The sequence below is a fragment of the Phyllobates terribilis genome, unplaced genomic scaffold (genome assembly GCF_046119375.1).
Source record: "Phyllobates terribilis strain yellow unplaced genomic scaffold, ASM4611937v1 Scaffold_8__6_contigs__length_399053987, whole genome shotgun sequence".
Taxonomy (NCBI): Eukaryota; Metazoa; Chordata; class Amphibia; order Anura; family Dendrobatidae; genus Phyllobates; species Phyllobates terribilis.
In genome coordinates this window covers 328,785,585-329,939,017 of record NW_027362768.1, presented here as the reverse complement: position 1 = coordinate 329,939,017, position 1,153,433 = coordinate 328,785,585, and the positions used below count along the sequence as shown (strand labels likewise).

Below are 1,153,433 nucleotides of genomic sequence, written 5' to 3'. Positions count from 1 at the left end.
GTCCCAAAGCAGAAAAAAAACTATCCACTGATCTGAAGCATGTATCACTAGGTTGCAAAGAAAAGGCCCACTCCTGAGGCTCTTTGCGCAAAAGTGACATAATGAACCCTATGCGCTGGGATTCATCCCCAGAGGACTTGGGTCTCAAACGAAAATACAATAAGCAAGCATTTTTAAATGAAAAAAATTCTCGGTGTTCACCAAAAAATAAATCTGGCAAACATACCTTAGGCTCCAAGAAATGTGCTCCAGGACAGTTACTCACGTGCTGACGGAGCTCGGCCACCTCCAGAGAGAGTCCCTGCAGGCGATGAGCCAAATCCTGAACCGACACCATGGTGGAACAGAAAAATCTTTCCTTAGAGAATTTGCAGGCTGGACTTACTGTTATGTTCTGCTACCAGAGCTAAGGAAAGAGAGGAGATCTGTCCCTACGATAGAACTCAGCTGAATCCCTACGATGTAACAGGGAACCTGATCCTGCGATCAGACCTGCTAAAGTCCTAAGCTAGTCTGTACGGAGACCTATAGATGTGGGGAAGGAATCTCTACAAGTACTAAGGACTGGGAGGAAAATGGGACACCTCCTAACAGAAATAGTAGCAGACAGACGAACAAACAAAATAAATAGAACATAGAGGTCCGTAGACCAAGCAAACTAACAGAGTTAGATACAGAGCACAGGCTAGCTAGAAAGTAGTTATACAATGAAGTCCAGCAAAGCCAGAAGGGCGGAGCAGGATTAAATAGGCCAACAAGGCCATGTGACCAGCAAAGGAAAAAAAACCTAAGAGCAAGGTTCTAACATCAACTGCCATTGGTGGGCTTTTTAACTAATATTACTTTCAAACGTAACTTGGACATCTGGAGAAGGTGTGAGCACTGCAGCCAGTTAGCGGCCATTGATTGGTTGCATCACTCACATGACATAACAATGTCATAAGAGTGCTGGCAGGTGTGGTACTGACATCACTAGTATGACGTTGGTCTGGCAGGTGAGTATCAGCTCTTTATATTTTCAATGTGGCCCTTTTTCATTAAAGAATGGGTTGTCCAAATAGTGTAAAGAAATGTCTGGAATCAATGAGGCAATGCATCAGCATCATGAGGGGATTAGTATTGATTTCAAACAAATCCCCTAGAAAAAAGTCAAATGGGTATTCTCCCCTCCTTTTCAAAAGTTGACAGAAGGAAGTGATCATTGTAAAATAAAGAATCTATTGGAATTGGAAGCAATGATGCCCAGTCCATCAGTTAACTGACCCTGATGCCCAGTCCATGAGTTAGCTAACACTGATGCCCAGCCCATCAGTTAACTTCCCTGATGCCCAGTCCATCAGTTAACTGACCCTAATGCCCAGTCCATCAGTTAACTGACCCTAATGCCCAGTCCATCAGTTAACTGACCCAGATGCCCATCAGTGACCTCAGCAGTCAGTTAATACTATAGATAGGATGTCACCATCCAGATTCCAATAAGGAATACCAAACCACCAATATTGGAGTCACGGGGATTAAGATAGGTACTTAACAAATTACTCTACAGCTGAAAAAATAACTCCTAGAATAGGCTGAAAATACAAGGTGTCAGGACATGCTGGAAGTTTTCCAACAGCTGAAGAGACACATGTTGCAGACCAATATTTAGGACCCGGGATTCTCAACTTTTTTTGACTTGCCAAAACATAATGATGCCTGTGCCCAAAATTAGAAACATTGCTACATTGATCTTTTTTTTATCTTTTGGCTCCAATGTAACAAAAAAGTTAATCATGCGCCTAAACTATTAATGCCAGAATAAGACTTGTGTAGCAAATTATTACTTCTATCACATCTGCCTCCCTGGCTGCAGATAACCAACAATAGGGGAAGGGTGAATCTTTAGGAAGCCCTACTTTAGATTGACTAAGTACCAAAAAATAATTCTGCAAATATAATGTTTCCATATGTACAGACATAGTCTCTTGCAATGTGTAGTTTCAGTACATTAATCTACAGTGGTATCAAGTGGCCATATTTTATGGTTATCTGTAGTGTTGAGCGAACATGCTCGACACTGCTCGGTACTCGCCTGAGCATCACGCTACTCGGGATATTCGGCGAGCACCGAGCATTTCCGGGTTACTCGGGCGGGAGCTCGGGTCTCCGCCCTGCATGTTTGGCGCTCTTTACAGAGCCAATGAACATGCAGGGATTGCCAGCCAGTCACTGTAATGCTGCAGCCATGTTGGTTGTGGGCATTACAGTGATTGGCTTGCCGCACAGCGTCACCTCGAGTATTTAAAACCGGTCGCCGACATCTTGGACCCAGTCGCTCCGGATTAGACAGTGTAGGGACAGCGCTGCTGATTTAGGGAGAGATATAAACTGCGAAATAGCTAGTGTAAGGTCTGTAAAGGCCGCCAGAACAAACAGTCCTTTTCAGGACTAATATCCATCCCAGATACCAGGCAGGCAGGCTGTATAGGAGACACAGTGGTTATACCAGCAAACGCTGCATTACAGTCCTGTGTGCTCCTGTTGCTCAAATTGCTGGACTTAGCACCAGGTGTCGGGGGCCAGGAAAAATCCTTTTTTTTACATCTAAATCCTCCTTTTTTTTTCCTCCTTCACACTGTACAAATACCCATCTTATTAACCTCTTGGTGTGTCCCCCCTCCCCCCCCCCCCAAAAAAAAAAGCATGTCTCTGATTTTTCAGACACAAATATAGCTGTTGAAAATAGTCTGGTGTAGGCTAGAGAAACAGAAGTGTTGTTTTGCACTTCCACGGTTCAAACCTCTGTATTATCCATTTTGGGCCATTTGTATCTAAAAAAAAAAGCAGTTTGAGTGTGTCGCTCACTGTTCAGCCACAAATATCTCTATTTAAAAAAGTGTGGTATACCCCAGTAAACAATAACTGTGGTTTTGCCATCCTACGGTAAAAAATCTCTATTATTCAGGTTTTGGTAGTTTTTTCCGTAAAGAAAAACAGTAGTGTCTCCTGACTGTTGTGACACAAAAATATATCTGTTGAAAATAGTCTTGTGTAGGCCCGACATCCCAGTGTGGTTTCGCAGTTCCACGGGTCAAATCGCTGTACTATCCAGTTTTGGCCCTTTGGTATATAAAAAAAAAGCAGTTTGAGTGTGTCGCTCACTGTTCAGCCGCAAATATCTCTATTTAAAAAAGTGTGGTATACCCCAGTAAACAATAACTGTGGTTTTGTCATCCCACGGTAAAAAATCTCTATTATTCAGGTTTTGGTAGTTTTTTCCGTAAAGAAAAACAGTAGTGTCTCCTGACTGTTGTGACACAAAAATATATCTGTTGAAAATAGTCTTGTGTAGGCCCGACATCCCAGTGTGGTTTCGCAGTTCCACGGGTCAAATCGCTGTCCTATCCAGTTTTGGGCCTTTGGTATCTAAAAAAAAAAGCAATTTAAGTGTGTCGCTCACTGTTCAGCCGCAAATGTCTCTATTTAAAAAAGTGTGGTATACCCCAGTAAACAATAACTGTGGTTTTCCTCTTCCACGGTTCTAATCTACTCTTTATTACCCTTTTTCCATTGATAGTGCAAGTGTAAGCTATTTTACTTCATTTACAATGGGCAAGGCGCGTGGCAAGGGACGTGGAAGTGGACGTTCTGGTGATGGTTCGTGCAGAGGACCGGGCCGTGGCAAAGGTGAAAATGTGCCACAACCAACAGCCACATCTTCTCGCTCCCACTTCTTGACTGAATTACTAGGGAAGCACAGAACAACACCAGTATTGAGAACTGATCAGTGTGAACAGGTTATTAATTGGATAGCAGACAATACTTCCAGTTACCTGGGCACCACCACCTCCGGTCTGTCTTCCACACGGTTAACTCTTAGTAGCAATGAGTCTCGACCGCATACTCCTCCTCACCCTGATGCTCCTTCCTCCCACCATGCCGAGTGTCGTCAGACAGCAAGTGATCCCACACTTGGACACTCTGAAGAGCTGTTCACTGGTCCATTTCCATATTTGGGCCCCTCGCCTGATACGCTTGAAGTGGTGGAAGAGGAGATCCCATGTTGCGATGCCCAAATATTTGAACAGCCACGGCCACAGGAAGTCGACGTTGGCAATCTGTCACAAGAGGAGGACGATGACGAGACACAATTGCCAGGAAGTGAGGAGGAGGATCGTGGTGCGCAAGTGGAAGAGGAGGAGGTGGTGGATGATCTAGTAACTGACCCAATGTGGAAGGAGGACATGCAGAGTGAGGCCAGCAGCACACAGGGGGAGGGAGGCAGAGTACCCCAACAGGCAGGAAGAAGCAGTGTGGTGGCCGCAGACAGAAGGCAGGCAACCGTTCCCCGTAACACCAACACGAGGGACGTTGCCTGTACAAGCGGTAGGTCTTCCAGAGTCTGGAGTTCTTTTAAAGACTCTGCTGATAACTAGAGATGAGCGTTGTTCTACTCGAACTGTTCGCCAATCTCAAATTCGAGCTGTTTTGGGCGGTGTTCGAGCCGTTCGGCGAACACGAACAATTTGAGAAAAATTCGGCTGTTCGAGGTTATGTTCGATAACTGTTCGTGCACCAAAATCATAACTGGATTTTTTCTCAGTAATGATGAAAATTAATGTTAATACGCAGTTTGAGTGTACAGCGGAGTGGGGGGAGGGGCAGGGGATGGATCTCTGCAGGAACAATGAAGATCTCCATTTTTTTTTCTCTTTCCTGCATTTGCAGTGGGGAGGTGCAATCTGTCAGCCTATCAGCAGCGCACACACGGAGCGAAGTGCTTTTTTTCACACAAGCAAGGGCATGTGTCATTGGCAGTGTATGTCACATGTCCTTGCCCTATAAGACCAAGCCATTTTCCCCGTCGCCACCATTTTCTCACTGCTGCAGCTGCGTGTTAGACGGCACCGCTGTTGCTGTGTGCGCTATACCTTGTTAATTTCAAGCCAATTTTCACACAAATCTACAGATAGCTTGGGAGTAGGGAATAGTTGTGATTGCAGTCCTTTTAAGGACTAGGTTACAGCATTTCCTACGACTTTTATCAGGCAGGTCTGTGCTCTTAAATAGATAGATTGTGGGAGTAAAGACTAATTGTAATTGGAGTCCTTTTCAGGACTAGGTTACATCAGTTCCTATCAGTTTTTGCCAGGCAGGTCTGTGCCAGTGCTGTGCAAGTTTTTTTTCACAGCATTTGGCTGAATCTAGCAAAGCTAATCCTTTTTGGCCTATTGCAGAGTGTGTTAGTCAGTGGAGTAGCCTATCTGTGTTGCAAGATATACCACCTGTGTATAGAATACCAATTTTTTTACTGCACCTAGTGAAGTAAAATCTTTTGGGCATAGCATCATTCTATTAGTCCATCTATACTGACCTCCATCAGGTTGCAAATTGAATATAATTTTTTTCTGCATCTAGCTCTGAAAAAATATTGGGCTTCTAGCTGTGTGTGGGACTTGTTCTATTAATCCATCTATACAGACCTCCATCAGGTTGCAAACTGAATATATTTTTTTCTGCATCTACCTCTGAAAAAATATTGGGCTTCTAGCTGTGTGTGGGACTTGTTCTATTAATCCATCTATACAGACCTCCATCAGGTTGCAAACCGAATATATTTTTTTCTGCATCTACCTCTGAAAAAATATTGGGCTTCTAGCTGTGTGTGGGACTTGTTCTATTAATCCATCTATACAGACCTCCATCAGGTTGCAAACTGAATATATTTTTTTCTGCATCTACCTCTGAAAAAATATTGGGCTTCTAGCTGTGTGTGGGACTTGTTCTATTAATCCATCTATACAGACCTCCATCAGGTTGCAAACTGAATATATTTTTTTCTGCATCTACCTCTGAAAAAATATTGGGCTTCTAGCTGTGTGTGGGACTTGTTGTATTAGTCCATCTATACTGACCTCCATCAGGTTGCAAACTGAATATATTTTTTTCTGCATCTACCTCTTAAAAAATATTGGGCTTCTAGCTGTGTGTGGGACTTGTTCTATTAATCCATCTACACAGACCTCCATCAGGTTGCAAACTGAATATATTTTTTTCTGCATCTACCTCTGAAAAAATATTGGGCTTCTAGCTGTGTGTGGGATTTGTTCTATTAATCCATCTATACTGACCTCCATCAGGTTGCAAACTGAATATATTTTTTTTTGCATCTACCTCTGAAAAAATATTGGGCTTCTAGCTGTGTGTGGGACTTGTTCTATTAATCCATCTATACAGACCTCCATCAGGTTGCAAACTGAATATATTTTTTTCTGCATCTACCTCTGAAAAAATATTGGGCTTCTAGCTGTGTGTGGGACTTGTTGTATTAGTCCATCTATACTGACCTCCATCAGGTTGCAAACTGAATATATTTTTTTCTGCATCTACCTCTGAAAAAATATTGGGCTTCTAGCTGTGTGTGGGACTTGTTGTATTAGTGCATCTATACTGACCTCCATCAGGTTGCAAACTGAATATATTTTTTTCTGCATCTACCTCTGAAAAAATATTGGGCTTCTAGCTGTATGTGGGACTTGTTCTATTAATCCATCTATACAGACCTCCATCAGGTTGCAAACTGAATATATTTTTTTCTGCATCTAGCTCTGAAAAAATATTGGGCTTCTAGCTGTGTGTGGGACTTGTTCTATTAATCCATCTATACAGACCTCCATCAGGTTGCAAACTGAATATATTTTTTTCTGCATCTACCTCTGAAAAAATATTGGGCTTCTAGCTGTGTGTGGGACTTGTTGTATTAGTCCATCTATACTGACCTCCATCAGGTTGCAAACTGAATATATTTTTTTCTGCATCTACCTCTGAAAAAATATTGGGCTTCTAGCTGTGTGTGGGACTTGTTCTATTAATCCATCTATACAGACCTCCATCAGGTTGCAAATTGAATATAATTTTTTTCTGCATCTAACCCAGCCAATAGTTTTGGCCTAATACCACAGTTTGGCCACTCAGCTCTGCTCGGTTCCCATCCATTGTTTTTTTGTGCAAACAACTCCAGAGTTGTGAATTAGTTAACCACCAAAATGAGTGGAAAAGGGCCTGCTGCTGGTGGAAAGGGGAATAGGCGTGTTGGGAAGGGGAAAAAAGGTTGTGTCCGTGGGGTAGGTGTTAAAGCAACAGTAACATCTGCAGAAGAAAGACCATCTTCCAGCCAAACTAAAATGTCTACTTCTTTTAGCGGACAATGTGATAAGATCCCTTTCTTACGGCCACGCCAATCGCTACAAATTCCAGATGAGGCACAAAAACAGCAGGTGCTTCAACGGATATCAAGTGCTCCTTTAAGTGGGCTCTCCTCCACATCAACTTCAACATCACAAATACTCCAGTCCTCAAAGGTGTCACCCCAATCGCACTTGCTTCCTCACAGCTCCCAAATCTCCAGCTGCCCGTCTGAGTATGAGGTAGAACAGATGGTTGAGTCTGCAGAGCTGTTTACTCATACTATAGCCTGGGAATCAGAGGTCGACTCCAGCGCTTCTGTGAATCCAGACGAGGAAATGATCTGCACTGATGCCCAGAATCTTTATGAGTCGGATCCAGGACCAGACGCAGAAGGTTCTGACCATAATGTAGACCCTCATTCCCAAACTGTAACTCCTGTTGGTGGAGACAATGAGGAAGACGATGATAAGACTCAAATACCTGATTGGAGCGACAACTTTAGTTTTTTGTCAGGGCAGGAACAGGTTGGCTCTGAGGACGACGGGTGTGATAACGCACAGGGTGATGATGATGAGGTTGGAGATCCCACTTACTGTCAACCCACAGTCAGCCAAGAGATGAGGTCAGCAGAGGAGGTGGAGGAAGATGCTAGTGACGACGAGGTCAGGTTGCGCCTTCCTGGACAGAGACATAGTACTGGAAGCACGTCAACAACTGCATCCTCAAACACAACTCTGCCTCTCACCACAAGTCGTGGTGGCTCTTCAGGTCGCATGGGTGCTAAGCCTTGCATAGCCTGGGCATTTTTTCAGATCGATAAAGATGACCCAACTCGTGTTATCTGTAACATTTGTCAGCAAAAGCTAAGTAGAGGCCAAAAAATACATAGTTTGAGTACTTCATGCATGAACCGGCACATGGACATGAAGCATAAGTTGCAGTGGGAAGCTCAGTGTGCTACAATGCGGCCTAGCCGGCCGGGCCAACCACCGTCTGCCATATCTTGTGCATCCGCGGCCTCTTCATCCTCTGTGACTGGGGGGACAGCAGTCACACCTGTTTTGGGGCGCAGACCTGCCACCTCTTTACCCGCAACAGCCAGCGTGATTGGCAGGTCATCATTTTCTTTGGAGGTGGTAACACCAGCTGGTGTTGAGCGCTGTCCGACATCGATAGCACCACCTTTGGATCAAGGCAACCTAACATGTCCGCCTGCATCTTCCTCACAGACCGGCAGTTTGCCGGGGACACCCTTATCAACCCCGTCTAAGCACAATAGCCAGCCCTCGGTCCCTCAGATGTGGACAAGTAAAAGACCATTTCCTCCTAGCCATGAGAAAGCTAAGAGGTTGAATTTCACCATCTGCAAGCTCTTGGCTACAGAAATGCTGCCTTTTCGCCTGGTGGACACAGAGGATTTTCGAGACCTTATGTCCGTCGCAGTGCCCCAGTACCAGATGCCCAGTCGGCACTACTTCTCAAAGAAAGGTGTGCCTGCGCTCCACCAGCATGTCGCACACAACATCACCGCTTCTTTGAGAAACTCTGTGTGTGACAGGGTGCATTTCACCACAGACACTTGGATGAGTAGGCATGGACAGGGGCGTTACATGTCGCTGACTGGGCACTGGGTAACTATGGTGACAGCAGGACAAGGGGCTGCTGTCCAAGTCTTGCCGTCCCCACGAGTTGTGCGTCAATCCTCTTTATGTCAAAGTTCCTCCACTGCTTCTGCCTCCTCAACCTCCTCTCGGTCTTCCACCTGCACCCAAAGCCTGTCTGGTCATGCCACAAGCTTTCTAACTGCGCAGAAGGGATCCTGCACACCTCCTTACTATGCTGGCAGTAGGGCTCAACGTTATCAGGCGGTTTTTACATTGAAATGTCTGGGAAATGTGAGTCACACAGCTGAGGAGTTGTGGTCAGCTCTGGAGAACCAATTTCATGAATGGTTGTCTCCACTGGACCTGAAACCAGGGAAGGCCGTGTGCGACAATGCTGCAAACCTGGGTGCGGCCCTTCGCCGGGGCAATGTCACACACGTGCCTTGTATGGCTCACGTGTTGAACCTGGTTGTCCAGCAATTTTTAGTCCACTATCCCAGACTAGATGGCCTTCTGCAGAGGGCACGGTCGCTGTGTGCTCACTTCCGCCGTTCGCATCCCACAGCTCAGCGACTTACATCTCTACAGAAGTCGTTGGGCCTGCCACTTCACCGGCTAAAATGCGATGTGCCTACCCGGTGGAATTCAACTCTGCACATGTTGCAGCGACTGTGGCAGCACCGACAAGCCCTGGTGCAATACGTTCTGACGTATAGCCTGGGCCATGAGATTCAGAGGTGGGGCAAATCACGCTGGAGGAGTGGTCTCAGAGCAGGGACCTATGCACCCTTCTGCACAGTTTTGAAATGGCGACGAAGATGTTTAGTACTGACGATGCCATTATCAGCATGACTATTCCGGTGATTTACATGCTGGAGCACATGTTAAACAGAATTCGGAGTCAGGTGGTGGCACAAGAGGAGGTGGAGGAAGTAGAGGAGGAGGAGTTGTATGCGGAAGGGCTAACATCTGCAAGGTCCAGACTGTCGGCAGCACCAAGGCGGCAGGCATGTGAGGGTGGGGGAGATGGTTTTACCAGGGCGCATGGTAGCAGCCAAACTAGTGAGGAAGGTGCAGGAGCCCAGGAAGAAGTGGAGGACGAACTGATGGAAGACTCATCAGATGAGGGAGACCTTGATCACATTTCTTTTGTGCGAGGTTGGGGGGAGAGGACAGAGGAAGGAAGCATGATTGTTACCTCGCCACCAACACAACAGGGACTTGGTGCTCCTGGATGCGCAACACACATGAGTGCCTTCTTGCTGCACTACCTGCAACATGACCCTCGAATTGTGAGAATTAGAAATAATCCTGACTACTGGGTTGCCACACTGTTAGATCCCCGGTACAAAAGTAAATTTGCAGAAATTATTCCTGCCATAGAAAGGGATGCACGCATGCAGGAGTATCAGCAGAGACTGTTGCAGAATCTTACATGTGCTTTTCCACAAAATACCAGTGGTGCACTTAGTGAATCTCACAGTTCCAACTTGCCAACCGTGGGACCGTCAAGTGTTCAGCACTCAAACCGTAACAGAACCACAGTATCTGCTGGTAACATCAATTTTGCGGAATCATTTCACCACTTTTTTAGCCCATCCTTTGCAAGGCCACAGGAGACAAGAAGTCTGACACATAGTCAACGCCTAGAGACGATGGTACAGGAGTATCTCCAAGTAAACATTGAAGCCACGACTGTGTCACTGGACCCTTGCTCTTTTTGGGCTTCCAATCTGGATAAATGGCCGGAGCTAGCCACTTACGCCTTGGAGATCTTGTCATGCCCCGCAGCCAGCGTTCTGTCTGAACGTGTGTTCAGCGCTGCTGGTGGTGTGCTGACAGATAAGCGCACGCGGCTCTCCACTGATAATGTAGACAGACTCACGTTCATAAAGATGAACAAATCATGGATCCGAAATGACTTTTCTACCCCTGTGTCATCCTGGGGAGAGTAAAAGCTTGATGATTGGTTAAAATCACCCTACCAACCGTTTTAAGCTTTTAAATTACTAATCATGTTTATCTGTATCTTGGCTGGAAAATAATTTGGGCTTTGTAGCAGTGTGCAGCACTGATCCTATTAGGCCATCTATACTAAAGCTTCACCAGATTTAAAATTAATAATAATTTTTAGCTGCATCTAGCCCGGAAAATAATTTTGGGGCTCCGAGATGCGCAAGACACATAAGTGCCTTCTTGCTGCACTACCTGCAGCATGACCCTCATATTGTCAGAATTCGAAGTAATCATGACTACTGGGTTGCCACATTCTTAGATCCCCCAAACTTTTCGATCAACCTTTTCATTTTAATAAAGACCAAAAAAATGGTCATTTTTGAAATTATAAGCATTAGCAGGTTGTTAGAAACTGAAATCAAACAGTTTTCAACTCAAAACTTTATTCTAGGTGATGTTACATTTTCACATAGGACCCCTTGTTCGAAAGGAGCTTCTGAACTCTCTCGTCCATTGAATTTGTCAGGTTTTGGATGGTTTCTGCTTCAATTGTTTTGCATGAGGACAGAATACCCTCCCAGAGCTGTTGCTTAGATGTGAACTGCCTCCCGCCATCATAGACACTCCTTTTAATGATGCTCCAAAGGTTCTGAATGGGGTACAGGTCAGGGGAGCATGGGGGTCACACCATAAGTTTGTCCCCTTTTATGCCCATATCAGCCAGAGATGCAGATGTTTTATGTGCAGCATGAGATGGTGCATTATCATGCAGAAAAATGATCTTGCTGTGAAATACACGGTTCTTCTTCTTGAACCATGGCAGGAAGTGCTGTTTGAGAAAATCCACATACATTATGGAGTTCATCTTTAGCGCCTTCAGGGATCCTAAAGGGGCCGACAATCTCTCTCCCCATGATTCCAGCCCAAAACATTACTCCACCTCCTCCTTGTTGGCGCTGTAGCCGTGTTTGCGTGGGGTGTCCATCAACCAGCCATCCTCCACTCCATCCATCTGGACCATCGAGCGCTGCACGGCACTCATCCGTGAACAAAACAGTTTTGAAATCAGTCTTCATGTAATGTTTGGCCCACTGGAGCCGTTTCTGCTTGTGTGAAGTGGATAGAGGAGGTCGACAGGATGGCGTATGCACAGCTGCAAACCTCTGAAGGACCCTGCATCTTGTTGTTTGGGGGACGTTGGAGGCACAAGCAGCTTCAAAAACTTGTCTGCTGCTATGACAAGGCTTTTTTGCCGCTGCTCTTTCAACCTGACGTAATTGCCTGTAGGAAAGAGTCCTCAATTTGCCCTTATCAGCACGCACACGTGTGTACTGTGAAACAGCTACATACTTCTTGATTGCCAAGACACTTCATCCTGATCATCGCACAATGTTGATTGTAGTCATGCCTTGACCTAAACACTCCACAATTTGTTGCTTCTCAGCAGCCGACACATCCTTTTTCTTTCCCATTTTGGCAGAAAATGTAGGCTGCTTAATAATGTGAGACAGCCTTCTTAAGTAGTCTTGCCTTTCATTGGACACACCTGCCAAACTAATTAGCACAGGTGTCTGCAATTGCTTACAGTGATATAAAGAGCCCTGACACACATCACCATCAATGAGTTTAACTGACAAACAAACAAATTCTTCCCTTATCACTCCTAAACACTTTTTGCATAATAATTTGGAACGCAGTGTACATGTGCTTTTCCACAAAACACCAGTGGTTCACGTAGTGAATCTTACAGTTCTAACTTGCCAACCGTGGTCTGTATGGAGTTGTTCAATAAAGGGCCCAAAATTAAGATAACATAGATGGGAGAGGTCTCTATGAATAGGAATTCCTAAGTATTTGATACCCTGTGAGGGCCAGGCAAAGGGAAAGTTGGACTGGATGGAATCCTATATGGATTTGGGGAGGGAGACATCGAGGGCCTCAGACTTCGCTGCATTGATTTTAAAATTTGACCATGTAACAAAGTGATCTATTTCAGCCATAACAGCATGGATGGATATATGTGATTGAGTGATATATACTAGGACATCATCAGCAAATAGAGAGCACTTGTACTCGGTGCCTCCCACCTCAATCCACCTAATATTGGGGTTATGGCGAATTGATGAGAGCAGGTGCTCCGTCACTAGGATGTATAAGAGAAGGGACAGAGGACATCCCTGCCTTGTCCCATTGGTGATTGTGAAAGGTGATGAAAATGTTCTGATGCACCCCCTGGGCCTTGGGACACCCGGAGCCGGACCCTTTTTGGTGGATGTTGGTGGTTGTAGTCTTCGTGGCGGCGACCCGGTTCCGTGGCTCAGGGTGGTCAAACCAGTGGTGGAACTATTTATGTGGTTTTGATGTTTAAATGTCCGACTACGCCACCCGTGGATTGCGGTCAGAGTGAACCGCCGCTGCAGGGCAGACCGCTGAGGCTGGTGTTGTGGGTGCAGCAGAGCGTAGCATAACTCCCCACGGGATGAGTATAGCCCCAGGGCAGTGTATGCGGAGGATGGGGGTGATGGTGCAGGGCAGCAGCAGTAACGACACGGAGTCAGTGATGCAGTCCAGGGCCTTTACTCACAGTTCTTATTATCCAGACCACGTCTGCAGGTAACGGCTGCCCACGTCGTACTGTGCTCACCAGGTGAGGGGCTCAGACAACTCCCAGATAACTTTGGAGCGCTTCACAGGACCCCCTTTGTGTGTCCTTTGTCTGGCCTTTCTTACCAACCCTTCTGTCCGGCTGCCTCGGGCCTCCTCTTGGTAAACTTGGCGCCAGTTTCCCTGACCCTATGTGGTGCCTTCCTAGCGGGTGTAGCGAGGGGCTGCGCCACATAAAATGTCACAGCCTCCGGTTTCTAGCTGAGGGTCGTTTCCTGCCTCCACTAGTTTCGGGGACTGGTCTCCCCCTTTGGCCTGACCCCTCCACGCAGGTGGATTCGGGCGTGCGGTGGCGACTCGCCCGTCCGCACCCCTGGGATCCCTTCATTCCTCGTTCCTGGAGCCTTCTCCGCTCCTCTTCCTTCCTTCTCCCTCTTCCAGGCCTGGGCCTCTGTTACTAGGCCCGCCTCCGGAGCAGAGCTCATGCAGAGCCCCTGCTCCCTGCCACTTCTGCTCAGACTTCTCTGCACTGAACTAAGATGGTGCCCACCTTTTATACTCCCTTCTCAATGCACCCAGGAACTGCTTCCTCCCTGCTCCTGCACTACAGGGTTCCCCTTCCTCAGTGTTCCCTCCCCCCACTCCAGCCAGGGACAGGGACTGTCGTGCCCATCTCAGAGGCATATTGGTCGCCCTGCCCCACGGCAATGTGGTGTAATGCATGCAGGTGTCGGGTCCTGATCCACACTCCATCCTTACCTGAGAGTGAGATATCACACCTCTGGGTGAGGTGCAATACCTCTGTAGCAACCGAGCCCTCAGGGTGCTACAGTTCCATTTATCTTCAGCCTAGGTGACGTATTGTGATACAGGGCCGTGATTTTGGCTATAAAAGGGTCCCCTAGACCCCTACCCCAAGCTTTTTAAGAGAATCATATATGGCGTGCCAGGAGACTCTATGGAATGCTTTCTCAGCATCCAACGAGAGTATCTAATTACAAATTTTTAACTGCATCTAGCCCAGGAAATACTTTGTGCCTAGTAGCAGTGTCTGCTAGTCAGCGGATTATCCCGGCTGTTAAGCAAGCTACACCACTTGTAGTTTAGACACTTAATTTTTTCAAAGGAAATGCTTCGGGACCATGGGATACTCAGTGAAGAGCATCAGGAGGCACCCCAAGGCATAGGGGCTGGGACTGGCAGTAGGATGCCTTGCGGTGGACAGCTGAGCTCGATCCTTATAAAAGCTTTTTAACTGCAGCAGCTTTAGTGGACGCTACTGGAGCTGGAATTATGCGGCTGCTGGCATGAGACTTGCCCTCCAATAGATCCTTGTAAATGGATTTAAAGTGTATTCATTCAAATTAGAGAGACAATTTAAATTAAAAAGCTTAGAGCTGCCTCCACCACAGGGGGGCTCGCTCGACCCACCAGCGGACAGGCACCAGTATTGGGAGAGGGGGGCTGGCCATCAGGGTTCACCGCGGCTCTGGCACAAACCAGGCGACACGGAGGTGGCACGGGCAGGAGCGGACTGGCCGTGTCGGCTTCTCACTTTTTGGATTTTAGAAGGGCATGACATGCCTATATCTGTGTCTCCCCCTCCTTTTACTCCTCCACCTCTTTTATTTTCGCATGACTATATGTACTTGTCACTTTTCCATGTGTTAGTTATGTCTTCTGAGCAGTTTGTCAGCTTTTGGACACCTTTGAAGGTGTTTTCTATGTGTTTCTATGTGTTTTTGTTTGCCTGCCATTGGTTTTAACGGTGTTCGAAGGTGTTCGACGAACAGTTCGACGGACAGTTCGGCGAACACACGGGTGTTCGACGAACCGAACCGAACTCGAACACTACGGGGGTGGCTCAACACTACTGATAACCCCAAAAAGGCCATATGTTCCACCTGCCATGCCAGCATCAGCAGGGGTGACAAAACTACCAGCCTGACCACCACCAGCATGATCAGGCACATGGCAGCAAAGCACCCGACTTTGTGGGGCGAAACCCAGGGTTCACGACCAGTGTCAGCGGGTGTCACCACTGCTTCTTCCACTGTTGTGTGTGCAATAGAACCCCCTGTTGTGTGTGCAAGGCAATCCCCTGTCCATACTGCATGTAAAGATGCCCCCTCCTCTCAGTCTTCACTTGTTAAGGCAGTTTCTCAAGAAACAGCATCCACGTCCACGTCCCACCGCAGCGTTCAATTGTCCATATCCCAGACCTTTGAACAAAAGCGGAAATTCGCAGCTACAGTCCTAAATTCGCACATTTCACGACTGTTTGCATTGGAAATGCTGCCTTTTAGGCTGGTGGAGGCGGAATCCTTCCGCAATCTTATGGCGGTGGCCGTCCCTCGGTACTTGGTCCCCAGCCGACACTATTTTGCCCGGTGTGCCATCCCCGCACTACACAAGCACGTGTCCCAAAGCATCTGCCGTGCCCTCAACAACGCAGTTACTGGGAGAGTCCACCTGACAACGGACACGTGGACAAGTGCTTGTGGCCAGGGATGGTACATCTCTCTGACGGCACACTGGGTAAACATAGTGGAAGCCGGGACCCAGTCGGACCTTGGGACGGAACACATCCTCCCCACACCGAGGATTGCGGGCCCTATGTCAGTCAGAGTTGCGCCCACAGTGTACAGCTCCTGCGCATCCTCCTCCTCCTCCTCATGTTCAGCCTCCATCTCAGATATCACCACATTAGTTACAAGCTGGAAGCATTGCAGTACTGCCTCTGCCAAGCGGCAACAGGCTGTGCTGAAACTCATAAGCTTATGTGATAAACCTCACACTGCTTGTGAGTTGTGGACAGCTGTAAAAGAGCAGGCAGACCTGTGGCTGAGACCGCTGAACCTACATCCCGGCATGGTCGTGTGTGACAATGGCCGTAACCTGGTGGCGGCTCTGAGGCGAGGTGAGATCACACACGTACCATGCCTGGCTCATGTGCTTAACCTCGTGGTTCAGCGGTTTCTTAAATCGTACCCCGAGTTGCCAGATCTGCTCGTGAAAGTACGCCGCCTGTCAGCTCATTTTCGCAAGTCGGCTACAGCTTCCGCCGCCCTTGCTGTGTTGCAGCAGCGTTTGCAGCTTCCGGCACACCGACTGGTGTGTGATGTCCCCACACGTTGGAACTCTACCCTCCACATGTTGCAAAGGATTTGTGAGCAGAAGAGAGCAGTTGTGGAGTACCAGCTGCAGCAAGGCAGTCGATATTCAGGTCAGACTCCACACATAAGACCTCAGGAGTGGACCTGGATGTCTGACATATGTACCATCCTGACAAACTTTGAGGAGGCCACCAAGATGGTGAGTGGCGATGACGCCATCATTAGTGTCAGCATCCCACTTGTCAGTCTTTTGCAACGCTCTCTGCAGAGAATTAAAGAGGAGGCATTGCAGCCAGAGTATGATGAGATGGATCAAGAAGCCGTAGCGGGCGATTACACACAGCCCAGCCTCATATCATCCCAACGTGCAATGGGGGACAATGAGGGAGAGGAGGAGGAGGAGGAGGAGGAGGAGGAGGAAGAACAGGAGCTGCTATCATGCGTTGTAGATGGTAGTACCTGTACAAGTGTCATACCGTCGGTTCAGCGTGGGTGGCCTGAGGACAGGGGGGAGGAGGAAGAGGAGGAGGAGGAGAGCATGGTCAGTCGCCATCTTGGTGAGGACACGGAAATCTTGCCCGTTACCAGTCTGGCACGCATGGCTGACTTTATGTTACGCTGCCTTAACCGTGACCCTCGCGTTGTCAAAATGTTGGGTGACAGTCATTACTGGTTGGTGACACTTGTAGACCCCCGCTACAAGGAGAACTTTCACTCTCTTATTCCTGAGGTGGAGAAGTCTACAAAAATGGGGCAATAGCAGAAGGCCCTTGCTGCAGAACTCTTAAAAAAATTCCCATCTGAACACGCTAGCGGCAGATGTCACAGTTCGTTGCCCAACCAAGGCGTATAGGCGAGAGAGATGCAACTCCAATCCAGCAGAGGCAGGGGAACACTGTCAATGTTCTGGGACAGTTTTCTGACACCCGCCCAGCTTACAGGCCCTGAGGCGCGGGGTACTCTCACAAGGAGTGGAAAGTTTCAAAAGATGGTGAGGGAGTACCTTGCCGATCGTACCAGCGTCCTCCGTGATTCCTCTGTGCCTTTTAGTTATTGGGTATCCAAGCTGGAGACTTGGAATGAACTCGCTCTGTACGCCTTGGAGGTCCTGGCCTGCCCTGCCGCTAGCGTGTTATCGGAGCGTGTTTTTAGTGCCGCTGGGGGAATTATAACTGATAAGCGCACTCGCCTGTCAACTGACAATGCTGACAAGCTGACCCTTATCAAAATGAACAAGGGCTGGATTGGGCCAGACTTCTCATCACCACCAAATGACAGCAGAGTAACATAAAGTCAAATCCACTGTGTTATTTTGGGAGGTGTATTCACATGCACCGCTTCACACCCACACATGGGTATACGCTTCCTCGTTTCGGCTGTTTAATCTTCTTCTCCTTATCCTCAGCCTCCACCACCACTATACCACCAGGGTGTCAGCATTGCAAGTTCCTCCATCCTAATTTTTGGCAGCCTTTGCTGGGAAAGCATAAGCAAATACCATGGGACACCCACTCCCCAATAATGGGACTTATGTTTGTAATATGCTGTACTGCATGGCTCTTGTAAGGGGCATTGCAAGTTGCTCCGTCCTAATTTTTGGCAGCTTTTGCTGGGAAAGCATAAGCAAATACTATGGGAGACCCACTCCCCAATAATGGGACTTATGTTTGTAGTATGCTGTACTGCATGGCTCTTGTAAGGGGCATTGCAAGTTGCTCCGTCCTAATTTTTGGCAGCTTTTGCTGGGAAAGCATAAGCAAATACCATGGGACACCCACTCCCCAATAATGGGACTTATGTTTGTAATATGCTGTACTGCATGGCTCTTGTAAGGGGCATTGCAAGTTGCTCCGTCCTAATTTTTGGCAGCTTTTGCTGGGAAAGCATAAGCGAATACTATGGGAGACCCACTCCCCAATAATGGGACTTATGTTTGTAATATGCTGTACTGCATGACTCTTGTAAGGGGCATTGCAAGTTGCTCCGTCCGAATTTTTGGCAGCTTTTGCTTGCAAGGCATAAGCAAATACTATGGGACACCCACTCCCCAATAATGGGACTTATGTTTGTAATATGCTGTACTGCATGGCTCTTGTAAGGGGCATTGCAAGTTGCTCCGTCCTAATTTTTGGCAGCTTTTGCTGGGAAAGCATAAGCAAATACTATGGGAGACCCACTCCCCAATAATGGGACTTATGTTTGTAATATGCTGTACTGCATGGCTCTTGTAAGAGGCATTGCAAGTTGCTCCGTCCTAATTTTTGGCAGCTTTTGCTGGGAAAGCATAAGCAAATACTATGGGAGACCCACTCCCCAATAATGGGACTTATGTTTGTAATATGCTGTACTGCATGGCTCTTGTAAGGGGCATTGCAAGTTGCTCCGTCCTAATTTTTGGCAGCTTTTGCTTGCAAGGCATAAGCAAATACTATGGGACACCCACTCCCCAATAATGGGACTTATGTTTGTAATATGCTGTACTGCATGTGACGCACCCCCTGGGCCGTGTGTACACGTGTGTGGGATACCCGGTGCCGGGTCTCTGGGGTCTGTAGTCTCCGTGGCGGTGACCCGGTCCTGTGGCTCAGGCTGGTCAAACCAGTGGCAGTCTTTCTTAGGTTTTGAGGTTAATTGTCCGACTGCGCCACCTGTGGATTGCGGTCAGGGAGTACTACCGCTGCAAGGCAGACCGCTGAGGCTGGTGTTGTGTGCGCAGCATAGAATGGGATAACTCCCCTCGGGAGGAGTATAGCCTCAGGGCAGTGAGTGTGGATGATGGGGGTGATGGTGCACGAGCGCAGCAGGAACGACTCAGAGTCTTTGCAGTGCAGTTCAGGGTCTTTACTGATGATTATAAGGTAGACCCTCCCGGGAGTACTGGATAGCATAAGAGGCCTGGTCAGTCTGTGAGCAAGCAGGAGTTCCCCTGGCCAGGTGGAGTTGTAGGCCTCCCCGTCTGTCTGCACTCTTCCTGGCTACCTTGCTGTAAGCGGGTAGAAGTAGCCCACGTCCCTGAGTGTACCGTGTAGTGCTCACCCGTATGGCTGGTGACTTGGGGACTTCTGTTAGCCTCCGCTCCACGACGGTGGTGCTGGTCCCTTGCTTGTGACTGAGCCTCCGGGCTTCTATGGCCAGAGGACCTGAAATCCCCTGTCGGCTGGTTTCTGCTGCTGGATATATAAGTCCTCACAGCTTCGGACTCCTGTGTCCGGTTCCTATTGTCTTCTGCTAGGGCGAGCTCTGCTCAGCTTCCAGCCCCTGGTCTTTAGCTCCTAGCTCCTACAGAGCTCCTTGCTGTTACTTTCCCTTGCTCTCACTCTGACTCTGACTGTTCTCTGACTCACTCAACCCCGCCCCAGATCCAGTTTATAAGGGCAGAATTCTCCCCTCCAGGACTGGGGCAGGAGGATGTTGCATGTTTAAGGGATCCTGACCAGGAAACCTCCCACTTGCTCTCCGACGTAATATCTCTATTACTGTGGTGACCAGACCCCTGGGGTGCCACACATGGCTCTTGTAAGGGGCATTGCAGTTCCTCATAATTTTTGGAAAGCCTTCCATTCACTGCTTAGGCCAACAGTGCACGGGAGACCCAGTTGCTATAAATCGAAAAAAAGGTTTAGTTAACGCCCTCTGACCTCCATGTCATTTCCAAGGGGCATTGGAGTGGCTCGAAATTTTTGGTAGACATTGCACTCACTGTATGCCCTATAACTGTGTAGCCGAACCGCTCCTTTTGTTACAGAAACATATCCTACAAGACATATCTGGTTGACTGGCCTGATATTGATGTGAATGGTCCCTGTTCCTCCTGCTCTTTCTCCTTTGCCACCACCTCATCCATAATTTATCACCTGAAGCTTTGTTTTAACGGGAGTCATAGAACAGGGATAGTAGCAGGAAAACATCCAGCAATCCTCGGAGGAGGTAAGATATGCGCCAAAACGCGGACCACCTCAGGCCTAGCCGCTACTACATACATGCGCTTGCATTCCAAGAAAACAAAGCAGATGCTAACTTCTATCATCATCATCATGCTCCTCACCTAGGCACTCTCAACTCCCCTGATGGAGAAGCCAGGGCCCACCGGAGGAGTCTGGTTCTCTGGTGGGCTTGTCCAATGCTGCCCTAAAGCAGGCCAGGCTAAGAAAAGTGTGGGGGAAGGTGACAGGAGAAATCAGGGCGGCTGGGGACCGAGTATGGACACCTGGCCGCCACCTGGCGGCTGGGGACCGAGCGTGGACACCCGGCCGCCGGGCGGCTGGGGACAGAGTATGGATACCTCGCTGCCGAAGTGGCCATGAGGTAGTGGCCAGCTTCGGCCTCCTCCAAACTAAAAGGCCCCATTTCAAGTGAAAGCTAGCAGTATGGTATTGCAGCCTGCGGGTGGGCGGGTGGTTGGCTGCATATTTTCGCTTGCATTGCAAGGAATGGGGGAGGTACAATTGAACACTGCCCTGGGACAAGGACTTGCACAGGGATAGTTGCAAGTCTGCATCTTCTGATGCGGCAAGGATCACTTCTGATGGGCACACTTTTAGACAGTGACCTGGGGGTCAGAGATGCTTCCAGGGGTCTTCCCCATGCTGATCCCTTGTCTTTTCAGCACTGTATGCATGTGTCACACAGCACATGGCCAGATAAGGTTGTAAAATGTTAAAATGACATTTCCCGGTGAACGCATTTGTCACGGTTGAAAGCAATACAAAAGTGCAAAAACGTATGAAAAAAGCTACTTGTGAACATAGCCCAAGGTGTGGAGGAGTATTTTTGTTTTTGGTTATTTATTTTACCTTATACACAAGTTTTTACCCTGGAAAGGAAATTCCTTAACATATTTCACAGGAAAACCGTTTCAGTTTAGTTTTTGAACGTTTTATTGTGAACCCGCAAAAGTGGCTTAATACCTCTGACCACGTTGTTGACAGCAGTGACCTGGGGGTCAGAAATGCTTCCAGGGGCGATCCCCATGCTGCCCCCATGTCTTTTGAGCACTGTCACTATCGTTTTGGGCACTTTTTAGGCTTTCTAAAGACTGCCGGGGGTGCTGCCGCAAAAATGCTCGGGTCTCTCATAGACTAACATTGGGCTCGTTGCTCGGGTCGAGCACCCGAGTATCACGGTAAGCTCGGCCCGAGCTTCGAGCACCCGAGCATTTTAGTGATCGCTCAACACTATCAGTCGTCATCTTGGTGAGGACACGGAAGTCTTGCCCGTTACCAGTCTGGCACCCATGGCTGACTTTATGTTACGCTGCCTTAACCGTGACCCTCGCATTGTCAAAATGTTGGGTGACAGTCATTACTGGTTGATGACACTTTTAGACCCCCTCTACAAGGAGAACTTTCACTCTCTTATTCCTGAGTTGGAGAGGTCTACAAAAATGGGGCAGTACCAGAAGGCCCTTGCTGCAGAACTATTAAAAAAATTCCCATCTGAACACGGTAGCGGCAGAGGTCACAGTTCGCTGCCCAACTAAGGCATACAGGCGAGAGAGACGCAACTCCAATCCAGCAGAGGCAGGGGAACACTGTCAATGTTCTAGGACAGTTTTCTGAGACCTGCCCAGCTTACAGGCCCTGAGGCGCAGGGTACTCTCACAAGGAGTGGAAAGTTTCAAAAGATGGTGAGGGAGTACCAGCGTCCTCCGTGATTCCTCTGTGCCTTTTAATTATTGGGTATCCAAGCCGGACACTTGGAATGAACTCACTCTGTATGCCTTGGAGGTCCTGGCCTGCCCTGCCGCTAGCGTGTTATCGGAGCGTGTTTTTAGTGCCGCTGGGGGAATTATAACTGATAAGCGCACTCGCCTGTCAACTGACAATGCTGACAAGCTGACCCTTATCAAAATGAACAAGGGCTGGATTGGGCCAGACTTCTCATCACCACCAAATGACAGCAGAGTAACATAAAGTCAAATCCACTGTGTTATTTCGGGAGGTGTATTCACTTGCATCGCTTCACACCCACACATGGGTATACGCTTCCTCATTTCGGCTGTTTTTTGCTCTTCTCCTTATCCTCAGCCTCCACGACCACTATACCACCAGGGTGACCGTAGTCCATGTTGCCAGCATTGCAAGTTCCTCTGTCCTTATTTTTTGGCAGCTTTTGCTTGGAAGGCATAGGCAAAGACTGTGGGAGACCCACTCCCCAATAATGGGAATAATGTTTTTAATATGCTGTACTGCATGGCTCTTGTAAGGGACATTGCAAGTTCCCCCTTCCTAATTTTTAGCAGCTTTTGCTTGGAAGGCATAGGCAAAGACTATGGGAGACCCACTCCCCAATAATGGGAATAATGTTTTTAATATGCTGTACTGCATGGCTCTTGTAAGGGGCATTAAAATCGTCTCGTTAAGCTACTGTGACCTCCACGTCTCTTCCAAGGGTCGTTAATATTGTCTTTTTATTCCACTGCGACCTCCACCACTCTTCCAAGGGGCATTAAAAGCGTCTTGTTAAGCTACTGTGACCTCCACGTCTCTTCCACAGGGCACTGATATTGTCTTTTTATTCCACTGTAACCTCCACCACTCTTCCAAGGGGCATTGATATTGTCTTTTTATTCCACTGTAACCTCCACCACTCTTCAAAGGGGCATTAAAACTGTCTTGTTAAACCACTCTGAACTCCACGTCTCTTCCAAGGGGCATTAAAACCATCTTGTTAAGCTACTGTGACCTCCACATCTCTTCCAAGGGGCATTAAAACTGTCTTGTTAAACCACTCTGAACTCCACGTCTCTTCTAAGGGGCATTAAAACCGTCTTGTTAAACCACTCTGAACTCCACAGCTCTTCCAAGGGGCATTGACATGTTGTTTTTAATTACCTCTAACCTCCACGACTCTTGCAACGGGCATTGCATTTCCTCCTAATTTTTGTCAGCTTTTGCTTTTCAATGCATAGGCGAACACTAAGGGAGACCCACTCCCCAATAATGGGTAGAAGGTTTTTAATACGCTGTAATCCACGTCTGTTTCAAGGGGCATTGCAGTGCCTAATAATTTTTGGAAAGCCTTTCATTCCCTGCTTAGGCCAACAGTGTACAGGAGACCCAGTTGCTATAAATGGAAAAAACGGTTTAGTTAAGGCCCTCTGACCTCCATGTCACTTCCAAGGGGCATTGGAGTGGCTCAAAATTTTTGGTAGGCATTGCATTCACTGTATGCCTTATAACTGTGTAGCTGAACCGCTCCTTTTGGTACAGAAACATATCCTACAAGACATGTGTGGTTGGCTGGCCTGATATTGATGTGAATGGTCCCTGTTCCTCCTGCTCTTTCTCCTTTGCCACCACCTCATCCATCATTCATCACCTGAAGCTTTGTTTTAACGGGAGTCATAGAACTGGGATAGTAGCAGGAAAACACCCAGCTATCCTCGAAGGAGGTAAAATATGCGCCAAAACGCTGACTACCTCAGGCCTAGCTGCTACTACATACATGCGCTTGCATTCCAAGGAACAGAAAGCTAAGGAGGTGGATGGCCTCATGATCATGAATAATTTACTCGTTGTGTAGGAGGCCGACCACTGCTGCTGTCTACCTTCTGAACTTTGTGTTGAAGCCTGATTGACCCAGGACCCGCAATCCTCTATGTCTGGAGGACGTGTTGCATCCCAGTGTCCAACTGTGTCCCGGCTTCCACAATATTAACCCAGTGTGAAGGCGTCAGTGAGATGGACCATTCCTGGCCACATTCACTTGTCCACGTGTTTGTGGTTAGGCTGTCCTTCCCACTAAATGCACTGGTGAGGGCACAGGTAATGTTTTGGTATGCGCGCTTGTGTATAAGGCGCACCTGGACAAATAGGGGCGGCTGGGGACCGTTTATGGACATCCGGCCACCCCCACGCAGCTGGAGACTGTGTGTGGGCACCCAGCCGTGGGGCGGCTGGGGACTGAGTATGGACACCCGGCCGCCCCCTGGCGGCTGGGGACCAAGCATGGACACCCGGCCGCCGGGCGGCTGGGGACTGAGTATGAATACTAGGCTACCGACGCAGCCATGACGTGGCGGCCAGATTCCACCTCCACATGCCTAAAAGGCCCAATTTCAAGTGCAAGCAAGCTAGCAGTATGGTATTGCAGCCTGGGGGTGGGTGGGTGGCAGGCTGCATACTTGCGCTTGTATTGCAAGTTATGGGGGAGGTACAATTGAACACTGCCCTGGGACAAGGACTTGCACAGGGATAGTTGCAAGTCTGCATCTTCTGATGCGGCAAGGATCACTTCTGATGGGCACACTTTTAGGCAGTGACCTGGGTGTCAGAGATGCTTCCAGGGGTCTTCCCCATGCTGTTCCCATGTCTTTTTAGCACTGTATGCATGTGTCACACAGCACATGGCCAGATAAGGTTGTAAAATGTTAAAATGACATTTCCCGGTGAATGCATTTGTCACGGTTGAAAGCAATACAAACATGCAAAAACGCATAAAAAATGCTACTTGTGAACATAGCCCAAGGTGTGGAGGAGTATTTTTGTTTTTGGTTATTTATTTTACCTTATACACAAGTCTTTACCCTGGAAAGGATGTTCCTTAACCCCTTTCCGACCTGGTCAGTAATAGTACGCACCAGGTCGGGAAAACTGGTTCAGCGGGGGCTCCGGTGGTGAGCCCGCACTGAAGCGAGCACATGTCAGCTGATTATTGGAATCGCAATCCACCCGCGGCTGTTAACATGTTAAATCTCTGACAGTGGCATTTAACTCGCGCTTCCGGGAGTCCTAAGCCCCGCCCATCAGTGACCCCGTCACGTGATCGCTGGTCACCAATGGGTGGGCATGACAACTCAGGGTCTGCAGCAAACGCCTGTGGTTGTCATGTCTCAATTGCTATGAGCGCCACCTAGTGGTCAGCGCTCATAGCAAGTGAGCATTTCTCCTGCATACAAGCGATCTGCTCATCGCTTGTATGCAGTAGAAGCAATCAGACAACTGCTGCTTCTAGTCTCCTCTGGAGACTATAGAAGCAAGCAGAAAGTGTAAAAAAAAGTTTTTAAAAAAAATAAAAAATATATAAAAGTTTAAGTCACCCCCCTTTCGCCCCATTCAAAATAAAATATATATATATAAAAAAAAAACCACATACACATAGTTGGTATCGCCGCGTTCAGAATCGCACGATCTATCAATATAAAAGAAGAATTAATACAATCAGTAAATGGCGTAACGAGAAAAAAATTTTAAACGCCAGAATTAAGTTTTTTTGGTCGCTACAACTTTGCAATAAAATGCAATAACGGGCGATCAAAACATCGGATCTACCCCAAAATGGTATCAATAAAAACGTCAGCCCGGCACGCAAAAAATAAGCCCTCACCTGGCCCCAGATCCCGAAAAATGGAGAAGCTAAGGGTCTCGGAAAATGGCGTCATTTTTTTTTGTTTTTTTAGCAAGCTTTGGATTTTTTTTTCACCACTTAAATAAAAAAGAACCTATACATGTTTGGTGTCTATGAACTCGTAACTACCTGAAAAATAATGATGGCAGGTCAGTTTTAGCAATCTGTGAACGTGGTAGAAAAAGGACCCAAAAAACAACTGTGGAATTGCATTTTTTTTGCAGTTTCACTGCACTTGGAATTTTTTTCCCATTTTCCAGCACACGATATGGTAAAACCAGTGATGGTGTTTAAAAGTACAACTCGTCCCGCAAAAAATAAGCCCTCACATGGCCATATTGAATGAAAATTAAAAAAGTTCTAGCTCTGGGAAGAAGGGGAGCAAAAAAGGAAAACACAAAAACAGAAAGACCCATGGTCGTTAAGGGGTTAACATATTTCACAGGAAAGCACTTTCACTTTCGTTTTTGAACGTTTTATTGTGAGCCTGTAAAAGTGGCTTAATACCTCTGACCACGTTGTTGACAGCAGTGACCTGGGGGTCAGAAATGCTTCCAGGGGCGATCCCCATGCTGTCCCTATGTCATTTGAGCACTCTCACTATCGTTTTGGGCACTTTTTAGGCTTTCTACAGACTGCCGGGGGAGCCGCCGCAAAAATGTTCGGGTCTCCCATAGACTAACATTGGGCTCGTTGCTCGGGTCGAGCACCCGAGTATCACAGTGAGCTCGGCCCGAGCTTCGAGCACCCGAGCATTTTAGTGCTCGCTCAACACTAGTTATCTCCACTGCCTTCGCTGTCATTGAATTTGGGCACTAAAAAAAAATGAAAGTTGCCAAGGAAAAGTCTTAAAATGCATTTGTCTTTTAGGTAACTTTTCAGAATAAGTTGTCACATGTGCGTACATGAAGATTAATACTATTTCTGGACATTAAATGTCTTGTGTCCTGAATTTCTGCTAGTTTATCTCCTTACAGGCACTATGCCTAATTTTCCCTTCTTTCTGAACTAGTGGGTAAAGACTAGCTGCTATAAAGTTCCAGAAAAAAGTGGTATCTTGCTCTTATTTTACTCTGTACCACGCAGAAAGAAAAAGTAGGGGCAGCAGAGGCATGGAGGACGATATACAATGGAACTTAGCTGTATAGCTGTTAATCCAGCTCTGTAATGAGGTAAAACAGTTGCATGAAGCTGCAGCACGATCTTTCTGTCTCTCACTGTCCTGAGTGCTCCTCCTTCCTCTTGTCCATAGTGTTTAATATGAGGTTTAACCTGACACCTCACTGAGCTGGAAAAGCACTGTCTTGATTGTGAATTTGAGCTAGTTTTTTTTAAATGAATGATGAGTTCAAGAGATAGAAGAAGAGGAAGAAGTGAAGATTATTTATCTAATAAGTTATATTACAAAGTTTCTTATATTAACTTATGCTATTGATTTATTCAAAGTTTGTTGAAACAACAGTGATCACTTAGAGGGGTTGCCAGCTAGTTAATTATTTTTTTTAGCGAATGTTAAGTTTTGATAAAAATAAAGAATCTATGCTGACCTTCACAGTTCTCTACCATACCAGTTCTGACACATCTGTTCCCTGATGGAATAATATATTCTGCTGCAACAATAATTGTTAGATCCAATGATTGGCTGTAGCCATCACATGTCACTGAGTCAAAATGTCATTGCGTCAGCAGGAAGTATAGACCGGTAGGACAACCTCTCTAATTTCAGCGTGGAACAAAACTGCACACATATTTGCAATGCAGTTGATGACCATTTGCTTTTAGGAGAAAACGTATTTACATGCGTCACCTGGCAAAAACTCACACCACTGAAAAAAAAATTGGGGGAGGACATGGGCAACACTACAGCAATGTGTGACCCCAGAAAAGAGGATAGTATCATGAACTAGTTCTAACCCTTCAGGATATGTTTCCATTGGATAGTGCAGCACATTCTAAAAAAAAAAAATACTGATTAAACTAAATTCAGCTAATAGTTCACCAGTCGGATATTACCCTAAACCATGATCATCCTCTGTTTATACATGAAGATCATTTTGATTCCTGATCTACTAAATTGTTTGCTTGCCAAATCTTAGTGACATAAATCATTGTTGTTTTCTCCCTCCGCCGGCCGAGAGTTGTCAATAGCAATTTATTAAGAATCTCATTTGTTATCCGTATAAGTAATTAAGAAAATGCCTCAAAGATCGATTAAGACATTCAGAGGACGGAGAAGAAAGATTTCAAAAATACCCACTATCTGAATAATACTTGTTATTGTCAGTCCGATAAAATAAAAATAATAACAAAAACAAAATGAAAAAAATATAAAAATATATATATTTTATGCATTAAATGGGAGATTTGGTTAATTGGTGTCATTATGGAACATTTGCATAGCGAATTAGAAAAACTGCTAGTGTCATAGCCAAGCTAGCTGAGAGAGAGGAAAAGGACTGAGAAGGAAGTCGAAGACAGGGTGGTAAGAGTTGGAGGGGAAGCCACGTAGGGCACCATCATAGGAAATATTATGTGAAGAGGAAGGTCCGTGAAGGTGCTGTCCGTGATTAACATTGCAAAGAAAAGGAGAAATTTAGTATTTTATTTATTTCTCTATCTATCCATGAAAAAAACTGATGGTAAAACTCACTGACCAAACACTGAGGATACTCGGCTCAAAAACACTGATGACGTCCGAATGAAACCTAAATGATATTAGAACATAATGAAGGACCCTAACTTTGCAAAGAAAGATTTTTTAGGGCCTAAAATGTCTAATTAAGACATTTAAAGTGTAACTATATTTTCAAGTAACTTTACAAAATAAGCTGTCCTCTGTGTATATATGAGAGTTAACACTACATCTGGGAATTATATGCCTTGCATACTACATTTTCACAAGTTTCTTCTTCTGCAGACTCAATCGTTAATTTGAAATCTAATATGAACAGGTGGGAGAAGATTAGCTGTATGATGTCTCCATACACAGTATGCACAGAGAGGGATTCCTGCTTCTCATTACTTATTTCAGGACTCAAAGAACAGTAGCATGTAGGAAATTACACAGCAGTGGAAATCAGTGGAGATGTAATCCAGATTTAGAGTGAGATAAAAGACTTGTGAGAAAGCTCAACATGATCTTTATGTGTCTTCCTCTGCCTGTTTCCTCTTCCTGCTCATCTCTCCTCCTCTCTCCTTAGAGTATAATGGGCTGTGTCACATGACACAATGATGGGCTGGCAGTAGTGATGAGCGAGCATGCTCGCTACTGCTCGGTGCTCTCCCGAGCATCTCACTGCTCGAGATGCTCGGCGCTCGCCGAGTATTTCCGGGGTTGCTCGGCGGGAGCTCGGGTCCCCTCCCTGCATGTTTGGCGCTCTTTAGAGCACCAATCAACATGCAGGGATTGTCTGCCACACACTGTAATGCCGTAGCCATGTTGGTTGTGGCATTACAGTGATTGGCTGGCTTCACAGCATCATCAGGTCTATATCAGACCTGGCGCCTCCATGATCGTCACAGTCTACTCAGCAATCAGGCAGTGTAGGGAGAGGTGCTGCTGAGCTAGGGAGAGATTCGGATGTTTATTAGTTAGTGTAGATATTCTACAAGATTCTCTACATATCCATCTCAACTAACAGTCCTTCTGAGGACTAATCCAGATGCAGAGATATCAGTGCTAGGCAGGTAGGGTATATAGCAGACTGCAGTGAACATATCAAGTTGGTCCATTTCAGTTCTGTCTGCTGGTGCTCTTACAGATATTTGTAGAAATAGGCCCAGGTATCAGGGGCCAGGAATAATTTTTTTTTGCATCTTAATCCTGATTATTTGCTTAAAAAGCAATCCAGAGAACAACGTTGTTCTGCGCCATTTGCATGTTGGCATTGCAGAATACAGCCAGATCCTTTTCATATTACAGCGCTAAAAATCCAGCTATTTAAAACTGTGGTTTGTCCGTCACACGGATCACATATAATTGCGCTGAAAATTCTGCCATTTCTGGCCTCCATTAAAACTTTGTTTCAGTGTGTCAGTGAAGTTATTGACACCAGTTTGCTGTTAAAAATAGTTACCTACAGCCCAGCTATTTAAAATTGTGGTTTATCCGTCACACAGATCACATATAAGTTCGCTCCAAATTCAGCCATTTGTAGTGAGCGTGGAAAATATTGTCCTCCATTTAAAATGGGCAAGGCATGTGGCAAGCGATGGGGAACTGGACGTGATGGCGATGGTGCATGCAGAGGCCAAAGCCGTGGGCAAGCTGAAATTGTGCCACAACAAACCCCCATATTTTCTCGCTCAACCTTCCTGTGTCAAGTAATAGGGGACCACAGAACACCACTATTGAACACAGAGCAGTGTCAAAAGGTTATTGGTTGGATAGCATACAATGCTTCCAGTCACTTAGCCACCACCACCATCCTGTCTTCCACATGGTCAAGTCTCAGTAGCCGTGAGTATGGACTGCATATTTCTCACCCTGATCCTCCTTCCTCCCACCATGCCGAGTGCCCAGAGACAACTGATCCCACACTTGGACACTCCGAAGAGCTGTTCACTTTTCCATTTATAGATTCGGCCTCTCGTCTTTTCCACTTGAAGCGGGGCAAGAGGAGATCGTATGTAGCGATGCTCAAATATTTGCGCAGCCACGGTCATATGAAGGCGACGGTGAGAAAGAGTCACAAGAGGTGGACGATGATGAGACACAATTGCCAGAAAGTCAGGAGGAGGACCAGGTTGCGGCCCACAAAGCACCCAACTTTGTGGGCCGAACCCCAGGGTCCAGGAACAGTGTCTGCGGTTGACACCACTGCTTCTTCCGATGTTGTGCGTGAAAGCCAATCTCCTGTCCATAGTGCATGCGAAGATGCCTCCTGTCCTGCACCTGTCGTTGCACAGTATCAACAAGCACCATCAGCAAGCATGTCCTTGTCCCAGCGCAGCATTCAGTTGTCCATACCCCAGTCCTTCGAACACAAGAAGCCAACGCCCCACAGGCCACAGTACTAAATTCCCACATTTCGCGACTGCTTGAGCTTGAAATGTTGCCTTTTAGGCTCGTGGAGACGGAAGCTTTCCGCAACCTGATGGCGGTGGCCGTCCCTCGGTACTCGGTCCCCAGCCGTCACTATTTCTCCCGGTGTGCTGTCCCTGCATTACACAAGCACGTGTCCCACAACATTAGCCGTGCCCTCAACAATGCAGTTACTGTGAAAGCACACCTAAACACGGACACGTGAACAAGTGCTTGTGGGCAGGAATGGTACATCTCGCTGACGGCACACTGGGTTAACATAGTGGAAGCCGGGACCCAGTCGGACCTTAGGACGGACCACATCCTTCCGACGCCGATGATTGCGATCCCTAGGTCAATCAGGGTTGCCCCCACAGTCGACAGCTCCTGCACCTTATCCTCCTCAGCCTCCTCCTCCTCTTCAGCCTCCATCTCCGAAATTACCACATCAGTCACAAGCTGGAAGCACTGCAGCACTGCCTCAGCCAAGCGGCAACAGGTTGTGCTGAAGCTAATATGCTTAGGTGACAAAACACACAATGCTGAAGACTTGTGGACAGCTCTGAAAGAGCAGGCATATCTGTGGCTGACACCGCTGAACATACAGCCAGCCATGGTCATGTGTGACAATGACCTGAACCTTGTGGCGGCTCTGAGGCAAGGCGAGCTCATACATGTACCATGCCTGCCCATATGCTTAACCTCGTGGTTCAGCGGTTTCTCAAAACCTACCCGGAGCTGCCGAATCCGCTTGTCAAAATATGCCACCTGTGTGCCCATTTTAGAAAGTCAGCTACAGCTTCCACCGCCCTTGCCGTGCATCAGCAGCATTTGCAGCTTCCGGCTCACAGACTGGTGTGTGATGTCCCATACGTTGGAACTCTACACTGCAGATGTTGGGAAGGATTTGTGAGCAGAAGAGGGTAGTTGTTGACTACCAGCATCAACAAGGCCGTCGGTATTCTGCTCAGACTCCACACATAAGACCTCTGGAGTGGACATGGATGTCAGACATATGTACCATCCTCCAAAACTTTGAGGATTCCAGCAAGATGGTGAGCGGCGATGAAGCCATAATTAGCATCACCATCCCGCTTCTCTGTCTTCTGAAATGCTCTCTGCTCACAAACAAAGAGGATGCATTGCAAGCGGAGCATGATGACATGGAGCATGGAACCATACAGGGTGATTACACACAGCCCAGCCTCATCTCATCCCAACGTGGATTGGGTGACAATGAGGAAGAGGAGGAGGAGGAGGAAGAACAGGAGCTAATTTCATGCGCTATAGACGGTACTACCTGCACAACTGTCATACCGTCTGTTCCGCGTGAATGGCATGAGGACAGGGAGGAGGAGGTGGAGGAGGAGGAGAGCATGGCCAGTCGTCCTCTTGGTGAGGACACGGAAGTCTTGCCTGTTAGCAGTCTGTCACGCATGGCTGAGTTTATGATACGCTGCCTTTCCCGTGATCCTCGCGTTCTCAAAATTTTGGTTGACAGTCATTACTGGTTGGTGATACTACACCCACGCTACAAGGAGAACTTTATATCTCTTATTCCCGAGGCGGACAGGTCTACAAAAATGGGGCTGTACCAGAAGGCCCTTGTTGCGGAACTATTAAAAAAATTCCCATCTGAAAACGCTGGCGGCAGAGATCACAGTTCGTTGGACAACCAAGGAGTACAGGCGAGAGAGACACAACTCCAATCCAGCAGAGGCAGGGGAACACTGTCAAAGTTCTGGGAGAGTTTTCTCAGCCCCTCCCATCGCACAGGCTCTGAGGCGCGAGGATCTCTCAAAAGGAGTGCAAAGTTTGAGAAGATGCTGACGGAGTACCTTGCCGACCGTACCAACGTCCTCTGTGATTCCTCTGTGCCTTATAATTATTGGGTATCCAAGATGGACACGTGGAATAAACTGGCTCTCTACGCTTTGGAGGTCCTGGCCTGCCCTCTCGCTAGCGTTTTATCAGAGCGGGTTTTTAGTGCGGCTGATGGAATTATAACTGATAAGCACATCCGCCTGTCAACTGAAAATGCTGACAGGCTGACTCGTATAAAAATGAACAAGGGCTGGATTGGGCCAAACTTCTGAACAACACCGAATGATAGCAGCGTAACATAAACTCAAATCCCCAGGGGTAAATGTTTGTCAGCCCATACACTGCATGGGCATTACAAGTATAGGAGACCCGCTCCTTTCTAATGGGAACATTTTTTTATGAGGCCCTCCTCCACGTCTTTTCCAAGGTGCATTTGAGTACCTCCCAATTTTTGGCAGCCCTTGCATTCATTGCATAGGCCAACACTATGGGAGACCCACTTCCTAATAATGGGAACATTTTTTCATGAGGCCCTCTACGTCTCTTCCAAGGGGCATTGGAGTGCCTCCCAATTTCTGGCAGCCCTTGCATTCACTGCATAGGTCAACACTATGGGAGACCCACTTCCTAATAATGGGAACATTTTTTCATGAGGCCCTCTACTTCTCTTCCAAGGGGCATTGGAGTGCCTCCCAATTTTTGGCAACCCTTGCATTCACTGCATAGGCCAACACTATGGGAAACCCACTTCCTAATAATGGGAACATTTTTCCATGAGGCCCTCTACGTCTCTTCCAAGGGGCATTGGAGTGTCTCCAAATTTTTGGCAACCCTTGCTTTCACTGCATAGGCAAACACAATGGGAGACCCACTTCCTAATAATGGGAACATTGTTTTCAGGAGGCCCCCTGACCTCCGCGTCTCTTCCAAGGGGCATTGGAGTGCCTCCAAATTTTTGGCAACCCTTGCATTCACTGCATAGGCCAACACTATGGGAGACCCACTTCCTAATAATGGGAACATTTTTTTTCAGGAGGCCCTCCTCTACGTCTCTTCCAAGGGTCATTGGAGTAGGTCCAAATTTTTGGCAGCCCTTGCATTCACTGCATAGGCAAACAGTGTGGGAGACCCACTTCCTATTAATGGGAACATTGTTTTCAGTAGTAACTCCTCTAAGTCTTTTCAAAGGGGTATTGGGGTGTGTCCAAATTTTCAAAGGAGTTTTGGGGTGCGTACAAATTTTGGGCAGCTCTGCCACTCACTGCATACGCAATAACAGTATAGGTGACCCACTCTATAGTAATGGGAACAACAAAGCATAGCCGACTGATGGCTCTCTAAAAATAGTGAGGGCCAACTGATGGCCCTAAAAAATAAGCTTTGTTTCTTTCAGAGTCCTCCTTCATAAATGAAACAGGATGAGTCTGATCATGTCTCACACACCACATGGCCAGATAAGGTTGTAAAATGTTAAAATGACATTTCCCAGTGAATGCATTTGTCACAGTTGAAAGCAATGCAAAAGTGCAAAAACGCATCAAAAACGCGTGAACATGACCCAAGTTGTGGAGGAGTATTTTTGTTTTTGTATATTTATTTTGCCTTATATACTAGTCATTTCCCTGGAAAGGATGTTCCTTAACATACAGTCATATGAAAAAGTTTGGGCACCCCTATTAATCTTAAGCTTAATGTTTTATAAAAATTGGTGTTTTTGCAACAGCTATTTCAGTTTGATATATGTAATAACTGTTGGATACAGTAATGTTTCTGCCTTGAAATGAGGTTTATTGTACTAACAGAAAATGTGCAATCTGCATTCAAACAAAATTTGACAGGTGCATAAGTATGGGCACCTCACCAGAAAAGTGACATTAATATTTAGTAGATCCTCCTTTTGCAAAAATAACAGCCTCTAGTCACTTCCTGTAGCTTTTAATGAGTTCCTGGATCCTGGATGAAGGTATTTTTGACCATTCCTCTTTACAAAACAATTCCAGTTCAGTTAAGTTTGATGGTCGCCGAGCATGGACAGCCTCTTCAAATGATCCCACAGATGTTCAATGATATTCAGGTCTGGGGACTGGGATGGCCATTCCAGAACATTGTAATTGTTCCTCTGCATGAATGCCTGAGTAGATTTGGAGCGGTGTTTTGGATCATTGTCTTGCTGAAAGATCCATCCACTGCGTAACTTCAACTTTATCACTGATTCTTGAACACTATTGCCAAGAATCTGCTGATACTGAGTGGAATCCATGCGTCCCTCAACTTTAACAAGATTCCCAGTGCCGGCATTGACCACACAGCCCCAAAGCATGATGGAACCTCCACCACATTTTACTGTGGGTAGCAAGTGTTTTTCTTGGAATGCTGTGTTTTTTTGCCACCATGCATAACGCCTTTTTGTATGACCAAACAACTCAATCTTGGTTTCATCAGTCCACAGGACCTTCTTCCAAAAAGAAATAGGCTTCTTCAAATGTGCTTTTGCATACCTCAGCCGACTCTGTTTGTGCGTACTTGCAGAAACGGCTTCTTTCGCATCACTCTCCCATACAGCTTCTCCTTGTGCAAAGTGCGTTGTATAGTTGACCGATGCACAGTGACACCATCTGCAGCAAGTTGATGCTGCAGCTCTCTGGAGGTGGTCTGAGGATTGTCCTTGACTGATCTCACCATTCTTCTTCTCTGCCTTTCTGATGTTTTTCTTGGCCTGCCACTTCTGGCCTTAACAAGAACTGTCCCTATGTTCTTCCATTTCCTTACTATGTTCCTCACAGTGGAAACTGACAGGTTAAAACTCTGAGACAGCTTTTTGTATCCTTCCCCTGAACAACTATGTTGAATAATCTTTGTTTTCAGGTCATTTGACAGTTGTTTTGAGAAGCCCATGATGCCACTCTTCAGAGGAGATTCAAACAGGAGAACAACTTGCAAGTGGCCACTTTAAGTAGCTTTTCTCATGATTGCATACACCTGGCTCTGAAGTTCAAAGCTCAATGAGGTGACAAAACCAAAAAAAGTGCTTTAGTAAGTCAGTAAAAAGTAGGTAGGCGTATTTAAAACAAGAAAATGATAAGGGTGCCCATACTTATGCACCTGTCAAATTTTGTTTGAATGCAGATTGCACATTTTCTGTTAGTACAATAAACCTCATTTCAAGGCAGAAACATTACTGTGTCCAACAGTTATTACATATATCAAACTGAAATAGCTGTTGCAAAAACACCAATTTTTATAAAACATTAAGCTTAAGATTAATAGGGGTGCCCAAACTTTTTCATATAACTGTATTTCCCAAGAAAATCCATTTTGGCTTCGTTTTTGTATGTTTCGTTGTGAGTCCGTAAAAGTGGCGTAATACCTCTGACAACATTGTTGACAGCAGTGACCTGGTAGTCAAAAAATGCTTCCAGGGGTCTTCCCCATGCTGTTCCCATGTCATGTCATTTGAGCACTTTTCCCATCGATTTGGGCAATTTTTAGGCCCTCTGCAGACCGCCGAGGGGAGCCGCCTGAAAAATGCTCGAGTTTCCCATAGACTTACATAGGGCTCGTTGCTCGGGTCGAGCACCCGAGAATTCCAATTTGCTCGACTCGAGCAACGAGTACCTGAGCATTTTAATGCTTGCTCATCACTAGCTGGCAGGCCATTTTTTCTAAGCAAGATGAATTTGTGCTGTTTCTTATCAGAGCGGATGATAAGTTCAGGAGGCGGGGGAGAGTAACCAGTGTCCGATCATTCTGATAAGTGGAGAAGTAAGCAACTTTTCCTGACAAGAAATACTCCCCTATACTATTGATTTATGCAAAATTTGTTGAAAGTACATCTCCCATTTAAAGCACTGATGTATGCAAATGTATACCCTATAGGCACATCATGTGATATACTTTATTTTAATATTAAGATCTTAAAGAGATAAAAACAAAAGACTATCCAATTACATTATCTCTTTCCAAAAGTCCAGGAAGAGTCAACTCATTTGGAGGAGACTTAAAGTCTAATTAACAATTCCTACAGTCTATTTTTAATGGGACCTTAGTATAACTTTTTGATGACATGTTCTGCATGTACAATGGTAATAACAACATAAAGGTTATATTAATGCTCTATTGCATCAAATTCTGAATATTTTCAAAAACAATAGGTCCGATTCATCAAGACTGGTGAAATGCACGCTCGCAGTACACCAGTCTTGATGGAGTACAGGGCACCAAATTCATTAAGAGACGCACACTACTTAATGAATTCGGCTTTTCTTCTGAGTGGCGTGAGCCTCCATGAGTCGCACCAGCAATGCTACTCTAGTCAGGGTCTGGAGTAGCATTTCTGCCATACAAAATGGCGGTCATTTTGTTGAATTGGATGGGCATCAACTCTGGCTAGTATTGGTCTGTTTCCCCATACCATGATTATATATGAACCATTGTTGTATCCACCACATGAGCCTCAGGCTTTGTATGATGTTTTAATGTTTTTAGAGTGTTGTTAATAAAATTCATCTTTTTTAGTATTGTATTCCAGGTGTGCGCAACATTGTTGTATCCCCTTCTCTCTCTAATTAATTGGATGGGCATCGGGCAAACATTTTCCAACTTTTCAAAGCTTTTATGCCACTTTTCTGTCAGAAAAGCAATGATGAATCGGTCCAAAAAAATTGTAAAAATGAAGAGATCTCAGCCCTGCAGGTATGCCATATTCATTTCTTTTTTGTTTTGTTTTTTACTGTTGTCCCTGGTAATGTCCTAAAGTGTCTTATTATCTAAAATATTGAGCATGCACATGATCTTGGCCATTTTGGTCTTTTCTCCCTGTGAAGTAAAGCAGCACATGCACATTCTCACTATTCCCATAACATTGGCCAAGCATTCGCAGTCCCATCGCATGTGCCCTGTATGTGACTGCTCTTGCACATGGGAAATGTTGTTTTCATTACTGAAGCTCCTTCACGTGTGCCTATCTGCTCAGATCTTCACCATTTTGGTCTCTTCTTCCTGTAAAATGAAGCATCACATGCGCATTCTCACTATTCCCACAGCATTGGCCAAGCTTGCGCAGTTCCATCGCACATGCCCTGTATGTGACTGCTCTTGCACATGGGAAATGTTGTTTTCATTACTGAAGCTCCTTCACGTGTGCCTATCTGCTCAGATATTCACCATTTTGGTCTCTTCTTCCTGTAAAATGAAGCATCACATGCGCGTTCTCACTATTCCCACAGCATTGGCCAAGCTTGCGCAGTTCCATCGCACATGCCCTGTATGTGATGGCTCTTGCACATGGGAAATGTTGTTTTCATTACTGAAGCTCCTTCACGTGTTCCTATCTGCTCAGATGCTCAGATCTTAACCATTTTGGTCTCTTCTCCCTGTAAAATGAAGCATCACATGCGCATTCTCACTATTCCCACAGCATTGGCCAAGCTTGCGCAGTTCCATTGCATGTGCCCTGTATGTGACGGCTCTTGCACATGGTAAATGTTGTTTTCATTACTGAAACTCCCTCATGTGTTCCTATCTGCACAGATCTTCACCATGTTGGTCTCTTCTCCCTGTAAAATGAGGCAGCGCATTCTCACAGCATTGGCCAAGCATGCGCAGTTCCATTGCACGTCCACTGTATGTGACGGCTCTTGCACATGGTAAATATTGTTTCATTACTGAAGTTCCTTCAAGTGTTCCTATCTACAAGGAAATAGTAAATGCACAGGTAATATTCATTCACAATAAATGAAGGAATCTGTTTTTTTAAGAATACTGGTACAAGTCCTTTAAACTTAGATAAGTTATTTTATGAAAACATCACAACTTTTTTGTAAATTACACCCAATTGCATATATGTTGCATTGGTTTTTAAGCCATCTAAATACAAGAAAGTAATGCCGAGCCTGAACTCTACATTTCAGAAAATGTTTTTTTTTCCCCATGGCCATTATACTAGACATGACCTTGCATTTTAACCACCGACAGAGATTCATTTCCTGTTTACTGATCCCATTTAAGAACACAGCCATCTATCTTTGAACATTTCACAAACTATTATAGTGCATTCTATCAGAACAGCATTCATGAGGCATGCACGGAAAACGTTTATCTCAATGGAAGGGACAAATGAGAACCCATCTGCAACTCATTTATTTTTACAGGAAAAGGCATACGGAACACGTGACGATATAACTAATTACATTTCAGTGCCCGTTTTACGTGATGGCAGACTTGTAATTAACAGATAAAACAATGCTATTCTTTTGTAATTTAATTATATTCAGTTTTATTAACCAAAACGGTTGATGCATAAAAGTGAATTGGGTGGATAATTCAATTATCTCTCTACGAAGTAGTGAAGCTGGTGACCGGTTTATATGGTGGCGATTAAACGTGGTCATTTGAAGGTAGATGAGTCAGAACCATAATCGGTGGAGTCCAAAAATTTCCGGCTTGGTCGACAGTTTACAAATATAAATGAAATTTGTACTCTTGCCTTTGCTCCATTTTTCAAGAACGTAGTTGGTTTATTCTTCAATTCATGAGTGGCCGCCAAGTACATTTTTACAAAACCCGCAAAAATATAACTACGTCGTTCACTTAGTTTAGCCTGGAATCATACAATGCTGAGTTTGGAGAATCGAGTTTTCTCACCCTTATGGTATGTGCACAAGTCATCCGCCTGAAACCCACCTGAAAAAGTGCTCGAAAAATTCCAAAAACAACTAACATGCGAACAGCAAAGACAAAACGATTTGTTGCGCACATATTCCTTCAATTGTCATTTCTTTTAAATTACTTAAGGCTTTGACAAAAATTACCAGTTCATTCTTCTGTTGGTTTCCTCTTGGAAAGACGTCAGAAAAGATGTTTCATAGAAAAAATCACCTGCGTTTTCCTGAACCATCTTCTGCTTAAAAAATTTTCCAAGTACGTTGGCGTCTAACAGACGCTGTGTGCATATTTCCTTAGGGCTTGTTCTCATTATGAATCTGTGTCAGGCCATGTTCAGATGACCGTAATATACAGACAAGTGCGATCAGTCGTTTTGATGGATAGGACTTGTCCCCATGTTATCCTATGGGGCCGTACACATGTCAGGAAAAGAATCTCTGCATGCCCAAGTTTGATCCGATATTTGGATCACACTCGACGATGCAAGTCAATGAATCCATGGAAAACATCGAACTGCACTCCGATGACATCAGAGTGCAGTCCGATTTCCGTGCACTGACAAAATGAAGAAGATGGAGACATTTTTTCTCCATCTTCTCATCCAAGAAAATCTAATCACACTCTGATCAAGCTCTGTTCATAATCGACCCGATTCTCCCAAATGAGAGAATACATGGTTGTCTACACCTAGCCTTACAGTCACTCAATGTAATGATTTCTGCATCGACTTTTCCCACTCTTATGGCATTTGTAGACGATTGCAATTTCAGTCCGAACGTGATCTGTCAAAACATCGGATCGCGCAAAGACCAATGTTATTCAATAGAGCTATGAACAACATGTCCTATTTTCTTCCTCTGACCACTTGGCAGCGTTCACGATTTGCCTCCAATAATCGGATGACATCCAAGTGTGGTCCTAATTGTTTTTTTTTTTTATTCTCCACATTGGAGAAAAATGGATCAAACTCTGATTCGGATTCAGCCTGAAAAACGCTAAAAAAAAGCCTAAGATAGCGAACTTGTGATCAGCAATGTGAAAACTACTTATTGTGCACCTGTTGGGTCTGTTATCACTTTTTTTTTAAATTACTTCACGCTTCGAAAGCCGGGGCCCGGGAAGTGGCTAAAAAAAGTGACCGGTTCATTCTTCTGTTGGCTTTCACTATGTTATATATAGAATTAATTTTAAAAAATGGCGACAACAAAGCCAGTGCAAAAGTTGTCCAGGAAGATGTCAGAAAACACTTTTCTGGGGAAACATCACTTGCATTGTCCTGAAGCATCTTCTGCTTAAAAAAATATCAAAGTATGTTGGCGTCTAAAAGACGCTGTGTGCACATCCCCTTAGGGCTTGTCCTCAATATGGATCTGTTTTATAGGCACTCATTGTAATAGTTCACTGAATACTTTTTCTTTGAGTTCCTTGGATTTCAGACAAAGGTAACCACAATTTTTTTCCAAGCATTTGCATTGAATCTATGTTGCAAGAACACCAAAAATTGTAATGCAAAGGTATTTTTCCCTAGAATCATAGCAGAAGCAAGTGTAGAGAGTCTGCTGTATGATGCTCCACATGGCAGCACATTGAATGTGAACAGATCTATGTTAAAGGACAAGTGGTTCTGTGTGCTGCTGTACAGGAATATGACTGTTTTATCTATAGTAGAATGGAAGAACATAGTACTAAGAAAAAGATACTAGGTTGATTTAAAGTGGTTCTGTCAAAAAAATTCACAATACAAACAGCTGCTATACTTACCATACATTTATAAAAATTAATTTAGAAAAATTCATGATGCCTACAGTGAAACATGGTGGTAGCTGTGTCCTTATGTGGGGCTGCATGAGCGCTGCTAGTGTCAAGAGCTACATTTCATTGATGGTATCATGAATTCACAGATGTGCTGCTCTATATTGAAAGAGAAGATGCTCCCATCACTCTGTGCCCTTAGTAGACGTGAACTTTTCCAACATGACAATGATCCAAAACATACATTTGTTGTAATTTTGAAGAAAAAATGGGTGAAAGTGATTCAGTGGCCAAGTATGTCTCCTGATCTGAACCCAATCGAACACCTATGGGGAATTCTAAAGAGACAAGTTCTCTTCACTCTCCATCCAACATCCAGGCTCTAAAAGAGGTCATTCTTGAAGAATAGAAAAAGATAGATGTTGCAATATGTCGCCAACTTGGCCTAGAAGACTTGGTGCTGCCCTTAAAAATCATGGAGGCCATACAAAAGACTAGATGTAGTAGTTTTTGATGTGGGGTGTATTCATTTTTGCATCAACGTGATTTGAGTAAAACTGAAGATTTTGCAATGAAAGTTATATTATTGACTTTACTTTCATGTTATGGGTTAAAAAAATGTTTTATGAAACTCAGTCTGTTGGAAATTGTTCTTGTGTTCAGTGAGATAATAAAATCTTACTTTTTTAAGGGCGTGTACTCATATAAGCTGATCACTGTATATGAATAGATATCATACTTGCCTCACCTTTCATATGTCTCGGCTGCTACAGCTCCCCTCCTGTCCTCCGCTTGCTCCATAAGACAACCGCTCCAGTCTTCTCTTCACTCTTGTCCAGTGCTTTTGACACAACTAGGTCTCGATGCAGGTTAGGGCTTTATGACATACATTGAGAACTAGTTACGCTGGATGCACCGATGAAGAGTCAAAAGTGAGTTTGGAGCTGTTGTCATTTGGAGCGATTGAGAAATTGCGGAAAATGAGAAAAGTGTGGGGTAAGGCGAGTATGAATTTTTTATTTTATTGGTTTTCTAACTTCTTATCTGGTTCATAGAAACCAAGTAAAATTCTGGATTTGCACAAATTGAATTTTTCCCAAAATTTGGAGTCTTTAGAATTCGCAACTCTTAAGAAATTCTAAACAGATTCAATTTCTTTTAGAATCACTTTGCTCATCGTTGGAGTGTCATGAATGCTAGCTGTGGTCAACAACTCTACTTTTTCCATCACAGAGATTTGGCTTTGTGATCAACGTTGTTGCTGTCGCCTTGAATCCAACCAAGAACAATATCTTCCTACAAAACATTAAGCATATTGGGAGAAGATTTTTTTAAATAATTTGCACCAATTTTTGGGGGGTAAAAAATTTGTCTTGGGTCTGTTTTGCTCAAACTTTCCCATTTTTATAACACTTGATCAAAAATTGGCCATCGCTTAGCCCTTAGTTGGGTGAGGCCTCCATTGTTAATCAAGATTTCATATAATTTGTTCCAGAATGTGATGTAAATGAAAGAGTAAGGCTATGTGCCCACGATGCAGAAATGCTCCGGATTTTTCCTGGGCGTTTCTGCATCTCCCTGGCAGAAAAAAACGCATGTGGATTTTATATGCGTTTTTCCTGCCAGGGACAAGCGGAAGTGAAGCGTTTTTCACATGCGATTTCGCATGCGGGTTGTCAAGCGCTTTCCAAGCGATTTTAGAATCACTTGGAAAGTGCTTGACAACTTGGTCACACTATATAAATCCATGCAACCGGCATGGATTTAAATAGTGTGACCAAGTTATAGTAAAAGAATGGTAAAAAATAAAAAATAAACATTATACTCACCTTCCCATGGCCCTCGGTCTCCTCCGGTGCGTTTGGTGTGTTGGACGGCTCGCGGTGGTCTAAAAGGACCTTCCATGATGTCATTTAGTCGGCGGTCGCATGACCCGTCACATGACTTCATGGAAGGTCCTTTTAGACGCCCAACACACCAAACACACCGGAGGAGACCGGGGGCCAGTGTGCTGGGCAGCTCGCGGTGGTCTAAAAGGACCTTCCATGATGTCTTTTAGTCATGTGACAGGTCACGTGACCGCCAACGTCAGCGGTCGCGTGACTTGTCACATGACTAAATGACGTTATGGAAGGTCCTTTTAGACCATCGCTAGCCGCCGGGAAGCCAGGACACATCACTAAGGAGACCGGGGGCCATCAGAAGGTGAGTATAATGTATTTTTTTTATTTTAAATTCTTTTTTTTACAGGTACTATGGTACCCGGGTCTGGATGAGAGTCTCCTCTTCTCCAAACCCGGGTACAATCCGCACATTGAATCGCTTAATATCCGCATGTGCACATATAGTCATGTGGATATTAAGCGATTCAATGCAACTCAATTACGCAAAATAATTGGCAGTGCTGCGTCTTTTTCCGCAATGATAATCCGCAGTGGAAATTTCCGCAGCATGTGCACAGCATATGCGGATTATCATTGAGGAACATAGCAGACCTTCTACCAAGCGTTTTTTAAGCATTTCTGTGGTGGAATTGCAGCTGCGGAAACACTTAAATGCATAGTGGGCGCACAGCCTGAATCTATGTTCAGAGCAGGAGTAGATTTTCCTTTCTGGTGCATGGACAGGCAGAGATGCAACAAATTTATCAAGAGATCTAAGCTATTATGTATATTATTGTATATTATGAGTCCCTGTAATTGACAGGGACAGATGTGAATAATATAATTATAGCATGTATAATATATGTATTCTAAAATATATTGATGTGATATATGCAATAAATATTTAAAAAAATATTAAGTTTACATTTTTTATTTATGTTGCCAATATTTGCTTTATGATTTGTTGTTTTTTTTTGCTTTTTTTTAAAGAGTCCCATACTCTATGACCTTATTTATGGCAACTATTGAACCTATCCAGCAGTGATATTCCTCTCAATCACTTTTGGGACAGTTAATCCAACGCAGTTCATATTTTTCCACAAGTAGCAGACTATAGATTTGTAAAATAAATTTAGCGAAGCTTTTAAATCAGTTCCTGAGCCAAATAGCAGATGACAAAGTCACTTTGGAGCGGAATCAGTACTTCTCTTTGTCTCCAGGGAACAGAGCCCAGAAAACTTTTCACCAAAGGAAGCGACCCCGGCAGCCAGCGGATTTCACCTCGTGCCGCACAGTCTCATCAATCTTTTGCTACATCTCAGGATTTTGCTGCAAAATTAAGATTTGTACAATTTCTTGGTTCTCAGAGTCAGCTCACATGGGAGTCTTCACTAAAATAACATCTTAAAAGCTACCTCGCTTGATTGACTTTACTGACAATGTGGGTTTCAGTGGAAATATCTTTCTCTGGGAAAAAAAATCTCTGCTTAAAAGTAAAGTGAGGAAAGAAAGAAAAAGACTGGGAGAGGAATTAAAATAGTTTTTACAAGACTGCACTCAGCTGAATGTTTTATTCGTGTTGCCTTTATGTGTTGATACTGTAACAAGCTAAACAGCAGCAATCACTGTAAAAAGTAAATATACAATAAAAATGTCATTCTTCTAGCATATTATCATACAAGAGCCTGACAAACTGAAACTTTTTTCATCAAAGGACTGTGAAATAATGTGCATTTTTACGAGCCCAGAAGCAACAGGCAAGACAGAGACAAACAACGAGTAGAGATGAGCTATTTGAGTCACGTAAATTCCAGCAAAATGGTGACCTTACAAAATTTTTCAAGATTCCAATGGCAGGAAAGGGGTAAAAAAATCTTATTCTGGCCTCCCCTTTGCCCTCTCCATACCTTTACCTGCACCACCGATTCTTCGATTGGCTCATCTTTCTTCTATCTTCTTCCTTCTGGGTATCCATATCTGCTCTTCGTCACTTGACTCAATGGTACCACGTGGGGTTCAATACACATAATTTACATTAATCCATGTATTGCTCGTTAAGTGACCTGTATGCAGTCATAAAGGTCAATGACCTAATGACTAATTCACCTCTCCCCATGCTACTCCTCTTCAAATACCTTCACTGCCTCACAATCCCCCAACGTATCCAGTTCAAACTGCCAACACTGACCTACAAAGCCATCCGTAACCTGTCTCCTCCATATATCTCAGTATTAATCTCCCGATATCTTCCAACACGCAACTTCCGATCCTCCCAAGACCACTTTCCCTCCTCCACGTTCATACATTCCTCACCCAATTGCCTCCAAGACTTCTACCGACTATCCCATATCCTCTGGAATTCTCTACCGTAACACTTGGAATCCGTCACACTCGGAACTTTGAGATGGAACTTGAAAACTCATCTCTTCAAGAAAGCTTACAGACTGTAATGACCCCCGACCACCTCACCACCACCAGAGCTGCTGCAACCCCCCAACCAACTGTCTCCTTCCCCATTATCCTGTAGAATGTAAGCCCGCAAGGGACAGATCCTTTCCTTTCCGTATCACTCTGTCTTAGTTAGTTGATCGTAATGTATTTTGTAACTCCTTCTCATGTATAGCACCATGGAATCAATGAGGCTCTAAAAATAAATAATAAAAACTAGACGTTGTGGTGCCAGACCATGTAGCCATAACAAAGAGCCAACAAGCCCAGGAGCAGACACCAACAGGAGAGGGTCCCTGCGTGGCTGCAAAGGTTGCACCAATGGAATGTTCGCCCTTTAACTAGCCTCTATACATCTATGGTGACGTACTGCTGAAGAATATTGTAACTGTTTCTTACCTTAAAAAATAACACATGAATTAGACTTAGATAGGAGGAAGGCAAGGTCTTCGGCATAAGCTATTTCCTTGGGCAGTAGCAACTTAACTAACAGAACGTTACTTCTGAACATTTTCGCTCTATCCTCATTTCACCTCGAGAGATACATTCATAAATAAAAAGTAGTTGTGATCAGGATTAAGCCATGCAAGGCACAGGTCGGCTAATGAGCCGCTATCTTTCCAGTTTTGACCCTATTATGTTCAGCGCATGCAAGATGCTGAATGATATCAGCCTATTAATGGCTCAGAACATTCAGTATGGACATGGCATCAAATCATCCAGTCTTCGTAGATCTTTATGCAGCTGAAGGATTCACACTCAGAGCAAAGAAAGACAGATGAAGGGATTTTATGAGTCTGAAGCCTATGACATAAATAACTGGTGGGAGAGCATTTCTGCAGAAAATTGATCAAAATCGTCAGTAAATATAAAATATAATATTCCTGAAGACTCTTTAAAATTTTTCTTCAACTTTTCTTGACACTACCTGTTACTGGAAAAGCTGGGTCACAACTAATAAGACTGCCAATAAACCTACAGCACTGACACAATACACATTAGTATCTATGTGAATGTCCAGTCTTGAGTCTTTTTTTTTATCGTTAACACTTTAAGGGGTTATCCCTAAAATAGGAAGAGAATAGTAGGCAGTGACAAATTAAGCAAATTTGAAATGTACTTGTTTCTATATGCCTCCATTCTCCTCCTCCTCCACCTCTGCTGTCGTGAGCACTGATCAAACATGTACCGTGCTTACAAGTACTTTTCAGCCGAGCTTGTAAGCACTGGCCAGCATCGCTAGAAAGCTGCTGTCCACCCACAATCAGACTTCAGCTGTGTTGTGCTGAAGTCAGAGAGCAACACCAGAGGACTGGTGTTGCTGAGACTTCGCTGTGCTACCTGGAGCGGGCAAAGCCTCGCTGGCTTAAGGACTCTGTTATACTTTATCTTTTGTTTTCCCGTTAACCCCGAGAGGGAATGTTTATTTTTAGGGGACACTGCTGGAGTTTATGCCACACAATAAACCCGCAGGAAGTTTACCCGAACCATGTGTCCTGTGTCTACCTCTGGAAAGACGAGCAAGTCGCTTTACCACACCAGTTAAATAAAAAAAATAAAACTAAACAAGTTTGGTATTGCCATAATCACACTGATCTGGAGATTCATTTTGCCAAATCATTTGTACCACACAACGAATGTCATAAATCCAATACCCCGAAAAACAATGGCGGAATTACAGTATTTTTTTCATCATTTCACCCCAATTAAAAATTTTTACCCATTGTTCAGCACATTAAATGAACGGTGTTATTCAAAACTGCAACATGTCCCATGAAAAAAAGAGCCCACACAGGGTTATATCGACAGAATTTTTTTAAAAAAACGCTACGGCTCTTGGAAAAAGAAGAGGGGAAAAAAACACAATAATAAAAATTTGCCTTGTTGGGAAGAGGTTAATTTGTAGGACATATATATTTTTTTTTTACTTTCAAAGATTTATTCCTATAAAGAGAAACACTGGGGGATAAATTAAAATAAAAAAACAACACTTTTTCCAATTTGCAATATATCTTTTGTAGAGGAAGAAAACGATTCCGTTAGCAGTGGAAGATTACAATTACGGCTAAGCTAACAAAGCATGGCTTTAATTGTGCTTAAATAAAATTCCGGAGCTGATTGATAACTATTTTTCCCTTTTGCCTCTTAATCAAGGTAAGTACAAAAGGTTTTTTTTTTTTGCCTGTGGGCTGCTTATTAGGTTTCAGACTCATCTGAGATCACAAGGATCATTAGATCCCTCGGTTAATGGTCCATTTTTCATGGGTGCAGAAATTATCCCCAATTATTACACTTGCATTGACAAACCTTTCCTTAGGTGCTATTAATCAGTGTTTAGAAGTGTGTTTACACTTAATTATAGTGTCTGATTTCTCCGGGAACATCGAGTCGTGGCTCAGCTATTAAATCCCCCTCTATAATCCTTATATTAACTTCTCATTTTATGAGAAAGTATCTGTTTTAATAAAGCCAAACTGTAGAACTTATATCAGATATAATTATCATTTTCGATGAGAACGTCGACGCTAATTACACTTAGCCGTGGGATTTATTGCTTGTGAGTCACTTAGAAAAAGCACGCGATAAATCTCCTGCAATACACATAGAATTACAGAATGATCGCACAGAACTTCACATAATTACCGCCATAAACAAATGGTTAAGCAAAGGTTTGGATTATTGGAATGTCCAGTGTTATTCTGAATTACAGGAATGCGAGCGTATAGTTATTATACAGTTATGTAGATTGGGCGGCATTTGGCTTACCGAATTGGCAACGTTACAAAATCCGTGTTAATTACACGTATTTGTTTTTATGGGGCTTAATGGTAATGTTCCTGTGCGAGGCCGATGTTTGTGGACTCATTAAGAGCTTGTCTCTTTGACCTCGAAGAAATTAACAGGTCACACTAACAGTTTTGGTGGGGTTTTTTTATCTACTGTTTTATGCATTTACTTATTTGTTTTTCTGCAATTATAGCTTATTTTTTTAAAGGGCAACACCACTTGTTTTCATTAAAATACAATTCCGGTAGAGTTGGTGCGAATCGATTCATATGACCCGGTCCATCGGCCAAGACAGTAGTCTCGGCCACTGGACGGGGGGGTTGTAAGGACCGCCTCTTTCATGATCAAATAAAATAGAATGAAAGGGTTAATTCTGTGCCACTGGTAGATCAAGGATGGAGGATAAAAGTGGTATCTAGAATTGCGGGGCGTGGAGAAGGGTGAATATTCATTCTCTTTAGTAGCGGGCACGGACTATAGCTGAGCCGCAGCGGGAGCTGCGTGCTGCTGACACTGTGTGCCCGCTACTAAAGAACATGGATATTCTCTCCTCTCCACTACCATAGCCTGATGTGGAGAGGAGTGAATGTCTCTACAGCTCACCTCGGCGTCTGAGGGCGCATGGCAGTGACGTCATGCGCTGCTCAGATGCGGAGGTGAGCTGCTGCTGGCAAACAGGATTCAGTGCTGGAGTATACAGGAGGAAGGTGAGTAGAAGTGTTTATTTTTTCATGTGTGCAGTGATGGGGGGCCATGCATACCAGAATTGGGATGAGGGATGCCATACATACCAGGATTGGGATGAGGGGTGCCATGCATACTAGGATTGGGATGGAGGGTGCCATGCATACTAGGTTTGGGATGAGTAGTGCCATGCATACCAGGATTTGGATGAGGGGTGCCATGCATACCAGGATAGGGATGAGGGGTGCCATGCATGCCAGGATTGGGATGAGGGGTGCCATGCATGCCAGGATTGGGATGAGGGGTGCCATGCATACTAGGATTGGGATGAGGGGTGCCATGCATACCAGGATTGGGATGAGGGGTTCCATGCATACCAGGATTGGGGGATGAGGGGTGTCATGCATACTAGGATTGTCATGAGGGGTGCCATGCATACCAGGACTGGGGATTAGGGGTGACATGCATACTAGGATTGTGATGTGGGGTGCCATGCATACCAGGATTGTGATGAGGGGCACCATGTATACCAGGATTGGGGATGAGGGGTGCCATGTATACCAGGATTGGATGAGGGGTGCAATGCATACCATGATTAGGGATGAGGGGTGCCATGTATACTAGTATTGGGATGATGGATTCCATGCATACTAGGATTGAGATGAGGGGTGCCATGCATACCAGGATTGTGATGATGGGTGCCATGCATATCAGGATTGGGGATGAGGGGTGTCATACATACCTGGATTAGTATAAGGGGTGCCATATATACCAGGATTGGGATGAGGGGTGCCATGCATACCAGGATTGGGGATGAGGGGCCCATGCATACCAGAATAGGGATAAGGGGTACCATACATACCAGGATAGGAATGCAGGGTACCATGCATACCAGGATGAGGGATGGGGTGCCATGCATACCAGGATGAGGGATTGGGTGCCATGCATTCCAGACTGAGGGGTACCATACATACTAGAATAGGGATGAGGGGTACCATACATACCAGGATAGGGATGAGGGGTACCATGTATACCAGGATTGGGGATGAGGGGTACCATGCATATCTGGATTGGGGATGAGGGGTGCCATGCATACCGGGATTGGGGATGAGGGATGCCATGCATACCGGGATTGGGGATGAGGGGTGCCATGCTTACCGGGATTACAGATGAGGGCTGCCATGCATACCGGGATTGGGGATGAGGGCTGCCATGCATACCGGGATTGGGGATGAGGGGTGCCATGCATACCGGGATTGGGGATGAGGGCTGCCATGCATACCGGGATTGGGGACGAGGGCTGCCATGCATACAGGGATTGGGGATGAGGGGTGCCATGCATACCGGGATTGGGGATGAGCGGTGCCTTGCATACCAGGATTGGGGATGAGTGGGCCATGCTTACCAGGATCAGGAAATTTACCAGTAGCTGCTGCATTTCCCACCCTAGGCTTATACTTGAGTCAATAAGTTTTCCCAGTCTTTTGTGGTAAAATTAGGTGCCTTGGCTTATATTCGGGTCAGCTTATATGCGAGTACAGTATATACGGTAAATAGACATGGGTAATTTGAGTTAGTTTTTATTATGTAGAGCACACTTTTCTAGCTTCTGAAACGTATTTGTTTCGGATCTCGGGCTGCTAGTACAATATATGGGTCTTCTGATTCCATAAAACCTGCATATGGGACAGACGAAGGGCTCATTCACATGACCCTTTTTCTCGTACAAGTGCTGTCCATGGATAGCACTTGTATCTGTGATATTCTATGGGACTGTGCACATGTCCAAATGTTTTCCTTGGACCGAGTGGTCCGCAGAAAATATCAGAGATATACAGTAAAAAGTGAAATAAAAGTTTTTAAAAATATGAAAAAAATAAAATAAAAAGTTCAAATTACCATCTTTTTTGCCCTATTGAAAATAAAACAAACAAAAAAGTAGACATATTTGGTATCTCTGCATTCAGAAATTTCAGATCTAACAAAATATAAAGTAAATTAGATCGGTAAACGGTGTAATGAGGAAATGAATCGAAATGTCAGAATTTTGTTTTTTTGGGTCACCGCAACATTGCAATAAAAAGCAATAAGAGGCGATTAAAACATTATATCTACCCCAAAATTGTATCAATAAAAACGTCAGCTCAGGGTGCAAAAAATAAGCCCCCACACAACCACAGATCCTGAAAAATGAAAACGGTATGGGTCTCGGAAGATGGCGACAGACGCAAAAACTTTTTTTTCACACAAATTTTGGATTTTTTTAACCACTTAAATAGAAAAATAAATTATACATGTTTGGTATCGGCGTACTCATACTGACCTGGAGAATCATATTGGCAGGTCAGTTTTACCATACCGGTAAATGAAAAAACCCAAAAAAACAATTGCACTTTTTTTTTGCAATTTTAATGCACTTGGAATTTTTTTTACTGTTTTACAAGTACCCTATATGGTAAAATGAATGGTGGCATTCAAAAGTACAGCTTGTCTCGCGAAAAACAAGCCCCCATACGGCTATGTTGACTGAAAAATAAAAAAAGTTATGGCTTTGGGAAAAGGGGAGAAAAAATGGAAAAAAAAAAATTGAAATGGCCATGGCGTGAAGGGGTTAAAGAGGAATCATAGCAATAAAAAAAAAAAATTCTATGCAATAAAATTGGCCACAACTGTACAATGTAAAAGAGATGGGTAATCCAAATACGAGAGACTAGACATGAACTAAAAACAGCTAAGGACAACATAAAATATGTAGAACAGCAGAAGAACTCTTCATGACAGTACATCAGAACAGCCGTACAAGATCTGAGATGTGATCTGAGTCAGTCAGAGACTGCACAGCCGAATATTAAGCTACTTTCCAATTTTATAGAGGATCTCTTGCCAGTCTTCCCGAGCTTTATGCATTTTAAAGTCTGTGATGCTTAAGATAAAATGTTTTATTTATGCCAGTTAACGTCTCTAAAGCAGCAGGAAAACATTTAATAATCTTGTTTGGCAGCTCATTTGCAAATCTACTGACTAAACTCAAATAAATAATATATCTACTGACAAATAAGTGGCGACTATGTGGGATGGAAGAATATTTCCTGTTTTATTTAATATCTAAGTTTATAATAAATTCTGCCTATATATTTAGTAATAGTTGTGGATAGAAGTTCTGTATGTGATAATAAGATAAAGGTCAGGCAGGCCAGGTCCTTTATGGTATTATGGTTTCAAGTTTAAATATATCCTTAAAGGGAATATATCATCTTAAAACGTACTTATACTTTGTGTATTTTTTTTTTATTACTGTCTCTTTAATTATGCAGAAGTACTTGTAAAAAATATATTTTTCTCACGGGCCACTAGAGGCGCTTCTGACTTTTTTCTGTAGCTTTACTGTACAGGCTGGGACAGAGTCAGCTGAGGTTGAATTTTTCACAACAGCTCTATTGTACCACTGAAGATTTAGATGAGGCAGGATAGAAACATTATACTCAAATGGAGCAAGTCTACTGATTTTAGGGGAGGTGCCAGATTAAAGGGGTTGTCCACTTTCAGAAAAGTGGACATCAAATGTAAAATACCTAAAATAACAAACACAGCAGATATTCACAGCTCTCTGCTGTTGCTGCTCTGGTGTTTTGCAGTGGTGACCTCATATCGACGGCTTACATCATCTATGTAGCCAATCACAGAGCTCAGAGGGCATGAGCTACTTGATTGGCTACATCAGTGATGCACACTTTTTATGTGACAGCACTGCTGCAGTCAAAACACTGAGACCAGAGCTGGGACCAGAGGAGGTATCACTGGACCCAGTGAGGGTGAGTACATGTTGTGGTTGTTATTTTAGGTATTTTACAGCTTGTAGGGTCCACTTTCCTTAAAGTGGACAACCCCTTTAAGATTACAGACTTTTATTCAGACTTGACTGTAATTGACCTGCCTAACATTAGTGGCTCGAGACTCTTGGATAATACTCCATTGGTAAATAGAAATGACACCTAACCATTTCTCAAATCTACGCAGACCTAACCAAGTGATTGGCAGACATTAGCCTACAAACTATTATTTGTTTAGTTGCTTCCTTGATTCTTATCAATAATAATTGAACATTTTATTTTCATTATCATATTTTACCTTTAAGCTATATTCACATTTGCAACCATTTTTTTATGTCTCTAATGCATTCCCAATCTAAAAAAAAATACTTTGCAAAATGACTTGATGAAACATCTCCCATCATTTTGCATTTACAGTTCTTATACCTATGTGTTTACTTGGTTACAAACTACAACAAACTTTATATGCTCTGACCTTGCAGAGTTCTCTTATACTTGCTTATCCATTAAATATTCATGTCTCGAAATGATTTTTAATATCGGACATATTCTTTAACCCCTTAAGCCCCGCGGGTGGTTTGCACGTTAATGACCAGGCCAATTTTTACAATTCTGACCACTGTCACTTTATGAGGTAATTACTCTGGAACGCTTCAACGGATCCCCCTGATTCTGAGATTGTTTTTTCGTGACATATTGTACTTCATGATTGTGGAAAAATTTCTTCGATATCACTTGCGTTTATTTGTGAAAACAATGGAAATTTGGCGAAAATTTTGAAAATTTTGCAATTTTCAAAATTTGAATTTTTAAGCCCTGAAATCAGAGCGATATGTCACACAAAAGAGTTAATAAATAACATTTCCCACATGTCTACTTTACATCACCACAATTTTGGAACCAAAATTTTTTTTTGTTAGGGAGCTATAAGGGTTAAAAGTTGACCAGCGATTTCTCATTTTTCCAACAAAATTTACAAAACCATTTTTTTAGGGTCCACATCACATTTGAAGTCACTTTGAGAGGTCTTTATGACAGAAAATACCCAAAAGTGACACCATTCTAAAAACTGCACCACTCAAGGTGCTCAAAACCACATTCAAGAACTTTATTAACCCTTCAGGTGCTTCACAGGAATTTTTTGAATGTGGAAGAAAAAAATGAACATTTAACTTTTTTCACAAAAATGTTACTTTAGACCCAATTTTTTTTATTTTCACAGGGGTAACAAGAAAAAATGGACCCCAAAATTTGTTGTGCAATTTCCCCTGGGCACGCAGATACCCAATATTTGGGGAAAAAATACTGTTTGGGCGCACGGCAGGGCTCGGAAGGGAAGGAGCGCCATTTGACTTTTTGATTGTAAAATTTGCTTGAATAATTAGCGGACGCCATGTTGTGTTTGGAGAGCCCATGTGTGCCCAAACTTTGGAGCTCCCCCACAAGTGACCCCATTTTGGAAACTAGACCCCCCAAGGCACCTTTCTAGATGCATAGTGAGCACTTGGAACCCCCAGATGCTTCACAAATTGATTCGTAACAATAAAAAAGTGAAAAAAAAAAAACACTTTTTCATTTTTATGAATCAATTTGTGAAGCACCTGAGGGTTCCAAGTGCTCACAATGCATCTAGATAGGTGCCTTGGGGGGTCTAGTTTCCAAAATGGGGTCACTTGTGGGGGAGCTCCAATGTTTGGGCACACAGCGGCTCTCCAAACGCAACATGGTGTCGCTAACAATTTGAGCCGATTTTCCGTTAAATTTGTTAGAGGACACCATGTTGCATTTAGAGAGTCCCTGTGTGCCCAAACATTGGAGCTCCCCCACAAGTGACCCCATTTTGGAAACTAGACCCCCCAAGGCACCTATCTAGATGCATAGTGAGCACTTAGAACCCCCAGGTGCTTCACAAATTGATTCGTAACAATGAAAAAGTGAAAAAAAAAACACTTTTTCATTTGTATGAATCAATTTGTGAAGCACCTGGGGGTTCCAACTGCTCACTATGCATCTAGATAGGTGCCTTGGGGGGTCTAGTTTCCAAAATGGGGTCACTTGTGGGGGAGCTCCAATATTTGGGCACACAGCGGCTCTCTAAATGCAACATGGTGTCCGCTAACAAATTTAACGCAAAATTGGCTCAAATTGTTAGCGACACCATGTTGCGTTTGGAGAGCTGCTGTGTGCCCAAACATTGGAGCTCCCCCACAAGTGACCCCATTTTGGAAACTAGACCCCCCAAGGCACCTATCTAGATGCATAGTGAGCACTTGGAACCCCCAGGTGCTTCACAAATTGATTCGTAACAATGAAAAAGTGAAAAAAAAAACACTTTTTCATTTTTATGAATCAATTTGTGAAGCACCTGGGGTTCCAACTGCTCACTATGCATCTAGATAGGTGCCTTGGGTGGTCTAGTTTCCAAAATGGGGTCACTTGTGGGAGAGCTCCAATGTTTGGGCACACAGGGTCTCTCTAAATGCAACATGGTATCCGCTAACAAATTGAATGGAAAATCGGCTCAAATTGTTAGCGGACACCACATTGCGTTTGGAGAGCCCCTCTGTGCCCAAACTTTGGAGCTCCCCCACAAGTGACCCCATTTTGGAAACTAGACCCCCCAAGGCACCTTTCTAGATGCATAGTGAGCACTTGGAACCCCCAGGTGCTTCACAAATTGATTCGTAATAATGAAAAAGTGAAAAAAAAAACACTTTTTCATTTTTACGAATCAATTTGTGAAGCACCTAGGGGTTCCAAGTGCTCACTATGCATCTAGATAGGTGCCTTGGGGGGTCTAGTTTCCAAAATGGGGTCACTTGTGGGGGAGCTCCAATGTTTGGGCACACAGGGACTCTCTAAATGCAACATGGTATCCGCTAACAAATTGAATGGAAAATCGGCTCAAATTGTTAGCGGACGCCACATTGCGTTTGGAGAGCCCCTCTGTGCCCAAACTTTGGAGCTCCCCCACAAGTGACCCCATTTTGGAAACTAGACCCCCCAAGGCACCTTTCTAGATGCATAGTGAGCACTTGGAACCCCCATGTGCTTCACAAATTGATTCGTAATAATGAAAAAGTGAAAAAAAAAACACTTTTTCATTTTTACGAATTAATTTGTGAAGCACCTAGGGGTTCCAAGTGCGCAGTATGCATCTAGATAGGTGCCTTGGGGGGTCTAGTTTCCAAAATGGGGTCACTTGTGGGGGAGCTCCAATGTTTGGGCACACAGCGGCTCTCCAAACGCAACATGGTGTCGCTAACAATTTGAGCCGATTTTCCGTTAAATTTGTTAGAGGACACCATGTTGCATTTAGAGAGTCCCTGTGTGCCCAAACATTGGAGCTCCCCCACAAGTGACCCCATTTTGGAAACTAGACCCCCCAAGGCACCTATCTAGATGCATAGTGAGCACTTGGAACCCCAGGTGCTTCACAAATTGATTCATAAAAATGAAAAAGTGTTTTATTTTCACTTTTTCATTTTTACGAATCAATTTGTGAAGCACCTGGGGGTTCTAAGTGCTCACTATGCATCTAGATAGGTGCCTTGGGGGGTCTAGTTTCCAAAATGGGGTCACTTGTGGGGGAGCTCCAATGTTTGGGCACACAGGGGCTCTCCAAACGCAACATGGCGTCCGCTAACAATTTGAGCCGATTTTCCATTCAATTTGTTAGCGGACACCATGTCGCGTTTGGAGAGCCCGTGATGTGCCTAAACAGTGGAGCTCCCCCACAAGTGTCCCCATTTTGGAAACTATACCCCTCAAAGATTTTATTAAGGTGTATAGTGAACATTTTGAACCCAGAGGTACGGCACATTATTTGTTTACATTAGGTCATCATATTGAATAAGTTGTCATTATTCTTGAGCGCAAGTGCTCGCTACTTGAGTTTGCATCGGGTACTCAGGTATGCACCATGTACAGCGTGTGCTCGAGTGACATGCTCGAGTCCCTGCTCCGCATGTTTCACGGTTATTATACACCCAAAAAAAAACATGCGGGGATCGCTCGTGCATGGCAGGCAATCCCCGTAAAGTTTTTTGGCCGCGAAGCATATGGGGCAGAGACTCGAGCATGTCACTCAAATACCCACGATACTAAATGCATACCAGAGCACCCGATGCAAACTCAAGTAGCGAGCACTTGCTCTCAACACTAGTCGCCATATCGTCATCTTTTTTTCTTACTTTTGAAAAAAATCCCAACCCCAGCCCTAACCCTAGCACAACCCTAGCCCCAGCACAACCCTAGCCCCAGCACAACCCTAGCCCCAGCACAACCCTAGGCCCAGCACAACCCTAGCCCCAGCACAACCCTAGCCCCAGCACAACCCTAGCCCCAGCACAACCCTAGCCCTAGCCCAATCCTAACTCAAGAGTTTATTTTTGACGCCGTTCCTTGTGCGGTATAAGTGATTAGACGACTTTATTCTTCGGGTCGGTGTGATTACAGCAATGCCAGAATCATATGGGGTTTTTATGACTGACAGCTGTCACACACTAAAAGACGCATTTTTTGTAAAATCTAGTTTTTGCATCGCCATATTTTGAGAGCTATAATTTTTCCAGATTTTGGCAGACAGTCATGTGACGGCTCGTTTTTTGCGGGATGACTTGACGTTGTTATTGGTGCCATTTTCAGGCACGTGACATTTTTTGATCGCTTTCTATTCCGATTTTTGGGAGGCAGAATAAACAAAAACCAACAATTCAGGAATTGTTTTTTTTTTTTTTTTTTATTCTGTTCCGCGTGTGGTAAAATTGATGAGGCAGCTTTACTCTTCGGGTCAGTACGTTTACAGCGGTACCACATTTGTATCATTTTTCTATGTTTTGGCGCTTATACACAATAAAAGCTATTTTATAGAAAAAAATATTTTTTAGTATCGCTTTATTCTGAGAGCTATAACTTTTTTATTTTTCGGCTGATGGAGCTATATGGCGGCTTGTTTTTTGCGGGACGAGATGACGTTTTCAGCGGTATCATTTTTATTTATATGCGTCTTTTTGATCGCGTGTTATTCCACTTTTTGTTTGGCGGTATGGTGATAAAGCATTGTTTTTTGCTTGGTTTTTTTTTTTTTTTTTTTACCGTGTTCACTGAAGGGGTTAACTAGTGGGACAGTTTTATAGGTCAGGTTGTTCTGGACGCGGCGATACCAAATATGTGTACTTTTATTGTTTTTTTTATTTTTTTTATAATAATATTTATTGATGGGTACATTATATTTTTATTTTTGGTGTATTATTTTTTTTATTTTTTTATAATATTTTTGCACATTTTTTTTTTTTTTTTCCACTTTCACACAGTTTATACACTTTATTACTTTGTCCCACTCTGGGACTTTCACTTTTTTTTTTCTGATCGCCTACATGGCACAGGAATGGAGCACCATCCCTATGCCATGAAGGCTGTCAGAAGTGCACAGTGTGAAGATTGCTTGGAGATGCACTGCGCATGTCCAAGCAATCTTCCTGCTCTCTGGTGACCCGGATGTTGTCATGACGACATCGGGTCGTCATGGCAACACCCGGGAAGCCTTTGCAGACTGCGCTGGAAGCCGGAAGAGGAGGTGAGTATCGCCGATCACCTCCCCTTGCCCCCGCAATGCCGCGATCGACTTCGATCGCAGCATCGCGGGGGTTAATGTGCTGGGAGCGGTGCGTGACCGCTCCCTGCACATAGTACCGGGTGTCAGCTGTGACAATCAGCTGACACCCGGCGGCGATCGCGCCCGCACAGCCTGTGTGCGCGCGCGATCGCGATGACGTACTAATACGGGTCTGGCTCTTAAGTCCCAGGGCACAGACGCGTATTAGTATGTCAGATGTTATTAAGGGGTTAAAGTGGACGTGTCACCATATTTCACAGTGCAAGCTGCATACATTATTAAACAGATCTCTTGGACTTGATGAGGCTGGTGTACTTACTTTGAAAATTCATGTTGTAATGGCTGTATAATCCTTTGTGAAAGTTTCTGTGCCTAATATGAAAATGAGTATGTTATGAGTCCAGCCTTTAAAAATTAGTATTCACATCTTTATAGATGGGGTTGGTTGGATAGTTCTTGTTAAAACCAACACCTTTGCAATTTCCATTTTATTTAAAATTTGAGCAGTTCTCCTGATTTTAGTGTAATCTCTTTTTATTGAAATAATAAAAGACATAAACATACAAAATCAACATCAGTAGGAGCCAGTGCTCAGTCTCGATGATCAAAATACTACACATTCACATATCTACTATTTTTCTTATAAGACTGAGGCACCTTTATCCAGCAGTATAAACTTACTTTTGTCTGTTCCAATGACGCGCCCCCTGGGCCTCTGTTGTGTAGCGTTGCGCACGCGGGGACTACCCGGAGCCGGATCTGATAGGGGTAGTAGTCCTCGTGGCGACGATCTGGTCCGTGCCCAGGGTGTCAAACCAAGTGGCAGAATTTAGTAGAAGATGTTATAGTGTTCGACTACGCCACCCGTTGAATGCGGTTATGAAGCCGCCGCTGCAGGGCAGACCGCTGAGGCCGGTGGTACAGTTGTGCAGCGTGGATAGTATAACCCCCAACGGGAGGGGTATGGCCTCAGGGCAGCGGACGTGGATGATGGGGATAGTAGAATTGCACGCAGGCACCAGGAACCACTCAGAGATGGTGCGGTGTAGTTCAGGGTCTTTACTGGTGGCAAAGGTAGACCCTCCCGGGAGTACTGGCTAGCGATCGGGGCCTGGTCAGTCCGTGAGCAGATAGGATCTCCCCCGGCCAGGCGGAGTTGTAGGCCTCCCCAACTTATTGTACTCTCCCTGGCTACCTTGCTAGAAGCGGGTAAAAGTAGCCCACGTCCCTGAGTGTACCGTGTGGTGCTCACCCGTATGGCCGGTGACTCGGGGCCTTCTGGTAGCCTCCGCTCCACAACGGCGGTGCTGGTCCCTTGCGTGTGACCGTGCCTTCGGGTTTCTTGGCCAGAGGACCTGAAATCCCCTGCCGGTCGGTTTCTGCTGCTGGGTATGGATCAGTCCCCACTGCCTCGGACTCCGTGTCCGGTGAGATCTCTTCAGTCAGGACGAGCTCTATAGCTTCCAGTCTCTGACCCCTTTTATCACTGCTCCCACATAGCTCCTGATCTTGCTCTCCCTGTATCTGCTCCACTCCAGACCAGACTGTGTCTCTGTCTGGGACTCCTCTTCTTCTCTCTTAACCCCGCCTCAGCCCCAGTTTATATAGGGGAAGTTCTTCCCCTCCCAGGACTGGGCAGGAAGTGTTGCATGCTTAGGGTTCCTGACCAGGAGACCTCCCACCTGCTCTCAGACGTAATATTGCTATTACTATGGTAACCAGACCCCTGGGGTGCCACATTCCCCCCTAGTAAAATTTAGTACTCCGGGACTAAACATATTTTTGAAAACATAACAGGGTATAAACAGGAACAATACAATAAGGGAAAACACGTTAGGGCGGTCACAGCGTGTCCGCAACCGGGTGCAGTTTTTGAAGCAATAAGGGTGTCCATTTCACCAAAGAACAGGGAGCCGTAACCAGGTGGGGGTCTGTCCTACCCCGAGTCTTTAGCAATCTTAGTCCATTCCTGGGTTACGCTCCAAACATATGTACAAAGAATTCCGGTTAATCCACAAAAGACACCTATAAAATAACTGGAAAAACATAATTATTTACAAGCAACAGTAAACAGGTAAATACCAATAAAACAGTCTGAACACTTTAGATCCTCCAACGTACTGGCAACTGGCCTCTAGTGGCCCTAGTAGACCTACGGAGCTTACTGACCGGTCCTAAGCTACAGGGTGTAGGAGCTGTCAAAGGTAAGCTGGGCAGCTGTCTACGGGTTCTTTGGCTCACTAGGGGCACGGCAGGCTCACTATAAGCAGAGGGTCGATTCTCCTGGTCTGCTTGTGTGGGGTCTTCTGCCTCCTGGACCGGCTGCTCTTCCAGCTCTACCTGTTTTTCCGTAGGCACTTGGGATGCTGGCTGGAGGAAGGTGAGGACGGGTACCACAACAGCGCCATTTACTTGTGTCCAAGACCGAGGGAAGTCTCCGAGTACAGTACTGACCATTTCTTCCCTTTCCTCTGCGGGTCGAGGGTTTTCTTGATCTTCTTCAGGGTTTCGTAGCTTCTCGGGACACTTCTTCAGGTGATCTCGGGAGACAATGGCTGTGGTTTCTCCTCCATCCTTACTGATTGTGCAGATTTTTGGGTTTTCATGGCTTGATGGCAGTACGGTGTACGGGTCCTTCTCCCACTGGTCGTCCAACTTGTGGAGCCGTCTCTTCCTTTTCAAGACCTGCTCTCCAGGTACCAGGGGAACAGCGGGAGCATACTGGTTGTAAGTCTTCTCCTGTCTTTCTCTTGCTTGACAGAGACTTCGCTCAACGCTCTCCTGTACTTTCCGGTACTGCTGCTGCCTCTCTGTGTCCCAGTCTGCTTCTGGTGAAGTGTCCTCGGGTGTCAGGACTCCCATATCCAGATCAACAGGCAGCTTACCAGGTCTTGCTCTCATTAGGTAAGCCGGGGTACAGTTGGTAGAACCTACAGGGATGTGGTTGTATAGGTCCACCAGATCAGGCAGTTTCTCAGGCCACAGACTGCGTTCTTCCAGGGGCAACGTTTTCAGAAGGTCTATCACCACCTGGTTCATCTTCTCACAGAGTCCATTGGTTTGCGGATGATAGGGTGTTGTTCTTATCTTCCGGCAGCCATACAGAGTGCAGAACTCCTGGAAGACTTCCGCTTCAAAAGCAGGTCCCTGGTCCGTCAGCACCTGCTCTGGGTATCCGTGTGGACGGCAGAAGTGCTGCTGAAAGGCTCTAGCTGCTGTTTGAGCCGTTAAGTCCTTGACGGGGACTACAACCAAGAACCGGGAGTAGTGATCCATGATGGTTAACGCATAGACGTAGCCACTTCTGCTGGGGGTCAGTTTTACATGATCCAAGGCTACCAGTTCCAACGGCTGCCTGGTGACGATGGACTGCAGGGGAGTCTTCTGACTGGCACGGTCCTTCCTTCTTAGGTTGCATGGGCCACAGTCTCTGCACCACCTCTCGATGGTTCCTCTCATGCCTACCCAGTGGAACCGCCCGCGCAGCAGGAACTCCAGCTTCTTCCATCCGAAGTGCCCAGCTCCGTCGTGGTATGCCTCCAGTACCATAGCCGCGTCTCTTCTTGGCACCACTACTTGCCAGATCAGTTCATGCGTCCGGGAGTTAACCATTCTACGGCACAACTTCCCCTTGTAAAGGAAAAGTCGACTCTTCTCAGCCCACAGTTGCTTGGTTTCCTCCGGAGCGTCTGGGTCAAGGCGAGCATCTGGCTGAGTCAGCATCTCCTTCACCAGTCGGACGGCGGGGTCACTGTCTTGCGTTTCCGCCCAGTTGTAATGAGGTAAGGGGTTGAACGTAGCGGATTGCTTACCCCTTACACGGTGGGAATACTGGGTAGTCCCATGACGGTGGAACGCGGGGAGTTCAACTTCTTCCAGTTCCTCTGGATCTTCCCCTACGTCCGGTAGGTTTGGCATTCTGGACAAGGCATCCGCGTTGGTATTGGAGCATCCTGCCCGGTATTTGATCGTGAATTCATAGTTGGACAGGCGGGCCATCCATCTCTGCTCCAGGGCACCGAGTCTTGCAGTGTCCAGGTGTGTCAACGGGTTGTTATCCGTGTACACGGTGAACCGGGAAGAGGCGAGGTAGTGCTTAAAGCGTTTGGTGACTGCCCACACCACTGCCAGGAACTCTAGCTTGAATGAGCTGTAATTCTCAGGGTTTCTTTCGGTGGGTCGCAGTTTTCGGCTGGCGTAAGCAATTACCTGTTCTCTCCCCTGCTGGATCTGGGACAGTACGGCTCCTAGCCCGATGTTACTTGCGTCGGTGTAGAGGATAAAGGGCTGGCTGTAATCAGGGTATGCCAGGATTTCATCCCCCGTGAGGGCCATCTTCAGCTGGCGGAAGGACTCTTCTTCCAGCTTCTCCCATCTGAAGGGCGGCTTCTGGTTCTTGGCCTTCCTGGACTGGCCTATCAGGAGGTCCTGCATAGGAGCTGCCTTTTTGGTGAAACCGGGAATGAATCTTCGGTAGTAGCCTACCAACCCGAGGAACTGCCGTACTTCCCTTACGCTAGAGGGTCTTGGCCATTCCTTAATCGCGGTGATCTTATCAGGGTCGGGAGCCACTCTGTCAGCACCCACCACGTGTCCCAGGTACTGCACTTTTGGTTTTAGCAGGTGACACTTCGACGGTTTCACCTTCAGACCGTAGTTTGCCAGGGCTTCAAACACTTCTGCCAGGTGTTTCAGGTGGTCCTCGTAGGTTTTGGAATAAACTATAACATCGTCCAGGTACAGCAGGACCGTCTCAAAGTTCCGGTGTCCCAGACAGCATTCCATCAATCGTTGGAAGGTTCCTGGTGCGTTGCAGAGTCCGAACGGCATGCAGGTAAACTCGCTAAGTCCCATCGGGGTGGTGAATGCGGTCTTCTCCCGGTCCGCCTCTGCTACAGGAACCTGCCAGTACCCGCTAGTGAGATCCAAAGTGGAGAAGAAGTTAGCAGATTTTAAAGCAGCCAAAGACTCCTCTATCCTTGGTAAGGGGTACGCATCTTTGTGTGTGATACGGTTGATTTTCCGGTAGTCTACACACATTCTCATGGTGTTGTCTTTTTTTTTAACCAAGACTAGTGGAGCTGCCCAGGGACTACAGCTATCCCTGATTACCCCAGCCTCCTTCATGTCTCTAAGCATCCCCTTGGCGTGTTGGTAGTGTGCAGGGGGTACGGGTCGGTATCTCTCCTTTATGGGAGGATGGTCTCCCGTGGGGATGTGGTGTTCTACCCCCTTTACTCGCCCGAAGTCTAACGGGTGTTTACTAAACACTCTCTCGTACTCTTGAACCACCCGATAGACTCCCTGTTTCTGGTGTGAGGGAGTGGAGTCAGTACCCAAATGCTGACACCAGTCCTCCATTTGTTGCTTAAAGCCGTTACCTTCCTCTGGTTGAGATGGAGGCAAGGGTTCCACGGCCTGTACAGAATTCTGGTTTATGGTGAACAATTTGGCTAGCGTGGCATACCGGGGCAGGTGTACTTCTCTCTCCCCGATATTTATGATGCGAACGGGCACCCTCCCATGGCGTACATCGACCACCCCCCGTGCTGTCAAAATGGTGGGCCTACTGTCTGAGTAGACTGGTTCCACCATTGCCTGGTAATCTCTACCTCTCAGACCAATAGCTGCCCGGCACCAAATCATCATTTCACTTTTCGGGGGCATGGCAATAGGGAAAGGGTCACACATTCTCACGCTACCAATCTCACCACCGGAGAGTTCCACCTGTTGCCGTCGCATCAGTGCCCGGATCTCTTTTTGGAGCACTCGCTGCTGGCCGGAACTGGCGTTCTTGGCAACCTGCTGTAAAATGAGAATCACTTCTGCAAGACAATTTTCAATCACATTAGTTCCTAGAGTTATCTTTGGGTGACTCTCGCGCTTGTCAATGTCCACAATGATCAGTCCCTGTGCTGCCAGTTCGACTTTACCGATTTTAATGGTCATCTCTTTAAATCCGATCTGTGGCACGGGCTGACCATTGCTGGCGATGATACTCAAGTCGTCGTCAGGGTAGCGGGTTATATCCGAGTCATTCCAGTACTGCTTGAAGAGCACGTACGGGATGGTGGTGACCTGTGACCCGGTGTCCAGTAGGGCACTCATAGGAATGCCATCCAGTACCACAGGCAAGACTGGACGTCCTCCCACGTATTTGTCACGCCAGTTCGATGGGCCTGGTGATCTTATTCCTAGGGGTTGGCCCTCTACCCCAGGTTGTGCCAGTTTAAAGGACAGTACCTTGCCATATGTCCGGGTTGATTGCAGCGGCGGCAGATGGGTTGTCCGTCCTCGTTGTATCGGTCGCTGGGTTTTCCTCTGGCCGGTGGGGTCCTCCTTGGTCGGCGCCACGGGATGTCCTCCGGTCCGGATGCCAGCTGGATCTTCCCTGGAGTAGAAACCTGTAAAGACTGCACAGTTCGGGTTAGCGCAGCAACGCTTTTAGTTAGCTCTTGGACCTGATGGTGCAGGTCTGTAGCCGGGTCATTGTTTAAAGCCTGCGCATCAGCTCCCACAGGCCCTGCCGACAAGGGCGCCGTCTCCTGGTGGTAAGTGGTAGTAGGGCGTCTGTGGGTCACAGCGCCACCTGGTGCCGGTTCTCGGAGCACCCGGATGGCTCTGTCCTTGAACTGTGCAAAGTCCAGATGAGGGTCCTGTAAGGCCATTGCCCGCAACTGGGTTCGGTGGGCATTGCAATGTAGACCCTCTATAAATTGTTCAGTCAACAGCTTGTCTTCGTTTCCCACGCCGTCAGGGTCGGCCTGCTTAATGGCTCTCAGGGCCTCTTGTAGGTTTAGTGCATAGTCCCTTATATTCTCATGTGCTCGCTGCTTGCACCCGTAGAATCTAAGCTTGATCTCGGCTGAGGTACAGGTATCAAAGGTGTCCTTCAGCCGGGCTAGTATCTCTGCGACAGTCCTCCTCCTCCCGAGTGGCCAGGACTTTACCTCCCTTTGGGCTGCCCCTGTTAATTGAGCCACCAGGATGCTCACTTTTTGCTACTCTGTGAGGGGGTACACCTGGAAGAGGCTATCCAGCCTTTCTCTGAAGTCATTTAGGGTATGTGACTCCCCTGAGTACTGGGGTAGCCAGGCTGCCCCCGGGATATAGGGCATAGTGAAAGGCATGACCGCAGCAGCGGTGGCGCTGGCGGTGGCTGTGGCAGTGAAGCTCTCCTCTGTATCCGACATCCTCCTCCCCCCTAGTGGACCGTGGCCTACCTTGCGATGATCCTCTTCCGTAGGCCGCAGCTCCGCAGTGGATCGTCAGGGTTGAGGACCTTCCTCGCGCTCCTGTGACGTCGGCGTCTGCTGGGCTCCTTCCAGGACCTTACGCAACGTCCGGACGTGAGGCGGAGCTTCAGTTCTCGCGCGCTTTCGGAGTCCACGCCCCTCTTCTTCCCGCGCGGCGTCCTCAAGATGGCGTCCAATGGCGGGAAAACTCCACGGATGGCGGGAAGAAGGCAGAAGATGGCGTCGGATGGCGGGAAAACTCCACGGATGGCGGGAATCCTCACCACAGGTAAGTTTAACAGTCTCTTTTTTTTTTTTTTTTTTCAGGCACGCAGTACCCGGTGGTTGCGGGCACGGAATCCTGCCGACTACGCCAAAGTTGACGCGCCCCCTGGGCCTCTGTTGTGTAGCGTTGCGCACGTGGGGACTACCCGGAGCCGGATCTGATAGGGGTAGTAGTCCTCGTGGCGACGATCCGGTCCGTGCCCAGGGTGTCAAACCAAGTGGCAGAATTTAGTAGAAGATGTTATAGTGTTCGACTACGCCACCCGTTGAATGCGGTTATGAAGCCGCCGCTGCAGGGCAGACCGCTGAGGCCGGTGGTACAGTTGTGCAGCGTGGATAGTATAACCCCCAACGGGAGGGGTATGGCCTCAGGGCAGCGGACGTGGATGATGGGGATAGCAGAATTGCACGCAGGCACCAGGAACCACTCAGAGACGGTGCGGTGTAGTTCAGGGTCTTTACTGGTGGCAAAGGTAGACCCTCCCGGGAGTACTGGCTAGCGATCGGGGCCTGGTCAGTCCGTGAGCAGATAGGATCTCCCCCGGCCAGGCGGAGTTGTAGGCCTCCCCAACTTATTGTACTCTCCCTGGCTACCTTGCTAGAAGCGGGTAAAAGTAGCCCACGTCCCTGAGTGTACCGTGTGGTGCTCACCCGTATGGCCGGTGACTCGGGGCCTTCTGGTAGCCTCCGCTCCACAACAGCGGTGCTGGTCCCTTGCATGTGACCGTGCCTTCGGGTTTCTTGGCCAGAGGACCTGAAATCCCCTGCCGGTCGGTTTCTGCTGCTGGGTATGGATCAGTCCCACTGCCTTGGACTCCGTGTCCAGTGAGATCTCTTCAGTCAGGACGAGCTCTATAGCTTCCAGTCTCTGACCCCTTTTATCACTGCTCCCACATAGCTCCTGATCTTGCTCTCCCTGTATCTGCTCCACTCCAGACCAGACTGTGTCTCTGTCTGGGACTCCTCTTCTTCTCTCTTAACCCCGCCTCAGCCCCAGTTTATATAGGGGAAGTTCTTCCCCTCCCAGGACTGGGCAGGAAGTGTTGCATGCTTAGGGTTCCTGACCAGGAGACCTCCCACCTGCTCTCAGACGTAATATTGCTATTACTGTGGTAACCAGACCCCTGGGGTGCCACACCAACAATGGAACCAAGAGCATATATCAAATATCAACAATGCCAAAACGGGAGAAAAGAAGAAAGAAAAAAAAGAAAGAGAAAAAAAGAAAAGAGAGGAAAAAAAAGAAAAAAAAAAAGGGGGGGGAAGGGGGGGAGCAGGAGAAGAAGTAATAAGAAAGTGAAAATAGGAAAGGAGAGAAGGATTTAAGGAATGGGAACGGGGCAGGGGAATCTGAGCTAAGGTTCTATTTTAATTTCACTAATCATCTCCAGCACCAATCCGGATCCAATTCGCCTATTCATCAGTTTTTACCCAAATAGCCCATGGAACTCCGACGAGTCTTGAAACAAGATCCAAACACTCCAGATCTTCATGAATTTATCCGCACAATCATTGAAATCAGCAGAAAGCTCCTCCATTCTGCAGATATTAGCCATTTCATTATACCACTCTGAGATTGGGGGGATTTGAGGTGACCTCCAATAACGTGGAATCACCGCTCGAGCTGCCGTTAAACAAAATCTTAAAATATCTTTTTTTTGGGATCTAATCGATGAAGGCAGAATGGACAGTAGGGCTATCTCAGGGCAATTCTCAACCCTATTTCCAGTAATTAGGTTATAGTTAGAGAATATTTTATCCCACAGAGGTTTGATCCGACTACATCCCCACCAGATGTGGAGCATAGATCCCTTTTCCACTCCACATCGCCAACACATGTCTGAAGTTGCCAGAAACATGGAGTGGAGTTTCACAGGATACCGATACCATCTTGCCATAATTTTGAAATTTTTCTCCTGCGCATAATTCGCACCCGACATTTTGTGTGTAAACAAGAAACTTTTTTCCCAGTCTGACGAGGGTATGATATGTCCCAATTCCTGTTCCCACTTATGTTGAAAATTAAGCTTTCCTGAGATATTTACCCCTATCAGACAATTATAAAGCATGGATATTACATGGTTGGGAGGAGCTTCCTGCAAAAACAGTCTCTCAAAGGAAGATGGTGTACACTGGAACAGGGGCACTGCCCCCCTGGACGATAAATACGATTGTAACTGTAGATATTCCAACCACTGGAGTTTTCTAGACGGACACCTATCTTGTATTGTATTGAATGACGGAAATCTACCATTTTCGAATATCTGCAGAAGGCGAACATCCTCCCTAGCTCTCCATCCCATAAAAGAATCCCTCAAATATCCAGGAGGGAAGGAGGGATTGGAGAATAATGGCATAAGAGGGCTGATTGTACTAGAGGAAAAGTATTTTTTCATAATTGCATGCCAAATTTTGATTGTACCCCTAGTCAGTTCAGACAAAACTCCGATTGAGGAAACATCTGAGGCGAGGAGCCAAGGAAGGTGCTTCAAAGGAACAACTACTCCCTCCTGCTCAACAGTGACCCATTGCTTTGTCAAAGAATTATAGTGCCAGTCTAGAAGGCGACCCAAAGCAGAGGCTTGAAAGTATGTTTTAAAATTCGGAAATCCAGCTCCACCAGCTGCCTTAGGGCGGTTCAAAGTCTGCATACTTATCCTAGGTCTACCTTTACCCCACACAAACCTAGTTAATACTGTACGTAATCTGCTGAAAAAGCTGCATGGGGGAGAGATAGGGACAGTTTGAAAAATATATAAAAAGCGGGGAAGTATATCCATTTTTACAGCATTCATTTTGCCAAACCAGGACATTCTCAGTTTACTGTAATTTAGTAAATCTTTACATGTACGGTCCAAGAGAGACTGGTAGTTTAGCGCATACATTTTTGACAAGTCAGAAGAAACGAGCACTCCCAAGTATTTTATCGCCTCCGATTTCCACTTAAAAGGGAAGTTGTCCATTACCTGTTTAACCTCTCCCTGCGGCAACGACACGTTTAATGCCTCCGATTTTGAGTAATTAACTTTGAAATTACTCAGGAACCCAAATCTGTCAAACTCCTTCATTAATGAAGGAAGAGATGTCTGAGGTTGAGATACATAGAGGAGGAGATCATCTGCATATAATGCTGTCTTATAAGTCCTTGTACCTATTTTAACCCCTTGAATACTACTATTTTTCCTTATAGCGTTGGCCAGGTGTTCCATCACTCTCACGTACAGAAGGGGGGACAGAGGGCACCCCTGTCTAGTCCCATTTTGTATCTTAAAGGGTGAGGACAGGGCTCCATTAACTCTAACTCTGGCAGTAGGACCTGAATACAAGGAGAAAATCAACTGTAAAAATCGTGGTCCAATGCCTATTTGGTTTAGTGCTTCCTTCATAAATTGCCAATGAACCCTATCAAAAGCCTTCTCTGCATCAACAGATAGAAGGCCCATAGATACGGAATTGCTTTTAGCTTTGGAGATTAGCAACATAGTCTTAATGGTGTTATCTCTTGCCTCTCGGCCCTGAATAAATCCTACTTGATCTGTGTTTATAAGGGAGGGTAACAATGGGGCCAGTCTCTCTGCTAGAATTTTGGAGAGTATTTTAATGTCTACGTTTATTAATGATATGGGTCTATAATTAGCCGTGTTTGTAAGATCTTTACCCTGTTTAGGAAGGATACTAATATGGGCTTCCAATGATTGGGGGACGAAACACGTCTTATCATTTAGTGAGTTAAATGTTTTATGCATAATAGGGGATAGTTGAGTTTTAAGGGACTTATAGAATGCTGGGGTAAATCCGTCTGGACCAGGACTTTTACCAGATGGTGTAGATTGAATAGCAAGATTGACCTCCTCCTCCGTGATGTCTTTTTCCAGTTCCCCAGAGACCTGGCTATCTAAGGATGATAAAGAAGTATCCTGTATATACTCTTTAATTCGGGCAGTTAGGTCACAAGGAGAGAGATCAGAATATTGCCCTTTAATATTATATAACTTCTCATAGTATGAGCGAAATATCTCGATAATTTCTGTAGGGTTATGAGCATCCTCCCCATTCTGTTTCTTGATATGTGGAACGTATGTTGCTGTAATAGTGGGGAAGGGCGTAGCCTTCCCTTGAGACTGAGAGAGTAAAAGGAAGAGTTCCTGAAGACAGACCTCCCCAACTGTGGTAGGCCAAGCTAAGGGGGTTAGCTTTAGTGGTCCGGTTGGTAGAGCAGAGGGGGAACTTAGTGCCCTTATCAAGCCTAGAGAGATATAGAGCTTGTTCCTGGTATAGTTCCTTCTGGGCTGTAGTACCTGAAAACAGCCACAAGATGCCACTGTTCGGGGTGCAGATGTCAGGATGAGTCTGCTAGCCGAGCTATAGACAGTGATGGGTTAAGGTTCTGTGATGACAGCTCACTGAGGGTGGGCATATTAGGAAAGTCTCTGTTTTAATTTCCTGAATCAGGAAGTGATAGAGTAGTACAAGAAGGGATTGCGACCTGATGAGACAGCCTTACTATAGTGGCTGCTAGGGTAGACGGGAGCTCCGAACCCTCAGACAGTGAGATCCCAGTGCGCAGTTCTCCCCACGCAATAGCACGAGTCCTGTTCGCTCGCCGTAGAAACTCACCAAAGCGTAGTGAGGACACGGGGCACTTCTGGTCTGCAGGCAGCAGAGGAAGCTAAACAGTACTCCAAGCCAAGACGTGGGGGAGAGATATCGGATCCGTTCACTGTTAATACAGAGGAGTCTCTAGGGCCAGGAATTATAGCCACAGAGATGCTCCGCTTAAAGAGGGAACCAGGGCTGAAGCAGTTAACGGCGCCTGTGAGGGAGATGATTACCTGTCGGGCCTTATCCATTATATCTGACTGTAAATACTGTAAATATTCCTCTTCCCCAAGTAAAGTCCAAGTTCTGGTTAAGAACCTCGTGTCCTCTGAAATTATTGCTGCCCTGGTCCCAGAAGAAAATTGCCTGGAGACAGCCGCGATCGGATGGCGTGAAGTAAGTGAAGAGCACTACATACACAGCCACACTTCAGAGAGAGGACACGTATTGTCTGTAGGGTGCCATAGCGAGAGGGGGCTACAGCTCGCCCACGACTACCTCGCTGGGGCACCTTACATTGCCACAGAACGAGGATGAAGCAATCTTGAGAGTGCCCGTCCACATTTATCTGACGATTCATAAAAAAAACTTTTAGTTTGCTCCCTATGTCTTAGATACTTTTGCTCAAGCAAGATCTTAAGATCATTCCTTTTTTTTGATAGTTCTGCAAGTGTATTAGGTGACAATGTATGTTTGTGCAATGTCTCCAATATGTGTATCTGTCTCAACAGGTCATTCACCCTCTGTGTTCTTTCTTTTTTGAGTCTTGAACCATGTTTAATCAACACGCCTCTCATGACACATTTTAGAGTTTCCCATTGCAGAGGAGTTGAGGTCTGATCTGTTTTGTGAACTTGCATAAAAGAATCAACAGAATCTTTTAATTCCGTTATGCAGATACTATCCTTGAGAAGGTGATCATTCATTTTCCATGTCCACGAGCGTCGGACAGAGGAAGGAATAGATAGGGATAGAAAAATTGGAGCATGATCAGACCACAACATGTCGCCTATTGTGGCAGATGGGTTTAAAGAAAGAGCGTGATGACTCAACAGGAAGAAATCAATGCGACTATATGAACCATGCGCAGGAGAAAAATATGTGTAGTCCTTACCCTGAGGATTTAAGATTCGCCAAACGTCTGTCAATCTGAGGGCGTGGATGGCCCGCTTCAGTGATCGGAGCCTTCTTGAAGGGACAACACCCCTTCCTGAGGATGAATCTAGCGCGGGATTCCATGTGAAGTTAAAGTCTCCACCTGCAATCAGAATACCTTCTGCAAATTCAGAGAGGGATGTTAGAAAGGACCTACACGTGGGGATCTGGTCTTTGTTAGGGAGGTACCAATTTGCTATTGTATATATTGATTCCCCTATTTTAAGTTTTAAAAACACATATCTGCCTTTATCATCAATGAGGGAATCTATGAAGGTGTAAGCCAACGATTTGTGTATGGCTATGGATACACCCTTAGAGCGTGATTCCGGATTAGTGCTGTGAAACCATCGAGAGTAATACCTATCACCAAGAACAGGCACATGCCCCATTTTAAAATGCGTCTCTTGTAACATAAGAACCTGAACTTTTTGTTTGTGCATAGAGTATAAAATTTGAGAACGTTTCTGTGGGACATTAAAGCCTCTTACATTCAATGAACCTACTTTAATAGATGACATGATTACCAATGGTGAGGAAGGGGGTGGAGTAAGATGGGAGACGGAAAGATAAAGAAAGGGACGAGAAAGTGAAAGGGGAACAAAAATAAAATTAGAATAAAGAAAACAGTCTGATGAGGGGAAATGAGTCTATTTTACACCTGCCAGCAGTGTGTAAACCCCTTGAGAGAATGGGCTTTCTACCGAGGAGCCGTCCCCCCCAAGCCCAAACAACAGGCCAAACCCTTCGTACTAAAACTTTGATATAAAGGCAGCCAAAAACTGACATAGGTTAACATCTGCTTATCGCTATATTAAATCTCAAATCAATATATCACATAACCTTGTGAGATAATATGTGCATCTCCCAAGAACTGAATACCATTGACATAGTACAATTAGTTTTGTCACTGATAACCAGTCACATATGTGAGGTATTCAAAACATCAACTACGTTGAGAACATTTTAGAGGAATATAACATTCTAATGTCTTTCACCAGCTTGACTAGCACTGAGGGCTAGAGAATTGACCACAGGTCCTTATTGTGAGAGATGTTTCAATCTGGGGGATGCGAAACGTGTTTCCTGTTGATCTCTCTTCTAGATTCTTCTCTAGCTTTGTTTCTTGTCACTTTTTGTGATTGTGGGTTGAGATCCGACTTGGGGCCTCCTGGGAGACTTGGCCAATCCTCGGATGATATAGATACGTGGGGGATCCCCAAGCCCTTAACAAAAGCCGGGATGTCTCCAGGGCAGCGTACCACATGTAAAACCCCAGAATGGCGGACTTGTAGGCGGAAAGGGAAACCCCAAGAATATAATATGTTCTGCTGTCTCAAAACCTCTAATAGAGGTCTTAAAGTCCTCCTCTTCTGAAGTGTGTGACGTGATAAATCAGACATGAGTTGTACAGAATGATCTTGATAAAGAATAGAATCCATTTTTCTGGCCCTTATTAAGATGCTTTCTTTGATTTTGTATTTATGAACCCGGCAAATCACATCTCGATGTTTTGACATGTCAGAGGGTCTGGGACCCAGGGATCTATGGGCCCTGTCTAATTCCAACTCACTCTCTAAGGGCCGACCCAGAATAGAATTGAACAAATGGCGCAGTGTCTCATCCAATTTATTGTGCTCAATTGTCTCTGGAAGTCCTCTAATCCTAATATTATTGCGCCTTTCTCTGTTCTCAATATCGTCTATCAAATCGGTTAGGTATTCCAATTGGTATGAGTGGGAGGACAAAGTTTGTTCATGAGATTTAACTTGTTGGGCGATGGATGCTGTGTGTGACTCAGCAGCGGACACTTTTTCTGTTAACTCTTGCATGTCCCCTCTAATGGCAGCAGTTTCAGCTCTGTAGGAGGACTCCAGTCTGGACATATAGGACTCCATGTCCTCCCTGGTTGGAATAGCTCGTATCCGAGCTTTGAGATCTCTCCACACTGCCTCATGCTGAGATAAATCATCCTGTTAGCTCTCCTCTGAGCAGCCAGGAGAGGGGGAGCGTAATAATGTGTGAAAGGAGCCTCTCTCAGGGGATCTCTGGTCATCGGTGGACCATTGGGGTCTCTGTAAGTCCGGACCCACAGCAGAGGTAAGCTCTGCCGAGTCTGAAGTGTCTGTGGGTTGGAGCACGGAGCTATCCCCCACCACGCACCTGAATCCCGGAGGCGCGAAACCAGGGTCCGCCATCTTGGACTGGGGGGGGTCCTCCGTAGCTGCGACAGTGAGGCCTCCTGTATTCTCCCACATCTGAGAGTCCTCCGCCGACGAAGGCATCGTCCGGTCTGTTGATCTTGATGGGGAGCGTTTACCACATGGGCTCAGAGCCTCCGATGAAGGAGCCGAGGAGCGCTGTGCAGGGCCCGCCGACACCATCTTAGATCCCGCTTGTGCAGGGGAAGCAGGTGCAGTGCTTCTCAGATAGCGTGTAATGTTCGTTGGAGATGCCCGCTGGGTACTCACACTGGTCTGTGTTATGTTCCGTTTCTTTTTTGCTGGCATTGGCAGTATTTTGGCTTGATTTGATGTGATAGGCATGCCCTGAAGCTGGGCCAGGGACGGGAGCAAACAACCCTGCGACTTCACTCCTCCATAGCCAGGCCACGCCCCCAGTTCTCCTGATTTTAATAACATTCTATTTTTTTTTTTTTTTCTGCTCTTTGCTATGGAGACCTGCCGTTGTCTCACAGAAATGGTCAAACATAAGAAGTGCTTACAAGCTCTTTCCAATTGAGCTTGTAAGCACTGAGCCCGGGGGGAATTGCCGGAGTGCACAGCTAGCTCCTAACCCTGGTCAGCTCCAGCCCCAATGAACTTCCGATCCTGCAGAGGCAAAACTGCCTCATCTGCACTGCACAGGGCCAGGCCAATCCCACTGACATCATCTGTCACTCAAGCAAGAGCGCCGCCCCCCCGAAAAACTTGGAAGATAGGTGGTGGAGAAGCTGTACGCACCTCCTTCAGAAGATAGGAATAACTATTTAATTTGACGACCATACAGTCATTCTGACATGGATTTTCAAAGTAAGTACACCAGCCTCACCAGGTCTGATAAATCTATTTAATGATGTATACATGTAAAATTATATTTCCACTGCAAAAAAAATATCTGGTACACCTTAGCCTTCCACTTGTGATAATGACCCATGGCTGAAGGAGCTTGTGCCCATTGGGAACATTTTTGCTCTTGCAGACTCACGTCATCTCTGTATCTTCTGGAGCGTCATTCTTGGGAATGGCCGACCTGGAATACTACATTTCCTCTGCAGGCGAGTTTTGCTATGCAGCTAGCACAGGCATCCTTCACTATCGCGGCAGTATATTGCAGCCATCATGTTGGCAGCTGCTACACCTACAACACATTTGGCTACAAGCTAATTGCTTGCTGGCAGCGGCCTCCCTTAGCAAAAACAACTGCTTGTCAAAGTGGAAATTGAATAAAAGGCAGATTATTAAAAATTAAATCAAATATGTTCTTCTCCATTTCCACACTATGCAGACAAACATGTAAAGCTGATAGACTTCATATTCATACACACGACACAGTGTGAAACTTAAAGGTTTTACAATTTCAGTAAACCCCATGTCTCCGAGATGCAGTTTAATGCCTGACATGCTAGGGTAAGGAGAATTATTGGCCATTCAATGCTCCTCTGGGAAATTAAATATGCAAATTGTCTCTTCAAAGAGGAAGAGGACTTGGGCTCTAGTGCCACCTATTCGAAATAGCAATCCTTAAAGTCAATATCGACCCTGTAACGAACCTTGCCACATGACGTAGGATAAAAATCAAATGTCAATTTACAGACACGTGTTTCGGTTGTGTTGCCCCTCCTCAGTGCAAAGCATGAGATCTGATTTGGCTGAATGAGAGGCTTCTGACTGGAGTCTAAGGGGTAACATTTCTTGTTATGGAGAGTGACATGCCTGACGTGCTAGTGTAAGGAGACTTATGGAAATTTGGAGCATTGAAAGGCCTATAAGTCTCCTTACCCTAGAATGTCAGGCATGTCAAACTCCATAAAGATGGAGATAGCCTCTTCAGAAGAAAGAGGATTTGATCTCTGGCATCATCTATTGGATGTAACAAGCCTAAAAGTCAAAATCAACCCTTTAACGAGCCTTTCTACATGACTTAGAATAAGAAGCCAAATCGGAAACTCAATTTGTAGACACATTTTTCAGGGTATTGCCCCTCCTTAGTGTAAAGCAGGATATCTGAATTGTGTATATGAGAGGCCTCTGACAGAGGATTTAAAGGGGAATGTTTCTCCTTGTGGAGATTGACATGCTGATATAAGGAGACTTACAGGCTCTGGAAAATTAAATATGCAAATAGCCTCGTCAGAAGGAAAAGGATTTGATCTCTGGTGCCATCTATTGGATGTAATAATCCTAAAAATCAATATCGACCCTTTAGCAAGGGTTACTTACTTCTTAGTTAGAATCAGAGGTCTCTCCTATAGTCAAATCTCATGCTTTGCACTGAGGAGGGACAACACCCCGAAACACTTGTCAGAATTGAGATTATGGTTTGGCTTTATTCCTAAGTAATGTGGCAACAAGGTTTGTTAAAGGATTGATATTGACTTTTAGGATTGCTAATTTCAATAGGTGGCGCAAGAGTTCAAGTCCTCTTCCTCTCTGAAGAGGCAATTTAAATAAAAACCTGTACAGAAATCCATCTGCATTGGCAGTTGAGGGGACAGTAAATAAATTCTAAACCTTTCTGCCGAAGATGCCAACACCTGATACCGTACTGCCGATTGGGCATTTTAATTTTTGCTTTTGACCCGCTTCTTTTTTATGTACACCCTTTGACTACAGATATGATGTCTTTATAATTCCCCTTTCTTATAGAGTCAGTCAGTGGTTCCCATTAGCTGTAACTTTCTATATGTCTGTAAAATCCATATAATGGCACAGATTGTTCTCTTTCTTTTGCTCTCTTGACACATTCAGGTCTATTTAAAAGTTTTCCTTTGAAGCTCGCTTGACTCCTACTATACTTCACATTTCATTTATCCCACAATTTATATTTCTCATAGGTGATCTACAAAACAATACCATTTCGTTCATGAATGTTTTATCCAACTTTTTAGACCTGCCGATCCAGATACAAGAATATCCAATAATGGAAAAAATATATATATATTCTTGAAATATAAAAAAAATATATATATATATATTAAAATTCTCTCTCTTCTATACACTGAACAGCGGGCTCTGAGAAATGGCAATCTGTCTCATTGCCAGACTTGTCTTTAGAGGTTTCTTGTCTATTGGAAAGGGCCCGAAGTCCCGCTGTGGTACTTTCACTGTCACAAGTGCCAGAAAAATCAATTGTCACTCTAGCATTGTGTGAGCATATTTGATCTTGCGTTCATGTGGCACATTCCTAAATCCAGTAACGATATGACAGAGATGGCCAGTTTTATATCTAGTAAAGCAAAGCTGTGTTTTATAAAGAAGTTGTTTTGAAGGTGGTGAGATAAATGGATCGATAAATAGATAGGTAGTAAAGTTATATAGCTAGAACTAAAGAAAAATGGCTACAAAGAAGAGAAGAGCAAATCGATTCCCAGGACCCTGGTCCAACCGGTAGGTCAGTATTCTGTGGCCCTCTGAACCGCCTCCTACCTTCAACATCTCTAGCTCCTCTTTTGATTTGCCGGCCAGGTACGTCGTTGTGTGTGTCATCCTTCAATGATAATGACGTCCCAGACTGGCTAATCAAAAGAGTAGCAGGACATGCTGGCGGGTAAGAGGTGGTTTGCAGGGCTCCCGCCAAGTGGCCATGGAATGATGACCTGGACCATTGTACCTGCGAATTTGTTCGCTTATCTCTATCTCTAATAGATAGATAGAAAGAACAGTTAAATATGAGTTAGATCTTTTATCTATCTGTTAATTCCTAACTATCCAAGGACATCTGGGAGACTCCCCGTAAAAAATAAAGACCACCTGGACTCCTGAATGCCCATATTACTGGTCAAAACAGTATCTCCGAAAGGAATCTTTAAGGTGCCCATACACAGGAAATGGCTGTTGGCCAAAGTGTTTAGGCTCACCTGGTGAGGTGGATCCTCAAAGCCTCAAGTCCAGGAGGTCACATGGACCTCAGGCATTTGTGAGGCAAGCAGGAAGGCATATGGGAAGCGAGGACTTGGCACACTCAGGAATTTTGGGAGCAGCAGGATGGATGCAGTGGAATTCAGCAGGGACGGAAGCAAGTTAAAGCACGGTGTTCACAAAAGGTGGAGCACACCAAGCAAAAGTATTGAGAGTCCATCCTAAAACACAGGTGTGTGTCCTAATGAGCCTTAAATAAGATTAGGGAGATGATGTCATTGAGCCACGCCGGATAACCTGCAAAACTATTCGTGGAGCCCAACAGAGGGCAGCTGACCAAGGTGAAGGATGGAGAGCTTGCTACTCAGGACAGGTGTATAACACAAAGATTTGGTCAGCAGACAGCTATCGTTTCCAACTTCCCCATGCTTGCCCCAATGGGTAGAAGGGAGACAGTCGTTGCCAGACACTGCTGACAAAGACTTATCATCCCTGAAAGTAAAGGGTTTGGTCACTAAAATTCCAATTGCTCAATCCTCCTCTCCCCCAACATCATCTGCCCATTGGGGAAGAGTTGAGAGACCTCCATACATATCAGATTGTCTTCCGGTTTGGTTGAAATTGTCGTAATTAGCCGACTTTCATCTAATGTGTATGGAGACTTTTAGTCCTTTATCTTAAGTAGCTCAACTTTTGGCAACCAACACTCGGAGCACATACTGTGCTCTACCCCGAGCTACGCCATTGTAGTATTGCCTCGTAGATGTCTAAGGAAACCATCTTATGAGACTATATATCTCGAATAATATAACCAAGTCATGCGCATAAGGGCTGATATTGAAATGACCTTCAAGTTATTTATTGTGGCTATAAAGAGCCGGCCATTGTGTGAAATGGTTGTGTGCACTGTGGCGTTTAGAGCAAACATATGTCACTTCCGAAATTCGCCACAGGCGACAATAATATCTAAACAGGATACAATGTATCTCTTCACCTGCTTCCAGCTGTCGGAAACATAAATTACCGGTACTGTTTATGTGTGTGCAGCATTTTCTTAGACGCACTTTAATGCAAAGTGGAATAAAAATGATATATTATTGTATTCGCTGAGCACATTAAAGTAGTAAATTAAGTTACCATGGATATTAGCTACAACTGGGAATAAAAAAAGCATTCTGTTTTTGTAAATTTAATTCCTAAAATACGGCTTTATGTTTTCTATTCATTCCTCACAAAATATCATGTAATTGATTAGCACTTAAAACCTCGCCTAATATATCTAATAGCAAAACCACAGGCAAGTGTCTTGATCTTGGAGCTAATGTAATAGAAAGGTATTAATTAAAAACCACTAAAATAATTCAGGTATGAGATCTTTTATCCGCTATGCTTCAGAGCTGAGGCTTTGGGATAAAGTTTTTTTTTTTCTTACTAGAATTTGGAATGCTGTTCCTACAATCTGCTAAACCTCATTTACAGCTACTCTTGAGATAGAGCCAGGTTTTCTTCTAAAAATGTATAGTTTTGCCGAGAAAATTAATTGCTTCTTGAGTATAATCGGTTGGGTTCAAACAGAGGTGAGGAAGTCAGTCCCACAATCTGTAGTTATTAGTATACAGTGTGTAAACCATTATTTTTCGATGTGTGACTCCTTTTCTATCAGGCGAGACTTGGCTATGGTCAACTGGCTCTTCAACACTATTCACACACCCAGCCTTACTCAATAGTTTGACAGAAAACTCCACCAAGAACCTTAAAGTTAAACTTTTATAGGGAATCTTTTTTACTATGTAATAACAGAGCAATATGATGTATGGAGGGAGAGCCTGATTTCAGTGATGTGTCACTTTCTTGGCTGCTTGTTGCAGTTTTTATAGAATCCCTGTTTTCTCTAATGTAGAAGTGGTCAGAATGCTGAGCTGTGTATAACCCCGCCCACACCTCTGATTGGTAGCCTCCTGTGTACGCTGCCAATCAGTGGTGGGTGCGGGGTTACACAGATTAGCCTGACTTCCTGGCATATGATACCTCGTCCTATATTGATAATCTCCTGCTGATAAAACACTGATTATATTGAAACTACAATACGTAGTCTAATAAGTGACACATCGCTGTAATCAGGCTATCTGACCCTATATTATGCTGCACTCAGATTAAATAGCAAACATGCTGAAAGATTCCCTTTAATTATCCAACAATGACATCTATAAACCAGGCTGCAGGTACACCCTGCTGTTCAAATAACAAAATGGTATGTTAACAACCAATGGCAACCATGACCTTGAGCTAAACCTATCATATCTATGGTTATCAGCAATGGTTAGCAACTCTGTATATGACTATGCCATCTGAGACCAACATTTACATGTGTAATACTAGTTCACTCCACTTCTTCTCCATGTAAATGCTATGGCATGCCATTTCTTGTAAAACAATAATGCATATTCCCCAATTTTACATCTCTGATTGTTAGCGCAGCTGAAGTCCCCTTGTTACTCTATTACTACTCCTCACCACTTCTTCCAATACAGTCATTTCCTCTTCCATTGTAGCCCCCATCTCAGAGAGTATGCTTATTCGACAGATTGAATAGATTTATTTTACTCTTTAAAGTTGCAAACATCAGTGACTCTATGTCTAAGGGGTAACGTTTCTCCTTGTGGAAAGTGACATACCAGCCAAGGCATGCCAATGTAAGGAGACTTATTCGCCTTGCAATACTTCTCCAGGAAATTAAATATGCAAATTTCCTCTTCAGAGAGCAAGAGGAATATAACTCTATAGCGCTACCTGTCAAAAGCAGTGATCCTACTTGTCACTATTGACCCTTGCAATATGACTTAGGATAAAAGCCAAATCAGAATCTCAATTTGCAGATAGTGTTTTGGGGTGTTGCCTCTCATCAGTGCAAAACATGAGATCTGATTTGGCTAGGTGAGAGGCTCTGGACTGAGGTCTGAGGGATAACGTTTCTCCTTGTGGAGAGTGACATGCCAGCCTTGGCATGCCAATATAAGCAGGCTTATTTTCTGTGCAATGCTCCTCTGGAAAATTAAATATGCAAATTGCCTCTTCAGAGAGGAAGATGACTAGAACTCTATAGTGCCACCTGTTGGAAGCAAATTGTCTGCAAATTGAGATCCTCATTTGGCTTTTATCTTAAGACATATTGTAAGGCTTGTTAAAGGGTTGATAGTGACTTGTAGGATCGCTGCTTCCAACAGGGGGTGCTATAGAGTTCTAGTCCTCTTCCTCTCTGAAGAGGCAATTTGCATATATATGACTTTATGGAATTTCCACTTTCCAGCCACTATGGACTGCCAATGGTCAGATAGAGATGGCATTCAAGAGTCTCCTGATCTGTAATACAAGATAGTTTGTAGATACAGCTCACCCCATCCAATATTTGTATGTTGTTCAGCCTGGTTTTCTGGGCAATCCACTCCACTGTGCATGGATAAAGCTTGTGAGCAGCTTTGTTTAAAGTCGTGAAAAGAGGTTTTTCAATCCAGAAAAGTGAATGAAAAGCAAAAATACTTTATTGTGACTTCATTAAAATAGTAGCATGGGCATAAAAAATATATCTGATGCGTTTCGAGTCTAGCTGACTCTTCATCATATAGTTCAAAAAGGATAAACTGAAATCAACCATCTCTTGTTAATACTTTGTATCAGTGTGAAGCTGTTACACATTACATTAGTTAATTGTAGCTATTGTAGAAAAAATATATAGAAATTGTATGGTGTCAGTATAAAATGACAAAATATTCTCCTACGAGAATTCCGCATCAATACAGAAACATTAATGGACCAAAACTGTCAACCATATCCACTGCATCGTGTCATTATACACTGACATCAAATTTCTTTTGTGAACACTCTACATTAAAGTGACCCTGTTGTGCACTATCATTGCTAATTAGCTACTGCAGAGAAAATGCAGCAGGGTCAGTGTGAACTGACATCAACCAGGTGCACACTTAGAATTAATACAGGTCTGCTGTGAACTATAACTACGATTAACAGTCAGCCAGACTCGAAACGCGTCAAATATTTTTTATGCCCATGCTTTTATTTTAATGAAGTAACAGTCCAAACGATAGCATTCCCATCTTCAGCACAATAACTAAAAAGGCAGAGAAGAAATATCCACTGTGCTTCCAGGCAACATGTTTCAGATGGCTTGAGGAAGGACCATGCCGATCTGAAACATGTTGCCTGGGAGCGCAGTGGATATTTCTTTTCTGCCTTTTTAATTTTTGTGCTGTAGTGTTCAACGATTTTTGTGCCTTTTATACTACTGGATTAATAAAGCAACTCTTTTGAGAAGATGTGAGTGCCGGCTATCGTTTGGACTGTTGCTATTACTGGAGTATTTTGCCATGCACCCGGAAAGGTGAGCTAATTGCCCCTTTTTCACATAATTTAATGAAGTCACAATAAAGTATTTTTGCTTTTAATTCACTTTATTGGATTGAAAAACCTCTTTTCACAGTCTTCTGAATGAAAAGAAGATATTTAGTGGCCAGTAAGTGTCTATTTCCTTATATTGGCATATCTTTTTTAGAAAAATCAAAAATTTAAACCTTACACGTCAAGTCAAGTCATATATTTAATAGCTTTTCTGAAAAATTTTATCCATTATACCAGTGTGAACAAATAGATTTAGGTGGCGGGATTGGAAATGTTTCTGCCCTCTCAAGAATACGACACAATTAGTGGTAAAATAAAATTGTAGGTTTATTGTCAACACGTTTCAGAGACCACCGACTCCTTCTTCAGGACAACCGTACATAAACGCCTGGAAAAAAGAAAATCTACTTTAGACCCACAGTGTTTTTGGTTTTGTCAATTATTGAGGTTATCTTCCAAAATTATGATGCTTCATGGTGGCACCATGTGGTGGCAAATCTCATGATTCCTCCCCATCCTGTACTTATCTGCTGACCACCTTTTTCTGTGTGTTCTCCTCATGCTCTCCATCTGAGGTTTCCTGCTCATTATTGGTCACCTCCTCTTTAGGCATTTGGTACTGACTCTTGGGCACATGCATTTACTCTTGGTATCTTAGCATGACAGCACACACACAAGTTTATGCTCCCCACCCAAAGTCCAGGCGATCCAAGATACTTGAAGGACCTTGCTCATTGCCTGGGTAATAAAGTTCTTTACCTTCAGCCATTCTAAGTCATGTTTCTGAGTTGTTTTTCATGTTACTGACTTGTTCCGGGTATACTGGTCTCTGCTTCCTTCCCCTGGGTCCGCAGCCCTCTGTTGTGCTCCACATCGGGTTTTTGCAAGTTACCCTGCATGGATCAATGACATCATCTCCCTAGACCCATTTAAGTTTCATTTACACACACACCTGTGTCTTGGGATTATGACCCCTAGTCCTATGTTTGGAGTGCTCCACCATCTGTGCTATTGTGTTTTATGTTTGTTCTGGCATTCATCCATTCTGGGTTGCACTTCATTCGTTCTGCTGATTCTGAGATTTATGGTGAGCCTTTTCAGTCCTCGCTGACCATGTGCTTTCCTGCTTTCTGCATCAATGCCTTGGGCCTCTGTGCCTACCTGGACCAAAGTGTAAGAGGATTCACCTCACGTGGTGAGCCTTAACACCTGGCTTGTATCCTAACCTTAGTTCCTGTCTGCTGCCTACCCAGACCCTGTCTACTAATTTGGAAGAACTCTGCTTGCCCTGACCTCTTTGTCCGTCAACTGTTTCAAGACAATTCCATCTTCCCTGACCTTAGCTGGTCTGTCAAAAGCTAATTGTTCTCCTTTTGGCTTTACGTAATGGAATTTTCTGGCTTATGGTTCGCATTTACAATGGTAATGGTGAAATGTGTCACACTCAAATATAGAGCTAAAGGACCTATCAGTTTGTAACTTTATTCCAGTGAAAGACATTTATTTCTTTTTTCTGCCATTTCACGTCGTATCAAAAGACACGATAAGGAAAGAAGTATTTTGCAAAGCCATAAAAACTTCCAGCAGTGCGCCTGTATCTGTTAGAGCAAAGCTCCGAACTCTTGATAGATTTGCCACAATCTACAGCATCAACTTTTGATTAAGTTTCCAGTAATAATTATATGTTTTTGGTTTAATTCCAGCGGAGAATTTAATGGGACTCATTCCGACAAGACACAGGAAATTGTCCCAATAGAGACTCATTTGGAAATGGTCCACTCGCAATTACCACTGTGCAGTGCTGTGCAAGATTAAAAGCGCAGACAGTGTAATTTCCACCTTGTGTCCTGGGCTCTGCAGAGTTTCTACTCATCCAGGCTGTCCATCTGGGGAGCAAACAGCATGTACACTTTGATGAGAAACCCTGGCCAACCGACCAGCTGTGAAAAAAAATAGATTACACTTGTCATTTTTTTTCTCTCCGAGGTAATTTGCTGGGAGTAAAAAATATAATTTCTTTGAAGGTGTGTAGTTAAAAAGGAATCCTGGGGATGTATCTGATTTATATTTAAAAGTTCAACATACAATTTATTTGCCGAGGCTAATTTCTGTAAGTATGTGGCTTTTAAGGCAGTATCATACCTAAAGTGTGGCATGATAAAAGCCAACGCTCTTTGAAACTCGGCACACAAAAAAAATAAAGGATTATTAAGTAAATGGGATTCTCCGTGTGTGGCATACGCAGCGTGATGCCATAATAGATGTTTGACACACGGCTCTACAAACTGGATTGTGTGCTCTGCTTATTAAAGCTCAGTGGTCTGAAATACTTTGATAATGCTGAATAATACAAAGTGAGGAAGGAGGGTGGCACCTTTCAGGCTGGGTTGCCTTGTCGGACTAGCAGGGGGGAGGCTGAGAAACTAGAGAGATCTGAGGCTTTGTATGAGGTCAGTAGAGCACAGAAGGTAGTCCGTCATTGCAAAGCTCATGGGAAACCGGTGTGTCTATTGTAAAACTTCTCGTTCTGCAGTTTGAGCTCACTTTCCCTAAGAGTCTCTATAGTAAGTTAAGTTCTATATTCAGGTCTATGAGTTTGCTGTTTATAAAATGTTGGATCCTTGGCTCCAAGGCAAATTATGTGCAGTTTGATCAAGTCATGTCATTCTATTAATGCTTTATATATTGTTCACGGATGCTGTCGTAACACCATACTTATCAACTTGAGATGCGCATATATATTCAAGTGGAATTTCTACTCCAATTTCACAAAAATCTGCATTCGCCAAAATGCAGATTTATTTGTAATTTGCCTCCGTAAAGATTTGGCAAAATAGTGGGCCGATTTTTTCTGAATTGTAAAAGGCCATCAAAACATAAAACAGAAAAAAAATTCTAATACTCGCCATACGCTCACTTCTCCGGCTCCTCTGCTCCTCGCCGTCAACCATCTGTGACACCCCAGGGGTCTGGTTGCCACAGTAATAGAGATATTATGTCTGAGAGCAAGTGGGAGGTTTCTCTGGTCAGGAGCCCTAAGCATGCAACACGGTCCGCCCAGACCTGGGAGGGGAGGAATCTGCCCTTATAAACTGGGTCTGGGGCGGGATTAGTGAGTGAAGCTGGAGACAGAGCCTGCAGAACAAGCAGAGCAGTCAGAGCCTGGAGTAAAGTTCCAGACACAGGAAAAGATACATCAGGAGCTCTGTAGGAGCAGAGGCAGAAGGCCAGGGGCTGTGAGCAGAGATATAGCTCGCCCTGGCTGAAGTTACTAAAACCGGACACAGGAGTCTGAGGCTGTGGGGACTGATATATACCCAGCAGCAGAAACCAGCCGGCAGGGGATTCCAGGTCCTCTGGCCATAGAAGCCCGGAGGCTCAGTCACAAAGAAGGGACCAGCGCCGCCATCCAGGAGCGGAGGCTAACAGAAAGCCCCAAGTCACCAGCCATACGGGTGAGCACCACACGGTATACTCAGGGACGTGGGCTACTTGTAACCGCTGACAGCAAGGTAGCCAGGAAGAGTGCAGATAAACGGGGAGGCCTACAACTCCACCTGGCCAGGGGAACTCCTGCTTGCTCGCAGACTGACCAGGCCCCTTATACTAGCCAGTACTCCCGGGAGGGTCTGCCTTGTACCATCAGTAAAGACCCTGAACTGCACCTCACGTCTCTGTGATTCCTTGCCGCACCAGCACCATTAGCACTGGGACCCTCACACCATCACTCCCATCATCTCTCACATTAGCTGCCCTGAGGCAATACTTCTCCCGTGGGGAGTTATCCCATACTCGGCTGCGCAAACAACATCAGCCTCAGCGGTCGGCAGCGCAGCGGCGGTCCCCACTGACCGCAATCCACGGGTGGCGTAGTCGGACATTTGCTATACATTAAGACTGCCACTGGTTTGACCACCCTGGGCACGGACCGGGTCACCGCCACACGGAGACTACAACCCCCAGCATTCTACAACAGGCCTGGTTCCGGGTTCCCCTGCACAACACAGGCCCAGGGGGCGCGTCAACTTTGGCGTAGTCGGCAGAATTTCGTGCCCGCAATCACCGGGTACTGCGTGCCTGAAAGAGAGACTTTTATACTTACCTGTGGTGAAGTTTCCTGCCATCCGGAGCCGATTCCCGCCATCAGACGCCATCTTGGACCGTTTCCCGCCGTCTTCTGCCTTCTTCCCGCCATCCGCAGCTGCTTCCCGCCTTCGGACGCCATCTTCGGGACGCCGCACGGGGAGAAGAGGGGCGTGGACGCCGAAAGCGCGCGAGATCCGAAGCTCCGCCCCACGCTCCGCCCCACGCTCTGACGCTGCGCAAGGTCCTGGAGGGGAGGAATAGAGACGCTGACGTAATCGGAGCGCGACGCCAGGTCCTCAACCCCGACGATCGACTGCGGAGCCGCGGCCTACGGAAGAAGAGCATAGCAAGGTAGGCCACGGTCCACTAGGGGGGAGGAGAATGCCGGATACCGAGGGGAGCTCCACTGCCACAGCCACCGCCAGCGCAACCGCTGCAGCAGTCATGCCATTCACCATGCCCTATATACCGGGGGCAACCTGGCTACCCCAGTACTCAGGGGAGTCACATACTCTAAATGACTTTAGAGAAAGACTGGATAGCCTCTTCCAGGTGTACCCCCTCACAGAAGAGCAAAAAGTGAGCATCCTGGTGGCCCAATTAATCGGGGCAGCCCAAAGGGAGGTAAAGTCCTGGCCACCTGGGAGGAAGAGGACTGTCAGAGAAATACTAGCCCGGCTGAAAGACACATTTGATACCCGCACCTCAGCCGAAATAAAGCTCAGATTTTACGGGTGTAAACAGCGGGCACATGAGAGTATAAGAGACTATGCTCTAAACCTACAAGAGGCCCTGAGAGCCATTAAGCAGGCAGACCCTGACAGCGTGGGAAATGAAGATAAGCTGTTGACTGAACAATTTATTGAGGGTCTACTGTGCAATGCCCACCGAACCCAGTTGCGGGCAATGGCCTTACAGGACCCTGACCTGGACTTTGCACAGTTCAAGGACAGAGCCATCCGGGTGCTCCGAGAACCGGCACCAGGTGGCGCTGTGACCCACAGGCGCCCTGCTATCACTTACCACCAGGAGACGGCGCCCTTGTCTGCAGGGCCTGTGGGAGCTGAAGCGCAGGCTTTAAACAGTGACCCGGCTACAGACCTGCACCATCAGGTCCAAGAGCTGACTAAGAGCGTTGCCGCGCTAACCAGAACTATGCAGTCTTTACAGGTCTCTTCTCCAGGAAAGATCCAGCTGGCATCCGGACCGGAGGACGTCCCGTGGCACCGACTGAGGAGGACCCCACCGGCCAGAGGAAGACCCAGCGACAGATACAACGAGGACGGACGACCCATCTGCCGCCGCTGCAATCAACCCGGATATGTGGCAAGGTACTGTCATTTAAACGGGCACAACCTGGGGTAGAGGGCCAACCCCCAGGCATAAGACCATCAGGCCCATCAAACTGGCGTGATAAATACGTAGGGGGACGTCCAATCTTGCCTGTGGTACTGGATGGTATTCCTATGAGTGCCCTACTAGACACTGGGTCACAGGTGACCACCATCCCGTACGTGCTCTTTAAACAGTACTGGAATGACTCGGACATAACCCGCTACTCAGATGATGACCTGAGTATCATCGCCAGCAATGGTCAGCCCGTGGCGCAGGTGGGATTCAAAGAGGTGACCATTAAGATCGGTAAAGTCGAACTGGCGGCACAAGGACTGATTATAGTGGACATAGACCGTCATGAGAGTCACCCTAGAATAACCTTGGGAACTAATGTGATTGAAAATTGTCTTGCAGAGGTGATTCTCATTTTACAGCAGGTTGCCAAGAACGCCAGTTCCGGCCAGCAGCGTGTGCTCCAAAAAGAGATCCGGGCACTGATGAAGCGGCAACAGGTGGAACTATCTGGTGGTGAGATAGGTAGCGTGAGAATGTGTGACCCGTTCCCTATTGCCATGCCCCCAAAAAGTGAGATGATGATTTGGTGCCGGGCAGCTATTGGTCTAAGAGGTAGAGACTACCAAGCAATGGTAGAACCCGTCTACTCAGACAGTAGGCCCACCATTTTGACGACACGGGGGGTGGTCGATGTACTCCATGGGAGGGTGCCCGTTCGCATCATAAATATCGGGGAGAGAGAAGTACACCTGCCCCGGTATGCCACGCTAGCCAAATTGTTCACCATCAACCAGAACTCTGTACAGGCCGTGGAACCCTTGCCTCCATCTCAACCAGAGGAAGGTAACGGCTCTAAGAAACCAATGGAGGACTGGTGTCAGCAACTGCATTTGGGTACTGACTCCACTCCCTCACACCAGAAACAGGGAGTCTATCGGGTGGTTCGAGAGTACGAGAGAGTGTTTAGTAAACACCCGCTAGACTTCGGGCGAGTAAAGGGGGTAGAACACCACATCCCCACGGGAGACCATCCTCCCATAAAGGAGAGATACCGACCCGTACCCCCGGCACACTACCAACACGCCAAGGGGATGCTTAGAGACATGAAGGAGGCTGGGGTAATCAGGGACAGCTGTAGCCCCTGGGCAGCTCCACTAGTCTTAGTGAAAAAGAAAGACAACACCATGAGAATGTGTGTAGACTACAGGAAGGTCAACCGTATTACACACAAAGATGCGTACCCGTTACCAAGGATAGAAGAGTCCTTAGCTGCATTAAAATCTGCTAACTTCTTCTCTACTTTGGATCTCACTAGCGGGTACTGGCAGGTTCCTGTAGCAGAGGAGGACCGGGAGAAGACCGCATTCACCACCCCGATGGGTCTCAGCGAATTTAACTGTATGCCGTTCGGGCTCTGCAATGCACCAGGAACCTTCCAACGGTTGATGGAATGCTGTCTGGGACACCGGAACTTCGAGACGGTCCTGTTATACCTGGACGATTTCATCGTCTATTCCAAGACCTACGAGGACCACCTGAAACACCTGGCAGAAGTGTTCGAAGCTCTGGCAAGCTACGGCCTAAAGGTGAAACCCTCCAAGTGTCACCTCCTGAAACCAAAGGTGCAATACCTGGGACACATGGTGAGTGCTGACGAAGTGGCTCCTGACCCTGATAAGATCACCGTGATTAAGGACTGGCCAAGACCCTCCAGCATAAAGGAAGTGCGGCAGTTCCTCGGGTTGGTAGGCTACTACCGAAGATTCATTCCCGGTTTCACCAAAATGGCAGCCCCTATGCAGGACCTCCTGATAGGTCAATCTCGGAAAGCCAAAAACCAGAAGCCGCCCTTTAGGTGGGAAAAGCTGGAAGAGGAGTCCTTCTGCCAGCTGAAGATGGCCCTCACGGGGGATGAAATACTGGCATATCCAGACTACAGCCAGCCCTTTATCCTCCACACGGACGCAAGCAACATCGGGCTAGGAGCCGTACTGTCCCAGATCCAGCAAGGGAAAGAACGGGTAATCGCTTACGCCAGCCGAAAGCTACGGCCCACGGAGAGGAACCCTGAGAATTATAGCTCATTCAAGCTGGAGTTCCTGGCAGTAGTGTGGGCTGTGACCGAACGTTTCAAGCATTACCTTGCCTCCTCCAAATTCACCGTATACACGGATAACAACCCGTTGACACACCTGGACACTGCAAGGCTCAGTGCCCTGGAACAGAGATGGATGGCCCGCCTGTCCAACTTTGAATTCACCATCAAATACCGGGCGGGACGTTCAAATGCCAACGCGGATGCCCTGTCTAGAATGCCGAACTTACCGGACGTAGGGGAAGATCCAGAAGATCTGGAAGAAGTTGAGCTCCCTGCGTTCCACCATCATGGGATTACCCTGTATTCCCACCGTGTGAAGGACAGGCGCTCCGTGACGTTCAATCCCTTGCCCCACTACAACTGGGCGGAGACGCAAGACAGTGATCCCGCAGTCCATTTGGTGAAGGAAATGCTGACCCAGGCTGATGCCCGTCTTGACCCAGATGCTCCGGAGGAGACCAAGCAACTGTGGAAGGAGAAAAGTAAGCTGTTCCTCTACAGGGAGAAGCTGTGCCGGAGAATGGTTAACTCTCGAACACATGAGTTGACCTGGCAGGTAGTGGTCCCAAGACGAGACGCGGCTATGGTTCTGGAGGCATACCACAACGAAGCAGGGCATTTCGGATGGAAGAAGCTGGAGTTCTTGTTGCGTGAACGGTTCTACTGGGTAGGCATGAGAGGAGCGATCGAGAGGTGGTGCAGAGACTGTGGCCCGTGCCACCTGAGAAGAAAAGACTGAGCCAGCCAGAAGACTCCCCTGCAGCCCATCATCACCAGACAGCCACTGGAACTGGTAGCCCTGGACCATGTGAAACTGGCTCCAAGCAGATCTGGGTATGTCTACGCCCTCACAATCGTAGATCATTACTCCCGGTTCCTGGTGGTGGTCCCGGTCAAGGACTTAACGGCTCAAACAGCAGCTAGAGCCTTCCAGCAGCACTTCTGCCGTCCACACGGGTACCCGGACCAAATGTTGACAGACCAAGGACCAGCCTTCGAAGCGGAGGTTTTCCAGGAGTTCTGCAACCTGTATGGCTGCAAGAAGATAAGAACAACGCCCTATCACCCTCAAACCAATGGACTCTGCGAGAAGATTAACCAGGTGGTGATAGATCTGCTAAAAACATTGCCCCTGGAAGAACGCAGTCTGTGGCCTGAGAAACTGCCCAATCTGGTGGACCTGTATAACCACATCCCTGTAGGTTCCACCAACTGTACCCCGGCTTACCTAATGAGAGCAAGACCTGGTAAGCTGCCTATTGACCTGGATATGGGAGTCCTGACACCTGAGGACACCTCGCCAGAGGCAGACTGGGATACAGAACGGCAGCAGCAGTATCGGAAAGTACAGGAGAGCGTCGAGCGAAGTCTGTCTCAAGCTAGAGAAAGGCAAGAGAAGGCTTATAACCAGTATGCTCCCGCTGTTCCCCTGGTACCTGGAGAGCAGGTCTTGAAGAGGAAGAGGCGGCTCCACAAGTTGGACGACCAGTGGGAGAAGGACCCGTACACCGTACTGCCATCAAGCCATGAGAACCCAAAAATCTGAGTAATCAGTAAGGATGGAGGAGAAACCACAGCCATTGTCTCCAGAGACCACCTGAAGAAGTGTCCCGAGCAGCTGCAAAGCCCTGAAGAAGATCAAGAAAACCCTCAACCCGCAGAGGAAAGGGAAGAAATGATCAGTACCGCACTCGGAGACTTCCCCCGGTCTTGGACACAAGTAAACGGCGCTGTCGTGGTACCCATCCTCACCTTTCTCCAGCCAGCCCCGCAAGTGCCTACAGAGGAACCGGTAGAGCTGGAGGAGCAGCCGGCCCAAGAAGCAGAAGAGTCCACACCAGCAGTACAGGAGGATCAGCCCTCTGCTAGTAGTGAGCCTGCCATGCCCCTAGTGAGCCAAAGAGTGCGCAGACAGCTGCCCAGCTTACCCATAACACCTCCTACACCCTGTAGTGCAGAACCAGTTAGTGAGCTCCGTAGGTCCACTAGAGTCACTAGAGGTCAGATGCCCGCTCGCTGGAGAATCTAAACTAATGCACTGTGAATTTATCTGTTAACTGTTTATGGTTTATGTTTGTTGCCTGTTATTAATTATGTTTCTCAGTTACCCTGCAGATTTTTATGGACTAACAGGTTATGGACGCTGGATAACCGGAACAGTTTTGTAGATAGTTGCACCTTGGTGCCTCTTGCGAAGACGGCCGCGGAAGAGAAAACCTGTCTGGCATGGCCTCCTTGCGGCCCAAAGTAGTTAGTCTACCCTTGCAGCCACGCCCAAGGCCAACGCAAGGGGTTTGCTTTGGACAGGTCCCCTACTTTGCTTAAAGTTTCACCTTGGGTGATATGGACACCCGGTTGCGGACACGCCGTGACCTTTAAAGAACTAAAGCTTCTTGTAAATATGTTATTGTGTTATTGTTATACCCTGTTATTATGTTTTAAAAATGTGTTTAGTCCCAGAGTACTAAAATTTAATAGGGGGGAATGTGACACCCCAGGGGTCTGGTTGCCACAGTAATAGAGATATTATGTCTGAGAGCAAGTGGGAGGTTTCTCTGGTCAGCAGCCCTAAGCATGCAACACGGTCTGCCCAGACCTGGGAGGGGAGGAATCTGCCCTTATAAACTGGGTCTGGGGCGGGATTAGTGAGTGAAGCTGGAGACAGAGCCTGCAGAACAAGCAGAGCAGTCAGAGCCTGGAGTAAAGTTCCAGACACAGGAAAAGATACATCAGGAGCTCTGTAGGAGCAGAGGCAGAAGGCCAGGGGCTGTGAGCAGAGATATAGCTCGCCCTGGCTGAAGTTACTAAAACCGGACACAGGAGTCCGAGGCTGTGGGGACTGATATATACCCTGCAGCAGAAACCAGCCGGCAGGGGATTCCAGGTCCTCTGGCCATAGAAGCCCGGAGGCTCAGTCACAAAGAAGGGACCAGCGCCGCCATCCAGGAGCGGAGGCTAACAGAAGGCCCCAAGTCACCAGCCATACGGGTGAGCACCACACGGTATACTCAGGGACGTGGGCTACTTGTAACCGCTGACAGCAAGGTAGCCAGGAAGAGTGCAGATAAACGGGGAGGCCTACAACTCCACCTGGCCAGGGGAACTCCTGCTTGCTCGCAGACTGACCAGGCCCCTTATACTAGCCAGTACTCCCGGGAGGGTCTGCCTTGTACCATCAGTAAAGACCCTGAACTGCACCTCACGTCTCTGTGATTCCTTGCCGCACCAGCACCATTAGCACTGGGACCCTCACACCATCACTCCCATCATCTCTCACATTAGCTGCCCTGAGGCAATACTTCTCCCGTGGGGAGTTATCCCATACTCGGCTGCGCAAACAACATCAGCCTCAGCGGTCGGCAGCGCAGCGGCAGTCCCCACTGACCGCAATCCACGAGTGGCGTAGTCGGATATTTGCTATACATTAAGACTGCCACTGGTTTGACCACCCTGGGCATGGACCGGGTTACTGCCACACGGAGATTACAACCCCCAGCATTCTACAACAGGCCCGGTTCCGGGTTCCCCTGCACAACACAGGCCCAGGGCGCGCGTCACATCCATTCCATGTTACACTTTCAGATTGCTGCCGCTCGTGTTGAGTTCCCTGAGCCTCTCATGCTGGGCTTCCTGGTTTACCCAAAGACATCATGAAGTCATAACCTTTGGAGCGCTTGCGCAGAACCCTCCTAGGTAATTCAACGTGAGCGGAGGCAGTCTGAAAATGTGACAAAGATCGGATGGGTGTCAAGTGAGGAACTGAGTGGCCAGAGAGGTGAGAAGTGAGGTGAGTATAAGTATTTTTTTTATATATAAATATGTTACTTTTATTATGCTCTGGGATCTGGAGAGAACACGGAGCATTAAAGTTGTGGAGAATAGCTTTTCCACTAATTGAATTTCCAGAAAAAACCTGAGCAAACAGGACAATTCGAATTTTGCATTATCCGCTTGTCTATTGCCAACTCTACTGGCATATCTAGGAAACTCTACAGAAAAGAGGATGACCTCTCAGGCTCCCCGAGGAATTAACAAATCTGGTCGCCACCTAAACTCCCTAAAAAAAACCTGGACACAAAAATTTTCATAAGGTTTCTTGTGCCTGTTGTCTAATTGCACTTTAAAGAAGGTGTGACCACCAGTGATGAATTGAGCATTTAGGGTTCTCCTGGAAAGTCACCCTCAATAAGTATTGTGCCTTTTTGTTTTCAACTCACTTTAGTTTTGGAGGTATATTATATAAAGGGGAATAGTCAGTCAGTTTATGTGGGTGGGAGAGTCAAGATTCATAATTTTTTTCTAAAATGTATTTTTTTTTATATATATATATATATATATTTTTTTTTATGAAGATCATAAAAATCATAATAATATTGGGGAAAATAATCATGAAGGGAATTTTTAAATCAGTTTTTCTTTCAGCTGCACAACCTTAATTTGCGCTAAATTTATCAATGTTTGAAACATTCGCTGGACCTTTAGATCTTCTCCAATTTCTCTCCACTCCTCTTCCCTACTGGAGTGAGAATTGCAACTTATTGGTGATTTTTTTTAATAGTTGAAATTTAAAAATCTGACTTAGACCCATTTGCATAGCTAACCATGCCCATGTTGCCTCCCACATTTTAGACACCTCAAGAGTTTCAACAAAAGGGGCCATGGCTACTAACTTCATAGATAATTCTGTGGTTTTTAGTAGGAAGGGAGTCAGCATTTAGTGGATCTAGGTTCACTGCAATTTCCTAGGCTTTTTCCCTATTGCCTGGTCTAACGAAAATATATAGTCCTCCCCATGAGGAGCCATTCTTTCAGCAAGTGATCCAGCCTGCCTCTTGTGCTGTTGGTGCTGATACTTCTGTACTATGACCTCCAGTGATCTCTTCATGGCTGGGTTGCAGTCCCGTTGAACTTCCCAAGATTCCAGCTGGCTCCAGGGAGTGATGGCTGACATGGGCTCTTGCTGCATATGCCGATGTGCCATGCTGGCCTACCCACACCTCTCGCCCGAAATAGTCCCTCATTTTCCCCCCGGCATGGTCGTTGTTAGCATGCAGGGCTCCATCCACAGAGAGTGGTAATGCGTGCACCAGCTTCTCAACAAACGACCATGCCACATTCTATAGCAGAATCAATATCCCTAGTTAAGTCAGACATTATAAAATTTCCAAGGTTTTTTCCATAAACCAGTCCAGGTCGGGTGTGCATACTAATAAAGTCTCCTGTTTTATTGGGCCCAGAGTGGAGTTGTGTTCAGATACAGACAGCTTGAGAATGATATTCATAGCCTCTTTCTCTCAGATGCGCTACATTTAACGGAAATTGGTGTCAACATCTTTATTTTGGGTATGCAGCCTGGCATAGAAAGAGCCCTTTACCTTCTTAGTGGCCGCAAAAACTTTGCATAGATTTGTGCAATCTTCTTGAGGTGGTATGCCGCCCTATTGGGCTTATGTCACGGGTGTCAGGTGTGAGAGACAGTCGCTCTGGATCTGGCAGTAGAAGGTTACTGTGCTTGGCATTGCAGATGCTTTCTCTCATCTCTGTAGTATAGTTATATCCTTCTTCCTTTAGGACCCAGCAGTAACCTCCACCTTCTGCTGCTGATTGACACACCCTTGCATGGTAGTTAAAAACTCTCAGTTTCTCCAGAGAGTCGCCGGTGTTAGTTCTATGTACCTCTGTGCAGACTTGGAGTACTGGCAGTCGGCTAGTCTCGTCTTTGGTGCCCTTGGAGGACAGTTGGCGTTATCTCTCTGGTATCTGCTAAATTTAAGTGTATCCCCTTTGTTTGTTTACCTTGTTGTCTTTAGTTTGTAGTGGGGCCTGACTAGTGCCCACCCCGTCCCTTCCCTATCTAGGGCCTAGCTCTAGGGACATTCAGGGTTTAGGTTCCTGCTCGGCGATAGATGCAGAACCTATATAGGGATGATAGGGTAGGCAGGGTGATATTAGATCTGCCTAGGGTCTCCACTCTCCCTTTCCCTAGTTGTTGGGCTCCCTTCCCCCTCTTCCCTTTGTTGTACACTTATTCCAACCCTCACCTTGCGTGACAGTTTGCAAATATGGTTTAAGCCACAAGCATGACCAAAAATGGTCTCTTGGCATCATGGTAAAAATTTTTTACAGTATTATCAATTATATGTCGATAAAAATCTAAAATTTTATGCAAAAAAGTTGGTTCCTTGTAATAAAATCAGTGGCCAAACCCCAGCATTACACCAACTTTGTGTTTTTATTTCTTTATTTAGGTAATAGAGTTGCTCTTATTAAATGGTGGCAGGCAGTTTAGATTTGAGAAGTGACAGTTTTCAAAAGTGGCAAAGGGGTTGTATAATCGCAAAATGTTGTACCAAAATTTGCATAACACAAAAGCCTTGTGTGTCATGCCTATTTACCATATGCCACCCGCAGATAGGGAGCAAAACGAGACCTACCAGATCCATTTTAGATTCCATCACAAAATTGAAGACGAAATCTAAGGGTCCAAATGAAAAATCATTCTCAAGCTGTGGTGTATCCAGCAGTTCGCCAATAAAATATTTGAGAAAGCCATCCTCATGACCAAACACTCTATATTAAAACCTGAAAGTACAAGTATAGAATTTTTAATTAGTCATCTGGAAGTGATAGAGATTCTTATACTGTAGGTGTAAAGTTTATTTTTTGTAATGAAATTTACAATCCAGATATGACTCAAGCCAAGGTGAATAATAATGGATCCAAATCTTCTAAAGTTAGACTTTCTTTTTGCAACTCTCGCACCTTCATATATCACTGCTGGCTTGTGAATTTAATATCGTCACCACCATATTGGTTTGTGCCACTTTTCCTTATCTCTTCTCCTCCCTTTCATGCATTCTCAGCTAAGTGAGACAGTTTTGGCAATGGTAGAAGATAATTATGCTGCTAACTTGTTATGTTGTTATAATACCACGTAGAGGGAGAAGTCTCGGAGCACAGCGCTTTCCGGTAAGGGTCATAGTTTTAAGCTTCCTTAACAGAGTACAAGGTATAAATGTATCTGCACATTCCTCGCCTGCCATGGTAATGTGCTACAATGAAGCGCAGTCCTGCAGGCTTTTTTAATAACGTCAAATAAGCTTCCAGCAGGCGTGCAAGAATCACCTCGGAAAACGGAAAAATCCTTGGAAATATCTAAGTAATGGCAGAGGAAAGTTCACAGGTAAAGTATATCTGATAGCTTAAAAAAAGCTGGTATATGCAAGAATTTCCATTTTCTAAAAGCTAACTATATACCTACTATCAAGTAAAGTGGTGTCATTCCAAGTTGGTCTTTGCTGTTTTTGGATGAGTTCATGGTCTTCATAGTTACTGCAATACTAGCCACCAAGAAACTGGTTAGGTATGTGGTGGTGTCAGGCAGCTCCTGAATAGGGCCTAATTTTTATTCTTGCTCAGTGGCACCCTGGTTTCTAAAGAAAGATTGTGAGGGAATATTTAGCTAACATAAATGAGTTCAAGTCTCCAGGTCCAGATGAATTACACCCCAGAGTACTGAAGGAGATCGTAGAAGAAATTTTAGAACCACTCTCCATAATCTTTGAAAATTCTTGGAGAACAGGAGAAGTCCCAGAAGACTGGAGAAGAGCAAATGTTGTTCCTATCTTCAAAAAGGGGAAGAAGGTGGACCCAGGGAACTATAGGCCGGTGAGTCTGACTTCTATACCAGGAAAGATCTTTGAACAAATTATTAAACAACATGTATGTAAGTACCTGGATAAGAATGAAGTGATTAACCAGAGTCAGCATGGGTTTATAACTAACAAGTCATGTCAGACTAACTTAATTTCCTTCTATGACAGAATCACTGACTGGGTGGATCAGGGAAATGCTGTAGATATAGTATATCTTGACTTCAGCAAAGCATTTGACAAAGTATCTCACACCATCCTTATTGAAAAAATGACCAAGTATGCAATGGACCAGGCAACTGTTAGGTGGATTCATAACTGGCTTAGTGATCGGACTCAAAGGGTGATTGTAAATGGCTTCACATCCAGCTGGATGAATGTCTCAAGTGGGGTACCACAGGGCTCCGTCCTGGGACCTGTATTGTTCAACATCTTTATCAATGATTTAGATGAAGGAATTGAGGGTAAACTGATTAAATTTGCTGATGACACAAAGCTAGGAGGGATAGCTAATACTAGAGAAGAGAGAGAGAGGATTCAAAAAGACCTAAGTAAACTGGAGCAGTGGGCAGCAACCAACAGAATGGTTTTTAACAGGGAAAAATGCAAAGTACTACATCTGGGCAATAAAAATGAAAAAAGCATATACAGAATGGGAGGAATAGAGCTAAGCAACAGTACATGTGAAAAAGATTTAGGTATACTAATAGATCATAGACTGAACATGAGTCAACAGTGTGATGCAGCAGCAAAAAAGGCAAATACAATTCTGGGATGTATTAACAGAAGCATACAGTCTAGATCACGTGAAGTCATTATTGGTCTTTACTCCTCTTTGGTCAGACCTCATCTGGAATACTGTGTACAGTTTTGGGCCCCACATTTTAAAAAAGACATAGACAAACTGGAGCAAGTTCAGAGAAGAGCGACCAGAATGGTGACTGGTCTGCAAACCATGTCCTATGAGGAACGGTTGCAGGATTTGGGAATGTTTAGCTTGCAAAAAAGAAGACTGAGAGGAGACTTAATAGCTGTCTACAAATATGTCAAGGGCTGTCACATTGTAGAAGGATCATCTTTATTCTCATTTGCACAAGGAAAGACTAGAAGCAATGGGATGAAACTAAATGGGAGGAGACACAGATTAGATATTAGAAAAAACTTTTTGACAGTTAGGGTGATTAATGAGTGGAACAGGCTGCCACGAGAGGTGGTGAGTTCCCCTTCAATGGACGTCTTCAAACAGAGGCTGGACAGACATCTGTCTGAGGTGATTTAGTGAATCCTGCTTTGAGCAAGGGGTTGGACCAGATGACCCAGGAGGTCCCTTCCAACTCTACCATTCTATGATTCTATGATTCTATGATTCTATGTATAATACTAAAGATTTAAAGTACATACATATCCACACTTATTTTATAAATTCAATACAACATAACAACATGCTAAGGATGGGTTCACATTCATATATCGCTCCTCGCTGAGCACTGCGTTGGGGTTTCCATGTTAATCGCCAAATAATGGGATTCATACAGATCCCCCAATGGAGTCATTCTGTACCATGACTATAAATAATTCCAAAATGCGGTGTAGAGGTAACAGGGTGGTTGCGCGTTTCAAAGTTCTCAGACTTCTTCTTCAGGAGAACCACAAAGATCAAAATATTTGTAGTACTCTTGAAGAAGAAGTCTGAGAATTTCAAAACGTTACCTCTACACCGCATAATGGAATTATTTGTGGACATACCACCATCAGCTCAGGTTACCCACGTCTCAGATTACCTGAATACCACATTGTATCGGCCAATCTGTGGAGTTGCTAAAAAGGAGTAGAGAAGCTGTCGACACCCCCATTGAAGATTCTATGGTTATATAATGCATTTCCATGTTTGAATGTCGTCTTATCTTGTTTTGAATGTCGTGGTATGATGTGGCCAGCAACACTTAGTTAGATGCAGACAGGGTTAACTACTGGGGCCAGTCCATGGTGGGAGGAATTAAGTGTGCAAAAGGAACTTAGTTCTTGTGTTAGTCAGATAGGAAAGAGTATTGAGAAGTAGAAGGACCTATGGTGCTAATGTATCAGACCGGCATTGAAATGGGTCTTTGTATGCAAAGAGGGGAGACCATATAATAGATGGCAAGTTCTGAAGGTAATAAGGACTAAGTGGCAGAAGGGTTCCTTACCTCAGGCAAGTGGGGACCCACAGCAAAGGATATCTATACTAGATAAGAAGCAGAAGTGTAGCTAGACCTGAGGGACATAGAGGAGAAGATGGCCAGGCTGGGACATGAGTTCTCCTACAGGGAATTTATGATGCAGTGGTACACCAAGGAGCATTTGGCCCTCATTAAATGGACTCTGAGAATAGTAGTGAGGAGTTGTTCCAATGCACCTCAGCCAGTGAGGTCCTCACGAATCAGCTGGAAGTTGAGAGTAGCTGTGAGGGGCCGTAATCACACACCTCGACACATGCGCGTACGGACGGGAATAGATGGAGATTCCCATAATGGTTCGCTGGATTAATGTAATGGAAGTAATGTAGCGCCATGTGTAACCGTGAAGTTCCAGTCTCTGGACTGTGCAGTAGAAGTATTCTTAAAGTGATGTTCCTGCTATCTGATGTATAAACTTCTCATTAAGTTGTTTAGCAAAGAAAGTTTATTTTTGGACTTTGGTTTCCCTCATTCATCTCTATTCCATCTGATCCCGGCCTGCTATTGCTGTAACCTCATGTGGTGTTATGGATGCGGGAGGGTTTGAGCTCCTGGTGGTCTGTAATCTGTGTTATGGTGGCCAAGCTTTCTGTCACGATGAGTTTCCCTTCTTCCTAATTACACACACAAAGGCCCTCAATTTATATATATAAAAAAATCAAAAATATAATAGTGACAGTAGGAAATAGTTTGTTGCCTAACCAGGTGTGTATCAGACAGTTTGGGCGCAGGGCTGATGATGAATTCCAAATCTGTGCACCTCATAGAGGATAATGTGGAGAATGATGTTTTGCACAGTAACTGCCTCTTTAAGTAGTGTATGATGGTGGTGGTAGTTGTTTGTGCAGCTAGTCTCCAATCATGAAGAAGCAGCATTAACTTGAAAAACAATAGTATCTTTATTAATGATAATGGAGTAAATAACTACATACATATAATAGGTGGTTGGTGATCAAGTTTACCCTCACACCTGAAAATTGACCCAAAACATGCAGACAGGCAGATCTCTGTGGGATACTTGTCTTATCAAATCAGTTCACCCACTCTCAGGCTGTCTCTCTGGAAATTCTCAGTCAGTACTCCTTGGTTAGGGCTGAGCAGAGATTTTCTTTTGAGGTGACTTTTCCTCCTAGAGGTGCAATAGAAATCCTTTTTATCGGTCCCTTCTTGACAGGATGAGGATCAAGGGGGAGTTAGGTCCTTCCCTCTAATGGCTGCTCTCCCTCTTCTCATGGATGAACTTTTTTTTCAACAATCTCATAGGAGTTAGTGCCTCCCACTCCCATGTGACTCTTACAGCTGCGTTCATTGGCTGACTGTCAGAGGAAGCTTGTTTCAGCTCTTTCCAGAAAGTTCTGCATACCTAGCAAAGCTAAGTCATGTAAACAAGCCCCTGAAAGAGAAGATTAAACCTTTGAGTGCTATCTGTCAGCAAGACTCACAATATGCTACAACATACAGTTTACACAGAAATCACAGTATTTGCATTGAACACACTATACATGTGGTATCCCATGGAGATGGCCACTTTGTGAGATATCACACTATGTCAAGAAGAAGCATGTTTTCTGTAGAGGCATATTGCCAAGGTAACAGCAGCACAAACACTGAGTCAGTATCCCCATTTTCGTGTAGCGTGGCGGGGGCGCAGATGCACACATCGACAACGGCTGCTTTCTCGCCGGTTAAATTGTAGCAGCTGGAAAACCTCTATTAATGTTGTACCTCACACAACCACACTAGGTGAGCAGTACCACTTTATTGTTACTTTTCATAAAACTCTATTGCACTTGAATTGTTCCCACAGCCTTTTACAAGTCTGTACAATGAGGCAGATGAAGAAGATAGATATTGCCGATGCAAAGGCCTAACAGAGTCCAAAAACGGGATTCAGATAAAAACCCTGATACAGTGCTCTGCCTCAATCCAGTCTGTCAAAACCCTCAACAGGCTGCAATCCACATCACAACCTCTATGTGGTTACATATAGTATAGACGTCTCCAAACAGAGGATTTCTATATCTTTTTTTTCAGAGTTAGTCAAATTTCTCCACTCATCTTGGGATATGTCAAGCCACAAAAGAGGTAACAATGGACACATCTAAGCATATATACACCATATATGTACATATTAAATTTGTGAAAATGTCGGTTTCGGGACTCGATCCGGTGACCTTTTGCTGTGTGGTTTGTTTCCCTCTCTGTTGAGCCACATCCCGATTTATCTCTGTCTAAATGTTGATGGTTCTTTTGACCTTGCTTTCCTTTTCTTGGCTTGTTTCACTTCAGGTGTTTTCCATTTTCTCTTTTGGTTCTGTCCTATCACATACAGGGATGGGTTTTATATAATCACCACTCACTGACTTTCTTTGCTGGCTATACCTCTATGTAGATGGTGATAGGAATTCCAGCTCCTCAACTAGGGATTATCTTGCTTGATTAACCCCAGTTACTTTTCCTGCAGTCTGACTGTGAGTCCTCCTTCCAGCACCTTTTGCCTTTCTTTTATGTTTGGAGGTCTGGGAGGTTTTTTTGCTTAGTCCGCTTATTATTTGGTTCTCTGTTTTTATCCCTGTCTGAACATGCTTAGTTACTTAATCTGGGTTCTCGTGTCTCCCAGTACACTCTCCTTTCCCTTTGTAGGATTTGTGTCTCAACCTCCTCTCTGATTCCTCAGGAGGTATGAGAATCCCCTTGAAGGCCTTTTAGGAAGCCAGGTCTGAGCAAGTATTTTTCAGTTGTGTGATTAGGGATGTTCCTAGCCTGTACAGGGACCAGTTTGGTGCAGGTACGGCATCTCTCTTTGTAAGTGTTTTCCTTCCGCTGTTACTCATGTAAGTGTGTGAACAAGTTCATAACAGAAAAATGGCATCCCCTACAGAATGTCTTCAGAAAACAGTACCAGATAGAGGACTTATATGGCATCTCACATTAGGATCAACTCATTAAGACTGTCATTGCACATTCCAATCTTAATGAATACCTGCCTTGAACACCACCAAATTCCTTAAGAGGCGCCCAACACCTAATGAATTTGGAGCATCTCATTAGTGGTGCATTCCTCCATGCACCTCACCAGAAATGCTACTATAGTCAGTGACTGGAGTAACTTTTCTGGTGTAAAAAATGCAGACATTTTGCTTAATTTGAAAGGTGTAGTCGCACCCCGTCCCATTCGGCTCTTTCCCAACACCACCTATTTTGGCGGAGCTACTTCAAACTTGTGTAAAAACTCCAAAATTCGCAACATTTTTCTGGCTTAAAAGCTTTTAGGAACTGTCGTCTCTATGGTTGTTTAGTACTGCTGAGACTCGATGTGCTATTTGGCTGAGGCTCAAATATTTAAGTAACGGATAGAAATATATTGCTTAAAACTTTATGACACTATTATATTATAGTCCCGTTTAGTTCTATCTTTTCCTTTATATAACTTTATTATCCATGAGCATCTCTCTTTTATTCTCAGTTTCTTTGTATTTATTATGCACCGACTTACAGCATCATAAAGTAAGTACAAACTGGACAATACCTGTAAAAGTCCTCTAATGGCTCATTGCCCCCATACAAAAGGGATTTTTTTTAATAACAACGCACTTACCTTATTGTAAATGCAGTTTGAACAGCATGTCGGTAGAGAAGGTTCATTTAAAAATATAACTTTGCTTTTGGTTGTTACTTGAGAAGTTTGGCTCCTTCTTTCCTCCCTACCGAGTGAATACTTTGAGAGGTTTTGCCATAAGTTTTAATTAGGAATTGAAATACATTTTGTACTTTTTATTTTTGCACGTTTGGCTGTAAAATGAGTTTGAAGAAAAGATCATGCTGATTTTCCTACTAAAATATTTCTACTTACACTGCTCGACAAGCACAAACTCGATAATGCTTAAAACTAAAATTATGTATATAAGAAAAATGATGATATTAATGTATATAATCTGATCTTCTCGATGTATTCAACAGACAAGATGGTGCTCAATTAACATGACATGTGTCATCTGTAAATTGTCTCTTCAGAAAGGAAGAGGACTAGAACTCTAGCGCCACCAATTGGAAGTAGCCATCCTAAAAGTCAGTATTGACTCTCTAACGAGCATTGACACGTAACTTAGGATAAAAGCTAAAGCCAAAATCTCAGTTTGCAGACACTGTGTTTCAGAGTACTGCCCCTCCTCAGTGCAAAGCATGAGATCTGGTTTGGCAATCTTGTCATCTGTGGCTTATCTGTGCTGAAAAGAGACAAGTTTGGAGGATATGCAAGAAATACTACAGGAGTCCAGCTCTTTGCTTCTTTATAGTCTGCCAGACATGCAATTGTGATTGGATTCAACTACTAAGGTCTCATTGGTCATCAGTAGGAAAAGAAACCAATTACATTCAGGCAAGGCTCCTCACCAGACTCTGTCCCTCCCCTGAGGAAACCAAAATGAGCTCAATTATGAATAACAAATAGGACTTGTTGAGAACATGTACTGTATTTAAGCAACGCTGGCCATAGTTTGGATTGTCCACTGTGTAGTGTCTTCTATTGCCACGTCGTCCTTATGATGTACCATTTACTGCCTAAATATTACAAGTACTAATTCCCAAACCGTATATTGCATTACACTTCATTTTTACACTTTCCTTCTTTGATTTTTATTATCAAACTGTATGATCGCATGGTATGTGCCTATGGAGGACCAGTAATGGTGTTAAGTCACTTGATATTTACAATTCATGCAGTACCAAAAGTCTCCAACTCTTTACTTGAATCTACTAATAAAAAATGAAGATCCCAAAGTAATTGCTCTATGAAAATAAAATTACATTTCATTCGCAGACTTTAATAAGTCGAAACAGCCAGAAACCTCAATGCAGAAAATTTGTTGGAGATCATTAATGGACTATATCGAACCTTGGGGTTTGAACACTGAACTCTACGGAACAGTCTGTCTATAATACAGTTTACTAATGAAGACTAGTAAAAAGTAAGCATGGCTGATAGCTAAACGTGACCAAGCCACTTGCCTTCATTTCGAAGAGTATGTGGGAAGATATAATTGGCAGTGATAAAGATCAATTGATAAACTGTCAGGGGCATCACAATGCAAGAAGTAAGATTAGCATTGATGGGATGCTTTTTAGAATTGAGCAAAAAGATGCGGAGGACACTGGTCCATGGCCACTGGACCAGAGCCTCGCAAACCTCCTCCTACCTGCCAGTAATCCCGGAGCCTCTTCTGATTAGTAGTCATCATCATTTTAGAGTGATACACACATGATGATGCATGGAGAGGCAATTGGGATACCGGCAAGATGGGAGAGGTTCGCAGGACACTTGTTCCAGACGCCAAGGACTACCAATGTGACTGCTTGACCAGAGCCCTTCAAACCTCCTACTACCTGCCAGCAATCCTGGTGCCTCTTCTGATTAGTAGTCATCATCATTCTAGAGTGATACACACATGATGATGCATGGTGAGCAATCGGGATACTGGCAAGAAGGGAAAGGTTCGCAGGATACTTGTTCCAGACGCCAAGGACTACCAATGTGACTGCTGGACCAGAGCCTTGCAAACCTCCTGCTATCTGCCAACTATCCCGGAGCTTCTTCTGTTTAGTAGTCCATGTAGAACGTCATCATTGTAGAGTGATGCACCTGTGATGATGCATGGAGAGACAATGGGGATACCGGCAAGAAGGGAGAGGTTCGCAGGGCACTTGTTCCAGCCACCATGGACTGCCAATGTGACTGCTGGACCAGGGTTCTGCAAATATTTTTGCTCAATTCTACTGCCTGCTCTTCTCTCAGCACTCAGGTCACAGTGATCTTCTGTCAAGCAAGTCAAAGCACAGTCAGCAACTAAGCTGGGGAAATGTGTCACCGCTGTTCATTGTGCTGAGATAGCTTGCCTGCTGTGCCTTGCCCAAACAGTACACAGGAAGATATAGTGGGAATAGGAGTGACGATGCAGAAATTCTCCGGATTTTTCCTGAGCGTTTCTGCATCTCCTTGGCAGAAAAAAACACATGCGGATTGTACATGCGTTTTTCCTGCCAGGGACATGCAGATATGAAGCGTTCTTCACATGCATTTCCGCATGCGAGTTGACAAGCACTTTCCAAGCGGTTTTAGCATCACTTGGAAAGTGCTTGACAACTTGGTCACACTATATAAATCCATGCAACCGGCATGGATTTTATATAGTGTGACTAAGTTAGTTAAAAAAAAAAGAATACAAATAGTAAAAAATAAAAATAAACCATATACTCACCTTCCGATGGCCCCCAGTCTCCTTATCCGATGCGTCCGGTCTTCCCGGTGTCTCGCGGTTGTGTAAAAGGACCTTCCATGATGCCATTTAGTCATGTGACAGGTCACGGGACGCCGACGTCAGAGGTCGCGTGACCCATCACATGACTAAATTACGTCATGGCAGGTCCTTTTAGACCATTGCAAGCTGCCGGGGAGCCAGGACGCATCACTATGGAGACTGGGGGCCATCAGAAGGTGAGTATAGCGTATATTTTTTATTTTAATTCTTTTTTTTACAGGTACTATGGTACCCGGGTCTGGAGGAGAGTCTCCTCTTCTCCAGACCTGGGTACCATCTGCACATTGAATCGCTTAATATCCGCATGTGCACATGTAGTCATGCGGATATTAAGCGATTCAATGCAAGTCAATGGTGGTGAAAACGCCGCGATTACGCAAAGTAATTGGTAGTGCTGCGGATTTTTACTCAGTGATACTCCGCAGCGAAAATTTCCGCAGCATGTGCACAGCAGATGCGGATTATCATTGGGGAACATGGCAGACCTTCTATCAAGCATTTTTTTAAAAAATGCATAGTGGGCGCACAGCCTGAAGGTACCATGTACTACATTATCTGTACTCAAAGAGTTATCACTGTATTGTCTGTGGTGTTACATAGGACTGCAGGTAACAATTGACACATTATGTGTACTGAGAAAGTTATCACTGTGTTATGTGTGGTGTTAAATAGGACTACAGGCAGGGCCGGCGTCAGCACCCGGCGCACCCGGGCAAATGCCGGGGCCCTGAGCAGGCAGAGGGGCCCACTGGCGGTCGCGCACCCCGCTGGGCTATGGGCGGAGGAGAGCGGTGTCAGCGCCCGCCCTTCTCCGCCGCTTGCTCAGGGCCCCGGCAGCCCGATACTTACCTCTCCCCGTGCCTCCGCAGATCAGCTGTCTTCCTGCTCTGCGCTCCCTGTGACGTCTCAGGTCAGAGGGCGCGGTGACGTCTTTACACCGCGCCCTCCCCTGAGCCGTCACAGGGAGCACTGAGCGGGAAGATGCCGACAACGCTGGAGTTCGGAGCCGAGCAGCGAGCGGCGGGCAGCAGGCAGCGGGCAGCAGGTAGCAGGTGAGGAGAAGGGAGGTGACTATTTGATTTTTTTTTTTTTTTTTAATGTATGGAGGCATGGGGCATTATAAAGAGGGGAGGGGGGGCATCCTGCATGGGGCATTATAAAGAGGAGGGGTGACAGCCTGCATGGGGCATTATAAGGTGGGGAACAGCCTGCATGGGGCATTATAAAGAGGGGGGATTCCTGCTTGGGGCATTATAATGAGGAGGGGTGACAGCCTGCATGGGGCATTATAAGGTGGGGACCAGCCTGCATGGGGCATTATAAGGTGGGGAACAGCCTGCACGGGGCATTATAAAGAGAGGGGGGGACATCCTGCATGGGGCATTATAAAGAGGAGGGGTGACAGCCTGCATGGGGCAGTATAAAGAGGAGGGGTGACAGCCTGCATGGGGCATTATAAAGAGGAGGGGTGACAGCCTGCATGGGGCATTATAAAGAGGAGGGGTGACAGCCTGCATGGGGCAGTATAAAGAGGAGGGGTGACAGCCTGCATGGGGCATTATAAGGTGGGGAACAGCCTGCATGGGGCATTATAAAGAGGGGGGGATTCCTGCTTGGGGCATTATAATGAGGAGGGGTAACAGCCTGCATGGGGCATTATAAGGTGGGGACCAGCCTGCATGGGGCATTATAAGGTGGGGAACAGCCTGCATGGGGCATTATAAAGAGGGGGGATTCCTGCTTGGGGCATTATAATGAGGAGGGGTGACAGCCTGCATGGGGCATTATAAGGTGGGGACCAGCCTGCATGGGGCATTATAAGGTGGGGAACAGCCTGCACGGGGCATTATAAAGAGAGGGGGGGACATCCTGCATGGGGCATTATAAAGAGGAGGGGTGACAGCCTGCATGGGGCAGTATAAAGAGGAGGGGTGACAGCCTGCATGGGGCATTATAAAGAGGAGGGGTGACAGCCTGCATGGGGCATTATAAAGAGGAGGGGTGACAGCCTGCATGGGGCAGTATAAAGAGGAGGGGTGACAGCCTGCATGGGGCATTATAAGGTGGGGAACAGCCTGCATGGGGCATTATAAAGAGGGGGGGATTCCTGCTTGGGGCATTATAATGAGGAGGGGTAACAGCCTGCATGGGGCATTATAAGGTGGGGACCAGCCTGCATGGGGCATTATAAGGTGGGGAACAGCCTGCACGGGGCATTATAAAGAGAGGGGGGGACATCCTACATGGGGCATTATAAAGAGGAGGGGTGACAGCCTGCATGGGGCAGTATAAAGAGGAGGGGTGACAGCCTGCATGGGGCATTATAAAGAGGAGGGGTGACAGCCTGCATGGGGCAGTATAAAGAGGAGGGGTGACAGCCTGCATGGGGCATTATAAGGTGGGGAACAGCCTGCATGGGGCATTATAAAGAGGGGGGGATTCCTGCTTGGGGCATTATAATGAGGAGGGGTGACAGCCTGCATGGGGCATTATAAGGTGGGGACCAGCCTGCATGGGGCATTATAAGGTGGGGAACAGCCTGCACGGGGCATTATAAAGAGAGGGGGGGCATCCTGCATGGGGCATTATAAAGAGGAGGGGTGACAGCCTGCATGGGGCATTATAAGGTGGGGACCAGCCTGCATGGGGCATTATAAGGTGGGGAACAGCCTGCACGGGGCATTATAAAGAGAGGGGGGGCATCCTGCATGGGGCATTATAAAGAGGAGGGGTGACAGCCTGCATGGGGCATTATAAGGTGGGGAACAGCCTGCATGGGGCATTATAAAGAGGGGGGGGATTCCTGCTTGGGGCATTATAATGAGGAGCGGTGACAGCCTGCATGGGGCATTATAAGGTGGGGACCAGCCTGCATGGGGCATTATAAGGTGGGGAACAGCCTGCACGGGGCATTATAAAGAGAGGGGGGGACATTCTGCATGGGGCATTATAAAGAGGAGGGGTGACAGCCTGCATGGGGCAGTATAAAGAGGAGGGGTGACAGCCTGCATGGGGCAGTATAAAGAGGAGGGGTGACAGCCTGCATGGGGCAGTATAAAGAGGAGGGGTGACAGCCTGCATGGGGCATTATAAGGTGGGGAACAGCCTGCATGGGGCATTATAAAGAGGGGGGGATTCCTGCTTGGGGCATTATAATGAGGAGGGGTGACAGCCTGCATGGGGCATTATAAGGTGGGGACCAGCCTGCATGGGGCATTATAAGGTGGGGAACAGCCTGCACGGGGCATTATAAAGAGAGGGGGGGACATCCTGCATGGGGCATTATAAAGAGGAGGGGTGACAGCCTGCATGGGGCCAGTATAAAGAGGAGGGGTGACAGCCTGCATGGAGCATTATAAAGAGGAGGGGTGACAGCCTGCATGGGGCATTATAAAGAGGGGGGGCAGCCTGTATGGGGCATTATGTGGGGGGTAACAGCCTGCATGGAGCATTAAAAGGGGGGGGCCTGTATGGGGCATTATGTGGGGGGGAACAGCCTGCATGGAGCATTATAAGGGGGGGGGCAGCCTGTATGGGGCATTATGTGGGGGGTAACAGCCTGCATGGAGCATTAAAAGGGGGGGCCTGTATGGGGCATTATGTGGGGGGGAACAGCCTGCATGGAGCATTATAAGGGGGGGGCAGCCTGTATGGGGCATTATGTGGGGGGTAACAGCCTGCATGGAGCATTAAAAGGGAGGGGCCTGTATGGGGCATTATGTGGGGGGTAACAGCCTGCATGGAGCATTATAAGGGGGGGGACAGCCTGTATGGGGCATTATGTGGGGGGTAACAGCCTGCATGCAGCATTATATGGGGACCGGTATCCTGTATGGAGCGTTATATGGGGGCCAGTATCCTGTATGGAGCGTTATATGGGGGCCAGTATTCTGTATGGAGCCTTATATGGGGGCCAGTATTCCGTATGGAGCCTTATATGGGGGCCAGTATTCCATATGGAGCCTTATATGGGGGCCAGTATTCCATATGGGGGCCAGTATTCCGTATGGAGCCTTATATGGGGGCCAGTATTCCGTATGGAGCCTTATATGGGGGCCAGTATTCCTTATGGAGCCTTATATGGGGGCCAGTATTCCATATGGAGCCTTATATAGGGGCCAGTATTCCATATGGGGCCTTATATGGGGGTCAGTATTCCGTATGGAGCCTTATATGGGGGCCAGTATTCCGCATGGAGCCTTATATGGGGGTCAGTATTCCGCATGGAGCCTTATATGGGGGTCAGTATTCCGCATGGAGCCTTATATGGGGGTCAGTATTCCGTATGGGGCCTTATATGGGGGCCAGTATTCCGTATGGGGTCTTATATGGGGGCCAGTATTCCGTATGGGGTCTTATATGGGGGCAAGTATTCCGTATGGGGCCTTATATGGGGGCCAGTATTCCGTATGAAGCGTTATATGGGGGCCAGTATTCCGTATGGGCGTTATATGGGGACCAGTATTCCGTATGGAGCCTTATATGGGGGCCACTATTCTGTGTGGAGCGATTCACCGGTTTCTGAGCTATTGTGGAATTTACAATAGATATCACTCATGAAGTGAAATCTTTGCATTGTACTATATATATATATTTCTCCGCCGTATCTCTGCATCATGAATCGTGGTATGTGTTAAAGGGGCCCACTGAGACTCTTTCGCCCGGGGCCCAGAAAAACCTGGAGCCGGCCCTGACTACAGGAAACATTTATTATGTTATCTGTACTCAGAATGTTATCATTTTATTACATGTAATGTTACATAGGACTGTCTATTACATTATCTGTACTCAGAGAGTTGTCACTGTGAGCTACCTGTGGTGTTACATAGGACTGCGTGTGGGGGTGGAGATGATGATGTTGCACCTCTCTGAAAACCCCTGTTATTTTAAATGTACTATATCTTATGTGTTATCCTCCTGGAGGCTGCAATTCCTACTAGTTAGGCATGACCATGGCCAGCGTCAGCACCCGGCACACCTGTGCAAGTGCCGGGGCCCTGAGCAGGCAGGGGGCCCACTCACCGTCGGGCACTCCTGCATGCTATGGGACAGTGCCGGTGTCAGCGCCCGCTCCCCCCCAATTGCTAAGGGCCCTGCCACAATATTTAACTCTCCCCGTGCCTCCGCAGCAGTTCCGGTCTCTTCCGCGGCTGCTGCACTGTGACGTCTCAGGTCAGAGGGCGCGGAGACCACCGTCTTTACACCATGCTCTCTCCTGAGCTGTCACAGGTAGCGCAGAGCAGGAAGACGCCGGCGCGGGTGAGGGGTCCGGAGCAGCGGCAGCAGGTGGGAAGTGAGGACAGTATTTCATTTTTTTTATATGTATGGAGTCATGGTTCATCATATGGTGGGGGGGAACAAGTGACATCCTGCATGGGGCATTATATGGGGGGGACAAGTGACATCCTGCATGGAGCATTATATGGGGGGGAACAAGTGACTTCCTGCATGGAGCATTATATGGGGGGGACAAGTGACATCCTGCATGGGGCATTATATGGGGGGAACAAGTGACATCCTGCATGGGGCATTATATGGGGGAGGGGGAACAAGTGACATCCTGCATGTTGCATTCTCTGGGGGGGTAGAGGTGACATCCTGCATGGGGCATTATATGGGGGGGAGAGGTGACATCCTGCATATGGCATTATATGGGGGGAGAGGTGACATCCTGCATAGGGCATTATATGGGGGGAGAGGTGACATCCTGCATTGGGCATTATATGATGGAGGGGAACAAGTGACATCCTGCATGGGGCATTATATGGGGGGGAGAGGTGACATCCTGCATGGGGCATTACATGGGGGGGGACAAGTGACATCCTGCATGGGGCATTATATGGGGGAGAGGGAACACGTGACATCCTGCATGGGGCATTATATAGGGGGGGGGACAAGTGACATCCTGCATGGGGCATTATATGCGGTGGAGAGGTGACATCTTGCATGGGGCATTATATGGGGGGAGAGGTGACATCCTGCATACGGCATTATATGGGAGGAGAGGTGACATCCTGTATAGTTCATTATATGTGGGGGGAGGTGACATCCTGCATGGGACATTATAAGGGGGGGATAGGTGACATCCTGCATGGGACATTATATGGGGGGGTACCTCTTTTATTCACTATCGATCCGGCACAGATAATCTGTGGGCCCCTGACAATTTTTGTGACCTCTGCAACCAGACACTGCCGACAATGATCACGTGCCATACTGGCATCATGGCTCAGCACCAAGCAGTGATACCAGCAGTACGGTGGGTAACAACTTGTAAGCAATGGGACCACAAGAGCTCCTGTGTGGGTTCGAAAGAGGACTGAAGTGGAAAGTAGTTTTTTTTGTTATTTGATAACATTTGCATTTCTTTTTCTTATTTATTTCGAAGAAACATGGACAAACCCTTTAAACATTTTGTCGGATGAGCACTTTAAAACATACCTGCATTTTTTGGGGAAAAATAAACAAATGTATATGAAACATAAAATTAAATGTAATAAATCTAATATTGGGGCATTATATGGGGGAGAGGTGACATCCTGCATGGGGCATTATAAGGGGGTGAGAGGTGACATCATGCATGGGGCATTATATGGGGGGAAGAGGTGACATCCTGCATGGGGCATTATATGGGGGAGAGGTGACATCCTGCATGGGGCATTACAAGGGGGGGGTGACATCCTGCATGGGGCATTATGGGGGGGGCCAGTATTCTGTATGGAGCGTTATAAGGGGGCCAGTATCCTCTATGGAGCGATATATGGGGGCCAGTATCTTGTATGGAGCATTATATGGGGACAAGTATCCTGTATGGAGCGTTATATGGGGACCAGTATCCTGTATAGAGCGTTATATGGGGACCAGTATCCTGTATAGAGCGTTATATGGGGACCAGTATCCTGTATGGAGCGTTATATGGGGACCAGTATCCTGTATAGAGCGTTATATGGGGACCAGTATCCTGTATAGAGCGTTATATGGGGACCAGTATCCTGTATAGAGCGTTATATGGGGACCAGTATCCTGTATGGAGCGTTATATGGGGACCAGTATCCTGTATGGAGCGTTATATGAGGACCAGTATCCTGTATGGAGCATTATATGGGGACCAGTATCCTGTATGGAGCGTTATATGGGGACCAGTATCCTGTATGGAGCGTTATATGAGGACCAGTATCCTGTATGGAGCGTTATATGGGGACCAGTATCCTGTATGGAGCGTTATATGGGGACCAGTATCCTGTATGGAGCGTTATATGGGGACCAGTATCCTGTATGGAGCGTTATATGGGGACCAGTATCCTGTATGGAGCGTTATATGGGGACCAGTATTCTGCATGGAGCAATATATGGGGCCCATAATACTGTATGGAGGACTATACTGTCAGATCTGCACTGTGCGTTGAGAGAATTCGCCGGTTTCTGAGCTATTGTAGAATTTACTATAGATATCACTCATGTAATGTAAGAAGTTAAATCTTTGCATTGTACTATATATATATATATATTTCTCTGCAGTATCTGTGCATCATGAATCGTGGTATGTGTTAAAGGGGCACACTGAAACTCTTTCGCCCGGGCCTAGAAAAACCTGGAGCTATCCTGGGGCGTGACAGTGGTTAAAGGGGAAAAACAGATCGTGGCAGAGCTGAACCTGAAGGTGTCCACAGCAACAATACCACACACACACCCAGGGACCCCATTTTCCTGTAACGTGCCGGTGCACGGGAGATGAGCGCCTTGCCCACGGCTACCGCCCTGCACCACGTTACCTGCAGGTAAACATCTACTACATTATCTGTACTGAGAGAGTAATCACTATGTTATCTGTGGTGTTACATAGGACTGCAGGTAACATCTACTACATTATCTGTACTCGGAGAGTTATGACTGTGTTGTCTGTGGTGTTACATAGGACTGCAGGTAACATCTAATACATTTATCTGTACTCGGAGAGTTATCACTGTGTTGTCTGTGGTGTTACATAGGACTGCAGGTACCATCTACTACATTAGCTGTACTGAGAGTTATTGCTTTGTTATTTGTAGTCTTATTTTTTTTTGGGGGGGGGGGGGGGGGCTTCTGTGATTCTAGCAATTCTGATGCTGACTGGTAAAGCTCTTTCTATACAAAAGTGTTTCCTGACTGTAAATCTAGGACTGCAATATTTAAATATGGGGATTTAAGTTTCCTGACAATCACAAGACTTGATTGCTGCTCTGGAGCCCTAGCTTTATTTTAATACCTGAAATGGGCCATGGGATTTATTTCACACTTCTTCTACCTATACTTGGATCATATATCTGTGTATATTTCTATTTTTTTTCCCTCTCTCCTCGGCAAGGGCCCAAAGGGGATTTCCCCGATACCCCGCCAGGCCAGTCCCACCCTGCTTGGATGTATCTTATTCAGAGAACATTGACTGGCTGAGAGTGATGCCCCTCATTCTTGATAATTATGGGGACAATAGATATTGGATCCCAGCTGAACTTGGTCAATTACATTTCAGTGAAAGTAGAAGAACATCATCAAACTTTTACAGGCTAGGAATGTACAAGTTCAGAAAAAAACTAGAAAGTTCCACACATTTTACTAAAAAAAAAATGGGCACCTCTTTTATTTACTAGTGATCCAGCACAGATACTCTGGGGGCCCCTGACAATTTTTGTGACCTCTGCAACCAGACACTGCCGACAATGATCACGTGCCATACTGGAATCATGGCTCAGCACTAAGCAGTGATACCAGCAGTATGGTGGGTAACAACTTGTAAGCAATGGGACCACAAGAGCTCCAGTGCGGGTTCGAAAGAGGACTGAAGTGGAAAGTAGTTTTTTTTCTTCTTTGATAACATTTGTATTTCTTTCTCTTTTTTATTGCGAGGAAACATGGACAAACCCCTTAAACATTTTGTCAGATAAGCACTTTAAAACATACCTGCATTTTTTGAGGAAAAATAAACAAATGTATATGAAACATGAAACATAAAATTAAATGTAATAAATCTAATATTAGGATGAAGTGGTATCATTCTCAACCGCTTATTTCTATTTCCTTACGTGCAAGCCCTCTGTAAATGTCCTCAAAACTCCTGGGCCTGCAGGATTATTACCAGAGGGCATAACTTTGGAACGGAGAGGCACCGAAGAAAAATAAAAAATGTTCCAGAATCAGTGGAGCAGCAACAATTGGAGGAAGTACTTTGTTTAAATAATAAAAAAAAACTGTAAAATGTTCTCTGTTAACAGAAATGTAGAAACGGAAACTGCATTTCTACAGCTAGCTAAGGGAGATCTAACAGACTTGCCGGCGCCTCTGCACGATTCCCCTTCTCCCTCCATGCAGGGCAGCCGACACACTCACCATTGTGGCTGCACGGTCACCTTCCCTTTGCTCAGCACATCTCCCTGCTCCTTGCACACTGACTTCTGGCAGCGTGCCTAGTGCTCACACTCCCCAGCTCTTAAACGGGCCAGTGTGTGCAGCTGCTAAGATTCCCCCAGCCAATAGCTTGGAGGCATATTGTAAAAAAGGCACCTTCCCCAATAGGGAGGTGCTTAAGCCATATGGATTCATTAGTTAGTTTGAGTGGAACTAGTAAGCTGTTAGCTCCCCTGGTCCTTGTGTGGCTAGGTCCTGACTTCGAACCTCTGGTCCTTGTGTGGTCAGTGCCTGAACATGCTCCCCTGGTCCTTGTGCGGCCAGTGTCTGAATGTGCTCCCCTGGTCCTTGTGCGACCAGTGCCTGAACCTTGTCCCCTGGTGAGTGTATGTCCAATGCCAGAACCATGTCCTCTGGTCTGTATGTGGTGTGGTCAGTGTCTGAAGCTCACCCCCCCAGTCCTTGTGCGGCCAGTGTCTGAACGTGTACTCCGTATATTCTGAATGCTACAGCTAGTCCTGTCTATGATTCCATGTCAGTATCGCTCTGCCTGAGAATCCGGAAATTGCGTAGTCTGAAAGGAGCCTGAGTCCGTGTCAGGGAACCTGACGCCTGTGCTCAGCAGTATCGGGGACTGCCTAGGAGTGAAATCTGGTGGCTACCTGCAGCTCAAGCCTGACTCCACCATGAAGAGCTCCAGTGAACACCAGGTAGCCGCTTAGCTATGCCCCTTCCAAGGTAAGCCTGGTCCTGTGGCACAGAGGGTCCATGAACCAAGTGCGCAGCCTGCAGGCGTGACAGGAGTATTGTGATTTTAGAAAGATTAATTACCTTTTAAGGTATTTAAGCTAGACAATTGACTGAAGAAAAGAAATAAAATAATGATCTAAATATTAAAATGTAAACTGTATCCAATATAAACTGGTTTCCAAAAATGTATGAAATATATGTTAAAGTATATGGTATATAATGTCTGTTATCACAGTGTCTCTCCTAATTGTAAAGATATATTATTATTTTTACATTCATACTAGGGAGCCTTATGTATTCTGAATGCAAAAGTCTAGTTTGGAACACATTAATCTCATCCGCACAGCTTTCCTTGCAATAAAACCGTTTCTATAGGGAAATAAGACAAGAAAATGTAAAAACCTATGATAGACTATTATATTTGGTCAAGTGCCAAATTGCCCTAAATATTTTACCAGGAGGGTCTCAAAGCTATTATCAGGCAGCAGGGCCACATGCCGACAATGGTGTGTTTGCTCTCAAGGCCATCATTGTCTAATTAGCAGTATCAAATATGCTTCCTTGTTAATTGACTTAATTAGTCAATTACTTCGAGGTTTGCATTTTAATAAAATTGTGAAATTTAATAAGAGGGCTGTAGTTTTATCCTGGTATCCATGTCATACATATTGTTTTATAGAAGGATTTATTCATTTTCTGTTTGCACTATTCCAGCTATTACAGATCACATCGTTTTCTGACTCTCAAAGCACTTTTGTGACTTTTTTTTTTCATACGATCCCAATCCAAAAATATAGTGATTTTTTTAAAATTTGTGTATAGCTTTTGCAAATCTTTGAGTACTACATCATGGAGGCGTTAATTAATATGCTTATAAAGGTGCTGATCGGGGAGAAGTAATAGTTTCATGATGGGTGTCATGAACAACACTCTGCTGCCTCAATCGTCAGGACAATAACACAATTGACTGACGATTGATTGACAAGGCTACAGCTGCTATCGCCACTAAGCACTTCACAGTGAACATATAGTTCATCCGATTCCAACACATGGAATATACAGTATATAACCCTTTAAAGCAGTGTGTACATGAGGTTCCCCTTGATGGCAGGATTTAAAGCACTTTATACTTTTTGTGCATTTTTTATTTTATGCACTTCATCCTAAGAGCACACAGGAGGCAGCTCAACATATTGTGTCCAGAAATCATGGCTCCCAGCGTATAATTGAAGACTATTACAATTCCCATTATTAGCAGTCAAGGTAGACAGATACTTGTTTAAACATATATTTGCTGTGCCTTTTTGTAAGTCCAGAACCTAGCCTTGCAAAGTGAAGCATTTATGTACCATGGCACGCTTCCCAGTCAAAAGTCTGGCCCTTGGGAGTCGATGACCATGGAGTTTAGAAGCTGCTGGTAGTTTCAGCTCTCTGTATATTTCTAGCCAGAAGCGCTGAATCCGTCAACATAGATAAAAAAACATAATCCCGCGATGGGATCTGAAGCGGCTATTCGGGATATTCCAGGGCTTTGCATCTGGATGGAGTAGCTGCCAATCAAACCTATCGGTGTCCAAGTGATGCATTGTTCCAATAATGCAGGTAACGCGGCGACAATAGTCATAAACTCTCTGTACCTGTGTTAGCTGTCAGGAGAAATGAAAAGGGAATTGCTGTAGGACCATAATAATAATGAAATAATCATAATGCCGGTATATGTATTGATTTACGCCTTGACAAGTCGCCTTACAGTACTTACAAAAGCCGCCCAGAAGCTTCTTTTTTTTTTTTTTCTCTCCCTTGAACTGAAAATATAGCCGTAAACCTCCGTACAAAAGGAAAGAATATTACTGGATGTGCAGTCCCTGGTATTTAATGTACCTTATACAGGGAGTCGTTTAATAAAAGAGAGTTTATATTGTGTTAGGCGCCATGCAAACAGAAAAGCAGAGTAGAGATGTGTCCCCGCGTACCTTTTCTGCAATTTGGTTCTGTCCTCCTGCTGCCGTTTGTTTAAAAGAGTGCCCTTTTCACCCTCCCCTGGTCCAATAATGAGTCTTCGCTGCTACTCTCATGGTCTGTTGTTGTCTGCAGCGCTGACATCACATTGACAGCACTGCAGCCAATCAATGAGCTCAGCAGCTCTGCCAAAGTAGATGGCACGAGACGCTGAGAGCTGTCCATATGACATCAGCATTGCAGAAAGCAACAGACACTGATGGAAATGTAGTGCTGGACCCGATGAGGGTGAGTAAAGCTCAGTTTTGTTGTTCAAACAACTTAGTTTTTGAAATCAGAAAACCCATTTAAGTATTCTTATGTAGTATTTCAATGGTTTATCAGAACTATTCATAGGCTGCAATTCACATCACATCCACTGGGTGGATACAATGTAGATACATATAGCAAAAGCATCTCCCAACATAATATCACATATTACTAAATCTTGTCATTTTTTTCAACAATGATCATTCATCTCAGGATATGTTTCACCAAGAAGAAAGGCAATGAAGGACACTTCTGTAGATGGAGGCGCAATGGAGTCCCTACAGATTTATTGGGAATTGTAGGGAATGTATGTGTCACCATATGGTGCCCCCTTACATCAGCTAGTTATCGAGATAACCTCCCCTAGAAACATTGAATACATCCGTACTCTGGCATTGGAGGAAACTTCCATGAGTAAAATTCACCCAGAATCCAACAGGAAGAAGCAAATTACACACATATGAATGTATCCACATGTGGCTGATCGTTGTGTATTAAGGCTTCCAGTGTAACAAAACAGAATCAAGGGAAATTAGATATGTAAATTGTCTCTTCAGAGAGGAAGAGGACTTGAACTCTAGTGCCACCTATTGGAAGTCGCAATCCTAAAAGTCAATATCGACCCTTTAACCCCTTAAGCCCTGAGGGTGGTTTGCACGTTAATGACCAGGCCAATTTTTACAATTCTGACCACTGTCACTTTATGAGGTAATTACTCTGGAACGCTTCAGCGGATCCCCCTGATTCTGAGATTGTTTTTTTCGTGACATATTGTACTTCATGATAGTGGTAAAATTTCTTTGATATCACTTGCGTTTATATGTGAAAAAAATGGAAATTTGGTGAAAATTTTGAAAATTTTGCAATTTTCAAAATTTGAATTTTTATGCCCTTAAATCAGAGAGATATGTCACACAAAAGAATTAATAAATAACATTTCCCACATGTCTACTTTACATCAGCACAATTTTGGAATCAAAATTATTTTTTTTTAGGGAGCTATAAGGGTTAAAAGTTGACCAGCGATTTCTCATTTTTCCAACAAAATTTACAAAACTATTTTTTTAGGGACCACATCACATTTGAAGTCACTTTGAGAGGTCTTTATGACAGAAAATACCCAAAAGTGACATCATTCTAAAAACTGCACCCCTCAAGGTGCTCAAAACCACATTCAAGAACTTTATTAACCCTTCAGGTGCTTCACAGGAATTTTTTGAATGTGGAAGAAAAAAATGAACATTTAACTTTTTTCACAAAAATGTTACTTTAGACTCAATTTTTTTTATTTTCACAGAGGTAACAAGAAAAAATGGACCCCAAAATTTGTTGTGCAATTTCCCCTGGGCACGCAGATACCCAATATGTGGGGAAAAAACACTGTTTGGGCGCACGGCAGGGCTCGGAAGGGAAGGAGCGCCATTTGACTTTTTGATTGTAAAATTTGCTTGAATAATTAGCGGACGCCATGTTGTGTTTGGAGAGCCCCTGTGTGCCCAAACATTGGAGCTCCCCCACAAGTGACCCCATTTTGGAAACTAGACCCCCCAAGGCACCTATCTAGATGCATAGTAAGCACTTGGAACCCCCAGTTGGGGGTTCCAAGTGCTCACTATGCATCTAGATAGGTGCCTTGGGGGTCTAGTTTCCAAAATGGGGTCACTTGTGGGAGAGCTCCAATGTTTGGGCACACAGGGGCTCTCCAAACGCAACATGATGTCCGCTAACAATTTGAGCCGACAATTTGTTAGCAGATACCATGTTGCATTTGGAGAGTCCCTGTGTGCCCAAACATTGGAGCTCCCCCACAAGTGACCCCATTATGGAAACTAGACCCCCCAAGGCACCTATCTAGATGCATAGTGAGCACTTGGAACCCCCAGGTGTTTCACAAATTGATTCATAAATATGAAAAAGTGTTTTTTTTTTTTCATTTTTTCATTTTTATGAATCACTTTTTCATTTTTACGAATCAATTTGTGAAGCACCTGGGGGTTCCAAGTGCTCACTATGCATCTAGATAGGTGCCTTGGGGGGTCTAGTTTCCAAAATGGGGTCACTTGTGGGGGAGCTCCAATGTTTGTGCACGCAGTAGCTCTCCAAACGCAACATGGCGTCCGCTAACAATTTGAGCCGATTTTCCATTCAATTTGCTAGCGGACACCATGTCGCATTTGGAGAGCCCCTGTGTGCCCAAACTTTAGAGCTCCCCCACAAGTGACACCATTTTGGAAACTAGACACCCCAAGGCACCTATCTAGATGCATAGTGAGCACTTGGAACCCCCAGGTGCTTCACAAATTGATTCGTAAAAATGAAAAAGTGATTCATAAATATGAAAAAGTGTTTTTTTTTCACTTTTTCATTTTTACGAATCAATTTGTGAAGCACCTGGGGGTTCAAAGTGCTCACTATGCATCTAGATAGGTGCCTTGGGGGGTCTAGTTTCCAAAATGGGGTCACTTGTGGGGGAGCTCCAATGTTTGTGCACGCAGTAGCTCTCCAAACGCAACATGGCGTCCGCTAACAATTTGAGCCGATTTTCCATTCAATTTGTTAGCGGACACCATGTCGCGTTTGGAGAGCCCGTGATGTGCCTAAACAGTGGAGCTCCCCCACAAGTGACCCCATTTTGGAAACTATACCCCTCAAGGATTTTATTAAGGTGTATAGTGAACATTTTGAACCCAGAGGTACGACACAGAATTTGTTTACATTAGGTCATCATATTGAATAAGTTGTCATTAGGCAAGTGCTCGCTACTTGAGTTTGCATCGGGTACTCAGGTATGCACCATGTACAGCGTGTGCTCGAGTGACATGCTCGAGTCCCTGCTCCGCATGTTTCATGGTTATAAGACACCCAAAAAAAAACATGCGGGGATCGCTCGTACATGGCAGGCAATCTCCGTAAAGTTTTTTTGGCCGCGAAGCATATGGGGCAGAGACTCGAGCATGTCACTCAAATACCCACGATACTCAATGCATACCATAGCACCCGATGCAAACTCAAGTAGCGAGCACTTGCGCTCAACACTAGTCGCTATATCGTCATCTTTTTTCTTACTTTTGAAAAAAATCCCAACCCCATCACAACCCTAACCCCAACCCTAACCCCAACCCCAGCCCTAACCGTAGCACAACCCTAACCGTAGCCCAACCCTAACCGTAGCACAACCCTAACCGTAGCACAACCCTAACCGTAGCACAACCCTAACCGTAGCACAACCCTAACCCTAGCACAACCCTAACCCTAGCACAACCCTAACCCTAGCACAACCCTAACCCCAAACCCAGCCCTAACCCTAGCCCAATCCTAACCCAAGAGTTTATTTTTGACGCCGTTCCTCGTGCGGTATAAGTGATTAGACGACTTTATTCTTCGGGTCGGTGTGATTACAGCAATACCAGAATCATATGGGGTTTTTATGACTGACAGCTGTCACACACAAAAAGACGCATTTTTTGTAAAATCTAGTTTTTCATCGCCATATTTGGAGAGCTATAATTTTTCCAGATTTTGGCAGACAGTCATGTGACGGCTCGTTTTTTGCGGGATGAGTTGACGTTGTTATTGGTGCCATTTTCAGGCACGTGACATTTTTTGATCGCTTTCTATTCCGATTTTTGGGAGGCAGAATAAACAAAAACCAACAATTCAGGAATTGTTTTTTTTTTTTTTATTCTGTTCTGCGTGTGGTAAAAGTGATAAGGCAGCTTTATTCTTCGGGTCAGTACGTTTACAGCGGTACCACATTTATATCGTTTTTCTATGTTTTGCACTTTTACATAATAAAAGCAATTTTATAGAAAAAAATATTTTTTAGCATAGCTTTATTCTGAGAGCTATAACTTTTTTATTTTTCGGCTGATTGAGCTGTATGTCAGCTTGTTTTTTGCGGGACGAGATGACGTTTTCAGCGGTACCATTTTTATTTATATTTGTCTTTTTGATCGCGTGTTATTCCATTTTTTATTTGGCGGTATGGTGATAAAGCATTGTTTTTTGCTTCGTTTTTTTTTTTTTTACCGTGTTCACTGAAGGGGTTAACTAGTGGGACAGTTTTATAGGTCAGGTTGTTCCGGACGCGGCGATACCAAATATGTGTACTTTTATTTTTTTTTTTTATAATAATATTTATTGATGGGTACATTATATTTTTATTTTTGGTGGATTATTTTATTTATTTTTTTTTATATTTTTGCAATTTTTTTTTTTTTCTTTTCACTTACTGACAGTTTTTATACTTTATTACTTTGTCCCACTATGGGACTTTCACTTTTTTTTCTCTGATCGCCTGCATGGCACAGGAATGCAGCACCATCCCTGTGTCATACAGGCTATCAGCGCTGCACAGTGAGAAGATTGTTTGGAGATGCACTGCGCATGTCCAAACAATCTTCCTGCTGTCTGGTGACCCGGATGTTGTCATCACGACATCGGGTCGTCATGGCAACACCCGGGAAACCTTTGCAGACAGCGCTGGAAGCCGGAAGAGGAGGTGAGTATCTGCGATCACCTCCCCTTGCCCCCGCAATGCTGCGATCGGCTGCGATCGACTTCGATCGCAGCATCGCAGGGGTTAATGTGCTGGGAGCGGTGCAGGACTGCTCCCTGCACATAGTACCGGGTGTCAGCTGTGACAATCAGCTGACACCCGGCGGCGATCGCGCCCTCACAGCCTGTGTGCGCGTGCGATCGCGATGACGTACTAATACGGGTCTGGCTCTTAAGTCCCAGGGCACAGACGCGTATTAGTACGTCAGATGTTATTAAGGGGTTAATGAGCCTTGTAATATGACTTAGGATAAGAGTCAAACCAGAATCTCAATTTGCAGACACGTGTTTCAGGGTGTTGCCTCCCCTCAGTGAAAAGCTTGAGATCTGATTTGGTTGTATGAGAGGGTTCCTGACTAGAGTCTAGTGGGTAAAGATTCTCCTTGTGAAGAGTGACATGCCTCAGTCAATTTGCATATCTAATTTCCCAGAGGGGCATTACAAGGCCTTAAGTCTCCTTATACTGGCATGTCAGGCATGTCACTCTCCACAAGGAGAGATGTTACGGCTTAGACACGAGTCAGAGGCCTCTCATAAAGCCAAATCAGATCTCATGCTTTGCACTGAGGAGGGTCAACACCCAAAAACATTTGTCTGCAAATTGAGATTTTGGTTTGGCTTTTATCCTAAGTCATGTGACAAGGCTCGTTAAAGAGCTGATATTGACTTTTAGGATTGCTACTTCCTATAGGGGGCACCAGAGTTCTAGTCCTCTTCCTCTCTGAAGAGACAATTTGCAAACCAGGACTAAGAAGCAGAATCAGCAGAGCCCAGAAAAGTGTGTAAATGTGAGTCATGGGAGATTGGTGAGGGTGAGAATCACTGTTATAATTTTTTTGTAAACAAGCCTGTGCTCTTTTAACCAATTCCTTTAAGTTCACAAACTTTAACTTAAAACTTTTTAATACAGGCCACAATGACATGCATGATTCTCCTTAAAGGGAATCTGTCCCCAGGTTTTCGTTACCTCATCTGAGAGAAGCATAATGTAGAGACAGAGACCCTGATTCCTGCAATGTATCACTTATTTTACTGGTTCCTGTAATTTTGATTAAAAACTGTTTTCTCTGATGCAGATCTAGCAGTCCTCTGAATGCTGAGTCCTGCATAATCCAGCCCGCACCATTGAGTGGCAGCTTTCTGTCTACACTGTGCATAGGCAGAAAGCTGTCAATCAGTGGAAGCAGCGGGGTTGGACTCCCTGGCAGCAGGTTTACTAGTCCTCTAGTGATAATCTCCTTCTGATAAAACAGTGATTTTATCAAAACTATACTAAGCAGCCCAATAAATGACACATCACTGGTATTAGGTAACAAAAACCAGGTAACAAATTCCCTTTAACGACAAACTTTAAAACATTTTGAGGCCTCTCTTTTGTAAGGGTGATGGCGGCTACCAATTCTACGTGGATTTCTCAGCATCTGCACCTCATTTCCTACTAACCCAACCTTGCTGCTCCCAATTATCCACCTACTATTGCTCTCTCACAATTTGATAGCAGCATAAACTCCAGCCAAACCTCAGCCATGCTCCCATTAATCTTTAGCCTACGACCAACTACTTTAGTGGGAAAAGTGATGTCTAGATCGTAGCAGCCACATCCCAGTACTACGTGAGTAACAGTCACCTTCCAGTACCATGTTAAAAACAGAATGTACTACATTAAAACATTCTCCACTTTTCTGTACCAGTCTCTTCTCCTCCCTATCAAGCATGGTGACAGGGTATGGACCTTCCCAGAGCCATGTTGACCTATAATAGCCATTACCCCAGGAGCACCACCAAAGCCTACGGTACAATCCATGAACAATAAACAAGAACTGTCAAAGCGTGTTTCCACTCTGGATTGGCGTCTTTCTCAAGTGACAAAAATCAACTGTAAAGTGCACATAGGATTAAGAAGGGTTAAAATAGCTTGGAATAGCTGTCGAAAAAAACTAGAATTGAAAATGTGAGAAGGGAAGGTAGGGTTGACCCTACCTTCCTCTTACACATTTTCAAATCCTTTTTGGGTGTTTTCTTATTTTTTTGTCAGCCATTCCAGGCTATTAAAACTCCTCTTGCTCCAATGTGCACTGTACAGTTGGTTTTTACACTTGAGAAAGAAACCAGTCCGGCGTGGAAACGCATTGTGGAATGAAAACCACTTCTTTATTGGATCAAGGATCGTCATTCTGGTTAGCGCAGCCCAAACCGTGAAATGTCTTGACCTTCAAGCATCCTGGTGGAGTTCATCCCCCAGCCATGGGGCATCAGCAACCGTTATTGAGCTTTTAGAGGAGTTGTGCCTACATTACCTGGATCTATTTTATCTTTTTATCAAGGTATCACCTGTGTGCTCTGTTTTCCTACAGTGTTTTTCTATGTAGAGACTGTGATGTAGGAAAGAAAATCCTACAAACACAAAAACACAGGCCACAGAACTATGCTCAACCTCTGTCCAAATGGATGGGCAACTCCACTACCTTAAACCAGGATGGACATGCTCAATTCTCCGGAGATATCCTCCCAGCTGCTATATGCTCACATAATTTATGAAGGAGGGCCTCAATTAACCCAGAATTCCAAAATAGACTATTTGGAAATGGGTTTTCTAATCCACACAACCCCTTGAAATAAACTTAACAGAACTGACCTAGATAAAGTAAATCCTACCATTTTCTGGCCTTTTCGTAGATCTTTGCCAAAATGAAAAAAAACTCATAATGCTCGTTAATGGCCCAAGTCTTATTTCAAAGCCAATGATGATACAATTCAGATAATAGATAAAAAAACTTTCCCTCCACGTTCTTTATTTCTTCCGGCAAACGAGATGAGAAACTAAGTGATCGTCCAATTGTCAATTCACATTTTGGATTTTTTTCAATCAGAATCCGGTTCCCACAAAATAGCGTTGCTTCTGCTACCAGCAAAAGTGTGACTCCGCCAGCACTGAGCTTATTAACTTATTAACAAGTGTTTAATGCAATTCCTGCTGGAAGCTAAATTAAAGCCATTTAGCCAATGAACAGCACTTATTACCAATTAATTTCCTGGCAAAGCGGGCTTTTCGCAATGTAGGACACAGTTTGTAGGTCAATGTGATGTCGCCAGTCTTGATAAACAATTCAAGGAGACCCTGCTCATTAGACAGAGCTTGATTACAGCTTGTTGAGCCATTAAGTTGCCCGCAATTGTCCGGTTTGTAAAGAGTTTGTCATTAAAAACTGATATCAAAGCATTGTACAAAAAGAAATCCTCATGAACGCCTCTCTGTAAATATTTCTTGAGCTTTGTTAAAGCGGATTCCCCCATAAATATCCACATTTGTGGACTGATGCACTCCTTTTAAAGGGCTTGTTAAAAATTAGCATGGTTGTGTAAGGTGCCCAAACAAGGTAGTCGTGGGCGAGCTGTGGCCCCTGCTCGCTTCGGCACCCTACAGGCAAAGTATGTCCCCATCCTGGTGTGCTGAAGTTTATGTGGTGTCTCCCACTTACTTCTGGCCAGCCGGCCTCTTCTGACTCCAGGAATCCGTCTTTTGGAACCAGGGCAGAAGACACAGGATTCATAAAAACAGCCAGAACTTTGCTTGGTAACTGGCAGTATTTACAGTATTTATAGGCAGGTATAAAGGATAAGGCCCAACGGGTTGCCATCTTTCCCACAGGTACCGGATACAGCCCTGGTTCCTGACGTAGGTGAAGCAACCCTGCTGCTTTCTTCTTTAGCCCTAGGGACTCTTCCTCACCATTGACAATATATCTGGATTACATTTCACTCCGCCTCTGAGAGTTTGAGTCCTGACTTCTTCTGCAGCTTCACAGACAGACTGTGCCCACAGGCCCCGACAACCATCTTGAGGTTCCCAGGCTGGCTAAGGGGACTCATGCAAAGGGGTTCTCTGGCGATCCACTGTCCAGGATTCTAGGCCCACGTCTACCCTAGCAGCCCTTAACGAGAGCCAGCTGCTTTCTGCTGTACTGCACAGCTACTGGCAGTCACTTCCTGGAATTAACAACTATCTAGAGATTCCCAAAGTGCCCACCCACTATGGGCTGTCCTCAAACTTAGTTAACTCTCACATAACTGGCTCTGCTCCACTGCTGCTGGCAGAGCTTATCCTTTCACCTAGCTCTAGACAGTGACATCTTGTGACCATGAGTCAGTACTGCAGCTTACAGGGAAATTAACAATTGTTATCACAAGGAAACATAACAGGAACAAAATATTATTCACATTCTATACTACAGCAGCATTGATGTATTCAGGGGGAACACATCAGCTAGTCTATCTCATTATAGTTGCCCTAATTACTTGCCAGATCCCTCTGTTCCTCTGCACTGCTGCCAATGCCCCACCAGTCTTTTCATGATCTTTTTCGGTGAGGATCATCTCATCCCCTCTGCACACAATCAGCAGCTATTGATTGACTGCAACAATGATGTTTCATCCAGACTGGAAGAGACAGGCTCTTCCCTTGCTCTCTCTTCTTGAACATACAGAACATCACCACTGCAGCCAATTCGTGGTTGCTGATTGGCTGCAGTGGTCAAATCTTGTCCCCCCTCTCGAAGATGAAGGCAAGAAAACCAACAGGGGAGGGTGCAGCGGTGCTGGGGAAGAAGATGGCTAATAGGTTGGAGGAGTTTTTAAACTAGAGACGGGGGGGGGAACCAAGGAAATAGGTGGGATGTGAGGCAAGCAAGGGGGAAGGGGAGAAGTGAATATAATGAGGGTGGAGAGGGGGGTGGGGATAGTACAGTTAGATCGTTAGAGAAGAATAGGATGCTAAATAACCCCAAAGTTTTATCTTGCATGCTGACCAATGCAAGAAGCCTGACCAATAAGGCGGATGAGCTGCAGGCGCTTATATCGGAGGAGAGGTATGACATCGTAGGTATAACAGAGACTTGGCTAGACGATAGCTACGACTGGGCGGTAAATTTATTAGATTATAGTTTATTTAGAAGGGACCGGAAACAGGGGAAAGGCGGAGGAGTCTGCTTATGACGCGCCCCCTGGGCCTGTGCGCTGCTACTGTGCAGGGGGAATACCCGGAGCCGGATCGCTGGGGGTTGTAGTTCTCCGTGGCGGTGACCCGGTCCGTGCCCAGGGCGGTCAAACCAGTGGCAGTCTATTTGTATTGAAATAAGTGTCCGACTACGCCACCCGTGGATTGCGGTCAGTGGGGACCGCCGCTGCGCTGCAGACCACTGAGGCTGATGTTGTTTGCGCAGCCGAGTATGGGATGACTCCCCACGGGAGAAGTATTGCCTCAGGGCAGCTAGTGTGGATAATGATGGGAGTGATGGTGCGAGTGTCCCAGTACTGATGGTGCTGGTGCGGCGATGAAACACAGAGACTTGTGGTGCAGTTTCCAAAGCTTTACTCACTGTTGTTGTTCAGATCACTTCGGCCAGCAGTGACCGCCCGAGCCGTGCTGCGTCCACTAGTTGAGGGACTCGGTCAACTCCCAGGCAATTCCAGAGTGCGGTTCAGAGCTCCCCTCTCTTCCTTTCTACTGGCCGTCCTCACCAGTGACCCACCTTTGTCCAGCTTCCTCGGGCCTTCTGTTGGTGAAACCTCTCTCCGGTTTCCCTGACCCTATGCGGTATGCCTTTCTGGTGGATGTAGTGAGGGGTCGCACCAAGATGTGGTGACAACCTCCGGTTTTGGCTGAGGATTAGTCGCCTCCACCAATTCGGGTTCCGGTACCCTGTTCTGCCAACCCTTCACCCAGTATCTCCTCTGGGAATATGGGGTTCCTTCTGCCTTCGTGTCTCTGGGCCTTTCTCTGTGTTCCTCGCCTCCTTTCTCCTCTGTTTCAGTTCCTTTCTTACTCTCCTTGCTGTTCCTTCTCTTCTCTCCCTCTCTGCTGTCTCAGGCCTCTACTCCAGGCCTGGCTCTGGGGCTGGGCCGAGACTGAGCCACAGCTCCCTGTCAGCCCTCTCTGGCTGAGCTCCTCTCTGAACTGAACACTGATCTAAGATGGTGCCCACCTTATATACCTCCCTCTATGTGTGAGCCCAGGTGACTAGCAACCAATGGGCTCCTACCTATGCCCAGAAACCCACCCCTATCTGCTCCTACACCACTGGGTTTTCCTCCCCCTCCCCACTCCAGCCAGGAACAGAAGCTGTCGTGCCTGCACTCTGTCTAGTGGGAGCACCGTTGGTCTGTTCCTCGGAAATGGGGTGTGTGTGGTGCATGCAGCCTACTGAGCCCCGGTCCACACTCCATCCTTACCCGGGAGTGGAATATCACACCTCTGGTTTGAGGTGCAATACCCCTGTAGCAGCCGAGCCCTCGGGGTGCTACATTCCCCCCTGGTAAATCACAGCACGTCCTCGGGCTGGAAAAGAGCAAAGACAATTTAAACATACAAGTTTTTAGAATGCATTCATATATAAGACAATAACTTTTCACTCATCCCTTTATGGGAGGTACTTTTCTCCTTTTAACGTTACTGGTACTCCTTTTCATAAAACATCTTGCTAATGCCACTGGAACTCTTTTAGCATATAAAACATCACATAAAACATTTGTATTATTATTCTAGCAGCATATTAAACTTTCCATTATAAGACATTTTCACATAAACATTTTTGAGCTCTGGCCGCTGTGCAACTTGCGACCAGGAAAAGGTGCAACAGTCCATTTTAATCCACCTTGAGGTAGACGTTGCGGTTCTTGTATAAAACCAGTAGGGGGCGCTTTAAGAAGCGCAACTATGTACAAGGGTATGGCCGCTCTCAGTCCTCGGCCAGTGGGAATAGGGGAATGGCTGCTCACAGTCCTCAGCCTGGTTAGGGATTAGGGGCACACAGGTAACAGTTCTTGTACCCTGACGGGTAACTATGTACAGTTCCATTTTACCGCTTACTGGTAACGGTGTCCTCCTGATGCTTCTTCCTTGTACTCTTCAGACCCGTCCGGATCCTCAGGGTAGTCCATGTCTGGGCGGTACTGCAGCTCCTCCTCAGTTAGACGGTGGACATGGAGAGCATACAGTCCCTTTGCGCCCTTGTGCCGGGTGTAGGTGACCACGTCGCTGGGGTACAGGTCACGTCCGTGATGTCCCTCTGGCAGGTGGCTTTCGACGTCCCTTCTCGTGACGAAGACGTCGGTGTCAGCCTCCGGGTCTCTGATGAAGCCCCAGCCATGCTCCAGCTGGAACTTGACTACGGTCCCGGTGGCTCTGGGTCCGCGGATGGCGTGGGTGTCTTGTCGGGCCCTGCGCTTCTGCTCCGCGGTCCTGGCCTGGAGTCGCTGCTCCCTGATGCGCCTCTGCTGCTGCTCTCTCTCATACGTAGCTAGCTGCTGACGGCAGCACTCCAGGCGCTGGGCTTCTTCTGCCCGGGTCTCCTGGGTGAAGCCCATGAGGTTCTCACCAGTGGGGTCCCATGCAAACTGGGCATCCTCCGGCAGGGGTGGAGCGATGTTGGCGGGCTCCGGGGCCGGGATCTGAGGCTCACTCAAGGGTCGCTCTTTCCGGAGACGGGGGTTGGCGAACTCCGGCGGCCATTCAAAGGGTAGCCCGTCCGGGCTGGTATGTTGGGCATACAGGTCCGCGCCCAAGGGTGGCACTATGGGCTTCGGACGGGTGGCACCGCCCGGGGGCACTCGGCCTTGCGACCAGGCCGGCGGTCGCTTGTTGGTCGTGCCCGGGGGTGGCACCGCCAAGGTAGGGGGCGCTGGTGAGGCAGCGGCGCCCGGGTGTGCTGGGCCTTGCGTCCTGGCCTGTGACGTTTCACGCTGCACGGCGCCAGGGTTCAGAGGGCACAGCGCGGGGTGGGGCGTGACGATGGTGCTTGCTGCCTGAGGCCTAGCTGGTGGCGGTGGAGGCGTGGTGTCAGGTACGGTCCCCGGGGCTTCGGGTCCCGCAACGGAGGGTGAGGGCAGGCTGGTGTTCCCCGGGCTTGGGGTGGTGGCGTCCCCATTACCTGCCTCGGTCTCCGTGGCCTCCTCCGCGGTGTCATCTGCAGCTCCCGGTCTCTCTTCTCCGCGCCCAGTGGTAAGCGCGCTGCCCGGTTCCGGCGGGGTCCTCTGCTGGTCACCTCCGTGCTGCCGGGCCATCTCCTCTCTCCACCCGGCAAACACATCCCGCTGCGCCCGGACCATTCTTTTATTCAGATCTTCCAGCGCTGCGCGCGCACGGTCCGGGTCTCTAGGCAGTTGGGCCAGCAGTTCTGTCAGGCTGCAGGGTGGCTCCGCTTGCAGCAGGCTGCGGGCCAGGGTGCTGGTGGATTTTTCTGCTCCCTCCATCTCCGGGTGCAGCAGGTCCAGACTGATCCAGAGCGCGCCCTGCCCCACAGTTTTCTTTCCTATCCGCCCCCATGGGGTTTGGTCTTGGGGGCATCTGCTGACAATCACCTTCAGGGGCAGCCCCCCCACGTTGATGGACATCTCCATTGCTGCATTCATGGCTGGTGGGGGCGGGCTCCTTCTTTGGCGCCACTCTGGGACCTGGCCCACGATGGGAGGTGGCTTCTTGTTGTCCTTTGGTGCGCACATAATGGCGTCCGCTCTGCCAGGGCGGGAAAAACGGATGAAGATGGCGGGAAACAGTCCAAGATGGCGTCCGATGGCGGGAATCGGCTCCGGATGGCGGGAAACGACTCCGGACGGCGGGAAACTTCTGGAAATGGCGGGAGACTTCTTTTTAAGGTACATGTGCCGTTTTCTTCAGGCACGCAATACCCGCTTGTGGCGGGTTGGTAACGATCCTGCCGACTACGCCAAAAGTTGACGCGCCCCCTGGGCCTGTGCGCTGCTGCTGTGCAGGGGGAATACCCGGAGCCGGATCGCTGGGGGTTGTAGTTCTCCGTGGCGGTGACCCGGTCCGTGCTCAGGGCGGTCAAACCAGTGGCAGTCTATTTGTATTGAAATAAGTGTCCGACTACGCCACCCGTGGATTGCGGTCAGTGGGGACCGCCGCTGCGCTGCAGACCACTGAGGCTGATGTTGTTTGCGCAGCCGAGTATGGGATGACTCCCCACGGGAGAAGTATTGCCTCAGGGCAGCTAGTGTGGATAATGATGGGAGTGATGGTGCGAGTGTCCCAGTACTGATGGTGCTGGTGCGGCGATGAAACAGAGACTTGTGGTGCAGTTTCCAAAGCTTTACTCACTGTTGTTGTTCAGATCACTTCGGCCAGCAGTGACCGCCCGAGCCGTGCTGCGTCCACCAGTTGAGGGACTCGGTCAACTCCCAGGCAATTCCAGAGTGCGGTTCAGAGCTCCCCTCTCTTCCTTTCTACTGGCCGTCCTCACCAGTGACCCACCTTTGTCCAGCTTCCTCGGGCCTTCTGTTGGTGAAACCTCTCTCCGGTTTCCCTGACCCTATGCGGTATGCCTTTCTGGTGGATGTAGTGAGGGGTCGCACCAAGATGTGGTGACAACCTCCGGTTTTGGCTGAGGATTAGTCGCCTCCACCAATTCGGGTTCCGGTACCCTGTTCTGCCAACCCTTCACCCAGTATCTCCTCTGGGAATATGGGGTTCCTTCTGCCTTCGTGTCTCTGGGCCTTTCTCTGTGTTCCTCGCCTCCTTTCTCCTCTGTTTCAGTTCCTTTCTTACTCTCCTTGCTGTTCCTTCTCTTCTCTCCCTCTCTGCTGTCTCAGGCCTCTACTCCAGGCCTGGCTCTGGGGCTGGGCCCAGACTGAGCCACAGCTCCCTGTCAGCCCTCTCTGGCTGAGCTCCTCTCTGAACTGAACACTGATCTAAGATGGTGCCCACCTTATATACCTCCCTCTATGTGTGAGCCCAGGTGACTAGCAACCAATGGGCTCCTACCTATGCCCAGAAACCCACCCCTATCTGCTCCTACACCACTGGGTTTTCCTTCCTCTCCCCACTCCAGCCAGGAACAGAAGCTGTCGTGCCTGCACTCTGTCTAGTGGGAGCACCGTTGGTCTGTTCCTCGGAAATGGGGTGTGTGTGGTGCATGCAGCCTACTGAGCCCCGGTCCACACTCCATCCTTACCCGGGAGTGGAATATCACACCTCTGGTTTGAGGTGCAATACCCCTGTAGCAGCCGAGCCCTCGGGGTGCTACATTTATATGTAAAGTCATGTCTAAAACCCAGACTAAGGGAAGATATAGGAGAGGGAGAAGAGGGGGTAGAGTCCATGTGGGTAGAGATAGAGGGAACTAAAAATAATAATAAAATATTACTGGGGGTCTGCTATAAGCCACCAAATATAACAGAGGAGAATGAGAATCTGCTATTAGGACAAATAGACAAAGTAGCAAAACATAATGAAGTGATTGTAATGGGGGATTTCAACTACCCGGATATTGACTGGGAAACAGAAACCTGTAGATCTCAGAAAGGAAAAAGGTTCTTGACAAATATTAACGATAATTATCTCTCCCAACTAGTGCAGGAACCAACGAGAGGGAAGGCCGTGTTGGACTTAATATTGACTAATAGGCCTGATAGAATAACTGAGGTACAGATAGGGGGGCACCTAGGTAATAGCGACCATAATATTATCGACTTCAAAATGCCCTTCATTAGGGTTATCAATAAGGGAACAACAAAAACATTAAACTTTAGGAGGGCGAAGTTTGATCAGCTGAAAGAAAGCCTTCAACTTATTGACTGGGACAAAGTTCTTAATCAAAGGAATACGAATAGTAAATGGGAAACCTTCAAAAGAATTCTGAATACTCAGTGCGAGAGGTATATACCGTATGGGAATAAAAGGGCCAGAAATAAAAGGAAACCAATATGGTTGAACAAGAACGTAAAAGGGGCGTTAAATAGCAAAAAAGAGGCATTCAAGAGATTAAAACAGGAAAACAGTAAGGAGGCACTAATGTGTTACAAGGAAAAAACGAGAACCTGTAAAAAACAAATAAAAATAGCGAAGGAGGAAACAGAGAGACGTATTGCTAGGGAAAGTAGATCAAATACCAAACTGTTCTTTACGTATATAAATAGTAAAAGGATTAAATCGGATAATATTGGACCGATAAAAAGTGAGGAAGGCAAAATCATAGAGAAAGATGAGGATAAAGCTAATCTATTAAATAATTTTTTTTTCGACAACTTTCACAAAGGAAATCGAACTAACAGGAGAAATGAGAAGTGACAAGCTTAATCCTCCACTAAGTATGACAAATCTAACCCAAGCTGGGGTACAGAAACACCTCAGTAACATTAAAATAAACAAATCACCAGGACCTGATGGCATACACCCACGGGTACTAAGGGAACTAAGTAATGTGATAGACAGACCGTTATATCTTATATTTAAGGACTCTGTTGAGACTGGGTCTGTGCCACTTGATTGGCGACAGGCGAATGTAGTGCCAATATTCAAAAAGGGAGCGAAAAGTGACGCCGGAAACTATCGGCCGGTGAGTCTGACGTCCGTTGTGGCCAAAATTTTTGAAAGCTTCATTAAAGAGGCAATTACGGAGCATCTTGATGCTAATAATCTTTTAATCCCGAACCAACATGGATTCATGAGGAATCGCTCCTGCCAAACAAACCTGATTGACTTCTACGAGGAGGTTAGCTCTCGAGTAGATCAGGGAGAACCAGTGGATGTCGTGTATCTCGACTTCTCAAAAGCGTTCGATAGCGTGCCACATAATAGGTTGGTATACAAAATGAGAATGATGGGGCTGGGGGAAAATGTCTGCAAGTGGGTAGCTAACTGGCTAAAGGATAGAAGGCAGAGGGTGGTTATAAATGGAATATTCTCAGATTGGGTAAGCGTCACTAGTGAGGTACCACAGGGGTCTGTACTAGGCCCAATGTTATTTAATATCTTTATTAACGACATAGTCAACGGGATAAATAGTAAAATATCAATATTTGCAGATGACACAAAGTTATGTAAAACAATTAATACAAAAGAGGACAGTGCAGACCTACAGAGGGATTTGGATAAGCTGGGTAGGTGGAGCATTAAATGGCAAATGAGGTTTAACGAGGAGAAATGTAAGGTCATACATATGGGAAGGAAAAATGGAAGTCACCAGTACTCACTGAATGGGAAATCATTGGGGAATTCAGAGATGGAGAAGGACTTGGGCATCTTGATTGATAGCAAACTAAATTGGAGTGACCAAAGTCAGGCCGCTGCTGTAAGGGCAAACAGGGTAATGGGATGTATCAGAAGAGGTATAGCTGCAAAGGATGAGAACATTGTTCTTCCACTGTACAAAGCACTGGTCAGACCACACTTGGAATACTGTGCTCAGTTATGGGCCCCAATATATAGAAAGGATATAAATGAGCTTGAAAAGGTACAAAGGAGGGCAACAAAATTAATAAAGGGAATGGAGGGACTGCAATACCCAGAGAGGTTGGCAAAACTAGAACTATTCAGCCTGGAAAAGAGAAGGTTGAGGGGGGACATAATAAATGTGTACAAATATGTTAGGGGACAGTATAGATATCTTGCCCGGGATTTGTTCAAAAGGAGGGATATTACGGTAACAAGAGGGCACTCACTAAGACTGGAAGAGAAAAGGTTTCAGCACCAGCATAGGAAGGGGTTCTTTACGGTAAGAGCAGTGAGAATATGGAATTCACTGAGTGAGGAGACGGTAATGTCGGATTCACTGCACCAGTTCAAGCGGGGACTGGATGCATTTCTAGATACCAGGCAGATTTCAGCATATACTTAAAAATAAAATAGTAGGTTGATACAGGGATTTATTCTGACTGCTGGTTTCAGAGTCGGGAGGGAATTTTTCCTCAGGTGAAGATTGGCCAAATCATTTGGGGTTTTTGCCCTCCTCTGGATCAACTTTAGCAATTACAGAACTAACAGGTCGAACTTGATGGACGCAAGTCTTTATTCGGCTTTACAAACTATGTTACTAACAGGGAACACAACAATATTGAGGAATGGCTGGTGGCCTCGTAGTGAAGGTTATTCTGTATCATGATTCGCCATGCCAGTATGATACCAAACTTGTATAGAACTTTTTTTTTCATTTAAGTGGTGAAAATAAATTCAACAATTTGTAAGAAAAAATATGGGGGGTTTATATCGCCATTTCTGAGACCCAAAGCATTTTTTGTTTTCCTGTTGATTGAGCTGGGTGAGGGCTTGTTTTTTCTGAGACATGCTGATGGTCTTATTGATACAATTTTTGGCTACACATGACATTTTAACCTGCTTTTGTTGCATTTTTTAGGGCGGATGACCAAAATACTACGCCTATCTGACATTTTGTTTTTCTCTTATTATGGCATATACTAATTAGGTGATTTAATTTTATATTTTTATAGATCATATTTTTATGAACTTGATGTCAAATATGTTTACTGTTTTATATATCATTTTTTTAATGGAGAAAAAGATGGGTGATTAAACTTTTATATTTTCTTTATTTTTTTTTACTTTTTTATTTTTTACTTTATTTCAGTTTTTGGGCTTTCGTTTTTACTCTCCTTCTTCTGAGACCCATAACTTTTTTATATTTCAGTTGTCGTCACTGCATTCTTGGTCTTCTATCCTTTGAATTACGATATCGGAGAGAATGAAGACACAGGACAGGATGTTTGTGTCTAAACATACTCTAAACTTTATTACAAAACACAGGGCTAATATACACCCTGAAAGCAGGAAACGGATTTGCCATATATGGTTCGATTATACAGTTTAGCTGAACAAGCGAAAAAAGCTAGTTTCTGTATGCTTTAAAATATTTAATTAGACGTATCTGGTTAGCAAGGCCATTTTATCTTCTTGCAACAACACATTATTGCTACAAGAAGAAACATCTGGCCAGGGAGTACACGTTATCTTCTTAGCAAGGACACGCTATTGATACAAGAAGGAACATTTCAGCTTGCTGTTGTTTTTACCTAAAATAACTGTCAGACTTATATAGCATAGATGGGGCCTTTAAACTTGAGGGACTCCATCTTCTGCTATAACATTCCATCCTTTTGTTCCTTCATTTATCAATACGAATCTCTATGTTTTCTTTTAGTACAATGCTGAATACACATTAGAAAAAGCTTAAAAACCAAATAAACCGCAAGACACATTAGTAAAACCTGAAAAATCGCTTGTACTATACCAGCCAACCACCCACCGATACCTTTAAACCAATTTGCGGGATTTAGAAAGTAAAATCTCTGTGTGGAATTATTGGCCAAAGTATCTGAACAGTTCACCCAAAAGTTTATCTCTTCCCATGAGACTGGAACAGCGAGAAAGGGTATGCTAGTGGATGTCACAGGGGCATGTGTACATATCCAACAATTAGCAATGGTCTGGTTTTGCTCCTTTAGTCCATCGATTAGAGCAAGATGGTGTCTAATGAATCTATTGTCGTCTCCATCTGTGGTGCTCAACCTAGTCCATGCACCTGTGGTTGTAAGTATGCAGGTAAGTATAAACAATGTCATCATTCTTTGTCCGCTGGTTCTCCTAGTATCTTTTTGCAATGGGACGCGTGGATCCAGGTCTCTTTTCCCTCTAGCTTAACGGCTGAACTTGTGGTCAGCAGAACTTGAAAGGGTCCGTCAAACCGTGGATCTAGGCTTTTCCTCACGTGTCTTTTTATAACCACCCAGTCTCCAGGTTGCAGCGTATGGCTGCTAGAGTCTTGATCTGGATCTGGAAGAGAACTGAAGACATTATCATGTACTTGCTTAATCTTTTTGTGTAAAGCCCTTACGTAGGAACTTAGCACATGGTTGTTCATTTCTAATGCTTGCGGATAGAAACACCCTAGGCTGGGTACGTTGCCAAACAATATCTCATATGGAGAGAGTCCAGTCTTTCTATTGGGCGTGTATCTTACTGAAAACAGAGCAAGCGGTAAACAGTCCGGCCATGGTTTTCCTGTCTCAGCCATGGCTTTCTGAATTTTTTGTAGTATCTGGGCAACTGCTGGGTACAGTGCCCTTGGAAGGCATCGTCGTGTCCCTTTCCCCCATACCCCATTTGCTTCATTCAGGCATGCACCTTCCTTTAACCACTTATCAACCTCCTCCTTTTGAGCCTGAGCCTGCATTTGGGATAAGATGTCCTCCGACACAAAGGGGTTTTTAGGGGCACTTAACTGACGTACTGTTGACCCTTGTTGCGGCTTACAGGCTGCTGTTTTTGCCGCTGCATCTGCCATCGTGTTTCCTCTACTCACCTGGTCGGTGCATCTGGTATGTGCTCTTACCTTTATGACAGCTACTTGTTTGGGTAGTTGTAGCGCATCAATTAACTGCTGGACCGCATCAGCATTCTTAATGGGGTGTCCTGCTGCCGTCAGGAAACCTCTTGACTTCCATATTGGACCAAAATCATGCGATATACCGAATGCGTACCTAGAATCTGTGTAAATGTTAACAATACTACCTTCCGCTAGTTTACAGGCCTCGTTTAGGGCCCTAAGTTCGGCTTCTTGAGCCGACTGGTGTGGGAGCATTGGTTCTGCCTTGATTATTGCATTGAGGGAGACAACTGCATATCCAGTATGGAAGGTACCTGAATCGTCCTGATGACGGGATCCATCTACAAAAAATTCAAAATCTGCATTTTGTAATTCATGTTCAAATACAGTAGGTAAACCTGCCGTTTCTTGTGCCATCATTTGTACACAGTCATGAGGAACTTCCTCTCTTGGATCTTCCTTAAAAATCACAGTACCTGACTCCTCCTTTAGATCCGAGAGAGGTAACAAAGTTGCTGGATTCAGGGTAGTACACCTCTGTAAAGAAACATTGGGAGGCATTAACAGTGCACATTGTAACCTAAGATGACGTGCTGCTGAGAGGTGAGCGGGTTGCACTTGGTTCAATATAGTGTAGACATCATGAGGTGTTAGAACGGTGAGCGGGTGGTCAAGAACAATGTCTGCGGATTTATGGAGTAATAGTCCAACAGCATGCAGAGCATGTACGCAGGATGGTGCACCTCTGGCTACCGCATCCAATCTGCCACTAAAGTAGGCAACAGGTCTCTGATTATCACCGTGTGTTTGAGTTAAAACTCCTGCTGCATGTCCAGCTTGCTCATGAAGGTACAGAGTAAATGGGAGCTCATAATTAGGGGTACCCAAAGCTGGAGCGGCCAAAATACGGTTTTTGAGAGAATAAAAACAGTCTATTGCCTCTGGTGTTAGTACAAAAGGTGTTGGAGTAAGACAGTCATAGAGGGGCTGCATTAAAACAGAGACGGCATGAATCCACTGTCTGCAATTGGAAACAAGTCCAAGAAAAGTTCTGAGGGCTGCAACATTAATGGGGACGGTGAATGCCTGTACTGCTTGTTTACGTGCATTTGTCAAATGACGAGCTCCTGGTGTAATGCAATGTCCCAAAAAGGTGACTGAAGATTTACAAAACTGAAGCTTATCTTTCAATGCCTTGCAGCCAGCGCGATAGAGAAACAACATAAGCGATATAGTTGCACTATGACATTGTTTCCTGGAGGGGGCACAAATGACAGGTAGGTCATCGACATATTGCAAAACAACGATATGTGGTTCAGACCATCCCTCCAGTATTTCCTGCAGACTTGCAGTGTACATTGTGGGTGAATTCTGGGCACCCTGTGGCAACACTGTCCATGTATATTGACTACCCTGGAATGTGAAAGCAAACAAGTACTGGCAGTCAGGAAGTAATGGTACACTGAAAAATGCATTTGTCAAATCGACCACTGAAAAGCAAAGAGAGTTAGAAGGTATCTGTGACAGGAGAGTATGCGGGTTGGGCACAACTGGTGTTAGAAGTTCTGTGGCTTTGTTAACCAACCGGAGGTCATGGACCATTCTATATGCGGCTAGTTGTCCTGGCACACTCTTTTTCTTTACTGGGAACAGGGGAGTGTTGCAAGGGGACTGAGTTTTGATCAGGACTCCTCTCTGTAGTAATTTTTGGACTTGCTGGGCTATGGCATTCTCCTGAGCCGAGCTAAGGGGATACTGCCTCTGTTGAGGTAAGATTGCTCCTGGTTTTAATTTCACCATTACTGGTTGAACTCTTAACCTACCAACATCTGTTTTGTCTGAGGCCCAAAAATCATGTGGCACAGCATGCTCCAATATCGGGGGAAACTCATTTGTCTCTTCTATGCTGGCAATATCTAGTGACATAATTTTGCAAAGGGTACTTGGTTTTAAACCTGGGGTCATGGTGACAGTGCCATCGGGATGATACTCTATATGTGCTTGTAATTGGGACAACACATCATTTCCCAATAGATTACATTGGCCTCGGGGCGATACCATGAGCTGGCTATGTACAGTAGCTCCTTGAATTTGCAGGGGAATTCTCTTAGTGACAGGGAGCAGGACAGACGGGGAATTGAAGGGGGTGGCAATGACATGATGTGAAAAATCAGTGTCAGTATATGGCCAATCACCTTGCGTAATTACTGAACTGTCAGCCCCCGTATCTACTTGGAAATCGATTTCATGTCCCCCTGGTAGGTTCACCTGCACTATACAACTGGGAGTTGGGGGTAAGGAGATGAGGGGGTTCATGTGCAAGCTACCCTCATCCTATGGGGGCGTTGTTTGGTCGGCTGGAGGACCCGCACTCTGAGCATTTGGATACGGGTTGGTCCTACAGTTCTTTCTAAAATGTCCTGGCTTTTTACATCCGTAACACAGTTTCTGTCCTCCTCCTTCAGTCCGTCCTCAGCCTCTGTTGTTACTGGGGGTCGTCTCTACTATATGTATTCTGGCAGCTCTTTTTGCCTGCGCTATGTCATGCTGTGCCCCCTGAGCTATTCTAGCTAAATCTTCTGCCTTCACTGATCTCCAGTCCGATCTACTTGCTTTTACCTTCTCTGCAATCTCTTTCTTTAGTCCATTCATGAAAGCACTTGCTAATACCCTCTCACTAGTTTTATTCCCGGGGTTGAACCCCATTTCTGACCAGGTTTTCTTTAGTGCATAGAAATAATCCTTAGGATCTTCCTCCTTCCCTTGCACTCTATCTTCTAGTGTAACTTGCTTTTCTGCTTGCCTGTCTTGACATGCTTTAACCAACGCTGCTGCGAATAGGACTCCAGCTGCTGCATCATTAGATTCTGCATCTACGGGTCCGGTCCTATTGGCATACTGTTTTTTTGTCTCATCTATCAACCTATCATAGCGGGCTTCATCTGCCAATTTTCCCTTAATTACCCCCTGCAGATCTATTCTAGTTGCATTGTAGTATCCTGTATGGTGGTGATCATTCTAGCGAAACCCATAGGGGACTGGGATGGGTCTGGCAGCTGGGAGATCAGTGCCAACTGCTCTGAAGGACTCCATGGTCTATACATTAGCATTGTACGAGCTTCCTGACCTGGAACCACTGCATCCCCCCCTGCTGCTGCTGCTGCTGCTGCTCCCGGTGCTCCTGGCACAACTACCGTCCTCATTGGGAATAGACTAGCTGGGTGGGGTCTCGGTCCTCCACATGCCACACAGATGTCTACTGTCAAGGGGTTCTGCTGTCCACATCTGGGGCAAACCCAACATTTAGGTTCCTGGGAATTCTGATACTGGGGTGGGGGTGACGTCGGGAGCAGACAGGGAGGAAAATCTGTCATTCCGTTTTTTGTCAGTCTGTAACGTCCGTCTCCTAATTCTTCAATTTTTCCTTTAAAATGAGCACATGCATTCATCCATACATCTACTGTCCCTAACAGACCCTTATCTTTCAGCCATCCATGATAGGAGTTAAAGAAGGATTTCCATTTCTCTCCATTCATCTCTCCATTCTCATTCATTCCCGCTTTACACAATATTTTGTCAATTGCAATCAGTGCCTGTTTCCCTTCTCTGCGTACTACTAAGTCTTTGGCTATAATGCCTTCCTTGGCATTTTGGTTCCCCATTCTTTTGGTTCTCTTCACCTAGAAGAGACTCCTCAGTCACTTAGACAATGGTCACTTAGACAATGGGCCACAAAGGTTTCTGAACCATTCCACTACTAGCCTCTCTAGGACTTATACGCCAGCCAGAAAAACAGACCAAAAACATCAATCCCGGGACACATCCACAACACAATCATTGGATCCATACTTTCATTCTTAAATTCTCCAAAGGATAGAAGGCAGGACTGATCTGAGGGGATTCTACTGGTTCAAAGGGACCTGAGCCAGACAACAATCTGTTGAATTACCTGGGGAGCCGACCGCTCGGGGGTGAGGGAGTCTCTTCTATACAGTGATATAATTAGGTAGAATATAACAGTTATTCTTACCTCAGCGCTGTATATATCACCAACAGAGAGCTTCACTCGTCCCATGTCTCGGACCGGTCGAGCACCCCTGGGTAGATTAACTCAAGGTCCCTGTTCGGGCGCCAGCTGTCGTCACTGCATTCTTGGTCTTCTATCCTTTGGATTACGATATCGGAGAGAATGAAGACACAGGACAGGATGTTTGTGTCTAAACATACTCTAAACTTTATTACAAAACACGGGGCTAATATACACCCTGAAGGCAGGAAACGGATTTGCCATATATGGTTCGATTATACAGTTTAGCTGAACAAGCGAAAAATGCTAGTTTCTGTATGCTTTAAAATATTTAATTAGACGTATCTGGTTAGCAAGGCCATTTTATCTTCTTGCAAGAACACATTATTGCTACAAGAAGAAACATCTGGCCAGGGAGTACACGTTATCTTCTTAGCAAGGACTCGCTATTGATACAAGAAGGAACATTTCAGCTTGCTGTTGTTTTTACCTAAAATAACTGTCAGACTTATATAGCATAAATGGGGCCTTTAAACTTGAGGGACTCCATCTTCTGCTATAACACAGTCAATATGGCAAAGTAAGGGCTCGTTTTTTGTAGGACGAGTTGTACTTTTGAACGACATCACAGGTTTAAGGCTATGTGCACACAAAGCGTTTTTAATGAGTTTTCGCAGCGGTTTTTCAACCCCGGAAACGCTGCAAAAACGCTTGTTAATAGACGTTATAGCGATGATAATCCTGATGTGCTGTGCACATGATGCGGAAATTTCCGCTCAGGATTAGCATTGCAGAAAAAAATACAGTATGACCATTATGCCCAGCGCTTCCGGAGCGTTTCCCGCCCATTGACTTTAATTGAAATGCAGCAAATCCGCAGGTATAATGTTCATACCTGCGGATTTGCTGAGTTTCAATTAAAGCCAATGAGTGGGAAACACTCCGGAAACGCAGCCTGGGAGCATTCTAAAGAACGTTCCCATGGTGGTAAGTTCACTGGGGCTGATAAGCTGATCTTCAGCTGATGAACCCCAGTGACCTTCACAGCAATGTATACTTATAGGAGTGATTTTACACCCCTGTCAGTGTACATTGCTGGCTTCTACAGCAGTGACATCAGTGATTGCTGATGTCACTGTTGTAGAAATGACCCAGATCACCGTGGGACAATCGTTGGCGGTACGTGGACTGCGTCGCTGGTGGCAGACAGGTGAGGAATATGGTTGTTTGTTATTTTACATTTTTTTCAGAAGATCAAGGGATTCGGGGACTGAGAGGGTAATAAAAAAAATTGTAGAATCGTGTGTTTTTTATTTCATTAAAATACTTTATTCTGGCTGTGTGTTTATTGAAAAAGCGGCGACTATTTTACCACGCGGTTAGTAATGGGGACGTCTTATAGACGCCCTCCATTACTAACCTGGGCTTCACGTCAGCCGCCAATGCAAGGCTGACGTGAACCCCAACCCCATTACCCCACTCGCCACAGCTACAGGGCAGTGGGAAGAGCGGAGGCTAAGCACCAGATTTGGTGCATCTTATGGATGAGGGGACTGCCGGGGGGTGATATTAATAGCCATGGCGGGGGCAAGTATTCATGACCCCTTCCCTGGCTATTAATATCATCCCGCAGCTGTTTAGCCTTTTCTGGTTAGATTTTATAGGGGACCCAACGTCAATTTTTTTCTGGGGTCCCCCTGCAATATAGCCAGTAAAGGCTAAACAAACAGCTGTGGGCTGATATTAATAGCCAGGGAACATTGTTGGCTAATGGCCCCTTCCCCGGCTATTAATATCAGCCCCCAGCGGTCGGCTTTCCCTCTGCTGGTTATAAAAATGACGCGGGAGCCCACGCCTTTTTTTTTTTTAAATTTTAGGCTGTGTACCCACGATCTGGACGTAGTAGCGCTTTGGACGTATATTTTTTGCTGTGTCCATAACGTTGCATTTTATTGAACGCAGGTAAATCCACATGTGTTCATTGAACCATGTGTATTTACCGCATTCAATACTTTCTATTGGTCAAATTTCTGTTGCGGGGACTAGTGACTCCGCAAGAGAATTTGACATGCTGCGGTCCTGAAAGACGCGCCGCATATTTGCGTCTGCTGGTGATCCGCAGCCTCTGATGCACGCATAGTGGACATGGGATTTCTAGAGATCCCATCCACTATGCTGTAACATCTGGACGCTGCGGGTTTGACGCTGTATAAACACACAGCGTCAAACCTGCAGCGGCTCCTGACCGTGGCTACGTACCCAAACTCAACCGCAGCATGTCAATTTCTGTAGCGGACACGCCAGTCTCCGCTGCAGATTTTGACCAATTGAAGTGTCATTATATGCGGTGGATTCAGATGTACCGACAACAAAAGTGCGACATTAGAATACCGCGTTTTGGACGCAACAAAAATACGCTGCATCCAAAGCGCTGCTTCTTGCTGTTCGTGGGGACGTAGTGGCTAACGAAACAGCTGTGAGCTGTTATAATAGCCAGGGACCATGTTTGCCTAATGGCACCTTTCCAGGCTAAAAATAGCATCTTACAGCTGCCCCAGAAATTACATGAATGGAAATGCTAATGAAGATTGGGTGAATGGGATTAGCTGACACCTAGCGCTTTTGTTTGCTGATTACACTGTGTTCCAAATTATTATGCAAATAATATTTTATCAGATTTTCCCAAATTACCTATATGAATTGCAGTCATTGTAATTTTCCAGTCAAATAACTATTAGAGTACAATTGAAAGGTTTTTGTACAAACTGCCTATGATAACAGTATATTTTTAAAAAAATAAAAAACTCAAACTGCACTCAAAATGCATGTTCCAAATTATTATGCACAGCAGAGTTTTCAACCTTTTCATTTTAATAAAGAACAAAAAAATGATTGTCGGCCCTTTTAGGATCCCTGAAGGGGTAAAGATGAACTCCATAATGTATGTTGAGTTTCTCAAACAGCACTTCCTTCCATGGTTCAAGAAGAAGAACCGTGCATTCCGCAGCAAGATCATTTTCATGCATGATAATGCCCAGTCTCATGCTGCACATAACACATCTGCATCTCTGGCTGCTAAAGGCATAAAAGGGGACAAACTTATGGTGTGGCACCCATGCTCCCCTGACCTCAACCCCATTGAGAACCTCTGGAGCATCATCAAAAGGAGTGTCTATGATGGCGGGAGGCAGTTCACATTTAAGCAACAGCTCTGGGGGGGTATTATGTCCTCATGCAAAACAATTTAAGCAGAAACCATCCAAAACCTGACAAATTCAATGGACGAGAGAGTTCAGAAGCTCCTTTCGAACAAGCGGTCCTATGTGCAAATGTAACATCACCTAGAATAAAGTTTTGAGTTGAAAACTGTTTGATTTCAGTTTGTAATAACCTGCTAATGCTTATAATTTCAAAAATGACCATTTTTTTGTTCTTCATTAAAATGAAAAGGTTGAAAACTCTGCTGTGCATAATAATTTGGAATGTGCATTTTGAGTGCAGTTTTGAGTTTTTTATTTTTTTTTTAAATATACTGTTATCATAGGCAGTTTGTACAAAAACCTTTCAATTGTACTCTAATAGTTATTTGACTGGAAAATTACAATGACTGCAATTCATATAGGTAATTTGGGAAAATCTGAGAAAATATTATTTGCATAATAATTTGGAACACAGTGTATAAGGTGTCAATCAGATCCTTTCATGAACAAACCTAATAAAAATAAAACGAATCAAAAAGAAGAAAGACGTGCAACGAACAATATCTGAAAAAATCTCATAAATTTTATTGATAGAAATTCATTAAAACCGTACAAACTTTGGAATGGCAGTAAGTATATTAGTAGTAAGCCAAAAAATAAGGCACCACAGATAGACAATCACATGAGGAGGAAATTCAAAAGACAGCGACTGACAGCGGCATTGAACATATTAACAGCCGCAAGTGGATCATGATTCCACCTGCAGCTGTTAGAGGCACATGTCAGCTGTACAGATCAGCTGTTATGTCCCTGGAAAGGAGAAACAAGATATGCGCTGTACATGAATGGCACATGTCAGAAAGGGGCTAAAGACTATGTACACCTTTTACTTAATTGTTCATTTGTTTTCTAAGTGCAAAGTTAAACAATTTTCTAACTAGTCTTCATTTAAAATTTTACTATTTTGCTGCTGCAGAGTATTTGTACGCCCTTTACCTAGCTGAATGATTTGTAAAAATGTTACAAGTTTGTCAGAGCTCTTGATCAGTTCAGATGTCTCTTTCACTTTTCCCCATCCCTTCTCTCAGTGTTATAGATAGCAGCAGAGAGGCTGAGGGGGTTGCACACAAACCAGCACATTATGGAGAAAGGAGAAAGCATGTAAAATTTCAAGAAGGGAGGAGAAAACAGACTATAGAAAAGGAGGAAAGCATATGAAGATTTAATAGAACTAAGCTGATATATAAGCAAGTGAAGACAGCAACACTCTGCATACACAAATTCAGCTATATTACTAGGAGGAGCACACAGACTTCACACCCAGCCTGTATTTTTTGGAGAGACACACAGACCTCATAACCAGCTTGTATTTATTGGAGGGAAAAATAGAGCTCACTTCCAGACAATATTACAGAGTGAAACACAGAGACCTCACATACAAGCCTGTATTACTGGGAGGGACACACAGACCTCATAACCAAACTGTGTTAATGAGAAGAACATATAGAACTCACATACAACCTGTATTCATGAGAGGGACAAATAGAGCTCACCTCCTGCCTAAATTAATGAGGGGCACACAGGCTTCATAACCAGCCTGTATTAATGGGAGGTACACCGAGCTCACATTCATCCTGTATTACTGAGAGAAACATACAGACCTCATATCCAGCCTATATTACTAGGAGGGACACACAGACCTCACAGCCTATATTAACGAAAGGTACACACAGACCTCACATCCAGCCTATATTACTGGGAGAGACACACATACCTCATAACCAGCCCGTATTAAGGGAAGGAACACATAGAACTCATATCCAGCGTATATTACTTGGAGGAACACACAGACTTCACATCCAGCCTGTATCAGTGGGAGGGACAAATAGAGCTCACCTCCAACCTATATTACTGAGGGACACACAGGCCTAACGTCCAGCCTGTATTACTGAGGGATACACAGACCTAACATTCAGCCTGTATTACTGAGAGGGATGCACAGACCTCACATACATCCTGTATTAATGGGAGGGACAAATAGAGCTCACATCCAGCCTATATTACTGAGAGGAACACACAGACCTAACATCCAGCCTATATTACTAGGAGGACCACACAGACCGAGTCATAACCAGCCAATATTAATGGGAGGTACACTTAGAGCTCATATCCAGCCTATATTACTGAGAGGAACACACAGTCCTCTCATCCAACTGGTATTACTGGAAGGTGCATGCCCACAAAAGCAAAATCTGAAACGTGGCAGAGGTTATACACTGCATATCAGAGGGTTTGGAAATGAATGAAGAGATCAAGATTGCATACTGAAACTTAGTGCAATTATAATGCATATACAGTCCTGCTCATTGTTATTGGCACTCATGAAGTTTAAGTACATAATGTGGAATATCTCCTGAAAAAAATGGATCAAGTGAAACAGTTTTTTTTTTATGTAGAGCACTCATGTTAAATGCAAAGGAGCAAATGATAAACAATAATTTAAAACAAAAAACAATGGGAGGGAAAAATAGAAAAACCTAAAGCTTGCAGTGTCACTGGTATTGGCACCCTTTAAATTAATTTAGTATGGAAACATATTTTGACTCGCCTGTGGTAAATCACAAAAGAGATTCTCCTCTGATTAATTGTTGGTGCCCATGTGACATGAATTAGCCAATGAATGGTGACTTCAGTGTTTTAAAAAGCCACATGGTAGGCCCTGTTCCTTTGTCATAATGGTGAAGGCAAATAAGCTGTCTGAGGACATCAGAACTGCTATTATTAGCAAGCACAAAACTTCTAAAGTGTTTAAGGCCATCTCCAAAGGCCTTGGTATCCCAGTTTTAACAGTGCGCAATGTTATTAAGAAGTTTGCCAAGCATTGAACCATGAAGAATCTCCCTGGACGTGGGGGAAAGAGGAAAATTAACAAAAGATGTCTTCAAAGGTTGGTGCAAATGGTGGAAAAAAACACCACATCAAACATCCAAAGACCTGAAGGCCTACCTGGAACAGTCTGGGATCATGGTGTCAACAAGTACCATATGCCAAACCTACAAAAGCCAAAAAATATATCTCATACCCTACCATCATAATATATAAATGTAAAGCAAAGTTGCATATTAAATATAGGGTACTTAGTGAACTATTTTTGATCAAAAAAAGTATACAAGCCGTCCCACCAGCGACAAGGTGACCCTAAATTGGGACGGTACCTACACTGTCTATATTAAAAACCTTACTGTATATCAAAGTTGAAGTAATGCATATAAAAGGGTAGACAAAGAGGACCGGGTCCCAACTTCAGACCACCTAGGCCCGTGGTAAGCTACATATATACTAATCAGCTCAACAAAGGGGATGCCACACCTTTAATTTGCACAGAATGCAAACAAGACAAAAAAACAAGCAATGTGAACTGCTTTACATTTGTATATTATGATGGTAGGGTATGAGATATATTTTTTGTCTTTTGTAGGTTTTGCTTCTTTTTGCTAGTGTGAACATGCTCCTATTTCTTGCATGTGTACCATCTTAGACCTCAGTTCACATTGCTTGGTTTTAAGTACCATATGCCGCACACCAAATCAAGCATAGCTTTATGGGTGAAGGCCAAGGAAGAAACTATTGCTGAAGAAAAGACATAAAAACCAATGACTGATCTCTGCCAAAGAGTACCTTGACAAACCACAATCCTTCTGGGAAAATGTTCTGTGGACAGATTAAATAAAAATAGAGCTTTTTGGCAATGCAAAGCAACAGTTTTTTTTACAGATGGCGCAATGAAGCTTATAAGGAAAAGAACACCTTACCAACAGTTAAGCATGGTGGAGGATCCATAATGTTGTGGGGTTGCTTTGGTGTGTCTGGTACTGGAGTCTTTGACAATATCGCAGGAATCATGAAATCAGAGAATTATCAAGAGCTTTTAGAGTGAAATGTCCTACCCAGTGTAAGAAAACTTGGTCTAAGTCGAAGATCATGGGTCTTCCAGCAAGACAATGACCCATAGCACACATCCAAAAGTACACACGGATGGTTGAAAAAGAAAACAATTGACTGTATTAAAATGGCCAGCAATGAGCCCTGACCTCAATCCCATTGAAAATCTTTGAGGTGAGCAGAAATCTGCCATTGAGAAAAAGAACCCTGCCAACATTCAAGATCTTGAACAAACTGCAAAGGAAGAGTGGGAGAAAATTCCAGCTGAGAAGTGCAAAAAGCCTATAGATGGCTACAAGAAATGTTTGGAGGCTGTCAGCAATACCAAAGGGTGGGCAACCAAGTATTAATTAGGGGTGCCTTTATTGCTGCACATTCTGTTTACTGTTTCTTCTTTTAAATTGCAACATGGAAGTTGAAAAACAATGTTTTATTGTTGTATTATTTTGGAACACTAATTAAAAAATCCTGAGGATATAACTTTGGTACATTTCTCTTTATTTATTATTATTATTATTATTATTATTATTTATTATTATAGCGCTATTTATTCTATGGTGCTTTACATATTTCTGAAGATATTGTACAGTCTATGAAAAAAATAAAGGGGTGCCAATAATGGTGACCAGCACTGTGTAATCAATATAATGCAAGTATAGTGCATATATAATAACCGCTAATATATGTAAAAATCATTTTTTTCATGTTAAAGGTGTCTATTTAAAGTAAGTTTTTTTTCTCTTTAACCAAAGTTGCAAAGTAAAGGTTTCTTGAGTAGAGAAAACTATGAAATCATGAGCTATATAAGTGGTCCTTTATTTGGTGCTAAATAAAAGAAAGACATTTTTTAGCAAAAAGTATATAATCTCACTGTATAATAGCGGAAAATAACAGTCATTGCAAGTTAATAAAATGCTTCAACAACACACCATAAAGTAGATTTTAAGTCATCCCCAAGCCACAATTTAATTCACAAAAGAATGATAAGAGGATATTGCAGCCATCCATTGGTAGAATAAAGGAAAACCATTGAAGAATGTTCACTATAAACGTCTTTTATAAGATCCTATAATTATAGCAATTGAACTGTCGTTGGTGCCTCTGCAGGAACACAAGTTCAATATTCTGATACTGTCGATTAAGTCAATCATATGGGGGTTGCATATAAATGCAACGACTATAGTCTTAATACTTCAATTCTGCAGCCCGAGCTAGACCCCAAGGTGATTATTCTAAAGGCTTAGTGTTATATATTATCCTGCCGCAGATCCATTGGATAATTTCCAAAAATATGGTATATATGTGCCTCAGGAGTACAGGATGATCTGGGTTTTTTTGTGCAGGAGCTGAACATATTAGATATTAATCTTGTACTATCTGGAATCATACATAGTGAAAAAAACAATATTTCACATTTTTTAATGTTTTGCAAGAAAACTTTTTAAAAATACTTACATAAAAGGATTATTCAGCTTGGACCCCCAATGTCACGCAAGGTGAGGGAAGGAACAAGTGTACAACGACGGGAAGAGGGGGAAGGAAATCCAACAACTATGGAAAGGGGGAGTGGAGACCCCTAGGAAGATCTTTTATCACCCTGACTACCCTATCGTCCCTAAGTAGGTTCCGCACCTATCGCTGAGCAGGAAACCTAATCCCTGAATATCCCTAGAGCTAGGCCCTAGGTAGGGAGGGGACGGGGTGAACACTAGTCAGGCCCCACTGAACCTAATGACAACGAGGTAAACAAGCAAAGGGGATACACTTAGCTTGAGAAGACACCAGAGAGATTGCGCCAACTGTCCTCCAAGGGAAGTCCAAGAAGAAAGTAGCCAACTACTAGTACTCCAGGCATGGACAGAGGAACATAGAAGTATCACATAAGACTCTCTGGAGACACTGAGAGTTTTTAACTACCAAGCAAGGATGTGTTAATTAGCAGCAGAAGGTGGAGGTCGCTGCTTGGTCATAAAGGGAGAAGGATATCACTACACTACAGAGATGAGAGGATCAAGAAGGTGTCTGCAGTGGCAAGCGCAGTGACCTTCTACAGCAAGATCCAGAGCGACAGTCTGTCACACTTGATACTCCCATGACATCCAAAGTCTTGTGTCCAAAGAATTGGGCGCTGCAGCCCCATCTTGAATGGACTTGAACATCATTCATTTTCTATGGGAAATGCAATCCTACAGTGAATGGAGCGGAGGCTGAGTGTGTGCTCTGACTCCCTCCTTTCGCTTCCCGCATTGAGACTTTTGCACTTGTCATCGAACATGCTCTCAATACTCACGAATACCAAACATCATATGTGAAGCCCTTTTTTTCACATATGGAAAAGAAAAGCAGGTGCAGTCAAGTTCAACTGACACGAAAGTGATCACTAGAGATGAGCGTTGTTCTACTCGAACTGTTCGCCAATCTCAAATTCGAGCTGTTTTGGGCGGTGTTCGAGCCGGTCGGCGAACACAAACAATTTGAGAAAAATTCGGCTGTTCGAGGTTATGTTCGATAACTGTTCGTGCACCAAAATCATAACTGGATTTTTTCTCAGTAATGATGAAAATTAATGTTAATACGCAGTTTGAGTGTACAGCGGGGCGGGGGGAGGGGCAGGGGATGGATCTCTGCAGGAACAATGAAGATCTCCATTTTTTTTTCTCTTTCCCGCATTTGCAGTGGGGAGGTGCAATCTGTCAGCCTATCAGCAGCGCACACACGGAGCGAAGTGCTTTTTTTCACACAAGCAAGGGCATGTGTGATTGGCAGTGTATGTCACATGTCCTTGCCCTATAAGACCAAGCCATTTTCCCCGTCGCCACCATTTTCTCACTGCTGCAGCTGCGTGTTAGACGGCACCGCTGTTGCTGTGTGCGCTATACCTTGTTAATTTCAAGCCAATTTTCGCACAAATATACAGATAGCTTGGGAGTAGGGAATAGTTGTGATTGCAGTCCTTTTAAGGACTAGGTTACAGCATTTCCTACGACTTTTATCAAGCAGGTCTGTGCTCTTAAATAGATAGATTGTGGGAGTAAAGACTAATTGTAATTGGAGTCCTTTTCAGGACTAGGTTACATCAGTTCGTATCAGTTTTTGCCAGGCAGGTCTGTGCCAGTGCTGTGCAAGTTTTTTTCACAGCATTTGGCTGAATCTAGCAAAGCTAATCCTTTTTGGCCTATTGCAGAGTGTGTTAGTCAGTGGAGTAGCCTATCTGTGTTGCAAGATATACCACCTGTGTATAGAATACCAATTTTTTTACTGCACCTAGTGAAGTAAAATCTTTTGGGCATAGCATCATTCTATTAGTCCATCTATACTGACCTCCATCAGGTTGCAAACTGAATATAATTTTTTTCTGCATCTAGCTCTGAAAAAATATTTGGGCTTCTAGCAGTGTGTGGGACTTGGTCTATTAGTCCATCTATACTGACCTCCATCAGGTTGCAAATTAAAAATAATTTTTTTCTTCATTTAGCTCTGAAAAAATATTTGGGCTTCTAGCAGTGTATGACTTGTTCTATTAGTCCTTCTATACTGACCTCCAGCAGGTTGCAAATTGAATATCATTTTTTTCTGCATCTAGCTCTGAAAAAATATTTGGGCTTCTAGCGGTGTGTGGGACTTGGTCTATTAGTCCATCTATACTGACCTCCATCAGGTTGCAAATTAAAAATATTTTTTTTCTGCATCTAGCTCTGAAAAAATATTTGGGCTTCTAGCAGTGTGTGGGACTTGGTCTATTAGTCCATCTATACTGACCTCCATCAGGTTGCAAATTAAAAATAATTTTTTTCTTCATTTATCTCTGAAAAAATATTTGGGCTTCTAGCAGCGTGTGGGACTTGTTCTATTAGTCCATCTATACTGACCTCCATCAGGTTGCAAATTAAAAATAATTTTTTTCTGCATCTAGCTCTGAAAAAATATTTGGGCTTCTAGCAGTGTGTGGGACTTGGTCTATTAGTCCATCTATACTGACCTCCATCAGGTTGCAAATTGAATAAAAAAATTTTCTGCATCTAGCTCTGAAAAAATATTTGGGCTTCTAGCGGTGTGTGGGACTTGGTCTATTAGTCCATCTATACTGACCTCCATCAGGTTGCAAATTAAAAATAATTTTTTTCTGCATCTAGCTCTGAAAAAATATTTGGGCTTCTAGCAGTGTGTGGGACTGGGTCTATTAGTCCATCTATACTGACCTCCATCAGGTTGCAAATTAAAAATAATTTTTTTCTTCATTTAGCTCTGAAAAAATATTTGGGCTTCTAGCAGTGTGTGGGACTTGTTCTATTAGTCCTTCTATACTGACCTCCAGCAGGTTGCAAATTGAATATAATTTTTTTCTGCATCTAGCTCTGAAAAAATATTTGGGCTTCTAGCGGTGTGTGGGACTTGGTCTATTAGTCCATCTATACTGACCTCCATCAGGTTGCAAATTAAAAATAATTTTTTTCTGCATCTAGCTCTGAAAAAATATCTGGGCTTCTAGCAGTGTGTGGGACTTGGTCTATTAGTCCATCTATACTGACCTCCATCAGGTTGCAAATTAAAAATAATTTTTTTCTGCATCTAGCTCTGAAAAAATATTTGGGCTTCTAGCAGTGTGTGGGACTTGGTCTATTAGTCCATCTATACTGACCTCCATCAGGTTGCAAATTGAATAAAAAAAATTTCTGCATCTAGCTCTGAAAAAATATTTGGGCTTCTAGCGGTGTGTGGGACTTGGTCTATTAGTCCATCTATACTGACCTCCATCAGGTTGCAAATTAAAAATAATTTTTTTCTGCATCTAGCTCTGAAAAAATATTTGGGCTTCTAGCAGTGTGTGGGACTTGGTCTATTAGTCCATCTATACTGACCTCCATCAGGTTGCAAATTAAAAATAATTTTTTTCTTCATTTAGCTCTGAAAAAATATTTGGGCTTCTAGCAGTGTGTGGGACTTGGTCTATTAGTCCATCTATACTGACCTCCAGCAGGTTGCAAATTGAATATAATTTTTTTCTGCATCTAGCTCTGAAAAAATATTTGGGCTTCTAGCGGTGTGTGGGACTTGGTCTATTAGTCCATCTATACTGACCTCCATCAGGTTGTAAATTAAAAATAATTTTTTTCTGCATCTAGGTCTGAAAAAATATTTGGGCTTCTAGCAGTGTGTGGGACTTGGTCTATTAGTCCATCTATACTGACCTCCATCAGGTTGCAAATTAAAAATAATTTTTTTCTTCATTTATCTCTGAAAAAATATTTGGGCTTCTAGCAGCGTGTGGGACTTGTTCTATTAGTCCATCTATACTGACCTCCATCAGGTTGCAAATTAAAAATAATTTTTTTCTGCATCTAGCTCTGAAAAAATATTTGGGCTTCTAGCAGTGTGTGAGACTTGGTCTATTAGTCCATCTATACTGACCTCCATCAGGTTGCAAATTAAAAATAATTTTTTTCTTCATTTAGCTCTGAAAAAATATTTGGGCTTCTAGCAGTGTGTGGGACTTGTTCTATTAGTCCTTCTATACTGACCTCCAGCAGGTTGCAAATTGAATATAATTTTTTTCTGCATCTAGCTCTGAAAAAATATTTGGGCTTCTAGCGGTGTGTGGGACTTGGTCTATTAGTCCATCTATACTGACCTCCATCAGGTTGCAAATTAAAAATATTTTTTTTCTGCATCTAGCTCTGAAAAAATATTTGGGCTTCTAGCAGTGTGTGGGACTTGGTCTATTAGTCCATCTATACTGACCTCCATCAGGTTGCAAATTGAATAAAAAAATTTTCTACATCTAGCTCTGAAAAAATATTTGGGCTTCTAGCGGTGTGTGGGACTTGGTCTATTAGTCCATCTATACTGACCTTCATCAGGTTGCAAATTAAAAATAATTTTTTTCTGCATCTAACCCAGCCAATAGTTTTGGCCTAATACCACAGTTTGGCCACTCAGCTCTGCTCGGTTACCATCCATTGTTTTTTTGTGCAAACAACTCCAGAGTTGTGAATTAGTTAACCACCAAAATGAGTGGAAAAAGGCCTGCTGCTGGTGGAAAGGGGAATAGGCGTGTTGGGAAGGGGAAAAAAGGTTGTGTCCGTGGGGTAGGTGCAGAAGAAAGACCATCTTCCAGCCAAACTAAAATGTCTACTTCTTTTAGCGGACAATGTGATAAGATCCCTTTCTTACGGCCACGCCAATCGCTACAAATTCCAGATGAGGCACAAAAACAGCAGGTGCTTCAACGGATATCAAGTGCTCCTTTAAGTGGGCTCTCTTCCACATCAACTTCAACATCACAAATACTCCAGTCCTCAAAGGTGTCACCCAAATCGCACTTGCTTCCTCACAGCTCCCAAATCTCCAGCTGCCCGTCTGAGTATGAGGTAGAACAGATGGTTGAGTCTGCAGAGCTGTTTACTCATACTATAGCCTGGGAATCAGAGGTCGACTCCAGCGCTTCTGTGAATCCAGATGAGGAAATGATCTGCACTGATGCCCAGAATCTTTATGAGTCGGATCCAGGACCAGACGCAGAAGGTTCTGACCATAATGTAGACCCTCATTCCCAAACTGTAACTCCTGTTGGTGGAGACAATGAGGAAGACGATGATAAGACTCAAATACCTGATTGGAGCGACAACTTTAGTTTTTTGTCAGGGCAGGAACAGGTTGGCTCTGAGGACGACGGGTGTGATAACGCACAGGGTGATGATGATGAGGTCGGAGATCCCACTTACTGTCAACCCACAGTCAGCCAAGAGATGAGGTCAGCAGAGGAGGTGGAGGAAGATGCTAGTGACGACGAGGTCAGGTTGCGCCTTCCTGGACAGAGACGTAGTACTGGAAGCACGTCAACAACTGCATCCTCAAACACAACTCTGCCTCTCACCACAAGTCGTGGTGGCTCTTCAGGTCGCATGGGTGCTAAGCCTTGCATAGCCTGGGCATTTTTTCAGATCGATAAAGATGACCCAACTCGTGTTATCTGTAACATTTGTCAGCAAAAGCTAAGTAGAGGCCAAAAATTACATAGTTTGAGTACTTCATGCATGAACCGGCACATGGACATGAAGCATAAGTTGCAGTGGGAAGCTCAGTGTGCTACAATGCGGCCTAGCCGGCCGGGCCAACCACCGTCTGCCATATCTTGTGCATCCGCGGCCTCTTCATCCTCTGTGACTGGGGGGACAGCAGTCACACCTGTTTTGGGGCGCAGACCTGCCACCTCTTTACCCGCAACAGCCAGCGTGATTGGCAGGTCATCATTTTCTTTGGAGGTGGTAACACCAGCTGGTCTTGAGCGCTGTCCGACATCGATAGCACCACCTTTGGATCAAGGCAACCTAACATGTCCGCCTGCATCTTCCTCACAGACCGGCAGTTTGCCGGGGACACCCTTATCAACCCCGTCTAAGCACAATAGCCAGCCCTCGGTCCCTCAGATGTGGACAAGTAAAAGACCATTTCCTCCTAGCCATGAGAAAGCTAAGAGGTTGAATTTCACCATCTGCAAGCTCTTGGCTACAGAAATGCTGCCTTTCCGCCTGGTGGACACAGAGGATTTTCGAGACCTTATGTCCGTCGCAGTGCCCCAGTACCAGATGCCCAGTCGGCACTACTTCTCAAAGAAAGGTGTGCCTGCGCTCCACCAGCATGTCGCACACAACATCACCGCTTCTTTGAGAAACTCTGTGTGTGACAGGGTGCATTTCACCACAGACACTTGGACGAGTAGGCATGGACAGGGGCGTTACATGTCGCTGACTGGGCACTGGGTAACTATGGTGACAGCAGGACAAGGGGCTGCTGTCCAAGTCTTGCCGTCCCCACGAGTTGTGCGTCAATCCTCTTTATGTCAAAGTTCCTCCACTGCTTCTGCCTCCTCAACCTCCTCTCGGTCTTCCACCTGCACCCAAAGCCTGTCTGGTCATGCCACAAGCTTTCTAACTGCGCAGAAGGGATCCTGCACACCTCCTTACTATGCTGGCAGTAGGGCTCAACGTCATCAGGCGGTTTTTACATTGAAATGTCTGGGAAATGTGAGTCACACAGCTGAGGAGTTGTGGTCAGCTCTGGAGAACCAATTTCATGAATGGTTGTCTCCACTGGACCTGAAACCAGGGAAGGCCGTGTGCGACAATGCTGCAAACCTGGGTGCGGCCCTTCGCCGGGGCAATGTCACACACGTGCCTTGTATGGCTCACGTGTTGAACCTGGTTGTCCAGCAATTTTTAGCCCACTATCCCAGACTAGATGGCCTTCTGCAGAGGGCACGGTCGCTGTGTGCTCACTTCCGCCGTTCGCATCCCGCAGCTCAGCGACTTACATCTCTACAGAAGTCGTTGGGCCTGCCACTTCACCGGCTAAAATGCGATGTGCCTACCCGGTGGAATTCAACTCTGCACATGTTGCAGCGACTGTGGCAGCACCGACAAGCCCTGGTGCAATACGTTCTGACGTATAGCCTGGGCCAACGAGATTCAGAGGTGGGGCAAATCACGCTGGAGGAGTGGTCTCAGATCAGGGACCTATGCACCCTTCTGCACAGTTTTGAAATGGCGACGAAGATGTTTAGTGCTGACGATGCCATTATCAGCATGACTATTCCGGTGATTTACATGCTGGAGCACATGTTAAACAGAACTCGGAGTCAGGTGGTGGCACAAGAGGAGGTGGAGGAAGTAGAGGAGGAGGAGTTGTATGCGGAAGGGCTAACATCTGCAAGGTCCAGACGGTCGGCAGCACCAAGGCGGCAGGCATGTGAGGGTGGGGGAGATGATTTTACCAGGGCGCATGGTAGCAGCCAAACTAGTGAGGAAGGTGCAGGAGCCCAGGAAGAAGTGGAGGACGAACTGATGGAAGACTCATCAGATGAGGGAGACCTTGATCACATTTCTGTTGTGCGAGGTTGGGGGGAGAGGACAGAGGAAGGAAGCATGATTGTTACCTCGCCACCAACACAACAGGGACTTGGTGCTCCTGGATGCGCAACACACATGAGTGCCTTCTTGCTGCACTACCTGCAACATGACCCTCGAATTGTGAGAATTAGAAATAATCCTGACTACTGGGTTGCCACACTGTTAGATCCCCGGTACAAAAGTAAATTTGCAGAAATTATTCCTGCCATAGAAAGGGATGCACGCATGCAGGAGTATCAGCAGAGACTGTTGCAGAATCTTACATGTGCTTTTCCACAAAATACCAGTGGTGCACGTAGTGAATCTCACAGTTCCAACTTGCCAACCGTGGGACCGTCAAGTGTTCAGCACTCAAACCGTAACAGAACCACAGTATCTGCTGGTAACATCAATTTTGCGGAATCATTTCACCACTTTTTTAGCCCATCCTTTGCAAGGCCACAGGAGACAAGAAGTCTGACACATAGTCAACGCCTAGAGACGATGGTACAGGAGTATCTCCAAGTAAACATTGAAGCCACGACTGTGTCACTGGACCCTTGCTCTTTTTGGGCTTCCAATCTGGATAAATGGCCGGAGCTAGCCACTTACGCCTTGGAGATCTTGTCATGCCCCGCAGCCAGCGTTCTGTCTGAACGTGTGTTCAGCGCTGCTGGTGGTGTGCTGACAGATAAGCGCACGCGGCTCTCCACTGATAATGTAGACAGACTCACGTTCATAAAGATGAACAAATCATGGATCCGAAATGACTTTTCTACCCCTGTGTCATCCTGGGGAGAGTAAAAGCTTGATGATTGGTTAAAATCACCCTACCAACCGTTTTAAGCTTTCAAATTACTAATCATGGTTATCTGTATCTTGACTGGAAAATAATTTGGGCTTTGTAGCAGTGTGCAGCACTGATCCTATTAGGCCATCTATAATAAGCTTCACCAGATTTAAAATTAAAAATAATTTTTAGCTGCATCTAGCCCGGAAAATAATTTTGGGGCTCCGAGATGCGCAAGACACATAAGTGCCTTCTTGCTGCACTACCTGCAGCATGACCCTCATATTGTCAGAATTCGAAGTAATCATGACTACTGGGTTGCCACACTCTTAGATCCCCCAAACTTTTCGATCAACCTTTTCATTTTAATAAAGACCAAAAAAATGGTCATTTTTGAAATTATAAGCATTAGCAGGTTGTTAGAAACTGAAATCAAACAGTTTTCAACTCAAAACTTTATTCTAGGTGATGTTACATTTTCACATAGGACCCCTTGTTCGAAAGGAGCTTCTGAACTCTCTCGTCCATTGAATTTGTCAGGTTTTGGATGGTTTCTGCTTCAATTGTTTTGCATGAGGACAGAATACCCTCCCAGAGCTGTTGCTTAGATGTGAACTGCCTCCCGCCATCATAGACACTCCTTTTAATGATGCTCCAAAGGTTCTGAATGGGGTAGAGGTCAGGGGAGCATGGGGGTCACACCATAAGTTTGTCCCCTTTTATGCCCATATCAGCCAGAGATGCAGATGTTTTATGTGCAGCATGAGATGGTGCATTATCATGCAGAAAAATGATCTTGCTGTGAAATACACGGTTCTTCTTCTTGAACCATGGCAGGAAGTGCTGTTTGAGAAAATCCACATACATTATGGAGTTCATCTTTAGCGCCTTCAGGGATCCTAAAGGGGCCGACAATCTCTCTCCCCATGATTCCAGCCCAAAACATTACTCCACCTCCTCCTTGTTGGCGCTGTAGCCGTGTTTGCGTGGGGTGTCCATCAACCAGCCATCCTCCACTCCATTCATCTGGACCATCGAGCGCTGCACGGCACTCATCCGTGAACAAAACAGTTTTGAAATCAGTCTTCATGTAATGTTTGGCCCACTGGAGCCGTTTCTGCTTGTGTGAAGTGGATAGAGGAGGTCGACAGGATGGCGTATGCACAGCTGCAAACCTCTGAAGGACCCTGCATCTTGTTGTTCGGGGGACGTTGGAGGCACAAGCAGCTTCAAAAACTTGTCTGCTGCTATGACAAGGCTTTTTTGCCGCTGCTCTTTCAACCTGACGTAATTGCCTGTAGGAAAGAGTCCTCAATTTGCCCTTATCAGCACGCACACGTGTGTACTGTGAATCAGCTACATACTTCTTGATTGCCAAGACACTTCATCCTGATCATCGCACAATGTTGATTGTAGTCATGCCTTGACCTAAACACTCCACAATTTGTTGCTTCTCAGCAGCCGACACATCCTTTTTCTTTCCCATTTTGGCAGAAAATGTAGGCTGCTTAATAATGTGAGAGAGCCTTCTTAAGTAGTCTTGCCTTTCATTGGACACACCTGCCAAACTAATTAGCACAGGTGTCTGCAATTGCTTACAGTGATATAAAGAGCCCTGACACACATCACCATCAATGAGTTTAACTGACAAACAAACAAATTCTTCCCTTATCACTCCTAAACACTTTTTGCATAATAATTTGGAACGCGGTGTACATGTGCTTTTCCACAAAACACCAGTGGTTCACGTAGTGAATCTTACAGTTCTAACTTGCCAACCGTGGTCTGTATGGAATTGTTCAATAAAGGGCCCAAAATTAAGATAACATAGATGGGAGAGGTCTCTATGAATAGGAATTCCTAAGTATTTGATACCCTGTGAGGGCCAGGCAAAGGGAAAGTTGGACTGGATGGAATCCTATATGGATTTAGGGAGGGAGACATCGAGGGCCTCAGACTTCACTGCATTGATTTTAAAATTTTACCATGTAACAAAGTGATCTATTTCAGCCATAACAGCAGGGATGGATATATGTGATTGAGTGATATATACTAGGACATCATCAGCAAATAGAGAGCACTTGTACTCGGTGCCTCCCACCTCAATCCACCTAATATTGGGGTTATGGCGAATTGATGAGAGCAGGTGCTCCGTCACTAGGATGTATAAGAGAGGGGACAGAGGACATCCCTGCCTTGTCCCATTGGTGATTGTGAAAGGTGATGAAAATGTTCTGACGCACCCCCTGGGCCTTGGGACACCCGGAGCCGGACCCTTTTTGGTGGATGCTGGTGGTTGTAGTCTTCGTGGCGGCGATCCGGTTCCGTGGCTCAGGGCGGTCAAACCAGTGGCGGAACTATTTATGTGATTTTGATGTTTAAATGTCCGACTACGCCACCCGTGGATTGCGGTCAGAGTGAACCGCCGCTACAGGGCAGACCGCTAAGGCTGGTGTTGTGGGTGCAGCAGAGCGTAGCATAACTCCCCACGGGAGGAGTATAGCCTCAGGGCAGTGTATGCGGAGGATGGGGGTGATGGTGCAGGGCAGCAGCAGTAACGACACGGAGTCAGTGATGCAGTTCAGGGCCTTTACTCACAGTTCTTATTATCCAGACCACGTCTGCAGGTAACGGCTGCCCACGTCGTACTGTGCTCACCAGGTGAGGGGCTCAGACAACTCCCAGATAACTTTGGAGCGCTTCACAGGACCCCCTTTGTGTGTCCTTTGTCTGGCCTTTCTTACCAACACTTCTGTCCGGCTGCCTCGGGCCTCCTCTTGGTAAACTTGGCGCCAGTTTCCCTGACCCTATGTGGTGCCTTCCTAGCGGGTGGAGCAAGGGGCTGCGCCACATAAAATGTCAGAGCCTCCGGTTTCTAGCTGAGGGTCGTTTCCTGCCTCCACTAGTTCGGGGACCGGTCTCCCCCTTTGGCCTGACCCCTCCACGCAGGTGGATTCGGGCGTGCGGTGGCGACTCGCCCGTCCGCACCCCTGGGATCCCTTCATTCCTCGTTCCTGGAGCCTTCTCCGCTCCTCTTCCTTCCTTCTCCCTCTTGCAGGCCTGGGCCTCTGTTACTAGGCCCGCCTCCGGAGCAGAGCTCATGCAGAGCCCCTGCTCCCTGCCACTTCTGCTCAGACTTCTCTGCACTGAACTAAGATGGTGCCCACCTTTTATACTCCCTTCTCAATGCACCCAGGAACTGCTTCCTCCCTGCTCCTGCACTGCAGGGTTCCCCTTCCTCAGTGTTCCCTCCCCCCACTCCAGCCAGGGACAGGGACTGTCGTGCCCATCTCAGGGGCATATTGGTCACCCTGCCCCACGGCAATGTGGTGTAATGCATGCAGGTGTCGGGTCCTGATCCACACTCCATCCTTATCTGAGAGTGAGATATCACACCTCTGGGTGAGGTGCAATACGTCTGTAGCAACCGAGCCCTCGGTGCTACAGTTCCATTTATCTTCAGCCTAGGTGACGTATTGTGATACAGGGCCGTGATTTTGGCTATAAAAGGGTCCCCTAGACCCCTACCCCAAGCTTTTTAAGAGAATCATATATGGCGTGCCAGGAGACTCTATGGAATGCTTTCTCAGCATCCAACGAGAGTATCTACTTACAAATTTTTAACTGCATCTAGCCCAGGAAATACTTTGTGCCTAGTAGCAGTGTCTGCTAGTCAGCGGATTATCCCGGCTGTTAAGCAAGCTACACCACCTGTAGTTTGGACACTTAATTTTTTCAAAGGAAATGCTTCGGGACCACGGGATACTCAGTGAAGAGCATCAGGAGGCACCCCAAGGCATAGGGGCTGGGACTGGCACTAGGATGCCTTGCGGTGGACAGCCGAGCTCGATCCTTATAAAAGCTTTTTAACTGCAGCAGCTTTAGTGGACACTACTGGAGCTGGAATTACGCGGCTGCTGGCATGAGACTTGCCCTCCAATAGATCCTTGTAAATGGATTTAAAGTGTATTCATTCAAATTAGAGGGACAATTTAAATTAAAAAGCTTAGAGCTGCCTCCACCACAGGGGGGCTCTCTCGACCCACCAGCGGACAGGCACCAGTATTGGGAGAGGGGGGCTGGCCGTCAGGGTTCACCGCGGCTCTGGCACAAACCCGGCGACACGGAGGTGGCACGGGCAGGAGCGGACTGGCCGTCTCGGCTTCTCACTTTTTGGATTTTAGAAGGGCATGACATGCCTATATCTGTGTCTCCCCCTCCTTTTACTCCTCCACCTCTTTTCTTTTCGCATGACTATATGTACTTGTCACTTTTCCATGTGTTAGTTGTGTCTTCTGAGCAGTTTGTCAGCTTTTGGACACCTTTGAAGGTGTTTTCTATGTGTTTCTATGTGTTTTTGTTTGCCTGCCATTGGTTTTAACGGTGTTCGAAGGTGTTCGACGAACAGTTCGACGAACAGTTCGGCGAACACACGGGTGTTCGACGAACCGAACCGAACTCGAACACTACGGGGGTGGCTCAACACTAGTGATCACCCACTTTTCCCAACACATTCGTAAAGTAAAAGTGGCACAGGGGCTTAAAATAAGTTTGATATTTGTGAGTTTTGTGAGCATGCTCCGCGACATGTGCAAATGGATTCCATATGGATGCCACACTGAGGTAAAATACAGACACATGGATGGTAAATGGACGACAATACGTATGAAAATCATCTGAGTTTTCTGGATGGGAATCGAGCGACTTTTCATTCTCTTGTCTGATTCCGGCCTAAGAAAAATACATATCGGAACACAAATAATGCAACCTAAGGAGCACACCATGGTGGTAACGAATGCAATAGCTGGCACAGATTGCCAAGCTAAAAGGGTTGTCCAGGCTTGTTGTACAAGTCTTCAGTCACTCTATGTGACTGCATAGTGTGCATTGTCAGGATTCTCCAGTGCCAGGATTGAGTGGTCATCTGACCGCAAGTAAGCAATTTGCATACTTTCAGTCACATTCCAACTAGACTTGGCCAGCCTTGCCAAATACATTGATATTGAGTGAGGCCACGCACGTCTAGTCAGCATGTGACTGCATGTATGCAAATTGTATACTCGTAGTCATGTGCTAGCCCACTTCTGATGCCGACACCGGAGAATCCTAACAGTAAATGCAGTGTGCGCCATGTCATGATTCATAAGTTTATCTGGTTGTCCTTATGCCTATTGGGAACAAAAGGTACAAATTGTCAACATTATTATAATTTTTGGGCATTTTTTGCACCTTCTTTGAAAGTTTAGAAAAGTGTATAATGAGTAAGAACATGGCGAAGAGTAATCAAATAATGCACATACAATTGCAAATTTTTGAGCACAAAATACTAGTACAAAATATTCTATCAAAGAAGTGACGCATCAATGATAAAAATGCCTAACTTGCGTAGAGCGCTGTGCCCAACTTACCATCGTGCATCCGCCATTGTGAAAAATTTGGTGTCGTTTTCATCTGTCTGGTCTCAATTTCAGACAAAACATAAAAATTGCTCTTTTTTTTATCTGTTTTATTCCTCTACATTCTAATACTAAGTTTCCCCAGCGTTTGATGGACAGACCCGTAATCCACAAGAGCCGCACAAACATCATCCTGTATACAGTTAGCCGAGGTGGATTGGCTTAATAAACACTGACAGGTGCCATTTTCTGAACGTTTCCATCCAAAACAGCCGATGTCATATTATCACCGTACTCCACTGACGAATACCAACGCGGTAACGTGTCTGTCACAGTAATGTTTTACCTACAAATCATTGTCAGGCAGAAAGACACATGGCTGGGACCCCCGGGGATTTTAATTATTATTTTATTGAGTATTTCTCTCAGATACTTTATTTCTCTCATTTTACCTTGAGTCTTTTCTGCTTTGCTGCTAAATAAATAGCTTAGAAAATCACAACAGAAATCCAGCGGAAGCTGAACGGCCATTATCCATAGTGCGGAATCAACGGTTTTAGGTCTCATCTTAACGTCCATTTTTCACATACGTGCTCTGTGTTTTTCATGGACAGAACAAGAACCCATTATAGTCTATGAAACCTATACAGACCAGAGTTATGGGCTTTCCCATTAATCAAGACAACCTATACATAGTTAGAAGCATTATCAAAATGTCATTAAAAAATTGTAAATTCTTTATTATAATAACATATAAACACATAATAAAAAAGACAATTATATATAAAAGGAGAATGTAAGACATAAGCTAAAACCATACAGGTAACCCCAAGTATAAATTACACAATGTAAAAAGGCAAAAGAATATATAGTAATCAAAATCCTTGGGTTGATTCCAGAGAAATTGGGACTTTAGTAAAAAATATATAGTGGATAGTATTCCTACTTATTGGTATATAGACCAAAGGATGATGATTACACTATATGCGGTTGACCAAAGTGGGTACAAAAATTGTACAGCATAAACAGGGATAATAAATAGTGCAGCATATGAAAAGAAAAATGTCAATGGCCAGTTTGCTATTTGATCCATGATTTCTATAATTCCCATTAATACATCAAAAATAAAATGCCCAGAACAGGCATATCAAGAGATCACGTGAAAAAAATGCACATAGAGCACAGTAGTAATATGTAACGAAATAGATAAATGATAATAGAACCTGTATGGTAGCCAGAGAAAGCCCTGACGCGCGTTTTGCGTTCCACTTCCACAGAGGGGTCAATTATAGTCTATGCAGCCATTCACATGTCTGTGTTTCTTTGCCAAATGAGTGGTATTTAAAGAAGTTTTGCACTACTTTAACATTGATGACCTATTTCTAGGATAGGTCATCAATGTCTGATTAGTGGGGGTGCGGCACCTGTAGAGTAAACGGAGCTGTGTTGTGCAGCTCCATAACTGGGCAGTTCCGGCCACCTCTGACACCGGGAACTGCTGAGTCACACCCCCACTGATGAGACATTGATGACCTATCCTAAGGAGAGGCCATCAATGTTACAGTAGTGGACAACTTTTTTATAAAAAACAGACACATGTGTCATGGATAAACCCATATAGGTCTACGGATACATGAATATCACAGACAGAACACACACATGGATGCCATCCAGCAAATTTTTAGCATTCTAGAAGATAGGAAAAGCTTTGCAATATTTTTTAAGCATATGGAAAAGCACAGATGAAACTATTCTTAAAAACTGAGAAAATATAGATGAAAATCTATACAAGAAAAATCACTGACATCTGAATGAGGCCTTAGAGCTCGCTCACACTAGTATATAACATGGCCGAGTGCTAAGGGATGTTTTATCAACTAGCTGTCGGCCCAGTGTTTTACTATGGGGCATGAGAAAACAATCTCAGCATGCTGCGAGTGGCTCCAGTAGTCAGATCACGCGCACCCATATAAGTCTAGGGGTGTGTGTGAAACATCGAACTGCACGTGGACATAACCCGAGTGCAGCCTGACATCCATGAACACAGAGACTGGACAAGATAGAGAAATATTACGTTCTCTTTCTATCCACACTGGTGATACGATTCTGACATGTGAGAGAATCAGATCACACTCAGATGACACTCTAATCAAACTCTGACATAGTTTGAGCCGAGTGTCATTTGCATAATTATCCCAATTCTCTTGTATGAGAGAAACTACGCCAGTGCGAGTGAGCCTTATGAGTGATGAAAAATCAGGTTATTTTAAAGGGTTTTACCCAAGCTCTGAAATTATCCCCCAAACTATGGAATTGGGAATAGGCGATATCTTCCCAATCACTTGGAGTCCGAACGCTGGAACCCCCACCAATCTGGAGAACTGGTGAAAACATATCCGGTACTATGTGAGTGGACTAAGATCTTCATGTTTATTTCAGAAACATAAATGTAGACAGGACAGCTCAGTCAGCAAAACCAACGCATTTCGACCAGAGGTCATGGTTAACAATTAGTTAAATTGGTTAAACAATTAGTACTCGCCCGAGCATCTCACTACTCGGGATGTTCGGCAAGCACCGAGCATTTTCGGGTTACTCGGGCGGGAGCTCGGGTCTTCGCCCTGCATGTTTGGCGCTCTTTACAGAGCCAATAAACATGCAGGGATTGCCAGCCAGTCACTGTAATGCCGCAGCCATGTTGGTTGTGGGCATTACAGTGATTGGCTAGCCGCACAGCATCACCTCGAGTATTTAAAACCGGGCGCCGCCATCTTGGACACAGTCGCTCCGGATCAGACAGTGTAGGGAGAGTGCTGCTGAGCTAGGGAGAGATTTATACTGCAAAATAGGTAGTGTAGGGTCTCTAAAGCCTGCAAAATCAAACAAACAGTCCTTCTGAGAACTAATATCCATCCCAGATATCAGGCAGGCAGGCAGGCTGTATAGGAGACGCAGTGGTTATACCAACAAACACTGCATTACAGTCCTGTGTGCTGCTGCTGCTCAAATTGCTAGACTTAGCCCCAGGTCTCAGGGGCCAGGAAAAATCCTTTTTTTTTCATCTAAATCCTCTTTTTTTTTTTTCTCAGTCAGACTGTACAAATACCCGTCTTAACCTTTTGGTAGTTCCCCCCCCCCCCAAAAAAAAAAAATTGAGTGTGTCTGTGAGTGTTCAGGCACAAATATATCTGTTTAAAGAGTCTGGTTTCGGCCAGATAACTAGAACTGTGGTTTTGCAGTTCCACGGTTCAAATCTCTGTATTATCCACTTTTTTGCCTTTTTTCCATAAAAAAAAACAGTTTGAGTGGCTCGCTGACTGCTCAGACACAAATATATCTGTTTAAAAAACTCTGGTATACGCCAGGAAATTAGAACTGTGGTTTTCCTTTTCCATGGTTCAAATCTGGGTGTTATCCACCTTTTTGCCTTTTTTCCATAAAAAAAAACTGTTTGAGTGTCTCGGTGACTGTTCAGACACAAAATATATCTATTTTAAAAAGTCTGGTATACGCCAGGAAATTAGAACTGTGGTTTTCCTTTTCCACGGTTCAAATCTGGGTGTTATCCACCTTTTTGCCTTTTTTCCATAAAAAAAAACTGTTTGAGTGTCTCGCTGACTGTTCAGACACAAAATATATCTATTTAAAAAAGTCTGGTATACGTCAGGAAATTAGAACTGTGGTTTTCCTCTTCCACAGTTCAAATCTGGGTGTTATCCACCTTTTTGCCTTTTTTCCATAAAAGAAAACAGTTTGAATGTCTCCCTGACTGTTCAGACACAAATATATCTATTTAAAAAAGTCTGGTATACGCCAGGAAATTAAAACTGTGGTTTTCCTTTTCCATGGTTCAAATCTGGGTGTTATCCACCTTTTTGCCTTTTTTCCATAAAAAAAAAAGCAGTTTGTGTGTCTCGCTGACTGTTCAGATACAAATATATCTGTTTAAAAGATTCTGGGGTAGGCCAGAGAACTAGAACTGTAGTTTTCCTCTTCCACGGTTCAAATCTGGGTGTTATCCACCTTTTTGCCATTTTTCCATAAAAAAAAAAAGCAGTTTGTGTGTCTCGCTGACTGTTCAGATACAAATATATCTGTTTAAAAGATTCTGGGGTAGGCCAGAGAATTAGAACTATGGTTTTCGTCTTCCACGGTTCAAATCTGGGTGTAATCCACCTTTCTGCCTCTTTTACATAAAAAAAACAGTTTGAGTGTCTCGCTGACTCTTCAGACACAAATATATCTGTTTAAAAGATTCTGGTGTAGGCCAGAGAACTAGAACTGTGGTTTTCCTCTTCCACAGTTCAAATCTGGGTGTTATCCACCTTTTTGCCTTTTTTCCATAAAAAAAACATTTTGAGTGTCTCGCTGACTGTTCAGACACAAATATATCTGTTTAAAAGATTCTGGTGTAGGCCAGAGAACTAGAACTGTGGTTTTCCTCTTCCATGGTTCAAGTCTGGGTGTAATCCACCTTTTTGCCTTTTTTCCATAAAAAAAACAGTTTGAGTGTCTCGCTGACTGTTCAGACACAAATATATCTGTTTAAAAGATTCTGGTGTAGGCCAGAGAAATAGAACTGTGGTTTTCCTCTTCCATGGTTCAAGTCTGGGTGTAATCCACCTTTTTGCCTTTTTTCCATAAAAAAACAGTTTGAGTGTCTCGCTGACTGTTCAGACACAAATATATCTGTTTAAAAGATTCTGGTGTAGGCCAGAGAAATAGAACTGTGGTTTTCCTCTTCCACAGTTCTAATCTCCTTTTTATTACCCTTTTGCCATTAATAGTGCGAGTGTAAGCTATTTTACTTCATTTACAATGGGCAAGGCGCATGGCAAGGGACGTGGAACTGGACATTCTGGTGATGGTGCGTGCAGAGGACGGGGCCGTGGCCAAGGTGAAAATGTGCCACAACCAACAGCCACATCTTTTTGCTTCCAGTTCTTGACCGAATTACTAGGGAAGCACACAACAACACCACTATTGCGAACTGATCAGTGTGAACAGGTTATTAATTGGATAGCAGATAATACTTCCAGTCACCTGGGCACCACCACCTCCGGTCTGTCTTCCACATGGTCAAGTCTTAGTAGCCGTGAGTCTCGACCGCATACTCCTCCTCACCCTGATGCTCCTTCCTCCCACCATGCCGAGTGTCGTCAGACAGCAACTGATCCCACAGTTGGACAGTCGGAAGAGCTGTCCACTGGTCCATTTCCATATTTGGGCCCCTCGCCTGCTCCGCTTGAAGTGGTGGAAGAGGAGATCCCATGTAGCGATGGCCAAATATTTGAACAGTCACGGCCACAGGTAGGCGACACTGGCAATTTGTCAGAAGAGGTGGACGATGACGAGACACAATTGCCACGAAGTGAGGAGGAGGACCGTGGTGCCGCAGTGGAAGAGGAGGAGGTGGTGGATGATCTAGTAACTGACTCAATGTGGCAGGAGGACACGCAGAGCGAGGCCAGCAGCACACAGGGGGAGGCAGAGTACCCCAACAGGCTGGAAGAAGCAGTGTGGTGGCTGCAGACAGAAGGCGGGCAATCGTTTCCCGTAACACCAACACGAGGGACGTTGCCAGTACAACCGGTAGGTCTTCCAGAGTCTGGAATTTTTTTAAAGACTCTGCCGATAACCCCAAAAAGGCCATTTGTACCACCTGCCAGGCCAGCATCAGCAGAGGTGACAAAACTACCAGCCTGACCACCACCAGCATGATCAGGCACATGTCAGCAAAGCACCTGACTTTGTGGGGCGAACCCCAGGGTCCACGACCAGTGTCAGCGGGTGTCACCACTGCTTCTTCCGCAGTTGTGCGTGTAATAGAACCCACTGTTGTGCGTGCAAGGCAATCCCTGGTCCATACTGCATGCAAAGATGCCCCCTTCTCTCAGTCTTCACTTGTTATGGCAGTTTCTCAAGAAACAGCATCAACGTCAACGTCCCACCACAGCATTCAATTGTCCATATCCCAGACCTTTGAACTAAAGCGCAAATTCGCAGCCAACGCCCCACAGTCCTAAATTCGCACATTTCACAACTGCTTGCGTTGGAAATGCTGCCTTTTAGGCTGGTGGAGACGGAATCCTTCTGCAACTTTATGGCGGTGGCCGTCCCTCGGTACTCGGTCCCCAGCCGACACTATTTTGCCCGGTGTGCCATCCCCGCACTACACAAGCACGTGTCCCAAAACATCTGCTGTGCCCTCAACAACGCAGTTACTGGGAGAGTCCACCTGACAATGGACATGTGGACAAGTGCTTGTGGCCAAGGACAGTACATCTCCCTGACAGCACACTGGGTAAACGTAGTGGAAGTCGGGACCCAGTCGGACCTTGGGACGGAACACATCCTCCCCACACCGAGGATTGCAGGCCCTATGTCAGTCAAGGTTGCCCCCACAGTGTACAGCTCCTGCGCATCATCCTCCTCCTCCTCCTCATGTTCAGCCTCCATTTCAGATATTACCACATCAGTTACAAGCTGGAAGCATTGCAGCACTGCCTCAGCCAAGCGGCAACAGGCTGTGCTGAAACTCATAAGCTTAGGTGATAAACCTCACACTGCTTGTGAGTTGTGGACAGTTGTGAAAGAGCAGGCAGATCTGTGGCTGAGACCGCTGAAACTACATCCAGGCATGGTTGTGTGTGACAATGGCCGTAACCTGGTGGCGATGTCTGGCTCATGTATTAACCTCGTGGTTCAGCGGTTTCTTAAATCGTACCCCGAGTTGCCAGATCTGCTCATCAAAGTACGCCGCCTGTCAGCTCATTTTCGCAAGTCGGCTTCAGCTTCCGCCGCCCTTGCTGTGTTGAAGCAGCGTTTGCAGCTTCTGGCATACCGACTGGAGTGTGATGTCCCCACACATTGGAACTCTACCCTCCACATGTTGCAAAGGATTTGTGAGCAGAAGATAGCATTTGTGGAGTACCAGCTGTAACAAGGCCGTCGATATTCAGGTCAGACTCCACACATAAGACCTCAGGAGTGGACCTTGATGTCTGAAATATGTACCATCCTGACAAACTTTGAGGAGTCCACCAAGATGGTGAGTGGCGATGATGCCATCAGTAGCATCAGCATTCCACTTGTCTGTCTTTTGCAATGCTCTCTGCAGAGAAGTAAAGAGCAGGCATTGCAGCCAGAGTAAGATGAGATGGATCAAGAAGCCGTAGCGGGCAATTACACACAGCCAAGTCTCATCTCATCCCAACGTGCATTGGGGGACAATGAGGGAGAGGAGGAGGAGTAGGAGGAAGAACAGGAGCTGGTATCATGCGCTGTAGACGGTAGTACCTGTACAACTGTCATATCGTCGGTTCAGCCTGGGTGGCGTGAGGACGAGGGGGGGAAGGAGGAGGAGGAGGGGAGCATGATCAGTTGCCATCTTGGTGAGGACACGGAAGTCTTGCCCGTTATCAGTCTGGCACGCATGGCTGACTTTACGTTACGCTGCCTTTACCGTGACCCTCGCATTGTCAAAATGTTGGGTGACAGTCATTACTGGTTGGTGACACTTTTAGACCCCCGCTACAAGGAGAACTTTCACTCTCTTATTCCTGAGGTGGAGAGGTCTACAAAAATGGGGCAGTACCAGAAGGCCCTTGCTGCAGAACTGTTAAAAAAATTCCCATCTGAACACGCTAGCGGGAGAGGTCACAGTTTGTTGCCCAACCAAGGCGTACAGGCGAGAGAGACGCAACTCCAATCCAACAGAGGAAGGGGATCACTGTCAACTTTCTGTGACAGTTTTCTGAGACCCGCCCAGCTTACAGGCCCTGAGGCGCGGAGCACTCTCACGAGGAGTAGAAAGTTTCAAAAGATACTGAGGGAGTACCTTGCCGACCATACCAGCGTCCTCCGTGATTCCTCTGTGCCTTTTAATTATTGGGTATCCAAGCTGGACACTTGGAATGAACTCGCTCTGTACGCCTTGGAGGTCCTGGCATGCCCTGCCGCTAGCGTGTTATCGGAGCGTGTTTTTAGTGCCGCTGGGGGAATTATAACTGATAAGCGCACTCGCCTGTCAACTGACAATGCTGACAAGATGACCCTTATCAAACTGAACAAGGGCTGGATTGGGCCAGAATTCTCATCACCACCAAATGACAGCAGAGTAACATAAAGTCAAATCCACTCTTTTCCTTATCCTCAGCCTCCACCATCACTATACCACCAGGGAGGGTGACCGTGGTCCGTGTTGCCAGCATTGCAAGTTCCTCCGTCCTAATTTTTGGCAGCTTTTGCTTGGAAGGCATAGGCAAAGACTATGGGAGACCCACTCCCCAATAATGGGAATAATGTTTTTAATATGCTGTACTGCGTGGCTCTTGTAAGGGGCATTGCAAGTTCCTCCATCCTAATTTTTGGCAGCTTTTGCTTGGAATGCATAGGCAGAGACTATGGGAGACCCACTCCCCAATAATAGGAATAATGTTTTTAATATGCTGTACTGCATGGCTCTTGTAAGGGGCATTACAAGTTCCTCCGTTCTAATTTTTGGCAACTTTTGCTTGGAAGGCATAGGCAAAGACTATGGGAGACCGACTACCCAATTATGGGAATAATGTTTCTAATATGCTGTACTGCATGGCTCTTGTAAGGGGCATTGCAAGTTCCTCCGTTCTAATTTTTGGCAGATTTTGCTTGGAAGGCATAGGCAAAGACTATGGGAGACCCACTCCCCAATAATGGGAATAATGTTTTTAATATGCTGTACTGCATGGCTCTTGTAAGGGGCATTGCAAGTTCCTCCATCCTAATTTTTGGCAGCTTTTGCTTGGAAGGCATAGGCAAAGACTAAGGGAGACCCACTCCCCAATAATGGGAATAATGTTTTTAATATGCTGTAATGCATGCCTCTTTTAAGGGGCATTAATTGTCTTGTTAAGCTACTGTGACCTCCACGTCTCTTCCAAGGGTCATTGATATTGTCTTTTTATTTCACTGGGACCTCCACGTCTCTTCCAAGGGGCATTGATATTGTCTTTTTATTCCACTGCGACTTCCACCACTCTTCCAAGGGGCATTAAAACCATCTTGTTAAGCTTCTGTGACCTCCACGTCTCTTCCACGGGGCATTGATATTGTCTTTTTATTCCACTGTAACCTCCACCACTCTTCCAAGGGGCATTGATATTGTCTTTTTATTCCACTGCGACCTTCACCACTCTTCAAAGGGGCATTAAAACCATCTTGTTAAGCTCCTGTGACCTCCATGTCTCTTCCACAGGGCATTGATATTGTCTTTTTATTCCACTGTAACCTCCACCACTCTTCCAAGGGGCATTGATATTGTCTTTTTATTCCACTGCGACCTCCACCACTCTTCCAAGGGGCATTAAAACCATCTTGTTAAGCTACTGTGACCTCCAAGTCTCTTCCACGGGGCATTGATATTGTCTTTTTATTCCACTGTAACCTCCCCCACTCTTCCAAGGGGCATTGATATTGTCTTTTTATTCCACTGCGACCTCCACCACTCTTCCAAGGGGCATTAAAACCATCTTGTTAAGCTACTGTGACCTCCACGTCTCTTCCACGGGGCATTGATATTGTCTTTTTATTCCACTGTAATCTCCACCACTCTTCCACGGGGCATTAAAACCATCATGTTAAGCTACTGTGACCTCCACGTCTCTGCCAAGGGCCATTAAAACCGTCTTGTTAAACCACTCTGAACTCCATAGCTCTTCCAAGGGGCATTGAAATGTTGTCTTTAATGACCTCTAACCTCCACGACGCTTCCAACGGGCATTGCGTTTCCTCCTAATTTTAGTCAGCTTTTGCTTTTCAATGCATACGCGAACACTAAGGGAGACCCACTCCCCAATAATGGGTAGAAGGTTTTTAGTACGCTGTAATCCACGTCTGTTTCAAGGGGTATTGCAGTTCCTCATAATTTTTGGAAAGCCTCCCATTCACTGCTTAGGCCAACAGTGTACAGGAGACCCAGTTGCTATAAATGGAAAAAACAGTTTAGTTAAGGCCCTTTGACCTCCATGTCACGTCCAAGGGGCATTGGAGTGCCTCGAAATTTTTGGTAGGCATTGCCCTCACTGTATGCCCTATAACTGTGTAGCCGAACCACTCCTTTTGGTACAGAAACATATCCTACAAGACATGTGTGGTTGACTGGCCTGATATTGATGTGAATGGTCCCTGTTCCTCCTGCTCTTTCTCCTTTGCCACCACCTCATCCATCATTCATCACCTGAAGTTTTTTTTTAACAGGAGTCATAGAACAGGGATAGTAGCAGGAAAACATCCAGCAATCCTCGGAGGAGGTAGGATATGCGGCAAAACGCTGACCACCTCAGGCCTAGCCACTACTACATACATGCGCTTGCATTCCAAGGAACAGAAAGCTAAGGAGATGGATGGCCTCATGATCATGAATAATTTACTCGTTGTGTAGGAGGCCGACCACTGCTGCTGTCTACCTTCTGAACTTTGTGTTGAAACCTGATTGACCCAGGACCCGCAATCCTCTATGTCTGCAGGACGTGTTGCATCCCAGTGTCCAACTGTGTCCCGGCTTCCACAATATTAACCCAGTGTGAAGGCGTCAGTGAGATGGACCATCCCTGGCCACATTCACTTGTCAACGTGTTTGTGGTTAGGCTGTCCTTCCCACTAAATGCACTGGGGAGGGCAGAGGTAATGTTTTGGTATGCGTGCTTGTGTACTAGGCGCACCGGGACAAATAGGGGCGGCTGGGGACCATTTATGGACACCCGGCCTTCACCAGGCGGCTGGGGACCGTGTGTGGGCACCCGGCGCGGGGCGGCTGGGGACTGAGTATGGATACCAGGCTGCCAACGCAGATATGACGTGGTGGCCAGATTTCGCCTCCACATGCCTGAAAGGCCCAATTTCAAGTGCATGCAAGCAGTATGATATTGCAGCCTGGGGGTGGGTGGGTGGCAGGCTGCATACATGCACTTGCATTGCAAAGAATGGGGGAGGTACAATTGAACACTGCCCTGGGACAAGGACTTGAATGGGGATAGTTGCAAGTCGTCAACGACAGGTGCAGGGTGGGCAGCATCTTCGCATGTGCCATGAACAGGGGGTTGGCGTGCACACATTACAGCAGAATAGGCTGTCCTTCCCACTAAATGCACTGGGGAGGGCACAGGTAATGTTTTGGTATGCGCGCTTGTGTATAAGGCGCACTGGGACAAATAGGGGCAGCTGGGGACCGAGTATGGACACCCGGCCGCCGGGCGGCTGGGGACTAGGTATGGATACCAGGCCTCCTTCAAACTAAAAGGCCCCATTTCAAGTGCAAGCTAACAGCATAGTATTGCAGCCTGTGGGTGGGTGGGTTGTTGTCTGCATATTTGTGCTTGCATTGCAAGGAATGGGGGAGGTACAATTGAACACTGCCCTGGGACAAGGACTTGCATGGGGATAGTTGCAAGTCTGCATCTTCTGATGAGGCAAGGATCACTTCTGATGGGCACACTTTTAGACAGTGACCTGGGTGTTAGAGATGCATCCAGGGGTCTTCCCCATGCTGTTCCCATGTCTTTTCAGCACTGTATGCATGTGTCACACAGCACATGGCCAGATAAGGTTGTAAAATGTTAAAATGACATTTCCCGGTGAATGCATTTGTCATGGTTGAAAGCAATACAAAAGTGCAAAAACGCATAAAAAATGCTACTTGTGAACATAGCCCAAGGTGTGGAGGAGTATTTTTGTTTTTGGTTATTTATTTTACCTTAAACACAAGTCTTTACCCTGGAAAGGATGTTCCATAACATATTTCACAGGAAAACAGTTTCAGTTTCGTTTTTGAACGTTTTATTGTGAGCCCGTAAAAGTGGCTTAATACCTCTAACCACGTTGTTGACAGCAGTGACCTGGGGGTCAGAAATGCTTCCTGGGGCGATCCCCATGCTGTCCCCATGTCATTAGAGCACTGTCACTATCGTTTTGGGCACTTTTTAGGCTTTCTACAGACTTCCGCAAAAATGCTCGGGTCTCCCATAGACTAACATTGGGCTCGTTGCTCGGCTCGAGCACCCGAGTATCACGGTGAGCTCGGCCAGAGCTTCGAGCACCCGAGCATTTTAGTGCTCGCTCAACACTATTAACCATGATTAACACCCACTGGTCGAAACGCATTAGTTTTGTTGACTGAGCTGTCCTGTCAACATTTATGTTCTTGAAATAAACTTGAAGATGTTAGTCCACTCAGAGTGCCGGATATCCTTTCACCATCAATGGCTTACAAGCTCATATGCCTGTGCACCTGTATGAGGATTATACTGCAAGACTGGTAAGCTGGAATCCCTGTTCTCTGCAATTCCTAGAACCTGGTGTGAATGGACCTGTGGTTGATCATGTGCACTGCCACTCCTTTCATTCTTTACAGCACCGTTGAAGATAGATGAGCTCTGCTCATTAGATTGAATGGAGCAGCAGTCCACATGAACGACCACTGCTCCATTCACATTGGGCTCTTAAAAGTTCTGTTTTTTTACATAGGAGTTGGGACCTCCATCGATCGGGAAGTTATCCCTATCCCATGAATAGGTGATAGCTTCCAAACTTGAGAATACTTCTTTAAACCCTTATTAAAACACTTGCATCAATATACAGTAAATGTATACTGTATGACTGTGAAATATTTCTGTAAGATTTTTTTTTTTGGGTGGATGAGTGAGTGCTTAAATTCATAATATAGATATACACTAATAAGTAATAACTTCAAACCTCCTGCTTAATACAATGCCACCAAAACAGCTCAGACCCACAGAGCCATGGACTCCACTAGACCTCAGAAGGTTTCACGTAGTATCTAGCATCAAGATGTTAGGTGATCCTTTAAGTCCTGTAACTTGTGAGGTGTGACCTCCATGGATCAGAGTTCTTATTTTAGGACTTCCCACAAATGCTTGATCGGACTGAGATTCGGGGAATTTGGAGACCAAGCTACGTAGATACATAGTAAGGTTGAAAAAGACACTTGTCCATTAAGTTCAATCAAAGAATGGGAGAAGATAAAAGGAAGGGGTAAAGGTATAACCATAAAGGTATAACCGTAAAAGAGCACATTTTTATCACCTGATCCCGAATGTCAATTTACTGGATAAACATTTGCAATAACAATTCTGTAAATATCTTGAACTTTTTTCCATAGAGGCATGGACTGCACTAGACCTCAGAAGGTGTCATTTGATATCTAGCATTAAAATGTTAGTAGATCCTCTAAGTCCTGTAACTTGTGAGGTGTGACCTTCATGGATCAGAGTTGTTTTTTTAGGACATCCCACAAATGCTTGATCAGACAGAGATCCGGGGAATTTGAAGACCAAGCTACATAGTTACATAGTAAGGTTGAAAAAAGATACTTAAAACAAATCTTCTACATATCTTCTGGATAAGTCCTAAAATTATAACAATATGGAAAGAAATCTCTAAATTAGATTAAATAAAATCAATAACTCTACAGTTAAAATCCCTCCTCAACTATTTCTTCTTTCTCTCATTTCAAACTTGCTCCCCCAGAAGTTATAATATATTTCAATTCACATATTTGCTATAACGAAACTACTTATTGCATCTAAATGGAAGTCTATTGATGTTCCTACTATTTCAGATATTATAGAAAAAATGTCCACCTATAATTCTTTTGAATACTCTTTTCCTTTAAGAAACAACTCTCTTAAAAATATTATTCTAGATGGTTTTCCTGGAATAAATACTTCTCCCCAGGCAGGAATAACCTCTCTACATAAATGTTATTATTTTTAGCCAGAAAAAATATAGATTTCTTTATTTCAATACATATAAATTGAAAACCTGTGAAGTTATAACTATCATTGCAATATGGATGATCTCTCTTTTATTCTCTTTTTATCCCTCTTTCCCTATTTACATTTACCTTTCCCTTCCCTTCCTTTATTTTGTCCATCTTTTCCTTCCCCCTTTTCTTTTTCTCCTGCCCCTCCGAATCTCTTTCCATGTTCTCTTCTTTGTTTCTTTTATGTTACAAGTTTGTTTTCTTGAAGTTGATGTAGCAGTATATAACATTTTATTTTCCCTTTCCCCTATATTGTAAAAATCCCCAAATAAAAAAAATATTAAAAAAAGACACTTGTCCGCCAAGTTCAAGCAAGGGATGGGAGAAGATAAAGACAAGGGGTAAAGGTAAAGGTATGACCATAACGTATGCCCTGAAAGAGCAAATTTTTATCACCTGATCCCGAATGTCAAATGACTGGATCAACATTTACAATAACAATTCTGTAAACATCTTGAACTCTTTTACCACGTTCCTCAATTCCTGTGACAGGGAACCAGCTGAAGGAGGGCACAGCCATTAGGGTACTTGGTTTGTTCAATGTTTAGTAGGGTGGTGTCCGTCAAAGTAACATTACATGGATGCCACGACCCAAGGTTTCCCAGTGGAACATTTCCCAGAACATTACACTTCCTTGACTTCTTCCCACAGTTTATGGTGTGTAGTGATGATCGGGCCTGCTCGTTGCTCGAGATTTACGAGCATGCTCGGGTGAGCACCTATTATCTTCAGCGTGCTCGGGGGTTAAGTTTTCGTCGCGCTGTGAACATGATTTGTGACTGTTTGACAGCATTCCTCACATGTATTAAAGCTGTCAAACAGTCACAAATCATGTTCACGGCGCGACGAAAACTTAACCCCCGAGCACGCTGAAGATAATAGGTGCTCACCCGAGCATGCTAGTAAATCTCAAGCAACGAGCACGCTCGATCATCACTAATGGTGTGACATCTCTTCTTCAGGTATGTAACGCACATGGTCGTCCACTTAATGTAAAAATAAATGTGGTTTATCAGAACAAGTCACCTACTTCCAGTTCTGATTCTCATATGACTATTTTTCGGTACTTTTGGCGAATCTACTGCAATACCAGCTACAGCCCAATGACAAAAGTGGCACTATTTCCAGAAAAATAAGACCATTTTTTTAAATCTTTTACAATCTCTTTAATGTTCAATCTCTCAAGCTTTACTGATGAAAATAACTTGGCTTCCAACTACTGTCAAGAACTTTAAACCAAGGTTGTAGAATATTACAGAATGATGGTGTCTTTGAATAGTGGCAGTATTCAGTAGATCTCAAGTGTCATCTGGGCTAAGAGTTTTGGCCATTGTTTCGTAATGCCTCTGAAGCCATTAGAGTTCAAAAAAGAGAATCCAGCTTTGAAACTGCAGACAATACTCAGTGATCAGACTATGCAATTTCCTCCATGTAATGATATCATTTCAATACTTTTTTTTTTCAGATTTGAAGAGATGAATTTTACTGAAAAAGAACAAATTGCAGATTATTTCATCTTGTAAAGGGTCCTGAGCTGTTACCTTGGTATCTGGAGAGCGGCTTTTGTTTGCTTTGTCAGCTGGTTTGCCATTTGCCAGATCTAATATGCAATTACCTGTATGGTTTTGTGATAGATTTGTATGTGCTATTATAATTAAGAATAATGATAAAGAAAAAACTGATTTGTAGATATCCCATAGGTTAATCACTGACTGCCATGATATCTTTAGGGGGCCTAAGGACAAACCCTGGAAGTGTATTTAATCTTTAGTTTTCCGAAATGTGCTCATTTTCTCATCACCTTGGAAAGTCCATACTCACTATCAAGGGCATAATGCGATTTAAAGCAACTTGAAGTGAACCTCAATGGGTAGCTGGTCTTCCAGCTAAAGTGGTCCACATGTAGGATGCGAGCAGGATAAGATATGTAGTTTTTCCCCAAAACACCAGTGATAAACATACATATGCATGTGTGAAGGGTTGCACTACTGATTACTGCTCTCTTGGTGGCCGGTTGTTCTGGCATGTTGTACCCAGTGTCGGACTAAGGTGCCAAGGGTCCACCAGTAACAAACTCCAGGGCCCCACTTTTCAGCTTCATGCAAATGTGATATTATCCTCAATCACAAATTTATATAATAATGAACTGGGTAGATTATTAAATAACTAAGATGCTGCCTTTGTCTGTACATAGAGATTCAAGTATATTGTGCCAAGTACTGTTCATATAAGAGGGTGGTGGCCCACCGGAGGATTCTCCTGTTCTCCTGTGGGCCAGTCGAAGACTGGCTATACCCCATGATGATTGTTTCTTTCAAAGGAACAGAAGAGGATAAAGTTTTTTAAAACAGATTTAAGAAGCTTTAGCCTGGAAGAGGAAGATTAATGAAAGAATACAAGGCGTGCCTAGCAGGGACACTAGAATAAGAAGCTGAAATAATAATTGTTTTTGCCATATACTGATGAAAATGTATACTGATCAGTGTAAATGAAGTGATACTGTCAAGCTGTGTACTGCCACCAGCTTGACAGTCTGCAACAGAAGTAAAAGTAAAGATCTCTACCTGCGAAGGATTATGACATTTCCTGTTTAAAAGGTTTTCCATGCTCAAGATAAATTTCTGTAGTTCCTCTATGTGACTGCAGATAGCCATGTCAGTGTGCAATGTGCACACTGTCAGAATTCCCCTCTACTTCCAACGTGAGTCAGAGGTCATGTGCTAATTAGAGTCTCATCCACCTTTCTCAATGAATTCTGATTCAGCAATTTGCAGAAATTGGAAGTTTGGTTTTTCCAATTTCTGTAGCTTGCTGAATCAAAAAATATTGAGAAAAGCGAATGAGAATGTAGTCGGCACATGAGCTCTCACGTTGGAAGTAGAGGAGAATTCTCATAGTGTGCACATTGCACAATGACATGACATAGAGGGACTGAAGATATTTCTTTTGAGCCTGAAACCCCCTATTAAATAGGAAAAGTCATAATTTTTAGCATAGATCTTTACATATACTTCTGTTTCAGATAGAGACAAAGACCTAACAGTTTTAGGTGGCAGTACAGAGTTTGACAGTATCACTTCAGTTACACAGATCAGCATAAATCTTCATCAAAACAAAAAAAAACTGAGCTGGACTATAAGCTGTGTAAGGCAGCACTAGTCATCATAATGGGGGACACTCACTGCACCGGGTAAATCAAAGCACACCAGCAATGTCCTTCCGGTATTTCACAATGCTGCAGTTTATTGCACTTCATAAACCACAGTTCACCGGGTCCAACTCAGTGGCACGCCGACACACATATATATATATTGTTCACGAGCCAAGTGGCAGACCGGCCCACTTGCTCCAGGTACAGCCTTCAGCAAGGTAATAACATAGCAATGTCCATATTAATATCCATATAACACAGGGTATTACCTTTGCCGGGTTTAGCTGGTGCAGTCCATTAGGCTTGCCACCACTGTGGCTTTGCGGCTTCCCAGGTAGGGGTCTCCAGCCATCGTTCCCTCAAAGACCACTGACATCCACACAGGATCCAGGCTCTGCCTTTCAGGACTCTTAATCCGCCACCACTGTGGCTTTGCGGCTTCCCAGGTGGGGGTCTCTAGCCGTCGTTCCCTCAAAGGCCACTGACATCCACACAGGATCCAGACTCGACCTTTCAGGCACCAGGCTTCACTCGGCCTCACTAGGCCTCACATGGTCGGTGTCCCACACACACGGGAACAGGCCTTACGCCTCTCTCACAGAACACACCTGTCTCCCATCAAGCAGGGTTTATATATGCATCCCGTGCACACACACACACACACACACACACTGACAGGACCTTGCTGATGTCACAGTCATGTGATCAGACAGACATTCTGTGCGCGCAGGACCTGTGCTATGTCACAGTCATGTGACCAGTCACCTGAGGGGGAAGGTACATGGTCAGGTAAAACACATCCTGGACCATTACCGTAATGCCAGCAAGTCGCTGCATTACATATCCCCACCCCTCTGTTCAAACTTGTGGGGTTGAACACATAATATACACAATCACTATAACCCCAGCTCACATAGAGACTTTACAATTGTGCTACTCAGCCCCTGGAACCTTAGTCAACGACATTAGCCCATTCCTTAGGTACCTACCATTTGTCACTGTCACTGACTTCGTCAGGTCACCTTTCCGGGTCGTAACCTTGTCAGAGCTCCCCTGCTCCCAGCGGTCAGTTGTAACCTTGTCAGGTCTCCCCCGCTCCCAGCGGTCAGTCATACAGCGGTGTGACTCACATGCCCTGGTATCTAAGGTCCGGTTCGACTGCGTAATGTCCCGTCCTCTATTGGGTCGTTTGTATGGGCTGCTCAAACCTGAGTTACTGGAGGTCTCACTACCTCTAAACCCACGCCCACTACTCTCAGGACATCTTGAAAGGTCCCTAACTCCAGCTATAGCTGTTCTGTTATTTAGAGGGCCCTTTCTCTGTCTGGTCTCATAATTTCTAGACGGCTGCCATCTTCTGCTACTCAGATGATGCTGTCTATCCACTCGCAGTCTAGCGAGATTCAACTGTTCTACCTCTTGCAGGTAGGTCACTCGGTACTCCAACAGCATGCGCTTATATCCCAGGCTTTCTTCTGTTCCTACAGCGGAGAATGATACCATGCCGTCTTCGTCTGGTATCCAGTCCTGACGATCACGTGGACTGCTTACTTTCACCACACCAGACTTCTTGACCATCATCTGCATGGCTCGACCATTTCTCCCAACGAGCTTCCTCACCAGAACATGAGGCACCCGGATGACCTCTTCACGCATACTGTGAGCTTTCCTCATCAACTCCAGTTGTCTAACGGCTTGTTCCGTCTTCAACCGGAGAAACCGCTTCGTGCGAATACATCGCCAGTGCATGTCACTTAGAATAGCCACCCTCTTCACTGTGACTTCGGTCGTGGACAGGACCACCAGCTGTTTAGCTTCTGAGGTCAAGTACACCTTACAGGCTCCCACGGCCTTCTTAAACTCCTCATGCACGGACTCACTGGTGCATTCTTCCCTCAAATCCTCGGGTATATCTACGAGCCACTTGTACCGAGACGTTTCGGTCTCACCAGTGGTTTCCAGACGATCAACCAGCTCAGGTTTCAGGGACAACTGACCTCCAGCTTCTTCACCCTGTATGCTTCCCCTGAGCTGACTCACAGCTACAAATTCACAAATTTTCGTCTTGACCACTTCCATCTCATATTTATCTGTGGATAACACTCTCTTAGCTCTCCTCAGGTCCACCTTCTCATGGTATAAGGGAGCAAGTGCAACGTGTTCGCCCTTTTCCTTCTCCAAGAAAGCCTCATTCACTGAGCGATACTTTGTCAGGCGACTTTTGAGCCCGGAAACTTCTTCCTCTAGCTCCGCCACTCGCCACTCAGCAGCCCGTCTCTGAAGCTCTTCCTGCTTCCAATGGGTTTGTAGCGACTCCTTGAGCTCCTTGATCTCGGCTCCTACATCCACCGAATCATCCGAGCTCACATCACTCGAGGAGGTATCTGCTTTATACCTCCCATCTCCAGTGACCAACTCCTGGCCCTGGTCTGTGGCTTCTCCAATAGACTCCATCATCTTTTTCCGCTCAGCTTCCATCTTGCTGACCGTTTCCTTAAGGCACGTCACCGCCCTCTGGAGAGTATCACAGGACATCTGTAGCTCCTTCACCTGAGCTTCCAGACCTAGGGTCTTCCTGCGGAGATCACCATTTTCATCACGGGTGTCCTGCAGGGTGCTCTCAACCACTTGGCGCACATGCTCTGCACCCGCCTTATCCTCCTCTAGTTTTACTTTAACCTTGAGGAGATCCTCATAATCTCTCCTACGTTGTTGCAGTTCCTTACCGAACTTTTCATCGCACTCCTTCTTGGAGTCACACAGTTCCTGGTGGAACTGTTCGCGCAGTCGTTCTAGGTTTTGTTCACGCCCAGCAACTTCATGCTGCAGCGCCTCTTTGAGGGCAGACAGCTCTAACTGTACCAGGGAGAAGCGATCTTTCACCTCGCATAACTCATCTTCACACACCGCTTTGTCAATCTCTAATTGAAAAACCTCCTCCTTGATTTTGCGGCGGTCCTCCTTAATTCCGTAGAACATTTCCTTCCACTGGTTAATTTCCGTGTGGCTTTGATCCACGTCTCGCTGCCAGTTCCTCATAAGCTGGTGTATTTTCTGCTGTTCAGACTCCAGGATCAACTGGTCTGAGGACACGTTCCTCAGGTTTTCACATAATTGCTGCACGTCACTCTGACCCTGCTGGCCGATAGGCTCCAGCTCTTGGTTACGACTGGCCCGCCTCCTCTTTCAGGGCTGTCAGATCCTTCTGACTCGGTACCGTACCGGAGGTTGCTACTGGCAACGTCACCTCCTCTTCTACCTCTAATGGAGGATCCACACTTGAAGCAAAGGCACACAGTACTACATTCTCTTTATTTTCATTTTCAGCCAAGTCTACAGGAGCAACCTTTTTGTGGCCCTTGTGCCGTCTACGAGATGGGGACTTTCTCACCTCGTCTAGCCCCTCCTGACTGACCTCTCCTTCTACTTTCGTAGTGTCACCGTCAGCTATGGGGTCTGTGTCACTCCCCATGGTGTTGTGGACTAACAGGTCACCTCCCAATTTGACGTCACCCCCTTCTACTGGAGCTACCCCGTTATCAACGGTCACATTGTCATTTTTAGGAGGTACCAACCCACCACCAGTAATTTTTTTTTATTTTCTATCCTCCATGCTGTTTTGAACAGCCGCCCCTTTTTTAGACTCCGCCCCCTTTTTAACAACCACACCGGCAGGGGAATTTTTACAAGAAAAATCAATAATAGTCTTAGGACTCAGTTCACAACAGCTCTTACCACCTCCCCGGGCACTCTGGGACAACACTGGCGCCCCCGGAGAGTTCATAGAATGGTCCACTGTCGCCATTCCATATGGTGCCCACCGCTCCTGTGGTTCTTGCACCATGTCCAGTTTCATGTCCAGTAGACGTTTCTCAAATACCTGCTCCGGTTTTAACAGGCACTTTAATCGCTCTAATCGCTCAATAGCTTCAGACTCAGTTGCTGCTCATTTCACAGCCATCTGCTCCTGCATTTCCTCAGGACACTATTCACACACCGCTCTCCCCGGAAAAATCTTTGTGGCCCCGCCGAGCCACAGGAAAACCGGATTTGAGTGCGACGACAACCTTCGCAACCCCGCTGAGTTGCAGCCAGATGCTTTAAACTTCGTGAGCCCCGCCGAGCCACAGCAAACCAGGTTTGAGTGCGACGCCAATCTTCGCAACCCCACCGAGTTGCAGCCAGATGCTTTAATCCACACTCGTCCTGTGCCGTTGCCCCTAGCAACCGGGCTGCAGTTGCCTCAAGCAACCAGACTGCAGTTGCCCCTAGCAACCGGGCTGTCGTTGCCGCTGGCAACCAGGCTGCAGTTGCCCGCATTCTCGAACCATATGTAAGGCAGCACTAGTCATCATAATGGGGGACACTCACTGCCCCGGGTAAATCAAAGCACACCAGCAATGTCCTTCTGGTATTTCACAATGCTGCAGTTTATTGCACTTCATAAACCACAGTTCACCGGGTCCAACTCAGTGGCACGCCGACACACATATATATATATATTGTTCACAAGCCAAGTGGCAGACCGGCCCACTTGCTCCAGGTACAGCCTTCAGCAAGGTAATAACATAGCAATGTCCATATTAATGTGCATATAACACAGGGTATTACCTTTGCCGGGTTTAGCTGCTGCAGTCCATTAGGCTTGCCACCACTGTGGCTTTGCGGCTTCCCAGGTAGGGGTTTCCAGCCGTCGTTCCCTCAAAGGCCACTGACATCCACACAGGATCCAGGCTCTGCCTTTCAGGACTCTTAATCTGCCACCACTGTGGCTTTGCGGCTTCCCAGGTAGAGGTCTCTAGCCGTCGTTCCCTCAAAGACCACTGACATCCACACAGGATCCAGACTCGACCTTTCAGGCACCAGGCTTCACTCGGCCTCACTAGGCCTCACACGGTCGGTGTCCCACACACACGGGAACAGGCCTTACGCCTCTCTCACAGAACACACCTGTCTTCCATCAAGCAGGGTTTATATATGCATCCCGTGCACACACACACACACACTGACAGGACCTTGCTGATGTCACAGTCATGTGATCAGACAGACATTCTGTGCGCGCAGGACCTGTGCTATGTCACAGTCATGTGACCAGTCACCTGAGGGGGAAGGTACATGGTCAGGTAAAACACATCCTGGACCATTACCGTAATGCCAGCAAGTCGCTGCATTACAGCTTGTATATGTGTGAAGGGTAAGAAAATGGTCACACTGTGGCCATTTCACACACAATACCTAAGAAAAAAACAAAACAACAAAGAAGAGTATATACCCTACAGCAAGTGAATAGTAATAGTATATGTAATTAATATAGGATACTTAGTTAACACTGTTTTGATCATAAAAACCATTCCACCGCGACAAGGTGAACCCATCAGGACGATCTTAGCCTGTCTCTAGTATTAAACAATTAACATTAGTGATGAGCGAGTATGTTCTGTTAACCCTTTCGGCAAGCATGCTCGGGTGCTCACTGTTAGAACCCTCCTGTTTGTTTTTTTCCATCTTGTGTTTTGCGGTCACGTGACCATCTGCCTTTATATTCCAGCTCCGCCCTTTCGGCTGTGCTAGACTTCAGTGTTTGACTGTTTCTCTAGCCAGGTGCTTCTGTGCCTTTCTCTGTCAGTTCGCTTGGTCCTTCTGGGACCTCTAGTACCTTTTTGTCAGTTTGTATTTTTGTGTTCTGCAACAACTTCTCTGTTTAGGAGGTGTCCCATTTTTGTTCCAGTCCTTAGTTCTTTTAGGGACCCCTTCCTTTATGCTATAGGTCTTCGTTCAGACTAGCCGAGGACTAAGGCGGGCCTGATCGCTAGGAACAGGCAGCCGGCTACATTGCAGGGATTCAGCTTAGTCTTACTGTAGGGACAGCTTCCCCTATCTTTCCTTAGTACTTGTTGCAGATCATAACACTCACCGAGTATCTTCAGCATGATCGGGTGTTATGTTTCAGTCACTCCGTGCACATGATTTGTGACTGTTTGACAGCTTTAATACATGTGAGGAATGCCTAACAAACAAGCATTCCTCACATGTATTAAAGCTGTCAAACAGTCGCAAATCATGAGCACTGAGTGACTGAAACATAACACCCGAGCAAGCTAAAGATACTCGGAAAACACCCGAGCATGCTCGTAAATCTTGTGTAGCAAACAAGCTCTCTCATCACTAATTTATTATCTGTTAAATGAAGTCAATATGAATAAGGGCAGAGCAGGACAGGGCCAGACTAAGGCTATGTGCCCATGATGCAGAAATGCTGCATATTTTTTACGCTTCTCCCTGGCAGGAAAAATGCATGCGGATTTTACATGCGGTTTTCCCGCCAGGTAGAAGCGTCTTTGCATGCATTTCTGCATGCTGGTTATCAAGCGCTTTTCCAAGCGATTTTAGCATCACTTGGAAAAGTGCTTGACAACTTGTTCACACTATATAAATCCATGCAACCGGCATGGATTTATAGTAGTGTGACCAAGTTAGTTAAAAAAAGAATAAGAATGGTGAGAAATAAAAAAAATAAAGTTTATACTCACCTTCCGATGTCTTCCCGGTGTTTTGTCTGCTCCGTCCAGTGTCTTGCACTTCTCGCGGTGGTGTGAAGGACCTGCGGTGATGTCATTGAGCCATGTGATGGGTCACATGACTCAGTGACGTCATGGCAGGTCCTTCACAACAACGCGAACATTGCAAGACACTGGACGGAGCAGACAAAACAGCGGAAAGACATCGGAAGGTGAGTATAAACTTCATTTTTTATTTTAAATTCTTTTTTCTACAGTTTCTATGGTACCCAGGTCTGGATGAGAGTCTCCTTTCCTCCAGACTTGGGTAGCATCCGCACATTGAAATGCATATAATCCATGAGTACAAATGTACTGACACGGATTATATGCGTCTCAATGCAAGTCAATGGCGGCGATTACGCCGCACTTCCGCAAAATTAATGGACTTGCTGCGTATTTTTGAGTGCAGCATAAACGCTGCGGAAAAAAACGCAGCATGGGCATTGAAAGTGCGGCTTGTCATTGGGGACCATGGGGGGCGGATTTCCAAGCGTTTTTGAAGCGTTTATGCTGCGGAAACTCCGCAGCATAAACACTTGAAAAATGCATCGTGGGCACACAGCCTAAGACACGCATCCATGGGAAGCTATACAGATGAAATACTTAGCCCAGAAAGGTGAGACACACCCTCTGTTTTTACAAAATAAAAGATGTTACAGCAAAACAAAAAAACTGAGCTGGACTATAAACTGGTATACACGCAAAGTGTAAGAGCACATTCACACTGTGGGCATTTCACAGACAAAACCCAGGAAAAAATAAAAATGGGTATATAGTTATTTACTCACATTGACATTGTTTGACACATTGTAAGGTTTTAATACTAGATACAGACAAAGACCATCCCAATGGGTATACTTTCTCATCTACTCCACTTCTATGGAAACTTTTGAATACACAACCAACTCCTTCCCAACGTATTACGTACTATTACGTCATATGTCGGGTCTCTGTTTTTCAAGCAGGCTCAGAAGCTGAGCAAGTACCTAGAAGAATTAATGCTTTGATGCAGTTTTGAAGGAAAATGGGAGTCACACTAAACATTGATTTTATTTAGATTTCCGTTTTATTAATTCATCTTCTATTTTATTAATTGATAAATATAAACTATTAATAGTGATAGGCGAGCACTAAAATGCTTGGCTGCTCGTTGCTCGGGTCGAGCACATTGGAATACTCGGGTGATCGACCCGAGCAACGAGCCCAATGTAAGTCTATGGGAAATTCGAGCATTTTTCAGGCGGCTCACCCCGGCAGTCTGCAGAGGGTCTAAAAATTGCCCAAATCGATGGGAACAGTGCTCAAATGACATGGGAACAGCATGGGGAAGACCCCTGGAAGCATTTCTGACTCCCAGGTCACTGCTGTGAACAATGTTGTCAGAGGTATTGCGCCATTTTTACGGACTCACAATAAAACATACAAAAAAGAAACCAAAATGGATTTTCCTGGGAAATATGTAAAGGAACATCCTTTCCAGGGTAAAGACTTGTATATAAGGCAAAATAAATAATCAAAAACAAAAATACTCCTCCACACCTTGGGCTATGTTCACACGTAGCGTTTTTGATGCGTTTTTGCACTTTTACATTGCTTTCAACCGTGAAAAATGCATTCACCAGGAAATGTAATTTTAACATTTTACAACCTTATCTGGCCATGTGGTGTATGAGACATGATCAGACACATCGTGTTTCATTTATGAAGGAGGGACTCTGAAAGTCACAAAGCCTATTTTTATAGGGCCATCAGGCGGCCTTTACTATTCTTAAAGAGCCAGCAGTCGGCCCTCGCTATTCTTAGAGAGCCATCAGCCGGCTATGTTTTGTTGTTCCCATTACTAAAGAGTGGGTCTCCTATACTGTTATTGAGTATGCAGTGAGTGGCAGATCTGCCCAAAATTTGGAAACACCCCAATACCCCTTTGAAAATTTGGACGCACCCCAATACCTCTTTGAAGAAACTTAGAGGAGGGCCTCCTGAAAACAATATTCCCATTATTAGCAAGTGGGTCTCCCATTGTGTTTGCCTATGCAGTGAATGCAAAGCTTGCCAAAAATTTGGAGGTACTCCAATGCCCCCTGGAAGAGACGTAGAGGGCCTCATGAAAAAATGGTCCCATTATTAGGAAGTGGGTCTCCCATAGTGTTGGCCTATGCAGGGAATGCTGCAAGGGCTGCCAAAAATTGTGAGGCACTCCAATGCACCTTGGAAAAGACGTGGAGGAGGGTCTCAAAAAAAAATGTTCCCATTAGAAAGGAGAGAATCTCCCATACTTGTAATGCCCATGCACTAAGTGTATGGGCTGACAAACTTTTACCCCTGGGGGATATACTGTACATGAACATATTGTATAAAAAAAATTTTTAATGAGCATCATAAACTCCCTTTAAAAAAATTATGTGGGTGTTGCGTCACGGACCACGGTCACCCTGGTGATATGGTGGTGGAGGATGAGGAGAAGGAGGAGGACAAGAGCAAATAGCCAAAATCAGGAAGTGTATATCCATGTGTGGGTGTGAAAAGGTGCATGGGAATACACCTCCCAAAAAAAAGACACTGGATTTGAGTTTATGTTACGCTGCTATCATTCAGTGGTGTTGAGAAGTCTGGCCCAATCCAGCCCTTGTTCATTTTTATAAGAGTCAGCCGGTCAGCATTTTCAGTTGACAGGCGGATGCGCTTATCAGGTATAATTCCACGAGTGGCACTAAAAACCCGCTCTGATAAAACGCTGGCGGCACGGCAGGCCAGGACCTCCAAGGCACAGAGAGCCAGTTCATTCCACATGTCCAGCTTGGATACCCAATAATTATAAGGCACAGAAGAATCACGGTCAGCAAGGTACTCCCTTGGCATCTTCCCAAACTTTGCACTCCTTGTGAGAGTACCCCGCGCCTCAGGGCCTGTGCGATGGGAGGGGCTGAGAAAACTCTCCCAGAACTTTGACAGTGTTCACCTGCCTCTGCTGGATTGGAGTTGTGTCTCTCTCGCCTGTACTTCTTGGCTGTCCAACGAACTGTGACCTCTGCCGCCAGTGTTTTCAGATGGGAATTTTCTTAATAGTTACGCAACAAGGGCCTTCTGGTACTGCCCCATTTTTGTAGACCTGTTCGCCTCAGGAATAAGAGATATCAAGTTTTCCTTGTAGCGTGGGTCTAGAAGTGTCACCAACCAGTAATGACTGTCACCCAAAATTTTGAGAACGCGAGGGTCACAGGAAAGGCAGCGTAACATAAACTCAGCCATGCGTGCCAGACTGCTAACAGGCAAGACTTCCGTGTCCTCACCAAGAGGACGACTGACCATGCTCTCCTCCTCCTCCCTGTCCTCAGGCCATCCATGCTGAACAGACAGTATGGCAGTTGTGCAGGTAGTACCGTCTATAGCACATGAAACTAGCTCTTGTTCTTTCTCCTCCTCCTCTTCCTCATTGTTACCCAAGATGAGGCTGGGCTGTGTGTAATCACCCTTTATGGTTCCTTGCTCCAGCTCATCGTGCTCCGCCTGCAATGAATCCTCTTTGATTGTGAGCAGAGAGCGTTTCAGAAGACAGAGATGATAAAGCTAATTATGGCGTCATCGCCGCTCACCATCTTGGTGGAGTCCTCATAGTTTTGGAGGATGGTACATATGTCTGACATCGATGTCCACTCCTGAGGTCTTATGTATGGAGTCTGAACTGAATACCCACGGCCTTGTTGATGCTGGTACTCAACAACTGCCCTCTTCTGCTCATAAATCCTTCCCAACATTTGCAATGTAAAGTTCCAACGCGTGGGAATATCACACACCAGTCGCTGAGCCAGTAGCTGCAATCGCTGCTGAAGCAAAACAAGGGTGGTGGAAGCTGTAGCTGACTTCCTAAAATGGGCACACAGGCGGCGTACTTTGACAAGCAGATCCGGCAGCTCCGGGTAGGTTTGAGAAACCACTGAACCACGAGGTTAAGCACATGGGCCAGGCATGGTACATGTGTGAGCTCGTCTCACCTCAAAGCCACCACCAAGTTCTGGCCATTGTCACACATGGCCATGCCTGGCTGTAAGTTCAATGGTGTGAGCCACAGATCTGCCTGCTCTTTTAGAGCTGTCCACAACTCTTCAGCATTGTGCGGTTTGTCAACTAAGCATATTAGCTACAGCACAGCCTGTTGCCGCTTGGCTGAGGCAGTGCTGCAGTGCTTCCAGCTTGTGACTGATGTGGTCATTTCGGAGATGGAGGCTGAAGAGGAGGAGGAGGCTGAGGAGGATGAGGTGTCGGAGCTGTAGACTGTGAGGGCAACCCTGATTTACATAGGGCAATCCTTGGCATTGGGAGAATGTGTTCCTCCCAAGGTCTGACTGGGTCCCGGCTTCCACTATGTTAACCCAGTGTGTCGTCAGCGAGATGTACGTCCCTGCCCACAAGCACTTGTCCACGTGTCCGTGGTTAGGTGAACTTTCCCAGTAACTGCATTGTTGAGGACATGATAATGTTGTGGAACACGTGCTTGTGTAATGCGGGGATGGCACATCGGGAGAAATAGTGGCGGCTGGGGACTGAGTACCAAGGGATGGCCGCCGCCATCAGGTTGCGGAAAGCTTCCGTCTTCACGAGCCTAAAAGGCAACATTTCGAGCGCAAGCAGTCACGAAATGTGGGAATTTAGTAGTGTGGCCTGTGGGGTGTTGGCTGCGTATTTGCGCTGGCATTCCAAGTACTGAGGTATGGACAACTGAACGCTGCCCTGAGACAAGGACGTGCTTGCTGATGGTGCTAGTTGAGAGTGTGCAACGACAGGTGCAGGGCAAGAGGCATCTTCACATGCACTATGGACAGGGGATTAGCTTGCACGAACAACAGCGGAAGAAGCAGTGGTGCCACCCGCAGACACTGTTCCTGGACCCTGGGGTTCGGCCCACAAAGTCTGGTGCTTTGCTGCCATGTGCCTGATCATGCTGGTGGTGGTCAGGCTGGTAGTTTTGCACCCCTGATGATGCTGGCCTGGCAGGTGGTGCAAATGGCCATTTTGGGGTTATCGGCAGAGTCTTTAAAAAACAACCAGACTCGGGAAGACCTAACAGTTGTACTGGCAACTTCCGTCATGTTGGTGTTATGGGGAACGGTTGCCCGCCTACTGTCTGCGGCCACCACACTGCTTCTTCCTGCCTGTTGGGGTGCTCTGCCTCCCTCCCCTTGTGTGCTGCTGTCCTCGCTCCGCATGTCCTCCTACCAGGTTGGGTCAGTTACTATGTCATCCACCACCTCGTCTTCCACTTATGCACCCTGGACCTCCTCCAGACTTTCTGGCAATTGAGTCTCATCATCGTCCACCTCTTGTGACACTTTCCCACCATCACCTTTGTGTGACCGTGGCTGCTCAAATATTTGGGCATCGCTACATGCGATCTCCTCTTGCCCCGCTTCAAGTGGACCAAGCGAGAGGCCCGAATCTATAAATGGAAAAGTGAACTGCTCTTCGGCTACTGAGACTTGACCGTGTGGAAGACAGGGGGTGGTGGTGGTGGCTAAGTGACTGGAAGCATTATATGCTATCCAACCAATAACCTTTTCACACTGCTCTGTGTTCAATAGTGGTGTTCTGTGGTCCCCTATTAATTGGGACAGGAAGGTCGAGTGAGAAGATGTGCGTGTTTGTTGTGGCACAATTTCAGCTTGCCCACGGCCTCGGCCTCGGCATGCACCATCACCATCACGTCCAGTTCCCATCCCTTGCCACATGCCTTGCCCATTTTAAATGGAGGACAATATCTTCCACGTTCACTACAAATGGCTGAATTTGGAACAAACTTATATGTGATCAGTGTGACGGACAAACCACAGTTTTAAATACCTGGCCTGTAGGTAACTATTTTTAACAGCAAACTGGTGTCAATAACTTCGCTGACACACTGAAACTAAATTATAATTGAGGCCAGAAATGGCAGAATTTTCAGCGCAATTTTTCAGCGCAATTATATGTGATCCGTGTGATGGACAAACCACAGTTTTAAAAAGCTGGTCTGTAGGTAACTATTTTCAACAGCGCCGACCTCGTGTCAATAAGTTCACTGACACACTGCAACAAAATTTCAATGGAGGCCAGAAATGGCAATATTTTCAGTGCAATTATATGTGATCCGTGTGACAGACAAACCACAGTTTTAAAAAGCTGAACTTTTATCGCAGTAATATGGAAAGGACCTGGCTGTATTCTGCAGTGCCAATAAGCAAATGGCACAGAAAACGGTGTTCACTGGATTGTTTTTTAAGCAAATAATCAGGATTAAGATTAAAAAAAAATATTTCTGGCCCCTTATACCTGGGGCAATTTCTACAAATACCTGTAAAAGCACCAGCAGATAGAACTGGAATGGACCCTCTTGCTATATGCACTGCAGTCTGCTATATACCCTGCCTGCCTGCCTAGCACTGATATCTCTGCAGCTGGATTAGTTCTCAGAAGGACTGTTAGTTGAGATGGATATGTAGAGAATCTTGTAGAATACTTACACTAACTAATAAACAACCAAATCTCTCCCTAGCTCAGCAAAACCTCTCCCTACACTGTCTGATTGCGGAGTAGACCTTGACGAGCATGGCAGCGCCAGGTCTGATATATACCTGATGACGCTGAGCGGCCAGCCAATCACTGTAATGCCACAAGCAACATAGCTGCGGTATTACAGTGAGTGGCAGGCATTCCCTGCATGTTGATTGGCTCTGTAAAGAGCGCCAAACATGCAGGGAGGAGACCTGATCTCCCGCCGAGCAACCTCACAAATACTCGGCGAGCGCCGAGCATCTCAAGCAGCAAGATGCTCGGGCAGGCACCAAGCAATAGCGAACATGCTCGCTCATCACTAACTATTAACACTCCTAGTTTTTTTAATATTTTTTCCACACCTGCCTAAAACTTTTTCTCAGAACTTCCAGACACATAATTCGTACCACCAGAAAATTTGAATAAGTGTTCATTCTAAGATTTGACATAGTTGGTGGATCTAATTGTTTTCTATTAAAAGGATAGTTCATCTCTCTGATATCAATGACCTTGATGATCTTTAGGATAGGTCAGCAATATCAGATCTGTGGGGTCAAACACCTAGTACCCCCACGATCAGCTCTTATCAGGGGCCGTATGTAAATAGTCTACTGAGCTAATGACAACAGCTCTCAGCATAGGCGGATTATAATGAGGGCAATATGGGCTACCGCCCGGGGCCCTGAGGCTCCAGGGGGCCCATGAATTGCTCCCATTATAATGCACATTTTTTTCAGTCACCACTGCGATGGCCGAAGGTTTAGATGATCACCGCTGCGGGCCCGCAGCTGTAGGCGGTTTGAATCATACTGTGTCGCCCCGCCCTGCTAGTGCCACATGATGCTCCCATCTTGCCGCCGTGGCAGTATATTCACTAGCACGGGCGTGCAGTTTAAATGCTGTTGGTACCGCCCTGCCTGACGTCATGTGGCAGGGCGGTCCCAACATCATTTAAATTTCCCGCCGGAACTAGTGCATATACAGGGCTGCGTGATGCAGCCAGAGTGTCTGTGAGTGGCTGCTTTGAACTTTGGGAACGCCCTGCCACATGACGACAAGCAGAGCGGTCCCAAATTTCAAAGCAGCCACTCACAGACACGCTGCATCACGCAGCCGCTCCCATCCGGCCAGCTGCAGATCCACCGAGGCGGGCAGTTTGAATGATGCTGGGACCGCCCTGCCACATGACGTCAGGCAGGGCCCAGCATACACAGGAGCATGGCATACAGGCAGACAGTGGCGGGGGGGCCCCCGGACCGCTCCCCCAGCAGCTGCGCACGGCCGCTACTTCTTCTTCGGCCGGGCCAGCACTGCAGCTGTTAACTTCCCTGTGCTGGCCCGGCCGCGTCACAGCTAGGAGACATGGCCCTGTGCGCGGCCGTGTCTGCTAGTGTGACGTCACGCAGTGCGCGCCCGGCCTGCACTGCTGCAGCCTGCATCAGAGAGGACTGGATCGGAGAGGAGCAGAAGGACTGGAGCTGAGCCGGGGGATGGTGAGTGTGTGAGAGTGTGTGAAAGTGAGTGAGAGTGAGTGTGTGTGTGTGTGTGTGTGAGATTGAGTGTGTGTGTGTGTGTGCAGGCAGACATAATTGTATGATGTCTGTTTATATGTATTTTTGTGTTTCAAATGTGTTTATGCATGTATGCATGTGTATGTCTGTATATGTTTGTGTGTGCGTGACTGCGTGCAGCCTCCTGCTGAGTATAGATGGCACCGTGCGGCCTCCTGCTGTCTCTGGGGGGGGCACCGTGCAGCCTCCCGCTGTGTATAGATGGCACCGTGCGGCCTCCCGCTGTGTATAGATGGCACCGTGCGGCCTCCCGCTGTGTATAGATGGCGCCGTGCGGCCTCCCGCTGTGTATAGATGGCGCCGTGCGGCCCCTTGCTGTGTATAGATGGCGCCGTGCGGCTCCCTGCTGTGTATAGATGGCGCCGTGCGGCCCCCTGCTGTGTATAGATGGCGCCATGTGGCCCTCTGCTGTGTATAGATGGCGCCGTGCGGCCCCCTGATGTGTATAGATGGCACCGTGCGGCCCCCTGCTGTGTATAGATGGCGCCATGTGGCCTCCCGCTATGTAAAAATGGCGCCATGTGGCCTCCCGCTGTGTATAGATGGCACCGTGCGGCCTCCCGCTGTGTATAGATGGCACCGTGCGGCCTCCCGCTGTGTGTAGATGGCACCGTGTGGCCTCCCGCTGTGTATAGATGGCTACGTGCAGCCTCCCGCTGTGTATAGATGGCTACGTGTGCTCCATATTGAGTCATACAATTAATATTAGGCTATGTGCCCACGATGCAGAAATGCTCCGGATTTTTTTTGAGCGTTTCTCCATCTCCCTGGCAGAAAAAAACGCATGCTGATTGTACATGCGTTTTCCTGCCAGGGACAAGCGTTCTTCACATGCATTTCCGCATGCGGGTTGACAAGCGCTTTCCAAGCGATTTTAGCATCACTTGGAAAGTGCTTGACAACTTGGTCACACTATATAAATCCATGCAACCATCATGGATTTATATAGTGTGACCGTAAAAGAATGGTAAAAAATAAAAAATATATACTTACCTTCTGATGGCCTGCTGACGTCAGAGGTCGCATGACCCGTCACATGACTAAATGACGTCACGGCAGGTCCTTTTCAGACCATCACGAGCTGCCGGCAAGCCAGGACGCATCGGATAAAGATACTGGGGGCCATCAGAAGGTAAGTATAATATTTATTTTTTATTTTATTCTTTTTTTACAGGTTCTATGGTACCCGGGTCCGGAGGAGAGTCTCCTCCTCTCCAAACCCGGGTACCATCCGCACATTGAAACGCATGGATTCTGCATGTACAGATGCAGTGATTCCATGCATTCCAATGCAAGTCAATGGCGGCGAAAAGGCCGCGCTTCCGCAAAATAATTGGTAATGCTGCAGATTTTTCCGCAATGATAATCCGCAGCGGAAATTTCCGCAGCAAGTGCACAGCACATGCGGATTATCATTGCGGAACATGGCAGACCTTCTACCAAGCGTTTTTTAAGTGTTTCTGCAGCGGAATTGCCGCTGCGGAAATGCTTAAAAAACGCATAGTGGGCACATAGCCTAAAAAAAATTATTATAATTAATATTGTGCCAAATTAATTTCACGTGAACTATCACATGATCTATCACAGGGGATCATGTGACATGTGATACATCAGGTGTGTGTGTGTGTGGGGGGGGGGGTGCACCTTCTAAACTGCCCGTGGCCCTTGCTACTCTTAATCCATCCCTGGCTCTCAGGTACTGCAGATCAGCACCTATTAAGTTTGAATTGACCGTTGATCAATTTGTTGGTTCTTGTCATTTAGAATTATATACATTTTTTAGAACAAATCTAAAACTATTTTGCCAAGCTGAAAAAAAAAGAGTTCTGCACTCTGAAAAGCACAAGAATTTTCTAATCTTGCACAGACGTTAATAACACCTGCACAGATTTATGTCAATTTGTTTCAGATCTCAAATTAGACAGTGGATTGATGGATATGTCAAAACCAGCCTCCTCTTTGGAACTTCTGTAACTTTATATCTGCTAGAAATAAAAAATAAGTCTTTACACTTGTATCATGTAAAATTATATAGAAGTAACTCACATGAAAAGAGTTTGTAAACCAGATGGAAAGTTACCATAGAGACAAAGGAGTTGGAGAACGTGTGTATATAAAAGGGACGTGTGTGTTTTGGAAAATGCCTTTATGTTAGAAGGTTCACCCAATAATTGGCTGGTTTGAGAGGGTATCTCTAATGAGAGCAAGAGGAATCAGCTGAAAAAAAATGATGGATCCAAGTCTTCAGTTCCCATGCAGTGCCTCCGCAGGTGAAATAAGGCATCACACAATGCCCATTAAAATCAGTTAGCTGTCTATGCAATTCATAGAAATGCCAGAGTGAGTGATACTCCTGATATCCACTCTTTGCTCTGGCTAATGGATCCTGAAAAAGGAATGAAGGTTCCAATGTTATTTTTTTTTATTTTACTCATTTATATAGCGCCATTAATTCCACAGCGCTTTACAGACATTATCATCACTGTCCCCATTGGGGCTCACAATCTAGATTCCCTATCAATATGTCTTTGGACTGTGGGTGAAAACCAGAGTCCCCGGAGGAAACCTACACAAACACGGGGAGAACATACAAACTCCTCGCAGATGTTGCCCTTGGTGGGATTATAACACAGGGCTCCAGCAAGGCTTCAGTGCTAACCACTGAGCCACCATGCTGCCCATGTTATCTGACTGTTTTACCTAAAGCGTGGCTACTGGGAGAAACCTAACTTTATTTCTCCCAGGAGCTGCTGGCTTTCAGTCATAGAGGCGTGTCCAAAGCACCTTTAGCCACTGTTCAGTACACAGTGAGCGGCGGCTGTAAGCATGCCACGGGACATTAACTGACAGCTCCGCAGTGCATCTGTGCAGAGCGAGCTACCAATCAAAGTGCTGGGAAGTGCTCACAAAGCCGGTGGTTTCTGGGAGGAAATTTTCTCCCAGTAGCCAAGCTTTCAGTAATGCAGCCAAACAGCATAGTGATGCTATTAACCTGCAGATTAACCCTATATCTGTAGGTTATTGTTTTTTTGAGATGTAACAGATTCCCTTTTAGTTGTATAAGAAATTCTGGATTTGAAGAAATTATCAAACCAAATCCAAATACAAAGTTGTGCATAATATAATCGACAAAAATAAACAAAGTCTACAAGAATATTTTAAGTTAAAGGGGTTGTCCACTGCTAGGACAACCCCTTCTTGATCTAAATGTTTGGCCCCGATAAACTCCCATGCCGGCGCCGTTCCAGCGGTGTCGGCACCCACGGTCCCAGAGCTCCTGTACGGTTGTTGTGACACGTGACCCAGGCGCCCAATCAGCGCTGGCATCACTGTCCCCGCCTTCTGTTGAATTGAATATGAAACGGAAGTCCAGGCTGCAGCTGATCCCTGACTTCCTCTTCCTGTTCAATTTGTACAAAGGCGGGGACAGTGACTCCTGCACTGATTGGGCGCCTACTAGTGCTGACATCACTGGAATGGCGCCGGCAGAGGAGGTGAGTATAAGGCTATGTGCCCAAGATGCAGAAATGCTGCATATTTTTTTCGCTTCTCCCTAGCAGGAAAAACGCATGCGGATTTTACATGCGTTTTTCCCGCCAGGCAGAAGCGTTTGTCAAGCGTTTTTGCATGCATTTCTGCATGCGGGTTATCAAGCGCTTTTCCAAGCAATTTTAACATCACTTGGAAAAGTGCTTGACAACTTGTTCACACTATATAAATCCATGCAACCGGCATCGATTTATAGTAGTGTGACCAAGTTAGTTAAAAAAAAAAGAATAAGAATGGTAAAAAATAAAAAAATAAAGATTTACCTTACCTTCCGATGTCCTCCCGGTGTTTTCTCCGCTCTGTCCGATGTCTTGGGCGGCTCGCGGTGGTGTGAAGGACCTGCGGTGACGTCATTGAGTCATGTGTCAGGTCACATGACTCAATGACGTCATGGCAGGTCCTTCACAACACCGCGACCCATACAGCAGACCAGACGGAGCAGAGAAAACACCAGGAGGACATCGGAAGGTAAGTATAATCTTAATTATTTATTTTAAATTCTTTTTTTTACAGGTCCCATGGTACCCAGGTTTGGATGAGAGTCTCTTCTTCTCCAGACCTGGGTACCATCCGCTCATTGAACTATGTGATATCCGCATGTGCACATGCAGTGATGCGGATGTCACGCGGTCCAATGCAAGTCAATGGCGGCGATTACGCTGCGTGTCCGCACAATTAATGGGCATGCTGCGTATTTTTCCGCAGCATGTGCACAGCACATGCGGATTATCATTGGGGACCATGGGGCACATATTACCAAGCGTTTTTTAAACGTTTTTACTGAGGAAATTCCGCGGCAAAAACGCCTGAAAAACGCATAGTGGGCACGCAGCCTAAGTGCTTTTATTTTATCGGGGCCAATCGTGGAGTATGACAAGGAGTTGTCCAAGTAGTGGACAACCTCTTTAAGTGTAAGGTGTATTAGAAGTGTATTGTACATACCTTATATCAAACCTTATGGAATATTTTACAGTTTTACTGTAAACTTACAGACACGGCATTTGCAATAAATGGAATATTCTATTACTAATAATTAATGGAACGTCAAAAAGCAACATATGCCTTTTGTATAAATGATAGAAAAGGTGATAATGAAACAAGATGTTTTTTCATTAACACAAGCCCACTATCGCTGATGGAATTATGAGAATGCTTTCCATCCAAAAGTAGAAATATGTACGAGCATATAAGGCATTTAAATAGCTAGATATTAAATAATGTATATACTGGATTTCATTACTTTTGCAAAGTCTTTTCAATATTATACTTAGTAGTGGTGTCCAAGACTGGACATACAGGTTGAGCTGCACAGGAGCTGGAGGAGCTTAGTCTGAATGCTGCTGGGATAAAACAAAACATTTCCTTTTTGTTCTACTTTCATCCCCATTTGACCTTCTTAAAATAGGTACGCCAAGGATTGAAAGTATATAACAAGCTTATGAACTGTAGATGTGATCAAGATGCAAAAGGATATGTATAATGAGACCATTAATTAAATTATAATATTTCTTAAAGGGCATCTACTATCAAGACAGAGATCATTCAGTTAGAGAATATAAGTATCCTAAGAATTCAAGCAAATTACCCATCCATTTTCACCCCAAATGTCTCTTTGGGGTTCCTGTAAGAAAACTCATTATTTTACACCTAGACTCTAGGGCAGGGTTCTGCTCCTTCCTCCCATAGCCAGTGCCTTTTGCAGTGCTACACATCACATTTAACAAGTTGGTGATCTTCTGTAGCATCATCCTAGAAGGCCTTTTAAGGTAAATTTACAAACACATATATCTGAGTATTCAGTAAGTTATGTGCTCTGTTTAAGAGCATGCCACCATGCAGTTCTCTCAACTGCAATAATCTGTGTAAACTCATGTGGTTTCTAAAAACCTGCATCTACGTCCTGGCTTTGAATTGCTGTTTAACCCTTTGTCTGCTGTAAACATAATGAAGTTATCTTGAATTGTTCACATTACACTGCAATCATCTCTACAAACTCCTGTGATTTCTAGGACATGCATCTACATTTTGGCTCAGACCTGCTGATCAACCCTTCATCTGCTGTAAGCATAAGAAACTGTTGTTTGCATTTGTACAGATTACTCTGCAGCAATTCCTGGATTACTATATATCTGCAGCTCCTGTGTGTCTACACTCTTTACTGTGTGCCTTCTGGTTTCTCCTACTCCACTTCTTTGCCTTTTTTCCAGTATTTTCCATTGTCCTGGTACTTGATGATCTAGCCATCCATTATGTGTTCACCCTGACCTGCGGCTTAGTGAATTCACCTCACCAGGTAAGCCCTAACACTAATTCTCTAGATAAGATAACCTCATGGTTGAACCCACAACATGTCCCAAAGACATAGAATTCAGCCACATCTAATTTTCCAGACTCAGCATTCAGATTCTTTGGAAGGGTTGCTTTTTTAGAAGTGCAGGAAGTTATAGAGGTAAAATCAAAAGGAATTAAACAAAAACATAAATTAACCTACATGTGTATAATACTTTTAAGGTGTATAATAACTTTTTTTGTTGTTTTTTTTAATTGTGCATTTACTACAACAAAATTAGCTTCAAACTTCCTATAAGCCTCTGCCAATCAATACTTGAGTGTGACGCACCTGATGACTGGCGCTTATAAATACCTTGGTTTACCACCATGAGAACTGACTTACTGCTGGTTGAATTCCTTAATTTGGAATTGTGCTTTACCCTCACACAATCGCGCATTCATCATCCATCAACATCAGCAGATTCGACGACCAGAACAAAGCTGGCTTATAAGTAAGAACTCTTGGAGGACGACGCAGCCTGCGTGAAAGTAATCATCATACGTACTTTTTACTTATTTTCCATGTCAGACACAGTTCTGTTCTTTATCAGTGTAGGTATATAGCCACTTAATATAACAAATCAAAGGCCCTCACTGATGAATACAAATAAGGACATGACACTGCCAGGGCCAACTTTTGCTTGACTCTTTCTACTCATTCTGGAATATTTCCCTTTTAATATATGGACAATGACACAAGGTCGATCTATGTCTATTTATCACGGTTTGCGTAAATTGAATGGAAGACTTTCAGTATTTCCCACAATGTGAATATGGATTTCTTAATAACAGTTGAAAAGTTATTAAGTTGTACAATACAACAAGGTAATTGCTGTCACTGCTCGAAATGATATGGCCTCCAACCTGAGTGAACTCTTTAGGCTGCAGGAACATGGGATCAAAATGGTTGTGCCGGGTATAATAAAATAGTAAGCCAATTGATGAGAGAAGAAGAGCGATGGACTTGACTCACCCTAAATTTTTTATTCCATCCATATTACTGCACATCCTTGCAAGTACAATGTACGGAAAATAGACACATGACGTTGCTTATACCTATAGTGATGTGAAGAATCAACTCAGATATACTTTGTTAAGGACAAGGACAAAGTCAAGGTCGCAAACTTATTTTGGTTTCAGGGGGTCAGGTAATGACAGCAGCAAGAGAGAGGACAGGCAGTCCAAGCATCAATCAAATCCAGTGGTTAAGCAAAAAATTGTCAGAACAAGCTCTACCAAAAACATAGAAAATCAATCCTATAATAAATCAGGGTAATAAAACTGTAACTGGTTATGGCAGAAGGTATACTAGGGATTTAATTCAACCGCCCTATGTTTGGTCCACTAGCTGTTCTTAGTGATTGACTAACCAATAAGATCAATACTGAGTAGGTCAACAATAGCAGGTGTTAAGGGGAATGAGGATTTTGCTATGTAATCTGAAAGCACCATATTGTAGGGGCACAGACCCTGATGCCAGTGATGTATTACTCACTAGGCTGTGTTTTTCTGTTTCAATACAATCAGTATTTTATCAGAAGGAGATTATCACTACAGGACTAGGTGTTTTGTGCCTCCTGGTCCAACCACCCCCTAGCACTGATTATCTGCTTTCTCTTACTATACACTGTACTCAGAAAGCTGTCACGTGAATGGGGTTAAACACAGCTCAACAACTGAGCTCTGTTAGATCTGCAGCAGAGAAAACTGTGGTTGTATCATAGCTGCTGCACCCAGTAAACTAAGTGATACAACGCTGGAATTAGGGTCTTAAGGCTACCATAGAGGACTCAATTATTCATCTCATTCAAATGTTCTTCAGAATATTTTTTAAGGCCAGGACCTACCTGTAATATAAATGCCCAGTCTACAGTCCATGCCATTTGGACAATCAGAATAGTTCTAAATTGTTTTAAAGGAGAATCGGATCGGTGGCGAGCAGTGTTTCAGGGCATCAACACAATCATTTTAGACCATAGCCCCCTTTTCTGGACCATGTCCCAATCTACGCTCTATTTCTACCCCCTGAATGTGAGACAGAACAGTGCGGCTCAGTGGCTGGAGCGCTAGTCAAATTTTTAACAACAGGTTGTCAGTTTGTTGTAGAGAGCTGCAGAAAATTATTCTGATTATCAAATAATCTGGTCACTGGCAGACACAGAAAGAAGAAGACCCCTGTGTAACAACAACATATGAGCCCTTTGCAGTCCAATAGCTCATCATAATGAATAATTACACCTGTTTTGGAGGTGGAAATGGGCCCCCTTATCTTTTGGGCCCCTGTATCCCTCCATGGGTTGCATCAGTGGGTTCACCCCTAATTCGGGTTAACCACTGCTTTATATTGTAAATTTAAACAGTGGGAAACTACAGTTCTCATTATAGCCTGAACAAGAGAGCTTCACAAACAGGATTAGTACCACCTGTTATTTTGCAGCAGACTTTTTCAGTAAATACATTTGCGATACAATGTAGTCACAGACAGAATAAACAGCCACTCCTATGTAGTGACATCTTCTGCTGATAGTTGTTATATTTTCTTTTCTTTTTTGTCCTCCATCCAGCCTAGACCATTTTAAACACTTCTCCTAGCTACAGCTTGCCTCTGGAGAATCTACCGACATATTTTTGGCTCCTTGCTTTTACAACATATCCTTACTTTTTACACTAAAGTCCCCCTAACACATTAAATTAAAGTTGTCAGAATCCCCTTAATAGTAAAAAAACATAAAGTATATGGGGGCCTCCTGACTTCTTCCGCTCCCCATTGAAAACATGAATGCTCAATTAACCTGAATTTTTATGTGTAAAGGGGAGTTGGGAGGGATAACTGTCATCTAAGGTGTATGGCAAGTTTCGGACAAGCTCCTATTGATGTCACATTTAACCCGCTAAAAACTGTCCTGTAATTATACAGTAATGCATAATACAATACACTCTAGAATATGCTGTGCCATTTGAAAGTGAGAGCTCCCTTCCCCTCCGCAAAGATACTCATCTGCTCGTGCTGCCATCGAGATATGTCAGTGGCTGATGATGTAGTGATGATGTAATCATGCCACCTCCATTACTGTAAATGCATCGACTGAAGAAAAAGGGAATATATGACTTTCTTACACTTTACTTAATTGTAGGCATGGGTAACATGTAATTAAGAAAAGACCGGGTCAGAATATCACTCCTTCGTGGTACCAGGCAGAGATTACATTTTAGTGGGTAATATGATCTCCAGGACCTTCACCAATCAGCACAATGAAGAGGCTGAGTAAATGGGATGAGTTGCAGTACCAAATATGGCCGCTATGCTACATACACTATAAAGAGTGTGTTGCATTGCATTAGGCTGCGTGCCCACTATGCGTTTTTCAAGCATTTTTGCCATGGAATTTCCGCAGCGAAAACGCTTAAAAAACGCTTGGTAATACATGCCCCATAGTCCCCAATGATAATCCGCATGTGCTGTGCACATGCTGCGGAAATTTCCGCTGTGGATTATCATTGCAGAAAAATACGCAGCATGTTCATTAATTTTGCGGACACGCAGCGTAATTGCCGCAATTGACTGACATTGAATCGCTAAATATCTGCATGATTACATGTGCACATGCGGATATTAAGCGATTCAATGTGCGGATGGTACCCGGGTCTGGAGAAGAGGAGACTCTCCTAAAGAGCCTGGTACCATAGTACCTGTAAGAAAAAGAATTTAAAATAAAAAATAAGCATATACTCATCTTCCGATGGCCCCCGGTGTTTTCTCCGGTGCGTCCGGTCTTTTGTACGGCTCGCGGTGGTCTAAAAGGACCTGCGGTGACGTCATTTAGTCATGTGACAGGTCACGCGACCGCTGACATTGGCGGTCGCGTGACCTGTCACATGACTAAATGACATCATGGCAGGTCCTTTTTGACCACCATGAGCCATACAAAAGACCGGACGCACCGGAGAAAACACCGGGGGCCATCGGAAGGTAAGTATAATGTTTTTTTTGTTTTTTTTTTACCATTTTTATTCTTTTTTTTAACTATTACTTGGTCACACTATATAAAATCCATGCCGGTTGCATGGATTTATATAGTGTGAACAAGTTGTCAAGCACTTCTCCAAGTGATGCTAAAATCGCTTGGAAAAGCGCTTGATAACCCGCATGCAGAAATGCATGCAAAAACGCTTGACAAACGCTTCTACCTGGCAGGAAAAACGCATGTAAAATCTGCATGAGTTTTTCCTGCCAGGGAGATGCGGAAAAAATATGCAGCATTTCTGCATCGTGGGCACATAGCCTTAATGGTAGTACCATTGCCCCTTCATTGTCCTAATTGTTACTGGGTCTTGAAAGTCGGACCCCACTGATCAAAATGTTATAGGCACAGATACGGTAATTTCATTTACTGATAATTCTTCTCTCCGCATCCACTTGCACCCACACAACCAATACATTTTTACTTGTGTTTTTTGCAATAGTTAGCATTAATACATGAACAGAGAATGGCCTCCTGTCTAGAAATATTGTTCCTGAGCCGCTGCAGCCTCAGCTGAGGACTTATGTACCTCGATGCATGAGGACTAAGGAATGTCAGAGATTTACATAAAATAATTCACCAAGCAATAGTGTTAGAATGTCAAGTTCCCGCCTTACCGGTGTTGGCGGGTACTATAACCCATCACTCCGCAGCTCCGGGAAATTGAATGCATTGTGAGCCGTGATTTATGTGATAACAGTACAGAAAATAATTGAGAATATTTCATAGAACTTTGGTCATTTCATACGGGAGGTACAACCGAGTGATTGGGGTTATACTGAATCAGCTTAAAAGTTCAATGTTTGTTACTAAGGACTGCAATTTTATCTTGTGATGAGAGCAATTTTCTGTGATTTCTCTACAATTCTTCTCTATAATAATTAGTTAATTTGCAAATGTCTGTTTAAAAAGTGTCCGTGTGTTATATTTCTGTCTTTCATTAAATCAGAGCGATATTTCTCTGCCATAGTGGCTCTTTGTATGCACATTAGCAAACTCATAGCCATTTTACAGGGAACCTATTATTAGATTCATGCTGCCTGATCTTCGGGCAGCATGAATCAGAGCCTGGTTGCGTGACTGCAAAGCTGGACGGGGACCATAATGTGAGTTCTGACTAATCAGATCCAGCCCCCTGGCCAGCTTATCAATTCCCCACCCCTCCACTTCAATTGATTGACAGGTCTCTTTCATGTGTGGACAATATACTTTAAAGATGGTCTCATCTCTGGCTATGGTCCCCAGTGCTTCTGTAGGTGTATGACAGGTGTCTCCCTCATGTACACACAAGAAGAGACTTGTAGAGCTGGGAAGGTCCAGCTGGGGATGGAACCTCACAAGTCTCGTCTCCGACTTTATTCCCCAGTGCTTCTGTAGGTGTTTGACAGGTCTCTCCCTCATGTACACACAAGAAAAGACTTGTAAAACTGGGAAGAGCCGGCCGGGGATGGAGCCGGACAAGTCTCATCTCCAGCAATGTTCCCCAGTGCTTCTGTAGGTGTTTGATAGGTCTCTCCCTCATGTACACACAAGAAGAGACTTGTAGAGCTGGGAAGAGCCAGCCGGGGATGAGCCGGACAAGCATCGCTTCCGGCTATGTTCCCCAGCACTTCTGTGGGTGTTTGACAGGTCTCTCCCTCATGTGCACACAAGACGAGACTTGTAGAGCTGGGAAGAGCTGGCCAGGGATGGAGCCAGACAAGTCTCGTCTCTGGCTATGTTCCCCAGCGCTTCTATAGGTGTTTGACAGATCTCTCTCTCATGTGCACACAAGAAGAGACTTGTAGAGCTGGGAAGAGCCAGACGAGGATGGAGTCGGACAAGTCTCATCTCTGGCTATGTTCCCCAGTGCTTCTTCTGTAGGTGTTTGACAGGTTTCTTCCTCATGTGCACACAAGAAGAGACTTGAATCACATGACAGGTTCTCTTTAAAAACTTTTGGGTAATGTCTTGGTGTTGGATATCACAGGATACCTTCAGCTATGTTGGGGCGTTCATGTCTCAATGGGGCATCCATGTCTCAGTAGCTTAGAGTCTTTTAAAGGGAATCTGTCACCACTTTGGAGTTATCAGACCTCTACTATGGCCATACAGGTGATAGAAAAGTAAATCTATACATACCTGTATGCCCCATAGCAGAGGTCTGATTGCAGAGAAAAGTGGTTTTATAAACTCTGTTTTCCACAGGCTTGGCAGGGTTCTATTGCGCGGGCGCTGGGAAGTGACAGTCACTCCACGGCGCCTGCGTAATAGAACCCTGCGGCGCAGAGCACAGAGAGACAGGGCCAGGATGAAGCAAAGCGCGCTGTATGTGAGCTCTCTGCGAGTGGGGCTTTGCGCATGCCTAGGAAGTCAGGGAGCACAGTGCATGTCACAGGGCCCTGTGACAAGCAGGGGAGGGGGGGATATGGTAATTAAGCATATAGGCGGGGATTTTGGGGAATAATAAGCACATAGGCGGGGATTGCTTGGCGTCCCCCCCGGGCACCAAGCCTGTACAAAATAGAATTGATTAAAGCGCTTTTCCCTGCAATCAAACCTCTACAATGGGCCTTACAGGTATGTATAGATTTACTTTTTTATACCCTGTATGGCCATAGTAGAGGTCTGATAACTCGAAAGAGGTGACAGATTCCCTTTAGGCGGTATGACGGGTGTTTTATATAAGTTATGGCGGATACGTGTATCCATTCCAATGTATACTTATCTGTATTCTGCAATGCATTTTATATACTGTTCATAAAAAAATGTAATAGATCAGCTCTGGGGGGCCTTTGATAGAGCCAAGTCAGTGCCAAAAATCATAAACCCTGACAATTTCAATCAAAGGCCAAACAAAGAAGAAAGTTCCCTCTATCTGTTAAAATTGAAATCCCTATTGATTGTCAATCACATCCTTACTTTGGTATATTTACGCTGCGACGCAGTAAGGATTTAAGTATCTTCGACTTATAAAGCCGGGCAATAAATACTATTTTCTTTCATACCAAAACTGTAAGTTTTTGTTAATCTTATTTAGCGATTTACCCTGGCAGCTGAAATCTTAGCAGAGCGTTGTCCGGGCTTGATCACACCCCTGGGTATATGGTGGATGCATGACTATTCCCTCCACCGATTTGCAATTAGGTTTAGCAAACATTTTCTAATTTTTCATTTTTCCTTTGTTTTATTCGATTATTTCGGGCCCTTTTTTAACAGAGAATTCAGTAATAAAGTCACAGAATAATTTTTCCTGAGGATTTTCGGATGCACTTGCTGTAATTTTATGTTTATTTTCTGCTCTCAGCAAATCGAATCAGAATATTTATGTGAAATAGAAGAATCAAATAAGTGAATGTAGGCTGACACCAGCTTTATCCTGCCGCTCTGACATTTATCATCTGCCCAAACTAATAACTGAGGTTATTGAGGAGCTATTCTTAGGAAGATGTGTTTCATATTTTCCTACTGTAGGATGAGTTTTGTGCTTTATTTCTGATGCTCTATGATAATTCTTCCTGCCAAATTATGACAACTAATCTGTCAAGGGAAAACGGAATAATAATGGTATTTATTATAGGAGAAGGGTGGTATTCGGAAAAGGTGTGGGGTGACACCATATGGACGATATATATGCACAGCGTGGCTCATCTGTTTCTGTGACTGCCAACTTCCAGGATGCAACCAGTGGTGAGACAGGCGTTTTAAGACCCCCCCCCCATTCCCATAATGAAGATAGGTGTCAAGATTCCTGTTGTCCTTCTATAGTTTGACCACTAGGGGCTGCTATTGTTTACCTTAGTAATTGTGCTGCACTTTAACTCCTTACCACTGGAGGCTGCTGTTGTGTTCTGCAATTGCCCTTTACTAAGATGGCAGATTCTGAACCTGTGGAATCCATCTTGTTTCCTGTTTGGGCCTACTTAAAGCCACATGGACTTCTCACTCATTGCTTGAGTATTGTGTCTAGCTGTTAGTCTAGTTCCAGTCTACAGCTCCTGAACTTCCTTACGCAGACCATTCTCATTCATCTCCGGATTGTTTCCTACAACCCTTTGCTATCTCCAAGAACATCTATTACCACTTGCTTTTCCTGCTTGTGCTACGTCGGCCATTGGTTTCCAGCAGTGCTACTCCAGTATCATAACAACAGGTGAGATAAGGATGAGCAAATCAACTCTAAACATTCCAGATTAAATTCTCATTTCCCAAAATTTTATGAATTCTAAAGAATCCAATTTTTTTAGGAAAATGGCAGTATAGGCTGGGTAGGGGTTAAAAACAATAAACTGTTATATTGATCTCACCTCTCACTTGTCCCTGCTGCTGCAGCACCTCTGCAGGGACAGGTGGGAGACGAGGTGGGTATGATATAATATTATTTTAAAACCCTATCTCAATCCATTTTTATTATACTTTCGGGTCGAGAGACCTCGGAGAACAGTGAACCGCGATCGGGCCACATCCAATTAGCTTCAAATAAATTCAATGCAAATCGAATCTCCCAGCTGAATTCAAGTGAATTCGAATTTTGGGCGATTCGCTCATCTCTAACATGTTGGTCTCTAAGGTGGGTCCCTAGATCTATCAGACAATTAAGGAATATTATACCATAAGAATTTAAAGTGGGGATGTTCCTTTAGTGTATCCGCACGTGAATCCAGAAAAAAATACCCGAAAATCCTATAAAAATATATTAGGAAATTAAACAAAGCAGAATCACTAAGTAAGTAAAACGTAACTATATGTTTGTAAAAAAATATATATATATTTTTATGTCTCTTTAATTGACAGCAGAGTCTAAGACCCCCACCGATCGCTCAAAAAACCTCCTGAGAAATGTACAGTTCAGAAGACAGGAGCACACAAATCGTGCTTGAGCACGCAAGAAAGCGGAGTATGGATTCAATAGAAAGTCATTGTTTGTTTAAATAGTTTCTGTATTTTCAAACAACATAAACTAATTTGGTTGGAATAGGGGCATTTCTTTGTCTCTCTGCTCCTGCTCTCCTGTCTGTGAATCTACATACAGACAGGAGAGCAGGATTTTGGGGTTTTCTTTATAGGCAGGCAAGTCTATGAACAATGGTAGGAGCAATGCATGCTGGAATGTGAGTTAGGCTACGGCCCCCCTATCAGTATTCGGTCAGTATTTTTTCTCAGGAGTGGGAGCCAAAACCAGGAGTGGTTGATAAATGCAGAACTGGTTCACTTGTTTCCATTATACGTTTTCTCTGATTGTTCCTCATCTGGTTTTGGCTCCCACTCCTGAGAAAAAATACTGACAAAATACTGATCAAATACTGATAGTGGGGCAGTGGCCTTAAAGGAAGTTCCCGCACTTATCGTGCTGACACAATGCTGATGAAGAGGAATTGCTCACTCTAAAAAGTTACAGAATTGGGCAGTTTGTGAACATATTAGACTGATATGAGAACCAAAACCAGTTTTAGTTCTGGGAAAAGAGGGTTTTCTACAGGTTCTGTGCCAAACAACAGGTAAGATTTAAAGAGGCGTTCAAGTAAATTGACAGTTGTTCTTTATTTTAACCTAATGTTGGCATTGTTTATAATGTTGTCAAGAAAGTAATATAGGAATAAGAACAACCATTCTGTAAATCTCCAGCATACATTACAACAGGACAAAGATCGCTTCTTACAAAATGTCATCTGTCACAAAGTTTGGGACCAAAATATGTTTGGGAAAACATACAAGAATAAAAAAATAGCAATGGACAATTTAACTATTTCTATACACAATACAAGGGGGAATCTTAAGCATTAACATAGGGAAAGAAGGAAAGTGTAACTCATTCAGGCAGGAGTTTAATTGATTTTTCTGCCTCAAACAAAATACATACAAGCTGTTAGGTAGATGAAAAGTCTCAAAGCACAAAAGGAATCAAGGAAAGTAATGGGAAAAATTGTAGGCCAGTAAAAGTCAATGCACCGTTAAATAATCTTTAAAGGGGTTCTCCGCTACTATTATACTAAAACTTAATGAGCTCAGGGAGGTGTAAGAAAAAAAACAACTATATTAACCTACTGGACGGGGGTCACTATCCCGCACACAGTATTGTGTTCCTCATCTGGACGGGGGTCACTATCCCGCACTCAGTATTGTGTTTCTCATCTGGACGGTGGTCACTATCCCGCACTCAGTATTGTGTTCCTCATCTGGACGGGGGTCACTATCCCACACTCAGTATTGTGTTCCTCAGGTAAATGGAATGTGAAGGCTGCATTCGACCAGTTAAACGGAATGTGAAGGCTGCAGGCAATCAGGTAAACGGAATGTGAAGGCTGCAGGCAATCAGGTAAATGGAATGTGAAGGCTGCAGCCAATCAGGTAAACGGAATGTGAAGGCTGCAGGCAATCAGGTAAATGGAATGTGAAGGCTGCAGCAAACTGCGGCTAATATTGGCTGCAGCAGCCATGCAATATTTCCCACCCGCTGTTACCAGAATATCAGCAGAGGATATATTACAGCGTGTGGAGGAGCAGTACTTGCCCAACTGGTAAATACACTATTTTTTTTCTACCTTGGGACCATTAAAGCGGTTGTCTCCTTTCAGAAAATCTTCTTCCCTGTCTGCAGTTTGTTATAAGAAAAAACAAACTGATCTTGTCTTACCATCCCAGTGACCAGCGCTGAGTCTATGGCAATGCTACCAGTATCTGGTATTGGCTGCTATGCTGATGACTAGTGTTGAGCATTCCGATACTGAAATATCGGGTATCGACCGATATTCGCGGTATCGGATTTCCGATACTGAGTTCCGATACTTTTAGAATATCGAATACCGGAATCGGAAGTTCCCATAATGCCTGCGCTCTGCAGTGTCTCTGAAGGATGACAAGCTGGATGGCAGCGCTCAGCTTACTGTACTTGTCATTTAGTGTTAAAGGATTTATTAAAAAAAATAATAGTGTTTTCATGCACCGTCTCTTTAAAAAAGCCGGCCGGCAATTCAGCATCGGTACCCGACAATTTAGAAAAGAAAGAATAGAGCATCACACATAGATTAGATACATAGAAACAGCTGGCATTATTAGCTGACATCAACCCCAGCCCTATTACCCCACTGCCACCGCTACAGGGCAGTGGGAAGAGCGAGGCTAAGTGCCAGAATTGGCGCATCCTATGGATGCGCCATTTCTGGGACGGCTGACGGCTGGTGTTTCTAGCCTGGGAGGGGGCTAATATTCATGGCACCCTTCCTGGGCTATTAATATCAGCCCCCAGCTGTCTGCCTAGCCTTTGCTAGCTATTAAAATAGGGGAACCCCAAATCTTTTTTTTGGTGGTACCCCATTTTAATAGCTAGTAAAGGCTAGGTATTCAGCTGGGAGTTGATATTAGTAGCCTGGGAAGCTCCGTGGGTATTACCCTCTTCCCAGGCTTCAAACATCTGCCCCAGCCGTCTGCTTAACCTCCGCTAGAGACTAAAATTACGGGGAACCCCACGCCAATTTTTTTTTCAATAAATCCTTTATTTTAACACTAAATGACAAGTACAGTAATCAACACTGTCACTGTACTTCTTATATATGCGACTGACATGTTTCTATCTATCTAATCTATGTGTGAAGCTCTATTCTTTCTGTTATAAATTGTCGGGTACCGATGCTGAATTGCCGGCCGGCTTTTTTAAAGAGACGGTGCATGAAAACACTATTATTTTTTTTAATAAATCCTTTAACAATAAATGATAAGTACAGTAAGCAACACTGTAACTGTACTTCTTATATATGTGACTGACATGTTTCTATCTATCTAATCTATGTGTGATGCTTTATTCTTTCTGTTCTAAATTGTCGGGTACCGGTGTAGACAGAATGCCTCCCTCAGAGCCATTTACTTCACTGATTGGCTGCTGTACTAAGTGACATTAGCGATGCAGCCATCACCGGACACCAAATGCAGCTCAAAACTCGGTGCTGAACCTGGAACGATGAGTAAAGAGCTGTTTCTTATTTATAAGAAACAGCAGCTGAGCACAAAGATTTTCTGAAAGGGGACAATCCCAGTAGTGGAGAACACCTTAAATGACCAATGAAGAAAAAGGGTTTTAGTAAAAAAAAAGGGAACACTGATATGGCAAGTGGGTCACTGAACGTAATGTTAGTAAACTGTTAGCAAATCTCTCCATGCTGCGCTATTCTTGCTATAAAAACAACGGAAACATCTATGAAACTTATCACCCTTTCATGTTCTTCCCCATGTTCTGTAGTCCCATTGGGGTTTAAGTCCGAAACCCCAGAAAAACAGGATTCGGGCCTATATGTCAACTGAATGACAAGTACAGTAACCAACACTGTCACTGTACTTATTATATATGTGACTGACATGTTTCTATCTATCTAATCTATGTGTGATGCTCTATTCTTTCTGTTCTAAATTGTCGGGTACTGGTGTATGCCGCTGCTGAATTGCCGGCTTTTTTAAAGAGAAGGGTGCATGAAAATGAAAATCGGAGGGCACTAGTGTGTTCCAAGTGCCCTGCTATGTTTTTCATGCACCCTCATATATACCCTTCCTGCCTGTCTGCCTATATATTCTGCCTGCCTGACGTTTAATTGAGCACTGTTCCCATCAATTTTGGGCAATTTTTGACCTTCTGCAGACTGCCGGGGGGGACCGCCAGAAAAATGCTAGAGTTTCACATAGACTTAAGGCCCCGTCACACATAACGAGATCGCTAGCGAGATCGTTGATACGTCACGGTTTTTGTGACGCAATAGCGATCTCGCTAGCGATCTCGTTATGTCTGACAGGTAGCAACGATCAGGCCCCTGCTGTGAGATCGCTGATCGTTACAAAACTTCCTGGACCATTCCTGGGTCGTTGCGCTCCCGCTGGGCCGTGTGCATCGCAGTATTTGACACCTTATCAACGACCTCGTTAGCGATTCAGAACTGAGACACGTAGGCATGCATAAATTGAACTTTTCCGCGCCCCTCATCCCCGATTGGTGGTCGCTACAGCGTTCTCATTTTCCGCCGTGCATAAAGAAGGCAACAGAATAGCGATTCCATCCTTTGTTTCTGACCTCGTGCTGGATTGCACATCCTAGCAGAATTCTCCGGGCTGTTGATATGTGGAGTCACAGCCGAAGAACACTACTACAATCCACAAACCAGAACGCTTGTCAGGAACAAAGCCCAGATGAATGGATACAGAGTAACAGCCGGAGAACGCTTCTACGATCTGAAAGCAGAACGCAGTCAGGAACAAAGGGATGGAATTGCTACAACGTGTCCTTCTTTTAAACCAAGGCCGCCCAATCAGAACGCAGTAGCGTCCACCAATCAGAGATGAGGGGGCGCGGAAAAGTAATTTTATGCACGCCTTTGTGACACAGTACAGTCCCTATCAAGGTGTGGATCGTTGAAATAGCTGCTGTGTGAAAGCGTCCCCACGACCGCCGATATCGTTAGTTAGATCGCTGGAGCGGCCGAAATCGTTGGGAAGTTCTGCATGTTTGACAGCTCCCCAGCGATCACGAAACGACTCTCCAGCGATCCCAAAACCGTGACGCAATAACGATCTCGCTAGCGATCTTGTTATGTGTGACGGGGCCTTTACATTGGGCTCATTGCTCAGGTCGAGCACCCGAGTATTCCAGTGTGCTCGACCCGAGCTTCAAGCACCCGAGCATTTTAGTGTTCGCTCATCACTAGTGGGAACCCTATGAGTAAGGGTTCAATTTTTCTGCAGCGCCACCTTGGGAGAAATTAAGCATTACACCAGGTTTATTCATTTCAATGGCTGTCTGTGTATTGCTGGACAGGTCAGGTCCACCAGACTAAGAGAGTCATTTGTAGGCACTCTCCACTCCGACCATAACATGAGGATCCTTTGGTAACTCAGAATTCTCTCATATTCTGTATTACAATATATTCTCAAAATTAGACAAAACCTTTAAAAATAGAAGAGCGCTGCTCAAGGGCTTCTACTTACTGATCTTTTTTTTTATTTCAGAGGAAAGTGCCTAAAACAGTCATATTTGTCATCCATGTGTCAAAACATCAGAAGAATTCCTAGCGTCCATGCATCAATGATCAGTTTTCCATTGTGTAATTTAATCTTAACTGTAATTTCCGACCCACGGATTCATAGAATCCAGGGCACTGTGAGTAATTTCCATCCCACATGTTCATAAGTAGATTGAAATCGAATTTCTAAATTTAATAAAATTCCAGCCAATTTCAGCATTTCTAAGTTTCTGCTTAATATCATTTGTCTATAAGTCAAAATACAAAGCAGGCTTACTATGGGGAAACTAGGTTATATGTACACATGACCTAACTGTATAAACCGTAAAATCCCGGAAATTTAGGCTGCAGTAGGAAAGTACAACCAAAGAGGAATTCTCATCATAATACGTACAGAAGCAGTCCCATTAAACTTTTTATTTGCTAAACCTGTGTAAATGCGTATGTAGTGCAGTGTAGGTGCATTAATATACTCACCGATCGCCATCTTGCCTTGTTTCCAGTGGAAATCCAGTCCTCCCCTCAGACACAAGGCAGCTATTCCGACTTTTCAGATCACACTGGGCTCTGTGTGAACCGGAATGTAAGTCTATGGAGCACCAGAATGAGGCATCCACGCACTTGCAGCTGCACAACCTCATGCAGCTGCTATACTCGGCAGTGACATTTTAGAACATCACTGCAGAGTATAATAAGGCTGTTACTTACCGGTCCCTGATTCAGCTGTCTTATGTCTCTCCTTAGTTTGTTCAGCCTCCTCTCCTAAGGATCACATTGCTACTGCAGTCTAACGTGCATCCTATATGTCATTGTGCAGAGTTACACATCATGGCTCAGACAGCAGGACGCTGCTTGATTATTCAGGTAGTTGATGTCCTGCCAATGCTCTGCTACTTCATAGGTCCAATTCTGCTAGAATACTCATTGCTTATCCAAGTCTGCTTCAGCAGTAATTGTTGATCTAGCTCTCTTTTACCAGTCATGGCTGATCTAACTCTGTGTCATGTAGTGACAAAGGACTGTGGTCACCTACCCGATCCCTCGAACTAGGGTCACCTTAGGCCATTCCTGTACCCTGGATTACCCAGGATGATGGAGACACTGGGGTCTCATACCTTGCTATGCTCCTATCTTAACCCTTATCTTTTCCCTCCCCCACGCAGTGAGGTATGAGGCCAAGGTGTATTGGAAAACACTAACCAAACGGACAGGGGGTAAACAGACAGGGATAAAATAAAACTACAATCATACAAATACACTCACAACAACAGAGTGGAAGACAGGGGAGGAATAGGAGGCACAAACCAAAAGGGAGCTGATAAGGATAAACACGCAAACTAACTCCATGCAGAAATCTCCTGAAAAACCCTCCAACTGCCTACTCCAAACACTGAACTTCTCCTTCAACTCCAAACCAGGAAGTGGAAAAACTATCACTGGCAACTCCCAAGTGCAAGTGGCAAACATATATACCAGAGGGGAGTGGCAAACACAGAACAGCTGAGACAATTCATGATGGAGAGCTCTAGGAGATCAACTGAACTGCTTAACCCTTGCAATGACAGAGCAAAGAAAACCTGGTCTGTTTAATAGGATGGTGAAGCAGTTCTAATAAGTGCAGACGTTTGTGTAACCAGACGCCGCAATCTTCTGGCCCCTCTCTGTCACGGTATCCCCATGACACTCTGGTTCATCAATCATCGCTGATCCAACTCTACTTCACCAATCATTGCTGATCATTCCTGCTTCTCCAATCATCTCTGCTCCAGCTCTGATTTACCAGTTATCATTGATCCAGCCATAGGCGGATTATAATGAGGGCAATCCGGGCGACCGCCCGGGGCCCCGAGCCGGCAGGGGGCCCGCAGCTCCAGGCGGGGTGTCTAATGCCGGATTGCCCTCATTATATGTGCGGGCCGCCGCGGCACATAGCGGTAGCAGTGGCGGGAGGGGGGGCCCGGACCGCTCCCCCAGCAGCGGCTGCCGCTACTTCTTCATCGGCCGGGCCAGCACTGCAGCAGTTAACTTCCCTGTGCAGGCCCGGCCGCGTCACTGCTAGGAGACACGGCCCTGTGCGCGGCTGTGTCTCCTAGCTGTGACGTCACGCAGTGCGCCCCGGCCTGCAGTGCTGCACCGGAAAAGAGACAGAGCAGGCAGGAGGAATGGAGCCGGGGGATGGTGAGTGTGTGTGTGTGTGGGCGGGCAGATGTGTGTGTGGGCAGGTGTGTGTGTGTTTGTGGGCAGGTGTCTGTGTGGGCAGGTGTGTGTGTGGGCAGGTGTGTGTGTGTGTATATGTGTGTGTGTGTGGGCAGGTGTGTGTGTGTGTGTTTGTGGGCAGGTGTCTGTGTGGGCAGGTGTGTGTGTGTGTATATGTGTGTGTGTGTATATGTGTGTGGGGGCAGGTCTGTGTGTGTAGGCAGGTGTGTGTGTGTGTGTGGGCAGGTGTGTGTTTGTGGGCAGGTGTCTGTGTGTGTATATGTGTGTGTGGGCAGGTGTGTGTGTGTGTTTGTGGGCAGGTGTGTGTGTGTATATGTGTGTGTGTATATGTGTGTGTGTGTGTGGGCAAGTGTGTGTGTGGGCAGGTGTGTGTGGGCAGGTGTGTGTGTGTATGTGTGTGGGCAGGTGTGTGTGTTTGGGCAGGTGTGTGTGTGTGGGCAGGTGTGTGTGTGTGGGCAGGTGTGTGTGTGTGTGTGGGCAGGTGTGTGTGTGGGCAGGTGTGTGTGTGTGGGCAGGTGTGTGTGTGTGGGCAGGTGTGTGTGTGTGGGCAGGTGTGTGTGTGGGCAGGTGTGTGTGTGGGGGGGGGGGGCAGGTGTGTGTATATGTGTGTGTGTGTGTGTGTGTGTATGTGTGTGTGTGTGTGTGTGTGTGAGGGCAGGTGTGTGTGTGTGTGTCTGTGTGGGCAGGTGTGTGTATATGTGTGTGTGTGTGTGTGGGGGCAGGTTAGAAAGTCTTGCCCTGTTGAACACTACACCTGACTTGAGGCCACCACCTCTTGGTTGTCCAATGTTCTTGCTTCTCTAGGACTCTTCTCAGATATTCATTATACCAGCTCCCCAGAATACCAAAGCTAGGGTGGGTGACCGCGAGCCCTGGTGGTGGTCATAATTGCGGCCACCCAGGGGCAATACTCCATAACAACAATCCCCTGAGGTGGTGTAGGATGTAAGGACCTATTCACACTACATTCAGCGCTGCATTCAGGTCTTTACACAAGGCTTACAACTGAATCCCTGAAATTCAGGATTGTGCTGTCTGAAATGAGACATCTGAAAGCAGAGCAAATGGAGCCTAAAGATTCAGACTTTAGCCTCGGTTTGCCTTTGTTCAAATCAATGGCTATGTCAAGGCCCATCTGAATGCCATTTTTCAGGGATTTAGATAGAAGCCTGGAAAGAGGAGATGAATGCATTGCAAAATTCAGTGTGAATAGGCCCTTATATCTGGAGTCTTGATATTGATGCCACATGCATTTTATTTGTTTTTAACTTAAAAAAAAAATACACACAAATTATACACACACAGACACTATACATACACACACACTATACATACACACACATTATACACACTATACATACACACACTATACATACACACACACTATACATACACACACATTATACACACACACACAATATACATACACACACACTATACATACACACACATTATACACACACACACACACACTATACATACACACACACAGATGTGTGTGTGGGCAGGTGTGGGTGGGCAGGTGTGTGTGTGTGTGGGCAGGTGTGTGAGTGTGTGTGTGGGCAGGTGTGTGTGTGTGTGATGTCTGTCTGTTTGTGTGTGTGTGTGGGCAGATGTCATTGTGTGATGTCTGTTTGTATGTATTTTTGTGTTTCAAATGTGTTTATGTGTGTCTGTATATGTTTGTGTGTGTGTATGACTGCATGCGGCCTCCTGCTGAGTATAGTTGGCGCAGTGCGGCCTCTTGATGTCTCTGGGGGGGCGCCGTGCGGCCTCCCGCTGTGTATAGATGGCTACGTGCGCCCCCCCGCTGTGTATAGATGGCTACGTGCGGCCCCCCGCTGTGTATAGACGGCGCCGTGCAGCCCCCCGCTGTGTATAGATGGCTACGTGCGGCCCCCCGCTGAGTATAGATGTCGCCGTGTGGCCTCCTGCTGTGTATAGATGGCTACGTGCGGTCTCCCGCTGAGTATAGATGGCGCTGTGCGGCCTCCTGCTGTCTCTGGGGGGAGCGCCGTGCGGCATCTATACTCAGCAGGAGGCCGCACGTAGCCATCTATACACGTATACTCAGCAGGAGGCCGCACGTAGCCATCTATACGGTGCGATCTATACACAGCGGGAGGCCGCACGGCGCCATCTATACACAGCGGGAGGCCGCACGGCGCCATCTATACACTGCGGGAGTCTCAGTGCTTTGCAACAGCAGTCAATAAATTCTGCTTGACTAATTCTGAGCACCATAAAGTCAGGTTCGCTTCTAACCTGCTGTCTTCATTTTCAGCTTGCTGAATTCTATCTCATTTACTGTCATTCGAGACGATGCCTTTGCTGGTCTCTTTCACCTTGAATACCTGTAAGTGCTCCACTTAATGTCATATTTTTGATTCTGTTCTTCTTCATCTTTTGGCATGTGCAATTGTATGAGCAAGTATTCATGTGAATTTATGACCTACTTAAACCTTCGAGGACCTTAAATTTTATTCAATCAAATTTTTTTCCAGTTTAAAACTATGGGACATATATGTGCCTTGGTCCTCAAAGGGTTTTTAAAGGGGCTGCAAACATAAATACGAAAAAAATAATTCAATTAGTGCTTTTTGTGTTCATTTAATTTTTATTTGAAGTCCATTTTTTTTATATACCTTGAAATTAAGCCCTACCCCATGGAATGAAGCCCTACCTACACGACATCTGAGAGCTACATGGATCCCGCTTGTAAGGTGCCTGTCCGTCACTACTATTCAGTTTTAGGGTCCACTCACTAAGCCATATATTCTCTCATGCAAGAGAATAGGGCCAATTATGCTAATGACACTCGGCTCAAACTCTGTCAGAGCTTCAACTGAGTGTGATCCGATTCTCTTGCAGCACAGATATGGAGAAGATGGAGAACTTAATTTCTCCATCTTCTCCATAGCCTCTGTGAGTGTTCATCGGACTGCACTTGGATGACATCCGAGTGCAGTCCAATGTTTTACGTGCATCCATAGACTTGTACGGGTGCACATGGTCCGAATATCGAATGAGATTATTTTCTCATGCCAATAATCGCAGATCTGCACTGTCCCATAGTATAACATAGGGCCGAGTCCTATCCGATAAAACATCACATAGCATTCGGCCGTGTTATACGACAGTGTGAGCGAGCCCTTAGAGTCAAGGAATATTTACATGCAGATGATGATATTACTCTCCAAGTGTATATTTTTTTAGGCGAGTTCATAGTAAATGCTTTGCCTTTTTGACATGTGATCAACTAAAGAAGAAGAAAGATTTAGGACCTCCACTATAGAGAAACAGAAAATAGTTTGGAGGATTTGCATGTCCTTTTTTATTTATTATGAGAAAATCATAAAAGATCCCGTTTTTTAACCATGCTGTGACTTTCTGCTGAGGGAGAGGGAGAGAGCTGCCCTATTCAGAGTCTGTAATAAGACCTGCTGACAAAAGTGTTGAAGATACAGTCTAATGTGAATTAACAATGAAAAAAAGTTAATTTCACAAATGGCTTGTATTTTTTGTAATACAAACTTTTTTGTGTTTACAGCTCCTTTAAAGGGAATCTGTCATCAGGTTTTTGCCACCTAATCTGAGAGCAGCATAATGTAGGGTTAGAGGCACTGATTCCAGTAATGTGTCACTTACTGGGCTGCTTAGTGTTGTTTTGATAAAATCATTGATTTGTCAGAAGGTAATTGACTAGTAAGTTCTGTAGGACCCCACCCCCATCACTGATCAGTAGATTTCTGTGTACACTGAGCATGGGCAGAAAGCTGCCAATCAGTGGTGTGGGCGGGGCTATACAGAGCGCAGCATTCAGAGAGCTGCTAGATCTGCAGCAGATAAAACGGTGATTTTCTCAAAATGACAACAAGCAGCTGAAAAAGTGACACATCGCTGGAATCAGGGTATCTGCCCCAATATTGTGCTGCTCTCAGATGGGGCAGCACAATTAATATTGTGCCAAATTAATTTCCCGTGAACTATCACATGATCTATCACAGGGGATCATGTGACATGTCACGTGATAAATCAGGTGGGGGGGGGGGCCGCGCCTTCTAAACTGCCCGGGGCCCTTGCTACTCTTAATCCACCCCTGGATCCAGCTCAGCTTCACGAGTCACTGATAATTCAGCTCTGCTTCAACATCAATCCAGCTCTGCTATACCAGTCATTACTGTTCCAGCTCTGCTACATCAGCTCAGCATCTCCACAACAACCCGTTCCTCCATCCTGCTGCTCCTGTGCCACTTGTCCATGCCACTCAGGAACTGCTCTTCCAGATGAGTAGCTTTGAGGATCCACCTCACCAGTAAACACTGTTAAAAGTTTTTTTCCAGGACTTAAATGCTGATAGCCTGTTTTTAGGATAGTCCATCAACATCACATTTTGTGACAATTCTACTCCTGGAGCTGATCTGCTAACTCATGGTGCCCATTGTTTACCAGAAAAGGCTTTATATGTCTCCTAGTTGCTCTGTCTGGTATTGCAGCTGCGTTCCATTCATCGCAGGGAATTGAGCTGAACTACCATTCACAGCCACTAGTAGATGTGCAGAGTTATGCCTAGTAAACATACAAAAATAAAGGGGACATTGGACACACTACAGCGCCATTATGCTTGATCTATGAGAGTTATTCTTTCACAGATCTGATATTGATGGTCTATGGGTAAGGATGGACCATCAGTATTCTAGTCCTAAATGACTCCTTTAAAAGGAATCTCTCAGCAGGTTTTTGCCATGTGGTCTGAGAGCAGCATGCTGTAGGGGCAGAGACCCCAATTCCAGCGATGTGTCACTTGCTAGGCTGTGTGTTGCTGTTTCTTACAATCAGTGATTTATTAGCAGGAGATTATCAGTACAGGACTAGGTGTCTCGCACCTCCTGGTCAACTGCTCTGCATAACCCCACCCCAACCACTGATTAGCAGCTTTCTGCCTGTGCACAGTGTATACAGAAAGCTACCAATCAGTAGTGTGGGCGCAGTTATACAGGGCTCAGCATTCAGAGCACTGCTAGATCTGCAGCAGAGAAAACTGTGATTTTATTAAAATGACAGCAAGCAGCCCAGTAAATGAAACATCACTAGAATCAGGCTGTCTGCCCCTACATCATGATGCTCTCAGAATAAATAGCAAAAACCTGATGACAGTTTCACTTTTACTATAGGCATAGGTATTGTAAAACACTTTTTATTTAGGCAGACTACATGCATAATGATTATTCCTAGATGTTTTTTCTACTTTTTGTACCTTAGTTTTTGTGCTTTTGTGGTTATTTTTAATCAAGAATAGAATACAAATGACGGGCTGCAATGTTGACCCTGAAATAATTCACTGTCGAGTTACACTTGGATGAAATGGAACCGCGTGTTGTACTTATTATAAAAATTGATTCAGAGATGTACATCGCAAATTATTAGATTTGCTTGGATAAATAGCACTTAAATGGAAGTAATACTAATCCATTTTGTGATTTATTTTTTTGTAATAGACATAAAAGTCAAGGGGCATTTACTGAAAGTTATCGAGATTCTTGGAAAACATTGGAACTCCCTTAAAGAGAGAGGCTCTGTCCACTATTCTGTTATGCTGCCGCCATCTTTGAAAACATCATGAATCAAAGGGGTCAAAATGATAAATGTGCATCGATTGGACTCTGTAGTGATGATGTCACACTGATCTGTTTCTATGTTTTTGGGGCCTGTTGTATTCTGATGATGTCACAATTGCATGCGAATTGCAATCAGTTGTGATGGGTGATGTCACGATTGTATGATGTCTCCGCATGAGTCGTGTTCTTCAGCTTGCTAAGCCTGAACATTGACTAGAGAGATAGCACTTGGTTATGTCATCCATAGGGTGTGGTGAACCCTGAAATTTTTTTTTAAAGAATTTGATCAGATTGTCTCTGATGTGAATATAAAAAAAAATCAAAACTTCTCCATCTTCTCCATTCTGCCTGTCTGTTAAAATCAAAAAGCACTCGTGTGTCATCCGAGTGTGGTACGCTTTTTTCCACGGACCCATAGATATGAATGGGTGAGTGCAATTCCATAGTCGGATGCAATTCGAGCATGTCGATATTTTTTCAGTCCGAGAATAAAATTGGACATGTGCAGGGTCTTATAGAATAACATGGGGAGGTCTGATATCGCCCAGGGGGGTGACAGATTCCCTTTAAGGCCACGAGCAGATAAATTCCAGACCACCAGAAACAGCTCTTATGGCATGTCTTCTCAGGATTCACTCTCTTTGATGGTGTAAGGGTATAAGACTATGTGCACACAATGTCTTTCTCAGTCGGATTCCACATGGAACCCGCCTGAAAAAAAAAACACCAACAAGAATAAACATGCAGCGAAATGTCAAAACGACTTGCTGTTCGTATATTCTATCCTTTTTCAGCTCTTTTAACCACTTCAGACTTTGTAAGCCATAAAGCAGCTAAAAGAAATGACCAATCCATTCTTCAGGTGGCTTCTGCTTGGAAGCCGCCATTTTCTTATATACGGTATATAAAAAAATAAAATACAGAAAATGTCAAAGAAGACACTCCAGGAAAAACACTGCAGGCATTTTCGTGATGTGTCTTCTGCTTCAACAATGCTTGAAGTACGCCGGTATTTAAAGGACGACATGTGCACACGCCCAAAGACTCTGATGCCCAAGAACTTGGACTCACGATCAGAATGCAGGGAGACTCCATTGTCTATTTGTTCCAGACTTCTAACACAATGAACCTTTTCTTCCAAACCTACTTGTCCCACATATAACGCAATTTTACATCAGCAAGGGAACCACTCAGTACAGACTGACCTCAACTGCAAAGCTTTGCAAACAAATTCCCCAAATATAAAAACACATGTACAAGCCTAACACTATAGCACTAATCTAGTATTAGGCTTCTATCCAATAGTCTAGTAGCCTCCAGCAACAAGGTATCAGGGTGGATTCTCCCAGGTGCCATTTCAGGTGATCCTCTATACCAGTGTTCCCCAACTCCAGTCCTCAAGGTCCACCAACAGGTCATGTTTTCAGGATTACCTTAGTATTGCCCGGGTGATAATTACATCACCTGCACAGGTAATAATTCCATAACCTGCACTTACAATCATTCCATCATCTGTGCAATACTAAGGAAATCCTGAAAACATGACCTGTTGGTGGGCCTTAAGGACTGGAGTTGGGGAACACTGCTCTATACCACCACTCCATCACTTAGGAAAGTATCACTCTTGTATATACGGTAGATTCCTCAACATTAAAATTGCAAAACCAAAAAGGAAAAGTCTTGGAGTTTTGAAAATCACATTATCAATAGACATATTACTGATATAAAAATGATGAAAAAATTGGAAAACATACTTTGGCGGACTATCATTGAGGTTATTAATGGTTGTTTGAGATATACTCGATGGGAGACAAGTCCGGAGACACTGAAGACCATGGTAGCACATTTAGGCCATGGAGGCTTCACAGTAGCAAGAGCAACATGCAGCCTGGTTTTAACGTGTTGAAAAATGGCTCCTTGCCTCTTCATAGTCTTCGCCACATGATTTACAGACCAATATCTTGCTATCATTGCATCAAGTCATAAGGTGACCTCAATGCTGAAGAGGATAGATCTCCATTCCAGCATTATTCTACACCATTATAGACTTGGAGAGCAGTGCTGTGAGGTCAATGGATCACCTCTAGTTGGATGTCGGACTCATAGCCCAACATCAGGCAAGCGCCTTCTGATGGTTTGTGTAGACACTGTTAGACTGCTTAGGTTTGGTATATGACATCTTATTTCACTTTCAATATAGAATGGACCACTATGTGTCATTCTTCCACACAGGCTACACCATGAAGAGGCCTTCACAAGGGTATGTCACACTGGTCCTACTCTTGGGATTTTGTTGTGAACGAGCATAATGTATGGTAGCCAGACCCCTCTAGTCATCATCCCAGGTACACCAACAGGTCGGCGTAACATTGATTTGTTGGTGGAACCAGTGGTGCCGCCATTTCTCTATTACAACATTAATTGGCATTTGCACAGGGAACTGCCAGCAGCGAATCTTGATGATTTGCCCTAGTGACTTCAGCGTGGCAGAACCTTCCTCAGACAATCATTAATAACCTCAATGGTAGCAGCCAAGGCTGTAAGTGTGGGGATTTCTGCACATGGCGCTCATACTCCATACTGAATTAATCAAAGTGATTTGAAAATGTTATTTCCATTTTTTTCATCAATTACATGTCTATCCATCCTGTGATTTCCAAAATTCCACGACTTTTCCTTCTTGGTGTTGCAATTTTAATGTTGAGGAGTGTATAATTGTTTTACATGAAACATAGCCACTAGCAACACATTGACTATGGAGAAAAAAATCTGTCACATTAGTTTATTTAGTTCTGTTTTAATTTAATAAGTTTAGTTTAATTTATATTCTATTTTGATGAAGGCTGCACATTTATAGGCTTTGTTCAATTGAGCTTTTGTAACGGCTCTGTTGTCTGATATCCCAGGGCTAGCGGCTCCTTCCCTATCCCTAAAGCTAAAGGCTCCCTAGCTATCCCTGCTCCCTGGATTACGTCTAATGGTGAAGACGCCGGGGCCACATACCTGAGCTCCTGAATCAGCCCTTATCTGTTCACACCCTCACCCAGGGAAGTGGGGAGTAGTTGTATATACGAATACACAAACCAGACTAACAAGGGAAGACTTACAGGGATAAATGAAAATACCAATCATACAAATATGCACTCACAAACAACAGAGTGGAACATTGGGAAGTAAAGGAAAGAAAAACCAAATACGGGAGGGTGAGGATAAGCACACAGACAAATAAGCAAGCAACAGTCTTTAGCACAACACTCTAAACGCCTCCTCCAACAACCAACACCTCCAACTCCACACCAGGCAGTATAAAACTAACACTGGCAATCCTGATTGCCAGAGGCAAGTATATATAGGAGAGGGGAGTGGCCAATACTAAACAGCCTAGACCATCAAAGCTGGAAAGGTCCAGCAGCTCTCAACTGAACTGTTTAACCCTTGCACTGCTAGCAGAAACCTGCACTGTTTAGTATCATGGTGAAGTGCTTCTAATCAGTGCAGGAGTACATAAAATCAAACACTGCGGTCTTCTGGCCCCTCTCTGTCGCGGTAAACCCGAGGCAGCTCTAATATGCTTTCCCCAAAGATTTGGGGTTGACTACAAGGCTACTATATGTACCCATTATCCTCAAAAATACTGTTATGCAACATATAAATGTACCGATATTTATCGGTAAATGTAGATATGAGAACTTTTAACTGTTTGAAACCATTGCCAGAATTTTCAATATGTTTGCAGGATATTTCCGAAACAGCTGGTGGTTACACTTAAATTGCTGTGGAGGTCTCTGTCACTGCTCCAGAAATGTCAAGGAATACACAGTATTTCAGTGATGAATCGAAACAGTGATTGAATGACTGCTCCTTTTTACCATATCTCATCACCAATTTCATGTCCCCTCATTTATCAAAATAATTTGATGACAATGAGCCACAGAATTAAAATGCTACAAAGCTGAAGAAGATAAAAAAGCGCTAAAATATTTTAAATTTATACATCAATCATAAGTGAGTTCTATTTTCAACTCATTTATTAATTTCCCTTCATATATTAAGTGGAAACTGCAGTTTTTCCAGTACTCTAATGGCGGCTATCAGATTTCACTTTTGAAAACTTAGGCATCTGTTAGTCCAAAATTGCTGTATTTTTCACTCTACAAGATGCATTTTTTCATAAAGAGAGGAAAAAAACTGATTATCTTGTCTTCAACTTAGAGTCTGCAGTCAGGAGGGCCCCAGATTCCCCTAATCACTTCCAAAATGATCTGTCAAAGCACTCAGAAAACATTCAGACTGATCATCTGACCAAGGGGCCCCTGTGGAAGAACAGTATATGGGTCCTTTCCAGTCCAATAACTCATCATAATGCACAATTCCTCCTGCTTTGGAGGCGGTATTGGCCCCTTTACCTCTTGGGCCCCTGTGTGACTGCACACATTGCATCAATGGTATGTCCACCCCTGATCTGATCGTTCTTGCTACTAGGAAGTAGTACCCAGAAGAGGGCAAACCAGCTCGTTAAGATTTAAAAGGAACATGTTAGCCGATTCAGGCTTGCCAAACCGGCGGCAGAAAGAATCGCAGCCTTGATGGATTACAACCAGGTTTATTATTCTCTTTAACACTTTGATTGACAGGTCTCTCCCTATGTACATGCAAGGGAGAAACCTATCAATCACCAGCAGCAGCATTGAGTTGGCCGGGGACGGAGCTGGACTAGTCTGATCTATGACTATGGTTACACTCCGGAGCACATTTGTAGTTCTGTCATCTTGTGATGAAGTTGTAGATAAAGCAAGTCTGGAGCCATGTAGCTTAGCACAGAAACTGCAGAGGAAGTGAAGTGTTACCCTTCTACATTAATTAGAGGAAGACTTGACTGCTGCGGCCAACTGGAAAGAACCCTGCCCGGTAAGAGGTGAATTGTGTAGACTAAAAATGAGTGAATTGATTTGCAGGACCGTGGTCCAGCAGTCAGGACAGTATTCCAAGTGTTTTGACTGAACCCTAACTCTCACACGGGGATGAACAAACCAGGGGACATGTTACACCTGCATACCACAGGTTCATATACAAATTAGGCACATTCTAACCTGACCCTGATTTGTCCCTGGATGACTGTGGAGGTTGGCACCCTAAAATTGCACAATGGTGCCCCCACTCAACGTCAGCTTATCCTGATTGTTCTTAACTGCACCCTCAACTATTCACAGAGTGTAACCAAAACTACAACAACAGAATATGGTGTACACAGACAGAGGGTGAGACACAGGGCTAAAAATGTCTTCACACAGTCATATATGAAAGATGGAAGGAACAGAAATTAACACAAAAGACTTTGGTATGCATGAAAACCCCCAGACCCTGAATGTAATTAAAAGGGAAAAGAGCCTGGAAGGGGAATGCTCAAACAAATCATAGGAGAAGCAATAGAGAAAACCTAGCAAGATAATCCTTCACTGGGGAGCTGAGACTCCAAACATCCATCTAACTTAGAATATAGCCAGCAAAGACTGCAGATGCCGGAAAAGTATAAATAGCTCCTCCCAATATTTGATAGAACAAACCAAAACTAGGAAGAGAAAACACATGCACATAAGCAAAACAGCAAAGCGAAAAAAAAAGACAATAGAATTATCAGTAGTTGGACAGAGACAACAGCGGCTGAGAAGAAAACCAACCTACAGCAAGAGATCACCGGACTGAGTCCCAGAGTCGAGCCATGACACTGTGGCCACTGGACTTATCCTGCAATCTTCATCCTACCTGCCGGAATCCCTGGTTCCTCTTTAGATCAGCCAGTCTGGAGTGACGTCATCATTGTGGAGTGATGCACACATGACTTTGCACCAAAGTCAAAGGTAGGAGGTGGATCGAAATACTGATCTGGCCGCTATACTAGGGTCCAGAGACTTTATTCATTCATCTGACTGAAACACCGAGCAGGTACTGTGTGTTGATCCACATTACACTATTATCCAGTGAATGTACTGATGTTATGTATGCCTCTGTACCAACAGCAGATGTAATCACTCAGCTTTATGCACTACAATAATGAAAGATGAGTTCTGATGTTTCTTAAACTTTTTGTTTAACATCTTGAGAGCTCCCCATCACTGCACAACAGGGGGAAAGTAAAACTATGAATAAAAACGTGGAAACATAAAATAGTAAGCACTGCCGTAGATCCCCAAGGTTAGTGACATTAAAGGGAGTTTGTCAGAAGGCTTTTCCTATGGGATCTGAGAGCAGAATGAGGTAGACCCTAATCCCAGTGACGTGTCCCTTACTTGACTGCTTTGTGCAGTTTTGATACAATCCCTGTTCTCTCTGCTGTGTATGTAGGATGCTGAGCTGTGTATAACACTGCCCACACCTCTGATTGGCAGGTTCCTGCTCGTGCTTCTGGAGACACATACCTGCAAATTAGTCGGGCTCTCATAGCTACCGAAATGTCAAACATGTGGACGCTAACTTCGGTTTAGGCACACACTGGAGCTCAGAACAGAGGGGGGCTTTTGGATTTGGGAGTGCAAAATTTGCTCAATTTCTTTTGGGGGCAATGAGCCATAGCACTTTTCCAGAGCCTTTGTGCTACCAGTAATGTGGAAGCCCCTATATTTAAGTTAACAGATAATGGACCTCAGTGGGGACTTGCTTATTTTTGTGGATTGAGTTGAAGCTTTTGTTGGGAACATTTTACATAACATTATGGATTACATTTATCCGGCGCTCTACGCTGAGCACTTATATCGGGGTTTCCATCTAAATCTCCGAGTGACGTGATTCAGATGAAACCCCTGAGGGATCCATTCACTATAATGAGACAGCAGAGTTACTCTGGACTCCATCTGGCCTCTGTTCAGCGTTGTCCTTTTCAGAAGTATACAAAACTGCGGGCGACAGCACTTTTATGCAAGCCTAATAAAAAGACGGACGTCGACAGATCATAGGCCAGACGGCATCCACGGTGCCTCCATCTGTCTCATTATAGGGAATACTCCAATAGGAGTTGTGTCTGAATCACGTATTTCAGAGACTTACACGAAAACCCCGGAGTAAACGCTCAGCGCAGGATAGATGTGAGCCGAGCCAAACTGCGATCTTTGGGAGGCAGAATGCACAAATCAGCAGCAGGTGAAAAATTGGTTTTATTTATTTTTTACGCCGTTCCTCGTGCAGCATAATTGATTAGGCGACTTTATTCTTCGGGTCGATGCGATTACAGCGATACCAGATTTATATCAGGTTTTTATGTTTGGCAGCTGTCACACACTAAAAGACGCTTTTTATTGCAAAAAAGTTTTTTTATAGTTTTTGCATCACCTTATTTTGAAAGCTACAATTTTTCCATATTTGGTATCATTTTCGGGCACGTGACATTTTTGATCGCTTTCTATTCTGATTTTTGGGAGGCAGAATGAATAAAAACCAGCAATTCAGGATTTTTTTTTTTTTTTTTTAATATCGCTCCGCGTGTTGTAAAATTGATAAGACAGCTTTATTCTTCGGACCAGTACAATTACAGCGATACTACATTTATAGAATTTTTTTATGTTTTGGCGCTTTTACACAATAAAAACTATTTTATGGAAAAAAAATATTATTTTTGCATCGTTTGTTCTGAGAGCTGTAACTTTTTTATTTTTTAGTTAATGGAACTGTATGGTGGCTTGTTTTTTGAGGGACAGGATGACGTTTTCAGAGGTACCATATTCATTTATATTCGTCTTTTTGATCGTGTTTTATTCTACTTTTTGTTAGGTGGTATCATGATAAAGCATTGTTTTTGGCTCATTTTTTTACGGTGTTCACTGAACGGGTTAACTAGTGGGACAGTTTTATAGGTGTAGTCGTTCCAGACGTGGCGATACCAAATACGTGTGCTTTTTTTTTTCATAAAAATATTTATTTATGGGTACAATATATTTTTATTTTTTTATTATTATTTGTGATTTTTAAAAAATATTTTTACAATTTTTTATACTTCTTTTCACTTTTTTTTTATTTTTACACTTTTTTCCACTATAGGACTTTCACTAATTGCAGGTTGATTGCTTGTATAGTATAGGGATGCAGGAGCATTCCTATTGTGACATGCAGAAGTAGTACTGTTGCTTCAAAAGCATCCAGCAACTATTACAAATAACACAAGCACAGGAGACAGGAATTGTTGTGCTTCAGAAGCATCCAGTAACTAGAGGGGTTAACACAGTCACAGGAGACAGGGAGTATTTTAGCAAAGCCCCAGGGGGATTGTAGGGAACTTGTTATTGTAGTCTGGCTGAAGCCAAAGAGAAAGGTGGTGTGTTATCTGGATCTGACAGAAGGCAACTAAACATGATTCAGATCAGGAGAGAAACTAAACACAGGTCAGATAAACTCCCTGAACTAACAGTGCAGAGTATTATTGGGCAGGAAGATAAGGACTGGAAGGAATTGTGTCACAGGGATCATCTCCCTCATCAAACGCTCTCCCCCTCCATCTCCATGCAGAATAAAGAATGCTGTGTACTATTGTGTCCTTGTGAAGGAAAAGCCTGTGGTTGTGTATGCATAGAAGTGTGTTGCTAAGAGATCTAATCTATGCTGAATTATGCTACTGAAGAGACTGTAATACTGTGCCTTGTGAAGAAATTACTGTATTGTTACTGAAGCCGGTTGCTCAAGAAACTCAGACTGTACTCTAATGAAGATTGTTGCTGTAATATCCCTGAATTGCACTGGCCGTGCTTCAGTTTAAATTCCACTGTTAAACTGTTGAAAAAGACTCTTGTCTGATGTGTCTGCTCAGCAATTAAATCTATCGTGTGCCTGAGAGAAGCTGCAGCCCATGGTCACCCTGAGTAAAGGTTCCCCCAGGATTCCAACGAATTTATGAAACCCGTCTCGCCCTATCTGAACCTAGCGGCGTGCGTGTAACAAAAAGAATACAATAAAAAAACAGGCAAAAAAACACCAAAAACTAGAAAAAAAATGTACAAATGCAATAATGAATCAAGCCATAACTGCGAGCTGGATCTTCACAAGAATAATCAGTCCTTTCCCAGAGACTAAGCTCAAAGCGAAAACTTATTAATAATAATGTTAACATATGGATGTAATTGACTTGAAAAGCAGAAGATTAGGATGGGCACCTCTGATAGGGCATGCTCTTCTGCGACTTGATCTCAGCATAGCAGATGCTTAGTCATTGATTAGCATCTGTGCAATGATCTTTCAATACCTACAGTATAATAAGGATCTGCACCAGGTAAATGAGCAAAGCCTTTATAATACAGATTTTACCTGCATGCCGTCAACATAAAACATTACCAGTTTCTGTGAAAGCGGTTTGAAAACAGAACAATCCTTTCCTCCATATCGTTCCCATATAAGACTGCCATAAAGCATAAAGCAGGAGCAATGCATATGCAAAAAGATAAGCAGGTTTTGTTTGCAGTACAAGGAGCCTAGCAGAGAACAACAGCTGGCAAGAGTACAGACGCCGCAACCTGAGGAAAAAACTGGCACCAACTTTACTACTTGAAAGGGAATTACAGACAAGTACATCTACTTATCTCTGGATGAAGTTGACAAGCATATGTGTTTTTAATAAAGCCTTTGTGCAGACTGTATCAAAAGCCATGAGAGAGAAAAAAGCGTAAAAGAAATGCTGGACTCCAATCAAAGGCAACATTTAAAGGGGTATTCCCACCTTAGACATCTATGCCATGTCGACATCTTGCCAGCTTGTCTGTTTCTAGTACTGCCATAGAAGTCAAGTGAGAGAGTCATGTAGACTTATGGTCACTTCTCCATTCATTCCCAATACTTATGGCCACTTATCCATTAATTTCTACACTTGTGGCCACTTCTACATTCATTTGCAAACTTGTGGCCACTTTTCTATTAATTTCCCACACTTGTGGCCACTTCTACACTCATTCCTATACTTCTGGCCACTTCTACATTCATTCCCACACTTGTGACCACTTCTACACTCAATCCCATACTTATGGCCACTTCTCCATTCATTCCTGCACTTATAGCTACTCCTCTGTTCACTCCCAAACTTGTGGCCACATTTCCATTAATTTCCCACACTTGTGGCCACTTCTACACTCATTCCTATACTTCTGGCCACTTCTACATTCATTCCCACACTTGTGACCATTTCTACACTCAATCCCAAAACTTATGACCACTTCTCCATTAATTCCTACACTTGTTGCTACTTCTACATTCATTCTCACACTTGTGGCCACTTCTCCATTAGTTTACTGCACTTGTGGCCACTTCTACATTCATTCTTAAACTTGTGGTCACTTCTCCACACTTGTGGCCACTTCTCCATTCATTCTCACAAATGTAACCACTTCTCCATTCATTCCTGCACTTGTAGTTACTCCTCTATTCACTCTCAAACATGTAGCCACTTTTTCATTCATTCCCACTCTTGTAGCCACTTACCCATTTATTCTTACACTTGTGGCCAACTCTCCATTCATTTCCATACTTGTGGTCACTTATCCATTCATTCCCACACTTTATCTGCCATTTTGTTTATGCTTGAAAAAGGCCGCTTGCTGGCCGAAATGTTGCTTTTATGATGCATTTTGGATGAATAAAGGAATAGAACTCTCTCTCCTGTGCCTTGGAAATGATTTGTCTCTGCATTCCCACACTTGTAGTCACTTCTTCATTTATTCACACACTTGTAGTCAATTCTCCATTCATTCTCACACTCATAGCCATTTTCCCCTTCATTCCCACACTTGTAGCCACCTCTTCATTCATTCCCAGTATCGTAGCCACTTATCCATTCATTCCTATGCTTGCAGCCAAGTCTTAATTTATTTCCACGCTCGTTGCCAAGTCTCCATTCATTCCCACACTTGTGGTCAGTGGTCACCTCTAACATTCATTCCTGACTGGATGCAGCAGCAAGTTGAATGGGCGCTTGGAAATACCTACCTACTATATGGCATCTCTTACTACCTACTGTAAGAGATGTAGAGTATGTTCTCTAGGGTTTAGGGCTTTCTGACTTGGAATTTTAAAAAATAATGATAAGGCAATTGTATCTAAAAATGTTATGATATGTCATTGGGAGATGCCACTTGGATCATTGAAATCTAATCTCTAGGTTGATCTAAGAAATTAAAGGAGTATGGTCCCTTCAGAATTAGTCAGGCAGAGATGCTGAGAGACACCCGCTGTGGAGGGACCTGCAAAACAGATGGGATCATGTGACACATAAGTATTCCGACCCTTTGCTCAGTATTGAGTAGAAGCGCCCTTTTGAGATAGTACAGCCATGAGTCTTCTAGGGAATGATGCAACAAGTTTTTCACACCTGGAATTGGGGATCCTCTGCCATTCTTCCTTCCAGTTCCGTCAGGTTGGATGGTGAACATTGGTGGACAGACATTTTCAGGTCTCTCCAGAGATGCTCAATTGGGTTTAGGTCAGGGCTCTGGCTGGGCCAGTCAAGAATGGTCACGGAGTTGTTCTGAAGCCACTCCTTTGTTATTTTAGGTATCTGCTTAGGGTCATTGTCTTGTTGGAAGGTGAACCTTCAGCCAAGTCTGAGGTCCAGAGCACTCTGGAAGAGGTTTTCATCCAGGATATCTCTGTACTTGGCCGCATTCATGTTTCCTTCAATTGCAAGCAGTCGTCCTGTCTTGGAGCTGAAAAACACCCCCATAGCATGATGCTGCCACCACAATGTTTCACTTTTGGGATTGTATTGGGCAGGTGATGAGCAGTGCCTGGTTTTCTCCACACATACCGCTTAGAATTTTTTGGTGATAATTCTATCTTCGTCTCATCAGACCAGAGAACCTTATTTCTCATAGTCTGTGAGTCATTCATGTGTTTTTGAGCAAACTCTATGTGGGTTTTCATATCTCTTGTACTGAGGAGAGGCTTCCGTTGGGCCTGACTAGTGGAGGGCTGCAGTGATAGTTGACTTTGTGGAACATTCTCCCATCTCTCTACTGCATCTCTGGAGCTCAGCAACAGTGATCTTGGGGTTCTTCTTTACCTCTCTCACCAAGGCTCTTCTCCCATGATTGCTCAGTTTGGCTGGATGGCCAAGTCTAGGATGACTTCTGGTGGTCCCAAACTTCTTCCATTTAAGGATTATGGAGGCCACTGTGCTCTTAGAAACCTTGAGTAATGCAGAAATTCTTTTGTAACCTTGGCAAGATCTGTGTCTTGCCACAATTCTGTCTCTGAGCTCCTTGGGCAGTTCCTTCGAACTCATGATTCTCATTTGGTCTGACATGCACTGTGAGCTGTGAGCTCTTATATAGACAGGTGTGTGCCTTTCCAAATCAAGTCTAATTAAACACAGCTGGACTCCAATGAAGGAGTAGAACAATCTCAAGGAGGATCACAAGGAAATGGACAGCATGTGACTTAATTATGAGTGTCTGAGCAAACGGTCTGAATACTTATGACCATGTGATATTTCAGTTTTTCGTTTTTAATAAATTTGCAAAAATTTCTACATTTCAGTTTTTTTTTCAGTCAAGATGGGGTGCAGAGTATACATTAATGAGAAAAAAATGAACTTTTAGAATTTACCAAATGGCTGCTATGAAACAAATGTGGCACCCCAGGGGTCTGGTTACCACAGTAATAGAGATATTATGTCTGAGAGCAAGTGGGAGGTATCTCTGGTCAGGAGCCCTAAGCATGCAACACGGCCCACCCAGACCTGGGAGGGGAGGAATCTGCCCTTATAAACTGGGTCTGGGGCGGGATTAAGTCAGAAAGAGTTGAGTTCCAGACACAGGAAAAGTGACAACAGGAGCTCTGTAGGAGCAGGAGCGAGTGCCAGAGGCTGGAAGCTAGAAAGCTCGCCTTGGCTGAAGACACTAACCCGGACACGGAGTCCGAGGCTGTGGGGACATCCAGGTCCAGCAGCAGAATCCAACCGGCAGGGGATTCCATGTCCTCTGGCCTTAGAAACCCGAAGGCACGGTCACAAGCAAGGGACCAGCACCGCCATCGTGAAGCGAAGGCTAACGGAAGGCCCCAAGTCACCGGCCATATGGGTGAGCACCACACGGTATACTCAGGGACGTGGGCTACTTCGCTCACACCATCACTCCCATCATCCACATTAGCTGCCCTGAGGCAATACTTCTCCCGTGGGGAGTTATCCCATACTCGGCTGCGCAAACAACATCAGCCTCAGCGGTCTGCAGCGCAGCGGCGGTCCCCACTGACCGCAATCCACGGGTGGCGTAGTCGGACAATTACAATACCAATAGACTGCCACTGGTTTGACCGCCCTGGGCACGGACCGGGTCACCGCCACATTGAGACTACAACCCCCAGCGATCAGGCTCCGGGTATCCCCCTGCACAGCACAGGCCCAGGGGGCGCGTCAATTTTGGCGTAGTCGGCAGGATTTCGTGCCCGCAACCACCGGGTACTGCGTGCCTGAAAAAGACTTTTATACTTACCTGTGGTGAAGTTTCCCGCCGTCCGGAGTCGTTTCCCGCCATCGGACGCCATCTTGGACCGTTTCCCGCCGTCTTCCGCCATATTCCCGCCATCCGCAGCTGCTTCCCGCCTTCGGACGCCATCTTCGGGACGCCGCGCGGGAAGAAGAGGGGCGTGGACGCCGAAAGCGCGCGAGATCCGAAGCTCCGCCCCAAGTTCCGCCCCACGCACTGACGCTGCGCAAGGTCCTGGAAGGGAGGAAGAGCGACGCTGACATCATCGGAGCGCGACGCCAGGTCCTCTACCCCAACGATTGACTGCGGAGCCGCGGCCTGCAGAAGAAGAGCATCGCAAGGTAGGCCACGGTCCACTAGGGGGGAAGGAGGATGTCGGACACCGAGGGGAGCTCCACCGCCACACCGGCCGCCAGCGCAACCGCTGCAGCGGTCATGCCATTCACCATGCCCTATATCCCGGGGGCAACCTGGCTACCTCAGTACTCAGGGGAGTCACATACCCTGAGTGACTTTAGGGAAAGACTTGATAGCCTCTTCCAGGTATACTCCCTCACAGAAGAGCAAAAAGTGAGCATTCTGGTGGCCCAGTTAATCGGGGCAGCCCAAAGGGAGGTAAAGTCCTGGTCACCTGGGAAGAAGAGGACTGTCAGAGAGATACTAGCCCGGCTGAAAGACACGTTTGACACCCGCACCTCAGCCGAGATAAAACTAAGATTTTACGGGTGCAAACAACGGGCACACGAAAGTATAAGAGACTATGCTCTAAACTTACAAGAGGCCCTGAGAGCCATTAAGCAGGCAGACCCTGACAGCGTGGGAAATGAAGACAAGCTGTTGACCGAACAATTTATTGAGGGTCTACTGTGCAATGCCCACCGAACCCAGTTGCGGGCAATGGCCTTACAGGACCCTGACCTGGACTTTGCACAGTTCAAGGACAGAGCCATCCGGGTGATCCGAGAACCGGCACCAGGTGGCGCTGTGACCCACAGGCGCCCTGCTATCACTTATCACCAGGACGCGGCGCCCTTGTCTGCAGGGCCTGTGGGAGCTGATGCGCAGGCTTTGAACAATGACCCGGCTACAGACCTGCACCATCAGGTCCAAGAGCTGACTAAAAGCGTTGCCGCGCTAACCAGAACTGTGCAGTCTTTACAGGTCTCTTCTCCACGAAAGATCCAGCTGGCATCCGGACCGGAGGACGTCCCGTGGCGCCGACTGAGGAGGACCCCACCGGCCAGAGGAAGACCCAGCGACAGATACAACGAGGGCGGACGACCCATCTGCCGCCGCTGCAATCAACCCGGACATATGGCAAGGTACTGTCATTTAAACGGGCACAACCTGGGGTAGAGGGCCAACCCCCAGGCATAAGATCATCAGGCCCATCAAACTGGCGTGACAAATACGTAGGGGGACGTCCGGTCTTGCCTGTGGTACTGGATGGCATTCCTATGAGTGCCCTACTAGACACCGGGTCACAGGTCACCACCATCCCGTACGTGCTCTTCAAGCAGTACTGGAATGACTCGGACATAACCCGCTACCCAGATGTCGACCTGAGCATTATCAGCAATGGTCAGCCCGTGCCACAGATAGGATTTAAGGAAATGACCATCAAGGTCGGTAAAGTTGAACTGGCGGCACAAGGACTTATCATTGTGGCCATTGACCGTCGCGAGAGTCACCCAAAAATCACCCTAGGTACTAACGTAATTGAAAACTGTCTTGCAGAGGTGATTCTTATTTTGCAGCAGGTTGCCAAGAACGCCAGTTCCAGCCAGCAACGTGTGCTCCAAAAAGAGATCCGGGCACTGATGAAACGGCAACAGGTGGAACTATCTGGTGGTGAGATAGGTAGCGTGAGAATATGTGACCCGTTCCCTATTGCCATGCCCCCAAAAAGTGAGATGATGATTTGGTGTCGGGCAGCTATTGGTCTAAGAGGTAGAGACTACCAAGCAATGGTAGAACCCGTCTACTCAGACAGTAGGCCCACCATTTTGACAGCACGGGGGGTGGTCGATGTACTCCATGGGAGGGTGCCCGTCCGCATCATCAATATCGGGGAGAGAGAAGTATACCTGCCCCGGTATGCCACGCTAGCCAAATTGTTCACCATCAACCAGAACTCTGTACAGGCCGTGGAACCCTTGCCTCCATCTCAACCAGAGGAAGGTAACGGCTCTAAGAAACCAATGGAGGACTGGTGTCAGCAACTGCATTTGGGTACTGACTCCACTCCCTCACACCAAAAACAGGGAGTCTATCGGGTGGTTCAAGAGTATGAGAGAGTGTTTAGTAAACACCCGCTAGACTTTGGGCGAGTAAAGGGGGTAGAACATCACATCCCAACGGGAGACCATCCTCCCATAAAGGAAAGATATCGACCCGTACCCCCTGCACACTATCAACACGCCAAGGGGATGCTAAAAGACATGAAGGAGGCTGGGGTAATTAGGGACAGCTGTAGCCCCTGGGCAGCTCCACTAGTCTTAGTGAAAAAGAAAGACAACACCATGAGAATGTGTGTAGACTACAGGAAGGTCAACCGTATCACACACAAAGATGCGTACCCGTTACCAAGGATAGAAGAGTCCTTAGCTGCATTTAAATCTGCTAACTTCTTCTCTACTTTGGATCTCACTAGCGGGTACTGGCAGGTTCCTGTAGCAGAGGCGGACCGGGAGAAAACTGCATTCACCACCCCGATGGGACTCAGCGAATTTAACTGTATGCCGTTCGGGCTCTGCAACGCACCAGGAACCTTCCAACGGTTGATGGAATGCTGTCTGGGACACCGGAACTTCGAGACGGTCCTATTATACCTGGACAACGTCATCGTCTATTCCAAGACCTATGAGGACCATCTGGAACACCTGGCAGAAGTGTTTGAAGCCCTGGCGAACTATGGCCTAAAGGTAAAACCCTCAAAGTGTCATCTACTGAAGCCAAAGGTACAATACCTGGGACACGTGGTGAGTGCTGACGGAGTAGCCCCCGACCCTGACAAGATCACCGTGATTAAGGACTGGCCAAGACCATCCAGCATAAAGGAAGTGCGGCAGTTCCTCGGGTTGGTAGGCTACTACCGAAGATTCATTCCCGGTTTTACCAAGAAGGCAGCTCCTATGCAGGACCTCCTGATAGGCCAGTCCAGGAAGGCCAAAAACCAGAAGCCACCCTTCAAATGGGAAAAGCTGGAAGAGGAGTCATTCCGCCAGCTGAAGATGGCCCTCAAGGGGGATGAAATCCTGGCGTACCCTGATTACAGCCAGCCCTTTATCCTCCACACGGACGCAAGAAACATCGGGCTAAGAGCTGTACTGTCCCAGATCCAGCAGGGGAGAGAACGGGTAATTGCTTACGCCAGCCGAAAACTGCGACCCACAGAAAGAAACCCTGAGAATTACAGCTCGTTCAAGCTCGAGTTCCTGGCAGTGGTGTGGGCAGTAACCGAACGTTTTAAGCATTACCTTGCCTCTTCCTGGTTCACCGTGTACACGGACAACAACCCGTTGACACACCTGGACACTGCAAGACTGGGAGCCCTGGAGCAGAGATGGATGGCCCGCCTGTCCAATTTTGAGTTCACGATCAAATACCGGGCAGGACGCTCCAATACCAACGCGGACGCCCTGTCCAGGATGCCAAACCTACCGGATGAAGGGGAGGATCCAGAAGAATTGGAAGAGATCGAACTCCCTGCGTTTCACCGTCATGGGATTACCCAGTATTCCCACCGTGTAAGGGGCCAGCGATCCGCTACGTTCAACCCCTTACCCCACTACAACTGGGCGGAGACGCAAGACAGTGACCCCGCAGTCCGTCTGGTGAAGGAGATGCTGACCCAGGCTGACGCCCGCCTAGACCCAGACGCTCCGGAAGAGACCAAGCAACTGTGTACGGAGAAGAGCAGACTGTTCCTCTACAAGGAGAAGTTGTGCCGCAGAATGGTCAATTCCCGGACACATGAGCTGATCTGGCAGGTGGTGGTACCGAGATGGGACGCTGCTATGGTGCTGGAGGCCTACCACAATGGAGCCGGGCACTTCGGATGGAAGAAGCTGGAGTTCCTGCTGCGTGAACGGTTCTACTGGATAGGCATGAGAGGAGCCATTGAGAGGTGGTGTAGAGACTGTGGCCCGTGCAATCTAAGAAGAAGGGACCGTGCCAGCCAGAGGACTCCCCTGCAGCCTATCATCACCAGGCAGCCGCTGGAACTGGTCGCTCTGGACCATGTTAAACTGGCTCCAAGCAGAATCGGGTATGTCTACGCCCTAACCATCGTGGATCACTACTCCCGATTCCTAGTGGTGGTCCCCGTCAAAGACTTAACAGCACAAACAGCAGCTAGAGCCTTCCAGCTGGACTTCTGCCGCCCACACGGGTACCCGGACCAAATGCTGACGGACCAAGGACCAGCCTTCGAAGCGGAGGTCTTCCAGGAGTTATGCAACCTGTATGGCTGCAAGAAGATAAGAACAACGCCCTATCACCCCGAAACCAATGGACTCTGCGAGAAGATGAACCAGGTGGTGATAGATCTGCTAAAAACATTGCCCCTGGAAGAACGCAGTCTGTGGCCTGAGAAACTGCCCGATCTGGTGGACCTGTATAACCACATCCCGGTAGGTTCCACCAACTGTACCCCGGCTTACCTAATGCGAGCAAGACCTGGTAAGCTGCCTGTTGACCTGGATATGGGAGTCCTGATACCCGAGGACACCTCACCAGAGACAGACTGGGATACAGAACGGCAGCAGCAGTACCGGAAAGTACAAGAGAGCGTCGAGCGAAGTCTGTGTCAATCAAGAGAAAGGCAGGAGAGAACTTATAACCAACATGCTCCCGCTGTTCCCCTGGTACCTGGAGAGCAGGTCTTGAAAAGAAAAAGGCGGCTCCATAAGTTGGACGACCAGTGGGAAAAGGACCCGTACACCGTACTGCCCTCAAGCCACCATAATCCAAAGGTGTACGTCATCAGCAAGGATGGAGGAGAGACCACAGCCACTGTCTCCAGAGACCACCTGAAAAAGTGCCCCGAGAAGTTGCAAAGCACGGATGAAGATCAGGAAGACCCTCAACCCGTAGAGGAAAAGGAGGAAATGATCAGCACCGTACTCGGAGCCTTTCCCCGGTCCTGGACACAAGTAAACAACGCTATCATGGTGCCCGTCCTCACCTTTCTCCAGCCAGCCCCTCAAGTGCCTAAAGAAGACCAGGTAGAGCTGGAAGAGCAGCCGGCCCAAGAGGCAGAAGAGTCCACACCAGCAGCACAGGAGAATCAACCCTCTGCTAGTAGTGAGCCTGCCGTGCCCCTAGTGAGCCAAAGAGTGCGCAGACAGCTGCCCAGCTTACCCATAACACCTCCTACACCCTGTAGTGAAGGACCAGTTAGTGAGCTCCGTAGGTCCACTAGAGTCACTAGAGGTCAAATGCCCGCTCGCTGGAGAATATAAGTAATGCACTGTGAATTTATCTGTTTAAATGTTTATGGTTTATGTTTGTTGCCTGTTATTAATTATGTTTCTCCAGTTACCCTGCAGATTTTTATGGACTTACAGGTTATGGACACTGATAACCGGAACAGTTTTGTAGATAGTTGCACCTTGGTGCCTCTTGTTAAGACGGCCGCGGAAGAGAAAACCTGTCTGGCGTGGCCTACTTGCGGCCCAAAGTAGCTAGCTCCAGCCTTGCAGCCACGCCCAAGGACAACGCAAGGGGTTTGCTTTGGACAGGTCCCCTACTTCGCTTAAAGCTTCACCTTGGGTGATATGGACACCTGGTTGCGGACACGCTGTGACCTTTAAAGAACTAAAGCTTCTTATAAATATGTTATTGTGTTATTGTTATACCCTGTATTTATGTTTCTTTAAAAAAAAAAATGTGTTTAGTCCCGGAGTACTAAAATTTACTAGGGGGGAATGTGGCACCCCAGGGGTCTGGTTACCACAGTAATAGAGATATTATGTCTGAGAGCAAGTGGGAGGTATCTCTGGTCAGGAGCCCTAAGCATGCAACACGGCCCACCCAGACCTGGGAGGGGAGGAATCTGCCCTTATAAACTGGGTCTGGGGCGGGATTAAGTCAGAAAGAGTTGAGTTCCAGACACAGGAAAAGTGACAACAGGAGCTCTGTAGGAGCAGGAGCGAGTGCCAGAGGCTGGAAGCTAGAAAGCTCGCCTTGGCTGAAGACACTAACCCGGACACGGAGTCCGAGGCTGTGGGGACATCCAGGTCCAGCAGCAGAATCCAACCGGCAGGGGATTCCATGTCCTCTGGCCTTAGAAACCCGAAGGCACGGTCACAAGCAAGGGACCAGCACCGCCATCGTGAAGCGAAGGCTAACGGAAGGCCCCAAGTCACCGGCCATACGGGTGAGCACCACACGGTATACTCAGGGACGTGGGCTACTTCTACCCGCATAGAGCAAGGTAGCCAGGAAAGAGTGCAGATAGTCGGGGAGGCCTACAACTCCACCTGGCCAGGGGAGATCCTGCTTGCTCACAGACTGACCAGGCCCCTACTGCTAACCAGTACTCCCGGGAGGGTCTGCTTTATACCATCAGTAAAGACCCTGAACTGCACCACACGTCTCTGTGATTCCTTGCCGCACCAGCACCATTACTACTGGGACGCTCACACCATCACTCCCATCATCCACATTAGCTGCCCTGAGGCAATACTTCTCCCGTGGGGAGTTATCCCATACTCGGCTGCGCAAACAACATCAGCCTCAGCGGTCTGCAGCGCAGCGGCGGTCCCCACTGACCGCAATCCACGGGTGGCGTAGTCGGACAATTACAATACCAATAGACTGCCACTGGTTTGACCGCCCTGGGCACGGACCGGGTCACCGCCACATTGAGACTACAACCCCCAGCGATCCGGCTCCGGGTATCCCCCTGCACAGCACAGGCCCAGGGGGTGCGTCACAAAGAGTGAAAAATTTAAAGGGGTCTGAATACTTTCCGTACCCACTGTATGTAGGAAAACTTTTTAAAGGGTCCCTTCATCCCGAGTAATCCAAACTCTTCCAATGTTAATAGCTCTAGTGGCTACCAGAGACTGCTTACTGTGTCCATTTGTACTTTATAAAATAATCTATAGTGTCGAGTCTACCAAAGCATTCAGGAAAAGCATAGTAGTAATAAGTTAATGATGGAATTTAGAAATATGGAAAAAGTCGAGTGGTTGTTCAGTAGAGTTGTCTGGTCTTTCGTGTCATGTTTTCCCACACAATTCCTTAAGGGTTTTGAAGTGGGCTGAAGTGGGAGTGCAGTGTAAAACATGCTTGAGTTGAGTAGGAATGAGTATATATGGAATGTGTCAGCTATAACACAAGAAATACAAGCACTATGATTTTATTGGAATGCAGTCATTACTGAATCTGCTGAAGGAAGCCCACCAGAGCCAGTTTGCAAAAACAGACAATGTAAAAATATGCAAAAAATGACTGCTGAAGACAAGGTGGTGACTTCCTATTAATACTGTAAGTCAAAGACTGCAAATGTGAAACTCTCTCTTATCTGCTTAAAGAAGTAACAGATAATGTAACAAACAGACCATCAGAAAAATTACTGCAAAGTGCTAGCCATTGAATAACTCTTATTCTATCTAACTTGCTTGTCCACTGTCTGTTAGAAACATAATAAGTCTCTAGCAACAGAGATGATGAAACAGATAATAGGAAATGGGGGCGGCTACGTGTCCCTCTATAGGAAGTGGGAGCGGGTACTTATCCCTTTATGGGAAGTGGGATCAGGTACTTCTCCCTCTATAGGAAGTGGGAGAGGGTACTTGTCCCTCTATAGGAAGTGGGAGAGGGTACTTGTCCCTCTATAGGAAGTGGGAGAGTGTACTTGTCCCTCTATAGGAAGTGGGAGAGGGTACTTGTCCCTCTATAGGAAGTGGTAGAGGGTACTTGTCCCTCTATAGGAAGTGGGAGCGGGTAATTATCCCTCTATAGGAAGTGGGAGCAGGTTCTTGTCCCTCTATAGGAAGTGGGAGAGGGTTCTTGTCCCTCTATAGTAATTGGGAGAGAGTTCTTGTCCCTCTATAGTAAGTGGGTACTTGTTCCTCTCTAGGAAGTGAGAGAGGATTCTTGTCCCTCTATAGGAAGTGGGAGCGGGTACTTGTCCCTCTATAGGAAGTGAGAGAGGATTCTTGTCCCTCTATAGGAAGTGGGAGCGGGTACTAGTCCCTCTATAGGAAGTGGGAGCGGGTACTTGTCCCTCTATAGGAAGTGGGAGAGGGTTTTTGTACCATTACAGGAAATGGGGTGGGTCTGTCTCCCTCTACTGGAGGTGGGAGCGGGTTGTTGATGAAAGCCTGGGATTGGCTGAAACGTGTCTTAATTGGATTTATGTGTTTATTGGATTAGAAGTCTGATTTATCAGTACTTGTGTGCCGGGACCTCTTTGACTTCTATACATGGCATTTTCCTCGAGCACTACTTCACAAGGAGTGCCAATCCACCTTTTGGAATTTCCTTAAACTGTTAAGTGCACCAAAAACTGTTAACTTTTGATCTTAAGAATGAGGACGGAAAGACAACAAAATGGGCTATAGTTTAACTTAGAGATTCATCATTCTATATCCAGTTCTATATGCTACAAAATATCTAAAAAAAAAAGACACAAGCTGCAGTACCACTGGTGACCACTAGTTGAGTTTATTTACAATGCATTATTAACCCTTTGACGACATGTACTGTTAATATATGACTCAGGTTGGAGGCGGGTGTATGGAGCGGGCTCACGCAGCGAGCCCGCCCCATACCCGACAGATGATGGCTGAGTATTAAAGTCAGGACCTGCCCCTAACAATTGCGGGTGGAGTGGCATTTAACACGCGCCGACGTGTGCTCGTGTCATTACCTCCACTACGCAACATGATCGCGGGTCGTCGATGGGTTGTCATGACAGCCGGAGGTCAGCTGATGACCCCCGTGTCTGTCATCACGGACCTCCTTTGAAACCCATCCTGTGGCCAGGGAAGGAGACTGTGATTTCTGCTATATGCAGTGATGTGTATATGGCACAAGCAATCGGGACTAACAAGAACAGGAAAAAGTAAAAAACAAGTTTTAAAAAATATGAAAAAAATAAATAAAAGTTCAAATCACTCCCCTTTTCCTCCATTGAAAATAAAAATATTTAAAAAGAAAAAAAATACACGTTTATGTGTAAAAAGTCCGATCTATCAAAATATTAACCCAATCGGTAAACAAACACCGTACATAGAAAAAATTCAAGAACACAAAAATTATGGGTTTTTTTGGTTGCAGCAGTTCCCCAAAAAATGCTGTAACAAGCGATCAAAAAGTCACACCTATCCCAAAATGGTACTAATAAAAACATAATCTTGCCCCACAAAAAAAGAAGCCATTACACAGCTTCATTGGCAAAATAATAAAAACGTTACGGGTCTCGGAAAATGGTGACACAACCCAAAAAATTTTTCTTTGCCATCTTCTGATTTTTTTTTCCTACTAAAATAATTTAAAAAAACTGGACATGTTGGGTATCGCCGTGATCGTATTGATGAGAAGAATCATATTGCGAGGTCATTTTTACCACCATAAAAAACAATGTCAGAATTGTGTTTTGTTTCACAATTTCACCACACTTGGAATTTTTGTTCCCATTTTGCAGTACACTATGTGTTAAAATGAATAGTGTCATTCAAAAGTCTCCCAAAAAAACAAGCCCTCATATGGCTATGTGGACAGAAAAATAAAAGAATTATGGCTCTTGGAAGAAAGGGTGGCAAAAATGGAAAATCAAAAAACGGATGACGCGCCCCCTGGGCCAGTGCTGTTAGGGGTACCCGGAGCCGGATCAGATGGGGGTTGTAGTCTCCGAGTGGCTGTGACCCGGTCCGTGCCCAGGGTGTCAAACTCAGTGTGTGGCAGTCCTTATGATGTTACTAGATGTTCTTTTGTGTCGACTACGCCACCCGTTGATTTGCGGTCAATACGGCCGCCGCTGCAGCAGAGTCCACTGAGGCTGATGATGTGAGTGCAGCTTAGGTAGTATAACCCCCAACGGGAGGGGTATAGCCTCAGGGGGTCAGCCGTGGAGGATGGTGGTTGTGAAGGTGCAGCAAGGAGACTCAGAGGCATAAAATGCAGTTCCAGGGTTTTACTTACTGGTGTTGCTCGGGTCACTGTGTACAGCAGTGACCACCCAAGCCGTGCTGCGTCCACCAGGTCCTGGACTCGGTCAACTCCCAGGCAACTCCGGAGTGTGTTCCTGAGCTCCTTTCTGTCTCTCCCTTCTTCTGGCCGTTCCCACCAGGGATCCACCTAAGTCCGGCTCCCTCGGGCCTCTTGTTGGTCAAGCCTCCTCTGGGCTCCCTGACCCTATTCTTGGTCTGCCTTCCGGGTGGATTTAGTGGGCGATCGTGGCAGATCCTGCCCACGACCTCCGGTTCCTGGCTAAGGTGTGCTGTAGCCTCTGCCAGCTTGGGATCCGGTACCCTGTTGCCGACCCTTCACCCTATTAGCTCTCTTATGGGCTCTTGGGGTCCCCTCTGCGCCTCTGGGTCTCTCTCTCTTCTCCTCTGCTCTGCTTCTCAGGCTCTCAGACAGACTGTCTGACTGGCTCACAGGCTGACTGACTGACGTCTCACAGACTGACCCTGATCTAAGATGGTGCCCACCTTAAATACTCCCTCTATGTGTGAGCTCAGGTGACCAGCACCCAATGAGCTCCTAGCACTACCCAGGCTGCTCCCCCTATCTGCCCCTACACTACTGGGATGTTCCACCCCCCTCCCACTCCAGCCAGGAACAGACACTGTCGTACCTGCACATTTCTCTAGTGGGAGTACCATCGGTCTGTTCCCCGGAAATGGGATGTGTGTAGTGCATGCAGCCTACTAGCTCAGTTCCACACTCCATCCTTACCCGGGAGTGGAATATCACACCTCTGGGTTGAGGTGCAATACCCCTGTAGCAGCCGAATCCTCAGGGTGCTACATTCCCCCCTGGTAAATCACAGCACGTCCTCGGGCTGTAAAATATAAACATCCAAAACATACAATTTTTTTCATAAACATAAACATAGAAAACATCTTATAGATATATCAGCAATAAACTTTTCATATAAATAACATTCTTGTTTCTGGTTCCTCCGGTCACTGTGCAACTTGTGACCGGGTAAAGTGCGACAGTCTCTCTTGGAATAAAACAGTTTCCTATAAAACCGGTAGGGGGCGCTTTAGGAAGCGCAACTATATACAAGGGAAATATGGCCGCTCTCAGTCCTCGGCCAGGTATTAGGGAGGGAATGACTGCTCTCAGTCCTCGGTCAGTGGGAATAGGGACACACGGGTTTCAGTTCAATTGGCTGGTCCCAACGGGGACTATATTTTAACTAGAACAGTTCTTATACCCTGACGGGTAACTATGTACAGTCTCTCTCTACCGTACTTCAACGACGGCGTCCTCCTGCTCTTTCTTGTTGGTTGGTTTCAGTTTCAGACCCGTCCGGGTCCTCTTGCTCCTCCTCACACCGCAGCTCCTCCTCCGTCAGGCGATGCACATGGAGGGCGTAGGGTCCTTTGGCACACTTGTGCCGGGTGAAGGTGACCTCGTCCCCTACATACAGGTCACGACCTCTGTGTCCCTCCGGCAGATGGCTTTCTACGTCTCTGCGGGTGACAAAGACGTCGCCGGGGGTGTGATGATCCCTGATGAAACCCCAACCGTGCTGCAGTTGGAATTTAATTACAGTCCCGGTGGCACGGGGACCGTGGGCTGCACGGGGGTTCCTCCGGGTCCGGCTCTTCTGCTCCGCGCTCCTTATCTGCGCTTGCTGTTCCCGGACCCGCCTCTCTCTCCGCTCCCTCTCGAAGACCTCGAGCTGCTGCCGGCAGCACTCTGCACGCTCCGCTGCGGCCGCCCGAGTCTCCTGGGTGAACCCCATGAGGTCTTCTCCAGTGGGGTCCCACTCGAACTGTGCCTCCTCCAGCGGGGGCGAGGTCCTCCTTGCGGGCTTCGGAACCGGAATCAGGGGTTCGTCTAGGGGTCTCTCTTTCCGGAGTCGGGGATGGTGAAACTCCGGTGGCCATATGAAGGGCTGCCCATCCGGGCACGTATGCTGGGCGAACAGGTCCTCACCCAGGTGCGGTACTTTAGGTGCTATGGGCGCTGTGGTGGTAGCGGCGCCCGGGTTGACCAGGCCTTGCGACCAGGCTTGGGGCACGCTAAAGGAAAAGGGCACCGTAAGAACGGCGGCGCCCGTGGTTACTCGGCCCTGCGACCAGGCTGGTGGCTCCGCGGAGGTAGGGGGCGCTTTTGGAATGGCGGCGCCCGGGGGTACTAGGCCTTGCGACCAGGCCGGTGGTATTTCCTGCTTGGCCACGCTCGAGGTCGAGGCGTGTGACGTCACAGGGGTCGCGGCCGCGGTTTCCGGTTGAGGCCTAGTCGGCGGCGGTGACGATGCAGCGACGGGCACGGCAGGGGGAATTTCGGGCTCTGCGACGGGGAGCTGGGGCAGGCACGCGGTTTCCCGGCTCGGGGTAGAGACGTCCCCTTTACCTGCCTCCGTCCGTTCAGCTCCCTTCTCGGCGCCGTCTCCTGCCTTCATTCCTCCTGCGCCATCCTCAGAGGCGGTCTGTCTCCTCGTCTCAGGTGGCGTGCTCCGCTGACGGGTTCCGGTCTGCTGGGCCATCTCTCGGCTCCACTCCGCCAACGTCTCTCGCTGCACCCGGGCCATCCTCCGTGCGAGGCCCTCCAGCGCGGTCTGTGCACACTCCCGGTCTCGGGGGAGCTGTGCTAGGATCTCCAGCAGGCCTTCTGGAGTGGCGACCTGCAACAGGCTCCTGACCACTGGGTCGGTGCTGCCTGACTCTCCCTCCAGACGTCTTGTCTCCGGGTGCGCTCTCTCCAGACTCCTCCAGGCTGCACCCATCTTCGTTCTCTTCTTCTGTCTCCGCCCACATTGAGGGTGGTCCCGGGGCAACTTCAGTTCCAGGGGCAGTTCTCTTACGCTGATGGACACTTCCAGCATCACAGTCTCTGTTGGTGGGCGCGGTTTCCGCTTTTGGCGCCATTCTTCGACCTGGCCCACGATGGGAGGTGGCCTCTTGCCACCCTCTGGCACGCCCATAATGGCGTCCGCTCTTCCAAGGCGGGAAATCTTTGGAAATGGCGGGAATCGTCTCCCAGTGGCGGGAAACTCCATGGATGGCGGGAAAAAGCTGCAAATGGCGGACTACCGGCGGGAAACGACCTGTGATGGGGTCCGTTGGCGGGGACCCTCCGGAACCGGCGGGAGACTTCTTTTTAAGGTAACGGTGAACTTTTCTTCAGGCACGCAGTACCCGGTTGTTGCGGGCACGTTATCCTGCCGACTACGCCAAAGTTGACGCGCCCCCTGGGCCAGTGCTGTTAGGGGTACCCGGAGCCGGATCAGATGGGGGTTGTAGTCTCCGAGTGGCTGTGACCCAGTCCGTGCCCAGGGTGTCAAACTCAGTGTGTGGCAGTCCTTATGATGTTACTAGATGTTCTTTTGTGTCGACTACGCCACCCGTTGATTTGCGGTCAATACGGCCGCCGCTGCAGCAGAGTCCACTGAGGCTGATGATGTGAGTGCAGCTTAGGTAGTATAACCCCCAACGGGAGGGGTATAGCCTCAGGGGGTCAGCCGTGGAGGATGGTGGTTGTGAAGGTGCAGCAAGGAGACTCAGAGGCATAAAATGCAGTTCCAGGGTTTTACTTACTGGTGTTGCTCGGGTCACTGTGTACAGCAGTGACCACCCAAGCCGTGCTGCGTCCACCAGGTCCTGGACTCGGTCAACTCCCAGGCAACTCCGGAGTGTGTTCCTGAGCTCCTTTCTGTCTCTCCCTTCTTCTGGCCGTTCCCACCAGGGATCCACCTAAGTCCGGCTCCCTCGGGCCTCTTGTTGGTCAAGCCTCCTCTGGGCTCCCTGACCCTATTCTTGGTCTGCCTTCCGGGTGGATTTAGTGGGCGATCGTGGCAGATCCTGCCCACGACCTCCGGTTCCTGGCTAAGGTGTGCTGTAGCCTCTGCCAGCTTGGGATCCGGTACCCTGTTGCCGACCCTTCACCCTATTAGCTCTCTTATGGGCTCTTGGGGTCCCCTCTGCGCCTCTGGGTCTCTCTCTCTTCTCCTCTGCTCTGCTTCTCAGGCTCTCAGACAGACTGTCTGACTGGCTCACAGGCTGACTGACTGACGTCTCACAGACTGACCCTGATCTAAGATGGTGCCCACCTTAAATACTCCCTCTATGTGTGAGCTCAGGTGACCAGCACCCAGTGAGCTCCTAGCACTACCCAGGCTGCTCCCCCTATCTGCCCCTACACTACTGGGATGTTCCACCCCCCTCCCACTCCAGCCAGGAACAGACACTGTCGTACCTGCACATTTCTCTAGTGGGAGTACCATCGGTCTGTTCCCCGGAAATGGGATGTGTGTAGTGCATGCAGCCTACTAGCTCAGTTCCACACTCCATCCTTACCCGGGAGTGGAATATCACACCTCTGGGTTGAGGTGCAATACCCCTGTAGCAGTCGAATCCTCAGGGTGCTACACGGACATACTCCAATAAAGCTTGGTTTTCCATTTTTTATGATTATTTATTTTGTTATTGTTTGCAATGATTATTCATAAATACATGGCAAAGCAAGAACTGGTGTACAGTATGAACAGGGCTCATGTAGCTGATGGTGTTGGTATCATTGGTACAGATGATACAAACCATGTAATATGATGCAGTATTGTGCATCATATTAAACGTATATCACTTCTGTAACTTACTAGAAGGGCTACATTCACAACATGCAGGAGATTTCCTAGTATATAGGATTTTAACTCTATCACGTCCCAGTTGCACAGTTTAGGGAGAACAGACTGCTGTCTGCCTAGAAGCTGTGCACACTCAGCACAAAATGTGTCCATCAGTAACATTCATACGGGAGAGAAGGCATTAATAAATTATGCCGCAACAATACATCGCTGCCAACAATGGTGGTTGTTTATTTATTGATCCAATCTGTAACTTGGGAGGTGGCACAGCGTGCCTGGATAATGCCCTGCAGGCAGTTCCTTCTCCGAGATAACAATTAGATAGCGCTGGTGATAAATTCTTACAAATGCACATCTCTCAACCGTTCCCCTTTCCGGTCAGAATCAATGAAGACCAAATATTGAAGAGGTGCGATGCTTTGAAATATATGCAAATTACTCATTTAAAGGGGTTGTCCGGGACTTTAACATTGTTGGCTATCTTTAGGATCAGTGGGGGTGGGTGCGACATCCGGCACCCCCTCCGATCACCTGTGTCGGCGGTGGCCAGAACTGATCAGTTATGGAGATGCATAGCTCCGTCAACATACTAGTGGCCATGGCCGGGCACTGCACGTTCACCCCATGTTGATTTGCAAATGTGCAATACCCATCTATGGCCACTATACAGTTGACTTAGTTGTGCTGTGCTGCTCCGTAATTGAGCAGTTCTGGCTGACACCGGGAGGGGCTAATCAGCAAGGAGGCCAAGTGTATCACCCTCACCGATCAGACACTGATGATCTATCCTAAGGAAAAGCCATCAATATTAAAGTCTCAGACAACCCCTTTAATTTCCAGTATAACCTTGATAAATCAGACAATTCTTACTCCAGCTCATGTTAGATGAATACTAGTGTACTAAATGCAAGTCTTACAGAGAATGTGTCATCAGAAAATGAACCATTGTTGAAATTGTGTTCTTATATGTTAAATGTGTTTCCTAAAAAATGTTGGTGAATTTTTTTTATTTTCTAGGTATAAAAAAAACACAATTCAAATTTCAGGAGTCTTCTTATCATCAAAGACAGGATGATAATAAATAGTAGCACCTCTATATACAGTAGATAACACAGGATTCAACATACACAATAGGTGATGTCACAGCTCACCTCCTCCTCCTGTATAATGACTGATAACACCTCTATATACAGTAAATAAAACAGGATTCAACATACACAATAGGTGATGTCACAGCTCACCTCCTCCTCCCGTACAATGACTGATAACACCTCTGAATACAGTAGATAACACAGGATCTACCATTCACAATAAGTGATGCCACAGCTCACCTCCGCCTCCTCCTGTACAATTACTGATAACACCCCTATATACAGGTGATAACAAAGGATCCATAATTTACATAGGTGAGGTCACAGCTCACCTCCTCTTCCTGTACAATGACAGATATCACCTCTATATACAGTAGATAGCACAGGATCCACCATTCACAATAGGTGATATCACAGCTCACCTCCTCCTCCTGTACAATGACTGATAACACCCCTATATACAGTAGATAACAAAGGATCCATAATTTACATAGGTGAGGTCACAGCTCACCTCCTCCTCCTGTACAATGATAGATATCACCTCTATATACAGTAGATAACACAGGATCCACCATTCACAATAGGTGATGTCACAGCTCACCTCCTTCTATACAGTGACTGATAACACCCCTATATACAGTAGATAACAAAGGATCCATAATTTACATAGGTGAGGTCACAGCTCACCTCCTCCTCCTGTACAATAACTGATATCACCTCTATATACAGTAGATAACACAGGATCCACCATTCACAATAGGTGATATCACAGCTCACCTCCTCCTCCTGTACAATGACTGATATCACCTCTATATACAGTAGATAACACAGGATCCACCATTCTCAATAGGTGATGTCACAGCTCAACTCCTCCTCCCTTCAAAATTACCATTATCCAAATTAGAGCATGCTCAGTGTAAATTCCTGTGGAAAAAAATAAGGTCGGAGTCAGTCTATTTCAGCTAATGTCCAAGTGAAAAAACAGGAGTTTAATATTACACCTAGTGGTCATTGTGAAAATTGCAAGACTTTTTTTTTTAAATATAGTGATATGTAAAATATAAAATAAATAGAAATATGAAATAAAATTTAGTGATACATAATATAAAAAAAAACAACATTAACAAACATTTAAAAAAAAATACTTTTAACATAGAAACCTAAACAATAGGCGATTTTCCGATTACACCCTCCCTTTGAGTGGGATGATTCAAAATGTCGAATGACAAAAGGTTGGAATCCTAAGAGTTAAATAACAATTTCAGCTCTGCTACATTTCTAAGAATTCTACATAGAGAGGGAAAAGCACGATGTCGGCTTTATAAATAATCTGCAAATGAGTAATGTGCATTAAACAATGTAGAGGCCACTCTGCAGTCCCGTCTCTCTATGTCAGGGCTTATATGGACTTCTTACAAACCCTAGACCTTGCTGATAGATATCGCATCCTGAAAGACATATAATCTTATTTTTTTTCCTGTCCATATATTTGTGATCTTTAACTAACCCTCTGTCAACGTGAAACAGCGGGGAATAGCTAATACCGCAAGAAAAATTGTTCCTTAGAAGACATAAGCTGAACGCGCAATAAAGGAAAAAAATGTTCTAAGTAGCTTGAGAAATGCCACACATTGCAGATTCAAGGGGGAGGTAATAAAAAGCATGCGGATTTATTTATGATGAACATCTGCTTTCTGTATATCAAGCAAATTAAATTAATACAAAAGGGATCTTTGAAGAGTCTTGTGCCGCAGACTGCTCTATCCAACGAAGGGCTTCTTAGCAACCTCGGATGGGATTTCATTTAGGGAGACAATGCCCGCTGCAAATATAACAATCTTCTAACGTCTCCTTTGTTGTACAAGGTTACTGTAGTCAGATTTATGCTGGGCAGAACAGATACAATTCAAGTGCTGGCAATTCTTTGTATATATAACCTGCTCATGGGGTTTTCTTGGGAATAAAGGCAAAGTGTTCTACCAAAGTTTGTTCCAATACAGAAGCCGGAGAAAACACATTACTTACTCAAAGTGATTTGTTTCGAATGAAATATCTGGCATGAAAGCCATTGTAGATTGGCATTTGAACAAAAGAAAGAAAATATTTTCTGCTTGAGAAATCAAGCTGTTAACGTATGGTGAACTTCATCCTGACTGTTCGGAATTCTATCTCAGAATATGAGAGAATGAGAAGTATCAGTGGAGAGCAACATTCAAGAAGATGGTACTTATTCTAATCAAGGTGTTGATGTTATCCATCTTAAAGCAAAATCTCTGTAGAATTCAATTCCTGTAATTTCTGGTTAATTCAGAATAAGTTGTCATGTAGGACTTATGCAATTTTTGGCCATGGCTCGTATTAGGCATCAGTTTTCCCTTCGGCAGGCTCTATCTCTAATTTTCAGTTGTCTCTGAGCTAGTGGTAGAGATTAGCTGCTCTGATAAAATATAAAACTATTATGGCTCACCTGGTGAAGTGGACCCACTAACACCCAGGTCCAGGTGGGTACATGGGCTCGGAGTGTCGGTAAAGCTAGCACAATGACACGTGGAGAGCAAGAAAGAGACACCTTCAGGAATTTTGGGAACAGTAGGATGGATGCAGCAAAGCCTGCAGGGCAGCAAGGATAATATCATGGGTTTACCGCAACAGAGAGGAGCCAGAAAACCACAGCATCTGATTTCCCATACTCCTGCACTGATTAGAAGCACGTTACCATCATATTAAACAGTGCAGGTTTCTGTTTGCAGTGCAGGGGTTAATCTGTTCAGTTGAGATTCTCTGGAGCTTTCCAGCTTTGATGGTCTCAGCTGTTCAGTGTTGGCCATTCCCCTCTGCTATATATACTCACCTCTGGCAATCTGGAATTGCCAGTGTTAGTTTTATTCTGCCTGGTTCTGGAGTTGGAGGTGTTTGTTGTTTGAGGAGGCATTTGGAGTGTTGTTCTAAAGACTGCTGTTTGGTGATTTAACTGTGTGCATATCCTCTTCCTCTCCTATTTGGTTTTTCCTTCCCTTTACTTCCCGGTGTTACACTCTGTTGTTTGTGAGTGCATATTTGTATGATTGGTATTTTCATTTATCCCTGTACGTCTTCCATTGTTAGTCTGGTTTGTGTATTCTTATACACAACAACTTCCCACTTCCCTGGGTGGGCGAGGGGACAGATAAGGGCTGATTTAGGAGCTCAGCAGGGTGCGTGACCCCGGCATATTCACCATTAGAAGTAATCAGGGGATAGCTAGGGTGTCCCTACTTTAGGGATATGGAAGGAGCCCCTATATCAAACAACAGTGTCATGACAGATAGCAGACAATAACACGGTGTGCGCAGGAGGAGAGAAACAAACTAAGTCTTGAATAAGAATCCAGAAGACACAGGTGTGTGTCCTAATGGGCCTTAAAAGGTCTAGGGAGATGATGTCACACACCGGGCAACCTGCAAAGCTCAACATGGAATACAACAGAGAGCAGCAGACTGAGAAGGGAGCAAAGCCCAGACACAGGACACATATTTAACACCAATTTTACCACATTTTCAATCTTTAGAGCAGAATTCACATCATATGGATTTCTTACTCTCCGTCACACTTCCAGTGTCAGTGTGTTTATCCAATGAAGTTGCTTCAAAGACCAGAAATTCCATAAGTGATCATGATCACGTGAAAAATAATGTCATGAGTTTCCCTTTAAAAAACAACTGAAGGTAGAGCAGGACTGCCGGACAATTTGCATCCAATAGTTTTTTTTTTTTATTACACCCAGAAGGATAAATGAGCTACAACATTTCAGAAGTAAAGCAGCAAACACTTAAAAAGTCAGAAACAAAGAGATGAAAGTTGGCGGAGATCGCTTGTGGAACTACTGGTCTCAGTAGGACTGATAGCAATCTCATTGGATAAATACACTGATACTGGAAGGGTAACGGGGATGGAGCACTCTGGATTACTTGGACTCTGCTCTAAAGATCATAAATACAGTAATGTTATGGTTACACTAGCACTAGGACTGTTAAGCACGAGCGTGGATTTGTGGACCCACTGTGCCACGGACCAGACTTACCCCGGAGGGGCGTGACTAAGCAACTACCTGGATCCTCTAGTGGTGAGGTCAGACTTGTGCGGCAGGTAGCTGCCAGGTACCACTCCAGGGTGGCATCCGGCAGTAGAAGCTGACCCCCAAAGGGACAGGAAGCTGTAACGACAGATGCCGGCAGGAACGTCAGGGCTACTGGTATACAGATTCGCACTGGCAGGTGCGGGCAGGTTCAGCTTGTATACAGATAAGCACCGGTATGTACAGGCAGGTCCGGCTGGTATACAGATAAGCACTGGAAGGTTAGGGCAGGTCTGGCTGCTATACAGATAAGCATTGGCAGGTACAGGCAGGTCGGGCTGGTATACAGATAAACACTGGCAGGTGCCGGTAGGTCCGGCTGGTATACAGATTAGGTGGGTGCTGGCGGTTATGACTAATATACAGTCAGGCTGATGCTGGCGGACATGACTGATATACAGGCAGGCTGGTGATGGTGGGCATGGCAGGTATTCAGGCAGGTACTGACGGGTATGACTGGAATACAGGAATGGGTAAGACCCAGTTCAGACTGGATGGACAGGAATACTTCAGGGAGAACTAGGAGACTTGCATGAGAGGTTCCAGTCTTCAGGTGCGGACAGGCAGGGAACCACTGGAGCGGACAGACAGGGAACCGCAGATGCAGACAAGAAGGGAACCGCAGATGCAAACAAGAAGGGAACCGCAGATGTAGACAAGAAGGGAACCGCAGATGCAGACAAGAAGGGAACCGCAGATGCAGACAAGAAGGGAACCGCAGATGCAGACAAGAAGGGAATCGCAGATGCAGACAAGTAGGGAACCGCAGATGTAGACAAGAAGGGAACCGCAGATGCAGACAAGAAGGGAACCGCAGATGCAGACAAGTAGGGAACCGCAGATGCAGACAAGAAGGGAACCGCAGATGCAGACAAGAAGGGAACCGCAGATGCAGACAAGAAGGGAACCGCAGATGCAGGCAAGAAGGGAATCGCAGATGCAGACAAGAAGGGAATCGCAGATGCAGACAAGAAGGGAACCGCAGATGCAGACAAGAAGGGAACCGCAGATGCAGACAAGTAGGGAACCGCAGATGCAGACAAGAAGGGAACCGCAGATGCAGACAAGAAGGGAACCGCAGATGCAGGCAAGAAGGGAATCGCAGATGCAGACAAGAAGGGAATCGCAGATGCAGACAAGAAGGGAACCGCAGATGCAGACAAGATGGGAACCGCAGATGCAGACAAGAAGGGAACCGCAGATGCAGACAAGAAGGGAACCGCAGATGCAGACAAGAAGGGAACCGCAGATGCAGACAAGAAGGGAATCGCAGATGCAGACAAGAAGGGAATCGCAGATGCAGACAAGAAGGGAACCGCAGATGCAGACAAGAAGGGAACCGCAGATGCAGACAAGAAGGGAACCGCAGATGCAGACAAGTACAGAACTGCAGGTGCGGAAAGGTACGGAACCGAATGTGCAGACAGGTACGGAACCACAGGTGCGGACAAGCGGGGATCCGCAGCTGCAGACAGGCAGTGAACCGTAGATGTGGACAGGTAAGGAACCAAAGGTTCCCACAGGACAGACAGGAGCAGGTTCACATAGAACAGACAGGGTCAGGTTCACACAGGACACATACAAGGATAGGTTGGTTCAGACACTGCAGGTTTTATAAATAGATCAACAAAATAATGGCCAGCTAAACAATAACAAACGGACCATAGTGCCAAGACAAGAGTGTCAGGCGCTAGGTCCGTATAGCCTACTCACACAATTTGATACAAAAAAGGAGGACAAAAGAGTAATATGGCAAAAACAGACATCATTTTAATTAATACAAAACTCCAAATTACCGTAGTAAAAGTATACAAAATCACAAAAACAGGGGATAAGGTGCCAAGTGCCAGAAGCCGGAGAATCCCTGGGGGGGACAGGGCATAGAGAAATGTAAATTCTTGGGTATATCGAGGGGCAGATATGGGTATATAAATAGATAAAAGAAATCTAAATATGGGGCAGCTGGGGGGGTTTTTATGTTCCCTTGATGTAACATGCAGCTCACCATCAATAATTAAGTAACTATCATATATAAAACACAAGTCGGATGTAATGGTAGGAGCTGAAAGCAGTGTTCAATTGGGAGCAATCATAATGCTCCATATAGACACAAGGGAAGTGTCCACACAGTGTCCCAGAAGAGCTGTCCTACAAGTAAACCAAATAACTCACCCAAGAGTCAAGGATGGAGAAGAGCCCAAGAGTCCCAGGGAGACCCCAGAAAGTGCTGATGGTGTCTCGGAGGCGTGCCAGGGACATCAAGACAGCCGGGCAAGAGTGCGGGAGGGCAGGGGACCGGAGCACACGCGCACCACCCAGGCAGCAGAGAGAACACCATATACCGAAGGAGGAGGAAAAGCAGGCACACATCAGCCCCAACAGTGGGAGGTAATTATAAGTAATCTCTGCCAGATCCTGCAGCCAGATAGAGGAACCAGGGACACTAGCCACGGCGGGATAGCATACACCCCCAAAATCATAGATTAACCCCTTAAATCCCCTATGAGACATCCATTACATTATGAATGTACAAACAGCAATCAAACAATAATAAATAAACACCATAAATCAGGTCAGTTCCAAAGGGGAGGGGGAGATGGCAGGGGTGTTTTTTCTCCAAGAATTCTCCTTCCTGCTGATTATAAGGTGTCTCAAACATGGAGAAGGTCCATGGATGGTGCACAGTGCTTGTTACAGTGGCAACACTATATCTGTAGGATAAGAGGGAGAATCAAAATTTTAAATCCAAATAAAAACAAGCTAAAACCCAAAAGCACAGACTGGGGAAAATAATTATGGGAGAGCATCAGAAGACAAAAAAGCTATGTCATAAGAGAAACCCAGATTTTCATTCAGGCCACGCGGGGCCAGGGTGTCCAGGACAGTTATCCATCTGGCCTCTTTTTGCACAAGATGAAGTTTAGAATTCCCACCCCGAGAGCCCAAATGCACCACATCGAGGATCACAATCATGAAAAGCTTTGAAATGTCGTGGCTGTGTCTTGAGCTCTCGGGGATCTGTCACAACTTTGGCTGCGCCAATGTCCCGCACATGCTCCCGCACCCGAACCCTCAATTCTCTCGTGGTAAGTCCCACATAAATTTTATTACAACCACAAATGGCGTAATACACCACGTGTGTTGTACCACAAGAAATATATTTAGAGATTTGGAAGGTGCGGGAGCCATCAGACGACGTAAAAGATGAACAGCGAAGGACATTGGCGCAGGCCACGCAATGGCCACATGGAAACGATCCGACCTTGGGCCCGCGTGACCCGAAAGGGTTAGATGCTGGTGGGACATAGTGACTAGAAATGATCAGGCCACCCAGATTCTTAGCCCGTCTGGCTGCATAAGGGGATGTTGTCCCACCACATCCCTCAGGGAGGGCTCCGCGCCAAGAATCTTCCAGTGTCGAGAGAGAACCCGCCTCATAGTCCCCCACTCATGGTTGTAGGTGGAGATGAAGCGGGTCCTCTCGGGAATCCCGGGAGGGGGTCGCCGAGCAGGGTACAAGAGAAGAATGCGGGGAGTACTGCGTGCCCTGCCATAGCCACAGCCGATGCATCGGTTACTATAACCTCTCTGTCTGAACCGTTCAGTCAGACCTGCAGCCTGCTTCTCAAATTTGGTGTCAGTGGAACAGATACGTCTCACTCTCAGGAACTGTCCGACCTGGGCGGCCCTTATTGTTGATGGAGTATGTGCCGAAGCTGGCATGAACCAGTGAATTAACCGCTGTGGGCTTCCTGTAGACGTCAGTCTGGATGAAGGAGTGTGAGTCCACCTCCAGAGTGACGTCCAGGAAGTCCATGCGTTTGGAATGGTGCATATATGTGAGTTTTATACCCCACGTATTGGCATTGAGTTGTCTCATGAAGTCATCGAGCTCCTCCACAGACCCCCGCCAGAAAAATAGGATGTCATCGATGTAACTAAGCCATGTCACGACCCGGCTAACGCCCCGCACGCCATCGTCCCCAAATATTTCCTTCTCCCATGCGCCAAGGAAGAGGTTTGCATGCGAAGGCGCGCAGGCCGCGCCCATGGCCGTGCCACGTCGATGTAGGTACACCGAATTCTTAAATAGAAAGTAATTATGGCAGAGGATGAAATGGAGGAGCTCGAGGATAAATTTGCGTGAGGGGCCGTTCAGGTCGGAGGTCCCAAGGAAAAGACGAGTTGAAGCAAGGCCCAGATCATGACTGATACAGGTGTACGGACTCTCTACATCGGCCGTGACCATGGTCGTACCCGACTCCAAGGAAACGCCGTCAACCCTAGTAAGGACGTTCGTCGTATCCTTGGTGTAAGATGGGAGGGTCTCAACAAGTGGTCTCAGATGGCTATCAAAATATTGAGAGATTGGGCCACAGAGACCCCCCAAACCAGACACGATCGGGTGTCCCGGGGGGTTGGCAGCGTCCTTATGAATCTTTGGGAGTAGGTAAAATGTAGCTGTTTTAGGAGAGCGTACAGTTAGAGCCTCCACAGTCCTCTTGTCTATAATACCCGAGCCAGGATTCCCTGTAAGGCAGCGGAGAAGGAGGTCGTGGGATTGTACGGCAGCCTAGAATAAGTATCCTTATCTCTGAGCTGACGTAGGGCCTCCTTCTCATATTTCTGGTGGGGCCACAGGACGATATTCCCTCCCTTGTCTGCCGGTTTGATAACTACGTCTTTAAGTGATTGGAGTTGATGTATCGCTTGGCGCTGAGCGGAGGTGAGATTGTCATATTTTCTCCGCGTGGAGAGTTTTTTGAAATCCTCCGCAACCAAGTTTACAAAAATCTCCACTGCCGGACAAATAGACAAGGGAGGGAATCTCGTTGATTTGGGAATCCTAACCTGTGGTAACCCACCTGTAGGAGAAGTTGTTTGTTCCAAGAGGAGGTCCTCCAGAGTCTGTAGGGCCTCCCTCTCCACCGCCGTCATGGGAAGGTTTTATAAATAGGTACTGGTACAGACACGAGATTTATTGAGAGATCCAGACTTGGACACAAACAGGTTCAGGGATAGGTGCTAATACAGACAAGAATGGACACAGGCACAGGTCCAGGGTACAGGACTGGGCATACAGACTCAGGGAAACAACAAGATCAGAAACAGGACAGGGCCTGGCAACTCTGTAGTTGCACACACGCTGAAGGAGAATGTTGCTCAGGCACCTTCCAACAGGTTGGGGACACATTAGGAATGCGGGCACTGTTCCTTTAAGAATCAGCAAGTGCACAAGCAGGCGCCCTAAGCATGCAGCCTCTCATTGTACACAGCAAGCAGAGGATGAGGTACTCACTGCATGGCCTGGAGTGGTGAGTATGTCAGTGTCCCTGCATGGTGGGGGATAGGAAGCCATGCAGAGAAGCAGGTAGTGGTGCTAAAGTTATATTTTATCTGTTTTACCATGAAACATGTTGGACCTCTTAATTGGGCTTTGCTTTGCTCAAATCTCACTGATGTCCTTACTGTTGGAAGAGGGCCTAGTTAAATAATTATTTAATGCCTTCAATACAAAGCACAAAAAGACATGAGGGATTCTTGCTCTTGTCTCTCTATGTACAGTGCTCATGTTCAGAAGCAGCAGTAGTATGGTGTACATTATACAGCAATGTTAAGCAGTGTAGCTGTGAATCCAGCAGTGTAGCTGTGAATCCAGCAGGTTAAATAAAACACTAGGCACAAGATGGATTTTAGCAGTTTTTTGGAGTGAATAAAGAAGAAATAGCTCATAAGTGGAGGAAGAAGCATATTTTTCTAAAAAAAAAACGTATTATAAAGTTTCTGGTATTTGCTTGTACTATGCATTTATGTAAAGATTGTTGAAATGGAAGTGACCATTTAAAGTGCACCACCAATTTGTAAGAAGGGCATCTCAGAATGACAAGGATATTCCAGCTGAACAAGTTGTCATGGTATATTGTATAGTGGCATGATTTTTCTGGGATGGGAATCTTTTTCTCTGCAGCAGTTCCTACCAAGCTCCCTCCAAGTTGGTCAGTGCCAAAGTGACTGTTGACGAAATATATTCCACTATGCCACTATCGGTAATGGATCCCAGCATACTGGAAATGCAGACATGCTATATACACACACACATGGCATAACAATAAGCATAGGGCTAGGAAAATGGTCCAAAGATAGAAGGTGGAAGATACAATTCAAACCCAATTCCTTTATAATGGAGTATTGTTTACTTCAAAAAAACACCCAATTTTAACCGTAGAGTTGAATACTTTGCAGGACACAATGTTATAATGTGCATGCTTTACTCCAGTAGTCCATAGGATGAGATATACTTAACGCGCCCCCTGGGCCGTGGGGTACTCGGTAGCCGGGCCGGTCGATGCTGGGGGATGTCACAGTTGCGGTGACCCGGTCCGTGACCCAGGGCGGTCAATTAAAGGGGTTTTAAAGAAAAGGATCATAGTTTTTATGTTTAATGTTCGTGACGCCACCTGTGGTATGCGGCTATATGGAGCCGCCGCTGCGGAGCAGGTCCTCTGGAGCTGTTTGTAATGCAGCAGAGTTGGTTCAGCTCTCCACAGGTAGAGCTAAGCTCCAGGGCGTTGCTGTGGTGATTATAGATGAGGTAGATGTTGTTGTGCAGTGTGGTGTAGGGGATGATGGCGCAGCAATAATTCACAGAGACAGTGGGGTGCAGTCTTCAGGGTTTACTCACGGTTATCACGTTGTTCCAGGTTACAACGGCCAATTATCACCACCCACGTCATTCTGCGTTCACCAAGGCAGGGGTTCAGCAATCCCTCAGGTATGTCAGAAGTACTTAACGGGACCCCGTTCTGTGTGCCTTTCTCAGTCGTCTTCCTGCGCTGGCTCTCACCCTCTTGCCCTGCGCCTTACAATCAGTGTCCTAAGCCGGTAACCTCAGATCTTCGTGGGCAACCTGGAGTTCCCTGGATCCTGTGTGGCTACCTTTTTGGCGATTAATTGTGGCTGTGGCAACTACACCCTGAAAGTGCAGAAGCCTCCGGTTTCTAGTTGAATATGCAATTCTCACTAGTTAGGGGCCGGTCCCCTCTGCGGCTTGTTCCTTCCACTCCTGGTAGATTCGGGCATACGGGTGGCCTCCAGCACTTTCCGTACCCCTAGGATCCACTCTTTCTTTCTTCCTCCCTGCTCCTCTCCTGTCTTCATTCTCTCTTCCTCCTGAGCAGAGTTCCTGCTCACTTCACTGTCCTCCTCTGACTGAACACCACTCCATACACACCCAAGATGGTTTCCCTTGTTATATCCTTCTTCTCAAATGCTCCCCTGATGTTCTTCCTCCACCCACACCCACTACATGGTTCCCCCTCTCTTGGTTCCCCCCCCACTCCAGCCAGGGTCAGGGCTCAGCAGCGCAGCAGTGCATCTTGCCCCTCCTGCTGGTCTGGAGTAGTGTAGTGTTGGATGCAGGTGTTTGGGTCCCGGGCAGTACTCCATCCTTACCTAAGAGTGGGGTACCACACCTCTGGGTGAGATGCAGTACCTCTGTGGCAACTGAACCACAGGGGCACCACATACTCTTGGAGAGGTCTTCCTTACCCCACTAGTACACTTTCAATGTTTGGTTTGAAGAATAAGACTAGTAATTGATTCCAGACCTATTAGCCACTCTGTCCTATCTGAAGTCTTTCTTTGCAAATGTACCCTCTGTCCTCATCAATCAGCCAAGACATGATATGCTCCCATAAACATTAGATAACTGTTGACCAAACAATTATTCGACCGTAAGCAGTTTCTACCGAATTTCCCATACACAGAAATAGTCAGGTTGGCTAACGCTCCTGTGTTCTCTATGAGAGAGCCGTTACCAGACATCAGCTTATCTATAGGGAGAACCAAAGGGTTGGCTGCTGAAATTCAGCAGGTAAGATACTTTGCTTCCTTTTTATGGGATAGTCAGGAGGTGTTACACGTACGCCGCCTAAGTTCAGACAGGGGCGAGACCGGTTACATGAATTTGTTGGAATACTGGGGGAACCGTTACTCAGGACGACCATAGGCTGCAGCTTCTCTCAGGCACACGATAGATTCAATTGCTGACCAGACACATCATCTGAGAAGAGTCCTTAGAAACGGTAGAACAGTAAAATTTAATGAGGCACCAATTTAAGTGTCTCTTTGAGCAACAGGCTCCAGTAACAACAGTACAATCTCCTTCACCGCACAGAAGTACACAGACTATCCAGTAGCACAGTACAGCACAGTTTTAATGCATACACAACCACAGACTTTTCCTTCACAGAGACTCAATAGTACACAGCATTCTTTATCCTGCATGGAGATGGAGGGGGGGGAGGGTTTGGTGAGGGAGATGATCCGTATGACAGGATTCCTTGCAGTCCTTATCTTCCTGCCTGAAGACAGACTTCCTGAACTAACAGTGCAGGGTATCTGACCTGTGTTGAGCTTCACCCTGGACTTGAATCCTGTTCTCTTTCCTGCACTTCTGTGAGATACAGATCACACACACCACTTCTCCCTTTAGCTGCAGCCAGACAGTAAACAATTTCTCCACAATCCCCCTGGGGCTCTGCTAAAACACACCCTGTCTCCTGTGACTGTGTTAACCCCTCTAGTTGCTGGATGCTGCTGGAGAACAATACTTACTGTCTCTTGTGCTTGTGTTACTTCTAATAGTTGCTGGATGCTTTTGAAGCAACAGTACTACTTCTGCATGTCACAGAGGCCTCCATACATATTAAACTATTGGGCAATACCACCGATATTAGGGTGTTTGCTAACTTTAGTCTGATGTGTATGGGCGCCTTTAGTGTCCTTGTTTGCATCTACAAACAAGCCTACAAATGTCTTTGGCACTACATGTGGTTATTATTACATTACTGTTGTGCACTTCCTACTTCCTGATCCTAACATGTCTTCCTCTTGGTCCCTGCCGCACTTAAAGCCATAAAAAAAAAATCTATAATGGCCTTTATCATGCCTTGAGTGGGTCTGTGCTTAAGATGGCTTCCTCCTCCTGCAAACTGACTGCCAATCAATGATATAGGCAGGCTTCAACAGCACTCCTAAAAATGCATTTTATTGAAAAGTTTCAATAGGCGGAAAAAAAGCACAAATGGGGCTGGATTGGCAAGCACCAGAATAGAGCACCAACTTTCTGTTCAGAAACTGCAAGTCCAGCCTTGACCTCAGGGAATAACATTGGCGTGAGTTGCCTAAGAAGGTAAACAATTGAGGATTAGAGCTTAAATCCTTACCAAAGGAAAAGACTGGGTGTATGGTTTTGGCAAGCTCATTTTACAATACTACTGATGAAATATAATTGGAAAACTTATTGCACATTTTAACTTTTCCTTTTAATTCACTAACCAAAAAGTGTTTTGTTTTTTTATTTTAATCCATCACAATCTGATGCCACTGATCACAAAAAAAATAAAAATTATAGAATCGATTTTGCCTGATGCTCTTTTGACTTCTGTGTGAATTGGTTCCATTGAAAGATCTGTCATTTATCAGAAAAATGCAACTTTGTAACATTTTGCTAAAAACGAAGGACACTTTGAAACGATTTTGTATTTTACGTCTTCTCTAGAAGAGGCTGATTGAATATATTCTGATTAATTTTGGTATTAAATGATAGAATATCAGCTTTCGAGGTGATAGCATTGAATGCCGCTGAATTACGGCCATTAGTTCGGGATTTATGTTTCCATTCCCGTTGGAAGATAGCTTATGTGATACATATCAGTACGTGGAAAACTTTCACATAATGTATCTGAATTTCTGGTTGAAATCAATTTTTCTCTCCTTACTCGGTGGAAAGCAATTCTATAGAACCTTATTATGAGTTAGTTTAGAAAGTTGGAAAGATTTCAGTATCTTATCGGAAGAATTAAATAACATGTTCAGATACAATCTAGGGAAAGTTAGAACTTGGCGCTTTATGAGCTTGTTGCTGTGATAACTCCAGATTATAAAGGAAGATACATGAAGCTGCTGATCTGAAACTATAAAATACCAGATCCTATAATGCATGAATATTAAGGATAGACCACAAACATTAGATCAAAGTTGGGTCAATCTTTTGATTTTGGGCTCACAATCTCAATTCCTTTTCAGTAGGTCTTTGGAGTTTGGGAGGAAACTGGAGTAATCACAAGAAACCCATGCAAAACCTCCTTACAGATGTTGTCCTTGGTGGAATTTGAACTCAAGACCTATGAAGCCCGTCCAGGCCCACCGGCTCTGTTCCATAGTTGTACAAACATGGCAGACAGAGGGGACGTTAAGAAGTCCCTCAGTGTCAGGTAATTGCATTCAAGGGGGTGATGAGCGGAGGAGGGGTTACCACCCATTTCACGATGACAGCAGCATGGAAGGGGTTGAACTGTTGCGATGGAAGCCAGCTCTGATCACAACTGTTACACTCGGGTGCCACGCTCTATGGAGTGAGATGTTAAGCTCGCTCTATAAGTACAGTGAGCACCTCTGCTTTACACGTACAATGGGTGTCACCAATGGAAATCTGGGTCGAATCAGCCCTTCAGTACAGGGGAATCAGCATTTGACAGGATTCACTGGATGCCCAGTGAATTTGGGGATATGGGGCTATTTTATGGCTTATATTTTGCGTCCTGAGCTGATGTTTGTGTGGCACCCTGCTACACATGGGTACCACAGGACCCAAAAGGGTGCATGGATGGACTTCTCCACAAGAGGCCCTTACTACACACCTCCACCCTTCCACCGCATACCACCAGAGGGAGCCTGTTAGGGATATATATACAGGAGGGTGGAGTTAGGTAGAGAGAGTGTGCTGGCACTGTAGATCAGTGAAGAAGCAGCACATGCTGATGCCTGAGGGCCTAGAGTGTGGCTGGAGGCAAGGAGAAGAGAAGTGTTGGGGGCAGAGGAGCATCTTAGGCTCACCCCAGAACACAAGCCGGACACCGGGTCCGCGCCCAGTAGGAATATCTGGTATACCAGGAGGATTCCAAACCCTTGGTCAACCTGAAGCTACAATCATCTACAGAACAAGGAACCATGAAGGCTCCAGCGTCCAGGGATAGTGGTAGCCAGAGAAAAGTTCTTACTACAAAGCAGGCAGGTGAGAGAGTGAAACAGTACGGAGACTAGGCCTAGTTCCAGGCTGGTCAGGAGCTTCAGAGAGAGAGAGAGAGGAAGAAACGGATGAGGAGGCCTTATACCCGCTCACTGGGGAGAGTCCAGAAGTGCACCCTTCCTACCAAGTACCCTCGACCGTACACCAGTAAAGGTACTGAAGTGAATCCCCTTTGTGCGTGTCCATCATTCCCCCTAATCCGACCGGGCCACCTCTCATCTGCATCCCTTCCATCAACCCTGCCCCGGGGCCCGCTCTACCTGTGGGGAGCAGAGACATCTCAGCTGCCATCCCATCACCCCCGGAGGTCTGCAGCAGCGCTGGTACCCGTTACCAGGAACCACAGGTGCGTCACGAGACAAAACCGTTTATCATCCCTAAAAGCAACAACCCCCTTTTAAGAGTGACCCCAGGGTACAGGCCCGGGAGCCGACTGCCGTGACATCCCAACAAGGTAAAGGCCCGGATACCGAGTCCCCCATATCCCCCTGGGCGAGTCATCTCTTCCTGGCATCACAAACAGGATTTCGTGCCCGTTGCCACCGGGTACTGTGTGCTGTAATTGAACTGTGTTTGAACTGTGGTGAACATCGCCGCCATTACCGTGACTCGCCCAGAGGGATGGGGACCACTCGGTACCCGGGCCTTTGCCTGGCCTTGGGGATATCGCGGTGGTCGGCTCCCGGGCGCGTACCCTGGGTTCAGCTTTTAAAAGGGGATTGTTTATTAATTTTATGAAAGTTTGTGACGCCACCTGTGGTTTCTGGTGAGAATCACCAGCGCTGCGGCAGTCCACTGAGGCCGGTGATAAGGCAGCTCGATGGTATAGCTCCCCACAGGTGGAGCTAGGTCTCAGGGCAGCGTACGGAGAGGGGGATGCAGTACAGGTGAGACCCAGCAGGGTCAGAGCAAGAATGGGGACGGACACAGTAGTCACTTCAGTACCTTTTACTGATGGTAGTTCTGGCACATCCCGGAGCACTGTAGGGTGAAGGGTGCATATCAGGATCCTCCCAAATGAGCAGGTGTAGGGCCTCCTGTTTCTTGCCTCTGCGTAGTAAGTTTCTGACCTGCATGAAGCTAGGCCTAACTTTATCTCTATCCTGCACCGGCTGACGTTGTGGTAGGGCCTTCTCTTGGAGTGCACGCTCCCAGCTTACGGGGCCTATGTGTCTCCTGGCTCTATTACATATCAGCTCTCTGGTGAACCTGGGACTTGTAGTTCTCCAGGGATTCCGGTTATGCCTTACTGGGTCGTAGAGATCCCGGTAAGCTCGGACCCGGTGTCCGGTATATGTTTCGGAATGAGCTGGATAAGCTCCTCTGCCCCCACTGCTACTCACTTTTCACTCGCCTTCGGCCACGCTCGGGCCCTCACTAGGCTACTCACACTATCGGCAGCTTGCCGCTCTTCACTGCTCTTACAGGCGTCGGCACACCTTAAGCTCTAACTGAGCTCCCTGAACCTAGCTAGCAGGAGCCTCGTGCTCCACTGCTGAACTATTAGCTGAGTTCTCTAAATTAGACTGAGCTCCACTGCAGACTGACCTGTTTCTGTGTCTCACTCCGCAGGAACTGATGAATCACTCTGCAGGAACTGAACTGACTAGCTCCACCTTCCCTATTTATATCCATAACGGGCTCCTTCTGCTGATCTGAGGTAGAAGGTGGAGATGTGAGAATGTTTATGGGGGCCTCTTATGGAGGAATCCGGTAATACACCCTTCTAGGATCTGTGGTACCAAGCGCAACTGGGCGCCACATTCCCCCCTAGCAAAGCTCAGCACTCCCGGGCTGAAGTACATTTTAAAACAACAATAGTAAACATCAACAAGGCAATAACTCTTCCCTTTATGGGAGGCACATTTCTTAAACGTTGCACAACAACATAAACAGGTACAAAGCATCCTCAGAATTCAAGTCTCTTATGGTGAGGTTCCCAGACAGGATGTCCATCTCACAGGATAGAGTACTTGATGGTTTGAGGGACCTGTCCCAAACCCTCAACGTAGGCCCTGGGGTGGCTGCAGGGCATGAAGATCCCGAGTTGGACCTCCAGTAGAGCCACTCCAGACAGGTTTTTCTTCTGAGGTCACCTAAAAGGGGCACTCCAGGGAGCGCAATTATATACAATAAATAGTTTTTGGGCTGCACATAATCCTCAGCCACAAAGTTCTGTATGTCGCAAGGGAAGTGTCCGTATCACTTAAACTGTTCATCAATAAGGCAAAATACAAAGTAATATACATAAGCATGAAAACACACAGAAATACAATTCAATACCCCAGGGGTAACTATCTACACTTGTCAGAGTTTAGCCATCTTACTGATTGTACCTGACAGGGGGTTGACCTTTAGTACTACGCGTGGACCTGTGTGGCACTGGAATGCATGAGGCACTAATAGGTGCTCTACCTCCCAATGTGTCAGTACTAGGGGTGAAGGGGCTACAAGGCTGCATTGACCTCTCTACAGGACTGACAAGTTCACTATTGGCTGGGCCTTCTTGCTCTTCTCCTACCGAGGATCCTTCGTCTGGGGATTCTTCTTGAGCTGGCTCCTCTTCAGCACTTACAGGCTCTTCTTGCTGTGGGTAGAAGGTGATTACAGGGATGATTACTGCTCCTCCTAGTTGGGGCCAATCTGCCGGGAAATCTCCTAAGTCAGTGTGTATTACTGCTTCTTTAGGCTCCGGCGGGATAACGAGAGGCACCTCTCCTTGGGGCTTCAGCAGGTCTGGAGACAACTTTAGGTGATCCCTGGATACTGTTGCAGTCTTCCTTCCTCCGTCTCTACTAATTATGCAGGTCTTCTTATTATCAAATCTTAAATTCAACACAGTGTAGGGTTCCCTCTCCCACTGGTCGTCAAGTTTGTTGTTTCTTCTTTTCCATTTTAGTACTACTTCACCAGGTGTGAAGGGTTCTGCTTGGGCACCTCTGTTGTATTGAGCTTCCTGCTTGTCCCTCACCCGAGTGAGACTATCTTCAACACAGGCTTGTACTCTTCTGTACTGCTCCTGTCTGGCCGTGTCCCAGTCCTCAGTGGTCACATCCGATTCTGGTTCTACAACACCAAGCTCCAGGTCCATGGGCAGCTTTCCTGGCCTTGCTCGCATGAGATATGCCGGAGTACAGTTGGTGGAACTTACTGGTATGTGATTGTACAGATCTACTAGGTCAGATAGTAGGTCTGGCCACTGATTTCTCTCCTCAAGTGGTATGGTCTTTAGCTGGTCGATGATGATGTTATTCATCTTCTCACAGAGACCATTGGTTTGTGGGTGGTACGGTGTAGTTCTTATCTTCTTACACCCGTATAGATGGCAGAACTCCTCGAACAACTCAGCCTCAAAGGCCGGGCATTGGTCCGTCAGCACCTGCTCAGGATAACCATGGGGACTATAGAAATACGCTTGGAACGTCTTTGCTGCTGTCTCTGCCGTCAGGTCTTTGACGGGGGCGACCACCAGGAAACGTGAGTAGTGATCCACCATGGTCAGAGCATAAGAGTACCCGGACCTGCTGGGGAACAGCTTGACATGGTCCAGGGCCACGATCTCCAGGGGTCGAGTCGTCTTGATGGATTGCAGGGGTGCCTTCTGGCTGCTGTAGTCTTTTCTTCTAAGGCCACAGGGTCCACAGTCCCGGCACCACCGCTCAATGGAGCTGCGCATTCCTACCCAGTAGAATCGACACTTCAGCAGGGTCTCTAGCTTTTTCCAGCCAAAGTGCCCCGCCTGATCGTGGTAGGCCTCCAACACCATTTGGATATCTGTCTTGGGGACTACTATCTGTCATACCATCTCATGGGTTTTTGGATTGACGTACCTCCGGCACAGCTTCTCACGGTAGATAAACAGCCGGCTTCTCTCGTTCCACAACTGCTTTGCTTGCAGACACACTTCTTTTTCCAGGGAGGAACCTTCTTGGGTTATCAGCTCCTTAATGCGGCTGACAACCGGGTCACTGTCCTGGGTCTCTTTCCAGCTGTTGTGAGGCAGGGGGTTTAACATCTTTCCACGCTGCCTCCTGGAGGCTCGTTGCTCGTGGATCATCCCATTCCGGGGAAAGGCAGGTAGCTCGATCTCTTCCAGGTCATCCACTTCTTCTTCTGTGTCTGAGTGGTGAGGCATCCTGGACAGGGCATCGGCGTTGGCGTTCTTGCGGCCCGCCCGGTATTTAATTGTGAATTGATAATTTGACAGCTGAGCCATCCATCGTTGTTCCAGTGCTCCTAGCTTAGCTGTTTCAAGATGGGTCAAGGGGTTGTTATCAGTGAAGGCAGTGAACTTACTGGAGGCTAGATAGTGCTTGAACCTTTCAGTGATGGCCCAGACCAAGGCCAGGAACTCCAACTTGAAGCTGCTATAGTTCTCTAGGTTCCTTTCGGTCGGGCGGAGCTTCTTGCTTGCGTATGCGATCACTTTCTCTTGGCCATTCTGCTTCTGACTTAAGACAGCTCCCAGTCCTTCGTTGCTGGCATCAGTATACAGCAGGAACGGTTGTCTGTAGTCAGGGTAGGCTAGGATCTCATCACCTGTCAGGGTCTCATTCATCTCCTGAAATGACTCGGCTTTCTCCTTACCCCAGTGAAATGGGGTATTTCTGCCTTTGGGGGACTGCCCTACCAGGAGGTCTTGCAGAGGAGCTGCTTTCTTGGTGTAGTCTTTTACAAACCTCCGGTAGTATCCTACTAGTCCCAAGAACTGATGCACCTGTTTGAGGTTCTTCAGCTCTGGCCACTTCTGGATGGCAGTGACCTTCTCCGGGTCTGATGCTACCCCTTCCGGACTGACAATGGGCCCCATGTACTGTACCTTTCTCTTGAGCAGGTGGCACTTTGAGGGCTTCAACTTCATCCTGTACCGGGACAGTGACTCAAATACCTCCGCCAGGTGCTTCAAGTGGTCCTCATACGTTTTGGAGTACACTATCACGTCATCCAGGTATAGTAACACAGTCTCGAAGTTGCGGTGTCCCAGGCAGCACTCCATCAATCTCTGGAACGTTCCAGGGGCATTGCAGAGTCCAAACGGCATACTGTTGAACTCGCAGAGTCCCATCGGGGTAGTGAAGGCCGTCTTCTCCCGATCCTCCTCAGCCACAGCTACTTGCCAGTACCCACTAGTGAGGTCAAGGGTGGAAAAGTAATTTGCAGACTTTAAGGCAGCTAGGGACTCCTCTATGCGTGGTAAAGGGTATGCATCTTTATGTGTAATGCGATTTACTTGTCGGTAATCTACACACATTCTCATGCTCCCGTCCTTCTTCCTAACCAGCACTAGGGGAGCTGCCCAGGGACTACAACTATCCCTTATTACTCCCGCCTTTCTCATGTCGTGCAACATTTCCTTAGCCTTCTGGTAGTGTGCTGGTGGTATAGGCCTGTATCGTTCTTTGATGGGTGAATGGTCACCTGTGAGGATATGGTGTTGAATCCCCTTAATCCTCCCGAAGTCAAGTGGATGTTTACTGAACACCTGCGCGTATTCTTGAACCACCTGGTGTACACCCTGTTTCTGATGGGCAGGAGTGGTGTCTGTCCCAACATGGAGCTGTTGACACCAATCCTCCACCTGAGTTGCAGGGTCATCATCCTCCACTTCGTCTGGTGAGGTTAATGACTCCGCCTTGTGAATGCAGTTGTTATTTACAGCATGTAATTTGGCAACAGTGGCATAACGTGGCAGTCTGACCTCATCTTCCCCACAGTTGAGATGACGGACGGGCACCCTCCCATTGCGTACATCTACCACTCCTCTGGCGGTTAAGAGCCTGGGTCTGTGCTCGGAGCAAAGGGGTTCTACTACCGCCTGGTAGCTCTGTCCTCTAAGACCTATAGCAGCTCTACACCAGATAAGCATTTCACTCATTGGGGGGATCACAATGGGTATGGGGTCCGTCACCCCCACATTACCGATTTCACCATCTGTTAACCTTACTTGCTGTTGGTACATCAGGACTCGGATCTCCTTCTGCAGTGCCCTCCTCTGTCCTGGTCTGGCAGTGTCAGCTATCTGTTGGAGCAAGAACACAACTTCTCCCAAACAGTTACCAACAATGTTAGTGCCTAGTACCATATACGGATTGGTATCATCAGGATTAGTCTCTACTACAATTAGTCCCTGGTCCTTCAGCTCCACTCTCCCCACCTTTACTGTCACATTCTTAACCCCGATTAGGTTAAGGGGGAGTCCATTTGAGGCATAAACAGAAAGATTTGGAGCTGGCGGACGTAGGTCATCCATGGACCAGAACCTCTTGTAGAGGATGTCAGACATTATGGCTACCTGAGATCCTGTGTCCAGCAGAGCGTGCGTCGGGATGCCGTCGAGCACAATGGACAGGAAAGGTCTTCCTCCGACGAACTGTTGTACCAGTCTGATGGGCCTGGGGAGTTTACTCCTAGGTGTCAGCCCTCGGCTCCAGGGTTTTCTCGTTTAAAGGACAATTCTTGGCGGTGTGTCCGGTCTGGCGGCAGCGGTAGCAGGCAGGGTCCTTCTGTGGACGGAGGTGGTCAATGATCCTCGTAGAGGGTGGTGTTGTCCTCCTCCTCCTTCGCATCCAGGGGACATCCTCAGGGCTATCGGTCAACAGGATTTTCCCTCCTTCCTCGGGCTCCGTCCGCAGCTGCAGAGCACTCAGCACAGTGGTCAGGGTTTTACTCAACTGACGCACTTCAGAGCGCAGACTGTCCAGCTCTCTAGGGGACGTTGCTGGAACCTTGGCTTCAGCAGCCACTGGGGAAAAGGTGGGTGTAGCAGGCACTGGGGTAGCCCCACCCTGGTAACATTGGATGACATTTGTTTCCAGGGACTGCAGTCCTTTTATAGCAATGTCCTTAAGATTGTCAAAGGTAGCATCTGAATGATCTAAGGACCACCAACGCAAAGTCCTGCTCTCCTCTGGAGACCTCAGTCCCTGGACAAACTGTTCCTTCAGCATTTTGTTTTCATTTTCGATGCTGGTCGGACTAACCTGTTTCAGAGCCCGCAGGGCCCCTTGTAGACGCCAGGCATAGTCCCGAACATTGTCCTCCGGCTGTTGGGAACAGTTGTAGAACCTCATCCGGAGGTCCGCCTCAGTATGATCCTCAAAAACAGTCTGTAGCTTTTTAAAGATTGCAGACACTGACTCTTGGTCTGCGTCCGACCATGTTTCCACTTCCCATTCCGCAGCACCAGTCAGTTGTCCTAATACAACAGCGGCCCTCTGCCTGCCTGTCATAGAGTACATGTCCAAGATACCGCACATCTTCCGTTTGAATCCAGACAGGGTATCTGGTTTGCCGTTGTACTGGGGGAGCCACTTTGCTCCAGGAATGTACGGTAGAGTTATGGGCGTCGGGCACGGGTTGAACAACAGGGCCGTTAACCGGTATTCCGGCGTCGTGCTGTTCCTCGGACATTCTGACGCCCCCCTAGCGAACCGTGGCCTACCTTCTTTTCTTTTCTTCCGGTAGGCCGCAGCTCCGCAGGTGACGGTCGCCTTCAGGACCTTGCGTCGTTTGCGACCTACGTCAGAGCGTTCAGTGACGCTCCTTCCAGGACCTGGCGCTTCCTGGTTAGACGTCGAGGCGTGGGGCGTGTCCGGGGCTTCACACGCTTTTGCAGGTACGCCCCTCAGTTTTCCGCGGTTACGCCCTTCTTCTCGCTCGGCGGCCTAACAATGGCGGCAATCTTCACCACAGTTTAACGTACACAGTTTTTAATTAAAGGCGCACAGTACCCAGTGGCAACGGGCATAACACTCCGTCGTTGCAGCGGGCACGGAATCCTGTTCGTGACGCCAGGAAAGATGACTCGCACAGAGGGATGGGGACCACTCGGTACCAGGGCCTTTGCCTGGCCTTGGGGATGTCGCGGTGGTCGGCTCCCGGGCCCGTACTCAGGGATCAGCTTTTAAAAGGGGATTGTTTGTTATTTTTATGAAAGTTTGTGACGCCACCTGTGGTTTCTGGTGAGAATCACCAGCGCTGCGGCAGTCCACTGAGGCCGGTGATAAGGCAGCTCAATGGTATAGCTCCCCACAGGTGGAGCTAGGCCTCAGGGCAGTGTACAGACAGGGGGATGCAGGACAGGCGAGACCCAGCTGGGTCAGAGCAAGGATGGGGACGGACAAAGTAGTCACTTCAGTACCTTTTATTGATGGTAGTTCTGGCACATCCCGGAGCACTGTTTCTTGCCTCTGCGTAGTAAGTTTCTGACCTGCCTGAAGCTAGGCCTAACTTTATCTCTGTCCTGCACCGGCTGACGTTGTGGTAGGGCCTTCTCTTGGAGTGCACGCTCCCAGCTTACGGGGCCTATGTGTCTCCTGGCTCTGTTACGTATCAGCTCTCTGGTGAACCTGGGACTTGTAGTTCTCCAGGGATTCCGGTTATGCCTTACTGGGTCGTAGAGATCCCGGTAAGCTCGGACCCGGTGTCCGGTATATTTATCGAGGTGAGCTGGATAAGTTCCTCTGCCCCCACTGCTACTCACTTTCCACTCGCCTTCGGCCACGCTTGGGCCCTCACTAGGCTATTCACACTAACGGCAGCTTGCCGCTCTTCACCGCTCTTACAGGCGTCTGCACACGTTAAGCTCTAACTGAGCTCCCTGAATCTACCTAACAGGAGCCTCGTGCTCCACTGCTGAACTGTTAGCTGAGTTCTCTAAACTAGACTGAGCTCCACTGCAGACTGACCTGTTTCTGTGTCTCACTCTGCAGGAACTGCTGAATCACGCTGCAGGAACTGAACTGCCTAGCTCCACCTTCCCTATTTATATCCCTAACGGGCTCCCTCTGCTGGTCTGAGGTGGAAGATGGAGATGTGTGAATGTTTATGGGGGCCTCTAGTGGAGGAATCCGGTAATACACCCTTCCAGGATCTGTGGTACCAAGCGCAGCTGTGCACCACAACCGCGTCGCCTCTCGGGAAGAAGAGGGGCGTAACCGCTGGAACCGGAGAGGCGTGACCGTTGTTGGCGCGCGACGCCCAAGCCCCGCCTCGCGCTCTGACGCCGCACCCGGGAGTGTCAGGTCCTGGAAGGAGACCGCGATCTGAGGAGCGGCGGCCTACCCGATAAAAGCAAAGAAGGTAGGCTACGGTTTACTGGGGGGGCGCAACCATGGCCGATGACCAGCAAAATGCCGGAGCACCGGTTATCGCTCCCGATGCTCAACTCGCGCCCGGCGCTGATCAGGCTGGAGCAGCCGCCCCGCCAGCTGGGGTCATGACTCCAGTGATACTTATGGCCCTGCCGTACGTCCCCGGAGTGAAATGGCTTCCCCAGTATGACGGCAAACCAGACACCCTGTCTGGATTCAAAAGAAAAATAAGCGGTGTACTGGACATGTACTTAATGACTGGTAAACAAAGAGCCGCTGTTGTGCTGGGACAATTGACTGGTGCCGCAGAGCGGGAAAGTGAAACCTGGCCAGCCACAGACCAGGAATCAGTATCTGTTATATTTAAGAGACTGCAAACTGTATTTGAAAACCGCACTGAGACAGATCTTCGGATGAGGTTCTACCACTGTACCCAGAAACCTGAGGACAGTGTCCGGGACTATGCCTTGCATTTACAAGAGGCCCTGTGGGCCCTGAAACAGGTTAGTCCAGCCAGCATACGTGATCTAGATAAAATGCTGATAGAACAATTCATCCGGGGGTTAAGGTCCCAGGAGGAGAGCAGAACTGTAAGGTGGTGGGCCTTAGATCATCCAAATGCCACCTTTGACGCCCTGAAGGACATGGCTATTAAGGGCCTTCAGACCCTGGAAACATCAGATACTGCTATCCAGCGTTACCAGGGTAGGGCCACCCCAATGCCCACAGCACTCACTGCCCCTTCATTAGCGGCTGAGGCAAAAGTGCAAACAGCGTCCCCTAGCGAGCTGGTAGCCTGCGCTCTGAAGTGTGTCAGCTAAGTAAAACCCTGACCACTGTCCTGAGCGCCCTGCAGCTACGGAAGGAGCCAGAGCCAGATGGAAGAATCCTACTCGCTGACAGTCCTGAGGATGTCCCCTGGATGAGGAGAAGAAGGAGGACAACACCACCCCGTGGGAGGACCAACGACCGACCTCGCCCTCCAGGAGAACTCATTTGCTACCATTGCCACAAGGCAGGCCACATCACATGGATCTGTCCTTTAAACGGGCAAACCCTGGGGCCAAGGGCCGACACCCAGGAGTAGATCAACCAGGCCCATTGAGCTGGTACGACCGGTTTGTAGGAGGAAGGCCTTTCCTGTCCATCGTGCTGGACGGCATAGCAACACCTGCACTACTGGACACCGGGTCACAGGTAACCATCATACCTGATGTCCTCTACAAAAAGTACTGGTCCATAGATGAACTCCACCCGCCAGACCCAAACCTCTCTGTGTATGCCTCCAATGGCTTTCCTCTTAACCTAGTCGGGGTTAAGGACGTGACCGTGAAGGTGGGGAGAGTGGAACTAAAGGACCAAGGACCGATTGTAATAGAGTCTAACCCTGGTGATACAAACCCATATATGTTACTTGGTACAAATGTTGTTGTTAACTGTTTGGGAGAAGTGTTGTTCTTACTCCAACAGATTGCTGACACTGCCAGACCAGGGCAGAGGAAGGTGCTCCAGAAGGAAATTTGCACCCTCCTGTACCAGCAACAGGTAAAGCTAACAGGTGGTGAGATTGGTAATGTACGGGTGACAGACCCGATACCCATTGTGATTCCCCCACTAAGTGAAATGCTGATTTGGTGTAGAGCAGCAATAGGTCTCAAGGGACAGAACTACCAGGCGGTAGTAGAGCCCGTTAACTCAGAGCACAGACCTACACTCCTAACTGCTAGAGGAGTAGTTGATGTGCGCAATAGGAGGGTACCCGTATGCCTCCTAAATTGTGGGGAGGAGGAAGTCAAATTGCCAAGATACGCCACTGCTGCCAGACTTTATACTGTGAATAATAATGCCATACACACAGTGGAATCCTTGACCCCACCAGATACGGTGGAGGACAATGACTCCAAAACCCAGCTGGAGGAATGGTGTCAACAGCTCCATGTTGGAACTGACACCACTCCTATCCATCAAAAACACGGTGTCTACAGAGTGGTTCAGGAATATGAACAGGTGTTTAGTAAACACTCACTAGATTTTGGAAGGGTCAAAGGGGTACAACACCACATACCCACAGGTAACCATCCACCCATTAAGGAGCGTTACAGACCCATACCACCAGCACATTACCAAAAAGCAAAAGAAATGTTGCATGACATGAAAAAGGCAGGGTTAGTAAGGGATAGCTGTAGCCCCTGGGCAGCTCCCATGGTCCTGGTCAGAAAGAAGGATGGTAGCATGAGGATGTGTGTAGATTACAGACAAATTAATCGAATAACACATAAAGATGCATACCCTTTGCCCCGTATAGAGGTATCCCTGGCTGCACTAAAATCTGCCAATTATTTCTCCACATTGGATCTCACTAGCGGGTACTGGCAAGCCTCTGTTGCTGAGGAAGACCAGGAGAAGACAGCCTTCACCACCCCGATGGGATTATGCGAATTCAACAGCATGCCATTTGGACTCTGCAACGCACCCGGAATGTTCCAGAGGTTGATGGAGTGTTGCTTGGAACACCGGAACTTTGAAACAGTGCGGCTATACCTGGATGACGTTAATGTGTACTCGAGGATGTATGAAGACCATCTAAAGTACCTGGCAGAGGTATTTGAGGCATTGTCCCGGTATGCGATGAAACTAAAACCTTCCAAGTGCCACCTGCTCAAACGGAAGGTTCAGTACCTGGGACATGTAGTCAGCTCAGAGGGGGTAGCACCAGACCCAGAGAAGGTCACTGCCATCCAGAAGTGACCTGAACCAAGGAACATCAAAGAAGTACGTCAATTTCTGGGACTGGTCGGGTACTACAGGAGGTTCATTAAGGACTACACCAAAAAGGCAGCACCTTTACAAAATCTCCTAGTAGGACAGTCCAAAAGAGGTAAAAGTCCCCCATTCCAGTGGGGCAAAGAACAGACTGAGTCCTTTGCATTAATGAAGGAAGCCCTAACCGGTGAGGAAATCCTGGCTTACCCCGACTACAGCCAACCTTTCCTGTTATACACAGATGCCAGCAATGAGGGACTGGGAGCTGTGTTGTCCCAGAAGCAAAACGGCAGAGAAAAGGTGATCGCCTATGCCAGTAGGAAGCTTCGCCCTACTGAGAGGAACCCGGAGAATTACAGTTCCTTCAAGCTGGAGTTCCTGGCCTTGGTCTGGGCTATCACCGAAAGATTCGAACATTACCTAGCCTCAACTAAAGTTACAGCCTTTACCGACAATAACCCCTTGACACACCTGGAGACGGCCAGGTTGGGAGCCATGGAACAGCATTGGGTGGCCAGATTGTCGAATTACCAGTTCACAATCAAGTACCGGGCAGGTCACAAGAACACCAATGCTGATGCCCTGTCAAGAATGCCCCACCAGTCGGACACCGAGGATGAAGTGGATGACCTAGAAGAAATTGAATTACCTGCTTTCCACAGAAATGGAATGGTCCACGAGCAGCACACCTCCAGAAGACGTCATGGTAAGACGCTAAACACTTTACCTAATCACAGCTGGAAGGAGACCCAGGACAGTGACCCGGTTGTCAGCCTCATCAAAGGACTGTTAACCCAAGAAGGTTCTCACCTGGGGAAGGATGCTCCTCCACAAGCCAAGAACCTGTGGAATGAGAGAAGCCGGCTGTTCATCTACAGAGAAAAGCTGTGCAGGAGGTATGTCAACCCTAGAACCCATGAAACGGTGTGGCAGATTGTAGTGCCCAGGACGGATATCCAGATGGTGCTAGAGGCCTACCATGACCAAGCAGGTCATTTTGGCTGGAAGAAGCTGGAAACCCTGCTGAAGGACCATTTCTATTGGGTTGGAATGCGGAGTTCCATAGAAAGGTGGTGCCGGAATTGTGGGCCCTGTAGCCTCAGAAGGAAAGACTACGGAAGTCAGAAAGTACCCTTGCAGTCCATCAAAACAACCCCACCCCTGGAGATTGTCGCTCTGGATCACGTCAAACTGTCGCCCAGCAGATCAGGCTATTCCTATGCCCTGACCATGGTGGATCACTATTCCCGGTTCCTGGTGGTAGCCCCTGACAAGGATCTGACAGCAGAAACTTCAGCAAGAACATTCCAAACCTACTTCTGCAGGCCCCATGGATACTCGGACCAGCTGCTAACAGATCAAGTCCCTGCCTTTGAAGCTGAGCTGTTTAAAAAATTCTGTCACCTGTACCGATGCAAGAAGATCCGGACTACACCATATCATCCCCAAACCAACGGTATGTGCGAGAAAATGAATAACATCGTCATTGACCTGTTAAAAACCCTACCTTTGGAAGAGAGGAACCAGTGGCCAGACAAACTACCTGATCTGGTAGACCTGTATAACCACATACCTGTGAGTTCTACTAATTGTACCCCAGCGTACCTCATGAGAGCAAGACCCGGAAAATTGCCCATGGACCTGGAACTCGAAGTGGTAGAACCTGCTGCAGATATGTCCACTGAAGATTGGGACACAAATCGGCAAGAGGAAAGTACAGGCCTGGGTTGAAGACAGCCTAAACAAAGTAAGGGAAAGACAAGAAGACCAATATAACAAGCATGCACCAGCAGAACCCTTGGCACCCAGAGAAATAGTGCTAAAGCGGAAAAGAAGAGGTCACAAGCTCGATGACCAGTGGGAAAGAGAGCCCTACACCGTGTTAAATTCCAGATTTGACAACACCAAAACCTGCCTGATCAGCAAGGATGGAGGTAGGACAACCACAACAGTCTCAAGAGACCACTTGAAATTGTGCCCAGGTCTACTGAAGATACAGGAGGAAGAAATACCTCTTATAATACCGGAAAAACCCAAGGAAGATGTAGTCCATACAGTTCTAGGAGACTTCCCCGCGGACTGGCCTCAACTCGATGGAGCAGTTATCATACCAGTGATACACTTCTGTCAGCGACCAGAAGAACCTCCACACAAGAAGAACCTGTGAGCGCCCTGGAAGAACCTGCTCAGGAACAGGAAGAGTACCCAGTAAGAGAAGGATCGCCAGTTGAAGCAGAACCTGAGGGTCCAGTAAACAGTGCACTTGCCAGTCCTATAGAGATGTTGAGGCAGTTCTATAACTTACCCGCACGTAGACCTGATAGGTTAGCAGTGCATGCACAGACACCAGTATCACCCCAGTGCTACGTAGATCCACACGCAGCACACAAGGCCAAATCCCTGCCAGGTATAGGGAATAAGGTACAAAATGCCTACAGTGTAAATAGCTACCCGGAAGGGTATAGCATTGTTTGTGTGAACTGGAAAAGTTATATGTGTGCATTTAGTTACCCGTTAAGGGTATAAAGACCTGTAGACTGAGGACTGTGAGCAGCCAAAAACTGTCCATTGTAAAAAGTTGCACTTATTAAAGTGCCCCCTATTGGTTTTATATTAAAAGACCACTGAACAAAAACCTGTTTGGCGTAGCCGAAGACGTGGTCCAACACCTGGATCACTTATGCCCTGTAGCCATGCCCAGGGCCTACATTGAGGGTTTTCAGACGGGTCCCTCATGCTATTCATATTGCACCTTAACCAGTGAGATGGACACCTGGTCATGGGACTCACTGTAACTTTGATATGTGTTATTGTTACCGTAATTGTTGTTGTGACCTGTTTACAAAAAAATGCTTCAGTTAAGGAGTACTGAGTTGTACTAGTGGGGAATGCGGCACCCTGCTACACATGGGTACCACAGGACCCAAAAGGTTGCATGGACGGACTTCTCCACAAGAGGCCCTTACTGCACACAGACACCTCCACCCTTCCACCTCATACCACCAGAGGGAGCCTGTTAGGGATATATATACAGGAGGGTGGAGTTAGGTAGAGAGAGTGTGCTGGCACTTTAGATCAGTGAAGAAGCAGCACGTTAGCTGCTGTGCTGAGGGCCAGCCAAGGCCTAAAGCACGTGCTGACGCCTGAGGGCCTAGAGTGTGGCCGGAGGCAGGACGCAAGGAGAAGAGAAGTATTGGGGGGCAGAGGAGCGTCTTAGGCTCACCCCAGAACACAAGCCGGACACCGGGTCCGCGCCTACAGGGTACTCCACGCCCAGTAGGAATATCCTGTATACCAGGAGGATTCCAGACCCCTGGTTAACCTGAAGCTACAATCATCTACAGAACTAGGATCCACGGAGGCCCCAGCGTCCAGGGATAGTGGTAGCCAGAGAAAAGTTCTTACTACCAAGCAGGCAGGTGAGAGAGTGAAACAGTACGGATGCTAAGCCTAGTTCCAGGCTGGTCAGGAGCTTCAGAGAGAGAGAGGAAGAAACGGATGAGGAGGCCTTATACCCGCTCACTGGGGAGAGTCCAGAAGTGCACCCTTCCTACCAAGTACCCTGGACCGTACCTGCCGTTACACCAGTAAAGGTACTGAAGCGAATCCCCTGTGTGCGTGTCCATCATTCCCCCTGACAAGACCGGGCCACCTCTCACCTGCATCCCCTCCATCAACCCTGCCCCGGGGCCCGCTCCACCTGTGGGGAGCAGAGACATCTCAGCTGCCATCCCATCACCCCCGGAGGTCTGCAGCAGCGCTGGTACCCATTACCAGGAACCACAGATGGCGTCACGAGACAAAACCGTTTATCATCCCTTCAAGCAACAACCCCCTTTTAAGAGTGACCGCAGGGTACGGGCCTGGGAGCCGACCGCCGTGACATCCCAACAAGGTAAAGGCCCGGGTACCGAGTCCCCCATATCCCACTGGGCGAGTCATCTGTACTAATACAATTTGGGAGTAGATATGATATTTTGATCACCTCTTACTGCATTTTATTGCAAAGCCTGAAAAAAAGAAATTCTGGCGTCTTGATTTTTTTACCGATCGGATTAATCTATTTTATATATATATTTTATTTATTTTATATATTGATAGACTGGATGTTTACGAACGAAGCAATACCAAACATATGTAGTTTTTATTTTGTTTGATTGTTTTAGTTTTAATGGGTTAAAAAGGGGAGTGATTTTAACTTTTTTCAAAACTTTTTTTTCACTTTTTATTGGATTTAATAGTCCCCTTAGGGGACTTGAAGCTGCGAACATCCAATCGATTGTGCATTAGTACTTCTATGTATAGTGAAAATCATGATCTCCTATGAACGCCAGCCACGTGTTGGCTTGCACAGGAGGATTGTTATGACAGGCACGGAGGTCTTTAGCAGACCCATGGCGGTCATGACAGCTCATCGGCACCCTGCGATCATGTGGGAGTCTGGAACGACGTGCGCACCTGTCGGCACGTGTTAAATGAAGCTATCAGAGATGGACAGTGGGATTTAACAAATTAACAGCTGAGGGCGAAGCTCCTATCCACCCGCAGCTGCTAGGGGCACATAATGGCTGATTAAATCAGCCATCATGTGCTGGGAAAGATGCGGGCTCAGCATGGGAATCAAAGTCAGGGAGTCGGCATATGACGTAACTTGACGTCACATGTCATGAAGAGGTTAAGTGGTGTGTGCCTTTTAAGGAATTAGGCGCATCTTACAACAGCGCTGCCTTCATTAAGACTGGCACGCATAACGACAGTCTTAATAAATCGGGCCCCATGAGTGAATTTAGAGATATCTAAGATTACATGTGTAGATTTTGATATTTAGAGTAAAACAAGTTCCCAAAACCCCCTACAATTACAACTTGGATATTTTCACTTTAGAAACTTTTGCACATATTTTTGTGGATTTTATTGGTCCCATTAAATATAATCCAGCTTTTACTTTAGATTTAACGTTTCATACGTTAAGATTATCTTCCACTTCATGTGATAAACTGTGTGAAGAACAAACAAATGAGGCAATGCTAAACACCAGCGTCTCTTCTCGCCCTATAATGTATTTTCAGCTCAGATTTTTATTTTTACTTTATTATTTTTAGATGCAGAACAGGCTTTCTTGCCAGAGGCTTCATATATGCCGCAGCTTAATATTATCGATGCTTCATTTTTTAATTGCATTGCCTATGTTACTTTCGTGCAAGTTGCAGTAAATTAGCTTAATTAATCAATTTATGTTAATTATGTGTTACAAACACTGCGTTCATTTGCATATCAGTACTACTGAAATGAATAAAATATATCTGCCTTTAACCGCAGGTGGGGTAAACCTATTGTCATTCAAAGAAATAAAACCTATTAAGAGTCAAATAACAATAAGAATAATTTAGAGGCTTTTGTTTTTTTTTAAAAACCTAAAATGTTGCTATTTTATCATGGTTTGTTTTATCACTTGGAACCCCCAGGTGCTTCACAAATTGATTCGTAAAAATGAAAAAGTGAAAAAAAAAACACTTTTTCATTTTTATGAATCAATTTGTGAAGCACCTGGGGGTTCCAAGTGCTCACTATGCATCTAGATAGGTGCCTTGGGGGGTCTAGTTTCCAAAATGGGGTCACTTGTGGGGGAGCTCCAATGTTTGGGCACACAGGGACTCTCCAAATGCAACATGATATCCGCTAACAAATTGTCGGCTCAAATTGTTAGCGGACACCATGTTGCATTTGGAGAGCCCCTGTGTGCCCAAACTTTGGAGCTCCCCCACAAGTGACCCCATTTTGGAAACTAGACCCCCCAAGGCACCTATCTAGATGCATAGTGAGCACTTGGAACCCCATAGTTGCTTCACAAATTGATTCGTAAAAATGAAAAAGTGTTTTTTTTTTCATTTTTACGAATCAATTTGTGAAGCACCTAGGGGTTCCAAGTGCTCACTATGCATCTAGATAGGTGCCTTGGGGGGTCTAGTTTCCAAAATGGGGTCACTTGTGGGGGAGCTCCAATGTTTGGGCACACAGGGGCTCTCCAAACGCAACTTGGTGTCCGCTAACAATTTGAGCCGACAATTTGTTAGCGGACACCATGTTGCATTTGAAGAGTCCCTGTGTGCCCAAACATTGGAGTTCCCCCACAAGTGACCCCATTTCGGAAACTAGACCCCCCAAGGCACCTATCTAGATGCATAGTGAGCACTTGGAACCCCAGGTGCTTCACAAATTGATTCATAAAAATTAAAAAGTGTTTTTTTTTTCACTTTTTCATTTTTACGAATCAATTTGTGAAGCACCTGGGGGTTATATCGTTTTTCTATGTTTTGCACTTTTACATAATAAAAGCAATTTTATAGAAAAAAATATTTTTTAGCATCGCTTTATTCTGAGAGCTATAACTTTTTTATTTTTCGGCTGATGGAGCTGTATTTCGGCTTGTTTTTTGCGGGACGAGATGACGTTTTCAGAGGTACAATTTATATTTATATTTGTCTGTTTGATCGCGTGTTATTCCATTTTTTGTTTGGCGGTATGGTGATAAAGTATTGTTTTTTGCTTAGTTTTTTTTTTTTTTGCCGTGTTCACTGAAGGGGTTAACTAGTGGGACAGTTTTATAGGTCAGGTTGTTCCGGACGCGGCGATACCAAATATGTGTACTTTTATTGTTTTTTTGGGGGTTTTTTTAGAATAATATTTATTGATGGGTACATTATATTTTTATTTTTGGTGGATTATTTTTTTTATTTTTTTTAATATTTTTGCAACTTTTTTTTTTTTTTTTTTTCACTTTCTGGAAGTTTATATAGTTTATTATTTTGTCTCACTCTGGGACTTTCACTTTTTTTTCTCTGATCGCCTGCATGGCACAGGAATGCAGCACCATCCCTGTGCCATGCAGGCTGTCAGCGCTGGACGGAGAAGATTGTTTGGAGATGCACTGCGCATGTCCAAACAATCTTCCTGCTTTCTGGTGACCCGGATGTTGTCATGACGACATCGGGTCGTCATGGCAACACCCGGGAAGCCTTTGCAGACTACGCTGGAAGCCGGAAGAGGAGGTGAGTATCTGCGATCACCTCCCCTTGCCCCCGCAATGCTGAGATCGACTTCGATCGACTTCGATCGCAGCATCGCGGGGGTTAATGTGCTGAGAGCGGTGCAGGACCGCTCCCTGCACATAGTATCGGGTGTCAGCTGTGACAATCAGCTGACACCCGGCGGCGATCACGCCCGCACAGCCTGTGTGCGCGCGCGATCGCCATGACGTACTAATACGGGTCTGGCTCTTAAGTAGAGATGAGCGTTGTTCTACTCGAACTGTTCGCCAATCTCAAATTCGAGCTGTTTTGGGCGGTGTTCGAGCCGTTCGGCGAACACGAACAATTTGAGAAAAATTCGGCTGTTCGAGGTTATGTTCGATAACTGTTCGTGCACCAAAATCATAACTGGATTTTTTCTCAGTAATGATGAAAATTAATGTTAATACGCAGTTTGAGTGTACAGCGGGGTGGGGGGAGGGGCAGGGGATGGATCTCTGCAGGAACAATGAAGATCTCCATTTTTTTTTCTCTTTCCCGCATTTACAGTGGGGAGGTGCAATCTGTCAGCCTATCAGCAGCGCACACACGGAGCGAAGTGCTTTTTTTCACACAAGCAAGGGCATGTGTCATTGGCAGTGTATGTCACATGTCCTTGCCCTATAAGACCAAGCCATTTTCCCCGTCGCCACCATTTTCTCACTGCTGCAGCTGCGTGTTAGACGGCACCGCTGTTGCTGTGTGCGCTATACCTTGTTAATTTCAAGCCAATTTTCGCACAAATATACAGATAGCTTGGGAGTAGGGAATAGTTGTGATTGCAGTCCTTTTAAGGACTAGGTTACAGCATTTCCTACGACTTTTATCAGGCAGGTCTGTGCTCTTAAATAGATAGGTTGTGGGAGTAAAGACTAATTGTAATTGGAGTCCTTTTCAGGACTAGGTTACATCAGTTCCTATCAGTTTTTGCCAGGCAGGTCTGTGCCAGTGCTGTGCAAGTTTTTTTCACAGCATTTGGCTGAATCTAGCAAAGCTAATCCTTTTTGGCCTATTGCAGAGTGTGTTAGTCAGTGGAGTAGCCTATCTGTGTTGCAAGATATACCACCTGTGTATAGAATACCAATTTTTTTACTGCACCTAGTGAAGTAAAATCTTTTGGGCATAGCATCATTCTATTAGTCCATGTATACTGACCTCCATCAGGTTGCAAACTGAATCTAATTTTTTTCTGCATCTAGCTCTGAAAAAATATTTGGCCTTCTAGCAGTGTGTCGGACTTTCTCTATTAGTCCATCTATACTGACCTCCATCAGGTTGCAAATTCAAAATAATTTTTATCTGCATCTACAGTACCTCTGAAAAAATATTTGGGCTTCTAGCTGTGTGTGGGACTTGTTGTATTAGTCCATCTATACTGACCTCCATCAGGTTGCAAACTGAATATATTTTTTTATGCATCTACCTCTGAAAAAATATTGGGCTTCTAGCTGTGTGTGGGATTTGTTGTATTAGTCCATCTATACTGACCTCCATCAGGTTGCAAACTGAATATATTTTTTTCGGCATCTACCTCTGAAAAAATATTGGGCTTCTAGCTGTGTGTGGGACTTGTTGTATTAGTCCATCTATACTGACCTCCATCAGGTTGCAAACTGAATATAATTTTTTTCTGCATCTAGCTCTGAAAAAATATTTGGCCTTCTAGTAGTGTGTCGGACTTTCTCTATTAGTCCATCCATACTGACCTCCATCAGGTTGCAAATTAAAAATAATTTTTATCTGCATCTACAGTACCTCTGAAAAAATATTTGGCCTTCTAGCAGTGTGTCGGACTTTCTTTATTAGTCCATCTATACTGACCTCCATCAGGTTGCAAATTCAAAATAATTTTTATCTGCATCTACAGTACCTCTGAAAAAATATATGGCCTTCTAGCTGTGTGTGGGACTTGTTGTATTAGTCCATCTATACTGACCTCCATCAGGTTGCAAACTGAATATATTTTTTTCTGCATCTACCTCTGAAAAAATATTGGGCTTCTAGCTGTGTGTGGGTCTTGTTATATTAATCCATCTATACAGACCTCCATCAGGTTGCAAACAGAATATAATTTTTTTCTGCATCTAGCTCTGAAAAAATATTTGGCCTTCTAGCAGTGTGTCGGACTTTCTCTATTAGTCCATCTATACTGACCTCCATCAGGTTGCAAATTCAAAATAATTTTTATCTGCATCTACAGTACCTCTGAAAAAATATTTGGGCTTCTAGCTGTGTGTGGGACTTGTTGTATTAGTCCATCTATACTGACCTCCATCAGGTTGCAAACTGAATATATTTTTTTCTGCATCTACCTCTGAAAAAATATTGGGCTTCTAGCTGTGTGTGGGACTTGTTGTATTAGTCCATCTATACTGACCTCCATCAGGTTGCAAACTGAATATATTTTTTTCTGCATCTACCTCTGAAAAAATATTGGGCTTCTAGCTGTGTGTGGGACTTGTTGTATTAGTCCATCTATGCTGACCTCCATCAGGTTGCAAACTGAATATAATTTTTTTCTGCATCTAGCTCTGAAAAAATATTTGGCCTTCTAGTAGTGTGTCGGACTTTCTCTATTAGTCCATCTATACTGACCTCCATCAGGTTGCAAATTAAAAATAATTTTTATCTGCATCTAAAGTACCTCTGAAAAAATATTTGGCCTTCTAGCAGTGTGTCGGACTTTCTCTATTAGTCCATCTATACTGACCTCCATCAGGTTGCAAATTCAAAATAATTTTTATCTGCATCTACAGTACCTCTGAAAAAATATTTGGGCTTCTAGCTGTGTGTGGGACTTGTTGTATTAGTCCATCTATACTGACCTCCATCAGGTTGCAAACTGAATATAATTTTTTTCTGCATCTAGCTCTGAAAAAATATTTGGCCTTCTAGTAGTGTGTCGGACTTTCTCTATTAGTCCATCTATACTGACCTCCATCAGGTTGCAAATTCAAATTAATTTTTATCTGCATCTACAGTACCTCTGAAAAAATATTTGGGCTTCTAGCTGTGTGTGGGACTTGTTGTATTAGTCCATCTATACTGACCTCCATCAGGTTGCAAACTGAATATATTTTTTTCTGCATCTACCTCTGAAAAAATATTGGGCTTCTAGCTGTGTGTGGGTCTTGTTCTATTAATCCATCTATACAGACCTCCATCAGGTTGCAAACTGAATATAATTTTTTTCTGCATCTAGATCTGAAAAAATATTTGGCCTTCTAGTAGTGTGTCGGACTTTCTCTATTAGTCCATCTATACTGACCTCCATCAGGTTGCAAATTCAAAATAATTTTTATCTGCATCTACAGTACCTCTGAAAAAATATTTGGGCTGCTAGCTGTGTGTGGGACTTGTTGTATTAGTCCATCTATACTGACCTCCATCAGGTTGCAAACTGAATATATTTTTTTCTGCATCTACCTCTGAAAAAATATTGGGCTTCTAGCTGTGTGTGGGTCTTGTTCTATTAATACATCTATACAGACCTCCATCAGGTTGCAAACTGAATATAATTTTTTTCTGCATCTAGCTCTGAAAAAATATTTGGCCTTCTAGCAGTGTGTCGGACTTTCTCTATTAGTCCATCTATACTGACCTCCATCAGGTTGCAAATTCAAAATAATTTTTATCTGCATCTACAGTACCTCTGAAAAAATATTTGGGCTTCTAGCTGTGTGTGGGACTTGTTGTATTAGTCCATCTATACTGACCTCTATCAGGTTGCAAACTGAATATATTTTTTTCTGCATCTACCTCTGAAAAAATATTGGGCTTCTAGCTGTGTGTGGGACTTGTTGTATTAGTCCATCTATACTGACCTCCATCAGGTTGCAAACTGAATATATTTTTTTCTGCATCTACCTCTGAAAAAATATTGGGCTTCTAGCTGTGTGTGGGACTTGTTGTATTAGTCTATCTATACTGACCTCCATCAGGTTGCAAACTGAATATAATTTTTTTCTGCATCTAGCTCTGAAAAAATATTTGGGCTTCTAGCAGTGTGTGGTACTTGGTCTATTAGTCAATCTATACTGACCTCCATCAGGTTGCAAATTCAAAATAATTTTTATCTGCATCTACAGTACCTCCGAAAAAATATTTGGCCTTCTAGCTGTGTGTGGGACTTGTTGTATTAGTCCATCTATACTGACCTCCATCAGGTTGCAAACTGAATATATTTTTTTCTGTATCTACCTCTGAAAAAATATTGGGCTTCTAGCTGTGTGTGGGTCTTGTTCTATTAATCCATCTATACAGACCTCCATCAGGTTGCAAACTGAATATAATTTTTTTCTGCATCTAGCTCTGAAAAAATATTTGGCCTTCTAGCAGTGTGTCGGACTTTCTCTATTAGTCCATCTATACTGACCTCCATCAGGTTGCAAATTAAAAATAATTTTTATCTGCATCTACAGTACCTCTGAAAAAATATTTGGGCTTCTAGCTGTGTGTGGGACTTGTTGTATTAGTCCATCTATACTTACCTCCATCAGGTTGCAAATTCAAAATAATTTTTATCTGCATCTACAGTACCTCTGAAAAAATATTTGGGCTTCTAGCTGTGTGTGGGACTTGTTGTATTAGTCCATCTATACTGACCTCCATCAGGTTGCAAACTGAATATATTTTTTTCTGCATCTACCTCTGAAAAAATATTGGGCTTCTAGCTGTGTGTGGGACTTGTTGTATTAGTCCATCTATACTGACCTCCATCAGGTTGCAAACTGAATATATTTTTTTCTGCATCTACCTCTAAAAAAATATTGGGCTTCTAGCTGTGTGTGGGACTTGTTGTATTAGTCCATCTATACTGACCTCCATCAGGTTGCAAACTGAATATAATTTTTTTCTGCATCTAGCTCTGAAAAAATATTTGGCCTTCTAGTAGTGTGTCGGACTTTCTCTATTAGTCCATCTATACTGACCTCCATCAGGTTGCAAATTAAAAATAATTTTTATCTGCATCTACAGTACCTCTGAAAAAATATTTGGCCTTCTAGCAGTGTGTCGGACTTTCTCTATTAGTCCATCTATACTGACCTCCATCAGGTTGCAAATTCAAAATAATTTTTATCTGCATCTACAGTACCTCTGAAAAAATATTTGGGCTTCTAGCTGTGTGTGGGACTTGTTGTATTAGTCCATCTATACTGACCTCCATCAGGTTGCAAACTGAATATAATTTTTTTCTGCATCTAGCTCTGAAAAAATATTTGGCCTTCTAGTAGTGTGTCGGACTTTCTCTATTAGTCCATCTATACCGACCTCCATCAGGTTGCAAATTCAAAATAATTTTTATCTGCATCTACAGTACCTCTGAAAAAATATTTGGGCTGCTAGCTGTGTGTGGGACTTGTTGTATTAGTCCATCTATACTGACCTCCATCAGGTTGCAAACTGAATATATTTTTTTCTGCGTCTACCTCTGAAAAAATATTGGGCTTCTAGCTGTGTGTGGGTCTTGTTCTATTAATCCATCTATACAGACCTCCATCAGGTTGCAAACTGAATATAATTTTTTTCTGCATCTAGCTCTGAAAAAATATTTGGCCTTCTAGCAGTGTGTCGGACTTTCTCTATTAGTCCATCTATACTGACCTCCATCAGGTTGCAAATTCAAAATAATTTTTATCTGCATCTACAGTACCTCTGAAAAAATATTTGGGCTTCTAGCTGTGTGTGGGACTTGTTGTATTAGTCCATCTATACTGACCTCCATCAGGTTGCAAACTGAATATATTTTTTTCTGCATCTACCTCTGAAAAAATATTGGGCTTCTAGCTGTGTGTGGGACTTGTTGTATTAGTCCATCTATACTGACCTCCATCAGGTTGCAAACTGAATATATTTTTTTCTGCATCTACCTCTGAAAAAATATTGGGCTTCTAGCTGTGTGTGGGACTTGTTGTATTAGTCCATCTATACTGACCTCCATCAGATTGCAAACTGAATATAATTTTTTTCTGCATCTAGCTCTGAAAAAATATTTGGCCTTCTAGTAGTGTGTCGGACTTTCTTTATTAGTCCATCTATACTGACCTCCATCAGGTTGCAAATTCAAAATAATTTTTATCTGCATCTACAGTACCTCTGAAAAAATATATGGCCTTCTAGCTGTGTGTGGGACTTGTTGTATTAGTCCATCTATACTGACCTTCATCAGGTTGCAAACTGAATATATTTTTTTCTGCATCTACCTCTGAAAAAATATTGGGCTTCTAGCTGTGTGTGGGTCTTGTTCTATTAATCCATCTATACAGACCTCCATCAGGTTGCAAACTGAATATAATTTTTTTCTGCATCTAGCTCTGAAAAAATATTTGGCCTTCTAGCAGTGTGTCGGACTTTCTCTATTAGTCCATCTATACTGACCTCCATCAGGTAGCAAATTCAAAATAATTTTTATCTGCATCTACAGTACCTCTGAAAAAATATTTGGGCTTCTAGCTGTGTGTGGGACTTGTTGTATTAGTCCATCTATACTGACCTCCATCAGGTTGCAAACTGAATATAATTTTTTTCTGCATCTAGCTCTGAAAAAATATTTGGCCTTCTAGTAGTGTGTCGGACTTTCTCTATTAGTCCATCTATACTGACCTCCATCAGGTTGCAAATTAAAAATAATTTTTATCTGCATCTAAAGTGCCTCTGAAAAAATATTTGGCCTTCTAGCAGTGTGTCGGACTTTCTCTATTAGTCCATCTATACTGACCTCCATCAGATTGCAAATTCAAAATAATTTTTATCTGCATCTACAGTACCTCTGAAAAAATATTTGGGCTTCTAGCTGTGTGTGGGACTTGTTGTATTAGTCCATATATACTGACCTCCATCAGGTTGCAAACTGAATATAATTTTTTTCTGCATCTAGCTCTGAAAAAATATTTGGCCTTCTAGTAGTGTGTCGGACTTTCTCTATTAGTCCATCTATACTGACCTCCATCAGGTTGCAAATTCAAATTAATTTTTATCTGCATCTACAGTACCTCTGAAAAAATATTTGGGCTTCTAGCTGTGTGTGGGACTTGTTGTATTAGTCCATCTATACTGACCTCCATCAGGTTGCAAACTGAATATATTTTTTTCTGCATCTACCTCTGAAAAAATATTGGGCTTCTAGCTGTGTGTGGGACTTGTTGTATTAGTCCATCTATACTGACCTCCATCAGGTTGCAAACTGAATATATTTTTTTCTGCATCTACCTCTGAAAAAATATTGGGCTTCTAGCTGTGTGTGGGACTTGTTGTATTAGTCTATCTATACTGACCTCCATCAGGTTGCAAACTGAATATAATTTTTTTCTGCATCTAGCTCTGAAAAAATATTTGGGCTTCTAGCAGTGTGTGGTACTTGGTCTATTAGTCCATCTATACTGACATCCATCAGGTTGCAAATTCAAAATAATTTTTATCTGCATCTACCGTACCTCTGAAAAAATATTTGGCCTTCTAGCTGTGTGTGGGACTTGTTGTATTAGTCCATCTATACTGACCTCCATCAGGTTGCAAACTGAATATATTTTTTTCTGCATCTACCTCTGAAAAAATATTGGGCTTCTAGCTGTGTGTGGGTCTTGTTCTATTAATCCATCTATACAGACCTCCATCAGGCTGCAAACTGAATATAATTTTTTTCTGCATCTAGCTCTGAAAAAATATTTGGCCTTCTAGCAGTGTGTCGGACTTTCTCTATTAGTCCATCTATACTGACCTCCATCAGGTTGCAAATTAAAAATAATTTTTATCTGCATCTACAGTACCTCTGAAAAAATATTTGGGCTTCTAGCTGTGTGTGGGACTTGTTGTATTAGTCCATCTATACTTACCTCCATCAGGTTGCAAATTCAAAATAATTTTTATCTGCATCTACAGTACCTCTGAAATAATATTTGGGCTTCTAGCTGTGTGTGGGACTTGTTGTATTAGTCCATCTATACTGACCTCCATCAGGTTGCAAACTGAATATATTTTTTTCTGCATCTACCTCTGAAAAAATATTGGGCTTCTAGCTGTGTGTGGGACTTGTTGTATTAGTCCATCTATACTGACCTCCATCAGGTTGCAAACTGAATATAATTTTTTTCTGCATCTAGCTCTGAAAAAATATTTGGCCTTCTAGTAGTGTGTCGGACTTTCTCTATTAGTCCATCTATACAGACCTCCATCAGGTTGCAAATTAAAAATAATTTTTATCTGCATCTACAGTACCTCTGAAAAAATATTTGGCCTTCTAGCAGTGTGTCGGACTTTCTCTATTAGTCCATCTATACTGACCTCCATCAGGTTGCAAATTCAAAATAATTTTTATCTGCATCTACAGTACCTCTGAAAAAATATTTGGGCTTCTAGCTGTGTGTGGGACTTGTTGTATTAGTCCATCTATACTGACCTCCATCAGGTTGCAAACTGAATATAATTTTTTTCTGCATCTAGCTCTGAAAAAATATTTGGCCTTCTAGTAGTGTGTCGGACTTTCTCTATTAGTCCATCTATAGTGACCTCCATCAGGTTGCAAATTCAAAATAATTTTTATCTGCATCTACAGTACCTCTGAAAAAATATTTGGGCTTCTAGCTGTGTGTGGGACTTGTTGTATTAGTCCATCTATACTGACCTCCATCAGGTTGCAAACTGAATATATTTTTTTCTGCATCTACCTCTGAAAAAATATTGGGCTTCTAGCTGTGTGTGGGTCTTGTTCTATTAATCCATCTATACAGACCTCCATCAGGTTGCAAACTGAATATAATTTTTTTCTGCATCTAGCTCTGAAAAAATATTTGGCCTTCTAGTAGTGTGTCGGACTTTCTCTATTAGTCCATCTATACTGACCTCCATCAGGTTGCAAATTCAAAATAATTTTTATCTGCATCTACAGTACCTCTGAAAAAATATTTGGGCTGCTAGCTGTGTGTGGGACTTGTTGTATTAGTCCATCTATACTGACCTCCATCAGGTTGCAAACTGAATATATTTTTTTCTGCATCTACCTCTGAAAAAATATTGGGCTTCTAGCTGTGTGTGGGTCTTGTTCTATTAATCCATCTATACAGACCTCCATCAGGTTGCAAACTGAATATAATTTTTTTCTGCATCTAGCTCTGAAAAAATATTTGGCCTTCTAGCAGTGTGTCGGACTTTCTCTATTAGTCCATCTATACTGACCTCCATCAGGTTGCAAATTCAAAATAATTTTTATCTGCATCTACAGTACCTCTGAAAAAATATTTGGGCTTCTAGCTGTGTGTGGGACTTGTTGTATTAGTCCATCTATACTGACCTCCATCAGGTTGCAAACTGAATATTTTTTTTTCTGCATCTACCTCTGAAAAAATATTGGGCTTCTAGCTGTGTGTGGGACTTGTTGTATTAGTCCATCTATACTGACCTCCATCAGGTTGCAAACTGAATATATTTTTTTCTGCATCTACCTCTGAAAAAATATTGGGCTTCTAGCTGTGTGTGGGTCTTGTTCTATTAATCCATCTATACAGACCTCCATCAGGTTGCAAACTGAATATAATTTTTTTCTGCATCTAGCTCTGAAAAAATATTTGGCCTTCTAGCAGTGTGTCGGACTTTCTCTATTAGTCCATCTATACTGACCTCCATCAGGTTGCAAATTAAAAATAATTTTTATCTGCATCTACAGTACCTCTGAAAAAATATTTGGGCTTCTAGCTGTGTGTGGGACTTGTTGTATTAGTCCATCTATACTTACCTCCATCAGGTTGCAAATTCAAAATAATTTTTATCTGCATCTACAGTACCTCTGAAAAAATATTTGGGCTTCTAGTTGTGTGTGGGACTTGTTGTATTAGTCCATCTATACTGACCTCCATCAGGTTGCAAAATGAATATATTTTTTTCTGCATCTACCTCTGAAAAAATATTGGGCTTCTAGCTGTGTGTGGGACTTGTTGTATTAGTCCATCTATACTGACCTCCATCAGGTTGCAAACTGAATATATTTTTTTCTGCATCTACCTCTGAAAAAATATTGGGCTTCTAGCTGTGTGTGGGACTTGTTGTATTAGTCCATCTATACTGACCTCCATCAGGTTGCAAACTGAATATAATTTTTTTCTGCATCTAGCTCTGAAAAAATATTTGGCCTTCTAGTAGTGTGTCGGACTTTCTCTATTAGTCCATCTATACTGACCTCCATCAGGTTGCAAATTCAAAATAATTTTTATCTACATCTACAGTACCTCTGAAAAAATATTTGGGCTTCTAGCTGTGTGTGGGACTTGTTGTATTAGTCCATCTATACTGACCTCCATCAGGTTGCAAACTGAATATAATTTTTTTCTGCATCTAGCTCTGAAAAAATATTTGGCCTTCTAGTAGTGTGTCGGACTTTCTCTATTAGTCCATCTATACTGACCTCCATCAGGTTGCAAATTCAAAATAATTTTTATCTGCATCTACAGTACCTCTGAAAAAATATTTGGGCTTCTAGCTGTGTGTGGGACTTGTTGTATTAGTCCATCTATACTGACCTCCATCAGGTTGCAAACTGAATATATTTTTTTCTGCATCTACCTCTGAAAAAATATTGGGCTTCTAGCTGTGTGTGGGTCTTGTTCTATTAATCCATCTATACAGACCTCCATCAGGTTGCAAACTGAATATAATTTTTTTCTGCATCTAGCTCTGAAAAAATATTTGGCCTTCTAGTAGTGTGTCGGACTTTCTCTATTAGTCCATCTATACTGACCTCCATCAGGTTGCAAATTCAAAATAATTTTTATCTGCATCTACAGTACCTCTGAAAAAATATTTGGGCTGCTAGCTGTGTGTGGGACTTGTTGTATTAGTCCATCTATACTGACCTCCATCAGGTTGCAAACTGAATATATTTTTTTCTGCATCTACCTCTGAAAAAATATTGGGCTTCTAGCTGTGTGTGGGTCTTGTTCTATTAATCCATCTATACAGACCTCCATCAGGTTGCAAACTGAATGTAATTTTTTTCTGCATCTAGCTCTGAAAAAATATTTGGCCTTCTAGCAGTGTGTCGGACTTTCTCTATTAGTCCATCTATACTGACCTCCATCAGGTTGCAAATTCAAAATAATTTTTATCTGCATCTACAGTACCTCTGAAAAAATATTTGGGCTTCTAGCTGTGTGTGGGACTTGTTGTATTAGTCCATCTATACTGACCTCCATCAGGTTGCAAACTGAATATATTTTTTTCTGCATCTACCTCTGAAAAAATATTGGGTTTCTAGCTGTGTGTGGGACTTGTTGTATTAGTCCATCTATACTGACCTCCATCAGGTTGCAAACTGAATATATTTTTTTCTGCATCTACCTCTGAAAAAATATTGGGCTTCTAGCTGTGTGTGGGACTTGTTGTATTAGTCCATCTATACTGACCTCCATCAGGTTGCAAACTGAATATAATTTTTTTCTGCATCTAGCTCTGAAAAAATATTTGGGCTTCTAGCAGTGTGTGGTACTTGGTCTATTAGTCCATCTATACTGACCTCCATCAGGTTGCAAATTCAAAATAATTTTTATCTGCATCTACAGTACCTCTGAAAAAATATTTGGCCTTCTAGCTGTGTGTGGGACTTGTTGTATTAGTCCATCTATACTGACCTCCATCAGGTTGCAAACTGAATATATTTTTTTCTGCATCTACCTCTGAAAAAATATTGGGCTTCTAGCTGTGTGTGGGTCTTTTTCTATTAATCCATCTATACAGACCTCCATCAGGTTGCAAACTGAATATAATTTTTTTCTGCATCTAGCTCTGAACAAATATTTGGCCTTCAAGCAGTGTGTCGGACTTTCTCTATTAGTCCATCTATACTGACCTCCATCAGGTTGCAAATTAGAAATAATTTTTATCTGCATCTACAGTACCTCTGAAAAAATATTTGGGCTTCTAGATGTGTGTGGGACTTGTTGTATTATTCCATCTATACTTACCTCCATCAGGTTGCAAATTCAAAATAATTTTTATCTGCATCTACAGTACCTCTGAAAAGATATTTGGGCTTCTAGCTGTGTGTGGGACTTGTTGTATTAGTCCATCTATACTGACCTCCATCAGGTTGCAAATTGAATATATTTTTTTCTGCATCTACCTCTGAAAAAATATTGGGCTTCTAGCTGTGTGTGGGACTTGTTGTATTAGTCCATCTATACTGACCTCCATCAGGTTGCAAACTGAATATATTTTTTTCTGCATCTACCTCTGAAAAAATATTGGGCTTCTAGCTGTGTGTGGGACTTGTTGTATTAGTCCATCTATACTGACCTCCATCAGGTTGCAAACTGAATATAATTTTTTTCTGCATCTAGCTCTGAAAAAATATTTGGCCTTCTAGTAGTGTGTCGGACTTTCTCTATTAGTCCATCTATACTGACCTCCATCAGGTTGCAAATTCAAAATAATTTTTATCTGCATCTACAGTACCTCTGAAAAAATATTTGGCCTTCTAGCAGTGTGTCAGACTTTCTCTATTAGTCCATCTATACTGACCTCCATCAAGTTGCAAATTCAAAATAATTTTTATCTGCATCTACAGTACCTCTGAAAAAATATATGGCCTTCTAGCTGTGTGTGGGACTTGTTGTATTAGTCCATCTATACTGACCTCCATCAGGTTGCAAACTGAATATATTTTTTTCTGCATCTACCTCTGAAAAAATATTGGGCTTCTAGCTGTGTGTGGGTCTTGTTCTATTAATCCATCTATACAGACCTCCATCAGGTTGCAAACTGAATATAATTTTTTTCTGCATCTAGCTCTGAAAAAATATTTGGCCTTCTAGCAGTGTGTCGGACTTTCTCTATTAGTCCATCTATACTGACCTCCATCAGGTAGCAAATTCAAAATAATTTTTATCTGCATCTACAGTACCTCTGAAAAAATATTTGGGCTTCTAGCTGTGTGTGGGACTTGTTGTATTAGTCCATCTATACTGACCTCCATCAGGTTGCAAACTGAATATAATTTTTTTCTGCATCTAGCTCTGAAAAAATATTTGGCCTTCTAGTAGTGTGTCGGACTTTCTCTATTAGTCCATCTATACTGACCTCCATCAGGTTGCAAATTAAAAATAATTTTTATCTGCATCTAAAGTACCTCTGAAAAAATATTTGGCCTTCTAGCAGTGTGTCGGACTTTCTCTATTAGTCCATCTATACTGACCTCCATCAGGTTGCAAATTCAAAATAATTTTTATCTGCATCTACAGTACCTCTGAAAAAATATTTGGGCTTCTAGCTGTGTGTGGGACTTGTTGTATTAGTCCATATATAATGACCTCCATCAGGTTGCAAACTGAATATAATTTTTTTCTGCATCTAGCTCTGAAAAAATATTTGGCCTTCTAGCAGTGTGTCGGACTTTCTCTATTAGTCCATCTATACTGACCTCCATCAGGTTGCAAATTCAAAATAATTTTTATCTGCATCTACAGTACCTCTGAAAAAATATTTGGGCTTCTAGCTGTGTGTGGGACTTGTTGTATTAGTCCATCTATACTGACCTCCATCAGGTTGCAAACTGAATATAATTTTTTTCTGCATCTAGCTCTGAAAAAATATTTGGCCTTCTAGTAGTGTGTCGGACTTTCTCTATTAGTCCATCTATACTGACCTCCATCAGGTTGCAAATTCAAAATAATTTTTATCTGCATCTACAGTACCTCTGAAAAAATATTTGGGCTGCTAGCTGTGTGTGGGACTTGTTGTATTAGTCCATCTATACTGACCTCCATCAGGTTGCAAACTGAATATATTTTTTTCTGCATCTACCTCTGAAAAAATATTGGGCTTCTAGCTGTGTGTGGGTCTTGTTCTATTAATCCATCTATACAGACCTCCATCAGGTTGCAAACTGAATATAATTTTTTTCTGCATCTAGCTCTGAAAAAATATTTGGCCTTCTAGCAGTGTGTCGGACTTTCTCTATTAGTCCATCTATACTGACCTCCATCAGGTTGCAAATTCAAAATAATTTTTATCTGCATCTACAGTACCTCTGAAAAAATATTTGGGCTTCTAGCTGTGTGTGGGACTTGTTGTATTAGTCCATCTATACTGACCTCCATCAGGTTGCAAACTGAATATTTTTTTTTCTGCATCTACCTCTGAAAAAATATTGGGCTTCTAGCTGTGTGTGGGACTTGTTGTATTAGTCCATCTATACTGACCTCCATCAGGTTGCAAACTGAATATATTTTTTTCTGCATCTACCTCTGAAAAAATATTGGGCTTCTAGCTGTGTGTGGGTCTTGTTCTATTAATCCATCTATACAGACCTCCATCAGGTTGCAAACTGAATATAATTTTTTTCTGCATCTACCTCTGAAAAAATATTTGGCCTTCTAGCAGTGTGTCGGACTTTCTCTATTAGTCCATCTATACTGACCTCCATCAGGTTGCAAATTAAAAATAATTTTTATCTGCATCTACAGTACCTCTGAAAAAATATTTGGGCTTCTAGCTGTGTGTGGGACTTGTTGTATTAGTCCATCTATACTTACCTCCATCAGGTTGCAAATTCAAAATAATTTTTATCTGCATCTACAGTACCTCTGAAAAAATATTTGGGCTTCTAGCTGTGTGTGGGACTTGTTGTATTAGTCCATCTATACTGACCTCCATCAGGTTGCAAACTGAATATAATTTTTTTCTGCGTCTAGCTCTGAAAAAATATTTGGCCTTCTAGTAGTGTGTCGGACTTTCTCTATTAGTCCATCTATAGTGACCTCCATCAGGTTGCAAATTCAAAATAATTTTTATCTGCATCTACAGTACCTCTGAAAAAATATTTGGGCTTCTAGCTGTGTGTGGGACTTGTTGTATTAGTCCATCTATACTGACCTCCATCAGGTTGCAAACTGAATATATTTTTTTCTGCATCTACCTCTGAAAAAATATTGGGCTTCTAGCTGTGTGTGGGTCTTGTTCTATTAATCCATCTATACAGACCTCCATCAGGTTGCAAACTGAATATAATTTTTTTCTGCATCTAGCTCTGAAAAAATATTTGGCCTTCTAGTAGTGTGTCGGACTTTCTCTATTAGTCCATCTATACTGACCTCCATCAGGTTGCAAATTCAAAATAATTTTTATCTGCATCTACAGTACCTCTGAAAAAATATTTGGGCTGCTAGCTGTGTGTGGGACTTGTTGTATTAGTCCATCTATACTGACCTCCATCAGGTTGCAAACTGAATATATTTTTTTCTGCATCTACCTCTGAAAAAATATTGGGCTTCTAGCTGTGTGTGGGTCTTGTTCTATTAATCCATCTATACAGACCTCCATCAGGTTGCAAACTGAATATAATTTTTTTCTGCATCTAGCTCTGAAAAAATATTTGGCCTTCTAGCAGTGTGTCGGACTTTCTCTATTAGTCCATCTATACTGACCTCCATCAGGTTGCAAATTCAAAATAATTTTTATCTGCATCTACAGTACCTCTGAAAAAATATTTGGGCTTCTAGCTGTGTGTGGGACTTGTTGTATTAGTCCATCTATACTGACCTCCATCAGGTTGCAAACTGAATATTTTTTTTTCTGCATCTACCTCTGAAAAAATATTGGGCTTCTAGCTGTGTGTGGGACTTGTTGTATTAGTCCATCTATACTGACCTCCATCAGGTTGCAAACTGAATATATTTTTTTCTGCATCTACCTCTGAAAAAATATTGGGCTTCTAGCTGTGTGTGGGTCTTGTTCTATTAATCCATCTATACAGACCTCCATCAGGTTGCAAACTGAATATAATTTTTTTCTGCATCTACCTCTGAAAAAATATTTGGCCTTCTAGCAGTGTGTCGGACTTTCTCTATTAGTCCATCTATACTGACCTCCATCAGGTTGCAAATTAAAAATAATTTTTATCTGCATCTACAGTACCTCTGAAAAAATATTTGGGCTTCTAGCTGTGTGTGGGACTTGTTGTATTAGTCCATCTATACTTACCTCCATCAGGTTGCAAATTCAAAATAATTTTTATCTGCATCTACAGTACCTCTGAAAAAATATTTGGGCTTCTAGCTGTGTGTGGGACTTGTTGTATTAGTCCATCTATACTGACCTCCATCAGGTTGCAAACTGAATATATTTTTTTCTGCATCTACCTCTGAAAAAATATTGGGCTTCTAGCTGTGAGTGGGACTTGTTGTATTAGTCCATCTATACTGACCTCCATCAGGTTGCAAACTGAATATATTTTTTTCTGCATCTACCTCTGAAAAAATATTGGGCTTCTAGCTGTGTGTGGGACTTGTTGTATTAGTCCATCTATACTGACCTCCATCAGGTTGCAAACTGAAAATAATTTTTTTCTGCATCTAGCTCTGAAAAAATATTTGGCCTTCTAGTAGTGTGTCGGACTTTCTCTATTAGTCCATCTATACTGACCTCCATCAGGTTGCAAATTCAAAATAATTTTTATCTACATCTACAGTACCTCTGAAAAAATATTTGGGCTTCTAGCTGTGTGTGGGACTTGTTGTATTAGTCCATCTATACTGACCTCCATCAGGTTGCAAACTGAATATAATTTTTTTCTGCATCTAGCTCTGAAAAAATATTTGGCCTTCTAGTAGTGTGTCGGACTTTCTCTATTAGTCCATCTATACTGACCTCCATCAGGTTGCAAATTCAAAATAATTTTTATCTGCATCTACAGTACCTCTGAAAAAATATTTGGGCTGCTAGCTGTGTGTGGGACTTGTTGTATTAGTCCATCTATACTGACCTCCATCAGGTTGCAAACTGAATATATTTTTTTCTGCATCTACCTCTGAAAAAATATTGGGCTTCTAGCTGTGTGTGGGTCTTGTTCTATTAATCCATCTATACAGACCTCCATCAGGTTGCAAACTGAATATAATTTTTTTCTGCATCTAGCTCTGAAAAAATATTTGGCCTTCTAGCAGTGTGTCGGACTTTCTCTATTAGTCCATCTATACTGACCTCCATCAGGTTGCAAATTCAAAATAATTTTTATCTGCATCTACAGTACCTCTGAAAAAATATTTGGGCTTCTAGCTGTGTGTGGGACTTGTTGTATTAGTCCATCTATACTGACCTCCATCAGGTTGCAAACTGAATATATTTTTTTCTGCATCTACCTCTGAAAAAATATTGGGCTTCTAGCTGTGTGTGGGACTTGTTGTATTAGTCCATCTATACTGACCTCCATCAGGTTGCAAACTGAATATATTTTTTTCTGCATCTACCTCTGAAAAAATATTGGGCTTCTAGCTGTGTGTGGGACTTGTTGTATTAGTCCATCTATACTGACCTCCATCAGGTTGCAAACTGAATATATTTTTTTCTGCATCTACCTCTGAAAAAATATTGGGCTTCTAGCTGTGTGTGGGACTTGTTGTATTAGTCTATCTATACTGACCTCCATCAGGTTGCAAACTGAATATAATTTTTTTCTGCATCTAGCTCTGAAAAAATATTTGGGCTTCTAGCAGTGTGTGGTACTTGGTCTATTAGTCCATCTATACTGACCTCCATCAGGTTGCAAATTCAAAATAATTTTTATCTGCATCTACAGTACCTCTGAATAAATATTTGGCCTTCTAGCTGTGTGTGGGACTTGTTGTATTAGTCCATCTATACTGACCTCCATCAGGTTGCAAACTGAATATATTTTTTTCTGCATCTACCTCTGAAAAAATATTGGGCTTCTAGCTGTGTGTGGGTCTTGTTCTATTAATCCATCTATACAGACCTCCATCAGGTTGCAAACTGAATATAATTTTTTTCTGCATCTAGCTCTGAAAAAATATTTGGCCTTCAAGCAGTGTGTCGGACTTTCTCTATTAGTCCATCTATACTGACCTCCATCAGGTTGCAAATTAGAAATAATTTTTATCTGCATCTACAGTACCTCTGAAAAAATATTTGGGCTTCTAGCTGTGTGTGGGACTTGTTGTATTATTCCATCTATACTTACCTCCATCAGGTTGCAAATTCAAAATAATTTTTATCTGCATCTACAGTACCTCTGAAAAGATATTTGGGCTTCTAGCTGTGTGTGGGACTTGTTGTATTAGTCCATCTATACTGACCTCCATCAGGTTGCAAACTGAATATATTTTTTTCTGCATCTACCTCTGAAAAAATATTGGGCTTCTAGCTGTGTGTGGGACTTGTTGTATTAGTCCATCTATACTGACCTCCATCAGGTTGCAAACTGAATATATTTTTTTCTGCATCTACCTCTGAAAAAATATTGGGCTTCTAGCTGTGTGTGGGACTTGTTGTATTAGTCCATCTATACTGACCTCCATCAGGTTGCAAATTCAAAATAATTTTTATCTGCATCTACAGTACCTCTGAAAAAATATTTGGGCTTCTAGCTGTGTGTGGGACTTGTTGTATTAGTCCATCTATACTGACCTCCATCAGGTTGCAAACTGAATATAATTTTTTTCTGCATCTAGCTCTGAAAAAATATTTGGCCTTCTAGTAGTGTGTCGGACTTTATCTATTAGTCCATCTATACTGACCTCCATCAGGTTGCAAATTCAAAATAATTTTTATCTGCATCTACAGTACCTCTGAAAAAATATTTGGGCTTCTAGCTGTGTGTGGGACTTGTTGTATTAGTCCATCTATACTGACCTCCATCAGGTTGCAAACTGAATATATTTTTTTCTGCATCTACCTCTGAAAAAATATTGGGCTTCTATCTGTGTGTGGGTCTTGTTCTATTAATCCATCTATACAGACCTCCATCAGGTTGCAAACTGAATATAATTTTTTTCTGCATCTAGCTCTGAAAAAATATTTGGCCTTGTAGTAGTGTGTCGGACTTTCTCTATTAGTCCATCTATACTGACCTCCATCAGGTTGCAAATTCAAAATAATTTTTATCTGCATCTACAGTACCTCTGAAAAAATATTTGGGCTTCTAGCTGTGTGTGGGACTTGTTGTATTAGTCCATCTATACTGACCACCATCAGGTTGCAAACTGAATATATTTTTTTCTGCATCTACCTCTGAAAAAATATTGGGCTTCTAGCTGTGTGTGGGACTTGTTGTATTAGTCCATCTATACTGACCTCCATCAGGTTGCAAACTGAATATATTTTTTTCTGCATCTACCTCTGAAAAAATATTGGGCTTCTAGCTGTGTGTGGGACTTGTTGTATTAGTCTATCTATACTGACCTCCATCAGGTTGCAAACTGAATATAATTTTTTTCTGCATCTAGCTCTGAAAAAATATTTGGACTTCTAGCAGTGTGTGGTACTTGGTCTATTAGTCCATCTATACTGACCTCCATCAGGTTGCAAATTCAAAATAATTTTTATCTGCATCTACAGTACCTCTGAAAAAATATTTGGCCTTCTAGCTGTGTGTGGGACTTGTTGTATTAGTCCATCTATACTGACCTCCATCAGGTTGCAAACTGAATATATTTTTTTCTGCATCTACCTCTGAAAAAATATTGGGCTTCTAGCTGTGTGTGGGTCTTGTTCTATTAATCCATCTATACAGACCTCCATCAGGTTGCAAACTGAATATAATTTTTTTCTGCATCTAGCTCTGAAAAAATATTTGGCCTTCTAGCAGTGTGTCGGACTTTCTCTATTAGTCCATCTATACTGACCTCCATCAGGTTGCAAATTAAAAATAATTTTTATCTGCATCTACAGTACCTCTGAAAAAATATTTGGGCTTCTAGCTGTGTGTGGGACTTGTTGTATTAGTCCATCTATACTTACCTCCATCAGGTTGCAAATTCAAAATAATTTTTATCTGCATCTACAGTACCTCTGAAAAAATATTTGGGCTTCTAGCTGTGTGTGGGACTTGTTGTATTAGTCCATCTATACTGACCTCCATCAGGTTGCAAACTGAATATATTTTTTTCTGCATCTACCTCTGAAAAAATATTGGGCTTCTAGCTGTGTGTGGGACTTGTTGTATTAGTCCATCTATACTGACCTCCATCAGGTTGCAAACTGAATATATTTTTTTCTGCATCTACCTCTGAAAAAATATTGGGCTTCTAGCTGTGTGTGGGACTTGTTGTATTAGTCCATCTATACTGACCTCCATCAGGTTGCAAACTGAATATATTTTTTTCTGCATCTACCTCTGAAAAAATATTGGGCTTCTAGCTGTGTGTGGGTCTTGTTCTATTAATCCATCTATACAGACCTCCATCAGGTTGCAAACTGAATATAATTTTTTTCTGCATCTAGCTCTGAAAAAATATTTGGCCTTCTAGCAGTGTGTCGGACTTTCTGTATTAGTCCATCTATACTGACCTCCATCAGGTTGCAAATTCAAAATAATTTTTATCTGCATCTACAGTACCTCTGAAAAAATATTTGGGCTTCTAGCTGTGTGTGGGACTTGTTGTATTAGTCCATCTATACTGACCTCCATCAGGTTGCAAACTGAAAATAATTTTTTTCTGCATCTAGCTCTGAAAAAATATTTGGCCTTCTAGTAGTGTGTCGGACTTTCTCTATTAGTCCATCTATACTGACCTCCATCAGGTTGCAAATTCAAAATAATTTTTATCTACATCTACAGTACCTCTGAAAAAATATTTGGGCTTCTAGCTGTGTGTGGGACTTGTTGTATTAGTCCATCTATACTGACCTCCATCAGGTTGCAAACTGAATATAATTTTTTTCTGCATCTAGCTCTGAAAAAATATTTGGCCTTCTAGTAGTGTGTCGGACTTTCTCTATTAGTCCATCTATACTGACCTCCATCAGGTTGCAAATTCAAAATAATTTTTATCTGCATCTACAGTACCTCTGAAAAAATATTTGGGCTGCTAGCTGTGTGTGGGACTTGTTGTATTAGTCCATCTATACTGACCTCCATCAGGTTGCAAACTGAATATATTTTTTTCTGCATCTACCTCTGAAAAAATATTGGGCTTCTAGCTGTGTGTGGGTATTGTTCTATTAATCCATCTATACAGACCTCCATCAGGTTGCAAACTGAATATAATTTTTTTCTGCATCTAGCTCTGAAAAAATATTTGGCCTTCTAGCAGTGTGTCGGACTTTCTCTATTAGTCCATCTATACTGACCTCCATCAGGTTGCAAATTCAAAATAATTTTTATCTGCATCTACAGTACCTCTGAAAAAATATTTGGGCTTCTAGCTGTGTGTGGGACTTGTTGTATTAGTCCATCTATACTGACCTCCATCAGGTTGCAAACTGAATATATTTTTTTCTGCATCTACCTCTGAAAAAATATTGGGCTTCTAGCTGTGTGTGGGACTTGTTGTATTAGTCCATCTATACTGACCTCCATCAGGTTGCAAACTGAATATATTTTTTTCTGCATCTACCTCTGAAAAAATATTGGGCTTCTAGCTGTGTGTGGGACTTGTTGTATTAGTCCATCTATACTGACCTCCATCAGGTTGCAAACTGAATATATTTTTTTCTGCATCTACCTCTGAAAAAATATTGGGCTTCTAGCTGTGTGTGGGACTTGTTGTATTAGTCCATCTATACTGACCTCCATCAGGTTGCAAACTGAATATATTTTTTTCTGCATCTACCTCTGAAAAAATATTGGGCTTCTAGCTGTGTGTGGGTCTTGTTCTATTAATCCATCTATACAGACCTCCATCAGGTTGCAAACTGAATATAATTTTTTTCTGCATCTAGCTCTGAAAAAATATTTGGCCTTCTAGCAGTGTGTCGGACTTTCTGTATTAGTCCATCTATACTGACCTCCATCAGGTTGCAAATTAAAAATAATTTTTATCTGCATCTACAGTACCTCTGAAAAAATATTTGGGCTTCTAGCTGTGTGTGGGACTTGTTGTATTAGTCCATCTATACTTACCTCCATCAGGTTGCAAATTCAAAATAATTTTTATCTGCATCTACAGTACCTCTGAAAAAATATTTGGGCTTCTAGCTGTGTGTGGGACTTGTTGTATTAGTCCATCTATACTGACCTCCATCAGGTTGCAAACTGAAAATAATTTTTTTCTGCATCTAGCTCTGAAAAAATATTTGGCCTTCTAGCAGTGTGTCGGACTTTCTCTATTAGTCCATCTATACTGACCTCCATCAGGTTGCAAATTAAAAATAATTTTTATCTGCATCTACAGTACCTCTGAAAAAATATTTGGGCTTCTAGCTGTGTGTGGGACTTGTTGTATTAGTCCATCTATACTTACCTCCATCAGGTTGCAAATTCAAAATAATTTTTATCTGCATCTACAGTACCTCTGAAAAAATATTTGGGCTTCTAGCTGTGTGTGGGACTTGTTGTATTAGTCCATCTATACTGACCTCCATCAGGTTGCAAACTGAATATATTTTTTTCTGCATCTACCTCTGAAAAAATATTGGGCTTCTAGCTGTGTGTGGGACTTGTTGTATTAGTCCATCTATACTGACCTCCATCAGGTTGCAAACTGAATATATTTTTTTCTGCATCTACCTCTGAAAAAATATTGGGCTTCTAGCTGTGTGTGGGACTTGTTGTATTAGTCCATCTATACTGACCTCCATCAGGTTGCAAACTGAATATATTTTTTTCTGCATCTACCTCTGAAAAAATATTGGGCTTCTAGCTGTGTGTGGGTCTTGTTCTATTAATCCATCTATACAGACCTCCATCAGGTTGCAAACTGAATATAATTTTTTTCTGCATCTAGCTCTGAAAAAATATTTGGCCTTCTAGCAGTGTGTCGGACTTTCTGTATTAGTCCATCTATACTGACCTCCATCAGGTTGCAAATTAAAAATAATTTTTATCTGCATCTACAGTACCTCTGAAAAAATATTTGGGCTTCTAGCTGTGTGTGGGACTTGTTGTATTAGTCCATCTATACTTACCTCCATCAGGTTGCAAATTCAAAATAATTTTTATCTGCATCTACAGTACCTCTGAAAAAATATTTGGGCTTCTAGCTGTGTGTGGGACTTGTTGTATTAGTCCATCTATACTGACCTCCATCAGGTTGCAAACTGAAAATAATTTTTTTCTGCATCTAGCTCTGAAAAAATATTTGGCCTTCTAGTAGTGTGTCGGACTTTCTCTATTAGTCCATCTATACTGACCTCCATCAGGTTGCAAATTCAAAATAATTTTTATCTACATCTACAGTACCTCTGAAAAAATATTTGGGCTTCTAGCTGTGTGTGGGACTTGTTGTATTAGTCCATCTATACTGACCTCCATCAGGTTGCAAACTGAATATAATTTTTTTCTGCATCTAGCTCTGAAAAAATATTTGGCCTTCTAGTAGTGTGTCGGACTTTCTCTATTAGTCCATCTATACTGACCTCCATCAGGTTGCAAATTCAAAATAATTTTTATCTGCATCTACAGTACCTCTGAAAAAATATTTGGGCTTCTAGCTGTGTGTGGGACTTGTTGTATTAGTCCATCTATACTGACCTCCATCAGGTTGCAAACTGAATATATTTTTTTCTGCATCTACCTCTGAAAAAATATTGGGCTTCTAGCTGTGTGTGGGACTTGTTGTATTAGTCCATCTATACTGACCTCCATCAGGTTGCAAACTGAATATATTTTTTTCTGCATCTACCTCTGAAAAAATATTGGGCTTCTAGCTGTGTGTGGGACTTGTTGTATTAGTCCATCTATACTGACCTCCATCAGGTTGCAAACTGAATATATTTTTTTCTGCATCTACCTCTGAAAAAATATTGGGCTTCTAGCTGTGTGTGGGACTTGTTGTATTAGTCTATCTATACTGACCTCCATCAGGTTGCAAACTGAATATAATTTTTTTCTGCATCTAGCTCTGAAAAAATATTTGGGCTTCTAGCAGTGTGTGGTACTTGGTCTATTAGTCCATCTATACTGACCTCCATCAGGTTGCAAATTCAAAATAATTTTTATCTGCATCTACCTCTGAAAAAATATTTGGGCTTCTAGCTGTGTGTGGGACTTGTTGTATTATTCCATCTATACTTACCTCCATCAGGTTGCAAATTCAAAATAATTTTTATCTGCATCTACAGTACCTCTGAAAAGATATTTGGGCTTCTAGCTGTGTGTGGGACTTGTTGTATTAGTCCATCTATACTGACCTCCATCAGGTTGCAAACTGAATATATTTTTTTCTGCATCTACCTCTGAAAAAATATTGGGCTTCTAGCTGTGTGTGGGTCTTGTTCTATTAATCCATCTATACAGACCTCCATCAGGTTGCAAACTGAATATAATTTTTTTCTGCATCTAGCTCTGAAAAAATATTTGGCCTTCTAGCAGTGTGTCGGACTTTCTCTATTAGTCCATCTATACTGACCTCCATCAGGTTGCAAATTCAAAATAATTTTTATCTGCATCTACAGTACCTCTGAAAAAATATTTGGGCTTCTAGCTGTGTGTGGGACTTGTTGTATTAGTCCATCTATACTGACCTCCATCAGGTTGCAAACTGAATATATTTTTTTCTGCATCTACCTCTGAAAAAATATTGGGCTTCTAGCTGTGTGTGGGACTTGTTGTATTAGTCCATCTATACTGACCTCCATCAGGTTGCAAACTGAATATATTTTTTTCTGCATCTACCTCTGAAAAAATATTGGGCTTCTAGCTGTGTGTGGGACTTGTTGTATTAGTCCATCTATACTGACCTCCATCAGGTTGCAAACTGAATATATTTTTTTCTGCATCTACCTCTGAAAAAATATTGGGCTTCTAGCTGTGTGTGGGACTTGTTGTATTAGTCTATCTATACTGACCTCCATCAGGTTGCAAACTGAATATAATTTTTTTCTGCATCTAGCTCTGAAAAAATATTTGGGCTTCTAGCAGTGTGTGGTACTTGGTCTATTAGTCCATCTATACTGACCTCCATCAGGTTGCAAATTCAAAATAATTTTTATCTGCATCTACCTCTGAAAAAATATTTGGCCTTCTAGTAGTGTGTCGGACTTTCTCTATTAGTCCATCTATACTGACCTCCATCAGGTTGCAAATTAAAAATAATTTTTATCTGCATCTACAGTACCTCTGAAAAAATATTTGGGCTTCTAGCTGTGTGTGGGACTTGTTGTATTAGTCCATCTATACTTACCTCCATCAGGTTGCAAATTCAAAATAATTTTTATCTGCATCTACAGTACCTCTGAAAAAATATTTGGGCTTCTAGCTGTGTGTGGGACTTGTTGTATTAGTCCATCTATACTGACCTCCATCAGGTTGCAAACTGAATATATTTTTTTCTGCATCTACCTCTGAAAAAATATTGGGCTTCTAGCTGTGTGTGGGACTTGTTGTATTAGTCCATCTATACTGACCTCCATCAGGTTGCAAACTGAATATATTTTTTTCTGCATCTACCTCTGAAAAAATATTGGGCTTCTAGCTGTGTGTGGGACTTGTTGTATTAGTCCATCTATACTGACCTCCATCAGGTTGCAAACTGAATATATTTTTTTCTGCATCTACCTCTGAAAAAATATTGGGCTTCTAGCTGTGTGTGGGTCTTGTTCTATTAATCCATCTATACAGACCTCCATCAGGTTGCAAACTGAATATAATTTTTTTCTGCATCTAGCTCTGAAAAAATATTTGGCCTTCTAGCAGTGTGTCGGACTTTCTGTATTAGTCCATCTATACTGACCTCCATCAGGTTGCAAATTAAAAATAATTTTTATCTGCATCTACAGTACCTCTGAAAAAATATTTGGGCTTCTAGCTGTGTGTGGGACTTGTTGTATTAGTCCATCTATACTTACCTCCATCAGGTTGCAAATTCAAAATAATTTTTATCTGCATCTACAGTACCTCTGAAAAAATATTTGGGCTTCTAGCTGTGTGTGGGACTTGTTGTATTAGTCCATCTATACTGACCTCCATCAGGTTGCAAACTGAAAATAATTTTTTTCTGCATCTAGCTCTGAAAAAATATTTGGCCTTCTAGTAGTGTGTCGGACTTTCTCTATTAGTCCATCTATACTGACCTCCATCAGGTTGCAAATTCAAAATAATTTTTATCTACATCTACAGTACCTCTGAAAAAATATTTGGGCTTCTAGCTGTGTGTGGGACTTGTTGTATTAGTCCATCTATACTGACCTCCATCAGGTTGCAAACTGAATATAATTTTTTTCTGCATCTAGCTCTGAAAAAATATTTGGCCTTCTAGTAGTGTGTCGGACTTTCTCTATTAGTCCATCTATACTGACCTCCATCAGGTTGCAAATTCAAAATAATTTTTATCTGCATCTACAGTACCTCTGAAAAAATATTTGGGCTTCTAGCTGTGTGTGGGACTTGTTGTATTAGTCCATCTATACTGACCTCCATCAGGTTGCAAACTGAATATATTTTTTTCTGCATCTACCTATGAAAAAATATTGGGCTTCTAGCTGTGTGTGGGACTTGTTGTATTAGTCCATCTATACTGACCTCCATCAGGTTGCAAACTGAATATATTTTTTTCTGCATCTACCTCTGAAAAAATATTGGGCTTCTAGCTGTGTGTGGGACTTGTTGTATTAGTCCATCTATACTGACCTCCATCAGGTTGCAAACTGAATATATTTTTTTCTGCATCTACCTCTGAAAAAATATTGGGCTTCTAGCTGTGTGTGGGACTTGTTGTATTAGTCTATCTATACTGACCTCCATCAGGTTGCAAACTGAATATAATTTTTTTCTGCATCTAGCTCTGAAAAAATATTTGGGCTTCTAGCAGTGTGTGGTACTTGGTCTATTAGTCCATCTATACTGACCTCCATCAGGTTGCAAATTCAAAATAATTTTTATCTGCATCTACCTCTGAAAAAATATTTGGGCTTCTAGCTGTGTGTGGGACTTGTTGTATTATTCCATCTATACTTACCTCCATCAGGTTGCAAATTCAAAATAATTTTTATCTGCATCTACAGTACCTCTGAAAAGATATTTGGGCTTCTAGCTGTGTGTGGGGCTTGTTGTATTAGTCCATCTATACTGACCTCCATCAGGTTGCAAACTGAATATATTTTTTTCTGCATCTACCTCTGAAAAAATATTGGGCTTCTAGCTGTGTGTGGGTCTTGTTCTATTAATCCATCTATACAGACCTCCATCAGGTTGCAAACTGAATATAATTTTTTTCTGCATCTAGCTCTGAAAAAATATTTGGCCTTCTAGCAGTGTGTCGGACTTTCTCTATTAGTCCATCTATACTGACCTCCATCAGGTTGCAAATTCAAAATAATTTTTATCTGCATCTACAGTACCTCTGAAAAAATATTTGGGCTTCTAGCTGTGTGTGGGACTTGTTGTATTAGTCCATCTATACTGACCTCCATCAGGTTGCAAACTGAATATATTTTTTTCTGCATCTACCTCTGAAAAAATATTGGGCTTCTAGCTGTGTGTGGGACTTGTTGTATTAGTCCATCTATACTGACATCCATCAGGTTGCAAACTGAATATATTTTTTTCTGCATCTACCTCTGAAAAAATATTGGGCTTCTAGCTGTGTGTGGGACTTGTTGTATTAGTCCATCTATACTGACCTCCATCAGGTTGCAAACTGAATATATTTTTTTCTACATCTACCTCTGAAAAAATATTGGGCTTCTAGCTGTGTGTGGGACTTGTTGTATTAGTCTATCTATACTGACCTCCATCAGGTTGCAAACTGAATATAATTTTTTTCTGCATCTAGCTCTGAAAAAATATTAGGGCTTCTAGCAGTGTGTGGTACTTGGTCTATTAGTCCATCTATACTGACCTCCATCAGGTTGCAAATTCAAAATAATTTTTATCTGCATCTACCTCTGAAAAAATATTTGGCCTTCTAGTAGTGTGTCGGACTTTCTCTATTAGTCCATCTATACTGACCTCCATCAGGTTGCAAATTCAAAATAATTTTTATCTACATCTACAGTACCTCTGAAAAAATATTTGGGCTTCTAGCTGTGTGTGGGACTTGTTGTATTAGTCCATCTATACTGACCTCCATCAGGTTGCAAACTGAATATAATTTTTTTCTGCATCTAGCTCTGAAAAAATATTTGGCCTTCTAGTAGTGTGTCGGACTTTCTCTATTAGTCCATCTATACTGACCTCCATCAGGTTGCAAATTCAAAATAATTTTTATCTGCATCTACAGTACCTCTGAAAAAATATTTGGGCTTCTAGCTGTGTGTGGGACTTGTTGTATTAGTCCATCTATACTGACCTCCATCAGGTTGCAAACTGAATATATTTTTTTCTGCATCTACCTCTGAAAAAATATTGGGCTTCTAGCTGTGTGTGGGACTTGTTGTATTAGTCCATCTATACTGACCTCCATCAGGTTGCAAACTGAATATATTTTTTTCTGCATCTACCTCTGAAAAAATATTGGGCTTCTAGCTGTGTGTGGGACTTGTTGTATTAGTCCATCTATACTGACCTCCATCAGGTTGCAAACTGAATATATTTTTTTCTGCATCTACCTCTGAAAAAATATTGGGCTTCTAGCTGTGTGTGGGACTTGTTGTATTAGTCTATCTATACTGACCTCCATCAGGTTGCAAACTGAATATAATTTTTTTCTGCATCTAGCTCTGAAAAAATATTTGGGCTTCTAGCAGTGTGTGGTACTTGGTCTATTAGTCCATCTATACTGACCTCCATCAGGTTGCAAATTCAAAATAATTTTTATCTGCATCTACCTCTGAAAAAATATTTGGGCTTCTAGCTGTGTGTGGGACTTGTTGTATTATGCCATCTATACTTACCTCCATCAGGTTGCAAATTCAAAATAATTTTTATCTGCATCTACAGTACCTCTGAAAAGATATTTGGGCTTCTAGCTGTGTGTGGGACTTGTTGTATTAGTCCATCTATACTGACCTCCATCAGGTTGCAAACTGAATATATTTTTTTCTGCATCTACCTCTGAAAAAATATTGGGCTTCTAGCTGTGTGTGGGTCTTGTTCTATTAATCCATCTATACAGACCTCCATCAGGTTGCAAACTGAATATAATTTTTTTCTGCATCTAGCTCTGAAAAAATATTTGGCCTTCTAGCAGTGTGTCGGACTTTCTCTATTAGTCCATCTATACTGACCTCCATCAGGTTGCAAATTCAAAATAATTTTTATCTGCATCTACAGTACCTCTGAAAAAATATTTGGGCTTCTAGCTGTGTGTGGGACTTGTTGTATTAGTCCATCTATACTGACCTCCATCAGGTTGCAAACTGAATATATTTTTTTCTGCATCTACCTCTGAAAAAATATTGGGCTTCTAGCTGTGTGTGGGACTTGTTGTATTAGTCCATCTATACTGACCTCCATCAGGTTGCAAACTGAATATATTTTTTTCTGCATCTACCTCTGAAAAAATATTGGGCTTCTAGCTGTGTGTGGGACTTGTTGTATTAGTCCATCTATACTGACCTCCATCAGGTTGCAAACTGAATATATTTTTTTCTGCATCTACCTCTGAAAAAATATTGGGCTTCTAGCTGTGTGTGGGACTTGTTGTATTAGTCTATCTATACTGACCTCCATCAGGTTGCAAACTGAATATAATTTTTTTCTGCATCTAGCTCTGAAAAAATATTTGGGCTTCTAGCAGTGTGCGGTACTTGGTCTATTAGTCCATCTATACTGACCTCCATCAGGTTGCAAATTCAAAATAATTTTTATCTGCATCTACCTCTGAAAAAATATTTGGGCTTCTAGCTGTGTGTGGGACTTGTTGTATTATTCCATCTATACTTACCTCCATCAGGTTGCAAATTCAAAATAATTTTTATCTGCATCTACAGTACCTCTGAAAAGATATTTGGGCTTCTAGCTGTGTGTGGGACTTGTTGTATTAGTCCATCTATACTGACCTCCATCAGGTTGCAAACTGAATATATTTTTTTCTGCATCTACCTCTGAAAAAATATTGGGCTTCTAGCTGTGTGTGGGACTTGTTGTATTAGTCCATCTATACTGACCTCCATCAGGTTGCAAACTGAATATATTTTTTTCTGCATCTACCTCTGAAAAAATATTGGGCTTCTAGCTGTGTGTGGGACTTGTTGTATTAGTCTATCTATACTGACCTCCATCAGGTTGCAAACTGAATATAATTTTTTTCTGCATCTAGCTCTAAAAAAATATTTGGGCTTCTAGCAGTGTGTGGTACTTGGTCTATTAGTCCATCTATACTGACCTCCATCAGGTTGCAAATTCAAAATAATTTTTATCTGCATCTACCTCTGAAAAAATATTTGGGCTTCTAGCTGTGTGTGGGACTTGTTGTATTAGTCCATCTATACTGACCTCCATCAGGTTGCAAACTGAATATATTTTTTTCTGCATCTACCTCTGAAAAAATATTGGGCTTCTAGCTGTGTGTGGGACTTGTTGTATTAGTCCATCTATACTGACCTCCATCAGGTTGCAAACTGAATATAATTTTTTTCTGCATCTAGCTCTGAAAAAATATTTGGCCTTCTAGTAGTGTGTCGGACTTTCTCTATTAGTCCATCTATACTGACCTCCATCAGGTTGCAAATTCAAAATAATTTTTATCTGCATCTACAGTACCTCTGAAAAAATATTTGGCCTTCTAGCAGTGTGTCGGACTTTCTCTATTAGTCCATCTATACTGACCTCCATCAGGTTGCAAATTCAAAATAATTTTTATCTGCATCTACAGTACCTCTGAAAAAATATTTGGGCTTCTAGCTGTGTGTGGGACTTGTTGTATTAGTCCATCTATACTGACCTCCATCAGGTTGCAAACTGAATATATTTTTTTCTGCATCTAGCTCTGAAAAAATATTTGGCCTTCTAGTAGTGTGTCGGACTTTCTCTATTAGTCCATCTATACTGACGTCCATCAGGTTGCAAATTCAAAATAATTTTTATCTGCATCTACAGTACCTCTGAAAAAATATTTGGGCTTCTAGCTGTGTGTGGGACTTGTTGTATTAGTCCATCTATACTGACCTCCATCAGGTTGCAAACAATATATTTTTTTCTGCATCTACCTCTGAAAAAATATTGGGCTTCTATCTGTGTGTGGGTCTTGTTCTATTAATCCATCTATACAGACCTCCATCAGGTTGCAAACTGAATATAATTTTTTTCTGCATCTAGCTCTGAAAAAATATTTGGCCTTGTAGTAGTGTGTCGGACTTTCTCTATTAGTCCATCTATACTGACCTCCATCAGGTTGCAAATTCAAAATAATTTTTATCTGCATCTACAGTACCTCTGAAAAAATATTTGGGCTTCTAGCTGTGTGTGGGACTTGATGTATTAGTCCATCTATACTGACCTCCATCAGGTTGCAAACTGAATATATTTTTTTCTGCATCTACCTCTGAAAAAATATTGGGCTTCTAGCTGTGTGTGGGACTTCTTGTATTAGTCCATCTATACTGACCTCCATCAGGTTTCAAACTGAATATATTTTTTTCTGCATCTACCTCTGAAAAAATATTGGGCTTCTAGCTGTGTGTGGGACTTGTTGTATTAGTCTATCTATACTGACCTCCATCAGGTTGCAAACTGAATATAATTTTTTTCTGCATCTAGCTCTGAAAAAATATTTGGACTTCTAGCAGTGTGTGGTACTTGGTCTATTAGTCCATCTATACTGACCTCCATCAGGTTGCAAATTCAAAACAATTTTTATCTGCATCTACAGTACCTCTGAAAAAATATTTGGCCTTCTAGCTGTGTGTGGGACTTGTTGTATTAGTCCATCTATACTGACCTCCATCAGGTTGCAAACTGAATATATTTTTTTCTGCATCTACCTCTGAAAAAATATTGGGCTTCTAGCTGTGTGTGGGTCTTGTTCTATTAATCCATCTATACAGACCTCCATCAGGTTGCAAACTGAATATAATTTTTTTCTGCATCTAGCTCTGAAAAAATATTTGGCCTTCTAGCAGTGTGTCGGACTTTCTCTATTAGTCCATCTATACTGACCTCCATCAGGTTGCAAATTAAAAATAATTTTTATCTGCATCTACAGTACCTCTGAAAAAATATTTGGGCTTCTAGCTGTGTGTGGGACTTGTTGTATTAGTCCATCTATACTTACCTCCATCAGGTTGCAAATTCAAAATAATTTTCATCTGCATCTACAGTACCTCTGAAAAAATATTTGGGCTTCTAGCTGTGTGTGGGACTTGTTGTATTAGTCCATCTATACTGACCTTCATCAGGTTGCAAACTGAATATATTTTTTTCTGCATCTAGCTCTGAAAAAATATTTGGCCTTCTAGTAGTGTGTCGGACTTTCTCTATTAGTCCATCTATACTGACCTCCATCAGGTTGCAAATTCAAAATAATTTTTATCTGCATCTACAGTACCTCTGAAAAAATATTTGGGCTTCTAGCTGTGTGTGGGACTTGTTGTATTAGTCCATCTATACTGACCTCCATCAGGTTGCAAACTGAATATATTTTTTTCTGCATCTACCTCTGAAAAAATATTGGGCTTCTATCTGTGTGTGGGTCTTGTTCTATTAATCCATCTATACAGACCTCCATCAGGTTGCAAACTGAATATAATTTTTTTCTGCATCTAGCTCTGAAAAAATATTTGGCCTTGTAGTAGTGTGTCGGACTTTCTCTATTAGTCCATCTATACTGACCTCCATCAGGTTGCAAATTCAAAATAATTTTTATCTGCATCTACAGTACCTCTGAAAAAATATTTGGGCTTCTAGCTGTGTGTGGGACTTGTTGTATTAGTCCATCTATGCTGACCTCCATCAGGTTGCAAACTGAATATATTTTTTTCTGCATCTACCTCTGAAAAAATATTGGGCTTCTAGCTGTGTGTGGGACTTGTTGTATTAGTCCATCTATACTGACCTCCATCAGGTTTCAAACTGAATATATTTTTTTCTGCATCTACCTCTGAAAAAATATTGGGCTTCTAGCTGTGTGTGGGACTTGTTGTATTAGTCTATCTATACTGACCTCCATCAGGTTGCAAACTGAATATAATTTTTTTCTGCATCTAGCTCTGAAAAAATATTTGGACTTCTAGCAGTGTGTGGTACTTGGTCTATTAGTCCATCTATACTGACCTCCATCAGGTTGCAAATTCAAAATAATTTTTATCTGCATCTACAGTACCTCTGAAAAAATATTTGGCCTTCTAGCTGTGTGTGGGACTTGTTGTATTAGTCCATCTATACTGACCTCCATCAGGTTGCAAACTGAATATATTTTTTTCTGCATCTACCTCTGAAAAAATATTGGGCTTCTAGCTGTGTGTGGGTCTTGTTCTATTAATCCATCTATACAGACCTCCATCAGGTTGCAAACTGAATATAATTTTTTTCAGCATCTAGCTCTGAAAAAATATTTGGCCTTCTAGCAGTGTGTCGGACTTTCTCTATTAGTCCATCTATACTGACCTCCATCAGGTTGCAAATTAAAAATAATTTTTATCTGCATCTACAGTACCTCTGAAAAAATATTTGGGCTTCTAGCTGTGTGTGGGACTTGTTGTATTAGTCCATCTATACTTACCTCCATCAGGTTGCAAATTCAAAATAATTTTTATCTGCATCTACAGTACCTCTGAAAAAATATTTGGGCTTCTAGCTGTGTGTGGGACTTGTTGTATTAGTCCATCTATACTGACCTCCATCAGGTTGCAAACTGAATATATTTTTTTCTGCATCTACCTCTGAAAAAATATTAGGCTTCTAGCTGTGTGTGGGACTTGTTGTATTAGTCCATCTATACTGACCTCCATCAGGTTGCAAACTGAATATATTTTTTTCTGCATCTACCTCTGAAAAAATATTGGGCTTCTAGCTGTGTGTGGGACTTGTTGTATTAGTCCATCTATACTGACCTCCATCAGGTTGCAAACTGAATATAATTTTTTTCTGCATCTAGCTCTGAAAAAATATTTGGCCTTCTAGTAGTGTGTCGGACTTTCTCTATTAGTCCATCTATACTGACCTCCATCAGGTTGCAAATTAAAAATAATTTTTATCTGCATCTACAGTACCTCTGAAAAAATATTTGGCCTTCTAGCAGTGTGTCGGACTTTCTCTATTAGTCCATCTATACTGACCTCCATCAGGTTGTAAATTCAAAATAATTTTTATCTGCATCTACAGTACCTCTGAAAAAATATTTGGGCTTCTAGCTGTGTGTGGGACTTGTTGTATTAGTCCATCTATACTGACCTCCATCAGGTTGCAAACTGAATATAATTTTTTTCTGCATCTAGCTCTGAAAAAATATTTGGCCTTCTAGTAGTGTGTCGGACTTTCTCTATTAGTCCATCTATACTGACCTCCATCAGGTTGCAAATTCAAAATAATTTTTATCTGCATCTACAGTACCTCTGAAAAAATATTTGGGCTTTTAGCTGTGTGTGGGACTTGTTGTATTAGTCCATCTATACTAACCTCCATCAGGTTGCAAACTGAATATATTTTTTTCTGCATCTACCTCTGAAAAAATATTGGGCTTCTAGCTGTGTGTGGGTCTTGTTCTATTAATCCATCTATACAGACCTCCATCAGGTTGCAAACTGAATACAATTTTTTTCTGCATCTAGCTCTGAAAAAATATTTGGCCTTCTAGTAGTGTGTCGGACTTTCTCTATTAGTCCATCTATACTGACCTCCATCAGGTTGCAAATTCAAAATAATTTCTATCTGCATCTACAGTACCTCTGAAAAAATATTTGGGCTGCTAGCTGTGTGTGGGACTTATTGTATTAGTCCATCTATACTGACCTCCATCAGGTTGCAAACTGAATATATTTTTTTCTGCATCTACCTCTGAAAAAATATTGGGCTTCTAGCTGTGTGTGGGTCTTGTTCTATTAATCCATCTATACAGACCTCCATCAGGTTGCAAACTGAATATAATTTTTTTCTGCATCTAGCTCTGAAAAAATATTTGGCCTTCTAGCAGTGTGTCGGACTTTCTCTATTAATCCATCTATACTGACCTCCATCAGGTTGCAAATTCAAAATAATTTTTATCTGCATCTACAGTACCTCTGAAAAAATATTTGGGCTTCTAGCTGTGTGTGGGACTTGTTGTATTAGTCCATCTATACTGACCTCCATCAGGTTGCAAACTGAATATATTTTTTTCTGCATCTACCTCTGAAAAAATATTGGGCTTCTAGCTGTGTGTGGGACTTGTTGTATTAGTCCATCTATACTGACCTCCATCAGGTTTCAAACTGAATATATTTTTTTCTGCATCTACCTCTGAAAAAATATTGGGCTTCTAGCTGTGTGTGGGACTTGTTGTATTAGTCTATCTATACTGACCTCCATCAGGTTGCAAACTGAATATAATTTTTTTCTGCATCTAGCTCTGAAAAAATATTTGGACTTCTAGCAGTGTGTGGTACTTGGTCTATTAGTCCATCTATACTGACCTCCATCAGGTTGCAAATTCAAAATAATTTTTATCTGCATCTACAGTACCTCTGAAAAAGTATTTGGCCTTCTAGCTGTGTGTGGGACTTGTTGTATTAGTCCATCTATACTGACCTCCATCAGGTTGCAAACTGAATATATTTTTTTCTGCATCTACCTCTGAAAAAATATTGGGCTTCTAGCTGTGTGTGGGTCTTGTTCTATTAATCCATCTATACAGACCTCCATCAGGTTGCAAACTGAATATAATTTTTTTCAGCATCTAGCTCTGAAAAAATATTTGGCCTTCTAGCAGTGTGTCGGACTTTCTCTATTAGTCCATCTATACTGACCTCCATCAGGTTGCAAATTAAAAATAATTTTTATCTGCATCTACAGTACCTCTGAAAAAATATTTGGGCTTCTAGCTGTGTGTGGGACTTGTTGTATTAGTCCATCTATACTTACCTCCATCAGGTTGCAAATTCAAAATAATTTTTATCTGCATCTACAGTACCTCTGAAAAAATATTTGGGCTTCTAGCTGTGTGTGGGACTTGTTGTATTAGTCCATCTATACTGACCTCCATCAGGTTGCAAACTGAATATATTTTTTTCTGCATCTACCTCTGAAAAAATATTAGGCTTCTAGCTGTGTGTGGGACTTGTTGTATTAGTCCATCTATACTGACCTCCATCAGGTTGCAAACTGAATATATTTTTTTCTGCATCTACCTCTGAAAAAATATTGGGCTTCTAGCTGTGTGTGGGACTTGTTGTATTAGTCCATCTATACTGACCTCCATCAGGTTGCAAACTGAATATAATTTTTTTCTGCATCTAGCTCTGAAAAAATATTTGGCCTTCTAGTAGTGTGTCGGACTTTCTCTATTAGTCCATCTATACTGACCTCCATCAGGTTGCAAATTAAAAATAATTTTTATCTGCATCTACAGTACCTCTGAAAAAATATTTGGCCTTCTAGCAGTGTGTCGGACTTTCTCTATTAGTCCATCTATACTGACCTCCATCAGGTTGTAAATTCAAAATAATTTTTATCTGCATCTACAGTACCTCTGAAAAAATATTTGGGCTTCTAGCTGTGTGTGGGACTTGTTGTATTAGTCCATCTATACTGACCTCCATCAGGTTGCAAACTGAATATAATTTTTTTCTGCATCTAGCTCTGAAAAAATATTTGGCCTTCTAGTAGTGTGTCGGACTTTCTCTATTAGTCCATCTATACTGACCTCCATCAGGTTGCAAATTCAAAATAATTTTTATCTGCATCTACAGTACCTCTGAAAAAATATTTGGGCTTTTAGCTGTGTGTGGGACTTGTTGTATTAGTCCATCTATACTAACCTCCATCAGGTTGCAAACTGAATATATTTTTTTCTGCATCTACCTCTGAAAAAATATTGGGCTTCTAGCTGTGTGTGGGTCTTGTTCTATTAATCCATCTATACAGACCTCCATCAGGTTGCAAACTGAATACAATTTTTTTCTGCATCTAGCTCTGAAAAAATATTTGGCCTTCTAGTAGTGTGTCGGACTTTCTCTATTAGTCCATCTATACTGACCTCCATCAGGTTGCAAATTCAAAATAATTTCTATCTGCATCTACAGTACCTCTGAAAAAATATTTGGGCTGCTAGCTGTGTGTGGGACTTATTGTATTAGTCCATCTATACTGACCTCCATCAGGTTGCAAACTGAATATATTTTTTTCTGCATCTACCTCTGAAAAAATATTGGGCTTCTAGCTGTGTGTGGGTCTTGTTCTATTAATCCATCTATACAGACCTCCATCAGGTTGCAAACTGAATATAATTTTTTTCTGCATCTAGCTCTGAAAAAATATTTGGCCTTCTAGCAGTGTGTCGGACTTTCTCTATTAATCCATCTATACTGACCTCCATCAGGTTGCAAATTCAAAATAATTTTTATCTGCATCTACAGTACCTCTGAAAAAATATTTGGGCTTCTAGCTGTGTGTGGGACTTGTATTAGTCCATCTATACTGACCTCCATCAGGTTGCAAACTGAATATATTTTTTTCTGCATCTACCTCTGAAAAAATATTGGGCTTCTAGCTGTGTGTGGGACTTGTTGTATTAGTCCATCTATACTGACCTCCATCAGGTTGCAAACTGAATATATTTTTTTCTGCATCTACCTCTGAAAAAATATTGGGCTTCTAGCTGTGTGTGGGACTTGTTGTATTAGTCCATCTATACTGACCTCCATCAGGTTGCAAACTGAATATAATTTTTTTCTGCATCTAGCTCTGAAAAAATATTTGGCCTTCTAGTAGTGTGTCGGACTTTCTCTATTAGTCCATCTATACTGACCTCCATCAGGTTGCAAATTCAAAATAATTTTTATCTGCATCTACAGTACCTCTGAAAAAATATTTGGCCTTCTAGCAGTGTGTCGGACTTTCTCTATTAGTCCATCTATACTGACCTCCATCAGGTTGCAAATTCAAAATAATTTTTATCTGCATCTACAGTACCTCTGAAAAAATATTTGGGCTTCTAGCTGTGTGTGGGACTTGTTGTATTAGTCCATCTATACTGACCTCCATCAGGTTGCAAACTGAATATAATTTTTTTCTGCATCTACCTCTGAAAAAATATTTGGCCTTCTAGCAGTGTGTCGGACTTTCTCTATTAGTCCATCTATACTGACCTCCATCAGGTTGCAAATTCAAAATAATTTTTATCTGCATCTACAGTACCTCTGAAAAAATATTTGGGCTTCTAGCTGTGTGTGGAACTTGTTGTATTAGTCCATCTATACTGACCTCCATCAGGTTGCAAACTGAATATATTTTTTTCTGCATCTACCTCTGAAAAAATATTGGGCTTCTAGCTGTGTGTGGGACTTGTTGTATTAGTCCATCTATACTGACCTCCATCAGGTTGCAAACTGAATATATTTTTTTCTGCATCTACCTCTGAAAAAATATTGGGCTTCTAGCTATGTGTGGGACTTGTTGTATTAGTCCATCTATACTGACCTCCATCAGGTTGCAAATTGAATATAATTTTTTTCTGCATCTAACCCAGCCAATAGTTTTGGCCTAATACCACAGTTTGGCCACTCAGCTCTGCTCGGTTACCATCCATTGTTTTTTTGTGCAAACAACTCCAGAGTTGTGAATTAGTTAACCACCAAAATGAGTGGAAAAAGGCCTGCTGCTGGTGGAAAGGGGAATAGGCGTGTTGGGAAGGGGAAAAAAGGTTGTGTCCGTGGGGTAGGTGTTAAAGCAACAGTAACATCTGCAGAAGAAAGACCATCTTCCAGCCAAACTAAAATGTCTACTTCTTTTAGCGGACAATGTGATAAGATCCCTTTCTTACGGCCACGCCAATCGCTGCAAATTCCAGATGAGGCACAAAAACAGCAGGTGCTTCAACGGATATCAAGTGCTCCTTTAAGTGGGCTCTCCTCCACATCAACTTCAACATCACAAATACTCCAGTCCTCAAAGGTGTCACCCAAATCGCACTTGCTTCCTCACAGCTCCCAAATCTCCAGCTGCCCGTCTGAGTATGAGGTAGAACAGATGGTTGAGTCTGCAGAGCTGTTTACTCATACTATAGCCTGGGAATCAGAGGTCGACTCCAGCGCTTCTGTGAATCCAGACGAGGAAATGATCTGCACTGATGCCCAGAATCTTTATGAGTCGGATCCAGGACCAGACGCAGAACGTTCTGACCATAATGTAGACCCTCATTCCCAAACTGTAACTCCTGTTGGTGGAGACAATGAGGAAGACAATGATAAGACTCAAATACCTGATTGGAGCGACAACTTTAGTTTTTTGTCAGGGCAGGAACAGGTTGGCTCTGAGGACGACGGGTGTGATAACGCACAGGGTGATGATGATGAGGTTGGAGATCCCACTTACTGTCAACCCACAGTCAGCCAAGAGATGAGGTCAGCAGAGGAGGTGGAGGAAGACGCTAGTGACGACGAGGTCAGGTTGCGCCTTCCTGGACAGAGACGTAGTACTGGAAGCACGTCAACAACTGCATCCTCAAACACAACTCTGCCTCTCACCACAAGTCGTGGTGGCTCTTCAGGTCGCATGGGTGCTAAGCCTTGCATAGCCTGGGCATTTTTTCAGATCGATAAAGATGACCCAACTCGTGTTATCTGTAACATTTGTCAGCAAAAGCTAAGTAGAGGCCAAAAAATACATAGTTTGAGTACTTCATGCATGAACCGGCACATGGACATGAAGCATAAGTTGCAGTAGGAAGCTCAGTGTGCTACAATGCGGCCTAGCCGGCCGGGCCAACCACCGTCTGCCATATCTTGTGCATCCGCGGCCTCTTCATCCTCTGTGACTGGGGGACAGCAGTCACACCTGTTTTGGGGCGCAGACCTGCCACCTCTTTACCCGCAACAGCCAGCGTGATTGGCAGGTCATCACTTTCTTTGGAGGTGGTAACACCAGCTGGTGTTGAGCGCTGTCCGACATCGATAGCACCACCTTTGGATCAAGGCAACCTAACATGTCCGCCTGCATCTCCCTCACAGACCGGCAGTTTGCCGGGGACACCCTTATCAACCCCGTCTAAGCACAATAGCCAGCCCTCGGTCCCTCAGATGTGGACAAGTAAAAGACCATTTCCTCCTAGCCATGAGAAAGCTAAGAGGTTGAATTTCACCATCTGCAAGCTCTTGGCTACAGAAATGCTGCCTTTCCGCCTGGTGGACACAGAGGATTTTCGAGACCTTATGTCCGTCGCAGTGCCCCAGTACCAGATGCCCAGTCGGCACTACTTCTCAAAGAAAGGTGTGCCTGCGCTCCACCAGCATGTCGCACACAACATCACCGCTTCTTTGAGAAACTCTGTGTGTGACAGGGTGCATTTCACCACAGACACTTGGACGAGTAGGCATGGACAGGGGCGTTACATGTCGCTGACTGGGCACTGGGTAACTATGGTGACAGCAGGACAAGGGGCTGCTGTCCAAGTCTTGCCGTCCCCACGAGTTGTGCGTCAATCCTCTTTATGTCAAAGTTCCTCCACTGCTTCTGCCTCCTCAACCTCCTCTCGGTCTTCCACCTGCACCCAAAGCCTGTCTGGTCATGCCACAAGCTTTCTAACTGCGCAGAAGGGATCCTGCACACCTCCTTACTATGCTGGCAGTAGGGCTCAACGTCATCAGGCAGTTTTTACTTTGAAATGTCTGGGAAATGTGAGTCACACAGCTGAGGAGTTGTGGTCAGCTCTGGAGAACCAATTTCATGAATGGTTGTCTCCACTGGACCTGAAACCAGGGAAGGCCGTGTGCGACAATGCTGCAAACCTGGGTGCGGCCCTTCGCCGGGGCAATGTCACACACGTGCCTTGTATGGCTCACGTGTTGAACCTGGTTGTCCAGCAATTTTTAGCCCACTATCCCAGACTAGATGGCCTTCTGCAGAGGGCACGGTCGCTGTGTGCTCACTTCCGCCGTTCGCATCCCGCAGCTCAGCGACTTACATCTCTACAGAAGTCGTTGGGCCTGCCACTTCACCGGCTAAAATGCGATGTGCCTACCCGGTGGAATTCAACTCTGCACATGTTGCAGCGACTGTGGCAGCACCGACAAGCCCTGGTGCAATACGTTCTGACGTATAGCCTGGGCCAACGAGATTCAGAGGTGGGGCAAATCACGCTGGAGGAGTGGTCTCAGATCAGGGACCTATGCACCCTTCTGCACAGTTTTGAAATGGCGACGAAGATGTTTAGTGCTGACGATGCCATTATCAGCATGACTATTCCGGTGATTTACATGCTGGAGCACATGTTAAACAGAATTCGGAGTCAGGTGGTGGCACAAGAGGAGGTGGAGGAAGTAGAGGAGGAGGAGTTGTATGCGGAAGGGCTAATATCTGCAAGGTCCAGACGGTCGGCAGCACCAAGGCGGCAGGCATGTGAGGGTGGGAGAGATGGTTTTACCAGGGCGCATGGTAGCAGCCAAACTAGTGAGGAAGGTGCAGGAGCCCAGGAAGAAGTGGAGGACGAACTGATGGAAGACTCATCAGATGAGGGAGACCTTGATCACATTTCTGTTGTGCGAGGTTGGGGGGAGAGGACAGAGGAAGGAAGCATGATTGTTACCTCGCCACCAACACAACAGGGACTTGGTGCTCCTGGATGCGCAACACACATGAGTGCCTTCTTGCTGCACTACCTGCAACATGACCCTCGAATTGTGAGAATTAGAAATAATCCTGACTACTGGGTTGCCACACTGTTAGATCCCCGGTACAAAAGTAAATTTGCAGAAATTATTCCTGCCATAGAAAGGGATGCACGCATGCAGGAGTATCAGCAGAGACTGTTGCAGAATCTTACATGTGCTTTTCCACAAAATACCAGTGGTGCACGTAGTGAATCTCACAGTTCCAACTTGCCAACCGTGGGACCGTCAAGTGTTCAGCACGCAAACCGTAACAGAACCACAGTATCTGCTGGTAACATCAATTTTGCGGAATCATTTCACCACTTTTTTAGCCCATCCTTTGCAAGGCCACAGGAGACAAGAAGTCTGACACATAGTCAACGCCTAGAGACGATGGTACAGGAGTATCTCCAAGTAAACATTGAAGCCACGACTGTGTCACTGGACCCTTGCTCTTTTTGGGCTTCCAATCTGGATAAATGGCCGGAGCTAGCCACTTACGCCTTGGAGATCTTGTCATGCCCCGCAGCCAGCGTTCTGTCTGAACGTGTGTTCAGCGCTGCTGGTGGTGTGCTGACAGATAAGCGCACGCGGCTCTCCACTGATAATGTAGACAGACTCACGTTCATAAAGATGAACAAATCATGGATCCGAAACGACTTTTCTACCCCTGTGTCATCCTGGGGAGAGTAAAAGCTTGATGATTGGTTAAAATCACCCTACCAACCGTTTTAAGCTTTCAAATTACTAATCATGTTTATCTGTATCTTGACTGGAAAATAATTTGGGCTTTGTAGCAGTGTGCAGCACTGATCCTATTAGGCCATCTATAATAAGCTCCACCAGATTTAAAATTAAAAATAATTTTTAGCTGCATCTAGCCCGGAAAATTATTTTGGGGCTCCGAGATGCGCAAGACACATAAGTGCCTTCTTGCTGCACTACCTGCAGCATGACCCTCATATTGTCAGAATTCGAAGTAATCATGACTACTGGGTTGCCACACTCTTAGATCCCCCAAACTTTTCGATCAACCTTTTCATTTTAATAAAGACCAAAAAAATGGTCATTTTTGAAATTATAAGCATTAGCAGGTTGTTAGAAACTGAAATCAAACAGTTTTCAACTCAAAACTTTATTGTAGGTGATGTTACATTTTCACATAGGACCCCTTGTTCGAAAGGAGCTTCTGAACTCTCTCGTCCATTGAATTTGTCAGGTTTTGGATGGTTTCTGCTTCAATTGTTTTGCATGAGGACAGAATACCCTCCCAGAGCTGTTGCTTAGATGTGAACTGCCTCCCGCCATCATAGACACTCCTTTTAATGATGCTCCAAAGGTTCTGAATGGGGTAGAGGTCAGGGGAGCATGGGGGTCACACCATAAGTTTGTCCCCTTTTATGCCCATATCAGCCAGAGATGCAGATGTTTTATGTGCAGCATGAGATGGTGCATTATCATGCAGAAAAATGATCTTGCTGTGAAATACACGGTTCTTCTTCTTGAACCATGGCAGGAAGTGCTGTTTGAGAAAATCCACATACATTATGGAGTTCATCTTTCAGGGATCCTAAAGGGGCCGACAATCTCTCTCCCCATGATTCCAGCCCAAAACATTACTCCACCTCCTCCTTGTTGGCGCTGTAGCCGTGTTTGCGTGGGGTGTCCATCAACCAGCCATCCTCCACTCCATCCATCTGGACCATCGAGCGCTGCACGGCACTCATCCGTGAACAAAACAGTTTTGAAATCAGTCTTCATGTAATGTTTGGCCCACTGGAGCCGTTTCTGCTTGTGTGAAGTGGATAGAGGAGGTCGACAGGATGGCGTATGCACAGCTGCAAACCTCTGAAGGACCCTGCATCTTGTTGTTCGGGGGACGTTGGAGGCACCAGCAGCTTCAAAAACTTGTCTGCTGCTATGACAAGGCTTTCTTGCCGCTGCTCTTTTAACCTGACGTAATTGCCTGTAGGAAAGAGTCCTCAATTTGCCCTTATCAGCACGCACACGTGTGTACTGTGAATCAGCTACATACTTCTTGATTGCCAAGACACTTCATCCTGATCATCGCACAATGTTGATTGTAGTCATGCCTTGACCTAAACACTCCACAATTTGTTGCTTCTCAGCAGCCGACACATCCTTTTTCTTTCCCATTTTGGCAGAAAATGTAGGCTGCTTAATAATGTGAGAGAGCCTTCTTAAGTAGTCTTGCCTTTCATTGGACACACCTGCCAAACTAATTAGCACAGGTGTCTGCAATTGCTTACAGTGATATAAAGAGCCCTGACACACATCACCATCAATGAGTTTAACTGACAAACAAACAAATTCTTCCCTTATCACTCCTAAACACTTTTTGCATAATAATTTGGAACGCAGTGTACATGTGCTTTTCCACAAAACACCAGTGGTTCACGTAGTGAATCTTACAGTTCTAACTTGCCAACCGTGGTCTGTATGGAATTGTTCAATAAAGGGCCCAAAATTAAGATAACATAGATGGGAGAGGTCTCTATGAATAGGAATTCCTAAGTATTTGATACCCTGTGAGGGCCAGGCAAAGGGAAAGTTGGACTGGATGGAATCCTATATGGATTTGGGGAGGGAGACATCGAGGGCCTTAGACTTCGCTGCATTGATTTTAAAATTTTACCATGTAACAAAGTGATCTACTTCAGCCATAACAGCAGGGATGGATATATGTGATTGAGTGATATATACTAGGACATCATCAGCAAATAGAGAGCACTTGTACTCGGTGCCTCCCACCTCAATCCACCTAATATTGGGGTTATGGCGAATTGATGAGAGCAGGTGCTCCGTCACTAGGATATATAAGAGAGGGGACAGAGGACATCCCTGCCTTGTCCCATTGGTGATTGTGAAAGGTGATGAAAATGTTCTGACGCACCCCCTGGGCCTTGGGACACCCGGAGCCGGACCCTTTTTGGTGGATGCTGGTGGTTGTAGTCTTCGTGGCGGCGACCCGGTTCCGTGGCTCAGGGCGGTCAAACCAGTGGCGGAACTATTTATGTGGTTTTGATGTTTAAATGTCCGACTACGCCACCCGTGGATTGCGGTCAGAGTGAACCGCCGCTACAGGGCAGACCGCTGAGGCTGGTGTTGTGGGTGCAGCAGAGCGTAGCATAACTCCCCACGGGAGGAGTATAGCCTCAGGGCAGTGTATGCGGAGGATGGGGGTGATGGTGCATGGCAGCAGCAGTAACGACACGGAGTCAGTGATGCAGTCCAGGGCCTTTACTCACAGTTCTTATTATCCAGACCACGTCTGCAGGTAACGGCTGCCCACGTCGTACTGTGCTCACCAGGTGAGGGGCTCAGACAACTCCCAGATAACTTTGGAGCACTTCACAGGACCCCCTTTGTGTGTCCTTTGTCTGGCCTTTCTTACCAACACTTCTGTCCGGCTGCCTCGGGCCTCCTCTTGGTAAACTTGGCGCCAGTTTCCCTGACCCTATGTGGTGCCTTCCTAGCGGGTGTAGCGAGGGGCTGCGCCACATAAAATGTCAGAGCCTCCGGTTTCTAGCTGAGGGTCGTTTCCTGCCTCCACTAGTTCGGGGACTGGTCTCCCCCTTTGGCCTGACCCCTCCACGCAGGTGGATTCGGGCATGCGGTGGCGACTCGCCCGTCCGCACCCCTGGGATCCCTTCATTCCTCGTTCCTGGAGCCTTCTCCGCTCCTCTTCCTTCCTTCTCCCTCTTCCAGGCCTGGGCCTCTGTTACTAGGCCCGCCTCCGGAGCAGAGCTCATGCAGAGCCCCTGCTCCCTGCCACTTCTGCTCAGACTTCTCTGCACTGAACTAAGATGGTGCCCACCTTTTATACTCCCTTCTCAATGCACCCAGGAACTGCTTCCTCCCTGCTCCTGCACTACAGGGTTCCCCTTCCTCAGTGTTCCCTCCCCCCACTCCAGCCAGGGACAGGGACTGTCGTGCCCATCTCAGGGGCATATTGGTCGCCCTGCCCCACGGCAATGTGGTGTAATGCATGCAGGTGTCGGGTCCTGATCCACACTCCATCCTTACCTGAGAGTGAGATATCACACCTCTGGGTGAGGTGCAATACGTCTGTAGCAACCGAGCCCTCAGGGTGCTACAGTTCCATTTATCTTCAGCCTAGGTGACGTATTGCGATACAGGGCCGTGATTTTGGCTATAAAAGGGTCCCCTAGACCCCTACCCCAAGCTTTTTAAGAGAATCATATATGGCGTGCCAGGAGACTCTATGGAATGCTTTCTCAGCATCCAACGAGAGTATCTAATTACAAATTTTTAACTGCATCTAGCCCAGGAAATACTTTGTGCCTAGTAGCAGTGTCTGCTAGTCAGCGGATTATCCCGGCTGTTAAGCAAGCTACACCACCTGTAGTTTAGACACTTAATTTTTTCAAAGGAAATGCTTCGGGACCATGGGATACTTAGTGAAGAGCATCAGGAGGCACCCCAAGGCATAGGGGCTGGGACTGGCAGTAGGATGCCTTGCGGTGGACAGCCGAGCTCGATCCTTATAAAAGCTTTTTAACTGCAGCAGCTTTAGTGGACGCTACTGGAGCTGGAATTACCGCGGCTGCTGGCATGAGACTTGCCCTCCAATAGATCCTTGTAAATGGATTTAAAGTGTATTCATTCAAATTAGAGAGACAATTTAAATTAAAAAGCTTAGAGCTGCCTCCACCACAGGGGGGCTCGCTCGACCCACCAGCGGACAGGCACCAGTATTGGGAGAAGGGGGCTGGCCGTCAGGGTTCACCGCGGCTCTGGCACAAACCCGGCGACACGGAGGTGGCACGGGCAGGAGCGGACTGGCCGTGTCGGCTTCTCACTTTTTGGATTTTAGAAGGGCACGACATGCCTATATCTGTGTCTCCCCCTCCTTTTACTCCTCCACCTCTTTTATTTTCGCATGACTATACGTACTTGTCACTTTTCCATGTGTTAGTTATGTCTTCTGAGCAGTTTGTCAGCTTTTGGACACCTTTGAAGGTGTTTTCTATGTGTTTCTATGTGTTTTTGTTTGCCTGCCATTGGTTTTAACGGTGTTCGAAGGTGTTCGACGAACAGTTCGACGAACCGAACCGAACTCGAACACTACGGGGGTGGCTCAACACTACTCTTAAGTCCCAGGGCACAGACGCGTATTAGTACGTCAGATGTTGTTAAGGGGTTAAAGGAAATCAGTCATCAGGGTTTTTGTTAGAACCTTGCTCTTAGGTTTTTTCCTTTGCTGGTCACATGACCTTGTTGGCCTATTTAATCCTGCTCCGCCCTTCTGGCTTTGCTGGACTTCATTGTATAACTACTTCCTAGCTAGCCTGTGCTCTGTATCTAACTCTGTTAGTTTGCTTGGTCTATGGACCTCTTTTTTCTATATATTTTGTTTGTTCGTCTGTCTGCTACTATTTCTGTTAGGAGGTGTCCCATTTTTCCTCCCAGTCCTTAGTACTTGTAGCGATTCCTTCCCCACATCTATAGGTCTCCGTACAGACTAGCTTAGGACTTTAGCAGGTCTGATCGCAGGATCAGGTCCCCTGTTACATCGTAGGGATTAAGCTGAGTTCTATCGTAGGGACAGATCTCCTCTCTTTCCTTAGCTCTGGTAGCAGAACATAACAGTAAGTCCAGCCTGCAATTTCTCTAAGGAAAGATTTTTCTGTTCCATCATGGTGTCGGTTCAGGATTTGGCTCATCGCCTGTAGGGACTCTCTCTGGAGGTGGCCGAGCTCCGTCAGCACGTGAGTAACTGTCCTGGAGCACATTTCTTGGAGCCTAAGGTATGTTTGCCGGATTTATTTTTTGGTGAACACCGAGAATTTTTTTCATTTAAAAATGCTTGCTTATTGTATTTTCGTTTGAGACCCAAGTCCTCTGGGGATGAATCCCAGCGCATAGGGTTCATAATGTCACTTTTACGCAAAGAGCCTCAGGAGTGGGCCTTTTCTTTGCAACCTAGTGATACATGCTTCAGATCAGTGGATAGTTTTTTTCTGCTTTGGGACTGTTGTATGATGATCCTGACCGTGTCTCATCAGCTGAGACTGAGTTGAGGCGTTTGAGACAGGGATCAGGTAATGTGGAAAAATATTGTACTCATTTCCGTCGTTGGTCTACTCAAACAGGGTGGAACGATTCTGCTCTGAAAAGTCTATTTCTTGCTGGGCTCAATGAAAGGGTTAAATACCTGCTAATTGCTTATCCTACACCGGAAGATTTGCAACAGGCTATGCAATTAGCTATACGGGTGGATAGGAGACTGCGTGCAAGGGTTAATGAGAGCAAATCCTCTGCTATGTCAGTTTCTGGTTATGAGAATGTGTGTACTAACAGTGGGGAACTGATGGAGATTGGATCGGTGGCACCTCGCTCTCAAGAAAAAGACCGTAGATTTTCTGAAGGCTTGTGTTTCTATTGCGGAAAATCTGGTCATTTGATTAAAGGCTGTGAACTTCGTATGAAGAAAGAAAAAAAAATGGTCAGTCATGCCCGTATTGCCTGTTTAAATTCCAAGGGTGTATTTTTAGCTGCTTCCACGATTGCTCAGGAAAAATTAATGGAATTTCGGGTGTTTGTTGATTGTGGGTCTACTCTGAATGTAATTGATGGGGGATTCTTGGAAAGACTCAATTTAAAACCCGAACCTTTATCATCCCCCATTGCTGTGGTTTCTGTGGATGGTTCCCCTTTGAAGAATATTACTCTCAAGGTCTGTGAATTTCCTCTCACTATTAATGGTGTTCACCATGAGAAATTGGATTTGGTAGTTTTGAATAACTTGCCTTCTCCAGTAATACTGGGATTGCCCTGGTTAAAATTTCACAATCCTGTACTGGATTGGTCTACCAGTGAAATTAAATCCTGGAGCCATAAATGTTATGACAAGTGTTGTAATGGGCGTATTGCAGCTTTGGATAGGGGAGAATTGCCTGTTCCTATTCAGGATTTTTGGAGAGTTTTTTCTGAGAAGGAATCGCAGGTTTTGCCTCCCCATAGAGACTATGATTGTTCTATTGAATTTGTCCCTGGAGCGACTCTTCCTAAAAGTCGTTTATTTAACCTTACTATTCCTGAGAGGAAGGCTTTGGAGGAATACATACAGACAAGTTTGGCCGCCGGTCACAATAGGCCCTCTAAGTCTCCTGTGGCGGTTGGATTTTTTTTTGTAAAAAAAAAAGGACGGCGGTTTACGTCCTTGTCTGGATTTTCGTGAGATTAACAAAATTACTGTACGCAATCCTTACCCACTGCCATTGATTCCTGATCTGTTTAACCAGTTAATGGGGGCCAAGTGGTTCTCTAAAATTGACCTTAAGGGGGCATACAATCTGTTGCGCTTGAAGGAGGGTGACGAATGGAAGACTGCTTTTAACACTCCTGTGGGTCATTTTGAGAATCTGGTTATGCCCTTTGGTCTTACTAATGCTCCTGCATTTTTTCAGAATCTTATTAATGACATCCTTAGACCTTTGATCGGCAAAAATGTGGTTGTGTATTTGGATGACATTTTGATTTATTCGCCGGATCTGGAGTCTCATTGGCGGAGCGTACGTGAGGTATTACAGTTATTAATGGACAATTCGCTTTTTGCTAAGCTGGAGAAATGTGAGTTCGCTGTACAGAGAATTAGTTTTTTGGGCTACATTATCTCCAGCGAAAGTTTTGAGATGGACCCGGTTAAAGTTCAAGCTGTACAGGAATGGCCTAGGCCTATTGGTTTGAAATCGATACAGAGGTTTTTAGGTTTCGCCAATTATTACAGAAAATTCATAAAAAAAATTTCTAGTATTGTCAAACCTCTGACCGATCTCACCAGGAAAGGTGCTGATGCGGTTCAGTGGTCTTCTGAGGCCATTGAAGCTTTTGTGTATCTCAAGGAGAGGTTCACCTCTGCTCCCATCCTTATGCAGCCTGATGTGACTAAGCAGTTTTTGGTTGAGGTTGATGCTTCCTCTGTGGGGGTTGGCGCAGTATTGTCTCAGGATAACGGGGATGGATTACATCCCTGTGCCTTTTTTTCAAAAAAATTTTCGGAGACTGAACTGAATTACGATATTGGTAATCGGGAATTATTGGCTATTAAACTCGCATTTGAACACTGGCGCCACTTCTTGGAAGGTGCGGAATTTCCCGTTCAGGTTCTTACGGATCATAAAAATCTGATATATCTTGATGCTGCCAAGCGCCTGAATGCCCGTCAGGCTAGGTGGGCACTGTTTTTTTCGCGGTTTAATTTCTCCGTTACTTACATCCCTGGTACTAAGAATGTTAAGGTGGATGCCTTGTCTCGCAGTTTTTCTCCCATAGTCGGTGTTGAGAAAGAGGAGAACATTTTACAAAAAGGTGTTGTGATAGCTGCTTTGGACTCCGTTTTGGAAGATGAGATTCTTAAAGCACAGGAGAATGCCCCATCTAACACTCCTCATGGGAGGTTGTTTGTGCCTGGGACCTTTAGGAGAGATTTGTTTGTTGAGTGTCACGAATCTCGGTTGGCAGGTCATCCCGGAATCTCTGAGACCAAGAGACTGGTGGGTCGCAGTTTTTGGTGGCCTGGATGGCAGAAGGAAGTCATTAAGTGGGTGCGTCAATGTACTATATGTGCTAGATCTAAGTCCTCACATACTCCTGCTGCGGGGTTGCTTTGTCCTTTGGAGGTTCCCAGTGCTCCTTGGACACATTTGGCTATGGACTTTATAACTGACCTTCCCCCCTCTGAGGGTTTTACTGTCATCTGGGTGGTCGTGGACCGTTTTAGCAAGATGTGTCACTTGGTTCCCTTCGTCAAACTGCCCTGTGCTAAAACTCTCGCTAAGGCCTTTGTCAAGGAAATTGTCAGACTTCATGGCGTTCCTACTGACATTGTTTCTGATAGGGGACCTCAGTTCGTGGCTCGTTTTTGGCGTGCCTTTTGTGACAGGTTGGGAGTTCATTTGTCGTTCTCGTCCGGATATCATCCTGAATCTAATGGCCAGACAGAAAGGAAAAACCAGGATGTTGAGCAGTTCTTGCGTTGTTTTGTGGCAGACAATCAAGAGGGGTGGTCTGAGTTTCTGCCACTTGCTGAATTTGCTCTGAACAATCATACATCTCCTTCTGCTGGTTGTTCACCTTTTTTTTGTTGTTCTGGGAGACATCCGTCGTTTGGGTCGTTCTCCAAGTTGGGATCTGCCGTGCCTGAGGAGGAGAATTTTTCCGGTGATTTGGAGAGAGTTTGGACGGATGTGCGTGGTAATCTTCAGGAGGCCAACAGAAAATCTAAAGACTACTTTGATAGGAAACGACAGGAGGTTTTGTTCGCTGTTGGAGACATGGTTTGGTTGTCCTCTAGGAATCTGTGGTTGAGGATTCCTTCTAAGAAATTGGGTCCCAAGTTTGTAGGGCCCTTTAAGGTGCTTCAGGTTGTCAACCAATCTGCTGTTAGGTTGGAGGTTCCTACCTCCTGGAGAATTAATCCGGTATTTCATGTCTCTCTGTTGAAAAAAGCTGTTGTATCGGATTGTGATGCCTCTGCCTCTGTTCCTCCGGTGGTGGAGGACGGGGAATATGAAATTTCTCGCATCCTTAACTCTAGACGGTATAGAGGTAGTTTGCAGTATCTTGTGGCCTGGAAAGGTTTCGGACCCGAGGATAACTCTTGGGTGAGGTCGGATGATGTTTCCGCGTCCAGACTTATCAGAGCGTTTCACAGGAGATTTCCTGATAAGCCTGGTCCTAGGGGATCCGGAGGATCCTCTTAGAAGGGGGGGTACTGTTAGAACCTTGCTCTTAGGTTTTTTGCTTTGCTGGTCACATGACCTTGTTGGCCTATTTAATCCTGCTCCACCCTTCTGGCTTTGCTGGACTTCATTGTATAACTACTTTCTAGCTAGCCTGTGCTCTGTATCTAACTCTGTTAGTTTGCTTGGTCTACGGACCTCTTTGTTCTATATATTTTGTTTGTTCGTCTGTCTGCTACTATTTCTGTTAGGAGGTGTCCCATTTTTCCTCCCAGTCCTTAGTACTTGTAGAGATTCCTTCCCCACATCTATAGGTCTCCGTACAGACTAGCTTAGGACTTTAGCAGGTCTGATCGCAGGATCAGGTCCCCTGTTACATCGTAGGGATTAAGCTGAGTTCTATCGTAGGGACAGATCTCCTCTCTTTCCTTAGCTCTGGTAGCAGAACATAACAGTTTTGTTATGTAATCAGAGAGCAGCAGGATGTAGGGGCAGAGCCACTGATTCCAGCGATGTGTCACTTACTGGGCTCCTTGCTGTCATTTTAATGCAATCCCTGTTTTTTTCTGATGCAAATCTAGCAGTTTTCTAACTGCTGAGCTGTGTATAACCCCGCCCACACCACTGATTGGCTGCTTTCTGTGTACACTGTTCATAGACAGACTGCTGCCAATCAGTTATGGGGGCGGGGTTAAACAGAGCAGTTGACAAGAAGGCACAAGTCCTGTAGTGATAATCTCCTGCTGATAAAACACTGATTTTATAGAAACAGTAAAACTCAGGCCAGTAGGTGACACTTTGCTGGAATCTGGGTCTCAGCCCCTACATTATGCTGCTCTCAGATTACATAGCAATAAATTGCTGACAACTTCCCTTTAAAGTGTTATTTCTAGGATATACCATTATATTATAATCAATGGGGGTTGACCTCTGAGACCTCCCCCTCACTAAGAATTAAGTAGTCGCCCAGCTGTTTTAGCTCTATGTGTTCTCAAGTTTTTACTGCATGGTGGCAGCTTATTGTCCAGGGAACTGGAGCACGGACCTATTTAACTTTTTTTCCTACTTTTTGGAGCAGGTGCACTCAAAGAATGCCTGAAAATCATTTCAAAGACTCCTAAAAGACTCTTCCTATTAATTTCTGATGTAAAACCATTTTGCTGTTCACATGTTTAGTCTTTTAATCTTTTTTTTTTTTTCAGTTTTTGGTTTTGATTTTGCAGAGGAAAAAGATAGGTCATGTGGCTCTTGACGGAATCTGCTCCGAAAAAAGAGCTGTCTAATCAAAAGGCTGCAAAATAACACACTTAAAGAAGCACTCCTATAAAAGTTTTTATCCTCTTAATATATTGCAGTTATCATATTATATAGCACTTTGTACTTACAATTGCTCATTTTGCTTTTCTACCCAGCTAATGCTTCTCTTTTCGCTGCTCTATGTAGAAACAGGAAGTCTCTTGTCCCTGCAGAGATTATTCCCCTCTTCACCTCCTAACCCAGCTGCTCCCCTCCTCCCCCTGCCAGAGACTTTTGCAGTGACTCTTACAGGGAAAATTGACCTCCTGTTTCTACATAGAGCTTAGAAGGATTTAGCTAGTCAGTTTTTAATCATTTGATGTCATAGATCTAATGAAAAAGAGAAAAAATAACTGGGTAGAAAGGCAAAATGAGCAATTGTAAGTACACAGTGCTATATAATATGATGATTGCAACATATTAAGAAGATAATTTTGATGGGAAGAGGAGGAGAAGTAGTGCTTCTTTAAGGAAACTACACTCCAAAGCTATGTGCACATGACGTCTTTTAAACACAACGTGTTTTTTTACGCTCAACTGATCCACTGTTCTTTACAATACAAGTTAATGAGAAGAAAGCCATCAAGCATTTTGCTATAATTTTTTCTTTAAAAAAACATTTGTGGCTTCTTCATTCAATGGAGTGAAAAAAAAATGACCAGAAATAGACAGTAAAAAAGAGATTACAAAAAACCTCTAGTCGAAAAATCCATTGGAAAAATCAGTTTCCTGAAAGGTCTTCTGCTTGAAAATCTCGGTGGGTTCGCCGAATTTATAAGACTTTTTCCCCGATTCATCAAGACCGGCGATTTTCTCGCCGGTCTTGATAAGCGGACGTGGTGGAGTCAGACGCTCCTGATTCATGAACAGGTGCCAGAAATCTCACTCCAGTCAGGGACCGTCGCCGCCGAGCCCCCGTTCTGACCCAGTTGCAACAAAAATTACATGATTGTGTTAAAGTTGAAGTTTATTTCTTTGTTATCTATGTGTCCAATGCAAAAAAAAATCAGTGTTTTTCTTACAACATTCTCAGCTCTTATTGAAGTGAATGGAATCTGAGTTGCAGTAACCCAGAATGGCCATTACAAAGAGTGTGGAGCTGTGCTGTTATGGCTCCATAGACTATATACATCCAGCAGGCATGGGACCTGTTAGCAGCTGATCAGTGGGGATCCCCGGAGTCAAGACCCCACCTAATATTGATGATCTATTCTGAGGATAGGCCATTAATATCATAGTCCTGGGCAACCGCTTTTACAATGGGTCCTGAGTGTACCCATAATTACAAAGATTTAGTTTCAATTAAAGTTCTTTTTTGATAAAGGGTCTCAGATAAGGCTAAGGAACTCCAGGCCAAAGATGGCACCTGCTCAATTACAAGGAGTGGTGGTTGACACTATAAATCCTGATCGCTCCACCTCAACAACTCAAAATAAATTGGAAATAATGACATCACTTTTGCCAAAATGTCACCGCGCCATGCCATTCTTAATATTTATATTTATACAGCAGCCAATTTTGATGAATTGGTCCTCTTGTAGAAAAAAACAATATCGTACTTTTGCCGCTGATGTTCGGTTTGGAAAAGCCAACGAGAAATCTAAAAAATGTGAATAATGTGAATATAGATAAGTTCTCTCATTTACATATTAAATCCTATTTATTTCCGGAATAAAATATCATTAACATTTCAGTTTCCTATTACAAGCTTTGATAATGAATTTGGATGACAAAAGCAGTTCACGAGCAAATGATTTTCAGAAAGACAGATGAGTCCCTGAATGGTCATCAAGAAGCATTTTCACATGATACCAAAGTGAATGATCCATCCATCCATCCATCCACCCTTGTATCCATCCATCCACCCTTGTACCCGTCCACCCTTGTATCCGTCCACCCTTGTATTCGTCCAACCTTGTATTCGTCCACCCTTGTATCCGTCCATCCATCCGTCCATCCATCCGCCCTTGTATACATCCATCCGCCCTTGTATCCATCCATGCATCCGCCCTTGTATCCATCCATTCGTCCGCCCTTGTATCAATCCATCCGTACGCCCTTGTATCCATCCATCCGTCCGCCCTTGTATCCATCCGTCCGCCCTTGTATCTATCCATCCGTCATCCCTTGTGTGGCACCCCAGGGGTCCAGTTGCCACATTGGCATTGCCTCCCTCACAGGGGGTGATGCCATGCCTAGAAGCAAGGAGGGGTCCCCTGATCAGGTATACCAGCATACAACACTTTCCTGGCTCCAGACCAGAAAGGGGAGCTCCTCCCCTTTAAATTGGAACCTGGAGGCGGGGTTAGAAAAAGTAAGTTGAAGGACAGTTGGAGACAGGAGAGCGACAAGGAAGGACCTGGGGAAGGGAGCTGTGAACAAGCTCGCCCCAGAGAGAAGCGCAAGGGAATCGGACACCGGAGTCCGTGGTTGTGCGGGCACTGAAGGCCAAGCAGCTAAATCCGGAGGGCAGGAGACTGCAGGTCTCCTGGCCCCACCAGATGCCCGGCGGCTCAGCAGCATCCTAGGGCCCAACGCCGCCACGAAGGAGCGATATTTGAAGAAGGCTCGAGCTGCCTGCCATACAGGTGAGGAATAGACGTTTTGCGGAATGAGGGCCGGAGCATAGTTTTAAGCAGCAGGGCCGAAGAGAATAGCGCAGAGGGAAGGCCTACCACTCCACCTGGCGAGGTGGATTCCCAAACTGCTTCTAGGCCGCCTGGACCACCACCACCAGCTAGTACCAGTGCCCCGGTCTGCTCTGACAAACCGCAAGTAAAGATAGAGGAAACCGCCATTAATTTGTCGTCTGGTCATTATCTGTGCCCTCAGCCCTGTATTACACCGCACAAACAACATCTACCTCTACAATTCATCATATACTGCCCTGGAGCTTATCTCTGCCTGTGGAGAGCTGAACCAACACTGCTGCATCACCATCAGCTCCAGTGGATCTGCACCGCAGTGGCAGCCCCATATAGGCGCATACGACGGGTGGCGGCACGAATACATTCCCCAAAATTGACTTTTACTTTGCCTTCATTTGACCGCCCGGGGCCACGGACCAGGTCACTGCCATCGTGACTACCCCAGAAAAGGACCGATCTGGCTACCGAGTACCCCACGGCCGCAGGGGGGCGCGTCAACTTGGCGTCACGAACATGATTCGAAGCCCGGTATAACCGGGTACTGTGTACCAAAGACTTTGCTGAGCTGTATAATCTTGTGATTTGACGTCAGCAGAGGGGAAGCAGGAGGCCCCGATCCGGAACCGCCGGGTAAGCGATCCCTCTCGCCTGCATACTGGTATGCCAGCTGAAACCCAGGACCTGGCTGAGGTTCACTAGGGGGGGAGGAAGATGCCCAACCTGGAAGAGGATCCAGCTGCGAGCGCGGCCACCACCACTGTAATGCCTTTATCCATGCCGTATATTTCAGGGACGGCGTGGTTGCCCCAATACTCAGGGGAGTCGCACACCCTGAGTGAATTTGAGGAGAGGCTGTGCAGTTTGTTCCAAGTGTACCCACTGTCTGAGGAGCAAAAAGTCAGCATCCTTATAGGCCAGCTAATCGGTGCAGCCCAGAGGGAGGTGAAGTCCTGGCCGGGCAGGGACAAAAGCACTGTTAAGCAAATTATGGCCAGGTTGAAGGATACCTTCTGACACCCGCACAGCAGCAGAGATTAAAATGAAGTTCTACGGGTGCAAACAAAGGGTGCAGGACAGTGTACGGGACCATGCTCTAAACCTGCAGGAGGCGCTGCGGGCCACTAAACAGGTAGACCCCGACAGTGTGCAAGACGAGGACAGATTGCTAACCGAACAGTTTATCGAGGGGCTCCTGTCTAATGCTCACTTGACACAGCTGCGCATTATGGCTCTGCAAAACCCTGATCTGGACTTTGCGCAATTTAAAGACCGGGCCATCCGGGTGCTGCGAGAATCAACCCCAAGTGGCACTGCATCCCTCTGGTGCCCAGCTATCACATACCACCAGGAGGCGGCGTCCTTTTCCCCGGCACCTGTGGAGGCTGACGCGCAGGCCCTAGATAATGACCCCTCTGCAGACCTACGCCTTCAGGTCCAAGAGCTGACCAAAAGTGTGGCTACATTAACCAAAACCATGTAGGCCATGCAAATGTCTCCCAAGGAAAGAATTCAGCTGGCTTCCAGTCCAGATGACGTTCCGTGGCGATGGCAGAGAATTCCACTGACCATTGGGAGAGACAGTGATCGCTACGACCAGAAAGGACAACCCATCTGCCGCCGCTGTCAAAAGGCGGGGCACCTCGCAAGATTCTGCGATTTAAACGAGCAACCCCTGGGGCAGAGGGCCAATGGTGTCGGGCAGCAATAGGTCTCAGGGGTCAAGATTATCAGGTCCTGGTAGAACCCGTGTACTCTGATAGAAGGCCCACCATCTTGACGGCCAGGGGGGTGGTCGATTTCCGCAAGGGGAGAGTACCGATACGCATCCTGAATTGTGGGGAGAAAGAGGTCCATTTACCCCAGTATGCCACCCTTGCTAAGCTGTGCACTGTCAGTAACAACGCAATAAAGGCAATGGAACCCTTGCCTGTGTCCGAACAGGCGGAAGACAATGGCCCCAAGGGGCAGGTGGAGGATTGGTGTCAGAAGCTACAAGTAGGCACTGACTCCACCCCTTTGTGCCAAAAGCATGGGGTGTACCGGGTGGTCCAAGAATATGAGCGAGCCTTCAGCAAACACCCACTACACTTTGAGCAGGTAAAAGGGGTCCAACCAGGGGAGGAGTCCGGAGGAGACAATTTGCATATTCTCACTGCATTTTGGGATAAGTGAAGAGTCTCTGCGAGCTCAAAGAACACTGGATTTTGGCCGCTGGAGCTGAAAGGAGGACATCGGTGAACCGCGCGCCTACTGGCGCGTGAATTTTGGAGCGTTTTTCACTTTTTTCATAACATATCAACAATAAGAACATGGAAGAGTCCAGGAGCCATTTTGTGAGCTGCATATCCTGCTACATGTTCACAGAATTGCCAGTGGAAAAGCCAAACTTCACATGCCAGAAATGCAAGCTTGTGTCCCTGTTGGAGGAAAAGTTGCGAAATCTAGAAGAGAGGTTAACTACCTTGAAAATCATTAAGGAAGGTGAAGAGTTCTTAGACAGCGCAGAATTGTCTCTTCATGATACAGAAAGAGAAGAAATTCGAACTGCACCTGACGAAACAGAGGAATGGAAGCATGTGACCCAGAGAAGCAGGAGGATCGAGAGGCAGTCAGCACCTATACTGCTCAGGAACCAGTACCAGGCTCTCACGCAGGAGAACCACGAAGAAATACAGCAAGATAAGACTTTGCCCACAATGAAGAACCTTATAAGCCCTCAAAATCCTCCTGGATGGAGAAAGAAAAATGTTGTGAAGAAAAAACGGAGAGTGGTGGTCATGGGGGATTCCCTGTTGAAAGGAACAGAGGCCGCTATCTGCAGACCAGACATAACCTCAAGAGAAATGTGCTGTCTTCCAGGAGCAAAAATTAAAGATGTGTCTGACAGGATATCAAGACTCTTCAGACCTACAGATCACTACCCATTCCTGCTAATACATGTGGGGACAAATGACACCGCAAGAAAGGACCTGGAAACCATCTGCACTGACTTTGAAGACTTAGGCAAGAAAGTGAAAGAATTGGGAGCGCAGGTGGTCTTCACATCCATCCTCCCAGTGGATGGCCATGGAACAATGAGGTGGAATAAGATTCTATAGGTGAACAACTGGCTACGTCGATGGTGCCGTCAACAAGGATTTGGATTTCTGGATCACGGAATGAATTACCTATATGATGGACTACTTGCTAGAGATGGGGTGCACCTTACGAAGACTGGAAAACATGTATTTGGAAGTCGCCTTGCTACACTCATCAGGAGAGCTTTAAACTAGAACAATGTGGGAAGGGAAGCAAAAGGCCAGAAAAAGATATACAGCTGACAAATACTATTGAGATCTCTTCTACTGGAAGTGGAAAGGAAGAACAAAGGCAAAAAAATTTAAATAATAAAAATATGGGAGGAAGAGAAACCAATCACAAGCTAAAATGTTTTTATACAAATGCACAGAGCATGGGCAACAAACAAGGAGAATTGGAACTGCTAACGCAGGAAAAGGAATATGATGTCATTGGAATCACTGAAACTTGGTGGGACGATACACATGATTGGAATACAAGGCTAAAAGGATACAACTTATTTGCAAGAAACAGACTTGATAAACGAGGAGGAGGTGTCGCATTGTATGTTAGAAAAGCGTATATCTGCACAGAGATTGAAGCAGAGACTGGGAGTTCTGTGGAAACTGTTTGGGTAAGAATACAAGGAGAGAACAACGGAAAGGACACCATTGTAGGCATTTACTACAGACCACCTGGGCAAGCTGAAGATATGGATGAACTCTTTATGTATCAAATGACCAAGTTCTCCAAAAAATATGACGTAGTGGTCATGGGAAATTTCAACTATCCAGACATTTGTAGGGAATCTCTCTCAAGTAAAACTAACAGGTCAAGCAAATTCTTATCCTCTCTTGCTGACAACTTTATCTTTCAAAAGGTAGGGGAGAAAACAAGGGGATCTGCTACGTTGGATCTAATCCTTATAAACAGGGAGGAAATGATTGAGGAGGTAAAAGTGGCTGGGACCCTAGGAGGCAGCGATCAAGCTATTATAGAATTTTGGATAACTAGAGGAGGAACACATGTGAAGACTCAAACTTCAAGGTTAGATTTCAGAAAGGCTGATTTTACGCGACTCAGAAAGAGAATAGGAGGGATCCAATGGCTGGATGTCCTTAAGGACAAAAATGTCCAGGAAGGATGGGAAATTTTTAAAAATGAGATTCTCAAAGCGCAATCGTTAACAATCCCGAAAAGTAGGAAGAATGGGAAGCATTTAAGGAAACCAGGATGGATGAAAACAGAACTTAAACACATGCTAAAAAGAAAGAAAGAAATGTTTATCAAATGGAAAGAGGGAGGCATATCTAAAGAAGATTATAATGCAGTCTGCAGAACCTGCAGGGCATGTATCAGGTTAGCTAAAGCTGACAATGAATTAAGGCTTGCAAGAGATGTCAAAAGCAATAAAAAAGGATTTTGGGGGTATGTCAAAAGTAAAAGAAAAGTCAAAGATGCTATAGGATTTTTACAGGATGAAAATGGTGAAATGGTAAGAAAGGATGTTGAGAAGGCCGAACTTTTTAATTCCTATTTTGTATCTGTTTTCTCTCAGAAAGAAAATGTAACATCAACTGATCTTCACTGTCCTATTAAAGGAATAGAAGAATCCAAATTATCTGTAAACAGAGAGATTGTGAGGGAATATTTAGCTAACATAAATGAGTTCAAGTCTCCAGGTCCAGATGAATTACACCCCAGAGTACTGAAGGAGATTGTAGAAGAAATTTTAGAACCACTCTCCATAACCTTTGAAAATTCTTGGAGAACAGGAGAAGTCCCAGAAGACAGGAGAAGAGCAAATGTTGTTCCTATCTTCAAAAAGGGGAAGAAGGTGGACCCAGGGAACTATAGGCCGGTGAGTCTGACTTCTATACCAGGAAAGATCTTTGAACAAATTATTAAACAACATGTATGTAAGTACCTGGATAAGAATGAAGTGATTAACCAGAGTCAGCATGGGTTTGTAACTAACAAGTCATGTCAGACTAACTTAATTTCCTTCTATGACAGAATCACTGACTGGGTGGATCAGGGAAATGCTGTAGATATAGTATATCTTGACTTTAGCAAAGCATTTGACAAAGTATCTCACACCATCCTTATTGAAAAAATGACCAAGTATGGAATGGACAAGGCAACTGTTAGGTGGATTCATAACTGGCTTAGTGATCGGACTCAAAGAGTGGTTGTAAATGGCTTCACATCCAGTTGGATGAATGTCTCAAGTGGGGTACCACAGGGCTCTGTCCTGGGACCTGTATTGTTCAACATCTTTATCAATGATTTAGATGAAGGAATTGAGGGTAAACTGATTAAATTTGCTGATGACACATAGCTAGGAGGGATAGCTAACACTAGAGAAGAGAGAGAGAGGATTCAAAAAGACCTAAATAAACTGTAGCAGTGGGCAGTAACTAAGAGAATGGTTTTTAACAGGGAAAAATGCAAAGTACTACATCTGGGCAATAAAAATGAAAAAAGCATATACAAAATGGGAGGAATAGAGCTAAGCAACAGTACATGTGAAAAAGACTTAGGTATACTAATGGATCATAGACTGAACATGAGTCAACAGTGTGATGCAGCAGCAAAAAAGGCAAATACAATTCTGGGATGTATTAACAGAAGCATACAGTCTAGATCACGTGAGGTCATTATTGGACTTTACTCCTCTTTGGTCAGACCTCATCTGGAATACTGCGCCCAGTTTTGGGCACCACATTTTAAAAAAGACATCGACAAACTGGAGCAAGTTCAGAGAAGAGTGACCAGAATGGTGACCGGTCTGCAAACCTTGTCCTATGAGGAACGGTTACAGGATTTGGGAATGTTTAGCTTTCAAAAAAGAAGACTGAGAGGAGACTTAATAGCTGTCTACAAATATCTCAAGGGTTGTTACATTGAATAAGGATCATCTTTATTCTCATTTGCACAAGGAAAGACTAGAAGCAATGGGATGAAACTGAATGGGAGGAGACACAGATTAGATATTAGAAAAAACTTTTTGACAGTTAGGGTGATCAATGAGTGGAACAGGCTGCCACGAGAGGTGGTGAGTTCCCCTTCAATGGACGTCTTCAAACAGAGGCTGGACAGACATCTGTCTGAGATGATTTAGTGAATCCTGCTTTGAGCAGGGGGTTGGACCAGATGACCCAGGAGGTCCCCTCCAACTCTACCATGCTATGATTCTATGATTCTATGATCATATCCCCGCAGGAGATCATCCGCCCATTAAAGAGAGGTACTGGCCTGTACCCCCAGCTCAATATCAATGTGCCAAGGGAATGTTACGGGAGATGATGGAGGCTGGGGTGATCAGAGATAGTTGTAGCCCCTGGGCAGCTCCATTAGTCCTCGTTAGAAAGAAAGATGGTACAATGAGGATGTGTGTCGATTATAGGCAGATTAACCGCATTACACATAAGGACGCCTACCCAATACCCAGAATTGAGGAATCATTAGCTGCACTAAGATCTGCTATTTCTCCACTTTGGATCTCACCAGTGGGTATTGGCAGGTTCCCGTGGCAGAGGCGGACAGAGAGAAGACCGTGTTTATGACACCAATTGGCCTCTGCGAGTTCAACTGCATGCCATTCGGGCTCTGCAATGCCCCGGGAACATTCCAGCAGTTAATGGAGAGTTGCTTAGGATACAAAAACTTCTAAACCGTTCTGCTGTACCTAGACAATGTAATAGTCTACTCAAAGACATACGAAGACCACCTGGAGCACCTGGCCGAGGTGTTCGAAGCCCTATCTGGTTTTGGCCTGAAAGTAAAGCCGTCCAAGTGCCACCTGTTGAAACGCAAGGTGCAGTACCTAGGTCATGTGGTAAGTGCCGAAGCTGTAGCACCAGACCCTGAAAAAGTCACCATGATCAAGGACTGGCCAAGACCCTCCACTATCAAAGAAGTGCGGCAGTTCCTCGGGCTGGTAGGCTACCATAGGAGATTCATCAAGGGTTTCACCAAGATAGCGGCACCCATGCAGGACCTCTTAGTGGGCCAGTCCAAGAAGGCCAAGAACCCGAATCCTCCATTCAAGTGGAGTAAAAAAGAAGAAGAATCCTTCACTCGACTGAAGGTGGCTCTTACGGGAGACAAAGTACTGGCCTACCCCGATTGTGGCCAACCCTTTATACTCTATACGGATGCCAGCAATGTGGGATTGGGAGCGGTGCTATCTCAGGTACAGCAGGGCAGAGAGAGAGTGATTGCCTACGCCAGCAGGAAGCTCCGTCCTCACGGAAAGGAACCCCGACAACTATAGTTCCTTTAAGTTGGAGTTTTTAGCCATAGTCTGGGCTGTAACGGAGCGCTTCAAACACTACCTGGCTTCAGCAAAGTTTACAATTTTCACAAACAATAATCCGCTGACCCACCTGGAAACGGCGAAGCTAGGTGCGCTGGAGCAGCGATGGATGGCCCGGCTGTCCAACTACGATGTTACCAACAAGTATCGGGCGGGAAATAGAAATGCTAATGCTGATGCGCTGTCCAGGATGCCCAACGTACCTGATGGGGGAGAAGATCCTGAAGAGATGGAGGAGATAGAGCTACCGGCTTTCCAGATGCTCCACAGGAGACCCAACAGTTGTGGAAGGAGAAAGGCAAGCTGTTCATCTACGAGGGAAAGCTGTGTCAGAGAAGCATCAACCCCCGGACACACGAACTGATCTGGCAGGTGGTAGTCCCTAAGCGGGATGCGCCAATGGTATTAGAGGCGTACCACGATGGAGCAGGACACTTCAGGTGGAAGAAGTTGGAAGTCCTGCTACATGAGCGATTCTACTGGGTTGGCATGAGGAAAGCAATCGAGAGATGGTGTCGAGAATGTGGTCCATGCAACCTGAGACGGAAAGACCGTGATAGCCAGAGGGCTCCCATGCAGCCCATAATCACCAAACAACCACTTGAACTGGTAGCCTTGGACCACGTGAAGCTAGCCCCAAGCAGGTCAGGCTATGTCTACGCTCTCACCATAGTAGACCACTACTCCCGATTCCTGGTAGTAGTGCCAGTGAAGGATCAGACGGCTAAGACGGCAGCCAAAGCATTTCAACAAAACTTTTGTCGCCTGCACGGTTACCCTGAACGAGTGCTTACCGACCAAGGCCCAGTCTTTGAAGCAGAAGTGTTTCAAGAATTTTGTAACTTGTACGGCTGCAAGAAAATAAGGACGACGCCGTATCATCCCCAGACCAATGGGGTGTGCGAGAAAATGAACCAGGTGGTAATATACCTGTTGAAGACGTTGCCTCTTGAAGAACGTAGCCTGTGGCCAGAGAAGCTACCGGATTTGGTGGACCTACATAACCACATCCCGGTGAACTCCACTAACTGTACACCCGCCTACCTGATGAGGGCAAGACCTGGCAAGCTACCCATTGACTTAGACATGGGAGTTTTAACACCTGAGACAACATCACCAGATGCAGATTGGGATACGGAGCGGCAGCAACAATACCGCAAGGTGCAAGAATGTGTAGAGAGAACTTTGTCCCAGGCAAGACAGAGGCAGGAAAGAACTTATAATCAGCATGCACCTGCAGTTCCCTTGTCACCTGGAGAACAGGTACTCAAAAGGAAGAGATGAATTCACAAATTAGATTATCAGTTGGAGGTTGAGCCATACACCGTCTTGCCTTCAAATTTTGACAACACCAAGGTACGCCTCATCAGTAAAGATGGAGGAGAGACTTCAGCAGCAGTCTCAAGAGACCACCTGAAGATATACCCTGATCAATTGAGACACCAAGAGGAAGACCAAAACAGCCTCCAGCACACAGAAAAGGTGGAAGAAACGGTTCAAACCATCCTTGGAGAATTTCCCCGGTCTTGGACGCAGGTGAACCAAGCAATCATGTACCTGTACTGACCTTTCCCTAAGTAGCCTTACCAGGAGCCACAGAGACTCTAGAACAGCTGAGAGACTAGACGGCCCCAGCAACAGATGCTACAACCAAAGTGGAACAAGTGAATCCACCCCCTGCTAGCGGTGAATCTGTCGTACCCATGGTGAGTCAAAGAAGTCGTGTAAGACTACCAAGCCTACTGGTGTTACCTCAGACTAACCGTAGTGTAGTTCACACTGAGCCCACCACACCAGTGGTAGACAATAGAGACCCAGGTAGGTCATTGGCAACAACTGTACTGCGTAGATCGACCCGTAGTACCAGAGGTAAGCTCCCTGCCCGTTATAGGGATTAAAGTGTAATAAGATAATAGTGTATAGTATATAGTTGCAACCGTTAAGCATGAGAGCCTACAGAGACTTCCTATAAGAACTTTTAAGTAATCGTGAGTGTATATAGTTATTATATTTATGGACAAATGGACCACAGGACTAGGTGTGGTCAGGACAATGTTGAGTAAAGTTAATTGTTGGCCTTGAAAATAAACTGCAGGGGTGGCCGAAAATGAGGCCCACCAACAGAGTGCCCTGAAGTCACGCCCAGGGACGATACACAAAGTGGGTTGAGGCGGTTCCCACCAACCAACCTTCAAGTGCCTGGAAAAAGACAATTCATGGATAGTGGCGTAAAGACTAAGCGCCGCAATGACTGCTCCCAATTTTTGTTTGGTTTTTGTTGTTCTGCAATTTTTGCCTTTTTGAGACTTTGTCAATTATTTGGGATATAAATTGTTATTGTTGTTAATTGTTTAACTCTAAAGGTGTCCTCAGTCCGGGAGTACTGAATTTAACTAGGGGGGAATGTGGCACCCCAGGGGTCTGGTTGCCACATTGGCATTGCCTCCCTCACAGGGGGTGATGCCATGCCTAGAAGCAAGGAGGGGTCCCCTGATCAGGTATACCAGCATACAACACTTTCCTGGCTCCAGACCAGAAAGGGGAGCTCCTCCCCTTTAAATTGGAACCTGGAGGCGGGGTTAGAAAAAGTTAGTTGTAGGAGAGTTGGAGACAGGAGAGCGATGAGGAAGGAGCTGGGGAAGGGAGCTGTGAACAAGCTCGCCCCAGAAAGAAGCGCAAGGGAATCGAACAGCGGAGTCCTTGGTTGTGCGGGCACTGAAGTCCCGGCTCAGCAGCATCCTAGGGCCCAGCGCCACCACGAAGGAGCGACACTTGAAGAAGGCTCGAGCTGCCTCCCATACGGGTGAGGAAGAGATGTTTTGCTCAGGAACGAGGGCCGGAGCATAACTTTAAGCAGCAGGGCCAAAGAGAATAGCGCAGAGGGAAGGCCTACCACTCCACCTTCATTTGACCTCCCGAGGGCCACGGACCGGGTCACTGCCATTGTGACTACGCCAGAAAAGGACCGGCCCGGCTACCGAGTACCCCACGGCCCCAGGGGACGCGTCACTTGTATCCATCCGTCCGCCCTTGTATCCATCCATCCGTCCATCCGTCCACCCTTGTATCCATCCATCCCTGTAAAGGCAAAAACTCCTAGGAAAACTGGAGTTGGGAGGTTGATATTTCAATGGTTGTGATACACACATTTTTATCATTTTTGTGCAATTTCTCCTGAGTACGCCAATACCCCATATGTGGGGAAAATACACTGTTTGGGCGCACGGCAGGGTTCAGAAGGGAAGGAGCACTGTATGACTTTTTAAACGCAAAATTGGCTGGAATCGAGAGCGGACGCCATGTCGTGTTTGGAGAGACCTAAACAGTGTGCTTAAACAGTGGAAACCCTCCACAAGTGACCCCATTTTGAAAACTAGACCCCTCAAGGATTTTATCAAGGGGTATAGTGAACATTTTGAACCCAGACGTACGACACAAAATTTGATAACATTAGGTCATCAGATTGAATAAGTTTTCATTATTCTTGAGCGCAAGTGCTCGCTACTTGAGTTTGCATCGGGTACTCAGGTAAGCACCATGTATCGCATGTGCTCGAGTCCCCGCCCCACGTTTCACGGTTGTTATGTAATGCCAGTGATGCAGTACTCTGCCGTAGATCACACACATGTGATGTGAGGGTATTACCACTTCACTAAGGCAGGAAAAAAAGTAAAAGAAAATGTAGTTTGTGACGCCAGGGTGCACTGTATTAGCAATTGATAAGCTTTACTTCTTGCAAACAAATACAGGTAAATCCAGACAGATGATTCAGAAGAGTTTCTCTTTCAATGCAGCAAGCACAGTCACTTCCCAGTATGATAATGCAGATACATAAACGGTGCAGTGACTCCTGAGTCCTAGCTTCTGCTTATCTGTACAGTCCTTATCACACAGCTGATTGCAGCTGCCACTGTGGTTTCTCATACCCCAGACATCTGAGCTTCCATACCTGTTCCTCCACTTCTTAAATGCAAGACCAGACACCACAAGATGTCTCCTCCTCTCTCCTTTCTGAGCACACACTGCACTAATCCTAGGACCTTGGTCAAGTGGCATAACCATGTGAGCTTATTGCCATATATGGAAAGCAGGGCTAATTCATTAACTCTTAGTAATCTGATAGCAGAACACAATAAGTACATCACTCTATGCATATATAAACCATTCTGTGTACTGGATCCTCATGTACATTATCTGCAAAGGGAAATATAAACATTGTGCAGACATAATGAAGTAGCTGCTGGCTCTGCTACATCTTAAAGGTACATAAACATACAACTTTGGGGCACTACAGTTAGGCACTCAAAAAAAAACATTCGGGGATTGCCTTTGCATGGCAGCCAATCCCCGCTTGGGTTTTTTGGCTGTATAACATGATACTCGGTGGATACCCGACCACCCGATGCAAACTCAAATAGCGAGCACTTTCGCTCAACACTAGTCGCCATATCGTCATCATTTCTTTTTCTTCTCTTTTGAAAAGATCCCAACACAAACCTAACACAACCCAAACACAACCCTAACCCTAGCACAACCCTAACCCTAACACAATAACCCTAGCACAACCCTAACCCTACCACAAAAACCCTAGCACAACCCTAACCCTACCACAACAATAGCCCTAGCACAACCCTAACCCTAACACAACCCTAACCCTAGCACAACTCTAACCCTACCACAACAATAGCCCTAGCACAACCCTAACCCTACCACAACCCTAACACTAGCCCAACTCTAACCCTAGCACAACCCTAACCCTAGCACAACCCTAACCCTAACACAACAATAACCCTAGCACAACCCTAACCCTAGCACAACCCTAACCCTAGCACAACAATAACCCTAGCACAACCCTAACACAACAATAACCCTAGTACAACTCTAACCCTAGCACAACCCTAATCCTAACCGTGACGCTAATCCTAGAGTTTACTTTTTACGCCTTCCTGATGCAGTATAAGTGATTAGACGACTTTATTCTTCGGGTTGGTGCAATTACAGCGAAACCAGATTTATATCGGGTTTTTATGTTTGGCTGCTGTCACACACTAAAAGGCGCTTTTTTTTGTTAAGACTAGTTTTTGCATCGCCATATTTTTATAGCTATAATTTTTCCATATTTCGGCCGACAGAGTAATGTGGTGGCTTGTTTTTTGAGTGACAAGTTGACATTTTTATTGGTACCATTTTCAGGCACGTGACATTTTTTTATTGCTTTCTATTCTGATTTTTGGGAGGCAGCATATACAAAAACCAACAATTCTGGAACAGTTTTTTTTTATGCTGTTTCATGTGTGGTAAAATTGATAAGGCAGCTTTATTTTTTGGGTCAGTATCTTTACAGCGATACTAGATTTATATTTTTTTTTATGTTTTGGCGCTTGTACACAATAAAAACTATTTTATAGACAAAATAATTTTTTTGCATCGCTTTATTCAGAGAGCTATAGCTTTTTTATTTTTTGGCTGATGGAGCTGTATGGTGGCTTTTTTTTGCGGGACAAGATGACGTTTTCAGCGGTACTGTTTTTATTTACATTTGTCTTTTTGATCGCATTTTATTCCATTTTTTTTTGTTTGGCGGTATAATGATAAAGCACAGATTTTTGCTTCGTTTTTTTTTGCTTTTTTTTTACCATGTTGACTAAGTGGGTTGACTAGTGGGACAGTTTTATAGGTCAAGTCGTTACGGATGTGGCGATTCCAAATATGTGAACTTTTATTGCTTTTTTTTTCATAATACTATTTATTTATGGGTACCATATATTTTTATTTTTGTTTTTGCATTATTTTTTTTTATATATATATTTTTTTCACTTTTTTTCACTTTCTGACACTTTTTTACTTTGTCCCATTATGGGACTTTAATTTTTTGCAGGCTGATTGCTTGTATAGCATAGGGATGCAGGAACATCCCTATGCTATGCAGACTGTCAGCTTTGCACTGAGACAAGTTAGATAGATCATGCACTGCGCAGGATCTAACTAACTTGCTGGTGCCCAGTGACCCAGATGTCATCATGACGACATCGGGTCATCATGGCAACGATCGGGACCCAGCAATGACAGCGTGGGGTCTCTGATCCAAGGTAAGAGGGGCTGTCTTACCTCTGCCTGCCCCCGATATGCTGCAATCGACTTCTATTGCAGCATTTTGGGGGTTAATGTGCCGGGAGCGGTGCGGGTATCAGATGTTAGAATCAGCTGCCACCCAGCGGCGATCGCACCCGCACAGCCACTGTGCGGGCGTGATCGCTGAGGCATACTAATACGTACAGTTCCTGGTCATTAAGGCCCAGGGCACAGAGACACATTATTATGGCCCACGTCAAAATGGGGTTAAATGAAGGTCTTTATTATTAAGGGAAAAATAAATCCAAACCTATGAAGCCCTGTATGAAAAAGTGATTGCCCACTAAACCTAATAACTAGTTGGAACGCCCTTTGTAGGAACAACTGCAAGCAAGCGTTTGCGATAACTGGCAATGAGTCTTTTGCAATCTTCTGGAGGAATTTTGGCCCACTCATCTTTGCAAAATTGTTGTAATTCAGCAATGGAGGGGGCAAACACTTTTTCACACCACTGTATACCCATAGAGTTATCAATCTGTGTTATCTGTGGTGTTACATAGGTGTGGCCAGCTTCATGAACCCGAACCCCTGGTCCCGGTGTGGCCAGTGTCCTGAACCTGAACCCCTAGTCCCGGTGTGGCCAGCTTCATGAACCCAAACCCCTGGTCCTGGTGTAGCCAGTGTCCTGAACCTGAACCCCTGGTTCTGGTGTGGCCAGTGTCCTGTACCAAACCCCTGGTCCCAGTGTGGCCAGTGTCCTGAACCTGAACCCCTGGTCCCAGTGTGGCCAGTGTCCTGAACCTGAACCCCTGGTCCCAGTGTGGCCAGTGTCCTGAACCTGAACCCCTGGTCACGACGTGGCCAGCATCATGAACCTGAACCCCTGGTCACGGCGTGGCCAGCGTCATGAACCTGAACCCCTGGTCCTGGTGTGGCCAGTGTCCTGAACCTGAATCCCTGGTCCCTATGTGGCCAGCGTCCTGAACCTGAACCCCTGGTCCCAGTGTGGCCAGTGTCCTGAACCTGAACCCCTGGTCCCAGTGTGGCCAGTGTCCTGAACCTGATCCACTGGTCCCGGTGTGGCCAGTGTCCTGAACCTGAACCCCTGGTCATGGCGTGGCCAGCGTCATGAAACTGAACCCCTGGTCCTGGTGTGGCCAGTGTCCTGAACCTGATTCACTGGTCCCTATGTGGCCAGTGTCCTGAACCTGAACCCCTGGTCCCAGTGTGGCAAGTGTCCTGAACCTGAACTCCTGGTCCCGGTGTGGCCATTTTCCTGAACCCAAACCCATTGTCCCGGTGAGGCCAGGTCCTGAACCAGAATCCCTGGTCTGTGTGCGGCCAGTGCTTGAACATTGTTCCCTGGTCCTGGAGTGGCCAGTCGCATATCCGAAGTCCCCTGGTCCCAGTGCGGCCAGTGCCTGAACATTGTCCCCCTGTCAATGTGCAGCCAGTTCCTGATCCTATATCCTAGACCAGCATATCTGAACATAGCCCTAATCAGTGTCAGCTAACTTGACCCCTGGGGTCAGCAGCTGCAGTACCGGGTTCTGCCCAGGAGGGGTACCTGGCGGCTACCTGCAGCTCAGTCTGTTTCCACCATCATTTGCTCCATGAACACCAGGTAGCCGCTTAGCTACGCCCCTGCCTGGGCAGGCCCGGCTCTGTGGCACAGAGCGTCTACAAATCCACGAGTGCCACCACTGGTCGTAACAGACTGCAAATAATATTTCTCGCATTATCTGTACTCAGAGAGTTATCACTGTGTAATCTGTGGTATTACATAAGACTGCAGATAATATATGCTCCATCATATGTAACCATAAAGTTATCACTCCAACTGTGGTGTTACATAGGACTGCAGGCAACATCTACTATATTATCTGTACTCAGAGAGTTATCACTGTGTAATCTGTGGTGCTACATTGGACAGCAGGTAATATCTACTACATGGTACACAACAATAGAGTTATCACTGTGCTATCTGTGGTTTTATATAAGACTGCAAGTAACATCTACTACACCGTATATACCCATAGAGCTATCAGTGGGTTATCTGTGGTGTTACATAGGACTGCAGGTAACATCTACTATATCATATACACCAGGGGTCTCAAACTCTGCTAAGTATATGGGCCGCACATAGAAAAAATGTGAATTTGAAGGGCCACATTTTTTGCAGGATGATTTGAAATTTTTAATGATACCATATTGTTTTTTCTATACACTTTTTGGATCATTTTTTGAACATTTTTGACTTTTTATTCTATTCTTTTACGTGGCATTCAATTTATGGGATATGGTACAGTTTTATAGTTTTTACAATTTTTATTTCCATTTTGTGTCCCCTAATTAGCCACATACAGTGATTTTTTTTCTTACAATTTGCACAATATAGTAATTCTGACCAACTTCTTATAGTAATGTCTCCATCTTGTAGTAGTTTCCCCATCTCGTGGTAATGTGCCCATCCCGGTCTCCATTTTGTAGTAATGTGCCCTTCCCGGGCCCCATCTTGTAGTAATGTGCCCATCCCGGGCCCCATCTTGTAGTAATGTGCCCATCTTGGTCCCCATCTTGTAGTAATGTGCCCATCCCGGTCTCCATCTTGTACTAATGTGCCTATCCCGGGCTCCATCTTGTAGTAATGTGCCCATCCCGGTCCCCATCTTGTAGTAATGTGCCCATCCCGGTACCCATCTTGTAGTAATGTGCCCATCTCGGGCCCCATCTTGTAGTAATGTGCCCATCCTGGACTTCATCTTGTAGTAATGTGCCCATCCCAGGCCCCATCTTGTAGTAATGTGCCCATCCCGGGTCCCATCTTGTAGTAATGTGCCCATCCCGGTCCCCATCTTGTAGTAATGTGCCCATCCCGGTACCCATCTTGTAGTAATGTGCCCATCTCGGGCCCCATCTTGTAGTAATGTGCCCATCCTGGGCTTCATCTTGTAGTAATGTGCCCATCCCAGGCCCCATCTTGTAGTAATGTGCCCATCCCATACCCCATCTTGTAGTAATGTGCCCATCCCGGGCCCCATCTTGTAGTAATGTGCCCATCCCATACCCCATCTTGTAGTAATGTGCCCATCCCGAGCCCCATCTTGTAGTAATGTGCCCATCCCGGTCACCATCTTGTAGTAATGTGCCCATCCTGAGCCCTATCTTGTAGTAATGTGCCCATCCCGGGTCCCATCTTGTAGTAATGTGCCCATCCCGGTCACCATCTTGTAGTAATGTGCCCATCCTGGGCCCATCTTGTAGTAATGTGAGCATCCCGGTCACCATCTTGTAGTAATGTGCCCAATTTGGTCCCCATCTTGTAGTAATGTGCCCATCCCGGGCCCCATCTTGTAGTAATGTGCCCATCCCGGGCCCCATCTTGTAGAAATGTGCCCAACCCGGGCCCCATCTTGTAGTAATGTGCCCATCTTGGTCCCCATCTTGTAGTAATGTGCCCATCCTGGGCCCATCTTGGAGTAATGTGCCCATCCCGGTCACCATCTTGTAGTAATGTGCCCATCTCGGTCCCCATCTTGTAGTAATGTGCCCATCCCGGGCCCCATCTTGTAGAAATGTGCCCATTCCGGGCCCCATCTTTTAGTAATGTGCCCATCTTGGTCCCCATCTTGTAGTAATGTGCCCATCCCGGGCCCCATCTTGTAGTAATGTACCCATCCCGGTCCCCATCTTGTAGTAATGTGCCCATCCATGGGCCCCATCTTGTAGTAATGTGCCCATCCCAGGCCCCATCTTGTAGTAATGTGCCCATCCCAGGCCCCATCTTGTAGTAATGTGCCCATCCCATACCCCATCTTGTAGTAATGTGCCCATCCCGGGCCCCATCTTGTAGTAATGTGCCCATCCCATACCCCATCTTGTAGTAATATGCCCATCCCGAGCCCCATCTTGTAGTAATGTGCCCATCCCGGTCCCCATCTTGTAGTAATGGCCCATGCTGGTCCCTAACTTGCAGAACATTCAACTGAAAAGAATAATTGACTTTGGCGGCCCTCAGGACCAAAACACAATCATTATGGGGGCTCCGGTGCCTGCGGACCGCATTAAGCAGCCTCAGGGACCTTGGGCCGCGTGTTTGAGACCCCTGATATACATCAATAGAGTATCACTGTGCTATCTGTGGCGGTATTTAGCACTGCAAATAATATCTATTGCATTATCAGTATTCAGAAAGTTGTCACTGTGTTATCTGTGAAAAAACTTTCCGGATTCCTTTGAAGGCCAAGAAGCGACTTAGATAATAAAACACATTGCTACAAGTGACCGTGTGAGGCCATTTACTGGCGTCAGTACTGGAAGAACCAAAGACCTGAACAAAGGCGGGGTAACTGCAGAGGACGTGGCCTAAGAAGTCAGAGGAGGGACTGAGAGATGTTAGTATTAGGTATTTTGTTTTATTATCTTTTAACCCCATCCCTCCTTTCCGTTCATCGTGTTTTGGCATTTGGAGGGACCTCAGAGCTTAATAGTCTTTTCTTTTGATAAGAACCGATTTTTAGTTGGACCGAATCTAATCTGTTGGCCCAATTGAGCGAATTTCTCAGAAATGAATTTCGGGAGATTTGTTCATCTCTAGGTAGTAAGGACATCAATAGCACAGGGCAGACCCAGGCAAAGTGCGACCTGCGGGCCACATCCAGCCCTCTGGCTGTTCCAGTGAGGCCCGCTGACTGAGACAGCCGAAGGACTGAAACACACAGTGCCCTCCCCCATCCGCCATCACCGCTATCTGCATCCTTGGGATGCAGACAGCAGTGAATACATTAGTGGAGGAGGAGCCGCCGTCACCTTCTTCCATCAATCAGCATGCGAGACCGCTGACGCATTTAATCGCATCAGCTGTGTACTGCGGAGAGTCAGTGCCCCAGAGACAGGTGCAGAGACAGAGTGCCAGGGTAATGGGAGCGAGGTGAGTATGAGGTGCTTTATGTTTCATGTATACAGGAGGCTATGTGGGGCTCATACTGTATATAGGGAGGCTATCTGGGGGCTCATTCTGTATATAGAAGGCTATGTGGGGGCTCATGGTGTATATAGGAGGCTATGTGGGGGCTCATACTGTATATAGGGGGCTATGTGGGGGCTCATGCTTTATATAGGAGGCTATGTGGGGGCTCATACTGTATATAGGAGGCTATGTGGTGGCTCATACTGTATATAGGGGCTATGTGCGACTCATACTGTATATAGGAAGGCTATCTGGGGGCTCATGGTGTATATAGAAGGCTATGTGGGGGCTCATGGTGTATATAGAAGGCTATGTGGGGGCTCATACTGTATATAGGAAGGCTATGTAGGGGCTCATGGTTTATATAGGGGTCTCTTCTGTGGGGGCTCATACTGTATATAGGGAGGCTATGTAGGGGCTCATTCTGTATATAGAAGGCTATGTGGGGACTCATGCTGTATATAGGAGGCTATGTGGGGCTCATAATATATATATAGGAGGCTATGTGGGGGGTCATGCTCTATATAGGAGGCTATATGGGGGTTCATGCAGCACATACAGTAGCAGTCTATCTGGGTGCTCATACTGTATATAGAAGGCTATGTGGGGGCTCATACTGTATATAGGAGGCTATGTGGTGGCTCATACTGTATATAGGGGCTATGTGCGACTCATACTGTATATAGGAAGGCTATCTGGGGGCTCATGGTGTATATAGAAGGCTATGTGGGGGCTCATGGTGTATATAGAAGGCTATGTGGGGGCTCATACTGTATATAGGAAGGCTATGTAGGGGCTCATGGTTTATATAGGGGTCTCTTCTGTGGGGGCTCATACTGTATATAGGGAGGCTATGTAGGGGCTCATTCTGTATATAGAAGGCTATGTGGGGACTCATGCTGTATATAGGAGGCTATGTGGGGCTCATAATATATATATAGGAGGCTATGTGGGGGGTCATGCTCTATATAGGAGGCTATATGGGGGTTCATGCAGCACATACAGTAGCAGTCTATCTGGGTGCTCATACTGTATATAGAAAGCTATGTGGGGGCTCATACTGTATATAGGAGGCCTTATCGGAGCTCATGCTGCATATAGCAGTCTATATGGGGGCTCATACTGTACATAGGTAGCTATGTGAGGGCTCTTACAGTATATAGGGGGCTGTATGTGACGCGCCCTGGGCCTATGTGATGCAGCGTTGCGCACGCAGGGACTACCCGGAGCCGGATCTGATAGGGGTAGTAGTCTCATGGCGGTGACCCGGTCCGTGCCCAGGGAGTCAGACTAAGTGGCGGTATATTAGCAGTAGATGTAGAACGACTACGCCGCCCGTTGAATGCAGCTATGGAGCTGCCGCTGCAGGGCAAACCGCTGAGGCCGGTGGGAGGATGGTGCAGCATGGATGGTATAACCCCCAACGGGAGGGGTATGGCCTCAGGGCAGCCGACGTGGATGATGGGGGTAGCAGGGATCACTCAAAGACGATACGGTGTAGTTCAGGGTCTTTACTGGTGACAAAGATAGACCCTCCCGGAGTACTGGCTAGCGGTCGGGGCCTGGTCAGTCCTTGAGCAGATGGGATCCCCCTTGGCCAGGCGGAGTTGTAGGCCTCCCCAACTAATTGTACTCTTCTGGCTACCTTGCTAGAGGCGGGTAAAGGTAGCCCACGTCCCTGAGTGTACCGTGTGGTGCTCACCCGTATGGCCGGTGACTCGGGGCCTTCTAGTAGCTTCCGCTCCACGACGGCGGTGCTGGTCCCACACGTGTGACCGAGCCTTCGGGTTTCTGGGCCAGAGGACCTGAAATCCCCTGCCGGTCGGTTTCTGCTGCTGGGTAGGAGTTAGTCCCCACAGCCTCAGACTCCGGGTCCGGTAAGAAATCTTCAATCAGGGCGAGCTCTACAGCTTCCAGCCCTGATCTCCTCTTAGCACGACTCCCACAGAGCTCCTGATCTTTCTTTCCTATCACTGCTTCTCTTCTTCTCTCTACTCTTCTTCTCTAACCCTGCCTCAGCCCCAGGTTTATATAGGGGAAGTCCTTCCCCTCCCAGGACTGGGCAGGAGGTGTGGCATGCATAGGATTCCTGACCAAGAGACCTCCCACCTGCTCTCAGACATAACACTGCTGTTACTGTGAAAACCAGACCCCTGGGGTGCCACATTCCCCCCTAGTGAAATTTAGTACTCCGGGACTAAACATATTTTAGAAAAACATAACCAATACAAACAGAAACGGTACAATAGAAAAAAAAACATATTAGAATGGTCACGGCGTGTCCGCAACCGGGTGCAGATTTTGAAGAAAAGCAAGGTGTCCATTTCACCAAAACAGGGAGACGTAACCAGGTAGGGGTCTGTCCTGCCCCGAGTCCTTAACAGTCTTTAGTCCATTCCTAAGTTACGCTCCAACCAATTGTACAAGGATTCCCGGTAAATCCACCAAGGACTCCTAAAAATAACTAGAAACACATAATTATTTACAAGTAACAGACAGGTGACCACAAATAAAACAATTTAAACACTTCAAATTCTCCAACGTGCGGGTAACTGGCCTTTAGTGGCCCTAGTGGACCTACGGAGCTGACTGTCTGGCCCTGAACTACAGGGTGTAGGAGCTGTCAAGGGTAAACTGGGCAGCTGTCTACAGGCTCTTTGGCTCACTAGGGGTATGGCAGGCTCACTATAAGCAGAGGGTTGATCCTCCTGATCTGTTTGTGTGGAGTCTTCTGCCTCCTGGACCGGCTGTTCTTCCAGCTTTACCGGTTGCTCCGTGAGTACTTGGGATGCTGGTTGGAGGAACGTGAGGACGGGTACCACAACTGCACCATTGACTTGAGTCCAGGACCGAGGGAAGTCTCCGAGCACAGTACTAACCACATCTTCCCTTTCCTCTACGGGTCGAGGGTCTTCCTGTTCCTCTTCAGGATTCCGTAGCTGTTCGGGACACTTCTTCAGGTGATCCCGGGATACAATGGTTGTGGTTTCCCCTCCGTCTTTACTGATGGTACAGACCTTCGGGTTGTCGTGGCTTGAGGGCAGTACGATGTACGGGTCCTTCTCCCACTGGTCGTCCAACTTGTGGAGCCGTCTTTTCCTCTTCAAGACCTGCTCTCCGGGTACCAAGGGAACAGCGGGAGCATACTGGTTGTAAGTTTTCTCTTGTCTTTCCCTAGCTAGACAAAGACTTCGCTCCACGCTCTCCTGTACTTTCCGGTACTGCTGCTGCCTCTCTGTGTCCCAGTCTGCTTCCGGTGAAGTGTCCTCAGGTGTCAGGACTCCCATCTCCAGGTCAACAGGTAGCTTACCGGGTCTTGCCCTCATTAGGTAAGCCGGGGTACAGTTGGTGGAACCTACAGGGATGTAGTTGTATAGGTCCACCAGGTCAGGCAGCTTCTCAGGCCACAGACTGCGTTCTTCCAGGGGCAATGTTTTTAGAAGATCTATCACCACCTGGTTCATTTTCTCACAAAGTCCATTAGTTTGCGGATGATAGGGTGTCGTCCTGATCTTCCGGCAGCCATACAGAGTACAGAACTCTTGGAAGACCTCCGCTTCAAAGGCAGGTCCCTGGTCCGTCAGCACCTGCTCTGGGTAGCCGTGTGGACGGCAGAAGTGCTGCTGGAAGGCTCTAGCTGCTGTTTGAGCCGTTAAGTCCTTGACGGGGACGACAACCAAGAACCGGGAGTAGTGATCCACGATGGTTAATGCGTAGACGTAGCCACTTCTGCTTGGGGTCAGTTTTACATGATCCAAGGCTACCAGTTCCAACGGCTGCCGGGTGACGATGGACTGAAGGGGGGTCTTCTGGCTGGCACGGTCCTTCCTTCTTAGGTTGCATGGGCCACAGTCTCTGCACCACCTCTCGATGGTTCCTCTCATGCCTACCCAATTGAACCGCCCGCGCAGCAGGAACTCCAGCTTCTTCCATCCGAAGTGCCCAGCCCCGTCGTGGTATGCCTCCATCACCATAGCTGCGTCCCTTCTTGGCACCACTACTTGCCAGATCAGTTCATGCGTCCGGGAGTTAACCATTCTGCGGCACAACTTCCCCTTGTAAAGGAACAGTCGACTCTTCTCTGCCCACAGTTGCTTGGCCTCCTCCGGAGCGTCTGGGTCAAGGCGAGCTTCTGGCTGAGTCAGCATCTCCTTCACCAGCCGGACGGCAGGGTCACTGTCTTGCGTTTCCGCCCAGTTGTAGTGAGGTAAGGGGTTGAACGTAGCGGCTTGCTTACCCCTTACACGGTGGGAATACTGGATAGTCCCATGACGGTGGAACGCAGGGAGTTCGACCTCTTCCAAATCTTCTGAATCCTCACCCTCGTCCGGTAGGTTTGGCATCCTGGACAGGGCGTCCGCGTTGGTATTGGAGCGTCCTGCCCGGTATTTGATTGTAAACTCATAGGTGGACAAGCGGGCCATCCATCTCTGCTCTAGGGCACCGAGTCTTGCAGTGTCCAGGTGTGTCAACGGGTTGTTATCCGTGTACACGGTGAACCGGGAAGAAGCGAGGTAGTGCTTAAAGCGTTCGGTGACTGCCCACACCACTGCCAGGAACTCTAGCTTAAATGAGCTGTAATTCTCAGGATTTCTTTCGGTGGATCGCAGTTTTCGGCTGGCGTAAGCAATTACCCGTTCTTTCCCCTGCTGGATCTGGGATAGTAGGGCTCCTAGCCCGATGTTACTGGCGTCGGTGTAGAGGATAAAGGGTTGGCTATAATCAGGGTACGCCAGGATTTCATCCCCCGTGAGGGCCATCTTCAGCTGGCGGAAGGACTCTTCTTCCAACTTCTCCCATCTGAAGGGCGGCTTCTGGTTCTTGGCCTTCCTGGACTGGCCTATCAGGAGGTCCTGCATAGGAGCTGCCTTTTTGGTGAAACCGGGTATGAACCTTCGGTAGTAGCCTACCAACCCGAGGAACTGCCTCACTTCCTTTACACTGGAGGGGCTTGGCCATTCCTTAATTGCGGTGATCTTATCAGGGTCGGGAGCCACTCCGTCAGCACTCACCACGTGTCCCAGGTACTGCACCTTTGGCTTCAGGAGGTGACAATTGGAGGGTTTCACCTTTAGGCCGTAACTTGCCAGAGCTTCAAACACTTCCGCCAGGTGCTTCAGGTGGTCCTCGTAGGTTTTGGAGTAGACGATGACATCGTCCAGGTATAACAGGACCGTCTCAAAGTTCCGGTGTCCCAGACAGCACTCCATCAATCGCTGGAAGGTTCCTGGTGCGTTGCAGAGTCCAAACGGCATGCAGATAAACTCACTAAGTCCCATCGGGGTGGTGAATGCGGTCTTTTCCCGATCCGCCTCTGCTACAGGAACCTGCCAGTACCCGCTAGTGAGATCCAAGGTGGAGAAGAAGTTAGCAGATTTTAAAGCAGCCAAAGACTCCTCTATTCTTGGTAATGGGTACGCATCTTTGTGTGTGATACGGTTTATTTTCCGGTAATCTACACACATTCTCATGGTGTTGTCTTTCTTTTTGACCAAGACTAGTGGAGCTGCACAGGGGCTACAGCTTTCCCTGATTACCCCAGCCTCCTTCATGTCTCTAAGCATCCCCTTGGCGTGTTGGTAGTGTGCAGGGGGTACGGGTCGATACCTCTCTTTTATGGGAGGATGGTCTCCCATGGGGATGTGATGTTCTACCCCCTTGACTCGCCCGAAGTCTAACGGGTGTTTACTAAACACTCTCTCGTACTCTTGAACCACCCGGTAGACTCCCTGTTTCTGGTGGGAGGGAGTGGAGTCAGTACCCAAATGTAGTTGCTGACACCAATCCTCCATTTGTTGTTTAGAGCCGTTACCTTCCTCCGGAGAAGATGGAGGCAAGGGTTCTACGGACTGTATAGAATTCTGATTGATGGTATACAATTTGGCTAGCGTGGCATACCGGGGCAGGTACACTTCCCTCTTCCCGATATTTATTATGCGAACGGGCACCCTCCCATGGCGTACATTGACCACCCCCCGTGCTGTCAAAATGGTGGGCCTACTGTCTGAGTAAACTGGTTCTACCATTGCCTGGTAATCTCTACCTCTCAGACCAATAGCCGCCCGGCACCAAATCATCATTTCACTTTTTGGGGGCATGGCAATAGGGAAAGGGTCACACATTCTCACGCTACCAATCTCACCGCCGGAGAGTTCCACCTGTTGCCGTCGCATCAGTGCCCGGATCTCTTTTTGGAGCACTCGCTGCTGGCCGGAGCTGGCGTTCTTGGCAACCTGCTGTAAAATAAAAATCACCTCTGCAAGACAATTTTCAATTACATTAGTTCCTAGAGTTATCTTAGGGTGACTCTCGCGCTTATCAATGTCCACAATGATCAGTCCCTGGGCTGCCAGCTCGACTCTACCGATTTTAATGGTCACCTCTTTAAATCCGATCTGTGGCACGGGCTGACCATTGCTGGCGATGATACTCAAGTCGTCGTCAGGGTAACGGGTTATATCCGAGTCATTCCAGTACTGCTTGAAGAGCACGTACGGGATGGTGGTGACCTGTGACCCAGTGTCCAGTAGGGCACTCATAGGAATGCCATCCAGTACCACAGGCAAGACTGGACATCCTTCCACATATTTGTCACGCCAGTTTGATGGGCCTGATGATCTTTTTCCTAGGGGTTGGCCCTCTACCCTAGGTTGTGCCAGTTTAAAGGACAGTACCTTGCCATATGTCCGGGTTGATTGCAGCGGCGGCAGATAGGTTGTCCGTCCTCGTTGTATCGGTCGCTGGGTCTTCCTCTGGCCGGTGGGGTCCTCCTTGGTCGGCGCCACGGGATGTCCTCCGGTCCGGATGCCAGCTGGATCTTCCCTGGAGTAGAAACCTGTAAAGACTGCACAGTTCGGGTTAGCGCAGCAACGCTTTTAGCTAGCTCTTGGACCTGATGGTGCAGGTCGGGAGCCGGGTCATTGTTCAAAGCCTGCGCATCAGCTCCCACAGGCCCTGCCGACAAGGGCGCCGCCTCTTGGTGGTAAGTGGTAGTGGGGCGTCTGTGGGTCACAACGCCACCTGGTGCCGGTTCTCGGAGCACCCGGATGGCTCTGTCCTTGAACTGTGCAAATCCCAGATGAGGGTCCTGTAAGGCCATTGCCCGCAACTGGGTTCGGTGGGCATTGCAATATAAACCCTCTATAAATTGTTCAGTCAACAGCCGGTCCTCGTCTCCCACGCCGTCAGGGTCGGTCTGCTTAATGGCTCTCAGGGCCTCTTGTAGGTTTAGTGCATAGTCCCTTATACTCTCTTGTGCTCGCTGCTTGCACCCGTAGAATCTAAGCTTGATCTCGGCTGAGGTGCGGGTATCAAAGGTATCCTTCAGCCGGGTTAGTATCCCTGCGACAGTCCTTCCCCCAGGTGGCCAGGACTTTACCTCCCTTTGGGCTGCCCCAGTTAATTGGGCCACCAGGATGCTCACTTTTTGCTCTTCTGTGAGGGGGTACACCTGGAAGAGGCTATCCAGCTTTTCTCTAAAGTCATGCAGAGTATGTGACTCCCCTGAGTACTGGGGTAGCCAGGCCGCTCCCGGGATATAGGGCATGGTGAAAGGCATGACTGCAGCAGCGGTGGCGCTGGCGGGGGTTGAGGCAGTGAAGCTCTCCTCCGTATCCGACATCTTCCTCCCCCCTAGTGGACCGTGGCCTACCTTGCGATGATCCTCTTCCGTAGGCCGCGGCTCCGCAGTGGATCGTCAGGGTTGAGGACCTTCCGTCGCGCTCCTGTGACGTCGGCGTCTGCTGGGCTCCTTCCAGGACCTTACGCAACGTCCGGACGTGAGGCGGGGCTTCAGTTCTCGCGCGCTTTCGGAGTCCACGCCCCTCTTCTTCCCGCGCGGCGTCTTCAAGATGGCGTCCAACGGCGGGAAAACTCCACGGATCTCGGGAAGAAGGCAGAAGATGGCGCCGGATGGCGGGAAAACTTCGCGGATGGCGGGAAGAAGGTAGAAGATGGCGCCGGATGGCGGGAATCTTCACCACTGGTAAGTTTGAACAGTCTTTTTCAGGCACGCAGTACCCGGTGGTTGCGGGCACGAGATCCTGCCGACTACGCCAAAAGTTGACGCGCCCTGGGCCTATGTGATGCAGCGTTGCGCACGCAGGGACTACCCGGAGCCGGATCTGATAGGGGTAGTAGTCTCGTGGCGGTGACCCGGTCCGTGCCCAGGGAGTCAGACTAAGTGGCGGTATATTAGCAGTAGATGTAGAACGACTACGCCGCCCGTTGAATGCAGCTATGGAGCTGCCGCTGCAGGGCAAACCGCTGAGGCCGGTGGGAGGATGGTGCAGCATGGATGGTATAACCCCCAACGGGAGGGGTATGGCCTCAGGGCAGCCGACGTGGATGATGGGGGTAGCAGGGATCACTCAGAGACGATACGGTGTAGTTCAGGGTCTTTACTGGTGACAAAGATAGACCCTCCCGGAGTACTGGCTAGCGGTCGGGGCCTGGTCAGTCCTTGAGCAGATGGGATCCCCCTTGGCCAGGCGGAGTTGTAGGCCTCCCCAACTAATTGTACTCTTCTGGCTACCTTGCTAGAGGCGGGTAAAGGTAGCCCACGTCCCTGAGTGTACCGTGTGGTGCTCACCCGTATGGCCGGTGACTCGGGGCCTTCTAGTAGCTTCCGCTCCACGACGGCGGTGCTGGTCCCACACGTGTGACCGAGCCTTCGGGTTTCTGGGCCAGAGGACCTGAAATCCCCTGCCGGTCGGTTTCTGCTGCTGGGTAGGAGTTAGTCCCCACAGCCTCGGACTCCGGGTCCGGTAAGAAATCTTCAATCAGGGCGAGCTCTACAGCTTCCAGCCCTGATCTCCTCTTAGCACGACTCCCACAGAGCTCCTGATCTTTCTTTCCTATCACTGCTTCTCTTCTTCTCTCTACTCTTCTTCTCTAACCCTGCCTCAGCCCCAGGTTTATATAGGGGAAGTCCTTCCCCTCCCAGGACTGGGCAGGAGGTGTGGCATGCATAGGATTCCTGACCAAGAGACCTCCCACCTGCTCTCAGACATAACACTGCTGTTACTGTGGAAACCAGACCCCTGGGGTGCCACATATGCATGTACTCATACATTATATAGGGGGCTGTGTGCGGGTTCATATGTTATATGGGGGGCTGTGTGTTGACTCATAAAGTATATAGGGAGATGTCAGCATATTTAATTATGCTCAACATTAAATGATACAATACTAATATAAAATAATTATAATTAATATGTTACTATTAATATTAAGCAGAATTAATTTCAGCCTATTGGTTCGGCCCTCCACAACAATCACGGTCTCTCATGTGGCCCACAGGGTCTTTGTGCTATACTGAAACGCTACATTACACAGGGTGCACCTATTCGCAGGGTTATTTTTGGGGGTTAAACATTGCTTTTTTGTGTGCAAACTTCTGTAGCATAAAATGTAAAACATCAGAAAGGCTGAGTAGATTTTTTTTTCAAGTTTGTGATATCTTCTCCTAAAAATTAAAATCCTAAGAAAGCCGTTATGTATCTGGCAAAACTAGGAGAAAAAAATAAAAAATAGAACGTAAATTTTGCTCAAGGGGCCAAAACACGAAGGGGAAGCGTATGAAATCCAGCGAGGACGTGTGTCTGGCAGAGCTCAGGTGGATGAGACGGTTGGAGAATGAGAGCTGTGGGCTGATCAGGTTACACCAGTGTGAATGGAGGCGGAGGAGGGATGTTGTTGTGTCTGACATGAATGACAATGGTGGTACAGCTGGAGCACACTCCCAGGGGTAGGCCCGGCTGCAGGTTGCTAAGCAACATACACGCTGTTTTCTGCACTTCCTGCTCCACTGCCTGTACTGGAAATATCCCAGTATATCCCAGTTCATTATCTCCGACACTGTATTCCTGGGAGCCCTGGGTAAGTCATGTGCAAAATTTTTCCATGGCGGACGACAACTATGAAGCATTTAACCCTTAATGTATCAATATAACTGATTATTATATTGCACCCATTTACGGCACATGTCGTACTGTCGGTATGGGCAGGAGAGCCACAATGCAGAATTTGCATTAAGACCTCATTCAGACTTGGCCCGGGGACCCATTGTTGCCTATGGAGCTGTATTTTTTTTACAGATCGAGTGTCCGTCAAAAAAGAAATAAGACTTGGCTGTTTTTTATTCAACTCAATGGAATAAAAACGGACGTCCACGGGTGCAGTCCATCTTTTTAGGCCATGTTCACACTAGGGTTTTTATATGCAATTTTTCAGCTGCGTTTTACAGACAAATGTTACATGACAAAAATGCACAAAAAACGCATTAAAAACCAAGCAAAACATGTTTTTTTTCTGCAGTTTCTTTACTGCCAAGAGTGCATGTTTTGCTACAGAGAAATAATGTTGGAAAAACTCCCTGTATGAACATAGTCTTGTTGTTTATGGCTGTGTGCACACATTGCAGATTAGGTGCATTTTTGTCACGTTTTTTCTGCACGGATTTGTGACAAAACCTGATGCCAGCAAAGTGAATGAGAAACCTGAAGTGTCATGCACACGTTGAGTATTTTTGACTAGAAGATTTGGTGCAGAAAATATTCTGCTGCATGTCAATTCGTTTTTCACTATTGACGCCACACAAATCAATCAAAAATTTAGGGCAAAAACAAGTCCCAAAAGCATCAAAAACGCGTGTATTTTCCACTGCGTTTTTGCTGCCAACCAATTCCTAGAGATGCGGAAACGTTGCAGAAATTTCTTCAATCAAATACTCATCGTGTGCACATACCCTAATGGGTAGGAGAAGCTTGAAATTTATTTTTTACTCTTTTTCATATGAGAAAAACGGACGCACTGAGCAAAAAAATTGATAAAATTGAATTCTGCACACTGGTGAAAACAATGAAGGAACTGATCCAGCTCACCGTTGCATGTAAATGCTGTGATCCGGAGCACGGACAGCCAGGGCCGGCATCAGCACTCGGAGTACCCAGGCAAATGCCGGCACCCTGGACCATCGGGGGCCCACTCACCGCCGGGGTCCGGGCTGCTTTCACAGCATCTGTGCAGGACCATTGGCGCTGTTTGATTTCCCTCACTTTACCAGACATGGCTGCGCGCAGTGCACTATGTGGTTGTGTCTGCTAGTAATGACGTGGCAGGGTCGGCCTGCACCTTTAATTTTGCTTGAGTGTTGCCCCTTCTGCGTCATTACTAGTAGACACAGCCGCACACTGCAGTGCGTGCCGTCATGTTTGTTAAAGTCACAGCAATCAAACAGCACAAGCAGTCCTTCACAGATGCTTCGGGAGCGTCTCGGGCCCCGAAGGCGAGTGGGCCCCCCTGATAGTCCAGGGCCATGTGGGTGACTGTGAAAGTGACAGCCATCAAACACACGCCAGCGGCCCTGCACAGCCACATGCCAGAGGAGCTGGACGGGAGACAAGCCGGGGGCAGGTGAGCGAGGCTTTTTGCTAACTTCCCCAATCCCCATATTAAAAATATTTCTAGTGTCTGTGTGTGTGTGTATGATGTGAATATCTGTGTATCTCAGTGTGTATGACTGTGTTTAGATATTTATGTTTGTTTTATATGTGTTTTTAAGACTTTGTGTTCAAATATGTACGTAAGCCTGTATGTGTACGTATTTGTGTATGTGCGTGTCTGTGTATTGTATGTGTGCATATCTGTGTACCTTTTGCATGTGTGTTTGTGCATGTCTGCATGTGTGTGCATGTCTGTTTACTGTATGTGTGTGCATGTCTGCGTACTATATGTGTGTGCATGTCTCTGTACTGTATGTGTGCATGTTTGTGTATGCTGTATGTGTGTGTGCGCATGTTTGCGTACTCTGTGTGTGTATGCATGTCTGCGTACTGTATGTGTGCGCATGCATGTCTGCATACTGTGTGTGTGCATGTCTGCGTACTGTGTGTGTGCAGTACATGTCTGCGCACCTTGTGTGTGTGCATATCTGTGCACAGTGTGTGTGCGCATGTCTGCGCACTGTGTGTGTGTGCATGTTTGCGTACTGTGTGTGTGCATGTCTGCGTACCGTGTGTGCACGTCTGTGTACCGTGTGTGTGCATGTCTGTGTACCGCCATGTGTGTGTGCATGTATGCATACCGTGTGTGTGTGCATGTCTGTGTACCATGTGTATGTGCATGTCTGCGTACCGTGTGTGTGTGCATGTCTGCGTAATGTGTGTGTGTGCATGTTTGCGTACTGTGTGTGTGCATGTCTGCGTACCGTGTGTGCACATCTGTGTACCGTGTGTGTGCATGTCTGTGTACCGCCGTGTGTGTGTGCATGTATGCGCACCGTGTGTGTGTGCATGTCTGCGTACCGTGTGTATGTGCATGTCAGCGTACCGTGTGTGTGTGCATGTCTGCGTAATGTGTTTGTGTGCATGTCTGCATAACGTGTGTGCACATGTCTGCACACCATGTGTGTGCGCATGTCTGCGCACTATGTGTGTGCATGTCCGCGCACTATGTGTGTGCGTGTGCATGTCTGCATACTGTGTGTGTGCATGTCTACGTACTATGTGCGTGTGCATCTCTGCATATGTGAAGGATGAGGTGACAGGCTGGGCCCTGTGTTGTATGCCTATTAGTGTTGAGCGAGCACTAAAATGCTCGGGTGCTCGAAGCTCGGGCCAAGCTCACCGTGATACTCGGGTGCTCGACCCGAGCAACGAGCCCAATGTTAGTCTATGGGAGACCCGAGCATTTTTGCGGCGGCACCCCCGGCAGTCTGTAGGAAGCCTAAGAAGTGCCCAAAACGATAGTGACAGTGCTCAAAAGACATGGGGGCAGCATGGGGATCGCCCCTGGAAGCATTTCTGACCCCCAGGTCACTGCTGTCAACAATGTAGTCAGAGGTATTAAGCCACTTTTACGGGCTCACAATAAAACGTTCAAAAACTAAACTGAAAGTGCTTTCCTGTGAAATATGTTAAGGAATTTCCTTTCCAGGGTAAAGACTTGTGTATAAGGTAAAATAAATAACCAAAAACAAAAATACTCCTTTACACCTTGGGCTATGTTCACAAGTAGGATTTTTCATGCGTTTTTGCACTTTTGTATTGCTTTCAACTGCATTCACTGGGAAATGTCATTTTAACATTTTACAATCTTATCTGGCCATGTTCTGTGTGACACATGCATACAGTGCTGAAAAGACATGGGAACAGCATGGGGAAGACCCCTGGAAGCATCTCTGACTCCCAGGTCACTGCCTAAAAGTGTGCCCATCCGAAGTGATCCTTGCCGCATCAGAAGATGCAGACTTGCAACTATCCCCGTGCAAGTCCTTGTCCCAGGGCAGTGTTCAATTGTACCTCCCCCATTCCTTGCAATGCAAGCGCAAATATGCAGACAACCACCCACTCACCCGCAGGCTTCAATCCCATACTGCTAGCTTTCACTTGAAATGGGGCCTTTTAGTTTGGAGGAGGCCGAAGCTGGCCACTACCTCATGGCTGCTTCGGCGGCCTGGTATCCATACTCAGTCCCCAGCCGCCTGGCGGCCGGGTGTCCACACTCGGGGTCCAGCCACCAGGGGGCGGCCGGGTGTCCATACTCGGTCCCCAGCCGCCCTGCGGCCGGGTGTCCACACACGGTCCCCAGCCACCTGGGAGCGGCCGGGTGTCCATAAACGGTCCCCAGCCGCCCCTATTTCTCCTGTCACCTTCCCACACACTTTTCTTAGCCTGGCCTGCTTTAGGGCAGCATTGGACGAGCCCACCAGAGAACCAGACTCCTCCGGTGGGCCCTGACTTCTCCATCAGGGGAGTTGAGAGTGCCAAGGTGAGGAGCATGATGATGATGATAGAAGTTAGCATCTGCTTTGTTTTCTTGGAATACAAGCATAAGTGTGCAGCCTGCCAACCACCCACCCCCAGGCTGCAATGCCATACTGCTAGCTTGCACTTGAAATGGTGCCTTTTAGTTTGGAGGAGGCCGAAGCTGGCCACTACCTCATGGCTGCTTCGGCGGCCTGGTATCCATACTCAGTCCCCAGCCGCCCGGCGGCCGGGTGCCCATGAACGTTCCCCAGCCGCCCCTATTTCTCCTGTCACCTTCCCACACACTTTTCTTAGCCTGGCCTGCTTTAGGGCAGCATTGGACGAGCCCACCAGAGAACCAGACTCCTCCGGTGGGCCCTGGCTTCTCCATCAGGGGAGTTGAGAGTGCCAAGGTGAGGAGCATGATGATGATGATAGAAGTTAGCATCTTATTTGCTTTCTTTTAATGCAAGCGTAAGTGTACAGCCTGCCACACACACACCCCCAAGCTGCAATGCCATACTGCTAGCTTGCACTTGAAATGGGGCCTTTTAGCTTGGAGTAGGCTGAAGCTGGCCACTACCTCATGGCTGCTTCGGCGGCCTGGTATCCATACTCAGTCCCCAGCCGCCCGGTGGCCGGGTGTCCACACTCGGTCCCCAGCCGCCAGGGGGCGGCCGGCTGTCCATACTCGGTCCCCAGCCGCCCTGCGGCCGGGTGTCCACACACAGTCCCCAGACTCCTGAGGGCGACTGGGTGTCCATAAACGGTCCCCAGCCGCCCCTATTTCTCCTGTCACCTTCCCACACACTTTTCTTTGCCTGGCCTGCTTTAGGGCAGCATTGGACGAGCCCACCAGAGATCCAGACTCCTCCGGTGGGCCCTGGCTTCTCCATCAGGGGAGTTGAGAGTGCCGAGGTAAGGAGCATGATGATGATGATAAAAGTTAGCATCTGCTTTGTTTTCTTTTAATGGAAGCGTAAGTGTACAGCCTGCCACCCACCCCCAGGCTGCAATGCCATACTGCTAGCTTGCACTTGAAATGGTGCCTTTTACTTTGGAGGAGGCCGAAGCTGACCACTACCTCATGGCTGCTTCGGGGGCCTGGTATCCATACTCAGTCCCCAGCCGCCCAGCGGCCGGGTGTCCATAAACGGTCCCCAGCCGACCCTATTTCTCCTGTCACCTTCCCACACACTTTTCTTAGCCTGGCCTGCTTTAGGGCAGCATTGGACGAGCCCACCAGAGAACCAGACTCCTCCGGTGGGCCCTGGCTTCTCCATCAGGGGAGTTGAGAGTGCCAAGGTGAGGAGCATGATGATGATGACAGAAGTTAGTATCTGCTTTGTTTTCTTGGAATGCAAGCGCATGTATGTAGTAGCGGCTAGGCCTGAGGTGGTCAGAGTTTTGGCGTATATCCTACCTCCTCCGAGGATTGCTGGATGTTCTCCTGCTACTATCCCAGTTCTATGACTCCCGTTAAAACAAAGCTTCAGGTGATAAATGATGGATGAGGTGGTGGCAAAGGAGAAAGAGCAGGAGGAACAGGGACCATTCACATCAATATCAGGCCAGTCAAACACACATGTCTTGTAGGATATGTTTCTGTACCAAAAGGAGCAGTTCAGCTACACAGTTATAGGGCATACAGTGAGTGCAATGCCTACCAAAAATTTAGAGGCACTCCAATGCCCCTTGGAAGTGACATGGAGGTCAGAGGGCCTTAACTAAACCATTTTTTCCATTTATAGCAACTGGGTCTCCTGTGCACTGTTGGCCTAAGCAGTGAATGGAAGGCTTTCCAAAAATTATGAGGAACTGCAATGCCCCTTGAAAAAGACGTGGATTACAGCGTACTAAAAACCTTCTACCCATTATTGGGGAGTGGGTCTTCCTTAGTGTTCGCCTATGCATTGAAAAGCAAAAGCTGACTAAAATTAGGAGGAAATGCAATGCCCGTTGGAAGAGTCGTGGAGGTCGCAGTGGCTTAAAAAGATGGTTTTAATGCCCCTTGGAAAAGTGGTGGAGGTCACAGTAGCTTAACAAGACGGTTTGAATGCCCCTTGGAAAAGTGGTGGAGGTCACAGTAGCTTAAGAAGATGGTTTTAATGCCCCTCGGAAGAGACGTGGAGGTCGCAGTAGCTTAACAAGACGGTTTTAATGCCCCTTGGAAAAGTGGTGGAGGTCACAGTAGCTTAACAAGATGGTTTGAATGCCCCTTGGAAAAGTGGTGGAGGTCGTAGTAGCTTAACAAGATGGTTTTAATGCCCCTTACCAGAGCCATACAGTACAGCATCTTAAAAACATTATTCCCATTATTGGGGAGTGGGTCTCCCATAGTCTTTGCTTATGCCTTCCAAGCAAAAGCTGCCAAAAAATTAGGATGGAGGAACTTGCAATGCCCCTTACAAGAGCCATGCAGTACAGCATATTACAAACATTATTCCCATTATTGGGGAGTGGGTCTCCCATAGTCTTTGCTTATGCCTTCCAAGCAAAATCTGCCAAAAATTAGGACAGAGGAACTTGCAATGCCCCTTACAAGAGCCATGCAGTACAGCATATTACAAACATTATTCCCATTATTGGGGAGTGGGTCTCCCATAGTCTTTGCTTATGCCTTCCAAGAAAAAGCTGCCAAAAATTAGGACGGAGGAACTTGCAATGCCCATTACAAGAGCCATGCAGTACAGCATATTACAAACATTATTCCCATTATTGGGGAGTGGGTCTTCCATAGTCTTTGCTTATGCCTTCCAAGCAAAAGCTGCCAAAAATTCGGAGGAAATGCAATGCCCGTTCGAAGAGTCATGGAGGTTAGAGTTAATTAAAAACAACATTTCAATGCCCCTTGGAAGAGCTGTGGAGTTCAGAGAGGTTTAACAAGACGCTTTTAATGCCCCTTGGAAGAGACGTGGAGGTCCCAGTAGCTTAACAAGACGGTTTTAATGCCCCTTGGAAAAGTGGTGGAGGTCACAGTAGCTTAAGAAGACGGTTTTAATGCCCCTTACAAGAGCCATACAGTACTGCATCTTAAAAACATTATTCCCATTATTGGGGAGTGGGTCTCCCATAGTCTTTGCTTATGCCTTCCAAGCAAAAGCTGCCAAAAATTAGGATGGAGGAACTTGCAATGCCCCTTACAAGAGCCATGCAGTACAGCATATTACAAACATTATTCCCATTATTGGGGAGTGGGTCTCCCATAGTCTTTGCTTATGCCTTCCAAGCAAAATCTGCCAAAAATTAGGACAGAGGAACTTGCAATGCCCCTTACAAGAGCCATTCAGTACAGCATATTACAAACATTATTCCTATTATTGGGGATTGGGTCTCCCATAGTCTTTGCTTATGCCTTCCAAGCAAAATCTGCCAAAAATTAGGACAGAGGAACTTGCAATGCCCCTTACAAGAGCCATGCAGTACAGCATATTACAAACATTATTCCCATTATTGGGGAGTGGGTCTCCCATAGTCTTTGCTTATGCCTTCCAAGCAAAAGCTGCCAAAAATTAGGACGGAGGAACTTGCAATGCCCATTACAAGAGCCATGCAGTACAGCATATTACAAACATTATTCCCATTATTGGGGAGTGGGAGTCCCATAGTCTTTGCTTATGCCTTCCAGTCAAAAGCTGCCAAAAATTCGGAGGAAATGCAATGCCCGTTCGAAGAGTCATGGAGGTTAGAGTTAATTAAAAACAAAATTTCAATGCCCCTTGGAAGGGCTGTAGAGTTCAGAGAGGTTTAACAAGACGCTTTTAATGCCCCTCGGAAGAGACGTGGAGGTCCCAGTAGCTTAACAAGACGGTTTTAATGCACCTTGGAAAAGTGGTGGAGGTCACAGTAGCTTAACAAGATGGTTTAATGCCCCTTGGAAGAGATGTGGAGGTCCCAGTAGCTTAACAAGACGCTTTTAATGCCCCTCGGAAGAGACGTGGAGGTCGCAGTAGCTTATCAAGATGGTTTTAAAATAAAAAATAAGGACGAAGGAACTTTCAATAATGGCAACTCGGACCACGGTCACCCTGGTGGTATAGTGGTGGTGGAGGCTGATGATAAGGAGAAGAACATAAAACAGCCGAAATGAGGAAGCGTATACCCATGTGTGGGTGTGAAGCGGTGCATGTTAATACACCTCCCGAAATAACACAGTGGATTTGACTTTATCTTACTCTGCTGTCATTTAGTGGTGATGAGAAGTCTGGCCCAATCCAGCCCTTGTTCATTTTGATAAGGGTCAGCTTGTCAGCATTGTCAGTTGACAGGCGAGTGCGCTTATCAGTTATAATTCCCCCAGTGGCGCTAAAAACACACTCCGATAACACGCTAGCGGCAGGGCAGGCGAGGACCTCCAAGGTGTACAGAGCGAGTTCATTCCAAGTGTCCAGCTTGGATACCCAATAATTTAAAGGCACAGAGGAATCACAGAGGACGCTGGTACGATCGGCAAGGTACTCCCTCACCATCTTTTGAAACTTTCCACTCCTTGTGAGAGTACCCCGCGCCTCAGGGTCTGTCCGAAGGGAGGGTCTGAGAAAACTGTCCCAGAACATTGACAGTGTTCCCCTGCCTCTGCTGGATTGTAGTTGCGTCCCTCTCCCATGTATGCCTTGGTTGGGCAACAAACTGTGACCTCTACCGCTAGCGTGTTCAGATGGGAATTTTTTAACAGTTCGGCAGCAAGGGCCTTCTGGTACTGCTCCATTTTTGTAGACCTCTCCACCTCATGAATAAGAGAGTGAAAGTTCTCCTTGTAGCGGGGGTCTAAAAGTGTCACCAACCAGTAATGACTGTCACCCAACATTTTGACAACGCGAGGGTCACGGTTAAGGCAGCGTAACATAAAGTCAGCCATGCGTGCCAGACTGGTAACGGGCAAGACTTCCGTGTCCTCACCAAGATGACGACTGACCATGCTCTCTTCCTCCTCCTCCTCCCCCCCCCTGTCCTCAGGCCACCCACGCTGAAGCAACGGTATAATAGTTGTACAGGTACTTCCGTCTACAGCGCATGATACAAGCTCCTCTTCTTCCTCCTCCTCCTCCTCCTCTCCCTCATTGTCCCCCAATGCACGTTGGGATGAGATGAGGCTGGGCTGTGTGTAATCGACCGCTACTTCTTCTTGATCCATCTCATCATACTGTAACGAGTCTGGGAGGCGGAACCTCTGAGCTACTATACAAGGGGGTGGTCCTTGTAAGGGAGCGGGTGGCGACCAGGGAAGACGGGTAGGCAGTCACAGCAGGTGACCGGGACAGTCTCTGGGTGAACGGGCTGAAGGTCACGGCAAGTGACTGGGGCAGTCTCTGGATGAACGGGCAGGAGGTCACGGCAAGTGACCGGGGCAGTCTCTGGATGAACGGGCAGAAGGTCACGGCAAGTGACCGGGGCAGTCTCTGGGTAAAGGTTAGGTACGACCTGTGATGGCTGAGCCTCCAGGTAGGCTAGCAGGCAGATGGTAGATGTGTGCTCCCAGGTGAGCAAGCGAGAGTCTCTGGATAAACGGGTGGTCACAGCATGTGACGGCGGAGCCTCCAGGTAGGCCAACAGACAGGCAGCAGATGAGCGCTCCCAGGTGAGCGGGCAGGAGTCTCTGGAATGGCAGGTGGTCACAGCACGTGACGGCGGAGCCTCCAGGTAGGCCAACAGACAGGCAGCAGATGAGCGCTCCCAGGTGAGCAAGCGAGAGTCTCTGGATAAACGGGTGGTCACAGCATGTGACGGCGGAGCCTCCAGGTAGGCCAACAGACAGGCAGCAAATGAGCGCTCCCAGGTGAGCGGGCAGGAGTCTCTGGAATGGCAGGTGGTCACAGCACGTGACGGCGGAGCCTCCAGGTAGGCTAGCAGGCAGGTAGCAGATGTGCGCTCCCAGGTGAGCGGGCAAGCTGGTACATAGACAGACTGACACGAGTAGGAAGGCAGACCGTCGGACCTCAGGCTAGCAAGCAGGTAGGAGGAATGTCAGGCAGGAAACAGACAGCAAAATGGCAGGATTCTGGCAGGTAACTGGCAGGTAACTGGCAACGGGACCTGAGGGATGAAGCAGAGTAGAGAACAGTGCAACAACATTGCTCGGGCACCTCCATTTTGGAGGAGGTGCCTTATATATGGTGAAGTCCTCCGGCCATTGGCCGGGGACTCCTTAGGACGGCGCGCGCGGCCCCTTTAAGAGGGAGGGAGCGCGCGCGCCCTAAGCACAGTGGCCGGGAAGGAGCGCGCGCTGCCAGCAGAGCGGGAGGAGGACGCCGGGCTCGGAGCAGAGGGGTGAGGGGAACAGCGTCCCTGCCTAGCAGAGGGCAGGGACGCCGGCGCTACAGTACCCCCCCCCTTTAGGCCCCCCCTTTTTTAGGCCAGAGAGAAATTTAGCTAGGATGAGAGGGGCATGGATGTTCTCCCGGGGCTCCCACGTTCTCTCTTCAGGACCAAACCCCTTCCAATCTACTAGAAAAAAGGTCTTCCCTCTTACCCTTTTGGTGGCCAGAATGTTCTCTACCTCAAATTCGTTTTCAGCGGAAACCGGAGCAGGAGGCGTACCTGTAGACTTGGAAAAGGAGTTAAGTACCACAGGTTTGAGGAGAGATACATGGAAGGAGTTAGGGATCCGCAAGTTGGCCGGGAGTTTCAATTTATAGGCCACCGGGTTGATCTGACTGATGACCTCCAGAGGACCGATGAACCGAGGCCCTAACTTATAGGAAGGAATCTTGAGCCGGACATACTTGGACGAGAGCCAGACCTTATCCCCTGGACGGAATTGAGGAGGATCCAGACGTTTTTTGTCAGCATGTCTTTTCATACGCTCGGATGACAGAAGGAGTGCGGACCGGGTACTCTCCCATATGGAGGAAAATTTGTTAACAAGAGATTCCGCAGCCGGATTGTCCACCGAGGTGGAGACGGGAAATGGGATCCGAGGATGCTGACCGAAGACTACATAAAACGGGGATTTGGAGGAAGATTCGCTCTCGTGATTGTTGTAAGAAAATTCGGCCCATGGCAGGAGATCCACCGAGTCTGAATGGTGGGCATTAACGAAGTGCCGGAGGTAACTGGTCAGGTTCTGATTGATCCGCTCCACTTGACCTTTAGACTGTGGGTGGTAAGCGGAGGAGAAGTCCAGGGTGACGTCTAGCAGTTTACAAGTGGCTCTCCAGAAGCGTGAGGTGAACTGTACCCCACGATCCGACACTATGTGGAGGGGCAGTCCATGAAGACGGAAGATGTGGCGGATAAAGTCTTTAGCCAGCTCGGGTGCAGACGGGAGGCCTGGCAGGGGAACGAAATGAGCCATCTTGGAAAAGCGGTCAGCGACCACCCAAATGACCGTACAACCGGCAGAGACGGGGAGATCAGTTATAAAGTCCATTGCTATATGCTGCCAGGGGGCAGCAGGTACTGGAAGCGGAAGGAGGCGACCGGCTGGCAGATGTCTCGGAATCTTGTTGCGGGCACAGGACACACAGGCAGAAACAAAGTCTATTACGTCCTTGTGCAGGGTAGGCCACCAGTAGTGCCGGGTAATAAGCTGGAGGGTCTTTTTCTGACCGGCGTGGCCAGCTAGTTTAGACGAGTGACCCCAGTGTAGGATCTTCTCCCGATCAGGTACTGATACGAACGTCTTACCGGGAGGGAGACGATTTAGACTCACGGGAGCCACCTGCATTACTCTGGCGGGATCGATGATGTGTTTCGGTTCCTCCTCGAGATCAGACACCAGAAAGGATCGGGACAAGGCGTCCGCCTTGATGTTTTTGTCAGCCGGGCGAAAATGAAGAATAAAATCAAAGCGAGCAAAAAACAAGGACCACCGAGCTTGGCGCGGGTTAAGTCTCTGGGCATGCTGGAGGTAAGCCAAGTTCTTGTGGTCAGTGTAAATTATTACCGGGTGAAGAGCCCCTTCGAGCAGGTAACGCCACTCCTCCAATGCCAGCTTGATGGCCAATAACTCTCGATCTCCTATGGAATAGTTGCGCTCAGAAGAGGAGAAGAGTTTGGAGAAGAAGCCACAAGTTACCATTCTCCCGGAAGATGATTTTTGGGTAAGTACCGCTCCGGCTCCAGAGGAGGAGGCGTCAACCTCCAGGAAGAACTGCTTGTTGCCATCTGGGCGATGCAGCACCGGGGCGGAAGAGAAGGCCTGTTTTAAGGAAAGAAAGGCCTCCTCTGCTTCGGGCGGCCACTCTCTGGGATTAGTGCCCTTACGGGTGAGCGCGGAAATTGGGGCAGTCCGGGAAGAGAAGTGCGGTATGAAGAGGCGGTAGTAGTTGGCGAAGCCCAGGAACCGCTGAATGGCCTTCAACCCCTCCGGTCGGGGCCATTTCTCGATGGCAGACAGTTTCTCTGGATCCATTCGTAGGCCGGTCTGAGAAATAATGTAGCCCAAAAACGGAAGCGAGGTCTGCTCAAAGAGGCACTTCTCATATTTAGCGAAGAGGTGATTCTGCCTGAGCCTGAGCAGGACCTGACGAACGTCCCTCCGGTGAGTCTGGAGATCCGGAGAGAAGACCAAGATGTCGTCTAGGTACACCACTACGCAGGAGTAGAGAAGGTCCCGGAAGATGTCATTGACCAACTCTTGAAAGACGGCAGGAGCGTTACAGAGACCAAAGGGCATTACCAGATATTCATAGTGGCCGTCCCGGGTGTTGAATGCAGTCTTCCATTCATCCCCTTGACGGATACGGACCAGGTTGTACGCCCCACGGAGGTCCAGTTTGGTGAAGATTCTAACCCCCCTCAGACGATCAAATAATTCTGGAATGAGCGGAAGAGGGTACTTATTCTTCACCGTGATCTGGTTAAGGCCTCCATAGTCTATACAGGGACGGAGAGAGCCGTCCTTCTTTTTTACGAAAAAGAAGCCTGCTCCCGCCGGGGAGGTAGATTTCCGGATGAATCCCCTGGCCAAATTCTCCTCAATATATTCGGACATCGACCGGGTCTCAGCAGCGGACAATGGGTAAATACGCCCACGGGGAGGCGTAGTACCGGGTAACAGGTCGATAGGACAGTCGTATGGTCTATGAGGGGGTAATGTCTCTGCCTCCTTTTTATTAAAGACATCAGCAAATGAACAATAGGGAATCGGAAGTCCAGGTAGATTAGTTGGGGTAGGAGAAGGACGGGCGGGATGAACAGGAACCAAACAAGTCTTATGACAGTCCTGTCCCCAGCGAAGGACTTCTCCGGTCTGCCAGTCAAGCACGGGTGCATGTCTCTGGAGCCAAGGTAGACCTAGTAAGAGGGCGTGAGAGAGTCCAGGCAGAACATGAAAAGAGATGCTCTCAGAATGCAGCATACCCACCTGCAGAGTTATGGATTCGGTGATGAGTTGGATGGGACGTGGTAAGAGGCCCCCATCCACAGCAGCGACAGATAATGGTATAGCCAGAGGTTTGGTGGGAATGCGGTATTTTTCTACCAGGGCCTGTGAAATAAGATTCCCGGCCGCTCCAGAGTCAAGTTGGGCTAGTTCGAAATAACGATTCTCCCCGCAGATAATTGAGACTGACAGCAGCAGAGATGGAGAGGATTTATTCTTGTCTAGGTCGACCTCTCTGAGCGAACCTAGACACAGGCGTTTCCCGACCTCTCCGGGCAGGTACGGATCCGGTGCTCCTTACTGCCACAGTAGAAGCAGCTCCCCTCGGCACGGCGTAAGTCCTGACGGGTTTTGACCATCTTGGTCTGGTCGACCTGCATAGGCTCAGGAGAGTGTACCTGGGGAGAAACGGAGGGAGTGATGGGTTTCTGAAAAGTAGGAGCTAGACGTGGAAACCTCCTCTCACGGGTGACTTCTTTGGCACGCTCCTGGAACCGTAGGTCAATCCGGGTGGCAAGAGTTATTAGGTCCTCGAGAGAGGTAGGAATGTCTCGACCGGCGAGTTCATCTTTAATACGGCCGGACAGACCCTCCCAGAAGACAGATACCAGAGCGTCGTTATCCCAGGCCAGCTCCGAGGCAAGGGTACGGAACCGTATGGCATATTGGCCCACGTAGAGACTTCCCTGACGGAGGCGTCGCAGAGATGATGCGGATGAGGTCTTCCGTCCGGGTTCGTCGAAGACTTTCCGGAAAGCCGTGAGAAGGGCAGGCAAGTCGGACACCAGGGGGTCTCCTCTCTCCCATAGAGGATTTAGCCAGGCCAGGGCCTCCCCGGTGAGATGGGACATGATGAAGGCAATTTTGGCCCGGTCGGAGTTAAACTGGTGGGACAGGAGTTCAAAGTGCAGGGTGCACTGATTTATAAAGCCCCGAGCCTGAGCGGAGTCGCCTCCGAAGCGAGGAGGTGCAGAAAGCCGGGGTCCGGGGTAGGATACCATAGTATTAGTGGGCAGCGGAGCTGCCAGATTGCGAGTCATGGCACTGGCGGTGGTTGCTGGTGGAGCAGTCAGAGTGTCCAGGCGAGAATTGACATTCCGCAGGTGACCCAGGATGGACTCCTGTTGGGACCTCTGACGGGACAGTTCATGACACAGGTCCGAGAGTGAGGGAGCTTGGGTGCCACCGGGTTCCATGGCCCGAGCAAACTGTAATGGGTCTGGGAGGCGGAACCTCTGAGCTACTATACAAGGGGGCGGTCCTTGTAAGGGAGCGGGTGGCGACCAGGGAAGACGGGTAGGCAGTCACAGCAGGTGACCGGGACAGTCTCTGGGTGAACGGGCTGAAGGTCACGGCAAGTGACCGGGGCAGTCTCTGGATGAACGGGCAGGAGGTCACGGCAAGTGACCGGGGCAGTCTCTGGATGAACGGGCAGAAGGTCACGGCAAGTGACCGGGGCAGTCTCTGGGTAAAGGTTAGGTACGACCTGTGATGGCTGAGCCTCCAGGTAGGCTAGCAGGCAGATGGTAGATGTGTGCTCCCAGGTGAGCAAGCGAGAGTCTCTGGATAAACGGGTGGTCACAGCATGTGACGGCGGAGCCTCCAGGTAGGCCAACAGACAGGCAGCAGATGAGCGCTCCCAGGTGAGCGGGCAGGAGTCTCTGGAATGGCAGGTGGTCACAGCACGTGACGGCGGAGCCTCCAGGTAGGCCAACAGACAGGCAGCAGATGAGCGCTCCCAGGTGAGCAAGCGAGAGTCTCTGGATAAACGGGTGGTCACAGCATGTGACGGCGGAGCCTCCAGGTAGGCCAACAGACAGGCAGCAAATGAGCGCTCCCAGGTGAGCGGGCAGGAGTCTCTGGAATGGCAGGTGGTCACAGCACGTGACGGCGGAGCCTCCAGGTAGGCTAGCAGGCAGGTAGCAGATGTGCGCTCCCAGGTGAGCGGGCAAGCTGGTCCATAGACAGACTGACAGGAGTAGGAAGGCAGACCGTCGGACCTCAGGCTAGCAAGCAGGTAGGAGGAATGTCAGGCAGGAAACAGACAGCAAACTGGCAGGATTCTGGCAGGTAACTGGCAGGTAACTGGCAACGGGACCTGAGGGCTGAAGCAGAGTAGAGAACAGTGCAACAACATTGCTCGGGCACCTCCATTTTGGAGGAGGTGCCTTATATATGGTGCCATTGGCCGGGGACTCCTTAGGACGGCGCGCGCGGCCCCTTTAAGAGGGAGGGAGCGCGCGCGCGCGCGCCCTAAGCACAGTGGCCGGGAAGGAGCGCGCGCTGCCAGCAGAGCGGGAGGAGGACGCCGGGCTCGGAGCAGAGGGGTGAGGGGAACAGCGTCCCTGCCTAGCAGAGGGCAGGGACGCCGGCGCTACACATACTCTGGCTGCAATGCCTCCTCTTTAATTCTCTGCAGAGAGCATTGCAAAAGACAGACAAGTGGAATGCTGACGCTAATGATGGCGTCATCGCCACTCACCATCTTGGTGGACTCCTCAAAGTTTGTTAAGATGGTACATAGGTCAGACATCCAGGTCCACTCCTGAGGTCTTATATGTGGAGTCTGACCTGAATATCGACGGCCTTGTTGCAGCTGGTACTCCACAACTGCTCTCTTCTGCTCACAAATCCTTTGCAACATGTGGAGGGTAGAGTTCCAACTTGTGGGAACATCACACACCAGTCAGTGTGACGGAAGCTGCAACGCTGCTGCAACACAGCAAGGGCGGCGGAAGCTGTAGCCGACTTGCGAAAATGAGCTGACAGGCAGCGTACTTTGACGAGCAGATCTGGTAACTCGGGGTACAATTTAAGAAACCACTGAACCACGAGGTTAAGCACATGAGCCAGGCATGGTACGTGTGTGATCTCGCCTCGCCTCAGAGCCTCCGCCAGGTTACGGCCATTGTCACACACGACCATGCCTGGATGTAGGTTGAGCGGTCTCAGCCACAGATCTGCCTGCTCTTTCACAGCTGTCCACAACTCACAAGCAGTGTAAGGTTTCTCACCTAAGCTTATGAGTTTCAGCACAGCCTGTTGCCGCTTGGCGGAGACAGTACTGCAGTGCTTCCAGCTTGTAACTCATGTGGTGATATCTGAGATGGAGGCTGAACATGAGGAGGAGGAGTAGGATGATGCGCAGGAGCTGTACACTAAGGGGGCAACTCTGACTGACATAGGGCCCGCAATCCTCGGTGTGGGGAGGATGTGTTCCGTCCCAAGGTCCGACTGAGTCCCGGCTTCCACTATGTTTACCCAGTGTGCCATCAGGGAGATGTACCGTCCCTGGCCACAAGCACTTGTCCACGTGTCCGTTGTCAGGTGGACTCTCCCAGTAACTACGTTGTTGAGGGCACGCAGATGTTTTGGGACACGTGCTTGTGTAGTGCGGGGATGGCACACCGGGCAAAATAGTGTCGGCTGGGGACCACTGCCATAAGGTTGCAGAAGGATTCCGTCTCCACCAGCCTTAAAGGCAGCATTTCCAATGCAAGCAGTCGTGAAATGTGAAATTTAGGACTGTGGCCTGTGGGGCGTTGGCTGCAAATTTCCACTTTCATTCAAAGGTCTGGGATATGGACAATTGAACGCTGCGGTTGGACGTGGACGTGGACGTTGAAGCTGTTTCTTGAGAAACTGCCATAACAAGTGAAGACTGAGGGGGCATCTTTGCATGCAGTATGGACAGGGGATTGCCTTGCACACACAACAGGGGGTTCTATTGCACGCACAACAGCGGAAGAAGCAGTGGTGACACCCGCCGACACTGGTCGTGGACCCTGGGGTTCGCCCCACAAAGTTGGGTGCTTTGCTGCCATGTGCCTGATCATGCTGGTGGTGGTCAGGCTGGTAGTCTTGTCACCCCTGCTGATTCTGGCATGGCAGGTGGTACAAATGGCCTTTTGGGGGTTATCAGCAGAGTCTTTAAAAAAAATCCAGACTCTGGAAGACCTACAGGTTGTACTGGCAACGTCCCTCGTGTTGGTGTTACAGGGAACTGTTGCCTGCCTTCTGTGTGCGGCCACCACACTGCTTCTTCCTGCCTGTTGGGGTACTCTGCCTCCCTCACCCTGTGTGCTGCTGGCCTAGCTCTTCATGTCCTCCTTCCACGTTGGGTCAGTTACTAGATCATCCACCATCTCCTCCTCTTCCACTTGCGCACCACGATCCTCCTCCTCACTTCCTGGCAATTGTGTCTCGTCATCGTCCACCTCTTCTGACAAATTGCCAGCGTCGACTTCCTGTGGCCGTGGCTGTTCAAATATTTGGGCATCGCTACATGGGATCTCCTCTTCCACCACTTCAAGCGGAGCATGCGAGGGGCACAAATCTGGAAATGGTCCAGTGAACAGCTCTTCAGAGTGTCCAAGTGTGGGATCAGTTGCTGTCTGACGACACTCGGCATGGTGGGAGGAAGGATCATCAGGGTGAGAAGGAGTATGTGGTCGAGACGCACGGCTACTAAGATTTGACCGTGTGGAAGACAGACCAGAGGTGGTGGTGCCCAGATAACTGGAAGTATTATCTGCTATCCAATTAATAACCTATTCACACTGATCAGTTCTCAATACTGGTGTTGTTCTGTGCTTCCCTAGTAATTCGATCAAGAAGTGGGAGCGAGAAGATGTGGCTGTTGGTTGTGGCACATTTTCACCTTGGCCACGGCCCCGTCCTCTGCACGCACCATCACCAGAACGTCCAGTTCCACGTCCCTTGCCACACGCCTTGCCCATTGTAAAGGTAGTAAAATAGCTTACACTCGCACTATCAATGCAAAAAGGGTATTAAAAAGTAGATTAGAACCGTGGAAGAAGAAAACCACAGTTCTATTTCTCTGGCCTACACCTGACTCTTTTAAACAATCTGAACAATCAGGGAGAAACTATTACCGTTTTTCTTTAAGGAAAAAATACCAAAAGCTGAATAATAGAGATTTTTTACCGTGGAATGGCAAAACCACAGTTATTGTTTACTGGGGTATACCAGACAATTTTAAATAGCTATATTTGCGGCTGAACAGTGAGCGACACACTCAAACTGTTTTTTTTAGGTAAAAATGGCCCAAAAGTGGATAATACAGAGGTTTGAACCATGGAACTGCAAAACCACACTTCTATTTCTCTGGCCTATGCCAGCCTATTTTCAACAAATATATTTGTGTCTGAACAATCAGGGAGACACTATTACATTTTTTTTTTACGGCAAAAAATGCCAAAAGCAGGATAATAGAGATTTTTTACCGTGGGACGGCAAAACCACAGTTATAATTTACTGGTGTATACCAGACTCTTTTAAACAGATATATTGGTGTCTGAACAATCAGGAGACACTATTACTGGTTTCCTTTATGGCAAAAAATGCCAAAGCAGGATAATACAGAGATTTGACCCGTGGAACTGCAAAACCACAGTTCTATTTCTCGGGCCTACACCAGACTATTTTCAACAGATATATTTGTGTCTGAACAATCAGGAGACACTATTACTGTTTTTCTTTACGGCAAAAAATGCCAAAAGCTGGATATTAGAGATTTTTTACCGTGGAACGGCAAAACCACAGTTATATTTTACTGATGTATACCAGACTCTTTTAAACAGATATATTTGTGTCTGGACAATCAGGAGACACTATTACTGTTTTTCTTTACGGAAAAAATACCAAAAGCTGGATGATAGAGATTTTTTACCGTGGAACTGCAAAACCACAGTTCTATTTCTCGGGCCTACACCTGACTATTTTAAACAGATATATTGGTGTCTGAACAATCAGGAGACACTATTACTGTTTTTCTTTACGGAAAAAATACCAAAAGCTGGATAATAGAGATTTTTTACCGTGGGACGGCAAAACCACAGTTATAATTTACTGGTGTATACCAGACTCTTTTAAACAGATATATTTGTGTCTGAACAATCAGGAGACACTATTACTGTTTTTCTTTATGGCAAAAAATGCCAAAAGCAAGATAATACAGAGATTTGACCCATGGAACTGCAAAACCACACTTCTATTTCTCGGGCCTACACCAGACTATTTTCAACAGTTATATTTGTGTCTGAACAATCAGGAGACACTATTACTGTTCTTCTTTACGGCAAAAAATGCCAAAAGCAGGATAATAGAGATTTTTCACCGTGGAACGGCAAAACCACAATTATAATTTACTGGTGTATGCCAGACTCTTTTAAACAGATATATTTGTGTCTGAACAATCAGGAGACACTATTAATTTTTTTTTTTACCGCAAAAATTGCCAAAAGCAGGATAATAGAGATTTTTTACCGTGGAACGGCAAAACCACAATTATAATTTACTGGTGTATACCAGACTCTTTTAAACAGATATATTTGTGTCTGAACAATCAGGAGACACTATTACTGTTTTTCTTTACGGCAAAAAATGCCAAAAGCAGGATAATACAGAGGTTTGAACCGTGGAACTGCAAAACCACACTTCTATTTCTCTGGCCTACACCAGACTATTTTCAACAAATTTATTTGTGTCTGAACAATCAGGGAGACACTATTAAATTTTTTTTTTTACGGCAAAAAATGCCAAAAGCAGGATAATAGAGATTTTTTACCGTGGAACAGCAAAACCACAGTTATAATTTACTGGTGCATACCACACTTTTTTAAATAGATATATTTGCCGCTGAACAGTGAGGGACACACTGGTTTTTTTTAGGTAAAAATGGCCCAAAAGTGGATAATACAGAGGTTTGAACCGTGGAACTGCAAAACCACACTTCTATTTCTCTGGCCTACACCAGACTCTTTTAAAAATATATATATGTGTCTGAACTGTCACAGACACACTTTTTTTTGTGTGTGGGGGGGGACACCAAAAGGTTAATAAGACGAGTATTTGTACAGTGTGAAGGAGGAAAAAAAAAAAAGAGGATTTAGATGAAAAAAAAAGGATTTTTCCTGGCCCCCAAGACCTGGAGCTAAGTCCAGCAATTTCAGCAACAGGAGCACACAGGACTGTAATGCAGCGTTTGCTGATATAACCACTGCGTCTCCTATACAACCTGCCTGCCTGATGTCTGGGATGGATATTAGTCCTGAGAAGGACTGTTTGTTTGATCTGGCAGCCTTTACAAACCCTACACTAACTATTTCGCAGTATATATCTCTCCCTAAATCAGCAGCGCAGTCCCTACACTGTCTGATCCCAGCCGTCTGTGTCCAAGATGGCAGCGGCCGGTTTTAAATACTCGAGGTGACGCTGTGCGGCCAGCCAATCAATGTAATGCCCACAAACAACATGGCTGCGGCATTACAGTGACTGGCTGGCAATCCCTGCATGTTCATTGGCTCTGTAAAGAGCGCCAAACATGCAGGGCGGAGACCCGAGCTCCCGCCCGAGTAACCCGGAAATGCTTGGTGCTCACCGAACATCCTGAGTAGCGTGATGCTCGGGCGAGTACCGAGCAGTGTCGAGCATGTTCGCTCAACACTAATGCCTATATTTCTCCGCCGTATCTGTGCATTATGAATCGTGGTATGTGTTAAAGGGGCCCAAAGACACTCTTTTGCCCGGGGTCCACAAAATACCTGGAGCTGGCCCTGTGGACAGCGTATCCACCTGTACGCCACAATCAGAGGAAGGCCACAGCCCCACAATCAGTATTTGGTCAGGATTTTTTCTCAGGAGTGGGAGCCAAAACCAGGTGAGGAACAATCAGAGAAAAGGTATAATAGAAACAAGTCACCAATTATTATTATTTATTTATATAGCACCATTGATTCCATGGCGCTGTACATAAGGGGTTACATACCAAATACAGATATCACTTACAGTAAACAAACTAACAATGATAGACTGGTACAGAGGGAAGAGGACCCTGCTCTTGTGGGCTTACATTCTACAGTATGATGGGGAAGGAGACAGTAGATTGGGGGGGGTTGCAGTAGATACGGTGTTATTAAGGTGACAGCAAGCAAGGCAATTCTGCATTTATCACCCACTCCTGGTTTTGGCTCCCACTCCTGAGAAAAAATACTGACCAAATACTGACCAAACACTGATAAAAAAATTATAATAATAATAATAATTTGGACATCAGAATGAGGTCTATCTCTTATTCCACCAGTGCTGGATTTGATTTTTATTCAGTTTTTCCCAAGTGCAAAAAAAAAAAAAAAAATGATAGAGGTTTCTGAGCTTCTCTCAGCAAAGAACAAAGGAAAAATGGACACCATTAGAGCTCACTCACACTCACTGGCGTATAATACGGAGGAGTGCAACGCTAGAAAACATCGCACTGCACTCTGACCAATGTTAGTAAATCAGTCAATGCTCATCTGCAAGTTTTTTCTCAGCTCGGATCAGACTGAGGAAATGCAGCATGCTGCGATTGTGAGAATCGGATCGTACTCACCAATGCAAGTCACTGGGTGCAAGAAAAAAAATTGCACGGCACACGGACCATGCATGTGGCGTCCGATTCTTAAGCACACATCTCAAAGGAAACCTGACATCTCATCAACCAAGAAGGGAAAATTCACAGCGAGAACCGTAAAAATATAATAGATAGAATAGATATATACTGTAGATATAGAATAGAGATATAGAATAGATAGATACAATAGAGATATAGAATAGATAGATGCGATAGATAGATAGCTACAGATAGATAGATAATAGATAGATAGATAGATAGATAGATAATATCGCAAAAAACAGAACAGCACATCTTTAGTGTAAACAGGTGTCAGCTGCAATGACTACATAATGTACAAAAGAAAAAAGCACAGTAGCACTCTATAAGGGTCAAAATATATGAAGACACTGGAAACATTAAACCTGGACTATTTTGTCACTCAATGAAACGTACTTACAAAAATTAAGCTTCTTAGCGCACAAACTGACCAACTCATGTGTGCCCATCAACCACGGCAAGGTGACCTCCTTCTGGTGGATCCTAAATATGCGACTCTTGGACTATGAACCTACAGTTAAATAGACAAACATGTCTCTACTGGGCTATGAGCCTACAACTTCAGGGCGAGTAGAACTTATTAAAATTACCTGTAGGTTAATGGGAGGAGTACAGTGTCAAAAAGGAGGTGGTCAAACCTCAAATAGTAAAATATAGCAAAAAACTGACCAGCACTAGTATAGCAATCATAGATAGATAGATAATAGATAGATAGATAATAGATAGATAGATAGATAGATACTGTAGATAGATAGATAGATGTCATGGAGAAATGTATTGTCACAAGCCCCCTACATACAGTATCTATCTATCTACTGTATCTATCTCATATCTATCGATCTATCATCTGTCTCATATCTATCTATCTATCTATCTATCTATTATCTATCTATCTCTCTATCTATTATCTATCTATCATCTATCTCATATCTATCTATTATCTATCTATCTATCTATCTATCATCTATCTCATATCTATCTATTATCTATGCATCTATATATCTATCTATATATTATATATCTATCATCTATCTATCTATCTATCTAGCTATCTATATATTATATATCTATCATCTATCTATCTATATATGTATATAAGAGTGCTTTAATAGTTTGAAAAGTAGCTTTAAATTACAGGACATAGAGAATTACAGTATGTAAAAGATAATGTTAACACATTGCATACGGATGTCATACGGATGGTGGTTGAGAAAAATCGCATAGACATGGCACTCGTCCTACTTTTCTGGATCAACATCGGACTGATTTTTTATACGCCAGTGTGACCCCGGCCTTAGAATGCAGCTACTGTAGAATACCATCAGTGAGCTGTCTCCGTCTCTTCAGACCCATAAACATGAATAGGTAAGTTTGACCCGGATCAATATCAGACATACATTTTTTTTTGCAGACAGTTGGTTTGTAAAAAAAACATGGACATGTGAACAGCCCCATAAACTGTAATGGAGACGTGTTCTATCCGCGAATAACTCAGGTAGGACACATATGTGATACACGGACGTCTGAGTGAAACCTTACGATACCTTGACGTGGGCCACTGAATTTATAGGACCAGTCTTGTCTGCAAATTGCCCACGTGAATTACACCTTGTGCAGCTTCATGCACTCGTTTTCCACAATTGCACAAAATATACCTAAGGGTATGTACACACATTGCTTTTTTTTCTCATTATTTCTGAGAAGTTTTATCATAAAAACTGAAGAATTTCCTAGTATCAGCAAAGTGAATGAGATTCCTGACGTTTCATGCGTACATTGCTTATTTTTATCTTGCATTTAAATCTGCAGTATGTCAATTCTATCGGCATTTTTGCTGCAAATTTCACCCATACTAATGAGTGGGAAAAAATCCGCAATAAATGCATGTAAAAAAAAGCAACAATAAAACACAGATTTTATGCAGCGTTTTTTCCTGCCAACACATCAGAATTTGCAGCAGAATGTGTGCACAAACCTAAAGTCTTTCTTGTGACTGTCTGCTCTACCCAAGGGCTCGTTCAGACTTGTATTTTTACATCTGAGTGATCTCCGTGTGCAAACTAGATAGAAACCGGACAGTTCAACTCAGACACAAGGGTTTTTACAAAAATCTAAGCATGCACTACTCTGATCCGATTTTCAGATTAAACTCGACCATTGAAGTCAATGGGTACGGTAAAAAAAAACGGATAGGGATAGGTCATCAATCAAAAAGTAGTGATAAACCTCTTTAAACCCTTTAAAGCTCATGATGTACTAATACGCGTCTGTGCCTTGGGACTTAAGAGCCTGACCCGTATTAGTACGTCATCGCGATCGCGCGCGCGCACAGGCTGTGCGGGCGCGATCGCCGCCGGGTGTCAGCTGATTGTCACAGCTGACACCCGGTACTATGTGCAGGGAGCGGTCCCGCACCGCTCCCAGCACATTAACCCCCTCAATGCTGCGATCGAAGTTGAACGCAGCATTGCGGTGGCTAAGGGGAGGTGATCGCAATACTCACCTCCTCTTCCGGCCTCCAGCGCTGTCTGCCGCGGCTTCCCGGGTGTTGCCATGACGACCCGATGTCGTCATGACAACATATGGGTCACCAGACAGCAGGAAGATTTTTGGTCATGCGCAGTGCATGACCAAATAATCTTCTCACTGTGCAGCGCTGACAGCCTGCATGGCACAGGGATGGTGTTCCATTCCTGTGCTGTGTAGGCGATCAGAATAAAAAATGTGAAAGTCCCAGAGTGGGACAAAGTAAAAAAGTTAAAAATCTCTCAGAAAGTAAAAAAAAAAGAAAAAAAAATTGTAAAAATATAAAAAAATAAATAAAAAAAATAATCCACCAAAAATAAAAATATAATGTACCCATCAATAAATATTATTATGAAAAAAAAAAAAACAATAAAAGTACACATATTTGGTATCGCCATGTCCGTAACGACCTGACCTATAAAACTGTCCCACTAGTTAACCCCTTCAGTGAACACGGTAAAAAATAAAAATAAAAAACGAAGCCAAAAACAATGCTTTATGGAATAACACGCGATCAAAAAGACGAATATAAATAAAAATGGTACCGCTGAAAACGTCATCTTGTCCCGCAAAAAACAAGCTGCCATACAGCTCCATCATCCGAAAAATCAAAAAGTTATAGCTCTCAGAATAAAGCGATGCAAAAAAATATTTTTTTTCTATAAAATAGCTTTTATTGTGTAAAAGCGCCAAAACATAGAAAAACTATATAAATGTGGTACCGTTGTAAACGTACTGATCCGAAGAAAAAAGCTACCTTATTAATTTTACCACACGCGGAGTAGAATAAAAAAATAAAAAAAAATAACAAATAACAATTGCTGAATTGTTGTTTTTTGTTTATTCTGCCTCCCAAAATCTGGAATAGAAAGCGATAAAAAAATGTCGCGTGCCTGAAAATGTAACCAATAAAAACGTCAACTCATCCCGCAAAGAACAAGCCGTCACATGACTCTGTCGGCCAAAGTATGGAAAAATTATAGCTCTCAAAATATGGCGATGCAAAAACTAGATTTTACAAAATATGTGTCTTTTAGTGTGTGACAGCTGTCAATCATAAAAACCCGATATCATTCTGGTATCTCTGTAGTCGAAGAATAAGGTCATCTAATCACTTATACCGCACTAGGAACGGCGTAAAAAATAAACGCTAGGGCTGGGGGTGGGGTTAGGGTTGTGCTAATGTTAGGGTTGGGGTTAGGTGTTTTTTTGTATCAAAAGTTAAAAAAAAAAAAAAAATGACGATATGGCAACTAGTGCTCGCTACTTGAGTTTGCATCGGGTGCTCGGGTATGCATTGAGTATCGCGGGTGCTCGAGTCTCCGCCCCATATGCTTCGCGGCCAAAAAAACCTCGCGGGGATTGCCTGCCATGCACGAGCGATCCCCGCATGTTTTTTTTGGGGTGTCTAATAACCGTGAAACATGCGGGCGGGGACTCGAGCATGTCACTCGAGCACCCGTGATACATGGTGCATACCTGAGTACCCGATGCAAACTCAAGTAGTGAGCACTTGCGCTCAAGACTAATGACAACTTATTCAATATGATGACCTAATGTCATCAAATTCTGTGTCATACCTCTGAGTTCAAAATGTTCACTATACCCCTTGATAAAATCCTTGAAGGGTATAGTTTCCAAAATGGGGTCACTTTTGGGGGGTTTCAACTATTTAGGCACATCAGGGGCTCTCCAAACACGACATGGCGTCCGCTCTCGATTCCAGCCGATTTTGCGTTCAAAAAGTCACACAGTGCTCCTTCCCTTCTGAACTGTGCCGTGCGCCCAAACACTGTATTTTCCCCACATATGGGGTATTGGCGTACTCAGGAGAAATTGCACAAAGTTTTTGGGGTCCATTTTCTCCTCTTACCCTTGTGAAAATAAAAAAATTGGGGCTAAAACATCATTTTTGTGGAAAAAGTTTGATTTTTTTATTTTCACGGCTCCATGTTATAAACTTCTGTAAAGGACTTGGGGGTTCAAGGTGCTCACCACACATCTAGATAAGTACCCTGAGGGGTCTAGTTTCCAAAATGGTGTCACTTGTGGGGGGTTTCCACTGTTTAGGCACATCAGGGGCACATCCGCTAATTATTCAAGCAAATTTTACATTCAAAAAGTCAAATGGCGCTCCTTCCCTTCCGAACCCTGCCGCGCACCCAAACAGTGGTTTTCCCCCACATATGGGGTATCTGCTAACTCAGGAGAAATTGTACAACAAACTGCATGGTGCAATTTCTCCTGTTACCCTTATGAAAATGCAAAAGTGGGGGCTGAAATACATTTTTGTGGGAAAAATGTGAAAATTTTATTTTTATGGCTCAATGTTATAAACTTCTGTGAAGCACCTGGGGGTTCAAGGTGCTCACCACACATCTAGATAAGTTCCCTGAGGGGTCTAGTTTCCAAAATGGTGTCACTTGTGGGGGGTTTCCACTGTTTAGGCACATCAGGGGCTCCCCAAATGCAACATGGCGTCCGCTAATTATTCAAGCAAATTTTACATTCAAAAAGTCAAATGGCGCTCCTTCCCTTCCGAACCCTGCCGTGCGCCCAAACAGTGGTTTTCCCCTACATATGGGGTATCTGCTTACTCAAGAGAAATTGCACAACAAATTTTGGGGTCCATTTTTTCCTGTTACCCCTGCGAAAATAAAAAAAATTGGATCAAAAGTAACATTTTTGTGAAAAAAGTTAAATGTTAATTTTTTTCTTCCACATTCCAAAAATTCCTGTGAAGCACCTGAAGGGTTAATAAAGTTCTTGAATGTGGTTTTGAGCACCTTGAGGGGTGCAGTTTTTAGAATGGTGTCACTTTGGGGTATTTTCTGTCATAAAGAACCCTCAAAGTGACTTCAAATGTGATGTGGTCCCTAAAAAATGGTTTTGTAAATTTTGTTGGAAAAATTAGAAATCGCCGGTCAACTTTTAACCCTTATAGCTCCCCAATAAAAAAAATTTTGGTTCCAAAATTGTGCTGATGTAAAGTAGACATGTGGGAAATGTTATTTATTAACTATTTTGTGTGACATATCTCTCTGATTTAAGGGCATAAAAATTCAAATTTTGAAAATGGCAAAATTTTCAAAATTTTCACCAAATTTCCATTTTTTTCACAAATAAACGCAAGTCATATCGAATAAATTTTACCACAATCATGAAGTACAATATGTCACGAAAAAACATTCTCAGAATCAGGGGGATCCGTTGAAGCGTCCCAGAGTAATTACCTCATAAAGTGACAGTGGTCAGAATTGTAAAAATTGGCCTGGTCATTAACGTGCAAACCACCTTGGGTTGTAAAGGGGTTAAAATAGGGTTTGTAGGGTCTCATTGAGACTTCTATGGTTTTGACTGGAAGGTTAATGTTGCATGCAGTGTCCTATATGAATACAGCCTTATCGGACTATTCTTAGAGCCAAAAGTTATCTACATGTATCCATGTTCATCTCCTATTCTGCTCACTTTTACATCCCCCTGCCGCCAGAGCGGATAATAACTGAATGGTTGGGGTACCAGGTATCGGACCTCCACTGATCTGATACAAATGACCCAACCTAAGAATAGGTCATTAATAACGTAAAGCCAGAAAACTCCACTAAACTTTTACAAGTCGATAATTGGTTGAATGAAAGAACATTGAATGCTCTCTCTTGATCATTGGCCAATGAAAACATGGCAGTGATTAGCTGATGATCAAGCACTCATTTGAAAGTTGATCACATCTTTATGCTGCAGAAAAATCATCACTGTCGGCAGCACATCTCCATGTGTAAACAGGTGATGTGCTATCAGCAATCCGCAAACTGTATGAGTACCAATCATATTAAAGGGGTTATCTGGGAATCTTAATATATACTTACCTTGTAATGTCTTCACATCCTGTTCCGTCCAGATGCGTCCGGATCCCAGAATTCCAAGCGGCGGAAGTTCGTCGACCGCCATATTGGGACACCCAAGTGATGAGTGTCTCAATATGGAAAACACCGGTGGTACAAGCCTCTTGCGCGGTACCACCAGCGGAACACCGTGGCGAACACGCCGTACACGCCGCTGCCGGGATCAGCCGAATGATTCACTGACAGCCGTATCTAATGTCAGGGATTCCTCAGGCAGAATTGCAGCAGGCAGCCTTTGGACTATAAGATCTATGAGACAGTATGATTTCCTGTAGTCTTATGCAGTGACGTCACAGAACCAAATGACAAACTCAGCTCTGCACCTGTACAATTCAGAGCTTACTACTAGAGATGAGCGTTGTTCTACTCGAACTGTTCGCCAATCTCAAATTCGAGCTGTTTTGGGCGGTGTTCGAGCCGGTCGGCGAACACGAACAATTTGAGAAAAATTCGGCTGTTCGAGGTTATGTTCGATAACTGTTCGTGCACCAAAATCATAACTGGATTTTTTCTCAGTAATGATGAAAATTAATGTTAATACGCAGTTTGAGTGTACAGCGGGGCGGGGGGAGGAGCAGGGGATGGATCTCTGCAGGAACAATGAAGATCTCCATTTTTTTTTCTCTTTCCCGCATTTGCAGTGGGGAGGTGCAATCTGTCAGCCTATCAGCAGCGCACACACGGAGCGAAGTGCTTTTTTTCACACAAGCAAGGGCATGTGTGATTGGCAGTGTATGTCACATGTCCTTGCCCTATAAGACCAAGCCATTTTCCCCGTCGCCACCATTTTCTCACTGCTGCAGCTGCGTGTTAGACGGCACCGCTGTTGCTGTGTGCGCTATACCTTGTTAATTTCAAGCCAATTTTCGCACAAATATACAGATAGCTTGGGAGTAGGGAATAGTTGTGATTGCAGTCCTTTTAAGGACTAGGTTACAGCATTTCCTACGACTTTTATCAGGCAGGTCTGTGCTCTTAAATAGATAGATTGTGGGAGTAAAGACTAATTGTAATTGGAGTCCTTTTCAGGACTAGGTTACATCAGTTCCTATCAGTTTTTGCCAGGCAGGTCTGTGCCAGTGCTGTGCAAGTTTTTTTCACAGCATTTGGCTGAATCTAGCAAAGCTAATCCTTTTTGGCCTATTGCAGAGTGTGTTAGTCAGTGGAGTAGCCTATCTGTGTTGCAAGATATACCACCTGTGTATAGAATACCAATTTTTTTACTGCACCTAGTGAAGTAAAATCTTTTGGGCATAGCATCATTCTATTAGTCCATCTATACTGACCTCCATCAGGTTGCAAACTGAATATAATTTTTTTCTGCATCTAGCTCTGAAAAAATATTTGGGCTTCTAGCAGTGTGTGGGACTTGGTCTATTAGTCCATCTATACTGACCTCCATCAGGTTGCAAATTAAAAATAATTTTTTTCTTCATTTAGCTCTGAAAAAATATTTGGGCTTCTAGCAGTGTGTGGGACTTGTTCTATTAGTCCTTCTATACTGACCTCCAGCAGGTTGCAAATTGAATATAATTTTTTTCTGCATCTAGCTCTGAAAAAATATTTGGGCTTCTAGCGGTGTGTGGGACTTGGTCTATTAGTCCATCTATACTGACCTCCATCAGGTTGCAAATTAAAAATAATTTTTTTCTGCATCTAGCTCTGAAAAAATATTTGGGCTTCTAGCAGTGTGTGGGACTTGGTCTATTAGTCCATCTATACTGACCTCCATCAGGTTGCAAATTAAAAATAATTTTTTTCTTCATTTATCTCTGAAAAAATATTTGGGCTTCTAGCAGCGTGTGGGACTTGTTCTATTAGTCCATCTATACTGACCTCCATCAGGTTGCAAATTAAAAATATTTTTTTTCTGCATCTAGCTCTGAAAAAATATTTGGGCTTCTAGCAGTGTGTGGGACTTGGTCTATTAGTCCATCTATACTGACCTCCATCAGGTTGCAAATTAAAAATAATTTTTTTCTGCATCTAGCTCTGAAAAAATATTTGGGCTTCTAGCAGTGTGTGGGACTTGGTCTATTAGTCCATCTATACTGACCTCCATCAGGTTGCAAATTGAATAAAAAAATTTTCTGCATCTAGCTCTGAAAAAATATTTGGGCTTCTAGCGATGTGTGGGACTTGGTCTATTAGTCCATCTATACTGACCTCCATCAGGTTGCAAATTAAAAATAATTTTTTTCTGCATCTAGCTCTGAAAAAATATTTGGGCTTCTAGCAGTGTGTGGGACTTGGTCTATTAGTCCATCTATACTGACCTCCATCAGGTTGCAAATTAAAAATAATTTTTTTCTTCATTTAGCTCTGAAAAAATATTTGGGCTTCTAGCAGTGTGTGGGACTTGTTCTATTAGTCCTTCTATACTGACGTCCAGCAGGTTGCAAATTGAATATAATTTTTTTCTGCATCTAGCTCTGAAAAAATATTTGGGCTTCTAGCGGTGTGTGGGACTTGGTCTATTAGTCCATCTATACTGACCTCCATCAGGTTGCAAATTAAAAATAATTTTTTTCTGCATCTAGCTCTGAAAAAATATTTGGGCTTCTAGCGGTGTGTGGGACTTGGTCTATTAGTCCATCTATACTGACCTCCATCAGGTTGCAAATTAAAAATAATTTTTTTCTGCATCTAGCTCTGAAAAAATATTTGGGCTTCTAGCAGTGTGTGGGACTTGGTCTATTAGTCCATCTATACTGACCTCCATCAGGTTGCAAATTGAATAAAAAAATTTTCTGCATCTAGCTCTGAAAAAATATTTGGGCTTCTAGCGGTGTGTGGGACTTGGTCTATTAGTCCATCTATACTGACCTCCATCAGGTTGCAAATTAAAAATAATTTTTTTCTGCATCTAACCCAGCCAATAGTTTTGGCCTAATACCACAGTTTGGCCACTCAGCTCTGCTCGGTTACCATCCATTGTTTTTTTGTGCAAACAACTCCAGAGTTGTGAATTAGTTAACCACCAAAATGAGTGGAAAAAGGCCTGCTGCTGGTGGAAAGGGGAATAGGCGTGTTGGGAAGGGGAAAAAAGGTTGTGTCCGTGGGGTAGGTGCAGAAGAAAGACCATCTTCCAGCCAAACTAAAATGTCTACTTCTTTTAGCGGACAATGTGATAAGATCCCTTTCTTACGGCCACGCCAATCGCTACAAATTCCAGATGAGGCACAAAAACAGCAGGTGCTTCAACGGATATCAAGTGCTCCTTTAAGTGGGCTCTCCTCCACATCAACTTCAACATCACAAATACTCCAGTCCTCAAAGGTGTCACCCAAATCGCACTTGCTTCCTCACAGCTCCCAAATCTCCAGCTGCCCGTCTGAGTATGAGGTAGAACAGATGGTTGAGTCTGCAGAGCTGTTTACTCATACTATAGCCTGGGAATCAGAGGTCGACTCCAGCGCTTCTGTGAATCCAGACGAGGAAATGATCTGCACTGATGCCCAGAATCTTTATGAGTCGGATCCAGGACCAGACGCAGAAGGTTCTGACCATAATGTAGACCCTCATTCCCAAACTGTAACTCCTGTTGGTGGAGACAATGAGGAAGACGATGATAAGACTCAAATACCTGATTGGAGCGACAACTTTAGTTTTTTGTCAGGGCAGGAACAGGTTGGCTCTGAGGACGACGGGTGTGATAACGCACAGGGTGATGATGATGAGGTCGGAGATCCCACTTACTGTCAACCCACAGTCAGCCAAGAGATGAGGTCAGCAGAGGAGGTGGAGGAAGATGCTAGTGACGACGAGGTCAGGTTGCGCCTTCCTGGACAGAGACGTAGTACTGGAAGCACGTCAACAACTGCATCCTCAAACACAACTCTGCCTCTCACCACAAGTCGTGGTGGCTCTTCAGGTCGCATGGGTGCTAAGCCTTGCATAGCCTGGGCATTTTTTCAGATCGATAAAGATGACCCAACTCGTGTTATCTGTAACATTTGTCAGCAAAAGCTAAGTAGAGGCCAAAAAATACATAGTTTGAGTACTTCATGCATGAACCGGCACATGGACATGAAGCATAAGTTGCAGTGGGAAGCTCAGTGTGCTACAATGCGGTCTAGCCGGCCGGGCCAACCACCGTCTGCCATATCTTGTGCATCCGCGGCCTCTTCATCCTCTGTGACTGGGGGGACAGCAGTCACACCTGTTTTGGGGCGCAGACCTGCCACCTCTTTACCCGCAACAGCCAGCGTGATTGGCAGGTCATCATTTTCTTTGGAGGTGGTAACACCAGCTGGTCTTGAGCGCTGTCCGACATCGATAGCACCACCTTTGGATCAAGGCAACCTAACATGTCCGCCTGCATCTTCCTCACAGACCGGCAGTTTGCCGGGGACACCCTTATCAACCCCGTCTAAGCACAATAGCCAGCCCTCGGTCCCTCAGATGTGGACAAGTAAAAGACCATTTCCTCCTAGCCATGAGAAAGCTAAGAGGTTGAATTTCACCATCTGCAAGCTCTTGGCTACAGAAATGCTGCCTTTCCGCCTGGTGGACACAGAGGATTTTCGAGACCTTATGTCCGTCGCAGTGCCCCAGTACCAGATGCCCAGTCGGCACTACTTCTCAAAGAAAGGTGTGCCTGCGCTCCACCAGCATGTCGCACACAACATCACCGCTTCTTTGAGAAACTCTGTGTGTGACAGGGTGCATTTCACCACAGACACTTGGACGAGTAGGCATGGACAGGGGTGTTACATGTCGCTGACTGGGCACTGGGTAACTATGGTGACAGCAGGACAAGGGGCTGCTGTCCAAGTCTTGCCGTCCCCACGAGTTGTGCGTCAATCCTCTTTATGTCATTTTTCCTCCACTGCTTCTGCCTCCTCAACCTCCTCTCGGTCTTCCACCTGCACCCAAAGCCTGTCTGGTCATGCCACAAGCTTTCTAACTGCGCAGAAGGGATCCTGCACACCTCCTTACTATGCTGGCAGTAGGGCTCAACGTCATCAGGCAGTTTTTACTTTGAAATGTCTGGGAAATGTGAGTCACACAGCTGAGGAGTTGTGGTCAGCTCTGGAGAACCAATTTCATGAATGGTTGTCTCCACTGGACCTGAAACCAGGGAAGGCCGTGTGCGACAATGCTGCAAACCTGGGTGCGGCCCTTCGCCGGGGCAATGTCACACACGTGCCTTGTATGGCTCACGTGTTGAACCTGGTTGTCCAGCAATTTTTAGCCCACTATCCCAGACTAGATGGCCTTCTGCAGAGGGCACGGTCGCTGTGTGCTCACTTCCGCCGTTCGCATCCCGCAGCTCAGCGACTTACATCTCTACAGAAGTCGTTGGGCCTGCCACTTCACCGGCTAAAATGCGATGTGCCTACCCGGTGGAATTCAACTCTGCACATGTTGCAGCGACTGTGGCAGCACCGACAAGCCCTGGTGCAATACGTTCTGACGTATAGCCTGGGCCAACGAGATTCAGAGGTGGGGCAAATCACGCTGGAGGAGTGGTCTCAGATCAGGGACCTATGCACCCTTCTGCACAGTTTTGAAATGGCGACGAAGATGTTTAGTGCTGACGATGCCATTATCAGCATGACTATTCCGGTGATTTACATGCTGGAGCACATGTTAAACAGAATTCGGAGTCAGGTGGTGGCACAAGAGGAGGTGGAGGAAGTAGAGGAGGAGGAGTTGTATGCGGAAGGGCTAACATCTGCAAGGTCCAGACGGTCGGCAGCACCAAGGCGGCAGGCATGTGAGGGTGGGGGAGATGATTTTACCAGGGCGCATGGTAGCAGCCAAACTAGTGAGGAAGGTGCAGGAGCCCAGGAAGAAGTGGAGGACGAACTGATGGAAGACTCATCAGATGAGGGAGACCTTGATCACATTTCTGTTGTGCGAGGTTGGGGGGAGAGGACAGAGGAAGGAAGCATGATTGCTACCTCGCCACCAACACAACAGGGACTTGGTGCTCCTGGATGCGCAACACACATGAGTGCCTTCTTGCTGCACTACCTGCAACATGACCCTCGAATTGTGAGAATTAGAAATAATCCTGACTACTGGGTTGCCACACTGTTAGATCCCCGGTACAAAAGTAAATTTGCAGAAATTATTCCTGCCATAGAAAGGGATGCACGCATGCAGGAGTATCAGCAGAGACTGTTGCAGAATCTTACATGTGCTTTTCCACAAAATACCAGTGGTGCACGTAGTGAATCTCACAGTTCCAACTTGCCAACCGTGGGACCGTCAAGTGTTCAGCACTCAAACCGTAACAGAACCACAGTATCTGCTGGTAACATCAATTTTGCGGAATCATTTCACCACTTTTTTAGCCCATCCTTTGCAAGGCCACAGGAGACAAGAAGTCTGACACATAGTCAACGCCTAGAGACGATGGTACAGGAGTATCTCCAAGTAAACATTGAAGCCACGACTGTGTCACTGGACCCTTGCTCCTTTTGGGCTTCCAATCTGGATAAATGGCCGGAGCTAGCCACTTACGCCTTGGAGATCTTGTCATGCCCCGCAGCCAGCGTTCTGTCTGAACGTGTGTTCAGCGCTGCTGGTGGTGTGCTGACAGATAAGCGCACGCGGCTCTCCACTGATAATGTAGACAGACTCACGTTCATAAAGATGAACAAATCATGGATCCGAAACGACTTTTCTACCCCTGTGTCATCCTGGGGAGAGTAAAAGCTTGATGATTGGTTAAAATCACCCTACCAACCGTTTTAAGCTTTCAAATTACTAATCATGTTTATCTGTATCTTGACTGGAAAATAATTTGGGCTTTGTAGCAGTGTGCAGCACTGATCCTATTAGGCCATCTATAATAAGCTTCACCAGATTTAAAATTAAAAATAATTTTTAGCTGCATCTAGCCCGGAAAATAATTTTGGGGCTCCGAGATGCGCAAGACACATAAGTGCCTTCTTGCTGCACTACCTGCAGCATGACCCTCATATTGTCAGAATTCGAAGTAATCATGACTACTGGGTTGCCACACTCTTAGATCCCCCAAACTTTTCGATCAACCTTTTCATTTTAATAAAGACCAAAAAAATGGTCATTTTTGAAATTATAAGCATTAGCAGGTTGTTAGAAACTGAAATCAAACAGTTTTCAACTCAAAACTTTATTCTAGGTGATGTTACATTTTCACATAGGACCCCTTGTTCGAAAGGAGCTTCTGAACTCTCTCGTCCATTGAATTTGACAGGTTTTGGATGGTTTCTGCTTCAATTGTTTTGCATGAGGACAGAATACCCTCCCAGAGCTGTTGCTTAGATGTGAACTGCCTCCCGCCATCATAGACACTCCTTTTAATGATGCTCCAAAGGTTCTGAATGGGGTAGAGGTCAGGGGAGCATGGGGGTCACACCATAAGTTTGTCCCCTTTTATGCCGATATCAGCCAGAGATGCAGATGTTTTATGTGCAGCATGAGATGGTGCATTATCATGCAGAAAAATGATCTTGCTGTGAAATACACGGTTCTTCTTTTTGAACCATGGCAGGAAGTGCTGTTTGAGAAAATCCACATACATTATGGAGTTCATCTTTAGCGCCTTCAGGGATCCTAAAGGGGCCGACAATCTCTCTCCCCATGATTCCAGCCCAAAACATTACTCCACCTCCTCCTTGTTGGCGCTGTAGCCGTGTTTGCGTGGGGTGTCCATCAACCAGCCATCCTCCACTCCATTCATCTGGACCATCGAGCGCTGCACGGCACTCATCCGTGAACAAAACAGTTTTGAAATCAGTCTTCATGTAATGTTTGGCCCACTGGAGCCGTTTCTGCTTGTGTGAAGTGGATAGAGGAGGTCGACAGGATGGCGTATGCACAGCTGCAAACCTCTGAAGGACCCTGCATCTTGTTGTTCGGGGGACGTTGGAGGCACAAGCAGCTTCAAAAACTTGTCTGCTGCTATGACAAGGCTTTTTTGCCACTGCTGTTTCAACCTGACGTAATTGCCTGTAGGAAAGAGTCCTCAATTTGCCCTTATCAGCACGCACACGTGTGTACTGTGAATCAGCTACATACTTCTTGATTGCCAAGACACTTCATCCTGATCATCGCACAATGTTGATTGTAGTCATGCCTTGACCTAAACACTCCACAATTTGTTGCTTCTCAGCAGCCGACACATCCTTTTTCTTTCCCATTTTGGCAGAAAATGTAGGCTGCTTAATAATGTGAGAGAGCCTTCTTAAGTAGTCTTGCCTTTCATTGGACACACCTGCCAAACTAATTAGCACAGGTGTCTGCAATTGCTTACAGTGATATAAAGAGCCCTGACACACATCACCATCAATGAGTTTAACTGACAAACAAACAAATTCTTCCCTTATCACTCCTAAACACTTTTTGCATAATAATTTGGAACGCGGTGTACATGTGCTTTTCCACAAAACACCAGTGGTTCACGTAGTGAATCTTACAGTTCTAACTTGCCAACCGTGGTCTGTATGGAATTGTTCAATAAAGGGCCCAAAATTAAGATAACATAGATGGGAGAGGTCTCTATGAATAGGAATTCCTAAGTATTTGATACCCTGTGAGGGCCAGGCAAAGGGAAAGTTGGACTGGATGGAATCCTATATGGATTTAGGGAGGGAGACATCGAGGGCCTCAGACTTCGCTGCATTGATTTTAAAATTTTACCATGTAACAAAGTGATCTATTTCAGCCATAACAGCAGGGATGGATATATGTGATTGAGTGATATATACTAGGACATCATCAGCAAATAGAGAGCACTTGTACTCGGTGCCTCCCACCTCAATCCACCTAATATTGGGGTTATGGCGAATTGATGAGAGCAGGTGCTCCGTCACTAGGATGTATAAGAGAGGGGACAGAGGACATCCCTGCCTTGTCCCATTGGTGATTGTGAAAGGTGATGAAAATGTTCTGACGCACCCCCTGGGCCTTGGGACACCCGGAGCCGGACCCTTTTTGGTGGATGCTGGTGGTTGTAGTCTTCGTGGCGGCGATCCGGTTCCGTGGCTCAGGGCGGTCAAACCAGTGGCGGAACTATTTATGTGGTTTTGATGTTTAAATGTCCGACTACGCCACCCGTGGATTGCGGTCAGAGTGAACCGCCGCTACAGGGCAGACCGCTAAGGCTGGTGTTGTGGGTGCAGCAGAGCGTAGCATAACTCCCCACGGGAGGAGTATAGCCTCAGGGCAGTGTATGCGGAGGATGGGGGTGATGGTGCAGGGCAGCAGCAGTAACGACACGGAGTCAGTGATGCAGTTCAGGGCCTGTACTCACAGTTCTTATTATCCAGACCACGTCTGCAGGTAACGGCTGCCCACGTCGTACTGTGCTCACCAGGTGAGGGGCTCAGACAACTCCCAGATAACTTTGGAGCGCTTCACAGGACCCCCTTTGTGTGTCCTTTGTCTGGCCTTTCTTACCAACACTTCTGTCCGGCTGCCTCGGGCCTCCTCTTGGTAAACTTGGCGCCAGTTTCCCTGACCCTATGTGGTGCCTTCCTAGCGGGTGGAGCAAGGGGCTGCGCCACATAAAATGTCAGAGCCTCCGGTTTCTAGCTGAGGGTCGTTTCCTGCCTCCACTAGTTCGGGGACCGGTCTCCCCCTTTGGCCTGACCCCTCCACGCAGGTGGATTCGGGCGTGCGGTGGCGACTCGCCCGTCCGCACCCCTGGGATCCCTTCATTCCTCGTTCCTGGAGCCTTCTCCGCTCCTCTTCCTTCCTTCTCCCTCTTGCAGGCCTGGGCCTCTGTTACTAGGCCCGCCTCCGGAGCAGAGCTCATGCAGAGCCCCTGCTCCCTGCCACTTCTGCTCAGACTTCTCTGCACTGAACTAAGATGGTGCCCACCTTTTATACTCCCTTCTCAATGCACCCAGGAACTGCTTCCTCCCTGCTCCTGCACTGCAGGGTTCCCCTTCCTCAGTGTTCCCTCCCCCCACTCCAGCCAGGGACAGGGACTGTCGTGCCCATCTCAGGGGCATATTGGTCGCCCTGCCCCACGGCAATGTGGTGTAATGCATGCAGGTGTCGGGTCCTGATCCACACTCCATCCTTATCTGAGAGTGAGATATCACACCTCTGGGTGAGGTGCAATACGTCTGTAGCAACCGAGCCCTCGGTGCTACAGTTCCATTTATCTTCAGCCTAGGTGACGTATTGTGATACAGGGCCGTGATTTTGGCTATAAAAGGGTCCCCTAGACCCCTACCCCAAGCTTTTTAAGAGAATCATATATGGCGTGCCAGGAGACTCTATGGAATGCTTTCTCAGCATCCAACGAGAGTATCTACTTACAAATTTTTAACTGCATCTAGCCCAGGAAATACTTTGTGCCTAGTAGCAGTGTCTGCTAGTCAGCGGATTATCCCGGCTGTTAAGCAAGCTACACCACCTGTAGTTTGGACACTTAATTTTTTCAAAGGAAATGCTTCGGGACCACGGGATACTTAGTGAAGAGCATCAGGAGCCACCCCAAGGCATAGGGGCTGGGACTGGCACTAGGATGCCTTGCGGTGGACAGCCGAGCTCGATCCTTATAAAAGCTTTTTAACTGCAGCAGCTTTAGTGGACGCTACTGGAGCTGGAATTACGCGGCTGCTGGCATGAGACTTGCCCTCCAATAGATCCTTGTAAATGGATTTAAAGTGTATTCATTCAAATTAGAGGGACAATTTAAATTAAAAAGCTTAGAGCTGCCTCCACCACAGTGGGGCTCTCTCGACCCACCAGCGGACAGGCACCAGTATTGGGAGAGGGGGGCTGGCCGTCAGGGTTCACCGCGGCTCTGGCACAAACCCGGCGACACGGAGGTGGCACGGGCAGGAGCGGACTGGCCGTCTCGGCTTCTCACTTTTTGGATTTTAGAAGGGCATGACATGCCTATATCTGTGTCTCCCCCTCCTTTTACTCCTCCACCTCTTTTCTTTTCGCATGACTATATGTACTTGTCACTTTTCCATGTGTTAGTTGTGTCTTCTGAGCAGTTTGTCAGCTTTTGGACACCTTTGAAGGTGTTTTCTATGTGTTTCTATGTGTTTTTGTTTGCCTGCCATTGGTTTTAACGGTGTTCGAAGGTGTTCGACAAACAGTTCGACAAACAGTTCGGCGAACACACGGGTGTTCGACGAACCGAACCGAACTCGAACACTACGGGGGTGGCTCAACACTACTTACTACCACACTAGATCCTGCTACAACATAGCCTCATTATTCTGAATGATTGGTCTGAGAAGACGTGATACAGGAACAGGGAAAAGGAGCAGGGCTGAGCGGTGTCAAGCGCCGTCAGCAGACAGGGCAGAGCGGTATGAGCAGGGAGAGCACAGCAGAGCGGCATGAGCAGGCAGAGCAGAGCAGCAGAGCATCATGAGTAGGCAGAGAGTGGCATGAGCAGGCAGAGCACAGCAGAGAGCGGCATGAGCAGGCAGAGTGCGGCATGAGCAGGTGACGCGCCCCCTGGGCCGTGGAGTACTCGGTAGCCGGGCCGGTCGGTGCTGGGGATATCACGGTGGCTGTGACCCAGTCCATGACCCGGGGCGGTCAATTAAAGGAAAAGTAAAAGGGAATACAGTTTTTAGAGATAATGTTCATGACGCCACCTGTGGTATGCGGCTATATGGGGCCACCGCTGCGGGTAGGATCCTCTGGAGCTGACGGTGACGCAGCACAGTTGGCTCAGCTCTCCACAGGCAGAGCTAAGCTCCAGGGCAGCGGAGATGATTTGAAGAGTAAATGTTGTCGGCAGGGACAGTGTCGTGCAGGTGATGGTGCAGACAACACATTAATGGCGGTTTCCTGTACCTTTACTTGCGGTTTGACAGAGCAGACCAGGACACGGGTACTAGCCGGTAGAGGAGGTCCAGGCGGCCTGGAAGCAAGTTGGGAATCCGCCTCGCCAGGTGAAGTTGTAGGCCTTCCCTCTGAGCTAATCTCTTTGGCCCTGCTGCATATAGCTATGCTGTGGCCCTCGTCCCTGAGTAAGATGACGCGCCCCCGGAGCCGTGGGGTACTCGGTGTTGGGTCGGTGGACTCTGAGAAAAAAGGGATATGTCACGGTGGCTGGCCCGGTCCATGGCCCAGGGCGGTCAACAAAAAGAGGAATGTTCTTTATATGGGGTTTGTAGTTTTAGAAAGTGTTTGTGACGCCACCTGTGGTACCTGGTAAGGATTACCAGCGCTGCTGCAGTCCTCCGGGGGTGATGGGATGGCAGCTGGGATGTTTCTGCTCCCCACAGGCAGAGCGGGCCCCCGGGCAAGTGTAGGTGCAGATGGTGGTGATGCTGGGCGTTGTAGTGCCGAGGGATAGATGGCGCAGCTTAAATAACTGACGGAGGCAGTGCAGTGCAGTCATCCGAGTTTTTACTCACAGTTCTCATGTAAGTTCCAGAGGTACACTGCGCTGGTGCCAGCCTCCCACGTCGCGCTGTGTTTACCAGACCGGGGGTTCAGCTCTTCCTCAGGTAGGTCAGGAGCACGTGACGGAACCCCGCTTTCTTATGTTCCTCACTAGACTGACTTCACGCTGGGTCTTCTCCCTCCTGCCCTGCGCTTCCCCCACTCACAGTCCCGCTCAGGTGCTCTGAAGTCCCTCTGGGCAACTTGGAGTTCCCGGACCTGCTTGACCTTCACGGTGACTAAGATGAGGCTGTGGCAACTGCACTATAAAAGTCAGAAGCCTCCGGTTTTTCCAGCCGAGACCTAGAGTAACACGGCTGGTCCAGGGGCCGGTCCCCTTCTTGCGGCCTGATCCCTCTGCCTCCTGACAGATTCGGGGCGTACAGGTGCCGTCCTGCACTCGCTGTACCCCCTGGGATCCCTTCAATAGAACGGAGCCTTTCTCCTCTGCTCCCCTCTAGGGCCTTTATCACTAGACCCCAACTTGTAAAGCAGAGCTCCTACAGAGACTCTGCTCACAGACTGTCTTCACTCTCTCCTCTCACTGACTGACCTGCCACCCTAAGATGGCTTCCCTATTTATACCTCCTACTATGGTGCTCCCCTACTCTACTTCCTCCACCCACACCCACTACTGGTTCCCCCTACATTTGGTTCCCCCCACTTCAGCCAGGGACAGGGCTCAGCAGGAAACACATTGCATCTTGCCCTTCCAGCCGGCCTGGAGTAGTGTAGTGTTGAATGTGGGTCTTGGGGTTCCGGGCAGCACTCCCTCCTTACTTGAGAGAAGGAGACGCCACACCTCTGGGTGAGGTGCAGTACCTCTGTGGCGACTGAACCCTCAGGGGCGCCACAAAAACGTCTTTCTTCTCACCCGTATGGCAGGCAGCTCGGGCCTTCCTAGAGTGTCGCTCCCACGTGGCGGTGCTGGGCCCTATGTGCTGCTGAGCCGCCGGGCGTCTGGTGTGGCCAGGAGACCTGCAGTCTCCTGCCCTCCGGTTTCTGCTTTTGGGCCTTCAGTGCCCCACAGCCACGGACTCCGGTGTCCGGTTTTTCTGTGCTTCTCTCTGGGGTGAGCTTGTCTACAGCTCCCTTCCCCAGGTCCTTCCTCGTCGCTGTCCTGTCTTCAACTCCTCTCTACTCACTCTTACTAACCCCGCCTCCAGATTCCAGTTGCTAAGGGGAGGGGCTCCCCTTGCTGGTCTGGAGCCAGGAAAGTGTTGTTTGCTGGTAAACCTGACTAGGGGACCCCTCCTTGCTTCCAGGCATTGCATCACCCCTTGTGAGGGAGGCAATGCCACTGTGGCAACCGGACCCCTGGGGTGCCACGTAGGCAGAGCTCGGCAGAGTGCAGCATGAGCAGTTAGAGCGCGGCGTGAGCAGGCATAGCGCGGCAGCGCAACGTGAGCAGGCAGAGCGCAGCAGCACGGCGTGACATTACCGACCTCCCGTTGCGATACCATCGGGTCTCCATCTAGTACAATTAATAAACATTTTAATATAATTATAACTATATTTCTAAATCCTTTACTTAGCAAATCACAGTAATTTTGTCTAGGAAGGCAATCACCAAAGAACATTAATGTGGCTTGTTACAATGACAGAAACCTGTAATAGAATGTTAATGGGACAGGTGGCTGTGAGCATGTGCAGTAGGAAGCTCCACTGCTTAGACCAGGAGATAAACCATTCCACACACTATTCAGCTAACATCAGGCCACAGCAGCCACTCAACAGTAAAAAAGGGTGGACAGTATTGTGAGCAGCCTCTCCTTACATCAGCATGGCTGGTATCTCCAGTATTAGATCAGATAGATGGGGTGGACAGCAGTGTGAGCAGCCTCTTATTACCTCAACCCTCCTAGTATCTTCAGTATTAGATCAGATTCACTGGGTGGACAGCAGTGTGAGTAGCCTCTTCTTTCCTCAGTAGTCCTGGTATCTCCAGTATTAGATCACATAGACAGGGTGGACAGCAGTGTAAGCAGCCTCTTCTTACCTCAGCACCCCTGGTATCTCCAGTATTAAATCAGTTAGACAGGGTGAACAGCAGTGTGAACAGCCTCTTACTTCAGCACCCCAGTATCTCCAGTACTATATCAGATAGACAGGGTAAGTGTAGTGCCGGCGTCCCTGCCCTCTGCTAGGCAGGGACGCTGTTCCCCTCACCGCTCTGCTCCGTGCCCGGCGTCCCTCTCCCGCTCTGCTGGCAGCGCGCGCTCCTTCCCGGCCACTGTGCTTAGGGCGCGCGCGCGCGCCCTCCCTCCCTCTTAAAGGGGCCGCGCGCGCCGTCCTAAGGAGTCCCCGGCCAATGGCCGGAGGACTTTACCATATATAAGGCACCTCCTCCAAAATGGAGGTGCCCGAGCAATGTTGTTGCACCGTTCTACTCTGCTTCAGCCCTCAGGTCCCTTGCCAGTTACCTGCCAGTTACCTGCCAGATTCCTGCCAGCTTGCTGTCCTAATCCTGCCTGATTTCCTGTTACCTGCCTGCCTGCCTGAGGTCCGACGGTCTGCCTTACAACTCCGGTCAGTCTGTCTAAGGACCAACTTGCCCGCTCACCTGGGAGCGCACATCAGCTACCTGCCTGCTTGCCTGAGGTCCGACGGTCTGCCTTACAACTCCGGTCAGTCTGTCTATGGACCAGCTTGCCCGCTCACCTGGGAGCGCTTCTCCGCTACCTGCCTGCTTGCCTGCCCGGAGGCTCCGCTGTCACGTGCTGTGACCACCAGCTATTCCAGACTCTTGCCCGCTCACCTGGGAGCGCTTCTCCGCTACCTGCCTGCTTGCCAGCCCGGAGGCTCCGCTGTCACGTGCTGTGACCACCAGCTATTCCAGACTCTTGCCCGCTCACCTGGGAGCGCTTCTCCGCTACCTGCCTGCTTGCCTACCTGGAGACTCCGCCGTCACGTGCTGTGACCACCTGCTATTCCAGAGACTCTCGCTTGCTCACCTGGGAGCACACATCCTCCATCTGCCTTGCTAGCCTACCTGGAGGTTCAGCCATCACAGGTCGTACCTACCCTTTACCTAGAGACTGCCCCGGTCACTTGCCGTGACCTCCAGCCCGTTCTTCCAGAGACTGCCCCGGTCACTTGCCGTGACCTCCAGCCCGTTCTTCCAGAGACTGCCCTGATCACTTGCCGTGACCTCCTGCCCGTACACCCAGAGACTGTCCCGGTCACCTGCTGTGACTGCCTGCCTGGTCGCCACCCGCTCCCTTACAAGGACCGCTCCCTTGTATAGTAGCCCAGAGGTTCCGCCTCCCAGACCCGTTACAGTTTGCTCGGGCCATGGAACCCGGTGGCACACAAGCTCCCTCGCTCTCGGACCTGTGTCATGAACTGTCCCGTCAGAGGTCCCAACAGGAGTCCATCCTGGGTCACCTGCGGAATGTCAATACTCGCCTGGACACTCTGACTGCTCCACCAACAACCTCCGCCAGTGCCATGTCTCGCAATCCGGCAGCTCCGCTGTCCACTAACACCATGATATCCTACCCCGGACCTCGGCTTTCTGCACCTCCTCGCTTCGGAGGCGACTCAGCCCAGGCTCGGGGCTTCATAAATCAGTGCACCCTGCACTTTGAACTATTGTCCCACCAGTTTAACTCCGACCGAGCCAAAATTGCATTCATCATGTCCCATCTCACCGGGGAGGCCCTGGCCTGGCTAAATCCTCTATGGGAGAGAGGAGACCCCCTGGTGTCCAACTTGCCTGCTTTTCTCACGGCTTTCCGGAAAGTCTTCGACGAACCCGGACGGAAGACCTCATCCGCATCATCGTTGCTATGCCTCCGTCAGGAAAGTCTCACCGTGGGCCAATATGCCATACGGTTCCGTACCCTTGCCTCGGAGCTGGCCTGGGATAACGACGCTCTGGTTTCCGTCTTCTGGGAGGGTCTGTCCGGCCGTATTAAAGATGAACTTGCCGGTCGGGACATTCCTACCACTCTCGATGACTTAATAACTCTTGCCACCCGGATTGACCTACGGTTCCAGGAGCGTGCCAGAGAGGTCACCCGTGAGAGGAGGTTACCACGTCTAGCTCCTACTTTTCAGAAACCCGTCACTCCTTCTGTCTCTAACCAGGTACACCCTCCTGAGCCTATGCAGGTCGACCAGACCAAGATGGTCAAGACCCGTCAGGACTTACGCCGTGCCGAGGGGACCTGCTTCTACTGTGGCAGTAAGGAGCACCGGATCCGTGCCTGCCCGGAGAGGTCGGGAAATGCCTGTGTCTAGGTTCGCTCAGAGAGGTCCACCTAGACAAGAATAAATCCTCTCCATCCCTGCTGTTGTCAGTTTCAATCGTCTACGGGGAGAACCGTTATTTCGAACTAGCCCAACTGGACTCTGGAGCAGCCGGGAATCTTATTTCACAGTCCCTGGTAGAGAAATACCGCATCCCCACCAAACCTCTGGCTGTACCCTTGTCTGTTGCTGCCGTGGATGGGGGGCACTTACCACGCCCCATCCAACTCATCACCGAATCCATTACTCTGCAGGTGGGAATGCTGCATTCTGAAAGTATCTCCTTCCATGTTCTGCCTGGATTCTCTCACGCCCTCTTGCTAGGCCTACCTTGGCTCCAGAAACATGCACCCGTTCTTGACTGGCAGACCGGAGAAGTCCTTCGCTGGGGACAGGGCTGCCATAAGACCTGTCTGGTTCCCGTTCATCCCGTCCGTCCTTCTCCTACCCCAGCTAATCTACCTGGACTTCCGATTCCTTATTGGTCTTATGCTGATGTCTTTAATAAAAAGGAGGCAGAGACACTACCCCCTCATAGACCATACGACTGCCCTATCGACCTGTTACCTGGTACTTCTCCTCCCCGTGGGCGTATTTATCCATTATCCGCTGCTGAGACCCGGTCGATGTCCGAATATATTGAGGAGAATCTGGCCAGGGGATTCATCCGGAAATCTACCTCCCCGGCGGGAGCAGGCTTCTTTTTCGTCACAAAGAAGGACGGCTCTCTCCGTCCCTGTATAGACTATAGAGGCCTTAACCAGATCACGGTGAAGAATAAGTACCCCCTTCCGCTCATTCCGGAGTCATTTGATCGTCTGAGGGGGGCTAGAATCTTCACCAAACTGGACCTCCGTGGGGCGTACAACCTGGTTCGTATCCGTCAGGGGGATGAATGGAAGACGGCATTCAACACCCGGGACGGCCACTATGAATATCTGGTAATGCCCTTTGGCCTCTGTAACGCTCCTGCCGTCTTTCAAGAGTTGGTCAATGACATCTTCCGGGACCTTCTCTACTCCTGCGTAGTGGTGTACCTGGACGACATCTTGGTCTTCTCTCCGGATCTCCAGACTCACCGGAGGGATGTTCGTCAGGTCCTGCTCAGGCTCAGGCAGAACCATCTCTACGCTAAATATGAGAAGTGCCTCTTTGAGCAGACCTCGCTTCCGTTTCTGGGCTACATTATCTCTCAGACCGGCCTACAAATGGATCCTGAGAAACTGTCTGCCATCGAGAAATGGCCCCAACCAGAGGGGTTGAAGGCTATTCAACGGTTCCTGGGCTTCGCCAACTATTACCGCCTCTTCATCCCGCACTTCTCTTCCCGGACTGCCCCAATTTCCGCGCTCACCCGTAAGGGTACTAATCCCAAAGAGTGGCCGCCCGAAGCAGAGGAGGCCTTTCTTTCCCTAAAACAGGCCTTCTCTTCCGCCCCGGTGCTGCATCGCCCGGACGGCAACAAGCAGTTCTTCCTGGAAGTTGACGCCTCCTCCTCTGGAGCCGGAGCGGTACTTACTCAAAAATCATCTTCCGGGAGAATGGTAACTTGTGGCTTCTTCTCCAAACTCTTCTCCTCTTCTGAGCGCAACTATTCCATAGGAGACCGAGAGTTATTGGCCATCAAGCTGGCGTTGGAGGAGTGGCGTTACCTACTCGAGGGGGCTCTTCATCCGGTAATAATTTACACTGACCACAAGAACTTGGCTTACCTCCAGCATGCCCAGAGACTTAACCCGCGCCAAGTCCGGTGGTCCTTGTTTTTTGCTCGCTTTGATTTTGTTCTTCATTTTCGCCCGGCTGACAAAAACGTCAAAGCAGATGCCTTGTCCCGATCCTTTCTGGTGTCCGATCTCGAGGAAGAACCTAAACATATCATCGATCCCGCCAGAGTAATGCAGGTGGCTCCCGTGAGTCTAAATCGTCTCCCTCCCGGTAAGACGTTTGTTTCAGTACCTGATCGGGAGAAGATCCTACACTGGGGCCATTCGTCTAAACTAGCTGGCCACGCCGGTCAGAAAAAGACCCTCCAGCTTATTGCCCGGCACTATTGGTGGCCTACCCTGCACAAGGACATAATAGACTTTGTTTCTGCCTGTGTGTCCTGCGCCCGCAACAAAGTCCCGAGACATCTGCCAGCCGGACGCCTCCTTCCGCTTCCTGTACCTGCTGCCCCCTGGCAGCATATAGCAATGGACTTTATAACTGATCTCCCCGTCTCTGCCGGTTGTACGGTCATTTGGGTGGTCGCTGACCGCTTTTCCAAGATGGCTCACTTTATTCCCCTGCCAGGCCTTCCGTCTGCACCCGAGCTGGCTAAAGACTTTATCCGCCACATCTTCCGTCTTCATGGCCTGCCCCTCCACATCGTGTCGGATCGTGGGGTACAGTTCACCTCACGTTTCTGGAGAGCCACTTGTAAACTGCTAGATGTCACCCTGGACTTCTCTTCCGCTTACCACCAACAGTCCAATGGTCAAGTGGAGCGGATCAATCAGAACCTGACCAGTTACCTCCGGCACTTCGTTAATGCCCACCATTCTGACTGGGTGGATCTCCTACCATGGGCCGAGTTCTCTTATAATAATCACGAGAGCGAATCCTCCTCCAAATCCCCGTTTTTTGTAGTCTTTGGTCAGCATCCTCGGATTCCTTTTCCTGTCTCCACCTCTGTGGACAACCCGGCTGCGGAATCTCTCGTTAGCAAATTTTCCTCCATATGAGAGAGTACCCGGTCCGCACTCCTTCTGTCATCCGAGCGTATGAAAAGACACGCTGACAAAAAACGCCTGGATCCTCCACAATTTCGTCCAGGAGATAAAGTCTGGCTCTCATCTAAATATGTTCGACTCAAGATACCTTCTTACAAGTTAGGACCTCGGTTCATCGGTCCTCTGGAGGTCATCAGTCAGATCAACCCGGTGGCCTATAAATTGAAACTCCCGGCCAACTTACGGATCCCTAACTCCTTCCATGTATCTCTCCTCAAACCCGTGGTGCTTAACTCTTTTTCCAAGTCTACAGGTACGCCTCCTGCTCCGGTTTCTGCTGAGGACGAGTTTGAGGTAGAGAACATTCTTGCCACCAAAAGGGTAAGAGGAAAGACCTTTTTTCTGGTAGATTGGAAGGGGTTTGGTCCTGAGGAGAGAACGTGGGAGCCCCGGGAGAACATCCATGCCCCTCTCATCCTAGCTAAATTTCTATCTGGCCTAAAAAAGGGGGGGCCTAAAGGGGGGGGTACTGTAGTGCCGGCGTCCCTGCCCTCTGCTAGGCAGGGACGCTGTTCCCCTCACCGCTCTGCTCCGTGCCCGGCGTCCCTCTCCCGCTCTGCTGGCAGCGCGCGCTCCTTCCCGGCCACTGTGCTTAGGGCGCGCGCGCGCGCCCTCCCTCCCTCTTAAAGGGGCCGTGCGCGCCGTCCTAAGGAGTCCCCGGCCAATGGCCGGAGGACTTTACCATATATAAGGGACCTCCTCCAAAATGGAGGTGCCCGAGCAATGTTGTTGCACCGTTCTACTCTGCTTCAGCCCTCAGGTCCCTTGCCAGTTACCTGCCAGTTACCTGCCAGATTCCTGCCAGCTTGCTGTCCTAATCCTGCCTGATTTCCTGTTACCTGCCTGCCTGCCTGAGGTCCGACGGTCTGCCTTACAACTCCGGTCAGTCTGTCTAAGGACCAACTTGCCCGCTCACCTGGGAGCGCACATCAGCTACCTGCCTGCTTGCCTGAGGTCCGACGGTCTGCCTTACAACTCCGGTCAGTCTGTCTATGGACCAGCTTGCCCGCTCACCTGGGAGCGCTTCTCCGCTACCTGCCTGCTTGCCTGCCCGGAGGCTCCGCTGTCACGTGCTGTGACCACCAGCTATTCCAGACTCTTGCCCGCTCACCTGGGAGCGCTTCTCCGCTACCTGCCTGCTTGCCAGCCCGGAGGCTCCGCTGTCACGTGCTGTGACCACCAGCTATTCCAGACTCTTGCCCGCTCACCTGGGAGCGCTTCTCCGCTACCTGCCTGCTTGCCTACCTGGAGGCTCCGCCGTCATGTGCTGTGACCACCTGCTATTCCAGAGACTCTCGCTTGCTCACCTGGGAGCACACATCCTCCATCTGCCTTGCTAGCCTACCTGGAGGTTCAGCCATCACAGGTCGTACCTACCCTTTACCTAGAGACTGCCCCGGTCACTTGCCGTGACCTCCAGCCCGTTCTTCCAGAGACTGCCCCGGTCACTTGCCGTGACCTCCAGCCCGTTCTTCCAGAGACTGCCCTGATCACTTGCCGTGACCTCCTGCCCGTACACCCAGAGACTGTCCCGGTCACCTGCTGTGACTGCCTGCCTGGTCGCCACCCGCTCCCTTACAAGGACCGCTCCCTTGTATAGTAGGCCAGAGGTTCCGCCTCCCAGACCCGTTACAGTAAGCAGCCTCTTCTTACCTCGGCACCCTTAGTATCTCCAGTATTAGATCAGTTAAACAGGGTGTACAGCAGTGGGAGCAGCCTCTTCTTATCTCAGCACCCCTGGTATCTCCAGTATTAGATTAGATACACAGGATGGACAGTAGTGTGAGCAACCTCTTCTTACTTCAGCACCCCGGTATCTCCAGTATTAGATCAGATAGATAGGGTGGACAGAAGTTTGAGCAGCATCTTCTTACCTCACAACCCTTAGTATCTCCAGTATTACATCAGTTAAACAGGGTGTTCAGCAGTGTGAGTAGCCTCTTCTGTCCTCAGTAGTCCTGGTATCTCCAGTATTATATCAGATACACAGGGTGGACAGCAATGTGAGCAGCCTCTTCTTATCTCAGCACCCCTAGTATCTCCAGTATTAGATCAGATACACAGGGTGTTCAGCAGTGTGAGTAGCCTCTTCTTTCCTCAGTAGTCCTGGTATCTCCAGTATTAGATCAGATACACAGGGTGGACAGCAGTGTGAGCAGCCTCTTCTTACTGCAGCACCCCAGTATCTCCATTATTAGATCAGACAGATAGGGTGGACAAGAAGTGTGAGCAGCATCTTCTTACCTCAGCAACCCAGTAGGAATCAGTTGAGAGGTTTACTTTTAAAGCACGTCAGATGAAATGAGAGAGCATCTTAGGAAAGAGGGGAATCATAAGAGATGGCATGAATGGAAGAGTGTGGGGAGGTATATACAGTGGCAGAGGTGATGTTGTCCATAAAAAAAATTACATATATTCCTATAAGAAAATCGGAGTCACTGGTAGGGAGAATGGAGGGCTCATGCCCTTACTTTATTATGTCTCTTTACAAAACAGAGCTCTATTACGACCATGTGTATGAGCATTTTGGGTCCTACTCATTATTGCATTTGAGCCTTCTTTTGTCTGTTTTTTGGTGTTTTATGGTTGTTTTTCATTTGTACCTTTTTCATCTTTTAATTTGTACCTTTTTTCAGTCCACTGTATGTGTTCACTAATCTTCTGTTGTGTTTGCCAATTTTGGCGTAGTTTTTTCTTTACATATATTATAACCGATTTTTCAATTCAGTCTTTCTAAAAAAGTTGCAAAATTTTAGTGTGATTGTACTTCAGACTTCACTTTTTTTTTGCCACATTTTCTTACTTTTTGGCTAAGTAGTCGGAAAAAAAGATTCAAGGCAGAAATAAAGAACATTTTTTATTTTTTCCAGACAATTCATGAACCATGTGCAACATTTCGAAGAAAAATAATATGAGAAGTTATTTTGCTATTTTGCATACATAGAATACTAAGAAAGGTGTGTGTATTACTTGCTTTAATTAATTACGGTTTTATCAAGAATTACTAGACGCACAGAAGAAGGAAAGGTGTCGGAGCTGGCGTCTGCTTCCCGGAATATAAAATGAACTGGAAGCTGTTTACTGTGTTGCTACTATGGAGATAATCCTGCCACAAGGCTCTGACAAGCAGAATGAGATCTGAAGATTTAAGTGCTTCGTGAATAAAGAAAATACAGCTATATAGTTCTTGTCTTCAGACTTATAAAAGGGAATTAATACCAAGTCTGGCCTCTTAAAGGTATTTATTACCGAGATGTTTGCAATGGAACATAGTCATAAACTACAACCAGTATATCAATAAATAGATTACTTGGATGCTAGCGAATTGAAGATTAGGACTTGTCACACCGGCCAACATTTTGGGAATATAAAGGCAGCCAGTGTGCCGTTCTTTGGGATAATATATTAAATATAATCCATCCCAAAATTAACTATTTACATGTACAAAATGGCATACTATTGTATCCATTACATGATTGCCAATATCACTGCCGGGGGTAATATATCAGTACACTTCGGCCATTCAAGACTCCACCCTTGTCTGGCTAACCAAGGCTTTGGTTTCCAGAGCTGAACAGACTGCTGGATTCAGTGACAGCTCCCGTGCTGTATGTGCAGGGTTGTCTATGGTGAGACAACCCCTTTAAATTAGAGGTTTTGTTTCCATAAGTTTTACCCCAAATCTTCCAGAGTTATTAACCTCTTGTGAGCTCAAGCTTCAAGGCCTCCATAAACTGGTCATACATGTTCTTTTGCCAGACAAATATTCCTCCTGGCCTCCCATGCACATGTGTGCTGAGCTCAGCCAAGCATGCTATCAACTTTTTGACAGTGAGGGTGATCAATGAGTGGAACAGGCGGCTACGAGAGGTGGTGACTTCTCCTTCAATGGAAGTCTTCAAACAGAGGCTGGACAGACAGCAGTGAGAGCAGCCTCTTATTACCTCAGCACTCCTGGTATCTTCAGTATTAGATCAGATACACAGGGTGGACAGCAGTGTGAGCAGTCTCTTCTTACCGCAGCACTTCTGGTATCTCCAGTATTAGATCAGATACACAGGGTGGACAGCAGTGTGAGTAGCCTCTTCTTACCTCAGCACTCCTGGTATCTTCAGTATTAGATCAGATACACAGGGTGGACAGCAGTGTGAGCAGCCTCTTCTTACCGCAGCACTTCTGGTATCTCCAGTATTAGATCACAAAGACAGGGTGGACAGTAGTGTGAGCAGCCTCTTCTTACCTCAGCACTCCTGGTATCTTCAGTATTAGATCAGATACACAGGGTGGACAGCAGTGTGAGCAGCCTCTTCTTACCGCAGCACTTCTGGTATCTCCAGTATTAGATCACATATACAGGGTGGACAGCAGTGTGTCTGAGATGGTTTAGTGAATGCTACATTGAGAAGGGGGTTGGACAAGAGGACCCTGGAGGTCCCATCGAACTCTAACATTCTATGATTCTATGATTGGGGAAAGGAGAGACAGCTATCTCTACTGAATGCCCCAGCTTGGCTGAGAGTTCACGTGCTTACAATAAGGAAAGTGGAGAGATCCACGGCGAGACTACTCCGCCAGTGGCTAGTCTCCACTGAAAATAAAAGAATTAGCCACTGAGTCTTCTCTATTCCAATAATACACATTAGTTAAAGCTGACCATACACATTAGGTAGCGGTCAGCCGAACGAAGCTTCAGACGATCGTTCAGGCGACAGCCATCTCAGCCAACTCTCCCATACACAGGAGCGTTCATATAGCCAAGTGCTACTAAGATCTCTATGAAAAAGCCTCCAGCTGACATGTCGGCCAACTGCTTATCTCCTGGAGAACAATGCGATCAGCAAGTCAGATCGACATCTCTCCCAACCATCAGTCGGCCGGCGCTCCCAAACACATTAGACCGTCAGCTGAAATCGTTGATGACAGCAAATTCAGCCAACATTGGCCCAATGGTCACCGGTTCATCCAACTTTCATCTGATGTTGATGGAGAGAGTTTTTGCTCTTCCCTGATACCTCTAAAAGTGACTTATTTTCCCTGAGAATGAATAGGTGCTAGACTCCTCAGAGGTGGTGCCTGCATCTATCAGACATTTATGGCATATCCTTCATCTCTTGTGAGACAACCATTTTGATGTTGACCAAGCTCAAATCTAATGAATATGTAGGTGATCCGACTTTCCCCAACTACCCTTCCCCCCAAACGTAGGCTGTTGGGAAAGTGGGATTACCTCCATATACAATACATCAGATCTGGGTTTGGCAAACATCAAAACGATTATCTCACAAGAGATGAAGGATATGCCATAAATGTCTGTTAAATGCAGGTCCCACCTCTGAGGAGTCTAGCACCTATTTCCAAAGTAGAAGTTCCTCGATCCACCATTCCAGCTGGTATCTGTTCAGGAGTGAGTGGAAAGATGGCCACATTGATTCATTGCTATGGGAGGTCCAAACACAGACGATTGCATTTGCTTGGCTACCCCTCCACTTGGTCAGACGCCAGCTGGGGTAGGGGACTATATGATCTATTGGGACATTTAAGACATATCTATAGGATAATACTTTTTAACTAATGTTTATAGCCACCCTCACAGCCTATGCTTAATCTTCATTACTCTAGTTATATAGCTGGACATAACTTGACTTTTTGATGTATCAGTACAGTATCATGCTTTTGCATACCATGGTACCAATCAACATACGTGTCAAGATTTACAAGATGTATGTGACTAATGATAATGAATACAGAATCTAAGAGGATGGATGAGCAAGATGGGCAATCCATGACTAATAGATGCATGCACCTATATGAATTAGCAATTGATAGGCAAGGAAGGTATAATAGATGCATTCATGGAATCGGATCAATGAGTAAAGCTCGGCTAATCTTTGGAGTCATTTCAATATTTGGTCTATTTCACATAGTGAAGTGAATTTAAACTTAAGGCAAATTTCACGTAGGGAGACCTCAGTACAGATCATTATTTAATTGATCTTGCATATTACATGGAAATGGTTATTAGAATATAAATCATCCCTATGGTTATGACAGACAGTCACGCAGTTATGCTTTCTAATTACAGACACCCAATAATAATTTCATCCATCATTTGCCAAGCAGTGAACTATTTAAGCACCTCGATCATTTTTGAAAATTATTTAGATCGTAAAACAAATAACTCAGAAAATATTTTTTGTTACCATTTGCAAATTATATATATATATATATATACACACACACGTACAGTATAGTTGAAAATGCTGAGTTTATAGGTGTATTTATAATGAATGATTATCGGGAATGAGCATTCCTAGGAAGGCTCTCTGATCGATAATCGATAATCGTCTTGTCTAAACAGGCTGCCGATCACCCGACAAATGTGAAAACTGCTCATTTGTTGGGTGAAATGATCTTTAAAGGGAATCCATCACTAGGATTTGACACCTAATCTGAGAGCAGCATGATGTAAGGGCAGACCCTCTGATTCCAGCGATGTTTCACTTATTGGGCTGCTTGCTGTAAGTGTGATAAAATCACAGTTTCATCAGCAGGAGATTATCCCTAGAGGACTAGTAAATCCGCTGCTATATAGAGCTCTGTATAACCCTGCCCCCCACCACTGATTGGCAGCTTTCTGCCTATGCACAGTGTACACAGAAAGCTGCCAATCAGTGTTATGGGCGGAGTTATACAGAGCCCAGCATTCAGAGAACTGATAGATTTGCAGCAGATAAAACAGGAATTTTTTCAAAACTACAACAAGTAGCTAGTAAGTGATACATCACTACCCTTACATTATGCTGCTTTCAGATGGAGTAGCAAAAACCGGGTGACAGATTCCCTTTAAGCTTGTTTCAAATCATCATTCGCAGCAGCACATCGTCTATGTGCAGCCAAGAACATTGTGACTCTATGAGCACAGAACGATTGTGTTAACAATCGTTCTGTGCGGTTGAACTACTTCAATGTAGCCAATCAGTGGTCTTTAGTGCAGTTAGTGTAAAAGCACACTTAGTCTTAATCGTGCATTTTATTTCCACGTGTATGAAAAAGGGAAGTCACTAGGCTTCACATGATGGTCTGACTTGAGTTGCACTGCATGCAAGGATTTGTAAAAGGCGGACACCTAGGATACCAGCATTCGAGTGCCAGCCGAGGAAGCTCACATTGCTCTGGTCTGCTTTGGAGTACCGATGTGGACATTGGACCAGGGTACTGCAAATCTTTTTGCGTAACTTTGTACCAGATAATAATGTGAAGCCCATGGGCTCCAATGTAAAGTCTGTAGGGGAGGTCCCTTGCTGCCATCAATGAACCATTTATGAACTCGGGGTGGTCCAGAAGGACAGCATTCTCTTTCAGCATTCTCTTTCCTGAGTCCAGGAGTCCATGCTTACAGACTACAAACAGACCTTGTGTGAATTCTGATCTAGCAGTCAAGTATTACTCCAGTCCCTTTGCCCGCTCTTCTTGCTAACATGCAGATAGTGTACAATGGCTGCAGTATCGATCTGCACAGTGCACATATAGGTCTGCGTAGGAGCTGTGGACACAAAATGGTAGGAAACGTCTAAATAAGATAATTGCCTATTTTCTTTTTATTTATGATGAGTTGGAGCAATTAAAATGGCTGTTAAAGAGTAGAAAATCTTTAAGGTGGCTCCAGCCATAAAAGCGCTGTAACATAAACTACATGTATTACCCTTAAACAAGATAAATTATAAATATATGTTTCTGGCTGCTAATCCCAAGAATGAGGGGTCTCAAAGACACCTGTGCGAAAGGAGTGTTAGTGCTCAATACTACTCTATTCACATAAGGGAGTTTGGGTCTTCTCATGATCAATGGGGCACCAGCAGTCGGTCACCAAACATCCTTATTTCGCCATACTGATTTTTTTCCCCTATGATTGGTCAATGTATTTTAAGTTTTAATGTGCTGTATACTATATAAGTGTAACATGATCATCTGTACTTTTCAGACATAACGGGCTCACAGAATAAAGATTCTTCTCTAGCAAGTCAGCATCATGTTCAAAAATGAATATCAGGTAAAGCCAAAGATAAGTTAAAAGGTTGTCCACTACTTTTACATTGATGACCTATCCTTAGGATAGGTCATCAATGTCTGATCAGCCGGAGTCTGACACCCGGCATCCCCACCGTTCAGCTGTTATTGGTGGTGGCCACCGGCCGGAAGTACTCACTTGCCGAGCTGCTCCTTCTACTTGTAGTAGCCTCCGCAGGATACTGCACATCCGCCATCGCCAAAACCAATAGCAGCTGATCGGCGTAGGTGCCGGGTGTTGGAACCTGGCCGATCAGACATTGATGACCTATCCTTAGGATAGGCTATCAATGTAAAAGTAGTGGACAACATCTTTAATATATTGTGAATGTATTGAGATTATTTTCTATGTGTCATTATGTGATATACAATGTACACACACACACACATATATATACAGTGCTGGCCAAAAGTATTGGCACCCCTGCAATTCTGTCAGATAATACTCAGTTTCTTCCTGAAAATGATTGCAATCACAAATTCTTTGGTATCATTCTCTTCATTTAATTTGCTTGCAAGGAAAAAACACAAAAGAGAATGAAGCAAAAATCAAATCATTGATAATTTCACACAAAACTCCAAAAAAGGGCCGGACAAAAGTATTGGCACCCTCAGTCTAATACTTGGTTGCACAACCTTTAGCCAAAACACCTGCGAACAACCGCTTCCGGTAACCATCAATGAGTTTCTTACAATGCTCTCCTGGAATTGTAGACCATTCTTCTTTGGCAAACTGCTCCAGGTCCCTGATATTTGAAGGGTGCCTTCTCCAAACTGCCATTTTGAGATCTCTCCACAGGTGTTCTATGGGATTCAGGTCTGGACTCATTGCTGGCCACCTTAGAAGTCTCCAGTGCTTTCTCTAAAACCATTTTATAGTGCTTTTGGAAGTGTGTTTTGGGTCATTGTCCTGCTGGAAGACCCATGACCTCTGAGGGAGACCCAGCTTTCTCACACTGGGCCCTACATTATGCTGCAAAATTTGTTGGTAGTCTTCAGACTTCATAATGCCATGCACACGGTCAAGCAGTCCAGTGCCAGAGGCAGCAAAGCAACCCCAAAACATCAGGGAACCTCCGCCATGTTTGACTGTAGGGACCATGTTCTTTTCTTTGAATGCCTCTTTTTTTTTCCTGTACACTCTATGTTGATGCTTTTTCCCAAAAAGCTCTACTTTTGTCTCATCTGACCAGAGAACATTCTTCCAAAACATTTTAGGCTTTCTCAGGTAAGTTTTGGCAAACTCCAGCCTGGCTTTTTTATGTCTCGGGGTAAGAAGTGGGTCTTCCTGGGTATCCTACCATACAGTCCCTTTTCATTCAGACGCCGACGGATAGTACGGGTTGACACTGTTGTACCCTCGGACTGCAGGGCAGCTTGTACTTGTTTGGATGTTAGTCAAGGTTCTTTATCCACCATCCACACAATCTTGCGTTGAAATCTCTCGTCAATTTTTCTTTTCCGTCCACATCTAGGGAGGTTAGCCACAGTGCCATGGGCTTTAAACTTCTTGATGACACTACGCACGGAAGACACAGGAACATTCAAGTATTTGGAGATGGACTTGTAGCCTTGAGATTGCTCATGCTTCCTCACAATTTGGTTTCTCAAGTCCTCAGACAGTTCTTTGGTCTTCTTTCTTTTACCCATGCTCAATGTGGTACACACAAAGACACAGGACAGATGTTGAGTCAACTTTAATCCATGTTAACTGGCTGCAAGTGTGATTTAGTTATTGCCAACACCTGTTAGGTGCCACAGGTAAGTTACAGGTGCTGTTAATTACACGAATTAGAGAAGCATCACATGATTTTTCAAAGGGTGCCAATACTTTTGTCCACCCCCTTTTTTAGGTTTGGTGTGGAATTATATCCAATTTGGCTTTAGGATAATTCTTTTTGTGTTTTTTTCATTGAAGACAAATTAAATGAAGAGAATAATACCAAAGAAATTGTGATTGCAATCATTTTCAGGAAGAAACTGAGTATTATCTGACAGAATTGCAGGGGTGCCAATACTTTTGGCCAGCACTGTATACATGACGTAAATGTGTGTGACCTAGTCTCCCGGTACTTACCTGCACGCAACCTCCGATCCTCACAAGATCTCCTTCTCTACTCCCCTCTTATCTCCTCCTCCCACAATCGTATACAAGATTTCTCCCGTGCTTCCACCCTACTCTGGAACTCTCTACCCCAACATATCAGACTCTCGCCGACCATGGAAACCTTCAAAAGGAACCTGAAGACCCACCTCTTCCGACAAGCCTACAACCTGCAGTAAACACCACTGCACGACCAGCTCTACCCTCACCTAATGTATCCTCACCCATCCCTTGTAGACTGTGAGCCCTCGCTCCTCCTGTACCAGTCGCTGACTCGTTTTGTTAAGATTATGTAAATGCTTTTGTTATGTATATCCCTATCACATGTAAAGCGCCATGGAATAAATGGCACTATAATAATAAATAATAAAAATAAATAATAGCAAAGCAGGACTTCCATTTTATTTGAGCTGGACATTGCGTTTATACAGCTCCCTATGGCTGGATGTCCAATAGTTGGGCTCTCGGTCCTGCTTGGCCCTTATTCACATTTATGTCATTTGACACATGCTAAGGTTTTAATACTAGAGGTTAGGACTGTCCAGAGTAGGGTCACCTTGACGTGGTAGGATGGCTTTTACTTTTTTTTGATCACACTAAAGTAGGACTGTCAAGAGTAGGGTCACCTTGATGTGGTAGGATGGTTTTTAAGTTTTTTTGATCACACTAACTAAGTACCCTATGTTATTTTCATGCACTATTGCTATTTACTTACTGCAGGGTATTTGCTCCCTTTGTTTTTATTTTAGGTTTTGCCTAGCTTCAGTTGTTCCAATTCTATATCTGTGCTTCATCTTTCTGTAAATGGAGTATGAATTCTCTGGCGTAAAAACTCCAAAAGTCACAACATTTTTGCGAAACCTCACAATGGACAAAAAAATTGCGACTTTTCAAAGTGTTTTATGCCAGATTTCTGACTCATGTCAGAGGCAGATCCCTTTCAGCTTCTCCTTAGCCCACTTCCCTAGACTGAGAGGTCTCTCCCTCTACACACACATAGGTCTCGTTCACACCACCGTATTTTCCGTTCAAGTGTTGTCCATAAAAAATAACCGGAAACACTGGGACTAGTGTTTTTCAATGGGGCAGTGCAGATGAGCCATTTTTTTCAATGTCTGCGAGTGAAAGAAATCACAGCATGCCTTAGTTTCTTCCATAAATCAGATGAGACTCGCCCATTAAAGTCTATGGGTGTGTAAAAAAAAATCAGATGCCATAGGGAGACACATCCATTTTTTATGGATACATTTTTATTCTGTTACACAGGTATCTGTAAATGGTTAGTCTAGGACACAGGGAGGGAAGAAGGAGCCACCATGGACATGCCTCGGATTAGTCAACCAGGATGCAGAAAACCTGTTCAGTTTTACAAAGTATATTTTCTTTGAAACACGGGAGCATTTCAAAATAAAACATACAATAATGGAGTCAGCCCGTGGTTCAGGTAGCATAAATCAATTGCCAAATTCCCTTTAAAAATTACATTGTCTTACCACAATTATCACTCCAAAGTAGTGAGCTCTAGGTGTTTCCCTTCTGTCTAATTTGCTGTCTGCTGCCTGTTGTAAAGTTCAATCCATCTGCAGCAGAGATGCAATAGAAAGGGAAAGATGAAAAAAAGGAATTTGGAACGGGCGTTGTCTCAATGCTCCTGCTCTTCTGTCAATCTGCATATAGGCATTAGAGAAAGAGGCGAGTATATAGATCAGGTTAGGCAAGAAGTGAAGAAGTGTTACATGCTGGGAAGTGAGGGAAAGGAGGTTCCTGTACATTTAGTGCTGGCAGAAAGTTTATGAAGAGCAACTGCCTATTCAAAAAGAGCATGTGATAAGTTACAGAACATTAGAATCTGTCACGACTACTCTGCTCAGTGTGTTTTGGATGCAGTGACTTACAGCTGTCATCCAATCTGGTGCAGGGGTGTGCTGAGCTGTTGGTAGTTTGATGGACAGCTCAGCCATCCAATCTGAGTCTGGGAGGTGCTGAGCTTTCTTCAGGTGTTCCCTGTTCCAAGTGATACTTCCAGATACTTACCTGAGCTGTCATTCCTATATCTCTGCCAGACATAGCATCGGCTCAGTGGTTTGCCTTGTATTCCTGTGCTCTGTTTGTTGATCTATTGCTGTTTGAACTTGGAACTCGTTCTGACCATCTGTTTGCCTAGCCCCTTTGCTGATCTGCTATCTTACTGGTATTCTGACCTCGGACCGTGACCTGACTACGCCTTTGTCTTTCCCCTTTAGTTTACTACGTGCTCTCTTGGAATCTGACCCAGGACCTCTTGACTACCCAGCCTGACGGCTTGTCCATGTGTAGTGTCTAGTGTCACAGAATCAAACAGTTTCTGGACTCATCAAACTATTATTTTTGTGGGGAATGAGGACAACCATGGCATGCTTTTTTACTGGATTTGTGTGAAAGGACAAGTATGCTTTAAGTCAATGTTCATATAGACAATTTGGAGCTCTGCATCAGAGACTGTAAATCAGTACAAGATTTTGGACCTTTTTACTAAATGGGTATACAAATAGAACATGTTCCAGTAACCTCTGCTCCAGCTGGGGTGTAACTTAAACATATTAAATACTTTTGATCCATCAATCAGTTTGCATTAGACTGTGGATGCTAAAAGTGAGCTAAAAACAATAAGAGTTTCTAGAGCATATAGACAGTCTTATTTTTTAGCATATCATTGAAGCAGAAAATGATAGATAAAGGTGTGTATGGGTAAAAGCTTAGAAAATATTCAGAGAATCACTGAACCTGTACAGGAAATTGCTTTGGGCAAACTCACAAACAGAACTCAGATTTTGTTTTTTAAAGTTGATAATAGTACGAGCGCGATCAGACACGGGCATAATAACCAGGAAGGGATGAATAAGCCGCGGTGTACTATGTCATCTCACACCACATAAGAACTCTCTGCCTTTGGCACGGAATTATATTAACTTTACTAAAAAATGATGTGAATGTATGAGGTTGCTTTTGGTGAATATTTAATTTTTGCTTTTGCATAGTAACAAAAACATAAGAAAATCAGATAGAGTCGGATGTGTGGCAGGCTACTGGGCTTGTTTAACCTCTTGTGTTGTTACGTTGTACATTGAAGTTAGTGGTGCAAAATAAAAATGCATTTGTCATTCCTACACATACAGTTGCAAAATTGTTAAAACCCCATTACAAATTTGGTTTATTAGCAAAATTTACAAACTGTGAACTGCTTTTGCAAAAATAACTATCGAAATAGGGAAACACAACTATATTAATTGTGCTAAGTAGTGTTGATCGAGCACAAAAATGCTCAGTACTCGAATCGAGCAGGTCGAACACTTGGACGGGCTCGACTCAAGTAACGAGTTGTCACGGATGTGTCAGAGGTGACAGACAGTTGCCCTGAAGTTGGTTGCAGGAGATCTCTATGTTTGGCATTACAGACATCTTCTTAGAGGCTGGCTGTCTCTAGACCCAGCGGCTACCTCCCTTTTGCTAATTAGCTTCTGGCCTGGGTGTATAAATACCTGGTGTGTCTGAGGGAGCTGCCGGCAATATTCATTTCTACTTGTGAAGGCTTAGCAAGAGCTGTACTTTGTCCCCTCTGGAGCTTGAGGCCGAGTTCGCATTTGTCTGCAGTCGTCTAAAGCTCAGCAATTCCCCCCTGGTTGTCTACCCTTGTTGTCTATAAAGTTTAGCGGAGATCGACTAGTGCTCATCTCCTCCCAACCCTAGCCTTAGCCATACGCCAGGGAAAGTCAGGACGAGGCACGCGTCGGCAATTGGTGCAGAGCCAATATAGCGACGTTAGGAGGTCTCCACTTCCCCCTTTCCCTAGTGTCTGGGCTCTCTTTCCCTCTTCCCTCTTCCCTATGTGTTGCACTGAGTCTTTCCCACACCTGGCGTGACATGAGTATAATGAAAGTCAATGAGAAACTTGAGCATTTTTCCAGAAGACCCTAAAGGAGGGCTTGGGGCAGGAAAAAGGCTGAAATGGATGGAAACTATACTCAAATGGAATGGGAACCACATGGGGAAGACGTCTGGACGAATCTCTGATTCCTAGGTCACTACTGGGAACTAAATAAATAACTTAAAAAAAATACGTGGGGTCCCCCCTATTTTTGATAAACAGCCAAGTTAAAGCAGACAGCTGAGAGCTGATATTATCAGGCTGGCAAGGTGCATGGCTAATTGGCCCTTCCCAGCTTAAAAATACCAGCCTGAAGCTGCCCCAGAATTGGCGCATCGCATCTTCCCGATTCCCCTGGTGCGGTGGCAATTTGGGTAATATTTTTGTTGGTTGATGTCAGTTGTGTAATGTCAGCTGGCATCAAGCACAGGGGTTAGTAATTGAGAGGTGTCTATCAGATGCCCCCATTACTAACCCAGTAATAAAATAAAAAAACACACAGAAAAAAAACACTTTATTTGAATAAAGACCACCCCACACTATACCTCGTTCAACAATTTATTATCAAAAATGTTCCCACAAAGCTCCTCCGATGTAGTCCACGTTCTCCAATGTCTCCACCGTCTGTGAATAACAGTAAACTAAAGTACTGCTATTCACAGGCGCCGGATAGTGACGACAACTCTCATCAGAGCCTCTGGCTCTAGCTGAGTGCAGTGTTGCTCTTTAACTTAATAATAATAATAATAATAATTAATAAGTTAAATTAAAAATCCATTATCACAAACAGAAAAATAACAGTACTGGGCTATGATTTTTCCATGGTGGTAGCCATTTAGCCTATAGCATAAGTATAGTGATAGTCGCCTTGTTGTAATACAGGACTTTTATAAGATATTGTTCCCTATTTTACAAAACAGCTAAACTTCGAGACTCACAACATACGGTAAGTATATTGGGCAAGAGATGCTGGTTAGTCACGAAGCCCTGCACCTGATTCCCTCCACTGCCAACAATACACTTAAGGCGTGCCAGGCAGTCAGCAATTCCAGATGTTATGGCCGCCAGGAGGTTCCTGTGTAATATCCCCAGATTCTGCTTTATGGCAACTGTAATTGTGAAAATATCACCCCTTCACAGCACAGGTTTTACTGAACCGTGTAAAGTTTTGGAAGAAGCTGTCTTATGGATTAGTGGCTCCCGCTGTGATAATGTGGATGGTTTTATTTGCCATCATATACAATTATGTTGTCTCCTTCATTTGTGCAGAAAAGTAAAAATGTATGATTGATAGAATCTGATATGAAGAAGCACATTACAACAAGGATGGATATAGCCAAGAGTGTCCACGCTATGAGAACTTAATACTGTAGAAGAAATTGTTTTTTCCTAGAACATTAGCTGAGCTTTTGACTTTTGGAAAAATCTTAGTATGAAGGAATATGATTCGTCTAAACTCTTGTTCTTAAAAGCTCTATGCTGATGAAATAAACATAGGTTTAGGCTGGATTCAGGTGACCGTACTAAAACTTGAGCCAGTCATGGGATAAGTCACTTATATCAGATCGGTGGGCATTCGACATTCCGCATCCTCGTCGATGAGCATAGGCCATATGTAAATGGAGAAAGGAACACAGTTAATAGAGCACAGTTAATAGTTTACAAAGTTAATGGAGCACAGCATGGCTCCAATAATTGTGTAGTGTATGTAGGGCCTGAGCTGCAGTTCTTGGAAACTGTCATTATACAGTGAACGGGGCCACATACAGTACAGACTAAAAGTTTGGACACACCTTCTCATTTAAAGATTTTTCTGTATTTTCTTGACTATGAAAATTGTACATTCACACTGAAGGCATCAAAACTATGAATTAACACATGTGGAATTATATACTTAACAAAAAAGTGTGAAACAACTGAAAATATGTCTTATATTCTAGGCTCTTCAAAGTAGCCACCTTTTGCTTTGATGACTGCTTTGCACACTCTTGGCATTCTCTTGATGAGCTTCAAGAGGTAGTCACCGGAAATGGTTTTCCAACAATCTTGAAGGAGTTCCCAGAGATGCTTAGCACTTGTTGGCCCTTTTGCCTTCACTCTGCGGTCCAGCTCACCCCAAACCATCTCGATTGGGTTCAGGTCTTGTGACTGTGGAGGCCAGGTCATCTGGCGTTGCACCCCATCACTTTACTTCTTGGTCAAATAGCCCTTACACAGCCTGGAGGTGTGTTTGGGGTCATTGTCCTGTTGAAAAATAAATGATGGTCCAACTAAACGCAAATCGGATGGAATAGCATGCCGTTGCAAGATGCTGTGGTAGCCATGCTGGTTCATGCTACTTTGAAGAACCTAGAATATAAGACATATTTTCAGTTGTTTCACACTTTTTTGTTAAGTATATAATTCCACATGTGTTAATTCATAGTTTTGATGCCTTCAGTGTGAATGTACAATTTTCATAGTCATGAAAATACAGAAAAATCTTTAAATGAGAAGGTGTGTCCAAACTTTTGGTTTGTACTGTAGGTCCGACTCCATTCACTGCTTATATCTGGCTGGCGCTCAACAGTGGGGGTGACATGTGTCGCACCCCAACCGATTTGATATAAATGACCTATCCTTGGGATATATCATCAATGTCATAAGGGAGGATGGAAAGGAAAAATCAGCAGGATTTAATACTAAGTACTAACATAGTGGACACTTGGGTCTTCGTTGGACCCCCCATCGTACATGACAAGTCATTCCATGACCATCGTCAGCCTATGATGCTTGAGGAAAGGGGGCAATGGGGCTAAAGGGGTTGTCCAGGCTTGGGGTACAAGCCTGCAGTCACTCTATGTTACTACAGGCTTGTGAATCCTCATAGCTCACAGACGCGCGATTCTCCAGTGCACATACAGTAGGGAGAAACCTGTCAATCATCTTGAACAATGCAGGGAGAAACCAGACAGCGACGGAACCAGACTAGACTCGTCTCAGGCCTACAAGTCTTGTGCTTTGATAATTGCCGTTCACAAACGCCCTACATCCTATCTCACAGAGCCAGATAAATTGTCAAAAATTTCAGCCTCTAGATGTACAAAGCTGGTAGAGACAGACCCCAAAATACATGCAGCAGTTATTGCAGTGAAATGTGGTCCTACAAAGTATTGACTCTGGGCGGTTGAATACAAATGAACATCATCATTTTCAGATTTATATTTTTTAAAGAATTATAAAACCATACGTAATTTTCTTTACACTTCACAAATACTTGCTACTTAAGTGTTTGTATATCACATAAAATCCCAATGAAATACATTTAAGCTTGTCGGTGTAATGTGAAAAAATGTGGAACCGTTAACGGGGTATGAATACTTTTTCAAGGAACTGTATATATTTTCTCTGTATTGCTAATAGTTTGCATTCACATGTAATGTCTTTCAGGGGGGACCATTTGTTGAAGTATTTAGTGCTCAAGGAAAGGATCCCGCAGCCAAGTGGAGACTATTTGGAAGTCAATCATCTATCTGGAAAGTAAGAACTAATACAGTACATTTTAGATAAGCCTCTTTCTATATTTCCAAATGGAAACCTTTACATTTTGAGGAAGAACAGCAACACATTTCAGTATTAATTTGGATAATTTTATATTACTTTTTGATAGGCGATAGATATTATTCTGTGTATTTTGTTAATATATTCAATTGTTGAGAAAACCATTTTTCGAGATTTTGTCTTTTTGTGTTGACCTAATGGTCAACACCCAATCTGATCTGAATACATAATGGAGCTATGATAGGATATAAATATTACAGATATACAACAGACAGCCATTGATGACATACTTTTCTATGTTTATTTTATTAGTGGGCAATGTTGTGTCTGACTGTTGCATATGGGGGGTTCTTCATACAGATCTTTATCCAAAACAGCATCCCAAAAAAACAGAAATAAAGGGGCTCAAATTTGCCATGACATAAGCCCAAGTGTGATAACTAACTGTTAGGCATGAGCGGACCCGTGGATGTTCAAGTTCTGGTACCTGACCCGAACTTTATTCTAACGTTTGGTTCAGGTACCAGAACTGTGTTTGAACTTGAATCAGAACTCGAACCCTATTGAAAACAATGTAGACCCGAACTTTTGAGATGGAAAATTCTTTCTCTCTCTCTCTTTATTTCACTCTCTCCGGACTTCCCCTGGAACTCTGAAAACTGCGACAGACTTCCGCGAGAAGACCGTGTTCGGCTTTTAGCACCAGACACTACAGTAACTGTCTAGTACAAACCCCGAACTTTTAAGTTTGGGTTCGCTCATCTCTACTGACTATTCCTCATTTTAGACAACCCTTTTCAAATGGGCCTGCCATGGCAGTCACCTGCTTGCTGTGGACCTGGTTTCCGATACAACAGTAGAGGAACCGTAGGGTTACAAAGCAGCCATTCATTCAGATGATTGACTATTTATGTGATATATGTGACTAGCCCAGGGGATGGGGATGACTTCGTACCCGGGCCTTTACCTTGGGGATGTCGCGGTGGTCGGCTCCCGGGCCCGTACCCTGGGGTCTCTCTTTAAAAGGGTGGATATTTGTTAATTTTAAGAAAGAGTTCGTGACTCCACCTGTGGCTTCTGGTGAGAATCACCAGCGCTGCGCAGTCCACTGAGGTCGGTGATAAGGCAGCTGGGTGGTATAGCTCCCCACAGGTGGAGCTAGGCCTCAGGGCAGTGTATGACGGGGATGCAGGACAGACGAGACCCAGCCGGGTCGGAGCAAGAACAGGGACAGGCACGATAGTCACTTCAGTACCTTTTACTGATGGAAGTTCAGGCACGTCCCGGAGCACTGTAGGGTGAAGGGTGCATGTCAGGATCCTCCCCAATGAGCGGGTTTTGGGCCTCCTGTTTCTTGCCTCTGCGTAGTAAGTTTCTGACCTGCCTGGAGCTAGGCCTAACTTTGTCTCTGTCCTGCGCTGGCTGACCTTGTGGTAGGGCCTTCTCTTGGAGTGCACGCTCCCGACTTACGGGGCCTAAGTGTCTCCTGGCTCTGGTACGTATCAGCACTTTAGCAATCCTTGGACCTGTAGTTCTCCAGGGATTCCGGTTATATCTTACTGGGTCGTGGAGATCCCGATAAGCTTCGGACCCGGTGTCCGGTAACTGCTTCGGGGTGAGCCAGTTAAGCTCCTCTGCCCCCCTATGTACTAACTCTCCTTTCACCTTCGGCCTATTCGGGCCCTCACTAGGCTACTCACACTAACGGCAGCTTGCCGCGCTTCACCGATCTTATGGCGCCGGCACACCTAATGCTCTCTGCTCTGAGCTACAACTGAGCCTGGACTGTGCTCCACTGCAGACTGACCTCTTTCTGTGTCTCACTCTGCAGGAACTCTCTCAACAGGTTTGCTCTCTGTCGACTCCAGTCTAGACTAACTGCTGCCTGGCTCCACCTTACCTTTTTTTCTATCCCTAACGAGCTCCCTCTGGTGGTCTGAGGTGAAAGGTGGAGATGTGTGAATGGTTATGGGGGCCTCTTGTGGAGGAATCCATCTATGCACCCTTCTAGGATCTGTGATACCAAGCGCAGCTGGGCGTCACATTCCCCCCTAGTTAAACTCAGCACTCCCGGGCTGAAGTACATTTTTATAAAACAATAACAATAGGAAATATAAGCAATACAAGAACAATCTTCCCTTTATGGAAGGCACGAATCTTAAATGTTACGTAACAATAACAAATGCTAAGCGTCCTCAGAATCCAAGTCTCTTGTGGTGAGGTTCCCAAGAAGGATGTCCATCTCACTGGGCAGAGTACTTTGGTGATTTTGAGGGACCTGTCCTAAACCCTCTACGTAGGCCCTGGAGTGGCAGCAGGGCATGAAGATCCCGAGTTGGACCTCCAAAAGAGCCACTCCAGACAGATTTTTCTTCTGAGGTCACCTAAAAGGGGCACTCCTAGAAGTGCAATTAAATACAAAAGCAGTTTTTGGGCTGCACATAGTCCTCAACCACGCAGTTCTTAGGTAAATAAGAAAGTAATTAATGAGGTAAAGCACAAATTAATGAAGGCATACATATGCATTGAAAATACGCAAATATACAATACATTTCAAGTTAATACACAATACCCCAGGGGTAACTATTTACTCTTTCAGAATTTTTGACCATTTACTGAGTGTACCTAGCAGGGGGTTTACCTCTCGTGCTACGTGTTGATTTGCGTAGTGCGGTGGTCTGTGGGGTATCAGTGTCTGTGTTCTAAGTTACTCTACCAGTTCTACGTGTAACCATGTTGTAAAACTGCCTTAACCTCTCTCTTGGACTGGCAAGTCTACCATTGGCTGGGCCCTCTTGCTCTGCTCCTACCGGGGATCCTTCATCCGGGGACACTTCTTGAGCTGGCTCTTCTGCAGCACTTCCAGGTTCAACTTGCTGTGGAGGGTTTTCTGGCTGTTCATAGAATTGGAGTACTGGAATGATTACTGCACCTCCTATTTGAGGCCAATCAGCTGGGAAGTCTCCTAGGTCGGTGTGTATCACCGCTTCTTTAGGTTCTTCCTGGATTGTGAGAGGCACTTTTTCTTGGGGTTTCAGTAAGTCTGGACACAATTTAAGGTGATCCCTGGACACTGTTGTAGATGTTTTTCCTCCATCTCGACTGATTATGCATGTCTTCTTGTTATCAAACCTTGACGGTAACACAGTGTAGGGATCTTTTTCCCACTGGTCATCAAGATTGTGGTTACGTCTTTTCCTTTTCAATACTGTTTTGCCTGGTATGAAAGGTTCTGCGGGTGCGTTTTTGTTGTAGTGCGCTTCCTGATTTTCTCTCACCCGAGTAAGACTGTCCTTGACACAAGCTTGTACTCTTCTGTACTGCTCTTGTCTGGTCGTGTCCAGTCTTCAGTGGTCATATCAGCTTCAGGCTCCACAACACCAAGCTCCAAATCCATGGGCAGCTTTCCTGGCCTTGCCCGCATGAGATATGCCAGAGTGCAATTGGTGGAACTCACTGGTATATGATTGTACAGATCCACTAGGTCAGGTAGTAGGTCTGGCCACTGGTTTCTCTCCTCAAGTGGTAGGGTCTTTAGCAGGTCGATGATGATGTTGTTCATCTTTTCGCAGAGACCGTTTGTTTGTGGGTGGTACGGTGTAGTTCTTATCTTTTTACACCCGTACAGATGGCAGAACTCCTTGAACAACTCAGCCTCAAAGGCCGGGCCTTGGTCCGTCAGTACCTGCTCAGGATATCCGTGGGGTCTGCAGAAGTACGCTTGGAACGTCTTTGCTGCTGTCTCTGCCGTCAGGTCTTTGACCTGGGCGACCACCAGGAAACGTGAGTAGTGATCCACCATAGTCAGAGCATCGGAGTACCCTGATCTGCTGGGGGAGAGCTTGACATGGTCCAGGGCCACGATCTCCAGAGGTCGCGTCGTCTTGATGGGTTGCAGGGGCGCCTTCTGGCTGCTGAAGTCTTTTCCTCTTAGGCCACAGGGTTCACAGTCCCGGCACCACCTCTCAATGGAGCTGTGCATTGCTACCCAGTAGAATCGACACTTCAGCAGGGTCTCTAGCTTTTTACAGCCAAAGTGCCCCGCCTGATTGTGGTAAGCTTCTAATACCATCTGGATGTCTGTCTTCGGGACCACTATCTGCCATACCATCTCATGAGTTTTTGGATTGACGTACCTCCGGCACAGCTTCTCACGGTAGATAAACAGCCGGCTTCTCTCGTTCCACAGCTGTTTTGCTTGCAGAGACGCATCTTTCTCCAGGGAGGCACCTTCTTGGGTTATCAGCTCCTTGATACGGCTGACAACCGGGTCGCTGTCCTGGGTCTCTTTCCAGCTGTGATGAGGCAGGGGGTTTAACGTCTTTCCACGCGGCCTCCTGGAGGCTCTCTGCTCATGGATCATCCCATTCCAATGAAAGGCAGGTAGCTCAATCTCTTCCAAGTTATCCACTTCTTATTCTGTGTCTGAGTGGTGAGACATCCTAGACAGGGCATCGGCGTTGGCGTTCTTGCGTCCCGCCTGGTATTTAATTGTAAATTGGTAGTTTGACAGCCGAGCCATCCATCGTTGTTCCAGTGCCCCAAGCTTAGCTGTTTCAAGATGGGTCAAGGGGTTGTTATCAGTAAAGGCAGTGAACTTGCTGGAGGCCAGATAGTGCTTGAACCTTTCAGTGATGGCCCAGACTTAGGCCAGGAACTCCAACTTGAAGCTGCTATAGTTCTCTGGGTTCCTCTCAGTCGGGCGGAGCTTCCTGCTTGCGTATGCGATCACTTTCTCTTGGCCATTCTGCTTCTGACTTAGAACAGCGCCCAGTCCTTCGTTGCTGGCATCTGTATACAGCAGGAACGGTTGGCTGTAGTCAGGATAGGCTAGGATCTCATCACCTGTCAGGATCTCCTTCATCTCCTGAAATGACTCGGCTTGCTCCTTACCCCAGTGGAATGGGGGATTTCTGCCTTTGGGGCACTGCCCTACCAGGAGGTCTTGCAGAGGGGCTGCTTTCTTGGTGTAGTCCTTTACGAACCTCCGGTAGTATCCTACTAGTCCCAAAAACTGATGCACCTCCTTGAGGTTCTTCAGCTCCAGCCACTTCTGGATGGCTGTGACTTTCTCCGGGTCTGGTGCTACCCCTTCTGGACTGACAATGTGCCCCAGGTACTGTATCTTCTTCTTGAGCAGGTGGCACTTTGAGGGCTTCAACTTCATCCCGTACCGGGACAGTGACTCAAATACCTCTGCCAGGTGTTTCAAGTGGTCCTCGTACGTTCTGGAGTACACTATCACGTCTTCCAGGTAAAGTAACACAGTCTCGAAATTGTGGTGTCCCAGGCAGCACTCCATCAATCTCTGGAACGTTCCGGGGACATTGCAGAGTCCAAATGGCATACTGTTGAACTCGCAGAGTCCCATCGGGGTGGTGAAGGCCGTCTTCTCCCGATCCTCCTCAGCCACAGCTACTTGCCAGTACCCACTAGTGAGGTCAAGGGCGGAAAAGTAATTTGCAGACTTTAAGGCAGCTAGGGACTTCTCTATGCGTGGTAAAGGGTATGCATCTTTATGTGTAATGCGATTTACTTGACGGTAATCTACACACATTCTCATGCTCCCGTCCTTCTTCCTAACCAGCACTAGAGGAGCTGCCCAGGGACTACATCTATCCCTTATTACTCCCGCCTTCCTCATGTCATGCAGCATTTCTTTTGCCTTCTGGTAGTGAGCTGGGGGTATAGGCCTATAACGTTCCTTTATTGGGGAATGGTTACCTGTGGGGATATGATGTTGAACCCCCTTAATCCTCCCGAAGTCTAGTGGATGTTTACTGAACACCTGCGAGTATTCTCGAACCACCCGGTGTACACCCTGTGTTTGATGGGCAGGGGTGGTGTCTGTCCCAATATGGAGCTGTTGACACCAATCCTCCACCTGGGTTGCAGGGTCATTATCCTCTACTTCCTCTGGTGAGGTTAAGGACTCCGCCTCATGAATGCAATTGTTATTGACAGCATGTAATTTGGCAACAGTGGCATAACGTGGCAGTTTGACCTCATCTTCCCCTAAGTTGAGAAGACGGACGGGCACCCTCCCATTACGTACATCTACCACTCCCCTGGCGGTTAAGAGCGTGGGTCTATGCTCGGAGCAAAGGGGTTCTACTACCGCCTGGTAGCTCTGTCCTCTAAGACCTATGGCACTACACCAGATGAGCATTTCACTCATTGGGGGGATGACAATGGGTATGGGGTCTGTTACCCGCACGTTACCAATTTTACCGTCTGTTAACCTCACTTGCTCTTGATACATCAGGACTCGGATTTCCTTCTGCAGCGCCCTCCTCTTTCCTGGTTTGGCAGTGTCAGCTATCTGTTGGAGTAAGAACACAACCTCTCCCAAACAGTTACCAACAATGTTAGTGCCAAGTACCATATACGGATTGGTGTCATCAGGATTAGTCTCTACTACAAATAGCCCCTGGTCCTTCAGCTCCACTCTCCCCACCTTTACAGTCACATTGTTAACCCCGAGTAGGTTAAGGGGGAGTCCATTTGAAGCATATACAGTCAAATTTGGAGCTGGCGGATGCAGCTCGTCCATGGACCAGAACCTCTTGTAGAGGAAGCCAGGCATGATGGTTACCTGAGATCCTGTGTCCAGCAGGGCATGCGTCGGGATCCCGTCCAGTGCAATGGACAGGAAAGGTCTTCCTCCGATGAACCTGTTGTACCAGTCTGATGGGCCTGGTGAGTTTACTCCTGGGTGTCGGCCCTCGGACCCAGGGTTTTCTCGTTTAAAGGACAATTCTGGTCGATATGTCCGGTCTTGCGGCATCGGTAGCAGGTTGGGTCCCTCGGTGGACGGCGCTGGTCACTGGTCCTCGAAAAGGGTGGTGTTGGCCTCCTCCTCCTTCTCATCTAGGGGACATCCTCAGGGCTATCGGCTAACAGGATCTTCCCTCCTTCTTCGGGCTCCGTCCGCAGCTGCAGAGCACTCAGCACGGTGGTCAGGGTTTTGCTCAACTGACGCACTTCAGAGCGCAAACTGTCCAGTGCTTTAGAGGACGTTGCTGGGACCTTGGCTTCAGCAGCCACTGGGGAGAAGGTGGGTGTTTTAGGCTCTGAGGTAGCCCCACCCTGGTAACGTTGGATGGCATTTGTCTCCAGGGGCTGCAGTCCTTTTATAGCCATGTCCTTAAGATTGTCAAAGGTGGTATCCGCATGATCCAGGGGCCACCAACTCACAGTCCTGCTCTCCTCTGGAGACCTCAGTCGCCGGACAAACTGTTCTTTCAGCATTTTGTTCTCATTTTCAATGCTGGTTGGACTAACCTGGTTTAGAGCCCGCAGGGCCCCTTGTAGACGCCAGGCGTAGTCCCGAACATTGTCCTCCGGTTGTTGGGAGCAGCTGTAGAACCTCATCCGGAGGTCCGCCTCAGTAAGGTCCTCAAAAACAGTCTGTAGTTTTTGGAATATTGCGGACACTGACTCCTGGTCTGCGGCCGACCATGTTTCCACTTCCCGTTCCACAGCACCGGTCAGTTGTCCTAATACAACGGCGGCTCTTTGTTTGCCGGTCATGGAGTACATGTCCAAGATACCACATATCTTCTGTTTGAATCCAGACAGGGTATCTGGCTTGCCGTTGTACTGGGGGAGCCACTTTGCTCCAGGAATGTACGGTAAAGTCATAGGAATGACAGGTGTTACAGGCGCTGCTGGTGGGGCGGTGGCCTCGGCCTGCTCATCATCGGGCGCGGGTTGAATTTCAGGGATGTTGGCCGGCATGTCGGCGTTCTGCTGTTGCTCGTCGGACATCTTGACGCCCCCCTAGTTAACCGTGGCCTACCTTCTGTTTTTTCTTCCGGTAGGCCGCAGCTCCGCAGGTGACGGTTGTCTTCAGGGCCTTGCGTCGTTTGCGTCCTACGTCAGCGCGTTCAGCGACACTCCTTACAGGACCTGGCGCTTCTCGCTTTGACGTCGAGGCGTGGGGCGTGTCCGGGACTTCGCTCTCTTTTGCAGGTACGCCCCTTATTTTCCCGCGGTTACACCCTTCTTCTCGCTCAACGGCCCAACAATGGCGGCAACCTTCACCACAACTTTATGTACACAGTTCAGAATAAAGGTGCACAGTACCCGGTGGCAACGGGCACAACACTTCGTCGTTGCAGCGGGCACGCAATCCTGTTCGTGACGCCAGTTGGAGATGACTAGCCCAGGGGATGGGGATGACTCGGTACCCAGGCCTTTACCTTTGGGATGTCGCGGTGGTCGGCTCCCGGGCCCGTACCCTGGGGTCTCTCTTTAAAAGGGTGGATATTTGTTAATTTTAAGAAAGAGTTCGTGACGCCACCTGTGGCTTCTGGTGAGAATCACCAGCGCTGCGCCGTCCACTGAGGCCGGTGATAAGGCAGCTGAGTGGTATAGCTCCCCACAGGTGGAGCTAGGCCTAAGGGCAGTGTATGACGGGGAATGCAGGACAGACGAGACCCAGCCGGGTCGGAGCAAGAACAGGGACAGACACGATAGTCACTTCATTACCTTTTACTGATGGAAATTCAGGCACGTCCCGGAGCACTGTAGGGTGAAGGGTGCATGTCAGGATCCTCCCCAATGAGCGGGTTTTGGGCCTCCTGTTTCTTGCCTCTGCGTAGTAAGTTTCTGACCTGCCTGGAGCTAGGCCTAACTTTGTCTCTGTCCTGCGCTGGCTGACCTTTTGATAGGGCCTTCTCTCGGAGTGCACGCTCCCGACTTACGGGGCCTAAGTGTCTCCTGGGTCTGGTACGTATCAACACTTTAGCGATCCTGGGACCTGTAGTTCTCCAGGGATTCCGTTTATATCTTACTGGGTCGTGGAGATCCCGGTAAGCTTCGGACCCGGTGTCCGGTAACTTCTTCGGGGAGAGCCAGTTAAGCCCCTCTGCCCCCCTATGTACTAACTCTCCTTTCGCCTTCGGCCTACTCGGGCCCTCACTAGGCTACTCACACTAACGGCAGCTTGCCGCGCTTCACCGATCTTATGACGCCAGCACACCTAAAGCTCACTGCTCTGAGCTACAACTGAGCCTGGACTGTGCTCCACTGCAGACTGACCTCTTTCTGTGTCTCACTCTGCAGGAACTCTCTCAACAGGTTTGCTCTCTGTCGACTCCAGTCTAGACTAACTGCTGCCTGGCTCCACCTTCCCTTTTTATCTATCCCTAACGGGCTCCCTCTGGTGGTCTGAGGTGGAAGGTGGAGATGTGTGAATGGTTATGGGGGCCTATTGTGGAGGAATCCATCTATGCACCCTTCTAGGATCTGTGATACCAAGCGCAGCTGGGCATCATATATGGACAGGACAAATCCACCATATTGAGAGCTAATGACCATTTGTGTAACGTCCTTGATTGAGACTATAGTCAGGGGTTATCTCACTAATTTTAATGTAGACTCTACTCTGTCATGGACAATAAGTATTTCTTGAAGGGGTTCTACACTTTAGATCCTCCCTATTTGTTAGAAGAGATTATTAAGTGTTCTCTTACTGGAATCCCTGGCAATTAGTTGAAAATAAATGCTCAGTTTTCCTGCAGCTGCACCACAGGAGAAATTGAGCACTACATGGTGCCCCTTCACATCAATGGATTATTTGTGTAATGCAGAACAGGACAGGTCCTCCAGAGTTGCAGACACTCATTGATACCACTGTTGGATGAGGATCTAAGTAGAGGGCCACCTCAATTTAAGGGATTCTCTTAACATTGATCTTCAGGAGCATACCGCTTCACAGCCTCCCATCTTCTTGCTTGCCCATGATGGTGTGCTCCTGATGATTGATGGTTCAGACCAGCTGCATGGATACACCACTGATCTGAACTGTGCATTCTCTGCTACAGCGGAGGAAACTTTGCCTCTGTAGCATCGTAGGAGAGCAGAGACACTGAGGCTCCATGGATCCAGTTATCTGGTCAGCTTCGGAGCAGCTCTTCCAAGTTCTATAGGAAAACGCTTGTAAGCCATGTTCTCTTTGCCTTAGAGACTAGTCACTGCTAATAGACGACAGAGATTGCCATTAATGTAGACAACTATAAGTACACAATAGAATTTAAAATCTTTTCATTCTTGAGAACAAAGAGGATTTTTAACAACAAGTCGAATTAGAAGTTGCTTGTTTTCATAAGAACTCTGCAATTTTACCAATTTAAAGAGAACCTTTTATTGGATTCTTTAATTCAAACTTGGTATCTTTTCCAAATTCTGCTGTTCCCTTGATTCTGGAACAGTTTTTCATTTTTTTCTGTGACCCTCCATTCCAAAGATATAGCCCTCAGTAATAGTGCAAATATTCCCTTCTGGGCATGTACCACAAAACTTCTCTGGGGGCGTGGCCATATTTTGATTGGACAGCATCAGAGGAGAAAAAGCCAACGCCCACAAGAGTAATGTTTTGGAATCTTTTGAAGGGAAAATGTGCATCACTATTAACAGGGGTATAACTTTGGAACGGAGGGGCGCAGAAGAAAAATAAAAACTGTTCCTGAATCAGTGAAACAGGGGCATTTAGACTGAGAATTTTTTAACATAATGAGACAACACCTTTAACTTGCTATTCCCTAGTAAATTTTTATAAACCAGACTAAGCCTTATAAGAATGATGTCCAAGTTGGAGATAAATTCCTGTATATGCTGTAATGTAAAAAAAAAGGTGTAAAATTTGAGGATCTTCTGTGTTTTCCTTTCAGTCATACAGGGAGCAGAAAAGCCATTACTATTACATGTACCTAGCCTGGAATTACCACATTAGTGTCAATAAAAGTATTAAAATCCAATGTAGTCACCCACTGGCTATATAACGTTTTGCTAGGCAACAACCTAAACCTATTCTAACCTTTTACTAGCAAACAGCATGCCTTATAATAAATTACATTGATTTCATTAAAGAGCATAAAGTTTCCTTTAAATCCGTACTGCGGGGTGATAATACATAGTAATGGCAGCACTCGTACGTTTCACACAGCGGTGAGTGTCGTAGCAGCTGATTTATTTTTAATCTAAAAATAATAACATGCTTTAGAAAATTGATTAGGACAATCGGTGCGTGGTTTAATGAACAGCATTCACCTATCATTCAGCCGCTTACAGTACATTACCTGTGATCAGACGCTCCCGGGGGGTTTAACGTCTGCTATTCCAAAATGAAAAAAAGAGAGGGAAAAAAAAGGAAAAAGATTCTTCTTTGATCAGTTCTGCTCAGTGATTTTTCTAATAGCATTTGATGGCTAATTTATTATATTTTTATTAATATGATTCAAGGACTTTGATAAGGAAGTGAAGAGTTTCGTCTTTGTCCTTGAAGGAAGCAGCCAGACGATCAAGATGCAGCTGCCAAAGGAGAACAAGCAAATGCGTAAGTGTCTTGGAAGTTTAAGGCTTTGTCCTAACTTTACCCTTATTTGGCCAAGAAAACAGACTTGTCAGGATAACATCAATAGATTTATCGAAAAGCATCAAGTTATGTGAAAATGTTATAAATTACACCACATGTATCAAATACATTCATGCAACATGATAAATATGGCTTGAAACATTGGTCGAATATAGTTTTGGTTCTACGCTAGACAACTGGCATACAAATGTCCTAAATTTTGGTGCAAGCCTCACTTGCACAAAAGTTGTCCAACAATTAGTCAAACCAGTGTCGTGTGCCAAACGCTGATTTTTGGATGATAAAGTGGTTGTTAGAGCAGCTCGTGTGACTTTTTTTATGTGACATTACTTAGTATTATAACAGCCCACATATGAATACCTAGGTATTCACTAAACCAGGGTTCCCCGACTCCAGTCCTCAAGGCCCACCAACAGGCCATGTTTTCAGGATTTCCTTAGTATTGCTCAGGTGATAATTGCATCACCTGCACAGGCAATAATTCCATCACCTGTGTAATAGTAAGGAAATCCTGAAAACATGACCTGTTGGTGGGACTTGAGGACTGGAGTTGGGGAACCCTGCACTAAACTACTCACATAATAGTAAAATAAAATACATTTTATTTAATAAAATTAAAAACATGTAATATTTTGGGTTTCACACTGATGCTTTATCACACTCTCCCCTTGATAAACCATCAGTGTGAAACGCGCGTCGGGGTGGCCGTGGTGGTCTTGATGGTCATATTATTACATCATGGGTAAGATAAAACAAATTGCTGATATGGCTTAACTTGAGTTGTGGAGGTCAATTTGAGACTGTGTACTTGTATAAATGTGTGGCAGCCTTTTTTTGAATATAACATATATAATGTATATTAACCCTGGCCATTTGAACTTACCACTGTCTATGTTTACTTGATCCTCCTCTTTAAATTCATTATGTGTACTTTTTGCATATTACATGTTTTTAATTGTATTAAATAAAATGTATCTTATTTATCTTATTTTACAATTATGCGAGTGGTTTAGTGAATACCTAAGTATTCATATGTAGGCCGTTATATGGAGTTACACACTCCTGATTTTTTTTTGATAATGAATGGGGAGACCGATAGCGATATGACTCTAGCCTTAAACAAATATATATTGTCTTTGAATATTTGTATAATTACTTATTATTATGGGCAGGGCTGTGGAGTCAGTAAGCCAAACCTCTGACTTCGACTCCTCAATTTCCATGACACCGACTCGGAGTCGGAGTTGGTCCATTTTATACCGACTCTGACTCCACCAAAATGGGCTCCGACTTAGACTGCACAGCCCTGATTATGGGGATTACCAAACTAATGTATATGGAACTGCACTTTGTCGGTCCTGATGTATTGTGGTGGGTCCACCATCATATCTAGTAGCCAATTGTAATACACCACATTTTTCTGGTTATCCCCCTCTTAAAGGCTCATGCACACATCAGTGATTTTCTCCTAAGAGCAAATTGGCACGAGTTTCATCTTGTTTTTCTCTGGTGAGGAAAAAAAAATGTTTCTCAGTCTGCGAAAAAATGGACCACTCTTGGATGGCATCCAAGTGCTGTCCAAATTTTTCACAGACTCATAAACTTACACTGCCGAGTTTGATCCCACACTCAAATCAATATCAGACATGTCTCCTTGATTTTGCACTGTTCACACAATCAGCAAACATATGACATATGACAATCACAGACATATGAGCAGCCCCATAGGCTATTGTGTTATTTGTGAAAAACATGGATATATGAAAAACTGATGTGTGAATGAGCCCTTACTCTTGTACAACTTACACTCAATTGCTTCAGGTGACATGATCCCGATACATATCAACATGTTATTCTGCATCCGTTGGGATAATTTTCATGGCTATTTCCTCTGGCTCCTCTCCTAGACGTGTACAACAATGGCAGTTGTCTAAAGACGTGGTTGTCTATATTTTATTTTGGAACAGCCACAGATCTTGTGTTTTGTCACTTATGCACCAAATCACGTATACTGGGAAAGTTCAGACAATGACCAAGAGAACAATTGTGTGTTTCTGTGAATAAGGCGCTTACAGACGTTCAGTATTTGGTCAGTATTTTACATCAGTATTTGTAAGCCAAAACACATCACCACTTCTGCATTTTTCACCCACGCCCAAGGTTGGCTTACAAATACTGATGTGAAATACTTGCCAAATACTGAACGTATGAAGGCTGCCTGATACTGTCACACCTGATGTGAGTGCAACACAGAGAGTCACGCCATGTGTAAGTGCAGGGGTGGATTAACAGTAGCAAGGGCCCCGGGCAGTTTAGACGGCATGGGCCCCCACCCCCACCACACACACCTGATGATTCACATGAGTTGTCAGATGATCCCCCTTTGATAGATCATGTGATAGTTCATGTGAAATTAATTCTGCACAATATTAATATATTAATTATAATTATTTTTTTATATTAATTGTATGACTTAATATTGAGCACATTTAAGTATGCTGACATCCCCCTATTTATGTAGGGTCTCATACTGCATAATATGAGCTTTCACATAATCCTCCTATACACAGCAGGAGGCCGCACGGCGCCCCCCCAGATACAGCCGGAGGCCACACGGCGCCCCCCCAGATACAGCCGGAGGCCGCACGGCACCCTCCCCCAGATACAGCAGGAGGCCGCACGGCGCCCTCCCCCAGATACAGCAGGAGGCCGCACGGCGCCCCCCCAGATACAGCCGGAGGCCGCACGGCGCCCCCCCAAATACAGCTGGAGGCTGCACGGCGCCCTCCCCCAGATACAGCAGGAGGCCGCACGGCGCCCTCCCCCAGATACAGCAGGAGGCCGCACGGTGCCCTCCCCCAGATACAGCAGGAGGGCACACAGCGCCCCCCCCCCAGATACAGCCGGAGGCCGCACGGTGCCCCCCCAGATACAGCCAGAGGCCGCACGGCGCCCCCCCACCCCAGATATAGCCAGAGGTTTCCCCCCTCAGATACAGCCAGAGGCCGCACAGCCCCCCCCCCCAGATACAGCCAGAGGCCGCACGGCGCCCCCCCCAGATACAGCCAGAGGCCGCACGGCGCCCCCCTCCAGATACAGCCAGAGGCCAAACGGCGCCCCCCCCCCAGATACAGCCAGAGGCCGAACGGCACCCCCCCTTTAGATACAGCCAGAGGCCGAACGGCGCCCCCCCCCAGATACAGCCGGAGGCCGCACGGCGCCCCCCCCCAGATACAGCCGGAGGACGCACGGTGCCCCCCCAGATACAGCCGGAGGACGCACGGTGCCCCCCCCCAGATACAGCCGGAGGACGCACGGCGCCCCCCCCCCCAGATACAGCCGGAGGACGCACACACACAAACAAACATATACAGACATATACAAAGACAAATACATATACGCATAGACTGCGTGCCCACTGTGCGTTTTTCAAGCGTTTTTGCCACGGAATTTCCGCAGCGAAAACGCTGAAAAAACGCTTGGTAATACATGCCCCATAGTCCCCAATGATAATCCGCATGTGCTGTGCACATGCTGTGGAAATTTCCACTGCGGATTATCATTGCGGAAAAAAAAGCAGCATGTCCATTAATTTTGCGGACACGCAGCGTAATTGCCGCAATTGACTTGCATTGAATCGCTTAATATCCACATGACTACATGTGCACATGCGGATATTAAGCGATTCAATGTCCGGATGGTACCCGCGTTTTGAGAAGAGGAGGCTCTCATCCAGACCCGGGTACCATAGTACCTGTAAAAAAAAGAATTTAAAATAAAAAAAATAAAGATTATACTTACCTTCCGATGGCCCCCGGTCTCCTCAGCGATACGTCCGGTCTGTTGTATGCGTTGCGGTGGTGTGAAAGGACCTGCCATGACGTCATTTAGTCATGTGACAGGTCACACGACAGCTGACCGGCTGTCGCGTGACCTGTCACATGACTAAATGACGTCATGAAAGGTCCTTTCACACCACCGTGAGCCGCCCAACACACCGGACGCATCGCTGAGGAGACCGGGGGCCATCGGAAGGTAAGTATAATCTTTATTTTTTACCATTCTTATTCTTTTTTTTAACTATTACTTGGTCACACTATATATGCCGGTTGCATGGATTTATATAGTGTGACCAAGTTGTCAAGCACTTTTCCAAGTGATGCTAAAATCGCTTGGAAAAGTGCTTGATAACCCACATGCGGAAATGCATGCAAAAACGCTTGACAAACGCTTCTACCTGGCAGGAAAATCACATGTAAAATCTGCATACATTTTTCCTGCTAGGGAGAAGCGGAAAAAATATGCAGCATTTCTGCATCGTGGGCACATAGCCATAAACACATTTGAAACACAAAAATACATATAAACAGACATATCACACAATGATATCTGCACACATTGACACATCACTCACCGTCCCCCTGCTCGGTTCCAGTCGTCCAGCTCCACTATGGTGATAAGAAGCAGTGCAGGGCACACTGCATGACGTCACGCTAGCAGACACTGCCGCGCTCAGGGCCGTGTCTTCTAGCTGTGATACGGCCGGGCCAGCACACGTCCGCACGCACAATATGCAGATATGCGCACACATGCACACAGTACGCAGATATGCGCACAGACACATGCATACGTACATATCTTATAAACACATAAAACTGTCCTGTCCAGCATCTCCTCAGGCATGTCTCAGTGCAGGGCCGCCGGCATGTCACAGACATGGCCCTGGACCATCAGAGGGGCCCACTCGCCGTTGGGGCCTGGGCTGCTTCTACAGCATCTGTGTAGGACCTCTGGCGCTGCTTGATTGCCGGCACTTCACCTGACATGGCCGTGCGCTGTGCGGTTGTGTCTGGTAGTAATGGCGCGGCAGGGGCAATACACAAGCACAATTATAGGCGCAGTGTCGCCCCTGCCGTGTCATTAATACCAGACAAAGCCACACAGCTCACGGCCATGTCAGATGAAGTGCCAGCGGTCCTGCACAGGGGAAGCAGCCCGGGCCACGACAGCGAGTGAGTCCCTCTGATGGTCCACAAATACATAGATATAGATGCATACACACACATATATATATATATATATATATAAAACACACACACACTGCACATGGACTTACCCTTTCTGTACATGATGCAGGTTCTTCCATCTTCTCTGTGGGGCAGCCTCCCCTCCTCTTGAGGCCCGACTGCAGAGCTCTGGTGTAATTGCAGGGCAGGAAGGGGAGAGCGGAGAGGTAACATTCAGACCCAAGAAGGGGGCAGGGAGAGCAGTGGCCATGCTGTAAGCTGGCTCTGTGCTCTGCTGGAGGCCGGAGCAGGTGGGCGGAGCCTCCTCTCCTGCAGTCAGTTGCTGGTAAGTCATCCTCGCAGCGCCGCCGGACACAGCAGAGCAGATTCCATCTTCCGACTCCCGGGCCCTCCTGTCACACATTATAATGAGGTCAATCCGGCCACAGGCCCCTGGGAGCCCCGGGCCCCATGGCAGTCCCGGGCCCCGGGCTGTAGCCCGGATTGACCTCATTATAATCCGCCTATGTGTAAGTGCAACACAGAGGGGAAAGAGAAAGGTAGCCCAGACACTAGGGAAAGGTGGAAGAGGTGACCTTGTAATCTGGACTAGCGTCACCCTGTCTCCCCCTAACGTCCCTATACAACCTCCGCAGCTGTCGCTCATCACGTGCCTCGCCCTACTATCCCTGGCGTAAGGCTATAGCTGGTGTAGAAGGAGATGAGCGCTAGTCAACCTCCGCTAGCACTGTAAAGACAAAAGGGGAAGGCAACACAGGGGAACAACAACTCAGCTTTAGAAAAACTCCAACAGTGCACACGGCCTCAAGACTCCAGAGAGGACGTGATGCTGCTTCAGCCAAGTTCCAAGTAGAAATGAGTATAACGCGACGCCCACCTAGACACACCAGGTATATATATATATATATATATATATATATATACACCCAGACTAAAGGGAGGTAGACTAAAGGGAGGTAGTCGCTGGGTCCTAAACACAACCTCCTATCTAGGCGGCTGTCTGCATCGCCAAATGTGGAGATCTCCTGCAAACCACTGAAGGGTGACTGTCTGTCACCTCTGACACACCCGTGACAGTACCCCCCCTCTATGAGTGGCCTCCGGACACTCAGGACCTGGTTTCTCAGGAAAAGAGGTGTGAAAAGAGCGAACCAATCTAGGAGCGTTCACTTCTGATGCTGAAACCCACGTCCTCTCCTCCGGATCATAGCCTTTCCAGTGCACCAAGTATTGCATAGAACGACGTTGGAGACGAGAATCTACTATCCTCGAAATCTCGAACTTCAAATTACCATCAACCATTACTGGGGGCGGTGGTAGAGGTGAGAGCTCAAGAGGTTCTACGTACCTTTTGAGTAAGGACCTGTGGAACACATTGTGAACCTTAAGGGCCCTAGGAAGTTCAAGACAAAACACTGCTGGGTTAATAACGGCGGTAATTTTGTAGGGACCAATAAACCTAGGTCCCAGCTTCCAAGAAGGAACTTTCAAACTTATATTCTTGGTAGACAATCACAAAAAGTCATTCACATTCAGGTCCAGACCTGGCAAGCGTTTTCTGTCAGCCATACTTTTATACCTGTCACCCATGGTCTTCAAATTACACAGAAAACCCTGCCACAACGAGGAGAGCGACGAAGCAAACCGTTCCTCTTCAGGAACTTTTGAAGCTCTACCCCCACTGAAAGTACCAAACTATGGATGATAACCGTATGCACCGAAAAACGGTGACCTGCCAGTGGATTCTTGACGATGATTATCTATGGCAAATTCTGCCAGCGGTAAGTAGGATGCCCAATCCTCCTGATTTTCAGAGACAAAACACCTGAGGTATGTCTCCAAGTTCTGATTGACCCGCTCGGTCTGACCATTCGATTGAGGGTGGAAGGCAGAGAAAAAGGACAGCTGAGCCTCCAGTCGAGAACAGAATGCCTTCCAGAACTTGGAAACAAACTGGGTCCCCCAATCAGACACCACATCGGAGGGAACCCCGTGAAGCTTCACAATCTCATTTATGAACACCTGAGCAAGTGTCTTAGCATTGGGAAGAGCAGGTAAAGCGACGAAGTGAACCATTTTACTGAACCTATCTACTACTACCAAAACCACCGTTTTGCCTGCAGAAAATGGTAGGTCAGTAATAAAATTCATGGACAAGTGTGTCCACGGCCTGCTAGGCATAGGTAGCGTGTAACATACCTGGCGGCGTCCTTGCATAGTGGTCCATCTCCCACTGTGCAAGAGCGCGCACTTGATCTCCAGTCCAGTCTGCTAGCCTGGCTTCCCTCCATGCTGTCTGCTTGCCTCTGTTTCTGCTGCTTAAGGGTGGCGCCCGATCACTTCCTGCTTCTTGTAGCCGCTGCAGGCACACCCCTTGTGCGTCCTCAGCCTATTGCTGTCTGTCACCTGGTATTTAACCCAGCTCTTTCCTGGAATCCTTGCCTGAGCATTGTGTTCTGTCAGTTGGCTTCCAGTCACTGATGTGCCAGGTCTTGTCTATGCTTCCTGCCTTGCGGTATCAGTTCCTGTGTCTGAACTGTGTCCTGTCTGAACTATCTTCTAGCCTGTTGTCTTCTGCCTATCCTGGAGGCTGTATTTCCAGGCCAGTGTGAACACGCTCCTAGCCTGTTCTTTCCGCCTTCTAGGGGCCGCATACCTAGACCCGTTCCTGTATCTTGCCTGTTCCTGTCTGAACACGCTCCTAGCCTTTTCGTTCCGCCTTCTAGGGGCTGCATACCTAGACCCGCTCCTGTATCTTGCTGCTGTGTCTGTTCTTGTCTGAATACTCTCCTAGCCTGTTACCTGTTTTTCTCTATGTCCGTACCTTTCCTTTTCCTGCAGAATCTGATCCCGTACCTAACTCCTACTCGTTGTCCCTGTACTACCGTTTGTGAGTTTAGAGTCCACTCGCTACTTCATTGCAAGTATTCTGTGTGTACCTGGTTCTGCCTTTCCCTTCCAGTCTGTTCCGTGTGAACAGAGCCCTGTCCCCTCTGCTCTGCCTTGCTCACTGCTCCGGCAGTCTCACTCTGCTCTGACCCTTTGCTCGCTGCTCCGGCAGTCTCGCTCTGCCCTGACCCTTTTCTCGCTGCTCCGGCAGTCTCGCTCTGCTCTGACCCTTTGCTCGCTGCTCCGGCAGTCTCGCTCTGCTCTGACCCTTTGCTCGCTGCTCCGGCAGTCTCGCTCTGCTCTGACCCTTTGCTCGCTGCTCCGGCAGTCTCGCTCTGCTCTGACCCTTTGTTCGCTGCTCCGGCAGTCTCGCTCTGCTCTGACCCTTTGCTCGCTGCTCCGGCAGTCTCGCTCTGCTCTGACTCTTTGCTCGCTGCTCCGGCAGTCTCGCTCTGCTCTGACCCTTTGCTCGCTGCTCCTACAGTCTCGCTCTGCTCTGACCCTTTGCTCGCTGCTCCGGCAGTCTCACTCTGCTCTGACCCTTTGCTCGCTGCTCCTGCAGTCTCGCTCTGCTCTGACCCTTTGCTCGCTGCTTCGGCAGTCTCGTCCTGCTCCTCTCTCGCTCACCGCTCCAGGCGGCCTTGTCCTGCTCTTCTCTCGCTCACCGCTCCAGGCGGTCTCGTCTTGTTCTGCTCTTGCTCGCCGCTTTGGGCGGCCTCACTCTGCTGTTTGTCCACCGCATCTGTGGTTCTGTTCCTGAGTCCCAGTCTGTACTGGGTCCTATCCACTCGGTGCTCCAACCTGTCGTACCTGCCAGTACCTCCCTGCCTGCATACCAGTCGTGCTTACCAGCATCCGCCAGTCTGCATACCAGCCGTGTCTGCCTATACCCAGCAGTCTGTGTGCCAGCCTAACCTGCCTGTTCCTGTATTCCCCTGTGTGGGTCAACAGCCGTGTCTGGGGTTTGTCCTGGAGTAGCACCTGGTCCCTCTGCTCGGTTACTCCTTGGTGCACTGGCGTCGTATGCCGTCGTGCGACCCTGGTCGGATCAGGTGGATACTTAGTTACGCCCCTACAGGCATTCACTCTCCGGCACGGTCCAGTGGAATCACTACATATACACGCACACGCCACTCAGCCCGGGCGTGTGCATTACAGCATGCTCAGGCCATGGTTCCCGTTGAGCCCCACAGCCTTCGCTCTCTGAGACCTTTTCCAGCGAATACGTGCATCTAGAAGAAATTTATTTATTTATTTTTTGCTACTAGCTGAGTTCCAGGCGAATTTCGCACCCGTTCAGATGGAGCTTTCTGCACCCGTTCCTGCGGATCCGCCACGGTACTATGGGGATCCAAGACAGAGTCGTGCATTTGTGGAGCAATGCATGCTACACTTCAAGTTCTACCCTCTTTGTTTTCCCACCAATCGGGCAAAGGTGGGATTCATGATGTCTTACCTAGCGGGTGATGCCTTGAAATGGATCACCCCCCTATGGGACGCACAGGATCCTATCGTCCTGGACATAATGGCCTTCCTGGTGGCCTTTCTAAATGTCTTCGATGACCCTAATCCGGAGGCTCCTGCTGAAGCTTCACTTCCCAATAACCCGGAGCAGCCCCGCTGGGTAATGTGTGTGGGTAGCGCACTAGTCCTCCTGCCCGAAGAGACTACTGCCCACCCAGAATCCACACAGGATGACTTCGCTCTCCGGAATACTTCTTCCAACCTCAAGAGGCAGTCCAGACGTGCTAGGCGTAGAGGCAAGCCATCATGCCAGGGTCTGTCCTCCCAAAGACCTCCTGACCCCAACCTTGAAGTCCCTGCTGAAGCTTCACTTCCCTGTATCCCGGAGCAGCCCCGACGGGTAATGTGTGTGGGTAGCGCACCAGTTCTCCTGCCCGAAGAGACTTCTGCCCACCTAGAATCCACACAGGAGGACTTCCTGCACCCGGTATCTGATGCTTCACCCACTTTAACCGGTGAGCCTGTCCAAGGGTACTCCGAAGCAGTGATTACCTCCGAGTCTGTGCATCTCTACTACCTGGCGGAGGACCCCCTGTTGCCTCCTGAATCCTCCAGGACACCACCTGATGACAAATGGAGAGAGACTTCCCTACACCCGGTACCCGATAATTTGTCCGCTCCGTCCTGTGAGCCTGACAATGGGTACCTCAAAGCGGTAGTTAACCCCGAGTCTCTACACCCCTCTGACCAGGCGGAGGACCTCCAGTTGTCTCCAGAACCCTTTGGGGTGCTACCTGGTAGCGAATGGACAGAGTCTTCCCTATACTCTGTACCTGATACCTCGCCCGCTTCGTCCAGTGAGTCCGACCTAGTGTACTCCGAAGCAGAGGTTATCCCCGAGTCTCTACACCCCTCCGACCAGGCGGAGGACCTCCAGTTGTCTCCTTAACCCTTCGGGGTGCTACCTGATACCGAATGGACAGAGACTCTCCTATACTCGGTACCTGATACCTCGGCCGCTTCTTCCAGTGAGTCCGACCTAGTGTACTCCGAAGCAGAGGTTACCCCCGAGTCTCTGCCCCCCTCCAACCCGGCGGAGGACTTCCAGTTGTCTCCTGAACCCTCTGGGGTGCTACCTGATAATAAGTGGAGAGAGACTTCCTTGTGTGCTGTTCCTGGTACTCCACCCGTTTCGTCTGTTGCTGAGGATGGCTGGATAGGAGGTAGCATCCTAGCTACTCAGATGAGACCAGTTTTTCCTGTGGACAGTGGAAGTGATCTCCTTGAAGTGAAGGATTGGCCCTCGAATTCCCTGCAGAACATTCTGGCAGGCCTGAAGAAGAGGGGGCGTAAGGGGGGGGTACTGTAACATACCTGGCGGCGTCCTAGCATAGTGTTCCATCTCCCACTGTGCAAGAGCGTGCACTTGATCTCCAGTCCAGTCTGCTAGCCTGGCTTCCCTCCATGCTGTCTGCTTGCCTCTGTTTCTGCTGCTTAAGGGCAGCGCCCGAACACTTCCTGCTTCTTGTAGCCGCTGCAGGCACACCCCTTGTGCATCCTCAGCCTATTGCTGTCTGTCACCTGGTATTTAACCCAGCTCTTTCCTGGAATCCTTGCCTGAGCATTGTGTTCTGTCAGTTGGCTTCCAGTCACTGATGTACCAGGTCTTGTCTATGCTTCCTGCCTTGTGGTATCAGTTCTCGTGTCTGAACTGTGTCCTGTCTGAACTATCTTCTAGCCTGTTGTCTTCTGCCTATCCTGGAGGCTGTATTTCCAGGCCAGTGTGAACACGCTCCTAGCCTGTTCTTTCCGCCTTCTAGGGGCCGCATACCTAGACCCGTTCCTGTATCTTGCCTGTTCCTGTCTGAACACGCTCCTAGCCTTTTTGTTCCGCCTTCTAGGGGCTGCATACCTAGACCCGCTCCTGTATCTTGCTGCTGTGTCTGTTCTTGTCTGAATACTCTCCTAGCCTGTTACCTCTTTTTCTCTATGTCCGTACCTTCCCTTTTCCTGCAGAATCTGATCCCGTACCTAACTCCTACTCTTTGTACCTGTACTCCCGTTTGTGAGTTTAGAGTCCACTCTCTACTTCATTGCACGTATCCTGTGTGTACCTGGTTCTGCCTTTCCCTTCCAGTCTGTTTCGTGTGAACAGAGCCCTGTCCCCTCTGCTCTGCCTTGCTCACTGCTCCGGCGGTTCTTGCCTGCTCTGCCTTGCTCACTGCTCCGGCAGTCTCGCTCTGCTCTGACCCTTTGCTCACTGCTCCAGCAGTCTCGCTCTGCCCTGATCCTTTGCTCGCTGCTCCGGCAGTCTCGCTCTGCTCTGGCCCTTTGCTCGCTGCTCCGGCAGTCTCGCTCTGCTCTGACCCTTTGCTCGCTGCTCCAGCAGTCTCGCTCTGCTCTGACCCTTTGCTCGCTGCTCCAGCAGTCTCGCTCTGCTCTGACCCATTGCTCGCTGCTCCGGCAGTCTCGCTCTGCTCTGACCCTTTGCTCGCTGCTCCGGCAGTCTCGCTCTGCTCTGACCCTTTGCTCGCTGCTCCGGCAGTCTCACTCTGCTCTGACCCTTTGCTCGCTGCTCTGGCAGTCTCGCTCTGCTCTGACCCTTTGCTACTAGCTGAGTTCCAGGCAAATTTCGCACCCGTTCAGATGGAGCATTCTGCACCCGTTCCTGCGGATCCGCCACGGTACTATGGGGATCCAAGACAGAGTCGTGCATTTGTGGAGCAATGCATGCTACACTTCAAGTTCTACCCACTTTGTTTTCCCACCAATCGGGCTAAGGTTGGATTAATGATATCTTTCCTAGCGGGTGATGCCTTGAAATGGATCACCCCCCTATGGGATGCACAGAATCCTATCGTCCTGGACATAATGACCTTCCTGGTGGCCTTTGTAATGGTCTTCGATGACCCTAATCCGGAGGCTCCTGCTGAAGCTTCACTTCCCAATAACCCGGAGCAGCCCCGTTGGGTAATGTGTGTGGGTAGCGCACTAGTCCTCCTGCCCGAAGAGACTACTGCCCACCCAGAATCCACACAGGATGACTACACTCTCTGGAATACTTCTTCCAACCTCAAGAGGCAGTCCAGACGTGCTAGGCGTAGAGGCAAGCCTTCACGCCAGGGTCTGTCCTCCCAAAGACCTCCTGACCCCAACCTTGAAGTCCCTGCTGAAGCTTCACTTCCCTGTATCCCGGAGCAGCCCCGACGGGTAATGTGCGTGGGTAGCGCACCAGTTCTCCTGCCCGAAGAGACTTCTGCCCACCTAGAATCCACACAGGAGGACTTCCTGCACCCGGTATCTGATGCTTCACCCACTTTAACCGGTGAGCCTGTCCAAGGGTACTCCAAAGCAGTGATTACCTCCGAGTCTGTGCATCTCTACTACCTGGCGGAGGACCCCCTGTTGCCTCCTGAATCCTCCAGGACACCACCTGATGACAAATGGAGAGAGACTTCCCTACACCCGGTACCCGATACTTTGTCCGCTCCGTCCTGTGAGCCTGACAATGGGTACCTCAAAGCGGTAGTTAACTCTGAGTCTCTACACCCCTCCGACCAGGCGGAGGACCTCCGGTTGTCTCCAGAACCCTTCGGGGTGCTACCTGGTAGCGAATGGACAGAGTCTTCCCTATACTCTGTACCTGATACCTCGCCCGCTTCGTCCAGTGAGTCCGACCTAGTGTACTCCGAAGCAGAGGTTATCCCCGAGTCTCTACACCCCTCCGACCAGGCGGAGGACCTCCAGTTGTCTCCTGAACCCTTCGGGGTGCTACCGGATAGCGAATGGACAGAGACTCTCCTATACTCGGTACCTGATACCTCGGCCGCTTCTTCCAGTGAGTCCGACCTAGTGTACTCCGAAGCAGAGGTTACCCCCGAGTCTCTGCACCCCTCCAACCCGGCGGAGGACTTCCAGTTGTCTCCTGAACCCTCTGGGGTGCTACCTGATAATAAGTGGAGAGAAACTTCCTTGTGTGCTGTTCCTGTTACTCCACCCGTTTAGTCTGTTGCTGAGGATGGCTGGATAGGAGGTAGCATCCTAGCTACTCAGATGAGACCAGTTTTTCCTGTGGACAGTGGAAGTGATCTCCTTGAAGTGAAGGACTGGCTCTCGAATTCCCTGCGGAACATTCTGGCAGGCCTGAAGAAGAGGGGGCGTAAGGGGGGGGGGTAATGTAACATACCTGGCGGCGTCCTTGCATAGTGGTCTATCTCCCACTGTGCAAGAGCGCGCACTTGATCTCCAGTCCAGTCTGCTAGCCTGGCTTCCCTCCATGCTGTCTGCTTGCCTCTGTTTCTGCTGCTTAAGGGCGGCACCCGATCACTTCCTGCTTCTTGTAGCCGCTGCAGGCACACCCCTTGTGCGTCCTCAGCCTATTGCTGTCTGTCACCTGGTATTTAACCCAGCTCTTTCCTGGAATCCTTGCCTGAGCATTGTGTTCTGTCAGTTGGCTTCCAGTCACTGATGTGCCAGGTCTTGTCTATGCTTCCTGCCTTGCGGTATCAGTTCCCGTGTCTGAACTGTGTCCTGTCTGAACTATCTTCTAGCCTGTTGTCTTCTGCTTATCCTGGAGGCTGTATTTCCAGTCCAGTGTGAACACGCTCCTAGCCTGTTCTTTCCGCCTTCTAGGGGCCGCATACCTAGACCCGTTCCTGTATCTTGCCTGTTCCTGTCTGAACATGCTCCTAGCCTTTTCGTTCCGCCTTCTAGGGGCTGCATACCTAGACCCGCTCCTGTATCTTGCTGCTGTGTCTGTTCTTGTCTGAATACTCTCCTAGCCTGTTACCTGTTTTTCTCTATGTCCGTACCTTCCCTTTTCCTGCAGAATCTGATCCCGTACCTAACTCCTACTTGTTGTCCCTGTACTCCCGTTTGTGAGTTTAGAGTCCACTCGCTACTTCATTGCAAGTATCCTGTGTGTACCTGGTTCTGCCTTTCCCTTCCAGTCTGTTCCGTGTGAACAGAGCCCTGTCCCCTCTGCTCTGCTTTGCTCACTGCTCCGGCGGTTCTTGCCTGCTCTGCCTTGCTCACTGCTCCGGCATTCTCGCTCTGCTCTGACCCTTTGCTCGCTGCTCCGGAAGTCTCGCTCTGCTCTGACCCTTTGCTCGCTGCTCCGGCAGTCTCGCTCTGCCCTGACCCTTTGCTCGCTGCTCCGGCAGTCTCGCTCTGCTCTGACCCTTTGCTCGCTGCTCCGACAGTCTCGCTCTGCCCTGACCCTTTGCTCGCTGCTCCGGCAGTCTCGCTCTGCTCTGACCCTTTGCTCGCTGCTCCGGCAGTCTCGCTCTGCTCTGACCCTTTGTTCGCTGCTCCGGCAGTCTCGCTCTGCTCTGACCCTTTGCTCGCTGCTCCGGCAGTCTCGCTCTGCTCTGACCCTTTGCTCGCTGCTCCGGCAGTCTCACTCTGCTCTGACCCTTTGCTCGCTGCTCCGGCAGTCTCGCTCTGCTCTGACCCTTTGCTCGCTGCTTCGGCAGTCTCGTCCTGCTCCTCTCTCGCTCACTGCTCCAGGCAGCCTTGTCCTGCTCTTCTCTCGCTCACCGCTCCAGGCGGTCTCGTCTTGTTCTGCTCTTGCTCGCCGCTCTGGGCGGCTTCACTCTGCTGTTTGTCCACCGCATCTGCGGTTCTGTTCCTGAGTCCCAGTCTGTACTGGGTCCTATCCACTCGATGCTCCAACCTGTCGTACCTGCCAGTACCTCCCTGCCTGCATACCAGTTGTGCTTACCAGCATCCGCCAGTCTGCATACCAGCCGTGTCTGCCTATACCCAGCAGTCTGTGTGCCAGCCTAACCTGCCTGTTCCTGTATTCCCTTGTGTGGGTCAACAGCCGTGTCCGTGGTCTGTCCTGGAGTAGCACCTGGTCCCTCTGCTCGGTTTCTCCTTGGTGCACTGGCGTCGTATGCCGTCGTGTGACCCTGGTCGGATCGGGTGGATACTTAGTTACGCCCCTCCAGGCATTCACTCTCCGGCACGGTCCAGTGGAATCATTACATATACACGCACACGCCACTCAGCCCGGGCGTGTGCATTACATAGCGGAAGAAGAGTACCAGACTGACAGGTGTTCGAAACCTTAGAACTACAAATACTACAAGCAGCTACTTGTTCAATTACATCTCGATGCAACCCCGGCCACCAAAAACGACGAGAGAGGAGTTCCGCGGTTGCCTGGCCACCTGGATGCCCAGCAAGCACAGAGTTATGATGTTCCTTTATTACTTTACGGTGCAGATCAGGTGGTACAAATAACTTTCCTGAAGTGCAGGAGGCAGGGGCGTCCCCCTGAGCCTCCAACACCTCACCCTCCAGTTCAGGAAAAAGAGCCGAAATAACTACCCCTTTCTGTAAAATCTGGGCAGGGTTCTCATGGTCACCACCACCAGGGAAGCTCCGGGAAAAAGCATCAGCCTTGACATTTTTGACCCCTGGACGAAAAGTGACAGCAAAATTGAACCTAGTAAAAAACAGGGACCATCTGGCTTGCCTAGGGTTGAGACGTTTAGCTGACTGAAGATAAGACAGGTTCTTATGGTGAGTAATATCAGTAATAGGATGGACAACCCCCTCCAACCAGTGTCACCATTCCTCGAATGCCTATTTGATCGCCAAAAGTTCCCTATTACCCACGTCATAATTTCTCTCAGCTGAAGACTATTTTTTAGAAAAGAAGGCGCATGGACGCCATTTACCAGGGGACGAACCCTGAGACAACACAGCCCCAACCCCCACATCCGAAGCATCAACCTCCACAATAAAGGGTTCAGAAACATCGGGTTGACTGAGTATAGGTGTAGTGGCAAAATGATTCTTTAAGGAAGAAAAAGCCTGGAGGGAATCATCCGACCATTTGGAAAAATCAGACCCCTTCTTAGTCATGTCAGTAAGGAGTTTCACTACAGGAGTAATTTTGGATGAATTTCCTGTAAAAATTAGTAAAGCCCAGAAAACATTGTAGGGCCTTCCAGTTTTCGGGACGTTCCCAGTCAAGTGACGCGCCCCCAGGGCCGTGGGATACTCGGTAGCCGGGCCGGTCGTTGCTAGGGGAGATGTCGCAGTGCCAGTGACCCGGTCCGTGACCAAGGGCGGTCAATAAAAGGGGTTTATAAGAAAAGGATTATAGTTTTTATGTTTAATGTTCGTGACGCCACCTGTGGTATGCGGCTATATGGAGCCGCCGCTGTGAAGCAGGTCCTCTGGAGCTGTTGGTAATACAGCAGAGTTGGTTCAGCTCTCCACAGGTAGAGCTAAGCTCTAGGGCGTTGCTGTGGTGATTATAGATGAGGTAGATGTTGTTGTGCAGTGTGGTGCAGGGGATGATAGCGCAGCAATAATTCACAGCGACAGTGGGGTGCAGTCTACAGGGTTTACCCACGATAATCATGTTGCTCCTGGTTACAATTGCAGATTATAACCACCCACGTCGTCCTGCGTTCACCACGGGAGGGGTTCAGCAATCCCTCAGGTAATTCAAGAGCACTTAACGGGACCCCTTTCTGTGTGCCTTTCTCAGTCGTCTTCCTGCGCTGGCTCTCACCCTCCTGCCCTGCGCCTCGCAAACAGTGTCCCAAGGCGGTAACCTCAGATCTTTGCGGACAACCTGGAGTTCCCTGGATCCTGTGTGACTACCTTTTTGGCGAGTAATTGCGGCTGTGGCAACTACACCCTGGAAATGTAGAAGCCTCCAGTTTCTAGCTGAATATTGCAATTCCCACTAGTTAGGGGCCGGTCCCCTCTGCGGCTTGATCCCTCCACGTCCTGGTAGATTCGGGCGTACGGGTGGCCTCCAGCACTTCCCGTACCCCTAGGATCCCCTCTTTCCTTCTGGAGCCTGCCTTCCTGCTCCACTCCTCTCTTCAGTCAGTCTCACCTCCTGGGCCTCTCTCACTCAGGCCCGCTCCTCCTGAGCAAAGCTCCTGCGGAGCTCCTGCCCCCACTACTTCTCCTCTCACTGTCTTCTCTGACTGGACCCCTTCTAGATGGTTCCACCTCTTTTTTATACTACTTCTGAAGTGCTCCCATAACTCCTTCCTCCACCCACACCCACTACATGGTTCCGCCCTCCAGCTAGGGACCAGGGACTGTGCTCTCCCTTAGGAGCAATCTCGCCCTGCCCTCTGAAGTGGAGTGTAATGTATGCAAGTGGTTGGGTCCCGGGCAGTCCTCCATCCTTACCTGAGAGTGGGATACCACACCTGTGGGTGAGATGCAGTACCTCTGCGGCGACCGAACCCGCAGGGGCGCCACAAAAGGACTGCACAGATCTCTCCGGATCCATCCGAAAACCTGAAGATGACAACAAGTATCCCAAAAACTGCACCTCCTGAATAGAGATGAGCGGTGTTCGACTCGAACTGTTCGCCAATCTCAAATTCGAGCTGTTTTGGGCGGTGTTCGAGCCTTTCGGCGAACACGAACGATTTGAAAAAAATTCGGCTGTTCGAGGTTATGTTCGATAACTGTTCGTGCACCAAAATCATAACTGGATTTTTTCTCAGTAATGCTGAAAATTAATGTTAATACGCAGTTTGAGTGTACAGCGGGGCGGGGGGAGGGGCAGGGGATGGATCTCTGCAGGAATAATGAAGATCTCCATTTTTTTTCTCTTTCCCATTTACAGTGGGGAGGTGCAATCTGTCAGCCTATCAGCTGCGCACACACGGAGCGAAGTGCTTTTTTTCACACAAGCAAGGGCATGTGTCATTGGCAGTATATGTCACATGTCCTTGCCCTATAAGACCCAGCCATTTTCCCCATCGCCACCATTTTCTCACTGCTGCAGCTGCGTCTTAGACGGCACCGCTGTTGCTGTGTGCGCTATACCTTGTTAATTTCAAGCCAATTTTCGCACAAATCTACAGATAGCTTGGGAGTAGGGAAGAGTTGTGATTGCAGACCTTTTAAGGACTAGGTTACATCATTTCCTACGACTTTTATCAGGCATGTCTGTGCTCTTAAATAGATAGGTTGGGGGTAAAGACTAATTGTAATTGCAGTCCTTTTCAGGACTAAGTTACATCAGTTCCTATCAGTTTTTGCCAGGCAGGTCTGTGCCAGTGCTGTGCAAGTTTTTTTCACAGCATTTGGCTAAATCTAGCAAAGCAAACCCTTTTTGGCCTATTGCAGAGTGTGTTAGTCAGTGGAGTAGCCTATCTGTGTTGCAAGCTACACCACCTGTGTATAGAATACCAATTTTCTTACTGCACCTAGTGAAGTAAAACCTTTTGGGCATAGCATCATTCTATTAGTCCATCTATACTAACCTCCACCAGGTTGCAAATTGAATATAATTTTTTTCTGCATCTAGCTCTGAAAAAATATTTGGGCTTCTAGCAGTGTGTGGGACTTGTTCTATTAGTCCATCTATACTGACCTCCATCAGGTTGCGAATTCAATATAATTTTTTTCTGCATCTAGCTCTGAAAATATATTTCGGCTTCTAGCAGTGTGTGGGACTTGGTCTATTAGTCCATCTATACTAACCTCCACCAGGTTGCAAATTAAAAATAATTTTTATCTGCATCTAGCTCTGAAAAAATATTTGGGCTTCTAGCAGTGTGTGGGACTTGGTCTATTAGTCGATCTATACTGACCTCCATCAGGTTGCAAATTCAATATAATTTTTTTCTGCATCTAGCTCTGAAAAAATATTTCGACTTCTAGCAGTGTGTGGGACTTGGTCTATTAGTCCATCTATACTGACCTCCATCAGGTTGCAAACTGAATATAATTTTTTTCTGCATCTAGCTCTGAAAAAATATTTCGCCTTCTAGCAATGTGTGGGACTTGGTCTATTAGTCCATCTATACTAACCTCCACCAGGTTGCAAATTAAAAATAATTTTTATCTGCATCTAGCTCTGAAAAAATATTTAGGCTTCTAGCAGTGTGTGGGACTTGTTCTATTAGTCCATCTATACTGACCTCCACCAGGTTGCAAATTAAAAATAATTTTTATCTGCATCTAGCTCTGCAAAAATATTTTGGCTTCTAGCAGTGTGTGGGACTTGGTCTATTAGTCCATCTATACTAACCTCCACCAGGCTGCATATTAAAAATAATTTTTATCTGCATCTAGCTCTGAAAAAATATTTCGGCTTGTAGCAGTGTGTGGGACTTGTTCTATTAGTCCATCTATACTGACCTCCACCAGGTTGCAAATTAAAAATATTTTTTATCTGCATCTAGCTCTGAAAAAATATTTGGGCTTCTAGCAGTGTGTGGGACTTGGTCTATTAGTCCATCTATACTGACATCCATCAGGTTGCAAATTCAATATAATTTTTTTCTGCATCTAGCTCTGAAAAAATATTTCGGTTTCTAGCAGTGTGTGGGACTTGGTCTATTAGTCCATCTATACTAACCTCCACCAGGTTGCAAATTAAAAATAATTTTTATCTGCATCTAGCTCTGAAAAAATATTTGGGCTTCTAGCAGTGTGTGGGACTTGGTCTATTAGTTCATCTATACTGACCTCCATCAGGTTGCAAATTCAATATAATTTTTTTCTGCATCTAGCTCTGAAAAAATATTTGGGCTTCTAGCAGTGTGTGGGACTTGGTCTATTAGTCCATCTATACTGACCTCCATCAGGTTGCAAATTAAAAATAATTTTTATCTGCATCTAGCTCTGAAAACGATTTGGACTTCTAGCAGTGTGTGGGACTTGGTCTATTAGTCCATCTATACTGACCTCCATCAGGTTGCAAATTCAATTTAATTTTTTTCTGCATCTAGCTCTGAAAAAATATTTCGCCTTCTAGCAGTGTGTGGGACTTGGTCTATTAGTCCATCTATACTAACCTCCACCAGGTTGCAAATTAAAAATAATTTTTATCTGCATCTAGCTCTGAAAAAATATTTAGGCTTCTAGCAGTGTGTGGGACTTGTTCTATTAGTCCATCTATACTGACCTCCACCAGGTTGCAAATTAAAAATAATTTTTATCTGCATCTAGCTCTGAAAAAATATTTCGGCTTGTAGCAGTGTGTGGGACTTGTTCTATTAGTCCATCTATACTGACCTCCACCAGGTTGCAAATTAAAAATAATTTTTATCTGCATCTAGCTCTGAAAAAATATTTGGGCTTCTAGCAGTGTGTGGGACTTGGTCTATTAGTCCATCTATACTGACCTCCATCAGGTTGCAAATTCAATATAATTTTTTTCTGCATCTAGCTCTGAAAAAATATTTCGGCTTCTAGCAGTGTGTGGGACTTGTTCTATTAGTCCATCTATACTAACCTCCACCAGGTTGCAAATTAAAAATAATTTTTATCTGCATCTAGCTCTGAAAAAATATTTGGGCTTCTAGCAGTGTGTGGGACTTGGTCTATTAGTCCATCTATACTGACCTCCATCAGGTTGCAAATTCAATATAATTTTTTTCTGCATCTAGCTCTGAAAAAATATTTCGGCTCCTAGCAGTGTGTGGGACTTGGTCTATTGGTCCATCTATACTAACCTCCACCAGGTTGCAAATTAAAAATAATTTTTATCTGCATCTAGCTCTGAAAAAATATTTGGGCTTCTAGCAGTGTGTAGTACTTGGTCTATTAGTCCATCTATACTGACCTCCATCAGGTTGCAAATTCAATATAATTTTTTTCTGCATCTAGCTCTGAAAAAATATTTGGGCTTCTAGCAGTGTGTGGGACTTGGTCTATTAGTCCATCTATACTAACCTCCACCAGGTTGCAAATTAAAAATAATTTTTATCTGCATCTAGCTCTGAAAAAATATTTGGGCTTCTAGCAGTGTGTGGGACTTGTTCTATTAGTCCATCTATACTGACCTCCATCAGGTTGCAAATTAAAAATAATTTTTATCTGCATCTAGCTGTAAGGTGCCCCAGCGAGGTAGTCGTGTGCGAGCTGTAGCCCCCTCTCGCTCTGGCACCCTACAGACAATTCGTGTCCTCCCTCTGATGTGTGGATGTGTACGTAGGACTCTCCGCTTACTTCAAACCATCCGATCGCGGCTGTCTCCAGGCATTTCTCTTCTGGGACCAGGGCAGCAATAAATTCAGAGGACACAAGGTTCTTAACCAGAACTTGAACTTTACTTGGGGAAGAGGAATATGTACAATATTTACAGGCAGATATAACGGATAAGGCCCGACAGGTTATCATCTCTCTCACAGGCGCTGGCAACTCCTTCAGCCCTGGTTCCCTCTTTAAGTGAAGCATCTCTGTGACTCTAATCTCTGGCCCAAGAGACTCTTCTGCAATACCAACAGTGATCTGGATCCGATATCTCTCCCCCACGTCTTAGCCTGGAGTCCTATTTATCTTCCTCTGCTTCCTGCAGACTAGAAGTGCCCCGGGTCCTCACTACCTTTGATGAGTTTCTCCGGCCGGCTAACAGGACTCTTGCTCTTGCGTAGGGAGACTTTCATACTGGTTATCCCACTGTCTGAAGGTATGGAGCTCCCGTCTACCCTAGCAGCCAATATATATTCAGGCTGCCTGTATGGTTCTCTGTCCTATCTCTTAATGAAGAATCACTTCCTGATTCTGGAAACTAAACAGAGATTTTCCTAATGTGCCCACCCTCAGTGAGCTGTCATCACACAGCATTAACTCATCACTGTCTGTAACACTGCTAGCAGACTCAACCTGACATCTGCACCCAGGACAGTGGCATCTTGTGGCTGTTTACAGGTACTGCAGCCCACAAGGAATTATGCCAGGAACAAGCTCTATATCACTCAAGGCTTGATCAGGGCACTAATTTCCCCCTCTACTCCACTGACTGGACCGCTAAAGCTAACCCCTTAGCTTGGTCTACCAACAGTTCAGAGAGGTCTGATTTCAGGAACACTTCCTTTAACTATCTCAGTGCCAAGGGAAGGCTACACCCTTCCCCACTATTACATAGCTCTGAAAAAATATTTGGGCTTCTAGCAGTGTGTGGGACTTGTTCTATTAGTCCATCTATACTGACCTCCATCAGGTTGCAAATTCAATATAATTTTTTTCTGCATCTAGCTCTGAAAAAAATATTTGGGCTTCTAGCAGTGTGTGGGACTTGGTCTATTAGTCCATCTATACCTACCTCCATCAGGTTGCAAATTCAATAAAAAAAATTTCTGCATCTAGCTCTGAAAAAATATTTTGGCTACTAGCAATGTGTGGGACTTGGTCTATTTAGTCCATCTATACTAACCTCCACCAGGTTGCAAATTAAAAATAATTTTTATCTGCATCTAGCTCTGAAAATTTTTTGGGCTTCTAGCAGTGTGTGGGACTTGTTCTATTAGTCCATCTATACTAACCTCCACCAGGTTGCAAATTCAGTCAAATTTTTTTCTGCATGTAGCTCTGAAAAAATATTTCAGCTTGTAGCAGTGTGTGGGACTTGTTCTATTAGTCTATCTATACTGACCTCCATCAGGTTGCAAATTCAATATCATTTTTATCTGCATTTAACCCAGCCAATACTTTTGGCCTAATACCACAGTTTGGCCACTCAGCTCTGCTCGGTTCCCATCCATTGTTTTTTTGTGCAAACAACTCCAGAGTAGTGAATTAGTTAACCACCAAAATGAGTGGAAAAAGGCCTGCTGCTGGTGGAAAGGGGAATAGGCGTGTTGGAAAGGGGAAAAAAGGTTGTGTCCGTGGGGTAGGTGTTAAAGCAACAGTAACATCTGCAGAAGAAAGACCATCTTCCAGCCAAACTAAAATGTCTACTTCTTTTAGCGGACAATGTGATAAGATCCCTTTTTTACGGCCACGCCAATCGCTACAAATTCCAGGTGAGGCACAAAAACAGCAGGTGCTTCAACGGATATCAAGTGCTCCTTTAAGTGGGCTCTCCTCCACCTCAACTTCAACATCACAAATACTCCAGTCCTCAGAGGTGTCACCCCAATCGCACTTGCTTCCTCACAGCTCCCAAATCTTTCTCCAGCTGCCCGTCTGAGTATGGGGTAGAACAGATGGTTGAGTCTGCAGAGCTGTTTACTCATACTATAGCCAGGGAATCAGAGGTCGGCTCCAGAGCTAATGTGAATCCAGACGAGGAAATGATCTGCACTGATGCCCAGAATCTTTATGAGTCGGACCCAGGACCAGACGCAGAAGGTTCTGACCATAATGTAGACCCTCATTCCCAAACTGTAACTCCTGTTGGTGGAGACAATGAGGAAGACGATGATGAGACTCAAATACCTGATTGGAGCGACAACTTTAGTTTTTTGTCAGGGCAGGAACAGGTTGGCTCTGAGGACGACGGGTGTGATAACACACAGGGTGATGATGATGAGGTTGGATATCCCACTTACTGTCAACCCACAGTCAGCCAAGAGATGAGGTCAGCAGAGGAGGTGGAGGAGGATGCTAGTGACGACGAGGTCAGGTTGCGCCTTCCTGGACAGAGACGTAGTTCTGGAAGTACGTCAACAACTGCATCCTCAAACACAACTCTGCCTCTGACCACAAGTCGTGGTGGCTCTTCAGGTCGCATGGGTGCTAATCCTTGCATAGCCTGGGCATTTTTTCAGATCGATAAAGATGACCCAACTCGTGTTATCTGTAACATTTGTCAGCAAAAGCTAAGTAGAGGCCAAAAAATACATAGTTTGAGTACTTCATGCATGAACCGGCACATGGACATGAAGCATAAGTTGCAGTGGGAAGCTCACTGTGCTACAATGCGGCCTAGCCGGCCGGGCCAACCACCATCTGCCACATCTTGTGCATCCGCGGCCTCTTCATCCTCTGTGACTGGGGGGACAGCAGTCACACCTGTTTTGGGACGCAGACCTGCCACCTCTTTACCCGCAACAGCCAGCGTGATTGGCAGGTCATCATTTTCTTTGGAGGTGGAAACACCAGCTGGTATTGAGCACTGTCCGACATCGATATCACCACCTTTGGATCAAGGCAACCTAACAAGTCCGCCTGCATCTTCCTCACAGACCGGCAGTTTGCCGGGGACAACCTTCTCAACCCCGTCTAAGCACAACAGCCAGCCCTCGGTCCCTCAGATGTGAACAAGTAAAAGACCATTTCCTCCTAGCCATGAGAAAGCTAAGAGGTTGAATTTCACCATCTGCAAGTTCTTGGCTACAGAAATGCTGCCTTTCCGCCTGGTGGACACAGAGGATTTTTGAGACCTTATGTCCGTCGCAGTGCCCCAGTACCAGATGCCCAGTCGGCAATACTTCTCAAAGAAAGGTGTGCCTGCGCTCCACCAGCATGTTGCACACAACATCACCGCTTCTTTGAGAAACTCTGTGTGTGACAGGGTGCATTTCACCACAGACACTTGGACGAGTAGGCATGGACAGGGGCGTTACATGTCGCTGACTGGGCACTGGGTAACTATGGTGACAGCAGGACAAGGGGCTGCTGTCCAAGTCTTGCCGTCCCCACGAGTTGTGCGTCAATCCTCTTTATCTCAAAGTTCCTCCACTGCTTCTGCCTCCTCAACCTCCTCTCGGTCCTCCACCTGCACCCAAAGCCTGTCTGGTCATGCCACATGCTTTCTAACTGCGCAGAAGGGATCCTGCACACCTCCTTACTATGCTGGCAGCAGGGCTCAACGTCATCAGGCGGTTTTTACTTTGAAATGTCTGGGAAATGTGAGTCACACAGCTGAGGAGTTGTGGTCAGCTCTGGAGAACCAATTTCATGAATGGTTGTCTCCACTGGACCTGAAACCAGGGAAGGCCGTGTGCGACAATGCTGCAAACCTGGGTGCGGCCCTTAGCCGGGGCAATGTCACACACGTGCCTTGTATGGCTCACGTGTTGAACCTGGTTGTCCAGCAATTTTTAGCCCACAATCCCGGACTAGATGGCCTTCTGCAGAGGGCACTGTCGCTGTGTGCTCACTTCCGCTGTTCGCATCCCGCAGCTCAGCGACTTACATCTCTACAGAAGTCGTTGGGCCTGCCACTTCACCGGCTAAAATGCGATGTGCCTACCCAGTGGAATTCAACTCTGCACATGTTGCAGCGACTGTGGCAGCACCGACAAGCCCTAGTGCAATACGTTCTGACGTATAGCCTGGGCCAACGAGATCCAGAGGTGGGGCAAATCACGCTGGAGGAGTGGTCTCAGATCAGGGACCTATGCACCCTTCTGCACAGTTTTGAAATGGCGACGAAGATGTTTAGTGCTGACGATGCCATTATCAGCATGACTATTCCGGTGATTTACATGCTGGAGCACATGTTAAACAGAATTCGGAGTCAGGTGGTGGCACAAGAGGAGGTGGAGGAAGTAGAGGAGGAGGAGTTGTATGCGGAAGGGCTAACATCTGCAAGGTCCAGACGGTCGGCAGCACCAAGGCAGCAGGCATGTGAGGGTGGGGGAGATGGTTTTACCAGGGCGCATGGTAGCAGCCAGACTAGTGAGGAAGGTGCAGGAGCCCAGGAAGAAGTGGAGGACGAACTGATGGAAGACTCATCAGATGAGGGAGACCTTGATCACATTTCTGTTGTGCGAGGTTGGGGGGAGAGGATGGAGGAAGGAAGCATGATTGTTACCTCGCCACCAACACAACAGGGACTTGGTGCTCCTGGATGCGCAAGACACATGAGTGCCTTCTTGCTGCACTACCTGCAACATGACCCTCGAATTGTGAGAATTAGAAATAATCCTGACTACTGGGTTGCCACACTGTTAGATCCCCGGTACAAACGTAAATTTGCAGAAATTATTCCTGCCATAGAAAGGGATGCACGCATGCAGGAGTATCAGCAGAGACTGTTGCAGAATCTTACATGTGCTTTTCCACAAAACACCAGTGGTGCACGTAGTGAATCTCACAGTTCCAACTTGCCAACCGTGGGACCGTCGAGTGTTCAGCACTCAAACCGTAACAGAAACACAGTATCTGCTGGTAACATCGATTTTGCGGAATCATTTCACCACTTTTTTAGCCCATCCTTTGCAAGGCCACAGGAGACAAGAAGTCTGACACATAGTCAACGCCTAGAGACGATGGTACAGGAGTATCTCCAAGTAAACATTGATGCCATGACTGTGTCACTGGACCCTTGCTCTTTTTGGGCTTCTAATCTGGATAAATGGCCGGAGCTCGCCACTTACGCCTTGGAGATCTTGTCATGCCCTGCAGCCAGCGTTCTGTCTGAACGTGTGTTCAGCGCTGCTGGTGGTGTGCTGACAGATAAGCGCACGCGGCTCTCCACTGATAATGTAGACAGACACAATCTCTCTCCCCATGATTACAGCCCAAAACATTACTCCACCTCCTCCTTGTTGGCGCTGTACCCGTGTTTGCGTGGGGTGTCCATCAACCAGCCGTCCTCCACTCCATCCATCTGGACCATCGAGCGTTGCACGGCACTCATCAGTGAACAAAACAGTTTTGAAGTCAGTCTTCATGTATTGTTTGGCCCACTGGAGCCGTTTCTGCTTGTGTGCAGTGGATAGAGGAGGTCGACAGGATGGCTTACGCACAGCTGCAAACCTCTGAAGGACCCTGCATCTTGTTATTCGGGGGACGTTGGAAGCACCAGCAGCTTCAATAACTTGTCTGCTGCTATGACAAGGCTTTATTGCCGCTGCTCTTTTAACCTGATGTAATTGCCTGTAGGAAAGAGTCCTCAATTTTCCCTTATCAGCACGCACACGTGTGTACTGTGAATCAGCTACATACTTCTTGATTGCCAAGACACTTCATCCTGATCATCGCACAATGTTGACTGTAGTCATGCCTTGACCTAAACACTCCACAATTTGTTGCTTCTCAGCAGCCGACACATCCTTTTTCTTTCCCATTTTGGAAGAAAATGTAGGCTGCTTAATAATGTGGGACAGCCTTCTTAAGTAGTCTTGCCTTTCATTGGACACACCTGCCAAACTAATTAGCACAGGTGTCTGCAATTGCTTACAGTGATATAAAGAGCCCTGACACACATCACCATCAATGAGTTTAACTGACAAACAAAAAAATTCTTACCTTATCACTCCTAAACACTTTTTGCGTAATAATTTGGAGCACAGTGTACATGTGCATTTCCAAAAAACACCAGTGGTTCACGTAGTGAATCTTACAGTTCTAACTTGCCAACCATGGTCTATATGGAGTTGTTCAATAAAGGGCCCAAAATTAAGATAACATAGATGGGAGAGGTCTCTATGAATAGGAATTCCTAAGTATTTGATACCCTGTGAGGGCCAGGCAAAGGGAAAGTTGGACTGGATGGAATCCTGTGTGGATTTGGGGAGGGAGACATCGAGGGCCTCAGACTTCGCTGCATTGATTTTAAAATTTGACCATGTAACAAAGTGATCTATTTCAGCCATAACAGCAGGGATGGATATATGTGATTGAGTGATATATACTAGGACATCATCAGCAAATAGAGAGCACTTGTACTCGGTGCCTCCCACCTCAATCCACCTTATATTGGGGTTGTGGCGAATTGATGAGAGCAGGTGCTCCATCACTAGGATGTATAAGAGAGGGGACAGAGGACATCCCTGCCTTGTCCCATTGGTGATTATGAAAGGTGATGAAAATGTTCTGACGCGCCCCCTGGGCCTTGGGACACCCAGAGCCGGACCCTTTTTGGTGGATGCTGGTGGTTGTAGTCTCCGTGGCGGTGACCCGGTTCCGTGGCTCAGGGCGGTCAAACCAGTGGCGGAACTATTTATGTGGTTTTGATGTTTAAATGTCCGACTACGCCACCCGTGGATTGCGGTCAGAGTGAACCGCCGCTGCAGGGCAGACCGCTGAGGCTGGTGTTGTGGGTGCAGCAGAGCGTAGTATAACTCCCCACGGGAGGAGTATAGCCTCAGGGCAGTGTATGCGGAGGATGGGGGTGATGGTGCAGGGCAGCAGCAGTAACGACACGGAGTCATTGATGCAGTCCAGGGCCTTTTCTCACAGTTCTTATTATCCAGACCACCTCTGCAGGTAACTGCTGCCCATGTCGTACTGTGCTCACCAGGTGAGGGGCTCAGACAACTCCCAGATAACTTTGGAGCGCTTCACAGGACGCCCTCTGTGTGTCCTTTGTCTGGCCTTTCTTACCAACGCTTCTGTCCGGCTGCCTCGGGCCTCCTCTTGGTAAACTTGGCGCCAGTTTCCCTGACCCTATGTGGTGCCTTCCTAGCGGGTGTAGCGAGGGGCTGCGCCACATAAAATGTCACAGCCTCCGGTTTCTAGCTGAGGGTCGTTTCCCGCCTCCACTAGTTTCGGGGACTAGTCTCCCCCTTTGGCCTGACCCCTCCACGCAAGTGGATTCGGGCCTGCGGTGGCGACTCGCCCGTCCGCACCCCTGGGATCCCTTCGTTCCTCATTCCTGGAGCCTTCTCCGCTCCTCTTCCTTCCTTCTCCCTCTTCCAGGCCTGGGCCTCTGTTACTAGGCCCGCCTCCGGAGCAGAGCTCATGCAGAGCCCCTGCTCCCTGTCACTTCTGCTCAGACTTCTCTGCACTGAACTAAGATGGTGCCCACCTTTTATACTACCTTCTCAATGCACCCAGGAACTGCTTCCTCCCTGCTCCTGCATTACAGGGTTCCCCTTCCTCAGTGTTCCCTCCCCCCACTCCAGCCAGGGACAGGGACTGTCGTGCCCATCTCAGGGGCATATTGGTTGCCCTGCCCCACGGCAATGTGGTGTAATGCATGCAGGTGTCGGGGTCCTGATCCACACTCCATCCTTACCTGAGAGTGAGATATCACACCTCTGGGTGAGGTGCAATACCTCTGTAGCAACCAAGCCCTCGGGGTGCTACAGTTCCATTCATCTTCAGCCTATGTGACGTATTGCGATACAGGGCCGTGATTTTGGCTATAAAAGGGTCCCCTAGACCCCTACCCCAAGCTTTTTAAGAGAATAATATATGGCGAGCCAGGAGACTCTATGGAATGCTTTCTCAGCATCCAACGAGAGTATCTAATTACAAATTTTTAACTGCATCTAGCCCAGGAAATACTTTGTGCCTAGTAGCAGTGTCTGCTAGTCAGCGGATTATCCCAGCTGTTAAGCAAGCTACACCACCTGTAGTTTGGACACTTAATTTTTTCAAAGGAAATGCTTCGGGACCCCGGGATACTCAGTGAAGAGCATCAGGAGGCACCCCAAGGCATAGGGGCTGGGACTGGCGGTAGGATGCCTTGCGGTGGACCGCCGAGCTCGATCCTTATAAAAGCTTTTTAACTGCAGCAGCTTTAGTGGACGCTACTGTAGCTGGAATTACGCGGCTGCTGGCATGAGACTTGCCCTCCAATAGATCCTTGTAAAAGGATTTAAAGTGTATTCATTCAAATTAGAGAGACAATTTAAATTAAAAAGCTTAGACCTGCCTCCACCGCAGGGGGGCTCGCTCGACCCACCAGCGGACAGGCACCAGAATTGGGAGAGGGGGGCTGGCCGTCAGGGTCCACCGCGGCTCTGGCACAAACCCGGCGACACGGAGGTGGCACGGGCAGGAACGGACTGGCCGTGTCGGCTTCTCACTTTTTGGGTTTTAGAAGGGCATGACATGCCTATATCTGTGTCTCCCCCTCCTTTTACTCCTCCACCTCTTATCTTTTCGCATGACTATATGTACTTGTCACTTTTCCATGTGTTAGTTATGTCTTCTGTGCAGTTTGTCAGCTTTTGGACACCTTTGAAGGTGTTTTCTATGTGTTTCTATGTGTTTTTGTTTGCCTGCCATTGGTTTTGAAGGTGTTCGACGAACAGTTCGACGAACAGTTCGGCGAACACACTGGTGTTCGACGAACCGAACCGAACTCGAACACTACGGGGGGTGGCTCAACACTACTCCTGAACAGCAAAAACACATTTCTCTAGTTTGGCATAGAGTTTGTTATCCCTTAATATCTGGAGCACCTGCTTAACATGCCCCCGATGGGTCTCAAAATCAGGTGAATAAACCAAAATATCGTACAGATAGACCACCACAAACCTCCCCACCAAATGATGAAAAATATAATTTATGAAATGCTGGAATACCGCAGGTGCATTGGTCAAGCCAAAAGGCATAGCCAGACTCTCAAAATGACCTTCCGGGGTATTGAACGCTGTCTTCCATTCGTCCCCTTCTCTGATTCTAACCAGATTGTAGGCTCCCCTTAAATCCAACTTGAAGAATACCTCAGCTCCCACAGCCTGCCTGAACAAATCAGGAATCAGAGGAAGAGGGTATGGATCACAGATGGTAATTTGATTTAATTCCAGGAAATCTAAACAGGGACGTAGACCGCCATCTTTTTTCTTCACAAAGAAGAACCCTCCCGCCACTGGTGAAGATGAAGGTCTGATATGTCCCTTCTCCAGACTTTCCGCAATGAAATCCTTCATGGCTTGTCTCTCAGGGCCAGAAAGATTATACAGTCTGGACTTTGGTAGTTTAGCTCTGGGGGTAAGGTTAATAGGACAGTCATAAGCATGATGAGGAGGCAAATCCTGACACCCCCTCTCAGAAAAAATGTCCTCAAAACCAGACAGAAAAGCAGGCAGAATCTCCGTAGAGACAGCAGCAATAGAAACATTCAGACAGTTTTCATGTCAATAATCTCCCTATTCAGTAATCAATCCACCAACCAATCCACAGACGGATTATGTTTAACAAGCCAGGGAATACCTAGAACAATCGGAGTAGGGAGGTTCTCCAAAACAAAGCAAGGAATGATTTCACAATGAACTGACCTACCCTCAGTTTCACATTATGTACAATATGAGTAAATGCTTTCTGTGCAAGTGGCGCCGAGTCAATGGCAAAGATGGAAATAGGTTCAGCTAAAGCACAGCAAGCAAGACCATGGGTTTTCACAAACTCAGCATCAACCATACTTACCCCGGCTCCACTGTCAACAAACACAGAAATTTTTTACATTTTGCTCTCTAGCACCACCTCTGCGGTCAGGACAAAGCGGCAACTGCAGTTTGGCCACAAATGCACCCTTTGTTTATCCAACACCAGACTACCGAGAGTTAAACGAGTCTCTTTTTATTTACAAATTGAAGGACAGGTCCCAACAAAGTGTCCCTTTTTCCCGCAAAAAAAACATACGCCTTTTTTCTTGCGAATCTCCGGGAAGTTGTATGATGTAGAGAAAACCCCTAACTGCATATGTTCCTCCACCTCCCACAGTACCGGTTGACCCCCAGACTGCTCCCTTGGCAAAGGTACCCAACCCCGACAAGAAGGCCCCGGAGAAGGAGGTCGCACCAGTCTATCCTGAAGGCGCCTATCCAGATGTTTAGCCAAAGACATGGCAGCCTCCAAGGACTGAGGGGTATCATATACAGCCAAGGCATCTTTCAACCTTTCCGTTAGCCCCTCGCAAAATTGACTTTTAATGGCTGAGTCATTCCATTTGGAATCTGTTGCCCATCTACGGAATTCCGAACTGTACGTTTCCATTGACCGAATCTCCTGCTGAAGGCGACGTAGCTTAGACTCAGCCAAGGCGACTCGGTCAGGGTCATCATAGATGAGGGCAAGAGCTCAAAAAAATCCCTCCACAGATTGGAGACAAACCGAATCCTGCGGTAACGAAAACGCCCACGACTGAGGATCTCCTTGCAGTAGAGAGATCACAATGCCAACCCGTTGCTCCTCATTACCAGAGGAGTAGGCACAAAGCTTGAAATACAATTTGCATGCCTCCTTAAACACAAAAAACTGTCCCTACCTCCTGAAAACCTGTCCAGGAGGGCAACCTTGGGTTCAGGCTGGACAGGCCTACCTGCAGAGACACCCACATTGGGGGCCTGTAACCGCTGATACTGCTGCTGAACCTCACAGCGGAGGTCATTCACCTCCAGAGACAGACAGCGGAACAGCTCTGCTAGCTCTGCCACTGATCCCATACTAAAGGGAGTAAGGAAAATAAAAGGTGCAAGCCCAAAAACACACAAAAAAAAAAAACAAAATGTCAATCTTGAGTCGTTTTTTTTTGTTTTTTTTCCTCAAAACGTGCTCGGCCAGTTATAATGTCATGCCAAGTGTGAGTGCAACTCAGAGGGGAAAGAGAAAGGAAGCCCAGACACTAGTGAATGGGGGAAGAGTTGACCTCCTAATCTGGACTAGCGTCACCCTGTCTCCCCTTAACGTCCCTATACAGCCTCCGCAGCTGTCGCCGATCACGGCCTTGCCCTACTATCCCTGGCGTAAGGCTATAGCTGGGGGTGGAAGGAGATGAGCACTAGTCAACCTCCACTAGCACTGTAAAGAAAAAGGGGAAGACAACACAGGGGAATAACAACTCAGCTTTAGAAGAACTCCAACAGTGCACACGGCCTCAAGATTCCAGAGAGGACGTGATGCTGCTTCAGTCAAGTTCCAAGTAAAAATGAGTATAACCGGCGACACCCTCCTAGACACACCAGGTATATATATATACACCCAGACTAAAGGGAGGTAGTCGCTGGGTCCTAAACACAGCCTCCTATCTAGGCAGCTGTCTGCATTGCCAAACGTGGAGATCTCCTGCAAACCATTACAGGATGACTGTCTGTCACCTCTGACACACCCGTGACAGATACTGAATATTTAAAGAGGTTTTCCCATGAACGAAAGTTCATTTTCATCAATAGATCTTGGAATAGTAATAAGTTCCACAATTGGATGTGGTTAAATAAAATGTTCCTGTGCTGAGATAATCTTATAAATGTGTCCCTGTGTAATGGCTGTGTCTGACTGTGTACGGAACATGGTCTGATCAAACCACAGCTCCTGTGCAAGGGAGGAAGCAAAAGAGTATACAGACATTACAGCAGGGGATCACAGCTGATTGTTTTTGAGAGGTAAAACAAATCATTGCCAAACGTGGAGATCTCCTGCAAACCACTACAGGGTGACTGTCTGTCACCTCTGACACACCCGTGACAGATACTGAATATTTAGAGGTTTTCCCACAAACGAAAGTTCATTTTAATCAATAGATCTTGGAATAATAATAAGTTCCCCAATTGGATGTGTTTAAATAATATGTTCCTGTGCTGAGATAATCTTATAAATGTGCCCCTGTGTAATGGCTGTGTTTGACCGTGTACGGAACATGGTCTGATCATACCACAGCTCCTGTGCAAGGGAGGAAGCAAAATAGTATACAGATAGCACAGCAGGGGATCACAGCTGATTGTTTTTGTGAGGTAAAACATTTCCCTGCCTGTTTTTAAACAATGTTTTACTTCAAAGAAAGAATTATTTGTGATCCCCTGCCATAATGTCTGTATACTCTTTTGCTTCCTCCAGTGCCCAGGAGATGTGGTATGATCAGACCATGTTCTGTACGCAGTCAGACACAGCCTTTTGTTCGTGGGAAAACCCCTTTAATGTCCAATTTACACAAACTCACAGAGTGGAGAAGGTGGAGAAACTTTTTTTACTCTCCACGTCCTAGATAAACTGATGCCACTCTGATCAAACTCTGACGAGAGTCTGACCAGAATAATCAGACCAATTTTCTTGGGTGTGGAGAAAACGGTTCTGTGACCCTACCCTTGCGGCATCATGAAGTCACATGGTGATCCATAAAATAATGTTGTGAGGCCTTGTTAGTACCGGAGGCACCAAAGAGCATAGAAGAGTGACCAGAGCCTGGGGAAATTGCGCAGAGGGTCAGTTGAAGACTGGACAAAGGCGAGTATTATATATATTTTTTTTTACCCCTTTCCGGCCCTACAATAAAAAAATGGCAATTTTTCTGGATTCTAGCAAAATAAATTGCAAAAAAATCAGATTTTGTTAAATCCAAATTTTTATTGTGAAATTCGATTCACTTGAAATTGATTTGCTCATCAATAATGCATAAATAAATAATGTAAAAAACACGAAAACAGGTATAAACCTCTGCAATATACAGTGGCGACCAAAGTTTTGCATTTTTTTAAAAAGTGTGATTACTTCTGTCTAGTTGTTGTGATGCCATTTTCCTGGTGATGAATTGAAAGTGCAAGAAGTTGTCATCATGCCAGACCTTAATTTTAACCAAAATGCTTTTGAATATAGGTATGGTCATTAAAGAAAACTGACTGCCAAAAGTGTTGCATCTACTATTTATTGATCACAACATAGAGAGTAATTCATTGCTTACAATGCCATAACTTAGTATTTTGTAGCATAACCTCTTGCTTTAATTACTGCACAACACCGACGGAGCATTGAAGCCACTAGGATATTCAAGACATCTTGAGGGATCTTGCTCCATTCAATTTGTAAATCTGCAAACCATTAATTTATTGCTATGGGTACGGGCCCCAACTCGTCACCCTAACTCATCCCAAAGGTGCTCTATAGGGTGTAAATCTGGTGATTGGCTTGGCCATTGCAACAGGCGAATATTTTTCTTTGCTAACCAATTTTCGACTAAATTGGATGTGTGCTTATGATCATTGTCTTGCTGGAATTTCCATCCCGTGCCTACTTTGGTTTGGCTGCATGTGGCAGCATTACATTCTCTAGTATATCCATGTACATGGTAGCATTCATATTTACATCAACTTTATGCAGAGGGCCAAAGGCAGATGTAGTAAAGCAGTTCCAAACCATGATATTGCCACCACCATGTTTCACTGTAGGTGTTTGGTACCTTACATAATTACGTTTTCAAATTAGGTGTTATACCATATTTTTCGGACTATAAGGCATACCGGACCATAAGACACACCTAGGTTTTAGAGGAGGAAAATAGAAAAAGAAAATGTAAACAAAAAATGTGGTCACGATAAGGGGGTGGGGGTCTGCTGCTGACACTGGTATAGGGGTAACGTCCCCCAATACTGATAATATCCCCCATCCTGGTATATATGGCCCCCCATCCTATTATACGTGTCCCCCATCGCCATCCTGGTATGCATGGCACCCCTCTATCCTGATATGCATGGCACCCCTCCATCCTGGTATGCATGTCACCCATCCACCCTGGTATGCATGGCACCCCTCATCCTTATTCTGGTATGCATGGCACCCCTCATCCCTATCTTGGTATTCATGGCACAGAAATCCCCATCCTGGTGTGCATGGCACCCCTCATCCCTATCCTGGAATGCTTGGCACCCCTCATCCCTGTCCTGGTATGCATGACACCCCTAATCCCTTTCCTGGTATGCATGGCACCCCTAATCCCTTTCCTGGTATGCATAGCACCCCTCATCCCTATCCTGGTATGTATGGCAACCCCAATCCCTATCCTGGTATGCATGGCACCCCTAATCCCTTTCCTGGTATGCATAGCACCCCTCATCCCTATCCGCCCATGGGCGTAGGGAGCAGTGAATATTCATTTTCTTTAGCAGTGGGGACAGTGTAGGTTGCAGCAAGCGGCTACTGTCTCCTGTGCCCCGCTCCTCCGCCGCTACTGCTCTCCCCACACTGTATATATATATATATACCCCTATCCCCCAACATACAGACTATAAGACGCACCCCCCGTTTCCTCCAAAATTTTGGAGGAAAAAAGTACGTCTTATAGTCCGAAAAATACGGTATTCAGTGCTGCCATCACTACCAAACAGATTGAACTTAGATTCATCCGACCACAACACCTTAGACCAATCTGTCTCTTTCCATTGGCTGTGTTCTTTGGCAAACTCAGGTTGGACTTTCCGGTTCTTTGCAGAGCTGAAAGGCTTCTTGACTGGAACTTCTGCATTCAACCCTACTTCTCTTAGCCATCGCACCACAGTTTGGTGACTAATTTTGACCCTATATTCTTCGTTCATTTTGTGTGAAATCTGTCCAGCACTTTTATGGACATCAGATACTGACTTTTTCTTAATAATGTGATCAACTCTGGAAAAAGTTTTCTGTGGTCATCCACTTCTAGGTTTGTCAGCTGTTCCATGACCTTCTTTTTCTTTCTTTAATATACGTGACACTTGACTCTGAGAACAGTTGAATTCCATAGCTACCTCTTTTTGGCTATTGCCTGACTTCACTCTCAGAATAATAAGCTTCCTGACATCTGGTGATAAATTTGGCTTTGTCTTTACCATGTTTTAACCTAAAAACACACATAAAAAAAAATTAGGCAAAATATGCAAAACATTTGGCCCAGCAAATGTTGAAAACTAACACATAAAGGTATATAACAACGTCAAACACTATTTTTGTCTTTATAGCTGACAACCATTTGCATTCGGTTTACTAAAATCACCAGGAAAATGGCATCACAACAACCAGACAGAAGTGATCACACATTTAAAAAAAATGCAAAACTTTTGGTCGCCACTGTATATAATATATAAATTTATCATACATTGAAATATTCTGATGACGTCATGTGCACATTTTAATCTTGTCCATTGCAGTACCTTCATTGAGACCACATGAAGACATTGTACTCGGATCAATGACAAATCTGAGCAGACACATTAGGATATTAATGTGTTGTGTGCTGTCAGTCACTCACTCAGGACCATAGTGATAATTGGATGCTGTCAGTTACTCAGTCATAACCATAGTGTTAGTTGGATGCTGTCACTCACTCAGAACCATAGTGATAGTTGGATGCTATCAGTCACTCACTTAGGACCATAGTGATAGTTGATCTAGATAAAGCAGTTCCCCTAAATATTTAGAGAGTACATTATTGTCATATGGCTCTTAGAACTCATAGACAGGAAAAGTGACACCATTAATTTACATAGCTTGTATTTCTTTATCCCTCATAGAAAACCGGCAGCCGTGTTGATCTATAAATACGAGTTTTAAATCTTGTTTGCTAGGAAATAAATAGCAATACTCGTGAAGGCAGTGACTCGCCCAGGGGGATATATGGGGGAGACTCGGTACCTGGGCCTTTACCTTCTTTGTAGGATATCACGCCAGTCGGCTCCCGGGCCCGTCCTCTGGGTCACTCTTTAAAAGGGGGTTTTTGTTAACAGTTTGTCTCGTGACGCCACCTGTGGTTTCTGGTAATGGTTACCAGCGCTGCTGCAGACCTCCGGGGGTGATGGGATGGCAGCTGGGATGTTTCTGCTCCCCACATGCAGAGTGGGCCCCCGGGGCAGGGTTGATAAAAGGGATGCAGGGCGTTGTAACGTAGGAGGGATGATGGCGCAGTGGCAATAAACGACAGAGACAGTGGAGTGCAGTCATCCGATTTTACTCACAGTTCTTTTTAGGTTCCTCAGGTACACTGTACAGGTTACCGCTTCCCACTTCGCGCTGCGTTCACCAAGCAGGGGTTCAGAAGTCCCTCCGGCAATTCGAGAGTACTTATCGGGACCCCCTTTCTATATGTTCCTTTCCTCAGCCGACTTTCCGCACTGGGTCTCTCCCTCCTGCCCTTCGCCTCACAACCTGAGTCCCAAGATGGCGTCCTCAGATCCCTCAGGGTCACCTGGAGTTCCCTGATCCTACACGGCTACCTTTCTTGGCTATTCGGATGCGAGTATGGCAACTGCACCATAAAAGTCAGAAGCCTCCGGTTTCCTAGCCGAGACTTGAAGTGACACGACTAGCCCAGGGACCGGTTCCCTTCTTGCGGCCTGGTCCCTCTGACACTTGACAGATTACGGCGTAAGGGTCTCATTCACCAGGCCCAATCTGGAGCAGAGCTCCTGCGGAGCACCTGCTCCTTTGCTAGACACAGACACCTCTCTCTCAGACTCACTACTTTACACACTCTCTAACTAAGATGGATCCCCTATTTATACTCCTAACAAATGCTCCCCTAAACTCCTTCCTCCACCCACACCCACTACTTGGTTCCCCCTCACTCTGGTTCCCCCCACTCCAGCCAGGGACAGGGCTCAGCAGAACACAGTGCATCTTGCCCTTCCAGCCGGCCTGGAGCAGTGTAGTGTTGGATGCAGGTGTTGGGGTCCCGGGCTGTACCCTTTCCTTACCAGAGAGTGAGGCACCACAGATGCGGTACCTCTGTGGCGACTGAACCCGCAGGGGCGCCACAGCAGGAGATTCACTAATTTTCTGTATAGGCACAAAATAATCATAAAAAAAGAAAAGATGTATTTAAAATGCAGTCTGGTGCTAATGGTTGGGAGATTAATTGTTGTGAAGTTGCTAGCATATTCTCAATTTTTTCTATCAGCAGAACTTTATAGTAAATTAATATATCCCTACAATAAATGAGCCTTTAATTTGTTTATTGCTAGCATTAATATAAAGTGTTCCCATTCCAGATTCTCACATTGCCATTCATCATACGATATTACAACTAAAAACTGGAACACAGTTTATGAATACTAATATTTAATGGAGTAAATTGTATCGGAAAACGGAAGCGGCTAATGCTTAGTTACTGTATATGCCGAAATGCACTCACAGTAGATACTGTCGTTCTTTCTAGAGATGTTGAAAATAAGCCATGAAGTAAATAAAAGCGTTTGTCTCGTCACAAGCAATGATGGTAAATTCTAGGATATGCCATTAATATCTGATCGGTGATGGTCATAACAGGTGGACCGCCATTGTGCTAGAAAAAGTTCCTACCACTTCATTTCCTGATGGCGCCATTTTTGGCACAGATTTTTCCCAAAGCTGCTGCTCTAGTAAAGCTACAATCTGGGGAGCGGTGAATCTTTACTTCTCCTTGGGCCTTAATGGAGACACTGTACTAGGTTCCATCACATACTATGTACCACTAAAAATGTTTGTGCCTTCTTACAGATATATCAGTCGCCAACGTAGTTGCTTCCATGCTACATTGATAGCACATTGGCTTGGTACAATGCAACTTACATAGCGTGAGCCTTTCTCATGTTTTTGTGGATTGTCTGTCCAAATTTTCGAAGAGAAATTCTGCAATGGAGTGCAGTCCGAGCAAAGTAGTGTTTCAGATGTTTCTAATCTCTTCCACACATTGCTTTTATTTTCAACCCAGATTTTGATAGGTCTTGCCCGTTTTCAATCAGCACAGGTGAGTATCTTCTTTTTGTTTTCCACTCCGTAGGGAAGCCTATAGCAAGATCCGTACAATTTTCTGAGTATCTGCCAACACAAAGTGCCCTTTGGATATTTGCAGTTTTGCTGTGGAAAGTGTGTGAAATTACCCATTTTAAAGGGGTTATCCATGACTATATATTTTTTTTTACTATGGGCCTAAAAACTGACTAACAAGTAGATGCTAGCAGAGGCAAAAGGTAACTTACCTGCCTTCTCTATCTAGCGGTCAACGACAGCTCCTGTCGTCCAATCAGCTTCTCCACATCAACAAAGCAGCTCTTCTTCTTGCAGTCTGCTCTGTTGATGGGGCATGACTGCCGATGTCATGCTGATTGACAGCTGGCTCCCCACAGTTAAGCAGTGGGGAGCCAGCTGTCAATCAGTATGACGTCAGCATTCACTCCCCCGTCGACATAGCAGATAGGAAAGGAAGCCACTGTTCTGTCGATGTGACGACAGCAGAAGTCACTGGAGTGGTATGTGACCGCTTTGTGGCGGCAGAGATTGGCGCTGGCCAGAACAGACAGGAAGAAAGCAACTACCTGTCTGTTAGTTAATAGGCCCATAGTAAAAAATTATATAGTCCTAAAGAACTCCTTTAAGAATCTATGGAGGGTTCTTGATAGTTGGACCACCACCAATTAGAAAAATGAGGGCATAGCACTTTTGAAGTCACTTCCTAAGATGGTATTGTGCCTTTAAAATATAGCCATAGACACGATATAGGGGGAAAAAAAGACAAGGATGGATTCAGTAATTTAAATCTATATGTATTAGGGAGAGAAATAGAAAGTGACATAATAATAATAGCAATGGGTGAGGAAGTCAATTCAGCCCCATTGTGGTCAGTGAAGTCTGAAAAGAAGATGCGGAATATGTTTCAGGCTCCATTGACTAGCATTAGCTCCTTATTGAATTCCTATAGCAATGCGGAAGCAATATGGCAACCAGATACACTGTGAAATTACATAAGATGTGGACAGTTTTCTTGTATTATTATTATTTTAATAAATCGTCCAGAAATGACTCATTACATACTGTATATAAATAGGTCTCTTATACCATAAGGATTTCCGAAATAGCAGCCACTGCGGGAAGGATCCCCTGCAGTTTTCTATGATTCCTACACGCCCATCCCACTTCTCCTTGTTAAAGTGAGATAACTAGGACATCGTCACCCCCTGCATTACTCCAAAGTTGTTGCCCCTGTATGCCCTTGATATTTTTATTCACAGGTGCCGAGTGGTTGACCATTCAATTGAATGAATGGCGTCATGCTCAATAAACCGTAAGCATGTGAAAGAGACATGAAGTGCATCGGAGCCCTTTACACTGTGTGTAGAATTATTAGGCAAATGAGTATTTTGATCACATGATACTTTTTATACATGTTGTCCTACTCCAAGCTGCATAGGCTTGAGAGCCAACTACCAATTAAGTAAATCTGGTGATGTGCATCTCTGTAATGAGGAGGGGTGTTGACTAATTACATCAACACCCTATATAAGGTGTGCTTAATTATTAGGCAACTTCCTTTCCTTTGGCAAATGGGTCAGAAGAGAGATTTGACGGGCTCTGAAAAGTCCAAAATTGTGAGATGTCTTGCAGAGGGATGCAGCAGTCTTGAAATTTCCAAACTTTTGAAGCGTGATCACCGAACAATCAAGCTCTTCATGGCAAATAGCCAACAGAATCGCAAGAAGCGTGTTGGCCAAAAAAGGTGCAAAATAACTGCCCATGAATTGAGGAAAATCAAGCGTGAAGCTGCCAAGATGCCATTCGCCACCAGTTTTGCCATATTTCAGAGCTGCAATGTTACTGGAGTATCAAAAAGCACAAGGTGTGCGATACTCAGGGACATGGCAAAGGTAAGGAAGGCTGAAAAATGACCACCTATGAACAAGAAACAAGATAAAACGTCAAGAATGGGCCAAGAAATATCTTAAGACTGATTTTTCAAAGGTTTTAGGGACTGATGAAATGAGAGTGACTCTTGATGGGCCAGATGGATGGGCCAGAGGCTGGATCAGTAAAGGGCAGAGAGCTCCACTCCGACTCAGATGCCAGCAAGGTGGAGGTGGGGTACTGGTATGGGCTGGTATCATCAAAGATGAACTTGTGGGGCCTTTTCGGGTTGAGGATGGAGTGAAGCTCAACTCCCAGACCTACTGCCAGTTTCTGGAAGACAACTTCTTTAAGCAGTGGTACAAGAAGAAGTCGGTATCGTTCAAGAAAAACATGATTTTCATGCAGGACAATGCTCCATCACATACATCCAACTACTCCACAGCGTGGCTGGCCATTAAAGGTCTAAAAGAAGAAAAAATAATGACATGGCCCCCTTGTTCACCTGATCTGAACCCCATAGAGAACCTGTGGTCCATCATAAAATGTGAGATCTACAGGGCGGGAAAACAGTACACCTCTGGGAACAGTGTCTGGGAGGCTGTGGAGGCTGCTGCACGCAATGTTGATTGAAAACAGATCAAGCAACTGACACAATCTATGGATGGATGGCTGTTGAGTGTCATCATAAAGAAAGGTTGCTATATTGATCACTAATTTTTTTGGATTTTGTTTTTGCATGTCAAAAATATTTATTTCTAAATTTTGTGCACTGATTACTCGGTGAAAATAAACAAGTGAGATGGGATTATATTTGGTTTTTATTAAGTTGCCTAATAATTCTGCACAGTAATAGTTACCTGCACAAACAGATATCCTCCTGATAACATCCTGAAGTATGTACTCTCCTATGGCGCAGGTAGAGGCACTTTTGTCTGTGCAGCGTCGTTGGACGCCAATGGCACTGAATCCAGTTTCCAAGAGGCGCTTACAAACTCTATAGCAAAGAGTTTGTAAGCGCTGATCTCCTGGCAACTGGCCACTGCTAATAAACTTCAGAGGTAGCTGGTAATCTAGGCAATGAGCAGTACACAAAAATATTAAAAAATCTTTCCATTCTTTAGAAATTAGGTGTTTTTTTTAATATTAAAAAACTTGTTTTTACCAGTACTTTGCAGTTTTCCATTTATGATGTTGAGAAAACACTTGTAAATTTTTGGCCTCAGGAGAATTGCCAGCAGTATTTTTTCCTCTTCTCTTGTCCTTGTCCAGCTTGTCATCCCTGGCTTTATTTCCCACCCGGCCACCCTTTCTTCTGCTTGACTGAAAGCCCCCTGGCTTAACAACTCAGCCAATGATGGCAATAACTTGCATTTATGAAGGTATGGATTACATTATATTTTAGGTAACAAAGTCACAATTTAAACAGTTTGAGAATTGGATTGTTCTGACAGTCTCCCTTTAATTTCAGTGTAATCAATTGTGACATGCAGAAGTAGTGCTGTTGCAGAGTGTGACATGCACAAGTAGTGCTGTTGCAGAGTGTGACATGCACAAGTAGTGCTGTTGCAGAGTGTGACATGCACAAGTAGTGCTGTTGCTTTAAAAGCATTCAGCAACTATTAGAAGTAACACAAGTACAGGAGACAGGAAGTGTTGTGCTCCAGAAGCATCCAGCAGCTAGAGGGATTAACACAGTCACAGGAGAAGGGGAGTGTTTTAGCAGAGCCCCAGGGTGATTGTGGGGAAGTTGTTTACTGTCTGGCTGGAGCCGAAGAGAAAGGTGGTGTGTGTGTTCTGCATCTCATAGAAGCGCCCCTGCAAGTGAAAAGTTTTCATGTCAGTAGTGAAGCTTAGTACAGGTCAGGTAGAGTTCCTGAACTAGCAGTGCAGAGTATTGTCAGGCAGAAAGATAAGAACTGTAAGAAATGGTGTCACATGGATCATCTCCCTCAGCAAACCCTCCCCCCTCCATCTCACTGTGCTGTATGGAATGCTGTGTTCATTAATCTGCCTTTGCATTAGAACTGTGCTGTCTTGTACTACTGGGAAGAATTGCACTGGCTGTGCGGCTTCTTATTAAATGCTACTGTTCAACAGTTTATGAGGACTCTTGTCAAGTGTGTCTGGTCAGCAAGTGAAACAACCTACGTGTTTGTGCCTGAAGGTCAATACCCCTGTGTGCCTGAGAGAAGCTGCAGCACATGGTCTATGGTCGCCCTGAGTAACTATTCCAAAGAATCCATGTAACCTGTCTTGCCCACAATCTGTCAAATTAGGAAGCAAAAGTGATTGTGAATCAATGATACATGCTTTAGTAGAAATGATAGTGACAACAGGATGCAAAAGCAAGAAACCCTTCCAAAAAAGGGAATGGTATTGCAGGTGATGGCGACAGAGAATTCCTCTCTCCTTGTCTTTCCTGACTGATTCTTCTCTAGTTTTGCATTTTGCTAACGTCCTTGTCACTAATGGTAGCGTGGGGTGACACCTGCAGCCCATTCAGCTTGGATAGTTAGTCCAGCTCCTCCAGGATAGCACATTCGTATGTTCCATCACAAGAAGGTTTTCTGTGTCTCCCAGCACAGTCTCAAGAGCATGGAGCAGATAGCAGGACAGGATTTTTATAATGGGAGCCAGACAGGACCATAGAGGGGCATGAGCCCAGCAGGAGGACCAGTATCTGCTTCTTCATGAGAGACGATACAGGTTGACCAATGCCAGATCTCTACAAAATTATCTCCAGTGGCTACTAGTGTGCATGAATGTTGCTGACTAAACTGTTGGGCCACAGCCGCACTATCAGTATTTGGTCAGTATTTTTTCTCAGGAGTTGGAGTCAAAGCCAGGTGAGGAACAATCAGGGAAAAGGTATAATAGAAACAAGTGCACCAATTCTGCATTTATCACCCACTCCTGGTTTTGGCTTCCACTCCTGAGAAAAAATACTGACCAAATACTGATAGTTGGGCCGTGGTCTTAGAAACAGACTCCAGGAGAGTAGCTTGAGTGCCCACGATCCTGTAGTGGGACCTGAGCTCACAGCTCAGCATCATTCCGTTTGATTGGTATTCGCCAAAGAACACCAGAATTGTCACATTTATAATTGGCAGACGAGAGCTGATCACACTGAACAGATGTGACAGACATTAGTCTGGAGACTCGGTAGTGAATGTTCTGCTGTCTGTGACATCGTCCAGCATGACCAGTTCAGCAGTCGGTCAGCGATGGTTATGATAGACAACTGTACCCTGACTGTTGTTAGGTGCCGGGATTAAATTCTCAAAATCATCTTCAGATCTTCCTGTAATAATCTCCCCCATCCTGGCCCCTCCTTGTAGTAGTATCCCCCATCCTGGACCCCTTCCAGAAATAATTTCCCCATCCTGGCTGTAACATCCCTGGCGGTGTGCAGGCATGGCTTACCATCTCCCATCATGCAAGACCGCCAACATACCTACCAGTCCAGGCTGTGCAGTATACTCCTCTACTTGCTGTGTGCATGTCTCTTGTCCGCTGGCTTAGGGCAGCGACGCTGGTACTTCCTGATTCTTAAAGTTATAGTGTGCGCAGTCCTAATGCGTCCCCAGCCTATTGCTGTGAGTCACTGGATACTTAAACCTCCTCCACCCAGTGGGAGGTGCCTGAGCAACACTTTCTTACAGTGTTTTCTGTGCAACTGTGAGTTGCCAGGTCCTGTCCTGAATCTTGTCTGTTTCAGCCACCCTGGGGGCTGAGTACCCAGGCCCGTTACCTGTATCTGTGACTTCTAGTCTAATTCCGCCACCCTGGGGGCTGAATGCCCAGGCTCGTTCCTGTATCTCGTTCCTGTGTCAGTTCCTGTCTGAACTGCGTCCTAGCACGTTACCTGTTTGTCTCTATGTCCGATCCATCCCTTTTCCTGCAGTGTCTGAACCAGTACCCAACTCCTACTTGTTGTCTCTGTACTTCTGTTTGTGAGTTTTGTGTCCATTCGCTACTTCATAGCAAGTACCTTGTGTGTATCTGGTTCTGCTTGTCCTGTTTCCCTGCCTCCGTGTCTACCTCCTGTGTTCTGGCTATCTTCCTGTGTTTCCTGGTCCCTGTCTGTTCCATGTGAACAGAGCCCTGTCCTATCTGTCCGCACCTGCGGCTCTGCCCTGCTCCGTTTGCCCTCCACACCTGCGGCTTTGCTCTTCTCTGCCCTGCTTCGCTTGTCCTCCGCACCTGCGGCTCTGCTCAGCTCTGCCCTGCTCTGCTTGCCCTACGCACCTGCGGCTTTGCTCTGCTCTGCCCTGCTCCACTTGCCCTCCGCACCTGCGGCTCTGCCCTGCTCCGCTTGCCCTCCGCACCTGCGGTTCTGCTCTGCTTTGCCCTGCTTCGCTTGCCCTCCGCACCTGCGGCTCTGCTCTGCTCCGCTTTCCCTCCGCACCTGCGGCTCTGCTCTGCTCTGCCCTGCTCCGCTTGCCTTCCGCACCTGCAGCTCTGCTCTGCTCTGCCCTGCTCCACTTGCCCTCTGCACCTGCGGCTCTGTTCCTGTATCCCAGTCTGTACTGGTCTCTATCCAGCCTGTTTACCTACCTGCCAGTACCCGCCTGTCTGCATACCAGCTGTGCCTGCCAGTACCCGCCTGTCTGCATACCAGCTGTGCCTGCCAGTACCCGCCTGTCTGCATACCAGCCAAACCTGCCCGTTCTTGCATTCCCCAGTGTGGGTCAGCAGCTGTGACCGGGGTCTGACCAGGAGTAGCACCTAGGCCACCTCCCACGTCCCTCCTCGGACCACGGAGTCGATTAAGTCGCCGTGCATCCGTGGTCAGATCTGGCGAGGTCCCTAGTCACGCCCCTCCAGTCACTCCTCGATTTGTGGCCCAGTGGGACCACTAACCACGCTCATGCCAAACAGTCCGGGCGTCAGCGTAACAGTTTGCTCAGGCCATGGTCCCCGTTGAGTCCCACGGCCCTTCGCTCTCGGAGACATTTTGAATCCTTGTCTGGTGAATACATGCACCAAGATTTTTTTTTTCCCAAGCTGAAGTCCAGGCTCTGCTCTGCCCTGCTCTGCTCTGCTTGCCCTCCAAACCTGCGACTCTGCTCTGCTCTGCCCTGCCCCACTTGCCCTCCGCACCTGCGGCTCTGCTCTGCCCTGCTCCACTTGCCCTCCGCACCTGTGGCTCTGCTCTGCTCCGCTTTCCCTCCGCACCTGCGGCTTTGCTCTGCCCTGCTCCGCTTGCCCTCTGCACCTGTGGCTCTGCTCTGCCCTGTTCTGCTTGCCCTCTGCACCTGCGGCTCTGCTATGCTCTGACCTGTTCTGCTTGCCCTCTGCACCTACGGCTCTGCTCTGCTCTGTCCTGCTCTGCTTGCCCTCCAAACCTGTGGCTCTGCTCTGCCCTGCTCCGCTTGCCCTCCGCACCTGTGGCTCTGCTCTGCCCTGCTCCGCTTGCCCTCCGCACCTGCGGCTCTGCTCTGCTCCACTTGCCCTTCACTCTGCCCTGCTCCGCTTGCCCTCCGCACTTGCGGCTCTGCTCTGCCCTGCTCCGCTTGCCCTCCGCACCTGCGGCTCTGCTCTGCCCTGCTCTGCTTGCCCTCCGCACCTGCGGCTCTGCTCTGCTCTGCCCTGCTCCGCTTGCCCTCCGCACCTGCGGCTCTGTTCTGCCCTGCTCCGCTTGCCCTCCACACCTGCGGCTCTGCTCTGCTCCGCTTGCCCTCCGCTCTGCCCTTCTCTTCTTGCCCTTTGCACTTGCGGCTCTGCTCTGCCCTGCTCCGCTTGCCCTCCGCACCTGCGGCTCTGCCCTGCTCCGCTTGCCCTCCGCACCTGCGGCTCTGCTCTTCTCTGCCCTGCTCCGCTTGCCCTCCGCACCTGCGGCTCTGCTCTGCTCTGCCCTGCTCTGCTTCCCCTCCGCACCTGCGGCTCTGTTCCTGTATCCCAGTCTGTACTGGTCTCTATCCAGCCTGTTTACCTACCTGCCAGTACCCGCCTGTCTGCATACCAGCCGAGCCTGCCAGTACCCGCCTGTCTGCATACCAGCCGTTCCTTCCAGTACCCGCCTGTCTGCATACCAGCCAAAGCTGCCGGTTCCTGCATTCCCCGGTGTGGGTCAACAGCTGTGACTGGGGTCTGACCTGGAGTAGCACCTGGGCCACCTCCCACGTCCCTCCTCGGACCACGGAGTCGATTAAGCCGCCGTGCGTCCTAGGTCGGATCTGGCGAGGTCCCTAGTCACACCCCTCCAGGCACTCCTCGGTTCATGGCCCAGTGGGACCACTAACCACGCTCACGCCAAACAGTCCGGGCGTCAGCGTAACAATGGCTTCTTCCAGTAATAATGCCATTCATCCTGGGCCCTTCCAGTAATAATGCTCCCATTCTGGGCCCCATGCTATAATAATGTCGCCCGGTTCTGGGCCCATTCCTGGTTTAATGTCCTCCATCTTGGGCTGCTTCTTGGTATAATGCCCCCCATCCTTGTATAATAACCCTCGTCCTGGGCTCCTTCATGGTTTAATGTCCTCCATACTGGACTCCTTGGTATAATGTCCCCTATTCTGGTATAATGACCTTCATCCTGGGCCCCTTCTCGGTATAATGTCCCCCATCCTGGTATGATGCCCCCCATCTTGGGCCCTTTCCATTCTTCTCCATCTCAAAGTGCAACGCCCTCCTCTATAGTCAGCGCAGACGCCGGCAGCTGACTTCAGTATGTCGCCATGCGCCACCCGCCATGGCCGGCAGCATAAATTGCAGCGCAGGGAGTCCCTGGAACTCTGCACAGCAATACATTTCAACCAAGGATGTACATCCAGGTGAGATTGGCGCTGACCAGGCCCTCCTCCCGCATAGGCCTGGTCACGGTCACAGAGGGTGCAGAGGATCGTTACACCCTTGGGGAGGAGATCCCCAGGACATCATCCATCATCTCACATGGAGCATGTCAGTTGTGCTTAGAGACATTGAGTTGCCATGATAACATTTTTGCCTTTTTGACTTTGCACTTTGATTTTGGGGATGATTTGGAATCCAGCTTTCAATTGGTTGATGTTTTTGGCTCGTTGTGTTCTCAAAAAAATTAGACAGTTTACGTCAGTAAAGATTTTCACATTGAATCTTATGTTCATCGAGATCCGATGTGCGATTTAAGCCTTCCTTTAACATTTTTAATCAGTGTATAAGATATACATACATAATAAAATAATGCAAAAACAAATGAAGTTTGTAAAAGAAATAAACTAATAAATTAATAATAAGTAAAAGATATGAAATAATTACTGTTTTTCATCAATGAGATATCACATCTGAAGAGCTCTTGGCTCTTACATTACTTGTTGATATTCATTCATTTATAGGACCCCGGAGAGTTCATATCGATGCATTATTTTTCATACACAATGTGACATACAGTAATATTACTGCATCTCTAAAAGGGATTCATTGTACATGTGCGGTTCTTGTCTCCGCAGCAGGCTTTTACTGCTGAGAGCCTCTATAATATATTTTCCTCTGTGTCTATAGAGTCCTGAGTGGAGTAATAATAATCCCAAATGGCTCTTGATACATCTTATGACTTGTGATACACGGAGATACAAGTGGAACGACGATGAAGCGGGAATCAATTCGAGAGTGACGCAGACTTTTTTCACTCTCACACCACTAAGATCTATCATGTTCTTTGCTTTACAATTAGATGACGATATGTTTTAACCCCTGAGTATCAGCCAACGCAAAATATTCTGTGGACACCAACGTTGCTCAGATTTATGACTTTTTGGCTTAACTTTTGTTGGAAGTAGGGAGAAGTTTGAAGCTGCAAAAAGACTAATTTTTGCATGTTTTTTTGCTCTGATAATGGAGACATTTAAAGGGTGTTCTCATGGCAGACAACACTTGGTTTTTAGAAGGAGCGCCAGACTAGCCTATGGGCTGCGCCGAGTATTGCAGCTCAGCTCCATTCAGTGTTTCAGGTCTAACGCTAGACACGAAATATACCATAAATGGTTGACACATGTGGACCCAGTGCCAGCTTCGGAGATGGGAAGTAGTGATGAGCGAACGTGCTCGCCACTACTCGGGACCCGCCCGAGCATCATGGTGCTCGACAAGCTTGGCGCTTGGCGAGTATTTCCGGGTTGCTCGGGCGGGAACTCGGGTCCCCTCCCTGCATGTTTGGCGCTCTTTAGAGAGCCAATGAACATGCATGGATTGCCTGCCATGCACTGTAATGCTGTAGCCATGTTGGTTGTGAGCATTACAGTGATTGGCTGGCCGCACAGCATCATCAGGTCTATATCAGACCTGGCGCCGCCATGCTCGTCACAGTCACTCCAGATCAGACAGTGTAGGGAGAGCTGCTGCTGTGTCAGGGAGAGATTTGCTTGTGTATTAGGTAGTATAGGGAGAAAAACCGTACATTACACATATCCATCTTAACAAACAGTCCTTTTGAGGACTAACTAATTCATCTGCAGAGATATCAGGCAGGCAGGGTATATAAGCAGGCAGGCAGTGTATATAGCAGACTGCAGTGCACATAGCACTCCAGTCCAGTTCTGTCGGCTGCTGCTGTTAGATATTTCTGGAAATAGGCCCAGGTCTCAGGGGCCAGGAATAATTTTTTTTGCATCTTAATCCTCATAATTTGCTTAAAAAGCAATCCAGAGAACACCGTTTTTCTGCGCCATTTGCTTGTTGGCACTGCAGAATACAGCCCGGTCCTTTCCATATTACAGCGCTAAAAATCCAGATATTTAAACTGTGTTTTCTCCGTCACACGGATCACATATACTTTTTCAGAAAATACTGCCATTTCTGGCCTCCATTAGAAATGTATTTCAGTGTGTCAGTGAAGCAATTCACAGCAGTTTGCTGGTCAAACTACTTACCTACAGGCCAGGTATTTAAAACTCTGTTTTCTCCGTCACACGGATCACATATAAATTCGCTCCAAACTCAGTCATTTGTAGTGAATGTGGAAGATACTGTCCTCCATTTAAAATGGGCAAGGCACGTGGCAAGAGACCAGGAACTGGAAGTGATGATAATGGTGCATGCAGAGGCCGAGGACAAGGCCGTGGGCAAGCTGAAATTGTGCCACAACAAACACCCACATCTTCTCGTCTGACCTTCCTGTCCCAATTTCTAGGGGACTGCAGCACACCACTATTGAACCCAGAGCAGTGTCAAAAGGTTGTTGGTTGGATAGCGGATAATGCTTCCAGTCACTTAGCCACCATCACCACCACCCTGTCTTCCACACGATCAAGTCTCAGTCAGTAGCCGTGAGTCTGGACTGCATATTCCTCACCCTGATCCTCCTTCCTCCCCCCATGGCGAGTACCCAGAGACAACTGATCCACACTTGGACACTCTGAAGGGCTGTTCACTTTTCCATTTATAGATTCGAGCCTCTAGCCCGATCCACTTGAAGCGGGGCAAGAGGAGATTGCGTGCAGCGATGCCCAAATATTTGAGCAGCCACGGTCACACGAAGGCGACGGTGGGAAAGTGTCACAAGAGGTGGACGATGATGAGACACAATTGCCAGAAAGTCAGGAGGAGGACCAGGGTGCGGAAGTGGAAGACGAGGTGGTGGATGATATAGTAACTGACCCAACCTGGCAGGAGGACATGCAGAGCGAAGGCAGCAGCACACAGGGGGAGGGAGGCAGAGCACCCCAACAGGCAGGAAGAAGCAGTGTGGTGGCCGCAGACAGAAGGCAGGCAACTGTTCCCCGTAACACCAACACGAAGGAAGTTGCCAGAACAACTGTTAGGTCTTCCCGAGTCTGGTTGTTTTTTAAAGACTCTGCCGGTAACCCCAAAAAGGCCATTTGCACCACCTGCCAGGCCAGCCTCAGCAGGGGTGGCAAAACGACCAGCCTGACCACCACCAGCATGATCAGGCACATGGCAGCAAAGCACCTGACTTTGTGGGCCGAACCCCAGGGTCCCGGAACAGTGTCTGCGGATGGCACCATTGCTTCTTCCGCTGTTGTGCATGCAAGCCAATCCCCTGTCCATGGTGCATGCGAAGATGCCTCCTGCCCTGCACCTGTTGTTGCACACTCTCAAGTAGCAGCATCAGGAAGCACGTCCATGTCCTTGTCCCAGCGCAGCGTTCAGTTGTCCATACCCCAGTCCTTGGAACACAAGCGCAAATATGCAGCCAACGCCCCACAGGCCACAATGCTAAATTCTCACATTTCACGACTGCTTGCGCTCAAAATGTTGCCTTTTAGGCTCGTGGAGACGGAAGCATTCCGCAACCTGATGGCGGCGGCCGTCCCTCTGTACTCGGTCCCCAGCCGCCTCTATTTCTCCCGGTGTGCCATCCCCGCATTACACAAGCACGTGTCCCAAAACATTAGCCGTGCTCTCAACAACTAAGTTACTGGTAAAGTCCACCTAACCACGGACATGTGGACAAGTGCTTGTGGGCAGGGATGGTTCATCTCGCTGACGGCACACTGGGTTAACATAGTGGAAGCCGGGACCCAGTCGGACCTTGGGACGGAACACGTCCTCCCGACGCCAAGGATTGCGGGCCCTAGGTCAATCAGGGTTGCCCCCACAGTCTACAGCTCCTGCACCTCATTCTCCTCTGCCTCGTCCTCCTCTTCAGCCTCCATCTCCGAAATGACCACATCAGTCACAAGCTGGAAGCACTGCAGCACTGCCTCGGCCAAGCGGCAAAAGGCTGTGCTGAAGCTAATATGCTTAGATGAAAAACCACACAATGCTGAAGAGTTGTGGACAGCTCTGAAAGAGCAGGCAGATCTGTGGCTTACACCGCTGAACCTACAGCCAGGCATGGTCGTGTGTGATAATGGCCGGAACCTGGTGGCGGCTCTGAGGCGAGACGAGCTCACACACGTACCATGCCTGGCCCATGTGCTTAACCTCGTGGTTCAGCGGTTTCTCAAATCCTACCCGGAGCTGCCGGATCTGCTTGATAAAGTACGCCGTCTGTGTGCCCATTTTAGAAAGTCAGCTACAGCTTCCGCCGCCCTTGCAGTGTTTCAGCAGCGTTTGCAACTTCCGGCTCACAGACTGGTGTGTGATGTCCGCACGCGTTGGAACTCTACACTGCAGATGTTGGGAAGGATTTATGAGCAGAAGAGGGCAGTTGTTGAGTACCAGCATCAATAAGGCTGTCGGTATTCAGTTCATACTCCACACATATGACCTCCGGAGTGGACATGGATGTCAGATATATGTACCATCCTGCAAAACTTTGGGGACTTCACCAAGATGGTGAGCGGCGATGATGCCATAATTAGCGTCACCATCCCGCTTCTCTGTCTTCTGAAATGCTCTCTGCTCACAATCAAAGAGGATGCATTGCAGGCGAAGCACGATGAAATGGAGCAAGGAACCATACAGGGTGATTACACACAGCCCAGCCTCATCTCATCCCAACGTGGATTGGGTTACAATGAGGAAGAGAAGGAGGAGGAAGGACAGGAGCTAGTTTCATGCACTATAGATGGTACTACCTGCACAGCTGTTATACCGTCTGTTCAGCGTGGATGGCCAGAGGACAGAGAGGAGGAGGAGGAGGAGAACATGGTCAGTCATCCTCTTGGTGAGGACATGGAATTCTTGCCTGTTAGTAGTCTGGCACGCATGGCCGAGTTTATGTTACGCTGCCTTTCCCATGACCCTCTAGTTCTCAAAATTTTGGGTGACAGTCATTACTGGTTGGTGACACTTCTAGACCCACGCTGCGAAGAGAACTTTATATCTTTTATTCCTGAGGCGGACAGGTCTGCAAAAATGGGGCTGTACCAGAAGGCCCTTGTTGCGGAACTATTAAAAAAATTCCCATCTGAAAACGCTGGCGGCAGAGGGCACACTTCATTGGACAACCAAGGAGTACAGGTGAGAGAGACACAACTTCAATCCAGCAGAGGCAGGGGAACACTGTCAAAGTTCTGGGAGAGTTTTCTCAGACCCTCCCATCGGACAGTCCCTGAGGCCCGGGGTACTCTCACAAGGAGTGCAAAGTTTGGAAAGATGCTGAGGGAGTACCTTGCCGACCGTACCAACGTCCTCCGTGATTCCACTGTGCCTTATAATTATTGGGTATCCAAGCTGGATACGTGGAATGAACTGGCTCTCTGTGCCTTGGAGGTCCTGGCCTGCCCTGCCGCCAGCATTTTATCAGAGCGGGTTTTTAGTGCCGCTGGTGGAATTATAACTGATAAGTGCATCTGCCTGTCAACTGAAAATGCTGACAGGCTGACTCTTATAAAAATGAACAAGGGCTGGATTGGGCCAGACTTCTCAACACCACCGAATGATAGCAGCGTAACATAAACTCCAATCCAGTGTCTTTTCTTGGGAGGTGTATTCCCATGCACCTTTTCACACCCACACATGGGTATACGCTTCCTGATTTTGGCTATTTGCTCTTGTCCTCCTCCTTCTCCTCATCCTCCACCACCATATCACCAGGGTGACCGTGGTCCGTGATGCAACACCCACCTAATTTTTGTAAATGGTGTTTATGATGCCCATAAAAAAAAATTTTTATACAGTATGTTCATATATACCCCCCAGGGGTAAATGTTTGTGAGCCCATACACTTAGTGCATGGGCATTACAAGTATAGGAGGCCCGCTCCTTTCTAATGGGAACATTTTTTATGAGGCCTTCCTCCATGTCTCTTCCAAGGGGCATTGAAGTGCCTCCAAATTTTTGGCAGCCCTTGCATTCTCTGCATAGGCCAACACTATGGGAGACTCTCTCCTTTCTAATGGGAATTTGTCGTTACTGTGGCCCTGCTCTGTGTGTCTTTAAATTCTTAGTGGGGTTTTTCCTAAAATTGGACAGCCGTTGGACTCACTGCATACCCTATAACTGTATAGCAGACTCTCTCCTTTCTAATGGGAACAAGTCGTACCTTGTTACTGTGGCCCTGCTCTGTGTGTCTTTAAATTTTTAGTGGGGTTTTTGCTAAAATTGGTCAGCCGTTGGAGTCACTGCATACCCTATAACTGTATAGCAGACCCTCTCCTTTCTGATGTGAACATGTCGTACTTGTTACTGTTGCCCTGCTCCATGTGTCTTTAAATTCTTAGTGGGGTTTTTCCTAAAATTGTCAGCCATTGGACTCACTGCATACCCTATAACTGTATAGCAGACCCTCTCCTTTCCAATGGGAACATGTCGTACCTTGTTACTGTGGCCCTGCTCTGTGTGTCGTTAAATTCTTAGTGGGGTTTTTCCTAAAATTGTCAGCCGTTGGACTCACTGCATACCCTATAACTGTATAGCAGACCCTCTCCTTTCCAATGGGAACATGTCGTACCTTGTTACTGTGGCCCTGCTCTGTGTGTCTTTAAATTCTTAGTGGGGTTTTTCCTAAAATTGGTCAGCCGTTGGACTCACTGCATACCATATAACTGTATAGCAGACCCTCTCCTTTCTAATGGGAACATGTCGTACTTGTTACTGTGGCCCCGCTCCATGTGTCTTTAAATTCTTAGTGGGGTTTTTACTAAACTTGTCAGCCGTTGGACTCACTGCATACCCTATAACTGTATAGCAGACCTTCTCCTTTGTAATGGGAACATGTCGTACCTTGTTACTGTGGCCCTGCTCTGTGTGTCTTTAAATTCTTAGTGGGGTTTTTCCTAAAATTGTCAGCTGTTGGACTCACTGCATACCCTATAACTGTATAGCAGACCCTCTCCTTTCCAATGGGAACATGTCGTACCTTGTTACTGTGGCCCTTCTCTATGTGTCTTTAAATTCTTAGTGGGGTTTTTCCCAAATTTTGGCAGCCCTTGCAGTCACAGCATGGGCATTACCACTATAGGAGACCCGCTCATTTATAATGGGAACATTGTTTTTACTGAGACCCTCCTCTATGTCTCTTCAAAGGGGTATTGGGTTGCGTCCAAATTTTTGGCAGCCCTTGCAGTCACTGGATACGCAATAACAGTATAGGAGACCCACTTGTTATTAATGGGAACAACAAACAACAACATAGCCGGCTGATGGCTCTCTAACAATAGCTAAGGCCGACTGCTGGCCTTTTAAGAATAGTAAGGGCCGTCTGATGTCCCTATAAAAATAGGCTTTATGACTTTCAGAGTCCCTCCATCATAAATGAAACAGGATGTGTCTGATGATGTGTCACACACCACATGGCCAGATAAGGTTGTAAAATGTTAAAATGACATTTCCTGGTGAATGCATTTATCTTGGTTGAAAGCAATGCAAAAGTGCAAAAACGCATCAAAAACGCTACGTGTGAACATAGCCCAAGTTGTGGAGGAATATTTTTGGTTTTGGTTATTTATTTTGCCTTATATACAAGTCATTACCCTGGAAAGGATGTTCCTTAATATATTTCCCAGGAAAATCCATTTTGGTTTTGTTTTTATATGTTTTATTGTGAGTCCGCAAAAGTGGCGTAATACTCTGACCACGTTGTTGACAGAAGTGACCTGCGAGTCAGAAATGCTTCCAGGGGCGATCCCCATGCTGTCCCCATGTCATTTGAGCACTGTTCCCATCGATTTGGGCAATTTTTAGTCCCTCTGCAGACCGCCGGGGGGGAGCCGCCTGAAAAATGCTCGAGTTTCCCATAGACTTACATTCGGCTCGTTGCTCGGGTCGAGCACCCGAGTATTCCAATTTGCTCGACCCGAGCAACGAGTACCCGAGCATTTTAGTGCTCGCCCATCACTAATGGGGAGGTGTTCACTCATGAGTGACATTTCTCATCTATCGATCATTTATGTCCTCGTGTAGATTGTTATGGTAAATATTTATACTTTGCTTTGATTATTATTTAGACAATGAAATCTACCTATATATCGTTGATAATTTTGTATTTTAGTATTAGCTTCATAAGTGTTATTCATAAAAGCTGTCTCTGATATAGAGCTGTCTTTCTGTTAAATTTTCTTCGTTATAGAAGGCATAAGAAAAGTTGGGCAGAACCAGTTTTCAAGGAATTCCATAGTTTTATGATTTATGACCTTGTTATTCCCAACTAAAATACTTTCTTTGCTAGGTAATGGTAGCCATTCCCCTTTCTTCTGGGGGTGTATTAAAATACTTGTTGCTTGGGATCTGAGGGCAAACAAGAATTGTACACTCAGACACAGGCTGTGTGTTATTTTCTTAGCTCCGATGCATCGTATTTATATTATTTAATTTGAACAAATAATGGCAGATCTGGAGATTGTTTGTATCTCCACCTAAATTAGCTCTTCTTGGAAGGGGCTACCACGACAAGACATACACACGTGGTCAAAATTGTTGGTACCACTCGTTTAATGAAAGAAGAACCCACAATGGTCACAGAAATAACTTCAATCTGACAAAAGTAATAATAAATTAAAAATCTATGAAAATAAACAAATGAAAGTCAGACATTGCTTTCCAACCCTGCTTCCACAGAATTTTTAAAATCAGAGACCCTGATTCCAGCGATGTTTCACTTACTGGGTTGTTCAGTACAGTATAGTTTTGATAAAATCCCTGTTTTTTCAACAGGAGATCATTAGAGGACCAGTTAACTGTTGTTAAGCATATTCCTGAGCTCTGTGTAACCCTTCCCCCACCACTGATTGGCAGCTTTCTGTATACACTGTGCATAGAAAGAAAGCACAGTGGTGTGGGCGGGGTTATACAGAGCTCAGCATTCAGAGAACTGCTAGATCTGCAGCAGATAAAACTGTGATTTTATCAAAACTGCAGCAAGCAGCTCAGTAAGTGATACATCACTGAAATCATGGTATTTGCGTCTACATCATGCTGCTTTCAGATAGGGGAGCAAAAACCTGGTGACAGATTCCCTTTAAGAATGGGATTATGATATAATTATGGCACAGTATTTGCCATGCAGTCAGCGGTTTTCCTGTCCCTCCAAGAACACTTGACCTTAGCTTTAAACCAGCTACAATGCGTCTCATGTTTTATATGCGGGATGCAAATCTCAGAAGCTTTTCTATTGTTGCATTCATTGAAAGATTATTGAAAGAAAGTGTTACAACATACTAAGGGTGTTCTCTTTTATAGAAAGACCTTCTCAAAGACTTTGCAATTGTCATGGTCTAAACTGCTCTTTAAAGTTACTCTATCGTTAAAGGGATCCCGAGGGGATAATTTTACTACTGACACCAGTGGTACGACCATATAGGTCACAGAAAAACAATATAAATCATACAAGTCTTAGGCTATGTTCACACATATTGGGTTTTTTAGCGTCACAAAATCTGCAGCAAAACCTAATCTGTGGCAGGAAATCATCTACGTCAAAAAACGCTGGTTTTGATGCATTTTTTGTGCATTTTTTCACTGTCCTTCTGTCTCTATTTATGCATGTACATAAAGTTCTGTGAAAAAAAAAGAACCCCAGTCTATTTTGCCATCAAAAACACTGAATAAACGCTGATGCAAATTTTGGTGTGTTTTTGATGCATTTTTCTGCATTTTTTTCACCACCCATTACTTCCTATGGGTGAAAAAATGTTGAAAAAACACTGAAAGAAGTGACAAGCTCTATTTTCAAAAAACCCAACGAAGGCACAAAATACACAAAAAAAAGCCATGATGTGTGAACAGAGAATTCTGGTTTCTTATAGACTTTGCTGGTACTGCAAAACGCAGCTGAAAATTTGCATAAAAATCTGCAACCAAAAACACTGAAAAACCCAACATGTGTGAACATAGCCTTAAAGCAATCCTCCGTGCCAGGGCTTCATTACTGTCCCACAGTTTTTTATTCTCTGATTTTCACTTTTTATATGGTAACTTAAATGGTTCTATTAAAAAGACAAACCAGCCTGCAAAAAAACAAGGTCTTATATTTCTATGTTGACGGAAAAATAAAAAATTATGGCTCTTGGAATACAGTAATGGAGTAAGAACAAAGGCAAAAAAAAAATGGCTGCAGTACCAATGAGTCCAGCAGGACAAACCCATTTATAAGGCATCACAGTAATTCCAAGTTTGATAGGATTTCTAGCCTTTGTTGGAGACTTTAATGGGAATCTGTCTTCAGATTTTTGCTACCAAATCAGAAAGCTGCATAATGTAGAGAACGAAACCCTGATTCTAGCGATGTGTCACTTACTAGGCTGTGTTTTGTTTCAATAAAATCAGTGTTTTATCGACAGGAGATTATCACTGCAGGACTAGGTGTCTCATGCTTCCTGGTCCAGCCACACCCCCACCACTGATTGGCAGCTTTCTCTCAATATACAGTGTATACGAAAAAGCAGCCAATCAGTGGTGTGGGCGTGGTTATACAGATCTCAGAATTCAGAGAACTGCTGGATCTGCAGCTGATTTTTTATTCAAAACTGCAGCAAGCAGCTCAGTAAATGATACATCACTGGAATCAGGGTGTCTGTCCCTACATGATCGGGGGAGCAAAAACCTGGTGAGAGATTCCCTTTAAAAGAATTAGATTGAGTAGATCTGGTGATGTTTAATTGTGATGGAGCCTTAGCTTTATTTGGCGTGGAGATATAGAACATTTATTGGCATAGATAGGATCTCTGACGTCTGTGTGTACAGAATCAGCCTGGTGGATGGCTCTCATTAAATCCTCCTTGGTATTAATTGATTCCATTATGGAAATGATGTTGGAACTTGCATCTATTCATCAATATATCAAAGATTAAACTTGGCTCAATCTTTTCTTCTTTTTTTTTGTTGGCATCTTTAGTTGGACTGATCCAAAGGTTCCTGATCCTTCAGCTTTACATTCCGCTAGGACAAGATTTCTCAGCTGAACTCCTGTGAGTAAAAGAAACATCTGCATCATTTCTGCACAAGAGACACTTGATCAATTGATTTAGTACCAGCGGCCATTAACAGCTTCTGGCTCATTTTCACGTTAGAAATTGTGACTTATGAAGTTAGCAATAATTAAATTATTACTGCATTTTTCCGGTGACTTTTCAGGTGTACATGAGAAACGAGACTGTCTGGTCAATGTCTCTCTCTTTTTAGTTTTTCCCTCTGCAGTATAAGCCTCAGTTTATCTTTTTCTTTCCATCTCTCACTTCACATCTCCCTCCTCCACAGAGTTTTAAAGGTAGAAGGATTTTTGATTCCTCACTGAAGACAGAACTGTAGACAGATTCGAGCAGTTTTTGAGAGTGAATGATCAGTGCGAAAGAGAAGATGAGACTATTATGTGGGGAAGGAAGCATTTTTCTCTGATAAGATATGCAGTATTACAAATGTTCTCATCTCTTGTATTTTTGCTTCTTGAAAACAATGTACTGTAGTCAGTATGTAGGCTAATTTAATTGTTATTTTAAAAAGTATCAGTATATTCAGAGAACATACCTACCTGGACAATCCATTTTTAAGTGAAGTAGTCCCCCTTGTAAAATAAAAATAACAGATGCTCTCCTCCTATACTGGTGCCATTCCAGCATTGTTGGTGCTGGGTCTACCCTGGGCTCACACAACAAACATTGTTATGCCATGTGGACCCTGCAGGCATACAGAGGTCAATATTGGGATGCTACATTCTCACTACTTCCTTCCAAGGGAAATGAGCATATACCAGCTCAATAGAGACCCCTGATTGCCTGCAGCGCTCATGTGGCATAGCAATGTTACGTGAGCCCCTGGAAGGTGAGTATCTGTTATTTTATTTTATTTTAAAAGGAGGACTATCTAATTTAAATAGGCATTGTTCAGATAGTGGACAACCCCTTTAAGTACATTCTTGGGTCTGTCAAACAGTGAAGTGTGGATGAATAAGACATTTTTTTATCAATGATACTTTTCTGCTATTATTACAGGGTGGATCAACTTGCCTTTATATTCAACAGTTTAATTTTCCATTTCTTCAAATTATGTCATATGAGCCAAGTATTTTACTTAAAGGGGTTGTGCGGTCTTAAGCTACAAGTCTGCAGTCATTCTATGTGACTGCAGACTTGTGAATCCTCACATCGCACGCATTGCCACATTCCGACTAGACGTGTCCAGCTTCGCTCACTGCAAGTGTATTGAGAGAGGCCGGAAACAGTCTAGTCAGAGTGTGGCCGGGAGTTTTCATATCGCATACTTGTAGTCACATGACCGCCAGCTTCCGGCGCCGACACTGGAGAATCCTCACAGTGCACACGATGTGAGGATTCACAAGTCTGCAGTCACATAGAGTACTGCAGACTTGTAGCCTAAGACCAGACAATTCCTTTAAAGTTGTTATCTAGGTTGGACTAAGATATGATCCCTAAGATAGTCCATCAATATCAGCGTAATTGGGGTCTGACACCTGGTCCCCAACAATCAGATGTTAGCATGTCCAGATGGGCACAGTATACAGAGCAGGAACAACACCGTCTAGTGGTTGCTCTTAGGTACTGCAGCTCAGCTCCCTTTGAAGTGAACGAAACTGTTAATAGCTGATCAAAGGGGGTGCCAGATTTCAGATCCACATTGACGTGATATTAATGGACTATCTAAAGAATATCAAAGAAGTGGACAACCCTTATATACAAGACCTGTTAATAGTCATTATATAAAAACATCAAGTCTCTCTACATCTCCCGCTTCTTAGGCTATGTTCACACATCATGTTTTTTTCAGCGTTTTTTGATGCGTTTTTTTCTGCAATTTTTCAGCTGCATTTTGCAGTACCAGCAAAGTCTATGAGATTCCAGAAATCTCATGCACACATCATGTTTTTTGTTTTTTGTTCAGTATTTTGTGCTCTGCGTGTTTTTTTTTTTGCAAAATAGAGCACGTCACTTCTTTCAGCGTTTTTTCAGCAATTTTTCACCCATTGGAAAGCAATGGGTGATGAAAAAAATGCTGAAAAAATGCACCAAAAATGCAGGTGTCGAGTTTTTTCAGCGTTTTTTGTGCCAAAACCACAATGAGATTTTTTTTTTCACTAAACTTTATGTGCATAAAAGAGACAAAAGGACAGTGAAAAAAATGCACCAAAAAAACGCACCAAAAAGTAAGCAAAAATGCAAGAAAAATCCTGAACAACCTCCTGGCAAGAGATCAGGTTTTGCTGCAGAAAAAAAAAAAGCTGAAAGCTGAAAAAACCATGATGTGTGAACATAGCGTTAGAATTTAACTCAAACTTAGTGGCCTGTGCATCTACTGTATACTAGAAAATTATTTTTTTTGCTGTTGTTGTCGCACTTTTGCTGTGTCTCTGTACCTTTAAAACGTGCTTTAATGTAAGCAGCCACGTACTTGAGCTGCTGGGTGAGATGGAAGCTGTTAGTCACGATAAATGCTCTTAGTTTCCCTTTAATACATAGAACAAAATTCTCACAGCATGTAAATTAAGTATACATGGAGAATAAAAAATAACATGAGAGGTAAGAAAATGGCATCATATGGAGTGTAAGCTTCCAGCAGAAGTGTGCTAAAGGCATATATCTACAAAATATCATCATTATCTCTGTATTCATTTCTTTGGGACTTCCAAAAATTGCTGAATAAATGTGGCTATGGTGGGACCTGCATAAAATATTTATGCCACATCCTTTGGATATGCAATAAATGTACAAGGTGGCAATAACACTATAAAGGGAACTTGTCAGCACAGTTTTATATATGGATAAGTGATATGACAGGATAGACACTCGACCCCGTAGAAAAATGATACCATTTTTGTAAAGATCCGGTGTGCCAGTCACGAAAAATCTAGTGTAAAAAACATATGCAAATTGAGGCTGGAAGTGCACTGGGGGCGTGTCAATGCACTTGAAAGAAGTGATCCCAGTGTATAGACACGCCTCCAATGCACTTTCTATAAAAACGTATATAATTTTTATAGGGGGACAAACGCCTAGACAGACATACCACTACTGCCATATGAAAAATCTCCCTTTAGGTGTATGCTCTGATGCAAGGTATATTTCCAGCTCTGCCTATTATGTAACGGAACTATAATGCTTAATTTATAAGAAATTTTTGGAATAAGTCTTCAACCTATAGGCGCCTTCCAAGATATCTTTTTCTATGGTGGTCTTTTAGTCCTTTCTACTTTAAAAAGTTACTATTACAAGTTGCAAATTGTCTTTTCAGAGAGGAAGAGGACTTGAACTCTAGTGCCACTTATTCAAAGTAGCTACTTAAAAGTGAATATCAATCCTTTAACGAGCCTTCCCACATGACTTAGGATAAAAGTCAAACCAGAATCTCAATTTGCAGACACATGTTTCAGGGTGTCGCCTCTCCTCAGTGCAAAGCATGAGTTCAAGTCCTCTTTTGTGAAGAAACAATTTGCATTTTTAATTTCCCAGTGGAACATTGCATGGCCTATAAGTCTCCTTTCACTGGCATGTCAGAGATGTCACTCTCCACAAGGAGAAAAGTTACACCTTAGACTCCAGAGTCCTTTCAAACAGTGAAATCAGATGTCATGCTTTTGCACTGAAGAGGGGCAACACCCCAAAACATATGTCTGCAAATTGAGATTCTTATTTGGCTTTTGTCTTGTAACAAGGCTCATTAAAGGGTTGATATTGACTTTTATGATTTCTACTTATAAGTAGTGTTGAGCCACCCCCGTAGTGTTCGGGTTCGGTTCGGTTCGTCGAACACCGGGATGTTCGAGGAACTGTTCGTCGAACTGTTCGTCGAACACCTTAGAACACCGTCGAACACCGTTAAAACCAATGGCAGGCAAACAAAAACACATAGGAACACATAGAAAACACCTTCAAAGGTGTCCAAAAGCTGACAAACTGCTCAGAAGACGCTTTCTTTAAAAAAGCCGGCCGGCAATTCAGCAGCGGCATACACCGGTACCCGACAATTTAGACATGAAGGAATAGAGCATCACACATAGATTAGAATCATAGAATCATAGAATCATAGAATCATAGAATGGTAGAGTTGGAAGGGACCTCCTGGGTCATCTGGTCCAACCCCCTGCTCAAAGCAGGATTCACTAGATCATCTCAGACAGATGTCTGTCCAGCCTCTGTTTGAAGACGTCCATTGAAGGGGAACTCACCACCTCTCGTGGCAGCCTGTTCCACTCATTAATCACCCTAACTGTCAAAAAGTTTTTTCTAATATCTAATCTGTGTCTCCTCCCATTTAGTTTCATCCCATTGCTTCTAGTCTTTCCTTGTGCAAATGAGAATAAAGATGATCCTTCTACAATGTGACAGCCCTTGACATATTTGTAGACAGCTATTAAGTCTCCTCTCAGTCTTCTTTTTTGCAAGCTAAACATTCCCAAATCCTGCAACCGTTCCTCATAGGACATGGTTTGCAGACCAGTCACCATTCTGGTCGCTCTTCTCTGAACTTGCTCCAGTTTGTCTATGTCTTTTTTAAAATGTGGTGCCCAAAACTGTACACAGTATTCCAGATGAGGTCTGACCAAAGAGGAGTAAAGACCGATAATGACTTCACGTGATCTGGACTGTATGCTTCTGTTAATACATCCCAGAATTGTATTTGCCTTTTTTGCTGCTGCATCACACTGTTGACTCATGTTCAGTCTATGATCTATTAGTATACCTAAGTCTTTTTCACATGTACTGTTGCTTAGCTCTATTCCTCCCATTCTGTATATGCTTTTTTCATTTTTATTGCCCAGATGTAGTACTTTGCATTTTTCCCTGTTAAAAACCATTCTGTTGGTTGCTGCCCACTGCTCCAGTTTATTTAGGTCTTTTTGAATCCTCTCTCTCTCTTCTCTAGTATTAGCTATCCCTCCTAGCTTTGTGTCATCAGCAAATTTAATCAGTTTACCCTCAATTCCTTCATCTAAATCATTGATAAAGATGTTGAACAATACAGGTCCCAGGACGGAGCCCTGTGGTACCCCACTTGAGACATTCATCCAGCTGGATGTGAAGCCATTTACAACCACCCTTTGAGTCCGATCACTAAGCCAGTTATGAATCCACCTAACAGTTGCCTGGTCCATTGCATACTTGGTCATTTTTTCAATAAGGATGGTGTGAGATACTTTGTCAAATGCTTTGCTGAAGTCAAGATATACTATATCTACAGCATTTCCCTGATCCACCCAGTCAGTGATTCTGTCATAGAAGGAAATTAAGTTAGTCTGACATGACTTGTTAGTTACAAACCCATGCTGACTCTGGTTAATCACTTCATTCTTATCCATGTACTTACATACATGTTGTTTAATAATTTGTTCAAATATCTTTCCTGGTATAGAAGTCAGACTCACCGGCCTATAGTTCCCTGGGTCCACCTTCTTCCCCTTTTTGAAGATAGGAACAACATTTGCTCTTCTCCAGTCTTCTGGGACTTCTCCTGTTCTCCAAGAATTTTCAAAGATTATGGAGAGTGGTTCTAAAATTTCTTCTACGATCTCCTTCAGTACTCTGGGGTGTAATTCATCTGGACCTGGAGACTTGAACTCATTTATGTTAGCTAAATATTCCCTCACAATCTTTCTGTTTACAGATAACTTGGATTCCTCTATTCCTTTAAAAGGACAGTGAAGATCAGTTGATGTTACATTTTCTTTCTGAGAGAAAACAGATGCAAAATAGGAATTAAAAAGTTCGGCCTTCTCAACATCCTCTCTTACCATTTCTCCATTTTCATCCTGTAAAAATCCTATAGCATCTTTGACTTTTCTTTTACTTTTGACATACCCCCAAAATCCTTTTTTATTGCTTTTGACATCTCTTGCAAGCCTTAATTCATTGTCAGCTTTAGCTAACCTGATACGTGCCCTGCAGGATCTGCAGACTGCATTATAATCTTCTTTAGATATGCCTCCCTCTTTCCATTTAATAAACATTTCTTTCTTTCTTTTTAGCATGTGTTTAAGTTCTGTGTTCATCCATCCTGGTTTCCTTAAATGCTTCCCATTCTTCCTACTTTTCGGGATTGTTAACGATTGTGCTTTGAGAATCTCATTTTTAAAAATTTCCCATCCTTCCTGGACATTTTTGTCCTTAAGGACATCCAGCCATTGGATCCCTCCTATTCTCTTTCTGAGTCTCTTAAAATCTGCCTTTCTAAAATCTAACCTTGAAGTCTGAGTCTTCACATGTCTTCCTCCTCTAGTTATCCAAAATTCTATAATAGCATGATCGCTGCCTCCTAGGGTCCCAGCCACCTTTACCTCCTCAACCATTTCCTCCCTGTTAATAAGGATTAGATCCAAAGTAGCAGATCCCCTTGTTTTCTCCCCTACCTTTTGGAAGATAAAGTTGTCAGCAAGAGAGGATAAGAATTTGCTTGACCTGTTAGTTTTACTTGAGAGAGATTCCCAACAAATGTCTGGATAGTTGAAATCTCCCATGACCACTACGTCATATTTTTTGGAGAACTTGGTCATTTGATACATAAAGAGTTCATCCATATCTTCAGCTTGCCCAGGTGGCCTGTAGTAAATGCCTACAATGGTGTCCTTTCCGTTGTTCTCTCCTTGTATTCTTACCCAAACAGTTTCCACAGAACTCCCAGTCTCTGAAGCTTCAATCTCTGTGCAGATATACGCTTTTCTAACATACAATGCAACACCTCCTCCTCGTTTATCAAGTCTGTTTCTTGCAAATAAGTTGTATCCTTTTAGCCTTTTATTCCAATCATGTGTATCGTCCCACCAAGTTTCAGTGATTCCAATGACATCATATTCCTTTTCCTGCATTAGTAGTTCCAATTCTCCTTGTTTGTTGCCCATGCTTTGTGCATTTGTATAAAAACATTTTAGTTTGTGATTGGTTTCTCTTCCTCCCATATTTTTATTATTTAAATTGTTTTGTCTTTGTTCTTCCTTTCCACTTCCAGTAGCAGAGATCTCAATAGTATTTGTCAGCTGTATGGCTTTTTCTGGCCTTTTGCTTCCCTTCCCACATTGTTCTAGTTTAAAGCTCTTCTGATGAGTGTAGCAAGGCGACTTCCAAATACATGTTTTCCAGTCTTCGTAAGGTGCACCCCATCTCTAGCAAGTAGTCCATCGTATAGGTAATTAATTCCGTGATCCAGAAATCCAAATCCTTGTTGACGGCACCATCGACGTAGCCAGTTTTTCACCTGTAGAATCTTATTCCACCTCATTGTTCCATGGCCATCCACTGGGAGGATGGATGAGAAGACCACCTGCGCTCCCAATTCTTTCACTTTCTTGCCTAAGTCTTCAAAGTCACTGCAGATGGTTTCCAGGTCCTTTCTTGCACTGTCATTTGTCCCCACATGTATTAGCAGGAATGGGTAGTGATCTGTAGGTCTGAAGAGTCTTGATATCCTGTCAGACACATCTTTAATTTTTGCTCCTGGAAGACAGCACATTTCTCTTGAGGTTATGTCTGGTCTGCAGATAGCGGCCTCTGTTCCTCTTAACAGGGAATCCCCCATGACCACCACTCTCCGTTTTTTCTTCACAACATTCTTCTTTCTCCATCCAGGAGGATTCTGAGGGCTTACAAGGTTATTCATTGCTGGCAAAGTCTTATTTTGCTGTATTTCTTCATGGTTCTCCTGCGTGAGAGCCTGGTACTGGTTCCTGAGCAGTATGGGTGCTGACTGCCTCTCGATCCTCCTGCTTCTGTGGGTCACATGCTTCCATTCCTCTGTTTCGTCAGGTGCAGTTCGAATTTCTTCTCTTTCTGAATCATGAAGAGATAATTCTGCTCTGTCTAAGAACTCTTCACCTTCCTTAATGATTTTCAAGGTAGTTAACCTCTCTTCTAGATTTTGCAACTTTTCCTCCAACAGGGACACAAGCTTGCATTTCTGGCATGTGAAGTTTGGCTTTTCCACTGGCAAGTCTGTGAACATGTAGCAGGATATGCAGCTCACCAAATGGCTCCTGGACTCTTCCATGTTCTTATTGTTAATGTTCTGAAAACAGTGAAAAAAGCTTAAGAAAAAAGCTTCAAAATGCGCGCGCCTACCGGCGCGCGGTTTACCGATGTCCTCTTTTCAGCTCCAACAGCCAAACTCCAGTGTTCTTTGAGCTCGCGGAGACTCTTCACTTACCCCAAAATGCAGTGGGAATATGCAAATTATCTCCTCAGGACTCCTCCCCTGGTTTACCGATGTCCTCTTTTCAGCTCCAACAGCCAAACTCCAGTGTTCTTTGAGCTCGCGGAGACTCTTCACTTACCCCAAAATGCAGTGGGAATATGCAAATTATCTCCTCAGGACTCCTCCCCTGGTTTACCGATGTCCTCTTTTCAGCTCCAACAGCCAAAATCCAGTGTTCTTTGAGCTCGCGGAGACTCTTCACTTACCCCAAAATGCAGTGGGAATATGCAAATTATCTCCTCAGGACTCCTCCCCTGGTTTACCGATGTCCTCTTTTCAGCTCCAACAGCCAAAATCCAGTGTTCTTTGAGCTCGCGGAGACTCTTCACTTACCCCAAAATGCAGTGGGAATATGCAAATTATCTCCTCAGGACTCCTCCCCTGGTTTACCGATGTCCTCTTTTCAGCTCCAACAGCCAAACTCCAGTGTTCTTTGAGCTCGCGGAGACTCTTCACTTACCCCAAAATGCAGTGGGAATATGCAAATTATCTCCTCAGGACTCCTCCCCTGGTTTACCGATGTCCTCTTTTCAGCTCCAACAGCCAAAATCCAGTGTTCTTTGAGCTCGCGGAGACTCTTCACTTACCCCAAAATGCAGTGGGAATATGAAAATTATCTCCTCAGGACTCCCCCCCTGATTAGATAGATAGAAACATGTCAGTCACATATATATGAAGTACAGTGACAGTGTTGCTTACTGTACTTGTCATTTAGTGTAAAGGATTTATTAAAAAATATAATAGTGTTTTCGTGCACCGTCTCTTTAAAAAAGCCGGCCGGCAATTCAGCAGCGGTACCCGACAATTTATAACAGACAGAATAGAGCTTCACACATAGATTAGATAGATAGAAACATGTCAGTCACATATATATGAAGTACAGTGACAGTGTTGCTTACTGTACTTGTCATTTACTGCAAAGGATTTATTAAAAAAAATAATAGTGTTTTCATGCACCGTCTTTTTAAGAAAGCCGGCCGGCAATTCAGCATCTGTACCCGACAATTTAGAATAGAAGGAATAGAGAATCACACATAGATTAGATTGATAGAAACATGTCAGTCACATATATATGAAGTACAGTGACAATGATGCTAACTGTACTTGTCATTTACTGCAAAGGATTTATTAAAAAAAATAATAGTGTTTTCATGCACCGTCTCTTTAAGAAAGCCGGCCGGCAATTCAGCATCTGTACCCGACAATTTAGAATAGAAGGAATAGAGAATCACACATAGATTAGATAGATAGAAACATGTCAGTCACATATATATGAAGTACAGTGACAGTGTTGCTTACTGTAATTGTCATTTAGTGTAAAGGATTTATCAAAAAAAATAATAGTGTTTTCATGCACCGTCTCTTTAAGAAAGCCGGCCGGCAATTCAGCATCTGTACCCGACAATTTATAACAGACAGAATAGAGCTTCACACATAGATTAGATAGATAGAAACATGTCAGTCACATATATAATAAGTACAGTGATAGTGTTGGTTACTGTGCTTGTCATTTAGTATTAAAATAAAGGATTTATTATTAAAAAAAATTGGCGTGGGATTCCCCGTAATTTTAGTCTCTAGCGGAGGTTAAGCAGACGGCTGGGGCAGATGTTTGAAGCCTGGGAAGGGGGTAATACCCACGGAGCTTCCCAGGCTACTAATATCAGCCCCCAGCTGAATACCTAGCCTTTACTAGCTATTAAAATGGAGGACCCCCCCAAAAAAATGACGTGGGGTCCCCCTTAATTTAATAGCTAGCAAAGGCTAGGCAGACAGCTGGGGGCTGATATTAATAGCCCAGGAAGGGAGCCATGAATATTGGCCCCCTCCCAGGCTAGAAACACCAGCCGTCAGCCGCCCCAGAAATGGCGCATCCATAGGATGCGCCAATTCTGGCACTTAGCCTCGCTCTTCCACGCTGCCCTGGTGCGGTGGCAGGGGGTAATAGGGTTGGGGTTGATGTCAGCTTATAATGCCAGCTGACATCAAGCCCAGGTTAGTAATGGAGAGGCGTCTATAAGACACCCCCATTACTAACCCCATAGTCAAAGTTAAAAAAAAAACACAAACACCCAGAATAAAGTCCTTTAATTGAAATAAAGACACAATTCTTTATTGTTCTAAATTAAACCATACTTACCATCACGCCCATTCCAGCTGAAGCCAACGATCTCCTGCAATAAAAGAAAAATAATAAAGCAACCTCATCCTTACCTTTCCATGGTTCCCAGGACAGCTCCAGCTCTGCTACATCGAGATGACAGGCTGGACCGCAGCAGAACGCTGCCATCCAGCCTGTCATCCCGCGGACACTGAGAAGCGCAGGCATGCTTGCGCTCCTCAGTGTCTGACTGTGACGGCATCCAGATGAGCCGACAATGAACTCGGCTCACCTCATGTACGTCACTGACAGCGTGGGAAAATTCTCCTGCACTCAGCGCTTCAGCGTGAGAATTTTCCCACGCTGTCAGTGACGTGCATGAGGTGCGCCGAGTTCATTGGACATGACCTCGGCTCATCTGGATGCCGTCACAGCCAGACACTGAGTAGCGCAAGCAAGCCTGCGCTTCTCAGTGTCTGCGGGATGACAGGCTGGATGGCAGCGTTCTGCTGCGGTCCAGCCTGTCATCTCGATGTAGCAGAGCTGAAGCTGTCGTGGGAGCCATGGAAAGGTAAGGATGATGTTGCTTTATTATTTTTCTTTTATTGCAGGAGATCGTTGGCTTCAGCTGGAATGGGCGTGATGGTAAGTATGGTTTAATTTAGAACAATAAAGAATTGTGTGTTTATTTCAATTAAAGGACTTTTTTCTGGGTGTTGTGTTTTTTTTAAATACTTTACTAGAAATTCATGGTGGTCATGTCTAATATTGGCGTGACCCCATGAATTTCGGGCTTAGGGCCAGCTGATAATGCCAAGCTGGCCTTAACCCCTTTATTACCCAGTGAGCCACCGCACCAGGGCCCTGGATGAGTTGGGTACAGCGCCAGAAGATGGCGCTTCTATGAACGCGCCATTTTCCGGGGCGGCTGCGGACTGCAATTTGCAGCGGGGGGGGGCCCAGAAAGCTTGGGCCTCCCTGCGCTGCAGATTCCAGCCCCCAGCTGCCTAGTTGTACCTGGCTGGACACAAAAATAGGGCGAAGCCCCACGTACTTTTTTTTTAGATTCATGAAATTCATGGAATAATTAAGAAAAAAAGGGCTTCCCTATATTGTTGTGTCTGGCCAGGTACAAATAGGCAGCTGGTGGTTGGGAGCAGCCCGTTCCTGCCTGCTGTACCTGACTGGACACAAATATAGGACGAAGCCCCACATCAATTTTTTTTTCATTATTTCATGAATTTCCTGAAATAATTTAAAAAAAATTGACGTGGGGCTTCGCCCTATATTTGTGTCCAGTCAGGTACAGCAGGCAGGAACGGGCTGCCCCCAACCACCAGCTGCCTATTTGTACCTGGCCAGACACAACAATATAGGGAAGCCCTTTTTTAAAAAAATTATTTCATGAAATAATTAAAAAAAAAATTGACGTGGGGCTTCGCACTATATTTGTGTCCAGTCAGGTACAGCAGGCAGGAACGGGCTGCCCCCAACCACCAGCTGCCTATTTGTACCTGGCCAGACACAACAATATAGGGAAGCCCTTTTTTTCTTAATTATTCCATGAATTTCATGAAATAATTTAAAAAAAAAATGCGTGGGGCTTCGCCCTATTTTTGTGCCCAGCCAGGTACAACTAGGCAGCTGGGAGCTGGAATCCGCAGCGCAGGGAGGCCCAAGCTTTCTGGGCCCCACCCGCTGCAAATTGCAGTCCGCAGCCGCCCCAGAAAATGGCGCGTTCATAGAAGCGCCATCTTCTGGTGCTGTACCCAACTCATCCAGGGCCCTGGTGCGGTGGCTCACTGGGTAATAAAGGGGTTAAGGCCAGCTTGGCATTATCAGCTGGCCCTAAGCCCGAAATTGATGGGGTCACGCCAATATTAGACATGACCACCATGAATTTCTAGTAAAGTATTTAAAAAAACACAAACACCCAGAATAAAGTCCTTTAATTGAAATAAACACACAATTCTTTATTGTTCTAAATTAAACCATACTTACCATCACGCCCATTCCAGCTGAAGCCAATGTCTTCTGCAATAAAAGTAAAATAATAAACCAACATCATCCTTACCTTTCCATGGTTCCCAGGACAGCTTCAGCTCTGCTACATCGAGATGACAGGCTGGACCGCAGCAGAAAGCTGCCATCCAGCCTGTCATCCCGCGGACACTGAGAAGCGCAGGCTTGCTTGCGCTCTGCAGTGTCTGGCTGTGACGGCATAAAGATGAGACAAGTTCATGTCCAATGAACTCGGCTCACCTCATGCACGTCACTGACAGCGTGGGAGAATTCTCCTGCACTCAGCACTTCAGCGTGAGAATTCTCCCACGCTGTCAGTGACGTACATGAGGTCAGCTGAGTTCATTGGACATGAATGAGCTCACCTCATGCACGTCACTGACAGCGTGGGAAAATTCTCACGCTGAAGCGCTGAGTGCAGGAGAATTTTCCCACGCTGTCAGTGACGTGCATGAGGTGAGCTCATTCATGTCCAATGATCTCAGCTCACCTCATGCACGTCACTGACAGCGTGGGAAAATTTTCCTGCACTCAGCGCTACAGCGTGAGAATTCTCCCACGCTGTCAGTGACGTGCATGAGGTGAGCTCATTCATGTCCAATGAACTCAGCTGACCTCATGTACGTCACTGACAGCGTGGGAGAATTCTCACGCTGAAGTGCTGAGTGCAGGAGAATTCTCCCACGCTGTCAGTGACGTGCATGAGGTGCGCCGAGTTCATTGGACATGACCTCGGCTCATCTGGATGCCGTCACAGCCAGACACTGCAGAGCGCAAGAATGCCTGCGCTTCTCAGTGTCTGCGGGATGACAGGCTGGATGGCGGCGTTCTGCTGCGGTCCAGCCTGTTATCTCGATGTAGCAGAGCTGAAGCTGTCGTGGGAACCATGGAAAGGTAAGGATGAGGTTGCTTTATTATTTTTCTTTTATTGCAGGAGATTGTTGGCTTCAGCTGGAATGGGCGTGACGGTAAGTATGGTTTAATTTAGAACAATAAAGGAATGTGTCTTTATTTCAATTAAAGGACTTTATTCTGGGTGTTTGTGTTTTCTTTTAACTTTGACTATGGGGTTAGGAATGGGGGTGTCTTATAGACGCCTCTCCATTACTAACCTGGGCTTGATGTCAGCTGGCATTATAAGCTGACATCAACCCCAACCCTATTACCCCACTGCCACCGCTACAGGGCAGTGGGAAGAGCGAGGCTAAGTGCCAGAATTGGCGCATTCTAAGGATGCGCCATTTCTGGGGCGGCTGACGGCTGGTGTTTCTAGCCTGGGAGGGGGCCAATATTCATGGCACCCTTCCTGGGCTATTAATATCAGCCCCCAGCTGTCTGCCTAGCCTTTGCTAGCTATTAAAATAGGGGGGACCCCACATCATTTTTTGGGGGGGTCCCCCATTTTAATAGCTAGTAAAGGCTAGGTATTCCGCTGGGGGCTGATATTAGTAGCCTGGGAAGCTCCGTGGGTATTACCCCCTTCCCAGGCTTCAAACATCTGCCCCAGCAGTCTGCTTAACCTCCGCTAGAGACTAAAATTAAGGGGAACCCCACGCCAATTTTTTTTTAAATAAATCCTTTATTTTAACACTAAATGACAAGTACAGTAATCAACACTGTCACTGTACTTCATATATATGTGACTGACATGTTTCTATCTATCTAATCTATGTGTGATTCTCTATTCCTTCTATTCTAAATTGTCGGATACAGATGCTGAATTGCCGGCCGGCTTTTTTAAAGAGACGGTGCATGAAAACACTATTATTTTTTTTTAATAAATCCTTTACACTAAATGACAAGTACAGTAAGCAACACTGTCACTGTACTTCATATATATGTGACTGACCTGTTTCTATCTATCTAATCTATGTGTGATTCTCTATTCCTTCTATTCTAAATTGTCGGGTACAGATGCTGAATTGCCGGCCGGCTTTTTTAAAGAGACAGTGCATGAAAACACTATTATTTTTTTTAATAAATCCTTTATACTAAATGACAAGTACAGTAATCAACACTGTCACTGTACTTCATATATATGTGACTGACATGTTTCTATCTATCTAATCTATGTGTGAAGCTCTATTCTGTCTGTTATAAATTGTCGGGTACCGCTGCTGAATTGCCGGCCGGCTTTTTTAAAGAGACGGTGCATTTAAACACTATTATTTTTTTTGATAAATCCTTTACACTAAATGACAAGTACAGTAAGCAACACTGTCACTGTACTTCATATATATGTGACTGACATGTTTCTATCTATCTAATCTATGTGTGAAGCTCTATTTTTTCTGTTCTAAATTGTCGGGTACCGGTGTATGCCGCTGATGAATTGCCGGCTTTTCATGTTTCACTGTGAGCACTGTTCCCATCGATTTGGGCAATCACTGTAATGCCACAACCACCATGGCTGTGGCATTACAGTGAGTGGCAGACAATCCCTGCATGATTGGTGCTCTAAATAGCGCCAGACATGCAGGACACGCTTTTGGTGCACGAACAGTTATCGAACATAACCTCGAACAGCCGAATTTTTTGGAAATCGTTCGGGTTCGTCGAACAACTCGAACACCGCCCAAAACAGCTCGAATTTGAGATTGGCGAACAGTTCTAGTCGAACACCGCTCATCCCTACTTATAAGGCTATTTCACACATCTTATTTTTTTCAGCGTTTTTGGATGCAATTCTTTATGCAAATTTTCTGCATCATTTTACAGTACCAGCAAAGTCTATGAGATTCCTGCAAATCTGATACACACATCTTGGGGTTTTTTTTTATCAGTATTTTGTTCTTTGCATGTTTTTTTGCAAAATAGAGCTTGTCACTTCTTTCAGCTTTTTTTCACCCATTGGAAGTAATGGGTGGTTAAAAAAATGCTGAAAAAACGCAGGTGTCAGGTTTTTCAGCGTTTTTTCAGTGTTTTTTGAGCCAAAACCAGAATGAATTATTTTTTTTTCATTGAACTTTATGTACATGCATAAAGAGACAAAAGGACAGTGAAAAAAACGCAGCAAAAAGGCACCGAAAACTCACCAAAAAATAAGCTAAAAAGCAAGTAAAATCCTGAACAAACCTCCAGGCAAGAGATCAGGTTTTGCTGCACAAAAAAACCCGCAGAAAATACGCAATGTGTGAATGACATGCCCCCTGGGCCGTGGGGTACTCGGTAGCTGGGCCGGTCAATGTTGGGGGATGTCACAGTGGCGGTGACCCGGTCTGTGACCCAGGGCGGTCAATAAAAGGGGTTTTAAAGAAAGGGGAATAGAGTTTCTATATATAATGTTCGTGACGCCACCTGTGGTATGCGGCTATATGGAGCCGCCACTGTGGTGCAGATCCTCTGGAGCTGATGATGATGCAGCAGAGTTGGTTCAGCTCTCCACAGGCAGAGCTTAGCTCCAGGGCAGGAAGTGGTGATGTTATAGATGTTGCTGTGCGGTGTAGTGCAGGGGATGGCGCAGTTAATAATCAGTCCACAACTTAACGGCGGTTTCCTCTTATCTTTACTTGTGGTGGTTAGGCAGACCGGGGCACGGGTACTAGTTGGTAGTAGAGGTCCGGGCGGCCTGGAAGCAAGTTGGGAATCCACCTCACCAGGTGAAGTTGGAGGCTTTTCCTCTGCGCTAATCTCTTTGGCCCTGCTGCTTATAGCTGTGCTGCGGCCCTCGTCCATGAGTAAAATGTCTGTTTGTCACCTGTATGGCAGGCAGCTTGGGCTTTCCTGGAGTGTCGCTCCCACGTGGCGGTGCTGGGCCCTATGTGCTGCTGAGCCTCTGGGCGTCTGATGGGACCAGGAGACCTGCAGTCTCCTGCCCTCCGGTTTCTGCTGCTGGGCCTTCAGTGCCCCACAACCTCAGACTCCGGTTTCTGGTTCTTCTACCCTCCTCTCTGGGGTGAGCTGCCATGCAGCTCCACTCTCCAGGTCTTTCCTCTTCTCTGTCCTGTATTCAACTTCTCTCACTTACTCTAACTAACCCCGCCTCCGGATTCCAGTTGCTAAGGGGAGGAGCTCCCCTTCCTAGTCTGGAGCCAGGAAAGTGTTGCATGCTAGTATACCTGATTAGGGGACCCCTCCTTGCTTCCAGGCATGGCATCACCCCCTGTGAGAGAGGCAATGCCACTGTGGCAACCGCACTCCTGGGGTGCCACATGAACATAGCCTAATAGGTGGTGCCAGAGTTCAAGACCTCTTCCTTTCTGAATAGACGATTTGTAAATTTAATTTCCCAGAGGAGCATTGCACAGCCTATAAGTCTCCTTACACCAGCATGTCAGGCATGTCACTCTTCACAAGTTACCCCTTTTTACAAGTTGAGCACAAGACCATCCATACTATAGTTGAAGCCAGTGGAAACTTTGGGGACTTGGGTCATGTGCACAGAGTTTTTAAAGGCATTTTTGAAACAGAAATTGAGTGGAATCTTTCGAAATCTCAGAACTCCTCAAAAACTTTCAGTTTCCTCTCAATTTTTGTTCTGAAAACTCAGCAAAAGGACTTCTTGTGCACATAGCCTACTTCTCGCCACACTTCTTGTTTTATAAGATTTTTTACATAATCTCCTAAAGTTGTATCCATGTAGGGGTAAATGGTCACCCTTCGGATGAGACTGGGTCTCCCCTTCACAGGATGAAGGGGTGTGATTGGGCAGCAGGAGGCCTTATTTTGGTTTCTGAAACTGAATATCCATTGCCCTACGAACCGCACGGTACGTTCAGGTCCCTTTAAGACTGTTAGAAATAGTTGTCATTTTATTAGTTCTCAGAAAGAAAGCAAGCCTAAAACAATGTATCCTCATCATCAGCTCAAAGCAACCGAGCTAATTGAAAGGTCACGGGAAAAAAAAAAGAAAACACTTTTCACGTTTCAGCACAACTTCTGTGTATACATGTTGTGCAGCATGTAACTTAGTCTTTGCATACAGATGAAAATGCCTGCTTCAAGGTTGATTTGATTCCTTGCATTCTGCTGTATAAACAGGCAAGAGCCCGCACAAGGTCGTTCACCATTTAAGAAAAATGTCAAACTAAGACCGTCCTTCATTCTCAGGTCTGCTGTGCGGAAGGAAAAAAAAACACAGTTTAAGCAAAATAATTTATATATTCATATTTCTTTCTCCGGCTGAGCTCCCTGATAGGGGAAAAGTTTTCTAAAACGCAGTGACAATGTGATCATTCTTCTTATTATATATAATATATATGACTAATTGCAGCCATCTGCTAGGTATAGGGAGACGTCTACTGATATAGGTCTAATTACTGGTTGTTTACTTCAGATTCGTGGCTTGTTCCATACAGAAATTGATAAAAAATTTACAGCTGCTGAGCCAGTAGCAGTGATTTTAAGGACAAGAAGGACTCGCCTATACATATTGATAAGCTCAACGTATTCATTATGCTCCCTATTAGTCACTGCCAGAGCCAAATGCAAAGCTAAGGCCAGCATGTAGTAGTGATAGCAGAAACCTTCCCACCGCTGTTTATGCTCTCAGCTCTATAGGATCTATGTACTACATCATCTATAAAGTGACTTCTCCTTTCAATGTGTTTTCTTTTTATTAGTACCAAAATAAGACCTTATTACTACTTTTAAGGCTAGGGTCACACCACCATATTTTCTCTCATCCGAGAAAATCAGGTTGATATGTAAATCACACTCTGATCAAACTCTGATCATAGTTTGATCAGTGTGATCATAGCGCGATCCGATTTTCTCGGATGAGGAGAAGATGGAGAAAAAAAATTCTCCATCCTCTCCATTGTGTCAGTCCGTGGAAATCGGACAACATTCATCTGAGAGCAGTCCGAGATTTTCCATAGACTCATTGACTTGCATGGCTGAGTGCGATTCGAGAATGCAGTGATTTTTTTCTTGGACCTACTCGGTCCAAGGAAAAAATTGGGCATGTCCACAGCCCTAGAGAATAACACTGGTCCGAGTGCAATCCAGTGTTTTGTCGGATCACAATCAGATTGATAATATGGCCGTCATCAGTTAAAATGGCCATTGATGACTGAGGAAGGCAGAAAAAGAAAGAAGAAAGCAGGTCATGGATTTGTGCACCAGAACAGTTTCTATTAAAGTCTATGAGATGTAATGGAAGCGGTGTAACTCTTAGTGCAAAATCTACTACAGGTCCTGCAAAAGAACAAGGTGCCATTTATAATACTGGTGTCTTCTTGGGACCTCTCATTTCCATAAATATCATCATTTACAGTGGAGAGCATACACTTGGACCTATCCATCGTTGTCTATAGCAGCTAAGTAATCAGTAAAGCGTATTGGCTGCTCCTATAAGTCTTATAGACTTATAGGAGCAGAACAGTACAAATAAATTGATAGATTCGTTTTATTTTCCATTTTTTTTTGCTATTGGCCATTTTGTTTGAAACCATTCTTGCATTAACCCTTCTCTCCTGGTGTTTGGAAACATCTTAAATGCCTATGATCAGTATACTCTTTTAAAGAGGACCTTTCACCATTTTTTTCATGTTGATTTGAACACACGATGTAATACTTGTAGATGCTACTGAGCAGAATAAAACGTTTTATTTTTATTGTCTTTAACTTCGCCTCTCCGCTGGAGAGATGTCACCGATCAAAGTATTTAGCACCTAAAAAGTTAATTTTTTTAAGTACAAGTGGGCATTACCAGAGAGATTTCACTGGAGGCGTGTACTTCTTTCTCTTTCTAACGCTGACCAAGGCAGCAACATACTGGAGAAAGAAGAAAATGCCTCCACAATAGGTTAGATCAAGCTCAGTGTCAGACAAGTATTGACAAATAGTCTGCTCTTTTCACTGCAGACTAATGACATGTGCTGGAGCACAGCAGACCCGAGTGTGACTAGCTGACTAGCTCTGATCTCTGGCAGTTTCATTACAAACACTTTTAGCAGCTCTCCTCTCAAATCCAAATGGGCATTACCAGAGAGATTTCACTGAGGACGTGTTGTTGTTATTCTTTCTGACACTGACCAATCAAAAGCAGGCAGTACTGCACTGGGGAAAGATGAACACACCTTCACAATAGGTTAGATCAAGCTCAGTGTGAGACAAGTATTGACAAACAGCCTGCTCTCTTCACTGCAGACTGATGATATGTGCTGGAGCACAGCAGACCCGAGTGTGACTAACTGACAGCTTTAAGCTCTGATCTCAGGCAGTTTCATTACAAACAGTTTTAGTAGCTCACCTCTCAAGTACAAATGGGCATTACCAGAGAGATTTTACTGGGGCATGTTCTTTTTCTTCTTTTTGACACTGACCAATCAAAAAGCAGACAGTAACACACTGGTGAAAGAAGAACTCTCCCCCAAAATTAAAAGAAAATGTTCTACAGATTAACTGTGTTCTGTTCAACATGAAAAATTTGGTTATCTTAATTTTAACAAATATGTTGGGAGAATAATATGATAATATATTAGTATTACAGGTTTGTCCCTGATTTCCTCCTTTTGATGCAGTGTCCATTTATTAGTGCGCATTTGTTAAAATCAAGATAAAGTGCACAACCCCTTTAAAAGCCGATAGAAAGTCATACAAGGAATGCAATCAAGCAATAACCGTGACAGTCCCCTACTTCATGTACAATCTTCCCGTATTAATACACAAGCTCTAATTCAGCACACGCTGTCTACATGTTTTATACCTAAGAACTGAACTAATTTCAGTGTAGAAAAAATACTTTTGTTTCCTCTCCAGAAAAAAAGAGAAAATACACAAAAGAAATAAACCGGTTCCCATCTGCTATACAATTTATCTAATCACTCTCTATAGTCTTTGCGCACAATTTCTTGTATACCGGCACTTTACTTGTCTTTTGTATATTAGGCTGACACGAGCATGAAGCACTTTACTCCCCGTAATTACATTGTTTGTCTGCATGGCGCAGTACATTCCACAATGCAGAGCAACTCAAAGGAAAAAAGGAAAGAGAAAATTCTGAAGGCAAGTCGGTAGGTGAAAATCAGGAGGGAATCCCCTTGATTCTGACAGTGAAGATGAATATTTGGAGCCGTGCAGTGATATATCTCGTTAACCTGTCGAATTAGCAACTCTTACCACTGTGCTGGCTACGACTTGTGCTGCTTTTGCTTTCATATCTGCGATACAGAAATAGATCTTCCTGGCAGTTTTATTTTACTTACAGAACATAATAATTTAGGAATGAATTCTCAAAGGTGCTGCCTGGCGCATTCCTAGTAATAGCAAAATTGTTCAAAGATTAGAGTGGGTGCACGAGCTTATATAGAAAGGAAGCTCCAATGTAGCTGAATCTCTTCAACCACAAGTTGGAGCTACGGAGGCATAGGAAAGCACAGTGACCCTTTAGGTCCCTATACACATTAGACTAATGTCAGCTGAGCACAATGATATTGATGCGTTTTGCCGACTGTCTAATGTGCATGGTGGAGCAACCGACTGATCATCGGGAGAGATGTCTCACGCACAGTGTAGGAAAGACAAAGTGCAACACAAAGGGATGAAGGGAAGGGAGCCCAGACTCTAGGGAAAGGGGAAATGGAGACGTCCTAGGCTGATCTAATATCACCCTGTCTCCCCTACCATCCCTATATTGGTTCCTTACCAATCACGAACACGAAACCTAAGCCCTGTATCTCCCTAGAGCTAGGCCCTGGATAGGGAATGGGGGATGAGCACTGGTCAGTCCCCACTAACAAACTAAAGACAACAAGGGAGAAAAACACAGGGGGAAGCAACTTAGCTTGAGCCGACTTCAGAGAGATTACACCAAACGTCCTCCTAGCACCAGAGAGGAAGTAAGCTGACTGCGATAGCTCTAAGCCTTCACAAGGGAACATGTGAATATCACTGGTGCCTCCCTGTAGCAGACTGAAAGTATTAAAACACCCAGGCCAGGGTGTCAATTAGAGCAGGAGGGAGGTAGCAGCTGGGTGCTAAAGCAAGACAGATTTAAGAAGGTGTCTGCAATGCCAAACGAAGCCAACTGCGGAGCGACTGTCTGTCACATCTGACACACCCGTGATAAGATGTCGACCGGAGATTTCAGATTTCAGACTGCCAATCGCATTTTTCTACCCGAAAAAAGCCATCGGCTGATGTGTCCGTTTGTAGCTTTCTCATAGAGGACACAGGAGCGTTCGTCGGAGCGAGCTCCTGTCTATGGGTCCTGAGTCGGCTGAGTTGACTGTCAGCTGTCATCTAGCCATCTAACGTGTATAGCCAGTTTTAGTGCAATTTTAGACCATTTATATTAGTCTGCAGCAGGTCTGAACAAAAAAATCCAGGACGCCAAAGCAAATTTCAAATTCACCCTTTCATTTCCCCACCAAAAAAAACTCACTGATATTAACAGCTAACATCTGATTGCAATTGTTTGCAATCTGGCCCAAACCTTTATAAAGGCTTCTTCTAGTTGCATTTTGTCTGTTACTGCACTAAATATTGCATTTTGGCATTGTGCCTGCTGAGCTGGTGATTCACATTATTACATTTACTCTGCTGCCCCAGGTGCCACCTTATAGCATATGCTGCCTCCCTATGCATTATGTCTCTTGTATCTGTGACTGATGCACCCAGCCTAAGCTTCACTTCCTTTACTGATGCAGAGCCATGTCGCCAACATTATCCAATGGATAGACTGTGACACAGGCTATCCACCTGTGAAGGGATTTTTAGTGATTCGAAAAAAAATTACTGTCTTCTTCCATAGGCAAATTGTCTCTTCAGAGAGGAAGAGGACTTGAATTCTAGCACCACCTATTGGAAGCAGTGATCCTAAAAGTCAATATCGACCCTTCAACGAGCCTTGCAATATGACTATATTGCAAGGCTCGTTGAAGGGTTGATATTGACTTTTAGGGCTTGTTGAAGGGTTGATATTGACTTTTAGGATCGCAGCTTCCAATAGTTGGCGCTGCAGTTCTAGTCCTCTTCCTCTCTGAAGAGACAATTTGCATATTTAATTTCCAAGAGGAGCATTGCATGGCTTTTAAGTCTCCTCACTCTGACACGCCAGGCTTGACATGTCACTTTCCACACGGAGAAGCCTTACACCTTTGTCTTCTTCCAGAAACAGCACTACACCTGTCCTCAGGTTGTGTGTGCTAAGGCCGTTTAAGTACATTCGCTCGAAGAAGGCCAGCTTATTTTATTCTTTCTTCTCCCCCAAGTATTTCTCCATCCCTTTTTTTTTTATCCGCCATATGGTTCCTGAGATATGGAGCTTTTTATGTAGTGACATTTTTTATGTTTTTTACCGTTACCTTTACTTTTCTAATTACAGGATAATAATTCTGAGCAGCCTAAAGACGCGCCCCAGAAGATCCTGTGAGCACCGCCCCATTGGAAAGGCCATAAAAATTAGCACTAAATTAAAAGGCCCATATCTCTGGAACCGTATAGCAGATTTCAAAATAAACTGAATTCTCAGGGACACTGAAGAAATAAAATAAGAGCATACAAATGGCCACTTATGAGCTGGAGTAGGGTCCTCCTTAAATGGGTCTGGACTGTTATCCCAGACACAACTAATAGACAGGTCTGGTGATGGTTTTGGAAAAAAAGCATCCATATTTTTGTAAGAATATTTTGCATATATTATTTATATAAGTGTAATGTCACAAGCACTTAACAATCTATTTATATGGTGATTGTACAATCCAAAATTATATGATGAAAATATTCACATTTTTATTATTCCATAGCTCAGACATCACATTGAAAACACAGCGGACACTTTCGCCCCCCAAAGGAAATGTATAAAGCAGTAATTACAAATATACACACTCTGCACACATATGCCATACACAGAGGACATAGCGCAGTACTTGGTGAATCTTGGTCATGAAGTTCAGCCCACACACCGGCTGCTTTCCCGGTGCGGACTGAATGCAGGCAGCCATCTGTTAGCAGCGAGGAGCTGTCCAGGTGCTGAATTGCCACACTGTATCGTTAAACCGCCAAGTTTTGTAACACAGTACAAACAACTATAATTTAATATCTAGAACCCAGCATTACATGACATGAATTTTTTAGAAATGGGAGTGGACGATTGACATCTCCTAACTTTGTTACATATGTTTGTAAATTGATATATCCAAAGAGAAACCTAAAATATAACTTTTACCAGTATAAATCCCAAAGCAGTAGAAAACTAATTTAAAGGTTTATTCATAAATAAGAAGATATTAAAGGGGGTTCTTTGGTGTAAATAATCAATTTTCTAATACTCTGAATGATGGGAAACCCTCTATCAATTAGACTTCTTAAAGTGTTGCAGATTTCAGCTTTCAGCAGAATCATTCAGACATTGTGGGAGAAAAAATTGTTATACTTGGGACGTAGAGCAACGTAGGGAGGATATAAAAAAGACCTGACACAAACAAAACAAAGTAGTCACACAGTACAGTTTTAACTAACACACCGACATATTCTGTGCTGAAGACAGTCCGTCCAGCATAAGTCTGCAGCTGTTGTACTGTATATTACAACATGGAGAACCCAATGTATCCCAATGTATCCATGCATTACGCAGATGTTATAGATCACAGTTACTCTTTTTTGGTTGTAGCAGCTGGACACCCAATTTTTAAATTGTTTTGGGTTGAGAGTAATTTCTAACATAAGGGATAGGGTGGCTCGGTGGCTCAGTGGTTACCACTGTTGCTTTGCAGCACTGGGGCCCTGGGTTCAAATCCCACCAAGGACAACATCTGCAAGGTGTTTGTATGTTCTCCCTGTGTTTGTGTGGGTTTCCTCCAGGTTCTCCAGTTTCCTCCCACACTCCAAACACATACTGATAGGGAATGTAGATTGCAAGCCCCCATGGGGACAGTGTCCATAATGTCTGTTGTCTGAATTGTAAAGAGCTGCAGAATATGTTGGTGCTATATAAAAAGATTATTATTATTATTATTATATTCCAAAGAAGACAAACTCTTTAGCGGGAATTTGTCAGGTCCCCCATACCCTCCAACCCAGCAACATTCCGCTCTGTGTGATTAAACTCCCTGCCTAACCAACCCTGTATAACGTAATTCAGATAAATAAATGCTTTAAAAAAGCATTTATAATGTCCCTGTTTCCTATGCTAATGAGGGCTTTGACTAGTCAAAGGGGTGTTAGTTGCCACAAACTCATCGGCCCTCTTTCCATAACATAATGTAACATACCTGGCGGCGTCCTTGCATAGTGGTCCATCTCCCACTGTGCAAGAGCGCGCACTTGATCTCCTGTCCAGAATGTCTCTCTGGCTTCCCTCCATGCTGTCTGTTTGTGTCTGTTTCTGCTGCTTAAGGGCGGCGCCCGATCACTTCCTGCTTTATGTACCTGCTGTGGGTCACACCTCTTGTGCGTCCTCAGCCTATTGCTGTCTGTCACCTGGTATATAGCTCAGCTGCGCCCATCTATCCCTGCCTGAGCATAGTGTTTCATTCAGTGTGTGTGTGCACTCTGAAGGTGCTAGGTCCTGTTCTGTGTTCTCTTGTCTGCCTATCCTGGAGGCTGTATTTCCAGGCCTGTCTGAACACGCTCCTAGCCTGTTCCTCCTGCCTTCTAGGGGCTGATTACCTAGACCTGTTCCTGTATCTTGTCTGACCTGTCTGAACACGCTCCTAGCCTGTTCCTCTCGCCTTCTAGGGGCTGATTACCTAGACCCGCTCCTGTATCTTGTCTGTCCTGTCTGAACACGCTCCTTGCCTGTTTGTCCTGCCTCTCTGGGGGCCGTATTCCCAGACCCGCTCCTGTATTCCGCTGCAGTGTCGGTCTCCTCCGTACACTCAGTTCCAGTCTGAACTCTCTCCTATCCTTTACCTGTTTTGCCTCTATGTCCGTTCCCTTCCTTTTTCTGCAGAGTCTGAACTCGTACCTAACTCCTGCTTGTTGTCTCTGTACTCCCGTTTGTGAGTTTGTGGTCCACTCGCTACTTCACTGCAAGTACCCTGTGGGTGTCTGGCTCTGCCTTTCCCTTCCTGTCTGTTCCGTGTGAACAGAGCCCTGTCCCCCCTACTCAGCCTAGCCTGCTCTGACTCCTTTGCTCACCGCTCCGGCGGTTCTAGCCTGCTCTGACTCCTTTGCTCACCGCTCCGGCGGTTCTAGTCTGCTCTGACTCCTTTGCTCACCGCTCCGGCGGTTCTAGTCTGCTCTGACTCCTTTGCTTACCGCTCCGGCGGTTCTAGCCTGCTCTGACTCCTTGCTCACTGCTCCGGCAGTCCTGTCCTGCCCTGCTTCTGCCCGCTGCTCCGGCAGTCCTGTTCTGCCCGCTGCTCCGGCAGTCCTGTCCTGCCCTGCTTCTGCCCGCTGCTCCGGCAGTCCTGTCCTGCCCTGCTTCTGCCCGCTGCTCCGGCAGTCCTGTCCTGCCCTGCTTCTGCCCGCTGCTCCGGCAGTCCTGTCCTGCCCTGCTTCTGCCCGCTGCTCCGGCAGTCCTGTCCTGCCCTGCTTCTGCCCGCTGCTCCGGCAGTCCTGTCCTGCCCTGCTTCTGCCCGCTGCTCCGGCAGTCCTGTCCTGCCCTGCTTCTGCCCGCTGCTCCGGCAGTCCTGTCCTGCCCTGCTTCTGCCCGCTGCTCCGGCAGTCCTGTCCTGCCCTGCTTGTGCTCGCTGCTCCTGCAGCCCCGTCCTGCTCTGTTCTTGCCCACCGCTTCGGGCGTTCCCTCTCTGCTGTGGTTGTCTACCGCATCTGCGGTTCTGTGACCCAGTCTGTACTGGGTCTTAACCTTTCTGTGCTCCAGCCCGTCCTTTCGGCCAGTACCTCCCTGCCTGCATACTCGCCTGTATCCACCCATCTGCATACCTGCCGTGTTTGCTTATATCCACCAGTCTGTGCCAGCCTAACCTGCCTGTTCCTGAGTCCCAGTGTGTACTGGGTCCTATCCCGCCTGTGTTCCTACCTGCTAGTGCCTCCCTGTCTGCACTCTAGCTGTGCTTGCCTGTACCCCTCTACCTGTATTGTTCCTGAGTCCCAGTGTGTACTGGGTCCTATCCCGCCTGTGTTCCTACCTGCTAGTGCCTCCCTGTCTGCACTCTAGCTGCGCTTGCCTTTACCCGCCTGCCTGCATACCAGTCGTGCCTGCCTATACCCTCCAGTCTGTGCGCCAGCCTAACCAGCCTGATCCAGTAATCCCTGTGTGGGTCAACCCCCGTGTCCGGAGTTTGACCTGGAGTAGCACCTGGTCCCTCTGCCCGGTTTCTCCCTGGTGCACTGGCGTCGTATGCCGTCGTGCCATCTTGGTCGGATCGGCCAGATACTTAGTCACGCCCCTCCAGGCACTCTCCGGTTCATGGTCCAGTGGAATCACTACAATCACACGCACACGCCGCTCAGCCCGGGCGTGTGCATAACAGCATGCTCAGGCCATGGTTCCCGTTGAGCCCCACGGCCTTCGCTCTCTGAGAAGTTTTCCAGCGAATACATGCATTAAAATAAATAAATAAATTTTTTTTTTTTTTTCCTTTAGCTGAGTTCCAGGCGAATTACGCACCCGTCCAGATGGATCTATCTGCTCTCGTTCCCGCGGATCCGCTACGTTATTATGGGGATCCTAGACAAAGTCGTGCATTTGTGGAGCAATGCATGCTACACTTCAAGTTCTACCCTCTATGTTTTCCCACCGATCGGGTTAAGGTGGCATTCATTATGTCTTACCTGGCGGGTGATGCCTTGGAATGGATCAACCCCCTATATGAAACACAGGATCCGATCCTCCTGGACCTAATGGCCTTCCTGGTGGCCTTTCTAATGGTCTTCGATGATCCTAACCCGGAGGCTCCTGCTGAAGCTTCACTTCCCAATATCCCGGAGCAGCCCCAATGGGTAATGTGTGTGGGTAGCGCAATAGTCCTCCAGCCCAATGAGACTACTGCCCACCCAGAATCCTCACAGGGTGACTTCGCTTTCCGGAATACTTCTCCCAACCTCAAGAGGCAGTCCAGACGTGCTAGACGTAGAGGCAAGCCGTCACGCCAGGGTCTGTCCTCCCTGAGACCTCCTGACCCCAACCTTGAAGTCCCTACTGAAGCTTCATCTCCCTGTATCCCGGAGAAGCCCCAACGGGTAATGTGCGTGGGTAGTGCACCAGTTCTCCTGCCCGAAGAGACTTCTGCCCATCCAGACTCCACACAGGAGAACTTCCTGCACCCGGCATCAGATGCTTCACCCACTTTAACCGGTGTGCATGTCCAAGGATGCTCCAAAGCTGTGGTTACCTCAGAGTCTGTGCACCTCTACTACCTGGCGGAGGACCCCCTGTTGCCTCCTGAATCCTCCGGGATACCACTCGATGACAAATGGAGAGAGAATTCTCTACACCCAGTACTCGATACTTTGTCCGCTTCGTCCTGTGAGCCTGACAATGGGTACCCCAAAGTGGTAGTTACCCCCGAGTCTCTACACCCCTCCGACCAGGCGGAGGACCTCCAGTTGTCTCCTGAACCCTTCGGGGTGCTACCTGGTAGCGAAAGGACAGAGACTCTCCTATACTCTGTACCTGATACCTCGCTCGCTTCGTCCAGTGAGTCCAACCTAGTGTACTCCGAAGCAGAGGTTACTCCCGAATCTCTACACCCCTCCGACCAGGCGGAGGACCTCCAGTTGTCTCCTGAACCCTTCGGGGTGCTACCTGGTAGCGAAAGGACAGAGACTCTCCTATACTCTGTACCTGATACCTCGCTCGCTTCGTCCAGTGAGTCCAACCTAGTGTACTCTGAAGCAGTGGTTACTCCCAAGTCTCTACACTCCTCTGACCAGGCGGAGGACCTCCAGTTGTCTCCAGAACCCTTCGGGGTGCCACCTGGTGGAGAATGGACAGAGACTTTCCTATATCCTGGATCTGATACCTCGCTTGCTTCGTCCAGTGAGTCCGACCTAGTGTACTCTGAAGCAGAGGTTACCCGTGAGTCTCTACACTCCTCTGACCAGGCGGAGGACCGCCAGTTGTCTCCAGAACCCTTCGGGGTGCCACCTGGTGGAGAATGGACAGAGACTTTCCTATACTTGGTACCCGATACCTCGCCTGCTTCGTCCAGTGAGTCCGACCTAGTGTACTCTGAAGCAGATGTTTTCTCTGAGCCTCTGCACTCTTCTGACCCGGCAGAGGACCTCCAGTTGTTTCCTGAATCCTCCGGGGTACCACCAGAAAACAAAGAGACAGTGACTTTTCCTCATTATGTACCTGATAACCCGTCTATTTCTTCCTGTGAGCTTGACAAGATGTACCTCGAAGCAGAGATTACCCCCAAGTCTCTGTCCCCCTCCAACCCAGTGGAGGACTTCCAGTTGTCTCCTGTACCCTCTGGGGTGCCACCTGAAAATATGTGGAGAGAGACTTCCTTGTGTGCTGTTCCTGGTACTCCACCCGTTTCGTCTGTTGCTAAGGGTGGCTGGATGGGAGGTAGCATCCTAGCTACCCAGAGGAGACCAGTTTTTCCGGTGGACAGGGGAAGTGATCTCTTCGAACTGAAGAATTGGCCCTCGAATTCCCTGCGGAAGATTCTGGCAGGCCTGAAGAAGAGGGGGCGTAAGGGGGGGGGGGGTACTGTAACATACCTGGCGGCGTCCTTGCATAGTGGTCCATCTCCCACTGTGCAAGAGCGCGCACTTGATCTCCTGTCCAGAATGTCTCTCTGGCTTCCCTCCATGCTGTCTGTTTGTGTCTGTTTCTGCTGCTTAAGGGCGGCGCCCGATCACTTCCTGCTTTTTGTACCTGCTGTGGGTCACACCTCTTGTGCGTCCTCAGCCTATTGCTGTCTGTCACCTGGTATATAGCTCAGCTGCGCCCATCTATCCCTGCCTGAGCATAGTGTTTCATTCAGTGTGTGCGTGCACTCTGAAGGTGCTAGGTCCTGTTCTGTGTTCTCTTGTCTGCCTATCCTGGAGGCTGTATTTCCAGGCCTGTCTGAACACGCTCCTAGCCTGTTCCTCCTGCCTTCTAGGGGCTGATTACCTAGACCTGTTCCTGTATCTTGTCTGACCTGTCTGAACACGCTCCTAGCCTGTTCCTCTCGCCTTCTAGGGGCTGATTACCTAGACCCGCTCCTGTATCTTGTCTGTCCTGTCTGAACACGCTCCTTGCCTGTTTGTCCTGCCTCTCTGGGGGCCGTATTCCCAGACCCGCTCCTGTATTCCGCTGCAGTGTCGGTCTCCTCCGTACACTCAGTTCCAGTCTGAACTCTCTCCTATCCTTTACCTGTTTTGCCTCTATGTCCGTTCCCTTCCTTTTTCTGCAGAGTCTGAACTCGTACCTAACTCCTGCTTGTTGTCTCTGTACTCCCGTTTGTGAGTTTGTGGTCCACTCGCTACTTCACTGCAAGTACCCTGTGGGTGTCTGGCTCTGCCTTTCCCTTCCTGTCTGTTCCGTGTGAACAGAGCCCTGTCCCCCCTACTCAGCCTAGCCTGCTCTGACTCCTTTGCTCACCGCTCCAGCGGTTCTAGCCTGCTCTGACTCCTTTGCTCACCGCTCCGGCGGTTCTAGTCTGCTCTGACTCCTTTGCTTACCGCTCCGGCGGTTCTAGTCTGCTCTGACTCCTTTGCTTACCGCTCCGGCGGTTCTAGCCTGCTCTGACTCCTTGCTCACTGCTCCGGCAGTCCTGTCCTGCCCTGCTTCTGCCCGCTGCTCCGGCAGTCCTGTTCTGCCCGCTGCTCCGGCAGTCCTGTCCTGCCCTGCTTCTGCCCGCTGCTCCGGCAGTCCTGTCCTGCCCTGCTTCTGCCCGCTGCTCCGGCAGTCCTGTCCTGCCCTGCTTCTGCCCGCTGCTCCGGCAGTCCTGTCCTGCCCTGCTTCTGCCCGCTGCTCCGGCAGTCCTGTCCTGCCCTGCTTCTGCCCGCTGCTCCGGCAGTCCTGTCCTGCCCTGCGTCTGCCCGCTGCTCCGGCAGTCCTGTCCTGCCCTGCTTCTGCCCGCTGCTCCGGCAGTCCTGTCCTGCCCTGCTTGTGCTCGCTGCTCCTGCAGCCCCGTCCTGCTCTGTTCTTGCCCACCGCTTCGGGCGTTCCCTCTCTGCTGTGGTTGTCTACCGCATCTGCGGTTCTGTGACCCAGTCTGTACTGGGTCTTAACCTTTCTGTGCTCCAGCCCGTCCTTTCGGCCAGTACCTCCCTGCCTGCATACTCGCCTGTATCCACCCATCTGCATACCTGCCGTGTTTGCTTATATCCACCAGTCTGTGCCAGCCTAACCTGCCTGTTCCTGAGTCCCAGTGTGTACTGGGTCCTATCCCGCCTGTGTTCCTACCTGCTAGTGCCTCCCTGTCTGCACTCTAGCTGTGCTTGCCTGTACCCCTCTACCTGTATTGTTCCTGAGTCCCAGTGTGTACTGGGTCCTATCCCGCCTGTGTTCCTACCTGCTAGTGCCTCCCTGTCTGCACTCTAGCTGCGCTTGCCTTTACCCGCCTGCCTGCATACCAGTCGTGCCTGCCTATACCCTCCAGTCTGTGCGCCAGCCTAACCAGCCTGATCCAGTAATCCCTGTGTGGGTCAACCCCCGTGTCCGGAGTTTGACCTGGAGTAGCACCTGGTCCCTCTGCCCGGTTTCTCCCTGGTGCACTGGCGTCGTATGCCGTCGTGCCATCTTGGTCGGATCGGCCAGATACTTAGTCACGCCCCTCCAGGCACTCTCCGGTTCATGGTCCAGTGGAATCACTACAATCACACGCACACGCCGCTCAGCCCGGGCGTGTGCATAACACATAATTTGCACGAGCCGGGATCATTGCCAGCTCATGCAAATCTGCACAGGAGCACCGTTCGTTCCGGCAGCGTCACTGCATCCCTGAAGCCAGGAATATGCTTCCTGGTTTCAGAGGCGCACTGCGCATGACCGGAAGTTCAGAAGATGGCTTCTGGTCAAGCGCAGTGCATGACCGGAAGCCATGCACATGCGTGACACTTATTCGGGTTTACACAAGTGTACGCTTCCCGGCTTCAGAGATGCACTGCGCATGACCGGAAGTTCAGAAGATGGCTTCTGGTCATGTGCAGTTCATGACCGAAAGCCATGTGCATGTGCGCCGCTCATTCAGGTTTACACAGGTGTACGCTTCCTGGCTTCAGAGGTGCACTGCGCATGACCAGAAGTTCAGAAGATGGCTACCGTTCATGCGCAGTCCATGACCAGAAGCTATCGACTGAACTTCCGGTGCAGTGCGCCTCTGAAGCCAGGAAGCGTACACCTGTGTAAACCTGAATGAGCGGCGCGCATGAGCGAGATTTGCATGATTTCCTACTAAAGTCTACTTATTTTTTTAAGTGGCGAGGATGGTGCAGAGATTTACAAGTTGGGTCCCAGTTTTAACTTTTGCTATTTGGACTAGAGATGAGAGTTGTTCGACTCGAACTGTTCGCCAATCTCAAATTCGAGCTGTTTTGGGCGGTGTTCGAGCCGTTCGGCGAACACGAACGATTTGAGAAAAATTCGGCTGTTCGAGGTTATGTTCGATAACTGTTCGTGCACCAAAATCATAACTGGATTTTTTCTCAGTAATGATGAAAATTAATGTTAATACGCAGTTTGAGTGTACAGCGGGGTGGGGGGAGGGGCAGGGGATGGATCTCTGCAGGAACAATGAAGATCTCCATTTTTTTTTTCTCTTTCCCGCATTTACAGTGGGGAGGTGCAATCTGTCAGCCTATCAGCAGCGCACACACGGAGCGAAGTGCTTTTTTTCACACAAGCAAGGGCATGTGTCATTGGCAGTGTATGTCACATGTCCTTGCCCTATAAGACCAAGCCATTTTCCCCGTCGCCACCATTTTCTCACTGCTGCAGCTGCGTGTTAGACGGCACCGCTGTTGCTGTGTGCGCTATACCTTGTTAATTTCAAGCCAATTTTCGCACAAATCTACAGATAGCTTGGGAGTAGGGAATAGTTGTGATTGCAGTCCTTTTAAGGACTAGGTTACAGCATTTCCTACGACTTTTATCAGGCAGGTCTGTGCTCTTAAATAGATAGATTGTGGGAGTAAAGACTAATTGTAATTGCAGTCCTTTTCAGGACTAGGTTACATCAGTTCCTATCAGTTTTTGCCAGGCAGGTCTGTGCCAGTGCTGTGCAAGTTTTTTTTCACAGCATTTGGCTGAATCTAGCAAAGCTAATCCTTTTTGGCCTATTGCAGAGTGTGTTAGTCAGTGGAGTAGCCTATCTGTGTTGCAAGATAAACCACCTGTGTATAGAATACCAATTTTTTTACTGCACCTAGTGAAGTAAAATCTTTTGGGCATAGCATCATTCTATTAGTCCATCTATACTGACCTCCATCAGGTTGCAAATTGAATATAATTTTTTTCTGCATCTAGCTCTGAAAAAATATTTGGCCTTCTAGCAGTGTGTGGGACTTGTTCTATTAGTCCATCTATACTGACCTCCATCAGGTTGCAAACTGAATATAATTTTTTTCTGCATCTAGCTCTGAAAAAATATTTGGCCTTCTAGCAGTGTGTGGGACTTTCTCTATTAGTCCATCTATACTGACCTCCATCACGCTGCAAATTCAAAATAATTTTTTGTCTGCATCTAGCTCTGAAAAAATATTTGGCCTTCTAGCAGTGTGTGGGGCTTTCTCTATTAGTCCATCTATACTGACCTTCATCAGGTTGCAAATTAAAAATAATTTTTATCTGCATCTACCTCTGAAAAAATATTTGGGCTTCTAGCTGTGTGTGGGACTTGTTCTATTAGTCCATCTATACTGACCTCCATCAGGTTGCAAACTGAATATAATTTTTTTATGCATCTAGCTCTGAAAAAATATTTGGCCTTCTAGCAGTGTGTGGGACTTTCTCTATTAGTCCATCTATACTGACCTCCATCAGGTTGCAAATTAAAAATAATTTTTATCTGCATCTAGCTCTGAAAAAATATTTGGCCTTCTAGCAGTGTGTGGGGCTTTCTCTATTAGTCCATCTATACTGACCTCCATCAGGTTGCAAATTAAAAATAATTTATATCTGCATCTAGCTCTGAAAAAATATTTGGCCTTCTAGCAGTGTGTGGGACTTTCTCTATTAGTCCATCTATACTGACCTCCATCAGGTTGCAAATTAAAAACAATTTTTTGTCTGCATCTAGCTCTGAAAAAATATTTGGCCTTCTAGCAGTGTGTGGGACTTTCTCTATTAGTCCATCTATACTGACCTCCATCAGGTTGCAAATTAAAAATAATTTATATCTGCATCTAGCTCTGAAAAAATATTTGGCCTTCTAGCAGTGTGTGGGACTTTCTCTATTAGTCCATCTATACTGACCTCCATCAGGTTGCAAATTAAAAATAATTTTTTGTCTGCATCTAGTTCTGAAAAAATATTTGGCCTTCTAGCAGTGTGTGGGACTTTCTCTATTAGTCCATCTATACTGACCTCCATCAGGTTGCAAACTGAATATATTTTTTTTCTGCATCTACCTCTGAAAAAATATTTGGGCTTCTAGCTGTGTGTAGGACTTGTTCTATTAGTCCATCTATACTGACCTCCATCAGGTTGCAAACTGAATATATTTTTTTCTGCATCTACCTCTGAAAAAATATTTGGGCTTCTAGCTGTGTGTGGGACTTGTTCTATTAGTCCATCTATACTGACCTCCATCAGGTTGCAAATTGAATATAATTTTTTTCTGCATCTAACCCAGCCAATAGTTTTGGCCTAATACCACAGTTTGGCCACTCAGCTCTGCTCGGTTCCCATCCATTGTTTTTTTGTGCAAACAACTCCAGAGTTGTGAATTAGTTAACCACCAAAATGAGTGGAAAAAGGCCTGCTGCTGGTGGAAAGGGGAATAGGCGTGTTGGGAAGGGGAAAAAAGGTTGTGTCCGTGGGGTAGGTGTTAAAGCAACAGTAACATCTGCAGAAGAAAGACCATCTTCCAGCCAAACTAAAATGTCTACTTCTTTTAGCGGACAATGTGATAAGATCCCTTTCTTACGGCCACGCCAATCGCTACAAATTCCAGATGAGGCACAAAAACAGCAGGTGCTTCAACGGATATCAAGTGCTCCTTTAAGTGGGCTCTCCTCCACAACAACTTCAACATCACAAATACTCCAGTCCTCAAAGGTGTCACCCCAATCGCACTTACTTCCTCACAGCTCCCAAATCTCCAGCTGCCCGTCTGAGTATGAGGTAGAACAGATGGTTGAGTCGGCAGAGCTGTTTACTCATACTATAGCCTGGGAATCAGAGGTCGACTCCAGCGCTTCTGTGAATCCAGACGAGGAAATGATCTGCACTGATGCCCAGAATCTTTATGAGTCGGATCCAGGACCAGACGCAGAAGGTTCTGACCATAATGTAGACCCTCATTCCCAAACTGTAACTCCTGTTGGTGGAGACAATGAGGAAGACGATGATGAGACTCAAATACCTGATTGGAGCGACAACTTTAGTTTTTTGTCAGGGCAGGAACAGGTTGGCTCTGAGGACGACGGGTGTGATAACGCACAGGGTGATGATGATGAGGTTGGAGATCCCACTTACTGTCAACCCACAGTCAGCCAAGAGATGAGGTCAGCAGAGGAGGTGGAGGAAGATGCTAGTGACGATGAGGTCAGGTTGCGCCTTCCTGGACAGAGACGTAGTACTGGAAGCACGTCAACAACTGCATCCTCAAACACAACTCTGCCTCTCACCACAAGTCGTGGTGGCTCTTCAGGTCGCATGGGTGCTAAGCCTTGCATAGCCTGGGCATTTTTTCAGATCGATAAAGATGACCCAACTCGTGTTATCTGTAACATTTGTCAGCAAAAGCTAAGTAGAGGCCAAAAAATACATAGTTTGAGTACTTCATGCATGAACCGGCACATGGACATGAAGCATAAGTTGCAGTGGGAAGCTCAGTGTGCTACAATGCGGCCTAGCCGGCCGGGCCAACCACCGTCTGCCATATCTTGTGCATCCGCGGCCTCTTCATCCTCTGTGACTGGGGGGACAGCAGTCACACCTGTTTTGGGGCGCAGACCTGCCACCTCTTTACCCGCAACAGCCAGCGTGATTGGCAGGTCATCATTTTCTTTGGAGGTGGTAACACCAGCTGGTGTTGAGCGCTGTCCGACATCGATAGCACCACCTTTGGATCAAGGCAACCTAACATGTCCGCCTGCATCTTCCTCACAGACCGGCAGTTTGCCGGGGACACCCTTATCAACCCCGTCTAAGCACAATAGCCAGCCCTCGGTCCCTCAGATGTGGACAAGTAAAAGACCATTTCCTCCTAGCCATGAGAAAGCTAAGAGGTTGAATTTCACCATCTGCAAGCTCTTGGCTACAGAAATGCTGACTTTCCGCCTGGTGGACACAGAGGATTTTCGAGACCTTATGTCCGTCGCAGTGCCCCAGTACCAGATGCCCAGTCGGCACTACTTCTCAAAGAAAGGTGTGCCTGCGCTCCACCAGCATGTCGCACACAACATCACCGCTTCTTTGAGAAACTCTGTGTGTGACAGGGTGCATTTCACCACAGACACTTGGACGAGTAGGCATGGACAGGGGCGTTACATGTCGCTGACTGGGCACTGGGTAACTATGGTGACAGCAGGACAAGGGGCTGCTGTCCAAGTCTTGCCGTCCCCACGAGTTGTGCGTCAATCCTCTTTATGTCAAAGTTCCTCCACTGCTTCTTCCTCCTCAACCTCCTCTCGGTCTTCCACCTGCACCCAAAGCCTGTCTGGTCATGCCACAAGCTTTCTAACTGCGCAGAAGGGATCCTGCACACCTCCTTACTATGCTGGCAGTAGGGCTCAACGTCATCAGGCGGTTTTTACTTTGAAATGTCTGGGAAATGTGAGTCACACAGCTGAGGAGTTGTGGTCAGCTCTGGAGAACCAATTTCATGAATGGTTGTCTCCACTGGACCTGAAACCAGGGAAGGCCGTGTGCGACAATGCTGCAAACCTGGGTGCGGCCCTTTGCCGGGGCAATGTCACACACGTGCCTTGTATGGCTCACATGTTGAACCTGGTTGTCCAGCAATTTTTAGCCCACTATCCCAGACTAGATGGCCTTCTGCAGAGGGCACGGTCGCTGTGTGCTCACTTCCGCCGTTCGCATCCCGCAGCTCAGCAACTTACATCTCTACAGAAGTCGTTGGGCCTGCCACTTCACAGGCTAAAATGCGATGTGCCTACCCGGTGGAATTCAACTCTGCACATGTTGCAGCGACTGTGGCAGCACCGACAAGCCCTGGTGTAATACGTTCTGACGTATAGCCTGGGCCAACGAGATCCAGAGGTGGGGCAAATCACGCTGGAGGAGTGGTCTCAGATCAGGGACCTATGCACCCTTCTGCACAGTTTTGAAATGGCGACGAAGATGTTTAGTGCTGACGATGCCATTATCAGCATGACTATTCCGGTGATTTACATGCTGGAGCACATGTTAAACAGAATTCGGAGTCAGGTGGTGGCACAAGAGGAGGTGGAGGAAGTAGAGGAGGAGGAGTTGTATGCGGAAGGGCTAACATCTGCAAGGTCCAGACGGTCGGCAGCACCAAGGCGGCAGGCATGTGAGGGTGGAGGAGATGGTTTTACCAGGGCGCATGGTAGCAGCCAAACTAGTGAGGAAGGTGCAGGAGCCCAGGAAGAAGTGGAGAACGAACTGATGGAAGACTCATCAGATGAGGGAGACCTTGATCACATTTCTGTTGTGCGAGGTTGGGGGGAGAGGACAGAGGAAGGAAGCATGATTGTTACCTCGCCACCAACACAACAGGGACTTGGTGCTCCTGGATGCGCAACACACATGAGTGCCTTCTTGCTGCACTACCTGCAACATGACCCTCGAATTGTGAGAATTAGAAATAATCCTGACTACTGGGTTGCCACACTGTTAGATCCCCGGTACAAAAGTAAATTTGCAGAAATTATTCCTGCCATAGAAAGGGATGCACGCATGCAGGAGTATCAGCAGAGACTGTTGCAGAATCTTACATGTGCTTTTCCACAAAACACCAGTGGTGCACGTAGTGAATCTCACAGTTCCAACTTGCCAACCGTGGGACCGTCAAGTGTTCAGCACTCAAACCGTAACAGAACCACAGTATCTGCTGGTAACATCAATTTTGCAGAATTATTTCACCACTTTTTTAGCCCATCCTTTGCAAGGCCACAGGAGACAAGAAGTCTGACACATAGTCAACGCCTAGAGACGATGGTACAGGAGTATCTCCAAGTAAACATTGAAGCCATGACTGTGTCACTGGACCCTTACTCTTTTTGGGCTTCCAATCTGGATAAATGGCCGGAGCTAGCCACTTACGCCTTGGAGATCTTGTCATGCCCCGCAGCCAGCGTTCTGTCTGAACGTGTGTTCAGCGCTGCTGGTGGTGTGCTGACAGATAAGCGCACGCGGCTCTCCACTGATAATGTAGACAGACTCACGTTCATAAAGATGAACAAATCATGGATCCGAAACGACTTTTCTACCCCTGTGTCATCCTGGGGAGAGTAAAAGCTTGATGATTGGTTAAAATCACCCTACCAACCGTTTTAAGCTTTCAAATTACTAATCATGTTTATCTGTATCTTGGCTGGAAAATAATTTGGGCTTTGTAGCAGTGTGCAGCACTGATTCTATTAGGCCATCTATAATAAGCTCCACCAGATTTAAAATTACTAATCATGTTTATCTGTATCTTGACTGGAAAATAATTTGGGCTTTGTAGCAGTGTGCAGCACTGATCCTATTAGGCCATCTATACTAAGCTCCACCAGATTTAAAATTAATAATAATTTTTAGCTGCATCTAGCCCGGAAAATAATTTTGGGGCTCCGAGATGCGCAAGACACATAAGTGCCTTCTTGCTGCACTACCTGCAACATGACCCTCATATTGTCAGAATTCGAAGTAATCATGACTACTGGGTTGCCACACTCTTAGATCCCCCAAACTTTTCGATCAACCTTTTCATTTTAATAAAGACCAAAAAAATGGTCATTTTTGAAATTCTAAGCATTAGCAGGTTATTAGAAACTGAAATCAAACAGTTTTCTACTCAAAACTTTATTCTAGGTGATGTTACATTTTCACATAGGACCCCTTGTTCGAAAGGAGCTTCTGAACTCTCTCGTCCATTGAATTTGTCAGGTTTTGGATGGTTTCTGCTTCAATTGTTTTGCATGAGGACAGAATACCCTCCCAGAGCTGTTGCTTAGATGTGAACTGCCTTCCGCCATCATAGACACTCCTTTTGATGATGCTCCAGAGGTTCTGAATGGGGTAGAGGTCAGGGGAGCATGGGGGTCACACCATAAGTTTGTCCCCTTTTATGCCCATATCAGCCAGAGATGCAGATGTTTTATGTGCAGCATGAGATGGTGCATTATCATGCAAAAAAATGATCTTGCTGTGAAATACACGGTTCTTCTTCTTGAACCATGGCAGGAAGTGCTGTTTGAGAAAATCCACATACATTATGGAGTTCATCTTTAGCGACTTCAGGGATCCTAAAGGGGCCGACAATCTCTCTCCCCATGATTCCAGCCCAAAACATTACTCCACCTCCTCCTTGTTGGCGCTGTACCCGTGTTTGCGTGGGGTGTCCATCAACCAGCCATCCTCCACTCCATCCATCTGGACCATCGAGCGCTGCACGGCACTCATCCGTGAGCAAAACAGTTTTGAAATCAGTCTTCATGTAATGTTTGGCCCACTGGAGCCGTTTCTGCTTGTGTGAAGTGGATAGAGGAGGTCGACAGGATGGCGTATGCACAGCTGCAAACCTCTGAAGGACCCTGCATCTTGTTGTTCGGGGGACGTTGGAGGCACCAGCAGCTTCAAAAACTTGTCTGCTGCTATGACAAGGCTTTTTTGCCGCTGCTCTTTTAACCTGACGTAATTGCCTGTAGGAAAGAGTCCTCAATTTGCCCTTATCAGCACGCACACGTGTGTACTGTGAATCAGCTACATACTTCTTGATTGCCAAGACACTTCATCCTGATCATCGCACAATGTTGATTGTAGTCATGCCTTGACCTAAACACTCCACAATTTGTTGCTTCTCAGCAGCCGACACATCCTTTTTCTTTCCCATTTTGGCAGAAAATGTAGGCTGCTTAATAATGTGAGACAGCCTTCTTAAGTAGTCTTGTCTTTCATTGGACACACCTGCCAAACTAATTAGCACAGGTGTCTGCAATTGCTTACAGTGATATAAAGAGCCCTGACACACATCACCATCAATGAGTTTAACTGACAAACAAACAAATTCTTCCCTTATCACTCCTAAACACTTTTTGCATAATAATTTGGAACACAGTGTACATGTGCTTTTCCACAAAACACCAGTGGTTCACGTAGTGAATCTTACAGTTCTAACTTGCCAACCGTGATCTGTATGGAGTTGTTCAATAAAGGGCCCAAAATTAAGATAACATAGATGGTAGAGGTCTCTATGAATAGGAATTCCTAAGTATTTGATACCCTGTGAGGGCCAGGCAAAGGGAAAGTTGGACTGGATGGAATCCTATATGGATTTGGGGAGGGAGACATCGAGGGCCTCAGACTTCGCTGCATTGATTTTAAAATTTGACCATGTAACAAAGTGATCTATTTCAGCCATAACAGCATGGATGGATATATGTGATTGAGTGATATATACTAGGACATCATCAGCAAATAGAGAGCACTTGTACTCGGTGCCTCCCACCTCAATCCACCTAATATTGGGGTTATGGCGAATTGATCCGGACCCTTTTTGGTGGATGCTGGTGGTTGTAGTCTTCATGGCGGCGACCCGGTTCCGTGGCTCAGGGTGGTCAAACCAGTGGCGGAACTATTTATGTGGTTTTGATGTTTAAATGTCCGACTACGCCACCCGTGGATTGCGGTCAGAGTGAACCGCCGCTGCAGGGCAGACCGCTGAGGCTGGTGTTGTGGGTGCAGCAGAGCGTAGCATAACTCCTCATGGGAGGAGTATAGCCTCAGGGCAGTGTATGCAGAGGATGGGGGTGATGGTGCAGGGCAGCAGCAGTAACGACACGGAGTCAGTGATGCAGTCCAGGGCCTTTACTCACAGTTCTTATTATCCAGACCACATCTGCAGGTAACGGCTGCCCACGTCGTACTGTGCTCACCAGGTGAGGGGCTCAGACAACTCCCAGATAACTTTGGAGCGCTTCACTGGACCCCCTTTGTGTGTCCTTTGTCTGGCCTTTCTTACCAACCCTTCTGTCCGGCTGCCTCGGGCCTCCTCTTGGTAAACTTGGCGCCAGTTTCCCTGACCCTATGTGGTGCCTTCCTAGAGGGTGTAGCGAGGGGCTGCGCCACATAAAATGTCACAGCCTCCGGTTTCTAGCTGAGGGTCGTTTCCTGCCTCCACTAGTTTCGGGGACCGGTCTCCCCCTTTGGCCTGACCCCTCCACGCAGGTGGATTCGGGCGTGCGGTGGCGACTCGCCCGTCCGCACCCCTGGGATCCCTTCATTCCTCGTTCCTGGAGCCTTCTCCGCTCCTCTTCCTTCCTTCTCCCTCTTCCAGGCCTGGGCCTCTGTTACTAGGCCCGCCTCCGGAGCAGAGCTCATGCAGAGCCCCTGCTCCCTGCCACTTCTGCTCAGACTTCTCTGCACTGAACTAAGATGGTGCCCACCTTTTATACTCCCTTCTCAATGCACCCAGGAACTGCTTCCTCCCTGCTTCTGCACTACAGGGTTCCCCTTCCTCAGTGTTCCCTCCCCCCACTCCAGCCAGGGACAGGGACTGTCGTGCCCATCTCAGAGGCATATTGGTCGCCCTGCCCCACGGCAATGTGGTGTAATGCATGCAGGTGTCGGGTCCTGATCCACACTCCTTCCTTACCTGAGAGTGAGATATCACACCTCTGGGTGAGGTGCAATACCTCTGTAGCAACCAAGCCCTCAGGGTGCTACAGTTCCATTTATCTTCAGCCTAGGTGACGTATTGTGATACAGGGCCGTGATTTTGGCTATAAAAGGGTCCCCTAGACCCCTACCCCAAGCTTTTTGAGAGAATCATATATGGCGTGCCAGGAGACTCTATGGAATGCTTTCTCAGCATCCAACGAGAGTATCTAATTACAAATTTTTAACTGCATCTAGCCCAGGAAATACTTTGTGCCTAGTAGCAGTGTCTGCTAGTCAGCGGATTATCCCGGCTGTTAAGCAAGCTACACCACCTGTAGTTTGGACACTTAATTTTTTCAAAGGAAATGCTTCGGGACCACGGGATACTCAGTGAAGAGCATCAGGAGGCACCCCAAGGCATAGGGGCTGGGACTGGCAGTAGGATGCCTTGCGGTGGACAGCCGAGCTCGATCCTTATAAAAGCTTTTTAACTGCAGCAGCTTTAGTGGACTCTACTGGAGCTGGAATTACGCGGCTGCTGGCATGAGACTTGCCCTCCAATAGATCCTTGTAAATGGATTTAAAGTGTATTCATTCAAATTAGAGAGACAATTTAAATTAAAAAGCTTATAGCTGCCTCCACCACAGGGGGGCTCGCTCGACCCACCAGTGGACAGGCACCAGTATTGGGAGAGGGGGGCTGGCCGTCAGGGTTCACCGCGGCTCTGGCACAAACCCGGCGACACGGAGGTGGCACGGGCAGGAGCGGACTGAACGTGTCGGCTTCTCACTTTTTGGATTTTAGAAGGGCATGACATGCCTATATCTGTGTCTCCCCCTCCTTTTACTCCTCCACCTCTTTTCTTTTCGCATGACTATATGTACTTGTCACTTTTCCATGTGTTAGTTGTGTCTTCTGAGCAGTTTGTCAGCTTTTGGACACCTTTGAAGGTGTTTTCTATGTGTTTCTATGTGTTTTTGTTTGCCTGCCATTGGTTTTAACGGTGTTCGAAGGTGTTCGACGAACAGTTCGACGAACAGTTCGGCGAACACACGGGTGTTCGACGAACCGAACCGAACTCGAACACTACGGGGGTGGCTCAACACTAATTGGGACCCATCCGTTTTCGGTAATCCGCTATCAAAGTCAATATGAATGGTTGAAATGGACACAGCTTCTTTACCTATTTTTATGTTCAAACTCAAGTTGGGTTTTATTCTGAGGGCAATAATATCACAACAGACAACCACCCAAAAAAATTATTGTCCCCACTAGTAGTTAATTGGATCTATTATAATTAATTTGGATCTATTTGGAGACAGTGCTGTCATGAGTATGTTAAAGTATACATGTCATTTCAGGTTGCCTTGGAGTATAAGCTGTCTGATGATTTATTGGAAATGAGGACAAGCCCTATTTCTGGCCAAATTATGACATATATTCTGCATTTTTCCCCAGTTTTCCCCATTGCAGTCTCTATCTTTAATTTTCAGTACTCTTGCAATTAGTGGGAGAGACTAGCTGGTATAATGTCTCCCATACACATCATAAGGAAACAGTTGGATTCCTACTCATATTTCTATGCCTGCTTAGGGCATGTTCAGAAATAGCAACGCCATGGAGGACATTGAACAAGGGTACTAGGCACTGTAGCTTTGAATCCAGCTTTAGGATATGTTAAAGGGGTTGTCCTGGACTTTAACATTGATGGCCTATCCTTAGGATAGGTCATCAATGTTTGATTGATGGGGATGCGACACCTGGCACCCCTGCTGATCAGCTGTTCCCAGTGTTGGCGGCAGCCAGAACTGCTCAGTTACTGAACTGCTCCACACAGCGCCATCGAGTGTATAGTGGCTGTGGCCAGGTACTACATATCCTCTCCTTATTCAAATCAATAGGGGGTCAGATGTACAGTACCAGGCCTCATCCACTACTCTGTCAACAGGTTTGTGCTGTGCTGCTTTGAGCGGCTGCCGTGGAGACAGGGAACAGCTCAGAGGCGGGGGTGCTTGGTGTCACACCCCCACCAATCAGACATTGATGACCTATTCAAAGGATAGGCATCAATGTTAAAGTCCCGGACAACCCCTTTAAATCACTCACTAACTGCAGCACCATCTGCCTGTCTCTGCCTCTGCTTGTTTTCTTATTCTGAATCTTACTTCTCCTCCCTCTTTTCCTCTCCATGGACTTTAATAGTTGATGTAACCTGACACCTCACTGTACTGGCAGTCCGTCTTTCATTAACCAAGATGAATTTGAGCTATTCTTTCATAGTGGATGATGGGATCAGGACACATAGTTGAGAGGAAAAAGTGCCCAAAAAGTGAAAAAAAGTATCCTATTTCTCCAATAAAATGTATTATCAAGTTTCTTATATTTGTTTGCACTATTGATTTAGTTTGTTGACCATTTAAGAGCCATGACAGAAGAAAATTTCTGACTAATATATGTATATCAGAAGGGACTGGTCACACAACCATTTGAGGCTTTCTTCTTTTCTTTTCCGGTATTTTTTAAAAGCAAATATGTAATGTTATTATCGCTGTCAAAAATTCCAGAACCCCAACAGACCCTATTAAAGCCTCTGGCATCTAAATGATCACAGATCCGGCATACGGTAGCTGTCATGGCTTAAATTTAATCAATAATGCTCCTATGGACAGACCCGTTCTCATCCTGATCGATGGCCCTGTGGGTATTTTCTCTGTACCGTTCCGATTAGATACATTGTTTAAAAAGTAAACAAAGCAAAATGTATCTCTTCATATTGTATCACTATGTGCTTTATTCTGCAGCCTTACATGTCTCCTTACTGGAGGGCGACCCTTATAGTCAGATGACTGTTTGCTGATTAGGATTCACCTCCAGGAGGCAGGAATACATCTGGATCTATTTGTCTTTGACAGTGTATGAGGAATCTTGGAATTGTATGTGTTTAGTGCTAATGTGAGAATGACTTGTGTGTTCGCTGCCATCTGGATTGCTGCACTCATTATTATCAGACGTGCATTTTGTCTGTATCCTCTCCTGAATAATTAACAAAAACGAGACAAGATGGGCATGCAAACAAGGCCTTTTAATCTGACTTCATCCTAATTAGGAGGGGAGGGAATGTGCCGGCACGCCTTTGTGTTTCCGAGCACATTTTCATCTTTGGCTCCCATGTCTAAATATGCAGGGAATACACTAGGTGCTATAAACAGGAGCATGTATTTGCAAACAGTTTTGTTCTTCTTACAGTCATGTCTATGTCAGTCTTAAATGTGTCTTTGGTGGTTCGTCACATCTAAAGATATGGAGTAAAGCGTGAAGTAGAAAAACAGCACTTATAAAGCTGATATAAAGATGTATAGGCGTCTGCCATTTTTTGCTGCACTTTAGAATCTAAATATAATGATGAGAAATTAGTGATTCAATTTGATGCAAGCAGAATTTCTGTTAGGAGTTCACTTAATTCGGCAAATTTGAATAATTTGCAATTCGCTTCCATTTTGCACATTGTAGAAGATTGTATCAGCCAGAGAAGTATCACATAACTTTGGGTGCAGTTGGGTGGGCTTCTCCATAATGCCTTGCAGCTATCACATAGTATAGAACAGCCAATCAAAAAGGACTATCATAGCCAGTGTAAAAGCTGAAGCAGGAAATGAAGCAGTTATTTTGTGATGAATCTGGATAGTGAATGGACGTCACAGCTCATAGCTTAGCAGGAGATAAGGAGAGGGAGCCATAAAAAATGAAAAAACTGTACAGATAGTGTATGACAACAGACCAATGAAAAAGATTAGTGTGTAAGCATAAGAGAATAGCGTATTTTCAGTTTTCAAAGCAATTGTTGGCTTTACAGTACAGTCAATTAGCGGCAAATTGATTCACCATGAATCGAATTCCCTTTAAAAATTAAACAAACCTTGTGAATTTAAATTTCCCAAAGATTTGCTTATCTCTAATGATTGCTAGTAATCATTGCTAATAAACAGTAACAGTAGTCATAGTGGCTTATAGCAAAACTTAAAATTGGGCGCCAATACATCATGAATCCATAACTATCAACTGCAGCAATAGAGTTCAGCATATAAAATGGTTATCATTATTATTTTTCTCTATCTTCTCTCATCACCCTCCATGTTCACTAGCTTCTCCTCTCTTGGGAATGGAGGTAAACTCTTTCAGCCATTAAGTTTTTTTTTGTTGTTTTTTACAGTGCATGCTATCATTGTACTATAGCTACAGTATGTCCATGGATATACCATATATACACAAACATTATACACACACACATATTAATGATTAAAATCAGGTTTTTCATTTAGTCACATTGCCACAGGTGAATAAAATCCAGCCCCTTGCCATGCCATCTGCCTTTACTAACATTTGAGAAAGAATGTGTCTTTCTAAAGAGCTTGCTGATCTCCAGCATAGTGTTGTAATGGAATGCCTACATCATTGTAACCAGTAAATTCATGATTTTTTTTTCTATTTCTTCTGTGAAGGGGCACAGGCTCTTTGGCAGCTGGTAGCTTACACACAAGGATCCAGTACTGTTTATTAAAAAGTTCTCAAATGGTCACGTTATACAAACAAAAATAGTCTTGCTTCTACATTAAAAATGGTGTGACATAAATAAGCAAAACAAAGCAATTTTCACAGCAGGCATGGGCTCACTCGTTTGTAAACTAGGTCCACAATTAGTCATATTCTGGCAGACTGACCAGCATACCAGAAGCCTTTCCACCTCCACTCACAGACAGCATTGAGGCCTTAAATAGTCCTATCAAAACCTGGAATGAAGGTATAGGAATGGCCAGTCCCACCCTGCTCTTTTGCCCGCTCCTAAAACCCAGAACCAAAATCTGGGCCCGGAAAAAAACTCTTAATAACTTACAGCTCCTGGAGCCTTCATCTCTGGGTCCTACATCACGAGTCAATACCTCCTTTTAACATAAACCCAAAAACTGTGCTTCGGGAGCTTCATAGCATGGGTTTCTGTGAAGACCCAGGGTCTTCTGTGGGCGTAACATTACTTAGACAACACAAGGTGATGGTAAAACAACGTGGCAATACTTTATTAAACCACAAAGCGGACAATAAACACAAAGAACAGTCCCAGCAACTACCCAAGGGGGTACAACATTACACAGTCTCACCCTTCCTTCTCCGCCCGCCTGGGATAGAACAGCTGCGAATTTGGAGACTTCCAGGGCCGACTACCTCAACCAGTGGCCCCCCGTTTCTGGCAGACCCCCACAGAGAGAAGGTAGCGGCAAGCTTAGGAAGCTAGTAGTCCATCGAGGTACAAGGCCAGGAGACCGGAGAGTCTCACCCTGGCCTCTCCGAAAGTTTCCATGGGTTCCAGGCGACCAGTGGGTCCCTCCTGGCGACCCCAAACAACATATTCATGGGGCCAGGTGACTTCTTCGGCCCAACTTGGTCTCCCCAAAATGTATCCATGTCTCTCTGATGGTCAATGGAGCAGATCCTTATCTTTCCAGTCAGGGCCATGTACCCTTAGGCTGGAATCCTGTAGAATCTAAATCTGTGTCTCTTTAGGTAACTACCATCTTTCCAAGCTGATGGTGTGAGGGAGTCTGAGTGTCCTCTTACTTCTCCTTGATTCTCTGACCCAAGTCTCTTTTCAGCAGGACAGATAAACCCTTTTTCTATTTACATATAAATGACATCAGTCACAGGTCAGGGTTAGGGAGGGATTTACTCACATGGCTCAGCTATCATTGTTGAGGTAATCTATTTACATAGTTGGTATCACAGGGGCTATTGTAAATAAACTTTTAGCTGACTTAGTATAATATCTAATTAGCATAGTAACAAACAACATTGTTCACCTAACCAAGAGGAGACAGCAATCAGGGTTAGACAAATACTGGTCTGACCTTTAGAAATACACAAACATATACAAGTCAATTTAAACACAATAGTGTATTTCTCTTGGTTTAACAAATCTAATAGTCTGGCTAATTAAGTTTATAAACTGTATCGTCACAGTTTATATGGCTGAGCAGCCTTACATCTTACGGGTTTGTTTTTGACCATTTAATTCTAATTAAGGGAAATCCAATTGCTTCAAAATACCAAGACATTTTGGATAATTGTAGCTTCCAACTTTGCGGGAACAGTTTGAGGAAGCCACTTTTCTGTTCCCCATGACTGTGCCCAGTGCTCAAGGTCCATAAACCCATGATTGCAGGGAGTTTGGTGTGGGAGAACATGACCGGCCGCACAAAGCCCAGACCTCAGCCCCATCCAACAACTTTGTGATGAACTACAACGGAGATTACGAGCCCGGTTTCTCCTCCAACATTAGGGTCTGACCTCACAAATGATCTTCTAGATGAATGGGCTAAAATTCTTGCAGACATCTCCAAAATCTTGTAGAAAATTTTCTCAGAAAAGTGGAATTTGTTTTAGATGCAAATGGGGACATACTCCATATTACCGTCTGTGGATTTAGATCGAGATGCCATAAAAGCTCATGCAAATGTATTGTGTAGGTTTCCCAATTCTGTACTTTTGTCTATATGCAGTAGAGTATGTGGTGATGAGCCATGGACTTTACTAATGTTTATTAAGTAGCTGTACTCTATGATGGCTGACATCTTTTAAAGCCCTACAAAATATGGTCCAATGGTTTACAAATACAATTTTTACTACTTTTTTACACCTTGATTACCAGCTCACATGCATAGTAAAACAAATAGGTTATCCTCAATAGCTAGCATAGTAAAAATATTGAAGGAATGGTAATAATTATAAGATTAAAAAGTAACTATATAGCATTCTTCTTAGTCTCGTAGCCATCCAGTATTCTTGGAGGTGCAAGCTCAAAGGTTTTATGATATCAGCACAATAAAGTATGTCATCTTCTATTATTGCTTTCTTGGAATGAAGAAAGAAAATGCCGTTTGTATACACCACCTGTGGATGAGACAGCAATGCGAATTCAATGCACTTCAATCTGTTTAGTGTTCCCTTTGCAATAGATCCACAGGAGTCAGAAGTCTCTGATAAATGGGACTGATTAGTTATTCTCTATGATCATACATATATCAAATACTGTAGAGAAATCAATACCTTAGAAAATAAAGCTATACAAGTGTAAGAGAAGAGAGAACTAAAAGTAAGGAAGGAAAAAAAGAACACGAAGAATTACATGTTACTTCTGTGATTGGGGATCATAGGTAATGAGCTGCACAGGAATGAAAATGGGATCAAAGGTGTTGCTAGAAGGGGTCCCCCATTTAGGACTTTCATCTACAGTATTAGCCAGAGTCAATAATGGCTACAAAGAGAATGTGTCATGCTGAAACTGTGCAATAATAGCGTACCTGTTGTTTCTGGTGACTTTTCATAAAAGGCTGTTGTGTATATGACCATGAGGAATAACACTATGTCTGGTCCTTATATGATTTGTTGTGGCGCTAGTCACTACTCAAGGTCAAGTCATGAGGCTTGGGTAGTCAAGAGATCCAAGGTCAGATAACAAGAGGGCTCATTATAAACAAAGGAATAAGGCAAAGGCGTTGTCAGGTCACAGTCCGAGGTCAGAATTCTGGGAAGGTAGCGGATCAAGACAAAAGGGCAAGGCAAATGGATAGTCATTGCAAGGTCCAAGGTCGGACAGCAAAGATCAAGTACAGGAGCACGGAGAACAGAGCAAGTGCACACCATTTGAGCAAAGCTACAACTGGCACTAATTGGAGGCAGAAGCCAGCTAAATAGCCATGTAATCACTCAAATAGCAGACACATGGAGGTAGGCATGCCGCAGCCCTGATTGGACAGCTGAACTGTCCCTCAACATACTGACAGCTCAGCACGCCCCAGCCTCCGATTGGACGGCTGAGCTGTCCATCTGTCACGGGTGTGTCAGGTATGACAATGGCTATGTGCCCACGATGCAGAAATGCTCAGCATTTTTTCCTGAGCATTTCTGCATCTCCCTGGCAGAAAAAAACGCATGCAGATTGTACATGCGTTTTCCTGCCAGGGACATGCGGAAGTGAAGCGTTCTTCACTTGCATTTCCGCATGCGGGTTGACAAGCGCTTTCCAAGCGATTTTAGCATCACTTGGAAAGTGCTTGTCAACTTGGTCACACTATATAAATCCATGCAAACGGCATGGATTTATATACTGTGACCGAAGGAATGGTAAAAAATAAAAAAATAAATATATACTTACCTTCCGATGGCCCCCGCAGTCTTGATTCCCTCCGTCCTCGCTGCCGGCAGCGGTACACTGGAGGACCTGCCGACGTCAGCGTCGCGTAACCCGTCACATGACTATGACATCAGCGCAGGTCCTTCAGTCCATCTCTAGCTGCCGGCATGAAAGGACGAGTGCAGTGGGGGCCGTCAGAAGGTAAATATAATCTTTATTTTTTATTTTATTCTTTTTTTCACAGTTTTCTATGGTACCCGGGTCCGGAGGAGAGTCTCCTCTCCTCTAGACCTGGGTACTGTAAAGACATGGAGTCAGTGGGTGCTCTCGTCCGCTGGCCCAGCCGCCTTTAGAAAGACCACATGGACCAGGGCTCATCCCTAACTGAACGCCCGAACTCCTCAACCGTGGGCGGAACACTACTCAGACAACACAAGGTGAGGGAATCACAATATTAAGGCTTTATTGGATCCCCAACAACTAACAGCATATAACACATAACCAGCACAGCACAAATTGTAACAGGCAACAGAGTCTCACCCTTCCGCTGGCTCACCAGGGTTTTAGATCCTTCGTATCTCAGATCTTCCAGGACTATTTACTCCAAACCAGTGGTTCCCTTCTTTTGGCAGGCACCCGCCCAGAAAGAAATAATGCCGGAGTTTGGCACTGAGACAGCACGGCAAAGTCTGTAACCAGGTGACCAAAATGTCCCAACCTGGGTTACGTCCTAGGCGGTCGTTGTTCTCCCATTCGTATCCGAAGATCCTAAGTTAGCTGCCTGTCTTCAAGCTAGTGCACCTGCAGTCGGGACCGACATCCCTAGGCTGAGGGCAGTAGAAAAAAATCTCCTGGTCAACTGAACAGTCCTCCTGATATACCCTCTGCCCTCATTGCAGGATACCGGGGACTTCACGATTGGTGGAATAAGACTGTCTTTTCATTGGCTGGATCTCAAGTCCCATATAACCATTTTTGGTCATATTACAGCCAGGCAAGGGAGAGCCACATACTGATTGATATAGTCCTACAATGGAATGCTAGTAGGAGACATTTGGTTTGCAAGTTATGACATTAGAACAATGGTGGCTGAGGCAATTTACATAGAGTCAACAATCCACATGGTAATACAATGGCATTCTAACAGGATTAAATTCTTCTGACCTTACAGAAGAGAGATAATTGCAATGGGTATACAACATAGTGTTCAGCTAGATTGTAAGAACTTAACCCATGAGTGGCATATTACGAGTTCGCCACCAAAATACCAAATTGTCCGGATAAATAAGAAATCATCCTATGTTGTATATAAAAGGGGTCCATTTCGTCACAGGTACCATCCGCACATTGGAACGCATGCATTCCACATGTCCTTATCTAGTGAAGTGGAATGCATGCGTTCTAATGCAAGTCAATGGCGGCGAAAACGCAGCACTTCCGCAAAATAATTGGTAGTGCTGCATTTTTTTCCGCAATGGCCTTCTACCATGCATTTTTTAAGCGTTTCTGCAGCGTTTTTGCCGCTGCCGAAACGCTTAAAAAATGCATCGTGGGCACACAGCCAAACAGTCATTCTGGATCCAGCTGTAGAAGGTCATTGCACTTGGCTCTGCAGACACCTTCTTGATCTTTTCATCTCTGTAGTGTAGTGATATCTTTCTCCTTCTAAGACCAAAGCAGTAACCTTCACCTTCTGCTGCTAATTGACACACCCTTGCTGGATGTTTAAATACCTTCAGTCTCTCCAAAGAGTTGCTGGGAATAGCTTTATTTTCCTCTGTCCAGGCTTGAAGTGCTAGTAGTCGGCTAGTGTCTTCTTGTAGTTCCCTTGGAGGATAGTTGGTGTGATCTCTCTGGTTTCTTCTCAAGCTAATTGTATTCCCATGTCTGTTTACCTGATTGTCTTTAGTTGCAGTGGGGGCTGACTAGTCCTCACCCTGTCCCCTCCCTTCCTAGGGCCTATCGCTAAGGGCGATAGGTGCAGAACCTATTTAGGGACGTTAGGGGAGACAGGGTGTTGTCAGATCTGCCTAGGGATCTCCACTCCCCCTTTCCCTAGTGTTTGGGCTTCCTTCCCCTCTTCCCATCATTGTGCACTTAGTGTTTCCCTCACCTTGCGTGACACCATCACAATACTGACAACTCAGCATGCCCCAGTCCTAGATTGGGTGGCTGAACTGTCTCTCACTGCTTCCAGACACACCTATAGGCAGAATCATGACACTTGTATCCTGCATTTTCACCAGTTTTCCCCTCTGCTTGTTCCATTTCTGGAGATTAGCTACTATGATGTCTCCCATACACAGCGCACACAGACATGAGGGACTCCAGCTCTCCTGTCTTTATGTATCACAACCTAAGAAGCAGCAGCAAGGAGGATATTATACAACAACACTGAGTAGTAGAGATGAGGGGATCACTTTGTGCAACCCTGGTCTATGGTCCAGGTTAATGCCCTCTGATTGTGAACAGAAGCTGTGCCAAATTTCCTTACGCTCTGGATTTCCAGACTCGTCTTATGATAAGCCAGCCTGTCAAAACGTCACTTCACACTCCTCATAGATGATATCACGTTGGGCCAGCAAATGAAATGTTGCGCCGGAAAATCCAGAAGATCAACAATTTGCGCAGCTCCTGTCCGTAACCAGAGAGCACCATTTATGGACAGATGTTGACTGAAGCGATCCGCTCATCTCTACTGAGCATTGTAGCTCCGAATCCAGCTCTGAAGTGAATCCAACTTTGGGCTCAGATAAAACCCTTATTAGAAAGCAGCAATACCTTTTCTATATTTGTCTGTTCCTCTCTCTCTTACTCTGTTCCTATCTCCTCATAGACTTCAATAAACAGTTATAATCTGATCTCTTATGTGAGGGATCAGATTACATCTGCTGATAAGTTGAGAAGGCAGAAGGAGAAGAGGAAGTGTCAAAGTCTCTTATCTTTTCTTATACTTTTGATTTATACGAAGATGGTAAAATTACAGAGGCCATTTAAAGGGAATCTGTCAGCAGGTTTTTTGTTACCTCATCTGAGAGCACCATAATGTAGGGAAAGAAACCCTGATTCCATCAATATGTCAGTAAGTTTACTGGGTGCAGCAGTTGTGATGCAATGAGAGTTTTCTCTGCTGTAAATGTAGCTGAGCTCAGAAAGCTAACCCCACACACACCACTGATTAGCAGCTTTCTATGTACATTGTATATTGACAGAAACCTGCTAATCAGCGTTGGGGGTGTGGTTGGACTAGGAAGCACAGAAGCAGCTAGTCCAGCAGTGATAATCTCTTGCTAATAAAACACTGATTGTAATGAAACAACAGCACACAGCCTAATAAGTGACATATCACTGGAATCATGGTCTCTGCCCCTACATCATGCAAAAACTGCTGACAGATTCCTTATAATTTTCTATGCAGTGATACCCTAACTGTATCTATATCCATTGACTAGTGATATAACCACTGTCCATCCTATCAATGTCATCATTGTTAGATGGTTTAAACATTAAACATTATCGTCCACATCTGAAAAACGTATGCCCCTTTTAAGAACCGGAATCTATTCTCGAAGGTCACTTGATAAATTACTAGGAATGTATTGTAAATGGGATATATAATGCAGGTTAGAAGGATTTTTACAGTGAACATCTTTGAAGTTAAATTAAAAAAAGAGGTCCATATGTTTCCGAGCTCCGCGTCTCCTCCATCCCGGCTTCAGTGACCCAGAGTTGGGCTTTATACGCAGTTTGAATCCCATTTTGATTAATTGCATCTGTGAGATCATTGTAGCGTCTTCAACTAGGCTGAAAATAGTGTTGTGCTTGACTTGCTCTTTCAATCTAGCAAGACTAATAGAAAAATAAATATGTTTAGGAGAATGGTTTAAAGGTTGCTGTGTGTGCAGAGAGGTGCGGACCAGCTACAAACTTGTGTGTAGGAAAATGCAGGCACTGTGCTTGCTTCTGCGCTGTAATACACACTTATCTGTAACTCAGTGCAATAATTAAAGGGGTTTGATATTGTTTTATTCAAATGATTCCCTTTATATAACCTGTTCATAAAGTGTCCCTTTGTCAGAGAAGATAGAGGTAAGTGTTCAAGTTTCCTGCAGTGCCTCCACGGGTGAAATGAGTCATTACACAGATCTCAGTGAAATAAATCATTGTCCATTTAAACCGTGGACGTTTCAGGTCCTCCAGAGTGGGAGACACTCTTGCATCTGTTCTCTGCCTTCCTAAGATTGCTACATGGTGGTTCTCCATTAGAGTTGAGCGAACCCAAACTTAAAAGTTTGGGGTTCGTATCGGACAGTTAGTGTCCTGTGCTAATCGCCAAACACGGAGTTCCAGGGGAAGTCTGTTGCAATGTTCGGAGTTCCAGGGGAAGTCCGTTGCAATGTTCGGAGTTCCAGAGAAAGTCCGTTGCAATGTTCGGAGTTCCAGGGGAAGTCCGTTGCAATGTTCGGAGTTCCAGGGGAAGTCCGTTGCAATGTTCGGAGTTCCAGGGGAAGTCCGTTGCAATGTTCGGAGTTCCAGGGGAAGTCCGTTGCAATGTTCGGAGTTCCAGGGGAAGTCCTTTGCAATGTTCGGAGTTCCAGAGAAAGTCCGTTGCAATGTTCGGAGTTCCAGAGAAGTCCGTTGCAATGTTCGGAGTTCCAGGGGAAGTCCGTTGCAATGTTCGGAGTTCCAGGGGAAGTCCGTTGCAATGTTCGGAGTTCCAGGGGAAGTTTGTTGCAATGTTCATAGTTCCAGGGGAAGTCCAGGGAGGAGAGAGAGAGATTTTCCAGCTCTAAAGTTCAGATTGTGCTGTCCTCCAGATATAATTGCTATTCGGCAGTTCAGTTGTATAATTGATAGTATAAGTTTGCATTGCTTGTCTTTAGTTAGTTGTATTATTATTGTTAGTCATATTTCTATGCTGCCACCTGCTGGCCAATATGTGATACTTAATGTATCAGTAATTTTAATTATTGATAATGGGTGTGTTTTCACTTCAGTTCATGGGTCACTTCCTCTCAGCAGCCATCTTTTTTCCTTCCTCATGTTGTGAGAAAGACACACATTTACTGGCTTGTAAAAGCATCAGTTTCTGACCACCAAAACACACATCAACCTGTGTCAGCGACTTCAGAGAAAGTTACTACATTGTACCCACAAATATAGTATTCATTCGCCTTATGTGGAGACAGAACACAGGTCCCATTATTTTCAGTGAGGTTCGGGTTCTAGTTCAAGTTCGAGTACAGTTCTGGTACCCAAACTTTGGACACAAGATCTAGTCAGGTACCAGAACCCAAACTTCCAATGGTCCGCTCATCCCTATTGTTCATCTGTTAACTAAGAATTCCCACATAGGATACAATGGGAGGAATAACCCTTAAATGTTATTACTAACTGGTTGTCTACAGAAAATGTCTAACGATCTTAGCAGAATATTAAAACCCCTTAGCTGAATTTTTTTTTTTTTTGTTAACCCTAATCCCCTTTTTAGTCTATGAAATAAATAGTTTCAAAGTGTCATTTGGGCCAATTGTGGCTTTGGGGAACCCCTATCTGTATTATTGGCAGAAAATGCATGATCATTTTAACACATACTCCAGCCCGTGGGCCAAATCTGCCCCGTAGGGTGGTTATATTTGTCCCGCGACACCAGAACCACCACCCCTATGTGGGGCCATTAATCTGTATGGAGGACTATGTGGGGCCCATTATTCTGTATGGAGGACTATGTGGGGCCCATTATTCTGTATGGAGGACTATGTTGGGCCCATTATTTTGTATGGAGGACTATGTGGGGCCCAGTATACTGTATGGAGGACTATGTGGGCCCATAATACTGTATGTAGGACTATGTGGGGCCATTATAATGTATGGAGAACTATGTGGGCCCATTATTCTGTATGGAGAACTATGTGGGCCCATTATACTGTAAGGAGGACTATGTTGGGCCCATTATTCTGTATGGAAGACTGTGGGGCCATTATACTGAATAGAAGACTATGTGGGCCCTATTATTCTGTATGGAGGCCTATGTGGGGCCCAATATTCTGTATTGAGAACTATTTGGGACCCAATATTCTGAATGGAGGACTATGTGGAGCCCATTATTCTATATAGAGGACTGTGTGTGGCCCATTATACTGTATACTGGTTAGCCCACGACTTTGTCCAAGTTTTTCATTTTGGCCCTTTGTGTGTTTAAGTTTGACATCCCTTATCTAACACAAAGCATCATTTTCAAATTTGGGTTGAACAAAACGATTTGCAGGACACTAATCTAGATGCCGCTTCAGTAGTCCATGGCTGCCAGATTAGAGCCCTGGGAACCTCCTTCTAATGTCTGTTATCCCCGGCACTGCTGATTTCATCATTATGGTGTGACGCACACATGAAGTTGCAAGCCACCAGGTAGGAGAAGGTACAACGGCCTCTGGTCTGGCAGACGCGGACTATTGACATAGGCACCGGGCTAGGATCCTCCAAATCTTTTCTCTCAACTCTACTATTTTATTTTTGGTGGGGTGTGATGATTGTGGCAAACACATTAAACGTCTTAGTACAGTCACTAGTGTTGAGCGAGCACTAAAATGCTCGGGTGCTCGAAGCTAGGGCCGAGCTCGCCGTGATACTCGAGCATTTTTGCGGTGGCACCCCCGGCAGTCATTTAAAAGCCTAACAAGTGCCCAAAACGATAGTGACAGTGCTCAAATGACATGGGGACAGCATGGGGATCGCCCCAGGAAGCATTTCTGACCCCCAGGTCACTGCTGTCAACAACGTGGTCAGAGGTATTAAGCCACTTTTACAGGCTCACAATAAAACGAAAGTGAAACTTTTTTCCTGTGAAATATGTTAAGGAACATCCTTTCCAGGGAAAAGACTTGTGTATAAGTTAAAATAAATGACCAAAAACAAAAATACTCCTCCACACCTTCGGCTATGTTCACAAGTAGCATATTTTATGCGTTTTTGCACTTTTGTATTGCTTTCAACTATGACAAATGCATTCACCGGGAAATGTCATTTTAACATTTTACAACCTTATCTGGCCATGTGCTGTGTGACACATGCATAAAGTGCTGAAAAGACATGGGAACAGCATGGGGAAGACCCCTGGAAGCGTCTCTGACTCCCAGGTCACTGTCTAAAAGTGTGCCCATCATAAGTGATCCTTGCCGCATCAGAAGATGCAGACTTGCAACTATCCCCATGCAAGTTCTAGTCCCAGGGCAGTGTTCAATTGTACCTCCCCCATTCCTTGCAATACAAGCGCAAGTATGCAGCCTGCCACCCACCCACCCCCAGGCTGCAATACCATACTGCTTGCTTGCTTGAACTTGAAATTGGGCCTTTTAGGCATGTGGAGGCGGAATCTGGCCACCACGTCATGGCTGTGATGGCGGCCTGGAATCCATACTCAGTCCCCAGCCGCCCGGCGGCCGAGTGTCCACACGGTCCCCAGCCGCCTGGTGGCAGTCGGGTGTCCATAAACGGTCCCCAGCCGCCCCCATTTCTCCTTGGAACATCCCCCCACACACTTTTCTTAGCCCGGCCTGCTTTAGGCAGCATTGGACGAGCCCACCAGAGAACCAGACTACTCCGGTGGGCCCTGACTTCTCCATCGGTGGAGTTGAGAGTGCCAAGGTGAGGAGCATGATGATGATGACAGAAGTTAGCATCTGCTATGTTTTCTTTTAATGCAAGTGTAAGTGTGCAGCCTGCCACCCACCCACCCCCAGACTGCAATTCATACTGCTAGCTTGCACTTGAAATGGGGCCTTTTAGTTTAGAAGAGGCCGAAGCTGGCCACTACCTCATGACTGCTTCGGCAGCGAGGTATCCATACTCAGTCCCCAGCCGCCCCTATTTGTCCTGGTGTGCCTTATACATAAGATTAAGCGTGTATACCAAAACATTACCTGTGCCCTCCCCAGTGCATTTAGTGGGAAGGAGAGCCTATTCTGCCGTAGTGTGTGCATGCCAAACCCCTGTTCATGGTACATGCGAAGATGCCTCCCACCTTGCACCTGTCGTTGCAGACTTGCAACTATCCCCATTCAAGTCCTTGTCCCAGGGCAGTGTACAATTGTACCTCTCCCATTCCTTGCAATGCAAGCGCAAGTATGCAGCCTGCCACCCACCCACCCCCAGGCTGCAATACCATACTGCTTGCTTGCTTGCACTTTAAATTGGGCCTTTTAGGCATGTGGAGGCGGAATCTGGCCACCACGCCATGGCTGTGTCGGCAGCCTGGTATCCATACTCGGTCCCCAGCCACCCCTATTTGTACCGGTAACCTTTCCCACACTTTTCTTAGCCTGGCCTGCTTTAGGGCAGCATTGGCCGAGCCCACCGGACTATCAGACTCCTCCGGTGGGCCCTGGCTTCTCCATCAGGGGAGTTGAGAGTGCCAAGGTGAGGAGCATGATGAGGATCATAGAAGTTAGCATCTGCTTTGTTTTGTTGTAATGCAAGCGCATGTATGTAGTAGCGGCTAGGCCTGAGGAGGTCAGCGTTTTGGCGCATATCCTACCTCCTCCGAGGATTGCTGGATGTTTTCCTGCTACTATCCAAGTTCTATGACTCCCGTTAAAACAAAGCTTCAGGTGATAAATGATGGATGAGGTAGTGGCAAAGGAGAAAGAGCAGGAGGAACAGGGACCATTCACATCAATATCAGGCCAGTCAACCAGATATGTCTTGTAGGATATGTTTCTGTAACAAAAGGAGCGGTTCGGCTACACAGTTATAGGGCATACAGTGAGTGCAATGCCTACCAAAAATTTCGAGGCACTCCAATGCCCCTTGGAAATGACATGGAGGTCAGAGGGCGTTAACTAAACCTTTTTTTCCATTTATAGCAACTGGGTCTCCTGTGCACTGTTGGCCTAAGCAGTGAATGGAATGCTTTCCAAAAAATTATGAGGTACTGCAATGCCCCTTACAAGAGCCATGTGTGGCACCCCCAGGGGTCTGGTCACCACAGTAATAGAGATTACGTCGGAGAGCAAGTGGGAGGTTTCCTGGTCAGGATCCCTTAAACATGCAACATCCTCCTGCCCCAATCCTGGGAGGGGAGAATTCTGCCCTTATAAACTGGATCTGTGGTGGGGTTGAGTGAGTCAGAGAACAGAGAACAGTCAGAGTCAGAGTGAGAGCAAGGGAAAGTAACAGCAAGGAGCTCTGTAGGAGCTAGGAGCTAAAGACGAGGGGCTGGAAGCTGAGCAGAGCTCGCCCTGGCAGAAGACAATAGGAACCGGACGCAGGAGTCCGAAGCTGTGAGGACTTATATATCCAGCAGCAGAAACCAGCCGGCAGGGGATTTCAGGTCCTCTGGCCATAGAAGCCCGGAGGCTCAGTCACAAGCAAGGGACCAGCACCGCCGTCGTGGAGCGGAGGCTAACAGAAGGCCCCAAGTCACCAGCCATACGGGTGAGCACTACACGGTACACTCAGGGACGTGGGCTACTTCTACCCGCTTACAGCAAGGTAGCCAGGAAGAGTGCAGACAGACGGTGAGGCCTACAACTCCACCTGGCCAGGGGAACTCCTGCTTGCTCACAGACTGACCAGGCCTCTTATGCTAGCCAGTACTCCCGGGAGGGTCTACCTTATAATCATCAGTAAAGACCCTGAACTGCACTGCAAAGACTCTGAGTCATTCCTGCTGCGCTCGTGCACCATCACCCCCATCATCCACACTCACTGCCCTGAGGCTATACTCCTCCCCAGGGGAGTTATCCCATTTTATGCTGCGCACACAACACCAGCCTCAGCGGTCTGCCTCGCAGCGGTGGTACTCCCTGACCGCAATCCACGGGTGGCGCAGTCGGCCAATTAACCTCAAAACCTAAGAAAGATTGCCACTGGTTTGACCAGCCTGAGCCACGGGACCGGGTCACCGCCACGGAGACTACAGACCCCAGAGACCCGGCACCGGGTATCCCACACACGTGTACACACGGCCCAGGGGGCGCGTCACATGCAGTACAGCATATTACAAACATAAGTCCCATTATTGGGGAGTGGGTGTCCCATAGTATTTGCTTATGCCTTGCAAGCAAAAGCTGCCAAAAATTAGGACGGAGCAACTTGCAATGCCCCTTACAAGAGCCATGCAGTACAGCATATTACAAACATAAGTCCCATTATTGGGGAGTGGGTCTCCCATAGTATTTGCTTATGCTTTCCCAGCAAAAGCTGCCAAAAATTAGGACGGAGCAACTTGCAATGCCCCTTACAAGAGCCATGCAGTACAGAATATTACAAACATAAGTCCCATTATTGGGGAGTGGGTCTCCCATAGTATTTGCTTATGCTTTCCCAGCAAAAGCTGCCAAAAATTAGGACGGAGCAACTTGCAATGCCCCTTACAAGAGCCATGCAGTACAGCATATTACAAACATAAGTCCCATTATTGGGGAGTGGGTCTCCCATAGTATTTGCTTATGCTTTCCCAGCAAAAGCTGCCAAAAATTAGGACGGAGCAACTTGCAATGCCCCTTACAAGAGCCATGCAGAACAGCATATTACAAACATAAGTCCCATTATTGGGGAGTGGGTGTCCCATGGTATTTGCTTATGCTTTCCCAGCAAAAGCTGCCAAAAATTAGGACGGAGGAACTTGCAATGCTGGCACCCTGGTGGTATAGTGGTGGTGGAGGCTGAGGATAAGGAGAAGAAGATTAAACAACCGAAACGAGGAAGCGTATATGACGTGCCCCTGGGCCTGTGTCGCGCTGCGTTGCGCACGCGGGAGCTTACCCGGAGCCGGATCTCTTGAGGGTTGTAGTCTCGTGGCGGTGATCCGGTCCGTGCCCAGGGAGTCAGACTAAGTGGCGCTGTATCAGCGGTAGATGTTGGACGACTATGCCACCCGTTGAGTACAGCTAAGGAGCTGCTGCTGCAGGGCAGACCGCTGAGGCCGGTGGTAGGATTGTGCAGCGTGATAGCATAACCCCCAACGGGAGGGGTATGGCCTCAGGGCAGCCGACGTGGACGATGGGGGTAGCAGGAACCACTCGGAGACGGTACGGTGTAGTTCAGGGTCTTTACTGGTGACAAAGATAGACCCTCCCGGAGTACTGGCTAGCGATTGGGGCCTGGTCAGTCCTTGAGCAGATGGGATCTCCCCTGGCCAGGCGGAGTTGTAGGCCTCCCAAACTGACTGTACTCTTCTGGCTACCTTGCTAGAGGCGGGTATAAGTAGCCCACGTCCCTGAGTGTACCGTGTGGTGCTCACCCGTATGGCCGGTGACTCGGGGCCTTCTAGTAGTTTCCGCTCCACGACGGCGGTGCTGGTCCCACGCGTGTGACCGTGCCTTCGGGTTTCTGGGCCAGAGGACCTGCAATCCCCTGCCGGTCGGTTTCTGCTGCTGGATAGGAGTTAGTCCCCACAGCCTCGGACTCCGGGTCCGGTGAGAAATCTCAGTCAGGGCGAGCTCTGCAGCTGCCAGCCCCTGACTCCTTGTTGCACTGCTCCTACAGAGCTCCTGTAGTTTCTTCCTATGCTGCTTCTCTTCTCTACCTCTTCTCTACTCACTAACCCTGCCTCAGCCCTAGGTTTATATAGGGGAAGTTCTTCCCCTCCCAGGACTGGGCAGGAGGTGTGGCATGCATAGGATCCCTGACCAAGAGACCTCCCACCTGCTCTCAGACGTAATATCTCTATCACTGTGGCAACCAGACCCCTGGGGTGTCACATTCCCCCCTAGTGAAATTTAGTACTCCGGGACTAAACATATTTTTGGAAAAACATAACAAGGTATAACAATAATGATACAATAAGAAAAACACATAAAGGTGGTCACGGCATGTCCGTAACCGGGTGCAGTCTTTGAAGAAAAGCAAGGTGTCCATTTCACCAAAACAGGGAGACGTAACCAGGTAGGGGTCTGTCCTGCCCCGAGTCCTTAACAGTCTTTAGTCCGTCCTGGGTTACGCTCCAACTATGTACACAGGATTCCCGGTAAATCCACCAAAGACTCCTATAAACAACTAGAAACACATAATTATACACAAGCAACAAGAAAAACAGGTAACCACAAATAAAACAATTTATACACTTCAAATCCTCCAACGTGCGGGTAACTGGCCTCTAGTGGCCCTAGTGGACCTACGGAGCTGACTGTCTAGCCCTGAACTACAGGGTGTAGGAGCTGTCAAGGGTAAACTGGGCAGCTGTCTACCGGCTCCTTGGCTCACTAGGGGTACGGCAGGCTCACTATAAGCAGAGGGTTGATCCTCCTGTTCTGCTTGTGTGGAGTCTTCTGCCTCCTGGACCGGCTGCTCTTCCAGCTCTACCTGTCGCTCCGTAGGTGCTTGGGATGCTGGTTGGAGGAAGGTGAGTACAGGTACCACAATTGCGCCATTGACTTGAGTCCAAGACCGAGGGAAGTCTCCGAGCACAGTACTAACCATGTCTTCCCTTTCCTCTACGGCTCGAGGGTCTTCTTGTTCCTCTTCAGGGTTCCGTAGCTGTTCGGGACACTTCTTCAGGTGATCCCGGGATACAATGGTCGTGGTTTCCCCTCCGTCTTTACTGATGGTACAGACCTTTGGGTTGTCGTGGCTTGAGGGCAGTACGGTGTACGGGTCCTTCTCCCACTGGTCGTCCAACTTGTGGAGCCGTCTTTTTCTCTTCAATACCTGCTCTCCGGGTACCAGGGGAACAGCGGGAGCATACTGGTTGTAAGTTTTCTCTTGTCTTTCCCTAGCCTGACAGAGACTTCGCTCCACACTCTCCTGTACTCTCTGGTACTGCTGCTGCCTCTCTGTGTCCCAGTCTGCTTCTGGTGAAGTGTCCTCGGGTGTTAGGACTCCCATTTCCAGGTCAACAGGTAACTTACCAGGTCTCGCCCTCATTAGGTAAGCCGGGGTACAGTTGGTGGAACCTACCGGGATGTGGTTGTATAGGTCCACCAGATCGGGCAGCTTCTCAGGCCACAGACTGCGTTCTTCCAGGGGCAACGTTTTCAGAAGATCCATTACCACCTGGTTCATTTTCTCACAAAGTCCATTAGTTTGCGGATGATAGGTTGTTGTCCTTATCTTCCGGCAGCCATACAGAGTGCAGAATTCTTGGAAGACCTCCGCTTCAAAGGCAGGTCCCTGGTCTGTCAACACTTGGTCCGGGTACCCGTGTGGACGGCAGAAATGCTGCTGGAAGGCTCTAGCTGCTGTTCGAGCTGCTAAGTTCTTGACGGGGACGACAACCAAGAACCGGGAGTAGTGATCCACGATGGTTAGTGCGTAGACGTAGCCACTTCTGCTTGGGGTCAGTTTTACATGATCCAAGGCTACCAGTTCCAACGGCTGCCGGGTGACGATGGACTGCAGGGGAGTCTTCTGGCTGGCACGGTCCTTCCTTCTTAGGTTGCACGGGCCACAGTCTCTGCACCACCTCTCGATGGTTCCCCTCATGCCTACCCAGTGGAACCGCTCGCGCAGCAGGAACTCCAGCTTCTTCCATCCGAAGTGTCCAGCCCCGTCGTGGTATGCCTCCATCACCATGGCTGCGTCTCTTCGTGGCACCACTACTTGCCAGATTAGTTCATGCGTCCGGGAGTTAACCATTCTGCGGCACAACTTCCCCTTGTAAAGGAACAGTCGACTCTTCTCAGCCCATAGTTGCTTGGCTTCCTCCGGAGCGTCTGGGTCAAGGCGAGCCTCTGGCCGAGTCAGCATCTCCTTCACCAGTCGGACGGCAGGGTCACTGTCTTGCGTTTCCTCCCAGTTGTAGTGAGGCAAGGGGTTAAACGTAGCGGCTTGCTTACTCTTTACCCGATGGGAATACTGGATAGTCCCATGACGGTGGAACGCGGGGAGTTCAACTTCTTCCAGTCCCTCTGGATCTTCTCCTACGTCCGGTAGGTTTGGCATCCTGGACAGGGCGTCCGCGTTGGTATTGGAGCGTCCTGCCCGGTATTTGATTGTGAACTCGTAGTTGGACAGACGGGCCATCCATCTCTGCTCTAGGGCACCGAGTCTTGCCGTGTCCAGGTGTGTCAACGGGTTGTTATCCGTGTACACGATGAACCGGGAAGAAGCGAGGTAGTGCTTAAAGCGTTCGGTGACTGCCCACACCACTGCCAGGAACTCTAGCTTAAATGAGCTGTAATTCTCAGGGTTTCTCTCGGTGGGTCGCAGTTTTCGGCTGGCGTAAGCGATTACTCGTTCTTTCCCCTGCTGGATCTGGGACAGCACGGCTCCTAGCCCGATGTTACTTGCGTCGGTGTAGAGGATAAAGGGCTGGCTGTAATCAGGGTACGCCAGGATTTCATCCCCCGTGAGGGCCATTTTCAGCTGGCGGAAGGACTCTTCTTCTAACTTCTCCCATCTGAAGGGTGGCTTCTGGTTCTTGGCCTTCCGGGACTGGCCTATCAGGAGGTCCTGCATAGGAGCTGCCTTTTTGGTGAAACCGGGGATGAATCTGCGGTAATAGCCTACCAACCCGAGGAACTGCCGCACTTCTTTTACACTGGAGGGACTTGGCCATTCCTTAATTGCGGTGATCTTATCAGGGTCGGGAGCCACTCCGTCAGCGCTCACCACGTGTCCCAGGTACTGCACCTTTGGTTTCAGGAGGTGACACTTGGAGGGTTTCACCTTTAGGCCGTAGCTTGCCAGAGCTTTGAACACTTCCGCCAGGTGTTTCAGGTGGTCCTCATACGTCTTGGAATATACGATGACATCGTCCAGGTACAACAAGACCGTCTCGAAGTTTCTGTGGCCCAGACAGCACTCCATTAATCGTTGGAAGGTTCCTGGTGCGTTGCAGAGTCCGAACGGCATGCAGGTAAACTCGCTAAGTCCCATCGGGGTGGTGAATGCGGTCTTCTCCCGGTCCGCCTCTGCTACAGGAACCTGCCAGTACCCACTAGTGAGATCCAAGGTAGAGAAGAAGTTAGCAGATCTTAAAGCAGCCAAAGACTCCTCTATCCTTGGTAAGGGGTACGCATCCTTGTGTGTGATACGGTTGATTTTCCGGTAATCTACACACATCCTCATGGTGTTGTCTTTCTTTTTGACTAAGACTAGTGGAGCTGCCCAGGGGCTACAGCTATCCCTGATCACCCCAGCCTCCTTCATGTCTCTAAGCATCCCCTTGGCGTGTTGGTAGTGTGCAGGGGGTACGGGTCGATACCTCTCTTTTATGGGAGGATGGTCTCCCGTGGGGATGTGGTGTTCTACCCCCTTGACTCGCCCGAAGTCTAACGGGTGTTTACTAAACACTCTCTCGTACTCTTGAACCACCCGATAGACTCCCTGTTTCTGGTGTGAGGGAGTGGAGTCAGTACCCAAATGTAGTTGCTGACACCAGTCCTCCATCGTTTTCTTAGAGCCGTTACCTTCCTCTGGGGAAGATGGAGGCAAGGGTTCTACGGACTGTATGGAATCTTGATTGATGGTATACAATTTGGCTAGCGTGGCATACCGGGGCAGGTACACTTCCCTCTTCCCGATATTTATTATGCGAACGGGCACCCTCCCATGGCGTACATTGACCACCCCCCGTGCTGTCAAAATGGTGGGCCTACTGTCTGAGTAAACTGGTTCTACCATTGCCTGGTAATCTCTACCTCTCAGACCAATAGCTGCCCGGCACCAAATCATCATTTCACTTTTTGGGGGCATGGCAATAGGGAAAGGGTCACACATTCGCACGCTACCAATCTCACCACCGGAGAGTTCTAGCTGTTGCCGTCGCATCAGTGCCCGGATCTCTTTCTGGAGCACTCGCTGCTGGCCAGAGCTGGCGTTCTTGGCAACCTGCTGTAAAAGGAAAATCACCTCTGCAAGACAATTTTCAATTACATTAGTTCCTAGAGTTATCTTTGGGTGACTCTCGTGTTTGTCAATGTCTACAATGATCAGTCCCTGTGCTGCCAATTCGACTCTACCGATTTTAATGGTCACCTCTTTAAATCCAATCTGTGGCACGGGCTGACCATTGCTGGCGATGATACTCAAGTCGTCGTCAGGGTAGCGGGTGATATCCGAGTCATTCCAGTACTGCTTGAAGAGCACGTACGGGATGGTGGTGACCTGTGACCCGGTGTCCAGCAGGGCACTCATAGGAATGCCATCCAGTACCACGGGTAAGACTGGACGTCCTCCCACATATTTGTCGCGCCAGTTCGATGGGCCTGGTGATCTTTTTCCTGGGGGTTGGCCCTCTACCCCAGGTTGTGCCAGTTTAAAGGACAGTACCTTGCCATATGTCCGGGTTGATTGCAGCGGCGGCAGATGGGTCGTCCGTCCTCGTTGTATCGGTCGCTGGGTCTTCCTCTGGCCGGTGGGGTCCTCCTTGGTCGACGCCACGGGATGTCCTCCGGTCCGGATGCCAGCTGGATCTTCCCTGGAGTGGAAACCTGTAAAGACTGCACAGTTCGGGTTAGCGCAGCAACGCTTTTAGCTAGCTCTTGGACCTGATGGTGCAGGTCTGGAGCCGGGTCATTGTTCAAAGCCTGCGCATCAGCTCCCACAGGCCCTGCCGACAAGGGCGCCGCCTCCTGGTGGTAAGTGGTAGTGGGGCGTCTGTGGGTCACAACGCCACCTGGTGCCGGTTCTCGAAGCACCCGGATGGCTCTGTCCTTGAACTGTGCAAATCCCAGATGAGGGTCCTGTAAGGCCATTGCCCGCAACTGGGTTCGGTGGGCATTGCAATATAAACCCTCTATAAATTGTTCAGTCAACAGCCTGTCCTCGTCTCCCACGCCGTCAGGGTCGGTCTGCTTAATGGCTCTCAGGGCCTCTTGTAGGTTTAGGGCATAGTCCCTTATACTCTCATGTGCCCGCTGTTTGCACCCGTAGAATCTAAGCTTGATCTCGGCTGAGGTGCGGGTATCAAAGGTGTCCCTCAGCCGGGTTAGTATCCCTGCGACAGTCCTCCCCCCAGGTGGCCAGGACTTTACCTCCCTTTGGGCTGCCCCGGTTAATTGGGCCACCAGGATGATCACTTTTTGCTCCTCTGTGAGGGGGTACACCTGGAAGAGGCTATCCAGCTTTTCTCTAAAGTCATGCAGGGTATGTGACTCCCCCGAGTACTGGGGTAGCCAGGCTGCCCCCGGGATATAGGGCATGGTGAAAGGCATGACCGCCACAGCGGTGGCGCTGGCGGGGGTTGAAGCGGTGAAGCTCTCCTCCGTATCCGACATCCTTCTCTCCCCTAGTGGACCGTGGCCTACCTTGCGATGATCCTCTTCCGTAGGCCGCGGCTCCGCAGTGGATCGTCAGGGTTGAGGACCTTCCGTCGCGCTCCTGTGACGTCGGCGTCTGCTGGGCTCCTTCCAGGACCTTACGCAACGTCCGGACGTGAGGCGGGGCTTCAGTTCTCGCGCGCTTTCGGAGTCCACGCCCCTCTTCTTCCCGCGCGGCGTCCTCAAGATGGCGTCCAATGGCGGGAAAACTCCACGTATGGCGGGAAGAAGGCTGAAGATGGCGCCGGATGGCGGGAAAACTCCACCGATGGCGGGAAGGAAGCGGGAGATGGCGCCGGATGGCGGGAATCTTCACCACAGGTAAGTTTGAACAGTCTTTTTCAGGCACGCAGTACCCGGTGGTTGTGGGCACGAAATCCTGCCGACTACGCCAAAAGTTGACGCGCCCCTGGGCCTGTGTCGCGCTGCGTTGCGCACGCGGGAGCTTACCCGGAGCCGGATCTCTTGAGGGTTGTAGTCTCGTGGCGGTGATCCGGTCCGTGCCCAGGGAGTCAGACTAAGTGGCGCTGTATCAGCGGTAGATGTTGGACGACTACGCCACCCGTTGAGTACAGCTAAGGAGCTGCTGCTGCAGGGCAGACCGCTGAGGCCGGTGGTAGGATTGTGCAGCGTGATAGCATAACCCCCAACGGGAGGGGTATGGCCTCAGGGCAGCCGACGTGGACGATGGGGGTAGCAGGAACCACTCGGAGACGGTACGGTGTAGTTCAGGGTCTTTTCTGGTGACAAAGATAGACCCTCCCGGAGTACTGGCTAGCGATTGGGGCCTGGTCAGTCCTTGAGCAGATGGGATCTCCCCTGGCCAGGCGGAGTTGTAGGCCTCCCAAACTGACTGTACTCTTCTGGCTACCTTGCTAGAGGCGGGTATAAGTAGCCCATGTCCCTGAGTGTACCGTGTGGTGCTCACCCGTATGGCCGGTGACTCGGGGCCTTCTAGTAGTTTCCGCTCCACGACGGCGGTGCTGGTCCCACGCGTGTGACCGTGCCTTCGGGTTTCTGGGCCAGAGGACCTGCAATCCCCTGCCGGTCGATTTCTGCTGCTGGATAGGAGTTAGTCCCCACAGCCTCGGACTCCGGGTCCGGTGAGAAATCTTCTCAGTCAGGGCAAGCTCTGCAGCTGCCAGCCCCTGACTCCTTGTTGCACTGCTCCTACAGAGCTCCTGTAGTTTCTTCCTATGCTGCTTCTCTTCTCTACCTCTTCTCTACTCACTAACCCTGCCTCAGCCCTAGGTTTATATAGGGGAAGTTCTTCCCCTCCCAGGACTGAGCAGGAGGTGTGGCATGCATAGGATCCCTGACCAAGAGACCTCCCACCTGCTCTCAGACATAATATCTCTATCACTGTGGCAACCAGACCCCTGGGGTGTCACATATACCCATGTGTGGGTGTGAAGCGGTGCATGTGAATACACCTCCCGAAATAACACAGTGGATTTGACTTTTTGCTACTCTGCTGTCATTTGGTGGTGATGAGAAGTCTGGCCCAATCCAGCCCTTGTTCATTTTGATAAGGGTCAGCTTGTCAGCATTGTCAGTTGACAGGCGAGTTCGCTTATCAGTTATAATTCCCCCAGCGGCACTAAAAACACGCTCCGATAACACGCTAGCGGCAGGGCAGGCCAGGACCTCCAAGGCGTACAGAGCGAGTTCATTCCAAGTGTCCAGCTTGGATACCCAATAATTAAAAGGCACAGAGGAATCACGGAGGACGCTGGTACGATCGGCAAGGTACTCCCTCACCATCTTTTGAAACTTTCCACTCCTTGTGAGAGTACCCCGCGCCTCAGGGCCTGTAAGCTGGGCGGGTGTCAGAAACTGTCCCAGAACGTTGACAGTGTTCCCCTGCCTCTGCTGGATTGGAGTTGCATCTCTCTCGCCTGTACGCCTTGGTTGGGCAACGAACTGTGACCTCTGCCGCTAGCGTGTTCAGATGGGAATTTTTTTAAGAGTTCTGCAGCAAGGGCCTTCTGGTATTGCCCCATTTTTGTAGACCTCTCCACCTCAGGAATAAGAGAGTGAAAGTTCTCCTTGTAGCGGGGGTCTACAAGTGTCACCAACCAGTAATGACTGTCACCCAACATTTTGACAACGCGAGGGTCACGGTTAAGGCAGCGTAACATAAAGTCAGCCATGCGTGCCAGACTGGTAACGGGCAAGATTTCCGTGTCCTCACCAAGATGACGACTGACCATGCTCTCCTCCTCCTCTTCCTCCTCCCCCCTGTCCTCAGGCCACCCACGCTGAACCGACGGTATGACACTTGTACAGGTACTACCGTCTACAACGCATGATAGCAGCTCCTGTTCTTCCTCCTCCTCCTCCTCCTCTCCCTCATTGTCCCCCAATGCACGTTGGGATGAGATGAGGCTGGGCTGTGTGTAATCGCCCGCTACGGCTTCTTCATCCATCTCATCATACTCTGGCTGCAATGCCTCCTCTTTAATTCTCTGCAGAGAGCGTTGCAAAAGACAGATAAGTGGGATGCTGACACTAATGATGGCGTCATCGCCACTCACCATCTTGGTGGCCTCCTCAAAGTTTGTCAGGATGGTACATATGTCAGACATCCAGGTCCACTCCTGAGGTCTTATGTGTGGAGTCTGACCTGAATATCGACGGCCTTGTTGCAGCTGGTACTCCACAACTGCTCTCTTCTGCTCACAAATCCTTTGCAACATGTGGAGGGTAGAGTTCCAATGTGTGGGGACATCACACACCAGTCGGTGTGCCGGAAGCTGCAAACGCTGCTGCAACACAGCAAGGGCGGCGGAAGCTGTAGCCGACTTGCGAAAATGAGCTGACAGGCGGCGTACTTTCACGAGCAGATCTGGCAACTCGGGGTACGATTTAAGAAACCGCTGAACCACGAGGTTAAGCACATGAGCCAGGCATGGTACGTGTGTGATGTCACCTCGCCTCAGAGCCGCCACCAGGTTACGGCCATTGTCACACACGACCATGCCGGGATGTAGGTTCGGCGGTCTCAGCCACAGATGTGCCTGCTCTTTCACAGCTGTCCACAACTCACAAGCAGTGTGAGGTTTATCACCTAAGCTTATGAGTTTCAGCACAGCCTGTTGCCGCTTGGCGGAGGCAGTACTGCAATGCTTCCAGCTTGTAACTGATGTGGTGATATCTGAGATGGAGGCTGAACATGAGGAGGAGGAGGAGGAGGAGGAGGATGCGCAGGAGCTGTACACTGTGGGGGCAACTCTGACTGACATAGGGCCCGCAATCCTCGGTGTGGGGAGGATGTGTTCCGTCCCAAGGTCCGACTGGGTCCCGGCTTCCACTATGTTTACCCAGTGTGCCGTCAGAGAGATGTACCGTCCCTGGCCACAAGCACTTGTCCACGTGTCCGTTGTCAGGTGGACTCTCCCAGTAACTGCGTTGTTGAGGGCACGGCAGATGCTTTGGGACACGTGCTTGTGTAGTGCGGGGATGGCACACCGGGCAAAATAGTGTCGGCTGGCGACCGAGTACCGAGGGACGGCCACCGCCATAAGATTGCGGAAGGATTCCGTCTCCACCAGCCTAAAAGGCAGCATTTCCAATGCAAGCAGTCGTGAAATGTGCGAATTTAGGACTGTGGTCTGTGGGGCGTTAGCTGCGAATTTGCGCTTTCGTTCAAAGGTCTGGGATATGGACAATTGAACGCTGCGGTGGGACGTGGACGTGGACGTTGATGCTGTTTCTTGAGAAACTGCGATAACAAGTGAAGACTGAGAGGAAGGGGCATCTTTACATGCAGTATGGACAGGGGATTGCCTTGCACACACAACAGGGGGTTCTATTGCACGCACAACAGTGGAAGAAGCAGTGGTGACACTCGCTGACACTGGTCGTGGACCCTGGGTTTCGCCCCACAAAGTCGGGTGCTTTGCTGCCATGTGCCTGATCATGCTGGTGGTGGTCAGGCTGGTAGTTTTGTCACCCCTGCTGATGCTGGCATGGCAGGTGGAACATATGGCCTTTTTGGGGTTATCAGCAGAGTCTTTAAAAAAATTCCAGACTCTGGAAGACCTACCGCTTTTACTGGCAACGTCCCTCGTGTTGGTGTTACGGGGAGCGGTTGCCTGCCTTCTGTCTGCGGCGACCACACTGCTTCTTCCTGCCTGTTGGGGTACTCTGCCTCCCTCCCACTGTGTGCTGCTGGCCTCACTCTGCATGTCCTCCTTCCACGTTGGGTCAGTTACTAGATCATCCACCACCTCCTCCTCTTCCACTTGCGCACCACGATCCTCCTCCTCACTTCCTGGCAATTGTGTCTCGTCATCGTCCACCTCTTGTGACAGATTGCCAACGTCGACTTCCTGTGGCTGTGGCTGTTCAAATATTTGGGCATCGCAACATGGGATCTCCTCTTCCACCACTTCAAGCGTATCAGGCGAGGGGCCCAAATATGGAAATGGACCAGTGAACAGCTCTTCAGAGTGTCCAAGTGTGGGATCACTTGCTGTCTGACGACACTCGGCATGGTGGGAGGAAGGAGCATCAGGGTGAGGAGGAGTATGCGGTCGAGACTCACGGCTACTAAGAGTTGACCGTGTGGAAGACAGACCGGAGGTGGTGGTGCCCAGGTAACTGGAAGTATTGTCTGCTATCCAATTAATAACCTGTTCACACTGATCAGTTCTCAATACTGGTGTTGTTCTGTGCTTCCCTAGTAATTTGGTCAAGAAGTGGGAGCGAGAAGATGTGGCTGTTGGTTGTGGCACATTTTCACCTTGGCCACGGCCCCGTCCTCTGCACGAACCATCACCAGAACGTCCACTTCCACGTCCCTTGCCACGCGCCTTGCCCATTGTAAATGAAGTAAAATAGCTTACACTTGCACTATCAATGGAAAAAGGGTAATAAAGAGTAGATTAGAACCGTGGAAGAGGAAAACCACAGTTATTGTTTACTGGGGTATACCACACTTTTTTAAATAGAGATATTTGCGGCTGATCAGTGAGCGACACACTCAAACTGCTTTTTTTTAGATACCAAAGGCCCAAAACTGGATAGTACAGCGATTTGACCCGTGGAACTGCGAAACCACACTGGGATGTCGGGCTTACACAAGACTATTTTCAACAGATATATTTTTGTGTCACAACAGTCAGGAGACACTACTGTTTTTCTTTACGGAAAAAACTACCAAAACCTGAATAATAGAGATTTTTTACCGTGGAACAGCAAAACCACAGTTATAATTTACTGGTGTATACCAGGCTTTTTAAAATATATATATATTTGCGGCTGAACAGTGAGCGACACACTCAAACTGTTTTTTTTAGATACAAATGGCCCAAAAGTGGATAATACAGAGGTTTGTACCGTGGAACTGCAAAACCACACTTGTATTTCTCGGGCCTACACCAGACTATTTTCAACAGATATATTTGTGTCTGAAAAATCAGGGAGACACTATTTTTTTTTTTTTACAGCAAAAAATGCAAAAAGCAGGATAATAGAGATTTTTTACCGTGGAACAGCAAAAGCACACTTCTGTCTCTCTGGCCTACACCAGACTATTTTCAACAGATATATTTGTGTCTGAAAAGTCAGGGAGACACTATTATTATTTTTATACAGCAAAAAATGCCAAAAACAGGATAATAGAGATGTTTTACCGTGGAACATCAAAACCACAGTAATAATTTACTGGTGTATACCAGGCTTTTTAAAATATATATATATTTGCGGCTGAACAGTGAGCGACACACTCAAACTGTTTTTTTTAGATACAAATGGCCCAAAAGTGGATAATACAGAGGTTTGTACCGTGGAACTGCAAAACCACACTTGTATTTCTCGGGCCTACACTAGACTATTTTCAACAGATATATTTGTGTCTGAAAAATCAGGGAGACACTTTTTTTTTTTTTTTAAAAGCAAAAAATGCAAAAAGCAGGATAATAGAGATTTTTTACCGTGGAACAGCAAAAGCACACTTCTGTCTCTCTGGCCTACACCAGACTATTTTCAACAGATATATTTGTGTCTGAAAAGTCAGGGAGACACTATTATTATTTTTATACAGCAAAAAATGCCAAAAACAGGATAATAGAGATGTTTTACCGTGGAACATCAAAACCACAGTAATAATTTACTGGTGTATACCAGGCTTTTTAAAATATATATATATTTGCGGCTGAACAGTGAGCGACACACTCAAACTGGTTTTTTTAGATACAAGTGGCCCAAAAGTGGATAATACAGAGGTTTGTACCGTGGAACTGCAAAACCACACTTGTATTTCTTGGGCCTACACCAGACTATTTTCAACAGATATATTTGTGTCTGAAAAATCAGGGAGACACTATTTTTTTTTTTTTTTTACAGCAAAAAATGCAAAAAGCAGGATAATAGAGATTTTTTACCGTGGAACAGCAAAAGCACACTTCTGTCTCTCTGGCCTACACCAGACTATTTTCAACAGATATATTTGTGTCTGAAAAATCAGGGAGACACTATTATTATTTTTATACAGCAAAAAATGCCAAAAACAGGATAATAGAGATGTTTTACCGTGGAACATCAAAACCACAGTAATAATTTACTGGTGTATACCAGGCTTTTTAAAATATATATATATTTGCGGCTGAACAGTGAGCGACACACTCAAACTGTTTTTTTTAGATTCAAATGGCCCATAGAACTGCAAAACCACACTTCTATTTCTCTGGCCTTCACCAGACTATTTTCAACAGATATATTTGTGTCTGAAAAATCAGAGGCACACTTTTTTTTGGGGGGGGGGCACCAAAAGGTTAATAAGATGGGTATTTGTACATTGTGAAGGAGGAAAAAAAAAAGAGGATTTAGATAAAAAAAAGGATTTTTCCTCGCCCCCAGGACCTGGAGCTAAGTCCAGCAATTTCAGCAACAGGAGCAGCACACAGGACTGTAATGCAGCGTTTGCTGGTATAACCACTACGTCTCCTATACAGCCTGCCTGCCTGATATACCTGGGATGGATATTAGTCCTGAGAAGGACTGTTTGTTTGATCTGGCAGCCTTTACAGACCCTACACTAACTATTTTGCAGGATATATCTCTCCCTAAATCAGCAGCGCTGTCCCTACACTGTCTGATCCGGAGCGACTGTGTCCAAGATGGCGGCGCCCGGTTTTAAATACTCGAGGTGACGCTGTGCGGCCAGCCAATCACTGTAATGCCCACAAACAACATGGCTGCGGCATTACAGTGACTGGCTGGCAATCCCTGCATGTTCATTGGCTCTGTAAAGAGCGCCAAACATGCAGGGCGGAGACCCGAGCTCCCGCCCGAGTAACCCGGAAATGCTCGGTGCTCACCGAACATCCCGAGTAGCGTAATGCTCGGGCGAGTACCGAGCAGTGTCGAGCATGTTCGCTCAACACTAACAGTCACACATATGCGCTGTTCACTGATTTACAGCACCATATACACACACATATTATTTTAGTACAAATGTCCCAATTTTCAAAGCATGCCCGGAATTGTAGCATCCAAGCAAGTACCATCAGAATAACATCTCCACCAGAGGGTCAATGTTGGTAGTTCTGTAGTTATGGCATTACTGCTGGTATACATTTCCAAAATGCCATTCCGTATTAATAAAGTGATCGAACACTTCCCGATCATTTGGTGTCAAAACCCTAATATCCAGAACTGCTATATTTCATGTCAACACTTGGGTCAGTGAAGCTCCTCGGAGAAGAGCAATTAGCTTTCCATTCGTGGCTTGGCTTTTATGGCACCATATTGACTCAATTAGGCAGCATGGTGGCTCAGTGGTTAGCACTGCAGCCTTGCAGCACTGGGGTCCTGGGTTCAAGGACAACATCTTCAAGGAGTTTGTATGTTCTCCATGTTTGTGTGGGTTTCCTCTGGGTTCTCCGGTTTCCTTCCCCACTACAAAGACATACTGATAGGGAATGTAGATTGTGAGCCCCAATGGGGACAGTGATGAAAATGTATGTAAAGTGCTGTGGAATTAATGGCGCTACATAAGTGAATAAAAAAACTGTGTAAACCATTTGTCAGTCTTTAGATGTTCAAGGAATTAAGCCATTATGATAGACTGGATAAATGTTGGCCCCAATCGCTCAGTACATTTATACAATTTATTTTTACATTTTTTAGTGAAATTTGCAGGCCATGGTTGCCTTCCAGCCATCTTACTTCCATGTGAACACCACTTTTTAAAGGGATGGTCCAGTACTTTTTATTAGTTTAAAAATGGGCCCATGGTTATCTTTAAAAGAAAAGAACACATACTTATCTACTGGACAACAGCCACTTCTCTGTACAGCTGCCAATATCCCCTGCTGAATTTTTGTGTTCCTCTTCCAGCGTGGAGACTGAAGAGACCACTGCAGCCAATCATCAAACTGGAAAAAAACTGTCTCGGCTCACAGAAGGACGTAAATTAAAAAAACACCACAGAAAAAGAATGCCTTACCGACATCAGGTTAGATTACCAATGCACTAAAAAGGTACAGCAGACCCCCAAGTTAAAGGAGGGGGCCGCACAGGTGCAAAATTCTGATGAAACAGCCACTCACAGTGTCTAGCTTACAGTCTATTGACGGCACCCATATTATTAGATCAGGTGGGCTGCTCAGTACTATATAAGTGCAGCCCACAATGAAAGACACCCCGATTCACCCAACCAACACTAAAGGGCCTGGTAGCATTCTGAAAAAAATGGAAAAATGTGCAATAAAAAAGATGAAAAATTATATACAAAATACATGAGGAATTGGTCAAAATTTTGGCCAAAATTCGCAAGCTCACAACCCATGTCAAGGGTCCTAATACTTGCGACAAATGGATTCTGGAGGCGCTCCCGTGGAAGAAAGAGTAACTAAAAAATTGTTGAATCTTCCAAATGTGGTGCAATCACATGGAAGATATTCCACAAGGGATTAATATTTGTAGGTTTATTAAAAAATCATAAATAAGGGACATGGATGTACAAAAAGGGGAAGGGAGTCTTTAAAAAGGATCACACAACGCATTTCTGCTTATTGAGCCTTCATCAGGTGTGTAAAAATTAAAAACAAAAGTGTTTCTTACTATTTTTTTTCAAACTCCAAAAAATCATGATAGCTGCAGCCAATCAGAGGCCTCTAATTGGCTGCAGTGACCACCTGATGCCTCCCACTGGAAGAGGATTATTTTGTAGAACACAAGCAGGATGGTTGACCAGTGGATGTCCAGTAGTTGTGTTTTTTTTTTTTTTAATTTTAAGACCACCGCGAGTCTATTTTTAAACTAGTAAACAGTAGTTTTTAATTTTAAGGCAGCAATGGGCCCAATTTTAAACTGATAAAAAGTAGATATCAATCCTTGCAGCTACATACAACAAAGTGGTCCCAGGAAGTTATAAGTGCTTTACAATGCACTGCCTCTCTCTGTAGAACTAGACATTCTTGTTTTTATTATTCCAAAAACTATGTTTGCTTCTGTAACCTTCAAGCAAAGCCCTTATCTGCTGGGCTCCGAGTTTAAAAAGTAAAGTGCTATTGACAACTGTATAAAAGAAGAGAGTAACTTCATATCACAAATAATCAATGCCTCATCCTGTATGATGTATCACTGAGCTGACATATATTGGACAATGATTTGACTCGGCAACATGATATGTACTCCCCAGAATAAATTAGTGTGACATTCCTCGCACGAGAGTCTTTAACCAGGGCGTCTAGGATAGAAATTCTATATCTGAGCACACAGTAACAGACAAGAACCCTAGACATGTTTGATAATGTGCTTGAACTTTCTATTTGCTCTCTTCAATATGAGAACGCTGAGCCTGGAGACTTGTGTTTGTGTACAGTAATAAGTTTCGAACTAAGAAAATTATCTCTAATAACGGTATTGCAGGGGCCACCTAGGGACCAAAAAAAAATTGTTGTTTTGATCCCTGAAGCAGCGACTTTTTAATATGTTTTGTTCATTTTTCTAAAGCAAAGATATAATGTGAGGTCTCACCTAGGCAGGTGGGTCCAAATGAGCATTTGTAATGAAGAGCGGACTGGTAGCACTGGTGCAGCAGGGCAATCAAGTTGCAACAAAGGTGACAAGTCTGCAGCGCTGGAACATTAGAGCTGGAACAGCAATGTAGCAAAGTTTGCTCAGTGATGAGGAAGTAGTGTAGTAGACCTGAGTTTACAATGCAGCAGAGCTAGCACAGCAAGACTTGATGTAGCAGTGCTCTAAACACGGAATAGCAGAGGGACCTGGCAGCAGAAGTTGGATGATGCAACACTCAGCACTGGATCCAGTAGATGTAACTGGGCTCCTCACCTATCATTAGCAGTTCTAATTCCATACTAGTGTCTTCATATGTGTCATATGCCTTTGGCTCCCCTCTTCTAGAATCAAGGCCCAAGATGTGACTGTTAATTCTTTACACCCTAAGGCTGCGTGCCCACTATGCGTTTTTCAAGCGTTTTTGCCGTGGAATTCCCGCAGCGAAAAAACTTAAAAAACGCTTGGTTATACGTGCCCCATGGTCCCCAATGATAATCCGCATGTGCTGTGCACATGTTGCGAAAATTTCCACTGTGGATTATCATTGCGGAAAAATACGCACCATGTCCATTAATTTTGCGTACACGCAGCGTAATTGCCGCCATTGACTTGCATTGAATCGCATATTATCCGTGTCAGAACATTTGCACACACGGATAATATGCGTTTCTATGTGCCGATGGTACCCGGGTCTGGAGAAGAGGAGACTCTCCTCTAGACCCTGGTACCATAGTACCTGTTAAAAAAAGAATTTAACCACTTCGCGCCAGAGCCTGTTTTTGCCTTCGTGACCGGGCCAATTTTTTCAATTCTGACCACTGTCACTTTATGAGGTAATTACTCTGGAACGCTTCAACGGATCCCCCTGATTCTGAGAATGTTTTTTTGTGACATATTGTACTTCATGATAGTGGTAAAATTTCTTTGATATCACTTGCGTTTGATTGTGAAAAGATCAGAAATTTGGCGAAAATTTTGAAAATTTTGCAATTTTCACATTTTGAATTTTCATGCCCTTTAATCAGAGAGATATATCACACAAAATAGTTAATAAATAACATTGCCCACATGTCTACTTCACATCAGCACAATTTTGGAACCAAAATTTTTTTTTGTTAGGAAGCTATAAGGGTTAAAAGTTGACCAGCGATTTCTCATTTTTACAACAAAATTTACAAAAACATTTTTTTTAGGGACCACATCATATTTGAAGTGACTTTGAGGAGCCTTTATGACAGAAAATACCCAAAAGTGACACCATTCTAAAAACTGCAGCCCTCAAGGTGCTCAAAACCACATTCAAGAAGTTTATTAACCGTTCAGGTGCTTCACAGGAATTTTTGGAATGTGGAAGAAAACAATGAACATTTAACTTTTTTTCACAAAACTGCTACTTTAACCTCAAATTTTTAATTTTCACAAGGGCAGCCAGAAAAAATGGACCCCAAAATGTGTTTTGAAATTTCTCCTGAGCACGCTGATACCCCATATGTGGTGCAAAGCCACTGTTTGGGTGCACGGCATGGCTTGGAAGGTAAGGAGCGCCATTTGACTTTTGGAATGGAAATTTGACTGGAATGGATAGCGGACGCCATGTTGCATTTGGAGAGCCCCAGAGGTGTCTAAACAGAGGAAACCCCCAACAAGTGACCCCATTTTGGAAACTAGACCCCTCAAGGAACTTATCTAGATGTGTGGTGAGCACCTTGAACCCCCAGGGGCTTCACAGAATTTTATAATGTTGAAGTGTGAAAATAAAAAAACACATTTTTAACACAAAACTGCTACTTTAGCCTCAAATTTTTAATTTTCACAAGGGCAGCCAGAAAAAATGGACCCCAAAATGTGTTGTGCAATTTCTCCTGAGCACGCTGATACCCCATATGTGGTGCAAAGCCACTGTTTGGGCGCACGGCATGGCTTGGAAGGTAAGGAGCGCCATTTGACTTTTGGAATGGAAATTTGACTGGAATGGATAGCGGACGCCATGTTGCATTTGGAGAGCCCCTGAGGTGCCTAAACAGAGGAAACCCCCAACAAGTGACCCCATTTTGGAAACTAGACCCCTCAAGGAACTTATCTAGATGTGTGGTGAGCACCTTGAACCCCCAGGGGCTTCACAGAATTTTATAATGTTGAAGTGTGAAAATAAAAAAACACATTTTTAACACAAAACTGCTACTTTAGCCTCAAATTTTTAATTTTCACAAGGGCAGCCAGAAAAAATGGACCCCAAAATGTGTTGTGCAATTTCTCCTGAGCACGCTGATACCCCATATGTGGTGCAAAGCCACTGTTTGGGCGCATGGCATGGCTTGGAAGGTAAGGAGCGCCATTTGACTTTTGGAATGGAAATTTGACTGGAATGGATAGCGGACGCCATGTTGCATTTGGAGAGCCCCTGAGGTGCCTAAACAGAGGAAACCCCCAACAAGTGACCCCATTTTGGAAACTAGACCCCTCAAGAAACTTATCTAGATGTGTGGTGAGCACCTTGAACCCCCAGGGGCTTCACAGAATTTTATAATGTTGAAGTGTGAAAATAAAAAAACACATTTTTAACACAAAACTGCTACTTTAGCCTCAAATTTTTAATTTTCACAAGGGCAGCCAGAAAAAATGGACCCCAAAATGTGTTGTGCAATTTCTCCTGAGCACGCTGATACCCCATATGTGGTGCAAAGCCACTGTTTGGGCGCACGGCATGGCTTGGAAGGTAAGGAGCGCCATTTGACTTTTGGAATGGAAATTTGACTGGAATGGATAGCGGACGCCATGTTGCATTTGGAGAGCCCCTGAGGTGCCTAAACAGAGGAAACCCCCAACAAGTGACCCCATTTTGGAAACTAGACCCCTCAAGGAACTTATCTAGATGTGTGGTGAGCACCTTGAACCCCCAGGGGCTTCACAGAATTTTATAATGTTGAAGTGTTAAAATAAAAAAACACATTTTTAACACAAAACTGCTACTTTAGCCTCAAATTTTTAATTTTCACAAGGGCAGCCAGAAAAAATGGACCCCAAAATGTGTTGTGCAATTTCTCCTGAGCACGCTGATACCCCATATGTGGTGCAAAGCCACTGTTTGGGCGCACGGCATGGCTTGGAAGGTAAGGAGTGCCATTTGACTTTTGGAATGGAAATTTGACTGGAATGGATAGCGGACGCCATGTTGCATTTGGAGAGCCCCTGAGGTGCCTAAACAGAGGAAACCCCCAACAAGTGACCCCATTTTGGAAACTAGACCCCTCAAGAAACTTATCTAGATGTGTGGTGAGCACCTTGAACCCCCAGGGGCTTCACAGAATTTTATAATGTTGAAGTGTGAAAATAAAAAAACACATTTTTAACACAAAACTGCTACTTTAGCCTCAAATTTTTAATTTTCACAAGGGCAGCCAGAAAAAATGGACCCCAAAATGTGTTGTGCAATTTCTCCTGAGCACGCTGATACCCCATATGTGGTGCAAAGCCACTGTTTGGGCGCACGGCATGGCTTGGAAGGTAAGGAGCGCCATTTGACTTTTGGAATGGAAATTTGACTGGAATGGATAGCGGACGCCATGTTGCATTTGGAGAGCCCCTGAGGTGCCTAAACAGAGGAAACCCACAACAAGTGACCGAATTTTACAATCTACTCCTCTGTATAAATTAATCTAGTCGTGGGAAAATAAGTAGATAGGTAAATGGTCACTAAACCCATAGATGAATTCCCACAGAGGTGTCATTTCTATAATGGGGTCACTTCAGGGGGGATTATGCTGTTCTGGCACTTTTTAGAGTACCAGAGCTAAAGAATCCCCCCTGAAGTGACCCCATTTTGGAAATGAAACCCCTCTGGGAATTCATCTATGGGTTTAGTGACCATTTTAACTCAATGGATGATTTCCAGAAACAAGCACGCAATGGAAGGTTTAGATTCTGGAGAACCCCCCCTGGAAATTAAGTGAGCTCTACTCGAATGTGTCATTCACTAAATGAACCAAATGTTTGAATGACAAATTGGGATACATTTTTACAGTTTAAAAACGTGGTTCTGTGTGGAAGATTTTAAAGCAGTCAGTGACGCATAAGGCTGGCAATGATGGGCATTGTGGGCAATAGTAGCGGGTATCACGCCTCATTCCTCTCTTAGTACATACACGACATCTTTTCTGGGGGTTCCTTCTTGTTTCCGTTGCTGGAATAAGTGCAATAAAATGTCGCTCAGTGAGTCTTTTCACATCCTCAGATTCTAATGGATGAGCGGGGCTAACACTTTGAAAGACAAGATTTTCAATTACCTTTTCTTGATAATCAAGAAAAGGATCTGAATTTCCTGCTTTTTTGTACAACACAAAAGAATTGTATGTGGCCACCTGAAACAAATAAATAACCAACTTTTTATACCAGGTATAGGACTTTCTTGATACCTGGTATGGCTGTAGAACCTGGTCTGCAAGGTCCACACCCCCCATGTGTTTGTTGTAGACAATGACTGACACAGGTTTTTGCTTCGGAGTGGTGGATCCTAGTTCTACAGTGGCCCTTGTGGCATCTGTGTGGATCGAGCTGAGGACAAAAATATCCCTCTTATCCCTATATTTCAGGGCAAGCAGCTCTCCGTTGCGTACAGCCCCTGACTGCCCCTTTTGAAACTTTTGGTTGACCAATGGTTGTGGAAACCCCTGACGGTTTTTACGGATGGTCCCACAAGCCCCGATGTTGTGTTCAACCAGACTTTTAAATAGGGGTATGCTGGTGTAATAATTGTCCACATATAGATTGTAGCCTTTTTGAAAAAATGGACTTATCAGCTCCCAAACAATTTTTCCAGATGTCCCCAGATAAGTAGGGCATCCTGGTGGGTTTAGTTGGTTATCTTTCCCCTCATATATGCGAAAAGCGGATGTGTATCCGGTTGAACTTTCGCACATTTTATAGAGCTTTATTCCAAACCTTGCCCTTTTAGATGGGATAAATTGCTTGAGGTGCAGTCTTCCTTTGAATTTTACAAGGGACTCGTCTATAGAAATATTTTGTGTTGGGGTGTAGAGGCTTAAGAATTTTTCTGACAAATTTTCAATGATGGGTCTAATTTTATATAACCTGTCATGTTCTGGGGCATTTCTGGGCAGGCATTGACTATTGTCGTTAAAATGCCAAAACCGCATGAGCATTTCATAACGGGTCCTAGGCAGAATGACTGAAAACATAGGGGTGGCTTGAACAGGGTGGTTGGACCAGTAGGATTGAATGCTCGGTTTTTTAACAAGCCCCATGGCAAATGTAAGTCCTAAAAATTTTTTTATTTCCGGGACATTAGTTGGTGTCCATAAATTTGCCCTAGCATAGTAAGATCGGGGATTCTGGCTTATGAATTGGGATGCATATAAATTTGTTTGCACGACAATATGCTCTAGCAAGCTGTCTGTAAAAAACAAATTAAAAAAATGAATTGGTCCAAAATCTTCCACCTCCACATTTATACTAGGAGTGGCGTTGAAATCAGGGCTGAATGGAGCAGCCGAATCCGAAGCCTCCCATCTGGGAAATGCTAGATCATGTGGCAACGCCCCTTGTACACTGGCGTGCGCCAATTCACTAGTAGCAGGGACAGCGCTTGTACTGGGCAGTGTTCCCTGATTTGGAGACGTTTCTCCAGTAGCGCTATTTGCCCCTATTGCTGTACTTGTCCTTGGGCTTGAGAATGGAACAGAATCACTGCTCATTTCTGGGTTCTCAGTGTCGCCGCTACTAAAGCCCTCAAAATCCACATCTCCATCTGAGATTGCGCTGTCATCAGTGTCAGAACACAGCAGGGCATACACCTCCTCTGCAGTATAAGTCTGACGGGCCATTTTATTTTTATATTTTTTGACTGGACTGAACGGACCGGACTGAAAGGACGGGACCGGACTGGACTGACCGGACTGATCTGATAGGACTGACTGACTGATGTGACAGGACTGACTGACTGATCTGACAGGACTGACTTACTGACAGATCTGACAGGACTGACTGACTGACAGATCTGACTGACTGACAGATCTGACAGGACTGACAGATCTGACAGGACTGACAGATCTGACTGACAGATCTGACAGGACTGACTGACTGACAGATCTGACAGGACTGACTGACAGATCTGACAGGACTGACTGACTGACAGATCTGACAGGACTGACTGACTGACAGATCTGACAGGACTGACTGACTGATAGATCTGACAGGACTGACAGATCTGACTGACAGATCTGACAGGACTGACAGATCTGACTGGACTGATCTGACAGGACTGACTGACTGACAGATCTGACTGGACTGATCTGACAGGACTGACTGATCTGACAGACTCACTAACCCTAACTCTTACTTTCTTTTTTATTTATTTTTTTTTTTACTTTCACAGTGGCAAGGCTGACAGCTCTTGTCACACTGTTTCTCCTCTGCTCTCTCACTGAGATCGGAGGAGAAACTGCATTTATCAGGCAGATCGCCCGGGAAAGTTTGTTGCTAAAACAAACTTCCCTGGTGATCTCTCTGATTGGCTGGTGTGACGCTGACATCATCGAGACCTGAGCCAATCAGGTCTCGATGATGTCAGAGGTCACAGCACCGGGATCCCCGCCGCTGACAGGTATGTGGGGGGTCCCGATCGCCGACCACCGGCTGTCCCTATCTTTTAAATGCCGCGATCGCTATGGATCGCGGCATCTAGAAGATAGGAACAGGTTAACATCATGGGGACCTGATCCAATCAGGTCCCCATGATGCCACATGTCAGAGCTATCGCTCTGAACCGGTACCGCAGCGCTAGCAGGACCCTGGGGGTCCTGAGCGCTGCGGGACCACCCACCGTTTTTAAACGTCGGCGCTGCACAGAGCCCAGGCAGCGCCGACGTTTATGTACAGTGGGCGGTCCTGAACCGGTTAAAATAAAAAATAAAGATTATATTTACCTTCCGATGGCCCCCGGTCTCCTCAGCGATGCGTCCGGTCTGTTGTATGGGTCGCGGTGGTGTGAGGACCTGCCATGATGTCATTGAGTCATGTGACAGGTCACGCGACCTCTGACGTCCTTTCACACCACCGCGACCGATACAACAGACCGGACGGAGGGGAGAAAATACCGGGGGCCATCGGAAGGTAAGTATAATCTTTATTTTTTATTTTTTACCATTTTTATTCTTTTTTTTTAACTATTACTTGGTCACACTATATAAATCCATGCCTGTTGCATGGATTTATATAGTGTGACCAAGTTGTCAAGCACTTTTCCAAGTGATGCTAAAATCGCTTGAATTACCGCGCCTTGCATATCAGGTCGATTGCACAGGCGCGAGGTCCGGCATGGGAACTGCACGTCACAAGGCCCAGTGACGTGTAGGGGAGGGGGGAAATATTTAAATTAATTAAGTAGGCGGGGATTTCTTGGCGTCCCCCGGACGTCACGCATAGTTAAAATGATTTTCTAAAAAGCATTTTCAAAGCAATCAGATTTCTAATATGGGGCATACAGGTAAGTATAGATTCACATTTCTATCACCTGTATGCCCATATTAGAGGTCTGATAAGTAGCAGGGGGTGACAGATTCCCTTTAAGGGGAATGTTACATACAGTGAAAAATGAAAAAAAGTTTTTTAAAAATATGAAAAAATAAAAAAAACACAAAAGTTCAAATCACCCCCCTTTTGTCCCATTAAAATATATATATATATATATATATATATGACGCGCCCCTGGGCCTGTGTCGCGCTGCGTTGCGCACGCGGGAGCTTACCCGGAGCCGGATCTCTTGAGGGTTGTAGTCTCGTGGCGGTGATCCGGTCCGTGCCCAGGGAGTCAGACTAAGTGGCGCTGTATCAGCGGTAGATGTTGGACGACTACGCCACCCGTTGAGTACAGCTAAGGAGCTGCTGCTGCAGGGCAGACCGCTGAGGCCGGTGGTAGGATTGTGCAGCGTGATAGCATAACCCCCAACGGGAGGGGTATGGCCTCAGGGCAGCCGACGTGGACGATGGGGGTAGCAGGAACCACTCGGAGGCGGTACGGTGTAGTTCAGGGTCTTTACTGGTGACAAAGATAGACCCTCCCGGAGTACTGGCTAGCGATTGGGGCCTGGTCAGTCCTTGAGCAGATGGGATCTCCCCTGGCCAGGCGGAGTTGTAGGCCTCCCAAACTGACTGTACTCTTCTGGCTACCTTGCTAGAGGCGGGTATAAGTAGCCCACGTCCCTGAGTGTACCGTGTGGTGCTCACCCGTATGGCCGGTGACTCGGGGCCTTCTAGTAGCTTCCGCTCCACGACGGCGGTGCTGGTCCCACGCGTGTGACCGTGCCTTCGGGTTTCTGGGCCAGAGGACCTGCAATCCCCTGCCGGTCGGTTTCTGCTGCTGGATAGGAGTTAGTCCCCACAGCCTCGGACTCCGGGTCCGGTGAGAAATCTTCTCAGTCAGGGCGAGCTCTGCAGCTGCCAGCCCCTGACTCCTTGTTGCACTGCTCCTACAGAGCTCCTGTAGTTTCTTCCTATGCTGCTTCTCTTCTCTACCTCTTCTCTACTCCCTAACCCTGCCTCAGCCCTAGGTTTATATAGGGGAAGTTCTTCCCCTCCCAGGACTGGGCAGGAGGTGTGGCATGCATAGGATCCCTGACCAAGAGACCTCCCACCTGCTCTCAGACGTAATATCTCTATCACTGTGGCAACCAGACCCCTGGGGTGTCACATTCCCCCCTAGTGAAATTTAGTACTCCAGGACTAAACATATTTTTGGAAAAACATAACAAGGTATAACAATAATGATACAATAAGAAAAACACATAAAGGTGGTCACGGCATGTCCGTAACCGGGTGCAGTGTTTGAAGAAAAGCAAGGTGTCCATTTCACCAAAACAGGGAGACGTAACCAGGTAGGGGTCTGTCCTGCCCCAAGTCCTTAACAGTCTTTAGTCCGTCCTGGGTTACGCTCCAACTATGTACACAGGATTCCCGGTAAATCCACCAAAGACTCCTATAAACAACTAGAAACACATAATTATACACAAGCAACAAGAAAAACAGGTAACCACAAATAAAACAATTTATACACTTCAAATCCTCCAACGTGCGGGTAACTGGCCTCTAGTGGCCCTAGTGGACCTACGGAGCTGACTGTCTAGCCCTGAACTACAGGGTGTAGGAGCTCTCAAGGGTAAACTGGGCAACTGTCTACCGGCTCCTTGGCTCACTAGGGGTACGGCAGGCTCACTATAAGCAGAGGGTTGATCCTCCTGTTCTGCTTGTGTGGAGTCTTCTGCCTCCTGGACCGGCTGCTCTTCCAGCTCTACCTGTCGCTCCGTAGGTGCTTGGGATGCTGGTTGGAGGAAGGTGAGTACGGGTACCACAACTGCGCCATTGACTTGAGTCCAAGACCGAGGGAAGTCTCCGAGCACAGTACTAACCATGTCTTCCCTTTCCTCTACGGGTCGAGGGTCTTCTTGTTCCTCTTCAGGGTTCCGTAGCTGTTCGGGACACTTCTTCAGGTGATCCCGGGATACAATGGTCGTGGTTTCCCCTCCGTCTTTACTGATGGTACAGACCTTTGGGTTGTCGTGGCTTGAGGGCAGTACGGTGTACGGGTCCTTCTCCCACTGGTCGTCCAACTTGTGGAGCCGTCTTTTTCTCTTCAAGACCTGCTCTCCGGGTACCAGGGGAACAGCGGGAGCATACTGGTTGTAAGTTTTCTCTTGTCTTTCCCTAGCCTGACAGAGACTTCGCTCCACACTCTCCTGTACTCTCCGGTACTGCTGCTGCCTCTCTGTGTCCCAGTCTGCTTCTGGTGAAGTGTCCTCGGGTGTCAGGACTCCCATTTCCAGGTCAACAGGTAACTTACCAGGTCTCGCCCTCATTAGGTAAGCCGGGGTACAGTTGGTGGAACCTACCGGGATGTGGTTGTATAGGTCCACCAGATCGGGCAGCTTCTCAGGCCACAGACTGCGTTCTTCCAGGAGCAACGTTTTCAGAAGATCCATTACCACCTGGTTCATTTTCTCACAAAGTCCATTAGTTTGCGGATGATAGGGTGTTGTCCTTATCTTCCGGCAGCCATACAGAGTGCAGAATTCTTGGAAGACCTCCGCTTCAAAGGCAGGTCCCTGGTCTGTCAACACTTGGTCCGGGTACCCGTGTGGACGGCAGAAATGCTGCTGGAAGGCTCTAGCTGCTGTTCGAGCTGTTAAGTCCTTGACGGGGACGACAACCAAGAACCGGGAGTAGTGATCCACGATGGTTAGTGCGTAGACGTAGCCACTTCTGCTTGGGGTCAGTTTTACATGATCCAAGGCTACCAGTTCCAACGGCTGCCGGGTGACGATGGACTGCAGGGGAGTCTTCTGGCTGGCACGGTCCTTCCTTCTTAGGTTGCACGGGCCACAGTCTCTGCACCACCTCTCGATGGTTCCCCTCATGCCTACCCAGTGGAACCGCTCGCGCAGCAGGAACTCCAGCTTCTTCCATCCGAAGTGTCCAGCCCCGTCGTGGTATGCCTCCATCACCATGGCTGCGTCTCTTCGTGGCACCACTACTTGCCAGATTAGTTCATGCGTCCGGGAGTTAACCATTCTGCGGCACAACTTCCCCTTGTAAAGGAACAGTCGACTCTTCTCAGCCCATAGTTGCTTGGCTTCCTCCGGAGCGTCTGGGTCAAGGCGAGCCTCTGGCCGAGTCAGCATCTCCTTCACCAGTCGGACGGCAGGGTCACTGTCTTGCGTTTCCTCCCAGTTGTAGTGAGGCAAGGGGTTAAACGTAGCGGCTTGCTTACTCTTTACCCGATGGGAATACTGGATAGTCCCATGACGGTGGAACGCGGGGAGTTCAACTTCTTCCAGTCCCTCTGGATCTTCTCCTACGTCCGGTAGGTTTGGCATCCTGGACAGGGCGTCCGCGTTGGTATTGGAGCGTCCTGCCCGGTATTTGATTGTGAACTCGTAGTTGGACAGACGGGCCATCCATCTCTGCTCTAGGGCACCGAGTCTTGCCGTGTCCAGGTGTGTCAACGGGTTGTTATCCGTGTACACGATGAACCGGGAAGAAGCGAGGTAGTGCTTAAAGCGTTCGGTGACTGCCCACACCACTGCCAGGAACTCTAGCTTAAATGAGCTGTAATTCTCAGGGTTTCTCTCGGTGGGTCGCAGTTTTCGGCTGGCGTAAGCGATTACTCGTTCTTTCCCCTGCTGGATCTGGGACAGCACGGCTCCTAGCCCGATGTTACTTGCGTCGGTGTAGAGGATAAAGGGCTGGCTGTAATCAGGGTACGCCAGGATTTCATCCCCCGTGAGGGCCATCTTCAGCTGGCGGAAGGACTCTTCTTCTAACTTCTCCCATCTGAAGGGTGGCTTCTGGTTCTTGGCCTTCCGGGACTGGCCTATCAGGAGGTCCTGCATAGGAGCTGCCTTTTTGGTGAAACCGGGGATGAATCTGCGGTAATAGCCTACCAACCCGAGGAACTGCCGCACTTCTTTTACACTGGAGGGACTTGGCCATTCCTTAATTGCGGTGATCTTATCAGGGTCGGGAGCCACTCCGTAAGCGCTCACCACGTGTCCCAGGTACTGCACCTTTGGTTTCAGGAGGTGACACTTGGAGGGTTTCACCTTTAGGCCGTAGCTTGCCAGAGCTTCGAACACTTCCGCCAGGTGTTTCAGGTGGTCCTCATACGTCTTGGAATATACGATGACATCGTCCAGGTACAACAAGACCGTCTCGAAGTTTCTGTGGCCCAGACAGCACTCCATTAATCGTTGGAAGGTTCCTGGTGCGTTGCAGAGTCCGAACGGCATGCAGGTAAACTCGCAAAGTCCCATCGGGGTGGTGAATGCGGTCTTCTCCCGGTCCGCCTCTGCTACAGGAACCTGCCAGTACCCACTAGTGAGATCCAAGGTAGAGAAGAAGTTAGCAGATCTTAAAGCAGCCAAAGACTCCTCTATCCTTGGTAAGGGGTACGCATCCTTGTGTGTGATACGGTTGATTTTCCGGTAATCTACACACATCCTCATGGTGTTGTCTTTCTTTTTGACTAAGACTAGTGGAGCTGCCCAGGGGCTACAGCTATCCCTGATCACCCCAGCCTCCTTCATGTCTCTAAGCATCCCCTTGGCGTGTTGGTAGTGTGCAGGGGGTACGGGTCGATACCTCTCTTTTATGGGAGGATGGTCTCCCGTGGGGATGTGGTGTTCTACCCCCTTGACTCGCCCGAAGTCTAACGGGTGTTTACTAAACACTCTCTCGTACTCTTGAACCACCCGATAGACTCCCTGTTTCTGGTGTGAGGGAGTGGAGTCAGTACCCAAATGTAGTTGCTGACACCAGTCCTCCATCGTTTTCTTAGAGCCGTTACCTTCCTCCGGGGAAGATGGAGGCAAGGGTTCTACGGACTGTATGGAATCTTGATTGATGGTATACAATTTGGCTAGCGTGGCATACCGGGGCAGGTACACTTCCCTCTTCCCGATATTTATTATGCGAACGGGCACCCTCCCATGGCGTACATTGACCACCCCCCGTGCTGTCAAAATGGTGGGCCTACTGTCTGAGTAAACTGGTTCTACCATTGCCTGGTAATCTCTACCTCTCAGACCAATAGCTGCCCGGCACCAAATCATCATTTCACTTTTTGGGGGCATGGCAATAGGGAAAGGGTCACACATTCGCACGCTACCAATCTCACCACCGGAGAGTTCTAGCTGTTGCCTTCGCATCAGTGCCCGGATCTCTTTCTGGAGCACTCGCTGCTGGCCGGAGCTGGCGTTCTTGGCAACCTGCTGTAAAAGGAAAATCACCTCTGCAAGACAATTTTCAATTACATTAGTTCCTAGAGTTATCTTTGGGTGACTCTCGTGTTTGTCAATGTCTACAATGATCAGTCCCTGTGCTGCCAATTCGACTCTACCGATTTTAATGGTCACCTCTTTAAATCCAATCTGTGGCACGGGCTGACCATTGCTGGCGATGATACTCAAGTCGTCGTCAGGGTAGCGGGTGATATCCGAGTCATTCCAGTACTGCTTGAAGAGCACGTACGGGATGGTGGTGACCTGTGACCCGGTGTCCAGCATGGCACTCATAGGAATGCCATCCAGTACCACGGGTAAGACTGGACGTCCTCCCACATATTTGTCGCGCCAGTTCGATGGGCCTGGTGATCTTTTTCCTGGGGGTTGGCCCTCTACCCCAGGTTGTGCCAGTTTAAAGGACAGTACCTTGCCATATGTCCGGGTTGATTGCAGCGGCGGCAGATGGGTCGTCCGTCCTCGTTGTATCGGTCGCTGGGTCTTCCTCTGGCCGGTGGGGTCCTCCTTGGTCGACGCCACGGGATGTCCTCCGGTCCGGATGCCAGCTGGATCTTCCCTGGAGTGGAAACCTGTAAAGACTGCACAGTTCGGGTTAGCGCAGCAACGCTTTTAGCTAGCTCTTGGACCTGATGGTGCAGGTCTGGAGCCGGGTCATTGTTCAAAGCCTGCGCATCAGCTCCCACAGGCCCTGCCGACAAGGGCGCCGCCTCCTGGTGGTAAGTGGTAGTGGGGCGTCTGTGGGTCACAACGCCACCTGGTGCCGGTTCTCGAAGCACCCGGATGGCTCTGTCCTTGAACTGTGCAAATCCCAGATGAGGGTCCTGTAAGGCCATTGCCCGCAACTGGGTTCGGTGGGCATTGCAATATAAACCCTCTATAAATTGTTCAGTCAACAGCCTGTCCTCGTCTCCCACGCCGTCAGGGTCGGTCTGCTTAATGGCTCTCAGGGCCTCTTGTAGGTTTAGGGCATAGTCCCTTATACTCTCATGTGCCCGCTGTTTGCACCCGTAGAATCTAAGCTTGATCTCGGCTGAGGTGCGGGTATCAAAGGTGTCCCTCAGCCGGGTTAGTATCCCTGCGACAGTCCTCCCCCCAGGTGGCCAGGACTTTACCTCCCTTTGGGCTGCCCCGGTTAATTGGGCCACCAGGATGCTCACTTTTTGCTCCTCTGTGAGGGGGTACACCTGGAAGAGGCTATCCAGCTTTTCTCTAAAGTCATGCAGGGTATGTGACTCCCCCGAGTACTGGAGTAGCCAGGCTGCCCCCGGGATATAGGGCATGGTGAAAGGCATGACCGCCACAGCGGTGGCGCTGGCGGGGGTTGAAGCGGTGAAGCTCTCCTCCGTATCCGACATCCTTCTCCCCCCTAGTGGACCGTGGCCTACCTTGCGATGATCCTCTTCCGTAGGCCGCGGCTCCGCAGTGGATCGTCAGGGTTGAGGACCTTCCGTCGCGCTCCTGTGACGTCGGCGTCTGCTGGGCTCCCTCCAGGACCTTACGCAACGTCCGGACGTGAGGCGGGGCTTCAGCTCTCGCGCGCTTTCGGAGTCCACGCCCCTCTTCTTCCCGCGCGGCGTCCTCAAGATGGCGTCCAATGGCGGGAAAACTCCACGTATGGCGGGAAGAAGGCTGAAGATGGCGCCGGATAGCGGGAAAACTCCACGGATGGCGGGAAGGAAGCGGGAGATGGCGCCGGATGGCGGGAATCTTCACCACAGGTAAGTTTGAACAGTCTTTTTCAGGCACGCAGTACCCGGTGGTTGCGGGCACGAGATCCTGCCGACTACGCCAAAAGTTGACGCGCCCCTGGGCCTGTGTCGCGCTGCGTTGCGCACGCGGGAGCTTACCCGGAGCCGGATCTCTTGAGGGTTGTAGTCTTGTGGCGGTGATCCGGTCCGTGCCCAGGGAGTCAGACTAAGTGGCGCTGTATCAGCGGTAGATGTTGGACGACTACGCCACCCATTGAGTACAGCTAAGGAGCTGCTGCTGCAGGGCAGACCGCTGAGGCCGGTGGTAGGATTGTGCAGCGTGATAGCATAACCCCCAACGGGAGGGGTATGGCCTCAGGGCAGCCGACGTGGACGATGGGGGTAGCAGGAACCACTCGTAGGCGGTACGGTGTAGTTCAGGGTCTTTACTGGTGACAAAGATAGACCCTCCCGGAGTACTGGCTAGCGATTGGGACCTGGTCAGTCCTTGAGCAGATGGGATCTCCCCTGGCCAGGCGGAGTTGTAGGCCTCCCAAACTGACTGTACTCTTCTGGCTACCTTGCTAGAGGCGGGTATAAGTAGCCCACGTCCCTGAGTGTACCGTGTGGTGCTCACCCGTATGGCCGGTGACTCGGGGCCTTCTAGTAGCTTCCGCTCCACGACGGCGGTGCTGGTCCCACGCGTGTGACCGTGCCTTCGGGTTTCTGGGCCAGAGGACCTGGAATCCCCTGCCGGTCGGTTTCTGCTGCTGGATAGGAGTTAGTCCCCCCAGCCTCGGACTCCGGGTCCGGTGAGAAATCTTCTCAGTCAGGGCGAGCTCTGCAGCTGCCAGCCCCTGACTCCTTGTTGCACTGCTCCTACAGAGCTCCTGTAGTTTCTTCCTATGCTACTTCTCTTCTCTACCTCTTCTCTACTCCCTAACCCTGCCTCAGCCCTAGGTTTATATAGGGGAAGTTCTTCCCCTCCCAGGACTGGGCAGGAGGTGTGGCATGCATAGGATCCCTGACCAAGAGACCTCCCACCTGCTCTCAGACGTAATATCTCTATCACTGTGGCAACCAGACCCCTGGGGTGTCACATATATATATATAAATGAAAAACATACACATATTTGGTATCGCTGCATTCAGAAATGTCTGATGTATCAAAATATAAAATAAAATTAAACTGATCTGTAAACAGGGTAATAGAAAAAAATCAATACTTCAGAATTACGTTTTTTTCAGACCACCACACCATTGCAATAAAATGCAATAAGAGGCGATCAAAATAAAAGTTCTGTGGTATACGCCCAGTTGGTTGAAGGGAAAATTTGCACCATTAATACCAAAGGGCATAATTATAGAATGGAGGGGACCAGAAGAAAAAGAAAAGCTGTTCCAGAATCAGTAGAACAGCGGCAATTGCAGGGGGTACTCAGTGTAAATAAGAAAAATACAGCAAAAGTTCCCCTTTAAGGGGCCTAATGCTATTGTATCATGTTTTATTCTCTACACCTTTCAAAGTAATCCAACTTTTTCAGGTGAACCATAGAGATCACAGAGTATGATTACGCGTAGAGAATAAACCGAACTGCTCACATTTGATTTGACTCTTTAATTGAATATACACCAGCTGCGCAGTTGACCCATAAATCTTCAATAATCCATATTACTATGTTGGAATATCCAACCAATGCGGATGCAACTGGAAAATTATTTTATGCCACTTCACTGTTGTGTCTCACACAACCAAATCAGGTGAGTAGAACCGCATTGCAAGAATACCGTTATCTGGATAACACCCTACTGCGCTTATCTTGTTCCCTCAGGCACTCCTCCATAATACAAAGCAAAAAAAACAGTATTTAGGGTGTTGTGCAAGCTATCAATCTCAGGTTTAAGTCACATAGTGTGATAAAAAAAAAGACTTAAAAAAGCTAAAAAGAAAAAAGTTTAAGCAAAAGAAATGTTTTAGTCCTTACAAAGCAGCAAAAAGTATTTAAGGTGTTGTGCAAGCTACCAATCTCAGGTTTTAGTCACATATTGTAATAAAAAAAAAATGGAAAAAAAGCTTAAAAACGCTAAAAAAGAAAAAAAAAGTTTAAGCTAATTTTTTTTAGATCTTACAAAATTGTTCATGACGGCAATAAAAGAAAAAAAAAAAACAACCTAAAGATACAGAACAGGTATTGCTGCACCTGAAATATCCCAAACTAAAAAATGATCACATTTTTTCTCGCTTCTCCAAAACAGAATAAAAAGTGATGAAAAAGTGATATACACCCTAAAATGGTGCAAGTGTAAGTCTTTAATTTTCTTCCTTTTTTGTTACAAGCTTAGCATGTATAAAGACCACAATGTATATAATGAGTGTCCTTTCCACATGCTAAACGATTCATAGACATCGTGTTACAATGTGATAAAGTCCTCACATGTCAGAGAGGAATCGGTCTGACGTCAAATAAGCAATCAGCACAATATATTGTCAGCATTATGTACGGCTTAATGCAATCAGGAAAGCATTTGTGGTTTAATAATAAACTATAGCTGCAGTTGACAAGTTAACAATGGACCCGGTGTTTCCTTCAGTAACAATACAGAATAATTGACAGGTTTTTGCAACTTGGTAAATACTGGGATATCAAGGAAAGCGGAAATGTTGTATTTACCAGAGATGCATTAATTAAATTTTTAGATATTCACTGAACCAAGCAAATGTCAACAATTTTTGTGCGAATCGCCTAAAATAATCACATTCATTTTAACCATTGCATCAGCCACAGAAGACTCATATAATCTCAAGCACAATCAAGCGAGCTTCTCTATAATGCTACACAGCTATAATATAACCTGTAATAGCACAGCCAATCAGGAGTAATTATCAGCCTGTATAAAAGCCGAAGCAGGGAATGCAGCAGCCATTTTTTGCACAATCTAGATAGAGGCTCACGCCTCTTGAAGGAGCTATTCTGATAATACCATTTCATTAGGAAATTACATGTTATACACGGAAGCGGAAATGTTTAATTTATACAAATGCTGAATTTACCAGAGATGAGTTAATCACATTTTTAAGAATTCACTGAACCAAGCAAATTTCAACAATTTTTGTGCGAGTCGCCTAAAATAATCACATTCATTTTAACCATTGCATCAGTCACAGAAGACTCGTATAATCTCAAGCAAAATCAAGCGAGCTTCTCTACAATGCTACGCAGCTATAATATAACCTGTAATAGCACAGGCAATCAGGAGTAATTATCAGCCTGTATAAAAGTCGAAGCCGGGAATGCAGCAGCCATTTTTTGCACAATATGGATAGAGGCTTGTGCCTCTTGAAGAAGCTATTCTGATAATACCATTTCATTAGGAAATTACATGTTATACATGGAAGCAGAAATGTTTAATTTATATCTAATGATGAATTTACCAGAGATGAGTTAATCGAATTTTTAAGAATTCACTGAACCAACCAAATTTCAACAATTTTTGTGTGAATCGCCTAAAATGATCACATTTATTTTAACCATTGCAGCAGTCACAGAAGGCTCGCACAATCCCAAGCACAACCAAGCGAGCTCCTCAATAATGCTACGCAGCTATAATATGACCTGTAATAGTACACCCAATCAGGCGTAACTATCAGCCTGTATAAAAGCCGAAGCAGGGAATGCAGCAGCCATTTTTTGCACAATCTGGATAGAGGCTCGTGCCTCTTGAAGGAGCTATTCTGATAATACCATTTCATTAGGAAATTGCATGTTATACACTTCCTTAGCATTATCATTAGACCGGCTCTCTAGCAAAGTTTAATCTTAAGGGAAATTAAATTAATAACCATTGACAAAGAGCTGCTTTAAGGATACATTACAAGAACACCTAGCAGAATATAATATTCCACAGTGCCATCCATCCTAAACAAGGTTCAATTTACGAGCAATTCTTACCTATTACTTATAGAAGGTGTAATATTGTTAACTAAATGAGAACGGAGATTGTTCTAGTCTAGCAATCTATCTAATGGGCTCGAACCCATTCACTGAAACAGGCATTTACATACCTTACATGTTAATTATTTTCTTTTATAACTGGCAAGTAGATTTCCTTCTTGCTTAGTAAGAGAAAGTTAATTCACCCGTAAAAGAATTAGAAATGCCTGGGTGTTAATCACATCCATAATTTATCTTAGAGATTTTCCTGGGTTTGGAACAAAAAAAAATATGTTGGAGTTTTTCTTATTTTTTCTATGTAATCACCAGTGTCTTTGCATTGTAGTATGGTAGACTGCATTGACCTCTAGAGGCTGTTCTCTAATGTAAGGAAAATATTTCAGCCTTCAGTCTCGAGACTACGAATACCATCTACAGCTGTGTTTAGACCTGACCATTTTTTTTCTCTTTGGTGATCAATGATATTTTCCCATTCACATTTGGATAAAAAAGTCTTGAACAAAATACGACTACTAGAAATAAGTGGATCTTATGAAATTTGAATTTCGATTTGTGCGGTGGAAAGAAAAAGGGAAAGGAAAAGAAATCTCAAAGTGTTTGAATTTGCATGGAACTGTGAATTTCAGGAAGTTTGATTCTAACCGGATCTTCTGAGAATCTATCTTTAATGACTTCTTGTAAATAATCAATAACTGTAGAAAAAAAGACTAAGACCGCAGATTCCAGTATTATACAATGGTCTACTGTGGCTAAGCAAAATTTTTAGTAGTAAACATGAGGTTCTGGTGTAGTTTATTATTTCATCATAATGCATAAGCCCACTGACACGTCATAGCGAACCTCTTTAGTGCATTCCTGCTCTACTAGATGTAGCACTGTGCAGAGATCACTGCATAAAAGGGGTGATTCATCGAGACAAAAATCAGAGGAGGTACGTAGTGGCATATGTCGATATGTGCGCCTCGCCACAAATCTTACTCCAGCCCCCATGGCACAGCAAACGCCACCACTCATAATGATTTTGGTGAGCAGGGGTCATCACATAGCGCCCTGTGCTATTCCAACCTTTTTCTAGAGCTGGGGCGAGAATGATGTGAGCATGGCAAACGTCGCATTTTTGGCATGACCTTTTGTGCAAAAAAATTCAACTATCAAAGCTTTTTTTCGCCAGAAAATGTTGAAAAATATAGAATGTTGAAAAAGCTTTGATGAATCATCCTCACTGGGTCCTGCCTTCTAATGTCCTTTGTTTATTGCCTGAGAACACATGAAAGGTGAGATTTTTCAGATCAATTGTCTTGGTGTTGGTGCTGCATAGCAACCATTGTTGTTGTGGTGCTGTGGGACACCTCAATCCCTGCTTTTGAGTGCTGTGGGGCACCTCAGTCTCTGCTGGTGCAGTGTTGTGGCGGTGGTGGTAGCTACAAAGTATTACACCTTATAGAGCAGGGATCCACTACACAAATTCTGTGACATGGCAGTGGGCTTATACATTATAATTAGTGATGAGCGAGCACTAAAATGCTTGGGTGCTCGATGCTCAGGTTGAGCACATTGGAATACTCGGGTGCTCGACCCAAGGAACGAGCCCAATGTAAGTCTATGGGAAACTCAAGCACTTTTCAGGCGGCTCGCCCCCGGCGGTCTACAGAGGCCTAAAAATTGCCCAAATCGTTGGGAACAGTACTCAAACGACAAGGGAACAGCATGGGGAAGACCCCTGGAAGCATTTCTGACTCCCAGGTTACTTCTGTCAACAACATTGTCAGAGGTACTACGCCACTTTTACGGACTCACAATGAAACATACAAAAACAAAACCAAAATAGATTTTCCTGGGAAATATGTTAAGGAACATCCTTTCCAGGGTAATGACTTGTATATAAAGCAAAATAAATAACCAAAAACAAAAATGCTCCTCCACACCTTAGGCTATGTGCACACGTAGCGTTTTTGATGCGTTTTTGCACTTTTGCATTGCTTTCAACCGTGACAAATGCATTCACCAGGAAATGTAATTTTAACATTTTACAATCTTATCTGGCCATGTGGTGTGTGAGATATCATCAGACACATTGTGTTTTATTTATGAAGGAGGGACTCTGAAAGTCACAAAGCCTATTTTTATAGGGCCATCAGGCGGCCTTTACTATTCTTAAAAAGCCAGCAGTCGGCCCTCACTATTCTTAGAGAGCCATCAGCCGGCTAGGTTTTATTGTTCCCATTACTAAAGAGTGGGTCTCCTATACTGTTATTGCGTATGCAGTGAGTGGCAGGGCTGCCCAAAATTTGGACGTACCTCAATACCCCTTTGAAGAGACTTAGAGGAGTGCCTCCTGAAAACAATGTTCCCATTATTAGGAAGTAGGTCTCCCATTGTGTTTGCCTATGCAGTGAATGCAAGGGTTGCCAAAAATTTGGAGGCACTCCAATGCCCCTTGGAAGAGACGTGGAGGTCAGAGGGCCTCCTGAAAACAATGTTCCCATTATTAAGAAGTGGGTCTCCCATTGTGTTTGCCTATGCAGTGAATGTAAGGGTTGCCAAAAATTTGGAGGCACTCCAATGCCCCTTGGAAGAGACGTGGAGGTCAGAGGGCCTCCTGAAAACAATGTTCCCATTATTAGTAAGTGGGTCTCCCATTGTGTTTGCCTATGCAGTGAATTCAAGGGCTGACAAAAATTGGGAGGCACTCCAATGCCCCTTGGAAGAGATGTGAAGGAGGGCCTCATAAAAAAATGTTCCCATTAGAAAGGAGCGGGTCTCCTATACTTGTAAAGCCCATGGACTAAGTGTATGGGCTGACAAACATTTACCCCTGGGGGGTATACATGAACATACTGTATAAAAAAAATTTTTTACGGGCATCATAAACACCCTTTAAAAAATTATGTGGGTGTTACATCACGAACCACTGACACCCAGGTGATATGGTGGTGGAGGATGAGAATAAGGAGAAGGAGGAGGACAAGAGCAAATAGCCAAAATTAGGAAGCATATACCCATGTGTGGGTGTGAAGAGGTGCATGGGAATACACCTCCCAAAAGAAGACACTGGATTTGAGTTTATGTTACACTGCTATCATTCGGTGGTGTTGAGGAGTCTGGCCCAATCCAGCCCTTGATCATTTTTATAAGAGTCAGCCTGTCAGCATTTTCAGTTGACAGGTGGATGCGCTTATCAGTTATAATTTCACCAGCGGCACTAAAATCCCGCTATGATAAAACGCTGGCGGCAGGGCAGGCCAGGACCTCCAAGGCGTAGAGAGCCAGTTCATTCCACGTATCCAGCTTGGATACCCAAGAATTATAAGGCACAGTGGAATCAAGGAGGACGTTGATACAGTCGGCAAGGTACTCCTTCAGCATCTTGCCAAACTTTGCACTCCTTGTGAGAGTACCCCGCACCTCAGGGCTTGTGCGATGGGAGGGGCTGAGAAAATTCTCCCAGAACTTTGACAGTGTTCCCCTGCCTCTGCTGGATTTAAGTTATGTCTCTCTCGCCTGTACTCCTTGGTTGTCCAGCGAACTGTGACCTCTGCCGCCAGCGTTTTCAGATGGGAATTTTTTCAATAGTTCTGAAACAAGGGCCTTCTGGTACAGCCCCATTTTTATAGACCTGTCCGCCTCAGGAATAAGAGATATAAAGTTCTCCTTGTAGCGTGGGTCTAGAACTGTCATCAACCAGTAATGACTGTCACCCACAATTTTGAGAACATGAGGGTCATGGGAAAGGCAGCGTAACATAAACTCAGCCATGCATGCCAGACTGCTAACAGGCAAGACTTCCGTGTCCTCACCAAGAGGATGACTGACCACGCTCTTCTCCTCCTCTTCTCTGTCATCTGGCCATCCACACTGACAGACGGTATGACAGTTGTGCAGGTAGTACCACCTATAGTGCATGAAACTAGCTCCTGTTTTTCCTCCTCCTCCTCCTTTTCCTCATTGTCACCCAATCCACGTTGGGATAATGTGTCACCCTGGCCTGGATGCCACAAAATGTAATAAAGCTATGTCTGAGAGCAAGGGGGAGGTTCTCTAGTCAGGGGAACATTAGCATGCAGTACCTCCTGTCTCAGGCCAGTAGGGGGAGCAGGCTGCCCCTATAAAAGCTGGTACTGGGGGCAGGGTTAGGGAGAGCTGGACGACCTGTCTCAGGATTGAGGTCCCAGAGCAGAGAGGGACAGTTGTATTGCACCTTAGAGGAAGTGTGACAGGAGGAGAGCCACAAGCCAGAGACAAGAGGCGAAGAGAGCCTGTCTTGGCAGATAACGGACTTAATTTACCAGACTTTGGTGTCTGAGGCTGGGAGGATTCCACATTCTCCAGTAGATAACCAGTCCGCAGGGGACTGTATATTCCTTGGCCTAAGAAGCCTGGAGGCCCTGCCACAACAGAAGGGACCAGCAAAGCCGTACAAGGCTGGGAGCAGAAAGGAACCCACGTCGCAGGTCATACAGGCGAGAATACACTGAAAGCTCGGAAACGTGGGCTGTTACCCTATAAGGAGGAGATAGCCAGAAGGAGCACAGAAAGCACGGTAGGCCTACACCCTCACTCTGACCAGGGCCAATTTCCCTGTTGCTCTCAGACATCCAGGTCCCCTCCTAGCTGGGACTGTTTGTGGGTCAATTTACCTGTTCTAGTAAAGACCCTGGACTGCAACCTGTTGTCTGCGTGCTCCTTGCTCCTCCAGCACTATCAGCACTGGGACTCTCACTACCATCACTCCCAACATCCACTACATTGCCCTGGGGCCGCACTCTTCCCGTGGGGAGTCACACCATCCCTGCTGCATACATCATCAGCCCCAGCGGTCTGCCTTGCAGCGGCGGTTCCTAATGACCGCAAATCCACGGGTGGCGTAGTCGGACATAATCAACAGCACATAACGGACTACCACTGGCCTGACCACCCTGAGCCACGGAACCGGGTTGCCACTACTACTCCCACCGTTTCCCTATTGCCCGGATCCAAGTGCCCCACGGCCCAGGGGGCGAGTCAATAAAATGAGGCTGGGCTGTGTGTAATCACCCTGAATGGTTCCTTGCTCCATCTCATCATGCTCCACCTGCAATGCATCCTATTTGATTGTGAGCAGAGAGCATTTCAGAAGACAGAGAAGCGGGATGGTGACGCTAATTATGGCATCATCGCCGCTCACCATCTTGGTGGAGTCCTCAAAGTTTTGGAGGATGGTACATATGTCTGACATCCATGTCCACTCCTGAGGTCTTATGTGTGGAGTCTGAACTGAATACCGACAGCCTTGTTGATGCTAGTACTCAACATCTGCCCTCTTCTGCTCACAAATCCTTCCCAATATTTGCAGTGTAGATTTCCAACGCGTGGGGACATCACACACCACTAGGATGAGGTGCTGGAACTGTAGACTGTGGGGGCAACCCTGATTGACCTAGGGCCCACAATCCTTGGCGTCGGGAGGACGTGTTCCATCCCAAGGTCCGACTGGGTCTCGCCTTTCACTATTTTAACCCAGTGTGCTGTCAGCGAGATGTACCGTCCCTGCCCAAAAGCAGTTGTCCACGTGTCTGTGGTTAGGTGGACTTCTGCGGTAGCTTCGTTGTTGAGGGCACAGCTAATGCTTGGGGACACGTGTTTGTGCAATGCGGGGACGGCCCCCCTGGAGAAATAGTGGCGGCTGGGGACCGAATCCCGAGGGACGGCCGCCGCCATCAGGTTGCAGAATGCTTCCATCTCCACGAGCCTAAAAGGTAACATTTTGAGCGCATGCAGTCACAAAATGTGGGAATTTAGTAGTGTGGCCTGTGGGGCGTTGGCTGCGTATTTGCGCATGTGTTCCAAGGACTGGGGTATGGACAACTGAACGCTGCTGAGACAAGGACGTGGACATGCTTTCTGATGCTGCTACTTGAGAGTGTGCAACGACAGTTGCAGGGCAGGAGGCATCTTCGCATGCACCATGGACAGGTGATTGGCTTTCATGCACAACAGCAGCAGAAGCAATGGTGCCACCCTCAAACACTGTTCCTAGACCCTGGGGTTCGGCCCACGAAGTTGGTTGCTTTGCTACCTGTGCCTGATCATGCTGGTGGTGGTCAGGCTGGTAGTTTTGCCACCACTGCTGATGCTGTTCTGACAGGTGGTGCAAATGGCCTTTTTGAGGTTATCGGCAGAGTCTTTAAAAAACAACCAGACTCGGGAAGACCTAACAGTTGTACTACCTTCGTGTTGGTGTTACGGGGAACGGTTGCCTGCCTTCTTTCTGCAGCCACCACACTGCTTCTTCCTGTCTGTTGGGGTGCTCTGCCTCCCTCCCCCTGTGTGCTGCTGTCTTCGCTCTGCATGTCCTCCTGCCAGGTTGGGTCAGTTACTATATCATCCACCACCTCGTCTTCCACTTCCGCACCCTGGTCCTCCTCTTAACTTTCTGGCAATTGTGTCTCATCATCGTCCACCTCTTGTGACACTTTCCCACCGTCGACTTCGTGTGACCGTGGCTGTTCAAATATTTGGGCATCGCTACATGCCCCGCTTCAAGTGGATCGGGCGAGAGGCCCGAATCTATAAATGGAAAAGTGAACAGCTCTTCAGAGTGTCCAAGTGTAGGATCAGTTGTCTCTGGGTACTCGGCATGGTGGGAGGAAGGAGGATCAGGGTGAGGAATATTTGGTCCATACTCATGGCTGCTGAGACTTGACCGTGTGGAAGACAGGGTGGTGGTGGTGGTGGCAAAGTGACTGGAAGCATTATCCGCTATCCAACCAACAACCTTTTGACACTGCTCTGGGTTCAATAGTGGAGTGCTGCGGTCCCCTAGGAATTGGGACCGGAAGGTTGGGCGAGAAGATGTGGGTCTTTGTTGTGGCACAATTTCAGCTTGCCCATGGCTTCGGCCTCTGCTTGCACCATCATCACCATCACGTCCAGTTCCCCGTACCCTTGCCACGTGCCTTGCCCATTTTAAATGGAGGACAATATCTTGCACGCTGACTACAAATGGCAGAATTTGGAGCGAAGTTATATGTAATCCGTGTGATGGAGAAACCACAGTTTTAAATACCTGGCCTGTAGGTAACTATTTTGAACAGCAAACCGGTGTCGAAAACTTTGCTGCCACACTGAAAAATTATTAGAATGGAGGCCAGAAATGGCAGAATTTTCAGAAAACGTATATGTGATCCTTGTGACAGACAAACCACAGTTTTAAATACCTGGCCTTTAGGTAACTATTTTGAACAGCAAACCGGTGCCAAAAACTTTGCTGACACAATGAAAAAAAAAATTGAATGGAGGCTAAAAATGTCAGTATTTCCAACACAATTATATGTGAATGTGATCCGTGTGACAGAGAAACCACAGTTTTAAATACCTGGCCTGTAGGTAACTATTTTGAACAACAAACCGATGCTAAAAACTCTGCTGACACACTGAAAAAAAATTAGAATGGAGGCCAGAAATGGCAGAATTTTCAGAAAATGTATATGTGATCCGTGTGACGGACAAACCACAGTTTTAAATACCTGGCCTGTAGGTAACTATTTTGAACAGCAAACTGGTGCCAAAAACTTTGCTGACACACTGAAAAAAAATTTGAATGGAGGCCAGAAATGGCAGTATTTTGAGCGCAATTATATGTGATCCGTGTGACGGACAAACCACAGTTTTAAATAGCTGGATTTGTAGCGCTGTAATATGGAAAGGACCAGGCTGTATTCTGCAGTGCCAACAAGCAAATGGCGCAGAAAAACGGTGTTCTCTGGATTGCTTTTTAAGCAAATAATGAGGATTAAGATCCAAAGAAAAGTATTCGTGGCCCCTGAGACCTGGGGCCTTTGTATAGAAATATCTAACAGCAGCAGAAGGCAGAACTGGAATGGAGCCTCTTGTTTGTGTGCACTGCAGTCTGCTATATACACTGCCTGCCTGCCTATATACACTGCCTGCCTGATATCTCTGCAGATGGATTAGTCCTCAGAAGGACTGTTTGTTAAGATGGATATGTGTAATGTACGTTTTTGCTCCCTAGACTACCTAATGCACAACCAAATCTCTCCCTAGCTCAGCAGCACCTCTCCCTACACTGTCTGATTCTGGAGTGACTGTGACGAGCAAGGCGGCGCCAGGTCTGATATAGATCTGATGCAGATGATCCCATGCGGCCAGCCAATCACTGTAATGCCACAACCAACATGGCCGCAGCATTACAGTGAGTGGCAGGCAATCCATGCATGTTGATTGGCGCTCTAAAGAGCATCAAACATGCAGGGAGGGGACCCGAGCATCCGCCCGAGTATCTCGCAAGAACTCGGCGAGCTCCGAGCATCTCGAGTACTGAGTTGCTCGGGTGAGTACCGAGTACTTGCGAGTATGCTCGCTCATCACTAATTATGATCAAAATGTTAGCTAAAAACTTCATGTTTAGCATTGAAAAATTTTGCTTAGCCACAGTTGATAAATGTATAATACTTTAATGAGTGGTCCATGTTTCTTTTTTTCTACAGTTTTGCTAGTTGTAAACAATATTGTTTGGATATTTTTACATAAAAGTATACCGGTATGTATGGGAGCAAACCCTCGTTACAGTTTATTAGACAATTATGCAACACAATCAAATTACAATAAGTGCAAATGAAAGGTCCCATACACATTAGTTGAAAATGGGCCAAAACTGTTGCGTTCTGTAGAACTGGCCGACCATCTGAGGTGTATAGGGATATTCTCACTTTGCCCCGACACATACAGTAATGGTTGACGGAGAGAAGGATTGGATAGTTTGAATTTCAATGCCTGATTGCTTTCATTTTATAGGTGATAAGCCGCTACCATAGGTGTCTGCCAACAACTTTCGACCATATACTCTTCCCGTTGAAAACACATACGCGCTCAGCAAAACTTAGCACTGATACAGTATGTATTCGTGAGTCGGGAAATATAGCTGTCTTCTTCATTTTCGGAAGTGTATGGCCAATGTAAGAAACATTTTCAACATTTGAGGATTGTTATAACTAATGGTTTTTGCTCACTTGTTTCTAATAGTCCACAATAACATATTAAACATGACATTCATATTAAATAAAAGTAGCTTGATTGGGAAACGATCATTAAACAAACACGTGGGGACACTTTCAAAGTTTGCCCAATTTTTTCGGACTGACTGACCTTCATTTCTTAAAGTAATGATGGCCACTCGTTATTCTTTACTTAGCTGCTTTTTTCTTGCCATAATACAAATTCTAACAGTCTATTCAGTAGGACTATCAGCTGTGTATCCACCTGACTTCTGCACAACACAACTGATGGTCCCAACCCCATTTATAAGGCAAGAAATCCCACTTATTAAACCTGACAGGGCACACCTGTGAAGTGAAAACCATTTCCGGTGACTACCTCTTGAAGCTCATTAAGAAAATGCCAAGAGTGTGCAAAGCAGTCATCAAAGCAAAAGGTGGCTACTTTGAAGAACCTAGAATATAAGACATATTTTCAGTTGTTTCACACTTTTTTGTTAAGTATATAATTCCACATGTGTTAATTCATAGTTTTGATGCCTTCAGTGTGAAAGTACAATTTTCATAGTCATGAAAATACAGAAAAATCTTTAAATGAGAAGGTGTGTCCAAACTTTTGGTCTGCACTGTATATAGGGATCTGCGTGCGGCCTCACAGTGTATCTAGGGAGCTATATGGAGGCTCATACTGGATATAGGGAGCTATACGGAGGCTTATACTGGATATAGGGAGCTATGTGGGGACTCATACTGGATATAGGGAGCTATGTGGGGACTCATAATGTATATAGGGGGATGTCCACATACTTAATTGTGCTCAATATTAAGTCATTCAATTAAATTAAAATTATTATAATTAATATGTTATTATTAATATTGAACAGAATTAATTTCCGCCTATTGCTTGGGCCTCCACAACAGTCACGGTCTCTCATTTGGCCCAGTGGGAAAATTAATCCCCCACCCCTGCTCTATTTTATATAGTGCTGTGCTATGTATAGTGCTGAATACAAGGGAAAGATTTAAGCTGCGCATTATGCACGCCACTATCTGTCTTCTCCATCTACAGATCTGCACCAGAGCAGTTGTGTGTTACTTACATGACCTATCACATGATGTATCAAAAAGGGATCAAGTGGCATGTCACGTGATCCATTGGGTACCTGGGGGGGCCCATGCCTTCCAAACTGCCCGGGGCCCTGGCTACTCTTAATCCACCCCTGCATGGAGGCGATCAGCCTGTGGCACTGCTGAGGTGTTATGGAAGCCCAGGTGGCTTTGATAGCAGCCTTCAGCTCGTCTGCATTGTTGCGTCTGGTGTCTCTCATCTTCCTCTTGACAATACCCCATAGATTCTCTATAATAGATTCTCTATGGGGTTAAGGTCAGGCGAGTTTGCTGCCAATCAAGCATAGTGATACTGTTGTATGTAAACCAGGTATTGGTACTTTTGGCAGTGTGGACAGGTGCCAAGTCCTGCTGGAGAATGACATTTCCATCTCCAAAAAGCTTGTCGGCAGAGGGAATCATGAAGTGCTCTAAAATTTCCTGGTAGACGGCTGCGCTGACTTTGGTCTTGATAAAACACAGTGGACCTACACCAGCAGATGACATGGCTCCCAAAACCATCACTGATTGTGGAAACTTCACACTAGACCTCAAGCAGCTTGGATTGTGGCCTCTCCACTCTTCCTCCAGACTCTGGACATCTGTCAAATCAGCAGTCTTCCCCATGATTGTGGAGCCTACTGAAACAGACTAAGGGACCTTTTTAAATGCTTCGGAAGCCTTTGCAGGTGTTTTTTGTTAATTATTGTAATTTACTGAGATAATGACTTTTGTGTTTCCATTGGCTGTAACCCATGATCATCAACATTAACCAAAATAAACACTTGAAATAGATCACTCTGTTTGTAATGACTCTATATAATATATGAGCTTCACTTTTAGTATTGAAGAACTGAAATAAATTAACTTTTTGATGATATTCTAATTTAGTGAGATGCACCTGTATTTACATGTAAAGTGACCGAGGGCGGTAGCCGTGGACCAGCTGCTGCTCCATAAAGCTCTGGCACTTTAAAGGAAAATCATGTCACAGTCCCGGTGTGCTGTCAGGTGTGGGGTGTATCACACTCACTTGCAGGCCGCAGGCCTCCGCTGCCCCCGGACCTCCATCTTCAGGAGCTGTCGCACATAGCTCAGGGGACATCCAGTTCGTTTTAACAACTAAAAGTTTACTGGACAGTTCAAGTTCATCAGATTGTAACACGCAGTATCGGGCACAACACTTCTTATTCCTTGTTTCCGTAATACCGTACGTTTCCAGCATTACTATCTGTTCCTCCTGGACTATAATTACTTTACTGGCTCTGTCAGCCCCAGGGATTTCCTGTCCCGTTCCGCAGAGCACCCGGGATCTATTATCTTCCCTTCACACAGTTGTACATCCATCATTCCCTGTATGCCAGAGGATAAGACACTCTTCATAGTACCTGTATCGAGCCTTGAACTCTGGATGTTACAGGAATGTCCGCAAGGGATTCCAGTAAGGCCTCCCACTGCCGCAAAAGATAGATTCTGCTGCCCACTGCACTTGAACTTGGTTACAGTACTTCCCTATCTGATCATCTATCAGGAAGCAGTCCCTTTTTACTGGGGCTTGCCCCTCCCACTATGGGCTAGTCCCAACCTTATATCTGTCCCCTACTCTGGAACTCTCTACCCCAACACATCAGACTCTCATCTACTGTGGAAACCTTCAAAAGGAACCTGAAGACCCACCTCTTCCGACAAGCCTACAACCTGCAGTAACCCTTGCTCCACCACACCGGTGCATGACCTGCTCTGCCCTCACCTACTGTATCCTCACCCATCCCTTGTAGATTGTGAGCCCTCGCGGGCAGGGTCCTCGCTCCTCCTGTACCAGTCGCAGACTTGTATCGTTCAAAATTTATTGTAATTGTTTGTGCTATGTATATCCCTTTCACATGTAAAGTGCCATGGAATAAATGGCGCCATAATAATAAATAATAATAATATATGTAACTGGGCAGATCTCCTATCACAATCTATGTATTATATCACTTATCTTATACTTTACATTTCCTATATTCCTACTGCACACTGTCTATTATACTAGCAATATGTGTCCCACACTATACAATAACCAGATGACACCTAAAACCGTAATACACAGTTCACACTTCACATGACACAACGTATGTATAAAACGCAAGACATCATTTACATAACGCGATTGTTGTCTTCAGGGGAAGGAACGCGACAGTACAGTCCACCACTCTTACATATATTGAGAAGGTTTTACATGGTAGGTCCCCTCTGTCCCCCCGACCCCCACTCGCAACCCACTCTACTAGCCATCATCCTTATCTTACAAGTTGTCAAGTGTCTTTTTGGCATTCCTTCGAATAACTAGAAATGGAGCGCCCTTCTAAAGACTGTTCATTTTCATATATTATTGCCTTTGTTGATGTGTAATTACACAATTGAATTATTTTGTTTTGTTTTCAAAAGTCTATAAAGAGACCAGTTATTAAATATGCTCCCAGTGTTTCCAGCCTCTCATAGCCTAAAGACATCCAACTCCTCTGTGATGCATTGAGTTGTATGCAGAATCTCCTATTAATCTCAGCGATGTAGATACTTGAAACGCTCGTCGAAACAATTCAAAACCGCGCGCACTTGAAGACACAAAACACAATGTCAGCAAGATCAGAAAATCAAAGATCAGGGAAGCTATTGTCTGGATGTAATATAACAGTCCTGCCAGCGGGGGCAGTGTTCTTCTGTGTCACATATGAGCTTGCGGAGAAGAAACACACATTGACTTGTGTCGTGGTGGAGCACATACACTTTTCCTATGAATCAAAATGTATAGATTTTTTTTTTCACTTTTCCCTTCAAAGTCAATGAAAATGTCACTTAAACTTTTCCATGTTTTCTGATGGTGTTTTATTGCAAAGAAAATATTTTATGCCCATAGAGGGTGGTTCTCCATTGGAAAATCACTTTATTACTTTATTATTTAACCCCTTTAATCCCTTTTTATTAAGAATGCGGATTATATTTAAATAGGCATTATTCACACCATATAATAGTATGGCTTATCAGTAACATATGCAATAACAATATGTTGGGTTGAGGGTTGCCACTGGTACTTTTGATCCTTCTTGATGCTCCGGTCAATTGTTGTTTGCTACATAGCACTATTCAAATAAATGGTGCAGTTTTTCGGAAGAATAATTTTAAGCTCTTGGGCAACAATACAAAATCTGTAACCAATCCCCCCCCCCACCTACTGTATTCTGCACTATTTATTTTACATGAATGGTGGAGGGGTTATGGTGAACCTTGGACACTAGGACATAGGTGTATCTGCACCCCTCTTTAGCTACAGCAAATGGGTGGAAGCAACTTTGTACAGATGAAAAAAAATAAAGGTGCCAGAAAAATGAATTAGGGCTTGAGGGTAGTCAGATCTCACTGATAGGTAATGAATGGCATAGCCTATATATATACCATCACTTTTTTATGGTGGGAAAGTCCTTTTAGAAGGTTACTTATTTAGCTTTGCTTATATACTGCCATTATATTCTGCAGTGCTTTACAGACATTATCATTGCTGTCCCCATTGGGGCTCACATGTATTTGGAGCATGGGAGGAAACCAGAGAACCCAGAGGAAACCCACGCAAACAAGGGGAGAACATACAAACTCCTTGCAGATGTTGTCCTTGATTGTATTGGAACCCAGGACTCCAGCACTGTAAAGCAGCAGTTTTAACCACTGAGCCAAGGTTAATATATCTGATACACAAAAGGGGGCCTGGTGCTTTGCTGGGAACCGAGAGGTGCTCGCAGTATGCGCTGCTATCTCTATCAATTTGCTTGAAAATTGTGCAGCATGAATTTCTGGAACTCCACTATAAATGAATAGAGGTAGAAGTGCATGTGCAGCCGCCTCTCCATACCCAGCCGCACCAATCAGCTCTATCCTCGTGATAAGGCTACAATCACACTATCAGTAGTTTATGAGACAAAACCAGGTGAGGAACATTCAGAGGAAAAGTATAATAGAAACACGTCACCACTTCTGTAGTAATCACCCACTCCTGGTTTTGGCTTACAAATACTGAGGTAAAATACTGACCAAATACTGATAGTGTGACCGTAGTCTAACTATCGGTGTTTGGTCAGTATTCGGTCAGTATTTTTTCTCAGGAGTGGGAGCCAAAACCAGGTGAGGAACAATCAGAGAAAAGGTATAATAGAAACAAGTCACCAATTCTGCATTTATCACCCACTCCTGGTTTTGGCTCCCACTCCTGAGAAAAAGTACTGACCGAATACTGATAGTGGGGCCGTGGCCTAACATTTCTGAAATATCCTGTGAATGTGCCAAAAATTACCTGCATGGGAATACCCCATTAAAGAGAATAGGATCAACCCTCCTAAGCCGTCTATATGAGCATGTAGGTAATAGAAATCTGAATCAAATGATACCTTCATAGCTGCGATCCGATATCTTACTCCAGAGAAATCTCCATTTTTCATAATATGTACCGTATATACTCGAGAATAAGCCGACCCGCATATAAGCCGAAGCACCTAATTTTACAACAAAAAACTGGGAAAACTTATTGACTCAAGTATGAGCAGAGGGTGGGAAATGCAGCAGCTACTGGTAAATTTTCCCATCCTGGTAAGAATTGCCCACTCATCACCAATCCTGGTATGCATGGCCCCTTCATCCCTATCCTGGTATGCATGGCCCCTTCATCCCCAACCTGGTATGCATGGCCCGTTCATCCCCAATCCTGGTATGCATGGCACCCCTCATCCCCATGCTGATATGCATGGCCCCCTCATCCCAAATCCTGGTATGCATGGCCCCTTCATCCTCAATCCTGGTATGCATGGCCCCATCATCCCCAATCCTGCTATGCATGACACCGCTCATCCCCAATCCTGGTATGCATGACACCCCTCATCCCCATCCATCCTGGTATGCATGGCCCCCTCATTCCCAATCCTGGTATGCATGGCCCCTTCATCCACAATCTTGGTATGCATGGCCCCATCATCCTCAATCCTGGTATGCATGGCCCCATCATCCTCAATCCTTGTATGCATAGCCCCATCATCCTCAATCCTGGCATGCATGGCCCCATCATTCCCAATCCTGCTATGCATGGCCCCCCATCACTGCATACATGAAAAAAAATAAACACTTCAACTCACCTTCCTCCCCTTTGCTCCAGCGCTGCATCCTGTTCTGCCAGCAGCTCACTTCAGCATTTGAGCAGCGCATGACATCACTGCCAGTCACCCTCAGATGCTGAGGTGAGCTGCGGGTATATTCTCTCTTATCCATGACAGGACTATGGGCGTGGAGAGGAGTGAACAGTCATTTTTTTTAATAGCGAACACTGTCAGCAGTGGCCGCAGCGCCTGCTGAGGCTCAGCGATCCTGTGTGCCCACTACTAAAGAAAATTAATATTCACTCTCCTCCATGCCCATGGGAGTGGGGAGGAGTGAATATTCATACTCTCTAATAGCGGGCACAGAGGATCGCTTAGCCGCAGCAGGAAGCCAGTGGCTGCTGCTGATAGTGTGCACTATTAAAGAAAATGAATATTCACTCTTCTCCACTCCTATAGGGGTGGAGAAAAGTGAATATTCATTTTCTTTAGCAGAGGGCACGCGTGGTAGCTGCAGCAGCCGGCTACTGACGGTGCCCCTCTCCTCTGCCACCGAAATCCCCCACAGCCGGTATATACTATACACATATGTATATAATCGAGTATTAGCTGATGGGGGGCTTTTGCGGAAATAAAAAATGTACTGAAAAAGTTGGCTTATACTCAAGTACATACGGTAAATTAGCTGTTAAGATCTATGGGCCGGACATAGATCTCCCTGAGAATCTTCCTCCAAAGCTTATCTATAATATAATCATACAAGCGTCCCTTTGTCTGAAGCCTTTATAGACTGCGCAAGCGCGACACGCCTGCGCAGTCTGGCTCCAGACAGAAGAACGCATGGAGCCGTTACAGGTAAGAGGAGTGTGTATGGCGTAGGCACTGAACGTATACCGCGATCTCCGGCGCCATACTTACATACTTACCTGACTGGGAGGAGCGTTGCCGCGGCGCCTCTCTTCTTGCCGGAGACCGGGGCAGGAGTGAAGGCGTGGGAATCTGTGCATGCGCATAGCGCTATCTGGTGCCATTTTACTGAAGACACATTTGCAGTGTGTCTTCAGCAAAATGGCGCCAGACTTTGCAGTAAGGGCACACGCGTACTCCGGCGCGGCACTCCTCCCCCGGCCTCTGACAGAACAGGACACAGCAGCGCTGGAGCTCAGGGAAGAAAGGTGAGTATAAGTGTTTATTTTTTGTATGTGTGCAGTGTGAAAGGGATGAGGGGGCCACACATACCTGGATTGGGGGGTGAGGGGGCCACACATACCACGATTGGGGGATGAGGGGACCACGCATATCAGGATTGGGGGATGAGAGGGCCACACATACCAGGATTGAGGGGTGAGGGGTACCATGCATATCAGGATTGGGGGGTGAGGGGACCATGCATACCAGGACTGGGGATGAGGGGTATCATGCATACCAGGATTGGGGGATGAGGGGTACCATGCATACCAGGATTGGGGGGTGAGGGAACCATGCATACCAGGATTGGGGTGTGAGGGGGGCCATGCATACCAGGATTGGGGAGTGCGGGGTGCCATGCATACCAGCATTGGGGATGAGGGGTGCCATGCATACCAGCATTGGAGATGAGGAGTACCATGCATACCAGGATGATGGGTGGGGTGCCATGCATACCAGGATGAGGGGTACCATGCATACCAGAATAGGGATGAGGGGTACCATGCATACCAGAATAGAAGTACCATGCATACCAGAATAGAAATATGTGGTGCCATGCATACCAGGATTGGGGGATGAGGAGTGCCATGCATACCAGGATAGGGATGAGGGGGCCATACATACCAGGATTGGGGATGAGGGAGCCATGCATACCAAGATAAATGGTTGGGTGCCATGCATATCAGGATTGGGGGATGAGGAGGCCATACATACCATGATTGGGGGATGAGGAGTGCCATACATACCAGATTTGGTGTGAGGGGTGCCATGTATACCAGGATGAGGGGTACCATACATACAAGAATAGGGATGTGGGGTACCATGCATACCAGGATGAGGGATGGGGTGCCATGCATGCCAGGATGAGGGATGGGGTGCTATGCATACCAGGATGAGGGGTACCATGCATACCAGAATAGGGATGAGGGGTACCATGCATACCAGGATAGGAATGCGGGGTACCATGCATACCAGGATGAGGGATGGAGTGCCATGCATACCAGGATTGAGGGGTGAGGGGACCATGTGACGCGCCCCCTGGGCCGTGGGGGCACCCGGAGCCGGGCCTTGTAGATGCTGGGGGTTGTAGTCACCGTGGCGGCGACCCGGTCCGTGACCCAGGGCGGTCAAACCAGGGTAGTCAATGTGTATAAATGTTAATGTCCGACTACGCCACCTGTGGAATGCGGTTATTGGGAACCGCCACTGCGGAGCAGTCCACTGAAGCTGGTGATATGCGCAGCAAGGTAGTGTAACTCCCCACAGGAAGAGTGTAGCTTCAGGGCAGCGTGTAAGGATGATGGTAGTGATAGTACCTGGATCAGTAATAATGACACGGAGTCTTTGCAGTGCAGTCCTGGGGTCTTTACTGGTGACAAGTATATAGGCCCCGACGGGAGTACTTGCTGGGGATGAGGGCCTGGTCAGTCTGGAAGCAATCCTAGAAGTCCCTTGGCCAGGTGGAGTTGTAGGCCTGCCGTTCAGACTGTACTCTTTTGGCTATCTCGCTTATAGTCGTGTTGTAGCCCACGTCCCTGAGTGTAACGTGCTGCTCACCCGTATGGCTGGCGACTCGGATCCCGTGTATTCCTCGCTCCTCTGTGGCAGTACTGGTCCTTTCGTGTGGCTGAGCCTCCGGGCTTCTGTTGGGCCAGGAGACCTACAATCTCCTGCCTTGCGGTATTTGCTGCTGGGTACATAATCCCCACAGCCTTGGACTCCGGTGTCCAGTCCTCTGTATCTACTCCGGCTAGGACGAGCTCTGCACAGCTCCAGTCCTCAGCTCCTTGCTCCTTAGTCCTATCAGACTACTGACACGGAACTAAACTAACCCCGCCTCCAGACCCAGTTATATAGGGCAGGATCCTCCCCTCTCTGGTCTGGAGCAGGAGGTGTTGCATGTCATGTGTCCCTGACCAGGAAACTCCTGTTTTGCTCCCAGACATGGTATTGCTACCACTGTGGCAACCAGACCCTCTGGGGTTCCACATTCCCCCCTAGTAAATTTCAGTACTCTGGGACTGAACATATTTTGCAAAAATATAACAGGTAACAATATACAATAAAAATACAATGTACATTAGAATATTTACAGACACTACAGTCTTTATAGGTCACGGTATCATCCATAACCAGGTGTCCATTTCACTGAAGATGTAGTTTGAGGGACCCGTCCCAAACCCTCCAAGGAGGCCCTGGGGTGGTTACAGGGTATTGATGATCCGATGTTGGACCACGTCTTCAGCCACCTCCACGGGTTTTTGTTCTGTGGTCTGGCACAAAAGGGGCACTTTCCGGGTGCAACTATTTACAGGCAACGTTTTTGGTTATTCATTGTCCATAACCTAAAAAGTTTCTGAAACCTGTTGGGTAACTGGAAAAACAGGTTAAATGCACACATAAAACATTTCAAAATTACAGTTATACATTACGCTTAAATTCTCAAACGAGCAGGAATTTGACCTCTGGTGCTTCTGGTAGACCTGCGTAACACACTGTCTGTTTGTGTTCCGCTCTGGTCCCCTTTCCCTACCCCTGGTGTAGTGGGCACTGTGTGATCTGTAGCACCACCTGGTGCTGGTTCCCATAGCATCCGGATGGCCCTGTCCTTAACTGAGCAAAGTCTAAGTCAGGGTTTTGCAGAGCCATTATGCGCAGCTGGGTTCGGTGGGCGCTGGACAGTAAACCCTCAATAAATTGCTCAGTTAACAGTCTGTTTTCATCACGCACACTGTCAGGGTCTACCTGTTTGATAGCCCTCAGTGCCGCCTGCAGGTTTAGAGCATAGTCCCGTACATTTTCCTGTGCCGTAGTTTGCACCCATAGAACTTCATTTTTATCTCTGAGGTGGTGCGGGTGTCAAAAGTGTCCTTTAGGTGGGCCAGTATCTCCTTTACAGTCCCTTTCTCTCTGGCTGACCTTGATTTTACCTCTCTCTGGGCTGCACCAATCAACTGGCCTATAAGGATGCTCACTTTCTGCTCCTCGGACAGGGGATATACCTTAAACAGGCTGCTTAGTCTCTCTTTGATGTCACTCAGGGTGTGCGACTCTCCTGAGTACTGGGGTAGCCACGCTGCTCCCGGGATATAGGGCATTGTGAATGGCATCACTGCGTCAGCGGCCGCACTGGCGGTGGAAGTTCCCTCCATATCCGGCGTCTTCCTCCCCCCCTAGTGAACCGTGGCCTACCTTCTTTCTCTTTTCCTCCGTAGGCCGCAGTTCCACAGGCGATGGTCTCCTTGTAGGACCTGGTGTCGCACGCGTCTGACGTCAGCGCTCGCTGGGGCTCCTTCCAGGACCTGGCGTTGCGTCAACGTGCAGGGCGGGGCTTTAGACTTTCCAGCAGTTCCGCCCCTCTTCTTCCCGCGCGGCGACCCGAAAATGGCGGACTATGGCGGGAAAACGGCTGCAGATGGCGGGAAAACTTCACCACGGTATGCGACACAGTCTGTGAAGGCGCGCAGTACCCGGTGGTAGCGGGCACGTAATCCTGCCGACTACGCCAAGGTTGACGCGCCCCCTGGGGGCACCCGGAGCCGGGCCTTGTAGATGCTGGGGGTTGTAGTCACCGTGGCGATGACCCGGTCCGTGACCCAGGGCGGTCAAACCAGGGTAGTCTATGTGTATAAATGTTAATGTCCGACTACGCCACATGTGGAATGCGGTTATTGGGAACCACCACTGAAGCTGGTGGTGTGTGCACCAAGGTAGTGTAACGCCCCACAGGAAGAGTGTAGCTTCAGGGCAGCGTGTAAGGATGATGGTGGTGATAGTACCTGGATCAGTAATAATGACACGGAGTCTTTGCAGTGCAGTCCTGGGGTCTTTACTGGTGACAAGTATATAGGCCCCGACGGGAGTACTTGCTAGGGATGAGGGCCTGGTTAGTCTGGGAGCAATCCTAGAAGTCCCTTGGCCAGGTGGAGTTGTAGGCCTGCCGTTCTGACTGTACTCTTTTGGCTATCTCTCTTATAGTCGTGTTGTAGCCCACGTCCCTGAGTGTGACGTGCTGTGTTCACAAGTATGGCTGGCGACTCGGATCCCGTGTATTCCTCGCTCCTCTGTGGCGGTACTGGTCCTTTCGTGTGGCTGAGCCTCCGGGCTTCTGTTGGCCAGGAGACCTACAATCTCCTGCCTTGCGGTATCTGCTGCTGGGCTTGAAGGGTCCCACAGCCTCGGACTCCGGTGTCCGGTCTTCTGTATCTACTCCGGCTAGGACGAGCTCTGCACAGCTCCAGTCCTCAGCTCCTTGCTCTTAGTCCTATCAGACTACTGACACTGAACTAAACTAACCCCACCTCCAGACCCAGTTATAAAGGGCAGGATCCCCCCCTCTCTGGTCTGGAGCAGGAGGTGTTGCATGTCATGTGTCCCTGACCAGGAAACTCCAGTTTTGCTCCCAGACATGGTATTACTACCACTGTGGCAACCAGACCCTCTGGGGTGCCACACATGCATTCCAGGATTGGGGGATGAGGGGTACCATGCATACCAGGATTGGGAGATGAGGGGTACCATGCATACCAGGATTGGGGGGTGAGGGAACCATGCATACTTGGATAGGAATGCGGGGTACCATGCATACCAGGATGATGGATGGGGTGCCATGCATACCAGGATGAGGGGTACCATGCATACCAGAATAGGAATATGTGGTGCCATGAATACCAGGATTGGGGAATGAAGAGTGCCATGCATACCAGGATAGGGATGAGGGGGCCATACATACCAGGATTGGGGATGAGGGAGCCATGCATACCAAGATGAGGGGTTGGGTGCCATGCATATCAGGATTGGGGGATGAGGAGGCTGTACATACCAGGATAGTGATGAAGAGTGCCATGCATACCAGGATTGGGGATGAGGGGTACCATGTATACCAGGATTGGGGTTGAGGAAGCCATGCATACCAGGATGAGGGATTGGGTACCATACATACCAGAATTGGGGGATGAGGGTGCCATACATACCAGGATTGGGGATGAGGGGTGCCATGTATATCAAATTTGGAATGAGCGGGCCATGTATACCAGGATGAGAGATGGGGTGTCATGTATACCAGGATTGGGATGAGGGGTGCCATGTATATCAGATTTGGAATGAGGGGTGCCATGCATACCAGGATTGGGGATGAGGGATGCCATGCATACCAGGATTGGGCATGAGGGGTGCCATGCATACCAGGATTGGGGATTAGGGGTGCCATGCATACCAGGATTGGGGGTGAGGGGTGCCATGCATACCAGGATTGAGGGTGAGGGGTACCACGCATACCAGGATTGAGGGTGAGGGGTGCCAAACATACCAGGATTGAGGGTGAGGGGTGCCATGCATACCAGGATAGGGATGAGGTGTGCCATGCATTCCAGGATAGGGATGAGGGCAGCACATAAGAAGATGGGGAACAGGATTGGGGAGCACAAATACCAGAATGGGGGCAGCACAAATACCAGGATGGGGGCAGCGCATACCAGCATGGGAGACCATATACCAATAAAAATGCTCGCCACCCGGGCTTAGAACGGGCTCAATAGCTAGTTTTAAATAAAAGGGGGGTGTTACCCATGTGAGACATGTAATGACTGACAGTCTGCTCTCCTGATCTAACTCCTGAGAGTTTATCCTACTGACAGATTCCCTTTAATGGCAAACATACTATTGGCTTCAGTGTTTCCAAAGGCATTTCTAACACGAGAAGCCAAGTAATGGGGGACTAGAACACATCGGAACACTAGCAGGGTTAATATAGCTGTGAACGCATTTGCTCCGCACATGTCTTCCAGCTTGCAGCGCAGATGACTATTATTAAATCCGATGCGCATCTGCAGGTGTTACCTTAGATTTTTTTTTTATCTTTTTTTTTTTTTAGCAGCAGATTTTTTTCTTTTCTTTTTTTTAAGTGTACAGTCTGAAAGCACTTAAACAGTCAAATGGAGCGATTTTGTGAAAGGTTACCCATGTCAGCAGACTGGTGTTTACAAGGTAAATGCACTTAGCTAATGTCATATTCCATTTGATGTTACATTTTATAACAATGTTTGAATGTTCCCGTTGTCTGCATTTTTATAAACAGTCTAGACACCGCGCAAAACGAAAAATGCCTGCAAACCAAATTCTCTTGCTCGATACAGTCAGGAACAAAGTCCAAATCTATTAATTTTACAAGTGTATCTGTAGGAAGATTGATTTAATGGTGCCGTAAGTGGTCCGGGGATTGTTAAATTGGGCTTTCAGTTTAGCAGGTAATTTTACCAGTACTAGTTTTTCTATGTTAAAAAGCGTTGTAATTTTCACTCCTAAAGTACTGTTTCCTTACATTTTACAGGAATACACAGTTTAGAAATCCATTAGCTGTTTTCTGTAGGATTTTATGTGAATTCTAGAATGAAAGAGACATAAAATGTAGCAAACAGTGAAACGCAGCGCAGAGCAGAGCGAATGAAAGCGATGAGTAAGTCAAATGGATGAAGTTATAATGCACCCACCGGTATAAATGTCCTGTAAATGTAGCAATGATTTGGAGCGTTTTTCTGAATTACTTTAGGAAAACTAAAACTAAAAATTGGTCCCATACCTCTTATTAAGTACTTTAATGTAGCAGTAGTTATACCTAGTAACAACAGGTTTAGGCTTAAAGGGGTTGTCCACTTGTGTTGACAATTTTCTTTTTTTTTTACTTAAATGCATGTACTTGGAGATAAAAATAATTTTTGCAATTCGGTTTTATTAAAAATGTTGGTTTTTATAGGCTCACTGTTTCCCTGACTACTCAACTTTGATGTGACCTGTGGTTGTAAATCAGCAGAAAGGAGCTCAGAATAGGGGTGCAGTCAGACAGCTGTACAAATCGGACCGAGATCGGTATGCAATGCTCAGACTGGCTTGCAGCTCTCCCAACCCGAACATGACAGCTTCATATACTGTATTTTACAGACTATAAGGCTGTGTGCCCATGATGCGTTTTTTAAGCGTTTCCGCAGCGGCAATTCCGCTGCGAAAACGCTTAAAAAACGCTTGGTAGAAGGTCTGCCATGTTCCCCAATGATAATCCGCATCTGCTGTGCACATGATGCGGACATTTCCACTACGGATTATCATTGCGGAAAAATCCGCAGCACTACCATTAATTTTGCATAATCACGGTGTTTTTGCTGCCATTGACTTGCGCATTGAATTGCTTAATATCTGCATCACTACATGTGCACATGCGGATATTAAGCGATTCAATGTGCGGATGGTGCCCGGGTCTGGAGAAGAACAGACTCTCATCCAGACCCGGGTACCATAGTACTTGTAAAAAAAAAAATTTAAATAAAAAATAAACATTATACTCACCTTCTAGTGGCCCCCGGTCTCCTTAGCGATGCGTCCTGGCTCCCAGGCGGCTCGCGATGATCTAAAAGGACCTTCCATGACGTTATTTAGTCATGTGACAGGTCACGTGACTGCTGACGTCGGCGGTTACGTGGCCTTTCACATGACTAAATGACGTAATGGAAGGTCCTTTTAGATCATCGCGAGCCGCCTGGGAGCCAGGACGCATCGCTAAGGAGACCGGGGGCCACTAGAAGGTGAGTATAATGTTTATTTTTTACCATTCTTTTACTATTAGCGTGGTCACACTATATAAATCCATGGCGGTTGCATGGATTTATATAGTGTGACCAAGTTGTCAACACTTTTCCAAGTGATGCTAAAATCGCTTGGAAAGCGCTAGTCAACCCGCATGCGGAAATGCATGTGAAGAACGCTTCACATCCCCTTGTCCCTGGCAGGAAAAACGCATGTACAATCCGCATGTACAATCTGCATGCGTTTTTTCTGCCAAGGAGATGCAGAAAAAAAACGGAGCATTTCTGCATCGTGGGCACATAGCCTAAGACTCACATTTTTCCACAAAAATTTGGGGAGAAAATGAGGGTGTGTCTTATAGTCCAAATGTAGCTTACCGGGGGGATGGCAGGGGAGGTGGTGGAGCAGAGTCACAGGAGGTAGGAACTCAATCAGCACATTTTTCTATTTTCCTTAAACCCACCACCGGGAGATCAATGTGCAGAGCGGGGACTCCTCTCCTGCCTGCACCACCAACATTTTCTTGAAGCCCACCGCCGGAAAACCCCCTCATCCCAGCCCAGGGCCCGCAGTATCACACCACTCCTGCCGCCGCCACCTCCTACCTACTGTGACCCTGCTCCACTGCCCCCACAGTAAGCTAAATTCAGGCTATAAGGCGGACCCCCATTTGACACATTAAAAATATTTTTTTATTATTTTCCTCCTAAAAATTTGGGGTGCGTCTTATGGTTTGGTGTGTCTTATAGTCTGCAAAATATGGTACTTTTATGCTGCTGTCACGCTCAGGTGGGGAGAGCCAAGGCCAGCCCAATCATTGGAGTTCGATCTCAGTCTGATTTATCTGTCTGTACGACTGTGCTGTAAGACAGATAAAAGGGTTACACACACTCCAACTGGACCTTCAGAACAAGCTCACTGAAGGATTCTCTGTTAACCTAATCTGTAGTGAGCAACAGAGACTATAGAAGGCAAGCGGTGCAAACTGATTAAAAAAATGCCAAAAATACATGCAAAAATATTGTCCCATATTGGCCAACCCCTTGCACAAAGAGATTTTTTCTTTTCCGATGCATCAGTTGTTGCACCAGTCCGATGACCTGATCTCAATGTTTCATACACTGCTCAAAAAAATAAAGGGAACACTTACATAACACATCCTAGATCTGAATGAATGAAATATTCTCATTGAATACTTTGTTCTGTACAAAGTTGAATGTGCTGACAACAAAATCACCCAAAAATCATCAATGGAAATCAAATTTATTAAGCAATGGAGGCCTGGATTTGGAGTCACGCCCAAAATTAAAGTGGAAAAACACACTACAGGCTGATCCAACTTTGATGTAATGTCCTTAAAACAAGTCAAAATGAGGCTCAGTATTGTGTGTGGCCTCCACGTGCCTGTATGACCTCCCTACAACGCCTGGGCATGCTCCTGATGAGGTTGCGGATGGTCTCCTGTGGGATCTCCTCCCAGACCTGGACTAAAGCATCCGCCAACTCCTGGACAGTCTGTGGTGCAACGTGACGTTGGTGGATGGAGCGAGACATGATGTCCCAGATGTGCTCAATCGGATTCAGGTCTGGGGAGCGGGCGGGCCAGTCCATAGCTTCAATGCCTTCATCTTGCAGGAACTGCTGACACACTCCAGCCACATGAGGTCTGGCATTGTCCTGCATTAGGAGGAACCCAGGGCCAACAGCACTAGCATATGGTCTCACAAGGGGTCTGAGGATCTCATCTCGGTACCTAATGGCAGTCAGGCTACCTCTGGCAAGCACATGGAGGGCTGTGCGGCCCTCCAAAGAAATGCCACCCCACACCATTACTGACCCACTGCCAAACTGGTCATGCTGAAGGATGTTGCAGGCAGCAGATCGCTCTCCACAGCGTCTCCAGACTCTCTCACGTCTGTCACATGTGCTCAGTGTGAACCTGCTTACATCTGTGAAGAGCACAGGGCGCCAGTGGCGACTTTGCCAATCCTGGTGTTCTGTGGCAAATGCCAAGGGTCCTGCATGGTGTTGGGCTGTGAGCACAACCCCCATCTGTTGACGTCGGGCCCTCATACCACCCTCATGGAGTCGGTTTCTAACCGTTTGTGCAGACACATGCACATTTGTGGCCTGCTGGAGGTCATTTTGCGGGGCTCTGGCAGTGCTCCTCCTGTTCATCCTTGCACAAAGGCAAAGGTAGCGGTCCTGCTGCTGGGTTGTTGCTCTCCTACGGCCCCCTCCACGTCTCCTGGTGTACTGGCCTGTCTCCTGGTAGCGTCTCAAGCCTCTGGACACTATGCTGACAGACACAGCAAACCTTCTTGCCACAGCTCGCATTGATGTGCCATCCTGGATGAGCTGCACTACCTAAGCAACTTCTGTGGGTTGTAGAGTCCGTCTCATGCTACCACAAGTGTGAAAGCACAACCAGCATTCAAAAGTGACCAAAACATCAGCCAGAAAGCATTGGTACTGAGATGTGGTCTGTGGTCCCACCTGCAGAACCACTCCTTTATTGAGGGTGTCTTGATAATTGCCAATAATTTCCATCTATTGTCTATTCCATTTGCACAACAGCTTGTGAAATTGATTGTCAATCAGTGTTGCTTCCTAAGTGGACAGTTTGATTTCACAAAAGTTTGATTTACTTGGAGTTATATTCTGTTGTTTAAGTGTTCCCTTTATTTTTTTGAGCAGTGTATAATGTTGAGTTCTGGCTCCAGTGCCTGGGAGTCAAATGGTGAAAAAGTCTAATGGCAACTGATGCATTTTTGCCTCGATTTTGCCATCAGGCATGATCTGTTTGAGTTGCATAAGGCTGAAATAAGTGAGGCTGATGCAATGGATATGTGTGAACCAGACCTTAAAGAACAGTAGACAGTTGGAATAAACATTCAAAAATTTGGTTGCAAAATTTCATTTTCATACCTGCCTGGTATAAACATATATCTACACTTAGATAAAAAAAATAAGAGTCGACAAGATAGAATATGTGAGCGTTTTCTGCAAGTATAGGTCATGTATGACTCCAATTGGGCATGCCTTATGGTATATTGGCCCAAGGGGTCTCTATTGTAACCCTATTATGACTCGGCTTAGAGCTCATTTATACTTCAGTTTTTTTCATATGAATGCTATTCATGTTTTCACGGATATAACTTGTTATGGTAGTACAGCAACTCACTCGGAAAATAGATTACACACTTAAACTGCAACTGACCCTGTTGGTTCCTGTACAGACTAGAGATCCTGACCCCGTAGTCCCTAGTGGTTCCAGTGTGAGCTGAGATAGCTCTAACCACAGACTAGACAATGGCAACTCAGACCTATGCTGCCTGAAAGGCCATTGAGCGCTTCATGCTTCTCCTAAAGAACCGGAGGTCAGAGCAGAGTGTGAATTACCTACAGAAGGAAAAGTGTGCTGAAATATATAAAGAGATCGCGGAGTGGGTAAAACAAACCAGAAAATACAAAATAAAGTATTAAGCACATACAGAAACAGCAAATAAATAAACCCTAGCTGGTCTTTCACTGACTTGCTTAAACTACAGCAGTATGGCTGGACATCCAAATGAGACTATCACGAGCAGGAAATACCAGCAGGGGCAAAATATGTAAAGCCGCACCTGAAAGGTGATAGGGCAGGCAAATGAGTAAATGAAAACACCTGTTACCCTAAAAAGACTGAAGCAAGAATAACATAAACTAAATACCCAGAGAAAAGGTGTATCTGCTGTGACTTGGCAGACAGAGAAGCCGACCATAAAGCACAGGCTCAAGGCTTTGAATCCAGACACATGACAGGACTTCATCCTATAATAGTCACCTGTCCATAGTTTTTAGCGGATCGAGCAGTGCGCGCAAAATCAGGGACATATCTGATATTGATCCGAGTGTCGAATCAAAATTGTCAATACAAGTGTGTGGGTCTGTGAAAAAATTAGACTGTTTTTCACGGATTGCTAGATAGGAGAAGGCCGAGAAACTTGTTTACATACATTTTTCTCGTATGTGAAAAAAACTGATGTGTGATTGAGCCCTTAAAGACGTTTTTTTCTATCCCACAGAAAAAAAATTGTAACATACTCCACTGAACTCTTTGTATAGAGGTATTGTTCCCTTCTTCGCTTTTACTGCACAGGAGGACATGACTCCCATAATAAAGGCTATATGTCGAACAATCAGGCTCTATGGGGTGAATGCGCCCATCCATAGACGTATAGTATGTCCATCCCTAGTGCTGTCCCAGCTGTCAACATTCAAGTCTATAGAAAAATAACCCACAACAGATGTCATATGAACATATCTGAGCACAACTGGTTTTCAACGAAAAGTGACATGTTGATCCAAATGGGAAACACAGATTCCCCTCCTGTCATAAGGAATAGCATTAGAGGAGCGTGTTAGTATCCGAACCGTATTTCCATGACAGTAAATTCCCATCTCCCATTAATGGCATCATTTTAATATGCCCCAGGAAAGCCGGCCTTCTGTTTATCACCAACATTATCTTAGATGGATTATTCATGTATAAATATGACTTTAGTTATGTCCCAGGCAGCAATAAAAATGGAAATAAAATCAATGATTGAATTCAGCATTGACAGACTGTCTGTAGCCGTGAATCTAAATATTCACATCAAATATTTTACTCCTCATATTTAAAGAGCAGGAGGACGACAGAGACCCAGTTATAGGTTTCTGATTAAAGGCGTCAGGTTTTATTTTATAAAATTAATTTCAATTCATTAAATCTATGAAAGGCTGATCACATGTTCTTTACTATAGTTCCATGAAGAGGACAGTAAAGAACTATGCGGATGTGCTTAAAAAGGGGAATTCTGTATATATTGAGTCATCCTTGGATGAAACTGGCATGGACTTTAAAATGGCTACTGGTCATTTAAAGGAGTTGTCCACTACTGGATATCTCTGTCATGATTCCGCCACTCGCTGTGTCCTAGGGACGCTGTGAGTGACAGCTCAGCCGCCCTATGGATAGCAGGGGTGTGTTGGGCTGTCAGTGCTGTGAGTGACAGATCAGCTGCCCTATGGATAGCAGGGGTGTATCAGGCTGTCAGTGCTTTGACTGAAAGCTCAACCGCCCTATGGATAGCAGGGGTGTGTAAGGCTGTCAGTGTTGTGAGTGACAGCTCAGCTGCCCTATGGATAGCAAGGGCATGTCAGGCTGTCAGTGTTGTGACTGACCACTCAGCCGCCCTATGGATAGCAGGGGTGTGTAAGGCTGTCAGTGTTGTGAGTGACAGCTCAGCTGCCCTATGGATAGCAAGGGCATGTCAGGCTGTCAGTGTTGTGACTGACCACTCAGCCACCCTATGGATAGCAGGGGTGTGTTGGGCTGTTAGTGCTGTGAGTGACAGCTCAGCCACCCTATGGATAGCAGGGGTGTGTAGGGCTGTCAGTGCTGTGAGTGAAAGCTCAGCAACCCTATGGATAGCAGGGGCGTGTCGGGCTGTCAGTGCTGTGAGTGACAGCTCAGTTGCCCTATGGATAGCAGGGGCGTGTAGGACTGTCAGTGCTGTGAGTGACAGCTCAGCCGCCCTATGGATAGCAGGGGTGTGTCGGGCTGTCAGTGCTTGACTGACCACTCAGCCGCCCTATGGATAGCAGGGGTGTGTTGGTCTGTCAGTGCTGTGAGTGAAAGCTCAGCAACCCTATGGATAGCAGGGGCGTGTAGGGCTGTCAGTGCTGTGAGTGACAGCTCAGCCGCCCTATGGATAGCAGGGGTGTGTCGGGCTGTCGGTGCTGTGAGTGACTTCTCAGCCGCCCTATGGATAGCAGGGGCGTGTAGGGCTGTCAGTGCTGTGAGTGACAGCTCAGCCGCCCTATGGATAGCAGGGGCGTGTCGGGCTGTCAGTGCTGTGAGTGACAGCTCAGCCGCCGTCACTTTTCAATTGCTTTTCGACTACCCTTTTGCCTTTGATGCATTTTGACTTTAGTTACCAGACCCCGGACTTTGCCCCTGACTATCCGTTTGTCTTATCCCTGTCTTTGATGTACCTTCTTTATCTTTGACCTTGGACCTCTTGACCACTCTTCCTCACGGCTAGTCTGTGAGTAGTGACTAGCATCACAATCCCCTGTTTAACCCAGTACCCCATACAAAATAAAATGACATCCTGCAGCAGCATCGTACTGTTCCCTGGAAGTGACTTGACATTATTGTGTCAATTGACCACTGCTCACGATCAGTGGCTGCAGTCGTTACTATCTCGATGTCAGATGCTGTTACATGTTGGGGGATATGAAACAACTGATGGCCACGGTAGGGAAAATGTCATATTTACATGGATCGGTTGTGTCCACCAGTATTGGAGTCATTACTTAGCAGCTGTCCATTCTGGATCATAGACAGGTTTCCCAAATTGGCGCTCCCGTTTGTAATAATTATAAATAAACAATCTTTTTTTTTTTTATTTTGCATTTAATCAATTTTACTGCGCTTTGGACAAGTAGCACACAAGTAAAGTGACAAATAATAAAAAATTAACAAACGTAAATAATGATCATAAGACATCGCAGGAGAGGTAATATAATAGGTGCACAGTGCCGATTTACATCTAGGGGACAAGTCACTCTTAATGGTGGGAGACTAAAAGTAACGCTATATGAGCTTATCAACCAGCCAATGTGTGAGCCAATACGGATACAAGGGTAAATAGTTCAGGACAAGATGGAGTATCTGTGACCAGGCCAGGTTGTGTGTGGCTCGTGAACTATTGTAAATAAATGTATTTATAAGGCTTAGTAATTGGAGTGTTAGAATTTAGTCTGAAGTTTGAAGTAGTGAATTCTGAAGAACAGGTGCAGCACGGGAGAAGAATGTAGTAAGAGCAGATTAGGGATGTAGGTCCCTGGTTGGACTAAGGGTATGAGTGGGCTGGTAGATGGAGACGAGAGTCAAGATATACAAAGATGGGACATTGTTGATACATAGCTTAGTAGGAGAGTTTAGAATTTATTTATACAAGGATATGCATATTGCCTCTTCAGGGAAAAAGAGAACTTGTACTCTATAGCGCCACCTATTGGAAGCAGCAATCTTACAAGTCACAATCAAAACTTTAACGAGTCGTGCAATATCACTTAGGATAAAAGCCAAATCAGAATCTCAATTTGCAGACGGTGTTTCGGGCTGTTGGCCCTCGTCAGTGCAAAGTATGAGGACTGATTTGACTAGATGAGTGGCAAGGAAAAATGAATCAGTGTTAAAGAGGTTGGCCACTACTTGGACAACCCCCTTCTTAAATACCATTTTCCCCAGTGTATAATAAAAATAACAGATATTCATCTCCCCCATCGGTGTCAATCCAGCGATATCTGTCCGGAACCTCTCTGGGCTTGCATGACATTGTTATGCCACATGAATACTGCAGCCAATCAGCGTTCACTAATAGGCTGCAGTCCTCATACTTCATTTTCACAAATCTAAGATGTCTTAAAGAAGTGAGACTACTGCAGCCTATTGGATGCAGTGCTCACATGGTGGCATAACGATGTGAGACATGTTAGAACCCTCCTGTTTGTTTTTGTTTCTATCTTGTGTTTTGCGGTCACGTGACTATCTTCCTATATATTCCAGCTCCGCCCTTCTGGCCTTGCTGGACTTCAGTGTTGTTTAGACTTTCTTTCTAGCCAGGTGCTTTTGTGCCTATCTATCTCTAGTTTGCTTGGTCCTCTGGACCTCTAGTACTTTTGTCAGTTTATCTTTTGCTCTGCAACAACTTCTGTTAGGAGGTGTCCCATTTTTTGTCCCAGTCCTTAGTTCTTTTAGGGACCCCTCCCTTTCTCTATAGGTCTCCGTTCAGACTAGCCGAGGACGAAGGCGGGTCTGTTCACAAGGAACAGGTCGCCCGCTACAACATAGGGACTCAGCTTAGTCTTACTGTAGGGACTGCTCTCCCCTTCTTTCCCTAGTTTTTGTTGCAGATCGTAAAAGTAAGTCCAGCCCAAACAAGCAAAAAAAAAAAACTTTTAGGAAAGAAATCCGGGGATCAGTATGGTTTCAGTTCAAGATTTGGCTCAACGCCTGCAGGGATTGTCTCTGGAGGTGTCCGAGCTCCAGCAACACGTGAGTAGCTGTCCTGGAGCGCATTTTGTCGAACCCAAGGTAGGACTCCCTGATATTTTTGATGGTAAACAACAAGATTTTTTTTCCTTTAAAAATGCTTGTCTATTATATTTTCGTTTGAGACCAAAGTCCTCTGGGAATGAATCACAGCGCATTGGGTTTATCATGTCACTTTTGCGCAAGGAACCACAGGGGTGGGCCTTTTCTCTCCAACCTAATGATCCGTGTTTTAGGTCAGTGGAGGATTTTTTTTCTGCTATGGGGCTATAGTATGATGATCCTGATTGAGTCTCATCTGCTGAGACAGAACTGAGACGTTTGAATCAGGGGTCAGGTGATGTTGAAAATTATTGTACACACTTCAGAAGGTGGTCCTCAGAAGTGAAATGGAATGATTTGGCGTTAAAATGTTTTTTTCTTGCTGGTTTAAGTGAAAGGGTTAAGGATCTGCTGATTGCATTTCCTGCACCTGAAGCCTTGCAAGAAGCCATGCAATTAGCTGTACGTGTGGACAGGAGACTGCGTGCCAGGGTTTCTGATGAAAATATTCCTGCAATGGCAGCTCCTAGTTCCGAGAGGGTCTGCTCGGACGACGGAGAACCGATGGAGGTTGGGGCGATGTCACTCCGCTCTCAGGAAAGAGACCGCAGGTTTTCCAAGGGATTGTGTTTTTATTGTGGTAAATCTGACCATTTGATTAAGAACTGTGAGCTTCGTTTAAGTAAAGAAAAAAAAAAGGTCAGTTACACCCGTATTGCTTGTTTGACCTCTAATGGAGTATTTCTTTCAGGGAGTACCTCATTGCAGGAAGATTTGATTGAATTTCAGGTATTTGTGGATTGTGGTTCTACACTTAATGTGATTGATAAGGGGTTTTTGGAAAAACTTAAATTGGAATCCAAACCTTTGTCATCACCTATTTCTGTGATTGCAATTGATAACACTCCTTTGAAATGTATTACTCACAAGGTTGCTGCATTTCCCCTCACTATCAATGGCATTCACCAAGAAAATTTGGATTTGGTGGTATTAAATAATTTACCCTCTCCAGTCGTTTTAGGTTTGCCTTGGTTAAAACAGCACAATCCTTTACTGGACTGGTCTAATAATGAGATTAAGTCTTGGAGTCCTAAGTGCTATGATAAATGTTGTAATGGTCGCATTGCGGCTGTGGAAAAAGGGGAATTACCAGTACCTATTCAGGATTTTTGGAAGGTTTTTTCAGAGGAGGAGTCGCAAGTTTTACCTCCTCATAGGGACTATGATTGCACCATTGAGTTTGTTCCTGGAGCTACTCTTCCCAAGAGTCGCTTATTTAATCTGACTATCCCTGAAAGAAAGGCCTTGGAGGAATACATACAGACGAGCTTGGCTGCTGGTCACATTAGACCTTCTAAGTCGCCTGTGGCCGTTGGATTTTTCTTTGTTAAGAAAAAAGACGTGGTTTACGTCCATGTCTGGACTTTCGTGAACTTAATAAGATTACCGTACGCAATTCCTACCCATTGCCGTTAATTCCGGACTTGTTTACCAGTTAGTAGGGGCCAAGTGGTTCTCTAAAATTGATCTCCGGGGGGCATACAATTTGATACGAATGAAGGAGGGTGATGAATGGAAAACTGCTTTTAACACTCCGGTAGGTCATTTTGAGAATCTGGTGATGCCTTTTGGTCTTACCAATGCTCCCGCGTTTTTTCAGAACCTTATTAATGACATCCTGAGACCTTTGATTGGCAAGAATGTGGTTGTGTATTTGGATGACATTCAGATTTATTCACCAGATCTGGAGTCCCATTGGCACAGCGTACGTGAGTTGTTGCAGATATTGAGTGATAATTCACTTTTTGCTAAGCTGGAGAAATGTGAGTTCGCTGTGCAGAGAATTAGTTTTTTGGGCTACATTATCTCCAGCGAGGGCTTTGAGATGGACCCGGTGAAAGTTCAGGCTGTGCAGGAATAGCCTAGGCCTATTGGTTTGAAATCAATACAGAGATTTTTGGGTTTCGCCAATTATTACAGGAAATTGATTAAGAATTTTTCTATAATTGTTAAGCCGCTGACCGATCTCACCAGGAAAGGTGCGAATACGGTCCAGTGGACTACTGAGGCCTTTGAAGCTTTTGTGTATCTCAAGGAGAGGTTTAGTTCTGCCCCTATCCTTATGCAGCCTGATGAGACCAAGCCTTTTTTGGTCGAGGTAGATGCTTCTTCGGTGGGGGTCGGTGCAGTTTTGTCTCAGGAGAACAAGGATGGAGTACATCCCTGTGCTTTTTTTTCGAAAAAATTTTCAGAAACCGAACTTAATTACGATGTTGGTAATCGGGAATTGCTGGCTATTAAACTTGCGTTTGAACATTGGCGTCATTTCTTGGAAGGTGCTAAATTTCCTGTTCAGGTTTTCACAGATCATAAGAATTTGATCTATCTGGATGTTGCCAAATGCTTGAATGCCCGTCAAGCTAGGTGGGCACTTTTTTTTTCTCGGTTTAATTTTTCTGTTACCTATATCCCTGGTACTAAGAATGTTAAAGCCGATGCTTTATCTCGCAGCTTTTCTCCCATGGTTGGTACCAAGGAGGAGGAGAGCATTTTACAGGAAGGAGTTGTGGTAGCAGCATTGGACTCCGTTTTGGAAGAAGGGATTCTGAAAGCCCAAGAGGATGCCCCATCTAACACTCCTCATGAGAGGTTGTTTATGCCTAGAACCTCTAGGAGAGATTTGTTTGTGGAGCATCATGAGTCTCGGTTGGCAGGTCATCCAGGAATTTCTGAGACTAAGAGACTTATCAGTCGCAGTTTTTGGTGGCCTTGGTGGCAGAAGGAAGTCATCAAGTGGGTGCATCAATGTACAGTGTGTGCTAGGTCAAAGGCTTCCCATACCCCTGCTGCGGGGATGCTTTGCCCTCTGGAGGTTCCTAGTGCGCCTTGGACGCATTTGGCAATGGATTTTATTACTGACCTTCCTGTGTCCAAGGGTTTCACTGTCATCTGGGTGGTCGTGGACCAATTTAGCAAGATGTGTCATTTGGTTCCATTCATTAAGCTACCCTGCGCTAAGACACTCGCTAAGGCGTTTGTTAAGGAAATTGTCAGGCTCCATGGCGTTCCCACCGACATTGTTTCTGATAGGGGACCTCAGTTTGTGGCTCGCTTTTGGCGTGCTTTTTGTGACAGGTTGGGAGTCCATTTGTCATTTTCGTCTGGTTATCATCCTGAGTCTAATGGACAGACTGAAAGAAAGAACCAGGATGTTGAACAGTTTTTGCGTTGTTTTGTGGCAGACAATCAAGAGGGGTGGTCTGCGTTTCTGCCACTCGCAGAATTTGCTCTTAACAACCATACATCCTCCTCTGCTGGGTGTTCTCCTTTTTTTTGTTGTACTGGGAGACATCCGTCTTTTGGTTCGTTCTCCAAATTGGGGTCGGCGGTGCCGGAGGAGGAGAATTTTTCCGGTGATTTGGAGAGAGTTTGGACTAATGTACGTTGTAACCTTCAAGAGGCTAACAAAAAGTCCAAGAAGTATTTTAACAGGAAACGTAAAGAGGTTTTGTTTACTGTGGGTGACATGGTTTGGTTGTCCTCACAGAATCTGCAGTTGAGGATTCCCTCTAAAAAATTGGTTCCGAAGTTTGTGGGGCCATTTAAGGTGCTTCAGGTGGTTAACCAGCCTGCTGTTAGGTTGGAGGTTCCCTCTTCCTGGAAGATTAATCCTGTGTTTCATGTTTCCTTGTTAAAAAAGGCTGATGTATCGGATAGGGAGGCCACTGTCACAGTTCCTCCGGTGGTGGAAGACGGCGAACATGAAATTTCTCGTATCCTGAATTCCAGAGAGCATAGAGGGAGATTGCAGTATCTCGTTGCTTGGAAAGGTTTCGGTCCCGAGGATAACTCCTGGGTTAAGACGGATGATGTCTCTGCCCCTAGACTTGTCAGAGCTTTCCACAGGATATTTCCGGATAGGCCTGGGCCTGGAGGATCCGGAGGATCCTCATAAAAGAGGGGGTACTGTTAGAACCCTCCTGTTTGTTTTTGTTTCTATCTTGTGTTTTGCGGTCACGTAACTATCTTCCTATATATTCCAGCTCCGCCCTTCTGGCCTTGCTGGACTTCAGTGTTGTTTAAACTGTCTTTCTAGCCAGGTGCTTTTGTGCCTATCTATCTCTAGTTTGCTTGGTCCTCTGGACCTCTAGTACTTTTGTTAGTTTATCTTTTGCTCTGCAACAACTTCTGTTAGGAGGTGTCCCATTTTTTGTCCCAGTCCTTAGTTCTTTTAGGGACCCCTCCCTTTCTCTATAGGTCTCCGTTCAGACTAGTCGAGGACGAAGGCGGGTCTGTTCACAAGGAACAGGTCGCCTGCTACAACGTAGGGACTCAGCTTAGTCTTACTGTAGGGACAGCTCTCCCCTTCTTTCCCTAGTTTTTGTTGCAGATCATAACAAGACATCCCTGGAATGACGCCCATGTGGATGGTGAGTGTCTGTTATTTTTATGTTATACTGGGGAATTTATTATTTAAAGTAGCACTCCCATCAAAATTGTATCCTCTTATTGTATTACAGTCATCATATTATACAGCACTGTGTACTTACAATTGCTCATTATATCCAGTTAATTCTTCTCTTTTCCATTAGGTCTACGACATCACTTGATTAAAAACTGACTAGCTGAATTCTTCTAAGCTCTATGTAGAAAGAGGAAGTCTGTTTTCCCTGCATGAGTCATCATTAGAACTACAGTTCTTCATCACTGCAAAGTCCCTGGCAGGGAGAAGAAGCAGAGCAGCTTGGTCAGGAGTTGAATAGGTGGATAACTCATGTAGGGATAAGAGACTTTCTATTTCTACATTGGGCTTAGAAGTCTGTTTTTAATTACGTGATGTCATAGACCTAATGGAAAAGAGAAGAATTATAGGTAGAAAGGCAAAATGAGCAATTGTAAGTACACAGTGCTATATAATATGATGACTGCAATTTATAAAGAGGATAAAAATTTTGATGGGAGTGCTACTTTAAGAAGTAGTTAACAACCCTTTAAGGCAAAAGATACAACAACGGAGACATCCATATGGCTTAAAGGTGCTCATACAGTCGGATGAACTCTCGATTGGCCCACAGCTATCTTTCCTGAGTCCCCCGTTCTGCCTGTAGGAGAAAAGTATGGGGGAAATCAATTCTAACTTCCCATTTATTATCACCCCGATATCTTCTCTTGGGGGAGAGTTGTGAAGCCCCCATACACATTAGATGGTCGGATGGTATCTAACATGTATCGGGGTCTGATTAGGGCATATGGAAATAAGTTATTGCTCTCTAAACAGCTGAAATTCTCCATCTTTTGGATCGGCATCCATATAACTACTGTATGATCACAGAGTTTATAAAGCGTGACTCCATCCAGGTAACTGGCTCTAAATCGAAAGATCTGAGAAATGAACTTGCGGTGCCGTTCGACTCTCCATACACTCCTCGAAATGTAGATGTTACGTGTGGAATGATTGCGGCTAATGACCGCAGCTTGCGCAGTTACTCACCTCCTGATCACTCGAATATTATTATAAATGAGGTTGATTTTCCTTTTGACTACCTCATTTTTTCTCAACATGGTCCTATTACTTTCCTATCACATTCCTGACCCTTAGATATGAATGCTCCAGTGGAGACATAATAAAAATATATTAACTGTTCTGTGGCTGCTCCAACGAAACTTCTGGAGGGGAGGAACAAAAATAAATAAATAAATAAAATGTGACATTCGAGTCTTACGACTGACGGCGGCTTGTAAGAGAAGCAATAAATAGTTTCCCAGGAACCAGTACCTGTCTGTAGAATGACAATGACTTTTCGCTCCTCGGAACTTGTACTGTGTAATGGGATTTCTATAGCTTCATTCCAGATACAATATTGTTGATTTTTATTACAGAGGGGAGAAAAGTATATTTCTGCAGATATCTTCTAATCTTAATTCCTGATGTTTCGTCACATTCGCACCAGGAGACAGGAACATCTACTGTTTATGCAAATAGCCGATTCTGATTCAGCTTGACGAATTAGACTCATCTCAGGCTTTTTATACGGAAGATGGATCTACTTGGAAGATTGAAACAAGAATGAGACTAAGCCTAGAAATAGAAAACCGGAATGCAGATCAGATGGTAATCAAAATCAGAAACACTGGTCTAAAATACAGAAAAAGGCAAAATATTACTCCAATCAGTAGGCTCGGATCAGAATTGTAAGTTTCTAGACTAATGAGCAAAATGGAAATGATCAGACTGGAGTCTATCAGAGAGAACAATTTACTTATGTAGAGAATTACATAGCAACTTCAGATATATAGTAAGATCACTATTATGCTCCAAAGGGGCTCGGAGGGATGGTCAGTAGTGATGAGCGAGCGTGCTCTGTTAACCGTTTCGGCGAGCATGCTCGGGTGCTCACCGAGTATCTGCGGCGTGCTCGAACGTTATGTTTCAGTCACATGATTTATGACTGTTTGACAGCTTTAATACATGTGAGGAATGCCTAACAAACAGGCATTGCTCACATATATCAAAGCTGTTAAACAGTCGCAAATCATGTACACACAGTGACTCAAACATAACATTCGAGCACACCGAAGATACTCAGAAAATATCCCAGCATGCTCGTAAATCTAGAGTAACGAGCATGCTCGCTCATCACTAATGGCCAGGGTTATATGTCAAGGCAGTATAATTTGGGTATGAGTTTTAATGGGATTAGGTTAGGGAGTCCTTAAATGGTGCTTGAATATGTATTAGGTAAGGGAGAGAGTAGAAAGTAAAAAGGGTTAATGTAGTATAATATTACCTGATTTGTGGCTGTGAAGTGGTATAAAGGGAGGTCTGGGCCGTGCAGGGGCAGTCCGTGCCTCCCTAATGTTCGTTAAATAATAGAGGCAGTTTGTTTTAGGGGAGGGAATTTAGTTGTTGTTCGCCTGCTCAGTGTTGGGCTTTATGTCAAGTCAGCAGGTCAAAACAGGTCTTTGAAAAGCCAAATAGTGATGTAATAAAGGAGAAAGGGACCCCTTTGTGGTGGGGGTCACTCCACAGTGTTAGGCTCAACAGGTGAGGTGGATCCTCTAAGCCTTTGGTCAGGGTATTGATGCAGCGAGCAAGAAGGGACATAGGCAGCGACAGGGGTCTCAGGAGCAACAGGATGGATGAAGTGGATCCCAGAAGAGTTGAATGCAAGTGGAAAACACAGCAAGCACAAGAAATGGAGCAAACCAAACATGGCACACTAGAGTCTCAATCCCAAGACACAGGGGTGTATCTAAATTGGCTTTATATAGGTTTAGGGAGATGATGTCATTCTGGGCAACCTGCAAAACCCGACGTGGAGCACAGCAGAGGAGAGCAGACCCAAGAGTAGGAAACAGAGCCCAGGATACCTGGGACAGGTGTGTAACATATCTGGGACAAAATTCAGCAGGTCGGCCCTCGAATTGGCGCAATGGGGTTAGGGAAAAAGAAGAGCAGCTGATGGGGCAAGGTTTTATCTGAGAGTTTTCCAAAGATCTTTTTCTTATATTCAAGTTAGTACTTAATATCGTAAGTTGTTATTTAATAAAAGCTGCTTTGGCCATTTCATGCAAGTCCACTGTGTCTGTCGTTATTTTGGTAAAGGAGAAGGGGAAGGCAAACAGTTTGGAAGATATTTTTTTTTCTTGAGAATTCAACAATAAGTTAGCAAGAAGGTGGTGCAGAGACAGATGTCTGCAGTATTAGTTTGTAATTTCATAGTCCGTAATGAAATGGTAGGATATTTTTGTCAAAGTTATTAGCACAGTTGCTTCATTTTTTTTATCTTAAATGCTTTGCAAAAGTAGAAAATGTTTTTTTAAAAAAGTAAATACTTATTTTAAAGGGATAGCACACCCATGTGCAGGCTGTAGCAGCATACCCAACTACTGATCTCACTCCACCCCTCTGTAGTGCTGCCTGGGTTCCCCGCTGCTCTCAGGGCTTCATCACCCAGCAGGGATGAGCATATAACTGTTGCAGCCATTTAGTAGTGACCAACACGATTGCAGCGGGCACCTGCCTGTCCCAACTGGAAGAAGTAGCTCAACAGCAGGAACAAAAATGACTTGAATATTTCTACTATTATGGGTCTGGTTATGTGATGACATGTAGTTGTTGACAAATCCTGGTAAAATCTCATTCGTAACCATGTTTAAATTTTTTTAAAATTTGGTCAAGATTATGACTACACATCATGACCTGAGTGTCACAGGTGTGTCAGGTGTGACAGACAGTCGCTCTGGATCCAGCTGTAGAAGGTCACTGCGTATGGCATTGCAGGCGCCTTCTTGATCCTCTCATCTCTGTGGTATAGTCATATCCTTCTTCTTTTAGGAGCCAGCAGCAAACTCCACCTTCTGCTGCTGATTGACAGACCCTTGCTTGGTAGTTAAAAACTCTCAGTTTCTCTGGAGAGTCGCCGGTGATATTTCCATGTACCTCTGTGCAGCCTTGGAGCACTAGCAGTCAGCTAGTTTCTTCTTTGGTGCCCTTGGAGGACAGTTGGTGTTATCTCTCTGGAGTCTGCTCAAGCTAAGTGTATCCCTTTTGTTTGTTTACCTTGTTGTCTTTAGTTTGCAGTGGTGCCTGACTAGTGCTCACCCCGTCCCCTCCCTCTCTAAGGCCTAGCTCTAGGGACACTCAGGGATTAGGTTCCTGCTCGGCGATAGGTGTGGAACCTATATAGGGGCGATAGGGTAGGTAGGGTGATATTAGATCTGCCTAGGGGTCTCCACTCCCCCCTTCCCTAGTTGTTGGGCTCCCTTCCCCTCTTTCCGTCGTTGTGCACTTAGTCTTTCCCTCACCTTGCTTGACACTGAGCTTTCACGTAAAACCATCGTTTTAGTTTCAACTTTTTCACTAACAGTGAACTTAACAAAGGTGGTATTTCCATCTTAAAAAGTGGCACCAATATCAGCCATCACTTTATGATCGTGGAGACCAACTTTCGGAACCTGCATCGATCCTGAGAATGAAGCTCTGTGCTTTGCTGCTGCCTTCAGCCACCTATACCTTAGAAGCTTACTGAATTTTGTTGTTAACATTAACCCCATATTAAAGGCGTTCCCATCTAATAAAGTGATGGCACAATGTTAAGATATGCCCTCATATAATGATTCCAAACTCTGAGATCTCCTCTGGTCACAGTTGTGGTGTAGGGTAGGGCTTCGCCTGCTTCACTATTTTTTTTTGCATAGAGGTGCTCTTGGTCATTGGACTGTGCAGGTAACTGTGGAGCAGAACCATTCATGTGCAGGGAAAAACTATGAAAATGACCTAGCAATAACACTATTAATCTCAAGATCAGAGAAGGTCACAGAGGTTGGATTTTTAGTAAAGCCACATCCTAGATGGGAATACCCTTTTAATATTGAGTTCATATTACGAACACAATACATTAAGCTCCCTCCAGTGCTGGCTGACGTAAATTAAGACATTATATTCTTCACAACTTTTGACATAGAATAAAATAGTAAAGACAAATTAAAGGGTTTTCCCCCCAAAAAAAATTATTCCGTAAACATGCTGATCACTGTGGGTCTGATCGCTGATCCCCCCAAGCGCTTCCAATATTGGGCACTGGAACCCTCAAGAATGGAGCTCTGCAGCCCCATCCTGACTAGAGTATTGGCACACATGCTTGGCCTCCACTTCATTCACTGTTAGTTGGACCGCCAGTGAGAACCAAATACACTGTTTGACTTTCTCGACAGCCAATGATTGGAGAAATGTAACACTGGTGGGTGTGGAACCACTGCGTCATGGGCCGGGCTTACCCTGGAGGGACGTGACTAAGTGTCTACTGGGTCTTCACTAGAGCCTGTGATGGTGAGGATAGGCTGGGCCGCTGTTAGACACCACCTACCACTCCAGGACAGTCCCCGGGTCTACAAAGGCGGGGTTACGAGGTACAGGAGAGAGAGATAGAAACGTAGTCAGTTGATCCAAGTTCGGGGCAGGCAGCATGGGTTCACTATTCAAAGCCGGAATCAGGAATGGAGAGGTCAAACACAGCGGGTAAACAGGACTGGTTGTAAATAGGAGATAGAGTACAGACACACATAAACCGGGTACTAGCAGGCTAACAGACTAGAAACCAATGTTCAGGCAAGGAATGGTAGGAGGAACTGCTTAATATATATCCTGCTGGCACGAGATTGGCCAGGTAACCTAATATCTGCAGGACACATCAGGGTTAAATTCCTGCCGACACTGTCCACGCCCCCCTAAAGCCAAATGGAAACAGCATGCAGATGCAGCAGTGCTGAGGAGTGCTGCAAGAGGTAAACTCAGCGAGACGGCCTGACACGTGGAGAAGCAGCACAGTGACCACGGTCAGTAGGGCGGCGCTAAGGAGGTATGTAAGTTACCACCGTGACCAGAAATAGTCAAACAAACTCACCTCCACTCCATTAAGACAGGGTTGCAGAGCCCCATTATCAGAGTTCCAAAGTCCCATTCTTGGGTCTCTGAGGTCCTAGCAGTCATACCACCCAGCAATCAACAAATTATCTCCCACCCTATGTTTTTTTGTAATTGAAATCCTGTAAGAAATAATCAGCAACAAATTTTGGATACATTTACAGATGTAGCAGCCGCTATCATGATGGCGGCACAATACCCTATGTGGGTAGCACACTCGTCTTCATACATTTTAAATGAGCAGCATGCTATGTAAAGAGCATAAATGCGCTCTACACAATTGCCATAGGATGCAACCGCCACATTTGTGGATTAAGAAGTCAAACTAGTATACTGTACAAAGATGGCAATCTTTTAAAAACTATTTTATGGCCTATGTAAGAAAATACTTTTGTGTTGACTTCATGTCTTATTTATAATGTCTACAATGTATAAATTATTATAAATCTGACCAAAAATGTTTTTTTTTACATAGCTCTACTCAACACATTGATGAGAATCTGACAACACATCTGGAAGCACCCTAGTCACAATGTAGCCTATCACTTAATATTCCCAGCCTTGACTATATGTCAATGAAAGGGAATCTGTCAGCAGATCTGAAAGCATTATGATTTAGGTGCAAAACGCTGATTCCAGTGATGTATCACTTACTGGGCTGCTTGCTGTAGTTTTTATAAAATCTTTGTTTTCTCTGTTACATATTTAGCAGTTTTCTGAATGCTGAGCTATGTATAGCCCCGCCCACACCACTGATTGGCTGCTTTCTGTTTACACTGTGAATAGGAAGAAAGTAGCCAATCAGGGGTGGGGGCATGGTTGGACTACAGTTTTACTAGTCCTCTAGTGATAATCTCCTGCTGATAAAACTCTGATTTCATAAAAACTTAAGGAAGCAGCCTAGTAAGTGACACATTGCTGGAATCAGGGTCCTGGCTCTTGTGACAGATTCCTTTTAAGGCACTGTTCTTCCCGCAGCCAATCAGACATCATTGTTGATGATAATCTATTTTAGGTTAGCCGAAATATGGCCTGCAAATACGAGACGCTTGGCGTTTAGTCATGTTTTATTAAGTGTCTTCTGTCTAGGAGGGGCATGATATAAAACCTGAGCTCTGAATTTAGTAAAGAAAGACTGGACTTTATGGTATTCGATGGTTTGCAACAGCTCCCGTGATAATATGAGATGAAGGCCTCGCACATCCATGATTATTAAAGGCTGAGGCTTTCTCACTTCACACAAATTGAATTCTTTCACAGAATGAAGGGCTTTTAAAATACAGTACAAAGTGTAGAAATAAATTAGCATGTAAAGTGATCTGTGATATCAGGCTTTGTTTCACCTAAGTTTAAGTTTAAGAGAGAAAAAGAGAGAAAAAAAAAATCTCATTACTTATCTTATAAAATGTCATCTTTAAAATGTGCCGCTGCAGCACCTGACACAGAATTTTATGGAAAATGCAGAGTTTTACATGATGTTATCGAAATGCAATTTATTATGTCTGCTGTAATCTGCGTAATATTTTTTTTTTCCTCCAGAATAACCGATTTGGCAAATATTAAAAGAAGATTATATTTATCGACCGTCCACAAGGAATTATCTGCAACACCGTTACATGCAAAAATCCCGCTCTCCATCATCAGGCGGAAAGTCGTAAGTTCTTGTTCGTATTCTCCAGTTGAAAACTGTGCTAATGACAATGTACTGTAATAAATATATTACATGGCAAAATACTAATGAAAATTCCATCAGGAAATGTATTTAGGAGAATAGGATAATGTAATGTAAGGAATAAAAAGTTACTACCATACCTGTCAGTAGTCCAAATAGAAAATATATACCGTGAGCCCTTGAATTAGTGCCTATCCAGTTAACGCGTCGGCCTTCGTGCTGCAGACCACATCTACTTGTCTAATTCACTAAGGCTATGTTCACACTTGCTTTAGGGCTGGCAATTGTCCATGGCTCCTATCTGGCAGCGAACAGAACTTTTGTTGTTGTCAAACTGGTGGAAACCTTAACAGAGCCCGATAAAGCCCATTTTCATGCTCCAGATCAAGAACCGTATCAAGACTTCCTTTTAGAGCAGTCTGTGGTTGCCGGACCATAGCCCTGCACCTTATACTACGTGCAACATCACTGGTGACTCTTCTGATTAGAAAGCAGCTGCAAAGTTATGCATGTCAATCTCTTCACTGGCTCCCCATTGCCCAGAGAATTCAGTTCAAAACTCTAACCATGGCATACAAAGCCATCCACAACCTGTCTCCCCCATACATCTGTGACCTAGTCTCCCGTTACCTACCTGCACGTAACCTCCGATCCTCACAAGATCTGCTTCTCTACTCCCCTCTTATCTCCTCCTCCCACAATCGTATACAAGATTTCTCCCGTGCATCCCCCCTACTCTGGAACCCTCTACCCCAACACATCAGACTCTCGCCGACCGTGGAAACCTTCAAAAGAAACCTGAAGACCCACCTCTTCCAACAAGCCTACAACCTGCAGTAACCACCGCTGCACGACCAGCTCTACCCTCACCTAATGTATCCTCACCCATCCTTTCTAGAATGTAAGCCCTCGCGGGCAGGGTCCTCGCTCCTCCTGTACCAGTCGCTGACTCGTTTGGTTAAGATTATGTAAATGCTTTTGTTATGTATATCCCTATCACATGTAAAGCGCCATGGAATAAATGGCGCTATAATAATAAATAATAATAATAATGTATAGTGCCGCAACGTAATGATGTCATGGCGGCATTGTAAACTAGGCCCCGGCGGCAGTCGTGTGAGTGGTCCACCATTTCCACGTAGGGTCCAGCTACAGGAAATGTTGTGTTGTTGGGGGGGGGGGGGGGTGCGACATTGTACCTAAATCTGCTGTTCCCATTGTTGGTTCCATTTCACTTAGTGTAGTTTCATTAAGCCAGACCAGTCCTTAAAATAATGCCCATTTTATATTTGGCCAAACTGGTGAACAGGAGATTACAGGTTATACATTTTTTTTTCTCCATCTTTGACAAAATACATTGGCTCGATTCTCAGAGTTTCAGTCTGTACTTTGTTCTCGGCAACAAGTGCTGCAGGGGACATGGGGAGATGCTTGATTTGCCTGTGTTTCCTTAGGGGTGGGGTCATACAGGTCCACGTGTAACACTATGATCCCGATACCCGGAGCGTTTAGCTAACACAGTCCGAAAGGGCGCTCGTTGAGACTAAGCTCCCGGTTTCTAGTCTTCTCAACAGGACGCTACCTTTTCCTATCCCCCCGTTCTGCTGGACCGTACTTTTCCAGGACTTCTAAGCTTTTCTCTCTTTGCTGCAGAGGTCCTGTCCACCTTCTCACAGCTTACTAATCAGAAACTTTAGGGATGCCACAGAAAGTACGAGGTTCACAGGGCTCTGATGCGGTGGTTACTGACTACCAATGTGGTCACTGGATCAGAGTCCTGAAAATATTTTTGCTCCACTCTAATTCCTTGATAACTGCAAGCCATGACACTAGTGTGAACAGCATCTTACAAGAAGTCACTATATACTGCCTTATTATTGATTTATTGGAGTGCCAACCCTGTCACTGTTACTACTTCCATATTGGAGGCGGTCTACCTAAAACTGCACAGGCTGCTGTAATCACAGGACTTTATATGGTCATTGTCACTACTTCTATATACCTTCTAGTTTACATTATTCTTGACTCGTGGTCACCCGGTGTGCTCACTGCTTCCTTCCTGTTCAGAGTCCCAGCGGCGCGCCTTTGGTGTGTGTGCGTGCTCCCCTGCTCTTAAAGGGGCAAGCGCGCACATATAGTGTAATGTTCTCAGCTTGTTGCTGACAGGAATTTAGCATAATGAGTACACCTACAAAATGGCCCCCAAACAATTGCTGGGAATCATCCTGTATGAAGACTCCCTCCCCCTTAGGGAGTCGCGAAGCAACGACTTTAGTCATTAGGCAGTATGGTGTTCTACCAGTGCAGTTGTGAGGTCCCCTGGTCCTGGGGTGGCCAGGGTCCTGAATCTGAATCCCTGGTCCCAGTGCGGCCAGTGTCCTGAACCCGAATCTCTGGTTCCGGTGTGGCCAGGGCCTGAACCCGAATCCCTGGTCCTTGTGTGGCCAGGTACTGAACCCGGATCCCTGGTCCTGGTGTGGCCAGGGCCTGAACCCGGATACCTGGTCCTGGTGTGGCCAGGACCTGAACCTGGATCCCTGGTCCTGGTGTGGCCAGGTCCTGAACCCGGATCCCTGGTCCGTGTGCGGCCGGTGCCTGAACATTTTTTGCCCTGCTTCTGGGGCGACCAGTCCTGTCCCCGAAGTCTCTTGGTACCGGTGTGGCCAGTGCCTGAACATTATTCCCTAGTCCTGGTGCGGCCAGCACTGTTGCCAAAGTCCCCTGGTCACAGTGCGGACAGTCCTGTCCTCGAAGTACCCCATTCCATGTGCAGCCAATCCCTATTCCAATATCCTAGACTTGTGTGTCTGAATGTAGCCCTAATCAGCGTCAGCTAACCTGACACCTGGAGTCAGCAGCTACAGTACCAGGTTCTGCCCAGGAGTGGTACCTGCTGGCTACCTGCAGCTCAGTCTGTCTCCACCATCAGGAGCTCCAGTGAACCACAGGTAGTCATTTAGCTATGCTCCTACCTAGGCAGCCCGGCCTTGTGGCTCAGTGGGTGCACAAATCCAAGTGCGCTACTGTTGGGTGTAGCAGGCTGTCTACCTAAAAGTGCATAGACTGCTTTAATCACAGGACGTTATGTGGATGTCATAGAAGACTCTCTTCAAGACCCCTCTATCTACAGCAGACACTTTTTTCCCCATAAGGAATCATTGAAGTCATGCACAGATTACAGGAAGACCGTGATTTTTCAGCAGTGTCTTCTGTAAGAGGTTTCCACAAAGCATATTTATACCATAATTTCCTGTCCTCATTTCCCCAATTGTTGTCTTCCTTTGTAAAGTGCCATGTTCGTGTTTAGTGCAATCTTCTGCACAGACTGTACAGCACCAATGGAGAGACATATGGCACAACATGTCTATCAACAGCCTCCGCTGGGCACAACACAGTACATCTGCAAGTTTCCCATTCGCAATGCTTTTTAATGGTCCAACTGATGGATGTGTTGGGTCACGTTTCGGACCATCTTGAAGTCAGTGGAGAAGATTGTTCTAAATAAGGGGTCCGCCCTTTGCAAAGCAAGAGATCTGCCAATAATAATATATTAACGACTTATAATGCTGTGTCCAGCACTTTTGAGAAAATAATCATAATCTAGTCAAAACCAAAGGTAACATAGGTGTATAGGTATTTCCTTACCTTCTAGGATCCCAGGCTCGGATGTCATCTGGGCGGCGCACTGGTGACATCACGCCGGCTAAATAAACACTGTGTCGGGGAAACCAGAAGTTTGGGAAATCCTTGCAACTCCTGTCAACGGCCAAAGAGCACCGTGGACCGGGGATTGCACATAATGAGCCACTTAGCTCTATAATTATATAACATGAAGTAGAAAACAAGAACAAACAATGAGTGACACAATGGTACATAGGGAGAGAGGACCCTACCCGCGAGGGTTTACAGTGTACAAGGAAAATGGCAAGTAGACAGTAGGTAAGGGTAGAAGCTGCTCATATGGCCATGTAGTGACAATAGGGTTATTGTTGGTTGCCGGCTTTTTGGAGGTGATTGTCGGCTTTTTGGAGGAGCTTTGATTTGGGGTTTATGTTTGAAGGTTTCAAAGGTGGGTGATAGCATGACAGGTTGGGATCACAAGGTTCATAGTGAGGCGGAAGTAAAGCCCCCCTAAATTTTATAAAGCTGTCAGCCAAATCTGAGTTTGATGGATCGTTTGGTTGGTAGCTATCTCGCACGACTTTACCCTACACAGTTGCACACGCTCTGCTGAGTTCTCCTGTGTTCTTTATGAAAGAGACACTGCCAGACATCTTTGGAGGTAGATTATCTCCTGGAGAACATAACCCCCCATACACTTTAAACTGTCGTCTGAACCTGTCGATATAGGCAGTTTCACCAACGTTAATCTATTGTGTATGGGGGGGGTTAAAAGGAGAAATTTCAGAGATGGGTATGTGAGTAAAAAAAGAGAGCGCTGAAGGAGATCTTGTGAGGACCAGAGATAACGGCGGGGAAGTGTCTGGACATTAGGTAAAAGATGTATGGAAGAGATATGTTAAAATGTTGATGATGTTCTAGGGCCCACACCAGACAAAGGGCCCAATGAGAGTTTACTATGTTGCATCCTAAATGGGAATCATAAGATACCATTGGGATATTTGCCCACAGAGTCTTTTTGCTGAGTTTTTAGAGCAGAAACTGAGCAGAACTTTCACGTTTTTGCGGAGTTTTGAGTTTTTTCAGGAGGATTTGGGAAGATTCTACTCGGTTTCTTCTCCGAAACCTCCTAAAAGAAACCTCTTCATGCACATAACCTAATGCTTGAGAGTCCATGCATGTATCTCACACATCAGTTCTCATCTCTGAAATAAGAAATTCAGAAAGACTAAACTCAAAGAAATATTTCCATATAAAACTTTTTTCAGATCAGAAAGCAACTAATTAAATGCAAATACTCTCAAACTGTTTCAAGACGGCAACACTTATGTTCTAAACATTTGTCTTCTAAATAAGTCTGAAGAAAATTCGAGGTTTCCGCTTAGACGCAGTCTGTGCCGGAGCTGAGGGGGGAAACAAATATGCTGATAAAATTATTATTCATAAAGTTGTACCACAGAGGATGTTATTAATTTGAAATAAAAAGGAATAAATCTATTTTGCCTGAATGTAATTTAAATTAGTCGGGTCTGATGTCACCCGGTACCAATGTTTAAAAACAAAAGTACACTTTAATGAACAATAAATTAAATTGTATCTGAATATGTAGTTCAATTACACGGTCTCCATCAGAGAATAAATAAATCATTCATGCAATATGTGAATAAAAAAGCTTGATCAATTGCTCCAGAAAAAGTGATTAATTGGCTTAAATCTTCAATAGGGCTCATAGCTGCTGCCGTTCTGCGTTTTTGTCTGTGCAAGATGGGGAATGAGATATAAAATTCAACAGAGCATCAGCAAATATAGATTTATTAAAGGAACACTAAGGGTGTGTGCACACAGCGTCTTTGTCAGGAGGATTCTGCTCTGAAAACCACCTGAAAAAGCGCTAACAAAAAACGCTGTAAATGAAAATTTGCGTTTCTATGTAAAAAAACGACTTACTGCTCATATGTTCATTTTTTTTTTTTAGCCACTTTAGATTTCCAAAGACGCCAAGAAGTGACCCGACCATTCTTCAGGCCTTTTTTGCTCTACCTTAAAAGTCAAAAAGTCAATTGGAAGGCTCAAAAGACACCCATTAGATGCCTAGGAATTTTTGAGTGTTTTCCAAAGTTTTCAATTGATAACCCTCTAGCATTTTTTTTCATTGTTGGGGTTAAAAAAAAACAAAAAAAAAGAAATGACAGGAAAACGCCACTAAGAAAAGGTGCCAAATTTTTGAAAAGGTGTCAAAAATGTTGAAAAAGTGCTCAGAAAATCACAAAAAGAGCTAATAAATACACTAAAAAATGTTGTAAAAGTGCAAATAAAATAACCGACTGTCAAAAATGTCAAGAATCAGGAAATTACCCCCCCAAAAAATACTAAATTCAATTGCTGGCGCATTTTCTTCTTAAAAAAACTTGGTGGGTTCGCTACCTGAAAAAGATGTTGAGTGCACATATTCACCCTTAGACCAAATTCAGAAACATAGTCTCAGTACAGACCATGATATCAGGACTGGCATCATAGCGTATTTGTGCACCTGTCCATTAGTTTAATACTAAAGGTATGAAGGCCCTATTTTTATTTTTTGTAGTACATATTGGGGCGTGTGGCCCCCTGCAGGGCTTGGCACCCTTATACCCCTATCTTTCCCAGGCAAAGTTTTAATTGCGAGCTTTACCTGATTTCCTTTTCACTCCCCATTCACATGAGGCTGGTTTGGCACATGGACAGGTAGGACATATGGTGGTTAGGGACCATCCATGTTAAAAGGTCACCTTGACATGGTTGGATTGCTTTTGCACTAGATGATCAAAAAATGCTTACTAAGTAACTTACGATTTTAATGGCTACAGCAATATTGGAGTCCATGTATTTATTAGTCGCGTTGTGCAGAGCTGACGCATCATGCATGAGGCTGTTGAGCTCAGGCCAGAACTGGACATGATGCCCAATGATGAGACAATGCATGTCAGTAAAATTCTTAAATGCTCTGCTTATGTCATGCATGCCATGCATTTATCACCTAATAGATGCCCAATATAACCCCCGCTCACCCCGCATTGTATAATTAGACTGGCCACTCATGAGGTTGGGAAATCCAAGTGACAACCAATAGAAAGAGATGCAATAGGGTCTTTTCCAGGTAGTAGGTTGATAATAGAAAAGTAGAACTGCTTACCTTATATGGTTGTCTGAAACGCGTTAACAATAAACCTGCATTTTACCTTACTATTGGATTGTCGTGACTCCAGAGAGCGCAGAATTACCTCCATACTCCCGCTTTTTTTTAAAAGTGACAACCATTACAAGAAATATAATGGCCGTATTGTACAAAGGAAACACCTATATTACAGATATTTGGCTTGATACAATGCCTACTGTATATATGTATATGCTTGATACCTGTATAATCCAACGTATAATAAGATGAATCTTCTCTCGCAGTGGTGCAATCTCTGTATCGATCTCGTTGCCTTCACGAGTGGGATTTTTAGATGTGCCGTTTTCCAGTCGTTGGATGGCATTACTGTTTCAGCCAACTGTAAACTGAGGAAGATTTATACCATGAAGCTAAAGCCCCAGGAAACCAGGGAACAAGGTTTGTAAGCCTGATACTCGCTTATTGTCTATAAGTCACCCAAAATATATGTTCTACAGATGTTCTCCCGGGTTTATCTTATAGCCATGCCGGATTTCACAGTTTATAAGATAGTGTTCGTGTTTATTGGTTCGGAGCATAAGCTGATTCATAGTATGGAGTCTTTGAGATCAGCGTAAAAGAAATACTATATCGCCAGTGGTGTTCTTTCCAGATGTACATGGTGGCAGCTCAAGTAGACTAGAGTCTATACATTGCACGCATAGTAATGAACATGACATACATAACATCAAATCTATAACATTTACCATAAGGTTTATATTATAGAATTTATAGAATTTATCCATGCATAGTTCCGTATATGTATATCACATGGCATTTAGTATTACACACATGCCGGTCATACCATGACATGTAGAAGCTTGTACACATGCTGCAAACATACAGTGCCACAGCAGGTCACATGTAATGAGGACACATGACTTATAACTGCGGCGAACCAGCTAAGAGTTTTCAACACTCGCATACTGAAGAGTGGTATGGCCAACTTTCATAGTTTTATAGTTTTAAGGTTGAAGAAGAAATAAGTCAAACTATAACCTAGCATATTGCTTATAAAGAGGTCCTGAAAATGTTGTCCACACCACTTTTCCTTCCCTGAAAATGTCTGCCTGGATGCCAGGACTTCGCCTGATGATGTATCTCGGCGGTACAGGACATTTCCGCCAGCCAGATTTGCCAAGTGTTCCATTAGTTCAGGAGGATTGCCCTTTTTGTGTAATTGCATCCATAAGATCAGTATATCTAAGGATATGTGCACGCAGTGTCAGAAAACCAGCGCAAAAAATGGACATACTGCACAGCAATGTAAAAACAACATTGCTGTGCCTATGTTCAGTATTTTGTTACTTCCTTTAACAGCTTCAGGGTTCGGAAACCCTGGAACAGGTAAAAGAAGTTACATGTTCAGCATTCGGGCAGCTTCTGCTCGGCAGCTGGCTTCTCATTTAAGTAAGATCAAGGGAAAAGACGACTTGAAAAAGACAGAAAGACAGAGCCACTTTAGGAAAAAAATCACTGGCTTTTCCTTGAGGCATCTTCGCCTGGGAAAACTTGGTGTCTAAAAGTCGCTGTGTGTACACAGCCAGTTTCAGGAAGCCACTTCAAGAAACACTCCTTTTTTTGGAAGTTTTTAGAGGAGTTTTTTTTGTTTTGTTAAGTAGCTTTTAAGAGTTTCCTTAGTGTTTAGATTTTTTTTTTCCTAAAACTTTTTTTTGCAATGTTTTTATTGGATAGTGATGAATTTGAAGCATTTTCCACCACTATCCTCTTCAGAGAAGTGACATGCACTTTTTTTTCTCCCACCTGGCATTTTTCAAAACCTGAAATGGAAGAAAAATGCTCAAAAGGCATTCAAGCATTTTTGAGTGTCTTTTGAACTCCAAAAAACTTAATGTCCACCTACCCTAGTAACCTAAAAAAGTAAAAGAAACAGAACCCATAACAAGATGTCCACAAACGGCATTGCCTTCTATTGAATCACCTAGGGCTTGTTCTCTGACAGGTCAGTACAACCCGGCTCCAATTTATATGAGCAATGACTGTAAAAAATAATAGTTTTTCTTAACAAAAACAAAACATGAAGTGTAAATAACACATAACTATGACAAATGTGTAAATTTATCATCTATATAACGTGTGAAAAATTGAATCACATGCCTTCAGACACATCTACTAAAATAGACCTCCAGAGACGTTCTCCCTGCCGTGACAAATATGACAATACGTTCACACTTAATCTGTGATACTTTTATGATGTTTTAGGTGAGTGAATATAGTGCTGTGATGTACTAATACATAGTCACCAGTCTACAGTTATTATCTATGTACTAAACATGGTGCATCCCCGATGAGGCCCAAAGCGTCCTCTCACCTATTACTGTTATCCATGCTAATACTCAGATTTTCTGTACTATATAAATATTATGTTTTTCTCATCAGAAACTGAAGCCTCAGAGCAGATTCTGTTAGTAACTATATAGAGACAGTAGTTAAAGGGAATCTTAGAACAATCTACCCTCCCAAACTGTTAATATGGTCATGTTCCACTCTGAAAGATAATGTCATTCATACTGTTACTCCTGCAATCTGTAGATTCCCTGACTTGAAGATTACTGTTTTAATTAAAATGAGGCTTAAAAGGAATCTGTCACCAGGTTTTTGCTACCCCATCTGATAACAGCATGATGTAGGGGCCGAGACCCTGATTTCAGAGATGTGTCACTTACTGGGCTGCTTGCTGCAATTTTGATAAAATCCTTGTTTTATCTTCTACAGATCTCGAAATGCTGAGCCCTGTATAACCTTGCCCTCACCATGTCACAGGTGTATCAAGTGTGACAGACAGTCGATCTGGATCCGGCTGTAGAAAGTCACTGCGCTTGGCATTGTAGACACCTTCTTGATCCTCTCATTTCTGTAGTGTAGGCATATCCTTCTTCCTTTAGGACCTAGCAGCGACCTCCACCTCCTGCTGATTTACACACCCTTGCTTGATAGTTAAAAACTCTTAGTGTCTCCAGAGAGTTGCCGGTGACAGTTCTATGTTTCTCTGTCCATTCCTGGAGTACTAGTAGTTGGCTAGTTTCTTCTTGGACTTCTCTTGGAGGACAGTTGGTATTATCTCTCTGGTGTCTTCTCAAGCTAAGTGTTGTTTGTTTACCTTATTGTCTTTAGTTACAGTGGGGCCTGACTAGTGTTCACCCCGTCCCCTCCCTTCCTAGGGCCTAGCTCTAGGGACATTCAGGGATTAGGTTTCCTGCTCGGCGATAGGTGTAGAACCTATTTACGGACGATAGGGTAGGTAGGGTGATATTAGATCTGCCTAGGGGTCTCCACTTCCCCTTTCCCTAGTTACTGGGCTCACTTCCCCCACTTCCCGTTTTTGTACACTTGTTCCTTCCCTCACCTTGCGTGACACACCACTAATTGGAAGCTTTCTGCCTATGCACAGTGTACTCAGAAAACTGACAATCAATAGAGGAGGTGGTGTTAAAAAGAGCTCATGAATATGGAAAACTACATGACAGCAGGTTTACTAGTCCACTAGTGATTATCTTCTGCTAATAAAACTGTGATTTTTATCAAGCTGCCCAGTAAGTGACACATCTTTGCAATCAGTATCTCTGTCTTTACATTATACTGCTCTCTGAGTAGTGGGAAAAAACCTGGTTACATATTCCCTTTAAGTGCTGTGGGCATGTCAAAGCACTTCCCAAGCCTCTGTCTCCCTGCCATGGCCATACCTTCCTCTGCTTGACTGACAGTCAACTACACTTCTCAATTTTCTGTGCAACTCAACAATGCCTTATTGGTTTCTTTATTTTCTGTTCGCTCCTCCTGCTCCTGTTCTGCTGCAAGACTTCTATTGTTTTATCTGGATCTCCCTGCTGCACCGACATCCCATGTCCGTTCTGCATAACACCTGCTGATCTCGACCCAACAGGAGATACTGGAAGATGTTTAGCTCCAAAGCCTGGATAATTATGAATTCAGCTCTGGAGTATATTACAAGCTGTGAGATATTCTCTGATATTTACTTTTTCTATAAAATCAGCATTTATTCAGCAACATTTACTTTCCCAAAAGCTACAGAAAGACTTGCTCTGACATTGAACAGCGGACGATAGTATAAGCTGTTTTATGGGAACCAATTTGTATGTTGGGTTTAATGGACCCGTAAGAACATTTTGAACATATATTCTTGTATTACGCCATATACAAGTAGATTTTCTAATTCATTTTTCCGTTTAATTATAAGAAACAAGCTAACCTTCCCAATAAAATTACAGCTCCCGCCATGCTTCATTAAATCCACAAAATCCGATCTTCTAAGGAACCCAGATCGCTATCGCTGCTTCTGAAGCTGCGCGGTTTAAATATATAAGGGCTATACATTGTTATCTGAAGAAACCCACAAAACAATTAAATAGAACAACCGCACTGGAATTAATAAAACTTTGTTTTAACTTTTCCTATGATACAATTTCCATCTTATGGTCCCGTTTGCCGCCTGAGATCACAAATTAATGTAATGAGGTTGGTCCCTGATAATCTTTGGACTTCAAGGGCATAGTTAAATAAATTTCCCTATAATTATAAGCTGTGAAGCCAATGAATCGAATAAAACAACCATTTAAGTGAACCAGATTGCCTTAAGCCATGCAAATCTGCAGTGTTAAAATGAATGCATTGCCCACCCTTGAACACTTTAGGCATAAAATTCGGTGCCGATCATTTCTTGATATATATTTACGGTGGTTAAAGCTCCATTTTACTGATACAAAGCTCTGGATCTACTGCATAGATGTAGATTTGAGAGATGGAATTCTGACTACCTGCAGCTATCACTAGAGGGAGCTTAAGAGCTGAGGGTATGTTGCAGGCTCCTAAGCTCCCTCTAGTGGTGGCTTCAGGTAGTACCTTATTTCATATAGATTTAATGGTATGTCTTTATAGACGCTTGTCACCCAATGATATTATATATTTTTTGTAAAGTTCCAGTGTGCCAGTCATCAGGAATCTAGCCTAGAAGCAGTAAGCAAACCAAGCTGGAAGTGCACTGGGGGTGTATCAATAAATTAAATCTGCGGCTTTCAAATACACTGACACGCCCCCAGTGCACTTTAAGCCTCATTTGCTTATGGCTTGTACTCTATATTTCTCATGACTGGCACATCGGATATGTTCAAAATAGGTGTCATTTTTATCATGGGACAATCACCTATACAGCCATACCAATAGTCCTATGTGTAAAAAAGTGTTGGCAGAGTCCCTTTAAGAATCTTCATCTATTCAGGGGATTTGGCGCTGAGTATCAATAAAACCCAAAACTTTACTGGGGTCAAAGATGTAATGAAGATAACTGAGCCATATTGATGGACTGTGGATCCAGAAAGGGTTTCTCCAACAATCTGTCCCAGCCCCAGAAATGATGAAGTCGTCATTCTCTGTCATTTGTGCCCCTGGTAATGTTGTTACTTAGCCCAGACAATCCATTAAAGCAATTAACCTGTCTCTAATTTGGTTTCTTTAAATGATATGGTGATAAAAAGGTAGCGGTATGAGGGAGGAGGGTGCACCACTAATCAAGCGCAAATGAGAAAGGGTGCTACATCATGCAGAGGACAGGGTACACGTCAAAAAGAGAGGAAAAAGACACCACATAGAGATGTGTACACCTAGTATCATATAATATACAAAGGTTTATTAAACAACATGAGACAACATTAAAAACATTTAAAACCAACCAATAATACATAAAGCATCCCCAACCAATATTAAGCCAATTTAATATACAGCAATGACCATGGAACAGTATTTGAAGGTAAATATCACCAGACAATAAATGTAGCCGGAATATATAAAGACCTTACTAATAATTAGGGAACCTATCTGTGTAATCCAAGCAAGATCCCTCTAATAAGGCACTTACAATTAACAACAATGCGTAGTTATGCTGATAATGACCACGATAATCACATGTGCACAAAAAGGTCCATCATTGTACATACGCATGCCTTCTTGGACCAGGCAATAGAGCTGAAAGATAATTTTGAAGATCTGAAGTTGTGGGTTGTAAATATTCACCTAGGCAGGTTAACGGTGCAACAATATTTTATTCCTTACATCAAGGTTTTACAGCAACTCCAGGTAAAATGGCCTAAATACAGTTGTCTCAGTCCACAAGATCCCCTCCCCGGGATGGTAGTTCCACAGTCTCCCAACTTTTGGTTTGCCCACAGATTTTGTATCTCCAGCCAGTATAGTCTGTATTCACATTCCAGACGACAGCTAAAAACGATAGAAGCTGTTACGGATCCGGGTGGTGAAACCTCTGTGCTGCGGTGCAAGGAGGGACCCAGAGGGGCGTAACTAAGTATCAACTCGAACCGACCTAGGTCGTATGGCAGCTAACGACTCCGTGACCAGGGAGGGACCGAGCAGAGGGACTAGGTGCTACTCTGGGGACGACTTTGTAAGAGAGCAGGTGACTCCCACGGGTCAGATGGCTGAGACAGGCAGGAGCCTCTAGGTAGGCTGTCAGGTGGTCACGGCAAGTAACGGGCAGGAGCCTCCAGGTAGGCAGACAGGTGGTCACGGCAAGTGACGGGCAGGAGCCTCCAGGTAGGCTGACAGGTAACAGGCAGGTGCTTCCAGGTAAGCAGGCGGGCAAAGACCATAGACAGACTGGCGGACTGAACGGAAGACAAACTGTCGGGCTGGAGAGTAGTCAGGCTGGCGGACTGGACTGATAGACAGGCTGACGGGCAGGACTAGTAGTCAGGCTAGCAGCGGGACCTGAGGGCTGAAGCAGAGGTAAGTACACTGTGCATCAACTATTGCTTGGGCATCTCCATATTGGAGGAGGTGCTTTAAATATGGGAGGACCTCCGGCAATTGGCCGGGGACTCCTTAGGGCGGCGCGCACGGCCCCTTTAAGAGGGAGGGAGCCAGCGTGCGCGCGCCCTAAGCACAGTGCCCGGGAAGCTGCGCGCCGGCAGAAGTAGGAAGAGGAGCGCTGGAGGACACCGGGCGGGGAGCGCGGCGATGAGAGGGACGGCGTCACTCTGCCTGGCAGGGGGCAGAGACGCCGATGTTACAGAAGCACAAGTGTCCAGTAGCAACAGTCCTTTAAGAAATTTTAAATCCAAATGACAGATCCCACAACTGTAGCATGTTCATCCAGCTCATTTTGTAACTGATCTCCAAAACCCCTTAGGCCATCCATCCATGGGCTCCAGGACCTCATCCTAAATCTTATCTCTTCTACGTCATTCCACCAACTTCCTGATTCAATATGTGGCTTATCCCTCCCTCCCTGGGATCAGTCCCATGAATGTGCAGAAGTGTTCACACCCTCCCCCTTAAACATTTGCTTTTAGCTTAAAAAATGAAGAATATCCCAGCAGCCCTTCACCTGGGACTGCATGTGAGACCCCTAGTGGTTTCAGCTCCTGTGGGTCTACTATTCCCATCCACACAATGTGACTAGTGGCTTTTAGAACAATGACTTGAGGGTCCTGAGATACTAATGAGATTAATGGAATGCTGGACACTTTACAAGTGAAAGTAGTGCACATAAACTTACGAGCAAGCAGAACATTAATAAAAGAAAGCAAGCAAATCTCAAATAAAACACAATAATAAGATCGACGGAGTTGGTGCTCCGTGCTGGAAAAACTCTGCATCCCTTAGAGCCGCAGACTCCGCTGTATGTGCATTGGTTTAATAGTCTTAGAACAAGGCCAGCTCCTCACAATAATGCTTAGAGTCTTCAAGTCCTTCATTTGGTATCCAGTATTGTCTGGCTAGTGCATCCTATAGAGATCATATACAAGCAGAATCAGATTGTAAAATAAGACAGTTGGTCCTAAAATGTATCATAATGACCAGTGATCAAACAGTGTATAAATAGAATTGACTATTGAATACTGCAGAGTCTCAATAGCCCTAAGGCAAGAGGAATTGAGACAATAAGACAAAATGAAGGAAAAGCTGACAGTAGAATCACTAGAACAGAACAAATGATATAGATGATATAGAAGGAAGGATCAGGATATCCCTGCTGGTGGAGGTGCACTTTAATCCAACAGGAGAAACAGAAAAAACATGGCACTATCTGTTGTGCATATACGGAGATAACATAACACCTGATAAACCAATGGAAAAAACGGAGGTGAATTGCTCGAACGTTCCCACCATGGGGAGAAAAATGCAAAAATCAAATAGCAGACAGATTTATGTATCTGCAGAAATAAAGGTAATCTGTAGGTAAATAGTGTTTAAACCGTGTGTAGAAGGTTTATTGTAGCAGCGGCTGCAGGGAGAAAATGAAATTTGATTTTCCCTTCCACTACTCGCTTGCAGGAGGTAAAGGGAGCAGTTAGGGCTTATTCACACATCTGATTTTCACATACGAGCACTATCTGTGTTTTTCAAGAATAGCAATCGTACCTATGACATTAAACACCTACAACCACAATCCTTGTAATAAGGCTTATAGGCACCATAAACACCAATAACCCAAATTTAGAAAGATACATTTGTATGCGAAACGCGCTTCGGGTGTGGTGGGCTCCTGGTCATTGATCCTTTCCTGAGTGAATTTGCCATACATAGACGGTATTATACATTTCCTTGGTGGTTGTTTGTTATATATGTGATCTCTAATATATGGCTTATTTGGAGTAGTTTTCAAACCGCTCTTGCCATACTTTCTATTTTGAGATTTACCTTAGCATATAAATGAATTGTGTATATCCATAAACCATTTTATTAAATCATATACACAATATTATTTATCTATTCTGCTTACCAACTCTGTTTTTTTATCTATTTATATAATTTATATATATATACTGTATTCATACCAGGTGTCCCTGTTTTTTACTTACCTGTGATGTCTCAATATTATTTTATGTTATTTCTGTTTTTTATGTTAACTTTTATTTGTTTAATTTATTTTTATTATGTTATATTATTTTAGAATATTATATATTTATATATTGTATTGTTTTTTTAGATATGATTTTATTATATTATGTATTATATTTTTATATTTTATATTATTTTATTATGTTATATATTTATATATTACATTTTTTTATTATATTATTATTTTTTAGTTGATTTTTATTTATTTATATTTTTATATTTTATTTTCTAATAAAAGTGATGGTTTTAAAAAATTTTGGCTTGCATCTTTCTAAATTTGGATTATCGTACCTAGGACGGTCTATGGGGCTGGTCACTGATCCATGAATTTTTTTCAAACCGAGTGGTGCCAAATCACGAAGACATGTCTGATGGTGATCCAAGAGTTGGATCAAACTCGGCCATGAAAGTCTATGGGTTTCAGCAAAAAGCAGACAGCACTCGGGATGTCATCTGAGTACTGTCCTTTTTTCACAGACTGATAGGAGAAGGTGGAAAAACTTTTTTTTTATCAGAAAAAAAATTGATGAAACTGTGACCAAACTTTGATCAAAAATATCGATGAAGCTGGGACCGATTTTCTCATACGAGCAAATTATTGACGTGTGTATGAGCCCTTCCAGTCACTGCTTTTTACAAAGTGAGAGTGCTGGAATCACTCACCAATACTTTGATTGACAGCTTGCTTTGCAGCATGTGTGTGCACCGTGTGTGTGAAGAGCAAGCTGTCAATCAAAATAGCGAGGAGCTAATCCAAGGCTCTCACTTTGTAGTGAGCAATGACTGTATCTGCCTTCTGCACCACCTCAATCACTGGAAACAAGCGGCTACAGGGAGAATGAACCTTCATTTTCTCCCAGTAGCCGCTGCTCCCGTAAGCCGACTATGCAGAGCTTTAACACTATTTACCTGCAGATTTCCCCTATATCTGCAGGTAAATTGTGTTTCTGGACATGAGAGGTTCCCTTTAAAAAATACACTAGGATATAAAAAAATGAAACTGGGTTTCCAGTGACAAAATTTAAGCCACACTCATTTTTTTGTCATTTTAGAATATATTTCTAAGGTATTATTTTTGTAAGGGAAGACTATATTTTCTTACTTATTATAATTATACTCTTATCAAACCTCTTTATTTTCCATAAAAGCTTTGAGCGTAAGGAAATGAAATGAAAGCTCGGTTTGTTTTTATTGTGCACTTTTTTGTTTCCAGAACAATGGTAATGTTTGATTTATGACGTCCATAAAGAGGTAATGCAAATATCTTAATTACTTTATACATTTCATTTTGAGTTAATGTGTCGAGTGCTTAGCACAATCCTGCTTAGCGGAAGACTAAATAAATTATACAGTTTGAGAAAAGTTAAAACTGAAATGAAATAAAAAAAAATGGAAAAAGTTGACAAAATACAAATAAGTGAGAAGAAAAAAAAAAAGTTTTGCTGAGAATAATGAAATGCCATTTGTATCTGGCAAAAAAATCTTCCAGGGAAGATTAAAGATTTGTGACAGATTTATAAATAAAAAGATTTTAGTACGTATATGCCAGAGACATAATAGAAAAATGCCTTCCTATTTATCACCTTTTCCTTGCACATGCCTGTCAATTAAAGCGGAAATCTATGACATACTGTACTTTTTATGATTACAAACTACACTTGGTAATTTTAAAGAAATTGAAGACTTAGGACATCGGCATTAATGTGCTTTACTCTGACTATTTATAATCCAGACAAATAAGGTGAACTCGGCTTGAATTCTGATTTGTAATAGCCAATAGTGGCTTTTTTTCCAAGCTTTAATTGAAAAAGTTAATATTATTCTCTGTATTGTCACAATGTGAATGTCTGTGATTTGCATAATAGCTTTTGAAGGTTGTTGTGTTGGTGTTTTATTTAATTTCTCATAAATATGTAATTACAATACACACTATATGGACAAATGCATTGGGACACCTCTCCTAATCAATGAATTAAGGTTTGTCATTTCATTCAGATCCATTGTCACCGGTGTATAATATCTGGCCCCTCACTCCCCCTTCTTCAGTGTATAACATCCGGTCCCTCGCCTCTGGGGTATGACATCTGGTTCTTCTCCCCGGTGTATATCATCCAATCCCTTGCCACCGGTCTATATGATCTAGCTCCTTTTCCCCAGTGTATATGACCGGCCCCTCTGCCCTGATGTATAACATCTGGCCCCTCTCCTCCGGTGTATAACATCCAGCTCCTCTCCCCCGATGCATAACATCCGGCCCCTCTCCCCCGGTGTATGACATCCAGCCTCTCTCCCCCAGCGTATAACATTCAGCTCCTCTCCCCCGATGCATAACATCCGGCCCCTCTCCCCCAGTGTATAATATTCAGCTCCTCTCCCCCAATGCATAACATCCAGCCCCTCTTCCCCGGTGTATAACATCCAGGGCATCTCCCCCGGTGTATAACATCCGGCCCCTCTTCCCCAGTGTATAACATCCAGGGCATCTCCCCCGGTGTATAACATCCGGCCCCTCTTCCCCAGTGTTTAATGTCCGGCCCCTCTCCCCCACGTATAACATCCAGCCCCTCTCCCCCAGTGTATAAGTCCAAAGTAGTCAAAACCTACTGTAGTATTAACATAATCACAAACACTACGCGCCCCCGCCGGGGACCTTCTTGGCCGAGCAGCTGCATTCAGCCTTATATCACCAAGTAGAATTCCAAGGGTGAGAGTTCTGTAAAACCGCCGCCACTGGACTTTGGAGTAGTGACAGATCACACTTTTCTATCCAACATCTGATGGATGAGTCTGGGTTTGGTAAATGCCAGAAGAACCTTAGCCACCTGACTGCAATGTGCCAACTGTCAAGTTAGGGCTTGTTTTTCAGAGGTCAAACTTAACCCTTTAGTTCCATTAAAGTGAAATCTTAATGCTTCAGCACAAGATATTTTGGACAATTGTAACTTCCAGCTGTGTGGAAGCAGTTTGGGGAAGGTCTTTTTCTGTTTCCCATGACTGGGCCCAGTGCACAAAGCAAAGTCCATAAAGAAATGTTGGGGGAGTTTGGTGTGGAAGAACATGACCGACTGCATAGAGCACAGACCTCAACCCCATCCAACACCTTTGGGATGATCTAGACCAGAGATTGTGAGCCCGGCCTCCCCCAACATCAATGTCTGACCTTCCAAATGCTCTTCTGGATGAAGGGGCAAAAATTCCCTCAGGCACCTCCAAAATCTTGTAAAAATTCCTCCCAGAAGAGTGAAATCTTTTATATTGAGACAAATTCAAGATTAACCCCTTTCTGACATGGGGCGTATCAATACGTATCCGTGCCCTGGGCCTTTTGGGCCAGATACGTAATAATACGCCCTGGCGATTGTGCCCACACACAGGCTGTGCGGGCACGATCGCCGCCCGGTGTCAGCTGATTGACGGTGTCAGCTGATTGACTCTATGTTCTAAACTTCTGTGAAGCACCTGGGGCTTCAAGGTGCTCACCACACACCTATATAAGTTTCCTGGGGGTCTAGTTTCCAAAATGGTGTCACTTGTGGGGGGTTTCCACTGTTTAGGCACATCATGGGCTCCCCAAACGCAACATGGCGTCTGCTAATTATTTAACCAAATTTTACATTCAAAAAGTCAAATGGCGCTCCTTCACTTCCAAACTCTGCCGTATGCCTAAACAGTGGTTTTCCCCCACATATGGGGTATCGGCGTGCTCAGGAGGAATTGCACAACAAATTTTGGGATCCATTTTTCTTGTTACCCCTGTGAAAATAAAAAAAATGGGGTCTAAAGTAACATTTTTGTGAAAAAAGTTAAATGTTAATTTTTTTCTTCCACATTCCAAAAATTCCTGTGAAGCACCTGAAGGGTTAATAAACTTCTTGAATATGGTTTTGAGAACCTTGGGGGGGGGGGGTTCAGTTTTTAGAATGGTGTCACTTTTGGGTATTTTCTGTCATAAAGGCCCCTCAAAGTCACTTCAAATGTGATGTGGTCCCTAAAAAAATGGTTTTGTAAATTTTATTGGAAAAATTATAAATCGCTGGTCAACTTTTAACCCTTATAACTTCCTAACAAAAAAAAATTTTGGTTCCAAAATTGTGCTGATGTAAAGTACACATGTGGGAAATGGTATTTATTAACTATTTTGTGTGACATATCTCTCTGATTTAAGAGCATGAAAATTTAATGTTTCAAAATTGCGACATTTTTAAAATTTTTGCCAAATTTCCATTTTTTTTCCAAGTCATATCGAATAAATTTTACCAATATCATGAAGTACAATATGTCACGAAAAAATATTCTCAGAATCAGTGGGATCCATTGAAGCGTTCCAGAGTAATTACCTCATAAAAAAGACAGTGGTCAGAATTGTAAAAATTGGCCTGGTCATTAACGTGCAAACCACCCTCGGTGGTAAAGGGATAAAAAAAGCCTATGGATGTAAAATGGAAGGTCATAAAAGCTCCTATAGGTGTAACATGTAGGTGTCTCAATTAATTTGTACATATAATGTATGTGTAATATTGATGACTCATACTTTTCAAAAGTGCCTGAACTACAAACTAGTACAAACTAGAGGGGACAATTGTCATAATCAGTGCCATCCTACGACAAGGTTCATACCATGTCCTTGTTGCTGCTCAATATTCCATTGGGACTTGACTAGATCTCAAATACCTCATGGGTGGTCCCAAACCCGACAAGTGCATTGACTGTTGTCACTTAATAATCCCAAATGGTTCACCCTTGGGGTTGATTCAATCGTCCAGATTAGGGGAGCATTGGGAGGGTTTCATGATGACAGGCAAGGCACCTGCCAGTCTTTGGACCGCCGACTGAGCACTTACTACCTAATTTGCAACTCCGCTAAGCACCTACAAAGCTGTGTTTTACATGTCTTTATGTGTACTGACTGGCCTTTTTATAACAGATATTAAATGAGACATCTGAAAATATGAGAACTGAACTCTACAGATGTAGCTTTGTGTGATTTGTTTTCCAGGCATATATGAATCTTCATCAGACTGTGAGCCGACTGATACAGTTCCTAGAAGCTGCCAAATTACCACTGATGTGGAGCAGGTCACACAGGTCCTAGACCTTACAAAATTACGTAACTCTGAGGTTCGCGAAGATGGGAGACTAGTGTTATCAACAGAGACAGGTATGTTACATGTATCCAGACTGCAAGATGAAATTTAGATTTTTTGAATGAGCATTTATTTCTACAACTGATATTTGTCCGTGAGGCTTTTATTTTATTTTATAGGAGAAATCTTTCATACATTGTAAAACAATTATATTTTTCCTATATATTAATGAATGAAGTTTGATAGAGGCTGATTAATTGGCCCTTTGCTGTTGAAAGAGTTTTCACTAGTTTGGTTACTTTGCTTATCTCCTAACCATCTCTTTTTTCATTGGATTGTCTTAGAAGAGGCGAGATTATGCAAATATACCCCCAAAGTGGGAATTCCCCCACCTACTGTATCCTCCCCCATCTCTTGTAGATTATGAGCCCTCGTGGGCAGGGTCGGACTGGGGTGCCTAGGGCCCACCAGGAGAACTGACTCTAGGGGCCCACACTACAGCCCACCATAAACGGTTTTATTACTTGTTATGCTTTTCTATAATGCACTATAGTTACATGATTGGCCGCACTGTGAAGCACTGAGCGGCAGGACTTTCTTCGGACAGTCATTCCGTACTGCCAGAGTCCCTTTAATGGTAACTTGTCACCTTGAAAAATGCTATTTATCTGCAGATATAGGGGTAATCTGCAGGTAAATAGGGTTTAAAGCCTGGTTAGACGGCTTATTGGAAAAGCATTGGCTACACGGAGAAAATTACATTTTATTCTCCCTACTGCCACTCGCTTCCTGTCATAGGATCGGTGCAAGGAGGGAGACATTAGTCACCGCAAACTACAAAGTGAGCGTGCTGCAATAACGTCCGGCACCTTGATTGTGACACTTTCATGGAGCCCAACCTCAGGCTGAGCTTCATTGAATGACTAACATGGCAGCAGCACCTGGCAACTAGTGCTGAACGAGCGTGGTCGGATAAGGTGTGATCCCAGCATGCTCGGGTGTTATCCCAGTATCTTGTAGTGCTACTATGCTTGAATCCCCAGGGTAGCATGTTTTGCGGCGGTAGACAGACGCAACACATGCAGGAATTGCGGGTTTGTTAGGTAATCCCTGCATGTGTTGCTTCTGTCTACCGCCGCAAAACATGTTACCGCAGGGACTCGAGCATATTAGCAGAGCACTACAAGATACTCGGATAACACCCGAGCATGCTGGGGTCACACCTTATCCGACCACACTCACTCAGCACTAGTTGCCAGGTACGGCTGCCATGTTAGTCATTCAATGAAGCTCAGCCTGAAGTTGGGCTCCATGGAAGTGTCGCAATCAAGGTGCCGGAAGTTATTGCAGCACGCTCACTTTGTAGTTCGCGGTGACTGTAATTTCTCTTATCCGACCACGCTCACTCAGCACTACTGGCAACCCATCAGCAACCTGCAACTGCGTCACAGGGGGCTGAAGGGAACAGGTGACTGCATGCACCGGCCATTGTGCTATCTAAATGCCGCTGTCAGTGATTGACAAGGGCACTTAAATACTCAAAACAGCAGCAATCAAGGCGAGCTCTGATCACTGCTGTTACAGGCAGACGCCGACTATGTAACACAGCCGACATCTGCCCGGTATGGAGCAGGCTCAGCTCCTGAACCCGCTCCATACAAGCACATCCCAATGGTGACAGTTATGACAAGGTTAGCAAATTTCACTTGTCTGTTCCTAAATGTGGAAAGACAAATGGAATTCCCTAACACATGTGAAAGATACCTAATAGATTTAGTAAAGGTGCCTCAAGCATATGAATGTTATTACACACCACAATGCACAGTTACATACACGCATCTTACAAAAATACATATTATTCCAGATACGCAGACGCGCACAAACACACAGACGCGCACAAACACATCAGTACACGAATACATCATCTGAACCACCGTCAATTGTAATGTCAGGTCAGCCCCATATATCTTTCTATCACATAAACCTACAACTCCCAGTATGTAATTAACAATAGAGATACTGGGAGTTATCAGTCATCATCAGACTGCGGACCATACAGGAACCACAGTTCTGATGAGACACAGGCACGATCACAAATGAACATTTACATCCAGGTATCTTACCTGAGACGTCTTCTCTGATTAGAGTTGTTCTCTTTCTTTTCTTCCTCTTGTCCAGTCTCCATGATGACTTTTCTCATCCACAGCTAGTCTCTGCAGACTTCCATCTTCTCCGGTCTTCTGCAGCACATCCCCACACGATGCCCTTAAAGATAGCAGCATGATTATAATGCTCCTGAATAAAAATATCTACACTGAGCCCCTGAATAAACCTAACTCTTACAATGCTCCCTGCACAAAACATGACATACACTCTACCCCTCTTATGGTACCTGCTCTCCACACTGTCCTCTCCTTACCATACTGGGCCCCCTCTTCACATTGTCCTCTCACACTGTGTCCCCCCTATACTGCCCAGTCTCTATACTGTGCCCCTTCATCACACTCCCCCTCCTCAGCATACTGTTCCCCCCATTCTGTGCCCTCACACTGTTTCCCCCATACTGCCGCATCTCTATACCTTCCCCCACACTACCTAGTCTCTGTGCTGTGTCACCTCACATTTTTCTCCCTCCATACTGTCTGCTCACACTATTCCCCCACTCTCTATACTGTTTCCTCATACATCCCCCTTCCCCATTCTGTTCCTGCACTCATTCCCACCCCTCCTCTGGTTCACCATACTGTTTCTTCACACATCTCCCCATTCTGTCTCCTAAAATTTCTCTCCCCTCTCTCCCCAAATATAATAAATCTTCGGAAGACCACACAGACATGCAGAAGCGCTCTTACACACACGAACACAAGCGCACACAGACACATACTAAGGGCTCTTTCACACGTCAGTACATGCGATGACAGTTTCCACCCGTACCAGAGACATTGGTACACGCAGACCCATTCAAATGAATGTTTTTACCTGCTGCACCTCCCACAAAACGTTCTGCACACTGATGACAGCGCTCTTCCCAAGCACCGGGTGCTGAACGCTGCTCTCATCATAGATCCCTGCCGGCGCTGCGATCAGCAGCAGCAGAGTCAATGATGAGAGTAGTAGTCTATGTTATGTTCTGCTACCAGAGCTAAGGAAAGAGAGGAGATCTGTCCCTACGATAGAACTCAGCTTGATCCCTACGATGTAACAGGGGACCTGATCCTGCGATCAGACCTGCTAAAGTCCTAAGCTAGTCTGTACGGAGACCTATAGATGTGGGGAAGGAATCCCTACAAGTACTAAGGACTGGGAGGAAAATGGGACACCTCCTAACAGAAATAGTAGCAGACAGACGAACAAACAAAATATAAAGAACACAGAGGTCCGTAGACCAAGCAAACTAACAGAGTAGATACAGAGCACAGGCTAGCTAGAAAGTAGTTATACAATGAAGTCCAGCAAAGCCAGAAGGGCGGAGCAGGATTAAATAGGCCAACAAGGTCATGTGACCAGCAAAGGAAAAAACCTAAGAGCAAGGTTCTAACAGTACCCCCCCTTCTAAGAGGATCCTCCGGATCCCCTAGGACCAGGCTTATCAGGAAATCTCCTGTGAAACGCTCTGATAAGTCTGGACGCGGAAACATCATCCGACCTCACCCAAGAGTTATCCTCGGGTCCGAAACCTTTCCAGGCCACAAGATACTGCAAACTACCTCTATACCGTCTAGAGTTAAGGATGCGAGAAATTTCATATTCCCCGTCCTCCACCACCGGAGGAACAGAGGCAGAGGCGTCACAATCCGATACAACTGCTTTTTTCAACAGAGAGACATGAAATACCGGATTAATTCTCCAGGAGGTAGGAACCTCCAACCTAACAGCAGATTGGTTGACAACCTGAAGCACCTTAAAGGGCCCTACAAACTTGGGACCCAATTTCTTAGAAGGAATCCTCAACCGCAGATTCCTAGAGGACAACCAAACCATGTCACCAACAGCGAACAAAACCTCCTGTCGTTTCCTATCAAAGTAGTCTTTAGATTTTCTGTTGGCCTCCTGAAGATTACCACGCACATCCGTCCAAACTCTCTCTAAATCACCGGAAAAATTCTCCTCCTCAGGCACGGCAGATCCCAACTTGGAGAATGACCCAAACGACGGATGTCTCCCAGAACAACAAAAAAAAGGCGAACAACCAGCAGAAGAAGATGTATGGTTGTTAAGAGCAAATTCAGCAAGTGGCAGAAACTCAGACCACCCCTCTTGATTGTCTGCCACAAAACAACGCAAGAACTGCTCAACATCCTGGTTTTTCCTTTCTGTCTGGCCATTAGATTCAGGATGATATCCGGACGAGAACGACAAATGAACTCCCAACCTGTCACAAAAGGCACGCCAAAAACGAGCCACGAACTGAGGACCCCTATCAGAAACAATGTCAGTAGGAACGCCATGAAGTCTGACAATTTCCTTGACAAAGGCCTTAGCGAGAGTTTTAGCGCAGGGCAGTTCGACGAAGGGAACCAAGTGACACATCTTGCTAAAACGGTCCACGACCACCCAGATGACAGTAAAACCCTCAGAGGGGGGAAGGTCAGTTATAAAGTCCATAGCCAAATGTGTCCAAGGAGTACTGGGAACCTCCAAAGGACAAAGCAACCCCGCAGCAGGGGTATGTGAGGACTTAGATCTAGCACATATAGTACATTGACGCACCCACTTAATGACTTCCTTCTGCCATCCAGGCCACCAAAAACTGCGACCCACCAGTCTCTTGGTCTCAGAGATTCCGGGATGACCTGCCAACCGAGATTCGTGACACTCAACAAACAAATCTCTCCTAAAGGTCCCAGGCACAAACAACCTCCCATGAGGAGTGTTAGATGGGGCATTCTCCTGTGCTTTAAGAATCTCATCTTCCAAAACGGAGTCCAAAGCAGCTATCACAACACCTTCTTGTAAAATGTTCTCCTCTTTCTCAGCACCGACTATGGGAGAAAAACTGCGAGACAAGGCATCCGCCTTAACATTCTTAGTACCAGGGATGTAAGTAACGGAGAAATTAAACCGCGAGAAAAACAGCGCCCACCTAGCCTGACGGGCATTCAGGCGCTTGGCAGCATCAAGATATATCAGATTTTTATGATCTGTAAGAACCTGAACGGGAAATTCCGCACCTTCCAAGAAGTGGCGCCAGTGTTCAAATGCGAGTTTAATAGCCAATAATTCCCGATTACCAATATCGTAATTCAGTTCAGTCTCCGAAAATTTTTTTGAAAAAAAGGCACAGGGATGTAATCCATCCCCGTTATCCTGAGACAATACTGCGCCAACCCCCACAGAGGAAGCATCAACCTCAACCAAAAACGGCTTAGTCACATCAGGCTGCATAAGGATGGGAGCAGAGGTGAACCTCTCCTTGAGATACACAAAAGCTTCAATGGCCTCAGAAGACCACTGAACCGCATCAGCACCTTTCCTGGTGAGATCGGTCAGAGGTTTGACAATACTAGAAAAATTTTTTATGAATTTTCTGTAATAATTGGCGAAACCTAAAAACCTCTGTATCGATTTCAAACCAATAGGCCTAGGCCATTCCTGTACAGCTTGAACTTTAACCGGGTCCATCTCAAAACCTTCGCTGGAGATAATGTAACCCAAAAAACTAATTCTCTGTACAGCGAACTCACATTTCTCCAGCTTAGCAAAAAGCGAATTGTCCATTAATAACTTTAATACCTCACGTACGCTCCGCCAATGAGACTCCAGATCCGGCGAATAAATCAAAATGTCATCCAAATACACAACCACATTTTTGCCGATCAAAGGTCTAAGGATGTCATTAATAAGATTCTGAAAAAATGCAGGAGCATTAGTAAGACCAAAAGGCATAACCAGATTCTCAAAATGACCCACAGGAGTGTTAAAAGCAGTCTTCCATTCGTCACCCTCCTTCATGCGCAACAGATTGTATGCCCCCTTAAGGTCAATTTTAGAGAACCACTTGGCCCCCATTAACTGGTTAAACAGATCAGGAATCAATGGCAGTGGGTAAGGATTGCGTACAGTAATTTTGTTAATCTCACGAAAATCCAGACAAGGACGTAAACCGCCGTCCTTTTTTTTTACAAAAAAAAATCCAACCGCCACAGGAGACTTAGAGGGCCTAATGTGACCGGCGGCCAAACTTGTCTGTATGTATTCCTCCAAAGCCTTCCTCTCAGGAATAGTAAGGTTAAATAAACGACTTTTAGGAAGAGTCGCTCCAGGGACAAATTCAATAGAACAATCATAGTCTCTATGGGGAGGCAAAACCTGCGATTCCTTCTCAGAAAAAACTCTCCAAAAATCCTGAATAGGAACAGGCAATTCTCCCCTATCCAAAGCTGCAATACGCCCGTTACAACACTTGTCATAACATTTATGGCTCCAGGATTTAATTTCACTGGTAGACCAATCCAGTACAGGATTGTGAAATTTTAACCAGGGCAATCCCAGTATTACTGGAGAAGGCAAGTTATTCAAAACTACCAAATCCAATTTCTCATGGTGAACACCATTAATAGTGAGAGGAAATTCACAGACCTTGAGAGTAATATTCTTCAAAGGGGAACCATCCACAGAAACCACAGCAATGGGGGATGATAAAGGTTCGGGTTTTAAATTGAGTCTTTCCAAGAATCCCCCATCAATTACATTCAGAGTAGACCCACAATCAACAAACACCCGAAATTCCATTAATTTTTCCTGAGCAATCGTGGAAGCAGCTAAAAATATACCCTTGGAATTTAAACAGGCAATACGGGCATGACTGACCATTTTTTTTTCTTTCTTCATACGAAGCTCACAGCCTTTAATCAAATGACCAGATTTTCCGCAATAGAAACATAAGCCTTCAGAAAATCTACGGTCTTTTTCTTGAGAGCGAGGTGCCACCGATCCAATCTCCATCGGTTCACCACTGTTAGTACACACATTCTCATAACCAGAAACTGACATAGCAGAGGATTTGCTCTCATTAACCCTTGCACGCAGTCTCCTATCCACCCGTATAGCTAATTGCATAGCCTGTTGCAAATCTTCAGGTGTAGGATAAGCAATTAGCAGGTCTTTAACCCTTTCATTGAGCCCAGCAAGAAATAGACTTTTCAGAGCAGAATCGTTCCACCCTGTTTGAGTAGACCAACGACGGAAATGAGTACAATATTTTTCCACATTACCTGATCCCTGTCTCAAACGTCTTAACTCAGTCTCAGCTGATGCGACACGGTCAGGATCATCATATAATAGCCCCAAAGCAGAAAAAAAACTATCCACTGATCTGAAGCATGTATCACTAGGTTGCAAAGAAAAGGCCCACTCCTGAGGCTCTTTGCGCAAAAGTGACATTATGAACCCTATGCGCTGGGATTCATCCCCAGAGGACTTGGGTCTCAAACGAAAATACAATAAGCAAGCATTTTTAAATGAAAAAAATTCTCGGTGTTCACCAAAAAATAAATCCGGCAAACATACCTTAGGCTCCAAGAAATGTGCTCCAGGACAGTTACTCACGTGCTGACGGAGCTCGGCCACCTCCAGAGAGAGTCCCTGCAGGCGATGAGCCAAATCCTGAACCGACACCATGATGGAACAGAAAAATCTTTCCTTAGAGAATTTGCAGGCTGGACTTACTGTTATGTTCTGCTACCAGAGCTAAGAAAGAGAGGAGATCTGTCCCTACGATAGAACTCAGCTTGATCCCTACGATGTAACAGGGGACCTGATCCTGCGATCAGACCTGCTAAAGTCCTAAGCTAGTCTGTACGGAGACCTATAGATGTGGGGAAGGAATCCCTACAAGTACTAAGGACTGGGAGGAAAATGGGACACCTCCTAACAGAAATAGTAGCAGACAGACGAACAAACAAAATATAAAGAACACAGAGGTCCGTAGACCAAGCAAACTAACAGAGTAGATACAGAGCACAGGCTAGCTAGAAAGTAGTTATACAATGAAGTCCAGCAAAGCCAGAAGGGCGGAGCAGGATTAAATAGGCCAACAAGGTCATGTGACCAGCAAAGGAAAAAACCTAAGAGCAAGGTTCTAACAGTCTACTCCCGCCGTGTAGAACTGTAAAAATAGGAATAAAAAAAAAAAATCCTTATACTCACCTCTCCTAAGCATCACCCGCTGTAATCCGTGCAAGCGCTCACGCCGAGGAGAACGACTCCTGCAGCAAGTGGGCCCTGGAGCTGCGCTCAACAAGGGGTGCCCTGTCAATCACTGAGCGCAGCTCCGGGGCCCGCTCGCTGCAGGAGTCATTCTCCTCGGAGTGAGCGCTCACACGGATTACAGCGGGTGACGCTTAGGAAAGGTGAGTATAAGGATTCTTTTATTTTATTCCTATTTTTACAGTTGGACACGGAGGGAGTAGACTACTACTGTCATCATTGACCCTGCTGCTGATCGCAGCACCGGCAGGGATCTATGATGAGGGCAGCACTCAGCACCCGGCTCTTGGGAACAGCGCTAACTGTACACTGATTCCCAAGCGCCGGTACGTGTCACACGGATGACACACAGGTGGACACGGATATCTCCAGTCCCTTAAATATCAGGACTTGTGAAAGAGCCCTAATATACCCACACAGATACACATACTCACAGAAATGGGGACACGTACACACGCAGGCAAGCACACACAGAAATGCACACGCAGGGAAGTACGCACACACGTGTGAAGACACATATACACACGTAGACATGCAGGCACTCAAATACATACACACAAACACATGCAGGCATATACAATACACACACGCATGCAGGCATATACACACACACTGTACACACACATGCATGCATATACACACACACTGTACACACATGCATGTATATACACACACACATGCATGCATATACACACACACATGCAGGCATACACACACACACGCATGCAGGCATACACACACACACACACGCATGCAGGCATACACACACATGCAGGCATATACACACACACACGCATGCAGGCATATACACACACACACGCATGCAGGCATATACACACACACACGCATGCATGCTGGCATTTACACACACACACGCATGTATGCAGGCATTTACACACACACACGCATGTATGCAGGCATTTACACACACACACGCATGCATGCTGGCATTTACACACACGCATGCATGCTGGCATTTACACACACACACGCATGCATGCTGGCATTTACACACACACACGCATGTATGCAGGCATATACACACACACGCATGTATGCAGGCATATACACACACACGCATGTATGCAGGCATATACACACATGCAGGCATATACACAAACTGTACACACATGCATATACACACACACAGGCATATATATATATATATATATACACACACTCACACACACACACACACACAGCCATATAACTCACCCATAAAAATTTGGCACGGTGCTCTTGACATGAAATTGAAGCAGTGAGAGCTGTAGGACTGCAGCCTTGTTTCCAATTCCAGGCCAGGCCACATTCCACATATCCAGCCCCGGAGCCGGTATTAAAAAGCCCAGAGTCAGAGCAGGAGAGAAGGGGGCGGTGCTCCGGTGCCACCACCTGGTCGGGAGCCGGTATTACTACAGGGGAGCAGGCCAGAACAGATATGGAGCCGGGATGGAACCGTATGAGAAGCCCGGGAGCAGGGAGAGCAGAGCGAGACGTCGGGTTCTGTGGCTCCGGCGTATCATAGGACGGCCCCGGAGCAGAGAGAGCACTGCAGAGCGCGGCCGCGGCGTATCAGAGGCCAGAAGAGAGCGGTGTCAGCGTCACCTGACACCACAGTCTGCCACAGAATCCATCCTCTTAGTGTCAGAGAGTCACGTGGTAAGTATGCTGCATGCACGTCACCGCAGGCCCGCTGTCACCAATGAATGTGCCGTGCGCGCGACGCTACATTTGATTCAGCCGCGCTTTTAAAAGGCTCACACTTTTAAAGGGCCCCCGCCACCAATTCTCTCACTCTCATGTCGGGGCCCACCGGGAAATTTCCCGATTTCCCGCCAGGCCAGACCGACCCTGCTCGTGGGCAAGGTCCTCTCTCCTCCTGTACCAGTCGGTGACCTCTATTGTCTAAGATTATTATACTTGTTTTTATTATGCATACCCCTGTTCACATGTAAAGCACCATGGAATAAATGGCGCTATAATAATAAATAATAATAATTCCTGGTTTTGTGGTTTTTGTACTGTTGGGCAAATCAGAAGTGAGGTTTAAAAATGTCATGCAAATGGAGGCAGGTATATATAACGTCATAGCTATAAGGGACTGCAGAGATGGCAGTCACACCCATGCCCTGTTGCCATAGGGGAAAGACTATTCTGCTACATAGAAAAACAGTAGACATCAATGTTATAAATTTTACATGATACAATTGTGCCAGCCAATTCACTTCCATCATTTTGATATTCCTTATGGGAAAAGGAAATGTGATTGAACCTGAGCTGATTGTTGTGATCCCTTCCCTTAAGCCATATTTCCAGGATATCCATAGGATTGGGGATAATCTATTGATTGTTGAGAATAAAGCTTTGGATCTTGAGAACTGAGCTCTACAGGTTCTTGTCTGGAGGTGCGCAAGCTCAACTTCTGCTTTATTCATGTATGGGACTTCCGGGAAAAAGCCAAATAGTGCGCTCAACTGTTTTCTGCATTGAATGTATAGGGCAGTGTTCTCCAACTCTGGTCCTCAAGAGCCACCAACAGGTCATGTTTTCAGGATTTCCTTAGTATTGCACAGGTGATAATTGAATCATCTGTACAGGCAAGAATTCCAACACCTGAGGCCATTTAAGGAAATCCTGAAAACATGACCTGCTGGTGGCTCTTGAGAACTAGAGTTGGGGAACACTGGTATAGTGGATGACACATGATTCTGAAATTAGCCCTTTAACTCATGCACTCTAAGGCCATGTGCCCACGTAGCGTTTTTGAAGCGTTTTTGCGGCGTTTTACGGCTGCAAAAACGCTTGTAAAACCGTCTGCCATGCAAAGCAATGTGAATTCGGATGTGCACATGATGCACTAATTAGCTCGCCGAATTCGCATTGCGTTGCAAAACGCAGCATGACCATTTCTACCGCGATTACGCTGCAAATTCGCGGCCATTGAGGAACATTAAAACGCAGCAAACCCGCCAAGTATATGTGGATTTGCTGCGTTTCAATTAAATTCAATGGCCACGAATTTGCAGCGTAACCGTGGTGCGTGTGGTACCCAGGATGAAGAGGAGATTACAACTCCTCTTCTTCCCGGCTACCACGCGGTGAAAAAAAGAAATAAAGTTAAAAATAAAAAAACCTGTATACTCACCTCTCCGGTCTGCTCCCGGCGGCGTCCTCTCTCCTCGGCGTCCTGCGGTGTACTTGCAGGACCTGCGGTGACGTCATTTAGTCAGCTGATGGTCACGTGACCGCTGACATCAGTGGTCAGGTGATGGTCTATTTTTAACTTTTTAATTCTTTTTTTTTTTAACTATAGATGCAGCATTTAAAGCATCTAACTTGTCAAGCACGTTTCCAAGTGATGCTCAAAATCACTTGGAAAAGTGCTTGAAAAAAACGCATGCGAAAACGCATGTAAAAACACTGAAAAAAAGCTTCTCTCTGGCAGAAAAAACGCATGTAAATCTGCATGCGTTTTTTTCTGCCAGAGAGAGGCAAAAACGCTCTGCATCAAATCTGCTACGTGGGCACATAGCCTAAAGCTAATCATACACATTCGATGGCTATCAGCTGAATGATTGTTTAGCCCACAGCCATCTCAGTTGAGTCTCCCAACACAGGAGCGCTCATTCTGCCGAGTGCACCTGTGTTATCTATGACAAAGCCACTGACTGAATAATGCAATCGGCAGTCCGAAATAGGACGTGTCTGATCTACATCATTCCCAACCATCATTTGGCCGGTGCCACCATACACATTAGACCATCGGCCGAACCTGTTGACATCAGTTGGTTTGGATGACATATGTGTAATGTATATGGCCAGCTTAATTCCTTTCCACACATGTCTTTGTTGATTACATGCACTGCAGAGTCAAGGCAATGGGTAATACCCCAAAAACTGAGGGAATGCCTTCTTTCTGAGTCATTGATATAAGGAGTGCATTGGAATACTTGCCTACTCTCCTATAACATCTGAGAGGCTCCCAGAAAAAGTGGATAACTTCCCGAAGGAGTTGGTATGTCACATATCCTCCTTGAAAATGTTCCCGAAAAAAGCACTTCCGGATGTTTTCCTGTGCCTGACTCCAGGATACTCCATTATAACAAGGAGCCATGTTTTCCAACGATACTTTCAAGGTGGTTGGTAAGAGCCATGGAGGGGTTATGGCCCCAAAAGGCTGTGGTTGCTGCCACTATGAAGCCTTCCAGATGACCAGCTAGAAAAGTTGTCACATATAGTGCACGGGGTGACAGTCAGAGTCAGTGGTCTCATTACCACTTTAGTTAGGAAAGCTAAGTCTCCATCAAAGGACATTCATCAATCATCATTTCACACACTAGAAGAAACACTAATAATATAGATGTCATTCATCCTTGAATATTAGGCCGTTCAGTAATCCGATAGCCTTTTCGGAGACCGGAAGTGTTCGGACTGATGCTTTTTGTCCATGGATTGCACATGCTGTAAGTTTAATGGAAAATTCAGCATCAACCAAAATCTACTTTTAACTCTCAGGGTATGTCTAGCGGCAAGACATTGAGTTGGCAGCCGCCATATATCAGAAAAATGACTTTTGCTGGCAGTCTGTGTTGTGATAAAGGAGAGATTTTACAGACAGGGTGTGGGTACCGGAGATGAAGTATATTGGCTGTCAGGATAGACTCGCTGTGCCGGCTGTTGTCATCGTGATTGAATATATGTGCTCGGACTACAGAACTATCACATGACATGATATAAATACAAGCTGCTAAGAGTCACTCGGCGAGAACGTTCTCCGCTTCCAGCGCACCTGTCACCTAGACTTCTCCATTGTAGCACACATGAAGGAGCACAAGGCAATCGCTTCTTTTTATTTATTGCTTGCAGAATTTATGGTTGGCACAATGATTACCTCGCCGGTCTCTTCCCTCCCTCCTTGTCGTGACTTATATGTCAGCCCAGACAGTGGTGCTTAGAACCTGTCTCAGAATTGGAAGAATTTTTAATTTTATTCGCTCTCGTGAACGTCTCTGAGGTTTCATTATGTTTCTTAACGATCTTAATTAAAGCCAATATTCAGGTTCATTTTTTTATCAAGTTGTTGGAAATTCTCTCCAGCTATTTCTTTATCATTTTTTTTTCCTTAGCTATTTGTTTATCTCTTTATTTTTTATTAGTTTCATTTGTTTCTGGAAAAGATGGGTGAGAACTAATGACTAGTGCCACTGTTTTATGTCCCAGGAGAAATATCAGACAGCTTTCCTAGATTCGTGAATAAATTAATTTCTGTACCACTGCATAACTTGCCAGATTAAGGGATGGGGTCCCTACATTGTAGACTTTGGTGCAGATTTTTTAAATATAGGTTTACGGTGTAATTTGTAAAGGAACGCACATAGAAATGCAACACAAAATTAGTTACGTTGTGAAAAAAGGGCCTACTTGCTGCACATTTCAGCCTTTGCATTGTACGGGATGAAACCCACCGCAAAATCTTCAGCGTAAAATCTGTCTGTCATTTTATGCTGCAGATTGAATTCTGAGATAAGTGATGTTGGGTTCGGTTATCTACAAAGAAAGTAAGCTCAGGAGCGACCAACCTTAATAATATGCCTCCGAATTGCCGGCCTTTAAAGGGAACCTGTCATGTTAAAAATAGTAGGCCAGATGTTATAGAGCAGGAGGAGCTGATCAGACTCATAGACATGTTTACCCACAGCTACTTTCGGGTCCCGCAGCACAGCACAAGACCTGGTGACTTTGAACTGCATTGACGCAGAAACATTACCACTTTTCACAGTCCCTGGATCAAGCAGACGAGATGACGAGACCTGGAATGTCCAAAGAGCGGTAATTTTACTGACGTCACTGCTCTTCAGAGTCGCCGGGTCTCGAGCTGCGCAGCGGAACCTGGAAGTGGCTGTAGGCAAATTCTATGGCGCATCAGAACGAAGCTCCATAGCCTTTGTTCATCGGATTCGCTGGAGTAGGTAGGATTCAGTGGACTATGGCGGACCTGCATGGGGATTTTTTTCATAACAAAGTAGTGAACGAGGGAAAGTGTGGGGGAGTCTTTATTCCATGAAAGTATTTTTTTGTGTGTGTTTGTTTTTTTTATTACTGGGTTAGTAATGGGAGTGTCTGATAGACACATCTCCGTTACTAACCCCAGGGCTTGATGTCAGTTGTGTTTTTGGACACTACACAGCTGTCATCAACTCCAAAAACCATTACCCCAATTGCCAAAATACCAGGCATCGGGAAGAGCCAAGATGAAGCGCCAGATTTGGAGCATCTCATGTGATTCTCCACTTCTGCGGTGGCTACGGGATGGTATTTTTAGTCTGGGAAGGGCCCAATAACCAGGAACCTTCGCAGCCTGATAATATAAGTCCACAGCTGTCTGCTTTACCTTTGTTAGTTTCAAAAAATAGGGGGGCCCCACATCTTTTTTTTTTTGTCATTTAATTATTTATTTGGCTTAATAGAAAAGTACAAGCTATCTAACTTTCTTTCTATCTATCATCTATCTATCATCTATCTATCTCTCTATCTATCTCTCTATCTATCTCTCTACCTGTTAAGGGGACGGTTGCAAACAACTTTATTAAATAATGGAAAGCACCTGAACCCGGGTCCGCGATGCAGCCTGGAGGACTGCGGCCGAACACCTTCCGGGTAAGAAGGTAAAACAACCAACTGAAATAACAATCCTTTCTGTGTTACAGCACACCGGAACGGGAATAGGGATTCGCACTATCTCCGTTAACTGCACGAGAGATGTACGATAAATAATGTATCTGTAGCCCTGTTTACAGCACAGGGACTACACAGCAGGCGCTAGGATGCGTGTGTGATACACGCCGGCGTATACGTGCTCCCAGCCGGTGTGCTACCGGACTGAGGAGTATCTTTCCACGTGGCTTACAGGCGGTGCCGGGAATATGGCGTCTGCAGACTGCTCGGGGTGTATGGCGACCCCTTTGTCAGAGCCAGACAGTCAGACGAAGCTACCTGCCTCCCTCCATCTAAGGCTGCCTATCCCCCGCTAAACCTGCCTGACAGAATCTAAAGCACACATGGAGCCCAAACGACCAAGCGTCCACACAACAACACCATCACAGCTCAATGATCAGAGCGTGCCGCCATGTTTGTGGGCGAGCTATTTAAAGATTAATCCCTGCCCACTGTCGCACTATTGGTGACGTCACCCGCGACCAATCAGGCGGTGCCAGATCACCAGATCAGCTGACTCCCAAACCACCAATCACGGTCCGCCATGTCATGGGCATGCTCAGTGCAGTGAATCCTGGACTTAGGCTGTAGCAGCCCTGTTTCCCTCCGTAACCTACGCTTCATGTTGCTAGAAACAAAGACCCAAGAGACAACTTGTACATCTTGTGCACCAGGTAGGTGGTGGTCCTGATGATGATGCTGAGCAGCATCAGCCCTGGCTGGACTGGAATGGGAAACCACAGAATCCACTAATGGTTCTGAACTCATTTTAAATCCAGCAAACACCCGACGCCTAACACTACCTATCTATCATCTTTGCACATCACTTAAAAATCTGTATTTGCTTGAATGCATTCTATTCCAACACGAGTCACACAAATGGAATACAGATGTTATCCATGTGCGGTATGTGTTTTACACGGACCCATAGACTTGCAATCTGTGTTGCAGTTAAAAAACAGACATGTCTACACGTGTTGAAAACACTTACATATGCACAGCCCCATAGATTACAATGGGCATGAAGGTGTATGTGTCTTCGGTACGTGTGAAAACTGATGCCTCACGTACCGGAAACACGGACGTTTGAAGGGCTCCTTAAAGAAATTGTACACTACCTTTAACATTGATGGCCTATCCTTGGGATAGGTCATCAAATCTGATTGGTGGGTGTGCGACACCTGGCGTCCCCCCGCTGATCAGCTGTTCCCAGTGTCAGTGGCTGCCAGAATTGTTCAGCTACTGAGCTGCACAGCGCAGCTCAGTTGATGCAATAGTGGGGGTGGCCAGATACTGCACATCCTCACCCTATTGGTTTGAATAGGGGACAAATGTGCAGTACACGGCCGCCGCCACTATAGAGTTGACGGATCTGTTGTGCAGCTGATCAGTTCCGGACACCGTTGACAACGCTAACAGCTGATTGGCTGCTGTCAATAAGACATTGATGACCTATCCTATGTATAGGCCATCAATGTAAAAGTAGTGGACAACCACTTTAACCATTTTTATGGAAGACATCATCTTTTGAGCCTTGTTTTGCAAGATTGACTTTTTTGTGATGCTTTTTTTTCCCAAAGTAAGCAGTATTTTGTTAGAAATTCTCACAGATGTTAATGTAATGTTCAGGTTATTACTAGATTATATTTATTACTCTTTTCTTGTAGAGAGCAAACATACTCACTGCACTTTACCCTGACCTCAATGGAGTTTACATTCTGCTTTTCCATACTTTTTAGAGGTACAAGCTCCATGCAGATGTTGTTTTTGGTCAATGCTAACCATCAAGCCATTGGTCTATGCAGTATTATGTATGGTCAATGCTATATGGTAATGTCTGACCTGGTGAGGTGGATTTCCAAAGCTCTCAGTATGAGCGGTTGTGGAGCAGCAAAGACAGATACTGGTAGTGGGACATAATAGATAGGCTGGAGCAATGGAGGTTGTAATGGCTGGTTGGCAACTGGACTAGTAGAGTAAAAGACGGACCACAGGATAGCCGGAGAAGAGTTTAAGTAATTGCACAGCAGATGAGACTCGAAGGTGTAACAGAGCTCAGCAAAGTAGCAAAACTCAGTAGATAAGGAGACCCACAGTAGTGAAGTAGCAGAGCTCAATGATATAGAAAAGTTTAGCATTTCAAGTGACATACTCCAATATAGCAGTGCCCAGCAATGTAGCAGAGTAGAGTGTTTCAAGTGACTCACTGAGTCCAGCTACATAGCAAAGTTGGGTAGGATAAGTGACTCACAGTAATTGAGCAGCAGAGTCCAGCAGCATAGTAGAGTTGAGTAGGTCAGGTGGTTATCAATGTTATCGCAGAGTCGAGAAGATCAGATGGCTCCAGTAGTTTTGCAGAATCCAATAGTAGGGGCAACCATTCCAAGTACCTGAATACTCAATCAACGTGCTGCCACCTGATCCAGCTTGTAAGACATGAGATTGTAACCTTAAAACTGCTCACCGGGTGACCATGATAACCCGACAAACCCAGGAACAGACAAAGTTGGTCACCAAAGATGAAGTAAGCTGGGGATGAAGATTAAGACCTTGATATGGAGCTTGGATAGGTAACACTTACTCTATATTGGCCAAATATTTCCATGATAATCATCTAGAGAACAGTACAATACAATGTCCCTATCACCATATGCTGCAACAGTAATACTTATTATAATGTTTAAGTAGTAATGCCACACAATGTTCGAGGAAATACCATCATATAATGGTCAAACCATACCATACGAACAATACCATACAGTGACCAAAAAACAGCTCTGGTTGTATAATAACACTGTAGAGGAAAAATAATACCGCTATACAATCTGCGTCACTCATCCATCCTTAGGTCAGCCCTGGTATCGCATTATGGTTGTATTTTTTTTTTTATATTTTTTGCATATGTGATAGAATCTAAAAATCCTATAAAAACTTCTGAGCTCAGGTTCTTCAGACTTAGCCTACACGAGAGCTTCCAATTTGTAGTAAACCATTTCGGTAATGTGTATATTAATGTTACCATTGCGCTGATTTCCAATCCCCACGTCGTCGCTGCCGCTTCTTGATCAGGTAAGATTTGCCGCGTTTCATATTCCTTCCACTAATTGAACAGAGTCAGGGCTTGTTATTTAATAGAAGAGTTCAAGTCACTAATGACAGCATGTATTGCTCCACTGAGTTTGCATCAAAACCAGTCATTTACTTTAAAATTACAAGCTGCAAAAAAAATGTATTTATTTCCTCCCCAGTAACGTTAGAGATTCACGATCATCATTTTAATTAAAGAAGTTTTGGAATTCACTTCAAACACTTCAACTTTCCTAAGTTTAGAGAGAAATTAATCTAGAGGCAGAAGGGCGGCTTTTTCTTTTCTTTTCTTTTTTTGGCACGTTATGTATTATATGGTTATTGTTGTCTAGTGTCTACATATAGCGAAAGAAAATGTTTTCTTTTCACGAGACTGACGATTTAATGCAGCTGTCAATTTACTAGGGAGCAAAGACATCAACAAGATGACATTTTGTGAATGCGCTGGTTTTCCGTGACAGTGCCCACATGGATCGCAAGAGCCACCTCTTGGAGGTAAAGACCCCCATAGTTGTTGGGCAAACAATCGTCTGATAGCTATCTCCCCTGACTCCCCCAATCATGGGAATGACAGTGCCCACATGGATCGCAAGAGCCACCTCTTGGAGGTAAAGACCCCCATAGCTGTTGGACAAACAATCATCTGATAGCTATCTCCCCCGACTCCGCCAATCACAGGAATGACAGTGCCCACATGGATCGCAAGAGCCACCTCTTGGAAGTAAAGACCCCCATAGCTGTTGGACAAACAATCGTCTGATAGCTATCCCCCCCGACTCCCCCAATCATAGGAATGACTGTGCCCATATGGATCTCAAAAGCCCCCTCTTGGAGGTAAAGACCCCCATAGCTGTTGGACAAATAATCGTCTGATAGCTATCTCCCCCGACTCCCCCAATCACAGGAATGACAGTGCCCACATGGATCACAAGAGCCACCTCTTGGAGGTAAAGACCCCCATAGCTGTTGGACAAACAATCGTCTGATAGCTATCTCCCCCAATCACAGGAATGCCTGGCTTGGATGACAGCGCTTCTGTTCTTCTAAAAGTGGAATTATCTCCAGAGACAACAAAAGGATTGGCCATAGAATTTAGCAGGTCAGATCCTTCTCTCCTGTAATATCACCTGTTCGGTAGAGTCATAGCCTCCCATACACCTTAGACTGTCCACTGATCCCACCGATACTGGCCGGTTTAATGTACTTAAATGTACCACCAACTTTAATGTATGTGGTGGCTTTAATTCACTTGTCCTCTCCATTAACAAGAATTAGACTATCAATAATAGGTCAACCAGATTCTTCTTAGAAAGGAACCGGTGTTACAAGGCTCATTAGGGTCGGACATTGATTTTATAGGATAACTACCTCCAATAGGTAGCGCTAAAGAAAGGGCTATCTTCCTTCTGGAGGAGAGCTAATTTGCATACTTTTTTTCTTAGAAGCATTACCTGGCCACTAAGTCTCCTTATGCCAGCTGGTGATCTCTGCAAGGAGTAACAAGGAATAGCAGTTCCTCCTGAACCACAAAAAATGAAAGGGGTTGTCCATGATTATGATATTAATGATCTATTGATGCTAAGTGTCAACCCCCCCCCCCAATCTGACACCCATATCACAGTCTAGGACAACCCCCTTATTGATATTTTTTTTAATAGTACCTGTGTGAGAAAAGTGGTGTAAGTGCTCTATAAATATATTTGGCCCAAATATACAAAAAAATGTATGCTCTCCTTAATGCTGAGCACCAGGGACAGGAAGGACAAAGATCTTTGGGGTATATGCACACAACGTCTTTTTCAGGATGGCGAACACCAGCATTTTTTACCTGAAGCATCTTTTTAAGCAATTTTTCAGTAATTTCCTGGGCACTTTCGTGATGCTTTAGACCACTGGAATTTTTTTGAGCAGTTATCCAGCATTTTTGTGGCATCTGTTTTACTGGTGTTTTCTGGACATTTTTTTTAACTCCATTCAACAATGAAGAAAGTGTTTTTTCAAGCAAAAAATGCTGGCAAAATGCTAAAAATTACACTTTTGAGCGTTCCTATCAACTGCTATTGTAAAGTACAAATCATTTTCAGAGCAGAAAATTCCTGAAGAATGCTCCGCTCACTTCTCTTAACCACTTGGCATTTTTGTAAAACCGCAAGTTGTTTTTATATGAAAATGCATATGTTCATTCTTTGGATTGTTTAGAGCTTTTTTAGGCGGTTTTCAGAGCAAACTCACCTGAAAAAGACGTATGTGTAAAGTGGCCAAGAGTGGTAGTCGCTACCTAGCTGCTGTCCGGTTTCGCTCTGGCACTTTAAAGACAAGGGGTGTCCCAGTCCCAGTGTGCTGTAAGGTGTGGGTTGCATTGCACTCACTTGTAGGCCACAGGCCTCCGCTGCCTCCAGGCTTCCCTTTTCAGGAGTCCTGGACAACCCCCAAGCCCGCTAACTCCATCAGCCTCAGGGATTCGTTGTCCACTCCGGCAGTGCACCCGGGACCAGCCACCTGCCCCCCACATAATTCCACGTCCACCGACCTCGTGATGTCAGAAGACCAGGCCCGCTCTTTGGTACCTGACCCGAGCCCTAGGCTCCAGAAGATGCAGGAATATCCATCAAGGAACTCTATTTGGTATCCCACTGCCTCGAACGGTTGGCCCATGCTGCCCATAGCAGCCCACCACACCTGAACTTAGCCTTCACTAGGCACTTCACTAACTGACACTGAACTTCCTTTAGCCAGGAAGTGCCCCCCTTTAATTAACATTAGTGCCCACCCACTGGGCTAGTTCTCTCCATTTCCTAGCTTATAAGATAAACCTAATATCCTTATTCTATATCTTATGCTGTCCTAAGCTTATCCTTATGCTATACTTACATTATGCATTAACACTTCACATGCTGTACATCACCATAATACATTACATAAGACACAGGTTTTTTTTTACATATAAAACCACATATTTGTATTCATATAGCGCGTCTGTTGTCTTCAGGGGCAAGAACAGGGTAAGACAGTTCAAATCCCTACATATGCACATACCCTTGGGGTGCTAGATCCAATAGAGTTTTCCCTATCCTCAGTCAAATAAATCACTACCAGAGAGTGAATGCATAGTCTGTAGTGTTGAGCGAGCACTAAAATGCTCGGGTGCACGAAGCTCGGGCCGAGCTCACCGTGATACTCGGTTGCTCGACCCGAGCAACGAGCCCAATGTTAGTCTATGGGAGACCCGAGCATTTTTGCGGCGGCACCCTCGGCAGTCTGTAGAAAGCCTAAAAAGTGCCCAAAACGATAGTGACAGTGCTCAAAAGACATGGAGACAGCATGGGCATCGCCCCAGGAAGCATTTCTGACCCCCAGGTCACTGCTGTCAACAACGTGGTCAGAGGTATTAAGCCACTTTTACGGGCTCACAATAAAACGTTCAAAAATGAAACTGAAACAGTTTTCCTGTGAAATATGTTAAGGAACTTCCTTTCCAGGGTAAAGACTTGTGTATAAGGTAAAATAAATAACCAAAAACAAAAATACTCCTCCACAACTTGGGCTATGTTCACAAGTAGCATTTTTGATGCGTTTTTGCACTTTTGTATTGCTTTCAACCGTGACAAATGCATTCACCGGGAAATGTCGTTTTAACATTTTAGAATCTTATCTGGCCATGTGCTGTGTGACACATGCATACAGTGCTGAAAAGACATGGGAACAGCATAGGGAAGACCCCTGGAAGCATCTCTGACACCCAGGTCACTGCCTAAAAGTGTGCCCATCAGAAGTGATCCTTGCCGCATCAGAAGATGCAGACTTACAACTATCCCCGTGCAAGTCCTTGTCCCAGGGCAGTGTTCAATTGTACCTCCCCCATTCCTTGCAATGCAAGCGCAAGTATGCAGCCTGCCACCTACCCACCCCCAGGCTGCAATACCATACTGCTTGCTTGCACTTGAAATTGGGCCTTTTAGGCATGTGGAGGCAGACGCCGGCCACTAGCCGCCACTATTTCTCCTGGGAACTTCCCCCACACTTTTCTTAGCCTGGCCTGCAGCATTGGACGAGCCCACCAGAGAACCAGACTCCTCCAGTGGGCCCTGGCTTCTCCATCAGGAGAGTTGACAGTGACAAGGTGAGGAGCATGATGATGATGATAAAAGTTATCATCTGCTTTGTTTTCTTGGAATGCAAGCGTAAGTGTGCAACCTGCCACGCACCCACCCCCAGGCTGCAATACCATACTGCTAGCTTGCTTGCACTTGAAATTGGGCCTTTTAGGCATGTGGAGGCAGACGCCGGCCACCATGTCATGGCTGCGTCGGAGGCCTGGTATCCATACTCAGTCCCCAGCCGCCCGGCGGCCGGGTGTCCACGCTCGGTCCCCAGCCGCAAGGGGGCGGCCGGGTGTCCATACTCGGTCCCCAGCCACCCCGTGGCCGGGTGCCCACACGCGGTCCCCAGCCGCCTGGGGGCGGCCAGGTGTCCATAAACGGTCCCCAGCCGCCCCTATTTCTCCTGGGAACTTCCCCCACACTTTTCTTAGCCTGGCCTGCTTTAGGGCAGCATTGGACGAGCCCACCAGAGAACCAGACTCCTCCGGTGGGCCCTGGCTTTTCCATCAGGGGAGCTGAGAGTGACAAGGTGAGGAGCATGATGATGATGATAGAAGTTAGCATCTGCTTTGTTTTCTTGGAATGCAAGCGTAAGGGTGCAACCTGCCACCCACCCACCCCCAGGCTGCAATACCATACTGCTAGCATGTTTGCACTTGAAATTGGGCCTTTTAGGCATGTGGAGGCAGATGCCGGCCACCATGTCATGGCTGCGTCGGCGGCCTGGTATCCATACTCAGTCCCCAGCCGCCCGGCGGCCGGGTGTCCACGCTCGGTCCCCAGCCGCAAGGGGGCGGCCTGGTGTCCATACTCGGTCCCCAGCCACCCTGTGGCCGGGTGCCCACAGACGGTCCCCAGCCACCTGGGGGCGGCCGGGTGTCCATAAACGGTCCCCAGCCGCCCCTATTTGAAGGACAGCCTAACCACAAACACGTGGACAAGTGAATGTGGCCAGGGATGGTCCATCTGACTGACGCCGTCACACTGGGTTAATATTGTGGAAGCCGGGACACAGTTGGACACTGGGATGCAACACGTCCTCCAGACACAGAGGATTGCGGGTCCTGGGTCAATCAGGCTTCAACACAAAGTTCAAAAGGTAGACAGCAGCAGAGGTCGGCCTCCTACACAACGAGTAAATTATTCATGATCATGAGACCATCCATCTCCTTAGCTTTCTGTTCCTTGGAAAGCAAGCGCATGTATGTAGTAGCGGCTAGGCCTGAGGTGGTCAGCGTTTTGGCTCATATCCTACCTCCTCCGAGGATTGCTGGATGTTTTCCTGCTACTATCCCAGTTTTATATGTCCCACTAAAACAAAGCTTCAGGTGATGAATGATGGATGAGGTGGTGGCAAAGGAGAAAGAGCAGGAGGAACAGGGACCATCCACATCAATATCAGGCCAGTCAACCACACATGTCTTGTAGGATATGTTTCTGTACCAAAAGGAGCAGTTTGGCTACACAGTTATAGGGCATACAGTGAGTGCAATGCCTACCAAAAATTTTGAGGCACTCCAATGCCCCTTGGAAGTGACATGGAGGTCAGAGGGGCTTAACTAAACCGTTTTTTCCATTTATAGCAACTGGGTCTCCTGTACACTGTTGGCCTAAGCAGTGAATGGAAGGCTTTCCAAAAATTATGAGGAACTGCAATGCCCCTTGAAACAGACGTGGATTACAGCGTACTAAAAAACCTTCTACCCATTATTGGGGAGTGGGTCTCCCTTAGTGTTCGCCTATGCACTGAAAAGCAAAAGCTGACTAAAATTAGGAGGAAATGCAATGCCCCTTGGAAGAGTCGTGGAGGTTAGAGTTAATTAAAAACAACATTTCAATGCCCCTTGGAAGAGCTGTGGAGTTCAGAGTGGTTTAACAAGACGCTTTTAATGCCCCTTGGAAGAGTGGTGTAGATCACAGTAGAATAAAAAGACAATATCAATGGTTTAACAAGACGCTTTTAATGCCCCTTGGAAGAGTGGTGTAGATCACAGTAGAATAAAAAGACAATATCAATGCCCCTTGGAAGAGAGGTGAAGGTCGCAGTAGCTTAAGAAGACAGTTTTAATGCCCCTTGGAAGAGACGTGAAGGTCACAGTAGCTTAACAAGACGGTTTTAATGCCCCTTGGAAGAATGGTGGAGGTCGCAGTAGCTTAACAAGACGGTTTTAATGCCCCTTGGAAGAGACGTGGAGGTCACAGTAGCTTAACAAGACGGTTTTAATGCCCCTTGGAAGAGACGTGGAGGTCAGAGTGGTTTAACAAGACGGTTTTAATGCCCCTTGGAAAAGTGGTGGAGGTCGCAGTGGAATAAAAAGACAATATCAATGCCCCTTGGAAGAGTGGTGGAGGTCGCAGTAGCTTAACAAGACGGGTTTAATGCCCCTTGGAAAAGTGGTGGAGGTCGCAGTGGAATAAAAAGACAATATCAATGCCCCTTGGAAGAGTGGTGGAGGTCGCAGAAGCTTAACAAGACGGTTCTAATGCCCCTTGGAAGAGTGGTGGAGGTCGCAGTAGCTTAACAAGACGGTTTTAATGCCCCTTGGAAAAGTGGTGGAGCTTGCAGTAGCTTAACAAGACGGTTTTAATGCCCCTTGGAAGAAACTTGGAGTTCAGAGTGGTTTAACAAGACGGTTTTAATGGCCCTTGGAAGAGTGGTGGAGGTCGCAGTAGCTTAACAAGACGGTGTTAATGCCCCTTGGAAAAGTGGTGGAGGAAGCAGTGGAATAAAAAGAAAATATCAATGCCCCTTGGAAGAGTGGTGGAGGTCGCAGGAGCTTAACAAGATGGTTTTAATGCCCCTTGGAAGAGTGGTTGAGGTCGCAGTAGCTTAACAAGATGGTTTTAATGCCCCTTGGAAGAGACGTGGAGGTCACAGTAGCTTAACAAGACGGTTTTAATGCCCCTTGGAAGAGTGGTGGAGGTCGCAGTAGCTTAACAAGACAGTTATAATGCCCCTTGGAAGAGACGTGGAGGTCAGAGTGGTTTAACAAGACAGTTTTAATGCCCCTTGGAAAAGTGGTGGAGGTCGCAGTGGAATAAAAAGACAATATCAATGCCCCTTGGAAGAGTGGTGGAGGTAGCAGTAGCTTAACAAGACTATTTTAATGCCCCTTGGAAAAGTGGTGGAGGTCGCAGTGGAATAAAAAGACAATATCAATGCCCCTTGGAAGAGTGGTGGAGGTCGCAGTAGCTTAACAAGACGGTTTTAATGCCCCTTGGAAGAGTGGTGGAGGTCGCAGTAGCTTAACAAGACAGTTTTAATGCCCTTTGGAAGAGACGTTGAGGTCAGAGTGGTTTAACAAGACTTTTAATGCCCCTTGGAAAAGTGGTGGAGGTCACAGAGGAATAAAAAGACAATATCAATGCCCCTTGGAAGAGTGGTGGAGGTTGCAGTAGCTTAAAAAGACGGTTTTAATGCCCCTTGGAAAAGTGGTGGAGGTCGCAGTGGAATAAAAAGACAATATCAATGCCCCTTGGAAGAGTGGTGGAGGTCGCAGTAGCTTAACAAGACGGTTTTAATGCCACTTGGAAGAGTGGTGGAGGTCGCAGTAGCTTAACAAGACGGTTTTAATGCCCCTTGGAAGAGTGGTGGAGGTCGCAGTAGCTTAACAAGACAGTTATAATGCCTCTTGGAAGAGACGGGGAGGTCACAGTAGCTTAACAAGAAGGTTTTAATGCCCCTTGGAAAAGTGATGGAGGTCGCAGTGGAATAAAAACACAATATCAATGCCCCTTGGAAGAGTGGTGGAGGTCGCAGTAGCTTAACAAGACGGTTTTAATGCCACTTGGAAGAGTGGTGGAGGTCGCAGTAGCTTAACAAGACGGTTTTAATGCCCCTTGGAAGAGTGGTGGAGGTCGCAGTAGCTTAACAAGACAGTTATAATGCCTCTTGGAAGAGACGGGGAGGTCACAGTAGCTTAACAAGAAGGTTTTAATGCCCCTTGGAAAAGTGGTGGAGGTCGCAGTGGAATAAAAGGACAATATCAATGCCCCTTGGAAGAGTGGTGGAGATCGCAGTAGCTTAACAAGACGGGTTTAATGCCCCTTGGAAGAGTGGTGGTGGTCGCAGTAGCTTAACAAGACAGTTTTAATGCCACTTGGAAGAGTGGTGGAGGTCACAGTAGCTTAACAACACGGTATCAATGCCCCTTGGAAGTGTGGTGGAGGTCGCAGTAGCTTAACAAGATGGTTTTAATGCCCCTTGGAAGAGTGGTGGAGGTCGCAGTAGCTTAACAAGACGGTTTTAATGTCCCTTGGAAAAGTGGTGGAGGTCGCAGTAGCTTAACAAGACGGTTTTAATGCCCCTTGGAAGAATGGTGGAGGTCGCAGTAGCTTAACAAGACAGTTTTAATGCCCCTTGGAAGAGACGTGGAGGTCACAGTAGCTTAACAAGACGGTTTTAATGCCCCTTGGAAGAGACGTGGAGGTCACAGTAGCTTAGGAAGACAGTTTTAATGCCCCTTGGAAGAGACGTGAAGGTCACAGTAGCTTAACAAGACGGTTTTAATGCCCCTTGGAAGAATAGTGGAGGTCGCAGTAGCTTAACAAGACGGTTTTAATGCCCCTTGGAAGAGACGTGGAGGTCACAGTAGCTTAACAAGACGGTTTTAATGCCCCTTGGAAGAGACGTGGAGGTCAGAGTGGTTTAACAAGACAGTTTTAATGCCCCTTGGAAAAGTGGTGGAGGTCGCAGTGGAATAAAAAGACAATATCAATGCCCCTTGGAAGAGTGGTGGAGGTCGCAGTAGCTTAACAAGATGGTTTTAATGCCCCTTGGAAAAGTCGTGGAGGTCGCAGTGGAATAAAAAGACAATATCAATGCCCCTTGGAAGAGTGGTGGAGGTCGCAGTAGCTTAACAAGATGGTTTTAATGCCCCTTGGAAGAGTGGTGGAGGTCGCAGTAGCTTAACAAGACGGTTTTAATGCCCCTTGGAAGAAACTTGGAGTTCAGAGTGGTTTAACAAGACAGTTTTAATGCCCCTTGGAAGAGTGGTGGAGGTCACAGTAGCTTAACAAGATGGTGTTAATGCCCCTTGGAAAAGTGGTGGAGGTAGCAGTGGAATAAAAAGAAAATATCAATGCCCCTTGGAAGAGTGGTGGAGGTCGCAGGAGCTTAACAAGACGGTTTTAATGCCCCTTGGAAGAGTGGTGGAGGTCGCAGTAGCTTAACAAGATGGTTTTAATGCCCCTTGTAAGAGACGTGGAGGTCACAGTAGCTTAACAAGATGGTTTTAATGCCCCTTGGAAGAGTGGTGGAGGTCGCAGTAGCTTAACAAGACAGTTATAATGCCTCTTGGAAGAGACGTGGAGGTCACAGTAGCTTAACAAGATGGTTTTAATGCCCCTTGGAAGAGAGGTGGAGGTCAGAGTCGTTTAACAAGACAGTTTTAATGCCCCTTGGAAAAGTGGTGGAGGTCGCAGTGGAATAAAAAGACAATATCAATGCCCCTTGGAAGAGTGGTGGAGGTAGCAGTAGCTTAACAAGACGGTTTTAATGCCCCTTGGAAAAGTGGTGGAGGTCGCAGTGGAATAAAAAGACAATATCAATTCCCATTGGAAGAGTGGTGGAGGTCGCAGTAGCTTAACAAGACGGTTTTAATGCCCCTTGGAAGAGTGGTGGAGGTCGCAGTAGCTTAACAAGATGGTTTTAATGCCCTTTGGAAGAGACGTTGAGGTCAGAGTGGTTTAACAAGACTTTTTTAATGCACCTTGGAAAAGTGGTGGAGGTCACAGAGGAATAAAAAGACAATATCAATGCCCCTTGGAAGAGTGGTGGAGGTTGCAGTAGCTTAACAAGACGGTTTTAATGCCCCATGGAAAAGTGGTGGAGGTCGCAGTGGAATAAAAAGACAATATCAATGCCCCTTGGAAGAGTGGTGGAGGTCGCAGTAGCTTAACAAGACGGTTTTAATGCCACTTGGAAGAGTGGTGGAGGTCGCAGTAGCTTAACAAGACGGTTTTAATGCCCCTTGCAAAAGAAGTGGAGGTCACAGTAGCTTAACAAGACGGTTTTAATGCCCCTTGGAAGAGTGGTGGAGGTCGCAGTAGCTTAACAAGAGAGTTATAATGCCTCTTGGAAGAGACGGAGAGGTCACAGTAGCTTAACAAGAAGGTTTTAATGCCCCTTGGAAAAGTGGTGGAGGTCGCAGTGGAATAAAAAGACAATATCAATGCCCCTTGGAAGAGTGGTGGAGGTCGCAGTAGCTTAACAAGACGGGTTTAATGCCCCTTGGAAGAGTGGTGGTGGTCGCAGTAGCTTAACAAGACAGTTTTAATGCCACTTGGAAGAGTGGTGGAGGTCACAGTAGCTTAACAAGACGGTATCAATGCCCCTTGGAAGTGTGGTGGAGGTCGCAGTAGCTTAACAAGATGGTTTTAATGCCCCTTGGAAGAGTGGTGGAGGTCGCAGTAGCTTAACAAGACGGTTTTAATGTCCCTTGGAAAAGTGGTGTAGGTCGCAGTAGCTTAACAAGACGGTTTTAATGCCCCTTGGAAGAGACGTGGAGGTCAGAGTGGTTTATCAAGACGGTTTTAATTCCCCTTGGAAAAGTGGTGAAGGTTGCAGTGGAATAAAAAGACAATATCAATGCCCCTTGGAAGAGTGGTGGAGGTCGCAGTAGCTTAACAAGACGGTTTTAATGCCCCTTGGAAGAGTGGTGGAGGTCGCAGTAGCTTAAGAAGACGGTTTTAATGCCCCTTGGAAAAGTGGTGGAGGTCGCAGTAGCTTAACAAAACGGTTTTAATGCCCCTTGGAAGAGACTTGGAGTTCAGAGTGGTTTAACAAGACGGTTATAATGCCCCTTGGAAGAGTGGTGGAGGTCGCAGTAGCTTAATAAGACGGTGTTAATGCCCCTTGGAAAAGTGGTGGAGGTCGCAGTGGAATAAAAAGACAATATCAATGCCCCTTGGAAGAGTGGTGGAAATCGCAGTAGCTTAAAAAGACGGTTTTAATGCCCCTTGGAAGAGTGGTGGAGGTCGCAGTAGCTTAAGAAGACGTTTTAATGCCCCTTGGAAGAGACGTGGAGGTCACAGTAGCTTAACAAGACGGTTTTAATGCCCCTTGGAAGAGTGGTGGAGGTCGCAGTAGCTTAACGAGACAGTTTTAATGCCTCTTGGAAGAGACGTGGAAGTCACAGTAGCTTAGGAAGACGGTTTTAATGCCCCTTGGAAGAGTGGTGAAGGTCGCAGTAGCTTAACAAGACAGTTTTAATGCCTCTTGGAAGAGACGTGGCTTAACAAGACGGTTTTAATGCCCCTTGGAAGAGACGTGGAGGTCAGAGTGGTTTAACAAGACAGTTTTAATGCCCCTTGGAAAAGTGGTGGAGGTCGCAGTGGAATAAAAAGACAATATCAATGCCCCTTGGAAGAGTGGTGGAGGTCGCAGTAGCTTAACAAGACAGTTTTAATGCCACTTGTAAGAGTGGTGGAGGTCGCAGTAGCTTAACAAGACGGTTTTAATGCCCCTTGGAAAAGTGGTGGTCAGAGTGATTTAACAAGACAGTTTTAATGCCCCTTGGACAAGTGGTGGAGGTCGCAGTGGAATTTAAAGACAATATCAATGCCCCTTGGAAGAGTGGTGGAGGTCGCAGTAGCTTAGCAATACGGTTTTAATGCCCCTTGGAAAAGTGGTGGAGGTCGCAGTGGAATAAAAATCAAAATCAATGCCCTTTGGAAGAGTGGTGGAGGTCGCAGTAGCTTAACAAGACGGTTTTAATGCCCCTTGAAAGAGTGGTGGAGGTCGCAGTAACTTAAGACGGTTTTAATGCCCCTTGGAGAAGTGGTGGAGGTCGCAGTAGCTTAACAAGATGGTTTTAATGCCCCTTACAAGAGCCATGCAGTACAGCATATTAAAAACATTATTCCCCTTATTATGGAGTGGGTCTCCCATAGTCTTTGCCTATGCCTTCCAAGCAAAAGCTGCCAAAAATTAGGACGGAGCAACTTGCAATGCCCCTTACAAGAGCCATGCAGTACAGCATATTAAAAATATTATTCCCATTATTGGGGAGTGGGTCTCCCATAGTCTTTGCCTATGCCTTCCAAGCAAAAGCTGCCAAAAATTAGGACGGAGCATCTTGCAATGCCCTTTACAAGAACCATGCAGTACAGCATATTAAAAACATTATTCCCATTATTTGGGAGTGGGTCTCCCATAGTCTTTGCCTATGCCTTCCAAGCAAAAGCTGCCAAAAATTAGGACTGAGGAACTTGCAATGCTGGCAACACGGACCACGGTCATCCTGGTGGTATAGTGGTGCTGGAGGCTGAGGATAAGGAGAAGAGCAAAATACAGCCGAAATGAGGAAGCGTATACCCATGTGTGGGTGTGAAGCGGTGCATGGGAATACACCTCCCGAGATAACACAGTGGAATTGACTTTATGTTACTCTGCTGTCATTTGGTGGTGATGAGAAGTCTGGCCCAATCCAGCCCTTGTTCATTTTGATAAGGGTCAGTTTGTCAGCATTGTCAGTTGACAGGCGAGTGCGATTATCAGTTATAATTCCCCCAGCGGCACTAAAAACACGCTTCGATAACACGCTAGCGGCAGGGCAGGCCAGGACCTCCAAGGCGTACAGAGCGAGTTCATTCCAAGTGTCCAACTTGGATACCCAATAATTAAAAGGCACAGAGGTATCACGGAGGACGCTGGTACGGTCGGCAAGGTACTCCCTCACCATCTTTTGAAACTTTCCACTCCCTGTGAGAGTACCCCGCGCCTCAGGGCCTGTAAGCTGGGCGGGTCTAAGAAAACTGTCCCAGAATGTTGACAGTGATCCCCTGCCTCTGCTGGATTGCAGTTGCATCTCTCTCGCCTGTGCACCTTGGTTGGTCAACGAACTGTGACCTCTGCTGCTAGCGTGTTCAGATGGGAATTTTTTTAACAGTTCTGCAGCAAGGGCCTTCTGGTACTGCCACATTTTTGTAGACCTCTCCACCTAAGGAATAAGAGAGTGAAAGTTCCCCTTGTAGCGGGGGTCTAAAAGAGTCATCAACCAGTAATGACTGTCACCCAACATTTTGACAATGCGAGAGTCACGATTAAGGCAGGCTAACATAAAGTCAGCAATGCGTGCCAGACTGGTAACGGGCAAGACTTCCGTGTCCTCACCAAGATGACGACTGACCATGCTCTCCTCCTCCTCCCCCCGTCCTCAGGCCACTCACGCTGAACCGACGGTATGACAGTTGTACAGGTACTACCGTCTACAGCGCATGATACCAGCTCCTGTTCTTCCTCCTCCTCTCCTTCATTGTCACCCAATGTACGTTGGGATGAGATGAGGCTGGGCTGTGTGTAATCGCCCGTTACGGCTTCTTGATCCATCTCATCATATTCTGGCTGCAATGCCTCCTCTTTAATTCTCTGCAGAGAGTGTTGCAAAAGACAGACAAGTGGGATGCTGACGCTAATGATGGCGTCATCGCCACTCACCATCTTGGTGGACTCCTCAAAGTTTGTCAGGATGGTACATATGTCAGACATCCAGGTCCACTCCTGAGGTCTTATGTGTGGAGTGTGACCTGAATATCGATGGCCTTGTTGCAGCTGGTACTCCACAACTGCTCTCTTCTGCTCACAAATCCTTTGCAACATGTGGAGGGTAGAGTTCCAACGTGTGGGAACAACACACACCAGTCGGTGTTCCGGAAGCTGCAAACGCTGCTGCAACACAGCAAGGGCGGCGGAAGCTGTAGCCGACTTGCAAAAATGAGCTGACAGGCGGTGTACTTTGATGAGCAGATCTGGCAACTCAGGGTACGATTTAAGAAACCGCTGAACCACGAGGTTAAGCACATGAGCCAGGCATGGTACTTGTGTGATCTCGCCTCGCCTCAGAGCCGCCACCAGGTTACGGCCATTGTCACACACGACCATGCCTGAATGTAGGTTCAGCGGTCTCAGCCACAGATCTGCCTGCTCTTTCACAGCTGTCCACAACTCACAAGCAGTGTGAGGTTTATCACCTAAGCTTATGAGTTTCAGCACAGCCTGTTGCCGCTTGGCTGAGGCAGTACTGCAGTGCTTCCAGCTTGTAACTGATGTGCTGATATCTGAGATGGAGGCTGAACATGAGGAGGATGATGCGCAGGAGCTGTACACTGTGGTGGCAACTCTGACTGACATAGGGCCCGCAATCCTCGGTGTGGAGAGGATGTGTTCCGTCCCAAGGTCCGACTGGGTCCCGGCTTCCACTATGTTTACCCAGTGTGCCGTCAGGGAGATGTACCATCCCTGGCCACAAGCACTTGTCCACGTGTCCGTTGTCAGGTGGACTCTCCCAGTAACTGCGTTGTTGAGGGCACGGCAGATGTTTTGGGACACGTGCTTGTGTAGTGCGGGGATGGCACACCGGGCAAAATAGTGTCGGCTGGGGACCGAGTACCGAGGGACGGCCACCGCCATAAGGTTGCGGAAGGATTCCGTCTCCACCAGCCTAAAAGGCAGCATTTCCAACGCAAGCAGTCGTGAAATGTGCGAATTTAGGACTGTGGCCTGTGGGGCGTTGGCAGCGAATTTGCGCTCTCGTTCAAAGGTCTGGGATATGGACAATTGAACGCTGCGGTGGGACGTGAACGTGGACGTTGATGCTGTTTCTTGAGAAACTGCCATAACAAGTGAAGACTGAGAGGAGGAGGCATCTTTGCATGCAGTATAGACAGGGGATTGCCTTACACACACAACAGGGGGTTTTCTTACACGCACAACAGCGGAAGAAGCAGTGGTGACACCCGCTGACACTGGTCGTGGACCCTGGGGTTCGCCCCACAAAGTCGGGTGCTTTGCTGACATGTGCCTGATCATGCTGGTGGTGGTCAGGCTGGTAGTTTTGTCACCCCTGCTGATGCTGGCATGACAGGTGGTACAAATGGCCTTTTTAGGGTTATCAGCAGAGTCTTTAAAAAAATTCCAGACTCTGGCAACATCCCTCGTGTTGGTGTTACGGGGAACTGTTTTCCGCCTTCTGTGTGCGGCCACCACACTGCTTCTTCCTGCCTGTTGGGGTACTCTGCCTCCCTCCCACTGTGTGCTGCTGGCCTCACTCTGCGTGTCCTCCTGCCACGTTGGGTCAGTTACTAGATCATCCACCACCTCCTCCTTTTCCACTTCCGCACCACGATCCTCCTCCTCACTTCGTGGCAATTGTGTCTCGTCATCGTCCACCTCTTGTGACAAATTGCCAGCATCGACTTCCTCTGGCCGTGACTGTTCAAATATTTGGGCATCACTACATGGGATCTCCTCTTCCACCACTTCAAGCGGAGCAGGCGAGGGGCCCAAATATGGAAATGGACCAGTGAACAGCTCTTCAGAGTGTCCAAGTGTGGGATCAGTTGCTGTCTGACGACACTCGGCATGGTGGAAGGAAGGAGCATCAGGGTGAGGAGGAGTATGCAGTCGAGACTCATGGCTACTAAAACTTGACCGTGTGGAAGACAGATCGGAGGTGGTGGTGCCCAGGTAACTGGAAGTATTATCTGCTATCCAATTAATAACCTGTTCACACTGATCAGTTCACAATACTGGTGTTGTAGTGTGCTTCCCTAGTAATTCGGTCAAGAAGTGGGGGCGAGAAGATGTGGCTGCTGGTTGTGGCACATTTTCACCTTGGCCACGGCCCCGTCCTCTACACGCACCATCACCAGAACGTCCAGTTCTACGTCCCTTGCCACGCGCCTTGCCCATTGTAAATGAAGTAAAATAGCTTACACTCGCACTATCAATGGAAAAAAGGTAATAAAAAGGAGATTAGAACCATGAAAGAGGAAAACCACAGTTCCATTTCTCTGGCCTTCACCAGACTCTTTTAAACAGATATATTTGTGTCTGAACAGTCAGGAAGACACTATTACTGTTTTTTTTTTACGGAAAAAATGCCAAAAGCAGGATAATACAGAGATTTGAACCGTGGAACTGCAAAGCCACAGTTCTATTTCTCTGGCCTACACCAGACTCTTTTAAACAGATATATTTGTGTCTGAACAGTCAGGGAGACACTATTACTGTTTTTTTTTACGGAAAAAATGCCAATAGCAGGATAATACAGAGATTTGAACCATGGAAGAGGAAAACCATAGTTCTATTTCTCTGGCCTTCACCAGACTCTTTTAAACAGATATATTTGTGTCTGAACAGTCAGGGAGACACTATTACTGTTTTTTTTTACGAAAAAAAAATGCCAAAAGCAGGATAATACAGAGATTTGAACCGTTGAAGAGGAAAACCACAGTTCTAGTTCTCTGGCCTACACCAGACTCTTTTAAACAGATATATTTCTGTCTGAACAGTCAGGGAGACACTATTACTGTTTTTGTTTAAGGAAAAAAATGCCAAACGCAGGATAATACAGAGATTTGAACCGTGGAAGAGGAAAACCACAGTTATATGTCTCTGGCCTACCCCAGACTCTTTTAAACAGATATATTTCTATCTGAACAGTCAGGGAAACACTATTACTGGTTTTTTTTTACGGAAAAAATGCCAAAAGCAGGATAATACAGAGATTTGAACCGTGGAACTGCAAAGCCACAGTTCTATTTCTCTGGCCTACACCAGACTCTTTTAAACAGATATATTTGTGTCTGAACAGTCAGGGAGACACTATTACTGTTTTTTTTTACGGAAAAAATGCCAATAGCAGGATAATACAGAGATTTGAACCATGGAAGAGGAAAACCATAGTTCTATTTCTCTGGCCTTCACCAGACTCTTTTAAACAGACATATTTGTGTCTGAACAGTCAGGGAGACACTATTACTGTTTTTTTTTACGAAAAAAAAATGCCAAAAGCAGGATAATACAGAGATTTGAACCGTTGAAGAGGAAAACCACAGTTCTAGTTCTCTGGCCTACACCAGACTCTTTTAAACAGATATATTTCTGTCTGAACAGTCAGGGAGACACTATTACTGTTTTTGTTTAAGGAAAAAAATGCCAAAAGCAGGATAATACAGAGATTTGAACCGTGGAAGAGGAAAACCACAGTTATATGTCTCTGGCCTACCCCAGACTCTTTTAAACAGATATATTTCTATCTGAACAGTCAGGAAAACACTATTACTGTTTTTTTTTTACGGAAAAAATGCCAAAAGCAGGATAATACAGAGATTTGAACCATGGAAGAGGAAAACCACAGTTCTATTTCTCTGGCCTACACCAGACTCTTTTAAACAGATATATTTGTGTCTGAACAGTCAGGGAGACACTATTACTGTTTTTTTTTACGGCAAAAAATGCCAAAAGCAGGATAATACAGAGATTTGAACCGTGGAAGAGGAAAATCACAGTTCTATTTCTCTGGCCTACACCAGACTCTTTTAAACAGATATATTTGTATCTGAACAGTCAGGGAGACACTATTACTGGGTTTTTTACGGAAAAAATGCCAAAAGCAGGATAATACAGAGATTTAAAACGTGGAACTGCAAAACCACAGTTCTAGTTATCTGGCCTACACGAGACTCTTTTAAACAGATATATTGGTGTCTGAACAGTCACAGACACACTAAATTTTTTTTTTGGAGGGGGGGAGGGGGAATACCAAAAGGTTAATAAGACGCGTATTTGTACAGTCTGACTGAGGGAAAAAAAAATAGAGGCTTTAGATGAAAAAAAAAAGGATTTTTCCTGCCCCCTGAGACCGGGGAATAAGTCTAGCAATTTGAACAGCAGGAGCACACAGGACTGTAATGCAGCGTTTGTTGGTATAACCACTGCGTCTCCTATACAGCCTGCCTGCCTGCCTGATATCTGGGACGGATATTAGTCCTCAGAAGGACTGTTTGTTTGATTTGGCAGGCTTTATAGACCCTACACTACCTATTTCGCAGTATAAATCTCTCCCTAGCTCAGGAGCACTCTCCCTGCACTGTCTGATTCTGGCCGACTGTGTCCAAGATGGCGGCGCCCGGTTTTAAGTACTCGAGGTGACGCAGTGCGGCCAGCCAATCACTGTAATGCCCACAAACAACATGGCTGCGGCATTACAGTGACTGGCTGGCAATCCCTGCATGCTCATTGGCTCTGTAAAGAGCGCCAAACGTGCAGGGCGGAGACCCGAACTCCCGCCCGAGTAACCCGGAAATGCTCGGTGCTCGCCGAACATCCCGAGTAGTGAGATGCTCAGGCGAGTACCGAGCAGTGTCGAGCATGCTCGCTCAACTCTAATAGTCTGGAATTAGTCATGATCATGGTTTCGGAATCGAAATACAAAAGGTCTGATTCATTATTGCATTTGCTCCTTTTTTTGTCTTGTTTTTGTTGGGTTTCCACTGTTTTTCCTTTGCACAAACTCTTCATTCAATTTGTGACTTTTTAAAGTTTATTTTACATATATCCGCCTGTGTATTTTTTATGTTTGTCATTGTGGGCAAGGTTTAGCGTTGCCACATGGTTTCAACTGATTCATCAATTACAACTTTTTTAAAACATTGCAACAATTTTTGCGCAAATGGACTCCATATATGCCAAAAAAAATTGTTACAAATTTTGTAATGCTAAAAAGTCTCAAAAATAGGTTAACGATAAAAAATAATGACCATTTCTGATTTTGCGCAAAATTCATCAACCGATTGTGACATGATGAAGAATTAGCCTCCAAAAAAATGGCAACTAATAGCACAAGACAAAAAAGAAAAAATGCAAATGATAAATCAGGCCCAAAGTTTATAACAAAGTTGCAAAACTTAATAATTAAACTTTATATTTATAAACACAATTAGTCTGTGCTTCTGTTTCTTTATTGCAGAGCAACAATACTTTGCTCCCTTTACTCTGTTGAGTTTCTAAAATCCTGAAGGCCTTTTTCCACCTCTCGAGGTTGTAATCTAGACCAGTAGAACCCTATGCAGCTCACCCTAGTGGAGTGTGAAGTTACTACAATTAAGTAAGGCATCTGGATCAATGCTCAAGCTACTTTACAGAGCACAATATCTTAATTAAACACATAGAATAATTCTCAGCTTTTACCTCCTCCTGTTTTCTTGAAAGTTTTACAAAACAGGAGGTGCACTTTAATCCCAAGTACCAACGCTTCTCTAAATGTTAATTAAACACTTAACCTAAAGTGCCTTCTTTTAATCTAGCTTATATTTATTAATGTGTTGCTTGCTGAATGGATAAGGTGAAAGATTCATTTCTTAGAGCTATGTTAATAATAATTGGCATATTTGGATGACATTTCATTATTCATCTATGCTCAAGTGATTTGACAAAGCCTAATAATGGGAGAATTGTTTATTGGTACAATAGTTAGTAATTTGTTTTCAAAGTTTTCTATCTATTTATCATTTTTTCAGATATACCATTTTAAGACTAAACCATCACCTTATTTTTTATTGTTCATTTGCTTCATTAATGCAAAGCAACCTTCTAAATAGTCTTCAATAAAAAAAAATCTACCATTTTCCTGCTTTTGCTAGCTGAGTGCTTTGCAAAACCTTTGCAAAAATGTTGCAAATCCGGCACAGCTCATGCTCCTGACAGCTCTTTATGCTTTCCCTCTCCCTTGTCTCAGTGTTAGAGATAGCAGGAGGGGGAATTTGTGCACAGATCTGCCATGGAGAGGGAAGAAAATATCTTAAAGGGAATCTTTCAGTATAATCAACTCTCTTAAACTTTCTACTTTGACGTGCAGGTCATAGAAAGTTGAATAAAATGATAAATTGATATCTGCGATCCGATGTCTTATTCCAGAGAAATCCAGGTTTTTCTAAATATATAAATGAGCTGTTAAGATCTATGGGCTGGACATAGATCTCCTTAAGAATCTGCCTCCAGAGCTTATTTTTAGTGAAAGGGGGCATTACCATGTAACATGTGACATGTAATTACTGACCTTTTGATCTTCTGATTGAACTGCAGAACTGTGTGGGATTATCACTAATACTGTACAGCACAACTGAACATTGTCTCATTACAAATACATTTACAGTTGCATGTCTCCTCTTCTCTTGTCTGCTCAGTTGCAGAGCTGTGTCTGACTGCAACTAACCTTTCTTTAGTTTTCATCTCACACAGCCAGTGTGGTGGAAGAGGCAGTATAGCAGAGATGACAGCAATATAAGTGGAAAACTACAACTGTAGATGCGTTTGTAATGCGACAAAGTTCTGCTGTACTGCCCCACCCCCTACACTGACTGCCTGTAAGATGGAACCTGGAGAAGTGTTTTTTGAAATCTAGCACAGCTCTGTAGCAGATATGACAGCATTATTATAGGACAACTGCTACAGTTGCTGCTTAAAATGCCTTTCTAATGAGACAAAGATCAGTTCTGCTGAGTATGATTATAACTATCAGTTATTAAATGTCTCACACTGATAACGCCCCCTTTCATTTAAAATAAGCTCTGGAGATTTTTGGGAAGATCTATGTCCGGCCCATAGATTTTAACAGCTCATTTACATATTAAGAAAAACCTGGATTTCTCTGGAATAAGACATCAGATCGCAGATATCAAGGTATCATTTTATTGAACTCTCTATGACCTGCATGCCCCTATAATTGGCTTAGGAGGGTTGTTTCTACTAACAGATTCTCTTTAAGTCTTCCAGAGGGTAGGGAAATCACCCGATAGACAAGGAGAAAAGCACATGTAAAGGAAATAAATTCAGTATTGGAGCTGTGCTTATTCGTAAAAGCAAATGAAGACAGCAGCACCCTGTATACACACAAAGCTCACATACAGCCTATATTACTGAGAGAGATACTCTCACAAGAAAAATCTGAAACTTGGATCAGGCTGCAAACTGCTTATCAGTGGGTCTGAAAATTAATGAATGAAAGAATGTAAATTGCTGCCTGAAACAAAGGGCAATTTTATTACGAAAAGGTGATATGTGCAGTATCCAACCATTGAAGTTAATTACTGTATTCACCCATTAATTGATATATTCAGTAATAAAATGCATTCCTTACCACCAACCAGTCTGAGGAATTAAAAACATATTAAAATAATTGTAATGGGGAGCGAGTGAGCTGTGATTAATGTTTATTAATATTACGGCACAATTCCTCAGTACATTAGTCTAAAACCAAATTCATATTATTGTATGTTTGTCAAAAGCTGAAGCCTTGTCTTTAATATGTTATAAAATTGTGAAGATTAAATGGAAAAATAAAACAATGAACTATGTTTAATAATAAAATACAAAAGTAAAATCCAACAATGGTTTTAGATGTATTTCCCCATCTGTTATTATACTGGCCATAAACCTAAATCAACCTTAAAAGCTTTGTTCTCCAAGAGCTCTACCGTGCTGCTAGCAGAAGCAGCTTTGCCTTTGCAGCATCGCCTTTGCAGCATCAGAGGAGCACAAGGGCTTAAGCAACTTACAATTGCACACTCCTTACCTGGGAAACCAGCCACTGCAGACATAGCCAGTAGCCTTTGAAATGCATTGTAGACTATATAATTAAAAATTCCTTTGCATTGAGAATGCAGAGGATTTTTAATAAGAAGTAAATTGAAAAGTTGCTTGTTTTTACAAGCACTTTGCAGTTTTACCTCTTTATGAACACGAGACAAATATAAATGAGCAGATTGATCAGTGGAGGATCAACTTCAAGTCAAATTTTCTCAAATTTGCAGTTCCCCTTTTACTGGAACATCTTGATTCAATTTGCAAGGATCGCTAAAAAAATGCCAGGTGCCATTTCACACACTGCTGAAGACTCAAAGAGTGAGGTCAAAGGTTTACTGCTACAGAGAGGGGCCAGAAGACCACAGTGTCTGATTTGACATACTGATTAATAGGGGTTAATATATTCAGTTGAGAGTTTCTGAAGCTTCCCTGCTCTGGTGGTCTCAGCTGTTCAGTGTTGGCCACTCCCCTTTGCAATATATACTAGCCTGGTTAGTTTTATACTGCCTGGTTCTGTAGTTGGAGGTGTTTATTTGGAGAGGCGTTTGGAGTGTTGTTCTAAATATTGTTGCTTGGTGATTTGTCTGTGTGCATATTCTCATCCTCTCCTATTTGGTTTTTCCTTCCTTTACGTCCCGTTGTTCCACTCTGTTGTTTGTGAGTGCATTTTTGTATGATTGGTATTTTCATTTATCCCTGTACATCTTCCCCTGTTAGTCTGGCTTGTGTATTTTTATAGATTACTTCTCCCCACTTCCCTGTGTGGGGAGGGGACAGATAAGGGCTGATTCAGGAGCCCAGCAAGGCACGTGGATCCGGTGTTTTCACCATTAGAAGTAATCCAGGGAGCAGGGATAGGTAGTGTGCCCCTAGTTTTACAGTTAGGGAAGGAGCCCCGGGATAGCAAACAACAGTTGCATGGCAGTGAGTTAATGATGTTAGTCGCAGCCACATGGGCTTCCCCATAATGTCCTGCAACTATTGCACCACATAGTCAAGAGCAGCCAATCAGGGGGCTATCACAGGCAGTATAAAAGTTGGGGGCTGGCCAAGCAGCTCCATTTTAGGCTTTAATAGCATAGGGATAGGAGATCAGAGCGCACAACTCATTCCACACTTCAGGGACAGAAAAAGGCTTATTTTTATTGTGGTGTACTACTGCAGAGCTGAAGCACATTGAAAATGGAAGATGTAGTCTCAGTCTGTCAATATTAATCCAAAGATTCAAGTGAGATAGGGAAGTGCTGGACCTGCCTAGTCAGTCAGTGTAACTGTGAACTGATTGATCTGTGATACAGTATACTGTAGTAACAGCATCTTTAAGGGCTGTCATGTACCCACATGCTATTAACCTGGAGATATAGGGTTAATCTGTAGGTTAATAGAGTTCTCAAGCTGCCTGGCTGCCACTCTGAAAGCCCAGCTACCAGGAGGAAAAGAACTGTATTCCTCACGGCCAGAGGAATAATCTGTAATAGGTCAGTGATTAAACTTCCAAGACTCCAGCAGTCAGATGATTGGAAGTCCTCCTTCTTCCCTCTTTTGACTTCAGAAAGGAAGAGACCTTGCAAACAGCTCCCTCTATTATAGTTTATGCGAGTTTCTAAAATGGCCAAGTGTTTCAGTATTCCCAATAAACTACAATGAAAATAGAAATCACACATACACAGCCTCCTCCTCACCTCATCTATTCCTTGCTGGCACACAGGGATCAGGAGATCCCCACTGTGCCGATAAATTGGGATCCCAAAGAAGACCACACAGTGAACTATTAATCTCCACTTCATCACATGTAACCCAGATTCATACACATGCGACAAAATCCCTTCCGATATTATTTTGTGTCAACGTATTACACACTACTATCTGTGTATGCTCGTTTGTATTAGTCTTAGTTTAGTGTGTCATTGTTCTCAATTTTGGGCTCATATGATACAGGTGCATCTCACTAAATTAGAATATCATCAAAAAGTTAATTTATTTCAGTTCTTTAATACAAAAAGTGAAGCTCATATATTATACAGAGTCATTACAAACAGAGTGATCTATTTCAAGTGTTTATTTCTGTTAATGTTGATGATTATGGCTTACAGCCAATGAAAGCACAAAAGTCATTATCTCAGTAAATTAGAATACTTTATAACGGTCAGAGCCGTGAGACTCTGGAACTCTCTGGGAGATGAAGTGGTGATGTCCAACTCACTTAATGAGTTCAAGAAAGGCCTGGACGCCTTTCTTGAGAACAATAAAATTACATCTTATGCTTAGTTAATTAATCCAGGGATTCAATCTGACTGCCAGATTGGTGTCGGGAAGTGAATTTTTCCTCAATTATGTAAATTGGCCTATACCGCATATTTTTTTGTTGCCTTCCCCTGGATCAACGCTGCGGAATAGCTGCAGTGCACAAGAAATAGGCTGAACTGGATGGACGCTTGTCTTTTTTCGGCCTTATAAACTATGTAACTATGTAACTATGTATTTATAACAACAGCTTGAAAAATGTTTTTAAAATCTGAAATGTTGTCCTACTGAAATGTATGTTCAGTAAATGCCCTCAATACTTGGTCGGGGCTCCTTTTGCATCAATTACTGCATCAATGCGGCGTGGCATGGAGGCGATCAGCCTGTGGCACTGCTGAGGTGTTATGGAAGCCCAGGTTGCTTTGAGCCTTCAGCTCGTCTGCATTGTTGGGTCTGGTGTCTCTCATCTTCCTCTTGACAATACCCCATAGATTCTCCATAATAGATTCTCTATGGGGTTAAGGTCAGACGAGTTTGCTGGCCATCAAGCACAGTGATACTGTTGTTTATAAACCAGGTATTGGTACTTTTGGCAGTGTGGACAGGGGCCAAGTCCGCTGGAGAATGAAATTTCCATCTCCAGCTTGTTGGCAGAGGGAAGCATGAAGTGCTCTAAAATTTCCTGGTAGACGGCTGCGCTGACTTTGGTCTTGATAAAACACAGTGGACCTATACCAGCAGATGACATGGCTCCCCAAACCATCACTGATTGTGGAATCTTCACACTAGACCTCAAGCAGCTTGGATTATGGCCTCTCCACTCTTCCTCCAGACTCTGGGACCTTGTGGAGTGTGTCAGTGACTGCCTTCTGGACATCTGTCAAGTCAGCAGTCTTCCCCATGATTGTGGAGCCTACTGAAACAGACTAATGGACCTTTTTATATTCTTAGGAAGCCTTTGTACGTGTTTTTTGCTAATTATTTTAATTTACTGAGCTAATGACTTTTGTGTTTTCATTGGCTGTAAGCCATAATCATCAACATTAGCAGAAATAAACACTTGAAATAGATCACTCTGTTTGTAATGACTCTATATAATATATGAGCTTCACTTTTTGTATTGAAGAACTGAAATAAATTATCTTTTTGATGATATTCTAATTTAGTGAGATGCACCTGTATAAAGAAGAGACATTGTATACATACTAGTGCTTTGAATAATCTTGAATCCATTTCGAATGGAAGGGAAAGCATTGAGCATTTTATCATGATTGCAGTAGTAATTTATTATTTTTCTATTTTTGCTTTGCTTTTGTTTTTCTTTGTGTAGCCATTGTGTGCACTGTATACTTTGTAGCAAAGCAGAAACCCTAGTAATGGAGAGTAAAGTGGATGATTGCAGAAATATATCTGTTTTCATGTCAGGAAATACAAGATACAATTCTATTTAACAATACACTACCAGGTTATTTGTATAGACACGTCTTCTTCTAGTTTACAACCGTTTTTTTTGCAGGGGGATGTGCAGTAAGTTCATGCAGTTACTGCATAAAGAAAGGAGAAGATTTAGATAAAAAGCTCAGTTATAACTTTCTCTTGTGAATGATCACTGCTGGAACATTACACATTACTATGTTTAGCTAAATGTGCCTCTTTTGTATTTTATGTTCTTGATTATTTTTTACTATTTGTTACTGAAAATTGATTGTAAAAGTTGTATGAGAATCTTCTTTTCTTTGCAGAAACATTCAAAGTAACACTTGAAAGATACGGACACCTTTGGTGTGAAATTTTTGTATTGTCTGTTTGCTTACTAAATATAAAACCAAAACTTTCTAAACAGTCTTCATTAAAGTTGTCCCAGTATTTTGTTGTTGTAGAGTCTGTGTGACTCCTTCACGTAGCTGATTATCCTGCTGCTTCTGACTTTGATCTATCAGCACATTGCTCCTGGCTGTTTCAGCTCTCTCTCTCTCTGCTCTACCCTTGCTTTCTCTTGGTGTTATGGATATCGGCTGGGAAGAGGAGGATGTTCAGGGCAGATCAAATTGTGGAGAATGAGGGAAAGTATCCAAATCTTCAGGAAGTTCAGATCACACAGGGAAGACAGGGAAGAAAGCAGTTGACAGCAGAGAGCCATACAGGGAGCCTCTTAGAGGAGAGATAAAGCACTTGGGGCTGGCATCACCACCCGGCGCACCCGGGCAAGTGCCGCGTCCCTTGACAAATGGGATTCCCACTCACTGTCAGGTTGTGGGGGAGGCACGTTCTGCTGGCATTCATTTGTATTCGCGTCTTTATAGATGCGAATTCAAATGAAGATACAATCTCCGGCACTTCCAGGATTTTTTCACTGCACACGTGAAGTGTGATGAGGTCATCTCATCATGCTGCAGTCATCATGAAAGTGCTGCAGAGGACCAGATGATGTTCGTGCAGCAGCCGGAAAATGGTAAGCACTGTAGAGCTGAAGATATGAACATGTAATACACAGAGGGGCTTGATATGAAAAGGGGCAAGTATAGGGATGCGATAGTAAAGCTGGGTCTTTATGGAGATGCTGCAGTATAAGGGGTTGAATGTGGAGATATGGCAGTATAGGGCAGTTTAATATGAAGATGGGACAGTAAAGGGGTTTCTAGATAGAGATGCGCCACTATGGAAGGGCTTTATATAGAGATGCGGCAGTATAGAGGAGCTTAATATGAAAATGGGGCAATATAGGGAGGTTCTACATAAAGATGGGACAGTATAGGGGGATTCAGTATGGAGATGGAGCAATATATGGGGGTTCTGTATGGAGATGGGGCAGTATAGAGTGCTCTGTATCAAGATGGGGCAGCATAGATGGACTCTGCGTGGAAATAGGGCAGGATAAGGGGCTCTTTATGGAGATGTGGAAATTTAGGGGGACTCTGTGTGAAGATGGAGCAGTATAGGGGGCTTAGTGTGGCGATTGGGCAGCATAGGAGGACTTTATATAGAGATGTGTCAGTGATGGGGTCTTTGTGTGGAATGGGGCAGTATAGGGGGACTCTGCATTGAGATGGGGCAGCATAGGGGGCTCAATATGGAGATGTGACAGTGTGGGGGGTCACTGTGTGGAAATAAGACAGTATGGGGGCTCAGTATGGAGATCGGGCAGAATGGTGGGTGGCTCTGTATAGAGTTGGGGCACTATGTGAGGCTTTGGTGTGTAGATTGGGCAGTATAGGGGAAACTCAGTGTGCAGATGGATCAATACGAGGAGTCTATGACTGGACATTGGGCAGCATGGGGGGCTGTCTATGAAGGAGGGGCAGTATTGGGGTCAGAATGGAGAAGAGGCAGCATTGGAAGGACAGTATAAAGAGAAGGCTCAGTAAGGAATGAGGGAACAGTATGATGGGACTATTTTATAGAAAGGGACAGTGTGGGCATGATGTAACATAAGAGAGACAATGTGGGGTCATTTTTGTGCAAAGAGCACAGGGAAGGTCCATTATTTATTCCAGGGCACAGTGTAGGGCTTATTTACGGCACAGCATGGGTGGTCATATTTATTCTATACTGTACTATATATATATATATTTCTCTGCGGTATCTGTGCATCATGATTTGTGGTATGTATTAAAGGGGTCCACTGAGACTCTTTCACCAGGGGCCCAAGAAAACCTGTAGCCAGCCCTGAAAGCACTCATGGTGGATTCTGCTGGTTTGGGGGTATAATATATTCATCAACATCAGTATCTGTCTGCACAGTGGAGAAGAGATAGCTCATGAGCTGTTAATGGAGGTGGCAGTACAGGAATGAAAGCTAGTGCACGAAGTAGCATCCTGAATACAGAGATGTGACTTCCAGTATAGAACGAAAGAGACTCCATAAGAAATGTCTGAAATTTGGAGCATGATGCAAATTGTATATGATGGGGTGTAAAAATTTAATGAAGGCATGGGGATTTATGAATTTACTGTGTGACATCAGTTAATGCATTTACAAGTCAATGATAACAAGCTGTGGTTTGGGGATAATATCTGGGTTAAGAGTAATTTCTTGAAGATCTAACCAAGATTAAAGAAAAGATTTGTATCTATGGTATTCCTCACCTTATTGTCTCAGGATTATGACTTACTCTGTTGTACAGGTATTTTTTATTTATTTTATTGGATTTAATATGAGGCTTAAATGTTGCAGACTTTAAATGCCTCCCGTACACATTAGATAGCTGTTGTCAGATTCAGGGGCGGACATATCATTGGTAAAACCTCTGCAGCCGTACATGGGCCCAAGAGATAAAGGGGCCTACTTCCATCTCATAAGCAGCATACAGCTTCAGTGATAGACATATAAAGGGGCTCCATGTACTGTTCTTGCACAGGGGCCCACTTCTCTCTGTGTCGGCCACTGGTCAGATTGATAGTGATGAGTGCCCTCTACACAGCAACGCTCAGCTCGGCCAAGTGCTCCTATGTTCTCGCTTGAAGAACAAAAGTATCAGCTGTTGGAAATCCAACATGTCCAATCCTCTCCTACAACGTCATCTATACAGTGGTGGCCAAAAGTATTGGCACCCCTGCAATTCTGTCAGATAATACTCAGTTTCTTCCTGAAAATGATTGCAATCACAAATTCTTTGGTATTATTATCTTCATTTAATTTGCCTGCAAGGAAAAAACACAAAAGAGAATGAAGCAAAAATCAAATCATTGATCATTTCACACAAAACTCCAAAAATGGGCCAGACAAAAGTATTGGCACCCTCAGCCTAATACTTGGTTGCACAACCTTTAGCCAAAATAACTGCGAACAACCGCTTCCGGTAATCATCAATGAGTTTCTTACAATGCTCTGCTGGAATTGTAGACCATTCTTCTTTGGCAAACTGCTCCAGGTCCCTGATATTTGAAGGGTGCCTTCTCCAAACTGCCATTTTGAGATCTCTCCACAGGTGTTCTATGGGATTCAGGTCTGGACTCATTGCTGGCCACCTTAGAAGTCGCAAGTGCTTTCTCTCAAACCATTTTATAGTGCTTTTGGAAGTGTGTTTTGGGTCATTATCCTGCTGGAAGACCCATGACCTCTGAGGGAGACCCAGCTTTCTCACACTGGGCCCTACATTATGCTGCAAAATTTGTTGGTAGTCTTCAGACTTCATAATGCCATGCACACGGTCAAGCAGTCCAGTGCCAGAGGCAGCAAAGCAACCCCAAAACATCAGGGAACCTCCGCCATATTTGACTGTAGGGACCGTGTTCTTTTCTTTGAATGCCTCTTTTTTTTTCCTGTACACTCTATGTTGATGCTTTTTCTCAAAAAGCTCTACTTTTGTCTCATCTGACCAGAGAACATTCTTCCAAAACGTTTTAGGCTTTCTCAGGTAAGTTTTGGCAAACTCCAGCCTGGCTTTTTTATGTCTCGGGGTAAGAAGTGGGGTCTTCCTGGGTATCCTACCATACAGTCCCTTTTCATTCAGACGCCGACGGATAGTACGGGTTGACACGGTTGTACCCTCGGACTGCAGGGCAGCTTGAACTTGTTTGGATGTTATTCGAGGTTCTTTATCCACCATCCGCACAATCTTGCATTGAAATCTCTCGACAATTTTTCTTTTCCGTCGACATCTAGGGAGGTTAGCCACAGTGCCATGGGCTTTAAACTTCTTGATGACACTGCGCGCGGAAGACACAGGAACATTCAGGTCTTTGGAGATGGACTTGTAGCATTGAGATTGCTCATGCTTCCTCACAATTTGGTTTCTCAAGTGCTCAGACAGTTCTTTGGTCTTCTTTCTTTTCTCCATGCTCAATGTGGTACACACAAGGACACAGGGCAGAGGTTGAGTCAACTTTAATCCATGTTAACTGGCTGCAAGTGTGATTTGGTTATTGCCAACACCTGTTAGGTGCCACAGGTAAGTTACAGGTGCTGTTAATTACATGAATTAGAGAAGCATCACATGATTTTTCAAACAGTGCCAATACTTTTGTCCACCCCCTTTTTTAGGTTTGGTGTGGAATTATATCCAATTTGGCTTTAGGACAATTCTTTTTGTGTTTTTTCATTGAAGACAAATTAAATGAAGATAATAATACTAAAGAATTTGTGATTGCAATCATTTTCAGGAAGAAACTGAGTATTATCTGACAGAATTGCAGGGGTGCCAATACTTTTGGCCACCACTGTATGTAGTGGTCCAATAGGCACCCCCATCCTTGGTGCCCCCTCTCTGCATTGCACTGCCACCCCTCCATCTATGATTGGTGAATACAGCCTGCAGAGAGCCTACGCATGCTTCATGGATGAAGTAGAAGATGTCATCCACCGCCATTCATAGGTGGTGGAGGAGTGGTCTTACAAGGCAGAGAGGGGGAGCTCAGCACTGTCCAAAGACACTTATCAAACCATTTAGTGCTCATTAGAATGAAGCACTGGACAACTTCAAAGCTTTTTTTTTTAACAGGGGTTTTCCAGCCTTAGACTACAAGTTTACAGCCACTCTATGTGACTGCAGACTTGTGAATCCTCACATCGAGCGCACTATGTCAGTACCGGGAACATGACCACAAGCATGTGATTTCCATAAATGTGGTCACGTGCCAACAAGCCGTGCATGGCCTCGCTCAATGCAAAACTATTGAGTAAGGCCTTACAAGTCTAGTCCGAATGTGGCCAAAATTGGTGTATGCAAATTACATACTTGTGGTCACATGACCGACTGACACCAGAGAATCCATGCAGTGCACAGTGCTCATGATGTGAGGATCCACAAATCTGTAGTCACATGAAGTGACAGCAGACTTGTAGTCTAAGGCCATGGTTCCACTATCAGTATCTGGTCACTATTTTTTCTCAGGAGTGGGAGCCAAAACCAGGTGAGGAACAATCAGAGAAAAGGTATAATAGAAACAAGTTACCAATTCTGCATTTATCACCCACTCCTGGTTTTGGCTCCCACTCCTGAGAAAAAATACTGACCAAATACTGATAGTGGGGCCGAGGCCTAAGGCTGGAAAACCCCTTTAAATTATCATTTCTATAAGGCATTTTATTTGGAATGTATTAAAAGGCTGAAGAATGTGGTTGCAATGGCTGTTATCTGGAAAACCTGATGAAAGGTTCACCTTAATTAAATAATTTATACAATTATATAATATAATCTATAGTATAAAATATTATATTTATTATTGTGTAAAAAGTCAGGAATTCTTTTTAGTGTATATGTACATTTTCTTTTTCCCATTTTTTCCCGTCTTTGTGCCTCATCTTTATTTCTGGATTTTTTGTATGCTGGAAAATTCGTTTTAAAATCCGGCAAAAATTTTCAGCAAAAATGAACTGCGTGGCTTACGTTGATTGAAATAATGAATTATATGTCATTTTTCAATATAAGAAACATCTGAATAAGTTCTGTCTGGTGTATTGTGATGTCATCAAATAACAAACTGATGCTCTGTTCTGACAGATCTGCTCACAAGCAGAGGACAAGGTAACTCTCGAGACATTAGAAAAGAGGATAGATCTCACATTGCTTTTGGATCCAAGGTTTCGGGGCCTCCTCCAGCCACTGGGAGAAAAACTAGCGCCAGATCTTCTGGGGAGGTGAGAACTCGTGTGGGTCTATATAGCCCAAGTGCTAAATTTCATGTATGAAATATTAATGTGCAGTTTTATTCAATTTAACCTATAAATATATATTTTTTACTTGCATATTTTAGTGTCATTAGAGGTACTTATATTTATTGCATTTTGTTGTTCTCACCAAAAAAAATTTCTACAGTAGATGAAAATGTATACATTTTTTATGAAATGTAATATAATTAAACACCTAGTAATATACTTTAATAATCGGACCAACCAATATTCATATAACCAAAAAGTACCTGGCTGAATAAGATAGATGTACCTAAGTATTACAACTAGTGTTGAGCATTCCGATACTGACATATCGGGTATCGGCCGATATTCGCGGTATCGGAGTTCCGATACTGAGATCCGATATTTTTACAATATCGGATACCGGAATCGGAAGTTCCCATAATGCCTGCGCTCTGCAGTGTCTCTGAAGGATGACAAGCTGGATGGCAGCGCTCAGCTGCGATCCAGCCCGTCATCAGAATGCCATCCCAGCGTGGGAGAATTCTCCTGATTGTTTAAAAGCCGGCGGCTTTTTACCGCCCGCCGGCTTTTTACCGCCCGTCGGCTTTTAAACAATCACACAGCCCCATACTGCTTCCCCGCAGCCTCCCACCCCGATCCTCCGCTCTCCTCGCCACCTCCCATCCCGATCGTAAGTTAGGACAGGGCGGGGAGCACAACACCAAGGAGCGGGGAGCGAAGGACCCGGGCGGGGAAGCCGGCAATGAAAAGACTTCACAGCCGGCTTTCCCGTTCTGTGCTGCGCTTTCCCGCCGGTTATTTCAAATGAACAGCTGAGGTATCAGGTGATGCTGATCAGCTGTTCATTTGAAGTCACCGCGGTGCCCTCAGAGGGTTCATGTGAGTTCATGCTTGACTGCATTGCATGAACTCACATGAACTTTCCCACGGCCGCACAGGTCAGCCACACCTCGCAGACCATCAGCCTGTCATGATTGGTGTGTGCGGGTGTCTGTGCGATGTCTGCGGGTGTGTGCGTGCAGGCAGACATAGGTCGATGTGACACTACTACTCCCATCGGCCTATGTCTGTCCCCCGTCCACTCGTGCCAGCAGGATCAGCTCGATGGGAGCAGTAGTTCCCATCAGCCTGATCCTGCTATTTAAATTGCCCTACTGTGTCCCCAATAAATTTTAAATACATGTCATTGGTGGCCAGTGGTTACCTAAAATAAATTAGTTTATACATTACCTGTCCCCGCCGATCGCCACCTAAAATAAAGTAAAAAATAAAAAAATACACCTATACTCACCTAGACACCTAATTCCCAGAAGCCATCGATCTCCTGTAATAAAATATAAAATAATAAACCACAACCTTATCCTTACCCCTCCGTAGTAGTCCACGAGTGTCCCACGATGATCTCCAGTTTAGACAAGCCACATAGAATGTGACCGCTCTGAACCGCTGCCGCCGCTAGAATGACGGGGCCGTAAAGGAGCCCCGTCATTGCATAAGCGGGTTCGCCGGAGTTCAGGCAGCGCTGCTCCGGTCAGCTTCTTTACGGCCCTGCTGTACCGTGAGAAATTCCCACGGTACAGCAGTGCCGTAAAGGAGGTCTCCGGAGCTGCTCTGACTGAATGCACTCCGGTGACCTCAGTCAGTGGCTCCCGCTGCCGGGAGCGGACGTGTTCCCGGCAGCGTGAGCTTACAGCAGCCATGCACAGCTGTCACCATCTCCAGATGTGACAGCTGTGTATGGGAGATCAGCGCAGGAACATGGACAGGTAACTATTTTTTTTTAGTAAACTAAGAATTAAATAAATTGGTGTGTTTTATTTCAAATAAATTATTTTTTTCTGGGTGTAGTGTGTGTTTTTTCTTTTTAACACTTTGTAGGTTAGTAATGGGGGTGTCTTATAGACTCCCATCATTACTAACCTGGGCTTCATGGCAGCTGGCGCTGACATGAACCCCAACCCTATTACCCCCTGCCACCGCACCAGGGCAGCGTGGAAGAGCGAGGCTAAGTGCCAGAATTGGAGCATCCTATGGATGCGCCATTTCTGGGGCGGCTGACGGCTGGTGTTTCTAGCCTGGGAGGGGGCCAATATTCATGGCACCCTTCCTGGGCTATTAATATCAGCCCCCAGCTGTCTGCCTAGCCTTTGCTAGCTATTAAAATAGGGGGGACCCCACGTCATTTTTTTGGGGGGTCTCCCATTTTAATAGCTAGTAAAGGCTAGGTATTCAGCTGAGGGCTGATATTAGTAGCCTGGGAAGCTCTGTGGGTATTACCCCCTTCCCAGGCTTCAAACATCTGCCCCAGCTGTCTGCTTAACCTCCGCTACAGACTAAAATTACGGGGGATCCCACGCCAATTTTTTTTTTAATAAATCCTTTATTTTAACACTAAATGACACTTGAGGGGTTAATAAAGATGCAGTCCCTAAATTATTATTTATTTTTTAATTAATTTTTCCCAAAAACGTTGACGTGGGCTTTGCCATATTTTTGTATGCCAGCCAGGTACAGAATCCAGGAACGGGCTGCCCCCAACTCCCAGCTGCCTATTTGTACCTGGCCGGACACAACAATATAGGGAAGCCCTTTTTTTTAATTATTTCATGAAATAATTAAAAATAAATTGACGTGGGGCTTCGCACTATATTTGTGTCTAGCCAGGTATGGCTGCGTTCTGCTGCGGTCCAGCCTGTCATCTCGATGTAGCAGAGCTGGAGCTGTCCTGGGAACCATCGAAAGGTAAGGATGATGTTGGTTTATTATTTTATTTTTATTGCAGGAGATCGTTGGCTTCAGCTGGAATGGGCGTGATGGTAAGTATGGTTTAATTTAGAACAATAAAGAATTGTGTCTTTATTTCAATTAAAGGACTTTATTCTGGGTGTTTGTGTTTTTTTTTAACTTTGACTATGGGGTTAGTAATGTGGGTGTCTTATAGACGCCTCTCCATTACTAACCTGGGCTTGATGTCAGCTGGCATTATAACCCCAGCCCTATTACCCCACTGCCACCGCTACAGGGCAGTGGGAAGAGCGAGGCTAAGTGCCAGAATTGGCACATCCTATGGATGCGCCATTTCTGGGGCGGCTGACGGCTGGTGTTTCTAGCCTGGGAGGGGGCCAATATTCATGGCACCCTTCCTAGGCTATTAATATCAGCCCCCAGCTGTCTGCCTAGCCTTTGCTAGCTATTAAAATAGGGGGGACCCCACGTCATTTTTTTGGGGGGTCCCCCATTTTAATAGCTAGTAAAGGCTAGGTATTCAGCTGGGGGCTGATATTAGTAGCCTGGAAAGCTCTGTGGGTATTACCATCTTCCCAGGCTTCAAACATCTGCCCCAGCTGTCTGCTTATCCTCCGCTAGAGACTAAAATTACGGGGAACCCCACGCCAATTTTTTTTTTAATAAATCCTTTATTTTAACACTAAATATCAAGTACAGTAACCAACACTGTCACCGTACTTCTTATATATGTGACTGACATGTTTCTATGTATCTAATCTATGAGTGATGCTCTATCTTTCTGTTATAAATTGTTGGGTACAGATGCTGAATTGCCGGCCGGCTTTTTTAAAGAGACGGTGCATGAAAACACTAATATTTTTTTAAATAAATCCTTTACACTAAATGACAAGTACAGTGAGCAACACTGTCACTGTACTTCATATATATGTGACTGACATGTTTCTATCTATCTAATCTATGTGAGAAGCTCTATTCTTTCTGTTGTAAATTGTCGGGTACCAGTGTATGCCGCTGCTGAATTGCCGGCTTTTCATGTTTCACTGTGAGCACTGTTCCCATCGATTTGGGCAACCACCTCCCCCAATACATTCTACATTATTGTTAGTTGTTTTCCTTCATGTAGAATTAACCTACAAGGAAAGAAAGGGTTTATTTTCATTCCGATATTTGTGTCCCATTGACTTGCATTGGTTTCCGGTATCGGAATCGGCGATATCCGATACTTTTTCGGTATCGGCCCGATCCAATCCGATCCGATATTTCCTGATATCGGAAGGTATCGCTCAACACTAATTACAACATAAACCAAAAGAAAAATTGTGCTAAAAAATATCTCACAAATAAATCAGCTCTATCAAATAGAAAATATAACAGGTTTTGTTAAAAAACATAGTAGCTCAATGAAGGGCTAACAACAAACCTCCCAAGGCTATAAACAGTATATAATTAGTATGCCCTAATGGTTAACATATAAATCAGATAGAAGAGTAAAGAGTATACGAGGAAAACTTGTGTGAAGCCTTGTGTCCCAACGCGCGTTTCACCCAGCTTCATCAGGGGGCGTGTCCAAACTCACAACCTAAGGATTACAACTATAACATTATGAAGACATGCCCCCCTGCAGGATGAAATGCGTAGTGGGGCGCAGGGCTACACACCTAACAGTGCACCACATTATTACGATGTAAGTTTGCCTCCCATACTCTTTACTGTCACGGTGGCAACTTGCATGCCTCCTCAGTGCCGTCCCACTCACCATGTGGTTTCTCCTCGTAGCAGGCCACTCTACTGAGTTTGTTTCCTCCTGCACTCCTCAGCACTACTGCACCTGCATGTGGTATCCATCCAGCCTTAGAGGGGCATCACCGGTCGCTGCAGGAATTTAACTCTAGTATGTTCTGAAGAGATCAGGTTCCCTGGGCTATCTTATGCCAGAAGGGTCTTTACCTTTCCCTACTCCTTGCCCGAATGTTGGTTCCTACCCTGTAAGTCCATGTTTATGCTTGTCTCAGTATTCTGCTTCCCGTTACCAATTCGGCTAGTTTTCCTGTTCTGCCTGACCTCTCCGCTCCTGACCTCGGCTATGCTTACTGACCCTGTGCTGCCTGCCCCGACCTCGAACTGCCTGACTTCACCTATGCTTCGCCCCTTTGTATCTCATACCATGACTTTAACCTCCTGCTTATCTTCTGCAGACTCAGGGACTGCCTTGGAGTGGCATCTGGTGACTACCAGCGGCTAAGCCTATCCTCACCATGAGAGGCTCATGCGAACATCCGGTAGTCACTTAGTTACGCCTCTCCTAGTTAAGCCTAGCCTGTGGCGCAGTGGGTCCACACCCCCAGCGTTACATTTACTCTTCTATCTGTTGCACTGTATATGTTAACCATTAGGGAACGTACTGTAATAGATATGTGAGCATACTCTGTTTTTTAACAATCTGTTATATTTTATATTTAATAAAGTTGATATATTTGTGAGATATTTTGTAACATCGTTTTTCTTTACTGTTCAAATCTGCAGTGATGTCATGGTTTCAGCCTGGTTCTACCAGTTCTACTGTAATTTTCAGCAGCTAAGCCAGCCCCCTCTTCTGTCAAACCAGGTGCAAAGACAGAGAAGGGGGCTGGCTTAGCTAATGAATGTAGCCAGACAGACAGTCCCTTTCAAGTACATCACTGGTCTCACACAGCTACAGAGACGAGAGGAAGTCCTGGACATGGAGCTGCTGTGACCTCTAGTGGGGCCATGAAACCAGGACATTGCTGCATATTTGAATAATAAAGTATATTAGTAACAACAATTATATTACATTTCTTAGAAAATATTACATATATTTCATACGCTGGATAACCATTTTAAATTGTATATTAGGGAGCGTAATTATGACCATTGAACACAAGGCTATGATGTATGAAAAACAGTATATTTCTTGGCTGTTCGGCCCCGAGAGATCACTTAGTATTGTTAAAGAGCATTATTAAAGAATGTCAGATGATCACCCCAAGCCAATCACCTAAATGAAATACTGGGACACTTCCACATTACACCTACAGAAGCTTTATCACCTCCTATTCAACATTAATATGGAGTCGGTCCCTTTCCAGCTATAACATCTTCCACTCTTCCAAGAAGACTTTCTAAAGGATTTTGGAGTTGTCAGTAGGAATTTTTGTCCATTCATCCATAAGAGCATTTGTGAGGTCAGACCCTGGTGTTGGAGGAGAGGCTGAGCTCACAATCTCTGTTTTTTTTTATCCTAAAGGTGTTAGATGGAGTTTAGCTCAGGACTTTGTGCAGCCGGTCTTGTTGTTCCTCACCAAAATCCCACAACCATGTCTTTATCGACCTCATGCACTGGGCACTTTCATGGGTAACAGAAAAAGGCCTTCCCCAAACAGTTCAAACAAAGCTGTCCAAAATGTCTTGTGCTGAAGCGTTAAGATTTCCCTTCACTGGAACTAACGGCCCAATGCCGACACCTGATAAAAAGCTCATAGCATTATCCCTCCTCCATCAAACTGTACAGCGGGCACAATTTTGTCAGGCGGTAACGTTCTCCTGACATTCACCAAACCAAGACTTCTCCATCAGATGCCAGATAGAGAAGTGTCCATCAGTCACAGTACAGAACACGTTTCCTCCAGAGTCCAGTGGTGGCGGCTTTACATCACTCCATCCGACACTTGGCATTTTGCTTGATGATAAACGGCAGCTGCTCGGCCATGAAGCTCCCAGTGGGGGTGCAGTGTCTGTGCTGATGTTAATTTCAGAGGAGGTTTGGACTCTGCAGTTATGGGGTCAGCGGAGAGTTGGTGACTTTTCTGCCCTCTGCTCCTCAGCACTCTGTGACCTGCTCTGTAACATTACCGGGTCTCCACTTTGTGGAGTTGCTGCGGTTCCTTCCACTTCTCAAAAATATCACTCACAGGTGATGGGGAAGATACTATATAGAAGGGAAGGAATGTCATGAACGGACTTGTTGTACCAGTGGGCCAGATAATATACACTCTGGGCGAGGGGCTAAATGTTATACGCCGGGAGCGAGGGGCCAGATGATATGCTTCGGGGGCAATGGGTCTGAATGACAAGCCTGAATTTAATAATTAAGGTGTGTGTCTCAATACTTTTTTCCATATAGTGCATGTTCTGCTTTCATTGGCATATGTGTGGCCATTCAGGGGTAATTGGCATTGATCACATGCACCACGCACTGGTGGTAGTACTGTATGTATCAGTTTACGACTATGGCCACTTCTCTTACATTAGTTAGGATTTAAGAGATATGTTTCATGAATTTTGCACTTGCTATAAATTTCCTTTTTTATTCTTTACCCAGTCAACAAGGTCAACAAGTAGACACGAGAGGTCCTTACAGCAGTTGACTCAAGAGAAAAGAGTCAGTACCTTGGGACATACGACAGACACAAGGATAATTTCCCCCACACTTCCCAATCCAACGGACCTAAAAAATAAAGAAAATATACAGAACATGAAAAAAAAGGAGCCACAAACTCAAGGTAACTTTAGTAGTCTACCACCCATGGCCTCCTGCCTCCAGTCAGAGAGCGATAGGTTGGAGATCATGGCTGTATATACAGTCATAGCCAGAAGTGTTGGCATCCTTAAAATTGTTCAATAAAATTAAGTATTTCTCCCAGAAAATGATTGCAATTACACATTTTGTTAAACACATGTTTATTTCCATTGTGTATACTGGAACAGCAAAAAAAACAGAGAAAAGAGGCAAATTGGACATAATTTCACACAATAATAAATAAAGACCAAGCTCAACTTATGAAGAAGGGTGCCAGGAATACAACACATGTATCCGTGTAGATAAAGATTCCGGCACACCAAATAATGTAGAAAAGTCTCATATGGGTGATATAAAAGTAGATGCTTTATTTCTCCAACAATAACTGGTTCAAATCGTTGTCAATATAGTTGCCAAACGTTTCAACCCCAACGGGGTTTTCCTCAGGGGCATCAGAAGAGCTAGTTACTACACTCTGTTAAATTTCTGGGTATCCGGCAGGACACGCTAACCCAGAGGTACACAGGCACACTTGCCATATCCTAGAGGAATATCCCCTCGGTCACGACTACTATAATTGTTCACAGCTACTATTGCTGGTAGACACATTTCCCCTACAACAGCAACAACTGGTGCTTTTCATAGTAATTTTTTCCTGAAAGACTCTCAAGTTACGTGGGAAGATCCCCAGAAATTTAGCAGAGTATAGTAACTAGCTCTTCTGATGCCCCTGAGGAAAACCGGTTGGGGTTGAAACGTTGGGCAACTATATTGACAACGATTTGAACCAGTTATTGTTGGAGAAATAAGAGCAACTATATTGACAATGATTTGAACCAGTTATTGTTGGAGAAATAAAGCATCTACTTTTATATCACCCATATGAGACTGTTCTACATTATTTGGTGTGCCGGAATCTTTATCTACACATAATTTCACACAAAACCCCCAAAATTGGCCTGAACAAAATTGTTGGCACCCTCAACTTAATATATGATTGCATGGCTTTTGGAATAAATGACTACAATCAACAAGCTTCTAACACCTCTCAATTAGTGTTGAGCCACCCCCGTAGTGTTCGAGTTCGGTTCGGTTCGTCGAACACCCGTGTGTTCGCCGAACTGTTCGTCGAACACCTTCGAACACCGTTAAAACCAATGGCAGGCAAACAAAAACACATAGAAACACATAGAAAACACCTTCAAAGATGTCCAAAAGCTGACAAACTGCTCAGAAGACACAACTAACACATGGAAAAGTGACAAGTACATATAGTCATGCGAAAAGAAAAGAGGTGGAGGAGTAAAAGGAGGGGGAGACACAGATATAGGCATGTCATGCCCTTCTAAAATCCAAAAAGTGAGAAGCCGACACGTTCAGTCCGCTCCTGCCCGTGCCACCTCCGCGTCGCCGGGTTTGTGCCAGAGCCGCGGTGAACCCTGACGGCCAGCCCCCCTCTCCCAATACTGGTGCCTGTCCGCTGGTGGGTCGAGCGAGCCCCCCTGTGGTGGAGGCAGCTCTAAGCTTTTTAATTTAAATTGTCTCTCTAATTTGAATGAATACACTTTAAATCCATTTACAAGGATCTATTGGAGGGCAAGTCTCATGCCAGCAGCCGCGTAATTCCAGCTCCAGTAGCGTCCACTAAAGCTGCTGCAGTTAAAAAGCTTTTATAAGGATCGAGCTCGGCTGTCCACCGCAAGGCATCCTACTGCCAGTCCCAGCCCCTATGCCTTGGGGTGCCTCCTGATGCTCTTCACTGAGTATCCCGTGGTCCCGAAGCATTTCCTTTGAAAAAATTAAGTGTCCAAACTACAGGTGGTGTAGCTTGCTTAACAGCCGGGATAATCCGCTGACTAGCAGACACTGCTACTAGGCACAAAGTATTTCCTGGGCTAGATGCAGTTAAAAATTTGTAATTAGATACTCTCGTTGGATGCTGAGAAAGCATTCCATAGAGTCTCCTGGCACGCCATATATGATTCTCTTAAAATGCTTGGGGTAGGGGTCTAGGGGACCCTTTTATAGCCAAAATCACGGCCCTGTATCGCAATACGTCACCTAGGCTGAAGATAAATGGAACTGTAGCACCCTGAGGGCTCGGTTGCTACAGAGGTATTGCACCTCACCCAGAGGTGTGATATCTCACTCTCAGGTAAGGATGTAGTGTGGATCAGGACCCGACACCTGCATGCATTACACCACATTGCCGTGGGGCAGGGCGACCAATATGCCCCTGAGATGGGCACGACAGCCCTGTCCCTAGCTGGAGTGGGGGGAGGGAACACTGAGGAAGGGGAACCCTGTAGTGCAGGAGCAGGGAGGAAGCAGTTCCTGGGTGCATTGAGAAGGGAGTATAAAAGGTGGGCACCATCTTAGTTCAGTGCAGAGAAGTCTGAGCAGAAGTGGCAGGGAGCAGGGGCTCTGCATGAGCTCTGCTCCGGAGGCGGGCCTAGTAACAGAGGCCCAGGCCTGGAAGAGGGAGAAGGAAGGAAGAGGAGCGGAGAAAGCTCCAGGAACGAGGAACGAAGGGATCCCAGGGGTGCGGACGGGCGAGTCGCCACCGCACGCCCGAATCCACCTGCGTGGAGGGGTCAGGCCAAAGGGGGAGACCGGTCCCCGAAACTAGTGGAGGCAGGAAACGACCCTCAGCTAGAAACAGGAGGCTGTGACATTTTATGTGGCGCAGCCCCTCGCTACACCCGCTAGGAAGGCACCACATAGGGTCAGGGAAACTGGCGCCAAGTTTACCAAGAGGAGGCCCGAGGCAGCCGGACAGAAGGGTTGGTAAGAAAGGCCAGACAAAGGACACACAAAGGGGGTCCTGTGAAGCGCTCCAAAGTTATCTGGGAGTTGTCTGAGCCCCTCACCTGGTGAGCACAGTACGACGTGGGCAGCCGTTACCTGCAGACGTGGTCTGGATAATAAGAACTGTGAGTAAAGGCCCTGGACTGCATCACTGACTCCGTGTCGTTACTGCTGCTGCCCTGCACCATCACCCCCATCCTCCGCATACACTGCCCTGAGGCTATACTCCTCCCGTGGGGAGTTATGCTACGCTCTGCTGCACCCACAACACCAGCCTCAGCGGTCTGCCCTGGAGCGGCGGTTCACTCTGACCGCAATCCACGGGTGGCGTAGTCGGACATTTAAACATCAAAACCACATAAATAGTTCCGCCACTGGTTTGACCGCCCTGAGCCACGGAACCGGGTCGCCGCCACGGAGACTACAACCACCAGCATCCACCAAAAAGGGTCCGGCTCCGGGTGTCCCAAGGCCCAGGGGGCGCTTCAGAACATTTTCATCACCTTTCACAATCACCAATGGGACAAGGCAGGGATGTTCTCTGTCCCCTCTCTTATACATCCTAGTGACGGAGCACCTGCTCTCATCAATTCGCCATAACCCCAATATTAGGTGGATTGAGGTGGGAGGCACCGAGTACAAGTGCTCTCTATTTGCTGATGATGTCCTAGTATATATCACTCAATCACATATATCCATCCATGCTGTTATGGCTGAAATAGATCACTTTGTTACATGGTCAAATTTTAAAATCAATGCAGCGAAGTCTGAGGCCCTCGATGTCTCCCTCCCCAAATCCATATAGGATTCCATCCAGTCCAACTTTCCCTTTGCCTGTCCCTCACAGGGTATCAAATACTTAGGAATTCCTATTCATAGAGACCTCTCCCATCTATGTTATCTTAATTTTGGGCCCTTTATTGAACAACTCCATACAGACCACGGTTGGCAAGTTAGAATTGTAAGATTCACTACGTGAACCACTGGTGTTTTGTGGAAAAGCACATGTACACTGTGTTCCAAATTATTATGCAAAAAGTGTTTAGGAGTGATAAGGGAAGAATTTGTTTGTTTGTCAGTTAAACTCATTGATGGTGATGTGTGTCAGGGCTCTTTATATCACTGTAAGCAATTGCAGACACCTGTGCTAATTAGTTTGGCAGGTGTGTCCAATGAAAGGCAAGACTACTTAAGAAGGCTCTCTCACATTATTAAGCAGCCTACATTTTCTGCCAAAATGGGAAAGAAAAAGGATGTGTCGGCTGCTGAGAAGCAACAAATTGTGGAGTGTTTAGGTCAAGGCATGACTACAATCAACATTGTGCGATGATCAGGATGAAGTGTCTTGGCAATCAAGAAGTATGTAGCTGATTCACAGTACACACGTGTGCGTGCTGATAAGGGCAAATTGAGGACTCTCTCCTACAGGCAATTACGTCAGGTTGAAAGAGCAGCGGCAAAAAAGCCTTGTCATAGCAGCAGACAAGTTTTTGAAGCTGCTGGTGCCTCCAACGTCCCCCGAACAACAAGATGCAGGGTCCTTCAGAGGTTTGCAGCTGTGCATACGCCATCCTGTCGACCTCCTCTATCCACTTCACACAAGCAGAAACGGCTCCAGTGGGCCAAACATTACATGAAGACTGATTTCAAAACTGTTTTGTTCACGGATGAGTGCCGTGCAGCGCTCGATGGTCCAGATGGATGGAGTGGAGGATGGCTGGTTGATGGACACCCCACGCAAACACGGCTACAGCGCCAACAAGGAGGAGGTGGAGTAATGTTTTGGGCTGGAATCATGGGGAGAGAGATTGTCGGCCCCTTTAGGATCCCTGAAGGCGCTAAAGATGAACTCCATAATGTATGTGGATTTTCTCAAACAGCACTTCCTGCCATGGTTCAAGAAGAAGAACCGTGTATTTCACAGCAAGATCATTTTTTTGCATGATAATGCACCATCTCATGCTGCACATAAAACATCTGCATCTCTGGCTGATTTTGGGCATAAAAGGGGACAAACTTATGGTGTGACCCCCATGCTCCCCTGACCTCTACCCCATTCAGAACCTTTGGAGCATCATTAAAAGGAGTGTCTATGATGGCGGGAGGCAGTTCACATCTAAGCAACAGCTCTGGGAGGGTATTCTGTCCTCATGCAAAACAATTGAAGCAGAAACCATCCAAAACCACCTGACAAATTCAATGGACGAGAGAGTTCAGAAGCTCCTTTCGAACAAGGGGTCCTATGTGAAAATGTAACATCACCTAGAATAAAGTTTTGAGTTGAAAACTGTTTGATTTCAGTTTCTAACAACCTGCTAATGCTTATAATTTCAAAAATGACCATTTTTTTGGTCTTTATTAAAATGAAAAGGTTGATCGAAAAGTTTGGGGGATCTAAGAGTGTGGCAACCCAGTAGTCATGATTACTTCGAATTCTGACAATATGAGGGTCATGCTGCAGGTAGTGCAGCAAGAAGGCACTTATGTGTCTTGCGCATCTCGGAGCCCCAAAATTATTTTCCGGGCTAGATGCAGCTAAAAATTATTATTAATTTTAAATCTGGTGAAGCTTTAGTATAGATGGCCTAATAGGATCAGTGCTGCACACTGCTACAAAGCCCAAATTATTTTCCAGTCAAGATACAGATAAACATGATTAGTAATTTTAAATCTGGTGGAGCTTATTATAGATGGCCTAATAGAATCAGTGCTGCACACTGCTACAAAGCCCAAATTATTTTCCAGCCAAGATACAGATAAACATGATTAGTAATTTGAAAGCTTAAAACGGTTGGTAGGGTGATTTTAACCAATCATCAAGCTTTTACTCTCCCCAGGATGACACAGGGGTAGAAAAGTCGTTTCGGATCCATGATTTGTTCATCTTTATGAACGTGAGTCTGTCTACATTATCAGTGGAGAGCCGCGTGCGCTTATCTGTCAGCACACCACCAGCAGCGCTGAACACACGTTCAGACAGAACGCTGGCTGCGGGGCATGACAAGATCTCCAAGGCGTAAGTGGCTAGCTCCGGCCATTTATCCAGATTGGAAGCCCAAAAAGAGCAAGGGTCCAGTGACACAGTCGTGGCTTCAATGTTTACTTGGAGATACTCCTGTACCATCGTCTCTAGGCGTTGACTATGTGTCAGACTTCTTGTCTCCTGTGGCCTTGCAAAGGATGGGCTAAAAAAGTGGTGAAATGATTCCGCAAAATTGATGTTACCAGCAGATACTGTGGTTCTGTTACGGTTTGAGTGCTGAACACTTGACGGTCCCACGGTTGGCAAGTTGGAACTGTGAGATTCACTACGTGCACCACTGGTATTTTGTGGAAAAGCACATGTAAGATTCTGCAACAGTCTCTGCTGATACTCCTGCATGCGTGCATCCCTTTCTATGGCAGGAATAATTTCTGCAAATTTACTTTTGTACCGGGGATCTAACAGTGTGGCAACCCAGTAGTCAGGATTATTTCTAATTCTCACAATTCGAGGGTCATGTTGCAGGTAGTGCAGCAAGAAGGCACTCATGTGTGTTGCGCATCCAGGAGCACCAAGTCCCTGTTGTGTTGGTGGCGAGGTAACAATCATGCTTCCTTCCTCTGTCCTCTCCCCCCAACCTCGCACAACAGAAATGTGATCAAGGTCTCCCTCATCTGATGAGTCTTCCATCAGTTCGTCCTCCACTTCTTCCTGGGCTCCTGCACCTTCCTCACTAGTTTGGCTGCTACCATGCGCCCTGGTAAAACCATCTCCCCCACCCTCACATGCCTGCCGCCTTGGTGCTGCCGACCGTCTGGACCTTGCAGATGTTAGCCCTTCCGCATACAACTCCTCCTCCTCTACTTCCTCCACCTCCTCTTGTGCCACCACCTGACTCCGAATTCTGTTTAACATGTGCTCCAGCATGTAAACCACCGGAATAGTTATGCTGATAATGGCATCGTCATCACTAAACATCTTCGTCGCCATTTCAAAACTGTGCAGAAGGGTGCATAGGTCCCTGATCTGAGACCACTCCTCCAGCGTGATTTGCCCCACCTCTGGATCTCGTTGGCCCAGGCTATACGTCAGAACGTATTGCACCAGGGCTTGTCGGTGCTGCCACAGTCGCTGCAACATGTGCAGAGTTGAATTCCACCGGGTAGGCACATCGCATTTTAGCCGGTGAAGTGGCAGGCCCAACGACTTCTGTAGAGATGTAAGTCGCTGAGCTGCGGGATGCGAACGGCGGAAGTGAGCACACAGCGACCGTGCCCTCTGCAGAAGGCCATCTAGTCTGGGATAGTGGGCTAAAAATTGCTGGACAACCAGGTTCAACACGTGAGCCATACAAGGCACGTGTGTGACATTGCCCCGGCGAAGGGCCGCACCCAGGTTTGCAGCATTGTCGCACACGGCCTTCCCTGGTTTCAGGTCCAGTGGAGACAACCATTCATGAAATTGGTTCTCCAGAGCTGACCACAACTCCTCAGCTGTGTGACTCACATTTCCCAGACATTTCAATGTAAAAACCGCCTGATGACGTTGAGCCCTACTGCCAGCATAGTAAGGAGGTGTGCAGGATCCCTTCTGCGCAGTTAGAAAGCTTGTGGCATGACCAGACAGGCTTTGGGTGCAGGTGGAAGACCGAGAGGAGGTTGAGGAGGCAGAAGCAGTGGAGGAACTTTGACATAAAGAGGATTGACGCACAACTCGTGGGGACGGCAAGACTTGGACAGCAGCCCCTTGTCCTGCTGTCACCATAGTTACCCAGTGCCCAGTCAGCGACATGTAACGCCCCTGTCCATGCCTGCTCGTCCAAGTGTCTGTGGTGAAATGCACCCTGTCACACACAGAGTTTCTCAAAGAAGCGGTGATGTTGTGTGCGACATGCTGGTGGAGCGCAGGCACACCTTTCTTTGAGAAGTAGTGCCGACTGGGCATCTGGTACTGGGGCACTGCGACGGACATAAGGTCTCGAAAATCCTCTGTGTCCACCAGGCGGAAAGGCAGCATTTCTGTAGCCAAGAGCTTGCAGATGGTGAAATTCAACCTCTTAGCTTTCTCATGGCTAGGAGGAAATGGTCTTTTACTTGTCCACATCTGAGGGACCGAGGGCTGGCTATTGTGCTTAGACGGGGTTGATAAGGGTGTCCCCGGCAAACTGCCGGTCTGTGAGGAAGATGCAGGCGGACATGTTAGGTTGCCTTGATCCAAAGGTGGTGCTATCGATGTCGGACAGCGCTCAACACCAGCTGGTGTTACCACCTCCAAAGAAAATGATGACCTGCCAATCACGCTGGCTGTTGCGGGTAAAGAGGTGGCAGGTCTGCGCCCCAAAACAGGTGTGACTGCTGTCCCCCCAGTCACAGAGGATGAAGAGGCCGCGGATGCACAAGATATGGCAGACGGTGGTTGGCCCGGCCGGCTAGGCCGCATTGTAGCACACTGAGCTTCCCACTGCAACTTATGCTTCATGTCCATGTGCCGGTTCATGCATGAAGTACTCAAACTATGTATTTTTTGGCCTCTACTTAGCTTTTGCTGACAAATGTTACAGATAACACGAGTTGGGTCATCTTTATCGATCTGAAAAAATGCCCAGGCTATGCAAGGCTTAGCACCCATGCGACCTGAAGAGCCACCACGATGAGAGGCAGAGTTGTGTTTGAGGATGCAGTTGTTGACGTGCTTCCAGTACTACGTCTCTGTCCAGGAAGGCGCAACCTGACCTCGTCATCACTAGAGATGAGCGTTGTTCTACTCGAACTGTTCGCCAATCTCAAATTCGAGCTGTTTTGGGCGGTGTTCGAGCCGTTCGGCGAACACGAACAATTTGAGAAAAATTCGGCTGTTCGAGGTTATGTTCGATAACTGTTCGTGCACCAAAATCATAACTGGATTTTTTCTCAGTAATGATGAAAATTAATGTTAATACGCAGTTTGAGTGTACAGCGGGGTCGGGGGAGGGGCAGGGGATGGATCTCTGCAGGAACAATGAAGATCTCCATTTTTTTTTCTCTTTCCCGCATTTACAGTGGGGAGGTGCAATCTGTCAGCCTATCAGCAGCGCACACACGGAGCGAAGTGCTTTTTTTCACACAAGCAAGGGCATGTGTCATTGGCAGTGTATGTCACATGTCCTTGCCCTATAAGACCAAGCCATTTTCCCCGTCGCCACCATTTTCTCACTGCTGCAGCTGCGTGTTAGACGGCACCGCTGTTGCTGTGTGCGCTATACCTTGTTAATTTCAAGCCAATTTTCGCACAAATATACAGATAGCTTGGGAGTAGGGAATAGTTGTGATTGCAGTCCTTTTAAGGACTAGGTTACAGCATTTCCTACGACTTTTATCAGGCAGGTCTGTGCTCTTAAATAGATAGGTTGTGGGAGTAAAGACTAATTGTAATTGGAGTCCTTTTCAGGACTAGGTTACATCAGTTCCTATCAGTTTTTGCCAGGCAGGTCTGTGCCAGTGCTGTGCAAGTTTTTTTCACAGCATTTGGCTGAATCTAGCAAAGCTAATCCTTTTTGGCCTATTGCAGAGTGTGTTAGTCAGTGGAGTAGCCTATCTGTGTTGCAAGATATACCACCTGTGTATAGAATACCAATTTTTTTACTGCACCTAGTGAAGTAAAATCTTTTGGGCATAGCATCATTCTATTAGTCCATCTATACTGACCTCCATCAGGTTGCAAACTGAATCTAATTTTTTTCTGCATCTAGCTCTGAAAAAATATTTGGCCTTCTAGCAGTGTGTGGGACTTGTTCTATTAGTCCACCTATACTGACCTCCATCAGGTTGCAAACTGAATATATTTTTTTCTGCATCTACCTCTGAAAAAATATTGGGCTTCTAGCTGTGTGTGGGACTTGTTGTATTAGTGCATCTATACTGACCTCCATCAGGTTGCAAACTGAATATATTTTTTTCTGCATCTACCTCTGAAAAAATATTGGGCTTCTAGCTGTGTGTGGGTCTTGTTCTATTAATCCATCTATACTGACCTCCATCAGGTTGCAAATTGAATATAATTTTTTTCTGCATCTAGCTCTGAAAAAATATTTGGCCTTCTAGTAGTGTGTCGGACTTTCTCTATTAGTCCATCTATACTGACCTCCATCAGGTTGCAAATTAAAAATAAGTTTTATCTGCATCTACAGTACCTCTGAAAAAATATTTGGGCTTCTAGCTGTGTGTGGGACTTGTTGTATTAGTCCATCTATACTGACCTCCATCAGGTTGCAAACTGAATATATTTTTTTCTGCATCTACCTCTGAAAAAATATTGGGCTTCTAGCTGTGTGTGAATCTTGTTCTATTAATCCATCTATACAGACCTCCATCAGGTTGCAAACTGAATATAATTTTTTTCTGCATCTACCTCTGAAAAAATATTGGGCTTCTAGCTGTGTGTGGGACTTGTTGTATTAGTCCATCTATACTGACCTCCATCAGGTTGCAAACTGAATATATTTTTTTCTACATCTACCTCTGAAAAAATATTGGGCTTCTAGCTGTGTGTGGGACTTGTTCTATTAATCCATCTATACAGACCTCCATCAGGTTGCAAACTGAATATATTTTTTTCTGCATCTACCTCTGAAAAAATATTGGGCTTCTAGCTGTGTGTGGGACTTGTTCTATTAATCCATCAATACTGACCTCCATCAGGTTGCAAACTGAATATATTTTTTTCTGCATCTACCTCTGAAAAAATATTGGGCTTTTAGCTGTGTGTGGGACTTGTTGTATTAGTCCATCTATACTGACCTCCATCAGGTTGCAAATTGAATATAATTTTTTTCTGCATCTAACCCAGCCAATAGTTTTGGCCTAATACCACAGTTTGGCCACTCAGCTCTGCTCGGTTACCATCCATTGTTTTTTTGTGCAAACAACTCCAGAGTTGTGAATTAGTTAACCACCAAAATGAGTGGAAAAAGGCCTGCTGCTGGTGGAAAGGGGAATAGGCGTGTTGGGAAGGGGAAAAAAGGTTGTGTCCGTGGGGTAGGTGTTAAAGCAACAGTAACATCTGCAGAAGAAAGACCATCTTCCAGCCAAACTAAAATGTCTACTTCTTTTAGCGGACAATGTGATAAGATCCCTTTCTTACGTCCACGCCAATCGCTACAAATTCCAGATGAGACACAAAAACAGCAGGTGCTTCAACGGATATCAAGTGCTCCTTTAAGTGGGCTCTCCTCCACATCAACTTCAACATCACAAATACTCCAGTCCTCAAAGGTGTCACCCAAATCGCACTTGCTTCCTCACAGCTCCCAAATCTCCAGCTGCCCGTCTGAGTATGAGGTAGAACAGATGGTTGAGTCTGCAGAGCTGTTTACTCATACTATAGCCTGGGAATCAGAGGTCGACTCCAGCGCTTCTGTGAATCCAGACGAGGAAATGATCTGCACTGATGCCCAGAATCTTTATGAGTCGGATCCAGGACCAGACGCAGAAGGTTCTGACCATAATGTAGACCCTCATTCCCAAACTGTAACTCCTGTTGGTGGAGACAATGAGGAAGACGATGATAAGACTCAAATACCTGATTGGAGCGACAACTTTAGTTTTTTGTCAGGGCAGGAACAGGTTGGCTCTGAGGACGACGGGTGTGATAACACACAGGGTGATGATGATGAGGTTGGAGATCCCACTTACTGTCAACCCACAGTCAGCCAAGAGATGAGGTCAGCAGAGGAGGTGGAGGAAGATGCTAGTGACGACGAGGTCAGGTTGCGCCTTCCTGGACAGAGACGTAGTACTGGAAGCACGTCAACAACTGCATCCTCAAACACAACTCTGCCTCTCACCACAAGTCGTGGTGGCTCTTCAGGTCGCATGGGTGCTAAGCCTTGCATAGCCTGGGCATTTTTTCAGCTCGATAAAGATGACCCAACTCGTGTTATCTGTAACATTTGTCAGCAAAAGCTAAGTAGAGGCCAAAAAATACATAGTTTGAGTACTTCATGCATGAACCGGCACATGGACATGAAGCATAAGTTGCAGTGGGAAGCTCAGTCTGCTACAATGCGGCCTAGCCGGCCAGGCCAACCACCGTCTGCCATATCTTGTGCATCCGCGGCCTCTTCATCCTCTGTGACTGGGGGGACAGCAGTCACACCTGTTTTGGGGCGCAGACCTGCCACCTCTTTACCCGCAACAGCCAGCGTGATTGGCAGGTCATCATTTTCTTTGGAGGTGGTAACACCAGCTGGTGTTGAGCGCTGTCCGACATCGATAGCACCACCTTTGGATCAAGGCAACCTAACATGTCCGCCTGCATCTTCCTCACAGACCGGCAGTTTGCCGGGGACACCCTTATCAACCCCGTCTAAGCACAATAGCCAGCCCTCGGTCCCTCAGATGTGGACAAGTAAAAGACCATTTCCTCCTAGCCATGAGAAAGCTAAGAGGTTGAATTTCACCATCTGCAAGCTCTTGGCTACAGAAATGCTGCCTTTCCGCCTGGTGGACACAGAGGATTTTCGAGACCTTATGTCCGTCGCAGTGCCCCAGTACCAGATGCCCAGTCGGCACTACTTCTCAAAGAAAGGTGTGCCTGCGCTCCACCAGCATGTCGCACACAACATCACCGCTTCTTTGAGAAACTCTGTGTGTGACAGGGTGCATTTCACCACAGACACTTGGACGAGTAGGCATGGACAGGGGCGTTACATGTCGCTGACTGGGCACTGGGTAACTATGGTGACAGCAGGACAAGGGGCTGCTGTCCAAGTCTTGCCGTCCCCACGAGTTGTGCGTCAATCCTCTTTATGTCAAAGTTCCTCCACTGCTTCTGCCTCCTCAACCTCCTCTCGGTCTTCCACCTGCACCCAAAGCCTGTCTGGTCATGCCACAAGCTTTCTAACTGCGCAGAAGGGATACTGCACACCTCCTTACTATGCTGGCAGTAGGGCTCAACGTCATCAGGCGGTTTTTACTTTGAAATGTCTGGGAAATGTGAGTCACACAGCTGAGGAGTTGTGGTCAGCTCTGGAGAACCAATTTCATGAATGGCTGTCTCCACTGGACCTGAAACCAGGGAAGGCCGTGTGCGACAATGCTGCAAACCTGGGTGCGGCCCTTCGCCGGGGCAATGTCACACACGTGCCTTGTATGGCTCACGTGTTGAACCTGGTTGTCCAGCAATTTTTAGCCCACTATCCCAGACTAGATGGCCTTCTGCAGAGGGCACGGTCGCTGTGTGCTCACTTCCGCCGTTCGCATCCCGCAGCTCAGCGACTTACATCTCTACAGAAGTTGTTGGGCCTGCCACTTCACCGGCTAAAATGCGATGTGCCTACCCGGTGGAATTCAACTCTGCACATGTTGCAGCGACTGTGGCAGCACCGACAAGCCCTGGTGCAATACGTTCTGACGTATAGCCTGGGCCAACGAGATCCAGAGGTGGGGCAAATCACGCTGGAGGAGTGGTCTCAGATCAGGGACCTATGCACCCTTCTGCACAGTTTTGAAATGGCGACGAAGATGTTTAGTGCTGATGATGCCATTATCAGCATGACTATTCCGGTGATTTACATGCTGGAGCACATGTTAAACAGAATTCGGAGTCAGGTGGTGGCACAAGAGGAGGTGGAGGAAGTAGAGGAGGAGGAGTTGTATGCGGAAGGGCTAACATCTGCAAGGTCCAGACGGTCAGCAGCACCAAGGCGGCAGGCATGTGAGGGTGGGGGAAATGGTTTTACCAGGGCGCATGGTAGCAGCCAAACTAGTGAGGAAGGTGCAGGAGCCCAGGAAGAAGTGGAGGACGAACTGATGGAAGACTCATCAGATGAGGGAGACCTTGATCACATTTCTGTTGTGCGAGGTTGGGGGGAGAGGACAGAGGAAGGAAGCATGATTGTTACCTCGCCACCAACACAACAGGGACTTGGTGCTCCTGGATGCGCAACACACATGAGTGCCTTCTTGCTGCACTACCTGCAACATGACCCTCGAATTGTGAGAATTAGAAATAATCCTGACTACTGGGTTGCCACACTGTTAGATCCCCGGTACAAAAGTAAATTTGCAGAAATTATTCCTGCCATAGAAAGGGATGCACGCATGCAGGAGTATCAGCAGACACTGTTGCAGAATCTTACATGTGCTTTTCCACAAAACACCAGTGGTGCACGTAGTGAATCTCACAGTTCCAACTTGCCAACCGTGGGACCGTCAAGTGTTCAGCACTCAAACCGTAACAGAACCACAGTATCTGCTGGTAACATCAATTTTGCGGAATCATTTCACCACTTTTTTAGCCCATCCTTTGCAAGGCCACAGGAGACAAGAAGTCTGACACATAGTCAACGCCTAGAGACAATGGTACAGGAGTATCTCCAAGTAAACATTGAAGCCACGACTGTGTCACTGGACCCTTGCTCTTTTTGGGCTTCCAATCTGGATAAATGGCCGGAGCTAGCCACTTACGCCTTCGAGATCTTGTCATGCCCCGCAGCCAGCGTTCTGTCTGAACGTGTGTTCAGCGCTGCTGGTGGTGTGCTGACAGATAAGCGCACGCGGCTCTCCACTGATAATGTAGACAGACTCACGTTCATAAAGATGAACAAATCATGGATCCGAAACGACTTTTCTACCCCTGTGTCATCCTGGGGAGAGTAAAAGCTTGATGATTGGTTAAAATCACCCTACCAACCGTTTTAAGCTTTCAAATTACTAATCATGTTTATCTGTATCTTGACTGGAAAATAATTTGGGCTTTGTAGCAGTGTGCAGCACTGATCCTATTAGGCCATCTATAATAAGCTCCACCAGATTTAAAATTAAAAATAATTTTTAGCTGCATCTAGCCCGGAAAATAATTTTGGGGCTCCGAGATGCGCAAGACACATAAGTGCCTTCTTGCTGCACTACCTGCAGCATGACCCTCATATTGTCAGAATTCGAAGTAATCATGACTACTGGGTTGCCACACTCTTAGATCCCCCAAACTTTTCGATCAACCTTTTCATTTTAATAAAGACCAAAAAAATGGTCATTTTTGAAATTATAAGCATTAGCAGGTTGTTAGAAACTGAAATCAAACAGTTTTCAACTCAAAACTTTATTCTAGGTGATGTTACATTTTCACATAGGACCCCTTGTTCGAAAGGAGCTTCTGAACTCTCTCGTCCATTGAATTTGTCAGGTTTTGGATGGTTTCTGCTTCAATTGTTTTGCATGAGGACAGAATACCCTCCCAGAGCTGTTGCTTAGATGTGAACTGCCTCCCGCCATCATAGACACTCCTTTTAATGATGCTCCAAAGGTTCTGAATGGGGTAGAGGTCAGGGGAGCATGGGGGTCACACCATAAGTTTGTCCCCTTTTATGCCCATATCAGCCAGAGATGCAGATGTTTTATGTGCAGCATGAGATGGTGCATTATCATGCAGAAAAATGATCTTGCTGTGAAATACACGGTTCTTCTTCTTGAACCATGGCAGGAAGTGCTGTTTGAGAAAATCCACATACATTATGGAGTTCATCTTTAGCGCCTTCAGGGATCCTAAAGGGGCCGACAATCTCTCTCCCCATGATTCCAGCCCAAAACATTACTCCACCTCCTCCTTGTTGGCGCTGTAGCCGTGTTTGCGTGGGGTGTCCATCAACCAGCCATCCTCCACTCCATCCATCTGGACCATCGAGTGCTGCACGGCACTCATCCGTGAACAAAACAGTTTTGAAATCAGTCTTCATGTAATGTTTGGCCCACTGGAGCCGTTTCTGCTTGTGTGAAATGGATAGAGGAGGTTGACAGGATGGCGTATGCACAGCTGTAAACCTCTGAAGGACCCTGCATCTTGTTGTTCGGGGGACGTTGGAGGCACAAGCAGCTTCAAAAACTTGTCTGCTGCTATGACAAGGCTTTTTTGCCGCTGCTCTTTCAACCTGACGTAATTGCCTGTAGGAAAGAGTCCTCAATTTGCCCTTATCAGCACGCACACGTGTGTACTGTGAATCAGCTACATACTTCTTGATTGCCAAGACACTTCATCCTGATCATCGCACAATGTTGATTGTAGTCATGCCTTGACCTAAACACTCCACAATTTGTTGCTTCTCAGCAGCCGACACATCCTTTTTCTTTCCCATTTTGGCAGAAAATGTAGGCTGCTTAATAATGTGAGAGAGCCTTCTTAAGTAGTCTTGCCTTTCATTGCACACCTGCTAAACTAATTAGCACAGGTGTCTGCAATTGCTTACAGTGATATAAAGAGCCCTGACACACATCACCATCAATGAGTTTAACTGACAAACAAACAAATTCTTCCCTTATCACTCCTAAACACTTTTTGCATAATAATTTGGAACGCAGTGTACATGTGCTTTTCCACAAAACACCAGTGGTTCACGTAGTGAATCTTACAATTCTAACTTGCCAACCGTGGTCTGTATTGAATTGTTCAATAAAGGGCCCAAAATTAAGATAACATAGATGGGAGAGGTCTCTATGAATAGGAATTCCTAAGTATTTGATACCCTGTGAGGGCCAGGCAAAGGGAAAGTTGGACTGGATGGAATCCTATATGGATTTGGGGAGGGAGACATCGAGGGCCTCAGACTTCGCTGCATTGATTTTAAAATTTTACCATGTAACAAAGTGATCTATTTCAGCCATAACAGCAGGGATGGATATATGTGATTGAGTGATATATACTAGGACATCATCAGCAAATAGAGAGCACTTGTACTCGGTGCCTCCCACCTCAATCCACCTAATATTGGGGTTATGGCGAATTGATGAGAGCAGGTGCTCCGTCACTAGGATGTATAAGAGAGGGGACAGAGGACATCCCTGCCTTGTCCCATTGGTGATTGTGAAAGGTGATGAAAATGTTCTGACGCACCCCCTGGGCCTTGGGACACCCGGAGCCGGACCCTTGTTGGTGGATGCTGGTGGTTGTAGTCTTCGTGGCGGCGACCCGGTTCCATGGCTCAGGGCGGTCAAACCAGTGGCGGAACTATTTATGTGGTTTTGATGTTTAAATGTCCGACTACGCCACCCGTGGATTGCGGTCAGAGTGAACTGCCGCTACAGGGCAGACCGCTGAGGCTGGTGTTGTGGGTGCAGCAGAGCGTAGCATAACTCCCCACGGGAGGAGTATAGCCTCAGGGCAGTGTATGCGGAGGATGGGGGTGATGGTGCAGGGCAGCAGCAGTAACGACACGGAGTCAGTGATGCAGTCCAGGGCCTTTACTCACAGTTCTTATTATCCAGACCACGTCTGCAGGTAACGGCTGCCCACGTCGTACTGTGCTCACCAGGTGAGGGGCTCAGACAACTCCCAGATAACTTTGGAGCACTTCACAGGACCCCCTTTGTGTGTCCTTTGTCTGGCCTTTCTTACCAACACTTCTGTCCGGCTGCCTCGGGCCTCCTCTTGGTAAACTTGGCGCCAGTTTCCCTGACCCTATGTGGTGCCTTCCTAGCGGGTGTAGCGAGGGGCTGCGCCACATAAAATGTCAGAGCCTCCGGTTTCTAGCTGAGGGTCGTTTCCTGCCTCCACTAGTTCGGGGACCGGTCTCCCCCTTTGGCCTGACCCCTCCACGCAGGTGGATTCGGGCGTGCGGTGGCGACTCGCCCGTCCGCACCCCTGGGATCCCTTCATTCCTCGTTCCTGGAGCCTTCTCCGCTCCTCTTCCTTCCTTCTCCCTCTTCCAGGCCTGGGCCTCTGTTACTAGGCCCGCCTCCGGAGCAGAGCTCATGCAGAGCCCCTGCTCCCTGCCACTTCTGCTCAGACTTCTCTGCACTGAACTAAGATGGTGCCCACCTTTTATACTCCCTTCTCAATGCACCCAGGAACTGCTTCCTCCCTGCTCCTGCACTACAGGGTTCCCCTTCCTCAGTGTTCCCTCCCCCCACTCCAGCCAGGGACAGGGACTGTCGTGCCCATCTCAGGGGCATATTGGTCGCCCTGCCCCACGGCAATGTGGTGTAATGCATGCAGGTGTCGGGTCCTGATCCACACTCCATCCTTACCTGAGAGTGAGATATCACACCTCTGGGTGAGGTGCAATACGTCTGTAGCAACCGAGCCCTCAGGGTGCTACAGTTCCATTTATCTTCAGCCTAGGTGACGTATTGCGATACAGGGCCGTGATTTTGGCTATAAAAGGGTCCCCTAGACCCCTACCCCAAGCTTTTTAAGAGAATCATATATGGCGTGCCAGGAGACTCTATGGAATGCTTTCTCAGCATCCAACGAGAGTATCTAATTACAAATTTTTAACTGCATCTAGCCCAGGAAATACTTTGTGCCTAGTAGCAGTGTCTGCTAGTCAGCGGATTATCCCGGCTGTTAAGCAAGCTACACCACCTGTAGTTTAGACACTTAATTTTTTCAAAGGAAATGCTTCGGGACCATGGGATACTTAGTGAAGAGCATCAGGACGCACCCCAAGGCATAGGGGCTGGGACTGGCAGTAGGATGCCTTGCGGTGGACAGCCGAGCTCGATCCTTATAAAAGCTTTTTAACTGCAGCAGCTTTAGTGGACGCTACTGGAGCTGGAATTACCGCGGCTGCTGGCATGAGACTTGCCCTCCAATAGATCCTTGTAAATGGATTTAAAGTGTATTCATTCAAATTAGAGAGACAATTTAAATTAAAAAGCTTAGAGCTGCCTCCACCACAGGGGGGCTCGCTCGACCCACCAGCGGACAGGCACCAGTATTGGGAGAGGGGGGCTGCCCGTCAGGGTTCACCGCGGCTCTGGCACAAACCCGGCGACACGGAGGTGGCACGGGCAGGAGCGGACTGGCCGTGTCGGCTTCTCACTTTTTGGATTTTAGAAGGGCATGACATGCCTATATCTGTGTCTCCCCCTCCTTTTACTCCTCCACCTCTTTTATTTTCGCATGACTATATGTACTTGTCACTTTTCCATGTGTTAGTTATGTCTTCTGAGCAGTTTGTCAGCTTTTGGACACCTTTGAAGGTGTTTTCTATGTGTTTCTATGTGTTTTTGTTTGCCTGCCATTGGTTTTAACGGTGTTCGAAGGTGTTCGACGAACAGTTCGACGAACAGTTCGGCGAACACACGGGTGTTCGACGAACCGAACTCGAACACTACGGGGGTGGCTCAACACAAGTCGTCACTAGCATCTTCCTCCACCTCCTCTGCTGACCTCATCTCTTGGCTGACTGTGGGTTGACAGTAAGTGGGATCTCCAACCTCATCATCATCACCCTGTGTGTTATCACACCCGTCGTCCTCAGAGCCAACCTGTTCCTGCCCTGACAAAAAACTAAAGTTGTCGCTCCAATCAGGTATTTGAGTCTTATCATCGTCTTCCTCATTGTCTCCACCAACAGGAGTTACAGTTTGGGAATGAGGGTCTACATTATGGTCAGAACCTTCTGCGTCTGGTCCTGGATCCGACTCATAAAGATTCTGGGCATCAGTGCAGATCATTTCCTCGTCTGGATTCACAGAAGCGCTGGAGTCGACCTCTGATTCCCAGGCTATAGTGTGAGTAAACAGCTCTGCAGACTCAACCATCTGTTCTACCTCATACTCAGACGGGCAGCTGGGGATTTGGGAGCTGTGAGGAAGCAAGTGCGATTGGGGTGACACCTTTGAGGACTGGAGTATTTGTGATGTTGAAGTTGATGTGGAGGAGAGCCCACTTAAAGGAGCACTTGATATCCGTTGAAGCACCTGCTGTTTTTGTGCCTCATCTGGAATTTGTAGCGATTGGCGTGGCCGTAAGAAAGGGATCTTATCACATTGTCCGCTAAAAGAAGTAGACATTTTAGTTTGGCTGGAAGATGGTCTTTCTTCTGCAGATGTTACTGTTGCTTTAACACCTACCCCACGGACACAACCTTTTTTCCCCTTCCCAACACGCCTATTCCCCTTTCCACCAGCAGCAGGCCTTTTTCCACTCATTTTGGTGGTTAGCTAATTCACAACTCTGGAGTTGTTTGCACAAAAAAACAATGGATGGGAACCGAGCAGAGCTGAGTGGCCAAACTGTGGTATTAGGCCAAAACTATTGGCTGGGTTAGATGCAGAAAAAAATTATATTCAATTTGCAACCTGATGGAGGTCAGTATAGATGGACTAATAGAACAAGTCCCACACACAGCTAGAAGCCCAAATATTTTTTCAGAGGTAGATGCAGAAAATTTTTTTATTCAGTTTGCAACATGATGGAGGTCTGTATAGATGGATTAATAGAACAAGTCCCACACACAGCTACAAGCCCAATATTTTTTCAGAGGTAGATGCAGAAAAAAAATATATTCAGTTTGCAACCTGATGGAGGTCAGTATAGATGGACTAATAGAGAAAGTCCCACACACTGCTAGAAGGCCAAATATTTTTTCAGAGCTAGATGCAGACAAAAAATTATTTTGAATTTGCAATCTGATGGAGGTCAGTATAGGTGGACTAATAGAACAAGTCCCACACACTGCTAGAAGGCCAAATATTTTTTCAGAGCTAGATGCAGAAAAAAATTATATTCAGTTTGCAACCTGATGGAGGTCTGTATAGATGGATTAATAGAACAAGTCCCACACACAGCTAGAAGCCCAAATATTTTTTCAGAGGTAGATGCAGATAAAAATTATTTTTAATTTGCAACCTGATGGAGGTCAGTATAGATGGACTAATAGAGAAAGTCCCACACACTGCTAGAAGGCCAAATATTTTTTCAGAGCTAGATGCAGAAAAAAATTATATTCAATTTGCAACCTGATGGAGGTCAGTATAGATGGACTAATAGAACAAATCCCACACACAGCTAGAAGCCCAAATATTTTTTCAGAGGTACTGTAGATGCAGATAAAAATTATTTTTAATTTGCAACCTGATGGAGGTCAGTATAGATGGACTAATAGAGAAAGTCCCACACACTGCTAGAAGGCCAAATATTTTTTCAGAGGTAGATGCAGATAAAAATTATTTTTAATTTGCAACCTGATGGAGTTCAGTATAGATGGACTAATAGAGAAAGTCCCACACACTGCTAGAAGGCCAAATATTTTTTCAGAGCTAGATGCAGATAAAAATTATATTCAATTTGCAACCTGATGGAGGTCAGTATAGATGGACTAATAGAACAAGTCCCACACACAGCTAGAAGCCCAAATATTTTTTCAGAGGTACTGTAGATGCAGATAAAAAATATTTTTAATTTGCAACCTGATGGAGGTCAGTATAGATGGACTAATACAACAAGTCCCACACACAGCTAGAAGCCCAATATTTTTTCAGAGGTAGATGCAGAAAAAAATATATTCAGTTTGCAACCTGATGGAGGTCAGTATAGATGGAGTAATAGAACAAGTCCCACACACAGCTAGAAGCCCAAATATTTTTTGAGAGGTAGATGCAGATAAAAATTATTTTTATTTTGCAACCTGATGGAGGTCAGTATAGATGGACTAATAGAGAAAGTCCCACACACTGCTAGAAGGCCAAATATTTTTTCAGAGCTAGATGCAGATAAAAATTATATTCAATTTGCAACCTGATGGAGGTCAGTATAGATGGACTAATAGAGAAAGTCCCACACACTGCTAGAAAGCCAAATATTTTTTCAGAGCTAAATGCAGATAAAAATTATATTCAATTTGCAACCTGATGGAGGTCAGTATAGATGGACTAATAGAACAAGTCCCACACACAGCTAGAAGCCCAAATATTTTTTCAGAGGTACTGTAGATGCAGATAAAAATTATTTTTAATTTGCATCCTGATGGAGGTCAGTATAGATGGACTAATTGAGAAAGTCCCACACACTGCTAGAAGGCCAAATATTTTTTCAGAGCTAGATGCAGATAAAAATTATATTCAATTTGCAACCTGATGGAGGTCAGTATAGATGGACTAATAGAACAAGTCCCACACACAGCTAGAAGCCCAAATATTTTTTCAGAGGTACTGTAGATGCAGATAAAAATTATTTTTAATTTGCAACCTGATGAAAGTCAGTATAGATGGACTAATAGAGAAAGTCCCACACACTGCTAGAAGGCCAAATATTTTTTCAGAGCTAGATGCAGATAAAAATTATTTTTAATTTGCAACCTGATGGAGGTCAGTATAGATGGACTAATAGAGAAAGTCCCACACACTGCTAGAAGGCCAAATATTTTTTCAGAGCTAGATGCAGATAAAAATTATATTCAATTTGAAACCTGATGGAGGTCAGTATAGATGGACTAATAGAACAAGTCCCACACACAGCTAGAAGCCCAAATATTTTTTCAGAGGTACTGTAGATGCAGATAAAAATTATTTTTAATTTGCAACCTGATGGAGGTCAGTATAGATGGACTAATAGAGAAAGTCCCAAACACTGCTAGAGGCCCAAATATTTTTTCAGAGGTAGATGCAGAAAAAAAATATATTCAGTTTGCAACCTGATGGAGGTCAGTATAGATGGACTAATAGAGAAAGTCCCACACACTGCTAGAAGGCCAAATATTTTTTCAGAGCTAGATGCAGACAAAAAATTATTTTGAATTTGCAACCTGATGGAGGTCAGTATAGATGGACTAATAGAACAAGTCCCACACACAGCTAGAAGGCCAAATATTTTTTCAGAGGTAGATGCAGAAAAAAATATATTCAGTTTGCAACCTGATGGAGGTCAGTATAGATGGAGTAATAGAACAAGTCCCACACACAGCTAGAAGCCCAAATATTTTTTCAGAGGTAGATGCAGATAAAAATTATTTTTAATTTGCAACCTGATGGAGGTCAGTATAGATGGACTAATAGAGAAAGTCCCACACACTGCTAGAAGGCCAAATATTTTTTCAGAGCTAGATGCAGATAAAAATTATATTCAATTTGCAACCTGATGGAGGTCAGTATAGATGGACTAATAGAACAAGCCCCACACACAGCTAGAAGCCCAAATATTTTTTCAGAGGTACTGTAGATGCAGATAAAAATTATTTTTAATTTGCAACCTGATGGAGGTCAGTATAGATGGACTAATAGAGAAAGTCCCACACACTGCTAGAAGCCGAAATATTTTTTCAGAGGTAGATGCAGAAAAAAAATATATTCAGTTTGCAACCTGATGGAGGTCAGTATAGATGGACTAATAGAGAAAGTCCCACACACTGCTAGAAAGCCAAATATTTTTTCAGAGCTAGATGCAGACAAAAAATTATTTTGAATTTGCAACCTGATGGAGGTCAGTATAGATGGACTAATAGAACAAGTCCCACACACAGCTAGAAGGCCAAATATTTTTTCAGAGGTAGATGCAGAAAAAAAATATATTCAGTTTGCAACCTGATGGAGGTCAGTATAGATGGACTAATAGAGAAAGTCCCACACACTGCTAGAAGGCCACATATTTTTTCAGAGGTAGATGCAGAAAAAATATATTCAGTTTGCAACCTGATGGAGGTCAGTATAGATGGACTAATACAACAAATCCCACACACAGCTAGAAGCCCAATATTTTTTCAGAGCTAGATGTAGAAAAAAATTATATTCAATTTGCAACCTGATGGAGGTCAGTATAGATGGACTAATAGAATGATGCTATGCCCAAAAGATTTTACTTCACTAGGTGCAGTAAAAAAATTGGTATTCTATACACAGGTGGTATATCTTGCAACACAGATAGGCTACTCCACTGACTAACACACTCTGCAATAGGCCAAAAAGGATTAGCTTTGCTAGATTCAGCCAAATGCTGTGAAAAAAACTTGCACAGCACTGGCACAGACCTGCCTGGCAAAAACTGATAGGAACTGATGTAACCTAGTCCTGAAAAGGACTCCAATTACAATTAGTCTTTACTCCCACAATCTATCTATTTAAGAGCACAGACCTGCCTGATAAAAGTCGTAGGAAATGCTGTAACCTAGTCCTTAAAAGGACTGCAATCACAACTAGAGATGAGCGTTGTTCTACTCGAACTGTTCGCCAATCTCAAATTCGAGCTGTTTTGGGCGGTGTTCGAGCCGTTCGGCGAACACGAACAATTTGAGAAAAATTCGGCTGTTCGAGGTTATGTTCGATAACTGTTCGTGCACCAAAATCATAACTGGATTTTTTCTCAGTAATGATGAAAATTAATGTTAATACGCAGTTTGAGTGTACAGCGGGGTGGGGGGAGGGGCAGGGGATGGATCTCTGCAGGAACAATGAAGATCTCCATTTTTTTTTCTCTTTCCCGCATTTGCAGTGGGGAGGTGCAATCTGTCAGCCTATCAGCAGCGCACACACGGAGCGAAGTGCTTTTTTTCACACAAGCAAGGGCATGTGTCATTGGCAGTGTATGTCACATGTCCTTGCCCTATAAGACCAAGCCATTTTCCCCGTCGCCACCATTTTCTCACTGCTGCAGCTGCGTGTTAGACGGCACCGCTGTTGCTGTGTGCGCTATACCTTGTTAATTTCAAACCAATTTTCGCACAAATCTACAGATAGCTTGGGAGTAGGGAATAGTTGTGATTGCAGTCCTTTTAAGGACTAGGTTACAGCATTTCCTACGACTTTTATCAGGCAGGTCTGTGCTCTTAAATAGATAGATTGTGGGAGTAAAGACTAATTGTAATTGGAGTCCTTTTCAGGACTAGGTTACATCAGTTCCTATCAGTTTTTGCCAGGCAGGTCTGTGCCAGTGCTGTGCAAGTTTTTTTCACAGCATTTGGCTGAATCTAGCAAAGCTAATCCTTTTTGGCCTATTGCAGAGTGTGTTAGTCAGTGGAGTAGCCTATCTGTGTTGCAAGATATACCACCTGTGTATAGAATACCAATTTTTTTACTGCACCTAGTGAAGTAAAATCTTTTGGGCATAGCATCATTCTATTAGTCCATCTATACTGACCTCCATCAGGTTGCAAATTGAATATAATTTTTTTCTGCATCTAGCTCTGAAAAAATATTGGGCTTCTAGCTGTGTGTGGGACTTGTTCTATTAATCCATCTATACAGACCTCCATCAGGTTGCAAACTGAATATATTTTTTTCTGCATCTACCTCTGAAAAAATATTGGGCTTCTAGCTGTGTGTGGGACTTGTTCTATTAATCCATCTATACAGACCTCCATCAGGTTGCAAACTGAATATATTTTTTTCTGAATCTAGCTCTGAAAAAATATTGGGCTTCTAGCTGTGTGTGGGACTTGTTCTATTAATCCATCTATACAGACCTCCATCAGGTTGCAAACTGAATATATTTTTTTCTGCATCTACCTCTGAAAAAATATTGGGCTTCTAGCTGTGTGTGGGACTTGTTCTATTAATCCATCTATACAGACCTCCATCAGGTTGCAAACTGAATATATTTTTTTCTACATCTAGCTCTGAAAAAATATTGGGCTTCTAGCTGTGTGTGGGACTTGTTCTATTAATCCATCTATACAGACCTCCATCAGGTTGCAAACTGAATATATTTTTTTTCTGCATCTACCTCTGAAAAAATATTGGGCTTCTAGCTGTGTGTGGGACTTGTTGTATTAGTCCATCTATACTGACCTCCATCAGGTTGCAAACTGAATATATTTTTTTCTGCATCTACCTCTGAAAAAATATTGGGCTTCTAGCTGTGTGTGGGACTTGTTCTATTAATCCATCTATACAGACCTCCATCAGGTTGCAAACTGAATATATTTTCTTCTGCATCTACCTCTGAAAAAATATTGGGCTTCTAGCTGTGTGTGGGACTTGTTCTATTAATCCATCTATACAGACCTCCATCAGGTTGCAAACTGAATATATTTTTTTCTGCATCTACCTCTGAAAAAATATTGGGCTTCTAGCTGTGTGTGGGACTTGTTCTATTAATCCATCTATACAGACCTCCATCAGGTTGCAAACTGAATATATTTTTTTCTGCATCTACCTCTGAAAAAATATTGGGCTTCTAGCTGTGTGTGGGACTTGTTCTATTAATCCATCTATACAGACCTCCATCAGGTTGCAAACTGAATATATTTTTTTTCTGCATCTACCTCTGAAAAAATATTGGGCTTCTAGCTGTGTGTGGGACTTGTTCTATTAATCCATCTATACAGACCTCCATCAGGTTGCAAACTGAATATATTTTTTTCTGCATCTACCTCTGAAAAAATATTGGGCTTCTAGCTGTGTGTGGGACTTGTTCTATTAATCCATCTATACAGACCTCCATCAGGTTGCAAACTGAATATATTTTTTTCTGCATCTACCTCTGAAAAAATATTGGGCTTCTAGCTGTGTGTGGGACTTGTTCTATTAATCCATCTATACAGACCTCCATCAGGTTGCAAACTAAATATATTTTTTTCTGCATCTAGCTCTGAAAAAATATTGGGCTTCTAGCTGTGTGTGGGACTTGTTCTATTAATCCATCTATACAGACCTCCATCAGGTTGCAAACTGAATATATTTTTTTTCTGCATCTACCTCTGAAAAAATATTGGGCTTTTAGCTGTGTGTGGGACTTGTTGTATTAGTCCATCTATACTGACCTCCATCAGGTTGCAAACTGAATATATTTTTTTCTGCATCTACCTCTGAAAAAATATTGGGCTTCTAGCTGTGTGTGGGACTTGTTCTATTAATCCATCTATACAGACCTCCATCAGGTTGCAAATTGAATATAATTTTTTTCTGCATCTAACCCAGCCAATAGTTTTGGCCTAATACCACAGTTTGGCCACTCAGCTCTGCTCGGTTCCCATCCATTGTTTTTTTGTGCAAACAACTCCAGAGTTGTGAATTAGTTAACCACCAAAATGAGTGGAAAAAGGCCTGCTGCTGGTGGAAAGGGGAATAGGCGTGTTGGGAAGGGGAAAAAAGGTTGTGTCCGTGGGGTAGGTGTTAAAGCAACAGTAACATCTGCAGAAGAAAGACCATCTTCCAGCCAAACTAAAATGTCTACTTCTTTTAGCGGACAATGTGATAAGATCCCTTTCTTACGGCCACGCCAATCGCTACAAATTCCAGATGAGGCACAAAAACAGCAGGTGCTTCAACGGATATCAAGTGCTCCTTTAAGTGGGCTCTCCTCCACATCAACTTCAACATCACAAATACTCCAGTCCTCAAAGGTGTCACCCCAATCGCACTTACTTCCTCACAGCTCCCAAATCTCCAGCTGCCCGTCTGAGTATGAGGTAGAACAGATGGTTGAGTCTGCAGAGCTGTTTACTCATACTATAGCCTGGGAATCAGAGGTCGACTCCAGCGCTTCTGTGAATCCAGACGAGGAAATGATCTGCACTGATGCCCAGAATCTTTATGAGTCGGATCCAGGACCAGACGCAGAAGGTTCTGACCATAATGTAGACCCTCATTCCCAAACTGTAACTCCTGTTGGTGGAGACAATGAGGAAGACGATGATAAGACTCAAATACCTGATTGGAGCGACAACTTTAGTTTTTTGTCAGGGCAGGAACAGGTTGGCTCTGAGGACGACGGGTGTGATAACACACAGGGTGATGATGATGAGGTTGGAGATCCCACTTACTGTCAACCCACAGTCAGCCAAGAGATGAGGTCAGCAGAGGAGGTGGAGGAAGATGCTAGTGACGACGAGGTCAGGTTGCGCCTTCCTGGACAGAGACGTAGTACTGGAAGCACGTCATCAACTGCATCCTCAAACACAACTCTGCCTCTCACCACAAGTCGTGGTGGCTCTTCAGGTCGCATGGGTGCTAAGCCTTGCATAGCCTGGGCATTTTTTCAGATCGATAAAGATGACCCAACTCGTGTTATCTGTAACATTTGTCAGCAAAAGCTAAGTAGAGGCCAAAAAATACATAGTTTGAGTACTTCATGCATGAACCGGCACATGGACATGAAGCATAAGTTGCAGTGGGAAGCTCAGTGTGCTACAATGCGGCCTAGCCGGCCGGGCCAACCACCGTCTGCCATATCTTGTGCATCCGCGGCCTCTTCATCCTCTGTGACTGGGGGGACAGCAGTCACACCTGTTTTGGGGCGCAGACCTGCCACCTCTTTACCCGCAACAGCCAGCGTGATTGGCAGGTCATCATTTTCTTTGGAGGTGGTAACACCAGCTGGTGTTGAGCGCTGTCCGACATCGATAGCACCACCTTTGGATCAAGGCAACCTAACATGTCCGCCTGCATCTTCCTCACAGACCGGCAGTTTGCCGGGGACACCCTTATCAACCCCGTCTAAGCACAATAGCCAGCCCTCGGTCCCTCAGATGTGGACAAGTAAAAGACCATTTCCTCCTAGCCATGAGAAAGCTAAGAGGTTGAATTTCACCATCTGCAAGCTCTTGGCTACAGAAATGCTGCCTTTCCGCCTGGTGGACACAGAGGATTTTCGAGACCTTATGTCCATCGCAGTGCCCCAGTACCAGATGCCCAGTCGGCACTACTTCTCAAAGAAAGGTGTGCCTGCGCTCCACCAGCATGTCGCACACAACATCACCGCTTCTTTGAGAAACTCGGTGTGTGACAGGGTGCATTTCACCACAGACACTTGGACGAGTAGGCATGGACAGGGGCGTTACATGTCGCTGACTGGGCACTGGGTAACTATGGTGACAGCAGGACAAGGGGCTGCTGTCCAAGTCTTGCCATCCCCACGAGTTGTGCGTCAATCCTCTTTATGTCAAAGTTCCTCCACTGCTTCTGCCTCCTCAACCTCCTCTCGGTTTTCCACCTGCACCCAAAGCCTGTCTGGTCATGCCACAAGCTTTCTAACTGCGCAGAAGGGATCCTGGACACCTCCTTACTATGCTGGCAGTAGGACTCAACGTCATCAGGTGGTTTTTACATTGAAATGTCTGGGAAATGTGAGTCACACAGCTGAGGAGTTGTGGTCAGCTCTGGAGAACCAATTTCATGAATGGTTGTCTCCACTGGACCTGAAACCAGGGAAGGCCGTGTGCGACAATGCTGCAAACCTGGGTGCGGCCCTTCGCCGGGGCAATGTCACACACGTGCCTTGTATGGCTCACGTGTTGAACCTGGTTGTCCAGCAATTTTTAGCCCACTATCCCAGACTAGATGGCCTTCTGCAGAGGGCAAGGTCGCTGTGTGCTCACTTCCGCCGTTCGCATCCCGCAGCTCAGTGACTTACATCTCTACAGAAGTCGTTGGGCCTGCCACTTCACCGGCTAAAATGCGATGTGCCTACCCGGTGAAATTCAACTCTGCACATGTTGCAGCGACTGTGGCAGCACCGACAAGCCCTGGTGCAATACGTTCTGACGTATAGCCTGGGCCAACGAGATTCAGAGGTGGGGCAAATCACGCTGGAGGAGTGGTCTCAGATCAGGGACCTATGCACCCTTCTGCACAGTTTTGAAATGGCGAGGAAGATGTTTAGTGCTGACGATGCCATTATCAGCATGACTATTCCGGTGATTTACATGCTGGAGCACATGTTAAACAGAATTCGGAGTCAGGTGGTGGCACAAGAGGAGGTGGAGGAAGTAGAGGAGGAGGAGTTGTATGCGGAAGGGCTAACATCTGCAAGGTCCAGACGGTCGGCAGCACCAAGGCGGCAGGCATGTGAGGGTGGGGGAGATGGTTTTACCAGGGCGCATGGTAGCAGCCAAACTAGTGAGGAAGGTGCAGGAGCCCAGGAAGAAGTGGAGGACGAACTGATGGAAGACTCATCAGATGAGGGAGACCTTGATCACATTTCTGTTGTGCGAGGTTGGGGGGAGAGGACAGAGGAAGGAAGCATGATTGTTACCTCGCCACCAACACAACAGGGACTTGGTGCTCCTGGATGCGCAACACACATGAGTGCCTTCTTGCTGCACTACCTGCAACATGACCATCGAATTGTGAGAATTAGAAATAATCCTGACTACTGGGTTGCCACACTGTTAGATCCCCGGTACAAAAGTAAATTTGCAGAAATTATTCCTGCCATAGAAAGGGATGCACGCATGCAGGAGTATCAGCAGAGACTGTTGCAGAATCTTACATGTGCTTTTCCACAAAATACCAGTGGTGCACGTAGTGAATCTCACAGTTCCAACTTGCCAACCGTGGGACCGTCAAGTGTTCAGCACTCAAACCGTAACAGAACCACAGTATCTGCTGGTAACATCAATTTTGCGGAATCATTTCACCACTTTTTTAGCCCATCCTTTGCAAGGCCACAGGAGACAAGAAGTCTGACACATAGTCAACGCCTAGAGACGATGGTACAGGAGTATCTCCAAGTAAACATTGAAGCCACGACTGTGTCACTGGACCCTTGCTCTTTTTGGGCTTCCAATCTGGATAAATGGCCGGAGCTAGCCACTTACGCCTTGGAGATCTTGTCATGCCCCGCAGCCGGCGTTCTGTCTGAACGTGTGTTCAGCGCTGCTGGTGGTGTGCTGACAGATAAGCGCACGCGGCTCTCCACTGATAATGTAGACAGACTCACGTTCATAAAGATGAACAAATCATGGATCCGAAACGACTTTTCTACCCCTGTGTCATCCTGGGGAGAGTAAAAGCTTGATGATTGGTTAAAATCACCCTACCAACCGTTTTAAGCTTTCAAATTACTAATCATGTTTATCTGTATCTTGGCTGGAAAATAATTTGGGCTTTGTAGTGTAGCACCCTGAGGGCTCGGTTGCTACAGGGGTATTGCACCTCAACCCAGAGGTGTGGTATTCCACTCCCGGGTAAGGATAGAGTGTGGGACTGAGCTCAGTAGGCTGCATGCACTACATTCACCCCATTTCCGGGGGACAGATCAATGGTACTCCCACTAGGTGAATGTGCAGGTACGACAGTGTCTGTCCCTGGCTGGAGTGGGGAGGGGGGTGGAACATCCCAGTAGTGTAGGGACAGATAGGGGAGGGCTTCTGGACATAGAGGTAGGAGCCCATTGGGTGCTAGTCACCTGGGCTCACACATAGAGGGAGTATATATGGTGGGCACCATCTTGAGACAGGGTCAGTCTGTCAGGAGAGTGAGTTCAGAGAGGAGCTCAGCCAAGAGGGCTGACAGGGAGCTGTGGCTCCGGCTGGGCCCAGCTCCAGAGCCAGGCTTCAGGAAGAAGGAGACAGAAGGGCCCAGAGGCACAAGAAGAGAGGGAGCCCTGAGAACCCATGAGTGACCAAAAAGGGTGAAGGGTTGGCACAGTGAGGTACCGGATCCCAAGCTGGCAGAGGCGAATAATCCTTAACCAGGAACCGGAGGTCGCGGCCAAGCTTTGGCACGACCCCCCACCACATCCTTCAGAAAGGCAGACCACGCATAGGGTCAGGGAAGCCGGGAAAGGTTTCACCATCAAGAGGCCCGAGGGAGCAGGACAAAGGTGGATCCCTGGTGGGGACGGCCGGTAGAAAGGCAGAGAGGGGAGCTCTGGACCACGCTCTAGAGATACCTGGGGGTTGGCCGAGTCCTTGACCTGGTGGATGCAGCACGGCTCGGGTGGTCACTGCTGGCCGAAGTGACCGGAACAACAAAAGTGAGTAAAGCTTGGAAACCGCACTTCACGTCTCTGTGTTGATTACCGCACCGGCACCATCAGTCCTGGGACACCCACATCATCATTTCCCACAAACACTGCCCTGAGGCCATACCCCTCCCGTTGGGGGTTATACCAACAAAGCTGCACTGATATACCACCAGCCTCAGCGGACTGTTCTGCAGCGGCGGCTTCAGAGTCGCGATCAACGGGTGGCGTAGTCGATCAATTTAACATCTACTGCCATAGACTGCCACTTAGTTTGACACCCTGGGCACGGACCGGGTCACCGCCACAAGGACTACTACCCCTATCCAGATCCGGCTCCGGGTATCCCCTGAACATGGCCCAGGGGGCGCGTCAGTAGCAGTGTGCAGCACAGATTCTATTAGGCCATCTATAATAAGCTCCACCAGATTTAAAATTACTAATCATGTTTATCTGTATCTTGACTGGAAAATAATTTGGGCTTTGTAGCAGTGTGCAGCACTGATCCTATTAGGCCATCTATACTAAAGCTTCACCAGATTTAAAATTAATAATAATTTTTAGCTGCATCTAGCCCGGAAAATAATTTTGGGGCTCCGAGATGCGCAAGACACATAAGTGCCTTCTTGCTGCACTACCTGCAGCATGACCCTCATATTGTCAGAATTCGAAGTAATCATGACTACTGGGTTGCCACACTCTTAGATCCCCCAAACTTTTCGATCAACCTTTTCATTTTAATAAAGACCAAAAAAATGGTCATTTTTGAAATTATAAGCATTAGCAGGTTGTTAGAAACTGAAATCAAACAGTTTTCAACTCAAAACTTTATTCTAGGTGATGTTACATTTTCACATAGGACCCCTTGTTCGAAAGGAGCTTCTGAACTCTCTCGTCCATTGAATTTGTCAGGTTTTGGATGGTTTCTGCTTCAATTGTTTTGCATGAGGACAGAATACCCTCCCAGAGCTGTTGCTTAGATGTGAACTGCCTCCCGCCATCATAGACACTCCTTTTAATGATGCTCCAAAGGTTCTGAATGGGGTACAGGTCAGGGGAGCATGGGGGTCACACCATAAGTTTGTCCCCTTTTATGCCCATATCAGCCAGAGATGCAGATGTTTTATGTGCAGCATGAGATGGTGCATTATCATGCAGAAAAATGATCTTGCTGTGAAATACACGGTTCTTCTTCTTGAACCATGGCAGGAAGTGCTGTTTGAGAAAATCCACATACATTATGGAGTTCATCTTTAGCGCCTTCAGGGATCCTAAAGGGGCCGACAATCTCTCTCCCCATGATTCCAGCCCAAAACATTACTCCACCTCCTCCTTGTTGGCGCTGTAGCCGTGTTTGCGTGGGGTGTCCATCAACCAGCCATCCTCCACTCCATCCATCTGGACCATCGAGCGCTGCACGGCACTCATCCGTGAACAAAACAGTTTTGAAATCAGTCTTCATGTAATGTTTGGCCCACTGGAGCCGTTTCTGCTTGTGTGAAGTGGATAGAGGAGGTCGACAGGATGGCGTATGCACAGCTGCAAACCTCTGAAGGACCCTGCATCTTGTTGTTCGGGGGACGTTGGAGGCACAAGCAGCTTCAAAAACTTGTCTGCTGCTATGACAAGCCTTTTTTGCCGCTGCTCTTTCAACCTGACGTAATTGCCTGTAGGAAAGAGTCCTCAATTTGCCCTTATCAGCACACACACGTGTGTACTGTGAATCAGCTACATACTTCTTGATTGTCAAGACACTTCATCCTGATCATCGCACAATGTTGATTGTAGTCATGCCTTGACCTAAACACTCCACAATTTGTTGCTTCTCAGCAGCCGACACATCCTTTTTTTTCCCATTTTGGCAGAAAATGTAGGCTGCTTAATAATGTGAGACAACCTTCTTAAGTAGTCTTGCCTTTCATTGGACACACCTGCCAAACTAATTAGCACAGGTGTCTGCAATTGCTTACAGTGATATAAAGAGCCCTGACACACATCACCATCAATGAGTTTAACTGACAAACAAACAAATTCTTCCCTTATCACTCCTAAACACTTTTTGCATAATAATTTGGAACGCAGTGTACATGTGCTTTTCCACAAAACACCAGTGGTTCACGTAGTGAATCTTACAGTTCTAACTTGCCAACCGTGGTCTGTATGGAGTTGTTCAATAAAGGGCCCAAAATTAAGATAACATAGATGGGAGAGGTCTCTATGAATAGGAATTCCTAAGTATTTGATACCCTGTGAGGGCCAGGCAAAGGGAAAGTTGGACTGGATGGAATCCTATATGGATTTGGGGAGGGAGACATCAAGGGCCTCAGACTTCGCTGCATTGATTTTAAAATTTGACCATGTAACAAAGTGATCTATTTCAGCCATAACAGCATGGATGGATATATGTGATTGAGTGATACCAGGGGAGGAGTCCTGAGGAGATAATTTGCATATTCCCACTGCATTTTGGGGTAAGTGAAGAGTCTCCGCGAGCTCAAAGAACACTGGATTTTGGCTGTTGGAGCTGAAAAGAGGACATCGGTAAACCAGGGGAGGAGTCCTGAGGAGATAATTTGCATATTCCCACTGCATTTTGGGGTAAGTGAAGAGTCTCCGCGAGCTCAAAGAACACTGGATTTTGGCTGTTGGAGCTAAAAAAAGGACATCGGTAAACCATTTTGAAGCTTTTTTTTTAAGCTTTTTTCACTGTTTTCAGAACATTAACAATAAGAACATGGAAGAGTCCAGGAGCCATTTGGTGAGCTGCATATCCTGCTACATGTTCACAGACTTGCCAGTGGAAAAGCTAAACTTCACATGCCAGAAATGCAAGCTTGTGTCCCTGTTGGAGGAAAAGTTGCGAAATCTAGAAGAGAGGTTAACTACCTTGAAAATCATTAAGGAAGGTGAAGAGTTCTTAGACAGAGCAGAATTATCTCTTCATGATTCAGAAAGAGAAGAAATTCGAACTGCACCTGACGAAACAGAGGAATGGAAGCATGTGACCCACAGAAGCAGGAGGATCGAGAGGCAGTCAGCACCCATACTGCTCAGGAACCAGTACCAGGCTCTCACGCAGGAGAACCATGAAGAAATACAGCAAAATAAGACTTTGCCAGCAATGAATAACCTTGTTAGCCCTCAGAATCCTCCTGGATGCAGAAAGAAGAATGTTGTGAAGAAAAAACGGAGAGTGGTGGTCATGGGGGATTCCCTGTTAAGAGGAACAGAGGCCGCTATCTGCAGACCAGACATAACCTCAAGAGAAATGTGCTGTCTTCCAGGAGCAAAAATTAAAGATGTGTCTGACAGGATATCAAGACTCTTCAGACCTACAGATCACTACCCATTCCTGCTAATACATGTGGGGACAAATTACACCGCAAGAAAGGACCTGGAAACCATCTGCAGTGACTTTGAAGACTTAGGCAAGAAAGTGAAAGAATTGGGAGCGCAGGTGGTCTTCTCATCCATCCTCCCAGTGGATGGCCATGGAACAATGAGGTGGAATAAGATTCTACAGGTGAACAACTGGCTACGTCGATGGTGCCAGCAACAAGGATTTGGATTTCTGGATCACGGAATGAATTACCTATACGATGGACTACTTGCTAGAGATGGGGTGCACCTTACGAAGACTGGAAAACATGTATTTGGAAGTCGCCTTGCTACACTCATCAGAAGAGCTTTAAACTAGAACAATGTGGGAAGGGAAGCAAAAGGCCAGAAAAAGCCATACAGCTGACAAATACTATTGAGATCTCTGCTACTGGAAGTGGAAAGGAAGAACAAAGACAAAACAATTTAAATAATAAAAATATGGGAGGAAGAGAAAACAATCACAAACTAAAATGTTTTTATACAAATGCACAAAGCATGGGCAACAAACAAGGAGAATTGGAACTACTAATGCAGGAAAAGGAATATGATGTCATTGGAATCACTGAAACTTGGTGGGACGATACACATGATTGGAATAAAAGGCTAAAAGGATACAACTTATTTGCAAGAAACAGACTTGATAAACGAGGAGGAGGTGTTGCATTGTATGTTAGAAAAGCGTATATCTGCACAGAGATTGAAGCTTCAGAGACTGGGAGTTCTGTGGAAACTGTTTGGGTAAGAATAGAAGGAGAGAACAACGGAAAGGACACCATTGTAGGCATTTACTACAGGCCACCTGGGCAAGCTGAAGATATGGATGAACTCTTTATGTATCAAATGACCAAGTTCTCCAAAAAATATCACGTAGTGGTCATGGGAGATTTCAACTATCCAGACATTTGTTGGGAATCTCTCTCAAGTAAAACTAACAGGTCAAGCAAATTCTTATCCTCTCTTGCTGACAACTTTATCTTCCAAAAGGTAGGGGAGAAAACAAGGGGATCTGCTACTTTGGATCTAATACTTATAAACAGGGAGGAAATGGTTGAGGAGGTAAAGGTGTCTGGGACCCTAGGAGGCAGCGATCATGCTATTATAGAATTTTGGATAACTAGAGGAGGAAGACATGTGAAGACTCAAACTTCAAGGTTAGATTTTAGAAAGGCAGATTTTAAGAGACTTAGAAAGAGAATAGGAGGGATCCAATGGCTGGATGTCCTTAAGGACAAAAATGTCCAGGAAGGATGGGAAATTTTTAAAAATGAGATTCTCAAAGCACAATCGTTAACAATCCCGAAAAGTAGGAAGAATGGGAAGCATTTAAGGAAACCAGGATGGATGAACACAGAACTTAAACACATGCTAAAAAGAAAGAAAGAAATGTTTATTAAATGGAAAGAGGGAGGCATATCTAAAGAAGATTATAATGCAGTCTGCAGATCCTGCAGGGCACCTATCAGGTTAGCTAAAGCTGTCAATGAATTAAGGCTTGCAAGAGATGTCAAAAGCAATAAAAAAGGATTTTGGGGGTATGTCAAAAGTAAAAGAAAAGTCAAAGATGCTATAGGATTTTTACAGGATGAAAATGGAGAAATGGTAAGAGAGGATGTTGAGAAGGCCGAACTTTTTAATTCCTATTTTGCATCTGTTTTCTCTCAGAAAGAAAATGTAACATCAACTGATCTTCACTGTCCTTTTAAAGGAATAGAGGAATCCAAGTTATCTGTAAACAGAAAGATTGTGAGGGAATATTTAGCTAACATAAATGAGTTCAAGTCTCCAGGTCCAGATGAATTACACCCCAGAGTACTGAAGGAGATCGTAGAAGAAATTTTAGAACCACTCTCCATAATCTTTGAAAATTCTTGGAGAACAGGAGAAGTCCCAGAAGACTGGAGAAGAGCAAATGTTGTTCCTATCTTCAAAAAGGGGAAGAAGGTGGACCCAGGGAACTATAGGCCGGTGAGTCTGACTTCTATACCAGGAAAGATCTTTGAACAAATTATTAAACAACATGTATGTAAGTACATGGATAAGAATGAAGTGATTAACCAGAGTCAGCATGGGTTTGTAACTAACAAGTCATGTCAGACTAACTTAATTTCCTTCTATGACAGAATCACTGACTGGGTGGATCAGGGAAATGCTGTAGATATAGTATATCTTGACTTCAGCAAAGCATTTGACAAAGTATCTCACACCATCCTTATTGAAAAAATGACCAAGTATGCAATGGACCAAGCAACTGTTAGGTGGATTCATAACTGGCTTAGTGATCGGACTCAAAGGGTGGTTGTAAATGGCTTCACATCCAGCTGGATGAATGTCTCAAGTGGGGTACCGCAGGGCTCCGTCCTGGGACCTGTATTGTTCAACATCTTTATCAATGATTTAGATGAAGGAATTGAGGGTAAACTGATTAAATTTGCTGATGACACAAAGCTAGGAGGGATAGCTAATACTAGAGAAGAGAGAGAGAGGATTCAAAAAGACCTAAATAAACTGGAGCAGTGGGCAGCAAACAACAGAATGGTTTTTAACAGGGAAAAATGCAAAGTACTACATCTGGGCAATAAAAATGAAAAAAGCATATACAGAATGGGAGGAATAGAGCTAAGCAACAGTACATGCGAAAAAGACTTAGGTATACTAATAGATCATAGACTGAACATGAGTCAACAGTGTGATGCAGCAGCAAAAAAGGCAAATACAATTCTGGGATGTATTAACAGAAGCATACAGTCTAGATCACGTGAAGTCATTATCGGTCTTTACTCCTCTTTGGTCAGACCTCATCTGGAATACTGTGTACAGTTTTGGGCACCACATTTTAAAAAAGACATAGACAAACTGGAGCAAGTTCAGAGAAGAGCGACCAGAATGGTGACTGGTCTGCAAACCATGTCCTATGAGGAACGGTTGCAGGATTTGGGAATGTTTAGCTTGCAAAAAAGAAGACTGAGAGGAGACTTAATAGCTGTCTACAAATATGTCAAGGGCTGTCACATTGTAGAAGGATCATCTTTATTCTCATTTGCACAAGGAAAGACTAGAAGCAATGGGATGAAACTAAATGGGAGGAGACACAGATTAGATATTAGAAAAAACTTTTTGACAGTTAGGGTGATTAATGAGTGGAACAGGCTGACACGAGAGGTGGTGAGTCCCCTTCAATGGACGTCTTCAAACAGAGGCTGGACAGACATCTGTCTGAGATGATCTAGTGAATCCTGCTTTGAGCAGGGGGTTGGACCAGATGACCCAGGAGGTCCCTTCCAACTCTACCATTCTATTCTATTCTATTCTATTCTATTCTATATATACTAGGACATCATCAACAAATAGAGAGCACTTGTACTCGGTGCCTCCCACCTCAATCCACCTAATATTGGGGTTATGGCGAATTGATGAGAGCAGGTGCTCCGTCACTAGGATGTATAAGAGAGGGGACAGAGGACATCCCTGCCTTGTCCCATTGGTGATTGTGAAAGGTGATGAAAATGTTCTGATGCACCCCCTGGGCCTTGGAACACCCGGAGCCGGACCCTTTTTGGTGGATGCTGGTGGTTGTAGTCTTCGTGGCGGCGACCCGGTTCCGTGGCTCAGGGTGGTCAAACCAGTGGCGGAACTATTTATGTGGTTTTGATGTTTAAATGTCCGACTACGCCACCCGTGGATTGCGGTCAGAGTGAACCGCCGCTGCAGGGCAGACCGCTGAGGCTGGTGTTGTGGGTGCAGCAGAGCGTAGCATAACTCCCCACGGGAGGAGTATAGCCTCAGGGCAGTGTATGCGGAGGATGGGGGTGATGGTGCAGGGCAGCAGCAGTAACGACACGGAGTCAGTGATGCAGTCCAGGGCCTTTACTCACAGTTCTTATTATCCAGACCACGTCTGCAGGTAACGGCTGCCCACGTCGTACTGTGCTCACCAGGTGAGGGGCTCAGACAACTCCCAGATAACTTTGGAGCGCTTCACAGGACCCCCTTTGTGTGTCCTTTGTCTGGCCTTTCTTACCAACCCTTCTGTCCAGCTGCCTCGGGCCTCCTCTTGGTAAACTTGGCGCCAGTTTCCCTGACCCTATGTGGTGCCTTCCTAGCGGGTGTAGCGAGGGGCTGCGCCACATAAAATGTCACAGCCTCCGGTTTCTAGCTGAGGGTCGTTTCCTGCCTCCACTAGTTTCGGGGACCGGTCTCCCCCTTTGGCCTGACCCCTCCACGCAGGTGGATTCGGGCGTGCGGTGGCGACTCGCCCGTCCGCACCCCTGGGATCCCTTCATTCCTCGTTCCTGGAGCCTTCTCCGCTCCTCTTCCTTCCTTCTCCCTCTTCCAGGCCTGGGCCTCTGTTACTAGGCCCGCCTCCGGAGCAGAGCTCATGCAGAGCCCCTGCTCCCTGCCACTTCTGCTCAGACTTCTCTGCACTGAACTAAGATGGTGCCCACCTTTTATACTCCCTTCTCAATGCACCCAGGAACTGCTTCCTCCCTGCTCCTGCACTACAGGGTTCCCCTTCCTCAGTGTTCCCTCCCCCCACTCCAGCCAGGGACAGGGACTGTCGTGCCCATCTCAGAGGCATATTGGTCGCCCTGCCCCACGGCAATGTGGTGTAATGCATGCAGGTGTCGGGTCCTCATCCACACTCCATCCTTACCTGAGAGTGAGATATCACACCTCTGGGTGAGGTGCAATACCTCTGTAGCAACCGAGCCCTCAGGGTGCTACAGTTCCATTTATCTTCAGCCTAGGTGACGTATTGTGATACAGGGCCGTGATTTTGGCTATAAAAGGGTCCCCTAGACCCCTACCCCAAGCTTTTTAAGAGAATCATATATGGCGTGCCAGGAGACTCTATGGAATGCTTTCTCAGCATCCAACGAGAGTATCTAATTACAAATTTTTAACTGCATCTAGCCCAGGAAATACTTTGTGCCTAGTAGCAGTGTCTGCTAGTCAGCGGATTATCCCGGCTGTTAAGCAAGCTACACCACCTGTAGTTTAGACACTTAATTTTTTCAAAGGAAATGCTTCGGGACCATGGGATACTCAGTGAAGAGCATCAGGAGGCACCCCAAGGCATAGGGGCTGGGACTGGCAGTAGGATGCCTTGCGGTGGACAGCCGAGCTCGATCCTTATAAAAGCTTTTTAACTGCAGCAGCTTTAGTGGACGCTACTGGAGCTGGAATTACGCGGCTGCTGGCATGAGACTTGCCCTCCAATAGATCCTTGTAAATGGATTTAAAGTGTATTCATTCAAATTAGAGAGACAATTTAAATTAAAAAGCTTAGAGCTGCCTCCACCACAGGGGGGCTCGCTCGACCCACCAGCGGACAGGCACCAGTATTGGGAGAGGGGGGCTGGCCATCAGGGTTCACCGCGGCTCTGGCACAAACCCGGCGACACGGAGGTGGCACGGGCAGGAGCGGACTGGCCGTGTCGGCTTCTCACTTTTTGGATTTTAGAAGGGCATGACATGCCTATATCTGTGTCTCCCCCTCCTTTTACTCCTCCACCTCTTTTATTTTCGCATGACTATATGTACTTGTCACTTTTCCATGTGTTAGTTATGTCTTCTGAGCAGTTTGTCAGCTTTTGGACACCTTTGAAGGTGTTTTCTATGTGTTTCTATGTGTTTTTGTTTGCCTGCCATTGGTTTTAACGGTGTTCGAAGGTGTTCGACGAACAGTTCGACGAACAGTTCGGCGAACACACGGGTGTTCGACGAACCGAACCGAACTCGAACACTACGGGGGTGGCTCAACACTAATCACAACTATTCCCTACTCCCAAGCTATCTGTAGATTTGTGCGAAAATTGGCTTGAAATTAACAAGTTATAGCGCACACAGCAACAGCGGTGCCGTCTAACACGCAGCTGCAGCAGTGAGAAAATGGTGGCGACGGGGAAAATGGCTTGGTCTTATAGGGCAAGGACATGTGACATACACTGCCAATGACACATGCCCTTGCTTGTGTGAAAAAAAGCACTTCGCTCCGTGTGTGCACTGCTGATAGGCTGACAGATTGCACCTCCCCACTGTAAATGCGGGAAAGAGAAAAAAAAAATGGAGATCTTCATTGTTCCTGCAGAGATCCATCCCCTGCCCCTCCCCCCACCCCGCTGTACACTCAAACTGCGTATTAACATTAATTTTCATCATTACTGAGAAAAAATCCAGTTATGATTTTGGTGCACGAACAGTTATCGAACATAACATCGAACAGCCGAATTTTTCTCAAATTGTTCGTGTTCGCCGAACGGCTCGAACACCGCCCAAAACAGCTCGAATTTGAGATTGGCGAACAGTTCGAGTAGAACAACGCTCATCTCTACTCTCAATTGGAATTTTTGACTATTCTTCTTTTCCAAAGTACTCCAGGTCTTTCATATTTGAAGAGTGCCTTCTCATAACAGCAATTGCTGTCATTACTGGCCACTTCAGAACTCTCTAGTGCTTTGTTTCCATCCATTTCTGTGGGCTTCTTGAAGTATGTTTGGGGTCATTGTCCTCCTGGAAGACCCATGACCAAGGACGCAAACCCAGATGTCTGATACTGGGCACTACATTGCAACCCAAAATCCTTTGTTAATCTTCAGATTTTGTCATACTTTGCACACAGTCAAGGCATCCAGTGCCAGAGGCAGCAGAACAACCCCAAAAACATCTTTGAACCTCCACCATAAATGACTGTAGGTACTGTGTTCTTTGCTTTGTAGGCCTCATTCCGTTTTCGGTAATTACTTAGTAGAATGATGTGCTTTACCAAAAAGATGTATCTTAGTTTCATCTGCCCATAAGACGCTTCCTCACGTGCATTTTGGCAAACTGCAGTCTAACTTTTCTGTGTCACTGTGTCAGCAGTAGTGTTGAGCCACCCCCGTAGTGTTCGGGTTCGGTTCGGTTCGTCGAACACCGGGATGTTCGAGGAACTGTTCGTCGAACTGTTCGTCGAACACCTTAGAACACCGTCGAACACCGTTAAAACCAATGGCAGGCAAACAAAAACACATAGAAACACATAGAAAACACCTGCAAAGGTGTCCAAAAGCTGACAAACTGCTCAGAAGACACTCTCTTTAAAAAAGCCGGCCGGCAAATTCAGCAGCGGCATACAGCGGTACCCGACAATTTAGACAAGAAGGAATAGAGCATCACACATAGATTAGATAGATAGAAACATGTCAGTCACACATATAAGAAGCACAGTGACAGTGTTGGTTACTGCACTTGTCATTTAGTGTAAAGGATTTATTAAAAAAAATATTAGTGTTTTCATGCACCGTCTCTTTAAAAAAGCCGGCCGGCAATTCAGCATCTGTACCCGACAATTTAGAACAGAAAGAATAGAGCTTCACACATAGATTAGATAGATAGAAACATGTCAGTCACATATATAATAAGTACAGTGATAGTGTTGCTTACTGTACTTGTCATTTAGTGTAAAGGATTTATTTAAAAAAATAATAGTGTTTTCATGCACTGTCTCTTTAAAAAAGCCGGCCGGCAATTCAGCAGCGGTACCCGACAATTTAGAACAGAAAGATAGAGCATCACACATAGATTAGAGAGATAGAAACATGTCAGTCACATATATATGAATTACAGTGATAGTGTTGGTTACTGTACTTGTCATTTAGTATTAAAATAAAGGATTTATTATTAAAAAAATTGGCGTGGGGTTCCCCTTAATTTTAGGCTCTAGCGGAGGTTAAGCAGACGGCTGGGGCAGATGTTTGAAGCCTGGGAAGGGGGTAATACCCACGGAGCTTCCCAGGCTACTAATATGAGCCCCCAGCTGAATACATAGCCTTTACTAGCTATTAAAATGGGGGACCCCCCAAAAAAAATGACGTGGGGTCCCCCCTAATTTAATAGCTAGCAAAGGCTAGGCAGACAGCTGGGGGCTGATATTAATAGCCCAGGAAGGGAGCCATGAATATTGGCCCCCTCCCAGGCTAGAAACACCAGCCGTCAGCCGCCCCAGAAATGGCGCATTCATAGGATGCGCCAATTCTGGCACTTAGCCTCGCTCTTCCACGCTGCCCTGGTGCGGTGGCAGGGGGTAATAGGGTTGGGGTTGATGTCAGCTTATAATGCCAGCTGACATCAAGCCCAGGTTAGTAATGGAGAGGCGTCTATAAGACACCCCCATTACTAACCCCATAGTCAAAGTTAAAAAAAACACAAACACCCAGAATAAAGTCCTTTAATTGAAATAAAGACACAATCCTTAAATTAAACCATACTTACCATCACGCCCATTCCAGCTGAAGCCAACGATCTCCTGCAATAAAAGGAAAATAATAAAGCAACCTCATCCTTACCTTTCCATGGTTCCCACGACAGCTTCAGCTCTGCTACATCGAGATGACAGGCTGGACCGCAGCAGAACGCTGCCATCCAGCCTGTCATCCCGCAGACACTGAGAAGCGCAGGCTTGCTTGCGCTGCTCAGCGTCTCTCTGTGACGACATCCAGATGAGCCGAGTTCATGTCCAATGAACTCGGCTCACCTCATGCACGTCACTGACAGCGTGGGAAAATTCTCACGCTGAAGCGCTGATTGCAGGAGAATTTTCCCACGCTGTCAGTGACGTGCAGGAGGTGAGCTGAGTTCATTGGACATGAGCTTACCTCATGCACATCACTGACAGCGTGGGAGAATTCTCCTGCACTCAGCACTTCAGCGTGAGAATTTTCCCACGCTGTCAGTGACGTGCATGAGGTGAGCCGAGTTCATTGGACATGACCTCGGCTCATCTGGATGCCGTCACAGCGAGACAGTGAGGAGCGCAAGCATGCCTGCGCTTCTCAGTGTCTGCGGGATGACAGACTGGATGGCAGCGTTCTGCTGCGGTCCAGCCAGTCATCTCGATGTAGCAGAGCTGAAGCTGTCGTGGGAACCATGGAAAGGTAAGGATGAGGTTGGTTTATTATTTTTCTTTTATTGCAGGAGATCGTTGGCTTCAGCTGGAATGGGTGTGATGGTAAGTATGGTTTAATTTAGAACAATAAAGAATTGTGTCTTTATTTCAATTAAAGGACTTTATTCTGGGTGTTGTGTTTTTTTTAAATACTTTACTAGAAATTCATGGCGGTCATGTCTAATACTGGCGTGACCCCATGAATTTTGGGCTTGGGGCCAGCTGATAATACCAAGCTGGCCCTAACCCCTTTATTACCCAGTGAGCCACCGCACCAGGGCCCTGGATGAGTTGGGTACAGCGCCAGAAGATGGCGCTTCTATGAACGCGCCATTTTCCGGGGTGGCTGCGGACTGCAATTTGTAGCGGGGGGGGGCCCAGAAAGCTTGGGCCTCCCTGCGCTGCAGATTCCAGCCCGCAGCTGCCTAGTTGTACCTGGCTGGACACAAAAATAGGGCGAAGCCCCACGTACTTTCTTTTTTAATTATTTCATGAAATTCATGAAATAATTAAGAAAAAAAGGCCTTCCCTATATTGTTGTGTCCGGCCAGGTACAAATAGGCAGCTGGTGGTTGGGGGCAGCCCGTTCCTGCCTGCTGTACCTGGCTGGACACAAATATAGTGCGAAGCCCCACTTCAATTTTTTTAAATTATTTCAGGAAATTCATGAAATAATTTAAAAAAAATTGACGTGGGGCTTCGCACTATATTTGTGTCCAGCCAGGTACAGCAGGCAGGAACGGGCTGCCCCCAACCACCAGCTGCCTATTTGTACCTGGCCGGACACAACAATATAGGGAAGCCCTTTTTTTCTTAATTATTTCATGAAATAATTTAAAGAAAATTGACGTGGGGCTTCGCCCTGTTTTTGTGTCCAGCCAGGTACAACTAGGCAGCTGGGGGCTGGAATCCGCAGCGCAGGGAGGCCCAAGCTTTCTGGGCCACCCCCGCTGCAAATTGCAGTCCGCAGCCACCCCGGAAAATGGCGCGTTCATAGAAGCGCCATCTTCTGGCGCTGTACCCAACTCATCCAGGGCCCTGATGCGGTGGCTCACTGGGTAATAAAGGGGTTAGGGCCAGCTTGTCATTATCAGCTGGCCCTAAGCCCGAAATTCATGGGGTCACGCCAATATTAGACATGACCACCATGAATTTCTAGTAAAGTATTTAAAAAAAACACAACACCCAGAATAAAGTCCTTTAATTGAAATAAACACACAATTCTTTATTGTTCTAAATTAAACCATACTTACCATCACGCCCATTCCAGCTGAAGCCAACGATCTCCTGAAATAAAAGAAAAATAATAAAGCAACATCATCCTTACCTTTCCATGGTTCCCATGACAGCTTCAGCTCTGCTACATCGAGATGACAGGCTGGACCGCAGCAGAACGCTGCCATCCAGCCTGTCATCCCGCAGACACTGAGAAGCGCAGGCTTGCTTGCGCTCCACAGTGTCTCTCTGTGAGGGCATCCAGATGAGCCGAGTTAATGTCCAATGAACTCGGCTCACCTCATGCACGTCACTGACAGCGTGGGAAAATTCTCCTGCACTCAGCGCTTCAGCGTGGGAGAATTCTCACACTGAAGCGCTGAGTGCAGGAGAATTCTCCCACGCTGTCAGTGACGTGCAGGAGGTGAGCTGAGTTCATTGGACATGAGCTCACCTTATGCACGTCACTGACAGCGTGGGAAAATTCTCCTGCACTCAGCGCTTCAGCGGGAGAATTCTCACGCTGAAGCGCTGAGTGCAGGAGAATTTTCCCACGCTGTCAGTGACGTGCAGGAGGTGAGCTGAGTTCATTGGACATGAGCTCACCTTATGCACGTCACTGACAGCGTGGGAGAATTCTCCTGCACTCACCGCTTCAGCTTGAGAATTTTCCCACGCTGTCAGTGACGTGCATGAGGTGAGCCGAGTTCATTGGACATGAACTCGGCTCATCTGGATGTCGTCACAGAGAGACGCTGAGCAGCGCAAGCAAGCCTGCGCTTCTCAGTGTCTGCGGGATGAGAGGCTGGATGGCAGCGTTCTGCTGCGGTCCAGCCTGTCATCTCGATGTAGCAGAGCTGAAGCTGTCGTGGGAACCATGGAAAGGTAAGGATGAGGTTGCTTTATTATTTTTCTTTTATTGCAGGAGATCGTTGGCTTCAGCTGGAATGGGCGTGACGGTAAGTATGGTTTAATTTAGAACAATAAAGGATTGTGTCTTTATTTCAATTAAAGGACTTTATTCTGGGTGTTTGTGTTTTTTTTAACTTTGACTATGGGGTTAGTAATGGGGGTGTCTTATAGACGCCTCTCCATTACTAACCTGGGCTTGATGTCAGCTGGCATTATAAGCTGACATCAACCCCAACCCTATTACCCCCTGCCACCGCACCAGGGCAGCGTGGAAGAGCGAGGCTAAGTGCCAGAATTGGCGCATCCTATGAATGCGCCATTTCTGGGGCGGCTGACGGCTGGTGTTTCTAGCCTGGGAGGGGGCCAATATTCATGGCTCCCTTCCTGGGCTATTAATATCAGCCCCCAGCTGTCTGCCTAGCCTTTGCTAGCTATTAAATTAGGGGGGACCCCACGTCATTTTTTTGGGGGGGTCCCCCATTTTAATAGCTAGTAAAGGCTATGTATTCAGCTGGGGGCTGATATTAGTAGCCTGGGAAGCTCCGTGGGTATTACCCCCTTCCCAGGCTTCAAACATCTGCCCCAGCCGTCTGCTTAACCTCCGCTAGAGCCTAAAATTAAGGGGAACCCCACGCCAATTTTTTTAATAATAAATCCTTTATTTTAATACTAAATGACAAGTACAGTAACCAACACTATCACTGTACTTCATATATATGTGACTGACATGTTTCTATCTATCTAATCTATGTGTGAAGCTCTATTCTGTCTGTTATAAATTGTCGGGTACCGCTGCTGAATTGCCGGCCGGCTTTTTTAAAGAGACGGTGCATGAAAACACTATTATTTTTTTTGATAAATCCTTTACGCTAAATGACAAGTACAGTAATCAACACTGTCACTGCACTTCTTATATATGTGACTGACATGTTTCTATCTATCTAATCTATGTGTGATTCTCTATTCCTTCTATTCTAAATTGTCGGGTACCGCTGCTGAATTGCCGGCCGGCTTTTTTAAAGAGACGGTGCATGAAAACACTATTATTTTTTTTGATAAATCCTTTACGCTAAATGACAAGTACAGTAAGCAGCACTTTCACTGTACTTCATATATATGTGGCTGACATGTTTATATCTATCTAATCTATGTGTGAAGCTCTATTCTTTCGGTTCTAAATTGTCGGGTACAGGTGTATGCCGCTGCTGAATTGCCGGCTTTTCATGTTTCACTGTTGGCACTGTTCCCATCGATTTGGGCAATCACTGTAATGCCACAACCACCATGGCTGTGGCATTACAGTGAGTGGCAGACAATCCCTGCATGATTGGTGCTCTAAATAGCGCCAGACATGCAGGACACGCTTTTGGTGCACGAACAGTTATCGAACATAACCTCGAACAGCCGAATTTTTTGCAAATCGTTCGGGTTCGTCGAACAACTCGAACACCGCCCAAAACAGCTCGAATTTGAGATTGGCGAACAGTTCTAGTCGAACACCGCTCATCTCTAGTCAGCAGTAGGGTCCTCCTGGGTCTCCTGCAACAGCATTTCAATTCATTCAAATGTCAACAGATAGTTCGCGCTGACACTGATGCACCCTGAGCCTACAGGACAGTTTGAATTTCTTTGGAACTTGTTTGGGGCTGCTTATCCACCATCCAAACTATCCTGTGTTGCAACCTTTCATCAATTTTTCTCTGCTGTCCACGTCCAGGGAGATTAGCCACAGTGCCATGGGTTGTGAACTTCTTTATTATGTTGTGCACAATTGACAAAAGAACATCAAGATCTCTGGAGATAGACTTGTAACCTTGAGATTGATGATATTGTACAACAATTTTGGTTCTCAAGTCCTCAGACAGTTTTCTACTCCTCATTCTGTTCTCCATGCTAAGTGTGGCACACACAGACACACAATGCTAAGATTAAGTCAACTTCTCCCTTTTTATCTGATTTCAGGTGTGCCCACACCTGTTACTTGCCACAGGTGAGATTGAACGAGCATCACAAGCTTGAAACAAAGTTGTTTACCCACAATTTTGGAAAGGTGCCAACAATTTTTGGGTGTTTTCTGTGAAATTATGTCCAATTTGACTTTTTTCTCAGTTTTTTTGTGTTGTTCCAATACACGCAAAGGAAATAAGCATGTGTATAACAAAACATGTGTAACTACAATAATTTTCAGAGAGAAATGCTTAATTTTCTGGAACAATTTCAGCCATGACTCTTATGTATTATGATATTGTAGCACAATATCTTATTCTCTTAGGGACAATGATCATTATTTGCCACAATGTCCCTTCTGTACATTATACATCTACTGTGTGCAGATTGTCAGTGTCGTTATGTGACATCTGTAGACTATAGCCTGGCTCTACCACCATGGGCTAATACCGTATGATCAGTGACAAATGAAATTTATAAGAAGCCCTAGGCAGCAAACAGCCTGAGAATCCTCACAACACATATGTTTTTACTGCAGATCACCCACTTGGATAATAGCATATAAAATCTGCTGTAGACCCATCCCAATTTATTTTTTTGAAAGTTATATTTCTGACATTTTATATGTTTGGCCTGTACCTCATTCCTTTAGCGGATCTCAGCTACTACCTGATCCGATCATACTCATCTTCTAAAATATAAAACAGAATATAAGAAGACTGTAGATAATAAACGTCTAAAAAGAGTTAAGAGTTACCGATTTTTTGGACTATTAAACATACTTTTTAGCAAGAAAAAATCTTATTAAAATAATTGTGCATCTTATAATCCGTTGGCAGCTTCCTATAATCAAGGAGAACGCTGACTATTTTTATTTAAAAAAAAAAAAAGCGTAGCCTTGCAATTTTCACACTGGCCACTTGGGGTTTTTTAGACTCACATTTCCTGTCCTTTCAAGAAGAGTTTTCAGAAGTCTCATTATCATCAGAGGCAGACAGAAAGCACTTTTATATACAGCTGCTAACACAGGATCCATCAATATCAATAGGTGATGTCATAGGTGACCCTACTCCCCTTTCTTTCACAATTATCTTTGCACACGCTCATTAGATGCTACAGTGGATAGAGTCTGAGCCTGTTCAGTGTGGCTAATATACAAGTGCTGTTTCCTGAAACAACTGGGAAGTTAGAGTGTAATAAAACCCCAGGTGGCCACTGTGGATATTGCAAGAGTTCTATTTTTTATTCTTAATTCAGACTGTGGTATCTTAAATAAAGTAATTTAAAAAGTGCCAAAAATATTTTAAAAATACTTGTAATAAAAAAAAACTTATTTAAACAATAGATTATTATCTAATGATAGCTTCCCTTTAAGTAGATGTCCATCAATGTGGGTTTTTTATACTGTAAATACGTCAAAAATTCAAATATACGGTATAAGTTTATAGCGGTTGCAACTCCATTTTGCTGATTAAAGGGAATCTGTCAGCAGTTTTTTGATATGTAATACAAGAGCAGAATGATGTGGGAACAGAGGTCCTGATTCTAGGGATGTGTCACTTACTAGTCTGTGTGTTGCTAATTCAATAAAATCAGTGTTTTATCAGCAAGAGATTATCACTACAGGACTAGGTGTCTCATGCCTACTGGTCCAACCACAACCCCAGCACTGATTGTCAGCTTTCTGCCAACATACAGTGTACACAGAAAGCAGCCAATCAGTGATGTGGGCGGGGCTTCACATAGCTCAGCGTTCCGAGATCTGCAGCAGAGAAAACTGTGATTCTATCATAACTACTGCACCCAGTAAGCTAAGAGATACAGCACTGGAATCAGGGTCGCTGTCCCTACATCATGCTGCTGTCAGATTACATATCAAAAACATCCTGACAAATTCTGCAGTGTTCCATGAGGTGGAGCATAGGAGCCTCCTGTATGCTTCTTGATATCAAGTAATTGTACTAATCAACGTATTTATCTGGCTGCATAGGTCATAGAACAACAATAAACATGATGCCTCTAATTTGGTGTGCCAGCGTTGAGAAATCAAGCTTTGAAACCTCATGCAAATAAGCCTGGTAGCTCTTTGGGGGAGTGTAGATGCACTCGAGTTACACTAACACGCCCCTCATGCGCTTCTAAGCTAATTTGCATATGGCTTCAAAACTTGATTTTCTCAGTGCTGGCACATGGGATTATTACAAAACTGGTGTCATTTTTATATATATGGCCATACAATTAGCTTTATTAGTAAAATGTTCCCTTTAAAGGGTTTATCAAGACTTTTTTTTAAATCCTTAGACTTCCCATCAATATTAGATTTGTGGGGGATTGATAAGCTGTGCGAAGGGGCTGACATTTGTGGGTGCACAGCAACCTCTTTTATGTTTGTATTCATTTTATTTTGAATTAATCTTTCACTAGTTTGTACCTTTAGTAGCAGCTGTGTTTGATCTTTGACTTTTGTACTATTTATTTGACCACCCTTTGCCAAGTGCAATGCACATATACAACGTAGGGTAAAATAGGGTCATCATGGCACCTGCCATTCCCATATTATGGTCTTTTGAACGCTGTATATTTAACCAATAGCTGCATTATTTATAGAGCAACGCTGCTCAGGAGGATTAGATAATGGTGTGCAGAATATAAGACACAGTAAAAGCGAAATTCTTTATATCATCCTGTACTTTGTGCCCAAAGAAAGCGATCATCTAAGTTTGGCGCTTGAGGCGTAGAGTTAAAGTGAGCTATCAATATCAACAGCCCCGTACTATAGAGGATACAATACAGATCAGACCCTCGTAACTGAGCTAAGCCCTGAGGCTCCTATTGGGTAGAATGAACAAATGCAGTTGGGTACGCCTCAGGCTCATCACCGCTTAGTACACAAGGTCTCAGGTGGGAACCCGCCATTGCAAAATATCTCTAATAAAGAACAATCAAAAGTCCTAGGACCCGATTCATCATTTGCGTTTTTTGTTAACTCACTTTACTTTTCTGACTTGTGGTTTTCGGAACCGTATTTTTGCGCCAAATTCTTCCAAATGGCGAACGGAGAATTTCACACGAAGCCAAAAATCGTCTTTATTTTTTGTCTTTGACCGTTTTTGAAAAACCTTTTAGCACAAAAAGTCACACGTTTTGCAAAAAATTGTCCTTAATTTTTGTTTTTGACCTTTTTTGAAAACCCGCGCTTTGCAAAATGTCTCAAAGGTTCGGGCTGACGTTCGTAATTTTGGTCCGAGTGCGATCCGGCAAAACATCGGATCGCAATGTTAGTCAATGGGGCCATGCACATTTCCAATTTATTTTCCACTGACAGGGGAAAAAAATGTCAGCATGCTTGATTAGCATTCTATATTCAGATCGGCCATGCAAGACAATAAGTTTGTGTAAAAAATCGGACTGCACTCAGGTGAAAACAAAATGGAGAAGGTGGAGAACATTTTTTTTTACCATCTTCTACTTTTTTGTCTTCGACTTTTTTTGGAAAAAACACAATTTGCAAAATGTCTCAAAGGCTCGTGCAGTCAACCATATTTTTGCGAGCCGACATACCATCAGATCGCACTCGGACCAATGTTAGTCTGTGAGGCTGTGCACATGTCCAATTTATTTTTTCTCAGACAGGTTCTGCCTGAGGAAAAAATGTCAGCATGCTCAATTTGCATCCGATAAGTCAATGAGTTTGTGGGAAAACATTGGACTGTACTCAGATGACATCAGAGTGCAGTCCGATTTTTACGGACTGACAGAATGGAGAAGATGGAGACATTTCTTTTTACCATCTTCTACTCATCCAAGAAGATCAGATCACACTCTGATCAAACTCTGATCAGAGTGTGATTAGCATAATCGGACCGATTCTCTCAGATGAGAGAAAATAGGTTGGTGGGGCCCTAGCCAAAAAGTGCATGAAAAAAAAATTAGACTTACATAAAAATCACTCAGAGGAAGGGGTATTGGTGTACAAAAATTATGGATTTTTAAAAAGTCGCAATTGATGAATCAGCTGAAAACATCAGGAAGCAACATAAACAGAACAGATGAACACAGAAAAAATAGACTTCAAAAATGGTGTAAATTAACAGAAGAATAAAGGAGCAAATAAAAAGCACACAAAACTAAACAAAAAAAGTGCAAAAGCAGTGATGAACTGGCCTCTTAGTTGCATGGGGAGCTACTTCTATGCCAGTGCCAATATTCTGGTATGTTGTCAATCGGATATGTTCCATGATGCAAACCTATAAAAATAGTAATATTTATAAAAAAAAATAATGGGTTGTTAAAGCCAGAGCCCAGCAAAAATTCTAAGACTGTGGCCAAAGTGCAAAATTCTCAGGATCCCAATGGGAATACTAAAGCCACTCTGTCACCTTTTAAAGGGGCAGCATATTACAAGGGCAGATCCGCTCACCTGTTAGTCAAAGCAGCATTGCAACAATATTGTACTGTTCGGCTGCTAGGAGCAATGAAAAAATTCTGCGGATTCATAGCTATGAGTCCTTTGTATTCATGAAGAGAGCCCTTCTCTGTCACTTATCAGCAGTGACTGAGAGGCTGCTGTGAATATCATTTTTCTGCAAGAAATCGGATGAGAACCATGATGGTGATTCTTCTCGGGACTAAATCCTAGTGTTCGTTATGGAAAGAAATTGGTAAATGTAATGCACCAAAAATGCGCCAAATTGGAAACTCCTCCAGAAACTTTACTCCATGCCTAGACTGGGGAGAGATGCACCAAAAAAAATGCAACATTTGATAAAAATCAAGTTTCATGAATCTGTCTAAAACATTTGGATAAGCCAAGACGTTAAAGAAAAATGAAAAAAAGACGTAAAAAAGAAATGTAAAACGTGACGCAAAATGTATAAAGAATAAGATGCAAATACCAAAGCCACTGAAAAAGAGCAAATTACTCCAGAAGAGTGGAGAAAATGCAATGATGAATTGGCCCCTAGGCAAATGCCTAGTTTGCCTGCCCCTAACACCGGCTCTGATTGGGACCACTTTATTTTTAGATCTACAAACTGTTAGAACTGTATAAAGATATCATGTTTAACAATCTGGGCAGTAATTTAGTTAATATGTTTTAGGAGCAGATCACCTTCCACATCCACCTATGGATCCTCTCACTAACGAGAAAGGTAGAAGACTGAGGAGTGTTGGGAGTGCTAAAAAGGAGCAGTCAACATCTGTGCTTGGTAAGTAAGGCAAATAATTACTCTCACGGGGGGAATAGGCGGGCTTCCTTTATCGAAACTTAGGGAGAGCCTCTCTTGGCAGTCTACTTCTGCTCACCTCCAGTAGTGAGTAGATGCCTAAGGTCAACATTAGGCCTGGATCCCCTTGACTACATATTATGCCCCGTGAGGAACAAGAGAAGGATCGACTGTTGAAATTCTTGATTGCCGATCCCTCTCTTTCATGATATCATCTGTTCAGGGGACAGATGGAAAGCTCACATTCACATTAGACTGTGAGTGGTTCTCAATGATATCGACAGGTTTGGTCAACCTTAGTCTAATGTGTATTGGGGCCTTAAACAGCATGCAAGATGAATTGTGTACATGGCATCCAACTTACTTTTTTACTTACTTTCAATATTCGGCATCACTCCAAAACTTGGTCTTGGATGTAGCATTTCCGGCCAGTCATAGTGGCCGAGATCACCAAAGTTCGCACAACCCTAGGTAGAAAAAACATCAGGAAACGAGTGATCTTATAGTGGCAATGCAAGCCTAGAATTAGTTTTAGGCCTTGAATGGCGGGTCCTAACTTCTATGATGATCTCCCCATTTATGCTGCAGAACAGGATCTTACTACAGAGACTTACAAAATTTTTAACTTCAAGAGAACATAGCGCAGAAAGGTTTCCCAGACGTTTCAGCATGTCTATTACGTGTCCTCTTCACAGACTTAGTGCATTATTTCAGGGCCAGACATTTCTGCTTCTCAGCACTTCTGACACGATGAGATTTTTGACTTCCCTCTCCGTATCTTAATTGTGTTTCTGTGAGTGATCATACATTCACGCAGCGCCTCGACTATCTGCATCCCGATGAATGAGCTCTCCATGCTGGAATATTTTGTTATTGATGTTGTTCTCTGATATATTGAAGAATTGCAGAACGAAAAATGAGCTTCGCATGTAAAGATAATTCTGCTACATCTCCAAGAGAAAAAGTCAACAGCAAACACGTAACGGCAATGTTTCATTTTCCTGAAACAGATGCTGACAGATGTCACACATCATTTGCCCAAGATATTCAGTGGAAAGAAGTAATTACTGATCGGTGGGTTTGCCGCCAGTAGGGTCTGCACTGATCGGCATAACGGAAATTTTTGTCCCCAACAGGAAACTTTTTCCGCATTACCCAATGGTATGCCCTAACCGCTATTCCATTCATTTACTATGGAGCTACCGAAAAAAAGAAGCACAGTACTTGGCAGCCCCTAGGGAATAAATAGAGCAGCATCAAACATTGTTCCAGGGACAAAAGTCCTAGTAGTCGAACTGCCATCGATCAGTAATTTATCATGTGTTTAGGTGATAATTTGCTTTCACAAGACAACCCTTTAAATATGCGGTTTTAGTTAGAAAAAATGAGTTAGGCTCCTATCCATCAAAAAGTTTTCCAAAGAATTTGAGAATAAAACTTGTTGAAATGTTGTTGCAACAAGTTGTACAAAAATATTGTCAATTTTGGAGTTTTTTTTTGCCTGATCTGGTCAGCTCCACCAACTTTTTCAAAAGTAAATGGAGCTTAGCAGGGAGAGAGCACGGCCGAGTGAGGCCAATAATTTCATTGTAGCTTACACCACAAGAGTGAAGTTTCAACAGAAATGTCCTCCAGTCTGTGACACATGTCGCCAAATTCAAGAAATCCCATGTCTTAATAAATTTGGAGCATCTCTTTCCAGCGCGTGAAAAAATGAAATGCAAGTCTTGATAAATCAGGCCCTAAGTGTGTTTGTTGTACTACTAGAAACCTAACTTGAAGCTCCTAGTCCCTCTTACAAAATCTACAGTTCGACATTAACCCCCCACCCATTAAAGGGGTTGGTCACCACATTTTATTATCCCACTAATGTATTCCCCCGGGCCCCTAAGGGTATTTGTAATTACTTTGTGTTGCAGTTACGTCCTGTGAGCGGCGCTATCACTGGCCGCTCACGGGCATCATGTGACCCCGTCTGCAGCCGGCTCTGACATCCGCTGATGTCACGTCATGGTTCCGGATGCAGCCGGGGTTCTCTCTCTCCTGCGTTCCACCGTGGATGCTGGGCTGTGGACGGGGTTACCCCACGCGTCACACCCAGCATCCACCGTGCGCTCTCCCTCTCCCCATTCATTGGGAAAGCGCGCGGTGGATGCTGGGTATGATGCGTGGGGTAACCCCGCCCACAACCCAGCATCCACCACAGGGACCGCATCACTGATGTCACGCCTCACTTGACGTGACATCAGTGGCCGGTCATATGATGCCTGTGAGCAGCCCGTGGTAGCACCACTCACAGGCAGTATCTGCAACACAAGGTAATTACAAAATCCCTCAGGGGCCCTGGGGGGATACATTGGGGGGAAAATAAAAAGTTGTGAACAACTTCTTTAAACTATGTATATACAGCGTGAAAAATGAGGACACTCCACTTGAAAAGTAAGATTTGAATCAATATCCGACTGCATACACGCTCAATTTCCAAAATTTTGACAAGAAAAATTTAGAAAAATGAATTTAGAACAATATATGATGCCTACAGTGAGACATGGTGGCGGCAGTGTCCTTATGTGGGGCTGCATGAGCACTGCTGATGTCAACGAGCTACATTTCATTGATGGTATCATCAATTCACAAATGCACTGCTCTATATTGAAAGAGAATATGCCGCCATCACTCCGTGCCCTTGGTAGACGTGCACTTTTCCAATATCGCCATGATCCAAAACACACACCTGTTGCATTTCTGAAGAAGAACAGAGTGAAAATGATTGAGTGACAAAGTGTCTCCTGATCTGAACCCAATTGAACAGTTATGGGGAATTCTGAAACATCACTCTCCATCCAGCATTCAGGCTGTAAAATATGTTGCTAACTTGTTCATTCCATGCCTAGAAGACTTGGTGCTGTCGTTAAGAATCATGGAGATCATGCAAAATACTAGATGTAGAAGTTATTGATGTCGGGTGTATTCATTTTTTAATCAAATAATTTGAGTAAAACTGAAGATTTTGTAATGAAAGTTATATTATTACCCTAACTTTCATGTTATGGGTTAAACACCCTAATATACAGTTGTGCTCAAAAGTTTACATACCCTGGCAGAATTTTTCCTTTCTTGGCCTTCTTTCAGAGAATATGAATGATAACAAAAAAAAGTTTTCTCCACTCATGGTTATTGATTGGGTGAAGCCATTTATTGTCAAACTACTATTTTCTCTTTTTAAATCTGAACGACAACCAAAAACATCTAAATTGCCCTGATCAAAAGTTCACATACCCTGGTGATTTTGGCCTTATAACATGCACAGAATTTGACACAAATGGGTTTGAATGGCTACTAAAGGTAACATCCTCACCTGTGACCTGTTTGCTTGTAATCAGTGTGTGTACATAAAAGCTGAGTGAGTTTCTGGGATCCAGACAGACTCTTGCATCTTTTACCCAGCCGCTGACGTTTCTGGATTGTGAGTCATGGGTAAAGCAAAAGAATTGTTAACAGATCTACAGGAAAAGGTAATTGAACTGTATAACACAGGAAGGGGATACAAAAAAATATCCAAGGAATTGATAATGCCAGTCAGCAGCGTTCAAACTGTGATTAACAAATGGAAAATCACGGACTCTGTAAAAACCAAACTACGGTCAGGTAGACCAACAAAGATTTCAGCCACAACTGCCAGGAAGATTGTTTGGGATGCAAAGAAAACCCTACAAATAACAACAGCTGAAATTCAGGACTCTCTGAAAACTAGCGGTGTGGCTGTTTCAAGATGCACAATAAGGAGGCACTTGAAGAAAAATGGGCTGCGTGGTCAAGTCGTCAGAAGATAGCAATTACTGTGCAAATGCCACAAAGTATCTTGCCTACAATACGCCAAACAGCACAGAGAAAAGCCTCAAAACTTCTGGAACAAGGTAATTTGGAGTGATGAGACCAAAATTTTACTTTTTGGCCACAACCATAAACGCTACATTTGGAGAGAGGTCAACAAGGCCTATGATGAAAGGAACACCATTCCTACAGTAAAGCACGGAGGTGGATCGCTGATGTTTTGGGGATGTGTGAGCTACAGGCACAGGAAACTTGATAAAAATTGAAGGAAAGATGAATGCAGCACATTATCAGCAAATACTGGAGGCAAATTTGCACTCATCAGCCCGGAAGTTGCGCATGGGACGATCCAAAACACAAGGCCAAGTCTACCTGTCATTGGCTAGAGCAGAACAAAGTGAAGGTTCTGGAGTGGCCATCTCAGTCTCCTGACCTCAATATCATTGTGCCACTCTAGGGAGATCTCAATCGTGCAGTTCATGCTAGACAGCCCAGGAATTTACAGGAACTGGAGGGTTTTTGCCAAGAAGAATGGGCAGCTTTACCATCTGAGAAAATAAAGAACCTCATCCACAACTACCACAAAAGACTTCAAGCTGTCATTGATATTAGAGGGGGCATTACACGGTATTAAGAACTGGGGTATGTGAACTTTTGATCAGGGTCATTTGGATGTTTTTGGTTGTCATTAAGATTTAAAAAGAGAAAACACAGTAGTTTGATAATAAATGGCTTCACCCAACCAATAACCATGAGTGTAGAAAAAGTTTTTTTGTTATCATTCATATTCTCTGAAATAAGGCCAAGAAAGGAAAAATTCAGCTGGGATATGTAAACTTTTGATCACAACTGTATATGCATTAAACACAGAGAAGAGGAAATTCTGCTCCTTTATCTATTTTGAAACAGCAGCAGCATGAAAGGCATTATTGAAGTACAACATTAGTGAGCTGGGTGGCTGTGAATCCAGCTTTCAAGCGTGATACAACACTCACTAGGAGCTTCAGCCACATCTCTGTGTCTCTGCCTCTGTCTTCTTCACAGCTAGCTCCTCCCTCTCACCTCCATAGACTTTTATAGGCTGTAGTATGTAATATTTTTGTCTGTTACAATTTTTTTTTTATCTTTGCTTATATTATTAATTTATAGAAAAAAATAAGGATAGTTACTCTTTAAATAATAACAAAATGTAATGCCTGTAGAGGATGCACAAAGTGGACACATTTCTTAATTATATTATTAAAAATAAAGCTCGAAAGTGGATTTAATAAAAAAAAAAAAAAAAAAAAGGAAAAAAAATAAGCTAAACAACAACAAGCCATAGTTGAAAAATGGCAGCAGCGTCTGGAAACGAAATTGGTCACCTTAGTTATGAAACAGTGCAGGCGTTCGGAGTGAATAAAAATGAAAATATCGCCTCTGCTTTATGGCTTATCAGTGGGAACAGCAGGGAGAGATCTCAGAACTAATAAAAATCCACTTGCAATTTAAAACATGCAGATAAGGAGAAATGTATTTTATATGATATATTTTCTCTCAGACAGCTCTTCAGTGGGACACTGCGGAAATGAAGATAAGCTCTCTGTTCAGATCCATATGCCGTCCTGCGAGAGAGAAAACAGACTAAAGGCATCAAACGGCGCAGGCGCCCACGTCCCAGGTTAGACGGCACCTCCCGTATAAAGTCTTTTGTATCTGTTTGATAGAGAAATGGATCATGAAAGTAAATAATATGCAGAAAGAGAATATATAAGCTGCGTAATGCACCGTCCATGTTAATATATAAATTTACATGTTCCGATCTTTACAAGCCGCCGAATATCAAAACCGAGTTCTGTTCAACCCTAGGGGCATGTGCACACAATGGTTTTATTTTTATGTTTCAAGCAGGTCCACTCCAAATATTCATAAAACACTAAAAAGGAACCTTTGCATTAATTTCTATGCAAACATTTTTTTTCATATGTTCAGGCTTTTTAAACGTCTTTCAACCGCTTCAGTTTTCCAAAAAACGGCACGTGAACGGACCATTCTTCACCTGGAAGACGCTAAGTACTTTACAATAAAAGTCAATGAGAAGGATAAAAAGATGCTTGAAAGGGTTTTTTTTTAACATTTTCTTAGCATTCTGCTTAAAAAATAAAAATCGCTACCGCCTTCTTTATTGTTTAATAGAATAAACCATCAAAAAAAGCGCAAAAAATGCTGAAAAAGTTTACAAAACTCCAGAGTAAAGGAGCGAAATTTGAAGCACTTTCCATATGACAAGACTTGTTAGAGAGTCAATATTGACCTTTAGGATTGCTACTTCCTATAGGTGCCACTAAAGTTCTAGTCCTCTTCCTCTCTGAAGAGCCAATTTGCACATTTCCCAGAGGAGCATTGCGGCTTAAAAGTATCCTCACCTTGGCATGTCAGGCTTGACATGTCACTCTCTGCAAGGATCTCGGTCAGGCTCCTCCCACCCAGCCAAACTAGATCTCACACTTTGTACTGATGAGGAGCAGTACCCTGAAACATAGTGTCTGCAAATTGAGATTTTGGTTTTGGCTATCATCCTAAGTCATGTGACAAGGCTCGTTAGAGAGTCGATATTGACTTTTAGGTCTGCTACTTCCTATAAGTGGCTCTAGAATTCTAGTCCTCTTCCTCTCTGAAGAGACAATTTGCATATTTCCAAGAGGAGCATTGCAGCTTAAAATTCTCCTCACCTTGACATGTCACACTCGGCAAGGAGAAACGTTACCCCTTGGATCACACACGGAAAATCAATATTTTTGGGTTTGTTCATATCAAGTTTTCTGACATAGATTTTTAATCAGATCCATTCCAACATCCACATCAAAAAACACTTCAAATACTTTATGAACACTACTTCACTAGGGATTTTGGAGCAGATCTACTACAACATCCTCTTCAAAAACTAAGTATGAATGTACCCAAAAGGTTGAGGTGGGATTGTAATTGTTTCCAGGAAGGACCAACTGGAGAACTGCTTAAAAGGAATCTGTCATCTAATTTTAGAGCAGCATAATGTAAAGACAGAGACCCTGATTCCAGCAATGTGTCACTTACTGGGCTGCTTGCTGTAGTTTTGATAAAATCACTGTTTTATCAGCAAGGGATTATTATCACTAGAGGACTCGTAAAGCTGCTGCCAGGTACTCCAACCACGCCCCCACCACTTATTGCACTGATAGCGCTCTGCCTATACACAGTATATACAGAAAGCGGCCAATCAGTGGTGTGGGTGAGGTTATGCAGAGCTCAGCATTCAGAGAACTGATAGATCTAAAGCAGATAAAAGAGTGATATTATCAAAATAACAGCAAGCAGCCCAGTAAGGGATACATCGCTGGAATCAGGATCTATGCCCCTATATCATGCTGCTCTCAGATGGCATAGTAAAAGCCTGCTGATTAGAGATGAGCGGTGTTCGACTAGAACTGTTCGCCAATCTCAAATTCGAGCTGTTTTGGGCGGTGTTCGAGTTGTTCGACGAACCCGAACGATTTGCAAAAAATTCGGCTGTTCGAGGTTATGTTCGATAACTGTTCGTGCACCAAAAGCGTGTCCTGCATGTCTGGCGCTATTTAGAGCACCAATCATGCAGGGATTGTCTGCCACTCACTGTAATGCCACAGCCATGGTGGTTGTGGCATTACAGTGATTGCCCAAATCGATGGGAACAGTGCCAACAGTGAAACATGAAAAGCCGGCAATTCAGCAGCGGCATACACCGGTACCCGACAATTTAGAACCGAAAGAATAGAGCTTCACACATAGATTAGATAGATATAAACATGTCAGCCACATATATACGAAGTACAGTGAAAGTGCTGCTTACTGTACTTGTCATTTAGCGTAAAGGATTTATCAAAAAAAATAATAGTGTTTTCATGCACCGTCTCTTTAAAAAAGCCGGCCGGCAATTCAGCAGCGGTACCCGACAATTTATAACAGAAAGAATAGAGCATCACACATAGATTAGATAGATAGAAACATGTCAGTCACATATATATGAAGTACAGTGACAGTGTTGATTACTGTACTTGTCATTTAGTGTAAAGGATTTATCAAAAAAAATAATAGTGTTTTCATGCACCGTCTCTTTAAAAAAGCCGGCCGGCAATTCAGCATCTGTACCCGACAATTTATAACAGACAGAATAGAGCTTCACACATAGATTAGATAGATAGAAACATGTCAGTCACATATATATGAAGTACAGTGACAGTGTTGATTACTGTACTTGTCATTTAGTATTAAAATAAAGGATTTATTATTAAAAAAATTGGTGTGGGGTTCCCCTTAATTTTAGGCTCTAGCGGAGGTTAAGCAGACAGCTGGGGCAGATGTTTGAAGCCTGGGAAGGGGGTAATACCCACGGAGCTTCCCAGGCTACTAATATCAGCCCCCAGCTGAATACATAGCCTTTACTAGCTATTAAAATGGGGGACCCCCCCAAAAAAATGACGTGGGGTCCCCCCTAATTTAATAGCTAGCAAAGGCTAGGCAGACAGCTGGGGGCTGATATTAATAGCCCAGGAAGGGAGCCATGAATATTGGCCCCCTCCCAGGCTAGAAACACCAGCCGTCAGCCGCCCCAGAAATGGCGCATCCATAGAATGCGCCAATTTTGGCACTTAGCCTCGCTCTTCCACGCTGCCCTGTAGCGGTGGCAGGGGGTAATAGGGCTGGGGTTGATGTCAGCTTATAATGCCAGCTGACATCAAGCCCAGGTTAGTAATGGAGAGGCGTCTATAAGACACCCCCATTACTAACCCCATAGTCAAAGTTAAAAAAAACACAAACACCCAGAATAAAGTCCTTTAATTGAAATAAAGACACAATTCTTTATTGTTCTAAATTAAACCATACTTACCATCACGCCCATTCCAGCTGAAGCCAACGATCTCCTGTAATAAAAATAAAATAATAAAGCAACCTCATCCTTACCTTTCCATGGTTCCCACGACAGCTTCAGCTCTGCTACATCGAGATGACAGGCTGGACCGCAGCAGAACGCTGCCATCCAGCCAGTCATCCCGCAGACACTGAGAAGCGCAGGCATGCTTGCGCTCCACATTGTCTCTCTGTGACGGCATAAAGATGAGCCGAGGTCATGTCCAATGAACTCGGCTCACCTCATGCACGTCACTTACAGCGTGGGAGAATTCTCCTGCACTCAGCGCTTCAGCGTGAGAATTCTCCCACGCTGTCAGTGACGTGCATGAGGTGAGCCGAGTTCATTGGACATGACCTCGGCTCATCTTTATGCCGTCACAGAGAGACAATGTGGAGCGCAAGCATGCCTGCGCTTCTCAGTGTCTGCGGGATGACTGGCTGGATGGCAGCGTTCTCCTGCGGTCCAGCCTGTCATCTCGATGTAGCAGAGCTGAAGCTGTCGTGGGAACCATGGAAAGGTAAGGATGAGGTTGCTTTATTATTTTATTTTTATTACAGGAGATCGTTGGCTTCAGCTGGAATGGGCGTGATGGTAAGTATGGTTTAATTTAGAACAATAAAGGATTGTGTGTTTATTTCAATTAAAGGACTTTATTCTGGGTGTTGTGTTTTTTTTAAATACTTTACTAGAAATTCATGGCGGTCATGTCTAATACTGGCGTGACCCCATGAATTTTGGGCTTGGGGCCAGCTGATAATACCAAGCTGGCCCTAACCCCTTTATTACCCAGTGAGCCACCGCACCAGGGCCCTGGATGAGTTGGGTACAGCGCCAGAAGATGGCGCTTCTATGAACGCGCCATTTTCCGGGGTGGCTGCGGACTGCAATTTGCAGCGGGGGGGGGGGCAGAAAGCTTGGGCCTCCCTGCGCTGCAGATTCCAGCCCCCAGCTGCCTAGTTGTACCTGGCTGGACACAAAAATAGGGCGAAGCCCCACGTATTTTTTTTTTAATTATTTCATGAAATTCATGAAATAATTAAGAAAAAAAGTCCTTCCCTATATTGTTGTGTCCGGCCAGGTACAAATAGGCAGCTGGTGGTTGGGGGCAGCCCGTTCCTGCCTGCTGTACCTGGCTGGACACAAATATAGTGCGAAGCCCCACTTCAATTTTTTTTAATTATTTCATGAAATTCATGAAATAATTAAGAAAAAAAGGCCTTCCCTATATTGTTGTGTCCGGCCTGGTACAAATAGGCAGCTGGTGGTTGGGGGCAGCCCGTTCCTGCCTGCTGTACCTGGCTGGACACAAATATAGTGCGAAGCCCCACTTCAATTTTTTTAAATTATTTCAGGAAATTCATGAAATAATTAAAAAAAAATTGACGTGGGGCTTCGCACTATATTTGTGTCCAGTCAGGTGCAGCAGGCAGGAACGGGCTGCCCCCAACCACCAGCTGCCTATTTGTACCTGGCCGGACACAACAATATAGGGAAGCCCTTTTTTCTTAATTATTTCATGAAATAATTTAAAGAAAATTGACGTGGGGCTTCGCCCTGTTTTTGTGTCCAGCCAGGTACAACTAGGCAGCTGGGGGCTGGAATCCGCAGCGCAGGGAGGCCCAAACTTTCTGGGCCACCCCCGCTGCAAATTGCAGTCCGCAGCCACCCCGGAAAATGGCGCGTTCATAGAAGCGCCATCTTCTGGCGCTGTACCCAACTCATCCAGGGCCCTGATGCGGTGGCTCACTGGGTAATAAAGGGGTTAGGGCCAGCTTGGCATTATCAGCTGGCCCTAAGCCCAAAATTCATGGGGTCACGCCAATATTAGACATGACCACCATGAATTTCTAGTAAAGTATTTAAAAAAAACACAACACCCAGAAAAAAGTCCTTTAATTGAAATAAACACACAATTCTTTATTGTTCTAAATTAAACCATACTTACCGTCACGCCCATTCCAGCTGAAGCCAACGATCTCCTGAAATAAAAGAAAAATAATAAAGCAACATCATCCTTACCTTTCCATGGTTCCCATGACAGCTTCAGCTCTGCTACATCGAGATGACAGGCTGGACCGCAGCAGAACGCTGCCATCCAGCCTGTCATCCCGCAGACACTGAGAAGCACAGGCTTGCTTGCGCTCCACAGTGTCTCTCTGTGAGGGCATCCAGATGAGCCGAGTTAATGTCCAATGAACTCGGCTCACCTCATGCACGTCACTGACAGCGTGGGAAAATTCTCCTGCACTCAGCGCTTCAGCGTGGGAGAATTCTCACACTGAAGCGCTGAGTGCAGGAGAATTCTCCCACGCTGTCAGTGACGTGCAGGAGGTGAGCTGAGTTCATTGGACATGAGCTCACCTTATGCACGTCACTGACAGCGTGGGAAAATTCTCCTGCACTCAGCGCTTCAGCGTGGGAGAATTCTCACTCTGAAGCGCTGAGTGCAGGAGAATTCTCCCACGCTGTCAGTGACGTGCAGGAGGTGAGCTGAGTTCATTGGACATGAGCTCACCTTATGCACGTCACTGACAGCGTGGGAGAATTCTCCTGCACTCAGCGCTTCAGCGTGAGAATTTTCCCACGCTGTCAGTGACGTGCATGAGGTGCGCCGAGTTCATTGGACATGACCTCGGCTCATCTTTATGCCGTCACAGCCAGACACTGCAGAGCGCAAGCATGCCTGCGCTTCTCAGTGTCTGCGGGATGACAGGCTGGATGGCAGCGTTCTGCTGCGGTCCAGCCTGTCATCTCGATGTAGCAGAGCTGAAGCTGTCGTGGGAACCATGGAAAGGTAAGGATGAGGTTGCTTTATTATTTTTCTTTTATTGCAGGAGATCGTTGGCTTCAGCTGGAATGGGCGTGATGGTAAGTATGGTTTAATTTAGAACAATAAAGGATTGTGTCTTTATTTCAATTAAAGGACTTTATTCTGGGTGTTTGTGTTTTCTTTTAACTTTGACTATGGGGTTAGTAATGGGGGTGTCTTATAGACGCCTCTCCATTACTAACCTGGGCTTGATGTCAGCTGGCATTATAAGCTGACATCAACCCTAGTCCTATTACCCCCTGCCACCGCTACAGGGCAGCGTGGAAGAGCAAGGCTAAGTGCCAGAATTGGCGCATCCTATGGATGCGCCATTTCTGGGGCGGCTGACGGCTGGTGTTTCTAGCCTGGGAGGGGGCCAATATTCATGGCTCCCTTCCTGGGCTATTAATATCAGCCCCCAGCTGTCTGCCTAGCCTTTGCTAGCTATTAAATTAGGGGGGACCCCACGTCATTTTTTTGGGGGGGTCCCCCATTTTAATAGCTAGTAAAGGCTATGTATTCAGCTGGGGGCTCATATTAGTAGCCTGGGAAGCTCCGTGGGTATTACCCCCTTCCCAGGCTTCAAACATCTGCCCCAGCTGTCTGCTTAACCTCCGCTAGAGACTAAAATTAAAGGGAACCCCACGCCAATTTTTTTTAATAGTAAATCCTTTATTTTAATACTAAATGACAAGTACAGTAACCAACACTATCACTGTACTTCATATATATGTGACTGACATGTTTCTATCTATCTAATCTATGTGTGAAGCTCTATTCTGTCTGTTATAAATTGTCGGGTACAGATGCTGAATTGCCGGCCGGCTTTTTTAAAGAGACAGTGCATGAAAACACTATTATATTTTTTAATAAATCCTTTACACTAAATGACAAGTACAGTAAGCAACACTGTCACTGTACTTCATATATATGTGACTGACATGTTTCTATCTATCTAATCTATGTGTGAGGCTCTATTCCTTCTTGTCTAAATTGTCGGGTACCGGTGTATGCCGCTGCTGAATTGCCGGCCGGCTTTTTTAAAGAAAGCGTCTTCTGAGCAGTTTGTCAGCTTTTGGACACCTTTGAAGGTGTTTTCTATGTGTTTCTATGTGTTTTTGTTTGACTGCCATTGGTTTTAATGGTGTTCGACGGTGTTCTAAGGTGTTCGACGAACAGTTCGACGAACAGTTCCTCGAACATCCCGGTGTTCGACGAACCGAACCCGAACACTACGGGGGTGGCTCAACACTACTGCTGATCAATTCCCTTTAACTCCTTAAGCTATTTTTTTTTCCTTTTTTGTATCTCTGTGCTCCAAGACCCATAGCGGTTTAATAATTTAATCGATGTAGGCTTATGAGGGTATGTTTTTGTGGGACAGGTTGTGTTAAGTCGGGGGGTGAGGTACCCATCTGCTGCATCCCAGATCGTTACATGAAGGTGGGGGTCCTGGTTGGGTGTGTGGACTTGCTCTGTAAGGGCGTTACGCCCATGCAGGCCACATGTAACCGATGTTGCTGGTTTGTCAGGACCAGATGTTTCACAGTTCAATGAGGGAGACCACCATTTAGAAATCACCTTTTTACTGAATGGGGATTTGGTAGGGAATATGTACAGGAGATAGCAGGTACGCAGTCTTATGAACGTTTCCTTTACAACTCAAAGCATTTTCCTCCCAGTATCCTTCCTTAGTTTACTCCAGTGTTCTCTATGTCCACGGTTTCTCACTACTTCACCACAACCCAGCTTTAACGCTACAACCCTGTTTAGCAAGAGTCATTTAGTCGTCCTGTGGTTCCGCATCCTCCTTTCCCTTTAAGGTCCCAGTATGGACGATAATGCTGACACTCTGGAACTCCCGCCCAGGACACTTTACTCGCCCCGTGGACCTAGTCTTGTTAGGCCCATTACCTTCTAGTATCTCCCAGGAGCCTTTTTTTTTCCGGAAGGTCACTCTGTCTCTTGGTCACTTTGGCTCAGGCAGGATCTCGGTATCCCTTCTCTTCGGTCTCCTCTCATTTATGGTCACCCCAGAATGTGGCACTGCTCACTTTGGACCTTTAGGTCCACTCACTATGCACTCCAGACCCTATCTGACAGGAAATTGTCACTTTCCCTGCAGCTTAGCGCCTCCCACTCTGGGCTAATCCTATGATAAAACTATTCATATCATTAACGGATCACACTATTCACATTACGCAACACAGTTCACATTACATCACATAACAACTTATGACAATAAAACTGTTTCTTCAAGAGAGAAACATGGGCAGTATGTCCATATCCTTACAGCTGTATGAGGACTTGTTTTATGCTGTATGAGTTGATGTGTTCACTGATACCATTTTTGGGATATATGTGATCTTCAGATCTGTTTTTATTCAGTTTTGGGAAGTGGATGAATGAAAAACAGCAATTCTACTTTTATTTTTGTTTGCTTTTTTTTTTACAACAGGCACAATTGTGTGCATTTTTTATTATTTGATTTATTTACATAAATAAATTAATAAAAGGCATTTCTTAAAGTATGTTTCATTTGTAACTTTTTATATACTTTTTAACACTTTCAAACCTTTTCATTTTAATTTCAGTCCTACTTAGGGACTTGAACTTGAATTATCTTGAACGTTCATATGATACACTGCAATACTTCTGTATTGAAGTGTATTATGCCTATTGGAAAAATATCCACAGACATTCTGTTAGACCTAACCCCTGTCTGGATCTAATAGGAGGACTAAAATAACAACCATTGGGTCCAATGTTAGGCTCCGTGGCTGCCATGACAATGGATCTACACTCTAACAATAAAATTGCAGGTGGGAAGGTTGATAGTCTGAGAGAAGGAGTACTCTCCCTCTGTCAAGTCAACTAGGGAGTTACAATGCAGGGACCGGTGTTCTCACTGACCAACTATGGGTGATACAGTGCAGGAACTGGTGTTCTCACTGACCAACTATGGGTGATACAGTGCAGGAACTGGTGTTCTCACTGACCAACTATGGGTGATACAGTGCAGGGACTGGTGTTTTCACTGACTATCTACGGGTGATACACTGCAGGGACTGGTGTTTTCACGGACTATCTACGGGTGATACAATGCAGGGACTGGTGTTCTCACTGACCAACTATGGGTGATACAGTGCAGGAACTGGTGTTCTCACTGACCAACTATGGGTGATACAGTGCAGGGACTGGTATTCTCACTGACCAACTATGGGTGATACAGTGCAGGGACTGGTATTCTCACTGACCAACTATGGGTGATACAATGCAGGGACTGGTGTTCTCACTGACCAACTATGTGTGATACAATGCAGGGACTGGTGTTCTCACTGACCAACTATGGGTGATACAGTGCAGGAACTGGTGTTCTCACTGACCATCTATGGGTGATACAGTGCAGGGACTGGTGTTCTCACTGACCAACTATGGGTGATACAGTGCAGGGACTGGTATTCTCACTGACCAACTACGGGCGATACAGTGCAGGGACTGGTATTCTCACTGACCAACTACGGGTGATACAGTGCAGGGACTGGTGTTCTCACTGACCAACTACGGGTGATACAGTGCAGGGACTGGTGTTCTCACTGACCAACTATGGGTGATACAGTGCAGGGACTGGTGTTCTCACTGACCAACTACGGGTGATACAGTGCAGGGACTGGTATTCTCACTGACCAACTACGGGCGATACAGTGCAGGGACTGGTATTCTCACTGACCAACTACGGGTGATACAGTGCAGGGACTGGTGTTCTCACTGACCAACTACGGGTTATATAGTGCAGGGACTGGTGTTCTCACTGACCAACTATGGGTGATACAGTGCAGGGACTGGTGTTCTCACTGACCAACTACGGGTGATACAATGCAGGGACTGGTATTCTCACTGACCAACTACGGGTGATACAGTGCAGGGACTGGTGTTCTCACTGACCAACTACAGGTGATACAATGCAGGGACTGGTGTTCTCACTGACCAACTACGGGTGATACAGTGCAGGGACTGGTGTTCTCAGTGACCAACTACGGGTGATACAGTGCAGGGACTGGTGTTCTCACTGACCAACTATGGGTGATACAGTGCAGGGACTGGTGTTCTCACTGACCAACTACGGGTGATACAATGCAGGCACTGGTGTTCTCACTGACCAACTATGGGTGATACAGTGCAGGGACTGGTGTTCTCACTGACCAACTACAGGTGATACAATGCAGGGACTGGTGTTCTCACTGACCAACTACGGGTGATACAGTGCAGGGACTGGTGTTCTCAGTGACCAACTACGGGTGATACAGTGCAGGGACTGGTGTTCTCAGTGACCAACTACGGGTGATACAGTGCAGGGACTGGTGTTCTCACTGACCAACTACGGGTGATACAGTGCAGGGACCGATGTTCTCACTGACCAACTACGGGTGATACAGTGTAGGGACTGGTGTTCTTGCTGATCTCCAAAGATTGAGCAGGAGCCTGGATATGTATATTAGCTAGATTCCTGCAGCTGATGGCATGGCAGACAGTACTTGCCGGATTAGCATGATGGCTATATCATGGAGCCTTAATTTACCACCACTCATGATAGATATAGCCATCATATATTATTAAAGGGGTTGTGCAGTCAAAAGTGATAAGTCTGCAGTCACTCTGTGTGACTGTGTGGCGCCCAGCTGTGCTTGGTACCACAGATCCTAGAAGAGTGCATTGATGGAATCCTCCACAAGAGGCCCCCATAAACATTCACACATCTCCACCTTCCACCTCAGACCAGCAGAGGGAGCCCGTTAGGGATATAAATAGGGAAGGTGGAGCTACGCAGTTCAGTCAGAGTCTAGCAGTTAGTCTGGAGTGCACAGAGAGAGAGATGCGCGAGGGTTGCTGTGTGAGGCAAGTTAGGCCTCCAGCGGTCCTGAAGCCCAGTCTAGATTCAAGCAGCTCAGTTAGAGCTTAAGGTGTGCCGGCGCCATAAGATCGGTGAAGCGCGGCAAGCTGCCGTTGGTGTGAGTAGCCTAGTGAGGGCCCGAGTAGGCCGAAGGCAAGTAGTGGAAAGTGAGTAGCAGTGGGGGCAGAGGAGCTTACCCAGCTCACCCCGAAACATTTACCGGACACCGGGTCCGAGCTTACCGGGATCTTTTCGACCCAGTAAGGCATAACCGGAAACCCTGGGGAACTACAGGTCCCAGGATCACCAGAGAGCTGATACGTAACAGAGCCAGGAGACACATAGGCCCCGTAAGCTGGGAGCGTGCACTCCAAGAGAAGGCCGCACCACAACATCAGCAAGTGCAGGACAGAAACCAAGTTAGGCCTAGCTCCAGGCAGGTCAGAAACTTACTACGCAAAGGCAAGAAACAGGAGGCCCTACACCCGCTCATTGGGGAGGATCCTGATATGCACCCTTCACCCTACAGTGCTCCGGGATGTGCCTGAATTACCACCAGTAAAAGGTACTGAAGTGACTATCGTGTCTGTCCCCGTTCTTGCTCTGACCCAGCTGGGTCTCGCCTGTCCTGCATCCCCCTCTTCATACACTGCCCTGAGGCCTAGCTCCACCTGTGGGGAGCTATACCATCGAGCTGCCTTATCACCAGCCTCAGTGGACTGCCGCAGCGCTGGTGACTCTCACCAGAAACCACAGGTGGCGTCACGAACTTTCATAAAATTAACAAACAATCCCTTTTTAAAAGCTGACCCCAGAGTACGGGCCCAGGAGCCGACCACCGCGACATCCCCAAAGTCAGGCAAAAGGCCCGGGTACCGAGTCGTCCCTATCACCCTGGGCGAGTCAACTGCAAACTTTTGAATTCCCCCAGTGCAGGCACTGTATGCTGTGGGGATTTGCTGGTATGAGACCCGGGACCGGAGAGTATGTATAAATTATACATACCCCCGGACATTCAGTGCCACCTCGCTCCATACACTTGTATGGAGCGAGGCCATGCCCCGTCTAGAGACATGGATGGCCAGTGGGTGCGTCCAACTAGACAGCACGGCCTCATTCAATACAAGTGAATGGAGAGCGAGGCCGCACCCACTGGCCGGGGATATGTATAACTCATACATACCCTCCGTTACCGGGTCTCATACCGGCGAATCCACACAGTGCACAGTGCGTGCGCTGGGGGGATTCATAAGTCTGCAGTCACACAGAATGACTGCAGACTTATCACTTTTGACCGGACAACCCCTTTAAGGAAGGGGTTAAGGCGATTTTTTTGCTTTGTCCAAATGCACAGTACCACATCAGCAATGCGTCTCCTTACTTCTTTCTTTTGACATTGCATGTGACATCCTCTTCCTGCAACTTTAGTCTGCGCAAGTGCTCCCAGCGCCGAGTGGACTGGTGATGTCACAACACATGTCGTGATGTTAACTAAAGTACTGACTATGTCTTGGGTTATGCATATTATCACATCAGAGGCCTATCCAGTGCCAGAAACCCCAGCGCAACATGAAGATGCAGGAAGAGGACGTAAGAAAAGAAGAGAGAGTGTAAGGTGCCCAAACGAGGTAATTGTAAGCGAGCCGAGCCCATGCTCACTTTGGCATTCTACAGACAAAGTGTGTTCTCGCTCTGGTGTGCTGCAGTGTATGTGATGTTTCCCACTAATTCTGGCCACCCGGCCTCTTCTGACTCCAGGAATTCCTCTTCTGGAACCAGGGCAGCAATCAATTCAGAGGACTCAGATTTCATAAAAACAACCAGTACTTTGCTTGGTAACTGGCAGCATTTACAGGCAGGTATAAAGGATAAGGCCCAACGGGTTGTCATCTTTCCCACAGGTACCGGATACAACTTCTGCCCTGGTACCCGATCTAGGTGGAGCATCTCTGTTACTTTCTTCTCTAGCCCTAGAGACTCTTCCTTACCAATGACAGTATATCTGGATCCCAATTCACTCCACCTCCTAGAGCTTGAGTCCTGACTTCTTTTGCAGCCTCGCAGACAGAATGTGCCCCCAGGCCAGCTAAGGTGACTCTTGTGGAGGGATTCTCTGGTGATACTAGTCTCATGGTCACCTTAGCAGCCTGTACAGAGCCTGTTAGCTTTCTGCAGTACTGCACACTACTGACCTAGTTCACTTCCTGCACCTGACACTAGCACTCAGTTCCCCCTCCCTCTACTGGGCCGGCTGTCACAGTTAACCCTACCTAGGCCAAATTGCAGCCCCAGCGGGTTCTAATTTTGGGAACGTGCTTTTAACCCTTTTTAGTACCAGGGGCAGACTATCACCTCCACCACTACTACAAGGGCCACACCATGGACTGGGTGGTGGCCTACGGTGGCGCCACAGGAGAACTGCAATATATATTTTTTCTACCTTACATATATTATGCCCTGGGGTCTAGTGAGACCCCAAGAATGAGAATGAACATTTGTTTCGCATTGATTTGAGCGAACTGACAGTTCAAATTTCGTGAGAATCGCTCATCACTAGAAGACAATTTCCAGTGACTGGAGTTAAGGTGAACTAATGACAAACAATATGGCCACCATTACAGCACAAGGGTTGTCACATGTCTTTCCCTTGATCCTAAAATGCAAAACTACAAAGTTATCCAGCAATATATGAAAATGTATCACTGCATAAGTAACAGCAGGTTTTTTTTTTCATCCAGGAATCTAGGAAATGTGAAAGACAACTCCTGGGTTTTGGGTTTTGGGTTTTCTTAGGTGGGGAGGTGGAATGGGGGATGAGCTTTTAAATGCAGGATTAGTATTTTCTGGTTCTTGCAGCTTTTTTTGTGAAAATGTTAACAAAATTCATCTTAATTATTTCGTTTTAGAACTTTCCTATTTCTCACCGACAGAACAGAACACATTGGAGCACAGCAGGGGGGATATTGTTTTCATATATCAGAGACATAAAGCAGAACTTGTTACGTCTAAGTTATTTTTATTGTTTTACAATGATCTGATTTGCAATAGTCATTAACAAGATTAATATTTTACGGGCCTCTTTTAAATGAACCAATCAGGATGGCGCTTGCTAATGAAGATTAATAACAGTATATAATGGAATACATTAGGATGATTGTTCTATTATTCTCTTGCAGTACTCCTCATCTGCGCTCAATGCGATGCTAAGCACCGCCGCTTTAATGCAGGAACATACATGTTGGATTAATAGTTGCAGATGAGATGTATAAGCGGTTTACAGATGTAACCCAACTAAATTTGTCATTTATAGGGAATGTGTCATCATAAAATGATGTTAATGTTAAAAATCATTTTCTAAACATTTTTTTTAATCTGTATTTTTTTTTAAAAAAAAGAAAAATTGCAATTTTTTATATTGTCCATTGGGGCTATTTTAGAATTCCTGACATCTAATTACGGACATCAGTCTATAAGGATGGTTTCAGGCTACTACTTCCTTTCAGCCTATCACCTATATTGTGGTATTTCAATCCTACGGTGTTACTCAGCCATTCCTACCGCTATGATTGTCCTGCCACCTTTTAGCGATCAGCTCTGTCAGATGAGGAAAACACAATATGCATACCTGCCAACTTTTGGAGCGCGCTGTCGGAAATTCTGAGTAAGTAGTCATGAGCCAATTAAAGGCTATGCCCCGGAACACATATCCTCCACCCTTAAACAGGGAACCTGTCACCTCGGAAAACACTATTTACCACATATATGGGGTTATTCTGCAGGTAAATAGTGTTACAATGAGGCCTGGCCACCTTACTGAAATTGCGACTGTCGGGAAAAAATAAATTTATTTCAGCCATTGGACGGTGAACATAGCGGCTACAGTCAGCGCTCATAGCACCGCTCACTACACTGTGCGTAACTCCCGGCACTTTGATTGACAATCTGCAGCGCATCTGTTCAGTGTGAGCTATCAAAGTTTCAGGGCGTGCTTTCAGTCTACATTGATTTATAATAGTGATTAGTTTTATTATAAGGGCTTGTGCACACAATCGATTTTTTTTGGATGAGTCCTATCCGTTGTTTTCATGGATAGCACTCGTACCTATGGGGCTGTGCACATGGCCAATTTTTTTACTTGGACCAAGTGACCAGCAAAAAAAAAATCAGAGACAAGTCTGATTTTGATCCGAGTGTCAGATCAAAATTGCCAATGTTAATCTATGGGTCCGTGAAAAAAAATCGGACCGCAATTGGATGGCATTAGAGCGCAGTCTGATTTTCACAGAGAAGGTGGAGAAAACTTTTCTTTTGTTTCTCTTCACGTCTGAGAAAAAGTGATTCAAACTCTGATCAGAATAATCAGACCGTTGTTCTCAAATGTGAAAAAAATGGTTATGAGACCCTAAGCCTCAGTGTGGCATCTGTTTGAAACCAAAAAAATTCCGAACTTCTTATACCCATTCAGCAGACGACACTCAGACGACACTCAGACGACAAGTGATGTCTGTTTTTTTCAACGAATATGTTATTTTGAACCCTGAATTTGGTCGAATTCGGACATGTGAACAGCCTCATAGACTATAATGGATATATGTGCAAGAACAACATCTAAATGAGGCTTTACTCTGGATGATCCAGCACATGAGTGCATTACACAGACAGTCTATCGATTGCAGTGGGATGTGTGCAATGATAGGCTTCTCTAGCTGTATTGCTGCAGGAAAATATACTACTTAGATTTCATTCACACGTCGTCTTTTTTTGGTCAGTGTTTGCAAGAAAAAACAGGAGTGGAACCTATGAGAAAAAAAAATATAGTTAAAAGAAAAGGACCTGTTCTGTGTTTCGGAACCACTCCAGTTTTTCACTTTTAAAATACTGATGAAACAGCCCAGAAAAACTGATGTGTGAATTAGGCCTCAAAGTCCGAATCACTTACAGCTTACATCTATTTTGTGAGGTCCTAGCAGCAGTATACAGTGTGATCTGGGAACAAAAAAATACATTTACTTATAGTCCTATTTAAAAGAAACCCAACCATTGCAAAGAAATGAGATGTAATGTTCCCAGCTTCAACTTGCAAAATATCCAGGCACACGATTCATTCCAGGTAAGTTAGAATCCTTTAATCTCCCTGATGCCAAAACATCCAGTCTTGACATGGGCATGTTTGCATTACTAAACTCCACCAATGACTTAGTGTCCCAAAACATAGTGGCAGATTCCCTTTAAACCTTTAGATTTATTCTAACTTCATAACTAGAGTGTGGGGCTCCTTAGACAGGCTTTCTATGGATGTCTGTATTGACCAGTACTCACACCAAGAACTTCATCAGATAGCTTCAACTCGACTGCAGGAGGCATGTATGAAGATTCCAGAAAAAGTTTAGTCTCAGGCTGAATTCTTGTATTATGCACAGTAGTAACAGACACAGCTGCAACAGCAGCAGCTGCAACAACAGCTGTAGGTAAAAAAGACAATTCTGAACCAGAGATGTACAGAGATGAATCTAGAAAGATGGCTGGCAAACACTAACTGAGAAGGAAGAAGGGAGGGGTTACTGACATCAGAGCTGGGCTACAGGGAGAGAGACAGAACAAACTTCTAAAAGGTAAACTGATTCCATAGCAGTATAACAACAACAATAAAATAATAATACAATACTGAATGATTCCCAAGTCGTAGGACATGACAAGGTTACACATGTAACATATTTATTTCTGCCACATCTTTATTGAACTATTCTATATTGTTGTTTCAAAGTGACAAAAAAAATACATTTTGTATTATAAATTATAATTATTCACCTACTTATAGATAGTCTAGTGTCAAATTTACCCCCCTACAAATCTCCTTCGATATAGCCAGTCTGCAATGACAAAACAGGATGTAACTAAATTTCTTCGATGCCCGTAACTTTTATAGAAGCAGTGCCACACGGAGACTGACTATTATATGCCACTACATCTAATAATAATTGCTTGGACAATTGAAACGATGATACCATTTTTCTAATGAAATTCAATTCCAACTCTCGGGAAACGCATCGAACGTTCTTCAAAGCTTTTCATGGTCAATAGTCATTGTTTACCAGCAATCGGTGAAGAATATTAACTTTTCATTGATTTTTACTTTATGATCATCAACAAACAATTTTATTGTGTAGAAAGAATACCCCATGAATCCAAAAGTTTGACCTGAATCTTAGTCCCAGTAGTGGCAGCCAATAACCATTGACTAGGAGCTAAGGACCAACGTTGAGGCTTAGCCTTTGAAATGCATCATACTCAATGAAATCAATGGCACGTAGAGAATTGCTAGACTGCCTCCCCTGGAATATTGGCTCAGCTCATAAAATCAAGACTGGAGAATGATGTTTTCTTTCCTTTAAGACTGTAAGGATCTAACGAACTGTATGATCCATTCATCAATTCCAAAAAAAGCTTGATTATCGATAGCAGGACTTCTATGAAATGTATCTGCCTAGTAAGCTCTCCGCATTCCTCTCCTAAAAGAAATGGAACATGACAAACCTGTTTTCTGTGAGCCCAGTCATTAGTCGTCTACCACAACAAGCATTAAGAGCTGTGCATTCGAGAGCAGCTGCGCTACACGGATAGCAAGCTTTCTTTAAAGAAGATAAATGAACATCATCCTTTTAATGCAGCAGTTTTGGAACGTACGACAAGACATAAATCATCTGGGTTCTTGTTTATGTATAAAATGTGCTGAAGGTGTGCTTTATGTTCTGCATGGCTAAACTCCCAGCATTCGTCTATACCCTTAATACTGTATATATCTAAGTTAATCATTGTATATTCAATATGCACCCCAAAACAACAGCAGGGGATACATACCATTGTGCAATCACAATCGGTGATGAAGAAGTGAATTTTTCTACAAAGACTCCTGCCAATCTTAATTCCCTTCCTGCCGCAGCCAATTATAATTTTTGCACTTCAATTTTTTTTCCTCCCTTTCTTCCAAGAGCCACAACTTTTTTATTTTTGTATCAACATAGACAGTAAGTTGTTTTGAATAGCACCATTGATTTTAGCATATAATATAGAAAACGGGGGAAAAAAATCAGTGAAATGGCAAAATTAATGTAATTCCTTTATGGTTTGTTTTTTTTAGCTTTGCTTTTACGGATTTTGATGTGAGATTAAAATCCATAATTTTCCAGATCAGTGTCAAACTTATATATATATATATATATATATATATATATATATATATATATATATATATTGCTTGTTTTTTTTATTTTAGTGATGAAAACAATTCAGAAATATGTAAAAAAAAAAATTGGATTGTTTCAGCTTTTTTCGGAGACCCACAATTTTTTACTTTTTATTCTTCCATTAATGGAGCTGTGTGCTGGTTTGTTTTTTCGTGCTGTGAGCTTACGTTTTTATTGATACCATTTTGGGGGACATATAATGTTTTGATCTCTTTTCATGTAGTTTTTTTGGAACAGGTTTGGCACCAGAAAAACAGCAATTCTGGTCTTTTTATTTTTTTGCTTTACAGCATTTACCGTATGAGTTAAATCGTTTTACATTTTGATAGATCACATTTTTACAGAAGTGGCCATACCAAATGTGTTTATCATTTTTAATGTCATTTTAATGGGGAAAAAGTTGTAATTCAAATTGTTAGGTTTTTTTTTTTTCTTATAATGAAAACTTTTTTTTTTTACTTATTGGGAGACTTGAACCTTTGCTTGTCTGATTGCTTGTTGTGTATACTGTATTATGTCTGTCCCCCAGTTCCCATGTCAATCCACTTACGATCGAGTCACATAGGGACCAGTGAGCATCAGGAATGGCATGTCCCCCCCAGGACTGCCTGCCTTAAACTCCGCTGTCAGAGTTTGAACTTGTAGTATTGAAGGAGTTTACTGCACTAATTGGAGCTTAGGTCTGATCGCTGCTGTTACAGGCAGATGCCGGCTGTATAACACAGGTGACATCTGCTGCTACCTGTAGCCAACATGGGCTGTACATGGATGGCAGATGTTGGGAATCATTCATCAAGTTTCCTATTTTCTGTTATTCTTTAAAATAATAGCATTAGGTCTTCCCATCAGTTTAGAAAAGAACCCTCAAGTCAACAATGAAAATTTCACATTGTCCAAGAATCCAGACAAATATAAGTCTTAAGTTCATAGGATTTCCTTCCCGATGTATTAGTTTTTTTTTTTATTAAAAACTAAAGATCTATCTGGGAGAAAACCATGTAAATCTCAAACACCTGCAACAGTTTCATAGGATTTATATTGACTTCCATTAGTCCGAACCAAGAATAAAAGTTGGCCAACACAGTTACTTCTTCCATAACTTACTTTACCAAGGTCTCAGATGTACCGCCCGCAATTCCCACAGGAAAAATAGGAACTTGACTATTCAAGCAAGTGCCTTGCAACATTTACTCGATGAGAAATCTGGAATATTCAAGAAGAAATGTCTACAAATGCCGTATAGATGTTCTACTAAATAATCCATACTCTAACCCCCTGATATATTGGCCCGTCAAAGCCAGTACTAATGAAGTCTATATCCAAGAGTTACGTTCGTCTCGATTTCCTGATGCCATACCTCCTTTTAATTTTCCTGTGCGTGTGGCTATTTCTCCGGTGAGCACATTAGGTTAAACCGTGGTCAGGAGAACTCTATGAAATAGTTATCTTCATGCATTTTTTATTTGCGGATGGTTCTTCACGAGGGCGAGAAATTTAAAAGTCAAATTAAAACTGGAGCTAATGGGCCTCTTGGGAAACTATTTAAAAACTTTAAATTTTCAGTAGACTCAGGAATCACAAGAAGCGATCGCATGAGCCCTCGGTAAGTTCATTTACATTCCTCAGTCACTGTCCACGAGAAGTATCGCTGAACGATTACAATAAATGAAGCATGTTCAGCTTGAATTACATCAAAGAAGGAAAAGCCTTAAAGGACTTACTGCAAGGCAGGTGTTAATTATAATTTCAGACTTGTGAATTTCTCACATATTATTAGAACCCAAACTGACAATGAAATGCAAATGAATCGCCCGTAGCTATGACCACTATTTTCCATCAATTATTGAGAAAATTGCAAGTTTCTCTAATGCCGTAACTGGACAATGTCTTGTTTTTTTTGTTTTTTTTTCCTTCTGCATTTAAATCATTTGCGTGGAAAATATTATAGAGAAGTAAATGAATACTTTTGTTTTAGATTTTCTTGTACTTTTGTTCATTTTTAGTTTATTATAAGGTATAAAATTATATAATTATAGATTTTAATTGCAGTCATAGTTAGCGGTCTCCAAAGAAACGTTGTAGGCTTTGAGTATGCACGTCCTGATTGTCGCCTATTACATTTCAAGGGGTTTTATTGTTTGAAATGGACTATTTGCATGTGGATAAATATTGTCTATTACAATGAAGGGGAACAATACGAGTAGAAAACAAAGCAATCTGTGGTTAATTACATACATTATATTTCTGGGTGACAAACATAATGTGTTGATCCCCTAGATCGGTGGTCTCCAACCTATCGCTGTTTTGAAGGTACAACTGTGGGAAGTAACCAGGAACCTGTCCAGTCAGTAATCTGTGGCTGCTCTTTCCTGGAGCCCTGAAAACAGGCTGCCATTGGCACATCATTTACATTGGGGAGAGTTGTCCACTACTTGGACAATCTCTTCTGAATCCCTATGTTTCCCTCCATTAAAATAATAACACTTATACTCCCCTCCAGTTCAGGCGCTGTTCCAGCGGTGTCCGCACTGTTCCAGCGTTGTTAGCACTGGCTCTCCCTGGGCTCACATGACGTTGTTATCTCATGTGCTCCCTGAGGCCAATCTGAGCTGGCTTCACTCTGACTGCCGTTGAACAAATCAAGACATCCAAAGGAAGTGAGAGCTGCTGTTGTTCTCTCACTTCCTCCGGATGTCAATTACTCCGTTGGAGAGGAGAGTGAAGCCAGTGCTGATTGACCGCAGGGATTGCGTGACATAACAATATCACGTAAGCCCTGGGATGGACAGTGTCGGCACCGGAAGTGAGTACAGATGTTATTATTTTACTGGTGGATACACAAGGGGTTGTCCGAGTAGTGGACAACCCCTTTAATTATACCAGAGGTAGAATTTTTCATGGCATCACTTTACAGGTGCCAAGAGTGAGATGATGTAGAGCTAGCAGGGCAGGACATCTCTGGATCATAGAACATCAGATAGGTTCATTGTAGCCTTAATCTAGACTTGTCAACCTCCTATGTGCTGTATGTAGGGCAGTGATCTTGCAACTATGGCTTACCACTAGGGTTGGAGGAAATCGATTCACAGGAACCAGTCAAGGTCAGTGATCTGTAGCTACTGGATCGGAGTCCTGAGAAGAGTCTCCTACTTCCCGGCATCCATAGCTCTTCTTCTGTTGATTATCCTGGCACAATATCAAAATGTCAAATATGCATCATTCTGCAACGATGACATCACACCAGGGTGGCTAAAAAACAAATTTTTATGTTTTTTGCCAAGACAATAACCAACACAATAGGCTAGACTTTTAATCCTTATATAATTATAAATTTACATATATTTCTAATTAACTGGGGAAGAAACGCAAAATAAGCATTACTTACGGTTTAGCGCCCCTACATATCCAGCATCTCCTCTCCACTGGCATTTTCCTTACAAAGCTGGATCAGCAACATCACAGTTAACAATACTTGACCACTGCTGTCAATCATTGACCTCAGCAGTCTTGTGCCATCTACCTGTCACGGGTGTGTCAGGTTTGACAATCATTCTGGATCCGGCTGTAGAAGGTCGCTGCTCTTGGTCTTGCAGACACCTTCTTGATTGTTTCCTCATCCTTCCCTCTCTAGGACCCAGCATTGATCTGCACATTCTGCTGCTAATTGACACACCCTTGCTGAATCTTTAAATACACTAAGTTTCTCCAGAGAGTTGCTCTGTTCAGGTCTGGAATTCTAGCACTCGGCTAGATTCTTCTTGCAGTTCCTTTGTGGATTGTAGTCATGATCTCCCTGGTGTCTTCTCAAAGTCAAGTGTATCCCCTTGTGTCTGTTTCCCTTGTTTGTCTTTAGTTTCAGTGGGGCTGACTAGTGCTCACACCCCCCCTACCTAGGGCCTACCTCTAGGGTCAGCCAGGGCTAAGGTATCCTGCTCGGCGATAGGTGTGGAACCTATTTAGGGACAATAGGGGAGTCAGGGTTTTGTAAGATTTGCTTAGGGGTCTCCACTCCCCATTTCTCTAGTTGCTGGGCTTTCCCCTTTTTCCCATCATCATACGCTGGGTTCTTTCCATACCTAGCATGACACTATCTTGGCATTCCCACTATGGGCAGTGACTGGCAACAGTGGTCATATGTTCTCAACGGTAGATCACTGCTGCAGCACCATATGTTTGTTGTACATAATGTTTATCTTGACATTTTACACCATTACTTGCGTTTCAAAATTTTGACCAATCTCAAACAACTCGTCCAACATTGTTTTTTTGCTTAACTATATTTTACTTTGTAAAGCATATATACCGCAAGGCAACCCAACACATACCGCAAATTTATATGCTTATGTTAGGTTAGTGATAAACAATGGAAGGAAAAAATATGGTAGTATAATGGGGTTTTTTGCCCCCTTTACCCTCCAAAAAAACGAAAAAATAGTAAGCATAAAACTATAAACAAAACTCCATAGTGATGCAAAAATAATTAAAATAAATGTATTAGTTTAAATAAAAAACAAAAGAATAAATAAATGTGTGTGCTCCTGAAAGACAACTATAGCTTGGTCTTTAAGGGATTAATAGACTTAGCAATTGTTTTAGGGGGGGAAAAACATCAAAAACGTGAAAACAGAAAGGTGAACAGAGACGAACCTTCAATGGTAGCAGGTATGACTTTCAAGTGATAACTTTGTTGTTCTGTTTCATGTTCTTTTTATGGATTTTTGACACCAATGGCCGATTTATCATGAAAGAATCTCAAGGTGGAATTTTTACTTGTCTTTAGCTCTTCTGCAATGTAGGTTTAGTCTAACATATCTAATTTATCTACGTGCAGACCCCAGAGCATAGATTAATATTTCATTATGTGCATGTCGTACGCTTTTTCTTTATATTTTGCCAAAATATTGATTATACTCCCTTTTCTTCCATCAGTGGAAAGCTTTTCTTCTTTTTATGGGGACATATTGATTAAACAAGTACATTGTGGACTACAAAGGAGGCTCCTGTAATAATTAAGATCAGGCTTTTCTGCGCAGAAGAGATGTTTGTATATACACTTTTGTACAAATACTAAGTTCCGACCTTCAAGTTGTCTCTGTTTCTATTCAAAAACTTTTGAAAACTTTTTTTGAAACCAGTACAAAGTTGAAAATAGACTCCATCCATGAGGATGTCATTATTAGCCAGTTAGGTTTTGGTGTTTATGTTCCTCTTCATGCACTTCCCATGACCCTGAAACCAATTTCATTCCACTTTATTTACTAAAATAGCAGTTCCATATGAGATGAATATTCTTCTTTAGGGTCATTGCTACCAGTAATGTAGCAATCCCCATTGCTCATTGCTAACAATACAGCTGGCGTTCTGCACAGATCCTTGACATCCAGAAGCAAAGGAGATAAGACCAACCAGTGGTGGGACTCCACTTTCCTAGGGCCCTATAGCAACTGTGTGGTCTATCTTTGTGATGGTACTTGGCTATTGGATTTTTTGGATAAAACAAGATTCTAGCATTGTCACTTGATGATGATGCAAGTGATGAAAAGAGGTTTTTTAATCCAACAAAGTGAATTCAATGAAATATACTTTATTATCACTTCATTAAAATAGTAGCATAAGCATAAAAAATACTGACGCGTCTCGAGTCTGGCAGACTCTTAATCGTAGATATATGTTACGATACTGGCGTAGCATTGCTGGAACCCAGTTGCCGAAGGAGCACAAGCAGGAACAGCAAGCAGTAGTAGAAGTTCTTGGAGTTAGCAAAGGAGTTGCAGTAAACAATCTGTAGATAGGTGAGAACAGTCTGGGTAAGACAGTCCAGGAGCTGGAGCATGGAATTAGACTAAACAGCTAGACACAATACTCAAGCAATGAGTTAGAGATCCATGCGGCTCAAACAGGAAACAAGATGAATTCCACAGGTTCAGAATCTGCCGTCTTAGTAAAGAGCAATTGCAGAACACAGCAGCGGCCTGCAGTGGTAAGGAGTGGATTTGCTGCACAATTATTAAGGTGAACAATAGCAGCCACTAGTGGTCAAACTGTAGAAGGATAACAGGAATCCTGACAATATAGTAGATGCAAGCACTGAACCGACGGAGACAGAGGTGGACAGACGCAAGAATAGGAAGCTCTACTATTGAAGCATATAATTAATAATTTCTCCTTTGTACTAAATATTGATATGTAGGTAATAGAAATGAGCAAAAAGGTTGTCAGGACCCTGGTCCAGCGGCGACATCCGTGGTCACCAGATCAGAGCTCTGCAAACCTTCTCCTGCCTGCAGCATCTCCATTGCCTCTTATAATCATTAGATTAGTGCACCCGTATTCATTATGATACAGCGCAACGTATGCACACAGTTGCACCAAGCCTACTAATCGGAAGAGGCGCCATGGATGCCAACATGTAGGAGATGGTTTGTAGGGCTCTTTGCGGTACTTGGCTATTGGTCTATTGAATAAAACCAGATTCAGTTGACATAACTTGACAATGATTCTAGCACTACACCTAAAGAGATGGGTTAGGACATATGCAGGGATTTATTTGTAGGTATTTAAGATGAGCAAAAAGATTGTCAGGACTCTGGTCCAGTGGCAATGCTGGTAGTCTCTGGTCACCAGAGGAGTCCTTCTTCAAAGACCTTCTTCTACGTGCCGGCATCCCCATTACCTTTTCTGATTGGTAGACCTAGTAAGACATAATCATTTTGGTGCAGCACAATGCACACATAACATCTCAGCAGGCCTACTAATTAGAAGAGACACCAGGGATGCCAACAGGTAGGTGGTTTGTATGGTTCTGGTCCAACAGCCACAGATTTCTGACAAGGCTGCTGAAACCATGTTCTGCAAAGCTTTCTACTCAGGTCTAGTATGTAAGATATTAAAGTGTAACGTTTGATAATAGAGGCAGGGCAAAAGTTTTGATTGGTGGAGGTCCTTTTTCTGAGACCACCGCAATCACTAAAACAAAGGAGCAGAAGCCCTCAGCCTACCGCTGATCTTCTCCAACACTAAAGAATGTGCAACCGAAAGTTTTTGGAGCTTGTCTTCAGTTTTTGAGAAAATAAGCACTTCTGCTCTTTCATTATAGCCGAGACCTGTATGGGTCTCAGCAACCGCATCCCCATTAATAGAAACTTTTGACGTGTGTCTATGGCATGAAACGTATTTGACATGAGTTACATTTAAGAATGTACAGTACATGCCACAAGGCGGCCCCTGCAACCATCTATGGAGTCCTGGAAGAGGATCACCTCAATCACCATCAGCCCATTTTCCTTCCTCATCAGTTTTGTCGGCCTGAACAGAGTTTGCTTTCATCAGTCCTTACAATGGTAGTAAACAACCAGCCCAAGAGTCACGTTGCCTTTCAGTCCTTCAAGGCATGTGAAGACTGATCAACATTGACTCCTCCTGGATGGGCAAGCGTGGCTTAACCATTTTGGCCAAATATCCCATATCTAACCCTTTATTAGATATGGTCCCTTAAATAAACTTTCCACTATTATGAGATGTCCATAGGGTGAGTTGTACTCATGGATCCATGGACGTCTACTTCTGATGGTATCTCAATGATCCCTTTCAGATTTCTCACTTATTCTTATCTCTCACACTCTGCTGTTAGGTAATACAGTTATAAATATACTAATAACGTGTAATTTCCAGCTCCATCTTCCATGACATATCATCAATTCTCATGTATTTTATTTTCTAGATAACTGGATTTTTCCTGACACTTTTCAAGATGTATCCAAACTGTCTGACACTCTACATCAAACAGACATCAGCAATTTATGTGAGCAGTTGGCAGATAACAACCAAAGTGACACTGCCTATCCGGCAGAAAGGACCCCCGGGGACCCCGACAACATTTACACTTACTCTTCAATGTCTGGCTCATTGCATCATGGGAAACTTCAGGGTCAATCATTTGACAGGGATACAGTCTCTCTGGAAGTCTTGGAACATGACAGACGTGGTGCGCGGATGGAGGATGATTTCTATGGAAGTGACAGCAGCATCGAGGTAGTTTGCAATTCTCACTTTGGCGCGATAATCTGCAGCAGAATATGTGTTTGCTAATGGAATAATGAATATTTATCAACAGACATAATATTTTTTCAAGTATCACATTCTACATAGGCTCTACGAGTCTCTTCCCACAGAATTAGTTAGGACGTTTCTTCTGATGCGTCAATTACTGATTGATAGGAAATTACATCATCCTGTTCCTCAAGAAGGTCAGCAGTGGTTATAATACAGTTTTCTGTCCCAGCTGCTGCAGAACTTCATAATAAAACATATCAGCTGGCGCAGAACCTCAGTTTCTATATGAAATTTTTCATATCAATAACTCAATGATAGATAGAAATCTTTGATGCCCACTAGATGTTGAAGAATCGATTCGCAGGACTCTGGTTCATCGACCAGGTCAGTAATTTATGACCTCTGAATTGAAGGCCTGAAAATTTCCTTACCTCCTGGCATTTACAGCTCTTCCTTTGATTTGCCGGGCTGTCGCAACGTTATGCTTACAGCGTAACACATACACAACGTCACATCAGCCTGACTAATCAAAGTGGAGCTGGGAAAACCACGAGGTCGGCTATGTGCCCACGATGCAGAATTGAAGCAGAAAATTTTCTCAGCGTTTCTGCATGTCCTTGGCAGTAAAAACGCTTGCGGATTTTACACGCGTTTTTTAAGCGTTTTTGCAGCGTTTTTACATGCTTATTTAACTTGCGTTTTTCAAATGCATTGAGCAGTCAAATCCGCATGCAGAAAGGCATAAATAATGGACATGCTGCGGATTTTTCTGCACAGAAAATCAGCTGCGGAAAAATCCGCAGCATGTGCACAGAACATGCTGATTTTCATTGGGGACCATGGGGCACGTATTACCAAGCGTTTTAAAAGCATTTCCGCTGCGGAAATTCCGCAGCAAAAACGCTTGAACAATGCATCATGGGTACACAGTCGTAAGGAGATTCTCAATCCTCCCGTCCAATGGTCAAAGATTACTGACGTGGCCGATGAACCGGAGTCCCGTGACTTGATTTTCGCATCTCTACTTAGCACGTAGCAAAATTGCTGCTAAAAATATCCATTGCAGTTCTGCAAGACTTTGCAGGGAAATCAAAATCGGATTTGCAGATTTTACTGCAGATCTATGAATAAACTGCAGCAAAATCTATACATCCTTATTGAATTAATTTGGAAAATTCAAAATAATTCTGGGCCCAGTCTACAAAAAGAATTGTCATGCGGGTTTAAAGAGAACCCGTCAGCACAATTTTGTAATGTAATACATGGATGTAATGGCCATGGAATACTGATTACATCGATACTTTTGGTGACGAAATCCACTTTGTGGTTCTTCTGTAATCACCATTTGAAGTTTTCTGCTAATTAGATTTCGGTGCACAGGGGCCGGACTGTACATTGGGGCTTCTCCTCAGTGTCTGTTATTCCCCAGCACTTCTGCTGCCTCCAGTCTGTGAATGACAGGTCACTGCTGAGATTTCAGACAGAGGATGCAGGTCATTCAGAGACAAGAGGCAGTGGAGGGGTCGGGAAATCACAGAGAGGGAGAAGAAGCCCCAGTGCACAGTCCGGTCCCTGTGCACCGAAATCTAATTAGCAGAAAACTTCAAATGGTGATTACAGAAGAACCATAAAGCAGATTTCTTCACCAAAGGTATCAATGTAATCAATATTACAACACCATTACAGCCATGCTTTTACTTTACATATAGATTATAGATTGACAGTTTGGACAAATGGGATGATTGAGCCTCTGGCCAAACTGTCCACCCTGCAATGCTATAAGTGGAGTCAGCTTGCCTTCTGTAGCATGATGTTAGCACAGGAGCACTGAATCTGGCTGGCAATTTCAGAACATTGCTTACCAGGTGTATCGGAAAGAGCTTGTAAGCGCCGAACTTCTTGCCTCGGAGACTGGCCACCACGGCAGACTGCAGCAGTGATTAGTAATCTAGACAACGAGCAGTAAACTATAGAATTAAAAATGCATCCATTCTGGAGAAGGAAGATGATTTCTAATAAGAAAGTGCAAAGTAGTTTGCATTTACCAGAATGTTGCAAATTCAAGCATTAAAGAGCTTGAGAATAACCCTGTAAGTCCTCGTTCAGGTGATCATGTTTAAGACCCATGTTCTATCAGTGGTTTGAATGGATACAACACGCATCCATTACGAGGCTGTACACATGTCCATGTGGTAGTTGTGCGCCAACCGTCTGCAAAACAAAATTTGAAGATTTGTTAGATTTTGATCTGATTCACCTATCAAAGTTGCACATTCAAGTTTACTAGACCATGAAACAAATAGTCAGCAAGTGGATGCAATCCATATGTCATCCAAGTGTTGTCCATTTTTTAATGTTTAATGGATATAAGACGCTTGGATTTTTAATTTTTTCTGCATTGGAGAAGACCTAATGCTAATCTGATGTTAAAAAATTAACTAACGGGCTAAAAATGGTTGAAAATTTGATTTAAAAAAATCACTGATAAAAATCAGTCTATTTTTCTTACAAGAATAACAAAAATGGAAGCTTCTCGTCCACTTTTCATACCGTCCAGATTTCCCCTTAAAAATCTGGACAGAAGATCTGCAGGTGTGAACTTAACCTACTCTTTAAAAAGAGGTTCTGCTGCAGCTGAGGTGAGTGTTATAATGTGCCTTTCAGTAATGGCTGTTCCAGATATTCGTGATTATCAGTCCGATGTCGGATGGCAATGCACGGGCTGGTGGCACTTCTCCTGAAGGGCTGGTGGCACTTCTCCTGAAGGGACGGCTTCATATATTTTTATGGAGCTGTCACGCTCGGGTCAGGAGATGCACGCCCAGCCAGTGCATTGCCATCCAGCATTGGACCGATAATCACAGACATCTGAAACATCCCTAAGGTATTAAGAATATTAAAATTGACTTTGCAGTTTCATAATCTATATAAACAAATGGCCTCTATTGCGGTGCAGGTTTCACCACCCACTGTGCCTGATGTCTTGATGATTGTTTCGCCCTTGATGCAGTTCCTCTGGGGTCCTGCACAGGTTCTCACCACTCAGAAGCAAAAGGAAATAAGACCAACCTGAGCCTTGTTCCTTATTCTTATTATTTATTCTAATTTAAAAATGCAATTTATTGATGCAAAGGCACAGAATAATGACATGAAACCTTGCACTACTGCAGCTCTTAGGTAGATAGGAGCCTGTGACAATGGCCAGTGATTTGGAAATACTGATCTACCAGCTGCCTACAGTAATAAGAAATTTTTGCGAGAGACTAATACAAAGACATATAATTAAAAAGTGCAGTCTTTGTGTGTCCCATAATAGCCTCTGTAATGTCAGATGTTTCATATGCAGCCTTCAGCATTCCCTGAGTATGATTAAGGGACATTGGCGCAGATGAGTATTGCTAAGAGCGCGTTCATTGATCCGGCTCTGCAGAAATGTTGCATTTTTCTCCATCAGATGTCAGTCAGGAAAGATGTTCGACATTCCTCGGTGATTAGTTATTTTTGAACAAAGCTTATACTGATTTTTGTATGATCGATAGGATATGTGCAGAGTCTTCTAGAAATTATATTTATGTAAGGGGAGTTATAAAGCTCCTTGTCCATTAGCTTGACCATATCAGTATGGTTATAAATGGATTACACCCAAATTCCTTCCATGATGTCCGAAAGCCAATGACCTGGCCAAGTTCTATTTCAAATTTTTGTCAGAGGCAGTATGACCAGTTACAATGACTTAACTTGTGACTTCTTACGTTAATAATAATATTCTTAAAATAGCAAGTTTTTCCCTTTCCCTGACCCCAAGCAAGCCCAAGAAAGGGACTCTGGATCCCGGCATTTCTATGTCTCTGGGACTGGTAGAAATAGCTGATTGCAGTTCTCAGCATTCTCCAGCAGTCCCATATTGATAGAAGATAACTTACTATTTTAGGAATAATTCTTTCAACATCTCCTATCCAAAGGACTTCCAACGATTCCGAGAACGGAACTCTGAAATGTATAGATGTAATGAAGCAGTTGGGCGCCACCAATCCGTTCATTCTCTATATGAGTGCTAGACATAAAGGATTGTTCTCTATCTCTTGCAGTCCCATAGAGAATTAATGACGCATATGTGGCCATGGTTCCATTCTGATAGGGCGTTTCACAGCATTGCTGAACCCCCTTAATGGGGTTGTGCTACTGACTCGCCCCCTGGGCCGTGGGGCACTCGGAACCGGGCTTCAGGGCAATACTGGGAGTAGTAGTGGCGACCCGGTTCCGTGGCTCAGGGTGGTCAGACCATTGGTAGTCTGCTATGTTGCGCTGTAGGTAATGTCCGACTACGCCACCCGTGGATTGCGGTCAGGGCTAACCGCCGCTGCAGTGCAGACCGCTGGGGCTGATATAAATGTGCAGCACTGAATAGTTCAACTCCCCACGGGAGGACTATGGCCCCAGGGCAGTGTATATAATGGATGATGGAGGGGATGATTCCGACCGCAATAGCCAGTAAACGGAGGCCTCTTAAACAGTTCAGAGTCTTTATTAGAACAGGTAAAATGACCCAGAAACAGGCCCGGCTAGGAGGGGGCCTGGATGTCTGAGAACAAGTGGGAAGCTGACCCTGGTCAAGGTGAGGGTGTAGGCCTACCGTGCTCTCTGTGCTCCTTCTGGCTATTTCCCTCCTTGTAGTGAAACAGCCCACGTTCCCAAGCTCACCGTGTTCTCTCGCCTGTATGGCTTGCAACTTGGGTCCCTTTCTACTCCCGGCCTGGTACGGCTTTTCTGGTCCCTTCTGCTGTGGCGGAGCCTCCGGGCTTCTTAGGCCAAGGAACATACAGTCCCCTGCGGACTGGTTATCTGCTGTAGGACGTGGAATCCTCCCAGCCTCCGACACCAAAGTCTGGTAGATTAGTTTCTTTATCTGCCAGGACAGGCTCACTTCGCCTCTTGCCCCTGGCTCGTGGCTCTCCTACTGCCACACGTCCTCTTAGGCTGCAACACAACTGTCTGTCCCTGCTCTGGGACACCTCTCAATCCAGAGACAGGTTGTCCAGTTCTCCCTAACCCTGCCCCCAGCTCCAGCTTTTATAGGGGCAGCCTGCTCCCCCTACTGGTCTGGGACAGGAGGTGCTGCATGCTAATGGTCCTTGACTAGAGGACCTCCCCCTTGCTCTCAGACACAGCTTTATTATATTTGTGGCATCCAGGCCAGGGTGACACATTCCCCCCTAGTAAAATTTAGTACTCCGGGACTAAACAATAAACAAAGATATTATGCATGACCATAAAACATTAGTAGACAAACGACGCACAGGTTGAGTTCTTAAGGTCACAGTGTGGTCTGTGACCGGGTGTCCATTTCACCAACACAACGGGGAGCCTTAACCAGGTGGGGGTCTGTCCTAGCCCCAAGTCCTTTACAGTCTTAGTTCATTCCTTGGTCAGGCTCCGAACGCAGTCCATACAAAGTCCCGGTTATTAAAAGTCCATAACCTTTGAGTCCATACGGTAACTGTAAGAAACTGAAATACACAAATACTAATCATGCATGTAACTTTGCAAACATTTCAACACTTGGCAACAGGGTTATTTACAGTTTTAGTGCACCCTATATTCTCCAGCGAGTGGGTATCTGCCCCTTTGTGCTCCTGGTTGACCTGCGTAACCCACTGTCTGGTGGTGGACCGACCTGGCTTTCCCCACTAGCGTTAGGAGTACAGCTACCAGCTTGGTGTACAGGTAGGGCAGGCAGCTGTCTGCAGGTCCTTTGGCTTACCGTAGGCATGGCAGGCTCACTGTCAGCAGAGGGTTGATTCTCCTGGGCTGCTGGTACCGGCTCTTCTGCCTCTGGAACTGCTTGCTCTTCTTCACCTTCCGGCTCTGGTGTAGGTTGTTGCTGAGCCGGTTGCAGGAAATGCAGGACGGGTACCACTATGGCATCGTTTATTCGAGTCCAGGACTGAGGGAACTCTCCGAGAACGGTGCTGATCATTTCTTCCTTGTCCTCTGCGGCTTCAAGGTCACTTTGATCCTCTTCTGCACTACGGAGTTGCTCGGGGCACCTTTTTTACGTGGTCTCTGGAGACGGTACTAATGGTTTCTCCTCCATCCTTGGTGATCACACACACCTTCGAGTTGTCATGATCAGACTGCAGTACGGTGTAGGGTTCCCTTTCCCACTGGTCGTCCAACTTATGTAGCCTTCTCTTTCGCTTCAGGACCTGCTCACCAGGTTCTAGGGCACCAGCAGGGGCATGTTGGTTGAAGAGTCTTTCTTGCCTTTCTCTCACCTGGGCCAGGCTCTTCTCCACACTCTCCTGTACCTTCTTGTACTGCAGTCGCCTTTCCGTATCCCAGTCCGCATCCGGGGAGGTGTCCTCAGGTGTTAGGACTCCCATCTCCAGGTCTATGGGCAGCTTACCTGGTCTGGCTCGCATCAGGTAAGCCGGGGTGCAGTTTGTAGCATTCACCGGGATATGGTTGTATAGGTCTATCAGGTCCGGCAGTTTTTCTGGCCACAGGCTGCGTTCCTCCTGGGGCAACGTCTTCAGGAGATTAATGACTATATTGTTCATTTTCTCACACATCCCGTTGGTTTGTGGGTGGTAAGGCGTTGTCCGAATCTTCTTACAGCCATAGAGGTTGCAGAACTCTTGGAAGATTTCAGCTTCGAACGCTGGACCCTGGTCCGTCAGGACCTGTTCCGGATACCCGTGTGGACAGCAGAAGTATTGCTGGAAGGCTCTGGCCGCAGTTTGGGCTGTCAGGTCTTTTACCGGGACCACCACTAGAAAACGGGAATAGTGGTCCACGATTGTCAGGGCGCAGATGTATCCTGACCGGCTTGGAGCCAATTTGACGTGGTCCAGAGCTACCAGCTCAAGAGGCTGCTGGGTGACGATGGGCTTCAAAGGTGTCTTCTGGCTGGTGCGGTCTTTTCTCCTTAAGTTACAAATGCCACAGTCCCTGCACCACTTCTCTACAGCCCCTCTCATGCCAACCCAAAAGAACCGTCCTCTTAGCAGGAACTCCAGTTTCTTCCAACCGAAGTGCCCCGCTCTGTCATGGTAAGCCCCCAGGACCATAGCTACATCCCGCCTTGGGACCACGACTTGCCAGGTCAGCTCGTGTGTCCGGTGGTTGACAAGTCTTCTGCACAGCTTGCCTTCATAGAGGAACAGCTTGCTCTTCTCTTTCCATAGCTGCTTGGCTTCCTCTGGAGCATCCGGATCTAAGCGGGCGTCTTCCTGGGTCAGCAGATCTTTCACCAGGTTGATTGCAGGGTCACTATCTTGGGTCTCGGCCCAGCTGTGGTGAGGTAGGGGATTGATCATAACGGTTGTTAAATCTTCCTCCTTCACGCGGTGGGAGTATTGAGCGGCCCCATACCGGTGAAACGCGGGGAGTTCTACCTTCTCCAGCTCTTCTGGGTCTTCGTCACCTTCAGGTAAGTGAGGCATTCTCGATAGGGCGTCAGCGTTGGCATTGGTTTTGCCTGCCCGGTACTTGATCACGAAGTCATAATTGGAGAGACGGGCCATCCACCGCTGTTCCAGGGCACCAAGTCTTGCACTGTCTAGGTGTGTTAACGGGTTGTTGTCCGTGTACACAGTGAACTTTGCGGAGGCCAGGTAATGCTTGAAGTGTTCCGTTACGGCCCACACCAACGCCAAGAATTCTAGCTTGAAGGAGCTGTAATTCTCCGGGTTCCTCTCGGTGGGCCTCAGCTTCCCACTGGCGTACGCGATCACCCTTTCTCTGCCCTGTTGGTTTTGTGACAGTACAGCTCCCAGTCCCACATTACTGGCGTCTGTGTGGAGAATAAAAAGCTGGCCATAATCAGGGTAGGCCAGGATCTCATCCCCTGTGAGGGCCATCTTCAACTGGCGGAAGGACTCCTCTTCCGGTTTATCCCACTTGAAGGGTGGCTTTTGGCTTCTGGACTTAGACTGTCCTATCAGGAGATCCAGCATAGGAGCGGCCATCGTAGTGAACCCGGGGATGAACCTTCGGTAGTAGCCTACCAACCCGAGGAATTGCCTCACTTCTTTGATGTTTGAGGGGCTTGGCCAGCTCTTGATTGCTGTGACCTTGTCGGGGTCGGGGCCTACTCCTTCCGCACTTACAACGTGCCCTAGGTACTGGACCTTCGGTTTCAACAGGTGACACTTTGATGGTTTCACCTTCAGGCCATAGCCTGCCAGGGCTTCGAACACCTCGGCCAGGTGCTTTAGATGGTCCTCGTAAGTCTTCGAATAGACGATCACGTCGTCCAGGTAAAGGAGGACCGTCTCGAAGTTTCGGTGCCCTAGACAGCATTCCATCAGCCTCTGGAAGGTCCCTGGTGCGTTGCAGAGCCCGAAGGGCATACAGTTGAACTCGCTCAGTCCCATCGGGATGGTGAAGGCGGTCTTCTCCTTGTCAGCCTCTGCCACAGGAACCTGCCAGTACCCACTAGTAAGGTCCAAAGTAGAAAAGAAGTTAGCTGATTTTAGTGCGGCTAAAGACTCCTCTATTCTAGGCAGCAGGTATGCGTCTTTATGGGTGATACGGTTGATTTGTCTATAGTCCACGCACATTCTCATGGTGCCGTCTTTCTTTTTTACCAGAACCAAGGGGGCTGCCCAGGGGCTACAGCTATCTCTAATGACCCCAGCTTCTTTCATTTCTCTTAGCATGCCCTTTGCGTTCTGATAATGTGCAGGGGTACAGGTCTGTGTCTCTTTTTTATTGGTAGGTGGCTCCCTGTGGGGATGTGGTGTTCTATCCCTTTTACTCTGCTGAAGACTAGCGGGTGCTTACTAGTGTTGAGCGAGCACTAAAATGCTCGGGTGCTCGAAGCTCGGGCCGAGCTCGCCGTGATACTCGGGTGCTCGACCCGAGCAACGAGCCCAATGTTAGTCTATGAGAGACTCGAGCATTTTTGCGGTGGCACCCCCGGCAGTCTTTTAAAAGCCTAACAAGTGCCCAAAACGATAGTGACAGTGCTCAAATGACACGGGGACAGCATGGGGATCGCCCCAGGAAGCATTTCTGACCCCCAGGTCACTGCTGTCAACAACGTGGTCAGAGGTATTAAGCCACTTTTACGGGCTCACAATAAAACGTTCAAAAACGAAAGTGAAACTTTTTTCCTGTGAAATATGTTAAGGATAGTGTTGAGCGATACCTTCCGATATCAGGAAATATCGTATCGGATTGGATCGGACCGATACCCAAAAAGTATCGGATATCGCCGATTCCGATACCGGAAACCAATGCAAGTCAATGGGACACAAATATCGGAATGAAAATAAACCCTTTCTTTCCTTGTAGGTTAATTCTACATGAAGTAAAACAACTAAGAATAATGTAGAATGTATTACGCGAAAAGCCGGCAATTCATCAGCGGCATACACCGGTACCCGACAATTTACAACAGAAAGAATAGAGCTTCACACATAGATTAGATAGATAGAAACATGTCAGTCACATATATATGAAGTACAGTGACAGTGTTGCTTACTGTACTTGTCATTTAGTGTAAAGGATTTATTTAAAAAAATAATTGTGTTTTCATGCACTGTCTCTTTAAAAAAGCCGGCCGGCAATTCAGCATCTGTACCCGACAATTTATAACAGACAGAATAGAGCTTCACACATAGATTAGATAGATAGAAACATGTCAGTCACATATATATGAAGTACAGTGACAGTGTTGATTACTGTACTTGTCATTTAGTGTTAAAATAAAGGATTTATTTAAAAAAAAATTAGCATGGGGTTCCCCTTAATTTTAGTCTCTAGCGGAGGTTAAGCAGACGGCTGGGGCAGATGTTTGAAGCCTGGGAAGGGGGTAATACCCACGGAGCTTCCCAGGCTACTAATATGAGCCCCCAGCTGAATACCTAGCCTTTACTAGCTATTAAAATGGGGGACCCCCTCAAAAAAATGACGTGGGGTCCCCCATAATTTAATAGCTAGCAAAGGCTAGGCAGACAGCTGGGGGCTCATATTAATAGCCCAGGAAGGGTGCCATGAATATTGGCCCCCTCCCAGGCTAGAAACACCAGCCGTCAGCCGCCCCAGAAATGGCGCATCCATAGGATGCGCCAATTCTGGCACTTAACCTCGCTCTTCCCACTGCCCTGTAGCAGTGGAAGTGGGGTAATAGGGTTGGGGTTGATGTCAGCTTATAATGCCAGCTGACATCAAGCCCAGGTTAGTAATGGAGAGGCGTCTATAAGACACCCCCATTACTAACCCCATAGTCAAAGTTAAAAAAAAAAACACAAACACCCAGAATAAAGTCCTTTAATTGAAATAAACACACAATTCTTTATTGTTCTAAATTAAACTCTACTTACCATCACGCCCATTCCAGCTGAAGCCAACGATCTCCTGCAATAAAAGAAAAATAATAAAGCAACCTCATCCTTACCTTTCCATGGTTCCCAGGACAGCTTCAGCTCTGCTACATCGAGATGACAGGCTGGACCGCAGCAGAACGCTGCCATCCAGCCTGTCATCCCGCAGACACTGAGAAGCGCAGGCATGCTTGCGCTCCTCAGTGTCTCTCTGTGATGGCATCCAGATGAGCCGAGGTCATGTCCAATGAACTCAGCTCACCTCATGCACGTCACTGACAGCGTGGGAGAATTCTCCTGCACTCAGCGCTTCAGCGTGAGAATTTTCCCACGCTGTCAGTGACGTGCATGAGGTGAGCTGAGTTCATTGGACATGACCTCACCTCATTCACGTCACTGACAGCGTGGGAAAATTCTCACGCTGAAGCGCTGAGTGCAGGAGAATTTTCCCACGCTGTCAGTGACGTGCATGAGGTGAGCCGAGTTCATTGGACATGACCTTGGCTCATCTTTATGCCGTCACAGAGAGACACTGAGGAGCGCAAGCATGCCTGCGCTTCTCAGTGTCTGCGGGATGACAGGCTGGATGGCAGCGTTCTGCTGCGGTCCAGCCTGTCATCTCGATGTAGCAGAGCTGAAGCTGTCCTGGGAACCATGGAAAGGTAAGGATGAGGTTGCTTTATTATTTTTCTTTTATTGCAGGAGATCGTTGGCTTCAGCTGGAATGGGCGTGATGGTAAGTATGGTTTAATTTAGAACAATAAAGAATTGTGTGTTTATTTCAATTAAAGGACTTTTTTCTGGGTGTTGTGTTTTTTTTAAATACTTTACTAGAAATTCATGGTGGTCATGTCTAATATTGGCATGACCCCATGAATTTCGGGCTTAGGGCCAGCTGATAATGCCAAGCTGGCCTTAACCCCTTTATTACCCAGTGAGCCACCGCACCAGGGCCCTGGATGAGTTGGGTACAGCGCCAGAAGATGGCGCTTCTATGAACGCGCCATTTTCCGGGGTGGCTGCGGACTGCAATTTGCAGCGGGTGGAGCCCAGAAAGCTTGGGCCTCCCTGCACTGCGGATTCCAGCCCCCAGCTGCCTAGTTGTACCTGGCTGGACACAAAAATAGTGCGAAGCCCCACGTCAATTTTTTTTAAATTATTTCATGAAATTATTTTTTAAAAAAAGGGCTTCCCTATATTGTTGTGTCCGGCCAGGTACAAATAGGCAGCTGGTGGTTGGGCGCAGCCCGTTTCTGCCTGCTGTACCTGGCTGGACACAAATATAGTGCGAAGCCCCACATCAATTTTTTTTTAATTATTTCATGAATTTCCTGAAATAATAAAAAAAAAATTGACGTGGGGCTTCGCACTATATTTGTGTCCAGCCAGGTACAGCAGGCAGGAACGGGCTGCGCCCAACCACCAGCTGCCTATTTGTACCTGGCCGGACACAACAATATAGGGAAGCCCTTTTTTTCTTTATTATTTCATGAATTTCATGAAATAATTGGAAAAAAAAATACGAGGGGCTTCTCCCTATTTGTGTGTCCAGCCAGGTACAACTAGGCAGCTGGGGGATGGAATCTGCAGCGCAGGGATGCCCAAGCTTTCTGCCCCCCCCCCCCGGTGCAAATTGAAGTCCGCAGCCACCCCGGAAAATGGCGCGTTCATAGAAGCTGGATGCTGTACCTGGCTGGCATACAAAAATATGGCAAAGCCCACGTCAAAATTTTTGGGAAAAATTAATTAAAAAATAAATAATAATTTAGGGACTGCATCTTTATTAACTCCACAAATGTAATTTAGTGTTAAAATAAAGGATTTATTTAAAAAAAAATTGGCGTGGGATCCCCCATAATTTTAGGCTCTAGCGGAGGTTAAGCAAACGGCTGGGGCAGATGTTTGAAGCCTGGGAAGTGGGTAATACCCACGGAGCTTCCCAGACTACTAATATCAGCCCCCAGCTGAATACCTAGCCTTTACTAGCTATTAAAATGGGGGACCCCCCCAAAAAAATGACGTGGGGTACCCCCTATTTAATAGCTAGCAAAGGCTAGGCAGACAGCTGGGGGCTGATATTAATAGCCCAGGAAGGGTGCCATGAATATTGGCCCCCTCCCAGGCTAGAAACACCAGCCGTCAGCCGCCCCAGAAATGGCGCATCCATAGGATGCGCCAACTCTGGCACTTAGCCTCGCTCTTCCACGCTGCCCTGGTGCGGTGGCAGGTGGTAATAGGGTTGGGGTTCATGTCAGCGCCAGCTGCCATGAAGCTCAGGTTAGTAATGATGGGCGTCTATAAGACACCCCCATTACTAACCTACAAAGTGTTAAAAAGAAAAAACACACTACACCCAGAAAAAAATAATTTATTTGAAATAAAACACACAATTTTATTTAATTCTTAGTTTACTAAAAAAAAAATAGTTACCTGTCCACGTTCCTGCGCTGATCTCCCATGCACAGCTGTCACATCTGGAGATGGTGACAGCTGTGCATGGCTGCTGTAAGCTCACACTGCCGGGAACATGTCCGCTCCCGGCAGCGGGAGCCCCTGACTGAGGTCACCGGAGTGCATTCAGGCAGCGCAGCTCCGGAGACCTCCTTTACGGCACTGCTGTACCGTGGGAATTTCTCACGATACAGCAGGGCCGTAAAGGAGCTAACCGGAGCAGCGCTGCCTGAACTCCGGCGAACCCGCTTATGCAATGACGGGGCTGCTTTACGGCCCCATCATTCTAGCGGCGGCAGCGGTTCAGAGCGGTCACATTCTATGTGGCTGCTCTAAACTGGAGAACATCGTGGGACACTCGTGGACTACTACGGAGGGGTAAGGATAAGGTTGTGGTTTATTATTTTATATTTTATTACAGGAGATAGATGGCTTCGAGGAATTAGGTGTCTAGGTGAGTATAGGTGTAGTTTTTTATTTTTTACTTTATTTTAGATGGCGATCGGCGGGGACAGGTAATGTATGAACTAATTTATTGTAGGTAACCACTGGCCACCAATGACATGTATTTAAAATTTATTGGGGACACAGTAGGGCAATTTAAATAGCAGGATCAGGCTGATGGGAACTACTGCTCCCATCGAGCTGATCCTGGTGGCACGAGTGGACGGGGGACAGACATAGGCCGATGGGAGTAGTAGTGTCACATCGGCCTATGTCTGCCTGCACGCACACACCCGCAGACATCGCACAGACACCGCACACACTCGCAGACATCGCACAGACACCGCACACACTAGCAGACATCGCACAGACACCGCAGACATCGCACAGACACCGCAGACATCGCACAGACACCGCGCACACCCGCACACACCCGCACACATCGCACAGACACCGCACACACCCGCAGACATCGCACACACCCGCAGACATCGCACAGACACCCCGCACACACTCGCAGACACACGCACAGACACCCCGCACACACTCGCAGACACACGCACAGACACCCACACACACCAATCATGACGGGCTGATCGTCTGGGAGGTGAGGCTGACCTGTGCGGCCGTGGGAAAGTTCATGTGAGTTCATGCAATGCAGTCAAGCATGAACTCACGTGAACCCTCTGAGGGCACCGCGGCTACATCAAATGAACAGCTGATCAGCATCACCTGATACCTCAGCTGTTCATTTGAATTAACCGGCGGGAAAGAGCAGCACAGAACGGGAAAGCCGGCGGTGAAGTCTTTTCACTGCCGGCTTCCCCGCCCGGGTCCTTCGCTCCCCGCTCCTTGGTGCTGCGCTCCCCGCCCGGTCCTAACTTACGATCGGGATGGGAGGTGGCGAGGGGAGCGGAGGATCGGGGTGGGAGGCTGCGGGGAAGCAGTATGGGGCTGTGTGATTGTTTAAAAGTCTGCGGCTTTTTACCGCCCGCCGGCTTTTAAACGATCAGGAGAATTCTCCCACGCTGCGATGGCATTCTGATGACAGGCTGGATCTCAGCTGAGCGCTGCCATCCAGCTTGTCATACTTCAGAGACACTGCAGAGCGCAGGCATTATGGGAACTTCCGATTCCGGTATTCGATATTGTAAAAGTATCGGAATTAAGTATCGGAATTCCGATACCGCGAATATCGGCCGATACCCGATATTTCAGTATCGGAATGCTCAACACTAGTTAAGGAACATCCTTTCCAGGGAAAAGACTTGTGTATAAGTTAAAATAAATGACCAAAAACAAAAATACTCCTCCACACCTTCGGCTATGTTCACAAGTAGCATTTTTTATGCGTTTTTGCACTTTTGTATTGCTTTCAACTATGACAAATGCATTCACCGTGAAATGTCATTTTAACATTTTACAACCTTATCTGGCCTTGTGCTGTGTGACACATGCATAAAGTGCTGAAAAGACAAGGGAACAGCATGGGGAAGACCCCTGGAAGCATCTCTGACTCCCAGGTCACTGTCTAAAAGTGTGCCCATCATAAGTGATCCTTACCTCATCAGAAGATGCAGACTTGCAACTATCCCCATGCAAGTTCTAGTCCCAGGGCAGTGTTCAATTGTACCTCCCCCATTCCTTGCAATACAAGCTCAAGTATGCTGCCTGCCACCCACCCACCCCCAGGCTGCAATACCATACTGCTTGCTTGCTTGCACTTTAAATTGGGCCTTTTAGGCATGTGGAGGCGGGATCTGGCCACCACGCCATGGCTGTGTCGGCGGCCTGGTATCCATACTAAGTCCCCAGCCATCTGGTGGTCGTGTGTCCCCGCTTGCTCCCCAGCCTCCAGGGGGTGGCCGGGTGTCCATACTCGGTCCCCAGCCACCCCTATTTGTCCCGGTAACCTTTCCCACACTTTTCTTAGCCTGGCCTGCTTTAGGGCAGCATTGGCCGAGCCCACCGGACTATCAGACTCCTCCGGTGGGCCCTGGCTTCTCCATCAGGGGAGTTGAGAGTGCCAAGGTGAGGAGCATGATGAGGATGATAGAAGTTAGCATCTGCTTTGTTTTGTTGTAATGCAAGCGCATGTATGTAGTAGCGGCTAAGCCTGAGGTGGTCAGCGTTTTGGCGCATATCCTACCTCCTCCGAGGATTGCTGGATGTTTTCCTGCTACTATCCAAGTTCTATGACTCCCGTTAAAACAAAGCTTCAGGTGATAAATGATGGATGAGGTAGTGGCAAAGGAGAAAGAGCAGGAGGAACAGGGACCATTCACATCAATATCTGGCCAGTCAACCAGATATGTCTTGTAGGATATGTTTCTGTAACAAAAGGAGCGGTTCGGCTACACAGTTATAGGGCATACAGTGAGTGCAATGCCTACCAAAAATTTCGAGCCACTCCAATGCCCCTTGGAAATGACATGGAGGTCAGAGTGCGTTAACTAAACCTTATTTTCCATTTATAGCAACTGGGTCTCCCGTGCACTGTTGGCCTAAGCAGTGAATGGAAGGCTTTCCAAAAATTATGAGGAACTGCAATGCCCCTTACAAGAGCCATGTGTGGCACCCCAGGGGTCTGGTCATCACAGTAATAGAGATATTACGTCGGAGAGCAAGTGGAAGGTTTCCTGGTCAGGATCCCTTAAACATGCAACATCCTCCTGCCCCAATCCTGGGAGGGGAGAATTCTGCCCTTATAAACTGGATCTGGGGCGGGGTTGAGTGAGTCAGAGAACAGTCAGAGTCAGAGTGAGAGCAAGGGAAAGTAACAGCAAGGAGCTCTGTAGGAGCTAGGAGCTAAAGACCAGGGGCTGGAAGCTGAGCAGAGCTCGCCCTGCCAGAAGACAATAGGAACCGGACACAGGAGTCCGAAGCTGTGAGGACTTATATATCCAGCAGCAGAAACCAGCCGGCAAGGGATTTCAGGTCCTCTGGCCATAGAAGCCCGGAGGCTCAGTCACAAGCAAGGGACCAGCACCGCCGTCGTGGAGCGGAGGCTAACAGAAGGCCCCAAGTCACCAGCCATACGGGTGAGCACTACACGGTACACTCAGGGACGTGGGCTACTTCTACCCGCTTACAGTAAGGTAGCCAGGAAGAGTGCAGACAGACGAAGAGGCCTACAACTCCACCTGGCCAGGGGAACTCCTGCTTGCTCACAGACTGACCAGGCCTCTTATGCTAGCCAGTACTCCCGGGAGGATCTACCTTATAATCATCAGTAAAGACCCTGAACTGCACTGCAAAGACTATGAGTCATTCCTGCTGCGCTCGTGCACCATCACCCCGATCATCCACACTCACTGCCCTGAGGCTATACTCCTCCCGAGGGGAGTTATCCCATTTTATGCTGCGCACACAACACCAGCCTCAGCGGTCTGCCTCGCAGCGGTGGTACTCCCTGACCGCAATCCACGGGTGGCGCAGTCGGACAATTAACCTCAAAACCTAAGAAAGACTGCCACTGGTTTGACCAGCCTGAGCCACGGGACCGGGTCACCGCCACGGAGACTACTGACCCCAGAGACCAGGCACCAGGTATCCCACACATGTGTACACACGGCCCAGGGGGCGCGTCACATGCAGTACAGCATATTACAAACATAAGTCCCATTATTGGGGAGTGGGTGTCCCATAGTATTTGCTTATGTCTTGCAAGCAAAAGCTGCCAAAAATTAGGACGGAGCAACTTGCAATGCCCCTTACAAGAGCCATGCAGTACAGCATATTACAAACATAAGTCCCATTATTGGGGAGTGGGTCTCCCATAGTATTTGCTTATGCTTTCCCAGCAAAAGCTGCCAAAAATTAGGACGGAGCAACTTGCAATGCCCCTTACAAGAGCCATGCAGTACAGCATATTACAAACATAAGTCCCATTATTGGGGAGTGGGTCTCCCATAGTATTTGCTTATGCTTTCCCAGCAAAAGCTGCCAAAAATTAGGATGGAGCAACTTGCAATGCCCCTTACAAGAGCCATGCAGTACAGCATATTACAAACATAAGTCCCATTATTGGGGAGTGGGTCTCCCATAGTATTTGCTTATGCTTTCCCAGCAAAAGCTGCCAAAAATTAGGACGGAGCAACTTGCAATGCCCCTTACAAGAGCCATGCAGTACAGCATATTACAAACATAAGTCCCATTATTGGGGAGTGGGTCTCCCATAGTATTTGCTTATGCTTTCCCAGCAAAAGCTGCCAAAAATTAGGACGGAGCAACTTGCAATGCCCCTTACAAGAGCCATGCAGTACAGCATATTACAAACATAAGTCCCATTATTGGGGAGTGGGTCTCCCATAGTATTTGCTTATGCTTTCCCAGCAAAAGCTGGCAAAAATTAGGATGGAGCAACTTGCAATGCCCCTTACAAGAGCCATGCAGTACAGCATATTACAAACATAAGTCCCATTATTGGGGAGTGGGTGTCCCATGGTATTTGCTTATGCTTTCCCAGCAAAAGCTGCCAAAAATTAGGACGGAGGAACTTGCAATGCTGGCACCCTGGTGGTATAGTGGTGGTGGAGGCTGAGGATAAGGAGAAGAAGATTAAACAGCCGAAACAAGGAAGCGTATACCCATGTATGGGTGTGAAGCGGTGCATGTGAATACACCTCCCGAAATAACACAGTGGATTTGACTTTATGTTACTCTGCTGTCATTTGGTGGTGATGAGAAGTCTGGCCCAATCCAGCTCTTGTTCATTTTGATAAGGGTCAGCTTGTCAGCATTGTCAGTTGACAGGCGAGTACGCTTATCAGTTATAATTCCCCCAGCGGCACTAAAAACACACTCCGATAACACGCTAGCGGCAGGGCAGGCCAGGACCTCCAAGGCGTACAGAGCGAGTTCATTCCAAGTGTCCAGCTTGGATACCCAATAATTAAAAGGCACAGAGGAATCACGGAGGATGCTGGTACGATTGGCAAGGTACTCCGTCACCATCTTTTGAAACTTTCCACTCCTTGTGAGAGTACCCCGCGCCTCAGGGCCTGTAAGCTGGGCGGGTGTCAGAAAACTGTCCCAGAACGTTGACAGTGTTCCCCTGCCTCTGCTGGATTGGAGTTGCATCTCTCTCGCCTGTACGCCTTGGTTGGGCAACGAACTGTGACCTCTGCCGCTAGCGTGTTCAGATGGGAATTTTTTTAAAAGTTCTGCAGCAAGGGCCTTCTGGTATTGCCCCATTTTTGTAGACCTCTCCACCTCAGGAATAAAAGAGTGAAAGTTCTCCTTGTAGCGGGGGTCTACAAGTGTCACCAACCAGTAATGACTGTCACCCAACATTTTGACAACGCGAGGGTCACGGTTAAGGCAGCGTAACATAAAGTCAGCCATGCGTGCCAGACTGGTAACGGGCAAGATTTCCGTGTCCTCACCAAGATGACGACTGACCATGCTCTCCTCCTCCTCCTCCTCTTCCTCCTCCCCCCTGTCCTCAGGCCACCCACGCTGAACCGACGGTATGACACTTGTACAGGTACTACTGTCTACAACGCATGATAGCAGCTCCTGTTCTTCCTCCTCCTCTCCCTCATTGTCCCCCAATGCACGTTGGGATGAGATGAGGCTGGGCTGTGTGTAATCGCCCGCTACGGCTTCTTGATCCATCTCATCATACTCTGGCTGCAATGCCTTCTCTTTAATTCTCTGCAGAGAGCGTTGCAAAAGACAGACAAGTGGGATGCTGACACTAATGATGGCGTCATCGCCACTCACCATCTTGGTGGCCTCCTCAAAGTTTGTCAGGATGGTACATATGTCAGACATCCAGGTCCACTCCTGAGGTCTTATGTGTGGAGTCTGACCTGAATATCGACGGCCTTGTTGCAGCTGGTACTCCACAACTGCTCTCTTCTGCTCACAAATCCTTTGCAACATGTGGAGGGTAGAGTTCCAACGTGTGGGGACATCACACACCAGTCGGTGTGCCGGAAGCTGCAAACGCTGCTGCAACACAGCAAGGGCGGCGGAAGCTGTAGCCGACTTGCGAAAATGAGCTGACAGGCGGCGTACTTTCACGAGCAGATCTGGCAACTCGCGGTACGATTTAAGAAACCGCTGAACCATGAGGTTAAGCACATGAGCCAGGCATGGTACGTGTGTGATCTCACCTCGCCTCAGAGCCGCCACCAGGTTACGGCCATTGTCACACACGACCATGCCGGGATGTAGGTTCAGCGGTCTCAGCCACAGATCTGCCTGCTCTTTCACAGCTGTCCACAACTCACAAGCAGTGTGAGGTTTATCACCTAAGCTTATGAGTTTCAGCACAGCCTGTTGCCGCTTGGCGGAGGCAGTACTGCAATGCTTCCAGCTTGTAACTGATGTGGTGATATCTGAGATGGAGGCTGAACATGAGGAGGAGGAGGAGGAGGATGCGCAGGAGCTGTACACTGTGGGGGCAACTCTGACTGACATAGGGCCCGCAATCCTCGGTGTGTGGAGGATGTGTTCCGTCCCAAGGTCCGACTGGGTCCCGGCTTCCACTATGTTTACCCAGTGTGCCGTCAGAGAGATGTACCGTCCCTGGCCACAAGCACTTGCCCACGTGTCCGTTGTCAGGTGGACTCTCCCAGTAACTGCGTTGTTGAGGGCACGGCAGATGCTTTGGGACACGTGCTTGTGTAGTGCGGGGATGGCACACCGGGCAAAATAGTGTCGGCTGGGGTCCGAGTACCGAGGGACGGCCACCGCCATAAGAATGAGGAAGGATTCCGTCTCCACCAGCCTAAAAGGCAGCATTTCCAATGCAAGCAGTCGTGAAATGTGCGAATTTAGGACTGTGGCCTGTGGGGCGTTAGCTGCGAATTTCCGCTTTCGTTCAAAGGTCTGGGATATGGACAATTGAACGCTGCGGTGGGACGTGGACGTGGACGTTGATGCTGTTTCTTGAGAAACTGCCATAACAAGTGAAGACTGAGAGGAGGGGGCATCTTTACATGCAGTATGGACAGGGGATTGCCTTGCACACACAACAGGGGGTTCTATTGCATGCACAACAGTGGAAGAAGCAGTGGTGACACCCGCTGACACTGGTCGTGGACCCTGGGTTTCGCCCCACAAAGTCGGGTGCTTTGCTGCCACGTGCCTGATCATGCTGGTGGTGGTCAGGATGGTAGTTTTGTCACCCCTGCTGATGCTGGCATGGCAGGTGGAACATATGGCCTTTTTGGGGTTATCAGCAGAGTCTTTAAAAAAATTCCAGACTCTGGAAGACCTACCGCTTGTACTGGCAACGTTCCTCGTGTTGGTGTTACGGGGAACGGTTGCCTGCCTTCTGTCTGCGGCCACCACACTGCTTCTTCCTGCCTGTTGGGGTACTCTGCCTCCCTCCCCCTGTGTGCTGCTGGCCTCACTCTGCATGTCCTCCTTCCACGTTTGGTCAGTTACTAGATCATCCACCACCTCCTCCTCTTCCACTTGCGCACCACGATCCTCCTCCTCACTTCCTGGCAATTGTGTCTCGTCATTGTCCACCTCTTGTGACAGATTGCCAACGTCGACTTCCTGTGGCCGTGGCTGTTCAAATATTTGGGCATCGCAACATGGGATCTCCTCTTCCACCACTTCAAGCGTATCAGGCGAGGGGCCCAAATATGGAAATGGACCAGTGAACAGCTCTTCAGAGTGTCCAAGTGTGGGATCACTTGCTGTCTGACGACACTCGGCATGGTGGGAGGAAGGAGCATCAGGGTGAGGAGGAGTATGCGGTCGAGACTCACGGCTACTAAGAGTTGACCGTGTGGAAGACAGACCGGAGGTGGTGGTGCCCAGGTAACTGGAAGTATTGTCTGCTATCCAATTAATAACCTGTTCACACTGATCAGTTCTCAATACTGGTGTTGTTCTGTGCTTCCCTAGTAATTCGGTCAAGAAGTGGGAGCGAGAAGATGTGGCTGTTGGTTGTGGCACATTTTCACCTTGGCCACGGCCCCGTCCTCTGCACGAACCATCACCAGAACGTCCACTTCCACGTCCCTTGCCACGCGCCTTGCCCATTGTAAATGAAGTAAAATAGCTTACACTTGCTCTATCAATGGAAAAAGGGTAATAAAGAGTAGATTAGAACCGTGGAAGAGGAAAACCACAGTTATTGTGTACTGGGGTATACCACACTTTTTTAAATAGAGATATTTGCGGCTGAACAGTGAGCGACACACTCAAACTGCTTTTTTTTTAGATACCAAAGGCCCAAAACTGGATAGTACAGCGATTTGACCCGTGGAACTGCGAAACCACACTGGGATGTCGGGCCTACACAAGACTATTTTCAACAGATATATTTTTGTGTCACAACAGTCAGGAGACACTACTGTTTTTCTTTACGGAAAAAACTACCAAAACCTGAATAATAGAGATTTTTTTACAGTGGAACAGCAAAACCACAGTTATAATTTACTGGTGTATACGAGGCTTTTTAAAATATATATATATTTGCGGCTGAACAGTGAGCGACACACTCAAACTGTTTTTTTTAGATACAAATGGCCCAAAAGTGGATAATACAGAGGTTTGTACCGTGGAACTGCAAAACCACACTTGTATTTCTCGGGCCTACACCAGACTATTTTCAACAGATATATTTGTGTCTGAAAAATCAGGGAGACACTATTTTTTTTTTTTTTACAGCAAAAAATGCAAAAAGCAGGATAATAGAGATTTTTTACCGTGGAACAGCAAAAGCACACTTCTGTCTCTCTGGCCTACACCAGACTATTTTCAACAGATATATTTGTGTCTGAAAAATCAGGGAGACACTATTATTATTTTTATACAGCAAAAAATGCCAAAAACAGGATAATAGAGATGTTTTACCGTGGAACATCAAAACCACAGTAATAATTTACTGGTGTATACCAGGCTTTTTAAAATATATATATTTGCGGCTGAACAGTGAGCGACACACTCAAACAGGTTTTTTTAGATACAAATGGCCCATAGAACTGCAAAACCACACTTCTATTTCTCTGGCCTACACCAGACTATTTTCAACAGATATATTTGTGTCTGAAAAATCAGAGGCACACTTTTTTTTTGGGGGGGGGGGCACCAAAAGGTTAATAAGATGGGTATTTGTACATTGTGAATGAGGAAAAAAAAAAGAGGATTTAGATAAAAAAAAAAGGATTTTTCCTGGCCCCCGGGACCTGGAGCTAAGTCCAGCAATTTCAGCAACAGGAGCAGCACACAGGACTGTAATGCAGCGTTTGCTGGTATAACCACTGCGTCTCCTATACAGCCTGCCTGCCTGCCTGCCTGCCTGATATACCTGGGATGGATATTAGTCCTGAGAAGGACTGTTTGTTTGATCTGGCAGCCTTTACAGACCCTACACTAACTATTTTGCAGGATATATCTCTCCCTAAATCAGCAGCGCTGTCCCTACACTGTCTGATCCGGAGCGACTGTGTCCAAGATGGCGGCGCCCGGTTTTAAATACTCGAGGTGACGCTGTGCGGCCAGCCAATCACTGTAATGCCCACAAACAACATGGCTGCGGCATTACAGTAACTGGCTGGCAATCCCTGCATGTTCATTGGCTCTGTAAAGAGCGCCAAACATGCAGGGCGGAGACCCGAGCTCCCGCCCGAGTAACCCGGAAATGCTCGGTGCTCGCCGAACATCCCGAGTAGCGTGATGCTCGGGCGAGTACCGAGCAGTGTCGAGCATGTTCGCTCAACACTAGAGCTTACTAAAGACTCTCTCGTACTCCTGTACCACCCGGTAGACTCCTTGTTTTTGGTGCAGGGGAGTGGAGTCAGCACCCACATGGAGTTTCTGGCACCAGTCCTCCTTTTGTTTCTGGGAGCCATTACTCTCCGCCTGTGGAGATGAAGGCAAAGGTTCCACGGCCCTGATAGCTTGGTGCTCAACAGCAAACAGTTTGGCAAGTGTAGCGTACCTGGGTAAGTGTACCTCCCTCTCCCCAATGTTGAGAATGCGAACGGGCACCCTCCCATGACGGACATCAACCACCCCCCGGGCTGTCAAAATGGTGGGCCTGCTGTCTGAGTACACAGATTCTACCATGGCTTGGTAGTCTCTACCTCTCAACCCGATTGCAGTCCGACACCAGATCATCATTTCACTTTTGGGAGGCATGGAAATGGGGAATGGGTCACTCAGTCTTACGCTACCGATCTCACCACCAGACAGTTCTACCTGCTGCCGTCTCATCAGGGCTTTTATCTCCTTGTTGAGGACTCTCTGTTGGCTGGAACTAGCATTCACCGCCACCTGTTGTAGAATTACAATTACCTCTGAAAGACAATTTTCAATCACGTTAGTACCCACAGTTATTTTAGGGTGACTTTCACGACAGTCAATGTCCACAATAATCACTCCCTATGACGGTAGTTCAACTTTACCAATTTTAATGGTCATCTCCTTGAACCCCATCTGCGGCACAGGCAAGCCATTACTGGCGATGATGCTCAAGTCACTGTCTGGATACTGTGTTATATCAGCATCAGTCCAATACTGCTTAAAAAGTACATAAGGGATAGTAGTTACTTGCAACCCGGTATCCAGCAAGGCGCTCATGGGGATACCGTCCAGCACCACGGGTAAAACCGGGCGCCCCCCAACGTACTTATTGCGCCAATTGTAAGGGCCTGGTGATCTTATGCCTGGGTGGTGGCCCTCTGCCCCAGGTTGGACCCGTTTAAATTACAGTACCTGGAAATGTGTCCGGGCTGGTTGCATCGATGGCAAATGGGCTGTCCATCCTCTGCGTACCGGTCTGTGGGCCTCCCTCGGAACGACGGGGTCCTCTTCTGTTGATGCCACGGGACATCCTCCGGACTTGAAGCCAACTCGATGGGTCTTGACGGGTCCACTTGTAACGCCTGGACGGTCCTGGTCAACGCCGCGACGCTCCTGGTCAGCTCCTGGACTTGGTGATGCAGATCTTTCGACGGGGCTTGGTTCAGGGCCTGTGCATCGGCCCCCACAGAGTCCATAGAGGAGGGCGCCGCCTCCTGGTGGTAGGTGAGAGCAGGGCGCTGGGGGTTTATAGCGCCACTTGTTGCGGGTTCACGGAGCACCCTTATGGCCCTGTCCTTGAATTGGGCAAAGGTCAGGGTTCTGAAAGAACATGAGGCGCAGCTGGGTCCTGTGGGCGCTAGACAGCAGACCTTCTATGAACTGTTCTGTTAATAGCTTATCCGTATCCTGCACGCTGCCAGGGTCAGCTTATTTGATGGCTCTCAAGGCTTCCTGCAAATTTAGGGCATAGTCTCTGATGCTGTCCTGTGCCCGCTGCTTACATCCGTAGAACCGCATTTTAATTTCAGCGGAGGTACGTGTATCAAAGGTACCCCGCAGCCAGGCCAGAATGTCCTTTACAGTTCTTTTCTCCTCAGCGGGCCATGACTTTACCTCCCGCTGGGCTGCGCCAGTTAACTGCCCTGTCAGTATGCTAATCCTCTGTTCCTCTGTCAGGGGGTAAACTTGGAACAAACTGTACAGCCTTTCCTTAAAGTCAGTTAGGGCATGGGGCTCCCCTGAATACTTAGGCAGCCAGGCCGCCCCAGGGATGTAAGGCAGGGAGAATGGCATCACCGCTGCTGCAGCTGTGCTGGTGGTAGTGGGCGCCTCCGTGTCCGACATCTTCCTCCCCCCTAGTTAAGCGTGGCCTACCTTCTGACGATCCTCTTCTGTAGGCCGCGGCTCCGCTGGTGCTGCTCCGGACGAGGACCTTGCGTCGCGTCCTGGTGACGTCAGCGTCGCTCTCTCTCCCTTCCAGGACCTTGCGCAGCGTCGGTGCGTGGGGCGGAGCTTCGGGTCTCGCGCGGTTTGGACGTCCACGCCCCTCTTCTTCCCGCGCGACGTCCTGAAGATGGCGTCCGATGGCGGGAAAACAGCTGAAGATGGCGGGAACCGACGGAAGATGGCGGGAGACGGCTGAAAATGGCGGGAAACGGCTCCGGATGGCGGGAAACCTCTTCTTCAGGTACGTGTACAGTCTTTTTCAGGCACGCAATACCCGTTTGTGGCGGGTTGGTCGCAATCCTGCCGACTACGCCAAAGCTGACTCTCCCTCTGGGCCATGGGGCACTCGGAACCGGGCTTCAGTGCAATGGTGGGAGTAGTAGTGGCGACCCGGTTCCGTGGCTCAGGGTGGTCAGACCAGTGGTAGTCTGCTATGTTGTGCTGTAGGTAATGTCCGACTATGCCACCCGTGGATTGCGGTCAGGGCTAACCGCCGCTGCAGTGCAGACTACTGGGGCTGATATAAATGTGCAGCACTGAATAGTTCAACTCCCCACGGGAGGAGTATGGCCCCAGGGCAGTGTATATAATGGATGATGGAGGGGATGATTCCGACCGCAATAGCCAGTAAACGGAGGCCTCTTAAACAGTTCAGAGTCTTTATTAGAACAGGTAAAATGACCCAGAAACAGGCCCGGCTAGGAGGGGGCCTGGATGTCTGAGAACAAGTGGGAAGCTGACCCTGGTCAAGGTGAGGGTGTAGGCCTACCGTGCTCTCTGTGCTCCTTCTGGCTATTTCCCTCCTTGTAGTGGAACAGCCCACGTTCCCGAGCTCACCGTGTTCTCTCGCCCGTATGGCTTGCAACTTGGGTCCCTTTCTACTCCCGGCCTGGTACGGCTTCTTAGCCAAGGAACATACAGTCCCCTGCGGACTGGTTATCTGCTGTAGGACGTGGAATCCTCCCAGCCACAGACACCAAAGTCTGGTAGATTAGTTTCTTTATCTGCCAGGACAGGCTCACTTCGCCTCTTGCCCCTGGCTTGTGGCTCTCCTACTGCCACACGTCCTCTTAGGCTGCAACACAACTGTCTGTCCCTGCTCTGGGACACCTCTCAATCCAGAGACAGGTTGTCCAGTTCTCCCTAACCCTGTCCCCAGCTCCAGCTTTTATAGGGGCAGTCTGCTCCCCCTACTGGTCTGGGACAGGATGTGCTGCATGCTAATGGTCCTTGACTAGAGGACCTCTCCCTTGCTCTCAGACACAGCTTTATTATATTTGTGGCATCCAGGCCAGGGTGACACACTACAATCAAAACTTATCACCTATCCTCAAGATAGGTAATAAGCCGCAGATTATTGGGTGTGACATATAGTTGGAAGAGCATTGAGTCTACAGGGAGCGGAGAGAGGTTTTCTGGTCAGTTGTGGAGTCCTCAGGTGTTCACTTGGCCAAAGCATTACAGACCAAGTAACACAGCTTATCCCGGTAGTAAGACAATTTGGACTGCTTTTAAGAAACTGGAAAAAATGTCCTTCCTTTTATTTCTAGAGTATGGATCTAAAATCATTGCTATCCAATAGTCGTCCTGTTGCTTGACGCTAATAATACGCCTGCCATCCCACAACTATTCCAGCATACAGGTCGCCATGCTTATCAGCACCACTGAGGGCCCCGTCGGTTAACTTTCTGCACCCTGTTGTGACAGTTGGTCATCATGTGGCACCCCAGGGGTCTGGTTTCCACAGTAACAACAATGTTATGTCTGAGAGCAGGTGGGAGGTCTCTTGGTCAGGAATCCTATGCATGCCACACCTCCTGCCCAGTCCTGGGAGGGGAAGAACTTCCCCTGTATAAACCTGGGGCTGAGGCAGGGTTAGAGAGTTGAGAGGGAGAGTGCAGCCAGGAGGGCTGACAGGGAGCTGTGGCTCCGGCTGGGCCCAGCTCCTGGGCCATGCCAGAAGTAGAGACAGAGAAGAGAAGCAGCTATGGGAAGAAACAACAGGAGCTCTGTGGGAGCAGTGTTACAAGGAGTCAGGGGCTGGCAGCTGCAGAGCTCGCCCTGACTGAGAAGATTTCTTACCGGGACCGGAGTCCGAGGCTGTGGGGACTAACTCCTACCCAGCAGCAGAATCCGTCAGGCAGGGGATTTCAGGTCCTCTGGCCATGAAACCCGAAGACACGGTCACACGCATGGGACCAGCACCGCCGTCGTGGAGCGGAAGCTACTAGAAGGCCCCGAGTCACCGGCCATACGGGTGAGCACCACACGGTACACTCAGGGACGTGGGCTACTTATACCCGCCTCTAGCAAGGTAGCCAGAAGAGTACAGTCAGTTTGGGAGGCCTACAACTCCGCCTGGCCAGGGGAGACCCCATCTGCTCAAGGACTGACCAGGCCCCAATCGCTAGCCAGTACTCCGGGAGGGTCTATCGTTGTCACCAGTAAAGACCCTGAACTACACCGTACCGTCTCTGAGTGGTTCCTGCTACCCCCATCATCCACGTCGGCTGCCCTGAGGCCATACCCCTCCCGTTGGGGGTTATACTATCACGCTGCACAATCCTACCACCGGCCTCAGCGGTCTGCCCTGCAGCAGCAGCTCCTTAGCTGTACTCAACGGGTGGCGTAGTCGTCCAACATCTACCGCTAATACAGCGCCACTTAGTCTGACTCCCTGGGCACGGACCGGATCACCGCCACGAGACTACAACCCTCAAGAGATCCGGCTCCGAGTAAGCTCCCGCGTGCGCAACGCAGCACGACACAGGCCCAGGGGCGCGTCAACTTTTGGCGTAGTCGGCAGGATCTCGTGCCCGCAACCACCGGGTACTGCGTGCCTGAAAAAGACTGTTCAAACTTACCAGTGGTGAAGATTCCCGCCATCCGGCGCCATCTTCTGTCTTCTTCCCGCCATCCGCGAAGTTTTCCCGCCATCCGGCGCCATCTTCTGCCTTCTTCCCGCCATCCGTGGAGTTTTCCCGCCGTTGGACGCCATCTTGAAGACGCCGCGCGGGAAGAAGAGGGGCGTGGACTCCGAAAGCGCGTGAGAAACTGAAGCCCCGCCTCACGTCCGGACGTTGCGTAAGGTCCGGGAAGGAGCCCAGCAGACGCCGACGTCACAGGAGCGCGACGGAAGGTCCTCAACCCTGACGATCCACTGCGGAGCCGCGGCCTACGGAAGAGGATCATCGCAAGGTAGGCCACGGTCCACTAGGGGGGAGGAAGATGTCGGATACGGAGGAGAGCTTCACCGCTTCAACCCCCGCCAGCGCCACCGCTGTTGCGGTCATGCTTTTCACCATGCCCTATATCCCGGGGGCAGCCTGGCTACCCCAGTACTCAGGGGAGTCACATACCCTGCATGACTTTAGAGAAAAGCTGGATAGCCTCTTCCAGGTGTACCCCCTCACAGAGGAGCAAAAAGTGAGCATCCTGGTGGCCCAATTAACCGGGGCAGCCCAAAGGGAGGTAAAGTCCTGGCCACCTGGGAGGAGGACTGTCGCAGAGATACTAACCCAGCTAACCGAGGAGGAGCTGCAGTACTACCAATACGAGGAAAGCCAAGAGGACCCGGACGGGTCTGAGGACTACCCTCAGGAGGGAGCACAAAGAGGACATAGCTACTGAAGGGAAGTAGCGTGAATAAAGAGCTGTAAATAGTTACCCGTAAGGGTACAAGGACTGCTGCTAATTAAAATATGGTCCCCGTTGGGATTAGTGAATTGTTCCCCATGTGCCCCTATCTTAAACCAGGCTGACGACTGTGAGCAGCCATTCCTTATCCCCACTGGCCGAGGACTGAGAGCGGCCATATCCTGTAAATAATTATGTGTTTCTAGTTATTTTTAGGAGTCCTTGGTGGATTTACCGGGAATCCTTGTACAATTGGTTGGAGCGTAACCCAGGAATGGACTAAAAGACTGTTAAGGACTTGGGGCAGGACAGACCCCTACCTGGTTACGTCTCCCTGTTTTGGTGAAATGGACACCTTGCTTTTCTTCAAAAACTGCACCCGGTTGCGGACACGCCGTGACCATCTTTATATGTTTTTCTTATTGTATTATTATTGATTATACCTTGTTATGTTTTTCTAAAAATATGTTTAGTCCCGGAGTACTAAATTTCACTAGGTGGGAATGTGGCACCCCAGGGGTCTGGTTTCCACAGTAACAACAATGTTATGTCTGAGAGCAGGTGGGAGGTCTCTTGGTCAGGAATCCTATGCATGCCACACCTCCTGCCCAGTCCTGGGAGGGGAAGAACTTCCCCTGTATAAACCTGGGGCTGAGGCAGGGTTAGAGAGTTGAGAGGGAGAGTGCAGCCAGGAGGGCTGACAGGGAGCTGTGGCTCCGGCTGGGCCCAGCTCCTGGGCCATGCCAGAAGTAGAGACAGAGAAGAGAAGCAGCTATGGGAAGAAACAACAGGAGCTCTGTGGGAGCAGTGTTACAAGGAGTCAGGGGCTGGCAGCTGCAGAGCTCGCCCTGACTGAGAAGATTTCTTACCGGACCCGGAGTCCAAGGCTGTGGGGACTAACTCCTACCCAGCAGCAGAATCCGTCAGGCAGGGGATTTCAGGTCCTCTGGTCAAGAAACCCGAAGGCACGGTCACACGCATGGGACCAGCACCGCCGTCGTGGAGCGGAAGCTACTAGAAGGCCCCGAGTCACCGGCCATACGGGTGAGCACCACACGGTACACTCAGGGACGTGGGCTACTTATACCCGCCTCCAGCAAGGTAGCCAGAAGAGTACAGTCAGTTTGGGAGGCCTACAACTCCGCCTGGCCAGGGGAGATCCCATCTGCTCAAGGACTGACCAGGCCCCAATCGCTAGCCAGTACTCCGGGAGGGTCTATCGTTGTCACCAGTAAAGACCCTGAACTACACCGTACCGTCTCTGAGTGGTTCCTGCTACCCCCATCATCCACGTCGGCTGCCCTGAGGCCATACCCCTCCCGTTGGGGGTTATACTATCACGCTGCACAATCCTACCACCGGCCTCAGCGGTCTGCCCTGCAGCATCAGCTCCTTAGCTGTACTCAACGGGTGGCGTAGTCGTCCAACATCTACCGCTAATACAGCGCCACTTAGTCTGACTCCCTGGGCACGGACCGGATCACCGCCACGAGACTACAACCCTCAAGAGATCCGGCTCCGGGTAAGCTCCCGCGTGCGCAACGCAGCGCGACACAGGCCCAGGGGCGCGTCAGTCATTGTCATCGTCATTTTCACTTTGACTGTCAGCCTTGTCCCCTGCCTCTGCCAACTCAATGTCCCCCTCCCTGCTGCTCTTCCTCCACGTCTTCCAGCTCCTCCATGTCCTTTCGGACTTTGAGGATCTGCACAGGCGCCCAATCCTAGTAAACTTTACCTGACCCTAAAAATCATTAAATATTTATATAAAAAATTTGAATTTTGTTAAAAAAAAATTGCATTAACAGTATACCAAGAATTTTTGTTAGCTAAGTTACAACTTTCTCCCTTGTGCCCTACTGTGCAAGGGTGCCTAATTCTGCGCAGGGTCCTATCAGAGTAATGTCACCCCAGTAGATACCCCACAAAAGATTCTTATATACATAAAATAAGATGTTGCAGCAGAAACCTAAATAAAATTGGGATTAATCGAAGTCAAATAATTTGTTTTTTACCCTTGTGGTCATCCGTGCGCAAGGGTTCAATCCAATCCAAAGTGACAGAGATGGAGCGAAAATATGATGCACGCAACACAATAGATTTTGTTATGGAAACTACGTTTAGATTTTGTGCCAGACGTGCTCAAGGAACCAATCCTACGCCGAGTTCTCCCGGGGAAATTCAACCAGATGATGATTCCAAAATAATTCATTTTACTAAACATGAAGTAGAAGCTAAGACGTACCTAAAATTTCAGTTACGGAAGGTGAAGAATTTTATATTTAAAATATTTTTTGCATATTTTGCCCAGATCTGGCACTGCCGGCTTTTTTTAGTCAACAATAGCGACTGGATATTTTCCATTGAGGCTAAGCACAGATTCTTTGCAAAAGGCCATACAATCCAGTGGTTTGGCATTAATTGTGGTGAACTTGGGCAAATGGGACTTCAGTTTCCGGACAAGCAGACTACAGAACGCATGTTTCTTGGGCACATGAAAGTATAACTGACGATGTAATGGAGGAAGAGGAGGAAGAGTATGGAAAGCAGTAGATGAGGATGATGATGGGGTTGATGACACTACTTGCACTTGCGGATTGGTTGCCAGAAAGACCATCACTAGGAGAAGAAGGTGGACAATTTGAGCCTAGCTCATCTTGTTGCTCAGTTTTATTTGCACATGTGAGCAGGCGATGCTGTTTCATGTGCTTACAGTCAGACGTGGTTCCTAACTGATGTGGGCCAGGATGTTCCCAGATTATTTTCCAGCGCCAGAACCTGCACAACAAAGGATATTTGACTCAAGGTTGATACGCAACCGATCGATCCGCTAATCTCTACCAAAAGCCTATTGCCTATCCCATGGTCGAAGTTGCAAAATGGGACAGAGGTGATGCTAGACACAGATGTGGCCACATTTGCCATGTTCTTAGGCTTAGAGTATCTTAGGCAGTTTAGGGTTCATTTTGCTGCCATCCCGGGGCAAGACCTAAAAGTCCCAATTTTGGCCATTAAAATTTTTATTGGGAAATTGTATTGGCCAATGATTTATTTGGAGAGATAGCCTTCTTTGTTGAAACATTATAAACAGATCGACCAACATAAATAGTATCATGGATGTGGAGTACAGTGGAAATACGACTTATACTCAACATCCACGATAGATAGCCTACTCAGAGATAGATACAAACACTAGAGAACACCGAGTACATGGCATAAACAGAAAAAACTGTAACACACTGGAATTGGGGACACAGGGTATATCACTCGGGAAGTCAATAAGGATCTGGATACAGACTATATATATAACAAGCTTTGAGGCATCGAGTAGTGAGAGAGTTTCCAGAACATGTATATGCAGAACATTGCAAATAACTCACCAATGTGAATACCAGGGACAGAAAGGCAGAGAGGATGAACTGGCAGGGCAGGAGCGAACAAATGTGGGGCCCGCAAGCCTCGACGCGCGTTTCGCGTAAGTAGCTTTTTCAAGAGGCGTCACTGGTCCAGAAACCGGCATCTTTTTAAATATCGCGCTCAGGTGGTCACTATTTATATAGGCCCTGTTAGCCCTGCGCTTAGGGAATACGTATCTATTTATTAAATCGTATTGTGATTTTCCCTTGGAATATTTTTTCTGCATGGTCTTTTCGTCTCCAAAGCTGCAGTGCAACTATGGCCTTTTTTTCTACTTTTTGATATGCTCCGCAACTCACATGTACTTGTAACTTGTACTTTTTAATAAGATTTTTTCTACTTCTAATAAAGTTTTCTCTGTTAATGCCATGTACTCGGTGTTCTCTAGTGTTTGTTGAAATATTGTAGTTCTCCTTATGAAGAAGTTGGTTCAACTTCGAAACGCATTTACAATAAATCGCATGATCTGATCCCTCATCACGTCCTCCGGATTTCTTGAATCTAGCACAGCAGCGCAGACTACTTCTCCTACCCTCCACCAATTAGGCTTCTCTGTTGGACTCAATATGAGTCCCACGACTATGGTACTACCTGATGGTGTGTCTGAATCCTTCTATTTGTTATGTTCTGCAACTTAGAACTAAGGAATAGGAGGGAAAAGCTGTCCCTGTGTGGCGCCCCTGAGGGTTCAGTCGCCACAGAGGTACTACACCTCACCCAGAGGTGTGGTATCTCCTTCTCTCAGGTAAGGAGGGAGTGCTGCTCGGAACCCCAACACCTACATCCAACACTACACTGCTCCAGGCCGGCTGAAAGGGCAAGATGCAATGTGTTTTCCTGCTGAGCCCTGTCCCTGGCTGGAGTGGGGGGAACCCAGAGGTAGGGGGAACCAGTAGTGGGTGTGGGTGGAGGAAGCAGTTAGAGGGAGCACTTTAAAAGTAGATATAAAGGGAAGCCATTTTAGGGTGGCAGGGCAGTTCAGAAGAACAGTTCAGGAAGACAGTCAGGGAGCAGAATCTCATTAGGAGCTCTGCTCCACAAGTAGGGCCTAGTCCTAGAGGCCCAGAAGGAGTAGGCTCCGATCTAGTAGAAGGGATCCCAGGGGGTACGGCGAGTGCGGGAAAAGCACCCGTACGCCCCGAATCTGTCAGAAGACAGAGGGATCGTAGGCCGCAAGAAGGGGACCGGCCCCTGGACCAGTCGTGTAACTTCAAGTGTCGGCTGGAAAAACCGGAGGCTTCTGGCTTCCATAGCCAGTTGCCAAAGCCTCATTCTAATTCCCGTGAGGGTTAAGCAGGTCTGGGAACTCCAGCAAGACAGGAGGGTCCTCAGAGCACCCGAGCGGGCTTGAGAGTGGGGAAGCGCAGGGCAGGAGGGAGAAAGACCCAGCGTGAAGATGGTCTAGCTAGGAACACAAGAAAGTGGGGTTCCGTCAGGTGCTCCTAATCTGCCTGAGGAAGAGCTGAACCCCTGCCTGGTGAACGCAGCGCGACATGGGAGGCTAGCACCCGTACAGTGCACCAGTGGAACTGTCATAAGAATTGCGAGTAAAGACTCGGATGACTGCACCGTACTGCCTCTGTCCATTCTTTCATCTGCGCCCTCTTGCCTCCCGGCACTACAACGCCCAGCGCAACCCACCCTTTTCACGCTGCCCTGAGGCCCGCTCCACCTGTGGGGAGCCGGTTCATCATAAGCTGCCCTAACATCTGCCTCAGAGGACTGCTCCGCAGCGGCGGCTCCCTTTAGCCGCATTCCACAGGTGGCGTCACGAACACTTCACAAATCCCCTGTAAATAACCCCCCTTTTTGGTGACTGCCCTGGGCCACGGACCGGGCCAGCCACCGTGATATTTCCTCCCACCGGCATCCATAGGCCCGGCTGCCGAGTACCCCACGGCCCTGGGGGCGAGTCACCTGCACTGAGACTCAGCTTTACCCTATGCTGGGGTGGGTGCCCTATTCCTTATGAATAGCCCCACCTAAACTCCTGCACTGAACTCAAACAAAGACCTGTAGGACGGAGAAAGGGGTCCGTAAAAGATCTAAGGACTGGGAGCAAAAGCAGGAGACCTCCTAACAGAAAAGTTAGTTGTAGAAACGAAAATTAACGGAAACAAAACTGGTGGAACAAGAAGTCCCAGGATAACAATAGTCCAAAGCAAGAACTAAACCAGGCTACTTAGCCAGAGCACGAGCGTTACAACACTGATGTCCAGCAGGGAATGGGGGCCAGGTGCTGGGTAATAAAGAGTGCAGAGATCACGTGACCAAGAAACCCAGCGCCAGAGGAAAAGACTAGAAGCCAGCAAACCACAACAAGATGGCCGATAGCAAAACAACATAGATTCTAACACTATCACATTTCATAGCTCAATATCTGGGTCAAGTTGAGGTTCCATGGACCCAATAAAAAATCGGTAATATTTCCTCAACTATCATAATAATTTAGAGTAGAATGATCTTATGGGTCTCCTCCGCCTCCAGGACCCGGGAGCTACCACAACTGCGCTCCCCATCGTTTCCTCCTTGTTTGATATATACTGAATTATTGAGACCCCATATCTACAACGGAGGCTGTAAAATAAGATAAGAGACAAGACTTCACATATTATTGGTAACTTTAGAAATTCCAACAACTACTTATGTTCACAGATCTATTTCTTTCCGTTGAAGCCAGTCGACAGCACTCCAGCAAACTTCATTAGGAGTTGATTTTCTTGTATTATTTCTAGCTGAATGGCAGCATGACATTGTCTTCGAGTCTTTTGTGATTGTTAGATTCCTTCTTTTTAATCCTAGTCACAGCTACAGACACTTAGGATTTTGTATGCCAATTAAGCTAGTCGGCAGACTGATTAAATAAATGACTGAATATTTTAAGGTTGATTTCTCTCTAATAAATTCAAAGGGTACTGCGGTGCATGATGATTATAAGGCATATGCCGGTGCCGTATTGTATTCATTCTTTATCTCCCGTTGACCGGCAATGAAACAGAAATGGACACAGATTTTTAAAGGGAATGTGTCATCCAAAAATAACTTAGGTTTTTATTTTGAATGTATTTTTTAAACATTTTTTTATAAAGTTTTTTTTATTATTATTTTCCATATCACTATTTATATTAATAACATGAAAATCAAGCAGAAATCCTGCAATCTTCATGTTGGCCATTAGGTCTAATATCGGGCTCATATTTCCAATTATTTACAACAACCACATGGACCCTATTGACCTATAAAGAAGCATTTCAAAGGTATGCTCTGATCTGGGTAAAAGGCAGGGAGGGGGAGAAGGTGAGCTGTGACATCATCATTTCGAAATGATAGATCTTGTGTTATTAGCTTTATATAGAGGTATTATCTTTCATCATAATCCTGTCTGCGATGATAATGGCCAGATTGGAATGGTCGCCAGTTCCAATGATGCGATCACATAGTGCCTATAGGTTACTCTAGGAGTTTGGGGCCTGCTGAAGACCCCCATGGATGCCGTCTTGGTACCCTTATTAATCCCAGCCAAATGGTGACACAAACCCCAATTTTTTTTTTGCACAAACTTCTGATTTTTTATCACTTGAATTAAGAATAAAACAGTTTATCTCTCCATATGTTCAATAAATAAAGATGAAGTTTTTAAAAAATAAAATAAAATACAAGCATGGCATCACCACAATCGTACTGATTGACCTAGTTCCAGGTAATTTTTACCATATAATGATTGCCATTAAAAAAAAAAAAAAAAAAAAATCTGAAAAACAATGGTGGAATTGCATTATTTTTGCCACCATTTCATCCCACTTGAAATATTTTCCCCATTTTATAGTACATAGTATTATAAAATGAATGGTGCCAATCAAAACTCATCCAGCAATTAAAAAAAAAAAAAACAAGTCTTTAGATGGCTAAAGTAAAAAAAAAAAAGTTATGGCTCTTTCAAGAAGGGGCAAAAAAAAAAAAGCGAAAAAGAGCAAAAATGAAAAATCACAGTCCTTAAGGGATAAAGCGAAGTTGTGTATATGTTTTTTTTTTTTCCAGCAATCGGTTTTGACGGTAGAATCTTATTTGCGAATACATTTGGAAATAGGTAAATGATCGTTTTCTACATATCAAACAATACTTCCCTTAAAGCTGGTAAATGAATTATTCATGGACTGGGAGAAATAACGGGACTTCGACATAGAAGTTTCAGACTTTTTTTTCTTTTTAAAAGGATAGGAATACTTCCAGAAGCAAACACAGCATCATAGAAAATAATTCAGTGCAATATTTCTCTACAGCTAAAGCATGCTGAGCGGATACTGTGCGCTGCGCTGGTGTTATTGCTGTCGTACCTGCTGGGTAATTGTTCTGCAAGTATGTAAGCGCAGTATCTACACACAGGAGCATTTTTTGGCACTGATTCAAATACAAAAATGTCCCTATTCCAATGCAGAAAAGTCAAATTTAATCAGTATTTTTTTTTCATGGGGTACGGAGCAATATAAATGAGAAAAGGCTATAGCCCCCCTACAGAGGTGACCAGAGCCAGACCCTCCTGATCTAATATGGATGGTCTACCATTTTGGAAAACCATCAATATTCTAATTCTTGAATATCCCTTTAACCAAAAGTGCATGATGCCTAAATGGAATCTGTATTGATAGTAAAGCATGAAATTTTCCATGATCTTCAAAAAACTGTTTAAAGTTGTTGTACAAAGTTAGAAGAACATCATTTCCCGGAGGAGCATGCATGGCTTATAGGTCTCCTCACTCTGACATGCCAGTCTTGGCATGTCACTCTCCACAAGGAGAAACTTTACCCCTTAAATCCCAGTCCAGAGCCCTAACCTAGCCAAATCAGATCTCATACTTTGCACTGAGGAGGGGCAACACCCTGAAACACGTGTCTGAAAATTGAGATTCTGGTTTGGCTTTTATCCTAAGAGATATTACAAGGCTCGTTAAAGGGTCGATATTGACTTGTAGGATTGCTACTTCCTTTAGGTGGCGCTAGAGTTCAAGTCCTCTTCCTATCTGAAGAGACAATTTGCATATTCATTCTTCCAGAAACAGCGACTATGGATTGTGTCTGATATTGCAGCTCACTATTATTGAATGAATTGGGTGTGTTCACACTGAGTCATTTTTTTGCTGAGTTTTTGTAGCAAAAACTCTCCAAAAACGAAAAAGAATTCCAAAACCAGTTTTAATTGGAGAATTGAAAGTTTCTGCTCCAAAAACTCCTTAAAAAACTCAGTGTGAACTTAAAGGGGTATTCCCATCTAAAAGATCCTATCGCAATATATAGTAGGTATAATAATAATAGCAAATATCTCCAATTAGGAATGTAGTATAGTTCTTCTGATTCTTACTCCATGTGCAGGGCATTGCTGTAGCTTAGGTATCTATAGTTACAACCACTAGCCACTAGTTAACTAACTGTCACTATATAAGTGGTCGTAACCATGGATACCTAAGTTACTGCAATGCCCTGCACATGGGGTAATAATCAGAAGAACTATACTACATTTCTAATTGGAGGTATTTGCTAATATTAATATTATTACACCTACTACATATTGGAATAGGATCTTGGAGATGGGAATACCCCTTTAATACCCACTTAATCCATGATTCTGTCATACAGTTGATTACTTTTGACAATGCCTTTTTTTTAGTAAGGTCCACAAATAATAGGCTGTGCACCCACAACAATCAACTGAAGTCTGCAAGAGGAATTCAAGAGCAAATGTTTCCTGTTCCTACAGCGACACCACATGAGAGATTAAAGAGTAACTGTCATTTTATTTGTATTCATAAATCAATAGTACATGTGAAAATAGGACATTTTGTAATACATGTTATTAGAGAAAGCTACTTCTTTCTCCCCCTGGACTGATCTTTCATTCTCAAAATTCTTAGTTCACGTGTAAAATGTGTATTCAGTGAATACAGACTATCCCATTACTGAGATAGGAGATTACAGTTGGTGCTCATAAAGTTCTATGGAGAGCTGTCATCTCAGAAGAGCATTCAGTAGAATGCCTAAGTCGCCATCTAGCTCCTCCTTCCTCCATAGAATTGTAAAAGCACCAACTGTCATCTCCTATCTCAGTAATTGGAAAATCTGTCTTCACAGAATACAGATTTTACCTATGAATTGAGAGCAAAAGAACAATAAGGAGAAGAAAGAAGCAGATTTTTCTGATAAGATATATTACAAAGTTGCTTATTTTCATGTGTACTACTGAATTATATAAATTAAAGCAACAGTGACTCTTTAACCCCTTACTTACCGGGGACATATTAGTACGCATATTTGCGTACTGCCCGTTCAGTGAGGGCTGCTGCGCTGAGCCCTCACTGAACGGAGCACATGTCAGCTGATTCTTACAGCTGACATGTGCCCGCAACAGCCGCGGGTGGAATCGCGATCCACCCGCGGCTGTTAACATGTTCAATGCCGCTGTCAATCTCCGACAGCAGCATTTAACGCGCGCTTCCGGGTAGCGCGTCATAAGCCGCGCTCACCGGCGACCCCGTCACGTGATCGCGGGTCGCCGATGGGTGTGCATGACAACCCAGGGTCTGCAGCAGACGCCTGTGGTTGTCATGATCTTGTCGCTATGAGCGCCACCTAGTGGTCGGCGCTCATAGCACAGGACCATTTCTGCTGCATGCACGGGACCTGCTCGTCCCCTGTATGTAGCAGAGGCGATCGGATAGTTGCTGCTTCTAGTCTCCTATGGAGACTATTGAAGCATGCAAAAAGTAAAAAAAAAAAGTTTTTAAAAATATAAAAAAAAAATAAAAAAATATAAAAGTTTAAATCACCCCCCTTTCGCCCCATTCAAAATAAAATCTAAAAAAAAACCCCCACATACACATATTTGGTATCGCCGCGTTCAGAATCGCCCGATCTATCAATATAAAAAAAGAATTAATCCGATAGGTAAACGGCGTAACGAGAAAAAAATCCTAAACGCCAATATTACGTTTTTTGGTCGCCGCAAAATTGCAATAAAATGCAATAACGGGCGATCAAAACATCGGATCTATCCCAAATGTTATCAATAAAAACGTCAGCCCGGTGCGCAAAAAATAAGCCATCAACCAGCCCCAGATCACGAAAAATGGAGACGCTACGGGTCTTAGAAAATGGCGCTATTTTTTTTTTTTTTTTTTTTTTACCAAATTTTGGAATTTTTTTTCACCACTTAAATATAAAAGAACCTATACATGTTTGGTGTCTATGAACTCATAATGACCTGTAGAATGAGAAGGGCAGGTCAGTTTTAGCATTCAGTGAACGTGGTAAAAAAAATAAATAAAAAACAACTGTGGTATTGCACTTTTTTTTGCAATTTTACCGCACTTGGAATTTTTTTCCCGTTTTCCCGTATAGGATATGGTAAAACTAGTAATGGCGTTGAAAAGTACAACTCGTCCCGCAAAAAATAAGCCCTCACATGGCCATATTGACCAAAAAATAAAAACGCTATGGCTCTGGGAACAAGGGGAGCAAAAACGAAAATGCAAAAACGAAAAATGCTCCGGGGCTTAAGGGGTTAAGCATTACACAGTGTCCATTTGGATTGATGAGCTCATAGTATAGGTTAGATCCTACAGGGAGTCACCCTTTGTAGTCACTCTCCACACAGGCTAATAGTTGAGGACCCTGGATAGGAGCAACACTTTATTAAAGAGGTTGAAATAAGACCAAGAGGGGGTAAAAAAAAAGTTAAAAAAAATTAAAAATTGATACTCCCCTTCTAGACCATTCCTATGTACAGTACAGACCAAAAGTTTGGACACACCTTCTCATTTAAAGATTTTTCTGTATTTTCATGACTATGAAAATTGTACATTCACACTGAAGGCATCAAAACTATGAATTAACACATGTGGAATTATATACTTAACAAAAAAGTGTGAAAAAACTGAAAATATGTCTTATATTCTAGGTTCTTCAAAGTAGTCACCTTTTGCTTTGATGACTGCTTTGCACACTCTTGGCATTCTCTTGATGAGCTTCAAGAGGTAGTCACCGGAAATGGTTTTCACTTCACAGGTGTGCCCTGTCAGGTTTAATAAGTAGGATTTCTTGCCTTATAAATGGGGTTGGGACCATCAGTTGTGTTGTGTAGAAGTCTGGTGGATACACAGCTGATACTCCTACTGAATAGACTGTATTATGGCCAGAAAAAAGCAGCTAAGTAAAGAAAAACGAGTGGCCATCATTACTTTAAGAAATGAGGGTCAGTCAGTGCGAAAAATTGGGCAAACTTTGAAAGTGTCCCCAAGTGCAGTTGCAAAAACCATCAAGTGCTACAAAGAAACTGGCTCACATGAGGACGGCCCCAGGAAAGGAAGACCAAGAGTCACCTCTGCTTCTGAGGATAAGTTTATCCGAGTCACCAGCCTCAGAAATCGCAGGTTAACAGCAGCTCAGATTAGAGACCAGGTCAATGCCACACAGAGTTCTAGCAGCAGACACATCTCTACAACAACTGTTAAGAGGAGACTTTTTGCAGCAGGCCTTCATGGTAAAATAGCAGCTAGGAAACCACTGCTAAGGACAGGCAACAATCAGAGGAGACTTGTTTGGGCTAAAGAACACAAGGAATGGACATTAGACCAGTGGAAATCTGTGCTTTGGTCTGTTGAGTCCAAATTTGAGATCTTTGGTTCCAACCACCGTGTCTTTGTGCGACGCAGAAAAGGTGAACGGATGGACTCTACATGCCTGGTTCCCACCGTGAAGCATGGAGGAGGAGGTGTGATGGTGTGGGGGTGCTTTGCTGGTCATAGTGTTGGGCATACTGAACTAGCATGGCTACCACAGCATCTTGCAGCGGCATGCTATTCCATCCGGTTTGCATTTAGTTGGACCATCATTTATTTTTCAACAGGACAATGACCCCAAACACACCTCCAGGCTGTATAAGGGCTATTTGACCAAGAAGTAGAGTGATGGGGTGCTACACCAGATGACCTGGCCTCCACAGTCACCAGACCTGAACCCAATCGAGATGGTTTGGGGTGAGCTGGACCGCAGAGTGAAGGCAAAAGGGCCAACAAGTGCTAAGCATCTCTGGGAACTCCTTCAAGTTGTTGGAAGACCATTTCCGGTGACTACCTCTTGAAACTCATCAAGAGAATGCCAAGAGTGTGCAAAGCAGTCATCAAAGCAAAAGGTGGCTACTTTGAAGAACCTAGAATATAAAACATATTTTCAGTTGTTTCACACTTTTTTGTTAAGTATATAATTCCACATGTGTTAATTCATAGTTTTGATGCCTTCAGTGTGAATGTACAATTTTCAAAGTCATGAAAATACAGAAAAATCTTTAAATGAGAAGATGTGTCCAAACTTTTGGTCTGTACTGTACCTCGCCCGGCGGTCATCACTGTTTCTTCAAGTTGAATAAAATGTCAACGCTGCAGCCGATTAGCAGCTCAGATGATGCCCCCACCAGATGTTGATCCCAGCGGACCACCATAAGATGCAGTACTTTGTACAGAGGGGGGCGCCAGTAAGGGAGGTGAGTATCATTTCTTTTTCATTTTATTTTTTTTTCCTTTCAATGGACCCAGTAGAGGACAACCCCCTTAAACAAAGTTTCCTTCAAGGGGTATTTTAACATGGGATAATTCCTTTAAGTACAACTTTATTATTTATTTATTATTATGCATTGCTTATATACCACCATCATATTCCGCAGTGCTTTACAGACATCATCATCACTGTCCCTATTGGGGCTCACAATGTACATTCCCTATCATTATGTCTTTGGAGTGTGAGAGGAAACTGGAGAACCCGGAGGAAACCCACACAGACACGGGGAGAACATAAAAACTCCTTGCAGATGTTGTCCTTGGGATTTGTACTCAGGACCCCAGAGATGGAAAGCAACAATGCTAACCACTGAGCCACCATGCTAACCTCTGAGCCACCATGATGCCCGTGAAGTTCCTTTATTCCTTTATTACTACCAGACAAATAGGTGCTTACTCTATACTTGTCTACTTTTGACAGCAATCATCTAGGAGGAGCATCTGTGACATACAGAAGTAGCGCTTTTGCTCCAGAAGCATCCAGCAACTAGAGGGGTTAACAAAGTCACAGGAGACAGGGAGGGTTTTAGCAGAGCCCCAGGGGGATTGCAGGGAAGTTGTTTACTGTCTGGCTGAAGCCGAAGGGAAAGGTGGTGTGTGTGTTCTGTATCTCACAGAAGCGCCCCTGCAAGTGAAAAGGATTCAAGTCAGGAGTGAAGCTAAGCACAGGTCAGGAAGAGTTCCTGAACTAGCAGTGCAGAGTATTGTCAGGCAGAAAGATAAGGACTAGAAGAAATGGTGTCACAGGGATTATCTCCCTCAGCTAACCCTTCCCCCCTCCTCCATCTCACTTTGCTGTAAAAAATGCTGTGTCCATTAATGTGCCTTTGCATTAGAACTGTGTTGTCCTGTACTACTGGGAAGACAGTGAACTGCTGTGCTGTTAAGGAAACTGTACTGTTTGTCACTGGGGCCTGTTGCTCATAAGACTTAACTTGCACTGGCTGTGCAGCTTCTTGTTAAATGCTACTGTTCTACCGTTTATGAGGACTCTTGTCAAGTGTGTCTGGTCAGCAAGTGAAACAACCTATGTGTCTGTGCCTGAGGGTCAATACCCCTGTGTGCCTGAGAGAAGCTGCAGCACATGGTCTGTGGTCGCCCTGAGTAACGGTTCCCCCAGGCTTCCATAGAATTCATGTAACCTGTCTCGCCCCTATCTGAACCTAGCAGCGTGCGTGTAACACATCTATTAGCGACACATGTTCCATGTGCAAGTTTTAGCCCTATTCTGAAACCTTGCAACTCAGGGCCCAATGTCCATTGTCTTTTCCTGTTACCTCTCCTTCCAAATCTATTTGGCACCTTACTGATTAGTAGTGTTGAGCCACCCCCGTAGTGTTCGAGTTCGGTTCGTCGAACACCCGTGTGTTCGCCGAACTGTTCGTCGAACTGTTCGTCGAACACCTTCGAACACCGTTAAAACCAATGGCAGGCAAACAAAAACACATAGAAACACATAGAAAACACCTTCAAAGGTGTCCAAAAGCTGACAAACTGCTCAGAAGACATAACTAACACATGGAAAAGTGACAAGTACATATAGTCATGCGAAAAGAAAAGAGGTGGAGGAGTAAAAGGAGGGGGAGACACAGATATAGGCATGTCATGCCCTTCTAAAATCCAAAAAGTGAGAAGCCGACACGGCCAATTCGTTCCTGCCCGTGCCACCTCCGTGTCGCCGGGTTTGTGCCAGAGCCGCGGTGGACCCTGACGGCCAGCCCCCCTCTCCCAATACTGGTGCCTGTCCACTGGTGGGTCGAGCCCCCCCGCGGTGGGGGGGGGTAACATCTGCAGAAGAAAGACCATCTTCCAGCCAAACTAAGATGTCGACTTCTTTTCGTGGACAATGTGATACGATCCCTTTCTTACGGACACGCCCATCGCTACAAATTCCAGATGAGGCACAAAAACAGCAGGTGCTTCAGCGGATATCAAGTGCTCCTTCAAGTGGGCTCTCCTCCACCTCAATTTCAACATCACAAATACTCCAGTCCTCAGAGGTGTCACCCCAATCGCACTTGCTTCCTCACAGCTCCCAAGTCTCCAGCTGCCCGTCTGAGTATGGGGTAACACAGATGGTTGAGTCTGCAGAGCTGTTTACTCATACTATAGCCTGGGAAACGGAGGTCTGCTCCAGAGCTTCTGTTAATCCAGACGAGGAAATGATCTGCACTGATGCCCAGAATCTTTATAAGTCGGATCCAGGACCAGATGAAGAAGGTTCTGAGCATAATGTAGACCCTCGTTCCCAAACTGTCACTCCTGTTGGTGGAGACAATGATGAAGACGATGATGAGACTCAAATACCTGATTGGAGCGACAACTTCACTTTTCGGTCAGGGCAGGAAGAGGTTGGCTTTGAGGATGACGGGTGTGATAACACACAGGGTGATGATGACGAGGTTGGAGATCCCACTTACTGTCAACCCACAGTCAGCCAGTCGATGAGGTCAACGGAGGAGGTGGAGGAGGATGTGACTAGCCCAGGGGATGGGGATGACTCGGTACCTGGGCCTTTGCCTGGCCTTGGGGATGTCGCGGTGGTCGGCTCCCTGGCCCGTACCCTGGGGTCACTCTTTAAAAGAGTGGATAATTGTTAATTTTATAAGAGTTCGTGACGCCACCTGTGGTATCTGGTGAGAAGCACCAGCGCTGCAGCAGTCCACTGAGACCCGTGATAAGGCAGCTCGATGGTATAGCTCCCCACAGGTGGAGCTAGGTCTCAGGGCAGCGTATGCAGGGGGAATGCAGGACAGGCGAGACCCAGCTGGGTCAGAGCAAGAACGGGAACGGACACGGTAGTCACTTCAGTACCTTTTACTGGAGGAAATTCAGGCACTTCCCGGAGCACTGTAGGGTGAAGGGTGAATATCAGGATCCTCCCCAATGAGCGGGTGTAGGGCCTCCTGTTTCTTGCCTCTGCGTAGTAAGTTTCTGACCTGCCTGGAGCTAGGCTTAACTTTGTCTCTGTCCTGCGCTGGCTGACCTTGTGGTAGGGCCTTCTCTTGGAGTTCACGCTCCCACTATGCGGGGCCTAAGCGTCTCCTGGCTCTGTTAAGTATCAGCACCTTAGCGATCCTGGGACTTGTAGTTCTCCAGGGATTCCAGTTATGCTTTACTGAATCTAGCTAGCAGGAGCCTCGTGCTCCACTGCTGAACTATTAACTGAGTTATCTAGACTAGACTGAGCTCCACTGCAGACTGACCTCTCTTAGGCATCTCTACTGCAGGAACTCTTCAGAGGAACTGAACTGCCTAGCTCCACCTTCCCTATTTATATCCATAACGGGCTCCCTCTGCTGGTCTGAGGTGGAAGGTGGAGATGTGTGAATGTTTATGGGGGCCTCTTGTGGAGGATTCCATCAATACACTCTTCTAGGATCTGTGATACCAAGCACAGCGGGGCGTCACAGATGCTATTGACGACGAGGTTAGGTTGCGCCATCCTGGACAGAGACGGAGTACTGGAAGCACGTCAACAACTGCATCCTCAACCACAACTCTGCCTCTGACCACAAGTCGTAGTGGCTCTTCAGGTCGCATGGGCTCTAAGCCTTGCATAGCCTGTGCATTTATTCAGAATGATAAGGATGACCCAACTCGTGTTATCTGTAATATTTGTCACCAAAAGCTAAGTAGAGGCCAAAAAATCCATAGTTTGAGTACTTCATGCATGTACCGTCACATGGATATGAAGCATAAGTTGCAGCGGGAAGCTCCCTGTGCTACAATGCGGCCTAGCAGGCTGGGCCAACCACCGTCTGCCCCATCTTGTGCATCCGCGGCCTCTTCATCCTCTGTGACTGGGGGGACAGCAGTCACACATGTTTTTGGACGCAGACCTGCCACCTCTTTACCTGCAACAGCCAGTGTGATTGGCAGGTCGTCAGTTCATTGGGAAGTGGAAACACCTGCTGGTGTTGAGCGCTCTCTGAAATCGAGAGCACCACCTTTGGATCAAGGCAATCTAACATGTCCGCCTGTATCTTCCTCACAGACCGGCAGTTTGACGGTGACACCCTACTCAACCCCATCTATGCACAACAGCCAGCCCTCGGTCCCTCAGATGTGGAAAAGTAAAAGACCAATTCCTCCTAGCCATGAGAAAGCTAAGGCTATGTGCCCACGATGCAGAAATGAAGCAGAAAATTTCTGCAGCATTTCTGCATCTCCCTGGCAGAAAAAACGCATGCAGATTGTGCATGCGTTTTTCCTGCAGAATACATGCGGATCCACATGCGGATTCACATGCGTTTCCGCATGCAGATTGACAAGCGCTTTCCAGGCGATAGCATCACTTGGAAAGTGCTTGACAACTAGGTCACACTGTATAAATCCATGCAAACGGCATGGATTTATACAGTGTGACCGTAAAAATTAAAACAGATAAAGCTATACTTACCTCCGAGGCCCCGGTATGTGCTGCAGCGCTCGTTCCTGTCTGGTTCCTGGCTGCCGGCATATCGCGAGACAGAGCGGTGAAGGGCCTGCGGTCACATGACTGTGACGTCACCGCAGGTCCTCAAGCGATGCCGGCATTCAGAGAGAAGCCGCCGGACAGGTGAATATAACTTTATTTGTTATTTTATTCTTTTTTTACAGGTACAATGGTACCCAGGTCTGGAAGAGAGTCTCCTCTCCTCCAGAACTGGGTACCATCCGCACATAGAGACGAATAGAAGCCGCTTGTACAAATGTACAGTTGCGGTTTCTATGTGTTTCAATGCAAGTCAATGGCGGGAGTTCCGCTGCGCTTCCGCAAAATTAAATGAGCTGCGGATTTTTGTACGCAGCATAAACGCTGCGGAAAAATCCGCAGCATGTGCATAGAAAATGCGGAATCCCCTTGGGACCATGGGGTGCGGATTACCTAGCGTTTAACAAGCGTTTACGCTGCGGAAATTCCGCAGCATAAACGCTTGAAAAACGCTACGTGGGCACCCAGCCTTAGAGGTTGAATTTCACCATCTGCAAGCTCTTGGCTACAGAAATGCTGCCTTTCCGCCTGGAGGACACAGTGGATTTTCGAGACCTTATGTCCGTCGCAGTGCCCCAGTACCAGATGCCCAGTCGGCACTACTTCTCAAAGAAAGGTGTGCCTGCGCTCCACCAGCATGTCGCACACAACATCACCACTTCTTTGAGAAACTCTGTGTGTGACAGGGTGCATTTCACCACAGACACTTGGACGAGTAGGCATGGACAGGGGCGTTACATGTCGCTGACTGGGCACTGGGTAACTATGGTGACAGCAGGACAAGGGGCTGCTGTCCAAGTCTTACCGTCCCCACGAGTTGTGCGTCAATCCTCTTTATCTCGAAGTTCCTCCACTGCTTCTGCCTCCTCAACCTCCTCTCGGTCCTCCACCTGCACCCAAAGCCTGTCTGGTCATGCCACAAGCTTTCTAACTGCGCAGAAGGGATCCTGCACACCTCCTTACTATGCTGGCAGCAGGGCTCAAGGCATCAGTGCTTACTTTGAAATGTCTGGGAAATGTGAGTCACACAGCTGAGGAGTTGTGGTCAGCTCTGGAGACCCAGTTTCATGAATGGTTGTCTCCACTGGACCTGAAACCAGGGAAGGCCGTGTGCGACAATGCTGCAAACCTGGGTGCGGCCCTTCGCCGGGGCAATGTCACACACGTGCCTTGTATGGCTCACGTGTTGAACCTGGTTGTCCATAAATTGTTAGCCGACTATACCGGACTAGATGGCCTTCTGCAGAGGGCACGGTCGCTGTGTGCTCACTTCCGCCGTTCGCATCCCGCAGCTCAACGACTTACATCTCTACAGAAGTCGTTGGGCCTGCCAGTTCACCGGCTGAAATGCGATGTGCCGACACGGTGGAATTCAACTCTGACCATGTTGCAGCGACTGTGGCAGCACCGACAAGCCCTGGTGCAATACGTTCTGATGTATAGCCTGGGCCAACCAGATCCAGAGGTGGGGCAAATCACGCTGCAGGAGTGGTCTTAGATCAGGGACCTATGAAGTTGACGCGCCCCCTGGGCCGTGGGGTACCCTGAGCCGGGCCGGTAGACGTTGAGGGTTGTAGTCACTGTGGCGGTGACCCGGTCCGTGATCCAGGGCGGTCAATCCAAGGGTAATTTGTATATATGGGTTTTATAATGTCCGACTACGCCACCTCTGGAGTGGGGCAAAAGGGGCCGCCGCTGCGGAACAGTCCTCTGAAGCTGGTGGTTTTGCAGCAATGGTATTATTACTCACCACAGGAAGAGTGTAGCTTCAGGGCAGTGTGGGTGGATGATGGTGGTTGTACTGCAGGGAGTCAGTAATGAACACAGAGTCCATGTGATGCAGTCCCAAGATCTTTACTCACAGTTGTTGCAGTCCAGATTACAGGTACCAGAGCAATCTCACCCGTCGTGCTGTGCGTACTCAGTGAGGGGCTCAGTCCACCCCCAGATAGCTCCGGAGTACTTAGCAGGACCCCCTTCTGTGTGTCCTTTCTCAGGCCTTCTCCCTGCACCTCACACCCAGTGACACTTCTATCCGGTATCCTCGGGCCTTGGCGGGCGACTTGTGTTCCGTCCCCTGGGTCCTATGTGGCTACCTTCTTAGTGAGACTGGTGTGGACTTTTACCTGCAGTACATGAAATGCTGCAGCCTCCGTTTTCTAGTTGAGCCTTGCTGTTTCTCCGCTAGTTGAGGGACCGGTTCCCCTTATCTGGCCTGACCCCTCTACCTCCTGGTAGCAGCAGGAGTACGGGTGGCCTTCTGCACGGCCCGTAGCCCTAGGGTCCCTTTGGTTCCTGGAGCCTTCCTGCTCCCACTCCTCTCTTCTCTCCTTCAGTCCTGGACCTCCCAGGCTAGGCCCGCCTCTGGAGCAGAGCTCATGCCGAGCCTCTGCTCCTGTCACTTTTCCTCCTCTGACTGGCTTGCTCTTTCTAAGATGGCTTCCTATTTATACTCTCCCTGTCATGTGCTCCGCTAAGCTGCTCCCCTAAGCACCCACTACATAGGACCCTCCCACCAGCTAGGGACCTGGGACTGTGCTCTCCCTTAGGAGCAATCTCGCCCTACCCCCACTGCGGGTATGTGTTGGATGCAGGTGTTAGGGTCCCGAGCCATATGCCTTCCTTACCTGAGGGTGAGATACCACACCTCTGGGTGAGATGCAGTAACTCTGTGGCGACTGAACCCTCAGGGGCGCCACACACCCTTCTGCACAGTTTTGAAATGGCGACGAAGATGTTTAGTGCTGACGACAATGCCATTATCAGCATGACTATTCCGGTGATTTACATGCTGGAGCACACATTAAACAGAATTCAGAGTCAGGTGGTGGGACAAGCGGAGGTGGAGGAAGTAGAGGAGGAGTCGTATGCGGAAGGGATAACATCTCCAAGGTCCAGACGGTTGGCAGCACCAAGGCGGCAGGCATGGGAGGGTGGGGGAGAGGGATTAACCAGGGCGCATAAAAAAGCAGCCAAACTGTTGAGGAAGGTGCAGGAGCCGAGGAAAAAGTGGAGGACGAACTGGCGATGGGCATGGAAGACTCATCAGATGAGGGAGACCTTGATCACATTTCTGTTGTGCGAGGTTGGGGGGAGAGGGAAGAGGAAGGAAGCATGATTCTTACCTCGCTACCAACACAACAAGGACTTGGTCCTCCTGGATGCGCAAGACACATGAGTGCCTTCTTGCTGCACTACCTGCAACATGACCCTCAGATTGTCAGAATTCGAAGTAATCCCGACTACTGGGTTGCCACACTCTTAGATCCCCGGTACAAAAGTAAATTTGCCAAAATAATTCCAGCCATAAAAAGGGATTGACGCATGCAGGAGTATCTGCAGACGCTGTTGCAGAATCTTACATGTGCTTTTCCACAAAACACCAGTGGTGCACGTAGTGAATCTCACAGTTCTAACTTGCCAACCGTGGGACTGTCGAGTCTTCATCACTCAAACCGTAACAGTAACACAGTATCTGCTGGTAACAGCAATTTTGTGGAATCGTTTCACCACTTTTTTAGACCATCCTTTGCAAGGCCACAGGAGACAAGAAGTCTGACACATAGTCAATGCCTAGAGAGGATGGTTCAGGAGTATCTCCAAGTGAACATCGAAGCCATGACTGTGTCACTGGACCCTTGCTCATTTTGGTATTCCAATCTGGAAAAATGGCCGGAGCTCGCCACTCACGCCTTGGAGATCTTGTCATGCCCTGCAGCCAGTGTTCTCTCTGAACGTGTGTTCAGCGCTGCTGGTGGTGTGCTGACAGATAAGCGTACGCGTCTGTCCACTGAGAATGTAGACAGACTCACGTTCATAAAGATGAACAAATCATGGATTCGCAAGGACTTTTCTACCCCTGTGTTATCCTTGGGAGACTAAAACCTTGAGGATTTGGTAAAATCACCTCACCAACCGTTTTAAGCAACTGTGGGGCAATTGATGCCACTTAACCCTAGAACGCATGACCATAAAAATCTACACTTTCATATACCTGGAGCCTTTTAGGCCCATGTGCAAATAACATGGAATAACTCAAACTCAAATGACAAACAACTATATACATGAAGAATACCTAGAGTTTCAAAATTCTAACTAAAGTAATCTTGCAGAAAATAGAAAACAATTAACAGGGCGGGCCTGCGAGGCCCCAGGTATGCGTTCTAGGGTTAAGTGGTGTCTGTGCCACAATTTTGGGAAAAAATGGAGACTCTTTTAGAGTCCCCTTGCTGTGTCTTACGTGACGTTGGCATCGTCAATTCCAGGTGGGTTGGGTCGCTCCCCCCCCTTTTAACTGTAAGAAACTACATACACTATGGCTTGGGGTAACACAGATGGTTGAGTCTGAAGAGCTGTTTACTCAGAGGTCTGCTCCAAATCTTCAGTGTCTGCTAGTCAGCGTAGAATTTTTAACTGCATCTAGCCTAGGCAATACTTTGGGCGTAGTAGCCCAGCTGTGAAGCAAGCTGCACCGCCTGTGTATCTAATAAGAATTTTTAAATGCATCTAGCCTAGGCAGACTGTGGGGACCCCCAACCAAACCCAGATGCTCAGACCCCCTACCGCCCCCCTTTCCTTGACAATACAATAATGTAACTCTTACAACTGGATGGGTGAGGATCGGTCACAGCTTTATTAACTCTTTATACTCATTCCATTAGAAAGGCATTTTATTTCTAAAATAATTCAGCTTGTTGCAGCATGCCCTGGGTCTCCACTCCGTCAAGTTGGCCAACAAGTGTAACTCTCCAACATGTCCTTTCTATTTCCAGGCCACGGAGGATCCTGCGTACTCGTATGCAGGACTCTGACCCCCACCCATCACTCTTAACGCTTGTTCCACTCCGTCCTGGAGTCCTGACAGGAATATGTCCAGTACAATATCCATTAAGTGAACAACGTCGGGCCGTATGAGGCCTGCTTTATCTCCTTCCAGTTGTCGGTGTCGTGCCACTACACCGCCTCTGTCTCTTCTAAATTTTGCCATCCGAATATTTATTACCCGCCTTGTCCGTTCGATGGCCGTGATGTCACGCGCACCTTGCCATACCGCTATCGGCACAATCTCTGACCATACTATAGCTAGTTTTGTGAAAAATTCTCTGAAGCGCTCAGTGTCTAGTTTTATTATTGCCATTAGTTATGCGCTGTTGTGATGACCTAGGTTGTTTCCCCGGGCCTGTATAACTAAGATGACCGGACATCTTGCCTCTCTCCCTACCTTGATTACCTCTATTAGTACCTGTGGCCATAGCTGGCCTCTAATACCTCTCTAGTTGAAATATGTGTTATGAAACTCTAATTTCCTCCCGCCTGGGCAGACTTTCGCCCTTTTTTCTGCCCAATACATATACGAGTGACCTATCACCCACACTGTTGGCTTAGCGTCACCTGTAAAAGAAACAAACCACGTTAGGATAACAAGTCCGGTCTTATGTATCTTGCCAAACACGTGGATCACCATCTCCCTATCCTCTGAACTTCCGTTTCTGACAGTCCTGCTCTTGCTGCTTCCGTGGCCGCGCCTATGCGGAATGAGTGTGTCCCGTAATCTTTGGGGTGGTTCCCTGCCGATGTTATGCATTTATTAAATATAGCTTGGAACTGGTATCTTGATAATGGCATTCCATCAATGTGTGATAGGAAGAAATTACTTTGTGATCTGATGGTTAGATATGTTTTTACTATTGTTACCCGACTCAGTGTACCGTTTGTGGGTTGTAGAAGTACCCAAGTGCCCCTGCCCGCTGGAACCGTTTTCGATTTGTGTATGCGTAGACGTATTGCATTATTGGCTATGACTACGTCCTGGTGTAATAAGCCTCCACTGGTGGTAATTTTGGATTGAGGGACTAATTCGCTTATGCATAGCGCCCCGAAGAAGGCGATCACAAATGCAGTAGACAGTAGTGTTGCTTCAAATTGTGAGTGTCATGTTAATGGTGTTAGTGATATGATGTGAGAAATCAGTTTTAGTGACACGGGACGGGACGTCTACACTCCTGACTTGGCTGACCCCTTTTCCACCATTTTATGGATTGTCTGATGATAAACCTTTGTCACATCTCCCCAATTCAGTAGTTGGAAGTGAAATGCTACTCCGGTCAGACACCGCTGCGCTGATGCCCCTGATATGCCCCTCATAATTAGCTGGTGGAGAAATTCTATGGTGACTTGTGATCTGGCTTGTTCACATTGGTCAACCCGTCTGCCTGCTACTAGTCGTGTCCACTCTTCCCATGCCTTACCGTATGCTTGCCACGTCGACGGGGCAACTGACGCTCTGATTAATGGCATCAACTATTCGCCACTAGATCCCATAGGGAAGGTGGGCAACTGTTGCCCGATGGGTGGGCGTTGTGGAAGAGCTCTGTGAAAATCTGCCAATTGAATTGTTATAAAGCGTTAGCAGCAGCTTTAGACCCCTCAGCATAGTGGCTAGCGCGGACCCATACATTGTGTTTTAGGCATAGGAATGCTAGCCTGGTAGTAGGCCTAGCACTGGGAGAGACGATGATGCCATCTTATTAATGCAGTGCGCTAGGCTGGTGTTTTTTGTTATGAAGCATATATTTTTGTAAGCCAGGCGTGCGCCCCATATTTCTATTGCTATCACTATTGGGAAGAAAAATTATTTTCAGGGCTAGATGCAGCTAAAAAATATTATTAATTTAAAAGCTGGTGGAGCTTGGTATAGATGGCCTAATACACACTGCTAGAAGGCCAAATATTTTTTGAGAGCTAGATGCAGATAAAAATTATTTTTAATTTGCAACCTGATGGAGGTCAGTATAGATGGACTAATAGAGAAAGTCCCACACACTGCTAGAAGCCCAAATATTTTTTCAGAGCTAGATGCAGATAAAAATTATTTTTAATTTGCAACCTGATGGAGGTCAGTATAGATTGACTATTAGACCAAGTCCCACACACTGCTAGAAGGCCAAATATTTTTTCAGAGCTAGATGCAGATAAAAATTATTTTTAATTTGCAACCTGATGGAGGTCAGTATAGATTGACTAATAGACCAAGTCCCACACACTGCTAGAAGGCCAAATATTTTTTCAGAGCTAGATGCAGACAAAAAATTATTTTTAATTTGCAACCTGATGGAGGTCAGTATAGATGGACTAATAGAGAAAGTCCCACACACTGCTAGAAGGCCAAATATTTTTTCAGAGCTAGATGCAGACAAAAAATTATTTTGAATTTGCAACCTGATGGAGGTCAGTATAGATGGACTAATAGAGAAAGTCCCACACACTGCTAGAAGGCCAAATATTTTTTCAGAGCTAGATGCAGATAAAAATTATTTTTAATTTGCAGCCTGATGGAGGTCAGTATAGATGGACTAATAGAGAAAGTCTCACACACCGCTAGAAGGCCAAATATTTTTTCAGAGCTAGATGCAGAAAAAAATTATATTCAATTTGCAACCTGATGGAGGTCGGTATAGATGGACTAATAGAACAAGTCGCACACACTGCTAGAAGGCCAAATATTTTTTCAGAGCTAGATGCAGATAAAAATTATTTTTAATTTGCAACCTGATGGAGGTCAGTATAGATGGACTAATAGACCAATTCCCACACACTGCTAGAAGCCCAAATATTTTTTCAGAGCTAGATGCAGATAAAAATTATTTTTCATTTGCAACCTGATGGAGGTCAGTATAGATGGACTAATAGAGAAAGTCCCACACACTGCTAGAAGCCCAAATATTTTTTCAGAGCTAGATGCAGACAAAAATTTATTTTTCATTTGCAACCTGATGGAGGTCAGTATAGATGGACTAATAGAGAAAGTCCCACACACTGCTAGAAGCCCAAATATTTTTTCAGAGCTAGATGCAGACAAAAAATTATTTTGAATTTGCAACCTGATGGAGGTCAGTATAGATGGACTAATAGACCAAGTCCCACACACAGCTAGAAGGCCAAATATTTTTTCAGAGCTAGATGCAGAAAAAAATTATATTCAATTTGCAACCTGATGGAGGTCAGTATAGATGGACTAATAGAACAAGTCCCACACACTGCTAGAAGGCCAAATATTTTTTCAGAGCTAGATGCAGATAAAAATTATTTTTAATTTGCAACCTGATGGAGGTCAGTATAGATGGACTAATAGAGAAAGTCCCACACACTGCTAGAAGGCCAAATATTTTTTCAGAGCTAGATGCAGATAAAAATTATTTTTAATTTGCAACCTGATGGAGGTCAGTATAGATGGACTAATAGACCAAGTCCCACACACTGCTAGAAGCCCAAATATTTTTTCAGAGCTAGATGCAGAAAAAAATTATATTCAATTTGCAACCTTATGGAGGTCAGTATAGATGGACTAATAGAATGATGCTATGCCCAAAAGATTTTACTTCACTAGGTGCAGTAAAAAAATTGTATTCTATACACAGGTGGTGTAGCTTGCAACACAGATAGGCTACTCCACTGACTAACACACTCTGCAATAGGCCAAAAAGGATTAGCTTTGCTAGATTCAGCCAAATGCTGTGAAAAAAACTTGCACAGCACTGGCACAGACCTGCCTGGCAAAAAGTGATAGGAACTGATGTAACCTAGTCCTGAAAAGTACTGCAATTACAATTAGTCTTTACTCCCAACCTATCTATTTAAGAGCACAGACCTGCCTGATAAAAGTCGTATGAAATGATGTAACCTAGTCCTTAAAAGGACTGCAATCACAACTATTCCCTACTCCCAAGCTATCTGTAGATTTGTGCGAAAAATGGCTTGAAATTAACAAGGTATAGCGCACACAGCAACAGCGGTGCCGTCTAACACGCAGCTGCAGCAGTGAGAAAATGGTGGCAACGGGGAAAATGGCTTGGTCTTATAGGGCAAGGACATGTGACATACACTGCCAATGACACATGCCCTTGCTTGTGTGAAAAAAAGCACTTCGCTCCGTGTGTGCGCTGCTGATAGGCTGACAGATTGCACCTCCCCACTGTAAATGCGGGAAAGAGAAAAAAAAATGGAGATCTTCATTATTCCTGCAGAGATCCATCCCCTGCCCCTCCCCCCGCCCCGCTGTACACTCAAACTGTGTATTAACATTAATTTTCATCATTACTGAGAAAAAATCCAGTTATGATTTTGGTGCACGAACAGTTATCGAACATAACCTCGAACAGCCGAATTTTTCTCAAATCGTTCGTGTTCGCCGAACGGCTCGAACACCGCCCAAAACAGCTCGAATTTGAGATTCGCGAACAGTTCGAGTCGAACAACGCTCATCTCTACTGATTAGCGAAACCTCCTGGAATAGCTGGTTTACCAAAGGTTTCAGAAACCAGAAATCCGGGAAGTCTTCTCTTATTCCTCCCAGATGTTCCCGGAGAGTTGGAAAATAAGACTCTCTTAGCTGAGCACTTTTCTTAACTTGATTTCTGCTTTTATATATCAATAACTAAATGGTTATTATATTAGTTTACTTAACATTTCTTCATTGTCTAAGCATATTTTACCTTTGTGACTGATCTTTGCGTTATTTCTCTACTTTTAAAGGCCCACTTAATTGGCTGTATATAAATTATTCAGCTAGAATGCTACTCCGGGTCCCTCGGCAGACGTAGATCATTTGAGTTAAATTTGAATAAAATGATTTTCGTATTTAAAAAGAATATTTCTCCAGATAAAGCCTCAGAGACGGGATTTTCATTTTGTGAAATTGCCTGTGTGGGATTTCAGTTAGCGCCTTTCTTTTCATCCCTCTCGATCTGCCTCGTAGACGATTTCTTCTTTATATACTGCTCCACGTGACATTTCAGATAGGAATTTATTTTATTTTAATTCAAAGCGAGTTCCTCAAAGCCACTTTGCTAAAAATCTAAGGAAAGAATGTAACACTTTGACCTCGCTCGTACAAGTCTAACATTATAAATGCACATCTGTGGCGAAGGACTTTCTGATTGCAAATACGGATTTAAATAAGACAAATGTTACGAAAAGTGAACATGGTAAAACCGAGGCCCCAGCAATGCTTATCAAATGTGTAGATTGAGATGACCTTTTGGGCTATGACTGACTTTTCCCAATGGCCACATAAGCAATTCGAAAAACTCTATGGGTTTATCATATTGGTAAGACTGTGCATCAGGAGTGGTGGAACCACTGTGCCGTGATCCGTGGAGAGCCTGGAGAGGCGTAACTAGGTGCTACACCAGGACTGATCTCGGATGCACGGCAGCTGACCCCCAAAGGACAGGAAGCTGCAACTGCCAAGAAGAGAAGGTTCAGCTGGTACAGACAGGCACGGCAGGAACCCCGGAGCACCAGGTGCTGGAGGGCATGGCTGGTAAACAGACAGGCACTGGCAGGTGCAGGCAGGGACAGCTGGCACTGGCAAGTACGGCTGGTATACAGATGGTGACAGGCAGGTGCAGACAGGTACGGCTGGTATACAGATGGGCACAGGCAGGTGCAGGCTTTTATTGCAGGTATACAGATGGGCACAAGCAGGTGCAGGTAGGTACGGCTGGTATACAAGTGGACACAGGCAGGTGCAGACAGGTACAGCTGGTAAACAGATAGACACAGTCAAATGCAGGCTGGTTCGGCTGGTATACAGGTGGGAACAAGCAGTTGCAAGCAGGTACAGCTGGTATACAGATTGGCACAGGCAGGTAGGGTATACAGGTGGGCATAGGCCGTGCAGGCAGGTACGCTGGAAAGTACAAGCAAGGACAGGCAGGAACGAGCCAGGACAAGTGTGTACCGGCAGGTACAGGTAGACATAGTGGGAACCAGCTGGTACTGGCAGGTGCTAACAAACTGGTGACCTGAGAGCTAGCAAGCGTGCAGAGTAAGTGACTAACTACGTTGCTCATACACCTCTCATCAGGTGGAGGTGCCTTAAATCATAAGTATCTCCCAACCATTGGCTGGGGACACTTTAGGACGTCACACGCTGTCCCTCTAAGAGGGAGGGAGCGTACGTGGGTGCCCTAAGCACAGTACCCAGGGATCTGCGAGGCGCGTGCAGACCCTGGGAAGTAGCATCCGGAGGAGAAGGAAGTGCGGGAGGGTGGCTGAGGCGGTGAGTATGTTGGCATTCCTGCTAGGGGAGGAGTTGAGCATGTGTGGCGCCCCTGCTGCGCATTGGTGCCACAGAACCCAGAAGGGTGCATGGATGGATTTATCCACAAGATGCCCTCACTACATTCACACACCTCCGCCTTCCACCTCATACCAGCAGAGGGAGCCCTGATAGGGATATATAAAGGGAAGGTGGAGCTAGGCAGCTCAGTTTAGAGTCTAGTGATTAGATTAGTTACAGCACAGTGTGCTCTAAAGAGAGAGCAGCACGCAGGCTGCTGTGTGAGGCAAGCTAGGCCTCCAGCAGCCCTGTAGCCTAGTGAGGGCCCCAAGTGTGGTCGACGGCGAGGAGAAAAGGAGAGCGGAACCAAGGGGGCAGAGGAGCATAGGAAGCTCACATCGTTATATTTACCAGACACCGGGTCCGCGCCTACAGGAACTCATTATACCCAGTAGGAACAACTGGAATCCCAGGAGGACTACAAGTCCCTGCCAAACCTGAAGCTAGACACACACAGGATCAGGAACCACAAAAGCCCCAACGACCAGGGAAAGTGGTTACCAACCAGAGATCCTACTTCAGAGCAACAGGTGAAGTAAAAGCAGGACACATAATCTAGGCTCAGTTCCAGGCTGGCCAGGAGCATACACAGAGACAGACACGGATCAGGAGACCTTATACCCGCTCCCTGGGGAGAAGTCCAAAAGTGCGCCCTTCATCTGGGGTACCCTGGACCGTACTTAACAGCTGTACCAGTAAAGGTAACGAAGTAAAGTCACTGTCTCTGTCCGTTACTCCTGCGGTGCCATCCTTCCTCCCCCGCACTACAACGCCCAGCGCACCATTCATCTACACTACACTGCCCTGAGGCCCACTCCGCCTGTGGGGAGCCATACCATCCTTAGCTGCCCTGACATCTGCCTCAGAGGACTGTTGCAGCGTTGGTGATCCTCACCAGACACCAGAGGTTGCGTCACGAACTCTTTGAACATTAGCTAATAGTCGGTATCCCCTTTTGTGCACTGACCGCCCTGGGCCAGCCACCGTGATATCTCCCAAAGAGTGCCCCACGGCCCCGTGGGCGAGTCATCCAACTGGCGTCACGAACAGGATTGCGTGCCCGTTGCCACCGGGTACTGTGCGCCTTAAAGAAACTGTAACCCTTACTGTGGCGAAGTTATGCCTCCATATCCGCCATTTTTCCCTGTTGCCGCGCGGGAAGAAGAGAGGCGTAACCGCTGGAAGCGCGCGAAGCCTAGGACACGCCCCACCCCTGACATCGTATCAGGAAGCATCAGGTCCTGGAAGGAGCCAGAGGACGCTCTGACGTCTGACGCGAGCGATGCATGGTCCTGAAAGAAGACCGTCGCCCGCGGAGCTGCGGCCTACCTTAAAGAAAAGTAAAGAAGGTAGTCTCTGGTTCACTAGGGGGGTGCAACCATGGCCGACGACCAGCAAGCCGCCGGAGCATCGGTTACCGCTCCAGATGCCCAACCTGCGTCCGGCGCTGCACAGGCCGGAGCAGCTGCTCCACCAGCAGGAGTCGTAACCCCGTTGTTACCTATGGCCCTGCTGTTTATCCCTGGAGCGAAGTGGGTCCCCCAGTATAACGGCAAACCGGACACACTGTCCGGATTCAAGAGGAAAATATGCGGCATACTGGACATGTACTCTATGACTGGCAAGCAGAGAGTCGCTGTAGTGTTAGGACAATTGACTGGTGCCGCTGAGCGAGAAGTTGAAACCTGGCCAGCCGCAGACCAAGAATCAGTGTCCATCATCTTTAGAAGATTGCAAACAGCGTTTGAAAACCGCACTGAGACAGATCTCCGGATGAGGTTCTACCAGTGTGTCCAGAAACCCGAGGACAGTATCCGGGACTATGCCTGGCGCTTACAGGAGGCCCTGCGGGCCCTGAAACAGGTTAGTCCAGCCAGCATCCATGAGGAAAATAAAATGCTGACAGAACAATTCATCCGGGGGTTGAAATCCCAGGAAGAGAGCAGAACTGTAAGGTGCTGGGCCCTAGACCATCCAGATGCCACCTTTGACACCCTTAAGGACATGGCTATAAAGGGCCTGCAGCCCCTGGAAATCACAGACACTGCTATCCAGGGTGGGGCCACCCCTGTGCCTGCAGCACCCACTGCTCCTCCATTGACGGCTGAAACAAGGATGCAATCAGTGCCCCCTAGCGAGCTGGACAGCTTACGCTCTGAAGTGCGCCAGTTAAGTAAAACCCTGGCCACTGTCAAAAGCACCCTGCAGCTACGGATAGAGCCTGAGCCGGAAGGAAGGATCCTGCTAGCTGATAGCCCTGAGGATGTCCCCTGGATGAGAAGAAGAAGGAGGACAACGCCACCCCGTAGGAGGACAACGCCGCCCCGGAGGAAGACAACGCCACTCCGTGCGAGGACCAATGACCAACGTCACCCTCCAGGAGAATTCATCTGCTACCGTTGCCAGAAAGCAGGCCACACCACACGGACCTGTCCTTTAAACGAGGAAACCCTGGGGCTGAGGGCTGACACCCAGGAGTAGACCAACCAGGCCCATTAAACTGGTACCGCCGGTTGATTCGTGGGAGGAAGACTTTTCCTGTCCATTGTGCTAGACGGCATTGCGACACCTGCCCTGCTGGACACAGGATCTCAGGTAACCATCATGCCTGATGTCCTCTACAAAACGTTCTGGTCCATAGATGAACTTCACCCGCCAGATCCAAACCTTTCTGTTTATGCCTTTAATGGCCTCCCCCTTAACCTAGTCGGGGTTAAAGATGTGGCAGTAAAGGTGGGAAGAGTGGAACTGAAGGACCAGGGACTAATTGTAGTAGAGACTAATCCTGATGATACAGACTTGTATATGGTACTTGGCACAAATATTGTTAGTAACTGTTTGGGAGAAGTGTTGTTCTTGCTCCAACAGATGGCTGACACCGCCAGACCAGGGCAGAGGAGGGTGCTCCAGAAAGAGATCCAAGCCCTTATGTACCAGCAACAGGTAAAGCTATCAGGTGGTGAAATTGGTAATGTACGGGTGACAGACTCGATACCCATTGTGATCCCCCCGATGAGTGAGATGCTGATTTGGTGTAGAGCAGCAATAGGTCTCAAAGGACGGAGTTACCAGGCGGTAGTAGAGCCCCTTAGCTCGGAGCATAGACCTACACTCTTGACTGCCAGAGGGGTAGTGGATGTACGCAATGGGAGGGTGCCCGTACGCCTCCTAAACTATGGGGAGGACGAGATTAGATTACCACGTTACGCCACTGTTGCCAAACTGTACACAGTAGATAGCAACTCAATACACACTGCGGAGTCCTTAACCTCACCAGACGAAGTGGAGGATAATGACCCGGGAACCCAGGTGGAGGATTGGCGTCAACAGCTCCATATTGGGACAGACACCACTCCTGCCCATCAGAAACAGGGTGTACACCGGGTGGTTCAGGAATACGAGCAGGTATTCAGTAAACACTCACTTGACTTTGGGAGGATTAAAGGGGTACAACACCATATACCCACAGGTGACCACCCACCCATCAAGGAACGTTATAGGCCCATACCACCAGCACACTACCAGAAGGCGAAGGAGATGTTGCATGACATGAAGAAGGCAGGGGTAGTAAGGGATAGCTGTAGTCCCTGGGCAGCTCCCCTGGTCCTTGTCAGGAAAAAGGACGGAAGCATGAGAATGTGTGTAGATTACAGACAGGTAAATCACATAACACACAAAGATGCATACCCTTTGCCCCGTATAGAGGAATCCCTGGCTGCATTAAAGTCTGCAAATTACTTCTCCACCCTTGACCTCACTAGTGGGTACTGGCAAGTAGCTGTTGCTGAGGAGGATCGGGAGAAGACGGCCTTTACTACCCCGATGGGACTCTGCGAGTTCAACAGTATGCCATTCGGACTCTGCAATGCCCCCGGAACGTTCCAGAGATTGATGGAGTGCTGCCTGGGACACCGCAACTTCAAGACTGTACTGCTATACCTGGATGACGTGATAGTGTACTCCAAAACGTACGAGGACCATTTGAAGCACCTGGCAGAGGTATTTGAGTCGCTGTCCCAGTATGGGATGAAGCTGAAGCCCTCCAAGTGCCACCTGCTCAAGCGAAAGGTACAGTACCTGGGGCACATCGTCAGTCCAGAAGGAGTAGCATCGGACCCGGAGAAGGTCACTGCCATCCAGAAATGGCTGGAGCCGAAGAGCCTCAAGGAGGTACGTCAGTTCCTGGGACTAGTCAGGTGTTACCGGAGGTTTGTGAAGGACTATACCAAAAAGCGGCGCCTTTGCAAGATCTCCTGGTAGGACAGTCCGGGAGAGGAAGAAACCGCCCATTCCAGTGGGGTAAGGAGCAAGCTGAATCCTTTGAGGTGATGAAGGAGATCCTGACCGGCGAAGAGATCCTAGCCTACCCTGACTACAGCCAACCGTTCCTGCTGTACACTGATGCCAGCAACGAGGGATTAGGAGCTGTGTTAAGTCAAAAGCAGAATGGCCGAGAGAAGGTGATCGCCTATGCAAGCAGGAAGCTCAGCCCGACCAAGAAGAACCCAGGGAACTATAGAAGCTTCAAGTTGGAGTTCCTGGCCTTGGTCTGGGCCATCACCGAGCGGTTCAAGCACTACCTAGCCTCCAGTAAGTTCACTGCCTACACTGATAATAACCCCTTGACTCACATAGAAACAGCCAAGTTAGGAGCCATGAAACAACGATGGATGGCTCGGCTGTCAAACTACCAGTTCACCATTAAGTACCGGGCAGGCCGCAAGAATGCCAACGCCGATGCCCTGTCCAGGATGCCTCACCAGTCGGACACTGAAGAAGAAGTGGATGACCTGGAGGAGATTGAGCTACCTGCCTTCCACCGTAATGGAATAGTCGACGAGCAACGAGCCTCCAGGACGCATCGCAGTAAGACGTTAAACCCTTTGCCTCACCACAGCTGGAAGGAGACCCAGGATAGCAACCCGGTTGTCAGCCGTATCAAAGAACTGATAACCCAGGTAGGATCCTCCTTGGAGAAGGACGCGTCTCCGCAAGCCAAGCAACTGTGGAATGAGAGAAGCCGGCTGTTCATCTATAGAGAGAAGCTGTGCCGAAGGTACGTCAACCCGAGGACCCTTGAGATGGTATGGCAGATCGTAGTGCCTAGGACGGATATCCAGATGGTGTTGGAGGCCTACCACGATCAAGCGGGGCACTTTGGCTGGAAGAAGCTAGAAACCCTGCTGTAAGGTCGGTTTTATTGGGTTGGAATGAGCAGTTCCATAGAGAGATGGTGCCGGGATTGTGGAACTTGTAGCCTCATAAGAAAAGACTACAGCAGCCAGAAGGCACCCCTGCAACCCATCAAGACAACTAGACCCTTGGAGATCGTGGCCCTGGATCATGTCAAGCTGTCACCCAGCAGGTCAGGATATTCCTATGCCCTGACCATGGTGGATCACTACTCCCGGTTCCTGGTGGTCGCCCCCGTCAAGGACCTGACGGCAGAAACTGCGGCGAAGACGTTTCAGGCGTACTTCTGCAGGCCCCATGGATACCAGGAGCAGGTGCTGACAGATCAAGGCCCTGCCTTTGAAGCCGAATTGTTCAAGGAGTTCTGCCATCTGTACGGGTGTAAGAAGATCCGGACTACACGGTACCACCCCCAAACCAATGGGTTATGTGAAAAGATGAATAACATCGTCATCGACCTGTTGAAGACCTTACCACTAGAGGAAAGAAGCCAGTGGCCAGACAAACTACCTGACCTGGTAGATCTGTGCAATCACATACCTATGAGTTCCACCAATTGTACTCCAGCCTATCTCTTGCGAGCAAGACCCGGAAAGTTGCCCATGGACCTGGAGCTTGGTGTAGTAGAACCCGAAGCAGATATGTCCACTGAGGACTGGGATACGACTCGACAGGAACAGTACAGGAGAGTACAAGCCTGTGTCGAAGACAGTCTGAATAGGGTAAGAGACAAGCAGGAAGCACAGTACAATAAGAGTGCACCAGCAGAACCCTTTTCACCTGGAGAGGTTGTGCTAAAAAGAAAAAGGAGAAGCCACAAACTTGACGACCAGTGGGAAAGAGAACCTTACACTGTGTTGAACTCCAGATTTGATAATAGGAAGACCTGCCTAATTAGTAGAGACGGAGGAAGAACAACTGCGACGGTATCAAGAGACCACCTGAAGTTGTGTCCTGGTCTTTTGAAGCCCCAGGAAGAAGTGCCTCTCACCGTTCCGGAGGAGCCTAAAGAAGAAGTACTCCACACTGAATTAGGAGATTTCCCGGCAGATTGGCCTCAACTAGGTGGAGCAGTGATAATACCTGTGATCCCCTTCTACCAACAGCCAGACAAACCTCCACAGCAAGTAGAACCTGTAAGTGCCCCAGAAGAGCCTGCTCAAGAAGAATCCCCGGAAGAAGGATCCCCGGCTGGAACAGAGCAAGAAGGACCAGCCAATGGTACACTTGCCAGTCCCATAGAGAGGTTAAGGAGCAGTTTTACAATCTACCCACACGTAGAACTGACAGGGTAGCAGACGGTGCAGACACAGATACCATCCACACTCCCGTACTACGCAGATCAACACGTAGCACCAAAGGCCAGGCCCCTGTTAGGTTCAGTGAATAAGTGGAAATACCTATAGTATAAATAGTTGCCCCTGGGGTTTGTTATTCTTGTGTGATTTTCATGTATTTAATTATTGATGTGTTTTGCCTTGCTAATGAACAATATATGTGACATGGACACTTAGCTTTGCATTTATTTACCAGCAAGGGTATATATATAAAGACTTGTAGGCTGATGACTGTGAGCAGCCCAAAAACTGTCCTGTAAATAGTTGCACTCCCTGGAGTGCCTTGTAAATGACCACTGAACAAAAACCCGTTTGGCGTGGCCGAAGACGTGGTCCATCACCTGGATCACTTATGCCCTGCAGCCACGCCCAGGGCCTATGTTGAGGGTTTTCGGACGGGTCCCTCATGCTACTTAGCTACTTTCGGTGAAAAGGACACCAGGTTATGGGACTTGCTGTAACCTTATTGTTGTTGTTATTATTGTAATTATTATTATTATTATTGTTGTAACCTTTGTTTTACAAAATGCTTCAGTCCAGGAGTACTGAGTTTTACTAGGGGGGAATGTGGCGCCCCTGCTGCGCATTGGTGCCATAGAACCCAGAAGGGTGCATGGATAGATTTCTCCACAAGAGGCCCTCACTACATTCACACACCTCCACCTTCCACCTCATACCAGCAGAGGGAGCCCTGATAGGGATATATAAAGGGAAGGTGGAGCCAGGCAGCTCAGTTTAGAGTCTAGTGATTAGATTAGTTACAGTGCAGTGTGCTCTAAAGAGAGAGCAGCATGCAGGCTGCTGTGTGAGGCAAGCTAGGCCTCCAGCAGCCCTGAAGCCTAGTGAGGGCCCCGAGTGTGGTCGAAGGCGAGGAGAAAAGGAGAGTGGAACCAAGGGGGCAGAGGAGTGTGGCGCCCCTGAGGGTTCAGTCGCACAGGGGTACTGCACCTCAGCTTGAGGTGTGGTATCTCCTCTTCCGGGTAAGGATGGAGCACTTCTCGGGACCCTACTTCACCACTCAACACTACACCACTCCTGTCCTGTAGGACAGGGTGCTGCCCCGGCCCGGGATATAGGAGATGGGGGGAACCAAAGAAAGGGGGAACCATGTAGTGGGTGAGGGTGGAGGACACACTTTTAGGGTACACTTACTAATTCATATTTAATCTACGGCCATCTTGGGTTCAAGGTCTTTGATTGTGATCTTCATCAGTGATTGTGGTCTCCGTCTCTGATTGTGGTCACCCACCAGAGTTCAGTAATAGACCTCATCCGACTGAAGATAAACGATCCTCGTTCTCTGGCCTTAAGACGAGGAGCGGATCAGAGTTAACTACTGTCTCTACCCGGTCAAGGTCCCTACCTAAGAAGGCCTGGAGGGGAGCAGAGGAGACAAGCTCCACAGGCAAAAGGATCCCAGGGAGATACGGACGGAGCGGCATACGCCACCTGTATTTCTTACTCTGGCCTAGTCAGAGGGACTCCTGCTGCAAGAGGGGTGACCGGCCCCCGATATATGACTTTGTTACTTCACGTCTCAGTCAGAAAAGCCCGGAGGCTTAGTGGATCCCAGGAGGGATACGGACGGAGCGGCATACGCCACCTGTAACTCTCTACCTGCGTTTATCCAGTGGGACCCGGCCTTACACCTAGTTCTAACCACACATACAGTCAGGAGAAGACTTAGTGGGAGAACTCACCAAGGAGAGGAACACACACCAGAGGGGTCTCGACTGGTGCTCCTGATCTACCTGGAAAGTGCTGGACCCCCTTTCCGGTGGCCGCAGTATGCCGCGAGGAGCAGAGGGAAGCTTTGCGGCTAAAGTTCATCTGAATGTGAGTAAAAACCCTGGATGACTTCACACCCCGCTTCAGCCTGTTATTTCCTGCACGGCACTACACCCACCATTCCTCATCACACTGCTCTGAGGCCTGCTCCGCCTGTGGGGAGCTGTCCCATCTAGGCTGCCTTTAACACCGGCCTCAGTGGACTGAAGCAGCGCTGGTGTCTTTCACCGGAAACCGTAGGTGGTATAGTCGGAAAATACCACTCAACCCTGAAAGCCCATTAAATCTTTTATGTGACCGCCCTGGGCACGGACCGGGTCCGGACCACGACTGCAACCCCGATACACCTTCACTGACCCGGCTCCGAGTAACCCCATTTCCCAGGGAGGGCTGTGAGCGTCACAGGAGCATAGGAAGCGCACCCCGTTATATTTACCGGACACCGGGTCCGCGCCTACAGGGACTCATTATACCCAGTAGGAACAACCGGAATCCCAGGAGGACTACAAGTCCCTGGCAAACCTGAAGCTAGACACACAAAGGATCAGGAACCACAAAGGCCCCGACGTCCAGGGAAAGTGGTTACCAACCAGAGGTCCTACTTCAGAGCAACAGGTGAAGTAAAAGCAGGATACATAATCTAGGCTCAGTTCCAGGCTAGCCAGGAGCATACACAGAGACAGACACGGATCAGGAGGCCTTATACTCGCTCCCTGGGGAGCAGTCCAAAAGTGCGCCCTTCACCTGCGGTACCCTGGACCGTACTTAACAGCTGTACCAGTAAAGGTAACGAAGCAAAGTCCCTGTCTCTGTCCGTTACTCCTGCGGCGCCATCCTTCCTCCCCCGCACTACATCGCCCAGCGCACCATTCATCTATACTACACTGCCCTGAGGCCCACTCCGCCTGTGGGGAGTCGTACCATTCTTAGCTGCCCTGACATCTGCCTCAGAGGACTGTTGCAGCGCTGGTGATCCTCACCAGACACTACAGGTGGCGTCACAAACTCTTTGAACATTAGCTAATAGTCGGTATCCCCTTTTGTGCACTGACCGCCCTGGGTCAGCCACCGTGATAACCCCTGAGATCTGATGAACGGGGCATCTTGCTTTAAGCCTGTCTGTGATAGTTATTTTAAAGGGAACCTGTCACCAGGTTATCCTAATATAAACGAAAGCCACCTCCTTTAATGCCTCTTTTACAGCAGTCTTGCAACCTGTATATAAGTCCCCAACCCCCTCTGCATATCCCAAAAAATGTAAAAAAATGAGCATGGACCGCACCTCCAAAAATCATACATTTGATCTAATGCCTCTCAGCAAAAATATTCTTTTTTCTTTCTTGGACCAGCACTCCTCCCATTTGGCACAGGTGATTTTAATCAGCAGAAGACTGCAAAGAGAGTCTAGCCTATTTTTGCTCTCACTTGAGAGCTTCAGGAAGGTGAGTCACAATGCTCCTTTCATGTGGTGTTGGTGCAGTGTGTCGGCCATTGTTGCTGTGGTTTTGTGCTTGTTGGGCGGCGTGGCCTGGAGTCATGGGGACTCGGTCTTGCAGCATGGGTGATGTGAGGTAACAGGCCGCCCGCCCTGCTTGTGCATTGTCGCTGTGGCGGTGGTTGGCGCACGGCTCCGCTCCCATTCAGGTAGGAAATGTTACGACCCACTACCAGGTTTGCCGTGACGTGGCAGTGGGCTTCATACAGTCTGATCAGAATGTTAAACTAAGAACCTCATGTTCAGTGATATATATTTTTGCCGAGAGGCATTAGATCAAATGTATGATTTTTGGAGGTGCGGTCCAAGCTCCCTTTTTTTGCATATACCAAAAAATACTTTTTGCAATCGATGGGTGTCGCTGGTCTTGCTCAGTGCCTCCTCCCTTCCTGCAATCACCGTCATCCTGCCCTTTTTGGTATGGATGACGCGTTCTACGTCACCCAAACAGCGCCCCCAATATCACTCCTGCGCAGGTGTACTTCTGTCTGCCCTTCTGAGGGCGCAGCAAAGTACTGTAATGCGCATGTAAAAAGGGCACAAATGCGAAAATAAATAGGGTCCTATCTCTTTAAAATAAAAAACGCTCTGCACACTCATTACCTGAGCATGCTTAAGGCTATGTGCCCACGTTGCGGACCTGAAGCATATTTTTTACGCTTCTCCCTGGCGGGAAAATCGCATGCGGATATTACATGCGGTTTTCCCGCCAGGTAGAAGCGTTTGTGAGGCGTCTTTGCATGCATTTCCACATGCGGGTTATCAAGCACTTCTCCAAGCATCACTTGGAAAAGTGCTTGACAACTTGTTCAGAATGGTAAAAAATAAAAAAATAAACTTAATACTCACCTTCCGATGCATTCTCTGCCCCGTCCGGAGTCTTGAGCGGCTCACGCTGTTGTGTGCAGGACCTGCGGTGACGTCATTGAGTCATGTGGTGGGTCACATGACTCAATGACGTGGCAGGTCCTTCAGACAACAGCGCGACAGAGGGAAAACATCAGAAGATAAGTATAAACTTTATTTTATTCTTTTTTTTACAGGTTCTTTGGTACCCAGGTCTGGATGAGAGTCTCCTCTCATCCAGACTTGGGTACCATCCGCACATTGATTCCGCTGCGCTTCCGCAAAATTAATGAACATGCTGCGGATTTTTGACCGCAGCATATACGCTGCGGAAAAATTCGCAGCATGGGCATTGACATTGCGGAATGCCATTGGGGACCATGGGGTGCGGATATACATGCGTTTTTCAAGCGTTTACGCTGCGGAAATTCCGCAGCATATACGCTTGAAAAACGCTACGTGGGCACACAGCCTTATTCTACAAAAGCTAGTGTGTCCAGCAGAATCTATTTGCTTTCATAGTGTTTGATACATGTGAGACCCGATGCCATTTAATTCATCAGAATACTGCAATCGTGCGTCCATCTCTGCAATTTTCACTTATTTAAACAGTACAATGAAGTTGATTGCATGGAAAGTCCCCTAAGACCCGTCCTCACAGATAATCCATACATCTCGTCTGAAAGGTGAGCGTATTTGTGGAGCAAGAACTGAAAAGATCTGAAGGATGTAATTACTGCTTGCAAATTATCTTGGATTTAGGTTACATTTCCTGATTTGCTTGTAGAACAAATTTGGTCCATTTGCATGAAATTGTGGCTTCCGGAGAACTAAACCCGAACGGTTCAAGGACCTTTTTGATATCTGCACATATTTACTTCTGCTTAATATTGCCCTAATAGGCCTCAGTGAGCGCCGATAATTACATTAGAAGATAAATCAAATTTAAAAGTCAAATTGCACACTACACTTTATTCGTTGTCAGGTTCTTTCACCTGCAGACAAGAAACAATATAATACTCAAATATCAGTTTGTTCTGTCTTTGTTTATAGTAAGCTGTATATTTTTGGGGACATGACCCAGGGGGTGGAAAAGCCATACCCTGATGTCGTTTCCTTATTCCAAAATCAACCCTTGCTGGAATAAGAGGTTTTTGATGGACCACCTTTTATACCAAGACCCTGCATAGTCTTCAGCCAACGGTATCCCCATAGAGTCGAAGGTTGTGGATTTAGGGTATGTGCACACGATGCAGAAATGAAGCAGAAAATTTCTGCATCATTTCTGCATCTCCCTGGCAGAAAAAACGCATGCAGATTGTGCATGCGTTTTTCCTGCAGAATACATGCGGATCCACATGCGGATTCACATGCGTTTCCGCATGCAGATTGACAAGCGCTTTCCAGGCGATTTTAGCATCACCTGGAAAGTGCTTGACAACTAGGTCACACTATATAAATCCATGCAAACAGCATGGATTTATATAGTGTGACCCGAGAGAGTGTATATACTTACCTCCGATGGCCTGCGCTGTCTTGCTTTACACTCCGTTCTCCCGGCAACTTTGAATTGAAAGACCTGCCGACGTCAGCGTCACGTGACCCGTCACATGACTCTGACGTCAGCGCAGGTCCTTCAACTCACTGCAAGTGCCGGGAACCAAGCAGGAGCGCTGCGTGGGCCGACAGATGGTAAGTATATATATATATTTTTTATTTTATTCTTGTTTTACAGCTTTTTTAATGGTACCAGGGTGTGGATGAGACTCTCATCTTCTCTACACCCGGGTACCATCCGCACATTAGAACGCGCCAATAACGCAAGTACAGATGCAGTCTTGCGGAATTGGCGCGTTCTAATGCAAGTCAATGGCGGCGAAAACGCCGCGTTTACGCAAAATTAATTGACATACTGCGGATTTTTGAGCGCAGCGTTTACGCTGCGGAAAAATCCGCATCATGGGCACAGCACATGCGGATTTCAATTGGGGAACATTGCTGCCCTTCTACCATGAGTTTTTCATGCGTTTCCGCGGCGTTTACGCAACTGCAAAAACGCCGCGGAAACGCATTAAATACGCATCGTGTGAACTCAGCCTTAGGGTTTGCCCCATCCAAGAAAGGCTTATTAGGAACTATATAGTGAAAACACTCAACATTAACTGGGATGTCCTGGTCATTCTCTACTTTATAAGTAATTTCTCTACAATTTATGTTGTCTACCCGACTGGTATTCACTGTACCCCTTCAGGAACCCTTCAAAAACTTTGGGAAGATCTAGACTTGACTTTTCTGTGATGTCTTTCCCAGCCCCTCATATCCTATGTACAGTACAGACCAAAAGTTTGGACACACCTTATCATTTAAAGATTTTTCTGTATTTTCATGACTATGAAAATTGTACATTCACACTGAAGGCATCAAAACTATGAATTAACACATGTGGAATTATATACTTAACAAAAAAGTGTGAAACAACTGAAAATATGTCTTATATTCCAGATTCTTCAAAGTAGCCACCTTTTGCTTTGATGACTGCTTTGCACACTCTTGGCATTCTCTTGATGAGCTTCAAGAGGTAGTCACCGGAAATGGTCTTCCAACAATCTTGAAGGAGTTCCCAGAGATGCTTAGCACTTGTTGGCCCTTTTGCCTTCACTCTGCGGTCCAGCTCACCCCAAACCATCTCGATTTGGTTCAGGTCTGGTGACTGTGGAGGCCAGGTCATCTGGCGTAGCACCCCATCACTCTCCTTCTTGGTCAAATAGCCCTTACACAGCCTGGAGGTGTGTTTGGGGTCATTGTCCTTTTGAAGAATAAATGATGGTCCAACTAAACGCAAACCGGATGGAATAGCATGACGCTGCAAGATGCTGTGGTAGCCATGCTGGTTCAGTATGCTTTCAATTTTGAATAAATCCCCAACAGTGTCACAAGCAAAGCACCCCCACACCATCACACCTCCTCCTCCATGCTTCACGGTGGGAATCAGGTATGTAGAGTCCATCCGTTCACCTTTTTTGCGTCGCACAAAGACATTGTGTTTGGAACCAAAGATCTCAAATTTGGACTCATCAGACCAAAGCACAGATTTCCACTGGTCTAATGTCCATTCCTTGTGTTCTTTAGCCCAAACAAGTCTCTTCTGCTTGTTGCCTGTCCTTAGCAGTGGTTTCCTAGCAGCTATTTTACCATGAAGGCCTGCTGCACAAAGTCTCCTCTTAACAGTTGTTGTAGAGATGTGTCTGCTGCTAGAACTCTGTGTGGCACAGACCTGGTTTCTAAACTGAGCTGCTGTTAACCTGCGATTTCTGAGGCTGGTGACTCGGATAAACTTATCCTCAGAAGGGGATGGGAAGAAAAACGCCGGACACGAACATGAAACCAGAGAACATACTAATGAAAGATATGAAGTGCGACAAAGAAGGTCCAAGACAAGATACTTGGAAGGGAGGTAAGAAAATTTCTAATACAATCCACAGGGAGAAGATTGGAACAAAACAAAACTGTGTAAACTGCGTGCTAGCAAATGCCAGAAGCCTGACAAACAAGATGGATGAACTGGAAGTAGAAATATCTACAGGTAACTATGACATAGTGGGAATAACCGAGACATGGTTAGATGAAAGCTATGACTGGGCAGTTAACTTACAGGGTTACAGTCTGTTTAGAAGGGATCGAAGAAATCAGAAAGGGGGTGGAGTCTGTCTATATGTAAAGATGTGTCTAAAGCCTACAATACGGGAGGATGTATGGGAGGGAAATGAGGAGGTCGAGTCCTTATGGGTGGAGATACATGGGGCAAAAAACAATAATAAAATTATCATAGGAGTCTGTTATAAACCACCAAATATAGCAGAAGCCACGGAAAGTCTATTAATGAGACAAATAGACGAAGTAGCAAAAAATAACGAGGTGATTATTATGGGGGACTTCAACTACCCCGATATAGACTGGGAAACCGAAAGCTGTAGATCTCAGAAAGGAAACAGGTTTCTGTCAATTATCAAAGACAATTATTTGTCACAACTTGTGCAGGAACCAACTAGAGGGACGGCCCTTTTAGACTTAGTATTAACTAACAGGCCAGACAGAATAACTGAGGTGCAGGTCGGGGGGCACCTGGGAAATAGTGACCACAACATTATACAATTCCACATGTGCTTCAGTAGGGTGCCCAGCAAGGGAGTCACAAATACACTGAACTTCAGGAGGGCAAAGTTTGATCAGCTAAGAGATGCCCTTCACCTTATAGACTGGGATAGTATCTTTAGTAATAGGAGCACGGATAGAAAATGGGAAATTTTCAAAACAGTCCTACATAGTCACTGTAGAAGGTACATACCTTATGGGAATAAAAGAGCTAGGAATAGGAGGAAGCCAATGTGGCTAAATAAGGAAGTCAAGAGGGCAATGAAAAACAAAAAAAGGGCTTTCGGTAAACTTAAACAAGAAGGCAGCGAGGAAGCGCTAATATCTTATAGGGAAAAAAACAAAATCTGTAAGAAACAAATAAGAATAGCAAAAGAGGAGACAGAGAGACTAATTGCCAAGGAAAGTAAAACGAATCCCAAACTGTTCTTTAACTATATAAACAGTAAAGGGATTAAAACTGATGGAGTTGGCCCATTGAAAAATAACCTGGGTAAAATCATAGAGGGCGATGAGGGTAAAGTAAACCTACTCAATAGCTTCTTCTCCACTGTTTTCACAAAAGAAAACAATTTATCGGAGGAAATGCAGAGTGATAAAGTAAACCCTCCGCTAAATATCACCCACCTAACCCAGGAGGAAGTTCAGAAATGCCTAAATAATATCAAAATAGACAAGTCACCAGGCCCAGATGGCATACACCCCCGGGTACTAAAAGAATTAAGTAATGTGATAGACAGACCGCTGTATCTTATATTCAAGCACTCTTTATGGACAGGGACTGTCCCACTAGACTGGCGCCAAGCAAATGTGGTACCAATATTCAAAAAGGGGTCTAAAAGTGACCCTGGGAACTATAGACCAGTAAGCTTAACGTCTGTTGTGGGTAAATTGTTTGAAGGATTTCTTAGAGATGCTATTGTAGAATATCTTAATGATAATAACTGTCTAACTCCATATCAACATGGATTCATGAGGGATCGCTCCTGCCAAACAAACCTGATCGCCTTCTACGAGGAGGTGAGCTCACAGCTGGACCGGGGAGAGTCAGTGGATGTTGTATACCTTGACTTCTCCAAAGCGTTTGATACCGTGCCACACAAAAGGTTGGTATATAAAATGAGAATGCTTGGTCTGGGGGATAATGTGTGCAAGTGGGTAAATAGCTGGCTGAGTGATAGAAAGCAGAGGGTGGTTATCACTGGAGTAAGCTCAGGGGGTGTCAGGGTTACTAGCGGGGTGCCTCAAGGGTCTGTCTTGGGCCCTATATTATTTAATATATTTATTAATGATCTAGTGGAAGGGTTGCATAGTAAAATAGCAATATTTGCAGATGATACTAAACTTTGTAAAGTAGTTAATACAGACGAGGATAGGGCAAGCTACAGGAGGATTTAGATAAATTGGGGAGTTGGGCCAAAAAATGGCAAATGGGGTTCAATGCCAATAAATGTAAGGTCATGCACATGGGAAAGAAAAACAGCACTCACCCATACATATTAAATGGGAAACCGTTGGGGAAATCTGACATGGAGAAGGACCTGGGCGTCTTGGTTAATAGCAAATTAAATTGGAGTGCCCTGTGTCAGGCAGCAGCTGCGAAGGCAAATAGAGTCATGGCATGCTTCAGAAGAGGAATAGGGGCATATGATGAGAACATTGTTCTTCCTCTGTATAAAGCGCTGGTAAGGCCGCACTTAGAATATTGTGCACAGTTCTGGGCTCCGGTGCTCAGGAAAGACATATTGGAGCTAGAGAGGGTACAAAGGAGGGCGACTAAGGTAATAAAGGGAATGGAGGGACTAGAATACCCAGAGAGGTTGTCAAAATTAGGTCTATTTACGTTGGAAAAGAGAAGGCTTAGGGGAGACCTCATAAACATGTATAAATACATCAGGGGGCAGTACAGAGATCTCTCCCATGACCTGTTTATACCAAGGATGGTGACAAAGACGAGGGGGCACACTATGCGTCTGGAGGAAAGGAGGTTCCTGCACCAGCATAGAAGGGGATTCTTTACGGTCAGAGCTGTGAGACTCTGGAACTCTCTGGGAGAGGAAGTGGTGATGTCCAACTCACTTAATGAGTTCAAGAGAGGCCTGGACGCCTTTCTTGAGAACAATAAAATTACATCTTATGCTTAGTTAATTAATCCAGGGATTTAATCTGACTGCCAGATTGGTGTCGGGAAGTGAATTTTTCCTCAATGATGTAAATTGGCCTATACCGCATGGTTTTTTTTTTACTTCCCCTGGATCAACGCTGCGGAATAGCTGCAGTGCACAAGAAATAGGCTGAACTGGATGGACGCTTGTCTTTTTTCGGCCTTATAAACTATGTAAACTATGTAAAGAAGCAGAGGTGACTCTTGGTCTTCCTTTCCTGGGGCGGTCCTCATGTGAGGCAGTTTTTTTGTAGCGCTTTATGGTTTTTGCAACTGCACTTGGAGACACTTTCAAAGTTTGCCAAATTTTTCGGACTGACTGACCATCATTTCTTAAAGTAATGATGGCCACTCGTTTTTCTTTACTTAGCTGCTTTTTTCTTGCCATAATACAAATTCTAACAGTCTATTCAGTAGGACTATCAGCTGTGTATCCACCTGACTTCTGCACAACACAACTGATGGTCCCAACCCCATTTATAAGGCAAGAAATCCCACTTATTAAACCTGACAGTGCACACCAGTGAAGTGAAAACCATTTCCGGTGACTACCTCTTGAAGCTCATCAAGAGAATGCCAAGAGTGTGCAAAGCAGTCATCAAAGCAAAAGGTGGCTACTTTGAAGAACCTAGAATATAAGACATATTTTCAGTTGTTTCACACTTTTTTGTTAAGTATATAATTCCACATGTGTTAATTCATAGTTTTGATGCCATCAGTGTGAATGTAAAATTTTCATAGTCATGAAAATACAGAAAAATCTTTAAATGAGAAGGTGTGTCCAAACTTTTGGTCTGTACTGTATATTGACCATATGCTTTTAAAAGACTACCACTCTTGAGGACCTTTGTCACAGGAATTTTGGGTGGTCACATCAAAAATGTTTTACTGTATATTTATTCTATAGAGGATTTGACACTCGCACTGTATGTTTAGGATCAATAATGTAATTTAAGAAAGGGGTTTATGAGTTTTAAAGAAACAGAGCCATTCTTGTTAATGGGCTGTATCTTGTATTACTGCCCAGCATCACCTATTTAAAGAAGCGCTCTCATCAACATTGTTATTCTATTAATATATTGAGATCATCATATTATATAGCACTGTGTACTTACAATTGCTCATTTTACCCTTTTACCCAGTTAATTATTTTCTTTTCCTTTAGGTCTGACATCACATGATTACAAGAAGACTAGCTGAATCTTTCCAAGTTCTATGTAGAAACGGGAAGTCTCTTTTCCCTGTGACTCGCCCCCTGGGCCGTGGGGCACTCGGAGCCGGGCAACAGGGCAATAATGGGGGTAGTAGTGGCAACCCGGTCCCGTGGCTCAGGGCGGTCAGACCAAATGCTGTGGCAGTCTATTAGTATAGTTATGAATGTCCGACTACGCCACCCGTGGACTGCGGTCAGAGGGAGCCGCCGATGCAGGGCAGACCGCTGAGGCTGGTGTTGTGGGTGTGACGCGCCCCCTGGGCCTGTGCTGGGAGGGGAACCCGGAGCCGGATCTGATAGGGGTAGTAGTCCTTGTGGCGGTGACCCGGTCCGTGCCCAGGGTGTCACACCAAGTGGCAGAACTTTGAGTAAGATGTATAGAGTTCGACTACGCCACCCGTTGGATGCGGTTATGAGACCGCCGCTGCAGGGCAGACCGCTGAGGCCGGTGGTACGGTTGTGCAGCGTGGATGGTATAACCCCCAACGGGAGGGGTATGGCCTCAGGGCAGCAGACGTGGATGATGGGGATAGTAGAATTGCACGCAGGCACCAGGAACCACTCAGAGACGGTGCGGTGTAGTTTAGGGTCTTTACTGGTGGCAAAGGTAGACCCTCCCGGGAGTACTGGCTAGCGATCGGGGCCTGGTCAGTCCGTGAGCAGATAGGATCTCCCCTGGCCAGGCGGAGTTGTAGGCCTCCCCAACTAATTGCACTCTTCCTGACTACCTTGCTAGAAGCGGGTAGAAGTAGCCCACGTCCCTGAGTGTACCGTGTGGTGCTCACCCGTATGGCCGGTGACTCGGGGCCTTCTGGTAGCCTCCGCTCCACGCCGGCGGTGCTGGTCCCTTGCGTGTGACCGTGCCTTCGGGTTTCTTGGCCAGAGGACCTGAAATCCCCTGCCGGTCGGTTTCTGCTGCTGGGTATGGATCAGTCCCCACAGCCTCGGACTCCGTGTCCGGTGAGATCTCTTCAGTCAGGATGAGCTCTACAGCTTCCAGTCCCTGACCCCTTCTATCACTGCTCCAACAGAGCTCCTGATCTTGCTCTCCCTGTATCTGCTCCACTCCAGACCAGACTGTGTCTCTGTCTGGGACTCCTCTTCTTCTCTTTCTCCCTAACCCTGCCTCAGCCCCCAGTTTATATAGGGGAAGTTCTTCCCCTCCCAGGACTGGGCAGGAGGTGTGGCATGCTTAGGAAACCTGACCAGGAGACCTCCCACCTGCTCTCAGACGTAATATTGCTATTACTGTGGTAACCAGACCCCTGGGGTTCCACATTCCCCCCTAGTAAAATTTAGTACTCCGGGACTAAACATATTTTTGAAAACATAAGAGGGTATAAACAGGAACAATACAATAAGGAAAAACACATTAGGGTGGTCATGGCGTGTCCGCAACCGGGTGCAGTTTTTTTTTAAGCAATAAGGGTGTCCATTTCACCAAAGAACAGGGAGCCGTAACCAGGTGGGGGTCTGTCCTACCCCGAGTCTTTAGCAGTCTTAGTCCATTCCTGGGTTACGCTCCAAACATATATACAACAGAGTTCCGGTTACTCCACAAAAGACACCTTTAAAATAACTGGAAAAACATAATTATTTACAAGCAACAGTAAACAGGTAAATACCACTAAAACAGCCTGAACACTTTAGATCCTCCAACGTACGGGCAACTGGCCTCTAGTGGCCCTAGTAGACCTACGGAGCTTACTGACCGATCCTGAGCTACAGGGTGTAGGGGCTGTCAAAGGTAAGCTGGGCAGCTGTCTACGGGTTCTTTGGCTCACTAGGGGCACGGCAGGCTCACTATAAGCAGAGGGTCGATTCTCCTGGTCTGCTTGTGTGGGGTCTTCTGCCTCCTGGACCGGCTGCTCTTCCAGCTCTACCTGTTTTTCCGTAGGCACTTGGGATGCTGGCTGGAGGAAGGTGAGGACGGGTACCACAACAGCGCCATTTACTTGTGTCCAAGACCGAGGGAAGTCTCCGAGTACAGTACTGACCATCTCTTCCCTTTCCTCTGCGGGTCGAGGGTTTTCTTGATCTTCTTCAGGGTTTCGTAGCTGCTCGGGACACTTCTTCAGGTGATCTCGGTAGACAATGGCTGTGGTTTCTCCTCCATCCTTACTGATTGTGCAGATTTTTGGGTTTTCATGGCTTGATGGCAGTACAGTGTACGGGTCCTTCTCCCACTGGTCGTCCAACTTGTGGAGCCGTCTTTTCCTCTTCAAGACCTGCTCTCCAGGTACCAGGGGAACAGCGGGAGCATTCCGGTTGTAAGCCTTCTCCTGTCTTTCTCTTGCTTGACAGAGACTTCGCTCAACGCTCTCCTGTACTTTCCGGTACTGCTGCTGCCTCTCTGTGTCCCAGTCTGCTTCTGGTGAAGTGTCCTCGGGTGTCAGGACTCCCATATCCAGATCAACAGGCAGCTTACCAGTTCTTGCAATCATTAGGTAAGCCGGGGTACAGTTCGTAGAAACTACAGGGATGTGGTTGTATAGGTCCACCAGATCAGGCAGTTTCTCAGGCCACAGACTGCGTTCTTCCAGGGGCAATGTTTTCAGAAGGTCTATCACCACCTGGTTCATCTTCTCGCAGAGTCCATTGGTTTGCGGATGATAGGGTGTTGTTCTTATCTTCCGGCAGCCATACAGAGTGCAGAACTCCTGGAAGACTTCCGCTTCAAAGGCAGGTCCCTGGTCCGTCAGCACCTGCTCTGGGTATCCGTGTGGACGGCAGAAGTGCTGCTGAAAGGCTCTAGCTGCTGTTTGAGCCGTTAAGTCCTTGACGGGGACTACAACCAAGAACCGGGAGTAGTGATCCACGATGGTTAACGCATAGACGTAGCCACTTCTGCTGGGGGTCAATTTTACATGGTCCAAGGCTACCAGTTCCAACGGCTGCCTGGTGACGATGGATTGCAGGGGAGTCTTCTGGCTGGCACGGTCCTTCCTTCTTAGGCTGCATGGGCCACAGTCTCTGCACCACCTCTCGATGGTTCCTCTCATGCCTACCCAGTGGAACCGCCCGCGCAGCAGGAACTCCAGCTTCTTCCATCCGAAGTGCCCAGCTCCGTCGTGGTATGCCTCCAGTACCATAGCCGCGTCTCTTCTTGGCACCACTACTTGCCAGATCAGTTCATGCGTCCGAGAGTTAACCATTCTGCGGCACAACTTCCCCTTGTAAAGGAACAGTCGACTCTTCTCAGCCCACAGTTGCTTGGTTTCCTCCGGAGCGTCTGGGTCAAGGCGAGCATCTGGCTGAGTCAGCATCTCCTTCACCAGTCGGACGGCGGGGTCACTGTCTTGCGTTTCCGCCCAGTTGTAATGAGGTAAGGGGTTGAACGTAGCGGATTGCTTACTCCTTACACGGTGGGAATACTGGGTAGTCCCATGACGGTGGAACGCGGGGAGTTCAACTTCTTCCAGTTCCTCTGGATCTTCCCCTACGTCCGGTAGGTTTGGCATTCTGGACAAGGCATCCACGTTGGTATTGGAGCGTCCTGCCCGGTATTTAATCGTGAACTCATAGTTGGACAGGCGGGCCATCCATCTCTACTCCAGGGCACCGAGTCTTGCAGTGTCCAGGTGTGTCAACGGGTTGTTATCCGTGTACACGGTGAACCGGGAAGAGGCGAGGTAGTGCTTAAAGCGTTCGGTGACTGCCCACACCACTGCCAGGAACTCTAGCTTGAATGAGCTGTAATTCTCAGGGTTTCTTTCGGTGGGTCGCAGTTTTCGGCTGGCGTAAGCAATTACCCGTTCTCTTCCCTGCTGGATCTGGGACAGTACGGCTCCTAGCCCGATGTTACTTGCGTCGGTGTAGAGGATAAAGGGCTGGCTGTAATCAGGGTACGCCAGGATTTCATCCCCCGTGAGGGCCATCTTCAGCTGGCGGAAGGACTCTTCTTCCAGCTTCTCCCATCTGAAGGGCGGCTTCTGGTTCTTGGCCTTCCGGGACTGGCCTATCAGGAGGTCCTGCATAGGAGCTGCCTTTTTGGTGAAACCGGGAATGAACCTTCGGTAGTAGCCTACCAACCCGAGGAACTGCCGCACTTCCTTTACGCTGGAGGGTCTTGGCCATTCCTTAATCGCGGTGATCTTATCAGGGTCGGGAGCCACTCCGTCAGCACTCACCACGTGTCCCAGGTACTGCACTTTTGGTTTTAGCAGGTGACACTTAGACGGTTTCACCTTCAGACCGTAGTTTGCCAGGGCTTCAAACCCTTCCGCCAGGTGTTTCAGGTGGTCCTCGTAGGTTTTGGAATAAACTATAACATCGTCCAGGTACAGCAGGACCGTCTCAAAGTTCCGGTGTCCCAGACAGCATTCCATCAATCGTTGGAAGGTTCCTGGTGCGTTGCAGAGTCCGAACGGCATGCAGGTAAACTCGCTAAGCCCCATCGGGGTGGTGAATGCGGTCTTCTCCCGGTCCGCCTCTGCTACAGGAACCTGCCAGTACCCGCTAGTGAGATCCAAAGTGGAGAAGAAGTTAGCAGATTTTAAAGCAGCCAAAGACTCCTCTATCCTTGGTAAGGGGTACGCATCTTTGTGTGTGATACGGTTGATTTTCCGGTAGTCTACACACATTCTCATGGTGTTGTCTTTCTTTTTAACCAAGACTAGTGGAGCTGCCCAGGGGCTACAGCTATCCCTGATTACCCCAGCCTCCTTCATGTCTCTAAGCATCCCCTTGGCGTGTTGGTAGTGTGCAGGGGGTACGGGTCGGTATCTCTCCTTTATGGGAGGATGGTCTCCCGTGGGGATGTGGTGTTCTACCCCCTTTACTCGCCCGAAGTCTAACGGGTGTTTACTAAACACTCTCTCGTACTCTTGAACCACCCGATAGACTCCCTGTTTCTGGTGTGAGGGAGTGGAGTCAGTACCCAAATGTAGTTGCTGACACCAGTCCTCCATTTGTTGCTTAGAGCCGTTACCTTCCTCTGGATGAGATGGAGGCAAGGGTTCCACGGACTGTACAGAATTTTGGTTGATGGTATACAATTTGGCTAGCGTAGCATACCGGGGCAGGTACACTTCCCTCTTCCCGATATTTATTATGCGAACGGGCACCCTCCCATGGCGTACATCAACCACCCCCCGTGCCGTCAAAATGGTGGGCCTACTGTCTGAGTAGACTGGTTCTACCATTGCCTGGTAATCTCTACCTCTCAGACCAATAGCTGCCCGGCACCAAATCATCATTTCACTTTTCGGGGGCATGGCAATAGGGAAAGGGTCACACATTCTCACGCTACCAATCTCACCACCGGAGAGTTCCACCTGTTGCCGTCGCATCAGTGCCCGGATCTCTTTTTGGAGCACTCGCTGCTGGCCGGAGCTGGCGTTCTTGGCAACCTGCTGTAAAATGAGAATCACCTCTGCAAGACAATTTTCAATCACATTAGTTCCTAAAGTTATCTTTGGGTGACTCTCGCGCTTGTCAATGTCCACAATGATCAGTCCCTGTGCTGCCAGTTCGACTTTACCGATTTTAATGGTCACCTCTTTAAATCCGATCTGTGGCACGGGCTGACCATTGCTGGCGATGATACTCAAGTCGTCGTCAGGGTAGCGGGTTATATCCGAGTCATTCCAGTACTGCTTGAAGAGCACGTACGGGATGGTGGTGACCTGTGACCCGGTGTCCAGTAGGGCACTCATAGGAATGCCATCCAGTACCACAGGCAAGACTGGACGTCCTCCCACATATTTGTCACGCCAGTTCGATGGGCCTGGTGATCTTATTCCTAGGGGTTGGCCCTCTACCCCAGGTTGTGCCAGTTTAAAGGACAGTACCTTGCCATATGTCCGGGTTGATTGCAGCGGCGGCAGATGGGTTGTCCGTCCTCGTTGTATCGGTCGCTGGGTCTTCCTCTGGCCGGTGGGGTCCTCCTTGGTCGGCGCCACGGGATGTCCTCCGGTCCGGATGCCAGCTGGATCTTCCCTGGAGTAGAAACCTGTAAAGACTGCACAGTTCGGGTTAGCGCAGCAACGCTTTTAGTTAGCTCTTGGACCTGATGGTGCAGGTCTGTAGCCGAGTCATTGTTTAAAGCCTGCGCATCAGCCCCCACAGGCCCTGCTGACAAGGGCGCCATCTCCTGGTGGTAAGTGGTAGTAGGGCGTCTGTGGGTCACAGCGCCACCTGGTGCCGGTTCTCGGAGCACCCGGATGGCTCTGTCCTTGAACTGTGCAAAGTCCAGATGAGGGTCCTGTAAGGCCATTGCCCGCAACTGGGTTCGGTGGGCATTGCAATGTAGACCCTCTATAAATTGTTCAGTCAATAGCTTGTCTTCGTTTCCCACGCCGTCAGGGTCAGCCTGCTTGATGGCTCTCAGGGCCTCTTGTAGGTTTAGTGCATAGTCCCTTATATTCTCATGTGCTCGCTGCTTGCACCCGTAGAATCTAAGCTTGATCTCGGCTGAGGTACGGGTATCAAAGGTGTCCTTCAGCCGGGCTAGTATCTCTGCGACAGTCCTCCTCCTCCCAAGTGGCCAGGACTTTACCTCCCTTTGGGCTGCCCCTGTTAATTGAGCCACCAGGATGCTCACTTTTTGCTCCTCTGTGAGGGGGTACACCTGGAAGAGGCTATCCAGCTTTTCTCTGAAGTCATTTAGGGTATGTGACTCCCCTGAGTACTGGGGTAGCCAGGCTGCCCCCGGGATATAGGGCATGGTGAAAGGCATGACCGCTGCAGCGGTGGCGCTGGCGGTGGCGGTGAAGCTCTCCTCCGTATCCGACATCCTCCTCCCCCCTAGTGGACCGTGGCCTACCTTGCGATGATCCTCTTCCGTAGGCCGCGGCTCCGCAGTGGATCGTCAGGGTCGAGGACCTTCCGTCGCGCTCCTGTGACGTCGGCGTCTGCTGGGCTCCTTCCAGGACCTTACGCAACGTCCGGACGTGAGGCGGAGCTTCAGTTCTCGCGCGCTTTCGGAGTCCACGCCCCTCTTCTTCCCGCGCGGCGTCCTCAAGATGGCGTCCAATGGCGGGAAAACTCCACGGATGGCGGGAAGAAGGCAGAAGATGGCGTCGGATGGCGGGAAAACTCCACGGATGGCGGGAAGAAGGCAGAAGATGGCGTCGGATGGCGGGAATCTTCACCACAGGTAAGTTTAACAGTCTTTTTCAGGCACGCAGTACCCGGTGGTTGCGGGCACGGAATCCTGCCGACTACGCCAAAAGTTGACGCGCCCCCTGGGCCTGTGCTGGGAGGGGAACCCGGAGCCGGATCTGATAGGAGTAGTAGTCCTTGTGGCGGTGACCCGGTCCGTGCCCAGGGTGTCAAACCAAGTGGCAGAACTTTGAGTAAGATGTATAGAGTTCAACTACGCCACCCGTTGGATGCGGTTATGAGACCGCCGCTGCAGGGCAGACCGCTGAGGCCGGTGGTATAGTTGTGCAGCGTGGATGGTATAACCCCCAACGGGAGGGGTATGGCCTCAGGGCAGCAGACGTGGATGATGGGGATAGTAGAATTGCACGCAGGCACCAGGAACCACTCAGAGACGGTGCGGTGTAGTTTAGGGTCTTTACTGGTGGCAAAGGTAGACCCTCCCGGGAGTACTGGCTAGCGATCGGGGCCTGGTCAGTCCGTGAGCAGATAGGATCTCCCCTGGCCAGGCGGAGTTGTAGGCCTCCCCAACTAATTGCACTCTTCCTGGCTACCTTGCTAGAAGCGGGTAGAAGTAGCCCACGTCCCTGAGTGTACCGTGTGGTGCTCACCCGTATGGCCGGTGACTCGGGGCCTTCTGGTAGCCTCCGCTCCACGCCGGCGGTGCTGGTCCCTTGCGTGTGACCGTGCCTTCGGGTTTCTTGGCCAGAGGACCTGAAATCCCCTGCAGGTCGGTTTCTGCTGCTGGGTATGGATCAGTCCCCACAGCCTCGGACTCCGTGTCCGGTGAGATCTCTTCAGTCAGGATGAGCTCTACAGCTTCCAGTCCCTGACCCCTTCTATCACTGCTCCCACAGAGCTCCTGATCTTGCTCTCCCTGTATCTGCTCCACTCCAGACCAGACTGTGTCTCTGTCTGGGACTCCTCTTCTTCTCTTTCTCCCTAACCCTGCCTCAGCCCCCAGTTTATATAGGGGAAGTTCTTCCCCCTCCCAGGACTGGGCAGGAGGTGTGGCATGCTTAGGAAACCTGACCAGGAGAAATCCCACCTGCTCTCAGACGTAATATTGCTATTACTGTGGTAACCAGACCCCTGGGGTTCCACAGGTGCAGTAGAGAACAGTATAACTCCCCACGGGAGAAGTGTAGCCTCAGGGCAGTGAGCGTAGATGGTGGGGGTTGTGGTGCCGGGCGTCCCAGTACCGTTAGTGCTGGCGCGGTAAGAAACACAGAGTCAGTGATGCAGTCCAGGGTCTTTTACTCACAGTTGTTATCCGAGTCACTTCTGCAGGGAATGACTGCCCAAGCCGTGCTGCGTCCACCAGGTGAGGAGCTCGGTCAACCCCCAGGCAATTCAGGAGTATGGCACAGGACCCCCTTCTGTCCTTTCTCTGGCCTCTCGTGCCCCACCAGTGACCACACTTCTGTCCAGCTGCCTCGGGCCATCTCTTGGTGAAACCTGTCGCCGGTTTCCCTGACCCTATGTGGTGCCTTCCTAGTGGGTGTAGCAGGGGGTCGCACCAATAGATGATCACGACCTCCGGTCTTTGGCTGAGGGTTGATTTACCTCCACCAACTTGGGAATCCGGTACCCTTATTCTGCCCGACCCTTCACCCTTTATCTCGTGGGTTCTTAGGGTCCCTTCTGCCTTCTTGTTTCTGGAGCCTTTCTACTCCTCTTTCTCTCCACCTTTCTTCCTTCTCCTTCTCCTTCTCCTCTTCTCCCTTCTGGCTCCAGCCTCTGTGCTAGGCCTGCCCAGGGAGCAGAGCCCATGAGTCATCATTAGAACTAAAATTTCCCCATCACTGTAATGTCCCTGGCAGCGCAGCCCCACCCCCTCTTCAGCTCCTGACTCAGCTGCTCCACTCCTCTCCATGCCAGGGTTTTGCAGTGATGAAGGATTGTAGTTTTATTGGTGACTCATGCAGGGTAAATAGACCTCCTGTTTCTACATAGAGATTACAAGGATTCATCTTGTCTGTTTTTAGCCACATGATGTCATAGACCTAATGGAAAAGAGAAGAATTAACTGGGTAGAAGAGCAAAATGAGCAATTGTAAGTGCACAGTACAATATATAATATGATGATTGCAATATATTAAGAGGTTATCAGAGACCGGCTCCAATATTGCAGATGTGTATGTTTTACTCTGAAACATTGCGGCAGGGAATATACTTTAAAAAAACTGCTGGGGTCAAGGTGATTAGGATGATTAGTCAAAGAGCAATGGCCTCTCTCCATCCTGCTTCCCTTAATTGTCAGGTCTCTTCCTGTACACACACATAGGGAGAGATCTTGTCAATCTAAATGGTTGCATTGCGAGAAATTAGTCACTTTGTCCGGTACTTTAAATCATATCCTCTCGGAAACACAATAGCGTTTCAGAGTAAATCAAGCATGTTAGCAATGCGATGGGCCCCAGTGCAAAATTTGGACCTGGGCCCACGCCTGGATGTTGGTTTAGAAAAACATGCATATTCAACCTCCCCATGCAATAATGTCCCCCGTCCTACCTCCTTCATATAATAAAGTCCCCCATCCGAGCCACTTTCTGTAATAATGTCCTCTTCATGGCCCCTTCCTGAATTATTGTTCCCCATCCTGGGCTCCTCCCTGCAATAATGTCTCCCATACTGTTCCACTTCTGGGTCACTTCCTGGTATAAAATCCTCCATCCTGGGTCCCTTTCTGGTATAATGTCCCCCATCATGGGCCTCTTTCAGTAATAATCCTCCCTTCTGACCCCTTCCAATAATAATGTCTCTCACTTGGCCCCTTCTTGTAATAATCCCCCCCCCCCTCCATCCTGGACCCCATCCTATGTCAATGTCCCCCATCCTGGGCCCCTTCCTGGTATAATGTCCCCCATCCTGAGCCCCTTCCTGGTATAATGTCCCCCATCCTGAGCCCCTTCCTGGTATAATGTCCCCCATCCTGGGCACCATCCAGTAATAATGTCCTTCATTCTTCTCCAGCACAATCTTCTCCAGAAACAAATGATTATTCGTACCCACTCCCAGGATTTGTGGCATCCTCTTCTATAGTCAGCACAGAAGCTGGCAGTTGACTTTGGAATGCCATCATGGGGAGCGTAAGACGTCACTGCCATGCGCCACCTGTGACAAGCAAGCCGACTTCATCTGCCAGCCTCTGATTGGCACAGTGTGTATGGCGGTGCAGGGAACAAGTGGGTCTCTGCGCCTCAATACATTTCAGCGGACCACAAACATCTGAAGCAGGCTCCACGCACGCATGGGCCCGGTCGCGGTTGCACCCTCTGCGACCGCTATCATTACGCTCATGCGTATCAGCAAAAATGGATCCAGTCTCTGATTCAGCTGACGGGTTCCCTTTAATAAGGCTTAATTGCAATAACATATGGTCCAAAGACAAAAATGAACATATAAACTAGGTACGAGTGCTATCCCTGAAAAGTACGGATAGAACCCATAAGTGAAAAATTGATGTGTGACTGAGCCCTTAGTTGGAATGATTTATCGGCAAACTTTAAATGACTTTATAACACAAACAACTTTAATCTTTCATATTCACATGGACAATTTTTTTTAGTTTAACATAATGTTCGGAGATTTATCATTTGCACTTTTCTGCTAGCCACTGGAGGTCTCTCATCACATGTCTGGGCCTCTATAGGAGGCTGTTTCAAAGTCCCATTGATTAATAGATCAGTGGCAGAAGGATTATACCAACCATTACAAATTGAGAAGTTTAGGGCAGAATTAAAAATAACATCAGCAGGCGAGCATAATGTTGGCAGACCTTAAGAAGTCTATACACCACATAAACGCACTTACCTCTGCCGAGCATTAACAAGCCGGGAGTTATATAAATCACTTATCATTTTTTTTGTTCTACATGAACCCAGTTGAGCAGCAAAAACCGCCGGCCATTCCTGCATCATAATTTGCTTTGAAAAACAAAGAAAGTTTGTGCCTGTCTAGTGCTGCCAGGAATCCAGAGCGCTGGTCCTCATTTCATTATTAATTTGTCATTTATATTTTAAAACCACAAAGATCAATGAGGAATTTTAATTTTATTTGGCAAAGGAAAACACAACACATAACTTTAAGGGAGATGTCGAGAATTGATGCAGGAGGTGAAGTTTCGTAAAATATGAAAAAAGTAGATTTCCACGGTATAGGAATATGCTTATAAACGTAGATTATAAAAAAAAAAGCGTTTCATTTAGTACAAGTAATGTCAAAAAGGAGCAGAATGGACTTTGCAAAAATCAGAACAAACAGTCCTTTCTCGAATTGCCACACTTCTTGCTCCATTGATTTCTAAGGATACATTTATACTGCAAGAATATCATGGGCGCTCATTTACCGATAATCTAGCAGTGCAAACAGGGTGCCGATCACCCAATAAGTGAGCGAAAGGCTTGTTCGTCAGGTGAAATGATCTTTTGTGCTGCACAAAAGATCATTGTTCTCTGCAGCACATTGTCCCATATAAACAGGACTCTGCCGATAACAATGACAGCCAATTCACACTTAAAGAAGCACTCAAAGTTTTTATCCTCTTAATATATTGCAGTCATCATATTATATAGCACTGTGTACTTACAGCTGCTCATTTTGCCTTTCTACCCAGCTAATTCTTCTCTTTTCTCTGCTCTATGTACAAACAGGAAGTCTCTTGTCCCTGCAGAAATCATTCCCCTCTTCAACTCCTGACCCAGCTGCCATAGACCTTTGTAGTTATGACTCTTAACTTGTGCAGAGAAAATTGACCTCCTGTTTCCACATAGAGCTTAGAAGGATTCAGTTAGTCAGTGTTTAATCATCTGATATAATAGCACTAATAGAAAAGAGAAAAATTAGCTGGGTAGAAAGGTAAAATGAGCAATTGTAAGTACACAGTGCTGTATAATATGATAATTGCTATATATTGAGAGGATACAAATTTTGATGGTAGTGCTTATTTAACTATCTATTACATCCACAAGAGTGGTCTGCCTGCATAAACAGGCTAGTAGACAACAGTCAATCAGCAAACAATTTGCTGATTGGCGTTTGTTTAGTGCCGCTGGTTAGGTCGTGTGAACTAACCTTAAGGCAATGTGCACATGAAGTTTTTGGAGGTGGTCAAAAATAACAAGTTTTCAAGTGGAAACTCGTTTGCCTATGTGCACATGGAGATTTTCAAGAAGTTTTTGCAGCAAAAACTGAGTAAAAACGCCCCAAATTCTCCTCAAAAACTCAAAACTCCTCAAAAACATGGAGGTTCTGCTCAGTTTCTGCCCTGTAAACTCTTCAAACAAAATTTGTGTGCATATAGCCATTGGGTATGTACACATAGCATTTTTAGAGAAGTTTTTGAAGAAGAAACTGGGTGAAAACTCTCCAAATCTTAAAACTCCTCAAAAAATGTTAGTTTCCCCTAAGCTTGTGCTCCAAAATCTCAGCAAAAACACTGTGTTTCCTGCAGAGTTTCCTAAAGCAGGTTTTGAAGAGTTTTTGAAACTATTTTTTCCTGTAGTGTTTCTTGCAGCCTTCTGTTTTGACATCGCCAAGTTGTTACGTGGGTTCCATCAGAAGCCACATCAATGAAGTGACATGAAGTTTCTTTTTTCCCCATGTGTTTTTCAAAACCTGAAGTGGAAGAAAACAACGCAAAAAAACACTAAGAATATGAAAAGCAAAGTGGCTTTACAAAAGATATGAATAAAAAGAGTCTTTCAAGCATTTTGTAAGTGATTTTTCAAGTGTTTTTTTAGAGGACCCATTCCAAAAAACTCCAAAAGTTCTGTGCGCACATATCCTCAGGGAATGTTCACTCTGAATTTTTTAGAAGTTTTTTTGCAGCAAATCCTCAGTAAAATCCACCTTAAAAACTCCTTTAAAACCACTTGTTAAACTCTTCCTATTCATTCATTTCTGAGCATCTATTGGACCAGTTGTGTGCATGCAATTGAGTGTTGGTCATGAATTTACATGGCCACACAATTAACGCAGGTGACACACTTCTCCTATTTATGGGATCAGTGGTGGTCCTAGTGGACCCCCACCAAACATATCTCCTGATGAAGCGAAAAAATAAGGAAAAGGTCAGCTCGACTTACTCAGATATCAGATGCACGGAAAAAGCAGGCAGTGCCCCCGGAGAAATGCAAACAAGTGAGGAGATAGTCCAGCATCAAGACATCTTCTTAAAATCAATAGATCCTTGACTAAGGACCTGAGGATCTGAAACGCGTCTGTTTACTACCTCCCCCAAGGGGTTGTGACTTTACTTGTATATTTTTGAACCTAGGATCTATTGATTTTAAGAAGATGTCTTGATGCTGGACTATCTCCTCACTTGTTCAAACATATCACCTATCCTATGTATACACAGGAAGTGTATTGAAGCTAAGTGCATAGCAGTCATTTCCACCTTTTTCTCATTGATCTGCCACAAAAACTATGTTTAGTATGTGACTAATTATATGCACATGTCCATCCTTACGTAACTAAACTTTATATATATATTGTAAGGCAGCTACCGGACATATAGTTAATGGGAGGTATGTGTCACAGAGATGGTTGTCATCTGTGATGTAAGCCTGGAGTGTTGCTCTTGTGCACATAGCACTAAGAGGATTGTTTGGTGCATCCAGGCCCAGGTTTTACGGGCAGTTTGAAAGACGGGCAGGTCTGGCTGCCCACATACCTCACCTCTGCGTGCGGTTAAGAGGTTAAAATGGAGTCCTTTGTTTGACACATGGTCTGTGTATGTGGAGGGAAAAGCCTCCTGTGTGATATCCTGACTGAGCCAGTGTAATGGATGCTATCCAGCCTGTGTGACCACAGGACTGACTAACCTGAGACTTTGTCTAAAGAACTGCTTTCTTTGTTTTGCCTGCATTGAAGGCCATTTATTTTCCCTTTTGCTTGTGGGCGGTTTGTGGAGCAATAAACCAACTTGGACATTTAAATGGAAACGCTTCTTGTTTTGCCTCCAGACGCACCCAAGTGAGTAGCACCCCCTACAATATATATATTTATATATATATATATATATATATATATATATATATATATATATATATATATATATATATATATATATATATATATATACATAAATTTTGTGCAGCATGGAAAGTTATGAAACTTTGCAAGTCACTTTATTTTTGGATTTGGCTTTATTTTGGTTAAAAAAAAATTGCATATATATATATATAAAAAAAAAAATAATTACATGTAAGGGACTTCCAAAGCCTGGATTGTTCCCAGTCTATTTGCTTTCCTGCAGCTGCAGTGATATTAGAACATACTCATTTGGAGTACAGATGATGGCAGTGAAAGGGTCAGCTCAACACCTGTGTCTTACTGACTCTGTGGATAAGCTGCTGCAGAAGATTGTTCTAATGAGTATAACACTCAGAGGAGGACGCATGTGCTGACCCATCACTGCTATCATCTGTACTCCAAATGACTACATTCTGATATCAATGCAGCTGAAAGCAGGATAATAGACTGGGGAAAAGCAGGGGGTTTGGAAGCTGCTTTCATGTAATTTTTTTTACAGAAATGAAGGAAAATCCTCTAATAAAGTAATTTGCAAAGTTTTAGATCTTGCCATGTTGGACAAAATTTTTTTAAAAAAATGAAAGTTTAATTACTTTTTGAAGGGTTTGTCTTGGCTTGGGGCTCAAGCTTGCAGTCACTCTATGAGTGATTGTGCTGTCAGGATTCTCCAGTGCCGGCACCAAGAGTAATCAGGTGCGTAGACCACAAGTATGTGATTTGCATACATGCAGTCACATGCCAACTAGACTTGTGTGCTGAGCGATATTGGGCACGTCTGGTTGGAATGTGGCCGGAATTATGCAAAAATAATTTCATAAGGAATTACAGTAAAGCAGATCATGGTTTTATGCATGAAAGTGTTAACCCCTTACTTACCGGGGACGTATTAGTACGCATATTTGCGTACCCCCCGTTCAGTGAGGGCTGCTGCGCTGAGCCCTCACTGAACGGAGCACATGTCAGCTGATTCTTACAGCTGACATGTGCCCGCAACAGCCGCGGGTGGAATCGCGATCCACCCGCGGCTGTTAACATGTTAAATGCTGCTGTCAATCCCCGACAGCAGCATTTAACGCGCGCTTCCGGGTAGCGCGTCATAAGCCCTGCCCACCGGCGACCCCGTCACGTGATCGCGGGTCGCCGATGGGCGTGCATGACAACCCAGGGTATGCAGCAGACGCCTGTGGTTGTCATGATCTTGTCGCTATGAGCGCCACCTAGTGGTCGGCGCTCATAGCACAGGACCATTTCTGCTGCATGCAGGGGACCTGCTCGTCCCCTGTATGTAGCAGAGGCGATCGGATAGTTGCTGCTTCTAGTCTCCTATGGAGACTATAGAAGCATGCAAAAAGTAAAAAAAAAAAGTTTTTAAAAATATAAAAAAAAATAAAAAAATATAAAAGTTTAAATCACCCCCCTTTCGCCCCATTCAAAATAAAATATATAAAAAAAAAAACCACATACACATATTTGGTATCGCCGCGTTCAGAATCGCCCGATCTATCAATATAAAAAAGAATTATTCCGATCGGTAAACGGCGTAGCGAGAAAAAAATTCTAAACGCCAGAATTACGTTTTTTGGTCGCCGCAAAATTGCAATAAAATGCAATAACGGGCGATCAAAACATCGGATCTACCCCAAATGTTATCAATAAAAACGTCAGCCTGGCATGCAAAAAATAAGCCATCAACCAGCCCCAGATCACGAAAAATGGAGACGCTACGGGTCTTAGAAAATGGCGCTATTTTTTTATTTTTTTTTTTACCAAATTTTGGAATTTTTTTTCACCACTTAAATATAAAAGAACCTATACATGTTTGGTGTCTATGAACTCGTAATGACCTGTAGAATAAGAAGGGCAGGTCAGTTTTAGCATTCAGTGAACATGGTAAAAAAAATAAATAAAAAACAACTGTGGTATTACACTTTTTTTGCAATTTTACCGCACTTGGAATTTTTTTCCCGTTTTTCCGTACAGGATATGATAAAACTAGTAATGGCGTTGAAAAGTACAACTCGTCCCGCAAAAAATAAGCCCTCACATGGCCATATTGACCAAAAAATAAAAACGCTATGGCTCTGGGAACAAGGGGAGTAAAAACGAAAATGCAAAAACGAAAAATGCTCCGGGGCTTAAGGGGTTAAAACACTAAAGAAATATAACTTGCGGCTAATGAGTTGTAAAAGCACGTAACTGTACAATGAAGGCAGAATCAGAAGATGAAGAAATATTTGTTTCTCGCCTCGTCCATGAATACTGGAAAGATTTTCGCATTCAAAGTGGTGTTTTCTCACTCAATTAGAATAATCTCTTAAAAATGAGCTCTCAGCATGGGTAATAGGGTCAGCGTATCCAGCATGAATGTCCATATAACCATATGTATGGTCTCTTTAGTAAAACATTTCCAGAGGAGCTCTGGGGAAATCAGCTCCCCACAATATACATATGCAAGATACAGTTCATCTGGCAGACGCTATTGATGTTTCTGGAACAAGTTTCAGCTTGAATATCTAACAAAGAAAATGTAGCTGCACTCCAAAGACTTTCTGGGGTTTTTTTTTCGAGAGAGATTTGGTTTGCAAGTTTAAAAATCCAAATATAGTCGTATTCTGTTCATAAAATAAAAATAACATTTTAATATTCAGACTATTAATACAGCACAGTTTTCGAGCTTTTGCAACTTTAATAGCATGTTAGTAATAATTGCTGCTGTGTAGATTTAAGAAAAAAATTGTAGTGATGAGCAAAAAGAGTTCCGATTGTCCGTTGCAGCCGGACTTAATTTCTGTCGTCTGGAATCTCCTAGGCACCTGTCGTTTCCTAGCCCTGCAGTGTCATGACATTGCGACATTGCAGTGCAACACACATTATACCGATGTGTGAGACCTATTCACTAGAATTCACACAATGTAATGATCTTTTTTCCACCTAGGCCAGCGGCGGTGACAAGGGGTCATCCTCTACGTTTAGAGGAATAAAGTTTAATCATCATCACAGATCGTGATTCTTTACTGTAAGAGCAGTGAGATTCTGGATTCTTTACTGTAAGAGCAGTGAGATTCTGGATTCTTTACTGTAAGAGCAGTGAGATTCTGGATTCTTTACTGTAAGAGCAGTGAGATTCTGGAATCTTTACTGCAAGAGCAGTGAGATTATTGAAGTCTCTGCACATGATGTTGTCATGGTTGATTCACTACAAAAGTTCAAGGAAGGTCTAAATGCCTTTCTTGATAAATATAAGATTACATGCTATGGCTACTAGATTGTGTAATGGGACATTGATTATTGAGGAACTAGTCCAATTTCCATATGTTTAGTCGAGAAGGAATTTATCCCCCAATATGTGGCAATTAGCATCTGCCTCATAGGTTTTTGCCTTCCTTTGGATCAACATGTTAGGGTATAGGTTGAACTCAATGTTCTTATGTCAACCTTGAACCTTATAAGGGTTATCCAGGACTATATTATTTTTTTTACTATGGGACAAAAAACTAACACTCAGGTAGTTGATAACTACCTGCCTGGCTCTGAGCAGTCACTGACCGCTCCTGCCGGCAATTCAGCGGCTCCATGTCAGCAGAGAAGTTTTTCCGCTTCTGGTCTGCTTTGTTGATGGGGCATGACTGCCGACATCATACTGATTGGCAGCTGGCTTTCCGCAGTTAGGTAGTGGGGAGCCGGCTGTCAGTCAGCATGACATCGGCAGTCACACCCCGTAAACAGAGAAGAGCAGAAGAGAAGCCACTTCTCTGTAAGTGTGACATCAGTGGAAGCGGCAGAATCTCTGGCATGAGCAGTCATGACCGCTCTGTGCCAGCAGAGATTTGCGCTGGGCAGAACAGGCAGGCAGTTAGCAACTACCTGCCTGTTAGCTGTTAGGCCAATAGTAAAAAATTAATATAGTCCTCCTGGATAAACCCTTTAAAAACTATGAGACATGACTAAGACACAACAGATTCACTCAGGAGATTCCGGGCCAAGGATAACAGCCACAAAAGTGACATCCGAGTGCAACAGATGACCAGACCAAGAAGTGGGTACTGCAAATATTTTTTGCTCATCTCTATAATTTTGCCCTTGCTAACTATTTAACCTTCAGGCACTTACCCTCGCCAGTAGACCTGAGTAGTACCATTGTGTAGTCTAGATGTTGATGTCCTAAAGTGGTCAGAAAGGAGCATGGTCCAGCAGGAACATACAGTAAATGTTTCGAGATCGATGACTTACTCAAATATTTTAAATTTTTTATCCTCCAATGGTAACTGTAATCCAACCTCAAGTAAGCGTGACGTCTTGGTGAGCAAAATTAATTCTTGACCATTTCTATGTACTTTACAATAAAAACAACAACTCTTGTTGCCTCCCAGGAAGCTTCTGACCCGATTCTAAGAAAACACTAGGTTTCGATTGAGAAACCCTGGCTGTCCGCCTTTGTATCACAGACAATTTATGGAACAGCTGCACTCATGCACAACCACCTCGCCATACAAATGAGGGACACAACGCCCCTCTTGTCGTGATCGGTGGGGTCCCAGCGATCACACACTTATCACCTATCCTATGGATAGAGGTGATGAGTTGTACTTGTGGGACAATTCCCTTAACGATTGCATGGGCTGCGCACGTATCGCTCAGTTTACCCTGTTTTCCTCAAGCAAATTGCAGAAACACAACGTCTGTAGGCCGTCCTGCCAGTTTTATCTCTGGCGTCTGCATATTGGAATATTTCCTCGTCAATTAACAATGTCCACCTTTCCATTAATGACACATTACATTTTCTTAGACACTATTAAATTATGTAGAAAGAATTGATGGGGTCACAAGGCACATTATCATTAAAACATTGCATTTACATTCAGCAGCTCAGGTATCCACTCCAGTTAATGCAAATGAATGTTAAGGCAGGCTCATGCTGCGTGGATGGAAGACTGATGAATCAGACAAAGTGGTGAACAATTCAGTGTTGTGATCCAAACAGCACCCAACAGATTGCCATCACCTTAAAATGGGATCTGTCGAGGTGTCCATCCTTTTGATGGCAACATTAGTGCGACGTGCTGCGCTATTCTTACTGCCAAAAGTGACAAAACTGTGATTCGAGACGCCAAACACAGATGTGCACAGCCTAAATTTATCATTCACAGATTTAATTTAGCAAAAATCTCCACCCAAGTGTGGCCTTTTATAAGTTTTGATGATGTCACTGTTTTTAATTGCTTAGAATAAAAGATTCTCAGCACGTTCAACTTTTCGCAGAACTCAATATTTGGCCAAGAGGCAAAAGAACTGTTCCCTCTACCGATCACCGAATTTGGTTTTGAAAGTCCATTTTCAAATACCCCATTTACCCCCAAAATATCCAATAAATAAAGTATTGTTAGGTAAGGAGTGCTTGGCCAGGATTCTCTTCCAGTAGTTACAGAAAAGAATAGTTACAGACAGCATACTTGCTCTGGAGGATCGATCAGTGCACAGATGGAAATTTCCCTGTAGGGGCACTGCCAGAGAATTTCCTGCTAGGCCACAAGTCCTTTTAACAAAGTCAATCAATGCTCTTTAGGTCTCCCGCATTCTAGTAGGTCCCCACCCCATCTGCTGCACCACCCCAGACTGTTCCCTGTACCGTACGTCAATGTCAGAAGTAACAGCCCAGTTCACTCGCGCCTTCAAGTCAGACAAGCAGACGTTCACTTCCAGATGGACGAGGGCTGGCCCTCGGATCTTGCTTGGTGTAGTCTGGTCTCTGTATCTTGACCAGTGCAGGGTTGGGCCCCAGATCTTGACCCGTGTGGTCTGGTCCACGGGTCTTGCCTGGCGCATTCTGTATCTCACTCGCTTGTGCGCAGCAGCCAGCTGGCCTGGTCTCTCGAGTGCTACCCAGTATCTCGGCCACAATGCCCCCCCAAGGACATTTCCTGCTGCCCTCTCTCGTTGGCGCCAAGACTCTTCCCGCTTTGTCACTCCGGCCTGTTATATCGGGGAACTGCGTCATGAATGTCACCTGATCTGGTTCTCCATCTAGATTTGTCCTTCTCGAAACACTCCCCCCTCTTATTGGTTCTGCAGGGTCCCAGTTGGACAGTAGGTGGCAGTCTCCAGTAATAAATGCCACACAGCTCTGAGGAATTTCATCTTTCACGGTACACCCTCTTACACAGACTTCCAGATCCACTGCATCGAAATAGAACTAGGTCATATTCACTCAAACAGTGGTCATCTACAGTAAGACAGCATTTAGACTAATAACACTGACCACTATTGGGTCACAATTAACAGTTTGGTACCACAGGGGTCAGCATTGGGCCCTCTTGTTTTTGATGTATTAATGACCTTGTAAAGGGTAAACAGAGTATAATTTAAACATTTACAGATGTTACTAAACTCTGCAAGCTAATCAACACACATGAGGTGATTAAACCTCGGTTTTTTCAGTTTGGAAAATTGAAGGCTAAAGGGCAATCTTATTACAATGTCTAATATATGAAGGGACCATACTGAGATGTTTCTAATGATTTTTTACAGCCAGACCTACAACAATGATAAGGGGAAATCCTCTATGTCTAGTGTAAAGAAGGCTTAAGCATAATCACAGCCGGCGATTCTTTACTGTAAGAACAGTGAGAGTAAGGAACTCACTGCCACGGTTGTAATGGTTGATTCACTAAAAAAGTTCAAGGAGACCTGGATGCCTTTCTTGAAAAACATAATATTACGGGTTATGGGTACTAGATTCTGTAATGGGTCGTTGATCCAGGGAAATAGTCTGATTGCCGTATGTGGAGTTGGGAAGAAAGTTTACCCATAATATGGGGCAATTAGCATCTGCGTCGTGGGGTTTTTTACTTCCTCTGGATCAGTGATTCCCAAACTCCAGTCCTCAATGTCCCCAACAGATCATGTTTTCAGAATTTCCATAGTATTTCAGAGAGGGGAGAACCTGCGGCAGCTTCTTTTGCCTTGATAATAATTCCATCACCTGTACATTACTAAGGAAATCCTAAAAACATGACCTGTTGGGGGCCGCGAGGACGGAGTTTGGGAAACACTGGTCTAGATTATCATGTTAGGTTATAGGTTGAACTTGATGGACTTGTGTCTACTTTCAACTTTAAAGGGGTTGTCCAATAAAAACAAGTTATTACCTTTCGTCAGGATAGGTAATAACTTTCTGATCGGTAGGTGTCTAGGACCCACACTGATCAGCAGAACAGGGATTTTTTATCCCCGATGGGAAATTTTTTATCCCTGTTATAAAATGGAGTGGCAGGTCGGACGCCCAACTTATTCTACATTTATTCTTTATGAGACTTTTGGAAAATACTGAACACCGTGCTCTCCATCCCCACAGGGAATAAGTTGAGCTGCAGTTCAGCATGCACACTGTGCTCCAGTCTAACGGGTATAAAACTTGCCCTGTTCTGCCGATTAGTGTGGGTTTCAGTGATGTGACCAGCACCGATCAACAAGTTATCAACCATCCTGGGGATAACTTGCTTTCACCGGACAACTCCTTTAAAATTATGAAACTATGACAGGCAATAGGCCAATTCACATTGACAATTCTCCGCTTAAAAAAAAAAATGCAACATGCAGTACTTTGGCCAAATTCTTGAATGCGTTTCCCCCAAGGCGATAGGTCTGTGAAAAATGGGTCAGTGAAAAACAGAACCTCTCCCAAAATTGTCTGTTTTTTACTGGTGAGAAATAGACACGTTTTTCATCATTTGTCTGAATACAGCCTTGAAAATGTAACATTCTGGCTGTCTGCAGCCACCACTAGATGGAGCTTAAGAGCTTACTGCATACTATTTACAAATTAAACCCAGTATGCAATAGACTTCTCTGCTTCCTCTAGTGGTGGCTACAGGAATCCAGAATGGCATCTATTCACCCTATAAATAAGCTAGCGGATACCTTTTCTGTATTCCTATATAGGGGATCAAAAATCTCTTATATAAACATAAAATTTAAAAAAAAATTAATATGCACTGAATTTTGGTCTATTTTACATTAAAATAAAAGAGATTTGTATGTGTATGTTCACTAGCCTGCTATATAGTATTTTGTGTAATTATAACCTGCATTATAATGTACTGCTGGGGGGTATCGTCTATTCCTCACATCCCATAACTTGCTATTATGCATTGAACCTCTCACATCTCCCTCTAAATCACTGCTTTCCTGTATTACTGATTCTTGTAATACAAATAGCATAAAATGCACTCCTTTTTTTCGAAAAAGAACAAATTGATTCCAGGCGCCAGAATGTTTTATGTAAAAAAAAAATAAAAAATATTACGCCAGGGGTCAAAGCCTGGGCGAGGAGATAAAATACCAGCTGTGATTTAAGATGCAAATGTTGATTCATGGACGTTGGCTGATGTTTATCCTCCCAGGTATAATAAACATGCATCAACTTCAATCTGACACGTATGTAAAGTTCACCCTGATGTATCCATTAATATGTAATGACAATATTATGCATGTTTCTTGTATGATGTTTACCAAGTCTCCCTCAAAGGCACCAAGGTCCCATCTGCTTGCAGGAGGCGGCCGTGTTTACCGACAGCAAATGGAGTGATTAAGTTGGCTGCAGACCTTATGCTTAAATCCATGACATTTCAGCCAAGGGCTATCTGCTGTTCAATGCTTTGTTCTGTCAAAACCACTCTATTATTTCAGAAAACGATGCTGGCACAAGCTAAAGGGTTCAGCTTTGCTCGGCTGAAGAGAAGTCACATCTGAACGGAGATTGCACAAACAGTTATTGGCTTTTTGGGTTCCATTGGAGACTTGTGTTCTTGCGCTCAGTGAACGGCTTCAGGTGGTGCACTTGCTCAGAACTTTTTAGACTTTATAACTTTTTCTTTCACTTCAAAATATTAGACCACAGTTTCACATAAATTCTACGCAATGATGTGAATAGACACGGATATTTAGTAAAACTACTAATCTTTAGTAATACATGAGGATAAAAATATTTCTAAGAACAATACAAGAGGGGACAAAGAATCCTACACAGGGAAATCACAAGGAAACGTATAAGATGTGGGTTTAGTAACAAAATGGCATATTTCTGTCACGGGTGTGTCATTTGTAATAGACAGTCGCTCTGGATCTAGCTGTAGAAGGTCACTGCACTTGGCATTGCAGATGTCTTCTTAATCCTTCTTCCTTTAGGACCCAGTGGCGACCTCCCTTCTGCTGCAGATTGACACACCCTTGTATGGGAGTTAAAAACACTCAGATTGCTCCAGGGAAACGCCGGTGATACTTCTATGTACCTTTGTGCAGGCTTGGAGCTCTAGCTGTTGGCTGGCTTCCTCTCTGGTGCCCTTGGAGGACAGTTGGTGTTACTCCTCTGGTGTCTGCTCAAACTAAGTTTATCCCCTTTAGTTTGTCTACCTTGTTGTCTTTAGTTTGTAGTGGGACCTGACCAGTGCTCACCCCTCCTAATCCCTATCTAGGGCCAAGCTCTATGGACATACAGTGTTTAGGGTCCTGCTCGGCGAAGGGTGTGGAACCTATATAGGGACGGTAGGGTAGGCAGGGGGATATTAGCTCTGCCAAGTGGTCTCCACTCCCCCTTTCCCTAGTGTTTGAGCTTCCTCCCCCTCTTCCCTTCGTATTGCACTTAGTCTTTCCCACACCTTGCGTCACCATTTCCTCAATAATGAACTGCATAAATAAAGTCCATATATTATTATATAAAATAGATTGAGTAATAAATCCTAGTTGATAAAAAATCAATAACCATATCCAGACATCATAACAAATATAAGTAGTATAGGGAATAAATGACCAAGTCAGAACACCCAGGTACTCTAACGTACGTTTCGCCAGGTGGTTTTCTCAAGGAGTATGAGGAAGGGAAAAGGTAGGGGCATTATATATGTCATCCCAACCAATAGGAGAAGGTGCCACAGAAAAGGGTCTGAGTTTCACATAAGGTAAACTGCCTTTTTTTTTTCCTTTGCAGAAATTCTGCTGTTCAGTTCAAGCAAAGTGGATGTGAGTTCATGAAAACTCTAGCCCATTGTGCGTTTTTATGAGATCATGTCTTCCCAATAGGAAGTCTGAAAATTGAGTTTCTAAGTGCAGAACCTCAGTTTCCGAACTAAAAAAAATGCATAAAAAACTACTCATTTAAATTTGCACCAAAATGGCAGCAAAAAAGGAGAAACTGCAGCAAAAATAAAGTCAGCAAAAAAAAAAAATCAGCAAAAAGGCAATAATCAGACCGGATTATGTATTTATATATTGCCATGGGGAAAAAAAACACAGAGTTTTGACCATATACAGTACCTTATGTGTTACTCAACTTTATCGAGTGCCAGCAGGACTGTGTAAAAGGACTGGCTTAGGTAGAGAGCAATCTAAATAAAAAGCAGAAAAGGGACTAAATGTTTTGTAGAACTGCTCCACTATAATCCATTAAAGGGGTTGTCTCGTTTTGTTAAATGGGTAAAATTACAGGGTTTTGTTTAAAAAAAAAAAAAAAGCAACTTTACCACTTTTTAAAGATCCTCTCTGTTCTAAAAAATGGAGGGATTTTTATTCTATAGCTTACTGCTTGTTGCCTCCGGTACCAGTGGCCACTCTATTTTATGAAAGGTAGCCGGTTCCCTAAGCAATGAGCACACTGCAAGTGGTGCTTGGAAGCTGACCGAAATATTATTATTATTATTTATTATTATAGCGCCATTTATTCCATGGCGCTTTACATGTAAACTGGATTTGGCTAGATTTAGTGACCCTGTGCTCCTCTGATGCTACAGAGGTAAAGCTGCCTCTTATACCAACATCAGAGAATGGACAGTTAGGGCCAGAGGCACAAATTGTCAATCTTCATGAGCACAGTACCCCTGGATAAGCAGGAACCCCTGAGGCAGGGGAGCGGCACGCTCCTGAAGATTGAAGTTACTAAGGTAAATGGGGATAAGCTGCAATGCCACACATAAGAGGGATGCTTTTTCTGAAAAAAAAAGTAGATCCTCATACAAATACTTGACCCTAATTTTTGGCTCTGGAAATCCTTTGACAATCAGGCACTACTTTATCCTTCCGGCCAATACAGTGTCACCGATCTGGTGCTTACTGCCAGCCTGTGTTTACTTACCTTCATGTGTCACATGCCAAAGACTAACAAAACAAATGATTGGCTGCAGTGGTTTAGTGGGTAGACAACAACTGACCACTGTAGGGAAGTAAATACTGACTGGTAGGAAATCCCAGATTGGTGCCTGTGGAGCAACGGGAGATAAATCTACGGTAAGTTATATCTTTTTTTGTTAAAATATTATTAAAATATTGTTAAAATATTACCCTCAAGCATACGCACAAATACAGTAAGTGTGTGGATAGCACCTTTTCCAGCAAGGAGGAACCTTTATTGTGCTGATTGCCCTTTATACTGTAAATGGGTAGTCCCACCTGGGACATTTATGGCTTACCTTATTGATATGCCATAAACATAAAACATCTTGAGAATGGGGCCCCCGATGCGTGCTGTGATGAATGGAGAGGTGACCACACATGCCTGGCTCCCACTATTCTTCTCTATGGGCGCACTGAAAATTGATAATTGACTCTATTCAAAACAACATGCAATGGGGACACCATTCTCGAGACAGACGCGGGTCCTATTGATAGGCCCTAAATGGTCCAAATGGAACAACTCCTTTAATTGCTTCATACTGTTACTGAGTTTACTCTAAGGGTCTATTCACACCATTAAACAACTCTCAATAGCCTTCACGTGAGCCGATAAGTGGTCATTTAAAGGCCACACTTCTCTGTGCACGGAACAATCGTTAATGAGATTTTTCTGTGCACAAAGAACATCATGGCCTCGGCAGCGAATGTCCGGTTTACTTATTACAATATGCTGCCAAGAACAATAATTTTTAAGCTTCCACAAAAATGGTTTCACCCAACAAATAAGAAGTTTGCTCACTCATAGGGTGATGGTCAAACAATCCAAACTTCTTTGTATCCTGAACCTAGCTCAATATATCAAGATATCTATTATTTTAGAATTTTAGTAGTAAAATCTCAGTTATGTTACAAGTATCTGGCAGGTCTCTATCCCAAGAGGTATGCAGCAGCTGTACGTTCTACCCTACTGCTCTTTGAGGTTAGTAACTAGTCGGCCATGATGGCCTTCAGTACCAGATTCATGCCCTAAGGCCAGGACGCTCTGGCTCTGAGCATTGTCATTTTTCCTAATAAGCCCCAAAGGTTTTTTCTTATCATATGTAGCAGAGATTTTCCTCAGCCATTTCTATAACAATCCACGCACAGGTGCACAAACCAGAACCTAAATCACTTGATATTCATAATTGGTAATGTTTGAGAGACTTATTACGTACTTAATAGTGCCTGAAAATCTCCATTTGGCCTACATAGCGCGTGATGCGGGCAGTGGGTTGAGAGGTGACAAAGTATAATTGATAGAATTTGATTTTCATGCTGAACAGGAGCCTATAAAAACATCATTAGTCTCTGCACACCGAGCGGCACCGAGCTGCCCCTGCTGCCGTCTTAAGCAAGATGAATAATGTGATTGAAGGGCTCGCTGCAAGGGGGGGTGTCACAGATCATGTCCCCTGACGATCTGGTGGCCGCCATTCTTCAGGGTGAACATTAATGTCCATAGCAACATTTTCATTTCATTATTACTGGAAGAACTAGTAGTATAAGGGCACGATGAATACAAACATATACAGACACACATATATATATATGAAGGAAATTAAATAAAAAATGGAATATACAATAAAAAAAAAAGTTCTGTTCGGGTACCGGAACTGTACCCGAACTTCAACCAGAGCCAGAACCACATTGAAAACAATGGAGACCCAAATTTTGGAACTGGGTAAGAAAAATAAAACCTCTCTTTCTCCCTCAGACTTCCCCCGGAACTCCAAACATTGCAACGGACATCCGGGGAAAGTCCGTGTTTGGCGTTTAGCACCGGACACTAACTGTGCGATACGATCGCTAAACTTTTATTTGACTTATATGGAGTAAAATAGGAATTTGTGAGAGATGTCTATCAAAGTTTTCACTAGTCCAGCGTATTCAGCGTATACATCAGAATCTGGGCCAATGTGGCTTCTATGAGGTCCCAGAGGAGAGCGTGGTTAGGCTGACCGCATCCCCTATTTTGATGGACGGAGGTGACAAAGCCTATGTCCACTCCAAAGGGTGCCGATAGCTAACTCAAGGATCATGAAAAGGATCTGAGGCAAGAAAGCACCAAGTCCTTCTATCCCAGGTGTTTGGTTGCACCAGTAGGAAGCCCAATTTTATGCTTTTCCTTTGAGACCCCTTAAATAGAAAAATTTTGCTTGGCAAATAGGGATATTTTTAGTTCACGCTCCCAGGAGAACCCAATTTGGACAGGAAGAGTTGACATAAATCCTACCCTTTTCATACAGCATTTTCTGGGATTGTTTCAAAAAATTTTGGACTGCTATTTCCTGTAGGTGGCACTAGAGTTCCAGTCCTCTTCCTCTCTGAAGAGACAATTTGGACACTCTTAACAAATTCCTGAATGATTATTGCTAACTATGTTTCTGCAAAATAGCAAAGTCTCCTGGTTTCATGAGCATGGTCGCCCAAAGAGTGTGGAGGTCCACCATCGTCACTCTGTTGGTTGCCTAAATACTTTTGTTTCACTACATAGTAAGCGGCATTGCTACTGCACAAAAATATTCATTGTGGTTGTAGTCTCCAACATGTAACTCTCCAGCAGTTGAGAGTCTGAAATTTATTGAAGGCCTGCTGGGAATTTTTCATTTTATGACAATTTTAGGAGAATTAGAGCTCATGCAGTAGGCCATATTAAAGATCCATCTTAAGTAGAGGGCTTTTATGGAATTGTAAGAGCCCTCTACTCCACTGTACCTCCATATTGTTACATCTACAGTTATGCTAAAAAGGTTACATACCCCGGTAGAATTTTTGCTTTCCTGGCCTTGTTTCAGAGAATATGAATGATAACAAAAAGCTTTTTCTCCACTCATGGTTATTGGTTGGGTGAAGCCATTTATTGTCAAACTACTGTGTTTTCTCTTAATGACAACCAAAAACATCCAAATGACCCTGATAAAAAGTTCACATACCCCAGTTCTTAATACCATGTATTGCCCCCTCTAATATCAATAACAGCTGGAAGTCTCTTGTGGTAGTTGTGGATGAGGTTCTTTATTTTCTCACATGGTAAAGCTGCCCATTCTTCTTGGCAAAAAGCCTCCAGTTCCTGTAAATTCCTGGGCTGTCTAGCATGAACTGCGAGCTTGAGATCGCCCCAGAGTGGCTCAATGATATTGAGGTCAGAGGACTGATATGGCCACTCCAGAACCTTCACTTTGTTCTGCTGTAGCCAATGACAGGTTGACTTGGCCTTGTGTTTTGGATCGTTGTCATGTTGGAACGTCCAAGTACGTCCCATGCGCAGCTTCTGGGCTGATGAGTGCAAATTTGCCTCCAGTATTTGCTGATAACGTGCTTCATTCATCTTTCCTTCAACTTTTACCAAGTTTCCTGTGCATTTGTAGCTCACACATACCCAAAACATCAGTGATCCACCTCCATGCTTTACTGTAGGAATGGTGTTCCTTTCATCATAGGCCTTGTTGACCTCTCTCCAAATGTAACGTTTATGATTGTGGCCAAAAAGTTCAATTTTGGTCTCATCACTCCAAATTACCTTGTTCCAGAGGTTTTGAGGCTTGTCTCTGTGCTGTTTGGTGTATTGTAGGCGAGATAGTTTGTGCCATTTGTGCAGTTATGGCTTTCTTCTGGCGACTCGACCATGCAGCCCATTTTTCTTCAAGTGCCTCCTTATTGTGCATCTTGAAACAGCCACACCGCTAGTTTTCAGAGAGTCCTGAAATTCTGCTGATGTTATTTGTGGGTTTTTCTTTGCATCCCGAACAATTTTCCTGGCAGTTGTGGCTGAAATGTTTGTTGGTCTACCTGACCATGGTTTGGTTTTTACAGAGCCCCTGATTTTCCATTTGTTAATCGCAAGTTTGAACACTGCTGACTGGCATTATCAATTCCTTGGATATCTTTTTGTATCCCTTTCCTGTGTTATACAGTTCAACTAACTTTTCCCGTAGATCTGTTGATAATTCTTTTGCTTTCCCCATCACTCACAATCCAGAAACGTCAGTGGCTGGATGAAAGATGCAAGAGTCTGTCTGGATCCCAGAAACTCACTCAGCTTTTATTCACACACACTGATTACAAGCAAACAGGTCACTGGTGAGGATGTTACCTTTAGTAGCCATTCAAACCCATTTGTGTCATATTCTGTGCATGTTATCAGGCCAAAATCACCAGGGTATGTGAACTTTTGATCCGGATGATTTGGATGTTTTTGGTTGTTATTAAGATTTAAAAAGAGAAAACACAGTAGTTTAACAATAAATAGCTTCACCCAACCAATAACCGTGAGTGGAGAAAAAGTATTTTTGTTATCATTCATGTTCTCTGAAACAAGGCCAAGAAAGCAAAAATTCTGCCAGGGTATGTAAACTTTTGAGCACAACTGTATGTCTGTGATAGCTCCTTTTATTTCTGTCACTGATAATCTCCACGCCATAGTTACTGGCAACATAGGGCAACAGTGCTACATTTTATGTTGACATTTTAGGACTAGTGATGCCATCCAGAGAAGGAGCTTGGGGATTAACTCCTGACTTTAGATTTCTAATTACTCCCTTCAGTGAGGCTTGGGTGGAGCTTCACTCTATATAAACACTTATCTCCCTGTCTACAGTGCCAGTTATAAGTTCAGCTTACTCCGGTTCACTCTTCTTTTCTTTATTCCTGCTTGGCCAGCTTGATTCCGGTTTTTGACCTCAGCCCATGATTTTGACTATTCCTCTACCTGATGATTCTGTTCTTGTCCCTGAGCACGTGGTATTGACTAAGTTTCCTGACTATTCTCTGCCAGCCTGCACCCTGGGCCATCAGCTACTCCATAGACCAAACCCTGGGTCCCCTATGCAAGTCCAGATCCATGTTTAGGGGTTAAAGAGTGAAGACCCAGGCACCCCCTAGGATCTGCTAGATGGAGCGGCTACTGCAAAACTTGTTTGTAAAAGCTCTATTAAGAGCTGCCAGGCTACCATGCATAGAGATCCCTGACATATATGCCTCCACTTCTATACATTGCCATAAAGAGTTTTGGGGCTTAGTCCATCGGACTCCATATGCACAGTGGTATTCTCTGAGAGAAGAACTGCATCTAGGTAAAAATATTTGCATATACTTGGAGCCTGACGGAGCTTGGACAGCAGTGTATGTGCCAGGCAATCCTCTGAGTGTCCCAAGTTGCAATAAAATAAAGTAGCCCAACCATTGCAGCCTCATTACGACCAACAGTGAACCTTATTTGATGGTGATAGTAAGGGAGAACACTGGATGATGAGATTTTTCACTTTGGGGGCGGGGGGGGGGATAAAACAATGACCCATGTTTGTATTGATAATGTGACCTGTGTACCATAACATTGGTAGTTTAATATGACCATGAATATGACATATATCTGAAGGATGAGTATCCCATTCACTTGAATATGCATAACAATGTGAATATGGACTTTGTGTTAATTAGTGTGGTCTTTGGCTTTTCTATTCAAGAAAACCCAATTTTTTTAGCAAATAGAACTATATAGTAACCATGTTATTTCATTTTCTTTTAATAGGAGAGTCTTTTTTTCCCATGGACTTCCAGCCCCAAACCAGACCATGACACAACCCAGTTATCCGAGTCATCACATCTAGTAGACATTACTAGCAGAAGCTCCGATAGTTCCTCAAACGCACAGTCAAACATCAAGGCTTCCTCTTCAAACACTGAAAAAGGAGCGAAGACAGGAGGCTTCTGCACTCAGAAAAGCCTGATGCCAACTCGCAGCTTGTCCCCAAGCGGAAGCAGAAATGAAATCTCTAAGGGAAATTCAGTCATTTCGAAAATTCAACAATTTGTATCAGATAAAACGCTAAGGACTTCAATGAGTAAGAAATCCCTGAAGGAAATTCCCAAAGAGGAGAGGAAAATGACAGATGAAGCTTCAGTAAGTGAATGAAAACATCTTGCTTTATGCTCGATTTCCTCCTATTATTGTTAAGATGGGAGGACATTTTGTTCTTTAAATTTAAGGTGGCATCAAAAATAATTCTTATAAAAATGTTTTAAATTATCACTCAATAGTCCTGCAGTCCATTAGTCCAAGGGGAACCATGCTTTAAATCAAAAGCCAACAGAGTGACCAAGCTTCTCAAATTTTGCCAAGAACCCGCTTCAGTTATTTGGGATTGTCACAAATGAACAACCCCTTAGAATGAAGCTACACCTATTATTTGCCGATCTCCAATTATCTAACTTTGCTAGCCAACAGCGATCATGTTTGATTGTTGGTGCAAACCTTATGTGGCCACTAGTTTCTATATTGGGATAACAGGTCTGCCGGATAGGGTGTTGCTTTTTTCTAGAATATAGGTTGTCAACCGAGGGTATGTGTACCCCCAAGTGGTATTGGGGATACTAACACTGTCTACATCCCCCCTCTATGATATCCAAGTGTCAAACCAGGGAAAGTTGATGACATTAGGACAACCCTTTTTAGAAAATTTAAAGAGCCCCTTTAGTAACCACAAATCGTAATTTATTTTAAGCCAACAATCCCCTATAAAAATTTAATGACATCAAAGTATCTAAAAGGCTATGAAAACTGCATGTAAAAGTACATGGCACCTACTCCCTCAAGATACATGTACCACAAGATGAGAACCTAATTGACCAAGGTGGGCGAAACACGTTTAAAGTAAGCTGTGCGCTGGAATGAAATTCTCTTGACGTGATAAAATTGAAGGTTTTATTAGCACTGCATGTTTCGACACTGAACCTGCGTTTTTTTCGAGTGAAAAAAAACCCAAAAGGCTGTAGGTTTTTTCACTTTAAAAAAATGCCGCTCTGACATCGAAACATGTAGTGCTAATAAAACCTTCAATTTTATCACGTCAAGAAAATTTCATTCCAGCAGCACAGCTTACTTTAAACGTGTTTCGCTCACCTTGGTTAATTTTTTCAGGTGAATGTCCGCCCCCAAAATGGGGCAGCAGCAGCTCGTATTCTTTACTCATTCAGTAGTTGTGTCTCACACAACTCCTCCAAGATAGCACCACCGATTGTCTCTTTGCCCTCCTCCACTAGGGTTCTATCCTATGTTCTGTGCACTCTATTCCCTCTACAGCTCCATTTTTCAAGATGAGAATGTAGATACTAAACTAGACGCAAATGGATTAGTGGTGGGGATGAGCGGACCCATGGAAGTTCGGGTTCTTTTACCCAATCCAAACTTTATTCCAATGTTTGGTTCGGGTACAAGACCTGAACCCGAACTTTAACCAGAACCCGAACCACATTGAAAACAATAGAGACCCAAACTTTGGGTCTGGGTAAGAAAAATAAAATCTCTATTTCTCTCTCAGACTTCCCCTGAAACTCCGAACATTGCAACGGACTTCCGGGGAAAGTCCGTGTTTGGCGGACTAACTGTCCAGTACGAACGCCAAACTTTTAAGTTTGGGTTCACTTCATCTCTAATTAGTGGGACTAAGCAATTATAGTAAAATACTCATTTATGAAATTAAGATGCTATAGGGTCAAAATTAGATAAAGGAATTGATCTTTCCAAATGATGAGGCGGCAGAAGGTTGAACTTTATTTCTGCCTCTCTAGGTCAGTGGTCTTTAATGCATGGATCTTGTTGGGTTGGTAATTTTGCAACAGATGACAAGCATCAGGTATGGGATCACTACTGTAGCACAAGCAAAGACTAAATGCACATTAGATGGGCCGATAATTGGGGAAGAGGACGAGCACTTAGAACTCTAAACAAGCTGGAAATAATCCAGTGAACAGGCAAAATGCAAAGCGAGCCTAAAAATCAGCAGTAGCGCATTATTCTGTGTAAACAGAATATGTGCCTGCCAATTTTATGTCATTCTATGCTCGCTGAGCGATCCCATTAGCATTCCATTGGTTGTATAATGGCCGCTGCCGGCACACGTTAGTGCTCCATTTTGTGATATTTGTAGCTCCAAGACATACAGTGCATTGTGAAAGTATTTGGCCCCCTTGAACTTTTCTACATTTTGTCACATTTCTGGCTTCAAACATAAAGATATAAAATTCTAATTTTTTGGGGAAGAATCAACAACAAGTGGGACACAATCGTGAAGTGGAACGGAATTTATTGGATATTTTAAACTGTTTAAAAAAAATAAAAAATGAAAAGTGGGGCGTGCAATATTATTCGGCCCCCTTCAGTTAATACTTTTGCTGCGATTACAGCTGCAAGTCGCTTGGGGTATGTCTCTATCAGTTTTGCACATCGAGAGGCTGAAATTCTTGCCCATTCTTCCTTGCAAAACAGCTCAAGCTCATTGAGGTTGAATGGAGGGCGTTTGTGAACAGCAGTTTTCAGCTCTTTCCACAGATTCTCGATTGGATTCAGGTCTGGACTTTGACTTGGCCATTCTAACACCTGGATATATTTATTTTTGAACCATTCCATTGTAGATTTTGCTTTATGTTTGGGATCATTGTCTTGTTGGAAGATAAATCTCTGTCCCAGTCTCAGGTCTCTTGCAGACTCCAACAGGTTTTCTTATAGAATGGTCCTGTATTTGGCTTCGTCCATCTTCCCATCAATTTTAACCATCTTCCCTGTCCCTGCTGAAGAAAATCTGGCCCAAACCATGATGCTGCCACCACCATGTTTGACAATGGGGATGGTGTTTTGAGGGTGATGAACTGTGTTGCTTTTACGTCAAACATATCGTTTTGCATTGTGGCCAAAAAGTTCGATTTTGGTTTCATCTGACCAGAGCACCTTATTCCACTTGTTTGGTGTGTCTCCCAGGTGGCTTGTGGCAAACTTCAAAGAAGACTTTTTATGGATATCTTTGAGAAATGGCTTTCTTCTTGCCATTCTTCCATAAAGGCCAGATTTGTGCAGTGTACGACTGATTGTTGTCCTATGCACAGACTCTCCCACCTCAGCTCTAGATCTCTGCAGTTCATCCAGAGTGATCATGAGCCTTTTGGCTGCATCTCTGATCAGTCATCTCCTTGTTCGAGATGAAAGTTTAGAGGGACGGCCGGGTCTTGGTAGATTTGCAGTGGTCTGATACTCCTTCCATTTCAATATGATCACTTGCACAGTGCTCCTTGAGATGTTTAAAACGTAGGAAATCTTTTTGTATCCAAATCCGGCTTTAAACTTCGCCACAACAGTATCTCGGACCTGCCTGGTGTGTTCCTTGGTCTTCATGATGCTCTCTGCACTTGAAACAGAACCCTGAGGCTATCACAGAGCAGGTGCATTTATACGGAGACTTGATTACACACAGGTGGATCCTATTTATCATTACCAGTCATTTAGGACAACATTGGATCATTCAGAGATCCTCACTGAACTTCTGCACTGAAAGTAAAGGGGCCGAATAATATTGCACGCCCCACTTTTCATTTTTTATTTTTTTTAAAAAAAGTTTAAAATATCCAATAAATTTCTTTCCACTTCACGATTGTGTCCCACTTGTTGTTGATTCTTCCCCCAAAAAATTAGAATTTTATATCTTTATGTTTGAAGCCAGAAATGTGGCAAAAGGTAGAAAAGTTCAATGGGGGCCAAATACTTTCACAATGCACTGTATCTCAAGTGGAATTGCCCTTTAAAACTAGTATTTTTACAAAAGTATGGGTGGCAATTGGGGTCAAAAATTATTTTGGCAATTTGGTTTCATTAGAAATCTTGCCCCTTTTGCCTTCTATATCTGCTGTGCTGTATGCTGGCTGCAGAATCAATTAACTGAGAATCTTTCAGTGAGCACACTAAGAGGATCTGACAGGGAATTTGCAATTATTTTATCTGTCATTTTTTGTTCTCCTTTCAGCTGATTTATAACCACAGATCACATCAAAGTTGAACATGCAGGGAATCATAGAGCCTGTAAAAGCCAAATGGTGCAAAATATTTAATGAAACCCAATTGTAGAAATGATTTTTAGCCCAAAATACATACATTTAAGGGGAAAAAAGCAAAAATTGGACAATCCCTTTAAATGTAAAAGTAAAGTTTAATAATTGAAGTATAAAATCTTTAATGCTATATCATCGTGTCGGCTGTTTAGTATTTTAAAAAAAATAGTCGTGTCGCTTCTGTTTGTGTTTTTTATTTTCTTACTTTCCAGCATTGTGTTTTAAGATCCCAGTTTCTTAAGTATAAAAGACAGGTTCTGTCTTAGAAAACAATGGCTGGAAGGCAATATAATAAGAGCCCTACTTCCAATTTATTGATTCAGTAAGGTTTATATTTGCCCACTGCGACAGGGAATTGATTCGGGAAGGTTTATATCTTCCAACTGTGAGCTCCGGTCAGTTATACAAAGTCTTTGTTTATCCTCCCTACGGAGGGGAAAAATAGAAAGTTGAAGAGGTTATGGATGGTTCACAAGTAAAAAAAAAAAGGCACCGAAAATGAAGCTGAATTATTAAGTTGGGCTTTTAATAGTTACGACAGATCTAGAACTATGCAATATACACATAAGTACATGTATTATACTCATGTTTGATTCTTTTTAAATAAAGTTCATAATGCAAATAGTTAACTAGATAATGGCCCTACAGGGTATTTATATTTTTTGCAACATTGTTTTCAAGATTTTATTTCTTCAATACAACTAAAACAAGAAAAAAAAACTCCTACCGTTTGGTGTATTCAGCTCCTAAGCAGTTCAATATGTCTCCAGGTCCACACACTACAAAGAAACCCGGTGTAATCTGATTCTGAAGTGATGCTAACCTAATCCCCTTTGTTTATCTACATTGTTGTCTTTAGTTTGTAGTGGGGCCTGACCAGTGTTTACCCCTCCCCCTTCCTATCTAGGGCCAAGCTCTAGGGACATACAGCGTTTAGGGTTCTGCTCGGCGATAGGTGTGGAACCTATATGGGGACAGTAGGGTAGACAGGGTGATATTATATCTGCCCCTAGTGTTTGGCTTCCACCACCTCTTCCCTTCGTGTTGCACTTAGTCTTTCCCACACCTTGCGTGACACTTGGTCAGGATGAAAATGATCTGAAAACCATGTTTCTCTCTCATACATAGCAGCAATATATCTGCAGAGCTGTACAAATATCATCACACACGACCCGCTCCCGCTGAGGGACACAACCAAATTTTCCTATCAGACACAAGATGGCAATTTTCATATGAAGCCTGTTATCCGATCAGTGTGATTTGGGGTTAGGAAAGAAACTGGAGTACCTAGAGAAACCATCTCATACACATGGGGAGAACACACAGACCTCACATCTGCTGTGCCATTTTTGGTTTTCAGATCCGTCATAGAAGTAGAATATTGTGAAGACCCAGACCCATCACACAATGGACACCAACAGTGTCCATTGGACCCCGTTGACTTACTGTTAATCAAGTACCATCATGATACCCGACATTTGACAGAAAGAATAATCCTGCGTGAAGTAATATTTTTTCCATCAAAGATAAAGTCAATGTCCAAGTGTCCGATGATGGAGTTAGGCAAAAAGATTTACAAAATACTTGTCCAGGGGCAACGTCAATAGCCAGAGGCCACTGGACCAGAGCACTGGAAACCTTCTACTACCTGTAATATTCCTGACTCCTCTTCTGATTAGTAGACCGCCATGAAGTCATTGCAATGTGGCTCAATGCACACATGATGTACCATGGCCTACTAATCCAAAGAGGTATTGTGAATGTTGTAGATAGTAGGAAGTTTGAAGACCTCTGTTTCGGCAGCCATGGACTACCAATATGGTTGCTGGTCCATGATCTAGCAAACCCTTTTGCTCAATTCTATCCAATGCAAGTGCGAGCAGACCCTTACTTGCCTTCATTGTATTCATGCTAAGCAATTTTGCCAGGTGCCACAGTTTCATCTTTACTGTGGCCTAGGGACGCTGTGAGTGACAGCTCAGCCGCCCTATGGGATCTGGAGTGTAATGGACTGTCGGTGTTGTGATTGACAGTCCCGTCATCCAATCTGATCCTGGGGCATGCTGGGCTGTCAGCATTGTGATTGACAGCCCTGCTGCTCAATCTGGCCTAGGCTGCGGGTGTTTCTGTAGCACCCCGAGGGCTCGGTTGCTACAGAGGTATTGCATCTCACCTAGAGGTGTGATATCTCACTTCCAGGTAAGGATGGAGTGTGGATTAGTACCCCGACAGCTGCATGCACTACACCACATTTCCGGGGGGCAGGGCGACCGATATGCCCCTAAGTTGGGCACGACAGTCCCTGTCCCTGGCTGGAGTGGGGGGAGGGAACACCTAGGAAGGGGGAACCCTGTAGTGCAGGGGCAGAGAGGAAGCAGTTCCTGGATGCACAGAGAGAGAGATATAAAAGGTGGGGGCCATCTTAGAGCAGCAGCCAGTCAGAAGAGGAAAAGAGCAGGAGCAGGGCTCTATGGAGCTCTGCTCCAGGAGGCGGACCTAGTCTGAGAGGCCCAAGACAGAGAGAAGACAGGGAGCAGGGCTGCTGCATGGGCTCTGCTCCACAGGCAGGCCCTGTCAGGAGGACTGGGCCTGAAGGAAGAGGGAAGAAGGAAGGGGAGCGGAGGAGGCTCCAGGAACACAGAGGAAAGAAGGGACCCCAGGGGTGTGGACCGGCTGGTAGCCACCATACGCCCGTATCTACCTGCATAGAGGGGTCAGGCCAAGGGGGGAGACCGGTCCCCAAAACTAGTGGAGGCGGGGAACTACCCTCAGCTAGAAACCAGAGGCTGCGACATTTCAAGTGGCGCACCCCCTCACTACACCCGCTAGGAATGCACCATATAGGGTCCAGGGAAACGGAATGCACGTTTGCCCGCCAAAGCCCGAGGCAGCTGGACAGAAGCGTGGTCACTGGTGGGGTACGACAGGCCAGAGGAAGGACACATAAAGGGGGTCCTGTGAAACACTCCGGAGATACCTGGGAGTCGGCCGAGCCCCTCACCTGGTGAGCACAGTGCGTCGTGGGCAGCCGTTACCTGCAGAAGTGGTCTGGATAATAAGAACTGTGAGTAAAGACCCTGGACTGCATCACTGACTCTGTGTCGTCACTGCTACTCCTGCACCATCACCCCCATCCTCCGCATACACTGCCCTGAGGCTACACTCCTCCCGTGGGGAGTTGTACTACACTCTGCTGCACCCACAACACCAGCCTCAGCAGTCTGCCCTGCAGCTGCGGTTCATCCTGACCGCAATCCACGAGTGGCGTAGTCGGACATTTAATCTCAAAACCTTATAAATAGACTGCCATTTGGTTTGACCACCCTGAGCCACGGACCGGGTCACCGCCACGCAGAGACTACAACCCCCAGCATCCCACAAAAGGCCCAGGGGCGTGTCATTTCCCCAGGTGCCTCCCGTCCTTGGTGATTTGCTAGTTACTTAGCTGGCTAGCTGTGAGCAGTCTAGTGTCAGCTGTAGCTTAGCTTTGTTTGGTGTGTGCTTAGCTCTGTGTCTGATTGTATCTTATTCTCTAATCTTGTTGCTGGACCTAAGATTTGTCGTGACCATTCTTGTGGATTGTCCCTTCTGCTCTTGACATACTCTGACTGCAGGTACCTGACCCCAGACTTGGCCTCTGACTATCCATTTATCCAACTCCCTTGTCTTTACGTACCCACCTGGCATTTGACTCGAGCATGTTACCTGACCATGCCTTTGTCTTGCCCCTCTGTACCACGAGTCCTCCTGATATCTGACCTAGGACCTCCTGACTACCATGTCTTACGGCTTGTCCATGAGTAGTGACTCGGCATCACACCATTGTTGTAAACATGCTGGTACCTCTCATTACTTATGTGTTTTTTTGCCAGATGGTGCAAATCTGCAAAGCTTTGTCCAAGCAAAGCAATCTTTGGAAATGTACAAGGGCCAACAAGATCTAAGGTTAGGCTGAATTTAATCTTCCGAAATTGAGATTTGGTCATGCAACTAGTATAAGAAACGGTGTAATTTCCAATGTTGCCATAGGACCCTCTATACACTGTAAATCCATAATATTGGCTAATTGCCCAAATATACAGTACTGACCAAAAGTTTGGACACACCTTCTCATTTAAAGATTTTTCTGTATTTTCATGACTATGAAAATTGTACATTCACACTGAAGGCATCAAAACTATGAATTAACACATGTGGAATTATATACTTAACAAAAAAGTGTGAAACAACTGAAAATATGTCTTATATTCTAGGTTCTTCAAAGTAGCCACCTTTTGCTTTGATGACTGCTTTGCACACTCTTGGCATTCTCTTGATGAGCTTCAAGAGGTAGTCACCGGAAATGGTCTTCCAACAATCTTGAAGGAGTTCCTAGAGATGCTTAGCACTTGTTGGCCCTTTTGCCTTCACTCTGCGGTCCAGCTCACCCCAAACCATCTCGTTTGGGTTCAGGTCTGGTGACTGTGGAGGCCAGGTCATCTGGCGTAGCACCCCATCACTCTCCTTCTTGGTCAAATAGCCCTTACACAGCCTGGAGGTGTGTTTGGGGTCATGGTCCTGTTGAAAAATAAATGATGGTCCAACTAAACGCAAACTGGATGGAATAGCATGTCGCTGCAAGAAGCTGTGGTAGCCATGCTGGTTCAGTATGCCTTCAATTTTGAATAAATCCCCAACAGTGTCACCAGAAAAGCACCCCCACACCATCACACCTCCTCCTCCATGCTTCACGGTGGGAACCAGGCATGTAGAGTCCATCCGTTCACCTTTTCTGCGTCGCGCAAAGACACGGTGGTTGGAACCAAAGATCTCAAATTTGGACTCATCAGACCAAAGCACAGATTTCCACTGGTCTAATGTCCATTCCTTGTGTTCTTTAGCCCAAACAAGTCTCTTCTGCTTGTTGCCTGTCCTTAGCAGTGGTTTCCTAGCAGCTATTTTACCATGAAGGCCTGCTGCACAAAGTCTCCTCTTAACAATTTTTGTAGAGATGTGTCTGCTGCTAGAACTCTGTGTGGCATTGACCTGGTCTCTAATCTGAGCGGCTGTTAACCTGTGATTTCTGAGGCTGGTGACTCGGATAAACTTATCCTCAGAAGCAGAGGTGACTCTTGGTCTTCCTTTCCTGGGGCGGTCCTCATGTGAGCCAGTTTCTTTGTAGCGCTTGATGGTTTTTGCAATTGCACTTGGGGACACTTTCAAAGTTTTCCCAATTTTTCGCACTGACTGACCTTCATTTCTTAAAGTAATGATGGCCACTCGTTTTTCTTTACGTAGCTGCTTTTTTCTTGCCATAATACAAATTCTAACAGTCTATTCAGTAGGACTATCAGCTGTGTATCCACCAGACTTCTGCACAACACAACTGATGGTCCCAACCCCATTTATAAGGCAAGAAATCCCACTTATTAAACCTGACAGGGCACACCTGTGAAGTGAAGACCATTTCCGGGGACTACCTCTTGAAGCTCATCAAGAGAATGCCAAGAGTGTGCAAAGCAGTCATCAAAGCAAAAGGTGGCTACTTTGAAGAACCTAGAATATAAGACATATTTTCAGTTGTTTCACACTTTTTTGTTAAGTATATAATTCCACATGTGTTAATTAGTGTTGAGCCACCCCCGTAGTGTTCGAGTTCGGTTCGGTTCGTCGAACACCCGTGTGTTCGCCGAACTGTTCGTCGAACTGTTCGTCGAACACCTTCGAACACCGTTAAAACCAATGGCAGGCAAACAAAAACACATAGAAACACATAGAAAACACCTTCAAAGGTGTCCAAAAGCTGACAAACTGCTCAGAAGACACAACTAACACATGGAAAAGTGACAAGTACATATAGTCATGCGAAAATAAAAGAGGTGGAGGAGTAAAAGGAGGGGGAGACACAGATATAGGCATGTCATGCCCTTCTAAAATCCAAAAAGTGAGAAGCCGACACGGCCAGTCCGCTCCTGCCCGTGCCACCTCCGTGTCGCCGGGTTTGTGCCAGAACCGTGGTGAACCCTGATGGCCAGCCCCCCTCTCCCAATACTGGTGCCTGTCCGCTGGTGGGTCGAGCGAGCCCCCCTGTGGTGGAGGCAGCACTAAGCTTTTTAATTTAAATTGTCTCTCTAATTTGAATGAATACACTTTAAATCCATTTACAAGGATCTATTGGAGGGCAAGTCTCATGCCAGCAGCCGCGTAATTCCAGCTCCAGTAGCGTCCACTAAAGCTGCTGCAGTTAAAAAGCTTTTATAAGGATCGAGCTCGGCTGTCCACCGCAAGGCATCCTACTGCCAGTCCCAGCCCCTATGCCTTGGGGTGCCTCCTGATGCTCTTCACTGAGTATCCCATGGTCCCGAAGCATTTCCTTTGAAAAAATTAAGTGTCTAAACTACAGGTGGTGTAGCTTGCTTAACAGCCGGGATAATCCGCTGACTAGCAGACACTGCTACTAGGCACAAAGTATTTCCTGGGCTAGATGCAGTTAAAAATTTGTAATTAGATACTCTCGTTGGATGCTGAGAAAGCATTCCATAGAGTCTCCTGGCACGCCATATATGATTCTCTTAAAAAGCTTGGGGTAGGGGTCTAGGGGACCCTTTTATAGCCAAAATCACGGCTCTGTATCGCAATACGTCACCTAGGCTGAAGATAAATGGAACTGTAGCACCCTGAGGGCTCGGTTGCTACAGACGTATTGCACCTCACCCAGAGGTGTGATATCTCACTCTCAGGTAAGGATGGAGTGTGGATCAGGACCCGACACCTGCATGCATTACACCACATTGCCGTGGGGCAGGGCGACCAATATGCCCCTGAGATGGGCACGACAGTCCCTGTCCCTGGCTGGAGTGGGGGGAGGGAACACTGAGGAAGGGGAACCCTGTAGTGCAGGAGCAGGGAGGAAGCAGTTCCTGGGTGCATTGAGAAGGGAGTATAAAAGGTGGGCACCATCTTAGTTCAGTGCAGAGAAGTCTGAGCAGAAGTGGCAGGGAGCAGGGGCTCTGCATGAGCTCTGCTCCGGAGGCGGGCCTAGTAACAGAGGCCCAGGCCTGGAAGAGGGAGAAGGAAGGAAGAGGAGCGGAGAACGAGGAATGAAGGGATCCCAGGGGTGCGGACGGGCGAGTCGCCACCGCACGCCCGAATCCACCTGCGTGGAGGGGTCAGGCCAAAGGGGGAGACCGGTCCCCGAACTAGTGGAGGCAGGAAACGACCCTCAGCTAGAAACCGGAGGCTCTGACATTTTATGTGGCGCAGCCCCTCGCTACACCCGCTAGGAAGGCACCACATAGGGTCAGGGAAACTGGCGCCAAGTTTACCAAGAGGAGGCCCGAGGCAGCCGGACAGAAGTGTTGGTAAGAAAGGCCAGACAAAGGACACACAAAGGGGGTCCTGTGAAGTGCTCCAAAGTTATCTGGGAGTTGTCTGAGCCCCTCACCTGGTGAGCACAGTACGACGTGGGCAGCCGTTACCTGCAGACGTGGTCTGGATAATAAGAACTGTGAGTAAAGGCCCTGGACTGCATCACTGACTCCGTGTCGTTACTGCTGCTGCCCTGCACCATCACCCCCATCCTCCGCATACACTGCCCTGAGGCTATACTCCTCCCGTGGGGAGTTATGCTACGCTCTGCTGCACCCACAACACCAGCCTCAGCGGTCTGCCCTGTAGCGGCGGTTCACTCTGACCGCAATCCACGGGTGGCGTAGTCGGACATTTAAACATCAAAACCACATAAATAGTTCCGCCACTGGTTTGACCGCCCTGAGCCACGGAACCGGGTCGCCGCCACGAAGACTACAACCACCAGCATCCACCAAAAAGGGTCCGGCTCCGGGTGTCCCAAGGCCTAGGGGGTGCGTCAGAACATTTTCATCACCTTTCACAATCACCAATGGGACAAGGCAGGGATGTCCTCTGTCCCCTCTCTTATACATCCTAGTGAACCTGCTCTCATCAATTCGCCATAACCCCAATATTAGGTGGATTGAGGTGGGAGGCACCGAGTACAAGTGCTCTCTATTTGCTGATGATGTCCTAGTATATATCACTCAATCACATATATCCATCCATGCTGTTATGGCTGAAATAGATCACTTTGTTACATGGTAAAATTTTAAAATCAATGCAGCGAAGTCTGAGGCCCTCGATGTCTCCCTCCCCAAATCCATATAGGATTCCATCCAGTCCAACTTTCCCTTTGCCTGGCCCTCACAGGGTATCAAATACTTAGGAATTCCTATTCATAGAGACCTCTCCCATCTATGTTATCTTAATTTTGGGCCCTTTATTGAACAATTCCATACAGACCACGGTTGGGCAAGTTAGAACTGTAAGATTCACTACGTGAACCGCTGGTGTTTTGTGGAAAAGCACATGTACACCGCGTTCCAAATTATTATGCAAAAAGTGTTTAGGAGTGATAAGGGAAGAGTTTGTTTGTTTGTCAGTTAAACTCATTGATGGTGATGTGTGTCAGGGCTCTTTATATCACTGTAAGCAATTGCAGACACCTGTGCTAATTAGTTTGGCAGGTGTGTCCAATGAAAGGCAAGACTACTTAAGAAGGCTCTCTCACATTATTAAGCAGCCTACATTTTCTGCCAAAATGGGAAAGAAAAAGGATGTGTCGGCTGCTGAGAAGCAACAAATTGTGGAGTGTTTAGGTCAAGGCATGACTACAATCAACATTGTGCGATGATCAGGATGAAGTGTCTTGGCAATCAAGAAGTATGTAGCTGATTCACAGTACACACGTGTGCATGCTGATAAGGGCAAATTGAGGACTCTTTCCTACAGGCAATTACATCAGGTTGAAAGAGCAGCGGCAAAAATGCCTTGTCATAGCAGCAGACAAGTTTTTGAAGCTGCTTGTGCCTCCAACGTCCCCCGAACAACAAGATGCAGGGTCCTTCAGAGGTTTGCAGCTGTGCATACGCCATCCTGTCGACCTCCTCTATCCACTTCACACAAGCAGAAACGGCTCCAGTGGGCCAAACATTACATGAAGACTGATTTCAAAACTGTTTTGTTCACGGATGAGTGCCGTGCAGCGCTCGATGGTCCAGATGGATGGAGTGGAGGATGGCTGGTTGATGGACACCCCATGCAAACACGGCTACAGCGCCAACAAGGAGGAGGTGGAGTAATGTTTTGGGCTGGAATCATGGGGAGAGAGATTGTCGGCCCCTTTAGGATCCCTGAAGGCGCTAAAGATGAACTCCATAATGTATGTGGATTTTCTCAAACAGCACTTCCTGCCATGGTTCAAGAAGAAGAACCGTGTATTTCACAGCAAGATCATTTTTCTGCATGATAATGCACCATCTCATGCTGCACATAAAACATCTGCATCTCTGGCTGATATGGGCATAAAAGGGGACAAACTTATGGTGTGACCCCCATGCTCCCCTGACCTCTACCCCATTCAGAACCTTTGGAGCATCATTAAAAGGAGTGTCTATGATGGCGGGAGGCAGTTCACATCTAAGCAACAGCTCTGGGAGGGTATGCTGTCCTCATGCAAAACAATTGAAGCAGAAACCATCCAAAACCTGACAAATTCAATGGACGAGAGAGTTCAGAAGCTCCTTTCGAAAAAGGGGTCCTATGTGAAAATGTAACATCACCTAGAATAAAGTTTTGAGTTGAAAACTGTTTGATTTCAGTTTCTAACAACCTGCTAATGCTTATAATTTCAAAAATGACAATTTTTTTGGTCTTTATTAAAATGAAAAGGTTGATCGAAAAGTTTGGGGGATCTAAGAGTGTGGCAACCCAGTAGTCATGATTACTTCGAATTCTGACAATATGAGGGTCATGCTGCAGGTAGTGCAGCAAGAAGGCACTTATGTGTCTTGCGCATCTCGGAGCCCCAAAATTATTTTCCGGGCTAGATGCAGCTAAAAATTATTTTTAATTTTAAATCTGGTGGAGCTTATTATAGATGGCCTAATAGGATCAGTGCTGCACACTGCTACAAAGCCCAAATTATTTTCCAGTCAAGATACAGATAAACATGATTAGTAATTTGAAAGCTTAAAACGTTTGGTAGGGTGATTTTAACCAATCATCAAGCTTTTACTCTCCCCAGGATGACACAGGGGTAGAAAAGTCGTTTCGGATCCATGATTTGTTCATCTTTATGAACGTGAGTCTGTCTACATTATCAGTGGAGAGCCGCGTGCGCTTATCTGTCAGCACACCACCAGCAGCGCTGAACACACGTTCAGACAGAACGCTGGCTGCGGGGCATGACAAGATCTCCAAGGCGTAAGTGGCTAGCTCCGGCCATTTATCCAGATTGGAAGCCCAAAAAGAGCAAGGGTCCAGTGACACAGTCGTGGCTTCAATGTTTACTTGGAGATACTCCTGTACCATCGTCTCTAGGCGTTGACTATGTGTCAGACTTCTTGTCTCCTGTGGCCTTGCAAAGGATGGGCTAAAAAAGTGGTGAAATGATTCCGCAAAATTGATGTTACCAGCAGATACTGTGGTTCTGTTACGGTTTGAGTGCTGAACACTTGACGGTCCCACGGTTGGCAAGTTGGAACTGTGAGATTCACTACGTGCACCACTGGTATTTTGTGGAAAAGCACATGTAAGATTCTGCAACAGTCTCTGCTGATACTCCTGCATGCGTGCATCCCTTTCTATGGCAGGAATAATTTCTGCAAATTTACTTTTGTACCGGGGATCTAACAGTGTGGCAACCCAGTAGTCAGGATTATTTCTAATTCTCACAATTCGAGGGTCATGTTGCAGGTAGTGCAGCAAGAAGGCACTCATGTGTGTTGCGCATCCAGGAGCACCAAGTCCCTGTTGTGTTGGTGGCGAGGTAACAATCATGCTTCCTTCCTCTGTCCTCTCCCCCCAACCTCGCACAACAGAAATGTGATCAAGGTCTCCCTCATCTGATGAGTCTTCCATCAGTTCGTCCTCCACTTCTTCCTGGGCTCCTGCACCTTCCTCACTAGTTTGGCTGCTACCATGCGCCCTGGTAAAACCATCTCCCCCACCCTCACATGCCTGCCGCCTTGGTGCTGCCGACCTTCTGGACCTTGCAGATGTTAGCCCTTCCGCAAACAACTCCTCCTCCTCTACTTCCTCCACCTCCTCTTGTGCCACCACCTGACTCCGAATTCTGTTTAACATTTGCTCCAGCATGTAAATCACCGGAATAGTCATGCTGATAATGGCATCGTCAGCACTAAACATCTTCGTCGCCATTTCAAAACTGTGCAGAAGGGTGCATAGGTCCCTGATCTGAGACCACTCCTCCAGCGTGATTTGCCCCACCTCTGAATCTCGTTGGCCCAGGCTATACGTCAGAACGTATTGCACCAGGGCTTGTCGGTGCTGCCACAGTCGCTGCAACATGTGCAGAGTTGAATTCCACCGGGTAGGCACATCGCATTTTAGCCGGTGAAGTGGCAGGCCCAACGACTTCTGTAGAGATGTAAGTCGCTGAGCTGCGGGATGCGAACGGCGGAAGTGAGCACACAGCGACCGTGCCCTCTGCAGAAGGCCATCTAGTCTGGGATAGTGGGCTAAAAATTGCTGGACAACCAGGTTCAACACGTGAGCCATACAAGGCACGTGTGTGACATTGCCCCGGCGAAGGGCCGCACCCAGGTTTGCAGCATTGTCGCACACGGCCTTCCCTGGTTTCAGGTCCAGTGGAGACAACCATTCATGAAATTGGTTCTCCAGAGCTGACCACAACTCCTCAGCTGTGTGACTCACATTTCCCAGACATTTCAATGTAAAAACCGCCTGATGACGTTGAGCCCTACTGCCATAGTAAGGAGGTGTGCAGGATCCCTTCTGCGCAGTTAGAAAGCTTGTGGCATGACCAGACAGGCTTTGGGTGCAGGTGGAAGACCGAGAGGAGGTTGAGGAGGCAGAAGCAGTGGAGGAACTTTGACATAAAGAGGATTGACGCACAACTCGTGGGGACGGCAAGACTTGGACAGCAGCCCCTTGTCCTGCTGTCACCATAGTTACCCAGTGCCCAGTCAGCGACATGTAACGCCCCTGTCTATGCCTACTCGTCCAAGTGTCTGTGGTGAAATGCACCCTGTCACACACAGAGTTTCTCAAAGAAGCGGTGATGTTGTGTGCGACATGCTGGTGGAGCGCAGGCACACCTTTCTTTGAGAAGTAGTGCCGACTGGGCATCTGGTACTGGGGCACTGCGACGGACATAAGGTCTCGAAAATCCTCTGTGTCCACCAGGCGGAAAGGCAGCATTTCTGTAGCCAAGAGCTTGCAGATGGTGAAATTCAACCTCTTAGCTTTCTCATGGCTAGGAGGAAATGGTCTTTTACTTGTCCACATCTGAGGGACCGAGGGCTGGCTATTGTGCTTAGACGGGGTTGATAAGGGTGTCCCCGGCAAACTGCCGGTCTGTGAGGAAGATGCAGGCGGACATGTTAGGTTGCCTTCATCCAAAGGTGGTGCTATCGATGTCGGACAGCGCTCAACACCAGCTGGTGTTACCACCTCCAAAGAAAATGATGACCTGCCAATCACGCTGGCTGTTGCGGGTAAAGAGGTGGCAGGTCTGCGCCCCAAAACAGGTGTGACTGCTATCCCCCCAGTCACAGAGGATGAAGAGGCCGCGGATGCACAAGATATGGCAGACGGTGGTTGGCCCGGCCGGCTAGGCCGCATTGTAGCACACTGAGCTTCCCACTGCAACTTATGCTTCATGTCCATGTGCCGGTTCATGCATGAAGTACTCAAACTATGTATTTTTTGGCCTCTACTTAGCTTTTGCTGACAAATGTTACAGATAACACGAGTTGGGTCATCTTTATCGATCTGAAAAAATGCCCAGGCTATGCAAGGCTTAGCACCCATGCGACCTGAAGAGCCACCACGACTTGTGGTGAGAGGCAGAGTTGTGTTTGAGGATGCAGTTGTTGACGTGCTTCCAGTACTACGTCTCTGTCCAGGAAGGCGCAACCTGACCTCGTCGTCACTAGCATCTTCCTCCACCTCCTCTGCTGACCTCATCTCTTGGCTGACTGTGGGTTGACAGTAAGTGGGATCTCCGACCTCATCATCATCACCCTGTGCGTTATCACACCCGTCGTCCTCAGAGCCAACCTGTTCCTGCCCTGACAAAAAACTAAAGTTGTCGCTCCAATCAGGTATTTGAGTCTTATCATCGTCTTCCTCATTGTCTCCACCAACAGGAGTTACAGTTTGGGAATGAGGGTCTACATTATGGTCAGAACCTTCTGCGTCTGGTCCTGGATCCGACTCATAAAGATTCTGGGCATCAGTGCAGATCATTTCCTCGTCTGGATTCACAGAAGCGCTGGAGTCGACCTCTGATTCCCAGGCTACAGTATGAGTAAACAGCTCTGCAGACTCAACCATCTGTTCTACCTCATACTCAGACGGGCAGCTGGAGATTTGGGAGCTGTGAGGAAGCAAGTGCGATTTGGGTGACACCTTTGAGGACTGGAGTATTTGTGATGTTGAAGTTGATGTGGAGGAGAGCCCACTTAAAGGAGCACTTGATATCCGTTGAAGCACCTGCTGTTTTTGTACCTCATCTGGAATTTGTAGCGATTGGCGTGGCCGTAAGAAAGGGATCTTATCACATTGTCCGCTAAAAGAAGTAGAAATTTTAGTTTGGCTGGAAGATGGTCTTTCTTCTGCAGATGTTACTGTTGCTTTAACACCTACCCCACGGACACAACCTTTTTTACCCTTCCCAACACGCCTATTCCCCTTTCCACCAGCAGCAGGCCTTTTTCCACTCATTTTGGTGGTTAACTAATTCACAACTCTGGAGTTGTTTGCACAAAAAAACAATGGATGGTAACCGAGCAGAGCTGAGTGGCCAAACTGTGGTATTAGGCCAAAACTATTGGCTGGGTTAGATGCAGAAAAAAATTATTTTGAATTTGCAACCTGATGGAGGTCAGTATAGATGGACTAATAGAGAAAGTCCGACACACTACTAGAAGGCCAAATATTTTTTCAGAGGTAGATGCAGAAAAAAATATATTCAGTTTGCAACCTGATGGAGGTCAGTATAGATGGATTAATAGAACAAGACCCACACACAGCTAGAAGCCCAATATTTTTTCAGAGGTAGATGCAGAAAAAACTATATTCAGTTTGCAACCTGATGGAGGTCAGTATAGATGGACTAATACAACAAGTCCCGCACACAGCTAGAAGCCCAAATATTTTTTCAGAGGTACTGTAGATGCAGATAAAAATTATTTTTAATTTGCAACCTGATGGAGGTCAGTATAGATGGACTAATAGAGAAAGTCCGACACACTACTAGAAGGCCAAATATTTTTTCAGAGGTAGATGCAGAAAAAAATATATTCAGTTTGCAACCTGATGGAGGTCAGTATAGATGGACTAATACAACAAGTCCCACACACAGCTAGAAGCCCAAATATTTTTTCAGAGGTACTGTAGATGCAGATAAAAATTAGTTTTAATTTGCAACCTGATGGAGGTCAGTATAGAAGGACTAATAGAACAAGTCCCACACACTACTAGAAGGCCAAATATTTTTTCAGAGCTAGATGCAGAAAAAAATTATATTCAGTTTGCAACCTGATGGAGGTCAGTATAGATGAATTAATAGAACAAGACCCACACACAGCTAGAAGCCCAATATTTTTTCAGAGGTAGATGCAGAAAAAAATATATTCAGTTTGCAACCTGATGGAGGTCAGTATGGATGGATTAATAGAACAAGACCCACACACAGCTAGAAGCCCAATATTTTTTCAGAGGTAGATGCAGAAAAAACTATATTCAGTTTGCAACCTGATGGAGGTCAGTATAGATGGACTAATAGAACAAGTCCCACACACTGCTAGAAGCCCAAATATTTTTTCAGAGGTACTGTAGATGCAGATAAAAATTAGTTTTAATTTGCAACCTGATGGAGGTCAGTATAGATGGACTAATAGAGAAAGTCCGACACACTACTAGAAGGCCAAATATTTTTTCAGAGGTAGATGCAGAAAAAAATATATTCAGTTTGCAACCTGATGGAGGTCAGTATAGATGGATTAATAGAACAAGACCCACACACAGCTAGAAGCCCAATATTTTTTCAGAGGTAGATGCAGAAAAAAATATATTCAGTTTGCAACCTGATGGAGGTCAGTATAGATGGACTAATAGAACAAGTCCCACACACTGCTAGAAGCCCAAATATTTTTTCAGAGGTATTGTAGATGCAGATAAAAATTAGTTTTAATTTGCAACCTGATGGAGGTCAGTATAGATGGACTAATAGAATGATGCTATGCCCAAAAGATTTTACTTCACTAGGTGCAGTAAAAAAATTGGTATTCTATACACAGGTGGTATATCTTGCAACACAGATAGGCTACTCCACTGACTAACACACTCTGCAATAGGCCAAAAAGGATTAGCTTTGCTAGATTCAGCCAAATGCTGTGAAAAAAACTTGCACAGCACTGGCACAGACCTGCCTGGCAAAAACTGATAGGAACTCATGTAACCTAGTCCTGAAAAGGACTCCAATTACAATTAGTCTTTACTCCCACAACCGATCTATTTAAGAGCACAGACCTCCCTGATAAAAGTCGTAGGAAATGCTGTAACCTAGTCCTTAAAAGGACTGCAATCACAACTATTCCCTACTCCCAAGCTATCTGTATATTTGTGCGAAAATTGGCTTGAAATTAACAAGGTATAGCGCACACAGCAACAGCGGTGCCGTCTAACACGCAGCTGCAGCAGTGAGAAAATGGTGGCGACGGGGAAAATGGCTTGGTCTTATAGGGCAAGGACATGTGATATACACTGCCAATGACACATGCCCTTGCTTGTGTGAAAAAAAGCACTTCGCTCCGTGTGTGCGCTGCTGATAGGCTGACAGATTGCACCTCCCCACTGTAAATGCGGGAAAGAGAAAAAAAAATGGAGATCTTCATTGTTCCTGCAGAGATCCATCCCCTGCCCCTCCCCCCACCCCGGTGTACACTCAAACTGCATATTAACATTAATTTTCATCATTACTGAGAAAAAATCCAGTTATGATTTTGGTGCACGAACAGTTATCGAACATAACCTCGAACAGCCGAATTTTTCTCAAATTGTTCGTGTTCGCCGAACGGCTCGAACACCGCCCAAAACAGCTCGAATTTGAGATTGGCGAACAGTTCGAGTAGAACAACGCTCATCTCTAGTGTTAATTCATAGTGTTGATGCCTTCAGTTTGAATGTACAATTTTCATAGTCATGAAAATACAGAAAAATCTTTAAATGAGAAGGTGTGTCCAAACTTTTGGTCTGTACTGTATATAATAAATGGTATAAGTGAGTTATAATGGCCAAGTAAATTCCAACCAACTTTGCCCCTTATCAGGAAACAGCGATACTTTACTGCAACCAAAAGTTAACGATAAGTCCAAGCCTAAAGCGAAGATAGCTGTGACCGTGCCAAAAGGGGCCATAGGCATATATGACGCGCCCCCTGGGCCGTGGGGAACTCTGTGCCTGGCCGGTCGTTGCTAGGGGAGATGTCACAGTGGCGGTGACCCGGTCCGTGACCCAGGGCGGTCAATAAAAGGGGATTTTATAATTTTTATATTTAATGTTCGTGACGCTACTTGTGGTATGCGGCTATATGGAGCCACCGCTGCGGTGCAGATCCTCTGGAGCTGATGGTGACGCAGCAGAGTTGGTTCAGCTCTCCACAGGTAGAGCTAAGCTCCAGGGCGGTGCTGTGATAATTAATGAGGTAGATGTTGCTATGCAGTGTAGTGCAGGGGATGGCGCAGATAATAATTCTAGGACACAGTGGAGTGCAGTCTTCAAGGTTTACTCACAGTTGTTGACCTCCAGGTTACCAGTACTAGAGTAACCTCCCACGTCATCCTGCGTTCACCAAGGAAGGGGTTCAGCAATCTCTCAAGTAATTCAGGAGTACTTAAACGGGACCCCGTTCTTTGTGCCTTCCTCGGTCATCTTCCTGCGCTGGCTCTCACCCTCCTGCCCTGCGCCTCACAATCAGTGTCCCAAGCCGGTAGCCTCGGATCTTGTCGGGCGACCTGCAGTCCCCTGGACCCTCTGTGGCCACCTTTTCGGCGATGTAATTGTGGTGGTTGGCAGCTGCACCTTGCAAGTACAGCAGCCTCCAGTTTCTAGCTTAGCCTTGTAGTTCTCCACTAGTTTAGGGGCCGGTCCCCTCTGCGGCCTGATCCCTCCACATCCATGTAGATTCGGGCGCACGGGTGGCATCCGCACTTCCTGTGCCCCTGGGATCCCTTTTGTTCCTCTGGGAGCCTTCCCTCTGCTCCCGTCCTCTCTCACTCTCTCTCCTGGGCCTCCCAGACTAGGCCCCACTCCTCTCTCTCTCCTCTCAACTCCTGCTCCAAGCACTGGAGCCAGGAGCCTGGACCTCCTCCACTGCTCTCCTGAGCAGGACTGGCCGCTTCTAGATGGTTCCATTCCTTCTTATACTCCTTCTGAAGTGCTCCCCTAAACTACTTCCTCCACCCACACCCACTACATGGTTCCACCCTCCAGCTAGGGACCAGGGACTGTGCTCTCCCTTAGGAGCAATCTCGCCATTCCCTCTGAAGTGTAGTGTAATGTATGCAAGTGTGTGTGTCCCGGGCAGTACTGCCTCCTTACCTGAGAGTGGGATACCACACTTCTGGGTGAGATGCAGTACCTCTGTGGCGACTGAACCCGCAGGGGCGCCACACATATACTTCAACTCCTTCCAAATATTCCACATTCAGGCTCCTCACACTCTGCTGTCTGATGCATATAGTAAAGAAATTGCATTAATTTGTTTTGCACAGATCTCTCAAGCCAAGAGTTCTTTCTTAAAAGGGGCAATAGCTAATTATCCGCTTCATGTCAGCGAGATGTTGTCCTCTTATGTTGCATTGTGGCTGACTTCTAAGCAGCAGATGAAAGTAGCCGGATTCTTGCATGCTGAAGAACATTACTGCATGGCCTTAAATAATTACCGCAAATCCCCAGAAGCACAATGCTGCCAAAATATGAGCAACACCCCCCATATAGAGCAGAATTCAGAACTACTTAGTAAACTTTAAGGGTCGCGTCGCAATGTTTTATTCATGATTTCATAGTATTCTCTTTGTTGAGTTCAAATATTATTAGTATTTTTTTAAATTAAGAAATATAATGCGGCCCTTTGGGTAATGGTGCCACCATGCAGATAGTTAGTAATTAAACTTTTACAGACGTATAACTGTGTTCAAACAATTCGGAATTAATTATAATTATTTACTGGGGCCAAGCAGAGTGCAAGAATCATAATATTAATCTGTAAACTTAAATCTTCCTGCCTCAAGTTTGTCTGTGTGGACAACATTTTTTTTTAGTGTTGCAAAAATCATTCTCCTCTAATCCTAAAATTTAGATATTGCTAGTAAGGCATCCGCAAAACTTGATTTCCCAGGTAAGGTCTTTTGTACACCTATTTTGGGGACATTTGTACTCCCTTAAAACTTTGTTGCTCTAGGCCAAAAGTAGAGTGGAAACTTTTGTTAAAGTGGTTTGTTTATGAAACTTACTTGACTCTATATTTGCCCTTTTGGGCATATGGATGTCATAGAAGACAGTCCCCAGTTTCATTTTTTGAGCCATAACCGAGAGCGCCTCTGCCAAAACCGCTCATGCCCTACATAGTGGCGAAATGGCTACCATGGGGAAATTTTTAGATTAACCTTAATTTCTCGGCAAAAGTAACAACGTGATGGGCAAGCCGGGAGCAAGACCTACAGTGATCAGCTGAACATCTCAGTGGCAACAATATGAAACAATTTTGTCATCAAAAACATTCCCTTTAAGCAAACCTGATGAGGGGGTGGCAAAAAATGTGGGGGAAGTGCAATATAGACACTTAGGCATTAAGTTAAAGAGGTTGTTCCAATGTAGATATCAGTTGAGACACAAGTCTCGGAGGCTGTGTTTCTTCAGACTGTAGCCCATCGTGACACATGTTGAAGGTGGGCTGCTGTTTGTATGACATGATGGGAGGCATTTTATTACATTTTTGGAGAACCCCTTTAAACGAATGTCACCACCCCTTCATTTATTCTCTGTAGGACGGGTAGAGAAAGCCAAGTACAGCACTTAACCACAGCAGCAACTCTAGAGTCCAGTTGATCGGATCGGTGGGGGATCCAAAGGTTTGCCCTCTTATGAGCAGCAAAATTGTTATGGTGGACCAATCCCTCTACCAATATGACTCTGTGAAAGGAATCAGGGGATTTGGAGATCTGTTTCAGATCAAAATGAACTTTAAACATTATGATAATACATATTGCAAGCAATTCGGCATAGAATTTTGTGCAGAAATAAATACAGATTTTCACAGAATATTTGGAAACTGTTTATTGGACCAGTAGAGGACTTCCATTCATAGGATGCTTTGGTGGACTTCATACCCATCATGCTACACAACATGCTCTAATATCTTAGATATACCCAGACAGTATACCACGACAGAGAGGGACCAGAAGACCGCGGTGCCTGGTTTCACATACTCCTGCACTGGTTAGCAGTTATTCACTATCATATTAAACATTGCAGGTTTTCTCCTTGCTGGTAGTGTTGGGAAGAGATGAGCGAACGTTTTGATGCTTGGGTATGTCGACTAAACCCGAGCATCAAAAAAAGGTTAGTCTTCGGGCACCCGAGCCCGAAAGCGAACCCGAAGATCAGTAGTTTCCCACGCTGTCATCTGCGTGACAGCGCGGGGTACAGGGTCTTTGATCTGCGGTAACATAGTTACCGCTGGTCACAGCGCTGCGGGATCACGCTGTCAGATGTCAGCGTGATCCCGCAGCTGTCACCGTGACCCGCGGTAAAAAGCTTACCGCGGATCACAGGCACCAGCTGATTCTGCTACTTCTCCGATCAGCCGGCGCCCGCTCTCACTGTTTCAGGGAGAGCGGGCACATGAACTGCTGTGACCTCTGTGAGACCACCGCTTGCACCGTGAGAAAAAGTCTCACAGTGCTGCGCTGAGCTCAGAGTTCATGTGCCCGCTCTCACTGCAGCGGGTCATTCTCTCCTGCTCTTTAGCATGAACGCGTGCAGCATGCCAGCATTCATGCTGAAGAGCACATCTTGCACAGATGGATTGCGGCGTGGGACACTGGATTCTTTCCACGTTGGACAGGTGAGTATTATGCTGCTTTTTTTTTTGTTACAGGAGACATGGAATGGGCGTACAGGTGAGTATGAGTGTTTTTTTATTTCTAAATAAAGGAGTCTGTGACATTATTTAAAATAAAGTACTTTATTCTGGGTGTTTTGTTTTTTTTTACAAATTGATTATGGGGTTAGTAATCGCCTCTCCAATACTAACCTGGGCTTCATGTCAGCTGCCAATACAAGGCTGACATTAACCCCAACCCTATTACCCCACTTGCCACCACCACAGGGCAAGTGGGAAGAGCGGAGGCTAAGCACCAGATTTGGCGCATCTTATTAATGCGCCATTTCTGGGGCCGCTGAGAGCTGATGTTATTAGTGATGCACCCCTGGGCCTGTGTCGCGCAGCGTTGCGCACGCGGGACCTTACCCGGAGCCGGATCTGTTGAGGGTTGTAGTCTCGTGGCGGTGACCCGGTCCGTGCCCAGGGAGTCAGACTAAGTGGCGCTGTATTAGCGGTAGATGTTGTACGACTACGCCACCCGTTGAATGCAGCGAAGGAGCTGCCGCTGCAGGGCAGACCGCTGAGGCCGGTGGTAGGATTGTGCAGCGTGATAGTATCACCCCCAACGGGAGGGGTATGGCCTCAGGGCAGCCGACGTGGATGATGGGGGTAGCAGGAACCACTCGGAGACGGTACGGTGTAGTTCAGGGTCTTTACTGGTGACAAAGATAGACCCTCCCGGAGTACTGGCTAGCGATTGGGGCCTGGTCAGTCCTTGAGCAGATGGGATCTCCCCTGGCCAGGCGGAGTTGTAGGCCTCCCAAACTGACTGTACTCTTCTGGCTACCTTGCTAGAGGCGGGTATAAGTAGCCCACGTCCCTGAGTGTACCGTGTGGTGCTCACCCGTATGGCCGGTGACTCGGGGCCTTCTAGTTGCTTCCGCTCCACGACGGCGGTGCTGGTCCCACGCGTGTGACCGTGCCTTCGGGTTTCTTGGCCAGAGGACCTGAAATCCCCTGCCGGTCGGTTTCTGCTGCTGGATAGGAGTTAGTCCCCACAGCCTCGGACTCCGGGTCCGGTGATAGCTTCTCAGTCAGGGCGAGCTCTGCAGCTGCCAGCCCCTGACTCCTTGTAATACTGCTCCCACAGAGCTCCTGTTGTTTCTTCCTATGCTGCTTCTCTTCTCTGTCTCTACTTCTTCTCTACTCACTAACCCTGCCTCAGCCCTAGGTTTATATAGGGGAAGTTCTTCCCCTCCCAGGACTGGGCAGGAGGTGTGGCATGCACAGGATCCCTGACCAAGAGACCTCCCACCTGCTCTCAGACATAACATTGCCGTTACTGTGGAAACCAGACCCCTGGGGTGCCACATTCCCCCCTAGTGAAATTTAGTACTCCGGGACTAAACATATTTTTAGAAAAACATAACAAGGTATAAACAATAATAATACAATAAGAAAAACACATAAAGATGGTTACGGCGTGTCCGCAACCGGGTGCAGTCTTTGAAGAAAAGCAAGGTGTCCATTTCACCAAAACAGGGAGACGTAACCAGGTAGGGGTCTGTCCTGCCCCGAGTCCTTAACAGTCTTTAGTCCATTCCTAGGTTACGCTCCAACCATGTACAAGGATTCCCGGTAAATCCACCAAGGACTCCTATAAATAACTAGAAACACATAATTATACACAAGCAACAAGAAAAACAGGTAACCACAAATAAAACAATTTATACACTTCAAATCCTCCAACGTGCGGGTAACTGGCCTCTAGTGGCCCTAGTGGACCTACGGAGCTGACTGTCTAGCCCTGAACTACAGGGTGTAGGAGCTGTCAAGGGTAAACTGGGCAGCTGTCTACCGACTCTTTGGCTCACTAGGGGTACGGCAGGCTCACTATAAGCAGAGGGTTGATCCTCCTGTTCTGCTTGTGTGGAGTCTTCTGCCTCCTGGACCGGCTGCTCTTCCAGCTCTACCTGTTGCTCCGTAGGCACTTGGGATGCTGGTTGGAGGAACGTGAGGACGGGTACCACAACTGCACCATTGACTTGAGTCCAGGACCGAGGGAAGTCTCCGAGCACAGTACTAACCATATCTTCCCTTTCCTCTACGGGTCGATGATCTTCTTGTTCCTCTTCAGGGTTCCATAGCTGTTCAGGACACTTCTTCAGGTGGTCCCGGGATACAATGGCTATGGTCTCCCCTCCGTCTTTACTGATGGTACAGACTTTCGGGTTCTCGTGGCTTGAGGGCAGTACGGTGTACGGGTCCTTCTCCCACTGGTCGTCCAACTTGTGGAGCCGTCTTTTCCTCTTCAAGACCTGCTCTCCGGGTACCAGGGGAACAGCGGGAGCATACTGGTTGTAAGTTTTCTCTTGTCTTTCCCTAGCCTGACAGAGACTTCGCTCCACGCTCTCCTGTACTTTCCGGTACTGCTGCTGCCTCTCTGTGTCCCAGTCTGCTTCTGGTGAAGTGTCCTCGGGTGTCAGGACTCCCATTTCCAGGTCAACAGGTAACTTACCAGGTCTCGCCCTCATTAGGTAAGCCGGGGTACAGTTGGTGGAACCTACCGGGATGTGGTTGTATAGGTCCACCAGATTGGGCAGCTTCTCAGGCCACAGACTGCGTTCTTCCAGGGGCAACGTTTTCAGGAGATCCATTACCACCTGGTTCATTTTCTCACAAAGTCCATTAGTTTGCGGATGATAGGGTGTCGTCCTTATCTTCCGGCAGCCATACAGATTGCAGAATTCCTGGAAGACCTCCGCTTCAAAGGCAGGTCCCTGGTACGTCAGCACTTGGTCCGGGTACCCGTGTGGACGGCAGAAGTGCTGCTGGAAGGCTCTAGCTGCTGTTTGAGCCGTTAAGTCCTTAACGGGGACGACAACCAAGAACCGGGAGTAATGATCCACAATGGTTAACGCGTAGACGTAGCCACTTCTGCTTGGGGTCAGTTTTACATGATCCAAGGCTACTAGTTCCAACGGCTGCCGGGTGACGATGGACTGCAGGGGAGTCTTCTGGCTGGCACGGTCCTTCCTTCTTAGGTTGCACGGGCCACAGTCTCTGCACCACCTCTCGATGGTTCCCCTTATGCCTACCCAGTGGAACCGCCCACGCAGCAGGAACTCCAGCTTCTTCCATCCGAAGTGTCCAGCCCCGTCGTGGTATGCCTCCATCACCATGGCTGCGTCTCTCCGTGGCACCACTACTTGCCAGATTAGTTCATGCGTCCGGGAGTTAACCATTCTGCGGCACAACTTCCCCTTGTAAAGGAACAGTCGACTCTTCTCAGCCCACAGTTGCTTGGCTTCCTCCGGAGCGTCTGGGTCAAGGCGAGCCTCTGGCCGAGTCAGCATCTCCTTTACCAGCCGGACGGCAGGGTCACTGTCTTGCGTTTCCTCCCAGTTGTAGTGAGGCAAGGGGTTAAACGTAGCGGCTTGCTTACTCCTTACCCGATGGGAATACTGGATAGTCCCATGACGGTGGAACGCGGGGAGTTCGACTTCTTCCAGTCCCTCTGGATCTTCTCCTTCGTCCAGTAGGTTTGGCATCCTGGACAGGGCGTCCGCGTTGGTATTGGAGCGTCCTGCCCGGTATTTGATTGTGAACTCGTAGTTGGACAGACGGGCCATCCATCTCTGCTCTAGGGCACCGAGTCTTGCCGTGTCCAGGTGTGTCAACGGGTTGTTATCCGTGTACACGGTGAACCGGGAAGAAGCGAGGTAGTGCTTAAAGCGTTCGGTGACTGCCCACACCACTGCCAGGAACTCTAGCTTAAATGAGCTGTAATTCTCAGGGTTTCTTTCGGTGGGTCGCAGTTTTCGGCTAGCGTAAGCGATTACTCGTTCTTTCCCCTGCTGGATCTGGGACAGTACGGCTCCTAGCCCGATGTTACTTGCGTCGGTGTAGAGGATAAAGGGCTGGCTATAATCAGGGTACGCCAGGATTTCATCCCCCGTGAGGGCCATCTTCAGCTGGCGGAAGGACTCTTCTTCTAACTTCTCCCATTTGAAGGGCGGCTTCTGGTTCTTGGCCTTCCGGGACTGGCCTATCAGGAGGTCCTGCATAGGAGCTGCCTTTTTGGTGAAACCGGGGATGAATCTGCGGTAATAGCCTACCAACCCGAGGAACTGCCGCACTTCCTTTACACTGGAGGGACTTGGCCATTCCTTAATTGCGGTGATCTTATCAGGGTCGGGAGCCACTCCGTCAGCGCTCACCACGTGTCCCAGGTACTGCACCTTTGGTTTCAAGAGGTGACACTTGGAGGGTTTTACCTTTAAGCCTAGCTTGCCAGAGCTTCGAACACTTCCGCCAGGTGTTTCAGGTGGTCCTCATAAGTCTTGGAATATACGATGACATCGTCCAGGTACAACAGGACCGTCTCGAAGTTTCTGTGGCCCAGACAGCACTCCATTAATCGTTGGAAGGTTCCCGGTGCGTTGCAGAGTCCGAACGGCATACAGGTAAACTCGCTAAGTCCCATCGGGGTGGTGAATGCGGTCTTCTCCCGGTCCGCCTCTGCTACAGGAACCTGCCAGTACCCGCTAGTGAGATCCAAGGTAGAGAAGAAGTTAGCAGATCTTAAAGCAGCCAAAGACTCCTCTATCCTTGGTAAGGGGTACGCATCCTTGTGTGTGATACGGTTAATTTTCCGGTAATCTACACACATCCTCATGGTGTTGTCTTTCTTTTTGACTAAGACTAGTGGAGCTGCCCAGGGGCTACAGCTATCCCTGATCACCCCAGCCTCCTTCATGTCCCTAAGCATCCCCTTGGCGTGTTGGTAGTGTGCAGGGGGTACGGGTCGATACCTCTCTTTTATGGGAAGATGGTCTCCCGTGGGGATGTGGTGTTCCACCCCTTTGACTCGCCCGAAGTCTAACGGGTGTTTACTAAACACTCTCTCGTACTCTTGAACCACCCGATAGACTCCCTGTTTCTGGTGTGAGGGAGTGGAGTCAGTACCCAAATGTAGTTGCTGACACCAGTCCTCCATTGTTTCCTTAGAGCCGTTACCTTCCTCCGGGGAAGATGGAGGCAAGGGTTCTACGGACTGTATGGAATTTTGATTGATGGTATACAATTTGGCTAGCGTGGCATACCGGGGCAGGTACACTTCCCTCTTCCCGATATTTATTATGCGAACGGGCACCCTCCCATGGCGTACATTGACCACCCCCCGTGCTGTCAAAATGGTGGGCCTACTGTCTGAGTAAACTGGTTCTACCATTGCCTGGTAATCTCTACCTCTCAGACCAATAGCTGTCCGGCACCAAATCATCATTTCACTTTTTTGGGGGCATGGCAATAGGGAAAGGGTCACACATTCTTACGCTACCAATCTCACCACCGGAGAGTTCTATCTGTTGCCGTCGCAGTGCCCGGATCTCTTTCTGGAGCACTCGCTGCTGGCCGGAGCTGGCGTTCTTGGCAACCTGTTGTAAAAGGAAAATCACCTCTGCAAGACAATTTTCAATTACATTAGTTCCTAGAGTTATCTTTGGGTGACTCTCGTGTTTGTCAATGTCTACAATGATCAGTCCCTGTGCTGCCAGTTCGACTCTACCGATTTTAATGGTCACCTCTTTAAATCCAATCTGTGGCACGGGCTGACCATTGCTGGCGATGATACTCAAGTCGTCGTCAGGGTAGCGGGTGATATCCGAGTCATTCCAGTACTGCTTGAAGAGCACGTACGGGATAGTGGTGACCTGTGACCCGGTGTCCAATAGGGCACTCATAGGGATGCCATCCAGTACCACAGGCAAGACTGGACGTCCTCCCACATATCTGTCGCGCCAGTTCGATGGGCCTGATGATCTTTTTCCTGGGGGTTGGCCCTCTACCCCAGGTTGTGCCAGTTTAAAGGACAGTACCTTGCCATATGTCCGGGTTGATTGCAGCGGCGGCAGATGGGTCGTCCGTCCTCGTTGTATCGGTCGCTGGGTCTTCCTCTGGCCGGTGGGGTCCTCCTTGGTCGACGCCACGGGATGTCCTCCGGTCCGGATGCCAGCTGGATCTTCCCTGGAGTGGAAACCTGTAAAGACTGCACAGTTCGGGTTAGCGCAGCAACGCTTTTAGCTAGCTCTTGGACCTGATGGTGCAGGTCTGGAGCCGGGTCATTGTTCAAAGCCTGCGCATCAGCTCCCACAGGCCCTGCCGACAAGGGCGCCGCCTCCTGGTGGTAAGTGGTAGTGGGGCGTCTGTGGGTCACAACGCCACCTGGTGCTGGTTCTCGGAGCACCCGGATGGCTCTGTCCTTGAACTGTGCAAATCCCAGATGAGGGTCCTGTAAGGCCATTGCCCGCAACTGGGTTCGGTGGGCATTGCAATATAAACCCTCTATAAATTGTTCAGTCAACAGCCTGTCCTCGTCTCCCACGCCGTCAGGGTCGGTCTGCTTAATGGCTCTCAGGGCCTCTTGTAGATTCAGGGCATAGTCCCTTATACTCTCATGTGCCCGCTGTTTGCACCCGTAGAATCTAAGCTTGATCTCGGCTGAGGTGCGGGTATCAAAGGTGTGTCCCTCAGCCGGGTTAGTATCTCTGCGACAGTCCTCCTCCCAGGTGGCCAGGACTTTACCTCCCTTTGGGCTGCCCCGGTTAATTGGGCCACCAGGATGCTCACTTTTTGCTCCTCTGTGAGGGGATACACCTGGAAGAGGCTATCCAACTTTTCTCTAAAGTCATGCAGGGTATGTGACTCCCCTGAGTACTGGGGTAGCCAGGCTGCCCCCGGGATATAGGGCATGGTGAAAGGCATGACCGCAACGGCGGTGGCGCTGGCGGGGGTTGAAGCGGTGAAGCTCTCCTCCGTATCCGACATCCTTCTCCCCCCTAGTGGACCGTGGCCTACCTTGCGATGATCCTCTTCCGTAGGCCGCGGCTCCGCAGTGGATCGTCAGGGTTGAGGACCTTCCGTCGCGCTCCTGTGACGTCAGCGTCTGCTGGGCTCCTTCCAGGACCTTACGCGACGTCTGGACGTGAGGCGGGGCTTCAGTTCTCGCGCGCTTTTGGAGTCCACGCCCCTCTTCTTCCCGCGCGGCGTCTTCAAGATGGCGTCCAACGGCGGGAAAACTCCACGGAAGGCGGGAAGAAGGCTGAAAATGGCGCCGGATGGTGGGAATCTTCACCGATGGCGGGAAGAAGGCTGAAGATGGCGCCGGATGGCGGGAATCTTCACCACTGGTAAGTTTGAACAGTCTTTTTCAGGCACGCAGTACCCGGTGGTTGCGGGCACGAAATCCTGCCGACTACGCCAAAAGTTGACGCACCCCTGGGCCTGTGTCGCGCAGCGTTGCGCACGCGGGAGCTTACCCGGAGCCAGATCTGTTGAGGGTTGTAGTCTCGTGGCGGTGACCCGGTCCGTGCCCAGGGAGTCAGACTAAGTGGCGCTGTATTAGCGGTAGATGTTGTACGACTACGCCACCCGTTGAATGCAGCGAAGGAGCTGCCGCTGCAGGGCAGACCGCTGAGGCCGGTGGTAGGATTGTGCAGCGTGATAGTATCACCCCCAACGGGAGGGGTATGGCCTCAGGGCAGCCGACGTGGATGATGGGGGTAGCAGGAACCACTCGGAGACGGTACGGTGTAGTTCAGGGTCTTTACTGGTGACAAAGATAGACCCTCCCGGAGTACTGGCTAGCGATTGGGGCCTGGTCAGTCCTTGAGCAGATGGGATCTCCCCTGGCCAGGCGGAGTTGTAGGCCTCCCAAACTAACTGTACTCTTCTGGCTACCTTGCTAGAGGCGGGTATAAGTAGCCCACGTCCCTGAGTGTACCGTGTGGTGCTCACCCGTATGGCCGGTGACTCGGGGCCTTCTAGTTGCTTCCGCTCCACGACGGCGGTGCTGGTCCCACGCGTGTGACCGTGCCTTCGGGTTTCTTGGCCAGAGGACCTGAAATCCCCTGCCGGTCGGTTTCTGCTGCTGGATAGGAGTTAGTCCCCACAGCCTCGGACTCCGGGTCCGGTGATAGCTTCTCAGTCAGGGCGAGCTCTGCAGCTGCCAGCCCCTGACTCCTTGTAGTACTGCTCCCACAGAGCTCCTGTTGTTTCTTCCTATGCTGCTTCTCTTCTCTGTCTCTACTTCTTCTCTACTCACTAACCCTGCCTTAGCCCTAGGTTTATATAGGGGAAGTTCTTCCCCTCCCAGGACTGGGCAGGAGGTGTGGCATGCACAGGATCCCTGACCAAGAGACCTCCCACCTGCTCTCAGACATAACATTGCCGTTACTGTGGAAACCAGACCCCTGGGGTGCCACATTAGCCTCGGAGGAGGACAGAATCCATGGCCCCTTCCTAGGCTATTAATATCAGCCTGCAGCTGTCTACCTAGCCTTTGCTAGTTATTAATCATGGGGGGGGGCACTGATTATATATCTCACATATTTCTATCTATCACATATCTATCTATCTATCTATCCATATATCTATCTATCCATATATCTATCACATATCTATCTATTTCTCTATCCATGTAGCCATCTATCACATATCTATATGTCACATATCTATCTATCTATGCATATATCTGTTTATCCATCTATCACATATTTGCCTATCTATCTATCTAGAAAAAAGAAAAGAAGAAACAGCACCAGCAAACTACAAAAGCTATACAGGTACAAGTCTTCCAGGCAAATTCCAAACCTTTAGATAGGTACAAAAAACAAAGACTGCACTCTTCTCATGCAATGTTGGTGCTGTGAGGTCACAGGAGTTCATCAGCTTATGAACTCCTGTGACCTCCCTCACGGCAGCTCATCGTGATACACTGCAGGAGCGATTGCACTCCTGTCAGTGTATCGCCGGCTGCCAGATAGCACAGTCACATCTCCAGATGTGGCTGTTCTATCAATGATCAGATTGCCGTGGGATAATCTGGATTACGTGGACTATGGCAGATAGGTGAGGATTATGGCGGTTTATTATTTTTTCTTTATTACAGGTGACATGGGCATCGGGGATTAGGCATTAAAGTGAGTATATAGTGTTTTTTAATTTTTTACAGGGGACAAGGCTATTGGTGATTAGGTGTAGGTGAGTATAATGTGTTTTTTTTTTTACTTAAATAATTATTTATTGATTTTAGCTTTTTTTTACTTTCACTGCACAAGCGCTGGCTGATGAAACTACTCTTCTCATCAGTGGCGCTTTCGCTCGCTGTTAACAGTGAGAGCGGGTGCCTGCTGATGGGAGAAGTAGTCCCACCAGCCGGCGCCTGTGACCTGCGGTAAGCTTTTTACCGCAGGTCACAGTGACAGCTGCGGGATCACACTGACATTTGACAGTGTGATCCCGCAGCGCTGTGACCAGCAGTAACTATGTTACCGCAGATCAAAGCCCCTGTTTCCTGCGCCGTCACACAGATAACAACATGGTAAACCAGGGATCTTCGGGTTCATGCTCAACTTTTGCCGATTTTGAGAAAAATGCTTGGGGTCCGAGCAGCAATCCAAATGTGCAACGTTCGTGCTGAATTTAAAAAAAAACAAACGTTTTCCGAAAAGTTGAGAGCTCCTGAAGCTTTCCTGCTTTGTTGGTCTCAGCTTTTAAGTGTTGGCCACTCCCCTCTGCTGTACATACTCGCTGCTGGCACTTAGAGATTGCCAGTGATAGTTCCTACTGCCTGATTCTGGAGTTGAAAGTGTAATTTAAAGTGTTGTTCAGAAGACTGTTGCTTGGTCATTTGTCTGTGTGCATATCCTCTTCCTCTCCTATTTGGTTTTTCCTTCCTTTACTTCCCAGTGTTCCACTATGTTGTTTATGAGTGCATATTTGTATGGATGGTATTTTCACTTATCCCTGTACGTCGTCCCTTGTTAGTCTGGTTTGTGCATTCTTATACACTGCAACTCCCCATTTCTCTGGGTGAGCGAGGGGACAGATTAGGACTGATTTAGGAGCTCAGCAAGGCATGTGGCCCAAGGCGTCTTCACCATCAGAAGTAATCCGGAGAGCAGGAATAGACTAGGGCACCCCCTGGCTTGAGGGATATTCTGCTACAGTGCCATAACATGATCCTTTCATAAAAACGTCCCAAGTTTGGGTACTTTTTGTTTTACACCTGCTCTTTAGCCACAGGATGTGTTACACCAGACACGTGTAATGATTTTTTGGCATTCCTATCAAGTCTTATTCTTTTTACAGTTTAAACAAAAAGTGATTCATTTTGCTCCAGACATATCCACCCAGCTTACTCCTAATCTTTTTTTCATTCTAACAGCCGGTCTATTGAGTTATTTTTAGTCCATAATAGAACTGCATAAATCTTCCAAAAACAGCCAAAGTAACAATGTAAGAAATGTGTGAAAAATTGAGCTCTTGAAACATTAAAGCTGCACAAAAAGCTCAGATATAAAATAATGACACACGGATGATCTTTCTTCATTCCAAGTAGGATCTAAAGAGTTTAACAACTTGCAGGGATTCGAGAATCCGTCTTAGAGAGATGTCCACGTTCAGCCCGGATCATTTTCATTTTTAGTATGCGGTGCTTTGCTGAGAATCGTAGAGAATCTTACATGCCAGATAATGAACACAATGTTCACCAGATTCTCTAATCTTCATGAATTTGCAATGTTTAACCATATAAGCACCAAAAGTTTATATAATAGAATTTTTACAGTAGCTGTTCACGACTCAAGGGTTAATGGCGAGAAAGTATTTTTGGAATTGAAGAACTAAAGAAAAACTGTAGACGAAAATCACAGATTGACTATAATTATTATAATTACATATAATTGCAGAATTTTTAAAGCAAGGTCATCAATATCGAATCACTGGGGGTCAGATTCTCAGCACATTCACCGATCTGTTATTGATTACCTATGCTAAGGACAGATGTAAAAGCAATTGAAGCAGACTTTATTCCAGAGCAGAAAAACTTTAGGATTTTACAAGATTTGAAGAATAAAATACCATATTTTTAAGGGGTCTTCTTACTTCCGCATCGGAAGGTGAGCAGAGCCGGTGACATCACGTCTTCTGATACCGGCCAGGTCATTTGTGCGATCTGCACCTTTCTTATTCGCTATAAACCTGGCAGGTACCAGTAGACGGGAGTCGGGACATCACCAACCCCACTCGCCTCCTGATGTGGAAATGATACCACCTTTAAACAGAAGTATGAGGTTTGAAGTGTTAAAGTGGAAGTTAGAGCTACAAAAGAGGTTACAGTCATCTATCTCTGAATCAAGCAATTTATTTTATGGTCATCAAAGTCCTGGAAAAGCCTTTTAATCTAAATAAAGCTAACATTCTTCAGGGGATCAGGAAGAATCTCCAATTCCTCTGTTTCCCTTATATTTAAGAAATTTTGGTTGTCTACATCTGCCACCCGTAGCAAGTAAAGCACTTACCCATAACAGCCAATTAATTTCCAGCTCTCATTTTTCATTTGTCTTTTCCAAAATTTGCAAAAGTGCTGCTGATCGGTGGTAGCCCAGGTCCTGAGACCCAAACCGATCGCTCAAAACACCACTCTGAATTGCACAGCTTCAGCATCGTGATCTACGCACAGGATGAATTTGACAGCTGTCCTTCGCCAAGCTCCCTCCTCGTTGGGCTCCAATCACTTTCCAAAAAGTTGACAGAACTGGAATAAAAATGCAAAAATGTGAAATATTTTTCTAGAATTACACGTTGAGCAAAATTTTTGCAACACTTTGAATATTTTTACATCGGAATTCTAGTGAAAAATGTATTTGATGGGTCCGGGATCTTTTGTCTTCTGGTTTGGATAACATGGGGTTTTGGTTTGGAGAACTGGCTTTCACTAAGGAAACCAAAACGGTGTGGAGTCTTATTTAAAAGCAATGGTCCATGGTGAAAAAAAAAAAGTTTTCAAAGTATCTCATCTCAGCCAAAATAGAAACTAGCCCATGGTTTCTATGTTGCTTCTTGGTGGTCCTGCCTCACTACAACATCAGGTATGTGTGGCCTCACATTTAGATCACGTTCACAAGTTGAGTATTTGGTCAGTATTTTACCTCAGTATTTGTAAGCCAAAGTCAGGAGTGGAACAATCAGAGGAAAAGTATAATAGAAACACGTCACCACTTCTGTATTTATCACCCACTCCTGGTTTTGGCTTACAAATACTGATGTAAAATACTGACCAAATACTGAATATGTGAACGTGGCCTTAGAGGTACGCGTGGTTAAAAGGACCATTAACACAGGATGACACAAACTGTATGGGCTGACACAAACTGTATGCGGACAGAACGATAGTTCTGTCCCCATACAGTATGCATATTCTCAGCAGCACATTCCCATTTATACTTGGCAAAGTGCTGCCTAAAAATATGATTTTAATGTGTCATAATTGATTCATTTAGCCAAGGAATGATTGTTTTTGCTGGCTCCTTAGCATGTTTACATGGGCCAATGATCGAGTAAAGCATATCTGGAAATTAAAGAGACCCATGGGATAGGTGATAAATTCTGATTACTGGGAATCCTACTACATAGGCACTGACACTCCATCCAAACCATTTGACTACTTGAATTAGGATTCAGCACACTTTATCACCTATCCCCTTTTAGTGTATCATATATTCCTAACCTAATGATTTCTATCCTAAAGACGGTCTCCAGTTGCTGTAAGGTCCTCAACTTTTATCAGTGGGGGAACCTTTGGGCGACTGCCTATTTAGGTACTTTTAAAATCTAAGACTAAGGTAAAATGTGTTATATATTATAATAAATGACATAAAAATCACTGGTTTGCAATATGACTTAGGATAAAAGCCAAACCAGAATCTCAATTTGCAGACATGGTGTTTCAGGGGATTGACCCTCATCAGTGCAAAGTATGAGATCTGATTACCCAGCCAAATCAGATCTCATACTTTGCACTGATGAGGGGCAAGGCCTCGAAACATCATGTCTGCAAATTGAGATTCTGGTTTGGCTTTTATCCTAAGTCATATTGCAAGGCTCGTTAAAGGGTCGATATTGACTTTTAGGATCGCAACTTCCATTAGGTGACACTGGAGTTCTAGTCCTCTTCCTCTCTGAAGAGACTATTTGCATATTTAATTTCCCAGAGGAGCATGCATGGCTTATACTTCTCCTCTCTCTGACATGACAGGGTTGGCTTGTCTCTCTCCACAAGGAGAAATGTTACTCCTTAGATCCCTACCTTACACCAGGATGTTATTTTTGGACGGATATAACCTATTGTCTCCCTTCATAGGCATATAACTGGAGAAGTTACCAAGTAAACAGACTCAGCGCCTCTGAAATGCAGATGCTGGCCAGTCTGAAGAGGCAGCAGAAAGAGGAGATGGAGGATGAGGGGACTTCTCATGGGCTAAGCCAGTCTCAGATTGACCACTGCAATGTTAGTATGAGCACCAGCAGTGATGATACAACCACCTGGAATTCCTGTTTGCCACCAGTAAGTGACTTTCTAGTCTAGATAATAACATTTTTACCAAGTCAAATTTTATCCATGGTATAGGTCTAGGTATAGGTCTACTCACTCATGTTTTTTTTGGATGGTCCATATATAAAAAAAAATGGAGACATGTTCTTTTCTGGTCAAACCCATAGATGCAGCCAGGTACCATCTATGCTTTTCCACAGTTGGGGCATCTTAAAGGATTACATAGAATGCAACTAAGCAATATGGGTTCAGTGTTTTGCAACTGAAAAAAAATTGATTTTGCAGCAAAATATACCGATTTGCCCCATATTTCACCCTATTCGTTGCACAAGTTAAAATCAGTGGAGAAAATCTACAGAAGAATTGACATGCTGTGTATTTAAATGGAATTTTTCATCTGCTTTTTTTGCTATGGAATCTGAAAGTTGCATTATGTAAGGGCAGAGAACCTGATTCCAGCGATATATCACTTACTCGGCTGCATGGTGCAGTTTTGATAAAAATCCATGTATTCTCTGCTGTAGATGTAATAATGGTCAGAATACTGAGCTGGTTATAACCCCGACCACACCACTGTGTACACTGTCAGCAAGCTGCCAATTAGTGGTGGGGGCGGGTTACACAGATTGGCTGGACTGTCTGGCACGTGATACCTATTCCTGCAGTGATAATCTCCTGCTCATAAAACACTGATTGTATTGAAATTGCAGCAAGCTGCTGATCAAATATACAGCCCGGGAATCAGGCCCTCTGATTTTCTCTGTTTAAATAGCAAAAACCTAATGACATATTTCCCTTAAAGGGAATAATCACATGATTCATGCTGCCCGAACCGCAGGCAACATGAATCAGAGCCTGGCTCCTCCCTCTTTACAAACACTTATGTTTTTTACTAAAATATGTGTGTGGAGAAACGGGGGGTCAGTGGGTGCTCTTGCCTGCTGGCCCGGCTGTCTTTAGAAAGACCACATGGACCAGGGCTCATTCCACTTAACGTCCGCTCTCTTTTCCCATTGGCAGAACACTACTCATACAACACAGGGTGAGGGTAAAACAGTGTGGCAATAATTTATTGAACCACCAGCGGACAATAACATATAGAACAGTCCCAGCAAATACACAAGATGGTGCAAATTACAGAGTCTCACCCTTCAGCTGACTTGCCGGGAATAGAGCCGCTGAGACTTCGGAGCTTCCAGGGCCGACTACCCCAAGCAGTGGCACCCTGCTTTAGGCGGGCACTGACAGAGAGGAAGTAGTGGCAAGCTTAGGAAGCTGACAGTCCATGGAGGTAAGTGGCCAGGTTACTTCATTGTCCCTACCTGGAGTCTTCAAAACATCTCTGAGGGTTCAGCGATGGTCAATGGAGCAGATATGTGTTCTTCCATCTGGGGCCGTGGTCCCCTAAGCTGACATCCTGTAGAGTCACTTGGAACACAGGGAGAGACCCCTTTATATAGTTCACAACTGTCCTTCAAGCCATCATCCACAGGTTAAGGGGAAGGGGTGATGATATTAAAGCCCCCGTCACACTAAGCGAGATCGCTAGCGAGATCGCTGCTGAGTCACAAGTTTTGTGACGCAACAGCGACCTCAGTAGCGATCTCGCTACGTTTGACACTTAGCAGCGACCAGGCCCCTGCTGTGAGATCGCTGGTCGTGTCGGAATGGTCTGGACATTTCTTTGATTGTTGAGGCCCCGCTGGGTAGCATGCATCGCTGTGTTTGACACCTTACCGACGACCTTGTTAACGACTCAGACACAGAAACACATAGGCTTGCATCATTATACAGATCGTTACGGGTCGCCGCATCGTTGCTGCGTCGTTGGGAAGATCTGACTGTTTGACATCTCACCAGCGACCACATAGCGACGCAGCAACGATCCCTGACAGGTCGTATCGTTGTCGGGATCGCTGTAGCGTCGCTTAGTGTGACGGGGCCTTTACTCGCATTGCTTCAGTATCCACAGTTCATCCCCCAATGTTGACTTGCAAGCGTTGAAGGATAAACTATAAACACCCAAACAATGCAAATCAACAAACTGCATGGCCTGGTATAATGTGTAATCAACATATTTGCAAACAGCATTATTCAATGACCCTGTGCCCCTGTCTTGCAAAGATAACAGTACAATAAACCGTAAGAGCTGATATAAGAGGTAAATAACAGCCATTCATCAATTTACAAATATTAAGTCAACCTACAAGAAGAGTTAACATCCAGACTCATGAATAATAGTTATGTCTTTGAGGCTACTGAATTTATGTCTGTCATAATTAAGAAGAAATGCTGTGTCGTCATGACGCGCCCCTGGGAATGTGTCGCGCTGCGTTGCGCACGCGGGAGCCTACCCGGAGCCGGATCAGTGGAGGGTTGTAGTCTCGTGGCGGTGACCCGGTCCGTGCCCAGGGAGTCAAACTAGACGGCAGTCTATTAGTAGTAAATAGTTGAGGACTACGCCACCCGTTGAGTGCAGTCAGGGAGCTGCTGCTGCAGGGCAGACCGCTGAGGCCGGTGGTAGGATTGTGCAGCGTGATAGTATAACCCCCAACGGGAGGGGTATGGCCTCAGGGCAGCCGACGTGGATGATGGGGGTAGCAGGAACCACTCAGAGACGGTACGGTGTAGTTCAGGGTCTTTACTGGTAACAACGACAGACCCTCCCGGAGTACTTGCTAGCAAACGGGGCCTGGTCAGTCTTTGAGCAGATGGGATCTCCCCTGGCCAGGCGTAGTTGTAGGCCTCCCAAACTGACTGTACTCTTCTGGCTACCTTGCTAGAAGCTGATGTAAGTAGCCCACGTCCCTGAGTGTACCGTGTGGTGCTCACCCGTATGGCCGGTGACTCGGGGCCTTCTAATGGCTTCCGCTCCACGATGGCGGTGCTGGTCCCACGCGTGTGACCGTGCCTTCGGGCTTCTGGGCCAGAGGACCTGAAATCCCCTGCCTGACGGATTCTGCTGCTGGGTAGGAGTTAGTCCCCACAGCCTCGGACTCCGGGTCCGGTAAAGAATCTTCTTAGTCAGGGCGAACTCTGCAGCTGCCAGCCCCTGACTCCTTGTAACTCTGCTGTTTCCTATGCTGCTTCTTGTCTCCACTCTCCTTGTTTTACTCACCCTGCCTCAGCCCCGGGTTTTTACAGGGGAAGTTCTTCCCCTCCCAAGACTGGGCAGGAGGTGTGGCATGCACAGGATCCCTGACCAAAGGACCTCCCACCTGCTCTCAGACATAACATTACATTACTGTGGAAAACCAGACCCCTGGGGTGCCACAGTCACAATGTGTATAGGGGGAAACCTGTCCATCTACCTGAAAGGGCAAGGAGAAGGCTGCAGGGGCATATATTGAGTCAACAGTCTTGCATGAAATGTGCATTTGAAATCTTTGAACTTCCTTTTTTCACCGCCATCTTGCTTGGTGTCTTCCAGCTTTCATACGTGGTGCCAGTGCTGGTTAGAACATCAGGACTAAGAACTTGTAAACGGTATCATATATGAAGTTGAAGATGGCAGAAGGGGTTTGGTAGGAGAGAGTAAATAAGAGGGTATGTTAAGAAAATGTCAGCTGTCTCCAAGCCTATGTCATTTAGTAACCCTATGGAAGGACACATGTTCCTAGCGAGATCTCCACTGATGTGCACAGAAAGCCAAATCAGATGTCACCATGTAGTCTTGTAGGACAAGAGTCATTACTATTGATAAAACCAAGACAACAAACTGCTAAATAGCCAAATATACCTAACAAATGCCAATTTTTGCCCCAGATACATCTCTCTGGGTGTAAACATTCTCCTTGTCAATGGTTTATGTGGCTACACACATTGACACTGTCCAATCAGTGTAGAAATATTTAGGGACACACCCTATTGACAAGTGAAATGGTAACACCCAGTTGCCAATTTATTCATACATTTCCAAGAAGAATAACGAGAGGGACCTTTCTAAAAAAGAGTTCTAAGAAAATAATGTTATAGAATTGTCAGTTTATGGGAAATAAATATGTGTTAAAGAAAGAAACATCTTTGAGATGTCAATTGATAGGGCCATTGAAAGGAATCTGAGCTCCTGCACATGCCCAAAGCACAGATCACTGCCCCCAAAGACCAAGGCCAGGCCACCCACTTTTTGGTGCGGTTTACATATACCTTGCCCCTGTTCTGTCTGCAACTTCTTTCCAAAAATTCAGGACAGTCCCTGCAAATTGGAGACTGTTACTGTTGGCGGGGGTTGAAGGTGGGGTGTGCACAATTCAGTCTTGCTCCCATCACGTGGTTAGTGTCCATTTTTCCTTTTGGAGGTGCTGTTGTGTATCTCTGTGAAGAGGAGCTTTATAATAGAGCTCCATGCAATCTTGGACTGGCCAACTGGAGAACAGGAGAATCCTCCAGTGGGCCTCCACTCTCTTATATGAGCAGTAATTGACACAATACACTTGAATCACTATGTACAAACAAAGGCGGCATCTTATTCATTTAACAATCTATCCAGTTCGTTGTTATATAAATTTGTGATTGAGGATAATGTCACATTTGCATGTAGCTGAAAAGTGGGGTCCTGTAGATGGTTACTGGTGGGCCTTTGGCAGCACAGTCCGACACTGGTTCCGTTCAGTCATCACATTTCTTATTTTCCACAAATTCTCACTTTATTGTTATTTTTTTCTTCCCCTTTAGCCTCGATGAGTGTGTGTAACCTCTGCACGAAACAAATGTTTTTTATAAATCTCCCACCAAATGCAATTATATATTTTAAGTTAAAATAGAAATGAACAGATTTTACAACGTGACAAACGATGACAACCACGGCCTCGCCGAGAGCAGTTTACTCAGTATGAATTCCCGATAAGTGTTTCTTTTTTTTCTTTTGGTGTGTGGGTGTAGGAACTCTTTCAACCTCTGTGTTTTTGTATTGTGCGATTTATTTTGGATTTTTGTTTATTGCTGGAGCACAAATAAGCCCGGAAAAGATTATTACTTCAGCTGTAAAAATCCTCATCGGTGCAAGCGGTGCGCGTTTATTTATTCTAATATGTTATCGCCAATGTTCAGAAGTGATATTTACACCTCTACCTGCCAATTACCAGTCCTTATAGAAACGGGCATTGATTGAGGTTCTGTTGGGTGTTATAACCCAATATTCATTTACATATAAACAGGTTATAACTAAGTTCAAGACTTTTGTCTCTTGGCATAGAGGCTCCCTGTTGTTGGTGTCCTGCCCTGACCCAATGTTGGAGTAGAACAATGGGCCTCCATAGAAAAATATAATATGGGCCTCTCGTTTTATCGCTACATCCAAACCTCATTTTTCATGGCTCGCCAGAAAATCCCTCACTTTGTGCTAATCCACCAGTAATTCCCATCTAACAGACAGGGGGGAAACTTAAGGCCCTCATACACAATAGCTTAAAGGGGTATTTCCATCTCCAATATCCTATCCCAATATGTAGTAGGGGTAATAATAAAAATATTAGCAAATACCTCCAATTAGAAATGTAGTATAGTTTTTCTGATTCGCTATGTCTCTTTCCTCATGTGCAGGGATTCCAGGACCTTAGGTATCCATGGTTATGAACAGTTATTTAGCTAGTTGCTAGTGGTCGTAACCATGGATACCTAAGGTCCTGCAATGCCTGCACATAAGGAAAGAAACACAGTGAATCAGAAAAACTATACTACATTTCTAAATAGAGGTATTTGCTAATATTATTATTATTACCCCTACTACATATTGGGATAGGATCTTGGAGATGGGAATATCCCTCTAACGTCAGCCGAAAACTGCCGATATTGGCAGGCTCAGCTGACAGTCTAGTGTGAATGTTACCCCCTGACTTTCCCCCGATAGATAATATCTGGGGGGTTAAGGATCTGGCCTGTCCATTTCTAGAATGCAAATCTATTTGTTCTCTAAGAAATAAGCCACCGCCGGAGGAATCGGGCAGCGGCACATTCATAGAGAACACAGGAGCGCTTAGACAGCTGAGCGCTACTGTGCATGGTGGAGTCAGGAGACATACTTGACATACTTGTTCGACATACTTGTTCGGCCGACAGTTGGGGCCCCTTATTGTTTTTTTAAGGGTCTCTCTTACCTCCAGGTCCCTATTTAGTTGCCCTGCTTGCACATATTCCTGCATTAGGTCTTTTTGACTGCAGTGCTCTAATGTATAGATAAAATCAGGTTATCTTTATTCCCATAGGACTGATACGATATGAATTTACCACTACAGAATCCCGTGTATAAAATCCGCAGCTTCTTTCAGTACCAGCAAATTTTGCAAAATTTCATCTACGCTCTACCCAAAACAATATGCAATATAAACGTAAACTGCGCTGCTAATTAGAATTGCACCACATGGCAGCCTATGCTGCAGATCATCACTTTGGATTTAATTCAAATCTGCAGCATTTTTTTCTATAAACTGCACACAAAAAACATAAAAATTTGTGAAGAAATTAGTCCCATGTGAATATATGCTTATAGTGTGGGTGTAAAGAGGTCTCATCCCCATTGTCTCCATTTTTGCACTTTTATGTATTTGTTAATATTTTGTTCTTTCGGAGCTGATGTATATCTCCGTTATCATAGTGTGCCATTGTAGCACCCTGAGGATTCGGCTGCTACAGGGGTATTGCACCTCAACCCAGAGGTGTGATATTCCACTCCCGGGTAAGGATGGAGTGTGGAACTGAGCTCGGTAGGCTGCATGCACTACACACATCCCATTTCCGAGGAGCAGACCGACGGTACTCCCACTTAGAAATGTGCAGGTACGACCGAGTCTGTTCCTGGCTGGAGTGGGAGGGGGGTGGTACATCCCAAGTAGTGTAGGGGCAGATAGGGGGAGCAGCCTGGGTAAAGATAGGAGCTCATTGGGTGCTGGTCACCTGAGCTCACACATAGAGGGATATATAAGGTGGGCACCAACTAAGAACAGGGTCAGTTGCAGAGAGAAAGTCAGCGAGCAGAGGAGAAGAGAGACCCAGAGTGAGAGTGGAGAAAGAGAGACCCAGAGGGGGAAACAGAGGAAGAGGACTCTAAGAACCCAAGATTAAATCCCCGGGTGAAGAGTCGGCACAGGGTACCGGAACCCAAGCTGGTGGGGGCAAAAACACACCCCAGCCAGAGACCGGAGGCCGTGGGCAGCGTCTGCCACGGCCACCCACCACATCCACCACGAAGGCATACCACGTGGAGGGTCAGGGAACCCAAGGCCAAGGGTCTCCCAACAGAAGGCCCGAGGGAGCTGGACCTGGGTGGATCAATAGTGGGGACGGCCAGAGAAAGGACAGAAGGAGAGCTCAGGGTCACGCTCCGGACTTATTTGGGGGTTGGCTGGATCCAGAACCTGGTGGACGCAGCACGGCTCGGGAGGTCACTCGAAGCTGGAGTGACCGGAACATCAGCAGTGAGTAAACATCCTAAACTGCATAACCCGACTCTGTCTCTGATTGCCGTCTACACTGCATCACCACAACCCCCATCCTCTGCACCTGATCCCCCTGAGGCTATACCCCACCCGTTGGGGGTTATATCACCCAAAGCTGCACCTACACCATCAGCCTCAGCGGACCCTGCTGCAGCGGCGGCCACAGTGACCGCAACACAACGGGTGGCGTAGTCGACATTAAGAACTTAGTAACATCTGTAGGACTGCCACATACAACTGAGTTTGACACCCTGGGCACGGACCGGGTCACAGCCACTCGGAAGACTACAACTCCCATCTGATCCGGCTCCGGGTATTCCCCCTAAAGAATATGGCCCAGGGGGCGCGTCAACTTTGGCGTAGTCGGCAGGATTACGTGCCCACAACCACCGGGTACTGCGTGCCTGAAGAAAAGTGCAAGTTTACCTCAAAAAGAAGTCTCCTGCCGGTTCCGGAGGGTCCCCGCCATCGGACTCCATCACAGGTCGATTCCCGCCGGTTGTCCGCCATTAACAGCGTTTTCCCGCCATCTGCAGAGTTTCCCGCCACTGGGAAGCGGTTCCCGCCATTTCCAAAGGTTTCCCGCCTTGGAAGAGTGGACGCCATTATGGGCGTGCCAGAGGGTGGTGAGAGGCCGCCTCCCATCGTGGGCCAGGACCGAAAATGGCGCCAAAAGTGGAAACCGCCCCCACCAACAGAGACTGTGATGCTAGAGGTGTCTGTCAGCGTGAAAGAACCGCCCCTGGAGCTGACAGTCACCAAGTGGCCCCGGGACCGCCCTCGAGGTGGGAGGAGACGAAAGAAAAGAACGAAGATGGGTCCCGCCTGGAGCAGTCTAGAGCGAGCGCACCCGGAGGCAAGAAGCCTGGAGAAGAGTAGCGGAGGAGCTTACCCGGAGATGGCGAGAAAGCAGAGCAGCACCGGCCCGTTGGCCAGGAGCCTGCTAGAAACCGAGGAGGGAGAGCAGAGCAGCACCGGCCCGCTGGCCAGGAGCCTGCTGGAGACGACTGTAGGAGAGCAGAGCAGCACCGACCCGTTGGTCAGGAGCCTGCTGGAAACCACGACCCCACTAGGCCTAGTGGAGGTCCTCGCACAGCTCCCCCGAGACCGGGAGTGTGCACAGACTGCCCTGGAGGGCCTCGCAAGGAGGATGGCCCGGGTGCAGCGAGAGACGTTGGCGGAGTGGAGCCGTGAGATGGCCCAGCAGACCGAGACCTGTCAGCGGAGCACGCCACCCGAGACGAGGAGACAGACCGCCTCTGAGGATGGCGCGGGAGGACTGAAGGCCGGAGACGGCGCCGAGAAGGGAGCCGAACGAGTGGAGGCAGGTAAAGGGGACGTCTATACCCCAGACCGGGAAACCGCGTACCTGCCCCAGCTCCCCGTCGCAGAGCCCGAAGTCTATCCTGCCGTGCCTGTCGCTGCAACGTCACCGCCGCAGACTAGGCCTCAAACGGGAGCCGCGACCCCTGTGACGTCACACGCCTCGACCCCGAGCGTGACCAAGCAGGAAGTACCACCAGCCTGGTCGCAAGGCCTAGTACCCCCGGGCGCCGCAATACCAACAGCGCCCCCTACCTCCGCGGAGCCCCCGGCCTGGTCGCAGGGCCAAGTAGCCCAGGGCGCCGCCGTCCTTACGGTGCCCTTTACCTTCCAGATACCCCAGGCCTGGCCGCAAGGCCCGGGCAACCCGGGCGCCACCACCACCGCGCCCATAAGACCAAGAGTGCCGCATCTGGGAGAGGACCTGTACGCCCAACATACGTGCCCGGATGGGCAGCCATTTATATGGCCACCGGAGTTTCACCATCCCCGACTCCGGAGAGACCCCTGGATAAACCCCTGATCCCGGCTCCAAAGCCCGTAAAGAGGATCTCGCCCCCGCTAGCGGAAGCACAGTTTGAGTGGGACCCCACCGGAGAAGATCTTATGGGGTTCACTCAAGAGACTCGGGCAGCTGCAGCGGAGCGTGCTGAGTGCTGCCGCCAACAGCTCGAGGACTTCGAGAGGGAGCGGAGAGAGAGGCGGGTCCGGGAACAGCAAGCTCAAGTAAAGAGCGCGGAGCAGAAGAGCCGGGCCAGGAGAGACCCCCGTGCAGCGCATAGTCCCCGCACCACCGGGACTGTGATAAAGTTTAACCTGCAGCATGGGTGGGGCTTCATCCGAGACCACCACACCCTAGGCGACGTCTTCATAACCAGGAGAGACGTTGAGTCCCACCTACCGGAGGGACACAGAGGTCGTGACCTTTACATCGGGGACGAGGTCACCTTCACCCGGCACAAGTGTGCCAAAGGTCCCTACGCCCTCCATGTGCATCGCCTGACGGAGGAAGAGCTGCGGTGTGAGGAGGAAGGGCAAGAGGACCCGGACGGGTCTGAAGCCAAAGGTAACCATAAAGCAAGAGCAGGAGGACGCCGTCGCTAAGGACAGCGAAGCAGAAGCTGTATATAGTTGCCCGTCGGGGCACCGTGAACTGAAACCGTGAACTGGAACTGAAACTGAAACTGAAACTGTTGCTGTTGCTAATATAGTCCCCGTTGGGACCAGCATGTGTGAACTGTTACCCGTATTTCCCTTAATTATATTGATATATATATATATATAATGTTTTATATGTTTTATATGTTTATGCAAAAATTTGTATGTTTTGGTGTTTTGTCTTACAGCCCGAGGACGTGCTGTGATTTACCAGGGGGGAATGTAGCACCCTGAGGATTCGGCTGCTACAGGGGTATTGCACCTCAACCCAGAGGTGTGATATTCCACTCCCGGGTAAGGATGGAGTGTGGAACTGAGCTCGGTAGGCTGCATGCACTACACACATCCCATTTCCGAGGAGCAGACCGACGGTACTCCCACTTAGAAATGTGCAGGTACGACCGAGTCTGTTCCTGGCTGGAGTGGGAGGGGGGTGGTACATCCCAAGTAGTGTAGGGGCAGATAGGGGGAGCAGCCTGGGTAAAGATAGGAGCTCATTGGGTGCTGGTCACCTGAGCTCACACATAGAGGGATATATAAGGTGGGCACCAACTAAGAACAGGGTCAGTTGCAGAGAGAAAGTCAGCGAGCAGAGGAGAAGAGAGACCCAGAGTGAGAGTGGAGAAAGAGAGACCCAGAGGGGGAAACAGAGGAAGAGGACTCTAAGAACCCAAGATTAAATCCCCGGGTGAAGAGTCGGCACAGGGTACCGGAACCCAAGCTGGTGGGGGCAAAAACACACCCCAGCCAGAGACCGGAGGCCGTGGGCAGCGTTTGCCACGGCCACCCACCACATCCACCACGAAGGCATACCACGTGGAGGGTCAGGGAACCCAAGGCCAAGGGTCTCCCAACAGAAGGCCCGAGGGAGCTGGACCTGGGTGGATCAATAGTGGGGACGGCCAGAGAAAGGACAGAAGGAGAGCTCAGGGTCACGCTCCGGACTTATTTGGGGGTTGGCTGGATCCAGAACCTGGTGGACGCAGCACGGCTCGGGAGGTCACTCGAAGCTGGAGTGACCGGAACATCAGCAGTGAGTAAACATCCTAAACTGCATAACCCGACTCTGTCTCTGATTGCCGTCTTCACTGCATCACCACAACCCCCATCCTCTGCACCTGATCCCCCTGAGGCTATACCCCACCCGTTGGGGGTTATATCACCCAAAGCTGCACCTACACCATCAGCCTCAGCGGACCCTGCTGCAGCGGCGGCCACAGTGACCGCAACACAACGGGTGGCGTAGTCGACATTAAGAACTTAGTAACATCTGTAGGACTGCCACATACAACTGAGTTTGACACCCTGGGCACGGACCGGGTCACAGCCACTCGGAAGACTACAACTCCCATCTGATCCGGCTCCGGGTATTCCCCCTAAAGAATATGGCCCAGGGGGCGCGTCACCATCTAATGTATATTTTTTGTTTTACTAGTGTTACATATACATTTTTTCCAAAAAAGTGCCGTATCTTTGCACTGTTCAAAAAGTGGGTTAACTGATGATGGGCAGTAGACATGTGACAAGGCGCAAAAAGTTATGCCGAGTGACGCGCGAGTGGGCAGTGCTTGTTGGGTGTGACTGGGTAAGTTGAAGCTTGATGGAGTAAGACTGAGGTAGTTTAATTGACTGTGTAATATCTCAGGGGAAGGGCACAGTGAAGAAGTGGAAGCAGAACTGTCTGGCATAGAAGAGGAAGAGGAAATCTGGGAATTAACTAGAGATAAGTGAATTGATTCGATGCAACTTGAATGCTGGTTGAATTTTAGCAAATTAGCTGAACTCGGCAAATTTGAACAATTTGGGATTCAATTTTCTCAAATCGACAAAAAAGTGCCATTTTTGCACATTGGAGAAGATTGTGTAAGCCAGGGAAAGCTCATGTGACTTCAGGCTTGGCCATGCAGGCATCCCCACAATGCCTTGCCGCTATCACATCACACAGTATAGTCTAGCCAATCGGGAGGCACTATCATGGCTTGTCTAAAAGCAGAGGCAGGGAATGCAGCAGACATTTTGTGGAGAATCTAAACAGTGAGAGGATGTCACAGCTAAGCCACCGAGATACGGAGAGTAGACCACTGATTAAACATTTCTGATAGTGTGTGACAGGACAGCAGTCATAAACAGCTACCATCCGTTTACCCATAGACATACAGTGAAGGAAATAATTATTTGATCCCTTGCTGTTTTTGTAAGTTTGCCCACTCACAAAGACATGAACAGTCTATAATATTAAGGGTAGGTTAATTTTAACATTGAGAGATAGAATATCCAAAAAAAATCAATAAAATCACATTGTATAAATTAGAACATTTTTTTTGCATTTTGCAGTGAGAAATAAGTATTTGATCCCCTACAAACCATTATGAGTTCTGGCTCCTACAGACCAGTTAGACGCTTCTAATCAACTCGTTACCTGCATTAAAGACAGCTGTCTTAAATAGTCACCTGTATTAAAGACTCCTGTCCACAGACTCAATTAATCAGTCAGACTCCAACCTCTACAACATGGGCAAGACCAAAGAGCTTTCTAAGGCTGTCAGGGACAAGATCATAGACCTGCACAAAGCTGGAATGGCCTACAAAGCCATAAGTAAGACGCTGGGTGAGAAGGAGACAACTGTTGGTGTAATGGTATGAAAATGGAAGAAATACAAAATGACTGTCAATCGACATCGATCTGGGGCACCATGCAAAATCTCACCTCGTGGGGTATCCTTGATCATAAGGAAGGTGAGAGATCAGCCTAAAACTACACGGGGGGAACTTGTTCATGATCTCAAGGAAGCTGGGACCACAGTCACCAAGAAAACCGTTGGTAAAACATTACGCCTTAAAGATTTAAAATCCTGCAGTGCCTGCAAGGTCCCCCTGCTCAAGAAGGCACATGTGCAGGCCCGTCTGAAGTTTGCCAATGAACACCTGGATGATTCTGTGAGTTATGGGAGAAGGTGCTGTGGTCAGATGAGACAAAAATTGAGCTCTTTGGCATTAACTCAACTCTTTGTGTTTGGAGAAAGACAAATACGGCCTATGACCCTAAGAACATCGTCCGAACCATAAAGCATGGTGGGGGAAACATTATACTTTGGGGGTGCTTTTCTGCAAAGGGGACATAACAATTGCACCATACTGAAGGGAAGATGGATGGGGTCATGTATCGCGAGATTTTTGCCAGCAACCTCCTTCTCTTAGTAATAGCATTGAAGATGGGTTGTGGGTGGGTCTTCAAAAAGGAGTGGACCAAAATTCCTCCTGACATGTGCGCAAACCTCATCATCAACTACAAACAACGTCCGACTGCTGAGCTTGCCAACAAGGGTTTTGCCACCAAGTATTAAGTGTTGTTTGCCAGAGGGATCAAATACTTATTTCTCACTGCAAAATGCGGAAAAAATTATCCAATTTATACAATGTGATTTTCTTGATTTTTTTTATGGATATTCTATCTCTCAATGTTAAAATTAACATACCCTTCCAATTATAGACTGTTCATGTCTTTGTCAGTGGGCAAACTTACAAAAACAGAAAGGAATCAAATAATTATTTCCCCCACTGTATATGTTGAGGTCAGGTTGACATTACTAAGGCTTAAAGAGCTTGAAAGGAGTTCAATACAGTCCTAAGAGACATCAAAGTATTTTCAGGGAAATTAGAGGTATTACAGTACTTGTGATTCACGGCTAATTGATTTGCAGCTAATCAGATTTTTCTGAAAAATTGAGCAAAGCTGGAAAATCTGTATTTCAATTTGCTCATCTCTAGAATGGAGCGACGCGAGCGGCAGGGTCCTGAGTTCCGAACGAAATCTCAGAATAGTGAATTAATTCATAAGACCCTGGGCACTATGGTAGCAGCGGCAGCTGATAAACGAAAAACTGATGGAGCAATAAGGCCAATACCTAGGTAGGAATCGGTAGAGGACTCATGGGACTGTCTGGGCAGGAAGAGTAGGGCTTGTATAGTCCTTAGTGTGTCTGCCTGGAAAAGTCCTTGAAGTGATTGCAGAAGGCCTCATTGGGTACAAAGTTATTCATTATTTAGTTTGAGTCACATTGGGATTTACCGCGCTAAATGAGCAAATATTCTTCCAAAAAATGTCTTTATGACTGGCTTCATATTTATTACATGTTTTAGACATAACTTTCTGCACCCCAGCAAGGGGGCATCAATTTTCTTTAATTGGGGTGTCAACTAAATGCAACACTATGCGCCAACGTTTTGAAGTGGTTATGCACGAGATGCAAAGTTAAGTGACGAAACAATTCAGCCCCCGTTGCGTTTTACTCGTCTCTCCATACGCATCATCTGGAGGATTTTCACTGCATTCTTTACTTGGGCACATGCCCTGACTCCATCTTGTCCCCAAATCACCCCTTTATAAAGTATCTACAGAATTCTCCCAAACGATGTCGGCGCTTTCTTCCAATGCAGCCGCACATTGCAGCCGTCACTAAGGGTTTTCTGAAAACAGTCTATCACTTTGGTGATAGCTCCCAATTGTCGCCCAGACCAGTACTTTAATGACATACTTAGCATAATATGCTCAATGAAACATAAAAAAGCATTATACGTAAAGAAAATTGTTCAATACTAAATATACTTAATGATTAGCCATTCTCATTACCCATACAAAATGTGCCACCTGGCCCGCTCTCGCAGGAGTACGGCATGTATGGCTACTTTTCTGCATGTCTGAACATCAATGGGGTCCTGGAGGATGAATCCCCACCATCAGACTTTGATCAGCGAGATCTGTAAAAATCTATAAGAAAAAACCTCTTTAGGGTATGTGCACACGATGCAGAAATGAAGCAGAAAATTTCTGCATCATTTCTGCATCTCCCTGGCAGAAAAAACGCATGCAGATTGTGCATGCGTTTTTCCTGCAGAATACATGCGGATCCACATGCAGATTCACATGCGTTTCCGCATGCAGATTGACAAGCGCTTTCCAGGCGATGTTAGCATCACCTGGAAAGTGCTTGACAACTAGGTCACACTATATAAATCCATGCAAACAGCATGGATTTATACAGTGTGACCCGAGAGAGTGTATATACTTACCTCCGATGGCCCGCGCTGTCCTGCTCACTCCGTTCTCCCGGCTGCCGGCAACTTTGAATTGAAAGACCTGCCGACGTCAGCGTCACGTGACCCGTCACATGACTCTGACGTCAGCGCAGGTCCTACAACTCACTGCAAGTGCCGGAAACCAAGCGGGAGCGCTGCGCGGGCCGACAGAAGGTAAGAATACATTTATTTTTTATTTTATTCTTCTTTTTACAGCTTTTTTAATGGTACCTGGGTGTGGATGAGACTCTCCTCTCCTCCACACCCGGGTACCATCCGCACATTAGAACGCACCAATTACGCAAGTACAAATGCTGTCTTGCGGAATTGGCGCGTTCTAATGCAAGTCAATGGCGGCGAAATCGCCGCGTTTCCGCAAAATTAATTGACATGCTGCGGATTTTTGACCGCAGCGTTAACGCTGCGGAAAAATCCGCATCATGGGCACAGCACATGCGGATTTCCATTGGGGAACATTGCTGCCCTTCTACCATGCGTTTTTCATGCGTTTCCGCGGCGTTTACGCAACTGCAAAAACGCCGCGGAAACGCATGAAATACGCATCGTGTGAACACAGCCTTAGATGAGAAATTTGTACGATGAAAGATGAGTTGTTTATTTCCTTTGAGGATCCACAAAGCTTTAGTAAAAAGCCAAACCTATACAGCAAACTCCAAAAAAAACAGAACAAATGAGTTGCCGGACTGGATGCTGCTCCACTTCCTTAGACGCCACCAAGCAGGCTCGGACTGGCCCACCGGAGAACAGGAGAATCCTCTGGTGGGCCCTTATGCAAGCGTAAGCCACTTACCCCCAACATGAGCAGTAGTTGGCCAATACATTAATTCACTATGTACAGACAAAAGCATCATCTCATCTTTCATTCAACAAACTATCTAGTTTATTATATAGAAGCAGAAGTAAATTTGTGAAAGAGGGCAATATAATTTTTGCATGAAGCTGAACAGTGGGCCCCCCAAGTCCCTCCAAGTCAATGTTACTGGTGGGCCCTTGCCACCCCAGTCCGACACTACCCCCACACCTTATCATTCTGGGTAGTCTAAGAAAGGCAGAAAAGCTTTTAGTTTCTGCCAAATTAGCATATTTTTCATTACAGGGAATGTATCATTTTTGTGTTTAATGTAATTTTTTTTTTTTATTTGGTTATTTTGTTTTGTTTTTTTCATTTCACAATCTGTATCTTACAATTTTCACACTGGCCACCGGGGCTGTTTTAGATTCTTACTTCCTGTTCTTTACATAATACTTTTCAGAAGTCTCCTTATCATCAGAGGCAGGATTGCAACGACAGATAACAGCTCTGTACACAGCTGATAACACAGGATCCCCCAATCACAATAGATGATGACCCAGCTCCCCTTCCCTTCACAATGACCTTTGCACATGCTCATTAGATGCTTCAAAACAAAACATAGGGTCTGAGTCTGTCAATTGCTGCTAATGTACATGTGAATTTCCTGAAAGGACAGGAAGTAGAAGAGCCCCAGTGGCCAGTGTGAGAATGGCAATGTTTCTATTTTTACCAAAAATTAAATAGAATGTATTTTTAACGTAAAAACACAATTTAAACATGAGCTGATGACACATTTCCTTAAAATTGCACAGATCAGTATTTTTCTCACCGTACATGTAAATTATTTCTATTATATTAGTAATGGAAATCTGGGAAATCTGACATATGTCTTTCGGTGGAAAGTACGGGTTGGTTATAGTTTTGTAAAAGTTTCAGGCCGTTATCTCCCTGGAGAAATTTAGTCCAAATTCATTGCAGATTTTATGGAACATTTAACAGAATAATTTATCGTTTTTACGAGTGTGTTGTTTTATCCCTCTACATCTCAAAAATGACTGAACGGGTAATAAAATACCTGCGTAGGCTGAGAAGACGCCGAGCCTTCCACTTCAGCTGGGTATTTTACAAAAACAAAAGTAATGAAGTTAAGTTCAGAGTCTGTATAAAGTTGTGATGTGATTTGTTTTCATGTTTGGCCATTTGCTCTCCTTCATAGGGGTTATCCAGTACTATATACTTTTTTTACTATAACAGGCAGAAAGTTTCTAACTTCGTGCCTGTTGCTCTCGGCTCCGATCGCTGCCATCAAAGAACAATCACTGACCGCTCCTGTTGGAGATTCAGGTGACATTGACAGAGCATCAACTTCTCCTCCACTCTGCTCTGTTGACGGAGCATGACTGTCAACATCATGCTGATGGACATATGGCTTCCCGCTGCCTAACTGCGGGGAGCCATCTGTTAATCAGCATGACATCGGCAGTCACGCCCAGATGACAGAGCAGAGTGGAGGAGAAGAGGAAGAGCAATCGGTGACTACTCTGAGCCGACACCAGGTAGAACAGGAAGGTGTTTGCCTCTATTAGCAACTACGTGCCTGTTCGTTTTTGCGCCCATAGTTAAAAAATATATAATAGTCCTGGACAACCCCTTTAAGAGGCTAAGTTACCAAAAGAGAAAACGCTTTTGGAAAATGCTTTTCCCTGTACTTTCGAGTATATAGAGCGGATGGCTTCCAAATGAAGCCTCCCAAAGAATGAATATGAACATGTTACTTCTTTTAAGGGTACAGTCAGGCGGCAGTATTACACTACCGAGTTCTATCTGATGAATTATCAGGTAGCACTCTGCCCAATGTTATTCTATGGGGAAGTGCAGATCTGTGATTTTTTTTTTCTCATGCCGAATCGGCAGCATACTGCGGGTGCATACGATGTTTGGATCACGCAAACTCATTCAGCCCTATGGATGCGTGTGAAACATCGGACTGCACTTGGATGTCATCTGAGTGCAGTCTGACATCCGCAGACACAAGCAATGGAGAAGAAGGAGAAATTACACAACTACACAGCAGCAATGGTCGGTCTCCTTGGCAACAAGCTGTAAACAAAAGAGAAGTGTTAATTTCTCAAGAACGGCTGCAAATTTTAATAAGCAGTAAATTGCAAAAGTGCTTGTTTTTACAATATCTATCTATGAAGATGGGAATAACCCTTTAAGTGGTGACCAAATACAAATTATTTTAAATAAAATATGTTGCCTTAGGCCAATTAGTCAGTTATGTCAATTCAACTTGGTGCTTCTGAATGTGCCAGATTCAAGAAGTCCGGTTTTAGTCTCGCTTTGTGAAGTGGACCCGCTAAGGTGGGTACACGGACCCCGGGCATTGGTACAGCTTGCAATGGGATGAGGGAATGAGGATATGACATACCCAGGAGTACCGAGAGCAGCAGTCGGATGAAGAAAAATCAGCAGGGATTGAAGCAGGTTAGCATGGTGTGCACAGGAGGTGGAGTACACCAAACTGGAGTCTTGAATCAGAATCTGAAGATCCAGGTGTGTGTCCTAATGGGCCTTAAATATTCATAGGAAGATGCCATCACTGAGCCACGCCGGCAACCTGCAAATCCTAATGTGGAGCACAACAGAGGGCAGCTGGCCGAGGTGAAGGAAGCGAAGCCAGAGATATCCTGGACAGGAGTGTAACATCCGGATTTTAAGGCTGTATTTTCAGGCTGATACAGAATTTACTAATAGAATTTTTCTAAATCTTAATAACAATGAAGCTACAGATACAGATAGACTGATGGCTCATTACGAGATGAGGCAGGTATCCAGGCACCGAGACATCATTAGGCAGCAGTGGTGAAACATGGAGCATTCGGACTATCTCCCCAGTATGTGCGAGTTTCTATTCAGCGCCATATTCATACAAGTGCATTTACATTCAGATTGATAGAACCATTAGAAAGTTACTTTAGGAAGGGCAGTGACAGCGCCGACTATAAATTACAGCTGCTTCTATGACATTAATGTTATATTATGTGGCTAAGAGCTCTTACTCATTGATTTTGTATGCTGTCCTCCTGACCGTCCACTTGGCCCCTGCAATGCATAGTAAATCACTGGTTTAAAGAAGACAGCATAAATAATCTATTTAAAGTGTTTTTATATCCCTTTAAAGTGACCTTAATAAGCTTCTGACATGTCAGCAAAAACAAAGTGGTACGACATTAAAACTAGTACTCCTCCATATTAGTCACTAATTGGGGTAACAGCTTACTTATCCTGAGGCTGGCCACAAAGGGTTATTCCCATATTCATAAATGGGATTTTATCTGATAGTTCTGGTAAATACAAGCAATTTTTAAATTTCCTGTTTACTAAAATTTTCACTCTTTTTTAAGTTTTTTTTTACAGTAATACTTTTTGTTGCTTTGGAGACCAACCGCCCCTGCTAGAAAACAGAACACGCGTAATCCTGATTTCTATTGAGAATATAGGCTCTGTTTTGAAGCTGGCCAGGATCGCTGGAGAGCACATTGTTACCTCCTAATCCCAGCCACCTTACAAACTAGACAGCAGCGGTGGTCGGTCTCCTAGGCAACAAAAGAAAATTGTTAATATTTCAAAAACGGCTTAAAATTTTAATAAGCAGTAAATTGCAAAAGTGCTTGTTTTTACATGCAATATCTGACAATATATATATGAAGATGGGATTAACCCTTTAAAATGACCCCCCCCCCAACAATCCTAATAACACTAATCTGGTGTCCCACTCCTGATTAGAGCAGTAGTTCCGCATGCGTGCTATCAGTCAATTGAAAGACTATCAAACTTCACAGAAAAAGTAATTAACCAACGTGGCCCTCTGGTGTAGGCCAGTACATACTCATCTGTGTTCCAAAAGCAAATTTTCTATTATGAACCAGGGTCAACTAGAACTTTCGGTCACTTACCACTCCCCTTACGAGCCAATCACAAAGATGCCACGCCCGATCGCATAGATACTCCTCCTCTACTACTCGTGAATTCCCAAATATACCAAAAAACAACTGAAATATCATCTCACTGCCGCTTACTGTAATGTTCCAGCTGGCCTCCAATGTCAGCTGTCCAGGCCGGCATTCCAGTTGTACATTTTTTTCAATATCAAATCAATATTATTTTTAATCTGTTGCGTGGTGCCCCAAAAAGATGCTGGGCTCATTGGCCGGTGGCCAAACAATTCAGTGCACCTACTGGTGTATTGTTTTCCATCTATCTCCAACTTTCCATGGCACGTCTGAAGCCAGAGCTATCAATAAAAAAAAACCAAGTAGAATGAAGATAGATGGAAAACAAGTAAATTGGAAGGTAAACTGTTTGGCCATGCTAAGTTTGGAAAAAGCGCCTGTGCTTTGTTTGAACAGTCATACTGAGCTGTTAGTTCAAAACCCTAACCATGGCATACAAAGCCATCCGCAACCTGTCTCCTCCATAGTATCTGTGACCTAGTTTCCCGGTATATACCTGCACGCAACCTCCGATCCTCACAAGATCTCCTTCTCTACTCCCCTCTTATCTCCTCTTCCCACAATCGCATACAAGATTTCTCCTGTGCATCCCCCCTACTCTGGAACTCTCTACCCCAACACATCAGACTCTCGCCTACCGTGGAAACCTTCAAAAGAAACCTGAAGACCCACCTCTTCTGACAAGCCTACAGTAACCCTCGCTCCACCATACCACTGCACGACCAGCTCTGCCCTCACCTACCGTAGCCTCACCCATCCCATGTAGACTGTGAGCCATCGCGGGCAGGGTCCTCTCTGCTCTTGTACCAGTCACCGTCACGTTTTGTTCCAGATTATTGTGATTGTTTTTGCTATGTATACCCCTTGTGAGGCAGTGACCGGGATCGTATATGAGTGACGTTATATATCCCCAGAATGTGTACAGAGACCTATTAAAACCATTGGAGTGCATGGTGGTCACAGACACAGCTGCGGCTTCAGTACAGAAATGAAGGTGAGTATTGACCTGGTCAGGCTATCTGGCTAAGGCAGATTAAGTAAAACCCGGCAGGGCCTTCATTTCTTGGGGGAGGCTACAGGAAGGCAGTGGGGCAGCCTCCTCCCTCCAACCCGGGGTTCCAGTGGGTCTTGCCACAGGTCCTTTAAAAACCCTGCACTAAGGATTAGGGTGGTTCAGTGTTGGGACCTGCTAGAAACATAGCAGGAAAGCTCGGCGGCCTGTGAGTAGCTGAACCCACGCCTGGGAAGGCTCTGCGCACATCAGGCTTTGAGCGGCCCGGCGCGGCCGTTGCCCATGGCAACCGTTGTTTATGGACTTGTGTTAACCCGGCTGTGAACCTGAGGACTTCCTATTTACCTGTGAGTTGCTGAATAAAAGCTGCTTATGTTGGACTAGCTTGGGTCACTGCCTCAGTTACTGCACAGTGTGAACACCACCGCCTTACACCCTTTTCACATGTAAAGCGCCATGGAATAAATGGCGCTATCATAATAAATAATAATAGGCTCCCTTTAAAGGAAAGAGGGAGATCAGCTGCCACCAGACACTTCTTTCGAATGTGTGTCTCCTGGAAGAGCAAATAATTTAAACACGTCAGGTCTATTAATTCGCCATCATCATATAATCGGGATACAGTTGAAGAACAAGATCCAGAAAGAAGAGGATCCAGATGGAAGAGGATCCAGACAGAAGAGGATCCAGATGGAAGAATATCCAGACAAAAGAGAATCCAGACAGAAGAGGATCTAGACAGAAGAGGACCCAGGCACAAAAGGATCCAGACAGAAGTGGATCCAGACAAAAAGAAGATCCAGACAAAAGAGAATCCACACAGAGCAGGATTCATACAGAACAGGATCCAAACAAAAGAGGATTCATACAGAACATGATCCAGACAGAAGAGGATCCAGACAAAAGAAGATAGATTCATACAGAACAGGATCCAGGCTGAAGAGGATCCAGACTGAAGAGGATTCATACAGAACAGGATCCAGACACAAAAGGATCCAGATAGAAGTGGATCCAGACAAAAAGAAGATCCAGACAAAAGAGGATCCACACAGAACTGGATTCATGCAGAATAGGATCCAGACATAAGAGGATCCAGACAAATAAGATTCATACAGAACAGGATCCAGAAAGATTTTTTTTACAATAGGAACCAATTAGATAGAATAGGTTGCAACAAAATAGATACCTTGCTTTAAAGGGACCGTTTTCCAATGCTGGTAAAAAAAAAAAAAAAGCAATACTCTTCATTGGGATAGAAAACAGGGAGTGAACAGGCTCTTAGATTGTGGACTCATCCCAATAATATAAACCAATATTGTGTATCCTAAGCGGTAGACTAAATGCACACGTGTTCTTATAATAGGTGATGGCAGGCAATGTGATTATGTCTACACGTGTGTCCTAACCACAGACTTCACGAGAAGAATCAGAGATGTGAATACGGGGCTTATTGATTTTTCAGTGTTTTGTCGTGGGATCACATGCTGCCTCCCTGCTCAGCTCATCATCGCTTTTGTGTGCCTAGACGCTATGCTGAAATGCTCCTCTCTGGCTCTGCTTATGGTTTATGGTCAGTGACATCGTATTACATATATATCATCCACCACTAACATATTGATTCAGACACTTTATTATATTTATTTTATCACTAACTCTATTTTTTATTTTAGTTTTTCTCTGCAGAAAAGGTCTTTTACTTGTACACCACTATGAGTAATGTTAGCATAACATTGCTCATCCTGAGCCTCCTTGTTCAGGTGTATCAAACGAGAACTTCAGACTGACTATAATAAACCGCCAAAGCAATATACTAAAAAAAAAAAACTGAAGTACAGTAGTAATTTCATAAAGTCATGGTATATTGTTAAGGGCCTGTTCACATCATGTTTGGTCCACGTGTTCATGACTCCATCAAGGGTTGAGTCTGAGCTGGCCCAAGTGTGATGTGATCAAACCACTAAGATATGCCGTCACTTTTTTACTGGTGGGGGTCCATTTAGTCTTGAGAATGAAGGGGCCATATTGCTTATTCACAGTCTTTCCCTGCCCTAGCGACCCACTGTTCAGGAGAACTGCAACACAGCTCTTTTTAAGCAAATATGGCGGAGACAGTTTTCTTCCTTCTTAAGCTAGGACAGGAACAAATCTCCACCAGTCATAAAGTGAAAAACTGCCCTCAGCAACCAATCACAGCTCAGCATTTGTGGCGCCCCTGAGGGTTCGGTCGCCACAGAGGTACTGCACCTCACCCAGAGGTGTGGTGTCTCCCTTCTCTCAGGTAAGGAGGGAGTGCTGCCCAGAACCCCAACACCTACATCCAACACTACACTACTCCAGGCCGGCTGGAAGGGCAAGACGCAATGTAGTTTTCTGCTGAGCCCTGTGCCTGGCTGGGGTGGGGGGAACCAAAGGTAGCAGGAACCAGTAGTGTGTGTGGGTGGAGGAAGTAGTTTAGGGGAGCACTCATACAGTAGATATATAAAAAAGGTAGACATCTTAAATTGGTTGGTTGTTGAGTAGGGACAGTTCAGAGGAACAGTCTGGGAGCAGAGTCTCGGTAGGAGCTCTGCTCCACTACAAGGGGCCCAGGACTGAGGCCCAGGAGGGGAGCAGGGAGTAGGCTCCGTTCTGCAGAAGGGATCCTAGGGGGGTACGGTGAGTGCAGGCGGCACCTGTACACCCCGAACCTGCCAAGTGTCAGGAGAATCTAGGCCGCAAGAAGGGGACCGGCCCCTGGCCCAGTCGTGCAGCTTCAGGCCTCGGCTGGAAAAACCGGAAGCTTCTGGCTTTTATACCCAGAAGCCAAACCCCCACTCCAATCCAAGTAAGGTCAAGCAGGTCTGTGCAACTCCGACGGACAGGGGGGACCTCGCAGCACCCGAACAGGATTCACAGTGGGAAGTGCAGGGCAGGAGGGAGTAAAAACCCAGCGTGAAGTCGGTCTAGAGAGGCACATGAGAAAGTGGGGTTCTGCCAGGTACACCCGAGTTGCCTGAGGAAGGATTGAACCCCTGCCTGGTGAACACAGTGCGACGCGGGAGGCTTGCACCAGTACAGTGCACCTGTGGACTGTCTAAGAACTGTGAGTAAATCTTGGATGACAGCACTGTACTGCCTCCGCTCCTTTCTTTCGCCGGCGCCATTTCCCTCCCTGCACTACAACGCCCAGCGCACCTCCATTTATCAACACTGCCCTGAGGCCTGCTCCACCTGTGGGGAGCCGTTCCATCTCAAGCTGCCCTAACATCTGCCTCAGAGGACTGTCGTAGCGCTGGTGATCCTCACCAGACACCACAGGTGGCGTCACGACAAATCCCCTATAAATATCCCGGTTTTGCACTGACCGCCCTGGGTCACGGACCGGGCCAGACACCGTGATCTCCCCCAAAATCAGCCATAAGGCCTGGCTGCCGAGCACCCCACGGCCCTGGGGGCGAGTCACATTCATCTTGTAAAAGCACATGAAAATTTTAAACTGCAGTGTTCTATCACTATGGCAACAGTGACAGTTTTTTTGTTACCCAGTGTTCAACATTCTCTTTAGTATGAAATTGTGGACAACTTTTAAGGGGTTGTCTAATAAAAAAACCCTCTTTATTAAGGCATGTGGATGTCAGCAAGGAGAGTCTCATGCCATTTAGAGAGGACCCATCACTTGCCATAAGTATGTAATTCTACTGTGTGATTCTACTAATTCTGGAGCTGTTTTTCTTTTGTTCCTGCGCCTCTCCATTCCTGAGATATGGCCCTTTCTTCCCTGCTTATAAATCTAGGGTTTTTTAAGCCAACTGGGCGAGGTCATCAAGAATATGACCACAGAGTATAGTTGATGGCCACGCCCACTTGGCTAAGGAGACTAGATTTATATGCAGGGAAGACTGAGCCATATCTCAGGAATAGAGAGGTGCAGGAACAAAAGTAAAATATCACCGAATTCAGTAGAACAGCAGCATTTACACCAAGTAAAAAAATGCAGAAGTATGGCAAGTGACGGGTTTTGTATAATGAGCCAAAGCTGATAACCACAAAGTATCAGCACCACCTGTTCTGGAGAACCCAGCCCATCCGTGTAGATATTAGACACTTATTTGAATAATCATGATGTAATACTACATTTCCCCACCAGTGGGCGCTGCAGGGGGAAATGTTTAGCAACTCGATCCTCGAGGATTTCAGGCACCAGACCAACTATACTTGCTTTGCTGAGACGTTCCCTTGGATTTGCAGTCTGAAAATCCATAAAGTGCAATGTGCAGATGTTTACCCTGGACTGTAAAAGCTAAATCAAGAGGCGGCCATCTTTATTTCAATTTTTAACCCTTGCATGACAGAGAGAACGCTTTGTTCCAGCAGAAGTTGATACTGACGCTAAATTATTCCTTTTCAGCTATTTTTTTTTACAGCAGAATACATGGCTCTGAGAGCAAACGTAAGAATTATATTCCCCAAATCTACAAATGTGTGATAGGATGATAGGGATCTTCAGCTTGGCTTAACACTGACATATCGCCGGCTTTTTATTTATTACAATCTGATATCTATGTGTAAAGCATGGCTTAAAAAACAACATTACTATGTTCCGTGGAAGATTCTTTGTTTAGCAGAGTTACCAACACAGACAATAAAAAAAAATACTGAATAAGACATTTCTACACGTTTCGCCTTGGACTGCAGCTGGGAGTTTTGGTCTATTGTATGCCAACAGCTCCACCACTGGGCCATGTGGTGTATTGCAGTCACCAGTGCTGTAAATAATATCAGACTTGATAATCCGTTAGTATGGTTATCTGCGCCGGCTTGTGAAAGTGAGATAATTATTATATTTCGAGTCGCCGTCCTACTTGTCTCTGCTTCATTAACGCATGCTGATTATACCAGGCTGCTGTATTTGTAACGAATCTGCATAAATGTGACCGTAGTGCGACCAGGACGCGAGTCTAACATCCGATTATTAGAAACTTCTCTTTCCAGCCTGATGTCAGGAATATGATTATTCGTAGGGTTTTCTCGGAGACGTGACCTTTGCATTTTCCTGTTGTAGTCGTTAACATGTATCCTCCCCATTAGTGTCGCACCAGCCTGTAATATGTCATGTCCGTCATCCACACTATAATAGGAGAATTCCTAGGAACACTGATGTTCTTTCCTCTACTCTAAAACTCAAAAAACAGGCCACTGGCATTGATTTATTGAACATTTCAGGCGATACACGTGGGACGCTCGTGCATCTGCCGCATATATATTCTAGGGAAAAAAAGGAGCTGTGTTTATGTCATAAGGTTTGAATGATGTATGATTGACATCTCTGGCTTCCTTCTGCTCATCGGATCCATGAAAATCTGTTAACCCCCTTAGGTCCGACCTATTTTGGGTCTTTTTTTTCATATTATTTTTATTATTATTAGTTCTGACATATTTTGCATCTTTGAGACAAATGTTTGTTTTTTTTTCATATTATTTTTATTATGATTATTAGATATTTTTTCATATTTTTTTCAATGTGGCCAAATTTAGTTTTTTTTTTCCCCAGGATGAGCTGTATTCGTTGGTGGCTCCATTTTCAGGGTTCCATAAAATGTATCTTTTATTAGTGGGGTTGTCCACTAATTTAGTTATGTTTTATATATTTTTTTATTATTATTACTTGAATGCATGACTTTGGGGCTAAAAATCATTTTTGCAATTGGGTTCCATTATGTATTTTGCACCATTTGGCTTTTACAGGCTCTTTGTTTCCTTGTACATTCAACTTTAATGGGTCTGTGGTCATGCATCAGCTAAGAGGAGCTCAGAAAATACAGATAAAAGAGTTAGAAGCTCTCCCATTAAATTGCCAAAACAAGCTCACTAATGGATTCTCGGCGAACTCATTCTGCAGTCAGCAATAGACAGTGCAACGCAGAGGCTATAGAAGGCAAATGGTGCAAAATGTATAATAAAACCTAATTGCAAAAATGTTTTTTAGCCTCAAGTACACACATTATCTAATAATAATATTAATAATAGCCCAGTCACCTGAAGGTGAACAACCCCCATCTCCAGACCCCTAAGTATATTTAGTCCCCTGGCCAAGATAATAAATTAATTCAGACCTTATAGAAATCATGCAAAATTAATCAGAATCCCAGACCACATCCATCCTTTAAATAATAAGAACTTAGACGCCCCCTAAATGTATCTGTACCCCAGACATGTTCCCTTAAATTAATTAGATACAGATAGTGATGGGCGGACCCGCAGAAGTTTGGATCCGGACAGACTTTTAAAAAAAAGTTTGGTTCGGGACACAAACTTGACCATGGAACCGAACCCCATATAAATTAATGGAGACCCAAACTTCAGGCTGTAAAATGGCTGTAAAATGTTAGTAGTAACCGCTAGGGGGCAGCAAAAGGAAGCAAAATGTGTGTAAGAGCAGGACAAGTGCCCTGAAAACAAATGTGGATTGTGGAAAATAAAAAGTAGAATAGCAAAAAAAAAAGTGGATAGGGCAAAAAATAAATTACATGGGGTCCCTCATATTTTTGAATACCAACGCAGGTAAAGCAGACAGCTGCGGACTGCAGACCTCAGCTGTCTGCTTTATCTTGGCTGGTTATTAAAAATAGAGGGGCCCCCATGCCGTTTTTTTTTAATTATTTGAATAAATAATTAAAAAAAATGGTGTGGCATCCCTCCCATTTTTGATAACCAGCCAAGGTAAAGCAGACAGCCAGGAGGTAGTATTCTCAGGCTGGGAACAGCCATGGTTATTGGACCCTTCCCAGACTAAAAAGAGCAGCCCGTAGACACCCCAGAAAAGGTGCATTCATTAGATGTGCCAATTCTGGCACTTTGCCCAGCTACTCCCGCTTGCCCGGATGGGTTGGCAAATGGGGTAATATTTTAGCGTTGATGTCAGCTGTGAATTGACATCTGACATCAAGCCCAGAGGTTAGTAAGGGCTGGCATCTATCAGACACCCCTATTACTAACCCAGTAATTGAATAGTTAAAAAAATAAACACGGGAAAAAAAAAATACTTTATTTAAATAAAAACTCCCCCACACTCCCTTGTTCACCAATTTATTTTTAAAAATGGTCCCACGAAGCTCCGACGGTAATCCAATAAGGAATAAAGACTCCCTCATTTACCAATTTACTGATTAAAAATAAATCCAGGAAGTTCCAACGGTGATCCAAGAGTGTAATGTCCCACGACGTCCATCAAATCCTATGGAGTCTCTATATGAGAAAGTTCACAGAACGAGACTTCATAGTTCACTCCTGACTGCGAGTAACCCTATTGAGCCTCGTTCTGACTAACTATTCACTTACCAGGTTAGTAATGGGGGTGTCTGCCCCATTACCAACCTCTGGGATTGATGTCAGCTGTCAATAGAGGGGGCCACTCTATTTTTGATAACCAGCCAAGATAAAGTAGACAGCTGAGGGCTGCAGCCCCCAGCTGTCCGCTTTACCTGCACTTGTTATCAAAAATAGGGGGGACCCCACATCTTTTTTTTATTACTGTTATTTTTTTTCACATGGGGCAGGGAGTGCCCACACAGGAAAAGCTTGTTGATTGCCTACGCTGCAGCCTTTCAACAAGCTTTGTTCAGGCTGCCGAACCTGAGCAGTACCATGGACTTCCATGAGAAATCCGTGTTCAGAGTCCGTGCACAGACACTAGGTGTCCGGTACAGACCCCGAACTTTAGCATTCGGGCTCGCCCATCACTACAGACCATGAAGATCTGTTTAACAGTACAGCACTGCAAATCACTAAAGCTCACTTTATTTAACCCCCTCAGGACCGACTTATTGTGAATTTTTGGAACAAAATTTTTTTTTTTTCATATTATTATTATTGTTATTATTATTATTATTATTATTATTTTGGCTTGTTTTTTTCCAGGATGAGTTGTGTTCGTCAATGGCTCAATATTTGGGGTTCATAAAATGTCTCTCTTATTAGTGGGGTTGTCCACTAATTTAAATGTTTTTTTATTATTATTATTACTTGAATGCATGTATTTGGGGCTAAAATCATTTTTGCCATTGGGTTTCATTATATATTTTTGCACTGTTTGGCCTTTACAGGCTCTTTGTTTCCCTGCAAGTTCAACTTTGATGTGGTCTGTAGTCGTAAATCAGCTGAATGGAGCTCAGAAAAAAGACAGATAAAAGGGTTAGAAGCTCTACTATTAGATTCGCAAAATGAGCTCACCGATGGATTCTCAGTGAACTCATTCTACAGCCAGAAACTGTGGAAGGCAAATGGTGCACAATTTTTAATAAAACCTAATTGCAAACATGTTTTTTAGACTCAAATACATGTATAATAATAATAAGTAAAGTGCCTCAAAGAGTGGACAACCCCATGTTTTAAGAAAAAAAAAAATAAAAAAAATAAAAAACTATAATCACCTACTGGACCAACATCACTTCTCCCCAAACAGCTGCAATACTAGACACAGCCTGTGGGCATGTGTGGCGCTGCTTTTGAAAGAAAGCATTAGTGTTTTCCTGTTTCTGCACAACCCCTTTAAAAGAAATTGGGTTTTTGCTCTGCCATCTGAGAACAGCATGATGTGGGGGCAGAGACCTTGATGTGTCACTTACTGGGCTGCTTGCTGAAGTTTTGATAAAATCACTATTTTATCTGCTTCAAATCTAGCGGATCTCTGAATGCTCTGTATAACCCCGCCCACACTACTGATTGGCTGCTTTCTGTGTACACTGTGCATAGGCAGAAAGCTGCCAATCACTGGTGGGGACGGGGTTATACAAGACTCATGAATATGGAGGACTACATGGCAGTAGGCTTACTACAATTTCTTATGCAAAGAAGTGCAATGTTTTTGGAAAAATTGGATGCTATACAGATAATCTGCATGGGAGAAGACTTTTTTTGCGCACCCATAGACTCGAATAGGTGAGTCTCATCCGAAATATGGAAGAGTTTAGTGCATGCTGTGATTTTTTTTTTTACACGGACATTCAGCCATGTCCTATGAGCCCAATTAGCCCCTTTATCCCTTCATCCCTTCATCCCTGGGAGATTTGCTTTTTTTTTTCTTTTTAGTTTTTCTTCTTCCCCTTCTTCCAAAAGCAATAACTTTTCTATTTGTCCATCCACATCGCAATATGAGGGCTTGTTTTTTTGCGGGGTGAAAAAATTCCAAGTGCATTGAAATTGCAAAAAAAGCCCAAGTTGACATTTTTTGGGGGGGTGGGTGGGGAGGGGCTATTCACCATGTTCACTATACGGTAACACTGACCTGGCAATATGAGTCTCCAGGTCGGTACGATTACTCAGATACCAAACATGTATATGTATATTTTTTTTTATTTAAGTGGTAAAAATAAATTCGGAACCTTGTACAAAAAAAATTTTGTTCTGTCGCCATTTTCCAAGATCAATTTTCAGGATATAGTGCTGTGTGATGGCTAATTTTTTACATTTTTACCGATACCATTTTGGGGTTATTGCATTTTATTGCAATGTTGCGACGATCAAAAAAAACGTAATTGAGTCGTTTTGATTACTTTTGTCTTGTTACACCGTTTACAGATCGTATTAATTTACTTTACAATTTGATAGATCGCATTTTCTAGAATGTAGCAATACCAAATATGTGTATTTTTATATTTTTTAATTGTTTTATTTTTAATGGAGCACAACGGGGGTGATGAGAACTTTTGTGTTATTTTTGTTTTTCATATTTTTAAAATCTCTTTGATTACTTTTACTATACTTAATTAGTCCCCTTAGGGGACTTGACGCTGCAATCGTCTGATCGCTTGTGCTATACATAGCAGCAGATCAGCACTGCTATGTATAGCTAAAATCACGATCTCTTATGAACGCCAGCTCACATGGAATGACGCACCCCACTGCCGGCGCGTGTTAAATGCCACTGTCAGAGATTGACAGCGTCATTTAACGCGTTAACAGCCATGAGTTGAGCTCCTCTCCACCCGTAGTTGTTAAGGGCACATGATCACTGCTTAAATCAGCAATCATCTGCTGGGAAAGATGTGGGCTCGGTGAGCTGCATCAAAGTCAGGGACATGACATATGACATAAATGTACATTATATGTCATGAAGGGGTTAAAAACTATTGGTCAGTTTTTTCCATGGACGGAACATACAGTCGTGTGAACGTAGACTATGTAAAGCTCATTTAAGACCACTTTGATCTGATCATGAATTAGCATTAGGGACAAAGAATAAAAGGTTCCAGGCCCTGCAATCAGAAGGAGCTCACTGACGGATTGACTGGTAACTCATTCTGCAGCCTGCTAAGTACTGTGATAAATAGAGGTTGTAGAAACCAACCAGTGCAAAATTGTCATTAAAACTCCATTGCAAACAATGTCATTTAGCTCAAAATATATGCATTTAGCTAGAAAAAAAAATACCCCTGAAGGTGAACGTTTCCATTAAAGTAGAAACAGCTCTTGGCTATTGAAATGTAAATGCTTTCTTTGCTGTGATTCTGTATTTTACGTCCTGTAAATCCCTATGTTTATATTGGAGTAAGATTTTGGCATCACTTTTGTGCCATGTACTTGTTCTTTGAAGTAAATTTCTGCTCCGTGATCGGATTCTGTAACAACACACCAGCTGCTTTAATAATGTTCTTACATCTGTGCTTAATGTTTCTCATCAATGCACGAGACGTACTCGCTGACAGACTCAATAATGAACAATCAGGCTGGGTACGTGCAGTAAATACGGTGCACATATGAGGCGCTCATGTCACTGTCAATACATTTACCTTGTTTTCTGGTATCCGGGACTCGGTAGAATCTGCACAAACAATGTCAGATTGCCATCAAGCCACACGTCCTCGCAGCTTCCTTCTCACTTCAGTTTCACAAATTAATTCTGTTTTTTTTTTTCCTGGCACAATATCTGCCTCCGAAATGTCCTGAGTGCCAACTTTGTTATTGGCAAATAGCGAGAAAAGGGGATTTGCATGGAAAAGCTTGCCGTTTAGTTTCCCTCCATGTTGCCTCGAATGGTGTGAAGTCAATAAACATTAGGCAAATGAGGCTTAAAGGATCATGAAATCTGACTGCAGATAATATTCAAAAGTATAATGGATAGGTAAGATCAGGCTTGGACTGGGCCACGGGAGAACAGGAGAATCCTCCGGTGGGCCCCCTCTTATATTCTTGAATCACTATGTACAAATAAAGGCAGCATCTTATTCATTTAACAATCTACCCAGTTCATTGTTATATAAATTTGTGACTGAAGGTAATGTCACATTTGCATGTAACTGAAAAGTGGGGCCCTGGAGATGGTTACTGGTGGGCTCTTGGCATCCCAGTTCGACACTGGGCAAGATTCACTACATTTGGTAGAACCCATGATGTAGCATGGGGAGGTTATATACTCCCGACTTCTCATGCATCCTCGCAAGACCTTGGTTCCAACGGATTCACAACCACAAGGGTGCAGTCAGGCGGCCGTATAAATAGGATTGAGATCAGACTACAACATTCGGACTGGTTGTGGCTCTCCTAAACTGAGCGTGAAAGCTGCATAGAAATATATGAAGCTGTCATGCTCGGGTCGGGAGAGCCACCTGCCAGTCCGAGTGTTGCAGTACAATCTTGATCCGATTTATACAGCTGTCTGACTGCGCCCTAACAGTGAGCAATGAACATTCGAGTACCATACGTATTTATAATTTAATATATATATATGTGTGTGTATTTTTTTTATCCCTCACTTGTAAAACTGACCAGCAGCCGGTTTGGCTTTGCCTAATACTGACAGTCAAGAAAGTGCTCTTGTACATTACAGAGGGCAGCTACGATGCAAAATCCCGTCTGATTGGCCTCTGTAGACTACATTGCCTTATTGTCCTTGGCTTGGCAATAGTGCAAAGTGCTCACCTGGAAAGGTGCCAGGTCCTTCAAGGAGAAATTGGGCAGTGGAAACTAAGATTCCACCCCCCCCCCGGCACATGTGGTGCAGATTTTGCTGGCCATCCAAAAACCTTCAACTACTCAACCATCCTCTATGGCTGTATTCACATGGGAAAGTCTCTGTATGTGACCCTAAATTAATCAGACCCTCTAAATTATTTAGACCCCCAAACCAGAATCCCAAATAGATGTAAACACTAGAACAGACCCCTAAAATAATTCAGAACCTTGACCCTGAAATAAATTCAGACCTCTGGCTAGGATAATAAATTAATACAGACCTCATAGCAGAAATCTAAATGCATTTAGAAATCATACAGGAATTCAAAAATTAATCAGAATCTCAGACCAGATCCCTTAAATAATCAGAACTCATCCCTAAATTTATCTTTCCACAGACCTGCTTCCCTAAATTAATTAGATACTAGAACAGTGGGATACTGGGAAACTACAGGCAGGTGGGAGACATCCTGCAGACCACAGACATGCAGCTGGAATGCTTGAAACCCCAGGCTTGTGGGAGATGTCCAGGAGACTGCGGACAGGTAGCTGGCATGCTGGAAACTGTAGGCCGGCAAGAGATGTCCTGAAGACCACGAGCAGGAAGCAGAGCAGATCAAGGTGTACCGAGGAACTCAGTGTCTTAGTAGCACTAAAGTCTTAATGCCAACTTAATTAGCCTTATATAGGATTGGGCAGATGCTCACATGGGATCACGCCAGGTCATCTGCAAAGTCCGACGTAGAGCACAACAGTGTCTAGTGAACCAAGGTGAGGGAAGCAAAGAATGGATTCACTAGAAATGTGTAACATTATCCCCCAACATCCCCTTAGGGTCCCTCCTAGAAGAATCCGTAAAGGAAGAAAGCGGGTGCTTGGCATGAAACTTCCTGAGCAACATTGGAGCACTTAAGTCCTTTTTTGGCACCCAGCATGTCTTTGCAGGACCGTATCCCTTCCAGTCGATCAAGTAGAAGCAGATTACTCTCACAGTCCAAGATCTAGTTGATCTCATACAATGTGTCAGGATCATAAGTGGTAGCAGGGACAGTGTTGACCATAGGAGAGAATCTATTGAGGACCAGAGGACGTAGAAGAGGGCCATGAAAGGCATTAGGAATTCTCAGAGTGGGAGGTAGTTTAAGACTGAAGGTAACCGGGATTACTTGCTCAGTAAATTGAAGTGCAAAAATGACCTTGGGTGGCATTTTTTGGCAACGAGTCTTCAAGCTGATATTTTATGTGGAAAGCTATATCTCATCTCTGGAAGCGATGTTGGGAACAGGACGGCCATGTCTATCAGCACTTTTCTTAGCTTTTGCTGCAGCTGCAGCTAAACTGGCCTTTACCTCAGTCCAAATATTATGGACGTCCTGATAGACGCTGTTCACAGCAGGAAGTTGGCTTTTAGATTGAATAGGTAGAGGAAAACGAGGCAGCAAATTCAGCCCAATAAAGCAGGCCATGGGCAATTATCCTGGTGGGGGTTGGAGAATATCCGTAAATACTGTTCCATGGACTGATTCATTCTTTCCATCTGCCCATTACTTTGGGGGTGATAGGGAAATTTTAAGTTCTTGTAGAGTGCCCTCCAGAACCTGAAAACAAATTGTACTCCACAGTCAGAGACTATACAAGCAGGAAGGCCATGAAACCGGAAAATTTCTCTGAAAAATGCTTGAACCAACTGTGGAGCGGATGGAAGACCTGATAGAGGCACAAAATGAGACATTTTGGAGAAACGATTCACAACAACCCAGATAGTAGTGTACCCCACTGTTTCAGGAAGATCAGTAACAAAGTCCAATGAGATCTCAGCCCAAGGCTCTTGTGAAATTGAAAGACACTGGAAAGGACCGAGAGGTGCTTGACGAGAGGGTTTGAAATGCGCACACTAAGTGCAGGATGCTACGAACTCCTTGACATCTTGTCTCCATTTGGGACAACAATAGAATCAGAAGAGAAGTTCAGTGGTACGCTTTACTCCCGGATGAGAGACCTGTCAGACGAAACGATTAGAGGAAAGAGAAGCCATCGAGGACAAGTCATCCGAGACACGTCATCCCCGGCCTCCTTTTCAATGGATGCAGTATACCTGGCTTTAGTTGTGCTGCCAGGGTCTGTATCACGCTTCCACCAGAAGAAAGACGGCGCATGGTGAGACAGAAGGGAGAGGAAGCTCTGCCACTAGGGAAGTATACAAGGGGGAAGTCCTGCGCCACCCTGAGCTCTGTGCTGCGATCATGTTCCTATCCCAGTCTTACCCTAAGTACCACCCTGACTAGTGAGTAGGATAGTAGGAAAGTTAGTCCTGCTCTAACGTAAAGGCACAGAGGGGAACCGGACAGGGATAAAAGAAAACCGTAATCATACAAAAACACTTAAACAATCAAGTGGGAAAGAGGGAAGGAAAGGGTGAGGCAAACCAAAAGGGAATAGAAACTGGGAGACGTACACACAAACCAAATACATGCAGATATCTCCTGAAACAACTCCAAACGCCTGCTCCTTTCTCAGCTCACTTCTTCAGCTCCAAACCAGGTAGTTGCAAGCTATCACTGGCAACAACTGAAGCTTAGAGGAGGGTATTTAAACCAGAGGGAAGTGATGAACTCAGAACAGCTGAGACAACTCATGATGGAGAGCTCCAGGAGACAAACAAAACTGTTTAACCCTTGCAAGAACAGAGCAAGGAAAACTTGAACTGCTAATAGGAAGGTGAAGCAGTTTTAACCAGTGTAGATTTATGTCTAACCATATGCCGCAATCTTCTGACCCCACTCTTTCGCGGCATCCCTGTGACAGTACCCCCCCCCTCCTAAGAAGGGACTCCGGACCCTCAGAGCCAGGTTTATCTCTATGTGTGGAGTGAAAACTCCGGCCAACCTGATCGCATGAACATCAGACGCTGGTACCCACGTTCTCTCTTCTGGACCGTAACCCTTCCAATGCACCAAATAATGAAGAGAACGGCAAACAAAGTGAGAATCGATAATCTTAACTATCTGGAATTCCAGATTCCCATTAACAATGACTGGGGAAGGTGGTTGTAGAGAGTGTTCTGAGGAAGCAATATACTTTTTGAGGCATGATCAGTGAAACAAATTATGAATCTTGAAAGTACCATAGGTGGCAAGGCAAGGTGAAGAGCTACAGGATTAACAACGGCAACTGTCTTATAGGGGTTGATGAATCTGGGTCCCAGTTTCCAAGAAGGAACCTTCAGCTTAATGTTCTGCGAGGACAACGAGACACCAACACACAGGTCCGGACCCACCAAGCGCTTCCGATCAGCCATACTTTTATCTTTGGAACCCATGCTCCTTAAATAATTAAGAACACCCCATCGCACCGGTCCTCCTCAGGTACTCCTGAAGAGCGATTACTATTGAAGGTGCAGAATTGAGGATGAAAACCGTATGCCCCGAAAAAAGGGGACTTGCCAGTAGATTCATGACAACGGTTATTCACAGCGAACTCAGCTAGAGGTAAATAAGAAACCCAATCCTCCTGATATTCGGACACAAAGCACCTAAGATACGTCTCAAGATTCTGGTTCACCATGCAGATGTACATGTAACCAGATGCCGCGATCTTCTGGCCCTACTCTGATTTCTGCTGCCCATGGTTTTGGCATCACATATCCTACATGTACTAGACCTGAGCAATGCTATGAACTATGCCTTGTGGGTATAAGATTACAGTGATCCTCCATGTTTCTACATTATCTGTTTTTCATATATTCAGTTCACACAGTAGTGTTAAACAGTTTATATGTCTGGAGGTTATACAGAGCTATAATGCTCCTGTGCTTAGATTTCCCGAGTTACAGCTCCGCAGCTCATATTCCGTTTTATAAACAGCTTTTACCATTGCTTTATTCTGACAAGCATTCAGTATGTAAATTTATATGGTACCTGTTGTGGTCTATAAAACCAACTGTTACCTAATAATAAGATGCATAATATTTACTATGCTAATTTACTTTTTGGTTTATGCAATCAATTCCATGCACAAAGTGTATATACATGAACACAATCCTGAATAAATATAGCAGAAGTAGCGCTAGCATCAACATATCCTCTAGTCATTTTTTTGCAAAATGGTTTATGTTTGCAGCAAAGGTTGGACATTTTGCCACTGTTGTTACACAACACAAAGCGGATCCTAATGGAATCCACTCCAAAGAAGATACTGTCCAATTTAAAGACTGCCAGGAAAAGAAAAACTCCACCAACAACGCTCGTGTTTTATTTGCTTCCACTCAAAAATTTTTGCATGCCTCAAAAAACTTTCGGAGTCAACTTAGCCTAAAAGATTTGTCTTTATGTGATTTGACCAGACCATTATCTCTAAAATTGATGTTTACAAACATGGATTTGTTCTTTAAATGAACAAAGGAACAGATAAACTCAACAAATAAGTCAGGAACATTATCCCTTTAAGGCACAGTATGCATGAAATTTCATGGGCTTCGAAATAAGACAAGCATAAATCTGTCCTGATATTGTCTGTCTAAATCACTAAATAAGGGTCCAACCGAGTCACTGAATCAATGTAATAGCGGAGCCTTCCACTCCTCTTATCTGACAAATGTTACGCTTCTGTAATGGGATGGGATTTTAATGTTATTTTTTTTTCTTTTGTCTAGGATTTTTATTATCCTACATTGCTACATCCTACAAAAAAATGACCCCGTTTTACTGTAAATCTGTGAAAGCCTTCGATCCATACATATTTCAGTGTTTCCATTTACAATTTTAGTCAAACTAAAAAGTCATTTACGGGCCGCGCGCAGATTTGTTAAAAAAAATCCGTTTATCATCGCAGAAAAAAAAAACGCGAAACGCGCTTCTTGTTGTTAACCGTCAGTTAAAAAGAGGTTGTGGACTCGAAAATTTGTCTCACCGCTAATAGACTGTATTCGTCTACTCAAAAGCGAAATCTCTAGTGGACGATACTGGATAACAAAGCCTTTGTTTTTAGTGGAGGTAAATAATATAAACTGCCTTGTTTTCATACTTAACTAAATCTTTCCTGCAGTTTTTCTCCAGACATGAGTACAAGATAGTAGCCCAAGAAGAAACTTGAAATTCAATGGCTCAAATCGAAAACTTTAAAGCCCCCACACATTAGTCTAGTGTCGTCTGAATCCGCCATTATGGACTGGCTCTGCAGACATACTATTGTGTATGTATGGGCCCCAAACAAGAGATTGTCGGGGGAGTTAAGGATCAGGTATGTTCATTTCAGACTGTCGATCCTTTTGTTCTTTAGATAAGCCACCACCAGAAGAGTCTATCAGGGACTCTCTCAAAGAGAACACCAGATCGGGGAAGTATGGGAGAAACAGCCAAGATGGGTGAAGGCCCAATAAAAAACAGATAATGTGTATGGTGGGCTTACCGAGCCCCACTTATCGTATGCCATTTATAATACTGTCGTCTTCTTAGTGGAAAAGTGATCTTAGATCCACCTAAGAGACAGGGATCTGATGGTGACTACTACCTCTGAACCCCCTATAACTATGTGCTCAATTCTTTAAATGTCTAAAGTAGTTACGTACCCATGGCCTTGGCTTGCCTTGACAATGTAGACTATCATATCAGACATGTGCGAAAGGGAGTAGGGGTACATATGTGTTGGACAAGGGTAGATAGGATATAGCTCAGCCTTGCGCCCATTCAACTTCTCCATGAGAGATGTGAAACTAGGCAAGGAAATTGGTTGACCTAAGGGCCATGATGTCTTCTCTTATCAAACGTTCCAACAGTCCCAATTTTGCTGGGTTGCTTGACCTGCCTTAACAATATAGGCTATCAGATCAGATATATGTGGAAGGGAGTTGGGGTACACATGTGTTGGACAAGGATTCATAAGGTACAAATCAGCCTTGCCCCCATTCAACTGCACACGAGAGATGTGACACTAGGCAAGGAAATTGACTGGCACAAGGGTCATGATATCTTTCGGTATCATAAATTTCAACAAACTTGATTTCGCTGGAAATCTCGGGAAATGGACTTCAAAAGGGAAAGGGGGTAGTAACACTATGTCCCATTCTAAGGTAATTCCCAAGTGGTTCTGGAGGGGAAGTCAAGATTACTTTACTATACTTGTCAACTTTTGCTGTGACAATCCCAACAATCTGGCCACAAAAGAGGAACTGTGTAGAAAAACCATAGCCCATCTTGAATGAGGGTTTTCCTTAGTGGGCCTGGGAGTGGGACTTAAAGGGACTCGGTTAGCAGGTTTTTGCTATGTAATCTAAGTGCAGCATGACGTAGTGTCTGAGACCCTAATTCCAGAAATGTGTCACTTTCTAGACTGTGTGTTGTTTTTTCAATAAAATCAGTGTTTTATCAACAGGAGATTATTACTTCAGAACTTCATAACTAGGTATCTTGTTCCTCCTAGACAACTGCTCTGTGTAACCCCAACTCCACCACTGATTAGCAGCTTTCTGCCTATGCACAGTGTAGACAGAAAACTGCTAATCATTGGAGTGGGCGAGTTATACACAGCTCAGCATTTAGAGAACTAATAGATCTGCAGCAGAAAAAACTGGGACACTCAAAAGGGAAAGTGCAGGGTCTCCATACAGGGCTAGCTGTGGACTGCCCTTGTCAGGGCGGGAGTTTAGTGGGGATAGTATAAGCTTGAGCCAAAAGCAATTAACAGGGCCAGCTTATATCTCTACTCGGTTCAGAAGGAGCTCTCTGGACAGCAACCTCCGTCCCTGAGAAGAAAGAATGGGTGAGAGCATTCCATCTTTTTCGGTATAATCATGTATGAACTATGATAGATATGTAGGGTCTGCACTACGACCTCATATTATGTTCTAAGAAATCTCTTTTTCTCTTCTAATTACTTTGAATCCTGGACATGACAGTAAATTATTGATCCATGGACTAAAATGAAAAATAGAGATTTCCCTTCATTTCAGTTCATGTATATCTAGAAGGTCTATATATTAGGGAGTTGGTGTTTGAAGGAGGGCTGCTGCATTGATCCTCTTTACTCACTCTCTTCCATTCATAGACTCTATCCCTAACTTGGTCTTCATACTGCAGGATAGACCTCAAGTTTTGTATATTTCTTTACATTTATACAGAGACGGTCTCTCAGCTATGTTCCTGGCAATAATCATTCTAGCTTAGAGACTTGCCTCTTTTTATGGGTGGCAAGTTATGTTTTAGATTCTCACACTAATTGCTGGAATCAGGGTCTCTGTCTGTACATTCTCAGATTACACAACAAAAACCTGTTGGCAGATTCCCTTTAAATGTTTCAAATTGTTGGTAAGTTTGCTGTACTATGAGGTAAGGGAAAGGGGTATTAGAATTATCCTCTTATCCCGGGATATTATACTTGGTGGTATGGTCCACTGGCAAGAATGACCATGACATTTAGTTGGCCTCTTCTCTATGTGTGCACATGGCTTTGGTTAACCTCTTCTCTATGGATACCCCTGGCTTTAGTTGGCCTCTTCTCTATGTATGCCTTGGGTTTTAGTTGGCCTCTTCTCTATGAAAGGACCTGGCTTTAGTTGTCCTCTTCTTTATGTATGCACCTGAATTTAGTTGTCCTCTTCTTTATGTACGCACCTGAATTTAATTGTCCTCTTCTTTATGTATGCACCTGTCTTTAGTTGGCCTTTTCTCTGTGTATGCATTTGGCTTTAGTTGGCTTTTTCTCTATGTATGTCCCCAGTTTTTGTTGGCACCTGGCTTTAGTTGGCCTCTTCTCTGTGTATGCATTTGGCTTTAGTTGGCTTTTTCTCTATGTATGCCCACGGTTTTTTGTTGGCACCTGGCTTTAGTTGGCCTCTTCTCTATGTATGCCCCTGGTTTTTGTTGGCCTCTTCTCTGTGTATGCCCCTGGTTTTAGTTGGCTTCTTCTTTATGTATGCCCCTGGTTTTAGTTGGCCTCTTCTTTATGTATGCATTTGGCTTTAGTTGGCCTCTTCTCTATGTATTCCCCTGTCTTTAGTTGGCCTCTTCTTTATGTATGCACCTGGCTTTAGTTGGCCTCTTCTTTATGTATGCATTTGACTTTAGTTGGCCTCTTCCCTATGTATGCCACTGGCTTCTAGCTTTTTCTAGTTCTGCTAGCAAACACTTATAAGCAGACATAGAAAACTCAATTTACAAGCCTACAATGGTTGTTAATTTTATTCATGGGTTAAAGTTGAAACTCTCTGGAAGTGAATAGAAAAATGCACCCTGCTGCCCAAACTAATGACTAGATCAAAAGTTTCATAATCATTAGAGCAAAAAGGTCTGACTGTATTAGTTTAGTGCCCACTTTTTATAGTGGAAGGAAGAGGGGTAAGTGCTCATACAGAGAAACTCAGGCAGCCATTGAAAGCTTAATTCGTCCAAACACACGTGAGGGGGCAAATACTGAGCGTGATACTGACAGGCACGATTGATTCATATTTCTGGAGTCTGCCTTGTGGCTACTTGTTGGCTGTGCAGCATGTCTGATGGAAGGTAAGAGGACCATGACAAATGTCCTTTTATGTCCGCTCATTTCTGTTTAGTCCGTGAGTTCTTTACAATTTAAGATAAGGAGGGAAAAAGTTGTTAAAAAGTTTGTACCAAGTTAATAAATTTGATAGAATAAGGGATAACTTATTGATCACTGGGAGTCCAAATGGTGGGACCCCCAGGGATCAATAAATTATCATTTATCCTATCAGTAGTAGATAATGTATTAGCTTTAATAACTGAGTACCACAATTTTGGAGCACACCTCATTTGCCACTTTTTCAAATTTTCCAACACTCTCTCCAGGAGAGGATTATCTGCAGCCCGACCAATTTACTATACTTTATATCAGAAACTGAAAACTAGGGATCAGAAAACAGTGCAATAGGGTCTTATCCGGTAGACAATGAAATATTAAAAAATGTTATGCTAACCTGGTCTGGTTGTGTTCACATCTAATTGTTATGGCATAGAAACATAGCTGCTGCAGGTCCAACGGGTCTTCAGACTGAAGAAATCACAGAAATGGAAAATTATGGAAAATCCGCACTGCTTGTAATCAAAATGGTAAATCCAGGTCCACACAATTGGGTTTACGCTTCTTTATTTTTTCAAAGCGTTTCAAAGTATTTCGAAGTAAATCCTTTTTTTGTCCTGATGAAGGTGTGTAATACTTTCGAAACGCATTGACAAAAATAAAAAAAAACGACCAGAGGTCTTACTCCAGATTAAGAATGGATATAGCACTTGTCTTAATAAATTCCCAATATTATCTATGTCACAGTGTCTTTTTGAAGAGGAATGGCATAGTCAAGTCTCATCATCGTAAATTCCTAAATAAAACTAGAAAAGGAAAAGAAACATCAGGATCATATTTGGTTACAAGCGTCCTATACGTTTCAGATGGCATAATGCCTATGCCCATAAAAAAAAATATAAAAAAATTGCCAATTGAACCCCTTCTTTCTGTTCTCTCAAAATTCATTATTGCCGTTGCTAAACTGGCTGTAGCGACAGGTGGCCTGAGCATAGGAATATTGCTGCCCTCTAGTGACCAAATGACAAACTACAAAATTTCACAATTATAACCAGCAACAAGCATCATATCCTTCGGAATAAATCAGTAAATTACGGGACATATTTCATGACGTCATGTTTAAGTATCCTGACAGTATTCTTCCATATCAATTTAACTGTTTTAGTTGATATCAGTAGAAGACTGAAGTCTTTAGAAGACATGACACTTCAGTAAATGTCAGAATTTGCCAGCGTTAAGTCTAAGGAATAGTTTTAAATGCTGATTTGGTGCACACAGAGGTTTGAGTCTCGCATACGGCAGAAATGTTCTTTTACACGATGTCTCTCAGGATTTCAAGTAATTACAGTAGACTGTGAATACATTTTCATATTCCAGTACTGCAAAAAACTACGGATCCCTTCATCTATTTGTTGGAAATGACTTTTACTTCTCATACTGTTTAGACATCTTCCAAACATTTTAGTCAAATTCATTTCTCATTTTTCTCTGCTTTTTACAGCCTGTCAATCAGGGATCTCACTATCAAGCTGAAATGAATCCTCTGGCGCAATCTAATCCTCGGTAAGAAGTGTTTGAAACTTCTTAATCTCTTATCAATAATATTGTGTGTTCCTTTCATATTGTTCTAAGACATCTAAAATACAAAATGAATTCATTTTGTCAATAGGTTTGGAGGGAGAATATTCTACCATTTTGTGTATGCAGCTCTTATGCAATCTTAAAGGGTGTCAGTCAGTAGGATCAACCTTTTCAAGCTGTCTACATGGGCATGTAGGTCACAGAAAATTGAATAAAATGATACCTTTATATCTGCAATCCGATGAATGGTTCCCAAGAAATCCACGTGTTTTTCTTGTATGCAAATGAGCTGAAAAGATCTCTGTGCCAGATTGAGATGCTCATTTGTATATAAGAAAAACATGGATTTCTCAAAAACCATTAATCGGATTGCAGACATCAAGGTATCATTTGATTCAGCTTACAATGACCTACATGCCCATATAGACGGCTTAGGAGGGTTGATTCTACTGAAAAATACTCTTTAAGTGCCTTAATGGCTACAAATAAAACCCTATGCAGATGGATACTGATGCTCCAATCATATTTTCTATCTCTTGCTTCTTACTAACCTATCATATGTACAGAACATTAGTAAAAAAAAGTGCTGTATCACCAATCATCCGTGCCAATAAACCAACTTACAGAATAAGTGAATGACATTGATTATTTTCTAACAATGGCATCTGTCAAGGGGTGAGATATATTAGGCAGCAAGTGAAAAGACTGTTCTTGAAGTTGATGTATTGGAAGCTGGAAAAACGTACAAATGTAAGGATCCAAGTGACTTTGACAAGGGCCAAGTCTAGATAAATTGGTCTTGTGGGATGTTCCCGGTATGTACTGGTTAGTACCTACCAAAAGAGTTCCAAAGAAGGAAAGCAACTTATATGGGTCTGTGTAGGTGCAAACGGGTCAGCATGCGCATGGTTGCTAATATCCATCGCTGAAAGCACTTATGGTGGGCACATGAGGAACTGGACCATGGAGTATTGGAATTTGGTGGACTAGGCTAATAAAAATTGTTTTTTTTTTTTACATCATGTGGATGGCCAGGTGAATGTGCGTTGCTTTCTAGGTAAGAAATGGGAACAGGATGCACAATGGAGTTAAAGTAAGGCAAACAGAGACCGTGTGATACTCTGGGCAATGTTTTGCTGGGAAAACTTGGTGTAATAGCACACTGTAGGTTGAAGCTTGACACCTCTTAATAGGGCTTCCACACTCAGGCTTTGGACTAGCCTTTCCATTTAGCAGGTTCCAGGTGAACCCTGGCTTTCACTCTTTTTCCCCTGTACAGGAATCTAGACTTACACAGGGCTCCCTGGGTTATATTCACGGAGTGGCTGCTGGCTGGTGGTGCACTATGGCAGACTGAAGGATTATCAAGCCAGGTCATTACAAGGAGGTCAAAGTCAGGGACTGAATCATGAGACAGTTGGGCAATCAGAAAGCTGAGCCATGGTTAGCAAACACCAGGATTCAGGATACAGGGGTTAGACAAGACAACAGACCACAAGTTCCGGCCACGCTAATGTAAAACAGGACGACACCTGCATTCCCCAATACCGTCAGCAGTGCAAGCATGGCGGAGGTCATAGGAGATGATTTAGACACAGACATAACACTTGGATTCTCTCGTTATGTGGATGTTACTTTGACACATACCACAAAGTATTGGCTTGGTCTCCAAAGTACCTAGCTCACAAAACCCATAGAATATCTCTGGGATCTGCTGGGAAAAACAGTTTGATCCATGAAGGTTTGACCTGCTAGATGCCAAATAACACCTTCAGAAGTCTTGTGGTGTCCATGCCTCGAATGATCTGAGATGTTTTGGTGATTGGGATAGGACCTATGACATATTACATTTGGGGTTGTTAATGGTATGATTGGTCATTGGATCAGAAACAATAATTCTGGTCCTAATAATTGACATGACCTTTCATGACTGGAATGGAGCAGAGGAAGTGACACTTTCTGCCTTTTCCTCACAAAAAGTTGTTGAAATGAAAAATCCTGTCTTATATTCCATTGAGGCATCCTGGACTAATGAGTATCCAGCGATAAGCCAGAGCCATGGGCCGAAGTATGGACACCCCTTGACTTTGAAGAACCATCGATGTCTAGTGATGGACACCTCATCTTCTGTTCGCTCATGGTGCAAAGTAAATACAGGTGATCTTGGGTCAAGACCTTGATGATTTTAGGCAGCTAATGGTTATTATTATTACTACCCTGTTAGGAACATTTCTGAATCTTCAGTGATGACTTTAAGAAGAATGAGATTTTAGTTTCTAGCCATGTTCCTATCAGGATAAGGTCTGATGACCAAATTACCCATTAGAATATCTGTGCTGTGACCCCCAGTCTTTTCCTATCTCATAAATTATTCCTTTGTTCCACAAACTGCAGAAAGCCTGACACAGGCTGTGACCCTGATTTATAATAGATTAAAGGAAATCAATTTATTTTCGTGTTTAATATTTAGTTTACCTACAATGTTAAATGTCACATTTTCTTCAAAGGAGGCTTCAAAACACGTCCGTCCTGTCCCGCTTCATTAGGTGAGCTGCCTGGGGGCGGCTGCGGAATCTGAAATATATGTAATTAACTGCCAGCATTTAGAATGCAGAACAAGTTATTTCTCAAGTGGAAATGGACGGATGTTGCTTTGTGTGCTCGCCCATGGGAAGAAAAGGCATCTTGTTTACCAAACTCTATGCCCCTCGGTCCTTTATGTTCCCCTACAACATCCATTACCGGAGTAGAGTAGATATCACTCATGGTTTAAAGCTGGGTTGACATGTTGAAGGATTGGTAAAAAGAAAATTTCCCAAAATATAGTAATCAATTATAGACAAACACAGCAAAAAAAAAAAAACACTGCACACGTCTCGGAAAATTGCTGTCCTCTGGCTGCAGTTTGTGTAAAAAAAAAAACAAAGAAGTACTTTACTCACCCTCAACAGGTCCAACAATGAGTATGCACTGCTGATCCAGGTGTCTGGTATGGTCTGCAATGCTGATGTCACACCAACAGCGCTGCAGCCAATAAATGAGCTTGTTTAACAAAAAAAAGAAAGATGTTCTTTACTCGCCCTCCACAGGTCCGGCAATGAGTCTGCACCTCTGATCCAGGTGTCTGGTATGGTCTGCAGTGCTGATTTCGCGCCAACAGTGCTGCAGCCAATAATTGAGCTTGTTTAACAAACAAAAATAGTTGTTCTTTACTCACCCTCCACAGGTCTGGTAATAAGTATGCATCGCTGATCCAGGTGTCTGTTATGGTCTGCAGTGCTGATGTTACACCAACAGAGCTGCAGCCAATAACCGCTTGCTTAACAAACAAAAAAAAAACAAGCTGTGCATTACTCACCCTACACAGGTCCGGTAATAAGTCTGCATCGCTGATCCATGTGTCTGGTATGGTCTGCAGTGCTGATGTTGCGCCAACAGCACTGCAGCCAATAAGTGAGCTTGCTTAACAAAAAAAACAAGCTCTCTTTACTCACCCTCCACAGGTCCGGCAATGAGTCTGCACTGCTGATCCAGGTGTCTGTTATGGTCTGCAGTGCTGATGTCACACAAACAGCGCTGCAGCCAATGACAGATCTTAGTTGCTCTGCCCAAGCTGACGGCACGAAACACCTACTGCTGCAGAGCTCACTGATTGGCTGCAGCTCAGACAATAGCAGACAATAGCAGACACCAGGAGCAGCAGCGGGGACTTGAAGTAAAACACTTTATTTTTTTAAAGAAAGTGCACCCAGGGGATATTTCTGAATCTGGAAGGAAAAAGTTTAAGGAAAAAAAAAAGCTCCATAAACTCTACGTATGAACAGCAAAGATTATTAACATTGAAATTAATAGGACACATTTCTTATGCAATTTTTGGAGCAGATCGGCTCCAAAAACTCAAAAAACTGTGTGAGCATAGCCTACAATGTAGCTTTAGGAAGAATCTCTTGTCACTCAGGTAGATGTATATTATCCTGTTTCTTCATACACACAAGGCCAAGCATCGCCGCTGACTTTCTTGAACTTGAAGCTCTTTACGGTGAACACTTTGTGATGACTATAATGTCCTGGGGATTATAAACGGCCACATGGTATCAGAATGGCTTCTCTTGTCTTTGTGTCTTCATGTGCTCATTCTAAATATGCCTTTCTCTTTATATCTCATTTTCCTGACTGATGGTTAATATGTTGGCTCTTAATAAATAATGGTAATAACATTGCTCACTTGTTGTCCAGCAATGGCGTCTACATTCCAGCAGCTGCAAACTGTAACTTCTACAATTGCCACATTAATATGAGGTCTATGGAAATATAGTGGTAGAAGGAAAAACTGACACTATTGATGTGTCATGTGCTACTGATACTGACCACTAGATGTCAGCATAAGAAACACTCCAGGCTGGTAAAGTAAAAGCATGTCATTTTACAGCCTGCTGTGAAGACAGAGTGATCGGGATCAATCAGAATTTTGCAATGTGAATTACTTTATAAATTTTGACTTATTTGCGCAGAATCTGATCCACAGCAATTCCTCCACATGTGAGTTGTTTAATATCAGTTATTGCATATTATTTCGACGTGGCCCCAGGGCCGTGGGGTACTCGGCAGCCGGGCCCCTGGATGCCGGTTGGTGGGAAATATCACGGTGCCTGGCCCGGTCCGTGACCCAGGGTGGTCAGTTCAAAAGGGGGGTTATTTTTAGAATTTCGTGACGCCACCTGTGGTGTCTGGTGAGGATCACCAGTGCTGCAACAGTCCTCTGAGGCAGATGTTAGGGCAGCTTGTGATGGAACGGCTCCCCACAGGTGGAGCAGGCCTCAGGGCAGTGAAGTGAGAGAGCGTGGGTTGCGCTGGGCGTTGTAGTGCAGGGGGAACAATGGCGCCGATGAAAGAATGGACGGAGGCAGTACAGTGCAGTCATCCGAGATTTTACTCACAGTTCTTTAGACACTTCACAGGTGCACTGTACAGGTGCGAGCCTCCCACGTCGCGCTGCGTTCACCGGGCAGGGGTTCAATCCTTCCTCAGGCTGCTTGGGAATACCTGGCAGAACCCCACTTTCTCGTGTTCCTATTTTGACCGTCTTCACACTGGTCTTTCTCCCTCCTGCTCTGCGCTGCCCACTCTGAATCCTGCTCGGGTGCTCTGAAGTCCCTCCTGTCCGTCGGAGTTACACAGACTTGCTTGACCCTCAAGGGACTAGAATGCGGCTACGATCCCTCTGTCTTCTGACAGATGCGGGGCGTACGGGTGCCATCCTGCACGCGCCGTACCCCCTAGGATCCTTTCTTAGAACGGAGCCTACTCCCTGCTCCCCTCCTGGGCCTCCAGACTCGGCCCTCCTTGTGGAGCAGATCTCATAATGAGACTCTGCTCCCGGACTATTCTTTTGAACTGTTCCGAGCTGTTCTTCTCAACTGCTCTCCAACTATCCCCCCTATCTTAAGATGGCTTCCCTATCTTATACTCCTACCAAAGTGCTCCCTCTAACTACTTCCTCCACCCACACCCACTACTGGTTCCCCCTACCTTTGGGTTCCCCCCACTCCAGCCAGCCTGACCCAGCCAGGGTCAGGGCTCAGCAGCTGCGCTCTGCATGTTGCCCCTCCTGCCGGCCTGGAGCAGTGTAGTGTTGGATGCAGGTGTTTGGGGTTCTGGGCAGCACTCCCAGCTTACCTGAGAGAAGAGAGACACCACACCTCTGGGTGAGGTGCAGTACCTCTGTGGCGACTGAACCCTCAGGGGCGCCACAATTTTATAGCCATGTTTCTATGTATTTCTCTGCCTACAGTCATTACTAGATAACAGCTATAGTGATTTGCGAGTCTCACTTTACAGCATTTACTCCTGAGCAGTTTTTAATGATATCAATTATCCGTATTTGTGCCCTTCGGGGTCAAATTATTTTGAGCTTTGCCCTCAGTAATCTCCAGTCTTTTCTCAGTAAACAATATGATGAGCATCTCCATTCATTCCCTGTATAATATTAGCGGCAAAAAATAAACCGCAGATCATAAGATTGTATTCACTTGTGTTGTTAGGAAGCTGGTCAGTGGTTAGAAGGAGCCTGCAGAACGCTAAAACAATATTTATATAATGTCGGTTTTTAATAAAGAAAAATAAAACATTTAGGCGTGAATTGTTTCAGATTGTGGAGTTTACAGTGAAAGACTGGGCTCAACAAAGAGAAGAAGCCCTAGAAAGAATCTTGCGAACTTCCCCCACTTCGCTGCCTCCTCTTCTTCTCCACACTTCTGCCGTATCTGCTCATATCCTCAAAGCCTGCTCCAGTTATCATGGAGAGGTCATCTTCATTGGTACTCGGTCCCTCTATTTCTCACTTGAAGCAAGGATCACCAAGCTACGACTTGCCTACTTTGGACACATCATACGAAGAGAGCAATCACTGGAGAAGGACATCATGGTCGAAGAATAGAAGGTACAAGGCGAAGAGGAAGACCAGCAATTCGACGGCTTGATACTAACAAGATAACTGCAGAGAAGACCGTGGTGGACCTATCTACGCTTGCACAAGATCTTTCTTCATTTTCCTATAGAGCGTTCATCCATCAAGTCGCCATGGCTCAAGATCGAGCTGAAGGACATTAAATAATGATAATAATTTATCTTCTGGTACAATACCTGGACTCACGCCTCACCAACAAATGAGCTACGCCTAAAGAACTCTGCTCTAGATATCAGGGATGAAAACTCTACTTAGGTAATATAGTAAAAATACATAAAAAAATATATTTTGTTATTAACACCTTAGCCCCAATCAGGATTTCCAGGAGCATTCTTCATATATAATCAGTTATTTCGAGATAAGTAAAAAGATTCAAACTTTTCTGGTCTAGCATCCGGTTTGGTGCTCAATACCCCCTGGACTAGGGCACTGTTCACTTTTGCATCGGCAATCCTCTGTCTGGCATTCTGGACACCTTTGCAGATTACTAAAGCCTAGTAAGCAGCATGGCCGAGCAAGCAGAAGAGGTGCCCAGGATGCCAGGACAGTAACATTGAACAGTGAACAGTGCCCTGGTTTGTTTGCCATGAAGAACTTGTGCAAGCCTAGATAGGTCCACCAGGGTCTTCTCCGCAGTTATCTTGATAGTATCAAGCCATCGGGTTGCTCGTCTTCCTCTTAGCCTTGTTTCTTCTTTTCTTCCGACCATGATGTCCTTCTCCAGTGATTGCTCTCTTTGTATGTTGTGTCCAAAGTAGGCAAAGAAGACAAACTAGACAAACTGTTCACTACATGCTCGGCATATCTGCCACTCACCTACCCAAGACATCATGAGTCCTAGTGACTTGGCCTCATACAACATCATGACTTTGCTGGATCCTAATAAGTGCGAAAGGCGCCCATGATGCCAGCCAGATGATTGCCGGCACAGATGCAAACTCTGCATTAGTCCGGCTGCCACGGAGGACGGAACTGGACAACATCCAAGGATAATTCAATCTTTTCGCACATCGGTAACAGTAATTTACCCATCATCATGTTTACACCAAGTGGCCAAACCCATTTACTGTAGTAATGTATATTTTCACTAGCAGCCATTGGTTTCTAAGGAGGGAAAAGCCATATAGCCATAAATCTGTCTGCAATAATAATAAAAAAAACTCTCTATTTTTTTTTTCTATCAAACATATACATAAAAAGTTAAGAGAACAAAAATAAACCCAACAAGAGGATAAAATGGAGGTCCAACTTTAGATGAGGACTGGCCCACATGCTGTACTACTACACTGTTCCTTCTAGAATATGGCTACCTTCTCCCACCACAACCCAAAAAGAAGAGAGCCCAGTCCTCTTCATGTTTATCGTTTAAATTCACGCCCATGTAGTTTCACTCGGAAGTTACAAAAACTGCACCTCTGTCTCAACATTTCCTGTGGAGTTAAATTTGGTTTTAGCTTTATACATATAGGAAAACAATCGATATGGCATCTGTCAGCAGAACGAAATGTATCAAAGGTGAAAGCATGAATAACCTCTGCCCATTCACCTGGCTGTTATTTCATGTGCATGGCTGGGTATATAAAAGTACCAGATGGGAATAATGCCGTATCCATCATGATGATCAAGCTCAACTGCCGCAAAACTTAACAACTTGAAAGAGTGCAAAAATGTTCCTCCAATCACCAAGACTTTTTTGGTTTCTTTCGGAGAATGCAGAAAACTTGGGACCAACAGTGGATCGGACCCTTCCTGAGGACTGGTGACTTTTTATTTGACTGGTCCCCTGGAGAAAATTCAAAGTTGCCAACGGAGCAGAAAGAACAGAACTCCACCGATACATCCAAGATGGGACCTTGTCTTCTGGTTGACCAACAATGGTGTCGCCTTTAACCTAGCATTTTTTTTTATCTTTTGTACTCCAGGGTATTTTTGGTCAGTGTTTTCAACTAGAATTTTCCATCAGATCACAGTTTTCTGTTAACAGTCATAAGAAAAATGGAGATAACTTCTTCGGACAGCGCGTTCCCATCGGAATATGCATGCACTGTGTACGGAGAGATTTGTACACACTTTTTAGCTTTGCAAGTTCTCTATCATATTAACACAACAGACTGCGACAGGGTGAAATCTGCCAGTCGCCACTAAGCTTGTATGCTTTTCACTTCCACAGTGACATCTCCTGCTGGTTTCCAAGTGATTGATAAAGTTAATACTCCGCTGCGGTTTCATTTCTACCTTTCATCCGCCCCAACCTGTGGTGGATCGTTCAAGGAACCTATTGAACGCTCTCTGTTATAGTCTGCAGGACTGTGATTATAGGTGAACTTAAAGACAGTGTGAAAAACTACTTTCTACTTATTTCTCTGTAAAATTTATTGGCTTTGTCAGATGACTGGATAACACATAAATCAAATTGGGTTTTAATATGTGTTGTTAAACTAAGCAAGAAACCACTTTTGGCTTCTTTATCGAATTTACTTAAACAAGAGGAAGAAGTCTTGAAATTTAAGGGGGCCATACGCAATGTTTTATTTGAACCCAACGTGATTTTTTTCGTTGAGGGTCACACCATGTTTGTGGTGACTTAAGGTGCTCAGAAGTCTACAGGTAGTGTGCAAAATGTTAGAAAGTCTCCTTGTGATTATGTAATCTGGATATGTTCCAGTGGTGTTCTTGAGAAGAAACATCTCCTACATCAGGTCAGATAGATCTCAACATGTATGTTTGGCTAAAGACGTTACATAGCTACAGTATATATTGGTCACATGAAGTAAAGCTAATAATCAGATTTTGTATACGGCATTTGCTTGAAACAAATCCTAGGGCAAATGAAGTAGCAAAGTCAAATTAGTATGGAAGAACATGTTGGAAGAGAAGACTTAAAAACATCTTGTTTTTTGGTCATCCTCAAACCAAATAAATGAGTAGAAATACAGCCAATTAGTGTATTGTACAGTGTACTGTATATACTTGAAACTAGAAATGAGTGGATCTTATGCAATTCAAATTCACCAAATTTTCCCAAAAAAATCAGATTTGCAGTGGATAAATTTGCTTGAATCTCAATATTGAAAACTTGTAATTGCTCGGAAAATACATATGGGGGAGAGGAGAGAGGGAGGACCCTGCTGACCATAACTTACACTCTACAGGAGAATGAGGACCTCGCTGACAATGAGAACTAACACTCTGTAGGAGAACAAGGCCTTCACTGACCATGAGAACTTACACCTTACAGGATAGAGAGAGGACCCCACTGATCAAAAGAACTTATACTCTATAGGAGAGAGAGAGGGGACCCCACTGACCATAAAAACTTACACTCTACACGAGAGAGGACACTGAAGGCCATAAGACCTTGCACTCTGCAAGAGAGAGGACCTTGCTGGCCAAAAGAACTTACACTCTACAGGAGAAAGGACCCCACTGGCCACAAGAGCTTACACTCTACAGGGAACAGAGAGAAAGATAGAGAGGGCCCTATTGACCATAGGCGCTTACACTCTACAGGCAAGATTTATGGCAAATTGGTTCATGTCATTTCATGGTAATTTTATCTTTTTCTAGATCCAACCTCTATGTAACATGCAGGTGGGTGGGAAAAACTAATTTATCCTAGGGGTATGACTGACCAATAATATAAAACTTGATATATCATTAGAGAGGCTCACATACCAAACATTAGTATCCAACCTGTGTTTCTCCATTTGTTGGGAGACTAGAACTTACAGCATGGCCTGACAACATGTTAGGAGATTATGACGTTAAAGCATACCCTAACAATAGGTTAGAGACTAGATCTTACAGCATGGCCTGACAACATGTTGAAGACTATATCTTACAGCATGGTCTAACAACATGTTGGAGACTAGATCTTAAAGCATGATCTGATAAGATGTTGGGAGACTAAAACTTATAGCATGCCCTGACAACATTTTTGGAGACTATGACCTTACATCATGGCCTGACAAGATGTTGGAGACTATATTTTACAGCATGGTCTAACAACATGTTGGAAACTAGATCTTACAGCATGACCTAACAACATGTTGGAGACTAGATCTTACAGCATGACCTAACAACATGTTGGAGACTAGATCTTACAGCATGGCCTGACAACATGTTGGGAGACTAAAACTTATAGCATGCATCGACAACATTTTTGGAGACTATGACCTTACAGCATGGCCTGACAAGATGTTGTAAGACTTCATCTTAGAGCATGGCCTGACAAGATGTTGGCAACTAGAACTAATAGCATGGCCTGACAACATGTTGGAGACTAGATCTTAGAGCATGCCCTGACAACATGTTGGGAGACTATAACCTTACAGCATGGCCTGATAAGCTGTTGGTAGACTATGACCTTACAGCATGGCCTGATAAGATGTTGGGAGACTAGATCTTAGATCATGGACTGAGAACATGTTAGGAGACAAATAAAAATTATTTATTTTAACAGTAGCTCTAACTCAGTGTTCTCCGTTTTTTGAATGTCTAAGTGATTTTTCTGCTATGATATAGGGCACAAGCCCAGCGATCAAAAACCAGGGATGATATTCTGGAACCTATATTACATGTTAGGAGACAAGATCTTAGAACATGCACTGATAACATGTTGCTGACTAGATCTTAGAGCACACCCTGAAAACATGTTGGAGACTAGATCTTAGAGCACACCCTGAAAACATGTTGGAGACTAGATCTTAGAGCACACCCTGAAAACATGTTGGAGACTAGATCTTAGAGCACGCCCTGAAAACAAGTTGGAGACTAGATCTTAGAGCACACCCTGAAAACATGTTGGAGACTAGATCTTAGAGAACGCCCTGAAAACATGTTGGAGACTAGATCTTAGAGCACGCCCTGAAAACATGTTGGAATACTAGAGCTTACAGCATGGCCTGACTGAGCTGAATTGAGGTGCAATGCCTTACCTTGAACAGGCACTATAAAATGTATGATGTGGTGCCTGGTAAACCATTAACAAGAATCTGTCAGTAGGATATTGGACTCTTAACTAAAGACATGGCTGGAATGGGGCTTTGAAGCTGATTAAAATGAGACCTTTTTTGAAGAAATCCGTTTTGTCGATCTTAATCAGCCGTTGAAGTTTTCTGCTATTGAGGCACAACTGCAGTGGGTCTGTATGTTGCACTTCGTCCTTCTCTACCGATCTTGGTATTCTTCGCTCCATATTTTTTAAGTGGACGTGATGGTTATAGGAGCTCTGCAGACCCTTCAATGATTTGATTGGTGGGATAGAAGACCTCCTCTGATCTGACGGATAGACCATCAATTTCAAACTCTTTTGGAAAAAAAACCCTTTAAGATCTCCTGCATTTATACATATTCTTTGCATGAAAAATAATTACTTCTGACATCAAGCTCATCAGTGGCATGAAAAGCACATGTCACATTGTCCACAATATGAACAGCAATCTTCTGTAGCAACTTCTCCGTTGTGAGTCAGCCCCAGCAGGGACTCCATTTCTGAGTTTTTATTTGTCAGCTTTAGAGATCTTAATAACGTATTTCAGCAAAGCACCCACCTGAGAAGAAAAAAACCAAGAAACTAAATAAACACATTTACTTTCCTACAGATGCATCTTTCTGCGCCCACTCAGACCAGGGGGATCCGTGGTAAATAAAGAGCAAGCACCATGCAAGCCATTGTATGCCCACGGCACAAATCATCTCGGCTTCAGCATCGAGTACTTAGGAAAGAATAAGATTCTAGGTGTCGGTTCTTTACTATGTGACTCACTTCAAGCAACGTTTCTCTTTTGATTTCCTGGTGACAATTGTTCTCACAAAAGAAAACAACTAACCATCTATAAAACAGGTCATGTACTGTACGTCTACTGTGGGATAGATCGCAGCCTTCCAAAACCCTCCTAGCATACAGTCAACTTCAGCTCTCAGGATGATCCGAGAAGAGTTCAATGCAAACTCTTATATTGAAGTGGATGAATTAGTTTTTTCCTACTTCAGATTACTGCATAATGTTTGCGGTAAGAAGAAATGTTGGGTAATTTCACGAATGTTGGTATGATTGAAAAGTGTAAGCTTTTGGGAACCGCAGAAACTCAACCACAGAGTGATGACCACGTAAAGTTACAGTGCGGGGTCATCAAGAGCTTGGGAACGAAGGGCAGAAAAGTCACCAATGCTCTGGTGACCCCATAACTGCAGAGTCCAGACTTCCTTTTGTATTAACATCAGTACAAACATTGCGCCCCAGCCGGGGGCTTACATGGCCGAGCAGCTGCATGCAGCCTTACATCACCACGTACAATGCTGAGTGTTGGATGGAGTGGTGTGAAGCTACTGTGACACCCCAGGGGTCTGGTTGCCACAGTGATAGAGATATTACGTCTGAGAGCAGGTGGGAGGTCCTTTGGTCAGGGATCCTGTGCATGCCACACCTCCTGCCCAGTCTTGGGAGGGGAAGAACTTCCCCTATATAAACCCGGGGCTGAAGCAGGGTGAGCAGTCAAGGAGAGTAGAGATAAGAAACAGCAGAAGCTCAGTGGGAGCAATACTACTACGAGTCAGGGGCTGGCAGCTGCAGAGCTCGCCCTGACTGAGAAGCTTTCTTACCGGACCCGGCGTCCGAGGCTGTGGGGACTAACTCTTACCCAGCAGCAGAAGCCGACCGGCAGGGGATTTCAGGTCCTCAGGCCCAGAAACCCGAAGGCACGGTCACACGCGTGGGACCAGCACCGCCATCGTGGAGCGGAAGCCATTAGAAGGCCCCGAGTCACCGGCCATACGGGTGAGCACCACACGGTACACTCAGGGACGTGGGCTACTTATATCCGCTTCTAGCAAGGTAGCCAGAAGAGTACAGTCAGTTTGGGAGGCCTACAACTCCGCCTGGCCAGGGGAGATCCCATCTGCCCAAGGACTGACCAGGCCCCGTTCACTAGCAAGTACTCCGGGAGGGTCTATCGTTGTTACCAGTAAAGACCCTGAATTACACCGCACCGTCTCTGAGTGGTTCCTGCTACCCCCATCATCCACATCTGCTGCCCTGAGGCCATACCCCTCCCATTGGGGGTTATACCATCTACGCTGCACCATCCATCCACCGGCCTCAGCGGACTGTCCTGCAGCGGCAGCTCCATAGCTGCATTCAACGGGTGGCGTAGTCGTCCTACATCTACCGCTGTTACATCGCCGCTCAGTTTGACTCCCTGGGCACGGACCGGGTCACCGCCACGAGACTACAACCCTCAAGAGATCCGGCTCCGGGTAAGCTCCCGCGTGCGCAACGCAGCGCGACACAGGCCCAGGGGCGCGTCAACTTTGGCGTAGTCGGCAGGATTTCGTGCCCGCAACCACCGGGTACTGCGTGCCTGAAAAAGAGACTTTTCAAACTTACCTGTGGTGAAGATTCCCGCCATCCGGCGCCATCTTCTGCCTTCTTCCCGCCATCCGTGGAGTTTTCCCGCCATTGGACGCCATCTTGAGGACGCCGCGCGGGAAGAAGAGGGGCGTGGACTCCGAAAGCGCGCGAGAACTGAAGCCCCGCCTCACGTCCGGACGTTGCGTAAGGTCCTGGAAGGAGCCCAGCAGACGCCGACGTCACAGGAGCGCGACGGAAGGTCCTCAACCCTGACGATCCACTGCGGAGCCGCGGCCTACGGAAGAGGATCATCGCAAGGTAGGCCACGGTCCACTAGGGGGGAGGAAGATGTCCGATACGGAGGAGAGCTTCACTGCCTCAACCCCCGCCAGCGCTACCGCTGCTGCAGTTATGCCCTTCACCATGCCCTATATCCCGGGAGCAGCTTGGCTACCCCAGTACTCAGGGGAGTCACATACCCTGCATGACTTTAGAGAAAAGCTGGATAGCCTCTTCCAGGTGTACCCCCTCACAGAAGAGCAAAAAGTGAGCATCCTGGTGGCCCAACTAACCGGGGCAGCCAAAAGGGAAGTAAAATCCTGGCCACCTGGGAGGAAGACTGTCGCAGGGATACTAACCCGGCTGAAGGACACCTTTGATACCCGCACCTCAGGCGAGATTAAGCTTAGATTCTACGGGTGCAAGCAGCGAGCGCATGAGAGTATAAGGGACTATGCACTAAACCTACAAGAGGCCCTGAGGGCCATTAAGCAGACCGACCCTGATGGAGTGGGAAACGAGGACAGGCTGTTGACCGAACAGTTTATAGAGGGACTGTATTGTAATACCCACCGAACCCAGTTGCGGGCGATGGCCTTACAGGATCCCCATCTGGGCTTTGCACAGTTCAAGGACAGAGCCATCCGGGTGCTCCGAGAACCGGCACCGGGTGGCGTTGTGACCCACAAGCGCCCTGCTATCACTTACCACCAGGAGGCGGCGCCCTTGTCGGCAGGGCCTGTGGGAGCTGATGCGCAGGCTTTGGACAATGACCCGGCTCCAGACCTACACCATCAGGTCCAAGAGCTAGCTAAGAGCGTTGCTGCGCTAACCCGAACTGTGCAGTCTTTACAGGTTTCCACCCCAGGGAAGATCCAGCTGGCATCCGGACCGGAGGACATCCCGTGGCGTCGACCAAGGAGGACCCCACCGGCCAGAGGAAGACCCAGTGACCGATACAGCGAAGACGGACGACCCATCTGCCGCCGCTGCAATCAACCCGGACATATGGCAAGGTACTGTTCTTTAAACGGGCACAACCTGGGGTAGAGGGCCAACCCCCAGGAAAAAGATCACCAGGCCCATCGAACTGGCGCGACAGATATGTGGGAGGACGTCCAGTCTTGCCTGTGGTACTGGATGGCATTCCCATGAGTGCCCTACTGGACACCGGGTCACAGGTCACCACCATCCCGTACGTGCTCTTTAAGCAGTACTGGAATGACTCGGATATTACCCGCTACCCTGACGACGACTTGAGTATCATCGCCAGCAATGGCCAGCCCGTGCCACAGATCGGATTTAAAGAGGTGACCATCAAAATCGGTAGAGTCGAACTGGCAGCACAGGGACTGATCATTGTAGATATTGACAAACATGAGTCACCCAAAAATAACTCTAGGAACTAATGTAATTGAAAATTGTCTTGCAGAGGTGATTTTCCTTTTACAGCAGGTTGCCAAGAACGCCAGCTCCGGCGAGCAGCGGGTGCTCCAGAAAGAGATCCGGGCACTGATGCGACGGCAACAGGTGGAACTCTCCGGCGGTGAGATTGGTAGCGTAAGAATGTGTGACCCTTTTCCTATTGCCATGCCCCCAAAAAGTGAAATGATGATTTGGTGCCGGGCAGCTATTGGTCTGAGAGGTAGAGATTACCAGGCAATGGTAGAACCAGTTTACTCAGACAGTAGGCCCACCATCTTGACAGCACGGGGGGTGGTTAATGTACGCCATGGGAGGGTGCCCGTTCGCATAATCAATATCGGGAAGAGGGAAGTGTACCTGCCCCGGCATGCCACGCTAGCCAAATTATATACCATTAACCAAAATGCTATACAATCTGTGGAACCCTTGCCTCCATCTCACCCGGAGGAAGGTAATGGCTCTAAGAAAACAATGGAGGACTGGTGTCAGCAACTACATTTGGGTACTGACTCCACTCCCTCACATCAGAAACAGGGAGTCTATCGGGTGGTTCAAGAGTACGAGAGAGTGTTTAGTAAACACCCGTTAGACTTCGGGCGAGTCAAGGGGGTAGAACACCACATCCCCACGGGAGACCATCCTCCCATAAAAGAGAGGTATCGACCCGTACCCCCTGCACACTACCAACATGCCAAGGGGATGCTTAGAGACATGAAGGAGGCTGGGGTGATCAGGGATAGCTGTAGCCCCTGGGCAGCTCCACTAGTCTTAGTCAGAAAAAAAGACAACACCATGAGGATGTGTGTAGATTACCGGAAAATCAATCGTATCACACACAAGGATGCGTACCCCTTACCAAGGATAGAGGAGTCATTGGCTGCTTTAAGATCTGCTAACTTCTTCTCTACCTTGGATCTCACTAGCGGGTACTGGCAGGTTCCTGTAGCAGAGGCGGACCGGGAGAAGACCGCATTCACCACCCCGATGGGACTTAGCGAGTTCACCTGCATGCCGTTCGGACTCTGCAACGCACCGGGAACCTTCCAACGACTAATGGAGTGTTGTCTGGGCCACAGAAACTTCGAGACGGTCCTGTTGTACCTGGACGATGTCATCGTATATTCCAAGACGTATGAGGACCACCTGAAACACCTGGCGGAAGTGTTCGAAGCTCTGGCAAGTTACGGCCTAAAGGTGAAACCCTCCAAGTGTCACCTCCTGAAACCAAAGGTGCAGTACCTGGGACACGTGGTGAGCGCTGACGGAGTGGCTCCCGACCCTGATAAGATCACCGCAATTAAGGAATGGCCAAGCCCCTCCAGCGTAAAAGAAGTGCGGCAGTTCCTCGGGTTGGTAGGCTACTACCGAAGGTTTATTCCCGGTTTCACCAAAAAGGCAGCACCTATGCAGGACCTCCTGATAGGCCAGTCCCGGAAGGCCAAGAACCAGAAGCCGCCCTTCAAATGGGAGGAGCTGGAAGAAGAGTCCTTCCGCCAGCTGAAGATGGCCCTCACGGGGGACGAAATCCTGGCGTACCCGGATTATAGCCAGCCCTTTATCCTCTACACCGACGCCAGTAACATCGGGCTAGGAGCCGTACTGTCCCAGATCCAGCAGGGGAAGGAACGAGTAATCGCCTACGCCAGCCGAAAACTACGACCCACCGAAAGGAACCCCGAGAATTACAGCTCATTTAAGCTAGAGTTCCTGGCCGTAGTATGGGCAGTCACCGAGCGCTTTAAGCATTACCTCGCTTCTTCCCGGTTCACCGTGTACACGGATAACAACCCGTTGACACACCTGGACACGGCAAGACTCGGTGCCCTGGAGCAGAGGTGGATGGCCCGTCTGTCCAACTACGAGTTCACAATCAAATACCGGGCAGGACGCTCCAATACCAACGCGGACGCCCTGTCCAGGATGCCCAACCTGCCGGACGGAGGAGAAGATCCGGAGGGACTGGAAGAAGTTGAACTCCCTGCGTTCCACCGTCATGGGACTATCCAGTATTCCCACCGGGTAAGGAGTAAGCAGGCTGCTACGTTGAACCCCTTAACCCACTACAACTGGGCGGAAATGCAAGACAGCGACCCTGCCGTCCGACTGGTGAAGGAGATGCTGACTCGGCCGGAGGCTCGCCTTGAACCAGACGCTCCGGAGGAAGCCAAACAACTATGGGCAGAGAAGAGTTGACTGTTCCTTTACAAAGGGAAGTTGTGCCGCAGAATGGTTAACTCCCGGACGCATGAATTACTCTGGCAAGTAGTGGTGCCACGAAGAGACGCAGCCATGGTGATGGAGGCATACCACGACGGAGCTGGACACTTCGGGTGGAAGAAGCTGGAGTTCCTGCTGCGCGAGCGGTTCCACTGGGTAGGCATGAGGGGAACCATCGAGAAGTGGTGCAGAGACTGTGGCCCGTGCAACCTGAGAAGGAAGGACCGTGCCAGCCAGAAGACTCCCCTGCAGTCCATCGTCACCCGGCAACCGTTGGAACTGGTAGCCTTGGATCATGTAAAACTGACCCCAAGCAGAAGTGGCTACGTCTACGCGTTAACCATCGTGGATCATTACTCCCGGTTTCTGGTTGTCGTCCCCGTCAAGGACTTAACGGCTCAAACAGCAGCTAGAGCCTTCCAGCAGCACTTTTGCCGTCCACACGGGTACCCGGACCAAGTGCTGACGGACCAGGGACCTGCCTTTGAAGCGGAGGTCTTCCAGGAATTCTGCAATCTGTATGGCTGCCGGAAGATAAGGACGACACCCTACCATCCGCAAACTAATGGACTTTGTGAGAAAATGAACCAGGTGGTAATGGATCTTCTAAAAACGTTGCCCCTGGAAGAACGCAGTCTGTGGCCTGAGAAGTTGCCCGATCTGGTGGACCTATACAACCACATCCCGGTAGGCTCCACCAACTGTACCCCGGCTTACCTAATGAGGGCAAGACCTGGTAAGTTACCTGTTGACCTGGAAATGGGAGTCCTGACACCCGAGGACACTTCACCAGAAACAGACTGGGACACAGAGAGGCAGCAGCAGTACCGGAGAGTACAGGAGAGCGTGGAGCGAAGTCTCTGTCAGGCTAGGGAAAGACAAGAGAAAATTTACAACCAGTATGCTCCCGCTGTTCCCCTGGTACCCGGAGAGCAGGTCTTGAAGAGGAAGAGACGGCTCCACAAGTTGGACGACCAGTGGGAGAAGGACCCGTACACCGTACTGCCCTCAAGCCACGAGAACCCGAAGGTTTGTACCATCAGTAAAGACGGAGGGGAAACCACAGCCATTGTATCCCGGGACCACCTGAAGAAGTGTCCCGAACAACTGAGGAACCCTGAAGAGGAACAAGAAGACCATCGACCCGTAGAGGAAAGAGAAGATATGGTTAGTACTGTGCTCGGGGACTTCCCTGGGTCTTGGACTCAAGTCAATGGTGCAGTTGCGGTACCCGTACTCACCTTCCTCCAACCAGCATCCCAAGCACCTACGGAGCAACAGGTAGAGCTGGAAGAACAGCCGGTCCAGGAGGCAGAAGACTCCACACAAGCAGAACAGGAGGATCAACCCTCTGCTTATAGTGAGCCTGCCGTACCCCTAGTGAGACAAAAAGCCGGTAGACAGCTGCCCAGTTTACCCTTGACAGCTCCTACACCCTGTAGTTCAGGGCCAGACAGTCAGCTCCGTAGGTCCACTAGGGCCACTAGAGGCCAGTTACCCGCACGCTGGAGGATTTGAAGTGTATAAATTGTTTTATTTATGTTTATCTGTGTATTGTTGCTTGTGTATAATTTTGTGTTTCCAGTTATTTTTAGGAATCCTGGGTGGATCTACCGGGAATCCTTGTACAATTAGTTGGAGCATAACCCAGGATGGACTAGAGACTGTTAAGGACTCGGGGTAGGACAGACCCCTACCTGGTTACGTCTCCCTGTTTTGGTGAAATGGACACCTTGCTTTCTTCAAAAACTGCACCCGGTTGCGGACACGCCGTAACCATCTTTATGTGTTTTCTTGTTGTATTGTTATTGTTATACCTTGTTATGTTTTTCCAAAAAAAAAAAAAATATGTTTAGTCCCGGAGTACTAAATTTCACTAGGGGGGAATGTGACACCCCAGGGGTCTGGTTGCCACAGTGATAGAGATATTACGTCTGAGAGCAGGTGGGAGGTCCTTTGGTCAGGGATCCTGTGCATGCCACACCTCCTGCCCAGTCTTGTGAGGGGAAGAACTTCCCCTATATAAACCCGGGGCTGAAGCAGGGTGAGCAGTCAAGGAGAGTAGAGACAAGAAACAGCAGAAGCTCAGTGGGAGCAATACTACTACGAGTCAGGGGCTGGCAGCTGCAGAGCTCGCCCTGACTGAGAAGCTTTCTTACCGGACCCGGCGTCCGAGGCTGTGGGGACTAACTCTTACCCAGCAGCAGAAGCGGACCGGCAGGGGATTTCAGGTCCTCAGGCCCAGAAACCCGAAGGCACGGTCACACGCGTGGGACCAGCACCGCCATCGTGGAGCGGAAGCCATTAGAAGGCCCCGAGTCACCGGCCATACGGGTGAGCACCACACGGTACACTCAGGGACGTGGGCTACTTATATCCGCTTCTAGCAAGGTAGCCAGAAGAGTACAGTCAGTTTGGGAGGCCTACAACTCCGCCTGGCCAGGGGAGATCCCATCTGCTCAAGGACTGACCAGGCCCCGTTCACTAGCAAGTACTCCGGGAGGGTCTATCGTTGTTACCAGTAAAGACCCTGAATTACACCGCACCGTCTCTGAGTGGTTCCTGCTACCCCCATCATCCACATCTGCTGCCCTGAGGCCATACCCCTCCCGTTGGGGGTTATACCATCTACGCTGCACCATCCATCCACCGGCCTCAGCGGACTGTCCTGCAGCGGCAGCTCCATAGCTGCATTCAACGGGTGGCGTAGTCGTCCTACATCTACCGCTGTTACATCGCCGCTCAGTTTGACTCCCTGGGCACGGACCGGGTCACCGCCACGAGACTACAACCCTCAAGAGATCCGGCTCCGGGTAAGCTCCCGCGTGCGCAACGCAGCGCGACACAGGCCCAGGGGCGCGTCACTACCACCACTTGACTCTGGAGTTTGGTGAATGCTAGAAGAACGTTACCTGCCTGATTACATTGTTACAGCTGTAAAGTTTGGCAGAGAAGGGATAATGCTATGGGAATGTTTCTCAGGGGGAGACCTCGGCTTCTTAGTTCCAGTGGGGGGAAATCTTAATACTTCAGCACAAGACTGTCACGCAAGGTGAGGGAAGGAACAAGTGTACAGCGACGGGAAGAGGGGAAGGGAGCCCAACAACTAGGGAAAGGGGGAGTGGAGACCCCTAGGCAGATCTAATATCACCCTGACTACTCTATCTTCCCTATATAGGTTCTACACCTATTGTCGAGCAGGAAACCTAATCCCTGAATGTCCCTAGAGCTAGGCCCTAGGTAGATAGGGGACGGGGAGAACATTAGTCAGACCCCACTGTAACTAAAGATAACAAGGTAAACAAACAAAGGAGATTCACTTAGCTTGAGAAGACACCAGAGAGATTACGCCAACTGTCCTCCAAGGGAAGTCCAAGAAGAAACTAGCCAACTACTAGTACTCTAGGCAAGGACAAAGGAACATAGAACTATCACCGGCGACTCTCAGGAGAAACTGAGCGTTTTTAACTACCAAGCAAGGGTGTATCAATCAGCAGCAGGAGGTGGAGGTTGCTGCTGGGTTCTAAAGGAAGATGAATATTACTACACTACTGAGATGAAAGGATCAAAAAGGCATCTGCAATGCCAAGCGCAGTGACCTTCTACAGCCGGATCCAGAGCGACTGTCTGTCACACTTGATACACCCGTGATAAAGACATTTTGGACAATTGTATGATTCCAGCATTGTTCCCCATGACTGTGCCCAGTGCACTGGGTCCATAAAGACGTGGTTGGGTGAGTTTGCAGTGAAAGAACATGACCAACCACACAGAGGCCCAGACCTCAATCCCATCCAACACCTTTGGGATTAACTAGACCAGAGATAGTGACCCCGGCCTTCTTACTCTGTTTCACATGAGAGAATCAGTAGTATTAATGACACAAGCTATTAGAGAAACCCTGCTCCCTTAGCTTCCGGGCCACGGCTTCTGCTTTCTTGGAACACGGAGGCAGAGGATGGAAATGGAGATCCCTCACGCTCAGCAGTGATTGGATCCTTTTCTGTCCTTCATCTGACTTTTTTAGCCCACGAATAAAACAAACAGCAAAATTTTTAGAAAATCTCGGACGGTGTTTTTTTTCTTCTGGACACTAAGGACAGCAGAAAAAAAACACTTGGTATTTACAGACCGTCCTTACATTTATGGATGGTTGGCAACCCAGCCCTGTGACAGGTTTGGCATTGCAACCTAGGAACTTGAAGCTATGCCTCTGGGTGTAGGCACAAAATGAGATAATCTTAGAGGAATGGGTAAGAAAGAATTTTGGTTGGAAGAAGCATACTACACAGATGAGATGAGGTTGCACACCACAGATATAATGGAAATGTGAGTCTCGATAATGTTATCATGTTTTCCATGCACGGCTCCGCGCACACCGTATCCCATTAGTATATAAAGCTCCGCTCTCATTTGGTAAACATAAATCTGTAAATTGTATCATCAGATTCATGTATGGAACACATCGGATAATAAGCCGCATGTTGGGTAATATCCAAGAGCTCCGCAACAGCGAAACAAATGAAAGTGATTTCCCAAATGTTTCTGCAGCAAAGGCAAGTCCCACCAAGGCCTACAGTAAATGAAGATATTATGGATTAGGGATAGAATGTATCTGTCATTTTGACAGATTGTGTGGCACGGAACAGATTAACAGATTACTCTTAGTCAGGCGGCAGCAAGCTGTGAAAAATGTGCAGGAAATGATAACTGTCGGTTTGTGCTGATTTAATGATATTTTGAAGCCATAATAACGATATAGAAACATGATGAGATGCTTCTCCACACTCACTTTTAGGGCCTATGAACGGAGGTCATCCCTTCTATTTAGTTATTTTCTCTGAACTCCAGGTTCCTATACACACTATATGGACGAAAATTCTCGGACACATCCACTTTACACCTACAGGAGCGTTTATGACCTCACATTCAGGAGGAAACCCACACAAACACGGGGAGAACATACAAAACTCCTTGCAGATGTTGTCCTTGGTTGGATTTGAACCCAACCAAGGACAACATCTGCAACAGTGCTAACCACTGAGCCACCATGCGTCTTGCCTGATTCATTAAGAGGCTTGCACCTCGCACTCCACCCTACTCCCTCATCAAGATTGGTGCCATGATGAAATGGGGCCTAAGAGTCCTACATTGGCCAGCATAACTCATCCTTTTTGTAAAGTGCCTCTTCCGACCCGGCCACCTCCTTTTGTGTTAGGGTAGGGTTTAACACCGATTCAGGACAAAGATAAAGACACCAGATGTTTTTTTTCTATGCTCTCCTGTGATCCCCCTGGTCAGACTCCCATCCATTAGATACTGATGGTATTGTAAATTATTTTGCTGTTAAATTATTTGGGCTAAGAACTTTGTATAATTTTCATCCAGAGAAAGCTGACCATTTTTCATCCTTATGGCTTCCATTTTTATACATCAGCAGTTATTAAAATTGACAAGACAAAATACCGTTTCCTATGGTAAAGAATTGCAATGTGTCCGTAAAAATCGGATGCAATATCGTTGATCCATATGGGATCCGATTTTTTTCTGCGCACTCAAAAATAGGCAAGTCTCATCCGACGCATGGAAGAATCTAAAGCATGCTGCGGTTTGTTTTTTTCATGCATTGGTCCAGGTGAAAAAATGGTCAAATGAACACCGCAATGCGGCTGAAAATACGGTCGTGTGAACTTAGCCTTAATATGAACTTTGTTCATCCTAAGTTACAGACATCATTTTCTGAAATCCTACTAGTGAGATATCTGACATTCCTTTTGCTTACTCTTTACTCCAATGTCAGGACATCAACTGTTTACTATTCTACCAATTTGGCGCCAGATGCCAGTTCTTGGCCTTTGCATGTTGATTGTATTGATTGCAGCTCAAAGCCTTGATGATGCATAACTAAGTGTCTTTAATTAATCAAAATATGCCTCATTAGTTTTCTCTCTGGACTGAGGAGATAAACAGTAAGCTAATTCATGACATTCGAGGTCATTTCCAAACATATGTGCCGAACTGTGCAGTCATACTCCTACACTAGCCTCAGTTTTCCTGTAGTCAACACCACATTGAGATCCTTATACTTTGTCGTAGACTCATCATTTGGGATTACCAGTAATAGACTGCAAATGGATCTTTGAACACTCTTTGTGGAATCACTGAATCACTGAGGGCTGGACCACCGGGACCCCCAGGATCATTAGTACAGGGGGTCTGTCACTTTGCCTGCATGCCTCCCACTGAGCTGTTCTAATGCTTGACCATTGCTCAACAAAGCCTTCTCCTCACTGTAGTCTTGGGTGAGGGGACTGAGGACCACCATGCTGGTGATCATTGAGGGTCCCAATGATCGAAAATGTATCGCATGTTCAATAAATAAGTGCTAAATATTCATAGAAACATAGAAAGGTAGTGTTGGAAGGGACCTCCAGGGTCATCATGTCCAACCCCCTGCTCAATGCAGGATTCACTAAACCATCTCAGACAGATGTCGGTCCAGCCTCTGTTTGAAGACTTCCATTGAAGGAGAACTCACCACCTCTCGTGGCCGCCTGTTCCACTCATTGATCACCCTCACTGTCAAAAAGTTTTTTCTAATATCTAATCTGTATCTTCTCCCTTTCAGTTTCATCCCATTGCTTCTAGTCTTTCTTTGTGCAAATGAGAATAAAGCTGATCCCTCTACGCTGTGACATCCCTTCTGATATTTGTAGACAGCTATTAAGTCTCCTCTCAGTCGGTAACTGACCTTTAATTTGTATTAAATGGTGAGCAACTTTATGTTTATACTTGTCTTGTATCAATCCTGAGTTACAGACTGTATTTTCGCCCAGAGCTGCATTTATAATTCTGCAGGCTTCAGAGCTGAAATCTCCCAGCATTCCTTGTTGAGTTACATATGTGCACAGAGCATAGTACTATCTTTTCACCCGACTATGTGCCATACTCTGATATAAGAAAAGCTTTTTTTCCCCATCCGTTAAGATTGATCAGCTAAGCAGAATGTATCTGACCATAGGCTTGCTGATTGTTTCCTTCAGTGATCAGAAAAATGGAAACTGAACGTCTAGGCTGTAATGCAAACTTAAATTTATTGTATGATCAGTGCTATATAGATTACTGAAAATCTAGAATATATATACATATATACTGTAAAGTAGGGCTCACATGTGAGCATATACTTTAAATGGAACCTGTCACATGGAAAATGCAGTCTTAACTGCAAGCAACAAGTTATGGAACAGAAAGAGCTGAGCAGATTGATATATAAGTTTGTGAGGAATGATTCGTTAGACCTTGCAATTTATTGAGCTAAATATCTGCTCATTTCTGAGCGTAGGTGTCACGCTAGGTGTGGGAAAGACTTAGTGCAGCACAGAGAGAAAAGGGAAAGGGAGCCCAGACACTAGGGAAAGGGGGAAGTGGAGACCTACTAGTCTAGTCTAGCGTCACCCTGTCTCCCCTAACGTCCCTATATTGCCTCCTCAGCCATCGCCGCATGCGTGACTCGCCCTACTTTCCCTGGCGTATGGCTACGGCTAGGGATGGGAGATGAGCACTAGTCAACCTCCACTAAACTCTATAGACAACAAGGGAAGACAAAACAGGGGAAATGGCTTAGCTTTAGATGAACTCCAAATAAGCACACAGCCTCAAGCTCCAAAGAGGACGAAGTACTGCTCCTGCTAAGCTTCACAAGTAGAAATGGATATAGCCAACGACTCCCTCTCAGACACACCAGGTATATATACACCCAGGCCAGAGAGCTAATTAGCAAGAGAGAGGTAGCCACTCGGTCCTAAAGACAGCCTCTTATCTTAGATACATGAATTGACCAACCTATATCTGGCCATACCACATGAGATGCGAGACTGATATCTTTTTCTGGCCGACAGCGATCTCTTCCGACCCCACCATACATGTGAGAACTCAGCTCTGCCATGCTTCTTCAACATGGAGAGTGGAGAAAGCTGATAACAGACTCTTTTGAGGCGTCATCTCTCCTGAAAACAAAAGGATCAGGCTTCCCCCAACATTGGGAAGAGTCAGTAGGCCGCCATACACACCATATAGTCATTCGGTCTCCTTGAAATCAGCAGTATTGGCCCTCTTTCATCTAACGATTATGGGGATCTCCCAACACCAACCCTACTATGAGTTTATCCTTTGTTTAAAGGGAAACTATCAGCAATATTTCACACCTTAAACTATGTATATGTACATGTAGCTGTTTCAATGACAAGTCCAGCAATACCTCTACATGGCCAGTCCGTTCATTCGTTACTGAGAAATCATCATTTGAGTTAATATGCAAATGAGGCTGAAATTCTGTGATAGATCTGAAGCCTCTGTCACTCCAGCTCTATTGCTTGTCTAGCCTCATTTGCATATCAATTTAAACACTAATTTATCTGTAACGGAGCAACAGGCTGGCTATGTAAAGGCACTGCTGGACTTATCTTTGAAAGAGTTACATGTGGATATAAATAGCTTGGGAAGTGAAATCCTGCTGACAGATTCCCTTTAACTGCGTATCCATTTGAGCTTTTCTCCACAAAAAAAAACTACAACTGTTATCTCATGAAAAGCAGTGAGCGATTGTCAGGGACCCTACCCATTTACTAAAATTACCAAATATTAATATTATCCATTTATGCTTGTGTTAATTCCTTTCTGACTTATTGGACTTTTTTATTGCTCTTTCATGGTTTGTAGATTTCTGCTTAGACCATGATGAATGACATGGAAATGAGTTTACTTTCCGCAGACATAGTAGTGGGGACACAATGGTGCGTTAGCCATGATACACGCAAAAAAACTCTCCTTACAAAGCAACTTACAGTCGTGGTTTGTCTTGTATTTGTCGGCCTGTCAGCATCCCCGCAGCAGCCTGCGATGATCTGAAGGAATCCTGGTGTTGATCATTACCACGTTGCTAAAGTGTCTTCGCAAGTGTCATGTTAGGCGTTCACAGTTTAAGACAGCTTTGTTATTCAGTCTTGAGTCACACTTTAGACTGTGACATGTTGAGAATGGGTGCCAAGGAACAAACAAAATGAAAAGTTAAAAAAAAAGAAAATAAATTGCAATATAGTCTAGTACTAGATATTTTTTCCTCTTTCCCTTTCATACTACGGAGATGGCCATGTAAGCTCAGGAAATTATACAAGGAGCCATTATATATATAGTTGACCACATAAGATTACTATGATACTTTTTACTAGTGTTCCTCAACTCCGTCCTCAAGAGCCACCAACAGGTCATGTTTTCAGGATTTCCTTAGTATTGCCCAGGTGATGATTGCATCACCTGGACAAGTAAGAAGTCCATCACCTGTGTAATATTAAAGAAATCCTGAAAACATGACCTGTTGATGGCTCTTTAGGACCAGAGTTGGGGCACACTGCTTTAGGTCTCATGCTCATCTGGCAGAAAAACGGATGAGTGCAACCTGATAAAAAATCTGATTGAACTCTGACCGATGTTATTCAATGGGTTACAGCTCATCTGCGATTTTTTTTCTCAGCTGAAATCGGACGGAGCAAAAAATTGCAACATGCTGCGTTTTGCCGCGTATCTCGTACGGGACTCGCCAATGTAAGTTAATGGGTGCAAGAAAAAAAAAATCGCACGGCACTCGGACCATGCGATTGCCGTCCGATTTTTAAGCACTGCATAGAGTAAAGTCACAGCGGTGGCCAACATTATAGAATAGCTATTAGTGTTGAGCGATACCTTCCGATATCGGGAAATATCGGATCGGATTGGATCGGACCGATACCGAAAAAGTATCGGATATCGCCGATTCCGATACTGGAAACCAATGCAAGTCAATGGGACAGAAATATCGGAATGAAAATAAACCCTTTCTTTCCTTGTAGGTTAATTCTACATGAAGGAAAACAACTAAGAATAATGTAGAATGTATTGGGGGAGGTGGGGGAGACAATAAAGGCATAGAGGTTTAGCCCAATCAAATGGAATAGCAGGAATTAATATTTTTTTTAAGACGTTCTGAGTTACGGAAATATTGACTATGTTAAGTATTTTTATATTTTGTCAGATATTTATGTTTCACTACTTCCATGCTCTTCACCTTCTTTTTTACTTCTCCCACACTTTCTCCTTCATCATCCTCAGCATCTTTTTCATCCTCTTCTTCTTCACCTTCTTCATCTTCTTCTTCTTCACCTTCTTCGTATTATTCTTTTTTTTTACATTCTTCATATTCTACTTCTTCATCTTCTTCATATTCTTCTTCTTCATATTATTATTATTTGTGACAGGCATTCCTGTAGTTGTTATCTATAAAAGGTTGGACATTACACCTTTCGTTCTGCCCGTCACAAAAGATTTACAACAGGATTTGTCCGCGTTCAGTTTGGCCTGCAGCAGCAGGTCTTTTCCAGGGGCACCACGAGGAGGAACGGACTCACCCCCATACACTGCTTAGTCATCTTCTGCTTATAATTTAGATATTATCTTTTGCTCTGATTTTTAGTCTTATGCTTAATGTTCTTCCGCTTTTTGTTCTGCAGCTTCTTGTATTTCTGCTTCTTGGTTTTCTGTCTCTTGTTCTTCTGTATCTTGGTGCTTGTCTTCTCTTCTTTGTCCTCTTGGTCAACTTCTTCAGGGTCATCTTCTTGGTCTTCTTCGGGGTGGTCTTCAGGGTCGTCATCTTCGGGGGTCCTCGTCTTCGGGGTCCTCGTCTTCTTCGGGTTGGTCTACTGGGTCCTCGTCTTCGGGGTCCTCGTCTTCTTCGGGGTGGTCTTCAGGGTCCTCGTCTTCTTCGGGGTGGTCTTCAGGGTCCTCGTCTTCTTCGGGGTGGTCTTCAGGGTCCTCGTCTTCTTCATGGTGGTCTTCAGGGTCCTCGTCTTCAGGGTCGTTGTCTTCGGGGTCCTCGTCTTCTTAGGGTTGGTCTTCAGGGTCCTCGTCTTCAGGGTCCTTGTCTTCGGGGTCCTCGTCTTCTTAGGGTTGGTCTTCAGGGTCCTCGTCTTCGGGGTCCTCGTCAGGGAGATCCAGAGTGATTACCAAGAACCATTTCAAAAAGCTTGAACTTGGAAATGTAGCAGAAGGTACAAGAAAGCTGAGGAACTACCGAGAACCAGCTGACGGTACTGGAACCCGGATGGGTAGCAGAAGGTACAAGAGCCAATGGAACTGCCGAAGACCAGCTGACGGTACTGGAACTCGGTTACTAAGCAGGAGGTACCTGTGCCAGAAAGCACTACCAAGGACCAGCAGACGTTGGTGGAACTTGGATACCGAGAAGGAGGCACCTAATCCAAAGGCACTGCCGAGAACCAGCTGACGGTACTGGAACCCGGATGGGTAGTAGAAGGTACAAGAGCAAATGGAACTACCGAGGACCAGCTGACGGTACTGGAACCCGGATGGGTAGCAGAAGGTACAAGAGCCAATGGAACTGCCGAAGACCAGCTGACGGTACTGGAACTCGGTTACTAAGCAGGAGGTACCTGTGCCAGAAAGCACTACCAAGGACCAGCAGACGTTGGTGGAACTTGGATACCGAGAAGGAGGCACCTAATCCAAAGGCACTGCCGAGAACCAGCTGACGGTACTGGAACCCGGATGAGTAGCAGAAGGTACCCATGTAAAAAAAAGTTCAAGGCCGCGAGCCGGCCGCAGTTACCAAAACCCACAGTCCTACAGGGGGTGCTTGTCCTATTGGCACTATGGAACCAGCCTTCATTGCCAGATCCCGCAGCCCACATAGGAGTCACCTAAACTGCAGGCACCATAGAGTCGGCTAACCCGACCGCAACACGACAGGACAACGCATTGGAGGCAAAATGACGTTGACACTACCCGGAAACAGCTGGCGTGCTGGAACCAGGCAGGGCAGGAGGGAGTACCCGTGCCAAAGACACTGCCGAGAACCAGCTGACGGTACTGGAACCCGGATGGGTAGTAGAAGGTACAAGAGCCAATGGAACTGCCGAAGACCAGCTGACGGTACTGGAACCCGGATGGGTAGCAGAAGGTACAAGAGCCAATGGAACTGCCGAAGACCAGCTGACGGTACTGGAACTCGGTTACTAAGCAGGAGGTACCTGTGCCAGAAAGCACTACCAAGGACCAGCAGACGTTGGTGGAACTTGGATACCGAGAAGGAGGCACCTAATCCAAAGGCACTGCCGAGAACCAGCTGACGGTACTGGAACCCGGATGAGTAGCAGAAGGTACCCATGTAAAAAAAAGTTCAAGGCCGCGAGCCTACCGCAGTTACCAAAACCCACAGTCCTACAGGGGGTGCTTGTCCTATTGGCACTATGGAACCAGCCTTCATTGCCAGATCCCGCAGCCCACATAGGAGTCACCTAAACTGCAGGCACCATAGAGTCGGCTAACCCGACCGCAACACGACAGGACAACGCATTGGAGGCAAAGTGACGTTGACACTACCCGGAAACAGCTGGCGTGCTGGAACCAGGCTGGGCAGGAGGGAGTACCCGTGCCAAAGTCACTGCCGAGAACCAGCTGACGGTACTGGAACCCGGATGGGTAGTAGAAGGTACAAGAGCAAATTGAACTTCCGAGGACCAGCTGACGGTACTGGAACCCGGATGGGTAGCAGAAGGTACAAGAGCCAATGGAACTGCCGAAGACCAGCTGACGGTACTGGAACTCGGTTACTAAGCAGGAGGTACCTGTGCCAGAAAGCACTACCAAGAACCAGCAGACGTTGGTGGAACTTCGATACCGAGAAGGAGGCACCTAATCCAAAGGCACTGCCGAGAACCAGCTGGCGGTACTGGAACCCGGATGGGTAGTAGAAGGTACAAGAGCAAATGGAACTACCGAGAACCAGCTGGCGGTGATGGAACCCAGGGTAAATACTAAAAACAGAGTGGAGCCAGAGGTGTAATTGGAGCAAGTTTTAAATCAGTAGTACAGTGGATGTGGACAAAGCAGGAGAATTTGCCGGACACACAGCAGGGGAACAGCTGACGTTACTGAACCCCAATAACACTGGAGCAAGCGTTGACTGTGCAGACGGCACTTCTGAGCAGCAACTAGCGGTATTGGAGCCCAGGGTAAATACTAAAAACAGAGGAGCCAAAGGTGTATTTGGAGGAGGTTTTAAATCAGTAGTACAGTGGATGTGGACAGAGCAGGAGAAATTGCCGTCCGCACAGCAGGGGAACAGCTGATGTTACTGAACCCTAATGACACGGCAGCAAGTGTTGACTGTGCAGACGGCACTTCCGAGCGCCAACTGGTGGTGTTGGAGCTCAGGGATAATACTGAAAACAGAGGAGCCAGAGGTGTAATTGGAGCAATTCTAAAATCTGTAGTAGTGAGAATGTGGACAGAGCAGGAGAAATTGCCGTCCGCACAGCAGGGGAACAGCTGACGTTACTGAACCCCAATGACACGGCAGCAAGTGTTGATTGTGCAGACGGCACTTCCGAGCGCCAACTGGCGGTGTTGGAGCTCAGGGATAATACTGAAAACAGAGGAGCCAGAGGTGTAATTGGAGCAACTTTAAAATCTGTAGTAGTGAGAATGTGGACAGAGCAGGAGAAATTGCCGTCCGCACAGCAGGGGAACAGCTGACGTTACTGAACCCCAATGACATGGCAGCAAGTGTTGACTGTGCAGACGGCACTTCCGAGCGCCAACTGGCGGTGTTGGAGTTCAGGGATAATACTGAAAACAGTGGAGCCAGAAGTGTATTTGGAGGAGGTTTTAAATCAGTAGTACAGTGGATGTGGACAGAGCAGGAGAAATTGCCGTCTGCACAGCAGGGGAACAGCTGATGTTACTGAACCCCAATAACACGGCAGCAAGTGTTGACTGTGCAGACGGCACTTCCGAGCGCCAACTGGCGGTGTTGGAGCTCAGGGATAATACTGAAAACAGAGGAGCCAGAGGTGTAATTGGAGCAACTTTAAAATCTGTAGTAGTGAGAATGTGGACAGAGCAGGAGAAATTGCCGTCCGCACAGCAGGGGAACAGCTGACGTTACTGAACCCCAATGACACGGCAGCAAGTGTTGACTGTGCTGACGGCACTTCCGAGCACCAACTGGCGGTGTTGGAGCTCAGGGATAATACTGAAAACAGAGGAGCCAGAGGTGTAATTGGAGCAACTTTAAAATTAGTAGTAGTGAGAATGTGGACAGAGCAGGAGAAATTGCCGTCCGCACAGCAGGGGAACAGCTGACGTTACTGAACCCCAATAACACGGCAGCAAGTGTTGACTGTGCAGACGGCACTTCCGAGCACCAACTGGCGGTGTTGGAGCTCAGGGATAATACTGAAAACAGAGGAGCCAGAGGTGTAATTGGAGCAACTTTAAAATCTGTAGTAGTGAGAATGTGGACAGAGCAGGAGAAATTGCCGTCCGCACAGCAGGGGAACAGCTGACGTTACTGAACCCCAATGACATGGCAGCAAGTGTTGACTGTGCAGACGGCACTTCCGAGCGCAAACTGGCGGTGTTGGAGCTCAGGGATAATACTGAAAACAGAGGAGCCAGAAGTGTATTTGGAGGAGGTTTTAAATCAGTAGTACAGTGGATGTGGACAGAGCAGGAGAAATTGCCGTCCGCACAGCAGGGGAACAGCTGATGTTACTGAACCCCAATAACACGGCAGCAAGTGTTGACTGTGCAGACGGCACTTCCGAGCGCCAACTGGCGGTGTTGGAGCTCAGGGATAATACTGAAAACAGAGGAGCCAGAGGTGTAATTGGAGCAACTTTAAAATCTGTAGTAGTGAGAATGTGGACAGAGCAGGAGAAATTGCCGTCCGCACAGCAGGGGAACAGCTGATGTTACTGAACCCCAATGACACGGCAGCAAGTGTTGACTGTGCAGACGGCACTTCCGAGCGCCAACTGGCGGTGTTGGAGCTCAGGGATAATACTGAAAACAGAGGAGCCAGAGGTGTAATTGCAGCAACTTTAAAATCTGTAGTAGTGAGAATGTGGACAGAGCAGGAGAAATTGCCGTCCGCACAGCAGGGGAACAGCTGATGTTACTGAACCCCAATGACACGGCAGCAAGTGTTGACTGTGCAGACTGCACTTCCGAGCGCCAACTGGCGGTGTTGGAGCTCAGGGATAATACTGAAAACAGAGGAGCCAGAGGTGTAATTGCAGCAACTTTAAAATCAGTAGTAGTGAGAATGTGGACAGAGCAGGAGAAATTGCCGTCCGCACAGCAGGGGAACAGCTGATGTTACTGAACCCCAATGACACGGCAGCAAGTGTTGACTGTGCAGACGGCACTTCCGAGCACCAACTGGCGGTGTTGGAGCTCAGAGATAATACTGAAAACAGAGGAGCCAGAGGTGTAATTGGAGCAACTTTAAAATCTGTAGTAGTGAGAATGTGGACAGAGCAGGAGAAATTGCCGTCCGCACAGCAGGGGAACAGCTGACGTTACTGAACCCCAATGATATGGCAGCAAGTGTTGACTGTGCAGACGGCACTTCCGAGCGCCAACTGGCGGTGTTGGAGCTCAGGGATAATACTGAAAACAGAGGAGCCAGAGGTGTAATTGGAGCAACTTTAAAATCTGTAGTAGTGAGAATGTGGACAGAGCAGGAGAAATTGCCGTCCGCACAGCCGGGGAACAGCTGACGTTACTGAACCCCAATGACACGGCAGCAAGTGTTGACTGTGCAGACGGCACTTCCGAGCGCCAACTGGCGGTGTTGGAGCTCAGGGATTACAGTTCAGGTGGTAGAAACATGAACAGAACAGTAGACCTGGATACTTTTGCCAACAATTATTTATTCTGGAAGAGGACTGGCAAATTCATGAGAGATCCAGGCCTTGTTCATTTTGAGAAAAGTAAGCCGGTCAACGTTATCGGAGGATAGTCGCATGCGACGGTCTGTTAGTACACCACCTGCGGCACTAAAGACGCGTTCCGATAATACACTAGCAGCAGGGCAAGCTAGCACCTCCAATGCATACTGACTTAGCTCTGGCCATGTATCTAGCTTACAGACCCAAAACTTGAAGGGAGAAGAGCCGTCTGGGAGTACACTAAGAGGGCAAGACATGTAGTCTGTCACCATCTGACGGAAACGTTGCCTCCTGCTGACTGGAGCCGTCTGTGATGGTGTAGACATTTGTGGCGGCGGGGACACAAAACTTTGCCACATTTCGGCCATACTGGTCTTGCCTTGTGCTGAGGCGCTGCTTCTGCTCCCTCTTTGTGCAGAGCTTCCTCCACTGTCTCGACGCACTGAGCTGCTTTGTAAAGCACTAGCAGCACTGCTCTCGGTTGGAATGGAGAACATGATGGAATGCACCAGTGCGTCTTGGTACTCCCGCATTTTACGCTCCCGGTTCAACGGTGTTATGCGGCTTTGTAAGTTGTCCCGGTAGCGAGGATCTAGGAGGGTGGACACCCAATATTCAGCCGTGTTGAGAATGTGGGCGATGCGGCGGTCATTTCTCAGGCACTGCAGCATGAAATCAACCATGTGCTGCAGACTGCCAACTGGCCAAGAAACGCTGTCCCCTGCTTGAGGCGTGATCTCTGCCTGATCTGCATCACCCCACCCTCGCTCTAGATACTGACTACTAGAGCATTGTGTACCTCCCTCCTCTGGACAGATGTCTTCCTCATCCATTGACTCCTCCTCATCCTCCTCACAAAGTGTCCCCTGCCTAGGCCTTTGTGAGGAACCACGTTGCGCAGACTGTAGAGAAGCAGATGGCATTTGTGACTTCTCATCCTCCACCTCTTCCAAAACCTCATCCCTTAGTGCTTGCAGTGTTTTTTCAAGCAGGCAGATAAGGGGGATAGTCATGCTGACTAGTGCATCATCTGCACTCGCCATCCGCGTGGAATAATCGAAGGCACGCAAAACGTGGCAAATGTCCTTCATAGAGGCCCACTCAGTGGTGGTGAAGTGTGAACGGCGCGCACTGCGACTTCTTTGCGCCTGCTGCAGCTGGTACTCCATTACTGCTGCCTGCTGCTCACACAACCTCTCCAACATATGTAACGTTGAATTCCACCTGGTGGGTAGGTCACATATGATGCGATGTTCCGGAAGACGTAATCGGCGCTGCAGAGCTGCAATGCGTGATCTTGCATTGCTGGAACGCCGCAAGTGAGCGCACTCTATGCAGACCTTGTGAAGCAGTGCATCAAGATCCGGATAGTCCCTCAAAAAACTCTGCACGACCAAGTTGAGCACATGTGCCAGACATGGGATGTGAGTGAGGTTGTCTAGGCCCAGAGCTGCCACCAGATTTCGGCCATTGTCACACACTACCATGCCTGGCTGGAGATTCGCTGGCACAAACCACACGTCGCTCTGCTGCTTGATGGCATTCCAGAGCTCCTGCGCTGTGTGGCTTCGATTCCCCAAAGAAATTAATTTTAATACGGCCTGTTGACGTTTGGCCACGGCTGTGCTCATATTGGTCACCATAACAGGTAACCGTTCACGGGTCGATGCGGAGGTAGACCGTGACGGCTCCTGCAGCGCTGATTCAGAGGAACTGGAGTATGAGGAGGAGTCAATGTGTACAGACTGGATTCCTGCAATCCTTGGAGTTGGCAGAACACGTACAGCGCCACTCTCAAGATCTGTACCCGGCTCCACAACATTTACCCAATGGGCAGTGAGGGAAAGGTATCGTCCCTGTCCATGCTTACTGGTCCACGCATCGGTGGTCAGGTGGACCTTGCTACTGACGGCGTTTTGTAGCGCATGTTTAATTTTTCCCTCCACATGATGTTGCAGGGCAGGGACGGCTTGCCTGCTGAAATAAAATCGGCTGGGCACGTTGTATTGTTGGACTGCCAATGCCATAAAGTTACGGAATGTGTCAGTCTCCACCAGCCTGAATGATAGCATTTCAAGGGCCAGTAGTTTAGCAATGCCAGCATTCAGAGCCTGTGCTCGGGGGTGGTTTGCCGAGTATGGGCACCTTTTCTCCCATGCCTGTGCTAACGATGGCTGTAGACTGGCCTGGGAGTGTGAGGATGACTGGGAAAGTGGTGCTGTGGGTGGAATTACACTGTGTCTCTGTACAACAGTGCCAGAGATTCTTCCATGGCGATCCTGTGAGGAAGCCGAACCAGCTGTGTGTGAGCTGGAGGAAGAGGCTACAACACGAGCTGAAGAGGTGGTAGGTGGCGCTGTAGGTTGGCCTAGGTCTTCAGTGTGTTTTTGTAACTCCACCACGTGCTTGGTCCGCACATGTTTCCACATATTTGTGGTATTGAGGTTGCTGACACTTTTCCCTCTTTTCACCTTCTGATTACACAGCTTGCATTTGACAAAGCAAATGTCATCTGCAACTGTGTCAAAAAAGGACCAGGCACTGCAAATCTTGGGAGCGCCCGCTTTGGATTTTGGAAGAGCCATGCTCCTAATGGGTGCCGAAGTGGAGGCTACAGGCAACCAAGTCTGCCCCCTCCCTCTCCCTCCTTTTTGGGCTGTTCGGGGAATCTCTTCCTCAGAGCTGCTCCCACCACCTTCCTGTCCCTCACGCCATGATGGGTCAAGGACCTCATCATCTACACCACCCTCTTCAAACAACTGCTTCTCCTGGGTAGTCTCGACAGCACAGTACACACCAGAAAGTGGCACCTGAGTCTCATCATCAGATGCGTACTGAGGTGTGCTGCTGACCATAGGCACTGGCCCACCCGCCTCTTCAGATTCAGAGAGACAAAATGGTTGCGCATCACTGCATACTACCTCTTCTTCAAATTCTCGAATTCTGCTTGGCTGGCCCCCTCTTTCCAAGCCAAGAGATTCAGAGAACAGAAGTAGAGATGGCTCCTGTCCAGGGCTCTCTGACTGCCTGGGCAATTTGGCAGGTGGTGAAGAGACAGATGGGTGCTCTTCAGTGCTCAGGACCTGAGAGGATCTGGAACTAATTGAAGTCAATGCGTTAGCTGCCATCCATCCGACAACGGCTTCAATTTGGTCCTCCCGCAGCAGTGGGGTATGGCTAGCTCCTACAAAGCTGCGCATAAAGGACTGTTCCCTGGTAAAACTGGGGGATGCTGAGTCACTGGTGCCCGCAGCAGGCACAGAATCCCCACGTCCTCTCCCTGCAGGCACAGAATCCTCACGTCCTCTCCCTGCAGAAACTCCACGCCCACGACCACATGCCTTACTCCCTGCCTTCTTCATCTTGGTAGACTGATAAAGATAGGCAGAAAAGTACTAAGAGCTTAGTGTGCTTATTCCTGAACAGCTGCTAACAGGTATAAGAAACACTAATTTTATAAAGTGTGGACTAGACTTTAATATGAGCTAATGTGGCCTACACAACTGTAAAGTGGAGTGTTTGGTGAACTTTATTTAGGTTTTTTTTGTCACAAAAAGACACTGGATGTGCCTAAAGATGTAATAACGATAGTATCACAAACTTTTTGTAGCTATTACAATGTAGGAAGGTAACCTACAATGCAATAGATGAGGCTGCAAAAAATAGGCTAATACTAATCTGGCTGGGGCTGCAGGGCCCAATGCTGCAGAAAGGCTCCTCTAACTACTCCTATATAGTGTGTTTGGAACCAATTTAGCTGAATACGGATGGAACCACCACACTAATAGGAGATATCAGGAAAAATTATGAATTGGCAAAAAAGGACAATGTATGAGGCAGTGACACACACTGAGTGCACTATAACCAGACGTAGCTGAAGCACACACTACAGGGTGAGCTGCACTCACACACCAGACCTTGCAGACAGCGGTGAACAGCGCAGATGCAGAGCACTGTGCACTAGCGCTGCAAGACCAAAAAAATTTCTCTATCTACTCCTATATAGTGTGTTTGGAACCAATTTAGCTGAATACGGATGGAACCACCACACTAATAGGAGAAATCAGGAAAAATTATGAATTGGCAAAAAAGGACAATGTATGAGGCAGTGACACACACTGAGTGCACTACAACCAGACGTGGTTGAAGCACACACTACAGGGTGAGCTGCACTCACACACCAGACCTTGCAGACAGCGGTGAACAGCGCAGATGCAGAGCACTGTGCACTAGCGCTGCTAGACCAAAAAAATTTCTCTATCTACTCCTATATAGTGTGTTTGGAACAAATTTAGCTGAATACGGATGGAACCACCACACTAATTGGAGATATCAGGAAAAATTATGAATTGGCAAAAAAGGACAATGTATGAGGCAGTGACGCACGCTGAGTGCACTATAACCAGACGTGGCTGAAGCACACACTACAGGGTGAGCTGCACTCACACACACAGACCTTGCAGACAGGGGTGAACAGCACAGAGAACTGTGCACTAGCGCTGCAAGGCACAGCGATTTATAAAGTAGCTTGGGTAAAGCAGAATAGACCAAATAGGTAGCTAAAACTGTCCCTCAGAACAACTGAATTCACAGCAGAGTGAGCTCAAAATGGCGGCGGCAGCTTTTATAGTGCATCATGACATCATTTCAGCAGCCAATCACAGCCATGCCATTAGTTAAGATGCCTAACAGGATGTGCCCACACTTCTTAGGATCCTCATTGACTGAATAAAATGAAAATGGCTCATTGCATTATGGGAACTTCCGATTCCGGTATACGATATTGCAAAAGTATCGGAATTAAGTATTGGAATTCCGATACCGCGAATATCGGCCGATACCCGATATTTCAGTATCGGAATGCTCAACACTAATAGCTATACATACATAGAATAGATTGTTATTAGAAAGATGTCAGTGACTTATACTGTATAATTAGTGCAGTGACTGTGTAGTTTACTGTACATGTATTTTAGCATTAAATGAATACATTTCTGAAAAAATAGTGGGGGATCCCCCATAATTTTATTAACTGGCAGAGTGAAAGCAGACAGCTGGGGGCAGATGTTTATAGCCTAGGAAGGGGGTAATATGCATGGAGGTTCCCAGGATCCTAATATCAGCTCACAGCTGTATACTTAGCCTTTACTGGTTATTAAAATGGGGGACCCCCAAAAAAATTGATATGGTGTTCCTCTATTTTAACAATCAGCAAAGGCTAGGCAGACAGCTGTGGGCTGATATTAATAGCCTAGGAAGGGGCCATGAATATTGGCCCCCTCCGAGGCTAGAAACCCCAGCTCTCAGCCGCCCCAGAAAAGGCGCATCCATAAGATAAGTTGCGCCAATTTTGGCACTTAGCCTCCGCTCTGCCCATTGCCCTGGTGCGGTGGCAAATGGAGTTATAGGGTTGGGGGTTGATGTCAGCTTTGTATTGCCAGCTGACATCAAACCCAGTGGAGAGGTGTCTATAAGAAGCCCCCATTACTAACCCCATAGTCAAATAGTGAAATAAAACACCAACACCCAAAATAAAATAATTTATTTGAAATAAACATACAGAGTCCTTTAATAAATCTAAATTTAACCAAAAGCCTTATACTTACCATTACGTCCATTCCATTGAAGCCCATGTCACCTGCAATAAAAATAAAATAATAAAGCAACCTCATCCTCACCTCTCTGACATGAAGAAAATAATCCATTTGTCCCACGTCGGGTCTAGCTCTGCTACATCTAGATGGCAGGCTGCATTGTTGCATGATGCGACTATACAGCCTGCCATCCTGCAGAGACACAGAGCTGCTCATGCTTGCGCACCGCAGTGACTCACAGTGGCGTGATCAAGTTGAGCGGAGTTCATATCTGATGAACTCAGTTCACCCCACTGACGTCACCGCGAGCATGAGAAAGTTCTCATGCTCGTGGTGCCAGCAGGAAGGTCATCGGAGTTCATATCCAATGAACTCCGATCATCTCAATGACGTTAGCGCGCGTGCTGTGGGAAAGTTCTCGCTGCGCATGTGCTGAAGTCATTGAGATGATTGGAGCTTGTAGACATTATGTATTTTTCACATGTGACAAAATATGAACCAGTGCCTATATGTTAAAAGCAAATCAAAGAGCGCCTCATAGAGCAACGCTTAGTAAAATATAGTCAAATGTAGATATGCACTCACCTTTGGGAGTTGTGATTAAAGCACTGCACCCTCTGATGCCTCAAACCACGAATGAACTTGAGGTAGATACCAGACCTCCTTCTCCCAAATACCCACCGGGGTTCAGTCTTGGAATGCAAGGTATCATAGAAAAGTTGAGGACATCTCCCATGCTTGGTCACTTTACTAAGATGGAAATATGAACCATAGAACAGCTTTACATTTTCTGCCCCAAGTGGCGATATTCCAAAAACCAACTGTCAAGGGGTTACCGTAGCGGGGTGGAGCCAGAAGACCGGCTCCTACTTGGGCTCTGAGAAGAAGCACTTCTCCTTCATTTTAAGACATGTTTTATTTCTTCTCGCAGAACAGGGGTTAAACAGCCATATTGGAAATCATGGTGCTCACAGCTGAGCTCGGTTAGCCACTCCTTTTCCCTTTATAATCCGGGCTCTGATTTTAGTCCTTGTCAGAGCTAGCTTTTGCTGCATGGCTAAGGGAGGGTGAGGAGTTAATATGAGAAGGAGAGTTGGAGGGATTATCAGAGACTCTTATTTGGTTTGTACGCATGGTAATTCCTTATCCTTCTCAATTTTGGTTTATTCCCCTACCTTCACACCCTGGTGCTTCCCTCTGTTATATGTGAGTGAATATTTTGTGTGCCTGGAGTTTTCTGTTTACCCCTGTCTGTGTAGCCTTGTTTGTTGGGTGGGTGTTCTACGGTGCACAGTAGCGCCCCCTTCCCTGGGTGGGGTAGGAGGACAGACAGAGGGCTAACTCAGGAGTAAGGGCGAGGGCGGAAGCCCCGGCATCCTCACCTTCAGAGGTATCCCGGGGAATAGGGCGAGATGGGGCTCCCCCTTGTGTTAGGGACAGGGTTGGAGCCCCTGTTCCCTGGTCACCATCCAACTGTGCGGTGACACCAACATCTATCCATGGCCTTAAAATGAATAGGGACAGGGGGAAGGTTGGTTGAAGGAGTTGCACCCTGTGCATCTCTTATTATTATTGGCATGGGGGCACCACCGGCCCTGATGGACTAAGTATTCAGAGGATGCATAGCCAGACCAATTTTTGGTGTCCAAATCTATGTAAATGCAGTTACTCAGTATTTAGTTACTATCCATTATTAAGTGGGTAGAAATATATGTTGTATGCTCTGTGTTCCTTTTCAGAATTTATCATACTCAAGGCCCCCATGCACATAAGATGAAAGTCAGACCAACCTACCATTTCAGCTGGACTAGCCAACCATCTGAGGTGAATGGGGTCCTCTTGATTCTGTTGGGGGAAAGAAGATCATTGAAAACACGGGGGGAGCTTATCGCTCTTGTGTACTGGTGAGTCGGGAGAGACAGTTGTCTCCTGAACTTGATGACATGAACAACTTTAACACTGTTCGTTCACCAATGACAGATACGAATTTATAAACTCTTTTCTGCAAAAGAATATATCATTACATCCTGATTGCTCTGCTGCAATCATAATATGACCTAATGGTTTGTCCATGGACCGGCATGGGCACAGAAGCTGTACCCATGCCATTAGTAGTTGGATGTAATATATAGTTGACATCCCACTACAAGGATCAACATTGGATGTATCTTCCACAGTATCACTATAATGGTCAACATAACCATACACTACGATGAATCAATAAGGCATGAACTGATCCCTTTAACACTATGAGTTCCAACATTCGATACAAGCTCCATTTTGCTGATTCAGAGCTCCAAATCCACTGCACATTTTGTACCATCGTAAGTTCCAAACTAGTACTCTGTGTAACCCTGTCCGCTGAAAACACAACATACGAGCAAATGCTCCTTTGTGTTTTGATCACATCTTTTCTACAGAAACTAAAATCATTGTTGGGAGCACATTGCCTGGTGTTAACGAGGTGGTGCTGCCAACAATAATAAACCTTTAAGAGAACAAACCATCAAACTAATGATCGTTCAGTCACATCCAGTGTCGATGATTGAGTCATGGATAGGTGATGACTACTCGACCAGAGCAGTGGATGTTTGTTCCCCATTGAAATAGAGCAATGGTAGAGGATTCAACCTCTTTGGGGTACATCTCTATCAATGATGAGTGAATCTAATGAAATTCGAATTCAGCAGTTTGTTCAACTTTTGTCAGGAAATTCCATTCATATTGAAATAATTTGATACAAATGATTGTCTCTAAATGCCCCCATACACATTAGACTAAGGTCAGCTGAACCCGTCAATATCGCATTTGACAAATGGTCTAATGTGTATGGGGGCGCCGACCGACTGGTGGTCAAGGTAGATGTCGATAATGTATGTTGGATTTCGGCCTGCCGAACAACTGATACTATGTATGGAAGAGTCGGTTGAGATGGCTGTTGGCCAAAATATCGGTGGAAGCATAGTTCGACCAGTGAACAACTATTGTGTACGGCAGGCTTTATTGTGTTCTTGGATCTCTCTGGAGTGTAATAAACAAAGGGTGAAAAAACAAATAAAAAATAACACCCTCCCCGGCCCTCACCTTGTGCTGTTGGTCTTCACGCCACAGGTCCCAATGAATCTTCTGGCTCCCACTAGGTATAGCGACGTCATGACATGCACTGGGCTGCAACATCATGACGTCACAAGCCTTAAAAGACCCAACAAGACCTGTGGCGTGAAATAAAGACCAGAACGAAGTGACCAAAAATGGGAGCTGCATGAGTAAGCTGAGGGCTTATAGGTGAGTATTATTTCTTTTTTTATTTTTCTAACCCTTCCCCAAAACTTTTTGAATCCAGCCATCTGGCCACCATTTTGCTGGATTCACACAAATCAAACTATGATTCACAAATCAAATTAGATTCTTGTGAATCTGAATTTTTGGTGAAATTCAAGGCACCTCAAAACAATTTGCTCACCTCAAGTCTTTATGAATAGAGCAGCACAAACACTGCTTCATTCAAACAGTAATTGGAAATCACTTGTTCTGGCTTTTTGGGGACGTCTCCATACCCCCTAAATTCTTGTTCCACCATTATATTAAACTATACCTGTTCTAAAGGTACAGATACAGTTGAAAGTGTGACATGCCGCCTGGGCTAGCACCCCAAACCTGGGACTATCCTGCTGGTTCTGGGACAGTTGACTGGCATGGGTTTCAATGCTCGGGCTCCCTTTCAATGAGTAGTTATCACCTATCGCTGGGAAAACCTTTTTTGAAGGGTTAAAGGAGAATTTGAGTTGGCTCGTTGGAATGGAGTGCATTGACTCGTTGGGGATAAACCTATTACGGTACGTCTATGCAGAAGATTTTGAGTTCTGCATCAGTAATAGAGCACTTTGAGTCTCCCCGGTCTCAGCTGGTAGGAGAAGATGGACATTCAGCTACTGTCATAACCAGACAATACACAATATTGCAAAACCATAAGGTACATTAAAGATGAAATGGAAGAATGAGAGAGCTTGCCCGAGAAAGTAACAATAATAAATGTGCTGAAGGGATGAAACTGAAAACACTGATAGGTAACATCTTCTTTTCTGTCACCCAGGGATTGGCTAAATGCATTCAGTCCTCCCATCATCCCAACGAGCCAGAATCAGAACGTGGATCCTTTACTCAAGCTGAAAGAAACCAGACTGAGCTGTAACGAAGGTAAGAGGCCTACGCTATCCAAAAGAAAAGAATCTCAGAAATAAGCTATTTTATGAATTGAGGAACCTCAAGGATTCCTTTGGGAACTGTAGGAAATGTCAGCAGCTATATTACATACAGTGTAGCCTGCTGTAATATCGGCTAACCATATGATCGCCGCTCTCTTTCTGAAGATGGAAAATTCACTGAGAGGGCTCATAAATCTTAGCCGTATGCTCAGAGCCCAAGGGATGGAGATGTCTTAGTGATGTACTATCCACAAGACATTAGACCTCTGAAATTGGGAATCATATCAGCTATGTACAATTGTAATTGCTTATGACAGGACAATAGAAATAGAGACTGGGAATCCCGGCATGGACTTTGCGAAATTATCGTGAAAATATTATATGAAAATATATATACAGTACATATATATTGAATAATATCGTGGTTATGGCTGGGAGCTCTCCTTCGGTTTGTATTTTAATAATGTAGTCATAAGGGGTGTGAGTAAAGCCCCCATACACATTAGACCACAGTTGGCCAAACCAGCAGGATCAGATGGATGACAGTCCAATGTGTATGAGGCCTTCTGACTCTTCCCGGACAAATGGCGCTTGGCCGAGCCAAGCATTCATGTGTATGGGGTAGTGGAGAGGCGCAGCTGATGGCCAAATGAGCACTTGGCCATCAGCCATCATATGTGTATGGCCACCTTAAGGCTGAGATCCAAAATGTATTTATTTATTTTACTCACTTATATACCACCATTAATTCCACAGTGCTGTACAGACATTATCATCACTGTCCCCATTGGGGCTCACAATCTACATTCCCTATCAGTATGTGTTTGGAGTGTGGGAGGAAACAGGATAACCCGGAAGAAACCCCCGCAAACACGGGGAGAACATACAAACTCCTTGCAGATGTTGTCCTTGGTGGGATTTGAACCCAGGATCTCAGTGCTGCAAGGCTGCAGTGCTAACCACTGAGCCACCATGCCGCCCATATCAGTCAAAGTCCAAAGATAAGTTAATCACTTTCTAGTTAAAGGGAATCTGTCATCAGGTTTTTGTTACCTTGTCTGAGAGCAGGGTATTGTAGGGGCAGAGACCCTGATTCCTGTGATGTATCACTTACTAGGCCGCTTTCTGCAGTTTTGATTAAAAACTGTTTTCTCTGCTGCAGATCTAGCAGAGCTCAGAATGCAGAGCTGTGTATAACCCCGCCCACATCACTGATTGGCAGATTTCTGTGTACCCAGTGCATGAGCAGAAAGCTGCCAATCAGTAGTGGGGGCGGAGTTAGACTACCTGGGAGCAGGCCAAGTAGTCCTCTAGTGATAATTCCCTGCTGAGAAACAGTGAATTGATAAAAACTACAGTAAGTAGACCAGTAAAAACTAGAATCAGGGTCTCTGCCTCTAAATTATTCTGCTCTCAGATTGCCTAGCAAAAACCTGGTGACAGATTCCCTTTAAGCCCTTGAGAGTGTCCCACAAAAAAAACGAATGACTGATTACTGGGAGTCCATGATCACTTGATCTCCTGTTCTTCCTCACTACTTCCAGAAAGAATTGAGGGTCCAGTTATGGGACCCCCAGTGATGGAACATTTCTCATCTATCCCATTAATACCTTTAGTAGCAAACACCTTTAAAGCGGATTATTCATATAATTACTCTGACCGTTTGGGACCCCCATAATCCCAAGATCAGGGACACCCGGGAATCTCTCAGTCCTAGGAATATAAAGTTCTCTTTCTCCATTATCTAAACTAATACTTAAAGACTAACCAGTTGTTTATAAAGCCTTTGACACATCATAGTGACTGGACAAAGTTTTAATTAGTGGGGGTCCAGGTGCTGAAACCCCAACAGTTACTGAAATAAAAAGGCAGAAACGCTCAGCAGAGCTTTGTGCCCCTTTTGCTGTCATTAGCTCTCCTTGAGTAAATGGAGTTTGGCTATCCATGCTCATAGAAGTTGCCTACAGCTAACCCTGCCTCTCTGTGTAGAGCCAAGCAGCCGATCACAGCCAAAGAGTACAGTTCCCTGCCAAGTGATTTTTGACTTTTTATTTTAGCGATCGGTGGGGGAACCCAGCACCCAGACACTCACTAGTCAAAACTTTTGAAATTTCTCTGTGGTGTGTGAGATTAGAGTGTTATGATAAGAAGGCGGGGGTATCATGCGACACTATGCGGAGCCTGCCTCTAAGATGGTGTAGCCAAGCCACTCATTCTCAACGCTACCCTAAACTGTGAAATAAATGGGGATGAAGTCTAGTGGCACTGGCTAATATTAGGGGTTGCTCCCCAAATGGACAAGGGAGAAGTTCTGTAAAACTCAGTCTACTTCATCTTGAGGGTGCAGTGAGACAGCCGTATAAATCGGACGGAGATCGGAACGCAATACTCGGACTGGCCGCGACTCTTCTGACCCGAGCTGCATGGAAATACATGAAGCTGTCACACTCGGGTTGCGAAATCCGCCAGCCAGTCCGAGCATTGTGTTCCGATCTCCATCTGATTTATATGACCATCTGACTGCGCCCGAACGGTTAGATCTTCTGACGGGATAGAGCCACAGGTATATCGCCCAATACGATGAGTTAACCAGTGAAAGAGCTTTCGTAGGAACACCTTTTCCCAATTATAGGTCTTTATAAACAGTCCAGTAATCGCGATTGTTTGTTGGGTGCGATAATTTTTATGCATGCTTAAAAATTATCATTATCGGCAGCACATGGCCCCATGTAAGAGGTGATGTGCTACCAATGACATCATACTGGGAAAAGAAGGCTTCTATTAGTTCACCACCGCTCCACTCGTCCTCTATGGGACTGCCAAGAAAAGCCAAGAGCTGTTCTCAGCTATCCCCAGCAGTCCCATAAAGAATGATTGGACCAGAGGTGTGCTTGTCTGGCCAGCGCTCAATTCACATGGGGCTCTGAACGACCTTGTTGTCAGGATTGGGATAGGTGATAACTTCTAACAATCGAAATAACCATTTATTAAATAGAGCACGAACAAGAACATCCCGCTTCACATCCCTATGAAGTGTCAAAAGTTTCATAAAACAAGTCTTCCTCTTTAAACGCTTCTTCAGGTCTGAGTCATCTCCTCTTTATAGAGTGAATATATTCGCGATTATGACTGCCGTTCAAGGGCCCCATTTGCATATCACTTGCGTTTACAGCCATTTCTGTGATAAACAATGATCAGGGTTGAATGATAAAAGCACCATACATTCACCTTCCTTCGTGTTTAATGTGTGTTGAAATGCCCAATTGCGGAAACAAAAGGTATTCCACTGAGTTATTATGATTTATCGACCTTTAAATGCCATCTATTCCGATGTTATTCAGTTATTTCCCATTGCCAGAGCAGCTTCTATAGCGTACACATAAGGTAATAGCAAGCAATGATTTAACAGTCAATATTACAACAGTCTTCACTCTTCACCAGATTTAAAAGGCCATGTAGACCCTTATATATAATACAAGCAAATGTAGCTGTGACATTTTTAAAAGGTTAATTTAAAGTAGCTAGATCTACGCCACGCCACATTTTAAGCAATCCTCCTGAATAAGTAGCTCCTAGATGCAAGCTAAACACTTATTGATTTACATTGTGATATGATGTCGTAGTCAGAGATTATTAATAAGTTATTAAAGAACCGTTCACACTAGAAATAACCTTCAAAGCTGGATCTCTAAGTTGTGCTCAACTATTCAGGCCAGAGGCATAGACAGAAATCAAAGGGTCTAGGAGAAAAATTTTGTATGGGTCCTGAAAAGTTCCAAGGTCTACTTTTCTAAAGTCAGGGGCTGTATACACAATTGATAGCTGGTTTGGCCAGTGACTCTCTCTCCTGAATCCTCCATACATAGGAGTGCAAAGCTCTCGTGTCCTCAGTGAGAGAGCTGCTGCCAGACATCTCTGGTGGAAGCTGATCTTGACGAGAACAAAAGGATCGAGATTCCGAAATTGGACATTGCGGATCCTTTTCTCTTCCAACATCATCTTGGGAGAGTCAGGAGGTCACTATGTAAATTAGATTGTTGGCCAAGACCACCGCGATCCAGTGACTCATCTCACATTAGTCTAATGTGTATGGAGGTCATTAGACAAAATCTAGCTGGAGACAAATGCTGTTGGAATGTGCAAGTGGTGGAGCTCTGTTTCCCTTGAACTTATTGGTACGTTGAAAAATGTCCGTATAGTGTGGTCCTTCTAGTGTTTGCTAAAAGATAATCATCTGACTCTTTAACAGGAGGATCCAGGAGCCATAATAATTCCACATTCTGCCTTTATGTAATACTTTCCAACTTTCACAAATGTTTTTCTGGGAGTTTTGCGCACCACGGAAAGTTTTTATCCCATAACCACACCTTGTTTTAGGCTATAACTCTTCCACTCCCTTTCACGCCTCTTCCATGCCCATTGAATATGTGTATGGAATCTAAGGCTCAATTATGAAATGGAGCATCCAGGTGTCAGTTGTAGGAAACTCTTCGGAAAAGGTTTCGAGAGGCTTCAGCATGCACAGGGCAGAATCACACATGCTGAGTTTTCTAATTGCTCACCACGGAAAGTTTTTCTCCGATGACAATACCTTGTTTTAGGCCATACCTCTTCCACTCCCTTCCACACTTCCATGCCCCCTGAATGTGTGTTTGGACTCCAAGACTAAATCATGAATTGGAACATCAGGATGTCAAGCATAAGAAACCTTTCAGAAATGCTGCATCTGAGAGGTTTTGAGAGGCTTCAGCATGCACAGGAGAGATTCGTCAACTCAATCAGGAGTTCGGGAGTTCGGGAGGTCTCCCTTTTTTTCAAAAACTTAATGGACATTTTGTGTGGGTTGGCAAGTGTGCTCTATGGCACAGCAGGACCATAACTGGGGTCAACTCTGTTGATCATTAGAGGGATGTATGACGTTACACAGAGTCTTGTAAGTACAGGCTGAAAAAGGGACCTGGTTTGAGCCAAAACATTGCATGAACTTTGTGAAATTTTTTTGATTTCAAGTCTGTATTAAATAACAATATAAAAATGTTCCAATGAGAAGGTAACGTATAGTTATGTTCACATTGCTTCTAAGTGATCTGAACTCTGTCGATGTGTTCTTACGACTACATTTTCCATTTATAGTGAGATTCCGCAGCTGTACCTGTCCCGAGACTCTCACTTATGTAATTGGGAAAGTTATGACTTTCTAGATTGAAGGGTTATTGCCAATAAAATCAAGGACCATCAGGTTCTAGGATCATCACTTGACCTTACTCTTCCCCCTACAAATGATATGCTACTACTAGCTGGCAGCTGTGCCAGTGAAGAATCACCATGCCCCTGGCATACATGAGTTATGTTGTCGTTCTCTGTCTGATCTTATTGGCAGTTAATATTGCTGTCAATAAAATATCGCCTGGGAAGTAATTGTTGTTCTCCGTTCTTGAGTCCACCTGTGTTCCCGTTATTAGTTCTGAGATTTCATCTTGCTCAGTTGATGTAATACCCAGCATTGACAAGATGAGCTCAAAGTATCATTGTAATAAACACGGAGAACACATGTCCAAGCGATTACAACACATGTGGAAACCGCGGATGGAGAATAGTTCTGTGTTGGCAATATGAACTGAAAGGAAACAGAAAATGTGAGTTTCATAAAAGTATATATGTCAAGAGGATATTGCAACGTATGCCTGTATCAGAAGGCTCCGACGTATGCCTCTCTATGGATATATAGGCTCCCATTTTAAAATAAGTACACTCTTTAGGCATCTGTGAGGTTAATTTGGAAGTATAGATTTTTTTTTTTTATGTGTCAGGAGTACATATGCCAACTATACACTATGGACGCAGTGTGAACAGAGCCCTTAACGGATTTTCTGGGGTCATTTGTAGATTATTTTTTTAAAAATTTGGAAAATTTTAATAGAAGAGCTATTAGGTCCTTTTTTAATCGGGGGGGAGTTGGGGAACGGAGGATTTTTTGTGGGTCGCTGTAATACACCTGCCTATTTTTCACTTCTATGAGGCAGCAAAAATTTCAAGGAATTTTGGTAGTCAATTTTAGCCCGTGGAGAAGTAACCATATGTGGCCAAAAGTAGTAAAATAAGTCATCACCATTGAAACCATTTTTGGGGCATTGTTTATACGTCATTATTTACACACTAGAAGGACTCACAACTTGCGATAAAAGCGAAATTTTGAAAACACTTTCTAGTGGCACTCAGTATGGGGAAACCAGAGGTTGGTAATAAGGGCAAAGTTTATGCAGGCACGTTCTGACTGGCACTGGTTATGTTGGATGCCATTGCTAATGTGAGAATTAACGAACTGACTCTGTTTTTGCTATTGATGTGTATTATGGGGGCATGAAGTCAACATCTGAACGTGGATCCTCTCCTCAGAGTTTGACAACTATGTTAACTAAGCCAACTTTGTCAACTATGACATTTGTAAGTTGACCAAACCCACCAATTTTGGCATTATTTAATGTTTATGAGGGCTTCCCGAATGCACCAACATATTATGTCGGGTGGAAATAAGGATTGGACTTCAGTCGCCCAATCCTTTTGTTCAGTGGGTAGATAAGCTTCTGCCAGATGATTTTGGCAGTGGATTTTTTATGGAGAACAAAGAAACACTCAACCGAGCGAATCGTTCCTGAGTATTGGCGATTTAGGAGAGGTAGCTGTCAGCTATTTCTATCTTTCAGCTCTCTAATGTGCATGTCCAGTCTGACAGGTGTGTCAGTGCCTCTGTGACACCTCTACTCGAAAGCCCTTTTTCTTTACCCTGGGAGATGGGGGTGACTAGCCCAGGGGATGGGGGATGACTCGGTTACCCGGGCCTTTAGCCTTAAGGAGGTCGCGGTGGTCGGCTCCCGGGCCCATACTCTGGGGTCACTCTTTAAAAAGGCGTTGATAGATGTCTAGTTTATAAAAGTTCGTGACGCCACCTATGGTTTCTGATGATATTCACCAGCGCTGCGCAGTCCACTGAGGCCGGTGATAAGGCAGCTAGATGATATGGCTCCCCACAGGTGGAGCTGGGCCTCAGGGCAGTATAAGAACGGGGATGCAGGACAAGGAGACTCAGCCGAGTCGGAGCAAGAACAGGGACGGACACAAAAGTCACTTCAGTACCTTTTACTGATGGAAATTCAGGCACTCCCCGGAGCACTGTAGGGTGAAGGGTGTATGTCCGGATCCTCTCCAATGAGCAGGTTTTGGGCCTCCTGGTTCTTGCTGCTGCCTAATAAGTTTCTGACCTGCCTGGAGCTAGGCCTAACTTTGTCTCTGTCCTGCGCTGGCTGACCTTGTGGTAGGGCCTTCTCTTGGAGTGCACGCTCCCGACCTACGGGGCCTATGTGTCTCCTGGCTCTGGTACGTATCAACACTTTAGCGATCCTGGGACTTGTAGTTCTCCAGGGATTCCGGTTTATCTTACTGGGTCATGGAGATCCCGGCAAGCTTCGGACCCGGTGTCCGGTAACTGCTTCTTCGGGGTGAGCTAATTAAGCTCCTCTGCCCCCTATGAGCTAACTCTCTACTCCTTCGCCTTTGGCCTACTCGGACCCTCAATAGGCTACTCACACTAACGGCACCGATCTTATGGCGCCGGCACACCTAAAGCTCACCTCACTGAGCTGCTCCGAGTCTCGATCTGGATAAGCTCCACTGCAGGATAGCAATTGCAGGAGCTGAACAGGCTTTTGTCCTCTGAGGTAACTCCTCTCAGGCTGTACTGGACTCACTGCTATACCAGAATAGATTGACTGCTCACACAGACTGTAGTCTCAAGACTGCTGCCTGGCTCCACCTTCCCTTTTATATCTCCCTAACGGGCTCCCTCTGGTGGTCTGAGGTGGAAGGTGGAGATGTGTGAATGTGGAGGAATCCTTCTTGTGGAGGAATCCTTCAATACACCCTTCTAGGATTTGTGATACCAAGCACAGCTGGGCTTCACAGGGGACTCGGAGTCGGGTCCTGGTGATTGAGAGATGGGGTGCAGCCATGGCCCGGACCCGCTCCGTGCTCAGGGCCATCACATTAAAAGAAGGATGGTCCGGGCTTATCCGGGTTGAGTGGCTGATTTCGACTACGCCACCTGTGGCACCTGGTGAAGGCCACCAGCGCTGCCGCAGTCCGCTGAGGCCTGGTGTTAGGGCAGCCGGCGTTGTTACTACTCCCCACAGGCGCAGCAAGGCCTCAGGGCAGAGGGACAGGACGGAGGGTGTAGTAGTCCAGGAAGTCTGGTACTGCGTAGCGCGGTGTAGTGCAGAATAAAGAGTCCGGAGGCCATAGGGGTGAACTTCCAAGGCTTTACTCACAAAAGAGATGGCAGTAGGAAGGCTACTTCCTGCTCCTCACGGGGTTCTGCGGTCACCAGAGACGAAGGGGGTCCGACAACCTCCAAGTAAGTCCAGTGTTAGATCAGGACCCTGCACCAGAGTGTTCCTAGACTTCAGACCGGGTCCTTTCCTGTCTGTGTGTGTGTAAATAGGCCGGGTCTCCCTCTGAACTCCTCTCAGAAAAAGGGCACGGGTGGCAGCTCCGCTCCTTCCGATACCTGGTGGGATCCTCAGGGCCTACCGGGCTTTCCCGACCAGGACATAGAGTAGCAAGGTCGGGTGTCGGGGGCCGGTACCCCTCTTGCAGCCGGACTCCCTCTGAGTATATCAGGTGGCGAGGACAGGTGGCATATACAGCTCCGTCTGCATCCTCCCTGGGATCCATTTGCTATGGAGCTACACTCTTGAGCTCCGGGCCTTCTTGGTCATGGTCCTTGACCGGGCTGAGACATTCATTATCTGCAACCTGCCCCTCGACCCAAGGCCAGGGTACGAGGGCTGCGTCTCCCTCCGCTGCAGGTCCACACAGGATCCACTTTCAGCGTGGGGTATCACAATACCAGAGACTTCTAACAAGGACCAACAACCAAGATGGCTGTGTATTAAATATGAAATTTAAAGTGTCACTAAAATGTGAGTCCTCCACCCTCACCAACTAAATTGGTTCCCCTATCTCTTGGTACCCCAGTCTCCCTGCAACCAGGAGGGCAGCACCTAGTGCATTCTAGCCCCCTCTGGTGAGAGAAGTGTGGTGTTGGATGTGAAGGAAGGGTCCTGAGCATCGCACTGTTCTTACCTCAGAGGAGGAACACTACACTCCACTAGAGAAGTGCAGCATCCCTGTGGCGGTTGAACCCTCAGGGGCGCCACACCTCCCCTTCCTCCTTCTGCTTTTGTCACAAGGAGGCGCCAGGCCCTAGCTGCTGGTGATGCATAGCAACAGTTCTAGTTTTGTGTTCTCTGGGAATTGTAATCCCATCCATACTGGGAGACATAGAGCTAACTGCTGTATAGTTGGGCGGGGCTGCAAGCTATTTAAGCTTCTGAAATCCTGCTGTCTATTGCCAGCTATAATCTGACTTGCTTCTGTGTAACGTGTGCCTTGCTATTCTGCCAGTGGACATTCCTGATTTTTGACCTCGGTTTGCTTTTTGACTATACTCCTTCTTTATGATTTTGTCCCTACACCGACCTAATTATTCTGACCCATCTACCTGACTATTCTCTTGCCTCTGGTTCACTCCTCTGGATAGCAGCTCTTCCGTGGAAGCAATCCAGTGGACCCCGTTTTAAGTCCAGATCTCTATACAAGGGTTAAAGGGTGAAGGCCGGTGTTCCTCTACCAGACGGAGTGGCTTGTGCCTAGTCTGTCCAATGTAGCCATTTTGAGCCTGCGGCCTCTGACAGATATAACATTCAGCTTATGACTTTTTTTGCCTATGGTTTAGCTGTTTGAACAGCTGAACTGTTTTGTCAGGTTGGCAGAGCAGTGAGAGGAAACCCCATCCTTTCCTACAGCCCTCCTAGAAGGTCAGTGTTTACTCCCATTGCTGCACCGACATGACCAGAATCGTGAGCATCAACTGGAAACCAGCGGGTCTGTGAGTCTGGTGTCTCTAAGGTCGTCTAGTAATGGATACTCTGAGTTTTCTCATGAATAATATTTTGCATTCTGATCTCATTTATTAACGTTTCATAATTTGAATATATCAATAAAATAATTAAAACAAAATGCATTATTAATTCCAAACTGACTCAAGAGATACAAAACTCATTACTTGGCTAATTACAGATCTAAATAAAATATCTTAGAACATTTATTGTTTGTCTGAACATTTTCATCTTCTTTTGGAATAGCGTACAGAAGGTTAACGCTAAAATAACCTTCACTATACAGTATGACAGGCGTATGTTACTGTGGCTGCTTTCACACCAAATAAAGTTGTGCACTTCATCTTTAACCCCTTCGTCCCGAAGCTTGTTTTTGCCTTCGTGACCGGGCCAATTTTTTGGAATTCTGACCACTGTCACTTTATGAGATAATTACTCTGGAACGCTTCAACGGTGATTCTGAGACTGTTTTTTCATGGCATATTATACTTCTTGATAGTGGTAAAATTTATTTGATATGACTTACGTTTATTTGTGAAAAAAATCGGAAAATTTGGCGAAAATTTTGAAAATTTTGCAAGTTTCAAAATTTTAATGTTTATGCCCTTAAATCAGAGAGATATGTCACACAAAATAGCTAATAAATAACATTTCCCACATGTCTACTTTACATCAGCACAATTTTGGAACCAAAATTTTTTTTTGTTAAGAAGTTCTAAGAGTTAAAAGTTGACCAGCGATTTCTCATTTTTCCAACAAAATTTACAAAACCATTTTTTTTTAGGGACCATATCACATTTGAAGAGACTTTGAGGGGCCTTCATGAGAGAAAATACCAAAAAGTGACACCATTCTAAAAACTGCACCCCTCAAGGTGCTCAAAACCACATTCAAGAGGTTTATTAACCCTTCAGGTGCTTCACAGGAATTTTTGGAATGTGGAAGGAAAAAATAAACATTTAACTTTTTTTTGCAAAAATGTTACTTTAGACCAGGGGTCTCAAACACGCGGCCCGCAGGCACATAGACCCCATAACGATCGCGGCTCTCTCCAGCAGCTGCCAACATCAGCGCTGTAATGCAGTGTATTGCTGCGCAGAGACCGGCTCTCTGCACAGCAATACCAGTGTCAGCCGCCGGCCTATCAGAGGCCAGCAGCTGACATCTTTTTTTTTTTTTCTGTCATGTCTATGTGAAATACCTGGGGAGGGAACCTGTGCACAGTATATGGGGGGGGGGAGGGAACCTGTGCACAGTATATGGGGGGGGAGGAAACCTGTGCACAGTATATGGGGGGGGGAGGGAACCTGTGCACAGTATATGGGGGGGGAGGGAACCTGTGCACAGTATATGGGGGGGGAACCTGTGCACAGTATATGTTGGGGGGGTGACCTGTGCACAGTATATGGGGGGGGAACCTGTGCACAGTATATGTTTGGGGGGTGACCTGTGCACAGTATATGGGGGGGGGAATCTGTGCACAGTATATGGGGGGGTGACCTGTGCACAGTGTATGGGGGGGTGACCTGTGCACAGTATATGGGGGGGGTGACCTGTGCGCAGTATATGGGGGGGTGACCTGTGCGCAGTATATGGGGGGGTGACCTGTGCACAGTATATGGGGGGGTGACCTGTGCACAGTATATGGGGGGGTGACCTGTGTGCAGTATATGGGGGGGTGACCTGTGCGCAGTATATGGGGGGGTGACCTGTGCGCAGTATATGGGGAGGTGACCTGTGTGCAGTATATGGGGGTGACCTGTGCGCAGTATATGGGGGGGTGACCTGTGAGTAGTATATGGGGGGGTGACCTGTGCGCAGTATATGGGGGGGGTGACCTGTGCGCAGTATGGGGGGTGGACCTGGATGGGGGACGTGTCTGCAATATGGCACCCTGGATGGAGGACGTGTCTGCAATATGGGGACCTGGATGGGGGACGTGTCTGCAATATGGGGACCTGGATGGGGGACGTGTCTGCAATATGGGGACCTGGATGGGGGACGTGTCTGCAATATGGGGACCTGGATGGGGGACATGTCTGCAATATGGGGACCTGGATGGGGGACGTGTCTGCAATATGGGGACCTGGATGGGGGACGTGTCTGCAATATGGGGACCTGGATGGGGGACGTGTCTGCCATATGGGGACCTGGATGGGGGACGTGTCTGCAATATGGGGACCTGGATGGGAGACGTGTCTGCAATATGGGGACCTGGATGGGGGACATGTCTGCAATATGGGGACCTGTTCAAAAGGTGTATAGAAAAAAAAATGGTATCCCTAAAAATGTCACTTTGTCCTGCAAATAATGCGGCCCCCCAAATTAAATGTTTTTTCGTGTGCGGCCCATATACCCAGCTGAGTTTGAGACCCCTGCTTTAGACCCATTTTTTTTACTTTCACAAAAGTAACAGGAGAAAATGGACCCCAAAGTTTGTTGTGCAGTTTCTCTTGAGCACGCCAATACCCAATATGCGGGCGAAAACCACTGTTTGGGCGTACGGCAGGGTTCGGAAGGGAATGAGCGCCATTTAACTTTTTGAATGTAAAATTTGCTGGTATAATTTAACGGACGCCATGTCGTGTTTGGAGAGCCGCTGATGTGCGTAAACAGTGGAAACCCCCCACAAGTGACATCATTTTGGAAACTAGACCCCTCAGGGAACTTATCTAGATGTGTGGTGAGCACTTTGAACCCCCAGGTGCTTCACAGAAGTTTACAACATTAAAGATAAAAAAAAACTAATTTTTCCCACAAGAATGTTTTTTAGCACAGAATTTTGCATTTTCACAAGGGTAACAGGAGAAAATGGACCCCATAATTTTTGTGCAATTTCCCTTGAGTATGCTGATACCCTGAGATCAAAAACTACTTTTGAGGCATAGTGCAAAGCTCAGAAGGGAAGAAGCACCATATTGGAGTTCAGATTTTGTTGGACTGGTTTGAGGGTGCCATGTCACATTGGTAGAGCCCCTGAGGTGCCAGATCAGCTGATCCCCCCCCATAAGTGAGCTCGTTTTACAAACTACACCTCTCAAAGAATTCATCTAGGGGTGCAGTGATCATATTGACAACACAGGTGTGTCACATAATTTTATACCATTGGGCAGTGAAGAAAAAATAATTTCATTTTTAGCACGAAAATTTTGTTTTAGCCCCAGATTTTACATTTTCACACTGGCAAATGGGTAAAAATGGCACCAAAATGTGTCCCACAATTTCTGCTGAATGTAAAAATACCCCATATGTGACTGTACAGTACTGCTTAGCCACAGGGGGAGACTCGAGAGGGGCGGAGCGCTTTTTGCCTCCTGGAGCGCAGATTTTCCTAGAATAGTTTGTGGACTCTTTATACAGAGACCCTATGTGCTAGAACAGCAGAATCCCCCTCAAGTGACCCCATTTTGGAAATTATAACCCTTTGTGAATTTATCGACAGGTGTAGTGACAATTTTGACTCCATGTTTGTTTTCCAGAAACAAGCAGCAGTGGATGTTGCTAAGTGAAGATTGTAAACTGCCACTGTAGTGACCAGTACGCTGTAGTGACCAGTACATTGTAGTGATCAGTACATTATGCCCAGCTTGTTCTTCTGGAGACATGCACCCATAAATTAGGCAGGCTCTCATTGCTACAGGAATGCCAAACATGTGGACGTTAACTGTGGTTTAGACACACACTGGAGTGCAGAATGGAGTGGGACATTTGCGCAGAATTCACTGGATTTCTTTTGGAGGGCTAGGAGCCATTTAGTTTTTCCAGAGCCTTTGTGCTACTAGTAATGTGGAAGCCCCTATATTATTGTTAACAGAAGACAGACCTGAGTGGGGGCTTTTTTTGTTAATGGAGTTGAAGCTTTTATTGGGAACATTTTACATAACATTTTGGATCACGTTTTTCCTGCGCTCTACGCTGAGCACTTATATCGGGGTTTCCATCTAAATCTCTGAGTGATGTGATTTAGATGAAATCCCCAAGGGATCCATTCACTATAATGAGGCAGCAGAGTTAATCTGGACTCCGTCTGGCCTTTGTTCAGCGTCATCCTTCTTTTTACAAGTGCACAGAACTGTGGCCGACGGCACTTTTATGCACGCCTAATAAAAAGACGGACACTGTGGTATCATAGACCATACGGCGTCCACAGTGCCTCCATCTGCCTCATTACAGGGAATCTTCCACTGGGGGTCCTGTCTGAATCACATATTTCAGAGATTTACACGGAAACCCCGGTGTAAGCGCTCACCGCTGAGCGCCAGATAAATGTGAGCCGAGCCTTACTGCAATCTTTGGGAGGCACAAAAAACCAATCAACAGCATGTGAAGAATTGGTTTTATATATTTTTTATGCCTTTCCTCGTGCGGTATAAGTGATTAGACGACTTTATTCTTCGGGTCGGTGCGATTACAGCGATACCAGATTTATATCGGGTTTTTATAATTGGCTGCTGTCTCACACTAAAAGACGCCTTTTATTGTAAAAACAAGTTTTTGCATTGCCATATTTTCAGAGCTATAATTTTTCTATATTTTGGCCGACAGAGTGATATAAGGGCTTGTTTTTTGCGGAATGAGTTGACGTATTTATTGATACCATTTTTGGGCACATGACATTTTTTGATCATTTTCTATTCCGTTTGTTGGGAGGCAGAATGAACAAAATCCAGCAATTCAGGAATTGTTTTTTGGGGATTTTTTTATGCCGTTCCACGTGTGGTAAAATTGATAAGGCAGATTTATTCTTCGGGTTGGTGCGATTACCTTGGTACCACATTTATATCTTTTTTATGTTTTGGCGCTTTTACACAATAAAAACTGTTTCATAGAAAAAATAATTATTTTGGCATCGCTTTATTCTGAGAGCTTTTTCTGCTGAAGAAGCTGTATGGTGGCTTGTTTTTTGCGGGACAAGATGACATTTTCAGTGGTACCATATTTTTTTACAGGCGTCTTTTTTATCGCGTTTTATTCCACTTCTTGTTTGGCAGTATGATGATAAAGCATCGTTTTTTCTGTTGTTTTTTACTTTTTTTTTACGGTGTTCACTGAAGGTGTTAACTAGTGGGACAGTTTTATAGGTGGGGTTGTTCTGGACGCGGCGATACCAAATATGTGTACTTTTATTGTTTTGTTTTTTTTTACACAGATAAATATATTTATTAGATTCATTTTTATTCTTTTTTTTCTTTATTTTGTGATTTTTTTAAAAAAAATAATTTTATAATTTTTATTAAATGTTTTATTACTTTTTTAACTTGTCCCATGGTGGGACATCCTCATCACACAGAGCTGACACCCGCATGTGATCTCGGAGGCGCTCAGCGTGAGCCTGCCCGATCACCGCGCCGTACATGTACTGCTCTTTGCGGGAATGCAACTCCCGAAGAGCAGTACATGTACGGCACATGTCTGGAAGGGGTTAAAGCAGTACCAGGCTGCCAAGATACACTTTGTAATGCCTAAAATGTAATCTTAAGGGCATTGCAGTGTTTCCTTAAAGGGAATCTGTAGGATCGTTCCGCCTAAGCCATCTATATGGGCATGTAGGTTGAATTTAATGATATACCTTGATATTTGCGATCCAATGTCTTAGTTCAGAGAAACCCACGTTTTTCTTATATGTAAATGACCTTTTCAAGGCAATGAGGAGGAGGTTGTCTGGAAGATAACTTTGCCTCCAGAGCTTATGTTAAATAAAAGGGAGAGTTACCAGTGTGAGACAAGTAACTAACACAGAACAGGACAAATGATCTTTGTCTTCTTGCAAACACATTTTTTTGCATCTCTCACAGCTCTGTTGTACTGTAATAATATTGCAGCCCTGTGTACCTGTGAGATGGAAGCTGAAGCTGAGAGGAACGTGCAGATGTCTATATATGCCTTACATATCCTGTTTGTAACCAAAATTCTGCCACTATGTGATTGAAAGACGTGATGACACACTAAGGCATTTATAGATGTGGGCCAATAGAGGGGTACTTGGCACCTAATCGTTTATACTGTAGAGGACACTGTGGCCCGTACTCACCAGCCGGGTGAGTGTCGGTTGAGGGAGAACGATGCCACGCCATCCGCTCTCCAGTGTAGTGGAGAGTGGATCCTGCTACACTCCAAGTCAGCGCCCACATTGAAGCGCTGTACAAAAATGTGAATGGTACCAAGCTCGGGGACACTGGCCACATCACGCTGTGTCCTGCGCTATGCTAAGCAGCGTAATGGTGAGCGACTCCCACTACACTAACCTGCTTATTTGGCTCAGCTGCTTCTTCTTCACCAACCTGTCACCAGCCGCTCCTACTGCATTCACCGCTCACGTCGAAGTGCTCCACAGAGAAGAACAGTGTGTTGTGAGCAGTACCAAGCCATGGGGATCGGTGCTCTATGACTTCAATACACACCGGTTCCTGCTGCATTCAGAGCCCATTCGAAGTGCTGTAGAGGAATGCACACCATAATGTGGGCACTAGCAAGCACAAGTGGGTCCATGCTTAGTGGCTCCGGTGCCAAAGAAAGGGGTGTGATGGGAGGAGTACACACGTCTTGTGGACCAGTGGCTCCTGTACTCAGTGCATCCTGCTTTCAACTCATACATCGAAGCGCTGGGTAAAAAGGGTGGAGAAGATGGCCACGTCATCCGTTCGCACCGCGCTGTGCCCTACACTTAGCAGTGTAGCAAAGAGCGGCTCCAGCTACAATGAATTGTGCTTTGACTTAGTTGGACAACAGGGCAACATGCAAAGTGACCTCCACGGTGGTTTATCCAGGGTGTTTTGTGTATTCGAAATAGCTGATGGCTTTGCATTACAACTTTTATTCCTAATTCCACTAAGTAATTTTGGTGGATGGATATTGTATATATAGATTGCAATCACTGTTCTGGGACAATAACTCTGCCCATAAGAGGAATCATTTTCTACTATAGTCACCGTCCTGGACGAGCTATTTACTAGTCACTAGTCACTACATAAGGTGGTCACTCTGGTACTCTAGACTTAGAGTCACCGAATCATCTGACGCGCCCCTGGGCCTGTGTCGCGCTGCGTTGCGCACGCGGGAGCTTACCCGGATCTCTTGAGGGTTGTAGTCTCGTGGCGGTGACCCGGTCCGTGCCCAGGGAGTCAAACTGAGCGGCGATGTAACAGCGGTAGATGTAGGACGACTACGCCACCCGTTGAATGCAGCTATGGAGCTGCCGCTGCAAGACAGTCCGCTGAGGCTGGTGGATGGATGGTGCAGCGTAGATGGTATAACCCCCAACGGGAGGGGTATGGCCTCAGGGCAGCAGATGTGGATGATGGGGGTAGCAGGAACCACTCAGAGACGGTGCGGTGTAATTCAGGGTCTTTACTGGTAACAACGATAGACCCTCCCAGAGTACTTGCTAGTGAACGGGGCCTGGTCAGTCCTTGAGCAGATGGGATCTCCCCTGGCCAGGCGGAGTTGTAGGCCTCCCCAACTGACTGTACTCTTCTGGCTACCTTGCTAGAAGCGGATATGAGTAGCCCACGTCCCTGAGTGTACCATGTGGTGCTCACCCGTATGGCCGGTGACTCGGGGCCTTCTAATGGCTTCCGCTCCACGATGGCGGTGCTGGTCCCACGCGTGTGACCGTGCCTTCGGGTTTCTGGGCCTGAGGACCTGAAATCCCCTGCCGGTCGGCTTCTGCTGCTGGGTAAGAGTTAGTCCCCACAGCCTCGGACGCCGGGTCCGGTAAGAAAGCTTCTCAGTCAGGGCGAGCTCTGCAGCTGCCAGCCCCTGACTTGTAGTAGTATTGCTCCCACTGAGCTTCTGCTGTTTCTTCCTGTGACTGTTTCTTGTCTCTACTCTCCTTGACTGACTAACCCTGCCTCAGCCCAGGGTTTATACAGGGGAAGTTCTTCCCCTCCCAAGACTGGGCAGGAGGTGTGGCATGCACAGGATCCCTGACCAAAGGACCTCCCACCTGCTCTCAGACATAATATCTCTATCACTGTGGCAACCAGACCCCTGGGGTGTCACATTCCCCCCTAGTGAAATTTAGTACTCCGGGACTAAACATATTTTAGAAAAACATAACAAGATATAACAATAACAATACAATAAAGAAACACATAAAGGTGGTCACGGCATGTCCGTAACCGGGTGCAGTCTTTGAAGAAAGCAAGGTGTCCATTTCACCAAAACAGGGAGACGTAACCAGGTAGGGGTCTGTCCTACCCCGAGTCCTTAACAGTCTCTAGTCCATCCTGGGTTACGCTCCAACTATGTACAAGGATTCCCGGTAAATCCACCAAGGATTCCTAAAAATAACTGGAAACACAAAATTATACACAAGCAACAATACGCAGATAAACATAAATAAAACAATTTATACACTTCAAATCCTCCAGCGTGCGGGTAACTGGCCTCTAGTGGCCCTAGTGGACCTACGGAGCTGACTGTCTGGCCCTGAACTACAGGGTGTAGGAGCTGTCAAGTGTAAACTGGGCAGCTGTCTACCGGCTCTTTGTCTCACTAGGGGTACGGCAGGCTCACTATAAACAGAGGGTTGATCCTCCTGTTCTGCTTGTGTGGAGTCTTCTGCCTCCTGGACCGGCTGTTCTTCCAGCTCTACCTGTTGCTCCGTAGGTGCTTGGGATGCTGGTTGGAGGAAGGTGAGTACGGGTACCACAACTGCACCATTGACTTGAGTCCAAGACCGAGGGAAGTCCCCGAGCACAGTACTAACCATATCTTCCCTTTCCTCTACGGGTCGATGGTCTTCTTGCTCCTCTTCAGGGTTCCTCAGTTGTTCGGGACACTTCTTCAGGTGGTCCCGGGATACAATGGCTGTGGTTTCCCCTCCGTCTTTACTGATGGTACAAACCTTCGGGTTCTCGTGGCTTGAGGGCAGTACGGTGTACGGGTCCTTCTCCCACTGGTCATCCAACTTGTGGAGCCGTCTCTTCCTCTTCAAGACCTGCTCTCCGGGTACCAGGGGAACAGCGGGAGCATACTGGTTGTAAGTTTTCTCTTGTCTTTCCCTAGCCTGACAGAGACTTCGCTCCACGCTCTCCTGTACTCTCCGGTACTGCTGCTGCCTCTCTGTGTCCCAGTCTGTTTCTGGTGAAGTGTCCTCGGGTGTCAGGACTCCCATTTCCAGGTCAACAGGTAACTTACCAGGTCTTGCCCTCATTAGGTAAGCCGGGGTACAGTTGGTGGAACCTACCGGGATGTGGTTGTATAGGTCCACCAGATCGGGCAACTTCTCAGGCCACAGACTGCGTTCTTCCAGGGGCAACGTTTTTAGAAGATCCATTACCACCTGGTTCATTTTCTCACAAAGTCCATTAGTTTGCGGATGGTAGGGTGTCGTCCTTATCTTCCGGCAGCCATACAGATTGCAGAATTCCTGGAAGACCTCCGCTTCAAAGGCAGGTCCCTGGTCCGTCAGCACTTGGTCCGGGTACCCGTGTGGACGGCAAAAGTGCTGCTGGAAGGCTCTAGCTGCTGTTTGAGCCGTTAAGTCCTTGACGGGGACGACAACCAGAAACCGGGAGTAATGATCCACGATGGTTAACGCGTAGACGTAGCCACTTCTGCTTGGGGTCAGTTTTACATGATCCAAGGCTACCAGTTCCAACGGTTGCCGGGTGACGATGGACTGCAGGGGAGTCTTCTGGCTGGCACGGTCCTTCCTTCTCAGGTTGCACGGGCCACAGTCTCTGCACCACTTCTCGATGGTTCCCCTCATGCCTACCCAGTGGAACCGCTCGCGCAGCAGGAACTCCAGCTTCTTCCACCCGAAGTGTCCAGCTCCGTCGTGGTATGCCTCCATCACCATGGCTGCGTCTCTTCGTGGCACCACTACTTGCCAGAGTAATTCATGCGTCCGGGAGTTAACCATTCTGCGGCACAACTTCCCTTTGTAAAGGAACAGTCGACTCTTCTCTGCCCATAGTTGTTTGGCTTCCTCCGTAGCGTCTGGTTCAAGGCGAGCCTCCGGCCGAGTCAGCATCTCCTTCACCAGTCGGACGGCAGGGTCGCTGTCTTGCGTTTCCGCCCAGTTGTAGTGGGGTAAGGGGTTCAACGTAGCAGCCTGCTTACTCCTTACCCGGTGGGAATACTGGATAGTCCCATGACGGTGGAACGCAGGGAGTTCAACTTCTTCCAGTCCCTCCGGATCTTCTCCTCCGTCCGGCAGGTTGGGCATTCTGGACAGGGCGTCCGCGTTGGTATTGGAGCGTCCTGCCCGGTATTTGATTGTGAACTCGTAGTTGGACAGACGGGCCATCCACCTCTGCTCCAGGGCACCGAGTCTTGCCGTGTCCAGGTGTGTCAACGGGTTGTTATCCGTGTACACGGTGAACCGGGAAGAAGCGAGGTAATGCTTAAAGCGCTCGGTGACTGCCCATACTACGGCCAGGAACTCTAACTTAAATGAGCTGTAATTCTCGGGGTTCCTTTCGGTGGGTCGCAGTTTTCGGCTGGCGTAGGCGATTACTCGTTCCTTCCCCTGCTGGATCTGGGACAGTACGGCTCCTAGCCCGATGTTACTGGCGTCGGTGTAGAGGATAAAGGGCTGGCTATAATCCGGGTACGCAAGGATTTCGTCCCCCGTGAGGGCCATCTTCAGCTGGCGGAAGGACTCTTCTTCCAGCTCCTCCCATTTGAAGGGCAGCTTCTGGTTCTTGGCCTTCCGGGACTGGCCTACCAGGAGGTCCTGCATAGGTGCTGCCTTTTTGGTGAAACCGGGAATAAACCTTCGGTAGTAGCCTACCAACCCGAGGAACTGCCGCACTTCTTTTACGCTGGAGGGGCTTGGCCATTCCTTAATTGCGGTGATCTTATCAGGGTCGGGAGCCACTCCGTCAGCGCTCACCACGTGTCCCAGGTACTGCACCTTTGGTTTCAGGAGGTGACACTTGGAGGGTTTCACCTTTAGGCCGTAACTTGCCAGAGCTTCGAACACTTCCGCCAGGTGTTTCAGGTGGTCCTCATACGTCTTGGAATATACGATGACATCGTCCAGGTACAACAGGACCGTCTCGAAGTTTCTGTGGCCCAGACAACACTCCATTAGTCGTTGGAAGGTTCCCGGTGCGTTGCAGAGTCCGAACGGCATGCAGGTGAACTCGCTAAGTCCCATCGGGGTGGTGAATGCGGTCTTCTCCCGGTCCGCCTCTGCTACAGGAACCTGCCAGTACCCGCTAGTGAGATCCAAGGTAGAGAAGAAGTTAGCAGATCTTAAAGCAGCCAATGACTCCTCTATCCTTGGTAACGGGTACGCATCCTTGTGTGTGATACGATTGATTTTCCGGTAATCTACACACATCCTCATGGTGTTGTCTTTCTTTCGGACTAAGACTAGTGGAGCTGCCCAGGGGCTACAGCTATCCCTGATCACCCCAGCCTCCTTCATGTCTCTAAGCATCCCCTTGGCGTGTTGGTAGTGGGCAGGGGGTACGGGTCGATACCTCTCTTTTATAGGAGGATGGTCTCCCGTGGGGATGTGGTGTTCTACCCCCTTGACTCGCCCGAAGTCTAACGGGTGTTTACTGAACACTCTCTCGTACTCCTGAACCACCCGATAGACTCCTTGTTTCTGGTGTGCGGGAGTGGAGTCAGTACCCAGATGTAGTTGCTGACACCAGTCCTCCATGTCTTTCTTAGAGCCGTTACCTTCCTCCGGGTGAGATGGAGGCAAGGGTTCCACAGATTGTATAGAATTTTGGTTAATGGTATATAATTTGGCTAGCGTGGCATACCGGGGCAGGTACACTTCCCTCTCCCCGATATTTATTATGCGAACGGGCACCCTCCCATGGCGTACATCAACCACCCCCCGTGCTGTCAAAATGGTGGGCCTACTGTCCGAGTAAACTGGTTCTACCATTGCCTGGTAATCTCTACCTCTCAGACCAATAGCTGCCCGGCACCAAATCATCATTTCACTTTTTGGGGGCATGGCAATAGGAAAAGGGTCACACATTCTTACGCTACCAATCTCACCGCCGGAGAGTTCCACCTGTTGCCGTCGCATCAGTGCCCGGATCTCTTTCTGGAGCACCCGCTGCTCGCCGGAGCTGGCGTTCTTGGCAACCTGCTGTAAAAGGAAAATCACCTCTGCAAGACAATTTTCAATTACATTAGTTCCTAGAGTTATTTTTGGGTGACTCTCATGTTTGTCAATATCTACAATGATCAGTCCCTGTGCTGCCAGTTCGACTCTACCGATTTTGATGGTCACCTCTTTAAATCCGATCTGTGGCACGGGCTGGCCATTGCTGGCGATGATACTCAAGTCGTCGTCAGGGTAGCGGGTAATATCCGAGTCATTCCAGTACTGCTTAAAGAGCACGTACGGGATGGTGGTGACCTGTGACCCGGTGTCCAGTAGGGCACTCATGGGAATGCCATCCAGTACCACAGGCAAGACTGGACGTCCTCCCACATATGTCGCGCCAGTTCGATGGGCCTGGTGATTTTTTTCCTGGGGGTTGGCCCTCTACCCCAGGTTGTGCCCGTTTAAAGAACAGTACCTTGCCATATGTACAGGTTGATTGCAGCGGCGGCAGATGGGTCGTCCGTCCTCGCTGTATCGGTCACTGGGTCTTCCTCTGGCCGGTGGGGTCCTCCTTGGTCGACGCCACGGGATGTCCTCCGGTCCGGATGCCAGCTGGATCTTCCCTGGGGTGGAAGCCTGTAAAGACTGCACAGTTCGGGTTAGCGCAGCAACGCTCTTAACTAGCTCTTGGACCTGATGGTGTAGGTCTGGAGCCGGGTCATTGTCCAAAGCCTGCGCATCAGCTCCCACAGGCCCTGCCGACAAGGGCGCCGCCTCCTGGTGGTAAGTGATAGCAGGGCGCTTGTGGGTCACAACGCCACCCGGTGCCGGTTCTCGGAGCACCCGGATGGCTCTGTCCTTGAACTGTGCAAAGCCCAGATGGGGATCCTGTAAGGCCATTGCCCACAACTGGGTTCGGTGGGTATTACAATACAGTCCCTCTATAAACTGTTCGGTCAACAGCCTGTCCTCGTTTCCCACTCCATCAGGGTCGGTCTGCTTAATGGCCCTCAGGGCCTCTTGTAGGTTTAGTGCATAGTCCCTTATACTCTCATGCGCTCGCTGCTTGCACCCGTAGAATCTAAGCTTAATCTCGGCTGAGGTGCGGGTATCAAAGGTGTCCTTCAGCCGGGTTAGTATCCCTGCGACAGTCTTCCTCCCAGGTGGCCAGGATTTTACTTCCCTTTTGGCTGCCCCGGTTAGTTGGGCCACCAGGATGCTCACTTTTTGCTCTTCTGTGAGGGGGTACACCTGGAAGAGGCTATCCAGCTTTTCTCTAAAGTCATGCAGGGTATGTGACTCCCCTGAGTACTGGGGTAGCCAAGCTGCTCCCGGGATATAGGGCATGGTGAAGGGCATAACTGCAGCAGCGGTAGCGCTGGCGGGGGTTGAGGCAGTGAAGCTCTCCTCCGTATCCGACATCTTCCTCCCCCCTAGTGGACCGTGGCCTACCTTGCGATGATCCTGTTCCGTAGGCCGCGGCTCCGCAGTGGATCGTCAGGGTTGAGGACCTTCCGTCGCGCTCCTGTGACGTCGGCGTCTGCTGGGCTCCTTCCAGGACCTTACGCAACGCCTGGACGTGAGGCGGGGCTTCAGTTCTCGCGCGCTTTCGGAGTCCACGCCCCTCTTCTTCCCGCGCGGCGTCCTCAAGATGGCGTCCAATGGCGGGAAAACTCCACGGATGGCGGGAAGAAGGCAGAAGATGGCGCCGGATGGAGGGAATCTTCACAGATGGCGGGAAGAAGGCTGAAAATGGCGCCGGATGGCGGGAATCTTCACCGATGGCGGGCACGAAATCCTGCCGACTACGCCAAAGTTGACGCGCCCCTGGGCCTGTGTCGCGCTGCGTTGCGCACGCGGGAGCTTACCCGGAGCCGGATCTCTTGAGGGTTGTAGTCTCGTGGCGGTGACCCGGTCCGTGCCCAGGGAGTCAAACTGAGCGGCGATGTAACAGCGGTAGATGTAGGACGACTACGCCACCCGTTGAATGCAGCTATGGAGCTGCCGCTGCAAGACAGTCCGCTGAGGCCGGTGGATGGATGGTGCAGCGTAGATGGTATAACCCCCAACGGGAGGGGTATGGCCTCAGGGCAGCAGATGTGGATGATGGGGGTAGCAGGAACCACTCAGAGACGGTGCGGTGTAATTCAGGGTCTTTACTGGTAACAACGATAGACCCTCCCGGAGTACTTGCTAGTGAACGGGGCCTGGTCAGTCCTTGAGCAGATGGGATCTCCCCTGGCCAGGCGGAGTTGTAGGCCTCCCCAACTGACTGTACTCTTCTGGCTACCTTGCTAGAAGCGGATATAAGTAGCCCACGTCCCTGAGTGTACCGTGTAGTGCTCACCCGTATGGCCGGTGACTCGGGGCCTTCTAATGGCTTCCGCTCCACGATGGCAGTGCTGGTCCCACGCGTGTGACCGTGCCTTCGGGTTTCTGGGCCTGAGGACCTGAAATCCCCTGCCGGTCGGCTTCTGCTGCTGGGTAAGAGTTAGTCCCCACAGCCTCGGACGCCGGGTCCGGTAAGAAAGCTTCTCAGTCAGGGCGAGCTCTGCAGCTGCCAGCCCCTGACTTGTAGTAGTATTGCTCCCACTGAGCTTCTGCTGTTTCTTCCTGTGACTGTTTCTTGTCTCTACTCTCCTTGACTGACTAACCCTGCCTCAGCCCAGGGTTTATACAGGGGAAGTTCTTCCCCTCCCAAGACTGGGCAGGAGGTGTGGCATGCACAGGATCCCTGACCAAAGGACCTCCCACCTGCTCTCAGACATAATATCTCTATCACTGTGGCAACCAGACCCCTGGGGTGTCACACATCCCTTATCTCACAGCAGCTTGGCCAATCTAGGAAATCTCAATACAACCTCCTTTTATAACTGCTTTGGTTGTCACTCAGCTTCTGCAAAGTTCCAGTTGTTTTTTTTTCTGACATTCTGTTATATCTTTTTCCTTACAGGTGATGATGGGATTGGCGCAGAAGAGGAAGAAGACATTCTGACTTTGCTTTACGACCCATGTCTCAACTGTTACTTTGACCCAGAGACTGGAAAGTACTATGAATTAGCTTAGGAGAAGATATCTGACCATACTGTTCTATAAATATATATATTTAAAATACTTATGTGAGGCTGATGGATTATGACATGGCATAAGCAATTGTTGAGAACACACTTATGGGACATCCTTTCTGTTCAATTTTGAAAAGTTTTTTAGAAGTTAAAAGGAACTAAAACAGTAAAATTATTAAAAAAAAATTGCACTATACTTGGTCCTCCTGCTGCTGTTTTGACCATAGTGAAGATACATGCCGTTTCATCATTGTTATAGCAAATGTATTAGCTTCTTTGAAATTGCGGTTCATTTTGGTGGTCCCGCACAAGGAATAATTCATACCGAAAATTAATGGAACCAAGGGGAATCAAAGAACAAGCCCCTTCTTTCAGACAATCAATAGAGCTCCTGTGTCCATTACAGAAATTATCTCCTGATATGTCATATTGTTATATGTTAAGGAGTTATCCAAGTTATGTAAAGTTTAATTTCATTTTCAGACCCATTGAAATTCAATTTGCAGCCTGATCTCAGATTCAGATTTTTCTCTTATGGGAGTATCTCTTCCAGTAATATAGGCTGGATATGAGCTCTATGTCTATCCAGGGCACTGCTGTCTTCACTGCTAATATATAAGCAAAGTTTCTATCCTGCACTCGTTTCCTCATCATGTGCTTTCCTTCTTATCTCTAGCCTGTTTTCTCTGCCCTTCCTGAAACTGTACATGCTTTCTCCCATGTCTACATTGTTGGGATCTGGATACAACTCCCTCCTTCCTGCTATTTCAAGCACTGAGGAGAGAACAGAGAAAGCCATCAGAATTGAGCAGGAGCTCTGACAAAGTTGTGAAATCTTCATTCCTTCCTTCAGTTTCAGACCCGCTGAAATTCATTGTGCAGCCTGATCTCAGACTCAGATTTTTCTCTTATGGGAGTGTCTCTTCCAGTAATGTAGGCTGGATGTGAGCTCTATGTGTATCCAGTGTACTGCTGTCTTCACTGCTTATATGTAAGTACAGTTTCTATCCTGCACTCATTTACAGTTAGATACACAGCGAGCTGCCACCAGGCATCAGAGTCACCGAAATATACACGGCTGTCTAACAGTTAAAAGGCTGCACACTCTTCGAAAAGCTGTGGATTCTTTATAGCATACAAGAACCAAACTTATTAAAGTTTTAAGCTTTAATATAAAAAGTACAGTGCTTACAAGAAGTTGAATAAAAAGAGAAAAAGAAAGCAGCACACAAATAAGCAAAACAGGTATAAAATAAAAAAGTGGAAACAACAGAAATACCTACCGTAAATGTTTCCGCCTGAAGTTGTTCTTCTGTTTCCTTGAAGGTAAGGCAGGTTTATGGATCACACTCAGTTCTGTTGACTCCCAGCATATGAACATGTTAACCCATCCTTTTATATGCCTGGTCTTGGGCTCATGTTTCCAGGACTGTCTATATTTTAATAGGGAAATAGCAGGTCTGTCGCTAATAAGGAGGCAAGTACATTGTATCTTAAATACAATTATAATATTACATTTTCCAGTGCAAAGACCATTTAAAGAATCGCTTAATTTTTCATTTGGGAAGCAAATGAACAATAAAAAAAATCTAGTGTACATAGCCTTTAACCCCTTTACCCCCGGAAGGTGGTTTGCATGTTAATGACCAGGCCAATTTTTACAATTCTGACCACTGTCACTTTGAGGTAATAACTCTGGAACGCTTCAACGGATCCTCCTGATTCTGAGATTGTTTTTTCATAACATATTGTACTTCATGATAGTGATAACATTTCTTCAATATGACTTAAGTTACTTTGTGAAAAGAATCGGAAATTTTACAAAATTTTTAAAATTTTGCAATTTTCAAGCTTGGAATTTTTATGCCCTTAAATCAGAGCGATATGCCACACAAAATAGTTAATAAATAACATTTCCCACATGTCTACTTTACATCAGCACAATTTTAGAACCACATTTTTTTTTTTGTTAGGAAGTTATAAGGGCTAAAAGTTGACCAGCGATTTCTCATTTTTCCAACAAAATTTACAAAACCATTTTTTTAGGGACCACATCATATTTGAAGTAACTTTGAGGGGTCTTTATGACAGAAAATACCCAAAAGTGACACCATTCTAAAAACTGCACACCTCAAGGTGCTCAAAACCACATTCAAGAAGTTTATTAACCCTTCAGGTTCTTTGGAATGTGGAAGAAAGCAAAGAACATTTAACTTTTTTTCACAAAAATGTTACTTTAGACCCAATTTTTTTTTATTTTCGCAACAGTAACAGGAAAAAATGGACCACAAAATTTGTTGTGCAATTTCTCCTCAGCACGCCGATACCCCATATGTGGGGGAAAACTACTGTTTGGGCGCACGGCATGGCTCAGAAGGGAAGGAGCGCCATTTGACTTTTTGAATCTAAAATTTGCTTGAATAATTAGCGAATACCATGTCGCGTTTGGGGAGCCCCTGATGTGCCTAAACAGTGGAAACCCCCCACAAGTGATACATACTTGAACCGGAACCCAAACCCCATATTTTCCGGTATGAACGCCGAACTTGTATGTTTGGGTTCGCTCATCTGTATGGCACTGGATAAAATGATGAACTGCACCGAGTCCAATGGATCTTTCCATTCTTCATCAGGGATCTCTGTAAGAAAGTTTTGTCATAACCTGCCAGATTCTCAAGTAGCAGTCCTCATAATGGTCTATACTGAAGCAGAGTGTGAGTTAACACCAGTGGGAAAAAGTAGAATTATACTACGCCTGTCCAGTGAGAGACCCATAAAGCAAAATCTTCTCTGGATAAGGTTAATCAAGGGGTCTTTTAGAGGGGACGATCCCTCTCGGACGTTGCTATACCCTACAAGGACATATTGTCGGAATTTATTGTGATAGGTCAACTCCTTTACTTACAATAACACCTGCTTTTCCCGGTCTCTAGTGAAATTGCACGTTATGCTCTGTGCTTATTTTCAGTCGGAAATAAAGATTGTTTTCTTCTTTTATTATCCGGTCATTTTTTTCCTGTTGTTGCTTGTAAATTATGGATTTTTTTTTGGAGGGCAAACTGTATAAAAGAGATTTGGATTAATTACTTAGCAAGAAGGTAGAGACACTGAAGCACTATCTTCAGACAAGCAATTAGATTAATAAATCGGAGCAAAATCAAAAAAAAATGGGAAAAAATATTAGAAAAGTGGAATAAGAAGTCCTAATAAAAGTCCAACATACTGCACATATCAAGTTTGTAAATTAATTTCCTGTGGACCAAAACGTCCACAAAAAAACTCCACAACAGGTAAAATAAAAAAGCAAAGTTGCTGAGCACTGACATCAAAGGGTATGTGCACACAGTGCGGATTTGCTGCTGTTTTGACGCTGCAGAATCTCTGCACCACTTCCGCACCTAATATGCAAATTAGGTTACTTGCGGTTTTTGGTGGGGTTTGCCGCATGCTTTTTTTTATGCTTTTTTATGCATGCGTTTTTCATGTCTTCATGTTGAAATTTGCAGAGTTTCAGAGAATAGTTTTTTTTAAACAAACTTTATTGATCATCATGTAGCATTTTTTGTGTGCGTTTCCGCTGCGGAAACGCTATTGAAACACACATGCGGTTTTTACGCATGCGGATTTTCCTCATCTAATGTAAGTCTATGAGAAAATCCGCATGCGTTCCGCAAGAGAAATTGACATGCTGCGGTCTGGAAAGATGCGCCGCATATCCGTCTCCACGGGTGATCCGCAGGTGCACAAAAACGCAGAGTGTTACTATGCTGTAACATTTGGCCGCTGCGGTTTTGATGCTGCATAAAAACGCAGCATCAAAACCGCAGCAAATCTGGACCGTGTGCACATACCCTAAAAAGAAAAACTCACAGACCATTAGATTTTGCATTGATACTTAGATCCGGCGGTTCCGCTAATCAGACAGCATCCATTAGGATAGATGATTGACTGTAGCTTTATACTTGGCAGTTGTTCTCAATGCCAAAGATGTTCCTCTCCAAATAAACAGCAAGCCATAGCCAAGACATAGTGTAAAGCCGATCACAATTTTTTTTTCAATTCGAAAACGCAATCAGCATACTCACAAAAGTGCATAATACACAGCCTCCGTTCCAGAGATGTTATTATTGAAGAACTCCAGTGCAGTCTGTCAATCCAAAAAAGTTAAATGGGTATTCCCATCTCCAAGATCCTATCCCAATATGTAGTAGGTGTAATAATAATAATATTAGCAAATACCTCCAATTAGAAATTTAGTATAGTTCTTCTGATTAGCGATGTATTTTTCCTCATGTGCAGGCATGGCAGGACCTTAGGTATCCATGGTTACGACCACGAATGTCTAGCTAACTGTCAATATATCAGTGGTCGTAAGTATGGATACCTAAGGTCCTGCAATGCCTGCTCATGAGGAAAGAAACATAGCAAATCTGAAAAACTATACTACATTTCTAATTGGAGGTATTTGCTAATTTTATTATTATTATTATTATTACTACACCTTCTACATATTGGGATAGGATATTGGAGATGGGAATACACCTGAATATATAAAAAAGGAAAAGTGAGATTTTGTCTTTCTTAGGAGAATATATATTTGTGCAGAATTATTATGTCACTAAATGAAAAACGTAAATGTTCCCATCTCAATTGTTTATTTTTATCTGTTACTGTGAGAATAATAACCAAACAACCTCAAAGTGTACAAAATACATTTATGACATTTCCCCAAAAATACCAATGACCAATATAGTCACCCTTCTCCTCAATGACAGCCATAATCCTTCTATCCAGGGAGTTTGTCAGTTTCTTAATCTGTTGACAATCAACTTTTTGGACAGCTCCAACCCCAGCTTCCCAGACACTGATCAGGGAGGTGACTGTTCTCCTTCATCGTAAATCTCCCATTTAAGAGGGGTCCACAAGTTCTTAATTGGGTTTAGGTTCAGTTAGGAAGGAGCCTGGTCATTATTCTTTCATCTTTACGACCTTTACTGGCAGCTAAGCTGTAGAAGATTCGATGTATGCAATGGAGCATTGTCCTGCATAACTCTTGGTTTTCTTGAAACATGCAGATTTTTTCCCGTACCACTGCTTGAAGAAAGTGTCTTCTAAAAATTGGAAGTAGGTTTCGAAGTTGAATTTAGGTCCATAATCAATCTAAAAAGGTCCAAATAGCTCATCTTTAATAATACAAGCCCATTAGCAGTGCCTCACTTCCAGTTTGCTGGTGTCTGAGTCGAAGTGGAGGTCTCTGCCCTTTACTGATCCAGCCATGGGTCAAAGCACCTGGTCCATCAAGCGTAACTCTCATCTCATCATTCCATAAAACCTTCCATAAATCTGTCTTCAGAGATTTCTTGGCCCAGTCTTGATGTTTAACCTTCTGTGTCTTGTTCAGTTGGGCTCAACCTCCTCACCTCGTCCATGTCTCTGAGCACTGAACACCTTGTACTTCTGGGTCTTCAGGGAGGTTGCGGTTCTGGAATATGACAGCACTGGAGGATAATGGCTTCCTGGTCTCTTCACCTTTGATTCTTCTCAAATCTTTGCTAGTTAATATGCGTCTTTTGATCTCCACGCATTTTTTGGAACGCCTGTTGACTATGTACAACAAAACATTTGTTGGCTCTGTGATCATCCCAATATCTTAGCAGTTTCAAGAGTGCTACATCCCCTCTGTAAGACTTGTAACAATTTTTGTAATTTTCTCTTTTTTGGCCCATTTTGCCTGAGCAAAACATGCTGCCTAATAATTCTGCACACCTTAAAGGATTTGTCCGGATTGCACTTGTATTGAGAGAGGCCACGCCCCGTCTAATGGCATGGATGAGCAGTGGGCGTGTCTAACTAGGGGGCGTGGCCTCAATCAATTCAAGTGTATGGAGAGCAAGGCCACGCCCACTGTCCGGGGGTATGTATAACTCATACCCTCCGGTTCCGAGTCTGATACCGGCAAATCCCTACAGCACCCCGTGGGTGCGCTGGGGGGATTCATAAGTCTGCAGTCACACAGAGTGACTGCAGACTTATCGGTTTTGACCGCACCCTCATCATTACACATCACCTGACCTTCTTCTACAATTTATACAGTTTGGAGTTGGATGATGATATGGTCCAAACCCTCACTTGCCATTAAATATATTAATATATGCTTTTATTATGTTGTTAGCCATCACAATAATAACAGTGCCTCCTGGAGTTTGATGCATGGAATATAGTATTTTTTTTTTGTTTCTTTTTAATTAAGTGCAAAGTTTGGAAATAGTCCTTCAGGAAAAGTTCTCTATACATTCCCAGCATAACATTTTGTGAATCGAGGTTCTCTTTTTTCCCCGACATATGCCATTTTGTTCACAGAAAAGCCAGTGGCAATTCCCAGCCCTTGTTCAGCCGCTGCAGACATCAATTCTGGCTCCTTGACGAGCTGTAACACAGGACACACTACATTTGCAAATTTTTGCATGGTCCGCAGCGTAAGCTATGAAACGTCTATTAGGGAAAACTGCAGGCAATGATCTTGTTTATATTCGCCTTGACTTCTGCAGCTGCTAAAAATGAACCATATTGTACAAAAACAGATTTCAATTAGCACAGGGGAAAGGGACTGTGTAATCCTTCACAACTCCATCTTGCCGCAGTCATCATTACCCTGGCAGGATGGAACGAGCATTTATCCCTCTTCAGTTCTGCTGTGAGACCCTCGGTTTTGTGCTTTTCTCCTCGTACTTGTGACTTGAGAAGGCGACAAGGCTAAATATAAAACTTCTTTCACTTGCAGAGCCGTGTAGACATCATCCGTGTGTCTGCCGAAGAGCTTCTAGAAATCACTTACTACAATGTCATCTCCATAGCAATAACATACTCAAGGGCTTGTATAATCATTATTGCTAAGTGGCAATGCAAACAACTGCTGTAAAGCAGCGGCTGAAGAGTGCAGCAACTTAACGTTCACACAGCAGCCCCACGTAACCTCTCCATGACAATCATCCTTCTGCCTCTACATGGGGTGATAATAACCACACACTACAGGGGTACTGAGGCAATATAGGCTGTAAAGAGGACCTGTCACCAGTTCATAAGTGGCCAGTTCTTACTCTTATTTTATTCCCACCATCCCCCAGAGTATTCAGGTTTTTGTTTTTGGTAAATCCGCCATACAGTTCCAGAGATATGAGCCTTTTTATTTAGTGTTATTTTATGGTCTTTACAAAGGGGTCAGTGGCTCATAGGATCCTCTGGGGCGTGTCTTTAGGGTGCTCACACCCCTTTGGTAAAAACTATAGCACTAGATAAAAAGGCCCGTATCTTTGGAACCGTATGACGGATTTGAAAAAAAAAAAACAATGGATGACTCAAGGGAGCAGCGAGCATAAAATAAAAGCAAAAACTAGCAGCATTTGACCTGGCAACAGATTAGCGGGTATCCGTTAATGGTAATAATTGTTAAACTGGTGTGGGTTTTACCACTGGGATCGCACCTGATTGCCAGAGAGGGACTTTAGTCCTCAGTCCTGCCCCGATGGCAAGACTGCATCCAGGAGGAGTTGAATGGATATGCTGGCCACGTATGAGTCCTGCCATTCCATTCAGAGTCTATGGCTTACTTGAAAAATATTTCTATTTGAGAGTCCTCAGCAGTTGATACCTTTCTAATGGCTAACTGAAAAGATGGTAACAAGTTGCAAGCTTTCGAGACTACGCAAGTCTCTTGATCAGGCTAGTATAATGCAAAACCTGAAGAGTAACATATTTATACACAATAAGACATAGAAATAATGCAATAGATGAGACAGGTGACAGAAAGTAGAGTTATTACTATGGGAGAGATAAACAGTTGTGGCTATAAATATTTTAGCAGTTAATAGATAAGGAGTGTGAAGGTTTTACTGTCCTGTGACTAGATCCAGTGTTATGATGACCCCACAAGTCTGATGGGCACATTCCTTAGTTGATGTAGATTGACATAAATCCATGCGACACATTCATTCCTGCTCTGAAGGTGTCAAAGGTCACCATAAGTTTATATTCCGAGATTCTTCTTTCTCTGAGATTTGAAATTTCCTTTTAATACCAGTAATTTCATGTCTTTGATGCTGTAATCAGGGGAACAAAAATGCTTGGCAACAGGTGTATCTCTTCTCTTTTTTTTTTTATTGTGTGATGATGAGGATTCATCTTTGTCCTAAGTTTTTGCCCTGTCTCCCCTACATAAAGACCTCCAGCTGGACATTTGGTACATATGATTAAGTACACTACATTAGATGTGATACAGCTGAAAGTACCTGGGATCTTGTGTCTTATTGTGTATAAATATGTGACTCTTCAGATTTTGCGTTATACTAGCCTGATGAAGAGACCTGCGTAGTCTCGAAAGCTTGAAACTTGTTACCGTCTTTTCATTTAGCCATTAAAAGGTATCAACCACTGAGGACTCTCAAATCTAAATATTTTTCTATCTACTGACTAACACGGTACAAAAATATATATTTTCCCTGTATGGCATACTTGTCAACTTTTGGCGAGTAATCATTCAGGTCAGTAAAATTTGGAAGCCACGTGACTCGCCCCCTGGGCCGTGGGGTACACGGAACCGGGCTTCAGTGCGATGCTGGGAGTAGTAGTGGCAACCCGATCCCGTGGCTCAGGGTGGTCAGACCAAATACTGTGGCAGTCTATTTGTAGAGCTATGAATGTCCGACTACGCCACCCGTGGATTACGGTCAGGGATGACCGCTGCAGCAAAGGCAGACCACTGAGGCTGGTGTTGGTGTGCAGCACAGGGATAGGATAACTCCCCACGGGAAGAGTGTAGCCTCAGGGCAATGTAGGTGGATGCTGGGGGTGATGGTGTAGGCCGCAATAATCAGAGTTCAGAGACCGCTTCAAACAGTCCAGGGTCTTTATTGCAGGTATTTCTAATGACTCAACAGGAGTACTGGGTAGGAATGGGCCTGGGTGTCTGAGAACATTCGGGTGAGCCCCACTGGTCAGGGTGAGTGTGAAGGCCTACCGTTCTCTCTCTGCCCTTGCTGACTATCCCCCTTTTCGTGGTGTGATAGCCCACATCCCTGAGCTGGCCGTGTACTTCACCTGTATGGCTTGCGACTCGGGCCTTAGGTACCTGTTACTTCTCCGTGCTGTACTGGTCACTCTGTGTGGCGGAGCCTCCAGGCTTCTTAGGCCAAGGAACCTGAAATCCCTTGCGGGTTGGTTATCTGCTGCAGGGCTTGCAACCCTGACAGCCTCGGACCCCAATGTCCGGTAGTGATTCTCTCAGCCAGGACCGGCTCTCGTCGCCTCTGTTCCTTGCTTGCAGCTTCTCCTCTGCCTCACAGACTCCTCAGCTGCAGCTGAACTGTCCCTCCTTCTCTGGGACTAGTCTCAGTCCTGAGCTAGGTCGTCCAGTTCTCTCTAACCCTGCCCTCAGTTCCAGCTTTTATAGGGGCAGCCAGCTCCCCCTACTGGCCTGGGACAGGAGGTGCTGTATGCTAATTGTCCCTGACCAGGGAACCTCCCTCCTGCTCTCAGACACAGCCTTTAATATTTGTGGCACCCAGGCCTGGGGTGACACATTCCTCCTTAGTAAAATTTAGTACTCCGGGACTAAACAGGAAACACAAATACAGGGTATAAATGCATGACCATAAACACAACAGGGAAGGAAATAACGAACAACATCACATATTGAGTTCTTTAGGTCACAGTGTGGTCTGTGACCGGGTGTCCATATCACCAACAAAAGGAGAGGGTCACAGTATGATCCGTGACCAGGTGTCCATTTCACCAACACAACGGGAGCCTTAACCAGGTGGGGGTCTGTCCTTGCTCCGAGTCCTTGACAGTCTTTATTCACTCCTTTGGTTAGGCTCCGAACATATTTACAAGGAAGTCACGGTTACTCAAAGTTCATAACCTGTTAGTCCATGTATCTAGAAAAACTGGGAAAACAGTATTAATAACCCGGGTACAACCATAAAACATTAAATATATACATTGTGCATTTAGATCTTCCAGCGAGCTGGCATTTGACCACTAGTGCTCCGGGTTGACCTGCGTAACCCACTGTCTGGTGGTGGTCTAACCTGGCTTTCCCCACTATCATTTAGGGTACAGCTACTAGCTGGGTTTACAGGCAGGGCAGGCAGCTGTCTGCGGGTCCTTTGGCTTACCGCAGGCATGGCAGGCTCACTGTCAGCAGAGGGTTGACTCTCCTGGGCTGCTGGCATGGGTTCTTCTGCCTCCGGAGCGGCTTGTTCTTCTTGTTCTTCCTGCTCTCCTGTAGTTTCCTGCTGGATAGGTTGAAGGAAGTGTTGGACGGGTACCACTATGGCATCGTTTATCCGAGTCCAGGACCGCGGGAACTCTCCAAGAACCGTGCTGATCATTTCTTCCTTGTCCTCTGCGGGTTCAAGATCATCTTGATCTTCTCCTGCACTCTGTAGTTGCTCGGGGCACCGTTTTAGGTGGTCTCTGGAGACAGTGCTAGTGGTTTCTCCTCCATCCTTGGTAATTACACATACCTTCGGGTTGTCGTGGTTGGACGCAGTACAGTGTACGAGTCTCTCTCCCACTGGTCATCTAGCTTGTGAAGCTTTCTCTTCCGCTTCAGGACCTGCTCACCAGGTTCCAGGGGACCAGCAGGGGCGTGTTGGTTGAAGAGTCTCTCTTGCTTTTCTCTCGCTTGAGCCAGAATCCTCTCCACACTCTCCTGTACCTTCTTGTACTGTAGCCACCGTTCCGTATCCCAGTCCGCGTCTGGGGAGGCGTCCTCGGGTGTGAGGACTCCCATCTCTAGGTCTATCGGCAGCTTACCTGGTCTTGCGCGCATCAGGTAAGCCGGGGTGCAATTTGCAGCATTCACCGGGATATGGTTGTACAACTCAATCAGGTCTGGCAGCTTCTCCGGCCACAGGCTGCATTCCTCCAGGGGCAACGTCTTGAGGAGATCAATGACGATATTGTTCATTTTCTCACACAGCCCGTTGGTTTGCGGGTGGTAAGGTGTTGTCCGAATGTTCCTACAGCCGTAGAGGTTGCAGAACTCCTGGAAGACTTCCGCCTCAAACGCTGGACCTTGATCTGTCAAGACCTGTTCCGGATACCCGTGTGGACGGCAGAAGTGTTGTTGGAAGGCTCTGGCTGCTGTTTGGGCTGTCAAGTCTTTAACAGGAACCACCACCAGGAACCGGGAATAGTGGTCCACTATTGTCAGGGCATAGACGTAGCCCGACCGGCTTGGAGACATTTTCACATGGTCCATGTAACATACCTGGCGGCGTCCTTGCATGGTGGTCCATCTCCCACTGTGCAAGAGCGCGCACTTGATCTCCAGTCCAGAATGTCTCTCTGGCTTCCCTCCATGCTGTCTGTTTGTGTCTGTTTCTGCTGCTTAAGGGCGGCGCCCGATCACTTCCTGCTTTTTGTACCTGCTGTGGGTCACACCCCTTGTGCGTCCTCAGCCTATTGCTGTCTGTCACCTGGTATATAGCTCAGCTGCTCCCATCTATCCCTGCCTGAGCATAGTGTTTCATTCAGTGTGTGCTTGCACTCTGAAGGTGCCAGGTCCCGTTCTGTGTTCTCTTGTCTGCCTATCCTGGAGGCTGTATTTCCAGGCCTATCTGAACACGCTCCTAGCCTGTTCCTCTCGCCTTCTAGGGGCCGATTACCTAGACCCGCTCCTGTATCTTGTCTGTCCTGTCGGAACACGCTCCTAGCCTGTTCCTCCCGCCTTCTAGGGGCCGATTACCTAGACCCGCTCCTGTATCTTGTCTGTCCTGTCTGAACACGCTCCTTGCCTGTTCGTCCCGCCTCTCTGGGGGCAGTATTCCCAGACCCGCTCCTGTATCCCGCTGCAGTGTCGGTCTCCTCCGTACACTCAGTTCCAGTCTGAACTCTCTCCTATCCTTTACCTGTTTTGCCTCTATGTCCGTTCCCTTCCTTTTTCTGCAGAGTCTGAACTCGTACCTAACTCCTGCTTGTTGTCTCTGTACTCCCATTTGTGAGTTTGTGGTCCACTCGCTACTTCACTGCAAGTACCCTGTGGGTATCTGGCTCTGCCTTTCTCTTCCTGTCTGTTCCGTGTGAACAGAGCCCTGTCCCCCCTGCTCTGGCTCCTTTGCTCACCGCTCTGGCTCCTTTGCTCACCGCTCCGGCGGTTCTAGCCTGCTCTGACTCCTTTGCTCACCGCTCCGGCGGTTCTAGCCTGCTCTGACTCCTTTGCTCACCGCTCCGGCGGTTCTAGCCTGCTCTGACTCCTATGCTCACCGCTCCGGCGGTTCTAGCCTGCTCTGACTCCTTTGCTCACCGCTCCGGCGGTTCTAGCCTGCTCTGGCTCCTTTTGCTCACTGCTCCGGCAGCCTTGCTCCGCTCTGACCCTTTTGCTCACTGCTCCGGCAGTCTCGCTCCGCTCTTATCCTTTTGCTCACTGCTCCGGCAGTCTTGCTCCACTCTTGCTCACCGCTCCAGGCGGCCTCGTCCTGCTTTACTCTTGCTCACTGCTCCGGCAGTCTCGCTCAGCTCTGACCCTTTGCTCACCGCTCCTGGCGGCCTTGTCCTGCTCTACTCTTGCTCACCGCTCCAGGCGGCCTCGTCCTGCCCTGCTCTCGCTCACCTCTCTGGGCGGCCTCACTCTGCTGTGTTTGTCCGCCACATCTGTGGTTCTGTTCCTGAGTCCCAGTGTGTACTGGGTCCTATCCCGCCAGTGTCCCTACCTGCTAGTGCCTCCCTGTCTGCACTCTAGCTGTGCTTGCCTGTACCCCTCTGCCTGTATTGTTCCTGAGTCCCAGTGTGTACTGGGTCCTATCCCGCCTGTGTTCCTACCTGCTAGTGCCTCCCTGTCTGCACTCTAGCTGTGCTTGCCTGTACCCCCCTGCCTGCATACCCGCCTGCCTGCATCCCAGTTGAGCCTGCCTATACCCACCAGTCTGTGTGCCAGCCTCCCAGTCTGTTCCTGTATTCCCCTGTGTGGGTCAACAGCCGTGTCCGGGGTCTGTCCTGGAGTAGCACCTGGTCCCTCTGCTCGGTTCCTCCTTGGTGCACTGGCGTCGTATGCCGTCGTGCGACCCTGGTCGGATCGGGTGAATACCTAGTTACGCCCCTCCAGGCATTCACTCTCCGGCACGGTCCAGTGGAATCACTACAATCACACGCACACGCCGCTCAGCCCGGGCGTGTGCATTACAGCATGCTCAGGCCATGGTTCCCGTTGAGCCCCACGGCCTTCGCTCTCTGAGAAGTTTTCCAGCGAATACATGCATTAAAATAAATAAATAATTTTTTTTCCTTAGCTGAGTTCCAGGCGAATTACGCACCGTCCAGATGGATCTATCAGCTCTCGTTCCTGCGGATCCGCCACGTTACTATGGGGATCCAAGACAGTGTTGTGCATTTGTGGAGCAATGCATGCTACACTTTAAGGCCTACCCTCTCTATTTTCCTTCCGATTGGGCTAAAGTGGCCTTTATGATTGACTACCTAGCGGGTGATGCCTTGAAATGGGTCACCCCCCTATGGGAAGCATGGGATCCTGTCGTCCTTGACCTGCAGGCCTTCCTGGTGGCCTTTCGTATGGTCTTCGAGGACCCTAACCCTGAAGCCCCTGCTGAAGCTTCACTTCCCAATATCCCGGAGCAGCCCCGACGGGTAATGTGTGTGGGTAGCGCAATAGTCCTCCAGCCCAATGAGACTACTGCCCACCCAGAATCCTCACAGGGTGACTACGCTTTCCAGAATACTTCTCCCAACCTCAAGAGGCAGTCCAGACGTGCTAGACGTAGAGGCAAGCTGTCACGCCAGGGTCTGTCCTCCCTGAGACCTCCTGACCCCAACCTTGAAGTCCCTACTGAAGCTTCATCTCCCTGTATCCTGGAGAAGCCCCAACGGGTAATGTGCGTGGGTAGTGCACCAGTTCTCCTGCCCAAAGAGACTTCTGCCCATCCAGACTCCACACAGGAGAACTTCCTGCACCTGGCATCAGATGCTTCACCCACTTTAACCGGTGTGCATGTCCAAGGATGCTCCAAAGCTGTGGTTACCTCAGAGTCTGTGCACCTCTACTATCTGGCGGAGGACCCCCTGTTGCCTCCTGAATCCTCCGGGATACCACTCGCTGACAAATGGAGAGAGACTTCTCTACACCCGGTACTCGATACTTTGTCCGCTTCGTCCTGTGAGCCTGACAATGGGTACCCCAAAGTGGTAGTTACTCCCGAGTCTCTACACCCCTCCGACCAGGCGGAGGACCTCCAGTTGTCTCCAGAACCCTTCGGGGTGCTACCTGGTAGCGAAAGGACAGAGACTCTCCTATACTCTGTACCTGATACCTCGCTCGCTTCGTCCACGGAGTCCAACCTAGTGTACTCTGAAGCAGAGGTTACTCCCGAGTCTCTACACCCCTCCGACCAGGCGGAGGACCTCCAGTTGTCTCCAGAACCCTTCGGGGTGCCATCTGGTGGTGAATGGACAGAGACTTTCCTATATCCTGGATCTGATACCTCGCTTGCTTCGTCCAGTGAGTCCGACCTAGTGTACTCTGAAGCAGAGGTTACCCATGAGTCTCTACACCCCTCTGACCAGGCGGAGGACCTCCAGTTGTCTCCAGAACCCTTCGGGGTGCCACCTGGTGGTGAATGGACAGAGACTTTCCTATATCCTGGATCTGATACCTCGCTTGCTTCGTCCAGTGAGTCCGACCTAGTGTACTCTGAAGCAGAGGTTACCCATGAGTCTCTACACCCCTCTGACCAGGCGGAGGACCGCCAGTTGTCTCCAGAACCCTTCGGGGTGCCACCTGGTGGTGAATGGACAGAGACTTTCCTATACTCGGTACCCGATACCTCGCCTGCTTCGTCCAGTGAGTCCGACCTAGTGTACTCTGAAGCAGATGTTTTCTCTGAGCCTCTGCACTCTTCTGACCTGGCGGAGGACCTCCAGTTATTTCCTGAATCCTCCGGGGTACCACCAGATAACAAAGAGACAGTGACTTTTCCTCATTATGTACCTGATAACCCGTCTATTTCTTCCTGTGAGCTTGACAAGATGTACCTCGAAGCAGAGATTACCCCCAAGTCTCTGTCCCCCTCCAACCCGGTGAAGGACTTCCAGTTGTCTCCTGTACCCTCTGGGGTGCCACCTGAAAATATGTGGAGAGAGACTTCCTTGTGTGCTGTTCCTGGTACTCCACCCGTTTCGTCTGTTGCTGAGGATGGCTGGATAGGAGGTAGCATCCTAGCTAACCAGATGGGATCAGTTTTTCCTGTGGACAGTGGAAGTGATCTCCTGGAAGTGAACGACTGGTCCTCGAATTCCCTGCGGAAGATTCTGGCAGGCCTGAAGAAGAGGGGGCGTAAGGGGGGGGGTACTGTAACATACCTGGCGGCGTCCTTGCATGGTGGTCCATCTCCCACTGTGCAAGAGCGCGCACTTGATCTCCAGTCCAGAATGTCTCTCTGGCTTCCCTCCATGCTGTCTGTTTGTGTCTGTTTCTGCTGCTTAAGGGCGGCGCCCAATCACTTCCTGCTTTTTGTACCTGCTGTGGGTCACACCCCTTGTGCGTCCTCAGCCTATTGCTGTCTGTCACCTGGTATATAGCTCAGCTGCTCCCATCTATCCCTGCCTGAGCATAGTGTTTCATTCAGTGTGTGCTTGCACTCTGAAGGTGCCAGGTCCCGTTCTGTGTTCTCTTGTCTGCCTATCCTGGAGGCTGTATTTCCAGGCCTATCTGAACACGCTCCTAGCCTGTTCCTCTCGCCTTCTAGGGGCCGATTACCTAGACCCGCTCCTGTATCTTGTCTGTCCTGTCGGAACACGCTCCTAGCCTGTTCCTCCCGCCTTCTAGGGGCCGATTACCTAGACCCGCTCCTGTATCTTGTTTGTCCTGTCTGAACACGCTCCTTGCCTGTTCGTCCCGCCTCTCTGGGGGCAGTATTCCCAGACCCGCTCCTGTATCCCGCTGCAGTGTCGGTCTCCTCCGTACACTCAGTTCCAGTCTGAACTCTCTCCTATCCTTTACCTGTTTTGCCTCTATGTCCGTTCCCTTCCTTTTTCTGCAGAGTCTGAACTCGTACCTAACTCCTGCTTGTTGTCTCTGTACTCCCATTTGTGAGTTTGTGGTCCACTCGCTACTTCACTGCAAGTACCCTGTGGGTATCTGGCTCTGCCTTTCTCTTCCTGTCTGTTCCGTGTGAACAGAGCCCTGTCCCCCCTGCTCTGGCTCCTTTGCTCACCGCTCCGGCGGTTCTAGCCTGCTCTGACTCCTTTGCTCACCGCTCCGGCGGTTCTAGCCTGCTCTGACTCCTTTGCTCACCGCTCCGGCGGTTCTAGCCTGCTCTGACTCCTATGCTCACCGCTCCGGCGGTTCTAGCCTGCTCTGACTCCTTTGCGCACCGCTCCGGCGGTTCTAGCCTGCTCTGGCTCCTTTTGCTCACTGCTCCGGCAGCCTTGCTCCGCTCTGACCCTTTTGCTCACTGCTCCGGCAGTCTCGCTCCGCTCTTATCCTTTTGCTCACTGCTCCGGCAGTCTTGCTCCACTCTTGCTCACCGCTCCAGGCGGCCTCGTCCTGCTTTACTCTTGCTCACTGCTCCGGCAGTCTCGCTCAGCTCTGACCCTTTGCTCACCGCTCCTGGCGGCCTTGTCCTGCTCTACTCTTGCTCACCGCTCCAGGCGGCCTCGTCCTGCCCTGCTCTCGCTCACCTCTCTGGGCGGCCTCACTCTGCTGTGTTTGTCCGCCACATCTGTGGTTCTGTTCCTGAGTCCCAGTGTGTACTGGGTCCTATCCCGCCAGTGTCCCTACCTGCTAGTGCCTCCCTGTCTGCACTCTAGCTGTGCTTGCCTGTACCCCTCTGCCTGTATTGTTCCTGAGTCCCAGTGTGTACTGGGTCCTATCCCGCCTGTGTTCCTACCTGCTAGTGCCTCCCTGTCTGCACTCTAGCTGTGCTTGCCTGTACCCCCCTGCCTGCATACCCGCCTGCCTGCATCCCAGTTGAGCCTGCCTATACCCACCAGTCTGTGTGCCAGCCTCCCAGTCTGTTCCTGTATTCCCCTGTGTGGGTCAACAGCCGTGTCCGGGGTCTGTCCTGGAGTAGCACCTGGTCCCTCTGCTCGGTTCCTCCTTGGTGCACTGGCGTCGTATGCCGTCGTGCGACCCTGGTCGGATCGGGTGAATACCTAGTTACGCCCCTCCAGGCATTCACTCTCCGGCACGGTCCAGTGGAATCACTACAATCACACGCACACGCCGCTCAGCCCGGGCGTGTGCATTACAGTCCAGAGCTACCAGCTCAAGAAGCTGCCTGGTGACGATGGGCATCAAGGGGGGCTTCTGGCTGGTGCGGTCCTTCCTTCTGAGGTGGCATGGGCCGCAGTCCCTGCTCCACTTCTCTATGGCCCCTCTCATACCGACCCAGTAGAACCGCTATCTCAGTAGGAACTCCAGTTTCTTCCACCTGAAGTGTCCCGCTCTGTCATGGTAGGCCTCCAGGACCATTGCTGCATCTCGCCTCGGGACCATTACCTGCCAGGTCAGCTCGTACGTCCGGTGGTTGACAAGCCTTCTGCACAGCTTACCTTCGTAGAGGAATAGCCTGCTTTTCTCCATCCATAACTGCTTGGCTTCCTCTGGAGCGTCCGGGCCAGGGCTAGCGTCTGCCTGGGTTAACAGGTCTTTCACCAGGCGAACTGCTGGGTCACTATCTTGCGTTTCAGCCCAGCCGTGGTGGGGTAAGGGGTTGAACATGACGGTGGTTAGGTCTTTGTCTCTTACCCGGTGAGAATACTGAGTGGCCCCATACCGGTGGAACGCAGGGAGCTCTACTTCCTCCAGCTCTTCCGAGTCTTCTTCCCCTTCAGGTAGGTGGGGCATTCTTGATAGGGCGTCTGCATTGGCGTTGGTCCTGCCTGCCCGGTATTTGATTGTGAAGTCATAATTTGATAGCCGGGCCATCCACCGCTGTTCTAGGGCACCAAGTCTTGCATTGTCCTGGTGTGTCAATGGGTTGTTGTCCGTGTACACGGTGAACTTTGCGGAGGCCAGGTAATGCTTAAACCGTTCTGTGACAGCCCACACCACTGCCAAGAATTATAGCTTGAAGGAGCTGTAATTCTCTGGGTTTCTTTCAGTGGGCCTCAGATTCCGGCTGGCGTACGCGATCACCCTTTCTCTGCCCTGTTGGTTCTGTGACAGTACAGCTCCCAGACCCACATTGCTGGCGTCTGTGTGGAGGATAAAAGGCTGGCCATAATCGGGGTAGGCCAGGATCTCATCCCCGTGAGGGCCATCTTCAACTGGCGGAAGGACTCCTCTTCTGGCTTGTCCCACTTGAAGGGTGGCTTTTGGCTTCTGGTCTTGGATTGACCTATCAGGAGGTCCTGCATTGGAGCTGCCATCTTTGTGAACCCGGGGATGAACCTTCGGTAGTAGCCTACCAACCCGAGGAATTGCCTCACTTCTTTGATGTTAGAGGGGCTTGGCCTGCTCTTGATGGCTGTAACCTTGTCGGGGTCAGGGGCTACTCCCTCTGCACTCACCACGTGTCCTAGGTACTGGACCTTCGGTTTCAACAGGTGACACTTTGAGGGTTTCAACTTCAGGCCATAGCCTGCCAGGGCTTCGAACACCTCGGCCAGGTGCTTTAGGTGGTCCTCGTAAGTCTTCGAATAGACAATCACGTCGTCCAGGTAAAGTAGGACCGTCTCGAAGTTTCAGTGCCCTAAACAGCATTCCATCAGCCTCTGGAAGGTCCCTGGTACATTGCAGAGCCCGAAGGGCATACAGTTGAATTCGCTCAATCCCATCGGGGTGGTGAAGGTGGTCTTCTCCTTGTCAGCCTCTGCCACAGGAACCTGCCAGTACCCGCTAGTAAGGTCCAAAGTAGAGAAGAAATTAGCTGATTTTAGTGCGGCTAATGACTCCTCTATACTCGGTAACGGGTACGCATCTTTATGGGTGATACGATTGATTTGTCTATAGTCCACGCACATTCTCATGGTACCGTCTTTCTTTTTTTACCAGAACCAAGGGGGCTGCCCAGGGGCTACAGCTATCTCTAATGACCCCGGCTTCTTTCATTTCTCTCAGCATGCCCTTGGCGTTCTGATAATGTGCAGGGGGTACAGGTATGTATCTCTCTTTTATTGGTGGGTGGCTCCCCGTGGGGATGTGGTGTTCTACTCCCTTTACTCGGCCGAAGTCTAGCGGGTGCTTACTAAAAATTCTCTCGTACTCCTGAACCACCCGGTAGACTCCTTGCTTTTGGTGCAGGGGAGTGGAGTCAGCACCCACATGGAGTTTCTGGCACCAGTCCTCCTTGGGTTTCTGGGAGCCATTACCCTCCACCGGGGGAGACGGAGGCAAGGGTTCCAAGACCCTGATAGCATTGTGTTCGACGGCAAACAATTTGGCTAGTGTAGCGTACCGGGGCAAGTGTACTTCCCTTTCCCCGATGTTTAAGATCCGGACGGGGACCCTCCCATGGCAGACATCAACCACCCCCCGGGCTGTCAAAATGGTGGGCCTGCTGTCTGAGTACACGGGTTCTACCATGGCTTGGTAGTCTCTCCCTCTTAACCCGATTACAGTCCGACACCAGATCATCATTTCACTTTTGGGAGGCATGGCAATGGGGAACGGGTCGCTCATCCTCACGCTACCGATGTCACCACCAGACAGTTCTACCTGTTGCCGTCTCATCAGGGCTCTTATCTCTTTCTGGAGGACCCTCTGTTGGCTGGAGCTCGCATTCATCGCCACCTGCTGCAAAATTACAATTACTTCTGAAAGACAGTTTTCAATCACAATAGTACCCAAGGTTATTTTAGGGTGACTTTCACGACAGTCAATGTCCACAATGATCACTCCCTGTGCCGGCAGTTCAACCATACCAATCTTGATAGTCATTTCTCTGAACTCCACCTGCGGCACGGGTTGGCCATTGCTGGCGATGATGCTTAAGTCATCGTCTGGATAACGTGTTATATCAGTGTCACTCCAGTACTGCTTGAAAAGGACGTAGGGGATGGTAGTCACTTGAGACCCGGTGTCCAGTAGTGCACTAATGGGGATACCGTCCAGCACTACGGGTAAGACCGGGCGTCCCCCCACGTACTTATCGCGCCAATTAGACGGGCCTGATGACCTTATGCCTGGGGGTTGGCCCTCTGCCCCAGGTCGGACCCATTTAAAGTACAGTACCTGGCTATGTGTCCTGGCTGGCTGCAACGTCGGCAAATCGGCTGTCCATCCTCGGTGTAACGGTCGGCAGGCCTCCCTCTGAACGACGGGATCCTCCTCTGTCGACGCCACGGGACATCCTCCGGACTGGAAGCCAACTTGATTGGTCTTGACGGTTCCACCTGTAACGACTGTACGGTCCTGGTCAGTGCAGCCGCACTCTTTGTTAGTTCTTGGACCTGATGGTGCAGGGTTGCAGGCAGGGATTGATTTAGGGCCTGTGCGTCAGCCCCCAAAAGGTCTGCGGGGTAGGGCGCCGCCCCCTGGCGGTAAGTGATGGCAGGGCGCCGGGAAGCTACAGCGCCACCTGGTGTGGGTTCTCGAAGCACCCGGATGGCCCTATCCTTGAACTGCGCAAAAGTCAGATCGGGGTTCTGTAGGGCCATGAGGCGCAGCTGGGCCCTGTGGGCGCTGGACAGCAGACCTTCTATGAACTGGTCAGTCAACAGTTTATCGGTGTCCTGCACGCTGCCAGGGTCAGCTTGCTTGATTGCTCCCAGAGCTTCTTGCAGGTTCAAGGCATAGTCTCTGATACTATCTTGGGCTCACTGCTCACAGCCATAGAACCGCATTTTGATTTCTGCTGAGGTACGGGTACTCCGCAGCCGGGTCAGAATGTCCTTTACAGTCCTTTTCTCCTCATCTGACCATGATTTCACTTCCCGCTGGGCTGCACCGGTAAGCTGCCCCGTCAGAATGCTCACTTTCTGTTCTTCTGTCAGGGGATAAACTTTAAATAAACTGTGCAGTCTGTCCATAAAGTCAGTTAATGTATGGGATTCCCCTGATTATTGGGGCAGCCAGGCCGCTCCGGGGATGTAGGGCATGGAGAACAGAATCACCGCTGCTGCAGCCACGCTGGTGGTAGAAGGTCCCTCCGCGTCCGACATCTTCCTCCCCCCTAGTTAACCGTGGCCTACCTTCCGTTGATCCTCTTCTGTAGGCCGCGGCTCCGCTGGTGCTGCTCCGGGCGAGGACCTTGCGTCACGTCCTGGTGATGTCAGCGTCGCTCTCTCTCCTTCCAGGACCTTGCGCAGCGTTGGTGCATAGGGCGGGGCTTCAAGTCTCGCGCGGTTTGGACGTTCACGCCCCTCTTCTTCCTGCGCGGCGTCCCGAAGATGGCGCCCGATGGCGGGAACACGGCTGAGGATGGCGGGAAACGGCTGAAGATGGCGGGAAACGGCTCCGGATGGCGGGAAACCTCTTTTTCAGGTAAGTATAAAGTCTTTTTCAGGCACGCAATACCCATTTGTGGCGGGTTGGTCACAATCCTGCAGACTACGCCAAAGCTGACTCGCCCCCTGGGCCGTGGCGTACCCGGAACCGGGCTTCAGTGCGATGCTGGGAGTAGTAGTGGCAACCCGATCCTGTGGATCAGGGTGGTCAGACCAAATACTGTGGCAGTCTATTTGTAGAGCTATGAATGTCCGACTACGCCACCCGTGGATTGCAGTCAGGGATGACCACCGCTGCAAGGCAGACCGCTGAGGCTGGTGTTGGTGTGCAGCACAGGGATAGGATAACTCCCCATGGGAAGAGTGTAGCCTCAGGGCAATGTAGGTGGATGCTGGGGGTGATGGTGTAGGCCACAATAATCAGAGTTCAGAGACCGCTTCAAACAGTCCAGGGTCTTTATTGCAGGTATTTCTAATGACCCAACAGGAGTACTGGGTAGGAATGGGCTTGGGTGTCTGAGAACATTCGGGCGAGCCCCACTGGTCAGGGTGAGTGTGAAGGCCTACCGTTCTCTCACTGCCCTTGCTGACTATCCCCATTTTTGTGCTGTGATAGCCCACGTCCCTGAGCTGGCCGTGTACTTCGCCTGTATCGCTTGCGACTCGGGCCTTAGGTACCTGTTACTTCTCCGTGCTGTACTGGTCCCTCTGTGTGGCGGAGCCTCCAGGCTTCTTAGGCCAAGGAACTTGAAATCCCTTGCGGGTTGGTTATCTGCTGCAGGGCTTGCAACCCTGACAGCCTCGGATCCCAATGTCCGGTAGTGATGCTCTCTGCCAGGACCGGCTCTCGTCGCCTCTGTCCCTGGCTCGCAGCTTCTCCTCAGCCTCACAGACTCCTCAGCTGCAGCTAAACTGTCCCACCTTCTCTGGGACTAGTCTCAGTCCTGTGCTAGGTCGTCCAGTTCTCTCTAACCCTGCCCTCAGTTCCAGCTTTTATAGGGGCAGCCAGCTCCCCCTACTGGCCTGGGACAGGAGGTGCTGTATGCTAATTGTCCCTGACCAGGGAACCTCCCTCCTGCTCTCAGACACAGCCTTTAATATTTGTGGCACCCAGGCCTGGGGTGACACACACGCTACTCACTCCAGTTCCACAGCTCAATCCCTGTCTTTCCAAAATCTGTTTCCCACCTCTCTGAATGAAGAAATCTACTGAAATAGCCAGATCTTGGTCAAGTTTAGTGGGAAAATTTGCTGACTTTTCCTGGAGCACGGGAGATCATTCCTTATTCCAGGATCCTCATGAACATTCCAGGAGAATAGGCAAGTATAGACTATGTGTGACATGCAGAAGTAGTGCTGTTGCTTCAAAAGCATTCAGCAACTATAAGAGTTAACAGTCACAAGAGACAGGGAGTGGTTATCAGAGCCCCAGGGAGATTGTGGGGAACTTGTTTACTATTCTGGGTGCAGCCAAAGGGAGAAGTGGTGTGTGTGATCTGTATCTCACAGAAGTGCAGGAAAGAGAACAGTATTCAAGTCCAAGGTGAAGCTCAACACAGGTCAGATACACTGCACTGTTAGTGCATAGTATTATCAGGCAGGAAGATAAGGACTGGAAGGAATTGTGTCACAGGGATCATCTCCCTCATCAAACCCTCCCCCCTCCATCTCCATGCAGGATAAAGAATGCTGTGTACATTTGAGTCCTTGTGAAGGAAAAGCCTGTGGTTGTGTATGCATTAAAACTGTGCTGTAATGTGCATGCATTAAAACTGTGCTGTACTGTGCTATAGGATAATAGACTGTATACTGCTGTGCTGCAAAGGAGACTGTACTGTTGTTACTGGAGCCTGTTGCTCATAGAGACATTTACATTGCACTGGCTGTGCCTCATTAAATGTTACTGTTCTACCATTTCTGAGGACTCTTGTCAAATGTATCTGGTCAACAATTGAATCTGTTCTGTGCCTGAAAGAGGTTGCTGCCTATGGTCACCCGGACTCGGTGACCATAGGCAGCCCCTATCTCGCCCCTATCTGAACTTAGGTGGCGTGAGTGTAACATATGGCCAGTGGCATAACTTGAAGCTTGTGTGCTTCAATGCAAAATCTCCAAGTGGACCCCCATATTTTGCAGGTCTTTAATAGTAATAGACTTTTCATATGGGACAATGGGAGCTTTTGCCTCCCCAAGCTCCAGGTCCCAGGGGAAAATTGCAACACCTGTCTATGGCGCTATTGAATATAGCCCAGAGCAGTGATGCATTTGGCTATCTTTGTATCTTCAACTTCAATCACATAGACTTAGAATTTTTCTTGACCACAGGCTTGAGGCCATTGGTTCCTTGTTATGACAATTAGTTGGGATCTCACACTGACCTTATACCTCTTTGTGCCGAAATTAGATTGTGAGCCTCTCTTTGGATAGGGACTGAAATGAGTTACTATTATACGTTAACATGTTCGGCTGAACGGAAAAGAGTATCTGGGATACTTATGCCAACTGTCCCGAATTTGCCAGGACTGTCTAAATTTTTTTGGAAACAGTCCCATCAAATTTTACACAAATGTCTCTCATAAATGGGAATTTCTGCTGGAGTTGGCAGTGGTCCTCAATGTCACCAGAGGTGGGACCTAAAGTTTCCCTACATTGCCAACACCAATGTTGGAGACTATGGACTCTTCAGTAGGTTTTGACACAATAGTGGGACCCAAAAGCCAAGTAGAAGACAATCTTATTTAGAAGAGACTTTGGAGTCAATCAGTTGCCACTAGGGTCTACTTTTAAAGAGATGATAACCCATTAGACCAGTGTTCCCCCAACTCCAGTCCTCGAGAGCCACCAACAGGTCATGTTTTCAGGATTTCCTTAGAATGGCCCAAGTTATGGAATTCTTGCCTGTCCAGGTGATGCAATTATCACCTGGGCAATACTAAGGAAATCCTGAAAACATGACCTGTTGGTGGCTCTTGAGGACCAGAGCTGGGGAACACTGACCTAAAGGGTAACAAATAGCCCCCCCAGACCTCTGCACAGGGGTTGGTCAGCACATGGATTGATTGATTGATTGATTAGGTCTTGAGGACTGGAGTTGGGGAACCCTGTTTTAGACTTTATTGATGATTTGTCCAGTGTGTGCAATGACAAAGATTGTGATGCAATGAAAAGTGGACATCAACTTGACATGTCTTGTATGGCTGGAAGGTGAAGCTCAAGATCATTCTCTTATGGGCCCAAGAAAGCCAAATCTGGCATTATTCCCTCTGCATATATTTGTCTCATAATTATTCATTTCCGTTGGCAAGTATGGCCATAGATAAGAGTAGTACTGTTTCTTGACTTATAGTAGACTTATTTTCTAACCTTAGAAACAAGGTTTAGAATGTTTTCTTCCTGAAGATGGAAAGTCAAGAGCTCACATTTCTGGATGATTTTTTCATTGTTTCTTTTTCTTGTAAGGGAGCGGAAATGCTCACAGACCATGAACATTACTCAAGGATCCGGTGATTAAGGTTGGAAAACACAAAATTTTTTTTTTAAAAAATCCATTTTCTCTACAAAATCCTCATTATGGTTTTGTAAGAAGAGAATGGGCAAAATAATTATCTGTGAAAATGAAGATGTTTTACCCCGGCAAAATAATATTTAATTGTAAGCACAAATATTTTGCAGGCAGATTTGTTCACAGCGGGGATGTGTTCCCACGCTCAGTCATAAATCATTCCTACTACTTTATGTAACATGAAATGGAATCAATGGCTAATTACCTAAAGAAGTATTTGCATACAATAATACTTCAAACAGCTTGCGCGTGTTAATCATCATTTGGCGTGCCAACATCTGCAGCTGGATCACTTGAAATAGAGATATTGATTTTTTTTTTTCCTTGTGCGAGACAGACGAGCGATTTCTGCTTTTTGTTAAAATTACTGATTCCTAAGGGTGGGTATTTTGCATAATCTTGCTTGGACAATGTATGTTTACCATTCATGCTGCGTATTGTCACAAACTGTGCGAACATGTGCTGAGCCAGAGATATTACAAGATGGAAGAGCCGCCGGCCTGGTCGACATAAAAACCCATTGAAGAGTCCTGGGAACGGCCCTCTTTGTTGTATATGATATAGAAACTAGAGTGATGTGCAAACATCTATAGATAAATGTACACAAGAGAAAAAAATAGAAAATCTTTTGGAGACCTGAGATGCAGTCCTTGACTCCGTCTGTCGGTTGTACATTCATTTCATTCAATTTCTCAAATACATTTCATTGAGAAATGGCACAGCTTCATGCTCCTTAGAAACAGCACAGCCCCTCCAACAATAAGTGCAATGACATGCTCCCCAAGAACCAGTTCATCCCTATGTTCCCTAAGAATCAGTGCAGACATGCTCCCCAAGAATCAGTGCAGGCACACTCCCCATGGATAAGTGCAGACACGCTCCCCAAGAATCAGTGTAATCACATGTTCTCCAAGAATCCGTGCAGGCACGTTCCCCAAGAACCAGTGCATCCATATGCTCCCCAAGAATTAGTGCAGACAGTGTTACACGCACGCCGCCTAAGTTCATGTAACCGGTCTCGCCCCTATCTGAATTCGTTGAAATCCTGGGGGAACCGTTACTCAGGGCGACCATAGGCTGCATCTTCTCTCAAGCACACGATAGATTCAGTTGCTGATCAGACACATCTGACAAGAGTCTTCATAAACGGTAGAACAGTAACATTTAATGAGGCATGGCCAGTGCAAGGCAATTGTCTCTTTGAGCAACAGGCTCCAGTAATAACAGTACAGTCTCCTTTGCAGCACAGGAGTACACAGTCTATTATCCGGTAGCACAGTACACCACAGTATTAATGCATATACAACCACAGGCTTTTCCTTCACAAGGACTCAATTGTACACAGTATTCTTTATCCTGTATGTAGATGGAGGGAGGGAGGGTTTGATGAAGGAGATGATATCTGTGACACAATTCCTTCCAGTCCTTCCACAATTTCAAAATTTAACTGTCGAGCGCGCAGTGCCTGAGGTGATTTCGGCGCCAGACACAGGGAGAGATGTGACGTAGGCCGGATGCACTGAAGAAACCAGAGAGAGAGACCGGGGTGAGAGACCCCTAAGACAAGACGGGTGGCTGCCGGTGAATGAGTGCGGGATTCAGCTCAGCAGTCCCTCGGGTGTCACGGCTACGAAAGAGGACCGGGACTTGGATATGACATTAAGAAAATGTACAATACCCTCCTACCCACAACGTGGTAAACCGCCCCGATTGACAGGACAAAGAGAGGATAGAAACGAGTCGTGCCGGAGAAATCACGTCAGCAAAAGCCGACGAGTGTCATCACTGAACAGGGCTGTCACTTCAACCGCTCCCTCACGGTACCGGGAACAATCAGGTTTAGGGTATCAGGTTGGGAGGGGGACGGGTGATGTGGAACAAGCCAAAAGGGATCTAATTGACTTTGTCGGAAAAAGACTTGAAGGAATAACTGGAGACCCCTGCTAGGGCCTTTTGCAGAACCGATGGACTTCAGTGATTAATCCCATATTTGGGCAAGATACAGTATTTTAGAGAAGGATTTTATTGCCATTTCATAAGTATTTGTTATTGTTCTCATATCTAACCCCTGTTGCAATCCCTGTCAGCTTTGTATAATATACAGCATCTTGCAGCGGCATGCTATTCCATCCGTTTTGCGTTTAGTTGGACCATCATTTATTTTTCAACAGGACAATGACCCCAAACACACCTCCAGGCTGTGTAAGGGCTATTTGACCAAGAAGGAGAGTGATGGGGTGCTACGCCAGATGACCTGGCCTCCACAGTCACCAGACCTGAACCCAATCGAGATGGTTTGGGGTGAGCTGGACCGCAGAGTGAAGGCAAAAGGGCCAACAAGTGCTAAGCATCTCTGGGAACTCCTTCAAGATTGTTGGAAGACCATTTCCGGTGACTACCTCTTGAAGCTCATCAAGAGAATGCCAAGAGTGTGCAAAGCAGTCATCAAAGCAAAAGGTGGCTACTTTGAAGAACCTAGAATATAAGACATATTTTCAGTTGTTTCACAATTTTTTGTTAAGTATATAATTCCACATGTGTTTTCATAGTTTTGATGCCTTCAGTGTGAATGTACAATTTTCAAAGTCATGAAAATACAGAAAAATCTTTAAATGAGAAGGTGTGTCCAAACTTTTGGTCTGTACTGTATATGTAGCGCCCCGTGGGTTCGGCCACTACAGGGGTATTGCACCTCTGCCAGAGGTGTGATATTCCACTCCCGGGTAAGGATGGAGTATGGACCAGGGCTTAGTTAGCTGCATACAGCACACTCACCCCATTTCCGAGGGACAGTTCAACGGTGCTCCCATTAGACAGCAATGCAGGCACGACAGACCATGTCCCTGGCTGGAGTGAGGAGGGGAGAGGAATACCCAGTGATGTAGGAGCAGATAGGGGTTGGTTCCTGAGCGTAGATAGGAGCCCATTGGTTGCTGGTCACCTGGGCTCATGTTTCTAGAGGGAGGTATAAAAGGTGGGCACCATCTTAGTTCTGGGTCAGTTCAAGCAGGAGGAGAAGAGAGAGAAGGAGTTCGGCCAGAGAGGGCTGACAGGGAGCTGTGGCTCAGTCTGGGCCCAGCTCCATGAGGCAGGCCTGGGGAGAGGGCCAGGAACAGAAAGGAACAAGAACATAAAGGAACAGAAACAGAAAGGTACAGCAAAGAAAGAGAGGAAGAAACAGAAGGGCTCAGGAACAAGAAGGTAGAAGGGACCCTAAGAACCCACGAGAATACAGGGTGAAGGGTCAGGCAGATTAAGGGTACCGGATCCCAAGATGGTGGAGGAGAAACTACCCTCAGCCAAAGACCGGAGGTCGTGATCATTTATTGGTGCGACACCTCATCAAACCTGCTAGGAAGGCACCATATAGGACAGTGGGGGACGGGGCCCACGTTTACCCGCGCAGATCCGCGGCAGCTGGACAAAAGTGGGTCACTGGTGAGGCAGGCCAGAGAAAGGATTGAAGGGAGACCAGTGCCATGCTCCTGAACTGCCTGGGGGTTGACCGAGCCCCTCACTTGGTGGACACTGCACGGCTTGGGTGGTCACTGCTTGCGCAGAAGTGACCCGGAGCACCTGAACTGTGAGTAAAAGACATTGGACTGCAGTACGTTGTCTGTGTACTCTTTCGCTCCTCCAGCACTAACGGCACGGGGACTCTCTGCACCATCACCCCCACCATCCACCACAATGCCCTGGGGTTACACTCTTCCCATGGGTAGTTATATAATCTCAGCTGCACACACCATCAACCTCAGGGGACTGTCTTGCAGCGGCGGTTCCTAATAACCGCAATCCACGGGTGGCGTAGTCGGACATCACTTAAAACATCTAAAAGACTGCCACTGGTCTGACCACCCTGAGCCACGGGACCGGGTCACAACTACTACACCCATCGTCTCCCTATTGCCCGGTTCAGAGTGCCCCGCGGCCCAGGGGGCGAGTCAGCTTTGCCGTAGTCGGCAGGATCGTTACCAAGCCGCCACAAGAGGGTATTGCGCGCCAGAAAAGAGACTGCTTTATTGTATTAAAGATGGCGCCCGCCCCAGAAGAACGAGCGCCATAATGTGCATGCCGAAAGACAACAGGAAGCCACCTCCCATCGTGGGCCAGGTCCCAGAATGGCGCCAAAGAAGGAGTCCACCCCCAACAGCCATGAGTACGGCTGTGGAAATGTCCGTCAACGTGGGGGGGCTGCCCCTGAGAGTGATTGTCAGCAGAATGCCCCAAGACCACCCCCCATGGGGGCGGAAAGAGAAGAAAACTGTGGGGCAGGGGGTGGTCTGGATCAGTCTGGCCAGACCACACCCGGAGATGGAGAGAGGAGCCAGCTCCAACACCGTGGCGAGGGGCCTGCTCCAGGCCGAACCACCATGCAGCTTCACGGAGCTGCTAGAACACCTCCCCAAGGAAGACCCCGAGTATGCGCGCGCTGCGCTGGAGGAGCTGGACCGGAGGATGGTCGGGCGCAGCGGGACGTGATTGCCGGGTGGAAGGAGGAGATGGCCCGGCGGGCCGTGGTCCCGCAGCAGGAGGCGCCGCCGGCACCCAGCAGCACGCCTGCCTCCGAGGGTAGTGAGTAGAGATGAGCGGTGTTCGACTAGAACTGTTCGCCAATTAATAAGCATGCCTGCGCTTCTCAGTGTCTGCGGGATGACAGGCTGGATGGCAGCGTTCTGCTGCGGTCCAGCCTGTCATCTCGATGTAGCAGAGCTGAAGCTGTCCTGGGAACCATGGAAAGGTAAGGATGAGGTTGCTTTATTATTTTTCTTTTATTGCAGGAGATCGTTGGCTTCAGCTGGAATGGGCGTGATGGTAAGTATGGTTTAATTTAGAACAATGAAGAATTGTGTCTTTATTTCAATTAAAGGACTTTATTCTGGGTGTTTGTGGTTTTTTTTTAACTTTGACTATGGGGTTAGTAATGGGGGTGTCTTATAGACGCCTCTCCATTACTAACCTGGGCTTGATGTCAGCTGGCATTATAAGCTGACATCAACCCCAACCCTATTACCCCCTGCCACCGCACCAGGGCAGCGTGGAAGAGCGAGGCTAAGTGCCAGAATTGGCGCATCCTATGGATGCGCCATTTCTGGGGCGGCTGACGGCTGGTGTTTCTAGCCTGGGAGGGAGCCAATATTCATGGCTCCCTTCCTGGGCTATTAATATCAGCCCCCAGCTGTCTGCCTAGCCTTTGCTAGCTATTAAATTAGGGGGGACCCCACGTCATTTTTTTTGGGGGGGGGTCCTCCATTTTAATAGCTAGTAAAGGCTAGGTATTCAGCTGGGGGCTGATATTAGTAGCCTGGGAAGCTCCGTGGGTATTACCCCCTTCCCAGGCTTCAAACATCTGCCCCAGCTGTCTGCTTAACCTCCGCTAGAGACTAAAATTACGGGGAACCCCACGCCAATTTTTTTTAATAATAAATCCTTTATTTTAATACTAAATGACAAGTACAGTAAGCAACACTGTCACAGTACTTCATATATATGTGACTGACATGTTTCTATCTATCTAATCTATGTGTGAAGCTCTATTCTGTCTGTTATAAATTGTCGGGTACCGCTGCTGAATTGCCGGCCGGCTTTTTTAAAGAGACGGTGCACGAAAACACTATTATATTTTTTAATAAATCCTTTACACTAAATGACAAGTACAGTAAGCAACACTGTCACTGTACTTCATATATATGTGACTGACATGTTTCTATCTATCTAATCTATGTGTGATGCTCTTTTCCTTCATGTCTAAATTGTCGGGTACCGGTGTATGCCGCTGCTGAATTGCCCGCCGGCTTTTTTAAAGAAAGCGTCTTCTGAGCAGTTTGTCAGCTTTTGGACACCTTTGAAGGTGTTTTCTATGTATTCCTATGTGTTTTTATTTGCCTGCCATTGGTTTTAACGGTGTTCGACGGTGTTCTAAGGTGTTCGACGAACAGTTCGACGAACAGTACCTCGAACATCTCGGTGTTCGACGAACCGAACCGAACCCGAACACTACGGGGGTGGCTCAACACTAGTAGTGAGAACAGAGCGGAGTCTGAGGACGACGCCGCGGAGGAGGCCGCGACAGCAGAGGCAGGTAACGGAGACGCCCTTACCCCGAGCCCTAGGGCCGCCGACCTGCCCCTGCGCCCCGTTGCGGAGCCCGGCATACCTGAAACCGCTGCAGACGCCGTGTCTCCACCGCTACCAACCGGTTCCCAGGCCGTCGACGCCGCCAGCGAGCCCCGCCCCACGCCGTGCCCTCTGACCCCGGGAGTGATCAAGAGACCACCATCGCAGGCCTGGTCGCAAGGCCCAGCACCCTCGGGCGCCGCTGCCCCGCCAGAGCCCCCTTCTTCCGCTGTGCCACCCCCGGGTGCAACCAGGAAACGACCACTGCGGGCCTGGTCGCAAGGCCGAGTACCCCCGGGCGCCGCCGACCCGCTCGCTCCCCCTGCTCCTGCAATACCACCTCTGGGCGCAGATCTGTTCGCCCAACATACCGGTCTGGATGGGCTCCCTTTCAGCTGGCCCCCCGAGTATGTTAACCCCCGCCTTCGGAGAAGCCCGTCCGCGGAGGCTGGAGTGCCATCTGAGCCCCTCATACCCGCTCCAGAGCCTCTGGAAGTCTCCCAGCTTCCATTGGAGGATGCTCAGTACGAGTGGGATCCGACCGGAGAGGACCTGATGGGGTTCACGCAGGAAACATGGGCGGACGCAGCCAGCCGACGGGAGGCCTGCCGCCAACAGCTAGAGAAGTTCGAGACGGAGCAGCGAGAGCGGCGCGTGAAACAGGGGAAGTTGCAGGCCCGAAGTGCGGAGCAGAAAATGAAGGCCCGGCGAGATCCCCGAACTGCCCGCGGTCCCCGAGTCACCGGGACTGTCGTAAAATTTCAGATGGAGCATGGCTGGGGCTTCATCAAAGATCCAGATACCATCAGTGATGTATTCGTGACCCGGAGGGATGTAGAGAGCCACCTGCCAGAAGGTCATCGAGGGCGGGATCTATATCCAGGGGACGTGGTGTCTTACACCCGACACCAAGGCGTGAAGGGATGGTACGCCCTCCACGTCCACAGAGTGGTAGAAGAGGAGGAGCAGTACCACTCGGACCCCGAGTACCGAGAGGGCCCGGACGGGCCTGAAGATTATGAGGAGCAAGGAGCAGCTGGAGGGTATCGCTACCAGTGAACAGTGGCATACCAGTGTACATAGTTACCCGTCTGGGTACAGAGAGCTGTTGTGGGACTGTTTCCACTGAGAGTGTGGTCCCCGTTGGGACTGATGTGAAACTGTAAGAAGTTGCCCCTTTCCTAAGTTACCTGGCTGAGGACTGAGAGCAGCCATCCCTTTATCCTAAACTGGCTGGGGTCTGAGAACAGCCATCCCCTTCCCTACCTGTCCGAGGACTGGGAGCGGCCAATTCCCTGTATATAGTTGCGCTTCTTAAAGCGCCCCCTACTGGTTTTATAAAAAGACTGCAACGTCTACCTCAAGACAAATTTGCTGGACTGTTGCACCTTTAAGAAGAAAGAACACCTGGTCGCAAGTTGCACCGCGGCCAGTACACAAGAATATGTCTTACTTAAAAATGTTTTATATGAAAAGTTTTATATGCTGCTAGGTAATAATGCAAATGTTTTATATGCTGTTTTATACAAAAAGAGTTCCGGTAGTATGAAAGTGTGTTATCATGTTTTGACAAAAGAAAAGTGTTTCTCATAAAGGGAATTGAACTATGCCGTCTGTTTTCAAATGTGAAAAGTTTTGAAAAGTTTTGCATGTCCTGTACTTAATTGTTTTTGCTCTTTTCCAGCCCGAGGACGTGCTGTGGTTTACCGGGGGGGAATGTAGCGCCCCGTGGGTTCGGCTGCTACAGGGGTATTGCACCTCTGCCAGAGGTGTGATATTCCACTCCCGGGTAAGGATGGAGCATGGACCAGGGCTCAGTTAGCTGCATACAGCACACTCACCCCATTTCCGAGGGACAGTTCAACGGTGCTCCCATTAGACAGAAATGCAGGCACGACAGACCATGTCCCTGGCTGGAGGGGGGAGGAATACCCAGCGATGTAGGAGCAGAAAGGGGTTGGTTCCTGAGCGTAGATAGGAGCCCATTGGTTGCTGGTCACCTGGGCTCATGTTTCTAGAGGGAGGTATAAAAGGTAGGCACCATCTTAGTTCTGGGTCAGTTCAAGCAGGAGGAGAAGAGAGAGAAGGAGTTCAGCCAGAGAGGGCTGACAGGGAGCTGTGGCTCAGTCTGGGCCCAGCTCCATGAGGCAGGCCTGGGGAGAGGGCCAGGAACAGAAAGGATCAAGAACAGAAAGGAACAGAAACAGAAAGGAACAGTAAAGAAAGAGAGGAAGAAACAGAAGGGATCAAGAACAAGAAGGTAGAAGGGACCCTAAGAACCCATGAGAATACAGGGTGAAGGGTCAGGCAGATTAAGAGTACCGGATCCCAAGTTGGTGGAGGAGAAACTACCCTCAGCCAAAGACCGGAGGTCGTAATCATTTATTGGTGCGAAACCTCATCAAACCTGCTAGGAAGGCACCATATAGGACAGCGAGGGACGGGGCCCACGTTTACCCGCGCAGATCCGCGGCAGCTGGACAAAAGTGGGTCACTGGTGAGGCAGGCCAGAGAAAGGATTGAAGGGTGTCCTGTGCCATGCTCCTGAACTGCCTGGGGGTTGACCGAGCCCCTCACCTGGTGGACACTGCACGGCTTGGGTGGTCACTGCTTGCGCAGAAGTGACCTGGAGCACCTGAACTGTGAGTAAAAGACATTGGACTGCAGTACGTTGTCTGTGTACTCTTTCGCTCCTCCAGCACTAACGGCACGGGGACTCTCTGCACCATCACCCCCAGCATCCACCGCACTGTCCTGGGGTTACACTCTTCCCGTGGGGAGTTATATAATCTCAGCTGCGCACACCATCAACCTCAGGGGACTGTCTTGCAGCGGCGGTTCCTAATAACCGCAATCCACGGGTGGCGTAGTCGGACATCACTTAAAACATCTAAAAGACTGCCACTGGTCTGACCACCCTGAGCCACGGGACCGGGTCGCCACTACTACCCCCATCGTCTCCCTATTGCCCGGTTCCGAGTGCCGCACGGCCCAGGGGGCGAGTCATATATACATATATAAATTGCCCTCATTTTGTGACTCTGCGCGTTGCATTCTGACACCTGCATTACATTCACACTCCCCAAAAATCAATGCAGACATGATCCCCAAGTATCAATGTAACCACATGCTCTCCAAGAATCAGTATAACAAAATGCTCTCCAAGAATCGTTGCAGACACTCTCCCCAAGAATCAGTATAACAAAATGCTCACCAAGAATTAGTGCAGACACATGCTTCCCAAGGATCAGTCTAAGCACATGCTACCCAAGAATCAATGCAGACACTTGCTCTCCATGAATCAGTGTAGACACGCTGCCCAAGAATCACATCTACACCAAGAATCAGTGCGGACACATCCTCCCTAAGAATTTGTGAAGACATTGTCCCCCAGATTCAGCGCCGACACATGTCACCCAAGAATTACTGCAGACAGATGCTCCTTAGGAATCAGTGCAACAACATAATGCTCAAGAATCAGTGCAACCACACACTCTACAAGAATGAGTGCAGACACATGCTCTCCAAGAATCAGTGCAACCTCATGTTCCCCCAGAAACAGTTGAACCACATGCCCCCAAGAAATTGTGCTGCAACATAACCACCATGAATAGTTCATTCACATTGCCCTCTAAACAGTTCAGCCACATTAGCTCTGCACCAACTTTACTTAGAGCAGTGCAAGGAACAAGCAAGGAGGTAGAATTATTAAACCATGGAACAGATAGGCAGGAAAGCCTGTAGGACAGACATTTTTCTACCACTGATATATCCGCAACCTTAGGAAGTAACTAAACTTTTTTACTTAAAGGGGTATTCCTATGTCCAAGATCCTATCCCATTATGTAGTAGGTGTAATAATAATAATATTAGCAAATGCCTCCAATTACAAATGTACAGTAGTATAGTTTTTCTGATTCGCTATGTCTCTTTCCTCATGTGCAGGCTTTGCAGGACCTTAGGTATCCATGGTTACGACCACTAATATAGTGACAGTTAGTTGCTAGTGGTTGTAACCATGAATACCTAAGGTCCTGCAATGCCTGCAGTTGAGGAAAGAGACATAGCGAATCAGAAAAACTATACTATGTTTCTAATTTTAGGCATTTGTTAATATTATTATTATTACACCTACTACATACTGTGATAGGATCTTGGAGATGGTAATACCCCTTTAATTATCCTCCAGGTATTGCAGAGTTATGTATTTTTGTAATATACTTCATTACATTATTTTCCTTCTTTTTCTCCTAAACACTATACTACAGTGATGTTTCACTGCCCAGGTCATGCTCCTTTTGAAGCTGTTTTCAATCGCTGCTCAGCAAAGGTCCATACACTATATGTATGTATGAAGGTGGGGAACAGAAATAATCAGACAGGGAAAGTCCTGTGCTTTCCTGAGAAGCAGCTGAAAGCAGATTCTAAAAGGAGCATGAACAGGACATTGAAACTGTACTGTAGCACAGTGTTTGGGAGGGATGGAAGCAAAATAAGGTAATGATAGTCTGGTCTGGTCACCTGCTCCTCCATCGGCAGTTGTTATTTTGGCAGAAGGGTTGGTCAGTTTGTGGAGAAAGCTGCACTGACAAGAGAAAGTGTCCGACTACCTTAATAAAGATCAGCAAATCTTTCGAAATTCAAATTGGCCAGTTTTGTCAAATTTTTACCAAAAAATGTGATTTGCAGCTAATCGATTCGCCACCAAATGCAAAGACTGCAAAGTCTTCGATTGCCCTGAAGACACGTGTGTAACACTCTGAGGTGTTCTGGGACTGTATTGAGCACTTTTAAAGCTCTTTAAAGAGGTTGTCCACTACATAGTATACTGCCCCCATCGATTTAAACCTGGTAAACAAGTGTTTTTGTAAATACATACTGCTGCCAATTGTGCCTGTGAGCGGCGCTAACGCTGACCCCTCACTAGGCATCACGTGACCCGGGCTGCAGGTTCCTCTGACATCCACTGATGTCACGTCAAGTTCCGGATTCATGGAGGCGTGACCCAGTGACGCGCACCCCCTGATTGATGGGCTGTGGGCGGGGTTTCACCACACGTCACAGCCCAGCATCCACCGCGCGCTTGAGGCCAATGAAAGAGGGAAAGTGCGCGGTGGATGCTGGGCTGTGACGTGCAGTGAATCCCTGCACACAGCCCATCAATCAGGGGGTGCGCGTCACTGGGTCACGCTTCCATGAATCCGGAACTTGACGTTACATCAGTGGATGTCAGAGGCACCTGCATCCGGGGTCACGTGATTCCTAGTGATGGGTCAGCGATAGCGCCGCTCACAGGCACAATTGGCAGTACGTATTTACAACAACACTTGTTTACCAGGTTTATATCGATGGGGGCAGTATACTATGTAGTGGACAACCTTTTTAATGCAAACACAACCTTAGTAATGTCCAAGTGATTTCAACATATATAGCTATTGATTAAAGGATGTTAGATGGACACTATTTGTAATGAATATTGAGTATTTAATGGCTTTCTATCTCTAGGACCTCGAATGGGGGCCAGGGCCGGTTTCATCATGCTGCATCTGCTGTGACTGTGAGCCCTTACTGAGTTTTCTTGGCCCTGAAACCCCTCTTTTGAAAAGGAATGAGAGTGAAGTGTACTGTGTAGTGGAGCTTGTTCCTTACTCACTGTTGCTTTGGGAGTCCTTGTTAACTCCCCGTCCTTTGTACCGGTGCCGGCTGCAAACAAGACAAGAGACCTGGGGTCCAGGTTAACAGGTTCGTCTTTACTGTGCAATTAATTTTCACACGGCTGCAGCATACAGATTAAGACAAGGTCTTTTTGTGGTGATGTTGTTCCCTTTGTTTTACAGTTAGGTCCATATATATTTGGACAGAGACAACATTTTTCTAATTTTGGTTCTAGACATTACCACAATGAATTTTAAACAAAACAATTCAGATGCAGTTGAAGTTCAGACTTTCAGCTTTCATTTGAGGGTATCCACATTAAAATTGGATGAAGGGTTTAGGAGTTTCAGCTCCTTAACATGTGCCACCCTGTTTTTAAAGGGACCAAAAGTAATTGGACAATTGACTCCAAGGCTATTTCATGGACAGGTGTGGGCAATCCCTTCGTTATGTCATTCTCAATTAAGCAGATAAAAGGCCTGGAGTTGATTTGAGGTGTGGTGCTTGCATTTGGAAGGTTTTGGTGTGAAGTAAACATGTGGTCAAAGGAGCTCTCCATGCAGGTGAAACAAGCCATCCTTGAGCTGCAAAAACAGAAAAAAACCATCCGAGAAATTGCTACAATATTAGGAATGGCAAAATCTACAGTTTGGTACATCCTGAGAAAGAAAGAAAGCACTGGTGACCTCATCAATGCAAAAAGACCTGGGCGCCCACGGAAGACAACAGTGGTGGATGATCGCAGAATAATCTCCATGGTGAAGAGAAACCCCTTCACAACAGCCAACCAAGTGAACAACACTCTCCAGGAGGTAGGCGTATCAATATCCAAATCTACCATAAAGAGAAGACTGCATGAAAGTAAATACAGAGGGTTCACTGCACGGTGCAAGCCACTCATAAGCATCAAGAATAAAAAGGCTAGACTGGACTTTGCTAAAAAACATCTAAAAAAGCCAGCACAGTTCTGGAAGAACATTCTTTGGACAGATGAAACCAAGATCAACCTCTACCAGAATGATGGAAAGAGAAAAGTATGGCGAAGGCGTGGTACAGCTCATGATCCAAAGCATACCACATCATCTGTAAAACACGGCGGAGGCAGTGTGATGGCTTGGGCATGCATGGCTGCCAGTGGCACTGGGTCACTAGTGTTTATTGATGATGTGACACAGGACAGAAGCAGCCAAATGAATTCTGATGTATTCAGAGCCATACTGTGTGCTCAGATGCAGCCAAACTGATTGGTCGTCGTTTCATACTACAGATGGACAATGACCCAAAACATAAAGCCAAAGCAACCCAGGAGTTTATTAAAGCAAAGAAGTGGAATATTCTTGAATGGCCAAGTCAGTCACCTGATCTCAACCCAATTGTGCATGCATTTCACTTGTTAAAGACTAAACTTCAGACAGAAAGGCCCACAAACAAACAGCAACTGAAAACCACCACAGTGAAGGCCTGGCAGAGCATCAAAAAGGAGGAAACACAGCGTCTGGTGATGTCCATGAGTTCAAGACTTCAGGCAGTCATTGCCAACAAAGGGTTTTCAACCAAGTACTAGAAATTAACATTTTATGTACAATTATTTAATCTGTCCAATTACTTTTGGTCCCTTTAAAAACAGGGTGGCACATGTTAAGGAGCTGAAACTCCTAAACCCTTCATCTAATTTTAATGTGGATAGCCTCAAATGAAAGCTGAAAGTCTGAACTTCAACTGCATCTGAATTGTTTTGTTTAAAATTCATTGTGGTAATGTCTAGAACCAAAATTAGAAAAATGTTGTCTCTGTCCAAATATATATGGACCTAACTGTATGTCCTAACAGTCTTTGTCCCCATCCTGTCCTGAGATCCACCATCCTTCTCTCCCCCTGTGACCCGGCCGACATCTTCCTCTTCTGGGAGGCAGAGTCCTGCTTTTCCGGGCTTTAAGCCCAAGACTGTCCTGGTGTCCAGTTGAAGCATTAGACATGTCCTAATTCAGATACGCACACTAACAGAACACTTTCTTTTCCTGCTATATCTGCTTCTAAGACCTTGCTTTCTGGCATGTTCAGCCTTCCTTTTCCCCCTCCACTCTCTTTTACAGGACTTGCACCACATCTGTGCTGTGTGATTCATGGACCCACACCCTGACTGACTGCAACCTGGAAACTTTTTCCTACAAAAACTCCTTCAACCCCTCCCAAACTGTGGGCTAATCCTAGTGTTAACTGTCTAGTGTCCTATTTAGTGGAATGCAAACTATGTCCGTATCTGCTGTATGGTTCCCCTAGTGGACAGACCTCCCGCATTCCCAGGCAAGGCCTTAGGCAAAGCCTATAGGAGAACCGGCGTACAACAATGCCCATAGGGATTAAAAGATGGCACTCTTTTATCACATAAATCATAATATGCAGAGCACACATGAAAACATAACTTGCAATACATTTAACCCCTATGTTGCCATGGCGTGTTCATCAGCCCGCCACCCTCCTTCAACTAAGCTGTGAGATGCGACGCCCTCTCACTATCCAGATTCACCATAAATAGCTGCTGCGTTCTCTGCCTGTGCTTTCATACAGGTTATGATAGTTCTTGCGGATTGGCTGTGCTATACCACGTGATGTGATCGCTACATGACATCATGAGGTAGCCTACTCTGCCAAGCCTGAGGTCATCTTGGACTTCTCTGGCTCATGCAATCTACTTTTTGTACAATGGCGATGGGCACAAATCGAATCGTTAATTGTTCAAATCCACTAGGCCCAGTGAAATTCCTAAAATTTGACACAAATTCAATTCAAATCAAATGGATTTGCTTATCTTTAACCATTAAGAATTTAAGAAAATGCCCCATACAAATAAAATAAATATTTGGGTACTAGATAGGGTTTGCAGGAGTCCTACAACTTGATGGTTTGTATCCTGATACCTATTTATACCTTATAGCATAATTTAGGATTTCAGAAGAGAAATATTTAGGAGTACACCTTAAAAATGAGTCAATATTACTACGAGGAAGAAGTTAGTGGGAACTTAATGGGAACTTATTAGGTCTTGCAGGACTCCAGAATTGACCCCATTAGCATTTAGAAGTCTAATCAGTCATCCCAATCATATCCTAGACTTCCTTTGTGCACAGCACAACTTTTATTGTCGTACTTGGCACATATGTATTACCCTTACTAGTCTATTGGGGCATCTCTCAACCCTATCATTTTAGCATTTGACACTGCCATCATGGCCCCCCTTGGTATTATTTATTTTGTCTTTTGTCATCTCTACTGTACAGAGGAAACCTTGATACCTGCCAATACCTGGTAAACGGCTATAGACACCATGGCAGCGGCACTTCTTACCTCCTCATGTGGAAGCGAAAGGAGCTGGATTATCCCTAATATTTGTGCAGCTTTAAGGGAAAAATAAAAAGGGGAAATTATTGAAATACGAAAAGGATAAAAAATCCAGCAAAAGGGTGCTTAAAAATCCATGATTATTAAACGTCAAATAAATTCCATCCATGACTGCTAGAAACTGCAGACATGTTTCGAACTACGTCCTTATCTTTTGCATGCAACCCTACTGCTGGATATTTTTACCCTTTCATATTAGAGTGTTACACGCACGCCGCTAGGTTCACATAGGGGCGAGACAGGTTTCATGAATTCTTTGGAATCCTGGGGGAACCGCTACTCAGGGCGACCATTGGCCATGTGCTGCAGCTTCTCTCAGGCACACGATAGATTGAATTGCTGACCAGACACATCTGACAAGAGTCTTTTTCAACAGTTTAACAGTGGAATTTAACCTGAAGCACGGCCAATGCAATTCAGGGATATTACAGCAACAATCTTCATTACAGTACAGTCTGAGTTTCTTGAGCAACTGGCTCCAGTAACAATACAGTAGTTTCTTCACCAGGCACAGTACTACAGTCTCTTCAGTAGCATAATTCAAAATAGATTAGATCTCTTAGCAGCACACTTCCATGCATACACAACCACAGGCTTTTCTTTCACAAGGACACAATAGTACACAGCATTCTTTATCCTGCATGGAGATGGAGGGGGGGGGGAGGGTTTGATGATGGAGATGATCCCTGTGACACAATTCCTTCCAGTCTTTATCTTCCTGCCCGATAATACTCTGCACTGTTAGTTCAGGAAGTCTATCTGACCAGTGTTTAGTTTCTCGCCTAAACTGAATCCAGTTCAGTTGCCTTCTGTCAGATCCAGATAACACACCACCTTTCTCTTCGGCTTCAGCCAGACTACAATAACAAGTTCCCCACAATCCCCCTGGGGCTCTGCTAAAACACTCCCTGTCTCCTGTGACTGTGTTAACCCATCTAGTTGCTGGATGCTTCAGAAGCACAACACTTCCTGTCTCCTGTGCTTGTGTTATTTGTAACAGTTGCTGGATGCTTTGGAAGCAACTGCACTACTTCTGCATGTCACAAGAGGACTTGCCATACTACAAGATTGTATCCGTATGTGACAACACAGAATTCATTCTTAATTATGACGTATTTTCAAGTAGGTCAAGAAATATTGGCCATTGTTCATATGAGCCTGGACGTTGACTCTTGAATTGATGTTTGTTGCACCTTATTGTGCTGCTATCGTTGGAGGACAGGGACACAGGGTCATTGAACAATCGAGGTTTGCTAATATGCTGATTACCCACTGTATCAGTCCATGCAGCTTGTTGACCTGCAAACAATGCAGATTGATTGAATACTCAAACAATGAGAGTTGACCTCGTCCCACCTTACCGCTGAACTGTGGATGGTGGCCTGAAGGACAGATGTGGGTATAAAATGGGACCTCTATTCTTCTGCAGTGCAACTCTACAGGATGCCAGCTTAAGTGACCATGGACCCAGCTGGATGAATGCAGATCTGCTCCATTGACCATTACTGAATCCTCAAAGTTGTTTGGAGAATCCAGATTGGAACAATCAGATCACCTGGCCACATACCTCACTGCACTCGGTCAACTTCCTAAGCTTGCCGCTACCTCCTCTCTGTGGTTGCTCGCCAAAAACGGGGTGCTACTGGTTGGGGTTGTAAGCCCTGGAAGCCCCGAAGTCACAGCTGCTCTAATCCCGGTGAGTCAGTGAAAGGGTGAGACTCTGTCTTTTTACCATCTTGTGCATTTGCTGGGACTATACTATATGTTATTGTCTGATGGTGGTTCAATAAATTATTGCCACACTGTTTTACCCTCACCCTGTGTTGTTTGAGAAGTATTCTGCCCACGGAAAAAGAGTGCGGGCATTCAGTGAGATGAGCCCTGGTCCATGCAGTCTTTCTAAAGACAGCCAGACCAGCAGACGAGAGCACCCACTGACTCTTGAGTCTCCACACCGTACATTTGAGATGTCCTTCCTTGGGTGACCTGATTATTTCCATTTTCCTTGAAGTTATCGAAACTTTTAAAGAAAACGTCATCAGGTTTTCCCTTTTCTCTAGACATTTAATCTACTCATTACAAGCTCTCTATATCCTCAAGGCAGCCTCAGATACCTTATAAAAAAAATGATTTTACGTTCTGCGCCGTTTCAAATGAGCACCAAGCACCATCTGATGGGCATCTCCGCACCATGCATGGTGCCTCCTCTCTGCCTTGTAATGCCCTGCTAAGCTTATGATTGATATGAATGATGTCTTCTACCTCATCCACACTGATGGAAAATCCATATGTCTGTGCATGCACAAGCTCCCTGATGGCTGTGTCAATTTTAGGCAGACGGGTTGAGTTTGAAGAATCAGAGGAGGCACCAAGTAGGAGTCCGGAGATGCCCATTGGACTGCTCGGCGCTGGACAACTTCAAAGGCTTCTTTGTAGGTGTGCCCAACTGCAACAGGTGATAGAGAAGAGGAGATAACAAAAACCGAAGAATATGGTGGTATCAACTTTTATAGGAAAAAGCTGAGGACAAGATCTCACTCAATAGGGCTCTGGAGTAAAATATTTTAGTAAGAAAATTAATACAAGAGCTCGAAGGCACAATCAAAAATTAAACTAATTCTCATTCCTCATTCTACATTAATAATTTAAATAAAGAGATAAAAATACTCAATATATTGGCTATTTCAAATTTTTATTAATGTTATCACAAGACATACACACACCCCATAAAATCATATTAATAGCCCCTAGGACATAGAAAACCCCAATAAAATTGAGGCAGTGTGGTCAAAAAGGTATCACTATAAGCACATAGAATTAATCTAGTTCAAAGAGTAGAAGTGTAGGATTGTATCAGTAGAGTTCCGAACCTCTTAGTTCCGTGGAATATGCCCCATATCCCTAGTAGATTGTCACAAAACATACATAAATAGAGTATATATCCATATATATAGGCCATAAACAGATCATGACATTTACAAGATAATACAGATTTTTACATAGAGGAATATATTCTCATATAGGATTATCATATAGCATATACAGATTAAATACAAATCCTCATAATTTTAAGGAAAAAGTCCCACTGTACAAGTCATTAGATTACATATAAGTAGAGTATAAATCCTCATAATTTGAGGGATATTTCCCATATATAGACTAATAGGATAGTCTCAGTGGTCACAATGATTACAACCCATATATAAGCCACATAGGTTAGTATATAGAACCAGGTGCATATCAACAATCATGAGGATCAGAACAAAATCCTATTCGACAGACAAGTGATACCAACATAGTAATACCCCCAGGGCAGGCATAATACAAACCAATGCCAAAGTGTTGTGAGACCACACTGCCTCGTACCCCAACGCGCGTTTCGCGTGCTGCTTCGTCGGGGGGTACAGAGACAGTGCCACACCTGATATATATATATAGAAAAAATGTGACGCACACCTGTTGTTCCCTATGTGTATTAGGGCGCACGCATGTCGTCCAGGGCACATCGCCATCACTCGGCCGGCGTCCAGGAAGTCGAAGTGCGCATGCACACAAATCGGTTCCTGATAGGACGCCAGTCGAGGGAGGCGAGGCCGCCATGACACGCCACGCGCGCGCACCACACTGGGTCCGTGCACGCTCCATATTAAATCTGGGCAAAGTTGCCCTTAAACCCTATCCATATATAGACGATACAATTGGTAATACACAGTAGATATATCTTAAAGTCCATCACGATGACATTATCTCTCCACTTGATAATTCACATATTGATCCATCCTGCATTGTTGAAGAAAATAAACAAATAATAAAATATATTCCAAGCAAACAAAAAAGAGGAAGATAATAAGTACAGAGTTCTATATCAAAGTAATATCTACAGTAAATAATTATAGGATACTCCTAATATTATTGTATATAATGTACATATCATCACAGATAATTATAAAAATATAATTATAAAAATACAGTACAAAAACATCGTAATGAAATATAAATAATTATGTTTTATGAATGGTCAGCATCCCCATAGTAACCATATTGTATATATTGAAAATAAATGATCACAGAGATCAAAGTAATATATTAAGATAGGGAATATAAATAACCAGGAATGGCAATATCAAAATAATATATCGAGATAGGGAATATAAATAACCAGGAATGGCAATATAGAAGATACAGTGTAGTGGGATAAGGCATAACCGCAACAGTGCCATCATATTCAATCCCATTATGAGAAGTCACACCAGAAATGGCGCAAAGCTCACTGAGTCATTAAGGCCCTTCGGTTTAATTGTATCAAGGATAGTGATCCATTTTACTTCAGTTTTATGTAGCAAGTTTTTAGCATCTCCGCCCCTAGCTCCCAATCTGATCTGGTCAATTGCTCGAAAGCGCAAGAGGCGCCAATTGCAATTATGCAGTTCTCGAAAGTGCTTAGGGATATTTTTGAGCTTAGCTATTTGCTCCGGGTCTATAATTTTCGCCGCATTTTTTATGTCTCTCAAGTGTTCCAAGACTCTCACACGGAACTCTCTTGATGTTAACCCAACGTAAATTAACTTACATGGGCAGGTCGCCCAGTAGATAACGTCAGTAGAGCGGCAAGTTAGCCACTTATAAATTCTGAAATTGCGAGTATTTTGGGAGTCATGGAAGGAGAATGCTCTATCTACCTGAGAACAGGCACTGCATGCGCCACATGGGAAACAGCCCCATTTAGGTTTTACATGACCAAAATTAAGACATTTTTGGGAATGGGGATGCAGCCGTGGGTGAGTCATCATCGCAACAGTGTCATGAATTACAGAATAACCTTAAAAAACTCCTATATAAGCGCACCAGAACTTGGTGGAACAAGGCCTCACTAGAACAGTACCTCAGCAAAGACATTATTCCTAGAGGACTTCGGATACAGGTATTTCCATCTTTTGCAATAGATGATGCAAATTTTAAATCACGATGGGAGGAGGCGAGTAAGAATTGTTCACGCACTATGCTTGAACTTCTAATCGGCCAGGATAAAAAACAATTGGATGGTCAGGAGATAGAAATTGATACTATTCAAAAAGAACTGAAAAAGTCATTATCTAAAGAAACATGGGATGCTCTAGATAAAGAACTTATGAAGGATCTGGACAGATGGGAGCAAGAAATTAGACAATTTAAGATGAAAAAATTCCATCGTGATACAACTGATTACAAAAATGGACGCGTCTATAAATGGCATCATGGTCAACAAGCTGCCCAAAAATCTCATTTTCCATCTAGACACGATTCAATGTCTTCCAGTGATAGTTCTTCTGCGGTCCATTTTTTGGATATGCGCCAGACCTCAGAGGACGATCCAGATCCAAGAGAACAGGGAAGGCGAATGGAAACTCGCTATACAGCCTCCAGGAATTACAAAAGGAAGCAGGGACCCCAATGGAAAAAACGATAACGCAGGATAAACTTAAGGTAATTAATTTATCTGACAAAAGATATGAATAGATATAGATATGAATATAGACATAGTTTCAGTAGACATTGACTGACAAACCCTGAGAGCTGAGTTATCGCTCCGCTGTATTTTCCACTTTGTTAGACTGTAAGAGAAATTTACAGCCCGCTGTGTCGGAGGCGATCACCATTGTAGCAGCCAAGTTTCGTCTTGTCGGAGCAGCATGTGTTATATTGTTTACAGCATGTATCAGAGAACAAAACAGACACACGTTCCCAGTCAAAGGTAAGAAATTAGGTATTAGATACAGTCACACTGAGAACTCAGTAATGTGAATGGAAACATAATTGGTGGCGGGGAGCAGGGGGCGCTGAACGGAATGTAAATTCTGCTTATATAAGAGAAAGAACATGGCCAAAAATATGTGAACACCTAAACTTCACATAGTATTCAAAAAACATGGTGTTGGTCCAGCGTCGGACTGTGCTGTCAAGGGCCCACCAGTGGCCAACTCCAGTGCCCCACTTTTCAGCTACATGCAAATGTAACATTATCCTCAATCACAAATTAATATAACAATGATTTGGGTAGATTGTTAAATGACTGAGATGCTGCCTTTGTCTGTACACAGTGATTCAAGTATATTGTGCCAAGTACTGCTCATATAAGAGAGGGCCCACCGGAGGATTCTCTTGCTCTCCTGTGGGCCAGTCCAAGCCTGTGTTGGTCCCAGAATGATTTCACATTAGGTTTTTGGATTTTGTGGCAAAGAACTATTCAGGTTTGTGTTATATTTGCTGCAGAAAAAATTGTGCAGAAAATCTGTCACGCTAGGTATGGGGAGAACCCAGCGTATAACGATGGGAAAAGGGGAGGGAGCCCTACAACTAGGGAAAGGGAGAGTGAAGACCCCTAAACAGAGCTAACAACAAACCCTAAATAGGTTCTGCACCTATCGCTGAGCAGGAAACCAGGCCTTATCTGACCCTAAGGCTAGGCCCTAGGTAGGGAGCGGGAGGGGTGAGCACTAAGTCAGACCCACTACAAGCTAAAGTACACACAGGGGAAAAAAACAGGGGAATACATTTAACTCCAAGATGGCACCGGAGAAAGCTCAGCAACAATCCACGAAAGAACTTCAAGGTAACTCTAGTCGACTACTAGAATCCCAGACCTGAATAGGTAACACACGCTATCACCAGCAACTCTCTGAGGATCAGAGGGTATTTAAAGGGAATCTGTCACCCCCCTGGGCGATATCAGACCTCTACTTTGGCCATACAGGGTATAGAAAAGTAAATCTATACATACCTGTATGGCCATATTAGAGGTTTGATTGCAGAGAAAAGCGCTTTAATCAATTCTATTTTGTACAGGCTTGGCATACGGGGGGACGCCAAGCAATCCCCGCCTCACATAAAGCTCACATAGAGCTCGCTTGGCTTCCTCCCGGCCCCATCTACCTGTGCACTGCGCTGCTGAGTTCTATTGCGCAGGCGCTGGAAAGTGACAGTGACCTCCCCGGTGCCTGCGCAATAGAAACCTGCGGCGCAGAGCACAGCCAGACAGGGCCGGGAGGAAGCAAAGCGCGCTGTATGTGAGCTCTATGTGAGCGGGGCTTTGCGCCTGCTCGGGAAGTCAGGGAGCACAGTGCATGTCACACGGCCCTGTGACAATCAGGGGAGGGGGGGAATATGGTAATTAAGCATATAGGCGGGGATCTAGGGGAATAATAAGCACATAGGCGGGGAGTGCTTGGTGTCCCCCGGACGCCAAGCCTGTGGAAAAAAAGAATTGAATAAAGTGCTTTTCTCTGCAATCAAACCTCTACTATGGCCATACAGGTATGTATAGATTTACTTTTCTATACCCTGTATGGCCATAGTAGAGGTCTGATATCGCCCAGGGGGGTGACAGATTCCCTTTAAGAACTCAGCAAGGAAGTGCTGATTAACAGCAGAAAGATGAGCACACTTCAGGGTCCTAAAGGGAAAGGTATAATCCCCAGGCAAGGTGAGGAGAGGATCACCGCTGGGTCCTAAAGAGAGAGGAATCATAAAAGGATCAGGAAGATGTTTGTAAGGCCAAACGCAGCGACCTTCTACAGCCGGACACCATATGACTGTCTGTCAACCCTGACACACCAGTGACAAAATCCCTGGGGAAGTCTCCAGGGGTAATTCTGCACCGAGTTGTCTGGATTAATTGTGGATTTTCTTGCAGAAGAAAATATCCACAGAGTGTAGATGAGATTTGCTACTGTATTCTGCAAATATGTCCTATTAGCACTGGATCAGAACAAGCTATGCAACGCATCCAGTGGATGCCGTGCTCTACAGAAGTAACCAAGTTTTACTTGACAAATAACACACCATCTTGATAATGTAATACAGAAAGTTCTCAGGTAAGAAGATTAATTTAATATTGCGCGAGCCACTGATCGATGTCATGTTAGGTGTGAAATTTATTTATTTTTTATTTTCCTCACTTATATAGCGCCATTAATTCCACAACACTTCACAGACATTATGGACACTGTCCCCATCAGGGTTCACAATCTATATTCCCTATCAGGATGTCTTTGGAGTGTGGGAGGAAACTAGAGAACCCGGAGGAAACCCAGACAAACACGGGGAGAACATACAAACTCCTTGCAGATGTTGTCTTTGGTGGGATTTGAACTCAGGACCCCAGGGCTGCAATGCTGCAGTGCTATCCACAGGGCCACCGTGCTGCCCCAGTGTCAAATTACATTTTTTCATATCCCACTGCTGTGGTATCTGCGTTAAGGTAAATTTTGCTACATCTGTATGCATGGGTCAAGTCAAAATTATTTGTCCGAACCCTACTGTCACTGTCACCAAGTGCATGTCGGTACCTTTCCTAATTATGCTCTTGGTTCAGAGCTTTGTGCAGGCAAGTTTTTCCACACAAACCTCAAACCACTTTGGGACCCTTCTTTGTGAATAGGTGTAAGGTGCCCAGAGTGGCAGCCATGGGCGAGCTGCTGCTTCACCACACCCTGGCACTTTACAAACACACAGTGTCCTAGTCCATTAGTGCCGTGCTGTGCACAGTGCATTATACTCGCTTGCAAGTTGGTGGTATCCACTACATCCCTGTCCTTTGGACCAGGATCAGCTGCACACACATCAGGGGACACCTGGTTTGTTATAACTAGTTATATCTGAACTGTCCAGTAAAGTTTAACAGTCGTTAACACGCAGTACAGGGCACAGCACCCTCCAGTTTCAGTTCCATCAACAACAGCACATTTCAAGCTCCTGCTCACGTTCAGCTTGGACAATCCCTACACTTGATCCTCCTGTCAGTCTTAAAGATTTCTCGTCCATCCACATAGCACTCCCGAGATCCGTTACATCTCCCTCACACATTTCCCCGTCTAGCTTCCTCTGTATGAAAGGGAATAAGGCATATTTCCCAGTGCCTAGTTCGGGCCATAGGCCCCAGACTTTACAGGAATATTCGCACGAAATTTGGCACGACCTCATGCTGTCTTTGCGCTCCACGTGCCTCCAGCCCACTGACACTTGGACCTGAACTTCACACGAACTTCATATTAACTCAGACTGACTAAACAAAGAAATACTTCCCCTTTTTGATTGAACTTTTTATCCTCCCTTGGTGGGCTGGTCCCAAACATTTAACTGTCTCTTTAGTCTGTAGCTGGGGAAACTTAACCTTCCACCTACTTAACTACAGACACTATCTTCTAACAGTATGCACTGTACTTCCTATGACTGTGTAATCTGCTCTATGTCCTAAACTATAACTTATACTATTCCTATCACTGAACACTAATAAGGCTCACCACTGCCTAAGTATTAGCCTACATTATATGCTTTCCCTACCCCCCAGCTGAGTGTACCAGAGATACCATGCCGTACCACACAGCAGCATCCATACTTATAACACTTTGAATCAATAACATTACACATTTTACATTTCACAAGACACAGTAAAACACATGACAGTATTCACACTACTCAATTTCTATCTTCAGGGGCAGGTATATGACAGTCTCTGTCAAACCCTTACATAGGGTCAACAGAAAGGGGTCTTTCCAAAACTAAGCCTAAGGCTGAAAGCACACAGGTCGTATAGAAAGTCAATGAATGACGTAACGCTAAGATTTATCATAACTGAAACTAAGGAGCAGCCAAGATATCCAAGCCATGAATCACTACCTTGGATTATTCCTTCTTTGCCACCAAACTTTACCTCGGTCATTGCATATTAAATCATTAAGCAGACCCAGATTTATCTCATATTGGAACATGCTTCATCATTCTTGAGTGTTACCGACCGAGCGATGGTCCAGTGCCTTCTTATGCTTCACACCAACTTTTCTCCTTACCTGATATAATTGGGAAATTGGTAATAGTGTTGAGCCACCCCCGTAGTGTTCGAGTTCGGTTCGGTTCGTCGAACACCCGTATGTTCGTCGAACTGTTCGTCGAACACCGTTAAAACCAATGGCAGGCAAACAAAAACACATAGAAACACATAGAAAACACCTTCAAAAGGTGTCCAAAAGCTGACAAACTGCTCAGAAGACACAACTAACACATGGAAAAGTGACAAGTACATATAGTCATGCGAAAAGAAAAGAGGTGGAGGAGTAAAAGGAGAGGGAGACACAGATATAGGCATGTCATGCCCTTCTAAAACCAAAAAAGTGCGAAGCCGACACGGCCAGTCCGTTCCTGCCCGTGCGACCTCCGTGTCGCCGGGTTTGTGCCAGAGCCGCGGTGGACCCTGACGGCCAGCCCCCCTCTCCCAATACTGGTGCCTGTCCGCTGGTGGGTCGAGCGAGCCCCCCTGCGGTGGAGGCAGGTCTAATCTTTTTAATTTAAATTGTCTCTCTAATTTGAATGAGTACACTTTAAATCCTTTTACAAGGATCTATTGGAGGGCAAGTCTAATGCCAGCAGCCACGTAATTCCAGCTCCAGTAGCGTCAACTAAAGCTGCTGCAATTAAAAAGCTTTTATAAGGATCGAGCTTGGCGGTCCACCGCAAGGCGTCCTACCGCCAGTCCCAGCCCCTGTGCCTTGGGGTGCCTCCCGATGCTCTTCACTGAGTGTCCCGGGGGTCCGAACCATTTCCTTTGAAAAAATTAAGTGTCCAAATTACAGGTGGTGTAGCTTGCTTAACAGCCGGGATAATCCGCTGACTAGCAGACACTGCTACTAGCCACAAAGAATTTCCTGGGCTAGATGTGTGTCACCCCAGGCCTGGATGCCACAAACTTGTAAGACTGTGTCTGAGAGCAGGAGGGAGGTTCTCTGGTCATGGACCATTTGCATGCAGCACCTCCTGTCCCAGGCCAGTAGGGGGAGCAGGCTGCTCCCATAAAAACTGGTACTGAGGGCATGGTTAGGGAGACCAGGACCCACTTCTGAAGTATCCAGAAGGGTTCCCAGAAGAGAGGGACAGGTCAGCCGCAGCTGAGGAGTCCAGGAGGCAAAGGAGGAACAGAAAGCCAGGGACAGAGGCGACGAGAGCCGGTCCTGGCAGAGAGAGACTACACAACCAGACACTGGGGTCCGAGGCTGTCAGGGTTGCAAGCCCTGCAGCAGATAACCAACCCGCAAGGGATTTCAGGTCCCTTGGCCAAGAAGCCTGGAGGCTCCGCCACACAGAGGGACCGGTACAGCACGGAGAAGCTACAGGTACCTAAGGCCCGAGTCGCAAGCCATACAGGCGTAGTACATGGCAAGCTCAGGGACGTGGGCTATCATACCACTAAAGGGGGAGATAGTCAGCAAGGGCAGAGAGAGAACGGTAGGCCTACCCACTCACCCTGACCAGCGGAGCTCGCCCGAATGCCCTCAGACACCCAGGTCCATTCCTACCCTGTACTCCTAGTGGGTCTGTGATAAGATCTGCAGTAAAAGACCCTGGACTGCTTTATTGGACTCTGTGTGGTTACTGCTGCGCCTGCACCATCACCCCCAGCATCCTATTACACTGCCCTGAGGCTACACTCCTCCCGTGGGGAGATGTACTATTCCCTGCTGCATCCCCAACACCAGCCTCAGCAGTCTGCCCTGCAGCGGCGGTCCTCCCTGACCGCAATCCACGGGTGGCGTAGTCGGACATTACCTAAAACATATAAAAGACTGCCACTGGTCTGACCACCCTGAGCCACGGGACCGGGTCGCCACTACTACTCCCAGCATTGCCATGAAGCCCGGTCCCGAGTGTCCCAAGGCCCAGGGGGAGAGTCAGCTTTTGGCGTAGTCGGCAGGATTGTGACCAACCCGCCACAAACGGGTATTGTGTGCCTGAAAAAGACAGTACACGTACCTTAAAAAGGAGTTTCCCGCCATCCGGAGCCGTTTCCCGCCGTTTTCAGCCGTCTCCCGCCATCTTCAGCAGTTTTCCCGCCATCTTCAGCCGTTTTCCCGCCATCGGACGCCATATTCAGGACGCCGCGCGGGAAGAAGAGGGGCGTGGACGTCCAAAGCGCGCGAGACTTGAAGCCCTGCCCTACGCACCGACGCTGCGCAAGGTCCTGGAAGGGAGAGAGAGCGACGCTGACGTCACCAGGACGCGACGCAAGGTCCTCACACGGAGCAGCACCAGCGGAGCCGCGGCCTACAGAAGAGGATCGTCGGAAGGTAGGCCACGCTTAACTAGGAGGGAGGAAGATGACGGACACGGAGGGGCCTTCTACAACCAGCGGGGCTGCAGCAGCAGTGATGCCGTTCTCTATGCCCTACATCCCCGGAGCAGCCTGGCTACCCCAATACTCAGGGGACCCCCATACCTTAACTGACTTTAGGGAAAGACTGCACAGTTTATTCAAAGTTTATCCCCTGACAGAAGAACAGAAAGTGAGCATTCTGACGGGGCAGCTCACCGGTGCAGCCCAGCGGGAAGTGAAATCATGGTCAGATGAGGAGAAAAGAACAGTAAAGGACATTCTGACCCGGCTGCGGAGTACCTTTGATACCCGTACCTCAGCAGAAATCAAAATGCGGTTCTATGGGTGTAAGAAGCGGGCCCAGGATAGTATCAGAGACTATGCCTTGAACCTGCAAGAAGCCCTGAGAGCTATCAAACAAGCTGACCCTGGTAGCGTGCAGGACTCTGATAAACTGTTGACTGACCAGTTCATAGAAGGTCTGCTGTCCAGCGCCCACAGGGCCCAGCTGCGCCTCATGGCCCTACAGAACCCCGATTTGACTTTTGCGCAGTTCAAGGATCGGGCCATCCGGGTGCTCAGAGTACCCGCAGCAGGTGGCGCTGTAGCTTCCCGGCGCCCTGCCATCACTTACCACCAGGGGGCAGCGCCCTACCCCGCAGACCTTGTGGGGGCTGATACACAGGCCCTAAATCCATCCCAGCCTGCAGACCTGCTCCATCAGGTCCAGGAGCTAACAGAGTGTGGCTGCATTAACCAGGACCGTACAGTCGTTGCAGGTGGAACCGTCAAGACCAATCGAGCTGGCTTCCAGTCCGGAGGATGTCCCGTGGCGTCGACAGAGGAGGATCCCGCCGTTCAGAGGGAGGCCCGCCGACCGCTACACTGAGGATGGACAGCCGATTTGCCGCCGTTGCAGTCAGCCAGGACACAAAGCAAGGTACTGTACTTTAAATGGGTCCGACCTGGGGCAGAGGGCCAACCCCCAGGCATAAGGTCATCAGGCCCATCTAATTGGCGTGATAAGTACGTGGGGAGACGCCCGGTCTTACCCGTAGTGCTGGACGGTATCCCCATGAGTGCACTGCTGGACACCGGGTCTCAAGTGACTACCATCCCCTACGTACTTTTCAAGCGGTACTGGAGTGACGCTGACATAACCCGCTACCCAAACGATGACTTAAGCATCATTGCCAGCAATGGCCAACCCGTGCCGCAGGTGGGGTTCAGAGAGATGACCATCAAGATTGGTAAGGTGGAACTGCCGGCACAGGGAGTGATCATTGTAGACATTGAACCGTCGTGAAAGTCACCCTAAAATAACTGTGGGTACTAATGTATTTGAAAACTGTCTTTCAGAAGTAATTGTGATTTTACCGCAGGTGGAGATGAATGCGAGCTCCAGCCAACAGAGGGTCCTCCAGAAAGAGATAAAGGCTCTGATGAGACGGCAGCAGGTAGAACTGTCTGGTGGTGAGATCGGTAGCGTAAGAATGAGTGACCCATTCCCCATTTCCATGCCTCCCAAAAGTGAAATGATGATCTGGTGTCGGACTGCAAACAGGTTGAGAGGCAGAGACTACCAAGCCATGGTAGAACCCGTGTACTCAGACAGCAGGCCCACCATTTTGACAGCCCGGGGGGTGGTTGATGTCCGTCATGGGAGGGTGCCCGTTCGCATTCTCAATATTGGGGAGAGGGAGGTACACTTACCCAGGTACGCTACACTTGCCAAACTGTTCGATGTTGAGCACAAAGCTATCAGGGCCGTGGAACCGTTGCCTCCATCTCCACAGGCGGAGGGTAATGGCTCCCAGAAACAAAAGGAGGACTGGTGCCAGAAACTCCATGTGGGTGCTGACTCCACTCCCCTGCACCAAAAACAAGGAGTCTACCGGGTGGTTCAAGAGTACGAGAGAATTTTTAGTAAGCACCCGCTAGACTTCGGCAGAGTAAAAGGGATAGAACACCATATCCCCACGGGGAGCCACCCACCAATAAAAGAGAGACACAGACCTGTATCCCCTGCACATTATCAGAACGCCAAGGGTATGCTGAGAGAAATGCAAGAAGCTGGGGTCATTAGAGATAGCTGTAGCCCCTGGGCAGCTCCCTTAGTTTTGGTAAAAAAGAAAGACGGTACCATGAGAATGTGCGTGGACTATAGACAAATCAATCGTATCACCCATAAAGATGCGTACCCGTTACCTAGGATAGAGGAGTCTTTAACAGCTCTGAAATCATCTAATTTCTTCTCTACTTTGGACCTTACTAGCGGGTACTGGCAAGTTCCTGTGGCAGAGGCTGACAAGGAGAAGACCGCCTTCACCACCCCGATGGGACTGAGTGAGTTCAACTGTATGCCCTTCGGGCTCTGCAACGCACCAGGGACCTTCCAGAGGCTGATGGAATGCTGTCTAGGGCACCGAAACTTTGAGAAGGTCCTCCTTTACCTGGACGACGTGATCGTCTATTCGAAGACTTATGAGGACCATCTAAAGCACCTGTCCGAGGTGTTCGAAGCCCTGGCAGGCTACGGCCTGAAAGTGAAGCCTTCAAAGTGCCACCTGTTAAAACCGAAGGTCCAATACCTAGGACACGTGGTGAGTGCAGAGGGAGTAGCCCCCGACCCCGACAAAGTTACAGCCATCAAGAGCTGGCCAAGCCCCTCTAACATCAAGGAAGTGAGGCAATTCCTCGGGTTGGTAGGCTACTACCGAAGGTTCATCCCCGGGTTCACTAAGATGGCAGCCACTATGCAGGACCTCCTGATAGGGCAATCTAAATCCAGAAGTCACAAGCCACCCTTCAAGTGGGACAAGCTGGAAGAGGAGTCCTTCCGCCAGTTGAAGATGGCCCTCACGGGGGATGAGATCCTGGCCTACCCCGATTATGGCCAGCCTTTTATCCTCCACACAGATGCCAGTAATGTGGGGCTGGGAGCTGTACTGTCACAGAACCAACAGGGCAGAGAAAGGGTGATCGCGTATGCCAGCCGGAAGCTGAGGCCCACTGAAAGAAACCCGGAGTACTACAGCTCCTTCAAGCTAGAATTCTTGGCAGTGGTATGGGCCGTCACAGAACGGTTTAAGCATTACCTGGCCTCCGCAAAGTTCACCGTGTACACGGACAACAACCTTTTGACACATCTGGACAATGCAAGACTAGGTGCCCTAGAACAGCGGTGGATGGCCCGGCTATCCAATTATGACTTCACAATCAAATACCGGGCGGGCAGAACCAACGCCAACGCAGATGCCCTATCAAGAATGCCCCACCTACCTGAAGGAGAAGACGATTCGGAAGAGCTGGAGGAAATAGAGCTCCCTGCGTTCCACCGGTATGGGGCCACTCAGCATTCTCACCGGGTAAGAGACAAGGACTTAAGCACCGTCATGTTCAACCCCTTACCCCACCACGGCTGGGCTGAAACGCAAGATAGCGACCCTGCAATACGCCTGGTGAAAGACATGTTAACCCAGGAAGACGCTAGCCCTGGCCCGGACGCTCCAGAGGAAGCCAAGCAGATATGGAAGGAGAAAAGAAGGCTATTCCTCTACGAGTGTAAGCTGTGCAGAAGGCTTGTCAACCACCGGACGCATGAGCTGACCTGGCAGATAGTGGTCCCAAGGCGAGATGCAGCAATGGTCCTGGAGGCCTACCATGACAGAGCAGGACACTTCAGGTGGAAGAAACTGGAGTTCCTACTGAGAGAGCGGTTCTACTGGGTCGGCATGAGAAGGGCCATCGAGAAGTGGAGCAGGGACTGCGGCCCATGTCACCTCAGAAGGAAGGACCGTACCAGCCAGCAGACACCCTTGAGGCCCATCGTCACCAGGCAGCCTCTTGAGTTGGTAGCTCTGGACCATGTGAAATTGGCTCCAACCCGGCCAGGCTACGTCTATGCCCTGACAATTGTGGACCATTACTCCGGTTCCTGGTAGTGGTTCCTGTTAAAGACCTGACAGCCCAAACAGCGGCCAGAGCCTTCCAGCAACACTTCTGCCGTCCACATGGGTATCCGGAACAGGTCTTGACAGATCAAGGTCCAGCATTTGAGGCTGAAGTATTCCAGGAGTTCTGCAACCTCTACGGCTGTAGGAAGATTCGGACAACGCCTTACCACCCGCAAACCAACGGGCTCTGTGAGAAGATGAAGAATATTGTCATTGATCTCCTCAAGACGTTACCCCTGGAAGAACGCAGCCTGTGGCCGGAGAAGCTGCCAGACCAGATTGACTTGTACAACCATATCCCGGTGAATGCTACAAATTGCACCCCGGCTTACCTGATGCGAGCAAGACCAGGTAAGCTGCCGATCGACCTGGAAATGGGAGTCCTGACACCTGAGGACACCTCCCCAGATGCGGACTGGGATATGGAATGGCGGCTACAGTACAAGAAGGTACAGGAGAGTGTGGAGAGGAGCCTGGCTCAAGCGAGAGAAAAGCAAGAGAGGCTCTTCAACCAACACGCCCCTGCTGGTCCCCTGGAACCTGGTGAGCAGGGCCTGAAGCGGAAGAGAAGGCTTCACAAGCTGGATGACCAGTGGGAGAGAGACCCGTACACAGTACTGCAGTCCGACCACGACAACCCGAAGGTATGTGTGATTACCAAGGATGGAGGAGAAACCACTAGCACCGTCTCCAGAGACCACCTAAAACGGTGCCCCGAGCAACTACAAGTCCAAATGAAGATCAAGATGACCTTGAACCCGCAGAGGACAAGGAAGAGATGATCAGCACAGTTCTCGGAGAGTTCCCCCGGACCTGGACTCAGATAAATGGTGCAATAGTGGTACCCGTCCTACACTTCCTTCAGCCTACCCAGCAGGAGCCTACAGGAGGACAGGAAGAACTGGAAGAGCAAGTGGCCCCAGAGGCGGAAGAACCCACGCCAGCAGCCCAGGAGAGTCCACCCTCTGCTGACAGTGAGCCTGCCACGCCTGCGGTAAGCCAAAGGACCCGCAGACAGCTGCCTGCCCTGCCTGTACACCCAGCTAGTATCAGTACCCTCAATGATAGTGGGGAAAGCCAGGTTGGTCCACCACCAGACAGTGGGTTAAGGAGGTCAACAAGGAGCACTAGGCGTCAAACACCAGCTCGCTGGAGGATATAGGTACAAGAGCTAAATGTACCATGTATATATTTAATATGTTTGTTACCTGTAACTAATAGTGTTTTCTCCAGTTTGTCTAGATATATGGACTGACAGGTTATGAACTTTGGATAACCGGAACTACCTTGTAAATAGTTGCACTTGGTGCCTCTTGCAAAGACGGCCACGGAAGAAAAACCTGTCTGGCGTGGTCCCGAGTGGTCCAAAGTAGTTTGCTTTGCCTTGCAGCCACGCCCAGGGCCAATGTTTGGGGTTTGCTTTGGACAGGTCCCCGCACCGGATGAGACTTCGCCTTATTGGGTGAAATGGACACCCGGTCACAGGCCATACTGTGACCTATAGAACTCAATATGTGGTGTTGTTTGTTGTTTTCTTCTCTGTTATGTTTATGTTATAATTTATACCCTGTATCGTGTTTCTTGTTTAGTCCCGGAGTACTAAGCTTTCCTAGGGGGGAAAGTGTCACCCCAGGCCTGGATGCCACAAACTTGTAAGGCTGTGTCTGAGAGCAGGAGGGAGGTTCTCTGGTCATGGACCTTTTGCATGCTGCACCTCCTGTCCCAGGCCAGTAGGGGGAGCAGGCTGCCCCTATAAAAACTGGTACTGAGGGCAGGGTTAGGGAGACCAGGACCCACTTCTGAAGTATCCAGAAGGGTTCCCAGAAGAGAGGGACAGGTCAGCCGCAGCTGAGGAGTCCAGGAGGCAAAGGAGGAACAGAAAGCCAGGGACAGAGGCGACGAGAACCGGTCCTGGCAGAGAGAGACTACACAACCGGACACTGGGGTCCGAGGCTGTCAGGGTTGCAAGCCCTGCAGCAGATAACCAACCCGCAAGGGATTTCAGGTCCCTTGGCCAAGAAGCCTGGAGGCTCCGCCACACAGAGGGACCGGTACAGCACGGAGAAGCTACAGGTACCTAAGGCCCGAGTCGCAAGCCATACAGGCGTAGTACACGGCAAGCTCAGGGACGTGGGCTATCATACCACTAAAGGGGGAGATAGTCAGCAAGGGCAGAGAGAGAACGGTAGGCCTACCCACTCACCCTGACCAGCGGAGCTCGCCCGAATGCCCTCAGACACCCAGGTCCATTCCTACCCTGTACTCCTAGTGGGTCTGTGATAAGATCTGCAGTAAAAGACCCTGGACTGCATTATTGGACTCTGTGTGGTTACTGCTGCGCCTGCACCATCACCCCCAGCATCCTATTACACTGCCCTGAGGCTACACTCCTCCCGTGGGGAGATGTACTATTCCCTGCTGCATCCCCAACACCAGCCTCAGCGGTCTGCCCTGCAGCGGCGGTCCTCCCTGACCGCAATCCACGGGTGGCGTAGTCGGACATTACCTAAAACATATAAAAGACTGCCACTGGTCTGACCACCCTGAGCCACGGGACCGGGTCGCCACTACTACTCCCAGCATTGCCCTGAAGCCAGGTCCCGAGTGCCCTAAGGCCCAGGGGGCGAGTGAGATGCAGTTAAAAATTTGTAATTAGATACTCTCGTTGGATGCTGAGAAAGCATTCCATAGAGTCTCCTGGCACGCCATATATTATTCTCTTAAAAAGCTTGGGGTAGGGGTCTAGAGGACCCTTTTATAGCCAAAATCACGGCCCTGTATCGCAATACATCACCTAGGCTGAAGATATATGGAACATTTTCAGCACCTTTCATAATCACCAATGGGAGAAGGCAGGGATGTCCTCTGTCCCCTCTCTTATACATCCTAGTGACGGAGCACCTGCTCTCATCAATTCGCCATAACCCCAATATTAGGTGGATTGAGGTGGGAGGCACCGAGTACAAGTGCTCTCTATTTGCTGATGATGTCCTAGTATATATCACTCAATCACATATATCCATCCCTGCTGTTATGGCTGAAATAGATCACTTTTCTACATGGTCAAATTTTAAAATCAATGCAGCGAAGTCTGCGGCCCTCGATGTCTCCCTCCCCAAATCCATACATGATTCCATCCAGTCCAACTTTCCCTTTGCCTGGCCCTCACAGGGTATCAAATACTTAGGAATTCCTATTCATAGAGACCTCTCCCGTCTATGTTATCTTAATTTTGGGCCCTTTATTGAACAACTACATACAGACCACGGTTGGCAAGTTAGAACTGTAAGATTCACTACGTGAACCACTGGTGTTTTGTGGAAAAGCACATGTACACTGTGTTCCAAATTATTATGCAAAAAGTGTTTAGGAGTGATAAGGGAAGAATTTTTTTGTCAGTTAAACTCACTGTGCTAATTAGTTTGGCAGGTGTGTCCAATGAAAGGCAAGACTACTTAAGAAGGCTGTCCCACATTATTAAGCAGCCTAAATTTTCTGCCAAAATGCGAAAGAAAAAGGATGTGTCGGCTTCTGAGAAGCAACAAATTGTGGAGTGTTTAGGTCAAGGCATGACTACAATCAACATTGCCAAGACACTTCATCCTGATCATCGCACAATCAAGAAGTATGTAGCTGATTCACAGTACACACGTGTGCGTGCTGATAAGGGCAAATTGAGGACTCTTTCCTACAGGCAATTACGTCAGGTTAAAAGAGCAGCGGCAAAAAAGCCTTGTCATAGCGGCAGACAAGTTTTTGAAGCTGCTGGTGCCTCCAACGTCCCCCGAACAACAAGATGCAGGGTCCTTCAGAGGTTTGCAGCTGTGCGTAAGCCATCCTGTCGACCTCCTCTATCCACTGTACACAAGCAGAAATGGCTCCAGTGGGCCAAACAATACATGAAGACTGACTTCAAAACTGTTTTGTTCACCGATGAGTGCCGTGCAACGCTTGATGGTCCAGATGGATGGAGTGGAGGATGGCTGGTTGATGGACACCCCATGCAAACACGGCTACAGCGCCAACAAGGAGGAGGTGGAGTAATGTTTTGGGCTGGAATCATGGGGAGAGAGATTGTCGGCCCCTTTAGGATCCCTGAAAGGGTAAAGATGAACTCGATAATGTATGTGGAGTTTCTCAAACAGCACTTCCTGCCATGGTTCAAGAAGAAGAACCGTGTATTCCGCAGCAAGATGATTTTCATGTATGATAATGCACCGTCTCATGCTGCACATAACACATCTGCATGTCTGGCTGATATGGGCATAAAAAGGGGCAAACTTATGGTGTGACCCCCATGCTCCCCTGACCTCAACCCCATTGAGAACCTCTGGAGCATCATCAAAAGGAGTGTCTATGATGGCGGGAGGCAGTTCACATCTAAGCAACAGCTCTGGGAGGGTATTCTGTCCTCATGCAAAACAATTGAAGCAGAAACCATCCAAAACCTGACAAATTCAATGGACGAGAGAGTTCAGAAGCTCCTTTCGAGCAAGGGGTCCTATGTGCAAATGTAGCATCACCTAGAATAAAGTTTTGAGTTGAAAACTGTTTGATTTCAGTTTGTAATAACCTGCTACTGCTTATAATTTCAAAAATGACCATTTTTTTGTTCTTTATTAAAATGAAAAGGTTGATCGAAGAGTGTAGGGGATCTAAGAGTGTGGCAACCCAGTAGTTAGGATTATTTCGAATTCTGACAATCTGAGGGTCATGTTGCAGGTAGTGCAGCAAGAAGGCACTCATGTGTCTTGCGCATCTAGGAGCCCCAAAATTATTTTCCGGGCTAGATGCAGCTAAAAATTATTATTAATTTGAAAGCTGGTGGAGCTTAGTATAGATGGCCTAATAGAATCAGTACTGCACACTGCTACAAGGCCCAAATTATTTTCTAGCCAAGATACAGATAAACATGATTAGCAATTTGAAAGCTTAAAACGGTTGGTGAGGTGATTTTAACAAATCATCAAGCTTTTACTCTCCCCAGGATGACACAGGGGTAGAAATGTCATTTCGGATCCATGATTTGTTCATCTTTATGAACGTGAGTCTGTCTACATTATCAGTGGAGAGCCGCGTGCGCTTATCTGTCAGCACACCACCAGCAGCGCTGAACACACGTTCAGACAGAATGCTGGCTGCGGGGCATGACAAGATCTCCAAGGCGTAAGTGGCGAGCTCCGGCCATCTATCCAGATTGGAAGCCCAAAAAGAGCAAGGGTCCAGTGACACAGTCATGGCTTCAATGTTTACTTGGAGATACTCCTGTACCATAGTCTGTAGGCGTTGACTATGTGTCAGACTTCTTGTCTCCTGTGGCCTTGCAAAGGATGGGCTAAAAAAGTGGTGAAATGATTCCGCAAAATTGATGTTACCAGCAGATACTGTGTTTCTGTTACGTTTTGAGTGCTGAACACTCGATGGTCCCACGGTTGGCAAGTTGGAACTGTGAGATTCACTACGTGCACCACTAGTGTTTTGTGGAAAAGCACATGTAAGATTCTGCAACAGTCTCTGCTGATACTCCTGCATGCGTGCATCCCTTTCTATGGCAGGAATAATTTCTGCAAATTTACTTTTGTACCGGGGATCTAACAGTGTGGCAACCCAGTAGTCAGGATTATTTCTAATTCTGACAATTCGAGGGTCATGTTGCAGGTAGTGCAGCAAGAAGGCACTCATGTGTCTTGCGCATACAGAAGCACCAAGTCCCTGTTGTGTTGGTGGCGAGGTAACAATCATGCTTCCTTCCTCTGTCCTCTCCCCCCAACCTCGCACAACAGAAATGTGATCAAGGTCTCCCTCATCTGATGAGTCTTCCATCAGTTCATCCTCCACTTCTTCCTGGGCTCCTGCACCTTCCTCACTAGTTTGGCTGCTACCATGCGCCCTGGTAAAACCATCTCCCCCGCCCTCACATGCCTGCCGCCTTGGTGCTGCCAACCGTCTGGACCTTGCAGATGTTAGCCCTTCCGCATACAACTCCTCCTCCTCTACTTCCTCCACCTCCTCTTGTGCCACCACCTGACTCTGAATTCTGTTTAACATGTGCTCCAGCATGTAAATCACCGTAATAGTCATGCTGATAATGGCATCATCAGCACTAAACATCCTCGTCGCCATTTCAAAACTGTGCAGAAGGGTGCATAGGTCCCTGATCTGAGACCACTCCTCCAGCGTGATTTGCCCCACCTCTGGATCTCGTTGGCCCAGGCTATGCGTCACAACGTATTGCACCAGGGCTTGTTGGTGCTGCCACAGTCGCTGCAACATGTGCAGAGTTGAATTCCACCGGGTAGGCACATCGCATTTTAGCCGGTGAAGTGGCAGGCCCAACGACTTCTGTAGAGATGTAAGTCGCTGAGCTGCGGGATGCGAACGGCGGAAGTGAGCACACAGCGACCGTGCCCTCTGCAGAAGGCCATCTAGTCCGGGATAGTGGGCTAAAAATTGCTGGACAACCAGGTTCAACACGTGAGCCATACAAGTCACGTGTGTGACATTGCCCCGGCGAAAGGCCGCACCCAGGTTTGCAGCATTGTCGCACACGGCCTTCCCTGGTTTCAGGTCCAGTGGAGACAACCATTCATGAAACTGGTTCTCCAGAGCTGACCACAACTCCTCAGCTGTGTGACTCACATTTCCCAGACATTTCAAAGTAAAAACTGCCTGATGACGTTGAGCCCTGCTGCCAGCATAGTAAGGAGGTGTGCAGGATCCCTTCTGCGCAGTTAGAAAGCTTGTGGCATGACCAGACAGGCTTTGGGTGCAGGTGGAGGACCGAGAGGAGGTTGAGGAGGCAGAAGCAGTGGAGGAACTTCGAGATAAAGAGGATTGACGCACAACTCGTGGGGACGGCAAGACTTGGACAGCAGCCCCTTGTCCTGCTGTCACCATAGTTACCCAGTGCCCAGTCAGCGACATGTAACGTCCCTGTCCATGCCTACTCGTCCAAGTGTCTGTGGTGAAATGCACCCTGTCACACACAGAGTTTCTCAAAGAAGCGGTGATGTTGTGTGCGACATGCTGGTGGAGCGCAGGCACACCTTTCTTTGAGAAGTAGTGCCGACTGGGCATCTGGTACTGGGGCACTGCGACGGACATAAGGTCTCGAAAATCCTCTGTGTCCACCAGGCGGAAAGGCAGCATTTCTGTAGCCAAGAGCTTGCAGATGGTGAAATTCAACCTCTTAGCTTTCTCATGGCTAGGAGGAAATGGTCTTTTACTTGTCCACATCTGAGGGACCGAGGGCTGGCTGTTGTGCTTAAACGGGGTTGAGAAGGGTGTGAAGAGATGAAGAGGCCGCGGATGCGCAAGATATGGCAGACGGTGGTTGGCCCGGCCGGCTAGGCCGCATTGTAGCACAGTGAGCTTCCCACTGCAACTTATGCTTCATATCCATGTGCCGGTTCATGCACGAAGTACTCAAACTATGTATTTTTTGGCCTCTACTTAGCTTTTGCTGACAAATGTTACAGATAACACGAGTTGGGTCATCTTTATCGATCTGAAAAAATGCCCAGGCTATGCAAGGCTTAGCACCCATGCGACCTGAAGAGCCACCACGACTTGTGGTCAGAGGCAGAGATGTGTTTGAGGATGCAGTTGTTGACGGGCTTCCAGTTCTATGTCTCTTTCCAGGAAGGCGCAACCTGACCTCGTCGTCACTAGCATCCTCCTCCACCTCCTCTGCTGACCTCATCTCTTGGCTGACTGTGGGTTGACAGTAAGTGGGATCTCCAACCTAGTCATCATCACCCTGTATGTTATCACACCCGTCGTCTTCAGAGCCAACCTCTTCCTGCCCTGACAAAAAACTAAAGTTGTCGCTCCAATCAGGTATTTGAGTCTCATCATCGTCTTCCTCATTGTCTCCACCAACAGGAGTTACAGTTTGGGAACGAGGGTCTACATTATGGTCAGAACCTTCTGCGTCTGGTCCTGGATCCGACTCAAAGATTCTGGGCATCAGTGCAGATCATTTCCTCGTCTGGATTCACAGAAGCTCTGGAGCCGACCTCTGATTCCCAGGCTATAGTATAAGTAAACAACTCAGCAGACTCAACCATCTGTTCTACCCCATCCTCAGACGGGCAGCTGGAGACTTGGGATCTGTGAGGAAGCAAGTGCGATTGGGGTGACACCTCTGAGTACTGGAGTATTTGTGATGTTGAAGTTGAGGTGGAGGAGAGCCCACTTAAAGGAGCACTTGATATCCGTTGAAGCACCTGCTGTTTTTGTGCCTCATCTGGAATTTGTAGCGATTGGCGTGGCCGTAAGAAAGGGATCTTATCACATTGTCCGCTAAAAGAAGTAGACATTTTAGTTTGGCTGGAAGATGGTCTTTCTTCTGCAGATGTTACTGTTGCTTTAACACCTACCCCACGGACACAACCTTTTTTTCCCTTCCCAACACGCCTATTCCCCTTTCCACCAGCAGCATGCCTTTTTCCACTCATTTTGGTGGTTAACTAATTGACAACTCTGGAGTTGTTTGCACAAAAACAACGGATGGGAACCGAGCAGAGCTGAGTGGCCAAACTGTGGTATTAGCCCAAAAGTATTAGCTGGGTTAGATGCAGAAAAAATTTAGATTGAATTTGCAGCCTGGTGGAGGTTAGTATAGATGGACTAATAGAACAAGTCCCACACACTGCTACAAGCCGAAATATTTTTTCAGAGCTAGATGCAGAAAAAAATTAGATTGAATTTGCAACCTGGTGGAGGTTAGTATAGATGGACTAATATTACAAGTCCCACACACTGCTACAAGCCGAAATATTTTTTCAGAGCTAGATGCAGAAAAAAATTAGATTGAATTTGCAACCTGGTGGAGGTTAGTATAGATGGACTAATAGAATGATGCTACGCCCAAAAGGTTTTACTTCACTAGGTGCAGTAAAAAAATGTGTATTCTATACACAGGTGGTGTAGCTTGCAACACAGATAGGCTACTCCACTGACTAACACACACTGCAAGAGGCCAAAAAGGATTTGCTTTGCTAGATTTAGCCAAATGCTGTGAAAAAAAAACTTGCACAGCACTGGCATAGACCTGCCTGGCAAAAAGTGATAGGAACTGATGTAACTTAGTCCTGAAAAGGACTGCAATTACAATTAGTCTTTACTCCCAACCTATCTATTTAAGAGCACAGACCTGCCTGATAAAAGTCGTAGGAAATGATGTAACCTAGTCCTTAAAAGGACTGCAATCACAACGATTCCCTACTCCCAAGCTATCTGTAGATTTGTGCGAAAATTGGCTTGAAATTAACAAAGTATAGCGCACACAGCAACAGCGGTGCCGTCTAACACGCAGCTGCAGCAGTGAGAAAATGGTGGTGATGGGGAAAATGGCTGGGTCTTATAGGGCAAGGACATGTGACATACACTGCCAATGACATGCCCTTGCTTGTGTGAAAAAAAGCAGTTCGCTCCGTGTGTGCGCTGCAGATAGGCTAACAGATTGCACCTCCTCAATGTAAATGCGGGAAAGAGAAAAAAAATGGAGATCTTCATTATTTCTGCAGAGATCCATCCCCTGCCCCTCCCCCCGCCCCGCTGTACACTCAAACTGAGTATTAACATTAATTTTCAGCATTACTGAGAAAAAATCCAGTTATGATTTTGGGGCACGAACAGTTATAGAACATAATCTTGAACAGCCGAATTTTTGTTCAAATCGTTCGGGTTCGCCGAACGGCTCGAACACCGCTCAAAACAGCTCGAATTTGAGATTGGCGAACAGTTCGAGTCGAACACCACTCATCTCTAATTGGTAAGTCCCTTAGACTTCACCCTCTGGTCAGCAAGCATGAAACTAAGTGAAACCTTAAAGGGTCCGATCCAATGTTTACACCGTGCATAACTGTAATACACTGTGTTCCAAATTATTATGCAAATAATATTTTCTCAGATTTTCCCAAATTACCTATATGAATTGCAGTCATTGTAATTTTCCAGTCAAATAACTATTAGAGTACAATTGAAAGGTTTTTGTACAAACTGCCTATGATAACAGTATATTTTTAAAAAAATAAAAAACTCAAACTGCACTCAAAATGCATGTTCCAAATTATTATGCACAGCAGAGTTTTCAACCTTTTCATTTTAATAAAGAACAAAAAAATTGTCATTTTTGAAATTATAAGCATTAGCAGGTTATTACAAACTGAAATCAAACAGTTTTCAACTCAAAACTTTATTCTAGGTGATGTTACATTTGCACATAGGACCCCTTGTTCAAAAGGAGCTTCTGAACTCTCTCGTCCATTGAATTTGTCAGGTTTTGGATGGTTTCTGCTTCAATTGTTTTGCATGAGAACAGAATACCCTCCCAGAGTTGTTGCTTAGATGTGAACTGCCTCCCGCCATCATAGACACTCCTTTTGATGATGCTCCAGAGGTTCTCAATTGGGGTTGAGGTCAGGGGAGCATGGGTGCCACACCATAAGTTTGTCCCCTTTTATGCCCATAGCAGCCAGAGATGCAGATGTGTTATGTGCAGCATGAGACGGGGCATTATAATGCATGAAATGATCTCGATGGTCCAGATGGATGGAGTGGAGGATGGCTGGTTGATGGACACCCCATGCAAACACGGCTACGGCGCTAACAAGGAGGAGGTGGAGTAATGTTTTGGGCTGGAATCATGGGGAGAGAGATTGTCGGCCCTTTTAGGATCCCTGAAGGGGTATGTTATGCACACGCCCGGGCTAAGCGGCGTGTGCGTGGGATTGGTAGTGATTCCACTGGACCGTGCCGGAGAGTGAATGCCTGGAGGGGCGTGACTAAGTATTCACCCGATCCGACCAGGGTCGCACGACGGCATACGACGCCAGTGCACCAAGGAGGAACCGAGCAGAGGGACCAGGTGCTACTCCAGGACAGACCCCGGACACGGCTGTTGACCCACACAGGGGAATACAGGAACAGGCTGGTAGGCTGGCACACAGACTGGTGGGTATAGGCAGGCACGACTGGTATGCAGGCAGGCGGGTATGCAGGTAGGAACACAGGCGGGATAGGACCCAGTACACACCGGGACTCAGGAACAATACAGGCAGAGGGTTACAGGCAAGCACTGCTAGAGTGCAGACAAGGCTGAGCAGGGAGGACAGGGCTCTGTTCACACGGAACAGACAGGAAGGGAAAGACAGAGCCAGATACTCACACAGTACTTGCAGAGACAACAAGCAGGAGTTAGGTACGAGTTCAGACTCTGCAGAAAAAGGAAGGGAACGGACATAGAGGCAAAACAGGTAAAGGACAGGAGAAAGTTCAGACTGGAACTGAGTGTACGGAGGAGACCGACACTGCAGAGGGATACAGGAGCGGATCTGGGAATACGGCCCCCAGAGAGGCGGAACAAACAGGCAAGGAGCGTGTTCAGACAGGACAGACCAGACACAGGAGCGGGTCTAGGAAATCGGCCACTAAAAGGCGGAACGAACAGGCAAGGAGCGTGTTCAGACAGGACAGACAAGAGAACACAGAAAGGACTCAGTTCAGACACGGGAACTAATACCGCAAAGCAGGAGACATACAGGACTTAGTTCAGACACGGGAACTAATACCGCAAAGCAGGAGACATACAGGACACAGTTCAGACACGGGAGCTGATACCGCAAAGCAGGAGACATACAGGACTCAGTTCAGACACGGGAACTGATACAAAAAGCAGGAGACATACAGGACTCAGTTCAGACACGGGAACTGATACAAAAAGCAGGAGACATACAGGACTTAGTTCAGACAGGCCTGGAAATACAGCCTCCAGGAAAGGCAGACAAGGAAACAAAGACGGGACCTGGCACCTTCAGAGTGCAAACACACACTGAAGGAAACAATATGCTCAGGCAGGGATAGAAGGGAGCTGCTGAGCTATATACCAAGTGTCAGACAGCAATAGGCTGAGGACGCACAAGGGGTGTGACCCACAGCAGGTACAAAAAGCAGGAAGTGATCGGGCGCCGCCCTTAAGCAGCAGAGACAGACACAAACAGACAGCATGGAGGGAAGCCAGAGAGACATTCTGGACAGGAGATCAAGTGCGCGCTCCTGCACAGTGGGAAATGGACCACTATGCAAGGACGCCGCCAGGTATGTTACAGTACCTCCCCCCTTACGCCCCCTCTTCTTCAGGCCTGCCAGAATCTTCCGCAGGGAATTCGAGGACCAGTCGTTCACTGGGTTGGAGGGGGACAGAGACTTGAGGGTAATCTCTGCTTCGAGGTACATCTTGTCAAGCTCACAGGAAAAAATAGACGGGTTATCAGGTACATAATGAGGAAAAGTCACTGTCTCTTTGTTATCTGGTGGTACCCCGGAGGATTCAGGAAACAACTGGAGGTCCTCCGCCGGGTCAGAAGAGTGCAGAGGCTCAGAGAAAACAACTGCTTCAGAGTACACTAGGTCGGACTCACTGGAGGAAGCAGGCGAGGTATCGGGTACCGAGTATAGGAAAGTCTCTGTCCATTCACCACCAGGTGGCACCCCGAAGGGTTCTGAACACAACTGGAGGTCCTCCGCCTGGTCGGAGGGGTGTAGAGACTCGGGAGTAACCTCTGCTTCGGAGTACACTAGGTTGGACTCACTGGAGGAAGCAGGCGAGGTATCGGGTACCGAGTATAGGAAAGTCTCTGTCCATTCACCACCAGGTGGCACCCCGAAGGGTTCTGAACACAACTGGAGGTCCTCCGCCTGGTCGGAGGGGTGTAGAGACTCGGGAGTAACCTCTGCTTCGGAGTACACTAGGTTGGACTCACTGGAGGAAGCAGGCGAGGTATCGGGTACCGAGTATAGGAAAGTCTCTGTCCATTCACCACCAGGTGGCACCCCGAAGGGTTCTGAACACAACTGGAGGTCCTCCGCCTGGTCGGAGGGGTGTAGAGACTCGGGAGTAACTTCTGCTTCGGAGTACACTAGGTTGGACTCACTGGACGAAGCGAGCGAGGTATCAGGTACAGAGTATAGGAGAGTCTCTGTCCTTTCGCTACCAGGTAGCACCCCGAAGGGTTCAGGAGACAACTGGAGATCCTCCGCCTGGTCGGAGGGGTGTAGAGACTCGGAGGTAACTACCACTTTGGGGTACCCATTGTCAGGCTCACAGGACGAAGCGGACAAAGTATTGAGTACCGGGTGTAGAGGAGTCTCTCTCCATTTGTCATCGAGTGGTATCCCGGAGGATTCAGGAGGCAACAGGGGATCCTCCGCCAGGTAGTAGAGGTGCACAGACTCAGAGGTAACCACAGCTTTGGAGCATCCTTGGACATGCACACCGGTTAAAGAGAGAGAAGCATCTGATGCCGGGTGCAGGAAGTTCTCCTGTGTGGAGTCTGGATGGGCAGAAGTCTCTTCAGGCAGGAGAACTGGTGCACTACCCACGCACATTACCCATTGGGGTTTCTCCGGGATACAGGGAGATGAAGCTTCAGTAGGGACTTCAAGGTTGGGGTCAGGAGGTCTCAGGGAGGACAGACCCTGGCGTGACGGCTTGCCTCTACGTCTAGCACGTCTGGACTGCCTCTTGAGGTTGAGAGAAGTATTCCGGAAAGCGTAGTCACCCTGTGAGGATTCTGGGTGGGCAGTAGTCTCATTGGGCTGGAGGACTATTGCGCTACCCACACACATTACCCATTGGGGCTGCTCCGGGATATTGGGAGGTGAAGCTTCAGCAGGAGCCTCCGGGTTAGGATCATCGAAGACCATTAGAAAGGCCACCAGGAAGGCCATTAGGTCCCGGAGGATTGGATCCTGTGTTTCATATAGGGGGTTGATCCATTCCAAGGCATCACCCGCCAGGTAAGACATAATAAAGGCCACTTTAGCCCAATCGGAAGGAAAATAGAGAGGGTAGGCCTTAAAGTGTAGCATGCATTGCTCCACAAATGCACGACACTGTCTTGGATCCCCATAGTAACGTGGCGGATCCGCAGGAACGAGAGCTGATAGATCCATCTGGACGGTAAGTAATTCGCCTGGAACTCAGCTAAGGGAAAAAAAAATTTATTTATTTATTTTAATGCATATATTCGCTGGAAAACTTCTCAGAGAGCGAAGGCCGTGGGGTTCAACGGGAACCATGGCCTGAGCATGCTGTTATGCACACGCCCGGGCTAAGCGGCGTGTGCGTGGGATTGGTAGTGATTCCACTGGACCGTGCCGGAGAGTGAATGCCTGGAGGGGCGTGACTAAGTATTCACCCGATCCGACCAGGGTCGCACGACGGCATACGACGCCAGTGCACCAAGGAGGAACCGAGCAGAGGGACCAGGTGCTACTCCAGGACAGACCCCGGACACGGCTGTTGACCCACACAGGGGAATACAGGAACAGGCTGGTAGGCTGGCACACAGACTGGTGGGTATAGGCAGGCACGACTGGTATGCAGGCAGGCGGGTATGCAGGTAGGAACACAGGCGGGATAGGACCCAGTACACACCGGGACTCAGGAACAATACAGGCAGAGGGTTACAGGCAAGCACTGCTAGAGTGCAGACAAGGCTGAGCAGGGAGGACAGGGCTCTGTTCACACGGAACAGACAGGAAGGGAAAGACAGAGCCAGATACTCACACAGTACTTGCAGAGACAACAAGCAGGAGTTAGGTACGAGTTCAGACTCTGCAGAAAAAGGAAGGGAACGGACATAGAGGCAAAACAGGTAAAGGACAGGAGAAAGTTCAGACTGGAACTGAGTGTACGGAGGAGACCGACACTGCAGAGGGATACAGGAGCGGATCTGGGAATACGGCCCCCAGAGAGGCGGAATGAACAGGCAAGGAGCGTGTTCAGACAGGACAGACCAGACACAGGAGCGGGTCTAGGAAATCGGCCACTAAAAGGCGGAACGAACAGGCAAGGAGCGTGTTCAGACAGGACAGACAAGAGAACACAGAAAGGACTCAGTTCAGACACGGGAACTAATACCGCAAAGCAGGAGACATACAGGACTTAGTTCAGACACGGGAACTAATACCGCAAAGCAGGAGACATACAGGACACAGTTCAGACACGGGAGCTGATACCGCAAAGCAGGAGACATACAGGACTCAGTTCAGACACGGGAACTGATACAAAAAGCAGGAGACATACAGGACTCAGTTCAGACACGGGAACTGATACAAAAAGCAGGAGACATACAGGACTTAGTTCAGACACGGGAACTAATACCGCAAAGCAGGAGACATACAGGACTAAGTTCAGACACGGGAACTAATACCGCAAAGCAGGAGACATACAGGACACAGTTCAGACACGGGAGCTGATACCGCAAAGCAGGAGACATACAGGACTCAGTTCAGACACGGGAACTGATACAAAAAGCAGGAGACATACAGGACTCAGTTCAGACACGGGAACTGATACAAAAAGCAGGAGACATACAGGACTTAGTTCAGACAGGCCTGGAAATACAGCCTCCAGGAAAGGCAGACAAGGAAACAAAGACGGGACCTGGCACCTTCAGAGTGCAAACACACACTGAAGGAAACAATATGCTCAGGCAGGGATAGAAGGGAGCTGCTGAGCTATATACCAAGTGTCAGACAGCAATAGGCTGAGGACGCACAAGGGGTGTGACCCACAGCAGGTACAAAAAGCAGGAAGTGATCGGGCGCCGCCCTTAAGCAGCAGAGACAGACACAAACAGACAGCATGGAGGGAAGCCAGAGAGACATTCTGGACAGGAGATCAAGTGCGCGCTCCTGCACAGTGGGAAATGGACCACTATGCAAGGACGCCGCCAGGTATGTTACAGGGTAAAGATGAACTCCATAATGTATGTTGAGTTTCTCAAACAGCACTTCCTTCCATGGTTCAAGAAGAAGAACCGTGCATTCCGCAGCAAGATCATTTTCATGCATGATAATGCCCCGTCTCATGCTGCACATAATACATCTGCATCTCTGGCTGCTATGGGCATTTTGAGTTTTTTATTTTTTTAAAAATATACTGTTATCATAGGCTGTTTGTACAAAAACCTTTCAATTGTACTCTAATAGTTATTTGACTGGAAAATTACAATGACTGCAATTCATATAGGTAATTTGGGAAAATCTGAGAAAATATTATTTGCATAATAATTTGGAACACAGTGTAGATTGGACCATGTATGGTCAGTCTTGGCTTCCATGTTGAGTGATGCTCTGCCCTATTTTCTGAGCAGCAATCATGTAAGATATGTTTGCATAGAGTGCAGCCCACCAGACTGCAGTAAGCGAATGCACAATGGAGATATCTACAACACATACATTCATCGGGACGTTGCTCAACATAATGGTCAATGTGTTTTATCAACAGAAGCATTAACCCATCTGGTCTTGAAAACAGTAGCATGGAGTGGAGGTGAAAACCCATAAACTGGTTGTTCAATTTAGAAAACCCATTTATATGCCCTAGTAGGGTCTTCTAAGTGGATAAAGGCGGGACCTCTGTTTAAGGTCCCCACCACAGATGGCAGGGGGAGCTGATTAAGCTGATTAAGATTTGTCTCTACATATTGTGCTGTCCACTTGGGGAAGCTGATTTGTTTCCTCAACTCCCCAGATAGATCTTCTCACACAAGACATTTTGGAGAAGACATCCTCTGTCTATGTTCAGTAAATGCCTCTGAATGTTAAAACTACTTCTCAGACTATTTTGGTAGCTTGTGACTACGAGACTCAAACTCAGGACCGGTAGTATGGAAGGCAGAAACAATACGCATTTCCGCGACGGTATTTCCGCTGTGGAAACGCATTAAAATCGCTTGTTAAGGTGTCTTCCATGTTTCCCAATGATAATCCGCATGTGCTGTGCACATGCTGCGGAAATTTCCGCTGCGGATTATCATTGCGGAAAAATTCGCAGCACAACCAATTATTGTGCGATTTCACAGCAAAATTGCCGCCAATGACTTGCATTGAACCGCATAACATCCGCATGTATACATGCGGATGTTATGCGGTTCAATGCGTGGATGGTACCCGGGTCTGGAGGAGAGGAGACTCTCCTCCAACCCGGGTACCATGGTACCTGCTAGTTAAAAAATAATTTTAAAGTAAAAAATAAAAAAAATTTTCATACGTACCTCTCCGGCGGCCCCTGGTCTGCTTCCGGCGACGTCCTCTCTCCTTGGCGGCCTGCGGTGGTCTGCCAAGACCTGCAGTGACGGCATTCAGTCAGCTGAGGGTCACGCGACCGCTGACGTCAGTGGTCAGGTGATGGTCGCGTAATCATCAGCTGACTAAATGCCGTCAACGCAGGTCTTGGCAGTACACCGCGAGACGCCGAGGAGAGAGGACGCCGTCGGGAGCGGACCGGGGACGCCGGAGAAGTATGTATGAATAAATATATATATATATATATATATTTTTTTTTTACTATAGGTGCAGTATTTTAAGCAGAAATCTCGATTACACACTATAAATCCATGCCAGTTGCATGGATTTATATTGGGTGACCAACTTGTCAAGCACTTTCCAAGTGATGCTCAAATTGCTTGGAAAAGCGCTTGGAAAAATGCATGCATAAACGCATGTAAAATCGCTTCTCCCTGGCACAAAAAACGCATGTAAAATCTGCATGTGTTTTTTCTGCCAGGGAGAGGAAAAAATGCTCAGGAAATTTCTGCTTAAAATCTGCATCGTGTGCATATACCCTAAGGCTGTGTGCCCACGTAGCATTTTTCAAGCGTATATGCTGCGGAATTTCCGCAGCGTAAACGCTTGAAAAACGCATGTATATCCGCACCCCATGGTCCCCAATGGGATTCCGCAAGTTCTATGCACATGCTGCGGATTTTTCCGCAGCGTTTATGCCGCGTTCAAAAATCCGCAGCATGTCATTTAATTTTGCGTTTCCGCAAGCGGAATTGCCTTAGTCCAATGCATAAAAAACGCAAGGCAATTCCGCATGTGGAAAACGCGTGATAAACGCGCGAAAAAATGCGCGATAAACGCGTGCGGAATTCCGCATGCGTTTTTCCGGGAGAGGACTTGCATTTATGCAGCAGAAATTTTCTGCTTCATAAATGCAATGTGGGCACATAGCCTAAGGCTGAGTTCACACGATGCGTTTTTCATGCGTTTCCGCGGCGTTTTTGCAGTTGCGTAAACGCCGCGGAAACGCATGAAAAACGCATGGTAGAAGGGCAGCAATGTTCCCCAATGGAAATCCGCATGTGCTGTGCCCATGATGCGGATTTTTCCGCAGCGTAAACGCTGCGGTCAAAAATCCGCAGCATGTCAATTAATTTTGCGGAAACGCTGCTCTTTTGCCGCCATTGACTTGCATTAGACCGCATGGAATCCGCATCACTGTATATGTTGATGCGCTTTTCATGCAGTCTAATGTGCGGATGGTACCCGGGTGTGGATGAGAGGACTCTCATCCAGACCCAGGTACCATTAAAAAAAAAAAAGAATAAAATAAAAAATATATATAGTCTCACCTTCTGACGGCCCGCGCTGCGTCCTGCCGGCTTCCCGCGCACTTCGCGGTTGAATGAAGGACCTTCGCTGACGTCAGAGTCATGTGACGGGTCACGTGACGCTGATGTAGCACCCTGAGGATTCGGCTGCTACAGGGGTATTGCACCTCAACCCAGAGGTGTGATATTCCACTCCCGGGTAAGGATGGAGTGTGGAACTGAGCTCGGTAGGCTGCATGCACTACACACATCCCATTTCCGAGGAGCAGACCGACGGTACTCCCACTTAGAAATGTGCAGGTACGACCGAGTCTGTTCCTGGCTGGAGTGGGAGGGGGGTGGTACATCCCAAGTAGTGTAGGGGCAGATAGGGGGAGCAGCCTGGGTAAAGATAGGAGCTCATTGGGTGCTGGTCGCCTGAGCTCACACATAGAGGGTGTATATAAGGTGGGCACCATCAGAGAACAGGGTCAGTCAGTCAGCCACAGTCAGTCAGCCACAGTCAGTCAGGCTGTGAGTCTTTGCAGAGAGAAGTCAGAGGAGCAGAGAAGCCCCAGAGAGAGAGAGAGGAGAAAGCAAGAGAGACCCAGAGGGGGAAACAGAAAAGGAACTCTGAGAACCCAAAGTCCATCAGCGGGTGAAGAGTTGGCATCAGGGTACCGGAACCCAAGCTGGTGGGGGGCAAAAACACACCCCAGCCAGAGACCGGAGGCCGTGGGCAGCGTTTGCCACGGCCACCCACCACATCCACCACGAAGGCATACCACGTGGAGGGTCAGGGAACCCAAGGCCAAGGGTCTCCCAACAGAAGGCCCGAGGGAGCTGGACCTGGGTGGATCAATAGTGGGGACGGCCAGTGAAAGGACAGAAGGAGAGCTCAGGGTCACGCTCCGGACTCGCTTGGGGGTTGGCTGGATCCAGGACCTGGTGGATGCAGCACGGCTCGGGAGGTCACTTGAAGCTGGAGTGACTGGAACATCAGCAGTGAGTAAATACCCTAAACTGCATAACCCGACTCTGTCTTCATTTAACACCTATGCTGCACCACCACAACCCCCATCCTCTGCACCTGACCCCCTGAGGCTATACCCCACCCGTTGGGGGTTATACCATCAATAGCTGCACCAACACCATCAGCCTCAGCGGACCCTGCTGCAGCGGCGGCCATAGTGACCGCAATACAACGGGTGGCGTAGTCGACATTAAGAACTTATTAACATCTGTAGGACTGCCACATACAACTGAGTTTGACACCCTGGGCACGGACCGGGTCACAGCCACTCGGAAGACTACAACTCCCATCTGATCCGGCTCCGGATATTCCCCCTAAATAATATGGCCCAGGGGGCGCGTCACTGACGTCGGAAGATCCTACAGTCTTCACTGCCGGCAGCCGGGACCGATGAAGCAGGACACCGGGGGCCATCAGAGGGTAAAGTATATATTTATTTTTTATTTTTTGACATTCACACACTATATAAATCCATGCCGGTTGCATGGATTTATATAGTGTGAAGTTGACAAGCACTTTCCAAGTGATGCTAAAATCGCTTGGGAAGCGCTTGTCAACCCGCATGCGGAAATGAAAGTGAAGACCGCTTCATTTCCGCATGTCCCTGGCAGGAAACCGCATGTACAATCCGCATGCGTTTTTTCCTGCCAGAGAGATGCAGAAACGCTCAGGAAAAAATCCTGAGCATTTCTGCATCGTGTGCACATACCCTAAGGCTGTGTGCCCACGATGCGTTTTTTAAGCGTTTCCGCAGCGGCAAAAACGCTGCAGAAACGCTTAAACGCTTGGTAGAAGGTCTGCCATGTTCCCTATTGATAATCCGCATGTGCTGTGCACATGCTGCGGAAATTTCCGCTGCGAGTTATCATTGCGGAAAAAAATGCAGCACTACCAATTATTTTGCGGAAGCTCGGCGTTTTCGCCACCATTGACTTTCATTAGAACGCATGGAATCCGAATCACTGCATCTGTACATGCGGAGTCCATGCGGATGGTACCCGGGTCTGGAGAAGAGGAGACTCTCCTCCGGACCCGGGTACCATAGAACCTGTGAAAAAAAGAATAAAATAAAAAATAAATATTACACTGTGTGCAGAATTATTAAGCAAGTTGCATTTTAGAGGATTATTTTTATTATTGATCAACAACTATGTTCTCAATCAACCCAAAAGACTCATAAATATCCAAGCTTAATATTTTTGGAAGTTGGAGTGGTTTTTTTTAGATTTGGCTATCTTAGGAAGATATCGGTTTGTGCAGGTAACTATTACTGTGCAGAATTATTAGGCAACTTCATAAAAACCAAATATAATCCCATCTCACTTGTTTATTTTCACCAGGTAAACCAATATCAGTGCACAAAATTTAGAAATAAACATTTCTGACATGCAAAAACCAAAACCCAAAAAATTAGTGATCAATAAAGCCACCTTTCTTTATGATGACACTCAACAGCCTTCCATCCATGGATTCTGTCAGTTGCTTGACCTGTTTTCGATCAACATTGTGTGCAGCAGCCACCACAGCCTCCCAGACACTGTTCCGAGAGGTGTACTGTTTTCCCTCCGTGTAGATCTCACGTTTTATGATGGACCACAGGTTCTCTATGGGGTTCAGATCAGGTGAACAAGGGGGCCAGGTCATTATTTTTTCTTCTTTTAGACCTTTACTGGCCAGCCACGCTGTGGAGTAGTTGGATGCATGTGATGGAGCATTGTCCTGCATGAAAATCATGTTTTTCTTGAACGATACCGACTTCTTCCTGTACCACTGCTTGAAAAAGTTGTCTTCCAGAAACTGGCAGTAGGTCTGGGAGTTGAGCTTCAGTCCACCCTCAACCCAAAAAGGTCCCACAAGTTCATCTTTGATGATACCAGCCCACACAAGTACCCCACCTCCACCTTGCTGGCGTCTGAGTCGGAGCGGAGCTCTCAGCCCTTTACTGATCCAGCCTTTGGCCCATCCATCTGGCCCATCAAGAGTCACTCTCATTTCATCAGTCCATAAAACCTTTGAAAAATCAGTCTTAAGATATTTCTTGGCCCATTCTTGACGTTTTATCTTATGTTTCTTGTTCATAGGTGGTCGTTTTTCAGCCTTCCTTACCTTGGCCATGTCCCTGAGTATCGCGCACCTTGTGCTTTTTGATACTCCAGTAACGTTGCAGCTCTGAAATATGGCAAAACTGGTGGCGAATGGCATCTTGGTAGCTTCACGCTTGATTTTCCTCAATTCATGGGCAGTTTTTTGCGCCTTTTTTGGCCAACACGCTTCTTGCGACCCTGTTGGCTATTTTCCATGAAACGCTTGATTGTTCGGTGATCACGCTTCAAAAGTTTGGAAATTTCAAGACTGTTGCATCCCTCTGCAAGACATCTCACAATTTTGGACTTTTCAGAGCCCGTCAAATCTCTCTTCTGACCCATTTTGCCAAAGGAAAGGAAGTTGCCTAATAATTAAGCACACCTTATATAGGGTGTTGATGTCATTAGTCAACACCCCTCCTCATTACAGAGATGCACATCACCAGATTTACTTTATTGGTAGTTGGCTCTCAAGCCTATGCAGCTTGGAGTAGGACAACATGTATAAAAAGTATCATGTGATCAAAATACTCATTTGCCTAATAATTCTTACCTTCTGACGACCCCCGGTGTCCTTGTCTTGGCTTGCCGGCAGATCGCGGTGGACTGAAGAGAATGCCAAGAGTGTGCAAAGCAGTCATCAAAGCAAAAGGTGGCTACTTTGAAGAACCTAGAATATAAGACATATTTTCAGTTGTTTCACACTTTTTTGTCAAGTATATAATTCCAAATGTGTTAATTCATAGTTTTGATGCCTTCAGTGTGAAAGCCTTAGTTACTTACCGGTAACGGGATTTTTCGGAGCCCATGACAGCACCACGTGAGAGAGAGGATCCGTCCATCAAGGACAGGAAACAGACAGGTTAAAAAGGGCGGCCCTCTCCTCCCGCCTCAGTTTAGTTAACAGAGCATGAGAGTACCGCCAAGGTTAGTTATGACAAAACATAATCACATTAAGTACATTACTTTTCATCAATTTCCCACAAGGGTGCACAAAAAGAAATCAAATCTACGGGAGTGCACAACACCAGTGAAGGGAGGGAATATAAAGGTGCTGTCATGGGCTCCGAAAAATTCCGTTACCGGTAAGTAACTAAGGCTTTATTCGGTCGCCCATGACAGCACCAAGTGAAAGAATTACAGAGACGAAGGAAATTAGGGAGGGACCACAGCTTGAAGTACCCTTCTCCCGAAAGTGAGATCTGCAGAGCCATCCAGATCCAATCTATAGTGCCTATAGAAAGTAAAGGGAGAAGACCAAGTGGCAGCCTTACAAATTTCCTCAATGGAAAGCCCTGTCTTCTCCGCCCAGGAGGTTGATACCGCTCTGGTAGAATGCGCCCTCAATCCCTCCGGTATCTCTTTATCCCCTGAGGAGTATGCGAGGGATATGGCCTCCTTGATCCATCTAGCGATTGTAGCCTTTGAGGCCTTACAACCCTTTCTAGCCACCTGATAGCATACAAATAGGGACTTATCCTTTCTAAACCCGCGTGATACTTCTAATTACTTTAGTACGCACCTCCTAACGTCTAAAGTGTGAAGTCTCTCCTCCTTTTGATTTTTGGGCGGGAAGCAAAAAGTCGGGAGAACTATTTCCTGGGTTCTATGGAATCGAGTGCCACTTTAGGAAGAAAGGCTGGATCAGGTTTTAATATAATCCTATCGTCCAGAATTTGCGTAAATGGAGGGCATATTGAAAGGGCCTGTAGGTCACTGACTCTCCTGGCTGAAGTTAGGGCTACTAACAGGACCGTCTTTAGGAAAATAATTTTGGGGGAGACTAAATCTAGTGGCTCAAAAGGAGGACTGGTCAAGGCATCTAAGACAAAATTCAAATCCCAGGGAGACATCTTTACTTTTGTAATGGGTCTACACCTAAAGGAAGCTTTTATAAAACAGGCAATCCAATAGTTATCTGCGATATTGGAGGAAAATAAAGCTCCCAACGCCGACACCTGTACTTTCAAGGTACTGGTAGGGAGACCCAATTCTAAGCCCCACTGCAGAAATTCCAGAATTTTCCCAATAGGGGGCCCCTCCTCCACCTTAACTTCTGCAAAGGACAGAAACTTCCTCCAGGCCCTGGCATAAATACGGGTGGTAACAGGTTTTCTGCTAGCCAGGAGAGTATTCACTACATTTGCGGGGAATCCTTTGTTGGTCAATAACACCCTCTCAAATTCCACGCCGTCAAATGTAGACTCGGGGTTGGAGGATGGGAAAGAGGCCCTTGAGTGAGGAGGTCCGGAATCTCTGGAAGAACCCAGGGATCTGATATGGACATCTTCCGGAGACAATGAAACCATGGTCTTTTTGGCCAAAAGGTGCATATGAGTATCACTCTGGCCTGGTCTGCCCTGATCTTTCTTATCACCGCTGGGAGCAGGATCATGGGAGGGAAGGCATATGCCAGAGGAAATCTCCAGGGAACCATGAAGGCGTCCACTGCCAGGGGTCCTTCTCTGGGGTCTAAGGAACAAAAATTTCCCACTTTCCGATTGGCTCTTGTTGCGAATAAGTCCACAGTCGGAAGGCCCCACATTTCTACGATTCTGGAGAATATTTGTGTATTTAGGGACCACTCGCCCTCTTTTACAGAAGTACGGCTGAGGAAATCCGCTGTGATGTTTTCCTTCCCTTTTAGATGAGTAGCCGAAAGAGAGAGACAATGATCTTCGGCTTTCAGCAGAAGTGCGTTCGCTACCCTCATCAAGTTTCTTGAGCGGGTTCCCCCTTGGTGGTTTATGTAAGCTACCGTGACTTGATTGTCCGAGAGTATACGGACATGCTGGCCCTGTAAATATATAAGGAACTTGTTGAACGCATGCTGCACCGCCAGAAGCTCCTTAACATTTGATGACAACTGTCGCTCACTGCTTGACCAGGTTCCCTGCACTAATTTCCCTTCAAAGTGAGCTCCCCAACCTGTAGCACTTGCATCAGTGGACAAGACTGCAGTTGGACTACATTCCCAGGGAACCCCTTTAGCAAGATTGTCTTGTCGTAACCACCAACGAAGGGACCATATGGCACGAGGACCTAGCGTAAACTTATGGTCTAGATGCCCCTCTAAAGCTGCGTTATTGTACAACACATCCCACTGAAAAGCTCTTGAATGCAATTGTGACCAACGAACCGCAGGAAAGGTGAAGGTGAAGGTTCCCAATAGTGACATGGCCTTACGGAGTGACATAGAAGGTTTACGCATACATTGTGCTACCAACTCCCGGATTCTATCAATTTTTTCATCTGGAAGACAACATAGCTGTTTCCTGGAATCTAATATGACCCCTAGATATTGTTGTACCTTGAGTGGAGATAGTCTAGACTTTTCTAAATTTAGAAACCACCCCAAGCTCTTCAAGACCGACATGGTCTCCTGCAGGTGGGTCTCGCACTGAACCAACGAGTTCCCCACTATCAGGAGATCATCCAGGTAAGGGATAATTAGAATGTCCCTTTCTCTTACATGGGCCATAACTTCCGCCATTACTTTAGTAAAAACCCGCGGGGCTATAGCTAAACCGAAGAGGAGTGCAGTGTATTGAAAGTGTTTAACCACCCCGTCGATTTCAATGGCCAGCCTCAAGTATTTCTGATAATCACTATGAATTGGGATATGGTAATACGCATCTTTTAGATCGAGCACTACCATATAGCAGTGGGGAAAAAGTAACTTTATTACGGATTTTAAGACTCCATTTTAAAGGTGTGTATTTTAAGGAAATTATTCAGGGATTTCAGATTTATGATTGTCCTGAAACTTCCATCCGGTTTCGGAACCAAGAAGAGCGGGGAGTAGAAACCAAGACCCTTTTCAGCCTCCGGAACCTCAATCAGGACGTGCTTTCTTATTAGGGTTTGTACTTCCGAAACGAGGGCAGCCTGGCGTTCTGGGGAAGAACTTTTCGACCCCTTTCGTCAGACTTGTCTTGCTCTCTGAAATATCTCTTCCGGAAAAATTTCCTTTTCCGGAACGATCTCTTAAAGGAGGGTAGAGGTACTGATGGAAACCCCCTCTTAGGGTCCCCCGCTTTATCCAATAAGTCGTCCATGGTCTGACCAAAGAGGTATTCCCCTTCGCACGGGATTGTGCACAGTCTGGACTTAGTCTGTAAATCCCCTGGCCAGCTTTTAATCCACAAGGCTCGCCGAGCCGCATTTGACAGAGCTGCTGACTTTGCTGCCAACCTCACCGAGTCCACAGATGCATCAGCAAGAAAAGCTGCCGCCCCCTGAACCAGTGGAAGGGAAGAAATAATGTCTTTCCTAGAAGTCCCATCCTTCAACTGACTGTCTATCTGTTCAAGCCACACCATCAGGGCTCTGGACGTGCAGGTAGCTGCTACTGTTGGTCTCAGTGCTCCCGCAGCTGTCTCCCATGCCCCTTTCAGGAAAGTATCAGCCCGTCTGTCTAGGGGATCTCTCAATGCACCCATATCATCGAATGGGAGGGAAGTTCTTTTCGCTGCTTTGGTAACAGCAACATCCAGCTTTGGTGCTTTTAACCAGGAGGAACACATAGCATCCTCAAATAGATATTTCCTTTTAAAGGATGGAGGAACACTACCCTTCTTGTCAGGCTTTCTCCACTCCTTATCAATAAGGTCTTTCACCTTTGCATTTACTGGAAAGACCCTTCTTTTCTTTAGCCCCAGACCACCAAACATAACATCCTCAGCTGACTTCTCTATCCTCGTGTCCACTATCCCCATTGTAGATCGGACGGCTTTTACTAGGGCATCGACCTCCTTCAGGGGAAAGCACTGTCTATCTGGCTCACTGTCAGAGGAAGAGAAGGCGGAGGAGGAAGCGACCGAAAGCTCAGAGTCTGAACCCAGCTGGGTTTCTTGAGGAATATGCCCAGACTCTGAACCCTGCAATGCTTTGCCTATTTCTTCCCTTATTAAAGTTCTTAGGCCTAGGGAAAAATCTGGGGTTTCCTCCGACATCATTTTGCTGATACAAAGCTGGCATAACCTTTTGCTATATGAGTCAGGGAGTGGACAGCTGCATAAGGCACACTCTCTGTGCTTGGATTTCGAGGAACATTTCTTGCTCTAAAAGAAAGTCATAGATAGAAAGAAGGAGGAAACATTAGTAGAACTTTAACGAAGATTCCACTCACCCCACAGAGCCTTTGGTACCATAGAAGCAGAAGAATCCAACATGCATGGCGAGGAATCATGCCGCACCGGACCATCCTTCCTGCTCTTAGTGGCAGCTCTTCTAGCTGTATGACCAGACCCTAGCCGGGAATGGCGCTGCGCCACTAGTTGTGAGGGCTCCCCAGAGGGCTGCTCCTGCAGCAGATGTTGTTGCCTAGGTGACAGCTCCTGTGAATCTTCCATAGCTTACAATGTAAGAATGGGCTGGGAAGCACCTCTGTATGTTACCAGACCCTTTATATACTGGCCATACCGCTACCATGTGTGGGTGTGTGTTCCTTTTTTTTTTTTTTTCCAGGAGGGCGTTACCTGCTCCTTGGTCTTCCTCCCCAGGTGGCCAGGTGGGTTCCAGGTGGGCTCCTCACCGCCAGGTCCTTAATCCCCCGGCGTTCAGCTGCTCGCGCGCAAAATTCAAATGAGCTCCGCCCCTTCCGGTGACGTCACAGGGACTTCCTGCCCGGCGCACCGGAAGTCACGTCAGAAGGTCGCGCCTGACACGTGCCCCGCCGGCGCGACCTGGATCTCCTGCAAGCTGTAGTGGGGGGAGGAAGCCCGCTAGCGGCCCCACACCTGGCGGACATCTACCTCCCCGTGAGGCGATGTCGCGCCCGCCGCAACGCTCATGGAGGCGCCCCACTGAGCCCTACCGTGGCGTCTCCAGAGGACCGGGACGGACCGGCTCCAACCACCTGCTGTGGCCCTCTCAGGGACAGTAGTCCATCTTCTGCAGGTAAACCTACGAGGTCCCCCATCATGGACAGGAAACCTAAACGGAGGCGGGAGGACAGGGCCGCCCTTTTTAACCTGTAGGTTTCCTGTCCTTGATGGGCGGATCCTCTCTCTCACGTGGTGCTGTCATGGGCGACCGAATAATGTACAATTTTCACAGTCATGAAAATACAGAAAAATCTTTAAATGAGAAGGTGTGTCCAAACTTTTGGTTTGTACTGTACGTCTATATGTCAGTACATTATTGATAAAATAAAAGTTCACACAGTATTAATATTAATTATAATTAAATATATATATATTATATTATTAATACCCAAGTCTACATTTAGGGCGCGATTCATCATTGCATTTGAGCCCGTTTTTTGTAGTTTTTGGTGTTTTTCACTTCTTTTTAATTTGCACATTTTTTTAAGTCTATTTTATATGTGTTCCCCCCTTCTTGTTTTTTAGATTGTGATTGTCGGTGATGCAAGAGGTTTCCAGATATGTTCGGCTTATTTATAGCGCAACTTTTTTTTTTTTCTACAAAAGTTCTTCACTGCCCGCCGCCTCCCCCAGAATTCTTTGTCATTTTATGCACATCCGTAATTTTTTTTAGAAAATGTTGTGTCCTTTTTAGCAAAACAATTGTGCGAAAAAATTAAAGTAAAAAAAAACAAAACTTTTTTTTGCACAAAATTCGTGAACCCCGTGTGTTATTTTGAATAATTTGGAGCAAAAAATAGAAAAACATTCCCGAATAACACAAGACAAAAAAAAAAAAAAGAGAAAAATTGGTCTCTTAAAGTGTTAATAAACCCCAGTAGTGATTTGAATATTATCCAAAGGGATTTGACCCCCGGAATATGAAGGATCGCGCCTCCGCTTGCTTAATGAGTCTGAAAACTCCTGACAAACACACAAACATGCCCTTAAAATGCTGCATATTTATTAGAGCAGCTGCTAAGGCAACATTACAGACGGGATAGTAACTGCAGGCAATTTCTTTGTCGCTTTAGTTTTACCACCTCTCGTGCCGCCGAGAGCCTCGCCGGCATTTCTTCTCTCTCAGAGCTGAATTCTCACTCATTAAAATATTGTACTATTTTTTTTTTTTGTTATATTTCTCTTTTACTGCTGTTTTCTATAATATTAACCTCTTGTGTCCCGCAGCTCAACAACGAAGCAGTCTCATCCACCAGGTGGCGCTGCCGAGCCCTGCAAACACCACCAGCATGGCGGGTAAAAGAGTCTATAAAATCTCATCCAGGTGTTACCATCAAAATCAGCCAGGAAAATTCACCAAATATCAAATTCTCAATTTCTGCTGCGGATTTTTCAGCTTTGGAATATTTGCAGAATCTCCTGAGATAAATATGAAGAATCCGCACATGAAATTAAGTAAAAATAAAAGTAAAAAAAAAAGTTTCCACCCCCCCCCCCCCAAAAAAAAATCAAGGATAATTATTAATTTGTATGTAATTTCTATGTCTCACCTCCCCTCTAATTAAAGGGGTTGTCCACTTTTGGGATCACTTTTATTTTTGTACATTAGTGGTTAAAAAAAGAAAACATTTTTTCAAAAATATTGCACTATTTGCCTTCTTGCTGCACTGTCTATTGCTGGCTGTAGAATGAGCCGACTGAGAATCAGTCAGTGAGCTCTATGATGGTCTCACAGGAGAGTTTATAACTTTATCTCTTGACTTTTTTTTTCTGAGCTGATTTATGGTTACAGTTGAATGGGCAGGGACACAGAGGTCCTTAAAAAGTCAAAGGGTGCAACATTTTTTATGAAACTAAATTGAAAAAAAAAAATAAATAAATGAAGATCTGTAGCCCCAAATACATGCAATTAATTAAAAAAAAAAAAAAAAGAAAAAAACAACACATGGTCTACAAAAGGTGCACTGCCCCTTTAACAACTTGTCTGCAAAAAAAAAAAAAAAATGATGGAAAAACATCATCATTGGGGAAAAAAGATTAAAAAATTTCTTCCAAAGCATAAAAAGTTTTTTTTGGATGTTTTTTTTTCGCTGAAATCTGAAAAATATTGCAAAACCTAAAAAAAATCTTTAAAAGGTTAATTAACACATTGTATTCCAAAGTAATGAAAAAAAAAATTCCTGGAGAAAAAAATAAAGTTTTTACCTTAGTAAATCTAATGCAATTTGTCTGAGAGAATCCTGAAGGGGGAGAGACTTGCAAATGTAACTACTGGAAGAGTAATCAGCCCGTGTGCACAGCGCCGAGAATATATGCGGTTTCTGCCCCTTGTCGCGGCGCTGTGTACATTATTGCTCAGGTAGGCACCTGCGCCAGGTGAGTCGAGGCCACGCCCACTGTTCTCTAACCAGCCAATCCGCACTTTCGTCCGGTGCGTCGCAGCCAATCAGGAGCTTTCCTGGAAGTGTTGACACATGTGTCAGCCGTGACAAGATGGCGCCGCGGGAACTGTGGCGGCCGGGGCCTGAGGACGGAGGTGCTGTCGGAGGACCGGCTGTGGTGACGGAACACTATGTCGGGAACCAACTCCTCCAGGTTTCTAGATTCGCCAGGGAACAGCGTAGTGGGAACAGCGACGAGCAACAGGTGACTGCGCGATGCGGTTTATTAATAATTGTTTTTGTTTTTTTTAAATAAACTCCTCACATTCCAAATGTCCGCAGCGTAATGACTCTGCTGGCTGCCATTGTAACGTTGTTCTGGTGACTGCTGTGAGGGTGTAAAAAGTTCCCCCTTTTCTCCCCCACCAAAAAAAACATGTAAGTTGTGACTTAAACTTTTTTGCCACATTTTATGACACTGGACCGACAGACTGAATGCTGTATCAGGGGTCTGTAGGGGAGGGTGGGGGGTAGGAAAAATATGACTTTGAAAGACAGCGCTGCCCCTGTGCACAGGACGTGTCCAGTATTGAAGCCAAATTGCTTTAACCCTTTCTTATCATAGGACGTACCGGTACATTACTATGCGGGTGTATAGAGGGGGCTCGGGAGCTGATGGCCACGTTTTAAATCCCACAATTGTTTTGGCTCTTATTGCTGCCCTCCCCCCGAGATCGGCATATTGCCATGGTAGTTGGATGGGTGCGTGTGGCTACTGAGGTGGGCCCTGCGCCGCCATCCGCACAGTGTAATGGGCCCCCGCGCAGCCCACCGCACAGTGTAATGGGCCCACATACGGGTGGTGGTTCTGGTGTCATGGGCCAAATAAAATCACCCTGCGGGCCAGTTTGACATGTGTGCTCTAGGGGTAGCGTAGTAGTACAGTAGATAATGCGAGTGCCCCAGGGGAGTGGAAATGTGAAAGGAGAGAGAAAAAAAAGATGTAGCATCGCCGTATTCGGAAAAGTCCAATCTGTCAAGAACTAAAATTATTTAAACCCCCCCCCCCCCCCCTGTGAAAAGCCAAAAAAGAATTCCAGAATTTTTTTTTTTTTTTTAAGTCACTTCACCTCTTACAAAATAATGCGCTCAAAATGTTAAGTACCCAAAATGGATTTAATAAAAACTACAGGTCACCATAGCCGGAAACAAACCATCACCAGGAAAATATTTAACACAACCTGGGAACAAGTAAATACCCTGCAGTAAGTAAATAGTAATTATACATGGGGCACTTAAAGGGAACCTGTCACCAGGCTCATTTTGAGCCTATGAACAAATGCCACCACCTTTAACTTCTCCTGTGATGCATCACACAAACGTGTCTATTAGCTCCTGACTCCCCCGTGTATAACCCAAAAATACCATTTAATATGCTCCCCAAGGGGCGTCCTCGCTGCTTATAATCGCGTCCTGCTGCTTTGATTGATGTGGATGCGTCATCCACATTGCGAACCGAGATTTCGCGCGGTCAGGATTTCTGTTGCCTTCTACAGTTTGACAACTAGTAGCTGCTATTGTTAACTTTGATAATTGTGCTGCAGTTTCACCACTGGAGGCTGCTGTTGTGTTCTGCAATTGCCTGTTACGATACTAGCGTAATATTGCTGGAAACCAGTGGCCAAAGGAGCACAAGCAGGAACAGCAAGCGGTAGTAGAAATTCTTGAAGTTAGCAAGAAGTTGTAAGAAACAATCCGTAGATGAGTTTAGAACAGACTGGGTAAGAATGTTCAGGAGCAGGAGACTGAAGCTAAGCTAACAGCTAGACACAATACTCAAGCAATGAGTGAGAGGTCCATGTGACTTTAAATAGGCCCAAACAGGAAACATGATGGATTCCATAGATTCAGAACCCGCCATCTTGGTAAAGGGTAATTGCAGAACACAACAGCAGCCTCCAGTGGAAAGGATCAAAACTGCTGCAATATTATCAAAGTGAACAATAGCGGCCACTAGTGGTCAAACTGTAGAAGGCAACAGAAATCCTGTTGCGCCTGCGCAGTAGCCTCAAAATATCTGTGTACGCAGCCTAAAAATTTGCTGAAAACTATGGCATTTTTGATAAACGCGCGCATCTCTGGTGCTGTGCACATGCATCTGTTCTGAATAGGAGTCTTCATGCCATTTGACATCTTCCCACCTGTGAAATTGTGGCCAAAAGCAAGTTTAGCAAGTGGGACATGCAGAAGAAGTGTTGTGCTTCAGAAGCATCCAGCAACTAGAGGAGTTAACAGTCACAGGAGACAGGGAGGGCATTGTGGGGAACTTGTTGTAGTCTGGCTGAAGCCGAAGAGAAAGGTTTGTTATCTGGATCTGACAGAAGGCAACTGAACAGGATTTAGATCCGGAGAGAAACTAAACACAGGACTGATACTCCTTGAACTAACAGTTCAGAGTATTATCGGGCAGGAAGAGAAGGACTGGAAGGAATTGTGTCACAGGGATCAACTCCCTCATCAAACTCCCCCTCCCCCCCCCTCCCTCCCTCCATCTCCATCTCCATCTCCATCTCCATGCAGGATAAAGAACGCTGTGTACTATTGAGTCCTCGTGAAGGAAAAGCCTGTGGTTGTGTATGTATAGAAGTGTGCTGCTAAGAGATCTAATCTATGCTGAATTATGCTACTGAAGAGACTGACGTTACTCTGCCTGTTTCTTCAAAGAGTTAAATAGTACTGGTCGTACTTGAATAAACTCCACTGTTAAACTGTTGAAAAAGATTCTTGTCAGATGTGTCTGGCCAGCAATTAAATCTATTGTGTGCCTGAGAAAAGCTGCAGCCTATGGTCTCCCTGTGTAACTGTTCCCCCAGGATTCCAAAGAATTCATGAAACCTGTCTCGCCCTCTCTGAACCTAGCGGCGTGCGTGTAACCAGTAACTGTAAGTCCAGTTGTTCAGGATTCGAAAAACACAGCTGCTCTCTTTATATAAAAAAAAAAATATATAAAATACATATTCCCTCACCATGGATTGTCTGATACTGCAACTCTGTTCCCATTAAAGTGAATGGAACTGAGCTGCAGTACCAAGACTAGACCATGGTCTGGGGTGGTGCTGTTTCTGGGAAAAAAAAAAAAAACTGCAATGTTTTATCCAGCAGATACAAATGCTGCCAGGTATTGACTAATTGTTTGAGTGTTGGGGGAAGGGGAAGTCAAATTCGCATTGTAGTTTTTGGGTGATATCCTTTAACCCCTGAGGGCCCAGGATATATACTTTTTTTTTTTTGTCAGTTTAGAACATATAATGAATGTTTGAATATTTATTTCACTTTTTTTTTTTTTTTTTCCTGCCTTGACTCCATCATGGTGTCTGGCGTTTACATCCCAGTGTTACCAGCACGGGCTAGACAAATTAAATTTTGCAAGTTAATTAGAATCCATTTGCATAATTTGCTTGTCGAGTACCTAAAGTCGTGATACTCTGCTGAGCACCTTCTTATTTTACAAAGGACATTCAATTAATTGGCTGTAAGAACTCCTGTTCCCATGTAATAGCGGCGCTCTTGCCCGTGAAGCCGAGGAGGACTTCACAATCTAGCGAAACAAATGTGAGAACTTTCTGCACCTCACAAACTTTTCTAATTACACTTTGCCAAGTAACAAAGTAACAATTATTTTATAAACCCGTTGGTGAGCTAATAGATTTTACTGCTTTTTTTTTTTTTTTTTTATTTAATCTGCTTATTTCAGGTTTAAATGGGGGTGGGGGTCTTCATAAAGATTTATTTTGAATAGAGGCATATGGATGTCATTTGGAAGGAGGTTCCATTTCCATTCTGCCACCCTAATGAAGAAATATATTACAGTGGGGGAAATAAGTATTTGATCCCTTGCTGTTTTTGTAAGTTTGCCCACTGACAGACATGAAGTCTATAACTTTAAGGATAGGTTAATTTTAACATTGAGAGATAGAATATCCATAAAAAATTCAAGAAAATCACATTATATAAATTAGATATTATTTTGCAGTGAGAAATAAATATTTGATCCCTCTGGCAAACAACACTTAATACTTGGTGGCAAAACCCTTGTTGGCAAGCACAGCAGTCAGACATTTTTTGTAGTTGATGATGAGGTTTGCACACATGTCAGAAGGAGTTTTGGTCCACTCCTCTTTGCAGATCATCTCTAAATCATTAAGATTTTGAGGCTGTCGCTTGGCAACTCGGAGCTTCAACTCCCTCCATACATTTTCTATGGGATTAAGGTCTGGAGACTGGCTAGGCCACTCCATGACCTTACTGTGCTTTTTTTTGAGCCACTCCTTTGTTGCCTTGGCTGTATGTTTTGGGTCATTGTCTTGCTGGAAGACCCAGCCACGACCCATCTTCAATGCTCTTACTGAGGGTAGGAGGTTGTTGGCCAAAATCTCGCGATACATGACCCCATCCATCTTCCCTTCAGTACGGTGCAGTCGTCATGTCCCCTTTGCAGAAAAGTACCCCCAAAATATAATGTTTCCCCCACCATGCTTCACTGTTGGGACGATGTTCTTAGGGTTGTACTCATCCTTCTGCTTCCTCCAGACACGGCGAGTTGAGTTAATGCCAAAGAGCTAAATTCTTGTGTCATCTGACCACAGCACCTTCTCCCTTCTCACAGAATCATCCAGGTGTTCATTGGCAAACTTCAGATGGGCCTGCACATGTGCCTTCTTGAGCAGGGGGACCTAGCGGGCACTGCAGGATTTTAAACCTTTAAGGCGTAATGTGTTACCAATGGTTTTCTTGGTGACTGTGGTCCCAGCAGCTTTGAGATCATCATTAACAAGTCGCCCCCCCCCCTCCCCGTGTAGTTTTAGGCTGATCTCTCACCTTCCTCATGATCAAGGTTACCCCACGAGGTGAGATTTTGCATGGTGCCCCAGATCGATGTCGATTGACAGTCATTTTGTATTTATTCTATTTTCTTACTATTGCACCAACAGTTGTCTCCTTCTCACCCAGCGTCTTACTTATGGTTTTGTAGCCCATTCCAGCTTTGTTTTGTGCAGGTCTATGATCTTGTCCCTGACATCCTTAGAAAGCTCTTTGGTCTTGCCCATGTTGTAGAGGTTAGAGTCTGACTGATTGAGTCTGTGGATAGGAGTCTCTTATACAGGTGACTATATATAACAGCTGCCTTTAATGCAGGTAACGAGTTGCGTAGGAGCCAGAACTGTAGGGGATCAAATGCTTATTTCTCACTGCAAAATGCAAATAAATTAATCTATACAATGTGATTTTCTTGTTTTTTTTTTTTTGTTTTTGTTTTTTTTGGATATTCTATCTCTCAATGTTAAAATTAACCTACCCTTAAAATTATAGACTGTTCATG

General features: G+C 46.0%; 1 protein-coding gene across 1 annotated transcript; it reads left to right on the top strand.

The window, feature by feature from the left end:
* The first annotated feature begins 370,280 nt into the window (after window positions 1-370,280).
* On the top strand, window positions 370,281-1,062,754 carry CFAP20DC (CFAP20 domain containing). The gene is made up of 18 exons (XM_073644645.1): window positions 370,281-370,413; window positions 425,860-425,928; window positions 435,383-435,472; window positions 446,741-446,834; window positions 505,602-505,674; window positions 644,705-644,819; window positions 651,897-652,050; window positions 665,543-665,704; window positions 714,794-714,930; window positions 722,036-722,216; window positions 774,876-774,983; window positions 780,376-780,495; window positions 806,409-806,719; window positions 913,001-913,372; window positions 950,700-950,903; window positions 993,682-993,743; window positions 1,036,972-1,037,075; window positions 1,062,018-1,062,754. Exons 2-18 carry the CDS (start codon window positions 425,908-425,910, stop codon window positions 1,062,128-1,062,130), a joined length of 2,421 nt encoding a protein of 806 aa, XP_073500746.1. The 5' UTR covers window positions 370,281-370,413; window positions 425,860-425,907; the 3' UTR covers window positions 1,062,131-1,062,754.
* Window positions 1,062,755-1,153,433: the final 90,679 nt, after the last annotated feature.

What these genes read in the sequence shown, in the direction of transcription:
- CFAP20DC (XM_073644645.1), top strand. Translation starts at nt 425,908, where the DNA reads ATGTTCAAAAATGAATATCAG. An exon ending in GAAGTGACAGCAGCATCGAG is followed by an intron (nt 806,720 to 913,000) that starts GTAGTTTGCAAT and finishes TTCTTTTAATAG; the next exon opens with GAGAGTCTTTTTTTCCCATG. An exon ending in CAGACTGAGCTGTAACGAAG is followed by an intron (nt 1,037,076 to 1,062,017) that starts GTAAGAGGCCTA and finishes TTTTCCTTACAG; the next exon opens with GTGATGATGGGATTGGCGCA.